The following is a 1,153,433-nucleotide window of genomic DNA, read 5'->3' as shown; positions in this document are numbered from 1 at the left end:
CCTAAATGTGGACACCCATGTTTAGCCCTCTACCCTCTTTTCTGAGTTCTCTATCCTCTTCCTAGATGGATGGTCTGATTCCTCTTCATCTTCCACAGTCATTGCTCTCCTGGGATCCAGTTCAGCTGCCTGGAATTACCACCTGAATGCTACCTGCAAATGTTTGAAATCTTCATCACCTCCCCACCCAGTCCGTCCAGCCTTTTGACTTCCAAACTTCTCGTGCTCATTTTCCTTGTCACCCTGACTGAAAATTGTAGGTGCTGTGGTTGGGGTGGGATTATACTCCCTCTGCCCCTTCTGACTACATTCCTTTAGCAAATTAATCACCAGGTCATATCGGTTGTTAATTTGTAGAATCTCCTGCAACTGTGCCACCCTCTCCTATTTCCACTGCCCCTGTTCTGGCGGACCCCTCATCACCATGTGCCTGATACATGTAACTAAATTTGTTTAAGGCCTCCCTACATTCTATAACCCCCTTTCACACTCCTGCCAGGTTAACTCTTCTTCCAGTGTAGAAATTACATATTATATTCCTATTATTTTAGTATTACCCATAAATTAGAGTATAATTATTTAACAAAGTTAATCAGTATATCTACTCTCCTCCTGAATAATAAAAAGACCTTAAATGCCTTGAAATTTCAGTCACCTCATTGTTTTCTTACATGTTATTTTGGCCTAGTAATCTAGTTCTATAGTACCTTTATATTCCCTTTGTCAATATTATTATTATTTATTCATTCAGTCAGTGAATATTTGTATCTATCCACATATTTAATAATTTTTTGGGTTGAAACTAAACCCCAGAACCCCTTCTTGGATTCAATTTCATTCTTCATGAAGTACATCTTTTTTATACCAATGGCTCTCAAACTTGACATTACATTAGAATCACCCTAAGATGTTTTTAAAATCCCAGTTTATGCCTCAGAACAATTAAATATATATCTCTGAGACTATCAATATTTGGCAAATATCTACTGGTGATTCCAGTGTACAGTCAGGGTAGAGTACCTATGTTTTAGAAAATCTTCCACCAAAGATCTCTTAGCAAGAAATTCTGTTTTTGTCTAAAGTGTTTATTACAACATTCACCTTTATCATACAATTTTAATGTAGCTAAATATAAAATTCCATGTTGACAATTATTTTCTTTTAGCACAATAAAGATGTTATTTCACTGTCTTCCAGTTTTTATTTTCCCTGTAGTGAAGTATGCTGTCAGTCTAATTTCCTTCCTCTGTGATCTTCTATTTGCTTTCTATTTGCTTTTACAATTTTCTCCTTGTACTAAATTTATGTGTGTACTATACATAAGTTTCATTAAGATGTGTCTGATGTAAATTTTATCTTACTCTAAAATGTTTGGAATTCATATTTCCTGAATCTGAGATTTTGCCTCTTAACATTTTGGAAAATTCTCAAGGCATTATCTCTTTTAATATTACTTTTCTCCCATTATGTCTATTATGTCCTCACAAAAATTCTATTTTATTTATCTTATACCTTTTCATTCTACTTTTTATGACTCTAATATTCTTTCATATTTTCATTCTTTGTACCTCTCTTTAAGACCTCTCAATTAATTTGTTTAGTCTTCATCTTTACCTAATCTTCTATGTAATCTATAATTTGAATTTTTTTATTTTCAACTATTTTATGTTTTAACCTCTATAAGAAGAAAATAGAGTTTCTATTTTATTCTTTTCCAAAACTGGCTGATAATTTTATAGGCTATATTTCATTACCATGTTTTTCAATCCTTCTTTTGCATCTCTAATCACTTTAAACATACTTCCTTTAGAGGATGTTTCTAATATTTCTGTTATCTGAAGCTTTAGGGACTTAATTCTTTTGTTGTTTCTGCTGACTCTCAACTGTGGGGAATTAGTTCTTTGAGAATGTTGTAATTTTGAATAGTGATCTTGAGTCTGGCAGGGCTTTAGCTGCAGGAGTACTGTGTGATCAGGATTTAAAGCATGTCCTTCCACAGAGGTGACCCCTAGGTTTTACTAGTCTGGTACCAATTCCATATTAACTTCTTCAGTTGGATTTCCCAGATCATACAAGTAAGTATAACAGGAAGGTGCTTATGAATTCTCATTAGACACCAAGTACCCTTATAGGGTTTTTGTTTTGGTTTGGTTTGGTTTTTTTTTTACCAGTAGGTTGATGTTTTTAGACACCATTTCACTGAGGATACAGCCCATTGAGAGTGTTATGGTCAGGAGAGGATCTCAGTTCTAACATCCTGCTGCAGGAATGCCCAAAATCTCAACTCCTATTCCTTGCGGTTCTTAACTGAAGTCACCTGCTTAACTAACACTGGAAGCCCCTCAGGTCTGCAGCAGTGAGTGCCTCCTTACTACTCTAGTTTTCAGCTTCCTCTTCATATTTGGATCCCTGGATCTTTCCTTTCCTAAATTCCTGGAAATTCTGCCATATATTTAAAATGATGTTTAAAATGGGTAACTATGTGAGATCATGGACATGTTAACTTGTTCCACTATAGTAACTGCTTTCCTATACATATGTATCTAATAACATTATTTTTAATACCTTAAATATACACAATAAAATTTATATTTAAATATAAATAATAAAATATTGTTCATTTCCTTCAACATTCTAGGTTTTTATTTTGTTGTTGTTATTGTTGTGTCAGAAGAGGCCTTTCAGGGTAATTGTGTTAACTTGCCATGAATGGAAATCTTCATGGCTATTCCTTCTAACATCTTGGAAGAATGGATTTTAATTTGCACTGTGGCTCACATTTTTGCATAAGTAAATTTTTTATTAGTCGACATTTGTTAAATAAATAAGGACTTTTTTATTAACAAAGAATTTTCTAAGTAGTTACAAGGAAGGAAGGAAGGAAGAGGAGGAAGGGGGAGGGGAGGAGAGAGGAGGAGGGGGAGGGAGGGAGGGAGGGAGGGAGGAAGGGAAAAATTTTAGGTTGGACATGAACAAATTGTTTTCAAACCATATTAAATACTGACATGGCTTTGTTTGACAGGAAAATTGTGAACTTTCCCCTTACACTTTATTCTTTTTTTTTTTTTTTTTTTTTTCTTTTTTTTTTGAGACAGAGTCTCGCTGTCGCCCAGGCTGGAGTGCAGTGACGCCATCTCGGCTCACTGCAGGCTCCACCCCCTGGGGTTCACGCCATTCTCCTGCCTCAGCCTCCCGAGTAGCAGGGACTACAGGCGCCCGTCACCTCGCCCGGCTAATTTTTTGTATTTTTTTTTTTAGTAGAGACGGGGTTTCACTGTGTTAGCCTTCATTGAGCCAATGCTGGTAAAGCCACTCTCTGAGTTAAGGCAACCAAGGAAATGATCTTTGGGCACATGTTCTATTCCAGTATTGAAGATTATAAAACTGGGGAGGGATTTGTATGTTTTGTTAATAATTCCACCATTAATAGCTCTGAGCAAATTTAACTTTATATTACTGATGGTGAGATATAAGTCTGGGTAGACTTAATTGGCCTTCCATTTCATAATTCATTTAGTGAAACATCAGAGGTATGGACAGAATTTAACAAGGGAAAAATAGACATGGGGAATAAAATGAGGTTTTGCAATAAAAAGCTGTGGATTTCAGTTATTCAAATTATTTCTAACACAAATAAGCTTGGCTCATTGAAAGAAAAGAAAATATTTCTAGCTAGTCAAAGCTTTCTTTGGATTATTAATAGCTCCCACATTTCTCTTCCATCCTCCTGTACCTCACTATTGCCATCTCCTCCCTATGTGTACTATCACAGTCTAAACTCCAAATTCTATAGGGTCTTCCCCCATTTTCCCTTCTGATATGCAAAAAAAAAAAAAAAAAAAAAAAAAAAAAAAAAGCCAGTTCCACCAACTGAATTAACAGCCAAGATAAATTGCTACAAGAGCTGTGGAATTTTTACTTTACAGAACTCACACAGAACATGGTACAATTAATTACCTATTGCTGTTTGTGTCTTGTCCTTCCAACCAAACTGTCAGCTCTGTAAGAGAGGGAGACAAGCTCTCATGCCTTTCAGGCCCCCATGGTTGGCTCAGGGTTTGGTGCAGGCTCAAATCCAGGTGAATACTTGATGATAATGATTGTCCTGGTCACAATCATTGTTATCATCACAACTTCTGCTATCAATTGAGCATATGCTTTTTTGATTCTTAATGCTTTTCAGATTCAGTTGTAAGTCTTCAAAATAATCATGGGAGTTATTATTATTGTTATGATTATCATCCTTCTTTTTATATACAAGAAAACTGAGTCTCAGAAAGAATAAGCAATTTGACCAAGGTCACACAGACCAAAAATAGTGGCCTTTATGACATCTTTGTATTATATTCTCACCAGATAAATTTTTTAACCATTCCTATAAAGGAGACCATTAAAAAGATTTGCCCTTCCTCAGAGTGAATGCAGCCCCATGAGCACACAGCTAGATCGGGGCACTGGTAAATGTCAGCCTCCACTTGTCTCCTCAGTGGGGAGGCTTTGTGAAGTGTACAACTTGCACAATTATATGTTCAAACCCACAGATCTCTGATGCCAAGCCCCACAGTCTTTCCAGCCTCTGTGTCTGGCCAGTGATGATGATTCATGATCCTTCATTGTTTGTTCCTAAAATAGTAGGGATTTTTCTTGTTTCCTCTCAGTCATCCTCAAACAATTTGAATTTTTCTTTGCAGATAGTTTGAATTACCTGAGCTTTGAATAATGATGCCTGACTCTACTCATCCATCGTCATCCACTGCTAAAGAAGACCTACAATGGTCTCTTTCCTTGACCTCAAGAGCCATTTTGTTGATGGGAATGGATAAGGAGGGTATGGACAGGGCAACACCAGCCTTCACTTCCATAGTGATAAGTTCACACCATTATTACAACAAAGCAAACCAAGCCTCCCATCCCTGTGGTACAAACAGTGGTAACGTGACTGCACAGCCCCATCCCTAAGCAAGTGCTTGCTATCAGAAACCCTGACAAATCACAAGGCATAAGCAGCAAAAACAAAGCACTGGGGTAATAATTTATTTTTAATGCCATGCTGTCTTTAACAGTGCAATTTCCTCCAGGGTGTTTGCTTTGAGATCGCAAGATAATTACATCTCAGAAACCAGGCTAATTACAGTTAACAGCCTGAAAACCAAAGGAAACCTTCCCTCTACCCCCCACTTATTTTTCCACTAGAATACTACACAAACTTCAGTTAAAACGTGCAGCATCATTTAGGAAACCAATTTGACTACAGCTTAGAGGTTCATCCTTCCCTTCTTGAAGCACATGTATAACTTGCATTGATGTGTATCTGAGGGACAGAGTAACACAGCCTCAGCAATTGGAATAAATAATGGTGCTATAGAAAGGAAACAATGACAGCAATTCTCCAATAGAGATGAAAGTCTGAATGTTTCTGGAGGAAAATCAGAGTGTGAATGTGGATTTGTGCTGCAAAGGTGAGATTACCTGTGCCCTCCAGACACACTTTAGAAGTCCCTTGGAGTAAATAATGAACCAGTTTGGGTCATTTGTGGAATTCAGGAGCTGGAAAGGATGTAGGAAATCACCTGGTAATTTTAATTATTCCTAAACATCCAAAATACAAAGCAACGTGTACTGGTCATAAAAATCCTCAAGAACAACAATTCCATGACCTGATCATTCACTCACAAAACATTTCTTATCATCTCACAGGCACCATACCCTAGGCTATGGATATGCAGATGAATTTCCCAATTTTTTATCCTCCTTCCATCAGAAAGTTCTTCTAATCTGAAATTTATCTTGATGCAACTCTCACATCTACCCTCTACTATTTTAGCTGAGATAAAGTCTTTCCCAAATAGATAGAGCAATCCCACCCTCTCCTTTGGATGGCATAACTTCTACTCCAAGTACTTCCCAACTTTTTAATCATTTGCATATTATTTCCTGATTTGTCTCCAGTTTCTATAAGTTTTCAGATGTGGAAGCCAAACATCACAGCTAGCTCTGGCTCAATTTGGTATCTTATAGGAGCTAGTGCCCATATTTCCTTTTGTCCATTTGTGAGGAATGGGGGACTGGATTGGGGAAGAGAAAAGAAAATTCAATATTCTGAACTTTCACCTGAAATTCACCTCTGTTCCTATAGTGCCTCCAGATCTCATCTACCAGATACCATAGTCTGAAACTTAACATAGCTAAAGCCAAGCTTCTCTGTCAGGCTTCTGCAGAATGCCAGTGGCTTTCCTCTCCATCCAGATCTTACTCAGAAAAGCAACACATTGACCCTTCCATCAGCCTTCTTGCTAGAGGCTCTTGGTTGCTAATAATGTAAAATTTGCATGCAAATGGTATTTCACATAGTAACAACTCCCTAGCAACACTGCCTCTTTTCATTCATTTTTTTAACAAATGCATATTGAGTGCTCACCATGGAGGAGGGGACTCCACCATCTTTGTTCCTGTTCAGCTCTTATTAGCCCTCCTGTAAAGGAGGAGGAATTGTTGATCTAGTCTTGGTTGATCAGGACATTCAGTGGGGCCACTTTTTTCCAGTGGGCAGGGTCACCTCACTCTAAAAGTCAGCACCCAGGTGTGGTGCTCCCTTTCCTGTCTGCCTCAGACCCAGGTAGGTCCTGGTGCTACAGGGACATCAGCCATCCTTATTAGCCTCCCTTTTCTACTCTTCTAGTCTGAGGGCTGGCTGGGAAATGTTCCCAGATCCCTTGATGGGTTGAGCCACTTTATCTGCTCTTTGTTTCTTCACAGGCATGCCCAAGCATTATGGTCCTAAGATTCAGGTTAGTGAGTACTGAGGAGGTGAGGTCCCCACTTCATACTCAAACCTAAGCCATGTATTCTACCCAATTTTATCAAAGTCCTAAATCAAAATTAGTTGCTTGCTTTTGTAGTACTTTAAATTCCTATTTTGTTACTATCATTATAAATGTAGCTTCCTTAGGAAGATCTTAAGAAGGTAGCGAAGACAGGAATGACATGAATTGAGTATCCAGGCCATTAAATCATCACATTAACCAAAATCTCATCTCCAGTCCCTAAAATTTATTATGTATCATGCCTGGTGCTAAGCACCAAGGAGACAAAATCATACAAAGCACAACTATACCTTCCAGGAGCTTACGATCTAGTGGAACAATTTACCTGCCTTGGAAATGAACTTTCCACTGTCATTATCTAAAAGAACTTTTATCCTTTACAAGAGAACATTCAGAATAAATTCGACCTGAGATTTGAAAGAGATTTCAGGACAGAAATGTGAAAATTTGCAACAGTGAGGTCATGGCGACTACATTACATGTTGTTAGGATTCTTTTGTTTTTTGGCTTTGCCTCAGAAATACTTTACTAACTTGTAACAGGGGAGAAGTTAAGTGGGCAACGAAAAGATATAATGCAACTACAAGCTCAAAATGTCCAGGCACAGTTCCAAAGAAGTGGAAACTATGAGCTAGGGACTGACTGGTTTTTCTTTTTCTTTTTTTTTTCCAAAAGTTATTAAGATACAGGTGGTATTTGGTTACATGAGTAAATGCTTTAGTGGTGATTTGTGAGATTTTGGTGCACCCTTCACCCAAGCAGTATACACTGCACCATATTTGTAGTCTTTTATCCCTTGCCCGCTCCCACTCTTCCCCGCAAGTCCCCAAAGTCCATTGTATCATCCTTATGCCATTGCATCCTCATGGCTTAGCTCCCACATATCAGTGAGAACATACAATGTTTGCTTTTCCATTCCTGAGTTATTTCACTTAGAATAATAGTCTCCAATCTCATCCAGGTCACTGCAAATGCTGTTAATTCATTCCTTTTTACAACTGAGTAGTATTCTATCATATATAAACTTTTTGATAGGATTTTTTTTTCTTACTGATTTGTTTGAGTTCTTTGTAGATTCTGGATATTAGTCCTTTGTCAGATGTATAGAACTGATAAAAGAATTCAGCAAAGTTTCTGGATACAAGATTAACGTACACAAATCAGTAGCTCTTCTATACACAAACGGCGACCAAGCTGAGAATCAAATCAAGAACTCAACCACTTTTACAATAGCTGCAAAAAAATAAAATAAAATACTTAGGAATATACCTAACCAAGGAATCGAAAGATCTCTACAAGGAAAACTACAAAACACTGCTGAAAGAAATCATAGATGACACAAACAAATAGAAGCACATCCCATTCTCATGGATAGGCAGAATCAATATTGTGAAAATGACCATACTGCCAAAAGCAATCTACAAATTCAATGCAAAATACACTCATCAAAATACCACCATCATTCTACACAGAATTAGAAAAAACTATTCTAAAATTCATATGGAACAAAAAAAAAGAGTCCACATAGCCAAAGCAAGACTAAGCAAAAAAGAACAAATCTGGAGGCATCACACTACCTGATTTCAAACTACACTAAAAAGCCATGGTCGCCAAAACAGCATAGTACTGGTATAAAAATAGGCACATAGACCAGTGAAACAGAATAGAGAACCCAGAAATAAACTCAAATACTTAAGCCAACTGATCTTTGACAAAGCAAACAAAAACATAAAGTGAGGAAAGGACACCCTTTTCAACAAATGGTGCTGGGATAATTGGCTAGCCACATACGGGAGAATGAAATTGGATCCTCATCTCTCACCTTACACAAAAAGCAACTCAAGATGGATTAAGGACTTAAACCTAAGACCTGAAACTATAAAAATTCCTGAAGATAACATCAAAAAACCCTTCTAGACATTGGCTTAGGCAAGGATTTCATGACAAAAAACCCAAAAGCAAATGCAATAAAAACAAAAATAAATAGTTGGGACTTAATTAAACTAAAGAGCTTTTACACAGCAAAAGAAACAGCAGAGTAAAGAGACAACCCACAGAGTGGAAGAAAATCTTCACAATCTATACATCTGTTTTCTTTTAAAGAGAGAAAGGAAGAGCTCAGTCAAGCTCTATGAGAAAGCCTATACCCAGAAGAGTGTTCTGGCCCCCACCACACACACATAGTGTGGATCTCACTCCCAAACACACTTTTTTCCTCAAAATAGGGAAGTGAGGCTCATTAGAGTTCATTATGGTCATAAAGAGAAAGTTACTATGTAGAAGGAAATGATGGAAGCAAATGACATGATGTGTTAGGTTGCTGGAAAAGTAACTGTGGTTTTTGCCATTAAAAGTAATGGCAAAGGCTGCTTGCTTCAAAAGAGTTTTCACTCCTTGTCCCTCATTCTTTGGAACACATCTTTAGAGCAGGTAAAGAGCAGATGTTGCTGTATAACAAGTAAACTATTTCCAAATTGCTCTCAAAAAGTTGGGTCAATAGTCAACCACAGTTATCCTGCACCTCCATGAGCTGAGAAAATTCCATTACTGGGGTTTCTGCTGGTCACATGAAGTGGGCAGGCTACAGTGGGTGGTTCAAACTAAGCAGTCCAACTGCAGTATTATAAGATTTAGAATGAGAGACAGAGGAAGAGTCTAATGAAACTCTGGGGATAGAATCTGAGTTGGTTTAAATTTTAGTTGATAGCAATGGTAAGAAAGAAAATAACTGTATAAAATTTAAAATATACTGAAAGTACTGTATCATATTAGAAAATTGGGGTTTTGTTAAGTCTCTGAGTGCTTTAGTTATTTAAAACGATTTAAAATAGAAAGATTATGTTTTCAATATGTCTCCTTTGTCCCACATGACTTAGATCATGTAACTTAGTTGCAAATCATCCAATAGTGCCTCGCTTTAATTGCAGGGCAAAGATGCAAGAGGAAAGCATAGAAGAACTGCACCCCTAAAGCTATAGAGAGATGGCAACTGATATAGTTTTTAGGAATGACCCAGGAATATTTTAGGTAAAGCATAACCTACCCTACTAATTTGTTTTTCCAAAATTTCCTTGAGTTCATTTATAATCTTTTAAAGAGATGCCCCGGCAACTACATTCTGCTATGTAATTCAGTAGTTTCATAAAGCTCTGCCTATATAAGGCTTCTCTGTGAGCAATGTCACTGATTTTCAATTCATTCATTCATGAAAATTATTTTTCTCTAATTAAATCTGATACACAGAATCGGCTTCATAATATTTCTTTATTAACGATATTCTTACCATTGGTCAGTGCCTGAACTATTTTTATTTAGTAATTTTTAATAATGTACTAAGTACCAGGCGTGGTGGCTCATGCCTGTAGTCCCAGCACTTTGGGAGGCTGAGACAGGTGGATTGCTTGAGCTCAGGAGTTCAAGGCAAACCTGGAGAATATACCCTATCTCCACAAAAAAATTAAAAAAAATAGCCAGGCATGGTGGCACGTGCCTACAGCCCCAGCTACTCAGGAGGCTGAGGCAGGAGGATTGCTTGAGCTTAGGAGGCAAAGATTGCAGTGAGCCAAGATTGTGCCACTGCACTCCAGCCTGGGCAACAAAATGAGACCCTGTCTCAAAAAAAAAAAAAAAGTACTAAGTGTTCATGAATGCGTTATCCAAGAAATAAAACCAGAACCTCGACAGAGATCTACATCTAACCATATGCTCCCCCCACCCCATTCCATCTACCTGCCTCCTGCCTCCTTTCCCTCTTTTTCCACCCGAGATAACCATCTTTTTGAATCTCAGGTTAATTCCCTTGCTTTCCTTTGTATATAGTTTGATTGCATTTATATATATGTTACATATAAAAATTATATGCAGCATGATGCCAAAATAAAGTGTTTTTTTGTTTGTTTTGTTTGTTTTTGAGATGGAGTCTCGCCCTGTCGCCCAGCAGTGGCGTGATCTCAGCTCACTGCAACCTCTGCCTCCCAGGTTCAAATGATTCTCCTGCCTCAGCCTCCTGAGTAGCTGGGATTATGGGCGCCCAACACCACACCCAGCTATTTTTTGTATTTTTAGTAGAGACGGGGTTTCATCATGTTGGCCAGGCTGGTCTCGAACTCCTGACCTTGTGATCTGCCCACTTCGCCCTCCCAAAGTGCTGGGATTACAGGCATGAGCCACTGTGCCCGGCCAAGTTTTAAAGCACTAATACACACACATACACACACACACACACACACACACAAAATGTATATACATTATATTTATATAACATATAACGTAACTTTTGGAGAATTACCTTTCTCCCATTAACATGATGATGTTTAGATTCATCCATATAGTTTCAAGCTACTGTGGTTCAGATTTATTTTTAAAATCTTTGTAATAATCTCTTCTATTAATATGCTACCATTTATTTTCCTATTCCCCTAGTTTTGGTCATTTAGGTTGTTTCCAGGTTTTTGCTATTATAAACAATGCTGCTATGATCATTCATGTGTATGTATCCTGTTGTTCATGTGCAAGAGTTTCTCTTTGGTATATACCTAGGAATTGAATTGCTGGGTATCAGGAATATGAATCTTCAACTTTAGAAGACAATGCTAAATTCTTTTCCAGACTGATTTCATGTTCTGCTTTAGGAGATAATGTCAAACTTTTTTCCAAAGCTATTGCACTCCTACTTGGCATTGTCAGACATTTTCATTTTTACTTAAATAAGTATAAAATGATATCTCATTGTGGTTCTGATTTGCATTTCTCTGATGACTAACGATGTGAGCATCCCTTTACATGTTTTCTGATTTTTTTTGTTCATGTGTTTTTCTCATATTTCTGCAGGTGTGTGTGTGTATGTGTGTGTGTTCTTACAGATTTGTAGGAGTTCTTTACATATTTTTATGTTAATACTCTGCAGTTGTGTATATTATAAATATTTTGCTAAAGCTTGCAACTGGTTTTTCAACTTTCTTTAAGGTGTCTTTAAATCTCAAATCCATTTGGAGTTGATATAATATGAGGCAAGGGTCCAATTTCACCTTTTCCCACGTGGATAGTGTATAACCTTTTTTTCATCTCCACTTGTTGATCACTCTTTCTTCCTTATTGAGCTGACCTGTCACCTCTGTCATATGCCACAGTTTCACAGACAGCTCTCCATTCTATTCTTCTAGTCTATTTGTCTATCCCTGTACCAATCCACACTGGCATTCCTCCCTGCTCTGACTTTTCAGAAATATACTGATATTTTTGATCCTCTATTCCTTCATGTAAATTTGGAAATCATTTTATCGAGTATCATTTTTAAAGCCCTGGGATCTTGATTGGAAATATATTGAAGCTACAGATAATTAAAATCTTTAATATACCAAAATAAGATTTTATAATTTCTCCTGCAGAGGTCTTTTACACCTTTTATTAGATTAATCCTAGATACTTGATATTCTATGATAATTTTGTTGATTTGTTTTCTCTTTAATTTTGTTTTATGCTTTTCACTGGTATAGAGAAATGCAACTGATTTTTTTATTAATCTCACACCCGCCTTACTAAGCTCTCCTATCATTTCTAACAATTTGTCGGTAGACTAATTTGAGTTTTCTATGTAAATTATCATATATCTGCAAATCATGACTGTTTTATTTTCTCCTTTCCAATCCTTATGCCTCTAATATGCTTTTCTTACTTTACTAAACTGTCTAGAATCAGCAATATAGTGCAGAAGTGAAGTAGTAATAGAGAGCATCCTTTCCTGATTTCTTCTCTTTCTCACTCATCCTGGGTGATCTCTTCCAGTTCCATGCTTGAGTTACTGTCTAGACTATCCTAATTAATGTATCCAACTGTCTCCTGTACCTGTTGATCTGAATATTACACAAGTACCTAACACTCAACATATCCAAAACCCATCATCTTGTCTCACCTCTCATCTCATGCCTGATCTTCCATCATTTTCTAACTCTATGAATGGCACCACTATGCAGGTAGCTAAACCCCAAAAAAATGGAATCATTTTTGACCCTCTTTCCTACCACACACTCTCTTGGCCATCAAGTCCTATTGATTCATTAATAACACTTTAGCCCAACTCTTTTTCTCACCAGTTCTACCAACCCTCATCATCTCTCACCTGTCTTACTGCTATAAGTTCCTAAACCGTTACCTGTATCCGGTCTTGCTTTCTCCTAATCCCTCTTTCATGCCACAGCCAGAAGAGCCTCTCTAAACTCTAAAGCTCTCACATAGTACGCATGGAAAATTCCCTTAGCGGTTCTCCATGATTTCTAGAAAAAGCCTACATTGGTTGCATGGGGCAATGTCTAAGAGTTGGGCCCTTTTGGATCTGGTCCCCATGATGCCTCAGCTTCATCTTCTGTTCTCCCTGCCCCAACACTCAGTTCTCTGGCCCTCCTGGGTCCTTGCAGTTCCACAAATACCTGATGCTCTCTCTTTTAAAGGTTTTTGTGCATGCTATTTCCCCTCTCAATGGTGTGATTTCCTTCCCCATTCCCTCCCATCCTTGTCTGGATAACCCCCACCAGTTCTTTAGGACTCAGCTTAGAAATTACTTCCTCCAGGAAGCCTTCACCATGCTCTCATTGGCCTTGCCTGTTTTCCCCACTCCGTGAGAGCAGGAAAATTTCATATCATGTTTATATCCCCAGAACCCAGTGTAGTGCCTGACATAAGGTAAAGCCTCAATGAATGCTTTGGAAACGTAGAGTGAATCAGTACTTCTCCCTTTACCCATAGCTCTGATTTATTAATAATCCTGTCTTTCAAAATACCTTTCAATGCCTTCCTAATCTCTCCCCACTGTGTTATGCCCCATCCCTTTGTTTACACCTTTCCCTGGCACATGTCCCACAGGATTTGGGCTTTTGTCTAATCCTGTCTACCAGCTGCTTGAAAACTGGGGTTTGGCCTCATCAATCTTGGTGTTCTTACCACTGGTGGCCCAGGGCCAAGCACGTAACCAGCGTCAAATAGATATCCAAAATAATACCATTGAATTCTCTCCTGTAGCCACAAACCAAGCAGAGAACATGCTTTAGATTCTTCTGGAACTGCATTAGCATTGAAAGTAGAAAGACTTCTTCTGCCAGCATCTCCACCTGCACAGGCTTCAGCCTCCATCTCCCAAATGCTTCTTCAGTTTTATAATGGAAGTCTCTGGAACAACGTTATTCATTTTACATAACTCTCTTCACAGAAAAAGCCTCTTCATCTTTCTGAAGGTGCACCTGCACATTTTCTTGGCTTTGTTTTGGGTGTTTTTTAAAAAAGAAGCCTTGGTATGGCATTTAGTCTAGGTTTTCCTTCCCAGAAATATCACCCTTCTCCTCCGCAGCTGTTTATGAGTGTCACACTCTGCCATTTAAATATTAATGTTATGGAAACAGAGGAGAAAAATCGGTCTCTCATCTGATATGCAATGTTGAGGGAAATTAAGATTAATAAATGGTGACAAACACTATGGAAGAAATAAAAGTTAAATTGCCTTGGACTATTTTCAGAAGTTGTTTGAGCAATGAGTATTTTATTGGATGCCCCATAACTATGATCGTTCTAAAAGCCTAATTTCTGACTACGGATCTCAAATGATAACTCAAATCTTAGCTTTCCCCTCAGGGCACTTGCATTCTGCAAGTTATATGTAGGGAAATCCTTGAAGGGGTGAAACTGAGAAATGCCTAGAAATTAGGTTTCCTTAATGAGATCTCAAGCAGCCACTGTCCTGGGGAAAGGCAAATTTTAAGCCTAAACATTTAAGTAATAAATTTATGTGTAACAGGTGAAAATATCTAAATGATCAACTAGAATTTTTCACTTATTCAGCCAGATAAATCACATCATAGACACATTGGCACACCCTGGTCATAGGTGGGCTTACCCCAGTAAACTGCAGAGGAAGGGGGGCCTCAAGCTTCTGTCCTACGTTTTGTTCTCACAACCTCCATTCTGCGTAACTTGCTACAGCTATTGATGAAAATATAAGGCAGTAATTCCCAAAATGTGGTCCCTGGACCAACAGCATCAACGTCACCTGGGAACTTGTTAGAAATGCAGATTTTCAGGCTCTAGCCCAGACCTACCAAATCACAAACTCTGGAGATAAGGCTCAGTAGCTTCTGCTTAGCAAGACCTCCAGAAGATTCTGACATGTCTTCAAGTTTGAAAACTACTGATTCTTAACCCTGGCTTCACGTTCATATCACCTGGTGAAGTGTTTTTTCCAAAAAATGGATGCCAAGGTGCTATCGCTCAGAGATTCTGATTTAATAGGTTTGGGGTGAGGCCAATTCATTGGTATGTTTTAAAAGGTCCCCCAGATGATTCTAACATGCAGCCCAGGTTGAGAATCTGATTTCAGCCTCCAATTTCTTATTCTAGTGATGGCAACAATCTCAGAAATGGGCTCTTGGCTTCTAGCTGTTTCCCTGCTTCTGTTCTCCACCCTCCCCAACTCCAAAGTTTCTGTAGGTCTGGTGCAGGGCCCAAGAATTTGCCTTTCTAACAAGTTCCCAGGGGATGATGATGCTATTGGTTAGGCTTCTAGCCCATGCATTCTCTAGTCACTCTGCCTAGGTTGGAATGGAATTACAGGAATAAACTTACCTTGCAGGACCACTAGCTTCCTGCAGATCCCCCTGCCTGTTTTGTAGAGTCCCCTGCTCCTGACCAGAAGGCAGTGTAAGGTTACAGTCAATAGCGCAGCCTCAGGGTCCTCACCATAGTGTTTAATCCCATAAATTATTTGTGCCTCAGTACCCCATTCATTAAAAAGCGATGCTATACTTTGAAAGTGTCCCTGGAAGTTCATGTGTTGGAAACTTAATCCCCAATCCAACAGTGTTGAAAGGTGGGAACTTTAAAAGATGATTAGGTCATGAGTGCTCGGCCCTCATAAATGGATTAATGTCATTATTTCAGGAGTGGGTTAGTTATTAGGGGGAGTGGGTGCCTGATAAAAGAATGGGCTCAGCCCCCTTTTGCTCTTTCTCTCTGGTGCTTGTTCTCTTGCCCTTCCACCTTCCACCAACGGGATGATGCAGCAAGAAGGCCCTTGCCAGATGCCAGCCCCTTGAGCTTAGACTTCCCAGCCTTCAGATCCATACAAAATAAATGTATTTTAATTATAAATTTCCCAGCCTGTGGTATTCTGTTACAGCAACACATGGCAGACTAAAACAGGATGATAATATAGGACCAACCAGATGGGGTAGCTGTGAGAATTAAAGGTATTAATATATACAGCACACATTTAAAAAGTACCTAGCACATACTGAGTGCTCAAAATATTTACACTAGTTACAAACTTATAGAGTTATAATTGTAACTTATAAATAGTCATAATTAGAGAAAAAAAAACAGCTCTAATTATTTTATAGTCCCTCCCTTCCTGGAGTTCAGACACTAATGCCTGGAGGTCCATGCTGATAGGTAAATCAAAAGGGTATATACTGGCCAGGCACGGTGGCTCATGCCTGTAATCCCAGCACTTTGGCGACCGAGGTGGGTGGATCACTTGAGGTCAAAGTTCGAGACCAGCCTGGCCAACATAGTGAAATCCCATCTCTACCAAAAATACAAAAATTAGCTGGGTGTGGTGGCGAGTGCCTGTAGTCCCAGCTACCTGGGAAGCTGAGACAGAAGAGGCAGCAGAATTGCTTGAGCCTGGGAGGCAGAGGTTGCAGTGAGCTGAGATCATGCCACTGCGTTCTAGCCTGGGTAACAAAGTGAGACTTGGTCTCAAAAAAAAAAAAAAAAAGCCTTATACTTTGCTGTCCATACTCAGAATCACTCATCCCCTTTCTCTCCCCCCAAAAAATTTATGGAGGGTCTATTAATGGACACCTGTGAGTTTGATAAATGTTCTCAGAGAGGTCCGACCCATTAGTCATGCCTAAGCATAACAGCACTTCCTGGAAACAAGTGAGGAGCACAACCACTAAGCAAGTGGGAGAAACTTTGATACTATTATAAAATCACATTATGATCATATCACACTGCTTAAAATTATTCCATGACTCCCTTCTGCTTTAGGAATAAACCCAAATTGTTTATCATGACTTAATGGGTCCCGCCCCCTTTTCAGCTTCTCACCCCATAATGAACCACTTAGACTTTTTTTCCCAAAAACACTCTGCCCTGTGAAGCCAGAGTGTCTTGCCCCTCTTCCTTCTGCTACCAAGGGTCCTTCCCCATCTTGCACAGTCAGCAAATTTACATTTATTGTACAATTTACTAAAAGTCACCTCTGCCTTAGAACCTTCCTATTGGACTGTCCTTTCTTCCCCTTAGAAGAATTGATTGACAGAGTTGATCATCCCCTCCCCTGTCATTTCCATGCCCCATGCAATCCAGTGTGGTGCTGATGAGCCCCGGGGCTGCCACTATCTATTCACAGCCTCTCTCCACTGCTGGACTGTGAGCTAAGTCAAAGCTGGAACTATGTTCTGGTCATCCTTGATACCCACACCAAGCACAGCCCCTAGCCCACATTAGAGGCTTCATTGTTGAGTGAACTGGTGAATCAATGAAGGATGGGGGAGGGAAGAAATATGCAGCAGATTCTAGGTAACTAAACTGAAGTCAATTCCTAGAGGATCAGGGAAAACCAAGAAAGAAGAAATCAGGTATAGGGTGCAGAAGGGGGAAGGAGTGGCCAGCCCAGCTGATCCTGAAACCAGCAAGTGCATGGGCCCTAGAGAGAAAGTCTAGATGCCTGTGTTAGTTAGTATAGCAGCAGTTCTCAAACATTTTTGTCTCTTCTTTATACTCTTAAAAATTATTGACAACCCCAAAGTGCTTTTAGATACATGGGTTACATCTTTCCATAATTACTATATTTGAAATCAAAATGGAGAAATTTTTCAACAATTTTTTTATTAATTCATTTAAAAGTAACAATAAGCTGGGTGTGGTGGCTCCTGCCTATAGTCCTAGCAACTCAGGAAGCTGAGGCAAGAGGATCATTTGAGCCCAGGAGTTGGAGGCTGTTGTGAACTATGATCGCATCACTGCATTGCAGCCTGGGTGACAGCAAGATCCTGTTTCTAGAATTGAAATAATAATAATAAAAACGCAAACATAAATATTTTTAGTTTAAGAATAACTATTTTTGAAAACTTTTTATTGGGAAGAGTAGCATTGTTTTGCACTTTTGTGAACCCCTTTAATATCTGGCTTAATAGAAGACAACTGTATTTGGTATCTGCTTCTGCATTCTATCTGTTGTGATATGACTTATCATGTAGCCTCCAGAAAACCCAGCAATGGACTCATGAATGAATGAGAGTGGAAAAGGCAAATAAAGTTTAGGACAGTTATGAAAATAGTCTTGATCTCATGGGCCCTCTGAAAGAGTCTCAGACCCCCAGTAGCCCCTAGATCACAATTTGAGATCTGCTGAATTAGGATATAGGTCATCTGTGATCACAGAGACTGAGATAACAGTGACTTGAATAAGATAAAAGTATATTTCTCTCTCACCTAATTTCTTGAAGTAAGTAGCACCCATCAGTCATGGTACTTTTTCTGTTTTTTCTACCATCTTGGGGAAACACGGCCCAAAATGGCTCTCCAGTACTATTTCTACACTCCAGCCAGCAGGAAAGGGAGGACACACCCTGACCCTTCAAGTGCATGTTCCAGAAGTTGTATTTATCACTCCTTCTCATATTCTATGGCCCAACCTTGGAAAAAAGCCATTATTGCACCACAAAGGAGTCTGGGAAATATCTTTTTTTAATTTTTTATTTTTAGAGACAGCATCTGACTCTGTCACCCGTGCTAGGGTGCGGTGGTACAATCACTATAATCGAACTCCTGGGGTCACGCAATCCTCCTGTTTCAGCCTAATAAGTAGGTGAGACTACAGATGTGTGCCACCATGACTGGGTAATTGTTTTACTTTTTTATTCAGATGGGGGTCTTGCTGTGTTGGTCTTGAACTCCCAGCCTCAATCAATCCTCTCACCTTGGCCTCCAAAAGTGCCAGGATTACAGGCATAAGCCACTGTGCCTGGCCAAGGAAGTATCTTTAATCTGGTTGACCATATGCTCTACCACTATAGAAGGTGAGAACAGATATGGGGATAATTCCCATTCTCTTCTACATTTCCCTTTCCTCATAGGCCCTGGTAGGCACAGGCCCTGGGAGGAGATTGAGCAAGTCAGGGCTTACCTTACTACTGCCCAGAAGGTCAGGAGAGCTGGTCCTTGCAAGGATCAAGACTCACATGGTAAGGTGTCTTGGCCTGTGCACCTGCCTCACAAAAACAATGCTAACAGAAAACAAGGTCTCAAAGCAAGCTGGCCCTCAGATAGGAGGCAGAAGCTCACATAAGGAGCAACAGACAGGAGCTAGAGAGCAATCACAATGGAAATGCCCTGGTTAAGAGGAAAACTGCCATGCTCTAGTGACAAATGAGGTGCTGGTTAGGATAAAGGCCAAAATTACCAACACAGTTCTCGAGCCCCTGCATGATACCAAACTCACTCCTATTCCCAACCCCCATCCTCAGCTACCTCTCATGCCAGTCTCCCCTCACTCCCTACATTTCAGTCACATTGAACTTTTTATAGCTTGCAAGGTGTACTTTAGTCTTTGTCGTCTCAGGGACTTTGCATGTGCTGTTCAATCTCCTGAAACACTCTCTTCCCCATCACTGTGTGGCCTACACTGACTCATTCTTCAGGTCTGTGGAATCAAAAAAAGAAAATTAAAAAAAAAAACTGAGAACAAGCAAAGGCTATTTATTCAGAGCTTTTTTTAGCAAGGGAGTCAGCCATTACCACCTGTGTTTTGGCAGATACTCAGAGGCAGGCAGGGGAGTGGGAAAGCTTTATAGTGGAAAAAGGAAAGACCTCAAGTGTGCCCTGATTAGAGGCTGTTGGCATGGGGAAACTGTAGGTGGGACTGCTAGAAGAAGGTGTCCTACGTGATTGGTTAGGAGTGCATACTTGGCTTTCTCCAGTTGCTCCTAAGTTGAAAGTAGGGACAAAAAATTAGGGAGGTTGTCAGTTATCGATGAAGTTCTGGCCATTTGGGCCAATTATAGGGGTTATTTTTTGGCTTCCTGGGCTAGTTAATAGAGATAGTGGTCCAACTTCCTACAAGTCTGCTTTATTGACAGTAGGCTGGCTTCCTAGGCTGGTTACTGCAGATAATTGGTTAGTTTCCAGAGCTGGTTGCTGCAGATTGTGGGTGAGTGTTCTATTTTATATATGGTCTGATTATTGTCCATTTGTATATTCAATCTCTCAGCCTTCCGTTCATAGCATTTCCTGCTGGAAGCCTTCCCCAACTCCCAGACCAGAGTAGCTTCGCCTGTAATATGTTCCTGGAGCTCCATGAACTTCTCTTTCCTGGGAGCAAACTTGTAATTATTTGCCCAATAGACTGCAAGCTCTACAAGGATAGGAACTATATTTTTATTATTCATTTTACTATGCCCAGCACCAGGCAAACTGCTTAGCATATATTAATAGTAGAGACTCAATAATAAGTTACGTAGGCCAGGCATAGTGGCTCACACCTATAATCCCAGCACTCTGGGAGGCCAAGGCAGGTAGATCACAAGCTCAGGAGTTCGAGACCAGCCTGGGCAACATGGTGAAACCCCCTCTCTACAAAAAAATACAAAAGTTAGCCAGGTGTGATGGCATGCGCCTATAGTCCCAGCTACTTGGGAGGCTGAGGTGGGAGGATCACTTGATCCCAGGAGGTCAAGGCTGCAGTGAGCCATGATTACACCACTGCACCCTAGCCTGGGTGACACAGTGAGACTCAATCTCAAAAAAAAAAAAAAAAAGTATTATGTGGATGGATAGATGAATTAATGGTTGGATTGATGTCAGTCTTTTTCAGAGCTGAGAACAGTGTTCTGTTGCTTCTCAGCTGACAAATTTCCAGGACCCTCTATGAAGAGTAGATGAAGGCATGAATGAGTCCCTTCTTAGTTCTACCCTCTGAGCATTTCAACAGAATTATTCACCAGTCAAAATCAGATCCCATTCTGGCTTGAGCCAGCAAAGGTGTGAGCTGTTTCAAGTTTAGTCAATTCTCCACCCAGATGTCTGAGACCTGACATCAGCCTCAGGGTTGCCATCCTGGGTTACACTTCCTTGTAAGCATGGATCACTGACAATATTCGATAAAATATTCCAATGGGTCCTGGTGCTACCCATTTAGCAAGAAGATTACTTGTGCTGAAGTTCTGGCATAAACCTGCCAGCTGTAACATATCTTGCTGTTCTGACCCATTGATGACCGACAGTGCTCTATGTATGGGCTGTTTTCTTTTATTTTCCATTCTCCGAAGATTGTCAGAATTCTGCCTGGCTAAGCAATAAATCCATCTTTTCAGGAATCAATTGCAGTGACTGGCTGCAAAACCTGGAAATCTAATTAACTGCAAAATAAATAAAAAATAAAAAATACACTGAAGCTGTGGCATAAATCAGCTGGAAAATATTCTGGATATTAAAATAAACAAGGAAATTTTTCAATTTCATTTGTCTTCTTTTCCGTTTTTAAACCCTGTTATTGATAAATTTAGCCTTGGTTCCAATTTTATCTTAGCCATGATTTGTTCAAGTATAGATCTGTTGGAATGGCTATCTCTGTTCTAATTATATCCTGCAGGCACTCTCTAGAGAAGCCAACTCAGCTAGGATTACCTTGCTACCATATGTAAAACTTTAGGCCCTCCTTGCCTTCATCTTTTTACACCACATGTGTTCTTAAAGGGGCATAAATCTGCTCTAACATTGTGTGGGAAATATGAGTTATTTTGGCTTTCTGGAACATTTTGAAAAGGACAGAGTTTTTATCAGTTGCCTCAGTTGGCTGAGCAAAGGGCCTTCTGCCTCATTGCTGCTCAGGTCTGCTGGGCTGGAGCCATCACAAACGGAGCCCATGGGCACTAGACAACCTTCATAGTGTGGAGAGTGGGTCAAGCACCTGACGGCAATGAGCCTCACTCCCTGTGGCATCCCCAGGTCTCTGTCAAGGCACCAAGTAACCTGAGGAGACCACTCGAGAGAACACAGACCAGCAAAGACACTGAGGGAAATGGCTCCTTGAGTTCCCATCAAGAATGGGAACATATGTCCATTTCCTGTGGGAGCGCTATTAGCATAGCAGGGTTGTAATCCATATTCAAAACCTGAAACAGCTGGGGGCAACACAGCAACACAGAGATCTCATGGCTAGGGTCCAGATTAGGGGTGTATTAGTCCATTTTCATGCTGTTGATAAAGACATACCTGAGACTGGGTAATTTATAAAGAAAAATAGATTTAATGGACTCATAGTTCCACATGGCTGGGGAGGCCTCACAATCATGGTGGAAGGTGAAAGGCACGTCTTACAGGGTGGCAGACAAGAGAGAATGAGAGCCAAGCAAAAGAGGAAACCCCTTATAAAATCATTATATCGCCTGAGACTTATTCACTACCATGAGAACAATATGAGAGAAACTGCCCCATGATTCAATTATCTCCCACCTGGTCTCTCCCACGACATGTGGGAATGATGGGAATACATTTCAAGATGAGATTTGGATGGGAACACAGCCAAACCATATCAGGCGGGCTCTGCTGCTGACTCATTATGTGACTTCAGTCTGTCTTGAGCTGCTCTGGATCTCAGTTTCCTTGTGTATGAAAAGGGAAGACTGTAATAGAGCCACCCAAGGCCCCTTCCACATCCCAATGCCTGTGACTCCACAGTGGTGAATAAAAGCATGTTTTTATTTAAATATTTATGAAAAGCATATTCTTACTTTAAAGATTATAAACTAGGTCTTCTAGCCTTCCTTTTTTCCTGATGCCCTGCCCACATTGTCACTGAATGTGTCATCTGTGGGTCATGAGCATCACACCGACAACAGGTGTTGGTCAGTTGATGTCACCATGGAAAACAGGAAAACCAAAAGTCTGCTGTTTCTTGACATTTCTTATCAGGAAAGCAAAAATGATACAATGCTGCTAAAAAAAAAAATGCTTCCACTTAATCCTACCTCCAATTGCTCCTTGGATAAAACAAATGATATCAACAAATGTGAGAAACCTCTCCCAGGCTTCAAAGAGTGCCCATATGGACAGTTTTCAATTCAAATCACAAATTATCTGCTATCCTTAGCTGGTTATTGATTTGGATTTACTTTATTTTCTAAATTTATTTTTTAAATTCAATTCACAAACAATTCCAAAAGAAAACATAGAATAGTGGGAAGCTGTAACCACTGGAAACAGTCATTACCAAATAGAGGTATTTCCATGGTCATAAGCTAAATATGCTACCACAGGGAATGGAAAACACATAGGGCCTAGGGTCTCTCCTTAAGTCTAGCTGGAGAGCTCAGACTTATGCACGGAAATTACTAGAAAAACCCTTCAGTGTAATATGTGAACAAATTCAGCCTCTTAGTCTCAAGCCTGGTAGCTATATTATTTATTCAATTATTTATTCTACAGATGTTCCTTGGATATTAACTCAGCCACGCACTGTGCTTAGCACTAGGGAAAAAAAAAAAAAAAACAGTGAATATAACAGCCAAAGCCTGACCTCTGAAGTTTGCAAAGAGTGATGCATATATCCATGGGTCATAGAAACAATGGGTTAATTTCATAGGAAAAAATAGTTATTTAGCATAGTGTAGATAAATGTTGTTTTGTTAACCTATGGCCGCATTTTTCTACTTTCATCTAGTGGTGTTAGCATCAAGAAGGCAGCAGACGCCTGAAGCTCTTATCTTTCCATTGCCTCTTTCTTCTCCAAGGCAGGCAGTTACAAGTACCAAATAAGTTTCTATTCTCACTGTGGGGTTTTTTGGTTTAAAACTGTTTATTGATCGATAAAAAAAAAAAAGTTGAAAATCACAAAGTCATTGCCTAGGGAAACTGTACTAGTAATTTTACAGCAGGCTAGATAGTAAGGGAAGATTACAAATGTTAGTGGGTGGGAGATCCAGCTCTGCTGAAAACAAGTCAATCCTGACAAAAACTCAACCACCACTATTGACCTTGGAGCGTATCGACAAGGTTAATGGCAGAGTGAATATGATCACGTTGGTCCTGTTCCCAGTTTGTTTACTTGCTCTAGAAAAAAGTGGACAGACATCATATGTACTCCCATATGTTTAAAAGTAATAAACACTGTAAATAACAGACTTGAGCAAAGGAATGCAAAAAAGAACATGCATAGGATTTAGAATAAAATTCTAAAATAGATTTTAAAGTTATTTTTTAAAATAGGACTGTCACTAGGACATATTGTTGCCACTGTAACTATTTATATTAATAACTCTGACTCACCCAACAAGTCTTTGTAAGCTCAGAGACATATGAGTATACTGGCAATATTCATTCATTCTTTCAATCATCCTTTCTTCCATCTGCTCAACAAGGACTGCTGTGGGTGTGAGCATCCAAAGCACCCAGAGAAGTACCATTATCCTTGTCCTTACTTAAACAATGATCTTAACCTCATCCAAAAAGAATGTTCATTCCAACCTAAGTAGTACCTTTCTCTCCACCCACTTGCCTTATTTAAAGATAACCATTCTATATCCATCATCCAGATCTCCCTAAAATAACTGGAGTAGAATATTTCCAATGCCCTCTTCTGTCTGCCTGTACCCTCACCTACTCTTTCCTCCATGACTTCCATCCATCACCATTTTAACTCTATTATACCCACCTTCAACTCCTCTGTAGCCTACTGAATAAGGCCCCAGACTTGGTCTTACCTGTCAGCCTTCTTTACTCTAGCAGAACAGACAATACTATATTATTATCTTAAATATTATCAGGCAAAAGTGACTTTTCAGAGAAGCAGCATGCTCTGGATCTGAACAGTCATCCAACCCTAAGTTTTGTTTATAAGGATCCCTGGAGGAAGGTGAAGAAGCAAGTGAAGGACTACATGTATGGATTGTCTCCATAGGCAGGAGCTGTACTCATTTCCAGGTAAGCTGTCATTTTCATGTTCATGGCAAGGCTCTTAGTCTTTATTTCTGCAACCCAAAACGTGGGTATCACCTCACAGTTCTGATCACACCCATCAGGAACAGCTAGCTTAAGAGATTATCATTATTCAACATATCAGTTTAAAGTAGTTTATGATTTTCCAGAAGAGATCAGCTCTTGATAGAATGGCTCCCTGAACAGGTAAGCTTTGATGGGAAGAAAGGAAGAGGAAAGGCTCACAGCACAGGTGAGGCCAGGTCAGGAAGCACCACAGAGAGTCCTAGCAAGCATGTAGAACTTAAAAACACACCACACCTCCAGCAACAAACATTAAAGGGTTGCAGAGGTAGAGAGAGATAAGAGGCTCATAACAAAGGCAAGTTCTCCACTTTCCACTTTGGTCAGTGGGAGCCTTGGTTGTGTTATTGTAGAGCATCGTGGCCATAGAAATATGGTTCCATTACCCTGTGATGGGAGATCTCACACTGTGAGAACAGTGAACCAAATGAAGGTTCCTCCTTCAGGCTTTTGGCATCATGGACCCCTATATTAGGAACTTCAAGGCCAGTTTTGACCCCCATCTAAAATCTACAGGAGTGAAAACTTCAGCTTGAGCCTGAAGACACTTAAACATAAGGAGTCAATTCATATGAGGTACTAAGGACCCTTTAGAGTAAGTCCTATCCTGAGAAAAGAAAGAAGGGAGGTACAGCAGTTTGGGTCAAGAGTAATGGGTCACAGGACTTCAACAAGATGGCAAAGTAGGAAGCCCTAGATCCTTCTTTTTCCCAAAGACATACCACTTCAGCGACAACTGACAGAAAAATTTGCTTTGTAAGATATCCAGACACTAATTGAATGGCTCCCACATCCTCAGAAGAACACAAAAACTGACTCACCAAAGCTGATAGGGAGGTTCAAAACACCTTCTTGCCAGAATTTCTACGTCTGGCACAGCACCATATAATCAGGAAGAGACCTACCCCCACCTCCCAGCTTCTCCCACAATAGGGAAGGAGTTGATTTGTGTATCCAGTACCCCAACTTTTCTGAGGGGTCTCCCCAGAGAACTGGCTTGTCTTTCCAGTCTTGGAGCTCTGACAGGATGAATGGCAGTCTAGACACCTGGGAGAGAATACAGATAGCATTTGGACTAGAAGATGCCAAAACTCGCCTGCTGCCCCCGACCCCAGCTCAGCACAGAGTGAGCAGGTGAAAACTATAACTACCTTCTCACCATAGAGGGAAAGGTTGGGAGACGACCCAGAATCTCTGGCTGGGCTGATTGGTAAGGGTCTTTTTCTATACAAGGAAAGTTAGTGAAGACTGGGAAAGGTGCCTGTTTTGTCTAATGCACAGACATAAAAATAGAAAGTCGAAGAAAATTTAAAAATCAGGAAATGATATTCCAATCAAAGGGACAAGATAAAACTCCAGAAATAAACCCTAATAAAACAGAATTATATGATTCATCTGACAGATAATTCAAATAACAGTCATAAAGATGCTCACCAAAGTCAAGAGAACTACAAAGAGATACTTCTTTGTTTGTATTTCAACAAAGGGATAGAAAATATTTTAAAATACCACACAAAAATCATGGAGCTGAAGAACACAATAACTGAACTAAAAAAATTCGCTAGTGGGGTCCAATAGCAGACTGAGTCAGGTAGAAGAAAGGAACCACGAACTTGAAGATAGATCATTGAAAATAATGCCGTTAAAGAAGCAAATATTTTAAAAGAGTGAAGAAAGCTTAAGGGACTTATGGAAACCCATCAAGCAGACTAAAATATACATTATGTAGAATCAAAGAAGTAGAAGAGAGAAAGGACTACAAAGCTTATTCAAAGAAATAATGGCTGAAAACTTTCCAAACCTAGGGAAAGAAAAGATTCATCTGTATCTAAGAAACCCAAAGACATCAAATAAAATGAATGCAAGAAATTCACACTGATTAAAGGATCTCTGGTTTAGCTTTTAAAAAAAGAAAGAAATCCACACTGACGTACGTTATAATCAAATTATCAAAAGTCAAAGAGAGAATTTCACAAGCAGCAAGAGAGAAGCAACTTGTCACATTCAAGGGAACTCCCATAAGATTATAACACATTTTTCAGCAGAAACTTTGCAGGCCAGACGGGAGTGGGATAATATATTCAAAATACTGAAAGTAAAGAACTGCCAACCAAGAATACTATACCCCAAAAAAACTATGCTTTGAAAATGAAAAGAGATAAAGACTTTCCCAGACAAACAAAAGCTGAGAGTGTTCATCACCACTATATATGCCTTATAAGAAATGCTAAAGGAAGTTTTTCAAGGGAAAATTAAATTATACCATATAGCAGTACAAAAGCATAAGAAAGTATGAAACTCACTGGTAAAGGTAAATATTGACAAATCCAGAATACTGTATTACTGTATTACTGTAATGGTGATGAGTAAATCACTTTTAATTCTAGTATAAAAGTTAAAAGGCAAAAGTTTTTAAAATAAGTGGCTAAAATATGTTTAAAGATACATAATATGAATACATGTACATTGTGGCAACAACAATAACAAAATGTGGGGGATAGTTGAAGTGTAGAGTTGTTGTATGCAATCGAACTTAAAATGGACTGCTATAACTACAAGATATTTTATGTAAGCTTTAAGGTACAAAAAATACCTATAGAAGTTAAATAAAAGTAAAATAGAAAGAAATAAAAGCATATCAATATTTTTAAAAATCAAGAAAATACAAAAAAGACGGTAAGAGAAAAAAGACTGAAAAACTACAACATCAACAAATAATTAGCAAAATGGCAATAGTAAATCCTTCTCTATCTATAATTAATTTAAATGTAAATGAATTAAATTCCCCCAAGCAAAAGACAAGAGTGCTTAATAAATTTTTTAAAGGCCCAGCTTTATGTTGTCTATAAGAAATTTACTTTAGATTTAAGGACACACATAGGCTGAAAGTGAAGGGATAGAGAAAGATATTCCATGCAAATGGTAACCAAAACAGAGCAGGGGTAGCTATATTTGTATCAAACAAAATAGACTTTAAGTCAAAAACCATCACAAGACAAGAAAAGGCACTATACAATGACAAAAGGGTCAATCTACCAGGAAGATATGACAATTATAAACGTATATGTACCTAACATCAGAGCACATAAATATATAAAGCAAACATTGACAGAGCTAAAGGGAGAAATAGATAGCAATACAATAATAGTAGACTTCAATACCTCACTTTCTATACTGGATAAAACATCCAGAGAGAGATCAATAAGGAAACAGAGGACTTGAACAACATAGACAAAATGGATGTAAGAAACATATACAGAACATTCCACCCCGTAGCAGTAGAATACATATTCTCAAAAGCACACTGAAGATTCTCCAAAATAGGTCATGTATTAAGTCACAAAACAAGTCTAAAAATTTTAAGAAGACTGAAATCATTCCAAACATCTTTATTGACCATAATAGACTGAAACTATAAATCAATAGCAGAATGAAAACTGGAAAATTCACAAAAATATGTAAATTAAATAACAAACTCTTGAACAATTATTGAGTCAAAGAAGAAATTGAAAAGGAAATTTAAAAATATCTCGAGACCAGGCATAGTGGCTCACACCTGTAATCCCAGCACTTTGGGAGGCTGAGGCAGGAGGATCACTTGAGCCCAGGTGTTCAAGACCAGCCTGGGCAACATAGTAAGACCTTATCCCTACAAAAAAATAAGAATAAAAAAAATTAACCAGACATGGTGTTATGTGCCTAGAGTCCCAACTACTCAGGAGGCTGAGGTGGGAGGATCACTTGAGCCAGGTGGCCAAAGCTGCAGTGAGCCAAGATCATGCCACTGCACTCCAGCCTGGATGACAGAGTGAGACCCTGTCTCAGGAAAAAATATTAATATTTTTTAAATAAAATAAACATAAAAACATCTCAAAATAAAAGTGAAGACACACATACCAAACTTATGGGTTACAGCAAAAACACTACTGAGAAGTTTATTGCAATAAATGCCTACATTAAAAAAGAAGAAAGATCTCAAATAAACAACTTAACTTTACACCTCAAGGAGCTAGAAGAAGAATAAGCCCAAAGTTAGCAGAAGGAAGGAAATAACGAAGAGTAGGGCAGAAATAAATGTAATAGAAAATAGAAAAACAATAGAACATCAATAAAACTAAGAGTCAGTGCTTTGAAAAGATAAAATTGACAAACCCTTAGCTAAACTAATTAAGAAGAGAAAATATTCAAATAAATAAAATCAGAATGAAAGAGGACAAATTATAACTGATGCCACAGAAGTAAAATGAATCATGAGACTACTATGCACAATTATATGCCAATAAATGGGATAACCTAAAAGAAATGGATAAATTACTGGAAACATACAACCTACCAAGATTAAATCATGAAGAAATAGAAAGCCTGAACAGACCTATAACTAGTATGAAGATTGAATCAGTAATCAAGAACCTCCCAATAAGGAAAAGTCCAGGATCAGATTGTTTCACTGGTGAATTCTACTAAACTTTTAAAAAGGAATTAATGCCAATTAATGTCAATTTTTCTCAAACTCTTACAAAAAATCCAAGAGGAAGAAATACTTCTAAATTCATTTTATGAGGCCAGCATTACCCTGATACCAAAGACAGTCAAAGACACTATAAGAAAACTACAGGTTAATATTTCTGATGAATATAGATGCAAAAGCCCTCAACAAAACACTAGCAAACCAAATCCAACAGCACAATAAAAGGATCGTACACCATGATTAAATTGGATTTATCCCTAGCATGAAAGGATGGTTTATCATACAAAGATCAATTAATAAGATAATCCTATTGTATTAGTCTGTTTTGGCATTTCTATAAAGAAATACCTGAGACTGGGAACTTTTAAAGAAAAAAGGTTTAATTTGCTCATGGTTATGCAGGCTGTGCAGGAAGTAGAGCACTGGCATCTGCTTCTGGGGCGGTCTCTGCAAGCTTACAATCATGACAGAAGGTGAAGCAGGAGCTTACACGTCACATGGAAAAAGCATGAGCAGGAGAGACAGGGGGAGGTGCCACCCACTGCCATCCGCCTTTAAACAACCAAGTCTCATGAGAAATCACCATCACAAGAACAGTACCAAGGAGACGATGCTAAAACATGCATGAGAAATTCAGCCCCATGATCCAATCACTCCCACCAGGCCCCACCTCCAACACTGGGGATTACAATTCAACATGAAATTGGGCAGAGACACATATCCAAACTTATCACCTATTAACAAAATAAAGAATTAAAAACACATGATCATCTCGATAGATGCAGAAAAGGTATTAGCAAAATTCAACACCCTTTTTGATAAAAACTCTCAACAAACCTAGAATAGAAAGTACCTCAACATAATAAAGGCCATGTATGAAAAGCCCACAGTTAATATCATGCTCAATCATGAAAAACTGAAAGCTTTTCCTCTAAGATCAGAAACCAGGTAAGGATGCCCACTCTTGCCACTTTTATTCAACATAGTACTAGAAGTCCCAGCTACAGCAATTAGGTAAGAAAAAGAAATAAAAGACATCCAAATTAGAAAGGAATAAGTAAAATTGTCCCTGTTTGCAGATGACATGATCTTATATATAGAAAACCCTTAAAATTCCATTTAAAAAACTGTTAGAGGCCGGATGCAGTGGCTCATGCCTGTAATCCCAGCACTTTGGGAGGCCAAGGCAGACAGATCACCTGAGGTCAGGAGTTCAAGATCAGCCTGACCAACACATAAAAACCCCATCTCTACTAAAAATACAAAAATTATCCGGGCGTGGTGGCACATGCCTGTAATCCCAGCTACTCGGGAGGCTGAGGCATGAAAATCGTTTGAACCCAGGAGGCAGAGGTTGTAGTGAGCCGAGATCATGCCACTGCACTCCAGCCTGGGCAACAGAGCAAGACTCTGTCTCCAAAATAAAAATAAAAAACTGTTAAACTAATCAATTAATTCTGTAAATTTGCAGGATACAAAATCATTATACAAAAATAAGTTGCATTTCTATACACTAACCATGAACTATCTGAGAAGGAATCCAAGAAAACAATCCTATTTACAATAACATCAAAAAAAATACTTAGGAAAAAACTAAGTGAAAGACTGTGTATTGAAAACTACTAAATATTAATGAAAGAAAATTTAAGGCACACACAAACAAATAGAAAGACATCCTGTGTTCATGAATTAGAAGATGTAATATTGTTAAAATGTTCGTATTACCCAAAGCAATCTACAGATTCAGTGCAATTCCTATCAAAATCCCAATGGCATTTTTTCCAGAAACTGAAAACAGAATTCAAAAATTCATATGGAAGCACAAAAAACCATGAACGGCCAGATCAGTCTTGAGAAAGAAGAACAAAGTTGTAGGTATCATTTTCTGTTTCAAAATATATTACAAAGCTACAGTAATCAAAACATTATGGCATAGGCATAAAGAGAGTCATAAACAGCAGTCCCCCCCTTATCCACAAGGGATATGTTCCAAGACTCTAAATGGATGCCTGAAACCACAGACAATACCAAACCCTATATATGCTATATTTTTTTCTGTCTGATAACCAAGAAAACTACAAAGTGACTCACATGTGGGCAACATATATAGCATGCGTACACTGAACAAAGAGATGATTCACATCCTGGATGGGATGGAGCAGGACAGCACAATATTTCATCACACTACTCAAAACAGCATGTAGTTTAAAACTTATGAATTATTTATTTCTGGAATTTTCCATTTTATATATTCAGACCATAGTTGACCATGGGTAACTGAAACCACAGAAAGTGAAACAGAGGACAAGTGGAGGACTACTGTAGACCAATGCAATGGAATGCAGAGCCCAGAAATAAATCCATGCATATACAATTAACTGATCTTCCACAAGGGTGCCAAGAATACAAAACAGGGAAAGGATAGCCTCTTCAACAAATGATGATGGGAAAACTGGCTACCCACATGCAGAAGAATGAAATTGGAACCTTATCTTACACCGTATACAAAAATCAACTCAAAATTGATTCATAATTATTCAAAATCAATTCAAAATTGTTTAACTTAAAACATAAGACCTGAAACTGTAAAAACTTCTAGAACAAAAACTATATAAGGAATTTTATACAACTCAATAACAAAAAAAAAGACCTAATTTAAAATGAACTAAAGATTTGAATAGAAATTTCTCCAAAGAAGATATATAAATGGTCACCAAGCATATGAAAAAAAGTACTATGTCACTACTTATCAGGGAAATACAATGATTTGTTAATCCTCACACTATCAGGAAGGCTATTATCAAAAAAAAAAGACAAAAATTTGAAACTTAGACCTCTTTACTGCAAAGGTTCTCAAAATGTGGTGTGGCTATCCACAAGATTAAAACTATTTTCATAATAATACTAACATATTATTTGCCTTTTTCATTCTCATTCTCTCATAAGTTCACATGCCTACCTTAAATGTGATATCACAACAGACTGAAGGCAAAAGAGATAAGAGAATCTACCTGTCTTCTATTCAGTAAGAAATGAAAGAAATTTGGAAAAATTTAAAACAATGCCACTAGGCCAGGCACAGTGGCTCACGCCTGTAATCCCAGCACTTTGGGAGGCCAAGGTAGGCGGATCATGAGGTCAGGAGTTCAAGACCAGCCTGGCCAACATGGTGAAACCTTGTCTCTACTAAAGATACAAAAACCAAAAGAAAAAAATTAGCTGGGCATGGTAGCGCATGCCTGTAATCCCAGCTACTTGAGATGCTGAGGCAGGAGAATTGCTTGAACCCGTGAGGCGGAGGTTGCAGTGAGCTGAGATCACACCATTGCACTCCAGCCTTGGCAACAGGGCAAAACTCCATCTCAAAAAAAAAAAAAAAACAATGCCACTCATTATATATATGTACTTTTTGTTGTTTTTGAAAATATAATCTTTCAAAAAATAAAGATATTGACTATAGGTACAACACTGTACCTATAGTCAATAATAATGTACTGTATTCTTTTATTAAAAGTCAATTATTGGTGAGAATGTCGAGAAATTGCAACCCTTGCACACTGTTAGTGGGAATACAAAATGGTGTGGCATTCTGGAAAATAGTAGAGAGGTTCATCAAAAAATGCAAAATATAACTACCATATCATCCAGCAATTCTACTTCTGATTATTTATCCAAAAGAATTGAAATTAGGATCCTGAAGAAATATTAGCACTGCCATGTTTATTGCAACACTATTCACAATAACCAAGTTGTGGAAACAAGCTAAGTGTTTATCAACACATGTATGGATACAGAAAACATCTGAATGGTATATATCTACAGTGAAATATTTTTCAGCCTTTACAAAGGAGATTCTGCCATGTGCAACAACATGGATGAACCTTGAGAACATTATGCTGAGTGAAATAAGCCAATCACAGAAAGACAAATACTGAATGATTTCTCTTCGTTAGATACCTCACTAAGTCAAATTCATAAAATCAAAGAGTAGAATGGTAGTTGCCAGAGGCTGGAGGGAGAGAAAAATGGAGAGTTACTCATCAATGAGCATGAAGTATCCATTAAGCAAGATGAATAAGCTGTAGGAATCTCCTGTACAACACTGTACCTATAGTCAATAATAATGTATTGTATACTTAAAAATTTGTTGATGGTGGCCAGGCACAGTGGCTCATGCTTGTAATCCCAGCACTTTGAGAGGCCAAGGCGGGAGGATCTCCTGAGGTCTGGAGTTCAAGACCAGCCTGACCAACATGGAGAAACCCTGTCTCTATTAAAAATACAAAAAAATTAGCCAGACATGGTGGCACATGCCTGTAATCCCAGCTACTTGGGAGGCTGAGGTAGGAGAATCTCTTGAACCCAGGAGGCAGAGGTTGCAGTGAGCCAAGATCGCACCATTGCACTCCAGCCTGGGCAATAAGAGCACAACTCGATCACAAAAAAAAGAAAAAAAATTGTTGAGGGTAGATCTCATATTGTGTTCTTACCACAATAAAATAAAGTTAAGGAAAAAAAGTAATGGGCCACCATCAGAGGTGACACACTCAATCATCCTTAATTCCAGGCCTAAGGACTTACACCAAGACTTAGAGCAGCAGTGACAAGAGTCCGTATCCTATAAGTCAGACCTGGGAAGCAGAAGGTGGTGAAGTTGTCAACTGCCAATGTGCTAACCACACCTGAGATAACCCCAGGAACTCCCAGAGCCATTTGTGAGGACTATGAGGAGGTCCGAGGGCCCCATATTGGAACAAGGATAGAGAGCTGGAGCAGAGAATGTTGCTCACCACTGGTGGGGCTGAGAAACATGAGTGAGAGCCACCAGCCAAAAAAGCATGGTTGCAAGAGGCCCCAATTTTTCAGCTCAGTGTATCTCCTCACACAGATGTTGGAGACAGCCCTGGCTTGGAATGTGGAGAATGGGTGTCAAGAGATCCTCCTGGGAATGAAGTCTGTGACCACATGAGTTCTCCTCACATATTCAGGCCCTCACCTCACATGCCCCATCCCACCAGTCCTGCAAAAGATGATATCAGAAAACTTCGTCCTTCAACCAACATGACTTTCATAAGTGAATAAACTATGATACATCCAACAATGGACTATTATTCTGTACTTAAAAATAAACGACCTATCAAATCGTGAAAAGATATGGAGGTCATGTGTGTAATCCCAGCACTGTGGGAGGCTGAAGCAGGCGGATTGTTTGAGCTCAGGAGTTTGAGACCAGCCTGGGCAACGTGGCAAAACCCTGTCTCTACGAAAAATACAAAATCAGCCAGGCATGGTGGTGTACAACTGTGGTCATAGCTACTCAAGAGGCTGAGGTAGGAGAATTGCTTGAAGCCAGGAGGTCGAAGCTGCAGTGAGCTGAGATCGCACCACTATACTCCAGCCTGGGTGACAAAGCAAGACCCTGTCTCAAAAAAAAAAAAAAAAAAGACATGGAGGAAACTTAAATACATATTACTCAGAGAAAGAAGCCAATCTGAAAGCCTACATACTTTATGATTCCAACTACATGACATTCTAGAAAAGGCAAAACCATGGAGACAGTAAAAAGATCAGTGGCTGCCAGGGGGTAGGGGTGAGAAAGGGATGAATGAGCAGAGCATAGAGGATTTTTAGCTCAGTGAAACCATTCTGCATGACACTATAATCATGGATACATGTAATAACTTTCTTGTATATGGAATGTACTACACCAAGAGTGAACCCTAATGTAAACTATGGACTTTGGGTGATAATGTGTCAATGTAGGTTCATCAATTCTAACACATGTACCACTCTGTGGGAGATGCAGAAAACGCAGAAGGCTATGCATGTGTGTGGGCAGGCGGTATATGGAATATCTCTGTACCTTCTTCTCAATTTTGCTGTGAAACTAAAATTGCTCAAAAAATAAAGTCTTTTTTTAAAGCCCATTTTTTTAAATGACATCACTCCCATTCTGGTATCTTTGGCTACAACTACTGTTGATGAACTCCAGTCAAAAAACAAAAAGGCAGACAGGACTGGTAAGAAAATTGAAACACCCATACAACTCAGGAAAATACCAAACACCAAATTACATCAGACTCTCTTCCATTTTCCATACAATTCTAGCCAGATGGCTTAAGCTCTGGAGTCAGGAGTACCGTTCTCCATCCTCCTCTGAAAAGTGAGATGGTCACTTTTCTCCCACCACTTAACTTCACTGACTCTCCATAACTCCAACTGCAATAATCCCTGTGAATTACAGAGGGGTTTTAAGAACCAACACCAGCCGGGTGCGGTGGCTCATGCCTGTAATCTCAGCACTTTGGGAGGCCGAGCCCGGTGGATCACGAGGTCAGGAGTTCAAGACCACCCTGGCTAACACGGTGAAACCCCGTCTCTACTAAAAATACAAAAAATTAGCCGGGCGTAGTGGCAGGCGCCTGTAGTCCCAGCTACTCAGGAGGCTGAGGCAGGAGAATGGCGTGAACCCAGGAGGCGAAGCTTGCAGTGAGCCGAGATCGCACCACTGCACTTCAGCCTGGGCAACAGAGTGAGACTACATCACAGAAAAAAAAAAAAAAAAAAAGAACCAACACCTTTTTCCAAATTATTTGGGAGTTAGGAGGAAAGGTATTTTCTCAATACAAGGTATAATTACAGCAGTATTGACCCTTCTTTGAATCAGAAGTGTTCCTTTCTCTTTACAGATCCTAGAAAGTGATGCTCAGAGCAAGACAGTGACTCTCTGAGGTTACACATCCTGTCAGTGGCAGTCTCAGAAGGAGCAGGTGGATCTCCTGTATATCTCTTCTGGAATTCTGCTGGGAAACCCAGCTAGACCTGGTGGGCTTTTGGCAAATAGCAAACATACACAAACAGCAAACATGACCCATTCATTATGCCTGAAAAACGCAGCTCTCCAAAAAAGTGTCTTCTCAGCGCCCTCTCAGCACCGATTTTCCTAGCCTTTCTGCTACTAAATGTCTTCAAGCAGGCCCACACATTTCCGTGATCTTCTTTCCAGAGGAATAATCAGTTATTTCTTCTAATTTCTACTTAATAATATTACAATAGTGAACTTTTTCTTTCCCTCATTAAAGTAGTGCTAGGTTGGATCAAAAGAAAGTTGATTTGAGGTCTCCACCTTTGTAACCAAGCCCTGGTCTTTAATTGGGATCTCCTTCTGGCAGCATCCCTCATGCCCGTGACAGGAAAACATCTTTGGTTGGATCACGAATTCTGATTTTTTTACCTGAAGTTTTCAGTACTCCCTACAAATAAAATTTTAATATAATTGGTTTCAGTACATCTAGGAGCCTTTTAATTACCCTCCAAAAGATGCTTAGGCAACAGCTTGCTATTAGGTTAAACAGTGTCAGCATCTGTACTGTAAACACTAACAGGTTTATTACACGTTGCAAACCAACATTTGTCTTCTATTATTTTTTCTCTAAAGAGTCTTCTTTGGAAGTACATCTCCCATCCAACGGACAGAATGGACATGAGGACACCATCTTTTCATCTCCTTACTCCCCCTCCACATTGGAACCTGAACATTTCTGACAATAAAACAGTGGGACACCTTGTGATAATTCAGGAGCTGATTACACAGCCACAGGCTCCACAGGCAGGTCCTCACCCTCCTTGCTTCTCACGTTCACTGTTCATTACTCCCTTTTCCAGAGAGTGAGCAGGGAAAACAAAAGGAGATGAAATTCAAACCCATCCATTTTGCTCCCTATTAGCTGTTCTAGTTAAAAGTTTAGTAGGGAGCAGCTGAAATGATTAATTAATATGAAGTTTGAGGACCGTCTCTGCAGCTCATTTGTCTAAGCTCTTCCTTCCTCCTGAAATCATCTATAGTACAAAATGTACTGGCCCTGGGACTAGGCTAAGGCAGTTACTATGATCGTGGTGGCCAGAGGAAAGATAATCACAGCAAGTAACTGAGGAAATAAAACTGACGTTAGGCTTTTTTGTAAAGAATTCCAAGCTTTATGTTATCTCCCATAATGTTTTAGAGTTTTTATTAAATTATAAAATACAATATCCTATGGCTATTAAAAAATAGCTGCTGCTTTATTTATTCCACTTACAAAAACCCCACAACAGAGAAAGTCATACTTACAGAAATAATAAACCTTAATAATACTATACGAAAGCTGACTGGTAATGATAAAGAATATATACGAGATACTAAACAAACATTCAGCAAGCTAATCTAGGCTGTTAAACAATTAATAGTGATCGTGCAAGATAAACCCTTCAGAGAGGAGAAATAAAACTTTGAGCTTTTCAAAAGGAATATTTACCTGCAGATAGAGAAAAATATGTATTAAAGAAATAGGCTGTATTTTCCTCTAGACAAAAAGATTTTTGTCTGACACTTTAATATTTGTTAGTTAATTCAGAATATTATTTTAATATTTCATCAGAAAATTCTTTTCACTCTAAGCATTTGGTTTTTCTAGTATATCCAAGTGTATACTCAAGGCTAAAAGCTTTTACAGAAGGATTGCATCTTTAATCTTTAAGAAACTTAAGATACATAATTTGCTGAAATTCACTTTATTACCAAATTTGCAAGAATATATCCAAGACATGAAATGAGGTATTCATGCATATGAATACACATATGAATTCATGCATATGAATACACATATGATACCGGCTCAAGTTCCCAAGTCATCTTATCCAAACCTCAAGGACAAATTACCCATACAGCATAGAGAAATGGAAACACTGAACTGGACTAGAAGCCAGCTGGGTTCTAGCCCTGCCTTGTCATCCACCAGCTGTGAGACCTTGAACCAGCCACCTCCTTCCCTAGGCCTCTGCAAAAAATAGTCTCAACATTTCCTCCAACTCTTAACTTGTGGTCTATGGGATGAAGGATCAGGTCAGATCAGAAGAAAACTCAGCTGAGTCAAAGAATGTAAATTCAAAGTTCAATTGAGGATATTACTACATGAGAGATCCAGGGCTGGACACCTGTAATTAACAAGAGATGGTAAAGCTGGGGGATTGGGGACACTCTCAGTCCGGAGTCTGGAGCTCAGTGCTGCTGTTTTATGAATTTTATACTTATAGCTATATATAACCAATTTCTAATATCTCTTTTGCAAGGAGGAAAATATTTTTAAGCCAGAATGCCAACCTATTAACCTACCCACTGGGGATAGCTATTTATAGTGACTGAAATACTCCTCACAGCTATTTAGAGTGACTGTTCTGTTATTAAGGTAACTAGAGCCCTGAACCAGTCATCAAAATGTTACCCAATGAGTACAGAATAAGTTAGATCTGAGCTGGTGCTGAGCGAGGAAAGAATAGCGTGCAGAACTTCTAAGGTCAGATTAAAAAGGTGTTATTTATATATACATATATATATATATATATATATATATATATATATATATATATATATATATATACACACTTTAAGTTCTGGGATACATGTGCAGAACGTGCAGGTTTGTTACATAGGTATACACGTGCCATGGTGGTTTGCTGCACCCATCAACCCATCATCTACATTAGGTATTTCTCCTAATGCTATCCCTCCCCTAGACTCCCACACCCTGACAGGTCCCAGTGTGTGATGTTCTCCTCCCTGTGTCCATGTGTTCTCATTGTTCAACTCCTACTTATGAGTGAGAACATGCAGTGTTGGATTTTTTGTTCCTGTGATAGTTTGCTGAGAATGATGGTTTCCAGCTTCACCCATGTCCCTGCAAAGGAAATGAACTCATCCTTTTTATGGCTGCATAGTATTCCATGGTGTATGTGTGCCACATTTTCTTTATCCAGTCTATCACTGATGGGCATTGGGTTGGTTCCAAGTCTTTGCTATTGTAAATAGTGCTGCAATAAACATACATGTGCATGTGTCTTTATAGTAGAATGATTTATAATCCTTTGGGTATATACCCAGTAATGGGATTGCTGGGTCAAATGGTATTTCTGGTTCTAGATCCTTGAGGATTCGCCACACTGTCTTCCACAATGGTTTAACTAATTTACACTCCCACCAACAGTGTATTTCTCCACATCCTCTCCAGCATCTCTTTGTTCCTAACTTTTTAATGATTGCCATCTAACTGGCATGAGATGGTATCTCATTGGGGTTTCAATTTGAATTTCTCTAATGACCAGTGATGATGAGCTTTTTTTCATATGTTTATTGGCTGCATAAATGTTAAAGAAGGTGGTCTTAACCAAGGGCCTCAGACCTAGGCCTTGAGTTTCAAGAGATCTGTGTCCCTGATGAAATTGTATGCAAAATTGCATATGGATGTGACCATGTGCATTTTTCTAAGAAAAGTGCTCATAGCATGTATTTCCTCTCAAAGGAGTCTGCAATCTCCAAATGTTCATGAACCCCTGGGAAACACAGAATTGACTCAACACAGAAAGGCAGGATCAAGGCAGCTCTGAAGAGTTTGTAATCAGGAACCACAGCTGAGTCACAGGGTGAAAATTCTCTAATAAGAGGAAGAAAGGTCAAGCAATAGTCTGATCCAGGCCAGGTGGGATGCCACAAAGGTCAGTTCCATGGATCAGCCACAGTGACTCAGGGGCCCCCAAAAGAGGCCTTACTCACACGTAGAACTGCAAGGCCTGCCAGCTCACCAGAACAGGGTTCCTGTAAATCCTGCCAACCAGTAGATCTAATTCTGCAGGATTACTCACAAACAGATGGGACTAGGTCCTATTCACCCCAACTTCAGTCTAGCTCACAACTAACCCCATCGTGTTGAGCACTGGACCTCTATTTCTCTTTCCCAACATCCATTCCATAATATCTCTATGGGCAGACAGGACACCATGGGAAAAGAGGATAGGTGTTGGCCCCAGGAGGCCAGCAAAAACACATGAGTGTTACCTACCACAAGATCTTTTGTCAGAGTAGATGGTTGACACATTAGGCAAAGACAGTCGTTCAGATTTAAAGTTTAATTGATTAAAACCAAATAAAGTTTAAAATGCACTTCTTCAATTATACTAGCCATTAGTTACAAGTAAGCAATAGCCATATGTAGTTAGTGGCTATTGTACTAGATAACACAGCTATAGATCATTTCCATCACCACAGAAAGTTCTTCTCTATGTAATCCAGCACTTAAGCCTATGACACAAACAATAATTACAATACAGAGAAAGGAAGAGTCTAAAGTGAACAGAAATTGCTCTAAATAGCTTCACGAAGGAACTAATATTCAAGTTGAATTTCCGGGAATGAGATGGAAGCCTGGGAAGGAGAATTTCATTCAGAGTCCGTAGGAGAAACAAAAGTGATAATAAGGAGAAGAAAATAATAAGGAGAAGAAGGGCCCAGGCCTGGATAGAGCCTGGTACATGTTTGTGATGAACACATATTACAGGGATGGAAGGATGAGTGAATGGTAGGAAATGAGATAAGTAGGCAAGGTATAGGGAGATTGCACAGGAATTTCAATGTCTGGCACAGTAATGCACGCATGACAACAATAGCTAGTAACACTGGCTATCACTTATTTAATGCTTATTGTGTTTCAAGTTTTTACCAAGAGATTTATACAAACTATTAAATACAAATTATTACATTTACTCCTCACAGCACCAGGAGGTTAAGTATTTTTAACTCTATGATAAGAATGACAAAAACTGATTTTTGGAGAATTTAGGTAACATGCCCAGGGTCATGCAGTGAGGAAATGGTGGGCTGTGATTCAAACGAATACCACTGTCACCAATGCCTTCATTCATTCTCCCTGCTCATCCTCCAAAAATCTTTCTTTTTAATTGGGAAAGGCTTTGCCTCCACTCTTTACAGTATAAATCCAGTTTCCAAGGTGTCTCTTCTGAAAATCCCTTTACATTTTTCTGATCCTCGGGGGCAAATACTCTCTTAACAGGGAGTCCTTAGCAGTTTAGAACGTATAGCATTAGGAAGAGCAGGAATATGGCAGGAAGGGCTTGGAAAATGGCAACAATCGACCCTGCAGTGTGAATAAGAGGTGTGTAGAAAAAGAGGCCTTTGTACTCAAGGCTTCACCAACTTTTCAACTGATATCATGCAGAAAGTTACCCCCTGACTTCAGAGCCCTTCTATCAGGTGTGTGAAGGCAGCTCAAACTGTAAAAAGCTAGAGAGAATCCGTGTGGAATACTTGTTGGTGCCAAAATCTCTAATGCTCCAAAGAAAAAGACCCAAGTATTAACCCTACATAGGATTTTAACTCTAAGGAAAGACACAAGGCACATTCCAGTTTAAGTGTTGAGCAAGTGCCAAAGTTGTGCAAGGCAGGGTTCCTGGTCCCATGGACTCCTGTCACCATGGTGCTTCCTCTCATTGTTTCTTACTCTTCTAAGAAACTTGCTTGCTGTATTCTTTTGTAGGTTTGAGTTTTGGAGTTTGTACATACGGATGCTTCCCTCCTTTACAATCATGACTACAATTTGACCTGGCTGCTCTTGGGTAGACTCATGACTATAGATTGGAACAAAAGGCTTCCCACAGGAGAGAGAGAAGTTAACATGCTTTTCTATGCCTCTGTGCTTTTTCTATAGAAATAGAATATTAAATTAACAAAGCATAACAATTCATCTCAAATTATTATAGATAAAAATTGATTACAGCATTTAGAGCAAAATTTGAAGAAATACATATACCTTGTTACTACCTTTAACAGTAATCATTCACTGTTTAATCTAACTTTGGCTCTTGCTCAACACTTAAACTGGAATGTGCCTTGTGTCTTTCCTTAGAGTTAAAATCCTGTGTAGGGTTGATACTTGGCTCTTTTTCTTTGGGGCATTAGAGATTTTGGCACCAACAAGTATTCCACACGGATTCTCTCCAGCTTTTTACAGTTTGAACTGCCTTCACACAGCTGATCAGTGAGAAGGTACCCTGCTGTGGTCTTAGCATTCTAATTAACAGTCTTGCTATCTAATCACTCTGCTCTTCTACATGACAGAGACTGACCTTCTACTCCACAGCATTGCCAACAGCCAAGAAGAGAAAATGATTAGGGCCCAGCTACATAATATCCATGGCATGGAACGCACACACTCACACACATACACGTGCTCAGGAAAAGCTTATTATGGAAAACCCCAGGGGGCAGGGAGGACCAATCAACCCCTCCCAGTGTTTACCCCTGCTTCATTTGCTGCAGCCCCCTCATTCTTCTAAGAGAAATGATCACGACTGCCACTATAACTGCTTCAGGCAGCAGTTTGCTCTTCATATCTATCTTGGCTTAGATTTTAATAGGTATCTTTTTGATAAGTATCTTCAATATGTATCTAAGATATAAAAGAATAGAAAGCACAGGTAAAATCACAAGTGAGGTAACAGGCAGATTTCACATCTTTAAATTACCAAAGGCTTGACAAAATTATTTGGCCAACACCATTTACTGAAATCACCCAAATTCATCTAAATTCACCTCACCTCTGACTTGTTTAATTTTCCCAAAGTTAATATACCTCTATTTTTCTCGGCACAGTTTGGGCCCAGATTTGCTAGTGACCTGTATGACCTGTAATGGCTGGTGCCATCAGTCCCAAATTCTCTCTATCTCATACAAATGAAATACCTTTCTACTAGAAGTTGATGTGCTTACCAGTTATCATAAATGAAGTATAGTTCCTTATTTCCTGCCCACAAGAGCTAAGTAGGTTTCTTAATGTCTTAATGTAAGTTGATGACACTTTTGCCCTAACTCATAAATTGTGCGAGAATGAACTACCATTGAGTTTGATTGCTTATAGATGGATTTTGATGAAGTGAATTTGAAGATATTGAAGGCTGCTTACTGTGCTTAATAAAAATCTTTATTCTTTTAGTTTACAAAAAGTTAGATGTTATTGAGCCAATTAGATCCCGTGTGTGGTCTGTGGAGGTGCCTGCAGTCCTCAGTTCATTGACAGAACAAAGTGATAGACATACCCAAGGCCCAGTGAACTGATAAATCCTCCCTTGGTCAGAAGCTATCTTTGCTCATGTGTGCAGGTGCTCCTAACACATTCAAGGGCTCATCCCCTGCTCCCCTAGCCACTACCACATTCCCACTACCATTCACACCCACCCCTTCACTTCCACTGCCAAGGTTATTGTAAAAATGAGAAGCCCTTTATGCAATAAAAATGCATATGGCCACAGAGGGGAAGCCATTCAATTCCAAACCTCCTCAATCCCAATCTAGCACTGTGTTTAATCCTACTTCCCTTCAGTATAGCTTTCCAAGTAGTTTATTTTTTGTCGCTCAGTCTAAATTGGGCTTGTATTGGTTACAGTAGGCTAAATTTATGTAACAAAACATCCACAGATGTAATAGCTCAAACACAAAAGCAGTACTCAAACACAAAAGCAATATAAACTTGCTCATGTAATAATCCAAGGCAAGTGTTTCTGAGTCAGCAAGAAGCTCTTCTTTACATGCATTCAGGGATCCAGGCTTCTTCCAATTAGTAGCTAAACCAATCCCTAGAGCCCCATCATCCTCTGCATTCATTTGGCAGAAAGGGAAAGACCACTGGGAAGACCCACCTGCCTCTTAAAGGCCAGAGCTCAGAAGTGTTACACAGCACTTCCGCTCACATGCCAATGGTGAGAACTGGTCACATGGCCCCAGCTACTGCAAGAGAGTAGAGGAAGTGTAGTCCAACTGGGCAGCAGCTTCCTATGACTAAGTAGAAGGAAAGAACAGGTTTTGGTGGGCAGGGCAGCCAGTAGACCTGGCCACCAACCTTAAACAAATAAAGGGGAGAAGATTTGGTTAATGAAAATCACATAGGCAAAAAAAAAAGAAGGACTCTGACTTTAGTCCTTTCTTTGAATTACTTTTTTCTTTTGAATTATTTGGGTGGGGTTCTTTCAAAGCAATTTATGCCTTGCAATTTTGTTCATATGCTTATTTGTATTCTTTTCTCTTAACCTGTCTACTAAAAGATTTGATACTGGTACTAAAGTCAAAGAGGAAGAAAGAATATTAACTTTTGTTCAAGGCCAATGCAAATGTAAGCCAAAAATGCGTTGCCAGGCAAAAGGTCAGGGAACTAGTCTAGTTTTCCCATAAGTATGGTCCCTGACTATCTCCTCAACATCATTTTCCACCCATCTTCCCCTCATGTACCACATTCTAGCTTCACTGCCTTGCCTACTCTTCCCAGAAGAATCCAACCACACTTCTGCATCATGATATTTGCATCTGTTCTCTGTCTGGAAAACTCTTCCTCCTGATACTAACATGGCTTGCCTTCTTATTTAATTCAGGTACCAAACAAATGCAGCCACTTTAGAGAGGCACTTCCTAAATTTCTTATCCAATATAAAATAGTATCCTGTTGCTAGCCCCCACATCACCTCTACCCTTTTAGTCTGCTTTTTCTTCATAATACTTATCACTACTATCGTACATTATACATTTGTTCATTTATTTTCTTATGCCCATTTTTCTCACTAGCTTGTAACCTACATGTAGGCAAGGACTTAATTGCTGCTATCGCCTTCAACTTAGACATATGTGGCACAAGGTAGATGCGCTATATTTCCTGGATGAATGAATGTATTTGATTGGGTATAAACAAAGCCACAAAAATAAATACTGTTCAAACCACACTAATATTCAAAAAGTTCCCACCAAAAAAGGAGACTGTTTTGTTGCTCTAGTTTTTTCTTCCCTTTTTAAGAGGTAATGAGTGACAACTGGATATCCATATGCCAAAGAATAAAGCTAGACCTCTTCCTTGCACTATACACAAAAATTAACTCCAAATTGCTTCTAGAAATCGATGTAAAAACTAAAACTACAAAATTCTTAAAATAAATAAATCTCTGTTGTCCAAGCATGGTGGCTCATGCCTGTAATGCCAGGACTTTGGGAGGCTGAGGCGGGCAGATTGCTTGAGTCCAAGAGTTCAAGACCAGCCTGTAAGCATGACATGATGAAACACTGTTTCTACTGAAAATACAAAAAAAAAAAGCTGGATGTGGTGGCACGTGCCTGTAGTCTCAGCTACCTGGGAGGCTGAGGTGGGAGGATCACTTGAGCCAAGGAGGTCAAAGCTGCACTGAGCCGTGATTGTGCCACTGCACTATGGCCTGTGGGAGACCAGAGTAAGACAAGAAAGAAAAGAAAAGAGAGAATGGGAAAGAAAGGGAAATAAAAGGAAGGAAGGAAGGAAGGAAGGAAGGAAGGAAGGAAGGAAGGAAGGAGAGAAAGAAAGAAAGAAAGAAAGAAAGAAAGAAAGAAAGAAAGAAAGAAAGAAAAGAAAGGAAAAGGAAAAGAAAAGAAGGGAGGGAGGCAGGAGGAAAGGAAGGAAGGGAGGGAGGGAGGGAGGAAGGGAGGGAAGGAGGAAGTGAGGGAGGGAGGGAGGAGGAAGGAAGAAGGAAGGGGAAGAGAGAAAGAGAGAGAAAGGAAGGAAGAAAGGAAAGAAAGAAAGAGAGAGAGAGACAGAGAGAAAGAAAGAAAAGAAAGAAAGAAAGAAAGAAAGAAAGAAAGAAAGAAAGAAAGAAAGAAAGAGAAAGAAAGAAAGAAAGAAAGAGAAAAAGAAAGAAGGGGAAATCTTTGTGACATTGGTGATGTTGGGTTGGGCAATGCTTTCTTAGATGCAGTATCAATTCTATAAGTGATAGAAGAAAAAATAAACTAGACTTCACCAAAATTTTAACCTTAGCTCTTCAAGAAACACCATCGAGAAAGCGAGAAGATAACCCACACATAATGGGAGAAATATTTGCAAATCTTATTTTTGATAAGGGACTTATTCCTAGAATACATAAAGAGCACTTAAAACTCAACAATAAAAAGGCTAATACCCCAATTTTTAAATGGGCAAAGGATTTGAATAAACACTTCTCCAAAGAAGATATACAAATGGTGTGTGAATTACCTCCCAATTTTTAAAAAAAGAGTAATGAGCCCTTTGTTGGGTTTGTTTCAGGGACAAACTCTAAATCCATATCACGCCTACATTGTTGATACTTTACTTAAACCACTTACAGTGTTCTAGAGCTGTGGTGGTCCCAAAGTATGGTCCCGGAATCAAGGGCATCAGCATCCTCAGGAACTCGTTAGCAAACTCCCTGGCCCCTCTCCAGACCTACTGTATCAGAAACTCTGGGGTGGGACCCAGAAGCATGTGTTTTAATAAGCCCTCCAGGAGATTCCGATGCTCACTAAGGTATTAGATCCACTTCTCTGGGCAAGGAGGAGCATAAGGTCTCTTTCCTTAGAATAAGTTTGACCGTACAAAATTCCTACCCATCTCCACCCTCAGGACATTGGATGAGCCCTGTTCTTTCTTCTTCAATAAAAGGCAGGGCTACTTTGCTCTTTTCCATTCTTCTTACTCCATGCATGCTCTGCATATGGCTACCCACTCCCACCTCTCTGATTTTCTTTCTCTGTATGGCCACCCTGGTAGAGATGATATTCCAATATTTAGGTTTGGGGAAGCTAGGAAATCCCACTTCTTGTTCATGAGATCTTAGGCACATGGACAACTCAGTCTCTTACCAGAGGACACTGCATTGGCATGTTGGGTATATGATTCCCAATTTGTTATTGTCCCTTGGGTATACAGCTCTCTTGAAACTCTGTGGGGAAAAGAGGTGCTGTCAGGCCAGGATGGAGGCATTTTGGGTCCCTGCCTGAATGACTTCATAATAGCATCAAAACCACCCTCAACCTCTAACATCCACCAGCATGACATTTATCATAACTCCCAGGTTTATACCATGTTTACTTTGCTTACCAAACACCTACCCCTCTTAAATAAACCTAATTAATTCATTTACCCACACCTCCACCTACATGGTCAGTATGATCAGGGAGCAGTCGTGTACACAATCCTTATATGCTTATTAGGGGAGTTCTGGGCAGCTGGCAGGCATAGGCAGTTGGTCTATGGTTTCCGAGGGTCAGCAACAGAACCCTGTCACCTTAGGCAGCAAAGCTCCAGGCCTGTTCCCCACAAGAAAGCAAGCCTCTTATTTAAGTGTTGATTACAGGTCACCTGCCCTCACAAGGATCATACTGGGGCAAACAAGTGACTTCTATCAGCCATGCTCAAGGTGTATGCATATGTGTGGATATAATACATCCAGAGACATGAAAATAAATCCCTCACTGGCTCCCTTTCTGCAACAGAAAACAGAAATAGAGAAAAACTTAACAACTGCAAGCTCAGAGCCAAGTTTTCAGAAACCAAATTAAAGCTGTTGGGTATTTTTGTTGAAACATCTCTACCTCTGAAATCTAATTTCTTGCAACTTTCCATATAGGATCCTGTGTTGTATTATTTATAAGAAAATAATATTCTGCCCTCCCTTGACAGCATTTCCAGGCTGCAGAAACCACTGCAGCCATGAAGTAACAGAATAATTTTGGTAATGTTTCCATAGCTACCTTGCTTCGAAGTGAGGTTTATTCTGTTTTAAAGTCTGCTGACCTACTCACAACCTTATTTGAAGCATTTTCAATCTAATCCCTTGTCTACCTATTATTGTCTAATGTTCTTGTGATTTCTATATTTAAGGAGGACTTGGATGTATAAATACATGGTAATCAGGCCTTACAGTTAGATATAACAATATGATGATTTTTTTTCTATTCTTTTCCGATGTGTATTCATTATGTCTCTCCCTTGCAACGCAGGGAAACCTTCCTGAGGATTTTGGAGGTAAAGGCTGTTTAAGGTACACTGGTGCCCTCTCGTGGCCACTCTGGCCTTGGGCTTTCCTTCCCAGAAATCTCTTAAGACAACTGATTTTGCAAGAGGTTAATGAGAAAGTATACCTCAAAATGCTATTGCTAATTGTCATGAGTGTCCTTGTGTCTGTGTCTTTTGCCCCCTGCAGGCATGAGGGTCTGTCTGAGTAGCAATGTAACCCTGAGGGACCCAGGCCTCTGCTCTTTCCTTCCAAGGTAGGCTTCATTAATAAGAAATGCTGTTCAGGGGTTAGGCCTTAGGAAGTGACCTGGGACACACGTAAGGATGAAGATGACAGACCAAACAACTCTCAGAAAGACTCTGAAATGAAGAAAAGCCACAGAAAGAAAAGATGGGGCTTCACCTCAAGAGAGCACAGCTTATCAAGAAAGAGAGCAAGGAACAGGTAGTACCATATGCCTTTTTAACAACTGAAAATATAAACCCCCATGCTGGCTCAGAAAGCATGACAAAACAATCAGTAAAATCCTAATTAATTCACTGTGACTCATTTTTATTCAATAGACATAAGAGTGGGTGAATAATACATGGGCCCAGTATTGTCCAATAGAACTTTCTATGATGATGGAAATGTTCTATATCGGTGCTGTGCAACACAGTAACCACCAGCTCCTTGGGCTATTGAGCGCTTGGAATGTGAATAGTGAAACCAAGGAACTGGATTTTTAATTTTATTTCATTTTGGTTACTTTAAATAGCCACATGCGGTTAGTGGCTACCATATTGGACAGCCCAGGTCTAGGGGGACAGATAACTACAATATAAGCAGAATTCATAGTATAAGCAAGTACAAATAAAGTTCCATGGTGGAAGGGGGAAATAGGATAATCAGAAAAGTTTCGAAAAAGAGGAGGCATTTGAACTACACCTTGAAGAATGGGTTGATCTTATTAGCAGAGATGATAAGGAGAGCATTCCAGGCATCAGAAATAGTATGCACAAAGGTGTGAGGTGGGAAAACTTTAAGTAAATGTTGTAGAAACAGGTGTGGAGTGTCTCCAATATGTGGCTGGATGTAACATGGGAAACCTTGATTGAAAGCAAGGAATATGAAGACTTCGATGCCTTGAAGGGTATTTTGGCTAAAATCAATAATCAGTAAAACCTGCAACAATCCCTCCACTGAAAGAGACTTGGAGGGGAAATGACAGCCTGGTCTAATATGGGAGAGCCTGGGTTCCCAGGGGGCTAGGAACTCTGTAGTAGAAGCCACTGAAGCCATTGTATGGACAAACTGGAGGGAGGAAGGCCTCAAGGCAGGGTATGGAGGAAACCATTCCAACAGTTGGCCCAGTGAGAGATAGGGAGGGCCTTAACAAGGATAAGGACTGAGTGACTCCCATTTGGTCCCCCTTACCTCCTACACATGATGCATCAGAACTGTCATGCTGTTGTGATCCTAGTGGAACCAAATACCAGAATCAGAGCAGTGTCACACCCTATGACATGCCATTCAGCAATCAAAAAGTAATTTCAAAATAACTTGCATTCTTTCTTGAATTTCTCAAACACCTTTGGGCTGCCTCAGGTCATCCCCCCAGCATCCTGAGGGCTTTGGCCCTCAAAGAAATTCTCTTTGTTCTCCCATCCACTCCCTCCATGCACCAGAGCCACTCTCGCAGATTTACCCAAAGCTGCCCAGAAAACCTTCCTGCATCACTAGGCCCTGAGCCCCCTATGCTTCCCCCCTCTCCCTTTCCTCTCACCTTCCCAGCTCTCTCTCCATCCCCCAGTCTCCATTTTCTGTCCCTCCAAATTCTAAGAAACAGTTCCCCTCGTTGTGTAGGGGAGAGCAGGAAACAGAGCCCACAAACCAAAAACAATCTTTGGGTGGCAGGGAAGGGTGAAAGCTGGGAATTTTTATAAAATCACCTGCCTCCCACCCCCAAAAAAGGACTGTTCATATATAAGTGAATCTCCTACTTCAGTGTCTCCCCTCTCCTTCTGCTTCTCTTTCGTCTCTTTCTACAGTAATTTCAAAGTAGAGTCCTTAGACCAGCAGCATTGCATCAGCTGGGAGCTCATCAGAAATGCAAATTCTTGAGCCGCACTTCAACCTACTGAATTACCAGCTCTGGGAAAAGGGCCCAGGAAACTGTTTAAAGGTGGCCTCCAGGAGACATGGATTACATTAAACTTCAGAAATCACTGGTCTAACAGGCCAGGCACAGTGGCTCATGCCTGTAATCCCAGCACTTTTGGAGGCCAAGGCAGGCAGATCACCTGAGGTCAGGAGTTCGAGACCAGCCTGGCCAACATGGTGAAACCCCGTCGCTACTAAAAATACAAAAACTAGCCAGGCATTTTACTGGCAGGCACCTGTAATCCCAGCTACTTGGGAGGCCGAGGCAGGAGAATAGCTTGAACCCAAGGGGCGGGGGTCGCAGTGAGCCAAGATCACGCCACTGCACTCCAGCCTGAGTGACAAGAGCAAAACTCCATCTCAAAAAAAAAAGAAAGAAAGAAAGGAATCACTGGTCTAACAGATTTGAGAGCCATCACTATCTCTTTTGCTTCTGGGGGTGCTGTCATGTGAACTTGGCTGGGTCCATCTGCCCTTCTAATGTATCTTAGAACTAGGCAATGGGTAGTTTCCCAGGCAGAGACATGTCAACATTCACACCTAATCCTCTTCCCCACAAGAGTCCTGGCTACACATCATGGCTCAGAAGCAAAATGAGAGAATCTGGAGGAACACTGAGGGAGGCACACTGTGGGAGGCACACTGGGGGAGGCACACTGGGGGAGGCACACTGGGGTAAACACAAGTGATGGCCTCCAGAGGCATCAGGCAGCTCTGGACTATGAGGAGGAAGGCATGTCTGAGGACAAGATTTCTGTTTTCCATGAAGGAAGCAAATGCAAAGACCATTTCCTAACACCCCAATGCTGGGTTCTATCTCACCTGCACTGCAGCCTTGAAATGCCAGGAGTGAGAGACTAAACTGCTGCCACAGTCCCACTGGTAGCCCATTCTGTCACATAAAAAGCATATTAGAGGAGTGCACTTTCTAGTTCAGACCCTAAGCTGCCTCTGAGGTGGAAGAGAATGGGTCTGCAGACATGGATATTATAATCTGCTTCTTCCTCCAAATTGTTTTTGTTTTTGTTTTGAGATGGAGTCTGGCTCTGTTGCCCAGGCTGGAGTGCGGTGGTACAATCTTGGCTCACTGCAACCTCCGCCTCCTGAGTTCAAGCAATTCTCCTGCCTCAGCCTCCCGAGTAGCTAGGATTACAGGAATGTGCCACCACGCCTGGCTAATTTTTGTATTTTTAGTAGAGACGGGATTTCACCATGTTGGCCAGGCTGGTCTCAAACTCCTGACCTCAGGTGATCCACCCACCTCAGCCCCCCAAAGTGCTGGGATTACAGGTGTGAGCCACCTTGCCCGGTCCTTTCTCCAAATAGTAAACTCAGTTAAGGATTTCTTCTAGGATAAAAGTGAAGCCATACCTAACATCACTTTCTGCTTCTATATCCAGCCCCAGGGTCTCAGATTTATAACTCAATTCCTAAACTCTGCTCCAGATTAACTGCTAGTCTGGCCTCCCTTTCTCTTAGCAGAAATACTACCAGCCAGCAGGAAGAATTGGAGGGGTAAGCTTTCAAGATAGTATGAAGTCCAATATTGTTATCCCGACTGAACTCTGCCCGCCTTGTTTCTCCTGCCACCTGGCAGGCTGCCTGCTGCAGGACTTATCGAGTAAGCACACAAGGCAGAGCATACCTCTTGATCACTGTTGCACATTTACCAACCCAGCCTGGAAACAGTAGTTGTGGCCCTCCTCACCACACATCCACTCCAGGCAGCAGGGCAGTCCTGCCCAGAAAAGTCCATCTTTAATCACTGGGGGTCTTGAAAATCCTCACATAGAAGATGGCGTCTCTGTCTTCTAGCCAGCCCATCCTTAAATCATTTTTGACACATTATATTTACATTATAAATCAGTTCTAGTATTTTCTACCTTTCTTATGATTTCTTCTGCCATTCACAAGTTACTTTAGAAGTGTGCCTTTTAAATTCCAAAATGTATGAAAGCTGTCAGTCACATTGTTACAGATTTCTAAGTCAATTGTATTGCAATCAGAAAATACAGTCTGCCTGACAGTAAAGTTATTTGAGTTGGTATTTGAGAGTTGTGAGCCACATGAAGTCAATTTTTGTATATACTAGATTAAGTTTATTAATTCTGTTGTTCAAATCTTCTATATCCTTTACTAAATCACTATGTATTTTAGCTATAAGAAACTACTAAACTCTCTATTGTAGCTTTATCATGTTCTTATAATTCTGAAAATACGTGATTTATATCATTTGAGCCTATGTTATTAGGTGTATATAAGTTTAGAATTATTTATTCTTAGTTAATTTTTTATCATTATATAGTGGCCCTGTAATATGTATTACATACATACATACAAGTATGTTTTTCTTAAAATCTATTTTGGCTAGTTGTTTGCCTATTATGGTTTTTTAATTACTTTAATTCTTTCACCATCCTTATGTTTTAGGTATGTCTCTTGTAAACAGATAAAGCTGAACTTTGACAACTGACAATGTCTTAAACAAGTCTGGTCCATTTACATGTATGGTGATTACTGATAGAGCTGAATTTATTTTTGTCATCTCATTTTGTACTTCTACTTATCCTACATTTTCTATACAAAATTTTCTCCTCTCCTGCCTTTTATTGGATTGACTTTTACTTATTCTCTATTTCCCCTCCACTACTTCATAATTATTTTGTTCTTGCTATTTCTTTTTTAATTTTAAAAAGGATACTTAAAGTCTAAAACTAATCAATCTCTAGCCTCATCCCAAACAATAAAAAGATCTAAAAATTCTCTAATTATGATTGCCTCTAGTATTTTACATGTTAAAGTTGGCCAGTGTTTTAGATCTGTCTCAGTTTTATCCTCAAATGCAGGGAGTATTATTATTGTTCTAGATAGCTATTGCCTGTTTAGATTTAGTCACATACTTGCCTACCATTCCCTCTTATTTTTTATACCTCCCTTTTGGAATTTTCTTCCTTAGATTCTTCTACTTATAGTTCTCTCATCAAAGATCTATTAATGGTAATTAGTTTAACATTTTTTGTCCGTAAGTATCTATTTTTCCCTCATTGATGTATAATAATTATCTGGGCAAAGAATTCTAAATAAACATTTAGTATCTTTTAGCATTTTTACTATGGTAAAATATACATAATATTTACCATTTTAACCATTTTAAGTGCACAATTCAGTGGCATGAAGTACATTTGCAAAGTTATATAACTGATACCATATCTATTTCCAGAATTTTTCATCATTCCAAACAGAAACTCTGTACTCATTAAAAAGTAACTTCCCACTTCTTTCTTTCTCCCAATCTGTGGTAACCTCTATATCACTGTCTGTCTCTATGAATTTGCCTGTTGTATTTCATTTCATATAAGTGGAATAATATAATATTTCTCTTTTTGTGTCTGGTTTATTTAACATAGAATAATTTTTCAAGGTTAATTCATGTTATAGCATGTATTAGAATTTCATTTCTTTTTATTGCTGAATATTTCAATTTAAATATATATAGAGACATACACATACAAATATAAATATATATAATATTTTATTTATCAATTTATCTGTTGATGGACACTTGGGTTGTTTCTCAGCATTGTTAAACTCTTATCCCGCATTGTTTTCTGGCTTCTGTTGTAATGGTTGAGAAGTCTGTTGTCACTCTAATTATTCTTCTTATGTAGATAAAGTCTATTGTCTATGGTTGCTTTCATGATACTTTCCTTTCTTTGATATTCTACAATTTCATGTGCCTAGGTGTGACTTTTCCATTTTGTTTATTTTTCTCAAGACTTAAGCTTCCAGAATCAGAAGAGTCTGGTCTTTCATCAACACTAGAAAAAATTTCACCATTACCTCTTCAAATATTATTTTTCTATAATTTTGCAACCTACTCATCTGACAAAGGGCTAATATCCAGAATCTACAATGAACTCAAACAAATTTACAAGAAAAAAACAAACGACCCCATCAAAAAGTGGGCAAAGGACATGAACAACACTTCTCAAAAGAAGACATTTATGCAGCCAAAAAACACATGAAAAAATGCTCATCATCACTGGCCATCAGAGAACTGCAAATCAAAACCACAGTGAGATAACATCTCATACCAGTTAGAATGGCCATCATTAAAAAGTCAGGAAACAACAGGTGCTGGAGAGGATGTGGAGAAATAGGAACACTTTTACACTGTTGGTGGGACTGTAAACTAGTTCAACCATTGTGGAAGTCAATGTGGCGATTCCTCAGGGATCTAGACTTAGAAATACCATTTGACCCAGCCATCCCATTACTGGGTATATACCCAAAGGACTATAAATCATGCTGCTATAAAGACACATGCATACGTATGTTTATTGCGGCACTATTCACAATAGCAAAGAGTTGGAACCAACCCAAATGTCCAACAACGATAGACTGGATTAAGAAAATGTGGCACATATACACCATGGAATACTATGCAGCCATAAAAAATGATGAGTTCATGTCCTTTGTAGGGACATAGATGAAACTGGAAAACATCATTCTCAGTAAACTATCGCAAGGACAAAAAACCAAACATCGCATGTTCTCACTCATAGGTGGGAATTGAACAATGAGAACTCATGGACACAGGAAGGGGAACATCACACTGGGGACTGTTGTGGGTTGGGGGGAGGGGGGAGGGACAGCATTAGGAGATATAACTAATGCTAAATGACGAGTTAATGGGTGCAGCAAAACAACATGTCACATGGATACATATGTAACAAACCTGCACATTGTGCACATGTACCCTAAAACCTAAAGTATAATAATAAAAAAAAAGAAAGAAAAAAATTCCTTTTATTTTAATCTCTCTCTCTCTCTCTCTCTGTTTCTGGAGGTGTGCGTGTCTTAGGTTCTCTTTCATGTTTTCTATGTCTTAATTTCTCTGTAATGCAATTCAGTTCATCAATGTTCTCTTCAGTCCTAATTTGCTGTTTAACCTATTCATTAAGTTTTTAATTTCAATAACTGTAGTGTTATCATTTCCAGAAAGTGTATTTAGTTCTGTCTTTGAGTTCTGTGTTTTTAACAGTGTTTCATGAATTTCTTATGTTTTATGGCCTTTTTTACATCTTTAATCATAATCATCTAGGAATTCATTCAACAAACACTTATTGGGAACCTAGAATATACCAGTTACTATGGGCATCGAAAAGTGTATAAGATATTATTTCAAGGAGGTATGAGTTTAGTGAGGGAAAAAACACAGTACATAAGTTATAACACAATGTGTAAGGACTAGATAGGTATTTGGCTAGGGTACTATGGGAAAATAGAGAATCTCACTAAACACAAAAAGATCAGAAAAACCTTCCAAAAGCGTGGGAGTCTTGGACTAATTCCCAAAGCTTAGGAGAGATTAGTTAGGTGAGCAAATGATGTGAGGAGAAACAGCATGAGCAAAGATAAGAAGGTGAATATATGCATCAAGAGTGCCAAAAACCACTCTGGATCATGTGTCTGGATCTTAAAGTTCGGCAGTTGGATGGGGGGATGGAGCTTGAGGGGTGGGCAGAGGTAAGAAATGGAAAATAGAAGTATGATCATGGGCCAGGTCATGGAAACCCTGGTAAACTCTGGTGAGGAGCCTAGATAGTACCAGATACACAATGGAGAACAAGAGTAAGCAAGAAGTTGCAGAGGAGCATGTGGCCCACTATAACTGAAAAATCCACCAATGGCAAAGAAATGCCAGTGTTAGATGAAGTTGCTGTTGAGTTCGATCATATAGAATGGTCCTGTCTGCTCCAGTAAGTAACATAAATGTGTCAATAGATTAGGGAGCACATACCCTGATTAAAGACAAATTAATTATCAAAGATAGATAGATAAATAGATGATAGATAGATACCATCAAGTGGACACCATGCTGGCCAAAAAAACCACTTGCTGGCTCTGGCCTAGACCATTTCCAATTAGTGTGCGTTCAGCAGTGACTGAACCCCAACTGCTGAATTTTCCAGAACTTAACTTTTGTAGTGTCTGCAGTAGTTCTCTGGATATCCAAATTCAGCCTTGTGTCTAGTGCCATCCTAAAGTGAATATCAAGGGAAAGTTGAGGGAAGAGAATGCCATATGACCTCAGAAACCCAGCTGAAGTTGGGGTATAGGGTGAAGAACCCTGCAGGGTTGGCTGTCAGTGGTTCCTGAAGAGTCCGCCTACTCTCCCAAAAGCTTTGGCCAAGAACAGGACACCCTGAGGTATGGCCTTGTGGGTGTCCTTCAGGGGCCTAGGAATTCTTGGAAGATCTTAGGCACTGGAAATGGCACCATGTCCATTGCTTACTAGACAAAACTGCAGACGCAGTCTCCCATGTCTGGAGCTTGAAGGAAATCTTAACAAAAGTAGCCAACACTTACTGGTGCTTTCCATGGGCCAGACTATGTTCTATAACCTTTACATGCATTATCTCATTATTTTTTCACAATATTCCAATGAGTTAGGTACTTTTATTATTCCCACTTTACAAACAAGAGAACTAGATCACACAAAGGTTAAGTAACTTGCCCAAGATCACACAAGGAAGTGACTGAACCAAGATTCTAGCCTAAGCAGTCTGACTTCACAGCCTGTGCTTTTAACCTCTATGCTATACTGACTCCCAAGAGTTCAAAATTGTTACCATGGACACTGCTACAAAGGAAAAGTGGTAACATCTGTCACAGTATTCATTGGTCTTCATCTGTACCATACCAGAAGGTACATCTCCCTGTCTACAGAAAAGTTACACCTAAACCTTCTACATTCTGTTGTATGAAACTAAGAGAAGCCAGGCTTATCCTGGCCATGGATTCTCTGGAGAACACCCCCAGGCATGTTCATCAGTGGGGATGTCTCCAGACATGGGATACTGTGTCTGCAGTTTTGTCTAGTAAGCAATGGACATGGTGCCATTTCCAGTGCCTAAGATCTTCCAAGAATTCCTAGACCCCCGAAGGGCACTCACAAAGCCATACCTTAGGGTGTCCTGTTCTTGGCCAAAGCTTTTGGGAGAGTAGGTAGACTCTTCAGGAACCATTGATAGCCAACCCTGCAGGGTTCACCTTATACCCCAACTTCAGCTGGGTTTCTGAGGTCACATGGCATTCTCTTCCCTCAACTTTCCCTCATCAGTTCATCAGTGGGGCTGAACATCCTGGGGAGGTTCTCCAGAGAATCCATGGCCAGGATCACCTTTTCTCCCACTGCCACTCAGTATGTTCTCAAAGCTATGGCAATGTCAACATTGATTGGCCTGTGAATATGGAGAGCTATGATGGGCAAAGTACTGTTAAATTCTTATGTTTGACTGATTTTAAAACTACGGCAGTTCTGATTGAAATCTTGGTTTACTAAGCTTGATGGAGTGACAAAACACCACATCCTATATGAAATTAGAGCTTTCTATTTGTCATTCCTTCATCATCAAGGTGTCCACTTCAAATTGCTTCTCTCCACTCTCTTCATTTCTATGACTTCCTCCTTTTTCCCAGCCTCCGTCTTTTCCTTCCATTATTCTCCTCTTCCATTTTTCCCCCACTGTCTTAGTCAATTGTGTTACTATAAAGGAATACCTGAGCTGGATAATTTATAAAGAAAAGAGCTTCATCTGGCTCACAGGTTGTACAAGAAGCATGGTACCAGCTCTTGCGTCTGGTGAGGGCCTCAGGCCGTTTCCACTCATGGCAGAAGGTGAAGGGGAACTGGCCTGTGCAAATCACATGGCAAGAGAGGAAGCAAGAGAGAGAGAGGGAAAGTGTCAGTTTCTTTTTAACAACCAGCTATCTCAGGGAAAATATAGAGCAAGAACTCATTCACTTTCCACCAGGGAGGGCATTAATCTACTCATGAGGGCTCCCCACCATGACCCAAACATTAGCCCCACCTCCCACATTGGGGATTAAATGTCAGCATGAGGTTTGGAGGAATCAAATATCCAAACCATAGCACCCACTTTCATATTTTTCTCATGGGGGAGAAAGCCCGCAACATTAGCTGACATGTAGTGAAAAGAGAATCAAACTTGGAGTAGAACTCCTTAGATTGAAATGTCAACTCTCTAGGCTTCATTTCTTTGTTTATAAGATGAATATAAGAATGTTTTTTCTCAGAATTTATAAATACTTACTTAATAGCTACAGTGCATTGAGCACTGCTCTAGGCATTGGGGATACATCAGCGACCAGTAATACAGATGGTCCCAAACTTACGATGGTTCCACTTAAGATTTTTTGACTTTGGAATGGTTTATTAGGATACTCCCATCATAAGTAGAGGAGCGTCTGTAATTATATGCCAACAATTGTGAGAGGTGCTAAGGAAGATCATACACAGTGTGATCACAACATATAGCATGAGGGTCTGTCCCTCCAAGAGAGGGCTTAGAACTACCACAGTAAAATAAACTGAAGTGTATGAGAGAACTTTGTAAACTGTAAAATAATATAGAAACGTAAAGTATCATAATTTATATTCTGATCTATTTCTCCTCTCTTTTTCCTCATTTCTTTACCTTTCCTTCTTTCATTTTTTGGAACCCTAGGGTCAACTCTAGATTCTCAAACAAAGATTCATAATTACAAGATAATTATATAATCAGAAAAACTCCCAGTAAATATTCAGGGGGAATGGGATGGTATGTAGGGTATGGAAATAGAGATGAACCTTCAAGGATTCTTTAAATAAAGTTAACATTTATTCTTTAAATAAAGTTAGCATCTATTGAGTATCCATGTCTGCCAAATGCAGTGTTAGGCACTGAAGGTACAATGAAGCTAGCATCTGGAAACAGCTGAGCATACGGTACAGTGTGTAACTGCTTTGACTGGCGGAGAAGGAAGAGGGCGTGCAGAGCACAGAGGAGGCTTCAAAACCAGCCTGCAGTGTCAGAAGCAGCTTTACGGAGGGCACAAGATCCAAGCTGAGTCCAGAGGACAAGTAGGTAGAAGTTACCCAGTTGGTCAAACTGAGGGAAATCCATATCACCTCAAAGCAGCAACATAAAAATAGCCATGGAGCAGTAAAGGACTTTAGAGGAATACGGGGAGAGCATTTCAAATAGTCTAAGGACCAGAGCTTCCTCTCTCTCCTAGAAAAGCCACAGAGGAAGAACACAAGATGGCAGTGGTGTTATGGGATTGCATGAAGCAGCAAGGCCTTGATGCATCAGACAAAAACTACAACTCACAATAGAAGTTGGCAAGAAATGGGTACTCCCTTGCCCACGGGGGGGCTTGTGAAATGGAGGACAAAGCAGCAATATGTATCAAAAGCCTAAAAAATGTTCCTGGTCCTTGGCCTAGTAATTCAGTCTTTAGAAATGTAGCCTAGGTAAAGATTTTCATACAAGGATGTCTAAAATGGCATTATTTTCCAATGGTGAGGAGCTGGAAACAAGCCAAAGTCCAACACTGAAGTCATAGTTAAATGAACTATGTTACAGTAAAATAGCAGATGGCCAATTGCAATCATGCTCTTGAATAGCAGTTAATGATGAAGAAAATACTTGTAATATTAAGTACAAAAAATAGGATCTGAAACTACATAGACAGTATAGTTCATATTTTATTTAAAACTTATCTATAGATGTATGTACATGTGTATGTGTTTGTAAAGAAAAAAGACTGGAAGGAAAAATAAAATGTTGGCAGTGGTGGAATTACATGCAGTTTTTATGTTATTCTTTAAGCTTTTTCTAATTTCAAAATTTATAATATTCTATCTTGAATTTATAATAAACATTATAGAAGAAAATATTAAGTCTCTAAGAAATTAGATCAAAGTTGATTTGTTAAATTCTTTATGCTTTCCAAAATATTTTCCCAAATTTCATGCTATTGCTCTTTTTTCTTTTTTTTTTTTTTTTTTTTTTTAAGAGACAGGGTCTCACTCTATCGCCCAGGCTGGAGTGCAGTGGGGCGATCTCAGTTCACTGCAGCCTCCACCTCCTGGGCTCAAGCAACCCTCCCACCTCAGCCTCTGGAGTAGCTGGGACCACAGGCACGTACCACCACGCCTGGCTAATTTTTTGTATTTTTGTTACAGATAGGGTTTCACTGTGTTGCCCAGGCTGGCTATTGCTTTTTAAAAGAAACCAATGAAGAAACTTTTTTACTAGGAACCCAGAATGCTTAGAGAACAAGCTGCTATTTTAGGGATTAGTGATTAAGACGCCTGCTGGGGACAGATGTCAGCTTAGCAGAGAATGATATGGGGACTCCCTCCATGCCCCCAGAACCAGAGGACCTCCTATTGCCTTTCTACCTTTTCTGTTCCATGCATATACATTTGAGAATGAGAAATAGCTAAGGCTTTTGACCTTGATCTTTAACCTGAAATTTTAACTCTGTTATGCCGTTTCTCTGTAACCTAGCATTAAGAGGTTTTACAAGCGGGTGGGCAAAGCCAGCCCATTAAGCTTGGAAGACACTTCCTAGGGAGCTGGGAGAGGATACTTCACGTGAAGGAGATCTTTCCAAAATAAATACTCAAATCCTTTTGTAAAAGTATCTCCTCACCATTCATTTTTTTTACACCAAATTAATTAACAATTTTTCAGCAAGCACAACCCTGACAGGTAGGTATTTGGAGCCTAGGTCACTTCCCCTGTCTTTCCTTCTCCTTGGTGTATTTGTTGTGCTATATGGAGCTTGAAAGGCATTCCCTTGTTAGAAGAGACAGAAGTGGCCAGGTGTGGTGGCTTATGCCTGTAATCCCAGCACCTTGGGAGGCTGAGGCAAGTGGATCACTTGAGGTCAGGAGTTTGAGACCAGCCTGGCCAACACAGTGAAACCCCGTCTCTACAAGAATATTAAAATTAGCTGGGTGTGGTAGCACATGCCTGTACTCGGGAGCTACTGTACTCGGGCGCCTGTACTCGGGCCAGCTACTCCCTTGGGGGACTGAGTGAGGGGAATCACTTGAACCCAAGAGGTGGAGGTTGCAGAAACTCGAGATGGTGCCACTGCACTCTCTAGGCAAGAGAAAAAAGAAGAGACAGAAGTAACACCAGGAGAGTGTAATTCTCCATTGGTCTTTATCATTTGCAAATATTGCACTAAATTTCCCTAACAGCAAGCCTACAACTTCCATGTTCTTCTTGCTCCATCAGGGCTTTTTAAAAACCCTTTTGCTTGTCTTTAGTCTTTCTGTTTCCTCCACAAGCTTTGGCTTGTTCTGATTGTTAGCCTTCCTGACACTCTTCTCATGGTATGACAGGCCTGGGCCAGCCATCGATTTCCATTGCACCCCATTCCTACAGGATTCTGTTTACCTCACTGTGTAAAAATGTAAATACATTTTGTTCCCCAGATTTTGCAGCTTTGTACATAGATCTCAAAGCTTTTTGCACACTGTGACCCATTTACGGGATGCTTCCACCTGAAAATATCTTTGTTTTCATATTTATTTTATGCTATAGTGGTTATCTTCCCTGATACTTGGGTTCCTGGTTTTATTAGACCAATTTCTCCCTGCCCCTTCACATTTGGGGTGGAATCTCTCAATTAGGTAGGTGTTTCCTGTCAAACAGGTCTTCCCAGATTTAGTGCAAAGCACTCAGTAATCTCTGCCAGAAGTGCTGGTATCAAAAGCCACAATCTAGAAAAACCAAAGCCTGCCGACACCAGGTGTAGCCAATACTTCAATTTTCGTTCCTCATTATTCTTCACAAGTGGCAACCTTTAAAATGGAGCATGACATATTTATGACCTCTGTCCACCTCTACCCTTAGCTTTCTGTGTTTTTTGTAAGAGCCTCCAAAGACAAGAGATATGGCAGCGTTTTTCTGCCTCCAGGACTCACTGCTTCATATGTAAATCCATAGGTGTGAGTGTTGACCAATACCACTGATATCTCCTGGTAGGTGTTGGCCACATTCTGCTTGCCTGCAGAATGCCCGCTTGCCTCCCGCAAGACAACTTACCCTACTCCCCGCTTCAGGCCACTCGGCTCCCCAGAACGGAATTGGTCACCAACTTCCATGACTCACCTCTCCCTCACTGGGCGGGAACAGTCTGGCTCATTCCTGCCAGTGCCCGCCACTGAGCATGCTCCCTGACTGTTGCGTGTGGAGCGCTGCTGGGCAGGCGCACAAAGACACTGTCCTCGGCCCAGGCAGAGACGCTTCTCCTCCACCAGCTGCTCTTAATCACTGTTTTACTCGCAAGCTTCTTGAAATTGGCTTAAGCCCCCCTCCCCTCTTAGAAAGTCTTTCTGCCTTCCTGCCTGGCATGCATCTCCACGCTGTCTAGGCACCCCTTCTCCTCTGCAGTGTTGGGGGAGCCCCCGTCAAGGCTTGCACCCTCTCTACAAGTAGGGGGAACCAATTGTACTCAAAGCACCCAATGCTCGCTTAGGCAAGAAGCTGAACATGGTGCAGTCTGCAACAATTCTCTAGGCATTTGGTTCTCCTGACCCTAGAGTCCTTTGTGGCTCTCCCTGCAAAGAAAAACTTGTTCACCAGTTGGTTCTCTAGAAAGCCTGTTCACAGTTCTTCTAAGAGTATAGTTCTTAAATCAGCTGAATCAGCATAAATCAGCAACCTCTTACTGTTAATAATAATTCATAAACTCTACTGAGCTCTCAGCTTTAAATGTTTAAGAAGCAACAAACATAAAACACACAGGAACACCTTACACTTACAATGGTCATGATTTTCCCCTCACCCCTTCCCACCCATGCCCCTTTGCTGGGTCTTTAGAACAGAGACTCAGTTGGGCTTTTTCAAGTGCTTCCACCCTCACCTAACCCATGCCTTACTTTTCCTTCCAAGGCCCCAAGTTTCACCTGTATAGCCATGGAATTGTAGATACAAAATGAACCTTGGAGACAATCTCATCACTCCCATTTTTTATCTATAGCAGGTACAAATTTTCACTCACAGGCTCAGAGGTGAAAAATGTAACTTTATTATAATTGAACTTAGTTTTGTTTTTTTGTTTTGTTTTTTGAGATGGAGTCTCGCTCTGTCGCCCAGGTTGGAGTGCAGTGGTGTGATCTTGGCTCACTGCAACTTCTGCCTCTCGGGTTCAGGCAATTCTCCTGCTTCAGCCTCCCGAGTAGCTAGGATTACAGGTGTGCACCACCACACCTGGCTAATTTTTGTATTTTTTTAGTAGAGGCGGGGTTTCATCATGTTGGCCAGGCTGGTCTCAAACTCCTGACCTCACAATCCACCCACCTCAGCCTCCCAAAGTGCTGGATTACAGGTGTGAGCCACCGCACCCAGCCAGAACTTAGTTCTTAAGTTCTCATTTCTGTTTAATCTTGCCAATGCAGAGTAACTCAGTCCCTTTCAGGTTTTTTCTCTCAGGTCCTTTTGGGTTAATACTCAACCAGGTCAGGATTCTCCCCCGTTCTCCTCCTTTTACCCAGAATCTAAGTTCAGGTGGGGGACGTGTGAAGTGCAGCTTATGTTTCATTCTGGTATTTGACAAAATGGGTGTCATCTGGGCCTACAGCCATTCTCTCACTGTAAGTCTCTGGCAGGACAGCCAGCCTCTCGCTCCGTCCTCAGCACCTGGCACCCATGTTCACAGCTGCTGTCAGCAGGCCTTCAAGGCCTCTACTCACCAGGTTGAATGGGTTGTGTTCTCCTCACCTAGGTAAGCCAGATTTAACAAATAAAAATGTAGAATGGTCAGGCACGGTGGCTCACGCCTGTAATCCCAACAGTTTGGGAGGCCAAGGTGGGCAGATCACACGGGGCCAGGAGTTTGCGACCAGCCTGGACAACATGACAAACCTTGTCTCTACTAAAAACACAAAAATTAGCCAGCCGTGGTGGCGGACGCCTGTAATCCCAGCTACTCAGGAGGCTGAAGCAGGAGAATCACTTGAACCCGGGAAGCAGGGGTTGCAGTGAGCCGAGATGGCGCCACTGCACTCCAGCCTGGGTAACAGAGCAAGACTCCGTCTCAAAAAAAAAAAAAAAAAAAAAAACAGTAGGACGCCCAATTTAATTTAAATTTTAGGTAAACAGTGAATAATGGGTCTACCTACTAGCCACCTTTCAGTACTTTCTCACAGAAGTAGAGGAATCCAGACATCCCTGTCTCCCCCAGGGAGGCGGGCCCTGCCACAGATCACCCTTCTTGTCCTGTGGGTGAAAGACAAAGCCAGAGAGAAAGACACCCCTATGTGTGTGACATCCAAATACACTGTGCCCTCTTCCTCCAGGAAGCAGGGGCCGAGCCTACACCCCGGAATCCAGTCCTATGAAAAGTCCCTCTTCATGTTTAACGGGTATAGTGTTTCAGTTTGGAATAATGAAAAAGTTCTGGAGATGGATAGTGGTGATGGTTGCGAAACAATGTAAATGTACTTAATGCCATTAAATTATACACTTAAAGCAGTAAATTTTATGTTGTGTACATTTTACCACAGTTTTTGTTTTAAAGATCTGTCTTCATGGAGGGAAAGCAGTAGGGAGAAGACAAGGACTGCCTTCTTCAATTAGGGATTAAAAAGGCAGGATGTTTAAAGCTTGCACTTTGGGAGTCTGTAGTCATTCTTAGGATACATTCGTTTCCTCTGCACTCTGCAGTGCTTTGGCTTCCTCAGTGCTTGGCTGGAGGCAAGAGGGCTGCAGCTGGTCTGGCCTCACAACTGTGTGCAACAACAGCTGTAAAAGGAGAAAGTCCCGCTGCTGCTAGGAGGACTCCTAGAAATTGATGTCCCTCCCCAGAAGTCCCAGTAAACCTCTTCTCACACCTCATTAGCTCAGACTGGCTCAAATGTCCATTTATTACTCAATCCTTGACAAAGGGAATGAGCATCCCATAGAACCAATCAGGCCCAGCTCTGCAAATGAGGGAGGGTTGTCTTCCCTTGAAGCAGTCAGCTATCAGCGAAAGGTGGAGGAGTGTTGGATGCCTGAATAAAAGTGGGTCTGTTGGGAAGAGGGAATGGGGAGATGGATGCACTAGGTAGGAAAGCCAGCATCCAGTGCGTAGGGGCTGGGTAGAGCAAAATTGCACTTGCATTGTATGATGCTTATTTGGGTGTTTCCAAGGCCCTCAGAAGGAGAGAAGAGAAAAGAGGGATGGAGGGAAACTAAGAGAGCCAATTACTCCATAATGTGACACCTCCTGTGGCCACAGAAAAATCAAAGCCTTGAATAAATTCTACTCAACCAATTGGTGTAAGCTCTGCACAGCTGAATCCTCAGATGCTCTAGGCCTTATTCACTGTACCCCACCCCTACCCCAGCCACCATGGAGCCTGTTTTTCTCAGGGATCCCTGATGGTCCCCGAGGATACTTCCTGCAGGTAGGATGCTTTCTATGTCCTCAAATAAGAACAGCTGTTAGGCCAGTGTGATTTGTAAAGGAAGTCCTTTTTAACTCTAACAACATAAACATGCAATTGGATCGATGAGATATTTTTTAAAAATAGAGTGAGGCATGAGGCAAAATTACATGGATTTGGGAGAGACTTAAAATGAATGTAGGAGACCAAGATGTTATGACGCACTTACAAGCAGTAAAATAAATGGCATAATGAAAGTAGAATTTGGTATATAGTATTCTTTCAGGTCTGCGAGCCCACAAGAAAAGAAGCTTTTATAAGAAGTTTTGAAAAGCCAGATAAAATTGTACAAGTGTATCTGATCCAACAGAGATTCTTTCTAAAATAAGAAGTGAAAAACGTGGCTTCCCTAAGGGAAGGATTGAACCTTTCTAATAATATTTGCGTTTAAGTTCACAGGTGCAGAAATTGAAGAAGATCTGGAAAAAGTAGTTAAAATCGCCATGCTGCGCAACAAACAAAACAGACGTGAGGTGACATTTGTCTGAGGAACTTTGTGCCCTACTTCCTCCAGCAAATATGCCACACACCATTTAAATAAACTTTTTTAATGTTTAAAATTCTTTAAGTTTTAGATAGTGTGTCTATGACATGGTGATGTGCACTTATCTGGGTTTGGCAAAGTATGTTAGTCATTTATTCAACAAACATTTCCTAAGCATTTACTCTGTCTTTTGAACTGCCTTTATATGTGTGTAAGTTTCATATATAAATATGGTATTATAAATATTTAAAAACCATCTGAATCAAGAACATGTTTTTTCCACCTACACATACCCTTTAAAATATGTTCACACCAATGCATTGTGATTAGTTTTACCTGCTTGTTTCTTGAATTGTTCACCGAAAAATGGGACATCAAATTGTTTCTAAATTAATTTCAAGGTTTGCAGCAAAATTATAGCTTTTACAGACATCAAAGCAATAGCTCAGAGCAATTGTAAAATAATAAGCAAATAAACTAAACTAGGAAATTAATATGGCTATTTTAATTGAGTGTTCTTGTTCATTATTAAAGAGGATAAATAACATAAATTCTCATGTCAGTCATTTTTACTTATAAAAAAGACTGTGATAATCTTTAGTTCTATTGATCACTTTGATAAGCTGGGGTTTTATTATATTACTTGTATTAAAATTTTCTCTGCAAAAATTGTAAACCTATTTCCATGTGCTATCTGATCTGTATTTATAAATAGAAATTTGCTAAATTTATGGTACTTTGTAATCTTTCATAAATTGAATTGTCCATCAAGTTTAATCAACTTGAATTATTTATGGCTATAATTGTATTGAGTAAAAAGTGACTGAAGTTAAGATTTTGAAAAGCTGGCCATAAATTAAGCAACATTAGTTTTAAATGGAACTCTTCCATCATGGATTTCATTGTTCAGCCATATGATTAGTACTGATAGAAATTATCCATGGTGAGTATAATCATTTTTATTTAATTATGTTTTACCTTTGTCAATTCACAATGGCCATTCCTCTTTAAATATAATGCATCTGTTTAAAAAAAAATTCTCTGGACAGCTGTGGGTTCAATCGTGCAATCTTTATGCTATGTCAACCAGGAAAAACAGCATGGAGTATTTAATTCATGGAGTTTGGGTGGATACTTGCAACCAAAATAAAATTCTGCTTATTGGGTGCTTGTTGCCAACAAATAAATTTTGCTGCTACACCAACATCTTTAAATGTAGCTCTGAGACTGTGCCATTGGTTTCTGGGAGTGCAATCTGGCAGCAATCAGAACACCTGGAGGAAGAGCGCCAGCCAGGGAACCTTAAGAGAATTGAACATTGTAATATGATGGTGGCTTGGTTGGATTACTTAAGGATTCTGTTTCATTCTCATTTTGACATGTGGTTAGTAAGTGATGAAAGGGGATCAAGGAAGATCTGTTGGATAGAAGAGGTCTGTGCACTTTCCACTATACACTCCCTTGGTGATGTGTGTGCATGAATTCAGTCCAGGCCACAGGCAACATTAATTGGAGGTCCGCCCTTCCTGCCTGTTCATTCCCAATGATCCTAGACCCAGTAGTGGTCTATGTATTGTAGATAACTTTTGCTTCCATCTTTCCCCCTTAATTTACATCCTTCCCACCTCCCGTGACATCTCTTAAATTACCCTCTTCTGTCCCACTCCTCTGATTATTTCTAATTCAGTTGGAAAGTTAAACTTTCTCAGAATTTGGTTGGCAGTGGGGATATAGTGGACAGAATACAGGCTTTGGCTTATTATCAAAAACACCTGGATTTTGATCCCAGGTTATCTCAATCTTGGGCAAATTATCTCACTTCTTAATTTCCTCACTGACAAAATGGGGATAATAATAATATGTGGGGATAATAATATATCACCAGACTGTATAAAGGAGACTCCATGCTTCAGTCACACTGGCTCCCACTCCCACCCCCTGACATCTTGCTCCTCTGTCACCTTGCTGAAACAGGGAGACTTTTCCCAGTTTGTTGCTTGTCTCTTAGGGTTGCATATGGTGACTTTTTGACACTTGGATTTTTTTACAATAAAAAATGAAACCAGAAAAAAATAATAAGATAAATATGTAATGGATTTCAGAATGTGGAAGTCTTTTTAAAGCATAAAAGCATTGGAAATTACTTTTATGTAATCCCTGCCCTAATGAAGCTTATATTCTAGTTATTCTCACTTGTCTATTTTTCCAAATAAACTTTAGAATAATTTTGCTGTCGTCAACCTTTAAAATCCTATTAGTAACTTTGACTAGGATCATGTTAAATTTAAGTGGCAAAGTGATGCATGCTGGCATTAAGGCCTTTATCAGAAAAGTAAAAGTTTTTCTAGAAACCTCTAGCAAATTTCTGCTTATCTAGCATTGCCCAAAACAGTCATACACATGACTGCCCTTCCCTGAAAAGGAGGCTGCGGGATAATGTTTAACTTCTAGATGGCAGAATGGAGGTGGGAGAAGGGAGACAAGGATGGCTGCTGAGTGAGCCCACCTGCAGAGTTTATATGAAAGAGGGCACCAGAGGCAGGAGCTACTTCCATGAGCATCTTTGCAAGATGGGTCACAAGGAGCATTGCTGTTTGCCGAGAAGGTCACTCTTTGTCCCTCTTTACTGCAGGCAGCTAAGCAGCTTTGACATGCTAAGGACTTGGAACAACTACTAGGGATAGTGTCTGTGCCTTGCAGATCAAAAAAGTCTGGAGCAGCCATCAGAGCAGTGGTCTTATGGAGGCCTCTCTCAAATGCCCATAGATGTTGCATCTTTTGGCAAATGCTATAGGTTGCCTATCCAACCAGCCATGTCCCATTCTTCATAGCTAACAGAACCACAGTTTTGTTCTGGTAGCAACGGTCGCAGCACCCACAGATGAATCATGTTTGGTCATTCGTGCAGTTGCAACTCCCTTTGGCCAGTGATTGGTCTAGAGATGGGCAACATGGCCCAGTTTTGGCCAATGAGATGGAAGAGGAAGTCTGCTGGGGGTGGGAGGGGTTCTAGAAAAATATTGTTTTGCCTAATACAAAGACACATCCTTGTGAGAAAACCTGTTTCTCCCTGCCCCCTTTTCCTGCTTTGAGCATGGTAATATGTAGACATTATGCTTGGAACTGTAGTTCTTCCAACTTGCATCTACAAGACTAAAGACAAAAAGCAATTTTTCCAGGTTAGCAGAATGGAAACATAGAAAGAGCCTAGGTCCTCAATGATTTTGTTGAATGAGCCAATGTATCACACCTGGAACTGCCTACCTCTGGACTAAATATAAGAGACAATTAAATGTCTTTATTATTTAAATCACTTTGGGTGGAGTTGTTTATTACTTGCAACTAAAAGCATTTCTAACTGATATGGCCCTTAAAAAGGAGAGCAGAGGAGAGCCACGTGAGTTGGCTGATTCTTGAGTAAAGACCTGGGAGGGAGAAGATGTCAATAGAAGCTAATGAACTAGAAAAATCTAGGTATTCATATGAACGTGACCTCTTCCATACCCAAAGGCAGTGAGGCCTAGAGACAATCAAGTTATATCTATAGAGTAATTTGAGAATAAATGACATGTTTATACAATACATGCTTCCCTTTTAGGAAGATAGTGTAATTTCTCCATTATTTAAATCTCTTCTATCCCTTCATTCTCTATTTTTTGTCATATGTGCCTAACCTATTTCTTGTTAGGTTTATTCCTAGAGATTTTATGTTTGGGGCTGTTGCCTCTCTCAAGATGTCAGGGTTCCCTGGGGATCTGTCTTCTGCCCTTTTTTCACCCTATAATTGCCCTAAATGACAGCACCTCTTCCTCTCACCCCACCCAAAACCCTACTTCAAACTGCTACTTCTCCATTCTGGGCAAATACACTTAACCTCCTACAAACATAGTCTTTTCTTGGACTGTTTTTTTGGAGGTCATCCAACCCTGATTGACAGAAAAAGGTAACATTTGGAATCCAGTGAGCTTGAGGTTAAAATATGTCATGTCAGCAATTGCTAAACAACAGTACATCAGATTAGGTCAAGAATTTGTGAAATGTTTGTGCCAAGTGAAATGTCAAAGCACAAAGTGTGTGAAGGGAAAAAAATCTCTGTGCCAGTCAAAATGTCATTCTGTCCTGCAGCAAGTAATTTATTCCTTTCTGTCACTGCTCTTCTTGTTTCACATGTATTAATGCTGCCTCTAAATAATTGAAATTAATAGTGGCATTATCAATGGTTTGGAGTAAAAAACTAAAGAGCTAATTTAGAATCACTCAGTCAATTTGGGCTCATTTTGAAGATGGAAATTATTGACCCAAACTTAAAAATAAGCCCTTACCTGATTGTCCAAAGCATTTATACTGCAGCCATTATTTGTTCTGTTAATTTTTGTAATGTATATAAAGAAGGCACAGAAGAAGATAGTAGAGAATGAACTTTTTTTTTAATGCTATATCTGAGGAATTACAAACAAGATAGAAATGCTATAAATAGGGTTAGTAGATCCAGGTAGGCTTCAACAAATGGCATGCCAGTGGCTTGTTGAGTCAATTATGAAGCAAAACCTCATAATATTTGTCCCCATTTTCCCACTGGTTTTAATTTCTAAATTGGCAGAGCTTTCCAGAACATGGCTCTTCTCCATGCCATTTGCTTACTCTGAGAGCAGCTTTCTGCTGCACAGTCATGGCCAAACAGTAGGGAACTGGTCCTGCTCTTCATGCTACAGCTGCCTGGTTAATAAACCAAAATGCTTCTCTGTAGGCATCAGGGCCAGGACTAGGATGAGGCGAGCAAATGCCTGGAGCACAACATTTAAGGAGGCACTCATTCTCAGGTGATTCCTTAAATGCTGCACTCTGTGCAGCTCACGTGGCTCACCGTTGTCCTGGCCCTGGCAGGCATTACTGCTGTCCTTGGAATTGAAGAAAGGAACCTGGAAGTAAAGAAAGACTCTATAAATCTTCTGACAATAAAAACTGTGTTCCTACCCAATTATTAGAAATTTTACATTCCAAATTCGAAGAGTAATAGAACCACATATTGCTAAAAATCGAAGAAACTTCCCCAAAAGGAGCCCAACTAATGACTCAGAATGGGCTCAACAGCATGAAAGGACTATGTGGGACCACCAGGTTCCAGAGTTTTGGATCCAGTTTTCAGGTTTGGATCTCAACTTTATCAGAGACTTGGTCAAACTGAGCAAAACTGGACAAGGAAATTAAAAATCACTCATAAACCCAATTTAATAAATTAGAATTGTAAATATTTTCCAGTGGCACTACCCTCTTGTTTAATCTTCAGCCACCCCTTCTCAGAGTTAGGGCACCTGGGAACAAAGTATTGTCATCAAACGTCTGCAGTTGAACACCAAAAGAACAGCAGGGAGTGTATGGCAGGGTATTCCATCCAGGCCCAAAAAGTCCTGCCTCACCCCAGAATATTCATCTCTGTGTATCCATTCATTCAACGAATATGAACTGTGCAGGTACCATGTACTCAGCAAACTCTGTCAGGTCAACCTTCAAAAGAAATCTCAGTCCGGTACTTCATGCCACCTGCACAGTAATCATCTAATTCAGGCACCATCTTCTCATGCCTAGAGAAATGGAACAGGCCCCTAACTTGTCTCCCTGTTTCCACCTACTGTTCATTCTTCAGCCAGCAGTCAGCCTGATCCTTCTAAAATGTAAGTCAGATTACGATGCACCTCTGCTCAAAACCCTCTACTGGCTCTCTTCCTGTCAGAAAAAAAATTTCCAAATTCCGTTTTTTGGCTGCAAGGCCTATGAATCTCACCCCAGCTCCCTCCCTGATTTTATTTCCCACCACTTATGCACCTCACTCATTGCACTCTAGCTGCAGAGGTTCATCCTGCTCCTGGGACACGCCCCAAGCATGCTTCTGCCTCAAAATCTCTGCACATATTCCTCCTGCTTGAATAATTTATTCCCAGATCTCTGCATGGCTCCCTCTGCTTAATGCTTAAATATCTATGCTTAAATGTCAGCTTAGAAGCTTACATAACCACACTACCTAAAACAGCAGCCTTTTAACACTTTCTGTTATTTTCTGATGTATTTTTCTTTAACCGTCTAACAAGTTTTCTGTCTCCTCCCAGTAGAAGGTAAGCTTCACAAAATGTTACTTGTTTTTTGTTTTATTTGTTGTTTTATTTTTGTTTGTTTGTTTGTTTTGTTTCATTTTCATTGCTATATCCCCAGCACCTAGAACACTGCCTGGAACACGGTAAATGCTCCAAATCTATTTTTAAATATTTGTTGAAATAAGAATGAATACATGTAGGTTATGTATAATTCTGCTCACTAGAGGGTAGTATTCTTTGGTGACTCAGGACTTAGCCCTGGCCTGGACAAAATAGCCTTTCAAGACTCTCTCTCTTTGCTTTCTGATGGACTCAATGAAATACATGAGAGAAACAGAAGGATAAAGGTGAAACCAACATTTTTAGCATGAGCAAATGGAAGAATAGAGTTCTACTTATTGAACCAGGGACAACTATGGGAGGAGCAGATTTAGGGGCTGAAAATCAACAGTTCATTTTGGATATAATAAGTTTAAGATGCCTCATATATATGCAGGTGGAGATGTATATATAGTAGGCAATTGGATATGAGTCTGTGGCTCAGAGGAGAGGTCCAGGTAGAGTATATAAATTTGGCAGCATGTGGAAAGTATTTAAATTCATGGATTGTATGTAATCCCCTGGGGGTAAGTGTAGACAGAGTAGAATTCTGAGGTCTAAACCCTGGGGCACTCCAGGATTTAGAATTGAGGGAATGAGAAAACACCAGTGAAGGGCACTATAAAGGGGAGGAGAGGGAAAAGTGGTAGTTGAAGCAGGATAAGAGTCTAGAAGGAATCTTCTAAATATGAGAAATGTTAGTATATTCAATGCAGTGGAAATGATCTGGCGAAGTGGGGGAAATTAATGATGCAGGAGAGAAGCACAATTGCAAGAGCAAGTTTCTAGAGTGGGAGGGAGGGGCTGGATGCAGAGTAGAGTCTTGGATAGAAGCACAGACAGTTTGCCCATCATAGCATGAGGAAAGGCAGAATCTCTGAGCACAAATGCCAGAAGGTAGGTAGATGTGGTGGTAGGAGCTTGTGGAAGTTTTTTTCTGGTTGCTTCTGTTTTCCTCAGTGAAATAATGGATTGGAGGTTTCAGTGAGATGGCAGAATCGCAGGGAATCAGGTGTTCAGAGGAATGTATTGGGTAGAGGTGAGGAAGCAGGATGTTGAAAAGTGATGTAGAATGTTTGGGGGGATAGTGTAATTATCGAAGTGACTGGGCTGAGGGTATGGCCATAGAAGTGGTGATTGAGGTGGGAACGGAGACAAAACTACAGAGGTGACTGGCCAGGATATTGATGGATGGTTCTTTCTGATATAACCTTGGGCTGATACATGTGTGAGTAACATTAGCAACTGTTCCCTGAATGCCTCCTAGGTGCCAGAAAATTCATGCAATTCTCTCCTTCAATCCTCACAACTCTACAACAACCCCAAAAATTGGAGATTACTATCCTCTGTTTCATCAAATATGAAAAAGGTTCATTAAGTAGCTCAGGGTAGTACAGCGACATGGAGGCAGGATTCACACTCAGGTCTTCTGACCCCTAAGCCGTGTCCTTGCCCTTGGCCTGCACCATATATCTCCAAGTGCACCACCTGCAAGCTTTAGTTCATGGCCACAAGTTACATGTGAGTTTGGCCAGGGCCAAGAAGTCTTAAGTCTCAACTTTGGTTGTTTGAGCCTCAGCCAAAAGACAGATCCAGAGACTGCCTGCTTCAGTCTCCTGAGAGAATAAGCCTTTTTTAACTCATCTAGGTTAGTGTCACCTAGAGCACTGGAAACTAATATGAGAAGGCAAGTCTAACCATCACAGTTTGTTTGGATTCGTTTACCTCAGGCCAGGCCAATAAAGTCACCCCCTGAGGCAAACAAACCCAAACAGACTGTGGTGGTTAGACAAAGACCTTTGTCTTACTATAGCAGGAGCCTCTTGGAAAATTCTGTAGCCCAGAGCAAGGGACTTCTTGGTCATTCACAATGTGGTAACCCCTCTTCCATCTGGAAAAATAGCAAGTCCTGATACCCAGTCACTGGTATTTCTAAAATGTTCTACTGCAAGGCCAGGGCTTCCTATTCCCAGGAGATAATTTATACAAGTGATATGTAAAGATATTAGAGATGGCTGGGCACAGTAGCTCACACCTGTAATCCCAGCACTTTGAGAGGCCAAGGCAGGAGGATCACTTGAGACCAGGACTTCAAGATCAGCCTGGGCAATATAGTGAGACCCCCATCCCTACAAATAATTTAAAAATTAGCCCAGGAGTTCAACACCTGAAGTGATCTATGACTGTGCCACTGCACTCCAGCTTAGGCAACAGAGTAAGAGCTGGTCTCTAAGGGGGAAAAAAATACAGACATGAAAGTTTCCACAAAATTCACATATTTCTTGCTGCAGTTGGGAGAAATTTGCATGTTTTTTGCTTTGTAATAATTCTACTAGAGAGTGGAGAAATCCTACCTCTCAGTGCTGCAAATGAGAAAAAAGAACTGTGTAATTTGATGCCATCATTGCTAATCATCTAGACCAGAACCAGTCTAGTTCTGTTGGACTGGCTCTAGTCCGATAGAACTTTATGCGTTAAAAGAAATGTTCTATACCTGTGCCTTCCAATTCAGTAGCCGTTAGCCACACATGGATACTGAACACTTAAAATGTAGCTAATGCAAATAAGAAACTAAAATTTCAATTTTATTTAATTTAAATTTAATCCATATGTGGCCAGTGGCTGACATATTGGACTAGGTAGCTCTAGATTATAAAACAGAAGGCCAGCCCTTTGAACACAGTGACCAAGTTTGTCCACAGAACCTTGCCGTAAAGACCCTTACTTCGTCAGCTCCTCCTAAGAAAAGACATCACTGCTCACTCCTTTTCAAACAAAAGATAGAAAGCCCATGTGATCATTTTCTATTACTGCAACCAAGTACCATAAACCTTGAAGGTTAAACCAACACATATTTATTATCTCACAGTTTCTGTAGCCCAGAAGTCCATGTACAGTGTAGCTCAACTGGGTTCTCTGCTTAGGGTCTCACAAAGTCCAAGACAAGGTGCCAGCAGGGCTGGGTTCCTTTCTGGATCTCCAGGGAGGAATCCACTTCCAAGTTAATGCAGGTTGTTGGCAGAATTCTGTCCCTTGTGGGTTGTGGGACTGAGGCCTGTGTTTCTTTGCTGACTGTCAGCTGGGGGCTGCGCTTAGTTCCCAGAGGCCTGCCTCTGGTCCTTGCACATGGCCCTTCTTTCTCAGATGCAACAGCACATTAAACCCTTCTCATGCTTGGAATCTCTCTGATGTCCTACTCTGGCCTTAGCTAGGAGAAAGCTCTGCTGTTAAGGGTTCACATAATTCCCTGGGACCCACTCAAAGAATATCTCTATTTTGAGATCGGTTGATTAGTAACCTTAATTACATATGTAAAGTCTCATTTGCCAATTAACATAACAGAACCACAGGAGTAACACCAGGGGCAAAAGTTTTGGGGCCAAAATTCTGCCTATCACAACCTAATAGCAGAGAATGGAGAAACTAGCGAGGTTACAGTTGGTCATTACTTAGTGCCTTCTTGAGTAGAAAATAAAGTGAGCTTGTTGAAAAAAATAATTTTTTTTTTTATTGGACAGGCAGAGTGGCTCACGCCTATAATCCCAGTACTTTGGGAGGCCAAGGCAGGTGAATTGCTTGAGCCCAGGAGTTCAAGACCAGCCTGGGCAATGTGATGAAACCCTGTCTCTACAAAAAATAAAATAAAAATTAACTGGTCATGGCGTTGCATGCCTATAGTCCCAGCTACCTGGGAAGCTGAGGTGGGAGGATCAACTGAGCCCAGGAGGTTGAGGCTACAGTGAGCCATCACTATGCCACTGAACTCCAGCCTGGGCAACAGAGTGAGACTGTCTCAAAAAAATAAAAAATAAAAAATATTTTCACTATTTTCTCTTAAGAGTCCCAAGCCATTTGTCTCGCTTCATTATTAAAACAAACTGGCAAAGTGGTGCTCATCCCCAGTCTCTGTCAAGGATCCCCAAATATTTCAGGTTACACTCCTTGGAGGGTCTTAATCTTCGGGATAACTTCCAGCAAAGGCACAAGAGCTGTTGCATCACTTTGGAGATCTTTCTCATCACAGGAGAATCTACCAGCAATTCAAGCACTCTTTCCCGGTTTCGCCAGTGCTGAGTAAGATATTAAGTCATGATAAGGACAACCTGGCCTAGAGGCTGTTAATTAATGAACTAACTTCATATGCAAACTAAGCTACTCAGCTCCAGTTAGCAAATTCCGATAAGAAAATGAAGTGAGTGGAAAAGTACTTCCTGCTAATTAGGTGAAAGGAGACACTGAGTTTTCAAGTTCTGAACAAAGAGCTGTTTTGTGTCTGTCTTCCTCCTGGAGAGATGGGAAGAAGGTACCTTTGGGCCAAGAGTTCCGAGAGAGAGCTGAGAGAGGATCAGGCTGTTACCTGAAAGAGTGAATAAAGGACAAGCTGATGCATTTTCCAAGAGTGAGTGTACATGTGGTCTGGGAAGTCTCATGAGAGCAATCAGCTCAGAGGGCCACAGCGTTGAGAACCAACCAGCGGTTTCAGGTCGCCATTCTACTCCAGGACTGCAGAAGCTGTCAACTTCATTCCCTCCACCACCTCTGCCCATTGTATCAGGAGCCACTTAAAATGCACTTTCAGGTTAAGCCCTATTACAGACTCTGGGAGCCAACTATCTTTGACAGGGGTAATGAAAATAGAAAAATCTTCTACAAAGCTGGCTCCACAATTTCTGTTAGAGGAGAAACTATCTTGTTTAGGAAAATACCTTGAAAAGCTAGGTGGGAAGAAAGAGTGAGCCCAAGGACTGAGGTTGGCAGGAGTTAACAAAGAAGCAGCTAAATTTCTCTGCCTCGAAAATGTAAAGGGACGTGGAGTAGGAGTGGAAAAGAGGAAGGAGATGAAGGAGAGAGGAGATTAGGAAAGTGAGAGTTCACACAGTGGGAATCTGGAGTCTGGGAGCTGGCAGAAATGACAAAGATGACTTTTAAGAACAGGGCTGTCTGATATTAACTCTACATCATCCATTGTCTAGTACTGATCCGTAGCTCCCACCAGCAGTTAAAGTTCTACAACATGCTGCTAACTGCCATTGAAAGGTGACAGCATGCTGGCAGCCCTGGCAGCCCTCGCAGCCCTAGCTGGCTCTCGGCTCCTTCTCGGCGCCTCCTCGGCCTCGACACCTACTCTGGTCGCGCTTGAGGAGCCCTTCAGCCACCGCTGCACTGTGGGAGCCCCTTTCTGGGCTGGCCAAGGCCAGAGCCGGCTCCCTCAGCTTGCAAGGAGGTGTGGAGGGAGAGGCGCGGGCGGGAACCGGGGCTGCATGCAGCGCTTGTGGGCCAGCGAGAGTTCCAGGTGGGCGTGGGCTCGGCGGGCCCTGCACTCGGAGCGGCCGGCCAGCCCGCAAGCCCTGGGCAGTGAGGGGCTTAGCACCTGGGCCAGCAGCTGCTGTACTCGATTTCTGGCCGGGCCTTAGCTGCCTCCCCGCGGGGCAGGGCTTGGGACCTGCAGACCGCCATGCCTGAGCCTCCCCTCACACCCCAGCCGTGGGCTCCTGTGAGGCCCCAACCTCCCCGACAAGCACTGCTCCCTGCTCCATGGCGCCCAGTCCCATTGACCACCCAAGGGCTGAGGAATTCGAGGGCACAGTGTGCTACCGGCAGGCAGCTCCACCTGCGGCCCCTGGTGTGGGATCCACTGGGTGAAGCCAGCTGGGCTCCTGAGTCTGGTGGGGACTTGGAGAATTTTTATGTCTAGCTAACAGATTGTAAATACACCAATCAGCACCCTGTGTCTAGCTCAGAGCTTGTGAATGCACCAATCGGCACTCTGTATCTAGTTAATCTAGTGGGGACTTGGAGAATCTTTATGTCTCACTAAGAGATTGTGAATACACCAATCAGCACTCTGTATCTAGCTCAAGGTTTGTAAATGCACCAATCAGCACTCTGTGTCTAGCTCAGGGTTTGTAAATACACCAATGGACGCTGTATCTAGCTAATCTAGTGGGAAGGTGGAGAACTTTTATGTCTAGCTCAGGGCTTGTAAACGCACCAATCAGCACCCTGTCAAAATGGACCAATCAGCTCTGTAAAACGGACCAATTGGCTCTCTGTAAAATGGACCAATCAGCAGGATGTGGGTGGGGTCAGATAAGAGAATAAAAGCAGGCTGCCCGAGACAACAGTGGCAACCAGCTCTGGTACCCTTCCATATGGTGGAAGGTTTGTTCTTTTGCTCTTTGCAATAAATCTTGCTGCTGCTCACTCTTTGGGTCCACACTGCCTATATGAGCGGTAATACTCACCGTGAAGGTCTGCAGGTTTATTCCTGGAGCCATCAAGATGATGAACCCACCGGGAGGAACGAACAACTCCAGATGCGCTGCCTTAAGAGCTGTAACACTCACCGAGAAGGTCTGCAGCTTCGCTCCTGAGCTGGTGAGACCATGAACCCACCAGAAGGAAGAAACTCCGAACACATCGGAACATCAGACGGAACAAACTCCGGACACACCGCCTTTATGAACTGTAACACTCACCGTGAGGGTCCGCAGCTTCATTCTTGAAGTCAGTGAGACCAAGAACCCACCAATTCCGGACACGCCATGAGTGGTGCTTTAGGAGGAAACCAAGGAGAAGGAGCTAGGGCCCTTGATTTGATCCACATTGCGGTGGGAAAGAACTCTGCCAAAGTTGGAAATCATTGCAGGAATGACTGGGAAACTGTTAGTCCCTGAGACTATGCATAACGTGGGAGGGCACTGTACTTCCCAGGATGGGGTTTGAGTCAATCTTAGCAGATACTAAGAGTCAGGATGACCCCAACTGACATCTGAGTTGCATAAACATTAGATTAGCCACTCAATGATTCAGCATTACATCTATCTTGTTGCTTTTCTATCTTGATTTAATATCATGGTTTTTCCAAAACCTGAATGTACAGTTTTTTTCCCGTGCACCACTCCCCCACGCCCCACACCTCTTGGACCAAGTTTCTAGCTTCACATCTAAATCCCCAGTGGCTGGCCACCTGCCCACTACAGGTTTCATTGAGATGTGGTCACCCTGACAATAGAGAGCAGGAGTCAGCAGACCCATGGCCGTGATGATGAAGATTCTTAGGAGCAGCTTTATTATATGATCATCAGGTCAAGCTAGTTTGGCCAAGAAGTTTAGGGGCTGAATTCTTAACCCTCCTAATGCTGAGGACTCTACGGATGAGACCCAAAGCTTCCTGGAAGACACCAAGGGATGAGAGTATGTCACCAACATAAGGAAAAGTTTGGTTACTTTATCAGAGCCCTTGTGTAGATGCACTTCACAGAAGGCCTAGAAACATGTACAATTCTCCTCCTTTCAATTAAGGTCTAACAATTCTACCCTCCTCACTTGAGACTGGCTCATGCTACAGCACAAAATAACCTCCCAGCCATGTTGCATTCATCTGGAGGCCTGGGCAGAAGCCTATCACTGCTGACCAGCCCATAAGGGTGGGCAGCAGCTAGCTTCAAACACTGCTGACAACCTCTCTGCATGGGCTTACACACCCCTTATGCCTGGGGCCCATGCTTTACCTATCTCTCCACTCTGACATACTTTGCCTCCAGCCTAAATGCTAGCCGTTCCAATGGCCTATCTTTTCCTGTTACCATCACCTCCAACCTCCCCTTAGCTCATCCTCCTCCTTCTTCCTCTCCTACGACTCAACCCCTTCTGCTGGCCGTCTGGAGCCCTCATCCGTTGGTAAGTGCGTTTTCTTACAGTGTAAATCTTTCCCTCTTTGGTCTCCTTTCTCCTCCTGCCTTAACTGAAACACGATCCTTGCTGAAGCACATTGCCTTTCCTGCAACCCCCTGGAAGTAAGGATGTTGATTAGCATCTTAGTGCTATTTAGGGGAACTGACATATTCACTCTTCTGGCTCCATATTACTATATTCAAACTCTTATTCTTCATTGGCTAGAAAAGCCCTTTACCCTGTGTTGTGGCCATTGGTATCTATTCTCTTCGTTATTCGCTCCATGTTCACTAGACCTCCATCAAGCTCTCTTCCTCAAATCCTGCCAAGATTTCTGGTAGCCACTAGCGACTTCCTCTCCTATGGCTTTATATTAAATGTGATTATTACCCAGAACTATTTCAACTCTGCCAACTTAAACTCTGATGTCACACCAAAAACCATTACCAGCCCATTTTGCAGTTCTCTCTTTTAAAGAAAACAAACAAAAACAATTACTCTCTGACCTCATTTAGAGTGCTAATCCATGGATCCCTCTATGTGATCTTACTCTATCTCCCATCTGCCTTCACTGTCTCACCTACTGAGACCCTATGTGCTATCCATCAAACCAGTATTTTACCACTATCTTTTATTGATCCATTCGGATATAGAAACACCTGAGAATAGGTAAGTTCATCTATAAATGAAACACTGAAAACGATGACCAGTGTTCTATGTAAAAGAAACACTAATGACAATCTTAAGGTTTTCTACCAGAGTCTGGCTAATATTTAATGACTAATAAGTCTGAACAAAACGACATCAGGTGCCTATAGATAAACTTTGCTTGGATTTAGGTAGAGCCAAAGATGTACATCATTTCCCAGTTGGATTTTGAGCAGTATTGGATCAGTGGAACTTACAGAATCCTATTCAGAAACAACTTTTTTTGAGACAGGATCTCACTCTGTCACCCAGGCTGGAGTGCAGTGTCTCAATCACTGCTAACTGCAGCCTTGACCTCCTGAGCTCAAGTGATTCTCCCACCTCAGCCTCCTCTCTGTGCATGCTGCAGCAACACCTGCCCCAGCTACTGGTGGAACAGAGACAAATATCTGGGGCCTGCAGTTCTTATACAGGCCTATCACTGGATGATTGACTCCAGAGAAGACTTCACAGAAGAGTATCTGGCCAAGCTGCAGGACCCATTCTCTCTGTACCACTGTCACACCATCATGAACTGCACAAGAACTTGTCCCACGGGTCTGAGTCCAGGGAAGGCTACTGTAGAAATCAAGAAAATGATGGCAACCTATAAGGTGAAGAAAGTTTCAGCTTAATTGTTGCCTTGCTAAACATGACTTGTAACCAGTTCAGAGCTGAACATAATTTAGATCTAATTTCAGTTCCTTTAAAGATCTTGATTTTCCATGAATACAGCATGTATAATAAAAATTTTAAAAAATAAATAGATGTTATTCTACTTTATTAACAACAACAATAAAAATACTAACCTTCAAATAAACTCTGTGCAGGAAGATTTCACCTGGTCAAGCAGGCCTTACTCTTCAGGTGGCAGGCACCATTGTCCTCTTCCTTCTCCCCTATAAGCCATGGCTCTTTGGCTTTGGGTTCCAGAATCTTATAAGAAGACAACTGTCAAAGTTTGCATCCAGCAAAGGGTTAGGAAAATGGTTGCTAGGAATTGTAATAAGGAATGGGAATGTAAGGCAAAAAAAAAAAGCCAGAGATTGGGGAAAAGGATCAACAATAAAAGACAAAAATCTAAGTCAAGTGCAACAGACTTATCTCATTTACAGGCCAGGGACTAAGGAGCCATAAGAAGGGCCCACTCAAACAACCAGAAAAAACACGGTGAGGGGACACTGGGTAGAAGAGGTTCACTGAGGCACAAGGGAAATGGAAGCATGGGCCCATCTCGGGAAACAGGGCTGGCAGGATGAAAGTATGAAGTAGACTCCATCCACCTGCCTGACATGCAAGAACAAGGCTTTCCATCCCTCCACACCACCTGGTGCCAGTGACTTGGGCACCCAGGCACAAGAGGGATTGAGAAGAATTAGTCCCCTCCCTGATAGGGGATGGCTACAGGGAACCTGGCATCTCCACCTGCAGGTTTCAATGCAGCCAAATACTTATACGTAAATCCCACTGATTTGTGAGACTAAACCTGTTGATCTGCCAGTCTCTCCTTAGAAGGGGTGGCATTCACAGGAACAGCTTTGATGGTACATTGAGGTAAAGACTAATAATACTTAATTCATCCATTGATCTTTTACTGAAAATATAATATTATGTATAAGTGAAACACAAAGTCAGCCCCAGAGTGTCTGCAAGATTGTAGCTGAGGTTTGCGTTGAGTTTGCCACCCCCAGGCAAAGGGAGGACCTAGAATTTTCAAGCAGGGCTGAAGCAATCACTTTGCTGGTATGTGCCAGCCAAGTGACTAACTCCCAAACATGTTTAATATGAAACAGCATTAGTAGACTGGATGTAGCCTCAGGGAGATCAGCTGCTAACCAGCTCAGATTATAGCTGCAATCCCTCATATGCAGCCACTTACAGCATCTCTCCACGTGTCTTCAGAGGCACACAGCACTGTGTACAGGAAAAGGACTACCTTTGACGTTGAAAGATCAGAGTTCTTCTTCCCATTCTGTAGCAGTTTGTCATGTGACTTGGATCAGCCTTGTCTGAAAAATGAGGCTGAAGCCTTGTCCGTAAAATGGGCAACACCTTCCCTCTCTACCCTCTGTGGTAGTTTTGAGGATGAAGTGAGAAATATTATGAGAATTAAGAGATGATGAAAATGGTAGAGAGCTATGTACCAAGTATTATATTACACACAAGTATCATAAATCTCCTTCTACACTTTCATTGGTACTAGAGGGAATTTCTTTTAATGGCAGGAATGAGGAAATCAAAACAATGAGATTTTTGGTTCATACTTTAATATCAACACCATCGAAAGCACCAAATTAGCTGTTTATTGTGGACTTTTGTCATCCCAGGCAGTATGTTGGAGTCTTTTCAAAGAGAAGATTAGACCTCCCTCTTCAGTGTTATCTAGGGCTATCAATTAGACCATCTCTGATATTTTCCAGCTGGTGCTTTAAAGAAATTCGTGTTTGAAAATGTATGCAAATATTTCTCCCATCTGCAATTACACAGGCAAGAAAATAAGCAAAAGGATCTTCCATATTTCTTTCTTCTCCTTTTCTTCTTTTTGTTTCTATCCACATGTATATGTCACAGAGGAGCTAGGGTGCAGTGGATGAGGTGGGTGAGGTGAGGAAGGCACTTGCTTCAAGTGCAAAATTTAGTGGAGCACCCAAAAACTCAAAAATGAAGATATGTAATGTTTTAATGCAACATTTTTTAATCAATGCAAAAAACATGATGAATTACATATCAAAATTTCAAATAAAGAACAGTTACAATACCACGCTGAGACACTTTAAAGACTGAGGCAAAAGGAAAAATCAGTAATACTGATCCTTTATTTAAAATTTTTGTATTTTGTTCATCATGGATTTTTGCATTCATGTTTATGTATCATAGTAGCAATATTTTTCTTTCTTAGGGGCATTTAAAATTATAGTTTGCCTTAGTATCGGTGGTATCTTGGATTTGGTTAAATGCTTTCCAGGTGATATTTGAAACAAGCATAACTCCTGGCAACCAAAACCCAACTTGACTTTTTCTCCCACAGTTTTCTTTAAACATTTATTCAGTGAAATTCACCTTCCCTGCTCCTGAATGAAAACTGAGAGTCCCAAGGCTTTTCTGTTCACTCTTAAATAATGGAAAAGCCTCACAGCCATTTTAAATCACAAACACAGTCTCAGTTTAGTGATTAGAATGCATAATCCCAGGCCAGGCAAGATGGCTCAAGTCTGTAAACCCAGCACTTTGGGAGGCTGAGGGGGGCAGATTGTGAGGTCAGGAGTTCGAGACCAGCCGGGCCAACATGGTGAAGCCCTGTCTCTACTAAAAATACAAAAATTAGTCTGGCGTGGTGGTGCACATCTACAATCCCAGCTACTCAGGAGGCTGAGGCAGGAGAATTGCTTGAACCCGGGAGGCAGAGGTTGCAGTGAGCCAAGATGGCGCCATTGCACTCTAGCCTGGGCGACAAGATCAAGACTTTATCTCAAAAAAATAAAATAAAAAAGAATGCGTAATCCCCTGAAATCATCGAAACTCACAACTTTGCTTAGTAGTAAATCTCCCCTCTACCAGCTGAGCCTGGAAATCTGCAGTAGGACGGGAAGACCGGGCCTTCTGTTCTCTACCCTCCACCCCTCTCACCTCTCTCTTCCACTCAATACCTGATGTTTTGTTCGCCCTGAAAATGGAAGGAGTTTGGCAGGGAGAAAGATGAAGGGAATAGACCAATTCTTACCTCACTTGATGGCTTCATATTCTCTGGGTGAGGAAGATGGTTAATGGGGACCCTTTCTTTCCAGACACCTTCATTGACTTATCAGAGCTTCCCGATGGGACCTTCTCTCCTCATGTAATGTTTATCCATCTGGGTGGTGGGTATGTGGATGTTTATTATATAATTAGCTGTACTTTTCTGATGCTTTATTTTTAATTTTCTTAATCAAAAAAATAAGAACTGAGAAGAAATACGGGGAAAGAATTCTAACTCCACATGAAAACAATCTTTGCTGAATAGAAACGTGCCTTATCAGCCCGTCTCTCTCTCTTTCTCTCTCTCTGTGTGTGTGTGTGTGTGTGTGTGTGTGTGTGTGTGTGTGTGTGTATTACCAATCATTTCCCTCTCCTGGCCTTTGTTTTTATCACCTACATAGGCCTAGAAACATAAAAGTTTGTCTAGATTGAGATTAACTCCCTTGCCCTGTCACATGCTAGTTTATTTATTTTTACTCCTTCTGAATAAGCAGAGCAATACACCACTGGTTTCTAATTTCTTCAAGAATAAATGGCCTGGCCAGAATCCAGTCCACTCCCAGTCTCCTGGGACCTCGTCAAGAGAGCTGGAACATCTCTGCCCTCAACCTCTAGGGCAGAAATCAGCAAGAGTCCCACAGCAAGAAATGCACTATGGAAACAGCAGTGTCATCAAAGGCAGAAAACATCTTTTTCTCACCACTGAGAGTTCCACTGTCTCCAGGCATTGGAAAGGAAGAGAGAGAAGATGTTGCAGAGGCTAAATAGTTGCTCCCATCTTAATAAAACAATTACTTTTATTGTTTAACTTCACAATACCAACAATATATTACTAATATCCTTGAATACTCCTTCTCCATAGCAAAGTCTTCAATATTCTGATTTAAATGCATAGTTGTATTTTACCTTCTAGGATCAATGGAAGTTGAAACTGGACAACAATTTCAATTCTTACACATTCAAAGGCCCTGCCCAGATTCAGGATGATTCAGGATGTCTACAGCAAAACACTTTTCCAACATGACAAGTTTCAGGATCATAAGGAGGAGAGAACAGCTAGCTATGGGTAGATTATGTAGACAAATCAACAAAACACAGAGGGAAACCAAGACAAGGTCCAAGCCCTGTGTGACTAGGACTGGTTTTTGTGGGTAGGAGTTACTTACACCAGCAGGCTGGGCCCGGGAATACAGAGCATTAAGTGTGGGAAAGAAAAGAAGCATGGAGGGCAGAATGCCAAGCATCCATCCAGGAGTCGGGGTCTGCACTCATCCATATTCCTCACTTCCCTCAACCTCCTTCTAAAGTCTGTTGCTGGGTGGTTCCTATAAAAGAAGAGAAAATGGTGATAGATGAGGCTAATCAAAAAGTAAAATGTGAAAAGTGTGCAAGATCTCACAGAACAGAAATAGATTCCACAAAGCCATGAACTCAGATGGAGAAAAAAAAAACTATGCATTTTTATTTTCACTAATCTGTAAGTGAAAATCTAGTATTTCCTTTATTTATTAATGGAGGCAATAAATCATTGCAGTATTAGTAGTACCCATGTCTGTCACCAATAGAATTCACAGATATTTTCAATTAACTTTATGGTGTTGTAAATACCTTGAAATATCATTTTTGTTCATTGTTACTCTAAAATTATGATACTAAGTAAATCTGTCACTAGATTTTGATATTTAATCTGTTAATTAAAAATTTTATACAGTGGTGTGCCACATAACTATCAATCAACAACAAACCACATATAACAGGATGGTCCCATAAGAGTATAATGGAGCTGAAAAAATTCCTATCACCTGGTAACATTGTATTAATAGCTGTCACAACTTTGTAGCACAACCCTGCATTCCTCATGTGTTTGTGGTGACGCTGGTATAAATAAACTTACTGTGCTGCCAGTCCTAAAAAGTCTGCCACATACAATTATGTACAGTACATAACATTTGATAATGATAATAAACATTATGTTACTGTTTTATGTATTTACTATACTTTTTATCGTTTCAGAGTGTACTCCTTTTACTAACTAAAAAAAAAAAAAAAAAGGTTAATGTAAAACAGCCTCAGGAAGGTACGTCAGGAGGTATTCCAGAAGAAGGCAGTGTTATCATAGGAGGTGACAGCTTCATGAGTGTTAACGCCCCTGAAGACCTTTCAGTAGCAGAAGATGTGGAGGTGAAGAGCAGTGACATTGATGACCCTGACCCTGTGTAGGCCTAGGCTAATGTGTGTGTTTGTGTCTTCATTTTTAACAAAAAAGTCTAGAAAGTAAAAAATCAAAAAAAAGTTTTAGTAGGAAAAAGCTTATAGAATAAGAATATAAAGAAAGAAAATATTTTTGAACAGCTGTACAATGTGTTTGTGGGGGAAGGTTGTTTTATATTTGTTTGTTGGCCTCTTTATGTTTGCCCAGGCTGGTCTTGAACTCCTGGGCTCAAATGATCCTCCCACCTCAGCCTCCTACGTAGCTGGCATTACCGCACACAGCTGCACCCAGTTTCTGTTTGTGTTTTAGGTTAAGTGCTATTACAAAAGAGTCAAAAAGTTTTTAAAATTTTAGAAGTTTATAAAATTTAAAAGTTATACTAAGCTAAGGTTACTTAATTATTGGAGAAAAACAATTTATTACATAAATTTAGTTATACTAAATGTACAGTGTTTATAAAGTCTATAGCAGCGTACAGGGACGTCTTAGAGCTTCACAGTCATTCACCATTTACTCACTGATTAAGTGGCAAGTGCCTTATACAGGTGTATCATTTTTACCTTCTTTTTTTTTGCTTTTATTATTACTTTTAATTGACACATAATAATTATACAAATTTATGAGGTGTAGTGTGATATTTAGATACATGTATGCAATGTATAACGATCAAATCAGGGTAAATAGCATATACATCACCTCAAACATTTATCATTGATTTGGGTTGGAAACATTCAAAATCCACTCTACTAGCTATTTGAAAATGTACAACAAATTGTTCTTTTTGGGTTTTTTTGTGGTTTTTTTTTTTTTGAGATGGAGTCTCACTCCCATCACATAGGCTGGAGTGCGGTGGCGTGATCTTGGTTCACTGCAACTTCCACCCCCCGGGGTTCAAGCGATTCTCCTTCCTCAGCCTCCCGAGTAGCTGGGATTACAGACGTGCCAGGCGTGCACCACCACAACCAGCTGACTTTGGTATTTTTAGTAGAGGTGGGGTTTCTCCATGTTGGTCAGGCTGGTCTTGTACTCCTGACCTCAGGTGATCCACCTGCCTTGGCCTCCCAATGTGCTGGGATTACAGGTGTAAGCCACCGTTAAGCCCAGCCTAATCGTTCTTAGCTATAGTCACCCTATAATGCTATAGAACTCTAGACCTTATTCTTCCATCTAGCTGTACTTTTGTATCTGTTAATCAACCTTTGGCTATTCTCTCACCCCTCTACCCTTCCTCTGTGTAGAATAGCAGCCACTACTCTACTCTCTACTTCTATGAGCTCGTTAACTAGCACATATTGCTATTTATCTTTCTGTGCCTGGCTTATTTTATTTAACATAATGTCCTACAAGTTCATCCATGTTGTCATGAATAACAGAATTTCATACTTTTTCATATCTAAATAGTATTATATTTTGTATATATACCAAAATTTTTTATTCACTCCTCTGTTGATGGACACTTAGGTTAACTTCTTATCTTGGCTATTGTGAATAATACTGCAGTAAATATGGGAATGTAGATATCTCTTCAACATACTGATTTCCTTTCCTTTGAATATATATACAGGAGTGGGATCATTGGGTGATGTGGTAGTTCAATTTTTTATTTTTTGAGGAACCTCCATATTGGTTTTCATAATGGCTGTACTACTTTACATTCCCACCAACAGTGTATAAGAGTTTCCCTTTCTCTATAATAGAGATCAGGAGGAACAGGTGGAACGGGACAAACGGGATTAAAAAAAAAAAAAAAGGCCACTGCTTTAGTCATGGCTCTCAGGCAAGTGGATTTTGGAGGCTCTGGAAAAGGGAAAAGCTGGGCAAATCAAATGCCTAATAGGGCTTGCTTCCAGTGCGGTCTACAAGGACACTTTAAAAAAGATTGTCCAAGTAGAAATAAGTTGCCCCCTCATCCATGCCCCTTATGTCAAGGGAATCACTGGAAGGCCCACTGCCCTAGGGCATGAAGTTCCTCTGAGTCAGAAGCCACTAACCAGATGATCCAGCAGCAGGACTGAGGGTGCACAGGGCAAGCGCCAGCCCATGCCATCACCCTCACAGAGCCCCGGGTATGCTTGACCATTGAGGGCCAGGAGGTTAACTGCCTCCTGGACACTGGTGTGGCCTTCTCAGTCTTACTCTCCTGTCCCAGACAACTGTCCTCCAGATCTGTCACTATCTGAGGGGTCCTAGGACAGCCAGTCACTGGATACTTCTCCCAGCCACTAAGTTGTGACTGGGAAACTTTACTCTTTTCACATGCTTTTCTAATTATGCCTGAAAGCCCCACTCCCTTGTTAGCGAGAGACATTCTAGCAAAAGCAGGGGCCATTATACACTTGAACATAGGAGAAGGAACACCCATTTGTTGTCCCCTGCTTGAGGAAGGAATTAATCCTGAAGTCTGGGCAACAGAAGGACAATGTGGTCGAGCAAAGAATGCCCGTCCTGTTCAAGTTAAACTAAAGGATTCTGCCTCTTTTCCCTACCAACAGCAATACCCCCTTAGCCCCAAGGCCCAACAAGGACTCCAAAAGATTGTTAAGGACCTAAAAGCGCAAGGCCTAGTAACACCATGCAATAGGCCCTGCAATACTCCAATTTTAGGAGTACAGAAACCCAATGGACTGTGGAGGCTAGTGTAAGATCTCAGGATTATCAATGGGGCTGTTGTCCCTCTATACCCAGCTGTACCTAACCCTTGTACTCTGCTTTCCCAAATACCAGAGGAAGCAGAGTGGTTTACAGTCCTGGACCTTAAGGATGCCTTTTTCTGCATCCCTGTACATCCTGACTCTCAATTCTTGTTTGCCTTTGAAGGTCCTTTGAACCCAATGTCTCAACTCACCTGGACTGTTTTACCCCAAGGGTTCAGTGATAGCCCTCATCTATTTGGCCAGGCATTAGCCCAAGACTTGAGCCAATTCTCATACCTGGACACTCTTGTCATTCGGTACATGGATGATTTACTTTTAGCTGCCCGTTCAGAAACCTTGTGCCATCAGGCCACCCAAGCGCTCTTAAATTTCCTCACTACCTGTGGCTACAAAGTTTCCAAACCAAAGGCTCAGCTCTGCTCACAGCAGATTAAATACTTAGGGCTAAAATTATCCAAAGCACCAGGGCCCTCAGTGAGCAACGTATCCAGCCTAAACTGGCTTATCCTCATCCCAAAACCCTAAAGCAACTAAGAGGGTTCCTTGGCATAACAGGTTTCTGCAGAATATGGATTCCCAGGTACGGCGAAATAGCCAGACCATTATATACACTAATTAAAGAAACTCAGAAAGCCAATACCCATTTAGTAAGATGGACAGCTGAAACAGAAGTGGCTTTCCAGGCCCTAACCCAAGCCCCAGTGTTAAGCTTGCCAACAGGGCAAGACTTTTCTTTATATGTCACAGAAAGAACAGGAATAGCTCTAGGAGTCCTTCACAGGTCCGAGGGATGAGCTTGCAACCTGTGGCATACCTGAGTAAAGAAATCGATGTAGTGGCAAAGGGTTGGCCTTGTTGTTTACAGCTAGTGGCGGCAATAGCAGGCTTAGTATCTGAAGCAGTTAAAATAATACAGGGAAGAGATCTTACTCTGTGGACATCTCATGATGTGAATGGCATACTCAATGCTAAAGGAGACTTGCGGCTGTCAGACAACCGTTTACTTAAATATCAGGCTCTATTACTTGAAGGGCCAGTGCTGCGACTGTGCACTTGTGCAACTCTTAAGCCAGCCACATTTCTTCCAGACAATGAAGAAAAGATAGAACATAACTGTCAACAAGTAATTGCTCAAACCTATGCCACTTGAGGGGACCTTTTAGAGGTTCCCTTGACTGATCCCAACCTCAGCTTGCATACTGATGGAAGTTCCTTTGTAGAAAAAGGACTTCGAAAAGCAGGGTATGCAGTGGTCAGTGATAATGGAATACTTGAAAGTAATCCCCTCACTCCAGGAACTAGTGCTCAGCTGGCAGAGCTAATAGCCCTCACTCAGGCACTAGAATTAGGAGAAGGAAAAAGGGTAAATATATACACAGACTCTGAGTATGCTTACCTAGTCCTCTATGCCCATGCAGCAATGTGGAGAGAAAGGGAATTCCTAACTTCTGAGGGAACACCTATCAAACATCAGAAGGCCATTAGGAGATTACTATTGACTGTACAGAAACCTAAAGGGGTGACAGTCTTACACTGCAGGGGTCATCAGAAAAAAAGGAAAGGGAAATCGAAGGGAACCACCAAGCAGATATTGAAGCCAAAAGAGCCGCAAGGCAGGACCCTCCATTAGAAATGCTTATAGGACTCCTAGTATGGGGTAATCCCCTCCAGGAAACCAAGCCCCAGTACTCAGAAGAAGAAATAGAATGGGGAACCTCACGAGGACATAGTTTCCTCCCCTCAGGATGGCTAGCCACCAAAGAAGGAAAAATATTTTGCCTGCAGCTAACCAATGGAAATTACTTAATATCCTTCACCAGACCTTTCACTTAGGTGTTGATAGCACCCATCAGATGGCCAAATTATTATTTACTGGACCAGGCCTTTTCAAAACTATCAAGCAGATAGTCAGGGCCTGTGAAGTATGCCAAGGAAATAATCCCCTGCACTGCAGGCCATACATTTCAATCCCGGAATCTTTAACCTCGTTGTTAAGTTTGTCTCTTCCAGAATCAAAGCTGTAAAACTACAAATCGTTCTTCAAATGGAGCCCCAGATGCAGCCCATGACTAAGATCCACTGCGGGCCCCTGGACCGGCCTGCTAGCCCTTGCTCCGATGTTAATGACATCAAAGGCACACCTCCCAAGGAAATCTCAACTGCACAACCCCTACTATGCCCCAGTTCAGCAGGAAGCAGTTAGAGCGGTCAGCAGCCAACCTCCCCAACAGCACTTGGCTTTTCTTGTTGAGAGGGGGGACTGAGAGACAGGACTAGCTGGATTTTCTAGGCCAACTAAGAAATCCCTAAGCCTAGATGGACAGGTGACCGCTTCCACATTTAAACATGCAGCTTGCAACTTAGCTCACATCCAACCAATCAGATAGTAAAAAGAGCTCACTAAAATGCTAATTAGGCAAAAACAGGAGGTAAAGAAATAGCCAATCATGTATTGCCTGAAAGCACAGCGGGAGGGACAAGGATCAGGATATAAACCCAGGCATTTGAGCCGGCAATGGCAATCCCCTTTGGGTACCCTCCCTTTGTATGGGAGCTCTGTTTTCACTCTATCAAATCTTGCAACTGCAAAAAAAAAAGAGTTTCCCTTCCTCCACATCCTTGCCAGCATTTCTTATTTTTTGTCTTTTCGATAATAGCCATTCTAACTGGGATGAGATAATATGTCTTATGGTTTTGATTTGCATTTCCCTAATTCCCTGACCATTAGTAATGTTGTGCATTTTTTCATATAACTGTTGGCCATTTGTATCTCTTCTTTTGAAAATGACAATTCAGATCGTCTTTTTTTTTTTTTTGAGAAGGAGTTTTGCTCTTGTTGGCCAGGCTGGAGTGCAATGGTACAATCTCGGCTCACTGCAACCTCTACCTCCCAGGTTCAAGTGATTCTCCTGCCTCAGCCTCCCCAGTAGCTGGGATTACAGGCATGTGCCACCACGCCTGGCTAATTTTGTATTTTAGTAGAGATGAGGTTTCTCCATGTTGGTCAGTCTGGTCTCGAACTCCCGACCTCAGGTGATCCGCCTGCCTTGGCCTCCCAAAGTGCTGGGATTACAGGCATGAGTCACCGCACCCAGTTGCCCATTTTTAAATTGGATTATTTTCATTTTTGCTGTTGAGTTGTTTGAGTTCTCTGTATTCTTTGTATATTCTGGATAATAATCCCTTGTCAGATGAGTATCTTGAAAATATTTTCTACTATTCTGTAGGTTGTCTCTTCACTTTGTTGATGGTTTGCTTTGTTGTGTAGAAGCTTTTCAGTTAGATACAATACCATTTGTCTAATTTTCCTTTGTTGCCTATGCTTTGAGGTCTTCTCCTTAAAATCTTTGCTCAGACCAGTGTTCTGAAGCATTTCCTATGTTTTTTTTTCCCAGTAGTTTCACAATTCCAGAACTTACATTTAAATCTTTAATTTATTTTAGTTGATTTTTTGCATTTGGTGAGAAATAGGGCTCTAGTTTCATTTTCCTCATATGGACATCCAATTTTCTCATGCCATTTATTAAATAGACTATCCCATCCCCAGTGAATATTCTTGGTGCCTTTGTTGAAAATCAGTCGGTTGTAAATTTGTGGATTTATATCTAGGTTCTCCATTCTATTCCATTAGCTTATGGTCTGTTTTTATGCCAGTACCATGCTATTTTTGTTACTATTGCTTTGTAGTATACTTCAAAGTTCAATAGTATAATGCCTCCAGCTTTGTTCTTTTTGCTCAGGATTGCTTTGGCTATTCAGGGTCTTTTGTTGTTTCATACAAATTTTAGGATTGTTTTTCTATTTCTGTGAAGAATGTCATTGGTATTTTAATAAAGATTGCATTGAATCTGTAGATTTCTTTGGATAGTGTGACCATTTTCACAATTTCAATTGTTCCAATTCATGAACATGAGATGTCTTTCCATTTTGTTGTGTTCTCTTCAATTCTTTTGTCAGTGTTTTATAGTTTCCCCTGTAGGGATAATTTACCTCTTTGGTTAAATTGATTCTTAGGTCCTCTATATTATTCTTTGCTATTATAAATGGGATTGCCTTCTTGATTTCTTCTTCCTCTAGTTTGTTGTTGGCGTGTAGAAATGCTACTGATTTTTGTACGTTCCTGCAACTTTACTGAATTTGTTTATCAGTTTTAAGAGTGGTGTATCTGTTAGGATTTTCTATATATAAGATTATGTCATCTGCAAACAGGGATCATTTGACTTCCTCCTTTACAATTTGGATGCCCTTTATTTCTTTCTCTTGCCTAATTGCTCTGGCTAGGACTTCCAGTACTATGTTGCATAAAAGTGGGCAAAGTGGGTATCCTTATCTTGTTCCATATCTTGGAGGAAAAGCTTTCTTTCAACTTTTTCCTGTTCCATATGCTGTTGGCTGTGGGTTTGTCATATATGGCCTTATGTTGAGGTATGTGTCTTCTACTCCTAACTTTCTGAGAGTTATTACTATGAAGGGACATTGAATTTTCTCAAATACTTTTTCTGTATCTATTGAGATGATCATATTGTGATCATCTGTTCGTGTGATGTATCACATTCTTCATTCTGTTTATGTGATACATCATATTTATTGATTTGCGTATGTTGAAACATCCCTTGCATCCCTGAGATCAATCTCACTTGATGATGGTGAACGATCTTTTTCTTGTGCTGCTGGATTCAACTTGCCAGTATTCTGCTAAGGAATTTTGCATCTATGTGGATCAGGAATACTGACCTATAGTTTTCTTTTTTTGCTGTATCATCATCGGGTTTTGGTATCAGGGTAACTGGCTTTGTAGAATGAGTTTGGAAGTGTTCATTCCTCTTCGATTTTCTGGAATAGTTTGGAAAGCATTGGTATTCATGTTTAAATGTCTGTCAGAATTCTGCAGTTAAGCCATTGGGAGCTGGGGTTGTTTTATTTGCTTGTTTGTTTTTTGTGGGGTTTTTTTGGATGGGATACTTTTTATTACAGATTCCATTTTATTAATCATAATTGGTATGTTCAGGTTCTCTATTTTTTCTTGATTCAATCCTGGTAGGTTGTATGTGCCCTGGAGCTAATTTCCACTAGACTTTCTAATTTGTTGCCATACGGTTGTTAATAATAGTCTCTAATGATCCTTTCTTTTTCTGTGGCATCAGTTTTAATGTCTCCTGTTACATTTCTGATTTTATTTCTGTCTTTTCTCTTTTTTTCTTGGTTACTCTAGCTAATGGCTTCTAGATTTTATCTTTTCAAAAAAAAAACCAACATTTTGTTTCATTGATCATTTGTAATTTTTTAGTCTCAATTTCACTTATTTCTTTTTTAATTTTTATTATTTCTTCTACTAATTTTGGATTTAGTTTATTCTTGCTGTTCTTATTTCTTGAGATGCATCAGTAGGTTGTTTATTTAAAGTCCTCCTACTTTTTTGATATAGATATTTTTGGCTATAAACTTTCCTCTTAGTATTGCTTTTGTTATGTCCCATAGATTATGCTATGCTGTATTCCAATTTTCATTTGTTTCAGAAATATTTAAATTTTCTTCTTAATTTCTTCAGAGACTTATTGGTCATTTGGGAGCATGTTGTTTAATTTTCTTGTATTTGTACAATACATGAAAAGACTTCTAGTTTTATTCCATCGTGGTCCCAAAAGATACTTGATATGATTTTTACTTTTTTGAATTTTTCAGACTTGTCTTGCAACCTAAGATATAGTCTCTTCTGGAGAATGTTCTATGTGCTGGTGATAAAATACACATTTTTCATCATTTTTGTATATGATGTTCTGTAAATGTCTGTTAGGCCTATTAGGACTAGTGTGTAGTTTAATTCTGATGTTTCTTTGTTGATTTGCTGTCTGAATGATCTGTCCATTGCTGAGAATGGAGTGCTAAAGCCTTTTACTATTATTGTATGGCAATCTATGTCTCCCTTTAGATCTATTAATGTTTGCTTTGTATACTTTATATACACTCTAGTTTTTGCTGCATAGATATTTATAATTGTTATATAATTTGTTGAATTGATCACTTTATCATTATATAATAATCTTCTTTGTCTCTTTTTACTGTTTTTGACTTAATTCTTTCTGTATCAGTTTTATCAGATATAAGTATAGCTACCCCTGCTCACTTCTGGTTTTCATTTGTGTGGAATATATTCTTCTATTCCTTCACTTTCAGTTTATATGTATCTTTACAAGTGAAGTGACTTTCTTGTAGGCAGCATAGAGTTGAGTCATGTTTTTTTATCCATTCTTCCAGTCTATATCTAGTAAGTGGGGAATTTAATGTCTTTACATTCAAGGTTACTAATCATAGATGAAGATTTACACCTGTCATTTGTTAATTATTTTCTGGCTGTTTTCTATATACTGTTTCTTTCATTCTTATTATTTATCGCTGAAGTTTCGTAGTTTTCCGTAGTGATGAGATTTGATTCTTTTCTCTTTTTCTTTTATGTATCTGCTCTATCAGTGAGTTTTATACTTTTACATGTTTTAATGATAATAACTATAATAACTATTATCTTTTTTTATTCTGGATCTAAGATTCCCTTGAACATTTATTGTAAGGCTCAGGTGGTAGTGATGAATTTCTTCATCACTCTGCTTCTCTGAGAAATGCTTCTCTGAGAAAGACCTTATTTATACCTCATTTTTGAAAAACAGCTTTTGCTTTTCTGCATATAATATTATTAGCAGGCAAATTTTTACTTTCAGCACTTCAAATACATCATCCCATTATCTCCTGGCCTGTTAGTTCTGCACAAAAATATGCTGTTACTCTATTGAGAATGTTCTTATGTGTGACTGGACACTTTTCTCTTGCTGCTTTTAGTATCCTCTATTTGTCTTTGCCCCTTTTTTTTAAGACAAGGTCTCACTTTGTCACCCAGGCTGGAGTCTAATGGCATAACTATGGCTGACTGCAGCCTCAACCTCCTGACTGAAGTGATCCTCTTGCCTCGGCCTCCTAAGTAGCTGGGACTACAGGCATGTGCTACCATGCCCAGCTAATTTTTCTTTTTTTGGAGACAGGGCTGATTATGTTGCCCAGGTTGGTCTCGAACTCCTGGGCTCAAGTGATCCTCCTGCCTTGGCCTCCCAAAGTGCTGGAATTTCAGGCATGAGCCCTGCACCCAGCCTGTCTTTGCCTTTTGACAATTTGACCATAACGTTCCTCAGGAAGGACCTTTTTGAATGAAATCTACTTGGGGATCTTTGTGCTTTCCAGATCTGGATGTTCATATCTCTCCGCGAACTTCAGAAGTTTTCAGCCATTATTTCATTAAATAAGTTTTTTATGCCTTTTTCCTTCTCTTCTCCTTCTGCAGCTCCTACAACGTAAAAACTTGTTTGCTTAATGGTGTCCCATAAGTCTTGTAGACTTTCTTCACTCTTTTTCATTCTTATTTGTTTTTTTTCTTTTTCTCCATCTGGGTAATTTCAAATGACCTATCTTAAAGTTTAAATATTCTTTCTTCTGCTTGATCAAGTCTACTACTGAAGCTCTGTATGATAGTTTTTATTTAATTCATTGAATTCTTCAGCTGCCATATTTCTGTTTGGTTCTTTTTTATTATTTCTGTATCTTTATTGAATTTCTCATTCATGTCATGAATTGTTTGCCTAATTTTTTTGAATTTTCTATCTGTATTTTCCTGTATCTCATTGAGTTTTCTTATGATCAGTATGTTGAATTTCTTTTCTGGCAATTTTCTGATTTCATTTTCAATTGGCTCTGTTATTAGAGAGTTATTATGTTCATTTGGTGGTGTCATATTTCCTTGCTTTTTCATGTTTCTTGTGCCCCAGTGTTGTCTGTGCATTTGGTGGAAGAATTGCCTCTTTCAAACTTTCAAGAGTGGCTTTCATAGAGAAAGACTTTCACCTGCAGTTGGATTTTAGTGTGCCAATTGGGAAGGATGTGGCAGTTTTGTTTATGGATAGGCACAGTGGTATAGTCTCCATGCAGCTTCATCATCTGTGTTCAATGCCAGCATTAACTGTTGGAGTCTCAATAGCCTAGGCTGTGGAAGTTTGTGACAGCAGCAGTGACGGTGAAGGTTGTTCATGTTCTTGGTGTCAAGGGCTTTGGGAGTCTTCCTATGTTCATTTTCCCCACAATGAGGATACTTAGTGAACTACATCCCTCTTGGTGTCATGTCTGACATGTCCTATAAGCAGCTACGGCAGTGCTAAGTTCCAGGTGCAGGTGCTCAGAACAATTGTAGGACCAGAGTCCTAAGCTCAGGTTCTCATGAAACTATTGTTGCAACTGGGTCTTGGGGTACCATTTGTTTGTTTGTCACAGGTTTGTTCTCTGTCGCAGGTTTGGATATTGGTTGCCCACAGAGCCAGGATCTGTGCTTCTGAAGCACTCCCTAGAAGCTCAAGCCCAGGGGGCAGGCCATAGCTTTGATTCTACACCCAGAGGACAAGGCACAAAACTGGACTAACTCCAGAGAAGAAGGGGTGCTCTGGAGGTTTGGGTCCAGAGAGCAGGGTTTGGCTAAAATTTGAGAACCTGAACCATTAGGACTCAGTGGCAACTTGGGTCCCAGTGGGTGAGGCACTGTGTAGGTAGTGACTGTAAACTGTAGGATGGTGGGGCTTGGCAGTATCCAAGACTCTGTGAAGCCAGGTGCAGTGACACCATGTATCCCAGAATAGTATAGCACAGCTGTTGTTTGGGCCCTGGGAATGACAGGGAACAGCACAGCAATGACTGTATTCCCCAGAGAGTAGGGTGTCTGAGCAACTCAGACTAAAAGTCTAGTTCAGCTCCAGGGAATCAGAGTACCAGAGTTGTTTGGCCCATAGCATAATGTGTCTCAGCTCACTACTCTGTTTCCCTGGAACTCCAGGTACTATATTAGCTTAGCCCTGGGGTGTGCAGCTGATCAGCTTGGTCAGGGGACCAGTTCCTAAGGGGATAATGTGTTGCTTCAGCTCAGGCCTTGCAGGGATGGCTATTCCACATGACCCAAGGCACCATTTTCCTAGGATGCAGGGCACTGCTTCAGCTTAGGTACTAGGGTATATGACCACTTTGGGTAGCCAAGGCAGTTTCCTGTGATGTAGACACTGCTTCAACTTAGGCACAGAGAGGTATAACTACTTTAAGCAGCCAAAATACTATTTTCCCAGGAGGCAAGATACTGCTTCAGCTCCAGCCTGAGAGAAAAAGGAGAGGAGTAAATAGAGCAGCTCCACCTCCAACTGGTCTCATAGGGAAAGGTCTATGTAACAGTTGCTTACAGCTTGCCTTGGGGATGTTAGGCCACTGAGCTGGGTTGATTTCAGTGGTGACTTACGGATGAAGGGAGCCTTGGCTATTCACCCCCAGGGCAAGCCACCCTCCAGGTGTAGTAAGCAGAAGGCAGAGGTTACAATGAGCCAAGATTGCACCACTGCACTCCAGCCTGGGCAAGAGAATGAGACTCCATCTCAAAAAAAAAAAAAAAAAAAAAGATATACTTAGATACACAAATACTTAACATTAACATCGTGTTTAATTGCCTACAGCATTTAGAACAGTAGCATGCTGTACAGGTTTGTAGCCTAAAAGCAATAGGCTAACCATATAGCCTAGGTGTGTAGTAGGCTCTACCATCTAAGTTTGTAAAAGTACACTCTATGATGTTTGCACGACAATGAAATCAACTTACAACATATTTCTCAGAGCATATTCCTGTGGCCGAGTGATGCGTGACTGTATAAATATACGTCACATTCACTTTAATATTTTGATAACTGTGTTTCAATAGTTGGTTTCTTTTGTGGTCCAATGGATTTTATGAAATAGATTTTAAAACATTTTTCTAAGAAGAGATCCATAGGCTTCATCAGACTGCCAAAGACATCTGTAGGGGAAAGACAGTTAAGAACCCTTTCAATAGGCAGTTGCAGACTAGCGGGTTGAGGGTGACATGCAGAATCCCATCAACCCCAATCCCAAAATGTTGTGCAAGAAGTTTTGGGAAAAAATGGGAGGAGAGGATAAAAACATAACTTTAGGTATGCCTAGAGCCTGTGCAATTCAACAGGTTATGAAACAAGTTAAATTCCAGCTGAAAGGCATGGGCTTGAGGATTTTCTTGATACAAAGCCCAGATATATAAGAGGGGATCTAGCTTGTGAAAAGATGGTTCAGGAGATGTAATTCTGAAAGGTGAAGCAGGATCCAGTGTCCAGTCCCCTAACCTCCAACAGATAACCCAAATCTGTAACTATATAGTAGTCCCACATCTTCTCCAAGTAATTGATGTTAATTCACTTGGGTATATGCCCTTCCAAACCTGGGGAAGGAACCCACAGATAAAAATAATAGAAACCTTCATTGGCCAGGCACAGTGGCTCATGCTTATAATCCCAGCACTTTGGGAAGCCGAGGTGGGCGGATCACTTGAGGTCAGGAGTTTAAGACCAGCCTGGCCAACATGATGAAATCCCTTCTCCACTAAAAATACAAAAAAAAAATTAGTTGGACATGGTGGCGCACACCTGTAGTCCCAGCTACTTGGAGGCTAAGGCAGGAGAATCGCTTGAACCTGGTAGGCAGAGGTTGCGGTGAGCCAATATCATGCCAATGCACTCCAGCTTGGGCAACAGGGTGAGACTCCACCTCAAAATAGTAGTAGTAATAATAATAATAATAGAAACTTTCGTAATGAACTTTTACTTAATCAAATTATTACATTAACTAATAATCTCCATTCCTTCTATAAAACCTACTGACTGGTCCCAGGGCATCTGATCACTGGCAGCCAGTGGGCGTCTTTCTAGTACACTGGCATTTTCTCAAAACTCAATAATAAGAAAACAAACAACTTAATTAAAAATGGGCAAAATCTACTCCAATATGAAGGTCTACTGGGTAGCTAGCCCTCTGACAATACCACACAGTAATCGAAACAGTGCGGTATTGGCAGAGGGATAGTCAAATAGACAAATGAAACAGAATAGAGAACCTAGAAATAGAGCCGTACAAATATGCCCAACTGATTTTTTAAAATAGACTTTATTCTTTAGTTTACAGAAAAATTAAGCAGATAGTACAGAGAGTTCCCATATGCACCCAGTTTTCTTGTTATTAATGTTTTACATTAGTATGGTACATGTGTTACAATGAAGGAACCAATATTGAAACATTATTATTAACCAATGGCCAGTGTATAGTCAGATTTCCTTAGTTTTTAATTGTCATGTCTCCTTAGGCTCCTCTTGGCTGTGAGAGTTTCTTAGACTTTCCTTGTTTTTCACAAACTTGACAGCTGTGAGGAGTATTGCTCATATATCTTGTGGGATGCCCCACTTTGGGAATATGTCTGGTGTTTTTCTCATGATAAGACAGTATGGGCTATTGGGAGGAAGATCACATAAATAAAGTGTCATTTTCATCACATCATATCAAGGGTAATAATACTATCAGTGTGATTTATGACCATTGATATTGACCTTGATCACCTGGCAAAGATAGTGTTTGTCAGGTTTCTCCATTGTAAAGTTACTTTTCCACCCTTTCCAGACTGTTCTCTTTGGAAGGAAGTCACTACGGGCAAACCACACATAAGGAGTGGGGAGTTACGGTCCCCTGCTTCAGGGAGGAGTATCTGTATAAATTATTTGGAATTCTGCGTGGGAGATTTGCCTGTTTTCCTCCACATATTTACTATTCAATTTTTTTCTCAATATACACTCATAATATTTATTTTATAGTTTGGTCTATAACTCCAATGCTACTTTTAAATTTTGTTGCTCAAATTGTTCCCACTTTGGCCCGTGGAAGCTCTTTCAGCTGGCTCTTGTGCTCCTTTGACATCAATGTGGATTTTGTTGTTATCATTTCCTTACTTTCTGATACTGCAAGAGCTCTAGGATTATCTTGTATAATTTTTGCCCCAGTCCAAGAATCAGCCATTTCTCCAAGGAACCCTGATTCCTTTCATTGGGGAACTGTATTAGAAACCATGACCTGAACACTAGGTGTACTCATGTACTTGTTGCTACTGGGATTCCCAATTGATTTTTGACAAATATTCAAAAGCTAGTCAGTGGAGAAATAATACCCATCTCAACAAAAGGTGTAGAGTAATTGGACATTCATAGGCCAAAGAAAAACGGACCTTGACCTAAAACTCACATCTTATGCAAAAACTAACTCAAAGTGAATCATGGATGTAATATAAAATGTAAATCCTTCTTCCAAACTTCTAGAAAAACAATGGTAGAGGCGGGGCGAGGTGGCTCACACCTGTAATCCCAGCACTTTGGGAGGCCGAGGCGGGCAGATCACCTGAGGTCGGGAATTCGAGACCAGCCTGACCAATATGGAGAAAACCCATCTCTACTAAAAATACAAAATTAGCCGCGCGTAGTGGCGCATGCCTGTAATCCCAGCTACATGAGAGGCTGAGGCAGGAGAATCACTTGAACCCAGGAGGCAGAGGTTGCGGTGAGTAGAGATCACACCGTCGCACTCCAGCCTGGGCAACAAGAGTGAAACTCCGTCTCAAAAAATAAAAAAAAAAAAGAAAGACAGAAAAAAAATGGTAGAATATCTTTATAATCTATAGCTGGGCAAGTCGTTTTTAGACTTAATACCAAAAACATGATTATAAAAGTAAACATTAATAAATTGGACCTCATCAAAATTAGAAACATTTGCTCATGAAAAATCCTATTATGAGGATGAAAAACAACTTACTACAGACTGGGAGAAATATCGGCAAACCACATATCCCACAAATGACTAGTATCTAGAATATATAAAGAACTCTCAAACCTAACAGTGGAAATACAATCCAAAGAGAAGTGGACAAAGACATGAACAGACGTTTTACCGAAAATGTTAATACAGATGGTAAACAAACACATGAAAAGGCATTCAACATCATTAGCCATTAGGGAAATGCAAATTTAAACCACAATGAGATAGCACTACATAGAGAAATGAAAACTCATGTTCACACAAAAACCTATACATGAAATGTTTCTAGCAGCTTTTTTCATAATACCCCCAACTAGAAACAACCAAGGGGTCCTTCAACATGTGAATCATCAAACTGCTGTACATCTGCAATATGGAATTCTATTTGGCAATAGAAAGGAATAACACACACAACAACTTTGGTGAATCTCCAGATAATTATGCAGAGGTAAGTGATTTGCAGGAGCTGGGGGTGTGGTGGGGTGGAGGGATTGACTACAAAGAAGTAGCACAAGGGGATTTTGAGAGGTGACAGAGGCATTCCATATCATGATCAGGGTGGTAGTGGTCATTACATAACTGCAAGTGTTTGTTAAAACTCATCGGGTTACACATTTAAAAGGGCATATTTTATTGTATGTAACGTGTAACTCAATTTTTTTAAACATGAAAAATAATGGAAGATTTTTAAACCAACCTCCACTTAGCTCAATTACTAAATTAACCAACATTCTCCATTCCTTCTGTAAAACATACCAATGGGCACCCAGGGCACATACAGGTGAGTACTTACAGCTAGTAGATCCCTCTCTAGTATACTGGTGTGTTCTGCTCCCGTCACTTGAGCACAACACATACCAAGAATCACATACACATACACAACACTTACCAAGTTGTGTTTGTTCCCAAACCTGCAGGCACTAGTTTTGCTATTATAATTACTAATTTAATTAAATATGACATAATCCCATGAAATATAAGTGTAGGAAAAAAAAGTTGTTACTATGAAAATTAGAAGAGGCCGGGCGCGGTAGCTCACACCTGTACTCCCAGCACTTTGGGAGGCCGAGGTGGGTGGATCATGAGGTCAGGAGTTTGAGACCAGCCTGGCCAACATAGTGAAACCCTGTCTCTACTAAAAATACAAAAATTAGCCGGGCATGTTGGCACACACCTGTGTCCCAGCTACTTGGGAGGCTGAGGCAGGAGAATCGCTTGAACCCGGGAGGCAGAGGTTGCAGTGAGCCGAGATTGCACCACTGCACTCCAGCCTGAGCAACAACAGAGCAAGACTGTCCCCTGCTCCAAAAAAAAAAGAAAATTAGAAGAAACGCTTTGGAAAGACTTGCTAATGGAAACTTGCTAAAACATTTTTTAAACTAAAAGTGAATGAGACAACTATGAAAGATTGCAGGGAAATATAAAAACCTAAAATCAATTTACACTTACATGGTTTTGCAGAGGCTTATAACATAATCCAAACTGGAAATTATGGAGGATACACTATGGGAGTAGTTTACGCAATGAAGGTATCTTGGAAGTCTGATTAACAGACTCATACTCAAAGAAAGGGTATGGAAAAAGAATGTGTATTTAAATGTTCTAAACTAAACATTTATATATTCTAAACATTTAACTTAAAATGTTAAACTATGTATGAAGTATTACTTATGATTCTTCACTTTAGCTGAATTTTTTCCGTAAGCCAAACTTATGCAGGCTCTGAATAAGAGTGAAGAAGTTACTCAAACCCAAGATTTAACATTTTTTGTGTTGAGTTCAAGAACAAGCTATTTTTTAACCATCTTGCCAATTTGGATGCATTTTGTTTGACAGATGGGATATTTGACAAGTTGAATTTAGACTTGTGATTTTAATCTGAAATGTTTAAAAGAACTTAATTGATGGTAGATTGAGGATTTAACTTGGAGATGTGTTGAAGTTGAATTGATTATGTTTGTAAATTGAGTTTGAATTTTTCAGAGAATCTGAAGAATTAAATCTACAACTTTTGAGTTATTAGATTTGTAAATAGAATGTAAGTGCTTCGGAATATTGGTTTATTGGATTTATAAGGTTGTTTGTTGAGTGCTTGAAGTGCTTTAAAGAAGCAGATACATTACATTTATAATTGTAGTTTGAAATATCTAAGAATTTCATCACCTTAATAAATAAATGTTTATGGAATTTAATCTATCTTATTTATAAGTGACTGTTATAACAGAATACTGTATTTATAAATAAAATTTACCAGCTTAAAGTTAAGCTTAAGTACCTAATAAAAACTAGATTTTAAAATCAGACATCTTTAATAAATTTAACATTAATTAAGCAAAAGTGGCCATAAGTGTTTGGGGTTTTTCTCTCTCTCTCTTTGTACAAAAGCCTGCCTCATACATTAAAAAACTCAAATGATGAAATGATGAAAGGTGCAAATTTTCCCAATCCAGGTTCCCACAAAAGAAAACATCTCCAACACACCAACATGGCACATGTATACATCTGTAACAAATCTGCACGTTGTGCACATGTACCCTAGAACTTAAAGTATAATAAATATAAATAAATAAATAAATAAATAATAAAAAGTAAAAGTAAAAAAAAAAAAAAAACTCCTTAAACCTTCAAGCAAAGCACATGACCCAGCAATTTGACCACTAGATATATACTCAAGAGAAATGAAAGCATAAGTCCATACAAAGAATGGACATGAATGTTCATAGCAGTCTTCTTTGTAATAGCCAAAAAATGAAAGTTACCTAAATGTCCATGAGCAGGTGAATGCATAAACAAACTGCTGTGTAGCTATGCCATAGAACATTATATAGCAATAAAAAGGAATAAATTACTGATAATGGATCAGTACAATATGGATGAACCTTGAAAACATTATGCTACCTATACAAAAGAAGTGAGACAAAAAAGGCATATATTATATGACTTCTTTTATATGAAATGTCCAGAGTATTTATTAATACAGAAAGTAGATTAGTGGTTGCCTATAGCTGGCAGTGGGGATGGGTGGAAATGAAGAGTAGCTTAATGAGTATAGAGTTTCTTCTGAGGGTGATGAAAATGTTCTAAAATTGATTTTGATGATCATTACGCAACTCTGTGGCTATACCAACCACCCCTGCATTTTACATTTTAAATGGGTGAATTACATGTTATGTGAATGATATCTTCATAAAGCTGAGAAAAGAAAGAAAGAAAGAGAGAAAGAGAGAAAGGGAGGAAGGGAGGAAGGGAGGAAGGAAGCAAGGAGAGAAAAGAGAGAGAAAGGAGAGTAAATAAATCCCTCCTACAGGGAAATATCTCTAGGAATATCTTGCACATATGTGTAACAATTTTATTCTGTTGTGCATGTCCTGCTTCTTCACTCCGTACTTGTCTTAAAGTCTTGTGTGGTGTATCTGATTAAGCCCAGGTCATGTACCCTTCCCTAGCTGTAAAGGAGGTGATGAAAATGAGTTTTGGTTTGCACTTTGGGAGTCAGGACTCCTAACAGTAGAGATTCCCCAAATATAGGAAAGCTGTTCTACAGATGCGGAAAAACAGAGACTGTAAGAATGTGAGAGACTATTCACTGCACTCACTTACATGTGGAAAATGAGTTTAAGGAGGGGAAGATGAGAGGCAGAGGGACCAGTTAGGTGGCTGGTCCAGGTCCATAAAGAGAGATGGTAATGACTTGAACTGAGACTGCAGTAATCGAGGCAGAGAGTTGGGAAGAGATTTGAGAAACGATTTGGAAGAAAAGTCAGCAGAATGTGGTAATTTGTTGCTCAAGAGAGATGAGGAAAAGGATAATTAAGAATTTCTGGCTTAAGTGACTGAATGGATAATGGGGCCTTGACCTAAGTTGAGAAAAGGACATAGAGGAGGAGCAAGTTTGGGAGTTAGAGTCGGGAGGAGGGTATATACTAAATTCTAGACATGTTATTGGTTTCTAATACAATTGCACTATGATCAAAGAACATACTTTTATAACTTGAATTCTTTTAAATTTGAGACTTGTTTTACAGTACTAAATCTGATCTATCTTGGTAAATGTTTCCTGTGCACTTGAAAAGTATGTAAATAATGTTATTACATGGAGTGTCCTACAAATGTTAATTAGGTGAAGTTGCTTGAGAGTGTTATTCCAGTCTTCTATATCTTTGCTGATGTTCTGTCTACTTGCTTTATCAATTACTAGGAGCAGTGTATTGAAATATACAACTATAATAATAGATTTTTCTATTTCCCTGGCTCCTATCTTTTTTTTTTTTTTTTTTTTTTTTGAGACAGAGTTTTGCTCTTGTCGCCCAAGCAGGAGTGCAATGGTTTGATCTTGGCTCACTGCAACCACTCCCTCCCACGTTCAAGTGATTCTCCTGCCTCAGCCCCCCAAGTAGCTGGGATTGCAGGTGTGTGCCACCACACCCTGCTAATTTTCTGTATTTTTAGTAGAGATGGGGTTTCACCGTGTTGTACTCCTGAGTACTGTTTGGTCCATTGTACTGCAGGATACTCTTTGGTACATTGATTTCCTTTCTTTTGGATGTATACTCAGTAGCGGAATTGCTGGACATGTGGTAGTTCTATTTTTAGTTTTTTGAAAAACCTCCATACTGTTTCCATAAAGACTGTACTAATTTACTTCCCCACCAACAGTGTATAAAGGTTCCTCTTTCTCCACAAACTTGCCAGGATCTATTATTACCTGTCTTTTTTGTAAAGGACATTTTAACTGAGGTGACATGATATCTCATTGTGGCTTTAATTAGCATTTCTCTGATAATTAGTGATATTGAGCATTTTTTCACATATCCATTGACTATTTGTACGTCTTCTTTTGAGAAACATCCATTCAGATCTTTTGCCTGTTTTTAGATAAGATTATTTGGGTTTTTTGCTATTGAGTTGCTTGAGCTCCTTATATATTCTGGTTATTACTCCCTTGTCTGGTTATATATTCTGGTTATTACTTCCTTGTATATTCTGGTTATTACTCCCTTGTCTCCTTATATATTCTGGTTATTACTCCCTTGTTATTACTATGGGCAGTTTGCAAATATTTTCTCCCATTCTGTGGGTCATCTCTTCACTTCATTGATGGTTTCCTTTGCTGTGCAGAAGCTTTTTAGCTTGATGCAGTCCCATTTGTCTGTATTTGCTTTAGTTGAGTGTGCTTTTGAGGTCTTACACAAAAAAATTTTTGTCCAGACAAATGTCCTGGAGCATTTCCCCTATGTTTTCTTCTAGAAGTTTCATAGTTTCAGATCTTAGATTTAAGTCTTTAATCATTTTGATTTTTGTGTATGGTGAGAGATAGGGGTATAGTTTCATTCTTCAGGATATAGTTATCCAGTTTTCCCAGCAACATTTATTGTAGAGATTGTCCTTTCTCCATTGTATGTTCTTGGTACCTTTGTTGACTATGAGATGGCTACAAACTTGTGGATTTATGTCTGGATTCTCTACTCCATTCCAGTGGTCTATGTGTCTGTTTTTACACCAATACCATGCTGATTTGGTTACTATAGCTTTGTAGTATACTTTAAAGTCCAATAGTATAATGCCTCCAGCTTTGTTCTATTTGCTGAAGATTGCTTTGGTTGTTTGGTGTCTTTTGTGGTTCCATGTAAATTTTAGGATTGTTTTTTCTATTTCTGTGAAGAATCTCATTGGTATTTTGACAGGGATTGCATTGAATCTGTAAATTGCTTTGAGTAGTACGATCATTTTCACAATACTAATTTTTCCAATCCATGAGCATGGAATATCTTTCTCTTTTCTTTTGTGTGTCCTCTCCAATTTCTTTCATCAGTGTTTTATAGTTTTCCTTGTATAGATCTTTCATTTATTTGGTTAAATTGATTTCTAGGTATTTTGTATTCTTTGTAACTATTGTAAGTAGGATTGCTTTGTTTTTCTCTGATATACATAGTCTGTATATATATAAATTTTTTCTTTTTAATTTTTATGGGTACATAGTAGGTACATATATTTATGGGGTATATGATATATTTTGATGTAGGCATACAATGTGTACTAATCACGTCAGGGTAAATGGGGTATCCTTCACTTCAAGCACTTATAGGATTGCTTTCTTTTTTTTTTTTTTTTTGAGACGGAGTCTTGCTCTGTCGCCCAGGCTGGAGTGCAGTGGCGCAATCTCGGCTCACTGCAAGCTCCGCCTCCAGGGTTCACACCATTCTCCTGCCTCAGCCTCTCCGAGTAGCTGGGACTACAGGCTAATTTTTTTTGTATTTTTAGTAGAGACGGGGTTTCACCGTGGTCTCTTTCTTGATTTCTTTTTCAGATTGTTTTCTGCTGGAAAATATAAACACTACTAATTTTGTATATTGATTTTGTATCCTGCAACTTTACTGAATTTGCTTATCAGTTCTAACAGTTTTTTGGTGGAGCTTTTAGGGTTTTTTTGTATACAAAAGCATGTCATCTGTGAACAAGGCTAATTTGACTTATTTCTTTACAATTTGAATGCCATTTATTTCTTTCTCTTGCTCAATTGCTCTCACTAAGATTTCCAGTATTATGTTGAATAAAAGTAGTGGAAATGGACATCCTTGTCCTGTTCCAGATCTTAGACGAGAGGCTTTTAATTTTTCCTCATCAGTACTATGTTACTACAGGTTTGTCAAATTTGGCCTTTATTATTCTGAGGTATGGTTCTTCAATACCAGTTCCATAAAGATTTTTATCATAAAGGGATATTGGACTTTACCAAATGCTACTAAAATAATCATATAGTTTTTGTTCTTGGTGTGTTAATGTGACGTATCATGTTTGTTGATTACGTATGTTGATGCATCCTTGCATCTCTAGGATGAATCCCACTTGATCATGGTGAATGATCTTTTCAATGTGCTGTTGAATTTGGTTTGCTAGTATTTTGTTGAGGACTTTTGCATCTATGTTCATCAGTGACATTGACCTATAGTTTTCTTTTGTGCTGTGTCCTTGTCTGGTTTTAATATCAGGTGAATGCTGGCCTCATAGAATTAGTTTGGAAGTATCCCCTTATCTTCAATTTTTTAAGATTTTGAGTATAATTGGTACTAGTTCTTTACATGTTTGATAGAATCCAGCAATGAAATCATCAGATCCTTGGATTTGCTTTGGTGGGAGACTTTTTACTACAATTTTGATCTCATTACTCATTTTTTTTTTTTGAGGTTTTTTCTTTTTCTTCTTCAACTTTTATTTTAAATTCAGGGGCACATGCGTAGGATGTGCAGGCTTGCTACATAGGTAAATATGTACCATGATGGTTTGTTCCACAGATCATCCCATCACCCAGGTATTAAGTCTAGCATCTATTAGCTATTCTTTCTGATGTTCTCTATCCCCTCACCCCCTACCCCCGCCACTGACAAGTCCCAGTATGTCTTTTCATCCTGTTCTATGTTCAAAAAAAAAAAAAAAAAAAAAAAAAAAAAAAAAAAAAAAAAAAAAAAAAAAAAAAAAAAAAAAAAAAAAAAAAAAAAAAAAAAAAAAAAAAAAATGTCTTGTTCCTCCTCCTTGTGTCCATGTTTTCTCATCATTCACCTCCCACTTATAAGTGGGAACATGCAGTGTTTGGTTTTCTGTGGTTTTCTATTTCTTAATAGTTCAATCTTGGTAGGTCGTATGTGTCTAGGAATTTATCCATTTCTTCTAGGTTTTCCAATTTGTTGCTGTATTGTTTTTTAAAATAGTCTATGATGATTCTTTGTATTTCTGTGTTGTTATGTCTCCTTTTTCATTCTGTTTTTATTTCAGTCTTTTCTCTCTTTTTTTCTTAGTCTAGCTAAAGTTTATCAATTTTGTTTATCATTCTAAAAAACAATTTTTTGTTTCATTGATCTTCTGTATTTTTTAGTCTCAATTTCATTATTTTATGTTTTCATCTTTATTATGTCTTTCCTTATACTAATTTGGGATTTGGTTTGTTCTTGTATCGGGGGAACCAGCCCCCAATATTTCAACGTAGATTCTTTCCTATTTTTCCCTAAGCGTCGACTGGTTTGAGAAATAAAGAGAAAGAGTACAAAGAGAAGAATTTTACAGCTGGGCCACCGGAGGTGCATCATATATTGGTAGGACCATGATGGCAACCTCAAGCCACAAAACCAGCAAGTTTTTATTAGGGATTTTGAAAGGTGAGCGGGTGTACGAATAGGGAGTGGGTCACAGAGATCACATGCTTCAAAGGGCAATAAAAGATCACAAGGCAAAGGGAAGAGCAAGGTCACAAGGCAAGGGTGAAATTAGAATTACTGATGAGGTCCATGTCCCGCTGGGCACGCATTGTCTTGATAAACATCTTAACAGGAAACAGGGTTCGAGAGCAGACAACCAGTCTAACTAGAATTTACCAGGCTAGAATTTCCCAATCCTAGTAAGCCTGAGGGCACTGCAGGAGAACAGGGTGTATTTCATCCCTTATCTCAACCGCATAAGACAGATAGTCCCAGAGCAGCCATCTATAGACCTGCCCCTGGGAATGCATTCCTTTCCCAGGGTATTAATTATTAATATTTCTTGCTGGGAAAAGAATTCAGCAATATTTCTCCTACTCACACATCCATTTATAGGCTCCCTGCAAGAAGAAAAATATGGCTATATTCTGCCTGACCCCGCAGGCGGTCAGACCTTATGGTTATCTTTCCTTGTTCCAAGAAAATCGCTGTTATTCTGTTCTTTTTCAGGGTGCACTGATTTCATATTGTTCAAACACACATGTTTTTCAAACAATCTGTACAGTTAACACAATCATCACAGGGTCCTGAGGTGACATATGTCCTCAGCTTACAAAGATAACATGATTAAGAGATTAAAGACAGGTATAAGAAATTATAAGAGTATTAATTGGGGAAGTGATAAATGTCCATGAAATCGTCACAATTTATGTTCAGAGATTGCAGTGAAGACAGGCATAAGAAATTATAAAAGTATTAATTTTGGGAATGGATAAATGGTCCATGAAATCTTCACAATTTATGTTCTTCCGCAGCAGCTTCAGCCAGTCCCTCTGTTCAGTGTCCCTGACTTCCCGCAACATTCTTGCTTTTCTAGTTCCTTGAGGTACATCATTAGATTGTTTATTTGAAATATTTTTACTTTTTTGATGTAGGTATTTATTGTTATAAACTTCCCTCTTCCTACTACTTTTGCTGTATTCCATAGATTTTGGAATGTTGTGTTTCCATTTTCATTTGTTTCAAGAAATTTTAATTTATTTCTTCTTATTTCTTCATTGACCCATTGGTCATTCAAAAGCCTGTTGTTTAATTTCCATGTGTTTGTGTAGTTTCTGCAGTTTTGCTTGATATTGATTTCTAGTTTTATTCCATTGTGGTGAGGAAAAAATACTTGATACGGTTTTTAGTTTTTTGAATTTTTTCAGACTTGTTTTGTGGCCTAAGATGTGATCTATTCTGGAGAATGTTCCATGTGCTGATGAAAAAAGTGTATATTCTTCATCATTTGGGTAAAATGTTTTGCAAATGTCAGGCCTATTAGGTCTAATATGTAGTTTAACTCTGATGTTTCTTTGTTGATTTTCTGTCTGGGTAATCTGTCCATTACTAAGAATGAGGTGTTAAAAATCCCTACTATTATTGTATGGCAGTCTATCTCTCCCTTTAGATCTATTAATGTTTGCTTTGTATACTTGGAAGCTCTAGTTTTGGATGCATAAATATTTATAGTTGTTACATCCTTTGCTGAATTGATCCCTTTATCATTATATAATGACTTTTTTTGTGTCTCTTTACAGTCTTTGATTTGTAGTCTATTTTATCCAACATAAATATAACTACTGCTACTCTTTTCTGATTTCCGGTTGCACAGAATGACTTCTACCACCCCTTCACTTTCAGTTTGTACGCCTCTTTATAGGTGAAGTGGGTTTCTTGTAGGCAGCATATCGTTGGGTCTTGCTTCTTTATCCATTTAGCCACTGTATGCCTTTTAATCAGAGAACTGAGTTCATTCACATTTAGTGTTATTATTCATAAGAAAAGACTTAACTGCTGCCATTTTGTTGCTTATTTTCAGATTTTGTAACTCCCCTTTTCCTTTCTTGTTCTTACTGTCCTCCTTTGTGGTTAAGTGATTTTCTCTGGTAGTATGTTTTAATCCATTGTGTCTTTTTTCTTGATAGCATTACCCTTTATTTAGCAATAGGAATACCCTTTATACAGAACTAGTGATTTCACATGCTTTATTTTCAAAATCAAAATGCTCATCCACATACTTCAGAGGACCATGGGTTCACAATTCATTCTAATGATGGTGTTTTTTGAACTATAGTCCACAATAACAACATATCCCAGTTTTTATTTCTTTGTCTATGTTTACATACACTTTTGGGTAGCCAAGAGCTCCCCAACCAGTTACACAATATTACCCAACTCTCTACTTCACTCATAGGTTCCTCTGTTATCAAATCAGTGGCAAAGTTTACATTTACCTATTTCTGACAACCCACAAACTGAATTTTTCTGGCGTCTTTATTATCATTAACCTGGCTGGCATGCATGACCTTCTCTCCAGTTGGCAAGGCCCATACCCCAAAACACCTGGCACCCGAGGGCAAGCTCAACACCACTATGCTGCTCCAGCCCAGCAGCTGGTAAATCATTGCTGCTGCCATCTTCAATTGCTATTTTTAGTGAATCTATTACAGGTTTTGCATATGATGGTTACCATGAGGCTTTAAAAAAGTCTTATAGATATAACAAGTTATTTTAAAGAGATGACAACTTATATAAAAAAATAAAAGACTAGACATGAAGGAAAAATAAAAAATAACTCTACATGTTAACTCCATCCCTCCCACATTTTGACTTTTAGTTGTCTCAATTTACATAGCTTTACATTACTTATCTCTTAACAGCCTGCTGTTAGTTACTATTATTCTTTTTTGATAGACTTGTCTTTGGGGCTTAATACTAGAGCTATGAGTGAATTGCATACCACAATTATAGTATTTAATTATTCTAGGTTTTTCCATGTACTTAATTTTACCCAGGGGTTTCATAGCTTCAAATGTTTTCTTTTTGCATATTAGTATTTTTTGTTTCAGATTGAAGAACTCCTTTTAGCATTTCTTGTAAGATGGCTCTAGTGGTGGTGAATTCTTTCAGTTTTTGTTTTTCTGGGAAAGACTATCTCTCCTCATAGTTAAAGGATAACTTTGCTGGATACAGTATTCTTGGATGAAAGGGTTTTTTTCTTTTAGCACTTTGAAAATGTCATTCCATTCCATCTTGGCCTGTATGGTTTTCATTGAGAAGTCTGTTGCCAGACGAACTGGAGTTCCTTTATATGTTATTTGCCTCTTTTCTCTTGCTGCTTTTAGGATCCTGTCTTTGTCCTTGGCCTTTGAGAGTTTGATTACTATATGCTTTGGGGTAGTGTTCTTTGTACTAGATCTGTTTGGTGTTCTCTGATCTTCCTGTACCTCAACATTTATTCTTTCTCATGTTTTGGAAAGTTTTCTGTTATTATTTCTTTGGATAAGCTTTCTACCCCTTGCTCAACTCTCTCTTGAACACCAGTAATTTTTAGATTTGGTCTTTTGAGGTAAACTTCTGTATCTTATAGGTGGTCTTCATTTATTTTCATTCTTTTTTCTCTTCTGATTGTGTATGTTCTCATAGCCTGTATTCAAGCTGACTGATTCTTCCCCTGCTTGATCCATTCTGCTCTTGAGGGCCTCTAATGAAATTTTTAGTAGAGCAAGTGTATTTCTCACTTCCAAAACATCTATTAGATTGTTTTAATTACTTCAATATTTTTGTTAAATTTCTCTGATAAATTTCTGAAACGGTTTTCTGTGTTATCTTGGAGATCGCTGAGTTTCCTTAAAAGTGCTATTTTGGAGGATTTTTTTTCTATTTTTGCTTTTTTAAATTTTTTTTTATTTTTGAGACAGGGTCTTGCTCTGTCACCCAGGCTGGAGTGCAGTGGTGCCAGCATAGTTCACTGCAGCCTCGAACTCCTGGACTCAAGTGATCCTCCCACCCCAGCCTCCTGAGTAGCTGGAACTAGAGATGTGCACCACTATACCCAGCTACTGGTTTTTTAATTTTTTATTTGTAGAGATGGAATCTTGCTACGTTGCCCAGGCTGGTCTCAAACTCCTGGCCTCAAGTGAACCTCTTGCTTCAGCCCCACAATGTGCTGAGATTATAGGCATGAGCCACCATGCCCAGCCAAAATTGCTGTTTTGAACTATTGGTCATAGAGGTCACGTATTGCCATCTCATTAAAGTCAGTTACTGGCACCTTGCTCTGCCCATTTGGGGAGTTTGTGGTTCCCTGTTTGCTATTGTTTCTTGTGATGTATATCCATGTCTTTGTACTAAAGGGTAATTTATTCCAGTCTTCTCTGTCTGACTTGTTTTGGGTTTTATTGAATATATTTGCTTAAAGATTCTTCACTGCTAGTTTTCTGCCTCCTTTTCAGCTCTAGGTGGTGCCTTAAGCCCAGGTCCACCTCAGCTCTAGTAAATGGAAGGTATCCTGGGATATTCCAGCAATGTGGGAAGGCTGGCTAGGGGTTTGTGCCCAAAGTATCTGCAGAATGTACCTCCTACATCACGTTGCTGCTGAACAGACACTCTAATTTAATGTCTTCTTTGGCTGAGTTACAGAGCAGAGTTTCCAGTTCTGGGGATGGTAGTTCTGCCTCCCGATTTGCCTTTGCCCATCCTCTGGGATATTTCTCCCTTAAGGGACTTGCAGTGTTTCTGTGGGCTAAGACAGGGACAAGTCTCCTGCCAAGGAACCCAAGATGGTGGGGAGCTGGTTGTCCACCTTGATCTCACTTTTTCCAGTGTATAAACTGTGATTTGAGAGGAAACTGTTTGAATGCTTGGTGCTGGACAGAATAGGGGGTGGGGCATCCTGAACGTGGAAGTCATTCTCTTACCATCTGCTTGGAGCTTTTTCACTTCTTTGTGACCCTGCAAACTGTCTCATCCTCATATTTCAGTTCTGGGATATTGTTGATGGTAATTTTGGTGTTGTGTATTTGGGTTTGGTCTTCTTTTTCTGGGGAAAAGGGGGAGCCAGCTTGCTTCTATGCTGCCATTTTGGAACCAGAAGTCTCACATTTAATATGACTATTGATATGATTGGATGTAAGTCTATCGTCTGCTGTACTGGAAATTGGAAGTCTGTTGCACTTCTTAGATCTGTGAGTATATAGTTTTCATACATTTTGGAAACTTTTGGCTAGTATTTCTTCAAATATTTTTTGTCTTCACTCCTCTCCTTTGGATATTCCACATATTAAGCCACTTGTCGTTGCTATTTAGCTCGCTGATCCTCTTTTCATTAACATTTTTTTTTCTGTGTGTTTCATTTTGGATAATTTCTATTGATGTGACCAATCTTTTCTTTAGTAATGTCTAATTTGCCATTAATCCAATCTAATGTATTTTTATTCCAGACATTAGTCTTCAACTATAGAAATACAATTTGTGTCTTTTTTACATCTTCCCTTTTTAATATGTACTTAACTTTTTTGACATTTGGAATATAGTTATAGCAATTGTGGGTTTTTTTGTTTGTTTTTGTTTTTGTTTGAGATGGAGCCACTCTGTTGCCCAGGCTGGAGTGCAGTGGCGTGATCTCAGCTCACCACAAACTCTGCCTCCCGGGTTCAAGCGATTCTCCCGCCTTAGCCTCCTGAGTAGCTGGGATTACAGGCACCTGCCACCATGGCTGGCTAATTCTTTTGTATTTTTTAGTAGAGACGGGGTTTCACCATGTTGGTCAAGCTGGTCTCAAACTCCTGACCTCAGGTAATCCACCCACCTCAGCCCCCCAAAGTGCTGGGATTACAGGTTTGAGCCACCATGCCCAGCCATAGTATTTGTTTAAATGTCTTTCTCTGCTAATTCTAACATCTGTGATAGTTCTGGTCTATTTTTGATTTGTTGATTTTTCTCTTCATTATGGGTTATACTTTTCTAAATCATTCAAGCCTCTAGTAACTATCCTTTATGGGAAATACAAGGGTGGAGGCACATGTTAAAGAACATCACAGCAATCAGCAAAATGCAGAATGTGGGAAACTCCTTATAACAAACAATCTATTTCTTCAACATAAAAGTACAAGGAAAGAAAAAGGTGTAAGACATTTTAACCAAATGCAATGTGAGGACCTTGTTTGGATCATGACTGGAAGAAGTAAACTACATAAAAGATTTATGAGAAAATTGGGAAATTTTGAACACTGTCTAGATGTTAATAAATTATTACTTTAAAAGACAATTTAATGATTTTGTGGTTGTTTTTAAAAATAGACCTTATCATTTAGAGATGCATAGTGAAATATTTATGGATGAAATAATAATGCTCCATGTGATTTGCCTCAAAATAATCCAAGGAGGGAAGGAAAAGGTGAGGGTACAGATGGAACAAATTGGTCATGGGATAATTGTTGAAGCCAAGTAATGGGTGCATAGTAGTTCATTATATTATTCTGTCTCTGTTTTCAATATTTGATATTTTTATACTAAAAAAATTTCAGATGTTTTCTTGTCTAATAAGACTTGCCCTACTCTCTTCCTACACCTCGTAGAATTAATTGTGCTCATGACTGCTCCCCTACCATCATGTAATTTAAACATTTATTTTCAAATCTTTCTCCCTTACTTGGCCATAAGCTCCTTGAGAACAAAGATTGACAGAGTTTCACTCTGATCACCCAGGCTGGAGTGCAATGGAGCAATCTCGGCTCACTGCAACCTCCACCTCCCGGGTTCAAGTGATTCTCCTGCCTCAGCCTTCTGAGTAGCTGGGATTACAGACGCATGCCACCATGCCTGGCTAATTTTTGTGTTTTTAGTAGAGATGGGTTTTCACCATGTTCGCCAGGCTGGTCTCAAACTCCTGACCTCAGGTGATCCGCCCACCTTGGCCTCCCAAAGTGCTGAGATTTCAGGCATGAGCCACCACGCCTGGCCCCTGTATCTTCTTTATTTTATATCATTTGTATTCCTATCACCTAGTACAGTCTGGGTACTCAATACATTGTGGTGAATTGGCAACTCTCTAGCCCCAATTCACCATGGTCCTCATGACAGAGAGACTAACTCTACTGTATTGAATCAAATTTCCAGTCACGTATTGTGTCCTTTATACATTCAAGTTACAATATGTATAAATGTATGGCAAAAGGGCCAAAGGAGCCCTAGTGTAAAAACACTGGCAATAAAACTGTCCAGACAAACCAAGAATCCAGATTGGCAGGGTCAGCAGTTTTAACATTGTTTTATGGTACATTGTGTACTTTTCCTTCTTACTGATATGCATTGCACTGTGACCTTTGCAGAGTCCTCTCCTGCCCTGCATTTTTCACAGAGTTGCTCTCAGTGTCAAATAAGATACCATATGCACGTGAAAGGGCTTTTGAAATGGAAAAGCAGTAGAAAGTTGAAAGTAAAATGGTCTCTTTCTCTCTAAGGCATCAAGGCATCTCACAGAGCACACTTTAGCTACTGGGAGGATTGACCTTGGGTGAAATTTCAGTATGTAAAGCTTGTTTGGGGTTATCTTACATAATTTTTTCTTTCCTCGTGCTATACACACACACACACACATATGTGCATATACGTACAATGCACATATATACACACACACATATGGCACCTAGTATATGCTTGGTGCTATGCTAGGTGCTGGGGAGACAGTGAGAACAACCCAGGTGCCCAGGACCTGTCCTCACAGCCCACCTAATCCTTTTAAGTCTTTACATATCTCCCATCCCCCACCCCCATGCTCCTTATTCATGGTATTCAACCCAACTGATTGACTTATTTAATTTATATGCTTATATATTTATAGATTTATCTTTTTATCGAGATTTTACAAAGATACTCAATTGGAGGTTCCCAATTCTGGAGAAATTTCCATTTTACAAATATATTCTTGGAGAGGGCATGATTATGGACCTGTCACGTTTGAGTACTGTGGCAGTTAGAAGGAGGGCAATTTTGGGAGGCCCTTCTATGTCCTTCCAGCTATTAATGAGGTTCTGTTTCAGAACAGACCACGGTGTTATTAATAAATCTGGCTAGTGGTTATAAGGGTGTGTGTATTGGAATAATCCATTAAGCTGTACATTGGTTTTATATGGCTGTCTATATTTGTGTTTTATTTAACAATAACAGTTAACAATAACAGTTAAAAATAAATATCACTTCTTTCAAAATTCACACAACTTCTTGGGCTGAGTGAAATGTGGCGCAGGTGCAGGACTCTGGGAAGACAGGAGTGCCAGGGAACCTCTGGTCAGCAGCGCGCTGCCCTCAAGGGGCCTCCTTGAAGGCCCCTTGAGAGGGCAACACAACTAATGACGATAACAATAACAACGATGACAATATTGACGATGACAATAACAGTAAGAAATCCGAACAAGAGACTCGAATCTGTCAAATAGCAGCGACCACCACGAATCGCGTCCCCGCAGCGCCGCCATACAGGAGACTGCCCTGGCCGAGGCCACAGCGGCTCTCGCGGCGCCCCTGGAGGCCCCCTTCCTGCCTTGGCCAGAGGGGCGGGACGGAGGCTGGGGACGGGGCCGGACAGTGGGCGGGGCCTGGCGCGCGGGCGGGGCTCCGGGCGGCCGCAGAGGGTGGGGCCGAGGAGGAGGAGGAGGAGGAGGAGGTAGGGGCCTGTGGGTGGCTGGGCGGGGCGCGCTCGGGCCTCAGCTCTTCACGCGCCGCATTCGTAGCCCGAGAGTCCGCGCCGCGGGGAGGCTTGGAGGCGAGCGTTGCCCGTGAGCCGAGGCAGCCGCCGGAGGAGGAGCCGCGGGCAACGAGGTAGGCGCGGGGACAAGGGCAGCACGGCCTGGAGCTTTCAGCTCCCTCGTCTTGGCCCGAGGGGGTGGCGAGGCTGGGGGGCGGTGCGCGGAGGCCGGGGCGGGCGGGGCCGGGACCTGGGGGCGGGGACCGGCCTGGCCCAGGGGCCACACTGAGCCGACTGGGCTGTGGAAGTCGGAATTCCAGGCGGTGCGGTGCGGTGCCTCGGCGTGGCCGGCCGGTTCCGGGACACGGCAGCCCGGGAGGTGTGGAAACTGCCAGCCCCAGGGGCGCCCGCGGAGGAGGGTAGGCGGGGGCGGCCTGGGCCCTCCCACTTTTCAGGGCTCCTGAGCCAGTTCGCCCGCACAGCCCTCGGGAACTTGTTAACAGGAAAGCCTGGCAGAGAAACAAATGCCAGCGTTTTGGAAGAACTGAGAGTCACGTCGTTAGGCGCTGAGGCTTTCTTTTCCTTCCCCGCCCCCTGCCCAACCTCGGCCCGACTTGGCCAAAGAAGGATGTGTCACCAGCTCTGGGCCGCGGGCGGGATTCCCGGCCCGCCAGGAGCCGGGGTACCTGAAACAAAGGTAAACGGAGGCCGGGCGGCCCCTGGCCCTGCACCGCGGCCGCGCTGGAGCGCCTCGGTGGGTCTCTCCCGCGCCGACCTGGCCGCCGCCGCGGAGGGGCGTTCTCCTGGGGGACCTCTCGATGGAAACCAGCTGGCCGGGCTTGGAGTTGATGTTGCGTCCGAACTCTGTTGTGTTCACGTTATTCCCAGTCCTCCCACTCTGGTAAAGCTAAAGGAAATTTTACCCAGTCTTGGTGGTCAGCAAATGTAGGGGAAGACAAATTGTTGTTTGTAAATTATAAGATATTTTCTAATTAGGAAATGGCCTGAAAACATTAAATTCTTAACACGTAAGCAAAAAAAGAGTAATTCCTTCCAACATCTGAGGAAGTATTCCTTCTCAAATCTTCATTTATGTACAAAACATCCCCTACACCTTTGGTGCCAGGCATTTTTCTTTGTTCTTCCTTAGTCTCAGGCCTTAGTTTCTTGTAAACAGAGAACCCAGCGCCTAGACCCTAAGAATTGCCATACTAGGTCAGAGCATGGGCGTCCAGTTCAGTAGGCAGCCGGCTTGTGTTGTAGTAAAACTGTTTTTGTTTTTTTTTCTTGGTGACATGTTAAAAATTATCTCAGTTTCTTTCAATAGTATCCATGAAAGCCTTTTAAAAATTTTCTAAGCCACTGCTAATTTACACACACAGTTTATTTACATTTATTGCATCCAAATGGCCCTTTTATCACCTCTGGCAGAAGAACTTAATGGCATGAGATACTTGTGGAAAAAAACTTAGATCTTTTATACAATCTAGGAGCTCAGAAATCTAGGAGATTTCTAGGAGAACAGGGAAACAGATCAAAAAGGTTTTTAAAAAACAAAGCTTTGGGAAAGTGTTACTGGGGCCAATCTGGCTGTTGAGTTCAAAAATAGCTTTATCCACTGACAACCTAAACATTGAGCAGTTAAAGATTTATTTGTACTCATAAGCATTTGCATATTTTAAAATGTAGCTTAACATTCTGGAGAGTGAAGGGCCTATCTGACTTTATCTTGGGCTGAATTAATTTGGCCTTAATGTTCAGCTGAAACCATCTACTCTAAGAGAATGGAAGTTTTGTTTCAGCGGGAAAGGAAAAAAGGAAATGAGTAGTTTTGGAGTATGGGGTACTTGGGGGCACCTGTTCAAATCATAACTTTGCTTTTAAACTCTTCAGAGACTCCTCCCTGCTCCTGACAAACAGTCCCCACTGATCTGGCCCCCGTTACCTTTCAAACACACAGCTGAAGCTTTACTTCTGCCCTGAAGCTTTGCTTGACACCCCCCCCCATCCCCCAAAAAGAAAACAGATATTTAAAAATCACCACCCTCAGAAGTGCAATTGACAGCTCTTTTGAGTGTTATCGTCCTCTGAGTCAGTTTCTCATTTGTAGTTCTGTTGACATTTTAGGCCAGGTAATTTCTAGTTGTGGAGGGCTATCATGTGCAGCGTAGGATGTTTAGCAGCATTTCTAACCTCTCCTGAGGAAGAGATACCAGTAGCACTCCACACACACAAAAATGCTTCAGACATCGCAAATGTCCCCCGGGAGGACCAAAATCACCCTTAGTTGAGAACCACTGTTGTGAGCAGACTGCTGCCTTAACTCTAGTGACGCAGCATTGTCCTCATTTGCTTAGGTGTTTACTATACTAAGCTTGAGGGCGGGAACAGTTACTCATTTATTTAACAGATTTCTGAAGGCCTGTTTTGCCAACTGGACACTAGGTTAGGTATGGAAATAGATTAGTAAAAACAACTCTTCGTATCTGGACTTTACAGTCTAAAGAGGGTGACATGTATACATGTATAAATGTACATTTATCTCATTACGATTGTGTTAATTTCTGGGAGAAGTACAGGCAGCTCTGAGCGCGTAAAACAGATGTCCTGATGTAGTTTGGAAACTGGGGAAAGTTTCCATGGGGAAGTGACCTTTGAGGTGGACGGTGAAGGATTAACAGGAGTTACTAGGTGAAGCTCACGGGAACAATATTCCAGGCAGAAGGAACAGATGTGAATGAATACCTTGAGGAAGAAAGGAACAGGGCCGCTTTTGGGAACCCAGAAGCCAGGAACACGGAGAGTGATGACACAAAATGAAGCTAGGAAAATAGGCAAAGGCTGTCCACTAGCAGTGGTTCTCAGTCCAACACTCTCATCAGAACCACCAGAACTTAAGACCGATGCCTGGGCCCTCCTCCAAGCCTATTAAATCAGAGCATTTTTGGTGCTCCCTCCCCCAGCCACCATTTTCCCTGTCTTCCAAAGGAATAACCACTGATACTAGTTTTGTATATCGTTGTAGGCATTTTTTGTGGGCATTCAAGGAAATGCATGTCTTTCCTCTTACTGTTTTACACAAATGGTAGCATACTGTACACTCTGTTTTCTTAACAATGTCTTGGGAATCTTTCCACTTCAGTATATAGTTTTCCTTATTTTTTTGAATGACTGTACAGTATTTCACTGTATGGATATACCACAGATTTTTTAACCATTCCGCCACTGACAGACATTTAGATTGTTTCCAGTAATTTACCATAAACAGTACTATGAATATGCTGTTTCATATGTGAATAAATATATTTATAGGGTAAATTCCTAGAAATGGAATTTTTGGGTCAAATAAACACGCACACATATATTTACATAAGTACATATGTAATGCATGTATATGTGTATATATTTGTAATTATTTGTGATTATAAAATATTCTGGTCATATTAGAATGCTTTGGAAGGAAACAAGATTGAGTGTGGGAGACAGCTGCCCCTAATTAAGGTTACTGTGGATAACAGAGAAAAGGTGGTGGCTGAGAGAAAAGAATGATCGTATTGGAGATGGAGAGAAGTACATATATTCATGAGATATATTTAGGAGGCATAATTGATAGGATTTGGTGGTTGATATGGTACAAAGGTTGAGAGGGAGAAATGAGATCCTAAGATGACTCCCAGGGTTCTAGCTTGCCCAACCAGTGAATGGTGGTGGTGGTACCTGAAATAAAGAACATTTAAGGATAAATAGTTTTGAGATGAGTTTAAATCACAGTTTACATTGGGACTGCTGAGATTTTCAAGTGAGAGGTCACATAAGCATTTGACAATTCTAATTCAGAGCCAAGAGCAGAGGGCTAAACTGGAGGCACAAATTTTCGGGTGTAGATTAAAGGCTGTGGACGAAATTATCTAGGGCAGTGGTTGCAAAGCAGTAGCCCACAGCTGAATCTGACTCACAGATGTTTTGCCCATACAGTGGTTTTGTTATTGTTTAATTTTGAATTAGTTGCCTATATTTTAAAATGTGAAGATTTCTCATGAAAAACCCAGATTTGGGGTTTCTCTTTAAAAATGAGAAAATGTAGCACTACTGAGTTGGTCTTCCAATATGGCAGCAATAATTGGAGCTAAGTCACAGATGATCGCAGCTCTTCTATTTCACTACAGAGCCCACCACTCCCTAAAATTATGCCTGGCCCACTTTGCTCATTTATTTCTCTGACTGTAGGCTTTTGAGCATGTGATCCCTGGTCTGGGAAGAGAGCATAGAACAGTGTTCTCATCTTGGTTGCACATTGGAATCACTGAATGATTAAAAAATACTAATGCTGTGGTCCACCTAAGAAATTTCTTTTTCTATTTACTTGATCTGATTTGCTGCCTTGGATGAATCTGAGGTGATTCCACTTAGCTGCGGAAGTTGAGAACCACTGACAGAGATTAAGAAAAACGGGCTCAGGCCCAGCATTTTGAAGTTTAGTAGAGGAGGATAGCCCAGGAAGAGGATGAGAAGTGGCCACAGAGGTACAGTGGAATGACACCTTGCTCAGAATTAAAGTGTGCAAACTTAACTGAATGCGTTCTACCATGTTTTTTATTGAATGAGAGAGAGAAAAGTTTTATTTACTTGTATACAGGTATGCGATATTTAATGGGCCATTTAAAGGATTTTCAAGAGTAATTTAAGCAATATTTGGTTTTTTGTCTTAGCTGTTTCCTTCACAATCTAATTCTAGTTTAAGATGCATCATAAAAGGTGAGAGAAGAATGTTTCAAATAGAGAGGTGTCATCAAGTAAAGATGTGGACCAAAAATTATCTGTTGAATTTAGCAAGATGGAGTCTTTGACCTCAGCAAGAACCATTTTAGATTGGAAGAGGCAGAAACCAAAATGAAGTGGGTAAAAAGTAAGGAAATGGGAGTGGCAAGTGTTGGAAATTCCTTTCAGAAGCTTGCCCAAAAAGAGGAAGTGGAGAGGGAGGATGAGGTGTCTTACATGCCTACTATGTAGGTGTTAGTCTGTTGGTTACTCAAACGTTTCTCCTAACTTTTTAGGGATGTAGGTCAATGGTGTCTGATTACCCCTCTCCCACATTCTTAGGGGTCTTGTTTTGGAGACTACTTTTTACTGAGAAGAAATTTTGCCAGGACTCTTGAGGCTTTTGAAGGGGCTGACTCAGATGTTGGTGATTAGGCCACAAGTTTCTTTCTCAACTGGAAAGCTGTAGAGCTCCTAAAGGCCAGCAGTGATCTGGGCTCCAGTGACCCTGACATCATCCTCCCATTGAGCTGATGAACAAAGACTATATTGTTGGTATGCTGAAAATGGAATACTTGGCTATGTTAGGGAATGTGTATCTAACTGTGAGATTCCCAGGAATAGTTTTTGCAGCTGTGTTTTTTTCAATTAACTTGATATTATAGCTTAATTTTCCAGTTGCATGCATGTAAAAACTCTCATACTTTGAAGTTTTTATCATTGATAGTACCTGAGGGATATGGATGTAAGTTGGAGATGTAGGCCCTCATTGAGCTCAGAAAGAAGAAAGCACTGAGCAAACTGGTTTCCAAAAAGTTGTGTGAAGACTTCTACCTCGAAGACTTGGTGTTAGAGTGACTGTTTAGGATGGGTTGTAATGCAAATGGTCACAACCAGTTTGTCTTTTATCCATTTCTGCCACATTGGCAACCTTAACCTGGCAGAGAGGCTTTTAAGGTCAATTTTCTGCTTCATTTTTCTAAGAGTTGTAGCCTGCCAACAGAACAGAAAATATAAGGGATGGAAAATGCCAAGAATTATTGGTGAAGAATGGTTTTGATTAATTGAAGGCATAAACCTCATTGCTATACTCTTGAAAACAGGAATATCATCTTGTGAGGGACCAGACTTCATAGCTGTCATTGGTTTATCAGTTAGGTGGATGATGGTTAACTTCTGTATAAAGGATGACTTTGTGACATGAAAGCAGACCTTGGTCCAAGATAGTTTGTAATGGGAGTCCTTTATAAGAAAATATTTTATTTAGAAACTTGTATATGCTTGGACAGCTGTGGGAATTCCATCATCACAAATATGGTTAGGTACTATGCCTGGATGGCAGTATATAGAGGCAAAAGTCCATTACCAAGGTGGTCCAGAGCTCCTTTTGTTTGTGGAGGAAACAGGATGGCTGAGTGGGCAGAGGACTTGGAGTCAGTTCCTGAGTATAGTGCCTGGATTTATCAAGGGTGAACTGTGTGATTTTTTTTTAATTGAGGTAAAGTTAACCATTTTAAAGTGTACAAATCAGTTACTTCAGTATGTACATTCACAATGTTGTGCAGCCATCACCGCTATCTAATTCTGGAACATTTTCATCACCCCAAAAGGAAACCCTGTACCCATTAAGCAGTCACTCGCCATTCCTCTTTACCCCTACCGTCTGGCACCCACCAATTTGCTTTCTGTCTGTATGGATTTGCCTATTCTGAAGATTTCATATAAATGGAATCATACAATATGTAACTTTTTGTGCCTGGCTTCTTTCATTCAGCACAATGTATACGAGCAGGTTGTAGCATGTATCAGTACTTCATTCTTTCTTTGGCTGAATAATACTCCATTGTATGGATATACTACGTTTTGTTTATCAGTTGACATTTAGATTGTTTACACCTTTTGGCTCTTATAAATAGTATTGCTAAGAGCATTCTTTTACAAGTTTTTGTTTAAATACCTGTTTTTAATTCTTTTGTGCATGTATCTAGGAATAGAATTGCTGGATTATGCAGTAATTCTATGTTTAAAAAGTTTTTGAGGAACTCCCAGACTGTTTTCCACAGATGCTGCACACTTTTACATTTTTTCCAGCAATTTTGGAGAATTCTAGTTTCTCCACCTCCTCGCCAACACTTGTTGTTTTCTGGTTATAGCCATCTTAGTGGGTGTGAAGTGGTGCCTCATTGTGGTTTTTATTTGTATTTCCCTAATGACTACTGACGTTGAGCGTCTTTTCATGTGTTGGCCATTTGTGTATCTTTGGAGAAATGTCTGTTCAAGTCTTTTATCAATTTTTTAATTGGATTGTCTTTTGGTTGTTGAGTTTAAGAGTTTTTTACATATGTAAATATGGATACAAATCAGGTTTATGATTTGCAAATACTTCCTCTCTTACTGTGTGCTGTTTTTCACTTTCTTGTTAGTGTTCTTTGCACAGAAGTTTTTAATTCGTGTGAAGTTGAATTTGTTTTTTCTTTGATTGTGTATGCTTTTGGCATTATATCTGAGAATCTATCACCAAATCCAAGGTCCTGACAGTTTACTCCTGTGTTTTCTTCTGGGAATATATAGTTTTAGTTCTTAACATTTAGCTATTTGGTGGATTTTGAGTTAATTATTGTATGTGAGGTAAGGATTCAACTTCATTCTTTTGCATGTGAATATCCAGCAAAATTTGTTGAAAGAGCTGTGTGATTTATGCAAGTCTGAGACTCTTATTTGTAAAATGAAAGTGATAAAAACCCTTGCCTCACAAAGTTGTTGTAAGATTAAATAGGAGAGGATATATGTGTTACTGCTTTGAAAAGTATATATCATTAAACAAATACTCATGATTATTATTGGCATGCCACATAGAGCTTTCATTTGGTCAAGGCCCCATAGATTGATGTCCTTCAGGGACCACCACACATCTTCCCTCTTAGTGCATAGTGAATCATGACATGACTAGAGGGCTGAGATCCATGTTGTATCCCTAGGTCCAAAGTCACAGGGCCCCAGATGCAAGAGGTAGTTGGAGAGATTGCAGCTATCCAGAATTGAAAGTATATTTTCTTGTAGGGCATGTGTTTGTTGAATTCTGTTGCTGTTCCTCTGATACTGAGGAATGGCTATTCTAGGTGTTTAAAGGCCCTAAAGAGTTTTCAGGCATAGTAAGAAATTAAAAGGCACTTTCTTCTTATTGGACCAAGAATCCTCATGTTTCACTCTCTCAGCTTTTAAACTTCTAGAACTAAGACTGTTTAAATGGCTAGTGATCTCACTAAGTTCAGTCAACAAATACTTATTAATTTATCACTATGTGCCAGGCACTGTTCTAGATACCAGAGGTATAGTGCCTTTTAATATAAGACCAAACTCTCTTGACTTTGCATTCCCCTCTTAATTTGTTTTCTACAGTTATCTAACTCACTGACTCCAGTTCCTTTTCCACCAGTCTCTCTTGAGTCCACATTAATCAGGCCCCTTCCCCCACTGAAGCACGCTTGTCAAGCTCACCGCTGACCTTCATGTTGCTAGCTCTAGTGAATCAGTTCTCAGTCTTCCTCTTACTTGACCTTTCAGCAGCATTTTACACAGTTGATTATTCCTCTTTCTTTGAAACGCTTCCTTCATTTAGCTTTGCTGCATTCTCTGCATTTCCCTCTCACCTTATTGGAGGTTTAGTCTTTTTGCTAGTTCGTCATGGTCTTCCTGACCCCTTAAAATTGGAGCATTGCAAGGCTCATTAATACTCCGTTCTTCCTTATTGACTCTTATTTCCTTGGCATTTCAGTCAGTCTCATGACTTTAAATACCATCTATACACCAACAACTACATGCTGACTACTAAATATATATCTCCAAGTTAGGAAGGAAATAACTTGCAGTAACGTCTTTTCCTTGCTTATGTCCTTCTCTGATGGCCTATTGCCAACACAGCAGCCAGAGGAATCTTGTTAAAAGTAAGTTATCCACTCAGAGGCTTTATACTTTCCTACAAGGCTCCTACATAATCTGAACTCTTTGTCTTTCTGACCTCATCTCTTACTACTCTTCCCTGTGCTTGCTTTGTCCCAGTCAAAAAGGGGACTTTTTTCTTCTTCCAACAAGCCAGGTATGTTCCTTCCACAGGACCTTTGTTTCTCCTAGTAAAGCTTCTTCCCTCATTCTCTATTTCCCTTCCCTTTCAAACTGCTTCTCAGCACTTTGGGGTAAAAGGGAGGGGTATCCTCCCACCCCAGTCCCCTAGACTGAGCACTAAGGCTATCCCCTTCCTCTTTGTTTATTCATCTTACACTTTCATTTGAACAGAATTCCTCCAGTTGAAAAAGCAGCTTGAAAACTGCTTCTCTGTGAGATTAGAAATAAAAAGCAGAGATTAGTGGTTGCGAATGGAAATGTCATTAAGGGCTTAGGAATCCTAGCAAGGTCCACTTAACCCTTCCATTTTGTAGATCGTAGGCATATTTCCTATTTTACAGCCTTGGGGATTGGACCCCAGAATACTGCTGTTGTGAGTACTGATGTGCTCCTACCAATGCCAAGTCTTCCATCAAGCACTGTGGCCCAGCTGTTAGCATTTTGTCTTCTCTCAACATGGTACATCTTGGCAATCTTGGTATTCTTCTAGCAGAAGGTTGAGACCCCTTTCCCATGGTGGGCCGTCCTCAATGAGTGGAGGCTCACTGGGTGCTGGCAGCAGTATTGAGATCCAAGTATTAAAGGCAATTGAGGGTTCTGTGTAATGAAGAGTGTGTTGATTCTACTGAGAAATGCCCCAGGCCTTAAAAGGGCAAATAGGCCACATCTAGTGACAGTCTAGCTAGATAGCAAGTTCAGACACTTCATCGGGGCAGTGTTTCTCAGCCTTTGTCTGCAAACCTACAGGCCTTTATGTGGGCCCTCTGATGGGTTCATGTTGTTAAAATCTGGAATGATGTCTGTTCTGATTTGTTGTTTTAGAAGAAAAGGTATTATTTCTAAGAATTTTAGCCAAACAAGTATTTTATAAATACAGTCTCTTTGCTTTCCTTTTCCTAGATGATAAACAAGTAGATAAATTAATATAATTTCAGATAGTAGTAATAGTGCTATGAAGAAAATAAAGTGGAGGGCTTTTCCTCTGATGCTGAACACTTGGGTTGTTTCCAATTTTTCCTTGTTTTAAACATTACTGCAGTGAACATCCTGGTACTTGTGCAAATGTGTGAATGTTTATATTGCGTAGATTCTGAAAGGTGGAATTGCTGAGTCATATAATCATAGCTAAAATTTTAATTAAAAACTGCCAAATTGGTCCCCAAGTTATCTGTACTAATATTACATATATAAGATATATGATATATAATCTAATTAAAAGCACTGATAATATTGAATACATTCTCTTTGTAAGAGTAATTAACATACTGTTAAGCTAAAAATCTTCATACCCTCACCAATTTGTGAATTTTTGCCTTCTTAAAAGTTGTACAAAATGGTATCTCCTTGTTTTAATTTTTATTTCCCTGGGGCTGAATATCTTCTCTAAAGTTTGTGATTATTTGTATTTATTTTTCTGTCTGTTGGGTTGCATAGCAGAGACTGCTGGTTACATCCTATGATCCATTCTTCTTTCATCTTTAGTAATAGGAACCCCAGCTTTTAGCCAGGCCCATTGCTGCCCATGTAGAACACTTGACCTCCTTGGTGCTAAGTATAACTATGTAAGTTTTAGCTAGTGATATATAAGCAGCAAAGGTTAGATGTGACTCTCTGAAGTCTCCTTAAAAGGAGAAAGCACTTCTTTCTTCATCCCTTCATGTGTCTTATATGTTGGAACACAGATGTGCTCCACTGAAGCACTAGTGGCCATCATAGACCATCAGGACTGTCATGGTAGGTCAGTGAGCCAAAAAGGCTGGCTCTCTTGAGCATTTGGCAGAGTTGCTGCGTTAAGAGGGAAGACTTTCTTTAGCATGAGAGGGAAATTTAACTTGTATTTTGTTTAAGCACTCTTATATTGCATTTTTCTAGAATACACAACATAACAGGTGCTTGCCTTTTCTTGTTTATTTATGTTGTAGATAAATAAACTTAGATAAATAAACTCTAGATAAATAGACTTAGATAAATAAACTCTACATACTCGTCCTTTATTATAAAAATGGCATATTTCCTCCAATCTGTCGGAGTCCTCTCCCTTTGTGGTATCTTTTGTTAAATAATAGTTTTTAATTTTGATGGCAAATTTCCCTATCTTTGCCTTACATGGTGTTTGATTTTACTTGCTTTTTTAATACTTCTTTTCTGCCCCAAAGATACACATAGAATCTTACTTTTTAGTACTATTTTTAAAATTTAGATATTTAAGTTCATCTGGAATTTATTTTTGTGAATAGTGTGAGGGAAGAATCTTGTTCAGTTGGCCATTCATTTGGAATAATAATTTTAATAGGTGGCATGTCAAATTATCAATTACTAAATTCTCATATGTGCCTAAGTTGGTTTTAGGACTCTGGTCCCATTGATCTTTGTTTCTACACCATTAATACATTTTAAATTGTAATAGTTTTGTAATATTTTTTCTTGGTAAGGCAAGGTCCTCCTCCATTCTATTTAAAAAATTAAATATATTTAAAATTAAATATTAAATAGCTATAGCAGAATATTTGTAAAACGTATATATAAGATGTAAAGCATAGCAATACAGTGAACACTTGTTACCACTCAATGTAAGGAAAAAACATTACCATTCCCTTTGTCCTCCCACTCCAAAGTTGTCTTGACTCTTCTGCCACATTTTCTAATTGATGTGAAATTTTAGAATTAGATTATAAATTGCTCTTAGAATCAATTTATATCATTGACATTAATAATAGTTCTGTGTCAATAAAATATTTAAATATTTTTCCACTTAAAGATAACAGTTTGAGTGGTGTGATGCAAACATACAGTCGTTAGAAGATATGGCTCAAATGTGGTCATGATCTCTAATCATTGTTTATTGTCTGCTTTGGTGGTTTTTAACCATTACACTGTTTTTAATTGTTTTTAGTTGCATTTGTGGTTTAATTTGTACTCATAATGGACTGTTGGTTAAAGATGAAGCATGTGTGCAACACATGTCAAAATACAAGTTAAAGAGCATAAAAATATAATTCTGCTAAATTATTTTAAGATGCTGTTTATTAAATACATAAGTTGCATTCATCTGATCAGCATTCTTTTTTTTTTTTTTTTTTGAGATAGCATCTCACTGTGTTGCCCCGGCTGGAGTACAGTGGTGCAATCTCAGCTCACTGCAACCTCCGCTTCCCGGGCTCAAGTGATTCTCCAGCCTCGGTCTCCCGAGTAGCTGTGACTATAGGTATGAGTCACCACTGCCTGGCTAATATTTGTGTTTTTGTAGAGACAGGGTTTCACCATGTTGCCCAGGCCGGTCTTGAACTCCTAAGCTGAAAGCTATCTACCTGCCTCAGCCTGCGGAAGTGCTGGGATTACAGGTGTGAACCACCACACCTGGCTGATCAGCATTCTTAAAAAACATCAAGATATATCTAATATTTTAAAAACTATAATTAAAGGAAGCCAGGTGAAGGGTGTTTCTGTACTATCTTTGCAACTTTTCTAGAAACGTAGAGTTATTTCAAAATAAAAAGTTTTAAAAAATCATTATAAAGATAGAAACATCAGCCAGACATGCCTTATATTTAAAGTAACACATTTATTTACATATGCATGTAATTGGCATTTACTATTTCCTATTCTTAAGCCTGTCGTAGAGAAAATAATTTCAGGTTGGTTCACCAAATACAAATAGTAAGGTAAAGGTACACTGTTGAATCTCATGAAAGATAGCATAGGCCTAATCAAGTTAAGAGGCTTTAATTTCTAAAATGAATTGTCAATTGAAAGACCCAATGTGGTATTAAATAATTAGGAAGTGGTTTTCTTGAAAAATAATTCATTTTCACCTTTCTATATGATTGGCGTTGTGGACAACTGGATTTTTTTTTTTTTTTTTTTGGTAATTAATTGTACCCTTTAGGTAGTTAAAATTCTAAAAAAGAAAGATTTAAACACTTGAAAATGTGAAGAAGAAAAAATATGGGTGATTCTGTCCAATTTGACTTTTCATTTATTGGTAATAAAAATCTACAATGTGTTACAAAGAAATTCTCTCAAAGAGCAGGTGAAACCATTTCTCCTACCTTGACGTTTAAAAACGGAACCCCCAATTTATCAAAATAAGAAGCTGATCTTTATAAGCTCAAAAATGTAAGTATCAGGTTATAGATGCAGTTTGTTATTTTGGATGCTATAATGCAAATTAATTTTTAATCTACATTTCAATATACATTTGGTGCTAAGTCCATCTTCTCATCAACCTGTGATTTTCTTTACATGACAAAATAGTTCATCTACTGTGAATAGAAGTCAAAATTTGTCCTTAAATATTATCAGTATTAAAGATTTTGCCACATAAACTTTATAATACAATCTTTAATGATATGCTGATTTAAGATCAAATATTTTTACCCGAAATTGCTTTATCATATGTCATAAATTTTTTTTTAATGATTTTAAAAATTCCTAAGGAAGTTTGCAATATTACTTTTAAAATATTTATTTGGCTGGGCGTGGTGGCTCATGCCTGTAATCCCAGCACTTTGGGAGGCTGAGGCAGGTGGGTCACCTGAGGTCAGGAGTTCAAGACCAGCCTGGCTAACATGGTGAAACCCCGTCTCTACTAAAAATACAAAAATTAGCCGGGTGTGATGGCACGTACCTGCAATCCCAGCTACTCAGGAGGCTAAGGTAGGAGAATCACTTGAACTCAGGAGGTGGAGGTTGCAGTGAGCCAAGATCGTGCCACTGCTTTCCAGTGACAGAAGGAGACTCCATCTCAAAAAAAATATGTTTATTTGTCAAATAAAAGGTTGAGAAACATTGATCTGCATTAAAGGCCTGACCACTGAAATTGTACTGATTGATGTCCGATTGGATCTGGATCCAGATTGGCCAGCCTGGAAAAGACATACCGTCATCAGAGTGTGGGAACACGATGTGTCATATGATGGGTCCCTTTAACTGAAGTACACAGCATTGCTGCTCATTTTAAAAGGGTAACAACTTTCCCCTCTCAATCCATGTTGTTGCTTTGGTTGTAAAAATGGGCATATGGGCACATGTATTGCTCATCCTGCCATCATTATAATAAAAGATCAGAATGTCCAAAACATACTGGGCAGACAAAAAAAAATATGGTAAGTATCCATTACATATGATAAGGGTTTTTTGACTACAGATGAAATGAAGAGAGACACCAAGAGAGGGAAGGAGGCAGAGTATTATGATAGCAAGAGCTGAAAGAAAAATAGATTATCAATGAAGATGTATATTTTCATGTTGTAGAAATTGATTGGTTTTAAGGAATAAACATCCACTTAAGTAAATCCACTGTAAGTAAAATATTGTTTATAGTTAAAATACACAGGGAACACGTTAGTTCATTCCAATTTTAGTAAGTACAGCCGCCATCATGGAAAATGAACATGCTTCTCTGTCTGTATTATGTCTGCTCTGTTTTCTTAACACCAGTGTCTCCTGCCACGTTGCTCATCATGAATGCCCCGAAACAGTGGCCTCAGGCACAAAATGATAGGACCTTTAAGACTCAGAGCTCTCAGTTAATTGACAATGTTTCAGTGCTTCAATTCCAAATCCCCAGGACAGAAAATATAATTGGTCTACCTTGAGTTAGTGTCCCAACCAAATTTTCCAGAGATTGGAAAGCATGTGACACATAGTTTCCCCATCTTGCCTGTGGACAAGGCAGGCCTCTAAGAAGTGGGTATGAGTCAAGAGGAAATGAATGAAATATCTTGTTCAGTATGTAAGACAGAAGACTTGTTTGAAAAGGAGTTAATTGCTGCCCCAAACCTTGGGGGTTAAAAAAGGAGCATAAAATGTGCACATACCCCTTGCAAAAAAAAAAAAAAAAAGTTGGTAAGTATATAATAGGAAGGTTAAGTTAGTTTATAACATGAACTACTTTTGCACTGGGCAGCTTTATTGCCCCAATAAAATTTATAGATTCCCACCCAACAGGAACGAGGGACTTTAGGAGGTGAGATGAAGTAGATGACTGGAACTTTAATTATATAACCAAAAATTTCCATAAGGTGTATAGACTCCTATACATTGGTATAGACCATGTTGGGCCAAAATCTGTTTCCCTAAAGAGCCAGTTGCCATCATGATAAAGCCTGTTTAGGCTGATGCCAAATCAACCTGGTGATTTCCATGAAGTTCCACTCAGTTCAACTAGCTTGGTAACCACTGATGTTCAAGTGTCTTAGTTTTCCCACACCCATGTAGTGGAGTTTGGTTTGTCTTGAGCTGTTCTTGCATAGCACAGATGAGTGGTAGCGGGGCATTTACAAGGAGGAGCACCACCAGGTGTAGGTGTACTGAATGACAGTGGTAACATCAGAAGCTCTTAATGGTTTCCGGTCATCAGTACATGTATGTCACTTTGCCTAAAGGACCAAGGCCTGGTTGACAGAATGTTCTAAAATGTTTGGATAACCAGATGCCTATGCAGGAATGTGTTCTCTGGGGATTTGGACATAAGCTCTTGAAGTTTGGTGATCATGGTGATGTGGGTCCACTTTACTGGTGAGCCAGACGACTATTCAGTAAGTGGACTTTTGTAAAGTAACTTGCTTAGCTGTAGTAGATTCATAATTGAGCATCTTGTTGGTGGTCTTTCTCGGTTTGTATGTTGGGGAGTTGTGCTGGGTCTTGGAGCTGTAGTGGATTGTCTCCTCTACTTTGCCTCTCAGTATTAGAGAATTTGGGATGGGGGCCAGGGGTGCTGGTCTTAGGTTCAAAGCAAATGCTATATTATTTCATCAGGTAAAATGCCAAACGAAGCTGAGCAACTCTCAGAAATGGTCAGTAAGGCCACTTTATCCTAGATGGAGCCAGTTAGCCCTTCCTTAAAACTGATTACAGAAAGTGACCCTTTTTTCTGGTCCAGGTCTTAGCCAAGGAAACAGAAATGGTGGTATATTAGCAATTTGCCTTCCTCCTTTCTTCCTTCTCTTCCTTCATTGAGTGCTTGTATTGCTAGGCACTGTTTTAGTGTTAGGATGCAGTGGTGACCACAGCAAACAAAATCCTTGCCTTTGGAGTGTACATTCTATTGCAGGGATAAAGACAGTAAACGTGTAAACAGTAAATAAATCCAAGAACTCATAAATTTTATAAAGACATTATACTACATAATAGGGCAGAGAGTAAGGAGAAGGGGCCAGGGTCAAGGGAGAGGAAGAGGCCATTTGAAGAAAAGAAGGCCAAGGGAGAATAGTACAAGATGAGGTCAGGGAGGTGGTTAGCAGACTGAGCTATTAAAGGCCATGGGAGAGGAGTTTAGACTTTGTTCAAAATGCATTTAAACAGGAAAGCAATTCACTCTGATTTGTATTACTCTGGTAGTGTTGCTTGCACAATGACTGGAGTTTGGAGAGGCAAGAGTGGAAGCAGGGAGACCAGTTAGAAGTCCATGACAGTACTTCAGGTGAGAGAAGATGATGGTTAGGATCATGATTCTAACAGTGGAAATTAAAAGTGGTCAAAATTAAGAGATATTTTTGAAATAGGGTTGACAGGTCTTACTGAATGAGTTTATATCCTGGGTCTGGGCTGCACATATGGCAGTTGGCCGTTCCACTTTTATGAACTTGCAAGCAAGTTCATAGCAAGACACCTGTAAAAAGTTCTGTTTCGCAATAATGTACTCCAGTTGTGCATCTACTGGGTCATCGGGTTCTTTGTCTATATAATGGGTAATTAATAACAAACTCTTGTTGGGCCTCATCTGGAAAATACAGGGATTCCTGCAGTCCCACATGTAGGATGTCCGCTGAATGAAGAACTTTGGAAGTGTCTCAGGTTCTCATTATACCCTTCAGGCACTTGAGGCTGAATGGCGGTCAAAAGTTGGTGAAGCAGGGTGGGTTACTGTCCTAACCCTAGAGTTGGACCTGTCAGCTCAGCCTCACATACCACATATATGACCAGGAAATAAAAAACAAATAATGAACAACCTTGCTGGCTCTCTTACAGCAGATGACTCTATTTATTCTCAACCCTCCCACTCTCAAATTCCTGACTCGTGGTCAACCTCTGTACCCCTTCTGGTCTTTTGGTTTGAACTCCCCTTTGGATTCTTGAAGTTGAACCTTGCTCTCAGTTCTGCTTTCCCATCTGATCTCAGTATCATCTTCCCCAACTCCAGCCACCCCTGCAACACATGCATACACACACACCTTTCATAATATTGAATGAAAAATTTCCTGCTGAAATTGTGGCCACAGAACCCCACTAGAGGTGGTAATTCAGGCTTATGTCCTGTGGGTGATTTTGCTTAGTTAGGTGGTACTGTTGAGCCCACAGGATCATAACTTTTTGCCTGCATTTGTCTTATAGACAGATGAGTACTTCATGTACTCTTCCAGTTGGCAAGCTTAGTGCAAAAATGAACTAATAACGTTAGATGTGATAAGATTTTATAGTCTTGGTTGGTTAAATAGAGGGCATCAGTGGGGTCAAGAAATAGGATTCCAAAGCCATATCCAGGGCAGGAGCTAAGCAATGGGTTCTGTCAAGGGACATGTGAGGACTGTGAAGGCTCAGCTCAAAGTAATCTGCATTTTGTTCTTACAGATATTTCCACTGGGCTTTTGCCCCATTTCTCTACCCGAGTTTAGTTTTGGGGTGTACTTCACAGAATCTGACCGTTTATCCATTAAGAAAATATTATTGAATTTATATTTTATGCTGTGCACTGGCTATATGGTGGGGATATGAGGATGAGTAAATTGTGATGGCTTTCTGACTCATCTGCGTCTGCTTCCCTGATTCATCACACTGCCACCTGAATCCCATCATCCCCCTTCCTGAAAAACTATAAGTGTTATAAATGCTTAATACTAAAAAGACAAGACTGCAAATAATTGGAAATTATTTCAAAATGTTTCTTCTTTTCAGTGCATTTTTGCTTTTCTATTTATGTGTTTCCTCTAAATCAAATCCTATGTTTTACTCTTCTGTTAAGTTCCTTTAAATTGCTTTGTCTTGCCCTGATATTTGTGTTCTTCCACATTTAGAGCCTTCTGCGTCTTCTATTTGCCTCTTGTTGATTTAATCTCACAGGTCATTTTTTAAGTCAAGCTTTATGCTTAGCCTTATGGCATGTTTTGTATGTAATTCTATTTCTGGATACGATGCCATTTGTGAACATGCTTTTAATTATGTCCTAGTCAGTTATATTATTGAACAAGCTCATTGTTTTAAGTATACTTACAAAGTTTGACAACATACTTATAACCTGAAGTTCAGAGAGAGGTAGCACTTAACGTTATTCATTGGTTTTTAAGAGTCACCTGTAAATTTTACTCCATTAACTTTATCTGTTATGACTTTTTTATAGCTATTTTGTGTGTCACAGTTTATTAGTTTTCAAACTTTTTGAAAAACAAAATTGGAGTTTAACAGAAATCCACCTTTTTGTTCATCCTATCCAGGTTACTATAACAACTTCAGTGTTGTATAGATTTTCCCTCCCTCCTTCCCCTTCTAACTACCCTTCCTTTCCCTTCCTTCTCTTTCCTTCTTTTATTTCCTATTTTGAGAGTTCCTTCCCTAGAGGTTGAGAAATCTGGAATTGTAGCAGGGATTTAGGAACTGACTACCCCAGCTCCTTTAGCCTTAATATAGTATATGACAAAAGAGCTTTGATCTTACAGAAACCTGGACTCAAATCACAGTTCTACTTTCAGAGTATGTAACATGAGTAATTTTTTTTCTTCTGTAAGCCTCAGTTTCCTCATCTGTGAAATAGATAACACTTCAGTGTTAACATAAGAATTAAATTAGATGATGCATTTAAATACTCAGTACAATCCTAGTAATATGGTTTGGCTTTGTGTCCCAACCAAATCTCACTTCGAATTGTAATCCCCAAGTGTTGAGGGAGGGACCTGCTGGGAGGTAATTGGATCATGGGGGCAGTTTCCCCCATGCGGTTCTCGCGATAGTGTGTCCTCACGAGATCTGATGGTTTTGTAAGGGGCTCTTCCCGCTTTGCTTCCTCTGTCTCCTGCTGCCATGTAAGATGTGCCTGTTTCCCCTTCCACCATGATTGTAAGTGTCCTGAGGCTTTCCCAACCATGCAGAACTGTGAGTCAGTTAAACCTCTGTGTTAGTCCATTTTCACACTGCTGATAAAAACATATCCAAGACTGGGCAATTTACAAAAGAAAGAGGTTTAATTGGACTTTACAGTCCACATGGCTGGGGAGGCCTCACAATCGTGGCAGAAGGCAAGGAGGAGCAAGTCACATCTTTCATGGATGGTGCCAGGCACCACCACGAGAGTTTGTGCAGAGAAACTCCCGTTTTTAAAACCATCAGATCTCATGAGACCCATTCACTGTCACGAGAACAGGACAGGAAAGACCTGCCCCCATGATTCAGTCATCTTCCACCATCTCCCTCCCACAACATGTGGGAATTATGGAAGCTACAAGATGAGATTTGGGTGGGGACACAAAGCCAAACCATATCAACCTCTTTCCTTTATAAATTACCGAGTCTCACATATTTCTTTATAGCAGTATGAAAATGGACTAATACACCTAGCATGTATAAGTACTTTAAAATGATGATGTAATAATATTAATCTTCTCTTTGAAAGCCCAGTACAAGAAGGGTCAGCATAGCAGCACACCTCTGTCTCTAACCCAATCCTTCTCACTTTGTCTCTCTCTCTCTCCCCCTTTCCCTTTCTCTCTCTCCCCCTCCCTCTTTCCCTCTCTCTCTCCCTCTCTCCCTCTCTCTGTCTCTCTCCCTCTCTCTCACACACACATACTCAAGGAATACAAGCCCAAGATCAGAGGATGAATGCCATGTTCCCTCCTCTTTGCTGTTTATCTGTTGATGAAGGTAGCATGAATTTCTGCAGAGAGCAGTCTTACACCTAATGTATAACGGTTCCTTTGACCCTGCCAGTGGAGGCATACAGATGGATTGTCTTACTTGGAACTCACCAGTAAACTTTTTGGCAAATGATGTATCTCCAGATGTGTGGTTATTAAGTTGTACTCTTAAGATGTTCTAAAGGCTTAGGATGTGACCATGGAATAAAGTGACTGCGACAGGGTAGAGAACAAGATCAGCATTATTAATGTTGTGGAAAAAAAAGATGAAGAAACTAAGAGGACAGAATATCAGATGAATTATTTGTTTGGATGCTAAAATCAGTAAGACTTATGACAGAAATAGTGTTGGAGTGACAGCCAGGAACTAAAATCAAGGAATGAAAGGGAGTGACTTTGGGGAGTCATAAATGACTGCAATAAGGAAGGATAGTAGGCAGTAGAGTCTGATGGTATGTAACTCAGCAGAGGATTTTTGGAGAGCACAAAGGGAGAATGATCTGGAAGCAGCAGTGAGGAACAAGAAAGGCAGTTACCAGGTCTCATGTTTTGAGGAGTATGGAAGAGAAAAAGAGTCATCATCTAAAAGGGATACAGGGAAAGCAGCATTCTCAGGGGAGAATTCAGTTTCCATTTAAATATGAAGGTAAAGGAAGTTGAGGAAAGCTATAGAGGTCAAGAATATGAGGATTTTGCTGATAACTGCTCATGAGTCCCACAGGGCTCAGCAGAAGGGTTAAGTTTTCAGGAGGTAGAAGGGGTAGAGGCTTAGATTTCATCATCAGTCACTATCATCTTTCCCTTGCATACATGCTCAACTCCTTTGACCCTCTTTGACTTCAGCAACTTTGCCTGGCTAACCCACAGAGCCAGTTAAATCCAGTTATTTGCCTATTCCATGCCTGTAAAACCATGCTGCTGAACTTGACTTATATTAATTATCATATCCTCAAGTGGACCCTTAATGTTGCCTGGCTATTATACTAGATTTCTCCAGCCATTTTCTCTCAGTTTCATCTCCTATTTGATGACTGTTTCTTCAGTCTCCTTCGTGTTGGATATCTCCTCCCCACTCTTCACTCTCAACTGATGGCCTTGCTTCCTATTTCACTAAATAGTCAAGAAAAAGCTTTATCACCGCAGCTACCCACCACCCGTGGTAGTATCCATATACTCTGCTTTCTTTCCTGTTAGTGTGAAAGAACTACCCTAAGTGCTTTATAATTCTTTCTCTTGTGTCATCAGTTTTCCTTTCTTCTGAACCATTCTCCTATGCATGAATATATGCTTTTATTTCTTCCATGTTAAAAATAATCCTTCTTCACTCCACTTTCCCCTCTAACTTTTGCCTCATTTAATGTAAACATCGTAGTAAAACTTATTTAAAGAGTTATCTATGTTCTGTTGCTTATTTTTCTCTTCCCATTCTTTTTTTAACTAAAGCCAGTCAGACTTCTTCCCCCATAATTCCAATAAAACTGCTCTTTTTGGTTATCAGTGATGTCCACATCTGTCATTTCTCAACACCTATCTGACTTAACATTCAGGAACAGAGTTGATCGTTCACTTTATCCTCCTTGAAACACCTTCACTGGGCTTCTGAGATACTTGTCAAGAACTATGAAGGATCTAAGAGTTTACTCTATTTGTATACTAACAAGTTAATATGCCACAGTTTCATGTATAATGGTAGAAGACACGAGACTTCTGGATCAGAGACAGAAGACAGTTTATTACTTACAGCAGTAACATAACCAAAGTATCAGTATTTTTGTGCTGGTTTCCTGATCCCCAGTTCTCCCAGGGCAATATGAAGAGGCCAGATGACACCTGCACACACAGTAAGGCTGTGTTATTGGAAAGGAAACTTGATCTTAGGTGGAACCCAAATCTTTTATAATGGGCCATAAGCATGCCTGCTCTTTGTTTCAGAGGGAAACATTATCTTTATTATGCTGGACAGTAACCCGTTGCTCTGGAGGGAGACACTACCAAGTCTTCCAAAGCTATTCAGTATAAAAACATCCTTGAAAAGATAGTCTGGAACTGTCATGTGTCACATCACCGACTATCAAGATAGTGCCTCACTTACAATATTTGCAGAAACATAAGAGACCTATGGAGAATTGACTTACAGTAATTCTTCCCTCTCTGGCCACTTTTTGTCAGTCTCTTTTGCTGGTTCTTCTTCAGTTCCCCATGCTCTAGTTCTACACTGTCTAGTACTGTGTAGCCACTAGCTGCAGGTAGTTACTTCAGTTGGCTGTATTTCAAGTGCTCAATAGCCACATGTAGGAAGTGGCTGCTATTGCATGGTGCAGATATAAAAATATTTCATCATCACAGAAAGTTCCATTGGACAGTGCCACTCTGCATGTTTGAAGTGCCCCCTGGCTCAGCCTTTGGATATCTCCTTTTTACTTCTGTATTCCATCCCTTGGTGATCTCACTTAGTTTCATGACTTTAAAAAAAGACTCCCAAATTTCTATCTACCTGCATCTGTCCCCTAAACTCCAGGCTCAGTTCTCTAGCAGCCTTCTGGACACATGTACCTGAATGTCTTAATAGGCATTTAAAGTTAATATGTCCAAAACTGAACTACTGATCCTCCTTGCAACCACTACTTCTTCTCCCACAAACAAATCTTTTCTTTCAGCAGTCTTTCCAGTTTCAATTAATGTGAGTTCTCATCTTCAGTTGTTCAAGGATTTAAAAAGAAAAAAAAAACAGTTTTTTTAAACTCTTAGATTTTTATTATTGACCTCCCTCTTTTCTGTAAAACCCACTCATGTATCCCATTGGCTCTACTTTCAAAATATATCCAGAATCTGACCACTTTTCACCCTGCTCCTGCTACCACCTAGTCCAAGCCAGCATCATCTTTTGCCTGGATTATTCTAATAGCCCTCCTTTTGGTCTCCCTCTTCTACTCTTGTCCCCTGTAGTCTGTTCTCATCCTAACAGCCAGAATGATTTTGTGAAGAAGAACATCAGGTCATGTCATTTCTCTGCTTAAAATTCCTCAGTAGCTTTCCATCTCACTTAGGTAAGAGCAAAGTCTAGTCACACTGGCATTCTCACTCTTGCTAAAACATTCAAGCCATGCTCCCACCTCAGAACCTTTATATCTGGTGTTCCTTTTGCTTCCTTTTCCCCTAACCCACCCACTGAAGACACCAGTCCAGTTGTCTTATAGAATGATCCATACCATGAATTTCTCTGCTTCCTCATGGTATTAACTTATTTATCTATAGCCTATATTTTCTGGAATTGGACATTAGATCTAAGGGATTGATTAGATTAAATATTTCTGGTGAGGGAATTCCATCAATGATGCTGCAGTCTTGACATTGAATCATTTTGGGAGGCACATATTGATTGTCCCACCATTAGTGATGCCAAGTTTATCTAACGTGTTGAGATGGGAATGTTCGTATCTCTCCATTATATATTTACATTTTTCTCTTTGTGGTTAACAAATAAGCTGAAGGGTGAATGTTATTTTTCTTTTAACACTGTTATTTTAAGTACACTTTTTAGCTGTGGAACTGCTTTTTCAAATAAAACGTTTTTTGGAGATCCAGTATCTAAAACAGATAAAAGCAGAGCTGTTTTGTTGCAGTAGGAAATGCAGCTTCCAAGGGAACTTTGACAAGCAGTTTTTAACCCACAGAGCCCACCCAAACACTTCAGAAAGTGGAGACCCAGAGGACACATGAAGTCTTAAAGCCACCTAGCATCTCATGAGAAAGGCTCAGTACACCTTCTATTAGAGCATAGTTTGGGAGCTCTGCCACTTCCTTGGAAAGCTGTGGTTGTGAATGATCATTAGAATGAGACTTGGTTTTTCCCTGGCAGTCCACCCACTGTTTTTAGTTGTCTCAGTGCTTTCTTGACATTCTATCTATCTGTTCTGCAGATGTGAAGATTTGAAATTACTTCATTTATAGTGTGTGTTGGGTTTCAGTCCTTTTTTGTTTCCCTTTTGGAAATTCTTCATCCACAAAGAATTCCAGATTCAGACATTATTCATCTATGTCTGGAACACAAAAAATCTCCTGAGTTTCCATATGTCTTACCTTTTTTCTACCTTTAAAATAGTCAGCATGCTGCCACAGCTGAAGTCAGTTTTTTCATTTGCTTGTTGCTTGCTTCCTTTCTGTACCTTACTTACCATACAGCCTAACGTACCTTACTAGAGAGTTAAATGAGTAAATTTATTGTGCCCATACAATATCTATAAGTTGTATACTATAGATTTTTATTTTCAGGGAAAGGAGTTTCTCTATATTAAGTGGAAAAAAAACAGGCAATAAACTATAATTTAATCTTACTTTTATTTAAAAAGTTATATGCACAAAAATCTCCATGACTGTTTGTGTATGTGTATATTTAAAGCCCAAAAGGATATTTACAAAAATGTTCACATTGATACTACCTCTAGCTGTGATCTTTGCTTTCCTCTTTATAATTTCTCTGGTATCACTCTCACTTTTGTTTGCAGTGTGTTTTATTTCTACAGTCATTACTTTTATAAAGATTAAAACTATTGTTTAAAAAGACAAAACAGTAACTTTGGTTTGTCAAATCCAAACTGCCTTGAAGGCAGGTCCAGGCTCCACCCCAGCTTACTGCCATCCGTACCATTCTTTGGGATTCTTCTCTTATCCCAAATGAGCAGCTTTTCCTTGATCTCATGATTCTATTTCTTTTACAATAGGTTCTTGGCCATCCTCTAGAATCCACTAGGCGCTGAAGACTCTCTCTCTCTCTGTTCATTTTGGGAACATCAGGAAGGAGGATGTAAAAATGATGTTCTAAAAGGAATTGTCACTAGAATGTGATCTCCATCAGGACCCAGGAGGAGCTCAATAAATACCTCTTAAATGAATTGACCTATTTTTTTGTCTCATTTATTTTACCTCACAAATTCCTACAAACAAGCCTTGTTTGTTTTCTGTAATGCCCTGAACATTTGGAGTACTTAATATAAATTAATGAATAAAGTCCTTTTAAAAATATATCCATACTTAATAAAAATAAATTTCAGATTTCTTGTTATCTTTAACCAGAATTTGTGCTTGTACAGGAATTTAGAAAGGGACAGGACTTAAAGATAGAAGTCTTACGTTAGAGCCCGCTCATAGTTTTGTGATCATGATTAGTCAACTTAAGCCCCTGAGCTGCCTTCGTTTATAGCCTCACGGATTCTCTTCTAGACTCTTCTGAGGCCTTCTACCTGGCCTACCTAGCAACATCTTGTGTCCTCAAGTCTGCCCTCCACAATGCTACAAAGAGTAATAGTCCACAGTGCACATTTGATCTTGTCTCCTCCCGCAGCCACAATTTGTAACCTCTCGGGGGCTTTCTGATGCTGTGTTGCCTTTGCCCTACTCCTTCAGCTTTGGCTCCTGGAAGCCTATCTTCAAACTTGACACTCCAATAATACCAAGTTCCTGCCAGCTCCCACACATCCCATGCTGCTTTCTGCTTTGCTCCCTCTTCTCACAGGACGTTTTCCCTTCAGCCAACTACACTACTCTATTCCAGGACTGGGTTTGGCAGATCCCCTCTCTGGTGTGTCTTCTTTTGCCTAAAGGTTATGTATCCACTTTCCTGCCCACTCAGACTGTGAGCTGCTTGAGGCAAAACCATAGAGTTCATAGTTCTTTATGCTGAAGGGTACCTGGCCTGTAGTGGGACTCAAATGTTTATTAAACTGTGTTGTAAAATACATGTGTTCTTCTAAATTGTCTAAATGATTTTTACCTATAGAATGTTACCTGATTTTTATGTTCTCCTCCAAAATAAGAAAAATACTTGGAAAAGGAAATTGTGTGAACTAAAGTAATTTAAAATATAGCTAGACAGAGACAAAAACTATTGGTGATATTTTGGAGTATATAATAAAGAATTTTTTTAAATTAGAAAATGGTAAAAGTTTAACCCCAAATATTCCTTTTGGAGATAGTTCTCAGAGAAATCAGTAGCTTTGCACATTACATGCATTAAATATTAATAGCCTATTAATCATACTTACCACATCAAATAATACAAAATAGTTCTCTGGTGAAATGTAGCTCTTTCTTAGTTCAAACCAAGAAAAAACAAATTTTGCTTTTCTCGTGTTCCCTAGACCCCAGAGCCATCTTTCATCCTGTTTTTCCTGAAGAAAGATGAAATCTCTGTGAGGGAAGTGACTTGACCAAGTTACCCAGGTAGTCAGTGCAGAAGCTGTGACCAGGAGCTTCTGACTGTCCACCTGGTGCTTTTTCCCTTCAGCCACACATTTCCTGTTTCTCCACTGCGGTAAAAATAAAAGTAAGTTTGTAAGCGCTTCCTAATTCCCATATGTTCAAATCAGGTCCACTGCTGAATGTTTTTATATCATCCTTAGCCTCATTCAGACATTAGCCCTAAACCGAAAGCATTAAGTGCTCTTTCATACCCATGTATACAGTTTCTTTGAGCATCAGAAAATCTTTTCTATAAGAGATGTTTTAATTTCTCAACTATATTAATTTTATTTATTTTATTTTTTAAATTTCTCAACTATTTTTGAAGTGGACACAACAAATAAAATATTCCAGGTCTCTTTTTTATTCCACAAATAGGCCTTACTATACACTTCTGGTATTCTTTTAAACTGTTCTGTTGGAAGCAGTTTCCACACTGAGTCATCCACCCAAGATTGCCTATGTTTTCCAGGCAAAGTAATAGTTTCATTATTTCTAAATGACTCATTACTTCTGAATCATTACACCTTGTGTACTCTGTTAAATAAAAAGTTTTCAAGACAATTTTCTACAGTTTTTTTCTGCTCTTAGTCTTCAAGTGATTCACCTAAGTGGCATGGACATTCAATTAACTCTGTCTTTTCTTTATGATTGATGTTGATCATTTCTTCTTGAACCCTCTCATCAGCTGAGATAAGCAGTGGAATTTCTTTACCTCATACTCTGCTCCAGATGTTTCCTGAAGTGGAACAAATAAATAGCAACGTAGTATGTGTAACACCATTCTATAATTTCCATCATTGCATTAATGTTTAAGATTATATTAACTTCCCAAATTTCTCCATGAAATTAGGGAGAGACACCCCAAAAAATGTAGCTCTAATGTTTGCTGGGAGATGAATTCAGCTTCGGGCATGGATTTCAGTACACATTCAGGAGAAAATATTCCCCATGTAGTTAAATATACTTGGCAGTGAAGAGACTGGAGTTAAAGATAAATATTTGAGAGGAAGCACCAGATAAAGATTTTAAAGCCACAAAAGTGGACAAGATTTGAGCATACATAGGATGAGAAACGAGGCAAAGGACAAAACTCTGAGGAAGACTGGCACATAGGGGACAAAAGGAGAGATGCAAGGAAGGAGACAGTGAATTTTCAAAGGGCAGGTGGAGAACCAGCCAAATATGTCCCAGGAATCAAGCGAGGGAAGTGTTTCATTCTTTTCAACTATAAAACCATTGAAAATCCTTATGACCTTAGGATAAGCAAAGATCTTAAGGTAGTATATATAAATGTATTAACTATAAAAGAAAAAATGATTAATTGGATTGATGAAATTAATTTACAGGATTAAAACCTCCTACTCTTCAAAAGCCACTGCTAAGAAAATGGAAAGAGAAGCCACAGACTAGGAGATAATATCTGTATTTAAAATATATATATAATGAACTCAGAATTCAGTAATAAAAGATGACCCAAAAGATTCTGAATAGGCACTTCACAAAAGAAGATATGAATTTTTAATAAGCGTATGAAAAAATACTCAACATCATTAGTCAGCAGGGAAATGCAAATTAAAGCCACGGTGGGATACCACTTCACACTCACTAAGATGGCTAAAATTCACAAGTATCTGAAAGGATGTGGAGCTACTAGAGCTCTCAAGTGCTGCTAAGGGTATAAAATGGTAGAACCACTTTGGAAAACAGTTTTGCAGGTTCTTACAAAGTTAAATGTACATTTATCCTGACGCAGTAATTCCATTGCTAATTACCCAAAAGAAATGAACACATATCCACAAAAAGACTTTTACTTGATTAGTCATAATAGCTTTAAATCATAATAGCCCAAACTAGAAACAGCTCAAATGTCCATCAGCTGTATGAATATACCAGAATTTGTTTTATCTATTTGTTGAATAGCATCAGAACATTTGAATAGATAAAACAAATTCTGGTATATTCATACAGTGGACTACTACTCAGCAGTGTAAAGGAATGTACAATTGATAACATACAGTAAAATGGATAAATCCCAAAACTAAGTGCTAAATGAGAGAAGCCAGAGAGAAAAGTACATATGTAATTATGCTAATATGAAGATCTAGAACTGGTGAGACTTACCTACAGTAATAGAAATCAGATCAGTGGTTGTTGGATATTATGGGTAAGGGAAATTGAGAAAGGGCCTAGGGATAATTTTGTGGTGATAAAAATGTTCCGTCTTTTTTAAGGCAGTGGTTACATGGTTCTTGTCAAATCTCACTGGACTACACATTTAATATGTTTTTTATTGTATGTAAATTATCAATAAAGTTGATTTCAAAATAACAGTGAAGCTCTAAAAAGCTGAAGGGAAGCTCTGTGTTTGTGGGCAGCATTTGTCAATTAGTGGGCTTCACTGTAAGGTGATCAATAGATGAGATTTCTATTTCTCCAGAAAAAGATTCTTTAATCCACAGTGGAGACTAGGAGCTGGAGGTAGTAAGCCTGGTTTTTGGTGACCTGGGCCTCCTTTATTTTCAATCCTTTACCACCGTCTTTGTCTGATGCCCCTGATGTTGGTGCTTTTCTGTTTCAGTTTTTTCCTCCCAGCACATCAACTTTCTATCTTCATCAGGGTGAAAGAGGGATGATTTCTGAGTTTGTGGAGTGGGGGTAGGGAGACCTAACTATTCTCTTACAGACTTTCAAACAGTCCCCCTATGTTCAATCCTCTACCCTACTCCATTTTCTGTGGTACCTACTACCAACAAACCTTGGCTTTCTTTGGGTTGTGCAGGGTATGAATTGGTTTGCTTGTCATCAGTAAGCTAAGTCATTTACCATTCCTTCTCTTTTCTGTCTTCATCTGGAGTTACAGGTGTCTCCTAGGTTTCTGAAGATGGAGTTTGCATTCCTGTTTCTCATTCTTATTATTTGGAGGAGACCTTAAAACTGTGAAACCCATACTGCACATTTTCAACGTTACCAATACCAGACTCCTTATACCTCTCCAAACACACAAGCCTTTTTCTATCTTTGTGCCTTCATAGAATTCCTTTTTGCTTACAAGGCACAGTCCAACCTGTTTTTTACCTGATAAGGCTCTTATCTTTCAAAAATCCAGTTCCTCTCCATCCTAACTTTTCTTATCTGCTGCTTCTAAACCTTTGTTTCACAGCAGATCTTCTGCATTAAGAATTGCCATATAGCAATTTTTTGTGGAACTTTCCAGAGGCACTGGAAAGTACTTGTTAGAGTAATCGTAATCTGCTTAAAGTGGTGGTAATAGTAAGTGCTTGATAAATATTTGTTGAATGAACTCTAAAGATGCATATGAAACACTTGCCCAGAAATTAGGAAAACAGACTCTGGCCCTTTGTGGAGATGAAAGGACCAGCAGAGACCAAAAGCCTGGGGGGTGGGACTGGCAGCATGCCACAGACCTGAGGTGCATAAATATACACATTCAGAACAATTAAGAATTCCCAAGTAGTCTGTTGTATTAGGGGTATAAAGCAGACTATAACAGATGTTTAGATTGAAAATTTTTCTCATATTTTATCTAAGATTATAAAACTCATTATTTCATGTGCCATTAAGAAAGAGAAAACTATTGATTATGATAGAATGCTTGTCATCTAGAACTTTTTTTACTTATTGAAAGAGTTCTATGAGACTTATGTTGACAGATTTTTGTTTTTTTTGTTTGTTTGTTTGTTTGTTTGTTTGAGATGAAATCTGGCTCTGTTGCCCAGACTGGAGTGCAGTGGCGGGATCTCGGCTCACTGCAGCCTTCGACTCACCGCAGCTTCTGCCTCCCGGGTTCCATTAATTCTCCTGCCTCAGCCTCCCAAGTTAGCTGGGATTACGGGCACGCACCACCATGCCCAGCTAATTTTTGTATTTTTAGTAGAGATGGGGTCTCACCATGTTGGCCAGGCTGATTGTGAACTCCTGACCTCAGGCAGTCTGCCCATCTTGGCCTCCCAAAGTGCTAGGATTATAGGCATGAGCCACTGCACCTGGCCTGATGGATGTTTTTAATTATGTATCACTCTTGTGCATATATAAATAAAATACAGTGGAAATAATTGGCTAAAATATTTCTAGAATTTCTTCCATTCAGATTCAGACTCTTTAAAATCACTTTTCAATTTAGAGCCACCTATGTTTATACTTTCTTTCTCTGCCATCCAGAGTGTTTGGTGATGACACATTTCTTAAAAGAGTGTTCTGCTATGATCTTTGGGAATTTTCTGCCAAGTCATTCTGCATGTTTTTTTACGATGGTGTTTTCTTGACCTTACTAGAATGCGTTCAATAAATGACAACCATGTCACAGTTCTGCCTGGCCAATAGGGATTTTAAGATGCTACCAACTATAAGATGTATTTCCATTTAAGTGATGTTAAAATGTCCAAGAAAATGTATTTTAGAATTGAAAAATACTGTAGCTCAATAATTAATGTGATTCTGGCACCAGAAACTTTCTCGTTGTTCCTATTATTTAAAGGCTGCTGCTTTGTAAAAATGTATTTATAACCAGACTTCTAAACTGCCATTTTTTTGAAAATTTTTAAGGTTTTCTTTTCTACTTTGAAGTTTTCTTATCTTCACATTTTTTTTGCTTAAAGTTAGCAGAGGCACTTTTATTTCTATCAACTTTTAAAAGAAGCCTGATGAAAAAATAGACCTTCTACATCTCAAATGATTTAATGAAGTGTCCACTAATATGCAGAGAGAAATATTTGTTAGTATTGCACAAACAGATGTCATCCTAGTGGAAAATTTTTAGTAAATTGCTAAGAAACTTTTTCTCTCCTTTGCTCCTCCTTGATCAACATTATTTAATCAATAAACATATTACCTCATACTTCTTTTTGTATTCTGTTCTCTGTATTCTGGCCTTCATGAGAAGCCCTGGATCAATCTAGTCATTTGTACCATCTCTACTTCTGCATCAGTCCTGCTCAATGTTTCAGGATCTATCCTTACTTTTGCCTGTTCCTAATCAGACACCTCCTTATTTTCATTAACATCTGTTTCAGATTTTCACTATCTTCCCAAATTCCTTAATACCTCTCCTGCCCCCTAAACTTTAATCAATAATTTTGCTTTCAGTTTCACTGAGAAAAATTGAAGCTGTCATGGAAAAAAAATCCTTATATTTTTCTTCTCCCATTTATAAACTGGTTTCCCCCTGCCTTACTAGGAAAGGTATCCACCTTCCTCTGAGACTAATCCCCCCACCAGGGCTTTGGCTACTAGTTCCTGGGTCCTCAGAGCTTCTTCTGGATCTTTCCCTTCAACATGTACACAAGCTCAAGTATCTTCTGTCCTTTAAGAAAAAATTCGTATCTCCATTCTCTTCTAGCTGCCGTTTTATAGCCCTCCTTTTCTTAGCAAAAAAACTAATCTAGTCTACCTACACCACTTTCTTTGACACCAAGTCCCTGAAATTACATGTGATAAGGATACCAGCAACCTTCATATTGGCAAATCCAGTTTTTTGTTTTTCCTGGACCTCTTAGTAACATCCAGTGCTAGTGACCTCCATTTGGAAAGTCCCATCTTCAGCCTCCATAAAACTGCTTTCTCCTGGTTTTCTTGTTATCTTTTTCTCTTTCTTCTTAGACTCCCTCTAAGAATTCTGTTCCTCTTTTCAACCCAGAAATGTCATTGATCCTCAACTTTTCCTCATTCCAGAGCTCCTCTCACTTTATGCACTCACCCTGAGTAACTTCTCAGAGCTGCGTCTCCAACCCAGATCTTTCTGCTGACCTCCAGGTTTTTATGTTCACATTTCATTCAGTCATCACCACTTAGGTATTCCACAGGTACCTCCTCAAACAACACATTCAGAAAATAACTTTATCTGTCCTGTGGCCACCCCCTATAAAACAAAAACAAAAAGTCTGTCTTGGGATTAGCAAGACAAGTCTCCCAGTACTTAAGCCAGAAACCCAAGATTCCTCCCTGTCACTTTCCCCTCCTGCTGTTCTATGGATTCTTCCTCCTGGGCTAATCAGCGCCCTCCTCTTTGTTATTACTGTCACCTACTTAGTTTAGATTCTCATCACTTCTTGCATAGATTATTATCATAACCTCCTAATCGATTTCTGGGTCTTCAGTCAGGTTCCTATGTATCCTCCACTCAGGTGCTACAGTGATCTTTCTATAACAAATTTCATCCTGTTACTCTCTAGCCTAAAAGTCTTTGTTTTTCTCATAGCTTTCAGAATAAAGTTCAGACTCCTTAGTTTAGCATACAAAGGCCAACTGTGGTTGGCTTTTGCTGCTGCTGCTGCTCTCTTTTCCTGCCCTCTTGCTTGTCTCTATACGCCCCCCAGTGAAACTAGCTGGAACTACTTGTACTTCGGGACTCACTGTGCAGTGTTCTGCCTCTCTGCCTTCACACATGTGTTTCCCTCTATCTGGAGTATTCTTCCCTTCCTTTTTGTCTGAGTAGCTCTCATTGATCCTTCAAAATTATGTACCTACACCGCTATATTTCAGGAAGCTTTTCCTGACTCCTCAATCTGATTCAGATGCTCCATCTCAAAACAGACAAAGAACATGAAGAAAGGCTTCACAAGTAAACAATGACAAAATGTCTAATAGGTAAATGAGAAGATATTCAGACTTACCAGCAATCAAGGAAATGAAGATTAAAACAATGTACTTCCATTTTTTTTCATCAATCAAATTACCAAAAATTTAAAGAGAGGAATCAGTCCAAGAAAACATGGAGAAACAGGCCCTCTTCTAGATTGGCCTTATGTATCTAATGACCTTTTTTGAAAAAGCATATGTACACACACACACACACATCTTTTGACTCAACATTTTACTATGTGGAATATATTATAAGCAAATGACTGAAGAGCTATGTAAAATATATGTAAAAGAATGTGTATCACTGCTTATTTGAAAACAAATAGTAAATAACCTAAATGTCCAGCAATAACAAATGGCAAAATTTATTTATATGATAGACTGTTATTCATTAAAATGATCTATGTCTATTTTGACCTGGAAGTACATTTATGAGATATTGTCAAAGTAAGTTATAGTATGGTCCAGATTTTGTAAAAAATACATACATTTATAAATTTTCAAAAGAGAAGTTTAAAGTATGTCCATAAGAATATCAACAGTGTTTATTTGTGCTTGTGAATATTGTCCAACTTTTCTGAAGAGAACATTTATTAATTGTGGGAGCAAAATGGGAGAAACTTGGCCTCACTCCTGATAGCTGCTGTGCTTGCTTGCTTCTGTCCCTGCCCTCATTAAACATTGAGCACTCTGAAGACAACACTATATGTCATTTGGCATCATTCTCCCAGGGTCTGGCACAGAGTAGGAAATGTTTGATAAGGGAATTAGAGCAATAACAGCAGTAACATTTATTGTGCATTTCCTGAGTCTTAGGTATTGTTGTAAGCATCTGACATGTGTTAACTTAATCTTCATGAGATGAGTATTATTATTCTCTCCATTTTGCCGTTGAAACAGACTGACAAGGTTAACCACCTTATATTAGGCCGCACTGGCAGGATTGGGATTCAAAACCATGGAGTCTAGCTTTCTCTTAGACGCAGGATAGCATGGTGCTTCTGAGTTAGGTTGGATCTCTGATTGAAAATAGTGGATTAGACTCCATGTCTAAGATTCCATCTAGTTAACTGGGCATCAGTTGAATTATGCTCTGAATAAAAAGGCAGAATTTGACACCCGTGGGTCTGAAACAAATAGCAGGGAAAGTAATCTTTGATTCTTTGGCATTTTTTTTTTTAACTCAAATGATTCTAGACTGTAAATTTCTCATTGATAGTTGGTGCCACCCCTTAAGGTTTGGTTTTCTGCTGTTGATGTCCTTTCAAAACATACTCAAAAGACCTAAATTTGTGATTCGTTCTTTTAAGTCTTGTCCCATCCCCTTTTTCTTTCTCAGCAAGATGACTCATGAAAAGTTCATCAGATTTTTATTTATTTACTTATTTTTAATTTTTTTTTTTTTTTTTCTGAGATGGAGTTTCGCTCTGTCACCCAGGCTGGAGTGCAGTGGCGTGATCTCGGCTCACTGCAACCTCTGCCTCCCGGGTTCAAGAAATTCTCCTGCCTCAGCCTCCCAAGTAGCTGAGACTACAGGCCATGTCATCTCCCACATTGTCCCCTTGCTTTCTCTGCTCCACCCACTTTGGTCTCTTTGCCATTCTTTTAGTGAATCACGCATGCTCCACTCTAGGGCCTTTGTACTTGCGGTTATTCTGCCCTGGAGGATTTACCTCAAAATACCTCCTTGGCCTGCTTCCTCTAGTCTTTCAGGTCTCTGCTTTTCAGATGTCAGTGAGGTCTTCTCTGACAACCCTTCATAAAACAGCACCCTCCCAGCATTTCTAAACCCTTGCCCTGCATCATTTTTCTCCTCAACACATGCCACCATATGATAAGTTTATATGTTTAACTTGTATATTAGGTTTTTTCCCCTTGTTTTATTTCCTGCTCTATCCCTAGTGTATACAAAGAACCTGGTACACACAGTAGGTAGTCAGTATTTGTTAACTGAATAAATACATTGACAGAACCTTCTTGGAAAGCAACTACAGTATATTTTAAAAGCCGTTTTTTAAAAAGAGAATGATTAAGTAAATTCTGTCCACTTGATGCAGAGAGAGAGATATCCACATGGGGCAGAGTCTGGGAGATGGGATCAAGATCAGTAATGAAACTTGTTTTTTCTCTCAGTAGGCAAAAAGAAGATGATGGGAGAATAATTTCTAAGAGTAGAGGAAGTTTGAGACTCAAGAACAGGTACTAGGTATTGGTAGTCTTTGAGAAGACTAGGTTGATGGAAGCAAAAGGTTGGTGTGGGGACACAGTAGAAAATATGATTATAGATGGATAGGAACAGGTGTTGAGGGACTTAAAAGTGAGTCAAAAGAGGTAGACTTGCTGTGATCCATGAGGAGATCAGAAGTATGAATTCTTAAGCTGTGAGGGATGAAAATGCTGTGTAAATCTAAGCTTCTTAATATCATATAAGGTGGCAAGGAGCATGCAGTAAGAAATTCATCTCAGAGGCAGATGTGACAAGGCAGAGTTGAGGTAATATTACTCTAGGCAATAAGGAGTATAAGGTGTGATGAAACAAAGGCATGAGTTGAATATCAGCTGTAAGGGATATTGCAGATAATAAAGCTTGGTGGTTAACTGCATATGGGATGCAAAGAAAGAGTAAATTAAAAGTTCCAGCATTAAAAAAAATTTCCTTTTAATTATTTTCTTTTTTATTACAGGTTTCTCTGTCATTCACAGAAAAATGGATCATTTAAACCTTTGGAGGACTCAGTTATCACAATACTTCTCTACTACCAACTAAGATTTATGATAGTAAATTTATGACAGCAAATTTCCATGTTATAGAACTGTTGAAGAACTAAAAGAGGATATTCTTTCATCAAAATAATTCTGCAGTATCATAATATTACTAAAAATTAAAAAGCACAATTACTAAATTATTAAATTTGCCAGTACGAGCACACATGTGCAGCAGCTACTGTATCCTGATAGTTACCAAACCTCAAATATAGATGGTTTCCCTTCATGGGAAAAGCCATTATATTTGGAAGAAACCACTGAACATTGTTATTAAATATATTTTCAGCTAACTGTCATGTAGGAGAATTTTCATGAAACAAGTTCTAGAAAGTTCCAAGTCCCACCAGTAAGTGGATTTGATATTATGGCAGCAACTTACAGACTTGTGGTTAGTACTGTGAACCACTACAGCAGCGTGGTGATAGACCGGCGTTTTGAACAAGCTATACATTATTGCACTGGAACCTGCCACACCTTCACACATGGAGTTGACTGCATTGTGGTACACCATAGTGTTTGTGCAGACCTCTTGCACATCCCTGTGTCTCAGTTCAAAGATGCAGATCTGAACTCTATGTTTCTACCCCATGAAAATGGGCTTTCTTCGGCTGAAGGAGACTATCCCCAACAGGCCTTCACAGGCATACCCAGGGTCAGGAGAGGATCTACATTTCAGAATACCTGCAACTTAAAGGACATTGCAGGAGAAGCAATCAGTTTTGCCAGTGGGAAAATAAAAGAATTTTCCCTTGAAAAACTCAAAAACTCTAACCATGGAGCTTACAGAAAGGGAAGGAAAGTTAAGTCTGACTCATTTAATAGGAGGTCAGTTGATTTGGACTTGCTTTGTGGCCATTATAACAATGATGGGAACGCCCCATCCTTTGGTTTACTGCGGAGTTCCTCAGTTGAGGAAAAACCTTTGTCTCATAGAAACTCACTTGATACGAACCTGACTTCCATGTTTCTTCAAAACTTTTCTGAAGAAGACTTGGTTACTCAGATTTTGGAAAAACATAAAATAGATAATTTTTCTTCTGGGACAGACATAAAGATGTGCTTGGACATCTTATTGAAATGCTCTGAGGATTTAAAAAAATGCACAGACATCATAAAACAATGCATAAAGAAAAAATCAGGGAGTAGCATCAATGAAGGAAGTGGTAATGATACAATTTCTAGCTCTGAAACTGTCTATATGAATGTAATGACCAGGTTAGCATCCTATCTGAAAAAGTTACCATTTGAATTCATGCAGTCTGGGAATAATGAGGCTCTAGATTTAACAGAACTGATCAGTAATATGCCTAGCTTACAACTGACTCCCTTCTCCCCAGTGTTTGGCACTGAACAACCCCCTAAATATGAAGATGTTGTCCAGCTCTCAGCTTCTGACTCTGGACAATTTCAAACTATTGAATTGCAAGATGACAAGCCTAATTCTAGGAAGATGGACACTGTACAATCCATTCCAAACAACTCCACAAATTCCTCATATAACTTAGAGGTAAATGATCCTAGAATTCTAAAAGCTATCCAGGTCCAATCACAGTCATTAACTATGAACCCTTTAGAAAATGTTTCTTCTGATGACTTAATGGAAACTCTTTATATTGAAGAAGAGTCAGATGGAAAGAAAGCATTAGATAAAGGACAAAAGACAGAGAATGGACCTAGTAATGAGTTATTAAAGATAAATGAACACAGAGCAGAATTTCCAGAACATGCTACTCATCTTAAAAAATGCCCCGCCCCAATGCAAAATGAAATTGGTAAGGTATTTGAGAAATCATTTGTTCATCTACCTAAGGAAGACTGTAAATCAAAAGTTTCTAAATTTGAAGAGGGAGACCAGAGAGATTTTACGAATTCCAGTAGCCAAGAAGAGATAGATAAATTGTTAATGGATTTGGAATCTTTTTCACAGAAGATGGAGACCTCTCTAAGAGAGCCACTTGCAAAGGGTAAAAACTCTAATTCTTTAAATAGTCACAGTCAGTTGACTGGTCAGACCCTTGTAGATCTTGAGCCTAAATCTAAAGTCTCTTCACCCGTAGAAAAAGTCTCACCTTCCTGTTTAACAAGGATTATTGAAACCAACGGACACAAAATAGAGGAAGAGGATCGAGCCCTCTTACTGCGAATCCTGGAAAGCATTGAAGACTTTGCTCAAGAACTAGTTGAGTGCAAATCAAGCAGAGGGAGCCTATCACAAGAAAGGGAAATGATGCAAATTCTACAGGAAACCTTGACAACTTCCTCCCAGGCCAGTTTATCAATCTGTAGAAGTTCTGTTGGTGATAAAGCCAAAGATGCTACTTCAGCAGTTTTGATTCAGCAGACTCCAGAGGTGATCAAGGTAAGACCCAACAATTTTGAGTCCTAGGAACTCTTTAAAAAATGTTTAGTGTTTGAAAATTTTATAAAGAAAAACTTTTTTGTTAGCCATTTTTTGTTCTACTAAAGCTCTGCCCTACACTAGGAATGATCTCACTCAGCTCAGAGTCAGTAAAAAGCAAAGATTATATAAGATAGAGGAAAAAAAAAAGCAAAGACTTTAGACTCAGACTGGTTTCTACTGCCCTCCCCGTACCCTTCATCTTCTTCCCAGCTCTGTGACCAAAGAAAAATTACTTACCTTTAATATCCTCATCTTTATGGTGGAAATAATAAGGATCAAAATAACTCGTGTGAAACATAAACAAGGTTCCTTAACACAAAGTAGGCATTTAATATGTCGTCACCCTCCCCAGCCAACCAAGAGACCAGTTGTTACTGCATGCCTGTGTAGACCTGTGTAAGGTTAGTGTAGAGTACAAAAGGAGAGAAGACATGATTCTTAAAGAGTTTAAAATCCACTTGTAGAGACAAAACTGACAATGTCTGAAACAGTTCATGAGCATGTGAACACCATTCTGAAAGTATTGTCATAACAGTAGGCCTTCAAAGAAGATAAAGACTAAAGGGTAAGATTTGATTCTCCAGGCAACTGAAAATAAATATCAATCTAGAATCACAGAAGTATTTTCAAAAGTTTTTAATCCATCCCCCTACTGAAAGCACTGCTTTTGAATACTCCCGGAAAGGCAGTTGTCTTCCCATTTTATTTACATATGTGTGTCGTAGCGCAACAAGATTATTCCTTGTTCATTTTATAAGTCCAACATGGGTTAGCAAGAGGCTCTGCTCTACTTCACTCAAGGACCCAGTCTGATGGAGGCTCCATGTTCTTACTGCTGCCCATTGACCCATCTGGAATATGTGGCTTTTGAGGTCACTGAAGGAAGGGAACAAAGGGGTGATGCTTTTAACTGCCTTTTCCCAAACTTGGACACACTTCATTTTTGTTCACAGTCCAGTGATTCCCAACCTAAAATCTGAGAAACATAGCAAAGCACATGGAATATTTAAGCACTGCCCCTACCACATGAATGAGCTATATGTATCAACATGTATGAATTCAGACATAAAGCCAAATCGACAAAAACAAGTTGTAAAATAAGGATATGAATCATTTTGAGATACATACAGTTTTACAAAAAGTATGAAGAAATACATGGATACACAAAATCCAGTGTTAATGGTTAATCCTGGAGGAAGGGAAATGCAACTGAGGAAGGGTGTACAGGGGGCGTGAATAATATTAGTCATATTTTACTTCATAATCTGGGTAGTAGATCCACAAGTATTTTGTCATGTTATTCTTTATGCTTTTTTATATTCTTAAATATTACATAGTAATTTTTTAAAAAACTAATTGGATATTTGAGATGCCATTTATGTGGCCAAATTAAAATACAAGTTACATATTAGGCTTCTCATTACAACTTTCATGTGAGCAGGGGAACAAATGCATATTGTCATCAGATGAATCTTTCTTTCCCTGGTACATGTTGAGCATCCAAAATCCAAAGTGCTCCTAAATTTGTAACTTTTTGGGCAACAACACGATGCCACAAGTGGAAAATTCTGCACCTGACCTTGTGACAGGTCACAGTCAAAACGCTATCAAAACCTTGTTTCACATACAAAATTCTTTAAAATACTGTGTAAAATTATCTTCAAGCTGTGTGTATATATGAAACAAATAAATTTTATGTTTAGACTTGGGCCCCATCCCCAAGGTATCTCATTATGTATATGCAGATATTCCAGAATCCAAAAAAATTCTAAATCTGAAACACTTCTAGTGCTGAGCATTTTGAATAAGGGATACTCAATCTGTATGTTTTGTGGCTGCTATTCTTCTGTGGACTTTTTTAGTTACTAGCAACACTAAAGTTTAAAACAATACATACTTAATAAGGTTACTGAGTGATTATTTGGGTCTAAATATTGCAGATGTTCCCTGAGCATTTCTGTGAAATTGCTTTATGTGAATCTCCTCATTTGTTGGTTCACAGGTGGTAATATCTTTAGTTTTGGGTCAACACTCGGGGAGAAACTTGGAATTAATCACAAAAGTAAGAAAAATCCCTTCACATGGTTTTTCTTCCACATGACACATTGCAATACACAGGCAATACTGATGTGCGTAGTAGTTTATTATAAAGGAAAGAAAATACCTACATGGCAACTTCAAAATGATAATAATGTCATAAGAGCGACCAGTTATTGTGAACTAAGGCATACTAAGACATTTAAAGGTATTATCTCACTGTTTTCCCTCACAATAACCCATCTGCCCATTGAATAAACATCTGCTTTCTCTGATGACCTATTTCAATGTCTTAAAACCATTATAACCAGAAACTCTCACTGTGATACGGTGTTTTGAATTTTACTCAACCCTCTTCCCCCATTATCTTCTGTGACAAAAAGGAGACAAATTCTCTGAAAAGAGATGGACTGCATAAAGTAGAAAATGTCTGAGCATCACCTGTCCTGTGTCCCTGGCTAACACCTCATGAGTGGGTTCCCCATGACCCCCAGACTAGGTACAGCTACCTTAAAATGCCACACTGGGCTGTAAATGTGCTTCCCAGTTTTTTGACAAGTAATGGACTGAAATCAAAATCTTATTAAAAGATTATCTCCTGCCATTCTTTTAAATAAGTTTCAATATCACAGAATATAATAAAATTTGATGAGATTTCTTCTTGATAAAAGTTGGAAAAGTAATTAATGAAAAGCTAATTCAAAGAGACAGGTAATATAAAATGTTTAATTCAGGAAGATGCTTAATGCAAGAAGACAAGCCATTCTTCCTTGACTCAGTTGCCTTCCTACTTGTCTTTTTTTAATCTTTTTTTCTTATGAAAAAATTTAAGTGAGGAATTGGCAAACATTTCTGTGAAGAGCAAGATAGTAAATATTTTAGGCTTTATGGGTCAGAGTCTCTGTCACGTAGTCTTATTTGCCCTTTACAAGACAAACCAACAAACAAACAACCCAATGCTTTAAAAATGTAAACCATTCTTAGCTCCAAGACTTAGAAAAACAGGCAGTGGGCCAGATTTGGTCCATGGACTGAAGTTTGTCAACCCATTTTAAGCAAATGGAAAAGTATGGTGAATGATATAAAAGCACTGTTATCACCCACCGCTTAGCTTTGTCAAATCTTAACATTTTACAGTTTGCTTCAAATCTTCTCCAAATACCTTTTGTACCAGGGGAATTCAGCAAGAGACTAAATAGATATATCATGAATCCATTATTTCTCTCAAACCTAAGCTCTGTGATAGTTTTATCTTGATGATCAAGGGCAACAAAAATTGTTCTAACGGAACTTTCCTTCCTAGAGAATATAAAGGGAAATTTCAGACTGCTCTGCTTATATTATTATGAATTCCAAGTTAGTAGAATACCAGTCCTTCAGGTGGTAACCTTTTCCCATCAGTTTTCTGGAGTTTGAAGTCAGAATTTAAGCAGGCAGTCTACCTGACAACCTAATTCACATCTGATCTTCTCTTTTTCCATTCAGCCTCCAAAAATGTTATCTCAAGCTCTCAAATGTACCCGAGGTAAAAATGAAATAGTAAAATAAGAATATGGAAGGAGATGTGTGAATCTCTCTTAAGTTTCCACATCTGGGCTACTAGCCTCTGTTGGCCTTTATTTAGCATTAAATAGCTTTTTGTTGAATGAATAAATGAATAAGTGGATGAATAACCAAGTGAGGGGATTTTCACTTTCCTGCTTTGTCTCCTTCTCAAATGGAAACTGCTTCCTTGCCTGAGGGCCATCGCTTTCCCTGTTTTTTGCTTCTCAAGGATGGGTACAAGAGGACCTGACATCAGGGTGCCCTTCTCAGACTTCAGGGTAGTGCCTCAGCAAGACTCAAGTATCTTACCTAGACCTCTAAGTCTTTTAATTCCTCTAGCCTTTAACACCTAAAAAACGACAGCACCCTAGGAAGGGTCCGGTCACCTTTCCTGGCAAGAGGGGAAGATATCATGAGAGTGTAGATTGTTTTACTTTATTGCGGGGCAGAAATCCCTTGATAATATGCTGTAGCCATTTCAAGGAGAGGGTGCTTTCTCGATCACCATTGTTCCCACAGGCTTTCTTACACTACACTATATACGAGCTCTTTGTTTAAATTTTGAAAATTTTGTAACAATTTATTTTCTCTTTAAGGAATACCTATATATTCATTGTCCTTTTGCCCATTGTTAGAAGTTGCCATCTTCCTCCCCATGGATTTGGGTTGGAAAAGGATATTTCTGGCCATTTAATTTTAGTACAATTGTTTGTTTTTTATTCGTTTTTGGATGCCCGAGAGAGAAATCTTTGAAGGTGAGCATGATTTCTGTTGTTACTAGAACTCACTTTGCTTTCTTCTAACGCTGAGCAGGAATTTGTATTTGAGATTTCATTCCAGAGGAAATAAAGGACCTTCCTAGGTTAATGATCTAACATTTAGGTTTCCTCAGTGTTTAGATAGTATAGTTTATAGTTTTGTATGCATATTTGAATGCAGAATAATTAGGAAAATAAATTTAACATTTTAGCAAAGCACATTTTAGGAACTTTGTTAAACGTTCCTTCTGGAGCATTAATAAACACTTTTCTCTCTTTACTTTCTAGGTTTATATCCATGCCTTCATTAACATTAGCCAGTCATGTCACTGAGGGAAAATGTTTCTTCCCTAGCTTTGTAGGTGCCCATGGTGCCTGGATTCAGTGCTGGGAATGCTTAAGTAGAAATCAAGACACTTAGCAATACAATAGGAAACTATTCTCTCCTCTCAGTTACCACCAAGCAGATTAATAAAAGTAAACAGATCTGCCTGGTGGCAAATAGGAATTTGTGGAATGAACCCAACCTGAATATCCCCCTCCACCTTTGGTGGCTTCTGATGTCAGGTACCTTTGCATTAATACCTGCATTCTTTCTGATTAACATCAGGTATCTCAAATATGTCCCCACCTATGTTCACAAAAGCCTGGTAGGTATATATGTACTGATGTAGAAAGGTCAAGATAAAGTTAAAAATGTAAATTGCAAGACGTACCATTATGATCCCTTTTTGTTATTAATATATTTTTATGCACACAGAAAGTTTGGGGTACATATGCTCAATATTATTCATGTTCCTCCAGAAGTAGAAAGTGAATCTCATATCCAGGTGTTGCAGATAAGTATGCCCTCTCCCAGCCTCCACTTCACCCTTGGCACGAGTGAAGAGGAGCTCCCAGAACTCAGCTTGCTGCACTAAGCCCATAGGCGTATCCAACCCTCACAGCCTCACCACCACTCTCTGACTTAAGGTCATCGGGACTCATCTGTCTAATATGCCCTTCATCCCTGTTTACATTAGTCATCACCAGAAGTCCAGGAATCTAGATCACCCCCCCATCCCCCACCCCACTTTCCTCCTCACTCTGCTCTTATATATCTCCTAAGTCCACTTCCAACCCTCCCAACTCCTGAAATCGTTTCACCATGTCCTCTTGCACGCTGAATTCATGATCATTCACCAGCAAAGTTTCCTGTGTCGTATCTCTTCTCTAAACACTTCCCTTCCTATTATAACTTAAACTCGTCTCTTCCTAAGGATACTGTAGCCAGTGAAATGGTAGCTCTATTCTTCCTCATTCCCACCCCCTATCCCACTGGGCCTGGAGGAGGCAGTAAGGGTTCTTGCAGTTCATTGCTGCTCTAGACTATTCTCCTGGCCACCTCCCTGAAACCAGCCTTGCCCCAACTTTGAACTAATATCATTAGACTCTGCTATCCACTACCTTTTCTGATTGTAGTCATCTACCAACCCAAGTCACTTATTTCTTGAAGGTTTTATCTCCTGGCTTTATGACACACTTTTCAATATTACTCTTGCCACTGTTCGAGTGTTTGATAGATAAGGTATCCAATACAGGAGCTTCTCAATTCCTTGGTCTCCTCTAATGAGTCTGTTCTCTGCCCTTCTTCGTTCATTTTCTGGCCTTATGTTTATGTCAGTGGTTTTAAGAGTATAGTTCCCAACTAATAGTGTTAGCATTACCTGGGCACTTGATAGAAATGCATATTCTCATACCCCGACCCAGACCTAGTAAATCAGAAACTCTGGGGGTAGGGCTTACCACTTTTTGGTTTAACAAGCCCTCCGGGTGATTCTGATGCATGATTATGCTTGAGAACCACTGCCATAATTCGTCACTAAAATCATTCCCTTGGATATACTCTCAGGTTCCTTGTCATCCCCTCATTTCATGGTACCCACCTGGAACAGCTCCAGCTCAGATTAAATCGTGTTCTCTGTCTACTCTGAGCTTTTATTTGTGCAGCTGAACTTGGCTACAGAAGATCACACAACCATGCTGAGTGGTCTTGCTTTAAATTCATGACCACCAACCTCCAGTGGATCTTTAGTACTGTGTGGCAGTCCTGCTGTGTTTCCCTAGTCCATTCACTTTCCACTCTGCAGATGCCTTCTCCCCTGTCCTCTAACCTCCAGCATCTTTCCCGTCCTCACCCTCAGCTAATAATCTTGTTTCCTGTTTTACTGAGAAAACTAAAGCAATCAGAAGAGACCTTTATCCATCTCCTACCTGTATCAGTACTAAATATCTTCTCTCTTTCCTTCTATTTCTATTATTTCTATACATTAACCATCCAAGCTCCTATCTTTTTTCTTTTTTTTTTTTTTTTGAGGTGGAGTCGCACTCTGTCACCCAGGCTGGAGTGCAGTGGTGTGATCTCGGCTCACTGCAACCTCTGCGTCCTGCGATTCTCCTGCCTTAGCCTCCCGAGCAGCTGGGACTACAGGCGCATGCCACCACGCTCGGCTAATTTTTGTATTTTTAGTAGAGACAGAGTTTCACCATGTTGGTCAGGCTGGTCTTGAACTCCTGACCTCGTGATCCGCCCACCGCGGCCTCCCAGAGTGCTGGGATTACAGGCGTGAGCAACTGCGCCCATCCCCAAACTCCTATCTAAGGCCAGGCCTACACTGGGGCTTTATTAATGATACCATCCCCTCCCATCAACTCACAAACACTCCTGCAGAGATTGACCCATTTCTCCCCTGCAGTCATCATTTTTCTCCTCTGCTCAATCACTCCTTCAGCAGATAAACATGCTGCAATTCTCCCAGCTTTAAAACAAAACAGACCCCTAGTGCTCCAACATACCATTTGAGTTAACACTCATTTGTCTGCTCTTCTTCACTCCAGGGCTCTTTGAAAGAGCTGTTATTATTGTTTCCAGTTCCTCCTCTAGCCCTCCTCTTTCTAAATATACCAGACATAATCCAGTTTGCTATTCCCTCTTCCTACAACACCCCCTCCCCATACCTGCATGACTCACTCCATCACCACATCTGTCTTTTTAAAAATATCACTTCACTGAGGCCTTTTTGCCCTAAAAATTGCATGCACACATACAATCTTTGGTATTCCCTTTCCCCCTCTACTGTTTTTTTTCCCCTAACATTTACCACCCCCTGATATATTATTTCAATTACTGTTTCTTTTTCTCCACTGACTCCTACCACTAGAATGAAACCTCTATGAGAACAGGGAATTTTATCTGTTACATTCCCTGCTTTATCCCTGGTAGCTGGCACTCAGTTGGTGCTCAGTTGATATTTATAATTGTCACTTTGTATAGGGACTTTTGTTTCTATGTTATATTTCTGTAGTATTTAAATTTTTCGTTACAACCAACCTTATCCTTTTGTAAGAAGAAAAAAATAATAAAAGTAATTTTTCTAAATTCTCTTAGATACCGTAAGAGATTCCACTATTTTAGCCAGGCTTGAGCCCCTGAAACCAGGCTTCCCAATATGATCATCTTCAGAAATTGAATAAAATTACCTGTGTAAACTGATCACTTCAGAAGCTCTATTATACCATATCTTGCAGTCTACCTCCTTCATAAGAACTAAGAATTACATAGAGATCTTTGAATCAGAGTCATCTCCCTTGAGATTGCCAGCAAACCATAACTAATCTAGACTAGGTCTGAGGGGTTATTCTGTTATCCCTTCTCATGAATCTACTTTTGGAGACCACAGTTAAGGTGTTTACCCTGGGAGGTGCTTTGGTATCCAAGAGACGTATTTGTCGTACTTCCAGCATAATGCTCATTGTCACCAGGGTCCTTGACTATCAGTTCCAAGCTCCTGTTTTGACATCTGTGAGTTCAACTCCCACCCACAATTACTGAGAAATTATACACACACACACACACACACACACTCTCTCTCTCTCTTTCTCTCTCTCCCCCCGCCTCTACTAAGGAAGACACTGGGGCAGAGTATTTTATAGCACCAGTCACCAGGCATTTATTTAACATGGCAGTGTCAGTGAAATGGAATCCCTTCATTTCTTTTTTCTCCAAAATATTTATAGGCCAAAAATGAATTATTATGGTCTGTAATGAGCAATCTCTAATTGAATTAATTCCTCAAGGAGAGAGGGAAGAAAAAAAGCAGATTAAGAAGTACAGAGAACTCTAGATACTAGAAATTCTAGGGATCCCAGAATTATTATTCCTGTTTATTTTAGGCTCTAATTGTTTCTTGCTGCCCCAGATCCTAGAACAACATCTACACCAAGTATTAGGAACACTGAAAAGCAAAAATATCAGATTTTTGTGGGTTCTTTCTGTTATTAGTCATAGAATGTGTTCCCATAATTTGGAGGCAATTGAAGCAAGACACAAAAATGCTTATTAGGTCTCCTCTGTCATACACATGCTTTCCTATTTTGCTGCAGCCAGTGAAGTCAAGGCTAGAGAATTAGGCTGGGAACAAATAAACTGTAGGTAAATACCACTACCTGGCCTCCTTCCCCCCACCAGTGTTTCATTATTTAAGAGTGAAAAAAAAAATAGTAACACAGAACAAGCCACTAAACAATGAAGAAAATACCAAGTTAGAGCAGAAAGGTTATGAAATCTAGTATTAACTAATTAGCTTATGACCAGTTGGCTCTCATAAGGCCTATTTACAGGGATATTTTAAAGAAAGTCTGTGATTCCAAGCTGTTACCCCTTTTGATTTTTTATTTATTTTTATTTCAATAGGTTTTGGGGGGACAGGTGGTATTTGATTACATGGATAAGTTCTTTAGTGGTGATTTCTGAGATTTTGGTGCACCCATCACCTGAGCAGTGTACACTGTGCCTAATGTATAGTCTTTTATCCCTCACCCCCATCCCACCCTTCCTCCCAAGTCCCCAAAGTCCATTCTGTCACTCTTATGCCTTTGCATCCTCATAGCTTAGCTCCAACTGATAAGTGAGAACATACGAGTTTGGCTTTCCATTCCTGATGAGTTACTTCACTTACAATAATAGTCTCCAATTCCATCCAGGTTGCTGCGAATGCCATTATTTCATTACTTTTTATGGCTGAATAGTATTCCATGGGGTGGGTAGGGGTGTATGTGTGTGTGTGTATGTATCACATTTTGTTTATCCACTCATTGATTGATGAGCATTTGGGCTGGTTCCATAGTTTTGCAATTGCAAATTGTGCTGCTATAAACGTGAATGTGCAAGTATATTTTTCATATAATGACTTCTTTTCCTCTGGGTAGATACTCAGTAGTGGGATTGCTGGATCAAATGGTAGATCTACTTTCAGTTCTTTAAGGAATTTTCATACTGTTTTCCAGAGTGATTGTACTAGTTTACATTCCCACCAGCAGTGTAAAAATGTTCCCTTATCACCACCATGCCATTATCTACTATTTTTTGATTTTTTAAATTATGGCTATTCTTGCAGGAGTAAGGTGGTATCGCATTGTGGTTTTGATTTGCATTTTGCTGATCATTAGTGATGTTGAGCATTTTTTCATATATTTGTTGGCCATTTGTACGTCTTCTTTTAAGACTTGTCTTATTTGTGTCCTTAGCCCACTTTCTGATGGGATTGTTTGGTTTTTTCTTGCTGATTTGTTTGAGTTCTGTGTAGATTCTGGATATTAGTCCTTTGTCAGATGCACAGTTTACAAAGATTTTCTTCCACGCTGTGGTTTGTGTGTTTACTCTGCTGATTATTTCTTTTGCTGTGCAGAAGCTTTTTAGTTTAAGTAAGTCCCATCTATTTATCTCTGTTTCTGTTGCATTTGCTTTTGGGTCCTTGGTCGTGAAGTCTTCGCCTAAGCCAATGTCTAGAAGGGTTTTTCCAATGTTATCTTCTAGAGTTTTTATGGTTTCAGGTCTTAGATTTAAGTCCGTGATCCATCTTGAGTTGATTTTTGTGTGAGATGAGAAATGAGGATCCAGCTTCATTCCTCTACATGTGATTTGCCAATTATTCCAGCACTATTTGTTGAATAGGGTGTCCTTTCTCCACTTTATGTTTTTATTTGCCTTGTCAAAGATCAGTTGGTTGTAAGTGTTTGGCTTTATTTCTGGGTTCTCCATTCTGTTCCATTGGTCTATGTGCCTATTTTGGTGACTGTAGCAATATAGTATAGTTTGAAGTCAGGTAATGTGATGCCTCCAGATTTGTTCTTTTGCTTAATCTTGCTTTGGCTATGTGGGCTCTTTTTTGGTTCCATATAAATTTCAGGATTGTTTTTTCTAGTTTCGTGAAGAGTGATGGTGGTATTTTGACTGGAATTGCATTGAATATGTAGATTGCTTTTGGCACAATGGTCATTTTCACAGTATTGATCCTACCCATCCATGAGCATGGGATATGTTTTCATTTGTTTATGTCATCTATGATTTCTTCAGCAGTGTTTTGTGGTTTTCCTTGCAGAGGTCTTTCACCTCCTTAGTTAGGTATATTCTTATGCATTTTATTTATTTATTTTTGCAGTTATTATAAAAGGGGTTGAGTTCTTGATTTGATTCTCAGCCTGGTCTTGGTTGGTGTATAGCAGTGCTACTGATTTGTGTACTTTGATTTTATATCCTGAAACTTGACTGAATTCCTTTATCAGATCCAGGAGATTTTGGGTGAGTCTTTAGGGTTTTCCAGGTATATGATCATATCAGCAAACAGCGACAGTTTGACTTCCTCTTTACCGATTCGGATACCCTTTATTTCTTTCTCTTGCCCGATTGCTCTGACTAGGACTTCCAGTACTATGTTGAATAGAAGTGGTGTAAGTGGGCATCCTTGTCTTGTTCCACTTCTCAGGGGGAGTCCTTTCAACTTTTCCTTGTTCAGTATAATGTTGGCTGTGGCTTTGTTGTAGATGGCTTTTATTACCTTAAGGTGTGTCCCTTCTATGCCGATTTTGCTGAGGTTTTAATCATAAAGGGATGCTGGATTTTGTCAAATGCTTTTTCTGTATCTGTTTGAAATGATCATGTGATTTTTGTTTTTTATTCTCTTTCTGTGGTGTATCACATTTATTGACTTGTGTATATTAAGTAATCCCTGCATCCCTGGTATGAAACCCACTTGATCATGATGGGTTATCTTTTTAATAGGCTGTTGGATTCAGTTAGCTAGTATTTTGTTGAAGATTTTTGCTGCGATGTTCACCAGAGATATTGGTCTGTAGTTTTTTTATGTCTTTTCCTGGTTTTGATATTAGGGTGATACTGGCTTCATAGAGTGATTTAGGGAGGATTCCCTGTTTCTCTATATTTTGGAATAGTTTCAATAGGATTGGTACCAATTCTTTGAATGTCTGATAGAATTCAGCTGTGAATCCATCTGGTCCTGGACTTTTTTTTGTTGGCAATTTTTTTTATTACCATTTCACTCTCTCTGCTTGTTATTGGCCTATTGAGTTTCTGTTTCTTCCTAGTTTAATCTAGGAGGGTTGTATATTTCCAAGAATTTATCCATCTCTTCTAGGTTTCCCAGTTTGCGTGCATGAAGGTGTTCATATTAGTCTTGAATGATCTTTTGTATTTTTGTGGTATCAGTTATAATATTTCCTGTTTCATTTCTAATTGAGCTTATTTGGATCATCTGTCTTCTTTTCTCGGTTAATCTCTCTAATGGTCTATCAATTTTGTTTATCTTTTCAAAGAACCAGCTTTTTGTTTCATTTAGCTTTTGTATTTTTTGTTGTTGTTTGAATTTCATTTAGTTCTGCTCTGATCTTTGTTATTTCTTTTCTTTTGCTAGGTTTGGGTTTGGTTTTTTCTTGTTTCTCTAGTTCCTTGCAGTATGACCTTAGATTGTCTATTTGTGATCTTTCAGACTTTTTGATGCAGGCATTTAATGCTATGAACTTTACTCTTAGCACCACTTTTGCTGTATCCCAGAGGTTTTGATAGGTTGTGTCACTATTATTGTCTGGTTCAAAGAATTTTTTAATTTCCATCTTGATTTCATTGTTGACCCAGCAATCATTCAGAAGCAGATTATTTAATTGCCATGTATTTGCAGGGTTTTGAGGGTTGCTTTTGGAGTTGATTTCCAATTTTATTCCACTTTGGTCTGAGAAAGTACTTGATATAATTTCAGTTTTCTTAAGTTACTGAGACTTGTTTTGTGGCCTGTCATATGGTCTGTCTTGGAGAATGTTCCATGTGCTGATGAACGGAATGTATATTCTGCAGTTGTTGGGTAGAATGTTCTATAAATATCCATTTAGTCCATTTGTTCTTGGGTATAGTTTAAGTCCATTGTTTGTTTGTTGACCTCCTGATGTGATGACCTGTGTAGTGCGTTCAGTGGAGTATTAAAGTTCCCCACTATTACTGTGTTGCTATCTGTGTCCTTTCTTAGGTCTAGTAGTAATTGTTTTATAAATTTGGGAGCTCCAGTGTCAGGTGCATATGTATTTAGGATTGTGATATTTTCCACTAGTCCTTTTATCATTATATAATGTCCCTCTTTGTCTTTTTTAACTGTTGTTGCTTTAAAGTCTGTTTTATCTGATAAAAGAATAGCTACTCCTGCTCACTTTTGGTGTCCATTTGCATGGATTATCTTTTTCCACCCCTTTACCTTAAGTTTATGTGAGTCCTTATACGTTAGGTGAGTCTCTTAAAGACAGCAGATACTTGATTGGTAAATTGTTATCCATTCTGCCATTCTGCATCTTTTAAGTGGAGCATTTAGGCCATTTACATTCAACATTACTATTGCCATGTGAGGTACTATTCTACTCATCATATTAGTTGTTGCCTGAATACCTTGTGGTTTTTTCATTGTGTTGTTATTTTATATGCCATGTGAAATGTATGCTTTAAGGAGGTTCTATTTTGGTGTATTTCGAGGTTTTGTTTCAAGATTTAGAACTCCTTTTAGCAGTTCTTGTAATGCTGGCTTGGTAGTGGTGAATTCTCTCAGCATTGGTTTGTCTGAAAAAGACTTTATCTTTCCTTCATTTATGAAGCTTAGTTTAGTTGGATACAAAATTCTTGGTTGATAATTGTTTGTTTAAGGAGGCTAAAGATATGACCCCAGTCCCTTCTAGCTTGCAGGGTTTCTGCTGAGAAATCTGCTGTTAATCTGAGAGGTTTTTCTTTAAAAGTTACCTGATGCTTTTACCTCACAGCTCTTAGGATTTTTTCCTTCATGTTGACTTAGATAACCTGATGACTGTGCCTAGGTGATGGTCTTTTTGCAATGAATTTCTCAGGTGATTTGGATATCTAGATCTCTAGCAATGCCAGGGAAGTTTTCCTTGATTATTCACTCTGTTATTACCTTTTTAAACTACTCAGCCTGTTAGAACTACAACATGAGAAGGCTTTTTAAAAATTGAGATAAAATTCATTTTCTGGACGTTTGGGTTGTTTCCACTTTTTGGCTATTATGAATGATGCAGCTGTGAACATTTGTGTATAAGTTTTTGTGTGGACAAGGACAGGCTGTTAACATATTTAGATTTTTCCAAACAGCTGGCTGGCTTTTGTTAATCAGAAGCACCCTCATGATGTACCGGGACCTGCACTTTGATATGTAACTTTTTTTTCTGTAGCATCTTCTGAGCAAAATCCTTTGGTGTCACTTCAGAGTGACTCTCTGTCTTTGGTGTCACTTCAGAGTGACTATGCTGTCTTTCTGGACCTGCTTCTAACACTCACCTCAATATAGGTCCTCACTTAGCTGAGCTGATTTCCCAGCCTCATTGTGCTATGTGTTTCTGTCATTCAGATTTTTATAGCTTTGCTGCCTGCATTATCCCAACTGCCCTTCCTACTCTAAGGCCTTAGCTGATGCTGTCATCTCAGTCTCCATAACCACATTCAACTGAGGCTGTTGAATGGATTTACATGTTTATATATAAAATAAAGGGCTAGGCCAGGCACAGTGGCTCACACCTGTAATCCCAGCACTTTGAGAGGCTGAGGTGGGCAGATTGCTTGAGCCCAGGAGTTCAGGACCAGCCTGGGCAACATGGCGAAACCCTGTCTCTACTAAAAATACAAAAATTAGCTGGGCACAGTGCCATGTGCCTGTAGTCCCAGCTACTCCGGAGGCTGATGTGGGAGAATAGTTTGAGCCAGGGAGGGGGAGGTTGCAGTGAGCCAAGATCATGCCACTGCACTCCAGCCTGGACAACAGAGGAAGACCCTGTCTCAAAAATAAAGGGCTAGACTTACTTTGGTACAACACATTGCATATATAATACTGTTTTTTAACAGTTATACACAAATCAGAATAAGAGACTTTTTCAGACAAATGTTCAAAATTATTTTCTTTATCCTGTGTAATCATCCCATTTTTTCTTAAAACATCCCATGTAGCTGATTTCCCCAGAAAGAAAGAATATTATAAATCACTATTGTCTTCGTTTTCAAAGGGGGAAGGGCAAGGAATAATAAGAGGGTTCAGAAAGTTCTAAGAAATCTGTCCTGGATTTCAAACTAAGCCTGACAGAATGAATTGTATAAATACAGAATGTGTTGTGTTTCACAGTTTTATTCTCTGTCTCCTACCCAATCTCACCTTCCTTCAGGGTACATTTTAAACTTATTCCTCAGTTTTGTAGGTCCTTTCAGTATAGGGTAAGGGAGCATCTTTTCTCACTTGGGATGTTAGAGGCCATCCTAAAAAAGAAAAAAAAAATATTTAGTTTTTAGGGTCATAGTGGAGAGGCCAGCTTCTCTTCCATATAACTCTGCCAGCGGGAACCTGTAAAACTCATGCCCAGCAGCCTCCCCTACCTGGTTCTTTTTAAGAAAGACTGTCTCCCTTGCCCAAGCATGCTTGTTCTGGAGAAAGATATATGGAATGGTAAGGCAGGAAAGGAACCCCAGACCCAGACCAAGACAGCTGGATCTCGAATTAACAACTGATGTGTTCCAATCACCCCCACAGCAGAGAGCACCAGTCTCTTGCCTATTGAAGCTCTGTTATCGTTGTCATCCTGAAGACTCAGATTGAGCACATGGTCCAGATAGGACTGCCTGTGTCTTCAGACAGGGAAAGTTCATGAGTGATCTGCAGGCCAAGAAGAGATACAGGCAGCTGTGCAGGAAGTGCCTGCTGGTGGTAATCAGCTAGCTTGTTAGGATGGACTTAATTACATGCTGCAGGGAGCAGGAGAAAATATTTTTTAGTTTATTCCAGAAAGACATTCGGAAAACTTTTACAATGGCTCTTTCCATTGTAACTGCACACAGCTCCTAATTTTCCACGTGCTCAAACTTAATTTATAACCTATATGTTTATGATTCTCTATTTTTCCTCATTCTGGTTAGTTCCTCCAGGAGAAACCTCTCACCCCAAAACAGCTTTTCTCTTACAATTCCCAGCTCCATAGATTGTACATTCCCTTGTGATCAAAGCAGAGAGAGAAGAGAGTAGATCACAGATCATATATTTCTCTGTAGTGAAATTCCCCTATGTTTGATCTTTTCCTAGAAAAGGTCACGCTAAAAACTATGTACTTTGGTGCTATATTCCAGTTGTCATGAACTCCTTGAAACTAACTCGTGTTCTCAGATCCTTTCAAAAACCAAGCACATATACTAATACTTCCATTCAAACACAACTAAATAAAAAGCAAATAAACCAACTTCGTGCTAGTCTTCCTCTGTCAATAACTCATTGCCACAGACCAGTTCTTTTCTAAGCCCTTCAGGGGTCCTGGTCTTTTTGCCTCTCTGAATTTTTTGGAGAACATTTTGATATATCAAAACTTACCGATTATTTCTTCATCAAAAGACATGAAGAAATATTTTCTGGCTTAAGAGTATAACAACAGGGCAGGCTTTTAACCACTGTTCTGACTTTGAAACTTAGCAGATTTATAGGAAGTAAATGAAACAAAAATATTTCTTGTCCTTTGCTCCAAACCAACATTGTGCTAGAAAGTGCAGTAAGAAAGAGACCACATCTTTATCATCTCTCTAGCTTCATATCAAGCAAAGTGTCTGGCATATAAGTGATTATATATAAAAATATTTGTTGAGTAATTGAATGACTATAAAATTAAAATCTAAACTCTTGTCCTCAAGAGTTTAGACACTACTGGAAAATAATGACCAAGTTGTAAAATATTACAGTAGAAGCCCTTTTACCTGAACATGATTGAGTTTGATAGTAGGGAATCATAAACTATATGTATGTGTACTATAAAATGTCTATATAAACATTTTAACTCAGGCATTAATTTATTCTGATGTCTTTTGATATAGGGTCAAAGTCTTTTCTCTGAGAATGAGTCTCATACATATTTAGAGTTCTGTGACATATTTCTTTTTTTTATTATTATTATACTTTAGGTTTTAGGGTACATGTGCGCAATGTGCAGGTTTGTTACATATGTATCCATGTGCCATGTTGATTTCCTGCACCCATTAACTCGTCATTTAGCATTAGGTATATCTCCTAATGCTGTCCCTCCCCCCTCCCCCAACCCCACAACAGTCCCCAGAGTGTGATGTTCCCCTTCCTGTGTCCATGAGTTCTCATTGTTCAATTCCCACCTGTGAGTGAGAACATGCGGTGTTTGGTTTTTTGTCCTTGCGATAGTTTACTGAGAATGATGTTTTCCAGTTTCATCCATGTCCCTACAAAGGACATGAACTCATCATTTTTTATGGCTGCATAGTATTCCATGGTGTATATGTGCCACATTTTCTTAATCCAGTCTATCGTTATTGGACATTTGGGTTGGTTCCAACTCTTTGCTATTGTGAATAGTGCTGCAATAAACATACGTGTGCATGTGTCTTTATAGCAGCATGATTTATAGTCCTTTGGGTATATACCCAGTAATGGGATGGCTGGATCAAATGGTATTTCTAGTTCTAGATCCCTGAGGAATCGCCACACTGACTTCCACAATGGTTGAACTAGTTTACAGTCCCACCAACAGTGTAAAAGTGTTCCTATTCCTCCACATCCTCTCCAGCACCTGTTGTTTCCTGACTTTTTAATGATGGCCATTCTAACTGGTATCTCACTGTGGTTTTGATTTGCATTGCTCTGATGGCCAGTGATGATGAGCATTTCTTCATGTGTTTTTTGGCTGCATAAATGTCTTCTTTTGAGAAGTGTCTGTTCATGTCCTTTGCCCACTTTTTGATGGGGTTGTTTGTTTATTTCTTGTAAATTTGTTTGAGTTCATTGTAGATTCTCGATATTAGCCCTTTGTCAGATGAGTACGTTGCAAAAATTTTCTCCCATTCTGTAGGTTGCCTGTTCACTCTGATGGTAGTTTCTTGTGCTGTGCAGAAGCTCTTTAGTTTAATTAGATCCCATTTGTCAATTTTGGCTTTTGTTGCCATTGCTTTTGGTGTTTTAGACATGAAGTCCTTGCCCACACCTATGTCCTGAATGGTATTGCCTAGGTTTTCTTGTAGGATTTTAATGGTTTTAGGTCTAACATGTAAGTCTTTAATCCATCTTGAATTAATTTTTGTATAAGGTGTAAGGAAGGGATCCAGTTTCAGCTTTTTACATATGGCTAGCCAGTTTTCCCAGCACCATTTATTAAATAGGGAATCCTTTCCCCATTTCTTGTTTTTATCAGGTTTGTCAAAGATCAAATAGTTGTAGATATGTGGCATCATTTCTGAGGGCTCTGTTCTGTTCCATTGATCTATGTCTCTGTTGTGGTACCAGTACCATGCTGTTTTGGTTACTGTAGCCTTATAGTATAGTTTGAAGTCAGGTAGCATGATGCCTCCAGCTTTGTTCTTTTGGCTTAGGATTGACTTGGCGACGCAGGCTCTTTTTTGGTTCCATATGAACTTTAAAGTAGTTTTTTCCAATTCTGTGAAGAAAAAATATGGAACGCTTCACGAATTTGCGTGTCATCCTTGCGCAGGGGCCATGCTAATCTTCTCTGTATCGTTCCAATTTTAGTATATGTGCTGCCGAAGTGAGCACTCTGTGACATATTTCTTTGATAAATCACACTCATAATAGGTTTGTTGTCTGACTTGTAGTTTTAGTTTCTTTAGAGAGAGAACATAGTAGTAAAGCAATTTGAATGTAGACACCTTCTAAACTTTAGTGATTTTTCTCTTTCATCCCACCTTCACCTAATTTTACAGCAAAATCTTTTTAATAGTTTACTTTTACTAAAACTTTGGGTTTTTTTAAATTTTAGAACAACTTTTCTTTTCCACACTCATATTTTGTTAGTTTATGTAATGAATAATTACTGTGAAAAGTATAACCAGCATAAACAGACTGAGGACAAATGCAGCTGACTCTACTAAGGTAAGAAATATAAGAGTGTAAGAGAAACTATTAGCCACAAATCCATGTGTGATGGGCATTTGTTGCTCTGTTTCACAGGAGAAATGGAGAGCATTGGCTGAATAAGAGAATATGTTAAGTGGAGGTCCTTTGAGAGAGGTTATATAGTATTTCACTAAGTGCTGTATATATAAAGTTAAGAATTACAGTAAGGGGAATTAAATAATCAGGAAGCCTTCATGAAGTAGTTAAATTTTGAGTTGGATCTTGAAAGATGATTAGAATGTATAATTTGAGGAAAGGGAGCATTCTCAGGAAAGGAGTGAACCTACTCACCTACAGCCACAGGTTGGTGTTGGGAAGGAGAGGAAATATAACTTAAGGTGTGGTTTAATAGAATAAGCATTAAGTTGTAAGTCTAAAGGCCTAGTTGCATTCCTACAAACCTTTTTGACATTTTATTTAGGAGATAAATAATGAGGGAGAAAAAGAGTATTCTAGTCAGGAGTGTAAGGAAAAAATATGGGAAAGCTACCCACCTTAAAGAATTAACATGGAAGCCCAGTGAGAGAGAAAATTGAGAAAATAAGGAAAGACTCTAGGATGAAGCATAAGACCAGTGGTTTTCAGTTGTAATCCTCTTTCAATCATAGTACATATCAAAAGCTTTCAGGTAAAATTTGATGTGAACAGAAGAGTCTGCCACTTAAAAGAAATTCTTTAAAACACAGCTTTAGACATATAAACCTAATGTATACATTAGAAAGAGTTGTCAGAATGTCTTGAAAAGAAATCAGTGGGAAAAAGCAGACTTAAATTTGTAGGAAACAGTGGAAAACCAAAGAATTTAATTCCCGCTAAATTAGACAAAGGTTCAGTAAAAGAGGCTTGTAAGCTATTTTTTTGTTTTAATAATAGTTGGTGTATATTTTCTAGACATAGAAAATAAATACTGATTGAATGATGTGGTTGATTGAAAATAAATATTGAAATCTAAATATTAAATGTGAGAGAAAACAGCCCTCTGTGTCAGTGTGTTCTGCATCTAGTTGGAAAATATTTGGGGAAAAAAAGTATGGTTGCATTTGTATGGAATATGTACAGACTTTTTTTCTTGTCATTATTTCCTAAACAATAGAGTATAACAGCTATTTACATAATACTTGTATTAGGTATTACAAGTAATCTAGAGATGCTTTAAAGTATAGGGGAGAATGTGAGTAGGTTGTATGCAGATATTACACATTTTATATAAGAGACTTGAGCAGCTGTGGATTTTGGTCCATGGAGGGTCCTGGAACCAATCCCCACAGTTACCAAAGGATGACTTGACTTTATGATTCACTTACAAATAACTATATGAGGCAGATATTTAATATATGATTAAATAATAGGTATTTTAAAAATCTTAACTGATTTCTTTAAAGCTTCTCAAAGGAAGAAATCTTACACATTCAGTATGTAGTATGTCATTGCTGTTTGATCATCTTTTCTGTCCTTTTTTTAGCCAAATTTCACTTGCTTATATTTATCTAAAACTTCTTTTCTATGGCATTCAATTGTTCTACTTTCTTAATACTTCTGAGAACAAATTTTCAAATATGTTCATAATCAGTTCAAGAAAATATGTTTGATAACTAAAATAGTCTTTTGCTTTAAAAAATTTTAAATCTGAGATCAACAGATCTTTTTGTAAATTCCCATTTGAGAATGAAAGTTTCTGTTTTTCCTCTTGTTTTGACTGGCGAGATCTGGAGAGATTTGGATATTTACTTCCCTTCAAATAAAAAATAAAAAACTATTCTTAAAATAATAGTTTCAAATTCGAAATTCAGCAGCCTGTTCTTTTTTTTATAAAATATTAAAGAGAAAAAGCCGAAAATGTTCTACATACTCTTTTTCTTCTTGTTTGAGAAGAAACTGCTTTATGTGGATTGACACCTCACGTACCCTGAGTTTAAGAAGTTAGTATTATCTGAGAAGGTACTATTTTTAGGTCCAGCTGTAATGTTTCTAACTTTGGTACGCAGAGTAGTGGGTGCTTCCTTTCCCAGAAGGCTCCATATTCTCAACATGTGCAGGTCAATTTGACATAAAGCTACCAACAAGGAGCAACAGGCCCATTGCAGGCTGTGTTTATAACTTGAAAATTATGAGCAGGTATTGGGAGCCACAGACTGTATTTGGGAACCAGCTGCATGTCAGGACAAGCATAGATTGTGGTCCGTGGAGGCTGGGAGAGCACAATGCTTGAATTTCATTTCTTTGGGAGATAAGAAGAAAAAAATACCTTCCTACCTGACAAGATTGACAACTTGCTAAATCTGATTATCTTCAGAAGTGTTCTGGACAGTTGCGAAGTAAACATTCACTTTTCAAAGATGATGATCAAGGAAACATCTCTACGAAGGGACCCGGATTTAAGGGGAGAGCTAGCTTTCCTGGCAAGGGGCTGTGATTTTGTTCTCCCTTCACGGTTTAAGAAGCGGCTGAAGTCATTTCAGCAAACACAGGTTTGAAATTTGGGTATTTTGTTTTTTTTGTGAAAATATTTTTATTACTATTAAAACCATCTAGTGAACTAACTCACAAATAATTTTACAGCTCCCTTGTATCTTGATATTAGATCAAGGAATTAATGTGTGTCCTCTATTCAGCTATTTGCAGAAAGCTATTTGCAGAGGGATTCCAACAGGTTTAAAAATAGACCTTCTGGACCTGGAGTACAGGACTCACATTTTTCTCTTGTAGAGAGGGAATCCAGTTTTAGAGACAACAAATACAACTTAACAAATATTTTACAACTTAGATAGGAAATTACTGGAATTTTTCATAGAAATATCCTTGAGAAACTAGAATTTTTGTATTAAAAGCCTTGTTTGCACTTTGAATCAATAGATTATATATTAGCATGCATACACATCTGTAACAAATGTTTGTTTAAAAAGTATGTTAATCCTGGTAATCTTTTTTTAAAGCAAGACATATTTGTCTATATAGACAATTGTGTATGTGTGTGTCGTAATGTACGTAGATAACAAAGAATGGTGGTTACTTCTAGATCGTTAAAAATGTCTTCCCTAAGCAAGCTGTGTAACTGAGTCATTTCTGCCTATGATGAGTACTTTGCAGAGTCCCTACTTTCTTACTTAAAACCTATGGCAGTGTTTTACCAAACAAGTGCCTAACATTGACTACAATATAAGTCAAGGACTGTACAAATGCTGGCCATCCAAAATCCGGCAAGAAACCATAGTTTATGGTTATTCTGACCCAGAATAATCTCAAATTATTTGGGTAAATATGAAATTGCTTTTTTTATAGGTCAAAATGATCAAATATTGGAAATGCTACAGTGACATAATAGCACAAGGATACTATTCTGAATGAATATCTAAATGATACTGTGTTTATAGGGAAAGACTGAAATGGAGAATTGAAATACTTTACCTAGCTAATTCTATTCTAATGCTGCTCCTAGACTGGACTGAAACCACTGTATCCAAAGTGAGCAGATGCTAAACTTGCCAGTAAATCTGGCAGAATTTATGTTACTAGGTTTTCTTCCATAATGTTTGTAAACTACCAGTTTTATTCAGCTACTTTAAGGTTTAAATTATATATCTCCTTGTAGAACTCAATAGAAAGTAAATTGAGTATCCAGAAGCTCAAAATAAACGCATTATTTTAATGTTATTTTCCTTTTAAATATTAACATCAGTTTTATTAAATATGGAATTGGCCAGTGGATTAATAGTTGCCTATCAGTGAATTGCTCTGTGTTAAGTACACTAAGAAAAGCAGAACAGAATATTTTATAATCAGATATTTTCCCATTCAAGTAAAATCTTTGGCAGCCAGTGTTCTGAATATCACTTATTTCTGTCAAAGCAAAAGCATAGAGTTAACATTGAAGACCTTGCTGTAAACCTTTCCCACTAGTATGTATTCATGAGACTCTCAGGTTTCATCCCTGCTGGCACCAGTGGTCTTAATTCTATGGGCATAACTGCCCTAGATGTCACACCACAGAAAACATTGGTGATTGTACACCTGAACCTCACAAATCTCTTTCAGCATAGAATAATGGAAAAGGAATGACACTAATATAAATGGTCTAGGTAAAGCCCCTGAAGAATTCTGTGCCTTACTCTAGATTTTTAAGAACACTTTGAACAATAATAATAATTTATTGACTTATGGGACTACGTAATATTTACAGATTTAGCATTAAGGCAGAGAGAAATGTTTACTTAAAATGGATTGTCAATTTGTTAACTCAAAAGTGGTTTGTAAACTTCAAATTGCTTTACATATTTAAATGATTATTTTATTTATTATTGAATCTGAAAGATTATGCCAAATTATGCTTCATCTAATTTTTTGGGTATCTCATCCTTTGGTCTTGTCATTCATTTTCTTACATGATAGATAGATCTCTGCCCAGCACTGTTCTGAACCTTTTACCTATATTACATCTTGTAATTTCCTTTAATCCTCACAACAACCTTCTAAGAAGTAGACATTGTAATTTCTGTTTTATTATTGAAATTCCAAAAGGTTAAGTAACCATTTTGAGGTCACAGACTAGTAAGCCATCAGTGTTTTAAGTTTTTCATGTTTCATTGGTATCACTTCCCTTTGTTCTGTTTCTTGACTATTGCTTTATATGGGTGACATCCTGATACTGTACAAAGACATGGTGTGACAACTGGCCTTCATATCCCTAATAGTCTTAATATATGAGCAGACTCCATTCTGTGTATTAATGTCAGATATTAACACAGGGAAATTGGGCTATTATGACAAAAATAGGAGATTTAACCATTTTCATATATTTATGTGAATAAATCTTATCTCTTTATAAAACTCACATTTTTAAGGGTAGCTAAGATTTTTATCCTGAATTTTAAAATTGTTATAAACCTATATGTTAAGAAGAAATATGATAGATTTATTTCTTACAGATATATCATTGTTCAAACTTTAGAGACGGCATTAGGGTAATTTAAGGAAGAACATTTGAATAATACTTTGTGTTCATAATACCTATAAAATATATTTAGCTAGTCAACAGTTGTGTTCATCTTTCATATACTTTATGTAGCATCTAATACAGTACCATGCTCATGAGCCTTGATAGTTTGGCCATTAATTAAGAGTAGAAATTAGAACTATGAAAATCCTCATGGAATCTTTTTTGCTTTTTCTGGTAAGAATCTCAGAACTAAATTTAGTCTTTATTGGTAAGATAAATTTCTACCTGAATAATGGTGTGCCTCCCCTCCCTTTTTCCTAAATCATTGGCAATCTTAATTTCCTCACTGCCTCCCCGCCACTCTTTACTGACCTTTCTAATGTCTCTTTATAGTATGCCACATCAAATCATTTTTTTAAAAGAAGAAGAATATAAACTGTAAATCAGTTATTAAACTGTAAAGGGAGTTTGATTGTGATGAAATTAATGACCATGATTTTTGCCTGTTGGAGCAAACCACAAATAAGATAAATGTGTATCTTGCAGGAAATGGTATGGCCCTAGTGGCAAATAAATCAGCCAGGTAGGGGACATTTCAGAACTAAAATGCTTTAATTTTCTTAACAAAGATTTTCTCAGCATCAAGGGCTGGCAGTGATTCTACCTCAGCAAAGTCAAACTAGAGAAGGTAAAAGGAGCCCCTTCCCCAAATACTTTTTGGATATATATATTTAAAAGGAACTTGTTTTTGCCTGTTGAAGGAGAGGTAAAAGTCACAGAAAGACCAATAACTGTCTTCAAAAAGAATGTATTAATCCAGTTCCAACAGAGTAAGAATACATCTCGAGATTCTTAATATATCAACTAACATTGCTCTTTGAGTCTTTTGAAATGTCTGCCAAATAGTTGATGGAGAAACCTATGTATTTTTTTTAAACGTAACTCCATGTAAACTTGAGTACTGGCAGATAATTAATAAATTAATTAATTTAGTGCAGATAAGCATTCCCTAGAAACATGCTTACCACCTTTAGAGTACAGTGAGCCCTTAATCTCTCCTGTCTCTGTTTGTGGTTTCTTATATTGCTGGTGATGATTTTCAGTAAATGAATACTGTTTAAATTTTTTGTGTCTCATAATCTTATTTTTCTTTTAGATTCAAAATAAACCAGAAAAGAAACCTGGAACACCACTCCCACCTCCAGCCACCTCTCCAAGTAGTCCCCGACCTCTCTCCCCGGTTCCCCATGTGAATAATGTTGTGAATGCGCCATTGTCCATAAACATTCCACGGTTCTACTTTCCTGAAGGACTCCCAGATACCTGTAGTAATCATGAACAGACTCTAAGCAGAATTGAAACTGCTTTCATGGATATTGAAGATCAGAAAGCAGACATTTATGAAATGGGGAAAATTGCAAAGGTAATGTAACTACTAAATGATTTATAATCTCCCCTTCTCTAGAAACCCTGATCCCCTCCCCTTCTCTAGAAACCCGGATCCCCCTCCCTTCACTGCCTCTTTGCTCTGTTTTTAAGCATGCATGGAAGTTGTTGTTGTTGTTTTTTTTCCATAGTGATCTTCCATTTCAACCTCCTATTTAATATAAGAATCCCTTCCAAGACATCGCCAACTCATAAATTCATTCTCTCCTTGAATGCTTTCAGAGACTAGAAGCTCTACCTTGCCAGGCAGCCTGGTCTATTGTTAAATACTTAGTTGTTAGAAAATTTTTCCTTGTGCTGAATAGGAATCTGATTTTTAGTCTCACCCATTGATCATAACTGCCCTAATGCCAGACAAGGAAGCATTAGACCATCTCAATACAGTCATTTTACCCAGAAATAAATGGATTTGACAATAGGAAGCAAGTCTTTGGAACTTTCAAATATATCCAACTGCTTCTGAGTTAAAATCTTATCCCCCTAATGTCAGGACTACTCTGACTTGATTCTGTGCCTCCAGCCTCCTCCCAGAACAGTTAATACTTAGCATAACCATCAGATTATATTTGATTATGCCATTTCCCAATTTAGCAATATTCAGGAATTCCCACCCTCTATAGCAGTGCTTTGTTTTGTTTGGGCTTTATTTTTATTATGCATAAATATTGAAGAGTCAGGTCACACTTCAGGCTTTAGCAGTAGTTTAGGCTGTGCTTCAAGAGGCAGAGGGGTTTAGTAGGCTAAGGGCTGCATGGAGGCAAGTAGGAGACCAAGTGGGAATACCTAAGAGCCCGTGCACACTTCCACTGAGAAGGATTCCCCTGCTTTCAGGAGTAATGTTAAAAAGTTGGAAAACTACCATTGTTCAGGATAAACCTCAAACTTCTCTTCCTGGCATTCCATGGCTTCCACAGCCTGGCCCCAGAGTTTCTTTCCAAACTTGCCTAAAACTTTCCTGTATAAGCGTGACCCTCTTGCCCTCTTATAGGCACACCGCTGCATTTGGGCTCTCAGAGTTCCCCCTCCAGAGTGGGCTTCCCCGCCTGCCAACCTCCTCAGCATCCACTTTGTTGAAGACCTAGCTTCCATTGTGTATTATTGGAGAAGTCCCTGAACCCTCACTTGTCATGCCCTGCCCTACCTCTGACCTCACAGAGCATTTATCATTGCTGTTAAATGATATGTAACTAGAGTGATTTTAAAGGAAATGAAAAGGAATTCTTTCTTCTCTTTCTTCATTCCCCCTTCTTAAAAATTGCTTATTGATACCCTAGATGCTTCTAATGAAAAACAAACTCATTCCAGAAATAAGAGCTTACCTGTTTCCATTCCATTTTACTTAAGAGGGAACTGCAGTTCTACAAGTACTTACCTGAAGTCACAGAGCTAGTTCATGCCGGGAGACAAGTTGTCTAACTTCTAGCATGGTGCTGTTTCTATGTATGTCATCTCCCTGGACATTTGGTAACAGTAACTAACTTCCAGTTAATAGCCACCCAAATATATTACAAGTTCTTTAAGGGCATTCAGGGTTTTCTTACCCAATTCTTTTAGAGGTGGCTATTGCGTTAGATGACAGAACCCTGGTGATAAAATTTCTGAATGGGCTGGAACTATGGCTGTAAATCTAAAAGATAAAATTTAGCAAGGCTGAATGAAATCTGCATTTGGAGGTAATATGGTAACTACATAAATGCCAACAGGGTATTATTATTATTATTATTATTATTATTTTTTTTTTTTTTTGAGACAGTTTCGCTCTTGTTGCCCAGGCTGGAGTGCAATGGTGCTATCTCGGCACACCACAGTCTCCGCCTCCCATGTTCAAGCGATTCTCCTGCCTCAGCCTCCCGAGTAGCTGGGATTACAGGCATGCACCACCACGCCCGGCTAATTTTTGTATTTTTAGTAGAGATGGGGTTTCTCCATGTTGGTCAGGCTGGTCTCGAACTCCCGACCTCAGGTTATCCGCCCACCTCGGCCTCCCAAAGTGCTGAGATTACACCAACAGGGCATTTCTAACATGAGAGCAATTTGTGTGAAAGAGACAGAAGGTTTCATGGATTGCCTCAGGTAAGCAGACAAAGAGAAACTTTCCAGATCAGGGCATAGTAGTTCCCTGGTACAGTGCTGAGGTCACCATTTCTGGAGAGCCCTTCTTCCTCTGAATATTCCCGACTGCTGACTGAGGAGCCCATTCTCCTGTGTCTTCGTACTGCTCTGCCTCCACATCCTTTATGGTCTGGCCTCCCATTCCTGTGCCGTGGTAGCCCTGCCTTGCTCTGTGGCTCAGGGCCCCGCTAGCACTCCACAGATTCAGTGAGAGGAGGGCAGAAAGCCTAAAGACGCCACAGTGCTCAAGGGAGTTGTCGAAAAGAATATAGTCAGGGCAGGGTAGAGGTCTCTGGCAGGTGGGGAGCCAGAGGAACGACTTTGCCATTTATGTGCAGTGAGAATCAGTCTGTATGTGGCATCAGAAAAAAACAGCAGTGTTGAAACTGACAGAAAACATGGAGAAGTTTAAAAAGATAGAAAACTAATTTGTTTAGCCATAGTAACAGTCATTTACATAACAATTTGCTACTTATACCTAATAATCATGAGGTGCAATAGCCATTATACATATATGTGTCTGATTAACTTGTCTGAATTACACTTAATTATAGCCCTAAATTCTATTCATGGGCACCAAGCCTTTTTGTTCATTGCTCTTAGATCTTAATTGTCAGCTCAGGTAGCAAAGTAAACTGCACATACTTTTAAAAAGTTAAAACAAACATTGCATTTTTATAAAATGAAGATGTGTGGCCAGGCACAGTAACTCATGCCTATAGTCCCAGGACTTTGGGAGGTCGAGGCAGGAGGATCGCTTGAGCCTGGGAGTTCAAGACCAGCCTGGGCAACATAGTGAGACCCCATCTCTACAGAAAATAATTTTTTAAAAATTACCTGGGTGTAGTGACATGTGCCTCTGGTCCTAGCTACTCAGGAGGCTGAGGCAGGAAGATCACCTGAGCTCAGGAGGTTGAGGCTGCAGTGAGCCATGATCACACCACCACACTCCAGCCTGGGTGACAGAGTGAGACCCTGTCTCAATAAAAAGTTGGGGCGGGGGGATGTGTATATAATTACCTGGGAAGTTGAGGGGGATGTATATATAATTACCTGAAAACATATCATGAGTGTGTCAGTTTGTATTTTTTTTTGCCTCTTTATTCTTAAAACCATTTATTTAAAAGTTGATTTAATCATGTCTTCCAGTTAGCTAATTCTCTTTTTTTCTAATTTTATTTCCATGGTTTGTTGGGAAACAGGTGGTGTTTGGTTACATGAGTAAGTTCTTTAGTGGTGATTTGTGAGATTTTGGTGCACCCATCACTCAGGCAGTATACACTGCACCCTATTTGTAGTGTTTTATCCCTCACCCCTTCCCACCCTTTACCACTTAGTCCCCAAAGTCCATTGTGTCATTCTTATGCCTTTGCATCCTCATAGCTTAGCTCCCACTTAGGAGTGACAACATACGATGTTTGGTTTTCCATTCCTGAGTTACTTCACATGGAATAGTCTCCAGTCTCATCCTGGTCGCTGCGAATGCCATTAATTCATTCCTTTTTATGGCTGAGTAGTATTCCATCATATATATATATACATACACATATATATATATATATACACACACATATATATATATACATACACATATATATATATATACACACACACATACATATACATACATATATATATATATATATATATATATATGTATGTATACACACAGACACACACACACACGCCAGTTTGTTTATCCATTTGTTGATTGATGGGCATTGGGTTGCTTTCACGTTTTTGCAATTGCGAATTGTGCTGCTATAAACGTGCATGTACAAGTATCTTTTTTTACAGTGACTTCTTTTCCTCTGAGTAGATACCCAGTAGTAGGATTGCTGGACCAAATGGTAGTTCTACTTTTAGTTCTTTAAAGAATATCCACACTGTTTTCCACAGTGGTTGTACTAGTTTACATTCCCACCAGCAGTGTAGAAGTGTTCCCTGTTCACTGCAGCCATGCCAACATCTACTGTTCTTTTTTTTTTTTTTTTCAGGGGTAAGGTGGTATCACATTGTGGTTTTGCAGGGGTTAAGGTTCTTCTTGGAGGGGTAAGGTGGTATCGCATTGTGGTTTTGATTTGCATTTCCCTGATCATTAGTGACATTGAGCATTTTTTATATGTTTGTTGGCCATTTGTATATCTTCTTTTGAGAATTGTCTATCCATGTCATTAGCCCCCTTTTTGATGGGATTATTTTTTTCTTGTTGATATCAGTTCATTGTAGATTCTGGATATTAGTCCTTTGTCAGATGTATAGATCTTGAAGACTTTTTTCCACTCTGTGGGTTGTCTGTTTACTCGCTGACTGCTCCTTTCACCATGCAAAACCTCTTTAATTAAGTCCTAGCAATTTATCTTTGTTTTTGTTACATTTGCTTCTGGGTTCTTGGTCATGAAATCTTTGCCTAAGCCAATGTCTAGAAGGGTTTTCCCAATGTTATCTTCTAGAATTTTTATAGTTTCAGGTCTTAGATTTAAGTCCTTAGTCCATCTCGAGTTGATTTTTATAAAAGGTGACAGATGAGGATCCAGTTTCATTCTCCTACATGTGACTAGCCAATTATCCCAGCACCATTTGTTGAAAAGAGTGTGCTTTCCCTACTTTATGTTTTTGTTTACCTTGTCAAAGATTAGTTGGCTGTAAGTATTTGGCTTTATCTCTGCATTCTGTATTCTGTTCCACTGGTCTATGTGCCTATTTTTATAACAGTACCATGCTGTTTTGGTGACTATGGCCTTATAGTGTAGTTTGAAACCAGGTAATGTGGTGCCTCCAGATTTATTCTTTTTGCCTAGTCTTGCATTGGCCATGTGGGCTCTTTTTTGGTTCCATATGAATTTTTAGAATTTTTTTTCTAATTCTGTGAAAAGTGTTGATGATATTTTGATAGAAGTTGTGATAGGAATTGCATTGAGTCTGTAGATTGCTTTTGGCAGAATGGTCATTTTCACAATATTGATTCTACCCACCCATGAGCATGGGATGTGTTTCCATTTGTTTGTGTCATCTGTGATTTCTTTCAGCAGTGGTTTGTAGTTTTCCTTGTAGAGGTCTTTCACCTCCTTTGTTAGGTGTATTGCTAAGTATGTTTTTTTTTGTTTGTTTGTTTGTTTGTTTGCAGCTGTTGTAAAAGGGGTCGAGTTATTGATTTGATAGCTTGCTCGCTGTTGGTGTATAGAAGAGCTACTGATTTGTGTACATTAATTTTGTCTTCAAAAACTTTGCTGAATTATTTTATCAGTTCCAGGAGTTTTCTGGAGGAGTTTTTAGGATCTTCTGGGTAAACGATCATATCATCAGCAAACAGCAAGAATTTGACTTCCTCTTTTTTTTTTTTTTTTTTTTTTTTTTTTTTTTTTTTCTGAGACAGAGTCTCGCTTGTCGCCCAGGCTGTAGTGCAGTGGCTCAATCTCGGCTCATTGCAGACTGCAAGCTCTGCCTCCCGGGTTCACGCCATTCTCCTGCCTCAGCCTCCCAAGTAGCTGGGACTACAGGTGCCTGCCACCATGCCCTGCTAATTTTTTGTGTTTTTAGTAGAGACGGGGTTTCACCATGTTAGCCAGGATGGTCTCGATCTCCTGACCTCGTGATCTGCCCGCCTCAGCCTCCCAAAGTGCTGGGATTACAGGCGTGAGCCACCGTGCCCGGCTGACTTCCTCTTTATTGATTTGGGTGCCCTTTATTTCTTTCTCTTGTTCGATTGCTCTGACTAGGACTTCCAGTACTATGTTGAAGAGGAGTAGTAAGAGTGGGCATCCTTGTCTTGTTCCAGTTCACAGAGGGAATGCTTTCCACCTTTCCCCATTCAGTATTATGTTGGCTGTGGGCTTGTCATAGATGGCTTTTATTACATTGAGGTATGTCCCTTGTATGCCAATTTTGCGGAGAGTTTTAATCATAAAGGGATGCTGGATTTTGTCAAATGCTTTTTCTCCATTTCTTGAGATGATCATGTGATTTTGGTTTTTAATTCTGTTTATATGGTGTATCACATTTATTAACTTGCATATGTTAAACCATCCCTGCATCCCTGATATGAAACCCATTTAATCATGGTGGATTATCTTTTTGATATGTTGTTAGATTCAGTTAGCTAGTATATTGTTAAGGATTTTAGCATCTGTGTTCATCAGGGATATTGGTCTGTAGGTTTTTGTTTGTTTGTTTGGTTATGTCCTCCTTTCCTGGTCTTGGTGTTAGGGTGATGCCGGCTTCATAGAATGAATTAGGGAGGGTTCCCTGTTTCTCTGTCTTGTGGAATAGTGTCATAGGATTGTTACCAATTCTTTGAATGTCTGGTAGAATTCTGCTGTGAATCCGTCTGTCCTGGACATTTTTTTGTTGGTAATTTTTAAATTACTATTTCAATATCACTGCTTGTTACTGGTCTGTTCAGGGTATCTAATTCTTCCCGATTTAAGCTAGAAGAGTTGTATCTTTCCAGGAATTTATCCATCTCTTCTAGGTTTTCTAGTTGATGTGCGTAAAGGTGTTCATAGTAACCTTGAATGATTTTCTGTATTTCTGTGGTGTCAGTTGTAATATCTCCTGTTTTGTTTCTTATTGAGCTTATTTGGATTTTCTCTCTTCATTTCTTGGTTAATCTTGCTAATGGTCTATCAATTTTATTTATCTTTTCAAATAACTAGCTTTTTGTTTCATTTATTTTTTATATTTTTTTTTCTTTTGTATTATTTTTTTCAGTCTCATTTAGTTCTACTCTGATCCTGGTCATTTCCTTTCTCCTGCTGGGTTTGGGTTTGGTTTGTTCCATTCTTGTTTCTCTACTTCCTTGAGGTGTGACCTTAGATTGTCTGTGCTCTTTGAGACTTTTTTGTTTTGTTTTGTTTTTTTGTTTTTTTTTTTTTTTGAGACAGAATCTCTCTCTGTTGCCAGGCTGGAGTGCAGTGGCGCGATCTTGGCTCACTGCAGCCACCACCTCCTGGGTTCAAGCAATTCTCCTGCCTCAGCCTCCTGAGTAGCTGGGACTATAGCTGCGCACCACCACACCCAGCTAATTTTTGTATTTTTTAGTAGAGATGGGGTTTCACCATGTTTGCCAGGATGGTCTTGATCTCTTGACCTCATGATCCACCCACCTCGGCCTCCCAAAGTGCTGGGATGATGGGCGTGAGCCACTGCGCCCAGCCCAGACTTTTTGATGTAGGCATTTAGGGCTATGAACTTTTCTCTTAGCATTGCTTTTGCTGTGTCCCAGAGGGTTTGATAGGTTATGTCACTATTGTCGTTCAGTTTGAAGAATTTTTTAATTTCCATCTTGATTTCATTTTTGACCCAGTGATCATTCAGGAGCAGGTTATTTGATTTCCATGTATTTGCATGGTTTTGAGGGTTCCTTTTGGGGTTGATTTCAGGTTTTATTCCACTGTAGTCTGAGAGAGTGCTTGATATAATTTCAGTTTTCTTAAATGTATTGAGGCTCATTTTGTGGCCTCTTCTATGGTCTATCTTGGAGAAAGTTCCATGCGCTGTTGAATAGAATGCATATTCTGCAGTTGTTAGGTGGAAGGTTCTGTATATATCTATTAAGTCCATTTGTTCCAGGGTATAGTTTAAATCCATTGTTTCTATTGACTTTCTGTCTTGATGACCTGTCTAGTGCTGTCAGTGGAGTATTGAAGTCCCCCACTCTTGTTGTGTTACTGTCTATCTCATTTCTTAGGTCTATTAGTAATTGTTTTATAAATTTGGGAGCTCCAGTGTTAGTGCATATATGTTTAGGATTGTGATATTTTCCTGTTGGAAAAGGCCTTTTATCATTATGTAATGTCCTTTTTCTTTTTTAACTGTTGTTGCTTTAAAGTTCGTCTGATATAAGAATAGCCACTCCTCACTTTTGGTGTCCATTTGCCTGAAATGTCTTTTTCCACTCCTTTACCTTAAGTTTGTGCAAGTCCTTATGTGTTAGTTGAGTCTCTTGAAGGCAGCAGATAATTGGTTGGTGAATTCTTATCGATTCTTCAATTCTGTATCTTTAAGTGGAGCATTTAGGCCATTTACATTTAATGTTAGGTGAGATATGAGGTCCCATTCCATTCATCATGCTATTTGTTTCCTGTATATCTTGGTTTTTGGTTTTTGTTTTTTAAATTGCATTTTTGTTATATAGGTCCTGTGGGATTTATGCTTTAAAGAGGTTCTGTTTTGAGTGTTTCCAGGATTTGTTTCAAGATTTAGAAGTTCTTGTAGTGGTGGCTTGGTAGTGGCGAATTCTCTCAGCATTTGTTTTTCTGAAAAAGACTATCTTTTCTTCATATATGAAGCTTAGTTTCGCTGGATACAAAATCTTGGCTGATAATTTTTTTGTTTGAGGAGGCTGAAGATAGGGCCGCAATTCCTTCTAGCTTGTAGGGCTCTGCTGAGAAATCTGCTGTTAATCTGATAGGTTTTCCTTTTTAGGTTACCTGGTACTTTTGTGTCACCGCTCTTAAGATTCTTTCCTTTATCTTAACTTTAGATTACCTGATGACAGTGTGCCTAGGCAATGATCTTTGTGTGATGAATTTCCCAGATGTTCTTTGTGCTTCTTGTATTTGGATGTCTAGGTCTCTAGCAAGGCTGGGGAAGTTTTCCTCAATTATTCTCCCAAGTATGTTTTCCAAACTTTTAGATTTCTCTTCTTCCTCAGGAGCACCAGTCAATCTTAGGTTTGGTTGTTTAACATACTCCTTGACTCCTTGGAGGCTTTGTTCATATTTTCTTTTTTTTTTTTCTTTGTCTTTGTTGGATTGGGTTAATTTGAAGACCTTATCTTTGAGCTCTGAATTTCTTTCTTCTGCTTATTCAGTTCCATTGCTGAGACTTTCCAGAGCATTTTGCATTTCTGTGTGTCCATTGTTTCCTGAAGTTTTGATTGGTTTTTATTTATGCTATCTATTTCCTTGAATATTTTTCCCTTCACTTGTATCATTTTTTGGATTTCCTTACACTGGGCTTCACCTTTCTCTGGTGCCTCCCTGATTAGCTTAATAACTAACCTCCTGAATTCTTTTTCAGGTAAATCAGGGATTTCTTCTTGGTTTGGGTCCATTGCTGATGAGCTAGTGTGATTTTTTGAAGGTATTAAAGAACATTGTTTTGTCATATAACCAGAGTTGGTTTTCTGGTTCCTTCTCATATGGGTAGGCTCTGTCAGAGGGAAGGTCTAGGGCTGAAGGCTGTTAGTCAGATTCTTTTGTCCCACAGGGTGTTCCCTTGATTTAGTACTCTCCCCCTTTTCCTATGGATGTGGCTTCTTCAGAGCCAAGCTGTAGTGATTGTTATCTCTCTTCTGGATCTAGCCACCCAGCAAGTCCAGGCTCTGGGCTGGTAGTGGGGGTTGTCTGCACGGCGTCCTGTGATGTGAACCCTCTGTGGGTCTCTCAGCCATGGATACCAGCACAGTATTTGGTGTGTCTCTTGGGTCCTGCAGGAGCAGTCTGCTTCCTTCAGGGGGTCTGTGGGTCTTCTCAGGTTTCCTGATTTATTCCTGCAGTTGTTCTGGAGCAAAAATTCTCAATGCAAGCCTCCACACACTGCTCTGTCTGTCCCAAGTTGGAGCTGCAGTCTAGTCCTGCCTCCCATCCACCATGATCCCCTCAGTCCTCAGAGACTTTTTATTACTCCCAATTCTCTTTTAATTTAGCTTTTACTTGGCTATTGCAGTCTATTAGTACTCACTAAGTCATCCTTATTTTCGACAACTCTTTACTGTGCATGCAAGTCTTTTTTGGTACCAGGCAGTGAGCTCTGTGTCTCCAGCACTTACTGTTCATATTCTTATGATAGGTGGGCATAGGAAAAGGAGAAGAGAGGCAACCTTTAAGGAGTAAGGAGGAGAGAGTTTGTTAGAGCAATAAATGAATGTTCTTATGGATTCTTGTAGTTTATAAAGTTATTTGGAAGACCAGCTTGAGTTTGCTGCTTACTCTTAGTGGCACTCAAGTGTAGCTATAAAGACTGGGATCTGTTTTTAAGTGCCTAGAAAACTCTGTGTTTATGAAATCTGCATCTGTTGGTGAAGTTTAGCTCATTCATCTTAGACCTCAAACAGCCCTGAAGAACTTAATGCTCACATCTGGTTAAATTCTCGGTGTGTAGTTTGTACGTTTTTCCACAGCTTTAAGTAATGATAGAGAAGAAATGAATAGAGAATGAATCTCAGAGAAATGAAAGCAACTTAGGAACAGAAACAGAGAAACAGTAAGAAACGCATTTTTCAGAGACTGGGCCAAAGGATTCATCATGGAGTTTTAACTTCTGGCAGAAAGTTGAGGAAAAAGAATAAGACTTTTTTCTGAACCATGTAAAGCCCTACTGTCTTCTGGCTGACATAGCACCTTCTTTACCCGTCACACATGTGGCCTGGAAGGCAGCCTCTCTGTGCCTGAATATCTTCATCTGCAAAATGGGATTAAAAAAATAACTGCCCTCATCTATGTGAGGATCACGTGAGGGCCAAATGAAATTACAAGCCTGAGACATCTTTAAATGTTGAAAGAAGATTACAAATATTGGGTAATCATTCTCTCCTGTGTGTATCATTAGACAACCTTGCTTTGGATTGTTTGTTTTGTTGGCCATTCTTAGATCAAATCGTAGGTGTTGATCAAGTTTTCTTTGCTCAGAACTTTGATTACCATATATTGACTCGCCTCTTTCTCTAAAAATAAGTTTCCTAAATCCATTTTCTGTATCTCTGTGTACCCACTTGCTATCTATTCTCTTCCTTTGTAAAAAAACAAAAACAAAAAATCAGTATTCACACTTCACACTTCATCAAGAAAAAGCTTGTTCTCTCTTCTGTTAATAAAAGTGCTATTCTCTTGCCTTCAGATTAATACCATTTACTGTTTAGGTTCTTATTGATCTTCTGGCTCCTTTTATCTTAAATCTTTGATTTTTAAGCAGATGCAGGCTAGCATACTTTTTTTTAATAGTCAGAGTGTAATGTCCATAGCCCTTACCATTCTGCCTTTCTCATTTTTTCCCTTTGTCGTTTTTCCAAGGGCGTAATACCCTCCTGCTGTATAACACTTGGCTACTCAGGGTACCCCACTATGAGAACAATAGGCTGACCTTTTCCAGTCTACTTCAGAACATCTTTGTTCTGTACCCTGTCTCTGAGGATTTTGCCTTTGGGTCATAATAAGTTTATTAATCTTCAGAGACTTAATACTCCTTATGAGCAGATGTATATCCGTTTTAACAGAAGTCTTCTGGAGAAAAGACTGTAAGAGAATGAAATTTGCTTAGTTAGTGGAAGTTACCCCGCAGAAGGTAGTAAGCACACAGCCCCTCGAAGTGTTTCTGATCAGGAAGTTAAAAGATTCCTGATCCCTTCCAGTTCTGAAAAATTCATGAGTGACTCTAATGGTGGGAGTTTGAAGCACTTTGGTAAGTCAGTTCTAGCGTCTCCACACACCCTGTCTGTGACTCCATTCACCCTGCCTCCATGATACAGACGATTCTTTCCCAGTAGTTGCCACTAGCCTATCACTAAGACTGTCTAAGAGCATTTTCTTGGCAAACCACCATTCTGCATGAAAGGAGAGTCTGGGATTGGGGAAAGTGGATTCAACAGCTTATACAGCCAAAGTGTATTAATTGTGAGCTTCGCACCTTGGTAATCATTATTTATACAATAAACAAAATCACATGATTGCTAAGCAACACCTTTCCCTCATTCTTGACCCCAGTGGATTTATGAGGTATTCGACCTCTGGACTTGAAAAATCTTAAATTCTGCTCTGCTTGCAGACATGCTTTAGTGGCCCTGGCAGCAGCAGCCTCTTATTTCTGCCCTGTCCTTACCTCCCTTGGCTTGAATCTTGCCTTCCATATCTCCATGAACCCAGCAGCCTGGGTGTTCTTTCAGGATAACTAATGTCAGACTAGGTACTCTTCAGGCTCCTGTGGGGGTCCCCTGTGCACTGAAGCCTCACACCAGGAGCAGCTTCACCTAAGCATTCTAATGTGGATGCACATCTAGTCTTCCTCCAGAGGAGAGGCTTTTCCTCTGTAGAATGATGAGGGCGCAACAGATCCTGGGTCTAATGTGAATAATAATGTATTTATATCATAACAAAATGTGACTTGTTGAAGAGTTCCACATTCGGGATATGTTTTCTGTGTGTGTAGAAATTGAGATGATTTGGAGACTGTTTATTTGCTAATAGTAAGGATTGTATTATTACTTATAGCTGCAGTCCCCAACATTTTTGGCACCAGGGACTAGCTTTGTGGAAGACAGTTTTTCCATGGATGGGGGTAGAGTGGGGGATAGTTTCAGGATGAAACTGTTCTGCCTCAGATCCTCAGGCATGCGTTAGATAGATCCCTTGCATGCACAGTTCACAATAGGGTTCACGCTCCTATAAGAATCTGATGCTGCCACTGATCTGACAGGAGGTGGAGCTCAGGTGGTACTGCTAGCTCACCAGCCCTTCACCTCCTGCTGTGTGGCCCAGTTCCTAACAGGCCACGGACTGGTAACTGTCCATGTGTCCATAGCCCGGGACTTGGGGACCTCTTCCGTTCAATTAAAAAAAAAATTGTCCATTTACTCTCATGAGAGAGTTCTTACTAAATTTAGCTCCCTTTTTCCTAGAGAATTTTTTCTCCTTCAGGTTTTTTTTAATTGAAAGGAAGAGCTTTTTATCGAGAAAAATCAATACCTTTTAGGGTACTAAAATTGTTTTATATTCATTCCCAGTCTTTCCTAAGGCTTTGTAATCATTTGTGGTAGCCTCTAATATATAAATAAATGATAGCATTTTACCTTTCATCTTTTACCTGAATTATAACCATTTAAATAGATATGATAGCTGTTTCCTTGAGCAGTCTAGGATTTTCTGGTTCTTCTTGAACCTGGGGCTTAATAACATAATAGGCAAAGGAGAGAGAAGGAGATAGGTAGTGGAATATTAACATGAAGTGACCAAGTAATAAAAGTGGCTGTATTTTTCTGCTTAAGGAATGAAGGAAGGACATATATTACAACTATGACATTCAGTCATTTCTTTTTCTTTCTAGAAGGTAGTAAATTTATAAGAGTGGTAAGCCAAGTGTGGTGGCTCATGCCTGTAATCCCAGCACTTTGGGAGGCTGAGGCAGGTGGATCATTTGAGATCAGAAGGTCAAGACCAGCCTGGCCAATATGGTGAAATTCCATCTCTACTAAAAATACAAAAATTTGCCAGGTGTGGTGGTGGGCACTTGTAATCCCAGCTACTCAGGAGGCTGAGGCAGGAGAATTGCTTAAACCTAGGAGGCAGAGGTTGCAGTGAGCTGAGATTGTATCACTGCACTCCAGCCTGGGCAACAGAGCATGACTCCGTCTCAAAAAAGAAAAAAGAAAGTGGTGGGAAGGGATGCTGGTTGCTTTAACTGTCAGGTTGGAGGAGGGAATCACTTTAAATGGACTTGGAGAAAACATAAATGGATTTCCACTTTCTTCGTTACACATGTTGTCTTATTTTGTTTCCCTTCTGCCTCTTTCTGAATCTACCCTAGTTGATATATTTGCCTATGCTCCAGTTTTGTTCTCCTGAGGGCTCTTCCATCCACTGTGGCATGAAGGGTAAAAGCCACAAAGACCTTTTCTTTGGCCATGTCATCTCTTCATTCTCTGTTGGCTTACCCTGTGTGTGTTTTCTATTTGCAGGTCTGTGGCTGTCCTCTCTATTGGAAAGCCCCCATTTTCAGGGCTGCAGGGGGAGAGAAGACAGGATTTGTGACAGCACAGTCATTCATTGCCATGTGGAGAAAGTAAGTATGTGAGCAGTCTCTCTGGGGCTAGGCAGAGAATTGTGTGACCCTCATGACATGCTTTCTAAAGGTCACCTATTTTACTCATTTATACATTTTCCCTTTACTCTTTATATCAACAAGGAAAATTCAGTGATTTACAACCATTTATACCCACATGCAAGTTCATTGCCACAAGCCTTTATCTAACCTCTTTAAAAAACAGTAAAGCGGATCTGCAGAAATCTTTCTTTAAAAACTATTTGATAGTTTATTAGTTTTACTTGGTTTTTCTTGTTGTTTGTTTGTTTTTTGTTTTGTTTTGTTTTGTTTTTTTGAGACAGAATGTCACTCTTTTGCCCAGGCTAGTGTGCAGAGACCCAATCATAGCTCACTGCAGCCTCAAACTCTTGGGCTCAAGTGATCATCCTACCTCAGCCTCCTAAGTAGCTGGGACTACAGGCATGCACCACCACACCTGGCTAATTTTTTGTAGAGACTGGATCTCACTCTGTTGCCCAGGCTGGTCACAAACTTCTGGCCTTGAGCAATCCTCCCAGCTTGGCTGCCCGAAGTGCTGAGATTACAGGTGTGAACCCCACACCCAGCCAATTTTACTTGTTAAATTTGGGTCTCAGGATTTGAATCTGGCAGCAGTGAAATAGAAACAAATAAGAACTCCCCCTTAAGGGGGGGCAAATCAGATGTGTCACATGGGAAATACATTTTCATTCCCATATGATCCAATTTAGAATTATATCTAGTTGATTTATTAGAAATACTGAATTCTAATAGATTTTAATCATTAATTTTTGAAAGCTCCAGTTAAGGAACCAAAGGACTAGTTTATTTATCAAGCTTTTCCTGGATTCTAACATTCTGACAAATTTTCTTGAATTCAAACCCAACATCTTTCTTATCTCTTTTTTCTCCCTTCTTTCTTCTTTAAGAGTTATTTCTTGGTATATTTATACATCTTAGCTAAGTATCACAGCTTGCCCCTTCTGCCTCTTTTAACTGATCCGCACCCTTGTTATGCATGTTCTTCTCACCTTTTCTGAGCTAAATATCCTTCCTGGGAAACTATTGGGAAATGCTACTCACCTATCGTTATTATTATTTAACATCAACTTATAATAGCAGCATATTGAACAGACAGATTCTTTCTAATTTCTTCATTTCAGCTAAAAGGCCTTAATACGATAATGCTTGAGAATATAGTAGGTGATTAATAAATGTATTCCTATTTTTAAAAATCTAGCAGCAAGTCAAGTTCACCAAGTTCTTCATACATCACATTAGAACTAAAGAGTCTATGTTGGTGGAGCATAGTCTCATAAGTGGGAACTGAACAATGAGAACACATGGACACAGGGAGGGGAATAGCATACACTGGGGCCTGTCAGGGCGTGGGGTGAGGGAAGGGAGAGCCTTAGGAAAAATAGCTAATGCATACTGGGTTGAATACCTAGGTGATGGGATGATAGGTGCAGCACACCACCACAGCACATGTTTATCTATGTAACAGATGTGTACATCCTGTGCATGTACCTTGGAACTTAAAAATAAAAAAAAATTTTTTAAAAGAGTATATGTTGGTGGATAGATCAGTAGCCGCCACCACAGTAGCTGTATTCTTTTATTCAGATGAATTGTTTAAATTTTATCTGTAAGGAAGACATTTCTGTAAAACACAAAAAGCGGGGGAGAAACATGAAGTACAAGTCTCCATTTTGGTTAACTGCAGGAAAATTGCTTATGAAGTTATATAGCATGAGCAACTATCCCTATCTTTTTTTCAACAGAAAAATTCTATGAATAGATAAGTGTGTCTCTAAATTAAAGTGTTATTTTACAGTCAGATATTAAAATGGTTTGAGTGCCCTCTAGTGGAAACTCCTCTTTGAGCTCTTAAAATGTCTTTTAAAAGCCAGGGTGCTTTAAGGGAGCCCGGAATGTGGCTATTTTGGGAGACTAAGCAGCTAAGCATGGTGGTGTGAGTTACCACATTGACCTTGGAGAAGACGTGCTTAGTTTTGTAATATTTTTGTTTTTTGTTGTTTTTTTTTTTTTTTTTTTTTTACAAATTGTACCCTTTGCGTAAAGCAATGTGGGCTCAAGTATAGTATATTAAAACTTTCAAATGCAAAAAATTGCTAACAGGTAATTACACAGAATTAAAACATTTTGGAGAATACATATATATGCTGACTTGCTCCAGTAGCTCTACATAATCTTAAAAAAAAAAAAAGTCAAATATAAAAGTTATAAGAATATAGGGAAATGGCTGGGCGCGGTGGCTCACACCTGTAATCCCAGCACTTTGGGAGGCCAAGGCGGGCGGATCCCGAGGTCAGGAGATCAAGACCATCCTGGCTAACACGGTGAAACCCCGTCTCTACTAAAAATACAAAAAATTAGCCAGGCGTGGTGGCGGGTGCTGGTAGTCCCAGCTACTCAGGAGGCTGAGGCAGGAGAATGGTGGGAACCCGGGAGGCGGAGCTTGCAGTGAGCCGAGATCGCACCACTGCACTCCAGCCTGGGTGACAGAGCAAGACTCTGTCTCAAAAAAAAAAAAAAAAAAAAAAAAAAAAAGAATACAGGGAAATAATTTCTCTCATGTCAGACTGCTCATGGGATGGAGGCCTCAGTATGTCTCCTCCAAAGGGCTCTGTTCCACTTCCTTTCCCTGTGCCTCTGCCCATTTCATGTCTATACTCTGACATATATTTTTCTTATAGTCAGGACATTTTTAGGAGAAAGACATTGCTCCATAGCACTTCTTTTTGAGGTCCTAGAGTATCAGCTTTTGGGCAGAACTCATCTCAAATGGAATCAATAATATTGCTTCAGCTTTATTATGCTTTACTTTCTTTTACCTTTTCATATCAATGTGTCATTTGTCCATTAAGAAAATAACATTTTGTCCTAAAAGTTCTGAAAGATGCTAGTTTAGAATAGCTATGCTTACCTTCATTCTTTAGCTTTCATGACTTTTATCATCTTTTCTCCTGCCATAGAGTTGACCAGCCAGTAACATTGACAGAAAATTGTAATTCACCTTTTCTTTCTATTTCATAGCAAAAGACTATTCTGATTTCACTTTGTCCTCTCAGAGTATCTCTCATCTGTCATGTCTCTGCTGTTTTTATATCTTACTATTCTGTTTTATATATATAAGTAGTTCTTTTGAAAGACCTCACTGTTTTTCTATTGTGATCATCTCACCCATTTTCTAATCCTGAGGGGTGGCTCCTATTAGCATCTATTGCATGAATCTTTTTCTGAAACATGTATTTATTTAACTTTAGGAGCCTTAAGCATGTTGAGGAATGGTAAGGAGAATAAGTATAAAAATCATACTGTAGCTCTAATAAGCACAAATGAAGTATACATCTGTTTGATCAAAAACACTTTCTTATTTTTCTTCCTTAATCACTTGTTGAATGCTAACTATATGCCAGGTATTGTGTCTGGCCTTGAGGGTGGTTGGGATACAAAGAAGGTAAGACACAGTTTTATACCCTGTAAGGAGCTTACAGTCTAGTGAAAGAGTTACACCAAGCCATGTGTGCTGGCTTGCACCTGTAATCCTAGCTACTTAGGAGGCTAAGGTGGGAGGATCACTTGAGCCCAGGAGTTTGAGGCTGCAGTGAGCTGTGATCATGAGACTGCACCACAGCCTTGACAACAGAATGAGACCCTGTCTCCAAAAAAAGAAAAAAAAAAGGCAAGGATGTGAAGATGGCCAAGAAGACACAGCCAGGAAGAGCCTCCCTTTCCTACCAAGAGAAACCAAAATATTGAGTAAACCAGCATACTTTGAACAGATCTTTTAAGAGAAAGCACTGAGAGTCAGTGGAGAGATGATGCAGTCACTGGGGCTGAAGAGGGAGGAAACTGAGCACCCTGCATGGGCTCTGAATGGCTCCTAAGGAAGGGGTGAAAGAAGTAACTGCAGAGCAGACCATTCTCACTGAGGACCTCTGGGATTCTAGCTGCAAGACATCCCACAGCTACCATGGACATTTGAGTTGGCAGGGAAGACTGCTTGGAGAGCTGGCAGAGACAGAGCTCAAGGCTATACAGAGTCCATGGGGTTTTGCATGGGAACAGCTGCAACAAAACACAACCGTAGGCACCTATCCCCCAATGCTCTCCATATTCCTTTAAGAGGCCCTAACCTTTGTTGACTGCCAGACCTGGAGAGAGCAGGGCTGTCTTTCCCACAGGACCAGGGCACATCTGATCCATGCATTCCCAGCCCCTCCCAGGGCTCCCATCTGGCTGCTCCCATAGGAGCAGACACACAGCACACCTCCACTCCCCTGCGAGAGCGCTTTTGCCAGTGGCCCCCAATGGAGTGGTTTTACTGGTGACCTGGGAGCACCTTGGCTCACCCAGCACAGCTGGCGCTCAACCCCAAGGAGCCAGAGAGCTAAGCTACAGGCCTGGTCCCAGGCCCCCAGGGTTAGAGCACACAGTCTAGGAGTGCCAAGCTGAGACTTGTGGTTGGAACTCAAGTGGAGGAAGAGCCCTCACTCTCAGAGCACTGGGAAGAGTAAGGTATGGATTAATGGGCTGTCACAGGAACTGGGCCGCAGCCTCTCCCCAGGGGAGCCTAGCAGTCTGGAACACCTAATAGCCCAGTGATCTGGGTGTAGAAGTCTTGTGACAAACTAGCTGGTTGGGCCAAATTCTGGGCAGTAACCAGGAGACCTGTCAAGGAAGCACAAGCTGGGCAGTTCTCTCTGCCATCTGCTGGCCAAAAATACCTAGGCTGTGGGCACCACACCAGCTGCACCGCCAAGGCAGCATCACCCTACCCAGGGATCCCTCGCCCTTGACCTACTGCATGAATAGACCACCCACAGACATAACCCCTAACCTGCAGTCTACCTGGCAGCCTTTATTGTTAAATGCCATCTCCTGGGTTACAGCTTGAATTATACCACCAAAAAAATCCAGCATGAATTGCCTGAGAAAACCCAGTACAGGATTCTGACCACAAATAAAGATCCCATTCAGGCCAGGCACAGTGACTCATACCTGTAATCCCAGCACTTTGGGAGGCCGAGGCAGTAAGATTGCATGAGCCTAGGAGTTCAAGACCAGCCTAGGCAACATGGCAAGACTCTGTGTCTACAAAAAAATTAGCCAGGCGTGATGGTATGCACCTGTGGTCCCAGCTGCTTGGGAGGATGAGGCAGGAGGATCACTTGAGCCCAGAAGGTTGAGGCTGCAGTGAGCTGTGTTCACGCCATTGTACTCCAGCCTTGGTGACAGAGCCAGACCTTGTCTCAAGAAAGACAGAAAACTGTAATCCCAGCATGTTGGGAGGCCAAGGCGGGTGGATCACCTGAGGTCAGGAGTTCGAGACCAGCCTGGCCAACATGGTGAAACCCCATCTCTACTAAAAATATAAAAAATTAGCCGGGCATGGTGGTGGGCACCTATAATCCCAGCTACTCCGGAGGCTGAGGCGGGAGAATCGTTTGAACCTGGGAGGCGGAGGTTGCAGTGAGCCGAGGTTGCGCCATTGCGCTCCAGCCTAGGCAACAAGAGTGAAACTCCGTCTGAAAAAAAAACCAGAAAAGATCCCATACAGAGCCTTGGCCCTCTGAAAGCATCCAGAAATAAAGCCAATTGGCTATACTCAGCTTACACCACAGTGATACCCTCAAGGGAAATAAAGTAAAAACAAAAAAGCTCCATTCAAAGGACAAAGGACAGCAACATCAAAAGATAAAGGAACTTCTGCCCTCACAGATGAGAAAGAACCAGCATAAGAACTCTGGCAATTCTAAAACCCAGAGTGTGTTCTTACCACCAAATGATCTCACTAGCTCCCCAGCAATGGTTATTAACCAAATTAAAGCAGCTGAAATGACAGAATTCAGGATCTGGATGGTAAGAAAGCCCAATGAAGTACAGGAGGAAGTTGAAACTCAATCCAGGGAAAACAGTAAAATGATCCAAGAGTTGAAAGATGATACAGCCATTTTAAGAAAGAACCAAATTGAACTTCTAAAATTGAAAAATTTACTACAGGAATTCCATAATACAACTAGAAGCATTAGTAACAACAGATCAATCTCAGGAAAGAGTCTCAGAGCTCAAAGACCACTCCTTTGAATCAATGCAGGCCGACAAAAATAAAAAAGAATTTTAAAAAATGAAAACTCTCAGAAATATAGGATTATGTAAAGAGACCAAACCTATAACTCATTGGCATTCCTGAGAGAGAGGGAGCGAGAGTACACAACTTGGAAAACATGAGGATATAGTCCACAGAAATTTCCCCAATCTTGCTCAAGAGGGGGACATGGCTGAACTCCATGGAGCAGTTTGGAGATTTCTCAAAGAACTAAGAGTTTACTTTTCAATCCAGTAGTTCCATTACTGGGTATATACCCAAAGAAAAATAAGTCATTCTACCAAAAAAGACCTATGCACCCATATGTTCATTGCAGCACTCTTCACAATTGCAAAGACATGGAATCAACATACATGCCCATTAATGGTGGACTGGATAAAGAAAATGTGGTACAGGTACACCATGGACTACTAAGCAGCCATAAAAAAGAATGAAATCTTGTTCTTTGTAGCAACATGGATGCAGCTGGAGACCATTATCCTAAGCAAATTAGCAGAAACGGAAAACCAAATACCACATGTTCTCACTTATAAGTGGGAGCTAAACATCAAGTATACATGGACATAAAGATGAGAACAGGCCGGGCGTGGTGGCTCACGCCTGTAATCCCAGCACTTTCGGAGGCTGAGGCGGGCAGATCACGAGATCAGGAGATGGAGACCATCCTGGCTAACACAGTGAAACCCTGTCTCTACTAAAAATACAAAAAAAAAATTAGCCAGGCGCGGTGGCGGGTGCCTGTAGCCCCAGCTACTTGGGAGGCTGAGGCAGGAGAATGGCGTGAACCCAGAAGGCAGAGCTTGCAGTGAGCTGAGATGGCGCCACTGCACACCAGCCTAAGCAACAGAGCGAGACTCCATCTCAAAAAAAAAAAAAAATTGAGAACAGTAGACACTGGGGAATACAAGAAAGAAAGGGTAGAGATGGAGGGAGCAAGGGCTGAAAAAATACCTATTGATACTATGCTCACTACCTGAGAGATGGACTCGTTCATACTCCAGACCTCTACATCACTCAGTATACCTTTGTAACAAACCCTTACATGTACCCCTGAACCTATAATAAAAGTTGAAAAAAAAAAAGTTATTCCAATAAGGTTATGCTACTATGGAACAGCCATGACAGAAATAACAAGCACATGGAAGGACACAGGAGGCCAGTGAGATTTCCTGGAAGGTGAAGTAAGGGAAAAGGGTATTGTGGTAAGGACGGTAGCATTTACAAATGCCTGGTGTGAGAAGGCATGGAACATTTGTGCAACCACAAGTGCAGGAATGGTAAGAGAAGGGGACATTAGCAGGTGGGATCAGATTCTGGAGGCCCTTCTATGTCAGGTCAAGAAGCTGGGACTTTAGGCCGGGCGCCATGGCTCAAGCCTGTAATCCCAGCACTTTGGGAAGCCGAGGCAGGCGGATCACAAGGTCAGGAGATCAAGAACATCCTGGCCAACATGGTGAAACTTCCGTCTCTACTAAAAATACAAAAACTAGCCAGGCGTGGTGGCATGCACCTATAGTCCCAGCTACTCTGGAGGCAGAGGCAGGAGAATTGGTGGAATCCAGGAGGCGGAGGCTGCAATGAGCCGAGATTGTGCCACTGCATTCCAGCCTGGGCAACGAGCAAAACTCCGTCTCAAAAAAAAAAAAAAAAAAAAAAAAAAGGCTGAGACTTTAGCCTACTTGACAGAAGAATTTTAACTTGGACAATGACGTGATCAAATGTGTTACTCAGAAATATGAAGCAACAAACGAGCATAAGCATGGATATTGGCAGTGGGAGACAGGGGCAAATTTGGTAGAAATGAAACATGGTAGTTGATAGGTGTGGGGGTGAAAGGAAGGGAGAAGTTCATGATGACTCCCAAGTTTCTAGCTTGAACCATTGGATGCTTGGAATACTAGATGAGGTTACTGGAGTCCTGAGGAATGCTTCCTGAAAATGTTTTAGACAGCTGTTCCTTCCTTTCTGTTTCCATTTTACCATCAAGGTCAAGGCGTTATTACTTCATGCTGAGACCACTGGAAGGGAAGAGGGTCTAATAGACTGCAGTACTCATCCAACCTTACATCATAGACGGCTCATCATTCTAAAACATCCTTTGATTATATAAATTCCTTACTTGATTGTTGATCTGAGTGGCCTTAAGATCAAACTGAAATTACTAACTATTGATGTTATTGTCATTGTTTGTTCAGAGGAACTAATCTTCCTAAGCAGTTGTTTCTTTTATAGGTTGCTGAATAACCATCATGATGATGCCTCTAAATTCATCTGTCTTCTAGCAAAGCCCAACAGCAGCTCTCTAGAACAGGAGGATTTCATCCCTCTACTTCAGGTAATTTTTGTCTCCTTTTGAAAATGGGTTCTAATTTTGGAGTTTCAGCAGTTTTGTTTAAAATTTACAACTATAACTTGTCAATTGAGCTACACAAATCTAGATACCAGATTTCTAGAAGAGTGGTTTTCAATACTCATCCTCCCCCTTGCCCACCCACAGCAATCACTGAAGCACCTTCTGAAATGATAGAAAGGAAGAAGATAACTTCTCTGTTAGCATAGAACATAGCTAAGAACTTGGTAGAAAGAAAGAAAAGGTCATGATATAACCAGAATCACTCTCATGAACGCTGGGGTCTTCACTCACAGCCTCTTGACCCTTTATTTAAGTACAGGTTTTAAATGCTTGGTTTCCTGATTCTTCAACCCAAGATATATTTGAAACAGAAAATTAGAATAGGAGAAGGGAGAGAGGATAACTAGAATCAAGTGCACAGAAAGCTGCAAAAACATTTGCCACCAGACTACAAAGGTAGTGAGGAGAGTAAGAAACACTAAGAGAAAAAAAAAGACACAAAAGCTCTAAATGTACTCTAGTCTGGGAGTAATTTAGGATAATGGCAGTAGTCCCAATCCCATTACCAGATTTCAGCTGAGATTAGTAATTTATTTTAGTAGCATAGACTCTGTATGTACTTAGCTAGAAAACTCACTTATAGGGAGCAGCTTTCACTGATGGAACGAGATAAAACAATGGCACTGTACTTCTCATTTTTCCTTTTCTGTGTATGAAATTTTAAACTCTGTGTGTTGTATATCCATATATTATACATGTAAAAAAAGGATAAGTCTCAGACCTGAATAAACCTCAGATCTATCAGAAGTATAAGTTTCTGGATTTGAATTTCTAACTTTAGCCCTCATTTACCAGGTTGGTGGATATTTTTAACCTCAGACCTTCCTGAGGTTTCTCAGCCCAGAGCTGTGCCACAGTTCTGAGGTCTTACACGGTACCAAAGCATTAGGGTTGGGAGTTACTGCTGAGACATCAGCCATCTTTGGCTAGAAGATTCCCTTCAGATCCAGAGGTCTTTGCTGCTTCTGTGTCATGTGTCAAGCCCCAGAACCTTTGGTGAAGATACCCATGGCCCGTCTGCCTAGATGCACACACAGCTGTTTTCTTTTGAGGTTTTAGCTGCCTCCCTAGGGTGTTGCCAGGCAGCAGGGTCTCTTTGCTCCTATCACCAACAGACTTCTCTTTTTCCTGACACTAAGAGGTCTTCTACTCTGCAGAAATCTCCTGCTGCCATGTTCCTTTATGCTTCCCTATCTCTGCCTTCAATTCTCCTTCCTTGTATTGTCTGCTTCCCTTTTAAATAGGGGTGAGCTCCCTACTCACTACTTCAGGGCAGAGAAGAGAAGTGACCTCAAAATTCTCATGGCTTTTATGGCACTGTGTATTGTAGGCTTAAATGCAGGGTCCACGGTCATTTGGCCTAGTTGACCTCTGTTAAGGTTTTAGAGAGAAAGAGATGTCCAACAGAAAGAGCCCACTTGGGGAGTGTTTCTATCTAGGCTTTCCCATGGGAATCAGTTACATATCAGTATTGCACCTGTTTCTACTATAGCATTCTTCATAGCCTGAGATATTGCTTGTTAATATTCTTGTTTTCATATCTAAGTATTTGGTTTTTCTAAGCAGATCACAAATTCTTTGAAGCTAAGATAAGCTTTTCCTGCCTGTTGAATGTGCATCATTGTTTTAGGTGTTACAGTACATCTTTGTTAGCTCTTAGTATGGATACCTAAAGAAGGGCATAAAATACATGGAAGTAGTTGAGGTTTTTTAAAGTTGTATTCATGGCCGCCATGTTTTGTTGTTGTTGTTTGTTTTTTTGGAGACGGAGTCTCGCTCTTGTCGCCCAGGCTGGAGTGCAATTGTGTGATCTCGGCTCACTGCAACCTCTGCCTCCCGGGTTCAATTGATTGTCCTGCCTCAGCCTCCCAAGTAGCTGGGATTACAGGCACCTGCCACCACACCTGGCTAATTTTTGTGTTTTTAATAGAGACGGGGTTTCACCATGTTGGCCAACTGTTCTCGAACCCCTGACCTCCGGTGATCTGCCTGCCTCGGTCTCCCAAAGTGCTGGGATTACAAGCGTGAGCCACCATGCCTGGCCGTGCCATGATTTTTTAAAAAGATTTTTGCTGAAATACACTCACACAAAACACCCAAATCACAAGTGTATTAGTCAATGAATTTTTACAATGTGGGCATATCCATTTAACTGGCACACAGATCCAAAAACAGTATTGCCAGACCTGCAAAGCCCGTCATGCTCCATCCCAGTCGCTGCCACCCAACAATAACCACTACCCTGACTAATAACACCATAGTACATAGATTTTTAATTATAGTAACAGTTTTCCATGTTTAAAATATGAAGTTTGGTTCTGATTTTATTTTATGTTCAGGGCCCTTGGGCTTGTCTAATTTGCATCGTGGCTTTGATTATCCTTAGACTCATCTGCTACATGGTTTTGTTCCCCCCCAAAAAATACTCATAAAAATGAAGATTCTTAATAGTTTTTGGCATTTAATTAAGACGATTTTACCTGATAATATCCAACATTAAATACTGCTGTTTTGTGAAATCTCAAATCTTCAATATTTGAACTGCATTGTAATAAAACATTAGGTTTTATTACCAGTTCTCTATCTGCTCTCCATCCTCCCTCTCTCAATCCATTCTTGGCCTTGCTCTGACCCTACAAAGTGCTTCTTTGGGGCTCTCTTGCTGACTAGCTTTTGGTTGGATCTGGGCAATGGGAAGCATTGCCAGTAAATGGGAGGACAGAGGAAAGAAAAGTTGGCATTTCTTCCCTGCTCTCTGCCTGGGCACAGTAAGTATATCTCTCTACAATACAGCTTCTGCTAGACAGCCCCTTGTCCATGGTCCTAGTGCCTACTAGGCTCTCCTCCTCCCCTTGTTCCTTTGGCCCTCAGGACTGTAACAGTATCCTCCTGTCAGTAGTCTCTGGGTGCCTCATTATTCCCTTGTTTGCTCCCTTCATCCTGCCCACAACTCTACATGTAATATTTTCATCAAAGCTTCATACAGTGAATTATTTTTCCTGTGGGGACCCTACCCTGACTGATGCAATTCTGAATTTTATCAGAGCTTTAATAAAAGCTTTGACAGGAATGTAAATTAAGTTTAGACTAAGAAAATTAGAAACAGACAACAACAAAATCATAATTACGAGTTAATAGACATTTACACTTCCCTTAAATCTAAGGAGACATCTTATTTTTATTTAAGAAGTGGACTTGTGGAGTCTTCTGGTAAAAGAGACAAATTAAATAGAGACATTATCCTCCCATTCTTTCCCAAGCCCATCTGAAGTTATAGAAATTAAAAAGGAATAAACCCATGGAATCCAATGTAATGGTAAAGAAAATCAATGTACAAGAAATCTTAACATATTTCTTTAAGATAGAAAGTGACCACATGTCTTTTGTGGGACTGTGGATGGAGCTGGAGGCCATTATCCTTAGCAAACTAATGCAGGAACAGAAAACCAAATACCGCATGTTCTCACTTATAAGTGGGAGCTAAATGGTGAGAACTTATGAACACAAACAAGGAAACAACAGACACTGTGGTCTACTTGAGGGTGGAAGGTGGGAAGAGGGAGAGGAGCAGAAAAGATAACTATTGGGTACTGGGCTTAATACCTGTACCTGTGGTGAAATAATCTGTACCAAAAGCCCTGTGACATGAGTTTACCCATGTAACAAACCTTCACATTTACTCCCAAACCTAAAATAAAAGTTTAAAAAAGATTCTGTGATCTTAAAATTGTAAATAAATAGTTCAATAATAAATGGATTTATATGGATGAAAAAAAATAAGTGACCAAAAGTAGGCTAAGAACACCACAACCCAGAATCAGGAGCTGTGTGTGGGCTGCAGTGGAGAAGTGAGCTCCTGTGTTCATCAAGGACCAGAGCAGCTGTAAATTCAGGGCTGGCTGACCCAATGAGAGATAATGGAAATGGGGATTCATTGAAGGTCAGTATACACAACAATCACTAGTTGACTCCTTTCCTGGTTCACAAATGTAAAGTGCAGCCTGACATTTATTCACAAGCATAAACATACTAACAAGACAATAATGCATGCTAAGGCTTCTAATGTGACAGCCACAGATTAAAGTTCTCCTTATTTGTGTTTATTCTGGCAGTTGGAGATCCAGGGAGGTCTCACAGTTTACTCTAAAATAATGCCTGTCAATCAGCACACCCACCCTAAATGCACAGAACCCCGAGGCAGATTTGGTACTCAAGAAAGATACCTGTTGAAAAATAGACCTACTTATATTTCCACAGAGGAAAATTATATCAACTACCTTGTCCTTCTTAAACATGAATGGACAACCAGGTATATGAGGAAAATGATCATCATTAAAGAAAAATAAAGGTTAAAAAAACACATACACAGAAAATGTAGCCCAGAAAAGAAACAAAACTAATTCAAGAAACACAAGAAGTGAGATTTTTTTGGCGAGGGGGGAATAAACATGGTGTTTTATTTTCTGGATTATAAAGTGAACAAATACTTAGATACTAGTATTTCTTTACCCAATGCTTTTTATTTCTAAGCACTGTTATTTTTAAAATGTGAATTATGCAATTTCCCCCTACACATATACTTCACGATTTTTTTTTTTTTTTTGAGTTGGAGTCTCGCCCTGTCACCAGGCTGGAGTGCGGTGGCACGATCTCGGCTCACTGCAGCCTCCGCCTCCCGGGTTCAAGCAGTTCTGCCTCAGCGTCCCAAGAAGCTGGGATTACAGGCATGCGCCACCACACCCAGCTAATTTTTGTATTTTTAGTAGAGATGGGGTTTCATCATGTCGGCCAGGATGGTCTGGATCTCTTGACCTTGTGACCTGCCTGCCTCGGCCTCCCAAAGTGCTGGGATTACAGGCATGAGCCACCGCGCCCAGCCTACTTCACAATTCTTAACACTATTCTATGTGGAATACAAAATGCCTTTTTATCTGAATTAACATGCATTTAAAAAAATTTAGTATATGTGAAAATAAAGGAATTATAAATCAGTAGAAAAGATGTTCAGGTAAAGGCATCATCAGTCAGCTCAGTAGATGTTGTCTACATTTATTTTCTACCTTTGTAAAACAAGAACCTGCTAACAGTCTTAGGTAAATGGTAAAGTAACATATTTTTGCCCTGATGCCATTAGTCACAATGCCATGAGATAACTGCTGTGTGTTTAGTCTCCATTTCCTGTTTGCAATGAAATGCATTAATTCAGTTTTCTACTCACTATACAATTAGGTTGTAGGGATATAGATATCTCATTTGAGTTATCTGAGTTTTTTATCTTTAGATCTAAAAATTTAATCTGAAAATAGTAAAAGCAGAAAACACTGAATTAAAACCTTAAATGCTACTGCTCAGTGCATGTAATAAAAGTTAATGTTTATAAATATTTCAATATTTTAAAGTATATTTACTTAACTTCAAGAATCTTGACTTTCCTTGCTACAAGGCTTTTTTCCTCAAAGATTCCTTTTAGGCCTACTTTGGTGTTCAGGATCTCCAGTTATAAATGTAGAAGAGATGAGTGTGCAAGATAAAATTAAAAAGCCAGACATACTATCAAGCTGCGTAAAGAGAAACATGAAGTACAAATGGATCACAGACCTGAGTCTGTTGTGTTAGTGAAAGGAATCAACATCTTTACATTGCTCAATTTTTTGGTCAACTCTAAGAGTTTAGTTGCTACCTCAGGTCCACAGGCAGGACTTCCTCCAACCCTCTTATCCCGTTATTCTCCGAGGTGCCATAATGCAAATGCTTAAGGCACAAAGTGTAAATGTGAAGACACAGCTCTTTCTGGATACAGAGACTAGTTTAGTTTGGAGATTACAGGTCTTATCATGCCTTATTCTCTGCATTCACTGACCATGCTGCTCAAATCTTCACAGAGTGGGTCTTTCTCTGCAGTACTATATCCACACGAGCCAACTGCTGTATTTAACACCTGCCTGCCAATGGACAAAGTACTTGATATGGAAGTTGTTCATAAGGAGCTTACTAACTGTGGTTTGCACCCTAAGACTCTGGAGCAACTTAGAGAAATACCACTACTTGGGAAATCATCTTTACGGAATGTGGTGATGAGAATTTTTTAAAAACAAATTGCACATACTGATAAAAGATTGGGGAGAAGAAACAAATCTGTGCAGAAGAATTGCAAACAGTTTAGTAGACACTGCAGTCTTAAAGAGGGGAGTGTAAATCACCATTCCTTAAGAGTAGGCTATGCATAGTGATTTCAGGGTGTGGGGAGTAACTTTACAGTGGAGGAGCCTGACAGATACTACCTCAGCCTGATGATCAAGGCCAACATCAGCAGTCATCAATCATGTTGACAGTATGTACCCTTGGCAAGATACGGTGCAAAGGGCATGTTACTTCTGTGGCCTTTCTCCCAAAAATCCATAAACCCAGTCTAATCATGAGGAAAACATCAGGCAGATTCCGGTAATGAAATATCCTACATAATATCTGACTAGTACTCATCAGAACTGTCAAGGTCATCAAAAGTAAGGAAAGTCTAAGAAACTGTCACAGCCAAAAGAAGTCTAAGGAGACATAACTAAATAGAAAGTGATGACCTGGATAGAACACTGGAACAGAAAGAAGACATCAGGTAAAAATTAAGGAAATGTGAATAAAGTATGGACTTTAATAATAATGTGTCAATATCGGTTTAATTTTAACAAGTGGGCCATAAAGTAAATGTAAGGTGTTAATAATTGGGGAATCTGGGTGCAGGGTATATGGGAACTCTCAGTGCTGTTTTCTTAATTTTTTTTATAAACCTAAAACTATTTTTAAAAAAAGTTATTTTTAAAAGTTCTATATTAAGGAAGGTTATATAAAATAACCATAAAACAAAACCTTTATCTTACACCGTATATAAAAATCAACTGAAAATGGGTTAAAGACTTAAATGTAAGATCTGAAACTGTAAAGAAAACATAGGGGTAAGGCTGCGTGACACCGGTCTTGGCATTGATTTTTTTTTTGGATATGAACCCAAAAGCACAAAGGAAAAAACAGACAAATGGAATTGCATCAAAGTAAAAAACTTCTGCACAGTCAAGGAAATAATAAACAGAGTGAAAAGAAAATCTACAGAATGGTGGAAAATATTTGCAAACCATATATCTGGCAAGGTGTTAATATCCAAAATTTGTAAGGAACTCAAAACAACTCAATAGCAAGAAAATAACCTTATTTAAAAATGGGCAAAGGCAACAGGTATATGAAGAAATAGCATCACTAATCATCAGAGAAATGAAAATTAAAGCCATAAAGTGATATCATTTCACCTTCTCCCCAGTTAAAATGGCTTGTATTAAAAAGACAGGCAATAACATGCTGGTGAGGATGCAGAGAAAGAGGACCCCCCCGTACACCATTGGTGGGAATGTAAATTAATACAGCTACTATGGAGAATAGCTGGAGGCATCATGCTACTCAAAAAAACGAAAAGTAGAACTTCCATATGATCCGGAAACATCCAAAAGAAAGGAAATTAGTATATCTGCACTCTGTGTTTATTGCAACACTATTCACAATAGCCAAAATATGGAATCACCCTAAGTGCCAGTCAATGGATGAAGAAAATTCGGTGTATATATACACAATGGAATATTATTCAGTCATAAAAAAGAATGAAATCCTGTCATTTGCAGCAATATGGATAGAACTGGAGACCATTATGTTAAATGAAATGAGCAAAGCACAGAAAGATAAATATCACATGTTCTCATTCATGTGCAGGAGCTTAAAAAATGGATCTTGTGAAGATAGAAAGTAGATTGGTGGTTGCCAGAGACCAGGAAGGGGGAAAGGAGAGGGAGAAGATGAAAGGAAAAAGAGAATATAAATGTATTTATTACCACTGAACTGTACACTTAAAACAGTAAATATGGTAAATTTTATATTTATATTTTACCTCAATACATTTTTAAATGGCAAAGAATCTGAATAGACATTGCATAAAAGGAGACAAGCAATGGCCAACAAGTATATGAAAAATGCTCAAAATCACTGTGAGAGAAAAGCAGATTAAAACAGCAATGAGAGATCATGTCACACCTGGTTAGAATTGTTGTTATCAAAAAGACAAAAGATAACAAGTGTTGGAGAGGATGTAGAGAAAAGGGAATCCTTGCACACTGATGGTGAGAACGTACATTGGTATAGCCATTATGAAAAACAGTTTGGAGGTTCCTCAAAAAATTAAAAAGAGAACTACCATATGATTCTGCAGCCCTACTACTGGGTGTATATCCAAAGGAAATGAAATCAGTATGGTGAAGAAATATCTACACTGCCAAGTTCATTGCAGCATTATTCACAATAGCCAAGATATGGAATCAACCTAAGTATCAGTGAATGGAGGCATAACGAAAATGTGAACTAGGTATTGAAGGAACATACCTCGAAATAATAAGAGCCATATATGACAAGCATCATACTGAATGAGCAACTACAATGGTACTGGAAGTTCTAGTCAGGGCAGTCAGGCAAGAGAAAGAAAGGGCATCAGGAAGTCAAACTATCCCTGTTGGGAGACGACATGATCCTATATTTCGAAAACCCCCTAGTCTCAGCCCAAAAGCTTCTTAAGCTGATAAACAACTTCAGCAAAGTCTCAGGATACAAAATCAGTGTGTAGAAATCACTAGCATTCCTGTATACCAAAAACAAGCCGAGAGCCAAATCAGGAATGAACTCCCATTCACAATTGCCACAAAAAGAATAAAATACCTAGGAATAGCTAACTAGGGAGGTGAAAGATCTCTACAAGGAGAACTACAAACCACTGCTCAAATAAATCAGAGATGACACAAATTGGAAAAACATTCCATGCTCATGGATAGCAAGAATTAATATCATTAAAATGGCCATATTGTCCAAAGCAATTTATAGATTCAGTGTTAAACTACCATTGACATTCTTTACAGAAATAGGAAAGAAACTACTTTAAAATTAATATGGAATGAAAAAAGAGCCCTAATAGCCAAGGCAATCCTAAGCAAAAAGAACAAAGCTGGCGGCATCATGCTACCCATCTTCAAACTATACTACAAGGCTACACAGTATGGTACCAGTACAAAAACAGATACATAGACCAATGGAACAGAATAGAGAACCCAGAAATAAGACTGCACACCTACAACTGTCTGATCTTTGACAAACTGACAAAAGCAATTGGGAAAGGATTCCCTGTTCAATAAATGGTGCTGGGATAACTGGCTAGCCACATGCAGATTAAAACTAGATGCCTTATACCATATACAAAAATTAACTCAAGATGGATTAAAACGTACATGTAAAACCCAAAACTATAAAATCCCTGGAAGACAACCTAGGCAATACCATTCAGGACGTAGGCAGAGGCAAAGCTTTCATGACAAAGACACCAAGAGCAATTGTAATGAGCAAAAATTGACAAATGGGATCTAATTAAACTGAAGAGCTTCTGCACAGCACAAGAAACTATCAACAGAGTAAACAGCCTACAGAATGGGAGAAAATTTTTACAAACTATATATCCAACAAAGGTCTAATATCCAGCATCTATAAGGAACTTAAATACATTTACAAGAAAAAAAAACCCATAAAAAAGTGAGCAGAATACATGAACAAATATTTTTCAAAAGAAGACATGCATGTGGCCAACAATCATATGAAAAAAAACTCAACATCACTGATGATTAGAGAAATGCAAGTCAAAATCACAATGAGATACCATCTCACACCAGTCAAAATGTCTGTTAGTAGAAGTCAAAAGATAACAGATACCAGCAAGGCTGTGAACAAAAGGGAATGCTTATACATTGTTGGTGGGAGTGTAAATTAGTTCAACCATTATGGAAGACAGTGTGGCAATTCCTCAAAGACCTAAAGATAGAAATACCATTTGACCCAGCAGTCTCATTACTGGGCATGTATACAAAAGGAATATAAATCATTCTCTTATGAAGAGACATGCCATGTATGTTCATTGCAACACTGTTCACAATAGCAAAGACATGGTGGAATCAACCTAAATGCCCATCAATGATAGACCAGATAAAGAAAATGTGATATATATACCCTATGGAATACTATGCAGCCATAAAAAAGAATGAGATCATGCCTTTGCAGGTACATGGATGGAACTGGAGGCTGTTAACCTTAGCAAACCTAACACAAAAACAGAAAACCAAATACCACATGTTATTACTTATAAGTGGGAGCTAAATGATGAGAACACATGGACACATAGAGGGAAACAACAGACACTGGGTCCTGTTGAAGGTTGGAGGGGGTAGGAGGAAGGAGAGGATCAGGAAAAATAACTAATGGTTAATGGGCCTAATACCTGGGTGATGAAATAATCTGTACAACCAAACCCTCTTAAGGCAAGTTTACCTATGTAACAAGTCAGCACATGAGCACCCAAACTTAAAACTTAAAAAGATAATATGGTATATATACACAATGAAATACTAGTCAGCTTTAAACAAAGAAGGAAACTCTGTTATTTGCAACAACATGGATGAATTTGGATGACATTATGTTAAGTGAAGGAAGCCAGGCACAGAAAGACAAATACTACGTGATCTCACTTATATGTAAATCTAAAAATGGTAAACTCGTAGACGTAAAGAATAGAATGGTAATTACCAAATAATACGGTTTAGCTCTGTGTCCCCACCCAAATCTCATGTTGAATTGTAATTCCCAGTGTTGAAGGTGGGGCCTGGTGGGAGGTGATTGGATTACGGGGGTGGTTTCTAATGGTTTAGCACCATCCTCCTAGTGCTGTCTCATACAGTTCTCATGAGATCTGATTGTTTGAAAGTGTGTAGCACCTCCGCCTTGCTCTCTGTCTCTCCCCTGCTCGCCATATGAAGATGCGCTTGCTTCCCCTTCGCCTTTCGCCATGATTGTAAGTTTCCTGAGGGCTCCCCAGGCATGCCTCCTGTACAGTCTGCAGAACTGTGAGTCAATTAAACCTGTTTTCTTCATAAATTACCCAGTCTCAGGTAGTTCTTTAGAGCAATGTGAGACTGGACTAATAACCAAGGCTGGGAGGATGTCAATCAAAGGATATAAAATTTCAGCTAAATAGGAATAATTTCAAGAGATTTATTATACAACATGGTTACTATTGTTAATAACAATGTATCCTATTCTTGAAAATTGCTAAGACAGTAGATTTTGTGTTTTCACTACAAAATAATGAGGTAACACATGTTAATAACTCAATTTAGCCATTCCACAATAAATACATATTTCGAAACAACACACTGTACATGATAAATATGTATGATTTTGTCAATTTAAATAAATATAAAAAAGAACAAAAAAAAACAAGAATAAACTGTATGAAAACAGAATGCTGATACAGGAAAAAGCTGTTAAAATTTTAAAATGTAAGTACCAAAAGCTCAGCATAAGACCTGGAAACTAAAGTTGAGGATATCTTTCAGAGAGAAAGAGAGAGAGAAAAAGAAAAGGGACATAGAGGACCACTTCAGGAATTTTAATATCTAACTAATTGGAGACTGGGGAAGAAAGAAGGGGAAAAGTGGAGAGAAAAGAATCATCAAATAAAATAATACAGAATCATTTTGCAGAGCTAAAATACATAAGTCTTTGGTTACAAAGAACCACTGAGGCCAGGCACAGTGGCTCACACCTGTAATCCTGACACTTTGGGAGGCCAAGGCGGGCGGATCACTTGAGGTCAGGAGTTTGAGACCAGTCTGGCCAACATGGTGAAACCACATCTCCACTAACAGTACAAAAATTAGCCAGGCGTGGTGGCACGTACCTACAATCCCAGCTAATTGGGAGGCTGAGGCAGAAGAATTGCTTGAACTTGGGAGACAGAGGTTGCGGTGAGCTGAGATTGCGCCAGTGCACTCCACCTTGGGTGACAGAGCGAGACTCTCTCAAAAAACAAACGAGGCTGGGCACAGTGGCTCACACCTGTAATCCCAGCACTTTGGGAGGCTGAGGCAGGTGGATCACGAGGAGATCGAGACAATCCTGGCTAACACAGTGAAACCCCGTCTCTACTAAAAATACAAAAAAATTGCCAGGCGTAGTGGCGGGTGCCTATAGTCCCAGCTACTTGGGAGGCTGAAGCAAGAGAATGGCATGAACCTGGGACCCGGGAGGCAGAGCTTGCAGTGAGCCGAGATCGCGCCACTGCACTCCAGCCTGGGCGACAGAGCAAGACTCCATCTCAAAAAAAAAAAAAAAAAAAAAAACAGTGCTGACAATTATGAATTTCTTTAAGACACATGCATAAACATGTCCTTGAAGTTTTAGAAAAATGTAGATAAAGAGACTAGGATGGTATTAGATTCTCACTGGCATCCCCCAGGAAATGGATTTGAACTTAGATTTCTGTATCTTGCTAACCTACTAATTAGGAATGAGGTTCACATAAACCTGATTCCTGGACATTCATGGACTCAGAAAATTTATCTCCTTTATAAGTTACCTCTTTATTTCTTAAACAGTTACTTGCATATATACTGCAGCAAAGTAAGTAAACCAGGAAAGAGGAATGCATGAGATCTAAGACACAGTGGATTCAATCCAGAGAAGTAATGAAGGGCAGCATCAAGATAACTGAAGAGCAGCCAGTTTAGAAGAGAGAAGGTGGTAAAATTCCTCCAAGCAGATCTTCTCCATGATGAGGGAGAGGGAGGCAAGGAGCAACTCCATGCAATATAGTTACATTTGAGAATAAGGAGGCTGGGCACGGTGGCTCACTCCTGTAATCCCAGCACTTTGGGATGCCAAGGTGGGCAGATCACAAGGAGATCGAGACCATCCTGGCTAACACGGTGAAACCCCGTCTCCACTAAAAATACAAAAAATTAGCCAGGCGTGGTGGTGGGTGCCTATAGTCCCAGCTACTCAGGAGGCTAGGGCATGAGAATGGCGTGAACCCGGGAGGCGGAGCTTGCAGTGAGCCAAGATCGTGCCACTGCACTCCAGCCTGGGTGACAGAGTGAGACTCCATCTCAAAAAAAAAAAGAGAGAATAAGGAAACATGGCTATGATGAAGCCTGTGTCAATAAGTTAAACAAATGGAAGAACATTCCATGCTCATGGGTAGGAAGAATCAATATCGTGAAAATGGCCATACTGCCCAAGGTAATTTATAATTCAATGCCATCCCCATCAAGCTACCAATGACTTTCTTCACAGAATTGGAAAAAAGTACTTTAAAGTTCATATGGAACCAAAAAAGAGCACGCATTGCCAAGTCAATCCTAAGCCAAAAGAACCAAGCTGGAGGCATCACGCTACCTGACTTCAAACTATACTACAAGGCTACAGTAACCAAAACAGCATGGTACTGGTACCAAAACAGAGATATAGATCAATGGAACAGAACAGAGCCCTCAGAAATAATGCCGCATATCTACAACTATCTGATCTTTGACAAACCTGACAAAAACAAGAAATGGGGAAACAATTCCCTATTTAATAAATGGTGCTGGGAAAACTGGCTAGCCATATGTAGACAGCAGAAACTGGATCCCTTCCTTACAGCTTATACAAAAATTAATTCAAGATGGATTAAAGACTTAAATGTTAGACCTAAAACCTTTATAACCCTAGAAGAAAACCCAGGCAATACCATTCAGGACATAGGCATGGACAAGGACTTCATGATTAAAACACCAAAAGCAATGGCAACGAAAGCCAAAATTGACAAATGGGATCTAATTAAACTAAAGAGCTTCTGCACAGCAAAAGAAATACCATCAGAGTGAACAGGCAACCTACAGAATGGGAGAAAATTTTTGCAATCTACTCGTCTGACAAAGGGCTAATATCCAGAATCTACAAAGAACTCAAACAAATTTACAAGAAAAAAACAACCACATCAAAAAGTGGGCAAAGGATATGAACAGGCACTTCTCGAAAGAAGACATTTATGCAGCCAAAAGACACATGAAAAAATGCTCATCATCACTGGCCATCAGAGAAATGCAAATCAAAACCACAATGAGATACCATCTCACACCAGTTAGAATGGCCATCATTAAAAAGTCAGGAAACAACAGGTGCTGGAGAGGATGTGGAGAAATAGGAACACTTTTACACTGTTGGTGGGACTGTAAACTAGTTCAACCATTGTGGAAATCAGTGTGGAGATTCCTCAGGGATCTAGAACTAGAAATACCATTTGACCCAGCCATCCCATTACTGGGTATATACCCAAAGGATTATAAATCATGCTGCTATAAAGACACATGCACACGTATGTTTATTGCAGCACTATTCACAATAGCAAAGACTTGGAACCAACCCAAATGTCCAACAATGACAGACTGGATTAAGAAAATGTGGTACATATACACCATGGAATACCATGCAGCCATAAAAAAGGATGAGTTCATGTCCTTTGTAGGGACATGGATGAAGCTGGAAACCATCATTCTCAGCAAACTATCGCAAGGACAAAAAACCAAACACCGCATGTTCTCACTCATAGGTGGGAATTGAACAATGAGAACACATGGACACAGGAAGGGGAACATCACACAATGGGGCCTGTCATGGGGTGGGAAGAGGGGGGAGGGATAGCATTTGAAGATATACCTAATGTTAAATGACGAGTTACTGGGTGCAGCACACCAACATGGCACATGTATATCTATGTAACAAACCTGCATGTTGTGCACATGTACCCTAAAACTTAAAGTATATAAAAAAAAAAAGACTCTGGAGGGGTGCATGGGTTCTATACTAATGTGTTTTTCAAGTGTGTTTCAGGCTGTTTCTCTTGTGGATATGTCAGGAAATGGTTGTGTTCAGCTTTCCAGCTTAAGGAAACTCATCAAACCTAATGAAAATTGTTTCCATAATTTTTGTGTAAATAAAAATGATTTCTAATTTCATGAAAAAAAATAAGTTAAAAACAATTAGAAATGCCAGGAAAAATGAAGAAACTATATAAGACAGCCACGATCTAAACAAGAAGCAGAATAAAATATAGGATGATTATGAACAGCTGATGCAGTTAGAAAAGACAGTTTAACCTCAATGTCAGAAACAATCTCCTTTGAACATTCCAAGACCCTGATGCTGGACCTACACACAATGAAATACGTTCCTCATAGATTACCTGACCTAACATTCAATCATATTTATATAATCAAAATATCACAAAAACATTTTAGTTTATAGCATCTAAAATCACTGTGTGGATAATCTATAGAAAATTTTATTGTGGTTGTAGAACAGTATGAAAAAAACCTGCACAACATAAAAGTCAAAATATTGCCAATAAAATGTGAAGGTAAAAGAGAGGGAGAAAAAGAGACAATAAGGATGGGTTGCTATTATCCTATGTAAAAGGAAAGTAAGGAACTAAGATGAATGAAAATTAGATGGATAAATACAAGTTTTGCAGCTTACAAAGATAATCAACCAAGGAACTGAACATCATAACCTCAAATATCAGGATAGGAGAGTAAATGAGCTAAAGCCACGTTTCCTAGCAAAGAATCAATATTTTCTAAAGTTGATAAAATAATAATTATAGTATAGTTTTTAATTACATTTTCATTAAATATATGTTTGGTTATAGAGGTAACCAGCAAAAGACCTAAAAGTGTAAATGATTGGAAAGAAGTGGGGCTAAAGCTGGAAGGGTGGGATAGGTTAGTGGAATGTTTATTTATATAAATGCTTGTATATGCCTTGACTTTATACTGTGTGCGTATATATAAATTTTTTAAGTTTTATGGAGAATTTTGAAATGCATACATACTGGTATAGAAAGCCTTATGTACCCCTCACCTAGTCCCAGTAATGATCAGAAATTAAGAAGGCAGAGAATAAAAAACCAATAGCACTTTTAATAAATTGAAATTTTAGTTATGGGAAAATATTAACAAAAACCAATAACTGACTAATTTGATTAAGAAAAAAGGGAGAATACACTAATATACAAAATAAGAAATAACAAGGAGGATCTCGCTGTGTTGCCCAGGCTGGAGTGCAGTGGCACCATCACAGCTCAGTGCAGCCTCAACTATGTGGGCTCAAGCAATTCTCCCACCTTAGCCTCCCAAGTAGTTGGGACAACAGATGTGCACCACCACACCCAGCTAATTTTTGTTTTTTATAGAGACAAGGTCTTGCTGTGTTGCCCAGGCTGGTCTTGAACTCCTGGGCTCAAGCGACCCTCCCGCCTTGGCCTTGTAAGTGCTGGAATTGCAGGTGAATCACTGCACCCAGCCAGAAGAAACTTTTTTAAAATCAGGAAAGTCTACTTTGCAGACATCTAGGAAAATAAATTTGAAAACCTAGATGAAATGGACAGTTTCCTAGGAAAATACATATGACCCAAATTAACTCCATTTGATTTAGAAAGGTAAATCAAATGGACTAGCTTTTATAGAATAAATACAGATATTTATTACAAAACTGCACAAAAAAGCACAAGGCCCAGGTAGTTTTACAGGAGAAGTCTACCAAACCTTCAACAACCAGGTAGTTCAAATGCTCCATAAATTATTTCAGAGTATTGAAAAGGAAGGAAAATTTCAAACTCCTTTTATGAAGCAAGTATAACACTGATACCTAAATCAGGAAAAGACAATCCAGAGAATAAAACTGCAAACAAATATAGCTTCAAGATTAATGATAAAACGTAATAAAATATTACCAAACAATATACCATGACCAAGTGGGATTTATTCCAGGAAGACAAGATTGTTTTATTATTAGGATATTTATTGTGTTAAGCTGTTCTTGCATTGCTATAAAGAAATAACAGATACTAGGTAATTTATAAAGAGAAGAGGTTTAATTGGCTCACAGTTCTGCAGGCTTTACAGGAAGTATGGTGCTGGCATCTGCTCGGCGTACGGTGAAGCCTCAGGGAGTTTTCAATCATGGCAGAAGGACAAGGGGGAAGCCAGCATCTCACTTGGCAAGAGCAGGAGCAAGGTGTGGGGGAGTTGCTGCACACTTAAACAACCAGATCTCACAAGAACTCACTATCTCGAGGACCGCACCAAGAGGACGACCCTAGATCATTCAAGAGAAATCCACCCTATGATCCAGTCACCTCCCACCAGGCCCCCATTTGCAACACTGAGGATTACAATTCAACATAAGATTTGGCAGGGAAATAGATCCAAACCATATCATTTATTAGTGTCATATGTTATATAAGGAAAAAAAATTTCTCTGTATTTTAGATACTTTCTTAACACAACGAAATACATATACCTTAGTGTTAAAGCCAATATCTTATTTAATGCGAAAACACTAGAGGCACTTCAACAAAGATCAGGAACAAGGCAAGGATGCCCACTGTCTCCACTACTATTCAGCATTTTACTGTAGTAATTGTATAAGAGAAAACAATTAGAAGCATAAGATTGGTTAAAGAAGTAAAAGTATCTTGTTGCAGATGACAGTAAAGTTTGAAAATTCAGAAAAATTAGTAATAAAACTAACTCAATAAAATATTAAAGTAGGAGGAAATAAAATTAACATAGAAAAATCAATAGATTTGCCACTTTTGACCGAGAAGGAGTAACAGGGACTGGATTTACCTTACCACTTGAAACAACAGAAAATAACAGACAGGAAATATAAAACAATGGGTTTTCAAGATGGTGCACATCAGGCAACAAACGACTGATTCATTCCTGAGAGAAACAAAGTGAGTCTTATGATTGAGAGAGGGTACCACCTTGAGAAAGTTTTCTAGTCATAGTGCAAGAATGGGAAACCCAGGCTGAGTTAAGTGGACTCCTTGAGTTTAGGAGACAGAGCCTAAGGGTCTAAGAGAACCAAAGTGACTAGAATTCTCCGGACAGAGTACCAAAGAGGAGAGAACTGCATGGAGAACAATCCTCAGAGATCTTCAGAAGGTCTTCCATGAGTATTCAGCAGAGTGCTGATCAGCAAATAGATGAGGAAACTAACCAAAGCTGAACAATATATGGAATCAACCTAAGTATTAGTGAATGAAGGCATAAAGAAAATGTAGTGATGTACACAATGAAATACTATTCTAGTAGTAATGGGTACCTTTCACATCCAGATTTGGTTTCAAATACCATTCTCCAATGAAAGGAACCAGGGCTTCTTAGAAAAAAGGTTGGTATACCAGGGCTGGGGCAAGGAAAATACAAGATAAACATGGGTCATCTTATGCCAGAAAATATGAAAGTCCCCATAAAAACACAGGGGCGTATCAAGAGAACACAGGTGGCCAGGCGCAGTGACTCATGCCTGTGATCCCAACATTTTGGGAGGCGAAGGCAGGCAGATTGCTTGAGCCCAGAAGTTCAAGACCAGCCTGGGCAACATGGTGAAACCCCATCTCTACTAAAAAACAAAAACTCGGCATGGTGGCACACACCTGTAGTTCCAGCTACTCAGGGGGCTGAGGAAGGAGGATCACTTGAACCTGGAAGGTAGAGGTAGCAGTGAGCCAAGATGGAGCCACTACACTCCAGTCTGGGTGACAGTAAGACCCTGTCTCATTTATAAAAATAAAAAGAGAACACAGGAGCCAACCTGAAGGAGCTCCTAATGGCCAAAGCTAGATCAATTTGAGCAACAAAATGATAGTATAGGATTATAACCCATAGAATGAAATAAATACCCATGAGTCTGCGCTGTTAAAAAAAAGTAAATAGTCCAGGCGTGGTGGCACACGCCTGTAATCTCAGCTACTCGGAAGGCTGAGGCAGGAGAATTGCATGAACCCAGGAGGTGGAGGTTGTAGTGGTGGTGAGATCGCACCACTGCTGCCCTCCAGTCTGGATGACAGAGCAAGACTCTGTCTCAAAAAAATAAATAAATAGAGAAGAGACAGCTCTTCCTTATAGAAGATTTCCAGTTAAGAAATGTAGACGGAATAGAGACAAAATCACTATTAAGTAAACACTACAGTGTAAATGTTGCAGGCATAATCTAACAATAGATGCTAAAATGAATGAGAGAAATTTTGAGGAGAAATAGGATATTGACACTCTCAAAAGCATCTGCCTCCATATTTATCAATTGTTAAGGGAAAATAGCAACTTTACAGTGGAGAACGCAGCAGACACCACTTGAACTAAGTGTGATCAAAGTTAACATCACCAAATGAAGACATACCAACATCACATACCCTCTGTATTATGTATGCCCAGTGATGCACTGAAAAGGACTCATCACTTCTGTGGTTCTCCTGCCAAAAATATGTAACCTTAATCATGACCAGACATCAAACAAAACCAAATGGAGAGACATTCTACAGAATAACTGACCAAAACTCATTAAAAGCATCAAAATCATAAGGAAAGACTAACGAATTTTCACAGATTGGAAGAGACCAGTGAGACACAAAAGCTAAATGCAGTGTAAGATCCTGGAACAGAAAAAGACATTAGTGGAAAAACTAGTGAGATTTGAGTAGTTTAATATCTTATCCATGTTCATTTTCGGGTTTTGATCACTATAGTTTGTGACTTGTTACCATTAAGGGAAGCTGGGAGAGGAGCATAGGAAATTTTTCTATAATAATTTTTGTAAGTATAAGATTATTTCCAAATAAAAAGCCAGGCGTGGTGACTCATGCCTGTAATCCCAGCACTTTGGGAGGCCAAGGCGGGTGGATCACTTGACACCAGTAGTTCAAGACCAGCCTGGCCAACATGGTGAAACCTTGTCTCTATTAAAAATACAAAAATTAACCTGGTGTGGTGCCACATACCTGTAGTCCCAGCTACTCGAGGCTGAGGCATGAGAATCCCTTGAACTTGGAGAGGCAGAGGTTGTCATAAGCCGAGACCATAGCACTGTACTTCAGCCTGGGAGGCAGAGCGAGACTCTGTCTCAAAAAATAAAAATTATGTAATATGTATAATAATAATCCTTTAAAAAGTTAAAGAAATAAGTCCATTGGTTTGAGACTATATATTGGTAAGTATTATAGCTAACTGCTCTGAAGAAACAAAAGAGATATACTTGATGTCTGTCTGTTGATGACAAGCCAATTAATAGATTATATCTGTAATGGCATAGCTATTTCCTCTGGTTAATTAATATTGTGATTATCTCTATTAGATCCTCTGGGCTTATTCAAAATGCTTTAAAAATCTAATTAGAAAACAAAAACAGTATTTTAAGGTTTTAATATTCCAATAGTCTTCAATGAGAACAAGATTAAAGATGTAAAAATAAATAAAATTCTAATTTGAGATATGATTTATCCACACAATTATGATAAAATATGATGGGCATTAACTGGCTTGCACAGCTTAACAAAGACAGATTCAAACTACTTGACTACATGGCTGCTTTTTTTTTTCCAAAAAGAATTTCCCGTGTTTTTAGATTATGAAAGAGGATCATTTTCATTGGCTTGCATCTACTGTCCACCACATCCTTTCTGTGTAAATACACTTTACGTAATACCTCGACAATAATCTGTGGGATGAATTGCCTTGATGTGCTGTTGATGTGTTAGAATTACAGTACATACCTCGGAGACATTTGATTCACAAATTACCTAACATAGCTAAAATCAAACTTCAACTTTTTTTGAAGTATACTGTGTATACAGAAAAGCACACATAAGTATGCTTATAATGAAACTTGAATTTAATAAAGAATTAAATTTTAAGTGCATTATTCATTATTCTAAAATGGCAGGTTTGCTCAACTGGCAACATACAGGAAGGAAAAACTTCTATAGGCATAATTTTTGTATGTTTGTTAATTTAGTTTTGGTTTTGATCTTTTTCAGGATGTGGTGGATACCCACCCTGGTCTCACGTTCCTGAAAGATGCTCCAGAATTCCACTCCCGCTACATCACCACGGTAGGCTGAGTCATCTTTTTTCTTAATATAACTCCATAAGTCACCTTTTTATTACCATCTGCTATCCAGAATTTCAAGTATCTATGCAAAAGGTAACATGGGTTATAATGATTATTTTAAGTGGAAGGAAGGTAAAATAAAATTGAATTCATAATTTCTTCATTTTTATCTATTTTCCTTCTTGTTTGTGCCCAATACTTACAAAATTAAAGTAATATATTCCTTCTGTCTGGTCTTATGAGGCATATCTTTTTCTGTGTTACGAATATTGATATCCAGTTGATCTTTAGCATTTCCAAATAAGACTGAAAAGAATTTTCAACAGCCTGTCCCTGTCCCAGAAAAAAAGATTGGTCTCTAGTACCTCAAAGTTAGAACTGGACATGATAATGAGAAAATAGCTTGTGTGTAATCAGAAAACGATGTAAGAATTTAAAACAACATGATCACAATCTCATTTTGTGAGGAGCTCGCACTCTCTATTTGTCAGGCACAGCCTCATTTGGTCAGTCCCAGTTAGGTCAGGAATTATGAGTGAGCACACACAGGCCCACAGGGCATGGAGTAGCCATTTCATGCACTCTGCTCTAGCTCCCACATTATCTTTGGGGACAGTCCACAGACCAGCCCCAGGGCTATTCACCAGACACATTCTCAAGTGAGATGGCCCTGGCATGTAGCTCAGATTCCTCAGCTAAACAGGGCAGTCTCCTCTGAGGACCACCCTCCTATACTTAGGGTACAGTTTGTTAGCCAAAGATATGTTAGGTCCTGCCGAGTTACAAAATACTACTGTTTTCTTTTTCTCCTGTAGGAACTTTATCTTTCATTCAGTGCTTTTGCATTGGCTCTCTCACGTCAGTATAAAACTTTGTAAGATTTTATTTGAGCCAGAAGGTGTCACTGTTATCTAAGACAATCTCAGAAGTTATTTTTTTCCTGTTAACCGTGACACTCTACTAAACTACCTCTACCACAATCAACCTGGCCTGTCGCCCTCATTTCAAACTTGGTTTATTTTTAATTGGTCTCCCTGTTACCACCCTAATTGCCCCATAGTCTAGCCTCCATAAAGCAAACAGTTGTCCTTTTAAAAAATCAGCCACATCATGTCAGTCCTCTGCTCAAACCCTGCAGTAGTTTCCCAGCTCACATAGAATAAAAGCCAAGTCCTTGCCAAGGTTCTCCATAATCCTCCCATACCCTGGCAATCCCGATTCTCTCATCTTATCTCCTACCTCCCACTAGTTTGCTTACTCTGCTTCAGCCACCATGAGCAAACCAAACCCACTTCTGCCTCACATGCTTTGTTCTTCCTCTTTCCTTTGCTTGGATGTTCTTCCTACAGATTTCCACATTGTCACTCCCTCACTTCATCCAGATACCTGCTCGGTTCCCTTATTTAGTGAGGCCCTCCCTGATCACTCTGTTTTTGTAACCCTTCTTCCTCTGCCCCCTCCCCCTACACTCTATTCCTTTGTCCTGCTTTATTTTTCTTCTTAGCTCCTATCATCTGATATTTAATTTTTTGTTTGTCTATCTCCTGTCATCTGATATTTAATTTTTTGTTTGTCCATCTCCGTCTCTATAATATAAGCTCCATATAAGCAGGAACTTTGTCTGTATCCTCAGTACCTAGAATATTCCCTGGCATATAATAGACACACAGTCAATATGTACTGAGTGAATACATGAAATTATCCATGTTTAAGAATTCTAGGCCGGGCACAGTGGCTCATACCTGTAATCCTAGCACTTTGGGAGCCCGAGGCAGACAGATTACTTGAGGTGAGACATTCAAGACCAGCTTGGCCAATATGGTGAAACCCCGTCTCTACTAAAAATATAAAAATTAGCCAGGTGTGGTGGTGCACACCTGTAGTCCCAGCTACTCAGGAGGCTGAGGCACAGGAATCACTTGAACCCAGGAGATGAAGGTTGCAGTGAGCCCAGATTCTTGCCCCTGCACTCCAGCCTGGGAGGCAGAGCAAGGATCTGTCTCAAAAAAAAAAAAAAGAATTCTACACTAGTTCTGGCTGCAATCCCAAAGAGAATTATTGGGTTCTGAATATTGACTGTACTGAAAACTCAGGGCATATTAACAGCATAATTTAGACTCTTAAGAGTTAGAAAAGATCTTAGAAATAAACTAGTCCAAACTGTTGGCATGTATTCTTAGAGATATTAAAGAACAAAAGAGTAAAATGGAAATAAGTTTTCTTTATGGTTTCTAGTTTGATATTTCTTTTTTTTCTTTCATGTTCTCAATGAACACATAGTTTGATATTTTTTTAAGTACTTGGACATTCGATGTATTTGGTCATCTAGCAAGTAGGCCCCAGGAAGTTTTTTGGTTTTTATTTGTCTGTTTGGGTTTTTTTTGAGACGGAGTCTCACTCTGTCACCCAGGCTGCAGTGCAGTGGCACGATCTCGGCTCACTGCAAGCTCCACCTCCCAGGTTCACGCCATTCTCCTGCCTCAGCCTCCCAAGTAGCTGGGACTACAGGCGCCTGCTACCACGCCCAGCTAATTTTTTGTATTTTTAGTAGAGACAGGGTTTCACCGTGTTAGCCAGGATGGTCTCGATCTCCTGACCTCATGATCTGCCTGCCACAGCCTCCCAAAGTGCTAGGATTACAGGCATGAGCCACCGCGCCCAGCCATCCCCAGGAAGTTTTATGATTTTAGAGTGAAAAGCCATGAAACCATTTTGTTCACATATAATTCACATTTTCTAAGAAATAGTGTCATGTTAATAATAGTTGAACAAAATGAACTACACTGGTGAATTAATAGAGTACAGTTAATTATCTCTGCTGTAATATGTTCATGGCATTTGTATGTAACTTTACATTTGTTAAATTTCACTTTGTTATTAACATTATGCTGCTTTATCTCCAATGCACAAAAGTGAATCCATTACTCAGAACTAGCCATTTAAGTGTAAAATACCTGTGATAAAATGATGATAATATGGCAACTCAAAACAGCACCATAACATAAATAGTAAACAAGACCTAATTGGGAACATTTCATGTGAATATGTACTGAGATAAGTGAATAACTGCCATTGTGATAAACTCACAAAAAGGGCAAATAAAAAGTATAAAAACGATTATCTGGAAATAGAATTGTATTAGACTGGTTATCTTCTCCTCAGTGCCTTTTCTGTTATGAAACTTGGTCAAATAATGGCATGAAGTCATTGAAACTGTTGCATTTCAGAGTACAGTGAGTTTTTCTAGAACAAATGTAAAATAAGGCCTTCTATTATGAAATTAATTTTGTTGTTAGACATAAAAGTGACCAAATTAAAAAGGCATTGTTCTCTACCCTGCTCACAGCAAAAACAGTTAAGATCACACTATTTCTAAAAAACACATAAGGATCAGCCTCAGAATTAATGACAGATATCTCAGAAAAAGCAAAATCAGTTACCATGTGACTCTATTGAATGTTAAATAATCTTCGTGGCATACAGTATAGAAGAACAATTAATATGTTTGCATGCCAGTGTTACTCAGTTATTTCAGTTTGCATTTGGAAGAAACCACTGACACAGAGTATGATTCAAGTATTAGCTTATGTGAGGTATATATATGATGAAGGAAAGTTAGAAAACTTTTATATTCTATGTATCATTGAAAATCTATGTTAGAGGAAAAGGCTATTTGTTTAGTTAATTCTTTTGTCAGCTGTTTTTAGACTGGAAAGATAGACCACCAGCTATGCGTACAGCAAAGAAGGACATCATTACCCAAAAAAGAGATTGAACCTAAAGTCAGTCTGTATTCTTGTTTATTTCCAAAAAGATTTAGCAGTTGAGAAATAAGCCTTTGATATTGAACGAAAATGAAAATTAGAAATACCAGAAAATCATAGCCCTTGAGTTCAGTTTTGCATGCTGTGCAAAAATTGCCAGTGAATAAAAGGTTTTGCTTATCCAAACCGACATATGCCAATTTTTGAGGAAAGAAGTGCTAACTTGAGTTTTTAAAATAAGTGATGAGATTTAAAATACTTCTTTATGACACTGGTGCTGGCAGTAGAGATATTTCTGTGGCTTGCTCCGATGGTGTGTCTTAGTGATATATTCAGTATCTTGATTGGCCAGAATCCACCACTGTAGGCTGAAATGCCAGGATTTTCCTTGTGGAGGACAAGGTACTGATTTTCCTAAGATGACTAAGCTATAGTGGAGACGGCTCACACTAAGAGCTTACCAACTCCTCCCCCTTGAAAACTTTTCCTCTTAAGAGAGAAAAAAAATATTTTTATTAGATATATTTTTTAAAGTCCTAACTCTACAGAAGACCATGAGGAAATATTTTTCTGAGCCATGTTAACCAAAGAGTGAATTAGAAATCTGTTCACCACTCCTGCCAAGTGAGAGCCAGGCTTCCAGCATTGGAGTTTGTTCTTCTGTACTCATACATAATAAAAATTATTTGTAACTTCCATGTCTGTATTTAATTCATTTGTCAAAAACTATAATACAGAGCCATCAAACATTTCCATTCCTGGTGACCTATACTTGTGAATTAGAGGTTTCTGATTCAATAACCAAGAAGAAAGGAAACTGACTTACAATTTAACTTATATGTCAAGTTGACTAAAGATCCCTTGGTGAAAAGTGGTCAAATTTCATTTATTTCACTAGCAGAAAATAGTTATTCTAATTATGATTTATTTTAAAAATTTATTTGATATTTTAAATGACGATGAATTTTATTTACCTGGAAGAGAGCAGTTAGAAAAACAATAATTAATGTAGAGTCAGCAGCTACATGCGTCACCACTAGATGGTGCTCCTGCCTCAGCCATCTAAAGTGCTGAATCAGTGATGTGGAAACCAACAAATGTGCTGATGAAGTGTGGCCACTGAATACGGAGATTTAGGCTATAGAAAAATGGAATACAAATACATTGTTTTATAGTATTAGATAAGTAGGTTAGCACAGGCTAAAAATAGGAAATGCCTAACAGTCAAACCCTTTGCAGATTTTAAAAATTCAAAAAGAAGAGGAGAAAAATAAAATAAGCACAAATGGATACAGATTATAAAGTTTTATAATTTTTAACAGTAATTTCATAAATAATATAAAGTATTTGAGTATATAAATATAAATTTTAGATAGAAAACTCTTACTTTAAGATAAATTTACATTCAGAATCAAGAAATAAGGACAAAAATCTTCAACAGAAAAATGTGGTTTAATAGTATATATTGAAATTGACTTTAACTTGAGAGAGGGGACATGGAATTATGATAAATGAAATTCTTAATGTTTATTTTCATACATAAAATTTCTGTGCTAAAAATCCTCCATCATTTTTACATGAACTTCCACCAAGCTAGTGTTAAGAATACAATATTGAGTAAGACATGTTCTCTGTCCTCAGTGACCTCAGAGTCTGAGTGGTTGGGGCCAGTAGAGAAATTAGGCACTGCCTAGTCCCAGCTCCCACCTAATTCAGGAATCCTGTCAACTTCTTCCTAAATACTTGCGGTGAAAAGAAACCCAGCCACTTCATACAAACTCATTGCTTTATAGGGCTAATTTTAGGAAGTCTTCCTTATATTGAAGCATTTCAGTATACATGCATTTCTGTCTAGCAGTTGTAATTCTTCCCTTTGGTGCAACACAAAACAAGTCAGCTTCTTCTTCCGCCCAATAGCCACTCAGATCTTGATCACATCTACACTCTAGTCTTATTTTTTCTCAAGATTAAACATTACTACATTAGTAGCATCTTTCACAATCATTTTGAATATAGTTACACTTACCTGTTTTGTGGTTTTTGCACATTATATATGATTCTATCTATAAATAATAGACAAAAATACTGATATATGTGAAATACTAATTAGAGACCTTTCTTGGGTTGACATTCATCTGCTGTGCAAAACTCTGAGTAGAGTTCTTCAGTTATGAAGCCAACCCATATTTCTCTAACACAAAGATAATACAAAAATCTTTGTTATGCAACTTTGAAACTCATTATTTTATCAAGCAGTTATGGACCACCTGATATATAGAAAGCACCGTGGCCGGGCGCGGTGGCTCGCGCCTGTAATCACAGCACTTTGGGAGGCCAAGGCGGGTGGATCACGAGGTCAGGAGATCAAGACCATCCTGGCTAACATGGTGAAACCCCGTTTCTACTAAAAAACAAAAAATTAGCCGGGTGTGGTGGCGGGCGCCTGTAGTCCCAGCTAGTCAGGAGGCTGAGGCAGGAGCATGGTGTGAACCCGGGAGATGGAGCTTGCAGTGAGCCCAGATTGCTCCACTGCACTGCAGCCTGGGCGACCGAGTGAGACTCCGTCTCAAAAAAAAAAAAAAAAAAAAAGCACCATATAAGTTACTGGAATGCAAGTGAAGAAAGACCTGGTTTCTTACTGTTTGGAGGTGATGATGGTCAGGTGCACCAGTGTTTGGAATGTAACCACAGGGACAGCTAAAGGAGGCTCAGGTGGCAGTGGGAGCACACAAGGCAGAGCTCTAGTCAGTCCCTGTCCTGGGGCCTCCCATGGAGTGTGGCACTTGAGCTCAATTCTGTTTTTTTTTTTTTTTTTTTTTTTTTGAGACGGAGTCTCGCTCTGTCGCCCAGGCTGGAGTGCAGTGGCGCAATCTCGGCTCACTGCAAGCTCCGCCTCCCGGGTTCACGCCATTGTCCTGCCTCAGCCTCTCCGAGTAGCTGGGACTACAGGCGCCCGCCACCACCCCCGGCTAATTTTTTTTTATATATTTTTAGTAGAGACGGGGTTTCATCATGGTCTCGATCTCCTGACCTTGTGATCCGCCCGCCTCGGCCTCCCAAAGTGCTGGGATTACAAGCGTGAGCCACCGCGCCCGGCCTGAGCTCAATTCTGTAGGGTCAGAGGGGTTAGCACTGATAGCAGGGGTGGGGTGGTGAGTGCTGGACAGCTGAAATCTAGACCTTCATCCTGATGCTAGTTTTTCCCTGTTCAGAACAGTTGAAGAATCACTCTCTCTGCTGAAGAATCCAGAAAAGAAAGGTGGTTTAGTTCCTCATTAGGCCTACTATTGAGAAAGATGTCCAAATATCTTGCCTTATTTGTTCTTCTCTTATCAAAATATCTTGAAAAAGAGATCTAATCTCTTCCATGATAAAACCACCAAAGATACAGGATTTCTGTATTATTAGACTATCAAAATAAAAGCAGAATGCACACCCCCCACCCAAAAAAATAAAGCCGCTTAAATTGCTCTTTTTACCGCTGCTTCCTTTGGGAGAAGAAAAATAATCAGTGAAAGGGAAATGAAGTGGGTAGGAATGACTGCAGGTAAAATTGTTAAGAATGCAGTGTGACCTCCTACCTCCAGGATTGCAGCTTCCATCTTTCTTCTCTGATCTTCTCCTACACCACAGCACACACATCCTCAATCTGGACACATTTGCTTCTTATCTCCTCTTCTCCCATTCTATCCAAGGTTTTCTCCAGAGTTGCAATTTTGCTAAACCCATTAAAACACCAGCTAATAACAAAGATGTTCATGCCCAAATAAAAGTTAGGATATAAATTATCCCAGATGTATTTGAATTTCCATAGAGTCTAGAAGACCAAGAGTTTTCAAGACTCAAGTGAATAAGGCTATAGTAACCAGAATAAGGCCTTCTTGAATCACACCACCTTGAAAGCCATCCGTCTGACCAGTTAATCAATCATTAGGCCAACCCAGCAGATACTTCCCACCTCATATGCCTTCCCAAAACATTGAGCCCTATAAGCATTACTTGAATCAGGCATCACTGTATAAATTAGAGATAAACAAAAGAAGTGATGTGAAGGCAGTTGGGAAGTGAAGACTTGTGAACAGAGAATGTTTTTTTATTCTTCTTGGAAGTACAGAGGCAAATTCAAAATATATAGATGTAGATTTAAAAATACAGTGCTCATTTTTACTAGGAATTACACTTAACATAATCAAAAAGCTAAAAGTTAAATTGGTCCCAAGTATGTTCATAAGATGGCCTTTGAGAAAGTAGTGGAGATCTTTAATGTTTTTATTTGGTTTTATTTTCCTTTTGGAACCAGGTTATTCAGAGAATATTCTACACAGTCAACAGATCTTGGAGTGGAAAAATTACTTCGACAGAGATAAGAAAAAGCAACTTTTTGCAAGTATGCCTTTCATTGGAATTCATGTGTAATGAGCAATTTAGATAATTTTCTTACCTTATTTAACAAATATTTGAGTGCTTACTCTATCCAAAGCACTGTCACTACTTTCAGTCATTAAGCATTTATCAAATACCTGTCGTGGGACGCTGGAATGTTTTGGGTGAGGGGGTAAAAATGAGAGAATAATAAGGGATCTCTGCCTGAAGGCATGCACTCTGGAGCAAAAGAGTGAAGTGGACAGACACTAAACCTGACTTGATAAATTCCGTAGACATGGATAAAACGTACAGAGAAGGCTTCACAATAGATAAGCCTGGAGGGGTGGGCTGGGGCTAGGTTGGGAAGGGTCTTGGAAAGGCCTTGGAAGATTTTAAACTTGATCCTTTCAGCAATGACTCTGTATCCAGCACCTGCTAGAGAAAAAGTACTAAAAATTCCTTTTAAGAAAGAATACATTTCATTCAATTATTTTATTCATATTACCAAATGAGAGAGAAAGTATTGACCACTAGTGGGAGCCTTTTACTGAAGTAACCTTCATGCCTGATTGTTTAAGCTTCTGTAAACATAAAGAAAGTGAAATTGTTCACACTTGGAAGAAAATGAAATATTTTATTTTTAAGTATCATACTAAATGGAATTTAGGCTAATAATACAACCTTATTTACTCTTTATTTTTTCCTATCTTCATCTGAGACAGAGTAATGAAGACTTGGCAAAATTAGCAGTCCATGATGGATATACAAACTTTTTTTATTCTAAAATGAACAGTCATCATCACAGTCAGTGTTGATATTTATTGAACACCTGATGCCTGCCTGGGCTCTCAGTAGGTAATATGGGATGGGTTAAAATGGCAGTAATTCCATAATACCTCAAGAGTAATGATAATAATCCCCCACTTTCCTGAAGCACATTATAGGTTGTAGTTTCTGAATCATTTTTATAATCCATAATTTTTTTTTTTTTTTGAGACAAAATTTTGCTCTGTTGCCCAGGCTGGAGTGCAGTGGTGCGATCTGGGTTCACCACAACGTCTGCCTTCTGGATTCAAGCGATTCTTCTGCCTTAGCCTCCTGAGTAGCTGGGACTACAGGCGTGCACCACCATGCCCAGCTCATTTTTGTATTTTTAGTAGAAATGGGATTTCACTGTGTTGGCCAGGCTGGTCTCAAACTCCCGACCTCATGATCCACCTGCCTCAGCCTCCCAAAGTCTTGGGATTACAGGCGTGAGCCACCATGCCTGGCCTAATCCATATTTTTTCTTTCTTAGCTTTTAAAATTAATCCATTTTTTTTAACCAGTGATAAAATTTGAGGCCCAAATATACTTAAATGATTTGTATAAGATCACACAAAAGTAAGTTGCTGAACTGGAAAAAGAACTCAAGTGTTCTGCTTCCTAGAGCATGATTTATTTTCTCCTCCCTTTCCTTCCCTGCCTCTTTCCTTAGTCTTCCTCTTCGTACTTAAACAATACTCATAAAACATTCAAATAATATGAGCACATCTAGAGTAATAAACAGAAGTCACTATTCTTCGCTCTACCATTTTACCCCCTTTCCCCAGAGGGGGACCCATATCATCTGTGGTTTTATTCTCTTATAAATATATACATATAGTATATAGTTTTGTTTTGTATGGCTGCTATTTTGAGGGTTTTCAAAAAATATATGGGTTCATACTATTCTGTTAAGTTGGTTTTTTCACTTAACAGTGTCTCAGGGTTTTTTTCATTTCCATTCATATAAGTCTATCTAATTCTTTCAACTACTGCATAATCAATTGCATGGCTAAACTGTAATTAATTACATATTCCTCTATTGATGTCCAAATCGTTTTCAGATTTCCTCTATTACAATAATGCAGTGAACATCCTTGTTCCCTCCTCTTGTATGTGGTATGAGTAAGAATGTCTGTAGAATAGACCACTGGAGGGAAAATCCTGGATCAGATAGTATGTGCATTTTTAATTTGGTGGTGTCTGCCAAGTTACCCTCCAAAAAGCCTGCACTACTTTCACTTACATACTCACCAACAAAAGTTGCTGTCGTCTTCATTTTATGCCAACCCAGTGGGTAAAAATGATATCTCTTTGCTTCTAAATATGTGCTTTATTGAAAGTGTTCTGCTTCTTACATATCAAAGGACATTTTATAAAACAAAATATTATGAGCAAGTTTGGAAGACTGAAGAAAAACCATATTTTATCACCCTTATACAACTAGTATCATTTTTGTCTGTATTCATCTAGTCTTATCCATATGTATATATGCATTTTCAGGATTTTACGTAGTTCTTAGTGGGTACGATCTTGTATCCTATATTTGTACTTACTATATCATGGTTTTCAGTGTAAACTTTATAGTTTTTACTAGCTGCATAATTTTCTATCCAGCAGATTTACCATAACTTAATAATAATTTATGTTGTTTTTAGTTTGCCAGAGCCCTTTGGTTTTCCAGTGTTCATATTTTAAAAAATAATTTTTTGTCGAAATACTAACATTTGTGTTATGAAATAGTCCTCTTTGTCCCTCATGTGTTTCTTTTTTTTTTTTTTTTTTTTGTTTGAGATGGAGTTTTGCTCTGTCGCCCAGGTTGGAGTGCAGTGGCGTGATCTCGGCTCACTGCAACCTCCGCCTCCCGGTTTCAAGCAATTCTCTGCCTCAACCTCCCAAGTAGCTGGGATTACAGGCGCCTGCCACCACACCCAGCTAATATTTGTATTTATAGTAGAGACGGGGTTTCACCATCTTAGCCAGGCTGGTCTTGAACTCCTGACCTCATGATCCACCTGCCTCAGCCTCCCAAAGTGCTGGGATTACAGGCATGAGCAACCGCACCCAGCCCCCTTATGTTTTTCACCTTGCATTCCATATTAATATTGATACATGTTTATTTTTGTTAACATTTAACCGTGTATGTTTGTCCATCTTTTTTTTAACCTTCCTTATATTTTTTTAGATGTATCCCTTATAGATGCATATAGGTAGATCTATTTTGGGGGCATGGTTTTGATACTCAATCAAAAAAATATTTTAATAGGGAGATGTATCACTTATCTTTATTGTGACTATTCATGTATCTGATTTTATTTCTGCCATTTCATTTTTTTATATTTCTTAACTTTTTTTGTGCTTTTATTTTTCTTTCTGAATCTTTCACTTCTGAAAATGTTTTCATTTATCTGCCCACTTATATAATAATTTGGCTGACAACAGAATTGTGGATTCAGTATCATTGATTCTGGAGTTTGCCGTAGGGGAGTACAGTGAGTCAGGGAAGACCCAGGTTTACTTCCAGCTCAGGACCCTGCATCTCTACCTGCCATGCCTATGCCAGGCCACCATGTATCATCACTATTGTATATATGAGTAACCTTTGTGACATAAACTTAATTTTATTACAAAACAAAACCCTATATGTTGATGCCTACCCCTCTTAATATTGCTCACATAACTTTGAAAATTAAAAACAGTATTTGTTTCTGGCCAAGTAATTAAGACTATGAACTAATTGTTCTTTTCATGCCAGTCTCTGACCTCTGACCAATTATAGTCCCCAAGGTAATGGTACTTCCCTTCCGCTGCTTTTACATCCTCCACAGCATCCAACCCTTCACTGAGCATATTATAGAGCTCAGTACATGCTTATAGATTGATTGGTTGATTAAAGGTAGGATAAGGTTGCCTATTAAAGGGTTTCTGATTTGGTACCAGAAAAAAAATTTTAATTCAGTTTAAAACAGAAATTCGCTAGACTGCACAGTGGCCAAAGCTGCTTTTTCATAATGTTTAAATTCTTCTTTTCATACAATTTCAGACCCTAGCACTTTTGGAAGAAGAGGAAGATATAAACCAAATTACAGATTACTTCTCCTATGAACATTTCTATGTTATTTATTGTAAATTCTGGGAACTAGATACTGATCATGACCTCTACATCAGCCAGGCCGATCTGTCTCGATACAATGACCAGGGTAAGTGATTCTGTAGATGCTAAGACTTAACCATTTTAAAGAGTTACTTAAATTATCACTACTCATTATGAGAAATTCCCATTTGCTAAATTCTGAACCTAATCAAGTCCTCTTTGAAGGCCAATAATTTTTAAGAGGGGATGAGTGAAGATAATATAATTTTTTATTAATAAAAGGCCAGATGTAGGAGAAGGAGTTTGGAAGTAAGTAACCAATCAGTCTTAGTTTTGATAAAGCGATGAGTCTATACTGGTGTGTATTTTCTGATGATGAATTGAATAAGATCCACACCTGTGTAAATCTGTCTGAAAGAGAATATGTATACACCTTTATAACCCTTCCCACTTAACAATATTTCTATAAAAAGCCAAGCATGAAAATAATGTTTCTAATTGCCAAGTTTTATTTTCAAGGATTCACAAAAATTTACTCTTGGAAATTTTGTTCCTGAAAGATACGTCTCTGCAGATGAATTTTGTGTGCTTTCTTTTGTCAGAAAACAAAAAATTCCATATCACATGATAATACCCTTTTTGCTTCATTTTTGCCAGCAGTAAATCTAGAACCTATTGCCTACTGATTTAATATCCTTGTTTTTTTTTTGAGACAGCGTCTCACTTTGTCACCTAGGCTGGAGTGCAGAAGCATGAACACGGCTCACTGTAACCTCAACCTCCTGGGCTCAAGCCATCCTACCACCTCAGCCCCTAAGTAGCTGGGACTACAGGCACATGCCACCACACCTGGCTAATTTTTTTTGTATTTTTTTGTAAAGATGGTGATATGGTTTGGCTATGTTCCCACCTAAATCTCTTCTTAAACGGTAGCTCCCGTAATCCCCACCTGTTGTGGCAGGGACCTGGTGGCAGGTAATTGAATCATGGGGGTGGGTCTTTCCCATGTAGTTCTCATGGTAATGAATAAGTCTCATGAGAGCTGATGGTTTGATAAAGGGGAGTACCCCTGCACATGCTCTCTTGCCTCCCCCCATGTAACATGTGCTGTTGCTTCTCCTTTGCCTTCCGCCATGATTGTGAGGCCTTCTCAGCCATGTGGAACTATGAGTCCATTAAACTCTTTCCATTATAAATTACCCAGTCTCAGGTATGTCTTGACTAGCAGCATGAGAACAGACTAATATAGTAAATTGGTATCAGTAGCGTGGGGCACTGCTGTAAAGATACCCGAAAATGTGGAAGGGACTTTGGAACTAGGTAATAGGCAGAGGTTGGAACAGTTTGGAGGGCTCAGATAAAGATAGGAACATGTGGGAAAGTTTGGAACTTCCTAGAGACTTGAATGGCTTTAACCAAAATGCTGATAGTGATATGGACAATAAAATCCAGGCTGAAGTGGTCTCAGGTGGAGACGAGGAACTTGTTGGGAACTGGAGTAAAGGTCACTCTTGCTATGCAAAGAGACTTGGCATTTTGCCCCTGCCCTAGAGATCTGTGGAACTTTGAACTTGAAAGAGATGATTTGGGGTATGTGGTGGAAGAAATTCCTAAGCAGTAAAGCATTCAAGAAGTGACAGTGCATAAAAGTTTGGAGAATTTGCAGCCTGATAATGCAGTAGAAAATTAAAACCCATTTTCCGGGGAGAAATTCAAGCCCACTGCAGAAATTTGCTAAGTAATGGGGAGTCAAATGCTAATCACCAAAACAATGGGGAAAATGTCTGCAGGGAATGTCAGAGACCATCATGACAGCCCCTCCCATCACAGACCTGGATGCCTGGGAGGGAAAATGGTTTTCTGGGCCAGGCCTGCGCCCCACCCTGCTCTATGCAGCCTCTGAACATGGTGCCCTGCATCCCAGCTGTTTCAGCTCCAGCCATGGCTTAAAGGGGCCAACATACAGCTCAGGCCGTTGTTTCAGAGAATGCAAACCCCAAGCCTTGGTGGCTTCCATGTGGTGTTGGTTCTGTGGGTACACAGAAGTCAAGTATTGAGCTTTGAGAACCTCCACCTAGATTTCAGAGGATGTATAAAAACACCTGGATGTCCAGGCAGAAATTTGCTGCAGGGGCAGAGCCCTCATGGAGAACCTCTGCTAGGGCAGTATGGAAGGGAAATGTGGGGTTGAAGCCCCCACAGAGTCCCTACTGGGACACTGCCTAGTGGAGCTGTGAGAAGAGGGCCACCATGCTCCAGGCCCCAGAATGGTAGATCCACCAATAGTTTGCACCATGCACCTGGAAAAGCCACAGATACTCAATGCCAGCCCATGAAAGCAGCAAGGAGGGGAGCTGTACCCTACAAAGCCACAGGGGTGGACCTGCTGAAGGCCATGGGAACCTGCCTCTTGCATCAGTGTGCCCTGGATGTGAGTCAGAGTCAAAGGAGATCCTTTTGGAACTTTAAGGTTTAATGACTGCAGTATTGGATTTCGGACTTGCATGGGGCCTGTAGCCCCTTTGTTTTGGCTGATTTTTCCCATTTGGAACAGGTGTATTTACCCAATACCTGTATCCCTGTTGTATCTAGGAAGTAACTAACTTGTTTTTGATTTTACAAGCTCATAGGTAGAAGGAAGTTGGGTTGTCTCAGATGAGACTTTGGACTGTGGACTTTTGAGTTAATGCTGAAATGAGTTAAGACTTTGGGGGGACTGTTGCGAAGGCATGATTGGTTTTGAAATGTGGGGACCTGAGATATGGGAGGAGCCGTGGTTGGAACAATATGGTTTGGCTGTGTCCCCACTCAAATCTCATATTGAATCGTAGCTCCCATAATCCCCATGTGAAATGGGAGGGACCAGGTAGGAGTTAATTCAGTCATGGGGCAGGTCTTCCCTGTGCTGCTCTCATGATACTGAGTAAGTCTCATGAGAGCTCATGGTTTTATAAAGGGGAGTTCCCCTGCACACACCCCTGCTGCCATGTAAGATGTGCCTTTGCTTCTGCTTTGCCTTCCACCATGATTGTGAGGCCTCCTCAGCCATGTGGAACTGTGAGTCCATTAAACCTCTTTCCTTTATAAATTACCCAGTCTCAGGTATGTCGTTATTAGCAGCGTGAGAACAGACTAATACAGATGGGGTTTTGCCTTGTTGCGCAGGCTGGTCTCAAACTCCTGAGCTCAAGCAGTCCATCTGCCTTGGCCTGCCAAAGTGCTAGGATTACAGGCATGATCCACCATGCCCAGCCTGATTTAATATTAACTGAGCACCAAGATACATTGATTCATTTTTCTCTCATAAGATTGTCCCTGTTCTGTCCTTAAATGCCTTCTCAAGCACTGTTGACTTTTAAATGATACTTTAGCTTATTAGATATAGCAGAGTATGAATCTTAAATAAATGCATTGAATTTTGTTTTTGTTTTTTGGTATGGCTGTTACTAATGGTATGCATCTTAAGAAAAGGCTCATCAGGCAGGGGGCAGTGGCTCATGCCTGCAATACCAGCACTTTGGGAGGCCAAGGCAAGTGGATCACTTGAACCCAAGAGTTCAAGACCAGCCTGGGCAACATGGTGAAACTCTGTCTCTACAAAAAATAAAAAAATTAAAAATTAAAAAATGTCTTTCAAATGACAAAATAAATACAAATATCAGTCGGATGTGGTAGCACATGCCTGTAGTCCCAGCTACTAAGGAGGCTGAGATGGGAGGATCTCCTGAACCTGGGGAAGTTGAGGATGCAGTGAGCCATGATGGTGCTGCTACACTCCAGCCTGAGCGACAGGGAGACCCTGTCTCAAAGAAAAAAAAAAAGGTTTGTTGTATATGATGTCAGGTTTCATAGAGTTTTGCATATTTAAGAAATAAAGTTGGCCAGGCATGGTGGCTCACGCCTGTAATCCCAGCACTTTGGGAGGCCAAGGCAGGTGGATCACGAGGTCAGGAGTTCAAGACCAGCCTGACCAACATGGTGAAACCCCATCTCTACTAAAAATACAAAAATTAGCCGGGTATGGTGGTGCGTGCCTGTAATCCCAGCTACTCGGGAGGCTGAGGCAGGAGAACCGCTTGAACCCACAAGGCGGAGGTTGCAGTAAGCCGAGATCACGCCACTGTACTCCAGCCTGGGCAACAGAGCAAGAAGGGGCCACTCAATACTCCATAATTATCCACTCACCAGACTGTCCTTAATGAGACAACATAGAATAACATGATCTTCAATTTTAGGAAGCTAAACCTTCCCAAGCTAAAAAATGCCTTTAAAAAAAGATTTTGGCTTTACAATTAAATATCCTTACCTTTCCTAAATAGCCCTCTTTTTTTCTATCTAGTACAAATTAACCCCATAAACCAATGTTCAGCAAAATATAGAAGGTCTTTATATAAGCTTTGGTGTGTGGCCAGGCACGGCTGTACCAATACACATATTACCAACTTTCTTTGGCGAAACCAATTTACCTTTATGCTAACTGTACCTAACTATGTGCAGAAGAATTCAATGCTGATAGCTGCTAAGTCCCTAATGACCTTATTGATGATCTTGAAATTTTAGTGTGCGTGCCATTGCCTGGGGCATCTGTTAAAAGAAAGAACAGGCTGGGCATGGTGGCTCACGCCTGTATTCCTAGCACTTTGGGAGGCTGAGGTGGGCAGCCTCCTGAGGTTGTGAGTTCGAGACCAGCCTGACCAACATGGAGAAACCCCGTCTCTAATAAAAATACAAAAAAATTAGCCAGGTATGGTGGCGTATGCCTGTAATCCCAGCTACTCGGGAAGCTGAGGCAGGAGAATCACTTGAATCCGGGAGGCGGAGGTTGCAGTGAGCCGAGATCACGCCATTGCACTCCAGCCTGGGCAACAGGAGCGAAACTCCGTCTCAAAAATAAATAAATAAATGAAAGAACAGGTCTCTAGTCATGTCTCTCTCTCTGTCTCTCTCTCTCTCTCTCTCTCTCTCTCTCTCTCTCTCTCTCTCTCTCTCTCACACCAACATGCTAACTTAAGCTATGATTGTCTCTGTGAATAAAACTTCCTGATGGAATTTCTAAAAATCTTATGTTAAACCCTGGACTTTTATAAAATGGGAATATAAGAAAAGTATGTTTGTAGTGTGTTTGAGTAGCTTTTTAAAAAACTACTTAAAAGCATTCTCCATTGTTTTAACTTTGTTTTGTTTTATTTTACATTGTTTTAGGAGCTTACACAATCAGTTCCCCCTTGAATTTAGTTTAAGGATAAAATTTGTCTTGTTTATAGGAAAATTGGTCTCATTGGATAAGATCAGTACAAATCCTATATATTTTTGTCTTAGCTGTCAGGATGTTCAGACCTAACTTAGCATTCAACTATATTAATACTTCCCAGATGTCAGCCACATTCATTTGCCTATTATTTTTTTAAGTTATTTTAAAATTATGTGTAAATAAAAATGTACTCACATTCTCATCATGGACGATGGTTATGGTTTAGCTTGTAGCTAGTGAAAAGCAAATTTGTGAAAAGTATTGCCTTTATGGAGCATGTTTCTAACTAGCTTTGTAATTTTTTTTTATCTACATTTAGCTTCATCAAACAGGATTATTGAAAGGATATTCTCTGGGGCAGTAACAAGGTAAGAAAACATTTAATGCTGTGTTTAAAAATGAACTACAAGTAATACCATAACGATCTCATTTTAGCAAAGCTTCCTGAATAATTTGGCAGTGCTATTGGACCAAGTAATATCCTATAAAACATAGTTATGGCTTAATACAAGACAGTAATTCTTTTTTAAAAAAATAATTTCAACTTTTCTGATTCAGGAGGGTACACGTGCAGGTCTGTCACATGGGTACACTGCGTGATGATGAGATTTGGTGTATGGAGGATCCTGTCACACAGGCAGTGAGCATAACACCCAACAGGCAGTCCCTCAGCCCTCACTGTGCTCACTCCCTACCCACTTCAGCAGTCCCCAGTGTCCGTTGTTCCCATCTTTATGTCCATGTGTACTCAACGTTAGCTTCCACTTACAAGTGAGAACATATGGTATTTGGTTTTCTGTTGCTGTGTTAATTCGCTTAGAATGATGGCCTTCAGCTGCCTCCATGTTGCTGCAGGGACATGATTTCATAATTTTTATGGCTGCATAGTATTCAATGGTATATATGTACCACATTTTCTTTATCCAGTCTACTGTTGGTAGGCATCTAGGTTGATTCCATGTCTTGCTGTTGTGAATAGTGCTGGATAAACATACAAGTACATGTATCTTTGTGGTAGAATGATTTATTTTCCTTTGGGTATATGCCCAGTAATGGGATTGCTGGGTCGAATGGTAGTTCTGTTTCAAGTTCTCTGAGAAATCAACGGCTCTTCACCACAGCTGGACCCATTTACATTCCCACTAAGTGTATAAGCATTCCCTTTTCTCCACAGCCTCACCAACGTGTTATATTTTGACTTTTTAGTAGTTTACATTCTGACTGTTGTGAGATGTTATCTTGTTGTGGTTTTGATTTGCATTTCTCTAATGATGAATGATGTTGAGATTGTTTCGTGTTTGCTGGCTGCCTGTATGTCTTCTTTTGAGAAGTGTCCGTTCATGTCCTTTGCCCATTTTTAAATGGGGTTGTTTTTTGCTTGTTGATTTAAGTTCATTATACAGTCTGGATATTAGACCTCTGTTGGATACATAGTTTGAGAATATTTTCTCCCATTCTGTAGGTAGTTTGTTAAATCTGTTGATAGTTTCTTTTGCTGTGCAAAAGCTCTTTAATTAGGTCCCAATCATCAATTTTTGGTTGTGTTGCAATTGCTTTTGAGGACTTAGCCATAAATTATTTGCCTAGGCTAATGTCAAGAAGGGTATTTCCTAGGGTTTTTTTCTAGGATTGTTATAGTTTGAGGTCTGAAGTTTAAGTCTTTAATCCATTGTGAATTTTTTTTATATATGGTGAAAAGTAAGGGTTCAGTTTCATTCTTCTGCATATAGCTAATCAGTTATCCCAGCACTGTTTATTGAATAGGGAGTCTTTTTCCCATTGTTTGTTTTTATCAACTTTGTCAAATATCAGATGGTTGTACGTGTACAGCTTTATTTCTGGGCTCTCTATTCTGCTCCATTGGTCTGTGTGTCTGTTTTTGTACCAGTACCATGCTGTTTTGGTTACAGTAGCCTTATAGTATAGTTTGAAGTCAGGTACTATGATACCTCTGGCTTGGCTGTTTTTGCTTAAGATTGCTTTAGCTATTGGGGCTTTGTTTTTGGTTCCATATGAATTTTAGAATGTCTGTGAAAAACAACATTAGTTTAATAAGAATAACATTGAATCTGTAAATTGCTTTGGGGAGTATGGCTATTTTAACGATATTGAGTCTTCCTATCCATGACCATGGAATGTTTTTCCATTAGTTTGTGTTATCTCTGATTTCTTTCAGCAGAGTGTCATAGTCCTCCCTGTAGAGATTTTTCACCTCCTTGGTTAGCTGTATTCCTAGGTATTTTATTTTGTGTGTGTGTGGCTATTGTAAATGGGATTGCATTCTTGATTTGGCTTTCAGCTTGAATGCTATTGGTGTATTGAAATGTTACTGATTTTTATACATTGATTTTGTATCCTGAAACTTTAATGAAATTATTATTAGTTCTGAAAGCCTTTTGGCATAGTTTTCAGGCTTTTCTAGGTATAGAATCATGTTGTCAGCAAAGAGAGATAATTTGACTTTTCCTATTTGGATGTGTTTTATTTCTTTCTCTTGCCTGATTGCTCTGGCCAAGACTTCCAGTACTATGTTGAATAGAGTGGTGAGAGTGGTCATCCTTGTCTTGTTCTTGTTGTTAAGGGGATTGCTTCTAGCTTTTGTCCATTCAGTATAATGCTAGTTATGTGTTTGTCATAGACGGCTCTTATTATTTTGAGGTATCTTCCATTGATGCCTAACATGAGTATTAATCCTATATCTAAATACAAGGAACAGTATTTTATCCCAGTGATTATTTGCATTCATATTAAAGACCAGATTTCTTCATATTTGCAAATGCCTTCTGGTTTCACCCTCTAGGCCTTTGAAAATAAGATAGGCTGTGGAAGGGTTGCCCTTTATGAGGCATTTAGCATTATAATTTAAAAAAATTTTAACTGACATATTACTTTATTTCTTAGCCTATCATCCTGATAAATGGTTCTGAGTAATTGCTCAGGAAATTTTATAACCATGTGTTTTCTTCAGGGGAAAAACAATACAGAAAGAGGGAAGAATGAGCTATGCAGATTTTGTTTGGTTTTTGATCTCTGAAGAAGACAAAAGGAATCCTACCAGGTATGATTTCTAAGTTTCCTTTACCAAGATGTTAAACACATGCAGAAAGCTTGAAAAAGCCATGGTGCATATTATACCTAGTGAAGCCAACTCAACCCGGCAATACTAAGATGAATTAGGCTTAGTTTCTGCCGTCTCGGAGCTCTCCGTCTCAGGAGATTGGCACTGAATCCAGGTTCATGGCATATCAAGAGAAGTGCTATTACCCACAGAAACAAAGGTGAAGTGACATGTAAGCTGATGACAAGTAGGGCTAGTAAGCATTCATGTGGAATATGGGAATAGATGCTATGAATTACTTGTTTTATCATCTTACTGGTTAAATGGTAAACCATTACTATTAGAGAGGGAAAGCAAATTGTGGATGACTAGTGTATAAGAACACATCCTCAGTCTGCCAGTTGAAATCATCTATGCTTTTCCTTGGCACTCCCAGACATACCTTGATTGGAGTTATTAATTTACACATTTCTTTCTTTCCATCTCTTGTTTAGGCAAAAAATCTAGATGCCTCGCTTCTTATCCCTACTTTGTATAACACAATGCACTGTAGTTTGTGCTCAGTACCAAGGGAGGGAGGGGTTATAGACCTTGATGGTACTTGCAGGTATAACTAACTCAACTATCTTAATATTGGTTCGAAAAGTTATCTAAATGTTGAATATGTCCAGGTGTGGTGGCTCACATCTGTAATGCCAGAACTTTGGGAGGCCAAGGCAGGAGGGATTGCTTGAGGCCTGGAGTTTGAGACCAGCCTGGGCAACATAACGAGACTCCATCTCTACAGATAAATGTTTTAAATAGCTGGAAATGGTGATGCACACCTGTAGTACTAGCTACTCGAGAGGCTGAGACAGGAGGATCACTTGAGGGCAGGAGTTTGAGGCTGTAGTGAGCTAGGATCATGCCATTATACTCCATCCTGGGTATAATGAGCAGGACACCAACTCTAAAAAAATAAATGTTGAATATATTGTTTAGAAGATGTTGAAATAAAAATAAGCCATTTCTTGGAGAGCTTGTTAGATTATTTTTAAATAACTTTGTTTTCCATTTCAAAAGTAATAATTTATTTAGAAAACATGAATAAGCAGAAGAAAAATAAATTTTAATACCAGTAATTTTAATACCCAGAAAAAAATACTAAAAGTTCATATATATGCTACTCTTTTTCATATACAGGCAGAGTAGAGTATCTCTTATCTGAAATTCTTGAGATCAGAAGTGTTTCAGATTTTGGATTTTCTTCAGATTTTGAACCGTTTGTTATACTTACCAGTGAGCATCCCAAATCTGAAATCCAAAATGCTCCAGTGAGTATTTCCATTGAGTATGAGTTTTGAGCGTCTTGTTGGTACTCAAAAAGTTTTGGATTTTCGGCTGGGTTGCAGTGGCTCACACCTGTAATTTTAGCACTTTGGGAGGCCGAGGTGGGCAGATCACCTGAGATCAGGAGTTCAAGACCAGCCTGGCCAACATGATGAAACCCTGTGTCTACTAAAAATGTAAAAAATTAGCCAGGCGTGGTGATATATGCCTATAATCCCAGCTACATGGGAGGCTGAGGCAGAAGAATTGCCTGAACCCAGGAGGCGGAGGTTGCAGTGAGCTGAGATCACACCATTGCACTACAGCCTGGGTGACAAGAGCAAAACTCCATCACAAAAAAAAAAAAAAAAAATTAAAGATCTAAATAAAATGAAGACATCCCATGTTCATGGATCATTGTTAAGATAGCAGTAATTCCCAAACTGATCTACAGATTCCTAACAAAATACTAGTTACTTTGGGGCTGGGTGCGGTGGCTCACGCCTATAATCCCAGCACTTTGGGAGGCCGAGGAGGGTGGATCAAGAGGTCAGGAGATCAAGACCATCCTGACTAACACGGTGAAACCCCGTCTCTACTAAAAATAAAAAAATTAGCCGGGTGTGGTGGCAGGCGCCTGTAGTCCCAGCGACTCGGGAGGCTGAGGCAGGAGAATGGCATGAACCTGGGAGGCGGAGCTTGCAGTGAGCCAAGATTGCACCACTGCACTCCAGCCTGGGCGACAGAGTGAGACTCCGTCTCCAAAAAAAAAAAAAAAAAAATACTAGTTACTTTGAGTCAAAAGCTTTTTTTGTTTTTCGATGGTTTTTATTTTTTTTCCAGAAATGGAAAAGCTGAATATTGAATTCCTATGGAAATACAAAGGGACCACAGTAACCAAAACAATGCTGAAAAAGTACAGAAAAAATGTAGGACTCATACTTCCCTATTCCGAAATATTTCACTACAAAGTGAAAGTAAACAAGACTGTGTGGTACTCGTATCATGATGGACATAAAAATAAACAAAATTGAATTGAGAGTTCAGAAATATATCCTCACATATATGGCTCATTGATTTTCAACAAGGATGCTGGGTGCCAAGACGATCCAATGGGGAAAAAAACAGTGTTTTTAATAAATAGTGCCAGAACAACTGGATATCGTACAAAATAATATTAGGTTGGTGCAAAAGTAATTGTGGTTTTTGCAATTTCTTTCAGTGGCCAAAACTGCAATTACGTTTGTACCAACCTTGCCTTTGGACCCCTAGTTCACATACTACAAAAATTAAGTCAAATGGATCACAGCCCAAAATGTATGAGCTAATACTATAAAAAATTTAGAAGAAAATAGAGGAGTAAATTTTCACGACCTTGGTTAGGCAGTTTCTTAGATGTGACACCAAAAGCATAAGTATCAAAAGAAAAAGTTGATGAATTGGACTTCATCAAAATTTTAAACTTTTGGCTGGATGTGGTGACTCACGCCAGTATTTCCAGTACTTTGGGAGGCCAAGGCAGGTGGATTGCCCGAGCTCAGGAATTCAATACCAGCCTGGGCAACATGGTGAAATCCCCTCTCTACCAGAAATACAAAATGTAACCAGGCACAGTGGCACGCGCCTGTGGTCCCAGCTACTTGGGAGGCTGAGGTGGGAGGATCACTTGAGCCTGGGAGGCAGAGGTTGCAGTGAGTTGAGATCACATCACTGTACTCCAACCTGGGGTGACAGAGTAAGACCCCATCTCAAAAAAAAGAAAAAGTTAATACTTTTGTGCGTCAAAAGATATGATCAAGAAAGTAAAAAGACAACCCACAGCATGGAAGAAGATATTTGCAGATGATATATCTGATAAGGAACTTGTATCTAGAACATATAAACAACACTTACAACTCAATAATAGAAAGATTGCCCAATTTAAAAAATGGGCAAAGGATCTGAATAGACGTTTCTCCAAAGAAGATATATGTGTGGCCAATAAGCACATGAAAAGATGCTTGACATCATTAGTCATCAGAGAAGTGCAAATCAAAACCACAGTGAGATACTGCTTCACACTAGGATAGTTATCAAAGTGTCAGATAATAGGTGCTGCCAAGCATGTGGAAAAATCGGAACCCTCATACATTACAATAGAAATGTAAAATGGTGCAGCCGTTACGGAAAAGTCTGACATTTCCTCAAATGGTTAAACATAGAGTTATCATATGACCTAGCAATTCCACTCCTTAGGTATATACTCAAGATATATGAAAACATGTCCACACAAAAACTCGTACACCCATTTTCATAGCAGCATCATTCACAGTAGCCAAAAGTTGGGATCAGCCCAAGATAAACAAATGTGATCTATTCATATAATCAAGTATTATACAGCAGTAAAGAGAAATGAAGTACTGATACATACTATGCACAATTGGATCTTGAAAACCTTATGTGAAGTAAAAGATGCCAGTCACAAAATACCACATACTGTATGAATTCATTTATATGAATTGTCCAGAATAGACAAATGTATAGAAACAGGAAATAGGTTAATGGTTGCCTACTCCGTGGAGAGCCTGTGGTGAAATGAGGAATGAGTGCTAATGGGTATGGAGTCTCTTTTTGTAGGTGATGAAAATGTCCCTATATTAATTGTAGTGATGGTTATACAACTCTGTGAATGTTAAAAACCCGTGAGTTGGACATTTCAAAAGGAACAATTATATGATATGTGAAATATATTTCAGTAAGCCTGTTTAAAAAAAAAAGACTTAAAATACTAGAAAGTATGTTCTGTAAACAAAATGGAATTAATGTAGAAATCAATACGAGAAAGACAACTGGAAAATCTCCACACACTTGGGTATTAAACAACACACTTTTAAATAATCTATGGATTAAAAAGGATGACTCAAGGGGAATTAGATATTCACGACGTAATAAAGGAATGCTACAAATAACATATACACACACAAATATGGTGACCTCCATGAAATGGACCAATTTCCTTTAAAGTCACAACTTAATAAAACTCACCTAAGAAGAAATACATAACCTGAATAGTCAGATATCTATTAAAGAAAATTGAATTCACAGTTTAGAACCTCCTGAAAAAAAAATCTCCCAGCCCTGATAATTTAACTGTATTCTTACAGTCATTTGAAGAAGAAATATTACCAAATTCTGCACCACGTTTTCCAGAAAACAGAAAGGGGAGGAATAATTCCCAACTCATTTTATAAACAAAACCAGACAAACGCATACCAGAGAATAAAACTACAGACTGATATCCCTCTTGAATATAGACCCAAAATCAGTAACAAAATACTAGTAAGTCAAGGCTTAGTTCCTCAAACTTTCAGGTCCCTCTTCCAGAATCTGCAGATGCCCCAAGGGAAAGATGGTCCCAAATGCTAGGTGCCCCTCTCTGGATTTTCTTCTTCTAGATCTGGATACCATAATTCTTCACTGCCCTGTTAATTCTCCAGGATCTTTAAACTGTTTTTTTTTTTTCTATGGGGGGTGGTCCCCTCAATTTCCTCCGTGGAAGGCATGATCCCACTTAGGTAATCATTAGCAGAAGTGAAGCTCTTCAGATCAGTTTTTCACATCATGAGATCCATAACTGGATTCTCATAGAATGTTACCAACAAAGGTTTTTTGAGTCAAAAGCTTTCTTAGACCTCCTTCTTTGGTGCTCCTTTTCGACCTTGCATGTTGCCTTTCTCCTAACTAACAGCTCACATATTGAGATTCCATTCTTTGCCAGTGACTAGTATTTTATATGTAATGGCTTATTTAGTCCTCATATCACTATGAGTTGAGGTGTCAGTGGTCCCATTTTTCAGTTGATGAAACAGAAGCTCTAAGAGACTGTGCAGCTCGTAAGTGTCCTAGCTTGGATTCAAACTCAGGTTTGTATCTCTCCCAAACCTGGACTCTACCACTGTAATATATGGCCTGACATCCAGATGTCATTCATTTGCATGTCTACCTTCTTTCCAACTAGGCTGTAGACTCCCTAAAAGAGAGTTCTTTTTGTGTCATGAAATTGCTTATTGCTTAAGAGTATCAAAATTAGGCCAATTATATAAGAAAGTAACTACTGATTTTGCCCATTGATACTTGCTTCCTTGGTTTCTAGTGGCACTTACTAGGTACCCTGCGTGTTATTCTCAGTGGTTCACATTGCTTTACTAAAGCAGAGTGTGAGCAGAAAATAGTGTCCACCATTTTGGCAAAAATGTCATACAGATGCTCCTCCCCTTCAGTAGGGTTACATCCTGGTAAACCCAGCATCACTTGAAAATATAAGTTAAAAATTATTTAATACACCTAACCTACTGAACATTATAGCTTAGTCTAGCCAGCCTTAAATGTACTCAGAACACATCTTAGCCTACATTTGGGCAAAATCATCTAGCACAAAGCCTACTTTATAATAAAGTATTGAATATCTCATATAATTTATTGAATACTGTACTGAAAGTGAAAACAGAATGATTGTATTGGTACTTAAAGTGCAGTTTCTAATGAATGCATATGGCTTTCACACCATTGTAAAGTCAAAAAATTCTAAGTCAAACCATCATAAGTCAGGGACTGTCTATAGAATGAAAATCAAACTCTTATTTAAGAAAATGGAACAGGCACCACTTTGCAGAAATTGGGTTTCTGGCTTATGAATTACATGGGTTGAAAAAATGAATTTCGTAAAAAAAGTAATAAATTCACTAAGGTGTGATTAATCCTGCGTGAAATGCTGCATACGAAATTAGGATCTAGAGTCTTTCCTATGGCTGGTAACAGAGGTAGATATGGAAAGTATCTGGGTAGATTGTTTTCTGTGGACAAACTCTTGCAAACCCTCTTTCGGTATGTCCTTTAATCTCTCTGTGCTGGTTTTTATCATATTCTGCTTCTACCTTAGTCATCTGGCTAGGTATCATCTCCAGGAGCTATTCCATTCACTTTTGTTATGCCGAAGGGCACTAGGCCAGTGCTTTTCACAGTAGTAAATAATAAAATATGTATATTGAATATGCAACAGAATATACATTTAGTTACTGCCTAAGCAATAATGGAGTTTCCAATAACTTTCTTGAATAGCATACAGGAGTTTATATTAGGGGTAAGAAATCACTGGCTCAGCACTTAATTTCGTTCAGTCCAGGGAAAGGTCAAAAAGTAATCTTAGCTCATGGCTGTAGTCCCAGCTACTTGGGAGGCTGAGGCACAAGAATCGCTTGAACCCGGGGGTGGGGGAGGAGGTGAGGAAGGTTGCAGTGAGCTGCGATTGTGTCACTGCACTCCAGCCTGGGCGACAGAGCGAGACTTTGTCTCACAAAAAAAAATAATAATAATAATTTTGTTTATGTCTACAATTTTAGAAATATAGTTTGTCATTAATATCATTATGCTTTGAAAAACCAAATATTGGTGGTAAATATAGCAGAAATTTAACACTAGTGCTCTCTGGTCAGTTATTCCTTCTGTGTTTTCTGTTTTCCAATTTTCCTACAATAAATAGTCAATACTTTTAGGCTCTGAGAAGATCAGTTACATTTGGTAAGAAAAAAAAAAAAGAATCTGCACTGAAAGAAACTTTAGAGAGTACCCAGTACTTTCAATAAGAAAATACCCTCTGAACATGTCCTGCATGTATTATCCATCCAGCCCCTGCTGCTAAACTTTTCAGGGACAGGTAACTATCCACTGAGGCATCCTGTTCATTTTTCTCTTTCATTCATTGATCCTTATGGTCTCCAATATTCAGAGAATTATATCTGATTGATCTACCACATCTTTCAGATATTTAAAAGCAGTTATGTGCCTTTGGCAAATATTCAGGCAGTATATCTATCGTTGCATTCTAGCTTTCTTTCTCTTTTTTTTTTTTTTTTTTTTTTTTGAGACGGAGTCTCTCTCTGTCGCCCAGGCTGGAGTGCAGTGGCGCAATCTCGGCTTACTGCAAGCTCCACCTCCCGGGTTCATGCCATTCTCCTGCTCAGCCTCTCCGAGTAGCTGGGACTACAGGCGCCTGCCACCACGCCCGGCTAATTTTTTGTATTTTTAGTAGAGACGGAGTTTCACTGTGGTCTCAATCTCCTGACCTCGTGATCCGCCCACCTCGGCCTCCCAAAGTGCTGGGATTACAAGCATGAGCCACCGTGCCCGGCCCTTTCTTTCTCTCTTATGGGCTATTAACAAAGAACTGAAGGGTGTGCTTTAGCTTTATTTATTGTAAAGAGAAGATTATCTTAGTTCTTAATTGAAAATGCAAGTAACTAAAGTATTTCAGTTTCTGTTTCACAGTAAAATAAGTTGTCTTTCACTTCAGTACTGTTAAATCCTTGGTCAAAATCAAGATTTACTTTATTCCCTTTTGCCTGATTTTGGTTCTCTTAAGTAATGAGGAATTTCAAGACACAAAGAGATCTTAGAGGCCAGAGGCCACTCCCGTGCCCCTTTTGTACTAAAACCATTATTACTTTAAAAAAAAAAAAGGTGGGGGGGGGGGGGGAGTGGAGCCAAGATGGCCAAATAAGAACAGCTCCAGTCTACAGCTCCCAGCGTGAGCGACACAGAAGACGGGTGATTTCTGCATTTCTGTTTGAGGTACCAGGTTCATCTCACTAGGGAGTGCCAAACAGTGGGTGCAGGACAGTCAGTGCAGCGCACTGTGCATGAGCCGAAGCAGGGCGAGGCATTGCCTCACTCAGGAAGCGCAAGGGGTCAGGGAGTTCCCTTTCCTAGTCAAAGAAAGGGGTAACAGACGGCACCTGGCAAATCGGGTCAGTCCCACCCTAATACTGCGCTTTTCCAACGGGCTTGGAAAACGGCACACCAGGAGATTGTGTCCCACACCTGGCTCGGAGGGTCCTGTGCCCACGGAGTCTCGCTGATTGCTAGCACAGCAGTCTGAGATCAAACTGCAAGGCGGCAGCGAGGCTGGGAGAGGGGCGCCTGCCATTGCCCGGGCTTGCTCAGGTAAACAAAGCAGCCAGGAAGCTCGAACTGGGTGGAGCCCACCACAGCTCAAGGAGGCCTGCCTGCCTCTGTAGGCTCCACCTCTGGGGGCAGGGCACAGACAAAAAGTCAGCAGGAACCTCTGCAGACTTAAATGTCCCTGTCTGACAGCTTTGAAGAGAGTAGTGGTTCTCCCAGCACGCAGCAGGAGATCTGAGAACAGGCAGACTGCCTCCTAAAGTGGGTCCCTGACCTCCCGAGCAGCCTAACTGGGAGGCACCCCCCAGTAGGGACAGACTGACACCTCACTCAGCCAGGTACTCCTCTGAGACAAAAATTCCAGAGGAACTATCAGACAGCTGAATTTGCGGTCTCACAAAAATCCGTTGTTCTGCAGCCACTGCTGCTGACACCCAGCCAAACAGGGTCTGGAGTGGACATCTAGCAAACTCCAACAGACCTGCAGCCGAAGGTCCTGTCTGGTAGAAGGAAAACTAACAAACAGAAAAGACATCCACACCAAAAACCCATCTGTACATCACCATCATCGAAGACCAAAAGTAGATAAAACCACAAAGATGGGGAAAAAACAGAGCAGAAAAACTGGAAACTCTAAAAAGCAGAGCACCTCTCCTCCTCCAAAGGAACGCAGTTCCTCACCAGCAACGGAACAAAGCTGGACGGAGGATGACTTTGACGAGTTGAGAGAAGAAGGCTTCAGACGATCAAACTACTCTGAGCTATGGGAGGAAATTCAAAACAATGGCAAAGAAGTTAAAAACTTTGAAAAAAAATTAGACGAATGGATAACTAGAATAACCAATACAGAGAAGGGCTTAAAGGAGCTGATGGAGCTGAAAGCCAAGTTTCGAGAACTACGCGAAGATTGCAGAAGCCTCGGTAGCCAATGCGAACAACTGGAAGAAAGGGTATCAGTGATGGAAGATGAAATGAATGAAATGAAGTGAGAAGGGAAGTTTAGAGAAAAAAGAATAAAAAGAAATGAACAAAGCCTCCAAGAAATATGGGACTATGTGAAAAGACCAAACCTATCTCTGATTGGTGTACCTGAAAGTGACAGGGAGAATGGAACCAAGTTGGAAAATACTGCAAGGTATTATCCAGGAGAACTTCCCCAATCTAGCAAGGCAGGCCAACATTCAGATTCAGGAAATACAGAGAACGCCACAAAGATACTCCTCGAGAAGAGCAACTCCAAGACACATAATTGTCAGATTCACCAAAGTTGAAATGAAGGAAAAAATGTTAAGGGCAGCCAGAGAGAAAGGTCGGGTTACCCACAAAGGGAAGCCCATCAGACTAACAGCTGATCTCTCAGCAGAAACTCTACAAGCCAGAAGAGAGTGGGGGCTGATATTCAACATTCTTAAAGAAAAGAATTTTCAACCCAGAATTTCATATCCAGCCAAACTAAGATTCATAAGTGAAGGAGAAATAAAATCCTTTACAGACAAGCAAATGCTGAGTGATTTTGTCACCACCAGGCCTCCCCTAAAAGAGCTCCTGAAGGAAGCACTAAACATGGAAAGGAACAACTGGTACCAGCCACTGCAAAAACATGCCAAATTGTAAAGACCATCGAGGCTAGGAAGAAACTGCATCAACTAATGAGCAAAATAACCAACTAACATCATAATGACAGGATCAAATTCACACATAACAATATTAACTTTAAATGTAAATGGGCTAAATGCTCCAATTAAAAGACACAGACTGGCAAATTGGATAAAGAGTCAAGACCCATCAGTGTGCTGTATTCAGGAAACCCATCTCACGTGCAGAGACACACATAGGCTCAAAATAAAGGGATGGAAGAAGATCTATCAAGCAAATGGAAAACAAAAAAAGGCAGGGGTTGCAATCCTAGTCTCTGATAAAATAGACCTTAAACCAACAAAGATCAAAAGAGACAAAGAAGGCCATTACATAATGGTAAAGGGATCAATTCAACAAGAAGAGCTAACTATCCTAAATATATATGCACCCAACACAGGAGCACCCAGATTCATAAAGCAAGTCCTGAGTGACCTACAAAGGGACTTAAACTCCCACACAATGATAATGGGAGATTTTAACACCCCACTGTCAACATTAGACAGATCAACGAGACAGAAAGTTAACAAGGATATCCAGGAATTGAACTCAGCTCTGCACCAAATGGACCTAATAGACATCTACAGAACTCTCCACCCCAAATCAACAGAATATACATTTTTTTCAGCACCACACCACACCTATTCCAAAATTGACCACATAGTTGGAAGTAAAGCTCTCCTCAGCAAATGTAAAAGAACAGAAATTATAACAAACTGTCTCTCAGACCACAGTGCAATCAAACTAGAACTCAGGATTAAGAAACTCACTCAAAACCGCTCAACTACATGGAAACTGAACAACCTGCTCCTGAATGACTATTGGGTACATAACGAAATGAAGGCAGAAATAAAGATGTTCTTTGAAACCAACGAGAACAAAGACACAACATACCAGAATCTCTGGGACACATTCAAAGCAGTGTGTAGAGGGAAATTTATAGCACTAAATGCCCACAAGAGAAAGCACTAAAGATCCAAAATTGACACCCTAACATCACAATTAAAAGAACTAGAAAAGCAAGAGCAAACACATTCAAAAGCTAGCAGAAGGCTAGAAATAACTAAAATCAGAGCAGAACTGAAGGAAATAGAGACACAAAAAACCCTTCAAAAAATTAATGAATCCACGAGCTGTTTTTTGAAAAGATCAACAAAATTGATAGACCACTAGCAAGACTAATATAGAAGAAAAGAGAGAAGAATCAAATAGATGCAATAAAAAATGAAAAAGGGGATATCACCACCGATCCCACAGAAATACAATCTACCATCAGGGAATACTACAAACACCTCTATGCAAATAAACTAGAAAATCTAGAAGAAATGGATAAATTCCTCAACAAATACACCCTCCCAAGACTAAACCAGGAAGAAGTTGAATCTATGAATAGACCAATAACAGGCTCTGAAATTGTGGCAATAATCAATAGCTTACCAACCAAAAAGAGTCCAGGACCTGATGGATTCACAGCTGAATTCTACCAGAGGTACAAGGAGGAACTGGTACCATTCCTTCTGAAACTATTCCAATCAATAGAAAAAGAGGGAATCCTCCCTAACACATTTTATGAGGCCAGCATCGTCCTGATACCAAAGCCTGGCAGAGACACAACCAAAAGAGAGAATTTCAGACCAATATCCTTAATGAACATTGATGCAAAAATCCTCAATAAAATACTGGCAAACCGAATCCAGCAGCACACCAAAAAGCTTATACACCATGATGAAGTGGGCTTCATCCCTGGGATGCAAGCCTGGTTCAACATACGCAAATTAATAAATGTAATCCAGCATATAAACAGAACCAAAGACAAAAACCACATGATTATCTCAATAGATGCAGAAAAGGCCTTTGACAAAATTCAACAACCCTTCATGCTAAAAACTCTCAATAAATTAGGTATTGATGGGACGTATCTCAAAATAATAAGAGCTATCTATGACAAACCCACAGCCAATATCATACTGAATGGGCAAAAACTGGAAGCATTCCCTTTGAAAACTGGCACAAGACAGGGATGCCCTCTCTCACCACTCCTATTCAACATAGTGCTGGAAGTTCTGGCCAGGGCAATCAGGCAGGAGAAGGAAATAAAGGGTATTCAGTTAGGAAAAGAGGAAGTCAAATTGTCCCTGTTTGCAGATGACATGATTGTATATCTAGAAAACCCCACTGTCTCAGCCCATAATCTCCTTAAGCTGATTAGCAACTTCAGCAAAGTCTCAGGATACAAAATCAATGTACAGAAATCACAAGCATTCTTGTACACCAATCACAGACAAACAGCCAAATCATGAGTGAACTCCCATTCACAATTGCTTCAAAGAGAATAAAATACCTAGGAATCCAACTTACAAGGGATGTGAAGGACCTTTTCAAGGAGAACTACAAACCACTGCTCAATGAAATAAAAGAGGATACAAACAAATGGAAGAACATTCCATGCTCATGGGTTGGAAGAATCAATATCGTGAAAATGGCCATACTACCCAAGGTAATTTATAGATTCAATGCCATCCCCATCAAGCTACCAATGACTTTCTTCACAGAATTGGAAAAAACTACTTTAAAGTTCATATGGAACCAAAAAGGAGCCTGCATTGCCAAGTCAATCCTAAGCCAAAAGAACAAAGCTGGAGGCATCACGCTACGTGACTTCAAACTATACTACAAGGCTACAGTAACCAAAACAGCATGGTACTAGTACCAAAACAGAGACATAGATCAATGGAACAGTACAGAGCCCTCAGAAATAATGCCACTTATCTACAACTATCTGATCTTTGACAAACCTGACAAAAACAAGCAATGGGGAAAGGATTCCCTATTTAATAAATGGTGCTGGGAAAACTGGCTAGCCATATGTAGAAAGCTGAAACTGGATCCCTTCCTTACACCTTATACAAAAATTAATTCAAGATGGATTAAAGACTTACATGTTAGACCTAAAACCATGAAAACCCTAGAAGAAAACCTAGGCAATACCATTGAGGACATAGGCGTGGGCAAGGACTTCATGTCTAAAACACCAAAAGCAATGGCAACAAAAGCCAAAATTGACAAATGGGATCTAATTAAACTAAAGAGCTTCTGCACAGCAAAAGAAACTACCATCAGAGTGAACAGGCAACCTACAAAATGGGAGAAAATTTTTGCAATCTACTCATCTGACAAAGGGCTAATATCCAGAATCTACAATGAACTCAAACAAATTTACAAGAAAAAAGCAAACAACCCCATCAAAAAGTGGGTGAAGGATATGAACAGCCACTTCTCAAAAGAAGACATTTATGCAGCCAAAAAACACATGAAAAAATGCTCATCATCACTGGCCATCAGAGAAATGCAGATCAAAACCACAATGAGATACCATCTCACACCAGTTAGAATGGCCATCATTAAAAAGTCAGGAAACAACAGGTGCTGAAGAGGATGTGGAGAAATAGGAACACTTTTACACTGTTGGTGGGACTGTAAACTAGTTCAACCATTGTGGAAGTCAGTGTGGCGATTCCTCAGGGATCTAGAACTAGAAATACCATTTGACCCAGCCATCCCATTACTGGGTATATACCCAAAGGATTATAAATCATGCTGCTATAAAGACACATGTACACATATGTTTATTGCGGCACTATTCACGATAGCAAAGACTTGGAGCCAACCCAAATGTCCAACAACGATAGACTGGATTAAGAAAATGTGGCACATATACACCATGGAATACTATGCAGCCATAAAAAAGGATGAGTTCATGTCCTTTGCAGGGACATCGATGAAGCTGGAAACCATCATTCTCAGTAAACTATCACAAGGACAAAAAACCAAACACCACATGTTCTCACTCATGGGTGGGAGTTGAACAGTGAGAACTCATGGACACAGGAAGGGGAACATCACACTCCGGGGACTGTTGTGGGGTGGGGGGAGTGGGGACGATAGCATTAGGAGATATACCTAATGCTAAATGACGAGTTAATGGGTGCAGCAAACCAACATGGCAGATGGATACATATGTAACAAACCTGCATATTGTGCACATGTACCCTAAAACCTAAAGTATAATAAAAAAAACCCAACAGTGTAACAACCAGATACTATTATATGTATCGCAGCCCTCTGCTTATGAGATGTAACTCTTCAAGGTTTTCCCCACAATCAGGAATAGTTTCACAGTGGGGCAGCATTCTGCCCCTTTTATATTCTGAGAGTAGATATAATATGACTGAACTTCAATAGCCAACCTATTACCTCACATTCATTAGGTCCAATGAATGTCCCCCTTTGTTCTTTAATGATAACGTTAAACATCAAGTTGGTACAATTTTTAAAATATATTTCTCAAAAAGACTTTGCCCAGTCTGGGCAACATAGGAAGACCCAATCTCTACAAAAAGTTTTTAAAAAATTAGCCAGGTGTGGTGGTACATGCCTCTGGTCCCAGCTACTCTGGAGGCTGAGGCAAGAGTCTCGCTTGAGCCCGAGAGGTTGAGGCTGCAGTGAGCCATGATTGCAGTAGTGCACTCCAGCCTGGGTAACAGAATGAGAGCCCATCTCAAAAACAAAAAGTAAAAAACTTTTGCAGTATTACATGTTCAATTTTTTGCAATAATGTAAACTCTTTCTCAGAAAAGGTACACACAGATCTTAATGTGACTTACTTGAAAACAGTCAACAGTTACAACTCAGTTATTTTCACTTTTCTCTTCCCCAAAGGAGATTTTTTTTTTAACCATTAAAGGTGTGGTTCTTAATATGGTTTCAGGCCTACAAGTGGGAATTTGAACAGCGGTCTCCTAGAACCTTCTCTTGAAAAGTTTTACTTTGCCATGAATTTCTGGTTCTTTAGAAAAACATTGTTCCCTATTACCAATTAATGTTGTTGGCTTCATAAAGGAAATGAGAAACAGTAACAAAGTGTTGGAAACTGGAAAGCAAATAAACATTGCAGACTGCTTGAATCCTAAGCCAGCTGAGGGCAAAACCAAGAAGCAACCAGATATACCTAGCAAAACCTGCAGACATTCAGGATTTGGGGATACTAGGAACCTTGGAAGTGGGGGTGGGGTAAAGGTAAAGCCAAAAACAGGAGAGTTTATAAAAAGTGTGTTTAAATGAACAGTTGATCTTCAGGTGATGTCCTCTACCCTAGCATAAAACTGGTGCTTTATTCCCTGAAGAGTATAAAACAGAGGGCCTCCGGACTGGGGAGCATTGGGCACAGTTGAGATGTGAATGCAATCTTGGAAACAGATAAAATGAGTGTATGCATACTGAATGCTGAGACGCCCAGTCTTCCTTCCTCACTCAGCTAACAGAATGCTGCCTACCTGCCCTGAACCTCCAAGCAAGAAACTGAAATGCTTTTCTGGGGAACTGACCTGCCCAAGAATGAAGACCTGAAGATTCGACACTGGGTCATCCCCAAGGAAAAAACCCAGCCCATTCATTTTTCAGTAAAGCCCAGAGTCAACAAGCCCAAAGATCAGAACCTCCAATCAGCTTTTTAGCACCTACTCTCAAATACGAGCAGAGAACAGAGGATCACTAGATACCTGAGTTAAAGCCTCTTGCACAAAAGATAAAGGCCAGACAAATAGAGGGGGAAAGATAACTTGAATGAAACAGACTTTCAGAGAAAATAAAACGTTAACAAGAATAAAAACTGATTAATATTCTCAGAGAGATATGAGAAGAAATTACAGTACAGGACATGAACAGAATGATACTTTTTATGAAAGGAACATTCAGGAAACCAAAAAGCTCTGAGCAATCAAAACTACAATAGCAGAAATAAAAAAAACAATGTTTAGAAGATAAAGCTGTGTAACCCTCCGAGAAAGAAACCCCCTCCCCCAAAAAAGATGAAGCAATAGGAAATAGAGACAAGATACGAAAATTGGAGAAACAGGTCAAAAAAATTTTAATATAACTGGAAAATGAACTATGGTACAGGCCACATAGGTAATTTTAAAATTTAGCCACAATGGAAAAATTTAAAAATAGGTAAAATTAATTTTGTTGTATATCTGTTTTGTATTTGCACTGAGAAAACATCTCAAATTTGATTAGCCACATTTCAGATGCTCAAAAGGCCACATGTGGCTAGTAGCTATACCATTACTGGGCTATGTAGATCTCAATAACATTTCTTAAAAAAAAAAAAAAAGAGAAGGAGGGAAAGGGCAGAGAAGAGAGATACAAACATTTTCAAGGACTGAAGGATTCAGTTTCCAAACTGAATAGGCTCTCAGAAAAGCCCAGCCAGATAGATGAGTTAGATCTCAACCAAGGCCATCATGATATTTCAAACTATTAAGGACTCAGAGAAACCTCTGCAGGCTTCTAAGAGGCAAAAAACAAAATGGGTTACAGTCAAAGGAATAGATACCAATAAAGCTTTAGACTTCTCATCAATACTGGATAAACAATGGATCAATACTTTTTAAAGTATGAGGGAAAAGGCCAGGCGCAGGAGCTCACACCTAAAATTCCAGCACTTTGGGAGGCCAAGACAGGAGGATCCCTTGAGGCCAGGAGTTCGAGACCGTGTGGGCAATATAGTGAGACCCTGTCTCTACAAAAAAAAGAACTTTTTTATTATTATTATTAAAAATTAGCCAGGCTAGGTGCCATGGCTCACGCCTGTAATCCCAGCACTTTGGGAGGCCTAGGCGGGTGGATCACCTGAGGTCAGAAATTCGAGACCAGCCTGGTCAATATGGTGAAACCCCGTCTCTCCTTAAAAAAAAAAAAAAAAAAATTAGTTGGGCATGGCAGCAGGCACCTGTCATCCCAGCTACTTAGGAGGCTGAGGCAGGAGAATTGCTTGAACCCGGGAGGCAGAGGTTGCAGTGCCGAGATCGCACCACTGCACTCCAGCCTGGGCAATAGAGTGATAGAGTGAGATGCCATCTGAAAAAAAAGAAAATTTAGCCAGGCATCGTGGCATGCACCTGTAGTTCCAGCTACTTGGGAAGATTGCTTGAGGCCAGGAGTTCAAGGCTGCAGTGAGCCATGTTGTGCCTCTACTCCAGCCTGGGCAGCAGAGTGAGACCCCATCTCTAAAGTTAAAAAAAAAAATTTGAAGGCAAAACACCACAAACCTTTAATTCTGTAACTAGCCAAAATACCGACCATATTAGAGGGTAGAAAAAGGGCGTTTTCAAAGACCCAAGTCTCAAAAAATATACCTGCGATGCTCCTTCATTCAAGAAGCTACTAGAGAATGCGCAGAGTAACAAAATAATGAGGAAACAAAGAATGAGGAAAATCCAAGAAACAAGAAATAGGAGAAAGGCGAAAGGAATCCCTGGATGAAACTGAGCGAGGCCTAGAGACTAAGCAGCCCAGATTAGAGTAGGTCAGAAGGAACCAAGGAAGACTTCATCAAGAACATGCAATTGACAGAGCACCTCATGGGACTGAGTGTGGATTTAGACAACTGGCAGAATTTGGGGTTGAATTAGTAGCAAGTACACAGAAAACTAAGCAAATAGATAAAAGAAAAATATAAAATTATAAATTCTGAATGTTGAGCAAGTTAACTGTATTAAGAGGATGAGAAGGGCACGTAGGTGAAGTGGTGACAAATTATAAAAGAACTAAAGTTCAACTTTCATAGTGTGAAATCAATACTTTTTGTTTGGTTGGTTAGTTGGTTGGTTGGTTAGTTGGTGTTTTTCTTGAGGCGGGAGTCTCATTCTTTCACCCAGGCTTTAGTGCAGTGGCGCAGTCTTGGCTCACTGCACCCTCCACCTCCCAGGTTCAAACAATCCTCCCACCTCGGCCTCCCAAGTAGCTGAGACTACAGGCATGCACCACCATGCCCAGCTAATTTTTTGTATTTTTAGTAGAGATAGGGTTTCACCATGTTGGCCAGGCTGATCTCGAACTCCTGACCTGAAGTGATCTGCCCACCTCGGTCTCCCAAAGTGCTCGGATTATAGGCATGAGCCACCGCACCCGGCCTCTAATAATAGTTCTGAAAATAAATACAAGAAAGGAGCGATATAGGCATGTTATCTGAAAATAGGAAGGTAAAAAGCAAAATAATCAGGGTTGAACATGGTTGGTTCTGGGTGGAAAAATAGAGGGAAGAAGGGGTCTGCCATTTTCTCTAACAAACTTTGTAAAACTATATCTAAGCCTGAAGTGTACATAATATGTAACTTTTACTTTAAAAGAAACATACTAAATCTAGGTAAATAAAAGGTCTTTACCAGGCCCATGATAATGATTGTCCTTATCGCCTAGCATTGAGTATTGGTTCCGCTGCATGGATGTGGATGGAGATGGTGTACTCTCCATGTATGAGCTGGAGTACTTCTATGAGGAGCAGTGTGAACGGATGGAAGCCATGGGAATTGAGCCCTTGCCATTCCATGATTTACTGTGCCAGATGCTTGACCTAGTGAAGCCAGCCATTGATGGTGAGACCAAGCAATGGGACATTTGCACTGTTCACCTATGTATCAGAGTGGGGCAAAGAATCCTAGATTGTCCTAAATTATTTAACATTTCAGAGTCTTGATAGAAGACTTCCCAGGACAGAAGTGTTTAAAGTTTCTCCTTGACTATGAGTGTAGCAACTTTTTTTTTTTTTTTTGAGATGCAGTCTCGCTTTGTCTGCCAGGCTGGAGTGCAATGGTGTGATCTCGGCTCACTGCAACCTCTGCCTCCTGGGTTCAAGTGATTCTCCTGCCTCAGCCTCCCGAGTAGCTGGGACTACAGGTGACTGCCACCACGCCCAGCTAATTTTTGTATTTTTAGTAGAGATGGGGTTTCACCATGTTGGCCAGGCTGGTCTTGAACTCCTGACCTAAGGTGATCCACCCACCTCGGTCTCCCCAAAGTGCTGGGGTTACAGGCGTGAGTCACCATGCCCAGCCTTAGTGTAGCAATTGATGGCAAGTCTGCTATTTAAGAAATAGGGTTTTATACCAGGCACAGTGGTGTGTGCCTGTAGTCCCAGCTCCTAAGGAGGCTGAGAGGAGGATTGCATTATGATTGTTCCTGTGAGTAGCCACTGCACTCCAGCCTAGGCAACACAGCGAGACCCTATCTCTTTTTAAAAAAGAAAATGAAAGCGGTGTTTGGGAGATGAAAGAAGATTTTTCCTTAGATACAGAAAGCAGGAAGAGAGGAGAGATGGGGAGGGACTGCTTGATGGGTAGAGTTTCCTTTTGGGGTGATGATATTATTACAGAACTAGATAGTGGTAATGGTTGTACAACATTGTGAGTGTACTAAAAGCCACTGAATTGTGCACTTTAAAATTGTTTAAATGATGAACTTTGTTAGTGAATTTTACCTCAATTTAATAAAAGAAATGGGTTTGAGAAATTGATACTCTTGAAAAAAGAAATGGGATTTAAATTTTTTTATTCTGAAAATAGGACTTTTATAATAAACATATACCTGTACTTTTAGATGTCAGGGAAAGTTTTTTTCTCTTGTCAAAACAGCTCTTGATGAAATTTACCAGATTTGTTTATTTTTATGTAGGCAAAATAACTCTAAGAGATCTGAAGAGGTGCAGAATGGCTCACATCTTCTATGACACTTTCTTTAATCTGGAGAAATACTTAGACCATGAACAGAGAGATCCCTTTGCGGTCCAGAAGGTAAAAGTATAATTTTAACTTTTATTTGAGGGCTGCAGTATCAGGGGCTGTGTGTGCTACATATTAAAATGGTCTCTGCATGCTGGAATTTCGGTAAAGAGGTAACATTTATAACATTTCATTAAAGACTAAAAAGAGACAATAAAGGACCTCTAGAGCACATGTCTCTCCACAGCTGATCGTCAGGTCTAGGTAACCTGCATCTGTGTAAGCACTTTCCACTGAGCAGACTCTATAGCTCATCTACTGATACACACACTGGAAACAAAAGAGTAGTTTTGAAAAAAAAAAAATTGTCCTTCTATCAATAGGCACATCTGTATTAGAAACTATATTGGCCTTGATTCATTTGTACCATTCATTTCCAGGATTCCATGGTAAGTAGCTTTCCACATCACAGTAAAAACTAGAGTTCTCCATGATAGAAAACCTTCAAATAATATAACACCTTTTCACATGTTAATGATTGCTGTTCATGGCTATCAGTTTTGAATGCATTCTACATCTGAATAAAGCTGAATATCCTTCCCCAGACACACAAACCTGTGGACCCTCAGAAAACCCTATACATACGATCCATGTTAAAAATAAAAACGTCACCCCTTGTTCTTACCATTCCTCTAAGAAGTAAAAATTATGTGAAGAACAGACTGTTGCAGTTGAGTAACAATAAATTATAGAAGCTTTTGCATTCTCTTTTCTTCTACATGTTCCATAACTGTTTGACCTAAATAGTAGTAAGAATATGATCACCTTCTAAATAAGATAATTTATCGCCTTCCAAAAACAAATATTCTGCAGCTGATCTCAGCATATCAAGTTGCATTATCGCTGGTTTAAAGTCTGTTATGTTTCATTGAATTTAACATGCTCCATAATTTTCTGTTTGTTTCTTTCTGTGTGTGTGTGTGTGTGTGTGTGTGTGTGTGCACGTGTGATGGAGTTTCGCTCAGGCTGGAGTGCAATGGTGTGATCTCGGCTCACCGCAACCTTCGCCTCCCGGGTTCAAGTGATTCTCCTGCCTCAATCTCCCGAGTAGCTGGTATTACAGGCTTGCACCACCACACCCAGCTAATTTTGTATTTTTAGTAGAGACGAGGTTTCTCCATATTGGTCAGGCTGGTCTCGAACTCCCGACCTTAGGTGATCTGCCCACCTCGGCCTCCCAAAGTGCTGGGATTATAGGCGTGAGCTGGCTGCACCCGGCCTGTTTTATATTTCTCTAAGCAAAAACAAAACCCCAAACATTGCCAGTTGTAAGCCTATAATGCATTGCAATTTCATAAATGTTAGAAGGATAGAGATGGGGTCTTAAAAGGAATTAAATATAGTAATTAATAGTGGTCATTGTTTAGGAACTTAACATTATTATTGGCATAACTAACTCTAGACCCTAGGGCAATACTAACTCATGTTCAGCTTGGAAAGACATTTTATCTGAAACATAAAATTTCAAGAAAATTCACAAAAGTGTGTGGTCTTTTCCCTCTTCACTTATTTTCGTGTTACCATTTTTACTCTAAAAAATTTACCTTTAAATTTTACTTTTCTTTATAAATGGTATAATTATTGATATTCTGATCTACAAAGAACATTATTAGTCAGTGCTTAATAAATTCTGGGCACTGTGTTGAAGAGATACTGGATATATGGAGATGGCAGAGATACAAGAACAAAAGGTGACAACCAAAGTATCTACATTAGGAAAAAGGAAGTGATACGGACAGAAGGGCTGTTTCCAGGAAGGTATCACAGACAACGTGGTATCTGAGTTGGCTTTTAAAGAACAAAAATTTGCCAGCGAATGGGGGCTTGGGGAAGGTACATTTCAGGCAGGCCTGTGGCAAACCACAAGTCACTCCAGGTGGCTGCTGTGCAAAGTGCCAGAGGAGAGAGGACCAGAGAAATGTCTCTGATTACAAGGCTAAAGAATCTAGACTTACCAGGTGCTATGGCTTGTGCTTGTAATCCCAGCTACTCAGGAAGCTAAGACGGGAGGATCACTTGAGGCCAGGGGTTCGAGACCAGCCTGGGCAACATAGTGAGACCCTGTATCTACAAAAAAATTTAAAAATTAGCAGGGCATGGTGGCATGCCTGCATTCTCAGCTACTTAGTAGGTAGAATGCCTGTAGTCTCAGCTACTCAGTAGGCTGAGGCAGGAGAATCACTTGAGCCCAGATTTTGAGGCTAGCAGTAAGCTATTGTTGCACCATTGCACTCCAGACTAGGCAACAGAGTGAGACCCTATCTCTTAAAAAAAGAGTTGGAATCGGCTAGGCACGGTGGCTCATGCCTGTAATCCCAGCACTTTGGGAGGCTGAGGTGGGCAGATAACCTGAGGTCAGGAGTTCGAGACCAGCCTGGCCAACATGGCGAAACCCCGTCTCTACAAAATACAAAAATTAGCTGGACGTGGTGGCACTTGCCTGTAGTCCCAGATACTTGGGAGGCTGAGGCAGGAGAATCGCTTGAACCCAGAAGGCAGAGGCTGCAGTGAGCCGAGATCATGCCACTATACTCCAGCCTGGGTGACAGAGTGAGATTCTATCTCAAAAAAAAAAAAAAAAAAAAAAAGGAAAGGAAAAAATGGAATCTATACCTAAAAAACCTAGCTGCTAAGCAGTTATAATTTTGCCATTTGAGGTGTAGAAAATTACCTTAGGAGTTTTACCTTAGCACCTCTTTTAAACCTCTTGAAATGAAACATTTTTCAGGTAGGATTTTTTCAGCAGTATACATTTGTGCAATGATCTATCTCCAATTCTTTGTCTTTGATTTTTTTTGTTTCTTGTGGCTGTCTTCTTTCCAATCAGGATGTTGAGAACGATGGGCCTGAGCCCTCAGACTGGGACCGGTTTGCCGCTGAGGAGTATGAGACTCTTGTTGCAGAGGAATCTGCCCAAGCACAATTCCAGGAAGGGTGAGTGAGTTTCCCTATGTCTTGTAGAATTTTTAATGGGAATGCGCATGTCCAGAGTATTAAAACTCCCTTACAAAATCCTTTTCTATTTTTCCCATTTTTGAATAGCATAAAAATGTGATTTAGCCAACTTTAGTTAAATGATTATCTTTTCCAGCAATCTTCACTCATTTCCTAATAGAGTCTTCTCATGTCCATTTCCTTTAATGAGTATCATCTTTCACTGGAAACCAAGATCACTGAACAATCAAACTACTGTTTTAGTGATATTGATAAACCCTGTACATAAAGGAGGAGGCTAAAAGAACTAAAGCTCTGGCCGGGCGCGGTGGCTCACGCCTGTAATCCCAGCACTTTGGGAGGCCAAGGCAGGCGGATAACCGGAGGTTGGGAGTTTGAAACCAGCCTGACCAACATGGAGAAACCCTGTCTCTACTAAAATTACAAAAAAATTAGCCGGGTATGGTGGTGCATGCCTGTAATCCCAGCTACTTGGAAGGCTGAGGCAGGAGAATCGCTTTTACCCGGGAGGCAGAGGTTGCAGTGAGCCGAGATCACACCATTGCACTCTAGCTTGGGCAACAAGAGCAAAACTCCGTCTCCAAAAAAAAAAACTAAAGCTCCTTCAATAATAAAGATGATCATGTTTAGAACAAATCTTTATTAATTATACATGGTTTTTTGCAGGAAGTAACTTCTACATGTATTTCTACTAGTCAGGGCATAATTCCATAAAGGGACCATGTTAAGAAATTTAATTATCCAAGAATTTGACTCCTTGGATCATTTCAGCAACTTTATAATTTGCTGGTTTTTTCCATCATCTTCTAGTAACTCCTTTTGTAATTCTTCTAATTCTTCCTTAATCAATCATAGCTTCTGTAAAGGCCTCAATTAATCTTTCTCATTAATGTAGTATACTTTTTGAACAGGCGCTATTCATATAATATTCAAAGAAACAAAAGAAATAGTAAAAAGTTTCCTACTACCCACTTCTCCTCCCCAGAAGCAACAAGTGTCATCGTGTTCTTGCTTACTCTTCCAAAGAGCTTCTCTCTCCATCTATGTATATATAGAAAGATAAATGAATTCTTTTTTTTTTTTTTTTTTTTTGAGACAGAGTCTCAAATGTGGTCTCTGATGTGGTCCATTCAGGTCAGCCTCCTGAGGCATAGAGATAGGGGAAGAGCAGGTCTAGAGGGATAAACAGAAACTATCCAGCCCCATAGATAAAGTCAAATAGTCCTCAATATAGATTGTACCATTTTATACCTCTACCATTAAATATTATCTTTTTTGAGGGTGCTGAACAAGCCATCAGCAAAGCGCTTTCTTTCATTGAGAGATTTCTTTAACCTGCTTAGCCACAAAAGTAGGATTTCATTTTTATGGCAATGACCTGGAAACCCTTAAAATCATTCATCATGCACTCAGTATCTTAAGGCTGACTGCATCGTGCACTCAGTATCTTAAGCCTGACAAGCATGATTTAAAGGTTTTTTTGGCATTGAGCTTCCATACTAGGAATTAGGGTTAGCATACCAATCTTAAGAAGCAGCATTGCTCCAGTTAAGAATATGTGTGGATTGGCCAGGCACAGTCACTCATGGCTGTAATCCCAGCACTTTGGGAGGCTGAGGCAAACAGATCATTTGAGCCCAGGAGTTCAAGACCAGCCTGGGCAATGTGGCAAAACCCCATCTCTACAAAAAATACAAAAATTAGCCAGGTGTGGTGGTATGTGCCTGTAGTCCCAGCTACTCAGGAGGCTGAGGTGGGAGGATCACTTGAGCATGGGAGGCAGAGGCTGCAGTGAGCTGAGATTACACCATTGCACTCCAGCCTGGCCTACAGAGCTAGCTAGACCCTGACACACACACACACACACACACACACACACACACCCCAAGTGTGGATGTTTATAATAGTGAAAATTTGGAGGCAATCTAGGTATCTAATGGGAAGATTAATAAAATTACATGTACCCAGTACAGTTCCACTAAGCATTAAAATCATTTTGTGGATGTGTACTTCTGGACTTTAATTAGGAAAAACGAGATGAGGAAGAAGACTATGAAAGATCAAGTAAATGTAATAGAAAAGAAACAAAAAAAGTATCCAAAAGAAAATTAGGTATATGTAAGGAAAGCAAATGGGATCTTATGTATGTGTTTTAGACAAAAGAATATATGAAATAGCAAAATATATTAAAAAACAATAGAAAAGCTTTTTTGAAATAAAACCTGAATAGGAAAGGTCAGAAATCACGCCATATCCAGGAAATACTGATAATGAATAGTGATGGACCCCAGATTTGCATTGTGAATTTACTAGAACTCAAGGATGAATAAAGGTTTATCATTGGGTTTTTGTTTTTCCAATTTTAAAAATTCAAGTCACCAGACAACTGGTAAAAAATAAATAAATAAATAAATCAGCATGCCTCAGTAAAATTGAATACTGAAAGACCATGAAACAATGTTTGCAACTTCCTCAGAGAAAGAAGCTCTATACCCAAGAATTTTATACCAAGCCAAGATGGTATTCAAGCATAAAGACGCAGATAGATATTGTCAAACATACGAGAACTAGAGATTATATAGTACCCAGGAGCTCTTCTTTAAAAAGTACGTAATCATAAAACCAAGAGACAAGCCAAAATAAAAAGCCAGAAATGAGCAGCCATGGTAGAAAAGAAGTAATAGTGAGCATTCAATCCATTTAAATGTAGAAATGAGGCTAAATAACTAAGGGCATTAAAAGAGAGCAGAACATAATATTCCATTAAAAAAAAAAAAGTGTAACTAAAGATGTAAAAAGGAGGAAGTAAATATATGTGTAAGTTTCATTAGCAGGGTCTCAACAGATGCTCTCGAAAGCTGATAAGTTGGGGTTTAAGAAAATTATAATAAACTGTTACAAAACTAAAGCTAAACTAACTAAACTATTCTAATTAAATCAGAAAACATGTACACACAAAAGAAAAACAGACCATGCGGCATCAACTAAAGATGCAGAACTAACGCAAATATTTCTAGATCAGTGAATGTAAAAGGAATAAAGTCACTTATCAAAATAAAAAGATTCAATTATTGAACGACAACAACAAAGGTTGAATATAAAAATAATTAAGACCCCCAAAAAACTGTCTTGATAACATCAGATTTTTAAAGCAAAAACAAAAAAGGAGAAGTTGAAACCTATTATTTGAAGACACAGTAAAGTATTCCCTTAAGATAGATAAAAATACCTTTGTGGTTTATGTTCATAGACCATTTACAAACTACATATTAGGCCACAAACAACACTTCAGTGGACTTCTAAAAACTAGCATTAATATAGTAATATAGACCAGCATTAGACTCAGCATCTGAGTTAAACTGAAAGTATGCTATAGTTTTCAGTCTCAAACCACATAAAAGTAAGAAATACAGAATATCACTTAAAGTAAGAAGAGAAACTTTCAGCGGGCCACTAAAAGAAGGAAAGCAGATGGGATCAGAATGAAGGAGCCAGCAGCTTAGATTCTTCGTATTAGAATGTATAAAACAATTAGACAGGTAATGGGAGTAGCACTTAATGATCCCTACCTGAATTTGACTGAAACCAATAGCAAGAAGACGACCAGAAGATGTGTCTAGGTAGGTCAACTCCTGTATATCCCACCCTACCCCTAAAGGAAAGACAAAAGCCCTGACTATGGAGCTTGGAACAGAGAAAGCCCAGTCACTGAAATAGCTACACCTCAGCAACATATCACATCCCATCTCATTCTGTCCCCCACTCATATCCCTGTTCTCATTAAAAACCCCAACAACCCCACTGCCCCTTCCTAGGCAGCCAGTGAGAACAGAGGCAGCAGTCTGTTCTCAACTACTTAAAAGATGGACAAATATCAAACAGTTAAGAAATATCAATGAAATACTCAACATATGGAAGAACTTATACCCTTGGAAGGAGACACAATCAGAACAAGACATCAAAATGAGCATATTTACTATTTTCAAAGGAATAAGAGAGAATGTCACACTCCTAAACCAACACTAGAACCAGTTTCTTAGAAATGAAAGTTTTATAAATTGGAAAAATGCAGCCATTGGACTGAATAATAGAATGGAAAAAACTGAAAAGTTTTTGATATGGGATACTGGCATAAGAAATCCTCTTTGGAAGCAATAGAGATAATAGCTTAATAATTCTGAGAATTTTAGTTGTTTGAGCAGATAAAAAGATACACAGGAGAAGGAATCAGCAATTTTTTTCTAACCAGTTATAAATACTTTAGGCCTTGTGGGTCTTGGCCACAACTAAGCAGCTATTGATAATATGTAAGCAAGTGTATGTGGCTATGTTCCAATAAAACTTGAATAATAGGCACTGAGCTATTCATTTCATATTATTTTCATGTCACAAATATTCTTTTGTTTTTCTTTTTTTTTCCTTTTTTTATTATTATACTTTAGGTTTTAGGGTACATGTGCACAATGTGCAGGTTTGTTACATATGTATCCATGTGCCATGTTGTTTTGCTGCACCCATTAACTCGTCATTTAGCATTAGGTATATCTCCTAATGCTGTCCCTCCCAGAGGAAGATCTATCAAGCAAATGGAAAACAAAAAAAGGCAGGGGTTGCAATCCTAGTCTCTGATAAAATAGACTTTAAACCAACAAAGATCAAAAGAGACAAAGAAGGCCATTACATAATGGTAAAGGGATCAATTCAACAAGAAGAGCTAACTATCCTAAATATATATGCACCCAACACAGGAGCACCCAGATTCATAAAGCAAGTCCTGAGTGACCTACAAAGGGACTTAAACTCCCACACAATGATAATGGGAGATTTCAACACCCCATTGTCAACATTAGACAGATCAACGAGACAGAAAGTTAACAAGGATATCCAGGAATTGAACTCAGCTCTGCACAAAGTGGACCTAATAGACATCTACAGAACTCTCCACCCCAAATCAACAGAATATACATTTTTTTCAGCACCACACCACACCTATTCCAAAATTGACCACATAGTTGGAAGTAAAGCTCTCCTCAGCAAATGTAAAAAACAGAAATTATAACAAACTGTCTCTCAGACCACAGTGCAATCAAACTAGAACTCAGGATTAAGAAACTCACTCAAAACCGCTCAACTACATGGAAACTGAACAACCTGCTCCTGAATGACTATTGGGTACATAATGAAATGAAGGCAGAAATAAAGATGTTCTTTGAAACCAACGAGAACAAAGACACAACATACCAGAATCTCTGGGACACATTCAAAGCAGTGTGTAGAGGGAAATTTATAGCACTAAATGCCCACAAGAGAAAGCAGGAAAGATCCAAAATTGACACCCTAACATCACAATTAAAAGAACTAGAAAAGCAAGAGCAAACACATTCAAAAGCTAGCAGAAGGCTAGAAATAACTAAAATCAGAGCAGAACTGAAGGAAATAGAGACACAAAAAACCCTTCAAAAAATTAATGAATCCAGGAGCTGTTTTTTTGAAAAGATCAACAAACTTGATAGACCGCTAGCAAGACTAATAAAGAAGAAAAGAGAGAAGAATCAAATAGATGCAATAAAAAATGAAAAAGGGGATATCACCACCGATCCCACAGAAATACAATCTACCATCAGAGAATACTACAAACACCTCTATGCAAATAAACTAGAAAATCTAGAAGAAATGGATAAATTCCTCGACAAATACACCCTCCCAAGACTAAACCAGGAAGAAGTTGAATCTCTGAATAGGCCAATAACAGGCTCTGAAATTGTGGCAATAATCTTTTGTTTTTCAAACTTAAAAATGTAAAACTATTTTTAGCTCACAGGCTGTACCAAAGCAGATGGCAAGATAGGTTTGGCCCACAGACTGTAGTTGTCAACCTCTGTGAGTGAAATTTCAGAATACGAAAGATAGGAAAGGTCTGAAGATCTACCAGAAAGAAAAAAACATTATCCATAAAGTGCACACAAAAAGAAATGGAAAAAAATTATTCAAGTACTGCAAAGAAAATAACTACAAACCTAAAATTCTGTTCCTACTCAAATGTGAGACACAAATAAAGACATTTTCAGGCTTGTGAAAAGAGGTGCAAAAAGTATACCACAGAATATCTCTGAAACAAATATTAAATGATATTCTTCAGCAAGAAGGTAAATGGATCCTAGAGGAAACAGTGGGATGCAAGAAGCAATTGTGAGCAATAAAAATAGTAAAAATTATTCTTAGGACTAAATAAGTATTGAACACAGATATATAAGAGAGAAAAAGGAATTGGAGTAATATCCTATGGTTCTTATTTGTATAAGAGTAGAGAAATATAGACATTGATAAACTTGTATTTCTTCAACAATGGTTAAAGTATGTCTGTTAAAAATTTAAGAGCTTTTCACTAGAAGAATAAAAATAAAATGGAAAACTTTCATATCAGTTTCAGAAAAAGGTTATTAACTGAAAAAAATTGAATAAAAACTCAAACTACTTGAAAGTACATTAATCAGCATTCTTCTGGTGGCAAGTTACCTAAACTCCGCTCAAATTAGCAATAACCCAAACTTCTTCATACATACAAACTAGAAAACTTAGAAGAAATTGATAAATTCCTGAAAACATACAACCTCCTAAGATTGAACCAGGAATAAACTGAAACACTGAACAGACTAATAATGAGTTCTGAACTTGATCAGTAATTTAAAAAAAAAAAACTACCAATCAGATAAAACCCTGGACTAGACAGACCCACAGCCAAATTCTTCCAGATGTATAAAGAAGAGCTGGTACCAATCCTGCTGAAATTATTTCAAAAAATCAAGGCGGGACTCCTCCCTAACTCATTCTGTGAGGATAACATCATTCTGATACCAAAACCTGGCAGACACAATAAAAAAACTTCAGGCCAATATCCTTGATGAACATACACACAAAAACCCACAACAAAATAGTAGCAAATTCAGCAGCACATCAAAAAGCTATCCACCACAATCATGTAGGTTTTATTCCTGGGATACGAGGTTGGTTCAACATATGCAAACCAGTAAATGCAATTCATCACATGAATAGAACTAAAAACAAAAACCACATGATCATCTTAATGGACACAGAAAAGGCTTTTGATAAAATTCAACATCCCTTCATGTTAAAAACCCTCAACAAACTGGCATCTAACAAACATACCTCAAAATAATAAGGGCCATCTATGACAAACCCACAGCCAACGTCACACTGAATGGGCAAAAGCTGGAAGCATTCCCCTTGAGACCCAGAAGAAGATAAATATGCCCATTCTCACCACTGCTATTCAACATAGTGAAGGAAGTCCTATCCAGAGCAATCAGGGAACAGAAAGAAAACGCATCAAAATAGGAAGAGAGGAAGTCAAGCTATCTCTCTTTGCAGACGATATAATTCTATACCTAGAAAACCCATAGTATCTACCCAAAGGCTCCTAGATCTGATAAACGACTTCAGTAAGGTTTCAGGATACAAAATCAGTGTACAAAAATCAGCAGCATTTCTATACACCAACAGCATTCAAGCTGAGAGCCAAATGAAGAGCACAATCCCATTTGCAATAGCCACAAAAAGAATAAGATACCTGGGAATAAGGGACGTGAAAGATCTCTCTACAACAGTAATTACAAATCACTGGCAAAAGAAATCACAGACAATATTAAAAAATGGAAAAACATTCTATGCTCATGGATAGCAAGAATCAATATTGTTAAAATGACCATGCTGCCCATTGTGCTCATGGACAGGAAGAATCAATATTGTTAACATAAGCATACTACCCAATCTACAGATTCAGTGCTATTCCTATCATACTACCAACATCATTTTTCACAGAATTTGAAAAAAACTATTCCAAAATTCATATGAGGCCGGGCACGGTGGCTCATGCCTGTAATCCCAGCACTTTGGGAGGCCGAGGCAGGTGGATCACCTGAGATCAGGAGTTCAAGACCAGCCTGGTCAACATGGTAAAACCCCGTCTCTACTAAAACTACAAAAATTAGCCAGATGTGGCAGACACCTGTAATGCCAGCTACTAGGGAGGCTGAGGCAGGAGAATCACTTGAGCCCAGGAGGTGGAGGTTGCAGTGAGCTGGGATCGCACCACTGCACTCCAACCTGGGTGACAAAAAAAAAAAAAAAAAAAAAAAAAAAATCATATGAAACAAAAAAAGCCTGAATAGCCAAAGCAATCCGAAGCAAAACAACAAAACCAGGAACATCACACTACCCAACTTCAAACTATACTACAAGGCTGCAGTAACCAAAACAGCATGGTGCTGGTACAAAAACAGACACATAGACTTCGTGGAACAAGTTTGTGTGGAACACCAGTGGAACAGGTTAGAGAACTCAAAAATAAAGCACACCTACAACCATCTGTTTTTTGACAAAGTTGATAATAAGCAATGAGGAAAGAAGTCCCTATTCAATAAATGGTGCTGGCTAATCATATGCATTAGATTGAAACTGGACCCCTTCCTTTCACCATATACAAAAGTCAATGCAAGATAAAGACTTAAATGTAAGGCTGGCCATGGTGACTCATGCTTGTAATCCCAGCACTTTGGGAGGCCAAGGTGGGAGGATTGCTTGAGGCTAGGAGTTCGAGACTAGCCTGGCCAACATGGCAAAACTCCATCTCTACTAAAAATACCAAACAAAAACAAAACAGTGTGGTAGCACTTGCCTGTAATCTCAGCTACTCGGGAGGCTGAGGCACAAGAAGCACTTGAACCTGGGAAGTGGAGGTTGCAGTGAGTTGAGATCACACCACTGCACTCCAGGCTGGGCAACAGAGCAAGACCCTGTGTCAGAAAAAAAAAAAAAAAAAAGACTTAAATGTAAGACCTAAAACTAGAAGAAAACTGGGGAAACAACATTCTGGACATAGGCCTTGGCAAAGATTTCATGATGAAGTCTCCAAAAGCATCTGCAACAAAAACAAAAATAGACAAGTGGGGCCTAATTAAAGAGCTTCTGGAATTGCTGGCAAGATGGCCAAATAGGAATAGCTCCAGTCTGCAGCTCCCAGCCAGATCAACGCAGAAGGCAGGTGATTTCTGCATTCCCAGCTGAGGCACCCAGTTCATCTCACTGGGACTGGTTGGACAGTGGGTGCAGCCCACAGAGGGTGACCCGAAGCAGGGTGGGGCATCGCCTCACCCAGGAAGCAGAAGGGGTCAGGGAATTCTCTCCCCTACCCAAGGGAAGTTATGAGGGATTGTGCCTGAGGAATGGTACACTCTGGCCAGATACTATGCTTTTCCCACAGTCTTCACTACCCACAGACCAGGAGATTCTCTCCGGTGCCTACACCACCAGGGCCCTGAGTTTCAAGCACAAAAGTGGACAGCCATTCAGGCAGACACCGAGCTTCAGGAGTTGTTTTTTTCTTCCCCCCTTACCCCAGTGGTGCTTGGAACGCCAGCGAGACAGAACCGTTCACTCTCTTGGAAGGGGGCTCAACCCAGGGAGCCAAGTGGTCTGGCTCAGCGGGTCCCATCCCCACAGAGCCCAGCAAACTAAGATCCACTGGCTTGAAATTCTCGCTGCCAGCACAACAGTCTGAGGTCAACCTGGAACACTCCAGCTTGATGCAGGGAGGGGGGTCCAGCATTGCTGAGGCTTGAGTATGTGGTTTTACCCTCACAGTGTAAACAAAGCTGCTGGGAAGTTCTAACCGGGAGCCCACAGCAGCTCACCAAGGCTGCTGTGGCCAGACTGCCTCTCTAGGTTCCTCCTCTCTGGGCAGGGCATCTCTGGAAAAAAAGGCAGCAACCACAGTCAGGGACTTATAGATAAAACTCCCATTTCCCTGGGATAGAGCATGTGGGGGAAGGGGCAGCTGTGGGTGCAGCTTCAAAAGACTTAAACGTCCCTGCGTGATGGCTCTGAAGAGAGCAGCAGACCTCCCAGCACAGCGTTTCAGACTGCCTCCTCAAGTGGGTCCCTGACCTCCAGGTATCCTGACTGGGAGACACCTCCCAGTAGGGGCCAACAGACACCTCATACAGTAGAGTTCTGGCTGGCATCTGACGGGTGCACATCTGGGACGAAGCTTCCAGAGGAAAGAACAGGCAGCAATCTTTGCTGTTCTGCAGCCTCCGCTGATCATACCCAGGCAAAAGGTCTAGAGTGGACCTCCAGCAAACTCCAGCAGACCTGTAGCAGAGGGGCCTGACTGTTAGAAGGAAAACTAACAAACAGAAAAGAATAGCACGTCCACTCAGAGACACCATCCAAAGGTCACCAACATCAAAGACCAAAGGTAGATAAATCCACAAATACGGGGAGAAACCAGCACAAAAAAGCTGAAAATTCCAAAAACCAGAAGGCCTCTTCTCCTCCAAAGGATCACAACTCCTTGCCAGCAAGGGAACAAAACTGGACAGAGAATGAGTTTGATGAACTGACAGAAGTAGGCTTCAGAAAGTGGGTAATAACAAACTGCTCCGAACTAAAGGGTCTTGTTCTAACCCAATGCAAGGAAGCTAAGAACCTTTAAAAAAGAGTAGATGAATTGCTAACTAGAGTAACCGTCTAAAGAACAACATAAATGACCTGATGGAGATGAAAAACAGCACAAGAACCTCGTGAAGCATACACAACTATCAATAGCCAAATTGACCAAGCAGAAGAAGGGATATCAGACATTGAAGATCAACTTAATGAAATAAAACAAGAAGACAAGATTAGAGAAAAAAAGAATGAAAAGGAACGAACAAAGCCTCCAAGAAATATGGGACTATGTGAAAAAGACCAAATCTACGTTTGATTGGTGAACCTGAAAGTGACGGGGAGAATGGAACCAAGTTGGGAAACACTCTTCAGGATATTATCCAGGAGAACTTTCCCAACCTAGCAAGACAGGCCAACATTCAAATTCAGGAATACAGAAAACACCACAAAGATACCCCTTGAGAAGAGCAACCCTGAGACATGTAAGCATCAGATTCACCAAGGTTGAAATGAAGGAAAAAATGTTAAGGGCAGCCAGAGAGAAAGGTCGGGTTACCCACAAAGGGAAGCCCATCAAACCAACAGCAGATCTCTGCAGAAACCCTACAAGCCAGAAGAAAGTGGGGACTGATATTCAACATTCTTAAAGAATTTTCAACCCAGAATTTCATATCCAGCCAAACAGAGCTTCACAAGCAAAGGAGAAATAAAATCCTTTACAGACAAGCAAATGCTGAGAGATTTTGTCACCACCAGTCCTGCCTTACAAGAGCTCCTGAAGGAAGCACTAAACATGGAGAGGAACAACTGGTACCAGCCACTACAAAAACATACCAAATTGTAAAGACCATCGACACTATGAAGAAACTGCATCAACTAATGGGCAAAATAACTAGCTAGCATCATAATGACAGGATCAGATTCACACATAACAATATTAACCTTAAATGTAAATGGGCTAAATGCCCCAATTAGAAGACATAGACTGGCAAATTGGATAGAGTCAAGACCCACTGGTGTGCTGTATTCAGGAGACCCATCTCATGTGCAAAGACACACATAGGCTCAAAGTAAAAGGATGGAGGAATATTTACCAAGCAAATGGAAAGCAAAAAGAAGCAGGAGTTCCAATCCTAGTCTCTGATATAACAGACTTTAAACCAACAAAGATCAAAAGAAACAAAGAGGGCCATTATATGATGGTAAAGGGATCAGTGCAACAAGAAGAGCTAACTATCCTAAATATATATGCACCCAATACAGGAGCACCCAAATTCATAAAGCAAGTTCTCAGAGACCTACAAAGAGGCTTAGACTCCCACACAATAATAGTGGGACACTTTAACACCCCACTGTCAATATTAGACAGATCAACGAGACAGAAGTTTAACAAGAATATCCAGGACTTGAACTCAGCTCTGCAACAAGCAGACCTAATAGACATCTACAGAACTCTCCATCCCAAATCAACAGAATATACATTCTCCTCAACACCACATCACACTTATTCTAAAATTGACCACATAATTGGAAGTAAAGCACTCCTCAGCAAATATAAAAGAAGAGAAATCACAACAAACTATCTCTCAGACCACAGTGCAATCAAATTAGAACTCGGGATTAAGAAACTCACTCAAACCACACAACTACATGGAAACTGAACAACTTGCTCCTGAATGACTACTGGGTAAATAACGAAATAAAGGCAGAAATAAAGATGTTCTTGAAACCAATGAGAACAAAGACACAAAGTACCAGAATCTCTGGGACACATTTAAAGCAGTGTGTAGAGGGAAATTTATAGCACCAAATGCCCACAAGAGAAAGGAAAGATCTAAAATCGACACCCTAACATCACAATTAAAAGAACTAGAGAAGCAAGAGCAAACAAATTGAAAAGCTAGCAGAAGGCAAGAAATAACTAAGATCAGAGCAGAACTGAAGGAGATAGAGATGTGAAAAACCCTTTGAAAAATCAATGAGGAGCTGGTTTTTTGAAAAGAACAACAAAATAGACCTCTAGCCAGAGTAATAAAGAAGAAAAGAGAGAAGAATCAGATAGATGTAATAAAAAATTATAAAGGGGATCACCACCAATCCCACAGAAATACAAACTACCATCAGAGAATACTATAAACACCTCTATGCAAATAAACTAGAAAATCTAGAAGAAATGGATAAATTCCTGGACACATACACCCTCCCAAGTCTAAACCAGGAAGAAGCTGAATCCCTGAATAGACCAATAACTTCTGAAATTGAGGCAGTAATTAATACCCTACAAACCAAAAAAAGTCCAGGACCAGATAGATTGACAGCCGAATTCTACCAGGGGTACAAAGAGGAGCTGGTACCATTCCTTCTGAAACTATTCCAATCAATAGAAAAAGCGGGAATCCTCCTTAACTCATTTTATGAGGCCAGCATCATCCTGATACCAAAGCCTGACAGAGACACAACAAAAAGAATTTCAGGCCAGTATTCCTGATGAACATCAATGCAAAAATCCTCAATAAAATACTGGCAAACTGAATCCAGCAGCACATCAGAAGGCTTATCCACCACGATCAAGTGGGCTTCATCCCTGGGATGCAAGGCCGGTTCGACATATGCAAAACAGTAAATGTAATTCCATCACATAAACACAACCAATGACAAAAACCATGATTATCTCAATAGATGCAGAAAAGGCCTTCGACAAAATTCAACAGCCCTTCATGCTAAATGCTTAATAAACTAGGTATTGATGGAACACAATCTCAATAAGAGCTCTTTATGACAAACCCACAGCCAGTATCGTACTGAATGGGCAAAAACTGGAAACATTCCCTTTGAAAACCGACACGAGACAAGGATGCCCTCTCACCACTCCTGTTCAACATAGTATTGGAAGTTCTGGCCAGGGCAATCAGGCAAGAGAAAGAAATAAAGGGTATTCAAATAGGAAAAGAGGAAGTCAAATTGTCCCTGTTTGCAGATGACATGATTGTATATTTAGAAAACCCCATCATCTCAGCCCAAAATCTCCTTAAGCTGATAAGCAACTTCAGCAAAGTCTCAGGATACAAAATCAGTGTGCAGAATTCCTATACACCAATAACAGACAAACATTCCTATACAACAATAACAGAGAGCCAAATCATGAGTGAACTCCCATTCACAATTGCTTCAAAGAGAATAAAATTCCTAGGAATCCAACTTACAAGGGATGTGAAGGACCTCTTCAAGAACTACAAACCACTGCTCAATGAAATAAGAGAGGACACAAATAAGTGGGAAAATATTCCCTGCCCATGGATAGGAAGAATCAATATTGTGAAAATGGCCATACTGTCCGAAGTAATTTATAGATTCAATGCTATCCCCATCAAGCTACCACTGACTTTCTTCACAGAATTGGAAAAAACTACTTTAAACCTCATATGGAACCAAAAAAGAGCCTGCATTGCCAAGACAATCCTAAGCAAAAAGAACAAAGCATGTGGAGGCATCACACTACCTGACTTCAAACTATACTACAAGGCTACAGTAAGAAAAACAGCATGATACTGGTACCAAAACAGATATATAAACCAATGGAACAGAACAGAGTCCTCAGAAATAACACCACACATCTACAACCATCTGATCTTTGACCAACCTGACAAAAACAAGCAATTGGAAAAGGATTCCCTATTTAATAAATGGTGTTGGGAAAACTGGCTAGCCATATGCAGAAAACTGAAACTGGATCCCTTCCTTAGACCTTATACAAAAATTAACTCAAGACAGATTAAAGACTTAAACGTAAGACCGAAAACATAAAAATCCTAGAATTGCTTCAAAGGACATAGGCATGGGGCAAATACTTCATGTCTAAAAACAAACGACCAAAAAGATGCAAATGGGCAACACAAAAGCCCAAAATTGACAAATGGGATCTAATTAAACTAAAGAGTTTCTACACAGCAAAAGAAACTATCAGAGTGAACAGGCAACCTACAGGATGGGAGAAAATTTTTGCAATCTATCCATCTGACAGGGCTAATATCCAAAATCTACAAAGAACTTAAACAAATTAAGAAAAAAGCAACCTCATCAAAAAGCAGGCGAAGGATATGAACAGACACTTCTCAAAAGAAGACATTTATGCAGCCAACAAACATGAAAAAAAAGCTCATCATCACTGGTCATTAGAGAAATGCAAATCAAAACCACAATGAGATACCATCTCACACCAGTTAGAATGGCAATCATTAAAAAGTCAGGAAACAACAGATGCTGGAGAGGATGTGGAGAATAGGAATGCTTTTTTTTGAGACAGAGTCTCGCTCTGTCACCCAGGCTGGAGTGCAGTGGCGCGATCTCGGCTCACTGCAAGCTCCACCTCCCGGGTTCCCGCCATTCTCCTGCCTCAGCCTCTCTGAGTAGCTGGGACTACAGGCGCCCGCCACCACACCTGGCTAATTTTTTTGTATTTTTAGTAGAGACAGGGTTTCACCGTGGTCTCGATCTCCTGACCTCGTGATCCACCCGCCTCGGCCTCCCAAAGTGCTGGGATTACAAGCGTGAGCCACCGCGCCCGGCCAGGAATGCTTTTACACTGTTGGTGGGAGTATAAGTTAGTTCAACCATTGTGGAAGACAGTATGACAATTCCTCAAGGATCTAGAATTAGAAATACCATTTGACCCAGCAATTCCATTACTGGGTATATACCCAAAGGGTTATAAATCATTCTAAAAGACACATGCACATGTACGTTTATTGCAGCACTATTCACAATAGCAAAGACTTGGAACCAACCCAAATGTCCATCAGTGATAGACTGGATAAAGAAAATGTGGCACGTATATGCCATGGAATACAATGCAGCCATAAAAAAGGATGAGTTCATGTCCTTTGCAGGGACATGGATGAAGCTGGAAACCATCATTCCCAGCAAACTAACACAGGAACAGAAAACCAAACCCTGCATGTTCTCACTCATAAGTGGGAGTTGAAACAATGAGAACACATGGACACAGGGAGAGGGACCTTAACATATCTGGGCCTGTCGGGGGGGTGGGGAGTAGGGGAGTGATAGCATTAGGAGAAACACCTAATGTAGACGGGTTTGATGGGTGCAACAACCACCATGGCATGTGTAGACCTATGTAACAAAACTGCACATTCTGTACATGTACCCCAGAACTTAAAGTATAATTTAAAAGAAGATAAAAGCCTCTGGTTGGGTGCAGTGGCTCACACCTGTAATCTCAGCACTTTGGGAGGCCAAGGCAGACAGATCACTTGAGGTCAGGAGCTCGAGACCAGCCTGAACAACATGGTGAAACCTCGTTCCTACTAAAAACACAAAAATTACCTGGACAGGGTGGTGTGCGCCTGTAGTCCCAGCTATTCAGGAGGCTGAGGCAGGAGAATCACTTGAGCTTGGGAGGCAGAGGTTGCAATGAGCCGATACCATGCCACTGCACTCCAGCCTGGGAGACAGAGTGAGACTCTTATCTCACAGAAAAAGTGCTTCTGCGCAATAGAAGAAATTAGTAACAGGGTAAACAGACAACCTGCAGAATGGGAGAAAATATTCTCAAACTGTGCATTTCACAGAGGTTTAATATTCAGCATCTATAAGGAACTTTAAAAAATCAACAAGGGAAAAACAACCCCATTAAAAAATGCCCATAGGACATGAACAGACACTTCTCAAAAGTGAGACATACAAGCAGGCAACAAGCATATGCAAAAATGTTCAACATCACTAATCATTAGAGAAATGCAAATCAAAACCACAATGAGATACTATCTCACACCAGTCAGAAGGGCTATTCTTAAAAAGTCAAACAAATCACAGATGTTGGCAGGGTTCCAGAGAAAAGGGAATGCACATACACTGCTGGTGGGTGGGAATGTAAATTAGTTCAGCCACTGTGGGGAGCAGTTTGGATATTTTTCAAGGAACTTAGAACTACCATTCAACCCAGCAATCCCACTGCTGGGTATATATACCCAAAGGAAAATAAATCATTCTGCCAAAAAGACACATGCACTCATATGTCCATCATATTTACAATAGCAAAGACATGGAATCAACGTAGATGCCCATCAGTGGTGGACTGAATAAAGAAAACATGGTACCTATACACCATGGAATACTATGCAGTCATTAAAAGAAAAAGAATGAAATCATGTCCTTTGCAACAACATGGATGCAGCTGGAGGCCATTTTCCTAAGCAAATTAAAGCAGGAACAGAAAAGCAAATACCGTATGTTCTCACTTATAGGTGGGAGCTAAACATTGAGTACACATGCACACAAAGAAGGGAACAGTAGACACCAGGGCCTACTTGAGGGTAGAGGATAGGGGGAGGGTAATAGTCAAAAAGCTACCTATCAAGTACTGTGCTACTACCTGGGTGGCGAAATCATTTGTACACCAAAACCCAGCAACGTGCAATTTACCCATGTAACAAATCTGCATAGGTACCCCTTGAATCTAAAATAAAAGTTGAAAAAGAAAATTCATAGGAAACAAAAAATTTCTAAGAGAAGAAAGCTTTAATAACTGAATTGTAACTAATATTCTCAGAAAGAGAAGAGATTATGTTAACAAATTTTGAATGATTTTTTTAATGAAAAGTCAGGGAATGAGAGCTTCTGAAAATTAAAAATATATTAGTAAAAATGGAAACTCAGCCGAAGATTTGGAAAATGAAATTGAGAATATTTTCACTAAACTGTAATTCCAAACCTCAACATGCTAGGTTTTCACTTGATTATCTAATAGAAGTCTAGTTGATTTTTTTTTCCCAATGTTCCCTTCCAATGCAATACCTGAGAATTCTCAAAACATAAAATTCTGAAGGTTTAAAAATATATTTTAAGATAACCTTTAAGCAAAAAAGGAAATCTTTTGCTTAAAAAATCAAAAAAATACAAATTATGATCTTTTTAGAACCAGACAATGAAAGTATTCTATTTATTACAACCTGTGGGATATGGACAGGAAGAAATTTGTAGCCTGTATACTGAAATAAATGAATTAGGCAGTCCATTCAAGATGCATGAAAAAGGATGACATAGCTGGGCACGGTGACTCACACCTGTAATCCCAACACTCTGGGAAGCTGAGGCGGAAGTATCACTTGAGCCCAGGAGTTTAAGGTTACAGTGAACTATGATCACACCACTGCACTCCATCCTGGGTGACAAAGTGAGCCTCAAACTCTTGAAAAGAAAAAGGATGACAAAATAAAGTACAACTCTCCCTCCATATATGTGAAGGATTGATTCCAGGACTGCCTGTGTATACCAAAATTTGCATATAGTCAAGTCCCACAGTCAGCCTTGCAAAACTCGCATATATGAAAGTTTACCCTCCTGCAGTTAAATGAGTTTTGCATCCCTTGAATACTGTATTTTTACCTGCATTTTGTTGGAAATCCATGTATAAGAAGACCCATGAAGTTCAGACCCATATTATTCAAGGGTCAACTGTATGTATTAGGAAGAAATTAAACACTTCTACGTAAACAACAACAAAAAAATCTATTTATACGTACACACAAAGAGCATACTATGTAACAAGCACTGTTCTACATATTTTAATTCATTGTGCTCACAGAGCCCTACGTGTTGGATACTGTTATATTACAGTTATGAAAACTGAACCACAGAAGATTATGTAAATTGTCAAATCTCCCAGTGTATAAAAGAATACATCAGAAGTAAATGGGTGTTATCCCAGGACTGCAACATTAGTTTATCCTTACAAAATCTGTCATTAACGATTAAAGGAGACAAAATTATAAAAATTTAAATTGATTCTTTGAAGGCATCTCATAAAATTTAATATATTTTGTAGTTTGGGGGAAAAAATCTTAAAACTAAGCAAACTAAGATAAGTAACTCTTTAATGGATAAAGGGGTTTGATTCCATATCCCAGAAATAACCAGTTAAAAATGACCAGTTGCTGTGTTAATTTATTAATTTAATTTATCTCCCAAAATACGTTGTGGAACTTAGTAAGCTAGTTTTAAAGCTCCCATGGCATAATAAGGACACAGAATAGCAATGAGTTATGAAAAGAAACAAAAGTATGGTGGGGTACAGGGGAGATGGACTATATAAAACCATAGTAATTAAAGCAAGTGTATTATTCACGTCAAAACAGAAAAATTATGCATAGCAATGGGTAGCATATGATAAAGATAGCATGTTAAATGTGTCAGGAAAAGGCTAGTCAGGAAAAGGCTAGTCAGTAAAATGTTGGTTCTCCATGGCGGGGTGAAATAAATGCATGTTAAACTAATGTCTGCATGCAAATAAAGACTTTAAAAGCATAAAAGTAATGGAAGAAATGTATAAGGAAATTATTTATAGATTTGAGTAAATTTTAAAAGTAACCCAAAAGAGTGACAAAATTCTGCATCACAATCAAAGGGCAAACTGGGTTGCATCATATGACCATTTTTTTTTATATAAATAGGGTTCTTCAAAATCAATAGTAAGAACATAAATATTGTCCAGTTCTAAAACAGTCAAAAGACAGACATTTTACCCAGGAAACAAACATAAATATTCCTGCTTCACCAGCGTTAAAATGCAGTAGCCAGATGCAATCATTTTAAGTGTATATGTATCAAACAACACAGCCACAAAATACATTAAAAATTTCCAGACTTGAAAGGAGAAATAGACAAGTCAACAATTACAGTTGGAGATTTCAACACTTCTCATTCAGTAATTGATAGAACGATTGCAGACACTGAAGGATACAGAAGACTTAATAGTCAACACATTTGATTTAATCATTATTAGGGCACACGCCACAAAACAACAAAAATATATAGACACTCTTTCATCCAGGTGCACACAGAACTTTTCCAGACCACATCTTAGGCAGATAAAATAAGACTTGATAAATTCAAATGATTACAATAATATAAATATGTTGTTTGATTAAAATTGAATTAAATTAGAAAACCGAAATCTGGGAACCCCAAAATATTTGGAAATTAAATGACAAACTCTTAAGATGCATGGGTCAAAGAAAAAACCACAGGGAAATTCAAAATTATCTTTAAATGAATGAAAAGAACATGTGAAAATATATGGGATGGACTGGGCACAGTGGCTCATGCCAGTAATCTGAGCACTCTGGGAGGCCAAGTTGGGAAGATTGCTTGGGGCCAGGAGTTCAAGATCAGACTGGGCAGCACAGTGAGACCCCATTTCTACAGAATTAGCCGGGCATGGGGATGGCACACACCTATAGTTCTAGCTGCCTGAGAGGCTGAATCAAGAGGATTGCTTGAGCCCGAAAGTTTGAGGTTACAGTGAGCTATGATCCACACCACTGCACTCCAGCCCAATTGACAAACTGACACCTTGTCTCAAAAAAGAAAGAAAACATATGGGATGCAGTTAAAGCAGTGCTTAGAGGGATAATTATCACTTAGAAAGGTCTAATATCAACAATACAAGCTTCCACCTTCAGCTAGAAAAAGAAGAGCAAACAAGACCAAAAATAGAAGAAAGGATATAATAAAGATCAGAATAGAAATCAATGAAATAGAAAACAGGAAAAAATATAAAATTATAATTAATTAAACCAAAACCTGGTTCCTTAGAAAGATTTTTTTAAAAGATAAAATGTTCAGCTAAACCAACAAAAAAAGAGAAAAGGTATAAATTAACAGTATCAGGAATGGAAGAGGACACATCACAGTAGGTACTATAGAAGTTAAAAGAATTATAAGGGAATATTATGAATAACTTTATCCAAATTTCACACCTTGGATGAAATGGGGGGAAAATGCTAGAAAAACTCAAATTACAAAAACTGACTCAAGAAGAAATTGAAAAATTAGAATAGGCCTATATCAAATAAAGATACTGAATTTGTTATTAAAAGTCTTCCCCATAAGAAAAGTCCAAGTCCAGCCGGGCACGGTGGCTCACGCTTGTAATCCCAGCACTTTGGGAGGCCAAGGCGGGCAGATCACGAGGTCAGGAGATCGAGACCACAGTGAAACCCCATATCTACTAAAAATACAAAAAATTAGCCGGGCGTGGTGGCGGGCGCCTGTAGTCCCAGCTACTCGGAGAGGCTGAGGCAGGAGAATGGTGTGAACCTGGGAGGCGGAGCTTGCAGTGAGCCGAGACTGCGCCACTGCACTCCAGCCTGGGCGACAGAGCGAGACTCCGTCTCAAAAAAAAACAAAAAGAAAAGTCCAAGTCCAGGCCGGGCACGGTGGCTCACATCTGTAATCCCAACAGTTTGGGAGGCCAAGGTGGGCAGTTCACCAGAGGTCGGGAGTTCGAGACCAGCCTGACCAACATGGAGAAACCCTGTCTCTACTAAAAATACGAAATTAGCTGGGTGTGGTAGCACATGCTTGTAGTCCCAACTACTTGGGAGGCTGAGGCAGGAGAACTGCTTGAACTCAAGACGCAGAGGTTGTGGTGAGCTGAGATCATGCCATTGCACTCCAACCTGGGCAGCAAGAGTGAAACTCCATCTCAAAAATAAAAAATTTAAAAAAGGGGAAGTCCAAGTCCAGATGACTTCACTGGTGAATTCTGTCCAATATTTAAGGGAAAAAAATACCAATCTTTCACAAGTACTTCCAGAAAATAATAGTAGGAGGGAATACTTCCAAAATCACTCTATAAAGCCAGTATCACCCTAATATCAAAGCCAGACAAAGACGTCTTGCATATTGAATATCACAAAGAATTAAAACTACAAATCAATATCCCAGCCACCCATGGTGGCTTACACCTGTAATCCTGGCACTTTGGGAGGCCAAGGTGGGAGGATCGCTTGAGCCCAGGAGTTTGAGACCAGCCTGGGTAACATAGTGAGACCGCACCCCTATTAAGAAAGAAAACAATGTCCCTTATGAACATCAATATAAAACTTCTTATAAAATATTAGCATATCAAATCCAATGACATAAAAAAGATTATATACCATAACTAAGTGCGGTTTATTCCAGAAATGAAAGGTTGGCTTATTCAAAAATCAATGTAATACAACCATATTAATAGAAAAAATGACAAAAAGCACATTATCATTGACAAAACCCAACATCCATTGACAATAATTCTCACCCAAGTAAGCATAGAGGGGAAGTTGCTCAGCCTGATAAAGGATATCAATAGTTAACATCATAGTTATGGTTAAAAGAAAAAAAAGGAGGGGCATTCCAAGATGGCCAAATAGGAACAGCTCTGGTCTGCAGCTCCCAGCATGATCAGTGCAGAAGATGGGTGATTTCTGCATTTCCAACTGAGGTACTTGGTTCATCTCACTGGGACTGGTTGGACAGTGGGTGCAGCCCACGGAGGGCGAGCACCTCACCCAGGAAGCACAAGGGGTCGGGGGATTTCCCTTTCCTAACCAAGGGAAGCCATGACAGACTACCTGGAAAAATGGGACACTCCCACCTAAATACTGCGCTTTGCTCAAGGTCTTAGCAACAGGCAGACAAGGAAATTCTCTCCCATCCTGGCTTGGCAGGTCCCATGCCCATGGAACCTTGCTCACTGCTAGTGCAGCAGTCTGAAATCGAACTGCGAGGTGGTAGCCTGGCTGGGGGAGGGTCATCCACCATTCCTGAGGCTTGAGTAGGTAAACAAAGCAGCCAGGAAGCTTGAACTGGGCAGAGCCCACCGCAGCTCATCAATGCCTACTGCAGCTCAACAGTGCCTACTGCCTCTAGACTCCACCTCTATGGGCAGGGCATAGCTGAACAAAAGGCAGCAGACAACTTCTGCAGACTTAAACGTCCCTGTCTGACAGCTCTGAAGAGAGCAGTGGTTCTCCCAGCACGGCATTTGAGCTCTAAGAATGGACAGACTGCCTCCTCAAGTGAGTCCCTGACCCCTGCATAGCTTAACGGAGAGACACCTCTCAGTAGGGGCGGACAGATACCTCATATAAGTGGCTGCCCCTCTGGAACGAAGCTTCCAGAGGAAGGATCAGGCAGCAATATTTGCCGATCTGTAATATTTGCTGTTCTGCAGCCTCCACTGGTGATACCCAGGCAAACAGAGTCTGGAGTGGACCTCCAGCAAACTCCAACAGACCTGCAGCTGAGGGACCTCACTGTTAGAAGGAAAACTAACAAACAAAAAGGAATAGCATCAACATCAACGAAAAGGTCATCTACACCAAAACCCAATCTGTAGGTCACCAACGTCAAAGACCAAAGGTAGATAAAACCACAAAGATGGGGAGAAACCAGAACAGAAAAGCTAAAAATCCTAAAAATCAGAACACCTCTTCTCCTCCAAAGGATCGCAGCTCCTCGCCAGCAACAGAACAAAGCTGGACGGAGAATGACTTTGACGAGTTGACAAAAGTAGGCTTCAGAAGGTCAATAATAACAAACTTCACCAAGCTAAAGGAGGATGTTCGAACCCATTGCAAGGAAGCTAAAAACCATGAAAAAAGATTAGACACATGGCTAACTAGAATAAACAGTGTAGAGAAGACCTTAAATGACCTGATGGAGCCGAAAACCATGGCACAAGAACTTTGTGACGCACAAGCTTCAACAGCTGATTCGATGAAGTGGAAGAAAGGGTATCAGTGATTGAAGATCAAACTAATGAAATGAAGCAAGAAGACAAGGTTAGAGAAAAAAGAGTAAACAGAAGCAAAGAAAGCCTCCAAGAAATATGGGACTGTGTGAAAAGACCAAATCGACATCTGATTGGTGTACCTGAAACTGATGGGGAGAATGGAACCAAGTTGGGAAACACTCTTCAGGATATTATCCAGGAGAATTTCCCCAACCTAGCAAGGCAGGCCAACATTCAAATTCAGGAAATACAGAGAACACCACAAAGATACTCCTCAAGAAGAGCAACCCCAAGACACATAAGTGTCAGATTCACCAAGGTTGAAATGAAGGAAAAAGTGTTAAGGGCAGCCAGAGAGAAAGGTCGGGTTACCCACAAAGGGAAGCCCATCAGACTAAAAGCGGATCTCTCAGCAGAAACCCTACAAGCCAAAAGAGAGTGGGGGCCAATATTCAACATTCTTAAAGAAAAGAATTTTCAACCCAGAATTCCATATCCAGCCAAACTAAGCTTCTTAAGTGAAGGAGAAAGAAAATCCTTTACAGACAAGCAAATGCTGAGAGATTTTGTCACCACCAGGCCTGCCTTGCAAGAGCTCCTGAAGGAAGCACTAAACATGGAAAGAAGCAACCGGAACCAGCCACTGCAAAAACATGCCAAATTGTAAAGACCATCGATGCTAGGAAGAAACTGTATCAATTAACAGGCAAAATAACCAGCGAATATCATAATGACAGGATCAGATTCACACATAACAGTATTAACCTTAAATATAAATGGGCTAAATGCCCCAATTAAAAGACACAGATTGGCAAATTGGATAAAGAGTCAAGACCCACTGGTGTGCTTTATTCAGGAGACCCATCTCATGTGCAAAGACACACATAGGCTCAAAATAAAGGGATGAAGATCTACCAAGCAAATGGAAAGCAAAAAAAAAAAAAAAAAAAAGGAGGGGTTGCATCCTAGTCTCTGATAAAACAGAGTTTAAACCAACAAAGATCAAAAGAGACAAAGAAGGCCATTACATAATGGTAAAGAGATCAATTCAACAAGAAAAGCTAACTATCCTAAATATATATGTACCCAATACAGGAGCACCCAGATTCATAAAGCAAGTTCTCAGAGACCTACAAAGAGACTTAGACTCCCACACAATAATAGTGGGACACTTTAACACCCCGCTGTCAATATTAGACAGATCAGCAAGACAGAAGTTTAACAAGAATATCCAGGACTTGAACTCAGCTCTGCAACAAGCAGACCTAATAGACATCTACAGAACTATCCACCCCAGATCAACAGAATATACATTCTTCTCAGCACATCGCACTTATTCTAAAATTGACCACATCAGTGGAAGTAAAGGACTCCTCAGCAAATGTAAAAGAACAGCAATCACAACAAACTGTCCCTCAGACCACAGTGCAAACAAATTAGAACTCGAGAGTAAGAAACTCACTCAACTCTGCGCAAATACATGGAAACTGAAAAACTTGTTCCTGAATGACTACTGAGTACATAATGAAATGAAGGCAGAAATAAAGATGTTCTTTGAAACCAATGAGAACAAAGACAGAACATACCAGAATCTCTGGGATACATTTAAAGCAGTATGTGGCGGGAAATTTACAGCACCAAATGCCCATAAGAGAAAGCAGGAAAGATCTAAAATCGACACCCTGACATCACAATTAAAAGAACTAGAGAAGCAAGAGCAAACAAATTGAAAAGCTAGCAGAAGCCAAGAAATAACTAAGAGCAGAACTGAAAGAGATAGAGACACAAAAAAACCTTCAAAAAATCAATGAATCCAGGAGGCGGTTTTTTGAAAAAATCAACAAAATTGATAGACCTCTACCAAGACTAATAAGAAAGGAGAGAAGAATCAAATAGATGCAATAAAAAATGATAAAGGGGATATCACCACCGATCCCACAGAAATACAATCTACCATCAGAGAATACTATAAACACCTCTACGCAAATAAACCAGAATATCTAGAAGAAATGGATAAATTCCTGGATAGATACACCCTCCCAAGATTAAACCAGGAAGAAGCTGAATCTCTGAATAGACCAATAACAGGTTCTGAAATTACGTCAATAATTAATAGCTTACCAACCAAAAAAAGTCCAGGACCAGACAGATTCACAGCCGAATTCTACCAGAGGTACAAAGAGGAGCTGTTACCATTCCTTCTGAAACTACTCCAGTCAATAGAAAAAGACGGAATCCTCTCTAATTCATTTTATGAGGCCAGCATCATCCTGATGCCAAAGCCTGCCAGAGACACAACAAAAAAAGAGAATTTCAGGCCAGTATCCCTGATGAACATCGATGCAAAAATCCTCAATAAAATACTGGCAAACCAAATCCAGCAGCACATCAAAAAGCTTATCCACTATGATCAAGTAGGCTTCATCCCTGGGATGCAAGCCTGGTTCAGCATACGCAAATCAGTAAATGTAATTCATCACATAAACAGAACCAATGACAAAAACCACACGATTATCTCAATAGATGCAGAAAAGGCCTTTGACAAAATTCAACAGCCCTTCATGCTAAACACTCTCAATAAACTAGGTATTGATGGAACATAATCTCAAAATAATAAGAGTTCTTATGACAAACCCACAACCAGTGTCATACTGAATGGGCAAAAACTGAAAGCATTCCCTTTGAAAACCAGTACAAGACAAGGATGCCCTCTCTAACCACTCCTATTCAACATAGTATTGGAAGTTCTGGCCAGGGCAATCAGGCAGGAGAAAGAAATAAAGGGTATTCAGATAGGAAAAGAGGAAGTCAAATTGTCCCTGTTTGCAGATGACATGATTGTATATTTAGAAAACCCCATCATCTCAGCCCAAAATCTCCTTAAGCTGATAAGCAACTTCAGCAAAGTCTCAGGATACAAAATCAATGTGCAGAAATCACAGGCATTCTTATATACCAATAACAAACAGAGAGCCAAATAATGAGTGAACTCCCATTCACTATTGCTATAAAGAAAATAAAATACCTAGGAATCCCACTTACAAGGGATGTGAAGGACCTCTTCAAGGAGAACTACAAACCACTGCTCAATGAAATAAAAGAGGACACAAACAAATGGAAGAATATTCCATGCTCATGGATAGGAAGAATCAATATCATGAAAATGGCCATACTGCCCAAAGTAATTTTTAGATGCAATGCCATCCCCTTCAAGCTACCAATGACTTTCTTCACAGAATTGGAAAAAACTACTTTAAAATTCATATGGAACCAAAAAAGAGCCCCCATTGCCAAGACAATCCTAAGCAAAAAAAAAAAAAGCAGGAGGCATCATGCTGCCTGACTTCAAACTATACTACAAGGCTACAGTAACAAAAACAGCATGGTACTAGTACCAAAACAGATGTATAGACCAATAAAACAACAGAGGCCTCAGAAATAACACCACACATCTACAACCATCTGATCTTTGACAAACCTGACAAAAACAAGAAATGGGGAAAGGATTCCCTATTTAATAAATGGTGTTGGGAAAACTGGCTAGCCATATGTGGAAAGCTGAAACTGGATCCCTTCCTTACACCTTATACAAAAGTTAATTCAAGATGGATTAAAGACTTAATTAAGTTAGACCTAAAACCATAAAAACCCTAGAAGAAAACCTAGGCAGTACCATTCAGGACATAGGCATGGGCGAGGACTTCATGATTAAAACACCAAAAGCAGTGGCAACAAAAGCCAAAATTAACAAATGGGATCTAATTAAACTGAAGAGCTTCTGCACAGCGAAAGAAACTACCATCACCATCAGAGTGAACAGGCAACCTACAGAATGGGAGAAAATTTTTGCAATCTACCCATCTGACAAAGGGCTAATATCCAGAATCTACAAAGTACTCAAACATATTTACAAGAAAAAAACAACCCCATCAAAAAGTAGGCAAAGGATATGAACAAACGCTTCTCAAAAGAAGACATCCATGCAGCCAACAGACACATGAAAAAATGCTCATCATCACTGGTCATCAGAGAAATGCAAATCAAAACCACAATGAGATACCATCTCATGCCAGTTAGAATGGCAATCTTTAAAAAGTCAGGAAACAACAGATGCTGGAGAGGATGTGGAGAAATAGGAATGCTTTTACACTGTTGGTGGGAGTGTAAATTAGTTGAACCACTGTGGAAGACAGTGTGGCGATTCCTCAACGATCTAGAACTAGAATTACCATTTGACCCAACAATCCCATTACTGGGTATATACCCAAAGGATTATACATCATGCTGCTTAGACACATACACACATATGTTTATTGTGGCACTGTTCACAATAGCAAACACTTGGAACCAACCCAAATGTCCATCAATGATAGACTGGATTAAGAAAATGTGGTACATATACACCATGGAATACTGTGCAGCCATAAAAAAGGATGAGTTCATGTCCTTTGCAGGGACATGGATGAAGCTGAAAACCATCATTCTCAGCAAACTGCCACAAGGACAGAAAACCAAACACCACATGTTCTCACTCATAGGTGGGAATTGAACAATGAGATCACTTGGACACAGGGCGGGGAACATCACACACCAGGGCCTGTCAGGGGGTGGGGGGCTGAGGGAGGGATAGCATTGGGAGAAATACCTAATGTAAATGATAAGTTGATGAGTGCAGCAAACCACCATGGCACATGTATACCTATGTATCAAATCTGCACGTTGTGCACATGCACCCTAGAACTTAAAGTATAATAAAAAAAAAATGAATGTCTTTCGTAAGATCAAGAACCAGGCAAGGATGGTTCTATTCCTCACTGTTTCTATTCAACCATTGTAACTGGGGGGTCCTACCCAGGGCAGTGAAGCAAGAAAAAAACTTTTTAAAGGCATTCAGATTGGAAAGGAAGATGTAAAACTGTATATTCACAGATGATGTGACCTACAAATTGAAAACTAAGGAATCTCCATAAAATATACCAGTGCTATTAAGTGAATTAGCACAATCTCAGAATACAAGCTCATTATACAAAAATCAGTAGTACAGTATTTCTGTATACTAGCAATGAGCACTCCAGTGATGAAATTGAAATAAAAAGGATAATTCTATTCACAATCATATCAAAAAGAATATGAAAAATAGGAATAAATAAAATAAATATAAAATAGGAATAAATATAATAAAATAATACTTGTACAATGAAACTAAAAAAAAAAAATGCTGAGAGAAATTAAAGAAGACCTAAATAAATGGAAAGATTAGAAGGCTCAGCGTTGTTAAAATGTCAGTTATCCCCAAATCAATGTACGGATTTAACCTAATCCCTATCAAAATCCCGGCAGACTTTTGTTGTAGAAATTAGTAAACTAATCCTAAAACTTATATAGAAAATGAAAAATATCTAGAATAGCCAAAACACTTTTTTAAAAGAACAAAGTTGAAGGATTAGATTACCTGATTTCAAAATGCACTGTAAACCAATCATCAAGACATTGTAGCATTGGTATATGTATACACAGAGATCAATGTAACACTCCAACTAATTTTCAACCAAAAGAGAAAAGATGGTCTTTTCAAAAATGATGCTAAAATAATTGGATATCCATGTGCCAAAAAGAACCCCAATCCATATCTTGTGCTAAATATAAAAATAATTTAAAAGGAATCATAGAACTAACTGTAAGGGCTAAAACTACAAAGCTTCTGGAATAAAACATAGGAAAAATCTTTGTGACCTTGGGTTAGGCAAGAGTAATTTTTAAAAATTGATACATTGGACTTCCTTCAAAATTAAAAATGATTGCTCTTCAGAAGACACCATTAAGAAAATGAAAAAACAGACCAGGAGAAAATATTTCCAAAACATTCTGATAAAGAACTCATATCCAGAATATGTAAAGAACTCTAAATAACAAAAAGACTAATAACCCAATTTTTTAAATAGACAAAACGTCTGAATACACACTAAAAAGGAGGTACAAACGGTAAATAGATGTATGAAAAGATGTTCTGTATTATTAGACATTAGGAAATTGCAAATTAAAACCTCAGTGAAATATACTACACAGCCACTTGGAACAACTAAAATCACCAGTTGGCAGTAATGTGGAGAAACCAGAACTCTCATACATAGGGCTGATAAGGACGTAAAACTATACAGCTTCTTTAGAAAAGTTTGGCAGTTTCTGAAAAAGTTAAACATACATTTGGCATATGAATCAATAATTTCACTCCTAGAAATCTACCTAAGAAGGCCGGGCGCGGTGGCTCAAGCCTGTAATCCCAGCACTTTGGGAGGCCGAGGCGGGCGGATCACAGGGTCAGGAGATCGAGACCATCCTGGCTAACACGGTGAAACCCCATCTCTACTAAAAAAATACAAAAAATTAGCCGGGTGCGGTGGCGGGTGCCTGTAGTCCCAGCTACTCGGGAGGCTGAGGCAGGAGAATGGCGTGAACCTGGGAGGCGGAGCTTGCAGTGAGCTGAGATCACGCCACTGCACTCCAGCCTGGGGGAGAGAGCAAGACTCCGTCTCAAAAAAAAAAAAAAAAAAAAAAAAAAAGAAATCTACCTAAGAGAAAAGTTCACCCAGTGTTCATAACAGCATTATTCCTAGTAGCTCAAAATTGGAAATAATCTACATGTCCATCAAACTGGTGAACTGATAAGCAAAATACATCTTTTCTTGAGAGACTTTCAAGCAAGGACAAAAGTAAATATATATATATTTTAAATATATGTATTTTTTATAACATTCCACCATATGATATATATGAGATATATTATCTACATACATATATACATCATATATATCAATCATATATACATAAATATGATATATAAGATATATAGTAAAATCTTATATAAGATACATAGTAAATATATCTTTATATATCTTATAAGATATATAGTAAAATCTTATATATATCATATATATATAATAAAGGAATGAACTATTGATAATCACAACATGGATGAATCTCAAAATAATCAAGGCAAGTGAAAGAAGCCAGACCAAAAAAGTAGTATATGTAATGTATGATTCCCTTTACATAAAATTCTCAGAAATACATACTAACCGGCCGGGCGCGGTGGCTCACGCTTGTAATCCCAGCACTTTGGGAGGCCGAGGCGGGCGGATCACGAGGTCAGGAGATCGAGACCACAGTGAAACCCCGTCTCTACTAAAAATACAAAAAAAACAAAAATTAGCCGGGCATGGTGGCGGGCGCCTGTAGTCCCAGCTACTCAGGAGGCTGAGGCAGGAGAATGGCGTGAACCCGGGAGGCGGAGCTTACAGTGAGCCGAGATTGTGCCACTGCACTCCAGCCTGGGCGACAGAGCAAGGCTCCGTCTCAAAAAAAAAAAAGAAATACATACTATCCTATAGTGACAGAAAGCAGATCAGTGGTTGCCTGGGAAGGCGAAATGATTATAAAGAGCATGAGAAAATGAGTGGGGGGTGGGAAGTGATGGATATTTTCATTATCTTGATTGTTGTAATTTCACAGGTGTATACAAAAGTCAAAGTTGTTCATTACACATTCAATATGAGTAGTTTATTGTATATCAGTTATACCTTGAAAATGAAAGAAAAAAATAAAATGTTAGAACTACTGATAGTTGCAACATGGATGAATCTTTCATAAATGTTCTATATGAAAGAAGCCAAACACTATAGACTACATATTATGATTTCATATATCTGAAACTTCTAGAAAAGGCAGACTTACAGCACCAGAAAGCAGATCAGTGGTTGTCTTTTTCTAGGAATGAGAGTGGAGACTAAATGCCAACAAGCACCAGGGAGAGGAGGGGCAGATAGGGAGATAAGTGTTCTAAAATTGGATTGTGGTGATGGTTACACGATTGTAAAAATTTATTAATTGTAAAATTAAATTGGCAGCAACTTTTAAAACATAATTTTTAAGGATAATATTAATTCAATTTACTGGCCAGGGGCAGTGGCTCATACCTGTAATCCCAGCACTTTGGGAGGTCGAGGTGGGTGGATCACCTGAGGTCAGGAGTTCAAGACCAGCCTGGCCAAGATTGTGAAACCCTGTCTCTACTAAAAATACAAAAATTAGCCGGGTGTGGTGGTGGGTACCTGTAATCCAGCTACTCGGGAGGCTGAGGCAGGAGAATCATTTGAACCTGGGAGGCGGAGGTTGCAGTGAGCTGAGATTGTGCCATTGCACTCTAGCCTGGGGAACAAGAGTGAAACTCCATCTCAAAAAAAAGCACTGAACACTTAAAATTGGTAAAATCTATGGTATGTAAATTATACCTAAATAAAGCTGTTTTTAAAAAAGCAAGAGCCAAAAAACTTTAGCTTATTAAATTGGCAGCAATTTTTAAAACATAAGTTTTAAGGATAATATTCAATAAATGTTTGCATTACTACTGTATATTAAGCATTATTGGATACTGGCGAATGCAAGACAGGATGGGAAGACATACAGATGCAGTTAAAATATAGTGTTTTCACTGCTGTCTCATAGAAGAAACAAATTGCAGAAACACCTCACTCTAGGCTTACTGCAGGAAGACACGCACTTTCAAACACTGCTGGTAAAAGCATATTGCCCCAGTGTCCCTGGAAAGTAATTTGACAATATGTAGCAACAACTTGAATTTATGCCCTTTGACTCCCTAATAGTAATTCTGAGTATCTATTGTAAATAATCAGAAAGTTGGATAGAATTGTGTAATCTAAACAATTGGCAGTGTTCACAGGTAATTCTAAAATAAATTCAAAGCAACACAAATGTTAATATAGAACGGTTAAATAAGTCATGATATCTATGTGTCATAACATGCAGCTATTGAAATGTACTTGAAAATTTTTAATTTCATAGAAAAATCAAGATTACAAAATTGTGATATAATCTTAGTACTTAAAATGTGTGTATGTATATACACAACCTAAAAGATAACACCCCAAAATATTAACAGTCATTAACTCTGGGCTGTGGAATTGCAAGTAATTTGGTTTTTTATACTGTTCTATGATTTATAAAGGTTCATGTAATGAGCAGGTACTGTATTACTTTAACAAATGGGAAAAAAAGTATTTTTCTCCCTTATCTGTTTATATAGGTAATACATGTTCATTGCAGAAGAGTTAGAATATAAACAAAAATCTACACCTAAAATTCACCACCCAGAGACAGGCTGTTTTATCACTTTGGAGTATATCCTTCTAGACATTTCTGTGCAACTAGATCATGTATTTTACAAAAAATATTACAATTGTTTTATAACCTGCTTTAAAGGAAGAAAAAATAGATAGCAAATCTAAACAAACAGACATGTTCATCTGAAAATTAGAGAAACTAGTGGCATCTAAAGAGAATAAATAATTGGCTCAAGCAAAAGTTTTTTCAAGTCGTGGTAGCACTGAGAGAACGTACCAGTGTGCCTGGAAGGAAGAAAGAGGAGGCAGGGGGTTGCAGACAGAAGCACAGGTGAGGAGAGGTCACAAGAGGAGACGCAGAGACCAGCTGGAGTGAAATTCAACCGTTGTGTATGAGAGGCTCTTGCTGCTTGCTGGATACCTCACTTCTCATGTTGTGGGAGATAAGATAAGGCCTACACAGAACACATGTGGGTTATGAGGTCCCAAGGGCCAAGGAGGCTTACAACAGCCACAGTCTATAGAGCAAGCACTAGAATGTGAACAAACGAAAGGAAAGGAAAAGGCCTTTTACAGGAATAACAACTGACCAACTCATGCAAAAGCAAGGCCAGACCTAAATTCCCAAGGCTAAATCAATTAAGGTTTCATCTCAAGGAAGAATCACAAATATGTCAGGGTGAGTCTAACTGTCAAACAGAAATTGCCAGACTCAGGTATCAGACAAGGGAGGAATGTTAGTACCACAGAAAGACCAGAGGCTTAGGAGCCAGACAGATCTGGTCCACCCACCAGCTGGGCAGGTTACTTGACTCCTAAGGCTCAGTTTCAGAAGGCATCAGCATCCGCTTCCTGAGGTGGTTGTGAGAATCTAATATATTATATGTAAACACCTGGCACATGGCTCACGATAAATAGTAGCTATTACTACTCCATATAGGAGAAATACAATATAACATCATGGGCCCGGTGCAGTGGCTCAGGCCTGTAATCCCAACACTTTGGGAGGCCGAGGCAGGCAGATGAGGCCAGGAGTTTGAGACCTGCCTGGCCAACCTGGCAAAACCCCATCTCTACTAAAAATACAAAAGTTAGCTGGGCGTGGTGATGTGTGCCTATAATCCCAGCTACTCGGGAGGCTGGGGCGGGAGGATCATTTGAATGAACCTAGGAAGGAGGTGGAGGTTGCGGTGAGCTGTGATCACGCCATTGCACTCCAGCCTGGGCAACAGAGCAAGACTCCATCTCAAAAAAATGTGTGTGTGTGTGTGTGTGTGTGTGTGTGTGTAAAACATCATGGTTAATAGCATGAAATTTGAAATTAGACAAACCTAACTTCAAATCCTTGCTTTATCACACAAGCTGTGTAATCTCAGACATCCAAGCCTCAGCATCCTCTATAAAAATAAGGGTACCACTTGGCACACTGAGCTGTTTTAAGGATTAAATAAGACAGTGTATATAATATAAGGCCCTTAGGCATAGTGTCTGTGTAATCAATAAACAATGGCTATTTATTACTACCACTTTTGTGATCACATTACCTAACCTGTCTGAAGTAGAGTTTATTCAGCTGTAACATTAGCATTCTATCCCTTATCTTGTTCCCTTCACTCCTAGGGCACATTTTACTGCTTGACACAGTAAACATCTGCTGCATGAACAGCAGGATTGTACTGAGAATTAAGAGATAATGTATATAATGAATCTAACAGTGTCTGGTATGTTAATGCTAAAAAAAAAATGGAGCTCTTTGTTTTACCATTAGATTGTGAGCTCCTCAGGGGCCAAGAACGTTTTCTTAGTCTTGTAGTCCCAGCACCTGGCAAACTGTTAGGTAGGAGGTCCTCAACAAATGTTTACTGAAAGGCACAGACCACAGCAATACAGCAGCCACCCTCACTACAAGGATATCTACAGTTGTCCAGACAATTTGGCCCTCCAAAAACAACTTAAAATCCTCCACCTACTTTACCATCTAACAACAATCACAGGTAGCCATTGTGCTAAGCATCTGTACCTCCTGATTTCAAGACTGGTACTTATGTAATGTGTTCAGTAAGTAAACTGGTAATCACTACAGGTCTCAATGAGGTGAAGCAAGACCAAAGCTTCCATAAGTATGAGGCTGTAAACATTGCAAATTAACATGTCTAGCACACAAAGTGATCACAGCATACAACAGCATTTATATAAATTCAACCCTCGTAAGAGAAGCCAGAAAGACAGAGTACCAGTTACTTAATCCAAGTCAACTAAATATGTTACCTATATGAAGATAACAGGTTATGATACCATATTTATAATTAACATTCTTATGGTTTATGCAATGGAGTACATTAAAAAAGCCACAGAAATTATGTAAAGAAGGCTAAAGGGTCTTCCATGTTACTATCCTAAGAAACTGAGACCCTCAATAATCAGAAACAAGCTTTTCTTGTTTGATTTGACTAATACTTTTCTTGTTTCATTTGACTAATACTTTTCTTGTTTGATTTGACTAATACTTTTCTTGTTTGATTTGACTAATACTTGAAAAAACTGAAAATATAAAGAGATTAAAATCACCCGTGGTTCAGTGATCCAGGGATAACCATTATTTTATACTTGGTATATTTCTTTTTAACGCTTGTTACTAATGTGTTCAAAAACAGGACTTTTAGTGCTTCAGTGTTCTCTCAAGCAGTAACTTACATCCATTTCCCTATTATTGGACATTCAGGCAGATTAGAACTGTTTTCTATTGAATGTTTTTAAAGGCAGCTTTTTCCTTTATATTAAAAATATATGAATTACTCTGTCAGAGATCTACATTTACATCCATCAGCACTGGAAACTAAGGCACTGTAGGTAAAGAAAGCCAGCCAGAAACCTATTAGAGCAATCGTCCAGGAATGTAACTAGTGAGAAGTATGAAGCCCAACTCTCCTCAGTGAGGTGGGAGAATGTAGGAGGGAAACAGGGAGAATGGAGGGTTGTGTGTATATATTAGGGTATAGGGAAAGAAAAAGAAGGAATGACATGAATTAATATTCCAAAACATGAGTTATAATATTACAGATATACGAGTTTAGAATTATTTTTTAATGCTTAATAAACAGAGCCTCTACATGGGCCTGAAGTTAATGTTTTATTTTTTTTCCACATTGAACAAACCATATCAAAGCCCAATTTTAATTTATTTCAATAGATATTTACTGGTACCTACTCTATGCCAGGCACTGTGCTTGGTAATAAACATGAATTCAGACCCTGTCCTTCCAGTTCATAATTAGAATATATTTAGTCCACATTTTTATGCTGTCTACATCCACAATGAGTAAGAATTAACAATTGATAACTCATGATTCTGAAGAACTGCAAGAGTTCCTTTAACCATCAAAACTGAAGTGAAATCTACCTCCTGGGACAGGAAAGCAAGTGGTACATATTAGGAAACTTCAACAAGAGTTGAAACTAAAGATTTTCTGGTCACTGGATGGGTTAAGGAAATTCAATGAACCAAATATCCAACTTCCAAATAGTTCAGCTAATCCATTTTATATAAGTGGTTTAGGATATCTATTTTTAACTTAAAAGCATAAAGATAAATCACACACTTCTATTTCTGAAGCATTATAGACTCCAAACTAGAGAAATATTGAACTTTTTTTTTTTTTTTTTTTTGAGACAGAGTTTTGCTCTTGTCATCCAGGCCTGGAGTGCAATGGCACAATCTCAGCTCACCACAACCTCCACCTCCCAGGTTCAAGCGATTCTCCTGCTTCAGCCTCCCAAGTAGCTGGGATTACAGGCACGCGCCACCACGCCCAGCTGATTTTGTATTTTTAGTAGAGACGGTTTCTCCATGTTAGTCAGGCTGGTCTCAAACTCCCAACCTCAGGTGATCTGCCCACATCCGCCTCCCCCAAAGTGCTGGGATTACAGGCATGAGTCACCATGCCAGGCCAAAATATTGAACATTTTATTCTATGCCTATAAGTACCATATGTCTTAGATATGCCCAGATAATCCCTGAATCAAATATTCCTTTGTCCCTGTAAATAGAATCCTGGAAACTGGAATCAAAACATAACTCCCAGACAACACCCTGAAACTGCATACAATCCTTTGTCAAACGATGTATGTCCCAGTCATTATCTCTGCTCATTCCAACTTTTATATTTCCATCCCAGGAATCTGCAGAGCCCGCCTTAATACTTTTGCCCAGAAACTGCTCATCTGAAAGGGAAAACTTACTTAGGGAGATAAAAATTACATGAACCACCATATCCCCTCATGCTAACAAAACTGTTAGAGAATTTGTTCTCAGGCTAGGTGCGGTGGTTCACACCTGTACTCCCAGCCCTTTGGGACGCTTTGGGGGGGGGGGGGGGGGAGGATCACGAGGTCAGGAGATCGAGGCCATCCTAGCCAACATGGTGAAACCCTGTCTCTACTAAAAACACAAAAGTTAGCTGGGCGTGGTGGCATGTGCCTGTAATCCCAACTACTCAGGTAGGCTGAGGCAGGAGAATCGCTTGAACCTCGGAGGCGGAGGTTGCAGTGAGCCGAGATCACGCCACTGCCCTCCAGCCTGGCAACAAAGCAAGACTCCATCTCAAAAAAAAAAAAAAAAAAAAAAAAAAAAAAAAAAATTTTGTTCTCAGCTGGGCACAGTGGCTCAAACCTGTAATCCCAACATTTTTGGAGGCCGAGGCGGGTGGATCACCTGAGGTTGGGAGTTCGAGACTAGCCTGGCCAACATGGTGAAACCCTATCTCTACTAAAAATAAAAAAAAATTAGCTAGGTGTGGTGGTGCCTGCCTGTAATCCTAGCTACTCAGGAGGCTGAGGCAGGAGAATTGCTTGAACCCAGGAGGTAGCGGTTGCAGTGAGCTGAGATAGCACCACTGCACTCCAGTCTGGGCAACAGAGCGAGACTCTGTCTCAAAAAAGAATATGTTCTCAATTTGATATCTATGATTTCTAGTAAATTGTTTGTGAACCCTGTGAGTTCTGCTTTAATCCTCTGACCCCTCTGTTCATTCAAAAATGGCCAGTTACCAGAAAACACCTAATAATCTTCATTTGAGCCCTGGGGAATACCACTGAACCCAGAAGTGGCCACGCAGAAGGAGTCAGTTAACATACTTTGTTCTCCACATTCTCAAGAATTCCTGGAGAGCAGGATAAAGATTAAGATTCTAACAGATCTGACTCAAGATGAATTGTGAGGCCAAGCTCAGTAGCTTACACCTATAATTCCCAGCACTTTGGGAGGCCAAGGCAGGAGGATTCCTTGAGCCTAGGAGTTTGAGGCTAAGATCATGCCACTGTACTCCAGCCTGGGTGACAAGTGAGACTGTCTCTTTAAAAAAAAAAAAAAAAAAAAAACCCCGGGCTCAGTGGCTCACACCTGTAATAATGCCAGCACTTTGGGAGACCGAGGTGGGTGGATCACCTGAGGTCGGGAGTTCGAGACCAGCCTGACCAACATGGAGAAACCCTGTCTCTACTAAAAATACAAAATTAGCCAAGTGTGGTGGCACATGCCTGTAATCGCAGCTACTTGGGAGGCTGAGGCAGGAGAATCACTTGAACCCCGGAGGTGGAGTTTGCAGTGAGCCGAGATCGTGCCACTACACTCCAGCCTGGGCAACAAGAACAAAACTCCGTCTCAAAAAAAAAAGAAAAAAAAAAAACCGGGCGTGGTGGCACATGCCTATAATCCCAGCTACTCAGGAGGGTGAGGCAGGATAATTGCTTGAACCTGGGAGGCGGAGGGTGCAGTGAGCCGAGGTCATGCCATTGCCCTCCTGGGCGACAGAGCGAGACTCTATCTCAAAAATGAATGAATGATCATGAATTAATTCTGCACTCTCACCATTTTACTGACTCCAATCCTGTCCTGGCAACTCTACATATCGTTTCACAAGAGCATTAGGACATCACTTTTCATTCAACAGTTCATTTTGAGCACCTGGTGCCAATTACTGTACTATAGCCCAAGGAAATTAGTGAGTTACAAAACGGACACTTTACAGTCAAGTGGGGAACAGATTTAATTATGTAAATATGAAGGAGACAAATAAGATGAACCAGTAATGGACAAGGAGTTGCAACTTACGGTGCTGAGGGAAGAATTTTCTGAGTAGGTGGTAAGACCTAAAAGGTTGAAAAGAAAAAACAGCAAAAATGTCCTAGGCAGGGAGTAAAATATGTGACTGTGTGCAGTGATTTTGAGGCAGGGAACAGCATGTTGGGGAGATTTTTAAAGCCTAATGTGGCCAGAATATAGTGAGCAACAGAGGGAGATGTAGTTACAAAGTCTAGCAGAGGCCAGATCATGCAGGGCCTAGGGAAGCCACTGAAAATTGTTAAGCAAGGGAGTGATATAATCCCTACCCCTTAGGTTTTCTGAAGATCATTCTGCCAGACTAGTGGAAGTGCAAGAACAGAAGTAGGGAGACAAATAAGGAAACCATTACATACATCTTAATCAGAGATGTGGTTAATTCAGGAGCGAAGAATCAGGAAACCTGTACGTGACATCTCGGATTAAAAGATGAACATAAGCTAGTCAAAGAGGGAAGGGAATTTCAGGCAATTGAAAAACATGTACAGTGGCATTAGGTCCCAAGACCATAACCTATTCCAACACCATAAACAGCCTGGTATGGCAGTAGCAAAGGATATGTGGCAAGAGTGTAATCCAAACAAGAAAGTATGGTACCCTGAACTTAAGCCAGTGGTGGTAGGAAGAGGCAGGGTTGTATCCATATGGTCAACTGTTGCGAGGTGAGGAAAGAGGAACTTGGGATAACTGAGTTTCTGGCTTTGAGTGGGCAGATGACAGTGCCATTGACTAAAATAGGGAGAACCAGGGCAGTGGGAAAGATGAGTTCAAATTTATACATGCTGCTCTTCTGAAAGAGCCATCTATATAGTAGGCAGCTGGATATATGGAGTTCTCCAGCTTAGAAAGAGGCTGAGGCTGGACATAGTTTAGAAACCACAGGTGAATAGGCAGTGAGTAAAGCCATGGGAAAGACTAAGCTTAACAGGGAAGTACAAAATGAGAAGAGCTTATTAGTCCAGAACCTGGGACGCACTGGCATTGAAGGAGCAAGAGTTCTAAGATGGGTAATTTTATTGTGAGACATACGGCACATTGTAGGATGTTTAGCACCATCCCTGCACTCTACCCACTAGATGCCAGTAGGACCCACTCAGTGGTGACAATCAAGACACAGACATGTCTCCAGACATTCTCAAATGTCCCCTAGTGGGGGGGCAAAATCACACTAGTTGAGAACCACCAAAATTAAGAGGAATCTCCCGGATGCTGACAAAGGAGGGTTATTGAATGAACTTCCTTTTGCAAATGTTTTATTCAAAAATGACATACAATGTATAACCCCTCCCCCAGTATAGGATTAGGTGTCACTCACCAACATGCCCAAAATCACATTAAGTGATCAAACCCAGATTGGAACCTGACTTTTACAGTCTGACTCCAAAGCCTGTGCTCTAAGGCTAAATCACTTAACCCCTAACTAACTCCATAAGGTCTCCATTAGGCTTCAAGTGCTGTGAGGAGAGGGCTGATTCAGTCTTTTTCATCATTGTAATCCTAGCATTTGGCTCTGACACTTAGCAACAGGAGTTCAAATATTTACTGAATGAGTCTCACTTCACACTTAACTCTGAAAATATGCCTTATTCATAGACCTACATTGAGGTATTTAACACTGATAGCTTACAGACAACACGTTAGGGCACCAAGGGGAAGAAGATGTTCCCATCCTGACAAGAAATCAGCAGCAGTGGTTTTGATAATTTTATTCCCCAGAACAGAGGCTCTGCCATCAACCATTTCACTTGCATTAGCAGAAAGTTCCTCTCCTATTGCCTCCTTATCCAGCACATCCCATGCCGCATTGAGGCCTCAAGGAGATGGGGGAAGAGTGGAAACAAGAATGGAATGGAGTGTTTTTATTAAATGAACAAATTATAACTTTTGATAGTATCATAAACTGGTAGTCATAGGGAACAATTTTCTATCAAGTAAGCTTTTTAAAAGGTTTAAACCTCTAACCTCTATTCAAAAATGTTGGCCTAGGCCGGATGCAGTGGCTCACACCTGTAATCCCAGCACTCTGGGAGGCTGAGGGGGGTGGATCACCTGAGGTCAGGAGTTTAAGACCAGCCTGGCCAACATGGCGAAACCCTGTCGCTACTAAAAAAATACAAAAACTAGCCAGGCGTGGTGATATACGTCCATAATCCCTGCTTCTGGGGAGGCTGAGGCAGGAGAATTGCTTGAACCTGGAAGGCAGAGGTTGCAGTGAACCAAGATCATGCCACTGCACTCCAGCCTGGGCAACAGAGCAAGACTCCATCTCAAAAACAAAAAGATGTTGACTGGGCGCAGTGGCTCCTGCCTGTAATCCCAGCATTTTGGGAGGCCGAGATGGGTGGATCACTTGAGGTTAGGAGTTCAAGACCAGTCTGGCGAACATGGTGAAACCCTGTCTCTACTAAAAATACAAAAATTAGCCAGGCATGGTAGCACATGCCTGTAAATCCCAGCTACTCGGGAGGCTGAGGCAGGAGAATCACTTGAACTTGGGAGGTCGAGGTTGCAGTGAGCCAAGATGGCCCCACTGCACTCCAGCCTGGGCGACAGAGGAAGACTCCATCTCGAAAGAAACACACACACAGAATGTTTTAGGAACTTGAATAGGTGCCACCTACTGTATATACCTACCTCAGCATATTTTCCCTCACTAATTGGCCTTGGTACCTTTTTGATGAAGGGACTGTGTGTCCACAAATTCCTGCTTAAATATTGTAGGAGATCCCTGCAAGGGCTAAGCCAGTGATGTCAAATACTCTAATCATTGCTAACTGATGTACGTTTTTCTGATGTACATATCTACATATGAGGCTCAGAGATATAGCCTCAGAATATTTATCAATATTTCCGGCAGCCACATCATTTCCAAGAGAAAATATTTCATCTCTGCCTAAAGCCAACCTTAGGGGTAGCCTGGAGGATACAGAATTCAGGGGATACCAGCAACACCTAAAAGGTTTAGCAGAAGGACATCTTCCCAGGATGAGTATCTAGGTCTAGGTATGCTATAGAGGCCTAAAAAGTAGAATGATGGGAAATCCATAAATGTACTTTAGTCAGTTCAACCTACACACTCGAACATCTGTTTGTGTTGCTTGGAAGCCATGGAGGGAAGCTATAAAGCAATCTGAGAGTTGAGAAAGTTTGCCACTCTGGCCAACCAGTGGCTCAAGCCTGTAATCCCAGCACTTTGAGATGCCAAAGTGGGCAGATCACCTGAGGTCAGGAGTTCCAGACCAGGCTGGCCAACATGGTGAAACCACATCTCTACTAAAAATACAAAACTTAGCCAGGCGTGGTGGCGCATGCATGTAGTCCATTACTGGGGAGGCTGAGGCAGGAGAATCGCCTGAACCTGGGAGGCAGAGGTTGCAGTGAGTTAAGATCATGCCACTTCACTCCAGACTGGGTGACAGAGCAAGGCTCTGTCTCAAAAAAAAAAAAAGTTTGCCACTTTGAGTGGAAACCACTTTAATAAGAAAGGTCATGTAAAGCTCATACTTTATGGACCTCAAATTTTTCTTAACCTAGCACGATCTGTAATTCTCTCACTCCCACCAACAACCCTAGGGAAAGCTTGATACAGAACATTTTCAACAAATTCTGACATGGACTTAAGCTTTAAGGAACAGGGAGAAGAATGTGTTTTCTGCTCTAGAGTGTTGTCTCCTTCAGGGCGGTTCAGTTGCTCACGGCCTCCATTTAGCAATTCAAGGTACCTTTGTGGGCTGGTCTTGAGGCTCGGAGTTGCCATATTTATTTCTACCCAAACTTTAAAACTTTAATCAGTTAATTCACTTTTGCTTTGTTATTTCAGCTTTGAAGATTATGAAACAGATGAACCTGCCTCTCCCTCTGAATTTGGAAACAAAGGCAATAAAATATTAAGTGCAAGCTTTCCAGAGAAATGTGGAAAGCTTCAATCAGTGGATGAAGAATAGTTGCCGGTGTCTACAATGAAACGAAGATGTGTATTTTAAATTTTTCTTTCTTGTGAAGAGATGTTCTCATTTGCATACTGCTTTTTAAAGACTTTGATTACTCCAAGTGTGTATCTGCACTGGGAACTTTGTTTTTAAGCAATAGGTCTGGATACACATTTAACTTAGGAGACTCCTCCAATTTGCCTCAAACCTCTTACGGAGCTTCTCAGAAGTGGTACCATCACCTTCCAAAGTCAGCACCCTACACTCTTGAATGTACCAAGGATCTCTTGGGGACAGTGCCAAGCACGGTTCTCTACACAGGTGACTGAAGTTGCCTCTGTGTTGGCTGGCATCCCTGAGTCCCCTCTGGGCTCCTATGGAGCCTAGAAGAAACCTTCACTTGCAGAAAACTTGAGTCAGAAAATTCTGGAACTTGAAAAAGTAATAAGGGCCTCCAGAATTGACTTAGCCCTAGTAATAAAAGCACTGCCAAAACATCTCAGAGACTTCTTTTAATTATATGTATACTGGAGTTCAAAGATCTTTAACTTACCTGGCTTAATGTAATTTCACAGTTACTTGCCAAACTACTAGTCACTTTACATCCTCAGGTATTTTAACCACTGGGCCTTCCAACTTTGCTGGCAAGCTCTGGTAACCTCCCTGACTGTGGATCTTATATAAAATCTCAAGATAAAAAAAATACTTCTTAAATGAAGTATAGAATTTGACTCATACTTGGAAATGGCCCTTTTAACTTATCTTTTATTCATTGAACTATTGAATGATTTATTTAATCTCCAAATTAGTTGATACTGTTTTCACTTCCTATCAGAAGGCCTGCTTGAAGACATAAAGGAATGATACATTAAAATTCTTACCAGATATATTCCTCCGAGGAGTATTAGACTAGCTAATAGTAAAGGCCTCAACGTTATTCTTTACTTCATGTTGAAAACAATTACTACAGGTATTTCATCCACCTCAATATTTACCAAGGAAATGGAAAATAATGATACAGCTATAAAAGAAAGCTATTACTTACTGTAGTTGTAGATGTGTTCACTACAGAATCCTACATTTCTCAGCAGGCCACAGTCCAGCCAAATCCTCTAATATCCTTGAAAAGAAACTATTAAAAAGGATGACATTTCTGATGTAAGTAAAACCCCCAAGCAACTTAATATCCATCTGTCAGTCATCAACTTTTCCCCTAGATTTTTTTTTTAACTAGTTCTGAAAGTGTCAAGAATAGCTTCCCTTTCCACCCTACCTAGGTTCTCTCCTTGCTGGCGTAAAGGCCAAGCAGTGAAATGAACCTTGGGTTAGGGTTATGGTAGGCAAAAAGAAAAGGAGAATTTAGGAAATATGCTATAAACAAGGTAGAGTACAGTGAGAGTTAATCCTAGGAATCCTGCCTGTCACAAGCTCCCAGTTCCTGTCATTTTATCTTCATGATTAGAACTGATCTTCCATTTAACTATTACAGAAAGCAGTAACTATTCCAACTATTTAATAGTTCACACAAAAGAAGTAAAAGCTTAAAAATAATTTTTAGGAAACACAATATTCAATAATCTAAACACACTGACAAATTATTAGGATTATTTATGTGATAAATGAAATTTCCTACCAATCCATCCAGCCTTTACCAGGGAAGAAAAGCAATTATTTCATTTCAGATAGAAATACAAAAAAAAAAAAAAAAACTTTTCTTAGAAGCCAGATATGGTTTAAATGTTTTATTATCCATAATGATCTAAACTACTAGTAAGATTCACCAAAAAGTAAAAATAAAATTCAATTTTACAATATACATTTTTTTACTATTTGGCTTTACTTTACCTTGGTTCTCCTTACTGAAGTCCTCTTGCTTTCACTTTGATCTGGTTTTTGAAGTCTCTTAATTATTGGCTGGGCATGGTGACTCATGCCTGTAATCCCAGCACTTTGGGAGGCCAAGGGAGGTGATCGCTTGAGCCCAGGAGTAAAGACCAGCCTGGGCAACATAGTGAGACTCCGCCTCTACAAAAAATAAACTTAGCTGGGCATGGTGGTACACATCTGTAGTCCTACCAACTTGGGAGGCTGAGGCAGGAGAATCGCTTGAGCCCCAGGCTTCAAGGCTGCAGTGAGCTATGATTACGACACTGCACTCCAGCCTAGGTGACAGAGCAAAACCCCATTCTCTTACAAAGTCTCTATTATAAAAGTACATCCATCAATACCATTCCATTTAAGATGGGCTATTGTAATAGTTTACCCACATTATCACATTTTCAGGAATTATAAGAATGTGTTTTATTGTACTCCTTCCTTGGAGCTGAATGCAAGGAATGTGAATTCTGAGGAATTAAGGTAGAATATATTTGACTTTCGGGTAAAGATCATGGTAAGTATAATCATTACTGCCAAACTGGAATTTTCAAGTTGTTATAATATCCCAGGCCCCTTGATAAAAGCTGAGGGTTATCATGACCTTAATGCTAATTCAATGAGAAATGAGTTTAATAGCATAACATTACCAAGGTAATCAAACTAATAAAATTCCATGTATCTTCCCTGCATCTTATCTATGTCACTGTGTACCATTCGAAGTGTTTATAAAACTCTAGATTCATCAAATGAGATTTGCTCAGCTTTTTGAAATGTTAAGATGTGTTTGGAGAAGGCTGCATGACTTTGTTTTTCCCTTTTAGCAAAACTAAATAAAGTTGTCAAATATGAATCATGTTCATTAAGGTAATTACTACACACTTGTGCTTTTAATCATATTTGCACCTCATTTTTTTGTCTGCAAGAGTAACACTGTGAACAAGCTTGAATGTCAGAGAATAACTCTTTGAGCCCATGTGAAAACTACAGAGAGGTCTTTGTAGTAATGATAATATACTGAGAAATGATTTCTTCAGGGGAGAGGGAAGAGGACAAGGGTTTGTGAATGAGGCGGAGTTCACAGGAATCAAGGTAGACTTTAGCCTCATCTATAATGCATTATTTTAAAAGAATGTGTAACAGCATGTTTTGGGGTACCTAAATTTTATTTCAGAGGCAAGGTCTCATTATGTTGCCCAGGCTGAGTTCGAACTCCTGAGCTTAAGTGATCCTCCCACCTCAGCCTCCTAAGTAGCTGGGATTACAGGCACACACCACTGTGCCCAGCTTTTAATTTTTTTAAAAAGAGAAAAGTATAAAATACCATCGAAGTATCAGATTTGGTTAAAATACTATACTTTGAACTTAGTATTTTCTAAAGCATTTCTATTTGTTATCTATGATATGGTTATGGACAATTTATTTTCCATCTGATTCCCATAAAACTTTTACTCTTCTTCAACAAGGTCACCATGAAATTGTTTTAACTAAGAATACAATGAAATAAAAGGAATTCTTTATCCCTAGGACCATACTACACCTCCTCATGGAAATGCAGACTTAAAGCTAACCAAAAAGATAAAATTGTCAGCTCTAAAACTGTTACCTAAGGTAAAAGATCATTTGATCATTTATATTAATAACAAGGACTCAACAGTTCAGGATGTGTCATATTAAATGCTGCTGTTCTTTGGTGGTTTCAAATCCTGATGAAGTAAATCCAGTTACTTCAGTAAAAATCTCTCCATCATCCCTCGTTAGCCATTTGTCAGCATTCCTAAGTAACTCGTGGTATAAAGAAAAATAATATAAAAATCAAGGCACTGTGATTACTCTTCCCCAGATGTATATCATACAGACCATTCAGAGCATGCTATCCCAAACTCTTCAGTATTCTACAACATAGAATTAGAAAACTATCATTTATTGATAGATTTAAGGTGTAATACAGGTTTCCAAAAATGTGGCAGTGAGAATACCAGCATAAAAAAGAGAAACTTGTGCTAAAAACAACCTGAATTCATCATTGGCAATATTACATAACAATCAAGGCCCTCACATACTAATGATTTCCACTTTGTCTATATTGCCAACCTCCCATGCATCAAAAAAAACACAAGATTATCAAACTTGGGAAGCAATAAAGTACTCTATGAATTTTAAGATCATAATATTAGGAAAGTTTGGTCGATTTGCAAAATATATCCTCATCCATGTGTACAATCTCATTTCTAATCATTTTTGCAGTGATCATTAGTGAATAAAGAACAGATTTACAACTTTATATAGCAGGGCATCTGGGTTCAACACAAAACTGTTACAAACGTTAGGTAAATACATGTTTCATAAGACACTGCTAACACTTAAAGGAATTAAATAAAATCCCAAATCTTGGAAAGCAAATAAAGACAAGACAACTAAGAAGCATTTTCCACCATTTACTCTTGTTATCAAAAATAGTTCAACTCTTCTTGCAAAACAAAAACAAAATAGTACATACTGGACACATACATCACATTTTTCTTCCTATGGCTTTAGCCCACCCCCCCCCCACCAAAAGAGACCAAAAAAAAAAAAAAAAAAGAAAAAAAAAAGCCCAACAACAACAACAAAAACAACTCTACCTGACCACATTCACAGAAAATGACACCAGGATACGCTACAAAACAGAAGGAGGTGTCATCTGCTCTGTGTCCAAAGGTTTCTTCTCCATGTCTTGTACTAGGCGAGTAACCATCATTGAACATGCTGTGTGCCAAATCAAAACATAACTTCAGCATATGTCAGATCTTACTAGAGATGGTGAACGTAGTAAAAATTGGAAATTTTCCAGCAGTATTTTTCTTTAAATAAGCACTGTCAAAGCTGCAGCTCTTCTTTTAAATCACAGGTTATTTCATTACACCTAGTCAGTCCTTGTTTTATTTGGGCTGTGCTCTTTCAAGCAACTGACTAGATTTCCCTTCAACAGAATGTTTGTGACTCACTTGTCTTCCCCATAAAAATTACGGGAAGAAGTGCATTTAAACTGAAACATACTTTGTGCTTTACATGCAAAAGAGCATTCTAAAGAAAATCCTCCTAGCTTCAACCTACCTAAATGCACAGGCTTTATAAAAAGGCATTCTTATTAGGCCTCTATAAAGAAGCCTTCATAATGAACAGCACCCTAAAAAAGAAAAACTAGGAGCATATTCAAAATAAAGACTGTGGCAAATAAACTATTAGAGAAAACAAAAGTCAAAGTGGCGGCAAGTACAATACATAAATCTGGGCAAGTCTGGGGGCATTATTCCGAAATTATTTTAAGTAAATCCCAATTACTAAATAAAATCTTTTTATAATTTTAAAATAATTCTGTCACATACTACATAGTCTAAATTTAATTACCTTCAGAATAAAACTACTCTCCTTCACTTCATTTATCCAATTAGAACACTGCTCAAAGTGAAGGAGGGATTTAGAATTTCTTCCCTAGAAATGAGTAACAGCTAAACATTTGTAGTCAGACAGAATTTCAGTTTACTTTTTAAAAAGATTTCTTAAACATTCTAATGAGGGGGAATTTTTTTTTCATAATACTGCTGATTTAAGAACTGCTACATACACCAGTAGCCAATATTTCATGATCAGAAATGGTATGATGTCAGCACAAAGGTTGAGCTGGACACATCAGCTTTCCAACAAGAGAAACATCAATGGCGTCTGAAGGCAGCACTGAGTTTCCTGAACTAATGGCTACTTTTCCACAAAAAAATTAGCACAATCTTTATGGACTGACTAGATACCACTTCCTTACATTTAATCATAAACTTTGATTATGCACAAAGCATGGCCATAAACAATGAGGTTAATGTTATTTTTCTTGCCAAAGTTCATTTTGTATAAATCAGTTGCATCAGCTTTGTTCTCAAACTATGAGGTTCTGTAAGAACTAAGGACATATATAGTTGTAGGGTTACTCCTCCATTATCTGCAAACTATTTCCCCGACACTAACACATATAACTTAGCAATGAAAACACTTGATACAAGTGATCTATATGCAGGAGCTCCGGCAAGTTAAACCAACAGAACCATAGCTGCCGTAAAACTGTAGCTATTTCCCTACCAGGAGTAGGTTTAAAAGACCCACTGATTTAACAGTCGAATCTCATGTCTATAGCTTCATCCAAACTTTTATCATCATGTGTACTGGCAGCTAAAAACGTCGTTACTGGGGACCCTGTGACATTTATTACACTGGTGCTGGTACTAGCGTTACGCACAGCAATGCTAGTCACGTTAATGCCCAAAGTGAGCCTGGTCTGCTCCAAGGCCTTTTCTGGCACGGCAAATGCCTCCAGCTTCTTCTCCCCATTGGCCATATAGGAGTTTTGGCAGCCACGACATATACAATCTAAGCAGGCTTTGCGGTTAGAGTAGCAAGGGCAGCGTTGGCCTCGGCATGTAAGAACACTTGGATTTTGAGTAGCACGCCCACATTTACACCCTTTCTTTTCCTGGGGTTTTTTGTACACAGCCTTGGTAGGACTTCCTGGCATAAAATGATGACTAGGAATCTTTTCCTTTACTGCTTTGTCTTTTTTAAGAATACCTGGCTTGGTTTTAGAGTGAGATTTCTTGGATCCATGTTCATGACTCTTTTTCATGCTTTTAGTAGATAAAAGTACAGTTTTGCTGATTTTAGGCGTTGTGCCTCCATTGGGAACAGTTGCTATAGGTTGAAGAGAAATTTTGCTCTCCCGTTTCACTGTCACAGGAGCAGATGCCCCCAGTGTTGGGCCTCGGATAATGGTAGAAATTGGAAGTGGCTGAACTTTCTCACTGTCGCTCTCTGATCTGGATCGTTTTCTATTCAATTTTGCTATCTTCGGAGTTGCTGCTGTACATGATAACCCATGAAGTGCAGGACTGGTGGACATAAAAACATTATGGCTAAGAGACTGGGAAGAAAGCTGCAGAAAAGGTCCATTGGATACAGTGGCTTCCAAGTTCGGCTGCAAATTAGGGCAACAGACCTCTGTATTTGAAACAGTTTCTAAGCTGCGGAGTACTTCCTCAACACTCAGTAACAGAGAGTCTCCAGGTTTTATATCTTCACTGAAACTGCAGATATCAATGCCTGTGGAACATAAGTCAGTGGCTACCGTGTCACAAACGGGTGGCAGGCTGTCAGACAGATCCTCAGTTTTTATATCAACAGTATTACATACGTCAATCGTATTTGAATGTTCAGGTGAAGGAATATTTATACCAAATCTATCTATTGAAAGCCCATTATAAGTAGGCAAACCATTGATAACAGAACTGCCAATAGCAATGCTGAGGGTGCTTTCAGACATTGGAGATAAACTAGCTTGAGGATCAGTTGTGGGTTCTGAGGTTGAAGGTAAAGGGGAATGTGTCAAACACAAAGTAAAGGATGAATCTGACGGTTTTTCTGTCTCCTCACAAAACAATGATCCATCATTAAGCAAAGCCAAAATATCGGAAGAACAGTCAACTGCTTCTATTATATCCCGTGCCAGTGTAGTCTGTGTTATATACTCGCATAGTTTTTTGTAGCAGTTCACTAGGATGCTTAACTGCTTGTTTTCCTCAAACTGCTCATAGTCTTTGCACCAGCTACAGGAAGGTTTCATCATCATTTTCTTGCCTTTACAAGTTTTGCAGACATAATGTTGGCAGGTGGAGTTGGTGGGTGCAATAGGATCTTGTAGCAAATGTCCTAAGGGGGAGAAGGAGGAAAGCAAAGATTTTAGTAAAATAAATTTACCATTTCATAAACTAAAGTTTAGATGACATAAGTAATCTATCAAAATTGAGATGAATTAAACTCACTAGACCAGATAACAAAAAATATATCTTAGAAGAAACGGAAGAATCCTCAATTAGCTCGCTTGATTTCATGCCATATTCCCCATTCCGTTATCTCAAACCAGAATCATCCTTGATTCTGTGTCTCTCTCCCCAAGCAATACGTTCTGGTCCACCTTCTTATCCTCTTCCTCCAAAGTCTATACAGTTAAAGAGGTGAAGATCAGACACCAGAAGCACAAACTAGGGTTAAAACTCTTTGGATAGCCAGGTGTGGTGGCGTGTGCCTGTAATCCCAGCTATTCAGGAGGCTGAGGTGATGGCTTGAGCCCTAGAGTTCAGGCTACGGTGAACTATGATCCTGCCACTGCCTGGCCTGTCCAGCCTGGGTGACAAAGCGAGACCCTGTCTCAAAAACAAAACAAAAAAAAACCCTTTGGACCTCAACCTAACACAACATGGCAATGCTACAACATGCTGAACAAAATCATATTGATTGTTTTGTGCTGCACACTGGGGAAAAAGATATGAGTAAGAGAGATTTAGTCTCTGCCCTCATAAAAGATAGTCTTGAGGGCACTAATCAGTAGAAAAGTATCTTCACAGAAAAAAATTTTCAACCAGTTTTTACCGCATATATACTAATCAAACTTTAAAGAAAAAAGATCAAAATGTCATTTCAGGCCAGACACAGTGGCTCATGCCTATAATCCCAGCACTTTGGGATGCTGAGGTGGACGGATCACCTGAGGTCAGGAGTTCAAGGCCAGCCTGGCCAACATGGTGAAACCCCATTTCTATTAAAAATACAAAAAAATTAACCAGGCATGGTGGCACGCACTTGTAGTCCCAGCTGCTAGGGAGGCTGAGGCAGGAGCATCACTTGAACCCAGGAAACTGAGGTAGCAGTTAGCTGAGATCACACCACTGCAATCCAGCCTAAGCAATAGAGCGAGACTTAGTCTCAAAAAAAAAAAAAAAAAAAAAAAAAAAAAGGAAGGCCAGGTGTGGTGGCTCACGCCTGTAACCCCAGCACTTTGGGAGGCTGAGGTGGGCAGATCACCTGAGGTCAGGACTTTGAGACCAGCCTGGCCAACATGGTGAAACCCCATCTTTACTAAAAATGCAAAAATTAGCCAGGCAGGGTGATAGGCACCTGTAATCCCAGCTATTCAGGAGACTGAGGCAGGAGAATCCCTTGAACCCAGGAGGCGGAGGTTGCAGTGAGCCGAGATTGTGTCACTGCACTCCAGCCTGGGCGACAAGAGCAAAACTCCATCTCATTTAAAAAAAAAAAAAAAGAGTTTCAGTAGGAGAGAACGATGTTCAACTACATTAAAACAAAGAAAAAAGGAGTACTACTCAACTCAAATTCTTCTAGAAAAAAATACAAAATGGAAAAAATTATATTTAAACTTATTAAAGAAATAAAAAACTAGGGTATAATACTGGGCTCAAATTCTTCTGACAGAATTCAAAACGACCATGGTTTAATTATAAACCACAAGTATCCTAACTGCGACAATACAGTATAATGAAGTAGTCCCCCAACTTGACACAATTCTCAAATTATAAATGACATATACATATGAACCAAGAAGGGAAAGGAACTAGATCCAGTTCCCATCTCCACCCTTACTCTCCAAAGCTGCAACTGCTCCTTGGTTCCCAATCCAAACAAATGGTCAGCAATTACCCAAAGCAGTACCTGTTCTCATAAATCACAAAAAGAATATGTTCAATCACAACAGAAATTAGAAATCAGTGGGGAAAAAAAAAATCAGAAAAATCCCCAAGTATCTGGAAATTAAACATATACCAAAATAACTTATAAACCAAAAACATCATAAGAGAAATTGAGAAAACATTTACCAAATGAAAACACTACATATCAAAATTTGGAGAATGCAACTAAAGCAGTGTTTAGTGGGAAATCTATAGCTTTTAAAGTCCGTATCAGACTCCGTCTCAAAAGCAAACAAAATAAATAAATGTTTCCTCCAAGCTACGCAATTCTTTTAACTGTTGAAGAGAAAATGTTCACGATATATTTAGTTGTAAACCGAGTGATAAAACTACATATTGTAAAGCCCATTTTTAAAACACACTGTATATATGTGTATGCCCCGTAAAAATAGAAAATATAAAAAATAAAAAAGCAAAGTCTCAAGTCAATAACCAAAGCTTTCTTTCACCTTAATAGGAATCCCAAACTAACCAGCTTAAAGCAAATAATGAAGATTAGAGCAGGCCACAGTGGCTCACACCTGTAATCCCATCACTTTGGGAGGCCGAGGTGGGCTGATCACCTGAGGTCAGGAAGGCGGGCCGATCACCTGAGGTCAGAAGTTCGACACCAGCCTGGCCAACATGGTAAAACCCTGTCTCTACTAAAAATACAAAAATTATCCAAGGGTGGTGAACACCTGTAATCCCAGCTACTCAGAGACTGAGGCAGGAGAACTGCTTGAACCTGGGAGGAGAGGTTGCAGTGAGCCAAGATAGTGCCACTCAACTCCAGCCTGGGCGACAGAGCCAGTTACTCGATCTCAAAAAAAACGAAAATAAATAAATACAGATTAGGGCAGAAACCAATACAAGAGAAAGCAGAAAAACCAAAGAGAAAAATAAATAACATCAAAAGTTGGTTGTTTTAAAAGATCAAAGAAAACAACAAAATACAAATTACCAAAATCAGAAATGAAAGGGGTCAGAGTATCATTAGTGCCCTACACAAAATGTGAAGAATTAAGGAAGTCCTATGAACAACTTTATGCCAACAATTTTAGACTACTTCGATGAAATGGACACATTTCTCTAAAGACACAAATGACCAAAATTGACCGGAGAAAACGTTTTAAAACTGAATAGACCTGTAATAAAAGTTTTAAATAGCTACTGAAGATTTTCCTCAAAAGAAGACTCCAAGGCTAAATGCCTTCACTGGTAAATTCTAACAAATAATTAAAAAGAAGTAACACCCAAACATAGAGGAGGAGAAAACACTTCCCAACTCATATTTAAAGGCCAGTAACTACTATGAAAGAAAATAAGGCCACAAGACAAAAGAAAATACAAACCACCGGGAGCTGTGGCTCAACGCCTGTAATCCCAACACTTTGGGAGGCCAAGGTGGGCGGATCACCTGAGGTGGGGAGTTTGAGACCAGCCTGACCAACATGGAGAAACCCCATCTCTACTAAAAATACAAAAATTAGCCAGGTGTGGTGGTGCATGCCTGTAATCCCAGCTACTCAGGAGGCTGAGGCAGGAGAATCGCTTCAACCCAGGAGGCGGAGGTTGCGGTGAGCCGAGATCATGCCACTGCACTCCAGCCTGGGCAACAAAATCATCTCAGAAAAATTAAAATTAAAAAAAAGAAAATACAAACCAAAATCTCCCATAAACATGACAAAATCCATAACAAAACATTCAAGAGAATCCCACAACATATAATACAATACCTATTCACACACACACAACTTCACAAACGAGAAATTGAACTTCTTTAACCTGATGGTGGTGGGCATCAATAAAAAATCTAAAGCCAACTTTACTTAAAGGTAAAACACAATGCTTTCCTTCCAAAAATCAGGAACAAGGAAAGGATGCCTGCTTTTGCCACTTCTTTTCAAAATTGTACTTGTTCTAGCTGGTGCAGTAAGGTTCAAAAGAAAAAGAAAAAAAAAAAGGCATGAAGACTAAAAAGAAATAAGTAAAATTGTTTTAGTAATGGATTACACAATTCTGCTTACAGAAAATCTCAAAAAACTACCAGTACCAATAAGCAAATTTAGCAAGGTCATAGCACAAACAATATATACAAAAGTCCACTGCATTTTCCATGTCTATATACTAGGAATGAACAAACTAATTTTTTAAAATTCCATTCACAATAGCATCAAGAATATACTTAAAATATTTAGAAAAACTTTAATAAAGACTTCTACACTCAGCACTACAAAACACAGCTGAAAGAAATTAAAGAGTATCTAAACAGACATTTCATGTCCACGGATTAGAAGACTATCAATATATTGTCAAGATGGTAATTTTCCCCAAAATTGATCTATCTGTAAGTTCAATGCAATCTTTAATCTAAGGCAGCTTTTTTTCTTAAAGAAATTGACAGGCTGATCCTAAAATTTATATGAAATCACAGAGGCCAGGCAAAACAACTTTGAAAAACAACAAAATTACAGGAATTACACTACCAAATTCTGAATTTTACTATAAAGCCATAGTAATCAAGACAGCGTGGTAATGACAAAAGTATAGACACATGCATCAGTGGAACAGAATTCAGAGTCCAGAAACAAATCATTACATTTATGGTCAACCAATTTGTGTGACAGAGTATCCAGATGATTCAATGGGGAAAGGAAAGTTGTTTTTTTTTTTTTTTTTTTTTTTTTTTGAGACGGAGTCTTGCCCTGTCGCCCAGGCTGGAGTGCAGTGGCACGATCTCGGCTCACTGCAAGCTCCGCCTCTCGGGTTCACGCCATTCTCCTGCCTCAGCCTCCCGAGTAGCTGGGACTACAGGCACCCGCCACCACGCCCAGCTGTTTTTTTTTTGCATTTTTAGTACAGACGAGGTTTCACCGTGTTAGCCAGGATAGTCTGGATCTCCTGACCTCGTGATCCGCCCACCTTGGCCTCCCAAAGTGCTGAGATTACAGGCGTGAGCCACCGTGCCCGGCCAAGGAGAGTATTTTCAACATACCATGTGAAACAATTTGATATCCAAATGCCAAATGGAAAAAAACAAATTTATACCCTTACCTCACAACATACACAAAAATTAAAATGATCACAAACCTAAATGTAAGAGCTAAAATATAAAAATTCTAGAAGAAAACAGAGGAGAAAATCTTTGTAACTTTGTATTGGCCAAAGTGTTCTTATATGTGACATCAAATGCACAATTCACAAAAAGGAAAAAAAAACAGTTAAATGGATTTTCTCAAAATTAAAAACTTACTGTGCTTCAAAAGACACCATTAACAAAATGAAAAAATGGTCAGGCGAGATGGCTCACACCTGTAATCCCAGCACTTTGGGAGGCTAAGGTGGGCAGATCACGTGAGGTCAGGAGTTCAAGACCAGCCTGGCCAATGTGGCAAAACCCTGTCTCTACTAAAAATATAAAATAAAACTAGCCAGGCGTGATGGCGCATGCCTATAGTCCCAGCTACTCACGAGGCTGGGGCAGAAGAATTGCTTGAATCTGAGAAGCAGAGGTTGCAGTGAGCCAAGATGGTGCCAATGCACTCCAGCCTGGGCAACAGAGAAAGACTGTCTCAAAAAAGAAAAAAAAAAAAAAAAAAAAAAAGAGGGAGGGAAGGAAGGAAGGAGAGAGGGAGGGAGGGAGGGAGGGAAGAAGGAAGGAGGGAGGGAGAGAGGGAGGGAAGAAGGAAGGAGGGAGGGAAGAAGGAAGGAAGGAGGGAGGGAGGGAAGAAGGAAGGAGGGAGGGAGGAAGGAAGGAGGGAGGGAGGAAGGAAGGAAAAGGTCAAAAATAAACCACAGACTGGGAGAAAATATTTGCAAATCACATTTTAAGAAAAAAACTTAATGCAAGCCAGGCTTGGTGGCTCACTCCCAGCACTTTGGGAGGCCGAAGTGGGCAGTTCAGGAGTTCGAGACCAGCCTGGCCAACACAGTAAAACCCCGTCTCTACTAAAAAAAAGAAAAACTAGCTGGCGGTGGTGGCATGCACTGGTAGTCCCAGCTACTCGGGAGGCTGAGGCAGGAGAATCGCTTGAACCCAGGAGGCGGAGGTTGCAGCAAGCCAAGACCACGCCATTGCACTCCAGCCTGGGAGACAGAGCAAGCCTCCGTCTCAATTAAAAAAAAATTCAAATCGGTAAAATGACAATTTTAAAAGCAAAAAATTGAATAAACATTTCACCAAAGAAAATATATGAATGACCAGCCGGGTGCGGTGGCTCACACCAGTAATCCCAGCACTTTAGGAGGACAAGGTGGGCAGATCACGAGGTCAGGAGATCGAGATGATGCTGGCCAACATGGTGAAACCCCATCTCTACTAAAATACAAAAAATTAGCCAGGCATGGTGGTGCATGCCTGTAATACCAGCTACTCGGGAGGCTGAGGCAGGGGAATCACTTGAACCCGGGAGGTGGAGGTTGCAGTGAGCCGAAATAGTGCCACTGCACTCCAGCCTGATGACAAAGCAAGGCTCCGTCTCAAAAAAAAAAAAAAAAAAAAAAAAAAATGAATGACTATAAGCACATGAAAATATACTCAATATTATTAGTCAAAGTAAAACCATGGCACACTACTGCCCACCCATTAGAATGGCTAAATTCAAAACGACAATGCCAAAAGTTGGCAAAGATGTGAAGAAACTGGAACCCTTATATACTGCTGGTAAAATGTAAAACGGGTACAATCACATTGAAATACAGTTTGGTAGTTTCTTAAAAAGTTAAAACACAAATTTACCATAGAAACCAGAAAAATTCTACTGCTAGGAACCTACCTAAAGAGAAATAAAAACATATCCACACAGAAAAATGTGTGGATATGTATGTGAATGTGCACAGCAGCATGATTCCTAATGGCCAAAAATTAGACACAATCCAAATGTCCATTAATTGGTGAGTAGATAAACAAAATGTATATTCATGCAATCGAGTTCAGCAATTTAAAGGAATAAAGTATTGGTACATGCCACAACATGGATGAACTTCCAAAACATTTGCTAAGTGAAAGAAGCGGATAGAAAAGAGTACATTATTGCATAATTCCATTTATATAAAATGCCCAGAAATGACAGGAAGGCAGAAAAACTGGTTGCCTAGGGCTGAGAGTGGAGCAGTCATTAACTGTAAATGGGCACAATGGAACCTTTCAGGGGGATGAAAGTGTTCTAAAATAAGATAGTGGTGATGGTTACACAACTCTAAAATTTAAAAACACCTTAAGGTAAGGCACCAATAGTGACAGAATCCAACCTTCTACCTAATGCCAATGGCAAGGATCCCTTAAAGAGTGTCCTTAACTTCATCTAAGGAAAGACACAAGGGATAGGAAGGGAAAAAAAATACATATATATGCATTTCTTTTTTTTTTTTTTCCAAGACAGAGTCTTTCCCTGTCGCCCCGGCTAGAGCACAGTGGCGTGATCTCGGCTCACAACCTCTGCCTCCTGGTTTCAAGCAATTCTCCTGCCTCAGTCTCCCAAGTAACTGGGATTTACAGGTGCCCGCCACCATGCCCGGCTAATTTTTTACTTTTAGTAGAGACGGGGGTCTCACCATGTTGGCCAGGCTGGTCTCGAACTCCTGACCTCGTGATCCACACGCCTCGCCTCCCAAAGTGCTGGGATTACAGGCATGAGCCACAGCGCCTGGCCCTATATATGCATTTGAAAAGATAAAACCATAGGTTTAAAAAAAAAAAAAGAGGGCTACCAGGCCAGGTGCGGTGGCTCACACCTGTAATCCCAGCAGTTTAAGAGGCCAACATAGGCAGATCGCTTATCTCAGGAGTTTGAAACCAGCCTGGGCAATATGGCAAAACCCCATCTCTACAAAAAATAAAAAAAATTAGCCGTGGATGCTGGCACACACCTTAGTCCCAGCTACTCGGGAGGCTGAGAGGATGGCTTGAGCCTGGGCCAGAGGTTGCAGTGAGCCGAGATTGTGCCACTGCAGTCCAGCCTGGGCGACAGAGCCTGCACCTGTCTCAAAAACAAAATAAAAGGGCTACCAATTAGGAGGGAGAGACAGAACAAAGTGAAATAGGAAAACACTACTCTGAGTTTAATCTGTCTTGTAGATTTTACTTTCAAACCATGTAAATATTTTATATAATAGTATAACAAAACCAAAATGTTACATGAAATCTCTAAAAACCAAAATAACCATAATTTTATATCAAATTGGTGGTATAACAATCCAAAGAGTAACTATTTTGAATGACTATAACACAGAAAATTGGCTCAATCCTTGCGATCCTCATTTTTCTTATTTTCAGTAACCACATCGTTGGCGGCAGTGTTGATAATAATTATAAAAGTGTTAGTGCGTACCGTGGGATAAAAAGTCAATGTTAATGCCTTGAGGACTTGGATTTTTTTTTTTTTTTTTTTTTTCAGTAGGAAGGAGGAGGAAAGTTGTGAGAGAGAAAAGGTTACATTAAAAATCCTGTAGACGTGGAGTTCAAGACAAGCCTGGCGAACATGGTGAAACCCTGTCTCTACTAAAAATACAAAAAATTAGCTGGGCGTGGTGGTGGGCGCCTGTAATCCCAGCTACTGAGAAGGCTAAGGCAGGAGAACTGCTTGAACCCAGGAGGTGGAGGCTGCAGTGTGCTGAGATTGCACCATTGCACTCCAAGCTGGGCAACAGAGCGAGACTCCATCTCATATAAATATAAATATAAATATAAATATAAATATAAATATAAATCCTGTAGCCCTAAAATGAATTTCAACTGGACTTAACACTATGAACTCATGTTTTAATCTTAAATGTGTGTGTATTTCCTGGCACTATGTGTGTGTGTATTTCCTAGCACTATCCATTGAAGAGGCCTGGAAACAACAACCCCAGCAGCAATGAATACAGATTACAGGATTGAAAAACAATTTCCTTTTCAAAGGAATCAGAGCTTCTTGGACAAATGGCTAATTTCAACTTTGTGCCATGAATTGCACAAGAGGAGTTTTGATGGCCTTGTTATGCCAGAAAGCATAGAAACTATCAAAATCAAGACTAAGGGGCAAACCTGAAGAGGTTTCCACTGGCCAAAGACGAGAAAATCTAAACATGCATGATATAGTTAGGCTTTGTGTCCCCACGCAAATCTCATCTTGAATTGTAATCCCCATGTGCCAAGGGACAGACCAGGTGGAGATAACTGAATCATGGGAGCAGTTTCCCCAGCTCTTCTTGTGATAATCAGTTCTCACGAAATCTGATGGTTTTATAAGGGGCTCTTCCCCCCTTCACTAGGCACTTCTTCCTGCCACCATGTGAAGAAGGTGCGCTGCTTCCCCTCTTTGCCTTCCACCAAGACTGTAAGTTTCCTGGGGCCTCCCCAGCCATGCTGAACTGTGAGTCAATTAAGTCTCTTCCTTCGTAAATTACCCAGTCTCAGGCAGTTCTTTATAGCAGTATGGAAACAGACTAATACAATGCATAAATGCAATGAAATGAAGCACATCTACAATGTTCAAATCTGAGTTCATTTTTTTAAAAAAGAAAACAAAATCAGTTTCAGGATACTAGTGAAGCAGCTCGTGAGTCTGAAAACTAGTAAATAAGAGCAAGAGTCAAATATCTGTCCTAATTTAACTTTAGGAAATATACCACCAAATAACCAAATCATGGAGAAGTTTTTCCTCACAGGAATAATCCAGCTAATATGTTAATCAAAACCTCCGCTAACCATGGAGCACCTTAAAGGACTCATAGTCTACATGTCTTTAGTCTTCTATGAGGTTTTAGAAGAGTAACCATGCCAACTGTTGAGAAATGAAAATAAGTTGGAAGACACCAAAACTCACTTATTAGCTCCACAGGTTGCCCACCATTCCCCACCACAAATATCTGAAACTTAAATATTAAAGATGCCCATTGGCAAACTTTCTTTATGCAGTCAGATAACCATCCTCTTAAAAGTTTCCCCAAGGGTTCTCTATACACTTCACCATGAAGGCAGCTCCAATGATGTGAGAAATAGAAAAGAGTCATTCAGGGGCTTCTTAGCTGGGATCACGGTTAACCAAGTATCTAACTGTGTCTCTAAGGAACCCCCCACCTCCAATTTAAGAAATACCAGACAACATACTTGAATTTGTTAAAAAAAAAAAAAAATGCATCTTATCCTAGAAAATAAAATGGATGGGCAATATACACCAGGGAGAAATATGTCAGTCACTAGTAGATTCTCCTGTAAAAACTGTGGAGTGTTTAAGGAAAGGTTTGAATTTAGCACAGATCGTGTTCCATATAGTTACACACACAAGTACAAAAAAAGACTCGCTCAAAATACACACCTTCAGACTTTTTTTGAGTCGAAGTCTTGCTCTATTGCCCACTCTGGAGTACAGTGGCATGATCTTGGCTCACCACAACCTCCATCTCCCAGGTTCAAGCAATTCTCCTGCCTCAGCCTCCCGAGCAGCTGGGACCACAGGTGAGCGCCACTGCATCTGGCTAATTTTTTTGTATTTTTAGTAGAGATGGGGTTTCACCATGTTGGCCAGGCTGGTCTTGAACTCCTGGCGCTCAGGTGATCCTCCCGCCTTGGCCTCCCAAAGTGCTGGGATTACAGGCATGAGCCACCGCACAAGCCCAGACTTCTTAAAAAAATGTAAAGTTCATGACCAAAAAAAAAAAAAAAAATGTCTCACTGCACTGCCTTGAAACCTTATCTGCAATATTTCATGATTACCTTCCTTTTCATAAGTGGACATGTAACTAAATGAATAATATTTATGTTCTCTGTCTAAACAAATAATGTGATATTGACCCTAAAAATAATACTCATTTCTGTGCCTCAACATTTTCATTTTTGTTTAGTTACCAATTTCTTATTTACTCTCCCTCTTCTTAACTGCTTTTCCTCAAGTCAGTCAATTTTAAATTTAAGGCTAAGACATAGTTTTAGGATACCACAATGCTAATTTTTGTAATTTCTGGGAAAATATAACTGTTGATAATTAATTTACTAAGATATTTAATATCAGATTTTTTAATGCTCTTAATGAGTGAATCTTTTTATTATGGAGACTTTCAAACAGACAAAAGCAAGAACACTATACAAGTAACCTCCATATACTCATAACCCAGAATAATTATCATGATTATGCCACATTTAATTCACCTACTCATCTTCTGTTCTTTATTTCAAAAAGCAAATCCAGACATCATTAATTTTTAAACCAGATTAAGATTTAATTGTTAATGGCTACAAAAGAAATAGAAAGAATGAATAAGACCTGGTATTTGATTTGCACTCCAGCCTGGGCGACAGAGTGAGACTCTATCTCAAAAGTAAGTTTTAAGGCCCCAGAAAGGGGCTTTAATTCAGCCACCAAAAAAAAAAAAAAAAATTTAAGTAATATTTTTTTGAATCAACATGCTTTTTAAAGCAATAAACCTTCCCTCTTATTAAAACAAATTTAACATAGATCATTCAAATAATTACAGTATTAACATGCCAAAACTAGAACCTAGACTGACTGGCATTTATCCTCATGCATATCCCTGACAAGAATCACTGCCAGCCAGCATCAAGATTTACAGAGCAGCGTAAATTTGAAGCAGCATAAGTTTGAGAGGCAAATAGCGCAAAATAAATAAATCATAACTAAGTCTCAAATTGCCTGCCCCTGTCTCTATACAAGAGATGGGCACTCCTCCTTAGCACAGATAAACAACGAGGTTATCAATACTCTTGGAAAACTCTTTAAATACATAGTTGATCCCAGTTTTCAATAAAGCAACTAGTAATTCACTCACTTCAAAACACTACTGGTAAAGGTGGCTGTACTACAAATTTTATGCTGATGTGCAGATTACCAAGTAAATTATGTCTTAATCACTTCTGAAGCAAGATTTATTCTCCATTCTAACTGAAGTATTTAATGTCACAAATATTTTGACCAGATTATGGGAGAAATTAAGTTTATGGAAATGAAGAGAAGGGGCACAAGAAAAAACTGATAACGGCTAATACTTAGCAAAATTTGTTAACAACTAAAAATAAACCTGTGAACACCGGACCTGGCAATAATAATGATCATAAAATGGCAAAAATTATCACAGATTAAAATGTAACATGGACAAATTAAACACGAACAACAAGAAACTTTATCAATCAAATCCTCATTTTAAAGTTCACATGCAAAAGAAATCCCAATTAAAATTTCAGTAAAATAAAAACTTGGTAAAAGTGAAAAATGGTTTAGTTGTTCCGTAGAAAAAAAAATTATCAAGGAATTCAACTGCCTCAAAGGCTTAACTTTGGCCTTTGACAAAAATGCATCATATAACTCTAATTTAAATGTCATATGCACAAAAAAATTTCTCAGAATCAAAACATTCTGTATTTACCACCAGCCTCTCTCCATAATTCTTTTTCTGGTCATGCTTCTATTACAGCAAGGACTAACTAATCAATAACCTCAAGTAATGCAAATAATTTTACATAAATCTTTTGTTTATGATTCATGATGAAGGAAAATTAATGAAGACTCACATGAATATCATGAAATGCCACTAACAGAAAGCAAAAATTGGACACATGCAGGTGATGATAATTAAAACCATCATATCATTTGTCCAAGATGCATTCTCAGAAACCAGAATTTTAAATGGTCAAGGTATCCACAAGACAGACTCAAATCTTATAATACTTAAATATATGGGAAAATATTTGGAATGGAAAAAAATCAGTTTTTGTAATACCCTCAATCAACTTTTCCAAAGTAATGAAAGAGAAAAATAACAGTACAGAATCCAACAGCTATAAAATACGTGGCATCCTACAAAAGACAGGAAACAGTTTTCTGCTTTTATTGATGAGAACCACATGAAACAAGAGATAGCTACACAGTAACTCAATAAAATATGCTTTCCATCAGAGCCTAAATTTGCTTCCCAACAAATGGACCCACACCAAAAACAGGAATAAAAAGCAGCCAGAGAAACTCATAATAAGTTCTCAAGATGGCTGGGAGTGGTGGCTCACACCTGTAATCCCAGCACTTTGGGAGTACAAGGCAGTAGTATCGCTTGAAGCCAGGAGGAGTTTAAGATTAGCTGGGTAACAAGGTGAGACCCCAACTCTACCAAAAAAAAGCAAACAAGCTCTTAAGGCAAAAAAAAAAAAAAAAAGAATTAAAAGTGACAAAAACTTCTCTTGCTAAAATGGAATAATAACAGTCATGAGACTTTAAAATCATTACTAAAGAAACAAGAAAAAGAACACTAACCAGTTATCTTAAAATACTCAAAAAATTACTGGATAAAGAAAATGTGGCACACATAAACCATGGAATACTACGCAGCCATAAAAAAGGATGAGTTCATATCCTTTGCAGGGACATGGATGAAGCTGGAAACCATAATTCTCAGCAAACTAACACAAGAACAGAAAACCAAACACCGCATGTTCTCACTCATAAGTGGGAGTTGAACAATGAGAACACATGGACACAGGGAGGGGAACATCACACATCTGAGCCTGTTGGGGGTGAGGAGCTAGGGGTGGAGCAGCATTAGGAGAAATACTTAGATGACGGGTTGATGGGTGCAGCAAACCACCATGGCATGTGTACACCTATGTAACAAACCCTGCACATTCTGCACATGTATCCCAGAACTTAAATAATAAAAAAAAAAACTCAAGTTTTTAAATAGTAAGTTTTCCAGGTTCACTGATTCTAAAACCAATTTCCTCAGCAATTACTGTTCAATAAGATAACATCCTTTTTGACAGCCACTGCTTTCCAAATGGCCCAGATAACTTTACTGATCATCTAAGCATAGCTACAATCATATATACAGAACAAAAAAAGAAAACCTTTATTAACAGCAAAAAGAATTTTGTTGCCAGCCAAATCACATGGCTGTGAAGCTCTTGATCAAAAGACAGGATGGTAACTTAAGCAATGACAAAACATTTGAATGGATGACAAGAGGTGCACTTTATCTTGGAAAGGCACTCTGAAATGCTGCAAACAGAAAATCTTCCACTATTTTATACAGGAATGTAGTCTTGGATTCTGCCAGGGAAATCTTTCCTGTTCCATGAGGGCGTGGCTTGTTTCTGTTGTTGTTGTTTGGGGGAGTTTGCTTATTTTTTAAATGGTTATGGGTACATAATTTTTGTGCATATGTATGGTGGTACACGTGATATTCTGACAAGCATATAACGTGTAACAATCAAATGAGGCTAACTGGAATATCCATTACCTCAAACATTTATCATTTATTTGTGTTGGGAACATTCCAAATCCACTCCTATTATGGGTTTTGGTGGGTTGTTTTTGGTTTTTTTATGGTTTTTTTGTTGTTGTTGTTGTTTTGAGACGCAGTCTCACTCTGTCGCCTAGGCTGCAGTGGAGTGGCATAACCTGGGCTCACCACAACCTCTGCCTCCCTGGTTCAAGCTATTCTCCTGCCTCAACCTCCTGAGTAATTGGGATTACAGGCGCGCACCACCACGCCCAGCTAATTTTTTGTATTTTTAGTACAGACGGGGTTTCACCATGTTGGCCAGGGTGGTCTTGAACTCCTCCTAACCTCAGGTGATCCACCTGCCTCGGCCTCCCAAAGCGCTGGGATTACAGGCATGAGCCACCGCACCCAGCCTCTAGATGTTTTGAAATATACAGTAAATAATGGTTAACTGGCCAGGCGCACTCCAGCACTTTGGGAGGCCGAGGTGGATGGATCACTTGAGGTAAGGAGTTCAAGACCAGCCTGGTCAACATGGTAAAACCTCATCTCTACTAAAAATACAAAAAGTAGCCAGGTGTGGTGGCGGGTGCCTGTAACCCCAGTTATTCCGGCTGAGGCACGAATCATTTGAGCCCAGGAGGTGAAAGATGCAGTGATCCAGGATCGCACCACCACACTCCAGCCTGGGCAACAAAACAAGACTCCATTAAAAAAAAAAAAAAAAAAATCAGCGGGGCAGTGGCTCATGTCTATAATCCCAGCACTTTGGGAGGCTGAGGCAGGCAAATCACCTGAGGTCAGGGGTTCAAGACCAGCCTGGCCAACATGGTGAAACCCCATCTCTACTTATATATATATATACACACAAAAATTAGCTGGGCGTGGTGGCGCATGCCTGTAATCCCATCTACTCAGGAGGCTGAGGCAGGAGAATCATTTGAGCCCAGGAGGCAGAGGCTGCAGTGAGCCGAGATCACACCACTGCACTCCAGCCTGGGAGACGAGCGAAAATCCCTCTCAAAAAAAAAAAAAAAAAAAAAAAAAAACATTGTTAACTATAGTCATTCTACTGTGTGACTGAAGTACAAGGCCTTTCCATAAAGCTTTCCATTTTCTACAGGATGACCAAAAGGAAAAAAACTGTCCTCTTTTTTTTTTGAGACGGGAGTCTCGCTCTGTCGCCAGGCTGGAGTGCAGTGGCGTGATCTCGGCTCACTGCAACATCTGCCTCCTGATTCTACTGCCTCAGCCTCCCGAGTAGCCGGGACTACAGGCGTGCATCACCATGCCCACCTAATTTTTGCATTTTTAGTAGAGATGGGGTTTCACTATGTTGGCCAGGATGATCTCAATCTCTTGACCTCGTGATCTGCCCACCTCGGCCTCCCAAAGTGCTGGGATTACAGGCATGAGCCACTGTGCCCAGCCTGTCCATATTTTTTAATAACTCAAATCAGGCCAAAAAAGAGTATAAGCCTGATCTCAAACTGGCAGGGGGATACCTTTTTAATTTATAAAAGGAGGTAAAAATGAGGCAGCAGAACCCTAACAATGATGGGAGGGAAAAGAGGCCAATTATATGCCAAGATTTGTTCAGTATGTTTGAGAAAGTATTCTACTTTTTGTTCCATCCCAAAACATGTCCTTAATGATGAATGTTTTCTGTATGTTTGGCATTGTACAAAGTAATTATTTTCTTTCATTATATTATTACTCAACATTTACCTGGGTATGTCTCACAAACATGAGAAAATGAGACATGTTAAATCTTTAAAAGTTTAGCAAGTCATTGCTCTGTTTCAAATCAAAAGGAAGTGTAAAGTTAGTCACTGTTAGAAGTCAGATTCCTAGGCATGCAAACTCTTAGGACAGATTAGTGTGCAGAAAGCTTATCAAGAGTTTCTCTCAGGATTATCACTTGTAAAGGAAGGAAGGAAGCGGCTGGGATGAACTCACAAAAAAGGCCTCAGATGATCCAACAGAAACTCTAAAGCTGAATGACTCCTTAGGGTTGTCCTATGCTGGGCCCAAGGAGCCAGGTACTTTAATGAACCAGAACCTGGATGCACGCTACTCACAACAAAAGCATGTGACCATGAACGAGCTGCTCTCTTCAGCCAAGGACAATTCCCAGACAGGTCTCACAGCCTCAGCAGCACACCCACTAGCTAAAAGAATGCATTTCTTTAATCCTTAAGTGGGGATTTGGGTATTACATCATGGCATCCACTACAATCAGTAAGTCTGTAACTGTCCAAGTCTGACAAATTTTGAGTAAAACAATGTCATATATAATAATAGTGTGCTCCTAAGTGATTTGGCCCTCAGTTTCTTAAAGCTATTAACTAAATGTCTAGGTTATTTTCACAGCTGTAAAATTTGATGATTCCAAGACATATGGTTATGTCTATAAAGGGTTTATCAAAAGCCTTGCATTTGGGTATAATTAATTTTCATTAGGTATCATGTTGAGGTGACAGGTCAACATGATAGGTATGTATGTGAGAGTTTTATTCTACTTTGTACGTTGAAATTTTTTCTTTTTTTTGGAGACAGGGTCCCACTCTGTTGCCCAGTCACTTAGGATGAAGTGCAGTGTCATGGCTCACTATAGCCTCAACCTCCTGGGGCTCAAGTAACCCTCCTAACTCAGCCTTCTGCGTAGCTGGGACCACAACTCCTGGCTCAAGCGATCCACCCACCTTGGCCTCCCAAACGGCTGGGATTACAGGTGTGAGCCACCACACCTGGTCTGTATGTTGAAATTTTCTATAAACGTGACAAAATAAAGTCCAATGAAAGCTTGAATATTTCTACTTATGTCAATTTTTTCATGCTTCCAAATTTACCAGAAGGTTTACATATTTAAGTATTCTCCCTCTCTCCACCTCTCATCATACTCACACTCACTCCCCCACAACACATACACACATACAGTATCCTTTTCTTCTTCCCTCCTATGTAAACCCTCCTCTCCCTCCAATGCTTTGGCTCACATACCTCCCATACTCCCCCCACCCAGTTACCTATACCTAATGTTATTTATACCCTCTCTCACTTCCACCTTCAACCTTCTTTCCTATAGCAATTCCCCATCCAGTTATTCCTATGCAGAAGCTTCTCACCAGAATCAGTCTTCTAATGAAAGGCAAAAATTGCTAATCCCAAATGTAGTGGGCACTTCTGGTTCATTATTCTTCCTTGAAATGCTCTCCTCCCTTCTCCCCTAACATTGTCTCCCTCATCTCCTCTACATCCTCTTCTGTCCCCTCATTAATTTTAGTATTTCCCATGTTTCCTTAATAGGATCTACTCTTACTCCCTTTCAGTAATCCTTAGTAATCCTTACCGACACAGACCCCTTTGAGAATCTGACTATACAAATGTGTACATCTTCAGGTCAAGAGCTAATAAAAAAAAAATGTACAAATTGTTGTTCAGAATCTTATGAGGATTATTAATCTTTTCCCCTTTTGAAACACAGACATGACACCATACAAACTTTAAAACTGACCTACGGGCCAGGCGCAGTGGCTCACGCTTGTAATCCCAGCACTTTGGGAGGCCGAGGCGGGCGGATCACGAGGTCAGGAGATCGAGACCACGGTGAAACCCCGTCTCTACTAAAAAAACAAAAAAAATTAGCCGAGCATGGTGGCAGGCGCCTGTAGTCCCAGCTACTCGGACAGGCTGAGGCAGGAGGATGGCATGAACCCGGGAGGCAGAGCTTGCAGTGAGCCGAGATTGTGCCACTGCACTCCAGCCTGGGCAACAGAGCGAGACTCCGTCTCAAAAAAAAAAAACTGACCTACAGGGCCAGGCACAGTGGCTCACACCTGTAATCCCAGTACTTTGGGAGGCCAAGGCAAGAGGATCACTTGAGGTCAGGAGTTCAAGACCTGCCTGACCAACATGGCGACACCCTACCTCTACTAAAAATACCAAATAAGCCGGGCATGGTGGCGTGCACCTGTAATCCCAGCTACTTGGGAGGCTGAGGCACAAAAATCGCTTGAACCTAGAAAGCAGAGGTTGCAGTGAGCTGAGATCATGCCACTGCACTCCAGCCTGGGCGACAGAGCAAGACTCTGTCTCAAAACAAACAAACAAAAACTGACCTACATACTCCTTTCTAGAGTGATTGCCCATAAAGCTGTTTTAACTACTGTTCATAAACTGGTGACTGCTGAATCTGTATCTCCAACTCAAATCTTTCTCCCCTGAACTTCAGATCCAATATCTAAGTGCCCACTAGGAATCTCATCTCTCTTTTGCCAACCCACAGGTAACTCGAGCTTAACATGAGCAAATATAAATTTTATCTCCCATAAATCCCCACCTAAAAGCCTGGTCTTCCTCCTGCATCCCTTATTCTCTTGGTACTGACACTATCATTCATTCACAAACTAAATACCTTGAAACCACCCAGACTCTTCACCTCCATTCCATATCCAACTGTTCTCCCTGCATGTAGTTTATAAAAATCTGCCAATTCCATCCCTTCGGGTTTTATTTGCATGACTACTCCTGCCTTAGTTCAACCTTCATCATTGTTCACCCTGAATTCCGAGTTTTCTAGCTTATCTCCATGCCTTACCTAATCAATTCATCTTCCACGCTGCCACCATATGATCTTTCTAAAACACGAGTCTGATTATATGCCTTTCTCTTGAAAACCCTTGAAGCGAACTTTAAAATCCAAAGACTTTGGAATGACATATAAGGCCTTCCAGAATCTAGCCGCTACCTACCTGTCTTCCACCCCCAATCTCATTTCACTAAGCTTTCTCCAAGAACTCCATACTCCATTCTCACCCACCACTGACCATTCCAAAACATGCAATGCTTACTCATCCTCCATGATTTGCTGTTCCTAGAATGTCCTTCTTCCTGCCTTGCATGGTTATTCTTCAAGAATCAATTCAAATATGACCTCCAAGAAGAAGCCTTTCTTAATTATCCTCCCTCAATCTGTTGAAAAAGCACTTTACACATTCTCCTATTATAGCACTTAATCACATTATATTGTCATTGTTCACTGGGTCTCACTCAAGGCCAGAAACTTATTTATCTCTACATCTTTAAACTAGTGTTGGCACGTAAGCCAGCACCTAATGTAAAATGAATTAATCATAAAAAGAACATTAAATCTGCGAGTGACTTTGGTAATCACTTGTTCTGTGACCTCATTTGAACCAAGATGGACTTTCATGGATTACACAGCTGGTTACTAGCAATGAAAAGTAGAAGCTCAGTCTACTGATTCCCAGCCTAGAATTATTTTCACTTATCCAGCACTATCCGTACTTCTATTAAAATACTCCATGGCATACACAGAGACAATTTTAGCTTCTTGCCCCTTCAAAAAGAATGATTACAGAAACTGAGCTATAGGCAGAATAATTAGCCACAAGATATACAACCTTTTATCGGAAAGAAGAAACAGGAACAGGTACCGGCAATAATGGATAGTGACTGAGGCAGGAAGAGCAAAAGGAAGGGGAGGATGGATTCTCAATAACAGGTTTGTGAGGGTCAGGAAATCCTTACTGCATAAAAACTGGACCAGCAAGAGCCCTGCCTAAATTCTCTACACACTAACTTCAATTTTTAAAGTTAGCCTTAAATGCTTCAAGTGGACATATATGCTATAAAGCATTTGTACCATCTTCTGTGTAAAAGAGATTCCAACAAAAACAAAGCTCGGCCTATATACCAGTCTAAAATTTACAGCATTAGAAACCTTAAAGAATATGTATATGTGTATTAAATGTGCATGCATAATGTATTCATGTTATATATGTTTAAAATAAGTAAATACATATATACTAAACTCATGATTAGACTAAACTGGTTTTCACTCATTTATAAAATTTTCTGGGAATGTAATGGCAATAAACCGATGCTGATCAGCCCAAATAAACATGTACACTCTATTTCTCTTGTGGTGTGAGAGTAACTATGCTGAATCTGAGTCATGGCTGGGCATAGTGGCTCACGCCTGTAATCCTAGCACTTTGGGAGGCTGAGGCAGGTGTATCACGAGATCAGGAGTTCGATACCAGCCTGACCAACATGGTGAAACCCCATCTCTACTAAAAATACAAAAAGTAGCCGGACGTGGTGGCACACACCTGTAACCCCAGCTATTCAGGAGGCTGAGGCAGGAGAATTGCTTCAACCCAGGAGGCGGAGGTTGCAGTGAGCCGAGATCACGCCACTGCACTCCAGCCTGGGTGACAGAGCAAGACTCCGTCTCAAAAAAAAAAAAAAAAAAGTGGGAGAATACACTTCTCTCACTGATGTCAAAAGTCTGAGATAGGCCAGGTGCAGTGGCTCACACTTAACAATACCAGCAATTTGGGAGGCTGGGGCAGGAGGATCACTCAAGCCCAGGAGTTCGAGACCAGCCTGAGCAGCATAGTGAAACCCTGCCTCTACAAAAAAATAAACAAAATTAGCCAGGCATGGTGGCACATGCCTGTGGTCCCAGCTACTAAGGAGGCTGAAGTGGGAGGATCATTAGAGTCCAGGAGTTCGAGGCTGCAAGTGAGCCATGATCGGACCACCGCACCCTAGCCTGCGCGACAGAGGCCCCATCTCAAAAAACAACAACAGAAAGTCTGAGATAGGGCCGGAACAGTCACCGTTTCATAATCAATTTATCTAAATTTCCCCATTTTTCACCTTTTCCAAATGAAGAGTGAATTGTTTAGCCTATATTCATTGAATAAAACATTTTTCCTTCCTCCATTACATACGTAAATAATTCCTGGGACCCAGCTATACGCCAAACACTGTGCTAAGCCTGCCGCTGTGCTAAGCCTGCCATCACTTAGCAAGGCATTCTCAAACATTTTTTAAAACTCTGAATTATAGCACCAAAATTAAACTCCAAAATTAAAGATGTCGAGTATGTTTCCAAACAATAGTAGGACATATTCTAGATACATATACAAGGAAATAATCTCTGGACTCAGCCAAACAAAAACGACTATACCATAAAAAGTATTTATCATTTCCAAATTGGTGCAAATTAATCAACAGTTGTTAGACGAGTAAAACTATATTCTTTGCCCAATATAGTTGTGTGTAGGCATATTTTAAAGTCTAAACTTCTTTTAAAATTTTCAGCGGCCGGCTGGGTGTGGTGGCTCACGCCTGTAATCCCAACACTATGGTAGGCCATGGCAGGTGGATTGCTTGAGTCTAGGAGTTCAAGACCAGCCTGGGCAACACAGTGAAACCCTGTCTCTACTAAAAATACAAAAAATTAGCAGGACATGAGGGCATGCACCTGCAACCCCAGCTACTCCGGAGGGTGAGGTGGGACAATCACTTGAGCCCAGGAGGTTGAAGCTGTATTGAGCCGAGATCGTGTCACTGTACTCCAGCCTGGGCAACCAGAATGAGACTCTCTCAAAAAAAAAAAAAAAAAAAAAAAAATTTCGGCTGGGCACAGTGGTTCATGCCTATCATCTCAGCATTGGGAGGCTGAGGCAGGAGGATCAATTGAGCCCATTAATCTAAGACCAGCCTGGGCAACTGAGTGAGACCCTGTTGCTACAAAAAAAATTTTTTTAATTAACCAGGTGTGGTGGCACACACCTGGGGTCCCAGCTACTTAAAAGGCTGAGGTGGGAGAACTGCTTGAGCCCTGGAGACAGAGGATCCAATGAGCCATGACTGTACCACTGCACTCCAACCTGAGCAACAAAGTGACACCTTGTCTCAAAAAAAATTTTTTTTCCATTAGACAAAATTCATGTGTCATGAATGCTGCTTGATTTGGTTTTGATGTTTGTTCCTTCCAAACCTTATGTTGAAATGTAATCCCCAACATTACAGGTGAGGCCTGGTGGGAGGTGTTGGGTCACAGGAGCAGGTCCCGCATGAATAGCTTGACACCATCCCCTTGGTAATGAATGAGTTCTCCCTCAGTTCACATGAGATCTATCAAAGTCTGGGACCTCCCCCTTCTCTCTTTTGCTCCTTCTTTCGCCATGTGCTAGGCCTGCTCCTCTTTAGCCTTCTGCCATGATTGGAAGCTTCTTGAGGCCCTCACCAGAAGCAGATGCTGGCACCATACTTCCTGTACAGCCTGCAGAACCATCAACCAAAATAAGTATCTTTTCTTTATAAATTACCCAGCCTCAGGTATTCCTTAACAGCAACACAAACGGACTTACACATTGCTATAAAAGATAATAAGCTCAGGTCGAAGAGACATGAATTTGAAACCAGAGAACTCTCCTCAGACAGCACAAATTTACCTTTGTGAGGCTTCCTAGCCCAAGTCTGTTTTTCTTCTTTAAATTTTTTATTGAGCAGCACTTAAAACGTGTTACTGTAAACCTCCACCCACTTTATTTTAGTACTAAACCAAAAAGCAAATACTTGCCTCAAAAAAATCAGCGAATCTAAATAACTAAGGTTTTGAAGAAATTAGCAGTTCTCTAATATTCAAGCAACTATACCCAAATCAGCATTAGCCCCTTTAAATATCCCTGATCAGCTGGATTCCAAAGACCTGTCAACTATTTCTTTAAAATGTCTAGCACAAATAATCATTTACCAGAAAAATGTGCATTTTAATTAAAAACAAGAAATAATAATATGGCAGATGTGCCTTAGTCACTAAAAACAATGCTACAGGCCAGGCACGGTGGTTCACGCCTGTAATCCCAGCACTTTCGGAGGCCGAGATGGGTGGATCACGAGGTCAGGAGATCGAGACCATCCTGGCTAACAAGGGGAAACCCCGTCTCTACTAAAAATACAAAAAACAAAATTAGCCGGGCATGGTGGCAGGCGCCTGTAGTCCCAGCTACTCGGGAGGCTGAGGCAGGAGAATGGCATGAACCCAGGAGGCAGAGCTTGCAGTGAGCCAAGATCACGACCTTGCACTCCAGCCTGGGAAACAGAGTGAGACTCCATCTCAAAAAAAAGATGCTACAAAGTGGAATATTTTGACCACTTGACTGAGTAATTACTTTAAAGTTCACTATAGCACTTTAAATAACTAAATACCACTATATTTGAGAGACCAGTGATAGCTAAACATGTATGCCAATTTTATAGGGGAGTGGAAGTGAAGAAAAAGAACAGTTAAACACTGTAATTTTAAAAATATAAATGTTACTCAAGCCAAGCTGTTCACTGAAAACCTGAACAGTTAAATTTCAGAGTTTTTTTAATTTTGTATTGAGTCATCTTTGGGTAAGTCGTACTTTATACAAGCACTTTTGACGAATAAGTTTCACTAGTCAACTACCATTAAACAAAGACTCATCATAGCTTATTAAATGGATGATGTATATGTATAACCACTCAGACCCACAACATATTCATATACTCAAGCCATGCCTCATTTCATATTCTGGTAAGAACTAAAAGAGAATGCCAGACATCGTTTATCTTAATAACTAAGTAGAGGAGGCTTTTATAGAATGTTTGTGGTTACAAAGCACTTTTATAATATTCCATTATTTTCCTATTTTGGCAAAGCAATGACGACCACTCACAAAATTATTACCTATAAGATAATGTAGGCTGATTAATTAGGCAAAATTAAGTTGATTCATACCTGAACAAACATTCATCAATAAACCAACATAAATCAAGATCCAAATTTCCCAAATTGGTGTTCCATGGAACCAGAAGGTTTGCTTTATTATCCTCGTAGTCATCCCAAAATACATTAGCATCTTAAAACTGAATATTCTATAGCTGTCAAAAAACTTAAGACAGCATTGCTTAAATTTACTGGCATTTTTTTTTGGAGACAGGGTCTCACTCTGTCACCCAGGCTGGAGTGCAGTGCTGCAATCTCAGCTCACTGCAACCTCGCCTCACAAGGTTCAAGCAATTCTCCTGCCTCAGCCTCCCAAGCAGCTGGGAAATTACAGGTGCCCACCATGGCACCCAGCTAACTTTTTTATTTTTAGTAGAGACAGGGTTTCACCATGTTGGCCAGGCTAGTCTCGAACTCCTGACCTCAGGTGATCCACCCACCTGGGCCTCCCAAAGTGCTGGGATTACAGGCATGAGTCGCTGCGCCCCACCAGCACACATTTTTAACCTCACACATGGAGTATTCCAAGAGAGCACTACCACCATCAAAGGGTTATTATCAGGATCACTTACATGGCCTACTCCAGATCTGAGGCTGCTGCCCAGGAATGTAGTTATTTTGTTGGCTTTTTTTTTTTTTTTTTTTAAGAGACAAGGTCTCACTCCGTCACCCAGGCTGGAATGCAGTGGCACAATCAGAATTCACCACAGCCTTGACCTCCAAGGCTCAAGCAATCCTCCCACCTCAGCCTCCCAATTAGCTATACCAGTCTTAGTGTAATGGTCATAAACCACGTGTTCAAATTTGGTCACAGGTGTTCACTTTGTTCACTTTTTTCTTTCTTAAAGACAGAGTCTCCCTCTATCGCCCAGGCTGGAGTGCAGCAGCACCATCGTGGTTCAAACTAGCCTCAACCTCCTGGGTTCAGGCAATCCCTGCACCTCAAGCTCCCGAGTAGCTGGGATTACAGGCAGGCACCACTATCCTTAATGTTTTATTTTTTTGGTAGAGACAGGGTCTCACTATACTGCCCAAACTGGTCTTGAACTCCTAGGCTCAAGCAATCCACCTGCCTTGGCATCTGAAGTGCTGGGATTACAGCATGAGCCATCCTGCCCAGCGAGGAATGTGTATTTTTTAAAAGCTTCCCAAATTCTGATGAACAACCAGGATTAGGAATCACTAAAAATACTTTTAACTTTTTCTTCCCTTGAAGTCATCTTCCACAGTAATAAGAACTCCTGGGGACATTTCATCATTTAAGTAGCAAATGTAATTAAATGATTTTAAGGAAAAAAAACTACTTTTAATCAGCACATTAGGCAAGATTATACTATAAAGCATCTTAACAAAGCATACAAAGACAATTTTTTTTATCTAAATTAAGTTTTAAAATGCATTTGTTGACATATCTACTTTAAAACGGCCTATCTTGGGCTGGGCATGGTGCTCACGCCTGTAATCACAGCACTTTGGGAGGCCAAGGTGGGTGGATCACCTGAGGTCAAGAGTTTGAGATCAGCCTGGACAACATGGTGAAACCCCGCCTCTACTAAAAATACAAAAACTAGCCATGGCTCACGCTTGTAATCCCAGCACTTTGGGAGGCCGAGGCGGGCGGATCACGAGGTCAGGAGATCGAGACCACGGTGAAACCCCGTCTCTACTAAAAATACAAAAAAATTAGCCGGGCGTGGTGGCAGGCGCCTGTAGTCCCAGCTATTCAAGAGGCTGAGGCAAGAGAACACTTGAACCCAGGAGGCAGAGGTTGCAGTGAGCCAAGATCCCTCCACTGCACTCCAGCCTGGGTAACAGAGCAAGACTCCGTCTCAAAAATAAAAATAAATGTCATGCCCTGTTTGTAAACTCATGAATGTTAAAAATGTAGGCTAAAATGGAACACATTACACAAGGGCAAAACTGCCTATGTATCCTAATATTTGGACTTATGTTTCCCTACTAAAATTTTTTTTTAACAATTTTTGTATTTTGTTACTAAGTTATAAGCTAAAAGTGGCTTCAAAACGGCATCTACAAACACTTCAAATAACACATTCCAAGTATGAATAGTCTTTGGTCTCCAAAAATAAAAAGCAATACTGGGTAGCACTGTATTTTCTCTTTTTAACGTTACTTTTTGAAATATTACCAATGACCTGTTCAGATACAGGGTGTTAACACAGACAACTTATAAAGAACAAAGGCACTTTGGGAGGCCGAGGCGGGCAGATCACGAGATCAGGAGTTCAAAATGGTGAAATCCCATCTCTACTAAAAATGCAAAAATTAGCCGGGCACGGAGGCTGGTGCCTGTAATCCCAGCTACTCCGAAGGCTGAGGCAGGAGAATTGCTGGAACCCGGGAGGTGGAGGTTGTAGTGAGCCAAGATCGCACCATTGCACTCCAGCCTGGGTTTCAGAGCAAGACTCCGTCTCAGAAAAAAAACAAAAAAGAAAAGAAAAGAAAAGAAAAGAAAAGAAAAGAAAAGAAAAAAAAAAAGAAAAGAAAAGAAAAGGGAGGGACGGACGGAGGGAGGGAGGGAAGGAAGGAAGGAAGGAAGGAAGGACGGACGGACGGAAGAAAAAAGGAGTTGGCCGGGCGCGGTGGCTCAAGCCTGTAATCCCAGCACTTTGCGGGGCAGGGGGGCTGAGGAGGGTGGATCATCTGAGGTCAGAAGTTCAACACCAGCCTGACCAACATAGTGAAATCCCGTCTCTATTAAATAAAAAAAAAAAAATTAGGCGTGGTGGCGCATGCCTGTAATCCCAGCTACTTAAGAGGCTGAGGCAGGAGAATCACTTGAACGCAGGAGGTGGAGGTTGCAGTGAGCTGAGATTGCACCACTGCACTCCAGCCTGGCCCAGGACAGAGTGAAACTCCGTCTCAAAAAAAAAAAAAAAGAAAAATGTAACAAAAATCATGAACCAAAAATTTAGAATCATTTACATTTTTATGCTCATCATCTAGTATTTCATTATCGACTTAAGTTTCTTAATGGTTCCTGTCTCTAACCGTTGATCTACTGAATGAAGTACTGAAACAATGTAAGAGTTAATAAAATACATGACTAAGATTAAAACAATATGAAACCTTCATGACGGAAGGATTAAGCTGAACTATTAACTGGTTATGGCACCACTATTTGTCTCATGCTCATTTGACATCTCTTCACATTACCTCACTTTAAAGGAAGATAAACAGTTAAAATGTTTTCTCTTTTTCTAAAGTAACAGAAGCCCTTTTAGTACATGAACACCGTGGAACACCTTCTTGGGCCCGATTACTAAGGTGAAGAAATTGTTCTAGAGGTCTGTAAACAGTAAGCTCCAAAAATTTGTTTCACAACTCCATCCAGCTCAATGTTTTAAAATCAAAACTTGGCCGGGCGCGGTGGCTCACACCTGTAATCTGAGCACTTTGGGAGGCTGAGGCATGTGGATTACCTGAGGTCAGGAGTTGAAGACCAGCCTGGCCAACATGGTGAAACCCTGTATCTACTAAAAATATAAAAACTAGCCGGGCGTGGTGGTGGACACCTGTAATCCCAGCTACTCTGGAGGCTGAGGCAGGAGAATTGCTGGAACCCAGGAGACGAAGGTTGCAGTGAGCCAACACAGTACCACTGCACTCCAGCCTCGGCAACAGAGTGAGACTCTGTCTCAAAAAATAAATAAATAAAAATAAAATCAAAACTAATGTGGTCTGAAGAAAAAAAAATTTAATTTAAAATTTTTTTAAAAAATCAAAACTTAAAAAACAAGATGAAAACACTGAAAGCAAATTTCTCACACAGTTTTCAAGAACAAATCTAAGTTCTTTAAATGTTGTAACACTGGTCCAATAGAACTTTATGCAACAATGGAAATGTTTTATATCTGCAATGTCGAATAAGGAAGCCATTACACTCACATGTGGCTACTGAGCATTTACAATGTTGCTAAGGATAACAGAAGAACTGGATTTTAAACTGTATTTACTTTTAATTAGACAAAATTTAAATTGTCACATATGGCTAGTGGCTTTGTGTAAAATACAGGTTTAGAATGTGATCTTATTCTGCTTCCAGACAAAAATGGAATAATCAGATTTACTCTCCTAACTGAAACAACTAAAAAACAGAATAGAACAATAGGTTTTCAAATATTGACCAACGGGCAAGCACAGGACAGTGATCCCTGAAAGGGGGAACAAATATAAACCCTACAACCATCCCAGTTTATTGCCTGGGAATACTTTTCAGGCCAGAAAGCACAGGGAGAGAGAATCGAAAGCCTGGATTGAGCGGGGGCGGGGGCGGGGGCGGGGGAGGGGGGGTGGGTAGAAAAAAAGCTCCCCTGAGTTGAGAAGACAGAGCTGGAAGCCACGGCAGCTGGACTTCTCAGAGCGAAGCACAGAGATGAGAGAGCTGCACAGAGAAAGAGGTCCAGCACGCCACTGCACTCCAGCCTGGGCGAGAGTGAGACTCCGTCTCAAAAAAAAAAAGAGAAAGAGGTCCAGAGTGGTGTACCAGCTCCCGCTCAAGTCTTCAGCTGAGTACTGATTAATTAGCACATGCGTGTAAACTACCAGAGAAGCCCCAGAAAGAAGCAGTGGAAACAATCCCCATAACTCACAGAAGTAGCAGAGTAATTCCTCCTTCCACTACCCAAAGTGAAAATCTCACAAGGCATCAGATGAGTAGTCAGAAGGTTCCTGCCCTCAGTAGCATGGAAAAACTAGTCTCTAAAGGCTGCTGCAACTCTGCTGAACAAAAGCTTAAAAACAAGCCTTGAAAGGATCAAAGAGTCTCCAAGTAACTTAGCCTCATCCCAGAACAAAGCTCAAGAATATTTGTAGTACAAAAATATCCAACAACAAAGTAAAATTTTACAAGGTAAAATTCACAATAGCTGGAAAATTAACCAGGCCAAGAAAGAAGCAGGAAAATAACCCAAGATGAGAAGAAAAACCAGTGTGAGCAACAAACCCAGAAAATGAAAGATGATAGAATTAGTAAACAACAACATTAAAAATGAAATTTATATTAAGCCAAATGCGGTAGCTCACTCCTGTACCCCCAGCACTCTGGGAGGCCAAGGTAGGAGGATTACGTGAGGCCAAGAGTTCAAGACCAGTCTGGGAAACACAGGGAGACCCCCACCTCTATGAAAAATTTTTTAAATGAAAGTTTTGTTTTTTTGTTTTTTTTGAGACAAGGTCTCACTCTGCCACCCAGGCTGGAGTGCAGTGGCATGACCTCAGATCACTGCAACCTCTGCCTCCTGGGCTCAAGCAATCCTCCCACCTCAGCCTCCCAAGTGTCTGTGACTACAGGCACGCACCAACCATGTCCAGCTAATTTTTGTATTTTTTGTAGAGGCAGGGTTTTGCCATGTTGCCCAGGCTAAAAAAATCAAAGTTATTAAAATGGTAGTTATTTTAACTGTATTCCATAAGTTCAGAAAGGTTTCATAAACCTACCAACAGAGCTTCAAAATACATGAAGCAAAAACTTATGATAAAACTGAAGAGAAACTGAAAACACATATAGTTGAGATTTCAACTCAGTAATTGACAAAACTACTAAAAGTCTGTAAGAACAGAGAAAACAATGAACAATACTATCGACTAACCTGTGAAAATGTTTTAACTGACCAGAAATATTGTGAATCAACAACTGTTCTCTAACTGCCAAACAAGATAAAGCAATCCTGACTCTTATCCAGGTAATAAGATTTCACAAAATAATTGAAGATCACAACATCATTAGAATTCTATGGTTCTGGCCAGGCACGGTGGCTCATGCCTGTAATCGCAGCACTTTGGGAGGCAAAGGCGGGCGGATCACGACGTCAGGAGATCGAGACCATCCTGGCTAACACGGTGAAACCCCGTCTCTACTAAAAATACAAACAATTAGCCGGGCATGATGGTGGGCGCCTGTAGTCCCCGCTACTCAGGAGGCTGAGGGAGGAGAATCGCTCGAACCCGGGAGGTGGAGGGTGCAGTGAGCCGAGATGGTGCCACTGCACTTTAGCCTGAACGACAGACCGAGACTCCGTCCGAAAAAAAGAATTCTATGGTTCTGGGCTGGGCACGGTAACTCATGTCTGTAATCCCAGCACTTTGGGAGGCTAAGGCAGGCAAATCACCTGAGGTCAGGAGTTCAAGACCAGCCTGGCCAACATGGTGAAACCTGTCTCTCTAAAAAACACACACAAAAATAAGCTGGGCATGATGGTAGGAGCCTGTAATCCCAGCTACTCCAGAGGCTGAGGTGGGAGAATCCCTTGATCCCAGGAGGCGGAGGCTGCAGTGAGCCGAGATCACACCATTACACTCCAGCCTGGATGACAGAGCGAGACTCTGTCTCAAAAAAAACAAACAAAAAAAGAATTCCATGGTTCTGTCCAGCGTACAAGAAGGGGCCTGGATAAATCCTTCATTCCTGAGAATTACAAACCCAAATTCTTACAGGAGCAAGTAGATAAAGGTTAAAAAAAAAAAAAAAAGGGACAAAGGTTAGGTGTGCCCAAGGACAAACTGAAGAGGACATACTCCTACCACCAAAGAAAAAAAGCCAATCTCTCAAGTCTAGCCAATGATGTTATGTCATAATGGAATGCTTCCAATTCAGTGCTTCCACTGTTGCAAAACCTCATACTTTTCCAGGAAGTGCCTAAAAATTTGGATTTTTATGTGAGGTCTAGGTTTGGAAACAGTAACCACCAATTAATTTTTTTTTGAGACTGAGTCTTGCTCTGTAGCCCAAGCTGGAGTGCAATGGCAGGATCTCAGTTCACTGCAACCTCCGCCTCCCAGGTTCAGGCAATTCTCCTGCCTCAGCCTCCCAAGTAGCTGTGACTACTGGCATGCGCCACCACACCTGGCTAATTTTTTGTATTTTTAATAGAGACAAGGTTTCACCATGTTGGCCAGGCTGATCTCGAACTCCTGACCTCAAAGGATCCGCCAGCCCTAGCCTCCCGAAGTGCTGGGATTACAGGCGTGAGCCACTGAGCTCAGCCCAATTCGGTAAATTTTTAACAAAGCTAAAAAAAAAAAAAAAAAAAGTCTGGAAATCAAATTCACAACCAATTTATGCTCTAATCCAACAACCTCATCTTACAAATTAAACAGAAAAATTAATTTATTCAAGTCATCATAGAAGATAACTTCATCTAACCATATCTAAAATACTATAGATATGGACACAAAAAATTACCTTTTTAGAGGAAACTAAAACAAGGATGCTACCAGAATAACTTGGGACACAACTCTTTTTTTTTTTTTTTTGAGGGGGTGGGGGAAGGGACAGAGTCTCACTGTCGCCCAGGCTGGAGTGCAGTGGTGCAATCTCAGCTCAATGCAACCTTCACCTCCTAGGTTCAAGCAATTCTCCTGTGCCCACCACCACGCCTGGCTAATTTTTGTATTTAGTAGAGAAAGGGTTTCGCCATGTTGGCCAGGCTGGTCTCAAACTCCTGACCTCAGATGATCCACCTGCCTTGGCCTCCCAAAGTGTTGGGGTTACAGGCGTGAGCCACCACGCCTGGCCAGGACCCAACTTCTTAGGAATGACAAAGCTGTCTTCCAACGTTGAAGGGCAAAATTTTATCAAAGGCTTTCTGAATTATTCCAGAAGACAAAACTAAAATCAATGAAGACAATTACATACAGAGAAGGTGACTTGGGCAAAATGGAAGCAAAAAAAAAAAGTTGTTCTAAAAGAGGTTGTCAAAACAACGGCATGGCTATTTTGCAGAATATTTAGCTCAATTACCATGACCATATCGCTAAAATCCCGGAAGAATTCTTTAACTAGGCTATCCTTACGTTACTTCAAACCTAGACTACCTCAACTCTTCAGGTTCCCCAAAAATAACATCCTTCCTTACTTCATTTCTGATATGAACTAAGTGACCTTTTGACTCCTTCAATTCTTCCCATATGTCTGTGTCAAACTGCCAGGTTTTGTCAGTTCTTCAACAGCACTGTATAATTGTCCCTAGATATCCACGGGTGATTGGTTCCAACATCTCACTTGAATACGAAAATCTGCAGATACTCAAGTCCTTGATATAACATGACACAGTATTTGCACATAACCTAAGCATATCCTCCTCTATTCTTCTAATCCGGGGTCCCTAAGCCTCCAGGCCATGGACAGGCACCAGTCCTTGGCCTGTTAGGAACCAGGCTGCACAGCAGGAAGTGAGCAGGAAGTGAACTGGGTCCAGCAAGCAAAGCTTCACAGCCACTCCCCATTGCTCGCATTCCCACCTGAGCTCTGCCTGTCAGATCTGCAGTGGCATTAGATTCTCATAGGAGCACAAACCCTATTGTGAATTGTGCATGCAAGGCATCTAGGCTGCACACTCATTACGAGAATAATGCTTGATGATCTGTCACTGTCTCCCATCACCCCCAGATGGGACCCTTGTGGGAAACACACTCAGGGCTCCCACTAATCCTACATTATAGTGAATTGTATTATTTCATTACATATTACAATGTAATAATAATAAAGTGCACAATAAATGTAATGTTCTTGAATCATCCTGAAACCATCCCCCGACCCGGTGGAAAAATCGTCTTCCATGAAACCAGCCCCTAGCGCCAAAAAGGTAGGGAACTGCTGCTTTAAATCATCTGCAGATTACTTATAATACCTAAACAACATAAATACTATGTACGTAGTTGTTATACTGTAATGCTTAGGGAATCATGACCAAAAAAAAATGTCCATACATGTTCAGTACAGTCGCAATTTTTTCCCAAATATTTTAGATCCAAGGTTGGTTGAATCCACGAATGCAGAACCCACAGATATGAAGGATTAGCTGTACATTTTATCAAGTATATGTTATGTGAAAGCACTGTGCTAGACATACCCACCAATTTAAGACTAGAAAACATCTCATTTAATCAATTCATAATGATAAGCCCAACTGCGACAAAGATAACACAATACATTTCAAATTAAAATGTTATGATAACCGTAAGAATAATCAAATGTTCCCTTTTCATTTTATGTTGTTCCCTTTCTTTTCACTCTCACCACTTTATTTAGGCCTCATTAAAGAATCCTCTTATTAGAGACTCCAAACAAACCGTATTTGGCCAGGCGCAGTGGCTCACGCCTGTAATCCTAGCACTTTGGTAGGTCGAGGTGGGAGGATGACCTGAGGTCAGGAGTTCAAGACCAGCCTGGCCAACATGGTGAAACCCTGTCTCTACTAAAAATCCAAAAAAAAAAAAAAAGTAGCTGGGTGTGGCGGATGCCTGTAGAGTCCCAGCTACTTGGGAGGCTAAGGCAGGAGAATAGCTTGAACCAGGAGCTGGAGGTTGAAGTGAGCCGAGATCGCACCATTGCACTCCAGCCTGGGCAACAGGGCAAGACTCCTTCTCAAAAAAAAAAAATTTTTGACCCCCAAATTAGTATTTTCTAAAACAATTTCAGTTGTATCACTATCCTACTTATTTTTCAAATGCTTATAACACTGATTTGCAAATCTTCTCATCCCAATCAAGATGGGCAGTTAAAATGCAGATTACAAGGGCCTGTCCACAGAGATTCCAATTCAATCAGTCTGGTGTGATGATTAGCAATCTGGATTTTAATAAGCTTTTAGGTGATTTTGATTCAGATGGCCTGTAGAAGGTATTTTAAAAAAAAAAAAAAAAAAAAGAAAGAAAGAAACAGGTCTACAGGGTGAATGTCACATTCCTTAGCCTGGGATCAAAACTCTCCACACAAAAGGCCCCTGAATAACCACTATAGGGCAAGGGGTCTCCTACAAGGGCTGTTCATTCCAGATAAACCCAATTTACTGCTGTTCACACAAGCCAAAGGTTTTCTCCTTCAGGCCTTACTTTAAAATATCCACTAGGCCAGGCACGGTGGCTTACGCCTGTAATCCTAGCACTTGGGGAGGCCAAGCTGGTGGGGTTCACGAGGTACAGAGATCGAGACCATCCTGGCCAACATGGTGAAACCCTGTGTCTACTAAAAATACAGTAATTAGCTAGGCGTGGTGGGGCATGCCTGTAGTCCCAGTTACTCGGGAGGCTGAGGCAGGAGAATCGCTTGAACCCATGAGGCGGAGGTTGCAGTGAGCCGAGATCGCACCAGTGCAGTCCAGCCTGGCAACAGAGCAAGACTCCGTCTCAAAAAAAAAAAAAAAAAAAAAGTCCACTAACAGGCTGGGTTCAGTGGCTCATGCCTATAATCCCAGCATTTTGGGAGGCCAAAGTGGAAGGACTGCCTCAGGCCAGGAATTCAAGACCAGCCTGGGCAATACAGCAAAACCCTATCTCTACAAAATATTTGAAAATTAGCAGGGCATTGATGGCGTATGCCTGTAGTCTCAGCTACTCAGGACACTGAGGTGGGAGGATTGCTGGAGCCCACATCGAGCCACTGCACTCCAGCCTGGGCAACAGAGCAAGACCCTGTCTCAAAAAAAAAAAAAAAAAAAAAGTATCCACTACACCATTTCTCTTGGCCCAGCTCAAGCCCTACACCTACCAGATCTTACCAGACTGAAACAATCTCATCTGCCTAATTCTACAGTACCATACTGCCTGCCTTGAACCAACATTTAAACTATTATTATCTTTTCAACTTATCATAAAATGAAGGGCTGCAAATCAAACCTCTTTTCATCTCAGCACTGGGAACAATGCATTTAGGGAGTCCTTTCCCTAAGGCAATGTCATCTTGCATAAACATACCCAAGTAGGAGCAAATATTTTAGATATAGATTTTTCTTAGGAAAAGAGATCATACAAGCCTGGGCAACATGGTAAAACCCTGTCTCTACAAAAAAAAAAAAACCCACAAAAATAAGGCGAGCATGGTGGCGTACGCCTGCAGTCCCAGCTAATTGGAAGGCTGAGGTGGGAGGACAGCTTAAGCCCAAGAGATCGAGCTGCAGTGAGCCGTGATCATGCCACCACACTCCAGCCTGGGCAACAGAACAAGACCCTGTCTCGAGAAAAAAAAAAAAAAAAAAAAAAAAAAAAACATGGTTTAGAAAATAGATCCATCTGCTACCTATAGCTGAATTGTATCTACCAAGAAAATTACTAACTAAACATAGTTCTTCCTTACCTGCACACTAGATAAATGTGCTCTAAAGAATTCTTCCCAGATCAGAAAACAGGTAAACTAAGAAAAAACTGTTAAAATAGACTGTTTTAACACCAATGCTTAACCTCTGACCAAAGAGCTATTCAAAATCAAACTACAGAAATAAATACAGTTTTATGGTTAATTTCTGAAACTTTACATGTACAAAATGTTAATTGGTAAGTTTTCTACAAATGTTAACCAGGCGCAGGGGTGCACTCTTGTAGTTCCTGCTACTTGGGAGGCTGAGGTGGGAGGATCACCTGGACCCGGAAAACAAGGCTTGCAGTAAGCCGAGATCATGCCACTGCACTCCAGCTTGGGCAACATAGCAAGACCCTGTCTCAAAAATAAAAAATTACTAACTTTTCTATCGTGACACATGAGGTTTGTTATAGCTTAAGTGCCTCTACTCAGTACTTGGCCAATAATTGTTGGTTTACTTGTCTTCCCCGTAACACTGACCAATATATATGGGCCCGTGCCATGTGTCTTATTCATCTTTCTATCCTAGCATCCAGAACATCACAGGTGACCATTGAAGAAATAGTACAGGTACCGGGGCTCACGCCTGTAATCCCACCATTTTGAGAGACCCAGGCCAGATGAGTTCAAGACCAATCTAGACAACACAGCAAATCCACATCTCTACAAAAAAAAAAAATTAAATTAGCCAACCACGTGTGGTGGCGCACACCTGTAGTGTTAGCTACTCTAGAGGCTAACGCCAGAGGACTGGAGTTTGAGGCTGCAGTGAACTATGACTGCACCACTGCACTCCAGCCTGGGTGACAAAACAAGATTGTCTCCAAAAAAAAAGAAAAATATTCATGTTCCTGAGTTTGACCATGATAATTTCCAAGTATCTCCAAGAGTAATATTTTTCCATTTAACATGACCCTCCAATCCTAACAGGATTTTTGATTGTATACATCAGACTTGTTACATCATTTGAAGAGTTACAAGTTTAATCAAAACATAAAATCCTTAAGCCAAAACTTATCGAGTCTCAGGTTATCAAAAGAAAAAAAAATTCTACTTTCTGATAAAGCAAGTCGAACGTTTAGAACAGGAGTGAGAAATCGACACTTAAAAATAGTACCCATAGTGATTTTTGTCTTGGTCACTTTCTGTGGCCTAGAAAGTACAGTAATTCTCTACAGCAAGGCTATCCCATTCACTAGAAGCTTCAGAAGGTTTAAATATACAAAGCAATTGAAAAACAAGCAGTGATAATCAGCTAATTAACATATCAAAGAACAATAATAATAAAACTGTAACTGCAATGAATAATCTAGGTTTGACAATAATTGACCTGATAGTTTAGTCTCTTCCCTCACCTCCTCCCACCTTTCTCTACTGTGCAAAGCTGAGATATTAAGTACCTAATACGTGCCAGACACTGAATCTGTAGACTTGTTCTCATGGGTTCAAAAACTTTTTTCAGGCCGAGCACGGTGGCTCATGCCTGTAATCCCAGTACTTTGGGAGGCCAAGGCGGGCGGATCACAAAGTCAGGAGCTCAACACCAGCCTGGCCAACATGGTGAAACCCCGTCTCTACAAAAATTACAAAAATTAGCTGGGGCCGGGCGCGGTGGCTCACGCTTGTAATCCCAGCACTTTGGGAGGCCGAGGCGGGCGGATCACGAGGTCAGGAGATCGAGACCACGGTGAAACCCCGTCTCTACTAAAAAAATACAAAAAATTAGCCGGGCGTGGTGGTGGGCGCCTGTAGTCCCAGCTACTCGGAGAGGCTGAGGCAGGAGAATGGCGTGAACCCGGGAGGCGGAGCTTGCAGTGAGCCGAGATTGCGCCACTGCACTCCAGCCTGGGCGACAGAGCGAGACTCCGTCTCAAAAAAAAAAAAAAAAAAAAAAAAAAAAAAAATTAGCTGGGCGTGGTGGCGTGCGTCTGTAATCCCAAGCTACTCGGGAAGCTGGGGCAGGAGAATCGCTTGAACCCAGGAGGTGGAGGTTGCAGTGAGCCGAGATTGCGCCACTGCACTCCAGCCTGGGTGACAGAGCAAGACTCCGTCTCAAAAAAAAAAAGGTTTTTCAGGCCAGCAGCCACAGTGGCTTACACCTGTAATCCCTGCACTTTGGGAGGCCAAGGCGCGAGGATAGCTTGAGTCTAGGAGTTCAAGACCTGCCTGGGCAACACGGCAAGACCCTATCCCTACAAAAACTTTAGCTGGGCATGATGGTGCATGGCTGTAGTTCTAGCTAATTTGGAGGCTGAGGTGGAAGGATTGCATGAATCCAGGAGTTTAAGGCTGCAGTCAGCTAGGATCACACCACTGCACTCCAACCTGAGCGACACAGCAAGATCCTGTCTCAATAAAAAGTTTTCTCAAACCACTTAAAAATAAGCCCACACATAAAACAAATTTAGAGAAACAAACTTGAAGAAGATAAAGGAAACTGGCAAAAAGTTAAAGCAATGTGCCTATACAGTAAGTAAAAGCCAAATTTCAACCTAATTGCAAAATTTGAAGGGCTTTTTCCCTCCCTCACCTCTTCCTATGAGGCTGTCATAAACACCTGCATGTAAGTCACTTGGCAGGAAAGAGTGTGAAGCAGAAGAAATACAAAACTGTAAAAGAAAAAACAGTGTCTTCCCTAAGAAGTTTATTATATATACCAGGAGAATCAGACTGATATAGAATCTGCACTCAAAGGAGTTATAAATACCTTATGACTGGAACAAAGGTTTACAGAAGGTTTAGAGGACAAAGATAACTTTTTTATTTTTTTGAGCCGGAGTTTCACTCTGTTGCCCAGCCTGGAGTGCAGCGGTGCGATCTCGGCTCACTGCAACCTCTGCCTCCCAAGTTCAAGCAATGTCTGGAGATCGGCCTCAGCCTCCTGAGTAACTGGGATTACAGGCACCTACCACCACACCCAGCTAATTTTTGTATTTTTAGTAGAGATGGGGTTTCACTATGTTGGCCAAGCTGGTCTCCAACTCCTGACCTCAAGCGATCCGCCCACCTTGGCCTCCCAAAGTGCTGGGATTACAGGCACCTGGCCAGAGGTAACTTTTTGCTGCAGTGAGCAAGGAAGACTTCACCAAGGAGGCAGGGAGTTGGGTTAGGCCTTTAGAAAAAAGTAGTGTATTAGGCAGAAGAAACTTAACAAAGATTTAAAAAAAAAAAAAAAAAAAAAAAAGGAAGATATAAAGCATGTTTGAAAGGACAAAAATATCAATCCAGTTAAAACAGAAATTATGTAAAACCACAGTTGAATAAAAGGATGAAAAGATAGTAGCGGGTCAAATCTACAGGACGTGTTGAAACAAATTCCCTAATTAAGCATTACAACAGAATTAAACTTCATTTTTTACATGTGTATTATCTTCATGAAATAAGACTGCACATCCACGCATTAATTTGAATGCACTTTTGCTTTTCGGCTAAGGGAAAAAGTCTAGTACATACCTGGTACAAAGATATGTAAATACTGGGCTGAATTCAAATAACTGATTTTTTTTCTATCTGTTTATAATCACAGACTTACGTCCAAAGAGATGGGAGGAAAAAAACCTGAACCTACATCCCTATTACTGAAACCATGCCAGCTACTCAATTTTAAGGGAGAAGCAGAACTCACGATCTTTTCCATAGGATGATGTGAAATAAAGCCCTGTTAGAAAAATTCCCCTTGTGTTGCCAAGACTGACAAAAAATAAAAATAAAAAAGGCTCCAGGTGGACTTTTCAATGTAGTTTTATCTTTAATGCCATTATTTAAAGTCCACGTTAGAACCTGGGAAAATGTTCAATTAGACCACCACTACTATCTGAAAGCTATTAATAAGAACTTAAAACCTCTGAGGTTCTTAATAGTTTTAGGATAGTGGTGGTCTACACAACTCAAAACTACCATTTCCCACTTAGAGAGCTAAGTCTCACTCATCTAGTAAACGGGACCTACCAGATTCTACAAATGTTAACTGATAATGACATCACTCTCAAATGCTGTTTCAGCAGGACAGAGTGGGCCCTTCCTCCTCTTCCCCCTACCTCACCATAGTAGCACCCTACGGCCGGCACCAAAGGAAAAGAAAAAAAAAAAAGGATATGGAGAAGGAAGTTATGGCAGCTCCATTTCCTCCGTCCTCAAACCATCAAAATTTGTGAGGACATAAAAAAAAAAAAAAAAAAAAAAAACTCCATAAAAGTGGGAGTAGAGTGAGAGGTTACCATGAAACCAGGCAAATTCTTTATACACTTACATTTGTAAAACTTAAGCTGAAAGAAAACTGAATCTAGCCGAAAATTATCATTTTACACATCAAGAAACTGAGGCCCAGGGCAGTTAGGTGATTTGCCCTGGGCGACTATTCCTCTAAAGTGTTAAGTGTATGTTACCAGTCAGAGTAGCACTTAATGACTTACTCAGTTACTTAAATGTTTATGACCTTAAGTACCTGTCTTGCAAAAAAACACCACCGCCACCTCTTCTGCACCCATACGGTGTCTTGCTTCAGGATCTAGATAGAAAATGCTGGATAAACCTCAAATGAATATTATTTCTCCCTTCAGCCACAACTGTCCCAAATTACTCTTCTTCCTTTATCTAATTTTAAATAAAGTGGAAACCTTAAGGTGCCTGAATTTCCCAGGTTCTGACTAAACAAGTGGATCATCAAAACTTCAAACTTTAGGGTAGAATATTAAGTGGAGCATGCATATTACTGCTTTGCCAGTTGCCCTTTCCTTTGTATTAACGTTTCAGTCCAGGTTTTTCGAAAAGCAAGTAATTATTACACATGCACAGTTAACACTCAAATTATCACTTTTGAGATATTTTCCTTAGACAATTTAGCATCTCTCTGCTATCTTAAAAATAATTTAAAAGTATCCTACCCACCACGAGTTAATTTTTAACAAAAACATCTAAAATAACCCTCGACAAAGCCAAAGTATATTAAACCACAAAATGAAAAAATGGTAAGTAAAAATCCCACCAGTTAAAAAGCACTTCCAGTACCACCAGCCTTCCCCGGCTCGCTGTTAACCGTCAAACCGTCAAAGCATTTGTGGAGGAACCTGGGGCAAAGTTCTGCGCCGGGTTCTCCAGCTGTGGGTTCCTCAGCTTAGCCCACCACTCCCACGTAACACGTTTGGGGAAATGCAAACACGCCACATGTGCCTACATGTGCATGTTTTCATCATGTTTAACCACTTTTAACCGCCGTATGTACGAAATCAGCTCCCGCGGCAAAGGTTCAAGAAAAAAAAAAAAAGCATTGTGCATTCATCTTACCCCCACTTAAACCACCACCACTATATCAACTGAGGCGAATTAAACCATTTTGAACGTTAACGCCGCTGCACAAAGCGGTCTGAAAGGGTTCTCTGCCTTTCTGAAACGCCGGGCAAAAGTCCCTCGGCAAGTTTCAAAACTAATGACCGTACAGCGCTGCACAAATAACAAAAGCTCAATACCAACCACCAGGCCGTCAACCCGCTCACTTTACCACTGCCCAGAAGGCTTTTTAAAAACAAGCATTGAAAAGGGAACAATAAAAAGCGTCTCACCGCAAACACAGCACGAAAGGGACTGTCGGAAGTAAGGCAAGAGCCTGTTAATCTCAGTAAACGCCTTGGGGTCTCCGGGGTCGTAGTTGAGCACTAGGCGGCTCGCGGAAATGTAGAGAGCAGTAGCATTCACGGGGTTCATTGCAGACACTTCGACACCAATGGCTCCCGGTTGAAAAGAAATTCCGGATCCAACTTTGTAAGCAGCCAGGGAACGATGGCGAATTTGCAACAATTCGGAAGAAATCAGAGCCGAACCATTGGCCAAACAGGTAACCAAAATCCGTGCAAGTTTGTGGAGCTGAAGCAATCCTCCCACACATGGGGCCTTGGCGCCCCTCCGTCCCTGAGACTTACAGACCAAAAATATGAGAGAGAGAGAGAAACCAGCGTTCGAGTTCGTCCGGAGCGACCACAGAGCGCAGAACGCGGCGGCTTGGGCGCTGGGGGCGGGACTCGGCGCTCAGTCTAGCCCCGCGGCTCGGCAGGCGGCCTGCACTCGAGCTCCATCTCCGGACACAGAGGCGCCTCCTCAGGTCAAGCTGGCAGGCGCGGGAGCAGGCCCCGGCCCCGTCTGAGGCGCGGCACGCTTCTCCCGGGCTGCAGGGCCTCTTACTCCATCCCAGTGCAGGGCGCGGAGGCGGCGGCGACGGCAAGGACGGCGGTCGGGCGGCGGCTTCCTGGATCTAGTGCAAGACGCCGCGGCGGCGACGAAGGTTGCTGTTGCGGCTGACGGACGCCGCCGCCGCGCTCTCCATATCCGACGCCGGGCCCAGACTGCGCCCTGGGTCTCCACCCCGTGGGTTGCAGCCCGCAGTTCCCCGAGGTGGCGAAGCGGGCGAGAGTCCTCAACCCGGAGGGGAGGGCCGGGGAGGAAGTGCGCGGGCCGCCGCCGGCGGGAGGGAGGGGGCGGGGGACAGGTCCGGCCGGGCCGCGGCGGCGCCCCTCGCTCCTCAGTCGCACACTCCGGGGTCACCAGACTCAAGCGCCGCCCCCTCACTGCCCGGCCATCTTTTCGGCGCCGCACACACAGACGACTCCTCCGCCGAGCACGACGGCCGCCGCTGCCCTCAGCGCTCCCCGTCCGCGGAAGACAAGCGCCCACACCGCCAGGCCCCGCCGCCGCCCAGCGCACAGAGCAAGGCCCCGCGGCAGGCCCCTCCCCCGTGCCTTGCCGCCCTCACCCCGACTCCACGCGCCACTCCAGCTCGGTAGGGCCCGGGCTGCTGCGGCCTTAATAGGTCCCGCGGGCTGTGTGGCGCCTCAGGCCTCTGCTGGCAGCGACGACGACCGTTACCCCAACGGGCAAAGCCACTGTCATCCCCGAGACTCCCCCGCCGCCGTCGTCGCTAGCGCTCGCACGCATGCGCAGAGCACACTCTCACCCCTCCCCCTTTCCTCTCCCTTCGCTTCCCTTTTCCCTTGCTTCTCCTCTAACAACCCCCTCCACAGCCTCCCAGAGCTACCGGCTCACTCCACGCATGCGCAAGCCGCTACCTAGCTCCGCCGCCTTTCGCCCTTACGCGTGCGCTTTGACCGCCCACCCAGAAAACCGGATAAACACATCAGCCCGCTCGCGCCAGTCCCTCACCGCTGCCAACCCACCCTGGGCTCACTGCGCATGCCTGGCTCTCCACTTCGGCTCTCAGAACGGAGCATGCTCTCTGCGAGCCGACAGCTCTCGCCGCCCCTCCCCCACGTGCTCTCAAATTCCCTCTCCCAGGCATGTAGGCTGTGGTGAAACATTCGTTAGCTGGCATATCCTTCCCCAGTGTGGGCTGCAGGCTTCCCGCATTACACTGCTTCTGTGCCCGCCAACGCCGGGGCCCGACTTGGTAGCGCCATGTGGCGCTCTGCACTGGCCTCTCGTCCTGACTGACCGCGGTGTGAGGAAATAGCCTCGCAAGGCCCCAAGCCCCGCCCCCGCGGCCTTTCTCCTGGAACCGCTCATCCCGACCGCGGAAAGGGCGCAGCCTAGGCCGGCTGGCAGGCTCTCGCCGAGCCGGGAAGGCTGCGGTAGTCAACGTGGCTGCGCGCCCAGCAGGCGTGCGGACAGCTTTTGCCGGGTCAGGGCCGCGGTCCGCGCGTCTCTGCGGTGGTTCGCAGTCGGAGGTCTCTAAGGCCCTGGCAGGCTGTGTGTAAGCGTGGAGGCTCTACCCCACCGCCCCCTCCTACGCGTCGCACCCGCGCTGTTCCCACGGCCTCTGGTCCTTGGACTCGAGCGGCCTCACCTTCATGGGCGCCGATCAGGGCTTCACCGAGTTCTCACCGGAACAGAGAGTCCTATTTTAAAAACAAAACGAACTCCTTTTTTTTTTTTTTTTTTTGAAAGACCTAGCTTTTTTAAAAGACCTGGCTCTTCTATGTGAACAGATGTCTTGAAGAATGCATGATCTTGCTGTAGAACAAACCCAAATCCTTGCAAATGTTTTGTTTTTTAAAACAAGCTTTTGCCTTTTGTTTTTGCAGGAGATCAAGGGCACTGGGATATAAATAAACAAAAGCCTGACTTAGTGGATGACTTCCCTCCCATCTCAAAGTACAAAACCTTTTTTTGAGTAGCACAAATCGTAACGCCATAGGAAGCATTTCTTATCTCTGTACACACCAAAGCTCCTCAGCATAATTTTTCATGCACAGTAGGTACTCTATACGTTTGCAAAGTGAAAATTATGGTGCGTGTAGATCTTTTGTGGCACATGTTACATATGTACACAGGCACGTATATGGCACATGTAAATGTACGTGTTAGTTACAAGCTGCCACTTGAGGTGAGTAGAAATAGTTAAGATATCAAGGGAACCCATACAATCTCGATTTATAATTTCTATTCTCATTTGAAGGCAGGTTTTTTTTTTTTTTACAAGACCTACCATATTATCAACACTTAAGCAGTAAGAATCTAACTTCCTAATTTTGATTAGCTGTGCAAACTGTATTTGGTAGTCTTATACGTGGAAAATGACAAATATTCTAAAAGCCACTCTCATTTTTAAAAGCTTTTTTTTTTTTTTTTGCATAAGAGGTATTTTCTAAGCTTTCCTTCAAATAAAACTGTTATATGGTTCTATTTTTACTCCAGACTCTAAGGTTTTCTCCCACAACACACAGGTTGTTCTCCCCAAAAGGTGCAACACAGAGAGTAAAATAATCAGCACTGTTTTCCGTTAAGACAGAATAAATTAGCAGTCACCCTAGGCAAGTGATTACTTGCAGGGCATTAACCTTGCTAATTTTCTCATAACTGGATTTTTATAAATGTCTTGAGATGTGTACAACCCCAAATTAAGATTAATTCTGTTGATCATTCGTGTGCATGGACGTGAGTGAGAAAGAGAGAAAACGTGTGTTAAGCCAGTTCTTTTTTTAGCTTCTGAAATTGGTTGCAACTGGTAATAAGAGTATGGTACTTACAGGCAAAGAATCTTGAGGTATATTCTCTTCTAATATTTATTGGATTGCTTGAGCCTTGCCTAAAAGGGAAACAAATGGTTTATAGAAAATGAAGTGCTTCAGCAAAGAAACTATCAACAGGGTAAACAGACAACCTACAGCATAGGAGAAAATGTCTGCAAATTATGCATCCAACAAAGGTCCAACATTCAGAATCTATAAGGAACTTAAAAAAAACAACCAAAAAACAACCCCATTAAAAAATGGGCAAAGGACATGAACAGACACTTCTCAAAAGACATAGGCCAGGTGCGGTGGCTTATGCCTGTAATCCCAACACTTTGGGAGGCCTAGGCGGACAGATCACCTGAGGTCAAGAGGGCGAGACCAACCTGATCAACATGGTGAAACCCCATCTGTACTAAAAATACTAAAAAATTAGCTGGGAGTGGTGGCAGGTGCCTGTAATCCCAGCTACTCCAGAGGCCAAGGGAAGAGAATTGCTTGAACCTGGGAGGCAAAGGTTGCAGCAAGCCGAGATCGAGCCACTGCACTCTAGCATGGGCGACAGAGCAAGTGCCAAAAAAAAAAAAAGAGAGACATACAAGCAGCCAATGAATGTATGAAAAAAATGCTCGGCCAGGCGTGATGGCTCACGCCTGTAATCCCATCACTCTGGGAGGCTGAGGCAGGCAGATCACAAGGTCAGGAGATCCAGACCATCCTGGCTAACATGGTGAAACCTTTTCTCTACTAAAAAAAAAAAAAAAAAAAAAAAATTAGCCGGGCATGGTAGGACGTGCCTTCAGCTACTTGGGAGGCTGAAGCAGGAAAATCGCTTGAACCCCAGAGGCGGAGGTTTCAGTGAGCCGAGATCGCACCACTGCACTCCAGCCTGGTGACAGAGCAAGAATCCATCTCAAAAAAAAAAAAGAAAGGAAGAAAAGAAAAAAGAAAAAAATGCTTGGCCGGGAGCGGTGGCTCACGCCTGTAATCCCAGCACTTCGGGAGGCCAAGGCAGGCGGATCATGAGGTCAGGAGATCGAGACCATCTTGGCTAACACGGTGAAACCCCGTCTCTACTAAAAATACAAAAATTAGCCGGGCGCCGTGGCGGGCGCCTGTAATCCCAGCTACTAGGGAGGCTGAGGCAGGAGAATGGCATGAACCCAGGAGGCGGAGCTTGCAGTGAGCGGAGATAGCGCCACTGCAGTCCAGCCTGGACGAAAGAGCGAGACTCTTGTCTCTCTAAAAAAAAAAAAAAAAAAAAAGCTCAACGTCACTAATCATCAGAGAAATCCAAATCCAAACCACAGTGATATACCATCTCACCACACAGTCAGAATGGCAATTATTAAGTCAAAAAACAACAGATGTTGGGGACGTTCCAGAGACAAGGGAATGTTTATACACTGCTGGTAGGACTGTAAATTAGTTCAGCCACTGTGGAAAGCAATTTGTAGAATTCTCAAAGGACTTAGAACTACCATTTGACCCAGCAATCTCATTACTGGGTATATACCCAAAGGAATATAAATCGTTCTACCAAAAAGACATGCACTCATCTGCTCATCGCAGCACTATTTGCATAGCAAAGAAATGGAATCAAACTAAATGCCCATTGGCAGGGCTGAATAAAGAAAATGTGGTACATATTCACCATGGAATACTACACAGCCATAAAAAAATTATGTCCTAACTGGGCACTGTGGCTCACATCTGTAATCCCAGCACTTTGGGAGGCTGAGGTGGGTGGATCACCTGAGGTTGGGAGTTCGAGACCAGCCTGACCAACATGGAGAAACCCCGTCTCTACTAAAAATACAAAATTAGCCGGGCGTGGTGGTGCATGCCTGTAATCCCAGCTACTCGGGAGGCTGAGGCAGGAGAATCGCTTGAACCTGGGAGGCAGAGGTTGCGGTGAGCTGAGGTCATGCCATTGCACTCCAGCCTGGGCAACAAGAGCTAAACTCAATCTCAATAATAATAATAATAATAATAATAATAATAAATAAATACATAAATAAATAATAAAAATAAATAAAAATACAAAATTAGCTGGAAGCGGTGGTGCATGCCTGTAATCCCAGCTACTCGGGAGGCTGAGGGAGGAGAATCGCTTGAACCTGAGAGGTGGAGGTTGCAGTGAGCCAAGATCACACCATTGCACTCCAGCCGGGGCAACAAGAGGGAAACTCCGTCTCAAAAAAAAAAAAAATTATGTCCTTTGCAGCAACATGGATACAACTGGAGGCCATTATCTGAATTAACACAGGAACAGAAAACCAAACACTGCATGTTCTCATTTGTAAGTGGGAGCTAAACATTGAGTACACATGGACATAAAGATAGGAACAATAGACACTAGAGCCTACTTTCTGGGGAAGGGTGACAGGAGGGTGAAAGTCCAAACCTACTGGTGTTGGGCACGGTGGCTCACACCTGTAATCCCAGCACTTTGGGAGGCAGAGGCTGGGGAATCATTTGAGGTCAGGAGTTCAAAACCAGCCTGGCCAACATGGCGAAAACCCATCTCTAATAGTAATACAAAAAATTAGCCAGGCATGGTGGCGCATGCCTGTAGTCCCAGCTACTGGGGAGGCTGAGGCAGGAGAATCACTTGAACCCAGGAGGCAAAGGTTGCAGTGAGCCAAGATTGCAACACTGCACTCCAACCTGGCCAACATAATGAAACTCCGTCTCTACTAAAAATACAAAAATTAGCCAGGTGTGGCCGGGCGCGGTGGCTCACGCCTGTAATTCCAGCACTTTGGGAGGCCGAGGCAGGCGGATCACGAGGTCAGGAGATCGAGACCACAGTGAAACCCCATCTCTACTAAAAATACAAAAAATTAGCCCAGGACGGTGGCGGGTGCCTGTAGTCTAGGCTACTCGGGAGGCTGAGGCAGGAGAATGGCGTGAACCCGAGAGGCGGAGCTTGCAGTGAGCCAAGATCACCCCACTGCACTCCAGCCTGGGCGACAGAGCAAAACTCCGTCTCAGAAAAAAGAAAAAAAAATTAGCCAGGTGTGATGGTGCATGCCTGTGATCCCAGCTACTCCAGCCTGGGCTACACAGCCAGACTCCCTCTCAAAAAATAAATAAATAAATAAATAAATAAATAGTTGAAAACAATGGTAAAGGTGGTAAATTATATATGTATATTTTTCCTAAATAAAAAAACCTCTGAAATAAATGTAGTTTGATTCTTTTAAAAAATACATTAAAAGTGCTTTAATTATTTAGGAAAAATCATATATAATTCAAATTCCTTTTTTTTTTTTTGAGATAGTCTCACCTAGGCTGGAGTGCAGTGCTTACTGCAGCCTCAGCCTCCTGGGCTCAAGCAGTCCTCCCACTTCAGCCTCTTGAGTAGCCGGAACTACAGGCACACACCACCACGCCCAGCAAATTTTTTTTTTTTTTTTTTTTTTTTTGTAGAGACAGTAGTCTAGCCATGTGACCTAAGCTGAAGGGATCTGACTCCAGCCTCAGCCCCACAAAGTGCTGGGATTACAGGCATGAGCCACAGTGCCCAGCCTATAACTCAAATTTCTTTTTATTTTTATTCTTTTATGTTTAGTTCTGGGGTACATGTGCAGGATCTGCAGGTTTGTTACGTAGGTAAACGTGTGCCATGGTGGTTTGCTGCACCTATCAACCCATCACCTAGGTGTTAAGCCCAGCATACATTAGCTATTTTTTCCTAATACTCTCCCTTTACCCACCCCCCCCATCCCCGACAGGCTCCATCCAGTGTGTGTTGTTCCCCTCCCTGTGTCCACATGTTCTCATTGTTCAGCTCCCACTTATAAGTGAGAACATGCAGTGTTTGGTTTTCTGTACCTGCGTTAGTTTGCTGAGGATAATGGCTTCCAGCTTCATCCATGTCCCTGCAAAGGACATGACCTCCTTCCTTTTTATGGCTGCCTAGTATTTCATAGTGTATATGTACCACATTTTCTTTGTCCAGTCTGTGGGCATTTGATGGGCATTTGGGTTGATTCCACATCCTTGCTATTGTGAATAGAGCTGCAATGAACATACACATGCATATATGTTTGTAAGAGAATGATTTATATTCCTTTGGGTATATACCCAGTAATGAGATTGCTGGGTCAAATGGTATTTCTGGTTCTAGATCTTTGAGGAATCGCCATGCTGTCTTCCACGATGGTTCAACTAATTTACATTCCCACCAACAGTGTAAAAGCACTCCTATTTCTCCGCAACCTCGCCAGCATCTATTATTTCTTTACTTTTTAATAATGGTGTTCTGACTGGTGTGAGATAGTATCTCATTATGGTTTTGATTTGCATTTCTCTATCAGTGATGTTGAGCTTTTCTTCATATGTTTGTTGGCTGCATGAATGTCTTCTTTTGAGAAGTGTCTGTTCATATCCTTTGACCACTTTTTAATGGGGTTGTTTTTTTCTAGTAGATTTGTCTGACTTCCTTGTAGACTCTGGATATTAGAGCTTTGTCAGATGGATGGATTGTAAAAATATTCTCCCACTCTGTAGATTGCCTGTAATTTTTTTTTTTTTTTTTTTTTTTTGTAGAGATGGGAGTCTAGCCATGTTGCCTAAGCTAAAGCTATCCTCCCCCAGCCTCAGCCTCCCAAAGTGCTGGGATGACAGGCATGAGCCACACATTTCTTAAACTATCAATTTAAGATCATGTCTTCCTTTTTTTTTTTTTGGAGACAGGGTCTTGCTCTGTCACCCAGGCGGGAGTTTAGTGGCAAGATCTGGGCTCACTGCAGCCTCTACCTCCTGGGCTCAGGTAGCTCAGCCTCCCAAGTAGCTGGGACTACAGGCACATACCACCACAAATTTTTAGTAGAGACAGGGTTTTGTTATGTTGCCCAGGCTGGTCTGAACTCCTGGTCTCAAGCTGTCTGCCTGCCTCAGCCTCCCAGAGTTCTGGGATTACAGGCGTGAAACACCGCACCCAGCCTGAAATTTAAATTTAACAGCATTCTGTATTTTATCTGATAACCTAAAGTGTGTATGCTTTCACTATAACCTTATGTTGTTTTCAATCTTGACTTGGAAACTCTTGTGAATGGAGTGCTTTTCATTTCATCAACATGTGTTTACTAAGCCTCTGCTCTAGCAAAGCCCTGTACCAGAGTCTGGGAAGGTAAGACAGGCTCTGCCTTTAATGTTAGAGGTCCTTTCTTACTCCTTTTTGTATCAACTAGAGAACTCAGCAAAATTTTTCAGTCATGGTTTCTCATTCAAGTCAACCCTTCTGGACTCAATTTAGTTCAAAGGTCGCCATATGAAGTAAGAGAAAATTAACCTGCTACTGGGTGTATAAATTGATAGAATATTTGTGAAGGACAACAGGCAATATTAAAAGCTTGTAAAGTTTACAGAGCCTCAAAACTAGCAGTTCCACAAAAGTCTCTAATTGATCCTAAGTTAGAGATTCCCAAGCTTTCTTGGTTCATGGTGCCTTCAGCATCTCAGTAATTTTTCACTACACTCTTAGGTCAAAAGAAATATGAAATAGGCCGGGCGCGGTGGCTCACGCTTGTAATCCCAGCACTTTGGGAGGCCGAGGCGGGCGGATCACGAGGTCAGGAGATCGAGACCACGGTGAAACCCCGTCTCTACTAAAAATACAAAAAAATTAGCCGGGCGTGGTGGCGGGCGCCTGTAGTCCCAGCTACTCGGAGAGGCCGAGGCAGGAGAATGGCGTGAACCCGGGAGGCGGAGCTTGCAGTGAGCCGAGATTGCACCACTGCACTCCAGCCTGGGTGACAGGGCAAGACTCCATCTCAAAAAAAAAAAAAGAAAAAAAAAAAAAGAAATATGAAATAGTTTGTGTTTTGTTTTGTTTGTGGGTTTTTTGTTTGTTTGTTTGTTTTTGAGATGGAGGCTAGTTCTGTCGCCCAGGCTGGAGTGCAATGGTGCGATCTCGGCTCATTGCAACCTCCACCTCTCGGGTTCAGGCGATTCTCCTGCCTCAGCCTCCCGATAGCTGGGATTACAGGCACCCGCCACCACACCCAGCTAATTTTTGTATTTTTAGTAGAGACAGGGTTTCTAGTAGAGACTCTGTTGGCCAGGCTGGTCTCAAACTCCTGATCTCATGTGATCTGCCCGCCTCGGCCTCCCAAAATGCTGGGATTACAACCGTGAGCTACCATGCCCAGCCTGAAAGAGTTTTTTAAGTAGTTAGGTCCAAACAAGTTAATGAGTATTTATGCCCTAACATGGTAGCTATTTGAAAAAGTAGGCCAGGCACGGTGGCTCAAACCTGTAATTCCAGCACTTTGGGAGGCCGAGGTGGGAGGATTTCTTGAGGTCAGGAGTTCGAGATCAGCCTGGCCAACATGGTGAAACCCCGTCTCTACTAAAAATACAAAAATTAGCTGGGCGTGGTGGCATGCATCTGTAGTCCCAGCTACTTGGGAGGCTGAGACAAGAGAATCACTTGAACCCAGGAGGCAAAGGTTGCAGAGAGCCGAGATCGTGCCACTGCACTCCAGCCTGGCAACAGAGCAAGACTCCGTCTAAAAAAAAAAAAAAAAAATCAGATTAGACATCACCACCCTCATTTCCCAGATCACATGGATTTTTGTGCAATGCTTTATTTTTGTCACAGCACCAGCAAAAACCCAGCTTTGCAAAAATATAACCTCATTGAAAGGAATGTAAGGTGATCTAATGTTGAAACTGTATTTTTTACGGTAACCAACAAATGTCAAATATTTTCCTCACAAGGTTGAAATATCCTGTGGCTTCTCTATGAGTTCTCTGTGGCACCTGGGAGCACGTTGGTGCACTCTTTGGGAACCAGAGATCTAAGACAATAGGATAATCTAGGATTATGAAGAGATTTTTATGGTTTTTTTGTTTGTTTTTTGTTTTTTTTTTTTTGAGACAGAGTCTCGCTCTGTTGCCCAGGCTGGAGTGCAGTGGCCCGATCTTGGCTCACTGCAACCTCTGCCTCCCGGGTTCACGCCATTCTCCTACCTCAGCCTCTCAAGTAGCTGGGACTACAGGCGCCTGCCACCAAGCCCGGCTAATTTTTTGTATTTTTAGTAGAGACAGGGTTTCACCATGTTAGCCAGGATGGTCTCAATCTCCTGACCTCATCATCCGCCCACCTCGGCCTCCCAAAGTGCTGGGATTACAAGCGTGAGCCACAGCGCCTGGCCAGAGATTTTTGTATAGTAGTCATTGCAGTTGTTTATATTATTTTAAAAAGTAGAACTGATCCAAATTTCCAGATTGAAAACGACCTATATTATGGATATATCTACATAGTAGAATATTTTATAACTATTAGGAATGATGTAAAAAATTAAAATGATATAAAAATGTATTTATTGACAGGCGAAGATATTCGTAATATATTAATTTTTTTAAACCCTGATTAACAGAACCATTTTGGAAAAACTAAATATCCATGCATGGTAAAAAGATGACTATAAAGACATACACCAAAATATTATTTTTTTCTGGATAGTGGGATTGTGGAAAATACTTGTTTTTCTTATTGTCCATATCCCCATTTTGAATTAAAGCTTCCCCCTTCTATTCTCCAATATTGCCAAGTCCTTACCTCTTTCTTTTCTTTTTTGAAGGCAGTTTTATTTTATTTGATGTATTTGACGATCAGCGATTAGTTCTCATCCACATTGACAGTCTATAGATTTTTTTTTTTTTTTTTTTTTTTTGAGAAGGAGTCTCGCTCTTTCACCCAGGCTGGAGTGCAGTGGCGCGATCTCGGCTCACTGCAGGCTCCGCCTCCCGGGGTTCACGCCATTCTCCTGCCTCAGCCTCCCGTCTAGCTGGGACTACAGGCGCCCACCACCTCGCCCGGCTAATTTTTTGTATTTTTAGTAGAGACGGGGTTTCACCGTGTTAGCCAGAATGGTCTTGATCTCCTGACCTCGTGATCCGCCCGCCTCGGCCTCCCAAAGTGCTGGGATTACAGGCGTGAGCCACCGCGCCCGGCCTGACAGTCTAGATTTTTGAAGGTAGTAACAGGTACATAGGTAACCAAAGTATAGAAATTATTTGGTGAATCTTCATCCTCATTATGTTTTCTGGACAACAGCACACAGATTCAGTATGGAACATTCCTTGTTCCTTTGGCCCAGAAAGCTTTGTTGAGCCTGGTATCAATGTGCACATCTGGAGTTCCCATCTCCTTCATGGCACATTTCCGAATCTCTTTGAGTGCCCTAGGGGCACACTTCTGGAAGCCCACTCCATAGATGTGGTTGGGAATGTTGATGGTGTATGCTTGGGTCACTATCTCGTTGATGGCAGAATGGCCTTTTTTCTTCTTGCCACCCTTCTTTGCGAAAGCCATTCTGCCAGGTCCAAGTTGATAAAAAGCGTGCTTACCTCTTTTACAGCACTACCACACTATGCTGCAGTTGTTGGTTTAGCCCTGTTTCCTCCCCATTATATTTCTATAACTCTTAGAAGGTCAGAGTTTTCTCCCTCTTTGCCTCTTATCCTCATTGCTTAGCATAACGTCTGACATATAATAGGAATTCAATAATTGTTAAAATAATGATTAATGTGACAATATAAGTAAAGTCACTAGTGTAGTGTGTAGTGCCTAATAGGCATGGAAAATTGTTTGCTTTTTCCTTGGGGAGAGATATAAAATGCCTTACAAATTTGAAGCCAGTTCTTGTTTCAGCTTGATCAAATCAATGTTAATTCTAAGGTCCTTAATAAAACCAAAAGTGTGAATCGATTTGAAACACTCAGAATATCAATCAACAAGTATTTATTGAATGCACTCTAGCACTTTGGAGACAATGAAGTAAATACAGAAATAGTTGTAGTTATGTTTTCAAAGAACAAAGACCAGGCAAGCAGTCAGAGACTTTCTGATGGGTTAGATTGTTTACAAAATAGCTAATTTTTGTCTTCCTTTCCCTTCTTCTTTCACCCTCCTTCCTCTGTCCCCTCCTTTTTCTTCCTCCACCAAAAACTCTGTGTAGAGATGATGTTCCCTCTCCCACTGTCTCAAGTTGCATTCTCCCTCATTGCTTATTATTTCCATCCCATCGTTTTCACCATTATACACATCCCTACCAGATTTTAACAAATGCCTGGCCGGGCGCCGTGGCTTATGCCTGTAATCCTAGCACTTTTGGAGGCCAAGGTGGGTGGATCACCTGAGCTCAGGAGTTCGAGACCAGTCTGGGCAACATGGCAAAACCCCGTCTCCATCAAAAATATAAAAAAATTAGCAGAGTGTGCTGGTGCGCACCTGTGGTCCCAGCTACCTAAGAGGCTGAGGTGGGAGGATTGCTTGAGCCTGGGAGGAGGAGGTTGCAGTGAGCTGAGATGGCACCACTATACTGCAACCCGGGTGACGGAGTGAGACCCTGTCTCAAAAACAAAAGCCACAAATGCTTAATCTACTGTCGCTGTGAAAACCAATAAATCTAATTAAACACAATCTATGGGAAAGTAAAAATAGCATAATCTAAACTCATGAAAAATCTTCAGAGATTGGCCAGAGTTGTACTTCTTTACAGGGAGCAGTAAACCGGATGAAATTAAACTAGGCTCTAATTCAGACTGATACTTCTGTTCTTTCCTGATCATTCCTTTCTGACCATTACCATACTTCCTCTTCCATCCTCTGCTCTTAGCTGTGGTCATAGCTCTCCCCTCCTCAGTCCTAGAGCTCCCAAGAACCACTTCCCTTTCCCCTCCAAGCAATTCCTGCTGATGTTTTTTCCATAACATTTTCCAAATCAATGTATCTCTCCATTGATTTAATCCAAAAACATGTATTTAGCAAGTCAAGCACTCATTTATTTATTTATTTATTTATTTATTTATTTTTGAGACAGAGTCTCGCTCAGTCGCCCAGGCTGGAGTGCAGTGGCGCATCTCGGCTCACTGCAAGCTCCGCCTCCCGGGTTCACGCCATTCTCCTGCCTCAGCCTCTCCAAGTAGCTGGGACTACAGGCGCCCACCACCACGCCCGGCTAATTTTTTTGTATTTTCAGTAGAGACGGGGTTTCATCGTGGTCTCGATCTCCTGACCTCGTGATCCGCCCGCCTCGGCCTCCCAAAGTGCTGGGATTACAAGCGTGAGCCACTGCGCCCGGCCTATTTTACACCTCAAATATTAAAATTGTTTTTATCTTTTTCATCTCTAACTCCAGCCTTAACAAAGCAGCTTGCTTTATTGGTCGTCTACCTAAGACAGTGCCAAACACCTTAAGGGACCCACTAAATGTTACTGTTTTTATTCCCCAAGACACTTTCAACACTATTCATATGCCTATTAAATTTATCCATTCATTTATGCAACCAACGTTTATTGCCAGTTATATGCCAGGCATTCAGAATACAAAAATGAATAATTCAACAGTTTCTAGCCCTCAAAGAGTTCACAGTCTAGTTGGGGTGGCAGCTATGTACACGGCTAATTTATAATTCAGAGTAGTAAGGATTTAGGGATCTACTTGACGCAAATCTAAAATGTCTTAGCAGATATGTCTGTTACATTATGAGTTAAACAAGCTTGTGTGGACTTTCCTTAGAAAAATAACTGCAATTATTCATGGCATTGTTTCTAAGGGAAAATGTGTTCTGCATTCCAAACAGTCAATTTAAAATTGAATTTTTGGAATACAGCCCATTTTCCCCTGGGGGCTATTTCTCCATTATCTAAGAATCCCTCTCTGTCTTTGGACAGTTTTCATACACAACTCCCACCTGTTCTACACAGCATATGGTACTATCTACTATCTACAGGTTGCATAGTTTCATGGTCACCACCTTCCTCACCTGGGCTCTGCACTACATGTTTAAGATAGTCCTCTGGTCAAGCAGGTTGAGTTAAGCAGGTAGGACTGAAGTAGCCCCAAATCTGACTGTTTTGACATTTCACTATTAGAGAAGGTAGTGAGGAAGAGTCCATCAAGTGAGTGATGAAAGTTTGGAATTGCTGCTATGTGAAAGGAGAGAGGGAGTTGATTAAGGACATTAAAAAAGATCACTCATGCCCATAATCCCAACACTTTGGGAGGCCAAGGCAGGCGGATCACGAGTTCAGGAGATCGAGACCATCCTGGCTAACATGGTGAAACCCCGTCTCTACTAAAAATACAAAAAAAAAAAAAAAATTAGCCAGGAATGGTGGCAGGCACCTGTAGTCCCAGCTCCTCGGGAGGCTGAGGCAGGAGAATGGCGTGAACCCAAGACGTGGAGGTTGCAGTGAGCCAAGATCGTGCCACTGTAATACAGCCTGGGTGACAGAGCGACTCTGTCTCAAAAAAAAAAAAAAAAAGATTGCAGGAGTGTTTTTAAAAGGGTACATCTCTTAGATAAAACAGGATTCCCAAAGATATCTAACTATAGAGTCTTAGACAATAAAGGTTTAAAAATGGTCTTTGCAATTCCAAGACAGACTAAGCTAGGAATGAGGTGTGTGTGTGTGTGTGTTTGTTTGTTTGTTTGTTTGTTTGTTTGTTTTTGAGACAGGGTCTTGCTCTGTCACCCAGGCTAGAGTGCAGTGGTATGATCAGTCTCACTGCAGCCTCAATCTCCCAGGATCAGTGGGTCCTCCCCGCCTCAGCCTCTCAAGTAGCTGAGACTACAGGCGCGTGCCACCATGACTAATTTTTGTATTTTTGGTAGACACAGAGTTTTGCCATGTTGCCCAGCCTGGTCTTGAAATCCTGGGCTCAAGCAATCTGCCCAGCTTGGGCTCCCAAAGGGCTGGGATTACAGGTGTGAGCCACCATGCCCAGCTGGAATGAAGATTTCTAACCTGAAGTTGAACAAGCTAGACTTTTTGAGCCCTTGTTATTCCTGAGCTTTGAGAGGTAGCATGGGGCAGTGGAATAGCATGAACAAAGCTTTATTTCAATACTTACTGTGTAGATTTGGGAAAAATTATTCAAGTTCTCCGAGCCTTAGTTTTCCCTTTTTTTTTTTTTTTTTGAGATGGAGTCTTGCTCTGTTGCCCAGGCTGGAGTGCAGTGGTGTGGTCTCGGCTCACTGCAACCTCCACCTCCTGGGTTCATGCCATTCTCCTGCCTCAGCCTCCCTTAGTAGCCAGAACTACAGGCGCCCGCCACCACGTCCGGCTAATTTTTTGTATTTTTAGTAGAGACGGGGTCTCACCATGTTCGCCAGGATGGTCTCGATCTCGTGGCCCCGTGATCCACCCGCCTCAGCCTCCCAAAGTGCTGGGATTACAGGCGTGAGCCACTGCGCCCGGCGACCTCAGTTTTCTTATCTATAAAATGGAGATAATAATAATACCTTGAAGCTGGGCACAGTGGCTCATGCCTGTAATGCCAGTACTTTGGGAGGCCAAGGTGAGTGGATCACTTGAGTCCAGGAGTTCAAGACCAGCCCGGGCAACATGGTGAAACCCCATCTCTACAAAAATACAAAAAAAAAAATTAGCTGAGGACTGGGCGTAGTGGCTCACGCCTGTAATCCCAACACTTTGGGAGGCCGAGGTAGGTGGATCACTTGAGGTCAGAAGTTCGAGACCAGCCTGGCCAACATGGTGAAACCCCATTTCTACTAGAAATACAAAAATTGGCCAGGTGTGGTGGCGGGCACCTGTAATCCCAGCTACTTGGGAGGCTGAGGCAGGAAAATCGCTTGAACCTGGGAGGCGGAGGCTGCAGTGAGTCGAGATTGTGCCATTGCACTCCAGCTTGGGCAACAAGAGCGAAACTCGGTCTCAAAAAAAAAAAAAAATTATCTGGGCATGGTGGCACAAACTGGTAGTCCCAGCTACTTAGGAGGCTGAGGTGGGAGGATCACCTGAGCCTGAGAGGTCAAGGCTGCAGCAAGCCATGATCATGCCACTGAGCTTCAGCCTGGGCAACTGAGTGAGATCCTGTCTAAAAAAAATTAAATATGTTAACTCATTTAATATGCTCAACAACACTATGAAGTAAGTACTATTATTATTATCCCCATTTCACACATGAGGAAACTGAGGCACATGGGTCTAATAATTTGTTCAAGGTCACACAGCTAATGTAAGGTAAGAATTGAATCCAGGCAGTCTGGTTCCAGAATCCCTACTCTTAACACTATTCTATAAATTCACAAAGGGAGGGAACTCAGTAGGAAAAAAGGGTTTGGAGGGAAATTATGAACATAGGCTTTGGACATGTACAGTCTAAAGTGGCTATGGGACATCCAAATTAAATGTCCAATAGGTAGTTGGATAAATGAATCTGGCATCCTGGGTACAGGGGTGAGGGATCTCGTTTGAAGGTATAGACTTGGGAGTCAGCAGCATATGGCAATAGAAACTATGGGAGTGATAGAAATTACCCAGGAGGAGTAAGAAGAGAAGAATGCTAAGAATGAAGTTGTGATGACCACCAATTTAAACAAAGTGCAGTGGGAAAGGATCCCATAAAAGAGAATCAGAAGGAGAGGTAGGCAGCAAACTGGAAAGATGTTTCATTTTCAGTGAGGTAATGTGTGTAAATAATTTAGCATAATAACCAGCAGACAATAGGCATCCCAAATGGTAACTTCTTTTACCATTAAAGTCTCATTTGAAGGTTATAGTCCTTAACTGTGCTGTGGGGCTTTTCTGAACCTTTTCCACATCCCCACGTTGTTGGGTTTTTTTTTGTTTTTTGGTTTTTTTGGTTTTTTGTTTGTTTGTTTGTTTGTTTTTTTTAGATGAAGTCTTGCTCTGTCGCCAGGCTGGAGTGCAGGGGCACAATCTCGGCTCACTCCAACCTCCACATCCCAGGTTCAAGCAATTCTCCTGCCTCAGCCACCAGAGTAGCTGGGATTACAGGCACATGCCACCATGCCCAGCTAACTTTTGTATTTTTAGTAGAGACAGGGTTTCACCATGTTGGCCAGGCTGGTCTCGAGCTCCTGACCCCAGGTGATCTACCCACCTTGGCCTCCCAAAGTGTTGGGATTACAGGCGTGAGCCACCGTGCCCGGCTGCCTTCCAATTCTTAGCAGAGGACTTTACCTCTATCTTTACCTCCAAGGAGAAAATAAAGATCTTCTTTTCTACATTAAAATATTCCATTATTCCCCATCCTGTCATTCTTCTCTCTGTTTCTGGTTTCCTCCAGGAATTTGCACCATGGTTTTCCCAAGTCCTACTTCTTCAGCATCCGGTGGTATAGTGGTGAGCATAGAAACTTCCAGGTCTTACTTCTTCAGCCTTCTGTCCCTCACTGCTATCTTCCCCAGTTCTGTCCAGCTATACTGTATGCTCCCAAATCCATCTTTCAGTCCACATCTGTCCCGTTTTTTAAGCTGTCAATCTTTTGGAAGAATTAAACCTTATTTTGATTTTTAATTAACTATTACTTAGTCTCTTAAAATCAGATTTCTCTCTTCACAACTCTACTGAAACTATATTCTTCAAAACTACAGAGGAACTGGGCGTAGTGGAGCTTGGCGGTGGGTGGTGCAACCTCCCAGCACTTTGGGAGGTCAAGATGGGTGGATCCCTTGAGCCCAGGAGTTCGAGACCAGCCTGGGCAACATGGCAAAACCCTGCCTCAGTTTAAAAAAATAAAAATAAAAATAAAAATAAACCACAGAAGGCCCCTAATGTTTGACTTTTTAAAATTATCCAGTGACTATTTTGAACATTCATTGCTGTATTAAATTGCCCTTTCTTGTCCCAATGTTATATCTTGGGCAGATTCCATAACTTTGGTTATTTTTAGTTAATAAAATGTAGTCTAATTTAAAACTCTGAATCAGGATTGGATTTAGCTGAAATCAGAGAGAACCTAAAATAACAATGCTAAAGCAAAATAGAAATTGGCTTATTCTATGTAAAAAAGAAAGTCTGGAAGAAAGCCATGCACAGTTAGTATGGCAGTTCCACTGTCATCAGGGATCTAGGCTCTGTCTTCATACTCTACCATCCAAATATATACCTTCTACCTTCAAGGTTATCTAATAGTCCAAGATGGCTCCTGAAGCTTCAGCATTTCACATTTCAGCTAACAGCAAGGCAAAACAGGAACACAAGGTCCTCCCAGCTGAGTCAGCACCTTCTAACCAGCCTCCAGTTTTAAGCAGCCCACATAACACTTTTCTTACATTTCTTTGGCCATAATTTAGTCACATTGCCATGCTCAGTTGGAAGGGAATCAGAAAAGTAGTCTTTTAGTGGGTTTGTGAACATGACAAATTCACATGTTTTGTTGTTGTTGTTGTTGTTTTCTTTTTTGAGACAGAGTCTTGCTCTGTTGCCCAGGCTGGAGTGCAGTGGCATGATCTCAGCTCACTGCAACCTCTGCCTCCCAGGTTCAAGCAATTCTCTGCCTCAGCCTCCTGAGTAGCTGGGTAATTACAAGTGTGCGCCACGACGCCCGGCTAATTTTTGTGTTTTTAGTAGAAACGGGGTTTCGCCGTGTTGGCCAGGCTGGTCTCGAACTCCTGACCTCGTGACCCACCCACCTCGGCCTCCCAAAGTGCTGAGATTACAGGCGTGCGCCACCGTGCCCAGCCAGAAGTTCTGTTATTAAGGAACAAGAAGAGAATAGACTTTGGGTGGCAACTAACAATTTCTGCCACAAACTAAACACTTTAAATTATTTAAAAATCTCAACTCTTCCTTTCCCCCTCATTCTTCAAGATCTAGCTTCTCTGGTGTGTTGGTGAAACAGAAGAGAAAACAGGACAAGGGTAGTGGTGCTCTCAGATCCAGACCAGAAGAGGCAACTCTGGCCATGCTTCCCCATCTGCCAGGTAGAGGGGTCTACAGAGCCAAGGAAATTTGCCCCAGAGCCTAATAAGTGGCCAAGGGACAGCATTGGTAATAGAGATTATATGTTTGGGTTGGGATGTACATGTTAGGATCCTTAACATATGAGAAAGAGCCAAGGGTAGGAAGAGAAAGGAGGTGGGCCAGCAGCCATGGTTGGGGGACCAATTCTACCTGTGCTGCTGCATTCTGGTGTGAAACTCCAAGGATCGGGCTGGGCATGGTGGCTCACGCCTGTAATCCCAGCACTTTGGGAGGCCGAGGCTGGTGGATCATGAAGTCAGGAGTTCGAAACCAGCCTGGCCAACATGGTGAAACCTCTACTAAGAATACAAAATACTAAAAATACAAAGATTAGCCAGGCATGGTGGCGTGCACCTGTAGTCCCAGCTACTCAGGAGGCTGAGGCAGGAGAATCGCTTGAACCCGGGAGGCAGAGGTTTCAGTGAGCCAAGATCTCATCACTGCAGTCCAGCCTGGGGCAACAGAGTGAGACACCATCTCAAAAAAAAAAAAAAAAAAGAAAAAGAAAAGAAACTCCAAGGATTTCAAAAATTCTAAATTCAAATCTGGCCTTCCATATTGTTTTGAAACTATATTTGTTTGTGCTTTTTTGTTTTTGTTTTTGAGGCAGAGTCTTGCTCTGTCACCCTGGCAGAAGTGCAGTGGTGAAATCTCAGCTCACTGCAACCTCTGCCTCTGGGGCTCAAGCGAGTCTCCTGCCTCAGCCTCCTGAGTAGCTGGGATTACAGCCATGCGCCACCATGCCCAGCTAATTTTTGTATTTTTAGTAGAGATGAGGGTTTCACCTTCTTGGCCAGGCTGGTCTCTAACTCTTGATCTCAAATGATCCATACACCTCAGCCTCCAAAAGTGCTGGGATTACAGGCGTGAGCCACTGTGCCTGGCCTTGAAAATATATTTGTCAAAGCAGAAGGATAAACGTATTTTATTTAAAAATTTGTTAGTTTGATCAATAATGTGCAAATATTTAGACATATGATATGTAGGTCACCATTTGTACTCATGCCCTGGGCCCTGCAAATGTTCAGAGTGGACCTGGACACGCATCTGAACAACTGGGAAGGGCCGCAGTTCTGTTTCTGATGGTTGCCACTGTTTCTCTGACCAACTGTCAACTGAAGTTCTGAATAGATGGCAACCAAGTGCAGGGTCTCCCTTGGGGTGCATGTTTGCATTTTTCTAGACCACTTCTGTGTGTCCACTCCACTGCACAGTCCCATGATATGGAAGAATATCTCTGCCTTAACCACTTCCAGAGCCTCTTTCATTCATACTCCCAGCATTCAATCCACAGCTTCTTGCTGCTAGGACCTCCTTGCCTGATGATACCTCACTATAAGGAGTATTGCCAAGATGGCTCACATCCCAGCTATTTTTCTCAGGTCCCCCAGAAAAGGACACACTCATCCTTGCTACAGCGGGAGCTTAGTTTTCTCCACAGCCCACCACCAACCCCCATCTGCCATCTCCGGTTCGTTTTCCTTTGCCCAGATCAAGTTCCCAGCCCAATAATACATTCAATCAGAAAACCAGTCTTCCCTTCCTGCTCTCCTGTACTTCCAATCCCACTTGGCATTGGAAATAGAGGAAAAGCACAGCGTCCTTGGGAGGGGAACAAGAAGCCTCTGGCCATAAATGTACAACCAGAAGACTGGACTCTGATGCTCCACTTCTTCTCTGTTTTTCTATGAACTAGGAAGAGTGTTGAGGTGGTGGCAGGTGATGGCAGGGCTGGTTTTGTTGCCTCTTAGTCCTGAAGAAGGTGTCTGTAACAGTTGAGGATTCTTAGAGCTTAATTGTCTGCAGATATAGGCCTAAAGCACCAATTGTGGAACAGAGGAAAGGTATCATTCAACAATATCAACCTACTTTACAAAATATTAACCCTTATTCTTCTTAACTGTTCTAAAAAAACTTCCTGTTATTCATCTCATCTTTCTTTCTAAAACGTTCTTCCCTTACAGGGCATGATGGATCATGCCTGTAATCCCAATATTTTGGGAGGCCAAGGTGGGTGGATCACTTGAGGCCAGGAGTTTGAGACCAGCCTGGCTAATGTGGTGAAATACCGTATCTATTAAAAATACAAAAATTAGGCTGAGCATGGTGGCTCACGCCTGTAATCCCAACACTTTGGGAGGCCGAGGTGGGGGAATCACTTGAGGTCAGGAGTTCGAGACCAGCCGTGGCGAAACCCCGTCTCTACTAAAAATACAAAAAATTAGCCAGGCGAGGTGGCAGACGCCTGTAGTCCCAGCTACTCGGGAGGCTGAGGCAGAAGAATTGCTTGAACCCTGGAGGTGGAGGTTGCAGTGGACCAAGATCACACCACTGCACTCCAGCCTGGGCGACAGAGTGAGACTCCGTCTCAAAAAAAAAAAAAAAAAAACACAAAAATTAGCCGGGCTTGATTGGCATGCACCTGTAGTCCCAGCTACTTGGGAGGCTGAGTCACAAGAATCACTTCAACCCAGGAGGCAGAGGTTGCAGTGAGCTGAGATCTCACCATTGCACTCCAGCCTGGGAGACAGAGCGATAATCTGGCTCAAAAAAAAAATAAAATAAAATAAAACATTCTTCCCCATTGCTCTGTGATTCTGTACTGTCCAAGTTATCCTATTTCTGTGTATTCTCTCTCTCTTTCATTTGCTGCTGATTCCCTCTCATATCAATTTGATATTATTTTTAGTAGAGAGCGGTCTCCCTATGTTACCCACACTGGTCTCAAACTCCTGGGCTAAAGTGATCCCCCCACCTTGGCCTCCCAAAGTCCTGAGATTACAGGCATGAATCACCATGCCCAGCCTTCAATTTGATTTTTTTTTTTTTTTGAGATGGAGTCTCCCTTTGCTGCCCAGGCTGGAATGCAGTGGCGAGATCTCAGCTCACTGCAACCTCTTCCTCCCAGGTTCAAGTGATTCTCCTGCCTCAACCTCCCGAGTTGCTGGGACTATAGGCGCACACCACCACGCCCAGCTAATTTTTGTATTTTTAGTAGAGACAGCATTTTGCCATGTTGGCCAGGCTGGTCTCAAACTCCTGACCTCAAGTGATCCATCTGCCTCCACCTCCTAAAGTGCTGGGATTATAGGCATGAGTCAATGCGCCCAGCCTTCAATTTGATATTAATACTCCTAAATTGAAATCAGCTATTTACATCTGTCTCACTTATTAAACTGTTAGGTTTTTTTTGAAGGTCTGATGTATTCATTCATTTAGCTTTGAAGGAATGAATGAGTGATTGTATGAATTCAGGCCACAGAGATTTTTTGTTTGTTTGTTTGTTTGTTTTTGAGACAGAGTCTAGCTCTATCAGCCAGGCTGGAGTGCAGTGGTGCAATCTTGGCTCACTGCAATCTCTGCCTCACGGGTACAAGTGATTCTCCTGCCTCAGCCTCCTGAGTAACTGGGATTACAGGTGCATGCCACCAAGCCCGACTAATTTTTGTTTTTGTTTTTGTTTTTGTTTTTGAGATGGAGTCTCACTCTGTTGCCCGGGCTGGAGTACAGTGGCGTGATCTTGGCTCACTGCAACCTCCACCTCCAGGGTTCAAGCAATTCTCCTGCCTCAGCCTCCTGAGTAGCTGGGACTACAGGCCTGCGTCATCACATTTGGCTAATTTTGTATTTTTAGTAGAGATGGGGTTTCACCATGTTGGCCAGGCTGGTCTTGAACTCCTGACCTCAAGTGATCCACCCACCTCAGCCACCCAAAGTTCTGGGATTACAGTTGTGAGCCACCCCACCCAGCCCAGGCCACAGTTTTTAGCCTATCTGATTTCATATCTCCATTCTGGTAACTCCTACACTCTCATTAATGGCTTAAATTATCCCTTCTTGAAAAATGATTATATCAACTTCTCTACTTGATGCCTCTTCTGAGCTTCAAATTTGCATCTCAAGCATCTTGCTTCTATCTTCAGCTAGATATCCTAGAGTCACCTTAAAATGTATACATCTAAGGCCAAACTCATCATCTTTTCCCCAGTATTCAGATCTCGCTTTCCTATACTCTATTCTATCATTACTTCATCATCTCCCTTTCTGTCAAGTTTATAACCTTAGAGTTACTCTTTGACCATTCCTCCTCAATGTCGATTCTTTTTCTTAAAAAGAACAACAAATCACTTTATTACAAATGTTCATTGTAAATAACTTACAAACACAAACAAAAAGACCACCTATAAATCTACCTGTTAATACAGTTGACCCTTGAACAACATGGGTTTGAACTGTGAGGGTCCACATGGATTTTTTCCAATCAAATGAAGATTGAAAATACAGTGTTCCAGCCAGCTGTGGTGGCTCATGCCTGTAATCCCAGCACTTTGGGAGGCCGAGGCAGGTGGATCACGAGGTCAGGAGATCGAGACCATCCTGGCTAACACGGTGACACCCTGTCTCTACCAAAAATACAAAAAATTAGCCAGGCATGATGGCAGGCGCCTGTAGTCCCAGCGAGAGGCGGAGGCAGGAAAATGGTGTGAACCTAGGGGGCAGAGCTTGCAGTGAGCCGAGATCAGGCCACTGCATTCCAGCCTGGGCAACAGAGCAAGACTCTGTCTCAGAAAAAAAAAAAAAAGAAAATATAGTGTTCCCAGGATGCAAAATCTGCATATACAGAGGAGGGAAGATTTTTGTACATGCAGTTCCACAAGACCAAATGCAGAACTTGAGCTTGCGGGGATTTTGGTATACTCGGGTGCTCTGGAAGCAACCCCCTGCATATATTGAGAGACGAGTGTAATTTGTGGTCTTTACAGACTTTGATTTATGTGTACAGAAATATATGGTTTTTTTCTATCAAAATGAGATCATGAATATAATTAATTCTATTTTGGGGCTTTTTTTTTTCACTTGGCAACATGCCATAAACATTTTCCCATGTCATTAAATTTTCTTCTTCGATAGTGTCACGCACATCCATGTGAAGAAACCACCAAACAGGCTTTGTGTGAGCAACAAGGCTGTTTATTTCACCTGGGTGCAGGTGGGGTGAGTCTGAAAAGAGAGTCAGCAAAGGATGGTGGGATTATCATTAGTTCTTAGAGGTTTTGGGATAGGCGGCGGAGTTAGGAGCAATGTTTTTCGGGCAGGAGGTGGATCTCACAAAGTACATTCTCAAGGGTGGGGAGAGTTACAAACAACCTTCTTAAGGGTGGGGGAGATTACAAACAACCTTCTTAAGGGTGGGGGAGATTACAAAGAACCTTCTTAAGGGTGGGGGAGATTACAAAGTACATTGATCAGTTAGAGTGGGGCAGAAACAAATTACAATGGTGGAATGTCATCAGTTAAGGCTATTTTCACTTCTTTTGTGGATCTTCGGTTGCTTCAGGCCATCTGGATGTATATGTGCAGGTCACAGGGGATATGATGGCTTAGCTTGGGCTCTGAGGCCTGACATTCCTGTCTTCTTATATTTAAAGAAAAGCAAAACAAAATAGTCACGAAGTGTTGGAGTGGCGAAAAATTCGGGGGGTGGTATGGAGAGATAATGGGTGATGTTTCTCAGGGCTGCTTCGAGCAGGATTGGGGCTGCGTGGGAACCTACAATGGGAGAGATTCAACTGAAGAAAGATTTTGGGGTAAGGGGTATATTGTGGGGTTGTTAGAAGGAGCATTTGTCATATAGAATTATTGGCGATGGCCTGGATGCGGTTTTGTATGAATTGAGAAACTAAACAAAAACACAAGGTCTGAATAAGAGAAGGAGAAAAGCAGGTATTAAAGTACTAAGAATTGGGAGGACCCAGGACATCCAATCAGAGAGTGTCCAAGGGGGTTCAGCGTAATTACTTGTTTGGTTGGTGAGTTTTTGGGCTCTATTCTTGACAGAGTCCTTTTTCTTTTTTAAGTTGGAGGCTGAGCTTGGTGAGGTGTGTTTTTAAAAGACCATTAGTCCGTTCTACCTTTCCTGAAGATTGAAGATGGTAAAGGGTATGAAGGTTTCACTGAATACCAAGAGCCTGAGAAACTGCTTGAGTGATTTGACTAGCAAAGGCCAGTCCATTATTGGACTGTATACAGGTGGGAAGGCCAAACTGAGGAATTACGTCGGATAGAAGGGAAGAAATGACCGCGTCGGCCTTTTCAGATGCTGTGGGAAAGGCCTCTACCCATCCAGTGAAAGTATCTACCCAGACTGAGAGGTATTTTAGTTTCCTGACTCAGGGCATGTGAGTAAAGTCAATTTGCCAGTCCTGGGCGGGGGGCAAATCCCCAAGCTTGATGTGTAGGGAAGGGAGGGGGCCTGAACAATACCTGCGGAGTAGTAGAATAGCAGATGGAACACTGAGAAGTGATTTCCTTAAGGATAGATTTCCACGATGGAAAGGAAATGAGAGGTTCTAAGAGGTGGGCTAGTGGCTTGTAACCTACATGGAAGAGGTTATGAAATGATGATAGAATAGAATGGGCCTGTGAGGCTGCAAGGAGATACTTTCCTTGGTCCAAGAACCATTTGCCTTGTATGGGAAGAGACTGATACGTGGAAGTTTCAGTGGGAGAGTAGGTGGGAGTGACCGATGAGAAGGAGAAAAACTGGCCATGAGGGACAGAAGTTGGAATGCTAGCTGCTTCTTTAGGTATCTTATCAGCATAAGCATTGCCCTGAGCAATGGGATCTGATGCCTTTTGGTGGCCCTTGCAGTATGTGACTCCAGCTTCCTTTGGAAGTAAAGCGGCGTTGAGTTTTTATTAAAGAGGCATTAATGCTGGAGGACCCTTGCATAGTGAGGAAAGCTCTTTCAGCCCATATAGCAGCATGGTGGTGCAGGATATGGAAGGCATATTTAGAGTTAGTATAAATATTGATGCGTAATTCCTTTGCAAGAGTGAGGGCTCGAGTTAAGGCAATGAGTTTGGCTTGCTGAGAGGTAGTGGAGAGGGGCAGAGCGGCAGCCTCAATGATAAATGTGGAAGATACTATAGCATAGCCTGCCTTTGTTGGTGTGTGGCAATTAGGCCTGGTGGAACTGCCATCAATAAACCAGGTGTGATCAGGGTGAGGAACTGGAAAGAAGGAAATATGGGGAAATGGAGTGAATGTCAGGTGGATCAGAGAGATACAGTCATGTGGGTCAGGTGTGGTATCAGGAATAATGTGGGAGGCCGGATTGAAGTCCGGGCCAGGAACAATGGTAACTGTGGGAGACTCAACAAAGAGTGAGTACAGCTGAAGGAGCTGGGGGAGCAGAAAGTATGTGTCAGGTGTGAGGAAGAAAATAGATTTTGGAAGTTATGAGAACTGTAGAAAGTAAGTTGAGCATAGTTTCTGATTTTGAGGGCCACTAAAAGTATTAAAGCAGTGGCAGCCGCCGCACGCAGACATGAGGGCTATACTAAAACGGTAAGGTCAAGTTGTTTGGACAGAAAGGCTACAGGGCATGGTCCCGGCTCTTATGTAAGAATTCTGACCACACAGCCCTGTACTTTGGCTGTGTGTAATGAAAAGGGCTGGGATGAGTTAGGGAGAGTTAGTGTGGGAAGTGCGGGAGCAGCTTTTAGGGCTGTTTTTTAAGGAATGGAAAGGGGAGTGGGGAAAGGATTTAGGATTTATGGGGTCAGCTAGGTTTATCTAGAACAGAATGTGTTGTGGAGGGAAGTATTCAGGATAGGAGAGTATATGGATTTGGCACCATGGGATGGACAGGCAAGACAATTTGGTTGATAAGGCACAGATCCTGAACTAACCTGTAAGACTTGTCTGGTTTTTGGACAGGTATGGGGGAATTGTAAGGAGAGTTTATAGGCTTTAAAAGGCCATGCTGTAACAGGCAAGTGATAACAGGCTTTAATCCTTTTAAAGCGTGCTGGGGGATGGGATATCAGTGCTGAGCGGGGTAAGGGTGATTAGGTTTTAATGGGATGATAAGGGGTGCATCCCCCATCGCCAAGGAGGGAGTAGAGGTGTCCTATACTTGTGGATCAAGGTGGTGAGACACAAGGAGTGGATGTGAAGGAGGCTTTGAACTGGAGGAAAAGGCAGCAATGAGGTGTGGCTGTAGCCCAGGAATAGTCAGGGAAGCAGATAATTTAGATAAAATGTCTCAACCTAATAAGGGAGCTGGGCAGGTGGGGATAACTAAAAAGGAGTGCATTAAAGAATGTTGTCCAGCCGGGATTGGTGGCTCACGCCTGTTATCCCAGCACTTTGGAAGGCTGAGGCAGGCAGATCACCTGGCTAACATGGTGAAACCCCATCTCTACTAAAAATACAAAAAATCAACCGGGTATGGTGGCAGCTGCCTGTAGTCCCAGCTACTCAGGAAGCTGACACAGGAGAATGGCATGAACCTGGGAGGTGGAACTTGCATTGAGCTGAGATTGCACCACTGCACTCCAGCCTGAGTGACAGTGGGAGACTCCTTCTCAAAAAAAAAAAAAAAAAAGGAATGTTGTCCAAGTTGGCACCAGAGTTGGGGAGTTTTAAGAGGTTTAGCAGCCTGGCCATCAATACCCACAATGGTTATGGAGGCAAGGGAAACAGGCCCTTGAAAAGAAGGTAATGTAGAGCGGGTAGCCTCTGTACTGATTAAGAAGGGGACGGACTTACTCTCCACTGTAAGAGTTACCCGAAGCTCAGCATCCGTGATGGTCAGGGGTCTTCTGAGGCAATCGGGCAGTGTCAGTTTTCAGCTGCTAAGCCAAGGAGATCTGGGAAGGAGTCGGCCAAGGAACGTTGGGTTTGGGCTCCAGGGGCTTTAGGAGCGGTGGCGATGTGAGTCGGACAGTCCAACCTCCAGTGGGGGCCCACACAGACAGGGCATGGCTTAGGAGGAATCCCGGGCTGCAGGCATTCTGAGGCCCAGTGGCCAGGCTTTTGGCATTTGAAGCAAGGTCCATGAGGATGTTTTGAAGGAGCCCCTGGGAGCTGTGGCTTTGATGTTCTGAAGTTCTTGTATGCTGGAGACGTGGGTTGTCTTACAGTGGGTTGTCTTACAGTGGAGGTAAGTAGCTGTAACCCAGAAATGCATTGCTGTCTGGCTACCTCCTCTCTATTATTGTACACCTTGAAGGTGAGGTTGATTAATTCCTGTTGTGGGGTTTGAGGGCCGGATTCCAATTTTTGAAGCTTTTTTCTAAAGTCAGGAGCTGACTGGGTGATAAAATGCATATTAAGAATAAGGCAGCCTTCTCACCCCTCCAGGTCTAGGGCAGTAAAGTGTCTAAGGGTTGCTGCTAAGCGGGCCATGAACTGGGCTGGGTTTTCATCTTTACCTTGGGTAGTTTCTTTAAGTTTGTCTAATTAACAGCTTTGTAAGCTGCCTTTTTAAGCCCTTCAACTAGGCAGGAAACCATGTAATCTCGCCTAGCTATACCTGAGGAATCTGCCTGATAGTTCCATTGGGGATCTTCTTGGGGAACTGCTCTAATGCCTTCCTGGAGGTCTGGCTCATGAAGCCAGAGGTTATCAGCATGAGTTTGGGCTAGAGAAAAAACTCTTTCCCGTTAATCTGGGGAGAGGGTAGAAGTTAGGATGACATTTAAGTCACTCCAGGTTAAATTGTAGGACAGAGTTAGATATCAGAATTCCTGTATATATTTAATAAGGTCTGATGAGAAACAGCCTAAATGCTGGCTGATTTGGGAAAGGTCTGATGGAGGAAAAGGCATATGTACCCTGAGTATGCCTTCAGCTCCAGCCACCTCTCTAAGAGGAAATTTTTGGGCAGATGAGGGAGAGCTAGTTGCAGAATGAAACTGTAAACCAGACCGTGTGTGGGGAGGGGAGGTAATAGAAGGGTTATGGGGGGTGGGGAGAGCAGAGGCTGAAGAAGAGTTGGAGCATGATTCAGCCTGGTGAGGAGCGACCTGAGGAGGAGCAGTGTGGGGAGGAGGTGAGAGGTCAGATGGGTCAGTAGAAAAGGAAGATTCACAAGACTCAGCGACGCTTGGGGTTGGGACTGAAGGGACAGGCGGGAGGGAAAGAAGGGGGATTTGGGATGAGTTGCATTGGGAACAGAGACTACGGAGGGAATGAAGTATGAAAAATGCTGGGATGTAAGGCACTTCAGACCGTTTGCCCATTTCTCAACAAAAATTATCTAGGTCTTGTAGGATGGAGAAATCAAAAGTGCTGTTTTCTGGCCATTTAGAACCATTGTCGAGTTTGTACTGGGGTCAAGCAGTGTTGCAGAAGAAAATAAGATGCTTAGATTTTAGGTCAGGTGAGAGTTGAAGAGGTTTTAAGTTCTTGAGAATACAAGCTAAGGGAGAAGAAGGAGGAATGGAGGGTGGAAAGTTGCCCATAGTGAAGGAGGCAAGATTAAAGAGAAGGGTAGAGACACAGAGAAGGGGAGTAGCCCTGGGCTGCAATGTGGGTGAGCAGCCAAAGCAGGGGTCCCCGCAATTGACTTGCCACCAAGGGAATGTGGGTGAATGACCAAAGCAGGTGTCCCTGCAGTGATCAGACACCAATGGAATGTGGGTGAATAATCAGGCAGGCGTCCCCGCAGTGATGAAGCACCAAGGGAAGACTGTCTTCCCGAGTCCGTGACCGGCGCCAGAGTTTTGGGTCTGCAGATAAAATGTGTCTCCTTTGTCTCTACTAGAGAGGAAAAATAACAGGAATTGGAAGGACAGGGAGACTGAAGGGTAGCGAGAGAGGCTGGAGAAGAGAGTGAAAACACCGCTTACCCGATTTGAAATTGGTGAGATGTTCCTTGGGCTGGTTGGTCTGAGGACCCGAGGTCATAGGTGGATCTCTTCATGGAGTGAGGGTGAGGACAGGGGACTGGTCTCCCGAAGGAGTCCTCCCATCCTGGGTCTTCAGCACCAAATGTCACACGTGTCTGTGTGAAGGGAGTCCACCAACAGGCTTTGTGTGAGCAACAAGGCTGTTTATTTCACCTGGGTGCAGGTGGGGTGAGTCCGAAAAAGGAATCAGCAAAGGGTGGTGGGATTATCATTAGTTCTTACAGGTTTTGGGATAGGCGGTGGAGTTAAGAGCAATGTTTTGCAGGCAGGGGGTGGATCTCACAAAGTACATTCCCAAGGGTGGGGAGAGTTACAAACAACCTTCTTAAGGGTGGGGGAGATTACAAAGAACCTTCTTAAGGGTGGGGGAGATTACAAAGTACATTGATCAGTTAGGATGGGGCAGAAACAAGTCACAGTGGTGGAATATCATCAGTTAAGGCTATTTTCACTTCTTTTGTGGATCTTCAGTTGCTTCAGGCCATCTGGATGTATATGTGCAGATCACAGGGGATATGATGGCTTAACTTGGGCTCAGAGGCCTGACAGATAGTTCTCAAATTGTGGTCCCAGTGGCATCAGCATCACCCAGGAGCTTGTAAATGCAAATTCCTGGACATCACCCAGACCCACTGAATCAGAAACTGTGGGAGTGAGCCCAGTAAATTGTGCTTTAACAAGCCCTCTAGGTAATTCTGATGTACACAGAAGTTTGAGAACCACTGTTCTACCACAGGATTTTTTTTTTTTTTTTTTTGAGACGGAGTCTCACCCTGTCGCCCAGGCTGGGGTGCAGTGGTGCTATCTCGGCTCACTACAGGCTCCGCCTCCTGGGTTCATGCCATTCTCCTGCCTCAACCTCCCGAGTAGCTGGGACTACAGGTGCCCACCACCACGCCCAGCTAATTTTTTTGTAGTTTTAGTAGAGACGGGGTTTCACTGTGTTAGCCAGGATGGTCTCAATCTCCTGACCTCGTGGTCTGCCTCCCTTGGCCTCCCAAAGTACTGGGATTACAGGCGTGAGCCACCGCACCCAGCCTACCATATGACTTTTTAACAGCTGATGCTATTCCATTGAATAGCAGTATAACAATCTACTTAACTATACTGCTATTGTTGGACATTGAGGCTATTACTTTTTCACTCTTTAAAAACACTACAGTGAAGCCAGGAGCGGTGGCTCATGCCTGTAATCCCAGCACTTTAGGAGGTCAAGGCAGGCAGATCACCTGAGGTTGGGAGTTCGAGACCACCCTGACCAACATGGAGAAACCCTCTCTCTACTAAAAATACAAAAAAATTAGGTGGGCATGGTGGCGCATGCCTGTAATCCTAGCTACTTGGGAGTCTGAGGCAGGAGAATCGCTTAAATCCGGGAGGCAGAGGTTGTGGTGAGCCAAGATCGCACCATTGCACTCCAGCCTGGGCAACAAGAGTGAAAGTTCGTTTCCAAAAAAAACCCAAAAAAACAAAAAACACTACAGTGAATACTGTTGCATTTAAACTTTGATGACGTCCACAGGAGGAAATAAACTACTGTTTTATTTAGACCACTGTATTTATGTATTTTTATTATTTTTTTTGAGACAGAGTCTCTTTCTGTCACCTAGGCTGGAGAGCAGTGGCATGATCTTGCCTCACTCCAACCTCTGCCACCTGGGTTCAAGTGATTCTTGTGCCTCAGCCTCCCGAGTAGCTGGGATTACAGGTGTGTGCCACCATGCCCAGCTATTTTTTGTATTTTTAGTAGATATGGTGTTTCGCCATGTTGATCAGGCTGGTCTTGAACTCCTGGCCTCAAGTGATCTGCCTGCCTTTGCCTCCCAAAATGCTGGGATTACAGGTGTGAGCCATTGTGCCTGGCCAGGCCATTGTATTTAGCAGTTCTTTTATACAGCAACTTATTTTTTTTCCTAATATACCTTCTTCACCTCAGACTTACAGTAGACTTTTTGTTTTGTTTTGTTTTTTCCCTTAGACTAAATGCTGCAGTAGACTTTTAAAGTAGATCTCCTAATATATCTACCAGACCTATAATTCATCTTACTCAGTATTGACTTGTTAAACTAAGAATCATTTTGCACAGACATCGCCACTATCCTCTGCTCAAAAGCTACTGTTCATTCATTCATTCATGCAGTAGTTATTTCAGCTACCATGATAAGTATGTTTCAGTCACTGCCCTAAGTGCTAGAAGCTAGAGATGCAATGTGACACAAGAAAAATGAAGATAATACTTATTTTGGGGTCCTTGCCATCATGTACCTTACAGTCTAATTGAAGAGAATGACAAGATTGACCATCAAATATTCACACAAATAAATATAAAATTACAACTTTGATAACTGTTACTAATAAAAGGAGCATGGTGCTAGGACACATAGAAAGATTTTATTTAGTTGAAGAAGTCAGGGAAGGCTTCTCTAAGAAAGTGCAAGGCTGAGATATGAAGGACGAGTAGACATTTTGAAGAGTAGACATTACTGAGAGATGAACCTTCCACCCAGTGAAGGGAAAGACCCTGGAGAAGTAGAGAACATGCATTTGAGGAGTTGACAGGAGACAGAAGACGTGTGGCTGGAGCAGAGAGACTGAGGGATAATACTGGATGAATTATAGATATAGGTAGGGTCTAGGCCATGTAGGCTCTTATAGGCTATGTTAAGAATCTTGGCTGGGCGTGGTGGCTCAGGCCTATAATCCCAGCACTTTGGGAGGCCGAGGTGGGTGGATTACCTGAGGTCAGGAGTTTGAGACCTGCATGACCAATATAGTGAAACCCCATCTCTACTAAAAATACAAAGATTAGCCAGACATGGTGGCTTGCACCTGTAGTCCCAGCTACTCGGGAGGCTGAGATGGGAGAATTGCTTGAACCCGGGCGGTGGAGGTTGCAGTGAGCTGAGATTGCGCCACTGCACTCCAGCCTGGGAGACAGAGCGAGACTCCATCTCAAAAAAAAAAAAAAAAAAAAACTTTGTCTTTGTCATATGAACATTGAGAAGTCACTGAAGAGTTTCTATCTGAAAATCAGAGAAATTAGCTGGGCATGGTGTTGCATGCCTGTGGTCCTAGCTACTCCAGAGGTTGAGGCAGGAAGATCCCTTAAGCCCAGCAGGTTGAGACTGCAGTGAGTCATGTTCATGCCACTGTACTCCAGCCTGGGGGACAGAGGGAGAACTTGTCTCAAAAAAAGTTTTAAAAAGGGATTTAGGTTTGTGAGTGACATAATCATGAAATATTTGCCTGGATGGGTTAATTAGTTCATTATTTATTTTTGTTCTTCTTTGTTTATATTCTCCCCTGGGCAAGTCATCCACTTTCAAGTCATGAGGAACTGAACAAAGGAGACTAAGAATGAGTAGCCAAAGACATAGGAGGAAAAGCTGTAGTGTGACAAGTTGGAGTGTGTTATGTCAAAGAAGCCAAAATAATGTTTTATGAAGGAGGAACTGAAAAAGAAGCCAGGCGTGGGGGCTCACATCTATAATCCCAGCACTTTGGGAGGCCAAGAATAACTTGAGCCCAGAAGTTTCAGACTAGCCTGGGCAACATGGCGAGACCCTATCTCTACCAAAAAAAAAAAAAAAAAATTAGCGGGCATGGTGGCACAAACCCGTGGTCCCAGCCACTTGGGAGGCTGAAGTAGGAGGATCGCTTGAGCCTGGGAGGTCGAGGCTGCAGTAGGCCATGATCATGCCACTACACTCCAGCCTGGGCAACACAGCAAGACCCTGTCTCTAAAAATAAAAATAAAAATAGAAAAGGAGAGAGTAGTCAATAGTATTCAATGCCACTGAGAGATTAGGCAAAATGTAGACTTAATATGTCCATGGCTTCCCAATGCCTACAGGATAGAGTCTAAATTTCTCATGCTGGCATTCAAGTCCCACAAAAATTCTATCTTTACCTACTTTTCTAACATTTTTTCCCATATCACCGCTAAAGTGAGCCCTTTAATAAGGTGCCCTTCAGATAAGGTGCCCTGTTTATTTTACCTAGAACACATATTGCACTCTGCCTACATATCATCATTGGATATATTTTCTGTCCATCACCACTTGTCTAAATTCTACTGATTTTCTAAGTCCTGTCCCTCTTTCACTTTCTCCATGCCTCGTCCATGAAGATTGCTGTGGTGGCCTTGAGAATGTACCTCTCAGATCTCTAATTACAGAGAACATTATTGAATGAGAGCCCCAGCTATTGGCCTCTGAAATTGATCACTGTGTTTGCACCAAGGCTCTGCTTCCCACAAGATGCTTCCAGCCAATCACTGCACATGGCAGAGATACTAAGGCACCCATTCCAGAGAGATGCCAGGTTCCTCTGACAGGCAACTGACTTGAGAAATGCCAAACTGCCTTGTCAAACTTCCCTTAGAAAGGCAATGGGGTATAAAATTCTTCAATCCAATCTTTTTTTCTTCACTGTGGGTCAGACTTGCATTGCAGTCTGATGGCTTTCCCTGCCTCCCCTATTTGACCATTTGCCCCCCAGTTTTACCTTTTTTTTTTTTCTGCGACAGAGTCTTGCTCCGTCACCCAGGTTGGAGTGCAGTGGCGCAATCTGGGCTCACTGCAACCTCCACCTCCCAGGTTCAAGCAATTCTCCCTGCCACAGCCTCCTGAGTAGCTGGGATTACAGGTGCCCGCCACCACGCCAGGCTAATTTTTGCATTTTTTAGTAGAGATGGGGTTTCACCATGTTGGCCAGGCTGGTCTTGAACTCCTGACCTCAGGTGATCCACCCGCCTTGGCCTCCCAAAGTGCTGGGATTACAGGCATGAACCACCGCGCCTGGCCACCTCCCCCCATTTTATCTTACAGGCATTTCCTCTAATAAATTTCTTACACAGTTAATCCTCAGGGTCCTAGACTAACATAAGTAGTACCAGGAGTGGTCCAAGAAAATAGGTGGTAGGATGGGAATTTGGATTGGCTCATCCACTGCCCAGCAGCAAAAAGGATGCCATGCTGGTGGGGTACAGACAGTCCCTGCCATAAGGTGGTAGCTCAACTGCCAAAACTTCACTAGTGTTTACCTGGGAAAATGTTTCAGTGAAGGGTAATGCCCTGGCAGATGTGATGATGCAGTTATTTGAAAACAAGGGAGACAGGGAGGACAGTTTCTACAGAGAGAGTAAAGTTGGGTGGTTACTACTAAGTTGTATTGATGCCCTGTTGAGAAATAATGAGAGACTGAGGGCAGTTAACAAGCAGTTTTGAGTTAAGTGAGAAAGCCATTGGGCCTTTGGGATAGCCTATAAAGAGACCCTTATCTCTGGCAGAGGAGGGGTATGCAGTGCTGAGTGGCAGGCTGAATACCTATTGTTAGAGTAGCAGAGCTGCTGAGACATGAGAACGCTCAGCCAAAGCAGGTCTGGAATTGCCTTCTAACAGTGCTGAAGTATCAGTAGGGAGGCAGCAGTCTGGATGGATGGGGTGCCATCCTTCAGTACACAGTGTATGTATTAAATCAGAGCCCTCTCTATGGTGCTATGTCCTCAGTAGGAAGAATACATGGGTCTGGAAAGCAAAGGATAGAAGCAGGGGTGACCCCACTTACACTCAATGTCCCACTGGGGACAAGGACATGATTAGGTGCTTCTTGTCCCCACAACTCTTGATCCTGCAGGGTTAGAGGTCCTGGTCCCCAAAGAGGGTATACTCTTACCAAGGATACATCAAAAGTCCCATTGAGGCCAGGCATGGTGGCTCACGCCTATAGTCCCAGCACTTTGGAAGGCCGAGGTGGGCCGATAGCTTGAGGTCAGGAGTTTGACACCAGCCTGGGCAACATGGCGAAACCCTGTCTCTACAAAAAATACAAAAATCGGCCGTGTTTGGTGGCTCATGCTTGTAATCCCAGCACTTTGGGAGGCCGAGGTGGGTGGATTACAAGGTCAGGAATTTGAAACCAGCCTGACCAACATGGTGAAACCCATCTCTACTAAAAATACAAAAATTAGCCAGGCATGGTGGCACGCACCTGCAGTCCCAGCTACTCAGGAGGCTGAGGCAGGAGAATCGCTTGAACTTGGGAGGTGGAGGTTGCAGTGAGCTGTGATAGTGCCACTGCACTCCAGCCTGGGCAACAGAGTAAGAATCTGTCTCAAAAAAAACCCAAAAAAACAAAAACCAAAAATTAGCCAGGTGTGGTGGTGTGTGCCTGTACTCCCAGCAACTTTGGAGGCTGAGGTGGAGGACCACTTGAACCCAGGAGGTTGAGGCTGTGGTGAGCCGTGATTGCACCACTGCACTCCAGCCTGGGTGACAAAGTTTCTCAAAAAAAAAAAAAATAGAAAAGAAAAGAAAAAAAGGTCCTATTGAACCACAATCTACAGTTGCTGCCAGGGCACTTTGGACTCCTTGTGTCCAGTAAGCAGTGGGTAAAAACAGGAATCACCATCCTGGCAGGAGTCATTGACCCTGCTCGGTAGAGGGCTGCTTTTACACAACAGGGACAAAGAAGAATACATGTGGAAGCTAGGTGACCCACTTAAGTGCCTCCTGGTACTCTCTTGCTCTGTTGTAAACTGAACATGAAGTAACACTGGCTTGAGAAAGGTATAGTTACCTTTCTGGTTCAGATACTTCCAGAATGAAAGTTTGAGTCCCATCACTAGGTAAGTCACCAAGATCTGCCAAGGTGAGGGGATTAGAGGATGGATAGTGCAGGAAGGAGAGAATGAGATTGATTGCAGCGACAGAGGTTGCAGTTCTTTCCACTACCTTCCCTTGTCTGAGTTTCCCCTGTGAAAGGAAAATAAAATCTTTGGACCCCAAATTCACTATGCCAAAGGGAAAAGCTTGGGAACTGAGTCATGCAAAAACTACCTTCCTTTTGTTCCTAGATAGAGAGCTGTAACTTCACAGACTTACTTTATTTTATGTCAAATGTAGATCTACTGAGCCCTGCATAATGGACTTTTCCCCTCAGCCTTCTCTTTTCACATGTAAAATGTGGATTTGGTGAGCCTCACAAGAATGTGACCCCTTACCTCACTACCTACACTCCCTTTTTTTTCTTATCCTTCTCCTCCTGCCACTCTTTCCCCTTTAAATATTGAAGCCCTTCAAAACACTCTTTGGAAAAAGCACAGGCCACAGACCTGTGTCTCTTTTTCCTTGTCTCTTGTGACTTGTGTCTCTTTTTCCTTGGTGAATCCTTGGCAAAATAAACCTCTAAATTGATCAAGACTTGTTTCAGATGCTTTTTGAGTTATAACTCTCAGAAAGAAAGGTCTACAGAAACCGTAAAGGAGCTAGCTGCTCCCTAAACCTGAGGGAAAAAGTAGATCTGTGTGGTGCAAATGGTAGACCGTGGTGACCATAAGAATTCACCTCTCGGCCGGGCGTGGTGGCTCATGCCTGTAACCTCAGCACTTTGGGAGGCCGAGGCAGGTGGATCACAAAGTCAGGAGATCGAGACCATCCTGGCTAACACGGTGAAACCCCATCTCTACTAAAAATACAAAAAATTAGCCAGGCGTGGTGGCAGGCACCTGTAGTCCCAGCTACTTAGGAGGATGGGGCAGGAGAATGGCGTGAACCTGGGGGGCAGAGCTTGCAGTGAGCTGAGATCACACCACTGCACTCCAGCCTGGGCAACAGAGTGAGACTCCGTCTCAAAAAAAAAAAAAAAAAAAGAATTCACCTCTCAGGTCTTTAAATGCAAGGAGTCTAATTGACCAAGGGCCCCAGCTGGGACTCTCTGCAATCCGTGGCTGAATGTACTGTGAGGCCATGCTTCTTGAAGACTGCTCCCAGCCGATGACTGTGTGGCAGGTCTATTCCTGGGAGATGGGGCTCATCTGGTAGGTGACTTTGCTCAAAGAGTTCCTGATGCTCAACTTTCCTTGGTCTGCTCTGCAGTCTAAGAGGCTTCCATTCAGCCTGCCTTCCATCTTTCCCTCTCTCTCTCTCACTCAGGGTCAGGTTTACTTTACACTATTTACATAGTCCAAAGCTCTCCCAGACTTCCCTGGTTCCCTCACCATTTTTTCTCACAGGCATTTCCCTAATAAATTTCTTCCACATGTAATCCTGTCTTGGCATCAGCTTCTTGGCAGACCTGGACTAAGCATCTGCTCTAAGCCCCGACATGTCAGTGATAACCTCCTACTTTGAACTCTTAGAGCACTTCTCCCGACCACTTACTTGACACTTCCCAAATGCTACCTAGAAAATAAAATTTATCTTTCTATGTATACATCTTCTCCATTCGTTTAGAAGGCTCCTGGAGATAGTCACCATTATATCATCCTGGCCAACCCCTACATGTCATGCAGTGCTATACATAAAAGGAGCTTAGTTCAACCATCCTAGGAAAGAAGTCGTCACAAGCACTGTGCTGTTCAGACAATCCTGTGGCCCAGAATTGATATTTTCCACTTAAACTTCCCAGTGTACTATCTCTTTTCCCATTCCCCAAATCAACTACTCAAAACCGTTCTCCACTTTCCCAGGGTCATTTAATCCTCAGAACCGTGCCCCACTTCATACTTTTTCCCATATACATTGGCCCAGTAGAGGGTGTGGCATACATAGATAACTGTCAACTAAAAATTTGTAATCCTTCTTGTGCTGTGTGGAGTTGTTACTGGAAAGTGGCTGGCCAGCCAGGGAGTACATTGTCATCCTTGCCCTTGCGTCCCGGTGGAGGTGGGGTCTTTAATAAATAGGGCTTCCTTTCCACTTGTCTTCTTCCCCATTCTCCAGTTGAATACAGACAAATCTAGGGATCATGAACCCACAAGACAGAAGAAGCCTGGGTCCTTAAATCACCGCATGGGGGAAAGCTGCCCACCATGTGGAAGAATAGCTACACTAGACTGTCAGGGTGAACAACAAGCTTCTATTATGTTAAGTAACTTAAACCTTGGGGTTTGTTATAGTTGCTAGCATTATTCTAAGTAGTATAGAGATCATTTGTCCTTTTCTAAGATCTTTCTCATGCTGGGGTGTGAGCATGTTACTTAGTCTCTGCCAATTTGATGTTCCCACTCAATACTATAAGTGGGGGAGCCCACTATGCAAAGATATGTGATACTATGAAAACTATTCACAGTGGCCTTGCAAATCCAGAAGCAGTCACAGCAAGGTCTGTCAATAGTGGTATCTAGGTCAATGTCCACTGTTCTTGTGGCATGAGCTTAGCTGTGTTTTTCTGCTTCTAGATTATCTTGCTTTTTGACTCTTTTCTATCCCTCTTGATAATTCCTTCCTTCCAATAATTCATTTTCTTCTTTAGGTATCCAGGATCAGTTCTCATGTATACTATCTTTCCCATCTACTCTGGATTCTCTTCCCAAACTAGAGTGGGATTATCGCTTTTTTTTTTTTTTTTTTTTTTTTTTTTTTGAGACAGAATCTCGCTCTGTTTTTTTTTTTTTTTTTTTTTTTTTTTACCAAAAATGGTTAAGTGAACATTTATGGGTTCACTTTATATTTGATGTATCTAACAAAGCCAAACTTTGTTTTAAGAAGGATACCATGTCAAATTAGTTCAACTAAAGCTAGATTGACTAATGCTAAGACTAATATTAAACAAACTCAAATGAACAGCTAGATACTAGATCACTGCTGAGACACACCAGCAATTCTGTGCCTCTGTTTTCTTGGATGACCCTTTTTTTTTTTTTTTGCGATAATTTTTTTTTTAAATTAATTTTTTTTTGCACACAAAAACAATAAACATTTTCTAAAAATACATACAAACAAAAAGATGCGTATCAAACATATTAGGAAGGTTACACATGGGAAGTCGGGGAATAGAAATGGGGGGTGGGAGTTAAAATAAGGTAGAGAGGGACTTTATGTGGATCAGTGATAATAACTCAATCCTCTATTTGACAAAGAAGAGGGAGAAGGAAGAGGAAGAAAAAGAAAGTGGGATTAAAGGATCAGAAAGGAAGGAAAATAAAAAAAATTAGAGTATGACTCCAGGGTAGACCTGTTTTGTTGTCACTGAGTTGGTTGGTTGGTTTGTCTGTTGTATTTTTCATGTTTCGCCAAGTTGGCCAGACTGGTCTCGAACTCCTAGCCTGAAGTGATCAACCCGCCTCGCCCCCCAGAGTGCCGGGACCACAGGCGTGAGCCACCACGTCCAGCCCCCACATTGCTTCTGGCCTCCATTGTAGACCTCCCAGACGGAGCGGCCGGGCAGAGGCGCTCCTCACTTCTTCCCAGACACGGGGCGGCCGGGCAGAGGCGCTCCTCACTTCCCAGACGGGGCGGCCAGGCAGAGACGCTCCTCACTTCTTCCCAGACGATAGGTGGCCGGGCAGAGGCGCCCCTCACTTCCCAGACAATGGGTGGCCGGGCAGAGGCGCTCCTCACTTCCCAGACGATGGGTGGCCGGGCAGAGGTGCTCCTCACTTCCCAGACGGGGCGGCCGGGCAGAGGTGCTCCTCACTTCCCAGACGGGGCGGCCAGGCCGAGGCGCTCCTCACTTCCCAGACGGGGCGGCCGGGCAGAGGCGCTCCTCACTTCTTCCCAGACGGGGCGGCCGGGCAGAGGCGCTCCTCACTTCTTCCCGGACGGGGCGGCCGGGCAGAGGCGCTCCTCACTTCCCAGACGGGGCAGCCGGGCAGAGGCGCTCCTCACTTCTTCCCGGATGGGGCGGCCGGGCAGAGGTGGTCCTCACTTCCCAGACGGGGCGGCCGGGCAGAGGCGCTCCTCACTTCTTCCCGGACAGGGCGGCCAGGCAGAGGCACTCCTCACTTCTTCCCGGACGGGGCGGCCGGGCAGAGGCGCTCCTCACTTCTTCCCGGACGGGGCGGCCGGGCAGAGGCGCTCCTCACCTCCCAGACGATAGGTGGCCGGGCAGAGGCGCTCCTCACTTCCCAGACGGGGTGGCCGGGCAGAGGCGCTCCTCACTTCCCAGGCGGTGGGTGGCCGGGCAGAGGCGCTCCTCACTTCCCAGACGGTGGGTGGCCGGGCGGAGGCGCTCCTCACTTCCCAGACGGTGGGTGGCCGGGCGGAGGCGCTCCTCACTTCCCAGACGGTGGGTGGCCGGGCGGAGGCGCTCCTCACTTCCCTGACGGGGCGGCCGGGCAGAGGCGCTCCTCACTTCTTCCCGGACGGGGCGGCCGGGCAGAGGCGCTCCTCACTTCTTCCCGGACGGGGCGGCCGGGCAGAGGCGCTCCTCACTTCTTCCCGGACGGGGCGGCCGGGCAGAGGCGCTCCCCATGTCCCAGACGGGGCGGTGGCCGGGCAGGGGCTCGGGAGGCTGAGGCGGGCAGAGCACTCGGCGTCAGGAGCTGGCGAGCAGCGTGGCCAACATGGCGACCGCGCGCCTGCAGCCAAACGAGAAAAAGCAGGCGGCGGTGGCGTGCGGCGGCAGTCCCAGGCAGTCCACGGCGCGGGCAGCAGCGAGCTGAGTAGATTGCAGCCTGGGCCACAGAGGGAAGGAAAGAAAGAAAGAAAGAGGGAGGGAGGGAGGGAGGGAGGGAGGAAGGAAGGAAGGAAGGAAGGAAGGAAGGAAGGAAGGAAGGAAGGGAGGGAATCTCGCTCTGTTGCCAGGCTGGAGTGCAGTGGCACCATCTCAGCTCACTGCAACCTTCGCCTCCCAGGTTCAAGCAATTCTCCTGCTTCAGCCTCCCGTGTAGCTGAGACTACAAGGCATACGCCACCACTCCCGGCTAGTTATGTTTGTTTGTTTGTTTGTTTGTTTGTTTGTTTTTGTATTTTATTAGAGACAGGGTTCACCATATCGCCCAGGCTGGTCTCGAACTCCTGAGCTCAGGCAATCCACCCGCCTTGGCCTCCCAAAGTGTTAGGATTACAGGCATGAGCCACCGCACCCTGCCGGGATTATCACTTATTAAACATCTATTGCATACCGTGTACTCTACATATGTTTTCTCACTTAATTTAATCCTTCCAACTATTCTATAGGGTCAACATTACTATCATGATTTTATAAGTGAAAAAACTGTATCTAAAAGAGATTAACTGATTTGCCTAGTTACACTGCTTGTTAGTATCATTTGGAATCTAGTTTTTACAGCACCAAAGCATGCTTTCCATCCTACCAGAAACCCTTCACTAGCTCATAAGGAGGGCAGTCCTCTCCAGGGCTCTTTCTAGCCTATGAATTGTTCTGGAAGTGAGGAATGCATCAATATTTACTTAATCCTTTCTTACAGACAAAAGGGGTTATAAGGAAAGTTCAGTTGTTGCAGCTGTTTTCTAAGCCTTCAAACAATATTGTTTTCCTTTTCACTTTTTCTTTTCCTTCCCTCCCCTGCTTCTGTCTTTCCAAAACAACAAACTAAGGGTAACTGCAGAAGGCACAGTGGTGGCACCGCTTCGTTTAGTTCTCTTGCTGACTTTCCTTAGACTGCACTGCAGTCTAAGAATGCTTCTTCCCAACCTTCCCTCTTTCTCTCATTCACTCAGGATCACACTTACATCAATCATAGGGTTGAAATTTTGGGCGAGTTAGATGGGAGGAACCATATCCTAATAAAAAGTAGTGATCTTTATTACTTTTTTTCTTTTTTTTTTTGAGATGGAGTCTTGCTCTGTCTCCCAGACTGGAGTGCAGTGGCGTAATCTTGGCTCACTGCAACCTCTACCTCCCAGGTTCAAGCCATTCTGCCTCAGCCTTCTGAGTAGCTGAGATTACAGGTGTGTACCACCACGCCCAGCTAATTTTTGTACTTTTAGTAGAGACGGAGTTTCACCGTGTTGGTTAGGCTGGTCTTGAACACCTGACCTCAAATGATCTATCTGCCTCTGAAAGTGCTGGAATAACAGGCATAAGCTACCGTACCCAGCCTTGGAAATACATTTGTCAAGTAGGAAGATAAAACCTATTTTATTTAAAAGTTTGTGTATCAAAAGACATGGTTAAAAGAGTGCAAAAGGCTGGTCGTGGTGGCAATCTTTATTACTTTTGATGTTTCCCAGTGAGTATATCTTAAATGTCAACACCACCCGTAGGAAACTAGATAGGTTTCCCATGCTTCATGGGAAAGAAGCTGGCTCTAGCAATGGAGCTGAGCATCAGATAATCCCCTCATCACAGAGAAACTAGAGTAGCAAGAGAGAAAGTTCTTTCAATGACTGAATACCCCATGTATCTGGAACCACTGGGTACTGGAAACAGAAATAAAAATGATAGAGTCCTTATCCAAAATAAGCTTATAATCTCATGGGGAGTCATATATGAATAGCTAATTTGTTTCCAGTTTCTAGATGTTAACCTCAATTGCTTTAGAACAGCATAATTCATACCAAAAGCTCAAAATCACGCATTATAATAAAAATAATTGTGAAAGTATCATAACTCATATAGTCTTTTAGAAATGCAGGAGGAATTATAAAAGAAAAAGAAGAAGAGAGGCCACTAATTAAAAGAGACATTTCTTAATCTAGTGCCATGACTCTTGTCTTAGAATTTTCTAAGCAGCTGGAAGAGGGATAGGAAAAGTGAGGATGGAAAATAAAGGAAAAAGAAAGAGTATTTCTTGTATCATGGCTACACTTTGACTTACCTGCAACCCAGTATCAGTATCCAGAAGGGAGAGAATCACTAAGGCTGTTTTGGTTGAAATAGGAAAGGGCATCCTCACGGTGTTAGAGTGAGTATATTCAGAAGACAAGACTGGAGCTGTTCTTGTGAGTTCAGGGGCTCTTTGAATTTATATCCCTTTTCGTATCTTCTACCGTTCCAGCCAGGTGAACCTAGCATACCACAATTCTCAAAACGTACATCCCAATTCTATTACCAGGGATAAATTTTTTGTTTTGTGTTGTTTTGTTTTTGTTTTTGTTTTGAGACCAGGTCTCTCTAAGTTGCTCAGGCTGGAGTTCATAGGCATAATCATAACACACTGCAGCCTCAAACTCCTGGGCTCACACCACCCTCGGCCTCTCCAGTAGCTGGGACTACAGGTGTGTGCCACTGCCTGTGGCTAAGGTATAAATCTAAATGGAATTGGAGCATATTGTAGGTAGGAAGGGTGAGGTCATCAGCAAAATCTGAAGAAGTGGGCTGAGTGCGGTGGCTCACACCTGTAATCCCAGCACTCTGGGAGTCCAAGGCAAGTGGATCGCTTGAGCTCAGGAGTTTGAGACCAGCCTGAGCAACACAGCAAACCCCCATCTCTACAAAAAATACTAAATTTAGCCAGGTGTGGTGGTGTGCACCTGTAGTCCCAGCTACTTGGGGGCTGAGGTGGGAGGATTGCTTGAGCCTGGGAGGTTGGGACTTCAATGAGCTGTCTTTGTGCCATTGTACTCTAGCCTGGGTGACAAAGTGAGACCCTGTCTCAAAAAAAAAAAATCTGAAGAAGTAATTTTTTTTCTTTTCAAGATGAGGGTCTTGTTATTCTGCAACAGATTCTCGAGGCCAGGAGTTACAGCACTATAATCCCAAAATGCTGGGATTGCAGGCATGAGCCACCATGCCCCACCATGAAGTAATTTTAAAGCAACATATCAAGGTGGTATTGTTACAGAGACAGGAACAAACTATGGGAATACAAAAGAAGAATGCAGTAATTTTGTGGGATGGAAGGCACATTAGGTATTAGAAGGAAGGGAAGTAATGCCATCAGGAAAAGCAAGACAGTGAAGGGAGTGTTCTCAGAGAAAGATACCTAGTGGGCGGGAGGGAAGGTAGGAGAAAGCCTCAAGCAAAGGACTTAAGTGGGTGGAGAAGAAAATAAAGAGACAGTGGTGGCCTGAGGGGCTCGTGTGCGTGGGGCAGACTTGTGCTTCACAGGGCTCACCTTGCTGGGAGACTGAGGGGCGGAAGTAGAGAAGGGGCAGATTGTTAAGTTGAGGACAGAGGAAAAGGAGAAGCTAAGAGACAGGAAGACAGACAACTGGTTGGGGAAGAAGAGAGAGACAGGAACCGTACAGTACAGAGGCCAGGGCTGCATATTCAGCGTCAGCAGGAACAACATAAATGATTCTAGCCAGACCAAAGATTTCCACATGATGTTTGGTGACCAGACACCTGGGGAGCACTCAGGTAACCAGAGAAAGTGGAAGTCTCTCTCTCATAGACAGCACTGTTAAAATGTAGAACTTGATAAAAGCTACAAATGAGAAAAAAAAGCAGATGAGAGTTTAGAGGAAGAAGAAGTGCTTATAACTGAGAAATTGTGGACATGCTTTGTGGAAGAAATGGTGTTTGGGACAGGATGCATGGGCTTTGGACATGCAGAAATGGGGTTGGGGAGAACAGCAAGGAACAGCAAGAATCTGTGGTGACCTAGTATAGTGGGTTGAATTGTGTCTTCCTAAAAGATATGTCCAAGTCCTAAGACCTGGTATCTGTGAGTGTGACCTTATATGGGAATAGGGTCTTTGCAGATATAATTAAGTTAAGGATTTCTAAATGAGGTCATCTTAGATTTAGGATGGGCCCTAAATTCAATGACTGGTGACTCATAAGAAAAAGGGGAGGCTGGGCACGGTGGCTCATGCTTGTAATCCCAGCACTTTGGGAGGCCAAGGCAGGCGGATCACGAGGTCAGGAGTTCAAGACCATCCTGGCCAACATGGTGAAACCCCATCTCTACTAAAAATACAAAAACTAGCTGGGCGTGGTGGCACACGCCTGTAGTCCCAGCTATTCGGGAGGCCAAGGCAGGAGAATCACTTGAATCCAGGAGGCAGAGGTTGGAATTAACCGAGATCATGCCACTGCACTCCAGCCTGGTGACAGAGCGAGACTCCATCTCAAGAAAAAAAAAAAGAAAAAGGGGAGAGAGGTCACAGATACCAGGATACAGGGAAGAAGTCCACACAAAGACGGAGGTAGAGATGGCTGTCATGCTGCCACAAAACAAGGAACACCAGAGCTTCCAGAAACTGGAAGAGGCAAGAAAGGATTCTGCCCTGGAGCCTTTGGAGAGAGCACAGCCCTCAAGACATCTTGATTTTGGACTCCTGATTCCCCAAACTGTGAGAGAACGCATTTCTGTTGTTTTACCACTAACTTTGTGGTAATTTGCTACAGCAGCCCAAGGAAATTAAAATACCTAGCATAATTTTTGTGAGTTCTGCCAGCTACCACGGGCAGTCTGTTAGCAGAATCAGAGTGATCCAAAAGAAGGCTTGGGCCAAGGCATGGTGATCTAAATGGAAATTCAAGGGCTTGAGGGAGGCCAGTAGGCAGAATGAGGGACTTAAAAGGTTACACGGAAAGGATGGACCAGATTCAGTGTGAAGGGCGTGGGAAAGGTAGCAGAAAAGGAGGTGATAGAGAGAACTGCCAGGTTCCACTCCTAGACATGAAGCAATTCTTAGTGATTACAAAGCCCAGTGTTTGGGTGGCTGGAGTGGAACAGAGTTGAAGGCCCTTCATGTTGAGGAGGCTAAGGAATTCCTAGGCCATAGAATCAGAGGGTATCAGCATGAAGACTCTGAATGGAGTCTGAGAATGGCAGTGGAAGGCAGGGAAGGGGAAAAGTGAGCCTGATGTGGAAATCACAGGACAAGGGAGAGGAGGGCATGTGGTGGAGGTCAGGGGAATGCTGAAAGGGTGGTACCAACAGAGGGTAAAAACGGCAAGTGAAAAGCAGCTCAGCAAGAATAGAAATGGTGGCCAGGCGCGGCCGGGAGTGGTGGCTCACGCCTGTAATCCTAGCACTTTGGGAGGGCTAGGCGGGCGGATCACGAGGTCAGGAGATCGAGACCATCCTGTCTAATATAGTGAAACCCTCTCTCTAACAAAAATAGAAAAAAATTAGCCGGATGTGGTGGCAGGCGCCTGTAGTCCCAGCTACTCGGGAAGCTGAGGCAGGAGAATGGCATGAACCTGGGGGGCGGAGTTTGCAGTTAACCCAAGGTGGCGCCACTGCATTCGAGCCTGGGTGACAGAGCGAGACTCCGTCTCAAAAAAAAAAAAAGAAACAGCTAGAAGCAGCTCTGGAAAAAGGAACAAACCAGCTCTGCTCTTTCTTTTTTTTTTTGTGGCCCAGGCCGAAGTGCAGTGGCGCAATCTCGGCTCACTGCAAGCTGCACCTCCCGGGTTCACGCCATTCTCCTGCCTCAGCCTCCTGAGTAGCTGGGACTACAGGCATCTGCTGCCACGCCTGGCTAATTTTTTTTTTATTTTTAGTCGAGACACGGTTTCACCATGTTGGCCAGGATGGTCTTCATCTCCTGACCTCGTGATCCGCCTGCCTCGGCCTCCCAAAGTGCTGGGATTACAGGCGTGAGCCACTGCTACCGACCTGCCTTTTCCCAGAGAGCCCAGAGAGTCAGAAAAGATAAGGATTTCTCAAGGTGGCTTGGAAAATGTGTGTAGTCTGGGGACAATTGGGTTCCATGTCTTTTAAAATTTTTTTAATTTTATTTCTTTTTAGAGACAGTCTTGCTCTGTCACCCAGGCTGGAATGCAGTGGTGCCATCATAGTTCACTGCAGCCTCAAACTCCTAGGCTCGAGGGATCCTCCTCCCCAAGCCTCTGGAATAGCTAGGACTACAAGTGTGCACTACCATGCCTGGCTAACATTTTAATTTTTTGTAGAGATAATGTCTTGCTATGTTGCCCAGGCTGGTCTCAAACTCTTGGCCTCAAGCAGTCCTCCTACTTGAGCCTCCCCAAGTGCTGGGATTACAGATGTGAGCCACCGCACATGGCCTAGGCTCTAGGTCTTAATAAGAATTTTAAGTAGAATTTAAGTTAGGACTCTTGGGGTCTAATCTCGGCATCAAAGAAACACAGTTCAGCAATAACAATGTGAATTTTCTTTTCTTTTTTTTTTTTTTTGAGATGGAGTCTCGCTCTGTCGCCCAGGCTGGAGTGCAGTGGCGCAATCTCGGCTCACTGCAAGCTCCGCCTCCCGGGTTCACGCCATTCTCCTGCCTCAGCCTCTCCCAGTAGCTGGGACTACAGGCACCCGCCACTATGCCTGGCTAATTTTTTTTGTATTTTTAGTAGAGACGGGGTTTCACCGTGGTCTCGATCTCCTGACCTCGTGATCCGCCCGCCTCGGCCTCCCAAAGTGCTGGGTTTACAAGCGTGAGCCACCGCGCCTGGCCAACAATGTGAATTTTCAACCTAGACAACATAGAGAAACCATCGTCTCTACAAAAAATTAGAAAAAATTAGGGCCAGGTGTGGTGGCCCACACCTGTAATCTCAGCACTTTGGGAGGCCAAAGTGGGCGGATTTCTTGAGGTCAGGAGTTCAAGGCCAGCCTGGCCAACATGGTGAAATCCCGTCTCTACTAACGATACAAAAAAATTAGGCACAGCAGCACATACCTGTAGTCCTAGCTACTTGGGAGGCTGAGGCAGGAGAATCTCTTGAACCCGGGAGGCGGAGGTTGCAGTGAGCCAAGATGTGCACTCTAGCATTCCAGCCTGGGTGACAGAAGGAGACTCTGTCTCAAAAAATAAAAACAAAAAATTAGCCAGGCTTGGTGGCATCTGCCTGTGGTCCCGGCTACGTGGAAGGCTTAGGTGAAGGACTGCTTGAGCCCAGGAGGTCAAGGCTATAGCGAGCCATGATCACAACGCTGCACTCTAGCCTGGGGAACAGAACAAGACCCCATCTCAAAAAAAGAAAAAATAAAGATAAATGTAAATTTTAAGAACTTCATTTTTTATTCAGTTAAAACACACACACACACACACACACACACACACACACACAAACACCAAGGAGAGAAGTACATAATTAATGCACAACAAAAATCTTAAAAATCTAGCTGGCATGGTAGCATGTACCTGTAGTCCCAGCTGCTCAGGAGGCTGAGGCGGGAGGATCACCTGAGCCCAGGAGTTTGAGGCTGCAGTGAGCTGTGAGCCTGCCTATCCGCTCCAGCCTGGGTGACAGAGTGAGACCCTGTCAAAAAATAAAAAAAAAATCTTTAAAATCTCTTCTCTCCACATGGATGACAGCTATTCTCACAAATTTCCTCTCTCTCACTCCCTTTACTCCTAACCACCCCAAACTCTATTGTGAGAAGACACCTGGACTGTACTGAACATAGTAACTGAGAGCCCCAGCTGTTGCTCTGAAATTCACTGCTGAAATCTGCACTGAGGTCACACCTTCCACGGGCTGCTCCCAGCATAGCTGCGGCAAAAATACTTTGGCTGCTGTACTCCCCAACAACCTTGCTGAACTTTCCTTAAAACTGCACGGTATTCTGAGAAGCTCCCGCCCACCTTCCTTCCTTCCCTTTCTTCCTGACTAGAGGTCAGATTTGCATTGCAATCTGATGGGCCTCCCAGTTTCTCCCACTGTCTCCCCACTTTTTCTCACAGGTGGTTCCTCTAACTGATTTCTTTCTTTCTTTTTTTATTTTTTTGAGATGGAGTCTTGCTCTGTCGCCCAGGCTGGAGTGCAGTGGTGCGATCTCAGTTCACTGCAACCTCCACCTCTCAGGTTCAAGTGATTCTCCTGCCTTAGTCTCCAGAGTAGCTGGGATTATAGGCGTGCACCACCATGCCCGGCTAATTTTTCTTTTTAGTAGAGATGGAGTTTCACCATCTTGGCCAGGCTGGTCTCGAACTCCTGACCTCAGGTGATCCGCCTGTCTTGGCCTCTCAAAGTGCTGGGATTACAGGAGTGAACCACTGCACCTGGCCCCCTTAATTGATTTCTTGCATGTTAATTCCCCTCTTGGCAGTTGCTTCTCTGAAGACCCAGACTAAATTGTGACCTCTTCCATTTCCTCCTTCCTACCATTGCACTCATCTTTGCTGAAAGTTGTAACTGACTGGGCTAGAATGGCCAGAAAATGTTGGCACCTCACTGTCCCCTATCCATCCTCACTCCTGTGGAAGGAAGTGAACAAATACTCTGAAATGTATCACTGTCCTTCACTCTAAGAAGAACTCATGAAAATTTCTGGTAAATAAGACTATCTCAGGATACTACTGATAATCTATTAGGTAACACTTAAAGAGTACTTCACATTTGCCAGGCATTATGTTAGCTGCTTTATGTGCATTCTCACATTTAAACCTTATAACTTGGCCAGGTGTGGTGGCTCACATCTGTAATCCCAGCACTTTGGGAGGCCGAGGTGGGCGGATCACTTGAGATCAGGAGTTCGAGGCAAGCCTGGCCAACGTGGTGAAACTCCATCTCTACTAAAAATACAAAAAAATAGGCCGGGCGCGGTGGCTCACGCTTGTAATCCCAGCATTTTGGGAGGCCGAGGCGGGCGGATCACGAGGTCAGGAGATCGAGACCACAGTGAAACCCCGTCTCTACTAAAAATACAAAAAATTAGCCGGGCGTGGTGGCGGGCGCCTGTAGTCCCAGCTACTTGGAGAGGCTGAGGCAGGAGAATGGCGTGAACCCTGGAGGCAGAGCTTGCAGTGAGCCAAGATTGCGCCACTGCACTCCAGCCTGGGCGACAGAGCGAGACTCTGTCTCAAAAAAAAAAAAAAAATTAGCTGGGCGTGGTGGCACGCGCCTGTAATCCCAGCTACTTGGGAGGCTGAGGCAGGAGAATCGCTTGAACCTGGGATGGGGAGGTTGCAGTTAGCTGATATTGAGCCACTGCACTCCAGCTTGAGTGACAGAGCAAGACCCTATCTCAAAAAAATAAATAAATAAACAAATAAATAAAATAAACCTTACAACTCTGAGGTAGAACTATTATTATTCCAATTTTACAGAAGAGGAAACTGAGGCCAAGTTGTCCAAGTCACACAGAGGTAACTGGCAGAGTTGGAACTAACCTGAGGACAGTCTAACACCAATGACTGGGCTCTTGTCATTATGTCATGGGTAAGAAACTCAGAACACAAGGGTTTCACAGATCACCCCCTCTCCACCTTTACAGAGGAAACTGAGATCCTTAGGTGAATTACCCTGTGTTATCCAGGAAGTCAGGGCAGAAGCAAGATTTGCACCCAGGTGTTGACTCCAAATTTTCAGCTCTACTGTTTCAGAAAGTGAGAAAACTAAAAGATCAGGGTGACTCCTGTCTCACAATGGAAAAGAAAACTCAAACACAGCAACCAGCAGGGGAACTAAGGACAGGAAAGCAGCCTAGAGCATAGTGGTATTAAAGGGCAATTACTGGATAGTTCAACTTCCTTCTACCCCCACCCACCTGCCCCAAGCTGGAGCTTGCAACTGAGGTCTGAGGAATAACATTACAGATCTATAGAACTATGGAGTGCCCATAGGCAGGGCATTAGGACAGTGAGGAAGAAGTGGAGGGAGAGAGGACTAGCTGGAGGAAGCAGTTAGGTTCAGTGAGCCTTCCTGTGTTGGGTTTTCTACTAAGCACTGGTTATCTAAAGTTAAATAAGAAAAACTTCCTTGCTTCTGAGGATCAGGATAGACTGCACGGAGGAGATGATACCTGAGCAGGTTTCAGAGCCTGAAAAGACATAGAGGAGGGGGCGAAAACCTCTGGACTCACGTGCAATTGCCTATTTGCTAGCTTGATTCAATTTCACAAATACATTCTAAAGGCCTTCTCTGCCTTGGGCCTTGTTCCAGGTGCTGGGACCACAGTGGTGAGCAAATCAGCTGCAGTCCCTGCCCTCTGGCTGGAGAGTCTGTCTAGGAAGACAGCTAAACAATCTTAACACAGTGTGAGATGTGCTTTATGTAAGGAACCTACAAGGCACTGTGGGACAAGGGAGTCCAATTGCCCCCAGGCCAAAAGCAGTCCCAATTTCTGGACATGAAAAAACTCTTCACAATCTAATGCCATTGTCACTTTCCAGTCTCATTTACCACCATTTCCCCAAAAGCTGGGAACACACAAAGTATGTGTGTGTGTCTGTGTATGTGAATCTGAACATGCCAGGCCTTTGCTCACACTGCTTCTGTTCCCTGGCATACGGATGCTTTCTTGGAGAAACGCTCCTCAACACACTCAGCCTTACTCAAATTCTCTCTTGTGCTCCCAAGGCCAGCCCTTTGTCTATCTGCCTCTCTAGGTTGGTGAAGTCTTTAAAGGACCCAAATGCAAGGTCAAGAGTACCCATTATGGAGTTATACAGATACAGGTGGGCTTTGCCTAGCCAAGAGGCTTTGGCCTCTTAGCGGCCCTCTCTATCTAGATGAACAGTTCCTACTCCAGGAAATGCAATCAGTACTGATGTTTAGTTCTTGGCACATGGTAGTTGCTCAAAAATGTTTTCTGAGTTGAATTGCATTAATATTAAGGTCGTAGGTCAGAATTTGCACTTTATGAAGGCCCTAGCTATGAGCTGGATCTTGGAAGGGCTCATGATCAACTTTAGCAGTTTTCTGTGGCTAAAAATGAGAAATATAAACCATGTTCTTTGTCTTGAAGACCTGCCTGTTAGTGGGAGAAACAGATGGTCAAGCTCTCAACAGTACAATTCCAAATTCCTAGAGCAGTGGTTCTTAAACTTTAGCAAGCAGATCAGAATCACCTAAAGATCATCTGCTAAAACAGATGGCTGGCCCCAGCCCCAGAGTTTCTGATTTAAAGGTCTGGGGTAAGCTCTGAGAATTCGAGCTTGCATTTCCAACTCACTCCCAGGTGATACTGAAGTTGCTGGATTGACAAGATTCCCTCCTTGATGAAACATTGGTCAGGCTCTTCTGAGCTCTCTCTTTGACTAGGCCTGAGCGTGGGCTCCCATGTCTTTCCTTGCGGAATTCCATTTTAGCAAGAATCTTGCCAAGTCAGTTTAGCCAGAATCCTCCATTCTTGATATCCGATTACTCTCCATATCTGGTTTTGACCCATACCGCCACCATTCCCCAGGTGATGTTCAGTTACCCTGACCTGCCTTCGGCAGGAATCTTGTTAGGTCAATTTAGCTAGATTCCCCGCCGATGTTTCCTCTTAGTAATTTTCCATCCACTGACTTCCACACACTGCCCCTTAGCTATAAATTCCCACTTTGCTATATTCAGCCCAATCGCTCTGACTTACTGCAAAACTCTATCCCGACCTCTGTCAGATTGGGCCTGAATAAAGTTTGCCTTACCATTCTTAAACATGAATAATTAAGTGTCATGAATAGTTTTTTCTTTAATGGGATCCATACTTTGAGAAATACTGATTAGAGGTTAAGGGTCCTGTGCTCATTATCTGGCACATATTAATGATAGGTCTCTGAGTTTGAATCCTGGCCAACCACATCGTCAGTCTTGGCTTTTTTTTCTTTTCTTTTTTTTTTTTTGAGACAGGGTTTTGCCCAGGCTGGAGTGCAGTGATACAATCACGGCTCACTGCAGCCTCGACCTCCTGGGCTCAAGCCATCCTCCCGCCTTGGCCTCCCGAGTAGCTGGGGTCACAGGTGCAAGCTGCCATGCCCAGCTAATTTTTAATTTTTTTGTAGAGGTGGGGTCTCACTATATTGCTCAGGCTGGTCTTGGGCTCCTGGGCTCACCTATCTCGGCCTCAGTCTTGCCTCTTGATCAAATCACTCATCTCTCTGTGCTTCATTTACCTCATCTGTGAAATCCAGATAATAAGCTAGTGCGTGGTAAGTGCAAAAAGCAACACCTGGCACAATGCTTAATGAATATTGGTTAAATCTTATAATCATTTTCTGTAGGAAGTGGGACGACAAAGTTAAGGGTCTAGGTGGTCAGAGAAGAGCAAGGATTATGTCCCTTTTTTGTGCAGCCAGGCGGGCCCTGTACTTTTTCTCTGCGCGACCCTCCTCGGGCAGCATTGGGTCTGGAACTCTCATGCCTTACTCCCAAGCAGGTTCTGTAGTCCAGCCCCCCGGCTCCCTACAGCCAGCCGATGCTGCGCAAGCGCCGTACCCACGCTTTATGCACATGCGTACTCAGATGCGCCGGTAGGGGACGCGCCGGCACAGCAAAAATGGCAGCGGCATTACGGGTGGCGGCGGCCGGCGCAAGGCTCAGCGTTCTGGCGAGCAGTCTCCGCGCCGCGGTCCGCAGCCTTTGCAGCCAGGCCACCTCTGTTAACGAACGCATCGAAAACAAGCGCCGGACCGCACTGCTGGGAGGCGGCCAACGCCGTATTGACGCGCAGCACAAGCGAGTGAGTCTTGAGGGGCCTAAGTGAGTCCCGCCCCTGGCGTCCGCGACCTATCACAGCGTGCCCGGCTTGCGGCGTCCGAGGCCTTTCTGCCAATCCGCACGGTGCCTGGAGGGGCGGGAGCGAGGGTGTTCACCTTGAAAACCTGTAGCGTCTCTCGTGGAGGCGGGTATAACCAGCAGAAGCACCTGTGTGCTTTTCCACACCGTTTAACCCTTGGGATTTAGACGGATCTGCCTGGTCTCCAGCCAGCTCACCACTTAACATAAACTTTTGGGCAACTTATTAAATCTCTGCGGGTCATTTTAATAATAATTCTTCCTTCACAAGAGTATCGTTAGACCATAGATAGCAAAACGATAGGCGCTCAGTAAAAACGATGTGCTTATTCTCGTGCCCCATGAAAAAGTTATGGTAGATTCTTTCTCCTTTGTGGAAGCAGGAAAACAACTTGGGCATACTCCACTAACATGAAGTGGGGGATGTGCGCGTGCAGGGAACTTGTGGAACTCTTCTGCCCGCAGAATGCCTGGTCAAGCTCTTTAGGGCCTCAGCATGCCTCGCCTTGATGGGTAGCAAAGGCATGTGTCGGAAGCAGGTGGCCTTTCTGGGAGTGCACAGGCTACTCTCGATGTTTGGCTGGACTGAGCAGCTGAAACACTGCCACCCACCGCCTGAGTTTTGAGGCGAGAATCCAGCTGGCCTTCAGAGATAAGCTGGGTGGCCCATTTTGGAGAGGTGACCCCTGACTTGAAACCAGGCTTGCCCAGTGTATCCGTGACTGGTGGGTGAGTCTGGACCGTTGTGCTGAACGAATTAACCAACGGGAAGGTGCAGAAGTGAAACTCTTACAGGTGAGGAGTATTCAGGCACAACTCACAACCATGAGGGAGGCACTGGGGGAGGGATGGGGTCTTAAAGTGAGGAGATTTGAACAGCTCTATATTTGTCTAATATTGATTCAGATGTCATAAATTCGCATTTGACAAGGGTCCGAAGGTGACAGTTCCTTTTGACACGAGAGTGAAATGTAAATTTAGTGATGGTTTGTGGTGCTAGGAGTGCTTTCTCTCCCCTAGGGCTACTTCTAGCCTACTCTGTTAGGGCTGAGGGAGATGTTAGATCATCCTCTGGAAAGGCCTGTCAGTGCTCCTGTACACTCTTTCTGTTGGGGCCGATTGCCCAATTCTTCCCTGGAACATCGCCCAGCCCTTTCCCAGGTAGATCCTACTGGGTTTAGATGAAGTCTCCAGAAGCTGTTTTTCTTTTGCCAAAGTTGACTTAGGAGGCAGATTTAATATGAACCCCCTCCTGCACCCCTTTTTATTTTTTGATACGGAGTTTTGCTTTTGTTGCCCAGGCTGGAGTGCCATGGTGCGATCTTGGCTCATTGCAACCTCTGCCTCCCAGGTTCAAGCTATTCTCCTGCCTCAGCCTCCCGAGTAGCTGGGATTACAGGCACCCACCACCATGCCTGGCAACTTTTTTTTTGTATTTTTAGTAGAGACAGGGTTTCACCATGTTGGCCAGGCCGGGCTTGTACGCCTGACCTCAAGTGATTTACCCACCTTGGCGTCCCAAAGTGTTGGGATTACAGGCGTGAGCCACTGCGCCGGCCCTGCACCCCTTTTTAAACAGTTTTTGACCATGTCCTTAGATTTTCCCAGAAGAGGAATTAGTGGGTCAAAGGGTGTAAGTTTATTTTTTTGAGACAGAGTGTCACTGTTGCCCAGGCTAGAGTGCAGCAGCTCACTGCAACTTCCGCTTCCCAGCTTCAAACAATTTTCCTGCCTCAGCCTTCAGAGTACCTGGGGTTACAGGTATGTGCCACCACACCTGGCTAATTTTTGTGTTTTTAGTACAGACAGGGGTTTCACCATGTTGGCCAGGCTGGTCTTGAACTCCTGACCTCAGGTGATCCACCCGCTTCTGCCTCCCAGAGTGCTGGGATGACAGAATTTTTTTTTTTTTTTTTCCTTGAGACAGGGTCTTACTCTGTCACCCAGGCCGGAGGGCAGTGGTGTAATCATGGCTCACTGCATCCTCGACCTTCTGGGCTCCAGCGATCCTTCCACTTCAGCCTCCTACCCAGCTAATTTTTTTTTTCTTTTTGGTAGAGACAGGGTCTCGCTTTGTTGCCCAGGCTGGTCTCAACTCCTGGGCTCAAGCAGTCCTCCCACCTTGGCCTTCCAAAGTGCTGGGATTACAGGTGTGAGCCGCAGTGCCTGGTCAGTATAAATATATTTTAAAAATCTGTATATATGTTGCCAAATTGGTTTCCTAAAAACTTACTCTATTTTACATGACAGTGTATAGGATTGCCTGTTTTGTTTTTTTTTTAAAATGCAACCTCACCAGCTTTGGCTACTTTCCTAAGGGGGAAATAATAGCCAATTTGAGGTATTTTTTGTTTTTGTTTTTTTCGGGGAGGGGGGGATGGGACAGTAGGCTAGGGTATTTGCCTCGGGTTGAGAGCTTGGGAGTCCAAGCAATGGAGGATTTTTTTTTTTTTTTAGATAGAGTCTTGCTCTGTCGCCCAGGCTTGAGTGCAGTGGCGCGGTCTTGGCTCACTGCAAGCTCTGCCTCCCGGGTTCACGCCGTTCTCCTGCCTCAGCCTTCTGAGTAGCTGGGACTACAGGTGCCCGCCACCACACCCGGCTAATTTTTTGTAGTTTTAGTAGAGACGGGGTTTCACTGTGTTAGCCAGGATGGTCTCGATCTACTGACCTCGTGATCCGCCTGCCTCGGCCTCCCAAAGTGTTGGGATTACAGGTGTGAGCCACTGCACATGGCCTCTTTTTTTTTTTTCTAAAGATAGGATCTCACCTTGTTGCTCAGGCTGGAGTGCGGTGGAGTGATCGTGGCTCACTACAACCTTTGCTTCCCAGGTTCAAGTGATTCTCCTGCCTTAGCCTCTTGAGTAGCTGGGATTACAGGCGCGTGCCACAACACCTGGCTAGTTTTTGTATTTTTAGTAGAGACGGGGTTTCACCATGTTGACCAGGCTGGTCTCGAAATTCTGACCTCAGGTGATCCTCCCATCTCGGCATCCCAAAGTGCTGGGATGACAGAATTTTTTGTTTCTTTCTTGAGACAAGGTCTTACTCTGTCACCCAGGCTGGAGGGCAGTGGTGTAATAATGGCTTACTGCATCCTCGACCTCTGGGCTCCAGTGATCCTCCCACTTCAGCCTCCTACCACGCTAGTTATTTTATTTTATTTTATTTTTTGGTAGAGACAGAGTCTCACTTTGTTGCCCAGGCTGGTCTCAACTCCTGGGTTCAAGCAGTCCTCCCGCCTTGGCGTCTCAAAGTGCTGGGATTACAGGTGTGAGCCGCAGTGCCTGGTCAGTATAAATATATTTTAAAAATCTGTATATATGTTGCCAAATTGGTTTCCTAAAAACTTATTCTACTTTACATGACAGTGTATGGGATTGCCTGGCTTTTGTTTGTTTTTTTAAACACAACCTCACCAGCTTTGGCTACTTTCCTAAGGGGGAATAGCCAATTTGAGGTATGTGGTTTTTTTTGTTGTTGTTTTTGGGGAAGGGGACGGATGGTAGGCTAGGGTATTTGCTTGGGGCTGAGAGCTTGGGAGCCCAAGCAATGGAGGCTTTTTGTTTGTTTATTTTTGTTTTTTGAGACAGTGTCTCACCCTGTCACCCAGGCTAGAGTGCAGTGTTGCGATCTCGGCTCACTGCAACCCCTGCCTCCTAGGTTCAAGCGATTCTCTTGCCTCAGCCTCCCAAGTAGCTGGGACTACAGGTGGGTGCTACCAAGCCTGGCTAATTTTTTTTGTATTTTTAGTAGAGACAGGGTTTCGCCGTGTTAGCCAGGATGGTCTCGATCTCCTGACCTCATGATCCACCTGCCTTGGCCTCCCAAAGTGCTGGGATTACAGGCGTGAGCCACCACGCCTAGCCTTTTTTTTTTTTTTTTTTTAAAGACAGGTTCTCGCTTTGTTGCTCAGGCTGGAGTGTGGTGGAGTGATCACAGCTCACTATAACCTCCGCTTCCCAGGTTCAAGTGATTCTCCTGCCTCAGCCTCTTGAGTAGCTGGGATTACAGGCACGTGCCACCACTCCCAGCTAATTTTTGTATTTTTCGGTAGAGACCAGGTTTTGCCATGTTGTCCAGCTGGTCTCAAATTCCTGGGCTCAGGCGATGCTCGTCTCAATCTCCCAAAGTGCTGGGATTACAGGTGTGAGTCACTGTGCCCAGCCGAGGCTCTTGGTAGATTGAGAGCTCCGACCTCATCTCCTCAAAGAAGCGTTTTTTTTTTTTTTTTTTTTTTTTTTGAGACGGAGTTTCACTTTGTTGCCCAGGCTGGAGTGCAATGGTGCACAATCTCGGCTCGTTGCAAGCTCTGCCTCCCGGGTTCAAGTGATTCTTCTGCCTCAGTCTCCCGAGAGGCTGGGAATACAGGCGCATGCCACCACACCTGGCTAATTTTGTATCTTTTAATAGAGATGGGGTTTCTCCACGTTGGTCAGGCTGGTCTCAATTTCCTGGCCTTGTGATCCACCTACCTTGGCCTCCCAAAGTGCTGGGATTACAGGCGTGAGCCACCGTGCCCGGCCCAAAGAAGCATTTTTAAACTCTTCTCAAGTGAGCTCTTTAGCATTTTGTGTCCCACTCCCCTTCTACTCAGCCACTCCCTGCTATGGGGTCATCTCTGTGTCACAGTGTCACTGTGGGACAGGATAGTAGGAGGAGAAGCCCACAGAGGAGGCAGGAGAAGAACCAGGAAGTAGCGTGTCCTTGAGGTGGGAGCTGGGAACAGCAGGGACCCTCGTGAGGTGAGGTGTGCTTCTGTAGGTCTCCCTAGAAAAAACCTGTGTCAGATCCTTCACTAAGCCTGCTTTAGTTTCCACCACCTGCTTCTGCATTCTTTTTATGGCTCCTTAGGTCTCCAGTAAGTATTTGCGGAACTAGTTAATTGTGTTCCAGGGTCAGGTTCTCCTTATCCCCACTTCTCTCTACCTTTTCCTCGCCCTATTTCCTTATTCATCTTCCACAGTTTGGTGGCTTCTGGCGCACGCTGTCTGTCCTGATTTCCATGTCATCTAAAGTCTACTAATAACACCTATCTGCCTTGGGCAGGTTGGATAGAATGAAAGCACTTGCATTGAGATGAACGGGCAAATCTGCCCTTCAAGCCCTCCCATGAACAGCCCTTGCTTTGCTTACTAAATTGTCTGTGATGACATCACTGAGTGATCTTTGTTCCATTGTAGGGAAAGCTAACGGCCAGGGAGAGGATCAGTCTCTTGCTGGACCGTGGCAGCTTTGTTGAGAGCGACATGTTTGTGGAACACAGATGTGCAGATTTTGGAATGGCTGCTGATAAGAATAAGGTATTTGTTCAAATGGTGGTGTGAACACTTTTTAGGTGTGGCTCAGCTGGCCTACCCACTAGAATAAGGCTTTTATCTGAAGTCCTCTGCAGAGGCACTGCAGACATCACGCCCGGCCAATTTTTGTGTTTTGTTTTTTTGTTTGTTTTTGTTTTTGTTTTTTGAGACAGTCTCACTCTGTCGTCCAGGCTGGAGTGCAGTGGCATGATCTCGGCTCACTGCAAGCTCCACCTCCCAGGTTCATGTCATTCTCCTGCCTCAGCCTCCCAGGTAGCTGGGACTACAGGCGCCCACCACCATGCCTGGCTAATTTTTTGTATTTTTAGTAGAGACGGGGTTTCACCGTGTTAGGATGGTCTCGATCTCCTGACCTCGTGATCCACCCACCTTGGCTCCCAAAGAAGTTTTGTATTTTTAGTAGAGACGGGCTTTCGCCATGTTGGTCAGGCTGGCCTTGAACTCCTGGCTTCAAGCAATCCACCCACCTCGGCCTCCCAAACTGTTGGGACTACAAGCATGAGCCACCGTACCCTGCCTTGTGTTTCTTTATACGTCCTCCTTCATGTAAGCATAGAGAAGTGGTGGCCCTGGGTCTTGATTATTTTGCTTTTAGGAGGGTACATAAGGTCCAAGATGACAGTGCCCTTCACTCCTATTGATGAAGTAGTAGCCCTGTGCTTGCTGTTGTAGAGCTGGGAAAGTAGAGTGGGATTCCTTCATGTTCCTTGTTCATAATGACGTTTTAGGAATTTGGGTTTTTTGTCTTTCATTGAGGCATAGTGGCCAAATTCATTAAAAGAAGTATTTGGATTTTTTAACCTTTATTTTTGCATTTTTCTGGTAGTTTCCTGGAGACAGCGTGGTCACTGGACGAGGCCGAATCAATGGAAGATTGGTTTATGTCTTCAGTCAGGTATTTCATAACTCCAGTAGTCTGAACTTTCTTGGAGGGCAGAGCCAAGAGGAAAATATGTGAAAGAAGCCAATCTTGGGGAATGAAAACTTGCTTGTAGTTTGGGGAAAATGAGGGATTTGCTTTGTTGTTCAGTGCATATTTCCAGAATATTGTGTGTTTTTTTCTTAGGAAGAGTCCTTAGTCTGTTTTGCAGGGCATCACAGGGCACTAGCCTTGTACAAAGGTATCCTAGAAACCAGGAATTTATTCCAAGTGAATGAGATTCCTCTTGGCAGGGTTGGGTGTGTGCCTGTAGGGCATCTATGTCCTGGGCAGTGTATGTGGACTGGAGAGAGTGCAGTGGGTGCAGCCTAGGAAAGGGGACTTGACTCTCAGAACCAGAGTCCCCCTGAGCTTTGGGCTTTCATGAATATGTTCAGAAAACTTTTATCAGGGTGCCTCAAGACAGATACAGTTTGTTCACACACATAGCCAAAGCTATCAATATGTTATTTTACACGCAAAAGGGAATGAAGGTTGTTAATCAGCTGGCCTTGCGATATGGAGAGTAGCCTGATTTATCCAGGTGGGCCCAATATAATCACAAGGTCCTTAAAAGTGGAAGAGGGAGGTAGAAGAGGAGCTTAGAAGGATGTGATATGAGAAGGACATGATCTGTAGTACCTGGCTTTGAAGATGGGAGAAGGGGACCATCAGCAAAGGAGTGCCCATGGTCTCTAGGAGCTGGTAAAGGCAAGAAAACACATTTTCCCCTAGAGCCTCCAGAAGGGAGCACAGTCCTGCCAACCTTAATTTTAGCCCAGTCAATCCTGTGTAGCACTTCTAAATTATAGAAATATAAGATAATACATTTGTGTTGTTTCAAGGCACTGAATTTATATTAATTTGTTATAGCAGTAATAGAAAACTAACACAGAATATGTTGTGTACTATTTTGGATTTGACTTTTTTCTCTCCAGAGGTGGAAATATGTGTATAATTTAAAATGCTTAGGTCTTTTTACAGACCTGAAGTTTGGTATTAAAATTGGCTAGGCGTGGTGGCTCATGCCTGTAGTCCCAGTACTTTGGGAGGCTGAGACGGGTGGATCACCTGAGTCAGGAGTTTGAGACCAGCTGGCCAACATGGCGAAACTCCATCTCTACTAAAAGTACAAAAATTAGCTGGGTGTTGTGGGTGCCTGTAATCCCAGCTACTTGGGAGGCTGAGGCAGGAGAATCGCTTGAACCTGGGAGGTGGAGGTTGCAGTCAGCTGAGTTTGCGCCACTGCACTCGAACCTGGGCGACAGAGTGAGACTCCGTCTCAAAAAAAAATAATAAAATAGTTATACTTGGTTAATTTAAAATCTGTTGTAGTTAGTATGCATTTACCAATTAAATTACCTTTGAAATGTTTTAAAACTTACAAATCAGTCTACCAAATGCCGAAATAGAAGGAATCACATTTCTTCGTTTTGTGCAATTTATGAGAGCTGAGAAAAACTTGTACAGAAGGAACCATTGAAAAGAGAGGTAGAACAAAGAAAGATGTTTTCTGGACACGGTGTTCACTCACTATTAAGCAGATGGAAAAATTCACTGAATTGATACTTTGAGCACCTCTTAAGCTCATGTGGTAGGGTGGGAGTGAGGAGAAGGTGGAGATGACTGAGACAAGAGTTCCCACCCTGAAGAAGCAAATCATTTTATAGGCAGAATGGCACAGAACAGATGTAACTACAGAGCACATGGAGTGAGAGGTTCCAGGCAAATGCTGTAGACCCAAGACAAGGGACAATCACATCCAGGGTTGAGGAAAGCTTTAGGAACAATGGGGCAATTAGACAGGCCCTGAAGGATACTGAGGGTAGGGAGTGATGAGCTAGTTTTTTTTAATAGTGATCTCCAAGATGTTAATATCTTAGGTATTTTTTCTGGGGAGCTTCTGTTCTTCTGGGGAGCCTCCTCAGTCCCTTGCCTGATAATTGGCTGTTGGTGTATTCTGGGGGGAGAGAAAAAAGGGGCCAGCACTCATTCAGTGTATAGGCTCCTAATCTTGCATGTTTTCAGCCTCACCTTTTCCTCTTTTAGGCTAGCGATTGTGAGTTTAGAACCCTTCTGGTTAATTTCCTTTAGAGAACAAACATTCTCTCTCCTCTCAAGGTGAAGGAGAGGTCCTGTGGGGTCTAACTGCTTCTAACAGAGACTTGTTAGTCTCTGTTTTCAGCCTCCTTCTCACCTCCACTTTCCATGGTTCCTGGGTTGTCTCCTCCTTGATTACTCCCACTGCAGGTGTGTCAGCTTCCATTCTCTCCTTCTAAATCAGGTATTTTCTTGTGCTTTCAGTTCCCCCCAAATTTGTTTAATCCTTCCTATGCTGTTGTCTCCTTGTTCTTATTCTCATGGCTGATTCTGTTCTTAATTCCCAACTGTCTTTTTGAGGGGGTTTTAGGAGAGGTTATGCCCACAAGAAGCCCTTTACATCTGAGCATAATGAAGATCCATAAGCAGAAGAAGCAGTGAGAGCTTTGATTCTTGTTTTTTAACCTTTCTTTTTAAAGCAGCAAATAATAGGCTGGGTGCAGTGGCTCACACTTGTCATCTCAGCACTTTGGGAGGCCGAGGTGGGTGGATCACTTGAGGCCGGGAGTTTGAAACTGGCCTAGCCAACATGCAAAACTGTCTCTAATAAAAATACAAAAATTAGCTGGGCATGGTGGCACGTGCCTGTAATCCCAGCTACTCGGGAGGCTGAGGCAGGAGAATCACTTGAATCTGGGAGGCGGAGGATATAGTGAGCCAAGATCACGCCACTGCGCTCCAGCCTGGGTGACAGAGCAAGACTTGGTCTCAATAAGTAAAATAAAACAGTAAATATTTCTTAAAAACAGAAGTGCTTGACTGTTTGATATCCATAGAATCTGATATTAGAGTTAATTCTGTGTGATAGGTTTTCCTTCAGAACTGCAAATCATTTTTTTCCTTTTAAATCATTTTTGTAGAGCAAAGACTAGTTCTTTTGCTCTTGACAATTCATGAACTTCCTTTAAGATATTTTATTCTATGGAATAATCTATAAATCAGACTTTTTTTCTAATTTTTTAAACTTCTGAAAATGCTTTAAAAACTATACGTATTTTTTAAATACGGAGTCTCGCTCTGTCGCCCAGGCTGGAGTGCAGTGGTGCAATCTCTGCCCACTGCAACCTCCGCCTCCTGGATTCAAGTGATTCTCCTGCCTCAGCCTCCCGAGTAGCTGGGATTACAGGCACACACCACCACGCCCAGCTAATTTTTATATTTTAGTAGAGATGGGGTTTCACCATGTTGGCCAGGCTGGTCTGGATCTCTTGACCTCAAGTGATCCTCCTGCCTTGGCCTCTCAAAGTCTTGGGATTACAGGCGTGAGCCACTGTGCCTGGGCAACTTGTTTTGTTTTGTTTTGAGACAGGGTCTTGCTCTGTTGCGTAGGCTGGAATACAGTGGTGCTGTCTCAACTCACTGAAGCCTCTGTCTCCAGGGCTCAAGCAATCCTCCTGCCTCAGCCTCCCGAGTAGCTGGGACTCCAGGCATGTGCCACCATGTGCAGCTAACTTTGTTCTATATTTTTTATAGATACAGGCTTCTGCCATGTCGCCCAGGCTGGTCTCAGACTCCTGGACTCAAGCCATCCACCTGTCTTGGCCTCCCAAAGTGTTGGGATTACAGGCATGAGCCACCACACCTGGCCTAACAGCTTTTATCTGTGAATTTTCTATTTCTTCCTCCTACTGGGTTTTCATCTCTAGCCAGTCACTATATTTGACTTGCTGATTTGTATTTTCTTTTTAGGATTTCACAGTTTTTGGAGGCAGTCTGTCAGGAGCACATGCCCAAAAGATCTGCAAAGTAAGTGTTTAATACTCAAATTCAATCCATTGCTTTCCTCAGTTACATAGTGCTTATTGAGTATCTTTGGGGTACAAGACACTGAGCTAGGTGCTTGGGGTAGGGCAGAGGTATGCAAGATGTGCTACCCACCCGAAGGGGTGCATAACAGTTTTTGTACCGTGGATCTCTTCCATGGGCTGGCAAAGCCTGGACCCTCCTGTTTTTACATGCCTAAAATAAAATTTGTAGGATTTTAAAGGATTAAAAATGTTTTTAAAAACAACATTCATAATATACGTGCTCCCTTGTTAATGCATTTAATAACAAGATTTAGCAGTAGATCTCATAACTACCATAATTTCAAAGTAGTCAAAGGTGAAATATTTCAGGGTGTCTGCAACAACTTTAATGGGACGTAAAAATATCTGTGGCTTCTAATAATGGCAAAGTCACAGATATTTCTAATACTGAGGCTCATTGCCTATATCCATAATGAAAAGAAATGTTAACGATCAGCTAGCGTTAGTAAAGATAAAGATGTAAATTTTTTCCCATTCAAGTTCATGGACTCCCGTTCACAGACCTCTTGGGGTTCTGAGGATTTCAGATGAAGAACTTCTTGTCTAGGTGGAAGGGCCTGGTGCTAGAAGGTAAAGAACAGTGCGAGCATTGTATGCTGATATTTAAAAACTACTGCTAGAGATTAGATGCTCTGGAGAGGAATAAAACTATAAATAATAGAGAATTTTGGAATTAAAGTTGGAGCTACTAGTAACTGGAACATCTGGATTATAGACATGGTCCTGTCATGTATTACTCCTGAGACCTTGGGCCAGTCACTTAACTTTTAAACCTTCTTAATTTTTCTCATTTTACTCCCTGTTACGATGGGTAAATGAGGTAATGGAAGTGAAAGTGCTTTTTAAACTGTCAAGGACTGTGGGAATATTGCTTATTAGGCTGTCAGAATTACTAACCCATGAGGAGAATCTGTCACATTAGAAGTAAAAGCAGGCCTGGGCCTGCACTCAGATTAACAGATGGGTCAACATCTGCTTTCATGAAAGTACTACTTTGCCATGCTGTCTACTGTAAGTTCTGTCAAAGCAGTACCTGGGAACAAAACTGGCTGCTGGAAGACGTTACAACGTGAGCCTGTGGTTCTAGAAATGGTTGCCATGAGTTGTTTTATCCCCTGCTAATGGGAAGTGCTTTGGCTCTTGGGTGTTTGGGGGCTTTAATCAGCCTATTAAATATCTGGTCCTTTGTCTTCCATGAAGGTACCCAATCACGATGGGGAGTGAAACCAGTGTTACTGCCTCCTGTTTTGAAAAGTGCGCTCAGAACATTTTCCAGAAAACACTGTGGTATTTTGTGAATGTCGTTTTTTATATCAAGAACATTTGTCTCAATAAAAGATTTCTCCGCTGTCTCAGATCATGGACCAGGCCATAACGGTGGGGGCTCCAGTGATTGGGCTGAATGACTCTGGGGGAGCACGGATCCAAGAGGGAGTGGAGTCTTTGGCTGGCTATGCAGACATCTTTCTGGTGAGAAACCTGTTAATAGAGAATAGAGAATAAAAAAATACAGTGCTTAAGTTCTCTAAGCCATGGCCTGGCCAGAGCTTCTCCAACTCTCCTCATTGTTCTCTGCCGCATTGTGTCTGTTCTGTGGGTCCTTTCTGTGTCACGGGGGGTGGGATGAAGGGTAGATGAAAAGCAAGAGAGAGTGAGGAGAGAGGGTTTTCATTTTTTCTAACAGAGGGCCACTCACAGAGGAAATTACAGTTAAAGATCGTTCATAAGGGAAAAGCACTTGAAAATATTTTTCTTTTTTGGAAAGCAAGGGAGAGGAAATATGAAAAGTTAAAATGAACTGATGTGCTAGAATTAGAAGTTTTAAAAAATGTAGCACCTTTTTTATTTTTTGGTTAAAATACTACAGGATTATTATATAAAGTCCAAGCCATAGCACAAAGAAGAATGAAATCACCCCAGATCCTACCATTCAGAAACATTTGGCGAACCTCATTACTGACACCTCTTTGCTTATTTACAGACTGAAATTACGAGAGAAAGAAATGAAAAGAAACATAAAATAATGTGTTATGTGAAGTATAAAGTATATTTGTGAGAGATACAGTTAGAGACTGGGATGAGGGAGAGAGATACTGCAGACAGAAACTGGCAACATTTCCAGGGAGAAGGAAGGAAGGAGACAGGCAGACATTGTTTTTAATCAGGCCAGCCACTCTTGTCATCCCTGCTCTGCAGGCTTATTTCTGTGGGTGGCTTGGCCTAAGCAGTTTAGGCCTGAAAGTCATTCCTGTTTAGAAACAGAAGAGTGGCCCTCAGAGACATGGTGATAAACCACCACATTTTAGAGCTTGACTGGATTTTAGAATATTATCTAGTTGAATACATCTTTATGGGTGTGGAGGAGGTGTTTTTTTTTTTTTTTTAATATTTATTTATTTAGGGACAGGGTCTTGGTTGGCCAGGCTGGAATGCAGTGGCATGATCTCTGCTCACTGCAACCTCAGCCTCCTGGGCTCAAGCGATCCTCCCATCTCAGCCTCCTGAATAGCTGGCACCACAGGCATGCACCACCACATCTGGTGAATTTTTTTTGCATTTTTTTATAGAGGCGGGGTTTTGCCATGTTGCGCAGGCTTATCTTGAATCTTCTGGACTCAAGCGATTGGCCTACGTTTGCCTCCCGAAGTGCTGGGATTACAGGAGTGAGTCACCACACCTGGCCTTTAATTTTTGTTTTCAAGGGCTAGTCTTTACTTTCAGATCTTCATTGCTTAATTAATTGCTTACTAATGCTGCTTGTCATATTGATACCTCCACTCACTTATTCCTGCCTGTGTTATTTTTTGGTAACTTTTTATTTTGATAAAATTTCAAACTTCAGGCTGGGCGTGGTGGCTCACACCTGTAATCCCAGCACTTTGGGAGGCCAAGGCAGGTAGATCACTTGACGTTAGGAGTTCAAGACCAGCCTGGCCAACATGGTGAAATCCTGTCTCTATTAAAAATACAAAAATTAGCTGGGCATGGTGGCACATGCCTGTAATCCCAACTACTCAGGAGGCTGAGGTGGGACAATTGCTTGAACCTGGGAGACAGAGGTTACAGTGAGCCAAGATTGTTCCATTGCACTCCAACCTGGGTGACAGAGCAAGACTCCATCTCAAAAAAAAAAAAAATTCAAACTTCATAGAAAAATGACAAGAATAGTATGGGAACTCGTATACGTCCTTTTCCCAGATTCACCAGTTGTTTACATTTTCTCCATTTGTTCTGTTATTCTCTTTCCATGTATACATATTTGCATGTTACATTTTTCTGAAATATTTGAGAATAAATTGGAGATGGTATGTCTTCTTTACCTCCTAAGTCCTTCACTGGGTATTTCTAAAGAATAAGGATATTCTCTTAAATAACCAGAATACAGTAATAAAAATCAGGAAATTTAACATCGATTCATCGATGTTATTCTAATTCATTATCCTTTTTCAGGACTTAAGTCCTTTATAGTGTGTGCTCTTGGCATGTGTGTGTTTTCTCTCTGTGCGTGTGCTCTCGCTCGCTCTTGCTCTCTCTGTCTCATATATGTGTCTGTGTGTGTGTGTGTACATATATATATGTATATATGTATGTTCCTCCTGACCAGGATCCAATCCAGAATGAAGCATTGACTTTAGATGTTATCTCTCTTTAATATTTTTTGATCTGGAGCAGTTCCTGTCTTTGTTCTCCATGATCTTGATATTTTAAAAAACAGCTTTGGCTGGGTGCGGTGGCCCATGCCTATGATCCTAGCACTTTGGGAGGCCGAGGCAGGCTGATCACGAGATCAGGAGATCAAGATCATCCTGGCTAACACATTGAAACCCCATCTCTACTAAAAAAAAAAAAAAATTAGCCAGGCGTGGTGGCAGGCACCTGTAGTCCCAGCTACTTGGGAGGCTGAGGCAGGAGAATGGCATGAACCTGGGAGGCAGAGCTTGCAGCCACCCAAGATTGCGCCACTGCACTCTAGCCTGGGCGACAGAGCAAGACTGTCTCAAAAAAAAAAAAAAAAAGAAAAAAAAAGCTTCATAGGGCCAGGCGGTGGCTCATGCCTGTAATCCCAGCACTTTGGGAGGCCAAGGCGGGTGGATCATTAGGTCAGGAGTTCAAGACCAGCCTGGCCAAGATGGTGAAACCCTGTCTCTACTAAAAATACAAAAATTAGCCGGGCATGATGGCGGGCGCCTGTAATTCCAGCTACTCAGGAGGCTGAGGCAGGGAATTGCTTGAACCTGGGAAGTGGAGGTTGCAGTGAGCTGAGATCATGCCACTGCACTCCAGCCTGGGTGACAGAACGAGACTTTGTCTCAAAAAAAAAAAAAAAACATAGCTTTATTGAGATATAATTTACAAACCATAAAATCCATCCATTGTAAAAACATAATTCAATGATTTTAAATTAATTTTTAGAGTTGTACAGCCATAATCTAGTTTTCAAACCTGCCACTCACTCCAAAAATACCTTCTTGCCTGTTTGCAGTCAGTTCCTACCTAACCACAGTCAATTCCTCACCTGACTTTCTTATTTTACAGATTTTTCCATCTGACACCTTTCACTAAGCACCATGTTTTTTGAGGTTCATTTATATTGTAATGTGTATCAGTTTATTCCTTTTTATTGGTGAATAATATCTATTGAATATTTTACATATTTTCATCATTTACCAATTGAACGATATTTGGGTTGTTTCTAGTTCCTGGCTATCATGAGTAAATGCTACTGTGAACATTTGTGTATTACTTTGTGTGGACATATGTTTTCATAACCCTTGGATAGATAGGTACCTAAGAGTGGGATTGTAGGTTTTATGATAAGCTTGTTTATAACTTTCTAAGAAACTTTCTAAGACCACAGGCACATGCTACCATGTCTGGCAATTTTTTTTCATTATTTATAGAGGTGGGATCCCACTATGTTGCCCAGGCTGGTCTCAAACTTCTGGACTTAAACTGTCCTCCTATCGGCTTCCTAGAGTGCTGGTATTACTGGCATGAGCCGATGTGCCCAGCCTCTGGTGGCTTTTGAAGTGGAGAAGTTTTTAATTTTGAAGTCCAGTTTATCAAGTTGTCTTTTGTGGGTCATGCTTCTATTATCATATCTAAAAACTGTGTAATACAAAGTCATGAAGATTTTGTTTTCCTCATGGAGTTTTTTTTGTAGGTTTGGCTTTTTTTTTTTTTTTTGAGGTAGAGTTTCAGTCTTGTCGCCCAGGCTGGAGTGCAATGGCGCGATCTCAGGGATTGTGGGTGCCTGCCATCAAACCTGGCTAATGTATGTGTGTGTGTGTGTGTGTGTGTGTGTGTGTAGATATATATATACCTATATATATCTACACACACAAGTACATATCTACAAGATATGTAGATAGATATATATATATGTACACACACAAGTACATATAAGAGAGCCCAGCCAGCTCTCTTATAGTAGGTCTGTGATCCATTTTGAGTTAATTTTTGTATATGGTATGACATAAGGGTCTAACATCTTGTCTCCCACCATTAATTGACATAACTATTCTTTCCCCATTGAATTGTCTTGGCACATTGATAAAAATATCAGTTGACCATAAATGTAAGGTTTTGTTTCTGAACTCTGTTCTTCCATTGTTTTATGTCTGTCCTTAAAATAGAACCACACTGTCTTGATTACTATAGTTTATAGGAGTTTTGAAGTTGTGTAAAGTCCTCCAACTTGGTTGTTGTTATTATTTTTTTTTTTTTAGATGTAGTCTTGCTTTGTGGCCCAGGCTGGAGCACAGTGGCATGATCTCAGCTCACTGCAACCTCCACCCCTTGGGTTCAAGCGATTCTCCTATCTCAGCCTCCCGAGTAGCTGGGATTACAGGCCCGGGCCAGCACACCCAGCTAATTTTTGTATTTTTAGTGGAGATAGGGTTTCACTGTGTTGGTCAGGCTGGTCTCGAACTCCTGACCTCAGGTGATCCACCCGCCTCGGCCTCTGAAAATGCTGGGATTACAAGCGTGAGCCACCGCACCCAGCCCGATCAGCTCTTAACTTTACAAAAATGCCTGCTGAGATTTGATAGGAACTGCATTGGTCTGTAGATGAATTTGGTGAGAATTTACATCCTAACATATTGAGTCTTCCACTCCGCATAGATGGAATGTTTCTCTGTTTATGTAGCTCTTTACTTGGTCTCAGCAATATTTTGTAATTTGCAGCATACCTCTCTTGCACTTCTTTTGTTAAACTTATACCTAAAATATTTTACTCTGGCCAGGTGCAGTGGCTCATGCCTGTAATCCCAGTACTTGGGGAGGCCAAGGCAGGGGGATCACCTGAGGTCACGAGTTCGAGACTAGCCTGGCCAACATAGTGAAACCCTATCTGTACTAAAAATACAAAAATTAGCCAGGTGTTGTGGTGCATGCCTGTAATCCCAGCTACTCAGAAGGCTGAGGCAGGAGAATCGCTTGAATCCAGGAGGCGGAGGTTGCAGAATCCAGCCTGGGCGACAGAGCAAGACTCCATCTCAAAACAAAATATTTTACTCTTTGTGATGCTATTCAGAATGGAATTATCTTGTTAATTTCCTATTTGGATTCTTTGCAAATGTATAGAGATACAATTGATTTTCATATGTTGATCTTGTATCCTGCTTTGGTGAGGTTGTGTATTAGCTTGAATAGGGGGTGTGTGTGTATGTGTGTATTTCTTTGGATTTCCTATATACACAATCATGTCTTCTGCAAATAGAGGCAGTTTTACTTATTCCTTTCTAATCTGGATGCCTTTTATTTCTTTTTCTTGCTAATTGCTCTGCCTAGAACCTGTAGTACAATGTTAAGTAGAAGTGGTAAGAGTGGACATCCTTGGCGGGGCGCGGTGGCTCACGCCTACGATCCCAGCATTTTGGGAGGCCGAGGTGGGCAGATCACGAGGTCAGGAGATCGAGACCATCCTGGCTAACACGGTGAAACCCCGTCTCTACTAAAAATACAAAAAAAATTAGCCGGGTGTGGTGGCAGGCGTCTGTAGTCCCAGCTACTCGGGAGGCTGAGACAGGAGAATGCTGTGAACCCAGGAGGCAGAGCCTGCAGTGGGCCGAGATAGTGCCACTGCACTCCAGCCTGGGTGACAGAGCGAGAGTCTGTCTCAAAAAAAAAAAAAAAAAAAATGAGTGGATATCCTTGTCATGTTCCTAATCTTAAGGAGAAAGCATTCATTCTTCACCATTAAGCATGATGTTAACTGGTGTTTTTTTTTTTTTTTTTTTGGACATTCTCTTGAAGGTTGAGGAAGTTCCTTTCTATTTCTAATTTTTTGAGTGTTTTTATCATGGATGGTGTTTAATATTGTCAAATGCTTTTTTCTGCATCTATGAGATAATCATGTGTTTTTTGTTCTTTATTCTAATGATATGGTATGTAACATTATTGGTTTTTAGAATGTTAAACCAACCTTGTATCCCACTTGGTCATGGTATATCATCCTTTTTTGGAAGGTGCTGGGCTCTGCTAGTATTTCCTTGAGTACTTTTGAATCAATATTAGTAAGAGACGATGGCCTACAGTTACCTTGTGATGTTTTCTTTTGGTTTTGGTATTACAGTAATTCTCACCTCATAGAATGAGTTGGAAGGGTTGCCCCTGTAAGGTAGGTTCACTATGCACTGGTTACGAACTTTTCTGATTTCAGTAAGATAGCACACTCACACAAGTTACATGAAGTGCCCGGCCACATCTATTGTTTTTTGACTTTTTTCTTCCCACCTCTAGACAGAGTCTTGCTCTGTTTCTCGGGCTGGAGTACAATGGCGCGATCTCGGCTCACTGCAGTGTCCACCTCCTGGGTTAAAGCAATTCTCCTGTCTCAGCCTCCTGAGTAGCTGGGACTACAGGCACATGCCACTATGCCCATCTAATTTTTGTATTTTTAGTAGAGACAGGGTTTCACCATATTGGTCAGGCTGGTCTCGAACTCCTGGCCTCGGGTGATCCACCTGCCTCGGCCTCCCAAAGTACTGGGATTACAGGCATGAGCCCCTGCGCCCAGCGGTTTTTTGACTTTTTAATTATGGCCATTTTTGCAGGAGTAAGGTGGTGTCTCATTGTGGTTTTCATTTGCGTTTTCCTGATAGTGATGTGAGTATTTTTTTCATGTTTGTTGGCCATCTGTGTATCTTCTTTTGAGAAATGTCTGTTCATGTCCTTTGCCTACTTTTTGATGGGATTATTTTTTTCTTGCTGATTTGAGTTCCTTGTAGATTCTGCATACTGCTCCTTTGTCAGGTGCATAGTTTGCAAATATTTTCTCCCGCTCTGTGAGTTGGCTCTTTGCTGATTATTTCTTTTGCTGTGCAGAAGCTTTTTAGTTTAATTAGGTCCCGTTTATTTTTGTTTTTGTTGCATTAGCTTTTTGGGTCTTAGTCATGAATTTTTTTTGCCTGGGCCAGTGTTCAGAAGAGTTTTTCCAATGTTGTAGAATTTTTATGGTTTCAGGTCTTAGATTTAAGTCTTCGAAGTCTGGTAATGTGATGCCTTCAGATTTGTTCTTTTTGCTTAGTATTGCTTTAGCTATCTGGACTCTTTTGGTTCCATATAAATTTTAGGATTGTATTTTCTAGTTCTGTGAAAAATGATGATGGTAATGGTAGTGTTTTGATGGGAATTGCATTGAATCTGGAGATTGCTTTGGGCCATATGATCATTTTCACAATACTGATTCTTACCTCCATGAGCATGAGATATGTTTTCATTTGTTTGTGTCATGTATAGTTGCTTTCAGCAGTGTTTTGTAGTTTTCCTTGTAGAGATCTTCACCTCCTTGGTTAGGTGTATTCCTAGATATTTTATTTTTTTTGCAGCTGTCGTAAGAGGAATTGAGTTCTTGATTTGATTGTCACCTTGGTTATTGTTGGTGTATAGCAGTGCTATTGATTTGTGTATATTAATTTTGTAACCTAAGACTTTACTGAATTCCTTTATTAGATCTAGGAGTCTTTTGGATGAGTCTCTAGAGTTTTCCCAGGTATATATGATCATATCACTGATAAACAGTACTTGTTTGACTTCCTCTTTTCCAATTTGGATGCCCTTTCTTTCTCTTGCCCGATTGCTCTGGCTAGGACTCCCAGTACTATATTGAATAGAAGTGGTGAAAGTGGGCGTCCTTGTCTGTTCCAGTTTTCAGGGGGAATGCTTTCAGCTTTTCCCCATTCATTATGATGTTGGCTGTGGGTTTATGATATATTGCATTTACTATTTTGAAGTACATCCCTCCTATGCCTAGTTTGAGAGTTTTTTTGTCGTAAAGAGATGCTGGATTTTATCACATGCTTTTTCTACGCCTATTGAGATGATCATATGGTTTTTGTGTTAAATTCTGTTTACGTGATGTATCACATTTATTGACTTGCATATGTTAAACCATCCCTGCATCTCTGGGATGAAACTCACTTGATCATGTTGTATTATCTTTTTGATGTGCTGTGGGATTTGGTTAGCTAGTATTTTGTTGAGGATTTTTGCATCCATGTTGATCAGAGACACTGGTCTGTAGTTTTCTTAATGTCATTTCCTGGCTTTGGTATTAGGGTGATACTGGCTTCATAGAATGATTTAGGAAGGATTCCCTCTTTCTCAATCTTTTGGAATAGTTTCAGTAGGATTGGTACCAATTCTTTGAATGTCTAGTGGAATTCAACTGTGATCCATCTGGTCCTGGGCTTTTTTATTGTTGGCAGTTCAAAATTACTGATTCAGTCTCATTGCTTGTTTTTGGTCTGTTCAGGGTTTCTGTGTCTTCCTGATTTAGAGGATTGTGTGTTTCCACGAATTTATCAGTTTCCTCTAGATTTTCCAGTTTGTGTGTGTAAAGATGTTCATGTTAGTCTCGAGTGATCTTTTGTATTTCTATGATATTGGTTATAATATTTCCAGTTTCATTTTTAATTGAGCTTATTTGGAATTATTCTCTTCTTGGTTAGTCTAATGGTCGACCAGTTTTGTTTATTTTTTCAAGGAACCAAGTTTTTGTTTTATTTTTTGCTTCAATTTCCTTTAGTTCTGCTCTGATCTTTGTTATTTCTTCTGCTGGCATTGGGTTTAGTTCGTACCTATTTCTCTGGTTCATTGAAGTGAGACAGTAGGTTGTCAGTTTGTGTTCTTTCAGACTTTTTGATGTATGTACTTAACACTATGAACTTGCCTCTTAGCACTACTTTTGCTGTATCCCCAGAGGTTTTTATAACTTGTGTCACTACTATCATTCATTTCAAATTTTTAAATTTTCATCTTGATTTATGGTTAACCCAGAAATCATTCAGGAGCAGATTATTTAATTTCAATGTATTTGTATAGTTTTGAGCATTTCTTTTGGGATTGATTTCTAGTTTTGTTCCACTGTAGTCTGAGAAGATACTTGATATGATTTCAATTTTCTTAAATTTGTTGAGACTTGTTTTGTGGCCTGTCATACAGTCTATCTTGGAGAATGTTCCATGTGTTGATGAGAAGAATGTATATTCTGCAATTGTTTGGTAGAATGTTCTGTAAATATCTGTTAAGTCTATTTGTTCTAGGGTATTCTTTAAGTCCATTGCTTCTTTGTTGAGTTTCTGTCTCAGCAAAAAGAGTCTAGTGCTGTCAGTGGAGTATCGAAGTCCCCCATTTAACTTTGTTGCTATTTCATTTCCTAGGTCTAGTAGTAATTGTTTTATAAATCTGGGAGCTCCAGTATTAGGTGAATATAAATTCAGGATTATAATATATTTTTGTTGGATTGTTCCTTTTATTATATAATGACCTTCTTTTTCTTTTTTTTTTTTTCCACTGTTGTTGCTTTAAAGGTCTATTTTGTCTTATATAAGAATAGCTACTTTGAGAGGCTGAGGCGGGCGGATCACAAGGTCAGGAGATCGAGACCATCCTGGCTAACACTGTGAAAGCCCATCTCTACTAAAAATACAAAAAATTAGCCGGGCATGGTGGCGGGCGCCTGTAGTCCCAGCTACTCGTGAGGCTGAGGCAGGAGAATGGCGTGAACCCGGTAGGCGGAGTTTGCAGTGAGCCGAGATGGCGCCACTGCACTCCAGTCTGGGTGACAGAGCGAGACTCTGTCTCAAAAAAAAAAAAAAAGTAGCTAATTCTGCTTGCTTTTGGTTCCCATTTGCATGGGATATCTCTTCCCCCCCTTTACCTTGAGGTTATATGAATCTTTATGTGTTAGATGACTCTCTTGAGGACAGCAGATACTTGGTTTGTGATTTTTTTAAAAATCCACTCTGCCATTCTGTATCTTTTTTTTTTTTTTTGAGACGGAGTTTCGCTCTTGTTGCCCAGGCTGGAGTGCAGTGGCGCGATCTCGGCTCATCACAACCTCCGCCTCCTGGGTTCAAGCGATTCTCCTGCCTCAGCCTCCCGAGTAGCTGGGATTACAGGCATGCGCCACCACACCCAGCTAATTTTGTATTTTTAGTAGAGACGGGGTTTCTCCATGTTGGTCAGGCTGGTATCGAACTCACCACCTCAGGTGATCCACTTGCCTCGGTCTCCCAAAGTGCTGGGATTACAGGCGTGAGCCACCACGCCCAACCCATTCTGTATCTTTAAGTGGAGCATTTAGGCCATTTATGTTCAACATTAATTTTGAGATGTGAGATACTGTTCTGTTTATCATTTTAGTTGTTACCTACTTTTTTTTCATTGTGTTATTGTTTTATAGGCCTTGTGGGTTTTATCTTTCAAGAGGTTTTATTTTGGTGCATATTGAGCTTTTGTTTCAAGATGTAGAACTCTTCTTCTGAAGAGTAATGCTGGTTTGGTAGTGGCAAATTCCCTCGGCATTTGTTTATCTGAAAATGACTTTATCTCTCCTTCATTTAGGAAACTTAGTTTTGCTGGATGTAAAATTCTTGGATGACAGTTATTCTGTTTAAGGAGGCTAAAGATAGAACCCCAATCCCTTCTAGCTCGTAAGGTTTCTGCTGAGAAATCTGCTGTTAGTCTGATAGGTTTTCCTTTATAGGTTACATGATGCTTTTGTCTCACAGCTCTTACGATTCTTTCCTTCTTGTTGACTTTAGATAGCGCGATGACTATGTGCCTTGGTGATCATCTTTTTTTTTTTTTTTGAGACAGAGTCTTGCTCTGTCGCCCAGGCTGGAGTGCAGTGGTGCAATCTCGGCTCACTGCAAGCTCCGCCTCCCGGGTTCACGCCATTCTCCTGCCTCAGCCTCTCCCAGTAGCTGGGACTACAGGCACCCGCCACCATGCCTGGCTAATTTTTTTTGTATTTTTAGTAGAGACGGGGTTTCACTGTGGTCTCGATCTCCTGACCTTGTGATCCGCCCGCCTCGGCCTCCCAAAGTGCTGGGAATACAAGCATGAGCCACCGCGCCCAGCCGGTGATAATTTTTTTGCAATGAATTTCCCAGGAGTTCTTTGAGCTTCTTGCATTTGGATATTGAAATCTCAGGCAAGGCCAGGGAAGTTTTCCTCAGTGATTCTCTCAATAAAGTTTTCTAAACTTTTAGCCTTCTCTTCTCCGTCAGGACCACCAGGTATTTTTAGGTTTGGTTGTTTTACATAATCCCATATTTCTTAGAAGCTTTGTTCATTTCTTTCTTTTTTTTTCTTTCTTGAGATAGGGTCTTACTCTGTTGCCCAGGCCGTAGTACAGTGTTGTGACCTTTGTCTCCTGGGCTCAAGCAATCCTCCCACCTCTGGCTCCTGAGTAGCTGGGACTACAGGCACATGCCACCACTCCCGGCTAATTTTTATGTTTTTTTGTAGAGATGGAAATTTGCTATGTTGCTCAGGCTGGTCTCAAAGTCTGGGCTCAGGCAGTCCACCTGCCTTGGCCTCCCAAAGTGCTAGGATTATAGGCATGAGACACTCAGCCCAGCCTACTTATTTCTTTTGATTCTTTTTTCTTTATTTTTGTCTGATTGGGTTAATTTGAAAGCCTTGTCTTGGAGCTCTGAAATTCATTCTTTTACTTGTTCTAGTCTATTGTTGAAACTTTCCATTGCATTTTGCATTTCCCTAAGTGTGTTTTATTTCCGGAAATTCTGATCGTTTTTTCTTTATGATATCTATGTAGAAAATTTTTCCTTCATATTCTGAATTGTTTACGTTTTTTTTATGTTGGTTTTCACCTTTCTATGGTGTCTCCTTGAGTAGCTTAATAATCAACCTACTAAATTATTTATCTGATTATTTCAAAGATTTCGTTTTAGTTTGGATCCATTGCTGGGGAGCTAGTGTGATCTTTTGGGGGTATGATAGAACCCTGTTTTGTCTTATACCAAAATTACTTTTCTGGTTCCTTCTTGTTTGTGTGGAGTATTTCTTCTAATTGTTCTTGAATTTATTTTTGATTTGGCTGTGGTTTTTTTAAGTTTCTTTTTCCTCTCCACTAACGATGTGACTTTAGTGTTTATAGTTTATTACAGCCTAATGTGATTCTTAATGCTTTTAGGATGAAGACTGTATGAGTTCCTAGGCTATAGAGAGTCTTTGTATGATGGCTTCTTTAGATGCTGGTTGTATTTATTTAATCATTTATTTTTGTTGAGGTGGAGTCTCGCTGTGTCACTCAGGCTGGAGTGCAGCGGCACAATCTTCTTGGCTCACTGCAACCTCCACTTCCCGGGTTCAAGCGATTCTCCTGCCTCAGCTTCCTGAGTAGCTGGGACTACAGGTGTGCACCACTATGCCTGGCTAATTTTTGTATTTTTAGTAGAGATGGGGTTTCACAATGTTGGCCAGGCTGGTCACAAACTCCTGACCTCAGGTGATCCACCTGCCTTGGCCTCCCAAAGTGTTGGGATTACAGGCGTGAGCCACTGCGCCCGGCCTGTATTTAATGGGTATGTACTAGATGTGGGGGCAAGTTCACTGTCTCCTATGGGGTTGAAATGGAAAGGTCTCTTGAAGCTTATCTCATTCCCCTGTGGTGTGCACTTTTTTATTTATTTAATTTTTCCCCTGTATTTTATTTACTAAGTTGATGGTTAAGGCTTCAGACCAGTAGGGGAGCTGTCCCTGGGTAGGAACCAGTTGTGGCTAAAGCAAATGGGTAAATGCAATACTCAGTAAGGCAGAGGTTCCACCCTTGATGAAAGTGGCTGGGGGAACTCTCAGTTAGATGTACTGAGGTCTTATCAAGGAGAAGGGTGGGAGCCACCTCAGCTCCTGTGCCAGGCCAGTAGGAAAGCTATTCACCTCCCAGACTCACTCCTGGCCTAGCGTTCCAGCTATTCAGATCAGACAGGCACCTCTTTTCATCTGTAGGACTGTTGTTGTTCCACATAGAGAGGAATTTGTGACTCTGCCTTTCTTGCAAGCCTGAACTTGGGCCAGGGTGGGGGTGGGGGTTGGAGGATTCCGTCTGTGGAGATGCAGTCACTCTGAAGTGTTCCAAGAAGGCTGTCTATAGGTGCACCTATGCCAGGCTCCTGTGGAGAAGCCCCAACTGTGTCTGTGTAGTGGTGGACAAGGTGGGAGAGAAGATACCTTCTCCAAGACCCTTCATGAGCAGCAAAGCTGCCTGATTGTTGGGGTAGAGCTGCAGACTTCCCCTTCTGAGCCCAGCACTGCAGTTGTGTCTCTGCTGAAAGGAACTTCCCATCAGTGGAAAGATCTGGAACTCAAGGCCTGCCATCTGAATTCTTTTGTCCCATGGGGTATTCCCTTGGTGTCGTGGTCTCCTCCTTCCCTTAGGAGTAGGAATTCCTGAGAGCCAGGATACATTGATTGCTATTGTTCTTCTGGGTCTAGCCACCCAGTGGGGCTGCCCAACTCCAGGCTGGTGCTGGGGAATGTCTGCAAGGGATCCGGTAATGGGACCTGTCCTCAAGTCTCCCAGCAAGGGATATACCAACACTAGCGCTGATGGGAGTGTCAGGTGAGTGAGGTAGACTCTTTGAGGTTCCTTGGTTATAGAAAGCCTTAGTGTGCTGGCTTTCTCGAATGCTGGTTATAATAGTAGTGAACTGGTCACGTGGACAGATGCAGGACCTCCTGGTTAGCCAGGGTTTTCCAGGCAATGGTGATAGCTTAGGTCATGCACTGGTTTTCTCCTTTCTGTTCACAGTGTTATTCTACCTAGAGATGCTGTAGTGGACTGTGTTGGTTGGCATCCAGCCAGGAGGTAGTGTTTGCAAAAGAGCACCAGCTGCAGTAGTAGCAGTGGGATTCGAGCTTGTCCTGTGTTGCCCAGGGGAGGTATTCTGGTTTCTCAGATGACAACGGGGGCCATAAAGCTGCCAAAAGTTTCTGTCGTTTGTATTAAGTAACCAGGGTGGGTGGAGGGGTACAGCCAGGTGGGGGCTGGGTCAGGTGGGTCTACACTCTGTCTCTCCATGTGTGGGGAAAGCCCGTGGCTCCTATGAGGGTTGGGGGGGTGGTTCTCAGGTAATTAGGGTAATGTTCCAGAGAGGAATATAACCGCCTCTACTGCACAGAAGAGTTCGTACAGGGTGTGGGGAGTAACAGGTGGGCACTAAGCCTCACCCAGATCCCACACAGTCGGAAAGGCAGATCTCACTCCCTCTGTGCTCTGCTAGCTGCACTGGCTAAATTCCAGGCAGCCTAGGCTCAGAACTCAAACCTGCCCCAGGCCATAAGCTTTCCCTGTGGGAAAGCAGCTGTGGCTTTCAGGCCATGCTCCTCCCAGGCCACCTGCAGGGCCAGGCACCTGGCTCCTGCACTTGTGGCTGCAGTGCACTTCTCCCTGCCCCTGGGAGGTATGGGTTCTGTACAAAGGAGTTCATCCTCACTCAGTGTTATATCTTGAAATTGGGAGATTCTTTCAACCTGCGACCACTACCTGAACTTGTTGGCTGACTTCCCCAAGGTCCCCTGTGAGGTACAATAAAGAATGGCTTACCTTGGTCTGCACTGGAGACTGGGAATGCCTGCAAAGCACTTCCCGCCACTGTTTCTACTTCTATATTTCTTACTGCTCCCTAAATCAGTCCCAGCCCTGGGTAAGGTTAAGGCCTTCTCCCGTGACCTGGATTTTCAGGTTCCCCAGTGGGAACCTGAAAGCATCCTCTCTCTATCTCACACTCTGGAGACTTAGTTTTTCCCTTGTCTTATGGTATAGGCTGTGGACTGCCACTTCTTTAAAAGGTCTGTGGATTCTTTCAGTTTTCTTGTTAAGTTCCTGCGTGACTTCTTGGAAAAAGGGTCACCATGTGAGTCTCAATACACTATTCTGTTCTTCCAAGTGGGAGAGGCATGCTAACACTGCCTCTTATCTGCCATCTTGGTGGGGGTGGAAAAACCAAAACCTCTCAAAGTATTTTCTAACTTCTCTTGTAGATTCTTCTTTTGCCTATTGCTTATTTAGAAGTATGTTGATTAATTTTTACGTGTTTGTGAATTTTTCAGTTTTCCTATTGTTATTGAATTATAGTTTTATTCCGTTGTGATCAGAAAAGATGTTTTTTATGATTCCAGTCATTTTAAATTTAAGGTTTGTTTTGTGGATTAATGTATGGTCTCTCCTGGAGAATGTCGCATATGCACTTGACAAGAATATATACTCTGTTGGGTGAAGTGTTCTCTATAGGTCTTTTATATGTATTAGTTTATAGTGTTGTTCAGGTGTACTGTTAACTTACCGATCTTCTGTCTGGTTGTTCTATTATTAGAAGTGAGGTGTTAAGTCTGCAACTATTATTGTGTACCTATTTCTCCCTATAATGCTGTTAACTTTTGCTTTGTGTATTTTGGGGCTCTTGTTGCTTCATAGATTTTGGGGCTCTCTTAGGTGTATATATTTTTATAACTGGTATATTTTCTAGATGTAGTGAACCTTTTATCAATATGTAATATCTTTGTCTCTAGTAAGTTTTTGATTTAAAGTCTCTTTAGTCTGATAGTAATATAGCCACCTAGGGTCTATTTTGGTTACCCTTTGCATGGAATATTTTTTGACATCCTTTGCTTTACCTCTTCATGTCTTTGTATCTAAAGCGAGGCTCCTGTAAATAGCATACAGATAGATTCTGGTTTTTAAATCCAATCTGTCAATCACTGTCTTTTAATAGAAGAGTTTAATCCATTTATACTTAGTGTGATTGCTGAAAAAGAACGATTTACTTCTGCCATTTAGTTATTTCTGTATGTGTTTTGGTTTTTTATGCCTCAGTTCCTCCATTATGGCATTGGGGTGGTGATATTTAGTTGAGTTGTTTGCCTTTTTGATTCACTTCTTTCATTTTAATCATATTTTAAAGTTTGTTTTCTTAGTGGTTACCTTGGGGATTATAATTAATATCTTGAACTAGTTGGAAGAATACCAGGTTAGCTTTAGTAGTACATAGACATACTCCTTCTGTAACTCTCCATCCTTCCTTTTTTATGTTGTTATTGTCATAGATTATATCTTTATACATGGTATACTCCTTAACAACAGATTTATGATTGTTTCATGCATTTGCCTTTTATTTATTTTTGTAAATTTTATTTTTTGTGCAGACACCTCTGCTGGGGCTGCAACTGCTGAGAGGAGCTGCACATTTGCCTTTTAAATCACGTAGGAAAAAGACATTACAAACCAAAATACAACACTACTTTTATATTTACCTAGGAAGTTACATTTATTAGTGTTCTTTATTTTTTCTCATGACCTCATGTTACTAATATCCTTTTATTTCAGACTAAAGGACTCCCTGTAGAATTTCTTGTATGGTGTGTCTATTGGAATAAATGCTCTCAGCTTTTGTTGACTTGGAAATGTCTTAATTTTCACTTCTTTCTTGAAGGATAGTTTTGCTGGATATAAAGTTATTGGTTGACCAGTTATTTTGTTTCAATACTTCTTTTTTTCTTTTTGAGTCAGAGTTTGGCTCTGTTGCCTAGGATGGAGTGCAGTGGTGTGATCTTGGTGCACAGCAACTCCGCCTGCCGGGCTTAAATGATTCTCCCTCCTCAGCCTCCTGAGTAGGTGGGGCCATAGGCATGCACCACTATGCCTAGCTAAATTTTGTATATTTTGTAAAGGCAGGGTTTCACCATGTTGCCTAGGTGGGTCTCAAACTCCTGGACTCAGGCAGTTCACCCATCTTGGCCTCCCAAAGAGCTGTGATTGCAGGCATGAGCCATTGTGCCCAGCCTTCTTTCAATACTTTATTTTGTTCTTATTTTTATTTTAGACACAGGGTCTTGCTGTGTCACGCTGAATAGAGTGCAATGGCATGATCATGGCTCACTGCAGCATTGACTTTGTAGGATCAAGCAGTCTTCCTACCTTGGCCTTCTGAGTAGCTAGTAGAACACCACTATGCCCGACCAACCAAAAAAACTTTTTGTAGAGATCAGGGCTCACTATATTGTCCAGGCTGGTCTCAAACTCTTGGCCCCAAGTGGTCCTCCTGCCTCATTCTCCCAAAGTGCTGGGATTACAGGTGTGAGCCAGTGCACCTGACTTTTCAGTACTTTAAATATATCCCACTGCCTTCCAGCCTCCATGGTTAATCTTACTGAGGATCAGTTGCATGGGATCAGTTGCTTCTATCTTGCCGCTTTCAAGTTTCTCTTACTGTGTTTTGACAGTTTGACTATAATGTGTCTCTGTGTAGATCTCTTTGAGTTCATACTGCATGGAGTTTGTTGAGCTTCTTGGGTATGTATATTTATGTCTTTCATCAAATGTGGGAAATTGCCAGTCATTATTTCTTCAAATCTTTTCTCTGACCCTTTCTTTCTGTTCTTCTGGGATTTCTATAATGTGTATATTGGTATGTTTGGTTTCCCACAGGTCTGTCAGGCTCTATTAATTTCTCTTTTTCTTTTTTCTGGTTCCTTATACTGGATAATTTTAATTGTTTTGTGTTTCAGTTCCCTGATCCTTTTTTTCTGCTTGCTTAAGTCTGCTGTTGAACCCCTGAAATGAATTTTTCATTTCAGTTATTGTCAACTCCAGGTTTTCTGCTTGGTTCCTTTTTATAATTTCTATCTCTTTGTGGTGTTCTCATTTTGTTCAGACATTGATTTCCTGATTTCCTGTAGTTTTTTCCCCTGACAGCTTTCTTTTAGCTCATAGAACATATTTAAGACAGTTCATGTGCCATCTTTGACTATTAAGTCCAATATCTGGGTTTCTTCAGAGAAGATTTTTGTGAGATTATTTTTTTCTTGTGAGTGAGCCATACTTGCTTATTTCTTTGTATGATTTGTAATTTTTTTATGATTTATAATTTTTTGTTGAGGATGGGAAATTCTGAATATTATGTTTGGAAGTTTGGAAGTCTAGTTCTCCTACTCTTCAGCAATAGCCGATTTTTGCTTTTCAACTGCTGGATCCATCTGTTTGAACTTTTCCAAGCTGTTTTTGCAAAGAGTATGTTCCTTATTTAATATGGCCATTGAAATTTTAGTTCTCTTGTCCCTGTGTTTAACCAGCAGTCTAACAATAATTTCCTTAAATGTCTGTCTCCCAGAAGGGTGCACGGGTGTGGAACAAATTACCTTTTTAAATCCCTTGTGGCTGGGAAGCTGCTTGAGCCAGCCTCTATGCTTGGCCCCTCAGCCATCAAAAGCAGTGGTCAGCAATCAGAACATACAACCTTGATTTTTCAAGGTCGAAAAACCAAGATGCAAAGGTTCTAATTTCCCAATCTGGCACCAGCTAGCTACACTAGGAACATCCTCGTGGCTACCTGCCACGGGCTGTTGGCTGGGGGATTATAGTAGCCATGTTATTAATAAATGTGAAGTTTACTGAAATTTACTTGCTATTTTATCAAACTCTCCTATGGGCCCTGAAGTGTTTGACTAGACTCCAGAGTTCAAAAATAGTTGCTTTAGACAGCTGAATAGTTGTTTTGATCTCAGATTCTTGGAGCTTCCTATTCTCTCTTCCATGATGTCACTCAGTTTTTTTATGGTAAGCATATATTTTTAGTGTACTATTTTAATTTCTAGTGTTTTTTAGCTGTATTTTTTGAGTTATTTTTAGTAGTTGCTCTAAGGGTTACTATATGTATCTTAATTTATCACAATCTGCTTCAAATTAATACTGACTTAATTCTGGTAAAATACAGGAACTTTGCTCCAATGTAGCTCCATTTTCGCACCCTTCATTTGTGCTTTTACTGTTATGTAATACTGAAAACTGTTAATTATTGCTTTATACAGTCTTTCAAAATATTAAGAAAAGAGAACTAATGCAGTATTTATAATCACATATTTATCATTTTCAGCACTCTTAATTGGTTCTTGTGGATTTGAGTTATAGTCTGGTGTTATTTTCTTTCATCCAGTAGGACATTTTGAGCTGGTATGGGCAATGGTGGCAGCCTTGGTTAAGAATGCCACAGGCTTTCACTGTTCTTATCTCAACGTTAGTAGTTTTTCATGAATAAACACTTCTCAATTTGTTACGTTTGGCTTATTTTTAGAACCCCAAAATACTCGTTTTTGACAATGCTGTCCATTTGTTTTTGGGGAGAGAATTTTCTGAACTTTTCACTCTGCCACAGCTGGAAGTCTCCCCAACTACCTTGATATTTTTGCTGAAAGTATAGATTACATTTTGCACTGTCCGTAGCTGTGTATAGATTGGGCTTAGAGCCAAGGCAGGCTGAAAAGCGAACCTACTTTTCCTAAGCTGATGGGACTTAGGAGAAGGAAAGAGGTTGGAAGTAGGGCAAAGAATAATTGGGCCTTTATCATCTTGCCTGGGTCTTTGAGCCCCCACATCCTATCTTTCCTGAGGCTTAGTCCTTCACAACACAATGTCCTTATGGAGGCTTTCTGGCTCCTTCTGCCTCCTTCTCTCCTGCATTCCTTGTCTGGGGATGGGCAGAGTAGACATTGGGTACTCAGTGTCAAGAAGCACCTGCCTTGTACTTTTGTCTGGTGACTACTGCGTGCCTTCTGTGGAGGATGTGGAGGGACTCAAAATAGAGGTCAGGGTGCCAAGATAACTGTTGGCTCTGCAAACTGCATGAGGTTTTCATTCTTCTTTCAGGCAGCTTTGCACAGATGGGGGCTTTGTGTTTGGAGCTGTGGTGAGGATGGTGGGATAAACTCTGTACCTCATGCCCTTAGTGAAGGTTTTAGGGAACTGCTGCCCAGGAGGGGAGGGGAGAGAAAATATTTGCCTCAGAAAGTAATATGCTGACCATCCTGCCAGTTACGGGGAGAAAATGCACATATAATTCTTAAAGAACTTTACTGATTAGGTCTGTTGCCTCCTGTATAGAATTTCTATGGGAAAAAAGCCAAATGTTATCTTATTGTTGTCTTTATCTTTCTGCAGATAATGCCTCAAACGTCTCTGTAACCAGATGCCTTTGCTTTTCTGTTTTGGCAGAGGAATGTTACGGCATCCGGAGTCATCCCTCAGATTTCTCTGATCATGGGCCCATGTGCTGGTGGGGCCGTCTACTCCCCAGCGCTAACAGACTTCACGTTCATGGTAAAGGTAAGAAAGAAGGGCCTGTTTTTGGTGCCCTTTGAGATTTGTGCAGCTCCTTACCTGCAATAAAAATAATTCCTGACCCAGATCTAGGTTGTTACCTGCATTCTCATTGGCTTTCAGCATAGTGATGATAAGGTGTTAGTGGAGAGAGGGTTTTGGCATGAAATCTGTAGCTTGTGGGGGTTCAGTGGCAGGGGGTGCTTATATACTTCATTGGTGGGTGATTTTACGTGTTGATCTGAATTGCAAATGATTTTCAGGTAATCAAAGAATCCTGTCCTCTGACCAGATAGATGATTGTTTACTGAGTCCTATTCAAGAAGTTTCTCATGGAAGGCTTTTCTGTAATCTGTTTATTGGGAAGTTGTTTCTGATGTTTCACCTTTTATTTCTTCAGCTCCTTGCCATTTTATTACATTGTGTCCATAATGGTAAAGGATAAATCTGATCTCACACTTCATTTTCAGAGGTGCATATCTTTATTACATGATTTTAATGGACTTATATTTTAAAAATATTTTTAAATGAAGTCTATTTGAACTTATACATGAGTAATTACCATTAATCTCAAACGTTGCTTTAAAAAAATCAGCCTTTTCTTCTTGAAATATTAATAAAAATGAACATTGGATGCCAAGACAGAATGGTTGGGGGGAAAAAGTAGTAATAGGCATCCAACATGAGGAGAGGAGTTCTAGAGGGAGTATAAATGGGAAACCCTTTGTTCTCAAGGGAAGTTAGTAGGAATTCAAAAGTTTCACAAAATGTTTACCACTTTGACCCAACTATTCTGTTCTTAGTGACATACCGAAAGCAGTGTAAGTGTAAGTGTTCAACAATAGGAGTGACTTTTATTAATCAAATTTAAGATGGGCCATGCACAGTGGCTAACGCCTGTAATCCCAGCACTTGGGAGGCTGATGCAGGTGGATCACTTGAGCTCAGGAGTTTGAGACTAGCCTGGGCAACGTAGCGAAATCCCATCTCTACGAAAACATACAAAAATTAGTTGGGCATGGTGGTGCATACCTGTGGTCCCAGCTACTTGGGAGGCTGAGGTGGGAGGATCACTTGAGCCCAGAAGGTCGAGGCAGCAGCGAGCCAAGATCGTGCCACTGCACTCTAGTCTGGGTGACAGAGGAAGACCCTGCCTCAAAAAAAAAAAAAAAAGTAAGAAGACCACTTCTCTTACTTGGTGGACAATGCAGAATTTTCTGAACTTTGCTTACTAAATCTATATATACACACCTAGCTGGTGCTACCCCCATTCTCTCCTCCTTCCTGCCTGTTATGAAGGGAGGTGTGGGATCAGTTCCTCTGGCTAGAGCCATCCTTTCCTCCTGCTACACACATCCACATTGCTGAATATAACTCTCCACCCCTCTTCAGGACCCTGATACTGTTCCTTTTCTCCTTTCTCTTTAGTATCTTCAGTCTGTCCGTTGGTACTGGATCCTCCCATCAAAACTTAATCACGCTCAGGTCTTTCCTATCATCAGAACAAAAACTGTCCTCTAGTTGGCATACTCCTGTAGCTCTTGCTCTGTTTCTCTCTTGCCATCCCATTCTTTAACATGTGTTAATTTAGCTTTGTCCCCTAGACCACTAAATCGTTTTTTTTTTTTAAGGTCCTCAGTGACTTGCATCACTGTAAATGCAGTTTAACTCTCATCTTCCTCAGTCTTTCAACAGTATTATTCCCTTGGCTTCCATTATACCATACTCTGGCATTTGTGAGAAGAATCTCACAACTCTGACCATACCTTCCTGGTTTCCACTGGCAATTTACATGATTCCATTCAGACTCTAGATGCTGGAGTTCATTCCAACTGCTTTCTCTTTTAATTCTGTGTTTTATTCTAAGCAATCTCATTTTCTGCTTACAAAACTTTAGTTAATAATTGCATATTAGTGAGACTTCCTCTCTTGTCCTCAGCAACATTATTAAGCTGTCACCATTCTACATCTTAAATATTCTGTGTATTTAATAAGAGTGCAGTGGAAAATACTAAGTCTTTTTTAAAGGACTACACAAGGTAATTATAAAGTTCTTATGGGAGGAAGAAACACCATGCAAGAATAAACATTCTATGAAAGTAGTGTAATGAGGAGTTAGCCCTACCAGGTGCTGGGATATAAAACTACAATAACTAAAACAGTCTAAAGAACTTGTAAGTAAATGGACAGAAAGACCAAGGGACATTACAGAATTGATACATATATCTACATCTATTTGGACATTATGATGAAAAGGATATTATTCTAAGCAGTCACTGATAATAACAATTTCTTATGTCAGAGATACCAGTGACTGCTGCATCACTAAATGCAGTTGACATTTCTCACCCTATGTCTTACCTCTTGACAACATTTGCTCTAGCTGATCACTCCAGTCTCATGACTTTAAATACTGATCCGTATGCTGACAACTCTCAAATCTGTTTCTCCAGGATTATATGTTTAAGAGCCTACCAGAATTTCCATTTGGACTTTAATGAGTATCTCAAACTTAACAGGTTTTGATTTCTACCAAGCTCCTCCTGCATTGCTCTCCTACAGCCTTTGCCATTTTAAATGGCAAGTCTAGTCTTCCAGTGGCTCAGGTAAAAGCTTTGACACTGTCTTGACTCATCTTTTGCTGTCACATCCCAAATTTAGTCAGAAGATCCTGTTGGCTTTACTTTAGAATATAATCCACAATATAATCAAGTTGCTTCTTAGCACTACTACTTACTTCTTACTAACAAAACTGCTACCACTTTGATTCAAGCACATCATTTCCCACCTGATTATTACAGAATCCTCCTGACTGGTCTCCCTGCTTCTGAACCTGGGAGCTGAAGGTTGCAGTGAGCGCTTTGGGAGGCTGAGGCGGGTGGATCACTTGAGGCTAGTAGTTTGAGACCAGCATGACCAACGTGATGAAACCCTGTCTCTACTAAAAATACAAAAATTAGCCAAGCGTGGTGGTACGTGCTTGTAATACCAGCTACCTGGGAGGCTGAGGCAGGAGAATCTCTTGAACCCGAGAGGGGGAGGTTGCAGTGAGCCAAGATCGTGCCACTGCACTCCAGCCTGGATGGTAGAGCAAGACTCTGTCTCTGAAAATAAATAAATAAATAAATAAATAAATAAATAAATAAATAAAAATAACCCAGGTCAGGAAATAGCTCTTCAAGAGCCCTGTCATCATGATCCTTCCTAAGGAACATTGTAGCCTCCATCCTGCATAGAATTCGTTATTAATAATAATTCTTTATTGTCTCAGCTTTTATGGTAATGTTTTTATTTGCTTTGCTTCATAGTTGAAAATAAAAATTGCCTCCCTAAACAATGTGGACTAGTGTTTCCTGTTTTGACCTTTACGTTAAGTGAAACCATATAATATGCTTTCTTTTGTGCATGGCTTCTGGCTCATTATGTTTTCAAGATTTACCGATGTTGTTCTTTGAAAATGTAGTTCATTCACTTTAATAGCTGTGTAGTGTGTGTGTGTGTGTGTTTTTTTTCTTTTGTGTGTGTTTTTTTTTTTTTTTTTTTTTTTTTTTTTTTTTTTTTTTTTTTGAGACAGAGTCTTGCTCTGTCACTGAGGCTGGAGTGCAGTGACATGGATCTTGCCTCACTGGAACCTTTGCCTCCTCGGTTTAAGTGATTCTCACACCTCAGCCTCCCAAGTAGCTGGGACTACAGGCGTGTGCCACCACATACCCAGCTAATTTTTTGTATTTTTGGTAGAGATGGATTTTGCTATGTTGGCCAGGGTGGTCTCCAACTCTTGGCCTCAAGTAATCCGCGAGCCTCAGCCTCCTAAAGTGCTGGGAGTACAGGCATGAGCCACTGCGCCCAACCATAGTAAATATTTCTTAACATATTCATTCATTCCACTGCAGATGGACATTTGAATTATTTCAAGATTTTTGCCATTGCAAATGATGCTGATGTAAACATTTTTCTATATGTATCTTGGTGCGCACATTTTAGTTTCTGGTGCTGATGTAAACATTTCACATTAGAGGCAATCTTAGGTCATAGGATATATATGTCTTCAGCTTCTCTAGGTAATGCCCGTCTGTTTACTAAACAGGTTGCAGCCAGCAGTTTAAGAATTTCACTTGTTTCACATCCTTGCCAGCACTTATATTAACATAGTTTAATTGTGCCAGTTTGATGCTTGTGGTATAGTCTCTTACTGTGTTCTCAATTTGCATTGACTCAATTTGCATTAGTCCATGACTGATAAGGCTGAGTGCCTTTTCGTACGATTCCTGTTCTTCTAAATTAAGGTATGTTTATGACTCAGAATGTAGTCTATCTTGGTGAATGTTCCATGGGAGCTTGAGAAGAAAGCGTATTCTGTTGTTAGATGAAGTATGTCCATCATACCCTGTTTATTGGTACTGTTTTCTTTTAATTTTAAAAATGATTTCTATTTATTTTACTTCTTAAAATGTTTTTTATTACTTTTTTTTATTTTTTGAGATGGAGTCTCCCCCTCTCACCCAGGCTGGAGTGCAGTGGCGTGATCTTGGCTCACTGCAACCTTCAGCTCCCAGGTTCAAGTGATCCTCCTGCCTCAGCCTCCTGTGTAGCTCGGACTACAGGCACACACTGCCATGCCTGCCTAATTTTTTTTTTTTGTGGAGAACTGGTCTCACTGTGTTGTTTAGACTGGTCTTGAACTCCTGGGCTCAAGCAATCGTCCTCCTTCCCAAAGTGCTGGGATTACAGGTATAAGCCACCGCACCTGGTCTTCTATAAAAATTTTTAGAGACAGGGTCTCACTCTGTTGCCCAGGCTGGAGTGCAGTGGTATGATCATAGCTTACCACAGCCCCGACCTCCTGGGCTCAGGTGATCCTCCTGTGTAGCTGGGATTACAGGCACATGCCAACACACCTGGCTAATTTTTTATTTATTTTATTTATTTTTTTGAGGCAAGGTCTCGCTCTGTCGCCCATGCTGAAGAGCAGTGGTGCGATCTTGGCTCACTGCATCCTTGACCTCCTGGGGTCAAGCAATGCTCTCACTTTAGCCTCCTGAGTAGCTGGGACTATGGGTGTGTGCCACCATGCCTGGCCAATTTTTTTATTTTTGTAGAGACAGGGTTTCACCATGTTGGCCAGGCTAATTTTTATTTTAATTTTTGTAGAGACGGGGTCTTGCCGTATTGTCATAGGCTGGTCTTAACCCCTGGCCTCAAGTAATCCTCTCACCTAGGGCCCTTGAGTTGCTGGGATTATAGGCATGAGCCACTGTGCCCAGCTGATTGGTGTTACTGAGTTCATCTGTGTCTTTACTGTTTCTGCCTGCTGGATCTGTCCACTTTTGATAGAGGAGTGTTGAGATCTTCAGCTGTAATCATGGATTCATCTATTTCTCCTTCCAGTGCTATCAGTATTTGCCTCATGTTATTTTGATGCTCTGTTGTTAGGTGTATACACATGAAGGAGTGCATGCACATGAAGGACTGTTTGTCTCCTTGGAGAATTGACCCCTGTATCATTATGCAGAATTCCTCTGTATAATAACTTTCCTTGGTCTGAAGCCTTTTCTGTCTGAAATTAATACAGCTACTCCTGATTTCTTTTGATTAGTCTTAGCATGTAATATCTTTCTGCATTCATTTACTTTTAATCTTTGTGTCTATTTCAAGTGGGTTTTTTGTAGGCATCCCTTATAGTTGTGTCTTGTTTCTTGATCTAGTCTGACAATCTGTCTTTTAATTGATACATTTAGACCATTGACATTCAGAGAGATTGTTGGTATAGTTGGATTAATATCTGCCGTATTTGTTACTGTTTTCTTTTTGTTGTATTTGTTCTTATTTTTGTCTTCCACTTTTCTGCCTTTTGTGATTTTAATTGAGCATTCTATATGATTCCATTTTTCTCCTTTATTAACATGTTATGCTTTTTTTTTTTTTTTACCTTCTTTAGTGGTTGCCTTAGAGGTTGCAATATAATTTACAGCTATTTTAAGTTAATTTCAGATAACACTTTTCTGCTTCCCAGGTTGTATGAGTACCTTATAACAGCAAAATCATTCTAATTCCTTCCTCCTATCCCTCATATCGTATATATAAAATATGTGTACATAATTGCACTTGATCTTAGCCAAAAGGCTGAGAAGCGATGTGTACATAATTGAATTGTACATAATTGAATGTGTGCATAATTGAATTTTTGCTATTATTACTTTGAATCAAAAGTTTTCGTTTTACCTTCATTTATTCCTTCTTGAATGCTCTTTCTTTCTGTATGTAGATATAAGTTTCTGATCTTTATCATTTACCTTTCCTGTAAAGAATTTTGCTTAACATTTTTTGCAAGGCAGATCTACTGGTAGGAGATTACCTCAAGTTTTGTTTGTTTGAGAAGGTCTGTATTTTTCCTTCACTTTTGAAGAATAATTTTGCAGAGTACAGAATTCTAGGTTGGTAGGATCTTTCCCCTCAACACTTTAAATATTTCATTTCACTCTCTTCTTTCTTGCATGGTTTCTAAGAAAATTTGGATATAATTATTATTTTTGGTCCTCTGTAGGCAAAATGTTTTTTTCTTGTGGCTGCCTTTAGGATATTTTCTTTATATTGATTTTCTGTAGTTTGGAAGTAATGTCCTAAGTGTAGTTTTTTGTTTTTTGTTTGTTTTTTGTTTTTTTAGAGATGGGGGTCTCCCTGTGTTTCCCAGGCTGGTTCAATCTCCTGGGCTCACATGGTCTTCCTGCCTCAGCCTCATGAGTGGCTGGGACAACAGGTGTGCACCACTACACCTAGCTTTCTCTGTGTAGTTTTTTTGTTTGTTTTGGCATTCATCTTGCTTGATGGTCTCTGAGTTTATTGGATCTGTGGTTTGGTGTCTGACAATTTGGGGAACTTTTCTGTCATTATTGCTTCCTATATTCTGTTCTTTTTTCTCTTTCTGCTCCTTCTGGAATTCTCATTATGTATATGTTACATCGTTTGTAATTTGTGCCACAGTTTTTAGATACTCCAGTTTTGTTTTTTTTGATCCATTTTTTTTTCTCTGCTTTTCAGTTTGGGTGGTTTCTCTTGAGATACCCTCAAGCTCAGAGATTCTTTCCTCAAGCATGCCCAGTCTACCCAAAAACATCAAATGCATTCTTTATTTCTGTTGCAGTGTTTCTAATCCCTGATATATTTTAGTTATTTTTTTAGAATTTCCATTTCTCTGCTTACATTGCTCATCTGTTCTTGCTTGCTGTCTACTCTATCCATGAGAGCCCTTACCATTTTGTTAATTTTTGTTTTTTGAGATGGAGTCTTGCTGTCTTGGCCAGGCTAGTGTTGAATGCCTGGGCTCAAGTGATCCTCCCACCTCAGCCTCCTGAGTACCTAAGACTACAGACACATGCCATTACACCTGGCAACCATCTTAATTGTAGTTGTTTCAAATTTCTGGTCTGATAATTCCAACATTTCTGCTACATCTGATTCCAGTTCTGATGCTTATTCTCTCTTCAAACTTCGTTTTTTGTCTTTTAGTATGTCTTATGACTTATTCCTGATAGCTGGACATGATATACTATATGATAGCTGGAACTATTGTAAATAGGCCGTTAGTAATGATAAGGAGCTGGGGAGGAGGAATTGTTCTGTAGTCTTATGAGTAGGTGTCAGTCTTTTAGTGAGCCTGTGCCTCTGAACTATGAATGTCATGTGTCTCTCAGTCTCTTGTACTTTTTTGGTGGGACAGGGTGGCTAGAGCGGGTTGGGGCTGGCCATTTCCCCTCTTCTACATGGAAAGCAAGAGCTGGCTTGAGTTTGGTATTTTTCTTCCCTCGGGTCAGCAGTTTCTGATAAAAGTTCAGCAGGTTAGGCTCTCGTTACATAGTTTTGCCTGAGAGCAGACCCTGTTAAGAATGATGCTCTGGTGCATTTCAGAAGGGTGTCTTTTTTTTCCCCCATGCATGTCAGAAGCATGAGGGAGTTTTTCTCTGATAATCACTGTGAGAACCTTGTTGAGTTCCTAGAGGTAAAACTCACAAAAGTGTGGGAGCCCCAATGACTGGCCGGCCCTGGAGTCTTTATCTCTCTGACTTGTCCATGCTGGGCCTCCAGCAATTTGTCAGTTACAGTTCTGGTTTTCCTACATCAGCCCTGGCTCTGGGGGAGATTTGTGCTTGTGCGTTTCTACCCTGCAAGGCTCAATTTTCTGCATTTGCCATTTGGTCTCCAGTTTTGGGGTGCTTTGTTCTGCGACCTCACCTTTTTGATGGACCTAAGAAAAGCTGTTGGTTTTTCCCCTGCAACTTGTTCAGCTTTTTATTCGTTAGGAAGGAGTATCAACTTTCAGCTTCTTATGTGCTGGACTGGAAACCTGAAATTTTGTGTCTCTAGGTTTTTTTTTTTTTTTTTTTTTTTTTAACAGTTTCAAATAAGGCTGCTATAAACATTTGTTTAGAAGTCTGTGTGAAGTGGGGAAGACTTTTGTAGCTAGACCTTTCTAGCAAGATTTCAAACCAAGAAGCCATAAGATAAAAGAGTGATATAATGCATATGATAGACTAAGGACTAATTTCCTTAGTATATAAAAAAGCCAGTGATGTGTTAGAAATGGGCAAAGAACATGAATAGTGAGTTCAGAGAGTACTGTAGTAATACTTATTGCAGAATTGCTTATTATACTAAAGTTTTGGAAACAACCTTCATGACCATCAATTGGTGAAAGTTATGCAAATCCTGCTATACTGATACGGAATAGAATGATCTTCAAGCTAGAAAAACAAATTTGAGAACAGTGTATATTGAACACTATGTTAGAAAGAATGTGTTGGGAAGAAAATGTTTGCATTAGAAAGTGTTTGTGTTAGGCCGGGCGTGGTGGCTCACGCTTGTAATCCCAGCACTTTGGGAGGCCGAGGCGGGCAGATCACGAGGTCAGGAGATTGAGACCACGGTGAAACCCCGTCTCTACTAAAAAAAAATACAAAAAAATTAGCCGGGCATGGTGGCAGGCGCCTGTAGTCCCAGCTACTCAGGAGGCTGAGGCAGGAGAATGGCGTGAACCCAGGAGGCAGAGCTTGCAGTGAGCCGAGATCGCGCCACTGCACTCCAGCCTGGGCGACAGAGCAGGACTCCGTCTCCAAAAAAAAAAAAAGAAAGAAAGTGTTTGTGTTAGATAATGTTTGTGTTAGATAATAAGAGGGCAAATATATATATATATATGGATGCATGGGTGTCTCTGTAGAGAGAAGAAACTGACAGAGGAGAATTGGAGGCCTGGAAGTAAGGGCTGGGCTGTAGACTTTCCACTGTATCTCCTATTCCTCTGTTTAAATTTTATGCAGTGTGCTTATATTATCTATATATTAGAAACTAGAAATTAAAAGCCTATCACTCTCTAATACCAAAGCATTGATTTATTAGTTTTTTTGTTTTTGTTTTTGAGACAGATTTTTACTCTGTCACCCAGGCTGGAGTGCAGTGGTGCAAGCAATCATAGCTCACTGCAACTCAAGTGATTCTCCCACCTCACCCTCCTGAATAGCTAGGACTACAGGCACATGCCACCAGCCCTACCTAATTGAAACAAATTTTTATGGAGACTGGGTCTCGCTGTGTTGGCCAGGCTGGTCTTGAACTCCTGGCCTGAGGTGATCCTCCTGCCTTGGCCTTCCAAAGTGTTGAGATTACAGATGTGAACCACTGTAACCCACTGATTTATCAATATTCTTAAGTAACTCCATTTAAAGTGACTGGTTGCATACAGTCTCCATATCGCCGTTTCCTCATATGTAAATGAGGGTGATAATAGTACTTAGGCTTTAGTGACACAGTTTTGTGAAGTGCTTAAAAAACTTCTTGGTGCACAGCAAGCTCTGAGTAAGAGCCACTGTGTTCATCTGTTACTGTGTTCTACAGATGAATGACCTTGAGATGTTAGCCACACTGCAAGTTAACTTGCTGAGGTAGAACCATGCAACAGAAATTTTTTAAAAAAGACAATGAGGCAGGGAAAACTTGGGTCTTTAGTTTGGATTCGTATCTTTAAGCTACATCCTATCCTCATTCGGCCATGTCACTATCTTCTCTGTATTTGTCATCTTGGCTGAATCAACTCTAAGGCTGTGACCAGCTCTGATGCTCTGAGTTTGACCGTTCTGGAAATCTTTTATTTCAGGACACCTCCTACCTGTTCATCACTGGCCCTGATGTTGTGAAGTCTGTCACCAATGAGGATGTTACCCAGGAGGAGCTCGGTGGTGCCAAGACCCACACCACCATGTCAGGTGAGAGGCCTTGAAGATGACCTTGTTGTTTTCAAACATTGAGAAGAGGGTATTGCCAAAGAGCCTGGTGGCAGTTTTTAAGAAATATTACTTAATTGGCAGACTTTATTTGGGAAGACTGTGGTACAGTCTATTGTACTACAGTACCGTGTATTGTTTACAGATATAGTGATAAAGGTGGATTTAGTGTATAAAATTTATTAAATAACACGCTATTAGTAATGCCTGGTTATTCTTTAAAACAATTTAAAGCTAGTTGCTGGAATGGTGATTATAAGTAGGTATGATTTATATATGTACAGTTGAACCTTTGAAAAAAATACCTTATTGTGACATTTTTTATTCTAAGGTTGGTGTATATCTTAGAGTACATAAGTGTTTTCCAATCATTGGCCAGGTGCATGATGGTCATGAATCATGTGTTCACGAATTTGGTCATGGTTGTTAACTTCCTTTTTTTTTTTTTTTTTTTTTTTGAGACAGGATCCAGCTCTGTGGCCCAGGCTGGAGTGTAGTGACACAATCTTAGCTCATTGCAACCTCCGCCTCCCAGGCTCAAGCAATCCTCCCACCACAGACTCTTGGGTAGCTGGGACTACAGGCATGCACCACCACACCCAGCAAATTTTTGTATTTTTTTCTTTGTAGAGACGGGGTTTTACCATGTTGCCAGGCTGGTGTCAAACTCTTGGCCTCAAGCAGTCTGCCCGCCTTGTTGGCTTCCCAAAATGCTGGGATTACAGGCATGAGCCACCATACCTGGCTTTTGTTTTGTTCTGTTTTTGAGATAGGGTCTCACACTATTGCCCAGGCTGGAGTGCAGGGCACAATGATAGCTCACTGTAGCCTCAGTCTTCCAGGCTCAAGTAATTCTTCTGCCTCAGCCTCTCTAGTAGCTGGGATTACAGGTATGTGCCACCATACCCAGGTAATTTTTATTTTTAATATTTTTTTGTAGAGATGTGGTCTCACTGTGTTGCCCAGGTTGGTCTCGAACTCCTGGGCTCAAGCAATCCTCTCACTTCTACCTCCCAAAGTGCTGGGATTACAGGCGTGAGCCACCATGTCCGGCTAGTTGTTCACAACTTTAAGATTACATACCAAGTTTAAAATGTATAAAGATTATTCTGTGCCTCAGCATTGAAACAAAAAGTTCTTGTTTAAACAGAAAGGCATGGAATTGGGAGTAGGGCATGATTCTGATATTAGTGAAGACATGTTAGCTGTTGGAGTAATTATTGTAATTCCATGTTTTCTTGTAAAAGAAACCACCCAGCTGTGAATGGATTACCTACCACACAGCAATGTAACTAAAGACAGGAGAAATTGCTTCTTTGAGAGATTTTACAGCAGTAAGAGGCTGGCATGCCTGATTTATGCACCTCATTGTACTGTGGTTAAGGCATTGGGTCAGCATTTAATTGTCAGTGTTTCTTCTCAGTGTCCCCAAAGTAGAGATGTGTCTTATCAGTGAAGTCTTAGATTAGATGAAATGTAGTTTTAAAAAAGTTAGGGCTCTTGATCCCCCACCCACAAAAATTTTCTCCCCGTGTCAGGTTGGCATCGATCTTGACTCATTCCTTTCCCTTACCTATCAGCATCATTTAGCCCCATCTTTAAGACATGTCTAGAATCAGAACACTTCTTAGCATCAACTCCAGCGTAGCCTGATGCCATGCTATTGTTTTAGGGCTTTAGGCAGCAACCTGTTTTTCTTGCTGGGATATAATATAAAGCTGGGTCTTGATGGCGTCTTAGATTTGATGAAATATGCTGTTTATTTTTCCCCATTTTAATAGCATTATATGTTTGTAGTACAAAACTTAGAAAACATACAAAGCATAAAAACTGCTAGATATTCCATCATCCACAGAGAATCACTATTGATGTTTTGGTTATACCCTTGCGGTCTTCTCACGCATGTGAGCGTGAATACACATACACTTACTCAAACAGAGGCATGGGCATACTCTTACGTAACCTGAGGTTTTTTTTTTTTTTTTTTACTTGACAGCTTAAAGTAATGAATGTCTGCCCATGACATTAAAGTTTCTTCTGTAGCACAGTCTCAAGTACGTTTTGTTTATTTTTTGATTGTAGGGCAGTATGTGGTTTTCTTTCTGGGCCTGAGGCTCTTCGATGGACTGTGTCTGATGCACTTGGCCCTGTATCCCCAGGGCAAGGCACAAAAAGGTGCTCTGTACATATATTTTTCTCTTTTCTTTTTTCTCTTCTGCTAACAGCTTTATTGAGATGTAATTCATATACCGTGCATTTTAAACACCTATTTATAGTGTACAATTCAGTGGTTTTTACAATACATTCAGAGTTGCATAATCATTACAACAGTCAATTTTAGGACATTGGCATCACCCCAAGAAGAAACCCTGTGCCCATTAGCAGTCACTCCGCATTTCACCACAGATACTTCTGCTCTAGGCAATTACCAGGCTACTTTCTGTCTCTGTGGATTTTTTCATTCTGGACATTTCCTAGAAATGGAATCATATAATATGTGATCTTTTGTAACTGGTTGCTTTTACTTAGCATAATGTTGTTAAAGGCTAATCCATGTTGTATCATGAATCAGTACTTTATTCATTTTTATGGCCGAATAATATTCCAGTGTTGGATATACCACATCTAGTTGATTCATTGACCAGTTAATAGACACTGGGTCATTTCCACTTTTTGGCTATCATGAATATGCCTCTATTAATATTTATATGCAAGTTTTTGGGTAGACATATGTTTTCATTTCTCTTTGACTTCTGAGTTAAATGATAACTCGATGTTTAGCTTTTAAGGAACTGACAGACTCTTCCAAAGTAGCTGTGCCCATTTATAAATATTTTTTGAATGAAAGAATTCTGTCATGCTGAAAATGCTTTTTATTCAACAAATACTCATTTAGAATACATGGAAAAAGGCATATAGCAAAGGAATTAAAAATTTAAAATAGAATAATAAAAATGTAAAAAAAGAAACAAAACAAATATTCATTGAGTACCTATGTGTGAAGCATTGTTTTAGGTGCTAGGAATACATCTGTGGACAGAACAAAAGAAAGACCCCTGCCCATATGGGGCTTATATTCTAGTAGAGGAGATAGACAATAAACATTATAAATAAGTACACTATGCAGTATGTTAGAAGGCAATACGTGCTATGGAAAAAGTATAACAGGGTAAAGGGGACTGGGATTGTTGTAGTTTCAAATAGGGTGGTAACGGTAGGCCTCACTGAGGTTAGGAGCTGAGCAGATTTTAAGGAGTTAACTGCATTGATATGTAAGTGGGAAGCATTGCAGGCAGAGGGGAATAGCTTATGCAAAGGCTTTCAGGTAGGAGAGTGACTGGCCTGCTCAGTGAACAAGGAGGATCATTGGAGTAGAGACGTGACACGATCTGACTTAAAAAGCTCTGTCTGGCAGCTTTGTGGACAAGAGACTGTAGGAGCAATGATGGAAGAAAGGAGTCTCATGGGATGAACCTGGGGAGAGAGTTCTTGGCTCTGCTTTCTCCATCATACCTATGGCCTTGTTTTGGCTGCTCTGTGATTTCAGAGTGCTCTTCAAGAATTATGGCTTGATTCCTCACTAGGGGCAGGTGGCTCCCCTCCTTACCTTCCACTGTTGCTGAGCACCTGTTTGCCAGCTGCATTATTCTTAATGTTGGCCAGGCCTGATCTTACCCTGTTGGAGCTGATATTCCAGGAGAGATGTCCGGCAGTAAACCGGGAAATAGATGATGCAGGGAAAAGTACAGGAGGAGAACTCTCACATGGTATAGGGATGGATAGTGAAGGGTCTGGGAGTGGGTATGGAGGTGACATTAGAGCAAGGACCTGAATAAAGAAAGGTGTGACCCCTGTAGAGGTGTGGGTGCAGAACAGAGGGAACACGTGCTGCATGAGTTGAAGGATCACCTGGAAGGTATGTATTATGTGGCATTACATCCTCAGTGGAGGGTGCGGAGAACAGAGCTATCAGCACAGTCTGCCACTGACATGCCCTAGAAGGGTGCAGTCAGGCATGAAGCAGCAGCTTTGGGCTGGTTGGTACCCTGACTCATCATATATGCTCCCTGTTCTCTTAGGTGTGGCCCACAGAGCTTTTGAAAATGATGTTGATGCCTTGTGTAATCTCCGGGATTTCTTCAACTACCTGCCCCTGAGCAGTCAGGACCCGGCTCCCGTTCGTGAGTGCCATGATCCCAGGTGGGTTGTAGGCCGGTGCACCTTCTCTCATTCTGCAGTGTAGCTTGCCTTTCTCTGCCCTGACAGGACCCCCAGGGTCTGCCTTGTTGGGCAAGTTGCAGCAGAATGTGGTGGAGTGGCTCCCAGGTGTGGGGTTGATGTCATGTTTGGCTATAGGAGCAAAGAAAGATGATTTTATTTACCTTTTTCCTCTCTGTAATATCTGATGTATATCTTGGGGGTGAAGAGTGGCCTAAAACATTTTTAAAAAAAGTTTTTGATTTCTAAGAAACTCTTAAGTTATCTAGAATTGGAGATTGAAGTTTTTTTTGGTCTGGCCTAGTCCCCATGAAGAAGTCTCCCATTTCCTTTCCTTCCCCTCATACACAAAAGGAAGAGCCATGATTCTTCCTCTGCTGACTATACCTGGCTTTTTTCTGTCTGAAGTGACTGGTTCCTGGGCTCTACCTAGTTGTCCTTTTGAAATAAATAAATGTAAAATGATGCAAACAGCATGCCCTTTAGGAAACGTGTTTATGCATACTGCTTATAGCCAGAGGCTGGGACAGTCCTGGGGAAGGGTGTTTTGCTGGCCATCTGGTGAAGACCTTTCCTCTTGCTGTTGGAGTCTACTACCTGTTGTGGAGGCACCATAGAGCAAGGTGGAGGCCCTGCCCAGGAACTGCTCCACACCTCTAGCCATTCCATTTTATTTCCTCTCCAAATTATAAGCACTCGCTTGGCCTGGACTTTCTTCTGCAGAAGGGATTTGAAATTGTATTCTTTGGGAAGAGGTCATTTTCAGATGCTATCCTGTAGCTTAAACCTGGACTCCTTCCTGTGGGGCCTGGTCTGGGCCAGGGATGCTCTGAAGAGTTGTTGCCAGGGCCTAACTCTTGTCTGCCTCTGCCCACTCCACAAGGGACATACCCAGTGGCCCACTGTGTGTAGTCATGGAGGGGAGAGTGGTCACAAGGTCCAGAGCTGTGGGTATAGCCTTTCTGAACTGTTTGGAGTTCCTGAAGGGTTTAGGACATCACTTGAAGGTGTTATGGCCCAGGAGCCCAGAAATGTCTGAATAGCCCGCTTTGGCCCAGCCATACCTCTTCTGCATATGATTCCAAGGGAGATATATATCCATATATATGTGTACATATATATATGCATGTGTATATACATATATGTATACATGTATGTGTGTATATACATATATATGTATACATGTATGTGTGTATATACATACATGTTGATGTGTGCATACATATATGCACACATGTATACATATATACATACATGTATACGTATATACATATTTGTGCATACACATACACATGCATACATATGCATGCATATGTATATATGCATATGTATGTATATGCATGTGTATGTATATGCATGCGTATGTATGTATATGTATGCATATGTATATGCATATGCATATGTATATACATATATGCATGTATACATGCATGCATCTGTGCACATATGCATACATATATACACACATGCGTGTATACATGCATTCATTTGTATATATTCATATCCACACATATGCATACACACCCACACATGCATATATGCATGCCCACACATATATGCATAGATGCATATCAGCACATATATGCATATACGCATATATACATATATACACACATGCATATCTACACATATGCATATATGTATATCAGCAAATATATGCATATACGCATATATACACATATACGTGCATAGCTACACATGTATATATGTATATCTACACGTGTTCATACACATACATACACATATGTATGAGTATATGTGCATATATGTATATATGTATGTGTATATGTACACATATGTATATACACACACATATATGTATGGCAAGTGAAAAGTAATGGAGGACTTTATTAGTAGGTGGGGCTACCCTTAGTTTTCCAGCGTAGAGCTTTTTGCAAAGTTGGGCTTGACGGACACATGGCCTGACCCAAGGCCAAACCTCAGCCCAGGAGTATGTGTCAGGGTCACTGTAGCCCCTGGCTGCCCACACTGGGCAGGAGGGAATGAAGGCCTATTGGAGAGAAGAGGTTGGAGAAGGGCAAGTTGCTGGGTCTTCCTCTAGAGTAGGAGTGGGCTCTGGCTTAGCTTTTCTGCTGAGACAGTTGGATGCAGGAGGAAGGAGAGAGTCCATGAGCCTGCATGTGACGGGTCAGTCTGTGATGATTTTGCCCAGAGGGCCTGCAGTTTTGCTTTTTAAAGGAGCTTTAGCAGATTAACCTAACAGGGAATGTGAACCTATAGTGGTTTCTGCAGAGCTCTGACTTTGCATTTCCAAGTCCTTGTTCTTTTAATGTTCCAGGAAGTTGGGCTGGGATCTCCCAGGGCTGTGTCTTGTTCACTATAATGTCCTTCAGTGCCCTACACGGTACCTACAATGTAGGAGGTATTCAGAGAAGATAAATGAAAGAATAATGTTTAGAGGAATAAACTCATTTTTTCCTCTAAAAGAGAGCCAGAAGGTCTTTTGGATTGATACTTGTCCCAGGTTCAGTTAATATGGTGCTTACAAAGGAATGACTCTTTGGTGACTGCTTTGTAAGCCCAGCAGGGACAGAACTGGCCCAGTCCCTATGACGTGTCACCCCATTTCCTTTCCCACTCCCTTCCCACAAAAGGTAACTGACTCTTCCTATGTTGACTATACCTGCCTTTTTTCTGCCTAAAGTGACCGTCTGGTTCCTGAGCTCGACACAATTGTCCCTTTGGAATCAACCAAAGCCTACAACATGGTGGACATCATACACTCTGTAAGTGCCACATCTGTTTGTCTTGCCTGTCCTAGTCAGCCACATTCATGGGCATTGTGCTTCGGCCTAGTGAGGAAGCACTGGACCACTTGGCCTTCATGTCAGACAACACAGGTCGGGAATAGGGTGGGCACAGGACCAGTGGCCACTGAGTAGTGTGTTCTAGAAAGACCTAGTGGCTATAGATACCCTAGTGGCACAGATGAACTTGAGGGCTGGAGATAGGAGTAGTAAGGGCCAGCAGAGCTCAGGAGTCTTTAGAAGGCCCTCTGAGGAGCATAAATTAGGGGCCATGTCCACAGAGTCTAGAGTGAGGCCAGAGTGATCATTGTTAGGTATCACTGGGGCCCTGTGCTCAGAGGGGGTTTTGTCTTTATAGAGAAGAGAGTACACAGGGCATCCTAGAAGGTTGGACTGTGTGTGTAGAGGTCCGTGGGAAACAGGAGCCATTTGTAGCTTTTTTTGGTACAGCGGATTCCTGGGTCATTAAGTAATGGGGACAGTGTTGGGCAAACTGAAGGCATCTGTAGATGGCCATTGCCTTCCTTATGGGTACACTGTGCTCTTGGTAGTCCTTGTGTAACACAACATGATGGCTCTCTGGTAACTCTAGAAGTCAGATTCTCCCGCTTCCCTAGGGTTTGCTGTTTTCTGTTATTGTTTTTGTCTTTTTTATTCTTGTAGTCTCTTCCTGCACCAAGGATTAGCCTGAGATGTAACCTTAAGGTCTTCCTTAGGTCTTTTCTGAGCCTTTGCAGGGACATGTGCAATCACTTTCTAATTTTCCCTGTATATGCAGTTGTTTTTGAGTGTCCTAGTTGTTAATGTCTGGCCCCCAAAAGTAGAAAAAGAGAAAAAAAATGAAGATGGTAAAAAGATGTCAGCCCTTTAAATTCCTTGGAAGTCAGTTCAGCCCAAAGCAGGAGAGCCTCGCAGCAGTGTGGGGAGTTGTAGCAACAGTGACCACCCACCTCTTTGCACCTCTGTGATGAGAAGCAGCAGTTAGCAAGCACAGATTCTCAATATTTGGAGGGCGGGGTCCTTTTATGCCCACCCTGGCTCCTGCAAGCTGTGTGCAAACTGCTCCGGGGACACTTGCAGAAATATCTGTTATGGAGCTGGGGTGGGGGATGGGTAGCTGCTACTATGCTAAGAGCTGAAATTAACTCCAATTTTCAGTCCAATCCTTCCCCTGGAAGTTGCAGTCCTTCAACAGACGCCAGAGTCAAAATAGTTCCATCAGACAGATTCTGCCAGGCAATTGTTGCCTGGGTGGGGAGACAGATTCCTGGTGCTTCCTACTCTGCCATCTTCTAACTTTTTCTTAAGGTATATGTGATAACTCTTGATTCTCATTAAAAAGTTTCATATCCTGCTACCTATTAAATACTCTTGTTTGTAATTTTTTTCTGTCATTTATTTAGGGTTTTGAAAATGTGGTTGTATTCTGTCTATGTATAAATAAGAGTTCTGTCGGGTGCAGGGGCTCATGCCTGTAATCCCAATGCTTTGGGAGGCTAAGGCAGGAGGATCCTTTCATGCCAGGAGCTCAGAACCAGCCTGGACAACGTAATGAGTCACCATCTCTATAAAAAGTAAAAAAATTTGCTGGGTGAGGTGGCCGTTGCCTGTAGTCCCATTTACTTGGGAGGCTGAGATGGGAGGATTGCTTGAGCCCAGGTGTTTGAGGCTGTTCTGAGTTATGATCATGCCACTGCACTCCATCCTGGGTGATGGAGCAAGACTCCATCTCCAAAAATAAGTAAATGAACAAAGTTTTATCTTTCTAGTTATTTTACATGTCATTTCTTTCCTTGTCTTGCATTGGCTACAACTCCCTATACGTCAAATGTAATGATGAATCATAGTTGTGATTCTGGGCATCTTTGTATTGTTTGTAAGTTTAGCAAGACTGCTGTCAGTGTTTCCTAATTTATATCTTTTTTCATGTTGAAGCTACTACTGGTTTCTGTTTTAAATATTTTTGTTGTTGTTTATTTTGTTCTTAAAGTTAGGAATGAGTGTTGAATATTGTTGAATGCACTTTCAGTGTTTTTGGAGATGATCATGTGATTTTCTTCCTTAGATCTATTTATAAATCTATCCTAGTAGATTTCCGAATACTAAACTATTCCTTCATTCCTGAGGTTGTATATTCTGTTTGCGAATGTTTTGAGTTTTTGCATTGATATTATGTGATACTAGTGCGTATTTTTTAAGGTATTTTAAAATCAGGTTTTGGTATCGATGTTGTATTTGCTTTACTTATTTATTTATTTATTTATTTATTTATATATATTTTTTGAGACAGAGTTTTGCTTGTCACCCAAGCTAGAATGCGGTGGCGCAATCTCTACTCACTGCCACCCCTGCCTCCTGGGTTCAACCAATTCTCCTGCATCAGACTCCCAAGTAGCTGGGATTACAGGCGAGCCCTACCATGTCCGGCTAATTTTTGTACATTTAGTAGAGACACCGTTTCGCCATGTTGGCCAGGCTGGTCTTGAACTTCTGACCTCAGGTGATCCACCTGTCTTGGCCCCACAAAGTGCTGGGATTATAGGTGTGAGCCACCGTGCCTGGCCTGTATTTGCTTTATGTATTAGTGTTCTAGTGCTGCCATAAGAAAATACCATAAACCGCATAGCTTAAACAACAGAAATTTATTTTCTGTCAGTTCTGGAGGCTAGAAGTCCAAGATCATGGTGTTGGCAGGGTTGGCTTCATTCTGAGGTCTCTGTCTCTTTGGCTTCTGGACTACACTCTTGCTGTGTCCTCACGAGGTCTTTGCTCTCAGTGCGTGCAGAAAGAGATTTCTGATATCTCTTCCTCTTTTTTTTTTTTTTTTTTCCTCAGAGACAGGGTCTTGCTTTGTCACCCAGGCTGGAGTGCAGCGGTGTGACTTTGACTCACTGCAGCCTTGACCTCCTGTGCTCAAGTGATCTTCCCACTTCAGCCTCCTGAGTAGCTGGGACTATAGCTGCGTGCCACCACATCTGGCTAATTTTTAAGTTTTTTCTAGAGATGGCATCTTACTATGTTGCCTAGGCTGGCCTTTCCAATTATTTATTTTTTTTGAGATGGAGTCTGGCTCTGTCACCCAGGCTGGAGTGCAGTGGTGTGATCTTGGCTCACTGCAAGCTCCGCCTCCCGGGTACACGCCATTATCCTGCCTCAGCCACCCGAGTAGCAGGGACTACAGGCACCCACTACCACGCCTGGCTAATTTTGTTTTTGTATTTTTAGTAGAGACTGGGTTTCACTGTGTTAGCCAGGATGGTCTCGATCTCCTGACCTCATAATCTGCCCACCTCGGCCTCCCAAAGTGTTGGGATTACAGGTGTGAGCCACTGTGCCCAGCCGGCTTTCCTATTCTTTTTTTGAGATGGAGTCTCACTCCGTCGCCAGGCTGGAGTGCAGTGGCACGATCTCAGCTTACTGCAACCTCTGCCTCCCGGATTCAAATGATTCTCCTGCCTCAGCCTCCTGAATAGCTGGGGATTTCAGGCACCCGCCACCATGCTTGGCTAATTTTTGTATTTTTAGTAGAGACAGGGTTTCACCGTGTTGGCCAGGATGGTCTTGATCTCCTGACCTCATGATCCGCCTGCCTTGACCTCCCAAAGTGCTGGGATTACAGGCATGAGCCACCGCACCAGCCCAGCTTTTCCAATTCTTTAAAGAATTCCAGTCCTATCAGATTAGGGTCCCCCTCTTATGGCCCTGTTTAACTTTAATTACCTCTGGAACATCCCTCTCTCCAAATTCACTTTTTTTTCTTTTTCTTTGAGACAGAGTCTAACTCTGTTGCCCAGGCTGGCATGCAGTGGCGAGATCTCGGCTCATTGCAACTTCTGCCTTCCAGGTTCAGGAGATGCTTCTGCCTCAGCCTCTCAAGTAGCTGGGAGTACAGGTGTGTGCCACCATGCCTGGCTAATTTTTGTATTTTATGGGGTTTCACCACGTTGGCCAGGCTGGTCTTGAACTCCTGGCTTCAAGTGGTCTGTTTGCCTCTGCCTCCCAAACTACTGGCATTAGAGGTGTAAGCCACTGCACCTGGCCCATATATTTACTTTTAACTCAAAAAGTATTGTATTATTACACTTTTTTATTTTGCTTTTTAAAAAAACTTCTTCTGGCCGGGTGTGGTGGCTCACGCCTGTAATCCCAGCACTTTGGGAGGCTGAGGCAGATCGATCACTTGAGGTCAGGAGTTCGAGACCAGCTTGGCCAACATGGTGAAAACCCGTCTCTACTGAAAATACAAAAATTAGCGGGTTTGGTGGCGCGTCCCTGTAATCCCAGCTACTCGAGAGACTGAGGCAGGAGAATCACTTAAACTGGGGAGGTACAGGTTGCAATGAGCTGAGATCGCACCATTGCATTCCAGCCTGGGTGACAAGAGTGAAACTGTCTCTAAAAAAAAAAAAAAAAAAAAAAAAAAGTGAATATGCTAGAAAAGAGTCAAAGCAGTGACTTTCGAGAGAAGCTACTTAAGAGTGCACACACAAATCAATACGGTAGTCAGGGGAAGGCATTACTTCTGGGGAAGAAGAGTACAAAGGAAAGAGAGAGGTACCTTTGGAAATTGTGAAGGGAAAATGAAGCAAGGGCAGTAAATTTATGTACCTGCAAGACATACAAAATCCAATACACTGAAGGACACTACACCTTTCCCCATCATCCTCCCTAAAATTAGTCACCCATGAACTAAACTGCACTTTGCTATATTGACAGAAGAGGGTGCTCTTGAACTAGGATTTTTGTTCATTTGTTCATCTGCCAACTCTGGAGAATGCAGATACAAATAGTTTTCATTTATATAAAGCTACAATAAGAAAACAAAAAGTGAGAATGAAATATGTCATTTGATGGAACTCCGTTCACTGTAAAAGTCAATCATGAAGCAGCTGACTATGCTTCAATCTGAGTGCAGTAGCCCCTGATAAGCATTTGAGGTTGTAAAAATAGAAAATTCAGAAACTAATGACAAAATGGAGAGATAATAGAAGTGAAGTTAAAGCTGATTGAATTAAGAAAATGGGCAGGGGAGACAAAATTGCATCGGAAATGATATCAAAATTGCAAGGTGCCCAAAGGAGAATGTATTTGAATGAGAATTTAATAAGGAACATTGAAGAAAAGTAGATAAATAGCCTAAAAAATGAATGAAATAATATAAAAAAATAAAAGTAGATTTTACATTCTCACCACAAAAAAGTATGTGAGGTGGTGGATATGTTAACTAGCTTGATTTAGTCATCCCACACTGTATACATATATGAAAACATGTACATTGTACATAGATGCAATTACAAAATTTTAAAATAGTACAAATACCTTTAATACAATTATTGGTTATATTGTCACATCTGGGATTAATTTTTTTAAATTCTTAGTTAATTGTATGAGAAAAAAGTGACTACAATGAAAGGCAAAGAAGAATGAACATACATATAATTGGAGTGTCTGAAGAAAAACCAGTAGAACAGACTTAATATTTAAAACTGTAATCCAAGAAAATATTCCAGAAATAAAATAAGATTCAGATTTATATAATGAAAGAGCACACTGAGCACATGGGAAAATTGACCCAGAATGGTCAAACTAGAGAAAATAGTAACTGTTGGATTTTTAAAATAAGGAGAAATCCTCAGGACCTATGGGCAGAAATCAAATGACTTACAAGGGCAAGAGAATAAAATGGCATCCAACTTCTCCAAAGCAACATAGAAAAGCAAGGAAACAACAGAAAAGCACTTTCAGGAGGCTGAAGGAAAGAATCTGTGACTAAGGATTTTATGTTTAGCAAAGCTCACCTTCATGTATTAAGACTGCAGAAAACCAGTTTTAAACCAAGAACCGAGGGAAGTTTGTGTTAATGAGGCTTTCTTGAGGAATCTACTAGAGAATGAGCTTCATCCAATCAAGAGGTAGCTGGAGAAATTTCAACAGAAGGATTGGTAGTGATTATCTAATATACTTAATTATAATTCTAAGACTAAAACAGAACTGGGGATGAGGGTAGAGAACAATGTATAAGTGTTATATGTTTAGTTTCAGAAAAAAATGCAACTGAAAAATGGGAGGAGAAAAGAGAGGGGAAGAATATTGCAGAATCAGCTCACTGATTATTGTTAGCTAACAGATATCATTAAAAACAAACTAGTTAATAAAAGATGAAGGAAATGAACTAAAGGCATCAAAAGGCATAATTACAAAGGTAACCACTAGACTAAAAAATACAAACATTCTTTAATATTAAACTTCTCACATAAACAGTATATATCATTGTGGGTAATGATAAAGGGGAAAAAATAAAAAAAGATAATAAATATAGAATACATAGTAATTATAAAAAATAATATGACAGGCCAGGCACGGTGGCTTATGCCTGTAATCCCGGTACTTTCGGAGGCTGAGGCGGGCAGATCACCTGAGGTTGGGAGTTTGAGACCAGCCTGACCAACATGGAGAAACCCCATCTCTCCTGAAAATACAAAATTAGCCAGGTGTGGTGGCACATGCCTGTAATCCCAGCTACCTGGGAGGCTGAGGCAGAAGAATCGCTTGCACCCAGGAGGCAGAGGTTGTGGTGAGCCGAGACTGCACCATTGCACTCCAGCCTGGGCAACAAGAGTGAAACTCCGTCTCAAATAATAATAATAATAATAATAATATAGTAAAAAAGTGTCATACCAATAAATATGGATGGGTTTAATTCACTTGTTAAAAATGTCTAATTTGTTATGGACTAACTATATTCAGTATATAAATGTGATTCAGAAAGGCTAAAAATAAGGTATGGGCAGAAATATACTGGGAGAATGGAAACAATAACATAGCAGTATTTGTGACACTAATATTGAACAGAGTAAAGTTCAGGTATTAACATGATGAGGAAGGACTTTTTTTTTGATATGGAGTCTCGCTGTGTAACCCAGGCTAGAGTGCTGTAGCACAGTCTCGGCTCACTGCAACCTCCACCTCCCAGGTTCAAGTGATTCTCCTGCCTCAGCCTCCCAGGAAGGACATTTTCAACTGCTAAAAGCCATAGTTCACAATGATAATGTAAAGCATATCAAATATCTGTGCCACAAATAACCACCATCTTTATAAAGCTGAAACTATAGGAGATTCAACAGACTTAGGTAGAAACACTAAGGAGACGTATACACAGCATTGTTAATACAAAGCAGGTCAAATGGACAAAAGTAATAATTTAGGAGACCTAAATAACGTAATAGATAGATCTTACACATCTATTTTGGACGTTACACCGTGGTCATGAACAATAAATCTTATTCTGAAGTGCACATGGAATATTCACAAAAGTTGATCATATGTATTAGATCAGAAAGAAAACATCATTAAATCCTATAGAGCAAAAAATACTGTGAAACGACATTGCTTAAAATTAGAAACTTTTTGTAGCAACTAAAACAAAGGCAGCCTCCAGCCAGGAAATAAATCTTCTAGTAAACAATTCTTAGATGAAAGGGGAAAATAGAAACCAAATGACAGAATTCTAAAAGAAACAAAGACAAGACACTATGTGTCAAAACCTATAGAATATGTTTAAAACAATGAACAGATGAAAGTTTATTTCCTGAAACAGTAAAAATGAGAGAAGGAAAATAAACAGGCCAGGCGCGGTGGCTCACACATGTAATCCCAGCACTTTGGGAGGCCGAGGCAGGTGGATTGCTTGAGCTCAGGAGTTGGAGACCAGCCTGGGCAACACGATGAAACCCCGTCTCTACTAAAATACAAAAAATTAGCTAGGCATGGTGGCGTGTGCCTGTAATCCCAGGTACTCAGGAGGCTGAGACAGGAGAATCACTTGAACCTGGGAGGCAGAGGTTGCAGTGAGCCGAGATCGTGCCACTGCACTTCAGCCTGGGTGACAGAGCAAGATCCATCTCAAAAAAAAAAAAAAAAAAAAAAAGAAAAAGAAAAACAGATTCCCAACTGGAAAAGCTAAGGAAAAAAACCCTGTAAAATATTTCAGAATAAATCCAAGAAATAATTTAATAAGGATAAGTGCAGAAATTTATGATGGAAATAGAATAGCTGCAATTAGTAAACACTGGCTAACTTCAAAAAAGAGACAGTAAAAGCAGAAGTATGAAGTGAAAAAGGGAATAACCATTGAAAAAGAAGAAACTTAAGAATCGTTAAGAGGCCAGATGTGGTGGCTCATGCCTATAATCCCAGCACTTCGGGAGGCTGAGGTGGGAGGATTGCTTGAAGCCAGTAGTTGAAGACCAACCTGGGCAACATAGTGAGTCCCTGTCTCTACAAAAATTTTTAAAGTTAACTGGGTGTGGTGGCATGCACCTATAGTCCCAGCTACTTGAGAGGCTTCAGTGTAGGAGAATTGCTAGAACACAGGAGTTCAAGGCTGTAGTGAGCTGTGATTGCACCATCATACTCCAGCCTGGGCAACATAGTGAGACCCTGTCTCAAAAAAAAAAAAATTCTAAGAGACAAGATACAATGGAAAATTTGTTTGGAAAACAGAGTTTAACAGAAATTGATCCCATCAGAGGTAGGAAGCTTAAATGAACCACCAAATTCCATGGAAGGAATTACTTCACCAAAAAGCACCAGGAGCTGGATTCAGTGGCTCATGCCTATAATCCCAACATTTTGGGATGCTAAAATGGGAGGATTGTTTGAGCCCAGGAGTTTGAGACCAGCCTGGGCAGCATGACGAAACTCTGTCTCTACAAAAAATAAATTAGGGCCAGGCAAGGTGGCTCACACCTGTAATCCCAGCACTTTGGGAGGCCGAGGCGGGCGGATCACCTGAGGTCGGGAGTAAGAGACCAGCCTGACTAACATGGAGAAACCTCGTCTTTACTAAAAATACAAAATTAGCCAGGTGTGGTGGCACATGCCTGTAATCCCAGCTACTCTGGAGGCTGAGGCAGGAGAATTGCTTGAACTTGGGAGGTGGAGGTTGCGGTGAGCCAAGATCGTGCCATTGCACTCCAGCCTGGGCAACAAGAGTGAAACTCCATCTAAAAAAAAAAAAAGCCAGGCATGGTGGTATGCAGCTGTAGTCCCAGCTACTGGGGAGGCCGAGGTGGGAGTTTGCTTGAGCCCAGGAAGTTGAGGGAGCAGTTAACCATGTTTGTGCCACGGCACTCTACCCTGGGTGACAGAGCAAGACTCTGTCTCAAACAAACACCAGGCCCAAATAGTTCCATGTGGAATTTCTGAGACCTTTAAAGGCCAAATAGTCCTAGTGCCACATTAATTCTTCCAGAGCATAGAAAGTAAACAAAACACACAAGAACCTTCCAAAATTTTTTTAAAGAAGTATGATATCAATACCTGAACCTGATAAAGGTAGTACTTAAGATTTCAGTTTCATGTTGCTTATCTCTTTAAAATTATATCTGTGGCCTACTGGGATTTATTCTAGGAATGCAAGATTGGTTCTAGGAAACTCAATAATATACTGTATTAACACATATGGGGAGAAAAATCACAATTATTTATATAGACGCTGAAGAAAACCTTTAAGAAACATTAATACCTATTCCTGATAGACTTCATAAAATAGGAATTAATTAATACTTTCTTAATGTGATAAAATTTGGTATAGACCTTTTCAAAAGCCTGCATCTCATCTAATAAAGACTAGCTTCTACTAGGATTAGGAACAAGTATAGGATGCCCATTATTTCCATTATTATTTAACATTGTTCTGGAAATATTAACCAGTACAGTTAGCCAAGAAGAGGACCAATTAGAGACAAAAGCCTTGGGAGAGATGTCAAGCTGTAATGTAGGTGATATAGTATTATGGTATTCAAGAAAACTAGAGAATGCATTATTATACTAAAACAATACTTGAGGAACAGGATACAAAATTAACATACAGAAATCTTCATATACACAAGCAGTAACCAATTATGGTAGAGTAAAAGCCTCTTTTACATAGCAACAAGAAGATAAAATATTTAGTAATAATTTTAACAGGAAATGTACAGAAGCTGTTGTAGGGCAAATTTATTTTTTTAGACAGGGTTTCACTCTGTCACCCAGGATGGAGTGCAGTGACCCAGTCACAACTCACTGCAGCTTCAACTTCCTGGTCAAGCAATCCTCCCACATTGCCAGGACTACAGGCATGCATCACCACACCCACCTGATTTAGTATTTTTTTTTTTTTTTTTTTTGGTAGGAAGAAGTCCTGCTATGTTGCCCAGGCTGGTCTGAAACTCTTGGGCTCAAGCAATCCTTCTGCCTTGGCCTTCCGAAGTGCTGAGATTTTAGGTGTGAGCCCCCAAGCCCAGCCCAGGGTGATCTTAAAAACGCTTTTGAAAATCAAAAGTAGGCCAGGCATGGTGGCTCACACCTGTAATCCCAGCACTTTAGGAAGCTGAGGAGGGAAGATCCCTTGAGCCCAGGGATTTGAGACCATCCTGGGCAACATAGTGAGACCTTGTCTGTACAGAACAAAACATAAAAGTAGACTTGAACAAATGGAAAGACATTCCTTGTTCCTGGGGTTAATGTTATGAACAAATTGGTGATTCTTAAGTTGTTCTATAAATTTAAGGCAATCCCAATAAACAGTTTTTAAAAACTAGAACTAGATAAGTTTATACAAAAGTACACATGGAAAAATAAAAGTGCAAGAATACCTAAGAATATACTGCAAAAGAAAAGCTGTGGGGACTAGCCATGTTTTATGTTACAGCATCCTATAGTTAAAACTGTGGTACAGGCACATAAATAGACCAGTGGAATAGAATAAAAGCCAGAAATAGACTCAAGTACATACAGAATTTTAGTACAGTCACGCGTTGCGTAACAACGGGGATATGTTCTGAGAAATGCATCATTAGGCAATTTCTTTTTGCAACCATCATAGAGTGTACTTCCACAAACCTAGATGGTATAGCCTATTACACACCTAGGATCTGTGGTATAGTCTATTGCTGTTAGGCTGCAAACCTGTATAGCGCGTTACTGTACCAAACACTGTATACACTTGTAACACAATGGTAAGAATGTATCTAAACATAAAAAGGGTACAGTAAAAATAGGGTATTACAATAGGACCACCTTCCTATAGGCAGTCTGTCATTGACCAGAACCTCATTGTGCAGTGCCCAACTGTATATGATAATGATATTTTATCAAATCTCAGGGGCAAAAATTAGCTTTTAATAAATGATGCTGGGGCAACTGACTAGCCATTTAGGAAAATATAAAATTAGATTCATACTTTACACCATGTACAAAAATAAACTGCAAATGGGTCAGAGAACTAAATATAATCTGTGAATCCATACAAGCACTAAAAGAAAACACAGATGAATTCCTCGGAAACCTTAGGGGAAGGTTTAGAAATGCTTTTGAACTGTAACTCCAAAACTAGTTTCAGTGAAAGATAGACAAAGCTGACTGTGAAAATTTTAAAATCCCACTCTTCATAGCAAAAAACTGTAAACAAAATCAAAAGACAACCAATATGCTAGAAGAAACTCTTTGCAGCATGTATCCCAGAGTATGAATATTCTTAATAAAGAGCTCTTACGCTGAGGGATTAACAACCAAAATTGATAGAAAAGTGGGCAAAAAACCACGGATAGATAGCTCACAAAAAAGATATAAAATGGACCTTAAACATGTCAAAAGATTTTCAACTTCATACATAATGCTAGAAATACAAATTCAAATTACACTGAGTATTTTCTCACATGTCAGATTGGCTAAAAATAAAAACCCTGAAAAAACTTTGCACTGGAAAGTCAGTGGAGAAGCAGGCACTCTTGTGCATTGCTGGTAGGGGACTCTAGTATTATCCAGGACTAAATTAGCATTTGCCCTTTAACTCCGCAATCCCATTCCTAGCAATTTACCCTGAAGATACATTTCCCACCATACAAAATTATAGATGTACGAGGTTACTACCTTTACGTTGTCATTTGTAATTGCGAGATACTCTAAATAACCTAAATGTAAATTTTAAAATAATGTAAGCCACGTGTAGATTGGTTGAATAAACTTTGGTACATCACACAGTACAGTACTATGCAGAAGTGAAAAAGAATGACGATCTCTATGAACTGATAGGAAGTGATTCCCAGGACATATTAAGTGAAAAAATTCAAAGTACAAGAGTGTCTGTACTGTTACTTTCCACGTAAGATACAAGGGTAAATTAAAAGATACAAATGCAAACACACACATAATACATCAGAAAATAATGAGATTAATAACAGGGTAGGTGGGACTAGGGTGGAAGGGATGGGGAAGGAACACTATTAAACTGTATTAGTATTTTACTTATTAAAAATAAAATCAAGACTGGGGAAAACCTTTAAAATGAAATACAAACATGAACCTGTTTTAAATGAGTGACTTTTGAACATATATTTTGACTATATACCTTTCATCTAAAGACCGAAATAGCTGTAAAAAAAATTCTAGCTAATAGGTCTGTTCTTTGTAGCTGTCTAAGTTAGCAGTTCTGAAACCTTTTTCTCTGTATTTGAGGATCGAATAAATAAGTACATTTTGAGGGTAGTGGCAGCCAGATTCTGCTATCGGAGAAGGGAGTTGTGAATATGGCAAGAGAAAAAAATCTAGACTGAACCCTATAGTTGCATTGGAGTAGGCTTAGAATTATCAGCATGAACTCATGGTTTTTCATATAGCTGGACTTTGGATGTTTTAGAAGGAGTCACACACACACACACACATCCCTAAAAAGAACCCAGGCCTTTTGGAGAAATGGCTGACTGTAGGGCTGGGGCAGGAAAGAAACCAAGATGAACCAGAAAGTAAGATAATTCCAAAATGTAAGGTAGTGCTCAAAAAATGATGGGGACACTTTAGAAGGACACAGGAACCAGCATGAAGGAACTTTGGTAAATATAGGACAATTTGAACATAAAATGATGGTGAAAGATTATAATCCATAGAATAAAACAATCCATAAGTTCATACTGATACCTATAAGTAAATGGGAAAGGCAAAGATCTTTCTTGTGGTAGATGTCAGCTAATAAATGGAGAAGAAAAGTGGAATTGGAAAACTCACCATTTGAGCTGGGTGTGGTGGTTCACACTTGTAAGGAGGGCGGATTGCTCGAGCTCCAGAGTTTGAGACCAGCCCGGCCAACATGGTGAAACCCTGTCTCTACTAAAAATACAAAAATTAACCAGGTTTGGTGGCATGAACCTGTGGTCCCAGCTGCTTGGGAGGCTAAGGTGGGAAGATCGCTTGAGCCTGGGAGGTGGAGGTTGTAGTGAGCTGAGGTTGCTCCACTGCACTCCCACCTAGATGGCAGAGTAAGACCCTGTCTCAAGAAAAACAAAAACAAAAAAGAAACAAAACAAAAAAACTCACCATTTGGCAGCTATCATGACAGTAATGAGTCAGGCAAGAATCATGGCTGCTTGATGGCTGCTAGGATGCTAAACCTAGTGGATGAAGAACTAGGTTAATGATTAAAGTTTGAAGAACAGGATTTTATGTAGTCTCAAAGTATTTCCTCACAAAATTCTTATTAAATTGGAGAAATAGTAACTTTACAGGGAAACCTGCAGATATCACCATCATTAATGGACAAATCAACACCTTGTGCCACTTGATGAGAATGCTCCTTCTGTGGTACTCCCGTGGAAAGGCTTAGCTCAAAATTAAACATGAAGAAATACCAAAGGAACCCAAATAGAAGGCATGCTTTACAAATTAACCGGTCTGTTGTCTTCAAAGATGTCATGATTATGAAAGACAAAGATGGAGGGGGAAAGTTAAAGGAGCCTAAAGAGACATGACCACTAAAAGCACCAGGTGATCCTGGCTCAGGTTCTGGACCAGAATTTTGTTGCTTATGCTGCTATAAAGGATACTATTGGAACAATTGGCAAACTTGAATAATGTCATAGAATAAGAAATAGTGGCCTGGCGCGGTGGCTCACACCTGTAATCCCAGCACTTTGGGAGGCCGAGGTGGGCGGATCACGAGGTCAAGAGATTGAGACTATTCTGACCAACATGGTGAAACCATCTCTAAAAATACGAAAAAATTAGCTGGGCATGGTGGTGCATGCCTGTAGTCCCAGCTACTCGGGAGGCTGAGTCAGGAGAATTGCTTGAACCCAGGGGGTGGAGACTGCAGTGAGCCGAGATTGTGCCAGTGCACTCCATCCTGGGCAGCTAAGCGAGACTCTGTCTCAAACAAAAGAAAATTGTGAATTGGGCACAGTGGCTCATGCCAGTAATCTCAGCACTTTGGGAGGCTGAGGCAGGTGGATTGCTCGAGCCCAAGAGTTTGAGACCAGCTTGGGCAACATAGCAAGACCCTGTCTCTACAAAAATACAAAATTTTTTTTTTTTTGGTGGCATATACCTGTAATCCTAGCTACTTGGGAGGCTGAGGTGAGAGGATTGCTTGAGCCCGGAGGTCAAGGCTGCAGTGAGCTGTGATCATGCTTCTGCACTCCAGCCTGGGTCACAGAGCAAGACCTGTCTCAAAAAAAAAAAAAAAATAGTATTGTGGTAATGTTTATTTCCTGATTTTGATAATATCACTGTAGTGAATGTTCTTGTGTGTTTATATATATATAAAAGAGAGAGTGATGGTTGGGCACAGTGGCTCACGCCTGTAATCACAGCACTTTGGAGGCCAAGGTGGGAGGATTGCTCAAGGCCAGGAATTGGAGACCAGTCTGGGCAACATAGTGAGAGCTCATCTCTACTAAAAATTAAAAAATTAACTGAGCATGGTGGTGCACAGCTGTGGTCCTAGTTGCTTGGGAGGCCGAGGTGGGAAGATCACTTGAGCCCAGGAGATCGAGGCTGCGGTGAGCCATGATTGCACCGCTGCATTCCAGCCTGGGTGACAGAGGGAGACCCTGTCTCAAAGAAAAAAAAAAAAAGCAAAATAGTTTGTAGTAAAATAATAAATGAAGAATCGGGGTGAAGGGTATATGTACTGTTCTTGAATTTTTTATTTTTATTTATTTTTTGAGATAGAGTCTCCCTCCATTGCCCAGGCTAGAGTTCAGTGGCATAATGTTGGCTCACTGCAACCTCTGCCTTCCAGTTTAAGCGATTCTCCTGCCTCAGCCTCCTGAGTAGCTGGGATTACAGGTACCTGCCACCACACCAGGCTAATTTTTTGTATTTTTAGTAGAGAGGGGTTTCGCTACATTGGCCAGGCTGGTCTTGAACTCCTGGCCTCAGGTGATCCACCCGCCTCGACCTCCCAAAGTGCTAAGATTACAGGAGTGAGCCACTGGGCCCGGCCTGACATTTTTATTTAGGTTGGAAATAATTTCAAAGTGAAAAGGTAAAGTTGTCACAAAAATTCCACATTCAAATAGGACTTTTAAAACAAACTTCATTGGTGTGTCCATCTTAGCAGCAGTTGAGGTTTTCCACACCATTTCTCCCCAGCAGGGAGGAGGTGCTGCCTCTGCCTGTTGTCCTGCTTCCTTGGAGAACCTGTGATAGAGCTGGAGCTGTCTACCTCTACCTCTGTAATTCTGTAATAGAAATGTCATTCTGTAGTGTCATTACGTCTTATACTTGTCTTTATCATTTTGAGCTCAGAAGTGAATTTATTCCTGCAGGTTGTTGATGAGCGTGAATTTTTTGAGATCATGCCCAATTATGCCAAGAACATCATTGTTGGTTTTGCAAGAATGAATGGGAGGACTGTTGGAATTGTTGGCAACCAACCTAAGGTGGCCTCAGGTAGGATGGAGCTCTTATAAGCCTTGGTTGTGGGGTTGGAGGCCAGGGAAGCCTGGGTCCATGGTATCCTTTCTGTCTTTTGCCTGTTCTTCAGACGTGGCCTTCCATGACCAGAGGGAAAAATCTAAATGGTCGTTATAAAAGCTACTTTTTTTTTTTTTTTTTTTTTTTTTAAGACAGGGTCTTACTGTTGTCCAGGCTGGAGTGCAGTGGTGTGATCTCAGGTCACTGGAACCTCTGCCTCCCAGGGTCAAGCAGTCCTTCCACCTTGGCCTCCTGAGTAGCTGGGACTACAGGCACATACCACCATACCTGGATAATTTTCTTTTTTTGTATTTTTGGTAGAGATGGGGTTTTGCCATGTTGCCTGTGCTGGTTTCGAACTCCTGAGCTCAAGTGCTCCACCCACCTTAGCCTCCGAAAGTGCTAGGATTACAGGCATGAGCCACCACACCTGGCCTATAAAAGCTACTTTTAATATCTCAAAATGCTCCTTTCATACTCCTTTTCAAAGGTTTATAGGAAACTTACATTCTTAGTGTATAAGGTTTTTAATTTTTTTTTTTTTTTTTTTTTTTTGAGACGGAGTCTCGCTCTGTCGGCCCAGGCTGGAGTGCAGTGGCGCAATCTCGGCTCACTGCAAGCTCCGCCTCCCAGGTTCACGCCATTCTCCTGCCTCAGCCTCTCCGAGTAGCTGGGACTACAGGCGCCTGCCAGCACGCCCGGCTAATTTTTTTGTATTTTAGTAGAGACGGGGTTTCACCGTGGTCTCAATCTCCTGACCTCATGATCCGCCCACCTCGGCCTCCCAAAGTGCTGGGATTACAAGCGTGAGCCACCGCGCCCGGCCGGTTTTTAATTTTTTAGGGCTCAGTTTTCTGTTCCCCCTTACCCCCAGTTAAATATATGACTCACCCACTAATCAGTGAGCTCCATGAGGGCACGGGTGGTGATGTCTTATTCACAGTAGTATCTCCAGTGCTTTCAACAGTGCCAGGTACATAGATGGTACGTGACAAGTTAATGGCATCTTACCATGTCTGTGCCCCACAGCTTGCCGGTGATACGGCCAGACCTGATTCGCAGCCAAGTGAGGGAGACTCTTCCGTGGCTGTGCTCTGGGAGGGACTGGGAGTGCTGGGGTGGGGACTGTGAATACCACTTCTCTCCTCAATATTTTTCCTCTTAGATTTGTTTTCTATCCTTGTTTAGGAAGAATCTGCCTTTCTTCATGACCTAACCTCATCTTGTTTCTGCCATGGAAATTTTTTATTGTCTTTAGAAAACTGTTTTGGCTGGGCGCGGTGACTCACGCCTGTAATCCCAGCACTTTGGGAGGCCAAGGCGGGTGGATCACAAGGTCTGGAGTTAGAGACCATCCTAGCCAACATGGTGAAACCCTGTCTCTACTAAAAATACAAAAAATCAGCCGGGCGTGGTGGCACGTGCCTGTAGTCCCAGCTACGTGGGGGACTGAGGCAGGAGAATCGCTTGAGCCGGGGAGGCGGAGGTTGTTGCAGTGAGCCAGGGATTGGGTCACTGCCCGGGAGGCGGAAGTTACAGTGAGCTGAGATCACGCCACTGCATGACAGAGTGACACTGTCCCCACCTCCCCAAAAAAAAAATTTTGTCATGGTAAAATATATATACAAAATTTGTCTGTTTGGCCCATTTAAAGTAGTGCAAACACAGTGATTACATTCACAGTGTATGCAACCGTCACCACTGTTTCCAAACATTTTCATCACCTCAGAGACTGTGAACCTGTTAAACAATAACTCACTATTTATCTCAGCCTCCAGTCTTTGCTATTCTAAATCTACTTTCTTTCTCTATGAATTTGCCTATTTTAGATATTTCATATAAATGGAATCATACAGTGTTTGTCCTTTTATATCAGACTTATTTCACTTAGCATAATCAGGCTTATTTCATTTAGCAAGATTCATCCATATTGTAGCATATGTTAGAACTTCATTTATTTTTATGGCTGAATAATATTATGTTGCATGTATATACCACATTTTGATTGATTGTCCATTTGTCAGTGGACACCTGGGTTATTTCCACCTTTGGGTTACTGTGAATAATGCTGGAATAAACATTGATATATAAGTATCTGTTTGAACCTCAGTTTTCACTTTTTCTGGGTATATACCCAGAAGCAAAATAACTGGGTTATGTGGTAATTCTAGGTTTAACTTTTTGGGGAAACACCATACTGTTTTCTACAGCGTCTGTACTATTTTACATTCCCACCAGCAATGTGCAAGGGTTCCAGTTTTTCCACATCCTTGCCAACACTTATTACTAATTTTTAAAAATAGTAATCCTAGTGGATGTGAAGTGAATGGAATTGTGTTTTTGATTTGCATTTCTCATCAACATTAGTCTTGGTGAGCATCTTTTCATGTGCTTATTGGCCATTTGTATATCTTCTTTGGAAAAATGTCTATTCAAGTCCTTTTTCCATTTTTTAATTTTGTGTGTTTTTTGTTGTTGAGTTGGAGTTCCTTGTATATTCTATAAATTAAACTCTTACATATGACTTACAAGTATTTTCTTCCATTCTGTAGGTTGTCCTTGCACTCTTTTGATCATGTCTTTTGATAACACAAAATTTTTTTTTTTTTGAGATGGAGTCTCGCGCGCTCTCACTCTGGCTCCAGCCCGGGCTGGAGCGCGATGGTACGATCTCAGCTTATTGCAGTCTCTGTCCCCCCAGTTTCAAGCCATTCTCTCACCTCAGCCTCCCAAATAGCTGGAATTACAGGCATGTGCCACCATGCTGGGCTAATTTTTGTATTTTTAGTAGAGACGGGGTTTTGCCATGTTGGCCAGGCTGGTCTCGAACTCCTAACTTCAAGTGATCTGCCCACCTTGGCCTTCCAAAGTGCTGGGATTACAGGTGTGAACCACTGCACCTGGCTGAAAAGTTTTTAATTTTGATTAAATCTGATTTCTGTATTTTTTCTTCTGTTGCATGTGCTTTTGTTGTCATATATAAGAATTTAAATTCAAGGTTGTGAAGGTATGTTCCTGGTTTTTTTTTCCTGAGAGTATTATGGTTTTAGCCCTTACATTTAGCTTTTAATTTCAAGTTAATTTTGTGTATATGAGATAGGAATGCAACTTCATTCTTTTGCATGTGGGAATCCAGTTATTCCCGCACCGTTTGTTGAAGAGATTATTCTTTCCTCATTGAACAGGTGTGGCATGCTTGTGGGAAATCAACAGGCTGTGGGTGTATGAATTTGTTTCTGTATTCTTAACACTATTCTATTGGTCTGTATGTCTATCCATATTCCAGTGTCACACTATTTTGATTACTGTAGCTTTGTATATGTTTTGAAATTGGGAAGTGTGTCTTCCAACTTTGTTGTTGTTCTTAGGATTGTTTTAGGCATTTGGGGCCCTTTTAAATTCCATATGAATTTTGGTAGTGACTTTCCCATTTCTGCAAAAAAGGCTGTTGGAATTTTGATAGGGATTGTGTTGAATCAGTAGATTACTCTGAGTAGTATTGACACCTTAACAATATTGTCTTTCAATCCATGAACACAGAATGTCTTTCCATTTTTCTTCTTTTTTTACTTCTTTCAGCTGTGTTTTGTAGTTTTCAGAGTCCAAGCCTATCACCTCTTTGGTTAAATTTATTCCTAAATGTTTTATTCTTCTAGAAGTCATGTACATGGAATTGCTTTCTCAATTTCTTTTTCGGATTGTTCATTGCTGCTGTATAGAAGCACAACTACAAAACTGATTTTTGTTGATCTTGTAACTTGCAACTTTGCTGGGTTTATTAGCTTTGTTAGCTTTTGTTTCAAAATTTGTATTTCTACATTTTGTTTGATTGTTCGTCTGTGGACACAGGGTATTTCCACCTTTTAGTTGTGAATAATGCTGCTGAATATTGTGAATATTATGAACGTTGATGAATTTGTTCATTAGCTCTCTTGTGGATTTGCTGGGATTTTCTATATATAGGATCATGTTTTCTGCAAATAAAGATAGTTTTACTTCTTCCTTTCCGATTTGGATGCGTTTTATTTTTCTCGTCTAATTGCTCTGGCAAGAATTTCTTGTACATTGTTGAATTGCAGTGGTGAAAGTGGGCATGGTTGTCTTGTTCCTCATGTTAAGGGAGGAAAACCTAATCTTTCATTATTGTATGATGTTAGCTGTGGGTTTTTCATGAATGCCCTTTATAATATGGAGGAAGTTTCCATCTATTCATGATTTGCTTTGTTTTATCATGAAAGGATGTTGGATTTTGTCAAATGCCTTTTTTGTGTCAATTGAAATGATCATGTGGTTTTTGTCCTCCCTTTTGTTAATGTGGTGTATTATGTTTTCTTTTTTTTTTTTTTTTTTTTTTTTGAGATGGAGTCTTGCTCCGTCGCCCAGGCTGGAGTGCAGTGGCGTAGTCTCGGCTCACTGCAAGCTCCACCTCCCAGGTTCACGCCATTCTCCTGCCTCAGCCTCTCCGAGTAGCTGGGACTACAGGCGCCCGCCACCACGCCCGGCTAATTTTTTGTATTTTTAGTAGAGACAGGGTTTCACTGTGGTCTCAATCTCCTGTCCTTGTGATCCTCCCGCCTCGGCCTCCCAAAGTGCTGGGATTACAAGCGTGAGCCACCGCGCCCGGCCTATGTTGGTTTTCTTATGTTGAACTGCCTTTGCATTCCTGGAATAAATCCCACTAGATCACAGTGTATAACCTCTTTAAAAAAATAGACTTATAGAACAGTTATAGGTTTGCAGCAAAATTGAATGGAAAGTACATAGAATTCCTGTACACCTTCTGCTTCCACATGCACACATGCACAGCCTCTATATGTCCAAAATCCTGCACAAGAGCAGTATATTTGAGGTTAATGGTTGTATTAATCTGTTCTCACACTGCTATAAAGACACCACCCGAGCCTGGGTATTCTATAAAGGAAAGAGGTTTAATTGGCTCACAGTTCCATATGGCTGGGGAGGAGTCAGGAAACTTACAATCATGGTGGAAGGCAAAGTGGAAGCAGACCTTCTTCACATAGCAGGAGAGAGAAGTGAGGCAGGGGAAATGCCAGATGTTTATAAAACCGTCAGATCTCGTGAGAACTCACACATTGTCATGAGAACAGCATGAGGAAAACCACCCCCATGATCCAGTCACCTCCCTCCCTTGACACATGGTCCCTCCCTCAACACATGGGGATTACAGGTTCCTCTCTCAACTCATGGGGATTACAATTTGAGATGAGATTTGGGTGGGCACACAGAGCTATCCCATATCAATAGTATTTTGTTTTAAATTTCAAATTTTACTTGTTTATTGCCAATATATAGGAAAGTAATTGATTTTTGTATATTAGCCTTTTATCCTGCAAGCTTGCTATATTATTAGTTCCAGCAGTTATTTCTCGGTCACTTCTTTCAGATTTTCTGTATGGACAATTTTGTCATCTGTGAACAAAGACAGTTTGATTTCTTCCTTCTCAATGTGTATATGTTTTGTTTTCTTGTCTTCCTGCATTAGCCAGGATTTACAGTACAATATTGAAAGATAGTGGTGAGGGGACATTTGATCTTAGCAGGAAAAATTCTAGTTTCTTACAAGTAAGTGTGATGTTAGTTGGAGGTTTTTCATAGATGTTCTTTATAAAGTTGAAGAAGTTCCCCTCTATACCTAGTTTATTGAAAGTTTTTGTCATGAATGTGTTTTGGATTTTGTTACATGCTTTTTTTGTATTCATATGATCATGTGATTTTTCTTCTTTAGACTGTTTACAGTCTAAAGATTACATTAATTGGTTTTTGACTGTTGAACTAAACTCACATACCTGAGATAAATCCTACCTGGTTTTGATGGATAATTCTTTTTATGCATTGTTGGATTTGATCTAATATTTTGTTGAGGATTTTTTCATATATGTTTATGAGCAATATTGAGATATAGTTTTCTTGCAATGTCTTTGGTTTTGGTATCAGAGTGATGCTGGACTCATAGAATGAGTTAGAAAGTATTCTTTCTGCTTCTGTCTTCTGGAAAAGATTGTAGAGAACTGGTATTAATATCTTCCTTAAATGTATGGTAGAATTCACTAGTTGAAACCTGGGCTTTATTTGCTTTTTAAATTATGTAGGAAATAAAAGGTGGAGTTAGAAACCAAAATACTCAAATCCTAGTTTTTGTATTTGCCCATGTAGTCATCTTTACTTGAGATATTTATTTCCTAGTGTAGCTTTGTGATATTGTCTAGTGTTCTTTTCTTTTAACCTGAAGGGCTTCCTTTAGCATTTTTCTGTGGAGTAGGCTGGTTGGTACTGAGGGTCTCAGCTTTTGTTTATCTGAAAATGTCTTAATTCCTAAATTTTCTCTCATTTTTGAAGGATAGTTTGCCAGATACAGAATTCTTGGTTGACACTTTTATTCTTTTAGCATTTTAAATATGTTATCCTGCTGTCTCTGGCTTTCAGAGTTTCTGCTGAGAAATCACTGGATAATCTTAATAAGGATTTCTTGTAAATGATGAATTGGTTGTTTTTTTTTTTTTGCTGCTTTTAAGATTCTCTTTTGTCTTTCAGTAATTTGACTATAATATGTCTCAGTGTGGGTCTCTGAATGTATTCTTCTTAGAGTTAGTTGAGTTTCTTATATTTCTAGTTTCACATCTTGCATCAAACTTGGGAAGTTTTCGGACATTATTTCATCAGATTATCTCCTTGCCACGTTCTCTCAGTCTTCTCCTGCTGCTCTTATCCTGTGTATGTTCGTTCACATGTATGGTGTCCCACAGGTCCCTTAGGTTCTGCGCATTTAATTTTTTTATTTTCTCCTCTGAGTAATTTCAACTGTTTTATCTTCATATTATTCTCTGATCTTTCTTCTGCCTGCTCAAATCTCCTATTAAATCCTTGGAATGAATTTTTCGTTTCGTTTATTGTACTTTACAGCTCCAGAATTTTTCATTATTTTCCTGATTTCCTTTAGTTCTTTGTCCATGTTTTCCTTTGCCTCTTTGAATATATTTAAGACTAGTAGTGTTTTAGGCCGGGCATGGTGGCTCCTGCCTGTAATCCCAGCACTTTGGGAGGCCAAAGTGGGCAGATCACCTGAGGTCAGGAGTTCGAGACCAACCTAGCCAATGTGGTGAAACCCTGTCCCTACTAAAAATACAAAAAATGAGCCGGACGTGGCAGAGGGTGCCTGTAGTCCCAGCTACTTATGAGGCCGAGGCAGGAGAATCACATGAACCTGGGAGGCAGAGGCTGCAGTAAGCTGAGATGGCGCCATTGCACTTCAGCCTGGGTGACAAGAAGCGGAACTCCATCTCAAAAACAAAACAAAAAAACCCCACTAGTAGTGTTTTATAGTCTTTATCTAGTAAGTTCAGTGTCTATGCTTACTTAGGGACAGTTTCTTCATTTTACACCTTATGATTTTTTTAATTGAAAATGGGGTATTTATACATTATAATGTGGTAATGCTGGCAGTCAAATTTTCCTCTTTTCCCCAGCTTTTTTGTTTTTTTTGATATTTAATGTCATATATGTTTGTCTAGTGTCTTTTTGCAATTACTTTTCCAGAGACTGTATATTTCTTGTCATTTGTGGTCACTGAAGTCCCTGTTTCTTTTTATTGTTTCTTTCTTTCTTTTGAGACAGGGTCTTGCTCTGTTGCCTGCGCTGGTCTTGAACTCCTGTCCTTAAGAGATTCTCCCAAAGTAGCCTCCCACAGTGTTAGGATTACAGGCGTGAGCCACCATGCCCAGCCTGTTTCTTAACTTGTATATTTGACAGAAATTTTCTTGAACACCAGGAACTAAAACCAAGAAACAACAAACAAGAAAACTCCTGGTCTTGAAATTGTCTCTGTGTTGGGGCTCTCCTTTGATGCTTAGCCAAACTTGAACTAAGGTTTGAGATCAGCTCAAGGTTAAAGTTTAAGGTTTTCCCAGGTCTTTTGTTTTGTAATAGGGTTTTCATTTTCATTCAACTTATTTTCTTATTTCCCCTCTCAGATCTTTTCTGATCGTGTATCTCATCCTAGGCATACATGTGTCTTTCTGAATTCCCCCTATTCACGGGTGCTTTTGAATGCACTAATTTCCTAAAGACACTCTCTCCTTGTTTTTTTTTTCTCCCATTTGGTGGTTTCAACAATAGTCTTTTGCCCAGACATCTGCAGGTTGTTCCTCTACCTTACCATGATTTAAAGAAATGCCTGCTACATTTCCAGCCTGGATAAGTTCTGAGTTAGGTGAAACAGAGATGTGTTCCTTGTGTCAGTCCTTCAGGCAGCCCACAGACAGGTTAGAGCAGACTTATGCGGAAATTTGTGAATGAGGTCTGCTCTGCTTCCTCCACAACCAGGAAGGAAATGGGACAAGTGTAATTAAAAAGCCACAAAGCTTTCATACCATTTTATTTTATTTTATTTTTTTGAGACAGAGTCTCACTCTGTCACCTAGTCTGGAGTGCAGTGGCATGATCTTGGCTCACTGCAACCTCCTTCTCCCAGGTTCAAGCAATTCTCCTGCCTCAGCCTCTGAGGTAGATGGGATTACAGGTGTGCCCCACGCTCGGATAATTTTTGTATTTTTAGTAGAGACAGGGTTTTGCCATGTTGGCCAGGCTGGTCTTGAACTCCGGACCTCAGGTGATCTGCCCACCTTGGCCTCCCAAAGTGATGGGATTACAGGTGTGAGCCACCACGTCTGGCCATTTTTTTTGTTCTTTTAGAGACAGAGTGTCACTATGTTGCCCAGGCTGGTCTCAAACTCCTGGGCTTAAGCAATCCTCCCACTTTGGCCTCCTGAGTAGCTGGGACTACATTGTCTTTTTATTGTTGATTTCTAGGGCCTGGCTTGTGACTTGCCTATTTATTTCCTTCCCTTTCCTTTCTTTTTTTTTTGGGGGGGGGAGCGGGTGGGGAGACAGAGTTTCACTTTTGTTGCCCAGGCTGGAGTGCAATGGCACGATCTCGGCTTACTGCAACCTCTGCCTCCTGGGTTCAAGTGATTCTCCTGCCTCAGCCTTCTGTGTAGCTGGGATTACAGGCACACGCCACCATGCCCAGCTAATTTTGTATTTTTATATTTTTAGTAGAGATGGGGTTTCTCCATGTTGGTCAGGCTGGTCTCGAACTCCTGACCTCAGGTGATCTTCCTGCCTCGGCCTCCCAAAGTGCTGGGATGACAGGCATGAGCCACCACGCCTGGCCTCTTTTTATTTTATTTTATTTTATTTTATTTTATTTTATTTTATTTGAGATGGAGTCTCACTCTGTTGCCTAGAGCGGTGGTGCAATCTTGGCTCACTGCAACCTCTGCCTCCTGGGTTCAAGTGATTCTCCTGCCTCAAGCCTTCTGAGTAGCTGGGAGTACAGGTGCCTGCAACCACGCCTGGCTAATTTTTGTATTTTTTAGTAGAGATGAGGTTTCACCATGTTGGCCAGGCTGGTCTTGAACTCCTGACCTCACGTGGTCCACCTGCCCGACCTCCCAAAGTGCTGGGATTACAGGTGTGAGCCACTGTGCTGGGCCACATTTTTATTCATGAATGGATATTAAATTTTTTCAGGTGTTTTCTCTACATCTGTTGAGATGTTCATACAGTTTTTTTCCTTTATTTAATAACTTCATTGGTTTTCACATGCTGAAATCAACCTTGAATTCTTGGGATAAACCCTACTTGGACATGATGTATTACTGTTTTTTTGTTTGTTTGTTTGTTTGTTTGTTTTTTTGAGATGGAGTCTTGCTCTGTCGCCCAGGCTGGAGTGCAGTGGCATGATTTCGGCTCCCTGCAAGCTCTGCCTCCTGGGTTCACACCATTCTCCTGCCTCAGCCTCCCGAGTAGCTGGGACTACAGGCACCTGCCACCACGCCCGGCTAATTTTTGTGTTTTTAGTAGAGACGGGGTTTCACCTTGTCAGGCAGGATGGTCTTGATCTCTTGACCTCATGATCCGCCTGCCTTGGTCTCCCAAAGTGCCGGGATTACAGGCGTGAGCCACCGCACCCGGCCTACTGTTTTTCTATATGTTGCTGGACTTGATAATGTGCCTTACTTAAAAAGTAAAAAATTTTCATTTATGTTTTTGGTCTGTATTCTTTTCTGATTATGTCCTTGTCCTGCTTTGGTATCGGGGTAATACTGGCCTCATAGAATTAAGTTGGAAACTCTTCTAGGAGGGGAGATTTACTAGTAATTGAGCTCCTACTCTGTGCTGCTTTATAGATTCCATTTCCTTTACTCCTTAGAACTATGCTAGGAGGCAGTATCGTCCCTAGTTTGCGCTAAGGAACCTTTAGGTCAAAAGGCAAAGTAATTTCTCACGGGCACATTGCCATCATCAGTGGAGCCAGAATCTGATTGAAAGCTCTGAGGACTCTCTAAGACCAGCCCCTGAATGCTGCCTCCCACTGATGGCTCCGTGTGGCAAGGCCGGCTGTGTCTCATCTGGCGGCAGCCCTTTGGTCTGTAGTGAGTCTATAGTGAGTCTAGTTCTGGGCCTCTTTGGCCAGTGACAGACAGATGGATTCTTCATCTTCCCTGTTTCCTGGAGTTTGAGGGGTCCCTGTTATCATTCTGCAACGAAGAAATGTTGGTGCCTCCACAGAAACCAGCTCTGGATGGCTGCTGAGGACAAATCCCCATTATGGATAGAACTGGGAATTGCCTGGATATTCAGTATGGATAATCTCTCTCTTTCTAGGATGCTTGGATATTAATTCATCTGTGAAAGGGGCTCGTTTTGTCAGATTCTGTGATGCATTCAATATTCCACTCATCACTTTTGTTGATGTCCCTGGCTTTCTACCTGGTAAGTTTTTGACAGAGTGGGGGCTAAGAGAGTTGCCTTTCCCAGTAAGGTGCCCACTTTATTTGGAGATCTTCTTGCAGAACTCCCTGAGGACTTGTGACTTCTCCATGTATTCTGGGTGTCCAGAAGATAGGGCTGTGTAAAAAATGGCCCTCTCCAGAGGTGGGAAAGACCTCACAGCTGAGGGTGGCAGGATAACCATGTGAGGACTTGTGGGTATCTAGTAACTCTTCCTCATGTCTAGGTACAGCACAGGAGTACGGGGGCATCATCCGGCATGGCGCCAAGCTTCTCTACGCATTTGCTGAGGCAACTGTACCCAAAGTCACAGTCATCACCAGGAAGGTGAGGACCTCATGTTGGAGGCCATGACCCTGCTCACTTTCCTACAGCATAGCCATGGTGGGAGGTCTGGCAGAGTTTTACCAGGGCTGGAAGGAGTACACCTTGCTCATCCTTAAAAAGATCTCTTGAGGATGTTGTTCCCAGCCCCGCAGAAATGTCTGTGCTTTTCTTTTAACACAAGGGAACTGAAGGCAGCAGTGGGAAAAAGCCAGAAAAGATAATGAGCATTAACTTTGAAAGGCCTTACAGACCGTGGGCCTTCAGGAGCCCAGTAGGGCCATTCTTGTTCTTTGTCCCAATTTTACCTGGTTTCCTGGGATCTTTCAGGGACATGATCTGGCTGTCTCAGGCTCTAACATTTAGCATTTGGATCTGTTTTAGGCCTATGGAGGTGCCTATGATGTCATGAGCTCTAAGCACCTTTGTGGTGATACCAACTATGCCTGGCCCACCGCAGAGATTGCAGTCATGGGAGCAAAGGTGAGGGCCTCTCACTTTTCCCTTTCTGGGTCCAAGGACTTGACTCTACCAGTGAGAGCTCAAGGCATAGCTGGGAAATGTTGGAGAGAGGCCAGGGCCCCTAGGGTGAGCCAGGACTGAGGCAAATGGGACCTAGACCTTGGCAAGTCTCCCTCTTGGGGCTCCAGAGATAGCTCTGCCACCTGTCCTATACCCTTTCTTCAGGCCCACGCTGGTGTCTTCATGCCAAGGTAGGGGGGCGGTGGCAGGTGAAAGGAAAGTGAGAGGGGTCCAGAGTGGGTTTTGAGATTGTAAGTAAAGGTGACAAAGGGTTGAGTCAACTGAAGTCACCTTCAGAAGTATTGGACATTCTCCCAACTCCACCTCAGCTTCCAGGGAGGGCCCCAGAGCTACTCTTTTAAGCTCAGAAGAAGCTAAACTGTAAGTCTGACCCTAGTGACGTTGGACAAGGTACTTCCTATTGCTTGACCTATTCCTCACTCCTTCCCTGCTTTGAAGGTAGCTATTGTGGTTGAATCAGATAATTTTCAGGTCCCCTAGAGTTGACTTATAGGTGCTCTGACTTGAAGGCCAATCCTTCTAATTTCCAGTTCAGTCTGGCCGCCTCTGGCCACCGAATTGTATACTCAGGTCTCAGGGTACTGAAAAAGGGAAATAGCGCTTATAATTCCCCTCGATACAAGACCATGGATTTAATAATGGAAAACAGGGCTAACATCTTTGGCTCAAAGAAGTATGATGAGTGCAAACGGAGATGGTAGAATGGGCTCTGGGGAGAGAAGCTACTGGCTTTTGCCTGACTGCCCCTCATTGGGGCCACAGGGAAGCATCACATCCCGTCATGCAGCCCCTTGTGTCATGATGGTCAGCCCCAGGCAGTGCCTCCCTCTATGCTATGGCCTTTAGAGATGGCATTTCCCCCCAGTACACTGATTTACCAAGAGATTTGCAACCACACACAGTGATAATGAGTTGAAGGAGATCTGTCCAGGTTGGGACGACCAAAGACGTTCATGAACTCCTCTAATCACAGGGCGCTGTGGAGATCATCTTCAAAGGGCATGAGAATGTGGAAGCTGCTCAGGCAGAGTACATCGAGAAGTTTGCCAACCCTTTCCCTGCAGCAGTGCGAGGTAGGGGACTGTGTTGAAGAGGGCAGCTTTGTTTGTTTGGTCACTTGCTCATTCTTTCTCTACAGAAATTGTCACATAACTGCCTTTTTGCCTTTGCAGTCTAATCTGTTGACAAGTGAGGGTTGGGACTGTCCCTGGGCAGTCATCACTTAGGACTAAGGACAGTGGGCAGGCTGCTTTGGTAACCACAATTAAAACAACATTGCCGAAGTGTGTTAAATTTCTAGGTGTTGTTCCAGTTGTCTAGTGCTGTGCAGAAATTCACCCTATAACTCAGCAGCTTAAACCAACCACCATTTCCACCCGTGCTTATGGTTCTGTGGGGTCCACAATTTGGTCTGGGCCCAGCTGAGTGGTTCTTGTGCTGGTCTTGCCTGGGATCACCCACACAGGTATAGCCATTCTGTGGCTTGACTGGGGCTTGACAGTCCAAAATGGCGTCACTTACTTGGTAGTTGCTGTTAGCTAGACTCACTCCCCACGTGGCCTCTCACCCTTGAGGAGGCTAGTCCAGGCTTCCTTACATGGTGTCCCGAGAGTAGCAAGGGGGCAAAGGGAAACAGGCCTAGATTTGGAAGTTGCACAGTGTCATTTTTGCCACATTTTACAGGCCAAGGAAACTCACAAGGTTAAGCGAAGGAATACAAATCCACCTCTTGAAGAGAGAAGTGGTAAAGTCACATCGCAGGACTTGTGTACAGGGATGAATTGTTATAGCCATTTTTGAAAACCTAGATGTATTATTTCCTATTGAATTCATTGTGGCAGGATGGAGGCACTGGAGCAAGCAGGGTTAGGGAGGGTGTCAAATTTTCCTTTTCTTGCCAAATGCTCCTAGGCCAGAAGCTGGGGAGCTGTCAGAACAGGCCAGCTCCTGGGATGCAAGGGGGGATTCACAGGGCCTACCCTCTGTGTATCAGGTTGGGGACTTCTTATCTGCTGGCCCCAGGGATGTTGCCCAGGCTGAGCAGAAGGTTGAGGGGTGGCATCATCTCAGGATGCAGATGATCCACTCCCTTTTCTGTGCTTCACCAGGGTTTGTGGATGACATCATCCAACCTTCTTCCACACGTGCCCGAATCTGCTGTGACCTGGATGTCTTGGCCAGCAAGAAGGTACAACGTCCTTGGAGAAAACATGCAAATATTCCATTGTAAACAAATCAAAGGAAAAGAAACCAAGAACTGAATTACTGTCTGCCCATTCACATCCCATTCCTGCCTTTTGCAATCATGAAACCTGGGAATCCAAATACTTGGATAACTTAGAATAACTAAGTTTATTAAATTCTAGAAAGATCTCTTTTGTGCCTTACTATAAAATTATTTACATTTTAAGTTGTATTTTTTGAGCATAAATTCAATTTTTTTAGGTGGAAATCTGAAAAATCAATAGAATTAGAAAGAAAAATAGTACACAGTGTTATCACCTAGAGCTGATTTTTATTTCTCACCTCTGGGTATTGTTCTTTTTCTCTCAAGAATTAGTTTTTTATCCATAGGGAGATATATAATAAGCTTTTAAGGCAAAGTATTTCTTCGGCTTAAGTTTCCTTATTTTAAAAATAGGGATAATATAATACACCCTGTCTGTCTCCTAATTCCCCCATGAATTGAGGATTCAATGTGATGTTTGCAATTGTGGTATACGTGTTTAGCCGTACAGATGCTCAGTAAGGCATAGCACCCTATGTTGACTCAGGTTATTTTCAGAAATGTGTTCTTAAAATTAAAAAAAAAAAAACTTTTTAATTGCGAAAATTTTCAAGCTGATAGAAATGTTGCAAGAATTGTATTGTATCCACTTCACCTAGATTCTCCAGTTGGTAACATTTTCTCCATTTGCTTTATTTCTTCCATACGTAGATATATCTAATAATATATAATATGCATATAAGATATATCTAATTATATAATTATATTAATATAATTAATGTATAATTATCTCTAACATTAGAGATAATTATATATATTATGTATGTATTATGTATTTATATATTATATAATTATATAATTGTATAACATATACAATATAATTAATTGACCCCTTTGAAAGTCAGTTGCAGATTCATGACCCTGTGTTCCCAGAAACTTGTATCTCCTAGGAACAAGGTCCTTTGTCTTACATGGTCTGTCGTTCGTGACGTTGACATTTTTGAGGAAAGCTTACTTGCTGGTTATTTGGTAGAGTGTCCTTCTGTTTGGGGTGTCTGTTTCCTGAGGTTTAGATTCAGATAAGACTAACACATATTCCTTTCAGTGCGTCACATTAGTAAGCATATTGTGTCAGTTTTTCCTGCTGTTGGTAACTGATTCTGATCACATGGTTAAGGTCGTGGCTGCAAAGGTATTTCCATGGTAGTTACCATTTTCTCTTTGTAACTGATAACTAATTTGTGGGGTATTATTTAATCTTGTCTGTCAATAAACTTTCACCTGGGCCAGGCGCAGTGGCTCATGCCCATAATCCCAGCACTTTGGGAGGCTGAAGCGGGCAGATCACCTTAGGTCAGGAGTTTGAGACCATCCTGGCCAACATGGTGAAACCCCATATCTACTAAAAATACAAAAATTAGCCGGATATGGAGGTACGTGCCCAGCTACTCAGGAGGCTGAGGCAGGAGAATCGCTTGAGCCTGGGAGGCGGAGGTTGCAGTGAGCTGAGATCACACCACTGCGCTCCAACCTGGGTGACAAAGCTAGATTCTGTCTCAAAAAATTAAACTTTCACCCAATAATTTTAGTGTTTATTGATGATTCTTGCCTCAATCCGTGATTCTGCATTGATTATAAAATGTTGAGTTTCTAACTCTCTCATATTTATTAGTTGGAACTCTAGGTAAGGAAGAGAGCTTTCTTTTCTCCTGTTTTTGTTTTCTTAATCTCATTTTGGACTTTATTTATTTTATTTATTTGTTTTTTTGAGAAGGAGTCTCACTCTATCGCCAGGCTGGAGTGCAGTGGCTCAATCTCGACTCACTGCAACTCTGCCTCCCAGGTTCAAGCGATTCTCCTGCCTCAGCCTCCCTAGTAGCTGGGACTACAGGCATGTGCCACCATGCCCAGCTAATTTTTGTATTTTTAGTAGAGACGGGGTTTCACCATATTGGCCAGGATGGTCTCGATCTCTTGATTTCATGATCTGCCCGCCTCAGCCTCCCAAAGTGCTGGGATTACAGGTGTGAGCCACTGCGCCTTGCCTGGACTTGTTGATTTTTTTTTAAATTTAATGTTATTCATTTTGATGCTTAAAATCACCTGATTTGGTTAGTGGGAGCTCCTTCAAGCTGGCTCCCCAGGTCCTTTTAATATATCCCACTGAATTTTTTAGTATTTCCTTATTTTCTGACAAGATAATGCTCTAGGCTTATCTTATATTTTCCTTGCCCAGCCTGGGAATCAGCAGTTTCTCCAGGAAGTTTCTTTAATAGGTATGTAGTAGTAGTATATAGTAGTTTCTAAGTTTCTTTTAGTAGGTATGTCATTTAGAAGCTAAAATTGGCACTAGGTATTCACATCGATACTGCAGTATCATTGCTTTGAGGCATTTCAGCAGACAGAACTAGGAAAATTTATGCAAATAAGTGTGTGTATATGTGGGACACATGTATATATGAATACATATTTGTCGTACTTTTAAATCATGAGTTCATACTGAAACTTTTAATCCAGCACCATGGGTGCTTCTTTGCCTTCTCCCGTTCTGTACTGTCTCTCTTACCACAGCGGTAATAACCTTGGCTCCCATTATTCTCAATATATTTCACTCATTTGCTCAGTGCTACGATAAATACAAGTTTCAGAATCACTGCAGCTCTATCAACAATAAACCTTCTAAAGTTCAAGACTTCTTTGTAGTTCATTTTGTCTTTAAACTGAAGATACATGGTTAAGTTACCTGAATTAGTAACTGAGTGGTTATCAATATGAATTAGTCCTTTTTGTTTGTAAACCACTTTAAAGCCTTTCCTCCTACACTGTTGACTTGATTTTACTAAGTTAAAACATTAATAGTTTTACCAGAACTGGAGATTAAGTTTGAGCAGAAGGGCCAACCATGGAGTGCTGATCCAAGATGCCCCCCCACCCCAGGCATCCTCTCTGGTGAAAACCCAGGGCCCTCCCACTACTGATGGCTTTCCCTTGGCTCCAGAGATCTGTAAGCACTGCTTGGACAGTGAATCATTATTTCAAGGTCAACTTAATGTGTGACTGTTTATTCTCCACTTTTCCCATTTCAAAAATATTTTCCCCTACACCCCATTCCCAGTAGCCCTTATTAAGAGTCATTTTTTTTTTTTTTTTTTTTCTTAAAGCATCTTTCCACTCTCCTTCAGTCACCAATCCTAGTTGGGCTCTGAGGACTTTTGCAGCAGTCTCTTCACTGATCTCTGTGGCCTCCCACTAAGCTGGAAATCCTGTTCTCAGCTACCATACTAACTCCAGATCCAGATTTTGTTGCATTCCTCTGCTCCAGCGCTACTTCCAGAGCTCCCTGTTCTCCAGAGTCCTTAACCCACGTAGGTGGTCCTGGACAGTCTGTCCCTCCCTTGCTTGCCTAGTGAGTTTTCTGAGCCCACAGTTCTTGTTTTTGTGATCTCTGCTATGGTCCATACAAGAGGACATACAAGCTCTTTCTTTTCTTTTTGGAGGTAAGAGTCCAAGAAGTGTTTCACCAGGTTGTGCAATCTGGATACCGAGATGGTAGAGGGGCTGTAAGATGGTAGAGGAACCAGCTCAGGAGAGCAGCTGGGCTAGTAGCTTTACGGAAGCCTTGGATGGTGGGGAAACTCTCGTACAGAAACCCAGCTGGTCAAAGAAACTCAAAGCCGCAAGACCTTGGAAGCTTTGTCAAGTGGACCAGCCTCCATGGACCACGGAATACCTTGAGAGTAATGACAGTTGGTTTGTTCTCTTGGCTGTTGTGTGGGAATGCCTTTCCCAGCTGGTGCCCTCACCTTAAAGGGAAAAAGAAAATACACTGAATTTTGTAAATGGGAAATACTTGGGTCCACTGAGCTGATAGCTGACAAATGTCTGTCTTTAAACTGAGAGCAGGTAATATGGTGAGCTGTGGTGTAGGAAGCACTGCTAGGGTCTTGCTGGTCCTGCCCCTGCCTTGTGTTAAGCCAGTTCCTCCTGAGCTACACAGCTAACAAGTGGTGAAGCTGGGATTTGAACTCAGATGGGTTTGACCCCAGCCAAGCCTGTGTTCTAATCATTTCAAAGTACTGCCACTCAGCTGATGAGGAAGGTGAGATGGACTTCGAAGGGTTGGCCTAAGAGTAAGGGTGAGGGAGGTTGGTGGTCTGTTCCCCTGGGCTTGTGTCTCAACCCAGAAAGCTACTACATTTAGACAGCTTTCCTATCTCCTCCATGAAATCTCTTGCAAAGCAGTGCCAACAGATGGCCAGTCATCTTTTTGAGTTGCTAGAGTAATGGGGAGCATATCCACAACACACCCTTCTAATGCTTGTTAGAAAGTGCTTTTGTTGCAAAGTTCTTCTAGCTTCTTTTTTTGACCCTGCCTTGGTCTCCCCAGCCCAACTTTGTGCCTCTGATTGCACTGATACTTTATCCTGGTCCTGGTGCTGGTGCTTAAGATGTGGTCTGCTCAGCCAAAGAAGTCTGTGAAGGATACTCACCCACATGTGGAGTTGATGAATCAGCCCTCTTCACCTATTCAACAGATGTGACTGTTTTGTCTTTCTGGTTACAAAGGATTTCTGGAGAGCTATGGCTTTACCCTTTTAGAACTATTGGTTCTCATACTCTGTGCACCTCTGATGTCAGCATGGGATTTCTACAATTCCAAGCAGGAGTTGCAGCCACTTGATAGGCAGCGCCTCAGTCTGGGGCCTCTGTGGAATGAGGCTGGCATATTCCAGCCAATGTGGCAGCCTCAATAGTTAAGTTTTGACCATGTCCCTACTGTCCTGGGTGCTGAAAATACCCCCTTTATGTGTCCTTGGGAGCAGAAAGATGCTCTTCAAAAAGTGGTGCCTGATGGTGATCTCCACAGAACAAGACACTCAGAAGGGCAGGGATAGAATCTTACCTGGGCTTGGTCTAGTATGAAAAGCCTAAGGCTGGGTGCGGTGGCCCATGCCTGTAATCCCAGCACTTTGGGAGGCCAAGCAGGCGGATTGCTTGAGCTCAGGAGTTCATGACCAGCCTGGCCAACATGGTAAAAACCTGTCTCTACTAAAAATACAAAACTTAGCTGGGCGTGGTGGTGGGTGCCTGTAATTCCAGCTACTTGAGAGCCTGAGGCAGGAGAATCTCTTGAACCCCCGAGGCGGAGGTTGCTGTGAGCTGAGATCACACCATTGCACTCCAGCTTGGGTGACAGACCGAGACCCTGTCTTCCCCCCCGCCCCCCCCCAAAAAAAAGCCAAGCCTGAGTGGCATCAAACCTTTGTTTCCCATGAAAGTACTAGTCCCTGCTTGATGGACTCTTACCCGGGAACAGGGGCAAACAGGGAGTTACAGTCAAGCCACAAATGGGAGATTTGCAAGCCTGACCCAAGCCTGAAAGTGCTCATCTAGTCTCATACTCTTGTAACCATCAAGATGAGCTGTTACAGACCATCCTTAAATGACCTTCCTTCCTTAGCTGCCTGGAAAGCTTACTTGCTGATTTGTCTCCCACACCTTTGCCTTTTCTGCATAGGCATATTAGGCCATTTAAGGAACTCACCCCATATTGCCAGACCCATGAAGTGTGTAGGGTATCACTTCTTAAGAGGAGGTCTAATGCCAAGAGAAACTGAGAGTCTGGCTGTGTTACCTAGATTGGAGTGCAGTAGTTGTGCAATCTTGGCTCACTGCAACAAGCTCCGCCTTATGAGCTCAAGCCATCCTACCTTAGCCTCACAAGTAGCTGGTGTGCGCCACCACACCCAGCTAATTTTTGTATTTTTTGTAGAGGAGTTTCACCATGCTACCCAGGCTGGTCTCAAACTCTTGAGCTCAAGTGATCCACTCACCTTGGCCTTCCAAAGTGCTGGGATTACAGGCGTGAGCCACCATGCCTGGCTGAAAACTTCATTTCTGCAGCTGCACTGAATCTATGTGGTCTTCAAAAGGGCACTGCCAGGGTGCAATTATGCATATAAGCCCAGAGTCTCAAGCTGTGAGGACCCACGCTACAGGCCAGTGGATGTTCCCTGAATGCCTCATGCAAAACTCAGTTTGCAAGAGACTCCTTAAACCACAGATGACTTGGCCTACACACACTCCAGAGAAATCTAAGGAATGAAAGAAAGTGAGCTAGTCCTAAATTCTGCTTTCTTAAAAAAAATTAAAAAGCCAAAACAACAAAATCACCACCTCACTAATACGGTTAACTTGCTGTCATTTAACAGATTATCAGAAATTGCAAACTCTCTCAAGAGCCACAGGACAGAAAATCATCTCTTTAAAGCCATACCTGGTAGGAACAATAGGATGACTACCACAAGCCTGATTTTGAATAGTTTATTAAAGGAAAGGTGAAGCATCAGTTTCAAATTGTACAAAAGGAAAAAAAACCTCATATTGCAAATGTACAATTTACAGAATTACTAGCAAAACCAATCAAGGAGACACCGAAAATACAAAAATTTGATTGACTTCAAACTGAACTGGAAACCCATTGGAGTAGATATTTAGCCTCTCTGTGTGGCATGGTAGTCTACAATTCTGTCAGCATCTGTTTTCCATACAAGACTGTCATGCAAAGCATCAGTTTGTGCATGTGCCAGGGCACCTCATGGCTTGCTCCCCAGCCGAAACCACAGGCAGGCAGGGCTGGGGTGGACAGTTCAGTCATTCCTGCACCTTCACTTCCAGTGAAGCCCACAATTCTGGGAGAAGGTGAGGCCCCAGCTCCCCTAACTGGAGCCCAAGAATTGCTGAATTAGCAGAGAAAATATTTTTGGTGACCAGGTTTTTTCAGAACTGTACAAATGTTGAGAAAAATCTGTTTTGTGTCTTTACTAAAAGGATGAATAAAATCATCTATCTATCTTGCTTTCCCGCACAAAAGATGATCACTGGGTGTGCAGAATTTTTAAAAATGTTTTTCGTATTTGATAAAAAGGGAAAGCCTCATGATTCTGTTGCAGCTACTTTAAAAACCAGCCCAGAAACAGCTGTGGATGGATTGGTTTGGAAATAAGTGGGGTTTTTAAAACAATAGCAGCAAGTCATAAAAGTCTAGGCAGAATGTAACTCTAAACCATTGTAGACTGTCCTGAAGATTCATAATTAATTTCTTTCCCCAAAAGAATTATTCTTAATATGCACATTTAACACTGAAATGTAGCTGTAATTCAAGGTAAGCTTAGGAACTTCACCCTCTAAGCACAGACTTCTATGCGGCACATAATTCTATAATCAGTAAACTTAATTCACAAAATTAGCGCATAAGGGTATTAAGTGCATGGGAAGTAGACACAGTTATGTTACACTTAAAATTACTTTTGAATGATAAAGGATTTCTTCATGATTATCTTAAAATGGAAGTCTGTGTAACTTGAATTTGGCAGGGCATGAAATAAATAAGTGGTAAAAACAGCAAACTGATAACTTGAGAATCATTTTCATTTTACTGAGAATACTTTATTTGCTGGTAGAAGTTGCTAAAAATGCACAGAACAAATACCAATAGAAAATGCACTGTATTTGAATCTCCCTAGTCTATATAAAATGAATGGTGTACAGCATCTGTTGGAAAAATGGCTGCATGGACATTTCTTATTTTATGCCCACTTACTTATAAATAAAAATAAACCTTTTTATTCAAGAGTATATAAAATCTGGGAATTCATATCCATATCCACAGAGGGTGTGTGGTTTTTGGCAGAGATGCACTATGTCAGAATTTCATCTTAGCTTGTCAGTGTTCTGCTCCTTCATTATTTGTGTTCCACAAAGGTCAACCAAATCCAGTGAACTCCAAAACACTCTTCGGCAATTAGGATGAGCTGCTTACTCATAGGTTTAATAAAAATGGTTAGCTTTTAAAACATAAAAAGGCAAAATGTTAAAACGGTTTTTAAATTGTACAACAGGAAAATAAAGTTAAAAATATTTTTTTTTTTTTACTCAATGTTGAGTTTTCATAAAACAAGTGTATAACAGTGTTTATCTTGACAGCTGTTTTAAAAATTTAAAATTTCTTCCTCCCTCCAGAAAAACACACACATCTGTATTGGGATAAGTCCAATAGTAGGACACAAATGATTTTCAGGTCAGTCTTTCTGAGTTGACATTCACCAACATTCCCTTGGGTAATTTACGTGCTCCTCTTCTGTCACTGCAAAAAGGGATTGACCTTAATCATTTGATTAAAAAACAAATCAGATCACATGAAAAGTGTTTTTCCCCATACAAGCTATCACAGTATATAGGCCTCTAGCTCTAAATAATAGAGTTCCAGATTTGTAAATTTTCTTCAGACTTCAGAACATAGGCATTCCAAATCCCTAGAAAAATGATGAGAAACATAATTATTAATTTCATGCATAAACAGGACCCAGGAACCATAAATAAAAAGCAATAATTTGACATTTACTGAATCATCTTCTATGATAGCTGCAGAGTCAAAGAAGTCTGGCCTTAGCTCAGCTCTCTCTCGCCGATTTCTTGATGGAGGCTGGAAAGAGAAATCGGTTTCTTAATTTTTTTCTGAGATCATTAAGACAATGAATTGTGATAATCAGCTAATATTTCTGACAGTATCATAAATATATAGAACTGCTAAGAGTCAATTTTGAAAGGAAGAAGAGAATCTGGCTTTTATATGAAATAGATTTTTTAAAAACAGTACTTTTGGCTTTTAATTATGTTGGCAAAAACAATGCACAAAACTTTCAAACTACAATGAATAAACTGAACATGTTAATACATATAAATAACTTTGGGCCTACATGCCCAGGCCGTATCTTCCCTTTAAAGTCACAGAAAAATTACAAAATTCATTAACTACTAGGTGATAAACCTCTGTGAATTCCCCAAAGCAGGTAGATGGAAAGTTATTGGAAGGGTGGGGGCAGGGAGGTTATAGATTGGAGTAATACGATCTCGTTTATATTTACAAAACTTACAAAAACTTTTCATTATGGAAAATTCACAACAAAGCAAAATGTTACGGGCTGAATTATGTCCCTTCAAAATGTGCATGCTGAAGTCCTAATCCAGTACCTCAGAACATGCCAGTATTTGGCAGCAAGGCCTTTAAAGAGGTAATTAAGGTAAAATGAGGTCATATGGGTGGGCCCTAATTGAATATAGTTGGGGCCCTGATAAGAAGAGGAGAGACACATATAGGAAAGACCATCTAAAGACAAAGGAGGAAGGCAGCCATCTACGAGCCAAGGAGAGAAGCCTCAAAAGAAATCACCATCTCAGGACTTCTAGCTTCCAGAAATGTGACAAAAAAATAAATTTCTGGGCCAGGTGTGGTGGCTCACGCCTGTAATCCCAGCACTTTGGAAGGCCAAGGCAGGCGGATCACAAGGTCAAGAGATCGAGACCGTCCTGGCCAACATGGTGAAACCCTGTCTCTACTAAAAAATATAAAAATTAACTGGGTATGGTGGCATGCGCCTGTAGTCCCAGCTATTTGGGAGGCTGAGGCAGGAGAATCACTTGAACCTGGGAGGCAGAGGTTGCAATGAGCCGAGATCGCAGCACTGCACTACAGCCTGGCAACACAGCAAGACTCCATCTCTAAATAAACAAATAAAAATTTGTTTACCCACTCAGTCTGTGGTATTTATTATGGCAGCTTTAGAAAATACACAGAAAAAGCAGCATGATGAATTTCTATGTACCCATCACCCAGTTTCAAAAATTGTCAAACATTTGGCCAGTCTTGTTCCACTGAGTCTCACTGTTTTTCCTTCCCTATGTAATTTTGCCTATAACTACTACAATGTGTTGCCTATAACTGATGAGAACTTTTGAAAAAAACATAATCACCATGCATTACTATTCCTGAAAAAATAAGTTCTTAGTATCACCTATGGTTAGTCCATATCTCAAACATGTCTTCTTATACTGAACAAAGAAGTCCCATATTCGGCATTTTGTTATGCTGAAGCACTGTGGATTTTTGTCAGGCTCAAATTTAAAGCACAAGAGGCCAGATACACAATGATGCTGAAAGATCTGGTATGAGCTCTCTTCAAAGAAGGTAAAAACCAGTTTCTGTTATTATCAGAATTTAAAATATGACTGCTTTGAAAGCAGGCTTGAAAAACACCCAAGCTCATCCAAATGCCCACTGTTGTTGGTCAATGTTACCTCCTCCTCACCTCACCCTTCCTCCCAGAATTCTGAGAAGAGGATAATTTTTTTTTTTTTTTTTTGAGATGGAGTTTTGCTCTTGTTGCCCAGGCTAGAGTGCAATGGTGTGATCTTGGCTCACTGCAACCTCAGCCTCCCAAGTAGCTAGGATTACGGGCATGGGCCACCACGCCTGGTTAATTCTGTATTTTTAGTAGAGACAGGGTTTCTCCATATTGGTCAGGCTGGTCTCAAACTCCCGACCTCAGGTGACCCACCCACCTCAGCCTCCCAAAGTGCTGGGATTACAGGTGTGAGCCACCGTGCCCAGCCTAAGAGGATCATCTTACACCAATGCCCCCACACATTTTAACAAAAGAAAAATATAGTGAATTTCTCTACCAGATCAATAACCATAGTATCCTCAAATTCTTCATTCATATCTTCTAACTGGCTTCGGGATGACATCATCACATCTTCAAAGATGGGCTCAGCATCTTCCTCCATTAGACCCCGACTGGTAAGAAAAAGGTATTGTCAGAAAGCTCATCAGACTCCACCATTTGGAGTCCTGGCTGTTTCTCAGATTAAAGTTATTCTAACCAACTGAAGTATACCTTCTAATCATGACCTACAGACTACACAAATTATAGTGAACTCCAAGACAATTAAGAATCATTCCTTTGGTTCATTCAAGATTTCATCTCACACATCAAAAGGAAGTACAATTCAATAATGGTTGTTAACATTTATTTATGTGTCAAGTACCCTAAAAATCTTATTGGCAATATTATCCCAATTTTACAAATGAGGAACCTGAAGCACAGATTTTTTTTTTTTTTTTTTGAGACGGAGTCTTGCTCTGTTGCCCAGGCTGGAGTGCAGCTGGAGTGTAGTGGCGCACTACAACCTCCACCTCCTGGATTTAAGCGATTCTCCTGCCTCAGCCTCCCGAGTAGCTGGGATTACAGGCGCCCACCACCATGACCAGCTAATTTTTTGTATTTTTAGTAGAGACGGGGTTTCTTAGTCTCTAAGATCACCACCTCAGGTGATCCGCCCGCCTCGGCCTCCCAAAGTGCTGGGATTACAGGCGAAGCCACCACGCCTAGCCAGCACAGATGTTTTAGAGCTTGTCCAAGGCCATGCAGCTGCCAAGTGGCAGAGCTAGGATTTAAATGCTGAAAGTGTTAAGAACTCACGCCCTCCTTTCCTATGCTGCATAGCATATCACAAATTATAATTTTAACTCCTAAGACCAAACATCAAAGAAACCCAAGTCATTTCACAAAATGATGGGCATCACATAGTTGTTACGTTCTTGTGATACTCAATGTAACACTTACACAGCATGCCTCACTCCAGTTCTCACTTTCATGTAGTTCATTCCTGTTCTGTCCTTCCGATTTAAGTCTTCTAACTTCGGCTGGCCTAACCAAGAGATCTGCATCTGAGGACTAAGAGAGGGTACTATTATTAATTTTGTAGCAGCAGATGATGAATTTAGCTAATGAGCCCCATGCTAAGAAAGCCCAGGTAGGTTTACTTAATCCCATGTTGGAGGAATTAGCTGGATTTATTCTGGTGCCTTTTTATAAAAAAGGTATCTGTAAGTCTCCAAGAGAAGCTGGCTGAGGCTAATTGTTAGATGCTTAAACTATCAACCAAATCTCTGCCAAACAAGGGTTCTCAGACCTGTCTTGGGCAGGTGCCGCACTCACAGGTGTACCTAGCTGGACAGCAGACCCCCAGCTAACAGAAATTATGTTGGCTTGGCAGCTGAAAGTTCTCCAGAATTCAACAAGGAAGAATATAGCATCTTTTCCTCAGTCTTTATTGAGTCAAATCTGCACTGTTGTACTCTAAACTTACTGGCACATGGAAGTGTGTGTAAACATGCCTCTCAGGAATTTTTTTTTTTTTTTTTTTTTTTTTGAGACAGAGTCTTGCTCTCTCATTCAGGCTGGAGTGCAGTGGTGCAATCTTGGCTCACTGCAACCTCTGCCTCCCTGGTTCAAAGGATTCTTCTGTCTCAGCCTCCCGAGTAGCTGGGACTACAGGCGCGTGCCACCACACCCAGCTAATTTTTTGTATTTTTAGTAGAGATGGGGTTTCACCGTGTTAGTTAGGATGGTCTTGATCTCCTGACCCTTGTGATCCACTCGCCTCAGCCTCCCAAAGTGCTGGGATTACAGGCGTGAGCCACCGCGCCCAGCCAGGAATTTTTTTTTTAAGACAGGTTCTCACTCTTGTCACCCAGGCTGGAGTGCAGTGGCATGATCTCAGCTCACTACAACCTCTGCCTCCCAGGCTCCAGTGTTGCTCTCACCTTAGCCTCCCGAGTAGCTGGGATCACAGGCATGCGCCACCACGCCTGGCTAATTTTCTTTTTTGGTGGTGGTGTTGAGACAGAGTCTGTGTCACCCAGGCTGGAGTGCAGTGGCGCGATGTTGGCTCACTGCAACCTCTGCCTCCCGAGTTCAAGCAATTCTCATTCCTTAGCCTCCTGAATAGTTGGGATCACAGGCGTGTGCCACCATGCCCAGCCAGGAATTTTATAGGATGTAAACTTTAGTGGTTTTTTAGCCAATACAAACTGTCACATGAAGTTGTCTCTAAGTAGCTGTCTTTATATCATGTGGGGCCACCACCTTGATTAAACCTATAAACCTGGAGCAGGGAAAATAAGGCAGACCATGGCCACAGGGACTGACAAATGGTAAGGTCAGAGAGGCAAGGCAGGCTGCTAAAACAAGGAGAAACCCACCCTGTAGGAAGAGGGGTGGGAATACTGGTTAGGTCACCCATCTTGGGATGCTTGCCATAAGGCAAACCACCTTCTAGGATACTTAGCAGCACAAGAATGCCCAGTTATACCAAGGGTGACAGTGAGTATCCTCTTGGGTTTGAAGGCTGATCCCTTAGAGCAAAGCGGCCTTATGAAAACCCAGGATTTGATACTTCTAACACTGTCTCTATTTTCAACCTAACTAAATTTGTTGAGTTCAAATGAGAGTTCTCCCTCTTACCCATCAGAGTAATTCACAGCATTACTCAACTACACACAGAAACACAAGTGAGGAGCTCAAAGAATTTCAAAGTTGGATGGAAAACAACAATAAGATTTTTATAAGCAAAACACACCATCACCCTCTGCCTTCTCTACAATTTTCAGAGGTCTGTGTATTAGAAAACATTTTAATTACTAGCATGGAGAAAAGGTAAGACCTTGATTCTCTCTTTGAGGGCAACTATTCTCAGAATTTATCAAGTAAGATCTTAAAAATTCTTAATCCGTGAGAAGTTTGAGTTTAAAATATAAATGTAACAAGACAAAATATTAATTAAATGGATGATAAAGCTAATATAGTCTATTTATTTGGTGTTCAGACTACTGACAACTTAACATAGGCTGTTGCAGGTTTTCTTGCCTAGGAATAACCTGCATTTCTTGGCAAGTCCGAGAAGAAACAGACCTGCCCAATGAAAATGCACATGCCAACTGAAATTAGCACCTGGTGAGACACCATACATTTAAAGGTCTGTGAACTTCCAGGAACTGATATCTTAAACAATGTTTGCAGAATTTTTATAGCTCTTCTCACATAAAAGTGTTTACCCTCTGTTTGTGGCTTCTTTTATCATGAACTGACCAGTAATATGTTCTGATGAACAAATAAAGTTTTTCTTAAATAGTTTTACTTGCTTTAAAGGCTTTTTGCGAAGAAGACAAATTTTTGCTACTTACTTGTGTAAAAAGTCTGGTTCAGAACCATGTTCAGACTCAGGTTCTTGAATCTGGTCTCCCATGGGCCGGCTGTTCTCCCGCAGTACAGTGGATGTGAGTTGTGGTGCTGGCAGGGGGCCAGGAGTCTGAATCATGGTGTCAGTCCTGTTTAGCCACGTGTTGTCCAGACTCTCATCTGTAAAATTCCAGTTAGGGTCACATAATGTCATGGGTGGAGTGAACTCTGGTGGCAGTTATAGCACAGACTTGTGAAGAGTGTGGCTCTGCAGTCAGACTGCCTACTTTAAATCTCAGTTCCACCACTTACTTACACGACTTTGTGTAAGTCATTAAACTTCCAAAGTTGAGTTTTCTCATATATACAATGGGGACATCATTACCTAACCTCACGAAGTTGTAGGGACTAAATGAGGTATGTAACCACTGAATGTTACCTATCATCACATCATCATCTCTTTAAGCCCCTCCATCTCTAAAGATTCATTCATCCTAGAAGGGGAAGATTGCAGCCAGCCAGAGACCTCTCCTCTTTTCTTTGCTCAAGCAATAAAGGGCCTATTTCCTGGGCCTCGTAGGGGTCCCAGGCAGTAGCAATTAAAGTCTGACTGGCTTTTGTGGAGAAATAAGCAAATCCCCTTGCATAACTAGACACTGGTCAATAACTTCTTGCCAGGTTATACATGTGGAGATGGGTTGAAAGGTTCACCATTTTCATGCCTCTGTGTCCTTCAGGGAAGCCTTCCCTGATTACCCCTACCCAATCCCCCACTTACCATTCTTTTTTAAAATTTTTTTTTTTTTCAAGACGGAGTCTCAGTCTGTCGCCCAGGCTGGAGTGCAGTGGCATGATCTCGGCTCACTGCAACCTCCGCCTCCCAGGTTCAAGCGATTCTCCTGACTCAGCGTCTCGAGTAGCTGGGATTACAGGTGCCCGCCACCACGCCCGGCTCATTTTTATATTTTTAGGAGAGACAGGGTATCATTATGTTGGCCAGTCTGGTCTCGAACTCCTGACCTCAAGTGATCTGCCCACCTCGGCCTCCCAAAGTGCTGAGATTATAGGCATAAGCCACCACGCCCAGGCTTCTCTTTTTAATTTCTAGAGGAAATACAGTCATTCATACTCACTTAGGACTTAATTATACACTATCCTGCATTAGCAGGTTATGTAATTTGTCATGTGTATAAATTGTCTCTAAAACTTAAATTTTCCAGGGGCTAGGAACTGTTTTTCCTTCAGAACTTATGAAAATCGTTTATAAATATATATATTTTTTGAGACAGTCTCACTCTGTCGCAGGCTGTACAGTGGCACGATCTTGGCTCACTTCAGCCTCCGCCTCCTAAGTTCAAGTGACTCCCCTGCCTCAGCCTCCCAAGTAGCTGGGATTACAGGCATCTGCCATCATGTCCAGCTAATTTTTGTATTTTTAGTAGAGATGGGTTTCACCATGTTGGCCAGGCTGAACTGGAACTCCTGACCTCAAGTGATCAGCCCACCTCAGCCTCCCAGAATGCTGGGATTACAGGCGTAAGCCACCGGCTAAGATGGTTTATAAAGATTTGAGCAGATTAAAGCATTATTTACAAACTGTCCTGATAAAATATTACCTGGTTTATTTTTTTTTTTTGAGATGGGGTTTTGCTATGTTGCCTAGGCTGATCTCAAACTCCTGAGCTCAAGCGATCCACCCATCTCCTAAAGTGCAGGAATTAAAGGCATGATACTATGCCTGGCCAAGTTTCTACCTATAAAAATTCTAAATTATTCTAGTATGATAAGGCTTCTTAAAAAGTATTACTGCTTTGGTTTTCCTTCTGAAGAATTTTAATCCCAATACATAGTATGAATCCCATTGCTTTTCCTCTCAAGTCTCAGAGATGTGTGTGTTAGGTTCCTCCTTTGCCATCAAGCATCCTGTTTCTCCTCATTTTTCTCAGGTTTCTGATATTTTGTTATACCTGTACATTCTACATGAGCTTTTGTGTGCCTGGAAATACCTACCCATTGTCTGGTTAAAGTAATTCCTCTGATCTGAAGCTCACTACTCAATCTCTTCTTAGTTAACAAAGACACATTTCATCATCTTCTATTCATAACACATTTCATTCAACATTTAATTCAAAACTTTCTCTACCACACTTAAAATTTTATGATAAAAAGATTATTATCACTTAGTTTCTGAACCTGGTAAACTCATCTGTCAGCTGTCTACTACATGTTGTCTTTTCCAGAAAATCTTCCTGTATTCATTAAAAGTTTGGTCACTGTCTATATGTTCCCAGAACCTCCTGTGTTTGGCACATCAGAGCATTGACCATGGTGAAATCAAACAGCCTGTTTCTGTTCTCTATCTGCACTCACAGCATATTAATACCTAATCTATAGTACTTAGCACAGTTCTTAAGAAGGCACTTGGTAGAAACTTACTGAATGAATGGATAACTCCAGGGAGAACTCATTCATCTTAAATAGAAATAGATACTTCTAATCCTTTAAAGATTCCTCAATGAAAATATTTCTTTTAATATTTTCTCATTTTCATCTCTGAAGGATGAAACTCTGCAGCCTAAGCGTTCTGTGCATGCAACCCATCTTAGTCATTTTGTAAATCTCAAATTGACAAAAAAGTTTTCATTTTGTAATTTAAACAAATTAGGTTATCTGGTTCCACATAAGCTTCTCTTATTCTTGAAAATAATATTGACTGTACCATTAATGAACATTATGGATAGTTAAAATCTCTAAGCTTTAGTTTCTTTTGTGAAAAATTTAGATAATAGTGTTGACTTATAAGACATTTATACACTTATACGTCATTCACTATGTGCCAGAGACTGACTTAAGTGTTTTACAAATATGTCAAATAAATGATTAAATGATATAACGCATGTTAAAACATATTCCTAGTACATAGCAAAAATTTGATGAATGTTGGCTAATAAGAATATTGCATTGAAGAATGGCTAGGCGCAATGGCTCATGCCTGTAATCCTAGCACTTTGGGACACTGAGGCATGTGGATCGCTTGAGTACAGGAGTTTAAGACCAGCCCGGGCAACAAGGTGAAACCCTGTCTTTACGAAAAATACAAAAATTAGCTGGGTGTGTGGTGGCACATGCCTGTAGTCCCAGCTACTTGGGGGCTGAGGTGGAAGGATTGCTTGAGCCAGGGAGATTGAGGCTGGACAAGACTCCAGGCCTGGGTGACAGAGTGAGACCCTGTCTCATTTAAAAAACAAACAAACAAAAAAAAAAACAAAAAAAGAAAAAAAAAGAAAAGGCCAGGTGCAGTGGCTCATGTCTATAATCCCAGCACTTTGAGAAGCCAAGGTGGGTCAGGAGTTCGAGACCAGCCTGGCCAACATGGTGAACCCCTATCTCTACTAAAAATACAAAAATTAGCTGGGTGTGGCAGTGGGCGCCTGTAATCCCAGCTACTTGGGAGGCTGAGGCAGGAGAATTGCTTGAACCTGGGAGGTGGAGGTTGCAGTGAACCAAGATCACACCACTGCACTCCAGCCTGGGTGACAGAGGGAGACCCTGTCTCAAAAAAAAAAAAAAAACAAAAAAAAGAAAATGCCTGTAGTCATTCTTCAGAGAAAAGTCCAGGATCCTACAGTACAAAGACAAGATTTTATATTTTCTTTCTCTGGACTTTTAAAAAAGATTTTAAGTCCCAAAGCTGTAATCTGAAAGGAAATCTTAAACTTTGTGGAGATTTTGTTAAACTTGAACAGTAACATTTATATTAATTATTTTATTCCTTTTGAAATATAGATGCTTTGAGCTGGAGCTGCAAGGTTAAAAAAAGAAAAGAAATACAGATGCTGCCTAATTTACTGACTGATGCTAGATAGATATGAGGCATTACTATACAATGATAACGTTCAGATAATTTATTGAATGCTACCTATGTGCCAAGCACTGTGCTCAGTACTGTGTGTATACTAAGTGGTTTATTTGTAGTAGCTAATATTCACGGGAAGTGACAGGATAAATACTCTGCTCATCCTTCATTTGATGAATGATTTAAACTTAGAGAGGTTAAGTAATATGCTGAAAGGTTGCATAGCTGATAATGAGAAGGCCAGGTCTGAATTCTGGAACTCTGATGTTAGAATTTGTACTCCTCATCAATAGTCAATACTGTCTCCCCAATAATGAAAAGAATCATTAGATTTAAATTCTAATTAATTTTGCCACAGATTTTAGCAAAACCTTTATTAGTGAGTCATTTTTTTAGGCAGCACAGGTAAGATGCTGAAAGATAAGAAGTTATAAAAAGAACAAGAGAGAGGACTCAGATCACAGACCTCCTCTTGGTCTGGAGAAAATTTATTAGAAGCATGGAGAAGGAGAAGATTATTTGAGAAAATAAGCATTTTTACTTTGAGGCTTCTCTTAATAATTTTAACAGGAATGCTTTGTTTTAATAGGGCAATTTTTAGTTTTTTGTTTTTTTTTTACATATAGGAATACCTACTATTGATCAGATTTTCATGACAATTTAACTTCCTATTCCCCATAGTCCAAGAGGGTTATAATTCCAGATTTAGCCATTACTGCCTTTTTAAAAAATTAAATGATGGGAGTCTTGCTCTGTCGCCCAGACTGGAGTGCAGTGGCATGATCCTAGCTCACTGCAACCTCAAACTTCTAGGCTCAAGTGATTCTCCCACCTCGGCTTCCCAAGTAGCTGGGACTACAGGTGCATGCCACCAATTTTTAAATTTTTTTTTTCTTAGAGATGGGAGTCTTGCTATGTTTCCCAGGCTGGTCTCAAATTTCTGGCCTTAATTTCCTGATCCTCCTTCCTTGGTCTCCTGAGTAACGGGGATTACCGGTGTGAGCCACCACACCTGGAGGTCATCACTGTCTTACTGTTCCAACCAAGTGGTAGAACTGGAAAACTATTCTGGTATATTCAATTTGCTGCAGAAATCTACCTCAAATTACCTGTATCTCACCTATATTAGGAAGAATTTTAATAGAATAGCATTGTGACTATCTTACTTTATATTTTAATGTATTAGAGGCATATAGTATGGGGATTGATTTTATAGACCTAGCTAATTTTTTCCTCTTTTGGTCTGTCTTCCTTTATGCTCCATGCTTCCTCAACTTCTTTTTCCTTGATGCTTTTCTGTCTTACTTTGTGTTTCAACCTTTTTGCCTTAACATCTCATTGTGAATCTTATATACAAGGAAATCATGTGCCTGATACTATTATCTTGCTTCAAAAGATTATTTGCTACTTTATCTCTTTAAAACCAGGCAAATTGTTTCTTACAGTGTAAAGGCAGACTTACCTTCTACTCGTTTTTTATGAAGTGGAGGTCGTCCTTTCTTATTCCTTACTGATGAGGTTTTGCTGCTGCTACTTCCACTGTTCACAGACATTCTATCATCTTCACCCCCAGTGACTAATGAATTTCTATAGGAGATGAGTGGAAGCCATACATCTTCCCTCCTTTCCATCATCTGCTCGGTAAGGAATTTCTCCAGGTATGAATGACTAGAAACACAATAGAAACAGCAGTGATTTTCATGGAAGCAGTTCATACATCACTTACTTTTTCTTAATCTGAGGCTCTCTTTCTGCAGGTTCTGAAGAATACCTAAGGACACACACTAAACTATTAACAGTGGTCACCTTTGGAAAGAGAGGGACTGAGGAGTTAAGGTTTTGTTTCACATATTCTTGGGATACTTTAAAGCAAGAGAGTGTATTACCTAAAGGTGTGTATGTACGTACGGTCTTTCCTATATTTCTTCCTTTGCTTTTAAACACCAATGTTTAAAAAAAAATCAGAAGTTTAGCTCAAAAAGATTACTGAGTTTTCTTATAAAGTGTTCAAGCCAAAGCAGGATTTCTAAGATGGTGGAGTAAGGAGGCTGGCATGCCCTCTTTCCAGCAAAACAACATTTTAACTAGTAAAAATTATAAAATACAGTAATTTGAAGTCTTTGCCAATTCTCTTAAGGGCATACAGCACATGGAGAAAAATTTATTCAAGAAAATCTGGCCAGGCACGGTGGCTCACGCCTGTAAATCCCAGCACTTTGGGAGGCCGAAGTGGGCAGATCACTTGAGGACAGGAGTTTGAGACCAACCTGGCCAACATGGCAAAACCCTGTCCCTACAAAAAAAATTAGCCAGGCGTGGTGACATGCACCTGTAATCCCAGCTACTCAGGAGGCTGAGGCAGGAGAATCGCTTGAACCTGGGAGGCAGAGGTTGCAGTAAGCCAAGACCGTGCCACTGCACTCCAGCCTGGGTGAAAGTCTGGAGACTCCGTATAAAAAAAAAAAGAAAATTTAATACATTTTGGCAAGAACAGCAAAAGTATTGTAGCATTTGATCCACAACCTGTTCCCTTCCCTTGTTTCCTTCTCCTTGCCACTACAGCTCTGTATTTTAGAAACTCTATCTAGTCCAGGCAGGTGGCCAAGAAGATGGGGGTTCCCTCTCTCTCTAGTTCCCAGGCTACCCTGAAAGAAAGAAGCATACCATTTGCATTTCTCATCACCTCCCAGCCCTGTGTTGTGTAAGTTCTATTCTGAACAGCAACCAAGAAAAATGAAGCTCCTTTTATCCCACCTAGCCTCCACTCCTGGGGTAAAACACTACCCTGGGCACAGCAGGCTGAGAACACTGGGACCCTGAATGCCCCACCTCAAACCCCCTGTCGAGAGATTCCAAACCTGGGGCAAGCTGAGAACCAGGGGTTACCTACTCTCTCCCCTGCTCAAAGGAGCCAGAGGTGTTATTCTGGGAGAAGAGGGATGCTGTTCCATCCCATCCAATTCTGCCCTCCTCCCCATTTCAGTGGCATAAAAGTTAAAGTTCTCCCTGGTGGCTGAGGCTGACTATGAAGAAGAAACTGCAGCTGGAGAGAGGAGTGAGGAGGAAGGTGGTGGTGATGACTTTGTTTATTTGGAATGAAATGTAGAAAATTCCTTTCCTAAGGGTGTTGACAACAGAGACCTTGACAGAGTGAAAATGAGAGGGTGCTGGTAGTTCTCTGACAATAGCAGCAACAAATGACAGAGCAAAACAGCCGGAAGTTCAACAGAGAAAACCAGAGAAAGCGACAGCCAAGAAGAACCTTGCTGGAGTCACAGTCAATCCTGGGAGTTGGATTTGTTAACTGACTGTTGTAATCATTTCACAACATATATGTATATCAAGACATCATATATACACCTTAAATATATATTATTTTTTAAAAGGAAGGATTTGTTTCCCTTTGTTTTTAACTAAAAAACAAGTGATTCTTCATTTCAGTAGTTCCCTTTGATTCATTTGAACATAGCCTACCAAATCCTCCACTGTGCTTATGTTTTTTTTTTTTTTTTTTTTTTTTTTTTTCATCACAGCACTGGAAGAATGCTTTATCACCAATCTTTGGTGGTTATTAATAGGTTGCTGAGCTAACTTGGCATTTCATATGTTTCTTCTTATATGAAAGAAGGATAACATTTTATTGTTATTGATCTGCTTAAGTAATTGCTATGCTTAAAGTTTCCTTTGTTTATAGGTTTCAAATTTTGTGAGTTTATCCACTAAGCATATTTGGAACAGGTTTAAAAAATAAAATAAAAAATAAAAGTCCTGGGAGTTGGGAAAGCTATGCACATATCCTAAGCTGCATTCACTCATGGGCAAAAAAGGGAAGGGAATGAGGCAGACTTGAAAGCATTCCCCAAGCCACATACAGATCTATCAACACAGGGAGGAAGCTTCACTGGCAAAAGTGGTTTAAATACAACCTCTCACCAAACACTGGCTGAACAAACAGCTATTCTTACACCTAGGAGCAACTCCTAGGAAGCCAGGCTTAAAAATAAAATAATAATGCTTCCCTGGTCATCTGAAGACTATGCACACCCAAGGCTGCCTTTCTCAGGAATAATCAGAGAGGTATCTTCCAAGCTTCTAGTCCCTGGCCTAAAATGTGGGTCAAAAAAGTAAATACCCTGAATTATGAAAGCAGCCTGCAAGCCATACACATATCCAACAGTAAAGGGTAAACCTAACTGGCTAAGGGGTTTAAGCGCAACCTTTGATCAGTAAGTGGCTTATGCTAACCCAAGGGTGACCTCCTCAGCAGCCAAGACAAATGATAAAAACAAAGGAAAAAAGATCTGAGCAAAGACATCAGGCTGCACACGGCAGAGAAAATAGATTTCGGAGTTTGTTCATCCAACTAACTAAACAAATAAATGACCAATGAGAAAATAGTATCAACCTCTAGGGGGCAGATAATTAGTAAAGAGTAGCTATATTATTATTTCAAAAGATATCATTTTTGCAATATTTGTTCTTTTCATTTATTTATTTATTTATTTGAGATAAGGTCTCACTCTGTCACCCAGGTTGCAGTGCAGTGGCACAATCTTGGCTCACTGCAACCTCCACCTCTCAGGCTCAAGCCGTCTTCTCACCTCAGCCTCCCGAGTAGCTGGGACTACAGGCATGCATCACCATGCCCAGCTAATTTTTGTATTTGTGTAGAGACAGGGTTTTGCCATGTTGCCCGGGCTGGTCTTGAACTCGTGAGCTCAAGTGATCAGTCTGCCTCGGCCTCCCAAAGTGCTGCGATTACAGGTGTGAGCCACAGCGCCTGGCCAAATGTCCAGTTTTTAAGAAAAAATTATGAGACATACAAAGAAACAGGAAAATGTGATGGATACGTTGATAAAAGAGCAAGCAACAGCACCTTGGCCCACAAAGATTTCAAAGCAATGATTATAAATACAAAGTCCCCAACTTACAATGGTTTGACTTATGATTTTTTTTTACTTTATGATAGTGCTTTTAGCTGTGTACTTTAATGGTGAGTACCTATGCAATCATTGTGTTTTGTACTTTCAGTATAGTATTCAACAAATTTCGTAGTATATTTGACATTTCATTATAAAATAGGCTTCGTGTTACATGATATTATCAAACTATAGGCTAATGTAAGTATTCTGTGTGTTAAAGGTAGAATATATTATTCTGTGATGTTTGGTAGATTAGGTGTATTAAATGCATTTTTGACTTACAATATTTTAAACTTATGATGGGTTTATTAGATGTAACCCCATCTTAAATCCAGGAGCACCTGTATGTTCAAAGAACTAAAGAAAATCATATCTAATTAAAAGTGGATATGATGACAATATCTCTCATGAAATAAAGAGTATCAATTTAAAAAAAGAACCAAATGGAAATTCTGCAGTTAAAAGTATAATCAAAATTAAAAATTTACTATAGTGGCTTGACAGTAGATCTGAGCTGACAAAAGCAAGAAACACCACATTTGACGATATATCAAGAGGTTATGCCATCTGGAGAGAGAAAAAAGAATAAAGAAAAATGAACAGAGTCTGAGAGAAGTATGGGATACCATTAAATATACTGACATATGTGTAATGGGAGTAACCAAGATAGCAGACGAAAAAGCAGAAAAATTTAGGAGAAAGAATGGCTAAAAACTTGCCCAATTTGATGAAAAACATAATTTACACATCCACAAAGTTCAATGAACTCCAAACAGGATAAATGCAAAGAGATCCACACATGGATTCATCATAGGAAAAATGCTGAAAGCCAAGGATAAAAAGAAAATCATGAAAGTAGTAAGAGAAAAGTAATTCACTACATACAAAGAAAATCCAATAAAATTAATGATTAATTCTTATCACCTGGCTCACAATGGCGGCCAGAAGGTAGTGGGATGACATGGTCAAAGTGTTGAAAGTAAAAAACTATCAAACGAGAATCTTACATTGCTCACTGTAACCTCAAACTCCTGGGCTCAAGCAATCTTCCTGCTTCAGCCTCCCAAAATGCTGGGTTTACAGGCATGAGCCACCCCTGAGAAAATTTGTTGCTATCAGACTTGCCTACTAAAGGAAGTTAGTCAAGCTGAAAGCAAATGTCACCACAGGGTAATCTGAATTTACATGAAAAAACAAAGAGTGCCAGTAAAGGTAATTTGTAGGTAGTTATAAAAGTATAATTACATATTTACTTATCCCTTCTCTCTTAACTGATTTAAAAAGTAAATATATAAAACAATATGTATATTACTGTATTGTTGGGTCAATAACATAGAAATGTAATATATTTGACAATAAACACAAAAAAGTGAGTGAAAGAGAAGCTGTATTTGAATATAGGAATGATACCAGATGGCAATTCGAATCCACAGGAAGAAATGAAGAGAACCAGAAAAATGGCAAATAGGAAGATTAATATAACAAACTCTATAAATACATACTTGCTTTCCTTTCTTTTCTCAGTTTCTATAAAAGATTATCTCAAGTATAATTATAACAATTTATTATTGGGTTTCTAACATATATAGATGGACTAGGTATAACAAGAATAGCCAAAAAAGGAAGAACGAAATGGATTTGTATAGAATTAAAGTTTCTGTATTTCCTTAGAATAAATCAGGATAGACCTTAGGTAAATTTTGTTTTGTTGAGGCAGAATCGCACTCTATTGTCCAGGGTGGAGTGCAGTGGCACGATATTGGCTTACTGCAACCTCTGCCCCTGGGGTTCAAGCAATTCTCCCACCTTTGCCTCCCAAGTAGCTTGGATTACAGGCATGTGCCACCATGCCCGGCTAATTTTTGTATTGTTAGTAGAGATGGGTTTCACCATGTTGGCCAGGCTGGTCTTGAACTCTTGACCTCAAGTGATCTGCCCACCTCAGCCTCCCAAAGTGCTGGGATTACAGGTGTGAGCCACTGCACTCGGCCAGTAAATTTTGATAAGATGTATATTGTAAGGCCTGGTAAGGCCACTAGGAAAATAACTAAAAAAAATACAATTAAAGATTAATTAAAGGAATTAGTATGCTACACTAGAAAACATACATTTAATATAAAAGAAGGCAGTAAGGAGAAAGAACCAAAAAAAAAAAAAAAAAAAACCCCAAAAAAACAAAAACCCCAGGAGACATATATAAAAAACAAAAAGTGGCCAGGCGCGGTGGCTCACGCTTGTAATCCCAGCACTTTGGGAGGCCGAGGCGGGCAGATCACGAGGTCAGGAGATCAAGACCACGGTGAAACCCTGTCTCTACTTAAAATGCAAAAAAAAAAAAATTAGCCAGGCGTGGTGGCGGGCGCCTGTAGTCCCAGCTACTCAGAGAGGCTGAGGCAGGAGAATGGCGTGAACCTGGGAGGCGGAGCTTGCAGTGAGCCAAGATAGCGCCACTGCACTCCAGCCTGGGTGACAGAGCGAGACTCCGTCTCAAAAAATAAAATAAAATAAAATAAAAAACAAAAAGTATAATAGTAGAGAATGTCAGGTTGAATTTAAAAAAACATGATCCAATTTGCTGTCTACATGAAACACACTTTAGATTCAAAGATACAAAGGCAGAAAGTGAAAGAATGGAAAAAAAGGTGTACCATGCAAAACAGTAGTCAAAATAAAGCTGGAGTGGTTATAGTAGTATGACACAAAAATGTCTTAGAGAATGACACTTTAGAGTAAGACTCAACTGGACAGGAAGACGTAACAATTAAAAATGTATGTACAGGCCAGGCATGATGGCTCACACCTGTAATCCCAGCACTTTGGGAGGCCGAGGTGGGCAGATCACTTGACGTCAAGAGTTCAAGACCAGCCTGGCCAACATGGTGAAACCCCATCTCTAATAAAAATACAAAGTTAGCCAGGTGTGGTGGCACACACCTATAGTCCCAGCTACCCAGGAGGCCGAGGCAGGAGAATTGCTGGAACCCGGGAAGTGGAGATTGCAGTGAGCCAAGATTGCGCCACTGCACTCCAGCCTGGGCATCAGAGTGGGACTCCTTCTTAAAAAAAAAAAAAAAAAGTACATACACCTAACAAGAGAGCCCCAAAATATATGAAGCAAAAACTGACAGAACTGAAGGGACAAATAGACAATTCTATAGTAATATTTGGAGACTTCAATATCCCACTTTCAATAATGAATAGGACAACTAAGCAAAAGATTAACAAGAACACTGAAGACCTGAAAAGCACTATAAACAAAACTATAAGCTAATTAGACAGAACACACATCTACAGAACAAAAACTCCAACCAAAAACAGAATGGTATCACATTTTCTCAAGTGATACAGGGAACAGTCTCTAAGACCATATGTTGGTCCATAAAACAAGCCTCAATAAATTTAAAAGGATTAAAATAATACAGTGCATGATGTCTGACCACAATGAAATGAAGAAATCAGTAACAGAAGGAAAATCTGGAAATTCAGAAATATATAAAAATTAAACAAAATACTCCTGAATAACCAATAGGTTAAAGAAGAAATAAGTGAAATGAGAAAATACTTTGAGATGAATAAAAACAGAAATGCAACATACCGAAACTTACAAGATGCAGCTAAGGTAATGTTCACAGGAAAATGTATAGCTGTAAATGTCTGTATTGAAAAAGTTTTCAAACCACTCCCACTAATATTCAACACCTGTCTCTATCATATTACCCCATTTCAGTGCCTGAAACTCTCTTGTTTGTCTGCCTGTTTTTTTTTTTAGAGAGTCTCACTATCTTGCCCAGGCTGCTCTCGGACTCTTGCCCTCAAACAATCCTCCCACCTCAGCCTCTGGAATAGCTGGGATTCCAGGTCGGAACCACTGAGCCTGGCCATCTGCCCGTTTATGCTGTGCCCCCTGGCATTAGAACATAAGCTTTACAACAGTAGCTGACCATACTAGGGGCTTAATAAATATTTTCTCATCAACATAACATCAACATCTTTACTTAGAACTATCACTTATATTCATATAAGTATTAACTGTCTCTCCAAAATTCTATTTATTTAGAATCTTGTTATATTTAAAAAATCGACTGATTAAGACAGGCTCCCCAGGCTGTCGCCCAGGCTGGAATGCAGTGGCATAATCATAGCTAAGTGCAGCTTCAAACTCCTGGGAGCTCAAGTGATTCTCCGACCTCAGCCTCCCAAGTAGCTGGGACTACAGATACACACCACCACACCTGGCTAATTAAAAATTTTTTTTATAGAGATGGGGTCTTGCTATGTTGCCAGGACTGGTCTTGAACACCTGGACTCAAGCAATCCTCCTGCTTCAGCCTCCTTACAGGCATGAATCACTGCACACAGCTAGAATATTATAAAGGACTCTATCTTATCAGTTTATAAAATTTAGGATTCATTATAGTATTATCCTCTAAAAAAGTTTTTATTTTTTTATTGAGACAGAGTCTCGCTCTGTCACCCAGGCTGGAGTGGACTGGCATGATCGCAGCTCACTGCAACCTCTGCCACTTGGGTTCAAGCGATTCTTGTGTATCAGCCTCCTGAGCAGCTGGGACTACAGGCACGCACCACCATGCCTAGCTAATTTTTTTGTATTTTTTTAAAATTTTTTATTTTTTTTTTTTGAGACAGAGTCTCACTCTGTTGCCCAGGCTGGAGTGCAGTGGTGCGATCTCGGCTCACTGCAAGCTCCACCTTCCAGGTTCACGCCATTCTCCTGCCTCACCCTCCCGAGTAGCTGGGACTACAGGTGCCAGCCACCACGCCCGCCACCACACCCGGCTAATTTTTTTGTATTTTTAGTAGAGATGGAGTTTCACCGTGTTAGCCAGGATGGTCTCGATCTTCTGACCTTGTGATCCGCCCGTCTCGGCCTCCCAAAGTGCTGGGATTACAGGTGTGAGCCACCATGCCCAGCCTAGAAGTTTTCTGGTTTGGTTTTAAATAAAACTTACCCAATCAAGATTTTCTTTTGAAATTACATATATATTTCTTTAAACTGTTATCAATAATCAAAAAAAGCAAATATGAAAAAAATCAATCTTTTGAAACAAGTCAAATAGAATATAAAACTAAAATGAAATTAATATAAAAGGAAAGAAGGAAGAGTTACACAATGGCTAAACCAATGTTCATACATCTTTGAACTGCATAATAAGAAATCATTTCCACCTGCTTAATTTCATGTTGCAGATTCTAGGGTACTAAAAGATAAGCAGTGAAATAACTACTACATAAATGCTTGAAGGAAACTATAATTCCTTAAAACAAACTATTAGAGCCTAAATTATCAAGAGTAAAGATATCCAAATGATTAAAAATTTTTCAAACAATAAACATTTACAACAGTATTATTATAAAAATTTCTCTTGTAATGTGCAACTTACACCGTCTTTTTGTCCTGTCGAAGAAGTTTAGAAGAAAATTCACTTAGTACTTCAAGAAAAGCCAGATTAGGAGGTGGATACTCTTGTCCTTTCTGATTTTGGTATTTAAATGCAAACTCTATGCCATCCCTGAAGTAAAAGAAAATATCAACTTATTTTTCCAGATAGTGTAGTTCTCTCAATTAGCTAACATTACACAAATATTTGTGAAGGTAGTAAAATCATCACAAAAGGTAGTAGAATCTGATAAATTCAAATAATAAACTAATGTGAATATATAGGACATATTTGTGTATATTTTATATATAATATTTTATATTTCCCCAATGAAACTGTAAGTTGGAGAAAATATACAAAAAGTAGCTAAAGAGCAACAAAGCTAAATTCCTCTTTTTTTTTTTTTTTTTGAGACAAGGTCTCACTGTGTCACCCAGGTTGGAGTGCAGTGGTGCTATCATGGCTCACTGCCTTGACTTCCTGGGCTTAGGTGATTCTCCCATCTCAGCCTCCCGAGTAGCTGGGACTACATGTGTGTGCCACCACACCTGGGTAATTTTTGCATTTTTTGTAGAGATGGGGTTTCGCCATGTTGCCCAGGCTGGTCTCAAACTCCTGGGCTCAAGCAATTGGCCTCCTTTGGCTTCCCAAAGTGCTGGGATTACAGGCATGAGCTACCCGTGCCTGGCCCACTATGTGTAGTTTTTAGAGGTGACAAGATACCCTGGAAAGAGAATTATTAATAGATTGCAGAATATTTGCTTCTTGGAGCTGGTAATGGCACCAAGCTGTGTGAGTTTACTAAAGGTTTTCCGTTACTTCTGTTTTCACAATAATGAACCCCAAATCAGTTTTGTATAGTCTTAACAAAAAATTCTATAATAATTATTTTTTCAGAGACAGGGTCTCACTCTGTTTTCCAGGCTGGAAGGCAGTGGTACAATCATAGCTCACTATAACCTCAAACTCCCAGTCTTAAGTGATCCTCCTGGCTCAGCTTCCCAAGTAGCTAGGACTACAGGCACATGCCATTATGCCTGGCTCATTTTTATTTTTTGTAGGAGACAGGGTCTTACTGTATTGACCAGGCTAGTCTCGAACTCCTGGCCCCAAATGATCCTCCTGCTTTGGACTCCCAAAGCACTGGGATTACAGGCATGAACCACCACACCCAGCCTGTATAGTCTCTCAAACCCAACTGTTTTCTTACTGACAGACCAGACAATAATATGTTATTAAATTTTGCTTTCCATACTTTTAAGATGAACAAATGGGTGATTTAAGTTTTTTCAAATTAAAAACATCCTCCCAGTTTAGAACCTCTAAACTAATCTCTAAAGTTCTTATAACTTAAAATTCTATCGTCACTTTAAAAATGGGTCAAATAAGAGTTATTTCATTAAAATTCAAGTAAATCAGATTCTGCATAACAAAGTGTTTATCTCACTCACTTGTGAAGTGTGGCAACTGCTTCTCGTGTCTTAATCTGGTCCAATCCAAATGTAAGGGCAAAGCGACGTGCCAGTTCTTTAATGCCACTGACATGGGCAGACGTCCTATCTAGGTTGGGACCTTGCTCTTGAACAAGTTCATTAAATAACTGGTAGAAAGAAAAAAAGAGGAAAAAACCTATAGCTCAGAATTTTAAACATTTATTTTCAGAATAGGTAATTAAGAAATATGTAAAAGGTATAAGGTGAAATATGTTTCTCTTCTTGCACTGAACTTCAGCTACTCTGTTCCCTTTCTACAAATTGTCTATTATTAATAGCTTAATTTTCATGCTAGTGGTGTGATTAAATGCATATAGAAATTTGTTTCTAATAATAATAAAAAAATACATTCTTTTTTTATTGAGAGAGTCTCGCTCTGTCACCCAGGCTGGAGTGCAGTGGTGCGATCTCAGCTCACTGCAACCTCCACCTCCCGGGTTCAAGCAATTCTCACGCGTCAGCCTCCTGAGTAGCTGGGATAATAGGCGTGTACCACCATGCCCATCTAACTTTTAGTAGAGATCTTGGCCAAGCTGGTCTCAAACTCCTGTCCTCAAGTGATCTGCCTGCCCTGGCCTCCCAAAGTGCTGGGATTACAGGCGTGAGCCACCACACCTGGCCAAAAGAACATATTTTGAGATGGGAAAAGGAAATATATTTATAGAAGTACACTGTATATTTATAAACATCTATTCTTTTTGTTATTGTTTTTACAGGAAAGACTATATGAAATATAGGGTTAAGAGGTTTGTTTTTTCACTTATTATATTTCAAACAAGAACATTATATAAAAGAAGACCATTTGCATACATGGGGCTATGATTTTCCCACCCAGTAACAAAATACACCAAAAAGTTCTTAAGCTGGGTGGAGTTTTATAAATTGCATTATCTGTTAGCTATTTCCTGTGAAAATAACAACAAAAACAGAACCCTGGAGGTAATATACAAGCAATTATCATTCCACTACCAAATCTAAAAACTTAATTGTATCTGTAGACATCTACCTTTCCTCCTGTTTTGAGGGGTGAACTGTCCAGACTTTCACCTAAAGCCATTCTCTCCTATGTATTAGATAAGAAGGGAGTATGTAAGGTTTCACCTGCTCAATAGTTTTGCTCCTGTGTTTACTGCTCTCTCCTGCCTCCTAAACTATTCCTTCTGTACTAGATGCATACATCTTAAAAATACTCTTAACTTCTTAACCCCATTTCCTGTGCCAGCTACTAACCCATTTCTCTGATTCCCTTTATAGCGAAGGTCCTGAAAAGTATTGTTGACATTTCTTTTCTTCAGTCCGTCAACCTCCCAATCTCTCAATTTATTCTAATCACACCATTCACTGAAATAGCTCCTGGGTGCTAATATGTTCTGCACCTTTTTAGTTTTCTTCAGCAATAGACTGGCCTGAACTACTTGCTTTGTCATTACTGAAGGAACAGTTCTTCCAGGGATTTCAAATTTATTCACAGATAATTGTTTATTAATTCTTTTTTTTTTTTTTTTTTTTTTTTGAGGAGTCTCGCTCTGTCACCCAGGCTGGAGTGCAATGGCATGATCTCGGCTCACTGCAAGCTCCACCTCCTGGGTTCATGCCATTCTCCTGCCTCAGCCTCCTGAGTAGCTGGGACTACAGGCGCCCGCCACCACGCCCAGCTAATTTTTTGTATTTTTAGCAGAGAGGGGGTTTCACCGTGTTAGCCAGGATGGTCTCGATCTCCTGATCTTGTGATCTGCCCACCTCGGCCTCCCAAAGTGCTGGGATTACAGGCTGTTTATAAATTCTTAAATTTTAAAATGTTTTCACATACTGGTATATACAATAGCTTTCAACTTTAAAACTTAAAGTGTACATTTAAAGTGAATACAAAGAATACATTTTGTTGTGAAAAATTCAAAGAATATCGAAGTAAAAGTTCTTCTTTCTCTCTTCTACCAAATACCATTATTCTCTCCAAAGGTAACCAGTGTTTAAAGTCTGAAAGTTTTCTAGATCAGTATAGATATATTACATTTACAGCTAAAGTTTTTATTTTTACATAAATGATAGCATACTGCATTTGTCCTGAAACTTGCTATTTTTCACTCAATATTTTGTCTTAAAAATCCTTTATCTAGCTCAGTTTATTTAACCATTCCCCTGTTGACAGACATTTAGACTATTTCCAGTTTGTTACTATTACAGAGACTGCTGCAATAAAACATCTTTTACATATATTTATTGGTACACACCTGTGCATATCCATGTAGATACCTAGAAGCAAAATTACTGGCTTAAAGGGAATACATATCTTCAATTTTGGAATATACTACAAAACTGTCTTCTAACAAGGCAGTTTTCAAAAGGGGCCTTTTCCTCTATATCTTTGTCAATCATTTTCATTCATGCCAATCTGTTGAGCAATAAGTATCCATTTTAATTTGTATTTCATTAATAATAATCATTATTATTAGAAACAGGGTCTCACTCTGTCACCTAGGCCGGAACGCAGTGGTGCAATCATAACTCACTGCAGCTTTGACCTCCCAGGCTCACGCCATCCTCTCACTTTACCCTCCCGAGTAGCTGGGACTACAGGGTGCGTGCCAACACATCTGGCTATTTTTGATTTTGTTTTTGGAGACGGGGTCTTGCCATGTTGCCCTGGCTGGTCTTGAAGTCATGGGCTCAAGCGATCCACCTGCCTTGGCCTCCCAAAGTGCTGGAATTACATGTGTGAGCCACTGTGCTTGGCTTTCATTAATTATTAATTATTTATGTTATATATAATTAATTAATGCCTTTTTTCTTTCTTTTTTTGAGACACAGTTTTGCTCTTGTTGTCCAGGCTGGAGTGCAAAGGCATGATTGTCTTGCCTCAGCTTCCTGAGTAGCTGAGATTACAGGCACCTGCCACCACAGCTGGCTAATTTTTTGTTTTTAGTAGAGATGGGGTTTCACCATGTTGGCCAGGCTGGTCTCGAACTCCTGACCTCAGGTGATCTATCCACCTTGGCCTCCCAAAGTGCTGGGATTACAGGTGTGAGCCACTGCACCCAGCCTAATGCCTCTTTTCATGTTTACTGGTTTGTAAGATTCTTCCTTGGAAAAGTGCCTTTTTCATATCCCTCACTCACTTTTCTATGGGATTTATTTATCTTTCCTACTGATCTGTAGGATTTGTTATGTAGGACTGAAAATATTTCCCCCATCTGTCATTTATTTTAACTTTGCTCAAAGTGCTGATTGATGTATACATCTATTTAATCTATTTAAATTTATACAGATTGGCTGGAGCAAGGTGGCTTATGTCTATAATCCCAGCACTTTGGGAGGCCAAGGTAAGTGGATCACTTGAGGCCAAGGAGTTTGAGACCAGCCTGGCCAACATGGTGAAACATCATCTCTGCAAAAAAAAAAAAAAAAAAAAAAGAAAAATTTATACAGATCATCAATTATTAACTCTGTGACTTCTTTAGAAAGAGGATTTTAAAACTATCCTCTTATTTTCTTATAAACCCTTACTTTTGGTCTTTTATATATAAACCATCTAGTAGTTATTTTGGGTACACATTAGGTAGGACTATGAACAGCTATTTTTTCAAATACACAGTCAGCTGACCCATCACCATTTATTGAATAGTCCCAATCCTTTTGCCACTGATATGAGACTTTTATCATAAACTAAATACAAACATATATATGTATTTTTATGTATTATATTATTATATATATTATGTATTTTTATATATGCACATATCACATATATATATATCCACTAGGCCCCCTGAAATCATTTTAAATTACTAAGCATTTATTAGAAATCTTATTTATGCAATATGAAAAACATTTTCTTATCTCCTGGTGCCCTTCCTCATGAAATACTTTTTATATTTTTCTTCTTAAATTACTACTTTTTAAATTTCCAATTTGACATTTCATCTAGTCCAAGAATAAATCACCTTAGGACTGCATCTATTTGAAATATGCACTCTAGGATTTTCTTCCAAAAGAAAAGACACCTAACCTATGTCTTTGTACCAGAAAATATTCACAGTAATGCACTGACAAAACGATATAAAATGACCTAGTTTAAATGAGATGAGATACCTAGCAAATATTAAGCACAGAGAAGTGCAATAATGTTATTTCCATTCTTTGTCTCCCTCTCTCCAAATTTCTTACCTGTTGCAAACTGAGAATGAGAGTCTTGGCACACTGAATTTTATCAATCTGCCTGGTTTTACTCAGTGTTTCCTTAATAATATCACCATAGTCATTGTAATACTGTGAGGGAAAGAAAGAAAACATGGCTTTAAAATTACTGAAATTTCATAAGATAAAGAATAGGTTGGTGTCACCTCCTTTGAAAATGAAAAAAAAAAAAAAAAGAACAGGTTGGTAAGAGAAAGGAAAGGTAAATAAAAAGTGTTTAATTTCTTCATCTTAAACATAACAGGAGTTAAATAACTAAAGTTACAGGAATGCACATTTGATGTTTAAGATTATAAACTAATACTAGTAAAACCAAAAAAGCTGGGAATTCCAGGAAGAGAGGTGGTTGACAAAAATTCCCCATTCTTGTTTTTTCTTGTTTGATACAGGGTCTCACTCAAGCTGGAGTGCAGTGGTGTGATCGTAGCTCACTGCAGCCTTCAACTCTGGGCTCTGGTGATCCTCCCACCTCAGCCTCCTAAATAGCTGGGACTACAGGCATGTGCCACCACGCCTGGCTAATTTTTTAAAAAAATATTTTGTAGAGATGGGGCTTTTGCCATGTTGCCCAGGCTGGTCTTGAACTCCTGACCTCAAGTGAGCTACCCACCTCAGCCTCCCAAAATGCTGGGAATACAGGCGTGAGCTACTGCACCTGGACTTCTCCATTCTTGTTTTTTGTTTTTGCTTTTGTTTTTGAGACGAAGTCTCACTCTGTTGCCCAGGCTGGAGTACAATGGCATGATCTCGGCTCACTGCAACCTCTGCCTCCTGGGTTCAAGCGATTCTCCCACCTCAGCCTCCCAAGTAGATGGGACAACAGGTGTGTGCCACCACGATCGGGTAATTTTTATATTTTCAGTAGAGACAGGGTTTCACCATGTTGGCCAGGCTGGTCTTGAACTCCTGACCTCAAGTGATCCACCAGCCTCAGCCTCAGCCTCCAAATGTGCTGGGATTGCAGGTGTGAGCCACTGCGCCTGGCCCCATTCTTTATAACATGATTGAAAAGACAACATCTAAAAGGTGACAGAGCAAGAAACAGAATTTTGGTAGAAGCCTCTGAAGAACTAAAACCAAAACAGTTAAAACTGCTTACTTCTGGGGGGTGGGCCAAAATAGGGGGAAGGGGGGATTAGGGTAACAGACTTAACTCTTCATTTAATACTTTGTGCACTATCTCATCCCTGTAACCCCTCATCAACATGTCTATATTTTACTATCGAAATATAAAAAAGTAAAACACAGACATCTTCAACAGTGACTGGGAAAAGTTATAATTCGGTTTTTTGACACAAGATTTAAAGAATTTTTTCTGTGAGTAAATAATCAAAAGGTTTCATTTAAAACCATTAAATCTGGACAATGTTTCCAAGCTAAAGTCTACAGCCTATGTGAAGAAGTGACTAATAATAGTTTGGCAATTAGATTTTCAAAATCTCAAAAAGATAGGTATGTTTCCATGATGTGAAATGCTAAAAGGCGAACAGCTCAAAAGGATCATCCTTTTAGTGCAAATAAGAATTATCTCAATGAAGAAAAAAAGATAAATATCAAAACACTAAAGTACTGGAGCAGACAGATTTCTTTTAAGTTCAGACTGAACTAATTATGTACAAAAATTGGAGGAAAAGCCACACAGCCATATATCAGAAGAGCAAATAGCTATCATAATACTCACAAAAAGGTTAGAGCCTATAGTGAATAGAAGTGTCCCTGAAATGCTAAGGATGATAAAAGTTCTGAATAAGACTCACTTCTTGGAACCAATGAAGTATTGTTAAAGGATTACCAGGAAAAACCAGAACTCAACATATTTTATGCCTCTTTATTTCCTGCTAAAGAGAAAACTATATAAAAAAGGGTAGGATAAACACTTATAAAATGGAACTGACATCCAGGTTTAGTGAAGAGATAATGAAAGCATCAAGTTGTTCCAAATTGAATTACTTTCCTAGGCCAGATGAATCGTGTCTTAAGAAAATTTGTGGAGATTATGGAAACTTTGTGCTCTTTAAGAAATGGTGAAGAATAGGAAAGGTGCTAGAGGACAGAGAAAGATAATCATAGTTCTGATTTTCCAAAGGGAAAGAAGGTTATATGGAAAATTAACCCCTCCTCCATAAACGCCTGGGATCCACCCTAGACATTTTTCATTTAGGTTGAGTGGGACCCAGGAACATGTAATTTGGAATAAAGTTCCAGGTGACTGATGGAAAATCAGGATGAGGAATAACTTTTCTGAACAATACCATCAGTGAGCTTGATACTGAGCCTAAGACTACAGAACACATTATTAAATGTAATGCCTGCGAATATTTGGAAAGGAAATGGTCATTGGAAGCAAGCAGAAGTTTGCTAACAGATCATGACATTTTCTTTTAGAAAGGTTCAACATACAAATATCACAGTCTATTTGGATATCAATAATTAGTTTGACAAGTTCTTTCATCATTTCTTTTTGGACTAAGTAGGGAAAAATGAGCTGAAACAGGTAGGCATATTTATGCTGCTGTCTTGGCAAGGGCTCGTCTTCCTTCCCATGCTCATCTAGTAAGCTCCTATTCATCCATGCAACTCTGTTTACACATTAGCTTTAGGAAGTATTCTCTTGCTCTTCTCACTTAAGTCTCTCTATATTTGGTGTTAGGTTAGTAATTTATGCATCTATCACTACAATAATCATGCTGAAGCTTTGTGGTCTAGTGAAAAGAGCTAAGCTTTGAAGTTAGACAAGCCTAAAATAAAATCCCAGTTTCTGTTACTTTAATAGTTTTGTGTGACCTTGAAAGGTTTACCTCTCGAGCTTTAGTTTCCTTATATGTAAATGATGATACTATTTCTTACATCACAGGGTTATTAGAAAGATCAATGATAATGTGAAAGTCTTAGAACAGTGTCTCAAATATAAATGGCATGAACACATGGCAGTCATTCATTATCAGTATGCTACATTATATTATGTTTACATGTTAGTTAACTCTTAATCTGTAAGCTCCTTAGTGCAGAAATCATGTCTTACTTAAACCTCTGGCCACCAGCACATTACTCATCACATTGCAGTTGTTCAGCAAAATATGATAAATCAGCTACTGTATCATAACTGGAATTGGACTATACCCAAACAAGAAGACACAAGTAGATCAAATGGCACATACAATATTCTAAATAAAGCAAAAGAGAACATTCTGTCTGACACAAGAACAAGGCAAATACAGGAAAACTGAGAAGTATTCCCTCTCATCTGTGCCTGTCAGGCCACATCAAGAAGAGCTCTGAGCACTGCTTTTTCAGAGAGTCAGGAACAAAATGGAGCTTATGAAAGTAGCTAGAAAGTATGTTCTTTCATATAAATGCCTGAACTCCTACTCAATGGAACTGATATAATAGTACAGACTGATAAAAAGCTTATATAAAAGAGAGGAACTTTATCATAAAATCATCCACATTACATAGGTGAAAAGCTGTCAATTTTAGCTTCTGTCATCATCCTTTCAATTGCTAATTTCTCTGCCAGTTAGAGGAAGGAGAAAAATAAGAATATATAACTATACCTTCATGTAGTGTTTGAAGATGTCTGCAGCTGCATGCATGTCAACAATGTCATAAATGATAAGTTTGCTGAAAGCAGCAAGTAGATTCCTTCTTTTATGTAAGGCCTCAATTTTATTAGCTTCATCTTCTTCATCACCCTCTAAACACAGATTACAAATTGGTTATGAATTCTGGTACTTTATCCACGTAAAACAATGCAGATAATCTGTATAATTGAAAATTAGCTTAATATTATAACTTCACAAATAGTACAATTCAGTTTTAGATGGGACAAAAACTGTTACATTAATTATTTTAGGGTGCTGTATTTAGTTACTCATTTATCAAACATTTAATAGGTACTAAGGTTTCTATCTTCTTAGGAGATTATCATAGTAAAGACTGAATAAGATAAGCAAACCATATATAGTCTATCCTCCCTATCTGTGGATGCAGAACCCACAGATAGGGAGGGCTGACTATACTCTGCCATTTTATTTAAGAGATTTGGGCCTCCATGGATTTTGGTATGAGTGGGAGTCCTGGAACCAATCCCCCACAATACTGACAGACAGCTGTATAAAAAGATTGTTTTTCTGATACTTGTGTCATAACAATACTGTGCAATTATCTGATTACCTTTAAAATGCTGTCTTTTCTTATTTTAATATTCTTTATGTGTTAATACATTCTCACAGAGAGAACACTTCTGAAAAATTTTAAGACACAGGGAAAATGTTTTCTTTTAGAAAAATATTTAGGGAAGAAATGGAAATATGGATGGGTTAAATTTTCAGTGCTCATCCTAAACATGGTTACATTATCAACTGAGAAAATATTTTCCAAACCATGTTATGCACATATAAAAAATTTTTAAAGCCCTATCAAATACTTTCAAAACAAGTGTGTTTCTTCCTCAAATTTTTAAGTTCCAGACCCCACTGGGGTTTCTAGTTCTAATCCTAGAAAAAACATGCCAACAAGACTCCAGATGATAACATTTGTTTCAGGCTCTGTACTGACCCTCTCGTGACCTGGCCTGCCCTTATTTGGAATCAACCTTCTTTCTTCTCTCCCTTATATGTATAGATTCGTAAAAAGAACTTGCTGTCAGTCGCTCTTTCCTTTCTACTAATTAGTCTTATTGTGAAGCATCAGTGGTTTGAGAAGTAGACATTTTTTTGCTTAAGACAAGTAGCAAGTAAATTTGTCTCCTGAGATGAATACAGACTCTAAATAAACATACTGTTTCACAGATTAGTATTTTCCAAAATGTTCTGAAAGAACAGCCGAACAGCATCAAATAGACTTGTGGATCAAATACACTTCTTATATTATTTTAGAGAGCTTAAATAATCTATTTCATAAATAACCTATTCTAAATGAACTTATTTACAACTAACCATTGACAATTCGGTCTAATATTGCTAAGTTATCATTCTGCAGGCACAGCACAATTTTCACTAGTGAGGTTTGATAAGTTTTGCAGCATTTAATATCAGTTAGGTTTTGTTCATTTAAGTAATACATAATGACCACTTAGGAATAGAAAGGAACATGGATACTTTCTTTTAGAAAAATTATGAACCCGGACATAGCCAATTAGAAACAACATCTATCCTACATACACATTTGTACATGTGGGAAATGACAAATGTACACTACTATTCACTACACCATAGTTTGTAATAGTTGAAGATTGGAAACTAGCCATATGTCAATCTATGTGAGGTGGATAATATGAATTATGCTATATCTACATAGAGAAATGCTGTGTAGCTGTTAGAGAAAGAGCTCTCTATATAACGACAGGAAAAGATCTGAGGTATAGTGTTAAAGGAGGGAGACTTCACTCTGTACATTTTTATTCTTGTTGGTTTCTGAACTACATGAATGTATTACTATTAACTTTTTTTGTTTGTTTTTTCTGTTTTGTAGAGACAAGGTCTCGCCATATTGTCTAGGCTGCTCTCGAACTTCTGGGTTGGAGCAATCCTCCTGCCTCAGTCTCCCAAAGTGCTAGGATTAATGGTGTCAGCCACTGTACCCGGCCAACTTTTTCAAAAGAAAGAAATCTCGATAATTTTTAGAACTGAATCCGTTTCTTTTCTCCTATCTTTTGGGGTTGGTAAAAAAAAATCAGTATTGACAAGATGATAGCTACAAGTACCCATGCTCTGGTTCTCCTCGTCTTGGTCAATAAAAACGTGATCCATCACAAAACTGAGGAGTTCAGACTGGAGTCCAGTATCTGGATTAAACACCAAAGGCTGAAGGCCTTCTCTGCCACCTGTCATTAATTGGTGGCTGAAAATCATCAGAAGATCACAGAGTAACATGAAAGCCTGGAATACAAAGGCAATTCATCAGCAAAATATTACATAAATATAACTACAAGTCAACATTAATGAAAATGTATGAAATTAAAACATAGTTTAATAGCAGTACCATAATATAAATTTTAAGTATTTAAATTCCAAATATTTAGTTATAATTTCCAAATTTAATAAAATTATTTTTTCTCACTAAACAGTTGTCATATTTAAGACTTTTCCCAAATATAACCTATTTCTTTTACTTCGCTGTATCAACTCAAAAACAGCTCATTAAGACACTTTGACTTGAACTTTTAAAAAATGAGTTTAAGCAAGGTGTTGATTACAAGTCAAAAGAACAAAATGAGTTTAACCCAACTCTGGAAATACAAAATTGATATAACAGATTATAACAAAGATTAGAAATCAACTGTATACTGCTTAATCAAATTAGCATAAAATTTGAAGCTCTAATTCAACATAGTATAATGAATACTTCTAAAAATTCTAATGTTAAAAAATGTCAGTGTACTACTGCACAGTGATGTTTCCATCAACAATGGACTGCATATACATGATGGTGGATCCCATAAGCTTGTAATGGAGCTGAAAAATTCCTATCCCCTAGTGATGTAGTAACATAACCCTGTGGTGCAACACATTACTCACGAGTTTGTTGTGATATTGTTTGTGGTGATGCTGGTGTATTATGCTGCCAGTCGTATAACAGTAAAGCATATCCAACTTGTGTACAGAACCTAATGCTTGAGGATAATGAATATGTTACAGGCATATGTATTTACTATACTATACTATACTATACTATACTATACTATACTATACTATACTATACTATACTATACACTATACTATACTATACTATACTATACTATACTATACTATACTATACTTTCAATCATGATTTTAGAGTGTACTCCTACTTATGAAAAAAGTTAACTGTGAAACATCCTCAGGCAGGTCCTTCAGGAGGTACTCCAGAAGAACACATTATCATCATAGGACAGGACAGCTCCATGCAAAATACTGCCACTGAAGACGTTCCAATGAGACATGTGGGAGGTGGAAGACACTGATACTGATAATTCTGACACTTTGTAGGCCTAGGCTAATGTATGTGTTTCTTTTCTTTACTTGTTTAAAATTTTATTATTATTATACTTTAAGTTTTAGGGTACATGTGCACAACGTGCAGGTTTGTTACATATGTATACATGTGCCATGTTGGTGTGCTGCACCCATTAACTCGTCATTTAGCATTAGGTATATCTCCTAATGCTATCCCTCTCCGCTCCCACCCCCCACAAGAGTCCCCGGTGTGTGATGTTCCCCTTCCTGTGTCCATGTCTTCTCATTCTTCAATTCCCACCTATGAGTGAGAACATGCAGTGTTTGGTTTTTTGTCCTTGTGATAGTTTGCTGAGAATGATGGTTTCCAGCTTCATCCATGTCCCTACAAAGGACATGAACTCATCCTTTTTTATGGCTGCACAGTATTCCATGGTGTATATGTGCCACATTTTCTTAATCCAGTCTATCCTTGTTGGACATTTGGATTGGTTCCAAGTCTTTGCTACTGTGAATAGTGCCACAATAAACATAGGTGCGCATGTGTCTTTATAGCAGCATGTTTTATAATCCTTTGGGTATATACCCAGTAATGGGATGGCTGGGTCAAATGGTATTTCTAGTTCTAGATTCCTGAGGAATCGCCACACTGACTTCCACAATGGTTGAACTAGTTTACAGTCCCACCAACAGTGTAAAAGTGTTCCTATTTCTCCACATCCTCTCCAGCACCTGTTGTTTCCTGACTTTTTAATGATCACCATTCTAACTGGTGTGAGATGGTATCTCATTGTGGTTTTGATTTGCATTTCTCTGATGGCCAGTGATGATGAGCATTTTTTCATGTGTCTTTTGGCTGCATAAATGTCTTCTTTTGAGAAGTGCCTGTTCATATCCTTCACCCACTTTTTGATGGGGTTGTTTTTTTCTTGTAAATCTGTTTGAGATCTTTGTAGATTCTAGATATTAACCCTTTGTCAGATGAGTAGGTTGCGAAAATTTTCTCTCATTCTGTAGGTTGCCTGTTCACTCTGATGGTAGTTTCTTTTGCTGTGCAGAAGCTCTTTAGTTTAATTAGATTCCACTTGTCAATTTTGGCTTTTGTTGCCATTGCTCTTGGTGTTTCAGACATGAAGTCCTTGCCCATGCCTATGTCCTGAATGGTATTGCCTAGGTTTTCTTCTAGGGTTTTTATGGTTTTAGGTCTAACATGTAAGTCTTTAATCCATCTTGAATTAATTTTTGTATAAGGTGTAAGGAAGGGATCCAGTTTCAGCTTTCTACATATGGCTAGCCAGTTTTCCCAGCACCATTTATTAAATAGGGAATCCTTTCCCCATTGCTTGTTTTTGTCAGGTTTGTCAAAGATCAGATAGTTGTAGATATGCGGCATTATTTCTGAGGGTTCTGTTCTGTTCCATTGGTCTATATCTCTGTTTTGGTACCAGTACCATGCTGTTTTGGTTACTGTAGCCTTGTAGTATAGTTTGAAGTCAGGTAGCGTGATGCCTCCAGCTTTGTTCTTTTGGCTTAGGATTGACTTGGCTATGTGGGCTCTTTTTTGGTTCCATATGAACTTTAAAGTAGTTTTTTCCAATTCTGTGAAGAAAGTCATTGGTAGCTTGATGGGGATGGCACTGAATCTATAAATTCCCTTGGGCAGTATGGCCATTTTCACGATATTGATTCTTCCAACCCATGAGCATGGAATGTTCTTCCATTTGTTTGTATCCTCTTTTATTTCATTGAGCAGTGGTTTGTAGTTCTCCTTGAAAAGGTCCTTCACATCCCTTGTAAGTTGGATTCCTAGGTATTTGATTCTCTTTGAAGCAATTGTGAATGGGTTCACTCATGATTTGGCTGTTTGTCTGTTATTGGTGTATAAGAATGCTTGTGATTTTTGCACATTGATTTTGTATCCTGAGACTTTGCTGAAGTTGCTTATCAGCTTAAGGAGATTTTGGGCTGAGATGATGGGGTGTTCTAAATATACAATCCTGTCATCTGCAAACAGGGATAATTTGACTTCCTCTTTTCCTAACTGAATGCCCTTTACTTCCTTCTCCTGCCTGATTGCCCTGGCCAGAACTTCCAACACTATGTTGAATAGGAGTGGTGAGAGAGGGCATCCCTGTCTTGTGCCCGTTTTCAAAGGGAATGCTTCCAGTTTTTGTCCATTCAGTATGATATTGGCTGTGGGTTTGTCATGGATAGCTCTTATTATTTTGAGATACGTCCCATCAATACCTAATTTACTGAGAGTTTTTAGCATGAAGGGTTGTTGAATTTTGTCAAAGGCCTTTTCTGCATCTATTGAGATAATCATGTGGTTTTTGTCTTTGGTTCTGTTTATATGCTGGATTATGTTTATTGATTTTCATATGTTGAATCAGCCTTGCATCCCAGGGATGAAGCCCACTTGATCATAGTGGATAAGCTTTTTGATGTGCTGCTGGATTCAGTTTGCCAGTATTTATTGAGGATTTTTGCATCAATATTCATCAAGGATATTGGTCTAAAATTCTCTTTTTTTGTTGTGTCTCTGCCAGGCTTTGGTATCAGGATGATGCTGGCCTCATAAAATGAGTTACGGAGGATTCTCTCTTTTTCTATTGATTGGAATAGTTTCAGAAGGAATGGTACCAGCTCCTCCTTGTACCTCTGGTAGAATTCGGCTGTGAATCCATCTGGTCCTGGACTTTTTTGTTGGTAAGCTATTATTGCCTCAATTTCAGAGCCTGTTATTGGTCTATTCAGAGATTCAACTTCTTGTTAGTTTAGTCTTGGGAGGGTGCATGTGTCCAGGAATTTATCCATTTCTTCTAGATTTTCTAGTTTATTTGCGTAAAGGTGTTTATAGTATTCTCTCATGGTAGTTTGTATTTCTGTGGGATCTGTGGTGATATCCCCTTTTTCATTTTTTATTGCGTCTATTTGATTCGTCTCTCTTTTCTTCTTTATTAGTCTTGCTAGTGGTCTATCGATTTTGTTGATCTTTTCAAAAAACCAGCTCCTGGATTCATTGATTTTTTGTGTCTCTATTTCCTTCAGTTCTGCTCTGATCTTAGTTATTTCTTGCCTTCTGCTAGCTTTTGAATGTGTTTGCTCTTGCTTCTCTAGTTCTTTCAATTGTGATGTTAGGGTGTCAATTTTAGATCTTTCCTGCTTTCTCTTGTGGGCATTTAGTGCTATCAATTTCCCTCTACACACTGCTTTGAATGTGTCCCAGAGATTCTGGTATGTTGTCTCTTTGTTCTCGTTGGTTTCAAAGAACATCTTTATTTCTGCCTTCATTTCCTTATGTACCCAGTAGTCATTCAGGAGCAGGTTGTTCAGTTTCCATGCAGTTGAGCGGTTTTGAGTGAGTTTCTTAATCCTGAGTTCTAGTTTGATTGCACTGTGGTCTGAGAGACAGTTTGTTATAATTTCTGTTCTTTTACATTTGCTGAGGAGAGCTTTACTTCCAACTATGTGGTCAATTTTGGAATAGATGTGGTGTGGTGCTGAAAAGAATGTATATTCTGTTGATTTGGGGTGGAGAGCTCTGTAGATGTCTATTAGGTCCACTTGGTGCAGAGCTGAGTTCAATTCCTGGATATCCTTGTTAACTTTCTGTCTCGTTGATCTGTCTAATGTTGACAGTGGGGTGTTAAAGTCTCCCCCTATTATTGTGTGGGAGTCTAAGTCTCTTTGTAGGTCACTAAGGAGTTGCTTTATGAATCTGGGTGCTCCTGTATTGGGTGCATATATATTTAGGATAGTTAGCTCTTCTTGTTGAATTGATCCCTTTACCATTATGTAATGGCCTTCTCTGTCTCTTTTGATCTTTGATGGTTCAAAGTCTGTTTTATCAGAGACTAGGATTGCAACCCCTGCCTTTTTTTGTTTTCTATTTGCTTGGTAGATCTTCCTCCATCCCTTTATTTTGAGCCTATGTGTGTCTCTGCACATGAGATGGGTTTCCTGGAGACAGCACACTGATGGGTCTTGACTCTTTATCCAATTTGCCAGTCTGTATCTTTTAATTGGAGCATTTAGCCCATTTACATTTAAGGTTAATATTGTTATGTGTGAATTTGATCCTGTCATTATGATGTTAGCTGGTTATTTTGCTCTTTAGTTGATGCAGTTTCTTCCTAGCCTTGATGGTCTTTACAATTTGGCATGTTTTTTTTTTTTTTTTTTTTTTTTTTGAGACGGAGTTTCGCTCTGTTGCGCAGGCTGGAGTGCAGTGGTGCGATCTCGGCTCACTGCAAGCTCCGCGTCCCGGGTTCACGCCATTCTCCTGCCTCAGCCTCCCGAGTAGCTGGGACTACAGGTGCCCGCCACCATGCCTGGCTAATTTTTTTGTATTTTTAGTAGAGACGGGGTTTCACCGTGTTAGCCAGGATGGTCTTGATCTCCTGACCATGTGATCCGCCTGCCTCAGCCTCCCAAATTGCTGGGATTACAGGCTTGAGCCACCGCGCCCGGCCACAATTTGGCATGTTTTTGCAGTAGGTGGTACCAGTTGTTCTTTTCAATGTTTATTGCTTCCTTCAGGAGCTCTTAAGACAGAGTCCCGCTCTGTTACCCAGGCTTGTTGGTAATGAAGTTTTTGGTGTCACAAAAAAAAGAATTAACACTGGAACAAATGATGAAACAAATGAACAATGAAAGTAATGGCAAGCTTTACTTTCTGCAGAAAGGGTGCTACTCAATAGCTGTCCAGCCACGAAAGCACAACAAACAAAGGAGACTGACACGTCTACCCTACTGCTGTGTCCAGTTTCCACTGGTTGAAAGAGGACCTCACATTTTACACTTCACCAGACTGGCTATTAGTTTAAAACTTTATTAGGTAAGGGGGATAGAACAAAGAAAGAAAAGGAAGTTGCCCAGGGATAGTTAAGGAAGCATCTCCAAATAAGGAATGGCATGCACTATGGGCTGGGGCTTGTCTAGTTCTGTCAATGCTGGAGGAAGCTAGGACAGCTGATTTGGGATACACAGACACTTACACACACACACACACACACACACACACACTAACAGTGGATAGCAATCTTATAGTAAGAAATTGTGACTTTTTATAATCTTTGAAGAACCTTCCCATTTCTCACAGGCTGGAGTGCAGTGACGCGATCTTGGCTCACTGCAACCTCCGCCTCCCGGGTTCAGGCCATTCTTCTGTCTTAGCCTTTCAAGTTGCTGGGACTACAGGTGCATGCCACAAAGCCCAGCTAATTTTTTTGTATTTTTAGTAGAGATGGGGTTTCAACATATTGGTCAGGCTGGTCTCCAACTCCTGACCTCAGGTGATCCACCCACCTCAGCCTCCCAAAGTACTGGGATTACAGGTATGAGCCATCACGCCTGGCCTGTTTCTTATTTTTTAACAAAAAAAAATTTTTTTTAATTAAATAGGCTGGATGCAGTGGTTCATGCCTGTTAATACCAGCAATTTGGAAGGCTGAGGTAGGTGGATTTCTTGAGGCCAGGAGTTTGAGACTAGCTTGGCAACATGGTGAAACCCCATCTCTACTAAAAAATACAAGAATTAGCCAGGCATGGTAGCCACACGCCTGTAATCCCAATTATGTTGGGAGGCTGAGGCATGAGAACCATTTGAACCCAGGAGACAGAGGTTGTGGTGAGCCAAGATCACACCACTGCCCTCCAGCCTGGGTGACAAAGTGAGACTCTGTCTTAAAAAATAAATAGAAAAAAGCTTCTAGAATAAAGATATAAGAAAAAAAATATTTTGGCCAGGCATGGTGGCTCACAGTTGTAATCCTAGCATTCTGGGAGGCCAAGGTGGGAGGATCACCTGAGGTTGGGAGTTCGGAGACCAGCCTGACCAAGATGGAGAAATCCCATCTCTACTAAAAATACAAAGTTAGCCAGGTGTGGTGGTGCACACCTGTAATCCCAGCTACTAGGGAGGCTGAGGCAGGAGAATCGCTTGAACCTGGGAGGTGGAGGTTGGGGTGAGCCAAGATTGTGCTACTGCACTCCAGCCTGGGCAAAAAGAGCAAAACTCCGTCTCAAAAAAAATAAATAAATAAATAAATAAACTTGCACAGCTGTTTAATGTGTTTGTGTGTTAGGTATTATTACGAAAGAGTTTAAAAGTTAAAAAAATTAAAAAGTTTACAAAGAAAAAGAATTATAGTATGATAAGGTTAATTTATTATTGAAGAAAGAAAAACATTTTAATTAATTTAGTATAGTTAAGTGTATGGTACATATAGAGTCTACAGTGGTGTACAGTAATGTCTTGGGCCTTCCTATTCACTCACCAATCACTCACTCACTCAGAGCTACTTCCATTCTTATGGTAAGTATACCATTTTAAAATCTTTTATACTGTATGTTAGATATGTTTAGATATATAAATAACAGTTGTATTATAATTATCTATACTACTCAGTACAGTATTATATAGTACAGGATCGCAGCATAAGAGGAATAGGCTGTACTATAGAGCATAGGCATGTGGTAGGCAATACCATTTGTGTAAATATACTCTTATGATGGTCATACAATGATGAAATTGCCTAACAAAACATTTCTCACAATGCATCCCTGTTGTTAAGTGGTGCATGACTGTATTAGAAAACCATTCACATAAAAACCAGTATCTAATAAAGCCTCCAAACAAATTTAATTATATAAAGAGACTTTGAATACATTTGTACACATTATAGGTATGCTGCCAAATTTGCCCTATTTAATGGATTGAGTGAAATAAATGGGTCTGATCAGTTTATTACAATGGAAAGATTTTGTTGTGGGATAACTGAGGGCTCTGAAACTTCCAAACAATCCACTAACACTGCCCCCTCCAAAGTTGATTTTTATGGGAAAACATAATTTTGGCATTTAGTTTGGGATGACTGTATATCTGGTTGTCCAACTGCAGCAAGAGTCTTGGCAGTTTATGCCCTGACAGCACAACCATGAAATATACTCAGGTATTTAGAAAGAGCCATTTGAAAAAAAGGGAGCATACAGAGAATCCAGGGAGAATACTTTTTAACCAGCAGGCCATAGTTTTGGACATCACCAAGCAGGTCTGATGCAGAAACACTGGATTTGGGGTTTAAATGGCAGAGCTGGGCCAGGTGCAGTGGCTCACACCTGTAATCCCAGTAGTTTGGGAGGCCAAGGCAGGCAGATCATGAGGTCAGGAGTTTGAGACCAGCCTGGCCAACACAGTGAAACCCGTATCTACTAAAAATACAAAAAAATTAGCCAGGTGTGGTGGCGGGCACCTGTAATCCTAGCCACTTAGAAGGCTGAGACAGGAGAATTGCTTGAACTCAGGAGGTGGAGGCTGCAGTGAGCCGAGATCGCGCCACTGCACACCAGCCCGGGGAACGGTGGGAGACTCCGTCTCTAAATAAATAAAATAAAATAAAATAAAATAAAATAAAATAAAATAAAATAAAATAAAATAAAATAAAATAAATGGCAGAGCTGGGTATTTCTCTGTAAGTAGTGTTCTGAAGATTTAAAGAATAAGGTTTAGGGAAGACCATCTCTGTTTCCATTTTAAGTTAAATGCTGATAACTCAGTGAAGATACTTGTCACTATTTGTAAGAGACAGAAAAGGGTAAGTAATACTGTACTCTTTTACCACATTAACTAACTCTAGCCCAATATCAAAATAAGAAACAGTATGGAAAATATACATTCTGTTTTACACAAATGTACTCCCCAATACAACAGTCTAATTTAAAAAATAGTTTACAAAATCATATCATGGAAACAGTACTTCCCTGGCCCACCCTGACCCTCTTTGGGCTGTGTCCCTCTACAAGAGATGAGGAATCTATCAGACCAATGGGATATGCCCACCTGCTTATCAAACCCCAGTTCTACACCATTGTCCAAGTATAGGGACTCACAGACTCCTTGCCCTACAGTCTGGATCCTGTTGTCTGAGCCTGCAAAGGCCTCTTCTCTAGGCATACTGCATACCCAATGTACATATTACTGGGCCCCTGGGTGATGAATGGGCAGCTATTTGGGCGGGTGGTATTGACAGAGTTTCCAGATGTGGGGCTAAAGTGTTGGCATGCATGTGTGAGAAACTCTTAACTGGTGTGGGAAGGAGCTGAAGGTAAGATGATAAAAGGTATGTCATATGTCAGCTCCCCAGACCCTCAATATTTTGGTGTAGAATTTTTTTTTTTTTTTTTAATCTTTTTTGAGACAATTTCGCTCTTTCTGCCCGGGCTGGAGTGCAATGGTGCGATCTCGGCTCACTGCAACCTCCGTCTCCCAGGTTCATGTGATTCTCCTGCCTCAGCCTCCCAAGTAGCTGGGATTACAGGCGCCTGCCACCATGCCCGGCTAATTTTTTTTTGTATTTTTAGTAGAGACGGGGTTTGATAGCCTCGATCTCTTGACTTCGTGATCTGCCCACCTCGGCCTCCCAAAGTGTTGGGATTACAGGCGTGAGCCACTGTGCCCGGCCATTCTGGTGTCAATTCTTAGGAGTCAAAAAGTCTACATTTTGGCCGGGCACAGTGGCTCACGCCTGTAATTCCAGCACTTTGGGAGGCTGAGGCAGGCGGATCACGAGGTCAGGAGATCGAGATCACGATGAAACCCCGTCTCTACTAAAAATACAAAAAATTAGCTGGGCGCAGTGGTGGGTGCCTGTAGTCCCAGCTACTCGGGAGGCTGAGGCAGGAGAATGGCGTGAACCCAGGAGGCGGAGCTTGCAGTGAGTGGAGATTGCGCCACTGCACTCCAGCCTGGGCGACAGAGCAAGACTCCGTCTCAAAAAGAAAAAAAAAAAAAAGTCTACATTTCAACCTGCCCTTCCAGCTGATGACAGTACACTTGTGAAAGTAAAAGGAAACAATGTATATTATATAATAAGTTTGTTAGCTTGCTTTATGACATAAATATTCACACATCTACAGTCTTGTTCCAGGTCCAGTAAATGTTAGGAATGAGTATGTATACAAAAACTGCCATAAAAAAATTGTATCTTCTTAATGTTCATTAATGTATTTGAGTTGATTTTATTGAGAGCTCTTACTGATAATTTCTTACCTGTTCTTTCACTGGAGTATTAACATTAGACAGGCACTGCTGGCAAACAGCCAAAAAGGATTTCACCGTTTTCCTCAATACCAACAAATCCTCCTGTAAGACACATTCAAATTTGCAAGCGTGAATTACAGGATCACAGAAAACTGATCTAGAAGAAACAGTAAGTGGAAAATAGCAAAACTGGCTTATTCTCAAGGAAATTCATATAACCAATTTAATGTTGGGAACCATTTAATGTAGTCATTTCTTAGTTATCTGTCCTAATAGAAGGGGTAGTGACATTGACACCTAAAACAGTTATAGTTAGCTATGGAATACTCAGTATGATTGTTTTCAAAAGATTTCCTTTATAAATATGGTTTACTTAGGTTGATTAAAATTGCTAGTCATTCCTGTGACACACATTACTGCTAGTAAAGTGAGGCAGCAGAGCAGCACACTGAAAAAACTCAATTAGGCAACAAATGTGTACTGAATTTCTCTTATATCTCAGCACTCTGCAAAATGTCAGGGGAAGAAAGATAAATTTAACACAGTGCCATGCCCTCAAATAGTTAATATTCTAGCAGACAGACCAATTACAGAGATGAAGTGTTCAGTTATTGTATTAACTCTAACTGTAGCAAAATTGGAGAAATCTTCATAGGAGGATGGGCTTTAATCTAAGGTTGAATGGGTAAATGGATTTAATTAGATGGCCAGGTAAGATTCCATAAAGAACATTTGAAAAGACCAAAAGGAAATTTCAAGTCGAGTGCAGTGGCTCATGCCTGCAATCCCAGTGCTTTGGGAGGCCCAGGTGAGAGGATTGCTTGAATCCAAGAGTTTGAGACCAGTGTGGGCAACACAGAAAATCAGCTGCGTAAGGTGGAGCATGCCTGTAGTCCGAGTTACTGGGGAGGCTGAGGCAGGAAGATCACTTGAGCCCATGGGGTCAAGGCTGAAGTGAGACATGATTGGGCCACTGCATTCTAGCCTGGGTGACAGAGCAAGACCCTGGCTTAAAATATTTTAAATTTATTGGGTGCTTACAACCCATCAGGCACTGGTTTAAGGGCTATTATATAGTTTAACATTTACACTGATCCTAAGAAACAGTAATTATTAGCGAGGGGTTGAAACTAGGACTATCTGATATAAGAGCTCATATTCTTCTCATTGACTAATGAGTAAGACACATGCAGATACCAACATTTAAAACTGTAATGAAGAGTAATTACCTGAGGAAAGGCTAATGTAGAAACACTTAAAAAGTACTCAACTAAAACTCTTTAAGCCACTCTATTTTATACAGATGACAGCACTTAGTCTTTTTGGGGATCTTTACATCCCAAATAATGACACTTCAAAAATTACACACATATTTTCTTTTGCTAACATGAGTACAGTATGTGGAAGAAGGAGCGAGTTCATCTTGTGGAGAGCAGTAAAAAGGACATCCTCTTGAGAACTTTTCATGTTTCTGCAGATAAATATCTAATAACCAAACTTCAACATTCCTGAAACTTCTTTAATTTTAAACATTCAAAATACATTGAGGGAAACAGATAAGGGAAAAGGCAACTGCAATATAGTGTAAAGAGTGCTATGGTAGGAGAAAACATGGGCCCCATGTTGGAAAATCTAACTCAGAGTCAAAAGTAGTCATGGAAGAGTTCCCAAAGAAGATAACACGTAAGCTGAGTCCTGAAGGAGAAAAATAATCTAGCTACAGAAAAAGGTATTCCAGGTAAGGCACAGATATTCAAAAAAGCAGAGGTGGCTGGGTGCGGTGGCTCACGCCTGTAATCCCAGCACTTTGGGAGGCTGAGACAGCCAGATCACCTGAGGTCAGGAGTTAGAGACCAATCTGGCCAACATGATGAAACCCTGTCTCTACTAAAAATAGAAAAATTAGCCGTGTGTGGTGGTGCATGCCTGTAATCCCAGCTACTCGGGAGGCTGAGGCAGGAGAATGGCTTGAATTTGGGAGGCAGAGGTTGCAGTGAGCCGAGATTGCGCCACTGCACCCCAGCCCGGGCAACAGAGCAAGACTCCATCTCAAAAAAAAAAAAAAAAAGAGTGCAGAGGTGCTTTTGAGGAACTGTTAATTTATTGTAGCTGGGGTATAAATAGGGAAGACAGCAGCAAGAAAAAAAGCTAAAGAAGAATAAAACCATTTGCATTTACATAGAAGACCATTTAAAATATCACGTTAAATCATTTGAATATTGTCCTGCTGGCAATAAGGAACTACTGAAGAAGGATTTTTAGCATGACAGTGCTAAAATTTTGTGTAAATGAATCATATTCTAAAGACAATGGAGAATGATGTGGAATAGGCCAGTTAGAGTAGTCACATCTTTCGTTGAGAGCTGGTATGTACCACATACTGTGTTCCCAGGACTATAAATTTACATTTCACCATCACTCTACAAAGTAAATGGTAATATTCCTGGTTTTATAGACAAGAAAACTGATATTCACAGCACCCATAGATGCTAAGTGACAGAGCAAGGATCCAAACGTGGGACTGTTCTTAATCATTACTGTGTATTTTATTGCATATGAACAAAGGCCATAGGATTTTTTTTTTTTTTTTTTTTTTGAGACGGAGTCTCACTCTGTCACCCAGGCTGGAGTGCAGTGGTGCGACCTCGGCACACTGCAGCCTCTGCCTCCTGGGTTCAAGCAATTCTGCTGCCTCAGCCTCCTGAGTAGCTGGGACTACAGGTGTGTGCTGCCATACCTGGCTAATTTTTGTATTTTTAGTAGATACGGGGTTTCACCATGTTGGCCAAGATGGTCTTGATCTCCTGACCTTGTGATCCGCCAGTCTTGGCCTCACAAAGTGCTGGGATTACAGGCGTGAGCCACTGTGCCCAGCCAGGGATAATTTAGAATGAGGGCCTGAAAATAATATATTGGCTCTAAAGATATGGATAGATGAAAGATAAAGCAGTAGAACTGATAGAATTTAGGGAGCAATCGGGTAGAGGCTGTTGATGATTACTCCTTAATTTCTAGGGAGCTGCCTACTAGAGGAATTGTGGTATTAAGTCATCAAGATAAAAAACACAGGAACAGGCCAGGCATGATGGTTCACGCCTGTAATCTGAGCACTTTGGGAGGCTGAGGCTGGCGGATCACCTGAGGTCAGGAGTTCAAGACCAGCCTGGGCAACATGGTGAAACCCAGTCTCTACTAAAAATATAAAAATGAGCCGGACGTGGTGGTGGGCACCTGTAATCCCAACTATTCAAGAAGCTGACGCAGGAGAATTGCTTGAATGCAGAAGGCGGAGGTTGCAGTGAGCTGAGATTGATTGTGCCACTGCACTCCAGCCTGAGAGACAGAGTAAGACCCTGTCTCCAAAAAAAAAAAAAAAAAAAAAAAAAAAAAGAAACATAGGAACAAATGCAGTTAGTAATAGTTAAATTTTAGAGATGATGATTTTGAGATCCCTAATAGATAGCTTGAAGATGTCTAGTAGGCAGCTGGGTATAGGAGTTCAAAGCCCAAGAGAAAGAATTTGAGTAAGAATAAGGATTTGGAAGTCTTCAGCATTTAGATAGCAACAGATGTGTCAGAATTGGATGAGACTGCTCAAGGAGAATACACAGAGAAAGATGACAGCAAGTATCTTGGGAAATACCAATATTTGAAAGATGAATGACAAAGAAGAGCTTATGAAGAAATCTAAGAAATTATTTGAGAAGTAGAAATAAAACCAGGAGAATATGATATCCCGGAGGTAAGAAAACATTAAAAAATGAATAATTAACAATGACAAATGCCACAGAGAGATAAGAGATAAGGATTAAAAGTGCCCCAGGGATATAGCAATTATGAAGCTGTGGGTAACCTTGGGGAGAGCACTTTCAATGGAGTTATGAGTGCTGAGTCAGACTGCAGTGAGCTGAAAGGAAGATAAGGAAGAAGTCAACTCTTTCAAAAAAGTATGATTATAAAGAGTCAGTGAAAAATAGGATGGGGCTGATAGAAGTCTTTTAAGGTTGATGGATTTTTTTTTGGTCACTCGACCTTTTTAATAGAAAAGATTTGAGAATGTTTGCTGAATGAAAAGTAGTTAAAAGAACAAAAAGCAAGCAATGCTATTAACTAGCTATATGATCTCAGAAAAATTATTTTACATCTCAGGATTAAAGATATTTAAATCTATAAACAAGAGAGTTGAACTAGGTATTCTGAGGTTCTATGTTACTCTGATTCTGCTAAATTAACTCTAGGAAACTCAAATGAGAACAGATAGCTGTCAACTTATAAACCTTCCAGTATTCAAAGGAACACTGTTCCACTGTTAGTACCTAAAATAGTGCTTTGCATATAGTAGGTATTTAATAAATAGTTACTGAATGAAATGTTGGTATACTTAATATGGATGTTTACCACAATCCTAGGGGCAACTTATAATGTGTTCATTTCATCAAACAATAAATAATTGTTGAGTTTTTAAGAAATGATGCTAAGAGTTACTAATGTTCCTTTACTCCCTCAGATTTCTTGATTAGTATATAAAAATGTCTAGGGAATCAGCCATCTTAGGAGTTGGAGGCAAAAGATTCCTTTAAAGGTTGAGCACAAAGCAAATGTGTCTTATGTAAAATGATTACTTCCCAAAACATCTAAAGAGTAGTACATTTAATACCACAAATAAGTAAGTAACCTACTGATGAACTAATTAACAGTAGTATTTTAAGAGACGCTGGAAACGTGAAACAACCAAGGAAACAGAAGAAATTAAAGGCTTTCTTTCTTTTTTTTTTTTGAGACAGAGTTTTGCTCTTATTGCCCAGGCTGGAGTGCAGTGGCGCTATCTTGGCTCACTGCAACCTCCGCCTCCTGGGTTCAAGTGATTCTCCTGCCTCAGCCTCCCGAAAAGCTGGGATTACAGGTGCCCACTGCCACGCCCAGCTACTATTTTTTTTCTTGTATTTTTAGTAGAGACAGGGTTTCGTCATGTTGACCAGGCTGGACTCGAACTCCTGACCTTAGGTGATCCACTCGTCTCGGCCTCCCAAAGTGCTGGGATTAGAGGCATGAGCCACCACGCCTGGCCAGGCTTTCTTTATTGTTATTATTTTTTCCTCTGTTTCCAATGGGGATGGACTACAGACCTTCTTTAGCAATAAAGTTTGGCCTAGATTTGGATGCAACCTAAATATTATTTGAGTGCTCATGAAAGTTAATTTAATTGTAACTATATTCCACTGAGAGAGTTATACATACTGACAGATTTGGGTAAATGAGCACAGATATTGTATACTTAACAAAGTTAGCTAATCTCTTACAGTAAATCCTTTGAACAGTTGGGAAGAGAATTTAGCTTCCTGAGAATTTCAGAACTCAGTGCTTTTATTCATCCACTTCATGATGTTGGCCTGTTACTATATTTCATTTCATTTAAGTAGTGGGAATTATGATTCCCAGGACTGTGATTTTGCTCAAGTTGAGGAAGGCTGCCATTACTGGGTCATGTGATAGTAAGTATCTATAAATTTTCAGGGTGTTAGATCAAGATTTTGAAATTAGTTCAGGATTTGCCAATTTAAGACTCTAATAGTAGGAAAACAAAGAAGTCTCATAGAGTTAGCTTTAGTCTTAACGCCCTTAAAGAACAATAGATAATATTCAAGAGAAAAAGAAAAAGAAATATAAAAAGATTTGGAATAGGGCAAATTATAAGAGCTTGTTCTAAATAGGTGAAAATTAGCACATTAACTACGAATTCTTTTAAAATATAAATCACTGACAGCTTTTTAATTTGAAAAAAGTTACATTCCTCATATTATGGATACTGTCACTTCTCATCTGCTATAATAGCTGTAATTCATTATGAAAAAAAGTAAATGTGCTTAACTTACTTCATTTTATCTGGGCCAGAATGCAGTAATAATAAAAGTTAACATTTATCCACACTTGCTACTTGCCAGGCACTAATCTAAATTTTTCACAGATTAACAACTGATCCTTACAACTGTGATAGGTATTGGTATTATCACCCCCACTTTACGTATAAAGAAACAGGCACGGCCGGGCACGGTGGCTTACGCCTGTAATCCCAGCACTTTGGGAGGCCGAGGTGGGCGGATCACGAGGTCAGGAGATCGAGACCATCCTGGCTAACACGGTGAAATCCCGTCTCTACTAAAAGTACAAAAAATTAGCTGGGCGTGGTGGCAGGCGCCTGTAGTCCCAGCTACTCGGGAGGCTGAGGCAGGAGAATGGCATGAACCCAGGAGGCAGAACTTGCAGTGAGCTGAGATCGCGCCACTGTACTCCAGCCTGGGCAACAGTGCAAGACTCCATCTCAAAAAAAAAAAAAAAAAAGAAACAGGCACAGAGATGTTAAGCAACAGGCCCAAAGACACACAGCCATTAAGTAGCAAAGTGAAATAACAAAAGCAGTCTGCCTCCAGACTGTGGTCTTAACAAGTATGCTATAATGACTCTTCAATATGATAAAATTAATATGTGGCAACTTGCAGAGACAGGCAGCATTATGAAAGTAAGAAATTTGGCTGGGTGTGGTAGCTCACGCCTGTAATCTCAGCACTTTGGGAGGCTGAGGTGAGTGGATCACCTGAGGTCAGGAGTTCGCGACCAGCCTGGCCAACATGGCAAAACCCTGTCTCTACTAAAAATACAAAAACTGCCGGGGGTGGTGGCACATGTCTGTAGTCCTAGCTACTCCAGAGGCTGAGACAGGAGAACTGCTTGAACCTTGGAGGTGTAGGTTGCAGTGAGCAAAGATTGCACCATTGCACTCCAGCCTGGGCAACAGAGCAAGACTCCGTCTCAAAAAGAAAAAAAAAAAAAAAAAAAAAAGAAATTTGAGGCCAGGCGTGGTGGCTCACACCTGTAATCTTAGCACTTTGGGAGGCCAAGGCGGGTGGACCACTTGAGGTCAAGAGTTTGATACCAGCCTGGCCAAACAGGTGAAACCCCATCTCTACCAAAAATACAAAAAATTAGACAGACGTGGTGGCACACACCTTTAGTCCCATACTCTGGAGGCTAAGGCAGAAGGATCACTTGAGCCTGCGAGGCAGAGGCTGCAGTGAGCTGAGATTACTCCACTGCACTCCAGCCTGGGCAACAGAGTGAGACTCCATTTCAAGAAAAAAAAAAAAAGTAAGAAATTTGAAAGTTGAATTACTCAAATATATTTATATATAAACAAAAAAGCCAGTTAACTCACTAGACATTGAAAAAGAATAATACAAGAACAAGATATGCTGATTATACAGACTGTCATTTTAAGAAACTAGAATACAATGGAATTTTACTTCCACAAATCCCCTTTCTAGTCAGATTACCTGGATTATAGGAGTGGGAACTGAAGTTAATGGGTGAATACAGAAGAGTAATCTATGCTATTTTATCTCACTTCTCTTAGTTCATATAAAATGTCCTTATATTGATGCTTCCTTTCAAATTTCCTTTTCCTAAATGAAACCAATATTTTATCTTATTTTTAGAAAGCAGCACAGCATCAAAAGCACTCTTTCTGGCTGGGTGGGACAATTCACACCTATGATCCCAGTACTTTGGGAGGGGGAGGCAGGAGGAACGCTTGAGGCCAGGAGTTCAAGAACAGCCTGGGCAACAAAACAAGACCTGTCTCTGCAATATATCAGCCAGGTGTGGTGACATGCACCTATAGTCCCAGCTACTCAGGAGGCTGAGGCGGGAGGATCTCTTGAGCCTAGGAGATTGAGGCTGCAGTGAGCCATGACTGTGCCCCTGCACTCTGGCCTGAGCAACAGAGTGAGACCCTGTCTCTACAGAAAACCAACTTTTTCCTAGATTAGCTGCAGAAAGGAATTCAGACGGCTCAAGTAGTAAGATCACACTGAGATGTAAATCATGGTATCGTGGTTATATTTTGCATCAATTTTGCAAGTAGCTTTATTAGATTGGCTAAGGTTTTTGCTTCGTGGTAGGTCTAGTGAAACCGAGAATTAGAAGACTGAAACCTACATATACCCATATACAAAAGGGCTAAAATAGTTTCAGTTTATCAGTGATCTATTAACCAAGATAAGAGGAGAAACCTCTTAAAGAGACAGAGTCTCACTATGCCTCCCAGGCTGGAGTGCGGTGGTACAATCATAGCTCAGTGTGGCCTTGAACTCCTGGGCTCAAGTGATCCTCTTGTCTCAGCCTCCCAAGCGGCTGGGAATACAGATGTGTGCTACCACACCTGGGCTAATTTTATATTTTTTGTAGAGACAAGGTCTTGATATGTTGCTCAGGCTGACTTTGAACTCCTGGGCTCAAACAATCCTCCTGCCTTAGCCTCTCAAAGTGCTGGGCTTACGGGCATTAGCCGCCATGCTTGGCCAAGAAGAGAAACCTCTTTCAACAAATTAAGTTGACGTTTTTAAAATACAGTCTTGGCCGGGCGCAGTGGCTCATGCCTGTAATCCCAGCACTTTGGCAGGCCGAGGCAGGCGGATCACAAGGTCAGGAGTTCGAGACCAGCCTGGCCAATATGGTAAAACACCATCTCTACTAAAAATACAAAAAAAATTAGCTGGGTGTGGTGGTACATGCCTGTAATCCCAGCTACTCAGGAGGCTGAGGCAGGAGAATTGCTTGAACCCGGGAGGCGGAGGTTGTGGTGAGCCGAGATCGTGCCACTGCACTCCAGCCTGGGTGACAGAGTGAGACTCTGTCTCAAAAATAAATAAATAAAAATAAAATAAAATAAAATACAGTCTTGTCAGCAAGACAAGACTTCATTGTCATCAACAATGAAGAACCCCAAATATGGAAGGCACAATTAAGCTGGTGAATTTATCATATAAGCTATATTAGAAAGAAGCTTTCCTAAAGGCACAAAGGCTCAACTCTGACATCTTAGGAAGAAAAAAGATCTTTAAATGTAGACTGACCCATAACAGCAAACTATATGATTACAGTCAGTGAGGAAAGGCAAGGGAGTTTAATTCCTATATACACAAAAACAGAAGTATATAGATTTTAAATGTGTGATTCCTTTTAATTTTCTTCCACAATAGTAGCCAGCACTACAGGCACACACCACTACACCTACCTAATTTTTTTTTTTTTTTTTGTATTTTTTTGTAGAGACCAGGTACCACCATGTTGCCCAGGCTTTGTTCCAAAATTTTACATGGCTAGTGGAGGACCAAGTTTAGTTGAGTTTTCATCCATAGCTATGAAATACTGTTAACATAATCACAGTCAGAAAATGAAGCCATGGAAAAACTAATTAGTAAACACATAAAACTTTAGCTCAACATTATCTGACAAATACAGATTTTTGGAATGGGCAGAAATAAACAGTAAAGTAGCAAAACAAGGACCTAGACCAGATAAAAATTCTCAGAATACAAAAATAAAGCCTGCTAAAAATTTAGTGATCAATTTTCATGATGACAAGGAAGCACAAAACTAAACTTCTGCTTACCCAGAAAAGGCAAATATGTTTTTCTAACTGACAAAGTTTGGTAAACAAGGCCAAGAAGTTAACTTATTAGGCCACTGGTTGGCAAACTTTTTGTATTAAGGATCAGATAGTAAATATTTTAGGCTTTGCAGTCCATATGGTCTGGATCCAACTACTTAACTGTCAGTGTAGCATGAAAGTAGTCCTAGATAGTACATAAATCAATGAGCATGGTTGTGTTCCAATAAAACATCATTTACAAAAACACATCAGGTCAGATTTGGCCCATGGTCTGAAGTTTGCTGAGCCTGTTCTGAGCTATAAAGATCTTTGGAGACAAACTGTATTATGTTTCTTTGTACCTACCACAGTGACTAATATATAACAAGGTTCATTAAATTACTTTTCACCTGAAGTAAGTTATTATCCATACTATATATAAAACAGAACTAAATTCATTCACTCGGAACAAGTGACAAAAAGAACAAGACACAAAAGGCCCCACCACTGTAGAAGGGGAAACACTATGCTCTATTTCTGAGATTGTTTTCTTGTAAGAGTAATTGCTACTGGCAACTTTCTTCAGTGGGATAGGGGGAGAGTGTGCAACTTTTGTGAATATACAATAAAACGACTATTGGATATTTAAACCCCAAATGTAATACCTAGTTTTCAGTGTTGTTGCTGCTCTTGGCGATCTGAATCCCCACCTGCTGACTCCTGCCATTGCCTCAAAGGCTAATCCACTTATGATCCAGGAACCCTTAAGCTGCCTACTGTAGTTCCAAAACATCTTCTGATTTCTTTCCTGTAGTATACAAAGATGAAGGAAGCTAAAGAAGGAGTCAGAGGAACAGGGGAAAAGCAGTGACTGTTAGGACCAAAGTGAGAGACTTGAATTCCCAAATTATCCCAAAAATTCAGATGGAGGACTAAATCTATCACACTGTATCCCAAACCTACACTACCCATCAAGTATGTTTATGTATGCCCATAGCCTCAGGCAATAGTTCAATAGTTCATTTTGGTTTGGGCAGGGGAGAAGACTACAAAAGCAAAGATTAGGACTGCGATTTAATGCCAACAAAATAACATTTACTATTAATTCAAACACTTCTTTCAATTTAATCTTCTCAACAAACCTATCCAGCAGTGAGTATCATTCTCATTTTATATACCGGGAAAGTGAAGCTCAAGGTGAAGTACCTTGCTTATCTTGCCACAGGTGGTAAGAAGTGGAGTAAAAATTCGAACTCAATTTTAACTCCAAAGACCATGTTCCAACACACACAAAAAATGCTGGAAACAGAAGAACTGGGAGCTGCTTTTTTTTTTTTTTTTTTTTTTTTTTTGAGACGGAGTCTTGCTCTGTTGCCCAGGCTGGAGTGCAGTGGTGCGATCTTGGCTCACTGCAACCTCCGCCTCCTGGGTTCAAGCGATTCTCCTGCCTCAGCCTCCTGAGTAGCTGGGATTACAGGCATGCACCACCACGCCCAGCTAATTTTTATATTTTTAGTGGAGACAGGGTTTCACCATGTTGGTCAGGCTCATCTCGAACTCCTGGCCTTCAGATCCGCCCACCTCGGCCTCCCAAAGTGCTGAAATTACAGGCATCAGCCACCGCACCCGGCAGGGAGCTACTTATACAGATAAATTGTGTAAGCAACAAGAAGTCATTTAACAAACAACTAGTAACTGTTACTTATTAGGAAAAACAATTTTTAATGAAAAACCTACTGTAGAAAGGAAAATGCATTACTGTACCACTTAGGGGATATTAAGCAGGATAAGATACCTATTTCTTTTTTACTCAAATAACCTGACAGGAAAGGAAACTTCTTTTATCATTAATTTTGGTGGGGGAAATCTCAAATCTCTGTACTAGAAAGTGCTACGTTTTGTCTAAATATTCTTTTTTTTATATATAATAACTTTAAAAAAAAGAGATGGGATCTCACTATTTTGGCCAAGTTGGTCTTGAACTCCTGGCCTCAACCAATCCTCCTGCCTCATCCTCCCAAAATGTCTAAATATTCTTAATATTGGTTTAGGCTTCTGATAAGCTTAGTGAAAACATATTTTTACATTGTAATACTTGTTATTTAGAATTAATCATCTTGGTCCTGCCTTGTTACTTAGATCATGAAGTATTAAATGTCATAAGAAGTTTGGATGTTTGTAAACTAGGCTACTGTCTCTTAAGAAGTAAAAACAGCATTCACTGGGGACAGGTTAGTGAGGCTGAGAAGGCCTTATGCTTTATTTATTTATTTATTTATGTAATTTTTTTTGAGACTGAGTCTCACTCTGTCACCCAGGGTGGCGTGCAGTAGCGTGATCTCCACCTCCCAGTTCAAGCAATTCTCCTGTCTCAGCCTCCTGAGTAGCTGGGACTACAGGCGCACACCACCACATTTGGCTAATTTTTTTGTATTTTTAGTAGAGACGGGGTTTCACCATATTGGTCAGGCTGGATTTATTTTTATCATTATTCTTTTTTGAGATGGATTCTTGCTTTGTCGCCCAGGCTGGAGTGCAGTGGTGTCATCTCAGTTCACTGCAGCCTCCACCTCCTGGGTTCCAGCAATTCTCCTGCCTCGGCTTTCCGAGTAGCTGGGATTACAGGCGTGTGCCACCACACCTGGTTAATTTTTGTATTTTTAGTAGAGATGGGGTTTTACCATGTTGGCCAGGCTGGTCTCAAACTCCTGACCTCAGGTGATCCGCCCGTGTTGGCCCCCCAAAGTGCTGGGATTACAGGTGTGAGCCACTGCCCTGGCCTTATGCTATTTTTTTTCTTCTTTTTTGAGATGCAGTCTCACTCTGTCGCCCAGGCCGGAGTGCGGTGGCATGATCTTGGCTCACTGCAACCTCCGCCTCCTGGGTTCCAGCAATTCTTCTGCCTCAGCCTCCCGAGTAGCTGGGACTACAGGTGCCCACCACCACACCTGGCTAATTTTTTCTATTTTTGGTAGAGATGAGGTTTCACCATATTGGCCAGGCTGGTCTTGAACTCCTGACTTTGTGATCTGCCCACCTCGGCCACCCAAATTGCTGGGATTACAGATGTGAGTCACCGCACCCGGCCCCTTATGCTATTTTTAAAGACAGAATTCTCGACCAGCAAGCAAGCCTGTATACCTAGAGGCTCAGGGATAGGGCTGCAAACACAACATGGTACTCTTAATGGAATGCTGAAACTATGACTTGTAAGTTGTTTTCTGAATTGAAGATATTTATTTCTGGTTTTCAGAGAATTTTAAAATATTGGGTTGAATATAATTTTGGAGAAGTTCTGAATTTGGTATGAATAGACACCTACTTTTACATTCCAGATTCTTTTAAATGAATATTCTCAGAGCTGAACATGAAATGGATATTAAACAAGACCTGTATCTTTCTCCTCTAACTTTTCTAGACCAGCCAATCAGGCGCTTATGATTGGACGTAATATTAACAGGAACACATGTATTAAAGAACAACTCTGGAGTCACGGAATGACCGAAAGGAAAGGCTTAGAAATAACTAATGGAACAGAATTTCCAATAAATAAAAGGTGGGGGAAAAGATTCTCTAAGAAAAGAAGTGAAATAAAATGGTTACATGAGACTAAAAATTTGTTCCTACAAGGATCACTATTATTTCTCACGCTTGGCCCCACTCCCTTCCTCTCAAAGCAGTTAACTCTGCAGATAGGGAGTTGCTATCTGTATTTTGTTATTACAGGAATTCCGGGCCAGGACTCTAATGAGCTATCTCTTGCTCACTGCTATTCTGAAGGAATGGGTAGGGAAGAGGAGAGAAAGAGCTACAGAAAGCAGCCTGTAGATTTTTACACATCTGAGCCTATCTCTAACACATGTGTAGGAATGCATGTTTGTGGGAAGGATAGCAAGGTTAAACATGTCTTCTCATGGGGCTTGGCCACTATCAGCCCCACCTTCACCCTTACTGCTCTTTTCTCCAGTCTGTTTGGAGGTCAACAAGTTGGAATTTTCAGAGGAGAACCTTTAGTCAAGACAGTGATGGAAGGACAAATTTTAAAGCTAAATACCTCAATAATAATTGGACTTGTAGCTACCTAGGGTATACTGACTTTCTTTGACATAAAGGATTTGAAACAGGGTGAGGGTCCAGAGGTAGGGATGTTTGGCCCAGGCCCTCCCTACTGTAGTCTAGAACAGAAACATGCAGGGTAAGGCAGAGAGAGTAGCACAAATATAAGACTATAGAAAGCAGGACAGCTCCTCCCAGGAGAGAAAAAAAATAAGGATAAATTCTAGATCCACAGGCCAAAGAAAGTAATAGGGCATTATTTTAGCACCCCCCCACCTTTTTTTTTTTTTTTTTTTTGAGACACAGTCTCACTCTGTCGCCAAGCTGGACTGCAGTGGCATAATCTCGGCTCACTGCAACCTCCGCCTCCTGGGTTCAAGAGATTCTCCTGCCTCAGCCTCCCAAGTAGCTGGGACTACAGTTGCGTGCCACCATGCCCAGCTAACTTTTGTATTTTTAGTAGAGACAGGGTTTCACCATGTTGGCCAGGATGGTCTTGATCTCTTGACCTCGTGATCTGCCTGCCTCGGCCTCCCAAAGTGCTGGGATTACAGGCATAAGCCACCATGCCCGGCCCATTTTAGCCCTAACTCTTATTTGCCTGGCTCTTTAAATGTCTTTGTATATGTCCAGAAGGAGCTGAAGGAAGAAGGATGTTTTCTGCTACGAAGAAAAAATGAAGGTTACTTCTACAGGACCAGCACTAGGGGGCACTGGAGCAAAGTACACTTAGCATGACCTGTAAGATTGCCCCAGAGCTTCCAACTCTGGGAATTATGGGAACAGAGGAAAACCTATTGGTGAAACCCAGTGCACTTCCATTTCAAATAACGATCGAAGCTTCTTCTTGATATAGTCTTCTCATAAACTTCATTTAATAGTGTTTACTGTTAAGTTAAATTATAACTTGAATTTAAACTTCAATTATAACTACCATTCATAATCTCCTGAGTGTTTATGACAATAGAAAAGAAAAAAATTTTTAGAAAAGTACTCTTTAAAAAGCAATTTGGCAGTATGCATCAAGAACCTTATAAGTATATACAATCACTGACCTAGGAATTCCATTTCTAAGAGTATAATACAAGATGAACCAATGAAAAACATAGAACAAGCTTTTTGCACCAGAATGCCCATCATCACAGCATTAATTTTATTAGTAAAAATATTTAAACTCAAATATCTAACAGCAGAGAGAGGCAAAAAAAATTACGGTATAGCTACACAATAGATTATGCATATATTAAAAATATTTTCTACAAACTTCTTAATAACTGAAGAAAATGTGTTAATTGAAGACAAGATAAAAATTGAAAGTACATTGTAATCTCAATAAAATTACAAATATATTAAAGAAAAAGTACTAAAGAAAATACACCAGGCTGGGCGCAGTGGCTCATGCCTGTAATCCCAGCACTTCGGGAGGCTGAGGCAGGTGGATCACAAGGTCAGGAGATCGAGACCATCCTGGCTAACATGGTGAAACCCCGTCTCTGCTAAAAATACAAAAAATCAGCCAAGCGTGGTGGCATGAGCCTGTAGTCCCAGCTACTGGGGAGGCTGAGGCAGGACAATCACTTCAACCTGGGAGGTGGAGGTTGCAGTGAGCCGAGATTGTGCAACTGCACTCCACCCTGGGTGACAGAGCCAGACTCCATCTCAAAAAAAAAAAAAAGAAAATACACCAAAATATTAACAGTGGTTATCAACAAGTGGTAAGAGTCAGTTTTATTTTGTTTATATTACTATTTTTGTATTTCTTCTCTTATAATGAGCATATGCTCAAGTAGGAGAGCTCAAATTTATGAGAACAACTCTACCTTGTATTTTGTAATAAAAAATAAGCATATTTTATTAATAAAAATGTGACCTCTTGAGAGATTTAAATGTTTCTATAACTGTATCAACGATTACAGAAAGAAAAACAAATAATGGTTGGCTGGCTTGCTCCTTCACTATCTAAATGACCCATTTCATTTTAACATTTTCTCAACAAAATAAAATTACTTTGTGTAACAAACTTTCAGCTTACTTCTAAATGACCAACATTACAAATATTAAATACATTTAACATATATAAATATCCCAGTATCTACCATATTACATTTAAACTTCAGGAAAAAAATTAAGGGGAAAAAATGGATAGAGTTTTAGGTGCATTATCACAGAAGTCCTCCATATACTGTTAGTCCTGGCATTACAAACTGAGCCAACTTTTGTAAAAATACAAAAATTAGCCGGACATGGTGGTGGGTGACTGTAATCCCAGCTACTCAGGAGAGGCTGAGGCAGGAGAATCCTTTGAACCTGGGAGATGGAGCTTGCAGTGAGCTGAGATCATGCCACTGAGCTCCAGCCTGGGTAACAGAGCAAGATTCTGTCTCAAAACAAACAAATGAACAAACAAAATGTAAAACAATAAGGTAATCACAACAACAAAGTCCCCTCCTACGCTTCATTTTTTTTTCCTTTTTTTTTTTTTTTTTTTTTTTGAGACAGAGTCTCACTCTGTTGCTTAGGCTGGAGTGCACTGGCGTAATCTTAGGTCACTGCAATCTCCACCTCCTGTGGGTTCAGGCGATTCTCCTGCCTCAGCCTCCCGAGTAGCTAGGACTACAGGCATGCGTCACTACACTTGGCTAATTTTTATATTTTTAGTAGAGACAGGGTTTCACCATGTTGGTCAGGCTGGTCTCCAACTCCTGACCTCAAGTGATCTGCCCACCTTGGCCTCCTAAAGTGCTAGGATTACAGGCATGAATTACTGTGTCCAGCCTGAAACATGGATTTTTCTTTTTTTTTGAGACGGAGTCTCGCTCTGTTGCCAGGCTGGAGTGCAGTGGTGCAATCTTGGCTTACTGCAACCTCCGCCTCCCGGGTTCAATCGATTCTCCTGCCTCAGCCTCCCGAGTAGCTGGGACTACAGGGACATGCCCATGCCACCATGCCCAGCAAATTTTTGTATTTTTAGTAGAGACGGGGGGTTTCACCATGTTGGTTAGGATAATCTCTATCTCTTGACCTCGTGATCTGCCTGCCCTGGCTTCCCAAAGTGCTGGAATTACAGGCATGAGCCACTGCACCCAGCCGAAACATGAATTTTAAAAGTTTGCATGTGTCTTAAAAATTCATGCTTTTGAAGATTATCACTTAGAGAACCATTTTAAAATTATAGACAGAACTGATGTACGATGACTACTGAATATACGTTGGACTTTTAAAGAAACTACCAACAACTTCAAAATGAGAAGAAATAACTTGAGAGACAAATACCTAAGTACGAAAAATTCCACATACGCTGTAAATGCACACAAAACTATAAATGGTAATCAACTGAATAAAGCACATAAAAGATGCTGCAGCATTCTTTCTGGCATAAAGAAAATCAGTGGGTCACACCTGTAATCCCAGCACTTTGGGAGGCTAAGGTGGGTGGACTGCTTGAGTCTAGAGTTTGAGACTAGCCTGGGTAATATGGTGAAACCTCGTCTCTACAAAAAATACAAAAAAGTAGCCAGGCGTGGCCAGGTGTGGTGGCTCACACCTGTAATCTCAGCAATTTGGGAGGCGAAGACAGGCAGATCACCTGAGGTCGGGAGTTCGAGACCAGCCTGGCCAACATGGTGAAACCCCGTCTCTACTAAACATACAGAAATTAGCCAGGCATGGTGGTAGGCACCAGTAACCCCAGCTACTTGGGATGCTGAGGCAGGAGAATCACTTGAACCTGGGAAGCAGAGACTGCAGTGAACCAAGATCACGCCACTGCACTCTAGCGAGACTCTGTCTCAAAAAAAAAAAAAATGTAGCCAGGCATGGTGGCACACACTTGTAGTCCCAGCTACTTCAGGGGCTGAGGTGGGAGGCCAGGAGGTTGAGGCCACAGTGAGCTGTGACAGTGGGCAACCAGGGTGAGACCCTGTCTCAAAAACAAAACAAAACAAAACAAAACAAAACAAAATCAGTTCTGGTAACCAAATATGCATTGCCAATGAAATATGTAACATGACTAATACAAAAATAAAACTATCTTTTATTAGGCGAATGTGTCAGACAAAAATAGGCAAGGAATTTCAAAATAATTCTGCTGTAAAAAGATTAAAAAATAGAAAATATTCAAAGAAGTCGATTGAAGAATAGAGATTCTCATTCCAATTATGGAATATAGTTGTAAAAAGACAAAATTTAGGCCGGGCACAGTGGCACACACCTGTAATCCCAACACTTTGGGAGGCTGAGGTGGGCAGATCACTTGAGGTCAGGAGTCCGAGACCAGCCTGGCCAACATGGTAAAACCCAGTCTCTACTAAAAATACAAAAAATCCGGGCATGGTGGCATGCACCTGCAATCCCAGCTACTCGGGAGGCTGAGGCAGAAGAGTCGCTTGAACCCGGGAGGTGGAGGTTGCAGTGAGTCAAGATTGCACCACTGCACTCCAGCCTAGGTGACAGAGCGAGACTCCATCTCAATTTAAAAAAAAAAAAAAAGACAAAATTTAAATTATTAATAGATTTACAAGGAGGAATTAACTATCAATTGTGCTGAATTTTTATGGAATAACATATTCTAAATTTACTAAATGCAATAAATCAATATTTAGCCAAAATGCAAGTAACTCAACAAAAATGATGTCTGTGGGAAAAAATATCTAAAACTCAATCAGAAGGGTGAGAATAAAAGCAATTGTGTAAAATTATTAAACCCTTCCTATCAAATTTTAATATATAAATTCAATCTCCTTCGACTTTACCATATTAAAGCACATTTAAAAAAAAGACAAGAGGCTCGCTCTGTCACCCAGGCTGGAATGCAGTGGCAAGATCTTGGCTCACTGCAACCTCTGCCTCCCAGGTTCAAGCGATTCTCGTGCTTCAGCCTCCAAGTAGCTGGAATTACAGATGTGCGCCACGATGCCCAGCTAATTTTGTATTTTTAGTAGAGACAGGGTTTCACCATGTTAGCCAGGCTGGTCTGGAATTCCTGACCTCAGGTGATCCGCCCACCTTGGTCTCCCAAAGTACTAGGATTACAGGCATGAGCCACCAGGCCCAGTGTAACACAGTTTTTTTTTTTTTTTTTTTGAGACAGAGTCTCGCTCTATTGCCCAGGCGGGAGTGCAGCCGTGCGATCTCTCCGCTCACTTCAAGCTCCACCTCCTGGGCTCCAGCTATTCTCCTGCCTCAGCCTCCCAAGTAGCTGGGACTACAGGCGCCTGCCACCACGCCCGGCTAACTTTTTTGTATTTTTAGTATTGACAGGGTTTCACTGTGTTAGCCAGGATGGTCTCGATCTCCTGACCTTGTGATCTGCCCACCTCGGCCTCCCAAAGTGTTGGGATTACAGGCGTGAGCCACCGTGCCCGGTCATTTTCTCTCTTTTTTTTTTTTTTTTTGAGATGGAGTCTCGCTCTGTCACCCAGGCTGGAGTGCAGTGGCATGATCTCGGCTCACTGCAACCTCTGCCTCCTGGGTTCAAGCGATTCTTCTGCCTCAGCCTCCCGAGTAGCTGGGACTACAGACACCCACTACCACACCCAGCTAATTTTTGTATTTTTAGTAGAGACAGGGTTTCACCATATTGGCCAGGCTGGTCTCGATCTCCTGACCTTGTGATCTGCCCGCCTCGGCCTCCCAAAGTGCTGGGATTACAGGTGCGAGCCGCTGCACCAGGCTGTAACAGTTTTAAAGTGGCTTTCATTACTAATAAAAGGTTAACTGTTATTTTTGTTTTTCAAGACTGAAATTACTAATAAAAGAGAAAAACCAAGAGGCTAACCAATATATTATCATTCTTCTAATTAAAAAGAATGTAAAAATCCTACTACTTTCTAAATGCAGAGATCCTCAAATTATTACTCAGAAAGGAAAAAAAAAATTCTTACTCTGAAGAAATAACACTCCTTATCAAGCTGTTGGTTCTATATGCAAATGCATTAATCATCTTTACTGGTTAAATGGCTTGTTTTGTTAAGAGGAGATATACAAACATACTAATATCTTTATTTGGTTCTTTATCAAATGTTTACTTCTTAGTCATGTTCAGGCCTCTCATTACATGAAATAACTGAAACATTTATTTTATATTTGTGTCAGATAATTCCAATGTGAAGTATTTTTTGTCTGATTCTCTTCATGGTTGTTTTCATGAGTGATATTTTTGCTGTGAGCTCATTTTGCTTAAGATTTTACTTGTGGAAAATTCTTTAAGGCAAGTTCCTTCGGAAGATATTTAGATTTTATTGTTAGGTGGTTGGGGATACCACCATTATAGAACACTTAATCAAAATCTCAACTTTTTTCTTTCTTTTTTTACTATCAAAATAGTATGAATTCAGGAGAAAACCTATGCAAAAGCTAAGTTATAAACTTCCATGGGAGATTTATTTTTCCCCATTTTAATCAATGACAAATTTTAAGACAGACTCTTTTCCTCATAATCCCCCAGCCCCTGAAGGAAGCTGGAGTGGGTTTATTTCTAGTTCACCCCTGTAGTAAGAGCAGGTCGTTAGGATCCCAAAATTATCTGGGAGATATGGCCACCTATGAGACATTCTATCCTGGATGGACCTTGGACTGTACATTAGAAACATTCTCAAGGTAAAGCAGGCTTCAGGCTTCTTTTTGGCTTTCTTGATCTTACTTTCATTTAATCCCTAGCCCACATTTTTCTGTTTTGCATGGTCATGGATACATTAAAATTCAAAAAAAAAAATTTACCCAACATTTTAAGTTGTTTTTAACTTCAAGAGGGTTGTTCACTTTGTGTCTCTAGGTATCATACTACTACCTTTCAATGATGTTATTCTTTTTTTTTTTTCTTTTTTGAGACGGAGTTTTGCTCTTGTTGCCCAGGCTGGAGTACAATGGCACGATCTTGGCTCACTGCAACCTCTACCTCCTGGGTTCAAGTGATTCTCCTGCCTCAGCCTCCTCAGTAGCTGGGATCATAGGCGCCCAACACCACACCCGGCTCATTTTTTTTTTTTTTTTTTTTTCCAGACAGAGTCTCACTCGGTCACTCAGGCTGGAGAGCAGTGGTGTGATCTGAGCTCACTGCAACCTCTACCTCTCAGGCTCAAGTGATTCTCCTGCTTCAGCCTCCCGAGTAGCTGGGACTACAGGTGTGCACCACCATGCCCGGCTAATTTTTGTATTCTTGGTAGAGACGGAGTTTCACCATATTGGCCAGGCTGGTCTTGAACTGCTGACCTCAAGTGATCTGCCTGCCTCGGCCTCCCAAAGTGCTGGGATTATAGGCGTAAGCCACCGTGCACGGCCTCTGTTATTCTTTTTAATAGCATGTTACCTATCAGAGCTCTTGTGTCTACCACAGTGATTTTATATAAGAAGTTTTAATCTGTGTGTGTGTGTGTGTGTACATATATATACACACACATAACTATGTGTCTTTTGCTTGAAGATTTTGGCTCTTCCCAAAGAGGTAAATGTATACTTACTCATAAGATAAACCAAGAACTGGTAATAATCATATATTTTATTAAATATTACAATAATTTATATTATACAATAACTAATAGTAAATTATTAAATAGTTAAGCAAGGTTATTATTTCAGTAATAACCCTTCTGCCTACAGAAACTCTTACTTACTTTGGAAGGAGAACCATCAGTAATTTTCACCAACTGCCAAAGAATCGAATAATGGGAACACTGCAGTGCTTGCACGACTATCTGTATCAAATGAAAAAAAATTTTTTTAATGAAAAATTCAAAAAAATGAGATCATCTGTTTGCACCGTGCTAAGATAATATTTATCACAGTTATTATTTTATAGTATAGCTTCAAGTCCAAATTTTTGTATAATTAATGAGAATGTATAAAATACTTGGTTAAAAAGAGAATAAAGACACAACATGGGAATAAATACAGATTGAAATAGCACTATGTTTAAACAAAAATGTAGTGTCATGAATATTTTACTTAGTCAAATTTTTAAAAAGAGACTGATTAAATTATTTTTATCCAAATTTTATAGTTGAAATAACTGAATCTAAAATATTTACCCACATAAGAAAATTTCTACTTGTTTTAAAGTATTTTAATGTGAAAATAGTCATATCAAAAATACATTTATGAGTATAAAGCTTAATGAATATAAAGCAAAAATACCTGTGTAACCACCACCCACATCAAGAAATAAAACATTGCCAGCATCTCCTCCCAATATAATTATCTTTCTTCTCCCAAGGGCAACAGTTATTATGGATTATTTGGGAATTGGTATATTTTAATTACCTAAGTCTGCATTCCTAGTTTTTTATGCATATCATTGAACAATACATAAATGTAATCATACAGTATGTATTACTTTGAGTCTGACTTTTTTCATTTAACATTTATGTTTCAGATTTATTGATGTTGCATGTACCTAAAGTTCATTAGTTTTTAGTTCTGTGTAATATTTAGAATACTCCCTATTCATCTATCATTGATAAACTTTTACACTGCTTTGAGTTTTAGGCCATTATGGGTCATGTTGTGATAAACATGCTTATATATGTCTCTTGGTGCACTCTGCATGCATTTTTTCTAGGACAGAGGTTTTCAGAGTTTTTAGTTCTCAGCATCTCTTCATACTCTTAAAAGTTACTAAGAGTCTCAAAGAGTTTTTCCTTATGTGGGTTATATCTCTCAATACTATCATATTAGAAATTAAAACTAAGAAATGTTTATAAAATACTTATTAATTCACTTAAAAATTTATTACATAACAAATAAAACTTTCTGAAAAGAAAGAAACTTTTTTTTTTTTTTGAGACAGGGTCTCACATTGTCACTCAGGCTGGAGTGCAGTGGTGTGATCATGGCTCACTGTGGCCTCGGCCTCCCTGGCTCAGGTGGTCCTCCCACCTCAGCCTCCCAAATGGCTGGGACTACAGGTATGCACCACCACATCTGGTTTTTGTATTTTGAGTAGAGGCGGGGTTTCGCCATGATGCGCAGGCTGGTCTCAAACTCCTGGACTTAAGCAATCCACCCACCTGGGTGTCCCATACTGCTAGGATTACAGGTCTGAGCCACGGTAACCAATTATCAATAAATTTTCTTTTTCTGTTGAGACAGAGTCTTGCTCTGTCGCCCAGGCTGGAGTGCAGTGGTGTGATTTGGCTTACTGCAAACTCCACCTCCTGGGCTCAAACAATTCTCTACCTCAGCCTCCTGAGTAGCTGGGACTACAGGCACACACCTGACTAATTTTTTTGTATTTTAGTAGAGACGGGGTTTTGCCATGTTGCCCAGGCTGGTCTCGAACTTCTGAGATCAGGCAATCTGCCCACCTCTGCCTCCCAAAGTGCTAGGACCACAGGTGTGAGCCACCACACCCAGCCCCAAAATAAATTTTCTTTTCTTTTCTTTTCTTTTTGAGACAAAGTCTTGCTTTGTTGCTCAGGCTGAAGTGCAACGGCACCGTCTCAGCTCACTGCAACCTCCGCCTCCCGGGTTCAAGCGATTCTCCTGGCTCAGCTTCTCGAGTAGCTGGGATTACAGGCACCTGCCACCACGCCTGGCTAATTTTTGTATTCTCCTGGCTCAGCTTCTCGAGTAGCTGGGATTACAGGCACCTGCCACCACGCCTGGCTAATTTTTGTATTTTTAGTAGAGACAGGGCTTCACCATGTTGGCCAGGCTGGTCTCGAACTGTTGACCTCGTGATCCACCCACCTCAGCCTCCCAAAGGGTTGAGATTACAGGTGTGAGCCACCGTGCCTGGCCTCAAAATAAATTTTCTAAAGGAAAGCACATTTATTAAGAGTAGCACTGTTTTACATTTTTGCAAATCTCTTTAATGTCTGCCTTAATAGAAAACAACTGAATTTTCCTATCTGCTTTGCATTCTGTTACAATATACTGTTTTCATTGAAGTATATGAAAAAAATCCAGTCTCACAAAGTAGTTTGGGAAAAGAAGGTATAGTTTAATAACCTCTGTAGATAACATGAATATTCCTTGCTATGACACCAATACACTCTACCTGTACACTTGCAAGAGAATGAGAGTGTAAAAAGGAAATAACACCTTGATCTTATTGTAAAAATAGTTTTGACTTCATGGACCTCTCCTGGAAACCCCCCATGGGTTCCCAGACCACACTTTGAGAATATCAATATTATTAGGTATGCTTTATTGCAGTAAGATACATCAAGTATTCAAACAAAAATGTAGTAAAAAACCTATCCAAATTGGAGTTCTCTTTTACATTGTAATCTTTAATCAATTTTACTTTCCTGAATTCTGATATTTGTCTCTCTGGAAAATAGAGACAAAATCCTATTCCTGATGCTCTAAGAATAGGACTTCTGGATCATACAGTATGTGTATGTATAATGTTATTAGATATTCTGAAACTGTTATCCAAAGTCTTTGTATCTACTAGTCATTGACAGTTGCTGTGTCTTCACGTTTCTACCAACACTTGATGTCAGATTGCTTAAGTTTGGAAATTCTATTATATTATGGGTAGTGGTTTTAATTTACATTTCTCTAAATACAATGAGGATGAGCACCTTTTCAGTTTTTTTTTGAGATGGAGTATTGCACTGTCTCCCGGGCCTTGGGTAGGTCTTTTACTGCATTTTTGTACACAAAATGTTTACTACATTTTTTGAATAAATGATGTATCTTTTTGCAATAAAGCATACCTAATATTGATATTCCTTTATTTTTATTTTTTGAGATCAAGTCTTGCTCTGTCACCCAGGCTAAAGTGCAGTGGTGGGTTAAGCGGTTCTCCTGCCTCACCATCCTGAGCAGCTGGGATTACAGGCACGTGCCACCACGCCTGGCTAATTTTTGTATTTTTAGTAGAGACAGCGTTCACCATGTTGGTCAGGCTGGTCTCTAACTCCTGACCTCAGGTGATCCACCCTCCTGGACCTCCCAAAGTGCTGGGATTACAGGTGTGAGCCACCGCGCCCAGCCAATATTCCATTATTTAATCAGTAAATTTATCTTGTGTCACTATTATCTTCCCCACTTGATAAACTAAAAACCATAAAGGTAAGCATATGTAGATAATAAGTTAAAAGGGAAATCAATAAGTAGAATGCTGCAGGAACTAGTTGAGTTAGAGCTGATTTTATTTTTTTAATTTTTTTTTTTTTTTGAGACGGAGTCTCACTCTGTCACCCAGGCTGGAGTGCAATGGTGTGGTCTTGGCTCACTGCAACCTCCTCCTCCCGGGTTCATGTGATTCTCTCGCCTCAGCCACCTGAGTAGCTGGGACTACAGGTGCATGCCACCACACCTGGCTAATTTTTGTATTTTCAGTAGAGATGGGGTTTCACTATGTTGGCCAGGCTGGTCTCGAACTCCTGAGCTCATGATCTGTCCACCTCAGCCTCCCAGTGTTGGGATTACAGGTGTGAGCCATCGTGCCCGGCCTAGCTGATTTTACTTTAAAATTTTCAGGTTTCAGGCCAGGCACAGTGGTTCACATCTGTAATCTCAGCATTTTGGGAGGCCGAGGCGGGTGGATCACCTGAGGTCAGGAGTTCGAGACCAGCCTGGCCAAGATGGTGAAACCCCGTCTCTACTAAAAATACAAAAAATTACCGGGCGTGGTGGCACATGCCCGTCTCAGCTACTTGGAGGCTGAGACGTGAGAATCACTTTAACCCAGGAGGCGAAGGTTGTAGTGAGTTGAGATCATGCCACTGTACTCCAGCCTGGGTGACAGAGTGAGACTCTGTCTAAAAAAGAAAAAATAATAATAAATTTTCAGGTTTCAGATCACTCAAGCAAAAGATACTTCCAATGTGCCTATTTGAGACTGACAATAACTCTTAAGAATTGGAGGTATGAGGAATGACCTGGTCCTGGGTGCAGTGGCTCACGCCTGTAATCCCAGCACTTTGGGAGGCCAAGGTGAGTGGATCACCTGAGGTCAGGAGTTCTAGACGAGCCTGGCCAACATGGCAAAACCCTGTCTCTACTAAAAATACAAAAATTAGCCAAGCATGGTGGCACGTGCCTGTATTCCTGGTTACTAAGGAGGCTGAAGCAGAAGAATGACTTGAATGAACCTGGGCGGCAGAGGTTTTATGAGTCAAGATCACACCAATGCACTCCGGCCTCGGCGACAGAGTGAGACTGTCTTAAAAAAAAAAAAAAAGGGAAAAAAAAGAATTAGAGGAATAAGTGGTGCACTGCCTTTGGTGCAACATTAATGAGATTATGTTAGGATTTTATTAAACATAATTAAATGATTGACTCATGTCAGAATGCAGAAAATAGACTACTGGAACACTGTCAAGTTATAAACATTAGTGCTAAAAAAATCACCCTAATACACTAGAAGATGTTCAATGGTCCTGAGATACCTTAAGGTAAATTCTAAATTATAATATTAAGTACAATAATAATGAGGTCTGAATGGAAAAGACAAGATTTTAAAAATCCCCTTGAATTTGAAACAACCCTATCTGTTAAATTACTAGAAGAGTGATAAATAAATAAATAGTAACCAATGGGAAATTAAGCTGGAAAAAAGTAATGTTGAAGAAGAATTGCTTTATTTTGGTTATGTCATTGTCCTACTCATTATAAATATCACTTCCTTTCCTTCTACTTTTCTATTATCCTACACTATAAATATTTCAGGCTGTTTCATAGTTTTAAAGAAGTTTCTTGTCAGGGGTTATGAGGGAACAGAGACACTTGGTCATCCCATTACCTGTTTCAAATATAGAATTTCCATTCTAATCTGTTTCACACTTTGGTATTCCTTTTAAGTTTACTTTTAAAGGGACTCCACTGCATTACCTTAAAATAAAAAGCTTGCTCTTATTGACTGGGAAACATTCTGCTTTCTCGCAGACATAATTCTATAACAATATAGCTTATCAGACACCAAAAGAGAATTTAGAACTTCTCCTATCAAGCTTCACTCTTAGCCATTTTGATATTTTGTCCCCCACACCAGCAATGTTATCCTAACTTGTCCAGAAATCATTATTCAGTAACTTCATCTTTCTGGAGGACAAATGAAACAAGAAACAAGGAATAAAAAATTGAAAGAGGCAAAAGCCACTGTTGCAACCTTGAGTACCATGCTCCTTCTGCCTTGGATTAACATTGCTCTGAGCCTGGAGAGGATCATCAAATGACTGCAAGTCATTATTAGTCTGATGACTAATAATTTCTTCCAACCCACCTTTTCTATCCTCCTGTTTCCATGAGGAAATGGTGTTCCTGGGAGGAAATGCTAATGTGTATTGTACATTTCTAGGCAAATTAACAATTAGGAGTGCCTTTTCTTTCTACCTTCTCCTGTCTGCCAGGACACCAATACCCCAGGAAAACTTTGGTCCCTGAATGACTGGGGAGAGCAATAACACCCTACTTCCCCTAATGATACTTTATGGTTATGGGTGTGAGAAATAAATTTCTATGTGTTAAGCCACTCAGATTTTGAAATTAATTGATTATAGCAGACAGCACTACTTTAATCAAAATAAAATTGTTATTAGTCCCTTTCCTTAATAGTTCTTTAAAAGAACTATACCTTTTTATCTCTGACTAGCTGGCTGAATCAGTGAGAATCATTCAGCTTGTGGCTAATGACAGATATCGCACATCTTGAAGATTAATTTTATAATTAATGTAAAGCTTCTGGAATGTTTAAGTTTAGAAAACTGAGTTTACATGGAAAATAAAGTCTGAATTAAGACTAGAGAATAATAGTAAGGAAAATAATTATGCATGTGTGTGTGTGTGTGTGTGTGTGTGTATACATGCATATTATCCACACCTATAGGACATGTTTAAAATCCTAAAAGTTCACATAATGACAGTGGAAAATCTGGGCTCTTCTATTTTTCTATTGGCAAGAGACCTTAAATAGAAGGAGGCTCAAACTTTTTAGTGGACATGTGCATGATAAAAGAGTGAACTAGACTTAATTGTGTCTGATAGCCAATACTGGTCTATCATTTTTAGACTGGGTTAATATGAGTGACAATTAACATCCTCTTCAAAAAATGAGCATTTAGATGCAAATAAATAATCAATATGGCTTTCCCAAAGAGGACATAAGGCTGGCAAATAAATAAACACATGAAAAAACATCTTTTGTTTTTTTATTTCCAGACAAAGTCTCACTCTATTGCCCAGGCTGGAGTGCAGTGGCATGATCTCGGCTCACTGCAACCTCCGCCTCCCAGGTTCAATGAATTCTTGTGCCTCAGCTTTCCCAGTAGCTAGGATTACAGATGTGTGCTACCATGCCCAGCTAATTTTTATATTTTTAGTAGAGACAGGGTTTCACCATGTTGGCCAGGCTGGTCTCAAACTCCTGGGCTCAAATGATCTGCCTGTCTCAACCTCTCAAAGTGCTGGGATTACAGACGTGGGACACCGCATCCAGCCTCAACATCTTTAGCATTAGGAAAAATATGTTAAGCCAGGTGTGGTGGTTCATGCCTGTAATCCCAGCACATTGGGAGGCCCAGGTGGGTGGACAGCTTGAGCCCACAAGTTCAAGACCAGCCTGGGCGATGTGGTGAACTCCGTTTCTATTAAAAATACAAAAAATTACCTGGGTGTGGTGGCAGGTGTCTGTAATCCCAGATTGTGCCACCGCACTCCAGCCTGGGCGACAGAATGAGACTCTATCTCAAAAAAAAAAAAGGGAAAAAGATGTTAAAAGCATGAGATACCACTACACACTTAGAAGGATGGCTAAAGTAAAAATTATCAAGTACCAATGATGATACACAATAACTGCAGCTCATACATTGTTAGCAGGAATGCAGAATGGTACAGCCACTCTGGAAAATGGTTTGACAGTTTCTAATAAAGTTAAATATACAATTACCATAAAACCTAGCAATTTTACTCTGGGGCATTTACTTAATAGAAATGAGTACTTATGAATTCAGACAAAAATTTGTATACAAATGTTCATGACAGACTTAATTGTGATAGCCAAATGCTGGACACAACTCAATGTCCTTCAGTAGCTGGAGAGATAAAGCAAACTGAAGTATCCACACAGTGGAATATTACTCAGCAGTAAAAAGGAATCAACTTTGACTCACACGACTTGAATTAATCTCAAAAACATTACTTTCGGGAAGACATTATGCTCAGTGAAAGACGTGCTCTCAACGGTTACATGCTGTATGATTTCATTTATTTGGAAATCTTAGAAGATGAAACTATAGTAATGAAAAACAAATCACTGATGTCCAGGAGCTTCAGTTGGGGTGAGCATATGACTATAAAAGGATAGTATGAAGAAGTCTTCTGGGATGGTGAGACTCTTCTGTATCTCGATTATGGTGATGACTACAAAAATCTAAACACATTAAAATTCATAAGACTGTACATAAATAAAAAATTAGTCAATTTTGCTGTATAATTCAAAATAATATGGCAGAGTAAAATTCACTGTAACATTTTTAAGGAAATATTAAGAAATACATAAACACCGATGCAAATCCTCAGTGATATAAAGTAGCAAACAATTGAGTAAAGAGAAAAGATTCATAAATTCTAGGAAATGGGGGATTGATTATCCAATCAATGTACTATATTATTAGCAGGATGCTATATCATAAGTTAAAAAAATAAAAAATATCATTAGAAGCATGAAAAACTCAAGTAAAAAATTCAAGCAGTAAAAGGTTAACTTCCGTGATTAAAGAATTAAAAGATTTCCCAAAGAATGGATTATGAAGCAGGCTAATGCACATTAATCCTTGGCAATTCAAGACTCTGAAATTTTACTGTCAAGCTTACATATAAATTCCAAATATTGGAAACAAGGAAGTGTAAAAAGAAAAATCATCTATTAACAGTGTGGTGTAGAGACTATATTCTCTTTTTGCAATCTCTTTTTTTTTTTTTTTGAGACGGAGTTTTGCTCTTGTTGCCCAGGCTGGAGTGCAGTTGCGCAATCTCAGCTCACCTTAACCTCGGCCTCCTGGGTTCAAGCGATTCTCCTGCCTCAGCCTCCTGAGTAGCTGGGATTACTGGCATGTGCCACCATACCTGGCTAATTTTGTATTTTTAGTAAAGACAGCATTTTGCCATATTGGCCAGGCTGGTCTCGAACTCCTGACCTCAGGTGATCGCCTGCCTCAGCCTCCCAAAGTGCTGGGATTACAGGCGTAAGCCACTGTGCCCAGCCTCTTTCATTAATGTTTTATACTTTGCAGCATACAGATCTTGCACATACTCTGTTAGATTTATACCTAAGTATTTCATGTTTTTGGCACTACTGTAAATAATACATTTCATAATATTTCATTTTTCAAGCATTCATTGCTAAATAATTGTTTTTTATTTTCTTGAGACAGAGTCTCACTCTGTGACCCAGACTGGAGTGCAATGGTGTGATCTTGGCTTACTGCAACCTCTGCCTCCCAGGTTCAAGTCATTCTCATGCCTCAGCCTCTCAAGTAGCTGGGATTACAGGTGTATGCCACCACGCCGAGCTAATTTTTGTATTTTCAGTAGAGACAGAGTTTCATCATGTTGGACAAACTGGTCTCTAACTCCTGACCTCAGGTGATCTGCCCACCTCAGCCTCCCAAAGTGTTGGGATTACAAGCATGAGTCACTGTGACCGGACTGTATTTTAATTTAAAAAGCATTAGACAGGAGGCTGAGGCAGTGGAATCACTTGAACCCAGGAGGTGGAGGTTGCAGTGAGCCGAGATCTCACCACTGCACTCTAGCCTGGGTGCCAGAGCAAAACTCTGTCTCCCAAAAAAAAAAAAAAAAAAAAAAAAAGCATTAGATATGCATGGTAAAATATCCAACAGTATAACTGGTGTACAATTCAAATTAACTTTCTTCCTCTAGTTTTCCACTGAGAAAGCCACTGTTCATGGTTTCTTATGAAACATCCAAAAATATATTTCAACTAAATGTATGTATGTATAAATCTTCTCATCATCCTTTATCCTGCTGTATTTAACTGGTCCTCTGTAGATGAACATGTAGAATGTTTTAAATTTTAAATATTCATAAATGCTACAATGAACATATTTGCACCTATGCCTCTGTACACATATCCAAGTATATATTTATAATCTAAATTCCTGGAACCACAAATCCTCAGAGAAAGGTATGTCCACTTTCAATTTTGACAGAGATTGGCAAGCAATCTACACATACAACAGTATTTGAGAGTAGTCAGGTATTTTTTAAAAAACATTATCAGAGTTTCTCATGGATACACACAGTTGAGAGTTACTGTAACAGAACCTACAATGGAGAGAGGGTGAAACTGAGGTTACTAAAACAGAAAGGTTCTGATGTGATCCACAAAAGAAATATTAGGTTGGTACAAAAGTAATTGCGTTTTTTTTTTTGCCACTAAAAGTAATGGCAAAAACCGCAATTACTTTTGCACCAACCTATAAGGGATTAAACTAAAGATATGGTAGTAGGGCTAAAAGAGTATGGCAAGAAGATATTCAGAGGGTAGAATTTATAAAAACCAATCGAGAGCCTCATGAGATTAAGGATTGCTTGTAGCACACCATTATTATATCCTCAGGACTTGGCACTCAAATACATTTTTGGTAAATAATGACAAGGTAGACAGCAAGTAGGATGTGTGCTGATGAAGAAAAGGGAGGCATTAACCTAGATTCATGTCTTTTTGACTTAGAAATCTAGACAGATAAAAAATGGATAGAAGAATACTAAAAGGTTTTGATATAGTATGATCAAGGAATAATCAGAAGTATGTAACTAAAATAATTTCTAAGCTCAGTCATGGAAGTAAGTGTGTAGTCTTCCAAGAATAGCATGACTCTATCAATATAAATAACATAAATAGTAAGTCACAAGCCAGGTGCAGTGCCTCACACCTGTAATCCCAGCACTTTGGGAGGCCAAGGCGGGTGGATTACCTGAGGTCAGGAGTTTGAGACCAGCCTGGCCAACATGGTGAAACCCTGTTTCTATTAAAAATATAAAAATTGGCTGGCCATGGTGGCGGGCACTGTACTCCCAGCTACTCGGGAAGCAGAGGCAGGAGAATTGGTTGAACCTGGGAGGCGGAGGTTGCAGTGAACCAAGATCGCGCCACTACTCTCCAGCCCGGGTGATAGAGCAAGACTCCATCTCCAAAAAACAAATTAAAATAAATATATAATAAGTCCCAATCTATCCAAAAACCAATAACCACTATTGGTTTAAATGTGACTACTTTTTTTTTTTTCTTTGAGACAGTCTCACCCAGCCTGGAGTGCAGTGGCATGATCTTGGCTCACTGCAACCTCTGCCTCCCAGGTACAAGCGATCCTCCCATCTTAGCCTCCTGAGTAGCTGGGATTACAGGAGCACGCCACTATGCTCAGCTAATTTTTGTATTTTTAGTGTAGATAGGGTTTTGCCATGTTGCCCAGGCTGGTCTCAAACTCCTGGCCTGAAGTCATCCACCTGCCTTGGCCTCCCACAGTGCTAGGATTACAGCTGTGAGTCACTGTGCCCAGCCAAAATGTGACTACATTGAAACTCACCCCCTACATTACATTCAGTCTGAAGAATGTGTTCATGTCTAGTTCATGATGATGTATTAAATAGTAGCATCTAATCTCTCCCCATAATTGCCATTAAAACAACCTAAAAAGATATCTGAAAAAAGATAAATTCAGCTAGGTGTTGTGGCTCATGTCTGTAATGCCAGTATTTTGGTTGGCAGTGGTGGGAGGATCCCATTTGAGCCCAGGATTCCAGACCAGCCTGGGCAACACAGCGAGACTCCATCTCTATGAAATATTTCTTTTAAAAAATTAGCTGTGGTGTGGTGGTGCAGGCCTGTGGTCCCAGCTCCTTGGGAGGCTGAGGGCCTGGGAGGTAGAGGATGCAGTGAACTGTGATTGTGCCACTGCCCTCCAATCTGTGCAACAGGGAAAGTCCTTGTCTAAAAAAAAGAAAAAAAAAAGATAAATACAAAAAATAAGAGTTTGCTGGCCGGGCATGGTGGCTCATGCCTGGAATCCCAGAACTCTGGGAGGCCAAGGCAGGCAGATCACCTGAGGTCAGGAGTTCAAGACCAACCTGGCCAACATGGTGAAACCTTGTCTCTACTAAAAATACAAAAATTATCTCGGTGTGGTGGCGGGCTCCTGTAATCCTAGCTACTTGGAAGGCTGAGACAGGAGAATTGCTTGAACCCGGGAAGTGGAGGTTGCCTGCAGTGAGCTGAGATCAGACCACTACACTTCAGCCTGGGCAACAGAGCAAGACTCTGAAAAGAAAAAGTTTGCCCTAAGGCCAACATCAGAAGGCAAGGGTAAAGTGGAAGAGTAGTGCAAGCTACCATAAACAACACATTAGTAGCAGAAAATGGGAAGAGACAATGAAAAAAATTAAAAAATTTGGATTTGAGTGGGTGTGCCATAGCTATGTGACCTAAGGCTAGTTATTTAGTATCTTTGGTTTCATCATCAACAAAATGAAAATAATGAAACATATGTAAAGACTTAAATGAAACAAATGTAAAGACTTAAAAAGACTTAAATGTAAAAGACTTAAAATCCACCAGCCTGGTGGCTCCCTCCTGTAATCCCAGTACTTTGGGAGGCCAAGGTGGGTGGATCACTTGAGGTCAGGAGCTTGAGACCAGCCTGGTCAACATAGTGAAATTTCACCTCTACTAAAAATACAAAAGTTAGCTGGGGTCGGTGGCACATGCCTGTCATCCCAGCTATTTGGGAGGCTGAGGCATGAGAATCTCTTGAAAATACAAAAATTAGCTGGGCACGGTGGCATATGCCTGTCATCCCAGCTACCTGGGAGGCTGAAGCATGAGAACTGTTTGAACCCAGGAGGTGGAGGTTGCAGTGAGCTGAGATCACATCACTGCACTCCAGCTTGGGCAGGCAAGGGGGGAGCTTAAAATAGTACCTCGTATATAAGAGCAAAATAAAAGTTTTCTATCCTGATGACTTAAGAGGCCCAAAGTTAGTGATACATGATTATACTTCATTTTTACGGGTGTAGTCACACAATTTTGTTCTATAGCAAATATTATTTACAAAAACACCTGTAAGTGCTCAATTGGTTTTCCATTTTTAGAATCTACTGAGGGTTGTACAAACTATAAAGCAGAAAATTAGTATTTTATTTTTCCAGAAAATATTTCATCTTTCAAATGGTTTCATGAAAAAAATAAAAAATAAAATAAAATAATTATTTTTCTTAGAGGTTATCTGGGATGATATTTAAATTTAAAACTATACCCACAGAAATAGTAACAAAGTCACAAAACAGAATAATTTAAATATACCTTGATTTTATTCTACAAAAGTGGGTATAAGAGATATTACAATAAATTCTGAAATGTGTGCTTTTCACAAGCTAATGATTATTGTTGTTACAGAACTGCAATCACTTTTAGTACTTTTCACAGATTAAAAATAATTCATTAGCACAGAAAAGGGCATAAGCAGACCCTGAAACATATTCATGTGTCGGAAAGGATGGAAATGCTTAAAAAATAATAATAATAAAGGTCAGGCGTGGTGGCTCACACCTGTAATCCCAGCACTTCGGGAGGCCAAGGCGGGTGGATCACAAGGTCAGGAGTTCAAGACCAGTCTGTCCAAGATGGTGAAATCCCATCTCTACCAGTACAAAAATTAGCTGGGCATGGTGGTGGGCACCTGTAATCCCAGCTACTTGGGAGGCTGAGGCAGAGAATTGCTTGAACCCGGGAGGTGGAGGTTGCAGTGAGCCAAGATCACAAAAGCCTCCTGAGTAGTTGGGATTACAGGCATGGACCACCACGCCCAGCTAATTTTGTATTTTTAGTAGAGACAGCGTTTTGCCATATTGGCCTGGGCGATACAGCGAGACTCCATCTAAAAAAACAAACAAACAAACAAACAAAATCTAACGTACATAGGAACTGCATTGAAAGGAACTCCCACTGGCCAAATCTACTACAATTTGAGAACCAAAATAAAAAAACAAGAGTACTGATTTACAACTTGTCAAATAAAACAGAAATAAAATAGGTATCCATGAGTCTACAGTGATACCAATTTTTTTAAAGGAATTCAGAATTGTAAAAACTGAGTGAGTGAATGAATAAATGGAGAAAGGAAAGTTCTTCCTTACAGTAGAGTGCCAACTAAGAAATACAAAATAAATGACAGAGTTAGAAAATCATCATTTTAGTCACTACTCTGTGACCCTCACAGTAATAACTGAGTCAGGCAAGGATCATAAATGGGTACTAAAACTATTATGTCAGAGTCTGATAAGAAACAGGATTATTACATAGTTTTAAAGAATACTTCTACAGCTCACTTCAGTAATTAAAAAGGACACTGGTAACTACACAGGAGAAACTTGGCAGACCTCACTTTAGTCAGTGATCAGAGTTAATAATATGAATAATGAACAAACTGACATCACGTGCCTCCTGATGTGATGCATTGAGGACAAAATATCATTTATGTAGTAGTCCTGCCAAGAATTTGAAACTAAAATTTAAACATGCCGATCAGGCAAAACTCAAGTAAGAACATTCTGTAAAATAACTAGTCTATACTCTTCAAAATGTCATGAAACAAAAAGGCTCAGAAACAATTCCAGGTTAAAGGAGACAAAAACAAATGTAACAACTACATGCAATGCATTATTCTGCATTGGTCCTAGGCTGAAAAAAAATTGTTAAAGGTTGGGGTGGTTGTGACAATTTTTTTTTTTTTTCTTTTGATACCGAATCTTGTTCTATCACCCAGGCTGGAGTGCAGTGGCGCAATCTCGGCTCACTGCAACCTTCTGTTCCTGGGTTCAAGTGATTCGAGTGCCTCAGCCCCCTAAGTAGCTGGGATTACAGGGACGTGCCACCACACCTGGCTAATTTTTTGTATTTTTAGTAGAGACAGGGTTTTGCCATGTAGGCCAGGCTGGTCTTGAACTCCTGACCTCAAGTGATCTACCCACCTCGGTCTACCAAAGTGCTGGGATTACAAGTGTGAGCCACCTTGCCTGGCCTAATATATATTTTATATATGCATATTAACGTATGTAACACACACATTATATATATATTATATATCATATATATTATATATCACATATTATATATGATATATAATTTATATAATGTATATTATACATAATATATATCATATATTATATATCATATACGATATATATTATATATACATACAGATAGTGTCTAAGTGTGGAAATGTGGGAAAATATTGAAAATGGATTAGGTGAATTTTCTGTAACATTTCTATAATTTTTTTAAAAAATTTATTTTAAAAAATTATTAGAATAGGTAATTTCTTTTTGGTCTGCCACATATTATTATTATTATTATTATTTTTTTTTCAGATGGAGTTTTGCTCTTGTTGCCCAGGCTGGAGTGCAGTGGCGTGATTTCGGCTCACCGCAACCTCCGCCTCCCAGGTTCAAGCGATTCTCCTGCCTCAGCTTCCCGAGTAGCTGAAATTACAGACATGTGCCACCATGCCTGGCTAATTTTGTATTTTTAGTAGAGGCAGCATTTTGCCATATTGGCCAGGCTTGCCTCGAACTTCTGGGCCTTATGTGATCTGCCTGCCTCAGTCTCCCAAAATGCTTGCATTACAGGTGTGCGCCACCATGCCTGGCTGGTCTTCCACATATTCTAAAACTGCTATGGTTAAAACAGTACTGATATGATAAAAGATAAATCACTAGGAGGGGAAAAAATATACAAATACACAGGAGTACCCTGGATATAGTGCGTTTACTCCCAGACCATCACAAAAAAGCAAATATTGTAATAAAGCAAGTCACAAAACCTTTGGTTTCGCAGTGCATATATAAGCGTGCAATAGCATTATGTCTGAAAAAACAATGTACATAGCTTAACTAAAAAATATAATACTTTATTGCTAGAAAATGCTAATGATCACCTGACTCTTCAGTGAGTCATATTTTTTTCAGTGGTGGAGGGTCTTGCTTGAAATGTTGATGGCTGCTGACTTAACAGGGTCGTTGTTGAAGGTTGGGGTGACTATGGCAATTTCTCAAGATGACAGTGAAGTTTGCTGCATCGATTGATTCTTCCTTTCATAAAAGATTTATCTGTAGCATGTGATACTGTTTGACAATATTTTCTCCACAGACCTTCTTTCAAAACTGGAGACAACCCTCTCCCACCCTTGTCACTGCTTTATCAACTAAGTTTATGTAATATCCTAAATCCTTCGTTGTCATTTTAACAATGTTCACAGCATCTTCACTAGGAGTAAATACCATCTCTTTCACTGCTCATCCGTAAGAAGCAACTCCTCATCTCTTCAAGTTTGAGCAGGAGATTGCAGCAACTCAGGCACATTTTCAGGCTCCACTTCTAATTCTAGTTCTCTTGCTATCTCCACTACATCTGAGTGACTTCCTCCACTTGTCTTAACCCCTCAAAGTCATCATGAACACTGATATCAACTTTTTCCAAACTCCTGTTAATGTTGATAGTTGGACCTCCTCCCATGAATCACTAATTTCTCAATGGCATCTAGAATGGTGAATCCTTCCCAGAAGTTTCTCAATTTTCTTGCCCAGATGCATCAACGGAGTCACTTTCTACGGCAGCCATAAGGCTTGTACAATGTTTTTTCTTAAATAATTAAGGCTTGAAAGTAAAAAATTACTTCTGTTGTGTTAGCACTCACGAAAAATGAGAGAACTGTGACTCTTCCAGTTGAACATTAAGGAACATTGTAGAGTTATTAAGTGGCCTAATTTCAATATTGTTTTGTCTCAGGGAATAGGGAGGCCTGCGAGGGAAAGGGATCAGGGAAGGGCCTGTCAATGGAACAGTCAAAACACACATAACATTGATGGATTAAGTCCACCATCTTATGTGGGTACAGTTCATGGTGCCCCAAAACAATTACAATAGAAACATCAAAGATTACTGATCACCAATCACCATGGCAGATTTAATACTAATGAAAAAGTCTGAAATAACCAAGATTTACCAAAATGTGACACAGAAACACTAAGTCAGCATATGCTGCTGGGAAAATGGCACTGATAGGCTTGCTTGATGCAGGGTTGCCAGAAACCTTCGATTTGCAATAAAGCAAAGCACAATAAAATGAGGTATGCTTGTGTAACAACTCAGTGAAGTTAGGAACTAGGAACTTCTAGTTGAATTGGTTATTATAAAATAAACAAACAAAAAAAGTCAAACATATAGTTAATGTAGTCTCCCCAAACAGCTAGACAGTTTTAAGGTATCTTCAAAACATTAAGCACAACTGAGGGTCAACAGTAATAAACATTTTGGTAGCTCTTTAGTATCCCTGCTCTAAAAGGTATTTTCTCTGAATTCTTATTGTAAGTACACAGTTGGAAACTTAAAAAGTGAGCTTGCATGGTTGTATTAAGAAGTGGTTGAGGGCCGGGTGCGGTGGCTCATGCCTGAAATCCCAACTTTGGGAAGCCAAGGCAAGCAGGTCACTTGAGGTCAGGAGTTCAAGACCAGCCTGGCCAACATAGGGAAACCTCGTCTCCACTAAAACTACAAAAATTAGCCCAGCGTGGTGACGCAGCTACTCAAGCGGCTGAGGCAGAAGAATCGCTTGAACCCAGGAAGCGGAGGTCACAGTGCGCTGAGACCACGCCACTGCACTCCAGCCTGGGTGACAGAGCGAAACTCGGTCTCAAAGAAAAAAGAAGTTGTTAAATACGGAATTTCTGTAGTTTCAACAGTATCTTAAGAGATATTTCTCAGAGCTGCTAAAATGAACAAGAGTACAATCTAGTCATATTTGAGTCATGCACTCAAACTTCATACACGTGGTTAAAAATACGTGTTCAAGAAATTAACAAAGTTAAAGCCATAAAACTTTTTTTTTTTTTGAGATGGAGTCTTGCTCATCACCCAGGCTGGAGTGCAGTGGCGCAATCTCGGCTCACTGCAAGCTCCGCCTCCCGGGTTCACGCCATTCTCCTGCCTCAGCCTCTCCGAGTAGCTGGGACTACAGGTGCCTGCCACCGTGCCTGGCTAATTTTTGTATTTTTAGTAGAGATGGGGTTTTGCCATATTGGCCAGGTTGGTCTCGAACTCCTGGCCTTGTGATCCACCCACCTTGTCCTCCCAAAGTGCTGGGATTACAGGTGTGAGCCACCACGCCCAGCCCCTAAAGCCACAAAACTTTTAATATCACATAAGTATGCTCTTTTATCCAACAATAAAAATGGAGGAAATAAGACATATGCAATGAACATAAGCAACACAAAACCAAAATAACAAAGACGACAACACTGTGAAGCTGTCACAAGTCAGTACTAGGACAATAATGATGGTATAGTAAGTCTAAAAATTTTGACATAGTAGATGAAACAGAGATGTACTCTTACTCTCTCCCTGGAGAAAATGGAGAAAAGGATAAAAAGAATATCTTAACTCTCTCTTTCACTTTCAACTTAGAAGCATGGCTTGAAAATATGAGTGAATTTTATTTAGGTTGCTGGTCTGAGATAAAGAGAGGATGGGAAGTTGGTGTCAGCAATACATTTTAAAAAAAGAGAGGGTAAAATATTTAGAGTCTTTTCACAAACTACAATAAAAACACCTAACATAATCAGGGACATTTGTAGGGACCAAGAAAATGACTAATGTTATGCAATTTAAATAAATTAATCACAGCAATAATAAAGTACTGTTTTCATAATTAACTTTTTTTTTTTTTTGAGACAGAGTCTCACTCTGTCACCAAGGCTGAAGTACAGTGGCACCATCTTGGCTCACTGCAACCTCCGCCTCCCAGGTTCAAGCACTTCTCCAGCCTCAGCCTCCCGAGTACCTGGGGACTACAGGCGCATGCCACTGCATCTGGCTAATTTATTTATTTTTAGTAGAGATGGGGTTTCACCATGTTGGCCAGGCTGGTCTCGAACTTCTGACCTCAGGTGATCCACCCTGCCTTGGCCTCCCAAAAGGCTGGAATTATAGGCGAGAGCCACTGTGCCCAGACCATGATTAACTTTTAACATAAGATTATTATTTTATCTGTTGAAATTCTTACTGCTTTAGAGTAATAAAGTATCATCTAAGGATTCTGTATTACCAAATGGAAATGAATGAGATAACCCCTAAATATTACCTACACTTAATGATGGAGTTGATATTTTGGTCTACATGAATGTCTGCAGTGTACAAAATAACTCCTTCCTTCCTTTCTCATACTGAATCAAGTAGAGTAATTATTCTACTGAAGTCTCTTTCGGATTAGGCAAAGTTTGTTGAATTCCTGCCCCTTCTACTCTAACTTGTATACATGAGTGTACAAAGTTCTAGTCTATTAAAGGCTGCCATGTTAATTTAACTATGGTTCTAATATAAAAACTAAGCCATGTTTAATATGATTAATACCTAGAACACGGCTGAAATATACCCATCATCAATTTTCATTATCGAATGTTTTAAAATTGCTGCCATAGATATTAATGGTATGTTTCCTAATAGAGCAAAGTCTACCTTAACGTTAAAATTTTTACGATGTTATAGCAAATGTTTTTTTCTACTCTTAACACATAAGCCAATATAATACACCTATCAGTAACATTCAATTACTACAGCAATAATTCTCTCAAAAGAGGCAGCTGCCCTAATGAATTGTCAATTACTTTCTATAAAAGGCTTCTGATAATCATATGACTTCAGAAAAACAACTTTCTAGAGTCATACAGAAGGAATAGCAATAAACTCCTACCTGTTCCGGCATGGCTCCATGTTCAATTCCAGTCTTCAATAATCTGTAGCAATTACCAAAGAGATCCCATTTTGTGAGATCATGTGCACTGAAATAAACAAAAATGCATTTGTTTTATTCTAGAATGGAAGGAAATTTAAATTTGAGCTCAGTTCAGGTGAGTGGAAGAATAAAATAATTTCATTTCGGCTGGGCACACTGGCTCACGCCTGTAATCCCAGCACTTTGGGAGGCTGCGGCTGGCAAATCACTTGAGGTCAGGAGTTTGAGACCAGCCTGGCCAACATGGTGAAACCCTGTCTCTACTAAAAATACACACAAAAAAATTAGTTAGGCATGGTGGCACATGACTGTAGTCCCAGCTACTCGGGAGGCTGAGGCAGGAGAATCACTTGAACCCAGGACACGGAGGTTGCAGTGAGCCAAGAATGCGCCACTGCACTCCAGCCTGGATAACTGAGCAAGACTCTGTCTAAAAAAAAAAAAAAAAAAGGTTTTTTTCATTTCTATTTCCTTGCAGAATTGAAAAAGATCTATAAAGGAAATGCTCATTAAATGCTCAAATTTGAAAGAAAGGTAGAAAGGAAAAGGAAAGAGATGATTCTATGAATTTATTAAAGAAATCAACAAAAATAAAACCTCACATATTTAACTGAAAATTTCTACCACATGGTCAAGCTAAGCTCATATTCTATTCCATATATGGATAAACTCCCTTTATTGTGTATATATATAATAGTAACTTTTTTTTTTTTTTAAAGACAGGGTCTCGCTCTGTCGCCCAGGCTGGAGTGAAGTGGCAAGATCTCGGCTCACTGCAACCTCCGCCTCCCGGGTTCAAGAGATTCTCATGCCTCAGCCTCCTGAGTAGCTGGGACTACAGGTGTGTGCCATGACACCTGGCTAATTTTTGTATTTTTGTAGACATGGGGTTTCACCATGTTGGCCAGGCTGGTCCTGAACTCCTGGGCTCAAGAGATCCACCCGCCATGGTGTCCCAAAGTGCTGGGATTATAGGTGCGAGCCACCGCATCAGGCCTATTTAAAAGTACATTTTAAAGAACTCCATTTACAATTTAAAAATATAACCACATGTGTATTTTTAAGAGAGATTTGTATTCTCAAAATGGAGATAAAGATAAAACTAGGGGAAAGGAAAAATGGGAAAGCTCAAAAACTGCACTATAGCTATTTACGTGGGCTGAGGACTTATGAATGTGATAACGGTAAATTTTTATATTCTCATGAGCTCTACTACTACTAAAAATAGTCATTCTGACAATAGTAACTTCTGTTTTCAAATGACAGTTCTTTTAAAAAAATAAAAGTCTGCTTTTCTAGGGAATTCTAAAAAAAAATTTACTTGTATATAAAGGCTTAGATTTTGGAAATTGATTTTGAATTTTGAAGTACTGATTAGTATAAAAGCTATACTCAGACTCTCTTTGGACAACAAAGTTCTTTTTGTCCTTTCTTCACGGAGAAGACCAGCATATCTCATTACAATGGAAGTGAAAATTACAATTTGACAACACAAATTTCAGCCACCGCACCCAGCCTTTTTTTTTTTTTTTTTAAAAGACAAGAGTCTTGCTCTGTTGCCCTGAGGTGCAGTAGTGTAATCTTGGCTCACTACAATCTCTGCCTCCTGGGTTCCAGCGATTCTCGTGCCACAGCCCCAAGAGTAGTTGGGGATACAGGCGTGTGCCACCATGCCCGGTTAATTTTTGTATTTTTGTATTATTATTTTGTTTTAGCAGAGATGGGGTTTTGCCATCTTGGCCAGGCTGGTCTTGAACCCCTGGGCTCAAGTGATCCACCCATCTCAACCTCCCAAAGTGCTGAGATTACAGGCATGAGCCACCATGCCTGGCCCCAAATCTTATTTCTTATTTATTAAGAGCAAGATTTCTAAAAGCTATCACTTGAAAATTATACTGTAGCACTCTAGTGATGAAATAAGCCTGTCTAATTTGTTAAATACTCATGGGCTGATACTTTTACAGTATATATTCATTGCATTAAATGATAGCTAAATCATTACAGTAAATAAATTTTATACCTTAAGTAATTAAATGATAGGCCAGGCACAGTGACTCACATCTGTAATTCCAGCACTTTGGGAGGCCGAATGCCGGTGGATCGCTTGAGGTCAGGAGTTCAAGACCAGCCCGGCCAACATGGTGAAACCATCTCTATTAAAAATATAAAAATTAGCTGAGCATGGTGGTGTACACCTGTGGTCCCAGCTACTCGAGAGGCTAAGGCATAAGAATCACTTAAGCCTGGGAGGTGGAGGTTGCAGTGAGCCAAGATTGCGCCACTACATTCCAGTCTGGGCAACAGAGTGAGACTCTGTCAAAAAAAAAAAAAAAAAAAAAAAAAAAAAAAAAAAAAAAAAAAAAATTCAGTGATAGCAAAACATAATCATCTAGAGAAATCTGAATAAAGGAAAAACATATCTCAATATTCTCTAAAATTCCCATTTTTTAAAAAACATCTATTTTGTTTTAATTGAGATAGTGTCTGCCTATTGCCCAGGCTGGTCTCAAACTCGTGGGGCTCAAGCAATCCACCTCCCTTGGCTTCCCAAAGTGCTGGGATTATAAGGTGTGAGTCATCATACCAGGCCTACAATTCCCATTGTTATTAATGTCAAACACAACAATCAGTCAGTGTATGTTGGCTATTACATGTCATTCACTAAATCTATTTTATCTTTTTGTTGTTACTGAGATCAGATCTCACTATACTGCCCATGCTGAAGTGCAGTGGCTATTCACAGGTACGATCATGGGCCAGTGCCATGATCAAGTGCAGCCTTGAACTCCTGGGCTCAAGTGATCTTCCTTCCTCAACTTCCCAAGTGGCTGGGACCATAGCTGTGTGCCTGCACACCTGGGTTACTACATTTACTTTATTTATTTATTTTTTGAGACAGCCTGTTGCCCAGGCTAGAGTGCAGAGGCATGATCTCGGCTCACTACAACCCCCATCTCCTGGGTTCAAGTGATTCTCCTGCTTCTCCTGCCTCAGCTTCCTGAGCAGCTGGGACCACAGGTGGACACTCTCATGCCCAATTTTTGTGTTTTTTGTATAGACGGGGTTTCGCCACGCTGGTCTCCAATTCCTGGCCTCAGGCAATCTGCCCACCTCGGCCTCTCAAAGTGTTGGGGTTACAGGCATGAGCCACCTCATTGCCTTTACTTTAAATAAAATAACGTACTTGTGAAAAGAAGTTAACCGCTTTAATGTAGAAAGAACATTGTAAATGTCATCATCATCAGCTTCTTCTCCCTATAAAAAAAGGAAACATCACATCATTACCACAACTTTACTCACATTATATTACTACTTATTGCCTAAATATTCTTCTAAATTATATTATTAGCATATATTCATTGTAGATCCATAATACAAATAAGCAAAAAGGTAAAAACACCCATAACTCTAACAACCTAGAAATAATTTCTGCATTTTAAATGTTGTGATAAACATGACTTTGAAAAGTTTTCTGATTAATACTATAGATAAAACCCTTTAAAATTTCTAAGTGAAAAATGTACTTGAAAGGTTTTCAATGATTTCCAATATTTTATTGATTGTCAGTCACTTTTGTAGCTTGAAAATCACAAGGAAAATCATAAATAATGGTTGAAAAAAACTGGTAAGTTCCAACAGTAGGAAAGAGTCTTTTATAAATCAGTTACATGGTCATCAGAGCACAGAGAACTATGGAAATTCCAGACTGCCTTATATAGATTGATGAGAGAGAGGGAAAGAGGAAGAAGGCACAGAAATAATTAGAAAATAAGCAGTTGGAGATGCTTGCTGATATCTTGGGCATACCATTGATAAGAAGGCATCCTTAAAAGCAGACTTAATTTGTATGCACTATTCATTAGCACATCACAATAATTCAGCAATATTAAAATGTAAATTAGGTCCCAGAAATAGAAAATGAGTTAGGAAAAATTAGACTTTAAAGAGATTTTTTTGCCGGGTGCGGTGGCTCATGCCTGTAATCCCAGCACTTTGGGAGGCTGAAGTGGGCGGATCACTTGAGATCAGGAGTTCAACACCAGCCTGGCCAACATGGTGAAAACCCGTTTCTACTAAAAATAAAAAAAATTAGCCAAGCGTGGTGACAGGTGCCTGTAATCCCAGCTACTCAAGAGGCTGAGGCAGGAGAATCACTTGAACCCGGGAGGCGGAGGTTGCGATGAGCAACGAACTGAGATCGTGCCACTGCACTCTAGCCTGGGTGACAAAGCAAGACTCTGTCTCAAAAAAAAAAAAAAATTCTTGAAAGAGAAAAGAAATTCTAGTTTTTATAACAGATTTTAAGAATAAAAATAAGGCATAACCAAGGATGATCTTTATAGAATACACAATTGTAATAAGGTTGCTAAGTTTTGGAAGGGGCAGACAATTCTACTCAATTTCATTTTAAAATGAAAATGATTTACACACTCAGCTATCTTAAGTAATTCTTAGTCAATATTATTATATGTACACATTAACTTTAGAACAGACCTCTTGCAATAGGTCTTCCACAGAATGATTGAATCGATCTACAAACTCATCAATCAGCTGGCTTCGAGCTATGTCAACTCTGTTCTGGATGGTATATTCTTCACTGCATAAGATGCTATAGGTTTTACTGCAGGCTTCTAGAACATCTGATTCTACATGTTTCTCCACAACAAACTTAATCTGTTTTAACAAAGCATCCAGATGCTGAGGAGACAAAAAAAGAAAAACTGTAATATTTAGGTTAACAATTAAAAATTAAAAATTAGCATCTGTCAAATAACAAATAAGCCTATAAGAGTACATGAAAATAATTCAGTTAATAAAACTGTAACAGCTGAATTTCAATTTCATAATATCATTACCTTTTCCATTCTACCTGTGCTGTAGATTTCTAAATCAAAATACTGTGGGATTTGTAGCAAGTTTGCTACCTTCTCTGCATCTGCAGAATACTAGAAGGAGAAGCAAAGAAAAAGACAGTAACTACTTTAATAGTAGAATGAAAGCAAACTCAGTGACATAACAAAACTGTAAATGAAACTGTACCTTTGACAGTAACATAGGAAGTGTAATAATAAAATGTTCAGTCAATTTGTTTCTATCATCAATTTGAGTTTTCCTTTCTTTGGCAGTTAGCACCTAGAAGCAAATTGGAAAAGAAGAAGAGTGTTGTGCTAAATTATAAATTCAAACTGTTACAAATATTGATGAAGCACTGGCAAATAATATAACCACAAATTTTAAGAGCTTAATGACTGAAATAAATACAAGAAAGTTTATGCAAATTTTTACATATCATGCACCACTACCTTATCAAACAGCTAAAGTTTGGGCGAATTACTATTTGTTTATGTCAAATAAAAATATACACATATTAATAAAACCACAGTTACCATTATTAAAATACTGACACCAATCAATACCCAATTTTTCTAGAGTTTTAATCTCAGTCTGTTAACAGTGATCTTCCTATGTTAAATATACACACACTTTTTAAAGTAATGCTTTTTAAATACCAACAGAAGCTAATATATTCTCACTTATTTTTAAAGCATACACTAATAATATCTCTGGATTCATTTACATTTGAGTCTCCTTGTAACTAAACTCATAAATCTGTTACACAGCAATCAACAAAAAAGAGTATAGTTTGTGCTCATGGAACAAATTTAAGCCGATAATGCTCATCACTTTAGCCTGTATCCAACTTGTGAAACCACAGGTGATTCCAAAAATAAAATATTAAAATGTAAGCTCAGTTTAACATAATCATTTTCCCTAAGTATTCTGCGTTTTATTATCTTGAGGGGATTTGCCATCATAATGTCGAATGGTTTTCCAGAACAGAAACATTCCAGTATAAATTGCCACTTTATAAATGTGAACCCCAATGTTTAAGAATATGTGCAAGAAGTAATAGCACTGCCTATTTGATTGTTCAGTCTTTTTTTTTAATTTTTATTTTTGAGACAGAGTCTTGCTCTGTCACCCAGGCTGGAGTGCAGTGGCACGATCTCGGCTCCCTGCAACCTCTGCCTCCTGGGTTCTAGTGATTCTCCTGCATCAGCCTCCTGAGTAGCTGGGACTATGGGTATGTGCCACCATGCCTGGCTAATTTTTGTATTTTTGTAGAGATGGGGTTTCACCATGTTGACGAGGCTGGTCTCAAACTCCTGACCTCAAGGGATCCACCACGCCCAGCCTTGTTGTTCAATCTTTTAAGCATATAAAATAATCACTTTTGAATGATCTACCAACTACTGTGTTTAGCTCTGCACAAAGCAATTAAGGGAACTACATGTATGTCTAGGAATGTATTCAAGACACTGAAAAGTCTTGACATTCATTTGACAATGTATGAAACATCTAAGGATACTGATTTTAGGGAAATGGCTATTTTTGATGGAACGATCTTTTTTTTTTTTTTTTTCGAGACGAAGTCTCGTTGTGACACCCAGGCTGGAGTGCAATGGCGCGATATCGGCTCACTGCAACATCTGCTTTGCTTCCTGGGTTTGAGCGATTCTCCTGCCTCAGCCTCCCAAGTAGCTGGGACTACAGGTGCGTACCACTAAGTTGAGCTAAGTTTTGTATTTTTGGTAGAGACGAGTTTTCACCATATTGGCCAGGCTGGTCTAACTCCTGACCGCAAGTGATCCGCCCACCTCGGCCTCCCAAAGTGCTGGGATTACAGGCGTGAGCCACTGTGCCCAGCCTGAGCGGTCATTTTGTTAGGCACTCTACATACATGAACTCATCTAGTCCTCAAAATACCTCTGAGGGGATAACAAAAATGGCATGACACCTATGAAGAAGGAATTTGCCAATATCTAACAAAATTGTATACATATTTTTCCTTTGACCTAGCAATACCAATTCTATCTCACCAACACACCTGGTACAAGTAACGAGATATGCATAAGATTATTCATTATTTCTTTTTTGATGGAGTCTCGCTCTGTCGCCAGGCTGGAGTGCAGTGGTGCAATCTTGGCTCACTGCAACCTCTGACTCCCTGGTTTAAGAGATTCTTCTGCCTCAGCCTTCTGAGTAGCTGGGATTACAGGCACGCACCACCACACCCAGCTAATTTTTGTATTTTTAGTAGAGACGGGGTTTCTTCATGTTGGCCACGATGGTCTCAATCTCCCAACCTCGTGATCTGCCCACCCCGACCTTCCAAAGTGTTGGGATTACAGGCGTGAGCCGCCGTGCCCAGCTGATTATTCATTATTTCTAGTAGCAAAAGACTAGCAATAGTCCAAAAGACTGTGCATAGGTGAACTTTCAGTAGTGCATCCATCTAATAGACACTATACAGCCAGAAGAAAATGAAGACCTCCACATAAAGATATGGACTGATTTCCAGGATACACTGCTAAAAAAGGAAAGGTATAGAATAGTATATAAAGTATAGTATCTTTGGTAAAAGATTGGGGGGTGAGTGGGTGGAATGGGAAATATGAATATATATATCTGTATGTGTACATGCCTTTACCTATTTGTGCAAAATGAAACACCTGAAGAATAAACCAGAAAAAAAAAATGGTTACTAATAAGAATGAGGTGTAGAGAAAGGTATATAAATAAGATTTCTCTGACTATATCTTTTCACATAGTTTTGACTTTTTAACTATGTAAATGTTTTACCTATTTCAAAAAAAATAAGTTTGGGAAAAAAACTCATGAATTCAAAGAGGTAAAAACTCTATTAAGGCTAAATTTAGGTCAAATGCCAATACGAATGTATGATTTAAATACGCGCGCGTGCACGTGTGTGTGTGTATATAATATATATACACACACACATTTATTAGCTTTGTCTACTAACAGCACCTAGCAGAAATCATAAGCAATTAACAGTAAGTACATCCTCTTAACTGAGTGCTAGTATTTTAATCTTTAAATATTACTCTGTATTAAAAGGAACCATGGCTCATTGGAGAAATGGCTGATTTTTGTGCTAGGGTAGTGTGGAATCTAAAATTCAAGTAAATCTCAATGATCCCTACCTTCCTTGTATTCATGCCCTTATACAGCCTCTTCCCACAACGTATAAAGCTGACTTGTGTAACCAAGAGGATATTTTGAAAATGATATTGTGTGATTTTTGAGGTTATATTATAAAAGACATGGCAGTGTCTGCCTTATTCTTTTGGATCACTCACTCTAGGAAAATTCAGCAGCCATGTCATGAAAACATTCAAAACAATCCTAAAGAGAAACCCACATGGTGAAGCACTAAGCTCTACCAGTGGTCAGCACTAGCTTGTAAGCCATTGTGGAAGTGGATTCTGCAATTCCAAGTCAAGTCTTCAGATGCTAAAGCCTAGGCTAACATCTTGACTGCAACCCTATGGAAGACCCTAAGCCAAAAGAACAGTTAAGCTCTTCCCAAATTTCTGACCTACAGAAACTGTATGAGATAATAATAAAGGCTTATTATTTCACACATCTTTAACTTTGGAGTAATTTGTTACACTGCAACAGATTAACTATTGATGAGGCTGGTCTCAAACTCCTGACCTCAAGTGATACACCACGCCTGGTCTTGTTGTTTAATCTTTTAAGCATATAAAATAATCACTTTTGAATGATCTACTAACTACTGTGTTTAGCTCTGCACAAAGCAATTAAGGGAACTACATGTATGTCTAGGAATGTAAAGGTAGAAAGTGAAGGAGTAAAGGTAGTAAAGGTAGAAAGTGAACCTGGGGCATCTTGTTTCCCAAGAAAGCAAGAAAGTAATTAAAAAACAAGAAGATATGTGAAAAGGACAAGAAATATGAAGGGGCTTATCACTAGTCAAAGTTGAGACAGCATATACTTTAAAGACTATTAAGGAAAATTTCAGAAACACTCAAAAGCAGAACAATAACCATTAGCACTGTCATTCTTGTTTCATTAATTCTCCCACAGTTTTTTTTTTTCTATGGCATTTTAGGGGAAATCCTTGTACATTTGTCCCTTGAACAACATAGTTTGGAACTACATGGTTCATTTATATGCAGATTTTTTTCAATAAACATATTGGAAAATTTTTGGAGATTTGCAACAGCTAAAAAAAACTTGCAGACAAGCCATGTAGCCTAGAAATATTGGAAAACCAAAGCAAATTTAGATTCATCATGATGTATAAAATATATGTAGATATTTAACATTCACTACTATAAAATATATACGAATATATTGTAAGAACTTAAAATTTATCAAAACTCACACACACACTTACAGATTGTACATGGCACCATTCGCACATGACAGCAATGTGAATAAAGATATAGTATTATGGGCCAGGAGCGGTGGCTCCTTTGGGAGGCCGAGGCGGGCGGATCACGAGGTCAGGAGATCGAGACCATCTTGGCTAACACGGTGAAACCCCGTTTCTACTAAAAATACAAAAAATTAGCCAGGCATGTTGGCGGGCGCCTGTAGTCCCAGCTGAGGCAGGAGAATGGCGTGAACCCAGGAGGCGGAGCTTGCAGTGAGCTGAGATAGCGCCACTGCACTCTAACCTGGGGGAGACAGCGAGACTCCATCTCAAAAAAAAAAAAAAAAAAAGATATAGTATTATGGCTAGGAATGGTGGCTCATGCCTGTAATCCCAGCACTTTGGGAGGCTGAGACAGAAAGATCACTGGACATCAGGAGTTCGAGAACAGTTTGGCCAACATAATGAAACCCCATCTCTACTACAAAATACAGGCTGAGCGCGGTGGCTCACGCTTGTAATCCCAAACTTTGGGAGGCCGAGGTGGGTGGATCATGAGGTCAGGAGATGAAGACCATCCTGGCTAACATGGTGAAACCCTGCCTCTACTAAAAATACAAAAATTAGCCGGGTGTGGCGCCTGTAGTCCCAGCTACTTGGGAGGCTGAGGCAGGAGAATGGCATGAACCCAGGAGGCGGAGCTTGCAGTGAGCCAAGATCGCACCACTGCACTCCAGCCTGGGTGACAGAGCGAGACTTGTCTCTTAAAAAAAAAAAAAAAAATTAGTGGGTTGTGGTGGCACGCACATGTAATCCCAGCTGCTCAGGAAGCTGAGGCAGGAGAATTGCTTGAACCCAGGAGGCAGAGGTTGAAGTGAGCCGAGATCACACCACTGCACTCCTGCCTGGGCAACAGAGCAAGACTCCAACTCAAAAAAAAAAGAAAAAAAAAAAAAGAAAGAAAAAGACATAGTATTAATCATAACTGTACAGAATTAACTATAGCACACATTCTACTACAGTAATATTGTACACCCAATACTGTTGCTATTGCAGTGAGCTCAAGTACTGCCAAGTATTCACTAAAAAAGCCCCGTGACACTAATCATCTTTGCATGAACAGTTGGTCTCTCCAGTGAATTGTGTATCATAGTCAAAAGTGATCTTGTGGTTCTCACTTATCATGTTTAGTAAAATACCATAAACCTTGAATAACATCATGGGACCCATATGTGCTACTAGTGATGCTGGAAGTGTTCCCAAGAAGCAGAGAAAAGTTACTACAAGAAAAAATTTAAAGAAAAAAATTAAATTGCTTGATATATCTGCAGCTACAGTTGCCCACCATTTCAAGATAAATGAATCTGGTATAAGGACCACTGTAAAAAAAAAAAAATTCTTAAAGCCATTACTGCTATACTAGCAGGTGCAAAAACCACTGTACCTTTGCAAAATACCTTTTTATTTCATATTAAAAGTACAGCTTATATATGGGTGCAGAATTGCTATAAAAAAGGCACACCTATACTCATATGATTTAAAAAAAGTGAAGTCATATAGTAACAATTTTAAAGCAAAAGGAATGTGAAGGTTACAAAGCTGAGAATTTAAAGCCAGCAAAGGATAGTCTGATAATTTTAGAAAGAGATTTCACTTTAAAAATGTCAAGAGAACAGGAAAAACAGTTTCTGCTGACCAAGAGGCAGCTGACCACTCTCCAAGACACCATTAAGAAAATCACTAAAGAAAAGGATATCTGCCTGCACAGGTTTTTAATGCAGATCAAAGTGCCCTATTCCGGAAAAAAAAAAAAAAATGCCACAAAGGACACTTACCAGTAAGGAAGAGAAGTGAGCACCACTTTAAAGCAAGAAGAAATACACTAATCTACTCATTTGCGCAAATGAAGCTGGGTTTATGATCAGGACTGCCCTTATCTGTAAAGCTGCTAACTCTCAAAAGCCTTGAAGGGAATAGATAAACATCAGCTGCCAGTCTTTTTTGCCAGTAATGTGTAACAAGAACGCCTGGACAACAAGAACCCCTTTTCTGGATTGGTTTCCACTGACGCTTTAAAGTCTCTGAAGCCAGGAAGTACCTGGCCAGTAACGGATTGCCTTTTAAAGTTCTTCTGATAACGGACAATGCCCCTGACCAACCAGAACCCAGTAAGTTCAATATCACAGGCATCAAAATGGTCTACTTGCTCCTAAACACAGTATCTCTAAATCAGCCTACAGATCAGGGGTCCATAGAACCCTTAAAGGTCATTAAACGTAGTACTCAATGGAAAGGGCTGTCAACACTATTGAAGAGAACCCTGACAGAATATGATGAAAGTCTGGAAGAATTACACCACTGAAAATGCCATTGTTGTTCTAAAGCCATCAAGCCCCCCAAAATAAATACCTGTTGGAGAAAACTGTGTCCAGATGTCATGTATGATTTCACAGAACTTATGACAGAACCAATCAAGAAAATCATCAAAGAGATTGTGGTTATATTATAAAATGTGAGGAATGAAAGACTTCAACATACAGATCTTAGAGAAATTAGAGAGAATAGACACCAGCCAGGAATGATGGCTCATGTCTGTAATCCCCGCACTGTGGGATGCCAAGGTGGGAGAATCACCTGAGGTCAGGAGTTTGAGACCAGCCTGGCCAACATGGTGAAACCCCGTATCTACTAAAAATACAGAAAACTAGCTGGGCGTGGTGGCACAGGCCTGTAAAAGCCAGCTACTCGGGAGGCTGAGGCAGGAGAATTACTTGAACCCATGAGGCAGAGGTTGCAGTAAACCCAGATAGCATCACTGCACTCCAGCCTGGAACAGAGTGAGACTCTGTCTCAAAAAAAAGACTGGGAGAGGTGGCTCACACCTGTAATCCCAGCACTATGGGAGGCCAAAACGGGTGGATGACCTGAAGTCAGGAGTTCGAGACCAGCCTGGCCAACATGGCGAAACCCTGTGTCTACTAAAAATACAAAAACTAGCTGGCCCTGCTGGTGGGCACATGTAATCTCTGGTACTTGGGAGTCTGAGGCAGGAGAATCGCTTGAACCCAGGAGGCGGAGGTTGCAGTGAGCCCAGATCACGCCACTGCACTCCAGCCTGGATGACGAGCGAAACTCTGTCTCAAAAACAAAAAAGACTACACCAGAGGAACTAATAGAGGATGACTTGATGGAGATGAGTGCTTCTGAACTGGTACCAGATGATGAGGAAGAAAATGCTGAAGAAGGGGTGCCTAAATCAACATTAGATAATTTGGCAGAGGAGTTCCAATTTTAAAACTACTTTTGCTTCTTTGGTGACACAGACCCTTGTATTACAGTGGGCACTGAAATTAAAGCAAATAGTGGAAGGAGGACTGGTATCACACAGAATGAAAAAGCAAAAAGACAGAAATTACAATGTATTTCTGTAAAGTTACAGTGAGTGCACCTGTCTCTCCTTCCATCTCCTCCATCTTTTCTGCCTCTGCCACTGGAGACAGCAAGACAAAAACCCGCTTCCTCTTCCTCAGTGTACTCAATGTCAACATGTCAAGGATGAAGACTTTTATGCTGATCCAGTTAATAGTAAATATATTTTCTCTTATGATTTTCTTAAAAACTTTTTTCTCCTCTAGCTTACTTTATTGTAAGAATACAGTGTATAATACATATTACATACAAAATGTGTTAATCCATTGTTTGTGTTAACAGCTTTAAGGCTTCTGATCATTTAGGCTATTGGTAGACTATAGTAGTTAAGTTCTGGGGGAATCAAAAGTTACATGTCAATTTTTTAAATTTTAAGATTCATAAAAATGTTTCATAAATTTGCATGTTATCCTTGCACAGGGGCCACGCTCATCTTCTCTGTACTGATCCAAATGCAGTATATCTGCTGCCGAAGCGAGCACACATGGATTTTTGACTGTGCAGGTCAGTGCCACTAACCCCTGCATTGTTCAAGGGTAAATGGTATATAATTTCACCCTTAAATATTTCAGCGTATGTCTCTAACAGATGAGGACCACTATAATTCCTGTTTTTTATTTTTAAATATGAATGATTACTGTAGGGAGTCTAATATACATTTTTAACTTATAACTGACTTCAGGTTGATATTGAATTAATTATAATAAAACATAGCAACTTTGCTCCAATATAGTTCCATATCTTTCTCCCTTTTGTGTTACTCTTGTCACATATATTTATGTTATAATCTCAGCACTATAGTGCTATAATTATCTATGTAAATCAGGGGTATCCAATTTTTTTGGCTTCCCTGGGCCACAGTGGAAGAACAATTGTCTGGGGCCACACATAAAATACACTACCACTAACGACAGCTGAAGAGCTTAAAAAAAAAAAAAAAAAAAAAAAAAAAAAAAAGGCAAAAAAAAAAAGCGAAAATATCTCATAATGTTTTCAGTTTACAAATTTGTGTTGGGTTGTATTCAAAGCCATCCTGGGCCACGTGCAGCCTGCACGCCACAGGTTGGACAAGCTTGATTTAAATAATTTCATGTTCTTTCAAGGAAATTAAGAGAAGGAAATAGACACAGACACACACACACACACACACAGCCTTTTGCCTTTTATATCCACTCACATACTTACCATTTCAGATTTACACTCTTCCTTTTGTTTTTTGAGACGGAGTCTTACTCTGTCACACAGGCTAGAGTGCACTGGGGTGATCTCGGCTCACTGAAACTTCTGCCTTCTGGGTTCAAGCAATTCTCCTGCCTCAGCCTCTCGAGTAGCTGGGATTACAGGCATGTACCACCATGCCCAGCTAATTTTTGTAATTTTAGTAGAGATGGGGTTTCGCCATGTTGGCCAGGCTGGTCTTGAACTCCTAACCTTAGGTAATCCACCTGCCTTGGCCTCCCAAAGTGACAGGACTACAGGTGTGAGCAACCATGCCCAGCCCATTCCTTCTTTTTTCTTTTCTCATTCCTTCTTGTGGATTTGTTTTATCACCTTATGATATTCCTTATGGCTTGAAGGACTTTTCTTTTTTTTTGAGTCACAGTCTCACTCTGTTGCCCAGGCTGGAGTGCAGTGGCACGATCTTAGCTCACCACAACCTAGGCCTCCCGGGTTCAAGAGATTCTCCTGCCTCAGCCTTCCGAGTAGCTGGGACTACAAGCGTGTGCCACCATGCCTGGCTAATTTTTGTATTTTTAGTAGAGACAGGGTTTCACCATGTTGGCCAGGCTGGAGTCGAACTCCTGACCTTGTGATCCACCCGCCTCGGCCTCCGAAAGTGCTGGGATTACAGGCGTGAGCCACTGTGCCCGGCTGAAAGACTTCTTTGAGCATTTCTGGTATGGGAGATCTAGCAACACATTCTCCAAATTTTTCTTTTTTGTTTCTCTGGTAATGGTTTTTTACACCTTCATCTTTGGAAGATAATCTTATTAAATTTACAATTCTTGGTTGGCCATTTTGTTGACTTTCACTGAATATGTCATTCCACTGTCTTCTGGGCTCCATTGTTTCTGATAAGCTAACTGTTAATACTGTTGCTACTGCCCCCTACATTAGTTGTTTATCTCTTGTTGCTTTCAAGATTTTTTGTCTTTGTCTTTTAACAATGTGACTATGTTGTGTCTATATGTGGAACTTTTGTGTTTATTTTATTTGGATTTTGTTAAGCTTCTTGAATCTGTAAATTGTCTCTCATCAAATTTGGGAGGTTTTCAATGATTATTTCTTCAAATATTTTTTCTGCCTCTATCCCTCTCTCCTTTCCTTCTGGGATTCCCATTATACATATTTCAGTGCACATGATGATGTTCCTCACATTTCTGAGGCTCTGATAATATTTCTTCAATCTTTTTTCTTCTCTGTTCTTCAGAATGGATCATTTCTATTAATCTTCATGTTCTTCTATTGTTTCTTTTATCATCTTAAATCTGCTAATTAACTTATTCAGTTAATTTTAAATTTCTACATTGTACTTCTCACCAGAAATTCCATTTGGGTTTTCATTATTGAGATTCTCTACTTCTTGTTTTCATATTTTCCTGTAATTCTTTGAATATATTTATTAAAAGGCCTCCGAAGTCTTTGCCTGCTAAATCCAACATATAGGCCTACTGAGAAGCCATTTCTATTGTCTGCTTTTTTTCCTGAGTATGGTCACATTTTACTGTTTCTTTGCATGGTTGTAGTTTTTCTTGAAAGTAGACATTTTTGGATTATACAGTAACTAAGGATTTTAATTTTTTTTTTTTTTTTTTTTTTTTTTTTGGGACAGAGTCTTGCTGTCACCCAGGCTGGAGGGCAGTGGCATGATCTCGGCTCCCTGCAACCTCTGCCTCTGGGTTCAAGTGATTCTCCTGCTTCAGCCTCCCGAGTAGCTGGAACTACAGGCGCATGCCACCCTGCCCAGCTCATTTTTGTATTTTTAGTAGAGATGGGGCTTCACTATGTTGGCCAGGCTGGTCTTGTACTCCTGACTTCAAGTGATTCCCCACCTCGGCCTTGTAAGTGCTGGGATTACAGGCATGAGCCACTGCGCCTGGCAGATTTCAATTTCTAACTACAGATTTTAATTTTTTGTAATTATAAAAGTTTCCAATTTTTTAAAGGGAATCTTTAATGTAAGCTGAATAATCTGTTTCCCCCACAGTGTGTTACTTCTGCTATCTCTGCTCAGAATTTTTATTCTTACTTTTGTTTTTTAGCCTGTCTTCCTAGGAGTCCTCGTTGTGTTTGAATAAATTAGTAGTCAACCAATCATTTGGGAAGAGGTTGTGTTCAAATATTGTAATATTTGTGGCTTCAATCAGGCTTCCACTCCTCTGAGAAACGATCTGTTGTTGGTTAGGGAGCATGTTCAAAGTTCACCCAGTTCTTAGATTTTGCTTGACTTTTACTTTCCATTAATGTCTCTAAGGTTTCCTAGTCCGCCAGGGATGTACGGAGAGCATAGCTAATCTTTTTATAGCTTTCTCATTTCTAAGATTTTACAGTTACTTAGTACTCTTATCACAACCCCAGATTATCAAAGCTGTAGGTTTTTCCTGTTTGTTTCTACCAAGTTCTCTACTCGTAATTAACAAAAGCTGTGGGCTTTATTACTTGTCCATGTTTAATCCATTCTCTCTGACAACAAAGCTTCTGGTTTTTGCACCCAGTGCCACTCTGGTAACAAACTACAGATCTTATTGACCAAGCATGTGGGTACATGTGTATTGGCAAGAAGGCCACAGACTTCTGCTGCTTTTACCTGAAGCTCTATCAATTTTTCAGGAAAAAATATTTCCCAATGTGTGTTTATCTTTGTTGAATTTCCAGAGCCCTGATGTAATGTTTTTGACAATACATTCCGGTTTTATACTTGCTTTTTGCAGAAAGATCTGCCTACCTCTTCAAACCAACAGAGCCAGGAGTCTCTCCATCTATGATTATCTCAACTCATCTTTAATATAAATACCTGTATTATCAGTCCCATATTACAGATAAGGAAACTAAGACATACAAAAATCATTCATATATCTAAAGATTATATAGCTGCTAAATAGAAGAACTTGCAAACTAGGCATTTTGCTTCTACAGCCTTTATGTACTTTTAATAGACATAAAAATCCTTAAAATATATATATAAAAAATATATAAGTACAAAAACAGAAGCAGGTACAGGTGCTATGGGAGCATGAAGGAAAGACTCTATTTTTGGAACCTGAGTATAGCATATAGGATATAAAGATGAAGCACCATAGTCCATCATTTATAAAAATACCATGTTTTTAGGGATACAATTATCAGTAAAATTTCCAAATATTTAAGACAGTTAATTGCCATTAAAAACCTTTTAGGAGATTTCTCACTAATGTAACTTACTCTCTTGCCGGTACCCCTTCCCACTGGAGGATGTGCCTCAGCAGCTTGACGAATTGTACAAACCATTAGCTCTATAAGAGCACTCTCTTGACGATCAGACATTGCTAAGGTAAAACAAAATACATGAGCATGAGTAGACAGTTTTACAATAACCACGTATTAAAAATGAACACATTATAAAAAAATTGAAAACATTCTATTACTGCTTAAAGAGTAAAGTTAAGCTCTGTACTTTGCTATTTTTTTTTTAAAGTAATTATGTGCTTGCTGTCATAAGTCAAATAGGAAAGAGATACAAAGTAAAGAATAAGAGGATAAACTCTGGTCTCTTCTAATGCTACCTTTCTGAGTTAGGCAATTCTAAAATTTCACTGTGTTTCCTTCTACATAATTTCAAAACTCATAATAGAATTTTTCTTTTTTAATAAAAAAGACTGCCGTATGTTTTTAAAAACTTAACAGACTTAATATTTTTCAAGTCAATACACACACATAATAATTATCTTAATAAGTTACTATCTAATGTATGTACCATAATTTAGTCAGCCTTCTACTTACGGTCATTCAATTTCCTGATTTTTGACACTGAACAATGCTTCAATAAACATCATTAATAGATACATATTTATGTAACTGATACATTTATTTCTGTACAATAAATTCTCCAAAGAAGAAATAATGGATTCAAATGGCAAGATCTTGATATTGAGAAATCATAAGATTATTTATTATAATTTATACCCACCCCCAACTGCAATGTTATGAATGTTTGGTTCCTTATATCCCTGTGAACACTAGATGTTATAAACCATTTTAATTTTTGCCAGTCCAATGGTTGAAAAGGGGTATTTGGTTATTATTTTGCTCCTTCCTATCTACTAATTAGTTAAGTGGAATATATTTTCTATTTTTCCCCAAGATTTGTCTATGTTTATTCTTCACCTGTTTTTGTGCTACTATTCACCTTTCTTATCAATCTGAGAACTCTTGTATGGTAGGGGTAGTACTTTTTATCTTTTGAATGATGCAAGTATTTTCTCCCAGTTTGTCATTTGTTATCAGACTCTTCATGGTATCTTTTGTCAGACAGAAATTGTTAATTTTTAAAGTCACGTCTGTCTCCTTTTGTTTTATGGCTTCCAGGTTTCTTGTATTGCCTTCAAAGATCTCTCTGTCCTGGAGATTACACTAATATGTTCTTCATTTTCTTCTAATTTATTTCATCTTTTGCTGTCTCGTGTGCTTGCTTGCTCTTTTGCTCTTCCTTCCTTTCACTTTTTCTGTCTCTCTTGATTGCTCACTTTTGTATTTTTAACCTATTTGGCATTTATTTCTGATGACAGTAGGTGGGCCTGTTTATTCCCACCAAATAGCCAGTTGTCTCCACCACTGTTAAACCAGATTTCCCTTTTTAATTTAAATGTCATTTTTAAACATGGTTCAGGTATTTTTGGATTCTTTAGTTTCACTAATCTATTTGTATATTTCTATGACAATGCTTTACTGCTTTGACTATACTAGACTTATGGCATAATTTGTTATAACTTAATATGTAACTTAATTCAACCAACTTGAATACATAAGCACGTTTCTCTTATCTAGCCCCTTTTCTAAAATTTTGCTTAATTTCTATAATGCTAATAGCAATTAATTTATTAAGAATTTTCTATATCTAAAGCACTATCATAGTGGCTTATATGTAATAACTTGTTTTATCCACAAAACATTTCCAAGAGATAGGAACTAATATCCTCACTTTACAGACAGGGAGAATGAGCCGCAGAAAAATGCACTTAGCTAGTAGTACAGCTAATATATGAACTCAGGTAGTTTGACCCCAGAGTCAGTTCTCTTAAGCACTATGCTATACTGTCTTTTCAGCATAAGCTTAAAATTCTACATAAACTTTAAAATTATTTTGCTTAGTTAGTTCGTATTCACCACACCTCCCAGAACTCTCTCAAACCCACTGGAATTATGACTAGTACCATAAAAAAAGACCTTTTCAGCTAGAAATACAATATAGCTTTTCACTTTTGAGATCTTAAGTCATTTAATTAAAACTATGGTTTCCTTCACACAGATTCTATACTTTCCTGAATTCTTTTTTTCTTTTTTTTGAGACAGCATTTTACTCTGTCGCCCAGGCTGGAGTGCAGTGAGGCGATCTTGGCTCACTGCAACCTCTGCCGCCCAGGTTCCAGTGATTCTCCTGCCTCAGCCTCCCGAGTAGCTGGGATTACAGGTGGCTGCCACAGCTCCTAGATGATTTTTGTAGTTTTAGTAGAGATGGGGTTTCACCAACTTGGCCATGCTAGTCTTGAACCCCTGACCTCGTGATCCACTGCACCCGGCCTGTCTTTTTGAGACAGTCTTGCTCTGTCATCCAGGCCAGAAGGCAGTGGCATGATCTCAGCTCACTGCAACCTCTGCCTCCCAGGTTCAAAGGATTCTCCTGCTTGAGCCTCCTGAGTAGCTGGGATTACAGGTGTGCCACCACACCCAGCTAATTTTTGTATTTTTAGGAGAGTCAGGGTTTCACCATGATGGCCAGGCTGGTCTCAAACTCCTGACCTCAAGTGATCCACCAGCCTCAGCCTCCCAAAGCGCTGAGATTCCAAGCATGAGCCACCACGCCTGGCCTCATTATTATATATTTTTAAACTCAGATATTTTTGGATTTTTTGGAGGTGGAGTCTCACTCTGTCACCCAGGCTGGAGTGCAGTGGCGTTATCTTGGCTCACTGCAACCTCTGCCTCCTAGGTTCAAGTGATTCTCCTGCCTCAGCCTCCTGAGTAGCTGGGATTACAGGCATGTGCCACCACACCCAGCTAATTTTTGTATTTTTAGTAGAGACAGGGTTTCACCATGTTGGCCTGGCTGGTCTCGAACTCCTGACCTCAGGTGATCCACCCACGTCGGCCTCCCAAAATGCTAGATTACAGGCGTGAGGCCCTGTGCCCAGCCTTAAACTCAGATTTTGATAATTCAAATAGTTTAGTTCTTTCTTTCTCCTTCCCTCTGTATACTTATTTATATTGAAGACCAGTAGATGTAGGTATTATAGACACAGAACTAGGTATAAATTTAAGTATTCAATTAATTTACAAAGGTTTAAAAGTTTACATTGATTATTTTAAACTAAGTTGGAGCAAAATCAAAGAAAAGGCAAAAAAGATACGACATCTTGTTCTTTATTCTGTACCAAAATTATCCTGTAAAAATATGTATGTACATCTTAATTCAGTGTTTTAACAATTGTCTTTTAAAAAAACACATGAACTTTAGCTTATCTTATGAAAAACAAATGAAACATCAGCCTGTCCATCTGTATCTGAATGATCCAATGCCTAGTAATACAAAAAAAGCTTTTTGCTCAATAACAACTAAAGTTCTATTTTTATGATTTCAGAAATTCATAATTTTTCACATTTGGCTGGAGCTAAAGGAAGTACAAGGCTGCCCATGAACTAAATGCATTGTCTGTTATTTAGGAAGAGAACACAGTCTTATGGAAAGTGAGGAAGGACAGAACAACTTATCTCAAGAACAGAAACATTCTCCCATTATAGTGGGAGTAAAATCCACAGTAGTGTTGAAGTATAACTCAACCTTGCACAGTGTTCAATTCCATCAATTTTGTTACTTTATCATTTGAAGCCATCCACTTAGAAACTTTCCCTGAACGGGGAGATAAGGTAAACTCAAAAACAGTTGAAATTTAATTGAAATTCCTTTTGGGATATGACAGCAAAACCACATAATAAAATTGAAAGCAAACAAGCCTTAAGCGACAGGCAAGAGCCAAACAGCCACACTGATTGAAACAAATGAGTAGCTGTTCATGGTACAAACTGTCATTTCAACTTCCTAACACAACATATAACTATACAACTTTCTACACCGCATCTCCATTTCCTCACTATTGATTTTAGTCTTATCACCTTGAACTCTGGCTTTTCTCTTTTAGTATCACTGAATATATATAGTATCATTGAATCATGCTTTAAAATCACCAATGACCTAAATCATCACAAAATGATTTGTGTAGTCTTTTTTCTCCTCTGCAATATATATTATTAACTACGGCTCTCTTGAACATCCTCTTTACTGGGCCTGCAAAGGTTATAATTATCTCTTATCCTTTTTATAGTTAGGTAGAACTCTCATTCTTTCTTGCTCTTCCTGCTTTCATCCCCTATCCACAATCTTTAACTCTGCCATGGGCTCTTTCCCTCTTTATCAGCCATCTCCCTCTTTTCTATTTTTACCATCATTCCTCATAGAGACCACTGCAATGATTATGTATTCTTCCAAACAATGTTTATGAAAGGGATTTTTCTTAAAATATGCATTGGATCACACTATTCCCCTGTTTAAAATCTTCAAAAGCACCTTATTACATTTAGGATGAGATAAATTCACTTATAAACTAAAATGCTCTACATCATCTGACTTCTGCTTCTATTATATCTTGTATCATTGGCTCATTATGTTCCAGCTATTGCATCTCCTAGAACATAACCATCATTCATGTTTCAGATACTTTGAAATTGTTATTTCCTCTATCTAGATAGCTCTTTTATGACAATTTCCATATCTGGCCCCTTATCGTTTAGTTTCTTTTTTTTTTTTTGAGATGGAGTCTCACTCTGTTGCCCAGACTGGAATGCAGTGACATGATCTTGCCTGCCAGGTTCCTGTGATTCTCCTGCCTCAGTCTCCCGAGTAGCTGGGATGACAAGGCACATGCCACCACACTCGGCTAATTTTTTGGATTTTTAGTAGAAGCGGGGTTTCACCATGCTGGCCAGGCTGGTCTTGAACTCCTAACCACAAGTGATCCGCCCGCCTTGGCTCCCCAAAGTGCTAGGATTAACGGCATGAGCCACCGTGCCTGGCCGCCTTATCATTTAGTTTCTTGGCTCACAAGTGGCCTGCTCAGGAAGGTCTTCCATCAGGATTCAATCTAAAGACAGATCCCCTATAATTATCCACCAAAGCTACTTATTAACTCTTGAAATTAATTTGAATATTTACTCAATTTTGGTCTGCCTTCTTCAGGAGAATGTAAGCTCCATATTGGCAGTGAGCTCATCTAGTATAACACTATACGCTCAGCACTTAGCATAATATTTATCATATAGTCAATAAAAATTTTTAAATTATTGATGAATTAATAATTCCTGCTTTTAAGAATCTTTATTGTTTACAGCTACTTCATTCATCAACTGGATTACAGAACGTTAGCACTAGAAATGACCAAAGAAGATTATCTAGTTAAAGTTTCTCAGCCAGGTGTGGTGGCTCAGGCCTGTAATCCCAGCACTTTGGGAGGCCAAGGAAGGCGGATCACTTGAGGTCAGTAGTTCGAGACCAGCCTGGCCAACATGGTGAAACCCATCTCTACTAAAAATACAAAAATTAGCCAGGTGTGGTGGTGAGCGCCTGTAATCCCAGCTACTACAGAGGCTGACGCACGAGAATCGCTTGAACCTGGGAGGTTGGAGGTTGCAGTGAGCCGAGATCCGCCACTGCATTACAGCCTGGGCAACAGAGCAAGACCCACACTCAAAAAATAAAATAAAATAAAATAAAGTTTCTCATTTTACAGTTTAAGAAGCTGATATCCAGAAGTTACATGATTTGGTTATGGTCTTGTTACCTGGTGGCAGAGCTGTTGACAAGAACCAGATCCTCACATTGTACTAAAAATTTATTCAGCAACTTGATTTTGCTGTAAAACACCCCCCGACACACACACACACACACCCATAAAAAAACTGTAAGACAATCTTGAGGCCACTGTGATTTAAACTGATGTTGGTACTCTGTCACAGTGTGTCTGCTTTCCCAAAATTTAGTCCTACATCTCCAACTGCTAACCACAGCCTTCTCCACTGGAATTCTACCACATTCCACCTATCTAAAAAATTACTTTAAAAAAAAGTTACTGGTAGCATTTTATCATAAAATACAGCAAAATACTAGCACAGAAAATTAATTTAGATGCCACTCCATGCCAGAGCTTATATGTGGTTTGCATGCGGTACAACATGCATAGAGATAAAATGTATTAAAAAAATCAAGTCATTACGTACATACAGTTCTGCAACTGTTATGCCTAATTTCTCAGACTCTGCCTACCTAGATTCAATCAGTAAAACTGTGGTTGACTTTCAAAAATGTTCCCATCTGGTAAGTTACTTTTCTGGCTAAAACCAACCAACCAAACCCAAGCCAAGCCAAACCAACCTTTTGACCGGAAGTTAAAAAAATCCAACGTAAACAGAATTTAAACCACAATAAAACACCTAATAGTATATATTTTAACAAGTAAAATGCACCTAGACCACCTTCATGACTGAAAGACTTAGTAATTATTATTTACTGAGTTACACATCTTATTAACATGAGAGAAAGTTAACAATACCAAAGCAGACCATCTTGTCTCTTCTTAATTTATATATTTATTTTTTTCTTTTTTTTGAGATGGAGTCTCACACTGTTGCCCAGGCTGAAGGGCAGTGGCGCAATCTTGGCTTACTGCAAGCTCCGCCTCCCGGGTTCACACCATTCTCCTGCCTCAGCCTCCAGAGTAGCTGGGACTACAGGCACCTGCCACCAGGCCCGGCTAATTTTTTGTAGTTTTAGTAGAAATGGGGTTTCACCATGTTAGCCAGGATGGTCTCGATCTCCTGACCTCATGATCTGCCAATCTCGGCCTCCCAAAGTGCTGGGATTACAGGCATGAGCCACCGTGCCCGGCCCTTAATTTATATTCTTTGCCTCCCTTCTCCTTGGAAATAACCTTATGGAACATGCGGTGATATACAGAAAATGAGTTGAAATAGGAAGGAGAAGTTCTTACTCTGGCAATTTTATAGCTACAAACAAGGTAAGGAAAATGAATGGAACCTACCATTGAATACTAATGTGAGGCCCTTTACTCAAGCGTTGATAAGGCAGTAGACATTAGAGGGAAATTGATTTTTAACAGGGAAAATATTAATGTTAGTTAGAAACAGAATGTGTAAGCTGGAGAGTGGTGGCTCACGCCTGTAATCTCGGCACTTTGGGAGGCTGAGGTGGGAGGACTGCTTGAGCCCAGGAGTTTGAGACCAGCTCAGGCAACATGGTGAAACCCCATTTTTACTGAAAATACCAAAAAAAATTAGGCATGGTGGTGCACGCCTGTAGTCCCAACTACTTGGGAGGCTGAGGTCGGAGGATTGCTTAAGCTGGGAAGGCAGAGGTTGCAGCGAGCCGAGAATCACATCACAATAGAGCATATGTTCATATTCCTGTGATCACAACAGTGAAGAGAATTCAAAATACAGTGGACAGTTTCACCTAGTGAGCAGAGGGCCCTGTCAACTTAACAACAGGACCATCTTTCTTTGTTTTTTTTTTTTTGAGATGAAGTCTCACTCTGTTGCCCAGGGTGGAGTGAAGCGGCGAGATCTCAGCTCACTGCAATCTCTGCCTCCAGGGTTTAAGTGATCCTCCTGCCTCAGCCTCCCGAGTAGATGGAATTACAAGTGCCCGCCACCAAACCTGGCTAATTTTTGTATTTTTAGTAGAGACGGGGTTTCACCAAGTTGGCCAGGCTGGGCTCGAACTCCTGACCTCAGGTGATCCACCTACCTCAGCCTCCCAAAGTGCTGGGATTACAGGCGTGAGCCACCACACCTGGTCTAGGGCCACTTTCTTACTAAGGACATCATGGAGTGAAAGACCATGGGCAAATAAAATAAATAATAATTACAGCTAGAGGCAAATATAGCATAATAAGCTCTTCCTTGAAAGGTCTGAGAAAAGTTTGGGAAGAATTTGTGTCACACATAATAAATAAGAAAAATGTTTTTAGTTTAGAAGAGGCATTTTGGGCCAGTTTACCAGTGTGTATCTGGATTTAATACAAACTTGTTTGCCTCACTGAATTATGTCAAAGCCAGAATAGATAATACAAATTAGTATCACTGCTTGAAAGGAACACTGGGGGATGCTCACTCTCCTGGTAATCTGTATGGGTTGTTTACTGAGGGGGATGGCTCATTATGCTCTTGTAATATCCCAAAAGGATAAACCACACAGGAGGGTAGAGGAAGCAGAAAAAGGACTCAATAGAACATTATCTTGCTTAGTCTTCACAGCTATGTAAGGTACACAAGGAAATAATCTCTGTTACAGAAAAAGGCAAACTAAGGATCAGAAAATCTGAGGACATAAGTAAAAAGAGGGAGAATTAAAAATCTGAATTAATATTTCTTTTTTCTTATTATTATACTTTAGGTTTTAGGGTACATGTGCACAATGTGCAGGTTTGTTACATATGTATCCATGTGCCATGTTGTTTTGCTGCACCCATTAACTCGTCATTTAGCATTAGGTATATCTCCTAATGCTGTCCCTCCCCCCTCCCACCAACCCACAATAGTCCCCAGAGTGTGATGTTCCCCTTCCTGTGTCCATGAGTTCTCACTGTTCAATTCCCACCTATGAGCGAGAACATGCGGTGTTTGGTTTTTTGTCCTTGCGATAAGTTTACTGAGAATGATGTTTTCCAGTTTCATCCATGTCCCTACAAAGGACATGAACTCATCATTTTTTATGGCTGCATAGTATTCCATGGTGTATATGTGCCACATTTTCTTAATCCAGTCAATCGTTGTTGGACATGTGGGTTGGTTCCAACTCTTTGCTATTGTGAATAGTGCCGCAATAAACATAAGTGTGCATGTGTCTTTATAGCAGCATGATTTATAGTCCTTTGGGTATACACCCAGTAATGGGATGGCTGGGTCAAATGGTATTTCTAGTTCTAGATCCTTGAGGAATCGCCACACTGACTTCCACAATGGTTGAACTAGTTTACAGTCCCACCAACAGTGTAAAAGTGTTCCTATTTCTCCACATCCTCTCCAGCACCTGTTGTTTCCTGACTTTCTAATGATGGCCATTCTAACTGGTGTGAAATGGTATATCTCACTGTGGTTTTGATTTGCATTTCTCTGATGGCCAGTGATGATAAGCATTTTTTCATGTGTTTTTTGGCTGCATAAATGTCTTCTTTTGAGAAGTGGCTGTTGATGTCCTTTGCCCACTTTTTGATGGGGTTGTTTTTTTCTTGTAAATTTGTTTGAGTTCATTGTAGATTCTGGATATTAGCCCTTTGTCGGATGAGTAGGTTGCAAAAATTTTCTCCCATTCTGTAGGTTGCCTGTTCACTCTGATGGTAGTTTCTTTTGCTGTGCAGAAGCTCTTTAGTTTGATTAGATCCCATTTGTCAATTTTGGCTTTTGTTGCCATTGCTTTTGGTGTTTTAGACATGAAGTCCTTGCCCACGCCTATGTCCTCAATGGTATTGCCTAGGTTTTCTTGTAGGATTTTAATGGTTTTAGGTCTAACATGTAAGTCTTTAATCCATCTTGAATTAATTTTTGTATAAGGTGTAAGGAAGGGATCCAGTTTCAGCTTTCTACATATGGCTAGCCAGTTTTCCCAGCACCATTTATTAAATAGGGAGTCCTTTCCCCATTTCTTGTTTTTGTCAGGTTTGTCAAAGATCAGATAGTTGTAGATATGCGGCATCATTTCTGAGGGCTCTGTTCTGTTCCATTGATCTATGTCTCTGTTGTGGTACCAGTACCATGCTGTTTTGGTTACTGTAGCCTTGTAGTATAGCTTGAAGTCAGGTAGCATGATGCCTCCAGCTTTGTTCTTTTGGCTTAGGATTGACTTGGCGAAGTGGGCTCTTTTTTGGTTCCATATGAACTTTAAAGTACTTTTTCCAATTCTGTGAAGAAAGTCATTGGTACATTGATGGGGATGGCATTGAATCTATAAATTACCTTGGGAAGTATGGCCATTTTCACGATATTGATTCTTCCAAACCATGAGCACGGAATGTTCTTCCATTTGTTTGTATCCTCTTTTATTTCATTGAGCAGTGGTTTGTAGTTCTCCTTGAAGAGGTCCTTCACATCCCTTGTAAGTTGGATTCCTAGGTATTTGATTCTCTTTGAAGCGATTGTGAATGGGAGTTCACTCATGATTTGGCTCTCTGTTTGTCTGCCATTGGTGTACAAGAATGCTTGTGATTTTTGTACATTGATTTTGTATCCTGAGACTTTGCTGAAGTTGCTAATCAGCTTAAGGAGATTATGGGCTGAGATGATGGGGTTTTCTAGATATACAATCATGTCATCTGCAAACAGGGACAATTTGACTTCCTCTTTTCCTAATTGAATACCCTTTATTTCCTTCTCCTGCCTGATTGCTCTGGCCAGAACTTCCAGCACTATGTTGAATAGGAGTGGTGAGACAGGGCATCCCTGTCTTGTTCCAGTTTTCAAAGGGAATGCTTCCAGGTTTTACCCATTCAGTATGATATTGGCTGTGGGTTTGTCATAGATAGCTCTTATTCTTTTGAGATACGTCCCATCAATACCTAATTTATTGAGAGTTTTTAGCATGAAGGGTTGTTGAATTTTGTCAAAGGCCTTTTCTGCATCTATTGAGATAATCATGTGGTTTTTGTCTTTGGTTCTGTTTATATGCTGGATTACATTTATTAATTTGCGTATGTTGAACCAGCCTTGCATCCCAGGGATGAAGCCCACTTGATCATGGTGGATAAGCTTTTTGGTGTGCTGCTGGATTTGGTTTGCCAGTATTTTACTGAGGATTTTTGCATCCATGTTCATCAAGGATATTGGTCTGAAATTCTCTTTTTTGGTTATGTCTCTGCCAGGCTTTGGTATCAGGACGATGCTGGCTTCATAAAATGTGTTAGGGAGGATTCCCTCTTTTTCTGTTGATTGGAATAGTTTCAGAAGGAATGGTGCCAGTTCCTCCTTGTACTTCTGGTAGAATTCGGCTGTGAATCCATCAGGTCCTGGACTCTTTTTGGTTGGTAAGCTATTGATTATTGCCACAATTTCAGAACCTGTTATTGGTCTATTCAGAGATTCAACTTCTTCCTGGTTTAGTCTTGGGAGGGTGTATTTGTCGAGGAATTTATCCATTTCTTCTAGATTTTCTAGTTTATTTGCATAGAGGTGTTTGTAATATTCTCTGATGGTAGATTGTATTTCTGTGGGATCAGTGGTGATATCCCCTTTTTCATTTCTTATTGCATCTATTTGATTCTTCTGTCTTTTCTTCTTTATTAGTCTTGCCAGCGGTCTATCAATTTTGTTGATCTTTTCAAAAAACCAGCTCCTGGATTCATTAATTTTTTGAAGGGTTTTTTGTGTCTCTATTTCCTTCAGTTCTGCTCTGATTTTAGTTATTTCTAGCCTTCTGCTAGCTTTTGAATGTGTTTGCTCTTGCTTTTCTAGTTCTTTTAATTGTGATGTTAGGGTGTCAATTTTGGATCTTTCCTCCTTTCTCTTGTGGGCATTTAGTGCTATAAATTTCCCTCTACACACTGCTTTGAATGTGTCCCAGAGATTCTGGTATGTTGTGTCTTTGTTCTCGTTGGTTTCAAAGAACGTCTTTATTTCTGCCTTCATTTCATTATGTACCCTGTGGTCATTCAGGAGCAGGTTGTTCAGTTTCCATGTAGTTAAGCGGTTTTGAGTGAGTTTTTTAATCCTGAGTTCTAGTTTGATTGCACTGTGGTCTGAGAGACAGTTTGTTATAATTTCTGTTCTTTTACATTTGCTGAGGAGAGCTTTACTTCCAACTATGTGGTCAATTTTGGAATAGGTGTGGTGTGGTGCTGAAAAAAATGTATATTCTGTTGATTTGGGGTGGAGAGTTCTGTAGATGTCTATTAGGTCCACTTTGTGTAGAGCTGAGTTCAATTCCTGGATATCCTTGTTAACTTTCTGTCTCGTTGATCTGTCTAATGTTGACAGTGGGGTGTTAAAATCTCCCATTATTATTGTGTGGGAGTTTAAGTCCCTTTGTAAGTCACTCAGGACTTGCTTTATGAATCTGGGTGCTCCTCTATTGGGTACATATATATTTAGGATAGTTAGCTCTTCTTGTTGAATTGATCCCTTTACCATTATGTAATGGCCTTCTTTGTCTCTTTTGATCTTTGTTGGTTTAAAGTCTATTTTATCAGAGACTAAGATTGCAACCCCTGCCCTTTTTTTTTTGAGACGGAGTCTTTCTCTGTTCCCCAGGCTGCAGGCTGCAGCGCACTGGCACGATCTCGGCTCACTGCAAGCTCCACCTCCCGGGTTCACGCCATTCTCCTGCCTCAGCCTCCCGAGTAGCTGGGATTACAGGCGCCCGCGACCACGCCTGGCTAATTTTTTTGTATTTTTAGTAGAGACGGGGTTTCACCGTGTTAGCCAGGATGGTCTCGATCTCCTGACCTCGTGATCCGCCCGCCTCGGCCTCCCAAAGTGCTGGGATTACAGGCTTGATCCCCTGCCTTTTTTTGTTTTCCACTTGCTTGATAGATCTTCCTCCATCCCTTTATTCTGAGTCTATGTGTGTCTCTGCATGTGAGATGGGTTTCCTGAATACAGCACACTGATGGGTCCTGACTCCTTATCCAGTTTGCCAGTCTGTGTCTTTTAATTGGAGAATTTAGCACATTTACATTTAACGTTAATATTGTTATGTGTGAATCTGATCCTGTCATTATGATGTTAGTTGGTTATTTTGCTCGTTAGTTGATGCAGTTTCTTCCTAGCCTCGATGGTCTTTACAATTTGGCATGTTTTTGCAGTAGCTGGTACCGGTTGTTCCTTTCCATGTTTAGTGCTTCCTTCAGGAGCTCTTTTAGGGCAGGCCTGGTGGTGACAAAATCACTCAGCATTTGCTTGTCTGTAAAGTATTTTATTTCTCCTTCACTTATGAAGCTTAGTTTGGCTGGATATGAAATTCTGGGTTGAAAATTCTTTTCTTTAAGAATGTTGAATATCGGCCCCCAATCTCTTCTGGCTTGTAGAGCTTCTGCTGAGAGATCAGCTGTTAGTCTGATGGGCTTCCCCTTGTGGGTAACCCGACCTTTCTCTCTGGCTGCCCTTAACATTTTTTCCTTCATTTCAACTTTGGTGAATCTGACAATTATGTGTCTTGGAGTTGCTCTTCTCGAGGAGTGTCTTTGTGGTGTTCTCTGTATTTCCTGAATCTGAATGTTGGCCTGCCTTGCTAGATTGGGGAAGTTCTCCTGAATAATATCTTGCAGAGTGTTTTCCAACTTGGTTCCATTCTCCCCGTCATTTTCAGGTACACCAATCAGACGTAGGTTTGGTCTTTTCACATAGTCCCAAATTTCTTGAAGGCTTTGTTCATTTCGTTTTATTCTTTTTTCTCTAAACTTCCCTTCTCGCTTCATTTCATTCATTTCATCTTCCATCAGCGATACCCTTTCTTCCAGCTGATCGCATCTGCTACCGAAACTTCTGCAATCTTCGCGTAATTCTCAAAACTTGGCTTTCAGCTCCATCAGCTCCTTTAAGCCCTTGTCTGCATTGGTTATTCTAGTTATCCATTTGTCTAATTTTTTTTCAAAGTTTTTAACTTCTTTGCTATTGTTTTGAATTTCCTCCCATAGCTCAGAGTAGTTTGATCGTCTGAAGCCTTCTTCTCTCAACTTGTCAAAGTCATTCTCCATCCAGCTTTGTTCCGTTGCTGGTGAGGAACTGCGTTCCTTTGGAGGAGGAGAGGTGCTCTGCTTTTTAGAGTTTCCAGTTTTTCTGCTCCGTTTTTTCCCCATGTTTGTGGTTTTATCTACTTTTTGTCTTTGATGATGGTGATGTACAGATGGGTTTTTGGTGTGGATGTCCTTTCTGTTTGTTAGTTTTCCTTCTACCAGACAGGACCCTCAGCTGCAGGTCTGTTGGAGTTTACTAGAGGTCCACTCCAGACCCTGTCTGGCTGGGTGTCAGCAGCAGTGGCTGCAGAACAGCGGATTTTCGTGAGACCACAAATTCAGCTGTCTGATAGTTCCTCTGGAAGTTTTGTCTCAGAGGAGTACCCGGCCGAGTGAGGTGTCAGTCTGTCCCTAGTGGGGGGGTGCCTCCCAGTTAGGCTGCTCGGGGGTGAGGGACCCACTTTAGGAGGCAGTCTGTCCGTTCTCAGATCTCCAGCTGCGTGCTGGGAGAACCACTACTCTCTTCAAAGCTGTCAGTCAGACGGGGACACAGAAGTCTGCAGAGGTTCCTGCTGAATTTTTGTTTGTCTGTTCCCTGCCCCCAGAGGTGGAGCCTACAGAGGCAGGCAGGCCTCCTTGAGCTGTGGTGGGCTCCACCCAGTTCGAGCTTCCTGGCTGCTTTGTTTACCTAAGCAAGCCTGGGCAATGGCGGGTGCCCCTCTCCCAGCCTCGCTGCCGCCTTGCAGTTTGATCTCAGACTGCTGTGCTAGCAATCAGGGAGACTCCGTGGGCATAGGACCCTCCGAGCCAGGTGCGGGACACAATCTCCTAGTGTGCCATTTTCCAGGCTCGATGGAAAAGCGCAGTATTAGGGTGGGACTGACCTGATTTTCCAGGTGCCGTCTGTTACCCCTTTCTTTGACTAGGAAAGGGAACTCCCTGACCCCTTGCGCTTCCTGAGTGAGGCAATGCCTCGCCCTGCTTCGGCTCGTGCACAGTGCGCTTCACCGACTGTCCTGCACCCAGTGTTTGGCACTCCCTAGTGAGATGAAACCGGTACCTCAAACAGAAATGCAGAAATCACCCGTCTTCTGTGTCGCTCAGGCTGGGAGCTGTAGATCGGAGCTGTTCCTATTTGGCCATCTTGGCTCCACCCCCCCTGAATTAATATTTCTTTAGATTCTGGCCAGATGCGGTGGCTCACGCCTGTAATTCAAGCACTGTGGTAGGCCAAGGCGGGAGGATCACCTGAGGTCAGGAGTTCAAGACCAGCCTGGTCAACATGATGAAATCCTGTCTCTAATAAAAGTACAAAAATTAGCCGGGTGTGATGGCATGTGCCTGCAGTCCCAGCTACTAAGGAGCCTGAGGCAGAAGGATCACATGAATCCGGGAGGCAGAGGTTGCAGTGAGCCGAGAATGCGCCACTGCACTCCAGTGTGGGCGACAGAGCAAGACTCAATCACACACACACACACACACAAATTTTCTTTTGATTCTGAAGACCATGTTCAATCTACTGTGAGCCTCACTTACATCAAGGCATCACTCACCTTCCAAAGCTGTTGTATGAATTAAATGAGTTACCAGTTCTTTAAAGTACTATTGTGGGCTAGTTTGAAAACATAATCATACACAGGAAAAAGCACTTCTAGTTTTAACGAGCGAATATGCATATAAGCTTTTAGAACACAACCTCTTTATTAGGTATACATGTTCACTTTGCTGTGCGTATTATTACGTAGCATATAAAAAGATTCATACTTCAAAAATTATCACGTGGCTTTTATGTCCCTCTATTTCTTCAATAGCTAGGTAAATGACTTTATCTCTGATTTCCTGATTTTCATCTTAAAGAAAATACAACAAAAGAGGGGATGGCTGTGGTCTAATTAAATCATTATGCATAAAAGGTTTTTTAAAAGTTCACATATAAATCAAGCAAAAAAAATTCTGGATGTACTTAAAAAAAAAAAACATTAAGTTACATCAGTATTTGTATCTCAAATCAGCATCAAGAAAACCTTTTGGCCAGGTGCAGTGGCTCATGCCTGTTATCCTAGCACTTTGGAAGGCTGAGGCAGGAAGATTACTTGAGGCAGTCTGGGGACCACAGTAAGATCCCTGTCTCCACAAAAAATTTAAAAATTAGCTGAGTGTGGTGGCATGTGCCCACAGTCTGAGGTGGGAGGATCCCTTGAGCCCAGTAGTTCAAGGCTGCAGTGAGGTATGACTGGGCCACTGCACTCCAGCCTGAGTGACAGAGCAAGACCCTGTCACTTAAATTTAAAAAGGAAAAAGTAAAGAAAAACTTTTTTGACTATTACATGACACATACGGATTTTTAAAAACTTATGTGGCATGGTGGCAGTGTTTATATGGAAAGATGTTAGAAACGATTGAGACATCCTTACTTGTTATAGAAAACAAATTGTTCTCTTGGCAAAAAGACACAGCATGCTTATATATGCTCATTTTTAAGAAGCGATCTATATACAACTGTATTGCTATCAATGGAAATACAAAATCATGTAAATTAACTTGTCAAAATACTATACCTTCCTCTCCTTGAACAGGTTCTTCTAACAGCAACTCTGTCATACATTCCCAGTCTTTCAACAGTTCTTGAGAGCTCTCCCATAAACTGTCTACCAAGTAGGCTGCATGTTCATGTAACTAAAAAGAAAAAATCAAGTGTGACCAAAGAATATTTAATAAAGAAACTACTACTACTAATTTGAGTTAAGAAATCATTTTCTTCATAATTAAAATGGCTTGGTCTCCATGATTCTAAAAACCACCTAGAGAATATATATATTCACATTCCACTGTTAATAGTGTGGATGCAGTATGTTGAATCAACTTTTTACCATTTACAGTAGTAAAAGTAAGGATCTCCTAGTCTAATGACATCATTTACAGATGAGGAAACAGAGTATAGCTATTTAGAAAATTTTCTGAAGTTATATGCTGGATCTAGGTCACTTTTCACTACTCCTTGTGGTCTCTTCAACTATCTTTATTTTTATTTTTTAAAGGAAATTAATCATTTTCCCTCAGAATTCCATTAGAAACTCTTGGACCAGCTGTACTTACTTCACATCTCTGTCATCTTAGTCAAAGTAAAAAATATAAATTACTCCATCTCTCCACTATTCTACTCTCATTTCCACTGGACTCATTTCATTCCTTACGCCACCCCCATTTTCTGTTGGTCATTATTCTCCTGACAATTTTCTTTGGAGCCCATGTTCCCACAGTAAACAAACATAGCTAAGGTCTTCATCAAACACTTCACACCAAACTCTCTACCACTTGCCAGTCATTAAGCCTTGGAGAATATTATCCTTTTTTTTTTTTTTTTGAGATGGAGTCTTGCTCTGTCGCCCAAGCTGGAGGGCAGTGGTGTGACCTCAGCTCACTGCAACCTCCACCTCCTGCGTTCAAGTGATTCTCCTGCCTCAGCCTCCCGAGTAGCTGGGATTACAGGCCCACGCCACCATGCCTGGCTAACTTTTGTATTTTTAGTAGAGATGGGGTTTCACCATGTTGGCCAGGCTGGCCTTCAACTCCTCACCTTAAGAGATCTGCCTGCCTTGGCCTGCCAAAGTGCTAGGATTACAGGTGTGTGCCACCATGCTAGGCCCTGAGAATATTACTCTAATGAAGCTTTTCAGGGAAGGCAAGTACAGAAGGTGTTGGCATTGTTCTGGTTTCTGCTACTTACAAGTAACTTCTCCACCCTAATATAAAAGATCTTCCACTTTTGAGGCTCATTACATTCAGTTAAACAGTCCTGGTAATCAGTGTTAGTCAAACTACAGACTGCAATCCATTCTTGGGTTATTAAACCAATTCAATGCATTGAGAACAAAGATTCAAAAATGATGCACAGTAGAAAGAGTGCATAGCACATAGAAAGGGTAAATACTATTTCATTAACTGTAATCTGTTATATGTGCTTGTACTTGTCAGAGAAAATGTTTTTCTCATCATAAGTAGTGGCCCAAAAGTATGAAGGTCACCCTTCTAAATCTACTATTGGTTGTCTACTGTTATCTTGGCACATTCAGCACTTGAGTTGGATTTCTTCCTCATTCCTAACTCTATAATCACTCTTAACTTCAGTGTGATTTTTTTTCTCCTTTGGAGACAGGGTCTCACAGTGTTGCACAGGCTGGAGTGCACTGGCACAATCACGGCTCACTGCAGCCTTGACTTGCTGGGCTCAAGTGATCCTCCAAACTTAGCCCCTGGAGTAGCTGGGACTATAGGGTGTGCTACTCCGCCTGTTTTTTTTTTTTTTTTTTTTGTAGAGATGGGGTTACCATGTTACTAGGCTGGTTTCAGTGTGAATTTTAATGACTTATGTAATGCTCTGGCTCTTCTGACACTAATTCAGTACTTCATTTCGATTGCATTTCAAATGCACACAACATGTCCCGGTGAATTCCATCAAAGCCAGAGTAAATAATACTGATTAGCATCTTTGCTTGTAAATAATATAGGCAAAGGTTTGAGGGAGATATCTTCAAACTTTCCTAATTCGCATATTCTGAGAAACTATCCTTAGACCATCCATAACATTGCTCCAACAGTGACAGGAACAAGAGGTGCACAACTCAAGAGTCAAAGATGAACAATGGCAGCAGAAAAAAGAAAAATAAATTGTTTCAAAACTGTTGCTATTAACCTATGTTAAATTAAAGAGTTATTATTTATACATATATAAATTAAAGAGCTTTATTTTAGGCTAAAATAAAGAGTTTCAGTTTGGGAAGATTTGAAAAAGTTCTGGAGATAAATGGCAGTGATGATTGCCTAGCAACATAAATGTACTTAATGCCAATGAACTGTATACTTAACAAGGTAAATTTTGTTTTATATATTTTACAATAAAAAATCAGCTGAATATGCTTTTATGCTTGATTATGTGTATTTCTGTAGAATAGGTATATGAAGAATTACAATTGCATATATTTGGCAGATTATACCTTCAATAAATACAAAATATCTCCTTTCTATCCCTCTTAATGCTTTTGGTCTTTAATTCTGGTTTATCTTATACTGGTATTGCCCCCTTTGCTATCTTTGTGTAATCATTTATTAGTTATTTCCAGCCTTTATCCAGCCTATTATTTATAAACTTCCTGTAAGTTATTTTAAGATGTGTTTGTAAATAGCATATAGCTATTTTTCATTTACTTCAATCCCAAATGATAATCTGCATTTTAATAAAACATGTTAACTGATTTACATTTAGTGGGATTACTCATGCTGAAAATATTGCTGGCATTTTATTTTCTGTGCTCTATTTGTGATGTTTTCTTGATTACTTTATCTGTCCTTCATTCAGGGTTTTATTTTCTAGCATTTTTCCATTACCAAAATCCTTAGCCTATTTTTCACTTCTCTTCATTTAATTTGAACATTATACTCCTACATTTAAAAACTAATTAATAGATATTTGCCTTAAACATCAATGTCATAGTTTTTAGGTTTAGCTCTAAGGTTTGTTTTTTTTTTTTTATTTGCTCACCAATGTTTCTTATACTCCTCTTTTCCTTTTATTGATTTTTCACTTCCCTAGAAAACATGTTCAAGTAATAATCTGCATATAGAGTCTATTAGGCAGTAATCTGACTGCATGTCGTTTGATTTAGTTCTTTCTCTTCTTTTTTTTTTTTTTTAATTATTTTATTTTTAGACAGAGTCTCACTCTGTCGCCCAGCCTGGAATGCTGTGGCATGATCTCGGCTCACTGCAACCTCCGCCTCCTGGGTTTAAGCGACTCTCCTGCCTCAGCCTCCTGAGTAGCTGAGATGACAGGCACCTGCCACCATGCCTGACTAATTTTTATATTTTTAGTAGAGACAGGCTTTCACCATGTTGGCCAGGCTGGTCCTGAACTCCTGACCTCAAGTGATCCACCCGCCTCATCCTCCCAAAGTGTTGGGATTACAGGCATGAGTCACCGTGCCTGGCCTCCCTTCATTGTTTGTTCTCTTACACAGCTCCTACTACACAATATAATAAAATGTCTTAATCTATACTGTACCTTAATTTCTCTTTCACACTTTTTTTTTTTTTTTTTGAGACAAGAGTCTTGCTCTGTTGCCCAGGATGCAGTGGCGCAATCTCGGCTCACTGCCCCTCCCCCCTGCCTGAGGAGATCCTTCAGCCTCCTGCCTCGCCCCATCTGGACTCAGTGCATGCCACCACCCTGCTTTTTTTTTTTTAGAGACTTTTTATTTGCCAGGTGTCTCAACTGCTCAGAATCCACCCCTTGCCCCTACGCTGCCTCATGCCTCTTTGGAATTCTTAGATATCATAAGAGTGTAATTTCCTTTTATATGTCAATTTCCTCTTCTAAGAGGGGACAGGGGGTGGTCCTGTATCCAGCCTTGCCAGAGCAATCATGGTCAAGATCGACCATCTCGCCATGGTGACCCGTCTCTAAAAAAAAAAATTGCTGGTGTGGACGTGCACTCCATACCAGAGCTGAGCAGGAGAATCATAGAAATCCAGGAGGGAGGTGAGTGAGCAAGACTGCGCATGACTCCAGTCTGGCAACAGAGCGAGATTTGGTCTCCAAAAAATAAAAAAATAAAAGAAGAAGGGTGACCATACTGCCAGATTATCCAGAAGTGTTCTCGGTTGTTCTTGTTGTTTTGAAATAATTACTAATAGCATCCTTATCCCTCTGAAAAGCATCACACTTTTTTTTTTTTTTTTTTTTTTTTTTGAGACCAGAGTCAGTGACGTGATCTCGGCTCACTGCAAGCTCTGCCTCCCGGGTTCATGTTATTTTCTGTCATTCTTCCTCAGCCTCCAGAGTAGCTGGGACTACAGGTGCCCACCACCAGGCCTGGCTAATTTTTTGCATTTTTAGTAGAGACGGGGTTTCACCATGTTAGCCAGGATGGTCTCAATCTCCTGACCTCATGATCTGCCCGCCTCGGCCTCCTAAAGTGCTGGGATTACAGGCGTGAGCCACCGCGCCTGGCTGCATCACACTTTTTATAATAAATTCTGGAGTCATACTACCTCCAGGGAAATCTGGACTCATCACATTCAAGTACGCATGCATCTAAAATACAAGGTATTTTGTCACCTGAAATCAATGACTGTCCCAGGTTGAAACATCTTAAAAAAATCACCTTTTGGTACCAAAAGAAAAGAAAGTTACTGATTTGTTTAGGCAGATCTCTTAATCACATTTTACATGCACTGCAAACTGATTTCAATTCAACATTTTATAATTCTATTAAAATGTTACTACTTCTCATTTCAGTAAAATAAAGAAAAAAATAATCAGTTCAGTTAATCCCAGGTAAATGTCTGTGTATTGGTCTGTTCTCATGCTGCTAATAAACACATATCTGAGACTGGGAAATTTATAAGGGAAAGAGGTTTAATGGACTCACAGATCCACATGACCAGGGACGCCTCACAACCATGGCAGAAGATGAAGGAAGAGCAAAGGGACATCTTACATGGTGGCAGGCAAGAGAGCTTGTGCAGGGGAAATCCCATTGATAAAAACATCAGATCTAGTGAGACTTACTACCATGAGAACCGTGTAAGAAAAACTGCCCTTATGATAAAATTATCTCCACCTGGTCCCACCCTTGGCACATGGGGATTACTACAATTCAAGATGAGATGTGGGTGGGGACAGGGCCAAACCATATCACTCTGTAACTAATCTATAAAAGACTCCCTTGGCTGGGGACAGTGCTTCACGCCTGTAATTTCAGCACTTCGGGAGGCTGAGGAGGGTGGATCACTTGAGGTCAGGAGTTCAAGACCAGTCTGGCCAACATGGCGAAACTCCTTCTCTACTAAAAATACAAAGATTAGCTAGGCGTGGTGGCGCATGCCTCTAATCCCAGCTACTCGGGAGGCTGAGACAGGAGAATCGCTTGAACCCAGGAGGCAGAGGTTGCAGTGAGCTGAGATTGCACCACTGCACTCCAGCAAGACTCCATCCCAAAAAAAGACTTTCTACTTTATTATTTCTAAAGTCTCTTTAAATTCAGTATTTCACAAGTCTATTACAAAATTTTACCAATTACAGTGTGTGACAGTAAAACAAAGAGAAATTCAGAGTAGAGCACAATTGGAATACCATCATACTATGAGAATATGGCTTCATTAAGCATTCACCCTAGATGTACACTAGTATAAAAAGATGAGGAGAGATTTTCACAAAGAATATTTCTTGTGAAACACAGGAGACCATAAAAGTCAATATAAACACCATGAATCATTAGAATCAACCAGAAACCTTTCAATACTATTTGCAGTCGCTTTTGTAGCTGTCAAAAATGCAATACAGGGCCAGACGTGGTGGCTCATGCCTGTAATCCCAGCACTTTGGAAGGCCAAGGCAGGTGGACCACTTGAGGTTAGGAGTTCGAGACCAGCCAGAAATGGTGAAACCCCATCTCTACTAAAAATACAAAAATTAGCCAGGCATGGTGGTACACACTTGTAGTCCCAACTATTTGGAGGATAAGGTATGAGAATTGCTTGAATCTGGGAGACAGAGGTTGCAGTGAGCTGAGATCACGTCACTGCACTCTAGCCTGAGTGACAGAGCAAGACTCTGTCTCAAAAAAAAAAAAAGAAAAAAAAAAGGAATGCAATACAGCTGGCAAATACATTCTAATTCTGTTGTAAGACTCTAGAAAATCGTAGCAAACACAGGAATACAGTAAGACCATCTGATAATTGTGCAGTAATAAACATTACAAATTACTTCTTTAAATAAAAGACAAAACGCCTGAAACTAAGTACTCTTGCCTTTTAATAAATCAAAAAGTCCTTGAGCTTTCAGAGATAAAAAACATTTTCCTTTAATTAATAATCAAAATCAGTTAGTGAAGATCATCATATTCCCTAAACTTTTCAGTAGTTATCTCATACTTATCAATTTCTGAAGCTACTGTTGTTTTTTTTTTTTTTTTAGAAACAGGGTCTTGCACAGGCTGGAGTGCAAATGGTGCGATCATAGCTTACTGCAGCCTACGCAACTCCTGGGCTCAAGGGATCCTCCCACGTTAGCCTTCCAAGTAGCCACCGTGCCTGGCTACTTTTTATTCCATTCCTCTAAAAAACCTAAGAGAGGTAAGAGTGTAAGTTGAAATGGTTTACTAGACATGTGATATTTACGGGGTAGTTAGTGTTTTACTAAAAAAATTCACATTTTGCATTTTATTCTGTAATACCTCCAACCTTGCTTGTTAAGAAAATAATGCTTCAAATCATTAGTATGCAAAGTGTGATCCTTGGACCAGGAGCATAAGCACTATCTTGGAGACTGTTAGAAATGTAGAATCTCAGGCCCCATTCTAGAGCTATTGAATAAGAGCTGGCATTTTAACAAGATTCTCAGGTAATTTGTATACACATTTAAAACACTATTAAACACATTCTTTACTCAAATTCAACTCTCTAGTTTTGTTTCTGACTTTATTTCTCTAGTCATTGGTAACTCTCTTAAAAAATGGCAGCAACTCCTTCACCACTTTCTGCTGTTTTGCCCTAACACCCTTCATTCCACTGACTGAGTTCTTCTCCAATTTTAATTTTCATATAGGCTACCTGTTTGTGTCTCTCTTCCTTATTCCTACGAAGTTCCCCTCTTACTCTCAAACTTCAGCATTCATAGAATCATTTCTCTTCTTCACTGACATTCTAGCACAAATCAAAAACACTTTTTAACAAATGAAAATGAGAGTCCTAGGTTTCTAGATGTTCTTTACTTCTTTTGCAACTCTATTTTGTTTGCTTATTTATTTTATTTTTTTTTTTGAGACAGAATCTGGCTCTGTCATGAAGTGTGGAGTGCAGTGGTACAAACTCGGCTCACTGCATGCAACCTCTGCCTCCTGGGTTCGAGTGATTCTTGTACTTCAGACTCTTTATTAGCTGTGATTAGGTGTGCGCCACCACACTCGGCTAATTTTTTTCTATTTTTAGTAGAGACAGACTTTTGCTATATTAGCCAGGCCTCAAGTGATCTGCCCACCTCGGCCTCCCAAAGTGCTCGGATTACAAGCGTGAGCCACCGCACCTGGCCTGCAACTCTATTTCCAAGCATTTCTAAACGAAGAAGTTAAGTTACTCAGGAGTTCTTCAGGTTTAATTTACTGTTTCCCCAATGACATGGCAGTAGTAGGAAATACAGATTACAATATATAAAAAAAAAAAAAAAAACCCACACCATTTTGATGGAAAAACCGAAGTTTACTTGCAAAAACAGATCCCGACATATAAGTGTTAATTACAAAATTGTTTAAGCAATAACTGAATATAGCACATGGAAATATTGCTATAAGGCTTGTACAACTATCAATTAAAACATGAATTCATATTTTTCTTTCTCCTTACTAAATAATTTTCAAACAAGATAAAACTAATGTTATTAACAGTCTGACAATTTTCAAAAACTGTTTAATGTAAAAGCTACAGGCATAAAAGCAAAAGGCAACAATAAAAAAAAGGTATGCAGGCTGGGCATGGTGGCTCATGACCATAATCCCAGCACTTTGGGAGGCCAAGGTGGGCAGATGACCTAAGTCAGGAGTTCGAGACCAGCCTGGCCAACATGGTGAAACCCCGTCTCTACTAAAGATACAAAAATTAGCTGGGTGTGGTAGTGGGCACCTGTAGTCCCAGCTACTCGGGAGGCTGAGGCAGGACAATCCCTTGAACCTGGGAGGCAGAGGCTGCAGTGAGCCGAGATTGCACCACCGTACTCCACCCTGGGTGACAGAGTGAGACCCTGTCTCAAAAGAAAAAAAAAAAAGTATGCAGTATTGCAATACTGTAAAAGTTTAACAACTGCTAGTCTGTATTCAGTGTTGATCCACACCTACATATATATTCAGAACACCTTTCCACAAAAGGTAAAGGACTGATTCTATATCATGCAATTCATGAAGGCAACTTTATAACAAACAGATTTGTTTTTATTTGATTGAAAAAAATTAAAATGAATTGACAATTTTATTTAAAATGTAATATAATAAAAAGAAATAAGGAATTATCTTAAAACCTTTTTTACCTCACTTTCAAGAAAGAAAAGAACCAGCATCCTAATGAGGTTTCCATTCGGGCTGTTTCTTCCCCTCCTCTTTGCTAATGCTTCTTCTGCTTGTGGGTCATGTCTGCTAAATAGCCTGGAAATAAATAACAGGGCATTGCAAAGTTACATGAATATGAACTTTAGTCTTCCCTCACCACACAAATCATTTCAGTGTTTAACAACAACAACAAAAAGGGGGAGCAGGGAGAAAGAGTATCAGAGATCAGGCCAGGTGCAGAGGCTCATGCCTGTAATCCCAGCACTTTGGGAGGCCGAGGCAGGTGGATCATGAGGTCAGGAGATTGAGACCATCCTGGCTAACACAGTGAAATCCCGTCTTTACTAAAAATACAAAAAATTAGCCAGGCATGGTGGCGGGCGCCTGTAGTCCCAGCTACTCGGGAGGCTGAGGCAGGAGAATGGCATGAACCCAGGAGGCGGAGCCTGCAGAGAGCCGAGATTGCACAACTGCACTCCAGCCCGGGCGACAGAGACTCCGAAAAAAAAAAAATATATATCAGAGATCAGATTATTCATCTATTTCAATATAAATATGTAACTGATGTCATTATAGGTCAGAAAATGGTGGCATCTGAACAATGTCCTACAGGTTAAACTAGATATAAAATGTAAAGGGAAACTTTTACTGATGAACAATGTTCAAATATATGTGAAAATGATAAGGACTGCTATTATCCTGTAATGATTGATACTAGAATATGTAATTTTAAACTGAGTTCTATTTTCTTTTGAGACAGAGTCTCGCTCTGTCACCCAGGCTGGAGTGCAGTGGCATGATCTTGGCTCACTGCAACCTCTGCCTCCCGGGTTCAAGCAATTCTCCTGCTTCAGCCTTCCAAGTAGCTGAAATTACAGGTGCCTGCCACTACGCTGGGCTAATTTTTGTATTTTTAGTAGAGACGAGGTTTCACCATGTTGGCCAGGCTGGTCTCAAACTCCTGACCTCAGGTGATACGCCTGCCTTGGCCTTAAGTTCTATTTTCCTAAACATTGATTTCACAGTCATGTAATTATAACATATAACCAAATGTTTCATCAATAATTTAAAAAATCCACACCTTATTATCTAGAAACATTATCTATGAACCCAATAGTTTTTAGTAAAATGACATTAATGGTAAATTAATAAAAATATCATGTAGTAACAAAACATCTGAAATAGGCAAAAAAAAAGATTTGAAATTTTTAATTTGTTTAGATTTATTCTAACAAAACTTAAAAACTGCTAAGTTGGCTGGGCATGGTGGCTCACGCCTGTAATCCCAGCACTTTGGGAGGCCGAGGCAGGCAGATCATGAAGTCAGGAGATTGAGACCATCCTGGCTCATACAGTGAAACCCCGTCTCTACTAAAATTACAAAAAATTAGCCGGGCGTGGTGGCGGGTGCCCGTAGTCCAATCTACTTGGGAGGCTGAGGCAGAAGAATGGCATGAACTCAGGAGGCGGAGCTTACAGTGAGCCAAGATCACGCCATTACACTCCACCCTGGGCGACAGAGCAAGACTACATCTCAAAAAAAAAAAAAAAAAAAAAAATTGCTAAAGGTACCTTATTTCTAGGCATTGCTCTAGGTAAAAGGGATCTTAGGACAAACGACAAAATCCCTATTTTCATGGAGCTCTCACTTTAGTGAATAAATGGTAGATAAGTATATACTGTTCCTGGTTATAAAGTAAAAAAAAAACCGGTATATGTATATAGCATGTACTAGTTTATACATAAAAGTCAGAGTAGGCCTCTCAAATGAGAGGCAAAATAACTGAATAAAATGAGAATAATTTCATGTGATATTAAAAGAAACCAATCTCTAGCAGAAAACGACCACAGAGAAGCTGAGTTTTTTTGTGGGGCAGGTGAGGAGGAAGGCATATTAGGGGACTAGAGAACTTATCTTGAAGCTATATCTATATAGCTATCATTTAAGAGAAGGTTCTGTTTAATGGGTGACTTTCAGAGGGGTGGTAAAAGGAAAATATGAATATCCCTGATAACTGAAATATACCAATCTATTTATTTATTTATTTTTTGAGACAGAGTCTCGCTCTGTCACCCAGGCTGGAGGGCAGCAGCACAATCTCTGCCTCCTAGATTCAAGCAATTCTCATGCCTCAGCCTCCCAGGTTGCTGGGATTACAGGTGCCTGCCACCATGCCCAGCTAATTTTTGTATTTTCTAGTAGAGACAGGGTTTCACCATGTTGGCCAGGCTGGTCTCGAACTCCTGACCTCAAGTAATCCGCCCACCTCGGCCTCCCAAAGTGCTGGGATTACAGGCCTGAGCCACCATGATTGGCTTATTTTATGTTTTCTTGAGATGAAGTCTCACTCTGTCGGCCTGGCTGGACAGCAATGGCATGGTCTCTGCTCACTGCAACCTCCGCCTCCTGGGCTCAAGAGATTCTCCTGTCTCGGCCTCTGGAGTAGCTAAGATTACAGGCGGGTGCCACCATGCCAGGCCAATTTTTTGTATTTTTAGTAGAGATGGGTTTCACCATGTTGGCCAGGCTGATCTCGAACTCCTGACCTCAAGTCGTCCACCTGCCTCGGCCTCCCAAAGTGCTGGGATTATGGGGATGAGCCACCATGCCCAGCTTGTACCAATTTAAATAATTCCATTTACTGCATATAAATAAGGTATTGAGAAATTTGCTTAAATTTTGAGTATTAAAATGTGGAATTTTTGATGATGTATTAAAATATTCATTTCAGACAGATCTTACTACTTTTTGGATGATTGGTTAATATTGTGAATAGCTTATGACTGGACTACAAGACACTATACGTGTGTGGATGTGTACATTTATGTATCTTTGAAAGCTGATCATGGAACTCCTGGGGATACTCCATAGCTTATTTAAGATTTTCTAAGTCACCATATTAAACGATGGAAGAATGACAAAAGAGATCATTAATCAAGTCATCAAACTGTAAGTTTCTCCAAGACAGGGGCCTAAAATACATTTATGGAGTGAAGCTTTCATTTGCATAAGAATTGGCCTGATTTTCCCAAAGAAACAAAAACTAATGGAGGCTTATCCTTCTGGATTTCTGTGGAAGATATTCTAATAAAAACTTTTTTTTGGTGTTGTGATATCAGCAAGATGGTGGAACAGAAGATTGCCGAGCCATCACTACCCCTACAAAAATACAACCAGAAACTATTCAAACACAAGGATACCACCCTGAAAATGCTAGAACTCTGAAGAGAAGTGGAGAAACCCTCTGGGCCCACAGAGTCAAGAAACCATGATTAGTAAGAGAAACAGTCATTTCACACTGTGCCAACTGCCCCCTCCCTACAAGCTGGCAAAACTCAAAGAGAATTTCCCTAGACCCATGATTGCTGATAAGAGGGAATTTGAAGTGGAAAATCGCTCTCCTTGCTGGTCTGCGAAACTTCACAAGAAGCCCACTCCAGTTCCATCCCACGGAACCACTGGGAGTGCCTGGAGGCCAGAAACACCTGGGGTGAACTGGGGAGAAAGAATAGGGTGCTGATCACAGCAACTGGTGCACAGATCTTGGTGGCCACTCGGCACATGGGCCAGTGGGAATGCCATGTTGAAGGGAGTGGCCAGTGCAAAAGCACTGCAAGGGGCACAATCCAAGGGAAGGATCAAATCCCTAGATGTATTTTCCACAAAGCCCAGGTGACTGTATAAAGTCTTTCCTTGGCCTGGGAACAACTAAAAGGTCGGGATTAAGTTGCAGTACCCACTTAAGTATTTCCCAGGTTGGGAAATAATGTAAGGCCAGCAATATAGTTCCAGGGCAGTGTTTAAGCTCCAGTACTAAGAGTCTTCACCAGACTGAGAAAGAACAGAAGTGCAGTGCCTTGGTTCTGGAATACTGTTTAAATTCCACTATAAGTTCTTGCCAGACCAAGAAAAAAACAAGAGGCCAGGGTTCAAGTTCTGAAACTAAGAAGTAAAGGTCTAATACTACCAAAGAAAACTTGCAAAAAAGTGGAAGCGATAGCTATCTCTTCAAATACACAAGCATCAACTTAAGTCAGGGAAATATTACACTACCAAACAAAACCAGTAGAGCTCCAGCAACAGATCCAGAAAAACTGAAGATCTATGAAATGTCTGACAGGCAATTCAGGGTAATCCTCTTAAAAAGAATTTTAAGGAATTACGTACACACAAAAATTCCAAATAGAAAACTAAATCAAATTTGAAAAACAAAATGAGAAATATGATGAATAGAAACAATTTTTAAAAATCAAATATACATCCTAGAAATAAAGAATATAAATGAAGTGAAAAACTCACTAGAAAGCTTCAACAGCAAACTTGACCAAACAGAGGAAAGAATTAGTAAGCTTGAAGGCAGAACATATGAAATTACCTAGTAAGAAGAGCAAAAGAAAAAAGAATTTAAAAAGCCTGTGAGAATTATGGGACACGTTCAAGCAAACTAATTTCTGCAAAATTAGCATTCCCAAAGGAGATGAGAGAGAAAAAGGGCCTAGAAAGCATATTAAAAGAGTAAGGCTGAAAATTCCCCAAATCTGGAGAAAGGCAACAGCATCCAGGAACAGAAAGCTCAGATGTCATCAAACAAATTCAACCCAAAGAGGAATTTCCCAAGGCACACCATAATCAAATTAGTAAAAATCAAAGACAAAGAAGAAATATTCAAAGCATCAAAAGAAAAGAATCATATCATATTCAATGGAGCTCCTATATGGCTTTCAGTAGATTTATCAGCAGAAACCTTGAAGGCCAGGATAGACTGGGATGCTATATTCAAAGTTTTGAAGAAAGAAAACTGCTATCCAAGAATACTGTACCTAACAATATCCTTCAAACATGAAAGACAGATAAAGACTTTCCCAAATAGAAGCTGAGGGAATTCATCAACACCAGAGCTGCCTTATAAAAAATGCCAAAAAGAGTTCTTCAATTTGAAAGAAATGAATGCTAATGTGTTGGCAGAAAAGCTCAGGCAGGATTGGCTTGTCTGTCATAATATAAAAGAGTCTTGGAAAATGTCCAGGGTCCAGGGTCTAAAACCCCTCATGGCCTTTGGAACACCAAAGTCTGTGCCAAAGGGTGGAAGGCTGCCCTGCCGCACCACAAATATAAGCCCAGGGCAATAAAACCCCTCGTGGCTTGAATGGAAACCAGGGCTCAGAGCATCAAATCCCTCGTGGCCTCTGGAATGTGCGCAGACTTGTTGGTTGCTCTCCCAGGCTCGTAAACATGTTCTCCACTATCTCAAGCAGCAGAGCATATTTTATATGCATCAAAGAAAATGCTAAAGTGTCACAGATATGCTTGATGCACTGCTACCTTTCTACCCCTACGTCCTCATGTCCTCACCTGTTTACCCCCACATCCAAATGTCCTCACCACCTGCTTCTTTGTTTGATCACCAATAAATAGTGTGGGCTCCCAGAGCTTGGGGCCTTTGCAGCCTCCATACCAGCGTTGGCCCCCTGGACCCACCTTATGTACTCATTCTTAACTTGTCTTTTCTCATTCCTTTGACTCTGCCAGACTTCATAGCCCCCATGGCCTGGTGTTGGGTCTGATTACCCCAACACTAATGTGTGACAAGAAAACTTCAAGGTACAAAACTCATTGGTAAAAGTAAGAAAACTGAAAAAAATTCAGAGTACTCTAAAATGTGGCAAGTAAATGAGTTATATCTTAAGCATGAAGACTATAATAAAAAACTATTAAAAATAACAACTGGGGCCAGGCATGGTGACTCATGCCTGTAATCTCCAAACTTTGGGAGGCCAAGATGGGAGGATCACTTGAGCTTAGGAGTTTGAGACTGGCCTGGGCAACATGGCAAAACCCTGTCTCTACAAAAACAAAAAACAAAGAAATGAAGAAACCCCAAAACAAAGAACTGCAACAATTGCTGAGATAAACAAAATTTTTAAAATGTAAACTGAAACACAGAAAAGCCAAAACATGGGAGGGGAGCAGTGTTAAAGTGTAAAGTTTATTTATGATACTTTACAATCAAAGTTAAGTCATTATAAGTTTAAAATAACCTGTATTTTTTCTGTTTTTTTTTGTTGTTGTTTTGTTTTGTTTTGAGAGTGAGTCTTGCTCTGTCACCTAGGTTGGAGTGCAGTGGCACGATCTCAGCTCACTGCAACCTCTGCCTCTTAGGTTCAAGCAATTCTCCTGCCTCAACCTCCCAAGTAGCTGGAATTACAGGCACCTGCCATCACGCCTGGCTGATTTTTATATTTTTAGCAGAGACAGGCTTTCATCATGTTGGCCAGGCTGGTCTTGAACTCCTGACCTCAGGAGATCTGCCCGCCTTGGCCTCCCAAAGTGCTGTGATTACAGGTGTAAGCCACCATGCCCTACATAAAATAACCTGTTTTAACTACAAGATATTTTTTACAAGCCTCAGTGTAATCACAAAGCAATGTCTATAATAGATACACCAGAAATAAACAGCACAGAATCAAAATATATTACTAGATAACTAAGAGGAAGACAGAGAGAGAAAAAAATCAATGAGATCTACAAAACTATCAGAAAACAAGCAACAAAATGGCAATAGTAAACACATGCCCATCAATAATAATCCTGAAGGTAAATGGATTAAATTATCAAATTGAAAGACATATAAAGTGGCTGAATGGATTAAAAAAAAAATGACCCAACTATATTCTGCCATAAGAAACTCACTTCATCTATAAAGACATATACAGACTGAAAGTGAAGGTATGGAAAAAGATAATCCATGCACTTAGAAACCAAAAATGTAACAGAAGTGGCTATATTTGTTATCAAATAAAATAGACTTTAAGTCAAGAATGATTAAAAAAAGACATAAAAGGCCAGGCACGGTGGTGCAAGCCTGTAATCCCAGCACTTTGGGAGGCTGAGATGGGCAGGTCACAAGGCCAAGAGATGGTGACCATCCTGGCCAACATGATGAAACCCTGTCTCTACTAAAAATATAAAAATTAGCCAGGCGTGGTGACAGGCGCCTGTAGTCCCAGCTACTCGGGAGGCTGAGGCAGGAGAACTGCTTGAACCCAGGAGGTGGAGATTGCAGTGAGCCAAGATGGCACCACTGCACCCCAGCCTGGCAACAGAGCGAGACTCTGTCTCAAAAAGTTAAAAAAAAAAAAAAAGAAAGAAAAAAGAAAAGAAAAGAAAAAAGACAAAGAATACCATTTTACAATGGTAAAAGGGTCAATATGACAAGAGAATATAACAATTGTAAATATCTCTACACTCAATATTGAACCTCACAAATATTTAAAAAATTAAGACATAAGGAGAGAGAGTAACTGCAATATAATAGGAGTAGTAGGGGACTTCAACGTGCAATTTTCAGCAATGGGAAGAATCAACGTTTCCAAAGAAACATTGGAGTTAAACTGCATTCTAGATCAAATGGACCTAACATACATTTACAGAACATTCCATCTAACAGTTGCAGAATACTCATTTTTCTAGTAGCAAATGAAATATTCTCCAGGACAAGCTACAAGGTCACAAAAGAAGTCAATAGATTTTAAAATATTGGATGCATATTGAGTATCTTTTTTAACCATAATGGAATAAAACTAAAAATCAATTACAGAAGGAATGGAAATTGTTAGACAACACGCTCCTGAACAACACATGGTTCAAAGAAGAAATTTCAGAATTTCGTGAGAAAAGAAAATAGAAACACAACATACTAAAACCTATAAAGTACAGTACAGCTGAAGCAGTTCTAAAGGAAAGTTTATACCAGTAAGTATCTATATCAAAAAACTAGCAAAACTTCAAACAGACAACAATAATGAGACATCAAGGAACTAGAAGACCCCCACCAAAAAAAAAAAAAAAAAACCCAAACCAAAATTAGCCGAAGGAGAGGAATAATAAAGATCAGAGATTAAATGTAATTAAGACTAAATACAAAAGACCAATGAAACCACAATTGGTTTTTAAAAAAATAAACAAAATGGACAAACCTTTAGCTAAACTAAAAAAAAAAAAAAAAAAAGAAAGAATACCCAAATAAATAAAATCAGAGACAGAAAAAGAGACATTACAATGGTTACAAGAGAAATACAAAGGATCAGTAAAAACTATTATAAACATCTGTATACCAACAAAATGTAAAACCTAAAAGAAATGAATAAATTCTTGGACACATACAACCTATCGTAAATGAACCATAAAGAAACAGAAAAGCTGCCGGGCACGGTGGCTCACGCCTTTAGTCCTAGCACTCTTGGAGGCCAAGGTGGGTGAACCACATGAGGTCAGGAGTTTGAGACCAGCCTGGCCAAGATGGTGAAACCCCATCTCTACTAAAAATACAAAAATTAGCTGGGCATGGTGACAAGGGCCTGTAATCCCAGCTACTCGGGAGGCTGAGGCAGGAGAATCGCTTGAACCCAGGAGGCGGAGGTTGCAGTGAGTCGAGACTGTGCCACTGTACTCCAGCCAGGACAACAACAGCAAAACTCTGTCTCAAAAAAAATAAATAAATAAAAAATAAAATAAAATAAAATAAAACCTGAAGAGATCAATGATATTGAAGCAGTAATAAAAATTAATGATACTGAAGCAGTAATAAAAAGTCTCCCAACAACAACAACAAAAAAAGCCCAGTACCTGATGGCTTCACTACAGAATTCTACCAAGCATTTAAAGAAGAACTAACACCAATTCTACTCAAACTATTCCAGAAAACTGAAGATAAGGGAATACCTCCAAGCTCATTCTACAAGGTCAGCATCACCCCGATGCCAAAACCAGACAAAGACAAAATAACAACAACAACAAAAACTATTAGACAATATCCCCAGTAAACATGCATGTAAAAATTCTCAACAATAACTAGCAAACCAAATTTAACAGCGTATCAAAAAGATAATGTACCATAATCAAGCAGGATTTATATCAGGGACACAAAGATAGTTTAACCATATGCATTATCAGTAAATGTGATACATCACATCAACAGACTGAAAGACAAAACTCATATGACCCTTTCAACAGAGAAAAAGCATTTCAAAGAAATCAACATCCCTTCATGACAAAAACTCTCAACAGACTAGCAAAGATGAAACACATCTCAAAATAATAAAGTCCATATATGACAAACCTACAGCTACAATTACATTAAATGGGGAAAAGTTGAAAGCCTTTCCTGTAAGAACTCAAGACCAGGATGCCAATTTTCACCACTTTTATACAACATAGTACTGAAAGTCCTAGTCAGAGCAATTAGGCAAGAGAATGAAATAAAAGACATCCAAATTGGAAAGAAGTCAAATTATCTTTGTTTGTGGATGGCATAATCTTATATTTAGAAAAACGAGACTCCGCCCAAAAAAATGTTAGAACTAATAAATTCTGAAAAGTAGCAGAATATAAAATCAACATAAAAATCAGTAACATTCTTGTACAGCCCAAGTGAACAATCTGAAAAAGAAGTCAAGAGGTCAATTCCATTTCTATTAGCTAGCGAGACTCCGTCTTGAAAAAAAACAAGAAAAAAAAAAAAAAAGAGAAAGAAAACACTGGGGATTCTTAAGAATATTAGTCTGGGTAGAGTTTTGGGGCAAGACCTCAACAGCATGGGCAACAAAAGGAAAAACAGACAAATGAGATTATAACAAGCAAAAAAGTTTCCATACAGCAAAGAGATCGATAAAGAGACAACCTGCAGAATGGGTGAAAATATTGGCCAACTATTCATCTAACAAGCAATTAGTAACCAGAATATATAAGGTACTCAAACAACTCCTTAGCAAAAATGAAAACAATCCAATTTACAAATGGGCAAATGATCTGAATAGACATTTCTCAAAGGAAGACATACCAGTGGCCAACTGGTATACAAAAAGCGCTCTCATCATTTATTATAAAGAAAATGCAAATAAGAAATCACAATGAGAAATCATCTTACCTCATTTTCAATAGCTATTATCATAAAGACAAAAAAATAACATGCTGGCCAGGATGCAGACAAAGGTGAATGCTAGTACACTGTTGGTGGGAATGTAAATTAGTACAGCAACTGTGGAAAACAGTATGGAGGTTCCTCAAAAAACTAAAAATATCTACCATATGATCGAGCAACTCCATTGCTAAGTATATATCTACAAGAAAAAATATCAGCATATCAAAGAGATATCTGCACTGCCATGTTTACTACAGCACTATTCATAGTAGTGAGACATGGAATCAACCTAAGTGTCCATCAACGTTTGAATGGATAAACAAATGTGGTATATATATACAATGGAATACCATTTAGCCATAAAAAGGAAATCCTGTCATTTGCAGTGACACAGATGGAACTAGATGACATTATGTTAAGTGAATTAAGCCAAGCACAGAAGGACAAGTATCTCACGTTCTCACTTTTATGTGGGAGCTAAAAAAAAGATTGATCTCCTGGAGGGACAGTAGAATGATCGCTATCAGAGGGTGGAATAAAGAGAGGTTGGTAAATGGGTTCAAAAATACAGTTAGAAGAAATAAGTTTTAGTGTTTGATAGCACAGTAGGGTGACTATAGTTAACAATAATTTATGGAATATTTTAAAATAGTTATTAATAGAAGATTTGGAAAGTTCCCAACACAAAGAAGTAATACATGTTTGAGGTGATGGATATCCTACTTACCTAATTTCACCATCACACATTAGATGCATGCATCAAAATATCACATGTACCCTATAAATATGCATATTTATCAATTTTTAAAAGTATAAAAAATTTAGCCAATATTTCAAACATAGAAAAATATAATACAGATATAAAATAAGTATATTCTAAGACTTTTTCTAACTCGAGTTACCAGTTTATGGCTTCTATTATACAGAGAACCAATCTCATAAGTTTATTTTCTCTCTGAAATTACAGAAGCAACAAATTATTTCTAAAAACACAAAGTTCTTTGACAAATTAAGTAGAGAATAGAGACTAATTAGAATATAATAATCCTGAAAAAAGAAAGACTACAGTACATTCTTGATATCGGTGACAGACAAAATCCAAAGATAAATATAAAATCAGCGTTACTCTACTAGCCAGAGGTATCAGAGTCACTAGGAAACTCAGTATTATTTTAAGTCATGCCTGAAAACCTTGACTTTCTTCCTCTTCATTTTCCTTGCCAGCATGCCCAGTAAGTAGCTGGTTTCTTTCTTAACAGAGATTTCTTACATACAAATAACTTTTCTCACTTTGAGAGGTACCAGTGAGTAGAGAACAATTTGTTATTGTAGCACTGAATGCAGATACTGGATAGAGGACCAGGCCTGCTCATTATCAACGTTAGTCACTGATGCACAGCAGTTGCCTAGTCCATGATTTATATTTGTACTTCAGCATAAGAAGAAGTCAGAATATATGATAAACTTTTAAAATCACTTGTGAATATTATTCAAAGCTAGTAATTTAAATCCATAAACAAAAACTCAAAACACAAAGCAAAAGATACACACATATAACCAAGAATATGTTTATATTTTAAATATGAATTAATCAGCTGGGTGCAGTGGCTCATGCCTGTAATCCCAACACTATGGAAGGCTGAGGTGGGAGGATCACTTGAGGCCAGGAGTTCAAGACCAGCCTGGGCAAGAGAGCAAGACCCCATCTCTCTCTAAAAAAAAAAAAATATATATATTTACATATATATGTATATATACATATATACACATACACTTACATGTACATGTGTGCATACACATACTTACATGTACATGTGTGCATACACATACACTTACATGTAAATGTGTGTATACACATATACACATACACTTACATATATGTACATATACATATATACACATAAACTTACATATGTGTACATATACATATATACACATATACTTACATATATGTATATATACATACATACTTACATATGTATACATACATACTTACACATGTATACATACATACATACTTACACATGTATACATACATACATACTTACACATGTATACATACATACTTACACATGTATACATACATATATACTTACACATGTATACATACATATATACTTACACATGTATACATACATATATACTTACACATGTATACATACATATATACTTACACATGTATACATACATATATACTTACACATGTATACATACATATATACTTACATATGTATACATACATATATACTTACATATGTATACATACATATATACTTATATATATTTTTAAATGATTTAAAGAATTAATCTACTAATCAATTATAGAACATATACAGTAAATTATGCTAAAAAATGTGCGTCCTAAGTGTTTACATGCATACACTCTCATTAGCTTTATGCTTTACAAAAAAATAAGGTTAAAAAAATTAAACTATAACTATATATATAAAACTTTCAGAATTACTATGAATTACTGATTAAAATAATCCTGATCATGGCCAAGTGTGGTGGCTCACGCCTGTAATCCCAGCACTTTGGGAGGCTGAGGCGGGTGGATTACCTGAGGTCGGGAATTCGACACCGGCCTGACCAACATGGAGAAATCCTGTCTCTAATAAAATTACAAAATTAGCTGGGCAGGGTGGCGCATGCCTGTAATCCCAGCTACTTGGGAGGCTGAGACAGGACAATTGCTTGAACCTGGGAGGCAGACGTTGTGGTGAGTTGAGATTGCGCCATTGTACTCTAGTCTGGGCAACGAGAGTGAAACTCCATCTCAAAAAAATAAATAAATAAATAAAATAATCAATCATCATAATGGAGAGAATGAAAAAAATTAAAACTTGGAAGGCATTTTAAAGGTGATACTGCTTCACATTTAGATTACGAATGTTGAGAAAGTAAGATCAGACCTCAGAATTTTAAAGAAAAAGCTACTGTGATGAATTATCAATTACATTAGCTTTTATAAATTTCATGCACTCCTCCAATCTCCATTCACATCTAGCTGAGAATCATCCTCTCAGATTTCAAAAAAAGGAGTATGTCACAAGGTACAGCGTCCTCAAGGGTGTGATTCATAATGTATACATAGGCTGTGAGGCTGTTACAGCCCCCAGAGTATGAGATGGACATTTTCAGCACTGCGTTCAGTCACTATTACTCTCTTCTACAAACTCTAAAACAACAAGAAAACAACACAGAAAAGTAGAACCTGTTTTCAAAGATAATTCGCTCACTTTTTGTGAAGGAACTCTCCAGCTGCCACAGCAACAGGGCGATGTGCTGAGTACACCAAGTGGTAAACATTTTCACAGTCTTCATTGGAAAGAGCTTCTTCACTTCCACTGAAAAATACAGAAAGTAACATCTGATCTAAAGCGAATGTTTATTTTCCATTCTACTTTTATTTAAACTTGCTAAAGTTCATTATAAAGTTCAAGGATTAATAATTGTTGTCTCATCTTTTATCTTACTTTGAAAGTAATGTTTCCCCCTTAAGTACAAAAGACAACAATATAAAATTCAGAAAATAGAGACTCAACGAGAAGAAAATAAAATGCCCACAGTTCTTCTACAGCTTTTTTTTTTTTTTTTTTTTGAGACAGAGTCTTGCTCTGTCACCTAGGCTGGAGTGCCACACCATGATCTTGGCTCACTGCAACCTCTGCCTCCCGGGTTCAAGTGATTCTCCTGCCTCAGCCTCCTGAGTAACTGAGATTATAGTTACACCATGCTCAGCTAATTTTTTGTATTTTTAGTAGAAACCGGGTTTCGTCATGTTAGGCAGACTGTTCTCTAACTCCTGACCTCAGGTAATCCACCTGCTTCATCCTCCCAAAATGCTGGGTTATAGGCGTGAGCCACTGTGCCTGGCCTTCTTCTAGTCTGTGGGACACAGCAAGACTGTCTCAAAAAAAAAAAAGGAAAAGGAAAAGGAAGTGACAAAACTGAAATTGTTTGCAAGGTTATATAATAATCTACATACTAAAACCAACAAAATCAACAAAGTATTAGAATGCATTCTAGAACTCAGAATAAGAGTTCAAATAGTGTCCACACATTAGACCAACACAAAAATTAAAGGTTCACTTCCTCAGCAATAACCAAGCAGAAAATACTAAATACTATTCTAACAAAAATAGCATACGGCATTTCAGAATTAACCTACTAACAAATGCATAACCTCTATGAAAAAATTAAACCCTATAAGAGCTAATGATATTTTAAAAAAGGAATCCAGCTGAGCATGGCGGTACATGCCGGCCATCCCAGCTACTTGTGAGGCTAAGAAAAGAGAAGGAAAACTAACAAACAAAAAGGACATCCACATCAAAACCCCATCTGTACATCACCATCATCAAAGAACAAAGGTAGATAAAACCACAAAGATGGGCAAAAAACAGAGCAGAAAAGCTGAAAATTCTAAAAATCAGAGCACCTCTCCCCATCCAAAGAAACACAGCTCCTCGCCAGCAACAGAACAAAGCTGGACGGAGAATGACTTTTCACGAGTTGAGAGAAGAAGGCTTCTGACGACCAAACTTCTCTGAGCTAAAGGAGGAAGTTCGAGCCCATAGCAAAGAAGCTAAAAACCTTGAAAAAAGATTAGACGAATGGCTAACTAGAATAACCAGTATAGAGAAGTCCTTAAATGACCTGATGGAGCTGAAAACCATGGCACGAGAACTACATGACAAATGCACAAGGTTCAGTAGCTGATTCAATCAACTGGAAGAAAGGGTATCAGTGATTGAAGATCAAATGAATGAAATGAAGTGAGAAGAGAAGTTTAGAGACAAAAGGGTAAAAAGACACAAACAAAGCCTCCAAGAAATATAGGACTATATGAAAAGACCAAATCTACATCTGACTGGTGTACCTGAAAGTGACAGGGAGAACAGAACTAAGTTGGAAAACACTCTGCAGGATATTATCCAGGAGAACTTCCCCAACCTAGCAAGGCAGGCCAACATTCAAATTCAGGAAATACAGAGAATACTACAAAGATACTCCTTGAGAAGAGCAACTCCAAGAAACATAATTGTCAGATTTACCAAAGTTGAAATGAAGGAAAAATGTTAAGGGCAGACAGAGAGAAAGTTCGGGTTACCCACAAAGGGAAGCCCATCAGACTAACAGCGGATCTCTCAGCAGAAACTGTACAAGCCAGAACAGAGTGGGAGCCAACATTCAACATTCTTAAAGAAAAGAATTTTCAACCCAGAATTTCATATCCAGCCAAACTAAGCTTCATGAGTGAAGGAGAAATAAAATCCTTTAGAGACAAACAAATGCTGAGAGATTTTGTCACCACCAAGCCTGCCCTACAAGAGCTCCTGAAGGAAGCACTAAACATGGAAAGGAACAACCGGTACCAGCCACTGCAAAAACATGCCAAATTGTAAAGACCATGGATGCTAGGAAAAACTGCATCAACTAGCAAGCAAAATAACCAGCTAACATCATAATGCAATGACAGGATCAAATTCACACATAACAATATTAACCTTAAATGTAAATGGGCTAAATGCTCCAATTAAAAGACAGACTGGCAAATTGGATAAAGAGTCAAGACCCATCAGTGTGCTGTATTCAGCAGACCCATCTCACGTGCAGAGACACACATAGGCTCAAAATAAAGGGATGGAGGAAGATCTACCAAGCAAATGGAAAACAAAAGCAGGCAGGGGTTGCAATCCTGGTCTCTGATAAAACAAACTTTAAACCCACAAAGATCGAAAGAGACAAAGACGGCCATTACATAATGGTAAAGGGATCAAGTCAACAAGAAGAGCTAACTATCCTAAATATATATGCACCCAATACAGGAGCACCCAGATTCATAAAGCAAGTCCTTAGAGACCTAGAAAGAGACTTAGACTCCCACACAATAATAATGGGAGACTTTTAACACCCCACTGTCAACATTAGACAGATCAATGAGACAAAGTTAAAAAGGATATCCAGGAATTGAACTGAGCTCTGCACCAAGTGGAATTAATAGACATCTACAGAACTCTCCACCCCAAATCAACAGAATATACATTATTCTCAGCACCACATCACACTTATTCCAAAATTGACCACATAGTTGGAAGTAAAGCACTCCTCAGCAAATGTAAAAGAACAGAAATTATAACAAACTGTCTCTCAGACCACAGTGCAATCAAACTAGAACTCAGGATTAAGAAACTCACTCAAAACCGCTCAACTACATGGAAACTAAACAATCTGCTCCTGAATGACTACTGGGTACATAACGAAATGAAGGCAGAAATAAAGATGTTCTTTGAAACCAATGAGAACAAAGGCACAACATACCAGAATCTCTGGGACACATTTAAAGCAGTGTGTAGAGGGAAATTTATAGCACTAAATGCCCACAAGAGAAAGCAGGAAAGATCTAAAATTGACACCCTAACATCACAATTGAAAGAACTAGAGAAGCAAGAGCAAACACATTCAAAAGCCAGCAGAAGGCAAGAAATAACTAAGATCAGAGCAGAACTGAAGGAGATAGAGACACAAAAAACCCTTCAAAAAAATCAGTGAATCCAGGAGCTGGTTTTTTGAAAAGATCAACAAAATTGGTGTACCGCTAGCAAGACTAATAAAGAAGAAAAGAGAGAAGACTCAATTAGACGCAATAAAAAATGATAAAGGGGTATCACCACCGATCCCACAGAAATACAAACTACCATCAGAGAAAACTATAAGCACCTCTACGCAAATGAACTAGAAAATCTAGAAGAAATGGATAAATTCCTGGACACATACACCCTCCCAAGACTAAACCAGGAAGAAGTTGAATCCCTGAATAGACCAATAACAGGCTCTGAAATTGAGGCAATAATTAATAGCTTACCAACCAAAAAAGGTCCAGGACCAGATGGATTCACAGCCGAATTCTACCAGAGGTACAAGGAGGAGCTGGCCCCATTCCTTCAGAAACTATTACAATCAAAAGAAAAAGAGGGAATCCTCCCTAACTTCTTTTATGAGGCCAGCATCATCCTGATACCAAAGCCTGGCAGAGACATAACAAAGAGAGAATTTCAGACCAATATCCTTGATGAACATCGATGCGAAAATCCTCAATAAAATACCCGCAAACCGAATCTGGCAGCACATCAAAAAGCTTGACCACCATGATCAAGTGGGCTTCATCCCTGGGATGCAAGGCTGATTCAACATACGCAAATCAATAAACATAGTCCAGCATATAAACAGAACCAAAGACAAAAACCACATGATTATCTCAATAGATGCAGAAAAGGCCTTTGACAAAATTCAACAACCTTCATGCTAAAAACTCTCAATAAATTAGGTATTGATGGGACGTATCTCAAAATAATAAGTTATTTATGAGAAACCTACAGCCAATATCATACTGAATGGGCAAAAACTGGAAGCATTCCCTTTGAAAACTGGCACAAGACAGGGATGCCCTCTCTCACCACTCCTATTCAAGATAGTGTTAGAAGTTCTGGCCAGGGCAATCAGGCAGGAGAAAAAAACAAAGGGTATTCAATTAGGAAAAGAGGAAGTCAAATTGTCCCTGTTTGCAGATGCCATGATTGTATATTTAGAAAACCCCATCGTCTCAGCCCAAAATCTTCTTAAGCTGATAAGCAACTTCGGCAAATTCTCAGGATACAAAATCAATGTGCAAAAATCACAAGCATTCTTATACACCAATAAAAGACAGAGAGCCAAATCATGAGTGAACTCCCATTCACAATTGCTTCAAAGAGAATCAAATACCTAGGAATCCAACTTACAAGGGATGTGAAGGACCTCTTCAAGGACAACTACAAACCACTGCTCAACGAAATAAAAGAGGACACAAAAAAATGGAAGAACATTCCATGCTCATGGACAGGAAGAATCAATATTGTGAAAATGGCCATACTGCCCAAGGTAATTTATAGATTGAATGCCATCCCCATCAAGCTACCAATGACTTTCTTCACAGAATTGGAAAAAACTACTTTAAAGTTCATATGGAACCAAAAAAGAGCCCGCATTGCAAAGACAATCCTAAGCCAAAAGAACAAAGCTGGAGGCATCATGCTACCTGACTTCAAACTATACTACAAGGCTACAGTAACCAAAATAGCATGGCACTGGTACCAAAACAGAGATATAGACCAATGGAACAGAACAGAGCCCTCAGAAGCAATTATCACACATCTACAACTATCTGATCTTTGACAAACCTGACAAAGACAAGAAATGGGGAAAGGATTCCCTATTTAATGAATGGTGCTGGGAAAACTGGCTAGCCACATGTAGAAAGCTGAAACTGGATCCCTTCCTTACACCGTATACAAAAATTAATTCAAGATGGATTAAAGACTTAAATGTTAGACCTAAAACCATAAAAACCCTAGAAGAAAACCTAGGCAATACCATTCAGGACATAGGCATGGGCAAGGACTTCATGTCTAAAACACCAAAAGCAATGGCAACAAAAGCGAAAACTGACAAATGGGATCCAATTAACCTAAAGAGCTTCTGCACAGCAAAAGAAACTACCATCAGAGTGAACAGGCAACCTACAGAATGGGAGAAAATTTTCGCAATCTACTTATCTGATAAAAGGCTAATATCCAGAATCTACAAAGAACTCAAACAAATTTACAAGAGAAAAACAACCCCATCAAAAAGTGGGCAAAGGATATGAAGAGACACTTCTCAAAAGAAGACATTTATGCAGCCAATAGACACGTGAAATAATGCTCATCATCCCCGGCCATCAGAAAAATGCAAATCAAAACCACGATGAGACACCATCTCACACCAGTTAGAATGGCGATCATTAAAAAGTTAGGAAACAATAGGTGCTGGAGAGGATGCGGAGAAATAGGAACACTTTTACACTGTTGGTGGACTGTAAACTAGTTCAACCATTGTGGAAGTCAGTGTGGCAATTCCTCAGGGATCTAGAACTAGAAATACCATTTGACCCAGCCATCCCATTACTGGGTATATACTCAAAGGATTATAAATCATGCTGCTATAAAGACACATGCACACGTATGTTTATTGTGGCACTATTCACAATAGCAAAGACTTAGAACCAACCCAAATGTCCATCAATGATAGACTGGATTAAGAAAATGTGGCACATATACACCATGGAATACTATGCAGCCATAAAAAAGGATGAGTTCACGTCCTTTGTAGGGACATGGATGAAGCTGGAAACCATCATTCTCAGCAAACTATCACAAGGACAAAAAACGAAACACCTCATGTTCTCACTCATAGGTGGGAATTGAACAATGAGAACACTTGGACACAGGAAGGGGACCATCACATACCGGGGCCTGCCCCGGGGTGCGGGGATGGGGGAGGGATAGCATTGGGAGATATACCTAATGTAAATGATGAGTTAGTGGGTGCAGCACACCAACATGAAACACGTATACATATGTAACAAACCTGCACGTTGTGCACATGTACCCCAGAACTTAATTTAAAAAAAAAAAAAAAAAAGAAGATCACCTCAGTTCAGGAGTTAGCAGTTTTAATGTACCGTGATCACATCTGTTAATACACTCCAGCATGAGAAATATAGTAAGAATCCTTCTCTTTAAAAAAGATGAGAATTCCAGCATTTTCATGCATAAGTGATATAACATAGCAAAGTACTTTAAACTCTCCTAAATTCATCATAGAAGTCAATGGAGTTCTAATATTCAAAATCCCAGGCAAAGTTTTTGAGGCACTTGACAAGTATATTTTTAAAATTCATATCAAACAAAAATCAGACACAAGAACGTAACTAGATTTTGAAAAAGACAAAGAGGAGAAAATGACCCTATATTTAGAACATATATTATAAAGCCACAATAATAAAGAGCATGGTGTTAGAGCCAAAATGTAAAAGGATTTCAAACAACAGTACATCCCTGCATAGATACTTAGTTCGTGATAGATGTACCATCGCAAAGTAGGGAGAGGAGGATTTGTTACGTATGACTTTGCTAGGATATATTCTCTCACATAGATTCTTTCTAGTTTTTAGTCAAACCTGTAGAAATACAGCTATAACATTATTATTTTGAAATCTCTATCATTAGTGAGACAATTTAATTGCTTTATTTTTTTCTTCTACTTCTATATCATTAAAAAGAAGCCTATTTGGGAAACTGTCCCTTTGAGGGTTCTTTCTTTTGTGGTCTTCTTTCTCTCTGAGTTATTTATTTATTTATTTTTGACACAGGGTCCTGCTATATCACCTATGCTGGAATGCAGTGGCTCCATTACGACTCACTGCAGCTTTGACCTTCTGGGCTCAAGTGACCCTCCCATCTTAGCCTCCTAAGTAGCTAGGACAACAGGCATGTGCCACCATGCCACTTAATTTTTTAAATCATTTGTAGAGACAGGGTCTCCCCTATGTTGCCCAGGCTGGTCTTGAACCCCTGGGCTCAAGTGATCTTCCCACCTTGGCCTCCCAAAATGCTGGGATTATAGGCAGGAGCCAACATACTGGGCCTGCTTTGTTTTAAATAGAAAGGTAAGTTACATCATTGATATTTTCTCTAGGGTGCATAAAATAATTACGTGGAAGAAGCCAACAATAGTTAAAAAACAAAAATAGAAAAAAACAGAAAACACTTTTAAAATCTAACCTTAAAATGTAAAAGTTGAACCTAAAATGATAAACATATACATAAGGACTATATATAGATAGGACATTAAAAATCCTTGGAAAAAGGTATTAAAATACCAATAAAGTTAAAATAGTAACGGATATTACTTACTGAAGTATCAGAGTAACCAATCGAATAGCTTCCACAGCAACATCATATTCTTTATCAAGTGTCATTGATACAATGCGATCCTGAAAAAAAAAAAAAGTTGTAAAACAAACCAACTATGAACAGAAAATAAGCTGGGACAGACCCAATATAATGTATTCTGGGATATATATGCAATACTAATGATAGGTTAAATAAAAAGCTTTACTCTTGAAACTGCAGTATCATAGTCCTACTCACACAAAGGGGATGTTAGTATAAATGTTTGTAATTTAAAATGTTTCTCAACAATTGCTGTTCCCTAAACCTTGTGTCAGGTAAGCCTTAACATACAAAATTACTATCTTTATAAAAAGCTGTAAAGAAAATTTTAAGCAGGTGAGCCTTCTTCCAAAGGTAGTAAGTAAGAACTCATGGTAAGATGTTTTGTAAAGCAGAGATTCACTTATCTATTTCATATGGGTTTATTTAAAGAACATGTAGTAAAAGCAGAGGTCCCCAACCCTGGTCTGTAGCCTGTTAGGAACTGGGCCACACAGCAAGGGGTTAGTGGTGTGGGAGCAAGTGAGCCAGTGAAGTTTCATCTGTATTTACAGCTGTTCTCCATCACTCCCACTACTGCCTGAGCTCCATGTGTTGTCAAATCAGCAGTGGCATTAGATTCTCAATAGGAACAATACGAACACGAACCCTACTGTGAACTGCACATGCAAGGGATCTACACTGTGTGCTCCTTATGAGAATATAATGCCTGATGATCTGTTACTGTCTCCCATCACCCCTAGATGGGACCATCTAGTTGCAGGAAAACAAGTTCAAGACTGCAATGATTCTACATTATGATGAGTTGTATAATTGTTTCATTATGTATTACAATGTAATAACAACAGAAATAAAGTGCCCAATAAATGTAATGCACTTGAATCATCCCGAAACCATCCCCTCAACCCCCACCTTGGTCCACAGAAAAACTGTCTTCCATGAAACTGGCCCCTGGTGCCAAAAAGGTTGGAGACTGCTGTAATAAAGAATATGAACTAAACACTTGTATGATAATGTCATTTGCTAAACTAACTGTAACTAGCATTTGTAAAGAGAAAAATTAAACAAGCTTATCATTCTTGATGCTTACCTTGAATCGGTTAGTGAATAGTTCCAATTTGGGGAATAATTCTCTATTGGTATACAGACTCTGTAGAGCTTTCAAACACTTCAGCCTGACTTCCCCTTGCTTCAGAAATACAAATAAAAGCACAACAGAAGGAGTCAATTCCGTACTACAGTTTTCAAGTCTATATGAAGACTAAAATTTAGCTTAAACATTTGACTTACTGCATATTGTAATTCAACACAGGATGAGACTGAACAACTGTATAGTGTGTGTTGCCCTTGTATGTAAAAAAAAAAAAATTCACTGAAAACACCTTAGTTACTTGAGAGTAAGTTACGCCTATTTCAAATATTTATCAACTCTGACTCAACATGTGGTATAACCCACATCATCCAGAGGCACATAGAGAGAATTTTAAACTTATAATTAGGGAAAAGTATGTCTATTTGCCCTTTATGTAATTATTGAATAATTCTGTGGAAAAACCTGAGTTTTATACTAAAGGGTCATCATTTATTCATGCAACAAATATTTACTGGATTCAATTCATATTCCAGGGACAGCAGTTAGGAAAACAGAAATAGCACAACGTTTAAAACAGAGGCAAAATGATAAATGAAGAGTCCTAGGAGTGCTATTTATTAGCGGAATGTCTTTAATAAAGTCATCAACTTGGAGTACAGGATGTTGATGATCAAAATGCATTCAGGATCACCTAGAAATCTAGACAAGTCTCTCAAAAGATTTAAAGGGGATTAGTTTCTATCCTCTAAAAGAAGCTATGTGCTGTAACAGCAGGAGTGCAAGTTCTGGAATCAGATACAACTAAATTTTAGTTGCAACTCTACATAATTTATTAGCTACATGCAAGATGTTAAGTATATTATTAATCACCCTGATACTCAGGTTTTTCTTGTTTATAAAATTATCATAGGGATTAAGTGCAGAGATATGCTGGTAAAAGTTTTAACAAAGAGCTCTGAGGAATAGGGTTCTGATTTGTTCTATTTGCAGATTTATTTAATGTAAATAGTGCCTTCATAGCCAATATTAAGTTATCGATGAGATGTCAATGAACTCATTTATGAAGAGAGATGCATAATCACTCTTTTGTAAGCTGACTCAAGCCTACACTAGCATACCATGAGATGTGCTATGAGATGACGTAATATTTGTTGGTAAGTCCCTAGCACACAAGAGAAAGCTGAAGTGCCTGTGGCAGGTGCTGCTGATGCCCTACCCAGGTCCCCTTTACTGGGCTAATTCTTCAGCGTCCACCAGCGTTAACTGCTAATGGTTCAATATCTCTATCTTTCTCTGGAGAATGGATCACGGTTTACTAGAACCACCTAGCACATAGACCCCTAGGAAGTTATGCTCCATCTTTCCTCTCCCAGCCGCTTCCTTTCTCTTGCCCAGGTTGAGGCCCATAGCCAGTAAAGAAAGATATAAGGGTAAAACAGCCCAGCCTCCTTGCTTCTGTACAGGATACCCTCTAAGGTACAATTTACTCTCCAAATCTCCCTGTGAGATCAGGTTGAGATTAGACTTCTCCTGAAACCACATTTTCATTAGTCTGTTTCCTGCTTTGTCATACTTTCCTCACTTTTTTACAGGTTACTTTTTTTTTTTTGAGGCAGAGTCTTGCTCTGTCACCCAGGCTGGAGTACAGTGGTACAATCTCAGCTCACTGCAACTTCCGCCTCCTGGGTTCAAGTGATTCTCTTGTCTCAGCCTCCCGAGTAGCTGAAATTACACGTGCCCACCACCATGCCCAGCAAAGTTTTCTATTTTTAGTAGAGACAGGGTTTTGCCATGCTAGCCAGGCTGGTCTTGAACTCCTGACCTCAGGTGATCCTCCCGTCTCTGCCTCCCAAAATGCTGAGACTACAGGTGTGAGCCATCATGCCCAGCCAAAAGGTTACTCTTGAGAGTATAAACCTCGAAATATCACCAGCACAAAAATCCCCGACTCAGGCTTGGCATCCAGGGAATGTGATCTATGATAGCTGGAACCAAGAGTGGTCCTGGGAATCAGACTTCAATAATGGGATTCTGGGATTGGATTACTGAAGGCTGGATTGCTATGAGGTAAGACTCAATGGTGGCAGATGAAGTATTGATAATTCCTGGTGTAGGATAGCAGTTTGTTAGGATTTTCACTTTTAGTTGAAAGTGGATGTGCATTAACTTGTACAACATTTCTACACTGGAGGGAGCAGGGCAAATAGGAACTGTAAAAACTGAAATTGAGTGGCTATTGCTAAGTGTCATTGAAAGGCTAAAGAGAAAATGACAGGGCCAGGCTGTTTCATCACCAGTTCAAAGCCAAGTGTTGCCTCTTTGGAAACATTTATCTCCTTTAGACAGAGAACTGATGATACTAAAGACCAGGCCTAGCACTAAATTGTAAGGGTACAGAATTTAAGAACTCTGAAACCCAGGCAAGTCTCTTATGTCAAAATAAGAGTTATGATAGGAAAAAAGTGAAGTCTAAAGGATATCTGGGTAGATGCAGTGAGAATCTTGAACTCCCCATTTCCTCTGAATTTGTAGGCCTGAAAATATGGCTCATGCCCACTTGTTAGAGGATAGTGTTTCCTCCTTACTCCACCCTTTGCTGAAAGACTACATGGAAGCCTCAAATAAGGCAGGTGCCTACAGGACAACGCTAGTAGCCCTTGTCTTGATATAATACACAGACCTTCCTCCCAGTCATCAGACTAAGGACAAATCTCAGCACAGACCAAATGGAGAATTTGGTTCCCAGCAGCAATGGAGATGTGAAGATCCCAGAATAGCAGAGATAACATAGCTTCTCCACCATCATAGTCAAGGGGGGTGGGAACACAGTAATTGTAATAGGCAATAACTGAAGGGCTGCCCATAGGTTATCTACGGAACTGGCTCAATGAATATGGTATTCCAGGAGGCAAGATAGGTGGAAAGCAAACAAAAGTATTATGTAACATATATAATGAAAGGATCAACAATGGATGAGCAAAAGGCTGAGGACAGCTGTTCTCTGTAAAGTCACCACAGGAACTTAACAATTAAATAAGGCAGTATTCATGAAAAATACTTCAGAAAACTGTAAAATAACTTATAATGGGAACGAAAATTCCAGTTGCTTTTATGATAACCGCTCTACTTTGGGGCTCCAATATATTCTAATATTATTTCTATTACAGTACCTAAACGCCACACCTGGCCAAATTCCAATAACTTATCACTCCTACCCATGGTTATTCTAAGGATTACTTATTCAGGATTACTTATATGAGGGATTCCTTTTAAAGTCAGAAGGCAGAATTAGATTTTTAGATCAAATATTCTAAAATCTAACAAATCTATTCAAGTCTGATAAAGCACTCTACTATGATATGGTCCTAGAAAATTAAAAAAAAAAAGCTTAGTTTTTGTATATTAAGAAAAAAGAAATCTCCTTTGATTCTGAATTAGAAAAAGAATATAGCGATTTTCTTTCTCTGAAAACTTTATATATACCAGGTTGTCAAACTTGGTTCAAGACAATATTGCAACTAAACAAGATAGGGTCTTCACCTGTGGGCAAATGCTTCCAGTTTCATCACAATCATCAAGTAAATAGTTATTCAGCTGCATCATCTTAAAATTTCCACATGATTACAACTCCTGAAAAATCAACTACTGTCATTTTGATTCCTAGCATTTTAGTATTGAGACAAAAATAACTTCCATCAAAGCTTATAACAGAGTAACTTACCCTGTCATGAAGAGTCCAGCCAACATATTTCAGGTAACTGTCATTTAGGAAGGCATCACTATACATTTTCATCCATACTCCAATTTCTTCAATACAAATGGCTCTAATCTCAGCAATAGCATCACTAGAGAGAAAAAAAAGACAATCTCGAATTAACACACAAAGCTAGAATGCATTCATACTCGCTTTCCATAAGCAATGAATATTTCTAATGCTGTTTGTATATATTTGCATTCTGAATGGCCTCCAACTTAAGTATCTTCTGTTTTTCATGTTTTCTATAAAATAAACACTACTAATACCAAACTGGAAAAAAATAAAAGCTTCTATTGAACTATTTTGGCCCAATTACTCCATTTTCACTGGGCTAGACAATGACATTTGGAGCTTTCTGAGAGCCTCACAACTATTACAGAGCAAAGAAACATGTTAAACTTTCTAAGAAAATCAGTCACAACATCCAATGTTTCTCAAAAGAACTGCTAATCTTTTTTTTTTTTTAATTATTATTAAATGGAGTCTCGCTCTGTTGCCCATGCTGGAGTGCAGTGGCATGATTTCGGTTCACTGCAACCTCTGCCTCCAGGTTCAAGTGATTCTCCTGCCTCAGCCTCCCAAGTAGCTGGGACTACAGGTGCAAGCCACCACACCTGGGTAATTTTTGTATTTTTAGTAGAGATGGGGTTTCATCATATTGGTCAGGGTGGTCTTGAACTCCTGACCTCAAGTGATCCACCCACCTCGGCCTCCCGAAGTGCTCGGATTACACGTGTGACCCACTGCGACCGGCCAGAACTGGGAATCTTTATAAGCTAGCACACATGTAATGAATTAAAAGAAAAAGCCCACTTTATTCAAGGCACAGGTCTTTCATCTGTAATAATTTATTTTTTAGGTTGAGACACAGGGAAGAATAATCCACCTCCAGTGACAATGGTAACCATCCTGGTGACAATACTGTGAAGTCATGGCAGAACAACCCCAAAAGTCAGAATTCTGGCTCATTGCCTAGATGGCTTTTCACCTCACCGTAAGTAAGCATCCAATATAACCCTCCTGGGATGACTTTCCTACTATACAATCTGTGAATTGTAAACAAATACAATGTTAACACTTTTATAATCTTTTATAACAAGGTTATTAGCCTTAGCTTTAAGAAAAACATATTAAGTATAGTATCATAAATCCTAATTTTCTTTTGTAGATCAATCTTCAAGGTTTCTGATTTACCATTAACAAATGTTAAAATTTTAAGTAATTTTTTTTATTATTATTATACTTTAGGTTTTAGGGTGCATGTGCACAATGTGCAGGTTTGTTACATATGTATCCATGTGCCATGTTGATTTCCTGCACCCATTAACTCGTCATTTAGCATTAGGTATATCTCCTAATGCTGTCCCTCCCCCCTCCCCCAACCCCACAACAGTCCCCGGAGTGTGATGTTCCCCTTCCTGTGTCCATGAGTTCTCATTGTTCAATTCCCACCTATGAGTGAGAACATGCGGTGTTTGGTTTTTTGTCCTTGCGATAGTTTACTGAGAATGATGTTTTCCAGTTTCATCCATGTCCCTACAAAGGACATGAACTCATCATTTTTTATGGCTACACAGTATTCCATGGTGTATATGTGCCACATTTTCTTAATCCAGTCTATTGTTGTTGGACATTTGGGTTGGTTCCAACTCTTTGCTATTGTGAATAGTGCTGCAATAAACATACGTGTGCATGTGTCTTTATAGCAGCATGATTTATAGTCCTTTGGGTATATACCCACTAATGGGATGGCTGGGTCAAATGTTATTTCTAGTTCTAGATCCCTGAGGAATCGCCACACTGACTTCCACAATGGTTGAACTAGTTTACAGTCCCACCAACAGTGTAAAAGTGTTCCTATTTCTCCACATCCTCTCCAGCACCTGTTGTTTCCTGCTTTTTTAATGATGGCCATTCTAACTGGTGTGAGATGGTATCTCACTGTGGTTTTGATTTGCATTTCTCTGATGGCCAGTGATGATGAGCATTTCTTCATGTGTTTCTTGGCTGCATAAATGTCTTCTTTTGAGAAGTGGCTGTTCATGTCCTTTGCCCACTTTTTGATGGGGTTGTTTGTTTTTTTCTTGTAAATTTGTTTGAGTTCATTGTAGATTCTGGATATTAGCCCTTTGTCAGATGAGTAGGTTGCAAAAATTTTCTCCCATTCTGTAGGTTGCCTGTTCACTCTGATGGTAGTTTCTTTTGCTGTGCAGAAGCTCTTTAGTTTAATTAGATCCCATTTGTCAATTTTGGCTTTTGTTGCCATTGCTTTTGGTGTTTTAGACATGAAGTCCTTGCCCACGCCTATTATCCAATTTACAAAAGGCAATAATCTATCATTTTAGCTAAAATTTTAATGATAATTAAGGCATTTTTCTTAGTTTCTATTTGGTGACAAAATTCCTTGCTCTAATAAGTCTGAATTCTCTCTAGGCTCCTGTAATTGTTTAAGGATGAAATAGGGAAAACATTCTCTTCCCAAGCCATACTGCCAATTACAACCTCTAGTTTTCTTACATTTTTTGATAGTATCTTTTTCTCATGGAGAGGCTGTATAACATAGTGGCTAAAAGTACAGGCTCTGGAGGAAGACATCCTGAGTTCAAATCTTGGTTCTGCTATTTACTAGCTGTGTGACCTTGGGTAATTCCCCTTTTTCTTAGGTTTCCTCATCTCTAAAACAGTGGTAATAATATCACCTAGCTCACAGTTACTATGAGAATAAAATCACTTAATACAAATGAAAGACTTAGAATTGTACCTGGCATCCATTAATCCTTCCATTAAATGTTGGCTATTAAAATCTTTCATTTGTTTCATCAATCTAGACATTTATAATGAATACAGTGTAAAAAGTAGCTCTACTGGCCAGGCGCAGTGGCTCATGCCTGTAATTCCAGCACTTTGGGAGGCTGAGGTGGGCAGATCATGAGATCAGGAGATCGAGAACATCCTGGCTAACATGGTAAAACACCATCTCTACTAAAAATACAAAAAATTAGCCAGGCGTGGTGGCGGGCACCTGTAGTCCCAGCTACTAGGGAGGCTGAGGCAGGAGAATCGTTTGAACCCGGGAGGTGTAGGTTGCAGTAAGCCGAGATCACGCCACTGCACTCCAGCCTGGGCGACAGAGTGAGATTCTGTCTTAAAAAAAAAAAAAAAAGAAAAAGAAAAAAGTAGCTCTACTATTAACTGTGAGGTGTTCCTAGACCTACGTAATACTAAACACGCATGGGACAAGAATATTTCTTTTTTCAGACAAAAAATTTCAGACATAAAACAAGGTATGGGGACAATATAATGAATAACTGCATATATCCACTGCTCAGCTAAGAAATATAATACAGTTAAAAATTCCTATACACCTCCGATACATCTCCCTTCCCAAGAGAAAATAACTGTCCTTGATTCAGTGAATATCAATTCCATCTCTGTTTAATGTCATATGTATTGTTTTACATAAATATTATCCTGTAGCCTTCCTTCTCCAACTTGCTTTTTTCACAAATCATATTTTGCAATTTATGCATACTGATTTATAAGCTCTGATGTTTTAATTTTAGCCAGTGTCCACTGTTCCTTTCTATAAACAATTATAAATTACATATTCTGTCATAAATGAAAATTTGTTTCCAAGGTTTTGCTTTTACTAACAATGAGTCCATGAATATTCTTGTATGTTTCTCCCTGTGCAGATATGTGGGAGTTTCCCTAGAGCAGTGTTTTTAAAATACTGCATCGGGACCCATTAGCACATTATAAAATTGATTCACTGAGTGTCAACAAATACATAAAAGTATATAGGACAGAAAATACCAAAATGCTCCACATGTAGTATGCAAGTAAGTATTCTTTCTTGAAGCTACTGTATACCTAATGTAGGACATAGTCAACAATATCTGTGAGACACTGTTTTGATACCTACAAGTGAAATTATTGGGTTAGAAGCAATGCACATTTTTCTTCAACTTTATTAGATATTTAATAATGTCTAATATTATTTAATATAATTATTTATAATTATTTATAATATGTAATGCACATTAAATATAATTTTTGTGCTATATTTAATGCACATATATTTATTGCACACTAAATATAATTTTTGTGCTATAATATTTAATGCACATTTGTCAACTTTATTAGATATTTAAAAATGTCTAAATCAGTGTTTCACATCCTTGCCTGACATTTGGTATTATCCTACTATTTAAAAATTTCCATCGCTGAGCTACAGCTTTGTATACTTTGTTTTCTACTGGGATGTCCCAATAAAAACAAGCTAACAGTAGCAAAAACAAAACTCCCCTCAAAATCCAAAACACAACTACAAAATATATCTATAAAAACAACCAAATCATATCATTTTAGCTCTTTCAGTCCCACCAAGTAGTATCTCTGTCGAGGATCCATTACATTTTTCCTCTGCTATACTACCCTTGTAAGAGTCAATTCTACAAAAACCAGGCTAAGTTTTATTACACAATTTCATGGAAGCAGGCTGAGGACAAAGTCAATAGGTACAGCATGCTGATTAAAACTTAGTGACTACTGAGTATGGTAACTGCACATATACACAGTGAAATCATTTTTCCATCTAACTCTTTCATCTAACTCTTAGAGTTAGGTTAATTCTTAGAATTACCACTAATACTGAGATTATGAATGGCTGTTTGCAACAGGCTAGAGAACATTCAGTCTTAACCTTTACGTCTTCAGCAGGGAAATCCTGTTCAAAACATTTTTTACACTCATCTCTACATCTATGCCTAATTTCTAATGTCTTTGCTGTTTCACCGACTAGACTACTTGAACAGCTTATGTTCTCAGAACACAGGTTCTCTGTATGCAACGCAGATTTTTTTTATTTCTTCAAAAAAAAAAAAAAGCAGATACAAGCGTAGAACTTGCAGGTTTGTTACACAGGTATACATGTGCCATGGTGGTTTGCTGCACCTATTGACCTGTCCTCTTAAGTTCCCTCCCCTCACCCCCCAACTCCCAACAGGCACTGGTGTGTGCTGTTCCCCTCTGTGTGTCCATATGTTCTCAGTGTTCAGCTTCCACTTATGAGTGAAAACATACGGTGTTTGGTTTTCTGTTCCTGTGTTACTTTGCTGAGGATAATGGCTTCCAGCTTCATCCATGTCCTTGGAAAGGACATAATCTCACTTCTTTTTACGGCTGCATGGTATTCCATGGAGTATATGTACCACATTTGCTTTATCTAGTCTATCATTGATGGGCATTTGGGTTGGTTTCACATTGCCAGTATTTTCATACCATGTGTTTTCTAGGAATCCTAGTCCTTGTCTACTTCAGATGCCAGTCCAATCCTTCCCATCTTAACTTTAAAAATGTAAATATCCTTTTCTAGACTTGCAATTTGACCATGTGTGGCCAGAGAGCCTATTCTGTAGCTATAAAAACTCCCTAGATAACTTGTCTCCTCTTTGGGTTCTAGTGCTCCAATCCACTTTGACTGCTGACACCACCCTGATAGAATATAACACATAACATATACATGTGAATAATCACAGACTAGACAGTAAAATTACAACTCATGTGGTAGCTTTGAAAGATGTCCACAAATTCTTTGCTCCTTTCATTCCCCTTTTCTTGAGTGTGGGTATACTATGTAAAGTATCTCTGATTAATATAATGTGGTAGAAATGAGGAATTCTGCCTCCCGAGGCTAAGTGACTGTTTTGTTCTCTCTGTGATCACTCTCTCTGGGGGAAGCCACCGGCTATGTCTTGATGACATTCAAGGTGCTCTATGGAAAGCTCCATGTGATGAGTAACTAGAGCTTTCTGCCATCAGCCATGTAAGTAAGCCACTGTGGAAGCAGAACCTACAACCCCAGCCAAGTCCTCAGATGACTTGGAGGATGCTTTGATTGTAATCTTATAAGAGATCTAAGCTAGAACCAGCTAGCTGAGTTACTCCCAAATTCCTGACCCATAGAAATTATGAGACAAATTTTTTTTGTCTGTTTTTTGAGACAGAGTCTCATTCTGTTGCTCAGGCTGGAGTGCAGTGGCATGATCTCGGCTCACTGCAACCTCCACCTCCTGGGTTCAAGTGATTCTCCTGCCTCAGCCTCCCGAGTAGCTGGGACTATAGGCATGTGCCACTGCATCCGGCCAATTTTTGTAGTTTTAGTAGAGATAGGGTTTTGCCATGCTAGCCAGCCTGGTCTCGAACTCCTGACCTCAGGTGATGCACCCGCCTTGGCATCCCAAAGGGCTGGGATTACAGGCGTGAGCCACTGCCCCCAGCCTGAGATAAATGTTTGACACCACTAAGTTTGGGAGTAATTTGTTACACGGCAAAAGATAATTAAAATTATTAGTTTCCTTATTATAAAAGACCCTTACAAATATAATAATAACCAATCATCTTATACAATTAGTTCTTTAGTCCAAATAGCTCAAGTGCATCAGCACCTACACGTTTGTGGTTATCCCTATGCCTATAATACCCTGAATTCTACTCTGATTACCTACACTGATTATTCTTTCAAGCTCTAGTGAAGTCTCAGTTCTTCTGTGATTCCTATTATTATTAGATATTTGCTTTCTTGCTCTCCAGGAACTAATATTCAAGGAGATGCAGCATAAAATAAAAGTGCAGTGTAAGTCTAAATATCCCTGATTTGATTACAACATATCTTTTGATATAAACATATTTCCTCATACATAAGTCCTCCAATTTTTATGTTTTCATATTAAATTTATTTTTGAACAACTAATCTCTATTTCCAACAGCCTTACCCCATTTAAGAAAGATGTCTAGCTGAGGCATTTGGGAGCATCCAAAGCAAAGAGTAATGCAGGGGGGCAAAAAATAGTAAGACAAGAGGAAAGGAATAAAGACAATCATAAGACAGACTAATTTTTACCACATCCTAGCATTCAGGCCTTGAAATTAAAAACTAAACATGAAGGCTTTACTTGGAAACTCAAAGAAAGAAAAGGAACTAGAAAAGAATAATTCAGGTGCAATTCTATTAATCCTTTGTGGTAACTCTATTTTACAGCGTAAAAGAATGATCATGTTTGCTTCTATGAAAAACTTATCTAATTATTGATCATTACAACGTATCCTTTTGGGGAGAACGTAACCCTTTAATATGGTATCTGGACCTAAGTTTTCATTGGATTATTTTCTCAGCAGATGGAAGTTTAATTATTTTCTGCTTATAACAAAATGAAGTTGAACTCCAGTGAATTTTAATTAAATGTTTCTTGTACTACCCTTAGGGATGCTTTTCCAGTAAGGATGCAGACTAAATTAAAATGAGTACAATACAAATTTCAAAAACCATGCTTAGCTAATATGGATGTTTTGACACTCACAATTATTGCTCATGTACAAGGAATCTCATGAGAGCTCCAGAGGGAGAAATAATTATGAATGGCCAAAAAAGGCACTCTCTCTAAATTGCAGCACCCAGTGAATTCAGGTCTCAACCAATTTTATCACTAAGATTAGGCTGGGAGGAAAAAAAAAATCACACTTTCCAAAATAGAATAATTATAGAGAATTTTTTGGTATGAAATAGCATAGAGAGAAAGAAATAGCTGAAAGAATTACACAAAAGTCACAATGTATCCTTTATTAGACTAAGAACTTGAGAATAGAGACCCTAACTTACAATAAGATGATTAAAATAAATACTACCTTAGTTAGTGCTGAAAGTTAGTAAAGAGTGTTACAGAGAACACAGAAGCACGTAAAATGGAGATGAGAGAAGGTGGTCAAGGAAGGCTTTTGAAAGGTAGTAATGTGTAAGAGTAAACCTGAAGAGTTGAAACTGTCTTGTTTACAAATTAAATACAAATATTTCATTTATTATTTCAGGCTTACTAGAGTTATTTAATTTTAGTTTTAATTTAATTTTTTAGAGACAGAATCTTACTCCGTCGCCCAGGCTGGAGTGCAGTGGCACAATCTTGGCTCACTGCAACCTCCACCTCCCCGGTTCAAGCGATTCTCCTGCCTCAGCCTTCTGAGTAGCTGGGATTACAGGCACGGACCATCACACCCTTTTTTTTTTTTTGTATTATTAGTAGAGACAGGGTTTCGCCATGTTGGCTAGGCTGGTCTCGAACTCCCAACCTCAAGTGATCCTCCCAAAGTGCTGAGATTACAGGTGTGAGCTACCGCACCTGACTGCTAGAGTTATTTTAGATGTATTGAAATGTGGCAAGTTTATAAAACTATTTTTCATCTCATTTTTGTTGCTATTAATAAGTAAAAACAGTGGCATAATACACAGAAAGGTACTGCAACACTAACAGTCTCATACAGAGAAGGTGATATGGCTGTTACCCTGCATTACGACTTAATATTTTACTATTAACAGAATTTTAGGCTTTAGTAAGATTAAAAATCAAATGTCAAAGATACATTAGCTTTCAAAGAAAAATATCCTCTAAATAATATTTACATTTTAACTAGCAACCTGACCCCCACATTAGATCAAAGATGAAATATTAGGAAGAAGATTAAAATAATGGAATAACAGTTTATTCAGAATAAATCCTATTATGGTATTGTGTAAGAACAGCTCCAAAAACATGATTCTGAACGGTTTCATTGTAATATAGAACGATGAAAAGACTCAACTAGTATTAAAGACATCTGTTTTTCATCTTCTCAAAAGTACTTAAATCTGTCCTCTAAGTAAGTCTGTCCTTATGGCCTAATGACTTTGTTATGCTTTTACCATTACTGAAATAACAATCTTTCTGGTTGCTTTTACAACTTTGTCTTCATCTTTGATTTTTCATTTTCACTATGGTATGTCTAGATGTAGAATATATTTCCTAACCTACTCAGCACTCATTAAGTTTTTTTAATCTGAAGTTTCCGTTTAACTAATTTTATAAAATTGTACTCACTAGTACTACTTCTCTCTAATACATTTCTATGTATCTATTTTTTTAGACATGGGGTCTTGCTCTGTGTTCAGGCTGGAGTGCAGTGGCTTGATCATACTTCACTGCACCCTGGAACTCCTGGGCTCAAGCAGTCTTACTATCTCATCCTCCTGTGTAGCTGGGACTACAGGTGCACATTACCATGACCAAGGGCTTCTCTCTTTTTCTGCAACTTCTTTTTAAAGGACCGATGAAGTGTCTGACACTACCCTTCCCATATCAGAAAGGTCCGTCCATATCTTTTTATCCCTTTATTACTGTGATCTGGGTAAATTCCTCAGTATTACATTCCAATTCACTAACTGTCTCCTCAACATTCTAAAGTATATCCTGTTCATTAAATATGAATTTGTGTTTTTCACATTCAGTATTTTGTGTTTTTACATCCCCTGGTTCTTATTATTTGCCATTTATTTGTGGAAGAAACTGATCATTTGGTCTGAGGTACAGTTTTCCAAATTCTAGACTTAAGCAATACCACAAGGATTCAGTTAGAAAACACATTCTTCTGGTCTCCATACTTACTGTAAATGATTACTTAGATCTAGCAGCATATAGATTAAAATCCAATTTGTTGGCTGGGTGCAGTGGCTCACACTTGTAATCCCAGCACCTTGGGAGCCCGAGGCAGGAAGATCACCTGAGGTCAGGAGTTCAAGACTGGCCAGGCCAACATGGTGAAACCCTGTCTCTATTAAAAATACAAAATTAGCTGAGGATGGTGGCACACACCTGTAATCCCAGCTACTCAGGAGGCTGAGGCAGGAGAATCACCTGAACCCAGGAGGCGGGGGCTGCAATCAGCCCAAGATCACGCTGTTGCACTACAGCCTGGGAGACAGAGCAAGACTGTCTCAAAAACAAAACAAAAAACAAAAAAAAAAACAAAAAATCAAATTTGTTTGAAGTGGATGGTGGTAAGTGGGACACAAAGTGGTAACTTAAAGTGGTATCTCTGCACAGTATGTGCAGTAATATCTCCTATTAATCAATAATGCAGACTAAGTGATACTTATGGAAATTAATGATTAGTATCCATGGCATGCTGATCACTTTTGCCAAGTAGGTCACATCCTCAACTACACTTGTATTCTAGTTTTGAATAGTTCAGTCAGGCTGTGACAGATCCAATACTAGTTTATGCATGGTCTGATTAAATAAAATGCAAATCAACATTGTAACAGTAAGAAATTAAATAACTGTTGTTTCTACAAGGATAATAGGTTGAAAGCTTTGTCAAGACTCAACAAAGGTGAGTCATTAAATACTGGTGTTACAGACTGACAGAAAATCATAAAAATATGGATTCTGAATTCAAGACTGCATGACGGAGCCAAGATGGACAGAATTTATGCTCTCACTTGAAAAAAGTAAATGAAAACAAAAACCAAATTGCACAAAATGATTTTTAGATGTTGGATTATCAGTCAGAGCAGAATGGTAATCTCTGAGAGGGGATAACACAAGGTGAGCCCTAAGACTGCCCCCAGATATATACATGCCATTTAACAGTTTAAGCAGGGTAAAATTTACCTTACAAGGGACACAAAATGAAGTTCTTCAAACTGAAAGGAAATAACACAATATAATAACTAAATTCCACAGGAAAAAATGAAGAATGTCAAAAATGTCAACAAGAAAGTAAATTAGAAGACAGTTAAGTGTATTTTCTCCTCTTAATTTTGTTAAGAGATGACTGAACACTCTGAAAATAATGCTGTACAGGTGGGTTAAGTAACTAATGTAGACAAAATATATATGACAATAATAGCACAAAGGAAGGACAAGAAAATGAAGCTAGGCTAGAGCAGTGCTTTGTGGAAAATTTAGAGCTTATAAGGGGAGTTGAGAAAGGAAGAAGGATACAAAATGAATAATTTTAGTTTTCAACTTAAGAAACAATTAGGCCAGGCATGATAGTTCACCCCTAATCACAGCACTTTGGGAGGCTGAGGCTGGTAGATGGTTTGAGCCCAGGAATTTGAGACCAGCCTGGGCAACACGGTGAAACCTCGTCTCTACTAAAAATACAAAAAATTAACCAGGTATGGTAGTGTGTGCCTCTAGTCCCGGCTACGCAGGAGGCTGAGGTGGGAAGATCACCTGAGCCCAAGATGTTGCGGCTGAAGTGAGCTGTGATTGTGCCATTGCACTCCCACCTGGGCGACAGAGTAAAACCCTGTCTCAAAAAAACCAAACCAAAAAGATTAGCAAAGGATGGCTCACACCTGTAATCCCATCACTTTGGGAGGCTGAGGCAGGTGGATCACTTGAGTCCAGGAGTTCAAAACAAGCCTGGACAACATGGCCAAACCCTGACTCTACAAAAATAACAAAAATTGGCCAGGCATAGTGATGTGTGCTTGTAGTCCCAACTACTCAGGAGGCTGAGGCGGGAGTACTGCTTGAGCCCAGGAGGTCAAGGCTGCAGTGAGCAATGATCATGACACTGCACTCCAGCTTGGACAACAGAGCGAGATCCTGTCTCCAAAAAAACAAACAAAAAAGCAAATTAAAACCAAAGCAACCAGACAGAAACAAATAATAAATATGGAAACATAAATCAAGGAAATAAAAAATAGAGAAAGCCAACAAAATTACAAGTCCATTATTATTTGAAAAGATCAACAAAACTGAAACTTACAGTGAGACTGAGAAAGACAAAAGACAAGACACAAATCACACGAGAATAAATAAGGGGGCTAATAACCCCCCCAAAATTAAAATGACTACAAAATATTATGAATAACATTATGCCATTAAATTTACAATTTGCATGAAATAGACATATTGCCTGAGAAATACAAATTACCAAATCTGACTCAAAAACAACAAAAAATCTGGCGGTGTGCAGGGCGCAGCAGCTCACACCTGTAATCCTAGTACTTTGGGAGGCCGAGGCAGAAGGACTGCTTGACGTCAAGAGTTCTAACCATTCTGGGCAAAATAGGAAGAAGCCCTAGTTTCTAGAAAAAGTAAAAAATTGGCCAGGTGTGGTGGAGCTTGCCTGCAGTCCTAGCTACTTGGGAGCTGAGGCAAGACTGCTTGAGCCCAGGACTTTGAGGTTCTAGGGAGTTGTGATTGCGCCACTGCACTCTAGCCAGGGTGACAGAGAGAGACCCTGTCTCAAGAAAATAAATTAATAAAAAACAAAACAAAATTTAAAAAAATTCAGGATATGTAAAGTAAATTGAATCAGTAATTAAAAATCTTTACACAAAGAAAAGCCTGGGATTAAAGGGCTTCTCTGCTGAATTCTACCAAACATAGAAATATTACCAATCCTTCATAAATTCTTTCAGAAAACAGAGCAGGAAGAATAATTCCCAGTGTATTCTATAAGGCTAGTATTGACACTGTTACTCCTTATGAAAGTAAATGCACAAATCCTTAACAAAATACTAGCAAACTGAATCCAGTAGCATATAAAAAGGATTGTATACCATGACCATGTGGAATTTCTCCCAGAATGCAAGGTTGGTATAATATCTGAAAATCAATGAACACAATATACTATATTAATAAAAGAAAAAACCTGCATGACCACCTCATTCAAAACAGAAAAAATAAAGAAATATATCAATCCATCATGACAAAAACACCCAACAAATCAGGCTAGAAGTAAATTCCTCATCCTACTAAAGGGTACCTACACAAAACTCACAGTTAATAACATCGTGCCTAATTTCAAAGTCTAATTGTTTCCCCCTTAAGATAAGGAATAAATTCAATATTGTTAAGAGGTTAATTCTCTCCAAATTGGTTTTCAAAGTTATTACAATCCCTATGATAATTTCAGAAGCTTTTGTTCAAAAATTGACAAGCTGACCCTAAGATTTATATAGAAATGCAAAGAATCTCTACTAGTCAAAAAATTTTTGAAAAAGAAGAATAAAGTAAGACAACTTACACTACCTAATTTTAAAAGCTCCTCTAAAGCATACTCAATGCAGGTGGTATCAATGTAAGGATAGACAGAAAATCCAAAAATAAAACCTTGTGTTTATGGTCAATTCATCTTCAAGAGAGATGGCAGGGTAATTCAACTGGGGAAGGATACTTTGTCATTAAATGGTGCTGGGAAAACTGAAAATCTGTATGCAAAAAGTAGACTTCTGCCCTTATATCACATCATGTATAAAAACTGAATTAGAAATTCAATTTTAAAGGTTCATATGCCTTAACAGAAGAGACAAAATGATTAAACTTCTAAAATAAAACACAGAAGAAATCTTAGGGGTTAGGCAATGTTCACAGATACCAAAAGCATGACCACAGAAGAAAAACTCATAAACTGGGCCAAATTGAAAACATTTGCTCTGTAAAGGTCACCATTAAGAAAATGAAAAAAAGCTATACATCTGTTAATGAACTTATATCAAGAATATCAGCCGGGTGTGGTGGCATGAATGGCACGGTGGCTCATGTCTGTAATCCCAGCACTTTGGGAGGCCGAGGTGGGTGGACCACTTGAGGTCAGGAGCTCGAGACCAGCCTGACCAACATGGTGAAACTCCACCTCTATTAAAAATACAAAATTAGGGCCGGGCGCAGTGGCTCACACCTATAATTCCAGCACTTTGGGAGGCCGAGGCGGGTGGCTCTTGAGGTCAAGAGATCGAGACCATCCTGGATAACACGGTGAAACCCCGTCTCTACTAAAAATACAAAAAAATTAGCAGGGCGTGGTGGCAGGCGCCTGTAGTCCCAGTTACTCGGGAGGCTGAGGCAGGAGAATGGCGTGAATCTGGGAGGCAGAGCTTGTAGTGAGCAGAGACCATGCACCACTGCACTCCAGCCTGGGTGACAGAGCGAGACTCCGTCTCAAAAAATAAAAAAATAAAAAAATTGGCTGGGCGTGGTGGTGCACGCCTGTAATCCCAGCTACTTGGGAGGCTGAGGCAGGAGAACCACTTGGATCTGGGACGCAGAGGTTGCAGTGAGCTGAGATTGTACCACTGCACTCCAGCCTGGGCAACAAGAGGGAGACTCCGTCTCAAAAAACAAACAAACAAACAAACAAAAAACCCAAAAACACCACAGAAAGTACTCCTATAAAACCCTTCTTAATAATTGTTAGAATAAACAGACAGAAAATCAGTAAGGAGAGAGAAGACTAGAACAACACTATTAACCAATTTGACCTAACTGGTATAAGATACTAGCCAACAAAAGCAGAATATACCTTATTTTCTTGAGGAAATGAAACATTCACCAAGATAGAGTTTACTGTGGGTCTCATACAAATCTCAATAAATTTAGAAGCATTCAAATCATACAAACTATGTTCTTTGACCACAATGAAATTAAATTAGAAATCAATAGCAGAAAGATAACTAGAAAATCCTCAAATATCTGCACGCTAAATGCCATGCTTCAAAATCCATGGGTAAAACAAAAAAATCAAAAAGGAAACTAGACAGTATTTTGAACTAAATAAAAATGCAATATATCCAAATTTAGGACACATAGCTAAAGCAGTGTTTTAAAAAATTTATAGGAGTAATTCCCTTATTAGAAAAAAAGTGTCAAATCAATGACCTCAAATTCTACCTTGAGAAAGAAAGAACAGCTGAAGAAGTGAAACCCAAACTAAGCAGATGAAAGGAAATAAAGGACAGAAATCAATGAAATAGAAAACAAAAATAATAGAAAAATTCAATATAAAATAAGATAAAATGGCTCCACATACACTGAACAATGAAAAGAGAAAGGCGGGAAGGAAGCAGGGGGAAAAGGAGTGGGAGACAGAGAGATGTTAAATTACCAATATTATGACCAACTTCATGCTGATAGTTTTTAAATATAACTCAACCACCAAGATGAACATACCAATTTCTTATAAGACATAAACTACCAAAGGTTACTCAGGAACAACAGATAACCTCAACAGCCCTATATCTACTGGAGAAAATTCGTACTTAAAAACCTTCCTGCAAAGAAAATTCTAGGCTCCCATGGTAGAACTCTTATCTGAAGAAGAAATAATACCAATTCTATCAAACTCATCGAGAAAATTAAAGAAGAGAGAATACACTGTAACTCAACCTACAAGGCCAGCATTACCCTAACAAAGGTAGACAGTGATATTCATTAAAATAAAGTTAGAGATATTTATCCCTCTTGAACATAGATGCAGAAATTCTTAGAAAAACTCAGAAAATCACATCCAACCATATACAGATGACAACATATCATGATAACGTGGGCTTTACTCTATGCGTTCATGTTAACATCTGAACATAAACAAACTCACCACATTAAGTCTTTAAAAAATAAAACACACTGATCTCAATAGATGCAGAAAGATGTAAAAAATCCAAGATATATTCCTAATAAAAACTCTTATTAAACTAGGAATAAAAAGAAACTTCCGGCCGGGCGCGATCGCTCACGCCTGTAATCCCAGCACTTTGGGAGGCCGAGGCAGGTGGATCACGAGGTCAGGAGATCGAGACCATCCTGGCTAACACAGTGAAACCCTGTCTCTAGTAAAAAAAAAAAAAAAAAAATACAAAAAATTAGCTGGGCGTGGTGGCAGGCACCTGTAGTCCCAGCTACTTGGGAGGCTGAGGCAGGAGAATGGCGTGAACCTGGGAGGCAGAGCTTGCAGTGAGCTGAGATCACGCCACTGCACTCTAGCCTGGGCAACAGAGCGAGACTCTATCTCAAAAAAAAAAAAAAAAAACAAAAAAAGTTCCTCAATCTGATAAGGGGCATCTATGAAAATATTACAGCTAGGCCGGGCGTGGTAGCTCACGACTATAATCCCAGCACTTTGGGAGGCCAAGGCAGGCAGATCACTTGAGGTCAGGAGTTCGATACCAGCCTGACCAACAGGGAGAAACTCCGTCTCTACTAAAAATACAAAACTAGCCGGGCGTGGCGGAGCATGCCTGTAATCCCAGCTACTCGGAAGGCTGAGGCAGGTCAATCACTTGAACCCGGGAGGCGGAGGTTGCAGTGAGCCGACACTGCGCCAGTGCACTACAGCCTGGGCAACAAGGGCAAAACTCCATCTTAAAAAAAAAAAAAAAAAAAATATATATATATATATATATATATATATATACACACACACACACACACACACACACACACCCATTACAGCTAGCAACGCATTCAATGATAAAAAAAAAAACTCTGATTTTGTTCAGAGAAAGAAGCGAGATCCCCCCACAAAAAAAAAAAAACCCAGATATGTTGTATAATTCCATTTCTATAAAATTCTAGAAAATGTAAATAATCAGCACATCAATGCTTGCTTGAGGATGATGGAAAGGTAGAACGACAGGAAGGGAGGTAGAAAGGAGTTACAAAGTGCCATGAGAAAACTTGGCACTTGAATTTCTTAAGGATGATGGAGAGATTCATTATCTCGCTTGTGGTGGTGGTTTTATAGGTGTATATATGTCAAAACTCATCAAATTATGCACTTAAATGTGGTTTGTTTATATGAATTATACCTCCATAAAGTTGCAGTAAAAAAAAAAAAAGACTGCATGGCAGGTATATGGAAATCCTTGTTCTTTTTAAAACAAATATATCAATAACATGTTATACATGCAGTATATGCGAGAAAGCGGACATAAAACTCCAATCAGATAATCCACACTCAACATAAAAGCCCTGGACCTATTTCAAAAGAACATTTTATTCTTTTGGTTAAAATGTTTAAGTTCCATTAAAATAAATTATCAAACAGATACACACACACACACACACCACTTGCCACTTGGTATACACGGGGGATTGCTTCTCGGACTGCTCACATATAGCAAAATCCATGCATACTCAAGTACCACAGCTGTCTCTGAGTAGTCTGCATATTCAACAAGTCAGACCTCCACATAAACAGGTTTCATATCCCAGAAATACTGTATTTTCAATCCGTGTTTAGTTAGAAACAAATGGTTTACAGGCAATTCTTGCAGTTCAAACCCATGTTGTTTAAAGGTCAGCTGTGTATGTGTGTATTTCTTTGTTTTGTTTTAGACAGGGTCTTGTTTTGTCACCCAGACTGGAGTGCAGTGGTGCAATCAAGGCTCACTGCAGCCTTGATCCTCTGGTTCAGGCAATCCTTCCACCTCAGCCTCCCGAGTAGCTGGGACTACAAGTGCACGCTACCACACCGGGCTGATGTTTAAATTTTCTGTAGAGACGCAGTCTTTAACTCCTGGCCTCAAGTGATCCTCCCACCTTAGCCTCCCAAAGTGTTAGGATTACAGGGATGAGCGACCAAATCCCACCGCTCTATATTAATTAGCCAAATATACTCTCAAATGGGTCTGAAAACACTGCTTCTATTTATTATCTTTATCTACTTACACACATCACATCAACAGAAGGTAACAAGTATATGTACATGATTCATTCATTCAATGTAAAATATGCTCTTTTACAATGTAGTTAGTGTTTTTAAGGTTCCTGGGCTTCACAAAATAAAATCATTTGCAATGGAGGATAACAAAAATATTTTGCTAACAGCTTTTATTTCAATGTGTTTATCTGAAAGGAAACAAGAATGAAGATATAGTTGTTGCATTAACTGTGGGGGTGCCCTTCTCTGTCCTCTTTTCACCCAGCTTCACACAGGTTTGTTTTTTTTTTTTTTTAATTATTAATTTGCCCATGGAACAAAATGAGCACCACAGAGCAAGAAGTAGGGCATTTAATTTTTTAAATGTGAAAACAAGAATATCTCATTAAAGCTACATTAGTTTACGATCCTATTAATTAATATTCCATCAGTATAAATCCAAGTACATAAGCTACTTCCAACAGCATATGTTCTGAATTTGGAAGAGTATAACAGTGGTAGTGGCAGCAGTCATACAATTTCTTCTATAGTTGTAGTGTGACATTGACAGCCATAGTTGTTTTCCACAAAACAAAACACAAATCATAATTAGTGAGTTTTACAGTTAGCCTGGGCCACAAAAAAAAAAAAAAAATCAATAATTGTTTAAGTGAAAAGCCTTCAAAATTATTTTTAAAATCTCTTACCGGTATCTATGAACAAATATACCCTTAAAAATAGAGTTCATCATATTTTCGATTTCATCCTGATTTTCTTGTAGCTGAAATGAAAAAATATATATAAATTGAAATACTGATCATTTTATTTGGAAGGAACAGCTCCAATTGTTTTTAATTTCTGGTTATTCTCATTCTGGGTAGTTTTCAATCCTTTTCTCACTTGTAGTACAAACACGTGAAATTACCAGTATATTTCCACTACTCCTTTACGTTTATATCATATTGGTTTCAGAACTTTTCACTGTCTCTCTCTAGACACAAACTTCACAATGACAAACAAGGAGTGGTGGTATAGCTAAGTGTGGTCAGATTCCTATCTCCGAAATATCATCTGCCTTAGGAACAGAACTCTTCTGTCCAAATCAGGTCCCTGGGTTTGGTTTTGCCTTTCTTGGTTAAAGGAACATCCCCAATTAACATATTTGCTGTTGTAAAAGTAACTTCCTACTCCATCTAACGTATCCAAACATTACTCTGCATCTCACTAGCCTGTAACAGAGAGCAGGCCACGTTCCCAAAATAAGAGGTATAATAGAAGATAAAAAGTATCCTGGCTACTTATGGTGAAGTACAGTAACAAAATAAATAATATCTATGGCAAAGATATGAATTTCAGGCAACAAAACTGATCAAAGTTTGTTTTTATTATTACTCAAAAACAACAACAGCACTGAATTACATTCAAGGTGGTATTTATTATTCTAATTTATTCTATAATTTACTGTATAGTAATATTCAATGAAATATTTGCTTTTACTACATACATGAATGTGACAATAGAATTCCCTCAGATTTATTCTTTCGCTGTATGCTTTGTTTCAGGCTTTACTAAAATAAGTTTGGGAATACTTTTATAGCAAATCATTCAAATTTCTGCAACTTCCTCCAAGTGTTAAAAATTACTTTTATTGCATTTATCATATAAAAACTAATTAATTTATAAGAAGCATATATTTCTGAGTCAGCAGTACTTACTAAAGCCCAGCTCCAGTATTTACTTCTATAATATTTCAAGTATGGTATGTGTGAAGGGTTAAACTATGTTCCTTAAAAATTTGTACATTGAAGTTCTAACCCCTAGTGCCTCAGAATGTGAAATTAGGAAAGAAGACTGTGGCAGATTTAATTCATTAAGATGCGGCCATACTGGAGCGGGGAGGACTCTAATCCAATATGACTGATGTCCTTAAGAAGGGAATAAATTTGGAGACAAACATACACACAGAAGAATGTCATGCAAAGATTGGAATTATGCTGCCACCAGCCAAGCAACTACCAGACACTAGGAGAGAAGCCTGGAACACATCCTGCCAAGGGAGGATGGCCCTGCCAACACCTTGATCTTGGAATTCTAGCCTGCAAACCTGTGAGATAATAATGTTATTTTAAGTCATTCAGTTTGTAGTACTTTGTCACAGCAGCCCTATCAAACTAATACAGTATGGCTAATAATTTAATCAAAACATCGTTGCTTTTTCTTGCCTGTTATAAACCCATTAAATTATTATTCATATGTAATTTCTTTGCAGTAATGTGACATTCTTTTTTCAAGTTATAAGATATACTAATAGTGCAGATCTAAGATTTTATGTAGTATTGGATAAATAAAAATGTTTCCTATTAAAAACCCAGTATAAGCGGGGCATGGTGCCTCACGCCAGTAATCCCATCACTTTGGGAGGCCGAGGTGGGCGGATCACCTGAGGTTGGGAGTTCGAGACCAGCCTGACCAACATGGAGAAACCCCATCTCTACTAAAAATACAGAATTAGCCAGGTGTGGTGGCACATGCCTGTACTCCCAGCTACTTGGGAGGCTGAGGCAGGAGAATTGCTTTTGGGGAGGTAGAGGCTGCGGTGAGTCGAGATTGCACCATTGCACTTAAGCCTGGGCAACAAGAGCAAAACTCCATCTCAAAAAAAAAAAAAGTGTAAAATCATTTTTAACACATATATGAAAATGTCATTGTAAAACTGAGACCAATCTTATTCACAGGAGTCATTGTAACACTGGGACCAAACTTATTCATAGGAGTACCTTATATATCAGCTAGTATGTAGCCTTTGGCTTTTTCCTGGAAATGTAGCTTTGCTGGCTCGCAGCTCTGACTTCAGTATTTATCATACTTTTTGAGCCCATAGGCTTATAACCTTTTTGAGTTGCCTAACTCCCAGACCAACTTCTTTCAAAAACAGAGATGTTCTATGATTCCTTTCTGCCATCAGACAGCACTTACATGATCACCACCAATGAACACTCCAGTTTCATTTGGAAACCCTGACATCAAATAATCTAACTAAATATATGCATAAACCTTTTAAGAGAACTTAAAAAGTACTAATGTCATATATATTCCACACATTTACAGAACATAAAATCATCAGTTGCCATGAAACCTACCTCTTTGCGTTTCTGAAGTAGTAACTCCAACCTTTCATTGGCTCTCTTCCCAATCATTTTATTTCTCTCGGCTTCATATTGTCTCTGGGTATTATCCTGATGAATACTGAGGTTTAAGGCAACATTCACCAGAGCAGTCATGAGCTTCATGGCTATGAATGAAGAAATATTATAATACCTATGAATCAAAACTTTATCCACATAAGATTACAAATTTATAAAGCCAATGGATGAAGAAATGAAACTAGTGAATTTCTGTTTTACAACCAGGCATAATTTAAGTTTAAATAAAAGATAACTAATTTATAGAAATAAACTCATTTACAACATAATTTTCTCTACCTCAGCTTGGCTTGTTAACACTTTCCGTTTAAACACAGCCTCATCCTAACTAACAGAAGAAAGGATTTCAGTTCTATCATCTTCAACAACTCCTTTCTCCCACTCCTAAAAATACACACGTAAGGGCACACTAATCAAGCCTAAACCTCTCTTCTGATCATCAAATATGAGTATATATAAATGCATCCTTAGTACCTTTACTTAAATGTGTCAAAGGTACCTTAGATGTTTTAGATGTTTACAATCAATTTGTGATCTTTACCCCCACATATGGTCCTCTCCCTTTGTTCCTCACCTCAGAGAGTTGCACAACCTCCAAACCCTGAAAAACATACTGATCCTACCAAACTCATTAAAATCCATTAAAAATGTACTTTGTGAATTTCCAATTGACCTATCCTCCCCAGCCACAGTGATAATGTACTTTTAAACATTCACTTGTATTTGTAAATCTTACTACTTTCAAATTTGTTTCAAATCCTCTGACAAACACGTATGACAAAAACCTCAAACTTCTGTCTATTCATATTTGTTTTCATCATTGAGATAGCAAGAACATAGGAAATATAGGTAAAGGAACAAGAGAGTTTGTGCTGGTAAATAATTTCCCCTTTTTGTTCCTTTTAGGTTATTCATGTGCAAATATGAACATTCGGTTATTAAAAAAATTGAACTGTTCAGTGCTTTAGAAGAACTGATTCATTTATCTGCAAACATATCCATATAATTAAAAACAAGCATGCACTGTTTATAAAATTTAATTATTTTTTCTTTTTTTTGAGATGGAGTTTCGCTCTTGTTGCCCAGGCTGGAGTGCAACGGCGCAATCTTGGCTTACTGCAACCTCCACCTCCCAGGTTCAAGTGATTCTCCTGCCTCAGCCTCCCGAGTAGCTGGGATTACAGACATGCACCACCATGCCCAGCTAATTACTGTATGTTTTAGTAGAGACAGAGTTTCACCATGTTGGCCAGGCTGGTCTTGAACCCTGACCTCAGGTGATCCGCCCACCTTGGCCTCCTAAAGTGCTGGGATTACAGGCATGAGCCACCGCACACCGCCTATTTTTTCTTAATTACATATGTAAACATATGTGTTTTCTAAATACATATATGTATGTATGTATGTATGTATGCTGTATCTGTATTTCTATCTACACGTATACTCAATTTGTTATTTGGAAACTCTATCTACATTTTGATCAGTTCTATTTTTTAAATAATTGCTGCTGTCCTTAAACCAAAATATAAGGTAAAAAACCTGAAAAACAAATGTAAACATCCTGAAAAACAAATGTGTTTAAGTTAGTGACCATTACATGTAAAAATTATAATGCAAAAATCCTGAAAAACAAATTTATTTAAATTAGTGACCGGAAATGGATTTTTCAGGATTTTTGCATTAGAAATGCATTAAATGAAAATGTTTCTTTCCCTGTGATAGTGTCTCAAACAGTAAACTGGGAAATATTCTTGTGTTTCAAAATATAGGACAGTGATTTTGAGTTGTGTGTTGCCAGTAGTAGTATATTGGACTACACTATGAAAGTTTAAAAGAATTTGTAAAATTAAACTGTATAAGGAAAGAGAACAGCTCAAAGACAAGAGGAATCTGGAGCATTCCAGCTATTCAAGTTGATAATATTACTTTATCAGTGTTTGTTCTGAGCATATGAAGTGACACCCAAAGGAGCTTAATTCAGTATCTACCTCTAGATACCTAATGCAAAATGACTTGAAGATCCAGGAGCTGAAAAGCATTAAAATTAACAGCAACCCTGGTTGCAATTCACCAGTGGAAACTGAGGCATGGCTTTTTAAAAACTTCATAGCTTTTACTTTCAGCTATATATCTTCTTGTGAACCCAGATCCCAAACTCCAAAAGTCATTATTTAATGACTCTCCTTCCATCCCAGATACTTAAACAGTAAAGTAATCAACATACTAAAACAGACAAGACATGTAAAAAATGATCAATATATCTTCAGAAACATATTAGGTATAACACAGCAGTGTTTACTGAGATAAAATATTTTTAAACCTGTAAAACTGAGACTTCATTGAATAACACATCAACAGCTATTAAAAACAAACCTCAAATTAAATGATAGACATAAAATGAGGATTATGATGTTTTAATTGAGTCCACTGAAAAAGACTTATCTCTGCATAGAATTGGTACTTATTAAATTTTCCTGGCATTACTAACAAAACCTTTTTGTAAGTTAATAATCCTGCAGGAATTCAGCCATCATAATGTGACATCAGCTCGTAAGTGGCTTCTTCTTGTCTAGCAAGGAGAAGAATACGTCCTTCATTTAGCTTTCACATTTTAACTGCTGACTATAAAATGGTAAATATGTTCTAGTACAGTGGTACTGACAGTGTGGTCTGCAAAGCGGTACTGACAGTGTACTGACAGTGTGGTCTGCAGTGTTGTGCTGACCACAAGTTTATTAGACGGTCATTATAAGCAAAAAATTGAAAACATTTTAGAAATTTTTATAGCAATCTGACAACTTAATGCCTGTTGATTTAAATAACATGACACTAATAAATACATATATACTATTTCCACCGCATTTTACAAAAGTACTAGGTTGTGACAGATTCGTAATTAAAAACTGGTCATTCATCACAGCTAAAGACGCACTTATTTAAAGTCCTTGTCCGGCCGGGCGCAGTGGCTCACGCTTGTAATCCCAGCACTTTGGGAGGCCGAGGTGGGCGGATCACGAGGTCAGGAGATCGAGACCACGGTGAAACCCCGTCTCTACTAAAAATACAAAAAATTAGCCGGGCGCGGTGGTGGGCGCCTGTAGTCCCAGCTACTCGGAGAGGCTGAGGCAGGAGAATGGCGTGAACCTGGGAGGCGGAGCTTGCAGTGAGCCGAGATCGTGCCACTGCACTCCAGCCTGGGTGACAGAGCGAGACTCCGTCTCAAAAAAATAAAAATAAAAAAATAAAATAAAAAATAAAGTCCTTGTCCATTCATCTAACAATCCAGCATATACTGAGCATTGTTCTAGTTATTAGAGATACACGAGTGAACAAAACAAAGAACTTGCTTTTGTGATTTTTACATTCTAGTGAGGAAAAGACAATAAATGAATAGATAATATGCAAATGAAAAAACCACGTCAGTTAATGATTAGTGCTATAAAGAAAAAGTATGGTAAAAATATTAGAGCGTGAAGGGGGTGCTATTTTAGATGGTCATTCGGGAAGGCCTCTCTGAGACCTTGACATTTGAGCATGAAGCGAAGGAACGGTCACGTGATTCCACAGCAGCACAGCTTTCCAGGGACAGTTATAAGGTAAACTGTTGGGAGGAAGGTACTCACTACAGAGTATAGTATTTAGTCTGGTTGGAGCACAGAGGTAGTCAGAGGCAGAAGAGGATACTTAAAAGGAAAGAAGAGGCCAGATTATAAGAGTGTTACTAGGATCCAGTCAACCTATCCTCTCCTTAAGGCTCATGAATTAAATCTAAGCAGGGTAAGATCTCCTAGAGAATGTGGAGTGATGTGAAATAGTCTGAATTAGATTTTAAACTGATGTGTGACCAGAGTATAGGAGAGTAAAACTAGAAGGGAGACTAAATAGGAGCAGTGAGGCAGAGCTGAAAATATTTTGCTCAAAGTTAGCAATAATGAGTCTTAGATTTTTGCCTTTGGCAACTCAGTGAAATGATGCTGGCTTAGATTAAGGTGGCAGCAATAGGTAGAGAGAAACTGTTAGATATGAAGTGTATTTGAAAATACCAGGCCAGGCGAGGGGGCCCATGCCTGTAATCCCAGCACTTTGGGAGGCTGAGGTGGGTGGATCACTGGAAGTCAGGAGTTCAAGACCAGCCTGGCCAACATGGTGAAACCCCATCACTACTAAAAATACAAAAATAAAACAAAACAACAACAACAACAACAAACAAACAAATTTTCCCGGATGTGGTGACGCACGCCAGTAATCCCAGCTACTCGGGAGGCTGAGGCAGGAGAATCAGTTGAACCCAGGAGGTAGAGATTGCAGTGTGCTGAGACTGCACCACTGCACTCCAGCCTGTGAGACACAGCAAGACTCCACCTCAAAAAAAAAAAAAAAGAAAGAAAGAAAAAGAAAATACTGCTGAAAGAATTTGTTAGATTACAATGAAGGAAATGAGATAAACAGAAAGGGCAAAGATGATTAGAAATATTTTTATTATTTATGTAAGTAGAAATGTCTAGTAGATACACATTTGGAAGTCATTATCAAAGACACTGGTATTCAGAACCATAAAACTAGATGGAAATTAGAAAAAGGTGGTATTATTTGTGTGTTGTAAACAAAAGATCACCAAGATATTTGTTAATGGAAAAATACAGAGAAGATAGCCTTACAGTGTGTATATGCTATCATTTGTGCAAAAGAATGTATTATTTATTTTTACGTTCCAGTCGCTCTTCCAAGCCGTATAAACACACTTATTCATTCACAACTCACAAATCTATGAGGCATAGATCAGCTAAAAGACTTGATGGTTACATAGCAACTGGTGGACATAGAATTGGAGTACAGGCAGCCTTGCTCCATAGTCCCAGCTCTTAAACACACCATATTGCCTCTCACTGAATGTGTATTTGCTATTATTTGCATATAACACGTTTAGAAAAACATAAGAAACTGGCAACTTTGGTTGTCTTCAAGGAAGTTAATTTGAAGGTCGGAGACAGGGGTGAAAGAGTAACATTTCACCATACAAAACTTTTTTACCTTTTTTTTCTCTTTTGAGACAAGGTCTTGCTCTGTCACTCAGAACGAGCACAGTGGTGCAATCAAAGCTCCCTGCAGCCTTGACCCCCACCAGGCTCAAGTGATCCTCTCATCTCAGCCTTCTCAGTAGCTGGGACTACAGCTACCACCATGCCCAGCTAATTTAAAAAAAAAAAAAAAATTTGTAGAGATGGGGGTCCCACTATATTGCCGAGGTTGGTCTTGAACTCCTGGCGTCAAGTGATTCTCCCACATCAGCCTCCCAAAGTGTTGGGATTACAGGGATGAACCATAGCACCTGGTCTACTTTGAATTTTAAATCATGTGACTATTATTTTCCTCCTCATCACTATTTTTTAATAAAAATAATGTCTATGAAATTGGTTTTCACTTTATTCAATAAGCAGTGAATACATTAAAAAATTGTCTGAAGATTGAGTGTCAAGATAACTCAGTATTTGCAGTTTAGCTTTCTAAAATCACCAGGACAATGTGGTATTCCAGAAAACAAGGGAAGACAGTGTTCCAAGAAGAAAAAAAGGTAGCTGTGTCTTTCCAAAGAAAAAAAGATGACAACTGGAGCTGCTCACTGACTTGGGCAATAAGAAGGTAACTGCTGACCTCAACAGGAGAGGTAGTGAAGTGGCAGAGACAGAAACCTAATAGGAGAGGACCGAGTGGAGAGAGTGAATATAAATAATTCTGAGATTTGCTATAAAGAAAAGGAGAAAAATGAGACTGGGGCTAGAGGGACGTGAGGAAACAAGGTACAGTGCAACAGTTAGTCTTATGTGTCCAGGCATGGCTAGACTATCACGGTCAATTACTTAATCAAACACTAATGCAGGTATCAGCTTGAAGGAATTTTGTAGATATTTTGTATGGTTAACATCTACAATCTCCTTTAAATAAAGGAGATTACCCTCAATAGTGTGAGTGGGTCTCATGCAATCAGTTGAAAGCTTAAGAGAAAAAAATAGGTTTTCTAGAGAGGAAATGTTTGCCTCAAGGCTGCAACATAAAGTCCTAGGCTGAGCATGATGGCTCACATCTGTAATCCCAGTGCTTTGGGAGGCAGAGGTGAAAGGATGACTTGAGGTCAGGAGTTCAAGACCAGCCTGGATAACATAGCAAGACTCTATCTCTACAAAAAATTTAAAAATTATCTGGGTATTGAGACGTGCACCTGTAGTCTCAGCTACTGGGGAGGCCGAGGTGGGAGGATTACATAAACCCAGGAGTTCAAGGTTGCAGTAATCTACGACTGTGCCACTGCACTTCAGCCTGGGTGACAGAGTGAGACCCTGCCTCTAAAATAAATAAATAAGTAAATAAAATCCTGAGCTTCTAGCCTGCTCCACAGATCTCAGACTCAAGACTGCGTGACTCCTGTCTGATTTCCAGCTTGCTGGACTACCCTACAAATTTCCGATTTGCAAGTTCCCACAATTGTGCTGAGCCACATCAGTGAAACGTGTGTACGTGTGTGTGTGTGTGTGTGTATGTGTGTGAGACAGAGAGAGACAGAGAGAGATGTAAGAATATCTCTTAGGTCTGTTTCTCTGGGGGAACCCAGACTGACACAAAGGGTTCCTAAAAGATGGGAGCTGTTAGCAAAATAATAAGAGTTATCTAATAAAAGAAGGAAATTTTGAAGTAATGAGAGTGAGAATAACTTGAGACAAAGTTCTTGAGAAGGTGAAAAGGGATCAGATTCACTGCACAAGTACAAGGATTGGCCTTAGAGGCCACTGTAGTTAAGAAAACGGATAGAGGCTATGAGTCTGCAGCTAGATAGGTAGGTAGGTTTAATCCCTGAAGGATTCTCTTTCGACTATCCCAATTAAACAGGCAAGATAATCAGCTAAATGTGAAGACTGGATAAGAAATGTAGCTTTGAGAAGAAAGTATAAAACAATTTTGTTAGGATGTGGAAATAACCCTGGAGTATAATACACTAAGAGGATTGCTAGGCAGCATTAAAGGACCACTTGGAAAAAAAAAAAAAAAGGTAAAGCCCAGCCCTTATGGTATGTATTTTTCTCCAGCCACTTTCAGCTCTGCTGCAGGTATTGGACAGATGGTTGCACGGGGTTTTCCTACGGAATATGAAAGAGGAAGACAGAAGCAAGGAAGTTGACGGTATGAAGGAGGATGTGATTATAATAAAGAATGATAAAATCTAAGTGGGAAAAATAAAGGCAGTGAGGACATGAAGAGTGTGAAGAACATTAAAAATATAGTGTCAAAGTATTTAAAATCACAATTAAAAAAACAGTAGAGTGGAAACACAGAAGAAAACATTGGAACAAAAGGAGAGTTCATCAGGAAATGGGATGCTTAAAACGAAGTCAGAGGACACTGACCCTTTTAATCAATAACCAACAATTTGCATTTCTGTCTTGCTAAACATAAAACTGAAAAGTAAAAAACTGCATTTATATTTAGTGACACCTATTATAGCTTTGAAAACTATTATTATACACCTTGGAATTATGTCTGATATAGTGGAACAAACTAGATTTTTTAAGAGAGGTGATTATAGTACTTTATTTTTACAATGCTTATTTTTTTTAAAAGGGATCTTATGACAAACTACCAGTTTCCAAATGACATAGATTTAACAAATCAATTTATCTCTTAAAAAACAGTTTTTCTAGTAAGCAGTGTGGCAGTTCCACAAAGACCTAAAAACAGAACTACCATTCGACCCATCAATCCCATTACTGGGTATATACCTGATACAGTTTGGCTCTGTGTCTCCACCCAAATCTTACCTCGAATTGTAATCCCCATAATCGCCACATGCCAAAGCGGGACCAGGTGGAGGTAACTGGGATCATGGGGGCAGTTTCCCACATGCTGTTCTCATGATAGTGAGTTCTTTGAATTTTTTTTTTATTTTTTGAGATGGAGTCTCATTCTGTCACCCAGACGGGAGTGCAGTGGTGTGACCTCGGCTCAATGCAACTCCCGCCTCCCTGGTTCAAGTGATTCTCGTGCCTCAGCCTTCCTAGTAGCTGAAATTGCAGGCGCCCACCACCAGTCCAGCTAATTTTTGTATTTTGAGTAGAGACGAGGCTTTCACCATGTTGGCCAGGCTGGTCTCGAATGATCTGCCCTCTTCGGCCTCTAAAAGTGCTAGCATTACAGGCGTGAGCCACTGCATCCAGCCGACAGTGAGTTCTCACAAGATCTGATGGGATGTTTTGTTTGTTTGTTTTTTGAGGTGGAGTCTCACTGTGTCACCAAGGCTGTGAGTGCAGTGGCGTGATCTCAGCTCACTGCAACCTCCGCCCTCTGGGTTCAAGTGATCCTCCTGCCTCAGCCTCCAGAGTAGCTGGGATTACAGGTGCACACCACCATGCCCAGCTAGGTTATTTTTATTTTTTCTTTCTGAGACGGAGTCTTGCTCTGTTGCCCAGTCTAGAGTGCAGTGGTGCAATCTTGACTCACTGCAACCTCCACCTCCCAGGTTCAAGTGATTCTTCTGCCTCAGCCTTGTAGCTGGGATTACAGGCACGCACCACCACGCCCAGCTAATTTTGTATTTTTAGTAGAGATAGGTTTCACCATGTTGGCCGGCTAGTCTTGAACTCCTGACCTCAAGTAATCCACCTGTCTCGGCCTCCCAAAGTGCTGGGATTACAGGCTTGAGCCACTGCACCTGGCCTGAGATCTGACGGTTTTATACGCCTCTGGCATTTCTCCTGCTTGCACTCACTCCCATCCAGCTGCCCTGTGAAGAATGTGCCTGCTTCTCCTTTGCCTTCTGCCATGATTATAAGTTTCCTGAGGCTTCCCTAGCAATGCAGAACTGTGTGTCAATTAAATCTCTTGCCTTTATGAATTACCCAGTCTAGGGGAATTCTTTATAGCAGTATGAAAACAGACTAATACAACGCCCAAAGGAATATAAATCATTCTATCATAAAGACACAATGGATGCATATGTTCACTGCAGTACTATTCATAATGGTAAAGACATGGAATCAACCTTAATGCCCAGCAATGGTAGACTGGTTAAAGAAAATGTGGTACATATACACCATGGAAGGCTTTGCAGCCATAAAAAAGAACAAGATCGTGTCTTTTGCAGGGACATGGATGGAGATGGAGGCCATTATCCTTAGCAAACTAATGCAGGAAGAGAAAACCAAATACCTCATGTTCTTACTTATAAGTGGGAGCTAAATGATGAGAACACATGAACACACAGATGGAAACTATCAAAAAATATGCTACGCAAAAAGGAAAGAAATTAAGAAAGAAAACAAAAGATAATAGGGGATATAAAAGAGAAAGACAAAAAATTCAAACGGCAGAAACAGAATTAAATAGCATCTAAATTTTAGAAAATGAGGCATGATTTTAAAAAATTAAAAGCAAAAAAAAGTCAAAAAATTGATCAGAACACTTGTTTAAAAATAAAACCAAAAAGCTTCACAAATATACATGACAAAGAAACTTAAAATAACAAGTTATGGCATAGTCATAAGATGGTACCATTATAGAGAATTTTTATTTTTGTACTTTTCTTTTTCTGAATTCTCTATAAGTAGTATATGTAATTTTATATATACTGAAAATATTCTAGTGTACAATATGAAAACGAAAAATATGTTAAAAAATTTTTCAAGTTCTGTGCCCTCTTTACAACCAAACCAAATAAGCTTAGCTGTTCTCTATATTAAAATCACAAGGATATGAACAGACATTTCTCAAAAGAAGACATTTATGCAGCCAACAGACACATGAAAAAATGCTCATCATCACTGGTCATTGGAGAAATGCAAATCAAAACCACAATAAGATACCATCTCACACCAGGTAGAAAGGCGATCAATAAAAAGTCAGGAAACAACAGATGCCAGAGGATGTAGAGACACAGGAATGCTTTTACACTGTCAGTGGGAGTGTAAACTAGTTCAACCATTGTGGAAGACAGTGTGGCGATTCCCCAATGATCTAGAACTAGAAATACCATTTGACCCAGCAATCCCATTACTGGGTATATACCCAAAGGATTCTAAATCATGCTACTATAAAGACATATGCATATGTATATTTACTGCAACAATATTCACAAAAGCAAAGACTTGGAACCAACCCAAATGTCCATCAATAATAGGCTGGATTAAGAAAATGTGGCACATATACACCATGGAATACTCTGCAGCCATAAAAAAGGATGAGTTCATGTCCTCTGCAGGGGCGTGGATGAAGCTGGAAATCATCATTCTCAGCAAACTATCACAAGGACAGAAAACTAAACACCGCATGTTCTCACTCATAGGTGGGAACTGAACAATGAGAACACTTGGACACAGGGTGGGGAACGTCACACACCAGGGCCTATCGTGGGGTGGGGGGAGGGGGAAGGGATAGCATTAGGAGAAATACCTAATGTAAATGACAAGCTAATGGATGCAGCAAACCAACATGGTACATGCATACCTATGTAACAAACCTGCACGTTGTGCACATGTACCCTAGAACTTAAATTAAAAAAAAAAAAAAAAATCACAACATTGGGCTGGGCACGGTTGCTCAGGCCTGTAATCTCAGTGCTTTGGGAGGCCAAGGTGGGCAGATTGCCCGAGGTCAGGAGTTCAAGACTAGCCTGGCTAACATGATGAAACACCATCTCTCCTAAAAATACAAAAATTAGCTGGGTGTGGTAGCACATGCCTGCAGTCCCAGCTACTCAGGAGGCTGAGGCAGGAAAATCACTTGAACTCAGGAGGGGGAGGTTGCAGCAAGCCGAGACTGTGCCACTGCACTCAGCCTGGGCAACACAGCGAGACTCCATCTCAAAAACAACAACAATAACAACAACAACAAACAACATTAGACAACTACTGAGTGACTTATGTATGTTACATATTTAACATAAATTATTTCATCTATATGACTCAGGAAACAAAGATAAATTATTTCATTTAAGCTTCCCAATACTACTAGGAGAAAGGATTATTATCATCTATGCTATAAAGATGAAGAAAGGTGGCCGGGCGCGGTGGCTCACGCCTGTAATCCCAGCACTCTGGGAGGCTGAGGCGGGTGGATCACTAGGTCAGGAGATCGAGACCATCCTGGCTAACACGGTGAAACCCTGTCTCTACTAAAAATACAAAAAAAAAAAAAAAAAAAAAAAAAAAAGATGAAGAAAGGCACAGGAGTTACATAATTTGTCCAAAGTCACTAAGTTAATAAATTCAAGATATGTAATGTTTAGAAAGTATTTTTTAAAATCCTTGTTTCTTTACAAAAACTGGCTGCCAAAAGAAAGCTAATTTTCAGAACCGATGATAGAACGTAAAAGACAATAATCTAAGAAAAAATAGTTAGAAAATTTCAAAAGTTATTCTAGACCCATATCTAGACATATTCAAAGAAGTAATTACGTTTTAAAGTTATACTTTATTTTATGGGTAAAACTACATGATATAGTGTTATTTGCAGATTTCACCAACTATTGGGAATTAATCCCACGAGAACATCAGAAGTCTATTATATACAAACCCTAGAAAATTGAATAAAGATTTTATATCTGGAGGAGGGATGAAAAACACAACGGTGAAAAAGTAAAGTAAGACAAAGTAAAAGTACAAAGCAATGAAAAGGTCAAACTCTAGAAGAATTCTGAAAAATGAATATAAAAAAATGTAAATACAAAAAAGAAGAGCAATTATTTATACTACATGGTCTATTCTTTGATAATACCAGATTGCCCTAAAATTTTCACATCTTAACCACAGAAACCAGAAACAATCTGTGTGGTTAAAAATTATAAAATAATTATTGAATTTAATAAACAGAACATGGGTCCTGAGAGCCAAAAGATAAGTAAAATGAAAATGCAGGCTGGGTGTGGTTGTAATCCCAGCACTTTCAGAGGCCATGGTATGCAAACTGCTTGAGTTCACGAGTTCAAGGCCATGGGCAACATGGCAAAATCCCAACTCTACAAAAACTACAAAAAATTAGCCGGATGTAGTGGCATGCGCCTGTGGTCCCAGCTACTCGGGATGCTGAGGTGGAAGGATCGCTTGAGCCTGGGAAGCATGGGTTGCAAGGAAACAAAACCATGCCACTGCACTGCAGCCTGGGCAACAGAGTGAGAATCAGAAAATAAACATACATTAAAAAAAGCAAAAGAAAAGAAAATGCATGCTGTTCGTTTTCTTAAGAGCAGTTCTTGAAAGTTTATCTACTTGTTTATTTCTGATTTCCCCATCTGTCATGTCTTATTACTTTTTATTAAAATAGAATAAGCAAATCAATAAATTCTGAGTAAAACCATAAATGAAGGGAAATATTGGCAAATACTATTATCCCTTTTTCTCATTAAATAGCAGCAGCTTACTAAATGCCAAGCATTGTCCCAAGAGCTCCTAATCTCTTTTCTTTCCCACTTTGCAAATAAAGAGAGTAAGACCAGCTATGTTAAGGACTTGTCCAAGGTTATCCAACTAGTAAAAGGCAGAGACGAATATGAATTCAGACAGTCACTCCAGAACCTGTTCTATCAACCACAGTATTACATGGTTTCAGCAACTGAAGGCCAAACAAAAAGACTTCAATTTCCTGAGGCAAAATTATTTTCAGCCTCTGATTATAAATTAAAGCAATTTCACATGTCATTTCCTTCCTCAGAGGAAAAGTCCAGAGATGCTGATTCTATAAGAAATGTTAATCAATAATGAACCATATGTGAATACAAAATCAACCATAAGGTATAAAGAAATGTTTATCCCTCAGGAGTCTGAGAGTGACTTATTGATAAGCACTGATGAAGACTGGCCTTGTGATGATCTTGACCACATTTTCTAATTTTTTCCCAAATTCATTTTAGGAGGGAAAAAAGAGAATAGAAACAATCATCATGTCATTATTAATACAAATTTTGTATTTTAACTCCCTTTTGTTCAAATTAGAACTTTAGAAGTCAGAGGTAGCCAGCATTAACATATTTGTAACATCACAGAAAATTATGTAGGTGAGAAAATAACAAAATATTAAAACGTTAACCAACATTACTCATCCTGAATGTTGCCCTCTAACAAAAATTTGAAGTCAACAAGTTGTAAAGTATTGGTATACATTTTAAAAGCAAATGCCTAAAAATAAACATAATCTTGAAAAACAATTCTTTGAGAGTAAAATTATCTTCATAATACCAAACAAGAAAGTGGTAAAACAAAGAAAATCTTATCTATTTTTGAATTTAAAAGGAAAATATTCCCTCAAAAAATAAAAATGTCATCAAATTTGAAAAAAAAAAGTTCCCAGTCTCAGATTGTAAATCCACCAAAATAATTATGACACAATGTTTCTTACATAAATTAAATCCACAAACTTTACTACTATGTCCAACTGAGATAGCTATTTCAAATAAAAATAAGGGCACTGAGTTCTGAAGATCAATAGTTAATGAAAACTATAATGTAAAGCTTATTAAAATGGGTCAAATAACTAAGACAGTATGTTTGAAAATTCCAACAAAGGGATTAAAGAAAATATAATATAAAATTTAATTGTTAATAGTCTCTTTCAATTTAATGGTAAAATGTATTCTAAAAAGAGAGTTTACCTCCAATGGAAAAATAAGAATATACTTATGAGTGTGGAATAAACAGACATAAAGAACTATATAATGATAAAAAAAACTTTTAATAAAAATGTAGTAAAAGTATACAATTAAATGCAATGCATAAACACTGACAACAGGGACACATATTGAATTCATAACAAGAAAATGGGATATTTGGAAAACAGATTAAAAATACTACTGATAAGACCACTCTGATGACTTATGAAGCTCTGGAACTCATCACATCTGTACCCTACAAAATAACTAACCTGATTGTCTCTCTTCTCAGCTAAGATTTAAGCAATGTCAAGGAGCATTTTATTCCAAAGCCGATAATCATATCTGGCCATAACTGCCTTGTAACTGTCCATGCACATAGTCTTTGAAGCAGAGGATTAAATGTTCCTGCCCATTTTATCTAGTCCCCAAGACTTGTCCTGCAAAGTGAATAAAAATGATTATCTTTTAATCTATTCCTTGTACATATACCATTAAAAATAAGAAGAGGGCAAAGATGAGAACAAAATGTCCTTGAAAAGATGGATAATTGTTGTCCAGCCTGGAATTAAGTTCTCAGCAAGCCCTCTGTGCTTTGTTGAAGGGTAGGTGACTGCTATGTCTCACATTTTATACAAGTGAGCCTTGGAAGATATGACCATTAATTAGTGTAGACACATGGGAATTACAGTAATACGTTAAAGTAAATTGAGAGAACAACTGAAAAGTAAGTTTTATCCTTTGAAAATTCTGTATAAACACATGTTGTTTACTTTGTTTTTTTGATATCTGATTTTGAAAAATAAATTCGAATTTAAATAGGCTACCTGATATTAATATAAGAAGAACATAGGTGAAAACAAAATCACATTCATCAAGTAGTTTTAAAGGTTATGATGAACGCAGGTAGATCGTGGAAAAGAGGCACAGAAAGGCAATGGGGGGAGGCAGGAGACACTCAATTCAAAAGGAATAGGAAGAAAGCCATAATGAAAATATATTTAAACATATATAAGATTAGCAGATGGAGATAACCAAGGCGATAAGTATAGAGAAAACAATACAATGAAAGTTACTAAAAATGAGCAAACGAAAAGAAGAGCTGAAATGGACCATCATAAAGGCAGTAAAATACAGTAATACTGCATTTACATGGCAGTGAAGGACAAATGCAAATGAGTTAAAGTGCATTGTTCACAAAATTAAAACAATGTTTTGAGTCAACATATTCTGCATATTTCTATAATATAGCACTCCTCTTATGTTCTTAGAGTAAATGTCATACAATTAATCTTTTAAACAGAATGCACACAAGTTTCTAGATTAAAGAAAGGTAGCTTGCCCCTACAGAGAAGCCAAAAATTGTGCTCTATCTTGAGAACTGTAAACTAATTTTTGTGCCTTCTTGTTTTAAATGGTCATTTCAAAATACTGTCAGCCCTCAATTAACTTATTGCTTCTTCTCCTCTCTTGGCCTTGGGAAACCCAGATAATAACTTCTGTATAAAAGTAAATTCGTTAATTCTTATGACAGCAAAATTGGTTATTTACAAGCAATTTTTACTTCATTTTCAAGTTTTTTTTTTCCAAATTGCTGAATTTCCTATGCATGTGACAACCAGGTAAATGGGCATTACTGCACACAGAAAGAAGATGAAAAGGAATAGAAAATATAAAGAAAAAAAGCAACAACCAAATGCAGAGGATACTACTAAAGGTTGGGGAATTAGAAAAAAAAATGTATAACATTATATAACTGTTTGAATAATAAACAGTATTTTTACAGTAACTTTTTAAAAAAGACAAATGGGGCAAAAAATCTTTTTCTTCCTAATAATGAGGAAGAAGATACTCTCAAAACACAGTATGAACTGTATCTGATGTATGTTCTACATAGGTATTTTTCAACCAATTATATTTTTAATCTTTTGAAAAAAGATAAAATTGGGTAAAATATCTCCCTCTCTTCCTAAAAATGAGAAAAGAATACTTTCAGAAAAAAACAAACTGTGCTTCATGTTTACTTGGTTAGGACTGTAACTAACAGAATAACAGACACTAATGTGAATTAATATGAATTAACTGAGTAAGGGAAAAATGAGAATTGGGAAAAAAACAATGTAAAAACATATACACAACTCCAGTTATTATCTTATTGGCTTTGGGCAACAGGTTAAGCCAAAAAACAACAAAATTTTAAAGCAGACACTTGCAATGTGTAGTTCCCAAATCACCAGTATCAACATTGCCTAGGAACTTCTTAGCCCAGCCATCTGTTTGAACAAGCTCTGTAGGTGATTCTGGTGTGTGCTAAAGTCTGAGGAACAGTGCTTTAAATAAATTAGATAAATGAGAAATTAAAATTTAAATGCAAAATAAAATGTAACTAATGAGTCTAAATCTGGTTTGTCATGATAATAAGTGATGAATATAGGCAAAGTTACTGCTATTAAAAAAGATGTAATTTGGGATTATTTAAACATACACTTATGAACACCCAACAAGTATACACACACTCCATTATGAATGAAAAAAAATAGTCATTTTAGGTAGGCACAGTTAAAGCAGTGAAGGAAAAATAGAACAATTGCTAAAATAAGAAAATTACCTCGTTACTGAAAGTCAAGAAAAAAAATGAATATAGTTGGTTGACAAGTTGTCATGATAATTCTAAAAGAAAGCAAAAGTGAAAACTAATCTGTTAGTTCTTCAAATTATCTACAGCCTACCTTAAGAACTGACTTTAAAGATGTTAATATTTGAATATGTTTAAGTTATTATAGCACTAGGAATGGGAAGAATGTTTGTTACCCTAATGGATAGAATTGTTTCAAATATATAAACAAGTATTTACCCACTTATCTATAATAATAATGAGCAATAAAACAATGCAATTATGCGATGAAAAAATAGAATAAATTTGGAATTTCAACTATTATTACTTGGGTTTTCCAAAGAATTTGGCCTAGTGGTCTCTTAAAATTTCTTCAGTTATAAATAAGGATGTACATTAGTAACTAAACATTCAGACAGACATTTGATGACACTGGCCAGAAAATTTCAATTTTCATTCTTAAGGCTATCAAATGCCAGTTATCAAAACAGGCATAAATTTTAACAAAAACTATTCAAATGAATGTTTTATTCCGATTAAATTTTTAATTAAATCTTCTCATTAAGCTTTTAAACAGAATAAAACATACTCAACAAAACTAAACGAAAAGGAAATAAAATGTCGATTACTTACCAGCCAGGGTACTTGTATGCCTAAAAGCTCTGACCTGGGAGTCTGACAAACCCGTCAAAAGGGAGATTACTGTGTCCATCATATACTCATCATAAATTATGCTATACTGACACTGTCGAATCAGGACTCCAATAAATTCACAAAAGTTTGAACGAAATTTTTTCCACTGAGGTCCAGGCATGGTAAGAGGATAATCACCACTGTCCTAAAAAAAAGAACATATTAAGTATGTCACATTATAGCACTTTGATCAAAGCTTTTTTTTCTTCCTACCTACATGGGAACCCTTTTTTGCAAAGTAGTTATAGAAAGAAATAGGTGACTTTCATAGTACATTTGATTCTTTATTTCTATTTGTTTCGATCTGCCACAACTAAGTAATTCTAAAAGTACTCAAAATTACTATTTTAGAACCAGCATCTACTTTATTGTTCTAAGCCTTTTGTTGAAAATAATAGTTCCACTTTGTTGTATTTGGATCATAGTTGAGGTAATTTGAAATAGTAAAAAATTTTTTTAAAAGTTTAGACTAGAAAGGATGATTGTGGGTTAATTTTGATGAAAGCTATCATGATATCTGTGTCATACCACATCTTTCAACATTTTAAATTGAATTTTCAAGAAGTGAGAATTTCAAAAGTATAAGCATTTCATTGGGAAGTCCAAAAATAATCTTATACATCCTAAATTCCAACCAAATTTCCTCAAATTTTACTATGAACTTGATTTTAATTCCACTTCAAACACTGGACTGATTGTTTTCTAAGAAAACAATCTGAGTTCTTGATATCACCAGGTTGTGTCATCTTGTTTTAAAACACAAAACGTAGAGTACAACTCAATTGGCTAGAGGTTTCTCTCTCTAGTGTAAGACACTTAAGTACAGAAACGGAAATTAACAAGGTAGAGAATGAGAAATTCTGTGAACAAGGTTGCCTGAATATTCGCAATGTGTAGCTTTTTGTCTTTTCTAGAACAAAGTGCTGCTAGGCAAATTTGTTTATAAATGAGGCCTTGAGCTCTGCTGGAGTCATAGGAAAGAGAACTAGTGTGATATATGGAACACCAGATCCCAAGAACAGGTAACAAAAAGCAGACACTAGAAAAGACAGGACTCAGAGTCAAAATCCCAAAAGAAAGTTAATGTTGGTGTTAGATGAGTGGTAGGGAGCACTACATGACTGGGAGTGTGAGTATAGACTGGAGAAATTACATATAGACGAGAAAGCAAAGATGCTTCCTAAAGGTAACTCAGCAGCCTACCTGCTGCTTCTGTGTCACAAAACCCCACTATAGTGGAGTTCCTCTTGTTTTTCTGTTTTTTGCTGTTCTTTTTTTTAAATTATTACTATTTTCCATTATATTTTAAGTTCTAGGGTACATGGCACAACGTGCAGGTTTGTTACATATGTATACATGTGCCATGTTGGTGTGCTGCACCCATTAACTCGTCATTTACATTAAGCATATCTCCTAATGCTATCCCTCCCCACTTCCCCCACCCCACGGCAGGCCCCAGTGTGTAATGTTCCCTTCCTGTATCCAAGTGTTCTCATTGTTCAATTCCCACCTGAGTGAGAACATGAGGTGTTTCGTTTTTTATCCTTGTGATAGTTTGCCGAGAATGATGGTTTCCAGCTTCATACATGTCCCTACAAAGGACATGAACTCATCCTTTTTTAGGGCTGCACAGTATTCCATGGTGTATATGTGCCACATTTTCTTAATCCAGTCTATCATTGATGGACATTTGGGTTGGTTCTCAGTCTTTGCTATTGTGAATAGTGCCACAATAAACATACGTGTGCATGCGTCTTTATAGCAGCATGATTTATAATCCTTTCGATAGATACCTAGTAATGGGATGGCTGGGTCAAATGCTATTTCTAGTTCTAGAACCTTGAGGAATCACCACACTGTCTTCCACAATGGTTGAACTAGTTTACAGTCCCACCAACAGTGTAAAAGTGTTCCTATTTCTCCACATCCTCTTCAGCACCTGTCGTTTCCTGACTTTTTAATGATCGCCATTCTAACTGGTGTGAGATGGTATCTCATTGTGGTTTTGATTTGCATTTCTCTGATGGCCAGGGATGATGAGCATTTTTTCATGTGTCTGTTGGCTGCATAAATGTCTTCTTTTGAGAAGTGTCTGTTCATATCCTTCGCCCAATTTTTGATGGGGTTGTTTGTTTTCTTTCTTGTAAATTTGTTTGAATTCTTTGTAGATTCTGGAAATTAGCCTTTTGTCAGATGAGTAGATTGTGAAAATTTTCTCCCATTCTGTAGGCTGCCTGTTCACTCTGATGGTAGTTTCTTTTGCTGTGCAGAAGCTCTTTAGGTTAATTAGATCCCATTTGTCAGTTTTGGCTTTCGTTGCCATTGCTTTTGGTGTTTTAGACATGAAGTCCTTGCCCATGCCTATGTCCTGAATGGTATTGCCTAGGTTTTCTTTTAGGGTTTTTATGGTTTTAGGTCTAACACGTAAGTCTTTAATCCATCTTGAATTAATTTTTGTATAAGGTGTAAGGAAGGGATTCAGTTTCAGCTTTCTAGATGTGGCTAGCCAGTTTTCCCAGTACCACTTATTAAATAGGGAATCCTTTCCTCATTTCTTGTCTTTGTCAGGTTTGTCAAAGATCACATAGTTGTAGATGTGTGGTATTATTTCTGAGGGCTCTGTTCTGTTCCATTGGTCTATATCTCTGTTTTGGTACCAGTGTCATGCTGTTTTGGTTACTGTAGCCTTGTAGTATAGTTTGAAGTCAGGTAGCATGATGCCTCCAGCTTTGTTCTTTTGGCTTAGGATTGACTTGGCAATGGGGGCTCTTTTTTGATTCCATATGAACTTTAATGTAGTTTTTTCCAATTCTGTGAAGAAAGTCATTGGTAGCTTGATGGGGATGGCATTCAATCTATAAATTACCTTGGGCAGTATGGCCATTTTCATGATATTGATTCTTCCTATGCATGAGCATGGAATGTTCATCCATTTGTTTGTGTCCTCTTTTATTTCTCTGAGCAGTGGTTTATAGTCCTCTTTGAAGAGGTCCTTCACATCCCTTGTAAGTTGGATTCCTAGATATTTTATTCTCTTTGAAGCAATTGTGAATGGGATTTCACTCATGATTTGGCTCTCTGTTTGTCTGTTATTGGTGTATAAGAATGCTTGTGATTTTTGCACACTGATTTTGTATCCTGAGACTTTGCTGAAGTTGCTTATCAGCTTAAGGAGATTTTGGGCTGAGACGATGGGGTTTTCTAAATATACAATCTTGTCATCTGCAAACAGGGACAATTTGACTTCCTCTTTTCCTAACTGAATACTCTATTTCTTTCTCCTCCCTAATTGCCCTGGCCAGAACTTCCAACACTATATTGAACAGGAGTGGTGAGAGAGGGCATCCCTGTCTTGTGCCAGTTTTCAAAGAGAATGCTTCCAGTTTTTCCCCATTCAGTATGATACTGGCTGTAGGTTTGTCATAAATAGCTCTTATTATTTTGAGATATGTCCCATCAATACCTAATTTATTGAGAGTTTTTAGCATGAAGGGTTGTTGAATCTTGTCAAAGGCCTTTTCTGCATCTATTGAGATAATCATGTGGTTTTTGTCTTTGGTTCTGTTTATATGCTGGATTATGTTTATTGATTTGTGTATGTTGAACCAGCCTTGCATCCCAGGGATGAAGCCTACTTGATCATGGTGGTCAAGCTTTTTGATGTGCTGCCAGATTCGGTTTGTGGGTATTTTATTGAGGATTTTCACATCGATGTTCATCAAGGATATTGGTCTAAAATTCTCTTTCTTTGTTATGTCTCTGCCAGGCTTTGGTATCAGGATGATGCTGGCCTCATAAAATGAGTTAGGGAGGATTTCCTCTTTTTCTATTGATTGGAATAGTTTCAGAAGGAATGATACCAGCTCCTCTACCTCTGGTAGAATTCGGCTGTGAATCCATCTGGTCCTGGACTTTTTTTGGTTGGTAGGCTATTAATTATTGCCTCAATTTCAGAGCCTGTTATTGGTCTATTCAGGGATTCAACTTCTTCCTGGTTTAGTCTTGGGAGGGTGTATGTGTCCAGGAATTTATCCATTTCTTCTAGATGTTCTAGTTTATTTGCGCAGAGGTGTTTATAGTATTCTCTGATGGTAGTTTGTACTTCTGTGGGATCGGTGGTGATATCCCCTTTATCATTTTTTATTGCATCTATTTGATTCTTTTTTCTTTTCTTCTTTATTAGCCTTGCTAGCGGTGTACCGATTTTGTTGATCTTTTCAAAAAACCAGCTCCTGGATTCACTGATTTTTTGAAGAGTTTTTTGTGCCTCTATCTCCTTCAGTTCTGCTCTGATCCTAGTTATTTATTGCTTTCTACTAGTTTTTGAATGTGTTTGCTCTTGCTTCTCTAGTTCTTTCAATTGTGATGTTAGGGTGTCAATTTTAGATCTTTCCTGCTTTGTCTTGTGGGCATTTAGTGCTATAAATTTCCCTTCACACACTGCTTTAAATGTGTCCCAGAGATTCTGGTATGTTGTGCCTTTGTTCTCGTTGGTTTCAAAGAACATCTTTATTTCTGCCTTCATTTCGTTATGTACCCAGTAGTCATTCAGGAGCAGGTTGTTTAGTTTCCATGTAGTTGAGCAGTTTGGAGTGAGTTTCTTAATCCTGAGTTCTAGTTTGATTGCACTGTGGTCTGAGAGACAGCTTGTTATAATTTCTGTTCTTTTACATTTGCTGAGGAGTGCTTTACTTCCAACTATGTGGTCAATTTTGGAATAAGTGTGATGTGGTTCTGAGAAGAATGTATATTCTGTTGATTTGGGGTGGAATGTTCTGTAGATGTCTATTAGGTACGCTTGGTGCAGAGCTCAGTTCAATTCCTGGATATCCTTTTTAACTTTCTGTCTCGTTAATCTGTCTAATTTTGACAGTGGGGTGTTAAAAGTCTCCCATTATTTATTGTGTGGGAGTCTAAGTCTCTTGTAGGTCTCTAAGGAGTTGTTTTATGAATCTCGGTGCTCCTGTATTGGGTGCATATATATTTAGGATAGTTAGCTCTTCTTGTTGACTTGATCCCTTTACCATTATGTAATGGTCTTGTCTCTTTTGGTCTTTGTTGGTTTAAAGTCTGTTTTATCAGAGACTAGGATTGCAACTCCTGCCTTTTTTTGTTTTCCATTTGCTTGGTAGATCTTCCTCCATCCCTTTATTTTGAGCCTATGTGTGTCTCTGCACATGAGATGGGTCTCCTGAATACAGCACACTGATGGGTCTTGACTCTTTATCCAATTTGCCAGTCTGTGTCTTTTACTTGGAGCATTTAGCCCATTTACATTTAAGGTTAATATTGTTATGTGTGAATTTGATCCTGTCATTGCATTAGATGTTAGCTGGTTATTTTGCTTGTTAGTTGATGCAGTTTCTTCCTAGCACCCATGGTCTTTACAATTTGGCATGTTTTTGCAGTGGCTGGTACTGGTTGTTCCTTTCCATGTTTAGTGCTTCCTTCAGGAGCTCTTGTAGGGCAGGCTTGGTGGTGACAAAATCTCTCAGCATTTGTTTGTCTCTAAAGGATTTTATTTCTCCTTCACTTATGAAGCTTAGTTTGGCTGGATATGAAATTCTGGGTTGAAAATTCTTTTCTTTAAGAATGTTGAATGTTGGCTCCTACTCTCTTCTGGCTTGTACAGTTTCTGCTGAGAGATCCGCTGTTAGTCTGATGGGCTTCCCTTTGTGGGTAACCCGAACTTTCTCTCTGGCTGCCCTTAACTTTTTTTCCTTCATTTCAACTTTGGTGAATCTGAGAATTATGTGTCTTGGAGTTGCTCTTCTCAAGGAGTATCTTTGTGGCGTTCTCTGTATTTCCTGAATTTGAATGTTGGCCTGCCTTGCTAGGTTGGGGAAGTTCTCCTGGATAATATCCTGCAGGGTGTTTTCCAACTTGGTTCCATCCTCCCTGTCACTTTCAGGTATGCCAATCAGATGTAGATTTGGTCTTTTCACATAGTCCCATATTTCTTGGAGGCTTTGTTTCTTTTTACTCTTTTTTCTCTAAACTTCCTTTCTCGCTTCATTTCATTCATTTGATCTTCAGTCACTGATACCCTTTCTTCCAGTTGATCGACTCGGCTACTGAACCTTGTGCATTCGTCATGTAGTTGTTATGCCATGGTTTTCAGCTCCATCAGGTCATTTAAGGACTTCTCTATACTGGTTATTCTAGTTAGCCATTCGTCCAAACTTTCTTCAAGGTTTTCAGCTTCTTTGCGATGGGTTCCAACTTCCTCCTTTAGCTCAGAAAAGTTTGATCGTCTGAAGCCTTCTTCTCTCAACTCGTCAGTCATTATCTGTCCAGCTTTGTTCCGTTGCTGACAAGGAGCTGTGTTCCTTTGGAGGGGGAGAGGTGATCTGATTTTTAGAATTTTCAGCTATTCTCCTCTGTTATTTCCCCATCTTTGTGGTTTTATCCACCTTTGGTCTTTGATGATGGTGACGTACAGATGGGGTTTTGGTGTGGATGTCCTTTCTGTTTGTTAGTTTTCCTTCTAACAGTCAGGACCCTCAACTGCAGGTCTGTTGGAGTTTGCTGGAGGTCCACTCCAGACCCTGTTTTCCTGGGTATCAGCAGCCGAGGCTGCAGAAGAGTGAACATTGCTGAATAGCAAATGTTGACGCCTGATTGTTCCTCGGGAAGCTTCATCTCAGAGGGTTATCGGGCCGTATGAGGTGTCAGTCTGCCCCTACTGGGGGCTGCCTCCCAGTTAGGCTACTTGGAGGTCAGGGACCCACGTGAGGAGGCAGTCTGTCTGTTCTCAGATCTCAAACTCTGTGCTTGGAGAACCACTACTCTCTTGAAAGCTGTCAGACAGGAACATGTAAGTCTGCAGAAGTTTCTGCTACATTTTGTTCAGCTATGCCCTGCTTCAGAGATGGATTCTACAGAGGCAGGCAGGCCTCCTTGAGCTGTGGTGGGCTCCATCCAGTTCGAGCTTCTGGCCTGCTTTGTTTACCTACTCAAGCCTCAGCAATGACAGGCCACCTTCCCCCAGCCTCGCTGCAGCCTTGCAGTTCGATCTCAGACTGCTGTGCTAGCAATGAGGGAGGCTCCGTGGGCATGGGACCCTCTGAGCCAGGTGCTATAAGAGATGTACAGATATCAATTAAGGACACAGGAAATATGAAAAAGCAAGGAAACTTGACATCTCCAAAGGAATACAATAATTTCCCAGCAACAGGTGCCCCTGCCCGTCCCCCCCCAAAAAAATCACTAAGTCCCGGAAAAGGAATCCAAATTATTTATTCTAAAGAAGCTCAGTGAAATACAACAGAATTCTGAAAAACAATACAGAGGAGTTAGCAAAACAATTCAGGATATAAACCAAAAATTTACCAAAGAAATAGATATCATTAAAAGGAACCAGGTCAGGCGCAGGGGCTTACACCTATAATCCCACCACTTCGGGAGGCTGAGGTGAGTGGATTCCTTGAGCTCAGGACATTGCAAAACCCCTTCTCTACCAAAAATACAAAATATTAGTCAGGCATGGTGGTATGTGCCTGTATTCCCAGCTATTTGGGAGGCTGAAGTGGGAGAATCACCTGAGCCCAGGAGGCAGAGGTTGCAGTCAGCCGAGATCATGCCAGTGCACTCCAGTCTGGGCAACAGAGCAAGACCTTGACTGAAAAAGCGAAAAACAAAAAAACAGAAAACTAACCAAAAAACCCCCACAAATTTCGGAACTGAATAATTCATTGAATAAAATAAAAAATACATTTGCAAGCTTCAACAAAAGACTGGATCAAGCAGAAAAATAAGTATCAGAGCCTGAACACAGGTCTTCTGAAATAATTCAGCCAGACAAAAATAAAGAAAAATGAACTATGCCTTTGTGATATATGAAATACCACAGAGCACCCAGATGTTCAAATCGGGGTCCCAGACGGCCAAGACAGAATGAAAGGATTTTAAAACCTACTTAATAAAAGAATAGATGAAAACTTCCCAAGTCTAGCAAGAGATATAGACATTTAGATACAAGAGGCTAAGATCCAAAAAGGTCTTCTTCATGGCACATTATAGTCAAACTGTTTTAACGTCAAAGACAGAAAGAATTCTGAAAACAGCAAAAATGTCTAGTCATACATAAAGAAACCTTCATCAGACTACCAGTAAATTTCTCAGCAGAAACCTTATAGGACCAGAGAGAATGGGAGGACATATTCACACTGCTAAAAGAAAACAACAACAACAACAACAAAAAACCCTGCTAGTCAACAGCACTATATTCAGCAAAACTATCTTTAATAAATGGAGAAATAACATTTTTCCCAAACAAGCAAAAGCTAAGGAAATCCATCACCACCAGATCTGTTCTACACAAAAAAAAAAATGCTCAAGGGAGTCCTAAAACTGGATGTGAACGAACAATGTTTACCATCAAGAAAACACACAAAAGTATAAATCTCACTGGTAAAGCAAACACACATAAGAGGAAGATAAAATAATCAAATGACACTGCTACTGAAAATCACCAAAGAACAAAGACAAACAATAGGAGAACAAGAAGGAAACAAATAATATTATAAAACAACCAGAAAACAATTAACACTATGACAGGAACAAAGGGTCACATAATAATATTAACTTTGAATGTAAATGGATTAAATACTCCACTAAAAAGACAAAGACCAGATGAGTAGATAAAAGACAGGATCCAACTACATGCTGCCTACAAGTAATGCACTTTACCTGTAAAGACACATACAGACTGACACTAAAGGGATGGACAAAGATATTCCACACAAATAGAAACGAAAAGTGAGCAAGAACAGGTATACTTATGATGAGTGAAACAAACTTTACATCAAAAACAGTCATAGAGACAAAGGTCATTATATAATGATAAAGAGATTAATCCAACAAGAATATTTAATAATTTTTAGTATATATGCACCCAACAGTGGAGCATCCAAATTTATAAGGCAAACATTACTAAAGCTAAATAGACTCCCAGACTATAACAGAGACTTCAACACCTCACCCTCAGCATTCGATCATCTAGACAGAAGTTCATTAAAGTAACACTGGATTTAAACTAGACCTTAAACCAAATAGGCTTGACATTTACAGGACATTTTATCCAACAACTGCAGAATACACATTATTCTCCGAGATCAGACATGATCGGGTGCATTCAGGGTGGTATGGCCATACATAGAATATACATTATTTTCATTAGCACATGGATAGACCATATGTTTAGCCACAAAACAAGTCTCGTCAAATTTTTAAAAATCAAAATCATATGAAATATCTTCTCAGACCACAATGGAATAAAACCAGAAATCAATACAAAGAGAAACTTTGAAAACCTTACAAATACATAAAAATTTAAAAACACACTCCTGAATAACCACTGGGTCACCGAAGAAATTAAGGTGTAAATCAAAACATGCCTTGAAATAAATGAAAGTGGAAACACAACACACCAAAACCTGTGGGATATAGCCAAAACTGCACTAGGATGAAAGTTTATAGCAATAAACACCTGCATCAAAAGAGTAGTAAGGTTTCAGGCCAGGCACAGCAGCTCACACCTGTAATCTCAGCACTCTGGAAGGCTGAAGTGGGTGGATCACCTGAGGTCAGGAGTTGGAGATCAGCCTAGCCAACATGGTAAACTTCGTCTATACTAAAAATACAAAAAATCAGCTGGGTGTGGTCGTGGGCGCCTGTAATCCCAGATACTCGGTTGGCTTGAAGCAGGAGAATCACCTGAACCCAGGAGGCAGAGGTTGCAGTGAGCCGAGATCACACATTGCACTCTAGCCTGGGCAACAAGAGCCAAACTCTGTCTTTAAAAAAAAAAAAAGAGAGAATAGTAAGGTTTCAAAGTCACAATTTAATGATGCACCTCAGGAACTAGAGTAGGAAGAACAAACCAAATACAAAATTAACAGCAGAAAAGAAATAATACAGATCAGACCAAAAATAAATGAAGTTAAAACTAAAAAAAATACAGCGGATCAATAAAATGAAAAGTTGGTTCTTTAAAAAGATAAAACTGATAAACCACTAGCTAGATTAACAAAGACCCAAATAAAAAAAATTAGAAATGAAAAATGAGACATTACAACTCATAACACAGAAATACAAAAGATCATCAGAGACTATTTTGATGGAGGTTGCAGTGAGCTAAGATCGTGCCACTGCACTCCAGCCTAGGCAACAGAGTGAGACTCTGTCTCAAAACAAACAAACAAGCAAACAAACAAAACAAAAGCTAGGAGAGGACTTGAAATGGTACCAACACATAGAAATGATAAATACTCAAGGTAAGAGATACCCCAAATACCCTGACTTGATCATTATGCATTCTATACATGTAAAAATATTCACATGTACCCCATAAAAATGTAAACTACTATGTATCTATAAAAGCAAAAAGTGATACCTCTAATAAATAAAAAACCGAATTCCTACTATCTGGCTTTAGCTGAAAAATCTAATATATCTTAATAATACTTAACAAATATAAATGTGATTTATTTGAATCACTGTAAAATCCAATTTTGTACAAGTTTTAAAACAGAAAGATAAAAATTTTCAAATTACCAGCATGTAAGTATATCCTCAATAAATAGTTTATCATGACTAATCCAGATGGTATTTCATCTAGTAACCACTGACATAAATGTTATTGTTGGAATATGCTTTGGCTTCATGAGTATCTCATTTAAGCATCTCTCATGAGTGGATGTCTCAGATAATATAATGGAGAGGTCTGACTCAATCTAAAAAGATTATTTTAGATTAAGAGAATTATAACGGGCCCATTAAAAAAATACTAGTATAATTCTATAACTTACTGGATCAGCAGTAAGAAATTGATAATAAAAAAAGCCAGAAACGAATTATATGACCAGGGTTGTCCAAATTGAAAGAGTGTAACTGTTACTGAGTAATCTTTTCCCAGACGTTTCAGTATCATAAACTTCTGATTATATAAAACCCAGAATATGATAGCAGTTAAGAGTATGGACTTAGGGTCAGGCACAGTGGCTCACCTGAGGCCACGAGTTCGAGACCAGCCTGTCCAATACAGTGAAACCTCGTCTCTACTAAAAATACAAAAATTAGCCAGGTGTGGTGGTGTGCGCCTGTAGTCCCAGCTACTCGGGAGGCTAAGGCACGAGAATCGCTTCAACTCGGGAGACAGAAGTTGCAGTGAGCCAAGATCACACCATTGCACTCCAGCCTGGGTGACAGAGTAAGACTCACTCTCCAAAAAAAAAAAAAAAGTACGGCTGTAGGAGCTAGATTGTTTGGGTTCAACTCCTGACTTGCCATTTAGTAGTTGTGTGACCTCAGGCAAGTTTCTTAACCCTTTTGTGCCCCAATTTTCTCATTTGTCATATAGCGATAACAATATTATAAACTACCTACCTCACAAAAATATTGTGAGGATTAAGTACATGTAAAGCACTTAACAGTGCTTGCATCCATTAAGCATAATTATCAGCTATTATTATTACTATTCAACATGTTTGCTCTTGTCCCCAATAGTTCAAACTGCAGGGTTCAGTCATTATATATTTCCTTTGTTACATTTTTGCATATTACAAATTTATTACAATTTCTGGAGTCATCCCAATTTTTAAATTATTCATTTATCTTTTGGCACTTGTCATTTCTAATTCTATTTTCTTTAACATTTTCTGTTTACCTTTCTCATCTTGGAGCAGTTTCCACAGTGAAGTATGCAACACAAATGGAGTGGTGTATTGTAAGAAAATATTAGAACTTCTATTTCTATTTATTTTTATCTACAAAAAGAAAAAAATTAATTGTTGCTAATATTTAATATATAGAATAAGCCTGGTATGCCCTCACTTGGTCCATAGTTCAGACTGCTTTGTGTCACAAAACAAATTTAACAGAGTAGCAAAAAGAGTTCAGTACTCAAAGGAGTTGACAGTAGAAATGGCATTCCTCACTGGTTTCTTATTTTAAGTTACATATGACCAATTCAATGACTTTAAGCCTAATAGTGTCTTTTTTTTTTTTTTTTTTTTGAGGTGAAGTCTCACTCCATTGCCCAGGCTGGAGTGTGGTGGCATGATCTCGGCTCACTGCAACCTCTGCCTCCTGGGTTCAAGTGATTCTCCTACCTCAGCCTCCCCATTAGCTGGGATTACAGGCACGTACCACCACGCTAATTTTTGTATTTTTAGTAGAGATGGGGTTTCACCATGTTGGCCAGGCTGGTCTCAAACTCCTGACCTCAAATGATCCACCCACTTCAGACTCTCAAAGTGCTGGGATTATAGGTATGAGCCACTGTGCCTGGCCAATAGTATCTATTTTTAACTACTGGCAAAATGGAAAGGCACCAAGCACAGATTTTTCAAGAAAACTGAAACAACAAAAACCTGAGTATGTGATCATAAGCAAATAAGAAATGTAGTGGCACTGTCACTCCTTGCACGCATTCATCTTAGTCCACTATAAAAGTAAAGCCATGAAAATCTAATGATATAAGAAAATGACCTTGAAAACTTTAAATTATTAAGAAGACTATTAAAAATAAAGATATAGACCCATTACCAACATTAGAACCATGTCTAAATAAATACTGAGTCTTGAGTTATTAGCCTGTGATATTTGAAAACCACTGTGTGATCACAGTATTTTGATCAGTATAGTATGAAATAGTTTGTCTTCTTTATCTGTCCATTAAAATTACTTTTACACAAATAATGATAGCGTTAATACTATATATTTTAAATTCTATTAATAAATATGCATATGCTGCAAAGTACACTTTAATACAATAAACAAACAAGGGTATACACTCAGTTTTCTGATTACCAAGGGTGGAAGGAAGAAATCTTTTCATGTATTTACTATTTATAAGACATTTAGAAAACAGATGTAGTTCAGAACTAAGAAGGTCTCAAATAATCACCACATAGTTACTCTTTTTTTTTTTTTTTGAGAGAGAGAATCTCACTCTGTTGCCCAGGTTGGAATGCAGTGGTGGGATCTCAGCTCACTGCAACCTCCACCTCCCAGATTCAAGCGATTCTCCTGCATCAGCCACTCCAGTAATTGAAATTACAGGCGTGTGCCACCACTCCTGGCAAATTTTTGTATTTTTACTAGAGACAGGGTTTCAGCATGTTGGCCTGGCTGTTCTCAAACTCCTGACCTTGGGTGACCCACCCACCTTGGCCTCCCAAAGTGCTGGGATTACAGGCGTGAGCCACCATGCCTGGCCACCACATAGTTACTTCTTAAGCACTCCTCTAGTACATCAAAAACTCTGGCCCTCTGAAAAGCAGCATGGTGAAGAGAGAGGAGGCTTATCACAGGTTTTCACTATTAGGATTATAATTTAAAAAAAGTTTTAGTGGCAGGGTGCAGTGGCTCACGCCTGTAATCCCAGCACTTCGGGAGGCTGAGGCAGGCGGATCACGAGGTCAGGAGATCAAGACCATCCTGGCTGACATGGTGAAACCCTGTCTCTAATAAATACAAAAAATTAGCCCGGCATAGTGGCAGGCGCCTGTAGTCCCAGCTACTCGGGAGGCTGAGGCAGGAGAATGGCGTGAACCCAGGAGGCCGAGCTTGCAGTAAGCCGAGATTGCATCACTGCACTCCAGCCTGGGTGACAGAGCCAGACTCCGTCTCAAAAAAAAAAAAAAAAAATTTTTAGTGATGGGATATACAATTGAAACAATTTAGAGACTTTAATTTGGGACTGGAGATAATGTGAGCTTTCCCCTATCATATCTGTAATATTTCCTTTTCTCAGCCTGTACACTATTTAACCATTTTTATACTTATTAATAACGTTAATCCTTTGATTAAATACATGCTGAAATGGATAAATTCAGAGAAGTACATACGATTAGACAGGAAAAGAGAAAAAATCTGCAAGGTAAGTTATCACGGGAGAAGAGCACAATACACAAAAATCACACAATTTATCAATGTAATGCAAAAGAACAAGCAAGAATTAAAGGCACTAAATGAATACATTAAATGTGTTTTGTTATAAAAATTTCCCTACATAAAAGTCATACTTAAAACATATGAAAACTATGCAATCTGACCTTGGAAACATACCAAAGACTTTACATATGAAGGTGCAATTCCAAAAATGTGGGGAAGAAATATCAATTTGCTTTAGCTTTCTACAGCTAGCTCTATCAAGAGCCAAGTGTATGTATTGACTGAATAGCCCATAGATTGCTCTGGGAAATAATTTATTTTTAAATCAGGTTGACATTACAATCACAAAGCACTGCTGGCTGTGTGCAGGTTTATAGGTATTTTAAAAAGATTATTAACCGACGTTGTAATAATCTGTTTGTAACAAAGAATAGGAACCAAAGTGTACTTCTCAGGCAATAACTTACTTTTAGATCACTTTACTGAAAATCTAAACAGCTTCAAACTAACTCATCTCACCTTTACCTTTGCTGTAATACAATATATTAATTTGAATAAAATTTAAATGATTATTCCTTGAGAATTAGACATTGTTCTAGACTCTTGGGATCCAATGGTTCTTGTCATCAGATCTTTTAGAATATTATAAAATACAATTTAATGAAGCTAACCTCCTCAACTCCCAGAAAACCAAATGACATATATAGTCTTTTGAAGAAAAAAATGTAATAAACTTGTTAAAATAAGTTGTATTTCACAATATACATGCATTTAAACCAAGTTTCTTGGGTATATACACAGTAACAAAAGGAATAATATCTTCCTCAAGTGACAGACGACAAAATGGATAGCCTCAAATATCTATTAAGTATTTTCACTTTAAATACCTTCATATCATAATCAAAGTGTGTTACTTTACTATCAAACAAAAAAAACAAACTTGAATGGTGATTTTAAAAGTCTTCTTTGATTAAGTTGATCATCTCAAATATTGCGAGAAAATATATTTAGGTATATGAAATGCCTTTTCAGTAATTTCACTTGCAACGTAACTCATTCTTACTTTTCTTAATAGCTTACTATTCCTTCAACATACCATAAGAGTTAACAATATTTACAGGAGAATTTTCTTTTAAGTATATATTTGGCCGGGCATGGTGGCTCATGTCTGTAATCCCAGCACTTTGGGAGGCTGAGGTGGTTGGATCACCTGAGGGCAGGAGTTTCAGATCAGCCTGGACAACATGGAGAAACCCTGTCTCTACTAATAATACAAAAATTAGCTGGGAGTGGTGGCACACCCCTGTCATCTCAGCTACTTGGGAGGCTGAGGCATGAGAACTGCTTGAACTGGGGAGGTAGAGGTTAAAGCAAGCTGAGACAATGCCACTGCGCTCCAGTCTGGCCGACAGAATGAAACTGTGTCTACAAAAAAAAAAAACTATATATTTATTTTCCTGAATTTCTCAACTTCCAGTTATTTAATAATCCTAAAACAAAAGTAATGCTTTCTTGTTATACGTGCATTTTCACAGTGTCTTTATTTCTGTTTTTATCTCATTCTATTTTCATACGTGAAGAGTTTTACTAAGTTAATTCTTGGCTTTCTTTTAATTTTCTTTAAACCAGTAGTTCCCAAGCTTTGGTATACATTAGAATCACCTGATGAACTTTCAAAATCCCAATATCCGGGTCACACACCGTTTGTCTTAACATATGTGTCTGTATTACTTTTTCCAAGTTAAAATTAACAATAATAAAACCCCGTGCCCACTCCCTGTCAAAGAGCAGACCTAGAAAACAACCAATATTTTAGTGCTGAAAGTCAAGAAAAAGAAACACATACCAAAAACAGAAATGTTATTTAAATCAAAAGGCAGATTGTTAAAACTGGAATTAATGGTAGCCTAACACATAATATAAATTCATTTCACCATAAATACAATACAGAAATAAAACTGTGGAAATGTTTCAGCATTTACAATCAGTGTAAAACTGCTCGAGAGTATTTCTGTGAAAATGAGAAAGGTGATTAATTTGTGAAGCCAAGCAAAGAAAACATGAATTCTAAATGAAAATAAGAATACTTTCAAGTAGAGTGTCCCAAATAGAAGCTTAACATTCACACGCACGCACACACACACACACACACACACACACACCAGGGGTTTGGGAGAATTTCCATGTAAAATAATTTTGGGAAATTCTGGGTTAAATGAAGGTAAGCAGGGCTTTTCTTAATTAGGATGTCTTGGAATCTTAAATAACATAATGTGATTTTATAATCTCTGAGACAGGTATAATATGTGGTCCTGCTTAGAATTCACTGACCTCCAAACCATTTTCCCTTTAAAGCATTTAATGCAACTAGCATTCCACAAACAGAAAACTGTTGGAGACGCATTTATAAATTTGGGAATTTGAGATGGTCTTCAAAATAAATATCAAGAATCCACTTCTACCTCATATCACTAATTTTCTTATCCTGTCAGTAATTATTCAATACTCCACACAACATAATCAAATCTCCAAAGATCATTAATTTTGGAATTAGTACCATACATTATCATATATAATTAAAAAATAGATTTTCAGTTACACTAAACATCAAATCAAAACAAAACCTGAGATAATCAACATATTCATCATGTGAAAGTATAAGTAAGCAATTTGTATGAATATTGGAATGCTATACCTCATCAAATTCTTCAGTCATTTTTCTGATGATTTCTGCATTCTGCATATTTCGAAACATCTCTATTCTCACAGTACCTGTGGAACAACACATTTTATATTAATCTTTCAATTAGTCTTTCAGATCAATTTCCACTCTCTCAAGCATTAACAAGTTATCTGTGAGAATCCCAAAAGAATAACCTTCCAACATATATTTTATATTAAAACATAAAACATTGTTTGATCAGGCCATTCTGACAGGACAGTACTCCTAAGAAGGAAAAGGAAGAATTCTGAAATTGCCATTTTTAACTATAAATAATGCCATAATTAGACATAACATCAGAAAGCTACCATAAAGTTCTAGATAGTTTAAATTATGTTAAATTGCTGATAAAAGTATATAATTTGGTACAATCTCTATGGTATGCAGTTTGGTAAATGTCTACCAAAACTACAAATTTACATACTCTTTGATCCACAGATTGTACCTGTAGCAAAACATCCACAGACTAACACATGTGCAAAGTAATGAATGTAAAAGGTTATCCCTGAAGCACTGTTTGTAATTAAAAAAAAAAAAAGGAAAGAAAGCCTATATGCTCATAAAGATCAGATGAAATAAATAAAAAGGTGATATTAACGATGATGGTGGTGGCAGCTAATATTTGGGTGCTTACTATCTCCCGGGCACTTGATGCTTATACATTTAATCTTTACAACGGCCTTATGAAGAATATACTATTATTTCTGAGACAAGAGGCATCTAGAGGTTTAGCAACTTGCAAAAAAAGTTTCCCGGTATCAGACCCATGGTTTACATGCAGGCAGGCTGGCTACTATGATTAACCACTACTCTTTATTGACTCTCAAAGTCAATGGAATCTATCAAAACTATAGATAGAGCTATCAAAAAATAAGCTATCTATGACTGATATGGAAAGATCTATAGGATATATTCAAACACAAAAAAGAATGGATATTGAAATATATTTGACTGAACATACATTAAAATATTTCTAGAAAGATACTCTAGTAAAACTGGTTGCCTCCAGGAAAGAGAAATGGGCAGTTGAGGTTTAGAAAAATAAGGGAGACTATATTCATACTTTTTGCACTTTAAAAATTTGAACTACATGAATATATTACTCAAACAAAATTATGAATAAATACATTTCAAATAAAAAATAAAATGTAAAAAACTAAACTGAAAGACACTGCTCTTAAACACTATCAGGTATTTGTGTAGTCCTTATCAACATGCACTCAGTAGAAGGCAAGAATAAGAATCCTTAACACAAGTTTGCCAGAAATACTGTGTTTTTGCTATCTGCTATCACAGGGCACGAAAGATGGAATATAAGCCTGGAAAATACACTCTTGTATAAATATCTACACAGACAACAATAAAAACAGTCTGTAATTGTAGTTGCAGTGATTACAACATACATCAGAAGCCTCAGGAAATAAGTCATCCTAGAGTGGCTCAATGTCTTTAGAATAAGACATAATAGGGTTTCTCAGGTCCACCAGTTGCCGGATATGGGACACTAGAAAAGTCACTTAATCTCTATGAAACTAGGATTTCTAATCTTTTAAGTGGTGATAATATCACTGCAGAGCAGAGAGCTTTTCTTCAATGTTCTAACTGCTACTGCCTGGAACATTACTTAGCACATGAGAAGCATTCAAACAAATAAATAAGGATGATAAGAGAATTAAATGAGATAACAAATATAAAGTACTTGACATTGCACCTGTAACATAAAAGATACTCAGTATTAGACTCTCCTACTTTGGGCATTCATTTTTTTTTTTTTTTTGATACATTATCGTGCCCATTTTGGAAGCAAGCTAAAAGCTCCAGTTCCTAACTTGAGTTCTACAGGAAGTCAAATACTGTTTGAAGAGAGGAGCTACCTCTTTTATCCCAAAACCAAAGAAAGTAATTCCAGTGGTTTTCCCATCACCTAGACCTATAGCATGCACCTCCAGAGTAGACATATCAGGTCCAAGAGCACTAAACACCTTGTTCAAAATGCCTAGTACCTATCATAGGGGTAAGTTAAGACAATGAAGAGGTAAATTGTCAGAAAAGTCAAGAAGGACCCAGAAAACTTTCTTATCCTCATATATATGAACCACACAGTTTAGAGAAATGTCTCAACCCTGTCCCTCCTCAGTCATTTTCAATTCTCCTCCTCCTCTATTTTATGATGTCAGCCAGGGCATAAACTCCAAGCCTTATATGCATCCCTCCAACTAGGTACACAAGTACGTAGAAGACTGAAAGTAGACAGAACTTTACTCAGCAGCAAAACAATTTATCCAAATATAACAAAAGGCTCTTTTAAGTTTATATTAATAATAGCTTTTGGCCATGCATGGTGGCTCACACCTATAATCCCAGCACTTTGGGAGGTTGAGGTGGGCAGACTGCTTAAGATCAAGAGTTTGAGACCAGCCTGGGCAACACGGCGAGACATCATCGCTACTAAAAATACAAAAAAACAGCCGAGTGTGGATGGCACATGCCTGTAATCTCAGCTACTCAGGAGGCTGAGGCACAAGAATCTCTGGAACCTGGGAGGCTGAGGTTGCAGTAAGTTGAGATTGCACCACTGTACTCCAGCCTGGATGACAGAGCAAGACTCAAAAAAAAAAAAAAAAAGTTTATAGCTTTTATGACACACCATTCTTGCTTAGCTCAAATTACTGAAGTCTAAGTGTGGTTGAAATACACTGTCTAACACACTCAGCAAAAGAGCCTTCCAAATAGTAGCTGCTTTCTAAGCAATTGCTCCATGTATAAATCATTTTAAAGCTTTTCTTTTACAGAGTGGATTATAGCGCCTTAATAAATAAAATGTAATCTAGTTATGTACTAGAAATAATCCAAGCATGTGACAGGATCATTTTTATTGTCATCTAACTTTTTCTTTTTTTTTTTTTTTTTTTTTGAGATTGTGTCTCGTTCTGTTGTCCAAGCTGGAGTGCAATGGCGCAATCTCAGCTCACTACAACCTCTGCCTCCCGGGTTCAAGCGATTCTCCTGCCTCAGTCTCCTGAGTAGCTGGGATTACAGGCACACATCGACACGTGTAATTATTCTCTACTAAAAACACAATAAATTTTGTATTTTTAGTAGAGACAGGGTTTCACCATGTTGGCCAGGCTGGTCTCGAACTCCTGACCTCATGATCCACCCACCTCGGCCTCTCAAACTGCTGGGATTACAGGCGTGAGCCATCGTGCCTGGCCATTTTTTGTTTCATTTTTATATAACCTAGCCTGATAAAGAGCAAACTGCAAATCAAGACTACATATAAATATGGATGGATTGGTAGAAAAAATCTGAGTCAGGAAAGGAGAAGAAATGTTGAGTCTACTAAAACTGAGAAGGATTCACTAAACAAATACCAGTATACCAGAAATGTAGAACTTAACAGTTACCTAGTAATACAGTGACTACATTTAAGAGTCTTTTTCAAGATTTGAGGAGGGGGTCTGGCAGAGAGGTAAAGAAAAAGACACTTTGATACCTTTCAAGCTTAATTGTAAATATCTTGGGATACATGGAATCTGTCTAAATAGTATGTGCAAAAAACAAACCCTCACAAATTATTATAAATAAAGATACATTTTTGATACTTATAAATTTTTTAGAATGCCTTGAAAACAGAAATTGCTGTGACTACATCTGCAATGATGAGTCGGTCTCTAGATGGCAGCCTTCACTTTATAACAGTCCTTGCGGGGGAGGAAAAAAAACGAATGTATTTTTTCCTTTCTAAATACAAAAGATAAGTAAAATATTAAAGTAAATGTTTTAAAAAATCACGTATTGGCACATAACATGTGAGTACCGGTTAACTGCATCTTTCAAGACCGCACAGGATGCAGTCCATCTACACCAAGAACAGAAACTTTACCAAATACTAGAATATCAAATTGTACAGCTTGTTTGAGCCATGCTAGTATAGCCCAGGGCCAAAAGCAAGCACTACCCTAGCTAGAGCTATAGAACTGTTCAAAGCTGTCCAAAGTATTTTCACCATATCTTCAAGAACTATTAAGTTCATATCAGTGCTAATGTTGTTCATGTAAGACTTAGAAGAAATGACTGTAAGAAAAATGTCTGTCTGCCACCTCAGTTTTATTAGGACTATTAATAGGAGTCAAGATAAGCAGGGTTTCTTGACCTGTGGCACATGGATTCCAAAGTACCTATGAACCATTTTAAAACACGAAAATTCATGTCTATGTATTTTTGTAGAGAAAGTCCCAAAATTTTTGGGATATTATTAAAGAAAATTGAGAACTCAGGCAAAAATTACACATTAGAGACAAAATGTCAAGCAAAAAATTTTGGTGGTAGGGAACTAAAGGGAGAAATAAAATAACAATGAAAAGTAATTCTAGAGAAGATTGTTACCTTTCATCGCATAGTATGGAAAAGCAAGGAGTAGAAAACGGAGAGTAGAAAAGGCTGAACTCTTCTCCTTTCTAATTAATGAGGCCATGAGTGAAATAATCTGATATAGGGAGAGCCAGGTTTCATTTCTAAATTCAGGGGGAAAAGCACAGAGAAGCTGCCCACATTGTTATAAAAATCCATAAATTACAGGCAAAAAGTTTTATCAATTATCGTTTATAGATGACATTGTATAATTGGCTCCAGTTACATAATTTAAGATTTAAATATTTGAGACTATTTAAGATTCTTTGGCAGTTTCTTATCAGACTGCACAAATGATCAAGTCCTGTTTCTTCAACCTGTGCTTCAAAGCTATGTCACTAGGGGTCCCAGATAATCTCGAGTATACTTTGAAGTCTCTCACAACTTTTTTCAGGTACCACTAAGACTTTCTCAACTCATCTTTTGCCTAGAATACCTATTTTTCATTTTACAAAACTTTTATGTATGTGAGGAAAAGAACTGGTTGGGTTTAGTATTTCAGTCTCAAGGAATTTTTCTTAACTGAATTCCTATAGCATTTTAAAAATATATGCTTTCTATTTTAGAATAGTTTTAGACTAACAGAAAAGTTACAAAGACAGTATAGAGATCCCATACACATCAGATTCAGTATCCCTTATTGTCAACACCTAACATTAGTATAGTACAACTGTCACAACTAATGAGCCAATATTGATAATATTAATAACTAAAGCCCATACTTTATTCAGATTTCCTTAGTTTTTACCTAGTATCATTTTTGTTCCAGAATACCACCAAAGGTGGCAGCTGTCATGTCTTCTTAGACTCCTCTACACTGTGACACTTTCTCAGACTGTTTATCTCTAGAAGGAATTCATTTTGCATTATTGAAACTTGATACACATTATTAGCAATTTCCCACTTCCTGCTTCCCCCTCCCCCTGGCAATCACCCTTCTGCTCTCTCCTTCCATGAGTTAACATACCTCATGTAAGTGTAATCAAGCAGTTATTTGATTGATTTCTGTGTCTTTCTGTGGCTGGCTTATTTCATTTAGCAAAATGCCCTCCAGATTCATCCATGGTTGTCACATATTGCAGAATTTTCTTCCTTTTTAAGGCTCAATAATATTCTATTGTATGTATATACTACATTTTATTTATCCATTCACCCATCCACAGACACTTTTTGGTGTTATTCCCATGAATTCATTGCCAAAACCAATGTCATGAAGCTCTTTTCCCTATGTTTTCTTCTAAGAGTCTGTAAGTTTCAGGTCTTACGTTTAATTATTTAATCCATTTTGAGTTGATTTTTGTGTTAAAGTCTAAGGTAAGGGTCCAAACCAATTTCATTCTTTTGCATGTGGATATCCAGTTTTCCCAAACACCATTTGTTGAAGACGATCTTTTCCCTACTGTATATTCTTGACCCCCTTGTCAAAGGTAAGTTGTCCATACATACGTGAATTATGTCTGGGCTCTGTATTCTGTTACATTAGTTGCTATGTCTATCTTCATACTAGTGCCAAACTGTTTTGTTTTTTGTTTTTTTTGAGACAGGGTCTCACTCTGTCAACCAGGCTGGAGTGCAGTGGTATGATCATGGCTCACTACAGCCTTGACCTCCCCAGCTCAGGTGGTCCTCCCACCTTACCTCCCAAGTAGCTGGGACTACAAGCAAGCCCCACCATGCCCGGGCTAATTTTTTGTATTTTTAGTAGAGACAGGGTTTCGCCACGTTGCCCAGGCTGGTCTCAAACTCATGGGCTCAAATGATTTGCCTGCCTCAGCTTCCCCAAGTGCTGGGATTATGGGTGTGAGCCACTGAACCCAGCTGATGTTTTAACTACTGTACTTTTGTATCATATTTTGAAGTTTGGAAGTGTAGTGATTCCAGCTTTGTGCTCCTTTCTTCAGTCTGTTTTGGGTATTAAGGGTTCTCTGTGATTCCATATGAATTTTAGAATTTTTCTATTTCTGCAAAAAATCCCATTGGAATTTTGACAGAAATTTCACTGAATCGGTAAGACCCCTTTAGGCAGTATGGACATTTTAACAATATTAAGTCTTCCAATCCATGGATGCAAGATGTCTTTTTATTTGTTTGTGTCTCTTTTAATTTCTTTCATCAATGTTTTATTGTTTTCAATGAGTCTTTTACCTCCTAATATGGTTTGGGTCTGTGTCCCCACTCAAACCTCATGTCAAATTGTAATCCCCAATGTTGGAGGTGGGGCCTGGTAGGAGGTGGTTGGATCATGGGGATGGATTTCCCTTTTGGTGTTGTTTTCATGATAGTAGGTGAATTATCATGAGATCTGGTTGTTTCAAAGTGTATAGTACCTCTCCTCCCTCTCTTCCTCCTGCTCTGGCCATGTGAAGACGTGCCTGCTTTCCCTTCTAATTCTGTCATGATTGTACGTTTCCTGAGGCCTTCCTAGCCATGCTTCCTCTACAGCCTGCAAAATCGTCAACATTAAACCTCTTTACTTTATAAATTACTCGGTCTCAGATACTTCTTTACAGCAGTAGGAATGGACTAATAACACCTCTTTAGTTAAGTTTATTCCCAAGTATTTTATTCTTTCTTATGCTATTGTAAATTGGAATGTTTTCCTGATTTTCTTTCAGAAAGTTCATTATTAATGTATAGAAATGCAACTAAATTTATATGTTGATGTTGCATCCTGTTACTTTGCTGAATTGATTCATGAATTGTAACATTTTTGTAGAATAATTACAGTTTTCCTTTTTTTTTTTTTCCCTTGAGACAGAGTTTCACACTTGTCACCCAAGCTGGAGTGCAATGGTATGATCTTGGCTCACTGCAACCTCCGTCTCCCAGGTTCAAGCGATTCTCCTGCCTCAGCCTCCTGAGTAGCTGGGATTACAGGCACCCGCCACCATTCTGGCTGATTTTTTTGTAGAGATGGGGTTTCACCATGTTGGCCAGGCTGGTCTTGAACTCCTGAACTCAGGTGATCTGCCCGCCTCGGCCTCCCAAAGTGCTGAGATTACAGGCATGAGCCACCATGCCCAGCCAGGTTTTCTATATATAAGATTATGTCATCTGTTAACAGAAACAATTTCACTTCTTCCTTTTTTTTTTTTTTTTGCTTGCCTAATAGCTCTGGGCAGAATTTCTGGTAATACACAGAATAGAAGTGGTAAGTAGGCATCCTCACCTCGTTCCTGATCTTACAGAAAAAGCTTTTAGATTTTCACCACAGAATATGTTAGCAATAAGCTTTGTATATACGGCCATTATTGTGTTCTATTTTCCTCTATTCCTAGTTTGCTGAGTTTTTTCTTTTAATATGAAAAGCGTGCTGGATTTTATAAAACTCTTTGTCTGGTATCTACTGAGATGACCAAGTGATTTTTATCCTTCATTCTGTTAATGTGGTATACCATATTAATTGACTTTCATTTGGTGAATGATTTAATATGCAGTTAAATTCGGTTGCTAGACTTTTCTTTAGTACTTTTTGCATATATACTCATCAGGGATCTATACTGGCCTTTTTCTTTTTGTGGTATCTTTTTTTATGATGTCTTTGCCTGGCTTTGGTATAAGAGTAATGCTGCCCACATAAAATGGGTTTACAAGTGTTCCATCCTCATCAATTCTTTGGAAAACACTGAGAACTGGCATTAATTCTTTAAATGTTTGGCAAAGTCACCATGAAGCCAAATGATCCTGGGACTTTTCTTTATTCTCCCAATCCGCCCACTGGTTACAGGTCTGTTCAATTTTTTTTTTTTTTTTTTTGAGACAGAGTCTCACTCTGTCGCCCAGGCTGGAGTACAGTGGCACGATCTTGGCTTACTGCAAGCTCCGCCTCCCGGATTCACGCCATTCTCCTGCCTCAGCCTCCCGAGTAGCTGGGATTACAGGCGCCAACCACCATGCCCGGCTAATTTTTTGTATTTTTAGTAGAGACGGGGTTTCACCGTGTTAGCCAGGATGGTCTTGATCTCCTGACCTTGTGATCCGCCCGCCTCAGCCTCACAAATTGCTGGGATTACAGGCGTGAGCCACCACGCCTGGCCCAGCTTTTCTTTTTCTCCATAACTCAGTCTTGATAGGTTGTATGTTTCTAAAAATTTAGTCATTTATTCTAGATTATCCAATTTATTGGTGTAGAGTCGTTCCTTGTAGTCTCTTATGATATTTATTATTTCTGGGACATCATCTGTTAAGTCTCTACTTCCATTTCTAATTTTCACACTTTACTTGTTTTTGATGACCACAAAGGTTTTAAGAAGCAGTGGTCAGGTATTTTATATAATGTCTTTCAATTTGTCTGATGCTTTTCTCACGGTTAGACAGGGTTTATGGATTTTTGGAAGGAAGGTAAAGAGAGAAATTGCCATCTTCATTATATAAAATCAAGTCACTATCAATACGACTAAATACTACTGATTATTAATCATGAACATCTAGATGCAATAGTGTTTGTCAGTTTTATCTTTTGTAAATTACACTTCTCCACCTCTTTCCACACTGTACTCCTTACAAGTCACTATGTACAGCCCACACTTAATGGGTAAGAAGTTAGGTTTCATTTTCTTTAAGATGATTTAGGTATCTACATAAATTTTTGTTAACTCTTTTTTTTTTTTTTTTTTTTTTGAGAGAGAGAGAGAAAGAGAGAGTGAGAGAGCATGCTCTGTTGCCCAGGCTGGAGTACAGTGGCACAATCCTGGCTCACTGCAGCCTTGACCTCCCAGAATCAAGCAATCCTCCCACCTCAACCTCTCCCACCTCCCACCTCTGCAAGCTAGAACTATAGGCAGGCATCACCACATCTGGCTAATTTTTTTTTTTTTTTGGCAGGGGGAAGAGGGGAGAGAGTTAGGGTTTCTCTGTGTTGCCCAGGATAGTCTAGAACTCCTCAACTGAAGCGATGCCCCCACCTCGGGCTCCCACAGTGCTCGAATTACAGGCATGAGCCAGCCCGCTCTGCCTCTTTTGAATTTCTGAATAGTTCATGTGTCTATTCTCAGTATTTTTTTTTTTGAGACAGGATCTTGCTCTGTTGCCCAGGCTGAAGTGCAGTGGCAAAATCATGGCTCACTGCAGCCTCAACCTCTTGGCCTCCTCCCACCGTCTCCCAAGTAGCTGGGACTACAGGCGCACACCTGGCTAATTTTTCTATTTTTGTAGAGACAGGGTCTTACTATGTTGTCCAGGTTGGTCTTAAACTCCTGGGCTCAACTGATCCTCCTGCCTTGGCCTCCCAAAGTGTTGGGATTATAGATGTGAGCCACTGTGCCTGGCCTATTTGAAAGACATGAGAGAGAGACACTGAGAGAGAGAGAGGCTGAAATTGAAAAATATTAAGGCAAAATACTTCATATTCCAATCTCTTATTTTATAATTTTTATCCTGTTCTCTGCATACCCAACATGTTTTCTTTAAGTATAAACCCATCAGGATTACTTGTGGTTTTTTTGTACACTCTACCTAAAACAGTACCTGCACATGTCAGTCTACATTTGAAAGCTTTTTCAAAACCATGACAATAAGCAATTGAAACCTTCAAGTAGGCCCAAGAAAATCAAAACCTATGACGGCGGAAATTACATTACAACAATATACAAAGTAAATATGCAAATTATGCCAAAAGCATCAAAGTTTCAAAATTATTCATTTCCACAAAAAATTTTTTTGAAAAATTTCAGCATTACAAGTTACATTTACACACACATATACATATCATCCGAGGGAGAAATCACTTTACATTTATATATACAAGTTCAGTTTATGATAATGATATTGTAAACAATATTATTTATACAAATCCTTTCCCTGAAATGCTAAATAAAATATAAACAGCATTTTGAAAGCATCTGAAGCCATATGAAGCAGGAAGATATTAGGAGGACAATAAATAAAAACAGAAATTCAATATAGAGAGGCAATGCTGAAATAACTTTTTCTATGATGACCCTTGCTAAGCCTGTTTGTTTCAGTTGGGCGATCTGAGGTAGAGGGTCTAGAAGAAATAACTCTATAGTGGGGCCTCAAAGGATTACATCTGCAGGTTAAGGCTAAACCAGGGGCCAATTTATCACCTCATACTCTGGGGAAAATAAAGTTTTTCTGGTACTGCAAAGAGGGAGATAAATGTATCTAAGAAGTTATAATCAAAAACTGGTGTTCTAACAAATAACTGAAAGAAAATCTCAAACTCTCTATTCAATTACAAATGGTCCTAGATTGGTAGTGCCCCTGGACACCTGTAAAGCAAATGCTAAATCCTCTCTTAGAGAAATGTAACTTAATCCTAGGATTCAAATAAATTTGAGAGGAAATAAGGAACTTGGAACAAAAAGCAACAAAATACACCAAGAAGAAAGGCAACATGCAAAAAACGAGCAAAAACAAGACCACAGAAACGGGCTCACAAAGACTTAAAGTACTAGAATTATCAGATATAGATTAGAAAAGAAATAAACTTACCATGTTAAAAAATAAAAATACAAGTTTGAATATCCACAGGGGAACAATTCCATGGACCAAGTAGTTATAATTTACAGAAATGAACAATACACTAACTGAAATAAGGCTTAAGGGATTGGCATAGATTAAAAGAGTAAAAGAACTTTAAGATGGGGGGGATATTATTCAGAAAGCTGCACAGAAATTCAAAAATATGGAAATATACACAGAAGAGGCTATAACAAATTTACACAAAGTTCCTGAAGGAGAAGAGAAATAAAATGGAAAGAAAATTTAAAGAGATAATAATTAAGAAATTTTAGAACAAATGAAAAATGATACCCCCTGCCCCTGTCAAAATATATTCTATGCCTAGAGCAAAACATAATGAAACTCAGAAAACCAGAAATAAAGAGCAAAAATTAAATTTTGGGCCAGGCGTGGTGGCTCATGTCTGTAATCCCAGCACTTTGGGAGGCCAAGGTGGGTGGATCACAAGGTCAAGAGATCAAGACCATCCTGGCCAACATGGTGAAACCCTGTCTCTACTAAAATACAAAAAATTAGCCGGGTGTGGTGGTGCACGCCTGTAGTCCCAGTTACTTAGGAGGCTGAGGCAGGGGAATCGCTTGAACCCAGGACGCAGAGACTGCAGTGAGCCAAGATCGCACCACTGCACTCCAGCCTGGCAAGAGAGCGAGACTCCATCTCAAAACAAAAAGTTCAAAGAAGTAGAGAAAAGAAAGACAAATTCTTTGGTATTCAGGTAATTTAAAGACCAGAAAGAAGAGAAAAAGAAAATATAGAACAGGAGGGGCAAAAAACCACTGGTTCAATATAAAACTAATTACAGTGATTGTATTAAATGCAAAACGGACTAAATGGTGCAATTAAAAGACACACTGAATTAAAAAAATACGATCCAGCTGTAGTGTAACAAGAGGCATCTAAAAGATACAGGAACAATAAAAGGAAAAAATAGAACACCAGAAAAACATGAAAAGTGGTAGGTTTCATTAATATTCAAATGAAACACTTTTAGAAAAAAAAAGTATTGCCAGAGATAAAGAGGAACATTAAATATAAAATATTGAGTTATAAAAAAGCTGGATGTCTGTATACATCTAATAACATATCAGGGAGTGGAGGGAGAGACAGACACAGGAGAGAGGGTAAGGAAGGGGAAAGGCAGTTAAGAAATCAAGGAAAAATACATAAATCTATAACCATGATGTGGGATTTTAACATACACCCCTCTCAGTAATCATCAGAACAAGCACAATAAATTAGAAGGATATAAAATATTTTAACAAATTTACTGAGCTAACAATGGACATAGTACACCTAAAAAATGCATAATACGCATGAATTTTAAGGGCACATGAAACATTAGCAAAAACTATCCATACAACCTTGAGACAAGTCTACACAAAAGGGGACTGCAACTTACAGACCATTTCCTTTTGCCTCAAATTCAAGGAAGCTAAAGAAGAAAACACAAAAAGTTAACCAGAAAATTCTCATGCTTGAAAATTTAAAAATATGCTTCTGAACAGGCACAGTGGCTTATGCCTGTAATCCCAGCATATTGTGAGGTTAAGATGGCAGGACTGCTTGAGTCCAGGAGTTCAAAAGTAGCCAGGGAAACATAGTGACCCCATCTCTAAAAAAGAAAAAAGAAAAATTAGCTAGTGTGGTGGCACACACTTGGGGTCCCAGCTACTTGGGAAGCTGAGGTAGGAGGATCATTTCTGCCCAGTTCAGGCTGCAGTATTCCATGATCACATGACTCCATTCCAGCCTGGGTGAGACCCCATCTCAAAAAATAACCCAAAAAATAAAACAAAACAAAAACCATTAAAAAAAAAAATGAAGAAGAAATATGCTTCTAAATAATCCATGTGTCAAGAAAAAGCTATAATTAGGAATTAGAAAACATTTAAAATTAAACTAATGAAAAGGGACATCTGTAATACACAACTCTATATATATATATACATATATGTGCACACGCACTCAGGCACACACACCACACACACACTATATATATATGTCAAATATTATAAATATATAAATAATATATATGGAATACTATAAACAACTTTATAAAATAAATTTTAAAATTTAGATAAAATAGAGAGTTTCCTAGAAAAATCTGGTTTATCAAAATAATAAAAACACCAGAAGCTGGGCATGGTCTTGCATGCCTGTAGTCCTAGCTACCTGGGAGGCTGAGGCAGGAGAATCTCTTGAAGTCCAGAGTTCAAGACCAGCCTGGGAAACACAGCGAGTCTCTAAATAATAATGATAATAATAAAATACCTCAATAGTGCTAAATGAGTTTTTAAAAAGTGAATCACGACTGGGCGCAGTGGCTCAAGCCTGTAATCCCAGCACTTTGGGAGGCTAAGGCAAGCAGATCACTGGAGGTCAGGAGTTTGAGACCAGCCTGGCCAATATGGTGAAACCCCATCTCTACTAAAAATACAAAAACAGCCGGGCATGGTGGCTCACGCCTGTAATTCTAGCTACAAAGGAGGCTGAGGTAGTAGAATCCGCTTGATCCCGGGAGGCAGGGGTTGCAGTGAGCCGCATTTGCGGCACTGTACTCCAGCCTGAGCGACAAAGCTAGACTCTGTCTCAATCAATCAATCAATCAATCAAGTATACAATTTAATGGTTAAAAAAAAGAATCAGTAGCTTGAAATCATCCAACAAAACACTTCAGGGTCCAGATGCCTTGAATTCTACCAAACATTCTGGAAAGAAATAATTCCAAAAAAAAACAGAAAAAGAAGGTATTGTTTGCAATTCATTTTGTGAAATTAGCAAAGTTTTCATAACAAAACTTGAAATGGAAAGAATGAAAGGGGAAAAGGACAAGCAATCTCACTGATAAATACAGATATAAAAACCCTAAGCAAGATACTAGCAAACCAAACCTAGCAATAATTTAAAAAATATACCATGACCAAGTTGAATTCATTCTAGGAATGCGTATTACATTTTACATTAAAATATCAGTGGTAGACATGCTTTTCTGAAAACCTAAAACTGCTCTAAAAAAATAAACTCTATTTTTAAAAAATCATTACTTATAATGAAATTTTTAAATGCTGAAAGTCCAGAAATAAATTTAATAACGGATGTATAAGACCTTTTCACACATACATCCCCTTCAAAAAATCCTCTAAAATACTTGGCGGAGGGGATGAATATATGCAGAAATAAACACAATGATCACAAACTGAAAGATTCTATTTTATCAAAATGTAAATTCATCCCCACTAATATACAGCAGTAGTTGTTCAAGTAGGAATGGGGTTCTACTGACATTTTGTGGATAGAGGCCAGGGATGCTGCAAAATGTCCTACGATGCAAGAATGCTTCCCATGACAAAGACTTTCCAGTCCAAAAACTCAATAGTGTCAAGATTGAGAAATGCTAATATCCATACAGATTCAACATAATTCCATTTAAAACTCCAACGAGTTTGCTGATAGAACTTGACATTCGTTTTTGTTTGTTTGTTTTTTTGAGACAGGGTCTCACTCTGTCACTCAGGCAGGGGTACAATGGTGTGAACATAGTTCACTGCAACCTTCACCTCCTGGGCTCAAGCGATCCTCTTGCCTCAGCCTCCCAAGTAACTGAGACTACAGGCACACACCACCACGCCCCACTAATTTCTGCATTTTTTGTAGAGGCAGGGTTTTACCATGTTGCCCAGGCTGGACACCAACCCCTGGGCTCAAGAGATTCACCCACCTCAACCTCCCAAAGTGCTGGGATTACAGGCATGAGCCACTGTGCTTGGCCCACAAACTAGTTTCTAAAATATATACAAAAATACAAAAGCCACTAAGTTTCTAGTCAAGAAATTTTTTGGCCAGGAGCGATAGCTGATGCCTGTAATCCCAGCACTTTGGGAGGCTGACGCGGGCAGAACTCTTGAATCCAGGGGTTCGAGACCAGCCTGGGCAGCATGTTGAAACCCTGACTCTGCAAAAATACCAAACAATTAGCCAGGTGTAGTGGTGGTGCATGCCTGTAGTCCCAGACACTTGGGAAGCTAATGTGGGAGGATCACCTAAGCCCAGGGAGGTTGAGGCTGCAGTGAGCCAAGATCGCACCACTGCACTCCAGCCTGGGTTACAGAGTGAGACACCATTTTAAAAAAAGAAAAGAAAAGAAAGTTAGTTTTCCATCTAAGAGACCAATTAGCAGAATAGCGAACCCAGAAAAACTCTCTCCTGTAAAAGGATACTTGATATATGCTAATGGGGTCATTGTACAATTGAGAAAAACTGAAGGACTTTTCACACTTAAAAAACTGAAATCTAGATGACATAAAAACCTAAATTTGAAGGACTAACTTATACATGACTAACTAAACTTCACATAAACTAGAAAGCTTTTATAAGTAAACAGGAGAGTACCTTCATGACCACAGTGTAAACAATTTTTTAATTTTAATTTTTATTTATTTATTTTTTTGAGATGAAGTCACACTGTTTCCCAGGCTGGGGTGCAGAGGTGTGAGCTCGGCTCACCGTAACCTCCGCCTCCCAGGTTCAAGCGATTCTCCTGCCTCAGCCTCCTGAGTAGCTGGGTTTACAGGTGCCCACCACCGTGCCCAATTTTTTTATTTTTAGTAGAAACAGTGTTTCACCATGTTGGCCAAGCCAGTCTTGAACACCTGACCTCAAGTGATCCACCTGCCTTGGCCTCCCAAAGTGCTATTACTGCAGGCATAAGCCACAGGGCCTGATCAATAATTTCTTAAATATGACACAAAAAGCCCATAAAATAAATAACAAATAAATTTGGTTACACTTAAAAATTTAAAACTCATGTTCATTCATTCTTTCAATAAATAATTATAGGTGCTAGAGATACAAAGAGAACAAAGACAGACAAAAATCCCTTCCTTCAAGGGATAATGTATCAAAATAAAAGAGAAAAAGCAGGCTGCAAGATGGAAGAAGAAAGCTGCAATATACATAACAAAGGAGATTAGTATTAACACTTTTTAAAAAATCCTGGCCAGGTGTGGTGGCTCACGCCTGTAATCCCAGCACTTTGGGAGCCTAAGGTGGGCAGGTCACCTGAGGTCAGGAGTTTGAGACCCGTCTGGCCAACATGGAGAAACCCCATCTCTACTAAAAATACAAAAATTAGCCAGGCGTGGTGGCATATGCCTGTAATCCCAGCTACTCGGGAGGCTGAAACAGGAGAATCGCTTCAACCTGGGAGGTGGAGGTTGCAGTGAGCCGAGATTGTACCGCTGCACTCCAGCCTGGGAAACAGAGTAAAACTCGTGTCTCAAATAAAATAAAATAAAATAAAATAAAAATCTTACAAAACAATAAAGGACAAAAGGTAACATCCCAATACAGTAATTTGTAGAAGACTTTACGCAGTTCATGCAAGAGAAAATTCTCATGGTTAACTGTTATGTGAAAAAGTAGTCCATCTCAATAGTAATCAAAGAAATATAAATTAAAACCACAATGTGATATTTGTAATCCTACTCAACAACATAAAACTAAAAATACTGGCAATACTATCTATGAGCAAAATATGTGAAGCCATCAGAATTCTGTGACATCACTTGACTAAAGCATGAAAAGTTACAACTACTTCAGAGAAATTTAGCATCATCCAGAAAAGTTGCATATTTTATAACCCAGCAATTCCACCCCTCAGTACACAAACTAGAGCATCTTGTGCATGAATACCAAATTAATATGTGCAAAAGATAGCTTTTAGTAACACTCTACATTACCCAAAATTTTCCTTCAAGAATGGGAAGTATAAATAAACTGGTATATTCATATAAGGTATACTTTACAGTAGTTCTCAAAATGGGGTAATTTTGCTTCCCAAAATTGAACATTGGGAAACTTTTGCAGACATTTTTGCTTGTTACAAACTGCAGGAGAGGGAGAAAGAAATGTGCTACTGGTATCTAACAGGTGGAGGCCAAAGGCACTTTATATTCAGTCTTCTGTATATATAAGATGTCACAATTTAAAAGGATTTAAGAAAGATAACACTGAACTACCTATCTATCTATCTATCTATATATATACATACACACTGTACAGGTGAGGAGATAAGAATTCATTAAAATAGATTGCTAAAGAGAATACTGATTAATATACAATAAAGTCATATAAGCACTGGTTAGTTTCTATCCCCCAGATGCCGATACTAAAACAAGGATGCCAGTGCAAGTAATTTATTTAGAAGGACAACCCATAAAATACCAGTAATGCAGTAGAGATATGAAACAAGAAAAAGAAAAATAACAATAAAAAAAAGCAGACAATAAAGAGTATTTTATCTAGCCAATTACAATTGTAGGTAACTGGAGCCTAATTAAGCTCCTTGAGAAACTGCAGTCAGAGTAGGCCATGCACTTCAAAATGATCCCACTGATAGGCAAAGGAATTGGGGTATTTATACACTAACTCCCAGTCAGTCACTTGTTAAAGCCATGGTGCCCAAACTGTGCACTGAGATGTCCCGAGGGACTCACACAAAATGATATGGGCAATGTGGATATTTTAAATATTCAAAGGAAAACAATACAATATTTGATATTTGTCAAGTACCACAGGAACTATTAGCATGAGGCAACTTGCAATCTCAACATCTGGTCCTTTATTCCTGTTGATAATGCCCTATCTTTGAGAGGCTGAGTTTCAACAAGGGCTATCAAAAAACCAATATAAGACAGGAAATGAAGATAATTCAAAATGTGAGAAGCTATACAATGCCCAACACATCTGTACACACATTAGTAAGTAACTGCAGTTATTTGAGAAATGAATACAATTTTTTTCAATTATGTATGTCATTTTCTAAACGGCTACTAAGTTGTGAGGACCTAAATAAATAGTTTGGACATAACAACTTCCTGAAAGGAACTGTTAGGTATTTCTTTTGGCTTATAGATGCCATGAAAAAATCACTGAGACACTAATTAGCCAGCGAACTGGGTTAAGTTCAGGAAACTCTTAGATTAAGTGCTCCTAGATGATTAATTCTCTGGCAATTCTGCACTCCTAGAAAGCCCTGAGGCATCTGGAACTTCTCTGTTAGGCACAAACAGCGCAAAATAGAAACATTCCTTGTTATATTCAACTAAGAAAGAAGGTTGCTTTTAACCACCAACTTTCAAGTTTGATCAACAATCCTTATTAAAAAGAAGCACATCTGTCAATGAAAACTACTTATCAAAAACCATGTATTTCTGAAATTAGTTATGTTTAAGTACATACCAAAGTAAATATGTACGTGTATCAACAAGGTATATTTAGCAATGGTAATACTTTGAATATATGGAGAACATATCTTCATTTTGCTATGCATAGTTCCCTGAATACATGCTATAATTCTGTGTTCTTAGTTCTCTCATAACTTATTCCAATAAACACTTATGAATTTATATAGCTTTAGAATGCAACTCTAAGTCAACAGTGTTTAAATCAACTTTACCTTTGCATTTTTCCCACTTCATTGATACTGAATATATCTATTACTACTACATATTGAGTTAGCCTATTCTGAGGTTTCCAATGGTAAACAGGATTCACTCCAGCTGGTTGAAATGAAGAGACTACAGACATTTCAGCAGAGCTAGAAAAACAACTATGGGTGCTAATGCAACTTGATAGCTAAATTAGAAAACCAATACTGCACCCTAGGGCTTGGCTCAAGAGCCAAGATGACAAAATAATGATAACAGGGATACTGGAGCCAATGAAGGAGGAGCTGTTCATACTATTCACTCATGAAAAGATGTTCCACTTTGTTTTGTCATTGTTGGTGATATCACTTCTAGCCGGGAACTTGGGTGGGGACAGGCGGCGAATTGTGATTTTTTTTTTCTCCCTTTCCTTGTTGTCTTCCCACTTTAGGTCAATGTTTAAAACACTCTTTTCGTCCTTGGTTCTTATGCAGCTTTAGGGGAAAATGGGCTCACACAGTAAAGTGCCAATCTAGATTTTGGATATTAATGTGCAAGACAAGGAGTCCTTATAAAATGCAAATCTTATCTCAACATATATTAGAGATAGCAGCCTTTGTAAAACCAAAAAATTTCCCCCACTTGTCCCTTGTCATTTGACTTTCCCTATAATGTGTCTCCATCTTACAAATTTTTTGTTTTCTTATGTCATTTATGAATCTTTGCTAACTTACAGATTTTTGAGTCAGTTAATTGCGAGTCAGTTAATAAAAAGGTCTTCCCCACTCCGTGGTTATAAAGGAATTCTTAGTTTTCACTGAGTGCTTGTATTATTTTTCTTTGTATTTGTTGTTTGTTTTTGCCCTTAAACTCTTGATGCACTGGAAATTTATCCTGGTTTACACCATCACAGTGAAATGTAAATCTGAAAGAATTTTTCCCCTCACTTTTGTCTTGAAAAGGGGATCTTTAAATCTTCTAACTGGCTGTAGGATAGTAATTTTTCTCTATAAATTCTGTATCTCAATATATTATGGAATTATTTTATTGCTTATAATAGTTTTGCAAACTGATTCTCCTGAGTTTTCTAAACATGCAATATTATTTTGAATAACATCATTTTAAAAACAGTGATCGACCGGGCACGGTGGCTCACGCTTGTAATCCCAGCACTTTGGGAGGCCGAGGCGGGCGAATCACAAGGTCAGGAGATCGAGACCACGGTGAAACCCCGTCTCTACTAAAAAATACAAAAAATTAGCCGGGCGTGGTGGCGGGCGCCTGTAGTCCTAGCTACTCGGAGAGGCTGAGGCAGGAGAATGGCGTGAACCCGGGAGGCGGAGCTTCCAGTGAGCCGAGATTGCGCCACTGCACTCCGGCCTGGGCGAAAGAGCAAGACTCCGTCTCAAAAAAAAAAAAAAAAAAAAAAAAAAAACAAACAAACAAAAAAAAACAGTGATCATAATTACTTCTTTTTATTGTCCAAATGTGTTGGCTTATATATCCAATATAATGTTAAATAAGAGTTGTGAGGCTGGGTATCCTTGTCTTCTTTGACAGTGACAATGACTACTGGTTTCCCTTGAGCATGACACTGGCTTTGGGGTTAAAACATTATTTTTTTCATTTTTGTACTTTGACATAATTTTAGATTTACAGAAAAGACAGCAAAGTACAAAGAATTTCTGAATACCTTCCACTCAAATTCTTCAGATGTAAACATTTTACATCCGTTTTATCCTTCTTTCACTCTTCATATACACATGCATTTGTTCTGAATAAGTGTTTAGCTACAGACATGATATTCCTTTACTCTTTAATATTTCAGTGTGTATTTTCCCCAAATAAACCTATTATACAACCACAGTATAGTACAATGTTCCAAAGCATAAGATTAACAATTGATACTATATATGTTCTAATCCACAGAGCTAATTAAGATTTCACATGTGTCTCAATAACGTCCTTTATGCCAAAAGAAATTCTAAGATCATGCACTGCAGCCACCTGTCACGTTTCTTTACTCTAAGCTAGAACAGTTTGAGTCATTTCTTTTCTTTTTTTCTTTTTTTGAGACGGAGTTTTGCTCCTGTTGCCCAGGCAGGAGTGCAATGGCGTGATCTTGGCTCACTGCAACCTCTGTCTCCTGGTTCAAGTGATTCTCCTGCCTCAGCCTCCCAAGTAGCTGGGATTGCAGGCGCCTATCACCATGCCCAGCTAATTTTTGTATTCTTAGTAGAGATGGGGTTTCACCACGCTGGCCAGGCTGGTCTCGAACTCCTGACCTCAGGTGATCTGCCCACCTCAGCCTCCCAAAGTATTGGGATTACAGGTGTGAGTCACCACACCTGGCATTTCTGACTATTTCATGACACTGACATTTTTGCAGAGTACAGGATAGTTATTTTGAAGAATATAACTCAATTCAAGCTTGTCTTATATTTCTTCATGAGTAGATTCAGACTATGCACTTCTGGCAAGAATATTACAGAAGTGATGTTGAGTTCTTCTAAGGGCATTTCAGAAAGCACATAATAGCAATTAGCTCCTTAACTTGCAATGTTTGCTTTTATCATTTGTTAAGGTGGTATCTATCAAGTTTCTACATTACAAAGTTTCTATTTTACCCTGTAAATAGTAGATATCTTGAAAGGAGACATTTTGAGACTGGGTAAATATTGTGCTCTTCATCAAACTTCTCCCCGACCCCACTAGTTTCATAGCCCACTTACTAAGTTCCAAAGTTACGTTGGTTAGTAATTTTACACCTTTCAGTGTGGTTGTTATTATGGTGTAAAGGTTATTTGTTCTGTTTGTATTCATTTTTAGGATATTCCCCCTCCGTCTTTGTTGATTTTGTTTTCTTGGGGATTTGAAATATTAAGATAGCTCCAAAAGTCAGGACTATTCAAAAACTATAAAACTATATTCAAATTCAGTATCATTCCCTCACCTCAATTCCCTCTAAACTTTCCGACACACACACACACACACACACACACTCTCTCTCTCTCTCTCTCTCTCTCTCTCTCTCTCTCTCTCTCTCTCTCTCACTCATTAGGTAACCAATTCATTACTGTCAGGTTTTTCTTCCCTGTATTTCTTTTTGGTGAAATGAACTGTTATTTTCCCTTCTTTCTTACAAAAAAAAAAAACAAAAAACAAAAAACAAAGTTGCATACTTTAGATATTATTCTGCACTTTGTATTTTGCCCTAAAAATATATCCAGAGAAAGGCCGGGTGCGGTGGCTCACGCCTGTAATCCCAGCACTTTAGGAGGCCAAGGCGGGTGGATCATGAGGTCAAGAGTTCAAGACTAGCCTGACCAACATGGTGAAACCCCATCTCTACTAAAAATACAAAAAAAATTTAGCTGGGCACGGTGGTGCGTGTCTGTAATCCCAGCTACTCGGGAGGCTGAGGCAGGAGAACTGCTTGAACCCGGGAGGCGGAGGCTGCAGTGAGCCGAGATCGCGCCACCGCACTCCAGCCTGGGTGACAGAATAAGACTCTGTCTCAAAAAAAAAAAAAAAAAAAAAAACAGGGAAAATCCTACATCCATTCACAGACATCTTCCTCATTCTTTTTTACAGTAGCACAAAAGTCCAACATGTGGCTACACTACAGTTCAATCACTGTCTTACATATAAACATTTGGATTGTTTCCAATATTTTCCAATAACAAATAATGTTGCATTAATTTTGTGTACCTATTTTCTTACTGCTGAAGGTATATATATTCAAGGTAAAATCCCAGAAGTAAGATGGTTGAGTCAACAGATAAAACATAAATATAGATTTGGTAGATATTCCTGGATACCTTTACAAAAGAGTTTATCAATTTGTATTCTAACCAACAATGTAACAGTGTCTGCTTTCCCCCACCACAGCCTGAACAACAGAATGTTATGATTTTAAACTTGTGCCAATCTGATAGGTAAAAAGAAATGGTAACTAAGTATAGTTTTAATTAGTAAATTCCTTTTCTAGTAAGTAAAAAATGTTTTCTTTTCATATGTTTACTAATGTCTCATAGGTACTTAGGTCTATGTCAGGATTTTTTATTATATTCTACTGATGTAAAAGACAGTGTGCTTTCTTCATAAATCATATTAAGAAAATATGCTTCTATGCCCCTTTAACAAAAATGTTTTAACACCCATTTTGTCAAATGTCTTTTCAGGAACTATAAAGGTAGTCAAAAGAAAAATGGGCAAAGGATAGGAACAGAGAATTCAAAGAAAAAACAGTAATGGTTCTCAACCCTCATTCATTAGAGAAATACAAATTAAAACCATCCCATACACAAAAATTAACCATGGATTAACAGCCTAAATATAAAATCCAGCCTCCAGATTTGTGAGCAATAGCCATTAGAAGGAAACATAGAGGTAAATCTTCATGACCTTGAATTTGGCAATGGATCCTTAAATGTGACACATGTATGAGGAAGGAAGGAAGGAAGGAAGGAAGGAAGGAAGGAAGGAAGGAAGGAAGGAAGGAAGGGAGGGAGGGAGGGAGGGAGGGAGGGAGGGAGGGAAAGAGAAAGAGAAAGAGAGAGAAAGAAAGGAAAGAGAAAGGAAAGAAAAAGGAAAGGAAAGGAAAGGAAGAGAACTCAGACTTAATAAAATGTAAACCTATTGTGCATCAAAAAACATCACTAAGAAAGTTAAAAACACAACCTAGAGAGTGGGCAAAAATAGCTGAAGTTAAATACTTGAAAAAGGTTTGGTATCCACAATATACACAACTCATCAACAAAAAGACATATAATCTAATTTTAAAATGAGCAAAGACTCGAATGTATATTTCTTCAAAGAAAATACAGACATGTCCAACAAGCACATGAAAAGAAGTTCAAGATCATTAGGCATTAAGTGCACACAAATTAAAACCACAGTTAGACACCACTTTATACCCAGTAGGATGGCTATAATTTTTAAAACTATAAAATAACAAGTGTTGTTGAGGATGTAGAAAAATAGGAATCCTCATACATTTCTGGTGGTGAATATAAGATGGTGCAGCCACTGTGGAAAACAGTTTGGTGGTTCCTCAAAAAGTTTAAACAGAATTATTATATGACCTAGCAATTCTACTCCTAAGAATTTACACCTCAAAGACTCAAAAACGGTACTCAAACAAATATTTGTTCACGAATGTTCAAAGTTGCCATATTCACAATAGTCAAAAGGTGGAAACAACTCAAATGTCCTTCAACAGGTGAATGGATAAACAAATAGTGATATATACATATGATGGATTATTATTCAGCCCTAAACGAAATGAACTACTGATACATGCTACAACTTAAATGAACCTCAAGAACATATGGTAAGTGAAAGAAGTCACACACAGAAGGTGACATATTGTGTGGTTCCTTTTATATAAAATGACCAGGACTGGCAAATCCTCAGGGACAGAAAGTAGATTCATGATTGCCAGGGATGAGGGAAAAAAGAACAAACAGTGATTACCTAACAGGTATAGGGTATTTTCCTGGGGAGACTTTTAAAGTTTTGAGAAAAGAGAGAGGTGGTAACTGCTACAATGGATTGAATGTTTGTGTCCTCCCAAAATTCCTATATTAAAATCCTAACCCCCAAAGTGATGGTATTAGAAGGTGGGACCTTTGGGATGCAATTAGGTGATGAGTGGGACCCTCATGAATGAGATTAGTGCCGTTATAAAGGGTACCCCAGAAAACGCTCTCAACCCTCTTTTTGCCATGTGAGGGAACAACCAGAAATTAGTATTCTGCAATGTGGAAGAGGGCCCTCACCAGAACCAGACGATATTGAGACCCTGATCTCAGACTTCCAGCCTCCAGACTTGTGAGAAATAAATTTCTATTATTTGAAAGCCACCCAGTCTATGGTGTTGTTACAGCAACCCAAAGTAAGGCAGCTGCACATTTATGAATGCCCTAAATGCTACTGAATTGGTACACTTTAAAATGCTTACTTGTATATTACGTGAACTTCAAAGCACTTTTAAAAATCAGAGTGAAATATTATCTTCAAATCATTCTGAAGACTAATCCCAAAACTTAATACACTTTGTTGAAAAGGCTAAGAAAAAAAGACATTTTAATATATCACTGATGAGAGTATAGAAGAGTACAATTCCTATAGCTGATGATTTGGCAGTATCTAATATAATAACAATTAAATTTACCTACAGACATTCTTTATAAAGACCAAATAAGGTATACATAAAATTACTCATTACAGTACTCTCTGTAACAGCAAAAGACTACAAATAACACACTGGTCTTTTAATAGAAGTCTAGTTAAATAAATTATTGTACATATACACAAAGGAATGCAATGAGCCTGTGTTTTTAAAAATGAAGGAAAAAGGTCTCTATACACTATTATCTTTTGTGTAAGACAGGTGAGGTGGAGAAGGAAAGAATACACATTCCTACCTTATAGGTATGAAAATTAGATAGATGGACAGACAGTTAAGTTCAACAAACTAGTTAACAACAGTTAACTGTGTATAGATGGATGGGAAGGCAGAAAGGCAAAGACTTCTTATTATACAACTTTTAAACTTTTTTATTTTGAACCATGAAAATAAATTTCAAAAGGAAAAATTTTAAACAGTACTAATTGCTTTCAAATTAAAACCCAATCCAACAGGTCTGTTGATTAATAGGACTATGTGAGAAAATTTATATAAAGCACATCATCAGTGCTTGCCTCACCTACTTTAAGGCTGTAAAATGAGCAAACTTTCTTACTTTCAAATAGTCTCCATCTCCTCACCCATCTCCATGCTCTACGATTCAGCCACAGAATCCTCTGCACCCCGGACTGAAACATGCTTTCTTGTCTTAAGATCTTTTTGCATAATATGTTACCTTTTGCCTTTCTCATCCTTCTAACTTCCTTTTACTCATCTTTAATCTCACATCAGAGTTTGCTTTTTGTAGGATATACTTTTTTACAACCTCCCCACATTCACACATATACACAGAGACACACAGCCTAGGCTGCATCAGCATCCCTTGCTTTCTTGTTATTCCCACAGTGTCTTGTGGCTGGGGACACACACTCCAGGTGACACAGCTTGACTCTCAATCTTGAGTTTCACACTTGCTAACTGTATGATCTGGAATAAATTTACCTAAACCCTTTCATCTCAGTTTGCAATCTACAAGATAAAGATCAGATCTGCCTGATGGGACTGTTAACAAAGATTAAAAGAGCTAATGTAAGTAAAGCACACAGCTTGCCACATACTAAACAGTCATTAAATAGTAACCAGTTTTATTATACTTATCATTGCACCGAGCCCTTTGCTGAACTATTAATGTATTTCCCTTTTTGTTCCTCACAATGAAGATGCCTTTAAAAATTACACATACTTTAACACTTTTTAGCGGCAGAGACTGCCTTGATAACTTCTGTATACCCGGGTGGAGTATCTCGTACAAGGTTAGTGCTCTGTAAATATTTGATAAACTACTTCATGTCAATATGGTAAGTGATAACTTGCACATAAATAAACAAGGCTTCAAGAAATCAATTTGGTCAGTTATCTCAATAAAAGATTACTATTCTTCTGTATTCACAAGCAGAGAATGGTGATTTAACAACTCATTTCCCCCATGTAATACAAATTAACCTGTTAAGATTTATCCAGAGGAGAAAAAGATCTAGCAGTTATCTCCTAAACTGATAAAAATAAAATTACACTTTAATAAACTGTCTTACAATTGTAAACTTAAGACACCTGATTCTGCTACTTGTGTTACTTTAAGAAAATTATTTAAACTTAACTATAAAATGAGTACGAAATACTGGCAGGGATATAAAAGAATGAAAGCTAGCAACTAGCACACTTCCTAATATGGAGCATACATACAAATAATATGAGTAAAAATTATAAAAGCCTATGATCTAAAAATCAATTCATGAAACTACTGAACGAATTTCAGATTTCCTCCTAAAATTTCAAAAACTATATTAATGTGTTACTTTATAGGAGCAAAACTGAACAAGAACAAAAATGGAATATCCTTAAATAACTTACCAATAATATTCTCTATCAGAAAAAGATTAGCAGATAATCTTTTATTTTAAGGGTAAATTATATATGACTAGTAGCAGGTGAAGTGAAAGTCACACTGCTGGACTGACAGGCTCAATGTACATCATTTATTTCAACATTCTGTACCTCGACATCCTGAACACTGGATAAAAAAGTTGATTAAATCCAGAAGTGCGATGTCCCTGTCTTGTTTATATGATTCAATCCAGTCATCCACCACGGACTGTGGAAAAAAAATATAAAAATGAAAACTTCAAAAAAATTTGATATTATAGCAAATATATTTTCAAAAAAGTTTGTGTGTTTGTGTGTGTTTCTATCTGAACAAGAAAATTACTTACCTGAAATTATTTCTCTGTAGCCTAATAAAAGTAGAGACTCCCTCATTTTTAAAGGCCAATAAGAAGTGACTTACTAGGTTTGAAAGATTTGTTTACAATAGAATCCAAAACAAACTGGACCTTACCAATCCCATTAAGTCCAATAATTATTAAGCAAGTATAGATAATATTCAAACCATATTATGAAAATGATAAAAATTAAATTAACTTCACTTTTACACAGATACAAACTTTCTGAGTTATCAGAAAGCATAATCCACCAGTAGTGCATATAAAGAATGCAAATAATAAGAGACATTTTTCCAAAAATACAAGAATGGCTTAATATTAAGAAATCAAATAATTGAATTTATCAACAAAGTGAAAAAGAAAAATAAAACAATTATATATCAAATCAGATCTCAAAAATGTATCAGATAAAATTCTGTAGGCAATCCAAAAAAAAAAAAAAACTTCCTAGGAAAATTAGGGTTCAATAAAATCTACTGAAAGGATACAAAGACTAAAACATATGTGTTGTTGAAATACTTAAGATATTTCAACTAATTAAAGAACAAGGCAAGGATGCCCCTCTAACCATTCAACCCAGGGTTGAAGTCTTTAGTCAGTGCAAAAGTTAGTAAAAATTTAGTAAAGACAATTCTCCTTTCCTACAGATGATAAGAAAACCCAGGAGTCTCTATTAAAGTGATTCAAGAGATTAATAATAGGAAAATTTGACAACGTAGCTGACAAGATAAATATACAAAATAACTTAATAGTGCAATAACTAGAAAATATAAATGGATTAGTAGCTTGTTCACAACGAAAAATACCTAAGAATAAATCTAAGAGAATTTTTAATGAGGAAAATTATTAAAACTTACAGGATATAAAAAAAAGACTTCAACAAGTATCGTATTCTGAATTTCAAAAAAAGACTTAGTGCTGTATCAATAAAGTCTGAGAGTCTTGCCAACTTACAAGGCAAATTTAATGTAATTCCAGTTTGCATTCCAGTGGGCAGCATTGTTTGAGATTTTCTTGGGCAGAGGTAGGGATCAGAGGAAATGTATAAAAATTAATTAAAAAAATAAAATTTTGTGTACTAAGGTATATTTATATACAGTAAAATGCATTAATCCTGTTATACCTTAATTTTTATAAATACATACACCTATGTAACCACAACCAAGATGAAGATATAAAACATTTCCAGAACTAAAACAAGCTCCCTTATTGTTGCCTTCCAATCAGTAAACATCCCTGGCACAAAGGGTAATTATTATACTGATGCATATTACCATGAATTAGTTTGAGATGATATTGAAACTCACATAAATGGTATCATCTTTTGTTTTTTATTTCTTTCAAGCAAAGTTGTATTGGTAAGATTCAGCAGCATTGTTATGTGTATTAGTAATGCCTTTTTTGCATTGCTGAATATTATTTCATTGTATGAATATATCACAATCTATCACCCATTTTACTGTGGAGGAATATGAGTACTCTGTGCAGTTTAGGGCTATCACAAATAAAACTGTTATGTATACACATTTTGATGAATGTAAACATTCTTTTCTGTATTACAGACCCAAGAGCAGATTTGTTAACACACATTACACACACACATGAAGGCTTAGTAGATAATGCCAAATAATTTCTCAAAACAAGTTGTAATAAATCACACTTCCACCAGCAATGTATGACATCCAGCAAGATGTGAGATTTTCAGGTGCTCTACATTCTCACCCAAGACTAGGTATTGTCAGTTATTTTAATTTAGCCCATTCTGATTGAGCATATCCCTTCTTCAATGACCTTCCATTGGGGAGAACTACTTTCCCTTCCTCCAAGTGAAAGAGAAGACTTTCTGTACATAATACTGTTTCACTGTCTCATCACGTGAGTGTCTGGGGGGTTTTGTTTTTAAAGTAAAGAGAAAACTAGAAAGAAGATTATGGTGGTAAGAGAGGGTCAAGAAGAAAAGAATACCATGGTATCTGGGCAAGGTTCACCTCTGCTGAATAATGTGTCAGGCCCTGTAAGCTCAGGATGATGGTGAAAACTAGAAGTGAATAGAGCAGATCAAGAGCAACTTTTAGACTCAGGACTGAAGCAGAAATGCTTTGCAACCTAGGTAACAGAGTGTGGCATAAAACTGAAGAAGTCACTTCCTCACTTTTACAGGGGTCCAGTAATATAAAGGCAGTCTGAGTAGAATTTTAATTCCCAAAGTTTAATTGTACCAATTTATACTCCCACCAGTTACATATGAAGAGCTCAAAACATTCTAAGACTGGTGCACAGGAACCTGCATCAGAAATATTAACACTTTGGTCTGAGCGTGGTGGCGCACACCTGTAATCTCAGCACTTTGGGAGACCAAGGTGGGCAGACGACTTGAGCACAGGAGTTTGAGACAAGCCTGAGCAGCATGACGAAACTCTGTCTCTACAAAAATTACAAAAATTAGCTAGAGTGGTGGTGCATGCCTGTAGTCCCAGCTAATTCGGAGGCTGAGATCAGAGGATCACTTGAGCCTGTAAGGTCAAGGCTGCAGTGAGCAAAGATCGCAACACTGCACACCGGTCTGGGCGACAGGGCAAGGCCCTGTCAAAAAAACAAACAAAAACTTGGGGCCAGGCACACTCACTTGCACCTGTAATTCCAACAACTCCTGGGAGGCCAAGGCAGGAGGATGACCTGAGGCCAGGAGTTGAAGACCAGCCTGGGCAACATACAGAGACCCTCACCTCTACAAAAAACAAAACAAAAAAATATTAGTGAGGAATGGTAGCACGTGACCACAGTCCCAGCCACTTGGGAGGCTGAGGCAGGAGGATCACTTGAGCCCAGGAGTGTGAGGCTAACACACTCTCTCTAGCCTGGGCAACAGAGTGAAACTCTGTCTCTAAAATGAATAAGGCTGGGCGTGGTGGCTCACGCCTATAATCCCAACACTTTGGGAGGCCGAGATGGGTGGCTCACTTGAGGTCAGGAGTTCCAGACCAGCCTGGCCAACATAGTGAAACCCTATCTATGCTACAAATACAAAAAAAAAAAAAAGAGAGAGAGAGAAAAGAAAAAGAAAAAACAAAAAAGAGCCAGGCGTGTGGCGCATACCTGTAATCCCAGTTACTTAGGAGGCTGAGGCACGAGAATCACTTGAACCTGGCAGGCAGAGGTTGCAGTGAGCCAAGATGGTGCCACTGCACTCCAGCCTAGGCAACAGAGCGAGACTCTGTTTCAATTAAATAAATAAAAATAAAATGAATAAATAAAATAAAATAAACATTAAAACATACTACGAAGGAACTGAAAAACAATCAGAAATAGTAAAATAGTAAACAAGGCCAGGCACTGTGGCCCATTCCTGTAAACCCAGCACTTTCATAGGCTGAGGCAGGCAGATCGCCTGAGCTCAGGAGTTTGAGACCAGCCTGGGCAATGTAGCAAAACCCGCCTCTACCAAAAATCCACAAATTAGTCAGGTATGGTAGTGCACACCTGTGGTCCCAGCTACTTGGGAGGCTGAGGTGACAGATCACTTAAGCCCGGGAGGTGGAGGTTGAGGATGAAGCTGCAGTGAGCTGTGAGCATGCCACTGCACTGCAGCCTGGGTGACAGAGCAAGCCTGGGTGACAGAGCAAGACTGTCTCAAAAAAAAAAAAAAAAAAAAAAGCAAGTAATATAAGAGAACAGAGTACAGAAATAAAAATAAATAATAGCTCTTTGCATTAAGGTAAAAAATAAATGCAGAAGAAATAGATCCAGATATATATAACTTCCACTATGACAAAGGAGACATTTCAATTTTAGAGGGGAAAATTATTTATATAATAAATGATACTGACCTTGATATATTGGTTATGCATCCAGAAGTAAACAAAATTGTACCTTTTATAAGCTTTCAGAGAGATATGAAGATAAATGAATTTAAAAAGAACTAAACTCCAGGCCAGGTGCAGTGGCTCATACTCGTAATCTCAGAGCTTTGGAGGCCAATGCGGAAGGACCACTTGAGGCCAGGAGTTCGAGAGCAGCCTAGGCAACACAGTGATACCCTCACTCTACAAAACATTTTTAAAATAATTAGTTGGGCACAGTGGCACATGCGTATAATCCCAGCTACTCAGTAGTCTGAGGTGGGAGGGTCACTTGAGTCCAAGAGTTTAAGGTTGCAATGAACTGTGATCTTCAACTGCATTCCAGCCTGGGTGACAGAGCAAGACTTTACCTTTAAAAAAGAAAAGGATTAAAAAAAAAAAAAAAAAAAAAAAAAAGAATTAAACTTCAGGGAGTCATGTATGAGCCTTTCTTGAGTTGGCAGAGAATGGCAACTGTTAGAAGCATTGCCAAGTATGGGCATAGGTGGGTGGATAATGCAGCCTCTCCTAATACAGAGGACCATGACTAAGTTAAGAATTTGTTTTAGAAATCACATGTGGCATATAATCAAATTGTGCTGAAAATTTTCAAAGAGAAAATTCAAGCAACCAAAGGGTACATATAGGGAAGCAAAGGATAGAATAATGACACACTTCCCATCAAAAACAATGCAAGCCCATGGATAATACAGTAACATATTTAATGTCCTGAAGAAAGATGAAAAAGTCCATCCTGAATTTTTTAACTGGCCAAAAAAAAAATTTCAAATAAAGGCAAATAAAATATTTTCAGACTAAAAAATTAAAACAAAAAATAAAAACAAAACCAACCTCATGAAAGACAGATTGTCCAAGCTGGATAAAAAGACCCAACTGGCCGGGCATGGTGGCTCATGCCTGCAATCCCAGCACTTTGGGAGGCCGAAGCGGGCGGATCACGAGGTCAGGAGATGGAGACCATCCTGGCTAACATGGTGAAGCCCCATCTCTATTAAAATACAAAAAATTAGCCGGGCGTGGTGGTGGGTGCCTGTAGTCCCAGCTACTTAGGAGGCTGAGGCAGGAGAATGGAGAGAACCTGGGAGGCGGAGCTTGCAGTGAGCCGAGATCGCGCAACTGCATTCCAGCCTGGGTGCCAGAGCGAGACGCTGGGTGCAGTGGCTCAAGCCCGTAATCTCAGCACTCTGGGAGCCGAGGCAGGCGGATCAGCATGGTAGGAAATCGAGACCATCCTGGCTAACACGGTGAAATCCCATTCTACTAAAAATACCAAAAATTAGCTGGGTGTGGTGGCACGTGCCTATAGTCCCAGCTACTCGGGAGGCTGAGGCAGGAGAATTGGTTGAACCCAGGGGGTGGAGGTTGCAGTGAGCCAAGATCGCACCACTGCACTCCAGCCTGGGTGACATGAGCAAAACTCTGTCCTCCCGCCCCCCAAAAAAAAACCCAACCACATAATATTTACAAGAGACACACTTTTAATATAAGAACACAGATAGGCCACAATAAACTATATGTATGTGTGTGTGTATACACACACACACGCACATCCTTGTCTTGATTTCTACTTTGATGTAACTATAACAATAACGTTTCTTATGGTTTATGTTTGCATGGTGTGTGTATGTGTTTATGTATATATACATACACCCACATATATACATATACATACACACACATATACACACACCATGCAAACATTAACCATAAGAAACATGTTGTGGTTATATTCATGTCAAAGTAGAAATCAAGACAAAGAACGCTACCAAACATAAAGAGAAATATTTTATAATAATAAAACAGTAAATTCATTAGGAAGCTATAACACTAAATTTTAACACCAAATAACAGGAGTCTCAAAATACATAAAGCAAAAATTGAACTAAAAGAAGAGGCAAATTCATAGCCATGCCTGAAATTTTTAACACACATCTTTCGTTAACTGATAGAAGAAGCAAACAAAAAAATTAATGAGTGTATAGAAGATAGGGATAAAATTACTAATAATGTGATCTAACTAATGCATAAAACTTAACACCAACAATTACAGAATACATATTCTTTTCAAGTACACATAAGAATATTCACCAAAATAAATCATAAATCAAACCTCTGTAAGTTTTTAAACACTGAAATAATACAGAGCAAGCTCTCTTGCAATAACAGATTTAAAAATTTGTTTAAATCTGATTTAAAAATCAGTAACAAAAATATATCTAAAATATCCCCAAATGTTTGATAACGTTAAAACTGAATAAAAACATCTCAAAAACTGTAGAATCCACCTAAAGCAGTGTTTACAAGAAAATTTAGAGCTTTAAATATTTATAATTTATAGCTAAGTTACAGTTTATATAAAGAAGGGTTTAAATCAATGACCTAAGAATCTACCTTTTTGGTAGTGGGGTTTTCTTTTTTCTCTGAGACAGGGTCTCACTCTGTCACCCAGGCTAGGGTCCAGTGGCATGACCATGGCTCATTGTAGCCTCAATCTCCCAGGCTCAAGCTATCCTTCCACCTCAGCCTCTCAAGTAGCTGGGAACAGAGGCATATGCCACTGTGCCTGGTTAATTTTTGTATTTTTGGTAGAGACAGGATTTCACCATTTTGCCTAGGCTGGTCTCGAACATCCGGGCTCAAGAAATCCTCCCGCCTTGGCCTACCAAAGTGGCTTCTACCTTAATAAACAGAATATTCCAATGTGGATTGTCTTTCTCTGGAGGATAAGGAAAAGTATGTAATATAATTCCAACAGAAAATTAACAGAAAGGCTATTTCTGATAACATAGCCACAGACCCAAAGAGAAGGCTATAGCTTTAGAACATCTGAATCACAGATTACAGACACACAATCATTCTGGGACCTAAGGTGACATAGGATCTTGTATCCTTAACAAGCGGCTTCCAAGGTCAACCATGAATATCAATAATCAGACAGCATTTCATGGGAAATTTTTGTAAGTCATGTTTGGAAGTAGTGCATACCATTTCAGCTAATATTAATACTTCACAGGCAAGAACTTGTTAGCTAGCCATATATGAATGCAATGGAAGTAGAGAAATGGAGTCTCTGTTTGCCAGCAGCCTCCTTGAACGTTCTTCACTATGAAAAAGGAAAAATAACTTTTGGTAGATAGCAAGTCACCTCTGCCAAAAACTGCCCCTCTGGCTACTAATATTTATATGCAGCCTTCCTCCCACTTAGAGAAAATATTTATTTGCATGGATATAGGTATTATACTACTATTTACTATTTTAAAAACCCCACGAAACAATTTAAATGTCTATAAAGGAATGTTTCACTAAACAGTATATCCATACAGTAGAATGAAATGTAACTAGTAATACAAATGAGCTGAATCTATGTTAGCACTAATGATACAAACAGTTGTTTCTGACATCAAATGCACGAAGAAATGAGCATGATTCTATTTTTTAAATAAATAAATCTCTCTCTTTTTCTCTCTCACACACATATACACATAAGCATGGGAAAAGGTATGGAAAAATTCAACTTGTGACACTAATAGGCTTGAATGTCCTGAATTCATTCCAGTTTAAGACTTGGCTACAAAGAAAACCTCGAGACCTGAGCCATAGATCCTCAATGAGAAAGTTATAACAAGCAGCATCTGAATCACAGATTACATTCATATGACAAAAATGATGACATATGCTATAATTATGATTTTATCATATTGTACTAGAAGGCAGTATAAAACTTAATATTGTCTTGTTCCATAAGGAATATGAGGTAGTTTTAAAATAACATTTTTTAAATTAAGAAGAATAAAAAACCATCAAGGCTACAAAGAGGAAATATAAATATATGGAAAAGAGCAGTCAATATAGTAGTTAAAGATGAGTTTTAAATCTGCCTAAGCTCCCTGTAAGGTAAACCTAAAAGATCAATCAATTCAATCTAGATATCTACATAGTACAGAGTCCACATTCTTCAAATTCTATTAGGTAAGTATACTTTTCTCAGTAAGCCATTTAATAGGACCTTGGTTAAGCAGACAAGGGCACAGAGAATTAGTATTCTATACTGCTGCTTAAGAGTAGATTAGTTTGCTTTGGAGAAAGACAAGCAGACGGGAAAGATAATATAAATTACATTACTTTGTAAATTCAAGAAGTTAATCAGGAATTTTGAATGAAAGACCTTCCCGCTTCCAAACTGAGAATCACTGTATAATAAATGTTTAGGTACTCTTTTTCAACATAGCTTTTAGCAATATCACACACATTTTCTGTGAATGCATATATAAATACTATGTAGTGAGATAGAAATTTTTTTTATTACTCCATGAGATTAGACTGTTATTTTATCTTCAGGTATAAGCTAAAACATTACTGATTTTCAGAACTCTCCAAAGCTTGTTTTTTTGTTTTTATTGTTTTACATTTTTTAAATGTAACTCTTCAGGGGCTGTGGAGACAAACTGACGCTATAGACATGAGGCTATTTCTTTTATTCTTAGTTCCGTATTAACTAACTGCAGTTTCAGCCCAATGAGATCTAATCATTGGCCTTTTATATAATTATATTACTACCTGAACTCACAGAAATTTGTTAAGTTTGGCTAAATGGTATAGCCCTTCATGTGATAAGCCATATTTTCATTTTACCTTAGTTAGGAACAGAATTACAGCTTTCAGTATCACTTCAATATCACTTTTTAGAAAAATAAATATATAATGCCCCATGACAAGTATATTTTTCATACTTCACTTGATACCAATGTTTTGTGTTTTTTCTGTTTTGTATTATTCTGCTTTTGAAATAGAAAATTATTTTCAACAAGTGTACATACTTTTCAATTTAACCTGGTACCCAACCAGGTTAAAAGTTTAGTACTGTAACAGTGATTTCTAAATAAACATAGCACAAAAAGGAATATCTTAGATATCAATTCTCTTCATGTCAAGTTTTTATATTAAAAATATATCCTTCCAGTTTGTAAGCTGTCTTTATAGTTACTATATTTATCTTGCAGAAGTTCTCATCAGAGGAATTTTAGCAAAACTTCCCTTTTTTTTTGAGACAGGGTCTCACTGTCACCCAAGCTGGAATGCAGCGGTGCGATCAGAGCTCACCGCAGCCTCGATCTCCTAGGCTCAAGCAATCCCCCCACCTCAGGTTCCCGAGTAGCTGCGACCACAAGTGCGCACCACCCATGCCTGGCTATGGGTGTTTTTGTTGTGTTTTTTATAGAGATGAGGTTTCTCCATGTTGCCTAGGCTAGCCTCGAACAAAAAATACAAAAATTAGTCAGGCATGGTGATGCATGCCTGTAGTCCCAGCTACTTGGGAGGCTGACATGGGAGGATCATTTAAGCGCGGGATGAGCCCAGGATGAGGAGGTTGTGTTGAGCTGAGATTGTGCCATTGCACTCAGGACTGGGCAACAGACAGACCCCATTTCAAAAGAAGAAAAGGAAAAAGAACAAAGAAAAGAAAGGCAAGTAAACGGATTATTTTTAAGAGGAAAACCCACCTCATCAATAAATGATTTAAATCTAGTCGTAGCCAGAATTAATGGAAAAATGACACACATCTAAGCCCAGCTAGGTAAAATTCATGAATTCAAAGAAAAAAGTAAAAATCTTGTAAATACTAGAACCAATAATAAAACAAGTCAGACAGAATGGACCAACTCTATCCCTACACACCAAGCATCCAATCGCTTTCAATGTCTTACCTCTTAAGCAATTAGCTAAAAAACTAGACACAAGCGGAAAACCTCTGTATCAATTATCAATGTATTGCCTCTTGGCCCCAAATTTAAGCTTCAGTATCTGTTCTGGAATAATGGACGAGACTGTATAAGTATTTCTCTTTTACATTAAGAAGGATGTTAAGTTTTATCAGTACAGAGCTCTGAAAGGATACTGCAGGAGGAAGGGGTCTCCTCTTCCTAGTTCTGGTATGTTGAGTTTTGCTTTTTTTGCTCTTGCTGCATGGTTCATCATTGGTGAGTGTATTTGAGAAAATCCAGTAGTGGTCAGCCTCACACCAAGAGTATGCAGCCTTTTGTTGACCTTGTGCCCAAGCCTGGGACTGGTAATTACTTTCTCGATACTGCCCTTCCAACATGGACAGTGGCATGCTCCAGGTCTCATACTCGGAGCAGTGCCCTGTCTCTCCCTGTAAAACTGTCTACCATATTCAACACGACTACTCCTCAGAGTGTTGTTTCCTGCTACCCAGCAACTGCTAACCAGCTCTGGCCAAGGCAAGAACTTGCAGTGAATTTCTCTATATTCTAATGGACAGCAACCCAACTTATCAGACAAGGTCTGAATTCCAACAGGGAAAAGGGGATCTCTCCCTTTCCAACTCTATCTTTTCTTGAGAAATCTCCTTAATACCTAGGATATCCTCTAGAGTTACTTTTACATTTTTATAGTTATTCCTCTATCATAGCTTAGTATATACTTATAATAAATTTTATCGACAATCTGGCTCTTGATTAAACCCAGATTGATAAAAAAACTGGTTCCAGGGGATAAATCAGAAAAGAAGAGACCTGGGGATTTGAGTCATATCCTTGGATTAAAGATAGAGCTTAGCTCTTTGCCAAGGAAATAGGATGCTAGTAATCGATAGCATATAGTAACTTGGGAAAATTAATCAAGCTATTGCCGGTGGCTGATTGTGATAAAGTACCAATTCAGGCACATGCCTTGAAAGCTTACATGGCTGCTGAATTTAGGAATTATGGCAATAATTATGGCTGTAAAGGCAGTAGGGTTAAGAAAGATCCTTTTAAGTACACCTGAGTATTTACAGAGATAAAACAAAAAGCTCAAGTCAATTAATGCTCAGCTTAAATCATAATTTGAGAACCAGAGAACTTCCATGAAGAATCCTAGAATGTCTCATTTCTTATAGGTGAGGGGCTGATTTTGTTGAAAATCAAGCCAAAAAAATCTAATTGTGTCAGAGGCAGTAACAGTTTAATTCAGTCTCACCAAGTTTTTCATCTGGAAATAAGGATCTTAACTGGCAAAGAATGAGATCCTAAAACTTGGAACAGAGAACTCTGGTTGGTCCCAGACCAAACAATTTTGAATAGCTCTCCCCCATCCTCCAAGTAATTCTGAGCCTCCCAAACCAGTGGAAGTAGCTTGCTTTCCAAGGTTTGAGAATACTAGCCTTCTTAAGCTTGAAAGACCTCTGATAACTTTACATGGACAGATGCCTTGAAGGGGGATGCTCATTCTCCTGAAGACTTACCAAAACCAGCCCCTGATGCCACTAGATCCATGACTAGGGTCAAATCTCAGCACGCTCCAAGAAGACAAATACACACTATAACCCAGAAGAAAATAGCTTATACACCCAACAGAAATCTGAGGAACATGTATGATAGTAGATTCTAAATGTATTTTACCAAAGGAGGTGGTATAAAACCATAACAGGCCAAATTCATTGGTATCAGGCGCGCTTACTAGAGATTCCAGACTTCATACATTAGTTCATGTCACTGAAAGTGACTACAACAGTTTATCTGGTTGGTGCACTGAAAGCTGGATTTAACAGCTGAGATACCAGAGCTTCCCTGGCACTGACAGATTAGGGAGTTCGGAATGCTGGACTAGACTTATCACATGAGAACTATACACATGCTGCCCCATTCCTCAACTATGCTCCACAGGAGGGCCCAGAGGCAATGAAAACTACAATAGTGAAGGGAGTAACTACATCTATGTGCTTTTAAAGTTCTGTAAGCTTACTCTTTTTTGTAAGCCAGATATGACTATGGGGAATGTGGTCATTAAGAGGTTTCTATGGAGATGATGGGATCCCAAGGTAACACAGCCCAAGTGGCCACACCTAACCATCAAAGACCAAGTGAGCAAATTGTCTATAAAGGGCAGTAGGGACACACTGGTATTCACAACGTCTTGACCTGCAGAGATCTTGGGCAGTAGACAGTATTACCAGTACCCCTAGGAAAAAAATAGGTGGGCAGCCCGCAGGAATACTGTTTGATTTATGGAGAAGAAAAAACTTTAGGCCTGGTAGGTAGAAATCTAACTTGTGGAGAGTTATGGCCTCTCACCAGTCTCCAGACCTGTGTCAGTTCACAGACCCAGAGCCCCTTGACTGAAGGGGAAACCAGATCCCTGTACAACTATTCCAAGTACATATAATAAATCTTTTAATCCTTTCCCAAAGGGACCTGCAGCCATTAATTAGAGATACTGTGCATTGTTGAAAGGAAATATCCAGACCTTTCATGTATTAATAGACACTGTCTCTGAATTGACATTAATTCCTGGGGATTCAAAATGCCATTGTAGTCCACCAGTTAAATCAGGGGCTTACAGTGGTCAGGTAATAGATGATGGAGTTGTAACTCATGTCTGTCTAAGAGTGGGACCACCACTGACCCACCCTGTGGTTATTTCCCCACTTCCAGAATGTGTAATTGGAAAAGACACACTTGGCAACTGGCAGAATCCCCATATCAGCTTTCTAACCTACACGATAAAGGTCATTAAGGTTAAATATGGTTAAAGGGAAGTTCGTGGAACTTCCTCTCCCTACCAAGATAATAAACTAGAAGTAAACACTACATCCCTGGGAAATTGCAGAGTTTAATCAAAGACTTGAAAGAAGCAGGGGTGGTAAAATCTACTACATCTTCATTTAACTCACTAGTTTGGCCTATGCTGAAGTTAGAGGGATCTTGAAGAATGACTATGGACTATAATAAACTTAACTAGGTGGTTACATTAACTGTAGTGGTAGCCCCTGGAACTTGATATGCAGCTACTGACCTCACTAATTCCTTTTTCTCCAATTAACAAGAACCACTCAAAGCAAGTTGTTACCTGAAATGGACAGAAGTATAACTTCGTACTCAACTAAGTATGAATGCTTTAGCACTATGCTAGTTCTCCTGTCTCTGCCATAAGGTAGTTGTATTGGTTATCTATTATCTCACAATTTCTGTGGATTCAGGAATCTGAACACAGCTCAGTTGAATCCTCTGTTTAGGGTCTCATTAGGCTGCAATCAAGGCACTTACTGTGCTACATTCTAATCTGGATGCTCAACTGGGAAGAAGCGATTTCTAAGCTCACTTAGGTTGATTTCCTTGTGGTTGTATAACTGAAGCCCTTGACGTCCTGCTGGCTAATGGCTGGAGACAAACCTCAGGGCCAAGAAGCTGCCCACAGTTACTTTCTACATGGGATTCTTCAATGTGTCATTTTATTCCACAAAATATCACATTCTGATAACGTGTTCCAGACCACTGACTGCCCCGATACTTTACTGAGGTGTCCACCAGCCTCTGAATTTGAGAGGGTTGGAGGGGCAACTCCTACATTCTACTTTGCATATGTTTTACTAAGGCTTTAGATGTACTCCCCGTTCATCGTAAACAATTAGTACAATGCTGTCAGTGTGTATAAAATGTCAGTAAATAATTATGTAAATGCCAGAGGAGAAAAAAGCTAAAAGAAACGAAAACATTCCTTAGAGGACCAGGTTGGAGGTGGAGAGGACAGAACAGGGGATTGCTATTTTGGTCACAATACCATCTGAATTTTTTTTTTTTTTTTGAGACGGAGTCTCACTCTGTCGCCAGGCTGGAGTCCAGTGGCGTGATCTCAGCTCACTGCAACCTCCACCTCCAAGGTTCAAGCAATCCTCCTGTCTCAGCCTCCCGAGTAGCTGGGACTACAGGCGTGCACCACCACGCACAGCTAATTTTTTGTATTTTTAGTAGAGATGAGGTTTCATCATGTTGGCCAGGATGGTCTTGATCTTTTGACCTCGTGATATGCCCGCTTTGGCCTCCCAAAGTGCTGGGATTACAGGCATAAGCCACCGTGTCCGGCTCATTTGATTTAAGTCATGTACACGTATTACTTAGATAAAAATAGAAGAAAATAAAGATATGAATCAATAAATACTAGGTAAATAAAAAAACAGAAAAACTGTGGTGACAATATTAACATCAAGTTAGTATTTAAGATTAGAAGCACTAAACAGTAAAAAGGTGGCTATTATATGGTAAAAGGCTGAATATACAAAGTAGGCAAACAAATCATTTGCTTTGAGTTTGCATTTATTCTTGTATAATTCTTTTCTTTTTTTTTTGAGACGGAGTCTCGCTCTGTCGCCCAGGCTGGAGTACTGGAGTGCAGTGGCACGATCTAGGCTCACTGCAAGCTCCGCCTCCCAGGTTCACGCCATTCTCCTGCCTCAGCCTCCCGAGTATAATTCTTAAATCTAATAGTTTTTCACCAAATTTTTTTCTCATTGAATTATTATTTTATTATTTACTACATCTAGACTCTACTTTGGTATATGGTATGAGGTAAAAATCTTGTGCTTTTCTTTTTTTTCAAGTTGTTAATCAACTGTCAGTCACAATTATAAGAAAAAGAAAAGTGTCAGGAGAATAAAAAAAATTTTTTTGTAGAGACGAGGTCTCATTATGTTGTCCCAAGCTAGTGAACTCCTGGGGTCAAGCAATCCTCCTACCTCAGCCTCCCAAAGTGCTGGGATTATAGGTCAAGCCCAGACAAGAACGTAATTTTTAACTTAGTTACGTTATTGATACACTTAGGTCTATTTCTGTTCAAGTGATTCATCTGCCAGCTGTTGAGCCACGCTAATTTACATTACCATTTTCTGAAGTTTTATGATACAATCTACAAATCGGTAGAGCAAGTCCTTCATTACTCTTCATTTTCAGAATTTTCTTGCCACTTACATGTAGGTTCTACTCAATCAGCAAGTTCAAAAACAATCCCTAATATTTTGCTGTTGCATTACATACCTAAGTTATTTTAAAAAGATTTTTAAAGGAAACACAAATATTTCGGAAAAAATATCACCTGTCTTTTTATCAAATAGACCATTTTAATCTTTCAAATGACAAATAATATATTTAAATGATGACCCTCAGTGTTGCCAGAGGTTTACAAAATAAGTATTTACAATGCTGGTAGGAAGAGAGAGCTATTTGGTAATATTTATACGAAACCTTGAAAATATTAATATTTTTGGACCCGGCAGCCCTAGTTAAATGAATCACACAAAAAAGTATATGGGCATCAAGATTTTCTAAATGTTTACTTCTACTTAGGATAATGAAAAATTATAACACAATCAAAATGGAAACGAAAAAATGGAAATTATGGAATACCATATTAAAAATTCACATATATTCAAAGAATACCAACAGTGGAAAAATTAATCATTCCACTTTCATAAAACAAATGTAACTTTAACATAAGCCTAGACCAAACACCAAACAAAACACCAGGAACCAAAATCTTAAAAATTATGACTATGTGTGATACTTCTCTTCCTTTTAAAGTTTTCTTCTAAATTTCTAACAAGAGTATATATGAGTTAAATAAAAAAGTAATAAACATTATTTTAAAAATTATACATCTAAAAGGAAATAATTTGTTAAATCATCTTAGTAAATCACTAAGTGCTGACTATATACATTTTACAGTGGAAGGTGCTAAGTGGATACAAAAAGTGCTTACCATAGTTCCTGATATAGGAAAACATTTAATCCTGCTTTGTTTTTTGTGTGGGGGTTAAAGAGGTGGGGGTGGGGGGTTAACAAAGAAACGTAAATGTATCAAAGGTACATAGCCAATACCTGCAATGAGAGAAGTTCAGGTATTAAACACAACTAGAAGAGGCTCACCACAGTTTTAAGGAGAGCTGAGGGAGTTTGTTTCACATGTAACAGATGCTTTTGAAGTAACAGTTAACATTAACCACCTGTTTCTCAGAGATCCATTAGCAAGAGCTGACAAGGGAAAAAGGAAGGAAAAAATCCTTTGCTAGTTGCTAATGGTATAATGCCAGGCTTTAAATTTGGATCATATAAATTAGCAATTCCAGGCCGGGCACGGTGGCTCACACCTGTAATCCCAGCACTTTGAGAGGCTGAGGTGGGTGCATCACCTGAGGTCAGGAGTTCGAGACCAGCCTGGCCAATGTGGTGAAACGCCATCTCTACTAAAACTACAAAAATTAGCCAGGCATGGTGGTGCGTGCCTGTAGTCCCAGCTACTTGGGAGGCTGGGGCAGGAGAATCACTTAAACCCAGGAGACGGAGGTTGCAGTGAGCAGAGATCAAGCCACTGTACTCCAGCCTAGGCAACAGAGTCAGACTCCATCTCAAAAAAAAAAAAATAAAAAATAAAAAATAAATTAGCAATTCCAAGATGTTATTTCATGAACCAAATCGCCACAAATAACTTGAGAGATGAGCAAACGGTTGCCACGATAGTAAAGAAACAAAAAAAGGTTAAGAAGAGAAATTCATTACCTGTTTTTTTCTCTTTGTGCATAAACTAGTGTCAATTTTTAGACCCATTCTGAACTGCTATGCTGCTTCTCTATAGCTGCATTATTTCTTTATTACAAAACATAATGGTATCAAATTAGTCAATATTGAAATGAATTAGTTTGATTAACCTTAGCATCTTATTAAAAGCAGTAGGCTCTCAGGTAATTCATTTAATACACAATTAAAAACAAGATTAAATAAAAAAATTAATTCAGGGTAAGGGATATTGTATATGCTTAAAAAGGTATTGCCTGACTCAAAACAGGACCACTCAGAATCCTTCTCATTCTAACTTTTTTCTAGTTTTAAGTTAAATTTTAACATGATGTATTCTAGAACTCAATATCTATAAATACAAAAAAAATCTACAAAATCAGAACCACATTAAGTCCACTGAAACTGGGCTGAATTTATCATGAATTGTTTTTAATGTTATCATGAGCCCAAGTATAATTAAAATAATTTGTAGAACAATATACTGACATAAATTAGCCTCACTTGATTCTCACAAGAAGCCTAATTAGGGCCGGTGCGGTAGCTTGTGCCTGTAATCCCAGCACTCTGGAAGGCCAAGGTGGGTGGATCACCTAAGGTCAGGAGTTCGAGACCAGCCTGGCCAACGTGGTGAAACCCTGTCTCTACTAAAAATACAAAAATTGGCCGGGTGTGGTGGTGCACACCTGTAATCCCAGCTACTTGGGAGGCTGAGGCACAACAATTGCTTAAACCCAGGAGGCAAAGGTTGCAGTGAGCCGAGATCGTGCCCTGGCACTCCAGCCTGAGCAATAGAGTGAGACACTGTCTCTCAAGGAGATAAAAACAAAAACAAAAAAAAAAAAAAAAAACCTAATTAGACAGAAAATCAATTACAAGGAAACTAGAGGAGGGAAGATGTTTAGTGACTTGCCCAAGACCATCCCAGTTAAATAATGACAACTTTCTTTGTCTCCTCATAGTATTTTCCCCACTGTAGAATAACTGGGGATCAGCTACATGTCACTCAAAGCAAAAAAAAAAAACAAAAAACCAGATGGAGAGCCTATACAACTGTTCAATTTTAAAGCCAATTTATTCTAAACACCTAAGCCAATAAAACTTTTTAAATGACCATGTAATCTGTATCACCAACAATCGTTAAAAGCACAATGCTCTCCTGTCCTGGTATTCTTGTACCATACCGCTCTTGGTTTCTTTCTCCTTATTCTTCCACTGATGTTCCTTCAAGATTATTTCCACTAAAAATATCTGAACTGAAAACAATAAGCTAGTAGTTCACACAGTAAAATTCCTCTATACATTCAACCAGTTCACAAAACCTCCTTGGCCCTTATCTGAAACTGGGCTGTTCTCCCAGTAACCTTGGAATATTACAGTACTTCCTTTTTAGGTACTTTATGATAACTGCTGTCTCCTAGCTACTAACTGTCACATGCAAGCCATCCTGTTCCCATCAGCATTCAAAAGACTGATCAGCTTTTAGGACCCTTGCCAGGATTCCTACCACCACTCCTCCACCTTGTGATAGATCAGCCTCATAAGCCACCCCTTCTTGCATGCCCAGTCACTGAAGCTTTGTTTCTTGGTTCACAGTATTCTCTATCCTAATTTGAGCCATAATGCTGAGGCATTTTGATATTCTTATTGAAGATACATCCAATATCTTTCAATCCACAATTTCTACTTCTGTAGGTCTGAGGAGAAGCTAGCAAGGAACATACCAAGGCAAGCATCTGAGTGACAGGTGAAGGATGAATTTTTAATATGGGATATGGGGCTTTTAACTTTCTTAAGTATGTTTTTTCAGGTCCTCTCTGCATCCAGTTAGAAGACATTCATATCCCAGCCCATTAATGCTGCAAACAGCATGACATCTACAAACATTTTCTAAGACTATACATGCCAGATTATACTCTGCCTTGTTTCAAGTAACTCAGGACACTCAATGAACTATAACTACTGAAAGGAGTTCCTGGAACGAATCATAACTCACATTCTTATTCTTTTTGCTGAACAGTAAATTTAGATTACTAATATCTGGGTTACAGAGCCTTAGGAAAAATATCAAATAATTATATGAACTGGAACAGCTACAAATTTCATCTTCAATGCCTTCAACAATTGTTTTACCTGTCCTAGATCAGTTTTCTCACTTATGTCTTTTAAATCAATTCCAGGCTGGGAGCAGCGGCTCACACCTATAATTCCAGCAGTTTGGGAGGCCAAGATGGGCAGATCACCTGAGGTCAGGAGTTCGAGACCAGCCTGGCCAACATGGTAAAACCCTGTCTCTGCTAAAATTACAAAAATTAGCCAGGTATGGTGGTGTTCACCTGTAATCCCAGCTACTGGGGAGGCTGAGGCAGCAGAATCGTTGGAACCTCGGAGGTGGAGGTTGCAGTGAGCCGAAATCACGCCACTGCGCTACAGCCTGGACGACAGAGCGAGACTCCATCTCAAAACAAACAAACAAACAAAACACACAAAAATTATCTGGGCATGGTGGCCTGTAATCCCAGCCACTAAGAAGGTTGAGACAGCAGAATTACTTGAATGCAGTGAGCTGAGATGGCACCACTGCACTCCAGCCTGGGTGACAGAGTGAGACTCGAAAATAATAATAATAATAATGATAAAATTAAAAAATAAAATAAATCAATTCCAATTTTTTTTTTTTTTTTTTTTTTACCACTCTTTCCACCTGTGTTCATGTCCTCTAAGAATGCTAGCACTGACTCCAGATTAAGAAATCCTGTACTGAGATCAAAGGTCCTCACTGGAAGGAAACAAATCTCTTTTGTCTTCATATCCCAAAAGCTAAGACTAAAACCTAGCAAACAGTGAGAAATTGTATCAACATACATTCAGTTTTCTTTAGTAGTTTGGAAACAAATTGTGAATTCGCTTTTTCCAAGGATTCTGCTTCATACATGATTCAAGTTAGTGTACAATGAGAAACTGCACAAGCATATTCAAACCAAATTTACTGAGAAAGAATTTTTAAGAAATCTCATTTATACCTGGATATAGCTTTATTCATGCAATGTTTTCTGTATTTCAATTCTTACTGAGGGTACATGCAGGATAATTTGGCTAGAAGCATTAAAGTAAGTTAGGTTCCCTCTTTGAAAATTAAACTAATAGAAAGCCCACCATATTTCATATATTTAAACATCTATAAACAATAAGTGAAATATGTAAATAAAAAAGTCCATTTTTCCTAAACATTAAATAAAACCAGTAAATGTATAATCCTTTATGTGTGTGTATACATATACACACACACACCCACACACACACACACAACTATCATAATCACAAACACTACAGTCATCTCTTTACTTACTTGATCTGTCCTAGATAATCTGTATAAAATTCTATATATATAGGGATAAAGCCTTTGGAAAATGATTTAGGGGAAATCATGAAGGGACTTAATATTATCTAAAACACTCATATTAATTTAAAGCCACATGTTTGAAATCAGCAAGTACAGAAAAATAATAACATCAATATATTTGCTAAAAGCTAAGCTCACGAGTAACAGTAGGTACCTTTGGGTGTAACTGAACAGAGGCGAAGAAAATTCCTATTTAAAGTTTCTAACTTCCTTCAAGGATCTAGCTCTAAATAACCTGAAGACAGTGAATGCTCTTATCTTGGCACTAATCAGCAGCTTTTATAATCTATTGTGTTTTGGAGAAATTAAACAAAAGCAAAATATTTATTGCATGCCTTCTAATTACCTAAAAATAATTGTAGTGTGACTAATCTGTATGCACTAACATGGGGAATCAAGCATCCAGCTATGAAATACATTACTTAGCTCACCTGAGTATGTGGTAAGTTCCCATCAATGGAATGTAAATAGAGGGGCCAAAGGCTTCTAAGAAGTAGACACTGCTTCTCTTTCTCTCTCCCCTTCCAACCAAGTGAATGCAAACAACATGAAGGCTCTAGGGGTAAGAAGAGCCAGAAAATGGAGGGGCTTAGATTCCCAAATCATCCTATGAAGAAAAGATAGCTACCACTAACTCTGGTATTGGATGGTTACATAAATGAGAAACTGTCTATCATGATAAGCTACCGATTTAAAGTATATTTTTTAACAGCATGTGAACTATACATGAAGCTGCTAGACTCATTTAAGACAGGTTAAAATATCCAAAGTTAATTTCAGAGACTTTCTAATTATGTTTAAAAAAAAACTTCACTCTTAAGCAAATATTAATCTATTATCTGAGGATTTTCAAACAGCTATGAAATGAAAAAAGCAATTTGAGGCCGGACCTGATGGCTCACACCTGTAATTCCAACACTCTGGCAGGCTGAGGCAGGTGGATCACCTGAGGTCAGGAGTATGAGACTAGCCTGGCCATTGCGGTGAAAACCTGTCTCTACTAGAAATACAAAAATTAGCCGGGCATGGTGGTAGGCATCTGTAATCCCAGCTACTCGGGAGGCTGAGGCAGGAGAATCGCTTGAACCTGGAAGGTGGAGGTTGCAGGGAGCTGAGATCACACCATTTGCACTCTAGCCTGGGTAACAAGAATGAAACTCCATCTCAAAAAAAAAAAAAAAAAAAAAAAAAGGCAATTTATAGCTTTTGACCCAAAACATTCTGTATATTCTATGTATTACTTTTCATCCTAGGAAAATGAAGGAAAACAGAACCAAATTGCTTAAAAAGAAAAACTAGCCAGGCCAGGCGCAGTGGCTCACGTCTGTAATCCCAGCACTTTGGGAGGCCAAGGTGGGTAGATCACCTGAGGTCAGGAGTTAGAGACCAGCCTGGCCAATGTGGTGAAACCCTATCTCTACTAAAAATACAAAAATTAGCCAGCCAAAAATTAGCCAGGCGGGTCCCTATAATCCCTGCTCCTCACGAGGCTGAGGCAGGAGAACACCTTGAACCCGGGGGGTGGAGGTTGCAGTGAGCCAAGATGGTGCCATTGCACTCTAGCCTGGGCAACAAGAGCAAAAGTGTATCTCAAAAAAAAAAAAAAAAAAAAAGCCTACACAACACAATATTAGGTCAAAGTAAGAGTAAAGATTAATCAAGTCCAAGGAAAATTTAGAAATTTGTCAAATACTTTTTATGTTAACATCTTTTCCTCATAAAAACATTCTTAACACATTGTTCAACAAATAGCAAAACGTGAATTCGCTCTTCACTTGCTCATTATCTACTGGGGAGGGTAATCAATCAGTAGATATATACAAATATACACATGGCTGGTCTGATGGTAGTGGGTTATCAGAACTTATTAACATTAGTGTCATTAAAGTTGGTATACAATCCACCACCCACCACTGCTATATTTGACTGGTTTTTTGTTGTTTTGTTTTTTTTGTTTTTGGGCTTTTGTTTTTGTTTTTTCGAGATGGAGTTTCGCTCTTGTTGCTCAGGCTGTAGCGCAATGGTTGGCTCGATCTCGGCTCACTGCAACTTCCGCCTCCCGGATTCAGGCGATCCTCCTGCCTCAGCCTTCCAAGTAGCCGGGATTACCGATGCATGCCACCATGCTGGCTAATTTTTCTATTTTTAGTAGAAACAGGGTTTCACCATGTTGGCTAGGTTGGTCTTGAATTCCTGACCTCAAGTGATCCACCTGCCTTGGCCTCCCAAAGTGCTGGGATTGCAGGGGTGAGCCACTGCATTTGGCTTTTTTTTTTTTTTTTTTTTTTTTTTTTTGGTCTCCCTCTGTTGCCCAGGCTGGAGTGCAGTGGCGTGATCTCAACTCACCACAACCTCCGCCTCCCGGGTTCAAGTGATTCTGCTGCCCAGCCTATTTTCTGTTTTTTGTTTGGTTGGTTTTTTGAGATGGGAGTCTCGCTCTGTCACCCAGGCTGGAGTGCAATGGCACAATATCAGCTCACTGCAACCTCCGCTTCCAGGTTCAAGCAATTCTCCTGCCTCAGCCTCCCAAGTAGCTCGGACTACAGGCACGTGTCACCACAACCGGCTAACTTTTGTATTTTTAGTAGAGAAGGGGTTTCACTCTGTTGGCCATGCTGATCTCGAACTCCTGACTCTGTGATCTACCCGCCTTGGTCTCCCAAAATGTTGGGATTACAGGTATGAGCCACCACGCCCAGCCTTGCATTTTTAATAGACATGGGGTTTCACCACAATGGTCAGACTGGTCTGGAACTCTTAACCTCAGGTGATCCGCCTGTCTCGGCCTCCCAAAGTGTTGGGATTATAGGCATGAGCGACTGCACCTGGCCTATTTTATTTGTAAAAAGCCAATCAAGGCCGGGAGCGGTAGCACATGCCTGTAATCCTAGCAGTTTGGGAGGCCAAGGCGGGCAGATGACCTGAGGTCAGGAGTTCGAGACCAGCCTGACCAACATGGTGAAGCCCTGTCTCTACTAAAAACAAACAGAAAAAATTAGCAAGGTGTGGTGGCGTGTGCCTATAATCCCAGCTACTTGGGAGGCTGACGCAGGAGAATCGCTTGAACCTGGAGGGAGAGGTTGCAGTGAGCCAAGATCGTGCCACTACACTCCAGCCTCGGTGACAGAGCGAGACTCTGTCTCAAAAAACCAAACAAACAAAAAACAAAAAATAGGCCAGGCAGCAGAATCACTTTAACCCAGGAGGCGGAGGTTGCAGTGAGCCAAGATCATGCCACTGCACTCCAGCCTGGGCAACAGAGGGAGCCAAAAAAAAAAAAGCCAAATGCGGTGGCTCACGCCTGTAATCCCAGCACTTTGGGAGGCCAAGGCGGGTGCATCACTTGAGGTCAGGAGTTCAAGACCAACCTAGCCAACATGGTGAAACCCTGTCTCTACTAAAAATACAAAAATTAGCTGGGCATGGTGGCACACATCAGTAATCCCAGCTACTCAGGAGACTGAGGCAGGAGGATCGCCTGAATCCGGGAAGCGGAAGTTGCAGTGAACCGAGATCGAGCCACTGCACTCCGGCCTGGGTGACAGAGCGAGATTCCATCTCAAAAAATAAAAATAAAAAATAAATAAAAATAAAAAAATAGCCAGGCCTGGTGGCACATACCTATAATCCCATCTACCAGGAAAGCTGAGGCAGGAGAATCACTTGAACCCAGGAGATGGAGGTTGCAGTGAGCCAAGATCATGCTATTGCACTCCAGCCTGGGCGACAGAGTGAGACTCCGTCTCTAAATAAATAAAATAAAAATACACGTATCTCTGAGAAACAGAAGACAATTCAAATACTTCATGACTAAAAACTAAAAGACTGGCTGGGCGCGGTGGCTCATGCCTGTAATCTCAGCACTTTGGGAGGCCGAGGTGGGCGGATCACGAGGTCAGGAGTTCAAGACCAGTCTGGCCAACACAGTGAAACCCTGTCTCTACTAAAAAAAATACACACAAAAAAAATTAGCCAGGTGTGGTGGTGTGCGCCTGTAATCCCAGCTACTCGGGAGGCTGAGGCAGGAAAATCGCATGAACCCAGGAGGCGGAGGTTGCAGTGAGCTGAGATCGCGCCACTGCACTCCAGCCTGGGCGACAGAACAAGACTCTGTCTCAAAAAGAAAAAAAAAAAAAAAAAACCTAGAAAACTGGGAGAAATGCAGTTTATATTTAGCACTTTCCTACTTTTATGCTCGAATAACCTAAAAGTTACTCATATGACCAGGACTTATTGTAAAATATCCTAGACCAGTTCCAAATATTGGTCTAAGACATGCACAAGATGATGAGCTGTAACTGCAGAGTATAAAAATGAAGGAGTATAAAAGTAATTCAGCTGAATCTCTAAAGGGGTTCAATGATGATAGCTTTATAAAAATACAATTGTGGAGACACCATGAGTTATAAAATCTGAAAATTTCTGAGGATCAAATTAATTAATCAGTTCTACAGCATGTGCCCTGGTTTGATAGTTCACTGATGGATGTAAATATTTCATTTATCCAATTAGTTACCTGTGAAGTTCCATTTATTTTATCTGATGATGCACAACCTCTCACCAGGACTCCCCGAAAAAGCTGTATTGGTTTTGGTTGGGTGTTTTGTTTTGTTTTGTTTTTTGCATAATCTGACTGAAATTCAAACTCCATCTTTCACTTTATGCTTTCCCCATATTTTATTATATTTCATTAGATTTGTTATATTAAGAAAGTTGTTGCAAAATTATCAAAGACAAAATAAGTACAAACATTTTTTACATAATAAAATATTACTAATAGCTTTAATGAGTGACCTGCAGAATAAACACTGGCAGTTTGTGGACAGAGTCTTTTTTCAAAAAAAAAAAAAGAAGGGAGGGAGGAAGGAAGGCGGGAAGGAGGGAAGGAGGGAAGGGAGGAAGGGAGGAAGGGAGGGAGGGAGGGAGGGAGGGAGGGAAGTTGTTTAAGCCAAAAAATAATATTCCCTGGGCTGGGCATCATGGCAATATGCACCTGTAGTCCCAGCTACTCGAGAGGCTCAGGCCAGGGAGGATCACTTGGGCCCAGAAGTTCGAGGTCAGCCTGGACAACACTGACCTATTTGAAAGATCAATATCTCTATTTGAAAAAAAAAATTATCTGTTAAGTGAGAAGCAAAGTATACGTATTGGTGGTATAACAGACAAGAAATATGGCTATTGTGCAAGTTCAAATAAAACCAAAATTTTCTTTTCAACAAGATGATAACTCTAAAGTAGAATTCAGGATGAAGATGCCAAATCTTTCCATTTTGGAACCACAGAGAGATAATTAAAAGAACTAAATGCAAGAAAGAAAAGCACTGTTCCTCACGTAAACTCATTAAACCTTTAAAAGGTATTCTATCACTTTGAAATGACCCTAGGGTATCATCTTAACCTTTTCCTTTACATACTATCAAAGACATCATTCAATGGAGACCTCTTACATCTATCTTTGCTGAATTCAAGAGTCAGATTTCTTGGCCCTGGACCAAGAGGAAGAAAGAATATTGAAACAGCACTTCAAGAAAGGTTGGGACATGAAGCCAGAAAGAGGCAGTCCTGGGTCAAAACCATCAAACTGAAGAATGGAAGGAAAGGGAGGAAGGGAAGTTGGGGATGATGATGGAGGAAGTATCTGCCTTGGGCCGAGAATTAAGTTTCACTCTGAACTGATCCTGAACCCTCTCTTTATATCTCCGCTACTACAGATCCCTACTTGCTGATATAGTTTGGCTATATCTCCACTCAAATCTCATTTTGAATTGTAATTCCCATAATCCCCATGTGTCATGGGATGGACCTGGTGGGAGGTAACTGAACCATGGGGGCAGTATCCCCTATAATGTTCTCATGACAGTGAGTCCTCATGAGATCTGATGGTTTTATAAGCATCTGGCATTTCCCCTGCTAGCACTCATTTTCTCTCCTGCTGCCCTATAAAGAGGTGCCTTCCACCATGATTGTAAGTTTCCTGAGGCCTCCCCAGCCATGCAGAACTGCGAGTCAATGAAATCTCTTTTCTTTATAAATTACCCAGTCTCGGGTATTTCCTAATAGCCATGTGAGAACAAACTAATACACTTGCCCACATATTCAACTCCCTCAATCCTTGATCTCTATCTTCTTATATTTCCCCAACTTTCTCCTGATGGTGATCACCAGAACTACAATGCCAGCAACAATGGCCACCAAGACCACTGAAATGACAACGCTAAGGTTAATTGCCAAATACTTCATGGTGGGTATAAGCAGGTGGCAATTTCTTATCCACATAGAGGTTACCAGCAGAAGGACTCTTTACACAACTGCATTCTGGGGCTGCCACAGGCCTAAGAGTAATTTATTCTTAGTCCTCCTCTCAAAATAGGTAGGGCCATGTCCACCAACGTCCACTGCAGACAGTCTTCTGAAAGGTTTTCTGCTACAACTTGGTATAGATGATGCACTGCTTGTAGTGCACAACTTTGTCTGAGTTCAAAGGCACAGACAACCTGGCACTAATAATTTGTGACAAGAGTGTTGTTATCATTGGCTCAGGTCTTCTTTTTCCAAATTGTGGGTGCTCACTAGGTTCACCCACCAACACAATGATATCTGGCTGCACTAGTGGGCCTTTAAATATCCTTTCTTCCACAGCTGGGATTAGGAGGGCAATCAACATCCAAAAAGGTATGCTCACTAAAGTTCACCATGCTCTGGTCACTCACGCATGTTTTTTCAGAAATAAGGGATATAAACTGGAACAGTTCCTCTCAAAAGCCCAGTGCATGGGACCAGCCTGGGACCCACACTGCCCCTCACCTCACCCCAACACGTAGCACATTAACTTGTTCATGGTACATATTAGGTGAGATATGTCTGGCCTTCACCACTAGTAAGAAGCATGAGGCCCAGAATGCCCACCAGGGTCAGGCAAGAGGAATGCAAACAGCACAGGAGGATATCCAGAGGGTGCTTGGAATAAAGACCTAGAGTTGGCTGCCTCTCATTGTGCTGCCTTAGCAGCTTCTTCCTTTTTTAAATGGAAAATCCAGTTTTGAAAAACATCAAAAGGTATACTGCTAAAATTACAATAAAATATTCTTTAATGATTATTAAAATATTGAGAATTTCAATTATTTCACAATCCACCAGTCCCCATGGAAAAAAACACGTATCTACGATCTTTTACATATGAGAGAAATAAACATCTATCTTGTTTAAACAACTGTTATTTTCAGTTTTCCAATTTCATCTTCAGGCAAAGACTCTAAATGTTTAGAATATTATATGATTTTAAATTCTGTACCCAATATTTTGCACTGTTAACAGTCACAGCTATCAACACATTTCTCGTATCATACACTCAAGTATTAATTCTATTCAAGTACTTATATTTGTTTAGTTCCACAAAATTTTACTCCTTAAATTCATTACAGTATTTCTGTCTTTCAATGTGTTCTCCACATCTTTGTCATGAAGTTTCACGTTAATCAATAGTATATGTGTCCTCTCATCTAATGTCTCAGTATCATTTGTTTATAATTACAATCCTTAGACATTCTTTGGCCATTTTAATACTTCTTGAAACTTTCAAGCTTCTCAGTCAATGAATATTAGAAAATTATTAGAACACTTTTATCCATTCTATTAATAGCTCAGAAATGCATACAAGTCCTATTACAATTACTATGTAACTGTCAGTTCTAACACTTACAAGTTAACAGGTGGAATTTAAATAAACCCACAGCTGCTTTCCTCTTTCCTTGGTATAGCCATAGAGTGAAACTCAAGCCCAGCCTGAGAATTCCTCTCCATTTGATGATACAAAGCGATTTGGCATGTAACCCATCTATAATTCGGAGGCTGGAAGAAACCAATGTCACTATAAAAGTCCATACTTTTCTTTGACACTAGAAGAAAGCTTACTAACCCTAAGGGAGAGAGAATGTCTGATAACAATCTCTAAGACACCTACCTCTTGCCCAATCATATTTAAATGGACAAAATTAGTTTCACCTTCAAAGTCAGTTGTCAAAAGCAAACAGAAGACCAAATTGTCTCACTAGGTATACTTAATTTATAGGCTAACAACAGTTCCTTATTCACATAAGCTGTTGTTATCACTATACTAAGACCAAAGAAAGTTTGCTTAGTGTTAATCAACAGTTTTTAATTGTACATTAATAGATCATTTGATTAGTATAAACTATTTCTTCTTCCAAGACTGGAAAGTCCATGAAGATAAGGGTCAGGTGAGTTAAATTAATATTGTAGCCCTGCGCCTAACCCAATTAGCTTGGAATTTTTGTTGAATGAATAAACGACAGTCCAACTTTTTTTTTTGAGACAGAATCTCACTCCCGTTGCCCAGGCTGGAGTGCAATGGCACAATCACAGCTCACTGCAGCCTTGACTTCCTGGACTCAGGTGATTCTCCCAACTCAGCCTCCTGAGTAGCTGGGACTACAGACGCATGCCACCACACCTGGCTAATTTTTGTATTTTGGTTGAGACAGGGTTTTGCCATGTTGCCCAGGCTGGTCTCGAACTCCTGGCTCAAGAGATCTGCCTGCTTCAGCCTCCCAAAGTACTGGGCTTACAGGACTGAGCCATCATGTCCAGCCCTATAGTCCAACTTTTATAGTTGATATCTAGGTGTACAAAATGAAAATGCCAATGGATTACAGAAATTAACAAGCTCTTACTAACTCATAACTACTAAAGCAAAAAATATCACTTAGACTATATAGCTTGAAAGTTCCAAAATTCAACATGTATTTAATGTCACAGATCTAAAAGTCAGGATGTCCAAACTACTCTCACAGCCATCCTCCAATACCTATATTCACACAAACTTTCTTTCAGTGAACACTACCAAGAACTAGGGACCACCTTAGATTACTTCCTCTTTCTCATTTTTCATAATCATTCCAGAGCCTTAATATTTGCACAATCTGTCACTTCCTCTCCATTCTCACTGACCTTCTATAAATTTGAACTTTCTACTTTGGGAGGCCAAGGCAGGTGGATCACGAGGTCAGGAGATCGAGACCATCCTGGGTAACACGGTAAAACCCCGTCTCTACTGAAAATACAAAAAAAAATTAGCCAGGCATGGTGGCAGGCGCCTGTAGTCCCAGCTGCTTGGGAGGCTGAGGCAGAAGAATGGCGTGAACCCAGGAGGCGGAGCTTGTAGTGAGCCGAGACCGCACCACTGCACTCCAGCCTGGGCGACAGAGCAAGACTCCATCTCAATCAATCAATCAATCAATCAATCAATCAATAAATTTGAACTTTCTTCAGTTCCCTAATGGATCAGTGTTTAAAAAAAAAAGCCTTTGACTGGTCTGATTCCAGCCTTACTTGCCCACCAAATCATCATCTAAATTGCTCCCAGAAAGGCATTTCTAAAAATGAAAATATGAACAAGTCATTTTCTTTCTAAAATACCATCAATTTTACAAAAAGTATTCAATGGTCAGAATGTAGTTTCTCTCAGCTCCATTTTTACAAGGGCATCTACTGTCCTCTATGGTCGGATAACAGATTTTATCTTTGCATTTCCTGTTTCTAAATTAAGACACGTCTTCTGCTACTGCCTACCAAACTCCTACTCCTGGTGAAGATGCTGTGAACACTGTTGAAATGGCAACAAAGGATTCTGAATATTACATAAATTTATATGATAAAGCAGTGACAGGGTTTGAGAGGACTTCCTCCAATTTTGAAAACAGTTCTACTGTGGTAAAATGCTATCAAACAGCATTGCATGCTACAGAGAAATCTTTCATGAAAGGAAGAGTCAACTGATGCAGAAACTTCATTGTTGTCTTGTTTTAGGAAACTACCACAGCCACCTGATCAGTCGGCAGCTATCAACATCAAGGCAAGACTTTCCACTAGCAGAAAGATTATGACTCACTGAAGGTTCAGATGTTAATTGGCATTTTAATAGTATTTTTAATTAACGTACGTACATTGGGTTTTTTCAGACATAATGATATTGCACACACAATACACTATAGGGTAAATATAACTTTTGTATGTACTAGGAAGCCAAAAAGTTTGTATGACTCACTGGAACCAAACCCACAATATCTCTGAAGTATACCTGTATATCATATAAACCTTTGTGGTCCTATCCTTTTTCTCCTATATTTTCAGAAAGTAATCAATATAAAAAACATGATGTTAAATAACCTTAAGTATATGTTCACACTTTATAAGTACTGTAGCATCATGTGTTATGCATCATTCTGCAATTTGCATTGGACCTTTAAAATCCATTTTTAAAATTTATTCGTACTGGTACCTAGAATTCTAGTTTACTCATTTTAAATGCAGCAAATAATTTCAGGCCAGGCATAGGGGCTCACATCTGTAGTCCCAGCACCTTGGGAGGCCAAGGCAGGCTGACTGCTTGAGGCCAGGAGTTCAAGAACAGCTTGGCCAACATAGGGAAACCTCGTCTCTACTAAAAATACAAAAAATTTAGCCAGGCGTACTGGCGCACGCCTGTAATCCCAGCTACTTAGGAGGCTGAGGCACAAGAATCACTTGAACCTGGGAGGCAGAGGTTACAGTGAGCTGGGACCATGTCACTGGCACCCCAATCTGTGCGACAGAGCGAGACTGTGTCTTAAAAAAAAATTTTTTTTCAGAGTTTAGATATGCCACAGTTTATCAATTATCCTGTTTATTATAGAAACTTGGGGTTTTTATTTTTTTGTTAGTATAAACAAAGCCATGAAAAAAAAATCATTCCTATATATGCCTTTTATAAACATGTAAAAAAAATTGTATCCAGAGGTTATATCTAAGAATTGAATTGGTTTTCTTTAATGTTATATTCTTAGTAAAGAAAAGAAGGAAAAAAGTGGTTTCCACAGTATAAACACTCATTAAATATTTACTGACTGAATGAAAACAGGACAGTAAGTCATTCAACTCTTCTTGATATTATCAAAATATTCTCCAAAGGAGAATCTGTACACAGATCTGTACTCCCACTAGTTGCTGTTCTACAACCTTACTATTAGTATGGTCAGGTCTTTTTAATTACTCAATATGATGGGTTTTTAAAATAGTATTTTATTCTGTTCCACCCAAAATTTTTATTAGATTTTTATTTTGTACTTCACTGATTTTACTTCTATCTTGAATATGCTCATTTCTGATTACTTGTTCTAATTGGTTATTAATGCCATACAGAAGGCTACCGATTTTTTAAACTTTCTATCCAGGAACGTTGCTGAACACTCTCATCAGTTCTAACAGTCTACGGTTTCTCTTGAAATTTCAACACAATTATATCCTCTTCCAATAGGGATACTTTTGCATCTTCATCTTCAATTGCTATAGCTCTTCTTTCTTTCTTTTTTTAATGCATTGGCTAGGTGTTCCAGTACTGAACACCAGTGATAATGCTTATATCCTGCGAATACACCTAAACTTCACTGTTATTTAAAAATGACACAATCTGAGCTGTAGGTTTGGGGGAGATAACCTTTACAAGCTAAGGAAGTTCCCTCTTGTTCCTAATTATCAAAAGTTTCTGTTTATAAAAACTATTAGCTACATATTATCACATAATTTTTCTAAACATCCTACATCACTTCAGGTAAGTATAGGCTTTTTCCTCCTGTAATGAGATTATTTGGACATTATACTAAAAGATTTTCTAATATTAAACCATCTCGGTATTCCTAAGATAAAACCTCCTGGTCCTAAAGTTTTCTTAGACTCAAATATTTGGGTTTAGTTGACCTTCTTTAATCTTTCTATTTAACTTCCATTTCCACTTTTATTATTCCTTTCTTCACAGTAATGTTAGGTTTGCTGTTTTTCTTTTTTCTAGTTTCTTTTGCTTTTGCTTAGCATTAATGCCCTTAAGATAACACACCTATCCAAGTAATGCTTTAGCTGGCTCCAACATTTTCACTAACATTTCTTTCACTAATATTCACATTACAACTCTGTATATCTCCTCTTTAATACAAACTTTTTTTTTTTTTTTTTTTTTTTTTTTTTGAGACAGAGTCTCGCTCTGTCGCCCAGGCTGGAGTGCAGTGGCGCAATCTCGGCTCACTGCAAGCTCTGCCTCCCGGGTTCATGCCATTCTCCTGCCTCAGCCTCCCGAGTAGCTGGGACTACAGGCGCCCACCACCACACCCGGCTAATTTTTTGTATTTTTAGTAGAGAGGGGGTTTCACTGTGTTACCCAGGATGGTTTCCATCACCTGACCTCATGATCCGCCCACCTCAGCCTCCCAAAGTGCTGGGATTACAGGCGTGAGCCACCGCGCCCAGCCAATATAAACTTTTAAAAAGCACCTTTTTATTCTTCTGCTAAATTTTATAATGCAATTTACCAGGAGAATTTATTTTACTGTGTATTTCAACATTAACTGCATTATAAAGAAAAGGATCAGACATTCCTTGATGAAATCTTTCAAAATTTCCTTAATACTTCAGTTATACTATACTATTTACAGCTATGTAATTATTTTCATTTATCTTGCTCACTCCTGAGAACAAACTTTGGCTCAAAGGAAATTTGTCTGGAAATTTCTCCAAAATTATCTCTTCAAAAATTGTATCTAAGACCGTGATTCCTCAAAGAACTAAAGGCAAAAATACCACTTGACGCAGCAATCCCATTAACAGGTATATATCCAAAGGAATGTAAATCATTCTATTATAAACATACATGCATGTGTATGTTCATTGCAGCACTATTCATAATAGGAAAGACATAAAATCAACCCAAATGCCCAACAATAATAGACTAGAAAATGTGGTATACATGCAGCCATTAAAAGGAAAGAGATTGGGCTGGATGTGCTGGCTCAATCTTGTAATCCCAGCACTTTAGAAGGCTGAGATAGGAGGATCACTTGAGTCCAAGAGTTCAAGACCAGCCTAGGGTAACATGGCAAAACCCTGTATCTACTAAAAAAAAATTAGCTGAGTATGGTGACATGTGCCTGTAGTCCCAGCTACTTGGGAGGCTGAAGCAGGAGAATGGTGTGAACCCAGGAGACGGAGCCTGCAGTGAGCCAAGATTGTGCTACTGCACTCCAGCCTAAGCGACAGAGCGAGACTGTCTCAAAAAATAAATAAATAAATAAATAAATCCTTCATCTCTTTTCTTCCCTCTGATCTCTTCCCTTGGTATATATTCTGGAACCCTTCAATCCATACCAAAGTCTTTAAATGGCTCTTTCATGTTTTCTTACCTCCTTATTTCTCTGGGCTACATTCTATCTGAGTCTAATAGATGCCAATACTTGAATTCTCCCTCTCATGGCACCTAAAGCAGTGTTTTTCCTCAGTAACATAATGTACTGTTTTACTTTCAGAATCTACTTTCAATTTTCGAGATTGCTCCTGTTTCATATCTTGTTTCATCTGTTCCTTATTTTATATAAGACAGAATTTCTTCTTTCATCCCTCTAGCATCTTCAACATACCTATTTATTATTATTTATCCCTCCCCTCTTATGTTTCTCTCATTACCTCCACGGCAGAACCAGATCACATAAAAGACAAGAGTGGGAATTTTCAGACTCTTCCCTAAGACAACATTGGGAATTTTCACAGACCCAGTCACCAACCAAATGAACAGACATTTCAATTCAGGTGTCAGTTATAAGAATTATGTCCATCTTCTCACTTTCCTAGGCTTTTGATTTCCTGTGATATTTTAATATAAATTGCCATGCAAACTACTACCCTTCTGAATATTAATAAATACATGGACAATAAGCACAAACTGGGCGTCTCAAGGGTAACTTGAGATACATGATTACTCTAAACATAAGCCTATGCAGTAGTTATTGGCACTTTCCTTCAGCCTGCTTTACAAACGGGGAGATTCACATTAGGCCTTGGCTTCATGTAATAAGCCCAATTCGATTCTCCTATTCTTCATGAAGCACTTTAACACTCAACAACCAAACTCCTGGCTATAAGTATATGCTTCTCTGCCCTAAACCCAATCCTGTCCATCACTTTGTAGTTTTCTTCCATATAAACCACAGAAATACCTACTTTGTTTCTAAATCACTGATGTCTGCTTGTATTATCTTGCTCTTTATTTTTTATTTTTGAGACGGAGTCTCATTCTGTCACCCAGGCTGGCATGTAGTGGCACAATCTTGGCTCACTACAACCTCCACCTCCCGGGTTCAAGCAATTCTCCTGCCTCAGCCTCCTGAGTAGCTGGGATTACAGGCTTGCGCAACCATGCCCAGCTAATTTTTTTGTATTTTTAGTAGAGACAGGGTTTCACCATATTGGCCAGGCTGGTCTCAAACTCCTGACCTTCTGATCTGCCCGCCTGGGCCTCCCAAAGTGCTGGGATTACAGGCGTGAGCAACCACGCACAGCTGTGCCCTTTATTTTTTCTTGTTGTTTTTTTTTTTTTTGTTATTGTTGTTGTTTTTGAGACGAAGTCTCGCTCTGTCACCAAGGCTGGAGTACAGTGGCGCAATCTTGGCTCACTGTGACCTCCGCCTCCTGAGTTCAAGCAGTTCTCCCGCTTCAGCCTCCTGAGTAGCTGGGATTACAGGAGCACACCACCACATGCAGCTAATTTTTGTATTTTTAGTAGAGACAGTGTTTCACCATGTTGGCCAGACTGGTCTCAAACTCCTGACCTCAAGTGATCCACCTGCCTCAGCCTCCCAAAGTGCTGAGATTACAGACATGAGCCACCACACCCAGCCTAAAGAAGTACTATTTTTAATACAATAAAACTGGAAACAGTTCAAATAAAATCTAGTTAAATAAACCATGACCCAACTATTTTAGGAAGTACTACAAAAATAATAAAAATCAGAAGGTAAATTCATAGAAAAAAATGTGCCCGACAGACTGCCACATAAAAAAATTACAAAAGTTTATAAATTATTTTAAATATAGCCAGTAAAAAAATATTAATAATTAAAATTACAGTAAAGTAAAAATAACATGAAGCAGATTTTAAGAGAGAAACAGTAAGAAGTTGAAAGGTGGGTTAAAACCAAATTATGGAAGGTACCAGAGTCCTGACTACTGATCATTATCTTTCAGAAAATGAGAAACAAAAAGTTTCAGCTGAAGACAGCTGGGAGCGGTGGCTCATGCCTGTAATCCCAGCACTTTGGGAGGGTGAGGTGGGCAGATCACTTGAGGTCAGGAGTTTGAGAGCAGCCTGGCCAACATGGTGAAAGCCCATCTCTACTAAAAATACAAAACAAACAAATAAACAAACAAACAAACAAAAAAATTAGCCAGACATGGTGGCAGGCACCTGTAACCCCAGCTACTCGGGAAGCTGAGGCAGGAGAATCACTTGAACCTGTGGGGCAGAAGTTGCAGTGAGCTGAGATCGTCCACTGTACTTCAGCCTGGCTGATAGAGACTCATTCTCCAAAAAAAAAAAAAAGTTTCAGCAGAAGAGACACAGCATAAGAGTGTAATTAGAAAAGAGAAATATGAAGAGTAGAATACCATGAATTAAAACTGAAAACACTTCTATTGGTCAATGTTTTATTTCAAATATAGATGACAATAAGAGATTGTTAATATTAAAAATAAGGACTGGCATTATGCTTTAATACAATATGCATGAAAATTATTTTTACATAAATATCTGATAAAATAAAGGCTTACATTTAAAAAAAAGGAAGCAAGGCCGGGCGCAGTGGCTCATGTCTATAATCCCAGCACTTTGGGAGACCGAGGTAGGTGGATCACGAGGTCAGAAGATTGAGACCATCCTGGCCAACGTGGTAAAACCCTGTCTCTACTAAAAATACAAAAATTAGCTGGGCATGGTGGTGTGCACCTGTAGTCCCAGCCACTTGGGAATTTGAGGCAGGAGAATTGCTTGAACCTGAGAGGTGGAGGTTGCAGTGAGCCGGGATCATGCCACTGCACTCCAGCCCGGTGATAGAGAGACACTCCATCTCAAACAAAAAAAGAAAAAAAGAGAGAGAAGCAAAATATCTGAAATGCAATTATCAAAATTTTACATAAAAATACATTTCTGTCATTTTTCTGCTTGTATTTCTACCTAAAGGTGGGAAGCAATAGAAAAGGTCTTTAAAATTAATGCTTCCGTAGCTTAACAATTCTTCTATTAAAGTATAATTAGGCCAGGCATGGTGACTCAGGCCTGTAATCCCAGCACTTTGGAAGGCAGAGGTGGGTGCATCACTTGAAGTCAGGAGTTTCAGACCAGCCTGGCCAACATGGTGAAACTCCATCTCTACTAAAAATACAAAAATTAGCTGGGAGTGCTGGCACACACCTGTAATCCCAGCTATTCAGGAGGCTGAGGCACAAGAATCCCTTGAACCCGGGAGGTGGAGGTTGCAGTGAGACAAGATGGTGCCACTGCACTCCAACCTGGGCAACGGAGCAAGACTCTGTCTCAAAAACAAAAGTATAATGAATAAATTATCAAGCTTAATGGCAAAAGGTCACAAATCTATTTTTATATTAAACTTATATAATTTAAATATTGTCATCCATTGCTTTGGGTAACTGGAACTTCAATACATGTTTCACCATTTAGCATCATCCCACTATTCCACCTCCTTCTCTGCCCACACAAATTCCAAGACTCTTGAACACAACACATCAATCTGGTAACATACATAAAAAGAAAGAAACACTAAACACCCTTAAGGGCTTCAAAAAGAAATACAGGTAAAAAAAAAAAATAGAAAGTATACTAATGAAAAGTTGTCTGTTTTAGTTCTAATAGTAATTCCGTTTCACAATTACCTAATTTTTTTTTTTTTTTTGAGATGGAGTCTGGCTCTGTACCCCAGGCTGGAGTGCAGTGGCACAATCTCGGCTCACTGCAACCTCCACCTCCTGTGTTCAAGCAATTCTCCTGTACACTTCTCATGAAAGGTGAAACAGTACAATTTACGGGAGAGAAACATAGTATTTATATATTTCACAGTTTAAAAATATCCTTTAGCCAAATAATTCCACCTCTAGCATTTAAAAATTTTTAAAAATGTAGAGACAAACATAAATAATAAACACATTCAATGATAGTGATAAAAATATACACACTAAAGAAAAATAACTATGGCTTATCCTTATAATGCATTAGTGAGAATGGTGCTCCTGCAGAATACTTAGTATTTACAGACTAAATGAGAAGAGATAAAAGAGTAAGAAAGTTATGGCCGGGCATGGTGGCTCACACCTGTAATCCCAGCACTTTGGGAGGCCAAGGCAGGTGGATCACGAGGTCAGGAGATCGAGATCATCCTGGGTAACACGGTGAAACCCCATCTCTACTAAAAAAAATACAAAAACTTAGCCGGGCATGGTAGCAGGCACCTGTAGTCCCAGCTACTCGAGAGGCTGAGACAGGAGAATGGCGTGAACTCGGGAGGCGGAGCTTGAAGTGAGCCGAGATCACGCCACTGCACTCCAGGCCAGGCGACACAGCCAGACTCCGTCTCAAAAAAAAAAAAAAAGAAAGAAAGAAAGTTACAAATGATGTAATTCTGGTTATTCCTAATTCACTACTTCAGAATTCTTTTTTATATCCTTTCTTCTTTCAAATACTCTGAAAGACACATGTGTTACTTATACTAAATCAGATTCCAAAAAAAAAATATCAAGACAACAAAAATTCTCTTGGGCAGCTTCTAGTAGACCTTTTTACTTAGAACAATTTAAACAAAAGTACATCTTACTATTAAACAGCCATTCCTGACACTCTTTGCAAAACAAAGCAAAATAAAAACCTTTCAGGATAAACTGAAAGGTTGCTTACATAATCAACAGAAGTATATAAAGTACCAATATATACACTAACTGATTCCACCCAAGTTATTAACTGTATTGCTTTATACATGAAATAAAAACTTAAAATTTACCTGCATTGCACTTTTCCCCAGTTTCACCACCTCAAATAATGTGACAGGCTCCCCTTCCCCATTCTGTTGAGGGTGTCCATTAGCTCTTCCACGGCCTGCTCCTCTAATTCCAGCTTCAATTCTGCTCTTCTCACCTGGAGATTTTCGAGGTTTCTTATTTGTAGACTGAAAAAAAGATAAAAAAAAGATTCCATTCGATTTATGTTTACTTTGCTTTATATAAAATGATCACTACTATAGAAGAAATACAATCCCTAACCAAAAGAAACTTTAAAATTTCTTCTCAGTGATTCAAAAAAGTGCAAAGAGCAAAACATAAGTTTATATATAAAAGGTATGAAGGTAACTTTCTTTTGTTTTTTGAGACACAGTCTTGCTCTGTAGCCCAGGATGGAGTACAGTGGCACTCTCTTAGCTCACTGCAGCATCCTCCTCCCAGGTTCAAGCGATTCTCCTGCCTCAGCTTCCCGAGTAGCTGAGATTACAGACCCCACCACCACGCCCAGTTAATTTTTGTATTTTCAATAGAGAAGGAGTTTCACCATGTTGACCAGGCTGGTCTCGTACTCCTGACCTCAAATGATTCGCCTACCTTGGCCTTTAAAAATGCTGGAATTAAGAGCATGGGCCACCACACCTAGATGATGTTTTAAAAATTGCTTTAGTGTGTTGTACAATAATAATGCCAATGTTGAATATTTTAACCTTGCCTCTTCTTGACATTTCCTTCTGCATACATTCACTGATACTCTCCTACTTCCTCAGAAATCTTGTACAGAAAACATTTCTGGGAAATGCCATATATTCAACTTCTACCTCTACTGAAATGCTCAAGTATTTCTTAGTCATGCAACAAATATGCTGAACATATCTGGAACTATTTCAGGTACTGGCAATACAGCAATAAACAAAACAGACAAACATTCTTGCCCTGATGGAGTTTACATTCTTTAATTAACATAGCATCCCCTCCCCCCAACTTTATTTTAAAAAGTTAATACTTGCTATAATCTTATCTCTATGTCACCTTTAGGGCCGAGGATCATTTGAAAAAATTGTTGGCAGTCACTGTATCTACTCCTGTTAATTTCATTCATTCATTCATTCACATACAAACTCATTCTACAGTTGCTACTTCACCAAACTCACCAGTGACACCAACGTTGCTAAATGCAATAGACATTTCTTGAAACTCTCTTAACAGACATGACTTTTTTCCTTTCCTTTCAGTTATATTTCCCCTCCCTGTATTTCTTACCTGTTAGTATTACCTAGAGGTCTCCCCTAAGTATCTTTTCTTCTCAATCCTTATGCTCTCTACTGAGTAATTTAATTCATTCCCATTATATGCCTGTTTCACTTATCAATTTATGGTCTCTCATCTCCAATGAGATAAGTGTCTCCAATGAGAGACAATAAATTGAAATAAATTTGCCCTGCTTTTTGACACTGAAGCTGGACCCTGTAAACATTTATCTTTTGCCATCTGCTGCAGTATTAGGCTTTGTAAAAGGAAGGTACTAGAGGAACACTACAAGGCATAGCTTGGAGGGGCTTCTTTTCCTTATTATAGTACCTGTTCCCTGCATTTGCTTTTACTGTGTTTCTGACAGTATAGTCCTCTTTTCACTTCTGTTGGTAGTTAATGGCCCTCTAACCATTTCTATGTGTGGATTAATATATAGAGTTTGTTGCTTAATTTTTAAATAAACTTTTTTTAGAACTTTCAGATTTACAAAAAAAAAAAAGTTGAAGATAGTACAGAAAATTCCTAAATACTTTACATATAGTTATTCCTATAATTGACATCTTACATTAGTATGGTACATTTGTTACAATAAACCAATACTGATACACTAACAAAAGCCCATACTTTCTTTGAATTTTTTTTTTTTTTTTTTTTTTTTTTTTTTTGAGAGGGAGTCTTGCTGTTGCCCAGGCTGGAGTGCAGTGACACAATCTCGACTCACTGCAACCTCCGCGGTTCAAGTGAGTGATTCTCCTGCCTCAGCCTCAGGAAATCACCCAAGTTCGAGTGATTCTCCTGCCTCAGCCTCTAGAGTAGCTATGATCATAGGCGCCTGTCATCACACCCAGCTCATTTTTGTACTTTTAGTACAGACAAGGTTTCGCCATGTTGGCCACGCTGGTCTTGAACTCCTGACCTCAAGTGATCCACCCATCTCGCCTCCCAAACTGCTACAATGACAGGCATCAGCCACCAAGAGCGGCCTGATTTTTCTTACTTCTTGCCTAATGACCTTCTGGTCTAGGAGTCCATCCAGGATACCATATTACATTCAGTCACCATGTCTTCCTAAGCTCCTTTTGGCTGTGACAGTTTCTCAGATTCTCCTGGTTTTTGATGACCACCAGTATTTGAGAAATATGACCATCAGTATCTGAGAAATACTGATCAGGCATTTTCTAATAGGTTCCTCACTGGAATTTGTCTGATGTTTTTGTCATACCTAGACAAGGGATTATGGGATTTGAGAAGAAAGGAGAGGTAACATGCCATTTTTTTTTTTTTTCAGACGAAGTTAACTTGTTGCCCAGGCTAATGTGCAATGGCGCGATCTCAGCTCACTACAACCTCCATCTCCTGGGTTCAAGTGATTCTCCTGCCTCAGCCTCCCGAGTAGCTGAAACTACAGGTGTGTGCCACCACCTCAGCTAACTTTTTTTTGTATTTTTAGTAGAGATGTGGTTTCACTGTGTTAGGCAGGATGGTCTCTATCTCCTGACCTCGTGATCCACCCACCTCAGCCTCCCAAAGTGCTGGGATTATAGGCTTGGGCCACCATGCCCAGCTGGTAACATGCCATTTTTATCACCTCATATCAAGAGTACATACTATCAACATAATTAATCAATGTTCATGTTGACCTAAATCACTTGGCTGACGTAGTGTTTTGTCAGGTTTCACCTCCGTACTTTTCTTACTCTTTCCATAGTGTACCCTTCAGAAGAAAGTCACTAGGTATAGCCCACATTTAAGGGGTAGGAAGTTCCACTCCACTTCCTTGAGGAGGTATTTACACAAATTATAATTCTCTCACATGGAAGATTTGTCTATTCTCAACCATTTATTCAATCATTTATATCAGTATACACTCATCATTTATTTTATACTTGGGGTTCTAATTCAATACTGTTTTGTTTTGTTTTGTTTTTGGAGACAGATTCTCTCTTTGTTGCCCAGGCTGGAGTGCAGTGGTGCGATCTTTGCTCACTGCAACCTCTGCCTCCTGGGTTCAAGCGACTCTTCTGCCTCAGCCTCCTGAGTAGCTGGGATTACAGGTATGTGCCACCACACCCAACTAATTTTTGTATATTTAGTAGAGATGGGGTTTCACCATGTTGGCCAGGCTGGTCTTGAACTCCTGATCTCAAGTGATCCACCCGCCTCTGTCCCCCAAAGTGCTAGGATTACAGGCGTGAGCCACCGTGTCCGACGTAATTCAATACTATTTTACTTTGTTGCTCAAATTGTTTCAGCTTTGGCCAATGGGAGCTCTTTTAGTTAGCTCCCAAGTCCTTATGACATAATCACATCACTCTGTGTGGTTTTTCATTTCTTTTTTAGCACTTGGCTACTTATTGGCACAAGATGCTCCAGGTTCACCTTGTATATCCTTGCCCCAGTTCTAGAATCAACCAATACAAGAAAGAGACTGGGTTCCTTTTATTGGAAAATGGTATCAGAGAATAAGAATTGCACACTGGTTGGCCGGGCACAATGGCTCATGCCTGTAATCCCAGCACTTTGGGAGGCCAAGGCGGGCAGATCACCTGAGGTAAGGAGTTCTAGACCAGCCTGACCAACATGGCAAAACCCCGTCTCTACTACAAATACAAAAACTATCCAGGTGTGGTGGCGCATGCCTGTAATCCCAGCTACTCGGGAGGCTGAGGTGGGAGAATTGCTTGAACCTAGGAGGCAGAGAGGGGTTGCAGTGAGCTGAAATTGCACCATTGTACTCCAGCCTGGGCAACAGAGCAAGACTCCACCTCAAAAAAAAAAGAACTGCACACTGGTAATACCAGCACACGGGTAGACAAGGTGGGGAGGATGCCTTGATCCCAGGAGTTCCAGACCAGCCTGAGCAACATGGCAAAAGCCCATCTCTACAAAGTTAGCTAGGGCAGTAGTGTGTGCCTGTAGTCCCAGCTGCTCGGCAGGCTGAAGTGGGAGAATCGATTGAGCCGGGGAGGTCGAGTCTCCAGTGAGCCGTGATTGTAGCACTGTACTCCTGGATGACAGCGAGACCGTATCTCAAAAAAAAAAAAAAGAACTGCACACTATGTTTTGCTTGTTGCTACTAGAGTACCTTTGCTTCTAGGTTCTTCTGTGGACAAAACATAAAATACACCTCCCATATGTTACATGCAACGAAGTCACTCTTTGAGCGGGTATCAGTAGCTCAGGCAGTTGAAGGAGCGGCAGTGAACAGGCAGCCCAGCTCACTAAGGCTCTCTGTGCACCATGGCCCACTAGCACCCAGTATGTACTCTCCCCACTGCAATGATGCCCAAGAGGAAAGTCAGCTAAGCAGAAGTGGAAGTCAAAGTGAAGAGTCAAAGAGGAGACAGGCATGGTTGTCAGCTAAACCTGCTCCTGAAAAGTGGAAATGAAGTCAAAGAAAGGCAGCAGGAAAGTACAAACAGGGCCAGGTACAGTGGCTCACACCTGTAATGCCAGCACTCTAAGAGGTCAAAGCAGGCAGATCACTTGAGCCCAGGGGTTCAAGACCAGCCTGGGAAACATGGCAAAACCCTGTCTAGACAAAAAATTACAAAAATTAGCTTTTATATATACACATATATGTATACATACATATATAGAAATATATATGTATATATGTATATATAGTTGTATATATATTTATATATACACGTGTATATATATACATGTAAAGGGTATATACATGTAAAGGGTATAAAGAAAAGGGAAAAGGGGAGCAAAGAGAAGAGGCTGATGCCGCTAACCAAAAAACTATAGATTTACCTGCAGAAAATGGACAAAGCAAAACCAAGAAGAGTCCAGCTTCCGGTGAAGCCGGAGAAAAAGAAGCCAAGTCTGATTAATATCATATACTATTAGCAGTGGTCCTTCTATTCTAGTAGAATCCAGAGGAATATTTTTATCAACTATTGTATAAATGCAAGTTTTTTAGTAGATCTAGAAACATTTTTAAGAAGAAGGGAATCCCACCCACAACCCATTTTTAAAGTGTAAATGCTTTTTGTTTTTAAGAGATGAAATCATTCACTGGTTATTTTTTGGTACAACCAGAAAATATTGTGGGATACTGAATTGTCAGAGGCTTTGACTGTCTTGGGTGTCAGCTTAACATTCCATAGATGGGGGTTACTTTTCATATCCTAAAATACAAAGCATATAAAATGGCAACATGGAGTTATAGTCCTGAATTAAAAAAAAATTTTTTGCATTTTAATGTCTTGGATATTTTAAATTATTTCTATTCCGTGTTTCTTAATAGCACAATTTTCTTCCCCATTTTTTTCTTTTTTTGAGACGGAGTCTCGTCTGTCGCCCAGGCTGGAGTACAGTGGTGCAATCTCAGCTCACTGCAACCTCCACCTCCCAGGTTCAAACGATTCTCCTGCCTCAGCCTCCCGAATAGCTGGGACTACAGGTGCCCACCACCACTCCCAGTTAATCTTTGTATTCTTAGTAGAGATGGGATTTCACCATATTGGCCAGGCTGGTCTCAAATTCCTGACCTTGTGATCCACCCACCTTAGCCTCCCAAAGTGCTGGGATTACAGGCGTGAGCCACTGCACCTGGCCTTTAGCAGGATTTTCTAAAAAACAAAAACAAACAAAAAAAAAACTCCTTGATCATGGCTCTCCCTGTCAGAATTGTGTGCACTCTAACATCTTTGGTTGTGGTATTCCTGTTTTCCCAGTAACTTTGCTAATGTGCTGTGAAAGACTGAAAATTTGAGTATGCTGTGTATATGCTTTTAAATGAATTGGAGAAGTGTATTTAACAGCTTATCAACATGTGAAGATACTGGTACTTGATAGCCTCAAGGAAAATTTGCCTCCAAATTTTAAGCTGGAAAGTCACTGGAATAACTTTAAAAAAGAATTACAAACTTTTTTTTTCTTTTTTTTTTTTTTTTGAGACAGAGTCTCGCTGTCGCCCAGGCTGGAGTGCGGTGGCACAATCTCGGCTCACTGCAGGCTCCGCCCCCCCGGGGTTCACGCCATTCTCCTGCCTCAGCCTCCCGAGTAGCTGGGACTACACGCGCCCGCCACCTCGCCCGGCTAATTTTTTTTGTATTTTTAGTAGAGACTGGGTTTCACCATGTTAGCCAGGATGGTCTCGATCTCCTGACCTTGTGAAAACTTTTTTTTTCGGTTTTCAGTATGTATGTTAAGAATTGCACACAAACTGAAATGTCTGTGTACTAATCCCCAACATAACCAACAAAATCTCAATTATGAAAGAAAAAAGCACATTCACTCTTTGTTCTGTGAAGTTCTAAGGGTTTTGACAAATGCTTGGTGTTGTGTATGCACAATTAACGGTTATCATGGAGAATAGTTTACTTTAAAAATCCTGTGTATTGCCCATTCAACCCTTTCTCTTCTCCTTCTCAGGAAACCACTAGTTTTTACTTTTTTAATCATCATCATAGTTTCCTTTTTTCCACATATTAATATATGGGTTGAGTACCCATTATCTGAAATGTTTGGAACAAGAAGTGTGTCAGACTTCCAGTTTTTTCAAATTTTAGAATATTTGCACATACATAATGAGATATCTTGGGGATGGAACTCAAGTCTAAACATGAAACTCGTTTGTTTCATATATACCTTACACACATAGCCTGAAAGGAATTTTACATAATTTTCTTTTTCTTTGAGACAGAGTTTCGCTCTTGTCCCCAAGGCTGGATTGCAACAGCGCAATCTAGGCTCACTGCAACCTCCGCCTCCTGGGTTCGAGCGATTCTCCTGCCTCAGACTCCCAAGTAGCTGGGATTAAAAGCATGCGCCACCATGCCAGGCTAATTTTGTGTTTTTAGTAGAGATGAGGTTTCTCCATGTTGGTCAGGCTGGTCTCGAACTCCCGACCTCAGGTGATCCACCCACCTCAGCCTCCCGAAGTGCTGGGATTACAGGTGTAAGCCACCATGCCTGGCCATAATATTTTTAATAATTTTGTGCATGAAACAAAGTTTTGACCTTTTTACTTTTTCTTTTTTTTTTTTTTGAGACACAGTCTTACTCTGTCACCCAGGCTGGAGTAGAGTGGCACAATCACAGCTCACTGCAACCTCCCCTTACAAGCTTAAGCAATCCTCCAGCCTAAGCCACCTAAGTAGCTGGGACTATAAGCACTAGCCAGCACACCCAGCTTTTTTTTTTTTTTTTTTTTTTTTTTGGTAGAGACCGGTTTTGTTATGTTGCCCAGGCTGGTCTCGAACTCCTAAGCTCAAGATATCTGCCTGCCTCACCTCTCAAAATGCTGGGATTTACAGGGGTAAGCCACTGCATCTCGCCTTGATCTTGGTTTTAACTGTGACCCGTCACATAAGGTTATGTGTGGAATTTTTTTTTTTTGTAGACGGAGTCTCGCTCTTTCGCCCAGGCCGAAGCACAGTGGCACGATCTCGGCTCACCGCAAGCTCCGCCTCCCGGGTTCACGCCATTCTCCTGCCTCAGCCTCCCGAGTAGCTAGGACTACAGGTGCCCACCACCACACCCAGCTAATTTTTGTATTTTTAGTAGAGACGGGGTTTCACCATGTTACCCAGGATGGTCTCGATCTCCTGACCTCGTGATCTGCCCGCCTCGGCCTCCCAAAGTGCTGGGATTACAGGCATGAGCTACTGTGCCCGGTCTATGTGTGGAATTTTTTATGTGGCTATATGTTGAGATTCAGAAAGTTTCGAGCTTCAGAGCATTTCAGATTTCAGATTTTTCGATTAGTGTTGCTCAACTTGTAACTGGAGTCTAACAACATGTAGGCCTTTCAGACTAACATCTTTCACTTTAATAATATGCAATTAAGATCCATGTCTGGCTGGGCACGGTGGCTCATGCCTCTAATCCCCATACATTGAGAGCATGAGATGGAAGGATTGCTGAGGCCAAGAGTTCAAGACCAGCCTGGGAAACAAAGCAAGACCCCTTCTCTAAAAAAAAATAAAAAATAAAAAAATTTATCAATTAACAAGAAATAAAAAGAAAAAAGAAAAACTATCTAAAGATAAAGGATTTAAAAAAAAAAAGAACAAAAAAGTTAGCTGGACATGGTGGCATGTGCCTGTAGCTCCAGCTATGCAGGAGGATGGCTTGAGCCTAGGAGCCTGAGGCTGCACTGAGCCATGAATGTTCCACTGCACTCCCTCCAGCCTGAACAACAGAGCAAGACCCTGTCTTAAAACAAACAAAAACATTCATCCATGTCTTTTAGGGGCCAAATAGGTCATTCAAAAAAACTGTTGAATAGCATTCCATTCTATAGATGTATCACATTTTGTTAGCCATTTACCAAATAATGGGCATCTGGGTCACCACTATTAGGCAATTACAAATAAAAAACATTCACAAGCAGGTTTTCCTGTGTACTTAATTTTTAAAATCAGCTATGTATATACCTAGGGGTATAACTGCTGGAACTTTGAGTAAGACTATGTTTAGCTTTGTATGAAATTGCCAAACTGTCTTTCAAAGTGGCTGTACCATTTTGCATTTCTACCAGCAAGAAACGAAAGTTTCTGGGCCGGGAGCGGTGGCTCACACCTGTAATCCCTGCACTTTGGGAGGCCAAGGCAGGCGGATCACGAGGTCAGGAGATTCAGACCATCCTGGCTAACAAAGTGAAACTCCGTCCCTTACTAAAAATACAAAAAAAATTAGCTGGGTGTGGTGGTGGGTGCCTGTAGTCCCAGCTACTCGGGAGGCTGAGGCAGGAGAATGGCGTGAACCCAGGAGGCAGAGCTTGCAGTGAGCCACGATCATGCCACTGCACTCCAGCCTGGGCAACAGAGTGAGACTCCATCTCCAAAAAAAAAAAAAAAAAAAAAAAAAAGAAATTAGAGTTTCTGTTGCATCACATACCTCCCAGGAAACTGATATTCTCAGATGTTTAAATTTCAGCCATTCTAATAGGTATATAGTAGGATCTCATTGTTGTCTTGATTTGCAGTTCCCAAATGACAAATGATTTGAAGCCTTTAAATAGTTAATAATTATTTTTTAAGACAGAGTCTTACTCTGTCACCCAGACTAGAATGTAATGATGCAATCTCAGCTCACTGCAACCTCTGCCTCCCAGGTTCAGGTGATTCTCGTGCCTCAGGCTCCCAAGGAGATGGGATTACAGGTGTGTGCCACCACACCCAGGTAATTTTTTTATTTTTAGTAGAGATGGGGTTTCACCATTTTGGCCAGGCTGGTCTCGAACTCCTGGACTCAAGTGATCGGCCCCGCCTTGGCTTCCCAAAGTGTTAGGATTATAGGTGTGCACCACTGTGCCTGGCCAATTAATTCTTTACATTTAGTTTTCTCCATTTGAATTATTGGCAATGAGTCTCTCACCAGACTGGACCCAGACTGATTCTTCATATGTGCACTGTCCAACATGGTAACCACTATCCCCAAACATGGCTTTCAAAGAACTTATACTGGCTGGGCGTCGTGGCTCATGCCTGTAATCTCAGCACTTTGGGAGGCTGATGCGGATGGATTAGCTGAGGTCAGGAGTTTGAGACCGGCCTGGCCAACACGGTGAAACCCCATCTCCACTAAAAATACAAAAAATGAGCCAGGCATGGTGGTATGCGCCTGTAGTCCTAGCTACTCAGGAGGCTAAGGCAAGAGAATTGCTTGAACCCGGGAGGTGGAGGTTGCAGCGAGCCAAGACTGTGCCACTGCACTCCAGCATGGGCAACAGAGAAAGACTCTGCCTCAAAAAATAAACAAATAAAATAAAAAAGAACTTATATTATTTAAGATGTATTTTCAACATCCTAATACAATCTTGTCAACTGGTAGTGATGAAGGAACACTAATGCTTTATATCCCATAAACAACAGTACAAGTGAAATATCTATGGTCCATAGGGTTATTAATACAGAAATTAGAGTTCATTACTGCAGGTAATTCAAGGGACACAGTGATTTTAAAATCTTTTAATGAGTATGTGTAGGAAAGCAAACCTGAAATACCTGAAAGAAAGCCTGCAGCAACACAGTAAGTAATGAATTTCATGGAAAATATGTTACATATACATAGGAAGTCATTAACCTTCACTGTTCCTATACAAAAATGATGCAATCTAATCTCAGAATTTACAGCAATCTTTAGGACGACTGTGTACTCTTCAATTTAAATGTGTATCTACATTTTTAGTAAAGTGTTTTAAATACACAAATTAGCCCTGCTGTGTAGGAAAATAACTTATCCCAAATACCCTATTCCAAAGCTCTAGAATAGGTTAAGTTGCAGTATGAATGTGCAATGACTTTCCTAGAAGTTTTAAGAAACAAAGATACAAAAACATTCTTTAACCTTTGTGCCTTATCTGGCATAATGAGCTGTGAATGTTAAATAATCCACACCGTACCACAAATAATATACATTAACTTTTTTTGGGATTGCATAATGCAAGAATTTTATACATACACAATTAAAAGATAAAGAGATAAACACAAATACCTGCAATATAAAATACTAAACTATAGTATATAAAAATACTTTTCATGGAATTTTGGTTTATGGTAAGTGCTAAAAAACCTTCTAAGAGAAAGATTATTTTTAGTACCGAGAAGCAGGAAAAGTTTCACAAAAAAATTATGCTGCAAGGTGGGACTTAATGGACTCATAAAATTAGTAAGAATTAGTATTAGTAAGATTAGCATATGTAGAATTTAGAAAACAAGGGTTCCAGAACGAAAAAACACAATGAGCAATGGTGTGAATGTGGGAGAGCAAAAGTCATACATGAAAAAACAAGAGACAGATACCTGACTAAAAAGTTGTGAACAGGGAAATACAATAAAATATTAGGTGTGATATTAGGTGGGTTGAAAATACCCCCCACTTTTTCATAAAACGGCATTGCCTGTGAGCTGAGATCGTGCCACTGCACTCCAGCCTGGGTGACAACAAGACTTTATCCAAAAGAAAAAAAAGAAGAGTGGGGGGCACTGCCTGCTTTTTGAATAAGAAAAAACATTCCTGGCCGGCCAGTGGCTCACGCCTGTAATCTCAGCACTTTGGGAGGCCGAGGCAGGCAGATCATGAGGTCAGGAGATTGAGACCATCCTGGCTAACACGGTGAAACCCCATCTCTACTAAAAATACAAAAAATTAGCGGCTGAGGCAGGGGAATGGTGTGAACCCGGGAGGCGGAGCTTGCAGTGAGCCAAGATCATGTCCACTACACTCCAGCCTGGGCGACAGAGCAAGACTCCAAATCAAAAAAAAAAAAAGAAAAAACATATTCCCACCCGGCACTATTAAAAAGGATGAAATAGAAAAAGACAAAGACCAAAGGTAGGAAGCTAATAGTACAGCTACCAATAAAGTCAGCCCTAAAGATACAAACTTGGGAAATGTAAAATAAAGGACAGATGTGGAAGACAGTGAGATTATAAAATAAAAGTCATCAGACACTGGGCGCGGTGGCTCAAGCCTGTAATCCCAGCACTTTGGGAGGCCAAGGCGGGTGGATCACGAGGTCAGGAGATCAAGACCATCCTGGCTAACACAGTGAAACCCCGTCTCTACTAAAAATACAAAAAAAGTAGCCAGGCACGGTGGTGGGCACCTGTCGTCCCAGCTACTCGGGAGGCTGAGGCAGGAGAATGGCATGAACCTGGGAGGCGGAACTTGCAGTGAGCCGAGATTGCGCCACTGCACTCCAGCCTGGGCGACAGAGTGAGACTGTGTCTCAAAAAAAAAAGTCATCAGACCTGAAATTTCAATAGATAAAGGAGACAGGACAAGAGACTTGGAGATGAGGAAATATAACAATGACTCAGGTTTTAATTCTGTGTTCTTGGAACTGTGGTAGTCTTCAACATAATTAAGGAAGTCAGAACTAAAAACTAGTCTAGTCAGCAGAAGAAAATTCTAAATGAAAAATTAAGAAAACAACAAAGCTTAAAAAGAAGTCCAACTAATACACTTCCTAAAGTGATTACAAAAGAGTGCACATTTAAGCTCCAAAAAATTATTTTATAGAGATCTTTGTTTCTTAGAAAAAATAAAAATAGAAAAGGTAGTACAGAAAATTATAAATAGGATGGGCACAGTGCCTCATGCCTGTAATCCAGCACTTTAGGAGTCCTACTGGGCAGATTGCTTGAGCCGAGGAGTTTGAGACCAGCCTGGGCAACATGATGAAACCTTGCCTCTACAAAAACTTAGCCGGTGTGGTGATGCATGCCTGTAGTCCCACTCCAAAGGCTGAGGTGGGAGAATCACTTGAGCCTGGGAAATCGAGTCTGTGGTGAGCTGTGATCATACCACCTTTATTCACAAATAATGAACAATATACAAAGTATTGATTTAAACTTTCACCACTTAAAAATTAGAAAAGACTTAACCATTATAAGCAGTAACATACCTTATACCCATGTATTTTGCTGTGTGAAAGGCAATAATATATGTCAAAAGCTTTCAAAACAAACAGCATATACTAACAAACTTCACTTTTAGAAATTTAGGATTAAAAAAAACAATGGCTATACAGCAAAACTTATTTGCAAAACACTTCATGTCAGCATGGTTTAGAATAGTTAAGAATTTTTAACATAAATGCTCAACATGGCACCAACTCTGCAATTGGTTTGTCAGTGTCCCACATTAACTCCCTGGGCCTGGTCATTCAGTTTCCAGCCTCTGCTGAGTCCCTCATACTATTCCAAGTGTAGCAGGGGAAAGTGAGAGGCCCTTCCTCAAGCTCTGGTCATAATGGAGGTACAAGGGAGACATCTACAGGGAACCATGAGATCAGTGGTGTTGGAAATGCTAAGTCAGTCCTTCTTTAGGCTGGATGTTGGTAGTGGTCGTCACAAAGTCCATATATTTTATATCTAGGCCTTCACCTGGCCTATGGACTTATACCCATGTGCCTGGTTTATCAGCTCAATGGTTCTTCAGCCCATTACAGATGAGAAGGAGCTATACTGAAGATCAAGAAGGAACCACTGGAGTCTGAATGTTCCTGAAAGATTGACTTAGTCCTAGCTTAGTCCTCATAAAACCTCCTAACAATGGGGTTGGTACTTTTACTCTCTATTTTACAGGAGTTATAATAGATTGTTAAAGGACAACCAAGAAAGGACAAAAGAAGTGACAGTCAGAGGTTGAGAGGAGCCAGAAAAACCTAAAATCTAGCAGACATCTGCCACCACATTGTAACATGGTGGTTCCTATCACAATGCTGGGTCAAAAAGAGATTGATTTGGTTTATAATGCTAAACCAAGAGGGTGGGCAAATAAAATTTTTGGTATTTAAAAGAAAAAAAAAACTTTGGAATTTGAATATCATGAAATTCCAAAAAGTCTACATTAAACTACCAAATAATTTAAAAGATCCAATTTTTATAAGTGACCCGTTAACTTACCCTTCTGGTATTCATTATTAATCGTTTGTTGTGCATTCTCCATCTTATGTATGAACAGACATTTAAAAATAAAAACTGTATCTTTTTACTGTTAGATATGAGTTCTAAATTTCTTTTCAAAGAAAAGTATGTTCAATTCTTTGCCTTCTACTTTTAAACTTAACTTCCTCATAAAGCAACCTTTTTCAATTACCTGCTCCACCCTGACTCATTTCAATCACCTGCTCCACCCTGACTCATTGTCGATCACCTGCTCTGTCATAACCATTTTTCCCGCCAAACCACTCACCCCCGTCACTCTTTAAATTAGCCAGTCGGAATTAGTTTAGCCTGTGTGGTCTAACACTAGCCAATAAGGGAATGACACAGCAGCAGGCGCCACATGCGTCAGGGATAAGAACCCCTTCCCCTCCCTTGTTCAAGTGTGCACTCACCATTGTTCCATCTGTAAGGGCGCACCCTTCTATAGAAGTACCTTGCCTTGCTGAGAATTAAAAGAAAATTTCATATTCAAGTGCTATTTCTTTTGCAGCACTGAAACTTTATATACAACATTATTTACCTCTCCTACTCAGCCTATGCAAATATGAAAGTTATATAATGTTAAGAATATAGAAGTGCTGGTTCTCACTAAGAGAAAAAAAATCCTTAACAAAACATGAGAGACTAAAGAGGGGTTAAGGTTAGAGAGGTGCTGATTTACATGACAACTACAAGCAACATAAAATCCTGGACTAGACCCTTATTCAGGAAAAGAATAGTTTTTCTTTTCTTTAAGGGATTAGATTATGACAACTGGCAAAATGTAAATGAGATGTATAGATATCATTATTATATCAATATTATTTTCATAACTGTACTGTGGTTATGTAAGAAAAAATGTCCTTGACTGCAAAGAAATACTAAAGTATTAGAAATAAAGTGCTGCGAAGAGGTATTTTACGAAACAATACTGAATTTAAAAAAAAAAAGTAACATCACGTCTGCAACTTACTCCAAAACAGTTCAAAACTAAGATACCAAAATACTTATCTCTGCATATGCCATAAAAAATCCATATTTACATGTGTATATGTGTGTACATATATAGAGAGAAGACAGAGAAAAGGAAAGAGTGGGAATATGATAAAGCAAATGTAGTAAAATGCTAACATTAGGACAATATGCATGAAGGACAGCTGACAATTCTTCATAGAATTCTTAGAATCCTTCTGTGTTGGAAATTATTTCAAAATGAAAAATTTTTTAAACACCAAAGGGCAGGGGGTGGGGCAGTGCTTATGTAACAAAATTAAAACACCATTCATTCATTAAACATTTACTAAACACTTACTGCAGGTCAGACACTAGAAAGCAGCAGAAGACACACTAGATAAAAATTCCTGCCTTCACACAACTTACATTCCAGCTGGAGGAGAGAGACAATAAGCAAGTAAGTAAAACGTATGTTACGTTAGCGGAAGGGGAAAACAGTTAAGTCATATTGGGTAGAGGTGGCAATTTGCAATGTTAAACACATCTTTAGGCCTGGTGCGGTGACTCACGCCTGTAATCCCAATACTTTGTGAGGCTGAGGTTGGCAGTTCACTTCAGGTCAGGAGTTCAAGACCAGCCTGGCCAACATGGTGAAACCCTGTCTCTACTAAAAATACAAAGATTAGCCAGGCGTGGTGGTGCATGCCTGTAATCCCAGCTACTTGGAAGGCTGAGGTGGGAGAATTGCTTGAACTCGGGAGGCAGATGTTGCAGCACTTTGGGAGGCTGAGGTGGGACGATCAGTTGAGCCCAGGAGTTTAAGACCAGCCTGGACAACACAGTGAGACCCCATCTTCACACAAAAATAAATCAGCCATGCGTGGTGGCATGCACCTGTAGTCCCAGCTATTCAGGAGGCTGAGGAGGTGGGAGAACTGTTTGAGCCCAGGAGTTTGAGGATGCAGTAAGCCACAGTTGCGCCACTGCACTCCAGTCTGGGTGACAGAGTGAGATCCTGTCTCAAAAGAAAAATAAAATAAAACATAAAATAAAAGTAAAGAAAACAATACTGCCTGTAATAGAAACTCCTTATATTAATTGTTTTTGACTGGCTAAATGAAAACCAAAGATACAAGAAATGCCCTTTAAAAGTAATAAATTTTAAAAGGATTAAACTTACAAAAAAAAGTGATGAATAGTATTGCTACAGCTAAACAAAGAATGCTATCAGTTAAAACTTGACTTATTGTTCAAAATGCAGCTAGTTGATAGAAAATGTCCAATATTTCTTCATAACAGGTACCTGAGGCAGGACTCCAATCTGATCATTCTGACAATTATAACTCTCAAGATTAATTAACAGCTTGGCATTCTGGCTTCCTTAAGAGAAACAGTGTGGGAATTAGCATATAAATTCAAATCCTAGCTTTCCCATTTACTTGCTGTGTGACCTTAGGCAAATTACCACTTTTTAACTTCATATTCTACTCTGTAAACTGCATGTAAGACCTATTTCATAACACTAGTGTGAGGATTAAATAACATAAAAAGCCAAAACAAAGCTCAAAGTAGAAATTCAGGAAGTTGTTTATGTTACATTGTTGGCACAATCAAGAAATGGGCCTGATTGAGTTAGGTGGAAGTACAGGCAGCCATGTGAACTAATTTGTGTGAATGTATAGACTGAAATATAAATAAAACAAATTTCTAGAATGCTACTTTCTTATACTGGTTGATATTTTTTCAATACTGTAAATATGGCATGAACATGCACTATTTACTTACTAGATTACGTAGTAGTAACTTCAGTAAAAATCAAATATTTCCTACCACAAAAGGGTTAAGCATTTGGGTACACAGACTTCTTTTCATCAAAAAAGCACAACATTGGTGAAACCCCGTCTCCACTATAAAATACAAAAAATTAGCTGGGCATGGTGGCGCACGCCTGTAGTCCCAGCTACTCAGGAGGCTGAGGCAGGAGAATCACTTGAACCCAGGAGGCGGAGGTTGCAGTGAGCCAAGATCATGCCACTGCACTCCAGCCTGGGCGACAGAGTAAGATTCCATCTCAAAAAAAAAAGAAAAAAAAAAAAAAAAAAGCACAACATTACAAGGATTCAGCTGTACACACATAAAACTTAAACATGTTCTAAGGAATAATACAATAGCCTGCTGAAGGGGCGGTAAATTCTCTTTAGGAAAAATAAAAAAGTTTCTTTAAGGAGACAGTACTTAATCTGAATCCTGTAAGTGAAGAATTTCAAGTTGGGGAGAACAAATTCAAGTAAGCAAACATGTGGGCAATTCATTCTCCTACCTTTAAGCAAATCTAGTCTTATTTCCAATTTTGCAGTTATCTTGAGATTGCCAGGATAGCAATGAAACTTGCCTATGGTCTCAGAAAAATCACATGGTAGTAATGGGAACTAGAATAGTCACCAGCTTCCAAGTGCAAAACTCCTTCACTTTTCCCAAAATGTGTTTGTAAGGAATACTGTACCACCAAATACTTCTACAAATGAAGAATTAATACAAAAAGTTACTATACTGCATGTCTTCCCCCATTATTTTTTTCGTTTAAATAAAAGTAGAGGATAAAAGCAAGTGTATAGCAAAATACAAGAAGTCTTTCATCTTGTTTTTTATTTTAAGGTTGGCCTGGAGGAGTAATTAATTAAAAATTCTAGCAAACAAGAGGGAAAAATGACTTAACTATATCAAAAAACCACTCTTGTTGTGTAACTCACTATAAAAGACATATAGACAATAACTGGTTAACCAACATAACCATCAATTGCAGGGGGTGGATCATTCCTGTGTCATGACTCTAATCACCAAACTAGATTTTAAATGTTCATAAGATGATTACAAACTATAAAACTGGCTATTTGGTGATATTAATAAAATATTTTATACTGGGACTTCACAATGATATTGTGGTGGTGTAAAAAAAAAAAAAAAAAAAAGAGGGCCGCGGTGCCTCAGGCCTGTAATCCCAGCACTTTGAGAGGCTGAGGCGGGTGGATCACCTGAGGTCAGGAGTTCGAGACCAGCCTGGCCAACATGATGAAACCCCATCTCTACTAAAAAAAAAGAAAAAAAAATAGAAAAAATTAGCTGGGCATGATGGTGAGTGCCTATAATCCCAGCTACTCAGGAGGATGAGGCAGGAGAATCGCTGAACCCAGGAGGTGGAGGTTGCAGTGAGCCAAGATCGTGCCACTGCACTCCAGCCTGGGCAACAGAGTGAGACTCCATCTTGGGGGGGGTGGGGGGGGTGGAGAAACAGGCCCTTATTTTTAGCAATACACACTAAAATATTTACAGATGGAATGATGTCTAGAATGGCCTTAAAAATAACATAGGATGGGAAAAAAAGGAGGAGGGGTGACGAAATGAAACAGGATTGGTCATGATTCGAAAACTGCTAAATCTGGGTAATGGCTATATGGGGGGGTTCATTATATGATGTCTCCTATTAAAAGGAGGCTAAGAGTTTCCATTAGAAGAATTTTCGTAAAATAGAAAAAAATTACTAATAGCAAATCACATCGTAAAAGCAAACAGAACATTATAACCCTTAACCCCTTGACAAGCAGATAACAGTATCTTCTATAGGGTTTATGCATGCTTAAATTATGACTGATGCTCTTACAATACATTAAGCTATCTCTCAAAGTAGGATTATCTAGAGCTCTTCTAAACTTCCCAATCAGGTTATCAATGAGAATATACTCTGAGACTGACCCCAAACTCCAAAACAGTACTTGGGAGCTCATAAGAAATCAGAGTTGCATCTGAAAAGCAGAAGTCTTAACTAACTAAACCTCATTCATTGTTAGTGACCTTCTCTATGCCTTCACATGGACTACCATTTATTTACAAAGAGAAGGAGGGCAACAAAATCATACTACAATCATCTCCTTTTTCTGATCACTGCCAAGACAATTTATGTGAAAAAAAGTTTCCAATCTCTATTGTGTCACTGAATTTTTTAAGTATTAACCATACTAGCACTAGAATTAACAACTCACAGCAACTCATTAACACAGTCACTATTAAAGGAACAAAGAAGACAAGCATAATACATACTGGAGGCCGGCCAGGACGACCCCTTTTTCTTTTTCCTTTGACCTCTGTTTCTTCAAGCTCGCTGCCAGCATCGGAATGGGCAGTAGTTTCATTAGTTGAATCCCTAGAAAATGTTATATTATTTTAGCGAACAAATTAATAAGTATAATGCATTTCTGTTTCAATACTTTCCTTACCTCCTGCTATATGGCTGATTAGAAGTGGTTTATACTTCTACTTTCAGAGAAACTCTCTAGCAAACTAAAAATGTTATCCTCCCTTCCTAATTCCACATAACAGTGAGTGAAACGAATCCCCCAAATAAAGAGGGAAATGAAGAGGAAGAAATGACTGTGGAAATGATAGCTGCTATACAAAAATAAATGCAAAATATAACTGCAAAAGACTAATTCTTCAGTATAAAAATATGAAGGCTTAGGAATATTTTTATTTATTTTATAAAGTCATGAAGGTCAGTGCTGTGCCAGTTAATGTTTAACCACTGTCTTTTAAAAAAAAAAAAAATACAAACACCTAAGTTATAAGTATTAAGACATATGACCAGGCACGGTGGCTCATGCCTATAATCTCAGCACTTTGGGAGGGTGAGGCAGGCGGATCACCTGAGATCAGAATTTGGGACCAGCCTGGCCAACATAGTAAAACCCCATCAGTACTAAAAACACAAAAATTAGCCAGGCGTGGTGGCGCGTGCCTGTAATCCCATCTACTCAGGAGGTTGAGGCAGGGGAATCACTTGAACCCTCGGAGGTTGCAGTGAGCCGAGATTACGCCACTGCACTCCAGCCTGGGCGACGGGGCAATACTCTGTCTGAAAACAAAACAAACCAACAAAAAAGACATAAGGGATACTTAGCATATAATTTACAAACAATAATAAAACACAAAACACTATTTATTGTAAATTCCACATAACTGATTCTCACAAAATAATTTTAAAGATAATTTTTGCCCAACTCTTATATTGGAATCTTTTTTTTTTTTTTTTTTTTTTTTTTTTTTTGGGGGGGACAGTCTCACTGTGTCACCCAGGCTGGAGTGCAGTGGCACAATCTCGGCTCACTGCCAGTTCCGCCTCCTGGGTTCATGCCATTCTCCTGCCTCAGCCTCCCGAGTAGCTGGGACTACAGGCACCCACCACTGTGCCCGGCTAATTTTTTTTGCAGTTTTAGTAGAGATGGAGTTTCACCGTGTTAGCCAGGATGGTCTCGATCTCCTGACCTCATGATCCACCTGCCTCGGCCTCCCAAAGTGCTGGGATTACAGGCGTGAGCCAGCGCACCTGGCCTTATGTTGGAATCTAACCTACAGCTGCAACTGATGAATGAATAGGAATTTTAACATGAAAGGTGGTTTCTATTTTTGTTCACTTTAATGAGTAGGATGCAAGTAAAATGATAAAGACATCTGTTGAAACTTCACTCATTAGTCAATGGTGTGAGCAACTTCTCTGCTGACTCAGATAAGGGCTGAGGAAACATGCTTCCTCAATTTTTTGTTATTGGTATTGTAATGGGTATAGACCATCCGATACACCTTTAAGTTGAATCTGCATTGTTAACAATTTCTCTATCACTTTAAGTCTATAATCAACAAAACAATAAATTAAGCGTTGATTTTTATCATTTGCTGATTTTCATGGTGTACATATTCCTACCATAGCCAATTTCAAATGACCAAAGTGGCATAACCAAAGTGAGGTGGGAAGTGATAAACAGTAGTACAGCATTAAAACATATTTGTACCACAAAGACACAACAGGTTTAAATAACAACTTCAAAAGCATAAATAGTAACATGAAATAATTAGGAAGTGATGAGTTTTGAGTATTTACTATTTTTATTTTTCATATGACATTTAATTTAAGCTTATATAAGTTAACCTTTTAAAACAGATATGTTGTGTTTAGCTAGCTTGCAAAATTCCTAAAAACTTAACATTTAACTCTCACAGGCCAATACAAGCTGGCTTCAACACAGCATTGAAAAGGTTTAGACAGCATGAACAAGAATCTCTTCACTAAATTCTACACTACTGCATAAAATTGTAAAGAGTAGGAAAAGTACATAGCAAATGGTAAGTCCAACTCACAATCTACTATTTCTCAATCTCCTTCACCAAATGCTCTTTTAGGCTCATTCCCTCTTCCTTAAAGCTCAACTGTTAGGTCTGCTGTTCTCCATTTATATTACACTCCCTTGGAGATTTCATCCAGTTAATGTGTAACTTCTATGCAAATGACTTCAATACCTTATCAGTACACCTGACCACATTCCAGATCTCTGACTCAAGATTTTTATCTTGCATGCATGACATACTTACTTGAATGCCACCTCAAATTCACCAAATGCCACATCTAAAATTGAGTCCAATCCTGACTTACTTCTGACTTTCTACTCACAGAGATACAATTAATTAACTGATTTAAGTTATGCATAAGTATGCTCTAAGTTATTATATAAATTTATTGTCACCATTATCCTGTCTACAAACTCGAATTGATAGAATGATATCAGTCTTCTTGTGCCTCCTGCTAACATAATCCTACCTCAGCTATCTGTCTCAGAACAATATAATCTGTTTCTCACTCTTTCCAGGATTACTACCACAATCACCACTCCCTGTGATAATCTCAATTTATCTCCCTACTGCTGCTTATTCAAGCCATTCTACACACCACTGCCAGTAACATTCTCACATCATATTACTTACCCACTTGTAAATCTTCAAAGTTATCATATTACTTCTACAACTTACATATCTTTAAAGTTAATCTGGTATTTAAAACCGTAAATAAGACTGGGCACAGTGGCTCACGCCTGTAATCCCAACACTTTGGGAGGCTGAGGCACGAGAATTGCTTGAACCCAGGAGGTGGAGGTTGCAGTGAGCAGAGATAGCGCCACTGCACTCCAGCCTGGGCGACAGAGTAGAACTCTATCTCAAAAACAAACAAAACAACAACAAAACTATAAATAATATTGTAAATGATGTCCAGGGTCAGCAAGCTTTTTCATAAAGATCCATACAGCCAGGCGCAGTGGCTCACGCCTGTAATCCCAGCACTTTGGGAGGCCAAGGCAGGCAGATCATGAGGTCAGGAGTTCGAGACCTACCTGGCCAACATAGTGAAACCCTGTCTCCACTAAAAATACAAAAATTATCCGGGCATGGTGGTGTGTGCCTGTAGTCCCAGCTACTTGGGAGGCTGAGGCAGGAGAATCGCTTGAACCCAGGAGGTGCAGGTTGGCCGAGCCAAGATCACACCACTGCACTTCAGCCTGAGCAACAGAGTGAGACTACATCTCAAAAAAAAAAAAAAAAAAAAAAAAAAAAAAAAAAAAAAAAAAAAAAAAAAAAAAAAAAAAAACCCATACAGTATATATTTTAGGCTTATGGGTCTTAAGTTCTCTATAGCTACTACTCAACCCTGGTGACATACCATAAATGCAGCCATATGCAATATGCAAATTAATGGGTGTGGCTATGTTTCAACATTTTATTTAAAAGAGGCATCTGAACCACCAGCAGTATTTGCCAACCCGGATCCAGTCAATCTTAATTTGTCTCTACTAAAGAACAATGAATCATATTGCTTTTTCTCCTAACTACAATCCAAATAGGCCATGTTCAGTATAGACTATGTGTCAGTTTACATATGTTATCTGTAATACATATGCACAAAAACCTTGTTAAGAAGCATGTTATCTTCCTGATTTTATGAATGAGGAAATGAAAGATCTGAAAACCTGATAAACTTGTCCACAGTCGCATACTTAGTAAGTGGCAGAGTCCAGTTAGATCTCAAGATAAACCTGAATTTTCTATTTTCATGTTAAGATACCACAGTGCAAACATTCTGTTTTGTATTTATCTTGTGTGGACAAAATCTCCAAGTGCTTTTGATGCTTATAAGTCTCCAGGCAACTATAGGAGCAGGTTGGTTCTAGAATATAATTACTGACCCATTAGTGAAACTAACCTATTCTTCAGCAGTATTGTTTATTGATGCCCCTACCAAGAGTCAGAAAAGTACAATTTGTTTAATAATGCTGCCAACTGCAGTCAGCTTAAACAGTGAGAACTATTTCCAACAAACAGCTAATGCACTGTTATGTGTTAGTACGTGTATGTTTAATTATTAAGACATATGAAAACAAATCCTAGGCTTTTGAAAAAGAAAATTTCGAGCAATAGAAAATATGTAAGGAAAAATTTCACTTTATCTCATCCTAACTCTGAATCCCATCTGCAGAATACCACTGTTAATAGTTTGACGCTGCCATAAATATTTAGGCTTTTGTATCTCTCTCTCTGTCTCTCTCTCTCTCAAAATATAAATATCAATATTTCAATTTTTTAAGTGTAACATACATGAGAATCCTCCATATAAATACATTAGATTCCTGCATGGCACTCCATAATATGCACTCAACTTATTTAGCTACTTCCCTATCAATGAGCACTTAGTTTGTCTCTAGTTTTGCACTATTACAAACAGGGCTGAAATGACTGTTCTTGTACATAAATAAATCGTAGTACACAATCAAGTTTCTCTTTAGGATATATGCAGTGAAAATGACAGGTCGAGGGGTATGGAAATTCAAACTTTGACCAACTGCTCTTCAAAACTCCTGCGGCTAATGTTCACATTTATAACACTACTAGACATAAATTAAGAGCATGGAAGAATAAGATCAAATCTTATTTAAAAAATGATTTTGCTCCCTAGAACTCTCTAAATTCTATCTACCTCTTTCTATCTCCAGGGTAACTAGTTTAAGTTATCATCTTTTCCCTAGATACTGCAACATCCTTCTCCTGATAGGTCTCCTTGTTTCTAGTGTTGGCCTTTCCCATCTAATACTATACTGCACTAAGTAACTTTCTAAGTATGTATCTTCTTATATATCTATCATGCTGATATGGTTTGGCTCTGTGTCTTCACCAAAATCTCATCTGGAATTGTAATCCCCACCTGTTGAGGGAGGGACCTGGTGGGAGGTGACTGGATCACAGGAGCAGTTTCCTCTATGCTGTTGTTGTGATAGTTCTCACGAGATCTGATGGTTTAAAAGTGTGGTACTTCCTTCCACTCCCCTTCTCTCTCTCCTGCCATCTTGTGAAGAAGATGCTTGCTTCCCCTTCACCTTCCGCCATGATTGTAAGTTTCCTGAGGCCTCCCCAGCCATGCGATGAGTCAACTAAACCTCTTTTCTTTATAAATTACCCAGTTCCAGGTAGTTCTTCATAGCAGTGTGAAAATGGAATAATACACACAGTGAAGAGAAAAAAACTAATTCTGAACATGACTTAGCAGGTACTGATATGATATTGTTCCTCCCTACTCACAGTTTATTTCATGTCACTCTCCATCCCCAGTGCTGGAGAAAAAAAAGGGGTGGGGGGAGGCTTTATTTCAGGCCTTCAAACATATCTCAGGGTGCTTGCATGACATAATCTCAGTCTGGGCCTAAGAGCCTGCTCCCTTCTTCTTCCCCTAAACCCTACTTCAGACCTCCTACTTTTCCTTCGCAGTACCAATGATAGTTTAGAACTATGTATTTGTGATTATTTGATTTATATCTAACTTTACAAGCTTCATTGCAAAAAGAACTGAGTCTGCTCTACATGTTATATCTACCCAGAACCTAGTATGCTTCCGGGAATATAAAATGTAGTAAATGATAATGTTTTGACAATGCTTAATAGTAAACAGCACTAAGGTGACAAATCCATCAGCAATTATAATATCTAAGTAAGCCAAGAAATAATAAGGATAATCACTAGAGTGGTCTTTATAGTGTCTACATTTTAAAAACCAAAATTGGACATCTCAATTTAACCAAGAGTACCATCTTCAGCTGACAGATCTAAACCGGAGCTCATTTACCCAGCTCCCAGATCACCACTGTCCAGTACCCACAGACATATTAGAGATTCACATTTTTCTGAAAAAAAATTCACTCACAAAGCATGATATATTAGATATAATGTCAATACAAACTCATGTAATACAACTTCAATTTAAATATAACCTCTGTTTCATATTTTATCAAAGAGCTAATACCCAACACAGTGTCCTAGCAGCAGGACATACAAAAATAAGGCACACAATGCAGTCTAGGAGATGGGTCAGAAAAAATAAGAGACAATTATAAAATGTTACATTAAGTACTTTTCTGGAGGCGTAAGACCTGAGCTAAGACTTAAATAGGTAGTGGCTTGGCCAGGTAAGGGCAGAAGTGTGTAAGTACAAAGAAAAGAAAGAAAATACTATAAGGGGCCCTCCAAACTTAAATATCATATAAATATGGTATTTATACCGTATTTTTATATGTTCATATATTTATATATATGATACCATGCTCAGGTACAGGGGTAAAAAAGAAATAAGTAGGCAGAAATAAATTTTATCTCCCATATGTCGGGGAAAGGACAGGAGGACAGTATTGATGGTTTTTCAAGCGGTTTAAAGAAATTTGGATAGCTCTGTGTCTTAGAATGCTAGAAGGGAAAAAAAGAAGGCCAAGAGATCAATCAGAGGTTCTCTCTTGAAAATAAGGTATGCAAATGAATTGAGCAGCAATAATATATAAATAACTGCTTAAAGTGCTCATCACTTTTATTATATCTAAACCATTTTTATACAGAATCAAAGTATGCAGATTCCCGACTTACAACATGATAAAAGCTATGAAAGGAATAATATCTGCCATTCCTGTGATCACATTTCCCAAAATAAGTCCCAATTCTAAATCTGGCCAGGCACAGTGACTCACGCATGTAATCCCGGCACTTTGGGAGGCTGAGGCGGGCAGACCACCTGAGGTCAGGAGTTCGAGACCAGCCTGGCCAACACAGTGAAACCCGGTCTCTACTAAAAATACAAAAATTAGCCGGGCATGGTGGCACATGCCTGTAATCCCAGCTACTCAGGAGGCTGAGGCAGGAGAATCACTTGAACCTGGAAGGCAGAGGTAGCAGTGAGCCGAGATCGTACCACTGCATTCCAGCATGGGCAACAGTGGAAAATTCCATCTCAAAAGAAAATAAAAATAAAAGTCCCAATTCTAAATCTGTCCTTAACTCCAACAAATCTAATGGGATGCCATCAAAAATGTCAACTGGTATATCCCTTAGATTTCTTCTGGTAGCAGAACAACCTCAACAATCTCAATCTAAGGAAAAAGAAAGAATCATAATAAAAGAGCTAGAAGTGAGCAGAGAGGGGGTAGAGAAAGAGTATGGTATAAGATAGGGGACACCAAACTACTTTTTTGTAAATGGCCAGACTAAATATTTTAGGCTTTCCACGCAATACTATCACTGTCACAACTTGTAATACAAAGTAGTCATAAACAGCATGTAAAGGAGTGAGTGTGGCTCTCATCCAAAATTTTATTTTGCAAAAAGAGACAACATGCCAGATTTGGCCCATGGGCCACAGTTTGCTGACTCCTAATATAGGACATTAACATCTTTTTTGTTGAATATCAGAAAACATGTTGACAGTTCAATAGCAAAAGCCATGAATGGATATGGTAATTACACACCCTACTACTACTTACACTGCAAACATATTGTCCCAATATCAAAGAACATATTTGAAATGTCTCATCAAAGAGAGCATTTTGATAAAGAAATAAGTTGTCCAAAATTTTCTTTAGTTTTTTAAAAACTAAAAAAAAAAAAAGAAAATTACAATACTTACTGTAACACTGGTAATTCTGAAGTAATCATTGCTGGAGAGGTCCTTTCACAATGCAGCAAAATAATCAAGTGCTGTACAACTCAAAACTTTTAAAATAACCTCAAAGGCAATCCTGTCAATTAAAGAAAAGAAATTATTTTAAAATAAAATGAGGATGACAGAATTCATAAACTACAATCAATCCACACCATTACCAGTGATCACACTACTTGGCATTTACCCAAATGAGCTGAAAACTCATGTCCACAGATGTTTATAGCAGTTTTATTCATAACTGCCAAAACTTGGAAGCAACCAAGATGTTCTCACTAAGTAAATGAATAAATAAACTACGCATATCCTCACAATGAAATATTATTTGGCATTAAAATTAGCTTGAGAGCCTTGAAAAGGCATGAAGGAACCTTAAATACATATTATTAAGTAAAGAAGCCAATCTGAAAAGGATACATACTGCATGATTCCAACCATATGACATTTTGGAAAAGGCAAAACTATGGAGCCAGTAAAAGAATCGGTGGTTACCAAGGATTTAGTGGGTGGAAGGGATGAACAGGCAGATCACAGAAGATTTTTAGGGCAGTGAAACATGTATAATGATGGATGTGTCACTACAGATTTGTAAAAACAGCAAGAATCCAAAAACAGCTAGACACCAACAGCAAGAGTCAACCCTAATTTAAAGTAGCAACTTGGGGTGATAGTGACGTGTCAATATAGGTTGATCAGCTGTTAAAAAATGTTCTCCTCTGGTGCAGGATGTTGACAGTATGGTAGGCTGTGCAAGTGTAGGGACAGAGAATATAAGCAAACACTCTTTACTTTTCCTTCAAATTTGCTGTGAACCTACAATGGCTCTAAAAAACATAAAGTCTCATATTTTGCAAAAGCAGGGGTAGTAGGACCTAACAGTCCACAATAGGCCATTATACGGTATCAAACAGAATAACATAGGTATAGTTAGAATTCCAGACAGAAAGACCAAGTACAAGGCAGAACAAATATTTGAAGAGATAATGGGGAAGAATGTTCAAAAAATCATGTAAGATATCAAAACAGATGTAAGATCAGAGAATTCCCAAGCAGAATACATCAAAATACACAAACTGCTAAAAACCAGAGTTAAAGGGAAAATTCAAAAGGAAGCTAAAGAAATAGGATACATACATACAGAAAGACAAAGATCAATATCAGACTTCCTATTGGAAACTATGTAAGTTCAAAGACAATGGAGTAACATCTTAAAAGTACTGTGAGGGGGGAAAAAAAGTCAACCCTGAATTACATACCAAGTGATAATCTTTCAAAAAAATGAAAGGAGTCATATCATGGGAAATCAATGAGTAGAAAACTTCAAGAATAAGCCTCTCCAGTGAAACAATACTTGGGTTGACAAAAACTGAAATCAACTTTTACAGAATTCCTGAATCTAATAAAACTTACAAACAGAGGGGTGCTTAACAAAGAAAGAAGCTGCAAAATTTGGTGAGAAGGCACTATAGCGTCTTTTGCTTACTTGCCTACCATTGCCCATTCCCCAACTCAACAGTGTCAATGGGGACAGCAGATCAAACTCTTGGTGCAGCTTGCTGGTACCTGTGGGAGCAATATCAACCTCCTTCTCAAAAATGATAGCTGTGCATTTTGAAGAGATTCCCAGCTGGCATCTGTTGAAAGGATTTAAATATATATACTACACATAAGCTCTCTGGGGTAAGAGACAGCATACAAGACAAGCAGCAATATGTAAAGCCTCAGAATAAAGAGTCTAAGGAGGAAGATATGTTAGGGACTAAGGGCTTTGAAAGACTCCCACATATTCTGGGGAATTCAAGGTGCCACACGCATGCCCAAGGCTAAAAGCATGGTCAGAGGAGGCCTGAGAGAAGCATAGGCTTGCACCTCTAATTGATCTTTGAGCTCTGTGCAAGCAGAAGATGAAGACTAAGGCCGAGCTGCAAATGGCCAGGCTATTTATTGCAAAAATACTTCAGTAAAGAACCTATCTGCAAATACCCACAGAGGGTTTTTCTCCCTTTTGGGTTCCAATTCTTTAGGTAAATCTGTCAGGTTACTGGTTTGATCACCAAGATGAAAAATGTCAGTGTCCACACAGGACAAGAAAGACAGTCTTGGCAAAAGTAGTTTAGGGGGGAAAAAAAATCACTAAATAAACAGATGACTATAGCTTTTAACAGTCAGTAAAATCAAACAGGGCATGGGGGAGGTGAAAGGATGATTCCCAGAGTGAAAACATTTTAATAATCAAAATGTCCATTTTTTTAAGGTTAATGTTTGAATTTGTCCAGCAGGCTTTCCAGTTTTGGCCAGAAAGTATCCCCTGCCACAAAATAAAAATTTAAAAATGTGATCATTGAAGTAAAAAAGGCAGTAGGATGACATAACTAAAGTGCTGAAAGAAAAACCATCAAAAAAGAACTATATAACGAGTAAAACTATCCCTCAAGGGAGAAATTAAGACATTCATAGAAAAACAAAGAGCAGAAGGAATTTGTCCCTAGACATGCCCTACAACAAATGCTAAAGGGAGGCCAGACATGGTGGCTCACGTCTGTAATCCCAGCACTTTGGGAGGCTGAGGCAGGTGCATCACTTGAGGTCAGGAGCTCCAGATCACCCTGACCATCATGGTGAAATCCCATCTCCACTAAAAATATAAAAATTGGCCAGGTGTGGTGGCAGGTGTCTGCAATCCCAGCTACTTTGGGAGGCTGGGGCAGGACAATCACTTGAACTCGGAAGGCAGAGGTTGCAGTGAGCCGAGACTGCACCACTGCACTTCAACCTGGGCAACAGAGCAAAAGACTCCATATCAAAAAAAAAAAAAAAAAAAAAAAGCGGGGGTGGCGGGGGTAGGGGCACAGATACTATAGGCCAAGGCAAGAGGATCACTGGGGGCCAGGAGTTCGAGACCAGCCCAGGCAGAATATAGAGAGACTCCATCTCTACAAAAATATTTAAAAACTGGCCAGGCACAGTAGCCCACGCTTATAATCCCAGCACTTTGGGAGGCTGAGGCAGGCGAATCACTTGAGGTCAAGAGTTTAAGACCAGACTGGCCAACATGGTGAAACTCTGTCTCTATTTAAAAAAAAAAAAAAAAAAAAATTAGCCAGGCATGGTGGCAGGCACCTGGAGTCCCAGCTACTCAGGAGGCTGAGGCAGGAGAATCACTTGAACCCAGGAGGCGGAGGTTGCAGTGAGCCAAGATCGTACCACTGTACTCCGGTCTGGGTGACAGAGTGAGACCCTGTTTCAAAAAATAATAAATAAATAAATAAATAAATAAATAAATAAATAATTTTTAAAAGGAAAAAACAAAAGTTTAAAACTAACCAGATGTGGTGGTACACACCTGTGGTTCCAGCTACTCTATTCGAGAGGCTGAGGTGGGCGGATCACTTGAGCCCAGGAGGTTGAGGCTACAGTGGGCCATGACTGGGCCGGCCACTACACTCCAGCCTGGGTGACAGAGACCCTGTTTCAGCCCCCAAAACAAACAAAAAACCAGGGCACCATATAATGGGGGGTCCCCAATTCATTTCATTACAAAGATATAAAAATCATGAAGTTATACACCCTTAACAACAGAATCTCAAAATATATCCATCATTCTCAGTAAACTATCGCAAGGACAAAAAACCAAACACCGCATGTTCTCACTCATAGGTGGGAACTAAACAATGAGAACTCATGGACACAGGAAGGGGAACATCACACTCCGGGGACTGTTGTGGGGTGGGGGGAGGGGGGAGGGACAGCATTAGGAGATACACCTAACGCTAAATGATGAGTTAATGGGTGCAGCAAAACAACATGGCACATGGATACATATGTAACAAATCTGCACACTGTGCACATGTACCCTAAAACCTAAAGTATAATAATAAAAAAAACAGAAATTAGAATACTTTGAGATAAATGAAACAAAAACACAATATATCAAAATGTATGGGATGCAGCAAAAGCAGTGCTCAGAGGAAAATACAGTTGTAAAAATCAAGATTTTAGGGGAAAAAAAAAGGCTCAAATAAATGACCTAATTCTACAACTGAAGAAAAAAAATACAAAGGGCAAACTAAGCCCGAAGGCAGCAAACTGAAGAAATTAATCAAAATTAGTGCACAGATAAACTATATTGAGATTAGAAAAACAATACAATCAATAAAACCACGTTTGTTGTTGGAAAAGGTAAACAAAATTGACATATCTTTAGATAAAATGACTCTTGAAAAAAGAGAGAAGGGGCAAGAGAATATGGTTAACAACATATCCCCACAAATTTAGTAACATATTAAATGGACAAATTCCTAGAAATGCACAAATTGTCAAAACTGGCTCAAAAAACACAAAAAATGTGAAAAGAACTATAACAAGACACTGAATCAGTTATCAAAAATCTCCCCAGGAAGAAAAGCCCAGGACCAGATGGCCTTACTGCTTAATTATACCAAACATAGTTTAAAAAGAATTAGCATCAATCTTCCAAAAAAGAGACAAGAAGGAACTACTTTCTAATTCATTCTATGAGGCATTTCTGTAATACCAAACTACACAAAAACACAAGAAAATTACACATCAATATCTCTAATAAACATTTATGTGAAAATCCTCAACAGAAACATCAGCAAATCAAAATACACAATGTGTAAAAATAATTCTACATGAAGACCAAGTGGGATTTATCTCAGTCATGCAAGGCTGGTTCAACATTCAAAAATCAATTAATATAATACATCATATCAAGAGCTAAAAAAGAAAAACTACATGATCATATCAAAAGACAAAGGAAAAGCACTTGACAAAATCCAACACCCATTCGTAATAAATACTCTCAGTAAATGAGAAATAGGGGGGAACATTCTCAACTCAGTAAAGAGTATCTCCAAACACTGCAGCTAACATCACATGTAATGGAGAGAAACTCAAAGCTTTTCCAGTTAAACTAGGATGCTATTCTCAACCACTACTTTTTCACATCATACTGGAAATCCTGGCTAATGCGATAAGAGAAAGAAAATAAACAAAAGGTACATAGCTTGGGAAAGAAGAAACAAAACTTCTTTTATTTCCAGATGACAAAACTGTCTATATAGAAAATTTGAAAGACCTGAAAAGGCAAAATAAAACAACTCTTGGAACTAATAAGCTACTACAGCAAGGTTTCAAGATACAAGGCTAACATATAAAAGTCAATCACCTTGCTGTAGACAATGAACAAATATAATTTTAAATGAAAAACACAGTATCATTTGCATTCACATCAATGAATTAAATTCTTATGTGTAAATCCAACAAAATACGTAGAATCTATATAAGAAAAACAATAAAATTGTAATGTAAGAAATCCAGAGGCCAGGCACCATGGCTCACGCCTGTAATCCCAGCACTTTGGGAAGCTAAGGTGGGTGGATCACCTGAGGTCAGGAGTTCGAGACCAGACTGGCCAACATGGTGAAACCCCCATCTCTACTAAAAATACAAAAATTAGCCGGCCATGGTGGTACGCGCCTGTAATCCCACCTACTCGGGAGGCTGAGGCAGGAGAATCACTTGAACCCAGAAGGCAGAGATTGCAGTGAGCCGAGACCACGCCACTGCACTCCAGCCTGGGCACCAAGAAAGAAACTTTGTCTCCAAAAAAAAAAAAAAAAAAAAAAAAAAAAAGGAAATCTCTTAGCAATGTATACACACACAGACATACAGTGTAGGTGGTGGTAGTAGGGTGCCACATGATTTGCTAAGCAAATCAAAAATTATAATTATGACAATGATGTTACTTGTGAAGCCACTTTTCAACAGTTTCTGTAAGTGGTACTCCATCTACATAGAAGAGATAGACTCATTTACTATTTTTAATGGAATTTAACTATTTTACTCATGTTTATATCAAATTAAGTATATTAATGGAAAACTGTTTGTCGAATATAACACACATGAATATACACTAAGTCTTAACATCAACCATGGGTTCTTGGAAACTGAGGGTTAAAGCAAAATGACATGTAACAAAACCATTTTTAGAATAGGCTAATTGATGTAAACAATAGTTAAGTTCCTATAGCATACTTCTGGTCACAAAAAAATCAGCAAACTTCTAAACAAACACCAAAACATTTAAAATATTAAACACTAAAATAAATGTAAGCTTTACATATATTTAAGAAAGATTAATTTTAACAAGTCAGATAATTATTTACCCAATTATTCCAGTTCAGAATCGCAGGTGGCCAGAGCCCATCCCAGCAGCTCAGGGAGCAAGGCAAGAACAAACCCTGGACAGGTCACCATTCCATCACACAGGGCACTCACATACATACCCAAACTACTCATACTAGGACAATTTAGACATGTCGATTAACATGCACATGCACATATCTGGTATGTGGGAGAAAACCAGAGTACCCAAAGAAAAGAAACCCACACAGACATGGGGAAAATGTGCAAACTCCACACAACGGCCCCAGCAAGGAATCTATTTTCCTTTCCCTCATCAACATTATAACAAAATGTTATTTGACAGCCTACTGTACACTTAAATTCTCTGTAGTATAAAGGTTTAGGTAGCAATCAAGAAAATAAACTTCCAAACTCTTTTCCCAGTAAAATTTAGCCTGTGAGACAGATTTTGTAGCTCTTTTAGTGAACAAAAAGAATGCCAAAAATAAAATTGGATTTTCCAAGTTGCACAGCAATTCACACTAAAAGATAAATAAGTAGGAAACATTAAGACTCAAGAAACAGTGGAGTAATAAATCTTTTGAAAATATCAGTCTAGAAACTCTCAAATATTAAGCAGACAGAAGGATATTTTAAGCCAAAACTGAATGATGTGCTCAATGGGATAGCGATAAAGTTCATTGGCAACAGCAGGTTAGATCATTATTCTGCTCTTTCTCTCTGAATGTTGTACTGTAAAAGACTACTTTTAAAATATCTTGGTAACATAAACCTTAAAATCAAAAGAAATGTTAAGAGTAATTTAAGAGTTTGGGTTCTGGGGCTCAATTACCTGAGTTCTTATACCAGGTATTCTACTTTCTAGCTTTGTAACTCACTATGCCTAAGTATTCTCATACATCAATTTGGAATAAAAAAAGAACCCATATAGCATACAGTTATTGTGGTGAGTGACTGGAAGAGTACCTGGAACTCTAGAATGAATTCAATTCGTAGCTACAGGAGGAAGACAAAAGCATAAAGGAATGCTAAGTTTCATGAGGGAAGGTATTTTTTGTCCTTTTTGTTCAGTTCCATATATGTGTGAAAACATTTTTTCTTTTTTAAGATGGGAGGTCTTGCTCTGTAGCCCAGGTTAGAGTGCAGTGGAGCAATTCATACCTCCCTGCAGCCTCCAACTCCTGGGCCCAAGTGATCCTGGCCTCAGCCTCCCAAGTAGCTGGGACTAAGTACACGCCACTACGCCTGGCTAATTTTTTAAAAACTGTTTGTAGAAACAGGGTCTCACTTTGCTACCCAGGCTGCATTTCTTTTTCTTTTCTTTCCTTTTTTTTTTTTTTTTTTTGAGACAGAGTTTTGCTCTTGTTGCCCAAGCTGGAGTGCAATGGTGTGATCTCAGCTCACTGCAATCTCCGCCTCCCAGATTCAAGTGATTCTCCTGCCTTAGCCTCCCAAGTAGCTGGGATTACAATCACCCACCCCCACACCCAGCTCATTTTTTGTATTTTTAGTAGAGAAAAGGTTTCACCATATTTGCCAGGCTGGTCTCAAACTCCTGACCTCAGGTGATCCACCCGCCTCAGCCTCCCAAAGTGCTGGGATTACAGGCATGAGCCACCACGTCCAGCCTCACTTCTATATTCTTAATGCTTGAAACCTAGTAAACAGCTATTGAATTAAAAATATGTGTGTGTATATGTGTTTATGGATGTATTTATTTTTAAGGAGAGTACACAAAATTAAAAACAAGGAAAGCTCTTAGAGTTAGCAAACTAATCAAAGTTAGCAGCTTCCTTTTAAAAAACAAAAAAACATGGCTGGGTGCAGTAGCTCACGCCTGAAATCCGAGCACTTTGGGAGGCCTAGGCGGACAGATCACCTGAGGTCAGGAGTTCAAGACTAGCCTGGCCAACATGGTGAAATCCCGTCTCTGCTAAAAATACAAAATTAACTGGGCATGGTGGCATGCGTCTGTAATCCTAACTACTCGGGAAGCTGAGGTGGGAGAATTACTTGAACCCGGGAGGCGGAGGCTGCAGTGAGCCGGGATCACGCCACTGAACTCCAGCCTGGGCGACAGAGGGAGACTCCGTCCGTCTCTAAATAGATAAATAAATGTATGTATGTTATTAATTGGATTGCTCTAAATTTAAGCAGCACTAAAAATGTCACAGTCTTTAAAACAGCTAACAAGTAAAAATGAAACTCAAGACAATTAACTTGCCTTATGCTAAATCACCCTGCACTAAATATATGAGAGAATGCTCACACACACACACACACACACACACACACACCTTTCTGTCAAAATTACAAGAATTTATGTTCCCATGCATATTATAAGAAAAGTAAGTCTGGGCAACATAAGTAAGACCCCCATCTCAAAAAAAGAAAAAAGAAAAAAAAAAGGCCTTGTAGTCCCAGCTACTCTATTCCAGAAGCTGAGGTGGGAGGAGCACTTGAGGCAAGGAGGTCAAGGATGCAGTGAGCCATGACTGGGCCACTACCTTCCAGCCTGGATGACAGAGCAAGACCCTGTCACCAAAAAGAAAAAAGGAAAGTAAATTATTATGATTTTTAAAGACTACAATTTTCCCCAAATTCAAATAACCACTATCACTCAACCTCTCTCCAGTTAAAAATTACATGCTTTTAAATATTTTACAAATCAATCTACATACTCATACAAATAAGAATTGTGTGACAACTAATAGCTTCATTAGGAGAAGCATACCACTAGTTTAGTAGCTGTACATAAGGAACAATAAAAATATTCCAAAAATGTCCTCTGGCTTAAGAAAATAAACATCTACTATTAAAGAGATCCTAAAAGAATTAACTAACAGTACTTATGAGAAAATTGTCTTTTATAAATACAACAAAGCCTTACCAAAATAAGTTTGTATAGCCCCATGATTTTCATACAGAAATCATTTCAAGCGTTCATATAAACAAACATTGGCACTACCAAAGCCGTAAGAAAAAAATTACAACATTTAACAAAAATACACATGGTGTTTTTAATATGGTAAAGAAAGCATCACTGAAGACCAATCTTTCTATTTTCAATTTCCGTTAAACTATGTATGTGTGTGAAAAAGTATACATGTATATATTAAACCCACTAAATAAAACTTCCCATAAACACTAAAATTTCTCCCACAATTTATAACTCAAGCTTAAAGGCCTTATCTAATCAACCCCCTTTCCACATAATTACTACAAAAATTACTCACAAAAACTTGTGAGTTTTTGAAGAAAGAATATGTATCTATTGAGTTTGATGATGCAGTGAAAAATTCTCTGGGACCACAATCCAGAAGAAACGAGTTCTTAATAAATTCTATGGCTAAATGAACATTTTAAAATGAGGTCTAAATCAAATAAAAGATATAAAGTTGTAGTGGTTCATTATTTTGTGGATTCATTTAGGAAAAGTTATTTTATAACAGAAAATTCCGAACAAATAATGTTTATTGAAAAATAAAAGTATCTAATTTTGTGTGGTTACTTCAAATCCAAAGAGAGGTTGAGTTCTTCTCAAAACTACTGTTCCACCATTGGAAAACTTTTTTTTTTTTTTTTTTTTTTTGAGACGGAGTCTCGCTCTGTCACCCAGGCTGGAGTGCAATGGCGTGATCTCGGCTCACTGCAACCTCCACCTCTCGGGTTCAAGCGATTCTCCTGCCTCAGCCTCCTGAGTAGTTGGGATTACAGTGGCCCGCCACCATGCCCGGCTAATTTTTGTATTTTTAGTAGAGACAGGGTTTTGCCATGTTGGTCAGGCTGGTCTCCAACTCCTGACCTCAGGTGAACCGCCTGCCTCAGCCTCCCAAAGTGCTGGGATTACAGGCATTAGCCACCGCACTTGGCCTGTTTCGTTGTTGTTGTTTTTTTAGACAGAGTCTTGCTCTGCCACCCAGGTTGGAGTACAGTGGCGCAATCTTGGCTTGCTGCAACCTGTGCCTCCCGGGTTCAAGCAATTCTCCTGCCTCAGCCTCCCGAGTAGTTGGGATTACAGGCACCCGCCCCAACATGCCCGGCTAATTTTTGTATTTTTAGTAGAGATGAGGTTTTGCCATGTTGGTCAGGCTGGTCTCAAACTCCTGACCTCAGGTGATCTGCCCACCTTGGCCCCTCAAAGTGCTGGGATTACAGGCGTGAGCCACTGCGCCCGGCCCCATTAAACAACATTTTATCTGAAAATCTCAAAGATCTTCCACATCTTGAACACTGCTATAATTAAGAAAAACCTCATGATTTTCATATAAATATGAAACTGTAATGCATCCTAACATAATGAATAGAAGAGTTGTCTAAGAGTTTTTACAGATACAAATAATTGAATGAAAATTGGGGAAGAAGAGAAAGATTCTTCTTCAAGTAGAATAAACAAAATGACAGAAATAGGAAAATCACCATTTGAGGAACATCACAATATTTTTTCAGATGAGAATCAATAATGAATACTAACAGGCAAAAGGACAATAACTCCAGGAAATCCTTTTTTTAAAACGTATTGAAAGAACTTACACAGAATATCAAAGAATCTCCTCAGAGGAAACTAATTAGAAAGAGGAAAATGGTAATGTTATAGTAAAGAAACCCAGCAGACCCCTCCATAACCAACTGATTTACAGTTAACACTGCTAATAGTGAGACATATTAACAGGGTCCTCTTAATAGGATAAACAAAGGACACAACTATATTTCTTTAGCATTCTTGGCAAAAATGCATAACCCGAATTTAATCACAAGTATAATCAGATAAACCCAAACTGCAGGATATTCTACAAAATAACTGGCCAGTATTCTTCAAAAGTGTCAAGGTCATGAAACAGTAAGGCTAAGGAACTGTCCCTGATTAGAGAAGAGGCATAAAAACTAAACTCGTGTGATCATACACTGGATCATGCACCAGAAAAAGGACTTTAGTAGGACAACTGATGACATTTGAATAAGTTCTACATTTTAATTAATAGTATCATATCAGTGATTTTTCAGGTTTTGACGACTACTATGGTTATGTAAGATATTGGCAGTTGGGGAAGCTAGGTGAGGGGTACAGGGTTGAAAACCTCTGTGCTATTTTTGCAACTTTATTAAAGTATGACATTATTTCAGGAGACAAGGAATAGAACCCAAACTAACTCCCAACTCTACACTTAAAATACAACTCAATAAAAGATCTAAGGACATGAAAAAAAGAGGTGAGGTACTTTATCAAATGACCTTCCAACTTTCTCCCCACGGTTCAAAACATTTCTTTACTCTTAGTAATTCACTTACAAAAGCTTGGCATTAGTGCTATGTAAGTTCCCCCTCCCTACTCCTAGTCAATATGGTGTCTGTCTCTTGAAGATTAAAATTGTAACTACTCATTACAAATAAACTGCACTTAAAACTATTTGCATATCCCATAGAGTTCGATGGAACTCTATGGAACACGTACTGTGTAACAGACAGAATTTCTCTTTTTTTGAGACAGAGTCTTGCTCTGTCACCCAGACTAGAGTACAGTAGCGCGATCTTGGCTCACTGCAACCTCTGCCTCCCGGGTTCATGCAATTCTCCTGCCTCAGACTCCCAAGTAGCTGGGATTACAGACATGCACCACCACTTCCAGCTAATTTTTATATTTTTAGTAGAGACGGGGTTTCACCATGTTGGTCAGGCTCGTCTCAAACTCCCAAGTGATCCACCCGCCTCGGCCTCCCAACATGCTGGGATCACAAGCGTGAGCCACTGCACCCAGCCCACAATTTCAAGCAACCCTTGATGGGCAAAAAAAGGAACTGTCTGATAAAACCAGATAATTTTGTATGGGAATAATTTCTCCCTTTATCTTTTATTCTTATACTTTGCACTTCCAAGGCTCTTCCCTTGTATTAGTTTCCTAGGGCTGCTGTAACAAAATACAAAAAGCTGGATGGCTTTGAACAACAGAAATTTATTCTCACAGTTCTGGAAGCTAGAAGTCCACAATCAAGGTGTTGGCAGGGCCATGCTCTCCCTGAAGCCTCTAGGGGAGGATCCTCCCTGGACTTTTCCAGCTTCTGGTAACCCCAGATGTTCCTTGGCTTGTTGGGGCATTAAATCTAATCTCTGCCTCCACCTTCACATGGCCATCTTCCCTCTGTGTGCCTCTGTGTCATCAGACTGTATTCTCTTCCCTGTGTCTCTGTTTTCTCTTCTTATAAGGACACCAGTCATATTGGATTAGGGCCCACGCTAAATGCCTATGAGCTTGTGTTCACTTGATTACATCTGCAAATATTCTACTTCCAAATAACGCTGCATTCATAGGTATAGGAATTAAGATTTCAACGTATCTATTCGGGGGACACAAATCACAAATACAACATCTCTCTATTCTATAAAAGCATTGTTTTGAAATTATTTATTCAACATCATTTTAAGAAATGTTTACGAAGCAACTCCTCTACGCTAGGCACCATTCTAATTAGCTACAAACAATGGTAAATAAATTAGATGAAATTCTTTTATTTAAGAAGTTGCTATTTCTAGTTCATAGAATCAGACAATAAAGAGACAAACACGAGAGTTTCAGATGAGAAGTTCTATGAGGTGATAAATTACTTCAAAAGGATGGTCTTATATTTCTAAGGAGGTGACACTTCAGCTAAGACTTGAGGGACATGCAAGTGTAATGACCAAGGTAGGAGGCTGGAGTAGAACAACTATTCTTTTCGTTTGTTTTGAGAAAGAGTCTGGCTCTGTTGTCCAGGCTGGAGTGCAACAGCGCAATCTCAGCTCACTGCAACCTCTGCCTCCTAGGCTCAAGCAATCCTCCCACTTCAGCCTCCCAAGTAGCTGGGACTACAGGCATACACCACCACACCTGGCTAAATTTTGTGTTTTTTGTAGAGATAGAGTTTTGCCATGTTGCCCAAGCTGGTCTCAAACTCCCGAGCTCAAGCAATCCGCCTGCCTCAGCCTCCCAAAGTGCTGGGATTATAGGTATGAGCCACTGAGCCAAGCCTGAATGATATTCTTGACAACTGAGGAAAGATGTTTGTTTACTTAATATGACCGTGTAGCAAAGGTATAGACAGTTTACAATTTACTAGACCTACCAACCTTAAAATTATGTGATTTGTAAACAATAATTTTCAAAGAATCATCAATTCCGCACATCAAAGTTCGACACTTAATTTTTTTAATATTATAGCCATTTCAATTTTGGCTAAATTTGTACAGACCATAATCATGTTGTGGGCATTTGCTTATCACAAACCTGAAGGACACAGTGAAACACACCATTAACTTAGTGTAGGCTAAGTCATGACAATGTACTTTTATAATATGAAACTGTGGTAGTTATTATACGGTAGCATATTTACTATTAAATAAATATTATGCTCCACCACTATAAGAAAATTAATTTCCAGGTGGCGAAAAACTTTGAGGATGGTTCAAGAACTAGAGTATTCCCCCAAAAGAAGGTTTTTCAGAATCTCACAGACTGTAAAATTAGGGGAAGAACAAGTTAAGTGAAGTATAAAAGTCTCAGAATAATCATAACCATACACTTTTATCACTGCTCACTGGAGCACCATGCCTGCCAGCTGCCCAAGGCAATCATCTTGATTAAATATACTCCAGGGATGCCTCTGATCAGGTTTCTCCTCTTTATTTCTCTAGTGTTTCCCACTGACAAGCTCACTCTCATCAATGAGATATAAAAAATCCACGGAATTAGTGAGGATGCAAAAACTGTTGTACTAAGCACAAAATTCTGGGATATGATTATTGATGTAGGTTAGTATAGCATAATACAATGATCAGATGTAATGCAGGCTGTTATGTGGAATTAACAGTTTACTAGACTCATTTCTTATATCTCAGTTCCTACAAACAAGCAGTATTTCTGTCATGTACTCTTTTTACTTTTATTTTTTGAGACAGGGTTTCACTCTGTCACCAGGCTGGAGTGTGCTGGCAGATCTCAGCACACTGGAACCTCCCCTTCGCGGGCTCAAGCCATCCTCCTACCTCAGCCTCCCCAGTAGCTGGGACTATAGGCACTTGCCACCACGCCCAGCTAATTTTTTGTATTTTTGGTAGAGACACAGGGTTTGGGTTTTGCCATATCGCCCAAGCTGGTGTCGAACTGCTGAATTCAAGCAATCCTTCTACCTCAACCTCCCGAAGTGCTGGGATTACAGGTGTGAATCACCACGCCTGGCCTGTCATGTACTCTTATTAAACATTAGGCTCTCCAGAGAAACAGCAACATCTCTACCGGCTAAACTCTATGGTGTATGAGTGATTCTGTATATAGTTATCTGGGACAATTGATACTTTGCTTTTTAAGTCCCAAAACACTTAAGCATATTGAATGGCAAACCTAAATTATACTCCCCTGATTTCACTGCTCAGAGATACACCTTCTATCTCTGCACCCCAAAAACAGCTATAAGGGGTATCTTTATACGAGAACTGAGGTTTGAGAGAATTGGGTGAAATGCCTGAACATGGGAGAGGTAGGTTTCCTGGTGCTAAACCTGCTTCCTTTCTTCCCCAACTACTCCTTCCTCCATGCTCTACTCTAGGCAAAATGGTAAGTTTCACTGACTTCAGCCCCAACTGCCTCTGCTCATACCACTCTCCATCTCCATTTCACCTCCATCACATCACTCTTCCTCTTCTTCCATAGTACTAGATCTCAACATTTCAAATGCTACTGGATGAAGTAATAAATCCTTTCTTCAAAAGTATCCTAGAAAATTTACTGTCTATGTTGTTCATAGCAAGTAACTGCTTTGTTTTAATTTGCACATGAAAATATTAAGCTTTATGGGTAAACCCAAGGTCTTGGACATCTGTGTACAGATGTATCTCAACTATCTGGAACACAGCTGAAAACTCAGAGAAATAGTCTCCAACACTCTGAATTCTCTCAGTTACCCACAGTGTCTCTCCCAAACCATTTTCTCTCCTCCATTCGACATATATACCACCCTTTAATCTTCCTTATCAGTGCCATCTACTCACTTTCTGACCACCTACCACTGCTCCTCACATTCACTGAAGGTATCTGCATCTTGGTCTTATTTCTGCCCTGCCCTACCATATGTCCCACAACCATAGGCAATGTCCACTGAAAACCCAAGTCTCAAGATTCCTAGACATTTTCAATTCCAAAGACCTACTTCATGTGCTACACTCCACAGCCCAACACTTTAACCAGTATGACCTAATCTTCCAACATTCACAGCTTTCTCATGCTTGCACTACCATAGCATCTGCTCCTCAGTTTCATATACACAGTCTAGGGCTTACTCCTTTCACTGTCTATCTGCCTCTTCTTCATCTCATTTCCTCAGTCAATCTACACATGAATGATTACCTAAACCACTTTCTCACAAACACTCCTCCTAGGCTCAAGCAATCCTCCTGCTTCCACCTCCCAAAGTGCTGGGATTACAGGCATGAGCCACCACACCTGGCTCAGGTGGAATCTCAATCCCACTAAGCAATCCTTGTATTTGTCCGTGGCTCCCTTTCTGATTCTCTTCAACAACTATTCCAAAGTTTTACTAATATTGAGAACCCATCCTAGGGCCAACCTCAATGCTCTCCAAAGTTCATCCAAAAATAGTTAAGTCATTAGTTATGAATTATCTGTTCAACTTTTTGTCTCTCCCTCAATCACTCTTTATCCTTCAATACTATCTCAGAAAATAAGGTATCCTTGTGGGATAGATTTCTTAAAGGATATAAAATTACAGCCAGGCAGGAGGAATAATCTCTAGTGTTCCACAGCACTATATGATGACAGTAGTTAAAAATAATAAAGTTTCATAATGCCTGTAATCCCAGCACTTTGAGAGGCCGAGGTGGGCAGATCACAAGGTCAGGAGTTCAAGACCAGCCTGGCTAACATGGTGAAACTCCGTCTCCAGTAAAAATACAAAAAGTAGCTGGGCATGGTGGTGCATGCCTGTAATCCCAGCTACTCGGGAGGCTGAGTCAGGAGAATCACTTGAACTGGGACCCAGGAGGTGGAGGTTGCAGTGAGCCGAGATTGCGTCACTGTACTCCAGCCTGAGCAACAGAGCGAGACTCCATCTCAAAAAAATATATAATAATAATAAAGTTTCAAATAGCTAGGAAGAAGACATTGAATGTTCCCAACACAAAGAAATAATGAACGTTTGAGATGACAGACATGCTAATTACTCTGATCTGATCATTATACATTATGTATACTGCAACACCACTATGTACACCTAATAGGTACAACTGTGTCAATTTTAAAAAAAAACTTAAATCAAGTTAAATTTAACCTATTTTTTAAAAAATAAATACCATGCATAAATAATTGTGGCACAGAAAATGAGGTAATGGTGTTCAATATGATTCCAGGGTCTGAGAAGTCATGCAGTGCCCAACATACATCCCATTAGTAAATATTGTGGTTACTTAAAAATGAAATAAAAATATCTTTCCTGGCCGGGTATGGTGACTCACGCCTGTAATCCTAGCACTTTCTGAGGTCGAGGCGGGCGATCACCTGAGGTCAGGAGTTTGATACCAGCCTGACTAACATGAAGAAACCCCATCTCTACTAAAAATACAAAATTAGCCAGGCATGGTAGCACATGCCTGTAATCCCAGCTACTCGGGAGGCTGAGGCAGGAGAATCACTTGAACCCAGGAGGCAGAGGTTGCAGTGAGCCAAGATTGTGCCATTGCACTCCAGCCTGGGCAACAAGAGCGAAACTCGGTCTCCAAGAAGAAGAAGAAAAATATTTTTCCTTCAAAAAAAAAAAAAAAAAGGAAAAAAAGATTGTCTTCTTGTTCTTGCTCCCCAAGTCCCCATGTCAACATTTCATTTCCCTACTAGCTCTTTTGCTAAGTCTACAAACCGCCCGACTATCCCTTATCACGTAAAACATATAGCCTGTAATTTCGTATAGGTGTTAGGCACTATACAAACTTGTTTTCCATTGAAGAAAGGCAGTTTATATTCATTGCTTCTACCTTCTCATTTTTCATTCCCTCTCATTTAATAAAGAAAAAAAAAACCTTATTATAATCCCAATTCTCCGTTGAAAATACTCTTTGGAAAAAAAATCACTAGAAAGTATTGTATGATATTAAGAAATTACTGTTGATGTTTATAGTGCTTATTATCTTTTATAGATACATACTACAGTATTTACAGATGAAGACAGATTGTCAGGGATTTGCTTCAAATAAATATAGAATGAGTGGTATACAGATAAAATAATAGTAGAGCCACGAGTTTATAACTATTGAAGCTGGACAGTAAGTATCTAGGGGGTTCATAGAATTGCATCTACTTTTGTATATGCTTTGAATTTCCATTAACAAAAAGATAATAATCCCATAGATCTCCACATTATCCTAGTCTTTTCAACTAGACCATGGTTGTTAACCAGAACAGAAATCATTGAGTCACCTGGGTTTGGGGAGTATTCCCTTCTCCCAACCTCCTCAAACACTCCGCAGTCCTTGCTCCTCAAGCACCAGTAAACTCCTTCTACTAATGAAATGTGATGTACCCTTTAGTTATGTTAGGTAGTAAAAAGGTTGTTAACATTAACTTTCAAAGCACCTGATGACTCCAACATCTTTATTTCAGATCCTAATTTTGCTATACTGCTTCCTGAAAAAATTTTCTTAGATGTAACACTGTGACCTTGGTCATGACATCCCAGAAATTGAGCTTCTTTTCTAACAATCCTCTATCCTCTCTGTCCTCCAAAACAGGAACCTAATTAAATTTTAAGATTATGTGTTTTATCCAAATTTCTCATTTTATGTAATGAAATCATGCAGTCATCCAAGCTAGAAAATAAAAAACCCTGAAATCAGTCTTGACTTCCCCTTCTACCTCCCCTTCTACCATATCCTGACAATTTTACCTGTAAAATGTATGTTAAATCCATCCCTTCCTCTCTAATCTTATAGTGTCCTAATAAATAAAGGCCCCTGCTGTCCTGTTGAATATTTCAATAGTCTCCTAGTCTTCTTGCTTGCTGCAATTCAATTCTCCACCCTAGAGCCAGATTGATTTATTTAAAATACTCATTTAATCACGCCAGCTCCCTATTTAAAATCTTTCAAATAACTCTCTACCACTTCTAGGATAATATTCCAATTCCTAAACATAGCAAGCAAAAGTTTTAAGTTCTGGGTCCTCCCTGGTCTCACCTCCAACCTCTCTCTGACATTGTAATTTACATCTCTGTAGTATCAAATTATATACTTATAGTTCATCCCAAATACCTTTATGGTTCAGACCTCCATGCCTTTGCTTATACTATTTCCTCCCTGAAACATTCTATTCACTATTTTGTTAATTGAAAGGGTTGTTAATTGAAAGGCCGGGGCAGTGGCTTGTGCCTGTAATCCCAGCACTTTGGGAGGCTGAGGTGGGTGGATCACCTGAGGTCAGAAGCTTGAGACCAGCCTGGCCAACATGACAAAACCCCATCTCTACTAAAAATATAAAAATTAGTAGGGCATGGTGGCACGTGCCTGTAATCCCAGCTACTCTGGAGGCTGAGGCATGAGAATTGCTTGAACCTGGGAGGCAGAGGTTGCAGTGAGTGGAGATGGCACCACTGTACTCCACAGCCTGGGTGAAAGAGTGAGACTCCATCTCAAAAAACAAAAAACAAAAAAAGAAAGGGTCCAGGTTTGACTTATTAAATATTTCAATAGGGCAGCCAATGAAATAAATACAGAAAAATGAGTAACTTTTGTTTGTATATTTAAAAAACTAATATAAAATAATAGGCCAAGTGCGGTGGCTCGTGCTTGTAATCCCAGCACTTTGGGGGACGTGGCAGGAGGATTACTTCAGCCCAGGAATTTGAGAACAGCTTGGACAATATAGTGAGACCTCGTTTCCGTAGCAAAAAAAAAAAAAATTTTTTTTTGTTTATTTGAGACAGAGTCTCGCTCTGTCACCTGGGCTGGACTGCAGTGGCACAATCTCAGTTCACTGCAATCTCCACTTCCCAGGTTCAAGCAATTCTCCTGTCTCAGCCTCCTGAGTAGCTGGGACTATAGGCACGTGCCACCAAGCCTGGCTAATTTTTTGTATTTTTAATAGAGAGGGGGTTTCACTGTGTTAGCCAGGATGGTCTTATCTCCTGATCTCCTGACCTCGTGATCCACCCACCTAGGCCTCCCAAAGTGCTGGGATTGCAGGCATGAGCCATCGCGCCCAGCCAGAAAAAATTTTTGTGAAGTTAGTTAGGCAAGGTGGCATGTGCCTGTAGCCCCGCCTACTCTGGAGGCTGAGGTGAGAGGATGGCTGAAGCCTAGGCAGTAGAGGCTGCAGTGAGCTATGGTTGCGCAACTGTACTCCAGCCTGGGTGACAAAGTGAGACCCTGTCAAGAAAAAAAAAAAGAGACAGGAAAAATAATAACAGAAATAAATATTTCATTCATACTAACAATACAAAAATAAAAATGTATCAACTTATCAAAATATACAGAATAAATATGAAGAAAATAGTCATTTTTAAAGACTTGACTAATGATTATTTCTAAACAGTGAAATTAAGGGCAACTTTTATTCTTTGCTTTTGCATCTCCATACATACTACAAGTATTACATAGGCAATAAAAAAGAAAGGTTTTTAAAATCTGGATAGATCTAAATAACTAGTTAGTAACACACTGCTAAAAAGTTACAAATGCCTATCTCTACATATACACACCTCCCAGGGCCTACCCAAATTGGTAAAAGGCCTTCAATGTTAGTCCAGGGTACTTAAGATTTCATTTTGTCTAATGAAGCTATCTATATAAATGTTAATTTGAGGCACAGTGGTGGAAAGGACAGAGGGATTACAGCCTAGCTATAAGGCAAACAAGTATAAAGCTCTTATAAAGTACTGTCAGGAGATATTATGGGACTTAATAATGAATCTAGCAGCAGGTAAACAACAATGAGCTCAAGAAAAAATAAACTGGTAGCCCTTAGCAGTCGAACTGAATGTGGTGGCCTAAAAAAGTGCCATGAAGAGAGATTTATTTCAAATTATACACACAAGAGAATGGTGGTAGAATTAAAAAAAAAAAAAAAAAAGGAAGATGCAGCACTGGAGAGAAAAGCACTCCCCACAGGGATAATGGGTAAAGATAATGGGCTCAGTTTTAGAAGAAAAGAGAAGATGACAATGGATTGTTCTGCCAGAAATATCCAATGCAGAGATATAATATTAAAGTATCATGTGCTGGGCACCGTGGCTCACACCTGTAATCCTAGCACTTTGGGAGGCCAAGGCAGGGGGATTTCTTGAGGCCAGGAGTTCAAGACCAGCATGGGCAATGCAGTGAGATCTCGTCTCTACAAAAAATAAACAAAATTATCCCGGTGTAGTGGCACCTGCCTGTAGCTCTTGATACTTGAGAGGCTGAGGTGGGAGGACTGCTTGGGCCTGGGAAGTCAAGGCTGCAGTGAGCTAAGATTATGTCACTGCACTCCAGCCTCAGTGAAAGCGCAAGACCCTATCTCACCAAAAATTAAAAAAAAAAAATCATGTAAAGTAGATTAAACAGAAACAGATTCTGATCTTGGCTTTAATATTTATTTACTTGTAAATATTTACTATCTTGTAAATATTAAAATATTAAAAATCTTGTAAATATTAAAAAGTTAGTAAATATTTACTATCTTGATCTTGGCTTTAATATTTACTAACTTGGCTTTACTATTTACTAACTAATTTCTTATGCAGATCAGTATATATTTCCAACTTTCTCTCTCTCATGGCAGAAGATACAAACCAATAGTCTTATGCAGACCACCTATACAGGGATGATCATATGTAGACTACCAACAGGAAAGAGCTCAACGTACCTTAAGAAGGGGAGGAAACTTGGAACCCTGCCCAATTATCAAGCCTATACCTCAGTGCCATATCTCCAACGGCCCCTGAGATACTTCCATGACATCCTAAGCTCTGTGAAAACCAAGGCGGGGGTGGGGAGGCACACACAGTGAATAATATTTATGATCACCTACAATTTTAGCATGTCAGGGGAAGAGGTAACACCTGAAGTCAGGTGAGTGATTCAGAATGAAGGAAAAAGGATAAGTGTGCCCTTGGTTTAACCAGGAAAACATCACAGCAGAAAGTAGAAAGATCACAGGAAAGTCTCAGAAGAAAGTTTCAGGAGCTAAGGCCTTCTTGTGCATAAAAGCAATAAAAGATTTCACAAAGGAAAAAAGTAAATGTGTTTTCATAAAAATTAAAACCTTTCACATCAAAACAAACAAAAGTACACCACAAATAACAGCTGCAAGTCATAACATACAATTCTGAGAGGAGGAAAAATTGTTAAAAGACAAATATACTCACAAAGGAAAAAGGGCTAACGCACTTGTAGAAAAATTCTCAATATAACTAGGAAATACAAAACATCACTTCATTGCCGATTTAAATTGCATTTCTTTGATCAACAATGAAGTTAAGCATTTTTGCCTCAAGAACACATTTTAAGTGATAATACGCAGGCAGGATAAACTAAGACTGACATCCTCCTATATTGTTTGGTGTTACTTCATCTTAAGAAATTTGAAACTCATTCCATAAAGTTCAGAACACTACAAAGATGCCTATTATCACTGCTACTGTTTAATAAAATAGTAAAGGTTCTGACCAATGTTATGAGAGGGAGAGACAGACACATAAAAATTAGAAGGGAAGAGACCAGATCATCTACAAAAAAAAACAACCAGAACCTACAGACAAATTATTAGAGTCAAGTTCTAACAAGTTTAGTTGAGCACAACTGCCAGATACAAGGTAACAGAAAAAATCTGTTAACATTTCCCTAGGATAGCAATAACAAATCAGAAATTAAAATAAAGTCTATTCAAAATGGCAACAAAAAAATGCATCTAGAACAGGGTTTCTCAACCTCGGCATTATTGACATTTTTAGCCAGATAACTATTTGTTGTGGAGACTAGCCTGTGGATGCTACTAGATGAAGTAGCATCCTCCTAAACTGTGACAACCAAAAATGTCTCCAGACATTGCCAAATGTCCCACGGCGTAAGTAAGGGTGGGAGACACTGCCCCTAGTTAAGAACTAGCAGCCGGGAGCAGTGTTTCACACCTGTAATCCCAGCACTTTGGGAGGCCGAAGCAGGCAATCACCTGAGGTCAGGAGTTTGAGACCAGCCTGGCCAACACGGAGAAACCCTGTCTCTACTAAAAATACAAAATTTGCTAGGCGTGGTGGTGTATGTCTGTAATCCCAGCTACTCGGGAGGCTAAGGCACGAGAATACCTTGAACCCAGGAGGCAGAAGTTGCGGTGAGCCAAGATTGTGCTGTTGCACTCCAGCCTGGGCAACAAGAGCTAAACTCCGCCTCAAAAAAAAGAAAAGAAAAGAAAAAAGAACTAGCAATTGAGAATAATGAGTACTATGCAGAAAAAAAGGAAATTTGATTGTATTAAAATACATTAAAAGTTTTGAGCAATAGAGAGCCATTATATTCTCTTGGATGGGGCAACTTAACTTGATTTCTCCAAAATTTATCAATTCAAATATGAAATTCAGATGAAAATTCCAGCCAGAATTTTTTCTAATTTTTTAACACTTACCCATTTATATAACATTTATTGTGTGCCAGCCACTATTCTAAACACTATACACATATTTACTAATTAATCCTCACTAAAAGGGTAGGAACTACTCTTAACCCCATTTTACAAATTATAAAAATGTAGCATTGAGTAGTTAGCCCACAGTAGCATAGTTACTAAATGACAGATTCAACCCCAAGCTGACTGGGTCCAGAGTACATGCTCTTAACTTTGCTGACAAAACACTGAAAAATACAATCCAAAAAAGTTGTCAAACTGAATCCAGAGCATATAAAAGGATTATACGCTATGACCAAGTGGGATTTATTCCTGGAATGCAAGGATGGTTCAATATACAAAAACCAATCAATGTAATATACCACATTAAGAGAATGAAGAAAATAAAATCACATGATCATCTCAATGCAGAAAAGGTTTGAGAGAATTCAATACCCCTGCATAACAAGAACACTAAGCAAACTAGCAACATAAGGGAATTTTCTCAATATAATAAAGATGATATATGAAAAACACACAGCAAACATCAAACTCAATTCTGAAAGACTGAAAGCTCTTCCTCTAAGATCAGGAACATAAGAAGAATGCCTGCTTTTACCACTTCTATTTAAAATAGTACTGAAGTCCTAATCAGAGCAATTAGGCAAGAAAAAATTGTTAAAATAAAAGCATCCAAATTGAAATGAAAGAAGCAAAATTGTTTCTATTCAGACAACATAATCCTGTATGTAGAAAACCCTAAAGATTTCACACATAAAAGCTTTAGAATAAACAAATAAAGCCAAGAAGCAGGATACAAAGTCAACACACATATAAAAAAATCAGTTACATTTCTATACACTAACAATGAACAATCTGAAAAAAAATTACAAAAACAGTTCCATTTATAATAGCATCTAAAGGAGTGAAATGTTAATGAATAACTTAACCAACAAGGTGAAAGACTTGTAGTACACTGAAAACATGGGTGAAAGAAATTAAAGACACAAATAAGTAAAAACACATCCCATGTTTATGGATTGGGAGACAATCTTTTTAAATATATCAATACTACCAAAAGCAGTCTACAGATTCAATGCAATCCCTTTCAAAATAACAATATTTTTTGCAGAAATAGAAAAACTCATCCTAAAATTTATAGAATCTCAAGGGATCCAAATAGCCAAAACAATCTTGAATTTGATGAACAAGATACTGAATCTTGAAGAACAAAGCTGGAAGACTCACACTTCCTACTTTCAAAACTTACCTCAAAACTACAGTAATCAAAACTGTGTGGCACTGCCATACAGGTATATTGACCAATGGAATAGAAAAGAGAGCCCACAAATAAGCCCTTGTATGCATGGTAACATGATCTACAAGAAAGTTGCCAAGACTATTAATGGGGAAAGGACAGTCGTTTCAACACATAGTAATGGAAAAACTGGGTAGCCACATGCAAATTTGGACCCTTATTTAACACTAAATACAAAAGTTAACTCAAATGGATCAAAGACCTAAATGTATGACCTAAAATTATAAAACTCTTACAGAAAAAACATAAGACAAAACGTTCACAGCATTAGGTTTGGCAATGATTTCTCAGAACACCATCGGCACAGACAACAAAAGAAAAACAGGCAAACTGGACTTCACACAAATTTTAAAACTTTGTGCATCAAGAAACAAATCCAACAGGGTAAAAAGTCAACCCACAGAACAGGAGAAAACATTTGCCAAGTATACATGTGATAAGAGATTAATATCCAGAACAAATAACTTCTACAACTCAACAACATAAAAACAAATAACCTGATTCACAAATGGGCAAAGAGCTTGAATAGACATTCTCCAAAGAAAATACACGAATGGCCAGTAAGCACGTGAAAAGATACTCAATATCATTAGTAATTAGGTAAATGCAAATCAAAACCACAGTAAGATATCACTGATCATCCATTAGGATGGATACAATAAAAAAACCCAGAAAGTAGGCTGGGTGCTGTGGCTTATGCATGTAATCCCAGCACTTTGGAGGCCAAGTCAGGTGGATCAGCTGAGGTCAGGAGTTCCAGGCCAGCCTGGCCAACATGGTGACACCCCATTTCTACTAAAAATATAAAAATTAGCTGGATATGGTGGCGCATGCCAGTAGTTCCAGCTACTCAGGAGGCTGAGGCAGGAGAATCGCTTGAACCCAGGAGGCAGAGGTCACAGTGAGCCAAGATCACACCATCTGCACTCCAGCCTGGGTGACAGAGTAAGACTCCATTTCAAAAAAAAAATCCAGGCCGGGCGCGGTGGCTCACGCTTGTAATCCCAGCACTTTGGGAGGCCGAGGCGGGCGGATCACGAGGTCAGGAGATCGAGACCACGGTGAAACCCTGTCTCTACTAAAAATACAAAAAATTAGCCGGCGTGGTGGTGGTCGCCTGTAGTCCCAGCTACTCGGAGAGGCTGAGGCAGGAGAATGGCGCGAACCTGGGAGGCGGAGCTTGCAGTGAGCCGAGATTGCGCCACTGCACTCCAGCCTGGGCAACAGAGCAAGACTCCGTCTCAAAAAAAAAAAAAAAAAAAAAAATCCAGAAAGTAACAAGTAGAGAAATTGGAACCCTTATACACTGTTGGTGGGGATGTAAAATGGTATAGCCACAGTGTAAAACAATATGGTGGTTCCTCAGAAAATTAAGAATAGAATTACCATACAATCCAGCAATTTCACTTCTAGGTATGTAGTCAAAAGAACTGAAAACGAGGTCTTGAAGAGCTATTTATACACCCATGTTCATAGTAACATTATTCAGAATACTTAAATCAAGGAAGCAACTCAAACTGACAAATGGATAAACACAATGTGGTATACACAAACAATGGAGTATTATTCAGCCTTAAAAAAGATAATTCTGACATACGTTATGAATGAAGCTTCCTTTCATTATGCTAAGTGAAATTGGTGGGTCGCAAAAAAAAAAAAAAAACACCAAATACTGTATGATTCCAATTACATAAGATACTTAGAGTAATTAAATTCATAGAACAGAAAGTACAATGGTAGCTGCCTGAAGCTGGGGCTGGGGGCATTGAAGGGTTTTTATTTAACGGGTATAGAGTTTCCAGTTTGCAAGACGAAAAAGAGTCCTGGATACGTACAGCGGTGATGGCTGCAAAACAATATGGACATACTTAATACCACTAAACTATACACTTAAAAATGGTTAAGATAGTAAATTTTAGGTTCTGTGTATTTTATCATTTTTTTTCCCCAACATTACTGGTGGGGGTAGAAACGGTGGTGGCAGAGGGGTCCCAAGAACAAAGCAATGCCAATCCACTTTATGTTTGACTTCAAATATAACCACACAAAACAACAATATATATAATAAACGTGTGCTCTCTGTATTAATTTTTTTGTGTGTGTGTGTGTGTGTGTGTGTGTGTGTGTGTGTGTGTATCAAACCTATGGAGAAAAGGAGAATGAGTGAATAATACACATAAAGGAAATAAATAAATAAAATGAAAGCAAGGCTTTGAATGAGTCAATTACTGCATGCCATGAACTGTGGTCAGGATTAATTCAGCCCTCCGCACCTGAGGTCCTACAAGTAAATTTAAAGTAATTTACACGTCAAAACAAATGTAAAAGCTCTTCCAGAAAGCATCTAATATTATTAATATGTATCAAGACCTTTAAAAATCAATAATCTTTAGTTCAGCAATTACTCTTCTAAAAATATTTCCTAAAGCAAAAATAAATACATAAATGAAAATATATTTACACTTAAATGTATTATCCACTCTGAACTACTTTATAATAGCCAAAAAAAAGAAACAATGTCCTATAAATGTAGAGAAATTACTTATGAATATTTTTATATACTATTAAGAACTATGAGAAGAATTGCTTATGATATGCAATACTTATACAGAAAAAAAAAGTGGCCAGTGTATAGATGCAAATATAAAGAATGTCCTCTCCTACACGTTTCTTTTTCTTTTTCTTTTGTTGAGACAAAGTTCCACTCTTGTCGTCCAGGCTGGAGTGCAATGGCACGATCTTGGCTCACCACAACCTCACTTCCTGGGTTCAAGCGATTCTTGTCCCTCAGCCTCCTGAGTAGCTGGGATTACAGGTGCATCCCACCACACCTAGCTAATTTTTTTATTTTTAGTAGAGACAGGGTTTCACCATGTTGGTCTCGAACTCCTGACCTCAAATAATCCACCTGCCTCAGCCTCCCAAAGTGCTGGGATTACAAGCATAAGCCACCACGCCCAGCCATCCTACACACTTCATATATACTCACATGCACCTAAAAAGACTGAAAAGGGGCCAGGCAGGGTGGCTCACGCCTGTAATCCAAACATTTTGGGAGGCTAAAGCCAGCAGATTGCTTACACCCAGGAGCTCGAGACCAGCCTGGGCAACATGGCAGAACCCTGTCTCTACTAAAAACACAAAAATGAGCCAGGCATGATGGTACATGCCTGTAGTTTCAGCTACTCCTGAGGCTTAAGTGGGAGGACTACTTGAGCCTGGAAGGCAGAGGTTGCAGTGAGCCAAGATGGCACCACTGCACTCCAGCCTAGGCAACATAGCAAGTCGCTGTCTCAAAAAAAAGGCTGAAAAGGAATGAAATGCACTAGAATGCAATAGTAGCTATGAGTTGTGGATTTCCCTGTTGACTTTTATTGTACTCTTTTTTTATCTCTTGGTATTAAATATAAAAAGGGAACACTATTAAGAATAATCCAGTACTACCAGAACTGGCAGACCAGGACCTATGGTCACCTGCACACTATCATTTAAAAACAAAATGAGGCTGGGTGCAGTGGCTCACACCTGTAATCCCAACACTTCAGGGGGGCTGAGGTGGGACAATCACTGGAGACCAGCAGTTCCAGGTTACAGTGAGCTATGATCGTGCCACTGTACTCCAGCCTAGGTGACAGAGCAAGGTCCTGTATCTTCCACCAAAAGAAAAAAAAAAAAGTATTTCCAAGGGGTAATACTGATTAATGAACTTACAGATTTTGGTGTTTAGAGGAACATTTATTGAACTTTAAGGTATTTTGTCAAAAAAAGTAATGAGGGCATCCCACATATCTAGGTAGGTCTATTAAGAAAAGTTTTTCTGTAATATTCCTGAGTGTTACTTGAATAGGAAATAAAAAAATCAAAGGTAATTTAGGGTGTTGGTAGATATTGATTTGTATCACCAATTTTTGCTTGCAAAACCAGAAAAACAAATATAACTATACACCAGCATAGTTGTAATATAATTAGTTCATCAATTTCAACACTAGCACCATAATCTATAATTTTTTAAGACCCTAAGTAGAAATAGCAGATATGTAAAATGAGCTACATGCCTTAGTACTATTTTCTAAGTACATATGGCTGAACTAACCAACTGATGTTTTTACAAAGTGAAATCATTTCCGAGGTGATGTTAAATTATTAATTAGTAAATTTCATCTGAATTATAAATTCTAGTAATTATTTTTTTTTTTTTGAGATGGAGTCTCGCTCGTGTCGCCCAGGCTGGAGTGCAGTGGCGCGATCTCAGCTCACTGCAAGCTCCGCCTCCCAGGTTCACGCCATTCTCCTGCCTCAGCCTCCCGAGTAGCTGGGACTACAGGCGCCCGCTTACTTATATTTATTATTTAACTGTCAAAAGTAGTAGTAGGTGGAGACTGATGAAAATTCTGTCATTTAACAAGACATATGTTACTGTGCCATTTTCCATGGCTCTATTAATTTTTATTATGGCAGTTAATTATGCTTAATTTTACTTACTTTACTGGCCTCAAAATCCACAGTACACATCACCACCTCCCTTTTCACACCATCCAAATACCCCTAAGAAAGAGGCAGGTATTCCTGGGGCTATCTTAAGAATCAAGTAAGAGGCAATTCTAATCTAATTCATGTAACCAGAGTAAAATTTTGACACTATTCCTGGTTTTACCACTCTTTTTGACCCTGCACAATTAACAACCTTCTCACGCTTCATTGTAATTAACTCCTCTGAGACAGGTACTTCAGAGAATACAGCACAGAATGTGAGTGATAGCTGTGAAAGTGTTTCTTTAAACAACAGTAAAATAAGGAAAAGTGACAAGATTACAACATTCTTAAAAGGATTTTGAAAATTATTTTTTCCAAAAATTTGTCCTGTCTCACTGTCATTATTCATAAAACTACTTCCAGCAAAACTGTGTTAACAGTAATATAAGTGTTAAATTTTTGTATGCTGTTCTGTTAACTTCAAGAGCTTTAACAGGATTCCTTCAAAACCCTCTTTCATTTGCTCAATTCTCTTCTCAAGCATATTAGACTCCATTAACAGCCAATCATGTAAGCTGAGCTGCAAGTGACCCGAGAGTTGCCATAGCAACAGCTGCTTTCTGAAATACGTGTTATGCATTTTAAAAGCTCTCACAGAGAGGATACCACATTTATCAATTAACGACCAAAGCTCAACACAGCACATTATCCAAATGAAACTGAAAACTCAACTACCTTAACAGGGCAACTACTTCGTAATAAAAGGAATGTTTGGTATTCTTGACCCAAAATGCTATCATGGTTTGTAAATTACTAAATGAAGTCTATAATTAATGACAGAATAGTTGAATACCATGTTTAGTAATGTGCAAAATTGATATAGTAAAGGAAAGAAGAAGAATCAGGACTAAAATTTAGCAATGGACCATCAAGGGTAATGAATGAACATATGCTATATATTATACTAGAAAAATTGTCATGAAATCTTACTAATGAAAAGGTTGGCCCAAATGTGGTATACTGAATTTTTTTTTTGGCTGGGCATGATAGTTCACATCTGTAATCCCAGAACTTTGGAAGGCCAACTCGGGAGAACTGCTTAAGGCCAGGAGTTTCAGAACAGCCTGCACAACAAAGCAAAACCCCATCTCTATAAAATTTTTTAAATTTTTAAAAATTAATGTTTTTCAACATATATGTGGCATGTGTGTGTGCACATGTGTGTCTGTATACATACTTCACAGATACACGAAAAATGTGGAGGCAAACGGTAGACAGAAAAGACGTTCTACTATTTTCAGGAAAAATCATTGTTTTGGCAATTCATTGGCAATAGATGTCTCTTTCTATAAAACTCTTTCTCATAGAGAGATGTACAGCTACCCAGGGTTTACCAGTAAAGTCGTTTCCACAGTGTGCAATTCTGCACCTATGAAAATTCAAAAACTTGTCTCTGCAAAATAACATCAAGGCTATTACTTTTAATGTATGGCCCACAATTGAAGTAAAAAGATAATAAAATTTAGCAATCTTAAAAAATGAATTTCTAAAACTATATTCAAACAATTAATTCAAGTGAATAAGCAGAATATTCAAAAAGTACTACTCCAGATGTTTTTCACCAGAAAAAAAAAAGCTACAAATAGGAAAATTAGATAAAACATACTAAAAACACTGATGATTATACTATAACACTCAAATACGGGAAAGGAAAATACGTTGGGTAACATACTCTAAAGAGAGACTTTAAATTAATGTGATAGAAAATCCTGTTTCATATACATTCTAAGTTTAAGTTTCCTACAACTTCAAAGGGAGAATTTTTTTTAAACCTGGGGACTGGCCAGGCATGGTGACTCACACCTGTAATCCCAGCACTTTGGGAGGCTAAGGTGGGAGAATCACTTGAGCCCAGCAGTTTGAGACCGTCTGGACACATGATGAGACCCAATCTCTACAAAAAAATAAAAAATTAGCCAGGTATAGTGGTACACGCCTGTAGTCCCAGCTACTTAGGTGGCTGAGGTGGGAGGACTGCTTGAGCCTGGGAGGTCAAGGCTGGAGTAAGCCATGACTGTGTCACTGCACTCCAACCTGGGCAACAAGCAAGACCCTGTCTCAAGAAGAAAACAAAAATAAAAATAAAACCTGGGGACTACTGCTAACTATTAAAGCAGAAATTCAGAAAATAATGTATAACAAGGATGAAAAAGGTAAATTGTTTTAATGGCTAAGTGAAAAGGCTAGCAACAAACCACCATAGCAATGCCTAGGTATGGCCCCAAATATCTTAGAATAACTCTAGAAGGCCCAATGTTTGAAGTATTGTGGTATTCATAAGGTATTTATTAATCTCCCAAATAATTCCTGTGTCCTAAACATTATTCCACCTCTGGATGGTAGAAAATATAGTACATTTCTATCAATATGAAAATCTCACCCTTTACTTCAACTCTGTATTCTTTATAAAGGTTGAATATTCCTAACCCAAAAATCCGAAATTCAAAGTGCTTCAAAATCCAAAACTTTTTGAGAGCCTGTATGATGTCATAAGCGGAAATGTCTACACCTGACCTTAGGTCATGGGTTGCAGTCAAAACAAAGGTGCACAACAGTTTATTCAGTGTCAACAAGGGAAAAATAATACTGCCTTCAGGCTATGTGTATAAAATATGTATACGTATACAAAATATAAACAAATGTTGCGTTTAGACTTGGGTTCCATCCCCAAGACATCTCATGTATATGCAAATATTCCAACCCCCCCACCCCAAAAAAAAAAATCCAAAATCCAAAACACTTCTGGTCCCCAAGCATTTTACATAAGGGAGACTCAACAAACTCTGAATAAAATCAAATACTGAATTCAAATCCAAGCAAAATGAATTTGAAATCCAAGCACAATATTACTACTAATAGCTATTATCTCTTAAGCACTTGTAAGCAACTAACATGCATTAATTCATGAGATCTTCACAGTATCCCTGTGAGGCAGGTATTATCATTCCCATTTTACACAAGGCACAGAAAAGTTAAGTAACTTGCCCAAAGTCACATAGCCAGCAAATTGTGGAACCAATGATCTAACTCAGTCTGACTCTGTATCCCTCACCCTTAACTATTATCCACAAAGCAAATGTAAGTAAATATGGTTTGCAACCTACTATCCTTCCTCCTAATAAGCTGACATTTCTCTAATAACCTCACACCTTTTCTCTCCTTAGTTCAGCTAATTCAGTCTTAGCTAGGCCAATTTCCGAGTTTACTAATTCCAGTAAAGCAAAACACAATTAGACGTGTTTTTTTTTTTGTTTTTTTGTTTTTTTGTTTTTTTTTTTTTTGAGATAGAGTCTTGCTCTGTCGCCCAGGCTCAAGTGCAGTGGCATGATCTCGGCTCATTGCAGTCTCTGCCTCCTGGGTTCAAACGATTCTCCCGCCTTAGGCTCCCAAGTAGCTGGGATTACAGGTACGTGCCACCATGCCTGCCAAATTTTTGTATTTTTAGTAGAGACTGGGCTTCACCACGTTGGCCAGGCTGGTCTCAAACTCCTGACCTCAAGTGATCCACCTGCCTCAGCCTCCCAAAGTGCTGGGATTACAGGCATGAGCCATTATGCCTGGCCTTAGACTCTTTCTTTTGAGACAGGGTCTCACTCTGTTGCCCAGGCTGAGTGCACTAGCGCAATCATGACTCACTGCAGCCTCAACCTCCCAGGCTCAAGTGAACTTCTCACACCTCAGCCTCCCAAGTAGCCAGGACTCTAGGAGCGTACCACCATGCCCAACTAATTTTTGGTTCTTTGTAGAGATGGGGTCTTACCATGTTGCCCAGTCTGGTCTCAGACTCCATGGCTCAAGCGAGTCCCCCACCTCAGCCTCCCAAAGTACTAGGATTACAGGCATAAGCCACCACACCCAGCCTTAGATTCTTTTAAAAATAAAATCAGCCGGGCATGGTGGCTAACACCTGTTAATCCCAGCATTTTGGGGGGCCAACGTGGGTGGATCACCTAAGGTCAGGAGTTCAAGACCAGCTTTGCCAACATGGTGAAATCCCAGCTCTACTAAATATACAAAAATTAGCCGAGCATGGTGGCAGGCACCTGTAATCCCAGCTACTTGGGAGGCTGAGGCAGGAGAATCGCCTGAACCTGGGAGGTGGGGTTTGCAGTGAGCCAAGATCCCATCACTGCACTTCCAGTCTGGGCAGCAGGGTGAGACTCCATCTCAAATAAATAAAATAAAATAGTAAAATTAAATAAAATAAAATTAAATTAAATTAAAATCAAGTGGGTTGAAAATAAACAAACCTAAACAGCCTATACAAAAACTGTGTAAGAGGATAAAAAAGCTGTTTTTTCTTTTTTTAAAAAAAGGATATATGTGTATGGATGAGTATAGTTATGATGATGATATTGACAAATAGCACTTATCAAATGCTTAATATATGCCAGGAACTGTCCTAAGAACTTTCCTTATATGCCCTTAACATTTAACTCTCACAACAACCCTATGAAGTAGATATTACTATTCCTACTTTAGAATAAGCAAATAGGTACAAAGAAATGAGGCAATTTGCCCAAGAGCATATAGATTATAAGTGGCAGATTTTAATAAGTGAGATTTAGAAACCTGACAGTTTGATCAGAGATAGATTCACTCTTAACCATGACCCAGTCAGTTAGCACCAGAGATAAGGGGAATGAAAGATTTTACAGGTAGGCTTCAGACAAGCAATCATGTTTTCATCATTCCTAAAAATAAGCACGGCTCCTCATGTAGATTTAGCAAAAATAAACTCTTAGAAAACCCAAAATATAACACTAACTTAGAACTGTTAAATAAACTATAGGGTTTCCAACTGAACACGGTGGACTGACTGAGCATACACAAATGTACTTTTTGTTCCACCCTTGATCTTCAGGTAATAACAGAAAGCTGTTTTATTTTGTTTTAACACTCAGAAATCAAATCATAAACTTATGGAAGGAAAAAAAACTCCACTCTCAGATCAGAAAATGTGGGTGATACCTAGAAAATATAAAACAACTGAGATCCAACTAAGAAAAAGTAAGCAAAGGAAACTGCAGCAAAGATAGTGGTTTAGGTCTTCCCAAAGGAGATAGAGAGGATCCAAGCTTAAAATGCATAGAGCAGGGGTTACGGGTGGGATATCATCAATTTTATCATGTAAAATTTGCATTCCAAATGACTTAGCCAACTAGGCCTCTCCTCCTCTTCTTGCTTAAAGAGTTGACAGCAAGGCTGTCAGCTTCAGGAGTAAGCCCAGGTACTGGTCTAAAGTATTCTTCAAACTATGGGGTTTCAAACAATTTGGTGGGTTACTAGTAATTTTTAATTATCTAGAATGCAAATAACAGAAAATACAAAGTGAAGCTATGTTCTATTTCATGGAATTTTTCTTTAGTTATATATTTACAAGTTAATATACATGTGTGTACTAAATTGCAATGTAAAATGTATTTTGAACTACGGAACATAGTGTATAAAAGTTTGGAAGCTACTGCTCTAAACAAAATGGGCAGGTCTGTGAAGAGCTCTTAAGGTAGATGTTGAGACCTAAAAGTAAACAAGGGCAGCTCTTGAGACACAAAAGCATTCCACTCCCAAAATAAGGCATGATTATTTTAGCAATTGTGGGTACCTAGAAGCCTGCCACCTAGTCAACCATATACCTTAGAGCACTGTTTCTCAACCTTTCTATTACTAACACCAATAGAGCTTTTTTAGATGTTTATTCCCTAATCTCCTCCGTGAAAGTTTAGAACCACAGATATACTATATATTTGTGTATTGTATGTCTATCTGTGCTTTACACACAAAAAGAGCAACTTTTTTTTTTTGCTCCTGCAAAACCAATTTTTTGAGAACCGCATGCCTTTGAGAAGGCATTAAAGACTACCACATGCCACAGCCAAGAGAAAGACCTGTGGATGAAATAAACCTGCAACAGAGAATCTCATTCCAGTTACTTAAACTGACCAACTTAATCCTCCTTTCATGAATATGGATGGGCAACCAAGAACCACCAAACCTGAGGAAAAAGAAAAGATATTTTTTTAAAAACTAACAAAAGTATCTAAGAGAGCAGGCAGAGCTGCAAGCCCAGAGGGTGAAACTGCAAACCACAAAGGATTATTTTCAGGCCTTGAAATGCAGTGGAGTTTCTCCAGCTGGTTTTTGAAATTGCTTGGGACTTGCGACTCCTTTTTTACATCTTCTCCCTTTTTGAACCAGAATGTCTATTACTGCCCCAACGCTTATTCTGGAAGAAGTAAACTTGTTTCTTTAGTTTCACAGGTCCACCAATAAAGAGCATCACCCATATTTTTATTTAGATGATCTAGATGTGAGATTAAGGACTTCTGAGCTGAAAAGCTTGAGATGAGATATTGAACTGTAATACAATGAGATCTTTGAGGACCTTGGAATGGGGTGGTTGTATTTTATATGTGAGATAGATATGGATCATGGAAGCCAGAGGAAGGACTGTGGCTAGGCAAGATTTAGGCCCTTTATGATTTTTGTCCCCTGCTGTTACTCTTCTATATACTGTACTACATAGCATTAGGGTTATAGACTTTAAAATAAGGCAGTTATCCTAGATTATCCAGGTAGGTTCAATATAATCAAACAGGCCTTTAGAAGTGAAAGAAGGCCGGGTGCGGAGGCTCACACCTGTAATCCCAGCACTTTGGGAGGCCGAGACAGGCAGATCACGAGGTCAGGAGATCCAGACCATCCTGGCTAACACAGTGAAACCCCATCTCTACTAAAAATACAAAAAAATTAGCCAGGCGTGGTGGCAGGCGCCTGCAGTCCCAGCTACTGGGGAGGCTGAGGCAGGAGAATGGCATGAACCCAGGAGGCGGAGCTTGCAGTGAGCCGAAATCACGCCACTGCACTCCAGCCTGGGCAACAGAGCAAGATTCCCTCTCAAAAAAAAAAAAAAAGGCCGGGCACAGTGGCTCACACCTGTAATCCCAGCACTTTGGGAGGCCAAGGCGGACAGATCATGAGGTCAGGAGATCGAGACCATCCTGGCTAACACGGTGAAACCCCGTCTCTACTAAAAATACAAAAAATTAGCCGGGTGAGGTGGCAGGCACATGTAGTCCCAGCTACTCGGGAGGCTGAGGCAGGAGAATGGCATGAATCTGGAAGGCGGAGCTTGCAGTGCGCCGAGATTGCGCCACTGCATTCCAGCCTGGGCGATAGAGTGAGACTCCATCTCAAAAAAAAAAAAAAAAAAAAAAAAAAAAAGAAATGCAAGTGGTCTACAGAAGCTGAGTGTGACACTTCCTCCCCTAAGCCAACAGCCAACAAGGAAATGGGACTTAGTCCTACAAGCACTTAGAAATCAATTCTGCCAACAATCTGAATAATCAAGGAAGCTGATTCTCCCCTAGAGCCTCCTGAAAGAAACCAGCCCTGCCAACACCTCGATTTTGTCTTACAGGACTCTAAGCAGAGACCTTGCCTAGCCCTCTGAACTTCGGACCTATGGAAACTATGAGATTATAAATGGATGTTTTAAGCTTCTAAATTTGTGGTAATTTGTTACTGTAGCAATTAGAAACTAATATAAGAACTGTTACACTAATTTTGCAAATCATAAATGTTAATTAAGCACAGAGAGCGAAAGTAACTTGCTAAAGATCACATGATGAATAACTGTTTGATACAACTGGGTGCGGTGGCTCACGCCTATAATCCTAGCACTTTGGGAGGCTGAGGTGGGTGATCACCTGAGGTCAGGAGTTCAAGACCAGCCTGGCCAACATGGCGAAACCCCATCTCTACTAAAAATACAAAAAAATTAGCAGGGCATGGTGGCGGGCACCTGTAATCCCAGCTACTTGGGAGACTGAGGTAGGAGAATCGCTAGAACCCTGGAGGCAGAGGTTGCAGTGAGCTGAGATCACGCCATTGCACTCCAGCCTAGGTGACAGAGTGAAACTCTGTCTTAAAAAACAAAACAAACAAACAAAACTGTTTGATGCTAGGATTCAACTCCAAGTAGTGTGGCTTGTGCTCTTAAATGAAGAAGACAATATAAGCAACAAGGAACAGAGGCAGCTGAGCATCTAGAAAGAAAACTGAACCTGGCAAAGCTGAGATACGTGGAATTATATTCCACCTATATAGTTTCAACCAAATCACTCAGTTCTGGACTAAATTATATTTATGTAATTGCAGCAAATAAAATTACTGATTTTCAATTTTTAAAATCAATTTTTACTCAATAGGCAGTCTAAATAATATACACAACTAAGTATAAACATAAGCTTTAACAAGGTAAAAATAACATCACCAGTAAAGAAAAATTTAAAAATGGAGGAGAAAAGGTAAAAGAATGTTAGATATACTAATTTCCTTATCTGTCAGAACACACATGATAATAATAGACACTATCTAAAGTTGGATGTGGTGACTCACACCTATAATCCCAACATTCTGGGTGGCAGAGGCAGGAGGACGACTTGAGCCTAGGAGTTCATCATGTCGAGCCTAGACAACATAGCGAGATCCCATCTCTTAACAAAAAAGATAGATAGATAGATAGATAGATAGATAGATAGATAGATAGATAGACAGACAGACAGATAGAAAATGAAATAATGATATCAGTGAGACTATGACATAGGTATGATTATGAACATATGAAAATGGTTTTCTTAGAGTTTGGAGAAGGGGTGGATTATTTTTCATTTTGTGCATTTCTGTGTTTTTGTGGTGCCATCTTGGCTCACTGCAACCTCTGCCTCCCGAGCTCCAGTGATTCTCCTGCCGCAGCCTCCCAGCAGCTGGAGTTACAGGCACATGCCACCAATCCCGGCTAAGTTTTGTATTTTTAGTAGAGACAGGGTTTCACCATGTTGGCCAGGGTGGTCTCAAACTCCTGATCTCAAGTGATCTGCCCGCCTCAGCCTCCTGAAGTGCTGGGATTACAGGTGTGAGCTACTGCCCCTGGCCCCATTTCTGTGTTTTTTAAACCATAAGAATGAATGATAATGTCTTTAAATACTTATTTTTTAAAAACCACCTGGATGTGTGTCAGTTCAGGTTCTCTAGAAAGTAGACCTGGCCAGGCATGGTGGCTCATGCCTGCAATCCCAGCACTTTGGGAAGCTGAGGCAGGCGGACTGCTTGAGGTCAGGAGTTCAAGACCATCCTGGCCAACTGGTAGAGAATAGTAGATAACTGGCCAATTAGTTCTCTTTAGTAGAGAACAAAACTCTAGTCTCTTCTAAAATTACAAAAATTAGCCAAGCATGGTGGCATGCACCTGTAATCCCAGCTATGTCGAGAGGCTGAAGCACGAGAATTGCTTGAACCCAGAAGATGGAGGTTGCAATGAGGTGAGATCATGCCACACTGCATTCCAGCCGAGGCAACAGAGTGAGACTGTCTCAAATATATATATATAATATATATAATATATTTATATATTATATGTATTTATATATCTATAAAAAAATTAAGTAGGCCCAAGATGGAGTTAAAACTTTAAGAAACATTTTGTGAGAAATGCCTATGAAGAATAAAAGGAGAAAGCAAGACGAGTAAGCAGAGAAAGTCTTCAGGCTGCAATGCAGGCTGCCAACTGTGAAAGCAGAGGAGGAAGGAGGGGAAATCAGGCAAGGACACAGAACAGTACAGTTCTGATCTGCCAGCCCAGCAGAGAGCTCGAGAGAAGCCCCATGTTGAGCAGAAATGACCAGACCCTAGTATCTACTGTGCTCAGTCACTGGGAGGGAGCTGCCTGAGGAGAACGTGGCTCAATGATGTAGCCAATCCCAAAGGCTCTGCAGCTGGAAGCTATCAGCTAACACTCAATAGAGACTTCCTTCAAGGGAGATCAAAGAACACTTCCAGAACTATCACAGACGTCACAGAATGGAATATGATGCAGCCATTAAAAATATTAGACGGCGGTAATTTTCCAACTATGCTTGCTTTCTACTTGGTGCCCTATACTTCTTCAGTGGTACCTCCAAGGCAGAATGTTCAGACTGGTGAAGAAAGCCAAATACTGAGGTTTTCTATTACAATCCCTCCTTCAACCGCAACAGCTCTAGTTTTGTTGTATTTACTCCATTTCTCTGTAAGATCTGTTTGAACAAAAAGCTGCAATGCTAGTAACAGTTGCAATATTACCTATGTCACAAAAAGGAACTTCCAATTGAAAACGGCAACACACTGTATTTAGAATCAACTTGCCTGCTTGTAACACACAAAAAACGCTGAAAAGATCAACATGGAAATGTTAACAGTGGTTACCTATTGGGTGCTGAGATTAATAAGATTAATGGTTATTGCTGTTTTTTGTTGTTTGTTGTTTTTGCTTACTTGAATTTTCTTTCTTCTTTCTTTTTTGAGACGATGTCTTGCTCTGTCACCCAGGCCAGACCGCGGTGGTGCAATCATGGCTCACTGCAGCCTTGAACCCCTGGGCTCAAGCAATCCCCCCAACTCAGCCTCCCAAGTAGCTAGGATTACAGGCACACAACCGCCATGCCTAACTAAATTTTTATTTTTATTTTTGTAGAGATAGGGTCTCACTATGTTGCCCAGGCTGGTCTCCAACTCCTAGACTCAAGTGATCTGCCTGTCTCATCCTCCCCAAGTGCTAGGATTACAGGCATGAGCCACCACACTCAGACATATTTTCTATACGTTCTACAATTGACATTACAAGACTTTGGTGATAAAAATAAAAAGAAGCCATTTCAAAATTTTATGTTTAAAAAAGAAAGTTCTAATCTAACAAACTGACTTCTCACAACTTCAGAGCTATGTTGCTGCAGAAAATAATGTGGCTTTCTTTTAACTAGTAGGAAAAACCGTATTTACAAGTTATAACATTCACTTCAAAGACTACTCATTTGATATATGAATTTACTCCATATACCATAATACTTAAAGAACATTCAACTAATTATGTGCTACTAATTGGTAGCACACAAATAACTAAAATATATCACATCGTTTTCAGGAAATTTTCAATGACTCCAATATATAAATTCCAGGACCTGGCACAGTGGCTCACACCTGTAATCCCAACCAGTGGCTCACACCTGTAATCCCAACACTTTGGGAGGCCAAGGCAGGAGGACTGCTTGAGCCCAGGAGTCTACAGTCAAGTTATTCACTAATCATTTTGATTTTATAGAATCATCCAATATTAGCAGCAATGCCTGTGGTAAAAAGCACATAGGTATATGTAACTCCCTTTGTTTTCCCAACCCTACAGCCAAGAAAGTTTCCAGTATTCCCATTTAATAAATGCAGAATTTGATATATGAAGCCAACGTCACAAGTAAGTGACAATGCCACGGAAAAACAGTGATTCATAATTAAGTGATTTTAAAACTACACCGGTAAGGCTCCTGTAGAACTCATGCATTTCCAACAAGACCCTAATTTAATTTACCAGAAAGAAAGTACAATCATTTTATAAGAAAAGAACCAAAAAATTAGTATTTTTCATTTTGGTTTTTTACCTTTTTGGGGGGGTGGGTGGAGCGGAGAAGGACAGAATCTCGCTCTGTCGCCCAGGCTGGAGTGCAGTGGCACAATCTCAGCTCACTGGAACCTCTACATCTTGGGTTCAAGCGATTCCTGTGCCTCAGCCTCCCGAAGAGTAGGGATTACAGGCAGCACTCCCAGCTTATTTTTTGTATTTTTAGTAGAGCCAGGGTTTTGCTATGTTGGCAGGGGCTGGTCTCGAATTCCTGACCTCAAGTGATCCACTTGCCTCGGCCTCCCACAAGTGCTGGGATTACAGGTCTGAGCCACCATGCCCGGACTTGTTTTTTCTTTTTAATCAACTTATATTTTCAAGTACAATCATCTATATTAATACATGTTGAAATACATGTTAGCTGACACCACCTGAGATTTCAATAATGGATGTACTTTCCAGATGTTGGTGGAATTTTTTCTTTTTGTTTTGCATCTATATATGCCAGAAATTACTCAAAAGTGAAGAGGCTCTTAATATTTTAATGAGATTTTCTCTTTAAAAGGAAAGTACCGGCCGGGTGTGGTGGCTCACGCCTGTAATCCCAGCACTTTGAGAGGCCGAGGTGGGCAGATCACTTGAGGTCAGGACTTCAAGACCAGCCTGGCCAAAATGGTGAAACCTCATCTCTACTAAAAATATAAAAATTAGCTGGGCATGGTGGCGCAGCCTGTAATCCCAACTACTCGGGAGGCTAGGGCAGGAGAATTGCTTGAAATCAGGAGGTGGAGGTTGCAGTGAGCCGAGACTGCCGCACCATACTCCACCCTGGGCAACAGAGAGAGACTCCATCTCAAAAATAAAAGAAAAGCACACACACACACGAAAATTGTACGTGCCATATAGCTCGCATTTTTTTCTCTTCTAGATGCTTTGTATACCTATGACAGGCAGTATTCTCATACTCTATTTGGGTCTCAATAGAGCCTATCATCTTCACAAATACAGAGGAATAGGAAGAAAAGGCTAAAAGCTACTAGTGTAGAGATGCAACATTATCTCTACATAATGCCTTTGATGGTACTAATAAAAATGTAGAAGTAAACTGAAAAGAAAAGGCTCTAAAAACAGGACTCTTGAAGAAGGAGTTTAATGAAAATGCAATGTATTACACTGGCAAACAGGGACCTGGTGCAGTGGCACACACCTGTAATCCCAGCACCATGGGAGATGGGTGGATGACTTGAGCCCAGAAGTTCAAGACTAGCCTGGGCAACATGGTGAAACCCCATTTCTACAAAGATTAGCTGGGCATGGTGGTGTGCACCTGTAGATCGAGTTATTTTGAAGGCTGAGGTGGGCAGATCACTTAAGCCCAGGACGCCGAGGCTGCAGTGAGCCAAGATGGCATTACTGAACTGGGTGACAGAATGAGACCATTATCTTGAAGAAAAAAAAAGAAAGAAAAAGAAAAAAATGTAAACAGACCATCATTCACTAATGTTAAGTGTAGAACCAAAAAGATAAACTAATATTTTCATCATCAGTGACATAGGGGGTGGTGGCAAGTTTCATTGCTGAAGTATGAACTGATTCACATAACCAATCCACCAATAAATTTCTGGAGTTTCACTCAAATAAATATCCAGAAACATCTTTCTTTTCCTTGGTTACTGTTTACCAAAGCAACGATTCCATTCCCTTAACCTGTAGCTGGCAGTCTGGCCAATACACATGCATCTGACTACAAGAACAGAAATGTCATGAGAATTCAGACTAGCTCACAAAAATGAGGCCTACAAAATGAAAATTACCACTCTTGTTAAACACATCAGTTAAGACGGAAACAGCATTTTCAATAGATGTATATGTGCACACAGATGTGTGTTTCAACACAAAACCTTAAATTGAAAAAATGAGGGTTAAATAATAAAAATACATAGTGAGAAGTATAACTTCTACAACCCCTGACCCCAAAGGCAAACAAACCCACTGTGACCAATTTTGTCTGTATATTTCCAGATATATTGTATTCCTAAACAAGCATCTAGGAGTATACATGCAGTTTAGAGAGACAAAAAGACTATCACAAAGCTTGGCTATTTTTTATCTTTAGCACTCACATTTCCATTAAAAGTTAACCACAATAAAAAAGCTGCCACAAAATACAAAAATTAAAAAAGCTTGTCATCAAAGTGTAAAAGTCAACAACTAGAGTACTCAGAACATGATAAGCATTTAGCCAATGTTTTAACCACTCCACTCCATCCCGCAACACACACACAGAGAGGGGGAGATCCAAGATACATGCTAGTCATACGTGCCAGTCAAAAGAAGATACAGAGAATTCATACAGCAGGTAAAGTTCCTATTTTAAAATATAACAGTATTGTTAGACAAAGACCATGGTGAAAAGGCTAAATAATTTGGACAGAAGAAAAATTAATATTATGCAGCACATACTGACATGGAATATTCAAGCTCACTAAAGCAGAAGAAAGAAAATGAAGAACACATGACTCCCAAAGCAAGACTAGATGTTATCTACTCTTAGAGTAAAAGTAACTTTCCAATGTCATTATACATGGAACATTATCATAAGAGATGGGACATCTCAGTGAAGAGATCATTCTTTTCTACTAGATTGAAAAAGGGAATAAGAATTCATTTTAATATCAAAACAACATACAGAGTTACTTTAAAGAAACAGGGTAAACCTGTTTAGTTTTAAATTTCTAGAGGCAGCAAAGTTGAATTTGGGCCACTTAAATCTGTAAACTGTGTTTTCAAAAATGAGGAAGAATATGTAGCAAAGGGTTAGACAACAGATGGCTAATATTAGCTTAAAAATGTACTGAATGAGTTTGCTGACAATTCTTATAGTTTATACCTTAAAATCTCTTCACTGTATGACACGGTTGAGTATGTACTGAGCCTAGGATAAACAGTATTTCATTTCTTATTTTATTTTGGGGGAAAAATGAGTACTAGTTGTAACATAACTAGAAAACATGAATGGTAAGATCCAAAAGGAGTTGAAGGTTTAAAAAGTAAATTTAGTCATGAGAAATGACTGCTTGATGTGTGGTTTGAAAAACTGTAATAAACTAGGCCCAACATCTCTATTACATGTTGTATGTATGTACATGCCACAATCCCTCTACCTCAATTATGTCAACCTGTTATCATAACCATTATCTAAAGGGAAACAGAAAAATTTTTCACCTCAAAGCCTGCCCATGATGATAATGCTTTTGTCTCCAACTTTGCTGTCTCTATGCAAGAAAGACATGGTTATAACATACTTGCTAAATGTGGAACAATCTGAACATCAAATACAGTAACTATAATTGATTAAAGAAAATATAAAAATACAGGCCAGGAGCAGTAGCTCACACCTGTAATTCCAGCACTTTGGGAGGCCGAGGCAGGTGGATTGCTTGAGCTCATGAATTCAAGGCCAGCCTGGGTAACATGGCAAAACCCCGTCTCTACTAAAAATACAACAATTGGCCAGGTGTGGTGGTGCATGCCTGTAGTCCCAGTTACTCGGGAGGCTGAGGTAGGAGAATCACTGGAACCCGGGAGGTGGAGGTTGCAGTAGGCCGAAATCATACCACTGCACCCCAGCCCGGGTGACAGGGCATGACTGTCTCAAAAAAAAAAAAAAAAAAAAAAAAAAAAGGGGGGGGGGGGAGGGAGGGAGGGAGGAAAGGAGGGAGGGAAGGAGGGAAGGAAGGAAGGAAGGAAGGAAGGAAGGAAGGAAGGAAGGAAGGAAGGAAGGAAGGGATTAATTCAAAAGAGCCCAAAATTGATAACAACCCAAATGTCCAAAAAGTGAATGAATAAAACAGACTGGAATATATCCATACAATGAATGCTACTCACCAACAAAAAAGAATGAACTACTAATAAATGCAAAAGCATGCATGACTCTTAAAAGACATTTGGCTTACTTCAAGAAGCCAGACAAAACAGTACATATTGTATGATTCCATCTATATGAAATTCTATAGAAAAATTCTGTCACTTATATAGTGATAGAAGCAGAACTGTGGTTGCCTGAGAGCAGTGGTGGGGTGACTGACTGAGAAGGGACACAAGGGAACTTTTTGGAGTGCTAGAACCGTTTTCATCTTGACTGTGGTGGTGGTAGTTACAAAAATCTATACATTTGTCAAAACTGAAAATGTACACTTACAATGGACACATTATCAGTATACTAATCCTAAATAAAGTTGTTTTTTAAAATAAGTATCCTGATTGTGGTGACTGATGTTTCCACAATGTATACTTATGTCAAAACTTAACAAATTGTATGCTTTAAATATGTACCGTTTACTGCATGTCAATTCTAACTCAATAAAGCTGTTTTTTAAAAAGCTAAATGAAGACTTGCATAATTAGTTCTGTCTTCCTGTTTCCTTAAAAAACGAAATTCTACAGCCAGCCCTGAACATGTAGAGAACTTTAAGGGGGGGAATAAACTAAAAACAGTAAATTGTGAAACCTATTTAAACATAATTGAGACTATTGAAATGTTAACTAGAAAGTATTCAAGTTGGCTTCATAACTGTAACCGACAGTAGATGTCCTTCTGAAGTGTGAATATTAAGTGACAACAGTTAAAATAAGGATCTAGACAGGAAAGCTCACTGTGGCAGAAACTTTCTGGCCAAAATCTAATTCCCTTACCACTATCTTGTCCCCAGTCAACTTCCAGAAAAGAGTGACCATTTGGCATTGTCCAACCATTAAGATGTGAAGACTGCTTTGGAGTTCCTGGTACAGTCAATGTTGCTTCCCTGTCCTCTTTCTTCCAATGCTTGGAGCCACAACAGCCATATGCAAACATGAGTGATAGGCCAAAAATTAATCATGGAGACATTTGTCCTGATACCACCACGCCAGTGAATCAATACCAGCAACACTGCAACTCTGCTTATTATGAAGAAAAATAAAGCTCTGTTTTATAAAGCAAGGTCAGTCTGGTTTTCTGTTATCTAATGCCAAATTCAACCCTAACTGATAGAACCACTGTTACCATTTTTTTAAAGTTGAGATATACAATTCATGTGCTATAAAATTCACCCTTTCAAACTATACAATATAGTAGGTTTACTATATTCACCAATTTGCATAACCATTACCACTGTCTAATTTCAGAACACTTTCATCATACCAAAGAGACATCCCACATCCATTAAATCACTCATTATCCTCCCCAACCCTACTCCCTGACAATCACTATTTGGATTTGCTTATTTTAAACATTTTCATATACATGAAATCATATATTATTATTTGTGTCCAGTCATACATTGCTTGACTGTATTTCTCTTTTCTCCATCAACTGATGAATAAACACTCCACAATGTGCAATGAAATTATCTAATGATGCATTTTCTCAGAAAATTTTCTCTACAATGTGCAAACATTGTAGAATGTACTTACACAAATGTAGATGGTGTAGCCTGCTACACACCTAAGCTATATGGTATAGCCTATTGCTCCTAAGCTACAAACCTGTACATCATGTTACTGGACTGAATACTGTAGGCAACTACAACACAGTAGTAAGCATTTGTGTATCTAAACATAGAAATGGTACAGTAAAAATATGGTACAGAAGATTTAAAATGGCACATCTATATGGGGCACTTACCATGAATAAAGCTTGCAGAACTGTAAGTTGCTCTAGGTGAGTGAGTAGTGAGTGAATGTGAAGGCCTGTCCATTACTGTAGACTTTACAGACACTGAACATTTAGGCAACACTAAATTTATAAAATCATCTCTTATGATAACAATACCTTCCCTCTAGAGTATCCCCTTAAAGACCTGCCAGAGACTGTTTTACAGTTAACATTTTTTTATAAATAGGAGTACACTCTAAAATAATAATTGGAAGTATAATACAATAAATATACAAACCAGTGACAGTCATTTATTATCAAGTATTATGTACTATACATAATTGTACATCCCATACTTTTATTATAAGACTGGCAGCCCAATAGGTTTATACCAGCATCACCACAAACGTTGAGTATTTTGTAGTTCTATGATATTAGGAAGGTTACCAGATCACAAGGACTAAAATATTACTAGGCCATAGGAATTTTTCAGCTCCATGATAATCTTATGAAATAACTGTCACACACAAGGTCATTGTTGACTGAAATGTCATTATATGACATATGACTATATATAAAAATCAACAGCTTTTTCTACTGGAGAAATGAGAATTGCTATGGTCTGGTCTGAATGTTGGTATCCTGCCAGCATTCAGGTTAGAACCTAATACCCAATGTGAAATTATTAAGAGGTGGGATCCTTTTGTGAAGTAATTAAGGCATGAGGACTCTACCAACATGAATGGAATTAGTGCCCTTATTAAAAAGGTTGATGGAAGCTGCCTTGCCCTTTCTAACATGCGAAAACACAATCTTTGCAGCAGAGTGAGCCCTCGCCACACACTGAATTTACTGGCACCTTGATCTTAGACATCCCAGCCTCTAGAATCAAAATAAATTTCTGTTGTTTATAAATTACCCAGTATAAGGTATTTTGTTATAGCAGCCTGAATAGACTAAGAGAATAGTGTTAGAAAAGGAAGTGAGATTAAAATATTCTCAACATCAGATCATTTCAAAGTACTAAATATATATATTCTATATATATATTATATATATATATTCTCAACAGCAACAACACCTATATATGACTTCTGAAGAAATTTAGTAAAAGTTGGCACTAGTATGAAGAAAATACACATTCTTAGTGAAGGGCATAAACATTATCACGTATTTGAAAAGCAGTGGTAGAAGTATCAATTGCCACCGTATTAATTTATTAATTTTATGTAATTCAAACTAGAATCAAAACAATTTCTATTTTATTAAGAAAAAATCGAGTTTATATATAAGAACAAATGCTAGAGAACAGCTAATGCTAAAAAAAAGGAGTAAACTTGAAACTGCTTCAAATAACAGTGCATATTAGACTGTCACAGAAAATAAATCAATATAGTATTGATAAACACATCAATATATAAACAAAATAGTACCCAATGATGAAAAAATCCATAAATATAAAGATTTTAAATGAAATAGGGCAATCACCCAAGTCAGTGGGAAATACATGGCCTAATTTTTTTAAGTGCTGAGAATCTTCAAGCAGAAAAAAGTAGATGCCCTTACGTTATCCAACATACAAAAATTAACAAGGTAAATATGAATTGTAAAAAAATAAAAATCTTATAGGAAAACAATATGAAAACATTCACTACTCAAAAGTAGAACTATAAAAAATTCATATTAAAAATTAAGTTTTTGTACCTAGGGAAAAATAAAAATATTTCAACAGTGGTAACGAAGAACTAATGCTTTTAACACACACTGAGCTTCTGCAATTTGAAAAAGATAAACAACTCAAAATTAGGTGCCACGTGTGGTGGCTCATGCCTGTAATCCCGGCACTTTGGAAGGCCAAGGTAGGAGAATCACTTGAGGCCAGGAGTTTGAGACCAGCATGGACAACATAGCAAGACCCCCATGCTCACAAAAAAAAAAAAAAAAAAAATCGGGTATGATGGCATGTGCCTGCTGTAGTACTAGCTACCTGGCAGTGGGGAGAGGAGGGCAAATTTTATTTCAACAAAGAATATCAAAAATACTTCACACACAAAAAAAAACAAAAACAAATGTCTACAAACATAAAAAAGATGTTCAAACTTATGCCTGCCCAAGAAATTCAAAGTAACAGAAACTAGGAGACATAATGTTACACCTATTGGGCTGGCAAACTTAAAAAGCTACAGCCCTACTGCTGGCAAGGATGTAGGAGAAAGAATTCTCCAACATTGCTGGTGGCAAATTTTTGTGGAAAGCAATTTGGCAACATCAAGTGAAACAAAAAATATAGAAATCCTTTAACCCAGCAATTTTACTCCCGGAAATCTATCCCACAGAAATAAAAGCAGCATGGGCCAGGCACAGTGGCTCATGTCTGTAATCCCAGCACTTTGGGAGGCCGAGGCGGGTGGGTTGCTTGAGGTCAGGAGTTCGAGACCAGCCTGTCCAACATGGCGAAACCATATCTCTACTAAAAAAAAAAAAAAATACAAAAATTAGCCGGGCATGGGCTGGGCGCGGTGGCTCACGCCTGTAATCCCAGCACTTTGGGAGGCCGAGACGGGCGGATCATGAGGTCAGGAGATTGAGGCCATCCTGGCTAACACGGTGAAACCCCATCTCTACTAAAAATACAAAAAATTAGCCAGGCGCGGTGGCGGGTGCCTGTAGTCCCAGCTACTCGGGAGGCTGAGGCAGGAGAATGGCGTGAACCTAGGAGGCGGAGCTTGCAGTGAGCCGAGATAGTGCCACTGCAGTCCGGCCTGGGTGAAAGAGCAAGACTCCATCTCAAAAAAAAAACAAACAAAAAAATTAGCCGGGCATGATGGTGCACGCCTGTAATTCCAGCTACTCAGGTGGCTGAGGCATGAGAATTGCTAGATCCTGGGAGGCAGAGGTTGCAGCGACCCGAGATTGTACCACTGCACTCCAGCCTGAGTGACAGAGCCAGACTCTGTCTCAAAAATAAATAAAAGCATCATGAAGTCAGGACATATATTCAAAGATACAACATTATTTAAAATGACAAAGAACTCGAAATAAAATATATTCCCATAAATGTGGGAATGGCTAAATAAATTTTATACAACACAACATGAAGCATTCATTATACAGCCATGAAAATAATAAATTACAGTCTGGCCAACATGGCGAAAGCTGTCTCTGCTGAAAATACAAAAATTAGCCAGGTGCACGCCTGTAATCCCAGCTACTCAGGAGTCTGAGGCATGAGAATCACTTGAACCCAGGAGGCAGAGGTTGCAGTGAGCCAAGATCGTGCCACTGCACTCCAACCTGGGCATCAGAGCAAGACCCTGTCTCAAATAAAAAAAGAAAATAATAAACTAGAGCTATACCTTAGGTGGGGGAATTCCCTCCAAGCTGTTATTAGTGAAAAAGCAAGTTACAGAAAAGTGTGCAGAACAATCCCTTTTTAAAAAATCTTCACAAAAAGGCCTATATAAGTAAAAATACAAATAACTACAAGATTGTATGAGTAGAGAGAAAAGGAGTAACATTTTTAGTAATACAGTAAAATGGAGTAATACATAATACTATTTACAAGAATTTTTGGGAGGTGCAGGGGCAGGGATGAGAGAAGGGATACAATGGGAAGGAAAGTTGAAAACCAAGTCAAAAAGAATGGCATGAGTGATAAATCCTCATTTATTATTTCATGTAAAATTATAAATAAAGTATTTTTAATTTTAAGCATATACATCAAGATATAAATTTTGTCCAAGGATGAAAGATTTATACTTACATATAACAAGATAAAGAAACCTAAAGTAACCATTGAATAACACACAAAAAAAATTCTAACTAGTGGTAAATATATATATAAAGAAATATATTACATATACCTATATACCTATAAAAGTATTCATTTATATATACGGTTGTTCCTCAATATCCATGGGGGATTGGTTCCAGGACCCCACCCCCACCCCACCCTTGTGAATAGTAAAATCCACAGATGCTCAAGTGCCTTATATAAAATGATGTAGTATTTGCATATATCCTACAAACATCTGTCCACATATTTTAAAATCATTCTTGCAACATTTTAAAATTTCTTATGATACCTAATAAAACATAAATGCTATATTAATAATTGTTATATTGTATTGTTTAGGAAATAAGAAAAAGTCTATACACACGCAGTACAGACAGAACCATTCTTTTTTCCCCAAAATATTTTCTACCCACAGTTGGCTGAATCCACAGATATAGAACCCATGTACAAAGTTATGTATATGATATGCAGGGCTGACTGTACACATAAAGTATCAAAATTCACTGAGGAAAATATAATCAATCTGTGAATTACATTTCAGAAAGCTACAAAAAGCAATTTACCTATGCCCTAATTGAAGAATATGAATCTTTATATTAGAATTGAAAACTAATAATCACAAATATTTAATTGCACGATTTAAATGAACAGCTTTGATATGTGAAATTAAGCCTTCCTTATATGATCGATCTGCCTGTAGCCTTGGGGGGAAAATATACTCCCTTAACTCAGGCACAATCCAAACAAGGTAGTATACAAGGCATGAGGTTATAAATAAGAGCTGAAATACCAGGCTATATAAAGTATCTATAAAATGAACACAGCCACTGACATTTACACCAAAAATTGGCATCACATTTTTTTAAAAAAGATAACTTCATTTTTCAAATGTTTCAAGATTAAACAAAACACTAGCAAACTGAACTCAACCTCATATTAAAAAGACTATACACCATAACCAAGCGACATTCATCACTAGAATGAAAGGATGATCCAACGTATGAAAATCAATACACTACATTAACAGAAAGAAGGGGGGGAGTCACATGATCATCTCAATGCAGAAAAAAATGACAAAATTCAAAAGCCTTGTATGATAAAAACAACCAGCAAATTAGTAATAAAGGAAATTTTTTCAACATAACAAAGGTGGCATATGAAATACCCACAGCTAATATCATACTCAATGCTTAAAGATAAAAATCTTTTCCTCTATGACCTGAAAGAGGGCAAGGATGGCCACATTCACCCTTTCTATTCAACATGGTACTGGAAGTCCTAGCCAGAACAACTAGGCAGGAAAATGAAATAAAAAAACATCCAAATTTAAAAAAAAAAGAAATAAAACTATCACTATTTGCAGAAGACATGATCTTACATGTGAAAATATAAGAAATCTAAAGATTTCTCTAAAATATATATACAGAAAACTCATGCCTGTAATACCAGCACTTTGGGAGGCTGAGGTGGGTGGATCACTTAAGTTCAAGATCAGCCTGGCCAACATGGTGAAACCCTGTCTCTACTAAAAATACAAAATTAGCCAGGCGTGGTGGTGGGTGTCTATAATCCCAACTACTCCGAAGGCTGAAGTAGGAGGTTCACTTGAACCCGGGAGGCAGAGGTTGTAGTGAGCCAAGATCATGCCACTGCATTCCAGCCTGGGCAACAGAGTGGGACTGTGTTTCACAAAATTTAAAAAAAATTAAAAAAAAAAAGAAAATACATATATATATAGAGAGAGAGGGGTGAGAGAGAGAACTAAATATTTCACACAAAAAACACTTTCTATAACTAATAAATTCAGTGAAGTTGCAGGATACAAAAATTACCAAAAATTTACATTTTGATACACTTAATATAAACAATTTGAAAATGAAATTAAGAAAAGAATTCCATTTACAATACCATGAAAAGAAATAAAATACTTCGGAATAAACTTACTGAAAAAGGCAAAAGACTTAAACACTGAAAACTATAAATGTTGCCAAAAGACATTAAAGAAGGCACCAATGATCCAGCAATTCCACTTCTGAATATATACCCAAAAGATTTAAAAGAAGGCTCTCCAAGAGATATTTATACACCCATGTTCACAGTAGCATTATTCACAATAGCCAAAAGGCAGAAGCAACCCAAGTATCTACTAACAGATAAATGGATAAAAATGCAGTATATACATAACATGGAATATTACTCAGCCTTAAAAAAGGAAATTCTGACACATGCTACAGTACGGATGAACCTTGAGGACACTGTGTTAAGTGAAATAACTCAGACACAAATATACAAATACTGTATGGTTCTGTTTATATGAGGTGCCTACAGCCATCAACATTCAGAGAGACAGAAAACAGAATGGAGGATTGCCAGGGGCTACAAAGACAGAGTTAGTGTTTAACAGGTGACAATGTTTCACTTCTGCAAAATCAAGAGTTCTAGAGATTGGTTGCACAACAATGGGAATATATTTAAATATTACCAATTGAATATTTAAAAATAACTAAGTAAATTTTATGTGTATTTCAACACAATTTTTTTTTTTTTTTGAGATGGAGTCTGGCTCTGTCTCCCAGGCTGGAGTACAGTGGCATGATCTAGGTTCACTGCCACCTCTTCTTCCTGGGTTCAAGTGATTCTCCTGCCTCAGCCTCCCAAGTAGCTAGGAACACAGGTGCACACCAACACACCCAGCTAATTTTTGTATTTTTAGTAGAGTTGGGGTTTTGCCATGTTGGCCAGGCTGGTCTCAAACTCCTGGCCTCAGGTGATCCACCAGCCTTGGCCTCCCAAAGTGCTAGGATTACTGGCACGAGCCATGGTGCCCAGCCTTCAGCGTGATTTTTTTTTTTTTTTTAACTACACATAATGTTATACTGGTGAGAAACTAGAAACTTTCCTACTAAGATGAGGAACAAGGCAAGGATGCCCTCACCTTTTCAACAATGTAATGAAAGTCTTAGCTAATGCAGTAAGATATGAAAAGGAAATAAAAGGCATACAGAATGGGAAGAAAAAAGTCAAATGGTCTCTGTTCCCAGGAGACGGAACTATCTTGCAGAAAATCCATACAAGAGCTGACCAAAAAACTCTTTGAACTAAAAAGTGATTGTAGCAAAGTTAATACACAAAAGCCAATTGCTTTCCTATATGCCAGGAATGAACAAACAATTTGACATTTGAAACTCAATACCACTTACGTTAGCACCCCAAAACATAAAATGCTAAGGTATGAACCTAGCAAAACATGTACAAGATATATATGAGGAAATGTACAAAATTCTGATGAAAGAAATTAAAGAACTAAGTAAAAGGAGAAATATTACATGTTTGTGGATAGGAAAAATCAGTATTATCAAGATGTCAGTTCTTCTCAACTTGATTTATAGATTCAGCATAATCCCAATCAAAATCCTAGCAAATTGTTTTGTGAATACTAACAAAGCGATTCTGGTTTACTGGAGAGGCCAAAGGTCTAAAGTAGCCAATATGATACTGAAGTAGTATAACAGAACAAAGTCGGAAAACTGACCCTAGCAACTTCAAGATTTACTATAAATCTACAGTAATCAAAACGATGTGGTGTTGGCAAAAGAATACGACAAATACATCAACAGAAGAGAAGGGAGTCCAGAAATACACCCACACAGTCAACTGATCTTTGACAAAGAAGCAAAGGTAATACAATGAAGAAAAGATAGGCTTTTCAAAAAACAGTGCTGGAACCAAACAGGTGGGGTGCATTGGCTCGCACCTGTAATTTCAGCACTTTGGGAGGCTGAGGCGGGTGGATCACCTGAGGTCCAAAGTTCAAGACCAGCCTGGTCAACATGGTGAAACCCTGTCTCTACTAAAAAATACAAAAATTAACTGGACATTGTGGCATGTGCCTGCAATCCCAGCTACCTGGGAGGTTGAGGTGGGAGAATCATCGGGAGACTGGGGTGGGAGAATCGCTTGAACCCGGAAGGTGGAGGTTGCAGTGAGCCAAGATCATGCCACTGTACTCCAGACTGGGCAACAGAGTGAGACCCTGTCTCCAAAAAAAAGAAAAAAAAAAAGTGCTGGAACAATTTGACATCCACAAGCAAAAAACATCAGTCTAGACACAGACCTTAAACTCTTCACAAAAAATAACATTAAAGATCCAAATGTAAAAGGTAAAACTATAAAACTCTCAGACAATAACATAGAAGACAATCTAGATGACCCTGGGTTTGGAGATGGCTTTTTAAAGGTACAATCAATGAAAGAAATAATCAAAAAGTTGGACTTCATTAAAATTAAGAACTCTTGGCTGGGCCTGGTGGCTCACGCCTGTAATCCCAGCACTCTGGGAAGCCAAGGCAGGTGGATCACCTGAGGTCAGGAGTTCGAGACCAGCCTGGCAACATGGTGAAACCCCATCTCTACTAAAAATACAAAAAATTAGCCGGATGTGGTGGCACACACCTGTAATCCCAGCTACTCAGGAGGCTGAGGCATGAGAATTGCTTGAACCCGGGAGGCAGAGGTTGCAGTAATCCAAGATCGCACCATTGCATTCCAGCCTGGGCGACAGAATGAGACTTCCTCTCCAAAAAACAAACAAAAAAAAAAAACCTCACCAAGAAAATGAACCCAATAATGATGAGCCAAAGACCTTGAACAGACACCTCACATCTGGCAGTTTCTTACAAAACTAAACATATTCTTTTTGTAAGATTCAGCAACTGTACTTCTTACAATTTACACAAATGAGTTGAGACATATGTCCACACACATTTATAGCAACTTTACACACAAATGACTGACAAAACTTGGAAGCAACCAAGATGTCCTTCAGTAGGTGAACAGACAGATAAACTGTGCTAAAAGAAATGAGCTGTAAGTCTTGAAAAGACATGGAAGAACTTTAAATGCATATTACTAAGTGAAAGAAGCCAATCTGAAAAGATCATGTATATTGTATGATTCCAGCTATATGACATTCTGGAAAAGGCAAAACAAAAAAGGCAGTAAAAAGATCCATGACTGCAAAGGGTTGGGGGGACTAGTATGCCGAGTATCAAAATCAAAGTATAGAGACAAATCTCTAAGCAAAATATTTTATCTGGGAATATATAAAACCAGAAGTGCAACTTGAGACAAACACAAAGACTGAGGTGGTCTTTAGCATGTCTGAAGAATAAAGAAAAGATTGGGGTTTAAGTAGGAAAGATAAATGTTATGTATATTGTTTTAATAGAAAGCTCACTGGTGCTAGTGAGATTTCTCAAGTGTTGGTAAGCTCTGATTGGTGAGTGACAGCAGTAGGTAAAACTAGCCGCAGAGTAAGGCAGGTGGTTTTAGCAGCTACTAGGCAAAACTGGCCTTAAGATTACAGCAGCTTGTTTTGGCAGCTGGGCTTGGAAGATAATTCCTGGCACTAATTCCTGGAACAGGCACTTTATGCTCTGAGTGTTTTTCCCCCACCTGGTGCCTCAACTCCAAATTAGTTGGGTGTCACAGTAACTCCAATTCACATAATCAATTTTCACATTTTTCCCTTTTCCTCAAACTCTTTCTCTGAAAGCATCAACTATCCTGAATTTAGGCTTTAACTGACTCTCAGTATGGAAATGGATGTATCCTTGTTGTCTCTGGTCCCACATCAGGGAGAAAATATGACAGTCAATGTCAGGGATCCAAGCCACAAGTTAGTTACAAAGAGGACAAAAGGAAAAACTTCCTCATGGCAGGTCTGCCCGGAGTTCAGAATTGAATTCCATCTTATTAGAGCCACAGGCATTAGCAATCACCTCGAACCGTTAGGCTAACATGATCTTGCTGGGAGAACTGGCTTTACAAAGCTTAGGCAACAAGAACAGAGCTTAAAGATCATAATGTAAAGAATAGTAACGTAATAAATCTAGTTTGAAAAACAGCTCTAATCCATGAACCCAATTTTGAAAGTAACCAACTGAACAGATCAAAAAGTCTAGATGTATTTGATGAACTTGTTGGAACCAGGTGACTTGTTTTCTTTAATCTTCTATAATTGTATTTTTACTTTTCCAGAGGAATTTATCCATGTGTAGTAAGTAGAGGTAGCAAATGCATAAATGCCTCCTTGTTCAGCTGGTTAAGTAATTCAGAGCAATCCTAATTCACTTTAGCAAGAGAATCTAGTAAAGTCTGTTGAGATGCAATGGTTTAGGCTGTGGAGTCAGCTACAGACCCAATTAGTCATAAATTTTTGACCACTGTTTATAAGGGACTAACTGATCCAAGGGAAAAAGGATCTAACAACTGGGACCATCCAGTTGGATGCATGTTTCTTGGTAAAGTATCTCTTTTAATATGATGGTGTAAGTTAAGAGGTGACAACCAATGTTCAGATTTTGCTAATTTAAATCCAGAAATATCTCAAGCCACACTGGTATTTTTTCTTTAATTGACTGAGACATTATGTTGTCCATGCCTATGGCTGACTACTGAATCCCCCTCAAATGAAACTGTATCTTGATAGAGCACAACAGGTAATTCCATCTAGAGTCTGTGTGTATTCATAGTTACTTGTAGGGAGGTGATAGCAGTACTTATTTAAGGTTCTATTATTAAACTACTATATTGTTGGAAGACATCAAAAATTAGAGGAACAGGGTCACAAATGTTTTTGTTATCTGTTAAATTTTTCTTGAATTATATTACCATATTTTTCTTTATATAATCTGAATTTAATTTTAAGGTCTTTTGTGTAGACTATAGGTATTACGGTGAAGCAGGGAATCTGTGTAAGTGGGTCCAAAACTTGACCTTGTAAAAACAGGTCCTATACAAAATTTGAATAGTTGCACTGGGAACATTGGTAAAAATTTGTTATAAAGTAAACTAAAGGTTCATTTGGATCATGGATAGACAAGGGTTTTGGGTGATAAATCTAAGAGTCAGTTGTGTTTTTCCCTTTGGCAAGAGACTGGGAAATGTGGATTATACATTGTCTTTCTAGAAAAATGAAGGTATCTAAGAAGAGACCTTTTTTTTTTTTTTTTTTTTTTTTTTGAGGCGGAGTCTCCCTTTGTCGCCCAGGCTAGATTGCCATGGCATGATATCGGCTCAATGCAATCTCCACCTCCTGGGTTCAAGTGATTCTCCTGCCTCAGCCTCCTGAGTAGCTGGGACTACTAACGTCCACCACCATGCCCAGCTAATTTTTGTATTTTTAATAGAGACAGGGTTTCACCATGTTAGTCAGGATGGTCTCGAACTCAATACCTCATGTGATCCACCCGCCTCGGCCTCCCAAAGTGCTGGGATTACAGGCGTGAGCCACGGCGCCCAGCCAGAAGAGACTAATTTATACTGGCCTGGTCCAAGCATCTTGGGATGACAATATACTACAGATGTCTGTTTTGATTCCAGGTTAATTTTAGTTTTAAGTCACCTGTTGAGGTGCTGTTTCAGTCAGGAGTGAGGGCCTTTTTAAAACGAAATGTGGATCCAGGAGTCAATGCCTTTGAGCGTGTCGATATAGGGACTGGCGACAGGGAGCAATATGAACCCTTTCAATGAGGCTGACAAGAGTTCTTATGTAAGTATCTTCTCCAGTAGACAAACTCAACAGGTTGCAGACTGTGGTGTTTTAGATCTTCATCTACCAGGAGTGCACTGAGCAAAGATCATTCTACCAAAGTACAAAAAGTATAATTCTTTTTTTTTTCTTTTTTTGAGACAGAATCTCACTCTGTTGCCGAGGCTGCAGTGCAGTGGCACAATACTGACTCACTGAAACCTCCGCCTCAAGCAAGCCTCCTGCCTCAGCCTCCCATCTAGCTGCAATTACAGGCGCATGTCACCGCACCCAGCTAATTTTTATATTTTTAGTAGAGATGGGGTTTTGCCATGTTGACCAGGCTAGTCTCAAACTCCTGACATCAAGTGATTCACCTGCCTCGGCCTCCCAAAGTGCTGAGATTACAGGCAGGAGCCACCACGCCTGGCCAAGAGTATAATTTTTATATGTTGTTTTGACAATCTCCTTACGATACTGAAATGTATCTCCTTTTATCAACTCTGACTAAAAAAGCAGAGTGACCTAAATGTACAAAACAGCCTGTGATTGTTTTTAAAGATGAAAGTTTGTGAGCCCCAAAGGATGGATGGCTTTCAAATTTATTAACACCAAAAGAGGAACCTGAGGCCAAAAAAGCTGTTAGGTTTCCATAAATTTTGCCAACTGGGTTTTTACAGTTGCATTTCTTTGTTCTGCCAGGAATAAGATGGGGGATGATATAAGCACAATGAAAATCCTATAAAATTTGCCAAATTAAATGTACCTGTTTAATTACATGCCCAGTAAAGCAGATTCTTTATGGTGTTCTTTATAGAACTTCACAAAACACTATGAACTTCAAGGGGAGTTCCCCAAATGGGAATAATTTTCTCAAGAAGAATTTTGGCCATGGCTGAAGCAATGGCTTGTCTTATAAAGAAATATTTCCACCTGATAAGAAAACATACAGATCATAACCAATACATATTGCATACCCATGGGAAGGAGGTAACTGGATAAAATTCAGTTGCCAAACCTAGAATGGCTTATTACATAAATTACAATCTCCAGGAAGAATGTGTACATATAGCTTTTCCTGGATTAAACTCAGAATAAATGGCATAATAAACCAAATAAGCAATCTTGGCAGGTTTTTGTTTTGTTTTATGTTGCTTCTCAATACTGTTTTATAAAAGAAATCAATTTGTCAGTTATCCAAGGAGTCAAATTATATACTATAGTTAACAGTGGATATTTTATTGAATTTGGGAGAACAGGTTTACTATCAGGTCCAAATCATAGTTTTCTTTTATCATCAAACCAGTAGCCATGATTTTTCTAATTTTGTTTTTCAGCTTCTGGAGCCAAATTTTGTACACCTTTGCTAATCGCTCTTATCTTCTGAAACCTCTTTCAGTGGGACCAAGACAGAGATCTGACTGACTGAAGCTTTAATGGCAGCATTTCTTATAGCATTATCAGCAAGGTGGTTTCCTGTAGCCTCAAGAGTCTAACCATGGCCAGGCACAATGGCTCATACCTGTAATCCCAGCACTTTGGAAGGCCAAGGTGGGCGGATCATTTGAGGTCAGAAGTTCCAAGACCAGCCTGGCCAAGATGGTCATCCCATCTCTACTAAAAATACAAAAATTAGCCAGGCGTGGTGGTGCATGCCTATAATCCCAGCTACTCAGGAGGCAGACAGGAGAATCAGTTGAACCTGGGAGGCAGAGGCTACAGTGAGCCAAGATCACACCACTGCACTCTAGCCTGAGCAACAGGGTGAGACTCTGTATCAAAAAAAAAAAAAAAAAAAAAGAAAAGAAAGAAAAAAGTCTAAGAGTCTAAACCCTGAATGTCCAGGAATTCTTTTAATAGTCAATACAGCTGGTGGCTGAATGACATCCAGTAAGTTGCATACAAGGGTCAACTCCTCCAGTGGAAATAAGGAAACCAATTTGTTTTTGTTTTTCGTTTGTTTGTTTTGAGAGAGAATCTCACTCTGTTGCCCAGGCTGGAGTGCAGAGGCACAATCTCAGCACTCTGCAACCTCCACGTCCCGTGCTCAAGTGATTCTCCTGCCTCAGCCTCCCAAGTAGCTGGGACTACAGGCCCATGCCACCATGCCCAACTAATTTTTGTATTTTTAGTAGAGATGAGGTTTCACCATGTTGGACAGGCTGGTCTCGAACTCCTGACCTCACATGATCTGCCCACCTGGGCTTCTCAAAGTGCTTGGATTACAGGCGTGAGCCACCATACCCGGCCAAATCCTATTTGTTTCTATAACATTTTACAATCATGAGCAACCCCAAAGGCATATCTGCTATGTGTGTGTGTATATCACATATATACACACAGTCATTAAGGTGGAGGGGTGTCTCATCAGAAGGAAGGGGTAAAAGAGTCACAGGAGTAAGACTGTTACATCAAGAAGAGTTCTGTGAGGAGGAAGAGTTAGCAAAAGAAGTTCCTAAGAGGTAAGATGACTGGCAAAGGTGTGTTGGTATGATGTAAATTTAGAAGAGCTTTGATACTATGGGAAACAAAGGTGGTTAAGGGAGATACCATGATAATTTCTTTGGTAGATTTGACTAGTTGGGCAGTGGCTGGGATAGTTCTCCAATGGGGGATAATCTTTGAGCTACTGGGTCTAGTTGCTGACTGCAATGTCCAATGGGGCAATGTTGATCTCGATTTTTCTGAGTCAGGACATGTATTTTCTTTATTTTCACAAAAAGAGAGACAGTTGGCTGGGCGTGGTGGCTCACGCCTGTAATCCCAACACTTTGGAAAGCCAAGGCGGGTGGAACACTTGAGTCCAGGAGTTTGAGACCAGCCTGGGACACATGGCAAAACCTCATCTCCACAAAAAATACAAAAAAACTGTCTGGGCACGGTGACTCAAGCCTGTAATCTCAGCACTTTGGGAGGCCAAGGCGGGTGGATCATGAGGTCAGGAGATCCAGACCATCCTGGCTGACACGGTGAAACCCCACCTCTACTAAAAATACAAAAAATTAGCTGGGCGTGGTGACAGACACCTGTAGTCCCAGCTACTCGGGAGGCTGCAGCAGAAGAATGGCATGAACCCGGGAGGTGGAGCTTGCAGTGAGCCAAGACTGCACCACTGCACTCCAGCCTGGGTGACAGAGCGAGACTCTCAAAAAAAAAATACAAAAAAATTAGCTGGGCACAGTGGCACATTCCTACAGTCCCAGCTACTGGGGAGGCTGAGGTAAGAGCCTCACTTGAGCCTTAAGTAGGGCATGTAGAAGTTAAGCAATCAAAGAAATGTTTGGTGTCCAGTAGTAGCTGGTGAGTCTGAGAAACCCTCAAAGCTGCCATTTCATTTCAGGTTTAGGGAAGTGCAGGATGTCCTGAATCCATTCAGGGTCCAAATGTAGTCTTGTTTCAAGAAATCAGATGGCTCAGATATTTAACTTGTGTCTTACTAGTTATAACTTTTCTTTAGAAATCTTACGACATTTCGCAGCTAGATGTTTTAATAAATCAACATCATCTTCCTTACAAGCCAGCTACAGGGAAGAGGAACTAAGGAGATCATCCACGTATCATAGTAAGAACAAGTCCTGGGGAAAACTTCCATCTCTTAAATCAGGCTTCAGAACTTGAGAGAAACAGAAAGGACTTTCAGTACAGTCCTGAGGCATAAGTCTAAATGAACTGTTGTCCTTCCCCAGTGAGGCAAATAGTTACTCACTGGTTTGAACAACAAGGATAATGAAGAAGGCACTACAGAAGTCAATTACAGCCAGGGGCAGTGGCTCATGCCTGTCATCCCAGTATTTTGGGAGGCTGAGGCGGGTAGATCACCTGAGGTCAGGAGTTCAAGACCAGCCTGGCCAACATGGTGAAACCCTGTCTCTACAAAAATAGAAAAATCAGCCGGGCACGATGGCAGGTGCCTGTAATACCAGCTACTCAGGAGGCTGAGGCAGGAGAATCGGTTAAAACCAGGAGGAAGAGGCTGCAGTGAGCCAAAACTATGCCATTGCACTCCAGCCTGGGTGACTAAGCAAGACTCTGTCTCAAAAAAAAAAAAAAAAAAAAAAAGTCAATTACAGTGGGCCAGGCACGGTGGCTCATTCCTGTAATCCCAGCACTTTGGGAGGCTGAAGCGGGCAGATCACCTGAGGTCAGGAGTTCGAGACCAGCCTGCATAACATAGTGAAACCCTGCCTCCACTAAAAATACAAAAATTAGCCAGGCGTGGTAGCAAATGCCTGTAATCCCAGCTACTCAGGAGGCTAAGGCAGGAGAATCACTTGAACCCGAGAGATGGCGGTTGCAGCAAGCCACGATCGTGCCACTGCACTCCAGCCTGGGGAACAAAGCAAGACTCTGTCTCAAAAAAAAAGTCAATTACAGTGAAAAATTTACTATCAGTTGATACGAAGGTAAGGTGTTCTAAACAAATCTCTACCCTCAACCATTAAGTTTTTTTTAATTGGGAGAATATAAGTATTACAGGGGCTGGTACAAGGAATCATTAAACCTTGAGTTTTGTATTCCTTAATTATAGGTTTTCCAACTTGTAAGGCAGATTGGCTCAAGGGATATTAGGCAAAAGCCTGGCTGGATCAATCTGGATTTCAATTAGGGGTGTATTACACAAGCATCTGATGACAATGTGGCCTATAAAGAGACAGGTGTATGTTTCAATAGGGAATTTTGGGAGCCAGCAGAGATGTCTTCAGTGTGCGGGACACTGTAATAGAAAAGCAGGGCATGACTGGAAGAGTCCAGTGAACTATCCAGTTTATCAAACTCTAAAATTATGTCTCCCTTTTAAGGAGAAAGAGATGTCATCATGATTTTATTTTTTGTTTTAAGTCTTGTCCCAATAAATGAGCTGGAGCAGGTTTCACCAATAAAAAGGGATGAGTATCCTGTAAACATCCAAGGCAAAAAGTAATGAGCTGGGACAGAAAGGTAGTCAGTGGTTTATTAGAAACTCCCACTATTTGGATATTTTTATTATTCCAACACCGTGGCTGGCTGAGACTGGTGGGGCTGAGGACCAATATGGTTGCTCCTGCGTCTACAAGAATAGTCAGAACTTCACTGCCGATTTGAAGAAAGTTTTCTGTGAAGTGATTAAAAGAAAGCACTGGGAAAAACCCCAATGTGTCCTCAGAACCCCTTCATTCTAAAGGAGAAGCCAAAGAGATAAATGAAGAAGTCCATTTAGATAGCTTAAGTTTATGGCAACTTTTTTTGCAGTCGGATGGCTGTTTACAATAAGGACAGATTTCAGGAGGTTGCTTTTGTGAACTACAGCTGTGCCACGTAGAGCCCTAATTGTTTTCTGTGGGTGAATTTATCTGTTTTAACTGGAAGTACGTTCACCACTCACTGAAGCCTTGACCTCCCGGGCTCAACTGATCCTCCCATCTCAGCCTCTCAGCAGCTAGGACCACAAGTGCACACCACCATACTCAGCTAATTTTTTTTTTTTTTTTTTTTTTTTTTTTAAGAGACGGGGTCTCATGTTGCCAGGCTGGTATCAAATTCCTAAGCTCAAGCAATTGATCCTCCCACCTCAGGCTCCCAAAGTGCTGAGATTACAGGCATTAGCCACCATGCCTGGCCTTTGCTGATATTTTTTTAGAGTGAGACAATTAATTTACCAAATTAACAAGGTCATGGGTTTGTACAGTCTCCCATTCTATGTTAGCTCTTTTAACTAAGAAATTCTATGTTAGCTCTTCTTGGGAGACCATTGACAAAATTAAGACCAATTCTAGTAGAGTCAACATCCACAGGAAAGCCAGAATTTTCTCTGAATACCACCTGGAGTCTGTTACAATGGTTATGAACTGGTTCATTTGGCTCTAGGGTATGAACTTGAATTTTATTCCAAACAATAGCTTTAGGAAATGCTTTGGCCGCGGGCGGTGGCTCACGCTTGTAATCCCAGCACTTTGGGAGGCCGAGGCGGGCGGATCACGAGGTCAGGAGATCGAGACCACGGTGAAACCCCGTCTCTACTAAAAAAAATACAAAAAATTAGCCGGGCATTGTGGCGGGCGCCTGTAGTCCCAGCTAGTCAGAGAGGCTGAGGCAGGAGAATGGCGTGAACCTGGGAGGCGGAGCTTGCAGTGAGCCGAGATTGCACCACTGCACTCCAGCCTGAGCAACAGAGCGAGACTCTGTCTCAAAAAAAAAAAAGGAAATGCTTTGAGGATAACCCTATGTAAATTCTTTGCAAGTTGAGACTTATCCCAATATTGTAGGCCAGAATCTTAGGAAGTGGAGACAGGTCTCACAGGGGATGGATGCAACTGACCATTGAGTGTTGGGCTGGTCTTCTCCCACAGGCACATGAGTACGCTGATAAAGATTGGAAAGTGGCTGGGTGCAATAACTCATGCCTGTAATCTCAACATTCTGGAAGGCTGAGGCAGAAGGATCACTTGAGGCCAGGAGTCTGAACCTAGCCTGGGCAACATAGTGAGACCCTGTCTCAACAAAAACAAAAAAAAATTAGCTGGGTGTGGTGGCACATCTCAGTGGTCCCAGCTACTCAGGAAGCTGAAGTGGGAGGTTCAGTTCAGCCCAGGAGGTTGGGGCTACAGTGAGCTACGATCATGCCACTGCCTAGGCTGCAGAGTGAGATGCTCCCATCTCTTTAAAAAACAAAAAAGACTAGAGAAGACAGTCTGGTAAACTTGAAATGTAATGTTAAATTAGCAAAATGATAAGGGACCTCAATAACCTACAAAATTCCTTGGTTTGAGCACACAGTTCAGCTTTAGCCCAAGGGACATAAGAAATCTGGGGAACCTCACAATTGTTAAAGAGCCCAATAATAAGGGGAAAAGTTTTTGTAGGTAGAGGCTGGGAAGCAGAGGGAGGAAGAATAGTAGGGTAAGAAATATCATGGAAGAAGCAAAGTTTTGAAAAGTGAGGAAATATCACAAAAGCAGGGAAGCTTGAAAAGGTGGCACCTGAGAAATAGAAAAAGTTTGAATTTCTAAGTCCTTTTTCTCTGTTTGTCTCAGATCACTCAGAGACTGTATTTTGGAGCAAGGCAAATTCCGACTCTTAAATGCATTTGGATGCCTGAAGATACCAAGTAAGGTATATGTCCAATTTAGACTGTTTTCTGGCCTTGGTCTTCTAATTTATCTCTGAGGAAAACAAATTTAGGAAGGTCAAAAGAACCCAATGAAGGCCACTGTAATCTCAAATTATCTTTAGTATAATCGGTTTATCAAGATAAGAAGGTATGTGATAACACACCATCATGTTTCAGCCTGGCCAACATAGTGAAACCCTCTACTAAAAATACAAAAATAATCAGCTGTGTGTGGTGGTGCATGCCTGTAGTCCCAGCTACTCAGGAGGTTGAGGCAGAAGAATCACTTGAACCTGGGAAGCGGAGGTTGCAGTTAGCCGAGATTGCACCACTGCACTCCAGCCTGGGCAACAGAGTGAGACTCTGTCTCAAAAAAAAGAGAGAGACCATAATGTTTAAGCATATAACCAGCTGGAGTCCTCAATGGGGAAGTTACTTTTGCATGCGTTTGAACCCTGAAAGCCCATTTTGTAAATAAATCTAGGTGACTCGGTTTAACATCAAACACACAAAAGTTGAAATAAAAATCAAGTGCACAAAGAGTAATCACTAGAAAAAAAAGACAAAACCTTTTTTAAAGGGAGGGTGAAAGTCCCCATACACAGGAAGGGGAAAATCCCTCATAAACAAGAGGAAAAAGATCCCTCAAAAATTAAATCCAAAAAAAAAAAGAAACTGGAAAGTTCAAACCACAAGAAATGGGAGTTCAATCCGAAAGAGATTTACCAAGTGGGGGGAAAAAAGCAACACACAGAAGCAGGAGGATCAAAGAGTACATAGTTGGGGGGGGGTGGGCACTAAACCCCTCCAGGTGAGCTCACTTTGGATCCCACTTCTGACACCAGGTATGTCAAAAGCAAATAAAGCATAGAAATACATCTCTAAGCAAGACATTTTATTTGGGAATATATAAAAACAGAATTGCAATTCAGGACATACACACAGAGCAGGATAATCTCTGGTATGTCTAAAGAACAAAGAAAAGATTGGGGTTTTATTAGGAAAGAGAAATGTTGCATTAATTGCTTTGATAAAAAGCTTGTTGACATTAGCAAAGTTTTTCTGGAACCACCAAGCTATAACTGGTAAGTGACAGCAGTAAGTAAAAGTTGCCTTAGAGTCCAAGGCAGGCGGTTTTAGCAGCTACTAGATAAAAACTGGGCTTAAGTTTATACAAAGTCATTTTGGTGGCTGGGCTTGTGAGACAATCCCCAGAGCATGTGTTTTGTACCAAGAATGCTTTTTCCTCCTTGGCCCCTTGACTCCAGTTTAGCTAGGTATGACAATTAACCTCAATTTGTATAATCGATTTTCATAAGAGCATGGAGGATTTTTAGGGCAGTGAGAAAACAGTGTATGATTCTATAATAGTGGGTGCACGCTATATTTGTCAAAACGTGTAGAATGTACACCACCAAGAGTAAATCCTAATGTAAACTATGGACTTTGAGTGATAATGAATCAGTGTAGGTTCATCAACTATAACAAATGTACCAACCTGTTGACAGTGGGGGAGGTTGTGCATATTGGGGGAGTGAAGAGGGGTTTTTTGTGAACCCTCTGTACTTACTGCTCAATTTTGCTGTAAATATTAAACTTCTTTTCAATAAAAGGAACGAAGTATTAATAAACAAACAACCTGTATGAATCTCAAATGCATTATGCTTAATAAAAGAAGCCAGGCTAAAAAGGTTACGTATCAAATGATTCCGTTTGTATGACACTCTGAGAAAAGCAGAACCACGATTAAGAAAACAGATCACTGTTGCTAGGAACTTAGGTTCAGGAAAGGAATGACCAAAAAGGGTATGAGGGAAATGTTAAAACTCTTCTATATTTTGATTCTGTTGATGGTTGCACAACGGATGCACTTGTCAAAACTCATGAAACTGAACACTAAAAAAAAGTTTTGAATTTTACCGTACGTAAATTATACTCAGGGTGAAGGAACGTTTGTTGTCTTTAACATCTCTGACGATATTCTTTTTGCTAAGTTAGTATTTATGATGCTTGGGACTTTTCATTGTAAATGAAATTTTAAAGTTTATTTCTGACTTACAATGAATAAAGCCTTTCCACTTTATAAATTAAAATTTTCCACACTTAACACTTTTTACCTTGAAATCTATTACACTTCCTATGTTACTTATGAACTTAGTTTTCTCACTTAATATTGCATATGTTCCAAATTAAGCAGGTGGTTCCCAATCCCAGTCAGGGTACAGTTCTCAAAGTGTGAAACTAAAAGCATCTGCATCAACTGCAAGTTGTTCAAAATGCAAAATCTGAGTCCCCAACCGACCAACTGAATCACACTCAGTTTGGGATCTTCCAGGTGATTCTAAAACAGTTTAAGACTCACTATCTTTGCCCTCTAAACAATTAAATCAGGTTCTCTGGGGATGAGATCCAGCCACCACCATTTTTTTTTAACTCCCTAGATGATTCTAATGTGCAGTCACAGTTGATTTTCATTCAGAAAATCTTGGGAGGGCATCAGACATCAAATTTTTAACAATTCCAGTTGTTTCTAATGTCAATAGCCTAAAGTAGAAAATAAAGCACTCTCTCATAAATACTGACTACCATCTTCTGCTATAAGGCAATGTACTTTTTCTCACTGGAAAACTCCATTTACTTCAACTCCCTGGAATTAGACACAACCCAGGCATTTTGAAATCTGGAATTATCCAACTAAGAGGAACAGAATATAAAGAGATTAAAGCATCCTCAGCCTGATTACATTCCCAGGAAGTGTATCTTGTTTTAATAGAGGGATTAGAAGATACATTTATAGAAATGGGACTGCACTACAAATGTTTCAATAAATAAACATCAGGTACATTTAGCAGAAGTCAGATGTCCACAGCCGTATTTTACTATTTTCTTATGAAATACACATTATAACTATATAGATAGACCAAGATTACGTCTTGGGGAAAAAAAAAAAGAAATCTAAGACCTGAAACCATAAAAATTCTACAATATCAGAAAAACTCTTCTAGACATTGGCTTAGGCAAAGAATTCATCACTAAGACCTCAAAAGCAAATGCAACGAAAATAAAAATAAATGAACAGGACCCAATCAAACTAAAAAGCTTCTGCACAGCAAAATAATCAGCAAACAGGCAACCTACAGAATGGGAGAAAATATTCACAAACTGTGTGTCTGACAAAGGACTAGTATCCTGAATCTACAAGGAACTCAAATCAGCAAGAAAAAAACAATCCCATCAAAAAGTGAGCAAAAGACATGAAGAGACATTTCTCAAAAGAAGATATACAGCTAACAAGCATGAAAAAATGTTCAACATCACTAATCATCAGAGAAATGCAAATTAAAAAAACCACAACGAGATACCACTTCACTCCTGCAAGAATAGTCATAATTTTTAAAAAGTCAAAAAACCAACAAACAATAGAGGAGCATGGATGTGGTAAAAAGGGAACATTTTTACACTGCCGGTGGGAACGTAAACTACTACAACCACTACGGAAAACGGTATGGAGATTACTTAAACTAAAAGTAGAACAACCATTTGATCCAACAGTCCCACTGCTGGGTATCTAAACAAAGGAAAAGTCATTATATGAAAAAGACACATCCACATGCATCTATATAGCAGCACAATTCACAATTGCAAAGATATGAATCCAACCTAAGTGCCCATCAACCAATGAGTGGATGAAATAAAGAAAATGTAGTATATATACACCACAAAATACTACTCAGCCACAAAAAGGAATGAAATAATGTCTTTCACAGCTACTTGGATGGAGGTAGAGGACATTGTTCTAAGTGAAGTAACTAAGGAATGGAAAACCAAATATTGTTATGCTCTCACTTCGAAGTGGGAGCTAAGCTATGAGGACACAAAGGCATAAGAATGACACAATGAAATTTGGGGATTTGGGCGGTGGAGGAAGGTTTGGAAGGGTGTGAGGGTTAAAAGCCTACATATTGGGCACAGTGTACACTGCTTGGGTGACGGGTACACTAAAATCTCAGAAATCACCACTAAAGAATTTATCCATGTAAATTCACCTGTACTCCCAAAACTACTGAAATAAAAAAGAAAGAATTACTTCCTTTAATGTCTCAATAGCCTACTTAATTTTATAGGAAGAAAATGTCTTTGCTGAGACCACTGCTTTATTCAAATACTTAAGAATTTCTGGTCTTTTTATCCACAACATCAAATATTATTACTATCTCTAGAATTAGTCAACTGCATTTTCTTTTCTTTTCTTTTTTTAAAGAAAGGGTCTTGCTCTGTCACCCAGGCTGGAATGCAATGGCATAATCACGGCTCACTGCAACCTCTGCCTCCCGAGCTCAGACGATCCTCCCACCTCAGACTCGCAAGTAGCTGGGACTAAGCGCCACCACGTCTGACTTTTCTTTTTTATGATAGATGGGGTTTCGCCACATTCTGGATTACCAGGGTGAGACACGTCTTTCACAGCTACTTGGATGGAGGTAGAGTCCATTGTTCTAGGTGAAGTAACTCAGGAATGGAAAACCAAATATTGTTACGCTCTCACTTCGACGTGGGAGCTAAGCTATGAGGACACATCCTTTGTGTATCCTTTCAGAAAAAAAAAATCCTAGATGATACTAATGTAATATATAATCCAAATCACTAGGTTGATGACAACCACTAAATTAAAATATACAAAACGATCACTTCCACATCCCAGGTTTTTCTAAAAGAAAAATACTTTCAGATGAAGGTAAGAAATTAATAGCAAGCAGCTTTGATACATCCGAGGAAATACAAAGAACCCGCCCAAGTAGCCATATCACATGTACATATGCTTTAAATGCTATGCCTATTACTATTCACAGCCCTCTGTTCTTCCTCTTGCCTGTAAGTTTACTTTAAAATATCCAAAATTGCCCTGTGTTGAAGAGAAACCATTTATTCTTCCCTTTCTCCTCTGTGCTGTTCTACGACATGCCTATAATGTGACAGTCCTTCCAGTTCCTAATTTTCATATACCTCCCAAATTGTTTCTTTTTCTCTATCTAGGATGCTTTGCCTAGAATATGGTGTTCAGAAAAAATTATTTCTGGATGCTCATGCTATCCTCATTCCTAATTTTGAGCAATAAAGAACTAAGAAAGACTTGAAGATAAAGGATCACTAAACTAGGTTTCGAATCTCGGTCTGCTGAATAACTAAAAGTATTTAATCTTTTAAACCCATTCAATTTTCTCAGCTGTTAAATTAACATATACAACTAAATTACTTCTTTTTTTTTTTTTATTCGAGACAGAATTTCGCTCTTGTTGCCCAGGCTGGAGTACGATGGTGTGATCTCTGCTCACCGCAACCTCCGCCTCCCAGATTCAAGCAATTCTCCTGCCTCAGCCTCCCAAGAAGCTGGGATTACAGGTGCCTGCTACCACACCCGGCTAATTTTTTGTATTTTTAGTAGAGACGGGGTTTCACCATGTTGGCCAGGCTGGTCTCGAACTCCTGACCACAGGTGATCCACCCACCTTGGCCTCCCAAAGTGCTGGGATTACAGGCATGATAGACCATAAAACTGGCCACAGAACTAAAATATTTCAAAAGTCCCTTCCAGTTACTGAAAATATGAATCAATGATCCTGTTTATTTATAATGGGATTACTAGCAGAAATTAACACATGGTCTCTCAAGAACAACTTAAAAAAAACATAAATGTGTGTGTGCTCTTTTTTTTTTTTTTTTTGAGATGGAGTCTCACTGTGTCGCCCAGGCTTGAGTGCAGTGGCGTGATCTTGGCTCAGTGCAACCTCGACCTCCCGGGTTCAAGTGATTCTCCTGCCTCAGCCTCCCGAGTAGCTGGGACTACAGGCACATGCCACCACACTTGGCTAATTTTTGTATTTTTAGTAGAGATGGGATTTCACCATGTTGGCCAGGCTGGTCTCAAACTCTTGACCTCAGGTGATCCACCCGCCTCGGCCTCCCAAAGTACTCGGATTACAAGTGTGAGCCACTGCACCCAGCCTGCTCTCAACTATTTTAAGTTGACATGACAATCCCTACCTTGATGTAGTGCATCTTCAGAAAACTTTGAATACTGTCCTTATTTTTTAATATCCAACTTATCAGGAAAAACATATTAAAATACTCTATTTTTGTAAAAACTGAATTTTATCCTTGACCTTTTTGCTTCTTGATTAAAACTTAACCTCAAACTGACACAACACCATCACCATTCCCATCCTCATGTGTGTAGGGGTGTGTGTGTGTGTGTGTGTGTGTGTGTGTGTGTGTGTGTGTGTATAAAATCCTAACAGGAAAATAGTCTCTATAGAATAAAGTAGTGCTTACCCTACACATTTTCAGACAAATCCTAGAAGTTATTGTATCCTATAACCAAAAGCAGCTCAGTAAAATAAAAAATAAGACAGAAAGATCTGAACTCACTTCCTACCTCTGCCACTTAACAGCCGGTATGCCCCCTGGATGTAAATACATTGAATCTCTCTGAGCATCAATTTTCTCAACTGAAAAAAATCAAGATAACACCTATCTTACAGGAATTCTCTGAGGATTAAAATAGATCATCTAATAAATCTTTCAGTATCCCTGGAATACAGCAATCACTCAATAAAAGGCAGTTAATGCTTTTTAGAGAATCATTATACAAACTGCTTCTTTATAGGCACTGAAACTTCAAATGAAAATTGTTATCACAAAATTATCAACAGCTTCAACAGGATACAGACTAGAAAAAAAAAATTATCAAGAGCTACTTCTACTTCTTTGCCCCCATAGTTTTACTGTGCAAGATAAATTAGATTTTAACTGCTAAGTCAAACTTAATAGGTATTCTTTTACTCCTTTTTTTTTTTTAGGTAAGCTCACAGCAGTCTCCAACTCCCAAGCTCAAGTGATCCTCCTGCCACAGCCTCCCAAGTAGCTAGGACTACGGGCATGCACCACCATGCCGAAAGAGAGACAGAGAGAGAGAGAGAGAGACAGAGAGAGAGACAGGGAGAGAGAGAGAGAATGAGAATGTGTGTGTGTAAAGGCATGATCTCACTATGTTGCCCAGGCTGGTCTTGAACTCCTCTTGCCTCAGCCTCAGCCTCCCAAAGTGCTTTTACATTTATTTTTTTAAGTAAAAATCACTACTTATAAAATTATTTCCAATAAATATTGGTCAATATTAAATTAACAAATTATAAGTTAAATCCACCAATAAACTTACCAAGTTCAGTTATAAATTCACTTACAATTTTTTTTTTTTTTGAGATGGAGTCTTGCTCTATTACCCAGGCTGGAGTGCAATGGAGCGATCTTGGCTCACTGCAACCTCCACCTCCCAGGTTCAAGTGATTCTCCTGCCTCAGGCTCCCAAGTAGCTGGGATTACAGGTGCCCGCCATGACACTCAGCTAATTTTTGTATTTTTAGTAGAGATGGGTTTTCACCATGTTGGCCAGGCTAGTCTTGAACTCCTGACCTGAGGTGATCCACCCACCTTGGCCTCCCAAAGTGCTGGAAATACAGAAGTGAGCCACCATGCCCTGCCTCACTTACAACTGAACTTAAAAACTGACTTCAATTATCCAGGTTCACTCAGATTTTTAGCAAGGAAACAGGATACAACGTCAATATATAAAAGCAAAGGCCAGGCCAGGCACGGTGGCTCACACCTGTAATCCCAGCACTTTGGGAGGCCAAGGCGGACAGATCACGAGGTCAGGAGATCGAGACTATCCTGGCCAACGTGGTGAAACCCCGTTTCTACTAAAAACACAAAAATTAGCTTGGCGTAGTGGCGCACGCCTGTAATCCCAGCTACTCGGGAGGCTGAGGCAGGAGAATCATTTAAACCCAGGAGGCAGAGGTTGCAGTGAGCCAATATTGCACCACTGCACTCCAGCCTGGCGACAGAGCAAGACTCCATCTCAAAAAAAAAAAAAAGTAAAGGCTGAGGTGACATCATGGAAGATGGCCAAGTAAGAAGCTCCAAGAAAAAGTTCTTCCACTGAAACAATTATAAAGCTGCCAAGAACTACAAGAAATCAACTATTCCAGAACTCTAAAGTCTAGTCAAACACTTATAGTGTCCATGAGTGGGAAGGATGAAGAAAGTCATTGGTTAACACTGGTGAATTTCTATATTCCATGTAGCAGCTACCATCCCCCATTCACCAGCTAGGAGGCAAGCATTTATGAGGACAGCAGCCCACCTTTCTGATTCAGCTTGCTGGTGTCAGGGTGGACAATAAGTGCCTTGTTCAAAAATTGGGGTTGTGTGTTTTTATCTGCCTGGTGGATTACTAAGGGACCTGCATGGAGGCTGACCATTGTTTCAATCCCATTGAGCTAAAGTGATTTATTGAGCAGCACTGCTCAATAAACATAAAACACAGAAAACTTTTTTTCTTTACTGGATTCAGACACTCAAGGATCTGACAGGTCACTAGCTGACCACAAAGATAACAGAACATAGGCTTCAGTGACCACACACAAATAGCAAAGTGGCAAGAGTTCTTCCTTAAAAGTGATTAAATGTAAACAGCTTAAAATCAACAATTAAAAAACATAGATTGGGGCTGGGCTCAGTGGCTTATGCCTGGAATCCTAGCACTTTGGGAGGCTGAAGCAGGTGGATCACCTGAGGGCAGGAGTTCAAGACCAGCCTGGCCAACATGGTGAAACCTGGTCTCTACTAAAAATACAAAATAATTAGCCGGGCATGGTGGTACACACCTATAGTCCCAGCTACTCAGGAGGCTGAAGCAGGAGAATCGCTTGAACCCGGGAGGCGGAGGTTGCAGTAGGCCGAGACTGTGTCACTGCACTCCAGGCTGGGTGACAGAGCAAGACTCCATCTCAAAAACTAATAAACAAAAAAAAACACAGATTGGCATAATTTTTTTTTTTTTTTTGAGATGGAGGCTTACTCTGTCGCCCAGGCTGGAGTGCAGTGGTGCAATCTCGGCTCACTGCAACCTCTGCCTCCCTGGTTCAAGTGATTCTCCTGCCTCAGCCTCCAAAGTAGCTGCGATTACAGGAGTGTACCATGACGCCTGGCTAATTTTTGTATTTTTAGTAGAGACAGGATTTCACCATGTTGGCCAGGCTAGTCTCAAACTCCTAACCTCAGGTGATCTACCTGACTTGGCCTCCCAGAGTACTGGGATTACAGGCGTGAGCCAACGAGCCCGGCCATGATTTTTTTAAAGATGCAACTATATGCTAGTTAAAAGAGATTCACTTAGCCTCAAAGACACATATAACTTAAAAATAAAAGGATGGAATTATTTATATCATGCAAACAGTAACCAAAAGAGAGGAAGGGTAGCAAAACTGATAGTAGACAAAACAGATTATAAGTCAAAAGTTGTTACAAAAGACAAAGAATGGCCGGGAGTAGTGGCTCATGCTTATAATCCCAGCACTTTGGGAGGCCCAGGCAGGCAGATCACTTGAGCTCAGGGGTTCCACACCAACCTGGGAAACATAGCAAAACCCCGTCTCTACCAAAAATACACATAATTAGCCAGGCGTGGTGGCATGCACCTGTAGTTCCAACTACTCAGAAAGCTGAGGTGAGAGAATTGCTTGAGCCTGGGAGGCTACAGTGAGCTGAGATCATGCCACTGCACTCCAGCCTGGGTGAAGAGTGAGACCATGTCTCAAAAAAAAAAAAAAAAAAAAGACAAAGAAGAATGCACAGTGATAAAAGGGTTAATTCATTAAGAAGATATAACAATCACACACAAAACAATGGAGCCCCGAAATTGCGTGCAAACACTGAGAGAACTAAAACTAGAAATAGTTCAACAATAATACCTAACAATAATAAACTTCAATATATAATAAACTTCAGTATAACAATAATAAAACTTCACTTTCAGTAATGGCTAAAACATCTAGACAGAAGATCATTAAGAAAATTAAAAAACCTGGCCGGGCGCAGTGGTTCACGCCTGTAATCCCAGCACTTTGGGAGGCCAAGGCAGGCGGATCACAAGGTCAGGAGTTCGAGACCAGCCTGGCCAACACAGTGAAACCCCATCTCTACTAAAAAATACAAAAAATTAGCCGGGCGTGGTGGCATGCGCCTATAATCCCAGCTATACACCATGAACAAGTAAGATTTAGCCCAAGAATGAAGGATGGTTTATCATAAGAAAATCAATCAATGTAATACACGATATTAACAGAAGGAAAAATACCACATGATCATCACACACACACGCACACACACACACACACGCACACATATTTAACAAAGTTCAACGTATGATATTGTTTGGCTGTGTCCCCACCCAGATCTTGAATTGTAGCTCTCATAATTCCCACGTATTGTACTGTAGCTCCCATAATTCCCATCTATTGTAGGAAGGAAAGATGGGGGTAATTGAATCATGGGGGTGGGTCTTTCCCATGCTGTTCTCGTGATAAGTCTCATGAGATCTGATGGTTTTATAAAGAAGAGCTCTCCTGCACATGCTCTCTTTGCCTGCTGCCATGTCAGATGTGACTTTACTCCTCCTTTGTCTTCTGTCATTATTCTGAAGCATCCCCAGCCATTTGGAATTGAGTCAATTAAATTCCTTTATAAATTACCCAGTCTCAGGTATGTCTTTATTAGCAGTGTGAGAATGAACTAATACAACATATTATCATGCTAAAAAACAAACAAATGGCCAGGCACAATGGCTCATGCCTGTAATCCTAGCACACAGTGAGGCCGAGGTGGGAGGATCACTTGAGCCCAGGAGTTCAACAACAGCCTGGGCAAGACAGCAAGACCATGTCTCTACAAAAAAAAAAAAAAACAAAAAAAAAACTTTTTTTTAATTAGCCAGGGATAGTTGTGCATACTTGTGGTCCCAGTTACTCCAGAGGCTGAGGGGGGAGGATCACTTGGGCACAGGAGATCAAGGCTACCGTGAGCCATGATCATGCCACTGCACTCCAGTCTGGAAGACAGAGTGAGACCCTGTCTCAGAAATAAACAAACAAAAAACTTAGGAAACCAGCAATAGAAGGGAGCTTAACGTGATAAGATGCATGTATGAAAAGCCCACAGTTAACATCATACTCAATGGTGAGTAACTAAAAGCTGTCCCTCTAACATCAGAAATAAGACAAGAATGCCCACTTTCAACACTGCTAGATGGGTGAGAAAAGAATTTAAAGGCATTCATATTGGAAAGGATGAAGTGTAACTATCTCTAGTCGCACATGACACGATCCTATATATAAAATATTCTAAAGAATCAACAAAAAATCCCCACTAAACTGATAAAAAAAATTGAGCAAAGTTGCAGGGTATAAGATCAATATACAAAAATCAGTTGTGTTCCTACACATAATAAACAATCCAAAAAGGAAAGAAAACAAATTTACGATAACATCCAAAAATTAAAATATCTAAAAATAAATTTAACCAAGGAGGTGAAAGATTTGCAGAGAACTATAAAACACTGTTAAAAGAAATTAAGACTTAATTAAATGGAAAGACATCTAACATTCCCAGATTAGATCATTTAATATTGCTAAAATGGCAATACTCTCCAAAACAATGTACAGATTTGGTGCAACCCCTATCAAAATTCCAATGGACTTTTTTGCAAAAATGGAAAGTCCAATCCTCAAACTCATACAGAATTGCAAGGGGTCCCAAACAGTTAAAATAATATTGAAAAAGCACAATAAAATTTGAGACTAAAACTTTCCAATTTCAAACTTACTACAAAGCCAAGGGAGTCAAAACAGTGTGGTATTGGCATAAGGACAGAACTATAGACCAATGGAATAGAACGAGGTTCAGAAATACACTCATGCATCTAGGGTACACGACAATTCAATGGGGAAGAAATAGTCTCTTCAACAAATGGTATTGGGATAATGTGATACCCACATGCAAAAGAATGAAGTTGGACCCTTACCTCACACCATACTAAAAATTAAATCAAAATGGATCAGTGGCCTAAATATAAAGGCTAAAATTATAAGCTCTTATAAGCTCTTAAGAGAAAACATAGAAGTAACCTACTCCACTGAATTTGGAAATGGTTTCTTACATGACACCAAAAGCCCATGTACCTAAAGAAAAATTATATAAACTGGACCTCGTCAAACTTAAAAGCTTTGTGCATCAAAGGACATTATCAAGAAAGTTAAAAGACAACTCACAAAATGAGAGAAAATACTTATGGGTCCAGTATCCAGACTGCATAAAGAACTCTTACAACTCAACAACAAAAGACAAACAATCCAATTTACAAATGGGCAAAGGACTTGAAAAGACATTTTTCCAAAGAAGATATACGAATGGCCAACAAGCACATGAAAAGATGTTCAACCTCATCGGTCATTAAAAGAATGCAAGTCAAAACCACAAAAAGATACTACTTTATAACCTTTAGAATGGGGTATTAGTCCATTTTGTGTTGCTTATAACAGAATACCTGACTGGTAATTTATAACGAAAAGAGGTTTATTTCGTTCATGGTTCTGCAGCCTGAGAAGTTCAAGGGTTCAAGGGCTTCTGGCGATAGCTTTTGTGCTACTTTACAACATGGCAGAAAAGGTCAATGGGGAAGTGGACACATGCAAAGAGGGGAAAGCGTGAGGGATGTCCCGGCTTTACAACAACACACTCTTGCAGGAATTAATCCATTCCCTCAAGAATTAATACAGTCTCTAGAAAGCAAGAATTCACTCACTACAGTGAGAACAGCACCAGCAATTCATGAAGAATCTGCCCTCATAACCCAAATACCTCCCAATAGGTCCCGCCTCCCAATATCACCACACTGGGGATCAAATTTCAGCATGAGTTTTGGTGGTACAAACAAATCATATTCAAACAATAGCAGGCAGCTATATTTTTTTTAAAAAAGGAAAACAGCAAGTGTTGGCAAGGACGTGAAGCAATAAGAACTCTCATACTTTGCTAGTAGAAATGTAAAATGATGCCAGCCACTGTCGAGAACAATTTGGCACTTCTCAAAAAGATAAACAGAATTACCACATGATCCAGAAATTCTACTTCTAGGTATACACCCAAGAAAAATTGAAATATATGTCCACACAACAATTTGTACATAAATGTTAATAGCAGCATTATTCGTAATAGCCAAAAGGTGCATCAACAGATGAACTAAGAAATAAAGGTGGTATATACATACAATTGAATGTTATTTAGCCATAAAAATTAAGTACTAATATATGCTATAACTTCGATAAACAATGAAAACATGATGCTAAGTAAAAGCCAAATATTATATAATTTTATTTATAAGAAATATAATAAGCCAATCCATAGAGACAGAAAGCATATTAGTGATTGCCAGGAGATTGCGGGGAGGGTGTCAAGGAAATAGAAGTGATTACTTATGGATATGAGATGCTCTATTGGTATAATGAAAACATTTCGAAACTAGAGATGATTGCACAACAACGCAATTGCACTAAATGACACTAAATGGTATTCTTCAAAATGGTTAAATATATGTTATCTGAATTTCATCTCAATAAAAAAAGGCTCAATACTGGAAAGCCAGTATGAAGTATCAAACACTAATATGAAATAAACAGTTTCATGGCTTACTATATTGGTATGACTATTATATAGCTACTTAAAATTGTTAGGTGTATAGTTTCACCCCTCCCATCCCATGCGTCAACAAGTTATTTATAGTTAAAAGTCATGGAAGTTTTGTAACATGTCGTAAATCCTGACAATTATTTAAGTTGGGGTACAGTGGCACAATCACGGCTCCCTGCAGCCTCAACCTTCGAGGCTGAATCAACCCTCCCACCTCAGTCTCCCAAGTAGTTGGACCACAGGCATGTACCACCGCATCTGGCTTTTTTTTTTTTTTTTTTTTTTTAAAGACAGGGTCTCAGCCGGGTGCGGTGGTTCACATCTGTAATCCCACCACTTTGGGAGGCTGAGATGGGCGGATCACATGAGGTCAGGGGTTCAAGACCAGCCTGACCAACATGGTGAAACCTTGTCTCTGTTAAAAATAAAAGAATTAGCTGGATGTGCTGGCGCATGCCCGTAGTCCCAGCTACTCAGGAGGCTGAGGCAGGAGATTCACACAAACCAGAGAGGTGGAGGCTGCAGTGAGCCAAGATCATGCCACTGCACTCCAGCCTGGGTGACAGAGTGAGACTGTCTCAAAAAAAAACAAAAAAAGACAGGGTCTCATTATGTTGCCCAAGCTGCCTAATTTATAACTAACTTAAATGAAGGCAAATTTATTATAGAGGAAAGCAGGTTACCATATCATTTACATAGAAGAACTCCAGTTATTTCTGAGTTTCAGTGAATTTTTCTCTAATCAATGAAGGGGCCCAGCTCACTCCTGTAATCACAGCAATTTGGGAGGTGGAGGCAGGAGGACTGCTTGAGGTCAGGAGTTCAAGACCAGCCTGGGCAACATCATGAGACCCATCTCTAAAAAAATAAAATAAAATTAGCTAGGCATGGTGGCACACACCCATTGTCCTGGCTACTAGGGAGACTGAGGTAGGAAGATCACTTGATCCCAGGAGTTCAAGGCTACAGTAAGTTATAACCAATCCACCTCATTCCAGCCTGGGCAACAGAACAAGACCCTCTCTCTAAAGAAAAAAGGTGGGGGGCCGGACACGGTGGCTCATGCCTGTAATCCCAGCACTTTGGGAGGCCAAAAGTGTGTGGATCACCTGAAGTCAAGAGTTGGAGACCAGCCTGGCCAACATGGTGAAACCCCATCTCTACTAAAAATACAAAAATTGGCTGGGCATGGTGGCACACACCTGTAATCCCAGCTACTGGGAAGGCTAAGGCACGAGAATCGCTTGAACCCAGGAGGCAGAGGTTTCAGTCAGCCAAAACCGTAACACTGCACTCCAGCCTGGACAACAGAGTGAGACCCCATCTCAAAAAATAAAACAAAATAAAATAAATTTTTAAAAGGTGGGGAGGAGGGATTGGGAACTCCAGGTAAGTATCAGACTTTATTCATAAAACAATACAACAGCATTTTTTGGAGGCTACATATATCCCTGGAAACATGCTGGGGTTTTTGTTCTTTTTCCTTCCTTTCTGGATAACCTGTCCTTAAGACCCAGAAAAGTTCACCCAAACACAATTCCAACAGTAAGTTTTTATAAAAATGCTTATCAACTTCCACACAGTAATAGAGTCTGATTTTATAATGGTTTTCCAGGAACTAAGCTGTTAAAATTTTGTTTTATCATTCTCTTCTCCATGCTATTTCATTTTCCCTGTATTCTGATCCTTTTCTTCCTCTCTATTACAGTGCTCCAATTCCAAAGCTCCGGTTCAAGAATTCAGAAATAAGCATTTTTCTCTCTCTCACACACAACACTACGCAGTATTAAGCCTACCCGTTACTTTGCTTCTTTTCCACAGTACCAGAATTTCAAGTCTTTTTACTTCACTTCCACTGAAACAAGATTGCAATGTGCATACTGTATTTCACTTCAATGTTGGTTTAATTATAGCCCCTCCCCCATTCCAACCATGGAGCGCAAGAAACTACCCAACCCAAAATAAAGTTTGCCAAGAAGAAAAATCTAAAACTCAAAAATAGTAAATATACCATTTTATTTAACCAACTACTTTCATGAATAGATTAAAACCATAAATGAAACTAAATGCCAAAGTCCCCCCTACCAAAAAAAAAAAATGAAGTGAAATGGTCATGTTATTATGTTTGTATTTCAATATACGATACTTTACCCAGTCTTGCTTGAAAACAAAAAGGAAAATGACACCATCAGAGCATTATTTGTGTACCATCCTGGACTCCCTCTGGCTTTATAAATACTGGAGATGCTTTAGACAATGACTTAAACCTATTATAGAATATAATTTTTCACAAAAACCTTTGCTATAAAACTCCTGGTTAAAGTATGACAATTTCTGAAATCCTACTTACGAAAAGAAAAATATATATATATATATATATATATACTTAATATGGCATAAGAACATCAAGTATCTGAGAATAAATCTAACAAAAGATATGCAAGACTTCTAACTAGAAAACCATAAAGGATGTCAATTCTGCCCATCCCAAAATTGATCTAAGGCAACAGTATAATCCCAACCAAAAGCCCAAAAGATTCTGTGGTTTGGTTGGAGGTTAAATTGGTTACTCTGTTTACTTAGGGGGAGAAATTAATGCAGTGATTCTAAAATGTACATGGAAATGCAAAAGAACAGACTAGCAAATCTTTAAAAAGAACAAGATGGGCAGCCTGAGTAACATAGGGAGATCTCGTCTCTACAAATAATTTTAAAAATTAGCCAGGCATGGTGGCTCACACCTATAGTCCCAGCTACTCAGGAGGCTGAGATAGGAGGATCGGATAAGCCCAGGAGGTCAAGGCTACAGTACACTGTTATCACGCTACTGCACTCCAGCCTGGGAAACAGAGCGAGACCATGTTTCAAGGGAAAAAAAAAAAAAAAAGGAGACTTATTCTACAGGATATTTAGACTTATTTTATTAAGCTCAATAAATGAGGCAGTGATATTGGTACAAGGCTAGACAGACTAATGTAACAGGGCAAAAGCCCAAACACATAGCATGCATCTATGGACTTATGAAAACACGACACTGCAGAGTGATGGCAAAAGTTTTTTTGTTTGTTTATTCATAAATGGTGCTGGAACAATTGGATATCCATTTGAAAAAAAATAAAACTTGACCTAAAAACTACACACACACAAAAATCTATTCCAGGTGAATTACATATTACATAACTAAATGAGAGAAGTAAATAAAAGTTTATAGATGATGTGAATAACTCCATGACCTCCAAGGAAGAAAAAAAATTTTAAAACACAAAAAAGCACTGTTTAACGGAAAAAAACCTGACATATGTACCTATTCAGATAACTTTTTTTTCTTTTTTTTTTTTTTTTTTTTTTTTTGAGATGGACTCTTGCTGTCACCGGGCTGGAGTGCAGTGGCATGATCTCGGCTCACTACAACCTCCGCCTACCCAGTTCAAGTGATTCCCCTGCCTCAGCCTCCTGAGTAACTGGGACTACAGGTGCACGCCACCACACCCAGCTAATTTTTTGTATTTTAGTAGAGACAGAATTTCATCACGTTAGCCAGGATGGTCTCGATCTCCTGACCTCGTGATCCAACCGCCTCGGCCTCCAAAAGTGCTGGGATTACAGGTGTGAGCCACCGCACCCAGCCTACAGAGAACTTTTCTGCACCAAAAGATACCATATAAAAAGGCACCACAGGCAAACTACAGAATGGGAGAAGACATAAGTAACCTACTTAAACTGACAAATGCCTTATATTAAGAATATATAAAAAGCTCCTATGAATCAAAATATACATTAATTAAAAATAAAAATAGATAAGTGATGAGAACAATCACTTTACAGAACAGGACATCAAAATGGTCAGCACTGAGATGCTCAAACTCATTAGTAGCCAGAGATAGTGCAAATTAAAGCCATCAAAAATGGCTACAATTTTAAAAGATTGGCAATAATGTGCACTCAGGAGAATATATAAAAGGGAATTCTCACATGCTGCTGTTGGAAGAAAAGTTTAGTAAAACCACTCTGGAAAACAATTTGGCCTTTTCTACTAACAACATACCTTATGACCAAGAGATTTCGATCTTAGATACATATCCAATAGAAATGGCTTCACATGTGCATTAAAAAACACATATGAGGCCGGGCACGGTGGCTCACGCCTGTAATCCCAGCACTCTGGGAGGCTGAGGCGGGTGGATCACCTGAGGTCAGGAGTTTGAGACCAGCCTGGCCAACATGGCGAAACCTCATCTCTACTAAAAATACAAAAATCAGCCGGGCACAGTGGCAGGTGCCTGTAATCCCAGCTACTCAGGAGGCTGAGGCAGGAGAATCACTTGAACCCGGGAGGCGGAGGTTGCAGTGAGCCAAGACTGCGCCACTGCACTCCAGGCAGGGCAACAAAAGCAAAACTCTGTCTCAAAACAAAACAAAACAAAACCATAAGAGTGTTCTCAGCAGTAATACTTAAAATGGTCCCAAACTAAAAATAATGTAATATCCATCAAGAATAGAATGGATAAATGTGGCATAATCACACAAGTATATCGTTCCTAAAAATGAACTACGGGTTCCACAACATGGATGAATCTCACAAACAATACTGAGCCAAGGAGGCAAGACACAAAAAATAGTGTGCAGCCGGGCATGGTGGCTCACTCCTGTAATCCCAGCACTTTGGGAGGCCAAGGCGGGACAATCACTTGAGGTCAGGAGTTAGAGAGCAGTCTAACCAACGTGGTAAAATCCCGACTCTACTAAAAATGCAACAATTGGCCGGGCGTGGTGGCGCATACCTGTAATCCCAGCTACTAGGGAGGCTGAGGCAGAAGAATCGCTTGAACCCGGGAAGCGGAGGTTGCACTGAGCCGAGATCATGCCACTGCACTCTAGCCTGGGAAACAGAGCGAAACTCCATCTCAAAAAAAAAAAAAAAATACGATGTGGGGAAGCACAGTGACTAGCATTTGTAATCCCAACACTTTAGGAGACCGCAGCAGGAGAATCACTTGAGGCCAGGAGTTAGAGACCAGCCTGGGCAACACAGCAAGATCCCGTCTCTACAAAAAATTCATAACTTGGCTGGGCGCTGTGGCTCAAGCCTTTAATTCCAGAGCTTTGGGAGGCCACAGTGGGCGGATTACCTGAGGTCAGGAATTTAAGACCAGCCTAGCCGACATGACAAAACCTCATCTCTATTAAAAATACAAAAATTAGCTGGGCATGGTGGCAGGCACCTGTAATCCCAGCTACTCGGGTGCCTGAGGCAGGGAGAATCACTTGAACCCAGGAGGCAGAGGTTGCAGTGAGCCAAGATCGTGCCACTGCACTCCAGCATGGGCGACAGAGCAAGACTGTCTCAAAAAAAACAAAAACAAACAAAAAAAAATTGAAAATTAGCAGGGCATGGCGGCTCATGCTCAGGAAGGACCACTTGAACCCAGGAGGTGGAGGCTGCCCAGAGCCATGATTGCATCACTGCACTCCAGCCTCAGAAACAGAGCCTGCACTCCAGTCTGAGCAACAAAGCAAGGCCCTACTCCCCCAAAAAGTGTAATTTCATCGATGTGAAGCTCAAAAACGGAACGTCAAACCACAGTATTTAGCAATAAAGACTTAGGGTGTGAAAATATTTTTAAGAACAAGAGAACTGGCCAAGCACAGTAGCTCACACTTGTAATCTCAGCACTTTGGGTCACCAAGGCTGGAGGATCGTTTAAACCTAGGAGTTTGAGAATCCTGGCAACGTATCCTCGTCTCTACGAAAAATAAGAAAATTAGGCCAGGCGTGGTGGCTCACACCTGTAATCCCAGCACTTTGGGAGGCCAAGGCGGGCGGATCACGAGGTCAGGAGTTCAAGACCATCCTGCCTAACACGATGAAACCCTGTCTCTACTAAAAATACAAGAAATTAGCCGGGCGTGGTGGCGGGCGCCTGTAGTCCCAGCTACTTGGGAAGCTGAGGCAGGAGAATGGTGTGAACCCAGGAGGCGGAGCTTGCAGTGAGCCAAGATCATGCCACTGCACTCCAGCCTGGGTGACAGAGCGAGACTCCGTCTCAAAAATAAAAAAAATAAATAAATAAACTGGGCATGGTGGCACACACCTATATTCTCAGCTACCTGGGAGACTGAGATGGCAAGATCACTTGAACCTGGGCAGTCAAGGCTGCAGTGAGTCATGATTATGCCCCTGCACTCCAGCCTGCGCAAAGGAGCAAGCCCCATCTCAAAAAAAAAAAAAAAAAAAACCATACATATATATATATATATATATATATATATATATAAAATAAAAGTCAAGATAATTGTTCTTTTAGAGGAAAGGGAGGGTACTGTATGAAATACAAAGGGGCACACAGTAAGAGAGTTCGGTGGTGCTGACATTCTGGTTCCTGACCCAGATAAAATTTGTGTATGTGGGGTTTTTTAACGTTTTTTTTTATTTAAATAGAGACAGGGTCTCGCTATGTTACTCAAGCTAGTCTCAAACTCCAGGGCTCAAGTAATCCTTTCGCCACAGCCTCCCAAAGTGTTGGGATGACAGGTATGAGCCACTGCACCAGGGCTAGTTTGTGTTTATAATAGTTATTTAGGCCGGGCACAGTGGCTCACGCCTGTTACCCCAGCACTTTGGGAGGCCAAGGCAGGCAGATCATGAGGTCTGGACATGGAGACCATCCTGGCTAACACGGTGAAACCATGTCTCTACTAAAAATACAAAAAATTAGCCAGGCGTGGTGGTACACGCCTGTAGTCCCAACTACTTAGGAGGCTGAGGCAGGAGAATTTCCTGAAACCGGGAGGCAGAGGTTGCAGCAAGCCAAGATCACGCCACTGCACTCCAGCCTGGTGACAGAACAAGACTCTGTTTCAAAAAAAAAAAAAAATTTAAGCAGTATATTTATATCTAATTAACTTTATGTGTTTTATTTCACAAAAGGGAATTGTGAAAAACGTTTTTACAAAAGGCAAATAAATGGGAAAAAGTCTACCAGACATTATAACTACTGTAATTTTTTTTTAAAAAAAAGTATGTATAAAACATATATATAAAATGAAATGATGGCCAGGCACAGTGGCTCATGCCTGTAATCCCACCACTTTGGGAGGCCAAGTCAGGCAGATCACCTGAGGTGAGGAGTTCGAGACCAGCCTGGCCAACGTGGCAAAATGCTGTTTCTACTAAAAATTAAAAAAATTAGCCGGTGTAGTGGTACATGCCAGTAGTCTCAGCTACTCAGCAGGCTGAAGCAAGAGAATCGCTTGAACCTGGGAGATGGAGGTTGCAATGAGCCACAATGGTGCCACTGCACTCCAGTGTGGGCGACAGAGGGAGGCTTCATCTCAAAAAATAATAATAAAAATTAAAAACATAAATTGAGTTTTCATGGTTCATCTCACTTTAAGTTATGGCGGGCGCAGTGGCTCACACCTGTAATCCCAGCACTTTGGGAGGCTGAGATGGGTGGATCACCTGAGGTCAGGAGTTCAAAACCAGCCTAACATATAGTGAAACCCCACTTCTACTAAAAAAATACAAAAATTAGCCGGGCGTGGTGGCAGGTGCCTGCAGTGCCAGCTACTCAGGAGGCTGAGACAGTAGAATTATTTGAACCCTACAGGCGGCGGCTGCAGTGAGCCGAGATCACGCCACTGCACTCCAGCCTGGGCGACGGAGCGAAACTCCATCTCAAAAAAGAAAAAAAAAGAAAGAAAAAAAGAACTACATTCCTGCCAGGCACGGTGGCTCGTGCTTGTAATGCCAACACTTTGGGAAGCCGAGGCAGGAGGAGCTCTTCAGGCCAGGAGGTTGAAGGTGCAGTGAGCCATGATGGCACCAATGCACTTCAGCGGGGAAAACTAAAGTGAGACCCCATCTCTTTAAAAAGAAACAAACAAAAAACTCTATATTCTAATTAGCTAACCAATCAAATTATCAAAGTAACCTCTAACATTTCAGTGCTTTAAAAAAGGAGAGCAGGCCAGGCGCAGTGGCTCACGCTTGTAATCCCAGCACTTTGGGAGGCCGAGGTGGGCGGATCACGAGGTCAGGAGATCGAGACCACAATGAAACCCCGTCTCTACTAAAAATACAAAAAAATTAGCCAGGCGTGGTGGTGGGCGCCTGTAGTCCCAGCTACTCGGAGAGGCTGAGGCAGGAGAATGGCGTGAACCCGGGAGGCGGAACTTGCAGTGAGCCGAGATCGCGCCACTGCACTCCAGCCTGGGCGACAGAGAGAGACTCCGTCTCAAACAAAAAAAAAAAAAAAAAAAAAAGGAGAGCAAAAACAACTGCATGCCGTCCCTGATAAGACAATTGCCCACAGTGGAAAGTATACCACGGTGGTAGAAAAAAGCATAAACTTTCCAATTAAAGCTGCACTAACTAATTTTAAGACTTTCTGCAAATTACTATATTTTTCCAAGCCTAGTTTCCTCATATATGAAGTGAGGATAACAATACATATCTTCTATAAATTACTTCACAGTTACAAACTGTGGTTTAGAATAACAACATATACCACCATCATTGTCATAGGGATCAAATGGGAATTTACATAAATGGTTTATAACAGCAACGTGTACATAGCAACACTTGTTTTTGTCTGTTCTCCTATTTCTCTTTGCTCTTCTTTGTAAATGCATACTGCATAAAACCACAATGTATTGTTAACCCTGCCTCAACACCTATTCCCACCACCAAGAGAAATCTACACACACTTAACCTTCTCATTATCTTATGATATTATAATATCCCTATTTTATATGTGGACTGAGGCTCAAAAAAGCAGAGCTGCCTATATAGATCAGACATAGAACAAAATCAAAGCCCAGATTTACTATAAACAGTTATTGATTTTGGTGTTAAAAGCATTTTGTTACTAATGAGAAATCAATTCTAAATAATACGGAGGTCGGGTGTGGTGGCTCATGCTTGTAATCCCAGCACTGTGAGAGGCCGAGGCTGCTGGATCACTTGAGACCAGGAGTTTGAGACCAGCCTGGCCAACATGGCAGAATCCCATTTCTACTAAAAATACAAAAATTATCCGAGTGTGGTGACAGGCACCTGTAGTCTCAGCTACGTGGGAGGCTGAGGCAGGAGAATCACTTGAACCCAGGTGGCGGAGGCTGTAGTGAGTGGAGATCGTGCCATTGCACTCCAGCCTGGGCAACAAGAGCGAAACTCTGTCTCAATAAATTAATTAATATGGAAAAAAATTGTAGTTTTCAGAAAACAACACAGAGAAGAGACGATGGATCTCAGACTATCCAGTGAGATCCATAATCCAAACAAGGAATCACGTATAGAAAGTAAAATTTAGAATTTTTTTTTTTTTTTTTTGAGACGGAGTCTCGCTCTGTCGCCCAGGTTGGAGTGCAGTGGCGCGATCTCGGCTCACTACAAGCTCCACCTCCCATGTTCACACCATTCTCCTGCCTCAGCCTCTCCGAGTAGCTGGGACTACAGGCGCCCGCCACCACGCCCGCCTAATTTTTTGTATTTTTTAGTAGAGACGGGGTTTCACCGTGGTCTCGATCTCCTGACCTCGTGATCCGCCCGCCTCGGCCTCCCAAAGTGCTGGGATTACAAGCGTGAGCCACCGCGCCTGGCCTTAGAATTTAATTTTAAAGCAAGTGGATTTCTAATACAAATGATAGAAATAATTCCTCTAAAGCAGTAATAAAATGAACTCAAATTGGACCTCATCCCATGTTCTAAAGCTATTTATTCTCATGTAAATGGACCAAATGAAAACATCCTCTCTGCCTCCACGCCCTCAAAATTTTGTTATAATTTGTTTCTGATAGAAGGGGAGGAAAGCACAGAAACTAAAATCCCTAAAGAGATACATTTCTTTGAAACACATACACACACAGACTCGTGTATTTACTGTAAAAAAACCACTCCAAAATATTTCCATTTTTAAATTACGGTAAAAAGAAATTGAAATTTTTATTTCTGTATCTTACTAATCAAAAGTAACCAATTCTTAGTAAAGAATTATTATGGAAGGCTTTAGATGTGATAATGGGAATATATTTATCTTTACGATATGGGGAAGAAGAGTCTAGGTATGAGTATAGATGAAACAAAACTGGATGAGTGAATTTTGAAGCTGGGTAAAAAGTATGTGAGGAAGCACTAAACTATTTTGTCTTCATCTGTATTGCATGAAATTTTCCATAATTAAAAGTTTTTTTAATAAAGTAATAAATTTATACACTGTTCTAAGGAGTGTCTTTAAGTGAAATTTTCAAGCAATCACGCTCACCTGGTAGAAATCTAGGTTTTAATCATTAAACATTATATTTTTACATGTGACATACTTGTATTTTATTATTTTTTACTAACTGGAATAGAATCCTTTGATGCTATGATTCTTCTTCTATGGTAACAGCTAATGTCATGTGATACTGAATTCTAATCAAGTAGTTATCTTAAATATCCAGATAAATAGAGGTGGCCAGGCGTGGTGGCTCCTGCCTGTAATCCCAGCACTTTGGAAGGCCAAGGTGGGTGGATCACATGAAGTCAGGAGTTTGAGACCAGCCTGGCCAACGTGGCGAAACCCCGTTTCTACTAAGAATACAAAAAAATTAGCCAAGTGTGGTGGTGGGGGCCTGTAATCCCAGCTACTCAGGAGGCTGATGCAAGAGAATCACTTGAACCTGGGAGATGGAGGTTGCAGTGAGCCAAGATCACGCCACTGCACTCCATCCTGGGTGACAGAGCAGGGCTCCACCTCGAATACAAAAAAAGGCAGGGGGGGAGGGGGCAAAACAGTACAACCATTTTGGAAAACAATTTAGCAGTTTCTTAAGATATTAAACATACATTTACTACATGACCCAGCAATTCCAATCTAGGTATCTGCCAAAGAGGAATGAAACATATGTCTACACCAAGACTTGTAAATCAATGTTCACAGCATTATTCACACCAGCCAAATGTCTGAAACTCAAATGTCCATGAAGTAAACAAATTAATAAAATGAAGAACTCTTCAAAATACAAGAAAGTATTGAAACATGCCTTAACATGGATCATTCTCAAAAACATTGCTAAATAAAAGCCAAACATAAAAGAGCATATAAATGATTCCAATTTTATGAAACATCCCAAAAAAGCACATCTATGGAGACAGAAAATAGATTAGTAGTACCCTAAGATTAGAAAATGAGAAACGACTACAAATGGGCACAGATTTTCTTCTTTGGGGGGTGATAGAAGTATTCTGAAATTAGGTAGTGTTGGCTACATAGTTTTCCAAATTAACTAAAAATCACTGAATAGTACACTTAAAATTGGAGAATTTTACGTTATGTAAATTATACCTCAATGTATCTGTCAAGGAAAAACAGAAAAGCAAGGAGCAGCAGCACTACAGTGCCTCTGGGACGATAAGTGGGTGGATGGGTGGATGGGTTGGTGGGTAGGTGGGTGGGTCGGTGGGTGGGTGGGTGGGTGGATGGATGGATGGATGGATGGATTGATCTCAAAAAAGAAACTTGCTCCAAAGTTTCAGCTAAATACATGACAGGGCAATCTAGGAGGGACTACAAAATCCATACTCTTCCTAGATGCAAAAGCAAGAATGCACTAGAAGCAATATATACCTCACTCAACTTTGTAAGGATAAATCCAATCCACAAGTGGCTCTTTTAAAACTGAAGTGAGGGCCAGGAGTGGTGGCTCACGCCTGTAATCCCAGCACTTTGGGAGGCCAAGGTGGGCAGGTCACCTGAGGCCAGGAGTTCGAGACCAGCGTGAACAACATGGAGAAACCCCATCTCTAGTGAAAATACAAAATTAGCTGGGCATGGTACTGCATGCTTGTAATCCCAGCTACTCGGAAGGCTGAAGTAGGAGAATCGCTTGAACTCGGGAGACGGAGGTTGTGGTAAGCTGAGATCGCGCCATTGCACTCCAGCCTGGGCAACAACAGCGAAACTCCATCTCAAAAAAAAAAAAATCTGAAGTGAACACTGAGCATTAAATTAAGAAGAACGAAACAAGATAAACCATCAGTGTGGAATGAACAAAGTAAATACATAAAATCCAAAATAGGTGGCATGGGAAGCAGAACCCAGATCTTGTAAATGATTATATCAAGCTGAAACCAAATTAACTCAATGGTGAGGAGTATTCAAACAAATTAAATTTGGCAGTTTGTCTCCAACACAGTCCCAGGAGAATGTGTCCTGACCCAGATCTGCTATAGTGAAGACAGATTTATCAAGTTATCTGAGCTCAATAACAGTCACAACTAAAATGAACCAACTTGGGCTGAGCATAGTGGCTCACACCTGTAACACCAGCACTTTGGGAGGCCGAGGCAGGCGGATCACCTGAGGTCAGGAGTTCAAGTCCAGCCTGGCCAACATGGCAAAACTCTGTCTCTACTAAAAATACAAAAATTAGCTGGGCATGATAGTGGGCGCCTGTAATCCCAGCTACTGGGGAGGCTGAGGCAGGAGAATCGCTAGAACTCAGGAGGTGGAGGTTGCAGTGAGCCAAGATTGTGCCATTGTACTCCAGCCTCGGTGACAGAGCAAGACTCCATCTCAAAAAAAAAAAAAAAAAAAGAAAAAGAAAAGAAATCTGTGGATGTACAAAATGTCCCCCTAAAAAAACTACCGGTTATGTGGCCGGGCGCGGTGGCTCACGCTTGTAATCCCAGCACTTTGGGAGGCCGAGGCGGGCGGATCACGAGGTCAGGAGATCGAGACCATCCTGGCTAACACGGTGAAACCCCGTCTCTACTAAAAATACAAAAAATTAGCCGGGCGTGGTGGCGGGCGCCTGTAGTCCCAGCTACTCGGAGAGGCTGAGGCAGGAGAATGGCGTGAACCCGGGAGGCGGAGCTTGCCGTGAGCCGAGATTGCGCCACTGCACTCCAGCCTGGGTGACAGAGCGAGACTCTGTCTCAAAAAAAAAAAACTACCGCTTATATTCATATTTCATAGTTTACAGAGCACTGTTACATTAGCTCATTTGCTAGCCAATATGCTCTGAGATGACACGGACATACCTATTTATTACCAATACAAGTGATGCAGAGAGGTAAAAGTAATTTACAGAAGCACATGATGCTAATAAATTAACTAATCTGGATTAGAATCTAAGTCATTGATCTCCGAATCCAGCAGCTCCTTCCTTAGACATTGGAAGTGTCTAAAAGGTCAACCAAATAAAACCAAGAAAGCCTGAGCTGCCAGGAAAATCAATGATTATTTTTCTGCAGTCTTATAAAGCAGTCAGAGAAAGTCTTCAAAAAAGATAATAAGCTTACAGACAAGAGATCAAGATAAGACACAATAAAGAGAAACGCTCAGAATTTGGATAAAAAAGGGAAATAGAAGATTTACAAACATACTGAAGGCAGTATAACAGAATCAAATAGTTCAATTTGGAACTAAGTAAATCGTTTTAATTTTATATGTAAATGAAAATGAAGCCCCTTATCTTAGAATCTTGTTGAATATCTAATATTCTTTTTACATTCTTTTTTTCTTAGTACAGAGGCCATGCTAATCTTCTCTATATGGTTCCCATTTTAGTGTATGTGCTGCCAAAGTGAGCACTCTTTTTACATTATTTATCAAAAGAAATGAAATAAATTGCTTACAGATCAGAAGGGGTGAAGTTAAATAATTTGGTTCCATTATAAAAGTGGTATTAAGAATTACACTATGGGGCCGGGCACGGTGGCTCTCGCCTCTAATCCCAGCACTTTCGGAGGCCGAGGCGGGCGGATCATGAGGTCAGGAGATCAAGACCATCCTGGCTAACACGGTGAAACCCCGTCTCTACTAAAAATACAAAAAATTAGCCAGGAGTGGTGGCGGGCACCTATAGTCCCAGCTACTCGGGAGGCTGAGGCAGGAGAATGGCATGAACTCAGGAGGCAGAGCTTGCAGTGAGCCGAGACTGTGCCACTGCACTTCAGCCTGGGTGACAGAGCAAGACTCCATCTCAAAAAAAAAAAAAAAAAAAAAAAATTACACTATGGGGCTAGGTGTGGTGGCTCACGCCTGTAATCCCAGCACTTTGGGAGGCCGAGGAGAACAGATCATTTGAGCTTCGAAGTTTGAGGCCAGCCAAGGCAACATGGTGAGACCCCATCTCTACTAAAAATACAAAAAAATAGCCAGGCATGGTGGTGCACACCTGTGGTAACAGCTACTTAGGAGGCTGAGGTGGGAGGATCATCTGAGCTCAGGAGGTTGAGGCTGCAGTAAGCCGTGACTGCATTCCAGCCTGGGCAACAGAGCAAGATCCTGTCTCCAAAAAAAAAGGAAAAAAAAGTGATGTACTAAAATTACCTCATAGTAGACTCACTAAAATTACTACAAAGATACATCTTTCCATTTTTGTCCTAAAATTTATACTTTAGTTTTCTGTATGCCTCCAAGCAACATGCATCACAAATGTTAAGGTGACCTCTATGTGGTCTCATTTCAAACTTTTTCAACATCTCCCAGAAATAAAATAATAATTAAATTCAAGTTTCACAGTGAGCAGATTAGGTCATCTACTGAAAAAGAGAAGAGAAGTGGTAAAGTAAGGGGGCTATAGGAGATTACAAGTTTTTAAGTAACTGTATGAGGAATGAGAAAAAACTAGGAACAAAGGAAAATTACTGGGTAATGCTGAGGGTTCAATTAAGATTGGAGAGCATGAATACTTAGTCTGTAAGTTTGTTATTTTCTCCAGCTGTGCTCAGTAGCTCAGAGCCAGGTACACAGAAGTCAGAAAGATGAAGTGATGTGGTTCGGTTTTAGACAAATGCAATGAAAAGACAAAAATGCAAAGCAGATGAACATATTTTGAGAGGTAAATAAGGTTCTCAGCTAGTTAAGAAAATAAAGGCAGGAGGGGATGATACATTGGGACAAAACAGTAATACTAGAGAGTTCTATAAAGCTGAAAAGAGACTGTGAATGTCTGTTCAAAAAAAAAAAAACATTAAACATATGTAAAAAATCATGAATAGGTCTCCTATAGCAAAGTATCATTTCTTATTTTAGAAAGTGAAATGCTCCTGCCTGACAATTCAAATTGTCTTTTTAAAGTGAACTAGAAAAGTTCCAAATGGAAATAGTCTAATACTTAAAGTATTATAATTGCAAATCTAGATGTTCCTCAACATTTCTGTGTAAATCTAATGATATTTTTTCCCCTATTTTAAATCAGCTAAGGAAGCTTCTAAATTTCTTAGTGAACCTTTACCAAAAATCTTACCCTAAGCAAATGAGTCACTCTATACATCAATATTACCACTCTTCAATAGGCAAGAACTAGAAAACAAAATTATAGGGGTGTGTGTGTGTGTTTAAAATAAGGTCTTCTGACAAAAGCATTATTTCCTATTTCTAAAATCTGACTAGCTTGACCAATGATCATCAGTTGAGCTATTTACATTGCTGGTTCCATGAATGTTGTGTTTAACTGCTTTCAAAATACTACTCTACAATTTGGCACTGAAAAGTTATTAAGTATGCAGAAAGGCACAAAAAAAATCTGCATTAGCAAGTTAAGTATTAATTATTGCTAGGTAATAACGCCAATTCTATGTTTTCTTGCAAAGCAACAGTAAAGTGATGACTTACGGGAAATGAGAACAGCTACAAGTAGATGAAGCTGTATTATGTTTTGTTACTGAGACACATGCAAAAGGACAGCCTATGATATGCCACGCAATACAAATAAAGGTAGAAGAAACTGCCATATCCCTGAGAATAGAAAAGATTTCAAAGCAATGAGTGGCTGGTGTGACCAAGTATAGACAGCATGAGGTTACTGTTTCCTTCCTATTGTACCCTAAAATAGTGTTGTGTCTTCTATTAATAGCAACTCAAATTCAATGAAATAAAATTTTAAAAATCAGAACACTTCATTCCCAGTCTTCCCTACTTTAGGACTGTATCACAAATCACTCAATTATTAGTTAGAAACCCGGAGATCATCCTTGACTTATCCCTTTCCTCACTTATCTACTCTAACTCCAATACACATACAGAATAAGAACACTTCTCAGTATTATCTCTATTAAAACCATCGTCCAAGGCACTGTATCTGTCACCTGTACACTGTAACAACCTAACCCTCCCTTTTGCATTCCCCGCACCCCACCCACCACTGTAATATTCACACAATAGCAAAAGCAAGGGTTCTCAACCTTGCCACTAGTGACATTTTGGGCCAACAGCTGTTTACTGCTCTGTGCATTATAGAAGGTTTAGCAGCATCCCTGATCTCTATCCACTGATGCCAGTAGCATACACCATCATCCCCAGGTCTCTATCCACTGATGCCAGTAGCATACACCATAATCCCTAGGTTTCTATCCACTGATGCCAGCAGCATAAACCATTATTCCCAGTTGTGACAATCAAAAATCTAGACATTGACAAATGTCCCCTGGGAAGCAAAATCGCCCTCAGTTGAGAACCACTAAGCTAGAAGAATGTGTTTTGTTTTGAGACAGAGTCTTGTTCTGTCACCCAGGCTGGAGTGTAGCAGCACAATCTCGGCTCACCACAACCTCTGCCTCCCAGGTACAAGTGACTCTCCTGCCTCAGTCTCCCAAGTAGCAGGGATCACAGGTGTGCACCATCTTGCCTAGCTAATTTTTGTATTTTTAGTAAAGATGGGGTTTTGCCACGTTGACCAGGCTGGTCTCAAAGTCCTGGCCTCAAGCAATCAATCTCTCTTGGCCTCCAAAAGTGCTGGGATTACAGGTATGCGCCACTGCACCCGTCCTAGAAGAATGTTTTTTAAACATTTCTCTTCTTAAAACTCTCTTAACAGCTTCTCATTTCACTTGTAATAAAATCTATGAGTCCTAACTATCCCAAATACACCCTACATAATCCAGACTCTGCTTACCTCTCTAACCTCATGCAACGCCATGTACTCTTCCTGTATTATGTTCCCTCCAGTCACTATGGCCTTCTCTGAATTCCTACAGCCATTTCTGCTAAAGAGATTTATCCTTGCTCTTCCCTGTATCTGGACTATTCTTGCCCAGGTTCTGTACACATCCTCAGCTTAAATTTCACATCCTCAGAGATGCCTTTCCTGGCCTTTTTTAATGTTAAGTACCTCATTATTACCCATCGTAACACCTCATTTATTCCCTTCATAGACAGTACTTATCATAATATATGATTATTTTGTTTACATGATACTGTCTCTCACATAAGAATAAACACCCTGTCTGCCTTCTTTTCCAGTACATAAAAGAAATGAAAAATGTATAACTTGGACAGCCTTAAGTAATAGGTGAGCTTGGCAGCAGTGATAATCCCAGCACCACCCTAATCTCATTCCCCATCCATGTTTATGATCATTTCCCCTTGAAGTGAAGGGGAGGGGAGGAGAGAGAAGAAAAAGAACCTAACAAAGCCCTCATCTGTAAAAACATCTTTGCCATGTTCTCTGAAGGGTTATAAGCGAAGTAAATGGCATGTAATGAATCTAAAGCACTTGAAAGGCTTAATAAAAAGCTTGTATTCAATAAATGATGGCTATGTATTTAAAGCACCAAAAATAATGCCTATAACAGATACTTGAGAAATGACAGTTCTCTCACCCCTTTAATCTATCACCAGGTTGGCCTGAATATAGTTAAGGATGGAACTCTGAGAGATACTTTCCCCCTTTTGGGTCTCTAGGAACACAACATGCTAGGTGTAACAGGTTAGGTATTCAAATATGTTCTCTAGGGAAAGCGAAATATCCATTAACCAAAGCCAACTCATCACAAAATGACCTCAGAATTACACTTTAATTTGTTTCAGTAAGGAAAATAATCATTATTATTAAATTTTAGAACCTAACTTTAACCATTGGGAGGAAAAACATCTAGATTATTAACAATGTCGGTGTTGGTTATTTAAAAATAACCACCATGGCTGGGCGCGGTGGCTCACGCCTGTAATCCTAGCACTTTGGGAGGCTGACGGATAGATCACCTGAGTTCAAGAGTTTGAGACCAGCCTGGCCAACATGGTGAAACGCCATCTCTACTAAAAATACAAAAAATTAGCCAGGTGTGGTGGTGGGCGGCTGTAATCCCAGCTACTCGGGAGGCTGGGACAGGGGAGCTAATTGAACCCGGGAGGCGGAGGTTGCAGCAAGCCGAGATTGCGCCATTGCACTCCAGCCTGGGCAACAAGAGCGAAAGCCCATTTCAAAAAAAAAAATCAAAAACAAAAAAACACCACACTGAATACAAGTTTACTTACACTAAATAGTAAATTGAGTCCATGATTAGAATCAAGTAACAAAGGGGAAATAAACCATAAAGTACCACAATACTTTTAGTTAATAATTAGAACAAAATTATTTATCTTAAATTCCTTTTAATGTCTTGTTTCTGAAAGCAGCATGTAAATGCATTTGTGGGTATGGGGAAAATGATAAAGAAGTATAAAGGGGGCATAAAGGAAGCCAGATTGCCAGAGTCTGAATCCCATATCTTCTAATTACTAGCTATATAACCTTTGGAAAGTCAATTAACTTCTCTGTGCCTCAGTTTTTTCATCTGTAAAGAGACTTAGCCCTACCCACCACATGGGGCTATTCTAAGGATTACATGAGTCAATATATACAATACGTTAATAACAGTAGCTGGCATCTAAGACATACTGTTAACTATTATTATATAATGTTATTATGTTCCTGTTAACTATTACTGTATTACTTTCTCTTTCTGCATCATTGTGGTTAACAACTACCATACTGGATAGCACAAATAAAAAAATTTCTATCACTGCAGAAAGTTACATTAAACAGCACTATATCAAACTACAGCATAGTTAAAATGCCTGATGAGATAATGCATATAATCCTCTTCCCTAATTTATTAGGAAGTGCTTAGTAAAAAGCACTCCTAAACCCTAAGTGTTTTTTAATCTACTTTGACATGTAACAACAAAGAACTTAGGTTTCATTTCTATTTAACAAAACAAAACAAATAAAGGAGGGATGGGGAAGAGAGACTGTCTCTTCTGTAAAGTTTTTTTTTTTTTTTTTTTGAGACAGGATTTCACTCCTATCGCCCAGGCGGGAGTGAAAGGCACGATCTTGGCTCACTGCAGCCTCCGCCTCCCTGGCTCAAGGGATTCTCCTGACTCAGCTTCCAGAGTGGCTGGGACAACAGATGCATGCCATCATGCCTAGCTAATTTGCATGTGTGTGGTTTTTTTGTTTATGTTTTTGTTTTTTTGAGACAGGGTTTCACCATGTTGCCCAGGCTGGTCTTGAACTCCTGAGGTCAAGTGATCTGCCAGCCTCAGCCTCCCAAAGTGTTGGGATTACAAGAGTGAGCCACCACGCTCAGCCCAAAGGGATTTATGAATTTAAACTTTCCTGTCTACCCTACATCAAGCTATCTACTAAACTCTTCCTCTTTGTGAATGGTACCATGCTTATAAGAGAATTACTTATATTCAAATACAATTATCAATGTATTAAAAAAGCAACTTAAAATATTGTAATATGATTCTTTAACACAGTAAATAAGATCTAGAGGTTAGTCTAACAATTACCTTAATTTTGAAGTACTGAAATTGTACTCCGAAATATCTACAACATCTGTAGTTTCCTTTTTTTTTTTTTGAGACAGAGCGTGCTGTCACCCAAGCTGGAGTATAATGGCATGATCTCGGCTCACTGAAACCTCCACTTCCCAGTTTCAAATGATTCTCCTGCCTCAGCCTCTTGAGTAGCTGGGATTACAGGCATGTGCCTCCACACCCAGCTAATTTTTTATTAACATTTTTAGTAGAGACGGGATTTTGCTATGTTGGCCAGGCTAGTCTTGAACTCCTGGCCTCAAGTGATCCACCCACCTCGCCCTCCCAAAGTGCTGAGATTACAGGCATGCGCCACCAGGCCAGGCATTTTTTTTTTTTTTTTTTTGAGACAGAGTCTCGCTCTGTTGCCCGGGCTGGAGTGCAGTAGCATGATCTCAGCTCACTGCAACCTCCGCCTCCCAGGTTCAAGCAATTCTCCTGCCTTGGCCTCCTGAGTAGCTGGGACTACAGACACGTGCCACTACGCCCGGCTAATTCTGGTTAAGAGACAGAGTCGCCCTCTGTCACCCAGGCCCTCTGTCACTGCAACCTCAAGTTCCTGGGCTCAGGCAATCCTCCCACCACAGCCTCTCAAGTAGCTGAGACTACAGGCCCACACCACCACACCCAACTAACCATCTGTAATTTAATATGAAAATATTTCTAATTTCTGTTGGTGACAAAATAAGCATTGCTAACACAACTGTGATTTGTTGTCAACATCTGAAATTGAAGGAACTGCTAAATTTCAGTTATAGGTTAGTAAAAATAAAGATGTCATTATTTTGCCATCCAAATTCACAAACCCAATTTTTCTTGTTTTAATTGCTTAAGATATTAGACTTTAGAGTCACAAAAACCTGGACTCAACCACTTGCCAGCTATGTAACATTGGGAAAAGGTACTTAACCTTTCTACCTTGCCTGTGAAATAGGAATAATACCTACATGAAACTGCTGTGTTGTTTAATTATTATGCATGTAAGCTACTTGACACCACGTTTGATACATTTTCAATAAATATGTACACTATTATAATCAGAACCAAGTCCTGTCTATATATAGTTCACAATTCTCACCGTGCATCAGAAACTCAGATTTGGGTTCAGCTGGTCTGGGACAAATCCCAGACACTGCTATAGTTTTAAAGCTCTCAGGTAATTCTAAGGTGCAGCCACTGGCCTAAGGACAAAGTTCAAACACTTTCCTTTGGCACTTCACTCTGCTCATGGCTTACAGCTCTGTATTTTAATCACTCTTCCCTAGTCACCGCATGCTCCAAACACAATCAAGTAACACTTCCTGAAGAGGTGGGCTATAGCAGTGATTCTTAAACTTCAGCCTACATCAGAATCACCTGAAGGACCTGTAAAAACAAAGATTGCTCATCCCCAGAATTTCTGAGTTGGCAGGCCTATGGTGAAGGCCAAGAATCTGCATGTCTAACAAGTTTCTAAGTAATGCTGACACCACTGGTGCTAGGACCACACTTTAAGAACCACTGGGCTATATATCACAGCTCTGTCCTTTCGCATAGATACACTGTTCCTTCACCTGGAATGTCATTCTGATCTCCAACATCTACCCTCGTCTGGCTTTCACTTCTCTTTCAAAACTCACGTAAGAATTCATCTCCTGGCCGGGGGCGGTGGCTCACATCTGTAATCCCAGCACTTTGGGAGGCCGAGGCGGGTGGATCATGAGGTCAGGAGATTGAGACCATCCTGGCTAATATGGTGAAACCTCGTCTCTACTAAAAATACAAAAAATTAGCCAGGCTTGGTGGCGGGCACCTGTAGTCCCAGCTACTCGGGAGGCTGAGGCTGGAGAATGGCGTGAACCCGGGAGGCGGAGCTTGCAGTGAGCGGAGATGGCGCCACTGCACTCCAGCCTGGGCGGCAGAGCCAGACTCCGTCTTAAAAAAAAAAAAAGAATTCATCTCCTTCAGGAAGCATTTGCTCACTTCAACAAACCACCTCAAGGCATTCATTACCCACTACAAAACTTGACTACAAAAAAAAAACCAATACAGAATGTTTATGGTACAGTAATGCAAAGGGTGGATATTTGCTGGAATACACAGCTTCTTTTGTAAGAATTAGAAAAAGCACTCTCCGCTGGGCAGGTAAACTAGAAAAAGGTGGAAAAAGCAAATAGAATTTGTCAAGCAGAATAAAATCTGGATTTCAGTCTTCCCCTACCACTTTGGCCAAGTATCTTTAGGCAGGATACCAATTCTACAACCATTCATGGCAGCCCCGGCACTGTGTGCCACTCAAATACAAAGGCAGAGAGAACACTTAGATCAACCCTGGATGGGAGAAAGAGAGGAGCAATAAGCCTATCAAGTAAAGATTTCTGAAGAAGGTACTACCTAAGTTCTGAGTCTTCATATGCCCCCCTTGTGTACTTCGGGAAAACAAGAACTGTGCTTCAATGTCTTTATAACCACACTATATGGCTCACTGTAAATGTTCAACGAATGCTTGATGAATGACTCAATGAGCAAAATTACATGAAAACACTTGCTAACCTCTTTTTCATCAAGTATGTAGCAAACACATGCCCACACCTGGCACCAGAAACTATAAGTGCTATCTAAATATCAACATTTTATTTGGCCTGTACGCTTATCAGCTAGTGGAAAGCATAAATTATTCCAATAAACAGACGGGAGGTGTGCAGGCAAAATATCACACCTAGGTCTTCAAAACTAATGACTTTCAAATCAAAAACTGCATTACCTGATAAAGACTTAACTTCATGATTATTTCAACAGGGACTAAAAAAATTACAGGAAATCTTGGAAACCAGCTATCTGGCCAAAGACATTAATTTTAGAGATGAAGAAACTGAGGCCCAGAGAAGTAATCAATCAAAGACACACAGTTAGTTAGTTGATACAGTTATAATTAAAATTCAGATCTCTGGCCCTACACTAGTTTTTGTTCTACACCATGCTGCCTTTGTATCTATAAAATCAAATCTTTTATCCACAACTTAAAAAACAACAACAACAAAACACCTCTTAGTCACAATTTTGTTGTCTGCATCCCAATGGGAGGAAAAAGTAGTAAGCCATCATCTTATTTTGTCTGGAGGTAACTTTCCAACTTTGTTCTTGGTTTCATGCCTAACCTTCTGTGTGCAGAATAATAAAGAAAAAGCTAAGATTCATAAACAATCCTGATAAAGCCATCAAAAATTATCAACTACCAAAGAAGCATTACAATGTCTTTCCAGGATGCAGCACTTTTCTAAAGAAAGAAAAGGAGCCTAATTTTTGAAATATGTTTACTAATAAGCAGAACACGCTGATGATAACCTTCATCTCTCAATTAACCAAAGTACCTTATCATCTGACCATTCTCATTAATAAACTTTTTGTTTTTGAGACAGAGTCTTGCTCTGTCACCCAGGCTAGAGTGCAGCAGCGCAATCTCGGCTCACTGCAACCTCTACCTCCCAGTTTCAAGCGATTCGCCTGCCTCAGCCTCTCAAGTAGCTGGGATTACAGGTACCCGCCACCGCACCAGGCTAATTTTTGTATTTTTAGTAGAGACGGGGTTTCACCATCTTGGCCACGCTGGTCTCAAACTCCTGATCTCGTGAGCCACCCACCTCGACCTCCCAAACTGCTGGGATTACAGGCTTGAGCCACCGCGCTCGGCCTCATTAATAAAGTTTTAATCTATTGCTAGCCCTACCTGCTGACGAGAACCAATTAACTAAAATTCTTTGCTTACAGAAAGTAACCTCACCATTTACTTACATTACGACTTTGTCTTTAAGATTAATGATCTTTGGATCTATGCACAACACAATATAGTCTAGTGGTTAAAACCGAACTTTTTTTTTTTTTTTTTTTTTGAGACAGTCTCACTCTGTCACCCAGGCTGGAGTGCAGCGGCATGATCTTAGCTCACTGCAACCTCTACCTTCTGGGCTGAAGCAATCCTTCCACCTCAGCCTCCAGAGTAGCTGGGACTACAGATGCGAGCCACCATGCCCGGCTAATTTTTGTATTTTTTTGTAGAGACAGGGTTTCGCTATGTTGCCCAGACTGGTCACAAACTTCTGAGCTCAAATGATTCACCCACCTCAGCGTCCCAAAGTGCTGGGATTACAGGCATGAGCTACCACGCCTGGCCAAAGGCTAACTTTTTAACGCACACTGACAGGGAGAAGGGCATCTCCTTTTACTTTTGTATTTGCACTGTTGTGCAGCCCACAACAGTGGAATACTTTTATTATTATTATTCCCATTTTACAGATGAGAAAACTGAGACTTAGAAAGGTTAAAGAAGCTGCCCAAGTTTACATAGACAGAAACATGCAATTAGAATTTGATACAGTGTGATTCCGGCACCAGGAACTCTCCCAGACAATGGACAATAGCTTTCTTAGCCATCTGTCATGCGACAGTGCTCCATCTGTGAACACATGAGATTTTTAACTGTAACTAGCAGCACATGGCATAAACTAAGGCATTGTTTTCCCAAAAGTTAATTTAGGCTATAAGAACAAAATAGAACACAGTCTAAAATGTTCTTCAACTTTTATACCTTGGCACTATAAGAATTTCTGCACACATGCAGGCCGGGCACGGTGGCTCACGCCTGTAATCCCAGCGCTTCAGGCCAAGGCAGGCGGATCACGAGGTCAGGAGATCAAGACCATCCTGGCTAACACGGTGAAACCGTCTTTACTAAAAATACAAAAAATTAGCAGGGTGTGGTGGTGGGCGCCTGTAGTCCCAGCTACTCAGGAGGCTGAGGCAGGAGAACAGCATGAACCCGGGAGGCGGAGCTTGCAGTAAGCCAAGATTGTGCCACTGCACTCCAGCCTGGGCGACAGTGCGAGAGACTCCGTCTCAAAAAAAAAAAAAAAAAAAAAAAGAATTTCTGCACACTTGCTAGTTTGTACTGTCTCTGCTTAAGAATAGGGGCTGACTATCTCTCAGTGCCCTAAATAAGACAGGAAAAATTGTAACCCGATACAATCATGGTCAACTAAGCTTCATGATAAAAGACAGAGGCAGGTACCTCAAAGGAGAGAATCATGGCAAACTCATGCTTGACTATGTATAAAACATTTCTTTTCTGCCTAAGATTGAGGAGGCAGACAGTAGTGTCTCAAACTACCACCTGGACCTTTAAACCAATTTAACAATTATGAAGAGGCCGGGCGCGGTGGCTCACGCTTGTAATCCCAGCACTTTGGGAGGCCGAGGCGGGCGGATCACGAGGTCAGGAGATCGAAACCACGGTGAAACCCCGTCTCTACTAAAAATACAAAAAATTAGCCGGGCGTGGTGGTGGGCGCCTGTAGTCCCAGCTACTCGGAGAGGCTGAGACAGGAGAATGGCGTGAACCCGGGAGGCAGAGCTTGCAGTGAGCCGAGATTGCGCCACTGCACTCCAGCCTGGGCGACAGAGCGAGACTCCGTCTCAAAAAAAAAAAAAAAAAAAAAAAAAAAAAAAATTATGAAGAGAGATCTTGCCAGAGAGCCAAAAAACAGTACAGGTAATATTTAACTATTCATGTTATCTTGATTAGAAAATAAAGGGACTCCCCTGAAAAACTCTTCTGACCTATGTTTGTCATTTCCTGACACATAAAAAGGATTTATTGTTATGCGGGGCAGGAGGGGGCACACTGATAGGGAGAAGGGCATCTCCTTTTACTTTAGTATTTTTTATGCTTCCCACCTCCTCCCACCCACATTTCATTAACCCTGTTGGTTTGTTTTGTTGCTTTAGGGGTTTTGTTTTTAATCTCTCTCAACTGAATAGAAGCCTTTTAAGAGAAGAACCTACATATTTATCAATTTTGTATACCACTGCCACACATGTAATAAGTACTCACAAAATATTTGCTGCATCTTAACTGAAGGATATCCTGCCATTCGTGACAACGTGGAAACCTGGACATTATGTTAAGTGAAATAAGCCAGGCAAATACCTCGTGATCTCACTTACATGTGGAATCTAAACACGGTGAACTCGTCCTCTCCACCAGGCCTGCACGGTTTCTGGTCAGAACTCTTGACACTAACCTAGGAACCAAACTCCCCTCAATTATTATTGCACTCTCCAATTCCAGTTTCCATGGTGGGGCGGCTAACTTCCCTTCTTCCTTCCTACCCTATCCCTATCTTCCTTCCTACCCTGTCTCTCCCTCCCCAACTCCCTTTTTTTTTTTTTTTGAGACGGACTTCCGCTCTTGTTGCCCAGGCTGGAGTGCAGTGGTGCGACCTCGGCTCACTACAACCTTACAACCTTGACCTCCTGGGTTCAAGCCATCCTCCCACCTCAGCCTCCTGAGTAGCTAGGACTACAGGTGGCCAACATCATGCCCAGCTAATTTTTGCATTTTCTGTAGAGACAGGGTCTTGCTATGATGTCCAGTCTGGTCTCAAACATGAGCCTAAGCAATCCTCCCGTCTTGGCCTCCCGAAGTGGTGGGATTACAGGCATGAGCCACTGTGCCCAGCCTTGCCTCTGCACTTTTTTTTTTCTTTCCTTTTTTGACACAGGGTCTCACTTTGTTGCCCAGGCTAGAGTGCACTGGCATGATCTCAGCTCACTGGAACCTCCGCCTCCTGGGTTCAAGTGATTCTCATGCCTCAGCCACCAAAAGTTAGCTGGGATTACAGGCATATGCCACCACACCCAGCTAATTTTTGCGTTTTTTTATTTTTTAGTTTGAGACAGAGTTTCACTTTTGTCTTCCAGGCTGGAGTACAATGGCGCAATTTCTGCTACCTGCAACCTCCACCTCCCGGGTTCAAGAGATTCCCCTGCCTCAGCCTCCTGAGTAGCTGGAATTATAGGCGCCTGCCACCACACCCAGCTAATTTTTTTGGGGGTGGCGGGAGGTATAAAAATTTATTATACATAAAGAATATTACCACTAACAAATGTAGACAAGCTAGGACATGGTACTGGGTGGAGGATGGCTAGCTCTTTGGAAAGTGAAAGGTTTGGGTGGCGTAGGCCTCACGCCATGCTGATTGGTCAGTAGACGGGGGGCACATGCCAAACACCACAGGGCATCAGATGCCGCTCTGTGTGTCCACAAGTGTTCCCTGTTTCATCTGGGCCTTCGAAAGGAGCACACCCAGAAGCGAGCAACTGAAGCGAAGGGGCTTCCTAAGATGCCCCTTCCAGGCTTGTCTATGAAGTCACAGCAACACCATTTTAAGCAATATGTTTAATTGGATGAGTTCCACAAACTATCCACAAAGTTTCTAACCATCACGATTCAGTGAAGTACAAAACACTGAGTTACAGGCTGTGGGAAGAGAAGGCAGCACCAATGGTGGCACCTTCTAATCCTGGTTGTTCTAGGGGCAGGGAGAGGGGAAGGTCTTTTTTTAAACCAAGCCCCTCATTTCAATGTACAAAAGAATTACTCTGATTGATATTAAATTGTATTGAAAAAAATGGACTAAAAAGCAAATACTACTGTATGTTGGGGTGGAAGTGGGAGGAAAAAATGAGTCCTTCGAAGCAGGAAGGGAGATAGCAGGGGGAGGGTTCTGTGCCTGTGACCCCGGGTGATCATTCATGCTGCTCCATTTTTACTTTCGGTGGTCTCAGGAAGGTCCGATATTTCTTCTCTTTCTTCCACTTTGTATTGGCTTGGAAGTTTCGCCAGCTGTCCACACGACCATCTCGACTTTCCTCAAAGTTTTTCTGCCACTCTCTTTCCCGTTTGGCTTTTTCTTGAACTTCAATCTCTTCTTCCCTTTGTCGTTTCCTTTCATGTATCTCTTTGGCTTCTCTCTCTTTCCTTTTAATTTCCAGCTCAGCAAAGAGTTTCACTGTCTGTTTATATACAGCTTGTTTGAACAGCTCAGGATCACCCTCCTCTACAATTGTAGGTTTTCCTTCCTTCTTTGTTTTTTTCGCTCTTTCACAGTGTGTTCCACGTATTCTTTTCCTGCCTGAATTACATCCAGGGTCCTCTTCTTTTGCTTCTGATCTAGTAGCAACTTGCAAGCTGTGTCCACAGCCTCAAAAGCCTTTTGTGCTCTGTCAGCATCATCTTGATTTTTGTCAGGATGCACCAAGATGGATAACTGCCAAAACCTCTTTTTTATTTCTTCATCTGTAACTTCAGGATCTGAAGAACCTCAAATGGGTTGAAACTGAAGTAAGAGGAACCAAGACGGGTCAGTCTTTCAATCTGATTTTTTGATGTTAGAACCAAGTCTCTCTTCTCTATTTGTTTCACCTCACCGTAGAAGGTCATAGATGCTGCCTCCGCCACCCGAAGTCCTGCTCTCTCCTGAAGCCGCCATTTCCCCAGCCCAGCCACCAAGTGATCCCCACAGCTAATTTTTTGTATTCTTAAGTAGAGACGGGGTTTCACTATGTTGGCCAGGCTGGTCTCGAACTCCTGACCTCGTGATCCACCCGCCAAGGCCTCCCAAAGTGCTGGGATTACAGGCGTGAGCCATCACGCCAGGCCAATTTTTGCATTTTTAGTAGAGACGGGTTTCGCCATACTGGCCAGACTGGTCTCAAACTCCTGAACTCATGTGATCCTCCCGCCTCGACCTCCCAAAGTGTTGGGATTACAGGCATGAGCCATCATGCCAGGCCTTGCCTCTGCATTTTATGTTCACTTTTTCAACTTCTACCTAGTCTGCCTTTTTCACCATACTACCTCTTGCTTCCTGGCTTTCAGTTAATGATACCGCTTACTATATTCAACAAATATTTGTTAGCCCTGTGTCAGAATCTATTCTAGATAGCAGTATAAAGGAGGCGGATAAGGTCTCTCATCACAGAGCTAACATTCTAGAGGGAAGAAACAGACAATAAATGAGCACTTTAAAAAATAGAATAAGGCCTGGCATGATGGCTCATGCCTGTAATCCCAACACTTTGGAAGGTCAAGGCGGGAGGATCACATGAGTTCAGGAGGTTGAGACCAGTCTGGCCAATATGGCGAAACCCGTCTCTACTAAAAATGCAAAAATTGGCCCAGCATGATGGCTCACGCCTGTAATCCCAGCACTTTGGGAGGCCGAGGCGGGCAGATCTCAAGGTCAGGGGTTCAAGACCAGCCTGACTAACATGGTGAAACCCCGTCTCTACTAAAAATACAAAAATTAGCCGGGCGTGGCCGGGCACGGTGGCTCACGCTTGTAATCCCAGCACTTTGGTAGGCCGAGGCGGGCGGATCACAAGGTCAGGAGATCGAGACCACAGTGAAACCCCGTCTCTACTAAAAATACAAAAAATTAGCCGGGCGTGGTGGCGGGCGCCTGTAGTCCCAGCTACTCAGAAAGGCTGAGGCAGGGGAATGGCGTGAACCCACGAGGCGGAGCTTGCAGTGAGCGGAGATTGCGCCACTGCACTCCAGCCTGGGCGACAGAGCGAGACTGCGTCTCAAAAAAAAAAAAAAAAATTAGCCGGGCATGGTGGTGTGCACCGGTAATCCCAGCTACTCAGGTGGCTGAGGCAAGAGAATCACTGGAACCCAGGAGGTGAAGGTTGCAGTGAGCCGAGATAGTGCCACTGCACTCCAGCATAGGTGACACAGTGAGACTCTGTCTCAAAAAATAAATTAATAAAATAAAATAAAATACTAAAAAACGCTCAATTCATGGAAGCACAGAGAAGAATGAATGGTGGTTACCAGGGATGAGAGCAGGCGATGGGGATTAAGAAGACATTGATCAAACATATACAAATTTTCACCAGGCCCAGTGGATCAGTCCTGTAATCCTAGCACTCTGGGAGGCCAAGGCGGGCAGATCACCTGAGGTCAGGAGTTCGAGACCAGCCTGGCCAACATGGTGAAACTCCATCTCTACTAAAAATACAAAAATTAGCAGGGCATGGTGGCATGCAACTGTAATCCCAGCTACTTAGGAGGCTGATGCAGTAGAAATGCTTGAACCCCAGAGGCACAGGCTACGGTGAGCCAAAATCGCACCACTGCCTTCCAGCCTGGGCGACAGAGCAAGACTCCATATCAAAAATAATAACTAGCTGGACATGGTGGCACACGCCTGAGGTCCCAGCTACTTAGGAGGCTGAGGCATGAGAATCACTTGAACCCAGGAGGCAGAGGTTGCAGTGAGCCGAGATTGATCGCACCACTGCCATCCAGCCTAGGCAACAGAGCAAGACTCTGCTTTCCTCCTCTGCCCCAAAAAAAGGATACAAATTTTCATTAGACAGGAGGAACAAGTTCAAGAGATCTATTGTACAACATGGTGGCTATAGTTAATAGCAATGTATACTGGATACTTGAAAATGCTAAGAGAATAGATTTTAAGTGTTTTCACCACAGCAAATAAATATGTGAAAAAAAGTATATATTAATTAGCATGATTTAGCCATTCCATAATGTACACATATACCAAAATGTTATTCACCATAAACGTAATTATTTGTCCATTTAAAAATAAGATTTTTCTAAAAATAAAAAAAGACTCTAAACTGTATTCCCATCTTAAAAATGAGAAAATTGAGGACTCCAGAAAGTAAATGTCCTACCCAAGGTAATTATTACATAATAGAATAGGGAAGAAAATCAAATCTCCCTAAAATAAACTTCAAAATGCAAAGTATTTCAACATGCAGAAATGAGGCTGAGAGAAAAATGGCCTTTTAAGAGATTTAGAGACTGGGTTCTGAAACAGCCTAAGTTCAAATTCTGGCTCTATCATTTACTAGCTGTTTGGCCTTGGGACAATTAATTTAAAACATTACACACTGGGGGAGGCTCAGTGGCTCACAACTATAATCCCAGCATTTTGGGAAGCCAAGGCGGGGGGAGTGCTTGAGCCCAGGAGTTCAAGACCAACCTCGGCAACATGGTGAGACCCTGTCTCTACAAAAAAAAAGTATTTTAATTAGCTGGGCCTGACGGCACACACCTGTGGTCCCAGGTACTCCCAGCTAGTTGGGAGGCTGAGGTGAGAGGTTGAGGCTGCAGTGAGCTGTGATTAGGTTACAGCACTCCAGCCTGGGGCAACAGACTCTGTCAAAAAAAAAAAAAAAGAAAGGCCAGGCGTGGTGGCTGACACCTGTAATCCCAGTACTTTTGGGAGGTCAAGGTGGGGGATCGCCTGAGGTCAGGAGTTCAAGACCAGCCTGGTCAACATAGTGAAACCCCGTCTCTACTAAAAATACAAAAAAAAATTAGCCAGATGTGGTGGCAGGCACCTGTAGTCCCAGCTACTCGAGAGGCTGAGGCAGGAGAATGGCTTGAACTTGGGAGGCAGAGGTTGCAGTGAGCCAAGATCACGCCACTGCACTCCATCCTGGGCAACAAGAGCAAGACTTCATCTCAAAAAAATAGTATTATATACATACACACACACACACACACACACACACACACACACACTACACAGGATACTGTGCCTTATGAACACTGCCACTTAATAAACGTTATGACGCCAACAATAAATGCAACAGGGGATAGACACAGAGGATAAAGACTGGCTGAAGTTATCAGTAAAGATTTCACACAGATTGCACATCTTACTCTGTGTTTGCTTTTTCTTTTCTTTATGAACTGTATCAGTTATACAGTGCATTATGTAAAATTCTAAATAACAGTTTAAAGAATTTTAAAGCACAGTGGCAGGCACCTGTAATCTCAGCTACTCAGGAGGCTGAGGCACAAGAATCGCTTGAGGTGGAGGTTTCAGTGAGCCAAGATCACATCACCGCACTCCAGCCTGGGCGACAAAGCAAGATTCCATCTCAAAAAAAAAGAGAGAATTTTAACGCAAACACTCCATGTAATTATTACTAAGGTCAAGAAATAGACTACTACAAAAGCTTCTCCATAATATGTCCCTCCCTAATTACAAACTTGGGAAATTTAATAAAAGCCTCAGTTCCTCACCAGTAAAAGGGGGATAATACCAACATAACAATAACTATCCCACAGAGTTATTGTAAAATGTTTATTGGCATATAGTAAATGCTCAATGTTCTTTTTTGCTTTTGTTCTTTTTTTGAGACAGAGTCTCACTTTGTCACCCAGGCTGGAGTGTAGTGGCGCAATCTCAGCTCACTGCAACCTCGACCTACTGGGCTCAACCTATCCTCTGCCTCAGCCCCCCAAGTAGCTGGGACTACAGGTGCGCACTACAACACCTAGCTAATATTTTGTATTTTTTGTAGACACAGGGTTTCACTATGTTACCCAGGCTTGTCTGAAACTCCTGAACTCAAGTGATCGCCCACCCCAGCCTCCAAAAGGGCTAGGATTACAAGTGGAAGCCACTATGCCTAGCCAAGTGTTTTCTTACACACACACATATTCACCAGAACAAAGACGTGGGGAAAGACAGGATACAAGTATGTAATCTAATTTGGTGATAACATATAACCACAGAGAAGTACAATGAAGAGATAAAGCTGGAAAGCTAGGTTGTAGCCATGTAAGAAACAAAAGAAAAACTTAAGAAGCAAATAACAAAAGGGAAACTGAGAAAATTCACTGGACAGTTTTGGAAGACAACTCTCCATGGAGTCTCTTGATTTTCTGCCTGTCTTGAGAAGAGAAGCACTGAAAGCCTTTGTTCCAATCTTTTCAGGATAGTTATATAGTGAAGAGTCCTGGAAGAAAGACATGTCCCCGAGCAAAAAGCGTATTTATGACCCATTATAAAAGATCTGAGTTTCTCTAAGCTTGAGATTCCACTACTTGTGCAGGTATCACCTGGACCTCTTCCCAAAGACCTGTGCAAACTGGAGCTCAGAAATATGATGCAAATGCTGACTGTCTGGCTACTGATAAAGTGCATCGTTCTTCATCTATGACCAAGTCATTTCAATGACTTCTACCATAAGCCATTAAACTATGCCAAGTTAACTTGTCAGCCTATACATAGGGTAAAACTTCAAACTCTTCATAGTTCTTGACAGACATTAGCATATAATCAATGTTTATTATAACTGAAAGACTCCACTTCCATGTTGTTGGAAGGAATTTTTTTTTTTTTTTGAGACGGAGTTTTGCTCTTGTTGCCCAGGCTGGAGTGCGATGGCGCGATCTCAGCTCACCACAACCTCCACCTCCCGGGTTCAAGTGATTCTCCTGCCTCAGCCTCCCAAGTAGCTGGGATTACAGGCGCCCTCCACCATGCCCAGCTAATTTTGTATTTTTAGTAGAGATGGGGTTTCTCCATGTTGGTCACGCTGGTCTCGACCTCCTGACCTCAGATGATCTGCCTGCCTCGGCCTCCCAAAGTGCTGGGATTACAGGCGTGAGTCATTGTGCCTGGCCAGGAATTTTTTAAAAAGCAATACTCAACTACATACTACCATCAAAAGCACTTTAAATATAATAAAGAGTTTTGGGTAGATAGGTAGAAAAAGATGTATTATGGAAACAGTAAGCTCAAGATGGCTGGAGTGGCTATATTAACATCAAATAAAGCAGACTTCAGGAAAAAGATTATTACCAGAAACAGAGACACATTTCATAATAATAAAAAGGTCCACTTGTCAAAACAACATAATAATCATAAGTTGTACATGTCTTACAACAGAGCTTCAAAATGAGTGAGAAAAACTTGACAGAATTAAGGGAGAAACAGATAATTCTACAGTCATAGTTGGATATTTTAACTTTCTTCTTGGCAGCTGATAGAATGAGACAAAAAAACAACGACAAAAAAAAAAACAAAGACATAGATTATTTGAAAAGTGCTATTAAAACACCTTAACCTAATTGATAGTTACAGAATACTACACCCAACAACTGCAAAACACACTTTCAAGTATGAAAGATACATTAACCAAGATGGACCATATGCTGGCCCATAAAATAAGTTTCAATAAATTTAAAAGGATTAAAATCATAAAGACTATGACCTCAAAACGAAACTAAGTTAGAAATCAGTAATAAGATACCTAGAATAATCCCAAATATTGAAAATTAAACAAGGCTGGGCATGGTGGCTCATGCCTGTAATCCGAGCACTTTGGGAGGCCGAGGCAGGCGGATCCTTGAGGTCAGGAGGTCAAGACAAGCCTAGCTAACATGGCAAAACCCCGTTTCTACTAAAAAAATACAAAAATTAGCTGGGTGTGGTGGTGCACGCCTGTAATCCCAGCTACTGTGGAGACTGAGACAGGAGAATCACCTGAACCAGGGAGGTGGAGGTTTCAGTGAGTAGAGATTGCGCCACTGCACTTCAGCCTGGGTGACAGAGCGAGACTCCGTCTCAAAAAAAAAAAAAAAAGAAGAAAATTAAACAACACACTTTTAAGTAATCCATGGGTAAAAGAAGATATCACAAATTAAAAACAATGTCAAAGTAAATTATAAACATGTTTAACACATCGAAGTCTGAGTGATGTAGCAGTGCTTAGAGAAAAATATATAGCTTTAAATGCATTTATTAGAAAACAAAAAGTTGCTTAAAATCTATAACCTAAAGTTTCACTTTAAAAGGCTGGAAAGAAAGCAAAGCAGAAGAAAATTTTAAAAAGCAGAAACCAATGAGATACTAAAGACAAATACTGACAATTATCTCAGTTGGTTATTTGAAAAAATAATCGATAAATCACTAGACTGGGTCAAGATAAAAAGAACATACTGGCCAGATGCAGTGGCTCACGCCTGTAATCCTAACACTTTGGGAGGCCGAGACGGGTGAACAGCTTGAGGCCAGGAGTTCAAAACCAGTATGGCCAACATAGTGAAACCCTGTCTCTACTAAAAATACAAAAAATTAGTCGGACATAGTGGAGGGCACCTGTAATCCCAGCTACTTGGGAGGCTGAGGCAGGAGAATCGGTTGAACACAGGAGGCGGAGGTTACAGTGAGCTAAGATTGCACCACTGCACTCCAGCCTGGGCAACAAGAATGAAACTCCCTCTCAAAAAAAAAAAAAAAAATACCAGAAATTAAAGAAGAGCTATCACTACAGATCCTACAGACATTAGAAGGATAGCAAGGAAATCTTACAAACTCCTGCCAATCAATTAAGTAAAATGAACAAATTTCCCTAAACTGACACAAGATGAAACAGACCAAAATTGACACAATATGAAACAGAAAATTTGACTAGCCCTATATCTAGTATAGAAACTAAATTTGATTTTGTTATCAAAACCATCCCAAAAAGAAAATTCCAAGTCCAGATGGTATCACTGGTACATTCTAAAATTCAAGGAAGAATAACAGTATTACACAAACTATTTCAGTAAATACAGGGAACATGTCCCAACCTTTTTTATGAAGCCATCATAACCCTAATACCAAAACCTGACAAAGACATTACAATAAAACTATAAAGCGATATGCCTAATGAAGAAATAGGCCAAAAATCCTATCAAAATAATAGTAAATACAAAAGGGATATATAATACGCTGTGACCAAGTTGGCTTATCCCAGTAACCAAAATTATTTTAACTTTTGAAAACCATCATTAACTTAACCATTCTACCACTAAAGACATTCAGTTTATTTCTGAATTTTGGCTACTGCAAATAAGGCTACTATGAACATTCTGTTCACACATCCTGGTACAAAAACACAAGGATTTTGGCTGGCCGCGGTGGCTCACGCCTGTAATCCCAGCACTTCGGGAGGCCGAGGCAGGCAGATCACTTGAGGTCAGGAGTTTGAGACCAGCCTGACCAACATAGAGAAACCTCATCTCTACTAAAAATACAAAATTAGCCAGACATGGTGGTGCATCCCTGTAATCCCAGCTACTCGGGTGGCTGAGGCCGGAGAATCGCTTGAACTGGGCAGGCGGAGGATGCGGTAAGCCAAGATTGCACTATTGCACTCCAGCCTGGGCAACAAGGGCAAAACTCCGTCTCAAAAATAAAAATACAAGGATTTCATTCATCAGGAATATAAAGATAGGAGTATAACTGCTGGGGTTAAAATACATGAATCTTGAATTTACTATCTTACTAACATCTTTCAGAAAATGATTGTATCAATTTACACTGCTGACAAAAGTGAGAATGTAATTCCTCTACATTCTCACCAATACTTGATATTATCAGACTTTTAATGTTTGTCAGTCTGAGGGAAGTGAAATGGTTTCTTCTCATGGCTCTACTTTGCACTTTCCTTTTTACCAATGAGATTACAATTCAATGCTTTTCCCAGTGTTAGCTGCTGTGAGTCATGACATTTCTTTTTTTTTTTTTTTTTTTTTTATTTTTATTATACTTTAGGGTTTTAGGGTACATGTGCACAATGTGCAGGTTTGTTACATATGTATCCATGTGCCATGTTGATTTCCTGCACCCATTAACTCGTCATTTAGCATTAGGTGTATCTCCTAATGCTGTCCCTCCCCCCTCCCCCCACCCCACAACAGTCCCCGGAGTGTGATGTTCCCCTTCCTGTGTCCATGAGTTCTCATTGTTCAATTCCCACCTATGAGTGAGAACATGTGGTGTTTGGTTTTTTGTCCTTGCGATAGTTTACTGAGAATGATGTTTTCCAGTTTCATCCATGTCCCTACAAAGGACACGAACTCATCATTTTTTATGGCTGCATAGTATTCCATGGTGTATATGTGCCACATTTTCTTAATCCAGTCTATCGTTGTTGGACATTTGGGTTGGTTCCAACTCTTTGCTATTGTGAATAGTGCCGCAATAAACATACGTGTGCATGTGTCTTTATAGCAGCATGATTTATAGTCCTTTGGGTATATACCCAGTAATGGGATGGCTGGGTCAAATGGTATTTCTAGTTCTAGATCCCTGAGGAATCGCCACACTGACTTCCACAATGGTTGAACTAGTTTACAGTCCCACCAACAGTGTAAAAGTGTTCCTATTTCTCCACATCCTCTCCAGCACCTGTTGTTTCCTGATTTTTGAATGATGGCCATTCTAACTGGTGTGAGATGGTATCTCACTGTGGTTTTGATTTGCATTTCTCTGATGGCCAGTGATGGTGAGCATTTCTTCATGTGTTTTCTGGCTGCATAAATGTCTTCTTTTGAGAAGTGTCTGTTCATGACCTCTGCCCACTTTTTGATGGGGTTGTTTGTTTTTTTCTTGTAAGAGTCATGACATTTCTTAGGTGAACTGCAACCAACCTTTTTTTTTTTTTGAGACAGAGTCTCACTCTGTCACCTAGGCTGGAGTGCAGTGGTGCGATATCAGCTCACTGCAACCTCTGCCTCCAGAGTTCAAGCAATTCACGTGCCTCAGCCTCCCGAGCAGCTGGGACTACAGGCACATGCCCCCACATGCAGCTAATTTTTGTATTTTTAGTAGAGACGAGGTTTCGCCATGTTGGCCACACTGGTCTCCAACTCCTGACCTCAAGTGATCCACTTGCCTCAACCTTCCAAAGTGCTAGGATTATAGGCGTGGGCCACTGTGCCCAGCCACAACCAGCATTCTTAATAGAAAAGATCAGAAAATATCAGAGTGCACTGCATAAAGATTAAGTATTATTTCATGAAACTTTTATTTTCATTGCGTGTGGATGTGTGTGTTTGTACTAGGCCACAACGTAAAATGTTTTTGTAACTGCTAGCAGAAGCTAGAAAACAAGTTAAAAAGCCATTGCTATTGTGTTTACAGCAAAATTCCATTGAAATTCTTGGACAACTAAATGGTACATCATTTTGGTCCACAGCACAAAGGAATGTATTTCATAAAGAAGGTAAGACACTCTCACATAACCCATAAATATATACACCTACTACGGACTCACAAAATTAAAAATAAATAAAAAATAAACTGGTTGGGGGAGAAAGAAGGCAAGATTTACGACATCCTTCACTACTGACTGGCAAAAAAAGAGTAGCCACCCCCAACCTTTTTGGTACCAGGGACCAGGTTCATGGAAAAAAATTTTTCCACGGATGGGGTGGGGAATCGGAAGGTTTCAGGATAAAACTGTTCCACCTCAGATCATCATGCATTAGATAAAGCGCGCAACCTACATCTCTTGAATGCGCAGTTCACAACAGAGTTTGCACTCATATGACAATCTAATGCTCCTACTGATCTGACAGGAGGTGGATGGAGCACAGGTGATAAAGCTAGCTCACCTGCCTCTCACCTCCTGCTACGCAGTCCAGTTTCTACCAGGCCACAGACCATATGGGTCCATAGCCCAGGGGTTGGGGACCCTTGATTTAGAACACAGGTGTCCAATCTTTTGGCTTCCCTGGGCCACATTAGAAGAAGAATTGTTGTAGGCCATACATAAAATACACTAATGATAGCTAATAAGGTAAAAAATAAACAAAACAAACCTCATATTGTTTTTAATAAGTTTATGAAATTTGTGTTGAGCCACATTCAAAGCCATTCTGGGCTGCATGCAGCCCATGGGCCGCAGGTTGGACAAGCTTGATTTAGAAGAGGAGGAGAAAAATCTGAGGGAAGCAATAAGGGGTATGTTATATAAAGAAAAGATTCTATAAAACCAACTGAATTATAAGACACTTTCAGCACTAAAAGGCAGGAAGCTGACTGTCCTCTTAACCACCAAAATAACAGAAAACTTCCTACAGACACAATTCTAATTCCTTCAAGAATCACCTCATTCTGTGGCTTATGCAAGAACATCATTTTAGCTCTCTGCTTCCTAGTTTTTCCCTACCACCCTAGCAAGAATCATCTAAATTCTAAAGATTTATATTTTTATTCAGTCAACAAAAATTTACCAAGCCCCTATTATATCATTTCTGTATTAAAATATATCTCCCTAGCAATTTTAATTCCCAGTTATATCCTTTAAAGCAAGGGTGTCCAATCTTTTAGCTTCCCTGGGCCACACCGGAAGAATTGTCTTGGGTCACCCATAAAATAAACTAACTATAACTGATGAGCTAAAAAAAAAACAAAAAAAAATGCAAAAAAAAAAACTCACAATGTTTTAAGAAAGTTTATAAATTTGTGTTCGGCCACGGGTTGGACAAGCTTGCTGGGCTTGATTATCCCTGGCTAACCTATCTTAATTGCCTCTTCATGAAAGTATTTTGCTTCTTGGACTACTAAACCGTATGCCATGACTAAACTTCTGCTGCCTTCTTTGTTCCACCAATAATACCCCTACTCTGAGACTTGCAAATAACTATTCTCTTCATAAGAATTCTCTCCTCAGCCAGGCGCGGTGGCTCACTTTGGGAGGCCAAGGCAAGCTGATTGCCTGAGGTCAAGAGTTCGAGACCAGCCTGGCCTTAGGCAGGTGCTGAAACCCCGTCTGTACTAAAAATACAAAAATTAGCCAGGCATCCAAGCACAGTGCCTCACGCCTGTAATCCCAGCACTTTCGGAGGCTGAGGCAGGCAGATCACCTGAGGTCAGGAGTTCGAGACCAGCCTGACCAACATGGAAAAATACTGTCTCTACTAAAAATACAAAATTAGTTGGGTGTGGTGGCACGTGCCTGTAATCCCAGCTACTCAGGAGGCTGCGGCAGAAGAATCACTTGCACCCGGGAGGCAGAGGTTGCAGTGAGCCGAGATTGCACCACTGCACTCTAGCCCGGGCAACAAGAGTGAAACTCTGTCTCAAAAAAAAAAAAAAAAAAAAAAAAAATTAGCCGGGCATGGTGGTGGGTGCCTGTAATCCCAGCTACTCAGGAGGCTGGAGCAGGAGAATTCACTTGAACCTGGGAGGCGGAGGTTGCAGTAAACCAAGATTGCGCCACTGCACTCCAGCCTGGGCGACAGAGCGAGACTCCGTCTCAAAAAAAAAAAAAAGAATTCTCTCTTCACAAGCTGCTAGACCAATCACACCACAGCAACTGTCTGACGCAATGATTGTGTGAATCTGCCACTTAACAGGAGTGTGATCCAAGGCATTTAAATTCCTTAACTTCGACCACGCACAGTGGCTCACGCCTGTAATCCCAGCACCTTGGGAGGCCAAGGCGGGCTGATTACTTGAGGCCAGGAGTTTGAGACCAGCCTAGGCAACATGGCAAAATCTCATCTCTTTACAAAATACAAAAATTAGCTGGGCGTAGTGGCATGTGCCTGTAGTCCCAGCTACTGTAGGCCCCACCTGAGCCTGGGGAGGTTGAGGCTGCAGTGAACTGTGACTGCACAACTGTACTCCAGCCTGAGTGACAGACAGAGACCCTATCTCAAAAAATAAAAAATAAATCCCTTTACTTCTCTGAGATTCAATATCATATCAAAACCAGGTAAAACAAAAGGCATCAACGAATGGCATGAATTACATAATTTTTTTTTTTTTTGAGACAGAGTCTCACTCTGTCACCCAGGCTGGAGTGTAGTGGCACAATCTCAGCTCACTGCAAGCTCCACCTCCCGGGTTCACACCATTCTCCTGCCTCAGCCTCCCCAATAGCTGGGACTACAGGTGCCCGCCACCACACCCGGCTAATTTTTTGTATTTTTAGTAGAGACAGGGTTTCACCGTGTTAGCCAGGATGGTCTCGATCTCCTGACCTCATGATCCACCCACCTCGGCCTCCCAAAGTGCTGGGATTACAGGCGTGAGCCACCGTGCCTGGCCAAGAATTATGTAATTTTTAAAAAATACAAATAACTGGCCAGCCGCAGTGGCTCACGCCTGTAATCCCAGCACTTTGGGAGGCCAAGGTGGACAGACAGTTTCAGGTCAAGAGTTAGAGACCAGCCTGGCCAACAAGGTGAAACCCTGTCTCTACCAAATATATAAAAAATTAGCTAGCCGTGCTGGCGCATGCCTACAGTCCCAGCTACTCAGGAGGCTGAGGCACACGAATCGCCTGAACCCAGGCGGTGGAGGTTGCAGTGAGCCTAGATCATGCCATTGCACTCTGGTCACGGCACACTCAAAAAATAATAATTTTTTTTTTTTTTTTTTTCCTGAGACGGGTTCTCACTCTGTCACCCAGGCTAGAGTGCAGTGGCGTGATCTCAGCTCACTGCAAGCCCCGCCTCCCAGGTTCAAGCAATTCTCCTGCCTCGGCCTCCTGAGTAGCTAGGATTACAGGCAAGTGCTACCATGCCTGGCTAATTTTTGTATTTTTAGTATAGACAGGGTTTCACCATGTCGGCCAAGCTGGTCTCGAACTCCTGACCTCAGGTGATCCACCCACCTCGGCCTCCCAAAGTGCTGGGATTACAGGCATCGGCCACTGTACCAGGCCAATAATAGTAATTTTTAAAAATTAAAAAAAAAAAGTGTTCTTCCTGGCAGAAATGAAAGAAAAAATAATTATATAAACTCCCTTCTCCCACTGCCTCCCTTCTTTATAACTTTTTAAATTTGTTTTTTTTAATTTCCTCTCAATGCAATAAAATTATTTCATAGAGGAAGGCACATAAACTAAGGGACCAGGAAACAGGGGAAAGGAAAAAAGGTGAGGAAAAGGCAATATAAGTAAGAGTAAGCTGATCAAGTTGGGTTACTGCTCTGCCTATGTCCTCTCCTTGTATGTCCAGAATCTCAACAGGTAAATGTGAATATACTTCTTTTCCCATGGCAGGCAAAATTCTTAAGAGCGTCCACTAACCCACACCCTTGTATCATCCCCTCCCCTTGAGTGTGGGAGAGACCTGTAGATATAACGGGATATCACTACGGTGATTATATGACAAAATATATGTTTGCATATGTAATTAAGGCCCTTAGTTAAGTTTACCACAAGGGCCTCAGAGCTTAGCTGGTGAGCTTTTAAAAAAGACCTTAAAGGGGAGTCAGAGGTCAGACACACAGGAAATAGGGGGATTGACTCCTGCTAGCATGGATAAAAGCTAACAGCCATGTTGTGAACTGTCTATGTGGCCACATGGCAAGGATCTGAGAGCAGTCCTTGGCCAAGAGCTAACAAGAAGATGGGGACTTCAGTCATACTATCACAAGGAAATTAATTGTGCCAACAAGTAGTGACCTTGAAAGACAACTCTGGCCGGGCACAGTGGCTCACCCTGTAATCCCAGCATTTTGGGAGGCTCAGGTGGGCAGATCACGAGGTGAAGAGATGGAGACCATCCTGGCCAACATGGTGAAACTCCGTCTCTACTAAAAATACAAAAATTAGCTAGGCATGGTGGCACACACCTGTAGTCCCAGCTACTTTCGAGGCTGAGGCAGGAGAATCGCTTGAACCTGGGAGGCAGAGATTGCAGTGAGCCGAGATCGCGCCACTGCACTCCAGCCTGGTGACAGAATGAGATTCCATCTCAAAAAAAAAAAAAAAAAAAGACAACTCTAAGCCTCAGATATGAACTGCAGCCACAGCTGGCACCCTGATTTTAGCCTATGAGATGCTCAGCTATACCTCCCCAAACTTCTGACCTATGGAAGCTGAAAAAATTGTTAATCTTCTAAGTGTGAAATTTGTTATGCATCAAAGAAAAGAAAGAAAGAAACTAATATACCCCCCTAAACAAGGATATAAAGATACAGGACAAAACAACAAATAAAAGGGGAAACAAGAATGTATCTTTCCCAGAGTACATTATTTCTTCTCACAGCACTGAGATTATGAACATACAGAGTCAGAATCAAGGAAAAAAAGATTAAAACTGTACAAAATTCTGTAAATTTTAAGTTATAGTAATTAAATGTGTGTTTTTCACAGACATCTTGTTACACAATCACCATAAGATACTATCCCCATTTTATTTTTTTAAAGAGATGGGGTCTTGTATGTTGCCCAGGCAGGCCTTAAACTCCTGGGTTTAAGGGCTCCTCCTGCCTCACTACAGAGTAGCTGGAACTACAGGAGTGCACCACTGGGCCCGGCTCCCCATTTTTAGAGATAAAGAAAGTAAGGCTCAAAGGTAACATCCCGAACACCACAAACCCAGGGGATGTTCAAAGTAACTTCGGCCCAGGACCCACTCCTTCTCCCCTACACCATAGTGCCTTTAAGGCTTTAAAAGAGCCAATCAAATCTACAGTCATTTTATTAGTCTCTTCAAAGGAGGCAATCCTAGTAACACAACAAACTTCCATATTTTGCATCTATTTAAATATTCCTTAGCTTTATCAGAACATTGAAACTGAAGTGGATACAGAAAAATTTCCACTCAAAAGCAGTTCGTTTGTGAAAATGACCACTGGTAGATCACTTGAATTTAGTTTACTCGAAGTACGTTTTAACTATGTAAAGGAAAAAACGTGGCAAAACACCTGTAGATCTTCTACAACTTTATTTGGGTAACAATTTGTCTTATAAGTATTCTTAATCATCAAAAACAAGGAAATAACATTTCTGCTTCTTTCCATTCCATATTTCCCTACTTGGTTAAAATTTTTTAGTCTGAATTCTTCATACATTATGAATATTGGAACAAGATACGTTATATTACCATACAATAAACAAGTTATTTTTATTTTCACTGTTCTGTATATTTCTCTAAGTGCTTCACCATCAGAATGTGCAATTTTCTTAAAACACGAGGAAAACTAAAATGTAGAGGCACATTCAAATTCCACATAAGTTACAAATCACACAACTTTGTGCCAATTCAGATACTTTCTCGTGTAAACACTATTTTTGCGAAGATGCAAAATAGTCTTTCTAGTCAGAACCACGAGAATAAACTCTATCCATCTTCACACCAACTTTAACAGCAAATAATTTTTTTTTTTTATCACAAATTGCATTTTTTTCTTTGTCTGTAAGTGTCCAAAACTATCCCACGACTTATACGCCCGGAGCACGATTCCCTGCAATGTGAAGAGAATCGATAACATTTCAAATGTGGGTAGACAGCGGTGACGTGACAATCCTTAAACCTGAAAATTTCTTAGTACCCATACAAGAAGCACCCAGTTCGGACCCTGCAAACGAGGCTCAAGTCCAACTCCAAGCACTCTAGTTTCCCACCCCGCCCCCACCTCGAGAAAGGAGGGAAAACAACTTTTATTGGCCTCGTCTCTCAGGGGACTGGCAAACTAGCGGGGCAGTGCTTGGGCCTGGACACGTTTCACAAGGAAGCCCCCGTCGGGGGCTGAGAGGGCAGATAGCTGGAAAGCCCGGCATTGACGCCCCGTCTCCCCCAGCCGCCACCCCCCAGCCCCACCCTGCCAACAAGAAGCCTGGGCCAGCCACCCCGCCAAGCGACCCCCCAGGCCCCTCCGCTGAGATGAACTCGTTGTCATGTGACGCCGCCGTCGCTAAAACACCGCAGAAACGCAGGTCGGCGGGCGGCGGAAGGCATTCGCGCCAGCCCGCCTCGGCCCGGCCCCGCTGGGCGCGGGCGAGTCCCGAGAGCCCGGGCGTGGGGGTGCGGAGGGCGGGCTTGGCGGCGGGCCCGAGCGCGCCACAAAGGCTTCCGCGCCTGTCGCCGTAGTGCCCGGGCGGGCGGGGGCAAAATTTTCGGTGCCCGCGGGAGGGGTGGCAAGCGACGAAGACGCCGGGTTGCCCGCCGCGCCCACAGACGCCTCTCCGCGCACTAGGACGGCCCACGACCGCCGCTCCCCGCACAGGCCCGCGCGGCCTCCCTCCCCCGCACGGGGCCCGCGCCCGGCCCGCCCGCTCGCCGCTCGCGCTCTCTCGCTCTCGCCCGGCCTCCATCTTGGATCGGCGCTTCCAGCCCCCGCGCCGCTGCCGCCGCATTCCCCCTCTTTCCCGCCCCCCGCCGCCGTCGCCGCCGCCCGCACTCACCTCAGCTGCCCATCCGGGCGCCGCCGACTGTCGACCTAGTTTCCCCCCAAAAGTCTCCGGTGTGTTATTCCCGATGTGGGGGGGTTGTTACGGGGTGGTCGCCGGGGGTTCGGGAGCGGGGGCCGCGCCTTCAACGGAGCTGCAATCCTAACCCGCCATCTGGTGGCATTTTCCACACGCCAATGGCGCCGCTGCAGACTTGGGTCCGGACCGCCCTCTGCTGGCCGCGGTGCTCACTGCCTTGCTGACGGGACAGGCCTGCCCGGAAAAGGGAGGGAGCTGAGGCGCGAGCTAGGGACCGCGGCAGGGGCGCGCGCAAACGCTTGCCAGTGGAGATTGCGCGCACGCGCAGCAGCGGGGCGGGAAACGTGGCCGCTGCGTGGCGGCCCCGCCCCCACACGGAGCGCTCGCTCAGTTCAGCCAATCGCGAGCGGCGTAGGCTTCTGGATAAGGGCGCTGTGGACGGTTCTTGGCCGCCCGAGGCTGGCGGAAGGACGGCCACGGTGGCGCCTGCGCGTCCGGCTCGTCGAGTTGCCGCCCGCCATTTTTGGAGCTTCTTGGAGACCTAGGCAGGAACCCGCCCCGGGTTCCTTCACCGAGGCTCCTCCCTAGGTCTCAGGGCCGGCGCTTTCCTCTGTTCCCGCCCGGCTTCTGCTGCCCCCATCCGCAGCTCTCGAGACGCCCTGCGGAAACCCGATGGTGAGGCCGCGCAGATCCCTGTTCCCATTTGGATTTAGCAAGGGCCTCAGAGCTCAGCATTGTATTCGCGATTTACGGTGACAAGCGCTTTCACCAGGCGAGAGTGAAAAGGTTTCAAAGGGACTATTGGGGACTTCCCTTGCCATTAATCTAGACGAAACACTGCCGGCCCCAGGCCGATTGGCGTCATCCTGCCTCTGTAAAGCAGCACATCCTCTCCGTGGTGCCGGCTTTGCATAAGGCGGCAGCATTGGCTAGTTTGTGAGAAGAGAATATGACTAGACTGAGAAAATAGACTCAGCTGTGAAATTGGATTTCTGCTTCCACAACCTAGGACTACTTTCAGTAGCTCTGAAATAAACATGAGAATCTTAGCCTCCTAGATGCCAAAAGAGAAATAATCAGTACGGTGAAATCATTAACAAACTATGTTGAACGTCACCTCTTCCCTGATCTCCACCTGCCCGTCCGTGGCTATGGATCCCTACCTTTCACTTGCTTACTTTTCACCGCAAAAGTGAATCCTTACTCTCCTGGATCATTAGCCCCGTATATGACTAACTTCTCTATCGCTATAGCCAACTCTATTTCAGTATAGAATCGCTCAACTACTTTATAGTCTTCAGGGCCTATCTACAGTAGGTTACCCGTATTTGTGGTTTCTCTCTCAAGGGTTTGCAAGATGTGTGGCTTTTCGCTGGAGGAAGTCATAACTGACCAGATTGGATATGAATTCGTGACTGGACCCCTACTTACAATTTTCTTGGGTTTTCTTCTAATCTCTGGCTGATCTCCTATTTTCCACAAAGACTGTTTCAAGCTTTACATGTTATTAAAGATGCCAGTCCCAGTCCATACTAATAGATAAATTCATCCAGTTTCCTGGGCTGAAAGCTATGGGACTCCAATTCCGGTTTGACGTTCCCTCCATTATAAAATATCTGTGACCACTTCCTGTTTGTGATCCCAAAACTTCTAACCAAATTAACCCAGAACCCTTCTCTCCAAAGCCACTCCCTCTGCCTGAAACTATGCCATCCCTTCCCACCTTCTCCTTCCACCACTACTTTCCTAGCGCCCTATAACGTAAATATGTTCTTATCCGCTGTCTTCTTCCTTTCTGTTTCTCAGAAGTTTCTGTTGTCTTGGCTGGGTGCGGTGGCTCACACCTGTAATCCCAGCACTTTGTGAGGCCGAGGCGGGCGGATAACATGAGGTCAGGAGTTCGAGACTACCCTGGCCAACACGGTGAAACCCTGTCTCTACTAAAAATACAAACATTAGCCAGGCGTGGTGGTGTGCGCCTGTAATGCCAGCTACTCGGGAGGCTGAGGCAGGAGAATCTCTCGAACCCGGGAGGTGAAGGTTGCAGTGAGCTGAAATCACGCCACTGCACTCCAGCCTGGGCGACAAGAGTGAGACTCCGTCTCAAAAAAAAAGTTTCTGTTGTCTTTTTTTTTTTTTATTCAGTGATGTTACTCCCTCCAGTTGCTATGCTATCAACCTTCCTTTCATTGACACATTCTCAAAAGAAACAGGGTTTTCACCAATCCCCATCCCCTACTTAAAACCCTTTTTCCCTCTCTTTTAAGACACGTCCCCGGATCTACACCTACCTAGTTTGCTGGTCTTCTGATTTCTTTGCTAGCACCTCCTCTTTCTTCAATCTGTTCTCTACTATATGCCTTCTCTTAGGTCTCCCAAAATTAGTCTGTTCTTGATTTTTCCTTAACTGAGGTTCCTCATGTTCAGCTACTTGCCAGAAAGCTGCAGCTCAAACACTTAAAATAATTCATCTCTCTTATTTGAATTTCCCAATTTATCCTAACATTGTAATTTCAGCATAGTGTAGTAATTAAGAACATGAACTGTGAAACCAGACTGCTCTGGAAAGCTTTGTAACCTTAGACAAATCTCCTTCTGTCTCAGTTTCCTCAACTGCAAAATGGAAATAGCAACAGTACCAATCTCATAGGGTTGTTATGAGTATTAAACTATTTAACTATTTAATATTTAAACTATTTAATATATATTATAGAAATGCCATCAGCATTATTACATTTATTGTTTTTAATCTTACTAAGAACTTTTTCGCATTTTTAAGTCTGGGGGCACGGGTAATCAACTTTCTAAGTTTATAGAAATCTAAAATTGTATTTTGCCCTCACACTTAATAATTCATAAGTAATTTTTATAATCAATTTTATAAATTGTTTATAAATAATTACATAGCAGCCTAGGCTCTAAACTGTAGGGCCAGACTTGATTATTTTCTTTGAAAAAAGCCTAAGTCCCATCATACCTCATTCAGATGGCTTGCTTTTTTTTCTACTGCTGCCATCCTTATTCAAAACCTTCTCCCCTCCCATTGCCCTAAACCAAAACTATTGTAATAGCCTTGTAAACACCTCTCCCTTCATTCACCTCCCTTTTGTTTGTGTTTGTTTGTTTTTGAGACAGGGTCTTGCCGTGTTGCCCAGGCTGGAGTGCAGTGGTGCAGTCATAGCTCTCTGCAACCTCTAACTTGGGCTCAAGTGATTCTCACACCTCAGCCTCGCTAGGTCTAGAGGTAGGTGCCATTGACCCACCTTCCCTCTACTCCCCACTCCTGCTTCACTTCTCTTTTTAAAATGCAACATTGTTATACCTACACAAAAGCGTTCTGTGATTCCTATGGCTTAAAAGATATCATCTAAAATAGTTAATGACATTCAAGGCATGCCTTGATATTTTTTCATTTTTTTCTCTATTTCATTAGAAATTATTCACACTAGGCCGGGCGCGGTGGCTCACGCTTGTAATCCCAGCAATTTGGGAGGCTGAGGTGGGCGGATCACGAGGTCAGGAGATCGAGACCACGGTGAAACCGCGTCTCTACTAAAAATACAAAAAAATTAGCCGGGCATGGTGGCAGGCGCCTGTAGTCCCAGCTACTCGGAGAGGCTGAGGCAGGAGAATGGCGTGAACCCGGGAGGCGGAGCTTGCAGTGAGCCGAGATTGCGTCACTGCACTCCAGCCTGAGCGACAGAGCGAGACTCCGTCTCAAAAAAAAAAAAAAAAAAAAAATTATTCACACTAGCTGACCTGTCTGATTAATCATAAATGTAAGTGAAGGGCAGATTTATTCATCCTTTACCTATCTGGTAAGATAAAGTAATAAAGGTCCCATAACATGTTGACTTTGTTACAGAATTACACATAAAAGCAGAGGCTGCTTTTAAGAAATTCTTTCCCCACCCCCCGACAGAGTTTTGATCTTGTTGCCCAGGCTGGAGTGCAATGGCGCGATCTTGGCTCACCGCAGCCTCCAGGTTCAAGCGATTCTCCTGCCTCAGCCTCCCAACTAGCTGAGATTATAGGCATACTCCACCATGCCCAGCTAATTTTGTATTTTTAGTAGAGTCCGGGTTTCACCACGTTGCCCAGGCTGGTCTCGAACTCCTGACCTCAGGTCGAGGCCCTGGGCCTCCCAAAGTGCTGGGATTACAGGCGTGAGCCACTGCGCCTGGCCGACGAAATTCTTAATCAAGATTCCAATTCTCTTGGTAAGGATTTTCAAACACCACAATTTTTATTAACAGCTTCAAGTCATACATATGATCAAAATATTATTGAGGCACAGAAAAACGATTCCCCAAAATACAGCACTTCAGCAAGCTGAATGCTTTGAAAATTGAAAGGCCTCAGAACCAAGGTCTGTCTCTGACTTTCCCTGTCTCCCTGATCCTCTTTCCCGAAGCACCAAGGGTACACTCTCTTTGGAATTTCCTTATCTGACCAAGAAACCTTTTTTCCAAAAGAAATGCAGTGTTGGCAGGGCAGGGCATGGTGGCTCATGTCTGTAATCCTAGCATTTTGGGAGGCTGAGGTGGATGGATCACCTGGGGTCAGGAGTTTGAGACCTGCCTGGCCAACCTGGTAAAACCCTGTCTCTACTAAAAAAACAAAAATTAATCAGCATGGTGGCGCATGCGTGTAGTCCCAGCTACCAGGGAGGCTGAGGCAGGAGAATAGCTTGAACCTGGGAGGCGGAGGTTGCAGTGAGCTGAGATTGCACCACTGCACTGCAGCCTGGGTGACAGAACGAGACTCTGTCTAAAAATAAATAAATAAATAAATAAAAAGAAGAAATGCAATGTTGTAAAACTCCCTCCCTAGTAATATCAAATAACCAGGAAATATCAACCACTAGAGAACAGATTGACAGTCACCATGACCTCACAGACTTTTCATCTGTTCTTTTGAGGGCAGCTCCAAGGGATTACCTGGAGGACTTTATCTGCATAATAAGACAATCTTTGTTCCTGTGCAGCTCTACACCTCACCTTCCCATTAATGTCTGCCTTCCACCTCCAAGGTCCATTTGTTCTCCCTTAATGACTTGCTGTCACTCAAAAGAATTTCTACATTCTCCATCTCCCCCTTCCCTTATGAAAAAGGATATATAAGTTTCTTTACCACACTAAATAATGGGTAATCACTCTGGATTATTCACACACACACACGTTAATTTAAAACGTTTGGTGTTTTTGAAACAGGATCTCTGGCACCCAGACTAGAGTACAATGGCACTATCACAGCTCACTGAAGCCTAAAAGTCCTGGGCTCAAGTGATCCGCCTCAGCTTCCCAAGTAGCTGGGACTACAGGCACACACCACCATGCCTACTAATTTAAAAAAAAAAATCTTTGTAGAGATGAGGTCTCACTGTGTTGTCCAGGCTGGTCTCAAACTCCTAGACTCAAGCAATTCTCCCTACTTGGCCTCCCAAGGTGCTGAGATTACAGATGTGAGCCACTGCGCCCAGCCTAATGTGACTGTCGTCAGTTGATTTTTCAGCAAACCTTCAGCAGAGGGAAAACTTCCCTTTATTATTACATATAAAAGTTTTCCTTTCACCCCTACAATATGAAAAATAATATAATTCTTCAGACACATGCCCATCAGAACTTTATTTCAACTCAATCTCTTAGCCAACCTGGTCCAAAAGTAGATATTTAATGTTATAAATAGAAAAAGAAATGCATTATATAGCCTATGAAATGGGAAGACATTGAACAGGGGTTGCAATAGTTTATTTTAAAAGATTTTTATATAGTGTTGTTTTACTGGGAGCTTTAGATTGCTTTTCTTGTTTTCCTTGCAAATATACCAAATTGTGTTTCTGAAAATGCATTAGTTATAATTAACATTTATTAACCAATAACATGAAAAACTTTGCTTTATAACCCAAAGAATTAGTTTCTGATTGTGTAGATTGCACAGTTTCTTTAAAATTTGGGCCAGACGTATGTCTTTTTCTCTCTGGATAATTTTAGCACACAAAAGATTTCAGTTATTCTATTGGCCTTACAGTTAGAGTAAGACACATTAAATCAACTTTTTTTGCATGAGGATAATGGTGATATTTCTTACACAGAAAGCATTTTTAAAGTAAAATTTGAGCTGGGCGCGGTGGCTCATGCCTGTAATCCCAGCACTTTGGGAGGCTGAGGTGGGCAGATCACTTGAGGTCAGGAGTTTGAGACCAGCTGGCCAACATGGTGAAACCCCATCTCTACTAAAACACAAAAATTAGCCGGGCGTGGTGGCGCACACCTGTAATCCCAGCTACTTGAGAGGCTGAGGCAGGTGGCAAGAGAATTGGTTAAACCCATGAGGCAGAGGTTGCAGTGAGCCGAGATTGCGCCACTGCACTCCAGCCTGGCTGACAGAGTGAGACCCTGTCTCAAAAAAAGAAAAGAAAAGTAAAATTTGATTCGTCATTCTTCCCTTTCCTTTCCCTTTTAAAGAGTTCCAAGTGCAACTGCTCGATATCTAGAGCAGAGGTCTTCTGATCAAGCTTCCTCACCCTTCATTTTTACCACCTCCACAAACCCTGTGTTTCAGGGATCATGACCACTGTCTCATCTTAATCTCCCCCAAATCAAGTATTCCTTTGCATTTTTCACTTGGTCACAAGGCATTTGTTCTTTCTTACGTTGGTAGACCTTTGCAAATATCAGAAATAATTTTCCCTTCTTTTCTACTCTTGCAATTAAGGTGTGCTGCCAATTGGTGGCAGTGATATGCCATGGTGTCCTCCCTACTGGATTTAAGCCATTGTTTTTCCTTTTTTTAAAATATTTTTTCTTTTTGGAGACAGAGTCTCGCTCTATCGCCCATGCTGGAGTGCAATGGCGCGAGCTCAGCAAACTGCAACCTCCACCTCCTGGGTTCAAGCAATTCTCCTGCCTCAGCCTCCCAAATAGCTGGGATTACAGGTGCCTGCCACCACGCCCGGCTAGTTTTTGTATTTTTAGTGGAGACAGGGTTTCATCATGTTGGCCAGGCTGGTCTCAAACTCCTGACCTCAGGTGTTCCGCCCACCTCGGCCTCCCAAAGTGCTTGAATTACAGGCGTGAGCCACCATGCCCAGCCTAAAAACACTATTCTTTCTAAAACTGAGCAAGCAGGCCCAGTGACTCACACCTGTAATCACAGCACTTTAGGAGGTTGAGGCAATCAGATCTCTTGAGGCCAGAAGTTCAAGACCAATCTGGGCAACATAGGGAGACCCTATCTGTATAAAAAATAAAAAATTAGCTGGGCAGGATGGCACACACCTGTAGTCCCAGCTACTTGTGAGACTGAGGTGGATCACTTAAGTGAGCCATGATCATGCCACTGCACTCTAGCCTGGGTGACACAGCAAGACCCTATCTCAGATAGGCAGACAGACAGATGTATAACTAAATCAATAAATTCTGCCCCATTCTTGGTAATAAGATGGTAAGAGGGATCCAGAATACCTTCCCTTTCAGAATCAGTAAACTGGTTACAGGCAAAACTCTATTCTCTAAAAGCAGACGATCGGAATTGCTCAGATATTTTTTAAAAAGAAATTTTGGCCAGGCACGGTGGCTCACACCTGTAATCCTTACCCAGAACTTTGGGAGGCCAAGGCGGTGTGGATCACGAGGTCAGGAGATTGAGACCATCCTGGCTAACACGGTGAAACCCCGTCTCCACTAAAAATACAAAAAATTAGCTGGGCGTGGTGGCGGGCGCCTGTAGTCCCAGATACTTGGGAGGCTGAGGCAGGAGAATGGCGTGAACCCGGGAGGCGGAGCTTGCAGTGAGCCGAGATCAAGCCACTGCACTCCAGGCTGGGTGACAGAGTGAGACTCCATCTCAAAAAAAAAAAAAATCTCACAGGCAGAGGGCTGGAACTAGTGTGGGTAGCAGCTAAGAGTTATTAGTATTTAGAGACTCAAGTGCCAGTAGAACAACCATTTTCTTAGTCCAAGTTTCTTGATGTCCTTGGGATTCCACTTTATGGCTTATTTCAAAAGACCTGGCCGGGCGCAGTGGCTCAAGCCTGTAATCCCAGCACTTTGGGAGGCCGAGGCGGGCGGATCACGAGGTCAGGAGATCGAGACCATCCTGGCTAACACGGTGAAACCCTGTCTCTACTAAAAATATAAAAAATTAGCCGGGCGTGTTGGCGGGCGCCTGTAGTCCCAGCTACTCGGGAGGCTGAGGCAGGAGAATGGCCTGAACCCGGGAGGCGGAGCTTGCAGTGAGCCGAGATCGCGCCACTGCACTCCAGCCTGGGTGACACAGCAAGACTCCGTCTCAAAAAAAAAATAAAAAAATAAAAAAATAAAAAAAGACCTGTATGAGGCCTGGACTACTTTGAGGAATCATCCTTTTTTTTTTTTTTTTTTTGAGACGGAGTCTTGCTGTGTTACCCAGACTGGAGTGCAGTGGCGTGATCTTGGCTCACTGCAACCTCCCCATCTCGGGTTCAAGCAGTTATCCTGTCTCAGCCTGCCAAGTAGCTAGGATTACAGGTGCACACAACCACGCCCAGCTAATTTTTGTATGTTTAGTAGAAACAGGGTTTCACCGTGTTGGCCAGGCTGGTTTCGAACTCCTGACCTCAGGTGATCTGCTGGCGTCAGCCTCCCAAAGTGTTGGGATTACAGGCGTGAGCCACTGCACCCTGGCCTGGGAATCATTCTTGATAGAATAGCTATCTAAAACATTGTTTCCATATAGACAGAAAAACCAGTCTCTAATTTTATTTTCAGTAAAAGAAATGCACAATGGCAACAAATAAAAGGATACAAAATAAATTGTAACATATCAAACAGGACAAAAAGCTTATGTTGAAAAGCAACCAAGCTTCATCCTAACTCCACCTTCAGGGCCACCGCCCAAGGACATCTTTTACATGTTTTTGTTTGTTTGGAATTGCTTCAATATTTCTAAATATGCTCATTCAACTTTAAATAAAATCTAATGACTCCCTGCTACAAAGGATAAAGATTATGTTAATACCCACTGGTCCAATATTTAATAGTTGCATTAAGTTTGCATCTTTTGTTGGTTTTCTTTGTAACTTTTTTTTTTTTTTTCCTTTTTTGGAGACACAGTCTCCCTCTGTTGCCCAGGCTGGAGTACAGTGGCATGATCTTGGCTCACTGCAACTTCTTCCTCCCAGGTTCAAGCAATTCTCCTGCCTCAGCCTCCTGAGTAGCTGGGATTACCGGTGTGCGCCACCATGCCTAGGTAATTTTTGTGTTTTTAGTGAAGATAGGGTTTCACCACGTTGGTCAGGCTTCTCTCAAACTGACCTCAGGTGGTCTGCCCGCCTCAGCCTCCCAAAGTGCTGGAATTACAGGCATGAGCCACCACGCTTCTTTGTAACTCTGAATAATACAAGATAAAACACTAGATAACATGTCAACTTTAGATAGTATTACAATTCCCCACTATTAACACCACCATTCTTCCTTCACACCTTCTTCTCACCTCCCTTAAACACAAGAAGTCTTTTGTGTTTTGTCCAAAGGTTGACACAGTTAATAGCCAACTTTCAGACTAAGGAGTGTGCTAGAATTACATTTTCTCTTTTACAGAACCACTGAACCACCATGAAAACCACTAGAAAACCACTCAAAGGAAAATATAGAAAGCATCAGGATCAAATGGATTATCCTCCCTTATTAACAATTGCCCAAATATCTTTGCTTCATATTTAGATCACAAACGGGCTGGGCAGAGTGGCTTACGCCTGTAATCCTAGCACTTTGGGAGGCCGAGGTAGCAGATCACTTGAGCCTGGGAGCTCAAGACCAGCCTGGAAAACATGGTGAAATCCTGGTTCTCCAAAAATAAAATACAAAAAATTAGCTGGGCATGGCGGCACACAACTGTAGTCCCAGGTACTCGGTAGGAGGATCTCTTGAGCCTGGGAATTCAAGGCTGCAGTAAGCCATGATAACACCACTGTACTTCAGCCTGGGTGACAGAGAGATGCCATCTCAAAAACAAAACAAAACAACAGCAACAACAGAAAGCAAACTTCCCCGTCTCTACTAAAAATACAAAAATTAGCTGGGCGTGGTGGCAGGTGCCTGTAATCCCGGCTACTCAGGAGGCTGAGGCAGGACAATCACTTGAACCCAGGAGGCAGAGGTTGCAGTGAGCCGACATCACACCATTGCACTCCAGCCTGGGTGACAAGAGCGAGACTGCGTTCAAAAAATAAAAAAGCAAACTTGTATAGCTTTGTTTTTCCTGGAGTTTTAAATTACCCTTTTGCCTCCTGAATATTTTATCTAATTTATCATATCAAGTTTTTCCATTTACAGAGATGCTCTCTCTTTTGCCCCTTGGTACCCTTGAAGAACATTTGGCCTTCTGCCTCCATTTAATCTAATTGTTCTTTAATTCTGCTGTACCACTGAGGACTTCCCTTTACTGCACTCCAAAGTTAGAGCCACTCTTTTCTAGTATCTATGTCTTCGATATGGTTTGGCTGTGTCCCCACTCAAATCTCATCTTGAATTGTAGCTCTCTCAATTCCCATGTGTTGTGGGAGGGACCTTGTGGGAGGTAATTGAATCATGAGGGGTGAGTCTTTCCTGTGCTATTCTCGAGATAGTGAATAAGTCTCATGAGATCTGATGGTTTTGTAAAGGGGAGCTTCCCTGCACAAGCTCTCTTCTCTTGTCTGCCACCGTGTAAGATGTGCCTTTCACTTCTGCCATGATCGTGAGGCCTTCTGCCACGTGGAACTATGAATCCCTTAAACCTCTTTCTTTTGTAAATTGCCCAGTCTCTGGTATGTCTTTTATTAGCAGTGTGAAAATGGACTAATACAGTAAATTGGTACCAGAAGAGTGGGGCACTGCTGAAAAGGTACCCAAAAATGTGGAAGCAACTTTGGAACTGGGAAACAGGCAGAGGTTGGAACAGTTTGGAGGGCTCAGAAGAAGACAGGAAAATGTGGGAAAGTTTGGAACTCCCAAGATACTTGTTGAATGGCTTTGGCCAAAATGCTGATAATATGGACAATGAAATTCAGGCTGAGGTCATCTCAGATGGAGATGAGGAACTTGTGGGAACTACAGCAAAGGTGACTCTTGTTACGTTTAAGGAAAGAGACTGGCAGCATTTTGTCCCTGCCCTAGAGATTTGTGGAACTTTGACTTGAGAGAGTTGATTTTGGGTATCTGGCAGAAGAAATTTCTAAGCAGCAAAGCATTCAAGAGGTGACTTGGGTGCTGTTAAAGGCATTCAGTTTTCAAAGGGAAACAGAGCATAAAACTTTAGAAAATTTGCAGCCTGGCAATGAGATAGAAAAGAAAATCCCATTTTCTAAAGAGAAATTCAAGCAGGCTGCAGAAATTCGTGGTGGCACACGCCTGTAGTTCCAGCTACTTTGGAAGCTGAGGCAAGAGGATCACTTGAACACAGGAGGCGGAGGTTGCAGTGAGCCAAGATTGCACCATTGCACTCCAGGGCAACAGAGAGAGTCTTCATCTCAAAAAAGAAAAAAAAAAAGGCATGTCAGAGACCTTTGCAGCAGCCCCTCCCATCACAGGCCTGGAGGTTTCATGGGCCAGTCCCGGGATCCCTCTGGTCTGTGCAGTCTAGGGACTTGGTACCCTGTGTCCCAGCCACTCCAGTCATGACTAAAAAGGGCCAAGGTACAGCTCAGGCTATGGCTTCAGAGGGTTCAAGCCCCAAGCATTGGCAGCTTCCACATGCTGTTGAGCCTGTGGGTGCACAGAAGTCAAGAACTGAGGAACCTCTGCCTAGATTTCAGAGGATGTATAGAAATGCCTGGATGTCCAGGTAGAAGTTTGCTGCAGGGGTGGGGCACTCAGTGAGAACCTCTGCTAGGGCAGTACAGAAGGGAAATGTCAGGTGGGCACCCCCACACAGAGTCCCCACTGGTGCACTGCCTAGAGGAGCTGTGAGAAGAAGAGGGCCACCATCCTCCAGACCCCAGAATGCACCATGTGCCTGGAAAAGCCACAGACACTCAACGCCATCCTGTGAAAGCAGCCAGGAGGGAGGCTGTACCCTGCAAAGCCATAGGGGCAGAGCTGCCCAAGACCATGGGAACCCACCTCTTGCATCAACGTGACCTGGATGTGAGACATGGAGTCAGAGAAGATCATTTTGGAGCTTTAAGATATGACTGCCCTGCTAGATTTTGGACTTGCGTGGGGCCTTAGCCTCTTTGTTTTGGCCAATTTCTTCCATTTGGAATGGCTGTATTTACCCCTATTTTATCTAGGAAGTAACTAACTTGCATTTGGTTTTACTGGCTCATAGGCAGAAGGGACTTGCCCTATTTCAGATGAGACTTTGCACCGTAGACTTTTCAGTTAATGCTGAAATGAGCTAAGACTTTAGGGGACTGTTGGGAAGGCATGATTGGCTTTGAAATGTGAGGACATGTGATTTGGGAGAGGCTGGGGCAGAATGATATGATTTGGCTGTGTCCCCACTCAATTCTCATCTTGAATTGTAGCTCCCACAACTCCCATGTGTTGTGGGAGGGACCCAGTGGGAGGTAATTGAATTTTGGGGGTGGGTCTTTCCCGTGCTATTTTCATGATAGTGAGTAAGTCTCAAGAGATATCTGATGGTTGGCCCGGCGCAGTGGCTCACGCCTGTAATCCCAGTACTCTGGGAGGCTGAGGCGGTGGATCACAAGGTCAGGTGTTCAAGACCATCCTGGTTAACACGGTGAGACCCCCATCTCTACTAAAAATACAAAAAATTAGCCGGGCATGGTGGCAGGCACCTGTAATCCCAGCTACTCGGGAGGCTGAGGCAGGAGAATCATTTGAACCTGGGAGGCAAAGGTTACAGTGAGCTGAGATTGCGCCACTGCACTCCAGCCCTGGCTACAATGCGAGATTCCGTCTCAAAAAAAAAAAAAAAATAGAAAGAAAGAAATGAATTGCCTGACTGGGCATGATGGCTCAGGCCTGTTATTCCAGCACTTTGGGAGGCCAAGGTAGGCAGATCACTTGAGGTCAGGAGTTCAAGACCAGCCTGACCAACATGGTGAAACCCTGTCTCTACAAAAAATACAAAAATTAGCCAGTCATGGTGGCAGGTGCCTGTAATCCCAGCTACTGGGGAGGCTGAGGCAGGAGAACTGCTTGAACCTGGAAGGCGGAGGTTGTAGTGAGCTGGGATTGTGTCACTGTACGCCAATCTGGGCATGAGACTTCATGTCTCAAAAAAAAAAAAAAAAATGAATCACCTATGACACTGCTTATCAATCAGTACTTAGGGTTGGTTACTTTGTGCCAGCTAATTACACGCCTCTTCCAGCAGTGAGAGAGACTCTTGCCCCTCTCCACCTACAAGCAGGAACAAAGGAAGAAAGGGGGCTGGACCAAGTGATGGCATGTCAACCCAAACACTGTTTGGGGGAATGTACATTATCTAGCACAGTTGGTGTTTTTGCAAGTGTGGAATGTGGAATGATCTCAGGTGTTATAAAAACAAGCCATGGAATTACACTAAATCAGAGAGAAAAATATTCCTCTTTAAAGTAACTTTCAATTCTCCTAATTATAGAGAGAAAATTGTAGTTTGCTGGTGAGTTATTGTTGATACTTCTTGACTTCCTTTTTAACCCAAAACTAAGTTTTGACAAGAGGTTCAAGGGACCTTATTTAGCTAGAATTTTTTTTTTTTTTTTTTTTTTTTTTTTTAGATGGAGTCTCCCTCTGTGTTGCCCAGGCTGGAGTGCAGTGGTGCGATCTCAGCTCACTGCAGCCTCCGCCTCCCAGGTTCAAGCGATTCTCCTGTCTCAGCTTCTCTCAAGTAGCTGAGATTACAGGCATGCGCCACCACATCCAGCTAATTTTGTGTTTTTAGTAGAGACAGGGTTTCACCATGTTGGCCAGACTAGTCTCAAACTTCTGACCTCAGGTGATCCACCTGCCTTGGCCTCCCAAAGTGTTGGGATTACAGGGGTGAGCCACCATGCCCAGCCAAGACTGTAACTTTGAGAGAGGTTAATCTCTTTAAATGAGTAAAATCCCTGAAGGGGTTGATGATTGAAGACTATCTCTGCCAATACCACTCCCAGCAGTTGGGGCAATAATCCTTCATTGAAGGGGATTTGAGTGGCATATCGCCACGTCTATGACAGTCACAAAGAAGAAACTCACCTGAGCTGGACAGCCTAGCTGTCTAGATGCAAGGAGATAGCCTTTGGCATTGTATTTATGAAAAATGAAAATTCAGTTGGAAATCCTAACTTCAAAAATTTAAAGTTCTATTCTAATTTCTAATGCATCACTAAATAATCTCACAAAAATATCACCAATATTTGGAGGATATTTCTCAGAAATAACAGTTTCAAACTTTGGGGTATGGAGAAGGGAGAGAAGGGTCACTCAAAAGTAGCCAGCTGACTGAGAGCTTGAAATTTTATAGTTTCTTCAAATTTGGACTTTGTAATTAAAAAAAAAAAAAAATGGTTGTTTCTGGCCAGGCACAGTGGCTCATGCCTGTAATCCTAGTGCTTTGGGTGGTCAAGGCGGGAGGATTGATTGAGGCCAGGAGTTCAAGACCAGCCTGGGCAACACAGTGAGACCCTGTCTCTACAAAAAATTAGAAAATTAGCCAGGCATGTTGGTGCAATCCTGTAGTCCCAACTATTCTGGAGGCTGAAGTGGAAGGATCTCTTGAGCCCCCGAGTTCAAGGCCGCAGTGAGCTATGATGACACCACTACACTCCAGCCTGGGAGACAGAGCAAGACCCTGTGTCAAAAATAAATAAATAAATAATTGATTGTTTCCCTTCTACCTTTGACTCTGGCGCTATGCTTGTCCACTTCTTGAAATTCACTGATGGCTGGGTGTGGTGGCTCGTACCTGTAATCCCAGCACTATAGGAGGCTGAGGCAGGTAGATTGCTTGAGCTTAGGAGTTTGAGTGACCAGCCTGGGCAACATGGCGAAACTCCATCTCTAATAAAAATACAAAAAAATTAGCCAGGCATGATGGTGCATGCCTGTAGTCCCAGCTACTCGGGAGACTGAGGCATGAGAACCGGTTGAACTCAGGAGGCAGAGGTTGCAGTGAGCCGAGATCGCACCACTGCACTCCAGCCTGGGTAACAGAGCAAGACGACTCTGTTTCAAAAAAAAAAAAAAAGGAAAGAAAAAGAAATTCATTGATGGTTAATTATTTGGTCTTCTTGACAGCAGCAAAGGAGCAGTGAGGCACATGTTTCATATTTCTTGATGGGATCTTCTCTGGCCCCTAGCCTGCTGGCTTCTTGAAATGAAAGAAATACAGTGCCAACAAGGGCCCTGAGTGAATGCAGCCCAACCTGCACTCACCACGTACAGCTGCAGCCTCTGGAAAGGGCTGATCTCAGTTTGCATGTGGCCAGGAGGCAGAGCTGGGAGGTCAGCACAGAAGCTGGCCCTCATCCTGTCCTAACTCTGTTTTGAATGGAACATGTGATCACTCTGGCATCCCAAGGAGAAGTAGCAGAGGGCACAGGACTTAGTGCCTCCAAAGCTGATAGCAGTCTTGAAGGACATCACAGATGTGAAAATGCTCCATTAACTGCGATGCATCAGACAATCACCAGGCGAGATTTCTGTTTGTGTTTCTTTTACAGTGTGGTTGACCTTATAAAATAAATACTGTTTCCTTGGCAAAAGAATTTAAGTTCCCTCCAAGAGCTAGGGCACCCTGATGCACTGGAACATGCCTTCGGCTTGACTCACAAGTCAACACGAGATTTGGATTCTAATTCCTGATCTTCTGTCACCTTAATCTCAGTTAATCTCTCCTCCAAAGCAAAAGAACTGGACTCCATGACTACTGAGTTCAGGCCCAGCTGGGTTAAACTGATGGGTTCTTTATTTTTTATTTTTTATTTTTTTTTGAGGCGGAGTCTCGCTCTGTTGCCTAGGCAGGAGTGCAGTGGTGCGATGTTGGCTCACTGCAAGCTCCGCCTCCCGGGTTCACGCCATTCTCCTGCCTTAGCCTCCTGAGTAGCTGGGACTACAGGCGCCCGCCAACCTGCCCGGCTAATTTTTTGTATTTTTAGTAGAGACAGGGTTTCACCGTGTTAGCCAGGATGGTCTCGATCTCCTGACCTCGTGATCCACCCGCCTCTGCCTCCCAAAGTGCTGGGATTACAGGAGTGAGCCACTGCGAGCAGCCAAACTGATGGGTTCTAAAGGGAATTGGACACATTGAGGTGCAGAACAAACTGGTATGCAGAGAAAAGAACACTAATTAAAGTCACTGTCACTGGGACTCTGCCTCTCTATATTACTCTTTTTTTCTTCTCAGTTGGCTGTTCCCAAAACGGGCTCAAGCAGCTGCAGGCAGGCATTGTACTAATTTCATGGTGAGCAAAAGGAAAGATTATTTTCCCTCATGGTTCCAGAAGAAGTGGCAGAATTAAATCTCATTGTCTAAGATTAACTTGGTTGGGACACACGCAGTAGTGGATGTTTTGGCACTCCACTCAGATCCCTTTTATCAGCTGGTGCACCCCTTCCATTCCTTACCCTCTCCCGCACTCCCTGCAGCTATTTTGAGACTGTGGCCAGCAGTTTAAACCTGTGACCTTGATTTATGACAGGTGTTTTAGGTTGTCAAAAGCCTCCTAGCCTAGGGATGCTGGGGAAGTTACACTGTCTCAATGTATGGACTAATAACTGATACATATGGAGTTTCTTAACAGGCTAACCTCCTTGCATCAAGGCAGAAACAACTCTGTAGTGCAATTTGTGTTCCAGAGGCAAGCTTCCCCTCCACATAGAAAACCAGACCAAGACTAGATTTTACCTGACATCAGGTCGTTATTTGGCTCCTTCTCCTTCTCTATCTTGCTCCCTTACAGGTTTCTGTAAGAGCATTCCCTGTCTTTCTTACATCTGAATCTTTGCCTCAGGCTCTGCTTCTAGGGAACCTCATCCAAGACACATTTCTGAACCAGTCATTGAAGGAGTGGCTAAGTGTTGTTTAGGGACAAGCCAGGTCATATGCCCATCTACACCTCATAAACCCGAATTCCTGAATGTTTCATGGAGGACTTTGATTTGTTTAGTACTATAACCCCAATATTCAAAATAATTCATTTACTTGTATTACTAAAATAAATCAAGGAAAGAATGGACTGAGTGTGTGTGTGTTTGAATCCTTGAAATGGAAGAAATATAGTGCCAACAAGGGCCCTGAGTGAGTGCAGCCCAGCCTGAATTTACGACGTGCAGCCAAAACGGCTGCTCTCAGCTTGCATGTGGCCAGGAGGCAGAGCTGATAGGTCAGCACAGAAGCTGGCCCTCATCCTGTCTCAATTTTTTTTCTTTTTTTTTTTTTTTTGAGATGGAGTCTCATTCTGTTACCCAGGCTGAAGTGTAGTGGCATCATCTTGGCTCACTGCAACCTCAACCTCCACCTAAGGCGGTGATTCTCCTGCCTTAGCCTCTCTAGTTAGTAGCTGGGATTACAGGTGCCTGCCACCATGCCAAGCTAATTTTTGTATTTTTAGTGGAGACGGGGTTTCACCATGTTGGCCAGGTTGGTCTCGAACTTCTGACTTCAAGTGATCTGCCTGCCTGTGCTTCCCAATGTGCTGGGATTACAGTCATGATAAACTTCTTTTATTTATTTATTTTTGTGTGTGTGTGTGACAGAGTTTTACTCTGTTGGCCAGGCTGGAGTGTAGTGGCACAATCTTGGCTCACTGCAACCTCTGCCTCCCAGGTTCAAGCAATTCTCCTGCCTCAGCCTCCTGAATAACTGGGACTACAGACGCATGCCACCACACCTGGCTAATTTTTGTAGTTTTTTAGATACAAAAAAAGAGACGGGGTTTCACTGTGTTGGCCAGACTGGTCTCGAATGCCTGATCTCAAGTGATCTGCCTGCCTCAGCCTCCCGAAGTGCTGGGAATTAGAGGAGTGAGCCACTGCGCCCTGCCCAATTTTGTTTTGAATGGAACATGTGATCACTCTGATACTCAAAGGAGAAGTAGCAGAGAGCACAGGAGTTGGTGCCCTCCAGAGCCTATGGGAGTCTTGAAGGATATTCCAAATGTGGGAAAAAAAATATTTTTTTCCCAAGAAAATTTGTGCATGTGAAAGTGTGTGTGTGTGTGTGTGTGTGTGTGTGTGTGTGTATGACTGTTACCAGAAGAAAGGGGATTGAATGTAGGAATGTGGAATGATAACTATGCACTACAACGATAAACAAGCGGAACTGAACGTAAAAACCAAAGCTTTCACTCTGCCAAAGACCAAATTTTTGTCAATGACCATATATGCCAAACATTTGTGATTCCAAGCACTGCTTTCACTTTAGGATTTAAAAAATATTCTAGGAAGCGTGTTTGTTGCTTATTTGTTATCTGGTGAGTAATGGAATTACTTCAAGTAGATAATGAAAATCTGCTTTTTATTTAATATAAGAATTGCAGAGAGCAGAAACTAAAATCCTGTAAACAATTTCTTGCTGAGTCATTCACCCTTGCTCAAGACAAGCCTTCACTTTGCATTGAATTTTAATGTGATGTTTCTTCATCTTCCCCCACCTTCTGTACCATAGTCAGCTAGTCAGTAATTTCTCTTTGGCCAGAGTGATACTGTCCTCCCAGAATGGTCAGGCAGGCTGCTGAGACATTTTTAGGGATCTCCATACTTTTTCACTTCCAAAGATCCATTCGTGATCTTTCTCCCAAGGGTCCATGGGTGTAAGACCTCATTGCAACACAAACTACGCATCTGGAAAATAATTCATTTGTGTCCTCAAAATTTATTAATTGTAGTAACCATGCTTGTATAATTCCAGCACAAACTAAAGCGGTTTTTTAGTTACTTTTAAAAGCACTATCATGAGTTAAAGCGGGATTTCTATCAAGCTTTCTGAAATAATGAAAATGTTGGAAGTCATTGAATAATTTTATTCCAGGGAGATAATATGTTTGCAAAGATAATTCTGGTATGGGTAGGAGAAAAGCCAAGTCAGGGAGATCTGCCAGAAGACTGTTTTGGTAGTCCAAAGAGGGAGAGATTTGTTAATAAAGAGAAGCATGAGAAATGCCCTTTGGAGTAAAATTGACTACCTCAGAGTGTCTGGCTTCGCTGTGCTAAATAAGGCAGGACCTGCTGTGCAGAGACCAAAACTAACAAGTCTCTCAGAACCACTGTACTCAGCATCTCCCCTGAACAGTCTGTGTAGCTGTCACCAGGTGGCACGTGGTAGGAATCTGGGTCATGCTGTGTAACCTTCCTGGTTAGGCCATGAAGAAGTGAGAGAAGTGCAGTCCATATGATTTGGTCCATAAATACAAAACTTCTCCTTGATATGAATTAACCAACTACTAAAAGGGCCAAATTATAACATTCATGAGCTTTGGGCAGTTTTGAATCTGTGGGCCCTTCCCCCCATAATAAATATTAAAAATTATATTTTACAACTGCATTGGTATAAAGATGAATATAATCCATACTGGTTTCTTTTTTTTTTTTTATTGTGGTAAAATGTACATAACATTTCCCATTTTAACCATTTTTAACTGTACAGTTCAGTGGCTTTAAGTACACTGGATTCTTTTTTTATGTTTATTACTATTTATTTATTTTTATTTATTCTGATTTTAAAAGAAATTAAAATTAAAACATTTCTGCAGGCCCTTAAAAGTATCTCGGTCCCTAGATACTGTGCTAGCTGTACCTAATGGATGAGTTGGCCATGACTATTAGATGGCAAAAAAAAGGGCAAGAAAGAGCAAATTTGAAATGTACTCAAACTCATTTTACGGTTCACACACACAAAATGACATTCCAACTTGCTTTCCCTTTCTGCATTGAGACATTAATCCTAGGAAGCAGTGTGTTTACTGGATGGAACACAGCACTATGGCATACTGAGATCAAGCATTATTTTTGTCCCATAGTAGGTATGTATCATACTCAGCACAATGTGGAGCTCAGACAGGCCCATGCGAGGAGCCCAAGGGGGTCAGTGTCAGCAGACTCAGAAATGGCACCAGCTCCAGGCCAAGACGTTGGGGCAGAGACTCCAGATGAAGGCCAGGACAGCTCCCAGAGGTCCAATAGGAATAATCCAAAGTTCAGTAGGGGACATAGTACCAATCATAGCCACAAACTAGAGAATGGAAACAAATAAACAAAGGAGGGAACGAGGCAAGAAGACCAAACGCCAGTTAGGCTCACTTGAGCCTCTTTTATTTTATTTTAAATGTTTTGAGGAGACAGTCTTGCTATATTGCCCAGACTGGTCTTGAACTCCTGGCCTCAAGTGATCTTCCCACCTTGGTCTCCCAAAGTGTTGGGATTACAGGCATGAGCCACCATGCCTGGCCTGAGTATCCTTATCCTTTTTTTTTTGACGTGAAGTCTCACTCTTGTTGCCCAGGCTAGCGTGCGATGGTGTGATCTCTGCCCACTGCAACCTCGGCCTCCCGGGTTCAAGCGATTCTCCTGCCTCAGCCTCCTGAGTAGCTGGGATTACAGGCACCTGCCACCATGCCCAGTTAATTTTTGTATTTTTAGTAGAGACGGAGTCTCACCATGTTGGCCAGGCTGGTCTCAAACTCCTGACCTCAGGCAATCTGCCTGCCTCGGCCTCGCAAAAGGCTGGGATTACAGGCATGAGCCACTGTAAACTGAGTCTCCTTGTTCTTACTGCAAGTGCTACTGTTGCCTGGAACTGTGTGCCCTTGGGCACTTCTTCTCTCCAAGCCTCAGTTTGCCTATCTATGCAGTTAGAAATAGGACTAACGACCCCTCAGATCCTATAAACCTTTTTGCCTGTTTCCAGCTTCTTAGTAGCCCCACCCTTTTTCCTGTTCTAGCACTAGATGATTGAAATTCAGAGATTAATGCTCAAGTTTTAGAGTAGAGGTTGCAAATTGATAGCTGCAAGGCCAAATCCAGCCACAGGAGAACTTTGTTTGGCTTGCTCAACATCTTAAAATTTTGTCACGCCTGTGATCCCAGCACTTTGGGAGGCCAAGGTGGGCGCATCACAAGGTCAGGAGATCGAGGCCATCCTGGCTAACACGGTGAAACCCCATCTCCACTAAAATAAATAAATAAATAAATAAAATTAGCTGGGTGTGGTGGCATGCGCCTGTAGTCCCAGCTACTCAGGAGCTGAAGCAGGAGAATCGCTTGAACCTGGGAGGCGGAGGTTGCAGTGAGCCGAGATTGCACCACTGCACTCCAGCCTGGGCAACAGTGAGATTCTGTCACAAGACAAAACAAAACAAACTTTGAATTAATTCCCAACATCCAAAAAATCAGGAGATGACTCATAAAAATCTGAATTTCTGCCTTCTCTTGAAAAGTTGTCAGCTCTCCCTTCCTTGGCTTTGTGTTCCCACATGACCTTTGCTGGAAGTGAGTAGAATCTATCCCTTCTAGATGAGGCACAAATTCCCCCAGGGCACCACAATCTCCCCCAGCCTACTTCACTGTTGTCTTGTCCCTGTAGGCAGTTGGATGTGCTCCCTCTGCAGTCAAAGGTCAAAGTTTTTCTTACCTTACTCACCTCTCCAGGGCCCAGGTGTGTCTGGAATTGGTGGGTTCTTGGTCTCACTGACTTCAAGAATGAAGCCGCAGACCCTCGCGGTGAGTGTTACAGCTCTTAAGGTGGCGCGTCTGGAGTTTGTTCTTTCTGATGTTCGGATGTGTTCACAGTTTCTTCCTTCTGGTGGGTTCGTGGTCTCGCTGGCTCAGGAGTGAAGCTGCAGACCTTCGCGGTGAGCGTTACAGCTCATAAAAGCAGCGTGGACCCAAAGAGTGAGGAGTAGCAAGATTTATTGCAAAGAGCGAAAGAACAAAGCTTCTGCAGTGTGGAAGGGGACCCGAGCGGGTTGCCACTGCTGGCTCGGGCAGCCTGCTTTTATTCTCTTATCTGGCCCCACCCACATCCTGCTGATTGGTAGAGCCCAGTGGCCTGTTTTGACAGGGTGCTGATTGGTGCGTTTACAAACCCTGAGCTAGACACAAAGGTTCTCCATGTCCCCACCAGATTAGTTAGATACAGAGTATCGACACAAAGGTTCTCCACGTCCCCACTAACTTAACTAGATACAGAGTGTCGACACAAAGGTTCTCCAAGGCCCCACCAGAGTAGCTAGATAAAGAGTGTCCATTGGTGCATTCACAAACCCTGAGCTAGACACAGGGTGCTGACTGATGTGTTTACAAACCTTGAGCTGGAGACAGAGTGCCAATTGGTGTACTTACAATCCCTGAGCTAGACATAAAGGTTCTCCACGTCTCCACCAGACTCAGGAGCCCAGTTGGCTTCACCCAGCGGATCCCACACTGGGGCTGCAGGTGGAGCTGCCTGCCAGTCCTGCGCCATATGCTCGCACTCCTCAGCCCTTGGGTGGTCAATGGGACTGGGCGCCGTGGAGCAGGGAGCAGCGCTTGTCGGGGAGGCTCGGGCCACACAGGAGCCCATGGAGGGGGTGGGAGGCTCAGGCATGGCAGGCTGCAGGTCCCGAGCCCTGCCCCACAGGAAGGCAGCTAAGGCCTGGTGAGAAATCGAGCGCAGCGCCGGTGGGCTGGCACTGCTGGGGGACCCAGTACACCCTCCGCAGCCGCTGGCCCGGGTGCCAAGCCCCTCATTGCCCAGGGCCGGCAGGGCCAGCCAGCTGCTCCGAGTGTGGGGCCCGCCAAGCCCACGCCCACCCAGAACTCCAGCTGGCCCGCAAACACTGCGTGCCACTGGCACCTCTCCCTCTACACCTCCCTGCAAGCTGAGGGAGTCAGCTCTGGCCTTGGCTAGCCCAGAAAGGGGCTCCCACAGTGCAGCTGTGGGCTGAAGGGCTCCTCAAGTGCCGCTAAAGTGGGAGCCCAGGCAGAGGAGGCGCCGAGAGTGAGCAAGGGCTGTGAGGACTACCAGCACGCTGTCACCTCTCACAGGTACTGTCCATTACTGAGGCTGCTTGAAGCTGAACTTCAGGCCTCCCAAGCCATCCGCATGTGACTAGGTCTGAACAAAGCATTTGAGCACTAAGTCATCCACAGCACATCTCCCCAGGGTGACCATGATCCAATGAGTAGTTTTCCATGTTACTCATCTGCCTGCTGATAGATGTACTACATCTGGAGATGTGGAATTCCTCTGCCAAGATGTACTTCTGCCCTTTGGGACATTGACTAGATAGTCCAGAGGTGCCTGCCTCCAAGGATCCAGTCATTTACAGGCTGAAAGGCTGAAGAGGGGAAGCATCAGCTGGAAGTTCTTGCCAAGAATGAAGAACCAAGATAGCATGGGAACTGGAAACCATGGAGATAGCACAGACTGTGTGCCCACCTGCCACTGCCACAGGAAACCCCCTATAAAATCCACCTCCTATGTCTCTTCATAAATGGGCTCTGTGGCTGGGAGCAGTGGCTCATGCCTATAATCTCAGCACTTTGGGAGGCCAAGGCGGGTGGATCATGAGGTCAGGAGTTCAAGACCAGCCTGGCCAAGATGAAAAAAAAAAAAGAAAAAGAAAAAGAGAAAGAAAGAAAAAAGGAAAAAGAAAGAAAGGAAAAGAAAAAGAAAAAGAAAGCAACGTGCAAAAAAAGAAAAAGAAGAAAAAAGAAATGGGCTCTGTGTTTCCTCTGTAAGACATCTCAAATACAACTGGTATAGAATAGAATGAGCTTTTAAAACAGTTCTACATGGTTTTGCTCACAGTAGGTTGAAACAATTCCACCAAAATGATATATAAATGGAATGAAGAATTAAAGAGCAGTGCCATTTTCTGGTTATTTTCCTGAGTCAGTTCTAATATTGCCCACTCTGCAATATCTTTTCCCCTTCCCCTCCCCTATCACTAAACACTGTCATTCGTACCAACGAAATATCCCTGGGATCTCTGCACTTCATTCCCAGGGCCTCTGCTTTGATTCAAGCAGGTTGGTCTGCCCACAGTTCCCCAGTGTCTCTGACCATCTCCTCGCAGCTGTCAGGGCGAAGGTTCTAAACACAAATCAGTGCATCTTACTTTCCAGCTTAAAATCTCTCAGAGGTTCTCACTATCTCCAAAGTAAAAGCTATGTTTCCTCACTTGATCCCAGAGTCCTGCTGACACCTGGTCCTGCTCCCTCTCCAGCCTCATCTTGTGTTCATACTCCCATCACATATAATTACCCATAGAGCCTCAAAAGGTCCTTATGTTTTCTGCCTCTCAGCTTTGGCTGTTGCTATTTCTCTGTACCTGGAATCCACTTTTCCTCCTTGTGAAACTCCCCTCAGCAAACTCCTACTCATCCTTTAAGACCCTATCCAAGTGATTCCAGATCAGTTAAGCCTCCTCTGTCTACCCTGCAAGGGAATAGCATGGGGCAAAGTGACTACATGCCAGTTCCTTGTAGGCTGAATACCAAAAAGAGATGGGGCTCTGGCCATGGGTAGGGATCAAAGGAATAGATCGGAAGTTGCAAACTCAGAACTTGCCCAGTCCTTATTCTGTCTCCAGAAGTGTTTTCTTTGTCAGGCATGGGTTTTAATTTTTTAATTGCGAGCAGCTGTTCTTCAGGTCTCAATTTACGTTACATTGTTGGTTCTGGAAGGCCTCTGGGTAAATGGGTGAAAGGGTTGTGGGAGGGGAACTGTTAAGAAGGGCTATATAGGGACATGCCGGTGGCTCACATCTGTAATCCCAGCACTTTGGGAGGCCGAAGTGGGCGGATTATGAGGTCAGGCGTTTGAGACCGACAGATTACGAGATCAGGAGTTTGGGACCAGCCTGACTAACATGGAGAAACCCCGTCTCTACTGAAAATACAAAAAATTAGCCAAGCGTGGTTGCGTGCGCCTATAATCTCAGCTACTCGGGAGGCTGAGGCAGGAGAATTGCTTGAACCCGGGAGGCGGAGGCTGCAGTGAGCTGAGATCATGTCACTGCACTCCAGCCTAGGTGACAGAGCAAGACTCCATCTCAAAAAAAAAAAAAAAAAAAAAAAAGGGCTATGTAAGTATTTGCTGTTTTTGGTTTTTGGACAGTACCATCCCTCCAATACACAAGGAAGAGTGTGGTGCTCTACTTGGTATATGTATGGCCCCAACCATAAGACTTCTTTTTTTTTTTTTTTTTTTGAGATGGAGTCTTGCTCTGTCACCCAGTCATGATCTTGGCTCACTGCAAGCTCTGCCTCCTGGGCTCACACCATTCTCCGGCCTCAGCCTCCCAAGTACCTGGAACTACAGGGGCCCGCCACCACGCCCAGCTAATGTTTTTATATTTTTAGTAGAGACGCGGTTTCACCGTGTTAGCCAGGATGGTCTCGATCTCCTGACCTCATGATCTGCCCGCCTCAGCCTCCCAAAGGATTTCTTATAAGTTCAGTTAGAGGCACCCATGAGAGTAGCCATGCTCAAAGCTAATGAGCCTCCTCAACAAGATCTGTCCCTTGCTGCCTGGGTATGTAGCTGGAAGGGCTAGGGCTGAGTGCTCACAAACCGGCAATCAGTGGCACAAGCCTGGCCACCATCAAGCCCTGTTCTACCTCTCTGTCATCTGTGTATCACAAGCTGAAATTGGTGTGCCACATTTACTTAACTGAGAAAGAGAGAAGGCAATTTGATTTTTATCCTGCTGGTAGAGTCCTGTATCTTTTTCTGTATCCAAATAAGTCAGAACCAAGGCAGAAGCTTGCACAAAGCTTCCCAGGGAGCTCAAATACTCTCATGCTGCTTCCCCCTCCCCTCATTGCTGGGCCCCTTCTGTTCTTGGTATGTGCTTCTGTCATAGCACGTGGCACACTAGTATACCAAATGTTTTCCATTCCAAAACGCTATAGATTGTAAGACATCTTTTAATCTATTAATTTAATAACAGATATCTCTGTCAGGGGAATCCATAACATTAAATGAACTCATCTACTCATGCATCTGACTTTGGAAGCTTTAAAATGTTTTTTAAAAGCATCTTTAAATTGAGGAACTAAGTCAATGATTTTTTACACCATTTCTCTTCAACAGACTGTGAACTTGGTGAAGTCAGGGACAGTATATTTTTGTCCCTCTCCTCCCCAACTCCCCACCCCCAGGCCATGCCTATTGGTGTCCTGAATGAATGTTTCATTTGGAAATTTTTCTAGAAGCTCCCTTGGTTACTATGGTAACCCAAAATTGGCTTCAAAGCCCTGTGTACCAAGGGAAGCCCTGCTGAGGATGGCTGCCTGCTGACCTGAACTCTGAACCAGGCTGCATATGCTGACCTCCCTTCCTGGGCAAACAGAAAAATGATTGAAATAAAACACTTTTGATAAAAACTGCAGAGATGACAGCTTGCTAATATAAAAAATTTATTTTAAATAATTCTGTTGACAATTTTCGAACTTTTTCACCAATGCAAAAAAAATAAATAAATAAAATCTGACCTCTCAAAATCTTTTCTCAGTGAGCGCCTAGACAATTTGAAGAAAGGACCCTTAGTGGAGAGTTAGAAAATCTATTCTCATGGTTCAGTAATTTGCTGAACTTCTGTTGAATCCATTTATTCTCTGAAAATGCAAAGATTCCAGCTAAGAAATAATGCATATAAATACAATAATAGTGTCATTTCCCAGGTGCCTATTCATGCTCCAGGTACTTCACATAGAATTACTTAACAAACACTGATATATCATTTACTGTGTACTAAGCCCCTTTCTGTGTTCTTTACACACATTAATTCATTTGATTCTTATAACAAGCCTATGAAGCGGCTTATGTTGTTATTCACATCTTAGAGATCAGACAATTGAGGCATAGAATTGAGGCATAGAGGTTAAGTAACTTGCTCAAGGTCACATAGCTAGTAAGATCTAGAGACCAAATTCAACCCCAGGGTGCCTGGCTCCAGAATCTGTGTTCCTCACCAAGTTGCTACACTGCCTCTTTTAACGTTTTCAATAATCCAGTAAAATAGTGACATCTATTTTATTGAATTGTACCAATTGAACAGATTGGATACTCAAGTTCAGTCAGGTAACATGTCTCCATAACTTCTCTGCTTCAGACCACATTCTGTCCTGGGAAAATTCTGGAAACACTCCTAAGGGTTATTAGAATCAACCTTCCAGCTGCGCGCGATGGCTCACGCCTGTAATCCCAGCACTTTGGGAGGCTGAGGTAGGCAGATCACAAGGTCAAGAGATCGAGACCATCCTGGCCAACATGGTAAAACCCCGTCTCTACTAAAAATACAAAAATTAGCTGGGCGTGGTGGTGCGTGCCTGTAGCCCCAGCTACTCAGGAGGCTGAGGCAGGAGAATTGCTTGAACGCGGGAGGCGGAGGTTGCAGTGAGCTGAGATGGTGTCACTGGACTCCAGCCTGGCAACAGAGCAAGACTGTCTCAAAAAAAAAAAAAAATCAACCTTCCATCTCCCACTTCCCCAAATACATATACATACATTCACAGGAAGTGTATACTGTTTCTCTCAAAGTTATTTTTAGGAGTCTAGGAGCCCCAAATGCAGAGACAAATTATTTTTAAGTGATGCTCTAAGGCATGCACTGGCAGGAATTGAATATGCAAACATAATGAGTTCAATTAATTAGAAGAGAGTGTTTCTTTTAAGACCACAAAATAACTGCTGTTTGAAGTGTGAGCTCGTAATCAGGAATACTGTAACTTAAATGCCTAAAGCATTTGAACTATATTAGCCTAAGAAAGTGCTCTTGGGATATGGAAGAGTATTGTCTTCCACAGGCCTGTCAGTTGGGAGAAGATATAATACCCTAAAGCTGGTTCCACTCCCCTATGTGTAATTTTGAGTAGCTTGAACATACAATAGTAGGGTAACCAACCATCCTGATTGACCTGGGACTATCCAGGTTTTAGCACAGAAAGTCCTTCATACTAATGAAATCTCTTAGTCCTGGAAAAACTGGGACGGTTAGTTACCCTCAATCGAGAACCAGTTATGTTCCAGCAAGGTGGTTTATGCCTGTAATCCCAGCACTTTGGGAGGCTGAAATGGGTGGATCACCTGAAGTCAGGAGTTCGAGACCAGGCTGGCCAACCTGGTGAGACCCTGTCTCTACTAAAAACACAAAAAAATCAGTCGAGTGTGGTGGTGCACGCCTGTAATCTCGGCTACTTGGGAGGCTGAGGCAGGAGAATCGCTTGAACCCGGGATGCAGAGGCTGCAGTGAGCCGAGATCGTGCCACTGCACTCCAGCCTGGGCAACAGAGTGAGACTCAGTCTCAAAACAAACGAACAAACAAACAAACAAACAAACAAAACAGTTATGAGTGACGATTTCTGGGAGAAATTCCCTTTTGGCTGGAGAAGAGGAACTGAGGGTAGTGAGAGGTAAAGTTCATGCCAGGCAGAGAGAGCAGCTTGAGCAAAGGCCAAGAGGTGTGAAATGTTAGGGGGCTTTTGGGAAGTTGCAAGGCTCCCTCATGGCTCTAGTTTAGAGTTGAGGAGGGATGTAGAGTAGAAAGTGAGGGGAAAGGGAGGTGACTGGCCAGATATTAAACTAATGGAATTTGAAATTCCTGGATAGAGCTTTATGAGCCTAGTTCAATATTAAGGAGCTGTCACCAGGACCAAGAGCTCTTTTCTGATGATGATGGTCTTTTTGAGTCTTGGTTAAATTAAAAACAAAAGAAAACAAAATGAAAAATGGGCTTGGGGCTGGGGGCAGTGGCTCATACTTATAACCCCAGCACTTCGGGAGGCCAAGGCAGGCAGATTGCTTGAGCTCAGGAGTTTGAGACCAGCCTGAGCAACATGGGAAACCCTGTCTCTACAAAAAATACAAAAATTAGCCAGGTCTGGTGGTGCATTCCTGTAGTCCCAGCTACTCAGGAGGCTGAGGCAGGAGAATCACTTTAACCTGGGAGGTGGAGGTTGCAGTGAGCTGAAATCACACTACTGCACTCCAGCATGGGTGACAGAATGAGACTCTGTCTCAAAAAAAGAAAACAGAAAAAGTAAAACAACCAAAAAAGGGCTTGGCTTATAGAATCTTAAATCAGTGGTCATCAAACATTTTGACTCTCATATTCTCTAAAATAATTTGAAAATTATGTATCTCTTTGTATATTTTTAAGTTGACATTTAACATTTTTATCATAAGTTTAATCATTGCAAACTATATAGTTTCTGACACTTTAAAAATATAGACATTTTAAAATAAGTCATTTTATAACTTTTAAATGAATCCAGTGGAATCTAAATAACAAAGCAATTCAATATTTGATATCCTCCCCATCAACATTATTATCATTATTATTATTTTCTGGAGACAGAGTCTTGCTCTATGACCCAGGCTGGAGTGCAATGGTGTGATCTCAGGTCACTGCAACCTCCGCCTCCTGGGTTCAAGTGATTCTCCTGCCTCAGCCTTCCAAGTAGCTGAGATTACAGGTGCCCACCACCATGTTGGCTTTTTTTTTTGTATTTTTAGTAGAGATGGGGTTTCACCATGTTGGCCAGGCTGGTCTCGAACTACTGACCTCAGGTGATCCACCCACCTCAGCCTCCCAAAGTGCTAGGATTAAAGGCGTGAGCCACCATGCCCGGTTAACACTCTTTTTTTTTTTTTTTTTGAGACAGAGTCTTGTTGTGTCACCCAGGCTGAAGTGCAGTGGTAAAATCTTGGCTCACTGCAACTTCCACCTCCCAGGTTCAAGTGACTCTCCTGCCTCAGCCTCCCAAGTAGCTGGGATTACAGGAATATGCCACCATGCCTGGCTAATTTTTATATTTTTAGTAGAGATGGGATTTCACCACGTTGGCCAGCCTGGTCTTGAACTCCTGACCTCAGGTGATCAGTCCACCTAGGCCTCCCAAAGCGCTGGGATTACAGGCGTGAGCCATCACACCTAGCCCCAAACCAACATCCATTTAAAAAATACATGAACAGTCCATCTCAGTGGCTCACGCCTATAATCCTAGCACTTTGGGAGGCTAAGGCAGATCATGAGGTCAAGAGATCGAGACCATCCTGGCCTACATGGTGAAACCTCGTCTCTACTAAAAATACAAAAATTAGCCGGGCGCGGTGGCTCAAGCCTGTAATCCCAGCACTTTGGGAGGCCGAGGCGGGCGGATCACGAGGTCAGGAGATCGAGACCATCCTGGCTAACAGGGTGAAACCCCGTCTCTACTAAAAATACAAAAAATTAGCCGGGCGTGTTGGCGGGCGCCTGTAGTCCCAGCTACTCGGGAGGCTGAGGCAGGAGAATGGCGTGAACCCCGGGAGGCAGAGCTTGCAGTGAGCCGAGATCGCGCCACTGCACTCCAGCCTGGGGGACAGAGCAAGACTCCGTCTCAGAAAAAAAAAAAAAAAAAAAAAAAAACAAAAATTAGCTGGGTGTGGTGGTGTGCACCTATAGTCCCAGCTATTCAGGAGGCTGAGGCAGGAGAATCTCTTGAACCCGGGAGGCGGAGGTTGCAGTGAGCCGAGATGGTGCCACTGCACTCCAGCCTGGCAACAGAGTGAGACTCTGTCTCAAAAACAAAACAAAACAAAACATGAACAACCTCTTTTTCAGCAGAAAATTTTACATTGGCCTTTTTTTCTCCTTGAACTTATATTTCCATTCCAGTTTCTCCACAGATTTTTTTTTTTTTTTTTTTTTTTGAGACAGAATTTCACACCTGTTGCCCAGGCTGAAGTGCAATGGCACAATCTTGGCTCACTGCAACCTCCGCCTCCTGGATTCAAGTGATTCTCCTGCCTCGGCCTCCCAAGTGGCTGGGATTGCAGGCACACACCACCATGCCTGGCTAATTTTTGTATTTTTAGCAGAGATGGGGTTTCACCACATTGGCCAGGCTGGTCTTGAAATCCTGACCTCATGATCTGCCCGCCTCAGCCTCCCAAAGTGCTAAGATTACAGGCGTGAGCCACTGCACCCAGATCACATAATTTTTTTGTACTTGAAAGTCTTTTATTGATCACACCATCATACTTCTTGGCAACAAAAATTACGTATGTAAATTAAAATGGAATTAATTAGAAATAAGTTTATTAATGAGATGGAAGGCTATTTTTATTTTATTTTATTTATTTATTATTTTCGAGACGGAGTCTCACTCTGTCACCCAGGCAGGAGTGCAGGGGCGTGATCTCGGCTCACTGCAAGCTCTGCCTCCTGGGTTCATGCCATTCTCCTGCCTCAGCCTCCCGAATAACTGGGACTACAGGTGTCCACCACCACGCCTGGCTAATTTTTTGTAGTTTTGTAGAGATGAGGTTTCACCATGTTAGCCAGGATGGTCTCGATCTCCTGACCTCGTGATCCGCCCACCTTGGCCTCCCAAAGTGCTGGGATTACAAGTGTGAGCCACTGTGCCTGGCCAAGGGAAGGCTATTTTAAAAAATTGTTTCATGAATGCATGGGTGAAATTTTTTTATTGCTGAAATGAGATAGCATTTAGAATCATTCATATTTCTTTTTTGTTTATGTGTGTATATGTATACACATAGCATATATATGGCTCTGATAAATCTCTTTTTTTTTTTTTTTTTTTTTTTTTTGAGACGGAGTCTGGCTCTCTCACCCAGGCTGGAGTGCAGTGGCGCGATCTCGGCTCACTGCAAGCTCCGCCTCCCGGGTTCACGCCATTCTTCTGCCTCAGCCTCTCCGAGTAGCTGGGACTACAGGCGCCCGCCACCACGCCCGGCTAATTTTTTGTATTTTTAGTAGAGACGGGGTTTCACCGTGGTCTCGATCTCCTGACCTCGTGATCCACCTGCCTCGGCCTCCCAAAGTGCTGGGATTACAAGCGTGAGCCACCGCGCCCGGCCTGATAAATCTTTATATAAATAAGATGATGGGAATAGAAAAATGGAAGACATTTTGTTATAACCAAATGTCACTCAAGCTTCAAACTCCTCCTAAGTTATATGCCAAAAAAAGATATATTATAAAAAATTATTTTTGTTGAACTATCAGCTGACAACTTGATTAGATCCTCCTCTGATTTTGTTGACATTAAAGAATAGGAAACACCAGGCTTATAAATAATCTTGTTATCCAGTGATTCACTTTCTCAGCACTAAGACCAAAATATCATACCTCCCCCAACACACACACACATGCATGCATGCACATGCACGCACACACACACACACCAAACACACCACAGACACACACCACCCACACACCCTTTCACTCTTTCTTGGTGCACTACAGTGAGATTCAGGATGGGTGGGAAGTGTGTGCTTTCTTTAGTACAGAGGGGGAAGGATAACTGTAAAAACGGTAGACAGGAAATGAGAAACTGAGAGATAAAAATCAGTACCAAACATTTAGAAAAAAAGAAACAAGAAAGTTGAGGATCTGAAATTTGATTTTCTTTTCTTCAATTCTTTCTTTCTTTTTTTTTGAGATGGAGTCTTGCTCTGTCACCAGGGTGGAGTGCAGTGGCGTGATCTCAGCTCGCTGCAGCCTCCGCCTCCCAGGTTCAAGCGATTCTCCTGCCTCAGCCTCCATAATAGCTGGGACTACAGGCATACACCACCATACCGGGCTGATTTTTGTATTTTTAGTAGAGATGGGGTTTCACCATGTTGGCCTAGAACTTCTGACCTTGAATGATCTGTCTGCCTCGGCCTCCCAAAGTCCTGGGATTACAGGCGTGAGCAGCTGCACCTGGCCTGAAATTTGGTTTTCTTAGAACCATCTTGCATTTGAATCCTTTGGAAAGTCTTCACATGCTTCTAAGGCTACACACATTCCTCAGGTGGAGGACCATTGTCTTAGAAGATATTATTGCTGTCCTGTGTGGGAGCAAGAATGGGAATGTCTACCTCTCAGGTCCAGAATAAACTTTCTAAACAAGAATTTTCTAAGAAAAGGAAATCCCCTTCTTGTATCTTGCCATGTTGGCCTTGCCTTAACCTTGAAATGCTTGTCTTGGGGGTACTCTTTCTGCACCTTGAGTTTTTCTCTCTGTATATGATCCTTATTTAGCTCCATTTCTTAGCCTTGGGTCCTTCCTTGGTGGCTGTCCTCATAGATGAAAAATACTAGGGGATTTCTTTTCTATCTCTGTCCTGATTCACAGGGATTGGCTCCAGGAAAAGATTCCAAGAGAGTCATTATCTTTGGTGGAGGAGGGACAGATTCTTGTTTTGGACCTACAGAAAAGGATATGAGAGATCCGTAAGTCTGATCCAATAAGTCTTCAAGCTGGGTGCACGACACAAATTTCCCCAATTCTGACTATCCACACACCTCTAAACGCTCCCTTCACACCAACTCTCCCAGAGACCTGGAAATGTTTTAAATAGCAGAGAATCTATTTGGCAGAAGGGTGGAAAAATGTATTGAAAGAGTCAAGACTAAAAGCAGTGAGACCATTTATGAGAACTTTGTGACCACTTAAAAGAACTTTATGGCCTGTGCAAGAGATAATGATAGCCTAAACTCAGGCAGGAGCAGTGGGGATGCAAGAAATGGGTTAACTTGGGAGATGTTAAAGAAGTGGAAAGGACTTACTCAACTTAATGACTGATTGGATGAAGGTGATGACAGAGGGTATGGTTTAGGATAAGTTCCATTTTTCTGATATGGGCAACTAGATAAATTGTAGTACTGATATGGTTTGGATCTGTGTCCCCATCCAAACCTCATGTTGAATTGTAATCCCCAATGTTAAAAGTGGGAGGTGACTGGATCATGGGGGCAGTTTCTTATGGTTTAACATCATCCCCCTTGGTGCTGTCATGGCAATAGTGAGTTGTCGTGAGATCTGGTTGTTTAAAAGTGTGTGACACCCCTCCCGTCTTGCTTCTGCTCCACCCATGTAAGAGAAGCCTGCATCCCCTTCGCCTTCTGCCATGATTGTTAAATTTTCTGAGGCTTTCCCAGAAGCCAAGGAGGTAGCCAGCATCATGTCTCCTGTACAGCCTGCAGAACCGTGAGCCAATTAAAACTCTTTTCTTTATAAATTACCCAGCCTTAGGTATTCCTTTATAGTAGTGTGAGAATGGACTAATACAAGTCCCATTCACCCATTAGGCACAAAGAAAAAATGAATTTGAGGAGAAGATGGCAAGTTCAATTTTTGCATGATTAATTTGAGGGAGCTGCTGGATAGACAGGAATACTTATAAAGTAGGTGGTTCAATACATGGGTCTGGAGCCCAGGAAAGGGATCTGAGTTAAAGATACAAATTTAGGAATCAGTAGTGTATAGGTGTAAATTCAAGCCATAAGAGAGGATTAAATTACCCAGAGAGAGAGTATAGAAAGGGATGAGAAGAGTGCTAAGTGCAGAATGCTTAGAAAAGCAAACACAAGTCTGGGTAAGGTAGAGACACCAGCCAAAGAGGTGTTGAAAACAGAAGAGAGGGAGGAGGGCTTCCAGGAACACGTACATTATCCTAGAGTCATATGTCTCAAAATATGAATGGATCTTTCTTTCTTTCTCTCTCTCTCTCTCTTGTTTTTTTTTTTTTTTTTTTTTTGAGACGGAGTCTCACTCTGTCCCCCAGGCTGGAGTGCAGTGGCGTGATCTTGGCTCACTGCAACCTCCGCCTCCCTGGTTTGAGTGATTCTCCTGCCTCAGCCTCCCAATAGCTGGGATTACAGAGGCCCGCCACCACGGCCAGCTAATTTTTGTATTCTTAGTAGAGACAGGGTTTCACCATGTTGGCCAGGTTGGTCTGGAACTCCTGACCTCAAGTGATCCACCCTCCTCAGCCTCCCAAAGTGTTGGGATTACAGGTGTGAGCCACCACGCCCAGCGTCTTTTTTTTTTTTTTTTTTGAGACAGAGTTTTGCTCTGTCGCCCGAGCTGGAGTACAATGGTGCCATCTCAGGTCACTGCAACCTCCACCTCCTGGGTTCAAGTGATTCTCCTGCCTCAGCCTCCTGAGTAGCTGGGATTACAGGTGCATGCCACCATGCCTGGCTAAGTTTTGTATTTTTAGTAGAGACGGGGATTCACCATGTTGGTCAGGCTGATTTCGAAATCCTGACCTCGTGGTCTGCCCACCTCAGCCTCCCAAAGTGCTGGGATTACAAGCGTGAGTCACCACGCCCAGCTGAGTGTATCTTTCCTAGATAAATGCAAATAAAATTAAAACTTTTTTCAACCCTATTGCCCCATTAGTGACTCCCCCGTTTCTTTCTTTTGTCTACATGCTAAACTTCTTGAAAGAGTTGTTTTCCATTTCTATCTCCAATTCCTCATCTCCAACTCTTCTCTTAGAATCCAGTCATGTAGTTTCCGCCTTTTCCATTCTACTGACCTTGACCTCTCAAGGATCTTCAGAATATATTATCAATGGCTTTTTCTCATCCTAGACTTTTGGAGATGATGCAAAGAAGCACCAGCAGGGGTGTAGGGAAATGAGAAAGAAAAGAGAAGGGAGATAATAAATGGTGTATTTTCAAGTCAGTTACCACTGTGAGTAACTGGAGCTTAATTCTGCTGGGGAACTCTCAGAGTCTGTGTACGCATAGGCTCAGAGTTATTATAAGGGGTAAGGAATCTGGCGTATATACATACCAACTCTAGTCAGTCCTTGATTGAGGGTTGCTGCATTGGGGTGAGGATAAGGAAGCATTAATTCCCCTGTACTTCTGGCTTGACAGTGCTGAGGCAGAATAGGATCCAGTGACTAAAGGTCCTAAGACATTAGGAGTCAGGAGTCCTGCCCTGTGCAATAAGACCTGAGAAGTTATGGACAGGACACTAAATGGGTCTGCCAGATCCCTTCTTGGTCTCCCCAACATATTTTACTCTGCCATACACTCTTTCTTGAAGTATTCTCTTTCTTTGATTCCTGTCCTAGTACCCTAACCTGGTTCCTATTCCCATCTTTGCCCTCTCTTCACCTTGAATAGTTACTTTTTTCTTTCTTCTACCTCTTAAACAGGAGCAAACTGGAAGGTGGAACTCCAGTTGTCAGTCCTCTGTTCTTTGTTTCTTTACAGACTCACTTGATTATTTTTCTAACTTCACTACCTCAACTCTCGCTTTTATGCAGATTACTCCCAGTGTGTTGTATATAATTATGTTCAATGACTTAGCTGTGAAGATCAAGATTTATTTGAAGGTCTTCAGGAAAAAAAAAGACTTTGGCTCTCTTTTATAACTCAACAGACTGAAAAATCTATAAATGTCTGCTGGGAGTCATTCAAGAATTACACTTCCAGCTGACAGTGTGAGAAGCAGTCTCAATATATGACTCAGCTTGCAATCAATAGAGCATTATGCTTCAAGGAAATGGGAAAGTCTCACACCAATTTAGAATTTGTCACTAAATTTAGTCTGACTCTGTCCAGAAAGAAGTGCAGCTCCCTACTGTCAAAAGCTGAGCTCTTGGGATTTTTTTGCCTATTTCCTGGGCAGAGCTATAATTAACAATGTTTGCTCTCAAGAAAAGCAGCATGATGTGTGTCCTTAAATCAAGCCTGTGTGAGTGAGTGAGTGTATGTGTGTGTGTCTGTGTGTGTGAGAGAGAGAGAGACAGAAAGAGAGAGAGAGAGACAAGGAGGAGATGATCATGTGGTGATTAGGGAAAGGTAGAGTGAAGGAATTGGAGCCTAAGGGAAGAATAAAAGGCTTCATCCATCCCACTGGTTTCTAGGAAGTAGCGTGGAAGTGAGAGAATTTTAGATTTTTAGACTGTGCTCAATCTTTTTTCATCATCATTTACAAATTTCTTTGGGCCTCTGTCTGATACCTAAGAAGGGAACACTGAAAATTTTACTGGAAGCTCCGGGCACGTGGGAGGTGCTTGGTAAGAAACCCAAGAATTCTGATTCCTGATTTTTTAATGTGGCCAATTTTAAACATTTTTGGGGTTTTGTTTGTTTTCTTTCTAGATCTTGGAGATCTGTTTGTCCCCAGGGTTCTGAAATTTCATGTAGCCATACCCTGGTGTGGGCAGACTTTAGAGTGCTATGCTGGCATTCCATAGGCCCTTTCAATCTGCAGACTCTAGGATATTGTCCTGAATTATTTTGAGGATTATTTCCTTCCCTCTGTTTTCTCTCTTCTCTTTTTCTAGACTCTGTATTTGGATGCTGGACTTCCTGACAGGTCTTCTAATTTTCTTATCTTTTCTGTCCTTTATTCCATCATTTTGTCCTTTTGTCCTATGTTATGGGAGACTCTCTTTCAACCCATTTACTGTGTATTTGTTTTTTTAATTTTTACTATCTAACTTTAAATTTTCAAGCCTTTCTTCATGTTCTCTGGGTATTCCTTTTCATAAACACACCATTTTCCTCTTTCATTGATGTAATATTCATCTCTCTGAAGATTTTTGGTGATTTATTTTCTTTCTTTCTGTTTTTTTTTTTTTTTTTTTTTTTTTTTTTGAGACAGGGTCTTGAACTACTGGGCTCAAGTAATCTCCTCAGCCTCTGAAGTACCTGGGATTATAGGTGTGCACTACCACACCTGGCTAATTAAAGAACAAACAAACAAAAAAAACTTTTTGTAGAGATGGAGTCTTGCTATGTTGCTTATGCAGGTCTCAAACTTTTTACCCCATTCAACACTCCTGCCTTGGCCTTCCAAAGTGGTGGGATCACAGACACGAGCCACTGTGCCTGGACTAATTCATGCTTTCTATTTGTCATCTTAATTTAGGTTTTGTCCTGAGACAAAACCTTGGATGATCCACCCTAGTTAGGACCCTTTTCTAGGAAACACAGGTGGTGAGGGAAAGATCTGGGTCCCTGGAGGTGCCTCTGAAGAAGGGAATTCTGTGAACCTAGAAAATTTAATCTTTCCCCCAGACCAAAGAGAGTGGGGATTCCTGCAGTTCAGTCCACACTGCCTCCTGGGGCTGTGTATCTGCTGAGGTTCGCTGGAGATTCTGTAGGGGAGGGTCAGGACTGACAAAGATTATTTGCTGGCCAAACTTTAGCCAATCTCCTAACACTTCTCTTAGGCCCATTTGTACACTCCTTTGAAAAATCCAGTTTTAGCAAAGAACCCTGCTAAGTTGGTTTAGCAAGACCCTCCCACACTTGATATGTAATCACCCTCAAGATCTGATCAGGTTCCACATCCTCCACCATCCCCTAGGTGACGTCTGATCACCCTGGCCTATCTTCAGCAAGAATCCTGTTAGGTTGGTTTAGCCAGAATATCCCTATTTCCCCTGATGTTTACTCGTTTTATTTACTTATTTATTTTGATTTTCTTTTTCTTTCTTTCTTTTTTTTTTTTTTAGACAGAGTCTCGTTCTGCTGCCCAGGCTGAAGTGCAGTGGCGTGATCTTGGCTCACTGCAACCTCCACCTCCTGGGTTCAGGTGATTCTCCTGCCTAAGTCTCCTGAGCAGCTGGGATTACAGCACACCACCACACCTGGCTAATTTTTGTATTTTTAGTAGAGACAGGGTTTCTCCATGTTGGTCAGGCTGGTCTCAAACTACCAACCTCAGGTGATCCGCCTGCCTTGGCCTCCCAAACTGCTGGGATTACAGCCGTGAGCCACAGAGCCCGGCCTCATTCATGAACTTTTAAAAACAAAATCAATTTATTAGAGTATCTTAGAAGGTTGGAAATGAAAAAAGCTTAGAAAACATCAAGTTTAACTCTGCCATTTTAGAGCTGAGGAACTTGTAGATCCAGAGGGGTTAATGGGTTTGCTCAAGATCACACAGCTACTGAGCAGCAAAGCTAATAGAACTCAAGCCTTCCATCCCCCCTTAGGAGCCTGTGCCTAACACCACCTGCTGTGTGGGCAGGCTGCCAGTCTGCATGTCCACATCTCCTTAAAGATCATTAATGTGGTTCATAAACCACCTTACAGCTGAAGCAGATTTCACTCTAATTTTATCACATTTGTTATTATTACATATAACATTAAATACCCACAGTGAGCAGTCACATCTTGAGTTTTAAAATGAAAGAGTCTTTCTGGATTAATGGAGAGAGAAGTTACTCTGCATTTAGGAAATTTGGTGGCAGGCTGATTGTTCTTTGCCATTAGGCCCCCAACACTTCCACTGGGCCTAGCTCTGGTGATTCCTCACAGCAGATTCCCTCCCCACTGCCTTGCCTTTTGTTTGTATTTTCATAGTTAAATCTGAGCAGAGGACTCCTAGGTAGTGGATTTTAGTGTATCAAGTGTAACTACTGGATATTATTTAAACTTTTTTTTTCTAGAGCACAGATCACAGAGTCAGAAAGGATCTTGATGGGGAAGTACCAACCATAGGAAAGAGTTGCTAAGATTAAGTTGTTTCTGTTTTGCATTTATTTTTTATTTTTAAAATTTTTTTATTTTAATTTTTTTTAGCATTCTGTTCAATAAATGCTTGTTGAGCAGTAAGTCAAATCAGATTTGGTAGATATCAGAGATGGTGAATATTTGGTGTTTTGGGCCACTCAATACAAATTTCCCCTTTTCTTGGAACTGGTATCTAATATTTATTCCCAGGGTCCAAGTACCTCGGGGAAATCTGGTTCTACTCCTCTACTGCTTTAGAAATGGGATATTGATATGGGATATGATGTTATCTTAAGCTAGTAAACACCACCCTTATAACCACAGTGATTGGAAGAGAAAGTCCAACCACACTCAGCTCTGGACTTTAGTTCATCACTGGGAGTGGAGAAGTGCTCGTTTTCCTTTCATGTGAACAAAGAAGCCTGTGGGTCCAGAAACCTTTGATAGTCATCTTGGAACGACAGGGAGAGAAGCCTGCCAAGAATGAAACCAACAATGAAGAAGTAGAATTAGAAACAGAGAGAAACTGGGTCTTGATCTCGTCATTTTAGGAGCTAAATGAAGCCTAGCCTGGAGCTCTGGACTGTTCAATTACATGAACACTTATATTCCCTTGTTGCTCGAAACAGCCTGTTTTACTTAATTTAAAAGAATATATCAAGGTCAGGCTCATGCCTGTAATACCTTTGGGAGGCCGAGGTGGGCGGATCACTTGAAGCCAGGAGTTCAAGATCACCCTGGCCAACATGGTGAAACATACAAAATACAAAAAATACAAAAAATTACCCAGGTGTGGTGGCAGATGCTGTAATCCTAGCTACTCAGGAGGCAGAGTCAGGAGAATCATTTGAACCTGGGAGATGGAGGTTGCAGTGACCCGAGATAATGCCACTGCACTCCGGCATATGTGACAGAACATGACTGTCTCAAAAAAAAATTTTTTTTACATGTTCTTCTCTTTTCCATTTCTGTGTATATGACCTTCTCTATAGTCAGCCACAAGTATCTACCAACCACTGGGGATGGGAGTGGAGATTAATACTCCTAAAAAAATGGAATTAATTTAGGAAAAAGAAGAGTCAAAGTTCAGCTTTTTACTTGGGTACAGAAAGGGTAAAAAGGGGAGATAGTGGAGTAAGCAGCCTTGTATCATGATTTTAACCTTTAGGCAGAAATTCCATTAGGGCTATTAAATTGACTGTGAAGAAAGCTGAAAGTAGACGGTCTTGGATTCCACTCCCTGTTTGGAAATAAGATAGGAGAAAGTCTCACAGGGTGGCTCTGCACCAATGCAGGATGGTTAAAGCAGAGTGGAAGAGCAACATGGCACAGACAAACAGAGTGAGGCCTGAGTTGACAGTCCTGATCCTATTCAGGCTTTAGCATGGTATGGAAGGGATCCAGAGGTTGCTGCATGCACTGTTATGTACTTAGAAAGTAGTTGATGGTGCTAGCTAGTCTAGCAGAAGGTTATCATGGTGGCAACAAAGTGACCTTGTAGCCAAACCTGCAGGCAAATTACCTGGGTTGCGAATTCTCTGGGAGTCACAGCCAGACATCGGGGCATCAACAGTACCAGTGTCAACCAAGTAGGGACAGAGATAATCTGCCCTGTTGCATTGGCTTGAGTTTCCCTAGCAATGATTCCTCATGTGATTTAAAATGTTTTAATTGTACTCATATTTTTCTCTGAGAGTACTGTGTACTATGGGTGGTGACACACTTGACATTTGTATTTGCATTTTTCAGCCCCCAATTTTTTTTTTTTTAAAGACAAGGTCTTGGTCTGTGGTCCAGTCTGGAATGCACTGGCATGATCCTAGCTCACTGCATCCTTGAACTCCTGTGCTCAAGTGATCCTCCCACCTCCACCTCTTGAGTAGCTAGGACTACAGGTGTGTGCCATCACACCTGACTGTTTTTAACTGCTTTGTTTTTTGTAGTGATCAGGTCTTGCTATGTTGCTCAGGCCAGTCTTGAATTTCTGGTCTCAAGTGATCCTCCTGCCTCAGCCTCCCAAAGTGCTGGGATTATAGGCGTGAGCCACAGCACCCGGCCTGTAATGGTTTTTTCTATGTAGACTTTGAAATTCTTTGATTATTGTATTATAAACCATTAATCTTAGTAATTAAGGAAACATCCAGAGAATTTTCTTTCACTAAACGTTTAAAGGAATTTCTTTTCTTTTAATTTAGATCGTAGTTAAAGGAGATGGAGAAAGAGTAGGTCCTTTTTTTTTTTTTTTTTTGAGACAGTTTCGCTCTTGTCACCCAGGCTGGAGTATAATGGCGTGATCTCAGCTCACTGCAACCTCTGCCTCCTGGGTCAAGCAATTACCCTGCCTCAGCCTTCTGAGTAGCTGAGACTACAGGCGCCCACCACCATGGCTGGCTAATTTTTGTATTTTTAGTAGAGATGGGGTTTCACCATGTTGGCCAGGCCGGCCTCAAACTCCTGACCTCAGGTGATTCTCCTGCCTTGGCCTCCCAAAGTGCTAGGATTACAGGCATGAGCCACCGCACCTAGTGAGCAGGTCCTTTTTAGATTTCTGATTGAAACTGCAGTGTAGACCCTTTCGTTTTCTTTTCATAATCTTCAAATTTCTCATACTGAGCGACAAAGAATTGATTCTTCCAGTCTTCGGAAATATCCTTTCTTATGAAGGGAGACAGAATGGTCCATCTGATCATTTTCCACAGTGGTATAATTTCCACTAGGATTCTGCTTTATCACATCAGAAGAGCTATACTAGAGGATTTTCCCCACAGTTTCTTCTGGCATGTCTTTCTCTATTTAACAGCTTCTAAATTCCACACTTTGAATTCTCTTTCATGTCTTCATAAAAATAGGTAAAAGAGGCCGGGCGCAGTGCTCACGCCTGTAATCCCAGCACTCTGGGAGGCCGAGGCGGGCCGATCACGGGGTCAGGAGATCGAGACCATCCTGGCTAACACAGTGAAACCCCGTCTCTACTAAAAATACAAAAAATTAGCCGGGTGAGGTGGCGGGCGCCTGTAGTCCCAGCTACTCGGGAGGCTGAGGCAGGAGAATGGCGTGAACCCCAGGGGGCGGAGCCTGCAGTGAGCCAAGATCGCGCCACTGCACTCCAGCCTGGGCGACAGCGAGACTCCGTCTCAAAAAAAAAAAAATTGGTAAAAGATACAAAACCCTTTTCCTCTTCTCCCAGAAGTTTCTGATATAGTCATACCAGAAACCAAAACACACCTTTACAGCCATGAATTTATCCAGGAACTCCTCCCAGGTTCCAGGCTCTTGGTGCATTTTTGCCAACTGGTAGAAATAATAAGACACAGCCACATCTTTGGCATTCCATGCCATGTAGGTTATCCTGCAGTCATTCTTCTGAAATAAAGAAGGGAGAAGTTGAATGCGTAGGTATGTTTTCACCAGTCAAGGAGATTGCATGCTTTTATTTTATTTTTTTTATTTTTATTTTTTTTCGAGACGGAGTCTTGCTCTGTCGCCCAGGCTGGAGTGCAGTGGCGCTATCTCGGCTTACTGCTAGCTCCGCCTCCCAGGTTCATGCCATTCTCCTGCCTCAACCTCCTGGGTAGCTGGGACTACAGGTGCCCACCACCATGCTCAGCTAATTTTTTTGTATTTTTTTAGTAGAGACGGGGTTTCACCATGTTAGCCAGGATGGTCTCGATCTCCTGACCTCATGCCCGACCGGAGATTGCATGTTTTTCAACTGCTCAACACCACTTGTGAGTTTGGGAATTATAAATTCCATGAAAGGCACTTAGTTTGTATATTGCAGCCCATTTAAATTTCTCTGCATCCCCATTGTTACAGATCAAATCCAGTGTTTCACAGATCCAGTTGTGGGATAGGTGGAGGTCGGAAGGTCATTTGGTTGTGCCTCAAGCAACCCCACCTGGGACCACTCCTTAGCAATGCTCCAGAGGAGGAGAATATGCTGAAGCTATTCTGCTTCTTGTCAATTTGAGATTTTTCTGAAGTGCAATTTTTTATCTTCCTTTGTTCTCAAGCTTTTTCAACTCCACCGCTGCCTTACCTCATTCAAATTGATTGATTGATTGATTGACTGAGATGGAGTCTCACTCTGTCATCCAGGCTGGAGTGCAATGGCGTGATCTTGGCTCACCACAACCTCAGCCTCCCAGGCTCAAGTGATTCTCTCACGCCCGGCCTCATTCAAATATTTTTTATTTAAAAAGATTACAGGGTGGGCTCAGTGGCTCATGCCTGTAATCTCAGGACTTTGGGAGGCCAAGGCAGGTGGATCACTTGAGGCCGGAAGTTCGAGACCAGCCTGGCCAATATGGTGAAACCCCATCTCCACTAAAAATACAAAAAATTAGCTGGGCATGGTGGCACAGGCCTGTACTCCCAGCTACTCAAAGAACCTCTTGAACCTGGAGGTGGAGGTTTCAGTGAGCTGAGATCAAGCCACTGCACTCTAGCCTGGGTTACAGAGTGTCTCTGTCTCAAAAAGAAAAAAAAAAAAAGGAAAGGAAAGGAAAAAGATTATGGTTATGGTTCAAACTCTTTGGCAAAAGACAAAGACAAAATTATAGGCTGTGCACGGTGGCTCACGCCTGTAATCCCAGCATTTTTGGAGGCCAAGGCAGGCAGATCACCTGAGGTCAGGAGTTCGAGACCAGCCTGACCAACGTGGTGAAACCCTGTCTCTACTAAAAATACAAAAATTAGCCAGGCGTAGTGGCAGGTGCTTATAACCCCAGCTACTTGGGAGGCTGAGGCACAAGAATCACTTGAACCCAGGAGGTAGAGGCTGCAGTGAGCTGAGATTGCACCACTGCACTCCAGCCTGGGCAATAGAGTGAGACTCTTTCTCAAAAAACTCTTTCTCCCGGGTTCAAGGGATTCTCCTGCCTCAGTCTCCTGAGTAGCTGAGACTACAGGCGCATGCCACCACGCCCGGCTAATTTTTTGTATTTTTAGTAGAGATGGGGTTTCATTGTGTTAGTCAGGATGGTCTTGATCTCCTGACCTCGTGATCCGCCCGCCTCAGCCTCCCAAAGTGCTGGGATTACAGGCATGAGCCACCTGCTACCTCGCCTGGCCAGATTTTTTTTTTTTTGGAGACGGAGTCTTGCCCTGTCACCCAGGCTGGAGTGCAGTAGCACGATCTCGGCTCACTGTAATCTCTACCTCCTGGGTTCAAGTGACTCTCCTGCCTCAGCCTCCCAAGTAGCTGGGATTACAGGCACCTGCCACCACGGCTGGCTAATTTTTGTATTTTTACTAGAGACAGTGTTTCACCACGTTGGCCAGGCTGATCTCAAACTCCTGACCTCAAGAGATCCATCCACCTCGGCCTCCCAAAGTGTTGGGATTACAGGCGTGAGCCACCACACTCAGCCCATTTGTATATCTTCTTTAGGGAAATGTCTATGCAAATCCTTTGCCTGCCCTTCCCCCCTGGCTTTTTTTTTTTTTTTTTTTGAGACAGGGTCTCACTCTGTTGCCCAGGCTGGAGTGTACTGGCTCTATCTTGTCTCACTGCAACCTCCTACTCCTGGATTCAAGTGATCCTCCCACCTCGGCCTCCCAAGTAGCTGGGAACTACAGGGACACCCAGCTAATTTTTGTATTTTGCGGGGGTAGAGATGAGGTCTCACTATGTTGCCTAGGCTGGTCTCAAATTCCTGGGCTCAAATGATCTGCCTACCTCAGCCTCTCCAAGTGCTGGGATTATAGGCATGAGCCATCGTGCCTGGCCCTTTGCCTATTTTTAAAAGGGATTGATTTTTGTTGTTGCTGCTGTTGAGCTGTAGGAGTTGAGTTATTTATGTATGCTGGATATCAATCTCTTATTAGATATATGATTTGCAAATATTTTCTTCCATTTCATGGGTTGCCTTCTAATCTGTTGGTAGTGTTTTTTGATGCACAAAAGACATTTAATTTTGATAAAGTCCAACTGATCTATTTTTTATCTTATTGCCTGTGCTTTTTTGTGTTACGTCTAAGAAATCATTGCCAAATCCAATGTAATGAAGGTTTTCTTCTATGTTTTCATTTTTTTTTTTTTTTTTTTTGAGATGGAGTTTCACTCTTGTTGCCCAGGCTAGAGTGCAATGGCGCCATCTTGGCTCACTGCAACCTCTGCCTCCCAGATTCCAGTGATTCTCTTGCCTCAGCCTCCCAAGTAGCTGGGATTACAGGCATGTGCCACCATGCCCAGCTAATTTTATATTTTTAGTAGAGACAGGGTTTCACCATGTCGGTCAGGCTGGTCTCGAACTCCTGACCTCAGGTGATCCGCCCGCTTAGGCCTCCCAAAGTGCTGGGATTATAGGTGTGAGCCACTGCGCCCAGCCTATCCTGTTTTCTTCTAAGAGTTTTAAAGTTTGTGCTCTTATATTCAGGTCTTTGATCCATTTTGAAACTCCACACAGTCAATAATCCACATACAACTTTTGACTCCCCCCAAACTTCACTATCAATAGCCTACTGTTGACTCAAAGTCTTACTGATAACAGAAACAGTTGATTATCACACATTTTGTATGTTACATGTATTTGGTATGTATTCTTACAATAAAGTCAGCTAGAGAAAAGAAAATGTTAGTAAGAAAGGCGATCCGCCCACCTCGGCCTCCCCAAGTGCTGGGATCACAGGCATGAACCACCGCGCCTGGCCACAGTTATGATTTAATACTGCATGTTTGTGTTTGTTTACATTTCTCTTGACTGCTAATGGTGCCACATACAGTCTGTGTTTGTGTAAGTTTTGATAAGTTTTTTTTTTTTTTTTTGAGATGGAGTTTTGTTGTTTCACCCAGGCTGCAGTGCAGTGGTGTGATCTCGGCTCACTGCAACCTCTGCCTTTCAGTTTCAAGAGATTCTCCTGCCACAGCCTCCCGAGTAGCTGGGATTACAGCCACCTGCCACCACGCCTGGCTAATTTTTATATTTTTAGTAGAGATGGGGTTTCACCATGTTGGCCAGGCTGGTCTCGAATTCCTGACCTTGTGATCTGCCCGCCTTGGTCTCCCAAAGAGCTGGATTACAGGTGTGAGCCACTGCGCCCGGCCCAGTTTTGATAAATTTTAACTTTTTTTTTTTTTTGAGACAGAGTCTCACTCTGTCACAGAGGCTGGAGTGCAGTGGCGCAATCTGGGCTCACTGCAACCTCCACCTCCTAGGTTCAAGTGATTCTCCTGCCTCAGCCTCCTGAGTAGCTGGGATTACAGACATGCACCACCAAGCCCAGCTAATTTTTGTATTTTTAGTAGAGATAGAGTTTCACCATGTTGGCCAGGCTGGTCTCTAGTGATCCACCCGCCTCAGCCTCCTAAAGTGCTGGGATTACAGGTGTGAGCCACCGCAACTGGCCTGATAAATTTTAATGTTTTATAATAGATTTGTGTATATTTTATGATAGTAAATGATAGAATGGACAAGTATCTACATATATTTTATGCATTCATGATGTACCTTTTTCTTAATTTTTTTTCTATATTTCTAGGCTATATGGTTTGTAAATTTTTTCAAATGGTCACAAATCTCCAAAAACTTTTCTAACATATTTACTGAAAAACAAAGGCCACATGTAAGTGGATCTGTCTACTTCAAACTGATGTTGTTCAAGAGTCAACTGTATTGAGCTTTGTATCTGATTGTGAGAGTGAAGTCGATGATGTTGATAAGAGGAAATATGCATCTCCAGAATGGTAACGAGGAACTCTGGTAACTTATTCAGGGCTTTGAGGATTCTAGTTCTTTGCTGGGATCAGAAAAGGGGCCACTTAAATAAAAATTATGAGTATATGAAAACTCAGACTAAAATACATTCTAAGAATATTTTCTGGTATCTCTTTGTATAGGAACAGCAAGACATTTCACTTTTTTTTTTTTTTTTTTTTTTTGAGACAGAGACTTGCTGCAATGCCCAGGCTGGAATGCAATGGTGTGATCTCAGCTCACTGCAACCTCTGCTTCCCGGGTTCAAGTGACTCTCCTGCCTCAGACTCCCGAATAGCTGGGATTACAGGCGCGCACCACCATGCCCGGCTAATTTTTGTATTTTTACTACAGGTGTGGTTTCACTGTATTGGCTAGGCTCGTCTCGAACTCCTGACCTCAAGTGATCTGCCCACCTTGGTCTCCCAAAATTCCGGGATTACAGGCGTGAACCACTGTGCCGGCTGACATTTCACCTTATTTTTTAAGTTAAACAGTTCAGCTGCCTTGCTGTCATTTTCAAAAGAAACACTAGTTTGGTGTCCACAAAAAATACTGGAAAGCAATATACATCTTAACCAAAGTTGTTTTGGGAGGTACCTGTAGTGGATATTTTCTTTTTTCATCTGCTCATCACTGTTGGTTTGTTCTGGTAAAAAGAATCATGATTTTCTTTTGGAGGATTAGCTCTCCCCTATTCTCTGTCTCTAGATTTTTTTTTTTTTTTTTTTGAGATGGAGTTTTGCTTTTGTTGCCCAGGCTGGAGTGCAATGGCACGATCTGGGCTCACCACAACCTCCGCCTCCTGGGTTCAAGCGATTCTCATGCCTTTGCCTCCTGAGTAGCTGGGATTACAGGTATGTGGCACCACATCTGGCTAATTTTTTTTTTTTTTTTTTTTGAGATGGAATCTCGCTCTGTCATCCAGGCTGGAGTGCAGTGGTGTGATCTCGGCTCACTGCAAGCTCCACCTTCTGGGTTCACACCATTCTCCTGCCTCAGCCTCCCAAGTAGCTGGGACTACAGGCGCCCACCACCGTGCCTGGCTAATTTTTTTTGGATTTTTTAGTAGAGACGGGGTTTCACCATGTTAGCCAGGATGGTCTCGATCTCTTGAACTCATGATCCGCCCGCCTTGGCCTCCCAAAGTGCTAGGATTACAGGTGTGAGCCACCGCACCCAGCCATAATTTTGTATTTTTAATAGAGATGGGGTTTCTCCATGTTGGTCAGGCTGGTCTCGAACTCCTGCTCAGGTGATCCACCTGCTTTGGCCTCCCAAAGTGCTAGGATTACAGGCATGAGCTACTGTGCCTGGCCCTGTCTCTAGATTAAAGTATATGAATTTGCCAATGACACATAAGCTCAATATTTTATTGGAACTACTGGGAAATAAGTGCTCTGCTTCTTTTGGAATGGTTAGCTATAAAGATGATGTAAGTTGAACATTGGGGAAAGGTGGGAAGGTGGCCAGAAATCACTATGTGAAAACAAACTCTTTGATGTCAACAAAGAGGAAAGGAGAGATCATGTCCTGATGTCAATGTTTGCATTCGTGAATCTAGTCATATCTGAAGTTACCTATGTATGGATTTTTCAGTTATTAAGCCAAATATACTCCTTTTCTTAAATCAGTCTGAGTTTAAGTTTTTGACACTTGTAAGGAAAAGCCCTATGTATCAGAGCACAACATAATTCCATTTATTAAACATCACAAAATGTCTAAAAATCCTCTTTCATATCTTTCTATACCTTGGTGTCACTCAGAATGTCAGCTGTGCTAAATCTCTAGTCTCACTCTCTCAAAACTCCCAGAAACCATCTCTCCTAAAGTCAGCTCATTCCAGGTCTTTTTTTCTTACTCCCTTACTCAAACTTTTCTGGTCGCCTTCCTTATCCCCACCGCATCCCACCTTCTCCAAAACAAAAAATCTAACTGAGCCTTGCAGATCAGCCTAGCCTTCTGAGGCTCCTTTTGCTTCTTTACCTCTATTCCTTATTGAGATCAGCACAATTAATGCATGTCTGAACAACAAATGATCCTTTCTCTTTGGAAGGGTGAAAGTTCGGAAATATTTACATGTTAAATGTTCTGTTCTGGTCTCATTTGTATTCAGTACAAATAGTGTGTTTGCTTGGACATTAATTTTATTTGCAAATAGCTACAGCTGGGGGTCCCTTTGGGTAAGTCTTGCTAAGATACTGCATTGGTGGGTTTTTTGTTTGTTTGTTCATTTTGTTTTTGTTTTGTTTTTTAAGGGGATGGGGAAGGAATCAAAGTAGTCAAATCAGTTTGGTTGTTTTTACAAGCCCGAGAAATGGTCAAATTTTGGATTCAGACCAAGCACACCATAGTGTGCTAGAGGCAGTTTAATGACTTCCTACCCTCTTGCCTTTTTCCCCTTCTTTGGGAACATTCTTGGATTTTCTACAGAAACAGCCAGAGGCTCTCAATTGACAATTGCCTCACTCAGCAGTTTCTTGTTAAGCACATTTATCAGACACTGTTTCCAGGACTCTCTTAAGTGTCCTAAGAATATTGACTCATTCAAAAGCAGCCCAGCTGTAGTTGGGAGGGCACCAGCACTTGCTCTATAAAGATCTAGATTGTCTCTCTACCTCAAGAGGAATCCAAAATCCTATGCTGGACTCTCAAATGATCCCCAGCCCTTTGGTGATCACACTGTTTATGAGCAGTCTGAATTCCATTCTTGGGTCTACCTAAACTGGCACCCTCGGGCTATGGGGCCCAGTGGGGAGACCACCTAGCATGCTGGCTGCCTGGAGCCCAGGGAACTGTCAAGATGGCTCTGGAAGACTTCTCACCTTTTAAAAGCCCCGTATTTCTTTTACATATATTTTTGTCCTCATGAATTTTGCCAACCGCAATGGACTAAAATCTATTATAGCGTCCTGGAAAGGTGGGGAGAAGATGGGATAGTTGAGGAGAGTTTAATGAAGGGACTATTTAAAAAGGTGTGGATGGGGTTAAAGGAAACCTCTGGGCGTCATTACCCACCCCAGGCCTGAAGGGGCAAGGGTAGTTAGTGGTAACCAGAACCTGGAGAAAACTGCAGAAGAGGGCCACAGGATGGGAGTAATGGCTTTCAGATGAAGAACATAGCCACTGCTAACACGGTGGCCCGCTGGGGATGCAGGGGAGGTCCTGAATCACATCCTGCCTTCTGATCTGCAGGTGCCTCCCACTTGCCTAAACCAATTGAAAGCCAGATAACAGCTGACGTAGCCCATAAAGGTCAGTCCTGAGTCACAGAGCAGAGTCGAGAGTGGTTCTGAAGGGACAGAGGAAAAACCAGCAAGCACCTTCTGTTTTTTTCCCACAGCCAGCACCTTGGTTCAGCCCTCACCCTTTCTTGCCAGTCCCAGGGTTATAGCCTTCCTGCCTGTCCCCTGGACCTATCAAATCCAGTGCTTTTAATGACCAGTCTGTTTCCAAGAGGCTATATTCATTCCAGTTGGGACTGGGGCATATGCACCTGGATGGAAGAACCAGCTGTGCAGTGTCAAGACCCTTCCGTCAGAGACCTTATCAGTAAAATGGCGGGTGGACTCGGGAATGCCCGAAGACTTTTCCGGACCACGATTTTCCGATGCTGGACACATATTTAAACATGAAGGAATAGACTTGCGACTTTTAAGCGCAAACAATGGGTGGAAATGGACAGAAACTGCCTCCGTGCCCACTTGCAGCGGACTACATAGCCCTGGCAGACAGGCAGTTGCTTCAAACAAGCGCCCTCCAAGGGCGTAAGCTAGAGGGGCGGGGGCGGGTGCTTTCCCGTGGACCCTCCCACCTCGCGGGTAGAGGAAGTCCTTCAGTTCAGGCACAACCCTGAGCGCCCCCCGCAGTCTCCAACTACGGCGCCAGTCAGGTTGTGGGGTGGGGGCGGCGGAGAGCGCAGGCGCAGAGTCCGCGCCGGCGGCGCCCCTCTGCCTCCGCACTACCCCGGGCAGCGCCCGCCTCGATTTTCCCAGGCGAGTGCACACCCGCGTCAGTCGCCTCCGGGGGCACCTTCCTCGCCGCGACACGCAGGTAACCGGGCCCCGGGAGCCGGTCGGCGGCGGGGGACTGGGACCTTGATCCTGCCGGCCCGGCCGCCCGACAGGGGAATGAGAGCGGACCCCGAAGTCCACACACCCGCGTTTAGCCACCACACCTAAGGGGCAGAACAGTCTTTTTGGGTAAGGGCCGGGCTGGGGGCGACGCGCCCCACCCGCTTTGCAGACTTCGGGGTGCTCTGCACGACGCCTGAAAGGCCGCGGGGCCCGCATTTCTCTGCGCTGCCCTCCTGGAGAACCGGGACACGGGGACGGGAGGGCCAGCATCGGCTACGGCCCGGTTTCCCGTTTCTTTCCGCTGTCGCGTGTCTGGGTCCTCCTGCAGCGTCCATGATGAAGGCCAGGGGCTGTTGCTTTCCTCTCGCCCAGTAGCCCACCCAAGCAAGGGGTGAGTCACTGTGGCGTCATATGGGATCAATTTCAAATACAAGTTTTAAAAAATGCTGGATGATTTTAGAAATATGGCCAAGAATTTGTATTTTCCATTACTTTCTTGTCTCATGTCCATGACTCTTGAACGCCAGTCTGTGGGCGCTGAGATTTTCGTGGTACATCGACGGTTTGTAGAAGTCTTTTCCCAAGGGAAGACGAGGGCAAAGGTTAGTGAGGAAGGGCCTGGTCACGGCCGAGAGTGGCGGAGGAGGCTCAGGGCAAGTCCGCACAGCCTCCAGCAGCCACGGGGAGGAAAAGGCGAATCTTTCCTCACAGTACTCTGGGCTCTGTAGAATTTCTACGCCACGTGCGCCCATTTGGCCTCATTTGAGAGGAGGAGAGGGAAGAAGGGTAGCGCGGGCCGTCAGGAAGGAGACTCGTGTTGCGGCGGATGAAGGCTCAGCGCGGACCTGCATCTCGGGCCAGGTTTTCACCCGGCTCCGCGAGGAGCGGGCGGAAAGCTCGTTTCCGAGTAACGATCGAGGGCCGGGAGATAGTAACGCCCCGGGTCCAGAGGGCTGGTGGTAGCTTCGGAGGAGCGATCTTCCTCCGCGGGAAAGGAGTTGGATCAGGCTTGCCTATGTCCGTGGTGCTGATGCTGAAGTGCCTCGCGCGGCCCTCGTCGACTGACTTCCTGGGCCGCGGCCTGCGTTGCCCTTCTCCTCTGCACCTTTGTCAAAAATAGCCCATCTCCACGGCTGATGGCCAGAGTGGAGCAGGCCCAACACTGAAACTCTTTTCAGACAAGTTGAGGCTGGTTTCCTGACCATAACATGAAAGCAAATGTGGCTTGCCTTGGAGGTACAGATAAGCATATGAATAACAGATTTTATTACCTATGAGAAAGTACACACCATGAGCATAAACAGGAATTCTCACATATATTTATGAAAGATACAGGTACGTGCATTTACACACCTAACACACATGCAAATACACCCATCTCTTTTGAAAACCATTATACACTACAAGCCACAAATTTTTTTATAGCTTTTGTAATCCATCTTTATTTTTTGACACTTCTAGTAAATGTGAACTCTGCAGAACCATTTATTTTCGTAATCATCTGTTCCAAAGGCACAGAGCCTGTGGATTGAAGTGTTTGGTATTTGGCTGAGCAATTAAGTATTTACACTCATTTAAATTCCAGAACAACGTCTAGGAAGATGTAAAATTGATACCAAAAAAATTCCTTAAAGCTTAAGGAAAATGAATTAATGTAAATTTTAATAAGAACAACTTATAAATAATCTTATAGAAATTTATAATCTGAACATGTGACTAAAATGTATCATAATGGAGACAATTTTAAATATATTAGTGGTATGTGGTTTTTGTGAAGTTCTTAAAGTTTACATTTGTATTTTTCAAAAACATTGGTATTGTTTTTTCCTTAAAAACTATATGCTCATTATAAGAATTTTAGGTAATAGAGAAATGCATAAACATAGAAAACCATTGTAAACAGATTTTCATTTAGATGAACATACATACATTTTAAATGGACCAATCCTCTATTGGTTGAATTTTTGCTATATAATTTATAATTAATGTCTTTCAAGCCAATATATATAAAACTAGGTCATCATTATTAAGGGTTGCATAATATTGATCTGTGTGGATAGAATGTAAGTTATTTAAACAATCCCATAATAATGAACATTTATGTCCAATTTTTTAGACTTTAAAAAAATTATTGTGGAAAGAATATGTAACATGAGATCTGTCCTCTGAACAAAAAAAAATTTTTTTTTGAGACATTGTCTCGCTTGTTGCCCAGACTGGAGTGCAGTGGCGTGCTCTCCGCTCACTGCAACCTCTGCCTCACAGGTTCAAGGGATTCTCCTGCCTCAGCCTCTTGAGTAGCTGGCCACCGCACCCGGCTAGTTTTTATATTTTTAGTAGAGACAGGGTTTTACCATGTTGGCCAGGCTGGTCTTGAACTCCTGTCCTCAGGTTATCTGCCTGCCTCGGCCTCCCAAAATGCCAGGATTAACAGGCGTGTGCCACTGCACCCGGGCCTGTCTTCTTAACAAAATTTTAAGTGTATAATACATTATTGTTGATGTATATTGTTGATAGGTGCAATGCTGTATAGCAGATCTTTAGAGCTTGTGCATCTTGCTTAACTGAGACTTTATGCCTGTTGATTAGTAACTCCTGATTTTGCCCTTCCCTCCCTGGAAACCACCATTCTACTCCTTGATTCTATGACTTTGACTACTTCATTTTTATTTTTATTTATTTTAATTTTTAATTTTTGTTGGTACATAGGTATATATATATTTATGGGGTACATGAGATGTTTTGATATAGGGATGCAACATGTTTAATAATCACATCATGGTAAATGGGGTATCCATCCCCTCGAGCATTTATCCTTTGTTTTTATAAACAATCCAACTATATTCTTCTAATGATTTTAAAACGTACAATTAAATTATTCATGACTATAGTCATCCTGTTGTGCTATCAAATACTAGGTGTTATTCATTCTTTCTACTTTTTGTATCCATTAACCATCCCCAGTTTTCCCCACAACCCAAACCCTCTCCCACTACCCTTCCCAGCTCTGGTAACCACCATCCTTCTACTCTTTTTTCTTTTTTTGAGATTGAGTCTTGCTCTTGTTGCCCAGGCTGGAAGCTGGAGTGTAGTGGCATGATCTCAGCTCACTGCAACCTCTGCCTTCTGGGTTCAAGCGATTCTCCTTCCTTAGCCTCCCAAGTAGCTAGGATTACAGGTGCCCGCCACCACACCCGGCTAATTTTTGTATTTTTAGTAGAGATGGGGTTTCACAATGTTGGCCAAGCTGGTCTCAAACTCCTGACCTCAGGTGATCTGGCTTCCTTGGCCTCCCAAAGTGCTGGGATTACAGGCGTGAGCCACCGTGCCCAGCCTACTCTCTATCTCCAGGAGTTCAATTTTTTTGATTTTTAGATCCCACAGATAAGTGAAAACACGTGAAGTTTGTCTCTCTGTGCCTGGCTTATTTCACTTAACATGATGACCTTCAGTTCCATCCATGTTGTTGCACATAACAGGATCTCATTCTTTTTTATGCCTAAATAGTACTCCATTGTATGTAAATATCTGTTGATGGACACTTAAGTTGCTTCCAAATCTTGGCTATTGTGAACAGTGCTGCAACAAACATGGGAATGCAGATAACTCTTCGATATACTGATTCCCTTTCTTTTGGTTATATACCCAGCAGTGGGATTGCTGGATTGTATGGTAGCTCTATTTTTAGTTTTTTGAGGCACCTCCAAACTGTTCTTCATAGTAGTTGCACTAATTAATATTCTCACCAACAATGTGTGAGAGTTCCCTTTCTCCACATCCTTGCCAGCTTTCGTTATTGCCTGGCTTTTGGATAAAAGCCATTTTAACTGGAGTGAGGTGATATCTCATTGTAGTTTTGATTTGCATTTTTCTGATGATCAATGATGTTGAGCACCTTTTCATATACCTGTTTGCTATTTGTATGTCTTCTTTTGAGAAATGTCTTTTCACATCTTTTGCCCATTTAAAAATTGGATTATTAGATTTATTCTGATAGTTATTTGCCATTCCTTATATATTCTGGTTATTAATCCCTTGTCAGATGGGTAGTTTGCAAATATTTTCTCCCATTCTGTGGGTTGTCTTTTCACTTTGTTGACTGTTTCCTTTGCTGTGCAGAAGCTTTTAAACTTGATGTGACCCCATTTATTCATTTTTGCTTTGGTTGCCTATGCTGGTGGGGCATTACTCAAGAAATTTTTGCCCAGAACAATGTCCTGGAGAAAATTTCCCCAAGTTTTCTTGAAGTAGTTTTATAGTTTGAAGACTTACATTTGAGTCTTTATTCCATTTTGATTTGATTTTTCTTTTTCTTTTTTTTTTTTTTTTTGAGATGGAATCTCCCTCTGTCACTCAGGCTGGAGTGCAGTGAGTGCAGTGGCTTGATCTCTGCTCACTGCAACTGCCGCCTCCCAGGTTCAAATGATTCTCCTGCCTCAGCCTCCTGAGTAGCTGGGATTACAGGCGTGCACCACCACACCTGGCTAATTTTTTTTTTTTTTTTTTTTTTTTTTTTAGTAGAGACAGGGTTTCAGCATGTTGGTTAGGCTGGTCTCGAACTCCTGACCTTGTGATCCACCCACCTCAGCCTCCCAAAGTGCTGGGATTACAGGCTGATTTGATTTTTCTATGTGGTGAGTGATGGGGTCTAGTTTCATTATTCTGCATATGGATATTGTTTTCCCAATATCATTTATTGAAGAGACTGTCCTTTCTCCAGTGTATGTTCCTGGCAGTTTACTGTAGCTGTATGGATTTGCTTCTGGGTTCTCTATTCTGTTTCATGGGTCTATGTATCTGTTTTTATGCCAGTACCATGCTGTTTTGGTTACTATAGCTCTGTAGTATAATTTGAAGTCAGGTAATGTGATTCCTCCAGTTTTTTTCTTTTTGTTCAGGATAACTTTGGCTATTCTGGGTCTTTTGTGGTTCCATATAAATTTTAGGATTTTTTTTTCTATTTCTGTGAAGAATGTCATTGCTATTTTAACAGGAATTTCATTGAATCTATAGATTGCTTTGGGTAGTATAGACAGTTTAACAATATTGATTCTTCCAATCCATGAACATGAAATATTTTTCCATTTTTTGGTGTCCTCTTAAATTTCTTTCACAAATGTTTTACAGTTTTCTTTGTAGAGATCTTTCACGTCTTTGGTTAAGTTAATGCTTAGGTATTTAATTTGATTTGTGGCTATTGTAAATGGGTTACTTTTTTGATTTCCCTTTCAGATTGTTCACTGTTGGCATATAGAAATGCTGCTGGCTTTTGTATGTTGATTTTGTGTCCTGCAACTTTACTGAATTTGTTTATCTGTAAACAATAGTTTACTAATAAATTCTAAAGTTCTAACAGTTTTTTGGCGGAGTCTTTAGGTTTTTCCAAATATAAGATCATATCATTTGCAAACAAGGACAATTTGTCATCTGCTTTTCCAGTTTGGATGTCCTTTATTTCTTGCTTTTTTAAAAAAAATTATACTTTAAGTTCTAGGGTACATACGCACAATGTGCAGGTTTGTTACATAGGTATACATGTGCCATGTTTGTTTGCTGCACCCATCAACTCGTCATCTACATTAGATATTTCTCCTAATGTTATCCCTCCCCCAGCCCCCAACTCCCCACCTACCGGCCCTGGTGTGTGATGTTCCTCATCCTGTGTCCATGTGTTCTCATTGTTCAACTCCCACCTATGAGTGAAAACATGCGGTGTTTGGTTTTCTGACCTGGTGATAGTTTGCTTAGAATGATGATTTCCAGCTTCATCTATGTCCCTGCAAAGGTGGATGTCCTTTATTTCTTTATGTTATCTGATTGCTGTAGCTAGGACTTCCAGTACTGTCTTGAATAACAGTGGTGAAAGTGGCCATCCTTTTTCTAGATCTTGAAGGAGAGGCTTTCAGTTTTTCCCCATTCAATACGATACTAGCTGTGGGTCTATCGTATATGACTTTTTTTTTTTTTTTTTTTTTTGAGACAGAGTCTTGCTCTGTTCTTCTGGCTGGAGTGCAGTGGTGCCATCTTGGCTCACTGTAACCTCTGCCTCCTAGGTTCAAGCAATTCTCATGCTTCAGCCTCCCAGGCAGCTGGGACTACAGGCATGCACCACCATGCCAGGCTAATTTTTTGTATTTTTAGTAGAGGCAAGGTTTTGCCGTGTTGGCCAGGCTGGTCTCAAACTCCTGGCCTCAAGTGACCCACCCCCTCAGCCTCCCAAAGTGCTGGGATTACAGGCATGAGCCATCATGCCCAGCCATATATGACTTTTATTATGCTGGGATATGTTCCTTCTGTGCCCAGTTTTTTGAGGATTTTTATCATGAAAGGATGTTGAATTTTATCAAGTGCTTTCTCAGCATTAATTGAAATGATTATATGGTTTTTGTTCTTTATTCTGTTGATATAATTTATCACATTGATTGATTCACACATATTGAACCATCCTTGCATCCCTGGGATAAATCCCACTTGGTCATGATGAATGACTGTTTTAATGTATTGTTGAATTTGCTTTACTAGTATTTTGCTGAGGATTTTTGCATCAGTATTCATTAGAGATATTGGCCTGTAGTTTTCTTTCTTTGATGTGTCTTTGTCTAGTTTTGGTATCAGAGTAATACTGGCCTCATAGAGTGAGTTCGGAAGTATTCTCTCCTCCTCTATTTTTGGGAACAGTTTGAGTAGGATTAGTATTAATGCTTCCTTAAATGTTTGGTAGAATTCAGCCATCAGGTCCTGGGCTTTTCTTTTCTTTATGTTTTTTTTTTTTTTTTTTTTTTTTTTTTTTTTTTTTTTTTTTTTGAGATGGAGTCTTGCTCTGTCCCCCAGGCTGGAGTGCAGTGGTGCGATCTCGGCTCACTGCCAGCTCTGCCTCCCGGGTTCATGCCATTCTCCTGCCTCAGCCTCCCGAGTAGCTGGGACTACAGGTGCCTGCCAACACGCCTGGCTAATTTTTTGTATTTTTAGTAGAGACGGGGTTTCACCATGTTAGCCAGGATGGTCTCGATCTTCTGACCTCATGATCCGCCTGTCTTGGCCTCCCAAAGTGCTGGGATTACAGGCATAAGCCACTGTGAGGTCCTGGGCTTTTCTTTATGGGGAGGAAAAGAACTTTAGAATTCAGTAAAGTTTCAGGATACAAAATCAACATACAAAAATCAGTAGCATTTTATTATGATTTTCATCTTGTTAACTTGTTATTGGTCTGACTAGGTTTCAAATTTCTTCATGAATCAATCTTGGTGTGTTATATGTGTCTAGGAATTTATCCATTTCCTTTGGGTTTTCCAATTTATTGGCATATCGTTGCTCATAGTAGCCACAAATGATCCTTTGAATTTCTGTGGTATCAGCTGTAATGTCTCCTTTTTCATCTCTAATTTTATTTTATTATTTATTTATTTTTTTGAGATATGGTCTGTCACCCAGACTGGAGTGCAGTGGTGCAATCTTGATGCACTGCAACCTCTGTCTCCCCTGGCTCAGGCAATCTTCCCACCTCAGCCTCCCAAGTAGCTGGGACCACAGGCATGCACCACCACACCTGGCTAATTTTTTATATTTTTGGTAGAGATGAGGTTTCACCATGTTGCCCAGGCTAGTCTCAGATTCCTGAGCTCAAGTGCCTGCCTCACCCTCCCAAAGTGTTAGGATTATAGGCATGAGCTACCTTGTCCAGCTGCCTCTGATTTTATTTATTTGGATCTTCTCTCTTTTTCTTAGTCTGACTAAAGGTTTGTCAACTTTGTGTATCTTTTAAAAAAACCCAACTCTTTGTTTCAGTGACCTTTTGTATTTTCATTTCAATTTCATTTATTTCTGCTCTAATCTTTATTATTTATTTTCTTCTACAAAGTTTTTTTTTTTTTTCTTTTAAACAGAGTCTTGCTCTGTCATGCACGCCGGAGCACAGGGGCATGATTATAGCTCACTACAGCCTCAACCTCCTGGTGCCCAAGTGATCTTCCTACCTCAGACTCCCGAGTAGCTGGGACTACAGGTGTGCACCACCACACCCAGCTAAGTTTTGTATTTTTTATAGGGATGAGGTTTTGCCATGTCGCCCAGGCTGGTCTCAAATTCCTGGGCTCAAGCAATCTGCGGGGCTCAGCCTCTCAAATTGCTGGCCTCTTCTACTAATTTTGGGTTTGGTTTGCTCTAGCTTTTCTAATTCTTTAAGATGTGTTATCAGGTTACGTATTTGAAGTTTTTCCTCCTTTTTTGATGTAGGCACTTACAGCCGTAAGTTTCTGTCTTTGTATTGCTTTCACTGTATCTCATAGCTTTTGGTGTATTGTGTTTCCATTATCATTTGTTTCACGAAATTTCTGAATTTCCTTAATTTCTTCATTGACCTATTGGTCATTCAGGAGCATATTGCTTAATTTCCATGTGTTTGTATAGTTTCCAAAATTCTTCTTGTTATTGATTTCTAGTTTACTTGTGGTGTGGTCAGAGAAGATACTTGGTGTCATTTCAGGGTTTTTTTTTTTTTTTTTTTGAGACAGGGTCTTGCTCTGTCTCCCAGTCTGAAGTGCAGTGGCATGATCTCGGCTCACTGCAACTTCCACCTCCTGGGTTCAAGCCGTTTTCCTGCCTCAGCCTCCGGAGTAGCTGGGACTACAGGTGCACGCCACCATGCCCAGCTAATTTTTGCATTTTCAGTAGAGATGGGGTTTCGCCATGTTTGCCAGGCTGATCTCAAACTCCTGACCTCAGGTTATCTGCCCACCTCAGCCCCCCAAAGGGTTGGGATTACAGGCGTGAGCCACCGCACCCGGCCTTTTTAATATTTTAAGACTTGTTTTGTGACTTAACATGTGTTCTATCCTTGAGAATGATCCATGTGATGAGAAGAATATGTATTCTGCAGCAGTTGGATGAAATGTTCTGTAAATATCTATTAGGTCCATTTGTTCTATATTGCAGATTAAGTCCAATGTTTCTTTGTTGATTTCTGTCTGGACAATCTGTCCAATGCTGAAAGTGGGGTGTTGAAGTCTCCAGGTATTATTGTATTGAGGTCTCTCTCTTTTGCTGTAATGTTTAATTTATATATCTGGGTGCTTCAGCACTGGGTGCATATTTATTTATAGTTGTAGCCTCTTGAAGAATTGACCCTTTTATTATTATATAATGACCTTCTTTGTCCCTTCTTACAGTTTTTGTCTTGAAATCTATTTTGTCTGATATTAGTGTAGCTACTCTTTTCCTTTTTTGGTTTTCATTGGCATGGAATATCTTTTTCCATCCCTTTATTTTCGGTCTATTTGTATCTTTATAGGTGAAGTGTGTTTCTTTTAGGAAACAGATTCACTGGGTCTTGCTTTTTAATCCATTCAGCCAGTCTGTCTTTTGATTGGAGAATTTAGTCTGTTTACATTCAATGTTATCAATAAGTAAGGACTTCTGCCATTTTGTTATTTGTTTTCTGGTTGTTTTGTGGTCTTCTCTTCCTTTTTACCTTCCTTCTTGTCTTTTAGTGAAGATGATTTTCTCTTGTGGCATGATTTAATTTCTTGCTTTGTGTGTGTGTATCTGTTGTATGTTTTTTGACCTGAGGTTACCAGGAGGCTTGCAAATACTGTCTTATAACCCATTATTTTAAACTGATGACAACAAAGATTGCATAAACATGCAAAAAACTAATAAAAACTCTACACTTTAACTTTATCCCTCTGCTTTTTAACTTTTTGTTGTTTCTCTTTATATCTATTGGATTGTCTACGTCTTGAAAAGTTATTTTTGATTGATTTATCATTTAGTCTTTCTACATAAGAGCAGTTTACACACCACAATTACAGTGTTATAATAGTCTATGTTTTTCTGTGTGCTTACTATTACCAGTGAGTTTTGTACCTTTAGATGACTTTTTTTTTTTTTTTTTTTTTTTTTTTTTTTTTTTGAGATGGAGTCTCGCTCTGTCACCCAGGCTGGAGTGCGGTGGCGCAATCTCGGCTCACTGCAAGCTCCACCTCCCGGGTTCACGCCATTCTCCTGCCTCAGCCTCTCCGAGTAGCTGGGACTACAGGCGCCCGCCACCACGCCCGGCTAATTTTTTGTATTTTTAGTAGAGACGGGGTTTCACCATGGTCTTGATCTCCTGACCTCGTGATCCGCCCGCCTCGGCCTCCCAAAGATAGAGTCTTGTTCTGTCACCAGGCTGGAGTGCAGTGGCGCCATCTTGGCTCACTGCAACCTCTGCCTCCCGGGTTCAAGCGATTCTCCTGCCTCAGTCTCCTGAGTAGCTGGGACTTCAGGTGGCTGCCACTATGCCCGGCTAATTTTTGTATTTTTAGTAGAGGTGGGGTTTCACTATATTGGCTAGGCTGGTCTGGAACTCCTGACCTTGTGATCCGCCCGCCTCAGCCTCCCAAAGTGCTGGGATTACAGGTGTGAGCCACCACGCCTGGCCTCTTTTATATTATTTTTTATTGCTGATTAATGTTTTTTTCTTTCAGATTGAAGAACTCCCTCTAGCATTTCTTGTAGAAAAGGTCTGGTGTTGATGAAATCCCTCAACTTTTATTTGTCTGGGAAACTATTTCTCCTTCATGCTTGAAGGATATTTTCACCAGCTATACTACTCTAGATAAATTTTTTTTCCCCCTTGGCACTTTAAATATGTCTTGCCACTATCTCCTGGCTTGTAAGGTTTCCACTGAAAAGTCTACTGGCAGACATATGGGAGCTCCATTATATGTTATTTGTTTCTTTTCTCTTGCTGCTTTCAGGATCCTTTCTTTATCCTTGATCTTTGGGAGTTTGATTATTAAGTGCCTTGAAGTAGTCTTCTTTGGGTTAAACTTGCTTGGTGTTCTATAGCCTTCTTGTACTTGAATGTTGATCTCTTTCTCTAGGTTTGGGAAGTTCTCATATTATTTCTTTGAATAAACTTTCTACATCTATCTTTTTCTCTACCTCCTGTTTAGGGCCAATAACTTTGAGATTTGCCCTTTTGAGGCTGTTTCTAGATTTTTTAGACATACATTATTTCTTTTTTTTTTTTTTTTTTTGAGATGGAGTCTCGCTCTGTCGCCAGGCTGGGGTGCAGTGGCGTGATCTCGGCTCACTGCAACCTGTGCCTACCGGGTTCAAGTGATTCTCCTGCCTCAGCCTCCCGAATAGCTGGGATTACAGGCATACACCACCATGCCCAGCTAGTTTTTGTATTTTTTTTTTTTTTTTTTTTTTTGAGACAGAGTCTCGCTCTATCGCCCGAGCTGGAGTGCAGTGGTGCGATCTCGGCTCACTGCAAGCTCCGCCTCCCAGGTTCACACCATTCTCCTGCCTCAGCCTCCTGAGTAGCTGGGACTACAGGCACCCGCCACCATGCCCAGCTAATGTTTTTGTATTTTTAGTAGAGACAGGGTTTCACCGTGTTAGCCAGGATGGTCTCAATCTCCAGACCTCATGATCTGCCCGCCTTGGCCTCCCAAAGTGCTGGGATTACAGGCATGAGCCACTGCGCCTGGCCTACTTTTTGTATTTTTAGTAGAAATGGGGTTTCACCATGTTGGCCAGGATGGTCTCGATCTCATGACCTGGGGATCCGCCCACCTCAGCCTCCCAAAGTGCTGGGATTACAGGCATGAGTCACCGTACACGGCCCACATCATTTCTTTTTATTCTTTTTTCTTTTTGCTCTTCTGACAGTGTATTTTCAAATAGCCTGTGTTTAATCTCAGTAATTTTTTTCTTCTGCTTTATCAATTCTGCTATTAAGAGACTCTCATGCATTCTTCAGTATGTCAATTGCATTTTTCAACTCAACACTATTTCATAGTTATATGTGAACTCAATCCACATATCTGCCATATTTACTAAATTTTGTTTAATCATTTTCTGACTGCATAAAAATCACTTGCTTTGTATCTCTCTTTTATTTAAGACCCCAAAGTATCAGCAACTTTACTGAACTCCTTTACTTTAGGAACTCAATGAAGGAAAGGAGAAACAGGTGATTTCATTTCCCATTTATTTTGCCTCTGGTTTCTGAGTAACTCTCGCTGGCCACTGTTGTAAATGGGAGTGAAGACCCTGAAAAATGAATGAGGCTGCTGAGGAGGGTGGTGGACAACAGCCAGAAACTCACATTGCTTTTTGGATTCCCTTACTTTACAGTTAGGAGATACAAGATAGAGTTAGGTTGCAGAGTTGTGACAACCAAAGCTCTGCACTACAACTAATTAGATCCAGAATTAGAGGTGCTTGGTTAAGAAGGTGACTTTCTCCAAAGCATATCAGCTAAGCCAGAGGACTCATTCATTTTCCCAGCATTTGTTGAGTCTGAGCTAGGAGTTGGAGATGTTAGGAAGAAAGATAAAGACATAATGCCTTTTCTTAGAGTGGTAACACTTTATCAGGGGATACTGGTACATAGGCACCTCACAATGATACAGTATGTCAAGGATGATGACAGAGCCCTGTAGAAAGTGTTCTAGAATCCAGAGAATGAACAGATTGTTCAGTGAGAGGTTTTTCAAGTAGGTCACCAGGAAAATTGTAGGCATGTGGGTGGGAATTTGCCAGAGATTGCTTTGTTGGGCATTAAGTAGCTGATAATCTCAAGTTGTAAACAAATGGCCTGGAAGGTGACAGCCTGGGTTTGAAGCCTGACTGCACTATTTAGGACCTTGGTAAGCTTGGGCAAGTCACCAAACCTTGCTGAGCTTCATTTAAGTTTTTTGAAAAAAGGAGTAATATTAGTACCTACCTTGTTGGACTTGTGGGTTTAAGTGAGATAATACATGTAAAGTGCTTGAGTCTAGTCTTTTTTTTTTGGCCTATTTAAAAAATTGCATGTACATCACTCTGCACAAATAATTATTCCTGTTGTTAGAGCTCTCAAAGGTTAAAAAACTGTAAACTCTTTGTGTCTTCTGCATTTGTGTGATCATTCTTCATTTTTTTTTTTTTTGAGACAGAGTCTAGCTCATCACCCAGGCTGGGGTGCAGGGGCACGATCTCGGCTCACTGCAAGCTCCGCCTCCCGGGTTCATGCCATTCTCCTGCCTCAGCCTCCCAAGTAGCTGGGACTACAGGTGCCTGCCACCATGCCCAGCTAATTTTTTTGTATTTTTAGTAGTGATGGGGTTTCACAGTGTTAGCCAGGATGGTCTCGATCTCCTGACCTTGTGATCCACCTGCGTTGGCCTCTCAAAGTGCTGGGATTACAGGTGTGAGCCACCACGCCCAGCTCATTCTTCTAATCTAGAAGTTTCTCTTTTAGTGTAGTTTAAATCTCAAACTGCTCCTTTTTACCAATTCTTAGGCTATCCTAAAACAAATTAGTTCTAGGCTGAAATTGTCATTACTTTTGCTTTGTTCTCCCATATTCTGATGTTAAAGCAAATCTATAGTTAATTGTATAATTTCCTTCCTTTAATGTGCATAGTACTTGTTGTGTCTGTTTTGTGGCACTTATTACCATATATCTTTTCTTACCCATTAACTTTTAAGTTCCTTAAGAGAAAGCCTATGTCTTCTTGGTCTTGTCTCTCATAATGTCTTAGCATGGTGCCTTCCACATCATAGGCACTCATAAATACTGACTGAATGAAGGAATAATCATGAATGCATGAGATTGCCAGATAGCTGATGTGATCTCAGACTGCCTTCATAGAAACAAAATCCCCCTGAACAGGACAAAGTATAGAAACTGAGGAGAGTGGTTAAGATGGTGGGAGGACTGAGGCCAGGTGTGGTGGCTCACACCTGTAATCTCAGCACTTTGGGAGGCCGAGGCAGGTGGATTACGAGGTCAGGAGATTGAGACCATCCTGGCTAACACGGTGAAACCCTGTCCCTACTAAAAATACAAAAAAATTACCCAGGCATGGTGGCGGGCGCCTGTAGTCCCAGCTACTCGGGAGGCTGAGGCAGGAGAATGGCATGAACCGGGGAGGCGGAGCTTGCAGTGAGCTGAGATCGCGCCACTGCACTCCAGCCTGGGTGACAAGAGTGAGACTCTGTCTCAAAAAAAAAAAAAACAAAAAAACAGAATAAAACATAAGATGGTGAGAGGACTGAAAACCATGATTATACATGGAATAACTGAAAACCCAGGGGATATTCAGTTTGGAGAAGAGGAAACCTACAGTGGGAGAACTTAGATGAGGAGGGTAGGGAACAGTAGTTCATGTTATCAAAATGTTGTTATGTGGAGGAGGGAATCAATTTGTGACCTCAGAAGACATGTATAGTAGCAGCCTTGGGAAATTACATGGAGAAAGATTTTGACTCATTGTTAAAAAGTAACTTTCTAACAATCAGGAATGACTTCCAACTGGCTGTTCTGAGAAGGAGTGTTTCCAGTCATTGTAGGTGGTCAATCAGAAACTGTACTATTTGATGGGGATGCTGGAGAGCAGTGATCCCCAACCTTTTGGGCACCAGGGACTGATTTCATGGAAGACAGTTTTTCCATGGAAGGAGTCGGCGGGGTGGGGTGTGTGTTCACGAATGGTTTCAGAATGAAGCGATTCCACTTCAGATCATCAGGCTTTAGAGTCTCATAAGGAACATGCAACCTAGATTCCTCACATGCACAGTTCACAATAGGGCTTGTGCTCCTATGAGAATATAATGTCGCCGTTGTTCTGACAGGAAGTGGAGCTCAGGCGGTAATGCTTGCTTGCTCTCCACTCACCTCTTGTTGTGTGGCCTAGTTCCTAATAGGCCACGGACCAGTACTAGTTCATGCACTGCGGGTTGGGCACCCCTGCTGTAGAGAGAGGATATACTTACTCTTAAAGGAATTGGAGTAGATGATCTCCAAAGTCTTTTAAACTCTCATGGTCTTTAATTCTATGTATTGTAATATATATTAATGTATATATTTAATAAAGGTTAATCATATACAATGCTATTGTATATGGTATTGTATAGTAACTGTATACAATAGCACTGTATATGATTTACCTTTATTAAATATATGTTAATATATGTATATATTTATGTATTGCATATCCTCATTATCACTAATTGCTTAAATTAATGAAAGGTAAAAATGGCTTTTTAAAAATTTGATCTTGGATTATTTAAAAAAGATTACTAACATGTCTTGCTTGGGGACACTAGTGTATAAAACATTATATGAACAGTGTTTAAATTGCAGTAAACAAATTTACATTGTTGTTAGCATGTCAAATGCAAGTAAATACTATTTTAATTTCTTTGTTAAATCTAAAAGGAGAAAAGTGAGCCAGAGTCAACTCGTCCCAATTCAGATGAATTGTGTGTTTATTATTTATTTATTTTTGAGACGGAGTTTCACTCTTGTGGCTGAGGCTGCAGTGCAATGGTGTGATCTTGGCTCACTGCAACCTCTGCCTCCCGGGTTCAAGCGATTCTCGTGCCTCAGCCTCTTGAGTAGCTGGGATTATAGGCACCTGCCACCACACCCAGCTAAATTTTGTATTTTTAGTAGAGGAGGAGTTTCATCATGTTGGCCAGGCTAGTCTTGAACTCCTGACCTCAGGTGATCCACCTGCCTTGGCCTCCCAAAGTTCTGGGATTACAGGTATGAGCCACTGCACCTGGCCAAATTGTGTGTTTAAAATTCAGGACTTCCTCCTCACCACCACCACTGTCTCACTATCACCATCATTGCTAACATATATATATAGCATTTATTATGTGTCTAGCTCTGTTATAAACATACCACACATATCAACTCATGTACTTTTCCCCAAAATCCAACGAATTAAATACTGGTATTGCCATTTTCTTAACTTTTTATTTTGAAATAATTTCAAACTTACATAAAAGTTGCAAATATAGTACAACAAACTCCTGGGTAAAAGATAATTCTCTTACTATTCTTCACCCAAGTTCTCCAAATGTAAACATTTTACATTTGTTTTGCCATTCATTTTCTTTTTCTGAACCAATTGAAGGTAAGTTGCAGAGGTGATATCCAATTATCCCTAACTACTTAAGTGTTTTCCTTTAAGACAAGGACCCTCTCCTGCATAACCACAGTGTTATCACCAAAATCAGAAATTTAACATTGATATAATTTCACTATCTAATCCACACACCACAGTCAAAATTTGTCATTTGTCCTAACAATTTCCTTTTTGAAAAAATATTTCTTACTTTTGGTCTAGAATCAAAGTCAGGATTATGAATTACATTTAGTTGTTATGTCTCTTTAATCTTTAATTTGTGACATTTCCTCAATCCTTCCTTATCTTTAGTGACCTTGACATTTTTGAGTTCAGGCCTTTTTCTTTCTTTTTTTCTGTAGAGTTCCTCATTTTAGGTTTGTCTGATGTTTCTTCATGATTAGATTCAGGTGATAAATTTTTTTTGGCAGGAATGTGATAGAAGTGAAATTGTATTCTTCCAAATGTATCATATTAAAAGGCACATAATATTGACTTGTTTTTTTGCTGGTGATGTTAACTTTGATGGCTTAAGGTGATAATTTCTCCACTGTTAAGTTATTCTCTTTCCCTTTGAATTAATAAGTATTTTGTAGGACACTTTGAGGCTATGTAAACATCTGGTTTCTTAACAAACTTTCACTTGCTTATTTTATGATTCTTGCATAAATTGTTACTAGGATGATTGCCAAATTGTAGTTTTTCCAACATTTGTTTTCCATTTACTAGTTGGGATTCTATTGTACAGAAGTTTTTTCCTCTCCCTTCTTATTGGCTTATTTCCATCAGCGTGGACTTTTGGATTTCTATTTTATCCAATAGATTATAAGCCATTACTATCACTATTGGTTTTGATGCTGAAAATGCTCCAGTTCCAGCCATTGGGATACCCTTCAAGCCAGCTCCTGTGTGCTTTTGGCATCTCTGTATCATTCTGAGAGTACTTTTTTGGGGTGCAAGACATTTCAGGCTCTTGTGGTGTTTTTTCTGCCACAATCATTGCAGTTATTTCATTAGCTGTTTCTCCACTGAGCTCTGGTTCCTTTTACTTGAGAATGGATTTTAGAACCAAGATCTGGATGCTAGGTGTGGTCATTGCTACTGGAGTGTTATTGTTTTTAGGCCATTTTAGCAGACGAGCTAGGAAATTCTCACACACACACACACACACACCCCATATCTATTTATATATCTTTCTGTCCATTTATATTAAAACTCATGAATTTACTCCAATATCTCTAGCTCTACTCCAACACTACAGGGTTCATTCTAGTCTTCACCCTTATTCTATTTGTAACTTCCTTCTCTCGGTAAAAAATCTGGCTTCCATTATCCTCGATATATTTAACTATTTACTCATTCTTCTTTTATGTAACCAATCTCCTGACCTCACAGGCCACCTCCTTGGCCCCAATTCTTCCTCAGACTCAGGCCTGCTTATCCCACCAGTCTCTTCCCAACATAAATTAAACAACTAGAAAGTTGTGGAGCAGAAATTCAAACCTCAGTGCTGTAATTACTTGATAGAGAGCCCTTTATTAGGTCTTCAACACCAATGGAGTTGATTTGTGAAACAGCTTCTGTGACAATGTTCATGGAAAAAAGGCCCTTGGGCTAATGAGATGAAGATTTATCCAGGCAGAGTGTCAGCCCCAGAGATGTGCCTTCCATAAGAAACTTGGGAGCATCAAGCCAAATGCTACTACCTGCCAAGAACCACAGCAAGGGGATTCTCCAAAATTGGTGAGGTTCAGGGACCAGACAGCCAGCGCCACCAGTGCCATAAATATCACACTGTGTTTTATCTTATCAAGAGTACATTTCATTAAGATGTAAACATATTACTTTGCTATATTTCCATAGAGGGAAATACTGCTTTTATTACAGATTCTTAGATTGAAATTCTAGGAGATGGATGATGGTGTCTCCTCTTTTAGTGCTGACTTCATTTCCTGGTCCAGAAGATTAGAAATCTGTTCATGTTTTAGAGAACAGCATGAGGTCCATCTGTTCAGGTCAGAATTTTCCAAATTAACATAAAGATTTATGGGGTGGTAACTTATGTAAGAAAAGCCAAAGGTAATTATATTCTTTGCTGCCATTTGGAACCTACATTGTTTTTGGTTAGTAATGAAAATATACTAGTATATATCTACACACACACAACACACACACATACACACACACAAATTCTTTCAAACACTATGATAAAGTCATCCTCTTCAGTTTGTATAATATTTCACCTCTGTTTTGGTTTAGGCACCAGACACCATCCATTCAAATTTTCTCTGTAATGTGGTCTGTTTATGTACAGTTTTCCTTCCAACAGAAGGCACAGAAATAAAAGAGCTACAATTGGCTTCTTGGGTGACTATTTTAGTGTGATTGAAATACAGAGTAATGATTTTTTTCCTCTAATGAAAATAGCTTGATTTTTTTTCTGATTTCAAAGGAAATATATACTTATATGAAAAACAGAAAAGAGAGAAAATACCATATAATTGAATTTCCGCCATTTGCAAGGATAAATAGAATCACATCATGAATACTCATTGACATCTTTCTTTTTACTCAGCAATATGACATGAGGGTTTTCTTATGTAAATATATATACATATAAATTACCCTTTTAGATGGCTGCATATTACATTAATGATTTTCTTTAACCAGCATCCGATTAATGAGAATTTTATTTCCAATTTTTCATTGTATAAAGAAAGCCATGATGAATATTCTTGCATACACATCTTTAAATACTTTACTGGTGACGATCTTAGGATATATCCCTGAAAACAGCATTGCTGGGTCAAAGAGTTCACATATTTTAAATTTCGACACCACATGTTCCTAGTAAAATTAACTCTTTTTTTTTTTTTTTTTTTTTTTTTGAGGCAAGGTCTTGCTCTGTCACCCAGGCAGGAGTGCAGTGGTACAATCTTGGCTCACTGCAACCTCTGCTACCTGGCTCAAGCAATCCTCCAGCCTCAGCCTCCCATGTATACAGCTGGGACTACGGGTGGGAGTCACCATGCCCAGCTCATTTTTGTATTTTTTTTGTAGAGATGGGTTTTTGCCATGTTGCCTAGGCTGGTCTCAAATCTCCTGAGCTCAAAGTGATCTGCCTCCCAAAGTGTTAGGATTACAGGCGTGAGCCACTGTGCCTGGCCATAAAATTAACTCTTGATGAGGTGAATTACAGTATGTATATTCCTTATATATAATGTCCCTGTCAATGACAGAACTTGGTAAAGTCTCTTTTCAGCTTTGCAGTAGCATATATATATATATATATATATATATATATATATATATATACACACACATATAATGCACACACAACGTGTGTGTGTGTGTGTGCTTGTGCATGCATGATCTCCTACAGACATTAAAGGAGTGTAGTGATTTTAATAAATCTAGGTGTGCTACTTAACCAATCAGGTGTTGTTAGGTTTATTCAAAATTTGACATATGGTTTGGTCTGAAACGATGGCATCTGGTAACCATTTCTTATCTTAACGTTGATTTTAATGAAATATGGTATATGGGAAGAGGTGACTGAGTTGTAATTTTAGTGAGTGGTATCTATAGTGTGAAGAATCAATGATGTCAATAGTATGAAGAATCAGTTATGATTAAGCCAAACCAAATTTGTAAAATTTTGAACTGATTCATTTGGTATATTTTTAAGTTTTGGCCTCAAGAAGGAGTTCAGGCTTGGCTTTTTTTGTGGATAAATAGTAGCAAAAACAGGACAAATGTGAGCATGTGGTGCATGTAGTGTTTGAAGGATTTGATAGTAGCTTCTGTTGATCCTGGGGTGTTCTTTTTTTGTTCAGGAACTGATGCATATCCTGGGCAGTTGGAAGCCTTCTTTAAACTCAGCTGGGCTGCTCTGATGATCTCTCAAGAGTTAGGTAAATTACAAACAACCAAGAAATACAACTTTAACATGCATATTGGAACAGCCCAGTAATTTTACATTTAATTAGCATCTAACCTAATTGGGTATTTAACCATTTAAATAGAAATATAAAAAATCATGGAAATAGAAAAGGATCATTTTATTCCTGCTTCTCCCCCTTCTAGTGATGGCTCCTTCCTACCCTTAACAGCTTCACCCAGCACAGCTGAATTTAAAGCTGCTGACTCACAGGAAGGTGATTCTGCTTTTTTTTTTTTTTTTTTTTTAACAGAAGGAAAGTTAAGTGGTAGATGATAAATATGTGTTCATTGAGGATGGCATATTTTATGCAAATTGATAAATCCACTGATTCAAAGATTAGAAAGGCTCTTTCCTGGAAAGGGAAGTGTCGATTATAAATGCTGAAGACTTGCATCCTTGCATTCTAGGAAGTTCTTAGCTGCCAGCCGACACATTCATCACCAAGTGCCAGAATGGATTTTAAAATGTCACAACACAAATTGCTCTGCTCAAAATCAGGCACCATCATAGTCACACAAGCCAAACCAACCTGCTTGTTTAAAAGTGCCACAAAGTTTTTTTTTTCAACCTCAGTTAACCTTTTCCTTTCCTGGTATGCCTGGTTCATTCCAGTCTCCTAAAGTCATGAACCATGACTGAGTAGAGAGAGGCCAGGCTTCTCCCTTTGACTTTGCCTATACGGCAACTAACTGGTCCAGGTGCTTTCAAACTGATGGTAAGACTAAATGTTTAGTCCAGCTCTAACCAGACTGATAACTCTCACCCCTACCTTTTCCCCCATACCTTCTGCTCTTATTTATTTCTTTTGTTTTTCTCAATCTTTTCCCTCCCAGAGCCAGCTGTTGACTTCTAGAAGCTTTTGCATAGCTGATAAGCCCCTGACTATTCCTTCCCTAATTTTCTGCTTTAGAACTGTCAGTGGAGTGTCCAGTTCAAACCTGGGCTAGCCCTCCTGTTTGATGCTTCTCTTAGTAGCCCCTACCTCAATACCATCAGATCTGTCTTCTTACCTCCCCTCATCTCCAAGTCCCTTAGCTGTAATTTCCACCCCCTTCTATAACCCAGACTGACACAGCCCGGCAAAATCCTCAGGTCTGTTTACCATTCTCCTATAGCCTAGTTCAGCCCAAAATTTCTTAGTCCCCTTAAATCACATTCTACCTTGCTCCTCCCAACATGGCCCACTCAGGAATCCAGTATCCATTACTTTTCCTAGTCCAACTAAGCAGCATTCATCCCCAATCTGATTGGTTGGGGGGATTGCCACATCTTCAGTGTATCTTCCCTCTTGGGAAGCTTCTGCTTTTTAACCCAAAATAAGGGTTCTCTTGTACCCAGGTAGCCCTCTTTTAAGCTGATTTTGGCTAGCATGCCAAGGAGCTTATCATTCAGCCTAGTGTGCCCAGATTTTTTTCTAGCCTGAAATGAGTGAGCTGTCATCCAGTTCTGGCACTCTTGTGCTTCCGTCAGTACTGTAGGGAGTCATCCTCAAAGAGGATTATCGCCACTGACCTGTCACCAGAAAGGCACAGTGATGATGATAAATTTGGACTGATTCATCCATATTCTTCCCCTGGTTATTGCCCTTTTCTTTCTTCCTCCTCCTCTTCCTCCCTTCCCTCCCTCCCTCTCTCTCTCCCTTCCTTCTCCTCCTCTTTTTCTCTCTTTTCCTTCCTTCCTTCCTTCCTTCCTTCCTTCCTTCCTTCCTTCCTTCCTTCTTTCCTTCCTTCCCTCCTCCTCCCTCCCTCCCTCCCTCCCTCCCTCCCTCCGTCTCTCTTCTTTCTTTCTTTCTCTCCCTCTTTTTCTTTTCTTTCAACAGAGTCTCGCTCTGTCATCCAGGCTGAAGTGCAGTGGCATGATCTCGGCTCACTGCAACCTCTGCCTCCCTGGTTCAAGCGATTCTCCTGCCTCAGCCTCCCTGGTAGCTGGGACTATAGGCGTATTCCACCACGCCTGGCTAATTTTTTATTTTTAGTAGAAATGGGGTTTCACCATGTTGGTCAGGCTGGTCTCGAACTCCTGACCTCAGGTGATCTGCCTGTCTGAGCCCAAAGTGCTGGGATTACAGACATGAGCCACTGTGCCTGTCCCTTTTTTTTTTTTTTTTTTTTTGAGATAGGGTCTCACTCTGTTGCCCAGGCTGGAGTATAGTGGTGCGATTTTGTTTTTTTTTTTTAAGGGACGGTTTCGCCATTTTGCCCTTGAACTCCTGAGCTCAAAGTGATCTGCCAGCTTCAGCCTCCCAAAGTGCTGGGATTGCAGGCATGAACCACCATGCCCCACCCCTACCCTGGTTCTTCTAAGCAAGAGGATGCATTTGCAAGATGGTTGGCAGGGTCAGGAGTGCAGTCAGTGGCTATGGAAACAAAAGTTAGTTGTTGCTATGGTAATACAGAGCTGCACCCTATCTAAAGGATGGACACAACACCAAAACTAGATTCCGGAATGTAACAAACTTATCATTCATCAGACTCTCAAAGTAAATTTTTTTCTCAAGAACAACAAGCTCATGGATAGAATGAAGGACTTCATATCCTACTAATTTTTGAGTCAGATATCAGTTCCCTACTGGCCAATAATGTGAATATAAATATCAGAGTCCAGCCGGGCACGGTGGCTCAGGCGGCCGAGGTGGGTGAATCACCTGAGGTCGGGAGTTCGAGACCAGCCTGACTAACATGGAGAAACCCCATCTCTACTAAAAATATTAAAAAAATAGCCAGGCGTGGTGGCGTGTGCCTGTAATCTCAGATACTCAGGAGGCTGAGGCAGGAGAATCGCTTGAACCCAGGAGGCGGAGGTTGCGGTGAGCCGGCATGGTGCCATTGCACTCCAGCCTGGGCAACAAGAGTGAAACTCTGCCTCAAAAAAAAAAAAAAAAAAAAATCAGAGTCCATTCCCAAGGATCCCCAAAATAACATTTTTAGCATAAATACCTAAGAGTCACCCTCAGACAGTCATGTCCACAAATTGTGTGGAAAAACCCCAGTTTATATTAAATTCGAAGTCTAAAATTATATCCTTTTTACTCTGAAAAATCTAAAACGTGGAAGAGAATCACTTCTGACTAGTATAAACAAAAAGTAATAAGCAATCATTTTAATACAGGATTTGATAAGTTCTCTTAATATTTCTGATATTCAGATGACTACTTTGAAGTATTTTGAAATAAAGATACTTTCCATATTTCATAAAGCTACTTTTAATATATTAACATGTATTGCTCTTGAGTTCAAAGTATATCTTATTCTAGCCACCAAAACATTTAGAAAATAAAAAAAGGTAAAAACTAATTTTTTTATCTCTTATATTTCAGACACTTAATACCCTTACCCCATTCACTGAATCCAATTTCATTGCTATTTCCTTGTTTTGTCTTTTGAGTGGTTTGGGATCTGCTTCAAATGACAAAGAGATGTGAGTAATAGGGTTCAAGGTCTTTCTTATTTTCAGGTTTAAAGCTCTTCAATGATGTAGCTCAAAATGAAAGTTCTTTCAATCCAACAATTTTGCAGAGATGCTAATCCCTCTCCCAGGTGAATCCTTGCCAGGCCTTTCTGACAATCCTGGGATACCCTGGGGCCAGTATAGAGTTCAAGGGCAGACCAGACTGGGGGAGGGGTTCCTGAGGGACCTGGAACCAGCGTCACCAGCACAGTCAGAATTGCAACCTAGTGGCAAAGATAACTGTGAGAACAATCTCAAAGGTGGGGCCAGGACAGAAATGGTAGAATAAATAGCAGAGCTTGTGATGGTTATTATAGGATGGGACAAAGCTCAAGGAGCAGTTGTAGAATGCAGTTCAGGACCAAGTCATTATTTTTGTTTAATCAACTTTTACTAAATGTGCTCCGGGTGCCAGTAATGCAAATATGAATGAGACCTCTCTTGCCATCATGGAATTCACAAAGGAGACTGTGACTTGGCATGCTCCCTTTAGATGGTGCCCGGATTTGTTGGAGGAGTGGACATGGCAGCTTAAATGAGCCATCTTGGGCTGTGCACAACCCAGAAATTTCGAGGTGTGCCAGTGTGTCTGTCTAGTATCATTGTGGGAGGATGCAGAGTCATTCTATGATTGTTTCTGACATCTCTGTGGCTCTGAGTCTTCTTAGAAGGAGCACTTTAAAAATCAGAGTTCTGGGCCAGGCATGGTGGCTCACGCCTGTAATCCCAGCACTTTGGGAGGCCAAGGTAGGCGGATCACGAGGTCAGGAGATCAAGACCATCCTGGCTAACACGGTGAAACCCCGTCTCTACGAAAAATACAAAAAATTAGCCGGGTGTGGTGGCGGGTGCCTGTAGTCCCAGCTACTTGGGAGGCTGAGGCAGGAGAATGGCGTGAACCCGGAAGGCGGAGCTTGCACTGAGCCGAGATTGCACCACTGCACTCCAGGCTGGGCGACAGTGTGAGACTCCATCTCAAAAAAAAAAAAAAAAAAAAAAAAAATCAGGGTTCTGGCAGAGTGTGGTAGCTCAGGTGTGTAATCCCAGCACTTAGGGAGGCTGAGGTGGGCAGTTCATTTGAGGCCAGGAGTTCGAGACCAGCTTGGCCAATGTGGCAAAACCCCATCTCTACTAAAAAAAATACAAAAATTAGCCGGGTGTGGTGGCACACACCTATAATCCCAGCTACGTGGGAGGTTCAGGCAGGAGAATCCCTTGAGCCCAGGAGGTGGAGGTTGCAATGAGCTGAGATTGCTCCATTGCACTCCAGCCTGGGCGACAGAGTGAGACCCTGTTTCAAAAAGGCTGGGCGTAGTAGCTCAAGGCTGTAATCCCAGCACTTTGGGAGGCCAAGGCAGGAGAATCACCTGAGGTCACAAGTTCGAGACCAGCCTGGCCAACATGGCGAAACCCTATCTCTACTTAAAAATACAAAAATTAGCTGGGCATGGTGATGCACCCCTGTAGTCCCAGCTACTGAGGAAGCTGAGGCAGGAGAATCCCTTGAACCCAGGAGGTGGAGGTTGTGGTGAGCTGAGATTGCCCCACTGCACTCTAACCTGGGTGGCAGAGTGGGACTCTGTCTCAAAACAAAACAAAAAAATCAGAGTTCTGAGTGAATTTTACTACTTACCCTTTGCCCTTAGCCTAGCTGAGCCTAGATGAAGGTTTGAGTAGAAGTGATTGGGAGGTGGACAGGCTGTACAAGTTATAAGAAAACAAATTTGCTGGCCGGGCACGGAGAGAATCAAGGAGAATTGCTTGAACCTGGGAGGCGGAGGTTGCAGTGAGCCGAGATTTCACCACTGCACTCCAGCCTGGCAACAGAGTGAGACTCCATCTCAAAAAAAAGAAAAAACAGCTGGGCGCGGTGGCTCACGTCGGTAATCCCAGCACTTTGGGAGGCTGAGGCGGGCGGATCATGAGGTAAGGAGATCGAGACCATCCTGGCTAACACAGTGAAACCCTGTCTCGACTGAAAATACAAAAAATTAGCCCGGTGTGGCGGCACGTGCCTGTAGTCCCAGCTATTAGAGAGGCTGAGGCAGGAGAATTGCTTGAACCTGGGAGGCAGAGGTTGCAGTGAGCTGAGATTGCGCCACTGTACTCCAGCCTGGAAGACACAGCGAGACTCCGTCTCAAAAAAAAAAAAAAAAAAATTTGTTGACTGGGCATGGTGGCTCACACATGTAATCCCAGCACTTTGGGAGGCCCAGGTTGACTGATTGCATGAGGCCGCGAGTTTGAGACCAGCCTGGCCAACATGGCAAAAATCCTGTCTCTACAAAAAATACAAAAATTAGCTGGACATGGTGGCTAACACCTGTAGTCCCAGCTACTCCTGAGGCTGAGGCACGAATTGCTTGAACCTGGGAGGTGGAAGTTGCAGTGAGTGGAGATTGGGCCACTGCACTCCAGCCTGGGTGACAGCAAGACTCTTTGTCTCAAAAAAAAAAAAAAAAAAAAAAAAAAAGAAAAAAACAAGACAAAACATTCCTTCATGTACATTCAATGGAAAAACTTCAAAATTGTTATGTTTATTTTCACATATGTGGCATTTCCTGTGATTGTTATGACTCTAACCCTGCATAAGGGTAGTTTGTCATCCCATTTACCTTTCAGCTTTCAGAGAGCTGAAGTTAATGTGTTCAAAGCCCTTGTTGGCTCCATATTAACTAGCCATTAAAAGTGATACTATGTAATTTTTGATGACATGGAAAATGTTTACAATGTATTGTAAAATGGGGAAGTTATAAAATAGGATATAATGTTTGATACCATTTTTGCAAGAAAAATCTTTCTGGAAGGGTCTGTAGTTGTCTCTGAATGGTAGGATTATGAGTGATTTTTATTTTCTTTGCTTTCCCACATTTCTAAATGTTCTATAATGAACACATATTGCTTTTGTAATAGGAATAAACAAAATGTTATTTATTTAGAGATCTGATGGTGGTAAATAAGCTCTTGGGTGAGAAGTTTATTCTGAGCAAGCTCAGATATGGAACCACTGGGAAGTTCCTGATATGGAATTACTGTGGATTTGCTGGTGATGGGACTTACTTGACTAGGCCAAAATGTGAGGCATGCACTGGGAAACTAGCAGGAAACTAGCACTTGAAACTCAGCCTGAAGTTGCTGAAAGACATGTATTTCCAGCACCCTTTAGAATTGATTGAGAATAGTTTAATTCTCTAGTGGTTTAAAGCAGATACAAATTACTTAAGGAACAGCTGCAGTTATGCCCTAAAAATTTAATTTTTTTTTTTTTTTTGAGACAGAGTCTCACTCTGTCACCAGGCTGGAGTCAGTGGCGTGATCTTGGCTCACTGCAATCTCCGCCTCCCAGTTTCAGGCAATTCTCCTGCCTCAGCCTTCCGAGTAGCTGGGACTACAGGCGTGTGCCATCATGTCCAGCTAATTTTTATATTTTTAGTAGAGATGGGGTTTCACTATGTTGGCCAGGATGGTCCTGATCTCTTGACCTTGTGATCTGCCCACCTCGGCCTCCCAAAGTGCTGGGATCACTGGCGTGAGCCACCACACCCGGCTGTAAAAAAAAAAAAAAATTTATGGTTACTTTTATATGTCCACTTGCCTGGTCAAACATTATTCTGGATGTTTCTGTGAGAGTGTTTTTGGATGAGATTTACATTTGAAAAGGTGGACTTTGGAGAAAGCAAATTGCCTTCCATAATGTGGGTGGGCATCGTCCAATCAGTTGAAAGCCTGAATAGCACAAAAGACTGAATAGCACAAAAGACTGAATAGCACAAAAGACTGACCTCCCCCAAGCAAGAGGGAATTCTTTAGCCGACAGACTTTGGACTTAAACTGCAATATTGGCACTTCTCTGGACTAGCCCGCTACCCACTCTGCAAATTTTGGACATGCCGACATGCCAGCCTCCATAATTGTGTATTACTTTTCTCAACCATAGGAATGAGGTGGTCTCAGGCCTCATATTCTGGGATCTAGCTTGGGAAATATTTCCTCTTTTGGATAAAAATAGTCATTTTAAGCTCATCACACTGAATGTGCCCATTGTTCAAGCAGACACCAAACTGTGCATACTTTTAATCCATTTGTATCCACTATTTTTGGTGGAAACATTTGCAGCTAAGCAGGCTAGACTTCTGGTTCTATTTCATATTCCCTCTACTTAGCTGAGTTGCTCTGCACTGCTGAAGTAGACACCTCTGCCTTAGTGGGCACTTTCCCCATGTGAATCCTTGTCAGAGGAACTGGAGCCATGATACTGGTTTAGAGCACTTGTCTCTGAGGAAGGAGGAAAAGTTGAGTTGGCACTTTGATCAGAACGACTTAGAGCAGATTGTAGAAAGTTACAGTGGCTAAACTACATAGTGGTCTTGCATTGGGAGAGATATCAAAACACTAGAAGTATGAAATCATTAAAAAGACAAACCGATTGTGAAGACGGTTATGTCAAAAGATCCCAAAAATTATCATCCAAAACACTTTATCTTAAGACAGACAATAATTATTACTCTAGTTGGTGGCCAAGCCAGAACTCAAAATTTCTAAGTCTTAAATTTCTTATCTCTAAAATAAAATTTCCAGCTGGGCATGGTGGCTCACTCCTGTAATCCCAGTACTTTGGGAGGCTAAGGCGAGTGAATCACCTGAGGTCAGGAGTTTGAGACAAGCCTAGCCAACATGGTGAAACCCCATTTCTACTAAAAATACAAAAATTAACTGGGCGTGGTGGTGCATGCCTGTAATCCCAGCTACTCTGGAGGCTAAGGCAGGAGAATCACTTGAACCTGGGAGGTGGAGGTTGCAGTGAGCTAGGATCATGCCACTACATTCTAGCCTGGGCAACAGAGTGAGACTGTCTAAAAATAAATAAATAAATAAATAAATAAAATTTCCTAGTTTCCTGGGGCCAAGTGAATACTGTTGGTTCCTGCCAAGGAGAGCTGCCTACTAGGCAAGAAGACCAAACAGCAAAAATCTGTGGACTCCTAAGTCCCAAAATGTAAGGGTCTCCCACATCAGGGATTTGTGTACTGAGGAGGCCCTCCAGAATTTACCTGAGATAACCTACATTTGGATACTTGCAACCAAGAGAATATTGGTGGCCTATTAGAGTTAGCAGAAGACAACAAGCAAGGAGAGAATTCTAACATATATCAGAGTTAAGAGTTAATTTGAAACACAGAACCAGTAGGGGATTTATTATAAAGAATTGGCTTCATTGCACTCCAGCCTGGGCAACAAGAGTGAAACTCCATCTCAAAAAGAAAGAAAAAATTGGTTTATGTTCTTGTGGGGGCTGGATAAGCAAGTCTGAAGTCTGCAGGCAGTCATTCAGGAAGGGGAGATTTAAGGGCCAGTTGGGGCCGGGAACAGTGGCTCATGCCTGTAATCCCAGCACTTTGGAAGGCCGAGGCAGATGGATCACTTGAGGTCAGGAGTTCGAGACCAGCCTGGCCAACATGGTGAAACCCCACCTCTACTAAAATACAAAAATTAGCTGGATTTGGTGGTGGCTGTGGTGGGTGCCTGTAATCCCAAGTACTCAGGAGGCTGAGGCAGGAGAATTTGCTTGAACCTGGGAGGCAGAGGTTGCAGTGAGCCAGGATTGCATCACTACACTCCAGCCTGGGCGACAGAGCAAGACTCTGTCTCAAAACAAACAAAAACAAAACAAAAGAGAAAGAACAGGTTAGAACCCCATGAGCACAGGATAATGCTTGTTGTCCACAGGCAGTAAAGAAAAAATCATGAACAGGCTAGAACCCCAAGGGCATAAGCTGTTTGGAATCTCTGAATCTCTGAATCTCTGAAAGGCCTAAGCCCTCACCTTTAAAGGGCTCCCCTTATTAAGTCAGTCCTACCCAGGATAAAGTCAACAGATTAAGGGCTATTTATTTATCAACACATTTACAGCAAACAAAAGGGACTTTTATCACATCTGCAAAATCTCTTCACAACAGCAACTTAGATAGATTAGTAAATAATGATTAAATATTATTTAATCAGTAAACAGTGATTAAATAAATTGGAAAATGTAGTTCAGCATAGCCAAGTTTATACACCAAAAAGCCATCATAGGCTGGGTGTGGTGGCTCATGCTTATAATCCCAGCACTTTGGGAGGCTGAGGTTGGTGGATCACTTGAGCCCAGGAGTTTGAGATCAGCCTGGGCAACATGGCGAAAACCCATCTCTACAAAAAATACAAAAATTAGATGGGCGTGATGGCAGGCATCTGAAGCCTCAGCTACTTAGGAGGCTGAGGTGGGAGGATCACTTGAGCCAGCCATATTCACTGGGTGACAAAGTGAATCTGGGGTGACAAAAAGCCATCATAGTCATAAAAAAGAATGAAATTATGTCCTTTGCGGCAACATGGATAGAGCTAGAGGCTATTACCCTAAGTAAAATAACTCAGAAACATAAAATCAAATACTGCATGTTCTTATTATTAAGCTCTTATTAGTGGGAGCAAAACAATTACACATAAAGATGGAAATAATAGACACTGGAGACTCTGAAACGGGGTAGAGTGGGTGGGAAGAGAGGGTTAAAAAATTACCTATTGGGTACAATGCTCACATTTGGGTGATGGATACACCAGAATCCTAAACCTTACCATTACATGATATGTACATGTAACGGACCAGGCACGGTGGCCTGTAATCCCAGCACTTTGGGAGGCCGAGGCAGGCGGATCACCTGAGGTAGGGAGTTCAAGACCAGCCTGACCAACATGGAGAAACCCTGTCTCTACTAAAAATACAAAATTAGCTAGGCATGGTGGCACATGCCTGTAATCCCAGCTACTCGGGAGGCTGAGGCAGGAGAATCACTTGAACCCGGTAGGTGGAGGTTGTAGTGAGCCAAGATCCTGCCATTACATTCCAGCCTGGGCAACAAGAGTGAAACTCCATCTCAAAAAAAAAAAATTATATACACACACACACACACACACACACACACGTAATGAATCTGCACATGTACTCCCTGAACCTAAAAAAAATTATGTAATAATTATAATAGTACCTAATATTTATTGCGTGCTAAATACACCAGAAGTTATGCCATTTAATTTATATATATTTTATCATTATACTTTGTAATAATCACAGGTAATAAGTATTATTATCTTTTATACATGTAGAAACTGAAGTTTATGAAAACGAAATCATGTACCCAAAGTCATGATTAATAAGTAAAGTTGAACCCAACTTTTTTTTTTTTTACTTTAAATCCTGTGCTTTTATTTATTTTTATTTTTTATTTTTGAGACAAGTTCTCTGTCTCCCAGGCTGAAGTGCAGTGGTGCGATCTTGGTTCACTGCAAACTCCGCCTCCTGGGTTCAAGTGATTCTGGTGTCTTAGCCTCCCAAGTAGCTGGGACTACAGGCATGTGCCACCACGCCCAATTTTCTATATTTTTAGTAGAGACGAGACTTCACCATGTTGGCCAGGCTGGTCTCAAAACCCCTGACCTCAAGTGATCCGTCCGCCTCAGCCTCCCAAAATGCTGGAATTACAGGCATGAGCCACTGCACCTGGCCCATTGTTAGTTTTTAAAAATACAGGATTTAGGCTGGGCATGGTGGCTCATGCCTGTGATCCCAGCACTTTGGGAGGCCGAGGCGGGCGGATCACTTGAGGTCAGGGGTTTGAGACCAGCCTGACCAACATGGTGAAACCCCGTCTCTACCAAAAAAATACAAAAATTAGCCAGGCGTAGTGGCACATGCCTATAATCCCAGCTACTGTGGAGGCTGAGGCAGGAGAATCTCTTGAAGCCGGGAGGTGGAGGTTGCAGTGAGCTGAGATCGTGCCACTGCACTCCAGCCTGGGGGACACAGCGAGACTCCGTCTCAAAAATAAATAAATAAAAACAAACAAAAGCTAACCATGGAAAACGATATTGATGAATCCAAGTGATACAGTTTGTTCCAACATATTGAGAGACTGGATCCTTCTAAATTCTTCGTACTGCTCATGACCAGTTGCCATACACCGCAGAATATCAATTGCCTACAAGGTAAATTTCACATCGGTCGACTTACCCTTCCTATCACTCCTGATAATGCACTCATGGTTTGTGGGTTGTTTTAGTAGTATGTGGTGAACTATAAACTGTTACAATGGGAGGAGTTTTTTTATTTTAAACCTCTTAAAAGTTGATGTATATATATCCTTACCACTAAGCATATCTTTCAATTAGGCATGTGGCAATTCCTTTCTTGATGTTTTTAGGGAAAATGAGCCAAATAATATTTTAAAAAATGTATAAGCCAAGCTAGTTTCTGTCCTTTCTTCTATTAAACTCAGGATCACACAAGTAGGCATGAGTGTGCACAAATATTTATGCCTTGCATTGTTCTGAGAATTAGTAAAAGAATATCTTGAAAGCATGATATAACTTTGTATTTGTATCCAAAAATATAACATACAAAGTTGTTGAATTAAAAAAAAAAATGCAGCGGGGCGTGGTGGCTCACACCTGTAATCCCAGCATTTTGAGAGGCTGAGGCGTGCTTATTGCTTGAACCCAGGAATTTGAGACCACCGTGGGCAATATGGCAAAACCCTGTCTCTACAGAAAGTGTAAAAAACAGCCAGGAGGGGTGGTGTACAAGTGTCTTAGCTGAGGCTGAGGTGGGAGGATTGCTTGAGCCCTGGAGGTCGAAGCTGCAGTGAGCAGTGATCATGCCACTGCATTCCAGCCTGGGCAACGGAGACCCTGTCTCAAAATAATTACTATTTGACATATCAAATTTGGGCACAGTGACTAGAAACAAAATCCCACTGAGATGAGACAGCTAGGTTACAAAATTATTAGATTACAAAATATTAGGTTAGAAGTACTACTGCAGATGTTTAAACAAGAAAGAAAAACATACAAGTGGCTAGAGGTCAGGAAAGGCCTGTCTCTAAAAGATAGAATTTGTACTGGGCCTTTAAAGATGAACAGTGTTGGCTGGGCGCAGTGGCTCACGCCTGTAATCCCAGCACTTTGGGAGGCCAAGGTGGGCAGATCACAAGGTCAGGAGATTGAGACCATCCTGGCTAACACAGTGAAACCCTGTCTCCACTAAAAATACAAAAAATTAGCCAGGCGTGGTGGCGGGAGCCTGCAGTCCCAGCTACTCGGGAGGCTGAGGCAGGAGAATGGCGTGAACCCGGGAGGTGGAGCTTGCAGTGAGCCGAGATTGTGCCACTGCACTCCAGCCTGGGCGAAGAGTGAGACTCTGTCTCAAAAAAAAAAAAAAAAAAAAAAAAAAAAAAGATGAACAGTGTTTACAAAGTTGGAACAGAAGGGAAACTGGTGAGATTAAAAGCTTAGGGGAGAATGAGGACAGGGAAGACACTGGACTGACTGCTCAGAGCAAAGTAGGCGTGTTGAAGAGCTGAGTACTGATAGGAGCTAGATTAGCCAGGGTATTGAGAACCTGGCAGAGGAGTTTAAATTTGATAAGGTAGAGATTAGGAAATCACTGTAGGTTCTTGAATGGGGAAAGCTTGAGAAAAGTTTTTGTTTTTGTTTTGAGTCTTTTAAAGGCAGATAAATGTGACAGTGGGATAATACAGATAAATTTTAGAGAGGGACTGGGATTCAAGGGAGGCTAGTTAGGGTGCTGTTGCAATATTCTAGATAGGAATTCACAATAACCCAAACCACAATTATAAAAGTTACATAGAATTGGAGGAGAAAGGGAAAAACTGAGGAATATTTCAAAGACAAAAACAGTAAGATTAGTGACCAAATGCCAGTAAGATGGCAGAAAAGATAATTGACAGTATTCCCTAATTTCTAGCTTGGGGAACTGGAAAAATTGTGGTATCACAAACATAAATGAGGACGTTAGGAAAAAAATCTATTTGGGAGAACAAGACTATTCAGTTTGGGATTGTTGAAGCTATGATTTGACATGTCCTGGCAAAAGTTTGGAAATAAAGAACAGTCAGATTAGCCTGATAGTGGTGTGCAGGAAGAGGGACTGCAAATGGGACATCCAGGCTAGGAAAAAGAAGGGTTTGGAGGCACAGGTGATATTTTTTTCATGACTTCTTCCAGCTGAAGGTGGTGCCTTTTAGAAAAGAAAGGAGTAAATAGGAATAGAACAGTTAGCTCCCCAGATGGTGTCAAAGAACAAAATGAGATTTTATTTCTGGGCCATTGTTTAAGATCCTGGAACCGATGAGTTTTTGGCAACAAATCGGGGAGTCAAGAGGATGAAAAAAAAATATTTTTTTCTTTTCTTTTCTTTTTTTTTTTTTTTTGAGATGGAGTCTTGCTCTGTTGCCGACGCTGGAGTGCAGTGGCACAATCTTGGCTCACTGCAACCTCCGTCTCCTGGGTTCAAGCAATTCTCCTACCTCAGCCTCCTGAGTAGCTGGGATTACAAGTGCCTGCCACCACACGCAGCTAATTTTTGCATTTTCAGTAGAGACAGGCTTTTACCATGTTGGCCAGGCAGGTCTTGAACTCCTGACCTCAGGTGATCCGCCTACCTCGGCCTCCCAAAGTGCTGGGATTACAGGCATGAGCCAGTGTGCCTGGCCTCTTTTTTGTTTTTTAAGCGGGAGGAAAGGATCATTGGGAAGGAAATAGGAAATTGTTGGAAGGAAAGAAAGAACCAAGTGAAAAAATAAAGGTCTAAAAGAAATAATAATATTGTAGAAGATACCCAGTGTTTCATAAAGTTGTTATAGGTGAAAGGAAGCCAAATTTATTGCTAACATTTATTGAGAGTTTACTATATGCCAGCACTGTGGCAAATTGTTTATATGCATTATTTTATTTAATTCTTGCAGTAAGTTCAACTTTTTTTCCCACTTGACATTATATAGTGGACATCATTTTTGTTTTGTTTTGTTTTGTTTCATTTTTGTTTTGTTTTGTTTTGAGACAGAGTCTCACTCTGTCACCCAGGCTGGAGTGCAGTAGCACAATCTTGGCTCACTGCAACCTCTGCTTCTTGGATTCAAGTGATTCTCATGCCTCAGCCTCCCGAGTAGCTGGAATTACAGACACATACCACCAGGCCTGGCTAAATTTTGTATTTTTAGTAGAGATGGCATTTCACCATGTTGGCTAGGCTGGCCAACTCCTCTCAAACTTCTGGCCTCAAGTGGTCCGCCCACCTCAGCCTCCCAAAATGCTGGGACTACAGGTGTGAGCCACCGTGCCTACATTGTCATTTTTAATAGATAGATAGCATAGTATTCCATTGTATGAACATTCACTGCAGTATGCTATAATGAACTGTCCTGTATGTACATTTTCCCCACATTTTTTGGTATATTCTTTTTCTTAAGTAACAGATAAACATTTTAATTCTATTTTGTTGGATAATATCACAATTCAAAAATAAAAATGTAAAAAAATAAATAACAAAAAGGTTTTCTTCCATTCTTGTTCCTCCTGTCACCTGAACCACCATTAGTTTTCTTGGTATCTTCATATAATTTCTTTGTTATGTAAGCAAATATAAACACGTACTCTTACTCCCCTGCTTTTTAATTCAGAATGTAAAAAGCATCTTGTGATCATCTCCTTAGCATAAAATCTTAAAAGTGGTATTGCTGAGTAGAGGGCAGTTAAAATCTTAATACATATGGTCCACCTGCTCATGAGAGGGGTTGTACAATTTAACCTTTCTACCAACAATGCATGAGTGTTACTAAATTCATGTTATTTATGTTCTAATTTCAGTGTAGTTTTATATCTCAAAACTTATGAGGAGTCCAGAATAAATGTTTAAAAATCACCAAAATTTATAAGGTGAATTCTGGTATTATACAGAATTGATTATACAAAATACTTTGGACTTAACTAATAATTTATAACAGGCAAATGGACCCAATGAGAAGGAAAGGTTTGACCCAAGCTGTTATTTATCTTTCTGTGTTTTGCTTGTTGGATAGGTGGAGAAACAGGTTGGAATGAAAAGATGGAAAAATCCGTTTGTGGTATAAAGATAGAAAATAGAGCTGAATGAAATAAGTAAGCAAAGAGAAATGGGGACAGACTTCAGATGAGAGTGAGAAAAGGGTAAACAATTCCAGTAGGTACCATACATCTGATAAGGCATATTGCCAGATCATCTCTAATTTCTTTTTTTTCTGGACTACTGTTAACAGCCTCTACTTTCTATCATTGAATTGATGCATATGATTATAATAGAAATTAAATTTTCAATGAAATGAATGTCTTTTTGTCATTTTTTTCTTTAAATAGAATTGATTATCTGAAGAAATGGATACTTCTCCCTCCAAAAAATATCCACTTAAAAAACGGGTGAAAATACATCCCAACACAGTGATGGTGAAATATACTTCTCATTATCCCCAGCCTGGCGATGATGGATATGAAGAAATCAATGAAGACTATGGAAATTTTATGGAAGAAAATCCAAAGAAAGGTCTGCTGAGTGAAATGAAAAAAAAAGGAAGAGCTTTCTTTGGAAGCATGGATACCCTACCTCCACCAACAGAAGACCCAATGATCAATGAGATTGGACAATTCCAGAGCTTTGCAGAAAAAAACATTTTTCAATCCCGAAAAATGTGGATGGTGCTGTTTGGATCTGCTTTGGCTCATGGATGTGTAGCTCTTATCACTAGGCTTGTTTCTGATCGGTCTAAAGTTCCATCTCTAGAACTGATTTTTATCCGTTCTGTTTTGCAGGTCTTATCTGTGTTAGTTGTGTGTTACTATCAGGAGGCCCCCTTTGGACCCAGTGGATACAGATTACGACTCTTCTTTTATGGTGTATGCAATGTCATTTCTATCACTTGTGCTTATACATCATTTTCAATAGTTCCTCCCAGCAATGGGACCACTATGTGGAGAGCCACAACTACAGTCTTCAGTGCCATTTTGGCTTTTTTACTCGTAGATGAGAAAATGGCTTATGTTGACATGGCTACAGTTGTTTGCAGCATCTTAGGTGTTTGTCTTGTCATGATCCCAAACATTGTTGATGAAGACAATTCTTTGTTAAATGCCTGGAAAGAAGCCTTTGGGTACACCATGACTGTGATGGCTGGACTGACCACTGCTCTCTCAATGATAGTATATAGATCCATCAAGGAGAAGATCAGCATGTGGACTGCACTGTTTACCTTCGGTTGGACTGGGACAATTTGGGGAATATCTACTATGTTCATTCTTCAAGAACCCATCATCCCATTAGATGGAGAAACCTGGAGTTATCTCATTGCTATATGTGTCTGTTCTACTGCAGCATTCTTAGGAGTTTATTATGCCTTGGACAAATTCCATCCAGCTTTGGTTAGCACAGTACAACATTTGGAGATTGTGGTAGCTATGGTCTTGCAGCTTCTTGTGCTGCACATATTTCCTAGCATCTATGATGTTTTTGGAGGGGTAATCATTATGATTAGTGTTTTTGTCCTTGCTGGCTATAAAGTTTACTGGAAGAATTTAAGAAGGCAGGACTACCAGGAAATACTAGACTCTCCCATTAAATGAATACCTGATTATTATTATCTCATTAATGTTCAGTTATTAATATGTATACTGCCATTTTAATGTTTACCTATGAATGTCTTTTGTGTTATATAATTGACAGAGTGCTATATAATATATAATATATACAAATGCAGAAAATTTATTCTAGTCTAATATATTCAAATACAAATATTAAATATATGAAATACGTTGTGAATCTGGTATCTTTATTGGTATTTATGGGTGTCTTTCCAGGTAAATTGTAGTAGAAGGAGAATGTTAACTGCTATTACTAAATAATAGAAGACTCAAAGAAATGACCCCTTTCAGATGGAACTGAAGTTCAAAAATTAGAAATGTTCTACAAATGTTCAACAAAACTCCTTCATTTGTGAAAAATACACTATAAGGTGAAATGTTGAACACCAAACCCTGTTTTGTCATCTACTTGCATTAGAAAACTAGAAGTCATAGGGCTGGGTAAAGGAGCCTGAGTTAAGGCAAGAAAAGAGGAAACAAGGGAAAATAAGTGTTTTTTTTGTTTTTTTGTTTTTTTGTTTTTTTTTTTTTTTGAGATGGAGTCTCGCTCTGTCACCCAGGCTGGAGTGCAGTGGCGCGATCTCGGCTCACTGCAAGCTCCGCCTCCCGGGTTCACGCCATTCTCCTGCCTCAGCCTCTCCGAGTAGCTGGGACTACAGGCGCCCACCACCACACCCGGCTAATTTTTTGTGTTTTTAGTAGAGACGGGGTTTCACCGTGGTCTCGATCTTCTGACCTCTTGATCCGCCCGCCTCGGCCTCCCAAAGTGCTGGGATTACAAGCGTGAGCCACCGCGCCTGGCAAATAAGTGGTTTCTTAATGACAATGGGTGGTTGTCCAAAGTTAGAACAGAAAATTGGTCTTCTCCTTATTATGACCACATTAGGCGATACATAGGAAATAGAAATAGGGAGAAGTGTGGATTCTTGCCAGTCCTACCTAGTCCATGCCATTTTGTCCCTGATGTTTGGAGACTTAACTTTGGGGTAGGGTCTGCTTATCCTCAGTTATGTAGGTCTTTTCCAAGGCTGCCCTTGTTTATGATTTTGTGGCTAGTGTATGTGTGAGCTGCAGTAAATGTACTCCTTACTCCTGAAAAAGGCACCAACAGTAATCATAATATAGCAGAAAATTGACATGGTATCCTGAGATTCTTTTCAAAAAGGTCTAAAAGTCTATAAAAGCATATATGATGGCATTAAGTCTAATTTTGGCCATTCTTACCAATTTAGCACAAATAAATGGTATGGTACTTGTTATTAAACTATTGTCTCAGGTCCACATTCCCCCTTCTAATACATTTCTCTGTAATGCTGTGGCTCAAACCCTGCAAACTACATTTTTTCTATATCAGCTGGTGTCTCACTAGGTTCCATCAATAAAGGGCATTAGAGGGAGACTGGGAGGCAGAAGGGAAGAAGGGACTTCCTCCTTTCCATTTGTTTGCAGTTTCTGTCACTGTTATCCCAGCAACAAGCAAGAGCCCTTTGCTCCAGCAGCAGCAATTGATTTCAGCCTTGAGCTTCTTTTGACATCCTCCCCACCCACAACTAGCCTCATCATATCCTTCCCTGAAGTAGTAGGTTCAGCCAGACAGCATCCTCTCAGGGGTCTGAGCAATACTCAGCCAGGTCTTTTGTCTGAATTTCTGAGACCTGATAATTCACATTGATTCCCCATTTTCACTAGATCTATCATTGACAGCTGCTCCCTGCAGTTATCACCTCTGGGTAACCTCAGTGTTCCCTTTTTGCTTTTTCAGTCAATGAAAACTCAATACTAAATCCTCTCTGTAGTAATATCATCTAATTTCTGATTTCCTGAGTAACATATCTCTAAACCTTCCTCAAAGGAAACTACAGCCATCAGCAGGGTACCGTGCTTTGGGAAAATGTCAACATTTAGATTTTTTCAGGGATTACTAGACAGTGGCTCTCAATAGAAATTATACAAACTGAAAAAAGAATGAACAGAGCCTGAATGACCTGTACTAAGTACTGAGAAGTCTAGCATGAGTGTAATTGTCTCAGAAGAAGAGGAGAAACAGAATGGGACAGAAAAAAAAATTTCAAGAAATACTGGACAAAAGTCTTCCAAATTTGATTAAAAAAAAAAAAAAGAAACCAGCAACCCACAGATCCAGGGAATGAAATGAACCCCAAGCAGGATAAATACAAAACCAAAACCAAAACAAACATCACAGTGTAATGAAACATCACAGTGTAACTTTTGATAAATATAATGAAAATCTTATAAGCATTCATAGAAAAAGACACCTAGAAACATCAGTGTAACTTTTGATAAATATAAACAAAATCTTAAAAGCATTCATAGAAAAAAACATAAGACATACAAGAAAACAATGATAAGAATTACAACTAGTTTCTCACAGATAAAATGGAGGCTGGAAAACGAGAATGACATCTTTAAAGTGCTGAAAACGAAAACAAAAACAAAAATCCTTTGAATGGCTTCTCATAGCCTATAGGATAAACTCTAAGGTGCTTGACTTCCATAACCTGGTTATTGATTATATTTCTAGCTATCTTCTGCTCTAGCAATATTCTACTATCGTTTAATACCTTTTTATTATGCAGGCTCCTCTATGTGGACAGCTTTTTTCTAGTTAATTGCCTGACTAACCTGGCCACACAACTCCTTTCCCCTGTGGCTTAATGTCCTCCTTGCACTGGACTGTCTATAACAATTTCTAACTATAAGCTATCAGGTTTCTGGGAAAGGTCTTGACATGGAGGCTATAACAATTTCTAACTATAAGCTATCAGGTTTCTGGGAAAGGTCTTGACATGGAGGCTCATTTTTCCCTTTCTTGTGTTCCCAAATTCTTTTATTTGGGATTAATAAAGTAAGCCACCTGCGCGCCTCTGCCCGGCCACCCATCGTCTGGGAAGGGAGGAGCGCCTCTGCCCGGCCACCCATCGTCTGGGAAGAAGTGAGGAGCGCCTCTGCCCGGCCGCCCCGTCAGGGAAGTGAGGAGCGCCTCTGCCCGGCCGCCCCGTCTGGGAAGTGAGGAGCACCTCTGCCCGGCCGCCCCGTCTGGGAAGTGAGGAGCACCTCTGCCCGGCCACCCACCGTCTGGGAAGTGAGGAGCGCCTCTGCCCGACCACCCGTCGTCTGGGAAGTGAGGAGCGCCTCTGCCCGACCACCCGCCGTCTGGGAAGTGAGGAGCGCCTCTGCCCGACCACCCGCCGTCTGGGAAGTGAGGAGCGCCTCTGCCCGACCACCCGCCGTCTGGGAAGTGAGGAGCGCCTCTGCCCGACCACCCGCCGTCTGGGAAGTGAGGAGCGCCTCTGCCCGACCACCGCCGTCTGGGAAGTGAGGAGCGCCTCTGCCCGGCCACCCGCCGTCTGGGAGGTGAGGAGCGCCTCTGCCCGGCCACCCATCGTCTGGGAAGTGAGGAGCGCCTCTGCCCGGCCGCCCCGTCTGGGAAGTGAGGAGCGCCTCTGCCCGGCCCCCCGTCTGGGAAGTGAGGAGCGCCTCTGCCCGGCCACCCATCGTCTGGGAAGTGAGGAGCGCCTCTGCCCGGCCGCCCTGTCTGGGAAGTGAGGAGCGCCTCTGCCCGGCCGCCCCGTCCGGGAAGAAGTGAGGAGCGCCTCTGCCCGGCTGCCCCATCTGGGAAATGAGGAGAGCCTCTGCCCGGCCACCCATCGTCTGGGAAGTGAGGAGCGCCTCTGCCCGGCCACCCATCGTCTGGGAAGTGAGGAGCGCCTCTGCCCGGCCACCTATCGTCTGGGAAGAAGTGAGGAGCGTCTCTGCCTGGCCGCCCCGTCTGGGAAGTGAGGAGCGCCTCTGCCCGGCCGCCCCGTGTCTGGGAAGAAGTGAGGAGCGCCTCTGCCCGGCCACTCTGTCTGGGAGGTCTACCACGGAGGCCAGAAGCAATGTGGGGGCTGGACGTGGTGGCTCACGCCTGTGGTCCCGGCACTCTGGGGGGCGAGGTGGGTTGATCACTTCGGGCTAGGAGTTCGAGACCAGTCTGGCCAACTTGGCGAAACATGAAAAATACAACAGACAAACCAACCAACCAACTCAGTGACAACAAAACAGGTCTACCCTGGAGTCATACTCTAATTTTTTCTATTTTCCTCCCTTTCTGATCCTTTAATCCCACTTTCTTTTTCTTCCTCTTCCTTCTCCCTCTTCTTTGTCAAATAGAGGATTGAGTTATTATCACTGATCCATATAAAGTCCCTCTCTCATTTATTTTAACTCCCACCCCCCATTTCTATTCCCCGGCTTCCCATGTGTAACCTTCCTAATATGTTTGATACGCATCTTTTTGTTTGTATGTATTTTTAGAAAATGTTTATTGTTTTTGTGTGCAAAAAAATTAATAAAAAAAAAATAAAGTAAGCCACCTGCATGTTTTTAATCGTAGACAGATTAGCTGCCCATATCCGAAGCTCCACGTGTAGTCCCTAGGTAAGTTTTGTTTTTGTTTTGAGATACGGTGTGATCATAGCTCATTGCAGTGTCAAATTCCTGGGCTCAAGCCATCCTCCCACCTCAGCCTCCAGAGTGGCTGGGACTACAGGCACATGCCATTATGCCCAGCTGATTAAAAACAATTTTGTTTTGTAGAGACAGGGTCTAGCTCTGTTGCCAGGGCCGATCATAAGTTTTGACTTACATTTTCTTGTTGCCTGATTCTGGTTAGTCCCTGATCCACTCAGCACTAATTAGCAAGGAAGATTCCTGTTTTTGGTTTGAGTTCCCCTGAAAGAGAGGAAGTAGCAGCCATGTGCATGTTTGTATTTGGAAGCTGGGGAGACAGACTGTGTGAAAGGAAGTCTCTGGGACAGCTCCCACCCCATGAAAACATGTACTGCATCCCTTCTAAGTGCAATTACATACATGCCTTTCTGCCTATCTGCCCTTCCAGTCTATGCTTTCCTTTTTCATTGCTGTTTCCTTATTTTTCTTCTTCGACTCCTCTTTTGCATATATTTTTGGAGGTTTCTTAAATTTTTTTAAAGAGTTCCTGGTAAGAATGAGTGATGAGAAAGATTAAAGAAGGAAAATTAAGAGGATAAACTAGCTGGGTGCTGTGGCTCACGCCTGTAATCCCAACACTTTGGGAGGCTGAGGTGGGTGGATCACCTGAGGTCAGGGGTGAAACGAGCCTGGCCAACATTGTGAAACCCCGTCTCTACTAAAAATACAAAAAATTAGCCGGGTGTGGTGGTGTGTGCCTGTAGTCCCAGCAACTTGGGAGGCTGAGGCAGGAGAATTGCTTGAACGTTGGAGGTGGAGGTTGCAATGAGCTGAGGTGGTGCCACTGCACTCCAGCCTGGGTGAAAAAGCGAGACTCCATCTCAAAAAAAAAACACAAAAACCTAAATGTATGACTTCAGCATATTTTTTTCTGGGTTAATTTTCCCCACTTAAGGTGGTGGTAAACTACATGAAGGCAAAAACTGTATTTCTGTATTTTACCTGTTGTATTTGTATTCACATCTTCTGCCTCCATCATATGTTAAATATGTAATTAGAATTAAAATTGAGTTAGGCTGTGCTAACAGTTTGATGGGTGATTTTGCAGCAATAGTTTTAACTCTGGACAACAGTTTCTTCAAAAATGAATATAATATCTCAGTCTGTAAACTTTATAAAATGTATCAACAAATAAAACCATTGTATTAGCTTGGGCTGCCATAATAAAATACTAGGTTGGGTGGCTTATACAACAGAAGTTTATTTTTTCAAAGTTATGTAGGTTGGGAGGTCCAGAAGATGGTGCCAGCATGGTCAGTTTTGGGTGAGGGCTCTCTCCCTGGCTTGCAGATGTCTGTCTGCTTGCTGTGTTCTCAAATGGAGAGAGCTCTCTGGTGTCACTTTCTATAAAGACATTAATCTTATGGGATTAGGGCCCCACCCTTATCACCTAATTTAATTTTTATTACCTCCCTAAAGGCCTAGCTCCAACTAGAGATGGTCCCTGACTTAAGATTTTTTTGACTTTATGATGGTCCAAAAGCCATATGCACTCTAGAATCTGTACTTTGAGTACCCATAAAACCATCTAGTTTTTCATTCAGTACAGTATTTAGAAGATTACATGAAATACTCAATACTTTATTAAAAAATAAGCTTTGTGTTAGATGATTTTGCCTAACTGAAGGCTAATGTAAGTATTCTGAGCATGTTTTAGGTAGGCTACGCTAAGCTATGATGTTTGGTAGGTTAGAAGCATTAAATGCATTTTTGACTTAAGATCTTTTCAACTTAAGGTATTTTCAATTTATGGTGGGTTTATTGGAACATAACCCCTTTGTAAGTTAAGGAACATTTATATAGTCACATTAGGAGTGAGGGCTTCAGTATATGAATTTTTTTGGGGGGGAGACACAATTCAGTCCATACCAGTCATGATAAAATATGCAAAGTTATTTAAACCCTTAGAATAAACTCAAAATTCACCGCCATTATTGATTTTGGATGCCAATAACAGAATGTAGACATACAGTAGCTAGCTGTTGCCCAGTTTCATGGTCTACTTGTCCTAGCCAACCTGAGGATAGTACAGCATAAATAGATAAATTTGTGCTTGACCTTGTGATCCTTACATGTGGCAGGCTGTCTTAGTCCCTTTAGTGTTGCTAGAAAGGAATACCCAAAGCTGGATAATTTATGAATAGAAAAGGTTTATTCGGCTTATGGTTCTGATGTCTGGAAAAGTTCAAGATTGAGCATCTGCATCTGATGGGAGCCTAAGACTGCTTCTCCTCATGCCAGAAGGCAAAGGAGAGCTGGTGTGTGCAGAGATTACATGGCCAGAGAGGACGCAAAAGAAGAAAGGAAGTGCGACATTCTTTTTAACCAGCTCTGGTGGAAATAAAGAGAACTCATTTACCCCCTCCCCAGGGAGGACATTAATCTATTCATGAAGGAACCACCTCCATGACCCAACACTGCCCATTAGTCCCTACCTCCAACACTGGGGATCAAATTTCAACAGGAGGTTTAGGGGAACAAACATCTAAATTACAGCACAGGCCAACCACATGCATGCATTACCAATCAAGTAAATAATTTTGAAGTTAAATGCAGAAAACTGCAAACTTTTGAGGCTGATATCCAGGGCCAGGATTAAAATAAAAAGTATTAATGCCTTAAACAGTATGTACTGACCATCTACCCTACTGCAAGGCCCTAGGAAGAAACTGAACAGACATGGTTCCTGATTCAACGGAGTTTACAATCTAGGTAGGGATACAGGCAAACCATTTCAATAGCTCGGATGGAGAAAATACCTGTGCTCCAAGGAAGGTACCTAACTCAGCAAGCTTCCCTGATGAACGACCCTAAACTGTGTCACAAAGATGGTTAAGAAGAAATGAGGCGGCTGGGCGTGGTGGCTAACGCCTGTAATCCCAGCACTTTGGGAGGCCGAGGCTGGCGGATTACGAAGTCAAGAGATCGAGACCATCCTGGCCAACATGGTGAAACCCCGACTCTACTAAAAATACAAAAAAATTAACTGGGCGTGGTGGTACATGCCTGTAATCCCAGCTACTCGGGAGGCTGAGGCAGGAGAATCGCTTGAACCCGGAGGCGGAGGTTGCAGTGAGCCGAGATCGCGCCACTGCACTCCACTCTGGCGACAGAGCGAAACTCGGCTCAAAAAAAAAAAAAAAAAAAGAGGCGGGTTACGGCGCGGGTGCGGGGGGGCAGGGAAGGGGGCCTGCAGCACCGGCGAGGGGAAGAACCAACTTACTGATACCTCAGCCAGTGGCTGAAGCCCTAAGAATGGGCAGACCTGGCTCCGAAGGTCTCTTCATAACACGACTGCCGCCAAGAATGTAAGCTGCCCAAGCACGAGGACACTTTTAGAGGGCCCTCAGACTCAGCTTCTTTCGGTCTGTGCCTCAAATTAAGCACATGTCTTACATTTCTCCCAGGTCCCAATTTTCAAGGCTGCTTTTCTTTGTTTTTCTTTGTCGCTCCCCGCTCCTAAGAACCTTCGGCTGGGAAGACATTCTTCAGGTGCAGAAACCAGGGGGAAGCTCCCAGAGCAGTGGGGGCTGAACTCAGGACACAGTCATTTTTGCTGTTGAGCCTCTCCTGCGGCGCTGAGGAGGAAGGCTCAAAGTAACCAGCCAGAGCAGCCGCAGAGCGAAAAGCGAAGACAGTTCTGGTCGGGCCCAGCGCTTCTCAACCTCTAGCTCTCTACTCTCCGCCGCGCAGCCTCCGCTCCCTCCACATCACGCACGGCGCTTGATTGACATGTGGGCCCGCCCAATCTCAGTGCGGCAGAGACCGCTGTCGCGTCAGGGACCGGGGAAGGGGGCGACTGAACCTATCAGATTGGGTCGAGAGTGGGTTTCCTGCCAGCGCGGATCCGCCTGCCCACCGCGCGTGCCCCGCCCCTCTCCCGAGAGCTACGCGGCGGCGGCGGAGCGCAGGCCTCGTGCCGTTACGGCCATCACGGCGGCCGCGGTGGCGTCCTGGAGCCCTCCTCAGGTGAGCTGGAGCTGCCCGGCTCGGCAGCGGGAAGGTGAGACGGCCTTGTTGGCAGGCAGACACACACCCCCCTTCAGTCCGCTGTCCGTCCACACAGCCTGTTACTCGCTGCGTCGCTTCCTCTTCCCCCGCTGAGTTAGCCCCGGGGGCGCCGTCTGCAGGCTCGGAGCTGAGCCGGAGGGGGCGCGGAGGCTGCTCAGAGGGTCCAGACTTCTGTACTGGGATTCCGCGAGACCCTCGGGCCGTTGCCCCAGGGAGCGTGACCCCGCGGCCTCCTTGTCAGCCCCTGGAGCGCTGTGTCGGGCTGAGAGCCGGGGCGGCCGCCCGTGCGAGGCTGGGAGGTCGAGTGTGCGGCGCGCTGGCTGACTTGTCTGTTTTCTCCTGAAAAAGTCCTTTTGCCAGCTGTGGCGTAATCCGAGGCCGGGAAGGTAGGGACGTGGTAGGAGGAAGGGCGCTCTCACCTCCAGCCCGAGAGGAGGGGAGGCGGCAGCCTGCGCGGTGCTGCGGGTGGACATCTTCGGGACGCGCCCTCCCCCCTCCCCCCACCCCCCGACCGTTTTCTAGTCCGGGGCTGTGACTTTAATCGTCTGGACCTGCTTCAGATTCGTACGCGAGTTGCTGGGGCTGTGAACTTTTGACTTGAGTTGTAATATGTTTGGTAAAACAAAAAAACATTCCGACAGGTTTTGTAACCTTTCTTCTGTATTAACATACAAGTTAAATTCGCTGTTAGAAGCTCAGGAAGCTGGGTTTTATTCAGGGCTGAGGACGTAACCGTGGGAAGGCTCTCGGTGTCAAACTGATGGACCTGGAGTCACCTGAAAATAATTATACACGTTAGATTAGGTAAGAAGCCCTAGAAATTTGGAAAGAATTAGGTTAAAGAGAATTTTCTAACTCCTCTTTGGGTAGGGAGCAAAGCAGCTCAATGTCCTCCCAAAACGGGTGTTACCAAAAGGTACTCATTTTTAAAATTTTACTTTGATAAACGTATGACAAACCAACTATAACGATTTCTTCAGCACCTGGAAACCAGTGTGCCTAAACTCTCAGTCTTCAGCGAGGTCACACAGTAAACGGAGAAATAACCTAAGAAGAAAGTTTTGTTTGGTAATTGTCAATAATATTCTTTCTTTTCTTTTTAAAACACTTTATTTTCTTGTGGGGGTGGAGTCTGTGATGTTCTTAAATAGGCATCCCATTCACAACTTGATAGTAATATGCACTGGTTGATAAATGGTACTTTCTTTTCATCTTGACCACAAACTCAGACTTCTTTGGGAAAATTGTGATCTGTGGGAATTGGCTGTAATATCCATAAACATAGTTTGCAGAGTGTTCAGATCTACTCAGCTGTTGGCTCATGTATTAAATTTTAAAATGTGTACTTATTTTTCTAGGCATTATCTTTTGTCCAGGTTTCTGCAGTGCTTTCAGGTCCATCTAAATAAAATTTGAAACCTATGTGTAATGTTGGCCGGGCTCAGTGGCTCACGCCTGTAATCCCAGCACTTTGGGAGGCCGAGGCGGGCGGATCACGAGGTCAGGAGCTCTAGACCACAGTGAAACCCCGTCTCTACTAAAAACACAAAAAATTAGCCGGGCGTGGTGGCGGGCGCCTGTAGTCCCAGCTACTCGGAGAGGCTGAGGCAGGAGAATGGCGTGAACCCGGGAGGTGGAGCTTGCAGTGAGCCAAGATTGCGCCACTGCGCTCCAGCCTGGGCGACAGAGCAAGACTCCGTCTCAAAAAAAAAAAAAAAAAAAAAAAATTTTTTTGAGGCAGAGTCTCGCTCTGTTGCCCAGGTTGGAGTGCAGTGGTGTGATCGTGGCTCACTGCACCTCAACCTTCCAGGCTCAAGCGATCCTTCTGCCTTGGCTTCCTAAGTAGCTGGGACCACAGGTGCACCACCACACCTGGCTTTTTTTTTTTTTTTTTTTTTTTTAACGTAGAGACAAGGTCTTGCTGTCTTGCCCAGGCTGGTCTCAAACTCCTGAGCCCTTGTGATCCTCCCGCCTTGGCCTCCCAAAGTGTTGGGATTATAGGTGTGTGCCACCACACCTGGCCCAAGTGACTTTTGTAAAAATATTTTTTCTCCTTGCAGATTGTCTTGTTTTTTTTTCTTCTTCTTTTTTTTGGAGACATGGTTTCACTCTGTCACCTAGGCTGGAGTGCAGTGGTGCAATCATGGCTCACTGCAGTCTTAGCATCCCTAGTTTCAGCCTCCCAGCCTCAACCTCCCCAGGTAAGATAATCCTTCCACCTCATCTTCCTGAGTAGCTGCGACCACAGGCAAGCACTGCCATGCCCAGCTAAGTTTTGTATTTTTTGTAGAGACAAGGTTTTGCCGGGTTGCCCAGGCTGGTCTCAAACTCCTGGGCTCAAGTGAACCTCTCTCCTTGGCCTCCCAAAGTGTTGGGATTACCGGTGTGAACCACTGTGCCTGGCCACAGACTGTTTTTTCTAAGTTGACTTTTCTCCATTTGTTTTGGTCTCTAACTTGTATGTTGGAGTCTTACTTCAAGTGTCAGTAATGCTTGAGTGATTGATAGCTAAAAACCCTGAATTGATTGGGATTTACAGACTTTGAATTTCAATACATTACGGTCCAAGTGAGTCTTTTTTTATTTTGAGAAAACTCAGTTCAGATGTTTCCTATTGGGTCACGTTCATGAGGGAAAACTCAGTTTGCTTGAGGGTTAAAGGATGGTCACTAGTTTTTTGTTTTGTTTTGGTGTGAGGGAGCGGACTGTCATTCCCCTATTTTTGGTAGAGTACATAGACCTTTAATTATACCTGGTGATTCCTAGTTCAGGGACTCTAAAAAACAAAAACAAGGCTGGGCATGGTGGCTCACACCTGTTAATCCCAGCACTTGGGGAGGCTGAGGTGGGCAGATTGTCAGAGCCCAGTTTTTCGAGACCAGCCTGAGCAACATGGTGAAACTCCATCTCTACAACAAATACAAAATTTAGCTGGATATGGTGGCATGCACCTGGCTAGCCCAGATACTTGAGAGGCTGAGGTGGGAGGATTGCTTGATCCCAGGAGGCAGAGATTGCAGTGAGCCAAGATGGAGATTGTGCCATTGCACTCCAGCCTGGGTGACAGAGTGAGACCCTGTCTCAAAAAACAAAAGAAAAAACAAAAAAGCCTTTCTAGAGAATAAACCAACAGACTTCTGTTACTAAGAGTGGGTAGCCAACCATCAGGTAGATTTGGGTAGCTTCTAAGGATGTATCTGCTTCTCAGGCAGCTTTCACCCAGCCTTCCTTAATTTCCTCTTCCATCCAGTTCAGGCAGTACCTGGTGCTGCCAGTTCCTGTATGTTTTGAGGATTCCAAGATATAAATTGGGGTTTTCAACTCAGGGTTTAGGCTTCACCTTTCTAGAATTTACTAAATGAGTTAGTTACCAGTTGTCCATCTTTTAGCTTCTGAAATTTTGTTGCTACTGTTTGCTTGTCTGTATATTTTGCTCTTGTGGGTTAGTTTCTTAAAAAAAATCATTTATGTATTAAATCCACTGTTTTAATTATCACCTCTCCAAAACCCTATTTTTACTGCCCTAAGATAAGAATGGTTTTTACATTTTTAAAGGGCTGGAAAAAAAAAATGGATATGTGACAGAGACTCAAGCCCACAGAGACTAAAATATTTACTTTTCTTTTTTAACAGAAAAAGTTGACTTACTCTGTCCTTGTTATAAAGTTCCTGATTTCCTTTAAGAAAGCTGTTTTTAGACTACTACTACTTTTATTCCTATAAAGAAGCTTCACTTTATAATCCTGAAACTTCCTGAAGCTATCTGATTTAGTCTAATGCATATCATGGAAGTTACAAGTAAAAATTGCTATGATATACTCTGCCCTCCAAGGGATGAGATACATTTTTTAAAAAATTTAAAACTATGGAACGCTTCACGAATTTGTGTGTCATCCTTCTGCAGGGGCCCTGCTAATCTTCCCTGTGTCATTCCAGTTTTAGTCTATGTGCTGCTGAAGTGAGCACAAGATACTTCTTTAATAGAAAATCTTAAAGAGTAGGAAAAGCAAAATGTTGAAGAAAGAAATCACAGAACACATAATGTGTATACGCATGCATTGTTCTTGTCATCTAAGTGCAGAGCATAGGAGGCTCATATACTTTAAAGAGGGCTGATTAAAAAAAAATGACTCATTTAAAATATGATTTGGGCCTGTTCTTTTGGGCCTACAACTGCCCCTTTCTCCATTCTTCATAGTTAGCAAATCATAGCTGCGGGAATAAATTGGCTTTAGGTAATAAGCTGTTTGAGGCAGTAATATACATATATATTTATATATACATACATATATGTGTGTGTTGTATGTATTTGAGAGATGAGAGGGATAATTAATGTGGGTCATGTGTTATACTCAATTACATTGTTCAGAAAATAGAGTAAAATGTGTTTTTCTTTAAGTCCTGGCTTCCAGAAAGCTCAGGTATGTTTCATCTTAATTGTATGAGCGATCTAATTTCTAGTAATTATAAAGGCTTCTTGTATAATTATGTTTTTCTTTCCTCTAAATTATGTCTTTGTCATTTATGATTGTTATTTTTTAATATGTATATCCTAGACTTGTTTTTTTGTTTGTTTTTGAGACAGGTTATGGCTCTGTCACTCAGTTGAAGTGCAGTGGCACGATCTTGGCTCACTGCAACCTCCACTTCCTGGGCTCAAGCAATCCTTCCACCTTAGCCTCCCAAGTAGCTGGGACTACAGTCACGTGCCACCGTGACTGGCCAAGTTTTGTAATTTTTGTAGAGACAGGGTTTCTCCAAGTTGCCCAGGCTGGCCTCTAACTTCTGGGTTCAATTGATCCACCTGCCTTGGCCTCCCAAAGTGCTGGGATTTACAGGTGTGAGCCACTGTGCCCGGCCAGCTTCTATGAACATGTAAACTCATGCACAATTAAAAAAAAATGGGATCGCATGCCATACTTTGTTTTCTAGCTTGGCTTTTATGAACATCCTTCTGTGTCAGTGTATGCATAAATCTAAAGGTGTTTTTTGTTTTTAAAACCAAAAAAACTGCCTACGTTGTCTCTGTTATAAAGTTCCTGATTTTCTTTAATAGAGCTGTTTCTACTTTTATTCCTACAAAGAATATACGTATTTTTTTTAGGTGCTAAAAACTTCATTTTTTTCTCATCTCTAGTATCAGAGTAATACTTAATCAAAGGATAGCTGTAAGGCTACAATGAGAATTTACGAATCAGTGTAACTGCTAAGCAGTGTTTGGTATCCATGAAGAGCTTGTCTGGATCTCCCTTCCTGCCTAAGATCAATTTCTAAATGTAAAATAACTGGTTTGAAAGATATAGATGTTTATTTAAAATGTTGCTGACTGTTGCCAAACTGCTATCTAGAAAAGACATTCCAATGTACACCTTTACCACAGTGTTTCTTAACGCTGTGTTACCATTCTTTCTAGTCTTTGCCAGCCTGGTAGGCAAAAAATGGACAAAACTAAAAGGAGCATTAGACAAATCCGTAAGCATAATATGAGATATTTCAGCATGCCTCTCTGAGTAATTAGAATAATGATACAAAAATATGTAAAAGATTTAAACACTATAATTATCAAATGAATCTAATTGACATGCATTGAACATTTCACCTAATACCTACAGAATGCAGTTTTTTTTAAGTGCCTATGAAAGTTTTTCCTAAATTGACACATACTGGACAATAAAAAAATCAAAATAATCAATTCTTGAGTGTTTTCTGACATGTTGGAATTAAGCCAGAAATGGATTACCAAAAAAACTAGAAAATTGTCAGCTGTTTGAAGATAAGCAATATATTCCTGAGTAATTCAGGGATTAGAGAAGAAATAACATTAAACTATTTTGAACAGAACCATGAAAATATAGTATAACTTAAAGGATGTATATAGAGCCATGCTTGGAGGAAGAGTTATAGCCTTCAAAACTATACATGAGAAAGAATGGAGGCTAAAAATAATTGAAAGGACTTCTAAATAAAGATGGCTGAGTGAAAGACACATTTACTTTTATTCCCTTTGATAGCCCAGCAAGGTGACAGTAAAGGATACTTTTAGAAGATTTGAACTACACAGGTAAAGAGAATGAAAGAAGAGACAGCAACAATAAAATTTGGAAACTGGAAAGCAAGTGAACTGATGGTAAACTTCTTACTGGACTTAAAAATGTTTAATCCTGACTGGCAGGAGCAAAAGTAGAAAATACTGCTCAGGCTCAGGAATTGGCAGCATCAGGTGTTTTTGGCAGGGAGGAGGTAAGGGTGGTGCTAAAAACAGGAGGATTTCTTGAAAATCTGTTTAAGAAACAGCTCAATCATAATAGCCCCAAAGTGGAAGCAACTCAGATGTCCATCAGCTGATAAATGGTTACATGTAATGTATATCCACACAATTAAATACTATTTGGCAGTAAAAAGGAATACAGAACTGATACATGTTATAACATGATGAACCTTGAAAACATTATGCTATGAAAGAAGCCAGTCACAAACGACCACAGTATTGTATGATACATGCTATAACACAGATAAACCTTTAAAACATGCTAAGTAGGCCGGACACGGTGGCTCACACCTGTAATCCCAGCACTTTGGGAGGCCAAGACTGGCAGATCACTTGAGGTCCGGAGTTTGAGACCAGCCTGGCCAACATGGTGAAACCCCGTCTTGACTATAAACACACAAATTAGCCGGACGTGGTGGCGGGCACCTATAATCCCAGTTACACGGGAGGCCGAAGCAGGAGAATCATTTGAACTGTGGAGGTGGAGGTTGCAGTGAGCCAAGATAGCGACACAGCACTTTAGCCAGGGCGACAGAGTGGGACTCTGTCTCAAAAACAAGCAAATGTGCTAAGTAAAGACCACATTGTATGATTCCATTTGTATGAAGTGTCCAGAAATTGTGTATTTGTAGAGATAGAGTGGTTGCATAGGACTGGGAGTAGGGGAGGTTAGAGGGAAATGGGAAGTGACTCTAGGGTATGGAGTTTCTTTTTGGGGTGACAAAAATTTTCTAAAATTCACTGTGGGAATAGTTGTGCAACTGAATAGACTGAAACATTGAATTGCATACTTTAAATGAGTGAGTTTTATGATAATCTGAGTTATATCTCAATAAAGCTTTTTTTTTTTTTTTTTTTTTAGAAAGCTTGAATCTAGATTCCTTCTTTAGTTTGTATCGCTGAGTTACTGCCTTCTTCAGTACCCCAGCAAGAAGACTGACTATTGTTTCTGACACTGAGGGTGAGCACTAGACACAATTGGAGGTCAAGCGTTCTACAGAAAACACCGAATTAAGTTAAAATGCTCAATATTGAGACCCTTACTGAGGCCTCTTCTCTTTGGCTTCCAGAATTCTGACAATCAAGTGGGAATTTGGAGGATGGTTCTCTTACTAACCCAAGAAGAGAACCTATGTTATTTACAATAGCTTTTATGACCCTCCTTTTAAATATGAGGAGATAATCAAGGTTCACCAGACATGTGAAGAAAGCTGCTCATATAAGAAACCAAAAGAAATAGAAAAAAAAAAAAACTGGGAGCAATCAGAACAACAAAAAAAGGCTCAATAGAACACTCAATAGAAAGGTTGAAGTTAGAGTAAAGGAGTCCTTTCATAAAGTAGAGGAAAAGATGGAAAATAAATGAGAAAAGAAAATTAAAAGGTCAGTCAGAGGTCAACTTCCAAATAACAGAAGTACTAGTAGACATCAGAGAAAAGAAGGAATTATCAGTAAAATATTCAAGAAAAATTCACAGAATCAAGGAACATGATTTTGCAGAATGAGAGGCTCTCTGGGTACCCTGGAAAAATGAAAGAAAATAGATATACACTTTCAATTAAAGCCTATTCAGGAAAAGGGAGACCACACCAATTACTGTACCAGAATCTAAAATAAAGAGTTGTTTACCCAGATATTATGGGTTGAGTTATATCTCCCTCAGAAAGATATGTTGAATTCCTAATCCCTAGTACTTAAGAATGTGACCTTATGTGCACTATTCACAATAGCAAAGACTTGGAACCAACCCAAATGTCCATCAACAATAGACTGGATAAAGAAAATGTGGCACATGTACAGCATGGAATACTATGCAGCCATAAAAAAGAATGAGTTCATGTCCTTTGCAGGGACATGGATGAATCTGGAAGCCACCATTCTCAGCAAAATATCACAAGGACAGAAAACCAAACACTGCATATTCTCACTCATAAGTGGGAGTTGAACAATGAGAACACATGGACACAGGGAGGGGAACATCACACACTGGGGCCTGTTGGGTGGGGGGCAGGGGGAAGGATAGCATTAGGAGAAATAATGTAAATGACAAGTTGATGGGTGCAGCAAACCAACATGGCACGTGTATATCTCTGTAACAAACCTGCACGTTGTGCACATGTATCCTAGAACTTAAAGTATATATATATTAAAAAAAAAAAAAAAAAAAAAAAAGGCCGAGCGCAGTGGCTCACGCCTGTAATCCCAGCACTTTGGGAGGCTGAGATGGGTGGATCACGAGGTCAGGAGATTGAGACCATCCCGGCTAACACGGTGAAACCCCGACTTTGCTAAAAATACAAAAAAATTAGCCAGGTGTGGTGGTGGGCACCTGTAGTCCCAGTTAGTCAGGAGGCTGAGGCAGGAGAATGGCGTGAACCCGGGCGGTGGAGCTTGTAGAGAGCCGAGGTCATGCCACTGCACTCCAGCCTGGGTGACAGAGCGAGACTCCGTCTCAAAAAAAAAAAAAAAAGAATGTGACCTTATTTTGAAATGGGGTCTTTACAGAGGTAAACAAGTTAAAATGAGGTTATTAGGGTGGACCCTAATCCAGCATGACTTCAGGCCTTTTCAAAAAGGGGGAGATTTTGACACAGAGACAGAACATCAGGGAGAAAATTACTATCTACAAGCCAACTAGGAGGGAGCCTAGAGCAGATTCTTCCTAGCATCTTCAGAAGGAACATGTTCCTGCCGAAATACCTTGATTTCAGACTTCTGGCCTCCAGAACAGTGAGAATGTGTTTCCTTGATGTTGCCACTTGATATCTCCTGGATCTTGAACTTAAGACAATCAGCAAACTTCTTGTTTGTTTTTTTGAGGCAGGGTCTTGCTCTGTGACCCATGCTAGAGTGCAGCCTCAATCTCCTAGGCTCCAGGGATCCTCATATTTCAGCCTCCCATGTAGCTAGGTGTGTGTGCTACCATACTAGCTAATTTTTTGACCCTTTGTAGAGATGGGGATTCTCGCTTCTTTGCCCTGGCTGGTCTTGAACTCCTGGGCTCAAGCAGTCCTTCCGCCGCAGCCTCCCAAAGTATGGGGATTATGGGTGTTAGGTTACCACACCCAGCCAACAAACTCTTGATCCCTTCATTCTTAAACTGCACTCCAGGTCTGCTTTCTGCCCTCCACCCTACATTTGTTCATTTCTGTCTTTCTCATTTCATTAAATGGGATACTCAGTAGCTAGAAGCCAGGTGTCATACTTGATACCTTTCTTTTCCTCATTCTAACTCTCACATACTTCCAGTCCATCAGTAAATCCTGTCTTTTCTACCTCCAAATACATCTTGAATTCTTCTTTTCTGTATCTGCATCACCATACCAAGTCAAGCAACCATCATCTCTTCACTTACACTGTTGGCCTCTTATTTTATTTTATTTGAGATGGAGTCTCACTCTGTCACCCAGGCTGGAGTGCAGTGGTGCAGTCTTGGCTCACTGCAACCTCTGCCTCCTGGGTTCAAGCAGTTCTTCTGCCTCAGCCTCTCGAGTAGCTGGGACTACAGGTGCATGCCACTACGCCCGGTTAATTTTTGTATTTTTAATGGGGACGGGATTTCACCATATTGGCCAGGCTGGTCTTGAACTCCTGACTTCATGATCTGCCTGCCTTGGCCTCCCAAAGTGCTGGGATTAGAGGCGTGAGCCACCACGCCCAGCTTCTATTTTTTATTGTGGTAAACTGCATAAGCATAAAGTTGAACATCTTAACCATTTTAAGTATACAGTTCAGTATTAAGTATATTCACATTGTTGTACAACCAATCCCCAGAACTTTTTCATCTTGTAAAACTGAAACTGTATACATACTAACAACTCCCCAAGTCTCCCCTCCTCCTAGCCCCTGGCAACCACTATTCTTTGTTTCTCCTTTATGTTTGTATAAATTTGTTTTCTCTAGGTACCTCATATAAATGGAATCATATATTGTCTTTCCGTGGCTGGCTTATTTCACTTAATGTCTTGAAGGTTCATCCGTTTTGTAGCACATGTCAAAATTTTCTTCCTTGTTAAGGCTGAATAATATTCTATTGCTTATATATACCACATTTTGTTTATCCATTCATTTGTTGATGAGCAGCTTGGGTTGCTTCCACATTGTAGCTGTTAAGAATAATGTTTCTATGAACATGGGTGTAGAAATATGTGTTCAGGTTCCTGCTTTCAGTTTTTTGATGTACACCCAGAAGTTGAATTGCTGGATTATATGGTAAGCTATTTTTTATCTTTTGAGGAACCACCATACCGTTTTCCATAGCAGCTGCACCATTTTACATTACCACCAACCATGCATAAGGGTTCCAGTATCATTACATTTTCACTAACACTTGTTTTCTGTGTGTTTTTTTTTTTTTTTTGAGACGGTGTCTGGGTCTGTCGCCCAGGCTGGAGTGCAGTGGCGCGATGTCGGCTCACTGCAAGCTCCGCCTCCTGGGTTCACGCCATTTTCCTGCCTCAGCCTCCCGAATAGCTGGAACTACAGGTGCCTGCCACCGCGCCCAGCTAATTTTTTTGTATTTTTAGTAGACAGGGTTTCACTGTGTTAGCCAGGATGGTGTCGATATCCTGACCTCGTGATCCGCCCACCTCGGCCAAAGTACTGGGATTACAGGCATGAGCCACTGCGCCTGGCTGTGTGTTTTTTTTTTTTAAATAGTAGCTATCTTAATGGTGATATCTCTGTGGTTTTGATTTGCATTTCCATAACGGCTAGTGATGATGAGCATCTTTTCATATGCTTGTTGGCCATTTGTATATATTTCGAGAAATGTCTATTTTGTTTGTTTGCCCATTTTTCATTTGGGTTATGTTTTTGTTGAGTCTGACAGGTCTTTTTATTTTTACTTTTGTCTGTCCATTTAACTCATTCTTCACACAGCAGCACACAACAACCAGAGAAATGTTTTTAAGATTTCTGCATTAATGATACAACAATAAATCTTACTTGGCAGCATAATACAATGAAAGGTTACTTTCTCACATCTGTGTGTGTGTGTGTGTGTGTGTGTGTGTGTGTGTTGAGGGGCATCTTTGCTTTATGCAGTCACTTGGAGCACAGGTACCTGTATTTTATGTCACCACTATAATCAGCTTTGGCTTCTCAGATAATTTTGGAAGGGAAAGTGTGTGTGGAGAAAGATTTTAGGGTCCAGGCTAGAAGTGGCATATATCACTTTTACCCATTCAGTTCCATTGGTCAGAACTGAGTCGTGATCTTACCTAATTGCAGGGGTGGCTGGGAAATGTAATATAGCAGTGTTCTAATGAAGAGAACACAGTCATTAGTGAATACTAGCAGTTTCTGTCACAGCGTGTATTGGATTATTATTTCCTTGCTTAAAATCCTTCTTATTACATGACTTTTTAAAAGACAGAGTCTCATTCTGTTGCCCAGGCTGGAATGCAGTGGTGTGATCTCAGCTCACTGCAACCTCCGCCTCCTGGGTTCAAGCAATTCTTGTGCCTCAGCCTCCCAAGTAGCTGGGATTACAGGCATGCGCCACCACACCCAGCCAATTTTTTGTGTTTTTTAGTAGACACAGGGTTTACCATGTTGGCCAAGGCTGGTCTCGTACTACTGGCATCATGTGATCTGTCCACCTTGGCCTCCCAAAGTGCTGGGATTACAGGCATGAGCCCCCATGCCCAGCCTACTTCTTATTACTTCTTATTACATGTAGAATAAAATTGGCCTGTGTCTCTCCCAATCTCACATTGTACCACTTTTGCCCTTGTTCTCTGGCCACATCTCTAGCCACACAGTCATTTTCTGTAACGTGAGATTTTTTTTTCCCCCTCCTGGAACCTATGTGCTTTGCAGTTTCTTTTGTTTGGAGCACTCTACTTTAAATATTTACATGACTGCCTCCTCTTCATACGTAAAATGTCCACGTAAATTTTTTATCTCTAACTACAAGCTCTAATTAGAGTAGCACTCATATTCTGTCCTTTATGATAGCACTGTGTTAATCTTTGTCACAGCATTTTTTGCAACCTGTAATTATTTTATTTGAAAAAATTTTATTCCTCTGCTAGAAAGAGGTGTCTGTCTTGCTCACTGTTGTATCCCTGCGTTAACTGGCCAATGCTTAGGATACATTAGTCATTCAGTAGATACGTTGTTGGAGGGAATCTATTATATAGAACAGACTGAAATGGAGATAGTTGAATTTTAACCAAGAGCTCTTAGGATAATTTAGGTGAGTTGCTGAAGGCTTGAGTTTTAGTGATATCAGTGTAAATGGAACAGAAAAGGATGGATGAGAGGCATTTCAAGAGAAAAACCAATACAAATTGATGTGTGACTTAAGGGGAACCTGGGTGAATTGGAAGATAATGATTTATAATTATAATTAATAGATTGGTAAAGAGGATAGAAGAGCTGGATTTTTGGAGATGATGCATATTCAATTTTTGGAGATTGATGCATATTCAGTTTGAGGTGATAGCAAGATATTTGAGTAGAAATGTTGAGGAACAGTAGCTTGGATTAGAGAACACAATTGAAATTACAGAGCCTAGGCCAGAGGTGATATGATGAAGTCATAAAAATGAACGAGCTCTCTAGAGAGAGGGTATATGTGAGAAGAGCAGATGGCTCAGTGGAAGGAAAATGAGCCAGAAATGGAAACCAGAAGCAGGTGGTGTGGAGGGAGGGAAACCAATTTAATGTAGGGGTAAGGAAACCAGCAGTTTCAAGAAAGAGGGATGATTAGGTTGGCTGCCTCCAGTATAGCTATTCCTTGTCATATGCATTTGAAAGTTCTGAAGTGTTACCTTTTATTAAGTAGTTTGAGATCAGAGGGTACCTTGGGTTTTATTTATTCTATAAGAAAGTATAGCTTAATGAGAATGATAGAGTACAGCTTTGAGTTCTTGTCTTGTCTTTTTTTTTGAAACAGGGTCCTGCTCTGTGGCCCAAGCTGGAGTGCAGTGGTGCCGCCTCGCTCACTGCAACCTCCGCCTCCTGGGTTCAAGCAATTCTTGTGCCTCAGCCTCCAGAGTAGCTAGGATTACAGGCATGTGGCACTATGCCCGGCTAATTTCTGTATTTTTAGTAGAGATGGAGTTTCATCATTTTGGTCAGGCTGGTCTCGAGGTGATCCTTCTGCCTTGGCCTCCCAAAGTGTAGGCTTGAGCCACCACGCCTGACCTTTTTTTTTTTTTTTTTCTGTTTTTGAGAGGGAGTCTCACTCTATTGCCCAGGTTGGAGTGCAGTGGCCCGATCTCGGCTCACTGCAACTTCCACCTCCTGGATTCAAGGGATTCTCCTGCCTCAGCCTCCCAAGTAGCTGGGATTACAGGCACCTGCCACCACGCCTGGCTAATTTTTGTATATTTAGTAGAGACGGTTTTTCACCATGTTGGCCAGGCCAAATGTAAACTTTCATTGTATTATGCTGCCAAGTAAGATTTATTGTTGTATCATTAATGCAGAAATCTTAAAAACATTTCTCTGGCTGTTGTGTGCTGCTGTGTGAAGAATGAGTTAAATGGACCTGAACTCCTGACCTCAAGTGATCTGCCCACCTTGGCCTCCCAAAGTGTTGAGATTATAGGTGTGAGCCACTGCGCCTGCCCAAGTTCTTATGTTTTAGAGATATTTACTTAAATATTTATGGATGAAAATATTTTTTAGAGGTGTACACTGAAATATTTACAGACAAATTTTTGGAGGTATACACTGAAATATTTACAGGCAAAAGTGTTTTGCTTCAAAATACTTAAGCAAGGAAACAGGAATGGGTGAGAATATGGATATTGTGGCCATGGACAAGTGGCCTTGAGTTGATGATTTTAGCTACATGATGGGTTTAAGGGGTTTGTTCTCTTCTTTAATGTGTGTTTGAAATTTTACATAATAGAAATTATAAAAGGAGGGAATTGTCTTTTCCAGCTATAACCTTGGGCACATTACTTAAACTTTTTTGAGACAGGGTCTTGCTCTATCACGTAGGCTAGAGTGCAGTGGCTCGATACTCTTCAGCTCCTTAAGTAGCTGGAACTATAGGTACATGCCACCATGGCTGGTTAATTTTTGAATTTTTTGTAGAGACAGGATTTTGCCATGTTGCCCAGGCTGGCCTCCAACTCCTGGGCTCAAGTGATTTGCCTGCCTTGGCCTCTGAAAGTGCTGGGATTACAGGTGTGAGCCACTGCACCCAGTGTACTTAAACCTTTGAAGCCTTAGTTTCTTCAGTTAAAAATGGTGATATTAATACTGATTTTATCAGTTTGCTGTGGTGATTAATGACAATATATTAAAACCACTTAGCATACTTACTCTGTGCACTCATTGTCCAGTAAATATTTCTGAAGTGAAATACAGTGAGATAATACAGTTAGGCATCAAGGTTAAGGGGTTTGTAGAGGGAGAAAAGGTTCTGGGCTCCTTATAGCAACCTTTCTTAAGAGATATGTTCTTTTTAGAATGTTGTAAAGTTGGAATGGCTAACTTAAAAGCTTCCATAGACATAATATTTATTTATTTTGGCATGTTTTTAGTAGGAGTTTTCTGATCTGAATGTGTACAAAAGCAGCAGTACAGTGGTATTTCATCTGTTCTAAACCACATCCTTTTACTGAATCTTATTCCGGAAGCATTTATAAGGCAGGTGCCCCTTTGAAAGACATTGTCCTTTAAAGTAGTTTGAAGGTAAATTTTCATTTAACATTAAAGTCAAATGAGGGAATACTTAAAATGGAAGCATGGGTTCATAAAATTGTATAAACACTAACTTCTTAGAGCACCTGACTTAAAGTGTATATTTTTTGGTAGTAACTTGGCTCTAGGTAGTATATAGTTATCTTTTTTTTTTCTTTTGCAGTAAAACTTGGTTATGGATCGTATATACTTGTCCTTTGGTATCCATGAGGTATTGGTTCCAAGACTCCTTGCAAATACCAAAATTTGAGGATGCTTGAGTCTCTTGTGTAAAATGGAGTAGTATTTACATATAACCTATGCACATCTCCTGTATACTCGAACTCATCTCTAGATTACCTAATACATTGTAAATGGTATTTAGATAGTTAATACTATATTGTTTAGGGAATAATGACAAGGAAAAAACATCTGTATATGTTTAGTACAGGTGCATTTTTTTTCCTGAATGTTTTAAATCCACGGCTGGTTGAATTCATAGATGCGGAACCCATGGATACAGAGGGCCAACTGTACTAAGAAATTACTGTCACAGTCTGTAGATGTCATACAGTTTTGTCTCCAGATAAATAAGAGACCTGTGAACACAAAGGAAACTTTCTTGTATGCCTTTTCATTCTCATGTTTTTAAAGTTTGTTTATTTTTTGTTTAGGGAACTTTAATGAGTTACTTAGGCGGAGTTTGGAACTGTCCTGTAGCTACGTGATCAGTCATTTTTTTTTTCCTTTCTTTTTCTTTTTTTCTGAGACGGAGTTTTGCTCTTATTGCCCAGGCTGGAATGCAATGGCACAATCTCAGCTCACTGCAACCTCCGCCTCCCAGGTTCAAGTGATTCTTATGCCTCAGCCTCCCAAGTAGCTGGGACTACAGGCATGTGCCAGGCTAATTTTTGTGTTATTAGTAGAGACGGGGTTTCACTATGTTGGCCAGGCTGGTCTCGAACTCCTGACCTCAGGTGATCCACCTGCTTTGGTCTCCCAAAGTGCTGGGATTACAGGTGTGAGCCACCGCGCCCAGCCCCTATCTTATATATTGTGTTTTATTTCTTTAGAAATGAGGTTTCACTGTGTTTTCCAGACTGGAGTACAGTGGCTGTTCACAGGCACCATCATAATGCACTGCGGCCTCCAACTCTTGGCCTCAAATGATCTTCCCACCTTATCCTCTTGAGTATCTGGGACTACAGGAGTGCACCGCCATGCTCAGCATTTTTTTTCTATCTTAACATAAAATGGAAAAAAAGTTACCATTGCCTTTTCTCCTGACAAATAGCAGCCTAAGTAAGACTGGTAGTTTGGAATAAAGGATAAGTTAAAAGGGCAGGAAGGTGAGGAGAGAAGTGTTTAAAAATGAAGGCGAGAAGGAGAAAAAGGAGTTGAGAGATAAAGTTTATATTTTCCTGTGCCTTAATATCAACTTGCAGTGAATTAGTTGAAAATTGGCCTTGCCAGTTACATATAATTGGTGACTTTTAAGTTGTTTGCCACCTGGAACAGACATAACTTCTTTAGCATAAAATTCAGATACAACTGTCGTTGAATTTATGTTTCCATAAAATTGGTAGAACTTTTAGCATTAGGTAGGAGAAGAGGACAGGGAAAGACAGCTATGTCTCAGGCACTGTACTGTTTTACCTATTTTGTTAAATCCTCACAGCAACCCTGTAGGTAGGTGTTACTGAAGTTAGATAACTTGCTCAGTGTTACACAGATAATAAATGACAGAGCAAGAATTCAAACTGTAATGTTTCTGTTCTCGTTATCTTTTATTCATCGCCTTCATTATTTTTTCTTTCTTTTTTTTTTTTCTTTTGAGATGGAGTCTTGCTCTTGTCACCCAGGCTGGAGTGCAATGGCATGATCTCTGCTCACTGGAACCTCCGCCTCCTGGGTTCAAGTAATTCTCCTGCCTCAGCCTCCCAAGTAGCTGGGATTACAGGCATGGGCCACCACGCCTGGTTAATTTTGTATTTTTAATAGAGTTGGGGGTTTTGCCATGTTGGTCAGGCTGGTCTTGAACTCCTGACCTCAGGTGATCCACCCGCCTCAGCCTCCCAAAGTGCTGGGATTACAGGTATGAGCCACCATGCCTGGCCTGATGATGGACACTTTGGTTGCTTCCACTTTTTGGCTGTTGTGAATAATGCTGTTATGAACATGGGTGTACAAATATCTATTTGAGTTCTCACTTTTACTTCTTTTGGGTTTGTATCCAGAAGTGAAATTGCTGGATCATATGGTAATTCTGTTTCTAATTTTTTGAAGAACTGCTATGTGGGTTTCCACAGTGGCTGTACCATCTTATCTTCCCACCAGCAACGCACAAGGGTTCTAATTTTCTACATCTTCACAAACACTTGGTATTTTCTGTAGTCATCATCTTTTTTTTTTTTTTTTTTTGAGACGGAGTCTCGCTCTGTCACCCAGGCTGGAGTGCAGTGGCGCAGTCTTGGCTCACTGCAAGCTCCACCTCCCGGGTTCATGCCATTCTCCTGCTTCAGCCTCTCCGAGTAGCTGGGACTACAGGCGCCCGCCACCACGCCTGGCTAATTTTTTTTGTATTTTTAGTAGAGACGGGGTTTCACCGTGGTCTCGATCTCCTGACCTCGTGATCCGCCTGCCTCGGCCTTCCAAAGTGCTGGGATTACAAGCGTGAGCCACTGCGCCCGGCCATCTTTTTTTTTAGTAATAGCCATGGTGATGGTTGTGAGGGGGTATTATTGTGGTTTTGATTTGGATTTTTCTAATGGCTGGTGATATCATCTTTTCATGTGCTTATTCACTGTTTGCATATCTTCTTTGGAGAAGTGTCTATTCAATTCCTTCCCCATTTTTGTGTTGGATTTTTATTTTATTCTTTTTAGAGACAGTCTCACTGTATCACTCAGGCTGGAATACAGTGACATAATCATGGCTCATTGCAATCTCATCCTCCTGGGCTCAAGTGATCCTCCTGTCTCAGCCTCCTGAGTAGCTAGGACTATAGGTGCATGCCACTGCTTGGCTCATTTATTTATTTTTTGTAGAGATGGGGGTCTCACTATGTTGCCCAAGCAGGTCTTGAACTTTTAGCCTCAAGGGATCCTCCTGTCTCAGCCTCCCAAAGTGCTGGGACTATAGGTGTGAGTCACCACTGAATTTTGTTGTTGTTGTTGACTTGTAAGAGTTCTTTATATATTCTGAATATCCCTGTCCTATCAGATGTGATTTCCAAATATTCCTTTCTGTGGGTTACCTTTTCACTGTATTAATTTAGTGTCCTGTCATATACAAAGTTTGTTAAAAAGATCTTAATTTTGATGAAGTCCAGTTTGACTCTTTTCAGTTGCCTGTGCTACTGATGTCCTGGATTGTCTGAGTGGGCTCTGGTAATCACAACAGTCCTTATCAGAGGGAATCAATTAGTCCAAGAAAGGGATGTGATGCTGAAAGCAGAAATCTTGATGATGTGGCCAAGAGCAAAGGAATGTAAGCAGCTTCTAGGAGCTGGAATAGACAAAGATTAGATTCTTCTCTAGAGCCTCCTGAAGGAACGCAGGCTTTGATTGTAGCTTTGTAATCTACTCCATCCAGGCTGCTGCAAATGCCAAACAGGCCTGTAAGAGCTGTTTTAGACTTAATGACCTCTAGAACTGTAAGATCACACATTTGTGTTGTTTTAAGCCACTATTGTTACACAGCATTAGGCAATTAATACAACTAGACTCAAAGGAGAGACTGAGAGCATGAAGATTATACATGAGACTTTTAAAATACTTTATTTCAATAGGTTTTTGGGGAACCGATGGTGTTTGATTACATGAGTAAGTTCTTTAGTGGTGATTTCTGAGATTGGTACAACCATCACCCAACAGCAATGTACACTGTACCCAATGTGTAGTCTTTTATCCCTCACGACACCACCCTTATCATTCATATGCTTTTGCATCCTCATAGCTTAGCTCCCACTTATGAATGGAGAATATACGATGTTTGGTTTTCCATTCCTGAGTTACTTCAGTTAGAATAATGGTCTCCAGTTCTATCCAGGTTGCTGCAAATGCCATTGTTTCTTTTTATGGCTGAGTAATATTCCATGGTGTGTGTGTGTATATATATATATATATATACACACACACACACACACACACACACACACCATATTTTCTTTACCCACTCATTAATTGATGGACATTTGGGCTGGTTCCATATTTTTGCAGTTGTGAATTGTGCTGCTGTAAACATACATGTGCAAGTATCTTTTTCATATAATAACTTCTTTTCCTCTGGGTAGATACACAGGAGTGGGATTGCTGGATCTACTTTCAGTTCTTCAAGGAATCTCCATGCTAGTTTACATTCCCACAAACAGTGTAAAAGAGTTCCCTTTTCACCACATCCACACCAACATCTATTTTTTGATTGTGGCCATTCTTGCAGGAGTAAGGTGGTACTGCATTGTGGTTTTGATTTGCATTTCCCTGGTAATTAGTGATGTTGAACATTTTTTCATATGTTTGTTGGCTATTTGTATATCTTCGTTTGAGAATTGTCTATTCATGTCCTTAGCCTGTTTTTTGATGGGATTGTTTTTTTCTTGCTGATTTGAGTTCCTCATAGATTCTGGATATTAGTCCTTTGTCAGATGTAAAGATGGTGAAGATTTTCTCCCACTCTGTGGGTTGTTTACTCTGCTGATTGTGTCTTTTGCTGTGTAGAAGCTTTTTAGTTTTAAGTCCCATCTCTCTATCTTTGTTTCTGAGGCATGAGACTTTTGATAGAATCTACATCTTGCTTTGCTCAGATTGACTTAAACCCTACATTGATTCTAATCCATCACCAAGTCTTGACATCTTCCATGGAAATTTGAGAAGGGTTAGTGATATAAGCCAGTGGTACCTGCTGCTGCAACTGGTATTGAGGCAGGAATTACTATTCATCATTACCTTCTTTTACTACCTATTCTAGGTTTCCTTTATGCTGGGCCAGCATTTAAGCTGGTTTAAGTTGCTTGTGTCCTTTAGGCTTTCATCCTTGTGGGACTTGAGCCTTTAGTTGCCTTGCCTGTTTTGAGCCATGGTTGCTGTAATTTCCTGTTTACCCTATTAGCAAGCATGGAAATACCCTGCATTCCAGACAGATTGCTCCCTAATCCCATTGTGTACAACAGGTCCTAATAATCAGGGTCATTTATCACTGCTAGTATATTTATTCCTTTCTTTGCCTGCTTGTTCATCAGTATGAGAAGCCCATAGTGACCAAGTGGTGGTTGTGGCTTTAGGCTCCGTGAACCCCTACTGTGGAAGCATTACCCTCAGGATCTCTAGTACAGCAGAGATTTTAAATTGTGGAGATAGGAAATCCACATGCTGTAAGTGAGTTACTGGGAGTGATAGTGAAGAGTCAGTCTAACTTCTCTACCCCTTGGTTTCTAAACCCGTGCATCTCAGGTAGTAGGGATATAATACCCTAGCCATTGGTTCAGTGCATATGCTGCATCCCAAATGACCAGCAGAATGACTTCTTAATCGAGCTTTTAATTTAATGCACCACTTTATGATTTTGTTAGCCTGACAGTTTCTAGGTGATGTGGTGTGTGGTGTAGGACCAGTGGATGCCATGGTCATGTGCTTAATGTTGTATCTTCTTCACCATTAAACGAGTCCTTTAGTTTGAGGTGATGTTAAGGTGAATCCCAGATTGGCAAAGCAAACATTTTGAAACCATTGAGGTACTGTAAATGTCCAGAGACACTCAGGGCAGGAAAGGCAAACTCATTTCTACAGTAAGTGTAAATCCTACTTCCCCTGGAATGCAAAGGTTCCAATTCCATCCTGCCACCTGCTCAGTTCTGTGTCTGATAAGTTGTTTCCTGCATTCTGCTATAATCCTAATTTTGCTAGATTTTTTAATCTTATTAGTACTTTTTTATATTTTTCAGAAATAAGCTGATTTGTTTTGTTTTGTTTTGTTTTTTTTTGAGATGGAGTTTCACTCTGTTGCCCAGGCTGGAGTGCAGTGGCGCTACTATCTTGGCTCACCGCAACGTCCACCTCCTGGGTTCAAGCAGTTCTCCTGCCTCAGCCTCCCATGTAGCTGGGATTACAGGCATGTGCCACCAAGCCCAGCTAATTTTGTATTTTTAGTAAAGACGGGGTTTCTCCATCTTGGTCAGGCTGGTCTTGAGCTCCTGACCTCAGGTGATCCGCCCGCCTCGGCCTCCCAAAGTGCTAGGATTATAGGCATGAGCCACTGTGCCCGACAAACTGATTTTTTTTTATAATGGGGATGTGATAAACAGTTTTCACTTTAACATAGTCAACTATATGATTCCATTTGTATGGAATTCAAGAAAAGGCAAACTGATGACAGCCTATCAGTGATTGCCAGTCTGGAGAGAAATGACTGTAAAGGAGCGTAATATAACTTTTGGGTGATGGAAGTGTTTTAGATCTTGATGGTGGTGTGGGTTACACGACTGTATACATTTGTCAAAACTCATTAAACTGTATACTTAAAATTAGTTTTGTAGGTGAATTATATCTCAAAGCTGATTTTGAAGAAATAAGAGGAATTAATGTACTTATCCTTTTCCATAATATCTTTTCCTTTGTGGTTTATGCTTTTTGATTCTTAAGTTTGAGAAACTCTTCTCTACTCTGGGGTATCTTTTTCTAATTTTCCAATTCGTTAATTGCTGCTATTTATTTCCCTTATTGTCTCAAAATATGGTGTATGGTAAGACATACAGAGACCAAAAAGACTGTCATGCAGGAAGAGTTTTGTACTCACTGTAGAAACAGGAGGCAGGCATGTCATCGAAGGCCCCATGGGAAAGAACCAAGGTTGATCAGGAAGCAGGAGGAGGAGAAAAGCATAGGCCAGAGCCTATATTGTGGTTTCTGTGGAAGAGAGTGGGCGGCTGGGCGCGGTGGCTCACACCTGTAATCCCAGCACTTTGGGAAGCCGAGGTGGGCGGATCACGAGGTCAAGAGATCGAGACTATCTTGGCCAACCTGGTGAAACCCTGTCTACGAAAAATACAAAAATTAGCTGGGTGTGGTGGCACGTGCCTGTAGTCCCAGCTACTTGGGAGGCTGAGGCAGGAGAATCGCTTGAACCTGGGAGGCAGAAGTTGCAGTGAGCCGAGATTGTGCCATTGCCCTCCAGCTTGGTAACAGAGCAAGACTCTGTCTCAAAAAGAACAACAGCAACTAAAAAAAAAAAAAAAAAAAAAAAAGAATGGGCAAGACAGGGTAGGCAAGCTTGAGTACATTTCAGACTGGATAATTTGAATAATTTTGGACAGGGTAGGCAAGCTTGAGTACATTTCAGATTGGATAATTTGAATAATAATTTTGGTGGGTTCGGGGTTATAGGTGTGGTCCCTGGTTGTCTGGTACCTGGCCCTGGGGTGTGTTAGGGCAGAAGGAATACTGGCTTGGTGTGTGAGAGTTATTATTATTATTATTTTTTTGAGGTGGAGTCTCGCTCTGTCGCCCAGGCTGGAGTGCAGTGGCACGATCTTGGCTCACTGCAAGCTCCGCCTCCTAGGTTCACGCCATTCTCCTGTCCCAGTAGCTGGGACTACAGGGGCCCGCCACCACGCCCGGCTAATTTTTTGTATTTTTTTAGTGGAGACGGGGTTTCACCATATTAGCCAGGATGGTCTCGATCTCCTGACCTCCAGATCCGCCCAGCCGAGAGTTATTTAAAGATGGTTGTGGTATAGACTCTAGATTGCTTGGATGCATATCAAAGGTGTTTTCAGAGGCAAGTTGCTTGCTATCTCTAGGAAGTAACCCTGGGAGGTGCAGTCCCTCCCAGGTTTGTAGGGCCCAAGATGTCAAAACATCATAAAATATAGAAAAAATTTAAGAAGATTAACATACTTGTGTTTTCTTTAGGTTTGCTCTTTTTTTCTAGTTTCTTGATTGAGAATATATTAGTTAAGCATATTCAGTCTTACTGTTTTGTTTCAAGAGCATTAAGACTGTAATGTTAGCTGAGCTCCACATTTTGATGGTGTGGTACATTTATTGTCATTCAGTTCTGATTTTTATCGTTTATCATTTTAAATTTAGAAGTTCATTTCTAAGTTAACAAATATTTGAAAATGGTGATTTCAACATTATATCTTGGTTAGAGAAGGTGGTCTTAGATAAAAGTTCCTTGAAAATTTTTTTGTTTTTCGTTGTGACTTTATTTTGAAAATGTTTCCTATGTACTTGAAAATAATTATATTTTTATTTTTTGTTTGGTGGAGGGTTCTTTATATAACCGTTAGATCAAACTTTGTGGATCAAATATTGTGTATACTTGTGTTCGGACATTCTGATCTATCAGTTGCTAATGTAAGTAAATTAGAGGCTCATGCAGTGGTTGAAGATTAATTTTTTTCTTGGAATTCTCTTTTTGCCTTATTTTGATAGGTGTGTATAAGGCTTTGGTATGTTTTTAGTTTATTTTATTATTATATAATATCATGTTTCCATACCTTTTAAAGTTGCAATAAAATTGTTTTGTCTGATGTTAAAATTGGCATACCACCTTTTTTAAAAAACTGCCATACCACCTTTTTAAAAAGAAGGTTTGCCAGAATTTATTTTTTTCATCTTTTCTCTGTTAATGTTTTAGTTCACTTTTATAAACAGCTTTAGTTGAATTTGTATGTTGTTTTTATTTTATTTTATATTATTTACTTTCTGAGACGGAGTCCGCTCAGTTGCCCAGGCTGGAGTGCAGTGGCACAATCTCGGCTCACTGCAACCTCTGCCTCCTGGGTTCAAGTGATTCTTGTGCTGCAGCCTCCCAAGTAGCTGGGATTACAGGTGCGTACCACCACACTCCGCTAATTTTTGCATTTTTAGTAGAGACAGGGTTTTGCCATGTTGACCAGGCTGGTCTCTAACTCCTGACTGACCTCAGGTGATCCTCCCACCTTGGCCTCCCAAAGTGCTGGGATTACAGGCATGAGCCACCATGCCCAGCCTGTATGTTATTTTTGTTATTTTCTGTTACAAATGAGTTAAATTCATTCACATCTATTTTAATTATGATATATCTAGATTTTTGTCATCTTGCTTTGTTTGCCATCCTTTTTCTTTGCTTCTCTTCTCCTTTCCTGTTTTTTGTTTTTTATTGATACATAATATTTTACATATTTATGAGGCACATGTGACATTTTGTTACATAGGATGTGTAATGATCAAGTCAGGGTATTTGGGATATCTTTCGCCTTGAGTATTTATCATTTCTATGTGTTGGGAACATTTAAAGTCCTCTCTTCTATCTACTTTGAAATATACAGTTTTGCTAACTATAGTCACCCTACTCTGCTATAGAATATTAGAATTTTTATACTTTCTCTTTAACAATATGTTTGTGTACATTGACCAACCTCATTACCTACCACCCATGTACCCTTCTCAGACTTTGGTGTCTATCATTCTACTGTCTACCTCCAGGAGATCATCTTTTAAACCCACTGAATGAGTTAGAACATATTATATTTGTCTTTCTAGTCCTGGCTTATTTCACTTAACATAATGACCTCCAGGTCCATCCATGTTGCTGCAAATGACATGATTTCATTCTTTTTTAATGGCCAAATAGTATTCCATTGTGTATATATGCCACATATATCCATTAATCTGTTTTTTGTTTTGTTTTGTTTTGTTTTGTTTTTAAAGACAGGGTCTCACTCTGTCACCCAGGCTGGAGTGCAGTGGTGCAGTCATGGCTCACTGCAGTGAGTAGCTGGGACCACAAGCATACCCCACCACACCTGGCTAATTAAAAAAAATTTTTTTTTTTGTAGAAACGGGGGTCTCACTATGTTGCCCAAACTGGTCTCAAATTCCTGGGCTCAAGCAGTCCTCCTGCCTCGGCCTCCCAGAGTGCTAGGATTACAGACCTAGCACTGTGCCTGGCCCCATACATCCGTTGATGAACACTTACGTTGATTTACATATATTTGCTATTGTGAATAGTGCTACAATAAACATGCAAGTGCAGGTATCCCTTTGATATACTGATTTCTTTTCCTTTGGATAACTACCCAGTAGTGGGATTGCTGGATCTTGTGGTAGTTCTGTTTTCAGTTTTTTGAGAAATTTTCATACTGTTTTCCGAAAAGTATGTACTAATTTACATTCTTACCAACACTGTATAAGAGTTCCCTTTTTTTCTATATCCTTACCAGTGTCTTTTTTGTCTTTTGTTTTACTTTTATTTATTATTTTGAGACAGAATCACTGTCGCCCAGGCTGGAGTGCAGTGGTGTGATCTCAGCTCACTGCAACCTCTGCCTCCCAGGTTCAAGTGATTCTCCTGTCTCAGCCTCCCAAGTAGCTGGGACTACAGGTACGCACCACCATGCCCGGCTAATTTTTTGTATTTTTAGTAGAGATGGGGTTTTGCCATATGTTGGCCAGGCTGGTCTGAAACTCCTGACCTCAAGTGATCTACCTGCCTTGGCCTCCCAGAGTGCTGAGATTACAGATGTGAGCCACCACACCTGGCCTTTTTTGTTATTTAAATTATAGCCATTTTAACTTGGGCGAAATGATATTTCATGTGGCTTTTATTTGCATTTCCCTAATGATTAGTGATGTTGAGCATTTTTTCATATACTTGTTTGCCATTTGTATGCCTTCCTTTGAAAAATATCTATTCATGTCCTTAGCCTACTTTTAAATGGGATTATTGGTGGGGTTTTTGTTTTTGTTGTTTGAGTTCCTTGTATATTCTAGGTATTAGTCACTTGTTGAATAGTGCACATATTTTCTCCCATTCAGCAGATTGTCTTTTCACCCTTTTTTTAGACAAATGCTCACTTTAATCACAATTCTAAATTGATTATTTTCACGTTAACATAGATGTTCCCATAAACTGAGAACTGAGTTATTATACATTTTTAATGGTTAATATGATTTGAAAATTTTTTATAAAAATTGATCAGAAGCTAGTTGAAATTCTCACCATAAATATAAAATATTGATTACAATTGTTTTTCACAGTAAATTGAGATCTAAGCATCCTAAAAAGCTGTATTATCTAATATCATAATAGGGATGACTAAATACTTGACAAATACTTTCTGAAGAACTGGCTTAACAAAAAGTTACTATTTGAAGAAACAGCTTTCCCTTGTTTATATTTACAAGAAAAAGGCTAACATTTTTGCAGAGCTCTCATTTTATCATGAAGTGTGGACAGTCAGAAGCAGGTGGCTGTTGGTGGGGTGCAGTGGCTCACACCTGTAATCCCAGCACTTTGGGAGGCCAAGGCGGGCAGATCGCTTGAGGCCAGGAGTTCAAGACCAGCCTGGCCAACATGGTGAAACCCCGTCTCTACTAAAAATACAAAAATTAGCTGGGTGTGGTGTTGGTTGCCTGTGATCCCACCTATTCGGGGAGGCTGAGGCATGAGAATCACTTGAACCTGGGAGGCGGAGGTTCCAGTGAGCGGAGATCATGCCAGCCTGGGTGATAGAGCGGACTCCCTCTCAAAAAAAAAAAAAAAAAAAAAAAAAAAAAAAAAAAAGTGGATGCAGTGGTATCAAGAAAAAAGCATTTCAAAACATTTCCACTTTTATTAAAGGTTTTGACAATGAAGATATCACTAAATGTCTTTAAATTCTATTTGCTATAGAATAACCATCTAAATAGGAGACACATGCCATAATACAGCAACCATTTTAGTGTGTAAAATACTTCTAAACTCTTACTATAAAAAGATTTGGCTAAAATACAAAACATCTTTGCAATAAAACTGATAATGTAGCTTAAGTAGCTTACAAGATTTCAGAAATGTCTTATGAAAGATTTAGAATGTTTCCCTGTGCGAGATAAAACCGAATGGTTAACGCTAAGGTGCTATAAACTAGACAAAGCTAGAAAGGCACATCATGTAACTAGAAAAGAATGGCATGTGATGTGGACTTCCTCCATGTCAAACTGACAGGAAAATAGAATATGCTCTTCAGAAGGAAAGGCATGAGAAGATAATTCTTACAAAGCTCTCACTGAGATCTTGAAGAGCTTTACAGAGAACATAATCATAAAATGGCTAGAGATCATTTATAGGACATGGGTAATGGATTCCTTTATATTACAATACCTGCCTCAGATATAAACACAAATCAAATATAAACACCCTTGTAAAGCTGTGCTTCTTTCAGCCAAACATTTCTCTGGTACCACAGTCAGCCTCTAGTAGTAGCATTTGGATGCAAAGGTTTAACTGGTGCTGATCTGGACAAGCCACAGCAGAGACTCTGATTTGGAGACTTCATGGACACTCCTGCCAGTGCGCTGCTGCTATTACTGCCACTTCCAGATGCTGGTAGAACCATTCAGGTCTCTTGCTTTCAGCTGAAGGACTGCGTATTTGTAATGGTTTCCTAATGGCATCTGAAGAAAGATAAATCTCTTTTGGCGAGGACTGAAGATTCTGATTTGATGGCAGCCAGAGCAGTCTACCAAAGTCACTAAAGTATTACAGTTGGATTTAGATTTCTTCTCTTTCTTTTCTACTGGGGATTTTATCTTCACTTCTTTTTTTTTTTTTTTTAATTTCTTTAACTTTACTTTTTCTCATAGATGTCCTCACTCTCACCAAAATCAGAATCGTCCTCAGAATCTTCACCAGTTGCCAAGTCTGGTTTGGTGTCATTAGCACTATTGCCATCACTGCCTTCCAGAAAAATTTTCCTCTGTTGTACCGCAGCTTTAGATGCTGCTTTTCTTTTCCCTTGAATACCACCATTGTCTTTCCCAGTAATCTTATCCAAATCTAAATAATCACTGGCTACACTGCAATTAGAGATATGAGGAGACTTACCCACTGTTTCTGTTCTACTATTGCCATGTTTTTCAACTCTTTTATCTTGAGACTTCTGCACATTAGTGGTGACTGTTGAAAGTTCCTTCACTGATAAAGCTAGTGCAACTTCTAAGTCTCTCTGGTAGAGCTTGTCATCTAAAGCCATCCTTTTTTTTAGGGGTTTTCTCTTCCAGTGGGATTTCTTCTTTCTGGAGATTGTTCAAATTAGGTTTTGGTTTATCTTGTTTTAACTCCTTTGATGTTCTGGATTTCTTGTTTAAAGGTACAGTTGCAGAAACAAAATCATCATCACTGTCAGAGTCGCCAAACTGTGAGTAATTGGTTTCTTACATCTTGCAGGCTGCACCATGGTCCCTTTCAAGGCTTGATATTTACACTTCCCAAGTTCCTGTTGGCTGTAGTGGGGGTTTCAGTTCCTGCCCAAAACCAGACATTGGCGTTCTCCCTTCACTCTTCGTTGTTTCCTTTGCTGTGCAGAAGCCTTTTTTGTTGTTGTTGTTTTTTAATATAATCAGTTAGCTTTAAATATGTGGATTTATTTCTGAATTATCTGTTTTATTCCATTAGTCTGTGTGTCTGTTTTATACCAGTACCATGCTGTTTTGGTTACTGTAACCTTGTAATGTATTTTGAAGTCAGGTAGTTTTATTCTTTTTGCTCAAGATTGTTTTGGTTGTTTGGGCTCCTTTTTGGTTTCATATGAATTTTAAGATTGCTTTTTCTATTTCTGTGAAAAAAGACATTGGTATTTTGATAGCGATTGCATTGAAAATGTAGATTGCTTATGGCAGTGTGGTCATTTTAATGATGTTAATTCTTATCCTTGAGCATGGGATGTCTTTCCATTTGTTTGTGACCTCTTTATTTTATCCACTGTTTTGTAGTTTTTATAGCTATTGTAAACAGGGAATGCCTTCTTGATTTCTTGCTCAGCTAGTTTGTTTTATTGGTGTATAGAAACAGGTTTTGTATGTTGATTTTTTTTTTAACACTCCCTACTTCACAGGTGGATGCATTTTGATTTATGTGTGTTGATTTTGTCCTGCAACTTTACTGAATTTATTTAGCAGAACTAAGAGTTTTTTGGTGGAGTCTAGGTTTTTCTAGATATAAGATCATATCATCAGCAAAGAGGGACAGTTTGACTTCCTCTTTTCTAGTTTGGATCCCTTTTCTTTTTTTCCCTCTTGCCTGATTGGTCTGGCTAGGACTTGCAGTACTATGTTGAATTGGAGTGGTTAAAGTGGGCATCCTTGTCTTGTTCCAGTTCTTAGAAGAAGGGGTTTCAACTTTTCCCCATTCAGTATGATGTTAGCTGTGGGTTTGTCATATATGACCTTTGTTATGTTGAAGTATGTTTCTTTTATGCCTAGTTTGTTAAGAGTTTTTATCACGAAGGGACACTGAATTTTATCAAGTGCTTTTTCTGTGTCTGTTGAGATGAACATATGGTTTTGTCCTTTATTCTGTTGATGTTATGAATCGTATTTGTTGATTTGTGTAACCATCCTTGCCTGTCTGGGATAAATCTCACTTCATTGTGGTGTATTTTTTTTTTTAATGTTGTTGGATTCAGTTTGCCAGTATTTTGAGAATTTTTATCTCTGTGTTCATTAGGGATATTGGCCTGTAGTTTTCTTTTTTTTTTTTTTATATTTTTTATCTTTTATTGCATCCTTGTCTGGTTTTGGTGTTAAGGTAATGTTGGCCTTGTAGAATGAGTTGGGGAGAATTGATGTTAGTTCTTCTATGAGTGTTTGGTAGAATTTGGCAGTGAAGCCATCCAGTCCCGGACTTCTCTTTGTTGGGAGACTTTTTATTACTGATTAAATGTCTTTACTCACTATCAATCTGTTCAGGTTTCGTATTTCTTCCTGATTCAATCTTGGTAGATTGTATATGTCTATGTCTAGGAATGCATCCATTTCCTCTCAGTTTTCCAGTATGTTAGTGTATCGTTGTTTGTAGTGGTTTTTAATGATCTTTTGTATTTCTGTGGAATTAGTTGTAATGTCTCTTTTCATTTCTGATTTTATTTGGGTCCTCTCTTTTTATGTTGATTAGTCTAGCAAGTGGTTTATTGATTTACCCTTTCAAAAAATCAGCTTTTTGTTTTTCTTTTGTGCGTTTTAAAAAAGTTGTTTCATTTAGTTCTGCTCTGATCTTTATTATTTCTTTCCTTCTACTAATTTGGGGTTTGGGTCTAGTTCCTTAAGTTGTATTGCTAGATTGTTTCTTTAAAATCTTAACTATTTTTTTGATGTAGGCATTTGTTGCTATAGATTTCCCTCTTAGCACTGTTTTTGCTGTATCTCATAGATTTTCGGTATGTTGTATTAGATTTTCATTTGTTTCAATAATTTTTTTGATTTCTTCCTTAATGTCTTACTTGACCCAGTCGTCATTCAGAAGCATGTTGTTTAACTTCTGTGTATTTATATAGTTTCCAAAGTTCCTCTTAACTCTTTGTTTTTTTTGTTTTTTTTCTTTGAGACAGAGTTTTGCTTAGTCACCCAGGCTGGAGTGCAGTGGCACCATCTCAGCTCACTGCAACCTCTGCCTCCTGGGTTCAAGCAGTTCTTGTGCCTCAGCCTCCTGAGTAGCTGGGACTACAGGTGCATGCCACCATGCCTGGCTGAGTTTTGTATTTTAGTAAAAACGGGGTTTCACCATGCTGCCCAGGCTGGTCTCGAGCTCCTGAGCTCAGGCAATCCGCCCACCTCAGCCTCCCAGAGTGCTAGGATTACAGGCGCGAGCTACCCCACCCAGCCTATTATTCTTGATTTCTAGTTTTATTCCATTCTTATCTGAGGAGATATTTGATAACGATTTCAATTTTTAAAAATTTGTTGACACTTGTTTTGTGTCCTGACATGATCTATCCTGGAGAATGTTCCATATGCTGATGAAAAGAATGTGTATTCTGTAGATGTTAGATGAAATGTTCTGTAAATGTCTGTTAGGTCTGTTTGGTCTAATATGTAGTTTAAATCCAGTGTGCCTTTCTTAATTTTTTTATCTACATGATCCATTTAATGCTCACAGTGGGGTGCTGATGTCCCTAACTATTATTGTAGTGGAATCTATGTCTCCTTACAGATCTAATAATACTTGCTTTATATATCTGGGTGCTCCAGTGTTGGGTGCCTTATATGTTTGGAATTGTTATATCCTCCTCCTGAATTTTTCCCTTTACTATTATATAATGACTTTCTTTGTCTCTTTTTACTGTTTTTGACTTAAAGTTTTTGTTTTGTTTGATACGGATATAGCTACTTCTAGTCACCTTTGGTTTCTGTTTGCATGGAATATCTTTTTCCATCCCTTAATTTCAGCCTGTATGTCTTTACAGGTGAGATGAGTTTATTGTAGGTAGTATATGGTTGGGTCATGCTTTAAAAACATTTAAAAAAATCTGTTCAATCAGTATCTATCTTATTTATTTGAGATGGAGTTTTGCTCTTGTTGCCCAGACTGGAGTACAGTGGTGCGGTCTTGGCTCACTGCAACCTCTGCCTCCTGGGTTCAAACGATTCTCCTGCCTCAGCCTCCCGAGTAGCTGGGATGACAGGCACCTGCCACCACGCCTGGCTAATTTTTGTATTTTTAGTGCAGATGGGGTTTCACCATGTTGGCCAGCCTGGTCTTGAACCCCTGACCTCGGGTGATCTGCCTGCCTCAGCCTCCCAAATTGCTGGGATTGTAGGTGTGAGCCGCACCGTGCCCGGCCAAATTAGTCTGTGTCTTTTAAGTGGAAAGCTTGATCAGTTTACATTCAGAGTTATTGATATGTGAAGGCTTATTTCTGTCATTTTATTGATTGATTTATGGCTGTTCTGTATATCATCTATTCCGTCTTTGTCTCTCATTAATTATTATTTTGGTTTGGTGGTTTTTTGTAGTTGTGAGTCTCTTCCTTGTTTGTGTTTGATCTATCAGTGGTTTTTATATTTTTGTGTGTTTTCGTGATGGTAGATAGGGTTCTTTGGCTTCTGGATGTAGGACTTTCTTAAGCATTTCTTCTAGGGCCAGTCTAGTGGTGATATATTTCCTCAGCTTTTGCTTGTTTGTGAAATACTTTATTTCTTACTCATTTATGAAGGATAACTTTGCTGGGTATAGTATCCTTGACTGACAGTTTTTTTATTCAGCACTTTTAAAAAAAAATTATTTATTTTTTTAGACAGAGTCTTGCTCTGCCACCTAGGCTGGAGTGCAGTGGTGCAATCTCAGCTCACTGCAGCCTCTGCCTCCTGGGTTCAAGTGATTGTTCTGTTTTGGCTTCCTGAATATATGGGATTACAGGAATGTATCACCATGCCCAGCTAATTTTTGTATTTTTAGTTAGAGATAGGGTTTCACCATGTTGGCCAGGCTGGTCTTGAACTCCTGGCCTCAAGTGATCCACCTGCCTCAGCCTCCCAAAGTGCTAGGATTACAGGCGTGAGCCACTGTACCTGGCCTTCTTTCAGCACTTTGAATATATCATTTCATTCTCTACTGGCCTATAAGGTTTCTGCTGAGAATTCCACTGTTAGTTTGATGGGTGTTCCTTTATAAGCGACTAGATGCTTTTCTTCCCATTTTTAGAATTCTGTGTATTTGATTTTTTGACAGTTTGAATATAATGTGCTGTGGAGAAGACCTTTTTAATTTGTATTTACTTAGAGATCCCTGAACTTGGTGTATCTGATGTGTAAATCTGTTGCTAGACTTGGAAAATTTTTACCTATTATTTTATTGAACAGGTTTTCTAACATTTTTGTTTTCTATTCTCCTGAGACACTGAAAATTTGAATATTTGGTTACTTAATGGTGTTCCATATGTCACACAGGCTTTTCTCATTTTTTTTAATTTAAATTATTACTTTTTGTCTCACTGACTCATTTCCAAGGGCCTTTCTTAATGTTCTGAAAATCTTTTATCTGCTTAATCTAGTCTATTGTTGACACTTTCAAATGCAGTTTGTATTTCATTCAGTGAAATCTTCAGTTCCAGAATTCTTGTTTGGTTTTTCCTTTTTTTTTTTTTTCTTTTTGAGATGGAGTCTCGCTCTGTTTCCCAGGCTAGAGTGCTGTGGCACGATCTCAGCTAACTGCAACCTTCACCTCCCAGGTTCAAGTGATTCTTCTGCCTCAGCCTCCGAAGTAGATGGGACTACAGGTGCCTGCCACGACACCTGGCTAATTTTTTTGTATTTTTTGTATAGACGGTATTTCACCGTGTTAGCCAGGCTTGTCTTGAGCTCCTGACCTCCAGTAATTCACCTGCCTTGGCCTCCCAAAGTGCTGGGATTGATTACAGGCGTCAGCCATTGTCCCCAACCTGATTTTCCTTTGTGATATCTAGTTTCTTTAGTAAATTTCTCCCCATATCCTGAATTGTTTTCCTGAATTTTTTGTATTGTTTTTCAGAATTCTCTTGTATCTTTTTTTTGAGACAGAGATGGGGTTCTGCCAGGTTGGTCTTGAACTCCTGGCCTCAGGTGATCTGCCTGCCTTAGCCTTCCAAAGTGCTGGGATTACAGACAAGGGTCACAGTGTCTGGCCTCAGAATTCTGTTGTATCTTACTGGGCTTCTTTAAAATCAGTATTTGAGTTATTTTTCTGGGATTTCATAAATTTCTTTTTTTCCCCCCTGAGACAGGGTCTCACTCTGTTGCCCAGGCTGGAGTGCAGTGGTGTGATCATGGCTCAGTGCAGCCTTGACCTCCCTGGGCTCAGGTAATCCCTCAACCTCAGCCTCTGAGTAGCTGGGACTACAGGTGCATGCCACCACACCTGGTTAATTTTTGTATTTTTTTAGAGATGGGGTCTCACTCTGTTGCCCTGGCTGGTCTTGAACCCCTAGGCTCAAGCAATCTGCCTGCCTCAGTCTCCCAAAGTGCGAGAATTACAAGTCTGAGCTACCGCACCTGGCCAGATTTTTTTGATTGGAATGTATTGCCTGTGAATTATTGTGGTCTTTTGGAGGTGTCGTATTTCCTTGCTTTTTCATGTTTCCTGTGTCCTTACACTGGTATCTATGCTGCTGGTGTAACAGTTGCTCCTTCTAATTTTTTGAATTTTCTTTCATGGGGAGGACATTTTCCTGAAGATGTATTTGTGGTGTTGGTTGAATATGGCACTTTGGCTTTGATTCTAGGTATGTGTCATAGTGTAGTCTCTGTGTGATTTCTTTCAATGTGAGTGGTGTCAGTGGTGTCTGTGATTTCTTAGGTGGCATAGATTGTGGTTGTTAGTGGAGGCTGTGATACAGTTTTTTGTAAAAGAAAATTTTAACTTTCAATAAAAGAGGTCTCACTCTGTTGTCCAGGCTGGTCTCGAATTCCTGAGCTCAAGTGATCCTCCCGCCTCAGCCTCCCAAAGTGCTAGGATTACAGGTGTGAGCCACCATGCCTGGCCTGTGATAAGGTTTTGCTGAGGTCTGGGTTGCCAAGTAGGCCAGCTCTCAGGCCCCAGTGGTGGCACCAGTGGGTTGAAATTGCCTGTCCTTGGGCTTCAGGGCAGTGTATGCTGGCACCAGTATTACAGGTTCAGGTAAGCCAATTTTTGAGCCTCCAGGTATCTTGCTTGGGTACCAGGAGTGGCACAGGTGAGCCAGGCAGGTTGACAGGTTTTTAAACCCCTGTGCAGTGGGCATGGTGTGGATGATGGCAGTAGCAGTGGTGGGGTAACCTTTAGGACCCAAGCTGTCTGTGCTGGTGTAGGCAGTGGCTGTGATGGACTGGACAGGCCAATCCCCCAGGCTTGCAGGTGGCACGTGTGGTTAGTTGCCAGCTGTGGTGGTAGAGGCAGGTTGAATAAGTCCAATCTCAGACCCTGGGAGGAGCGCTTAGGTGCCAACAGTGGTGGTCTATGCTAGGTGATCCCCAGGCCCACGGATTGCATGCTTGGGTACTGAGGGGGATGGAGCCAGGTTGTAGGAGCCTGTCCTTAGGTTCCCCACTGGTACGTGCAGGTACTGGCTGTGGTAGGCAGGGGAGAGTGATCCTCAGACTGCCATCAGAATGCTCTGGTGGCAACAGCAGGGCTTGTGCCATGGCCTTGTTACCGGGAAGGGTGGGGTTGCTGTCAGTGGGAGCATTCATAGGCAGGTGGCATGCGGGGTCACATACTTTGATTGTGCCTTGCTCCTGCTGCTGCAGCAGCTATTGCAGGCAGTAGAATTTTTCCTCAGTGCATGAAAATGCACAGGTCCCCCTTTGCTGCAGTGTAAGGAGACAGTTGCTGCCAGTGGCTGTGGTCTTGGACCCTATGGAGCAGCTATAGGTGGAGAATGTCAGTGGGGTCTCCAGGGATGTGGAAATGCAGGGTCTGTTGGGTTCCTGGGCATGACAAAGTCTGGTGGGGGCTGGGCTCTCAAAATGAAGGTACACTGTACCTGCTTAGGTTTGTGGGACTTAGCGTGAGCTCTCTCTGGAATAATGTTGTTGCATGGTTTCTAGGCACCTCTTTATGTTAGACTCAGGGCCTGCAGCACTTGAGGGCTTCTCCCATGGCTAGGATTCTAAGAGTCTGGTGGGACTGTGGACCGCTGGAGGTCTCTCAGCTCTCCCCTGATCCTAGTTGAGCAGGCTGCCTTGCCTCCTCCTCCTTTCTTGCTTTCAGTGCTTCTCGTCACCACTCTGCTGAATTCCAGTGTTCTCTCTTAGGTGATCTATTTGAAGTGTGATTATCTCCTCACTGTTTTGTTCCCTTTCCATGGAAGAGGCAAGTACCATATGCATGTAGTCAGCCATCTTGAAGTTCCTCCCTTTCCTGTTTTTTTGATGAATTGATAATTGAATACTGTCCATGACTCAGACTGTAACAAAGTGAGAACATAGAATCTTACCTATTGTCCTCATTGCTACAGGTATTATATCATTATATATGTGGCATCAGCTTCAGTCCCCAGATCTTTGTGTGCCTAATAAGCTAGGAACCGGTAATATCATGGTCAGCAAGAGAGAGAACATCCTTAACCAAATATTTGATCCCTTATTCTCTTTGGGAATATTTTTTCAATCTTAGTAGTGATGGTGTTTCTGAAAGTCCAGTAGTTAAAGGTAGAATTGAAAGTGTTTACCATTCAAAAGTACTTCAGTATTTTAGTAAAAACATACATTATAGTAAACAATGATAAATATGATTTTCAGGGAGAAAAAAGCATGAGATTCTTTGTAATAGCAAAATAGTCTGTTTACATAGGGTACATAGGTCCACAACCGTATCACTTTGTCATATTAACATTCCTTCACCAGTATCTGCAGGAACCCATGTAGTCTTAATAATTAAAGTACTTTTAAATTAGTTTTTAAAAAAATAGAACAAATCATGTATGCCTGCTTTAAATACAAAGGAATGATAGAGGGTTTTAAAAGATAAAGCCTTGTTCAAAAATGAGGTAAATTTATCTGTAGAATTAGTGGACTAGATGTACAGCTTGCAAAGTGAGGGTGAGGCTGCAATGCCAGCATTTGGATATGGAAACAGGGTTGAGGTGGTTCTGAATTCATGTCCTTATAAGATCATCAGGGCTGAAAGAGTCACACATGAAACTGGAGACCAAATCTGTGGATACTGAGTAAAACAAGAAACAGGGATAGGTTGTCCCATCTGTTAAAGGAGGCAAACTGCAACTGATTACTGTCAATGTGGTGACATCTAACTCCAAAGGAGACTGACAATATATATTTTTTATTGTGGTTGCCATGTCCCTTACTCAAAATTGGTAGCTTTTAGGAAGAAGAGAACAGATATTGAAAGTAGACAGCTAATGGTTTCTGCATGTGAAGGTACAAAAATTATAAGAACATTACAAGAGAATTTCAGATTCAGTGGGATATGTACAGTATAGTGCTGTGGTTTGAATGTGTACCCCAAAGTTAATGTGTTGGAAAGTTGATGCAGTGGTGTTGGGAGGTGGGGCATAATGGGAGGTGTTTGGGTCTTGGGGACACTACACTCATGAATGAATTAATGCTGTTATTTTAGGAATGGGATCCGTGACTGTCCCCCCGCTCTTCCCCAGATATTTGATGCCTTCCTCCTTGTCATGTAGCAGGAAGGCCTTCACCAGATGCTGGTGTCTTGATCTTGAACTTCCCACCCTTCAGAACTATGAGGAAATAAATTTCTATCCTCTATGAATCACCCAATCTCAGATATTCTGTTATAGCAGCACAAAATGGACTAAGACAGTAAGAGAGAGGCAGAAGTTGGGTAGAATCACAGAGAAGGGAGTGACTGACTACTCAGAGATATCTTGGCACATGGTGCAAAGAAAATATGTGAATTGGGTCTTAAAAATACGTAGAAGTTGGCTGAGAGGGGAAGGGCATGCTAGACTGAGGACTGAAACACTGTGTGAAAGGAGCTGAAACTCATAATTTTGTAAATGCTAAAAACCACGTTTATGATATTCTGTTGAGGTGCTAGGGATACAACATGAAACAAGGCTGTTTCCTCTAAGAGCTTGCTACGAAAGACAATTATTTAAACAACCAATTTCAATGGCAGAATGTCGAGTGCTGTAATAATATAAATGTCCCATGTGCACTTGAGAAGAATATGATTTGTGTTGTTGGATAGTGTTCTCTGATACAGCTTATTGGTTTATAGTGTTAAGTCCTCTTTCCTCTTTTGTCTGATTATTCTGCCCATTATTGAGAGTCAGGTATTGAATTTTCCAGTGATTATTGTGGAACTGTCTTGTTTCTCCCTTAAATTCTGTTAGCTTTTGCTTTATATATTTTGATGGGCTGTCATTACATGTTAAATGTTTATCATAGTATCTTCTTGCTATATTAAACTTTTTATTAATGTATAGTATCCTTCCTTGTCTCTTATACCTCCTTGTTTTATAGTCTATGTTGTCTGATGTTAATACAGCCCACCTCACTTCTCTTATGGTTCCTATGTGCATGGACTAGCCTTTCCCTCCTTACATGTTTTACCTATTTGTGTCTTTGGATCTAAAGTGAGTCTCTTATGGATATCATATATTTAGAATATTTTTTTCTATTCATCTTGCCAATCTCTGTCTTTTGATTGGAGAGTTTATTTACATTAGAGTAATTACTGATAAGGAGAGACTGCTGTTATTTTGCTATTTGTTTTCTTTATGCCTTACAGCTTTCTTGTCACTCATTTGCTGCGTTACTGTCTTTTGTGCTGAATTTAATAGAATAATTCCATTCTAATTTCCTTTTGTGTCTATTCAGTATCTATTTTTTGTAGTTACCATGGGGGTTACATTTAACATTCTGAAGATAAAACACTCCAATTTAAATTTATACCAGCTTAACTTCAATAACATACAGTAACTTCCTGTACAGCTCCATCCCTACCCCCTTTGGTTATTTTATGCATTTGTCTCTTATGTAGAAAATAAAATGTGGAGTAACAAACTAAAGTTACAATTATACTAGCTTTTAGAGTAATGTTTTTGTTGTGTAGTCAAGTTATGTTTAAAAAATTACAAACCGAATAAACCTCAGAGTTACAAACTAAAGCTACAGTAATACTAGCTTTTATACTTGCCCATGCATTTACTTTTACTTTATATAGCTTCAAATTACTGTCTAGCATCCTTTCTTTTCAACCTGTTTGACTCCTCTTAACATTTCTTTATTCCAGTTGTAAATTTAATATTGTTAATTGACAAATCATAATTCCTTATACTTTTCTGGGGTACAATGGGATGTTCTGACACATGTATACAATGTGAAATGATCAAATCTAGCTAATTAACATATCCATCACCTTGTTTACATATCATTTTCATAACGAAGACATTTAAAATGTACTCTTAGTTATTTTGAAATATGTAATACATTTATACTGACTGGAATCACTGTGCTGTGCAATAGGCCTCAAAACTTATTCCTCCTCTCTGAAACTTGATATCCTTTGACCAATAACTTCCCATCCTGGCTTATCCCCAGTGTCTGGTAAGCATCATTCTACTCTCTACTTCTATGAATTCAACTTTTTTAGATTCCACATGTATGTGAGACCATGTCTTTCTTTGCCGGCTTATTTAATTTAGCATAAAGTCCTCCAGGTTCATTTATGTTGTTGCAAATGAAAGAATTTCCTTCTTTTTTAAGGCTGAATTTCATTGTGTATATACACCACATTTTTTCTTCATTAATCCATTGATGGGACACTTAAGTTGATTCCATATCCTGGCTATTGTGAATAATGCTGCAATGAACATGGAAATATAGATGTCCCTTTGCCATACTGAATTTAGTTTGTTTGGATATATACCCAGAAGTGGGATTGCTGGATCATATGGTAGCTCTAATTTAGTTTTTTGAGGACCCGCCATGCTTTTTTTCATAATGGCTGTACTAATTTAATTTACATCCCCACCAGCAATGTGCAAATGTTCGCTTTTCTCTGCATCCTCATCAACCTTTTTATTGTTCTTTTTGATAAAAGCCATGCTAACGGATCTTAGTGTTTTAAATTGCATTTCCCTAATGATTAGTGATGCCGAGCATTTTCTTATGTATCTGTTGCCATTTGCATGTCTTTTTTTGAGAAATGTCTGTTCACGTCTTTTGCCTATTCTAAAACCAGGTTGTTTTCTTGCTACCGAGTTGTCTGGAGTTCCTTATGTATTTTGGATATTAACCCCTTATCAGTTGTATGGTTTGCAAATATTTTCTCCCATTCTGTGTGCTGTCTCTTCGCTTTGTTAATTGTTTGCTGTGCAGTTGCTTTTTAGTTTGCTCCTTTAGCATTTCTTGCACAGAAGGTCTAGTGGTAATGAATTTCCTTAACTTTTGTTTATTTTGGAAAGTCATAATTTTTCCCTCACTTTTGAAGGACAATTTTGCCAGTATAGGATTCTTAGCTGACAGGTTTTTTTTTTTCTTCTCCCCTTTGGTAGTTAATTAGACTATTAGACTATATTAGCCCACTGTGTTTTGGCCTTCCGAGTTGCTGATGAGAAATCTGCTTATAATATCATTGAGGATCCCTTATATGTGACAGATTGCTCTTACTCCTTTTAAGAGTCTCTGTTTGTTTTTGGATAGATTATAATGTGTCTTGCTGTGCGTCTCCTTGTGTTCATGCTACTTGGAGTCTGTTAAGCTTATTGAATATGTATATTTATGTCTTTCATCAAATTTGGGAGGTTTTTAGCCATTATTTTTTCTTTTTTGAGACCGAGTGTCGCTCTGTCACGCAGGCTGGAGTGCAGTGGTGTGACCTTGGCTCACTGCAACCTCTGCCTTCCAGGTTCAAGCAATTCTCCTGCCTCAGCCTCCCAGGTAGCTGGAACTACAGGCACATGCCACCATGCCTGGCTGATTTTTGTGTTTTTAGTAGAGATGGCGTTTCGCCACGTTTGGCCAGGCTGGTAGCCATTAGTTTTTCAAATAATCTCTTTGCCCCTCTTCTTTTGGCATTCCCATAATGTATATGTTGGTTCTTTTGATAGTGTCTGTTTGCCTCTGCTCACTTTTCTTCAGTCTTTTTTTTTTTTTTATGTCGTCCTATCATCACACTTGTTGATTGTTCTGCCTGCTCAAATCTTTATTTGAATCCCTGTAGTGAATTTTCCATTTCAGTTATTGCCTTCAGGACCTCCTCAGTTTCTTTTTAGTTTCCTTTGAGATTTTTCCCTCCTCTTTTTTTTTTAAGACAGGGTCTCAGTTTGTCACCCAGGTTGGAGTTTGGTTGTGTGATCACGGTTCATGGGCTCACTGCAGCCTCAAATTCCTGGGCTCTAGCAGTCCCCCTGCTTCAGCTTCCTGAGTAGCTGGAACTTCTTGCGCTGCTATGCTTGGCTAATTTTTAATTTTTTTTTTTTGTAGAAGCAGGGTCTTGCTGTTTCCCAAACTGGTCTTGAACTCCTGGGCTCAAGTGATCCTTCTGCCTCAGCCTCCCAAAATACAAGGATTACAGGTGTGAGCCACTACACCCAGCCTCCTTTGAGGTTTTCTATCTCTTTACTCATCTTCCTACTTTCTTTGTACATTGTTTTCTTGCCTTTCTCTGTCTTCTTTTAGTTCTGTGAACACCTTTAAGATAGCTTTTTTAAAGTCTTTGTCTATTAGGCCCATCTTCTGATCTTTCTCTGGGAAGGTTTCTGTTGGTTTATTTTTTTTCTTTCATATAGGCCATACTTTCCCATTTCTTTGTATCCCTTTTTGTTGTTGAAAACTGGACATTTGAATCTGCTAATGTGGTAACTGGAAATCAGATTGTCTCCTTTCCTCAGGATTTGCTGGGGTTTTTTTGTGTGCTTGTTTTTCTTTTTGTTTTTAGAGTTGCTTTGTCACTCAGGCTGGAGTACAGTGGCATGATCATGGCTCACTGTAACCTTGACCTCCTGGGCTCAAAGGATCCTCCTTCCTCAGCTCCCTGAGTAGCCAGGACTGCAAGTGTGTGCCACTATGCCTGCCTAATTTTTTAGTTTTTGTAGAGACAGGGTCTCATTATGTTGCCCAAGCTTGTCTAGAACTCCTAGGCTCAAGCAGTCCTCCTGCTTTGGCCTCTCAAAGTCTTGCAATTACAAGTTTGAGCCACTGCACCCAGCCCTTTTTGTTTTTTGATTGTTGTAGGCTATCTCAGATCTTTTCTGAGCCTTTTCCTTTTCCTGGACATGCACAGTGATTTTCTTTTTCTTTTTTTTTTTTTTTGAGATGGAGTCTCACTCTTTCACCCAGGCTGGAGTGCAGTGGCGCGATCTCGGCTCAGTGCAAGCTCCGCCTCCCGGGTTCACGCCATTCTCCTGCCTCAGCCTCCCGAGTAGCTGGAACTACAGGCTCCCGCCACTGTGCCCGGCTAATTTTGTGTATTTTTATTAGAGATGGGGTTTCACCGTGTTAGCCAGGATGGTCTCGATCTCCTGACCTCATGATCCACCTGCCTCGGCCTCCTAAAGTGCTGGGATTACAGGTGTGAGCCACCACGCCCGGCCGCACAGTGATTTTCTAAATTCCCCATTTATATGGTTGCTTCTGAATGTCCTAGTCCTTTAATGTCTGGCTTCCAAAAAGGGAGAAAGAGAAAAATGAAGATATAAAAATAAAAGGCCCTGGTCTTTTAAATCCCCTTCAGCCTGTCTGCGGGGAGTAGTGGCCTGTAGCTATTGGGAGGGAGGCGAAACAATAGCTGCCTGCTTCTGTGTCTGTATCTCAGTGATCAGAAAACGCAGTTAGCTGTCAGAGCATAGATACCTGATAGTTGGAGGACAGGTCTTATTGCCCAAAAGCTATGGAACACATGCGTGTCTGCCTGGGGGTTGGGGAATGGATGTCACTGCTGAACTAAGAGCTGAAATTGACTAAAAGTAACAGCAGTTTATTTCCAGCCCTTTCCCTGGAAATTGCAAGCCTTAGAATGTGCTCCAGAGTTCCAAAATACTTAAATAAGACAGATTATACTAGTACAGTTGTTGCCTAGGTGGAGAGAAGATTCTTGTTGCTTTCTACTCTGCTTTCTCCCCAGAATCCTCTAATACATTTTTTAAAGGTGTCATTAGAGTTAGAAGAGTTCTTTTTCTCCTTAATTTTGAGGAACTCAAGAATAGTAAGTTCATTATAACTCAAAGAAAATCCATTGGAGACCTTTTATTTAGCTTTCGTCTTCCGTTAGCAAACATTTATAGAAGGAATTTGTGTTTCAGATCTTTTTTGCCCCATAATGTAACAACTAAATGCTCCCAGCTAGAAGATACTGGGAACTTGAAATTGGGAGATCACTTGCTATGGTTTGAAGTTCTCTCCAAATCTCATGTTGAAATTTGATCCCCATGTTGGAAGTGGGGCCTGATGGGAGGTGTTTGGGTCGTGGAAGTGGATCCCTCATGAATACATTACTGCCATCCCTCTTGAGTGAGTTCTCACTATATTAGTTCCTATGGGAGCCAGTTGTTAAAAAGAGCCTGACATCTCCCCATTCTCTCTCTTGCTTCATCTTTTGTCATGTGATCTGTGTACATGCTGGCTTGTCTTTGCCATCTCTCATGGGTGGAAGCATTCTGAGGTCCTCACCAGATGAAGATGCCCAATCTTGAACTTTCTTGCCATGAGAATTGTGAGCCAAATAAACCTTTTTTTTCATAGATTAACCTCAGGCATTCCTTTGTAGCAACACAAGCAGACTAATACACACCTTAAGGAGGCTTCATCAAGTAGGTCGCATTACTACTAAGGGGTAGTAGTAGTGAGAATGGAGATACAAGGATTCATTTGAGTCCTATTAAGAAGATAAAAGGGGCATGATTTGGTCTGTGGGGGGTTGATGTAGTAGCATTAATTAATCCAAACAACTGGATTTATGGTGGTACTTTTTCTTGAATTATAGATCGCAGAAGCACAGAGTATTGTAGGGAAGGGTGTATGAAGTTGTGCCTATGCAATAATATTGTAGAAGTTGCAAAGTTCTTTTATACCCAGGATTTTTAAGTAAGAATGTATGGAGTGTACTGGTTCCCTGTAACTCCAGTAGGTCTTACGGCATGCATGGGCCAAAATGATAATGGGAGGCATGATAAACTTGAATAGGGCTGTATTAGTCTGCTATCACGTTGCTATAAAGAACTACTTGAGACTGGGTAATTTATAAAGAAAAGAGGTTTAAAAGGCTCACAGTTTCCTCAGGCTGTATAGGAAGCATGACCAGAGCAGAAGGAAGAAAGTGAAGGTGAAGGTGCCAAACACTTTTTCTGTTTTCTTTTTTTTTTTTTTTTTTTTTTTGAGATGGAGTCTCACTCTGTCATCCAGGCTGGATGCAGTGGAGCCATCTTGGCTCACTGCAACCTCCGCCTCCCAGGTTCAAGCAATTCTCCTGTCTCAGCCTCCCGAGTAGCTGGGAGTACAAGTGTGCATCACCGCGCCTGGCTAACTTTTGTATTATTAGTAGAAACAGGGTTTCACCACATAGGCCATGCTGGTCTCGAACTCCTGAGCCCAGGTGATCTGCCCACCTTGGCCTCCCAAAGTGCTGGGATTACAGGCGTGAGCCACTGCGCCCGGTCTAGCCAAACACTTTTAAACAACCAGGTCTCATGAGAACTCATCATGGAGCAACAGCTATCACAGAACAACAAGGGGGGATATCTGCCCCCATGATCCAGTCACCTCGCAGTCACCTCCAGTCACCTGGAGATTACAATTCGACATGAGATTTGGGTGGATACACAAATCCAAACCGTATCAAGGGCTAAGTGGTAGAGTCCTAAAACCATTTTGTGATAAAAATGACATAAGCTCATGGAAGGCATGAGGGGGAATTGGAATTAAGTGCAGCAATTAATATGAAAAATACTCAAATGTTATGATTAATCATAGGTTAAATATGTCTGATATTTCAGGTTAACACAGGTTTTATGTATGTGAACTCACTCAAGAGGGATGGCAGTAATGTATTCATGAGGTATCCACTCCCACGACCCAAACACCTCCCATTAGGCCCCATTTCCAACATGGGGATCAAATTTCAACATGAGATTTGGAGAGAACATTCAGGTAAGCATATTCAGGTTTTATGAATATGCTTACTAGAAGAGATGACACAATCTAAACCTTATTAATAATGTAAAGCATGGGGAAATTATAGTCTTAGTGTCCTCTGTGTTAGTTTGTGTATGTTATTTTGGAAATATGTATAACTTGGAGTGACATTGAAATACGATAATTAGATTAGAAGGGTAAGGATCAGAATAATGAGGGTTTAATGTAATGAAAAACTTAGAAAATAAAACTGAGTTTGTTTAGTTCAAAAAATTGAAATTGTAATTTTGACAATAAAAGAGACTTTTTTATATTATCCAGTTCAATTCCCTTATTTTGTAGATAAGGAGATGGAGTTTCTGGGAGGTTGGTATGACAGGCCCTGAGTGATCACTAATGGCAGAGCAGTGGCTACAACCCAAGTGTGTGGCTAGGAGGGAAATTGAATATATTATAAGCATATTTTGCTTATAGGGCCAGCCAAACAGGGCTGAAAACTAGGGTAAGATAAACAAGTTGCCTAAGGTGAAATATTGTACATTTGTAATTTATCAAATGTATTCATATGTAATATGTAAACATAGTATAAAATGTGGAGCATTGCTTCAGTTTATGTGAGAACAGTGTGGCATGTTCTGGGTCAAGCGTGTCCAACCTATGGGCTGCATGCAGCCCAGGACAGCTTTGAATGTGGCCCAACACAAATTTGTAAACTTTCTTAAAACATTATGAGCTTTTTTTTTTTTTTTTTTTTCTTAATCAGCTATCGTTAGTGTATTTTACGTGTGGCCTGAGACAATTCTTCTTCCAGTATGATCCAGGGAAACCAAAAGTTTGGACACCCCTGTCTATGTTAAGCCTCATAGATCTTTCTCAGGCCTGGCCTGGTTCCTATTCTCATTTTTTCCTTGAATCAGATCTCAGAGACTATATTTTACTTTGCATCTTTAAAGTTGTTTTAACCTTCACAATCCTTTGGGGATTTTTCTCCAGCTTTTGAAAATCGGAGAATCTAGACCATCTTCCTAGTGCCCTCCACCTTACAGCCCATGTAACCAAATATGGAAGCAATTTAGAGATAATAGTAAAAGGGAAATAAAGGATAGCTCATATCTTACACTTTTCCTGTCATGCCTCTGGTTTCTAGTTGGTGACTCCTATTTTATTTTTGAGGGTCAAGTTACCTAGGTCAGTTCTCTCTCCTTAGGTAAAGGTCACGTTTCTTTATTCATAACAGTTCTTTCCCACAGCACTTAGGAGTTAGAGGTGGTTTAGGTTGAATAAAATCTCTGCTTCCACGTCTCAGGAAGATAATTCCCAGAACCTTCCCAATGGATGACAGATACATCAGTAAGCTCTCCCCAAATATTATGCTTCCCTTTTTGGCATCACCCTTTGTGAGGAGAATAAGACCAGAATCCATAGTCTCTATCTTAAAACCAGTGGGGGTAAATTTCTTATGTTGCTTCTCTGGATCTGTCCTGTTTTATACCTGACACCTGGCCTGTCCCCAGGATCATTATTCTTTTTGTTCTTTACACCTTTAGAGTTCAAGGCAGGCTGTTTGTTTTTATATTACATTTAAAAATAAATTGTTTATGTGGAGCATTCTGGGAGCTAAGAGTTTATAAAGTGAAAAGATGGGTGGTTTTATTGATCCAGCCAGAGTTGGCTAAATGTATAAACAGGTTTCTTCTGATATTCTTTATAGATACATATCTAAATAATATATACATATTATCTCTTAGTTCATTTCTATTAAGATAAATGAAGATACAGTCAGCCCTCCACATCTCTGGTTCTGCATCCACAGATTCAACCAACCACAGGTAAAAAATATTCTGGAAAAAAAATACACTAATTAAAATATACAAACAAAAAACCCAATACAGTGAAGAAACTATTCACATTTTATTATATTAGGTATTATAAGTAATCTAGAGATGACTTAACATATACAGGAGGTTGGTTGTGCATAGGTTACGTACAAGTACTAGGCCATTTTCATATAAGAGACTTAAGCATCTCTGGATTTTGGTATTGGGGAGGAGGAAACTGGCACTGGTTTCCCTTAGATTAACCTTATCCAACCTGTGGCCTGCGGGCTGCATGCGGCCCAGGATGGCTTTGAATGCAGCCCAACACAAATTCATAAATGTTCTTAAAACATGATGAGATTTTTTGGTGATTATTTTAAGCTCATCAGCTATCATTAGTTTAGTGTATTTTATGTGTGGCCCAAGACAATTCTTCCAGTGTGGCCCAGGAAAGCCAAAAGATTGGACACTCCTGCCTTAGATACTGAGGGCCAACTGTATTCATTCATGTAACCTTTCTTGGCCTCATTGTCTTGACAAAGTGATATATATTCAGTGTTTTCATTAATGACCATGTAACCACATGAGTATTGTTTATTACTGGCTCACCTCCTATGATTAAATTTCTTTTCTTGTTTAACTTAGTTTTTCTTGAAATTTATAAAGTTCTCATTAAATAAATGATGGTTCATCCATACAGTGGACTACTCAGCACTAAAAAGGAGTGAACTACTGATTTACACAACAACACAAATGAAACAAATGCATTATGTTAACTGGAAATGCCAGACTCAGCGTCTACATATAACATTCTGGAAAAGGCAAAACTACATAGGGACAGAAAATAGATCAATAGTTGTCACAAATTAATGATTGGGGATGGGTTTGAATACAAAGCATAAAGCAGTTATTTTCTTTTCTTGAGAGGGAGTGATAGAACTGTTCTTATTTAGATTGTGGCAGCGATTACATAACTCTTAAGTGTTTGTCAAATTTTATTCACAACGACCAGTGTAAATCTTACTGTATGTAAAATAAACAGCAAAAAAATATATGGCCCTGTTTTTATCCATCTATTATGTATAATTCCTCAATATATATTGACAGTTTTGCAGATCTTACAAATACTGACAATGTAATTGAATTTCATGTAGCCTCTGGAATCTCCAGTGAAAAGAGAAATTAACATCCTAGTATTAGAAAATAGTTTTGGCTCCATAGACCCCTTAAGAGATCCACTTTAGTAACCCTTTCTTAGAGAACTGCTAGTGTAAATACATGAATAATGCTAGACAAAACACCTGAAAACATGTTCTTTCCCAAACTACTTTTATAAATTCTATAGGTGTAGCTATATATTACTGACACCAAGTTTGTCAAATCATTTAATCAGTTATACTGTGTATGATTTGTAAATTCTGAGGAAGGGTACTGTTTGCTGTGTATATAGGTCATGATAAATATGACCTTTTTTGGCAAGTCAGTAGTTACACTATAAGGAAAATGTAAGGAACCAACTAGCAATAAAATAAAATTCTAAAAGGAAATCTCTTGTTCAGTTTTAGATTCTGTTGTACTTTAACACATAACTTGACAATTTCCTGCTTCTGATAAGAATCAGCTAAGTAACAATACCCAAGTGACTAAGTGATAAGAATCAGCTAAGTAACAATACCCAAGTGACTAAGTCCGGAAGTTTGGTTGGGGTACAGATCTCACAGTAAACAGTGAAGGGGGAGAAAGTCCCCAGTTAACTAACTTGGATATGCTGTAAGTAATGCAAAAAGACAAGGCAATTCATAAGATGATTTTATTCTCTTTAGCTTTTTAAACCCTAGTATCTCATCAAGTAATTTTAATTGGTAAATACTCTTACTAATGAAACAACTAATGAAACAGATCCCTCTACTGGGAAAACAAAAAATTACAGGCTAGTCAGAAATAAAGGCTACTTAAAAATTAAGTTTTTTTTCTTTTTTTCTACAACAGTGTAGGTCAAATAAAATTCTATCTAATTCTATCCACTTTTGGAAATATCGCTTTGAAATCATCCCCAATATGAGAAGGCACAAAATAATGACAAAGGCAAAAGTACTGTGCATAGCACATTCACTTATTCATTAACTCAACAAATGTTTATTGAGTAGTTAGTAGAGACCAGGAGACAGAGCCAAGGAATGAGAATAAAGAAAGATAAGCAAAAAGTTTGCTCTTAAAAAAACCTCAACTATAATTCTGTTTCTTCGACAAACTTATAAATGTCTTAGACATATAAGACATTACTGTCTATATGATTATTTTGTTAGGCATTACAAAATATTACTTATTACCCCTCTGAACTACAATAAACTGATCCAAGATCAGTATCATCATCCTATAATCTGAAGATTATTACATTTTATCTAAAGAAAGAAGCTATTATGTGACTACAAAAGTAAGAGCAATAATCTTGCTAAATTATGAGCAATTAGATATAAACCACCAATTATGAAAACATGTAACATAATGAATTAATGTCATAACACAGCAAACATGTAAGTACATTAATTGATCTAAGTCTTATATACTATATGGGAATTAAACATAAATGGCCTTATAGTTGATTGTAATCATATTTTTAAATTTCTAAAAAATTGTAGTAAAAACAAATGTTATGAACTGAATTTTGTCCCTTCAAAAATTCACACATTGAAGTCCTAACCCCCAGTAGTTCATAATGTGACTATATTTGGATATAGTGTCTTTAAAGAGGTAACTGAGGTAAAATGAGGTCGTTAAGATGGACCTTAATCCATTATGACTCCTCTTCCTGGTTCACCTGGCTAAAAATATTGGCATTAAGTATATTCACATTGTTGTACAACCATCAATTTCCAGAATAATCTTCATCTTGCAAAACTTAAACTCTGTACCCATTAAACAATAACTCCCCTGTATATAGATAGCCAAACTACCAATCATGTATGAGAGAACAAAATCACTTTCAGATACGCATTCTAAAAAAATTTAATTCCAATATATTCTTAACTCAGGAAACAACTAGAGGATGTGCTCCAGCAAAATGAAGGGTAAAGCAAGAAAAAGTGAGACATAGGATCTAGGAAGCAGAGGAACTGTGGGCAGTAGTTCCAATATTGGTTTCATTTTCTAAACTTTTGCTGTGGTATTTGCATCTTTGCTTTATGCAGGGATGTGTGGGGCTTGAGTGGTGTTTATATTGTACTTCATTTCTTAGTGCCTTTGTGATGCTTCTTTGGATATTCCATGCATGTCCAATTTGGGAGAGCCCAGTACTTGTGTTGGTCCATAACTAGAATTATAAATGTCGAAGATAAACTGGACACTAGTTAAAATGGTAAGGACAGATTTTATTCAGTAACTATTGCAGAAGGGAAGAGAGTCCAGTGTGAACTCAACTCACTTTTGCCAAAACAAAAGGGGAAGAGACTTTTTAAAGGTTGAGTATGCTAAGGGAAAGACACTGCTAAGGGAAAGCAGGATGGTTTTTTTGTTTTTGTTTTGAGACGGAGTCTGTCTCTGTCGCTAGGCTGGAGTGCAGTGGCGTGATGTCAGCTCACTGCAATCTCTGCCTCCCAGGCTCAAGCGATTCCCCTGCCGCAGTCTCCTGAGTAGCTGGGACTACAGGCATGCACCACCACGCCCGGCTAATTTTTTTGTATTTTAGTAGAGACAGGGTTTCACCACGTTGGCCACGATGATCTCAATCTCCTGACCTCGTGATCTGCCCGCCTTGGCCTCCCAAAGTGCTGGGATTTCAGGCGTGAGCCACCGCGCCCGGCCACTGAGTGGTTTTTAAGGGCAGTAGGTGGTCCGTGTGAGTAGGCCATCTGGGTTTGTTATTGGCATTTATCTGGAAGAGAAACAAACATATTTATGACAGGAGGCAGTGATGCACATTAGGCCCACCAATGTTTGGCCCTTACCCTCTCACCAGGAACTGGGAACAAAAGTGAAAGTTATCTTTTTGATTGTTTGCATTTCAAAGAGATAGTTCTCAGGTCCTTGGGAAGATAGTTCTCAGTGGTAGAAGTTCTCAGGTCCTTGGGAAGATAGTTCTCGATGGTAGAAGATTTAAGTCACAAAGAGACAGAGAAAGGATTTATAATTTCAAGCTTTCTAAGGTAACTGCTCTAAATGGGGGTTCAGGCGACCATCTGCCTGTCACCAGGTTTTGGCTGGAACAAACAGTAAATTCTGGCTGTGTGGAACCTTTTCAGGTAAGGAACTTTATGGAGTTGGAGTCATTATTCTAGGATATGGGGAAAAGATAGGAACAAGTAGTTTACACAGAAAAACAAATGTAAATGTCCCTTAAATATGGGAAAACAAATCACTGTAATAAGAGAAATACAAATTAAAACTCTGAAATACTATTTCTGCCCTATTAGATTGGCAAAAATCCAAAAGATTGACAACATAGTTTGTTGGCAAGGCTGTGGGGAAATAATCACTGATATATTGTGTTAGGAATCTTTAAAAATAGTTTATGAATACAGAATTTAGCAATATGTCACAAAATTACACAAACTTTAGCTGTAACTCAGCATTCTTCTATGATTCCAACCCAAAGGTACACTAACAGAAAATCAAAATGACACGTATATGAGGCTGTTCATTGCAGCACCGTTTAATCCCAGAAAATTAGAGACAACCCGTTGACCATCAGTAAGGTCTAGTTGAAGAAAGTGCTCCTTACATAATGAAGCACTCTGCAATTGTTAGAAGTAGTAGATATATTAGTAAAGGAAGTCTCATATGCTGCTGTGGAATGATCTTAAGGATAGGTTGTTAAACCGAAAATGAAAAGATTCAGGCAATATAGTCTATGTCTGTGTGTATGTGTGTGTGTGCGCTTGTGTGCGTGTGTGTGTATGTTTTGTTGTGGGGGTAGATAAAAATTAGAATTTTCAATTTTCTTATATATTTTTCTTGAATACTTTCCTTAAATTATTAAAAAAATAGAAACATAAACCAAAACAAATAAATGGCTGTCCAGGCCAGGCGCGGTGGCTCACGCCTGTAATCCCAGCACTTTGGGAGGCTGAGGTAGGCGGATCACGAGGTCAGGAGATCGAGACCATCCTGGCTAACACAGTGAAACCCCGTCTCTACTAAAAATACAAAAAAATTAGCCAGGCATGGTGGCGGGTGCCTGTAGTCCCAGTTACTCGGGAGGCTGAGGCAGGAGAATGCCGTGAACCTGGGAGGCGGAGCTTGCAGTGAGCCAAGATCGCTCCACTGCACTCCAGCCTGGGTGACAGTGCAGTGCAAGACTCCATCTCAAATAAATAAATAAATAAATAAATAAATAAATAAATAAATGGCTGTCCAGTGGGGTGGATGGGAGAGGGGACAGAAAAGAGAAGGTATGGAAGAAGACCTCTCTAAATGTTTTAAATATGTTTGATATTTAGGCATATTTAATGTTTAAACATTCATATAAACAATATTAAACATAATGTTTAAACATGTTTGATATTTAAACATCTACCTTGCTTGATAGTTTAGCTTTTAGAACCATCCAAATGTTTTACATAATTATGAAACAATTACATTTTAAAAAGGGAAAATAAAGGTGATCTTCAAAAAATGGAGACAAGTGAGCCTAACTCTACATCCAGTTGGTGTCATAACCACACAGAAGTATATATTCTACCTTTTCTGTAAGGTTTTATGTTTTAGGGTAATAGAACAATTAGGCAAAATTTTCCTTTGAGAATAATCACAGTTTTTGAAAGCAGGTAGAGCTAGCACATCATCATTTTTGAAATAGTTGATTTAGGCAGTGATCATCAGTGGCAGGTAAAACCATTGGGTAGAGGTTTGATGGGGGAACTTTATAATAATGGATAAATCAATTCAGTGCTACAAATCTACCATTCAGTCTTAACATCACAGAAAATGGTTCAGGCAGACATAATGTGCCTCCTAATAAATGGCAATAAGAAGTACACAAGAATACTTACGAATTATTCTTACAACAATGACAAAACAACCTAGAAAAAGTAAAGCCTCTAGAAATAATTACCAGTTTATAGGAGATAGGGGGGATAGAGGAACACCATGAAAATACACACTAACCAAGTTCACAATGTGGGAAATGCCACAGGACAAGTGAAGCCAGCTTCTTAAATAAATGACATAGAGTGGGGAAAGAGAATGGTGTCAGAGACTTAAAACATGTTAGCTTAAGTGCAATATATCGACTTAGTTTGGATCCAAGTTCACACCAACTGTAAGAATGTTTAAAAAAATACACTTAGCAAAAATTGAATATTAGCATTAGATGAAATAAGTGTTGCAGGAGTTCTTAATAAAGAAACACCTTTTCAAAATGAGCTTTTGAAAGTATACGGATAATTTAATTTTAGTATAATTGACTTATTTGCAATCTTATATATTTTTATGCATCAGAAACATTGTGAGTAGAGGTTCTGTGTTTCACCACACTACCATAAGGCAGGAGGAGGGGAGGTCCATGGCTTAACCCATTTATGCCTAGTGTTCCATTATTGGAACGCTAAGCTTGTGAGAGTTATTTATATCGTGCTCAAGGTCATCACCAAGGTCTGATTCTTCACACACACACAAAATTGCAACCTCCGGCATATATGGGTTAAAAAGGGAAAAAGGTCAAGAGCCCTTGATTTGTTCATTTTCGGGGGTATGGGTTTTTAATCTGTTGGTGTTTAATGAAATCATGGGATTCCAGTTCCCCCACCAAAAATTAGGGGGATAGCTGAACCACAAGGCATAATATTGATAAAGTTGGGTGATAGGTATAGGATTTGTTATACTATTCTCTTCTGTAAATGTTGAAAAGTGCCATAATTATAAAACTTAAAAGCATTGTATAAATTTTTAGTTATTAGTAATGTAGTAGAATGCTATTTTTGTACATTCTGGGGAGCACTAGATAATATTGGTGATACTTTTGTCACCCTGATAGGTAAAGTATGATATTTCAGTTTAGTTTTCATTTCTTTAATTATAAAGATATTCAGGATCTTTTGAATACTTTTTGACTCTTTGTTTTCTCTGTCAGTTTTTACTTTAATTAAACTTTTTATTTTGAGATCATTTAGATCCACATGCAATTCTGAGAAACTTTAGAACTTATTACGAGATCCAGTGTATGCTTTCCTCCAGTGGCAATACATCTGGCAGAAGTATAGTACAATATCACAAGAATATTACAAGATTTCTTCATATTGCCCTTTTATAGTCATACTTACTTCCCTCCTGTTCCTGCTGCCCCGTTAACCCTGGCAACTACTAATCTGTTTCTAATTTCCATATTTTGTCATTTTGAGAGTGTTATATAAATGGAGTCATATAGTTAACCTGTGAGATTGGCTTTTTTCACTGAGCAATGATAATTCCCTGGAGATTCATCCAGGTTGTTTTGTGCATCAATTGTTCTTTTTGGTATGAACATAGCAGTTTGTGTAATTATTTGCCTGTTGAAGGACATCTGGGTGGTTTCCGGTTTTTGACTGTTAGAAATAAAGTTGCTGTTACCATTCATGTAAAATGTGAACATAAGTCTTCATTTCTCTGGGATACGTAGGGGTGCAGTTGCTAGCTTATATGGTAGTTGCATGTTTCGTTTTATGAGAAACTGTCAGATAATTTTGCGGAGTATCTGTACCATTTTACATTCTCATCAGCAGTGTACACGTGATCCAATTTCAACTTACCCTTGTCAGCATTTGGTATTACCACTCTTAGCCATTCTGACAAGTGTGTGTAGTGACATCTCAATGTGGTTTTAATTTGCATTTCCTTAATAGCTAATGATAAGGAATACCTTTTCATCTGCTTATTTGCCATCTGTAAATCTTCAGTGAATGCCTCTTCATGTTTTTTTGCTCATTTTCTAGTTGAATTTGTTTTTCTAATGTTTCTTTAACTTTTCTAACTGCTTAAGATAGACACTCAGTTCATTATTTTTAGCTCTTTTTAAAATTTTATTTTAAATTTTATTATTATTATTATTATTTTTTTTGATACAGAGTCTCACTGTGCCGCCCAGCCTGGAGTACAGTGGCGCGATCTTGGCTCACTGCAAGCTCCACCTCCCGGGTTCAAGCCATTCTCCTGCCTCAGCCTCCCAAGTAGCTGGGACTACAGGCACCCACCACCACACCACACCTGGCTAATTTTTTTGTATTTTTAGTAGAAACAGGGTTTCACCATGTTAGCCAGGATGGTCTCAATCTCCTGAACTTGTGATTCACCCGCCTCAGCCTCCTAAAGTGCTGGGATTACAGGCATGAGCCACCGCGCCCAGCCGTTCTTTTTGTTTTTTAATGTTACTATTTAAAACTAAAAATCTGTCTATATACACTCGTGTTGCTGCATCCCACAGAGTTAGATGTATAGTTTTAAAAATTATTTACTTCTAAGTATTTTCAAAATTCAATATGATTTCTTCTTAGATTCATTAGTTTTTAGAAGTTTTGAAACATACGTGGTATTTCAAAAGTTATCTTTTTGTTACGGTTGTTGGAGAATATGGTTGTAGGATATCAGTTACATGAACATTGAGACATTCTTTATGGCCTGGCATTTGATTGATTTTTTATGTGTTTCATTTGTATTCTATTTGGAAGCAATATTCTGTATATGTCTATTAAATCAGACTTACTGGTTGTGATATCGGTTCTTCTCTAGCCTTAATAATGTTTTTATTTATTTATTTATTTTTTTGAGACTGAGTCTGGCTCTGTCACCCAGGCCTGGAGTGCAGTGGCATGATCTCGGCTCACTGCAACCTCCACCTCCCGGATTCAAGGGATTCTCCTGCCTCAGCCTCCTGAGTAGCTGGGATTCCAAGTGCATGCCACCACACCCAGCTAGTTTTTGTATTTTTAGTAGAGATGGAGTTTCACCATGTTGGCCAGGCTGGTCTTGAATTCCTGACCTCAGGTGATGCACCAGCCTCGGCCTCCCAAAGTGCTGGGATTACAGGTGTGAGCCACCAGGCCCGGCCGTTTTTATTTCTTTGTTTTATTACTCTGATAATATGTTAAAAATTGTCCTCTGTGATAATGAGTTTGTCAATTTCTCCTTGTGGTTCTCTTAACATATTTTGGAACTGTCTTGTTATTAGGTACATAAAAGTTTAAATATTATAATTGAGTAGAACATTGTTCATTGGGTAGTGAACTTTATTGCTAGTAATGGTTTTTGCCCTTTAAGTTTTGTTCAATACTAATAGAGCAACACCAGTCTCTTCTATTGATTGGTTGATTGACTGATTGATTCAGATTCTCCCTCTGTCTCCAGGCTGGAGTTCAGTGGTGCGATATCGGCTCACTGCAACGTTCGCCTCCCAGGTTCAAGCGATTCCCATGCCTCAGCCTCCTGAGTAGCTGGGACTACGGGCGTGCACCATCATGCCCAGCTAATTTTTGTACTTTAGTACAGATGGGGTTTCACCATGTTGGTCAAGCTGGTCTCGAACTCGACCTCAAGTGATCTGCCTGCCTTGTCCTCCCAAAGTGCTGGGATTACAGGTGTGAGCCACTGCTCACGGCCACACAGTCTCTTTAAATTAGTGTTTGCCTCATGTATTTTTTTCCATATTTTTTACTTTTCATCTTTATGTCTTTAGATTTTTAGGTGTGTCTCTTTTGGAAAGCATGTGAACTAATACTACTTCAACCTTACATAAAAATATTTTCCATGTGTTTACAGTGCTGAAGCTGCTGAAAGATGGCAGAAGAAGTGGTGGTAGTAGCCAAATTTGATTATGTGGCCCAACAAGAACAAGAGTTGGACATCAAGAAGAATGAGAGATTATGGCTTCTGGATGATTCTAAGTCCTGGTGGCGAGTTCGAAATTCCATGAATAAAACAGGTTTTGTGCCTTCTAACTATGTGGAAAGGAAAAACAGTGCTCGGAAAGCATCTATTGTAAAAAACCTAAAGGATACGTTAGGTAAGATACTTTTTATTAAAAGAAAGGCAACTTTGTTTTAAATGAAACCTGCAACTTAGTTCTTTGTACATAATTCTGGCAGCAGTGTGCATAATTGACTTGAAAAGGCAAGGGCTACGTAAGTTTGACTCATAGCAGGTGGTCAAACCCAGAAGACCAATGAAGGTCGTAAGTGTTAACATGCAGTTTCTGTAAATCTAGGCCCACGCTCCAAGTCAAGGCAGAGTGATGCCAATGAGTAGAACTAACTGTCACCTAGCAGGGGCTCTTTGAACCATGAATGACTGTTGGAGTTTAGACTTATAGGCAGAGGTGCCTCTTTGGTACTAAGGCAACTTATGTACGTGGCACATAATGAATTTTAACATCTAATGACCTTATGTTTTGAACTTCACTGAAAAGCCTCCATTTTACTTTTCTATTTGATAAGAGAACTGTGGATCATTACTGTACATTAGCACCTACAGAGCTCTTTTCTATTTTGTTTCTCTTTTTCCCTTTATTTCTCCAAAGTTTTTGTTTTTTATTTTTATTGGCCCTCCATTAGGGCCTAAGACAGTGGAGCCCACTTCACACTGGACTTGGCTAAGCTGATAGGAAGGAAATATGCATGGGCAAGGAATGGCCTCTTCTTTTAAAAAAAAAAAAAATAAACTCTTCTTAGCTGACAGGAAGGAATTGGGAGGGACAGAATTTCATTTTTGGTGTTCAGGCAAACATGCTATTTGCGTAATTGTTCTTCATCTATATGTAGAAGAAAAGTACAATTTCTCCTTGTGCAGACAGTTTGGGAGCAATATAGCATGACTGACAAATACGAAATACTGTTGACTCACTACTTTACGTTAGTTTTTATTTATTTATTTTTTATGGTTTTTGTAGAGATGGAGTCTTGCTCTGTTGTCCAGGCCAAACTTGAACTCCTGGGCTCAAGCAGCCCTCCCACCTCAGCTTTCTGAGTAGCTGAGACTACAGATGCTCACTACCATGCCCAGCTTAGTTTTTATTCTTATTCAACATTATTGTTATTCTAGAATGTTCTTCTAATTATCAATAAAATACAAATATTTAATGTTTAAACCATTGTAAAACTGCAAAAACTAAAATATAGTACAATTTGGAGTGAGATATAAAGTAATGGATTATCAGTTTCTGAGATAAAAATATTTCCAGTGTTCTAAAGGTAATTAAGTAGATATAATGTGATGTTTAACTGCTGAGGTAACTTTTTTAATACTTTCGGGTTTTGCGATTAAGACCATTATTTTTAGTTTTTCAATGGCAGACAAATCAGAAAGAGATTTTCCTTCAGTAGCAGAAGAGACCAGGGTTAGAATCAGGAATACTGGTTTTGTAAATACTGGACATTTATTTAAAGCATGATGATTAGAGATATTGGGAGAAATTAAGGTAATTTCTATCAAGAAATTATGCCTCATAGTGATAAGTGCACAGGGTACTAAGACATACCCAGTTAGACTTTTTTGTTCCATTTTAAAAGGACACTGGTATCTTGGGATTAGAGTGAATGTGACAGTAACTAACAAAATATAGTGAAAAACTAATATCATAGAGCAAAGGGGGGAAATATTCCAGCATTAGATATTACTGTATATCAATCTAAAATCCGATTTAGATATTTTTATTTGTTAATACTCCAGGATGCCTTCCGTACTACCGTATTCTGATGTTATTGAGACAGTTTTATCAAGGTTTTATCTCTATGTAAATCTTAGGAAATCTCTGTTAACTTTATTACTATATTACAGTTAGTGCTACCTATATTCCAGGGTGCTTGGAAACATTGTTTTGAGTTAGTGATCTGTAGTTAGCCTGTAAAGAGATATAAGTCCAGCTTTTACATTAGATAGCCTTTTCCCTTTTCTCATAATTTCCGTATCCCTTTTTGGTAACTTAAATATCCAGTGTAATTAATGGATTTGTTTCGCAATGGTTGTGCTGGTGGAGACATTGTTTGAAAGTTGAGAAGGAAAAGGAGAAAACAAAAGGATTAATGCATGAATATATTTTAATTATAAAAAATATATATGCTTTAAAGCATCTTCCAAAATAAGTCTGAATAATAAGGTCGTATTTTTGGCCATGATTATTTACTTGTTATACAGGCTGTGTTATAATTTAGAGGAAAAAAAATTTTGGAAAGAGAAGGCTCAGAAAAATTTTCTATTGTCTGGGTGTGGGCCAGGTCACATGGATTGGGTGTGGGAAGTTTCAGTGTTGCAGAACAGACCAGGAAGCTCACTGAGAATTATCCTGAGCTGTGTTAACAAACTGACAGAACACGGAATTTTTACTCAAAATGGATTGGTTAAACGTCTTTAAAGATTTTTTCAGTAAGTTAATCTGTTTATTAAATCCATTGTTTTCTTGAAGTTGTGAATTAGATTTTCTGCTTTTGTAAATTTAAAGGAAAACTCTTATTTGGTGGGTTTATGTGAGCTACTACATTATGTTTATGTAATATGAACCAAATGATTGGTGATATATCCAAAAATTGTAGTTTCGACTTGGTAAGTAAAATAATTTTAAAATGTTTAAGCATGAATGTTTAACAAGTAGAGAAAGGATATAAATGGTTTGAGTTTGATGCAGTTCTAATTCAGTAATTTTCAACTTAGCACAGACATTTGAAGTGAATTAAATAAATTGTAAACATTAAAAACATTAGAAAAAAAGGATTAGGTGAAAAAATTTCTTCATCCTCAACTTTGGAATTAACTTACTTTTTTTTTTAACTACTTTTTACTTACTTTTTTTAGTGGAACAGTGTAAAGATAATCTTCGATAAAAACACTAATAAAGAGAATATTTTTATTAATGTAGTACTGCTAGAAATTGATGTTTTGATGAATGTGAGGTTTGATATTTTGATATGAGTTATGAGAACAGCTGTACAACCAAGAGGAAAATAGTGAATTCTTGACTGTTACTGAGTTTGGGTCATGAAGTAATACTAATAATAATTTATAAGAGCCTAATTCTGCTGGTTCTGCTAGTGGCCTCCTTATGATGTTATAGTGAACTTGATGTGATCTCCTTGAACATTTGCTTGGTGTTTCTAGAAAAATGAACAGAGGAAGTATTATAGAAGTCTCTTATGCACAACAAGCCTAAGGAAACAAAGAGTAACCTGACAAGAGATTCCAGAGAAAAGGGCAAAAGAGAAAAGGAATAAGCACTTTGTTGAAAAAGAATGTTGTAATTGTAATGTGAAGACTCATTTGTTAGCTTTAGTGACTCCCTCTGGAATATGTCTCTTCTGTTTACTTTTTGGGGAGTTACTAAAATTTCAGATTTTTGCATTTTCATTTTTTGGGTGAGTTTTACCTTCGAAGAGCTTACTTATTTGCTCATTCATTTGTTTATCAACACATTCTTATTGAGAGCCTACTCCAAGCCAGGCAGAAATCATAGGGTGAAAAACTAATACTAACTAGCAAATCTTACATTCTGGTGGAGAGGTGTATGATGATTGTTATTAATAATACAGTGGATTTCATATCTAGGTTTAGTCATAAGTGATGTTGACCATAAATCAACCAGAAATGATATAAAAAGAATCCATTGTGGCTAGGTGTGGCAGCTCAAGCCTGTAATCCCAGCACTTTGGGAGGCCGAAGTGGTGGATCACTTGAGGTCAGGAGTTTGAGACCAGCCTGGTCAACATGGTGAAACACTGTCTCTACTAAAAATGCAAAAATTAGCTGGGCGTGGTGGCGGGCGCCTGTAATTCCAGCTACTTGGGAAGCTGAGGCAAGAGAATCGCTTGAACCCAGAGATGGAGGCTGCAGTGAGCCAAGATTGTGCCACTGCACTCCAGCCTGGGCGACAGAGCAAGACTCCATCTCAAAAAAAAAAAAAAAAAAGAGAGAATCCATTGTATCATTGATACAGTGATTCAATATATATCATCAATACAGTGGTAAAATTATTCTTTCAGCTGAGTCTTAGGAAGTTGATAGTTAATGCATTTGCAGACTGGGAGTCAGGATTTGAAATTTGTAACCAAAATGTTTCTTTGCTCAATCCCTGCAGCAACCCCAAATTTTTATTTGTTTTGCCAGGCAGTTTGTCAGAGTAGAGACAGGCTATTCATCTACTTCCTCCCTGAATGGGCCTACAAAGTAGAAGAAACAGAGTATTATGTGCTTTTTGTGTGGCAGCCAGAGTATCTTTGAAAACAAAAATTGTACAGTGTTTTAAATAAAACAATAAAAATAATTTATTTCATGTAGATGAAATGAACAGATGAACATATAAAAATTTAAATAAAAACATGTAATGAAAGGAATACCATATATTTATATTTAGTATTTCTTAGTTCTGTTCCCAGACATATCACTTACAAGCCATGTGGCCTGCAAAATATAACTGAACTTTTCTGATTTTCTGTTCCTTGTAAAAGAGAGAGTTGGGCAAGACTAAATGATCCTGGAAAGTCCCTTCTAACTCTAAAAGTCTTACATCCTGGTAAACAACTAAGCAGTCTTAGGTGTGTCATAGGAATTGAGCGAAAGCAATGAGTGAGAAATTGGTTTTGAAGAAGTAGAAACACGGGAACAGAATTGTAGTTCACTAAGGAATTAGAAGAAGCAGGAAAACTTTCTTTGGGCCCATTCTCAACACTTATTCAGTGATACAGGTGAAGGAAAAACAACATGCTTAAACTAAGGAATACTGGAATCACGATAACTAATAAGTACACTGGGTTCAGAAATATATTTGGAAACTAAAATCAAGATAGAAGTAAACAAGAACAGGAACAGACAGTATTGTAAAACTCTACATTAAAATTTTAAAAGGAATTGTATAGATTGGTGAGAACCTAGCCTGGCAGGAGCTTACATGAGTAAAAAACTTAGTAAGAGTTGCTGTGGTAATGTAGGTACTAAAAGTCTCAACACAGTCCGTGGTGACATTGATTCGAGTCTGAGAGGTGCTTAGGTGGAGGTATGGTCCCTTATGTGTGTGTTGGCCAAATAAAACATGATGTAATTAATCCATTTTTGATAGATATTCTTTAACAATGGTATTGAGAAACTTGGATGCTTCCAAATACTGGCATCTAATATATCAAGGATTTGCAAACCAGGTCACATAAGGAATAGTTATGGGTACAAAGACTTGCCTCAGGGAGCACAGCTGTCATATGAAGAAGGAGTGTTCACAGTGCTTAACCAGGTTCTTAAAAATTCTTGTGGAGTTTATAATGCATTGTTCTGGTTAAGAAACAGTGCTGTAGGAAGAGAGAAGTAAAGACCAGTGGGTACTAGTGAGGGAAAGATCAGAAATTATCTTTACACTTTTTTTTTTAATTTAAGCAAAGCTAACAATAAAAAACTGCCTCAGAATTGTACACTTCCTCAGTGCTTAGATCTGAGCAGTTTCCTTCCAACTACAGCCAGGTCCAGCTATATAATGCAAGAATAAAGATTTAAGTAATTTTTTTTTTCTTGAGACAGTCTCGCTTTGCTACCCAGGCTGGAGTGCACTGGTGCCATCTCAGCTCACTGTCACCTCCGTCTCTCGGGTTCAAACGATTCTTGTCCCTCAGCCTCCCAAGCAGCTGGGACCACAGGTGCATGCCACCATGCCTGGCTAATTTTTTGTATTTTTAGTAGAGATGGGGGTTTCCCCATGTTGGCCAGGCTGGTCTCGAACTCCTGGCCTCAAGTGATCTGCCTGCCTCAGTCACCCAAAGTGCTGGGATTGCATGCCTGAGCCACCTTGCCCGACCAAGTTTAAGTAATTTTGAAAATTAAACACCAGAAGCACTAGAAGGTAGGAAAATAGAAACCACCATTGATGGAGTTTCTGCTATGTACTGTAAGTGCTTTACACATAGACTTTTAAAAATTTTTTACAAACATTTTATGAATTTATTTTTTTACACACCACCATTGTACAAACGAGACTGGAGGTTTTTTTTTTTAAACTTTTAGGGTTGGGGGTACATGTGAAGGTTTGTTACATAGGTAAATACATGTCATGGGGGTTTGTTGTTCATATTCTTTCTTTCTTTCTTTTTTCCAAGACCGAGTCTCACTCTGTTGCCCAGGCTGGAGTGCAGTGGTGTGATCTCGGCTCACTGCAACCTCCGCCTTCCAGGTTCAAGTGATTCTCCTGCCTCAGCCTCCCGAGTAGCTGGGATTACAGGTGCCTGCCACCCACGTCTGACTAATTTTTGTATTTTTAGTAGAGGTGGGGTTTCACCATGTTGGCCAGGCTGGTCTCGAACTCCCAACCTCATGTGATCTATCTGACTTGGTCTCCCAAAGTGCTGGGATTACAGGCATGCACCACTGCGCCTGTCCTGTTGTACATATTATTTCATCACCCAGGTATTAAGCCCAGTATCCAATCATTATCTTTTCTCCTACTCTCCTTTGCCCACCCTTCCCCCTCAAGGGGGAAGCATTCGGTTTTCTGTTCCTGTGTTAGAAATAAAAAAGATTAAATAACTTGACCAAGATCACACAACCAGTAGTGGAACTAAAATTTAAACTTGTATCTCCTATTACAGTTCTCATAGTAGATCTTTTATTACTAAAGAGTAGAGAATTGGAGTCAGTTAAGCAATGGGTTAGAAGAGTTTGATGCAAAAAGGACTAGTCAAGGTTAAGAGGATTGTGGTGAACTGTGAGGTCAGGAAGTGCTGTGACCTGAGTGTTTGTGTCCCCCAAAACTCAGCATGATCTCGGCTCACTGCAACCTCCGCCTCCTGGGTTCAAATGATTCTCATGCCACAGCCACCTGAGTAGCTGGAATTACAGGTGTACACCACCATGACCGGCTAATTTTTGTATTTTTAGTAGTGACGGGGTTTTGCATGTTGGCCAGGCTGGTCTTGAACTCCTGGCCTCAGGTGATCTGCCTGCCTCGGCCTCCCAAAATCGCTGGGATTACAGTGTGAGCCCCCGTGCCGGGCCATTCCTTTTTTCACAATGTGTAATTAGACATAATGTTTTTAAATATAAGCTTCCAGAGAGAATCATTCTAGGTTTTACTGATCTTTTGCATTTCTTTTACCATACAAAACTGTGCAAATTCTGAATTTTCAAAAAAAATCATTTGAACCTTAGTCTGTATTTTCAGGTTTAACATTTTTTTTTTTGTATTTGCCTCATACCATTATTCAATTTTACTCAATTTAACATTTATTGAGAATCTGCTATGCGAAACAGCCACTGTTGGCTTTTGAGCAGTGATGTCATGTGATTTCAGCTTTATTTATAGGAAGATTAGACTGATACGGATGATGGGTTGACTGAGGGAGAAATTGAATTAATAAGGAAACTAGTTTAGTGGGGTCACGAAAGCTCTGGTACAACATAATAGGCCTGAAGAAGAGTGACCATAGTGAGAAGGGAAAGTGTTGGCAGTAAGGAGATACAATTGTGAGGATTTGATATAAGACTCTTAAAACAATTTTTTATGAGGTAAAATTTATATAACACAAAATTAACCATTTTAAAGTATGTAATTCAGTAGTATTGAGTACATTAACAATGTTGTGCAGCCATCACTTCTGATTCCAAAATGTTTCCATCACCCCAAAAATAGTCACTCTCAATCAGTCCCTGGCAATTACTAATCTGCTTTCTGTCTCTATGGATTTACCTATTCTGGATAATTTATATAAATGGAATCATACAGTATGTGACCTTTTGTGTCTGGCTTGTTTCATTTAGTATAATATCTTCAAGGTTTGTCCATGTTGTAGCATATATCAGTAATTCATCCCTTTTATGTCTAAATAACTTTTTTTTTTTTTTTTTCTGAGACAGAGTCTGGCCCTGTCACTCAGGCTGGAGTGCAGTGGCGTGATCTTGGCTCACTGCAACCTCTGCCTCTTGGGTTCAAGTGATTCTTCTGCCTCAGCCTCCCAAGTAGCTGGGATTACAGGCACATGCCACCATGCCCGGCTAATTTGTGTATTTTTAGTAGAGACGGGGTTTCACCATGTTGGCCAGGCTGGTCACGAACTCCTTACCTCAAGTCATCTGCCCGCCTCAGCCTCCCAAAGTGCTGGGATTACAGACGTGAGCCACTGTGCCCAGCTGGCTGAGTAACTATTATATGTATATATCGCATTTTGTTTATCCATTCAGCTGTTCATAGATGGACATTTGAGTTGTTTCCATGTTTTGGTTATTGTGAACAGCATTGTGATAAACATTCATGTACAGTTATTGTTTGAATATCTATTTTCAGTTAAGTGTATACCTAAAAGTGGAATTGCTGGATCGTATAGTAATTCTTTGCTCTTTGAGAAACCATCTGTTTTTCACATGGTGTCACCATTTTACATTCCAACCAGTATTGTAAAGGGGATTCCAGTTTCTCCACATCCTTGCCAACACCTGTTTTCTTTCTTTCTTTGCCTATAGCCATTGTAGTAGGTGTGAGGTAGGGTCATTGTGGTTTTGATATACATTTCTCTAATGACTAATGATATTGAGGATCTTTTCATGTGCCTGTTGGCCAATTGTATACCTTAGTTGGAACAACGTTTATTCAAGTCCTTTGCCCATTTTTGAAGTAGTTGTTTTTGTTGTTGGGTTCTAAGAGTTGTTTATTTGTTCTGGACACTAGACCCTTATCAGAATTATGATTTGCAAATATTCTCTTCTAATTCTGTAGATTGTCTTTTCACTTTCTTGATAGTGTCTTATACACAAATGTTTTTAATTTTAATGAAGTATAATGGATCTTGTTTTTTTGGTTGCTTATGCTTTTAGTGTCAGTAAGAATCCATTGCTAAATCCAAGGTCACAGTTATTTACTCCTATGTTTTCTTCTAAGAGTTTTATAGTTTTAGCTCTGACATTTGGTCATTTTGAGTTAATTTTTATATATGACATGACGTTGGAGTCCAGTTTCATTCTTTTATTTATGGATATCCATTTGTTCCAGTACCCTTTGTTGAAGAAACTATTCTTTCTTCCCATTGAGTGATCTTGGCACCATTGATGAAAATCAATTGACCATAGATCCATGGGTTTATTTTAGGACTCTCGATTCTGTTTCATTGCTGTATATGTCTGTCCTTATTCCAATACCACACTGTTTTGATTACTGTGGCTTTGTAGTAAGTTTTGAAATCAGAAAGGGAGAGTCCTCCCACTTGATTTTCCTTTTTCAAGATTGTTTTGGTTGCTTAGGGTCCACCTTGCAGTTCTGTGTGAATATTAGAATTCATTTCTGTGGAAAAAACAAAATGGTTGAATTTTAGTAAGAATTGTATTGAATCTGTGGATTGTTTTGGATACTGTTGCCATCTTACACAGAATATCTTTCCATTTATTTAAGTCTTTAATTTCAGCGGTGTTTTGTAGTGTTTAGTATATGAGTCTGATACTTGGTTAAAATTATTCCTGTATATTATTCTTCTTAATGCTATTATAAATGGATTGTTTTCTTAATTTTGTCTTTGAATTGTTCATTGTTAACATATAGAAATACAACTGATTTTGTGTGTTGATCTTGCAACTTTGCTGAATTTGTTTATTCTCACTCTGTGTGAGTGTGTGGGTGTGTGTGTATTCTCTAGGATTTTCTGTTTATAAGATCATGTCATCTGTGGATACTTTTTCCCCTCCCTAATTGCTTTGACTAGCACTTCCAATACAATGTTAAATAGAAGTGGTAGAAGAGAGCATCCTTGTTCTTGTCTTGTTCCTGTTCTTAGGGTGGAAGACTTTGTCTTTCACTATTGAATGTGATGTCAGCTCCACAGTTTTTCGCAGATGCCCTTTATTATATTGAGGAAATTCTTTTCTAATCCTAGTTTGCTGAGAATTGTTATCATGAAACGGTTTTAGATTTTGTCCAATACTTTTTCTACATCAATTGAGATAGTCATTTGCTTTTTCCCCTTTGTTTTACTAATATGAGGTGTATTATATTGATTTTCATATGTTGAACCACCCTTGCATAAATCCCACTTACTCATATCCAGTCCTTTTAATATGCTTGCTGGATTTGGTTTTCCTAGTACAAATGATCCTTATTTTTCACAGATTCTGTATTTGTGAATTCACTTAGTGGCTAAAATTTATTTATAAGCCCAAAGTTGATACTTGCAGTTGTTTTATGGACATGTGCAGTGTAGCAAAAATGTGAGTCATCTGATGTGCACATTCCCAGTTGAGGCAATGTTCCGCCTTCTTATTTCAGCTTTCATACTATAAACAAGTGTCCTTTGCACAGTCTATTTAGTGCCACATTTTTTGCATTTTTGTGCTTGTTGATGATTTTGCTGTTTAAAATGGTCCCCAAGCATAGGGATGAAGTGTTGTCTAGAGTTCATAAACACAAGAAAGCTGTGAATTTGCCTTATGGAAAAAATGTGTGTTAGATAAGCTTCGTTTAGGCATGAGTTATAGTGATGTTGTGAATTCAATGTTAATCACAATTTATATTAAACAAAGTGTCTTTAAAGAGAAACACACATAAAACAAGGTTATGTAGTGATTGGTTAACAAAAACGCGATTGGAGCCTAACCTTGTTTTTCCCTTAGGAGCTGTGGTTCAGTATTTGCTAATTCAGTATTTATGGTAACTTTATAGAACATAACTACTGCAAATAATGAAAATCAACTGAATTTTGTTGAGGATTTTTGCATCTATATTTCTAAGTGATATTAGCCAGTTGTCTTGTGATAGCTTTGGTATTCTGGGTAATGTTGGCCTCATAGAATGAGTTAATAAGTATTCTCTCCTTTTTTCTTTTTAGAGATGTTTTAGAAGCACTGATGTTAATGCCTCCTAAATGTTTAGTAAAATCCACCAGTGAAACCATCTGGTCCAGAGCACATTTTTGACGTGAGATGTTTTGTTACTGATTGAATCTTTTACTTGTTATATGTCTGTTCCGATTTTCTATTTTTTCCTGAGTCAGCTTTTGTAGTTTATGTGTTTCTGGGAATTGATCTTTTTCTTCTAGGTTTATTAATTTATTGGCATACAGTTGTTCATAGTATTTGTTTATAATCCTTTTTAAAATATCTGTAAGGTCTGTAGAAATGTTATTTCTGATCTTATTTATTTGAGTGTCTCTCTTGTTGGTCTAGCTAAAGAGTTTTCAATTTTGCTGATATTTTCAAATAACCGCATTTTGGTTTTGTTGATTTCCTTTGTTTTTCTGTTCTCTTTTGTGTATATCTCTGCTCTAATTTTTATTATTTCCTTCTTTTCGCTTTGAGTTTAGTTTTTCTTTTCCAGTTCCTTAAGATTAAATTTAAGTTGGTAATTTGAGATCTTTCTTCTTTTTTATGCAAGCTTTTAGGGCTATAAATTTCCCTCTGAGCATTGCTTTTGCTGCCTCCCGTAGGTTTTTGTATGTTGTGTTTTCATTTTCGTTTGTCTCACAGTAGTGTCTAATCTTGTGAAATTTCTTGGTGACCCATTATTGGTTTAAGAGAGTGTTAGTTGCCACACACTTGTTAATTTTCCAGTTTTCCTTTCTGTTATTGATTTCTAGGTTCATTCCATTGTGGTCAGAAAAGATACTTTGTATGACGTCAATCTGAAATTTATTGAGGCTTTTTCTTTTTTTTAAATAGAGACAGGGTCTCTCTTTGTTACCTAGGCTGGCGTGCAGTAGCATGATCATGGCTCACTGTAGCCTTTGAACTCCTGGGCTCAAGCAGTCCTCCCAACTCAGCCTCCTGAGTAGCTGGAACTACAGGTATGCACCACCAGACCTGGCTAATTATTTTATTTTATTTTTTATTTTTGTAGAGACAAGGTCTCACCATCTTGCCCAGGCTGCTGTCAGACTCCTGGGCTCAAGTGATCCCCCTACCTTGGACTCCCAAAGTGTTTGAATCACAGGCTTGAGCCACTGTGCCTGGCCTATTGAGCCTAGTTTTGTGTCCTAATATATGGTCTATCTTGCAGAATATTCCATGTACACTTGAGAAAAATGTGTACTATATTCTGCTTTTGTTTGATGGGATATTCTCTATATGTCTGTTTGGTCTAGTTGGTTTATAGTACTGCTCAAGGCCTCTGTTTCCTTAATGATTTTTCATTTAGTTCTGTCCCTTACAGAAGGTGGGGTATTGATGTCTCCAAGTATATTGAACTATTTTTCTCCCTCACTTCTGTCATTTTTTGCTTTATATGCCTTGAGGCTCTCTTGTTGGGTGTGCATATATTTGTAACTGTTACACTTCTTGATGTATTGATTCTTTTATTAATATATACTGTCCTTTGTCTTTAAGTCTGTGTTGTGTGATATATATTTATTTATTTTTAGACAGTCTCGCTCTGTTGCCCAGGCTGGAGTGCAGTCGCATGACCTCGGCTCACTGCAACCTCCGCCTCCCAGGTTCAAGCAATTCTTCTGTCTCAGCCTCCCGAGTAGCTGGGATTATAGGCACCTGCCATCATGCCTGACTAATTTTTGTATTTTTGGTAGAGACGGGGTTTCACCATGTTGGCCAGGCTGGTCTTGAACTCCTGAGCTCAAGTGATCCACCCGCCTCGGCTTCCTAAAGTGCTGGGATTACAGGCATGAGATACCGCGCCCGGCCTATGCTGTGTGATATTTATATAGCCACCCCACTTTCTTAGTTATCCTTTACATATCCTTTACTTATCCTTCCCTCCTTTTGTTTTCAAACCTATTTGCATCTTTGTTTAGATCTAAAGTGAGTGTCTTGCAGATAACAGTTGCATCATGTTATTTTTAATCTATTTACATTTAAAGTAATATCTGGTAAGGATTTCTGCTATTTTGCTGTTCTCATGTACTTTTTTTTTCTTTCAATTCTTCTATTACTGTCTTCTTTTGTGATTTCTTTTTCTTTTTTTTTTGGAGGGTGGGGGTCAGGGTCTCACTCTGTCACCCAGGCTGGAGTGCAGTGGTGGAATCTCTGCTTACTGCAACCTCTGCCTCCCAGGTTCAAGTGACACTTACGCGTCAGCCTCTCGAGTAGCTGGGACTACAGGTGCATGCCACGATGCCTGGCTAATTTTTTGGTATTTTTTTGGTAGAGACGAGGTCTCAGCATGTTGGCCAGGCTGTTCTTGAACTTCTGACCTCAAGTGATCCACCCACCTCGGCCTCCCAAAGTGCTGGGATTACAGGTGTGAGCCACTGTGACTGGCCTGTTTTTTTCTGATATATTGTTTTATTACTCTTCTCGTTTCTCTTTCTATATTTTTGTTTTTCCTTAGTGGTTACCCTGGGGATTAACATCTTAGGTTTTTAACAATCATGTTTGAATTAATACCAACTTAGTTTCAGTACTATGCATAACTCTGCTCCTTTGCAGCTCCATCTTTGTATATCACATCTTTACACATTAAAATACATGCCCACTAACCTAGAATTGAAATTTTTGTTTTATGCATTTGTATTTAAATTATGTAGGAAAGAAAAGGAGAATTTACAAACAGAAACTGCAATACTACTGACTTTTATATTTACTTATGTAGCTACCTTTACCATTGCTCTTTATTTCTTCTTATGACTTCAAATTACTGTCCAGTGTTTTTTCATTTTAGCCTGGAGGATTCTCTTTAGCATTTCTTTTTTGAGACAGAGTCTCGCTCTGTCTCCCAGGCTGGAGTACAGTGGTGCGGTCTTGGCTCACTACAACCTCCACCTCCCGGGTTCAAGCAATTCTCCTGCCTCAGCTTCCTGAGTAGCTGGGACTACAGGCGCGTGCCACCATGCCCAACTAATTTTTTGTATTTTTAGTAGAGACGGGGTTTCACCATGTTGGCCAGGCTGGTCTCGATCTCCTGACCTCGTGATCCACCCACTGTCTCCCAAAGTGCTGGGATTACAGGTGTGAGCCGCTGTGCCCTGCCTCTCTTTACCATTTCTTAGCACAGGTCTGGTAGTGATGAATTCCTTTAGTTTTTGTTTATCTGGGAATGTCCTATGTTCTCCTTCATTTTTGAAGGACAGTTTTGCTAAATATAGAATTCTTGGTTGGCTCTTTTGCTTTCAGCATCAGATTCTATCCCCTCCCTGGGGCTTATTACTGCTGCTTATTGTGAGTGGTTGTTGTTTGCTTGTTTAGTGACTTTACTAAATTATTTTTATAAGGTCTATATTCTTGGTCATGTGGGGCCGCTGAAGTCTATTCCATTTGCTTAGTAATCAGCTAGGGTTTTAACAGAGTTTCGTTAAACACCTGGAGCCAAAACAAAACAAAACAAAACAAAAAAAACCTCTCTCCATCTTTACAGATGGCTTTATGTTGGCACTCTTTGACCACTTAGTGATGCCGTTTATAATTCTGCCTTAGCCTTCACTTACTGTTTGCTCAAAGCCTGAAGATCAGCCAGGGTGAAAGCTTAGGGTCTTCTTGGGCCTTTCCTGAGTGTGCATCCAGCCCTGGCCATGTGCACGTCCTTCTTGATTGGTATACACACCCCTTATTACCCCATGTATATTCTTTCCCATCCCCTTTCTGTCCAGGCTTTTCCATCTGTCTGTTCCTTGTCCCAGTTGTTGTCCCTTGCCCCAGGCTGCTGCATCCATTAAATGATTTTTGCAAAAACCACCCGGGAAGACTCCCTATGCCTGGGAATGATCCAAGTCAGGCAAAGCTAAGGCAAGCCATTGCTCAGGTCCTTCAGGGAGCTGCCAGACAAGTTGAAACCCACAATCACAATTGTTTAAGAATGAGATCTGTATTGCTTCCTCTGGCATTAGGAGTGCAGGTTACTATCCACACAGCCATCACTGACTTGGGGTGTGGGAGATGGTGGGCAGGCAACTTAGGATGCTGTAGCACTCTCTTTACCACAAAGCAGCAACTTCTTTTTTCACCAAGCCTTGCCCTAGATTTTATAAGTTTTTTTAACTAGATTCCAGAGTTCTACAAAAGTTGAGTCTGACAGTATTTACCAGCTCATTAATTGCATTCATTGCTTTTTGCAGGGACAGTGCCTTGGAGTTCCTTACTCTACCATTTTTTTTTTTTTTGAGACGGAGTCTCGCTCTGTCACCCAGGCTGGAGTGCAGTGGCGCAATCTCGGCTCACTGCAAGCTCCGCCTCCCGGGTTCACGCCATTCTCCTGCCTCAGCCTCTCCGAGTAGCTGGGACTACAGGCGCCCGCCACCACGTCCGGCTAATTTTTTTGTATTTTTAGTAGAGACGGGGTTTCACCGTGGTCTCAATCTCCTGACCTCGTGATCCGCCCGCCTCGGCCTCCCAAAGTGCTGGGATTACAAGCGTGAGCCACCACGCCCGGCCTACTCTACCATTTTTGGTGGTATCACCCCAAATGTAGGGATTTCTCAGAAGGCTATCATTAACCAGAAGTAAGAAAATTAGGAAGGAAGAAGTTGATTTAGGGGTATAGACTGGATTATTTTTATTTGGACGTGAGTGTTGGGTTTGAGGTACTGATGGCACAATCTGTGGGTGTCTAGTGACAGTTGGAATTGTAATGCCTGAATTCCAGAAAGGTCTTAGAGCTGCAAAGAGATCTGGGAATCTTCTGCACAGAAATTATAGAAAATAAAAGTGTATGATTTCCTTGGAATAGAGAGGAAGGTCAAGTATGGCATCTTGTGAAACACTTTCAGCTAAGGAATTCTTCATTTATTCATTCAGCATGTTTGCTGACTGCTGAATACATAATTTTTTTTTTTTCCTGCTAGTGATGTATGCACTGCTAAGCATTGGAAATAAAAAGGAATAAGATCTCGTTTTCTGCCCTCAGGAAGTTCACTCATATTGAGGAAGACAGACAAGTAAACAAGTACAATGCAATGTTATAATAACAAGGTTAGAGGAGCCCAGACAGAGGTAAACAAGAATATGTAAACAGGTCGGGAGGGAAAATAAGAAATTCAGGGAAGTCAAAGAAGGAGAAAACATAATGGAGAGAGTGGGCTGTGATCTTGGTTGCTGCATATATAGTTTGAGAAGGCTGAGGACTTTAAAAGTTACTGATTTAACAGTAAGGAGAGATGCCATAAGAATGGTATTCATAAGAATGGTTTTAATTGAGTAGTTTTGTTAGAATGTTGGAGACAAAGGATCAGATAATAAAGAGTTGGGAGTGTGAGTGGTGAAAAAGTTGAGGGAAAAGGAAAACATAACTTTTTTTTTTTCTTTTTTTGAGACAGAGTCTTGCTCTGTCGCCAGGCTGGAGTGTAGTGGCATGCTCTTGGCTCACTGCAACCTCCGCCTTCCGGGTTCAAACGATTCTCCTGCCTCAGCCTCCTGAGTAGCTGGGACTACAGGTGTGCACCACCACACCCAGCTAATTTTTGTATTTTTAGTAGAGACGGGGTTTCACCATATTTGGCCAGGATGGTCTCGATCTCTTGACCTCGTGATCTGCCCGCCTCAGCCTCCCAAAATGCTGGGATTACTGGCATGAGCCATTGTGCCCAGCTGGGAAAGACAACTTTTAAAAGAGTGGTATAGTTTATTCTATGGGAAAATTGGACCAGTTAGAGGAAAAATAAATAAATTACCAAAATGTTACAGTTTAAAAGTTGTAGCAGAGTTAAAGTAACTTCATTTTGGAGTAGAAAAGATTTGAGTGTGTTTTTAGACAACTGAAGGGACTAAATAGGAAGGAAAACAAGGATGTCGAGTCCCAAGAGAGTCAGGAAAGATAGTATTAAGATCCTAGAAGAATCAGGATTTGGAGACTTGAGTGAAGAATGAGAGTGAGGATAATGAGAGTTTTGAGACAAAAGGAATTTGAGAAGTTTTACCTAGGGAAGCCTCAGTTTTCTAGGTAAAGTAGAACATGAAATCACATGCTGAGAAATGGGCAGCAGTGAAAATGCCTGACTGAAGTTGATGTAGCGTACATTTGTATTGATAGTACCATTTGGTGATTTTCTCATTTCTTTCAACACATATGTATTAAGCATTTACTGTGTACTAAGCGCTGTACAAGATCCTTGGGATTCTATCTGTAAACAAACAAAACTCCCTGCCCTTGTGGAGGTTACATGTGACTGGGGTAAGGGGAGAAAAACAAATAATATTTTAAAATAAACATATGAGGTAAATAGAGCTACCTGGGTCTGGGAACCAAGAAAGCAAATGGGAAGATTAGCCAGACATAACTTCAGTTTTATATTGCATATCATATTCTAATTTAAGATAGAAATAATTTTATTTTTATACAGCTCATTGTAGAATCTAGCTTGCTTAAACTAAGACAAGAAGAGTATGGGTATGGTGGAGCCTTTGTGTACTTAGATTGTAGCTATGAAAAAAACCTGTATTTACATTTAAGAGGGAATTCATTAATTTAGGACAACTTTATAATTATGTTATATAGTTATGTCAGGGCCTTTGACAAGAGAAAAGATGGTGAACTGTCATATAATAAGTGAAATTAAATATTTATTTGGTTAAGGAAAAGAAAATTTGCATCTTATTTCCAAAAAGACGGTTTTTAACCACATAGAAATTTGTTATGTTTAAAGGCTTTAAAGATCTATATAGAGTTGAAGATCTCTTTTTAATAATGAATAAGTTTGTTCTTTTGGTAATCATTTTTTTATATTCTCCTCTTATGGCTCTTTTTAATTTCAACAGGCATTGGAAAAGTGAAAAGAAAACCTAGTGTGCCAGATTCTGCATCTCCTGCTGATGATAGTTTTGTTGACCCAGGGGAACGTCTCTATGACCTCAACATGCCCGCTTATGTGAAATTTAACTACATGGCTGAGAGAGAGGATGAATTATCATTGATAAAGGGGACAAAGGTGATCGTCATGGAGAAATGCAGTGATGGGTGGTGGCGTGGTAGCTACAATGGACAAGTTGGATGGTTCCCTTCAAACTACGTAACTGAAGAAGGTGACAGTCCTTTGGGTGACCATGTGGGTTCTCTGTCAGAGAAATTAGCAGCAGTCGTCAATAACCTAAATACTGGGCAAGTGTTGCATGTGGTACAGGCTCTTTACCCATTCAGCTCATCTAATGATGAAGAACTTAATTTCGAGAAAGGAGATGTAATGGATGTTATTGAAAAACCTGAAAATGACCCAGAGTGGTGGAAATGCAGGAAGATCAATGGTATGGTTGGTCTAGTACCAAAAAACTATGTTACCGTTATGCAGAATAATCCATTAACCTCAGGTTTGGAACCATCACCTCCACAGTGTGATTACATTAGGCCTTCACTCACTGGAAAGTTTGCTGGCAATCCTTGGTATTATGGCAAAGTCACCAGGCATCAAGCAGAAATGGCATTAAATGAAAGAGGACATGAAGGGGATTTCCTCATTCGTGATAGTGAATCTTCGGTAAGTTGATTTTCGGAGGTAAATACAAATAGAGCTATGGGTATTTAAAATAAAAGAGAGAGAGAAATGGAGAGGTTAAGTGGCTTCCCTAAAGTTAACCAGGTAACAAGCTGGGATGTAACATAAGCATAAATGTTCCAAAGCTAAAGTCGGCATTCTTTCTAGCTATCTATTTTGAATAAAAGAGAGCTGTGGCAGTGTTGCTACACACTGAATTATTTGGTCTTGTCTAGTTCTGTTGATTTTGCATTCCTGATATATTTTCTGTTGCATTAAACTAAATGGAGAAAATGGAACACTGGCTTCTTCATTGAGAGTAGAATAATACTGTAGATTAAACTGGGAAACATTTAAAGAATTGCTATTGGATGCAATGTGTAAGAAGATAGTCACTGTAGTCCTTATGACATAGGAAATCTCTGAATTTAAAAAATTGATATTAAGTTTCTTCATAAATTGGTTGCTTGGAAATTGGAATACACTTTTATTATAACCTCAGAAAACCTATTTTAACACTGTTTGAAATGCGTTTGCAATAAAAGGTAAATTATATTGCAATACTAGTAAACAATAAAACTATAAAACCATAAAAGTTGAAAAATAATATGGTTTCATGGTCTCTTTTAGATACTGCTTAGGATATTAGAATTTGATGACACTCATTTTCCTTAAAAATGGCCTTTCTTTTTCCTTGATAAAAGATATCACTACTTTTCCGTTTATTAAATCATGATTAATCTTGGCTTTGTGTGAGTATATTTGTACAAAAGGGAATGTGTAATTGCACAAAATTTTGAAAGAAAATGTGTGGAAGTGGGGTGTGGTAGGGGAGAGATTAATTGAACTTCCTGATGTGAAGTTCAGGAAAATGGGGCCTGTGCCTAATCCCTCAGAAAAGCAGTTGGTTGGCAGTAGGGAAGAGTGATGACATCCATTTTCTGTTAGTTCCTGATCTGGCTCGCTGTTTGAAACTTTGGGAGTAACTGTAGAAAAAGAGGCTTTGGGGGTTGATACAGACTGTAACAACAACAACAACAAAAACTAATTAAAAAGAAGATAGCTTGAATGCAGAATTGTATGTATTTTCTTGTGGGTAATTGAGTATGAATATTAGACAAAATACAATATGTACCATTATTTTTAGCAGTATACTTTTTAAGGTTAGGGGTCTCAGGTAGGCATATTTTGTTTAGCCTTCGGTGTTTTTTAAACATTTAAATTCATTGCTGATATTTAAATATTAGGATATTTATTGTAAAAATTCAGACTTCAGACCATTTAAAATTGGAAGAACTACCAACATTGAGACCCGGTTCCTGCAAGGCAACAATCACAGCTGAGAAGTCACCACTTGTTTAGATTGGTGATACACTGTCATTTCCTCTGCCCGTCTACCTTTCCACTCTGACACTTGTTTACATTATTCTTTTGGCTCTTGTAGGCATTTGAGTTTGTGGCCTCTCCTTAAAGTTTAGATTAATTCTCATTTATGTGTTCTTCATTTTTGGGAATTCAGCATCTTATCTCTAAGACAGCTACTGTTAGCTACACGTTGAAAAGGGGTTGGGTGGGTATCTTAGACTTTCTCATGTGTTTCTCTGACTGGAGAGAAGATAGCTCTTGTTCTTCAAATATTTAACTAAAGGATTTGCTGTGGGTGTCTGTTGGTGGAGCCGTGGGTGTTAAGAGACTTTTGATTACGCAGGTTGAATCCTGGCTCTGTTGTTAACTAGATGGGTGGTGGTATTGGCCAAGTTATTAACAGCTTCTCTGAGACTCAGTTTTCACATCTGTAAAAAGGGTTTGTTTTGAAGAGTAAAGGAGATAATCTATGTAAATAATTTACCATGGTGCCTAGGACTTAGTAAGTGCTTAGATTTTAGCTTTTAGTTTAATATAAAAATACTGATAGAGCTGGCTTTCAAAATGTTTACTATATGTATTTTTTTTTCTCTTTTAGCCAAATGATTTCTCAGTATCACTAAAAGCACAAGGGAAAAACAAGCATTTTAAAGTCCAACTAAAAGAGACTGTCTACTGCATTGGGCAGCGTAAATTCAGCACCATGGAAGAACTTGTAGAACATTACAAAAAGGCACCAATTTTTACAAGTGAACAAGGAGAAAAATTATATCTTGTCAAGCATTTATCATGATACTGCTGACCAGAAGTGACTGCTGCATAGCTGTAATTTGTCATGTAATTTGAAGACTGAGAAAATGTTGGGTCCAGTCGTGCTTGATTGGAAATTGTTGTTTCTAAATCTGTGTGAGAATTGACAATAAGTATTTTTATTATAACTCAGCCCATACATATATACTATGTATGCAGTGCATCTGCATAGAACAGTTCCTTATCCTTGGCGTTCTGTTTTATTGTTTTTTTCTTTGCTGTTTTCCCTTTGCTTCTAATATTACAGTTTTGTATTTTGTAAACAAAAATCAAATAATGCATATCAGAATCTTTATATGGAAGAAATCCTTTATTGCCTTTCCTTTGTTTCCTTGTAAAGGCACCCTGTTCTGTTATGGTTTTTCATTATATAAAATTATTATATCTATATATGACATATACTAAAATAAATTTCTTGGAGAGTGTTAATCTTTTCTGTGACTAAATAGCAATAATAAATGGAAAATTAGAAATTATTTCCAGGTATTATATTTGTCACAGGCCATTGTAAATACCAAGTATATTGTGTCTGCCATAATTTTAAAAAATGCATTCATTGTCTTCAGTCGTACAGCAAGACTCATGAGACATAGATTAGAAAACATGTTTTATAATTTTAATTTACAACTGTTGGAAATAAAAATCACTTAATTTTTTTTCCAGTGCTTCTCCCTCATCTGGTTATTCAAGAAAACAAAACAGTCTCTGAGATACTTAGCTTTTCAGACTGTAAATAGATGCTGTAGTGTTATTTATTTTTTTTTAATCCCACTTGTATTATTTTACCAGAGCGTCTTGTATTAGGGCATGTTATATTTATGCCAGTGGGAAATAAGTTATGGCCAAGTTTTGCAAAAACAGGAAGCAGTGAGATACTTGTTTTTTTTCTCCTCAGTAAATATCAGTAATTGTCAGGAATGGTATTACCTATTTTCATTTCTTCTTTTCAGCTTTAAGTTTTGTTGATTGGGACACTAAAACTGATGTGTACCTGAGGAAAAAATAGAATGTGCTCATGGTTAGGGAAAATTATATTATTTTTAATTTTTTAATTTGTTTTTTAACCATGTAGGAATTTGGGTGTATGGATAAGAGCCAATCTGCTTCTGTAGGCTATAGAAGAAAACCAGTTGTATTTTATGGTCATAATTTGTCCCCCTATTATTCTGGAGATTTAAATTTAAGTAAAGTAGCCATCAGTATTTTAATTGAAAAATACTAAAGCCCCATAACTGAGTAGGATGTCATATGATACTTTCAACAAATTCCCTAATGCTGCCTAAGCATATGGATGTTTTAATTCTTTGCTGTGTTATAAACAGATATCTAATACACCAGAATTACTGATGGTAAAATTGAAGTTGTGTAACTTGTGAATTTTTTTATCAATGTTTTAAATATTTTATTATTTAAATCTTAAAATCATTTAAAGACTTATGTTGCCACTGGGTGGCAGCCATGGCTTCTCCCACTAAGCAACAGAAGTGACCAAATATAATTAAGACAAATTTTCGTCTCTATTACATCTGCTTTTAAAGCATTTTAGTTCATATTCTATTATTTTTCTAACTCAGTACTCCTTTGTTGAGGGTAATTATTAGTAAAGTTTTTAATGGAAATAATCATGTATGCTTCTTTGCTGTAAAATCAAATGACTATAAATTGAGGAAAACTGTTTAAATTGTAGGATGACTAGTAGTAAACATCATCTTAATTTTTAACATATGTTTGATGATGCTGCTTTCCTTTTATTCTCTGTATGTTTCTGGGTTTTTCCCCAGTCTTCCTTATGAAAAAAATGTATGTTTGTAAAAAGAGAACAATTAATGCTTTGCATCACAGACATAAACTATTCATAGTAAACTGCACTGAGCTGATATTAATAGAGCAGACTTTTGAGAAAGTAGGAGTGTAGTAGCACTGGAAACAGAATGCAAATTTCTGTTCCATAATTAGGTTTATTGTAGCTACAGAGCTCCCAGATAACCCATGTGTGCCAGTAATATCTATTGTGTGCTCTTAGTATGGTATAAAAACCTCGCTGGAAGCTACTTATTTTGTACTTAAACATTTTACCAATTTTTAAAAAGTCTTAACCCAATGCTTACACCAGTGACTGTTTTTATAATACTTGAAGTAACTTTAAGAACCGAGACAACTCTGGAAAACATCTACATAGCTAGGTAGTAACAATCCTTGTATTAGACACCAAGTTTCCTTATTCCCAGCCTGGTGTCTGTATCATGACACACTACTCTGTATGCTTGGTTTTAGACTAGGAGGAGAGTCCTGGGAAGGGCAATATTACAGTTTTCTTCCACATGAGGAGAATGCTTAGTTTCAAATTTAAATACATGTAACAGATGGAACCCTGCCTAACTCACTGCTACAAATAACTTCCCCAAAACCTTAGAAGGTTTTTTAGAACATGATACAAGCTTTGTGACAAAAACAAATGCCATTGTGTCCCTTATTTAGTCATAAAACCTTAGGATTCAGCTGAATATATATTCACACATGTATATTACACATATATCACTATACAGTTAACACACGCACCTTGCATTATTAGTGACAAATAATATTGCTAAACAAAATAGGAAGGCTTCATGCAGTCTATTGCCATTGCTAGAAGAATAAATAGGCCTAGCAGATGGGCAACTTGGGTTGTTAGAATAAGGTCATTCTCGCAGAATATGGCACTTAAATTATCTCCAGCTGTAATGTCCTACCATATAATCCAGAGGTTGCATAGAAGCAGGGTTGTCACAGTCTCTGTAGTACCTTTGTGAGAATTCGATAGGCAGGCCCAGCCCTTCTCTAGAAGTTTGAATTTCACTCCCACCTTGTTGCTGGGGTACCTTCTTCTGGGTACCTTCTTCAGGGTACATCTAAACAGTGGCCTTATACAGAAATGTTGTTCAACCCACACAGTGTTTTAAAAAATTAGTTGCCAACATTTAAAAATTAGGGAGTTTCACATAAAATTCAGACTTCTTGTTTCCCTTTAAAAATGAGAAGCTAATAACATGAGTTGAATTCCCACAAGTCAACAGTCAGCTGGAATCTAGTGTGGATGGTCCCCTTATCTTTACCAGTGCACATGGTGAAAAAATTGAAAAAGTCTTCTTTGAAGTCAAAATATAGAGACGAATCTCTGAAATGTTTTATTTGGGAAACAAGAATTGTAATTCAGGGCATATACACAGACAGTAGTTTTTGGTATGTCCAAAGAACAGAGAAGATTGAGAGTTTTATTACAAAGAGAAATGTTACGTATGTTTTGAAAGAAAACTCATTGGCTCTAGATAAGTTTTTGGGAGCTGGCAAGCTCTGATTGGTGTGTGACAGTGATAGGTAAAACCAGTCTTAGAGTCACAGCAGGTCATTTCAGCAGCTACTAGGTAAAACTGGTCTTAGGGTTTACAGTGGGCTGTTTCAGTAGCTGGGCTTGTGGAAAACTGAGTTCTTGGAGCAGCTGCTATGTCCTTCGTGTATTTCCCCTTAGCGCATTGAATCCGATTTGGTTGGGTATGACAGTAATTACCCAATTTGTATAATTAACTTTCACACTCCCAACCCTTATCCCCCTATTTGAGATCTCCAGATGCAGTTTACTCTCCCTATTTTTCCTATAACATGGAAAGTTTTGGGTTTGGAATCTGGAAATCATCATTTTTTTCAGAAACACTCAGTAACATTGTCCAAATCAAGAAATTAGGATGTGGCATTACAGTACTCCTTAAGTTTTCCATTTTAATACTTTGCTAGAAGATAAGGAGTCCTTTATAATCTTGCATTTATATAGAACTTTTAACTTTCCAAATGGCTTAACAATCAAGGTCACTTTTTTCTTAAAGGACTTTTGATATAGTATAGATGCTATCTTAATTTTGTGTTTTGAACGCTACCCTTTTTTAAAGAATGCCAAATTACTGTTTCTGGAGAAACACATTATTAGAAGCATTGGCTTGCTACTCGATTCTGATAGGCTGGTTCTGTTAGTGTTGAGCAAGTTTTTGTGACTCAATTCTCTGCTATCTTTAAAACACTTGACAGACCAGCATGATATGCATGCCCCCACACCCTAATTTCTTACTGTAACATGACCTAAACCAAATGACTTAGGAACTGAAATGTTTATTTCTAGTTTACTAATGAGGTGCACCTTGTATCTGAAAGTATACATAGTTTGCTGAGATTTGTTTAATGAGTAGAACCTAGGTTAGGCTTGGTGGGGTTTTGAACAGAGGAGGAGTTTGAGCTATCAGCCACCATGTTCACAGAGGGAAATGTTTTAAATTAGTATCTTTTAGAATATTTCCTGGTGGGTTAAAGTAGATTTCTAAGGTAGTTGCTTTAAATAAATTTCTGTGCTCAGATAATTTATATCTTTAGACTGTGGAGAAACTTTTCAGATAGCCTTCATGAAATTACTGAGACAAAAAGGTGAATTCCAGAATGAGACTGTTAAGTGTTGTCTATTTTAGGCTAAATACAGGAATGGTTATTAAATTGATATTTTTTGAGTACTTTTGAAGGAAACAGTAATCATTGAATAAGGATGGCTTCTCTAGGAGAAGTAATGTCAAACTTGACGTTTTCTAGACTTAATAGGCAAGGGAGATGTTATAGAGAACAAATTCATCAAGGCATCTGATGATGTCAAGATGAAAATTTTTTTTTAATTGTTACATCTCTCTATATATGATTTTATGTTTAAATAGCTTTGGAGATACTCATAATCAATTTATCCAGCCAACTCACCTCAAATATTTTATTGCTGAGCTGAGACTGTTCTAGCAATGTAACAGTGAAGAAAATGGACAAAGTTTTTATAAAACTTATATTTTAGTGATGTAATACGTAATGGAGAAGAGCTCTGAATTAAAATAGAACAGGTTGAGGGTTGAAGAGTGAGGGTGAGGGTGTTAATTTATATGGGATGATAAAAAGACGCCTCTGATAAAATTGACCTTTGAGTATACCGTGTGCTCCACTTAATAGAATCACTGATGACTACGAACAACCAGTGACTGAATAAAATACAGCAACCAAAATCATTTGAAAATTATGTGGAACTTCACTATTACAGAGCATTGTTTCTGGTTTTCAGATTTTTAATTTGACTAAAATGGTATTTTATTGAAATGTGGAACATTTAACGACAGAAGGCTATTCTGAATAAACCCTGATTCTCCATTTTAAGAGGAGTTTTTTGGGGGGATGTCAGATAGAAAAAGATAACTACAGAAGGAGGACAGTTTGGCCGACTTAAGTGTTCTAATTGAGCACACTCTAAGGAAACCCTGGAGGTTAAATTCCTGATGACCAGACAATAAACATTTGGGAGGAAATTGAAAAACTGAAGTATTTCAGAAGTGAAAAAGGAATGCAGGAGCCCTGAAAATTAGATTCTAAAAATGTGTAGAAATTCTACCTGGGGCCGGGCACAGTGACTCAGGCCTGTAATCCCAGCACTTTGGGAGGCCGAAGCAGGCGGATCACCTGAGGTCGGGAGTTCAAGACCAGCCTGACCAATGTGGAGAAACACCGTCTCTACTAAAAATACAAAATTAGCCAGGCATGGTGGCACATGCTTGTAATCCCAACTACTGGGGAGGCTGAGGCAGGAGAATTGCTTGAACCCGGGAGGTGGAGTTTGCGGTGAGCCACGATCACGCCATTGCACTCCAGCCTGGGCAACAAGAGTGAAACTCCATCTAAAAAAAAAAAAAATTCCACCTGGAACAGACTTGGTGGAAGCATGAATTAGAAGAGTCTAAGACAAGTGGAATTCCGCTATTTAAATTCGCTGTGTTACTTCTAGAAAGAAAAAATTGAGACACAGTGAGTTGCAACTAAATGTCAGAAGTGCTAAAACACAGAACATAGATATCTAAGAATCTTAATGCAAAGGGAAGGAACTATTTTGTGTTAAGTAGGGGAAAGGAAGATTACTGGAATGTAATAGTTGACCACATAGTTCATTCAAGGACACAGGGCCTATCCTGGACTTGCACAACCCTAAGAGTGAGTGCCTCAGATTTTGCACCCTAGGTGCTTCCCTTAATTTTAGTCCTGGCCCTGCAGGGCACAGAGAGCTTAGGGTTCTCTTCCTTGGCCACAAAACTTCCCATCCCTCCCCACTGCCTCTACCTTTTCATAAAAACCTTTTCTCTGCTTGCTTTTCCTTCCATAATTAAATATCAGAGATTTAAGTGGCAAATAGTGTAATCAAAAAAAAAATCTTATTTCTGAACTGTACCTACTTACAGGAGATAGGTCTATTCTTCCAGCGGTTTATCTTCTGACATGGATGATCCTCCAGCTCTGTGGAAGGCACCAGAAATTAACCTGAGAAGTGCAGGAAACAGGATAGAGGATAGTTTCATTGTGCATGTTGCATAGACAAGACATTACAACTTCTCTTTCCATAGAGGGGCACCTCAAAGCCAGAAGAGAAAGGCAAAATCAGGGTCAGGGATTATCCAGGAATGTTAAGGGCTAGCAGGTGAGGCACAGCCCTCCAGAAGTCTTCACCTAATGATACAGCCCAGGCAGAGGTGGGTGGTCTGAGATACTTGTTGGGTCATGACCCAGGCTTGAAACAGATTATTGTTCAAAAAATATGACAGGCAGATGGCATTATCTCTCAGCACCCCTTGAGATGTGCTGAGCCCAGGGCAGACTCTGTGCAATGGCTTATGAAGGATTGGCAGGCAGTACTGTCTTGCCACAGTATTGTAGTGCTGGACAGGAGTGTCTTGGCAGGGACCAGTGAGCAGGTGGAGCTAACTAGCCATCGTAACACTTCAAAATTTGGTAAACAACTCTTCTTCTCCGACAGCATAGCTAAATGATTCTTATTCTTTCCTCCATTTTCTCTGTTTACTTTCCTTTTCATCTTCTTAATTCAGTCTGTATTCCCCTCTATGTTTCCATCTTTGCTCATATCATTCTCCCAAAAGGAATGATGAACAGTGTGCCTGTCTTCCCCTCCTACCCATATCTAATTGGTACATCCACAACCTCATATTGAGGTCTACCTATTCCCTAAAGCCTTTGCTGATCTCTTGGATCACTCCTCTGTGTCCCTCAGACACATTGAAGCATTCCTTTGATGCTAACTGGGAGGCAGTTAAAGTGAATGAAAAAAGCTTGGAGTTATGCAGACCTCAGTTGGAATTCCTGTTTCCATCCCTGACTAGCTCTGTGATCTACAGTAAGTTAATTTCCCTGAGTCCTGTGTTCTCACCTGAAAAGTGGAGAATCAAATCATATCTTACCTTGAAATTCTGTTGTATAATATATGGACATGTATATAGTGTGTAGAAACCCTTTAGGACATTCTTGGCAGAAAATAGATATCCAGTACACATTGGCTTATATTGTTAACTTTTGACATGCTGGAACTGTGAGCAGAAGTGAACTTAGGAGAGAGGAATCAGGAAGCCAAGATGGAGAACAAAGGTAAGATGGGGGACAGACGTTGAGGCCATGTATGAAGCACTCTTAAGAGGAGCAGTGAGAGACTGTACAAGCAGCTAGTGACCAGAGGTCAAAGCACAGATGTGGCCACTGACTCACAGTGCTGGGATCAAGGAAAATATGCACCAAGTTTTCTTGACTATGGTGTGGTAAAAAGATATACAGCAATGTTTATTGTATACTTATTTTGTGCCAGATCCTGTTCTAAGTCTCACTTAGTCCTCACAACAGCCCTGAGTCAGATATTATTATAATTGTTCCCAATTTTCAGATGAGAAACATAAAGCAGATAGTTTAAATGACTTGCCTAAAGAAACACAACTAAAAAGTTGACACCAATCAACCTGAGACAAAGATTATTTATATACTAGAGACCCCCCTGCCCATATAAGCATCTAAGTTCAAATTTCTCAAGCTGAACATTTGCAGCCTTTTTCTATAGTACCCCCAATCCTGCCTGTTCTGACCACACTCCACCCACTTCATTATTTCACTTGAGGCGCTGCCATCCACCCAGTTACCCAAACTCAGAACCTGAAAGTCATGTTTGGCTCCTCCTCCCCAGCCCTCTTAATGCACTCAATATCCAGGAGCTATCAGTTCTACCTTCTTTATCTTTTGAATTTGGTCAGTTCTCTCTACAGACATAAGAAACCTAGTGGAAGCCAACAAAGTGTGTCACCTGGATCACTACCGTGGCTCCCTCATGGCCCTCCTGCCTTCAATCTGGCCCCCTGAGCTGTTTTCTCCACCCTAGTCACAAACTTTTTAAAGCTCAAATGCAGGGAATGACATGGTCATATTTGAGCTTTGAACCCTTCCTTTGACCTTCATTCCTCTCAGGATAAATTCCAAACTCCTCAGTAAGGCATTCAAAACTCTCTAGAATCCTGTTTCTGTCTGCCATTAAGCCCAATTTCTCGCCATTTCAACCTTGTTCTCGTGTTGCACCAAACTTCTTCTTGTTTCCTAAAAACAACATTCCTGGCTGATTTTTTTTTTTTTTTCCAGAGTTTAATACCCAGTCCTGGAGTCACCTCCTCCAGGAAGCTTTCTGTAATCCTACAAACTGGGTTAGATGTTTCTTTTTAGTGATGCTATGTTCCCTTACAAATATTGCTGTCCCTTCATTTTAAAAATTGACTTATGATTATTCCCGTGTTCATCTTCTCCACTAGTTGGGAAATTCTTGTTGAGGGAATGGACTGTTGAATTCCTAAGAACTAGCACATAGTAGGCTTTCAGTGAATGTTTCTTGAATGAATAAATAAATGACCAACTTTCCCAAGGTTACATTATAAGTTCTGAAACTCGAACCAAATTACATTATACTCTAGAACCCATGTTTATTCCACTATTGTATTTGCACATTAGGGTGGTTAAAGTCCTTCAAGGGCTAAATTTTAAAGGGCTAAATGCTATCATAAGGTTTTTCTTCCACCTATTGAAATTGGTTTTAATTTTTCAGTAATACATTCACATGACTCAGTAATCAAACGATATACAAAGATATTCAGTCAAAAGTCTTGTTCCCATTTTTCTCTTCCACCTTTCCAATTCCCACTTTCTCTGCCCCAAGGTAACCAATCTTGTTCATTTCTTGTATCTTCTTTTAGTTTTTCTTTTTGCAAACGCATGCATATATGAAGCTATATATTATTCTTTACCCTCCTGACTTTTAGAAAGATATTTTAAATTTTTTCAAATATCTCTAGTTTTTCTGAAGTGGGTACATATTAGAAGAAAGAGCTGGTCAGTACCCAGCTTGAATGAACTCACAGAGAGAAACTTGGAAGAGGACAGCTATTTAATGAGGGAGGGAGATAATCCTGCCTGCTCATTGGCTTCTAGGGAGGTGCAGGATCCCCTAGGACAGAGTCTGTGGTCCAGGTATCGCTCATAGGCAGATTCTCAAGCTCCCCAAAGTTACATTTTCTCTGGAACTCTCCTAGGCCGCTCCCTGCTGATGCAATATCTGGGTTTGGGCAGAAAGGAGGGTGCTTCTGAGCCCGCCCTTTCTGAGCTTCCTGGGCCGGCTCTGGAACAATTCAGGCTTCGCTGCGACTCAGACCTCAGCTCCAACATATGCATTCTGAAGAAAGATGGCTGAGATGGACAGAATGCTTTATTTTGGAAAGAAACAATGTTCTAGGTCAAACTGAGTCTACCAAATGCAGACTTTCACAATGGTTCTAGAAGAAATCTGGACAAGTCTTTTCATGTGGTTTTTCTACGCATTGATTCCATGTTTGCTCACAGGTAAGTATGAATTAGAATACATCCAATAGTTTGGGCCTTGAATATAGGTTAAGAAGGCAAAAAATACTTTCCCAGGGCCTGGGGTTGAAATATGTGTATAGAATATCTTATATCTGTTTTACAAAAGATTTATCACCTCCTAAACCTCTATTCCCACATCCCAAAGAAAAGGCCTGCATTCTGTTTGGAAATCTCTCTTCTTAATATCCACACAACAATCTAGAAAGAGAAATCATCAAAATAAATAAAAGCAGAGCTCTGTGCACTTTGTTATTTATCTCATCGTCTGGTTTTAAAGAGTGCAACGTAGTTCTGTCAGACTTACTGTGTGTGTCTTGGAGATGTTAACTATAAGAACAAATTAAAACAAAGATTCTGGCAAAATACACATGAATAAAAAGACAATTTGTGAGCTTAACATTGGATACAAGACTTATAAAAATTGGATTTCTCTCCTGGTCATTGAAGAAAAGGTACTCCATAGCATTCTAAAAAATATTTGGTTTGGGACATTTCCCCTGCCAGTGAGATTACATAATTTTCTCTGCTCCACTCATGTCAAATCACGTTTAAGAGAAATTCTAATTTTGATACTCCAAGACACTAGGCATTTTGCAGTGTTGACGGGAGCCTTGAGTACTTTCTTTCCCTCTCTCTCTCTCTCTCTCTCCCCCCACTCTGTCTCACTCTCTGTGTGTGTGTGTGTTTTACACAGAACTAATTTAATTATTCTAGTTAGTTTAAATCAGGCAACAAATCAATACTAAGACAATTTGCAAAGGTGTAGAACTGGCTTAAACATCAAATTTATGGTGTTCTTTCCTAGCTTAAAAACCTTCACAGCTCCCAGTTGTTCAGCACATGGTGTCCAAATTCTGTTGTTTGTCCCTTATCACCCAGCATATTCAGGCCCCACCCTATATTTATTTAACCCTATTTCTCACTACTCCTTGAAAACAAATATAGACTACAAGCAGCTGCTGGCTTAACAGTCAGCATATTATACCTTCATTTCCTCCTCCTGGCCTTTATTGTTATAATTTTCCACCAGAAGCACCATCTTCAGTTTTTCCTTCTACATCTTTCCAAGACCTCTCTCTTCTTTGACCCCAGGTACTTTAGCTTGAGGTGGTTACTTCTCTTTCCAGCACTGACCTGGAAGGCCAGGGCCTGGGCATCTTTTCTGCTGTCCCCACATCCCCTAGCACAGGCTAAGCATGCTGGTTGTTTGGTTAGTTAGTTGTTGGTTATTTAGTTGTTGGAACAGAAATGTTACCAAGAAAACATCCCTCCACTAAGCTGAAACGAGAAGATGGGAGGCTGAATGAGAAGAGGAAAGCCCAGCATTTTCGACTTGACATTTTCTTCAATGACGCCGGTCTTATAAGTCTTTTCTTGAAAACTCCTGTTTTAAGTAGATCTGGAGGTGAGTGTGCACTTCCGACACTTATAAACTGACATAGAAAACACACACACACCAAAAAAACCTCATTGGTAAAATCATAAGGATGTCAGAGCCAGAAAGACGTGTGTGTGAGTTTTGGCTCTGTCACTCACTAGCTCAGGACTCAATCGTGTAATCAGTTTCCCTTCCTGTGAAATGGTCATAATAGCCACGTTGAGGTTATGAGGGGTTAAATAAGGTGACACAAACAAAAGCACTTTGAAGACTTCAACATTTCCCCACCCCCAAATGTTAGTTATTATTATCTGTTGGTTATACAGATGGTGGTATCAGTAGATAATTGCTTTAGCTGACGTTGTCTTTATGCAGTTTTGACCATTTCCTCTGGATTGTGTAGGTGCCTGTGATGAATTCTGCAAATTCTAAATGAACTTCTATTATTTACTAGATCACTGGACAGATAGGTAGAGTTGTGGCTTTTTTTGTTTTGTTTTGACTGAGTCTCTCTCTGTCACCAGGCTGGAGTGCAGTGGCACGATCTTGGCTCACTGCAATCTCCACCTCCTGGGTTCAATCAAGCAATTCTCCTGCCTCAGCCTCCCAAGTAGCTGGGACTACAGGCGCACGCCACCACGCCCAGCTAGTTTTTGTATTTTTAGTAAAGATGAGGTTTCACCATGTTGCCCAGGATGGTCTCAATCTCTTGACCTTGTGATTTGCCGGCCTCGGCCTCCCAAAGTGCTGGGATTACAGGCATGAGCCACCACAACCGGCCATGGCTGTCTTTCATAGAAATCATTTGCCTTGTCCTCTCCCTCCCAAATAATAGTGGGTGATTCAGAAAGCTGATTATGCTACCGGGCGCGGTGGCTCACGCCTGTAATCCCAGCACTTTGGGAGGCCGAGGCGGGCGGATCACGAGGTCAGGAGATCGAGACCATCTTGGCTAACATGGTGAAACCCCATCTCTACTAAAAATACAAAAAATTAGCTGGGCATGGTGGCGGGCGCCTGTAGTCCCAGCTACTCGGGAGGCTGAGGCAGGAGAATGGCGTGGACCCGGGAAGCAGAGCTTGCAGTGAACTGAGATCACACCACTGCACTCCAGCCCGGGCGACAGAAGAGACTCTGTCTCAAAAAAAAAAAAAGAAAAAAAAAGAAAGCTGATTATGCTACCAATAGTCATAATAACAATGTCAATCACAACTGCTATTTCTGAGTACACATCATGCCTTCAGTTAGCAAAAATGTTATCTTGACTTCTCACATGAATCCTGCAAGTTAGGTGTTATACCTATTCCACACATTAGGGATAGAGACTAAGAGAGGTTCAGTTATTTGTCCAAGTACCTATATCTAGTAAGTGCAGGAATTGGGATTTGATGATGGTTTGGTCTGCTCCAGAGCCTGTGCCCTTTATACATCTCTGCAGAAAAAGCTGAGACATTAAAACAAGGTAGAAGAAGGGAGGAGGGACAAAGGAAAGGAAATAAAGAAGATGGTGCTACCTTTTCTAATGCATTAGCCTTAAAGGCTGTTAGAGGTAAAGGTGGCAGAAGAGGATCCAAATAAAGGGAGTGGACATCAGACCCACTGAGCGTCCTTCAGAGAAGAGATGCAAAGATTTTTGCCTGGAAAGGTTGCCCCAGGGCTTTATGGTGGGTAGCCTTCATGCCACTTCCCTTGGACTGACTCACTCAAGGTTTTATGAAATAGGTGTTCAGCAGCAAAAAGGGTCTAATTTAAAGACGAATGAGGGATTAAGAAAAGAGTTAGACCTAGGCTAATTTCCCCAAGGAAGCCAAAGCTTAATTTACTTGTTCAACTTTCATTCTTTTAACACCATTTATGTACCAGGTTCTGAGAGGTGTGCTGGTTAGAGAGATTTTAAAAACTTGTCTTCAGGGAGCCTAAGAGCCTGCTGGGAAGTACACTAAAGTCTTTGGCATTTGGGAATTTAACAAAATTTTAACTATTCTTTAGCCACCAGAAGTAAAGTCTAGATTTGTGGTTCCCAACCTCAAATGCACATTGGAATCACCTGGGGAACTTTTTAAAAGCTAAATTCCATGACTTCACAGCTAGAGATTCTGAGTTAATCTAGGGTGCTGTCTGGATGTTGGGACTTTTTCAAAACAATATGGGTGGGGCTCCTTAGAGAAATGATTGATTCCAGGGCTGGGCAGGGAAAAAACAAGATGAGACAAGAGCATTTTGTGGTAAGTAATGAAGTGATTAAAAAAGGATGAGGGCCTAAGTTTACAGTTAACATAGTATCCTGGATTGCAGCCTGGGATGGAAGAAAGAAAGGCCTTAGTGGAAAAACTAGTGAAATTCAAATGAAGTCTGGAGTTTAGTTAACAATAATGTGCCAGTATTGGCTTTTTAGTTTTGACAAATGTGTTATGGTTACATAAGATGTTAGCATTCAGGGAAGTTGGGTGAAGGATATATAGGAGTGCTGTGTACTATCTCTGCAATTATTCTGTAAATCTAAAATTATTCCAAAAATTTAAAAATCTATTAATAAAAATAACATGAGTAAAAAGGGTGGGAACAAGTTAAAAGGGCACGGGCAGCTTGAAAGTGTTCCCACTGGCCAAAAGCTAGAACAATTTGAATAACAAAATAACAATAGTGTTGGATTTTACAGAATAAATTAAAATATCCATGAGTCCATACTGGTAAAAATAAATAATTGAGTAAATAAATGGTGGAAAAGGAACAGCTCTTCCTAAGAAAAGAATACAATTAAATAAAATATCACTACTAGAACATCACAGCAATAATTGTTACAAGAAATATCCATCAGTAGATGTTAAAATTAATAGGTGAAAGTTTGAGGAGAAATGGAATATTTGCACAGTCTGAAAGTATCTCCCCCAAGGTATTTATTCACTATACAGGGGAAAATGGTAGCTTTACAGTAGAGACACTTTCTTAACCAAGTGATCAGGGCGGTTAACATCACCAGTAATAAGATGTATTGATATCATGTACTCCCTGTGAGTGTCTGGAAAAAATGTGTAACCTCAATGAAATCATGTGAAAATATCAGACAAAACCAAACTGAGATACGTTCTACAAAACAACTGACCAGTACTCCCAAAAAATGTCAAGGTCGGCCAGGCGTGGTGGCTCATGCCTGTAATCCAAGCACTTTGGGAGGCCAAGGCAGGTGGATCACGAGATCAGGAGATCGAGACCATCCTGGCCAACATGGTGAAACCCCGTCTTTACTAAAAATACAAAAATTAGCCAAGTGTGGCAGCACGTGCCTGTAGTCCCAGCTACTTGGGAGGCTGAGGCAGGAGAATCGCTTGAACCTGGGAGGCAGAGGTTGCAGCGAGCTGAGATCGCACCACTGCACTCCAGTCTGGCAACAGAGCAAGACTCCATCTCAAAATACAAAAAAAAAGTCAAGGTCATTAAAAAAGACAAAGACAGACGAAAACAGTTTGGAGGAGACTAACTAGATATGACAGCTAAATGAAAATCCTGTATTGGATTTTGGCCAAAAAAAAAAAAAGCATTAGGGGAAAAACTGATGAAATTTGATTAAATACTGAAGCTTAGTTAATAATATTGCATTAATATTAATATCTTAATTTTCTATAATTGTGCTATGGTTATGTACATACGGAGGGCTGAGTGAAGAGTATATGAGAGCTCTCTGTTTTATTTTGCAACTCTTCTGAAAGTCTGAAATTATTTCAAAATACAGTTAATCTGTTCATCATTTCACTGGGCTAACATCAAGGTATGGGCAGGACTACATTCCTTCTGGAGGTTTTAGAGAATCTGTTTCCCCCTTCCATGGTATGAATGTACTACAGTTTGTCTAAACATTCACCTGTTGAAGGATATCTGGGCCAATTCCAGCTTGACTATGAATATTTGTGTGCAGGTCTTATGTGATGTAAAGTTTCATTTCTCTGAGATAAATGCCGAAGAGTGTAATTGCTAGATCATATAGTAACTACATGTTTAGTTTTACAAGAAACTGCCAAACTATTTTGAAAAACAGTTATCATTTTACATTCCTACCAACAATGTATAAGTGATCCACTTGCTCTGTATCCTTGCCAGCATTTGGTTTTGTAACTTTAAAAGCTTTTAGCCATTCTGATAACTGTGTAATGCTATCTCATTGTAATTTTAATTTGGATTTCCCTAATAGCTAATAGTGTGCTTATTTGCCATCTATATATCCCCTTTGGTGAAATTTCTATTCATGTCCTACATCCCTACTCTGCTATCAGGCATTGAATTTATTCCTTCTAACTATATGTTTTGTTTTGTTTTTTGAGATGGAGTCTCACTCTGCTGCCCAGGCTGGAGTGCAATGGCGCCATCTTGGCTCTCTGCAACCTCTGCCTCCCAGGTTCAGGTGATTCTCCTGCCCCAGCCTCCCAAGTAGCTGGGACTATAGGCATGTGCCACCACGCCCAGCTAATTTTTGTATTTTTAGTAGAGATGGGATTTCACCATGTTGGCCAGGCTGGTCTTGAACTCCTGACCTCAAGTGATCTGCCCACCTTGGCCTCCCAAAGTGCTGGGATTACAGGTGTGAGCCACTGTGCCCTGTCACTTCTATCTAACTGTATGTTTTTACCTTTTAACATACTTCTCTTCATCCTCCCCGCTCCCACCCACTCACTCTTCCCATTTTCTGTTATCTGTCTTTTCACTCTACCTCTGTATGATAAAATCGTTTAGCTCCCACATATAAGTGAGAACATATGATATTTGTCTTTTTGTGTCTGGCTTATTTCACTTAAGATACAGTTCAATTCACATTGCTGCCAATTATATGATTCCTTTCTTTTTATGGCTGAATAAATAGTATTCCATTGTGTATATGTACCACATTTTCTTTATCCATTCATCCACTGATGGACACTTAGGTTGATTTCGTATCTTTGCTATTGTGAATAATGCTGCAATAGACATGAAAAGGGAGGTTTCCCTTTGACATATTGATTTATTTTCCTTTCGGTAGATACCCAGTAGTGGGTGGCTGGATGGAATGGTAATTCTATTTTTAGTTTTTTAAGAAATATCCATACTGTTTTCCATAGTGGCTGTACTAGTTTACGTTCCCACCAACAGTGTGTAAGAGTTCCCTTTTTTCTGCATCCTCATCAACATTTGTTATTTTTTGTCTTTTTAGTAATAGCCATTCTGACCTGGGGTAAGATGACATCTCATTGATAGGTTTCAATTTGCATTTCTCTGATGGTTAGTGACATTGAACATTTTTTCATATATCTGTTGGCCATTTGTATATCTTCTTTTGAGAAATGTCTACTGATGTCCTTAGCCCACTTTGGGGGATTTGTTTTTTAGTGCTGTTATTTGAGTTTTTTGTATATTCTGGATATTACTCTGTTGTTGGATGAATAGTTTGCAAATATTTTCTCCCATTCAATGGATTGTCTCTTTACTCGGCTGATTGTTTCCTTTGCTGTGCAGAAGCTTTTTAGTTTAATACAGTCCCATTTGTCTCTGATTTTTGCAATAGTCTCAGGAGGATTGATATTAGTTCTTCTTTGTATGTTTGGTAGAATTCAGCTGTGAATCCATCTAATCCTGGGCTTTTCTTTGTTGGGAGACTTATTATTGATTCAATCTTGCTACTCATTATCCATCGTTAAGGTTTTCTTTTTCTTCCTGATTCAATCTTGGTAGGTTGTATGTGTCCAGGAATTATCCATTTCTTCTAGGTTTTCCAGTTTGTCAGCTTATAGTTGTTCATAACAGTCTCTGTTAATTTTATGTGGTATCAGTTGTAACATCTTTTTAATTTCTGATATTCTTTATTTGAGTTTCCTCTCTTCTTGGTTAGTCTAGCTAGTGGTTTTAAGATTAACTTTGTCAATCTTTTTGAAGAAATTTTTTTTTTCATTTTCTTGACCCTTTGTATTCTTTTTAGTCTCTATTCCATTAAGTTCTGCTCTGATGTTTATTACTTCCTTTTTTCTTCTAATTTTGGGTTTGCTTTGTTCTTGCTTTTCCAGTTCCTTGAGGTGCATTGTTGAATTGTTAATTTTTAATCTTTCTACTTTTTCAGTGTAAGCATTTATTGATATAAATGCCCCTCTTATTACTGCTTTTGATATATCCCACAGATTTTGCTATGTTGTGTTCGATTTTTATTTGTTTCAAGAAATTTTAAAATTTCCATGTTAGTTTCTTGGTTGACCCAATAGTCATTCAAGATCATGTTGTTTAATTTCCATGTACTTAAACTGGACTTTAGACTAGTTTAAGTTTTTCTTGGTATTGATTTCTAGTTTTATTCCATTGTGCTCTGAGAAGATACTTGATAGGATTTTGATTTTCAAAAATTTGTTGGCTGGGCGCAGTGTCTCACGCCTGTAATCCCAGTACTTTGGGAGGCCAAGGTGGGCGGATCACAAGGCCAGGAGATTGAGACCGTCCTGGCTAACAGGGTGAAACCCTGTCTCTACTAAAAATACAAAAAAAGAAAAAATTAGCCGGGCATGGTGGCGCACGCCTGTAATCCCAGCTACTCAGGAGGCCGAGGCAGGAAAATTGCTTGAACCCGGGAGGTGGAGGTTGCAGTGAATCTCAAAAAAAAAAAAAAAATTGTTGACACTCGTTTTGTGACCTAACATATGGTTTATTCTGGAGAATATTCCATGGGCTGATGAAAAGAATATATATTCTGCAGTTGTTGGATATAATGTTCTGTAAATATCTGTTAGGTCCATTTGGTCTAAAGTCCAGTTTAAGTACAAGGTTTCTTTGTTGATTTTCTGTCCAGATGATCTGTCTAATGCTGAGAGTGGGGTGTTAAAGTCCCCTGTCCCCAATCATTGTATTGTAGTCTTTCTCTTTAGATCTAGTCATATTTGCTTTAAGACTCTGGGTGCTCCAGTATGGGGTGCATATATATTTAGAATTGTTATATCTTCTTGCTGCATTGATCCATTTATCACTATATAGTAACCTTCTTTGTCTTTTTTTAATTGCTTTTGACTTGAAGTCTATCTTATTTGATATAAGTATAGCTACTTCTTGCTTTTGGTTTTCATTTGTGTGGAGTATATTTTTCCATCCCTTTTAGTCCATATATGTCTTTACTGGTAAGGTGAATTTCGTGTAAGCAGCATATAGTTGGAACTTTTTTTTTTTTCATTTATTCAGCCATTTTATATCTTTTAAGTGGAGAATTTAATCCACTTTTATTCAAGGTTATTAATATGCGAGGTTTTTTTCCTGTCATATTGTTAATTTTTTTTCTGTTTGTTTTACATATTATTTAGTGCTTTCTTTTTCTCCTATTGTTCATTGTGTTTTGGTGGATTTCTGTAGTGGTACCATTTGAGTCCTTTCTCTTCCTCCTTTGTGTGACTGCTTTACCTGTGAGTTTTATACTTTCACGTGATTTCATAATGGTAAATGTTATTCTTTCACTTTCAGGTTTAGGACTCCCTTGAACATTTCTTGTATGTCTGGTCTAGTGGTAACAAATTCCCTCAATATTCGTTTGTCTGTTAAAGACTATTTCACCTTGATATATGAAGGATGATTTTGCCAGATGTAATATTCTTGGCTAGCAGGTTTTTCTTTTTTTCCTTTCAGCACTTTAAATATATCATTCCATTCTCTTCTGGCCTGTGTGATTTCTGCTGAGAAATCCACTGATGGGGTTTCCATCAGACTAGATGCTTTTTTTCCTAGCTGTTTTTAGGATTTGCTCTTTATCTTTGACTTCAGACAGTCTAACTATAATGACCATTTTACACTGTATCTCTCTGGACATCATGAGCCTCCTATAACTAGATGTCTAAATATCTTGCTAGACATAGGATGTTTTAATATATTATTTAGTTAAATAGGCTTTTTAGTCCTTTTGTTCTTTCCTTCCCCTTAGGGATACTGATAATACACAAATTCAATTGCTTTGTGTTATCTCAAATGTCACGAAGCTTTTGCTCATTCTTTTTAAAAACTTTTGACTGGATTATTTCAAAAGACCTGTCTTCAAGTTCTGAGATTCTTTCTCCTGCTTGATCTAGTCTATTGTTGAAGCTTTCAAATGTATTTTGTATTTCTTCCAATGAGTGTTTAGTTTCAGAATTTCTATTTGGTTCTTTTAAAAAATATCTATCTCTTTGGAAATTTCTCGTTTATATTCTGAATTGTTTTTCTGATTTCTTTTTATTGTTTTTCCAAATTCTCTTGTATCCCACTGAGCTTCTTTAATATCAATATGTTTAATTCCTTCTCTGGGATTTCAAAAATTTCTTTTGATTAAGGTCTATTGCTGGAGAATTGTGTTCCTTTGGAGATGTCATATGGCCTTGCGTTTTCATGTTTCTTATGTTCTTATGTTGATATCTGCACATCTGGTATAACAGTTTATTCTTCCCATTTTTGAATTTACTTCTATAGGGGAGGACATTTTCCTGAAGATGTATCTATGGTGTTCATTGGCTACAGCATTTTGCATTTATTTATTTATTTTTATTTTTATTTATTTATTTTTTTGAAATGGAGTCTTGCTCTCTCGCCAGGCTGAAGTGCGGTGCAATCTCAGCTCACTGCAACCTCTGCCTTCTGGGTTCAAGCAATTCTCCTGCCTCAGCCTCCCGAGTAGCTGGGACTATAGGCACACACCACCATGCCCAGCTAATTTTTGTATTTTTAGTAGAGATGGGGTTTCACCATGTTAGCCAGGATGGTCTTGATCTCTTGACCTCGTGATCCACTTGCCTCTGCCTCCCAAAGTGCTGGGATTACAGGCATGAGCCACTGCGCCTGGCCTATTTTTGCTTTTATTCTGGGTACTTTGGCTGCAGTGTTAGTAGTATCTGTGATTTCATCAGTGGTTTAGGGTACAGTTATTGGAGTCTGTGGTGAAGTTGTGCTGTGGGATGCCAGGTGGGCCAGTCTACAGGCCCCAGTTGTGGCAGTGGTGGTCTGAGTATGCCTATCCTTGTTTCCCAGGGTTGTGTATGCTGGTACTGGTGTTGGTGGTTACCAGAATGCTGATTCTTGGGCCTCCACATGGCTTGCTTGGATGCTGGCAGTGGTAGTGGTGGACTGGGCAAGCAGGTGGGTTCTTGGGGCCCTGGACAGCTAGCATGGCACAAGTGATGGCAGTAGCAGTGGCAGGATAATTATCTGGGTTCTGAGAGTTGTCCTTTTATGATGGCAGTGGGTGTGATAGGCTGTGTAGGACGGTCTCCAGGACTGCAGGTGGTACTTGCAAGTAGGTGACAGCTGAGTTGATGGCAGCTGAGAGTTTAGGCCCAACCTCAGGACCCCAGAAGGAGTACTCAGGTGCCCAAGGTGCCCTTGTCACCCTCCAAGGCCCTGGGCTATGCGCTGTGTCTCAGAGAAGGGGGTGAAGCTGGGTTGGGTGGGCTTGTGCTCAGGCCCTTCAATGGTGGGAGTGGGCAGCAGTCATGGTGGGTAGGCGTCAGGGCAATCCTCAGGTCTCAGGCGGAATGCATGGGTGAGGAGTGGTAGTAGCCATGCTGAGGTCCTCCCACTGGAGAAGGTGGGGCTGACCTCTGTGGCTACAGCCTGGGCCAGTAGGTGGGGAATATGCACCCGTCTCATGCTTCAGCCCTGGCAGGGCTTACCCCCCAGCCCTGGCAACAGCCGGCACACCTAGCTTGAGCCCTTACCTTGCTGCAGGAGCCCCCACCCAGCTTGTGACTAAGTCCCAGTGGCAACTTGTGCCTGTTTTCATCCCAGTCTCAGTCCCGGCAGCACTCACTTCCCAGCATTGGCAGCTGCAGCCCATGCCTCATTTGATTCTCAGTCTCAGCTGTGGGAGCTCATTCCCAGTTTGTGCCCCAGTCTCAGCAGCAATAGCCTGAGTTTCCCTAATGCTTCAGTCTTGGTGCTGCTGGCCACCAGGATAGCTTGTGCATCTGCCAAAGACTAGGATTTAAAATGGTGCCTTGCTGTAACTGTTTGGGTCTCAGAAAAAGTGTGGGACCCAGCATGAGTTCCCTTCCTGGGACAATTTTGTCCCCCAATCTACTGGCAGCTCCCTATGTATGTTTTCAGGGCTTAGGAGGGTTGAGGAATTCTCTCACGGCCAGGACTGCATGGTTCCATGGTGGGAATGAGGGCCACCAGAAGTCTCTCACTTACTCTCCCCACATCGAGAAGTCACTCTTGGCTGCCAGCTGATCCTAGCCAAGCAGGCTGCCTCTCCTCCTCCTTCCTTGCTTTTGGTGTTTCCTGTAACTTTTCTGTTGAGTTCCAGTGTTCTCTTTTGGATAATGTATTGAAAGTGTGACTGTATATACATGATTTCGGTTCTTCTAAGTGGAGGAGGTAAGCATGAAATGCTTCTGGTCAGCCATCTTGAAGCCCCTCCCCCTCCTTTTATGTATTATAGTTCCTTTGACTTTTCTTATAAAATTTAGGAAAAACTTATTTATATTAACAAAAAACTTGCTGGACTATTAATAGGAATTGCATTAAACCTATATATCAATTTGGGGGAGAATTGGCATCTTAACTGTTGAATCTTCTAATGCATGAACACAGTATGTCTCTCCATTTATTTAAATCTTCTTTGATTTCAATTAGCATTGTGGAGTTTTCCCTGAATATATTTTGTTAGATTTACACCTTTTTTTTTAGTGATTATAAATTTAATTTCTGTATATGTGTTTGTTTCTGGTATATAGAAATATAATTTTTTTGAGACGGAGTCTTGCTATGTTGCCCAGGCTGGAGTGCAGTGGTGCAATCTCAACTCACTGCAACCTCCACCTTCTGGGTTCAAGCAATTCTCCTGCCTCAGCCTCCTGAATAGCGAAGATTACAGGTGCACGCCACCACGCCCAGCTAATTTTTGTATTTTTAGTAGAGATGGGATTTTCCCATGTTGGCCAGGCTGGTCTCGAACTCCTGAGCTCAGGGGATCTGCCTGCCTTGGCCTCCCAGAGTGCTGGGATTACAGACAGGAGCCACCAGGCCTGGCCTGGTTTTAGATTTTTTTTTAAGATTCTGTGGGATTTTTCTACATCGCGTATCATGTCATTTGCATATAGGGCAAGTTTTACCACTTCCTTTATAATCTATGTTTCTTTTACTTCTTTTGCTTGCCTTATTATAGTGGCTAGAACTTTCAGTAGTATGTTGAATAAGAGTGGTAAGAGTGGACATTCTTGCCTATTCCTGCTCTTGGAGAGGAAGCATTCAGTCCTTCACCATTAAGTAAGATGTTATCTGTAGGTTTTTTGTAGATGGTCTTCATTAAGTTGTGGTAACTTCCTGCCTGCTCTTAACTTGAAGAGAGTTTTTGGTTCTGTCTTATTTTTCTTTTTCTTTCTCTCTTTTTTTTTTTTTTTTTTTTGAGATGGAGTCTTGCTCTGTCACCCAGGCTAGAGTGCAATGGTGTGATCTCGGCTCACTGCAACCTCCGTCTCCCAGGTTCAAGCAAGTCTCCTGCCTCAGCCTTCCAAGTAGCTGGGATTACAGGCACGTGCCACCACACCCAGCTAATTTTTCTATTTTTAGTAGAGACTGGGTTTCACCATGTTGGTCAGGCTGGTCTCGAACTCCTGACCTCAGGTGATCCACCTGCCTCAGCCTCCCAAAGTGCTGGGATTACAGGCGTGAGCCACCGCACCTGGCCTGTTTTGTCTTGTTTTTCATAATGAATGGATGTGGGTTTTGTAAATCCTTTTTCTGTGTCAACTGATATGATTTATGATTTTATTCTTTAGTTTATTGACATGGTAAATTACATTAACTGATTTTCAAATGTTGAACCAGCCCTGCATAACTAGAACAAATCCCACTTGGTTATGGTATATAGTTCTTTTTGTACATTATTGAATTTGGATTGCTAATATTTTGTTGAAGATTTTTGTCTAAGTTCATGAGGTATATTTTTATGTAGTTTATGTATATATTTTCCTTGTCTGATTTTGGTATCACGGTAATACTGGCCTCATAAAGTAAGCTGGAAACTGTTCTTTCCTATTCTATGTTTTAGAGGAAATTGCATTTTGTTGATGTTGTCGTCTTTGAATGTTTGGTAGCATTTTCTATTAAAACCATCTGTGCCTAGAGATTTCATTTCTGAGAGCTTTAAGTTATATAATTAAATTATATTAATTAATGGATTTGTTGACATAATTTAATTATGTAATTAAATTAGTTATATAAAATGTAACTTTGTATTTATATAGCTTTATATTCCCCAAATAGCTGGCTAGAGAATTTTTTTTTTAATTTACCAGAGGAAGGTGTCAGAGGGGACCATTCCCTGTCCTCCTGTACCACTCCACCCCTTGTCCTTTCCATCCCTTAGGTGATTTCAAGCTTAGGGGTGGGTGGGGGTCAGGAAGCCTGCCTTGTGGGTGCTCAAGGTGTTTCCCCACAGAACAGACCATAGATGCTAAGGGTGAGATGGAGGTGCATCACTAGGGCCCTACATTAGAGAAGGGGCAGGGAAACCAGGTGGGGTGTCCCCAGCAGCCTTCCATCCCTTTGTGGTCACAGGGCTTGATAACAAGCAGCAGGTGCCAATCTGGAGATATGCACAGAGATGAAAAGTCCCAAATGAGGACTCCAGCCCCACCCCCACTATGCTGTAGATGTTATCACTGTACTGTAACAGCAAAGGAAAGCAGGTGTTGGACATTTAAAGAGGAACATAGCAGAGAGTTCAGACTGTACCTTAGGGTGACGTGTGAGGATGAAGTTTTTGGCTTTGTGACTGCCCAAAGTCCTTATGAACAGGTTCAGCTTCATAGGCCTCTTTCATTCTCTACAAATCATAGTCCCACTGTGTGCATACTCTGGGCACACTGTGTCTGGGCACAGTCTGGGCATACTTGTGTCCCAGACTGGCTCAGGAGCCTGCAGTCTTTCTGGGGTGGAGTCACAGAGCTGGCTTGGTGTCCCACTTGAATGGACTCTCTCCACAGCAGATCTGAGCCTGTACTTCCCACCTGACAGCTGGTGCCCCATTTGGCCTTGTTGAGGGACATGAAAGGATTGCTTTGACATCTGAGGACGGCAGTAGCAGGAGAGGGAGGTGATGAGAATGTTGCAGTAGTCTGCATGGGTTTTCCATGAATGATTAAGAGGCTTACGTTTATGCAACTTGCTTAAAGCCACATAGTAAGTGGCAGAGTCACTGAATCCTAGCCAGTCTAACAGAAGAGTCATAAATAATGTGACTGAGTTTTCTCATTTGTACAATGGAAAAGCTAATGGTCTTTACCTCCCAGTATGGTCATGAGAATTCAATGAGACAATCACGTAACAATCCAGCACATGGCCTAGATAGAACATGGTAACTATTAGATAAATATTAGTCATTATTATTATTATTAATATTGATATGTCATTTATCAACAAAGTCAGAATTATAATGATGGTACCAAAAATTTAGCATTAACATAAGTATGATAAAATAGAGTTGCTTCTGGTTTATGAACATGTGAGGCTTTTTTTTTTTTTGAGACAGAGTCTCATTCTGTTGTCCAGGCTGGAGTGCAGTGGTGCAATCTCAGCTTACTGCAACCTCCGCCGGTGAGGCCCTTCATTAGACAGTAATTGAAGCTATGGCATTCCCCCACTATGAGCCCACCTGTCAGCCAGCCTATCTGCCTTGATCCTAGATGAAGCGGCCATTCTGCCTGCCCCTCAGAACCTGTCTGTACTCTCAACCAACATGAAGCATCTCTTGATGTGGAGCCCAGTGATCGTGCCTGGAAAAACAGTGTACTATTCTGTCGAATACCAGGGGTGAGTTTTTTTTTCTTTTAATAGTTCTTCTCCCTTAGGCAGAAGTTGGTTCTTGAAGGCATAGCCCTTCCTCCTGAGGCCAAGGTGGCTTTTTGAGTCCAGGGATAGATTATCCCCAAAGATCCACCCCCTCGGTCTGCAAAGGCATTGAAAGAGTTGAAGAAGCAAGGGAAATTGTTCTGTGGATTTGACAGTGAACTCTCTGGGAAGACGAATGTGCATAACACATTTTGGTGGAGTTATTTTAAAAAGTGAATCAACTGTCCAATGCGTTTGACTCTGACTTGAGATGGATAAATCACTGGAGACTCAGATCCCTTAAGGGTGGAGGAGTCCTCACTTTTCCTGACTATAAGCTTATACCTAGAGCCAAAACAAACTATAATCCTAAAGGTCAGCTGGCCCTGGGGCCAAGCAGGCTCTAGTCTTCTCCAGGTGTCCAGGTGCCTGCAGCTACTGAAGAGTGATAAGGACAAAGAAATTGCTCCATGTATTTCATTAACAATGAATACAGACTGAACACCTATGTGTGCAGACATTCTTCTAGGCTCAGGGATACAGTTGATAAGGTTTCTGGATTTTGAGAGCTTACATCTAGAGGAGGATACAGATGATAAATATACTAGGCCAGCATTCTCTAGTATGGTAACCACCAGCCACAGCTGGCTATTTAAATTTAAATTAAATTAAATTAAAATGTCTGTTTCCTGCCACATTAGTCACATTTTAGGTGTTCAATAGCCACATGTGGCCAGTGGTTACCATATTGAACAACATCGATTTAGAATATTTGCATAATCACAGAAAGTTTATTTTTGGAAAGCACTGCTCCAGGGAATTTTGGATAGTAATCAGTGCTAGGAGGAAGCTAAAAGGCTGATGCCATAGAGAGTTGACACTGAGGCTCCTTTATATTAGATGGCCTGGGATGGCCTCTCTGAGGAGGTGATATTTATGCCATAGCTGAAGCACAAGAGGAGCCAGCCATGAGAACAGCAGGGGCAGAGCATTTGAGACAGAGTGAACAGCTAGTCAGAGGTCCTAAGGCAAAAAGTGCTCAGCATTTTGGAGAAATGACCAACGTGGCAAGAATATCACGCTTAGGAGCAGAGTGAGAGAGAAGGCCAAAGCATCTTGTAAGGCCACTGGCAAGAGTTTGGATCCCATTCTAAGTCCTGTAGGAAGCCATGAAGGAGAGAAACGTCACAATCTGCTGAGTGGTGAATGGTTTCGAGAATGGCGGGTGTGCAAGCTGGGAGATCACAGCAAGGCAAGGAATGACAGTGGCTGAGATTAGGGTTATGACCCTGGAGATGAAGAGATAAAAGAGATCCAGACACATTGATGTTTATGCCTAGCTTTCCCTATCTGGCAATAAAAGGAGTAAGGGAGAATGGATGGTTGTTAGGGAGGAGAGTGGAGGAACTAGGATAATGAGAAACTACTTATTTTACTTACCTGTACAAAGTAGGAGAATGAAGGCAGTTACTTGCAACCGTAACTGAGCCTGTGTCAGAGGGGCTGGTGTAACTCTGTGCCCTCCTTTCTTTGACAGGGAGTATGAGAGCCTGTACACGAGCCACATCTGGATCCCCAGCAGCTGGTGCTCACTCACTGAAGGTCCTGAGTGTGATGTCACTGATGACATCACGGCCACTGTGCCATACAACCTTCGTGTCAGGGCCACACTGGGCTCACAGACCTCAGCCTGGAGCATCCTGAAGCAACCCTTTAATAGAAACTCAAGTAAGGCACTTCTCTTCTTACACTCCCACCCCTACCAGCCCCTCCTTTAGGAACCATGTTCACCTAAACTTTCTAGACTCTTTTTAGCATCAAAATAGTCCTGCAAAGCCAGAGTATTGTGAACACAAACAACCCTTACTGGTATATTTGAAAAATTGCCAACTGCTTTCTACATGCTGCTCTCTCTCATGCCCTTTGACTATGCAAGTCATTTCTGACTGTCTGTGTCAGGGTGTGCAGGTGTTGGGGATGCTGACATTGGGAACCTGGAAGGAAAGCTGCTCTGGAAGTGAAGAGGTGGCACCAGGACTGCTGCTCCCTACTCTGACTGTGCCTCCATAAATCTTACACTGCCTCCCATTTGCTGCCTCATTAACTGCATATTTACTGCCCATGTAAGCAGCTTTGTTGTGCAAGAGGATTTATACATTTAACAGAGCCACCAGAAAATTGCCCTTCTGTAATGACTTCTGTGGGAAATAAATAACTTTTCTTTTGGAGTGGTACCTGGAAAAGGATTGAGAAAGAAGTAATAGAGGAATCCAGATAGGTGGCCAAATATGGCTGAGTACAAGCACTGGTCATTGTATAAAAGGACATGCGTGTTTGGGGAACAGGAGAGGCAAGGGCTGATGGGCAAGGGGTAGGGAAGCAGCTGATCATGTGGTGAAGGGCTTTGACATGAAGCTTGACCAAGTCAGTAGAGGGTAGCCATGAAAGAGGAGAGGATCTAGACCAGGTCTATCTCTTTTTTTTTTTTTTTGATACGGAGTCTCAGTCTGTCACCCAGGCTGGAGTGCAGTGGCGTGATCTCAGCTCACTGCAACCTCCGTCTCCTGGGTTCAAGTGATTCTCCTGCCTCAGCCTCCTGAGTAGCTAGGACTACAGGCATGCACCACCATGCCTAGCTAATTTTTGTATTTTTAGTAGAGACAGGGTTTCACTATGTTGGCCAGGCTGGTCTAGAACTCCTGACCTCAAGTCGTCTGCCCACTTCGGCCTCCCAAAGTGCTGGGATTACAGGCATGAGCCATGGCGCCCGGCCGACCAGATCTATCTTACAAAACAACCACTCTGGCTGCTGTGTAGAAAATGAACCAGAGTAGGGCAAGCCTGCAGGACAGGGGAAGAGTAAGGAGGGGGTTGTAATACTCCTACTGATCCCAAGAGTTTGGAAGGGGATGGGAAGGAGACAATGAATCCAAGAAACATGGCTGATTTAGAAAGGACAGAGCTTAGGGATCAAGTTTGTGGGGACAGAAAAGGGAGAGATAATGATGGTATTCAGCTGCCAACTGGAGTTGGTGAGAACACCAGCTAAGGCAGATAACCCAGGGGGAAACAACTGGTCTTGAAGAATAGGAGACACCCCGGGCTTTGAGACTGAGATTTCTACAAGATGTTATGTCATGGATGTCTGACTGGCAGCTGGAAATCAGTCCCTGAGGCTTAGAAAGCTCAAAGGCAGATACATAACACAAAGTGGTTTTGTTTGTTTGTGTGTTTTGTTTTTGAGGTGGAGTCTTGCTCTTTTGCCCAGGCTGGAGTGCAGTGGCGCCAACACAGCTCACTGCAGCTTTGCCCTCCTGGGCTCAAGCGATCCTCCTGCCTCAGGCTCCCAAGAAGCTGGGACTACAGGCACATGCCACCATGCCTGACTAATTTTTTTGTATTTTTGGTAGAGATGGGGTTTCACCATGTTGCCCAGGCTGGTCTCGGACTCCTGAGCTTAAGTGATCCTATTGCCTCAGCCTCACGAAGTCCTGGGATTATAGGAATGAGCCATCACACGGGGCCATCACAAAGTTAACAGCTAAAGGCTTGGAAGTAGACGAGACTGTCTAGGGACAAGATATTGAAGACAAAGAGAGGACAAGGTCCTGGAAAACCTCAGACTTTAAAATGTGGATGGAGGGAAGGGCACCAGGGTAGAGGATCATGGAAGGGAGAATAGAACAGCTCCAGAGACGCTGGACGAAGCCCCTGGATGGGCCCTTGAGAAAGTAACTTCATGGAGTGGAGAGGATGACCACCTGGCTCCTGGGGTGGCGGATTGCATGCAGGTAGGAAGGAGCAAGGAATGAGTGGGAATGTAACCAGTTTAGAGCTGCAGGAAAGGCAAGATAAAGGTCTTCTTTGGCCTCTGTTTTCATGATGTGGCAGAAGAGCTTCTGTTGTGAGTGATGGTGGAGGAAGGTTTGGGGCAGAATTTGCAGCATTTGGATGAGTCAAAGTTTACTGGAGTGTATGATATTAGGTGGAAATTAGGAAGGTTTAGAAGAAGGGGAGCCCAAGCTGAAGAGCAGAGGAGGGAAGGGATGGGGCAGGAATAGGAGCATTGGAATGGGATACCAAAAGGAATTTTGGTGCAGATTGTGGGCTCCTTTGCCTAGGCCTCCTTCCCAGGCACCAGGACTGGAATGGAATGGAATGGAGTGACTTCATGGAATGGAGAGGGTGATCATCTGGCTGAATTTGGTCCAGGAGGAGTTGGTTGAAGTGGCAGGATCTGGGGGAGATTAAGGGGCCCTGGAGGGCACTGCAAAACTGCCACTTCCTGCAGTGCCCAGGCAGCACCCAGCACCACCTCCCTCTGGCTCCTAAGAGCATGGGGATCCAGCCAAGACCATTGCTGGGGGCTGGCAGCTGTTGTTGGAAAGCAGGCATGGGTCACATAAAGATAAGGGAGTGCCTACAAAACTATGTGGGTGGGGATGTGCTGTAAAACCTTGTACTTAAGAAGGCCTGTATAAACAGGAAAAGAGATTGCTGCAGGGGCAGCTGAGGAACAGGAGTCTGTACTTGCATCAGAAGATGGAAGATATGGTTCTATGAGATCCAAGCAAATGGGCTGGGATGGCGTCATGATCTCTTAAGGGCATTAAGTTTGTCCTCTTCCATTTGAAAAAGGCCACTCAGACTTCTCCCCAGGAATGTGAAAAATCTTGATTTAAGGCTCTCCTGAAAAGGATCTCTATTCTCTCTCTCTCTCTCTTTTTTTTTTTTTGAGACGGAGTTTCGCTCTTGTTGCTGCCCAGGCTGGAGTGTAATGGCACGATCTTAGCTCACTGCAACCTCCACTTCCTGGGTTCTAGCGTTTCTCCTGCCTCAGCCTCCCAAGTAGCTGGGATTACAGGAATGTGCCACCATGCTTGGCTAATTTTGTATTTTTAGTAGAGACAGGGTTTCACTATGTTGGCCAGGCTGGTCTCGAACTCCTGACCTCAGGTGATCCGCCCACCTCAGCCTCCCAAAGTGCTGGGATTACAGATGTGAACCGCTACGCCTGGCTGAGGGTCCCCACTCTTAAAGGGAAACTTTATTGAGAGCAGAGGTTTTTAACTTTGCACATTTGAGTCACAGGGGAGCTTTAGAATCACTTATGCCTGGGGCTGTTCCCCAGAGAGTCTGGTTTAAATGATCTGCATGCATCTTATTCACTGGGAATTTAAAATTCTCCCCAGATTATTTTCATATACAGCCAGGGTTGAGATCCACTAGTAAAGAGGCTAAACACCCCACACAAGGGAGGTAGAAATGTAGAAAGAAATGGGCTCAAAGTCTGTAGATTAACTCTGTGACTCTGGGCATGTCACTTAATCTCTCTGTAAAACAGGAACAATGTTAGGCTGGGCATGGTGGCTCACTCCTGTAATCCCAGCACTTTGGGAGGCCGAAGCCAGTGGATCACGAGGTCAGGAGATCAAGACCATCCTGGTTAACACAGTGAAACCCCGTCGCCTGTAGTCGCAGCTACTCTGGAGGCTGAGGCAGGAGAATGGCGTGAACCTGGGAGGCGGAGCTTGCAGTGAGCCAAGATCGCGCCACTGCACTCCAGCCTGGGCGACAGAGCGAGACTCCATCTCAGAAACAAAACAAAACAAAACAAAACAAAACAAAACAAACGAACAAAAAAAAAAAAACAAAAAAAACCCAGGAACAATGTTTACCTTCTAAAGCTTCCTGGGCAGATTAAATGAGATAAGCATGCAGAAGGCATAGGACAGAGGTTCCTGCCCCAACGCTGTCAAACAACTCTCCTCTGAACTGAAACTTCTGATTATTTTCTCTAATTCTGGTCTCAATAAAGATGGAGATCAGAAGACCCAATTCTAATCATATCTGACAGAAAAGTCAAGGAGTCAAAAAGTCTGTTTCCCTTCTGAAGGTGTTTCAGAGGTAGTGCTAGTGGTGCTATGTGGTCATATGAACCTCAGGACTGACCGTGTTTTGCACAGTTGGCCCTGGCTTCCCAAGTCCTCCTGACCCCTGTCCAGGTAGCTCTTCAACAACCAGGCATATACACTTCTCTGATGAGGGAGGCGAGGGGGAAAGGCTTTGTCTCTGAAAACTCCCTCTAGGAACTGCCTTTCTTCTGAGTGTCCACTGACCCCAGGAAAGGCAGATTTAGCCCAGAACATGCCCCACCCCACTTTCCAATCGAAGACCAATGATCAGGGTGGCCCTTCTGGTCCTGCAGTATCTGGGTCTGAGAGGCAAGTATAACTCCATCACCAGTAACCAGGGTGTAGAGACTATCTGTGTGGGCCCTTCTGTTCTTGGTCTGCTGATGGGAAGGTATCCACAAGGGCTGTGGGCCTCTCTGCTGGGGACCTTGCAATATGAAAGATGGTGTTTGTGCTTATGCTATAATTTCTAGAGTTGATTATTAGAATCTGTAAAAAGCCTGCGGGCTGGGCGCATTGGCTCACTCCTGTAATCTCAGCACTTTGGGAGCTTGAGGTGGGCGAACTGCTTGAGTCCAGGAATTTGAGACCAGCCTGGGCAATGTGGTGAAACCCCATCTCTACAAAAACTACAAAAAAAATTAGCTGAGTGTGGTGATGTGTGCCTGTAGTTCCAGCTACTTGGGAGGCTAAGGTGGGAGGATTACCCAAGCCTGAGAGTTCCAGGCTGCAGTGAGCCATGACAGTGCCACTGCACATTCCAGCTTGGGTGACAGAGACCCTGTCCGAAAAAGAAAAAAAAGCCAGTGACTTGCCAGCTGAGAATTGGGCTGAGAATAGAATGGCCAACCCTATTCACAGGCTGCTCATCTGCTGATATGTGAAAGTTATCAGTAGCCAGTACATGCCACAGATCTGTGTGAGCTGTGGGAATGTACATGGCCCTGCCATGTATGCTCATTCCTAAGGGGCAAAGACCGGGCCTGGCTGTTCAGTATAGACCTGATCTCACATAGGCATTTGGCAAGCATTAAAAGATAGCATCTGCTCACTTAGATGAGCCAAAGTGAGGAGCAATTTCTGCTGAAAAAGCGGTGACAGGAGGGGCGTGGATCATAAAATTTTGAAAGAGCAAGAGATAATGTTTACTGGAGTTTTTAATCACTTTTCTTGTGTATATGTGCCTCCTGGAGAAGGAACAGTGGACTTTATTAAAGGATTAAAAAAGAAGAGAATTATAGTATTTGTCATTTGTTTTTTCATTCATTCATCACTCAAAAAGCATTTACTGAGCGCCTGCTGCATACAGGAGAGTATTCGTGTACATGTTTCCATGAGCTTGAAGCTACAGCAGACTCCCTTCCTCCCCTACAGAGACTGACATATTTCCATAGATGACCCGGTCACTGTGTTCCAGGGAAATCAGCCCTGTCTGGGGCTGGCTTTGACTCTCCTGTTGTCTTGCCAACAGCCATCCTTACCCCACCTGGGATGGAGATCACCAAAGATGGCTTTCACCTGGTTATTGAGCTGGAGGACCTGGGGCCCCAGTTTGAGTTCCTTGTGGCCTACTGGAGGAGGGAGCCTGGTGCTGAGGTGAGACTCCAGCCTTGGCCTTTGGGTCAGGCTTCGGGAAAGCAGGCACAGATTTCTGAGGGTGAGCAAGGGAAGGCGGCCCCTGCTCACTGGGTGGCCTGGGGATGAGCAGTCCTGGGTGAAGTGTGCAAAAGGTGAGCATGCTGACCACCCCATCAGCCTCTTCTCCAAAGAACTGCCTTGGTCCATTCAATCATGCCTTGGCTGGGAGCATTTCCAGGCCAGAGCTGCTGAAGTGTGGGGCTGCCCCCTTATCCTAAACTCTAACATAGTTGGACCCACAATATCTTTTCAATGCCTTTTTTCTCCCTCATCAGCTCATCTCCTCAGCCACTTAGGGGCAGCATTCAGGATTTCTAGATCAACATGATGATTTCAAAAGCACACAAGGCTGGTACAAACCTCCTGAGGGTGTGTGTCTTGGCAAGGTGAAGAGGTAGAGGCAGGGATCCAGGAGCTGGCTTATGAGTAAACCCATCTAACTATGAGCAGATTGCCCAGGTGGGGTGCTGCCCTCCCCATGGGAAGGGTGCTGCAGCCTGGGATGGGTGGGAGGCCAGCCTTCACAGAGGGAATAGCCAGACAAGCAGCAGCAGTATGAGGAGTGGAGCACGAGCAGGAACTAGGGGACACTCAGACCTGTGGAGCCTCTTTCCAAGCATGTGGTGACAAAGCTTAGAGGCCCACTCCAGGCAGCACAAGCAAAGATAGGCTTTATCACAAGGACTAATACGGTGCAATAAGGAGCTCTCACAGATCTATGAACGGAGCTGGCTCAGGGCCAGGCTACAGCCTCACCTACCCAGGGCCTTTGCTCCCCTCTGGTGGGTCCCTGCTCTTTCACACTTTTCTAGCTTATTCCAGGCTGTGATCCCTCATCAATGCTTCCTACTCATGCCTATGATGTGCCCTCAGCCCCTCCAGGCCTCTCAGGCCTGACTTCTCCTCACTGTGTCCTCTCTTCTTTGTCCCTGCTTCTAGCTCTTGGTATTCAGTTTCCCAAGACCAAATCCTCAGAATAAGAATCCAATTGGTCTTGCTCGTCTTATCAGGCCAAGCTTCAGGGGTTGCTGGTAGCCAGCTCACCCCTGATTGGACCCTTCTCAGGCCAAGGGTACCCTTGATCTTATAGCAGTATCTGGACTCAGAGCACGTGCCTCACCACCCATTCAAAGAGGGCTGTAGGTTGGGTAGCTTCCCATGAAAGGTGGTGTGGGCAGGTACAACATTGGGTTTCAGTATTTACCCCCGCTAGGCAAGAGCCCACGGTAGGATATGGCATTGCCAGCCAGGCAGATGGAGTAGTGCTGGGGACAGGGCAGAGCCTGTGCAGGAGGAAGCATGCAGTTCCCTCAGATTCATTGGGATGGAGCCCACTACCCACCCTTGGTAACTGGCAGGGCCAGGGCTAAGAGGGGGGCATGTACCCTGAGTCATCTAGGCTTGGTCCAGGCAAGCCTCCACAGGCTCAGATGCAGAGCACAGCCTCAGGGAGGGGCATGGAGGTGGAAGGGTGAACAGACGGATGGACAGATGGGTGGATGAGTGAGGAGGTGCTGCCCATGGCTCCACTGCACTGATTCCCTGGCAGCAGTGGCCATGCCAAGCCCCTGCTCAAGTCAGGGTCTCTGCACAAATGTTACCCTATCAGAGAAGCCTTCTCTAACCACTCTGTTTAAAGTGGTGCCTCCTCGTTACAATCTCTTTGCTCTGCTTTTTCCTTCACAGTCCTTATCACCACCTGATGTGTATTTTTTTATTGTCTGTTTCACCCCATGTAAGCTCCATGAGAGCAAGGACTTTGTCCATTTTGTTCAATGCTAGGTCCCTGTGCTTAGAGCAGTGCCTAGCGTATAGTAGGTACTTAATAAATATGATTGAATGAATGAGCGCCTGAATGAATGTATGCGTCAGAGGGAACATTCTGTGTGCATCCGGAAAGGAAGTATCTGCAACTTTCCTTCCCTGGCACTTTTTGCCCTTTGCAGTCCTGCTGCCTTCTGGGAATAACTGTTTTCTTTTTCATTTTTGGAGACAGAGTCCTGGTCTGTTGCCCAAGCTGGAGTGCAGTGGCACGATCTTGGATCACTGCAACTTCTGCCTCCTGGGTTCAAGTGATTCTCCTGCCTCAGCCTCCTGAGTAGCTGGGATTACAGGCGCCCGCCACCATGCCCGGCTAATTTTGTATTTGTAGTAGAGATGGGGTGTTTCACCATGTTGGCCAGGCTGGTCTTGAACTCCTGACCTCAGGTGATCTGCCAGCCTCAGCCTCCCAAAGTGCTGGGATTACAGGCGTGAGCCACCGCACTTGGCCAATAACTGTGTTTTCTGGTCTGTCAAAGGAACATGTCAAAATGGTGAGGAGTGGGGGTATCCCAGTGCACCTAGAAACCATGGAGCCAGAGGCTGCGTACTGTGTGAAGGCCCAGACATTCGTGAAGGCCATTGGGAGGTACAGCACCTTCAGCCAGATAGAATGTGTGGAGGTGCAAGGTAAGGATGCCTTCTCTGTCCCTGGAGCCCTGCACAGGTGGTAGCCTCTCCTGGCGTATCTCAGAGGCCTGCTGGGTTCCTTTGGTTCTGAGTTTTTCCTTGATTTCACTGACCTCCCTCAGGGACTGGGTGGGTTCCTATGGTGAAGTTATGCTTGTCACTCTGATTCCCCTAGAGGTGGGAGTCCACCCCGGGGCTGGGTGGGGTTGCGAGCAGCTGTCTGAAACACTTTCCCCCTCAAAGCTTCCTGGGCCTGGGGACCAGGTGTTGCAAGACTGGTTTATCAGATAGTTACCGCCTGTGAATCAGAGCGGGCTGCAGGAGAGGCAGCCACAGGCTTCAGAGGGTCCAACCTTGGAAGGAGGCGCTCCACTGTATAACACCACAGCCTTCTTCATCTGGAAGGGACCTTATGGAAAGCCCAGAGAATCCTCTTGTTTGAGTTACTCCTTTCCCTTGAATATTTTAAGGTCAGAAAACCTACAACGTTTAAAAACCCTTTGAAAAGAAGCAAAACCAAACAAGAGCCTACATCCCACGATCTGTCACTCAGACATCATTAGTTACATTTTTGTGTGTAGCCTTTTAGTCTTTAAAAAAAGAACTATTATCTTTTTTAAAAGACTAATTATTGTCTTAATTATGTAGTATATTTATTTATTTATTTTTCTTTCTAAAAAAAATGTATTCTCTTTCATATGTAGAGACAAGGTCTTGCTCTGTTGCCTGGGCCTTGGCCTCCCAAAGAACTGAGATTACAGGTGTGAGCCACCATGCCCGGCTCATTTAGGGCATCATCCTTCAGTCATTGCCATGTGTAGGCACATGCTGTAGTCCGATAACATATGCATTTTGTGCCTGCTTTTTCACAAATATCATATCCATAACATTTTTCATACAGATTTCCTGATTGCTATTTTATGCTACTTTATAAAATCATACAAGTCAAGCTTGCTTAACAATCCAAACAACACCAAAGCATATAAAGTAAGAGGAGGGCCAGGCATGGCGGCTCACTCCTGTAATCCCAGCACTTTGGGAGGCTGAGGCAGAAGGATTGCTTGAGCCCAGGAATTCAACACCAGCCTGGGCAACATAGCGAGACCTCATTTTAATAAATAAATGAAGAGGTGAGTGTGCCACGTTCTCGCGCACATCACTCAGGAGGTTTCCGTCAGTGAGTTTGGCGTTTAATCTTCCAGGCGTTGTCTGTGTGGTACCAGTGCTCGCACACGTAGATGGGGTGATATTGTACCTACTACTCTGTACGTGGCTTGTCTTCACTCAGTAGTACACTGTGAACATCTTTTCATGTCAATACATATGGATCTACCTCATTCTTTTTTATTACACTGTAAGTTCTAGGGTACATGTGCACAGCGTGCAGGTTCGTTACATATGTATACAAGTGCCGTGTTGGTGTGCTGCACCCATTAACTCATCATTTACATTAGCTATATCTCCTAATGCTATCCCTCCCCCAGTCCCCCACCCCACGACCGGCCCTGGTGTGTGATGTTCCTCGCTGCTGTGTCCATGTGTTCTCATTGTTCAATTCCCACCTATGAGTGAGAACATGCAGTGTTTGGTTTTCTGTCCTTGCGATAGTTTGCTCAGAATGATGGTTCTACCTCATTTTTAAAGGGCCGGGTGTGGTGGCTCATGCCTGTAATCCCAGCACTTTGGGAGGCCGAGACAGGTGGATCACCTGAGGTCAGAAATTTGAGACCAGCCTGACCATTGTGGTGAAACCCTGTCTCTATTAAAAATACAAAAATTAGCCAGGCGTGGTGGTGCACGTCTGTTATCCCAGCTACTGGAAAGGCTGAGGCATGAAAATCACTTGAACCCAGGAGGCAGAGGTTGCAGTGAGCTGAGATTGCGCCACTGCACTCCAGCCTGGGTGACGGAGCGAGACTGTCTCAAAAAAAAAACAACAAAAACCATATGTATATGTCAATATATGTAAATGAAAGGCTGTTGCTCTAGTTCAGATGTTGCTAAGAACTGACATGTATATAGTTGTTTCCTTCTTTGGAATTAGTTTTTGGAATTAAAATTTCAGGAGTTGGGGAGAAGTGGGGATATGGGCACGAAAAAAACAGAAAGAATGAATAAGACCTACTATTTGATAGCACAATAGGATGACTATAGTCAGGAATAACCTAATTGTATATTTTAACATAACTTAAAGAGTGTAATTGGATTGTTTGTAACTCAAATGATAAATGTTTGAGGGGATGGCTACCTATTCTCCATGATGTGCTTATTTCACATTGCATGCCTGTATCAAAACATCTCATGTACCCCATAAATATGTACACCTACCATATACCCACAAAAATTAAAAATAAAAAATTGCAGGAGTGGATGAAAGGGTATGAACAGTTGTGTATCTCTTGATGCGTACCACCAAAATATTTTCCAGAATCATTGAAACAATGTACAGTGCCCCCAGCCACAAGTCCACCAGCTTCCCCAGTCTCATTGACTGGGCTACCCTTCACATTGCAGGGGAGTAGCCTGGCCCAGAGAGGCTAGTTGAGTTGCTCAAGGTTACATAGAACTGAGAGATGGGAAAATAACCTGTCCCCTCTTCCGCATCTCCAGATGCTCAGATCTGGCCTTTTCTGCTACAATTATTTGATAGAATGACTGTGAGCTTTGGAGCCATTCCTACCTGGGTAACCTGGGGTAGGCCACTTAACCATTCTGAGCATAGATTCTTCTTCTATAAAAGCAGGGATACTCGCACTCATTGTGAAGAACACGCAACTACACGTCCAGCCCCCAGCATAGTTCTGGAAGGCAGTAGTAGCCCTAGCACACAAAATAGGGTCTTGATATATTGCAGTTATTTTCTGACTGTTTTCTGAACCATTTCCTCCATAACATGAATCAATGCCAAGAGTGAATTGTGAAACACACTTTGTTTTCAGTTACCGCCCAGCCCCATTCTGTGCTGTTCTCTTTCAATACCTCCCCCTCATCCTGCCCAGGGCTTGGCACTCCGCCTTCCTCCTGGCAGTGGTGCCAAGGTACGTGCTAACACAGCAATTGGCTTAACACATGATACTCCTCCCTTTTGTGTCACAAGAAAAAGATTTTAATCTTCCCTGGGGCTTTCTGGAAACCGTGCCTTAATCTGGATTCTAGAAAAATGCTTTTAATGGTGGTAATTTTGGTCACTAGGGCACACATCAAATCTCAGAATGCTGGTATCTGCCGTCTTAGCCAATGTGCAAAGTCAACTCCAGGAAACTGGGGGAGGCTCAGGATTGAAGTTTTAATCTTCGCTGCTGTTTTCTAAGCCTGTTTTTATCTTTTGTTTCCAGGAGAGGCCATTCCCCTGGTACTGGCCCTGTTTGCCTTTGTTGGCTTCATGCTGATCCTTGTGGTCGTGCCACTGTTTGTCTGGAAAATGGGCCAGCTGCTCCAGTACTCCTGTTGCCCCGTGGTGGTCCTCCCAGACACCTTGGTAATAGAATAGTTCTTTATTCCTTTCAGTATAACACTGACCAGATGTAGTTTGGGCCTTAGCTGGGCATGGGCACATATTTCCATGTTTCTATTATGAGATTATAGGCATCTGCACAGAGAGGGGAGAGGAATACTTATAAAAGACTTCATTTCTAACTAGAGGTACTGGAAGAAATCTCCCTTCTCCAGGGCGTGGTGACCTTCCTGAGGCAAGCCACTTCTGCTTTCTCCCAGGGCCTGGGATGGCAAAGAGAGATGTGTTGCCCAGCCCAGGATGCTCAGCGTTAAGGAGTCACTCATGGTCTTACCCTCCCAGACTGGCCTGCTGAGCATTCTTGGCCTCTTCCCACAATTGTAACAGCAGCTACACCCAATAACATGTTCCAACCCAACTTATTCAATCCACATGCCAAAAGCCTCATTGTTCTCAGAGTGAAGAAGATGTACATGGGAGGCATGGACTGTGCTTGGATTTTGGTGGGGAAGGGTGGGGTGAAGGGACAGCAACCTGGACCTTCATAGTGACTGCCTGAGTTAGGGGACCCTACCTGTATTTTCAGATCCTCATGAGGTCAGAAGTCTTATCTTACTCCTGAGGGCCCTGGACCACAGGTCTGGGTCTCTCCAATGGGTATAGGACCCATGCACCCATGCAATGGTGGGGGAAACGCAAAAGTAGGCCTCCAACAGCTCCCCCATGTTCTCTGGCTGCCTCTCCAGATGTTTCCCCCCAACCCCCAGACCTCAACCACACAAAGCAGTGCAATAAAACAAAACAAAACAAAAACAACAAAAACAAAATCAAAAAGCCCCATCCCTGTCACCCTAGGGAATTCTCACAGTTCTCTCCTGGGAAGAGGGAGCCAGCGTCAGCTTCTGAAAAACAACTAAAGCCAGAACTACCCGCAACTTATACACGCCCATAGCTCCTTATCAGCCTGGAGTCACTCTTTCTGAAAGGAGTCATCCTTGTGACGTCTCTGTGGCCCTGCTTTCTCTCCCTACACAGGAGGAATAATTCTCACTATAATTCAGTCTTCAGGACACCCCTCCACTCTGTTATCCTAATGCCAGATCTCCCTTCTTTCCCATACTTCCAGGTAGTCATAATGACGTTAGCTGATACTAATACAGAGCTAAGTGCCAGATACTGTTCTAAGGCTTTATATTTATTGACTCGTTTCTTTTCACAAAGCTTGGCAGTGTCCTTTTTATCAGTTCCCCCTCCATCCTTCTCTGAATCACTGAATGGCTTACTGCTATGCATAAAGGCAATGGGATATATCAAACCCCGGGAAACAGGGTGGGCCTTTATTACCCTTTAGCAAGAATGTGAGAGTCCCAAAGTACCTGGAAGCATAAAAGGATATGTATTCTGCAGTTATTGGGGAAGTGTTTTATAAATATCAATTAGGTCAAAATGTTTCATGGTATTGTTCAGATAATCTTTGTCATTTTTATCTGTATAGTTGTTTTAATATTGAGAGTAGGATATCGAAATGCCACTATGAGTGTGGGCGTGTCTGTTTCTCTCTCTCTTTTTTTTTTCGAGACGGAGTTTCACTGTTGTCGCCCAGGCTAGAGTGCAGTGGCACAATCTTGGCTCACTGCAACCTCCGCCTTCTGAGTTCAAGCAATTCTTCTGCCTCAGCCTCCTGAGTAACTGGGATTACAGACGCCTGCCACCACACCCGTCTAATTTTTGTATTTTTAATAGAGACAGGAGTTTCACCATGTTGGCCAGGCTTGTCTCAAACTCCTGACCTCATGATGCACCCACCTTGGCTTCTCAAAGTATTGGGATTATAGGCGTGAGCCACTGCACCTGGCCTGTTTCTCTCTTTATGTCAGATTTTCCTTAATGTATTTTGAGGCTCTGTTTTAAGTGTATTCACATTTTGACATTTAAGTGTATTCAAATTTTGTTATGATTTCCCAAGTAATGGAGTCTTTTATCATTATGATATGTTCTTCTTTACCTCTGGTAATATTCCTTAGTGTGATATCAGTATATCTTTTTTTTTGCTTACTGTTTGTATGGTATATCTTTTTTATTTTTTTACATATTTTTACTTTAAATCTATCTGTATATTTATATTTAAGGTGTGTCTCTTATAGACAGCATATAGTCAGCCTTTTCTGTTATAATTATTTTTTTGGTATAAATCCATTCTGACAACCTCTGCCTTTAAATTGGTGTTTTTAGTCCACTAACTTTTTTTTTTTGAGACGGAGTCCTGCTCGGTCACCCAGGCTGGAGTACAGTGGCATGATCTCGGCTCACTGCAACCTCCACCTCCCGGGTTTAAGGAATCCTGTCTCAGCCTCCCGAGTAGCTGGGACTACAGGTGCACGCCACTACACCTGGCTCATTTTTGTATTTAGTAGAGACGGGGTTTCACCATATTTATCAGGCTGGTCTTGAATTCCTGACCTCAGGTGATCCACCCGCCTTGGCCTCCCAAAGTGTTGGGATAACAGGTGTGAGCCACTGCACCTAGCCTCCATTAACATTTAATATAATGATTGATATGGTTGAATTTAGGTCCATGATTTTATTTTCTTTTTTCTTTTTCTTTTTTTGCCCTCTGTTCTTTTTCTGTTCTCTTCTTTTTGGGTTAATTAAAAATTTTTTTTGAATTTCACTTTAGTGACTTTTTAGTTATTCTTCTTCACATTACTTTTTCATGGTTGTCCTAGGAGTTACAATATACATATTCTTAACTTTTCAGTCTACTTAGAGTTAATATTATATCATTTCACATGAAATGTAAGAATCTTGGAATAATTTTTGCTTTATATAGTCATATATATTTTTAAGGTATTTAAAATAATCTTGTATATTTACCCACATATTTACCATTTCTGGAACTCTTTCTTCTTTTCTGAGATCTGCATTTCCATCTGGTATGGGCTTCCTGTCATTTTATAAAACCTCTTGACTTTTTGTTATAGGTTTAGTAATGTAGATCTGCTAGTGACAAATTCTCTTAGATTTCTTTTATCTGAAAATGTCTTTATTTTGCTTTCATTCTTGAAGGATATTTTTGCTGGATTCTTGGTTGACAATTTTTTCTTACTATATTTTCATTTTAAATATAATTATAATATTTCAAAAATAATAACATTTTATTTTAATAGAGATGGCATCTTGCTATGTTGCCCAGGCTAGTCTGGAACTCCTGGGCTTAAACAATCCTCTTTCTTGGCCTCCCAAAGTGCTGGGATGACATGTGCGAGAGCCACTGCAGCCAGCTCTTACTACTTTAAAAGTGTTGTTTAATTGTCTTCTAGCTTACATTGTTTTTGATAAGAAAACAGCCATGATTTTTTTAACATCGTTCCCCTATGTGAAATGTGTTCTCTTTCTCTTGCTGGTTTTAAATTACCATTGGCTTTCACCAGTTAAATTATAACATGCCTAGATGGGGTTTGCGTTATATTTATCTTGCTTATAGTATATTGAGCTTCTTGAATCTGTACATGTATATATTTTTAAGCTACAATTTGGAAAATTTTCAGCCATTTTTTTTCTTTTCTTTTTTTTAGAGACAGGGTCTCACTCTGCCACTCAGGCTAGAATGCAGTGGCATGATCATGGCTCACTGCAGCCTCGACCTTCTGGGTTCAAGTGATCCTCCCACTTCAGCCTCTTGAGTAGTTGGGACTACAGGCATGTGACAGAGCAACCAGCTAATTTTTAAATTTTATATAGAGACAGGGTCTTGCTATGTTGTCCAGGTTGGTCTTGAACTCCTTGGCTCAAGCAATCCTCCTGCTTTGGCCTCCCAAAGTGCCGGGATTATAGGCATGAGCCACTGCACCTGGCCACAGCTAATTATTTGATTTTTTGTAGTGATGGGGTTCTCCCTATGTTGCCCAGGCTGGTCTGGAACTCCTGGGCTCAAGTGGTAACCTTCTGCCTTGGCCTCCCAAAGTATTGGGCTTAACAGACATGAGCCACTGCTCCCAGCCCATATTTCTTCAGGTATTTTTTTTTTTTGGTCTCATTCTCTTCTCTCCTTCTGTGAGTCCAATCTTATTTATATTAGACCTTCAGATATTGTCTCCATAGATCCTTGAGGCTCCATTTGCTTTTATAAAAAACTTCTTTTCCTCTTCTTTATTCTTCAGATTGAATAATTTTATTAACCTATCTTCTTGTTCACTGACTCTTCTGTTATCACCAGTCTGATTTTAGGCACGTCTAGTGAATTTTGTATTTAAATTTCAGATATTGTGTTTTTCAATTCTAGAATTTCCATTTGTTTCTTTTTTATAGTAAATATTCTTTGCTGAGATTTTCTAATTGGTCATTTATTATGAGAATATTTTCTTCTGTCTTTGAGCATCATTATAATACCTTTGTCTGCTTTACTTTAAAATCTTTGCTAATTTCATCAGGTAGATCATGTCAAGGTTGGCCTCTATTGATTGTTTTTTATTTGGTTTAGGTCACATTTTCCTATATTTTGTATGTCTAGTGATCTTGGATTATAGTCTGGATACTGCCAACAATATGTTATAGAGATTTTGGATTCTGTTATGTTCCTCTGAAAACTATTGATTTTTTTGTTTGTTTATTTGCTTTAGTAAGCAGTTAGTTTGGAAGAAAGACTCAACTTTGGTCTCCTATGCAGTAGGCAGTTGATATCTATTAAACTGTTTAGCCTTAGACAGACTGGTAGGAGCTTTCCCGACACCTGCACCTCATACAGTTCAAAGGTCAATCAGATATTTGGGCAGAATTTATGTACAGAATTGTAGCTCCCCTTTTCTGGCTCTCTCCTTTTTGGGATTTTTTCCTCTTATTTTCTAACTTCTGTGTTTGCACCAGTCTCTGTTTTTTGGCTTTTCAAAAACAGTAAGTCTCTTTATGGCACCAAGTGGGACCTGCCTTCAGGCAAGGAGCTGTGAAAAATGGAAAACTCACCCAGTGACATTCTCTTCTTCCAAGCATGAATTTTTAGTTGCTCTACCACGATTTAAGGAATCTGTTTTTAATATTTGGGTCAGTTTTAAAAGCTGTAATCTGAGGAGTGTTGATCTGATTGGTGCTCTCCTGACATAAGTGGAAGTAGAAACCTGCAATAAAAAAGGAATCCCTTGACCTAATCCAAAGCGATGGTAATGATAGGGAGCATTTCTGGCTGAGGCATATCAATAGCTCTTCTTTCTCATACATGGTAAAAAGCTTAACCTTCCTCAGCTGGGCTCCACCAGGTGGTCTTCTGCTGTGATTTCTCTCTGAACTCTGCTGCCCATGCTTACTCTTACAGGCAATTACACTCTTAACACTCTCCCTTATGTTTTCTCTTCTAGTTCTATCAGGGGGCCAGAAGAGTTTTTCTCTCTACCTCAAGATCAGGTGAACGAAGATCTTCCCAAGACCCAGTGCCTTGTTAGTGAGGAACAGGGTAAAGAGACAGGGAAAGAATCTGTAAAGGGTTAATAACTTACAGGATTTCAGGTACACAAGAAGAGTCCTCAACTGGTAAGATCTCCTAGGAATCCTGATGCATCATGAGCCACACCCTAAAATCAGCTTTTGGAGAAAACGAAACAGCTTAGATGAGACCAGAGACTGGAAGACTCTATAACAGTATGACCAATTTCATCCATGGCAGATAGACATAACTACCCTTGACTACTTTTGCTTCCCTGTTCTCTGTTACCATTCTTCCTACATCATTCTGATGGCTGTTCCTACGTGCATTCCCTTCTGTACGGCTTTTAACATTTATTCTTATTTCACACTAAGATTTTTAAAGTGGACAAATTCTCTGAGTCTATGCATTTCCCCACAGTGCTGTGTGAGATCACTAGTGTCCATTGAATCCCACACACATTCTTGAGCTGTGAATCAATACTGCCACCTTCCCTCTCTCCGCTATGACTTTAGCATAGCCTAGCTGCATTTCTACATTTGTGTTACTTACAGATAATACCCCAAACTATTAAAAAGTGATTTCTAGCCATCCTTGCAAAGTCGACTCATCTTTCCGACTAAACCATGGAAAATTACCAATCAGAAATCCTTGACCATTCTTCAAAAGAGTCTACTGAGTTTGTGTTTAATTTATCTATATGGATGAAACATTTCATGTCTACGTCTAAAATTTTATAGTAGGTGATGGTTGCACTCTGAAATGTGACATTAAGAATTTTTTCCATTAAAGTTTATATCACCAAGTAACAATCTTTTTTTTATTATTATACTTTAAGTTCTACGGTACATATGCACAACCTGCAGGTTTGATACATAGGTACACATGTGCCATGTTGGTTTGCCACACCCATCAACTCATCATTTACATTAGGTATTTCTCCTAATGCTATCCCTCCCCCAAGCCCACCCCCTGATAGGCCCTGGTGTGTGATGTTCCCCCCACTGTGTCCAGGTGATCTCATTGTTCAATTCCCACCTATGAGTGAGAACATGTGGTGTTTGGTTTTCTGTCCTTGTGATAGTTTGCTGAGAATGATGGTTTCCAGCTTCATCCATGTCCCTGTGAAGGACAGGAACTCGTCCTTGTTTATGGCTGCATAGTATTCCATGGTGTATATGTGCCACATTTTCTTAATCCAATCTATCATTGATAGACATTTGGGTTGGTTCCAAGTCTTTGCTATTGTGAATAGTGCCACAATAAACATATGTGTGCATGTGTCTTTATAGTAGCATGATTTATAATCCTTTAGGTATATACCAGGTAATGAGATTGCTAGATCAAATGGTAATTCTAGTTCTAGATCCTTGAGGAATCACCACACTGTCTTCCACAATGGTTGAACTAATTTACACTCCCACCAACAGTGTAAAAGTGTTCCTATTTCTCCACATCCTCTCCAGCACCTGTTGTTTCCTGACTTTTTAAAGATTGCCATTCTAACTGGCATGAGATGGTATCTCATTGTGGTTTTGATTTACATTTCTCTGATGACCAGTGATGATGAGCATTTTTTCATGTGTCTGTTGGCTGCATGGATATCTTCTTTTGAGAAGCTTCTGTTCATATCCTTTGCCCACTTTTTGATGGGTTTTTTTTTTCCTGTAAATTTGTTTGAGCCCTTTGCAGATTCTGGATATTAGTCCTTTCTCAGATGGGTAGATTGCAAAATTTTTCTCCCATTCTGTAGGTTGCCTGTTCACTCTGATGGTAGTTTCTTCTGTTGTGCAGAAGCTCTTTAGGTTAATTAGATCCCATTTGTCTATTTTGGCTTTTGTTGCCATTGCTTTTGGTGTTTTAGTTATGAAGTCCTTGCCTGTGTCTATGTCCCTGAATGGTATTGCCTAGGTTTTCTTCTAGGACTTTTATGGTTTTAGGTCTAACATTTAAGTCTTTAATCCATCTTGAATTAATTTTTGTATAAGGTGTAAGGAAGGCATCCAGTTTCAGCTTTCTACATATGGCTAGCCAGTTTTCCCAGCACCATTTATTAAATAGGGAATCTTCTCCCCATTTCTTGTTTTTGTCAGGTTCGTCAAAGATCAGATGGTTGTAGATGTGTGGTGTTATTTCTGAGGCCTCTGTTCTGTTCCATTGGTCTATATCTCTGTTTTGGTACCAGTACCATGCTGTTTTGGTTACTGTAGCCTTGCAGTACGGTTTGAAGTCAGGTAGTGTGATGCCTCCAGCTTTGTTTTTTTGGCTTAGGATTCTCTTGGCCATGCGGGCTCTTTTTTGGTTCCATATGAATTTTAAAGTAGTTTCTTCCAATTCTGTGAAGAAAGTTATTGGTAGCTTGATGGGGATGGCATTGAATCTATAAATTACTTTGGGCACTATGGCCATTTTCATAATATTGATTCTTCCTATCCATGAGCATGGAATATTCTTCCACTTGTTTGTGTCCTCTTTTATTTCATTGAGCAGTGGTTTGTAGTGCTCCTTGAAGAGGTCCTTCACATCCCTTGTAAGTTGGATTCCTAGGTATTTTATTCTGTTTGTAGCAATGGTGAATGGGAGTTCACTCATTATTTGGCTCTCTGTCTGTTAATGGTGTATAGGAATGCTTGTGAGTTTTGCACATTGATTTTGTATCCTGAGACTTTGCTGAAGTTGCTTATCAGCTTAACGAGATTTTGGGCTGAGACGATGGGGTTTTCTAAATATACAATCATGGCATCTGCAAACAGGAACAATTTGACTACCTTATTTCCTAATTGAATACCCTTTGTTTCCTTCTCTTGCCTGATTGACCTGGCCAGAACTTTCAACACTATGTTGAATAGGAGTAGTGAGAGAGGGCATCCCTGTCTTGTGCCGGTTTTCAAAGGGAATGCTTCCAGTTTTTGCCCATTCAGTATGATATTGGGTGTGGGTTTGTCATAAATAGCTCTTATTATTTTGAGATACATTCCATCAGTACCTAGTTTATTGAGAGTTTTTAGCATGAATGGCTGCTGAATTTTGTCAAGGGCCTTTTCTGCATCTATTGAGATAATCGTGTGGTTTTTGTCTTTGGTTCTGTTTATGTGATGGATTACGTTTATTGATTTGCATATGTTGAATCAGCCTTGCATCCCAGGGATGAAGCTGAGTTGATCTTGGTGGATAAGCTTTTTGATGCGCTGCTGGATTCGGTTTGCCAGTATTTTATTGAGGATTTTTGCATTGATGTTCCCCAGGGATATTGGTCTAAAATTCTCTTTTTTTGTTGTGTCTCTGCCAGGCTTTGGTATCAGGATGATGCTGGCCTCATAAAATGAGTTAGGGAGGAATTCCCTCTTTTTCTATTGATTGGAATAGTTTCAGAAGGAATGGTACCAGCTCCTCTTTGTACCTCTGGTAGAATTCGGCTGTGAATCCGTCTGGTCCTGGACTTTTTTTGGTTGGTAGGCTATTAATTATTGCCTCAATTTCAGAGCCTGTTATTGGTCTATTCAGAGATTCAACTTCTTCCTGGTTTAGTCTTGGGAGGGTGTATGTGTCCAGGAATTTATCCATTTCTTCTAGATTTTCCAGTTTATTTGCATAGAGGTGTTTATAGTATTCTCTGATGATAGTTTGTATTTCTGTGGGATCAGTGGTGATATCCCCTTTATCATTTTTTATTGTGCCTATTTGATTCTTCTCTCTTTTCTTCTTTATTAGTCTTGCTAGCAGTCTATCAATTTTGTTGATCTTTTCAAAAAACCAGCTCCTGGATTCATTGATTTTTTGATGGGTTTTTTGTGTCTCTATCTCTTTCAGTTCTGCTCTGATCTTGGTTATTTCTTGCCTTCTGCTAGCTTTTGAATTTGTTTGCTCTTGCTTCTCTAGTTCTTTTAATTGTGATGTTAGTGTGTCAATTTTAGATCTTTCCTGCTTTCTCTTGTGGGCATTTAGTGCTATAAATTTCCCTCTACACACTGCTTTAAATACGTCCCAGAGATTCTGGTATGTTGCGTCTTTGTTGTCATTGGTTTCAAAGAACATCTTTATTTCTTCCTTCATTTCGTTATTTACCCAGTAGTCATTCAGGAGCAGGTTGTTCAATTTCCATGTAGTTGTGCAGTTTTGAGTGAGTTTCTTAATCCTGAGTTGTAATGTGATTGCACTGTGTTCTGAGACAGTTTGTTGTGATTTCTGTTCTTTTACATTTGCTGAGGAGTGTTTTACTTCCAATTATGTGGTCAATGTTAGAATAAGTTTGATGTGGTGCTGAGGAGAATGTATATTCTGTTGATTTGGGGTGGAGAGTTTTGTAGATGTCTATTAGGTCTGCTTGGTGCAGAGCTGAGTGCAAGTCCTGGATATCCTTGTTAACCTTCTGTCTCATTGATCTGTCTAATATTGACAGTGGGGTGTTAAAGTCTCCCATTATAAGTTGGAGCTTCCTGGCTGCTTTGTTTATCTACTCAAGCCTCAGCAATGGCGGATGCCCCTCCCCAAGCCAGGCTGCCACCTTGCAGATTGATTTCAGACTGCTGCATTAGCAGTGAGCAAGGCTCCATGGGCATGAGACCTGCCAAGCCAGGTACAAGAGAGAATCACCTTGTCTGCCCGTTGCTAAGACCTTGGGAAAAGTGCAGCATTTGGGTGGGAGTGCCCCATTTTTCCAGGTAGCCTTTCACGGCTTCCCTTGGCTAGGAAAGGGAAATCTCCCAGCCCCTTGTGCTTCTCAGGTAAGGCAATGCCCTGCCCTGCTTCAGCTCACCCTCTGTGGGCTGCACCCACCGTCCAGCCAGTCCCATTGAGATGAACCAGGTACCTCAGTTGGAAATGCAGAAATCACCCATCTTCTGCATCAATCACACTGGGGACTGCAGACTGGAGCGTTCCTATTCAGCCATATTGGAACGCTATCCCACCAAGTAACAATCTAAAGCAAAACTATATACGGAAGGAAAATTATATTTATTCTGCCCAGTATATATTCTCTGTTTAAACATATAATTTATTTTCTTTGTCTTGCACCCATAATTGCTTCATGGGAATGGGTGCTTTGGTGCTAAAGGGTCTCAGTTTCCTTTCTGTGACTCACTTTATTCTTTCTCTTCTTGCTTTCACATTCTGCTGTAATGTAGGTAGCAAGCATAAAGATGGCCCCTAATTAGTAATTCTTCAATGAACCATCCAAGTATGACCTTGCGTGCTTCATAGAAAGTCAAGTTTGTGAACTCAGATGCCTCTGAGTCCACACAGGCACTGGAAAGAAGAAAAAAAAAGAAAAAGGAAAGAACTTGCAGTGCAATGAATGTAACTCAAGAGGGAAGGGGATGGGGATCATGGCAAATATGTTTCATCTTCTCAGCGACAGCAGGTTGCTACCAAGAGGAAGTGTGAGCCAGTGCTGCCAGATCTCCAAGTTTTAAATGAGAAGCCCAGAAATCTAGATTTTTATGAGAAATCTCTCGATTTTTAAATGTTGAAAACTGATTCCAATTTTATAAAATATGCTGAGCTTTGCTTGAAAATTAGTTCTCAACTGTGGGACCACAGTTTTGCACCTTCCAAAATTCTGAGATTATGCTCTTTGTTTTACTTTAATGTGCTAGAACTGTGTTGTCTAATACAGTAGCCACTAGTCGTATCTGACTGTTAGACACTAGAAATGTGGCTCGTCCAAATTGGGATGTATTTTAAATATAAAATATGGAATGGATTTTAAAGACAGAATAAAGCAAGAATATAAAATATTTCAGTCATTTTTTAAGTGATGTGTTAAAATGATAATATTTTGGATATATTTGTTAAATAAAATATATTATTAAAGTTAGTTCCACCTGTTTCTTTTTACTTTTAAAATGTACTACTAGATTTTAAAAATTGCATAGGTGATTCACGCTATATTTCTATTGGACAGCACTGTTCTGGAATTTAAAAAATAATCATGTATGACCACTGCATATATAGGGAGTTAGTGTCCTGAATATCTGACTGCACTGGCAGCAGCGAGTCAATGGGCTTCACACTAACACCCCCGCTTAGTGAGCGCTGCTGTGCGTTGTCTCTTCCTGTTGGCATTTGCCCATGGACACCAAGAGTGAGCCTCTGTAGCTGCCTGTTTGCAAACAAGGGTGAAGGGAGACAGGCTCAATGAAGCTGATGTCTCCTGAGGAACTGAGATGGAGGAAACCATTGTGCCTATTTGTGCCCAGGTGGTACCCTTGGGAGTGATGAGGGGAAGCGCTGAGAGAGATAACTGTAGAAGAACCTAGAGATTTTGGCAGAGGTGAGCAGGCGAGTAATAGGTGGGAGAGTCCCCCTGAAAAGTTGATGTCTGCATGTTTGCAACTAGTAATGATTGTGTACTGGGGCCACTGGGAGAAGATGGTGGGAACCTGAAATATGAGCAAGGAAGGGACTCCCATTTATGGAACATCCTCTCTGTATTGGGCACCATGCTAGGTCCTGTTCATAAAGCATCTCAGACCAGGTCATAATTCTCAGAGCTCTCTGGTGGAAGAAGGTTAGGGTTTTGTTGTTGTTGTTGTTGAGACAGGGTCTTGCTCTGTTGCCTAGGCTGGAGTGCAGTGGTGTGATCAGAGCTTACCCAGGCTCAATTGATCCTCCTGCCTCAGCCTCATGAGTAACTGGGACCACAGACGTGTGCCACTACGCCTGGCTAGTTTATTTTTTGTGGAGAGGGAGACTTGCTATGTTACCCAGGCTGGTCTCTAAGTCCTACGTTCAAGCGATCTGCCTGTTTCAGCCTCCCAAGGCAGGTGTGAGCCATCGCACCTGCCTTTAATTTTTTTTTTAAGAACCAGAATTACATTCTGGGTTTTTGTAGGGCAGGGTCTTAGAATGAGGAACTCTGACCAAGCAGGGCTTCAAGGGAACTGTAGGGTAGTGAACTGGGAGATGTTCTTAGCAAATGTTGGAACCTCCTGATGTAGGGGTTGAAATTGTTTTTCAGTTTTTGTTTTTGCTGCTTGGAAATTAATTAATCACATAGTTAAAAATTTAATAACATTCTTTAGTATTACTACTACTATCGTCTAATGAATATTAATGAAAACTATTTTTCAGAAAATAACCAATTCACCCCAGAAGTTAATCAGCTGCAGAAGGGAGGAGGTGGATGCCTGTGCCACGGCTGTGATGTCTCCTGAGGAACTCCTCAGGGCCTGGATCTCATAGGTTTGCGGAAGGGCCCAGGTGAAGCCAAGAACCTGGTCTGCATGACATGGAAACCACGAGGGGACAATTTGTGTTTCTGTTTTCCACCATGGACAAGGGATGAGAGAAGTAGGAAGAGCCTGTTGTCTACAAGTCTAAAAGCAACCATCAGAAGCAGAGTGGTTTGTCTAACAGAACACTGACTAGGGCTTAGGAGATGTGACCTCTAGACTGGGGGCCGCCATTTGCTGGCTGAGCAACCCTGGGAAAAGTGACTTCATCCCTTCGGTCCTAAGTTTTCTCATTTGTAATGGGGGAATTACCTACACACCTGCTAAACACACACACACAGAGTCTCTCTCTATATACACACACGTACACATATATACACCCAGCACTTGCAAGGCTAGAGGGAAACTGGTGACACTCTACAGTCTGACTGATTCAGTGTTTCTGGAGAGCAGGACATAAATGTATGATGAGAAGGATCAAGGACTCTACACACTGGGTGGCTTGGAGAGCCCACTTTCCCAGAATAATCCTTGAGAGAAAAGGAAGCATGGGAGCAATGGTGCTGAGTTCACTTCAAGCCCAATGCCGGTGCAGAGGGGAATGGCTCAGCGAGCTCTACGGTAGGTGACCTGGAGGAAGGTCACAGCCGCAATGAAAATGGGATGCGCATGAACACAGAGGATCCATTAACTACTGTAAAGTGTTGACAGTGTGTGCACACTGCAGACAGCAGGTGAAATGTGTGTGTGCAATGCCACGAGAATGCAGAAGTCAGTAACGTGCATGTTTGTTGTGCTCCTTTTTTCTGTTGGTAAAGTACAGAATTTAGCAAATAAAAAGGGGCCACCCCGGCCAAAATGGTCTTTAAAGTTCTAGTTACATTGTCAACCTCAAGTCCAGAGAGGCTCCAAAGGACACCTTTGGTCAAGAGGACTGGGGGTAGAGGTGGGGGTGGGGATGGGTGAGAGGGAGGAGCAGCCCCAGGAGTCCAGAGCCCGGGGCTGCCTGGTTGGGGGCAGCCTCTGGCTGCATGAGAACCCCAACTGAGGCAGCTGGCATAAGCTTCACCTGGTTAGGTGCTCCTAGGCCTTTCCTGGAGGGCCCACCCCACAGGAAATCCCTGGGGAACCCTCTTTTCCTTGACAGCTTAGTCAGGGTATCCCCAGCCCCTCTTAGTCTGCTCATTTAGGATACCTTTGGAAACCTCTACCCACCCCTTTCCCCCACCAGGTGAAGAAAAGAGCCAACCACACAGAAGGAATGGTGAGAGGAAACTTCTTGAGGGGTGAAGGGATTGATGGGCAGGGCCTGCGCCTTGCTTTCTAACCCCCTCGAAGCTCTGGAGCCTCGGAGTTGGTTTATCTTCACCCTCACTTCCTGGGCCCTTTCCAGCCAGCCCAGTGGTGGGACAGTCTAACGGCATCAACCGGGTGTTTCCCCAGAGGCCCACAGCCCTTCACTGCCTGGAGGGGTCTCTCCAGGAGCATGAGATCGCTGAAGACCCGTTCCTTCTTTTCCTTTGTATTATTTTGTATGTTTCTCTGTATTGTTTGTTAGAGTGTGTGCGCTAATTTTATATTTGACCTAAACTGGAAACACACTTTCAGTTTGCAAAAACAAAGACCATATTACTATTCCAGTCATCATCCTCCCTCCTCTCTCTTCCTGCCCCCTTATGGTGGGCTGGTGGGGGGGCACTATCCTTCTGTCACAGCCCAGGCGCAGAGCGGAGAAAGGACCCTGATCTTCCTCTGCTTGAGTCCCTCACAACTAGTCCCAGTGCCCATCCATTTTTTGGCATCTATAGGTACACAGAAATCTCTTTTGATTCTTCTGGGGTCTCCCCTTGCCCTGAATGTGCATTTATGGAGCCCCAGCCATGCACCAGATCTGCCAGCCCCCCATGGTGGAGGGGCTGCCTCCTCTACAGCTGGCTGTTCCCTCTTCCCTGGAGCACTTCTATCCCAAGTCCCCAGGCCTCCTCCCTGCCCCATCCAATGCGTTTATCCCTACACCCGGACACTTACATGAGTGAAAAGGAATGTGATTAGTAATTACAGCAGGACCACAGCTGTAAATCGGGACTTCTGTGGGCAAACCAGGAGCCGGGTCACTCTCATCATAAGGTACAGCTTCCTGCCACATTCTTTTTCTAGAAGCTCCAACTCTCCAGATGCCCAGTCACTGAGTCCAGGGGCTCAGGCTCAGCACTACTGGCTTGCTTTGTTTTCACAGCTTCTCATTGAGTCCTGCAGGAATTGGGGGAAGTACCTGTGTGTGTGTGTTGTGGGGGGATGAGTATTTGGGAGCAGCCTAGAGCGGCTTCTGCTGTTTCACTGAAGACTGTCTCTTGCAGCCCAACCCAGTAGAGTCCCCTGAGCCCCCAGAATCAAGCCCAGCTTTCTTAGTCCTGCCTTTAGGGTGCAACTGCCAGGGTCCAGTGAATAAAATCCCTGCTCCATGAGGCTTACACTCCAATGGGGTAAGGGAGAAATAATAATAACACAATAACAAAGTATTATTATTAAATGAATTATTTAGTATATTGGGAGTTTGTAAGTCACGGTAAAGTGAAAAGGTAGAGCAGAAAATGGGGGCTGGGGGCAGGTTGCAGCCTCTTCAAAATGAAAGTGGATGGAAACAATGGACCCAGAACTACCTGTCAGATAAGTCCCTGCATAGCCACATGGAGTGAGATATTATGAGAGATTCTAGATCAAAGTAATTTGGCAACAAATCCATAGGTGTATGTAGTCTAAAATGAAAACTTTATTGAGTATTTATACTGTTTGTATTGAGAGTGTATTTTTTGCAACTATTATCAGATAAAGCAAGTAAATAATATATATTTTGTATATTTTGATAAGAATCTAGATTTTAGGATTAGCGAAAAGGAAGGCTAATGGTAGGCTCCCAAATTTGACCAAGAACAGGGCACTGTTGGAACTGAATCAAACATATTAATATGAAGTCATGTCTTTATGAAACATTACATTAAAAATATTTTGACTTTTTTCCACTGAAATGGCCCAGGAGAAATGTCACCTCCACAACGCATCTTAATGCCAAGATTTTGGTTTCTAGTGTTAGTTTTCTCCCAAAGGGGCCAAAGTTTCTTGGAGCAGTAGTGGATGCCATGTCAGTCTGGAGTTGAAATGTACAAGATAATCTTAGAAAACCTATACCTTTCTGGGACAGAAAGCAAAGCATTAAATAAGGGTCATTCAAAATTACACAAGGAACAATCTATACAGGGCTCCTCTTGGCCAAAGTTGGGACAATGTAAGCACCAGAAGGAGAATATTGGCTGGCACAATTGGTACCATATATTTGAAAAGTCATCAGTCCATGACACCCAAGAAGAGGGAAGCTACCAAAATGCATTGTCAGAGAAGATGAATCGAATAGAATGCATTTCTACTTGTTATTCAGTCATGTTGGGCAAATGACTCGTTTATCGTGTCAATGAGGAATACCAGTAAATGTAAATCCATCAGTCAGAAGGCATTTTTTCTCCTCTAAAGTCTCCTTTCCGCCCGTCAACGTCCAGTCTTTCCCCCCTTGGCTCTCCCTGTCCTGTCAAGAAGTTCGGTGGCAAAGTCTTTTAAGTTCCCTTCACAGAAGAATTGTAGACTCTGCCGATCTAGTCTCTGGGCCAACCCTCCCCGTCTCTTTAGTAAAGACGTTTATTATTATTTTCCTTGTGCCGTATATTATCCTTAGGCTAGAGTAACTTTCCGGGCGTGCAGACCTCTTGGTTTCCTTTCAATCTGGAGGACTTGATCCCATGGCCAGCTTCCGGAGCTCACCAGGAGGGGAAGACCCATTACATCCACGGGCGTCTGGCGCCACCTTGTGGTCAGTGCTGAAAATGTTTTCTGTTCCCACTCGGAGTGAAACTCCCTGGACTTCCTGGATGAAGAAAGGAAAGCTCAGGTCGGTTTCCTAGAATAACTCAGTTACACAGTTTCCACGGGCTTGGTCCTTAACAAACCTCCACTGTCCCTGGTGGAGTTAGAATTTAGCAGCCACCTTCTCCTCGCTGTGTGTCTGTATCTGTCGCGAGCTCATGGTTTGGGGCTTCACGCTGTACCCACGGCTCTCCCTCTTTGCTGGGACCTTGGCCTCTCTCACTCACCTGTCTGTTGATCTTTCCTCCATGCTGCCATTCCCTACCTCTCAGAAATAGACTTTTTTTGGATGTCTTTTTGTTTCCCTTCTGTGTGACCTATTTATAGGATCCCTTTACTAGACTGACTTTCCTGGAGTGTTCCTCAGCCCCCGCACAGATCAGTAGGGAGGAGCCTGCCTGCTGCTTGCTCGTGTTAAACCAGCGTGCTGCCCAGCCTGTGAAGTTTGGAACTGGAACACTAGAGTTGGCCCCAAATTACAGCTTTCTCTTCTGGCTCCTGGGACTCCCAGTTTCTTCAGCAACAACAACAAAACCTGGAAAAACGTATCCTTGCCAGAGGTGGGAGAATGAGGCTCACAAAAGGAAAACACAGACCTTTCTTGTCTCTCCCAGTGAGAGGTTGCAAGACTAGGTTGTAAAACCCCATTAAGGAGGACCTTAGAGGAAGAACTGAGCAAGGAGCCTTCTCAGGTGCCTGCAAACATCTCCAAAAGCAAAAGTATAAATCCTCATATTGTGGAGGAGGTAGGTACATGTTCCTGGTTCCTTCACTGGACCTCACTGAGAAAATTAAACAAACAACAACAACTACATTAAAAAAAAACCCCAAGAACAAAAACAAAAACAAAAACCCTGGTGGCTGGGCGCGGTGGCTCACACCTGTAATTCCAGCACTTTGGGAGGCCGAGGCGGGTGGATCACCTTAGGTCAGGAGTTCGAGACCAGCTTGACTAACATGGTGAAACCCCGTCTCTACTAAAAATACAAAAATCAGCCGGATGTAGTGGCAGGCGCCTGTAATTCCAGCTACTCGGGAGGCTGAGGCAGGAGAATCGCTTGAACCCGGGAGGCAGAGGTTGCAGTGAGCTGAGATCCTGCCATTGCACTCCAGCCTGGTCAACAGAGACTCCGTCTCAAACAAACAAACAAAAAAGCCAACCCTGGCTTTTGGAGAAATGAGTGCCTGAACAAACCTCAGCAACTTCTAAATTTTGCGTCTGTACTTAAAACAGCTCCTCTAGGAAGTGGCCACATGCCTCCAAATTTCCTGGAGATGCCAGCCAGTCTTCTATGAAATTGCCTTAGTATAAGATTAGGCCTACAAAACATCATCTTGAGTTTCTGGCCCTAGGAGATCACAGCCCAGAAAGTAGGCCCCTCTGATGTCATCCCACCTGCATCAATCATGAGGACAAGCTTTCCCAGGTGAAATCATTTCATTGACATTAACTGCTCACTGTCTCACTTGAACTTTTTTTTTTTTTGAGATGGAGTCTTGCTCTGTCACCCAGGCTGGAGTGCAGTGATGCTATCTTGGCTCACTGCAACCTCCGCTTCCCGGCTTCAAGCGATTCTACTGTCTCAGCCTCCTGAGTAGCTGGGATTACAGGCACCTGGCACCATGCCCAGCTAATTTTTGTATTTTTAGTAGAGACAGGGTTTCACCATGTTGGCCAGGCTGGTCTTGAACTCCTGACCTCAGGTGATCCGCCCGCCTCAGCCTTCCAAAGTGCTGGGATTACAGGCATGAGCCACTGCGCCCTGCCTCACTTGAACTTTTGAGTCTTGCAATTGGAAATAGATCAAAATGGAATAGATTTCCCCCTTTCTTGGCCTCACCCCGGATCAGGTCTAGATTATGGAGGGCCAGTGAGGTGGAACACTTACTGTGTGTTTTTGTTTTTGTTTTCAGACAGGGGTCTTGCTCTGTCACCCAGGCTGGAGTGCAGTGGCGTGATCTTAGCTCACTGCAACCTCCACCTCCCGGGTTCAAGCGATTCTCCTGCCTCAGCCTCCCAAGTAGCTGGGATTACAGGCACCTGCCACCACACCTGGCTAGTTTTTGTATTTTTAGTAGAGACAGCGTTTCACAGTGTTGCCCAGGCTGGTCTCAAACTCCTGGCTTCAAGTGATCTGCCCGCCTCGGCCTCCCAAAGTACTGGGATTGCAGGCGTGCGCCACCGCCTGTGTTTTAAATGAGTTTCAGTTTAGCTGATGGCAGCAAATAGATGCTGAAATTTAAATACAAGTAACATTAAGTAACAACTCGCTCTGTTGCAACTTTGGGTTGACAAAGGCAAGCCTCAGGTTAAAGAACTGATAAAAAGCTTGGTCATGAGGTGTGGGTATCAACATGTTGCTTAAAAACAAAAAGCCCAGCTTCCAGAGATGTGCATGGTATTGATTGTGGCAGGGGGTATGAGAAAGTGGGGCCCACTCTTTTCTTTGGCTAATGACTCATTTAAAAACTCATTTGTCACCTAAAACATTTATTCCAAAATTGGGATTTTTTTAAATTAAATGCTATTTAAAACTTCAGAAAGGAATTAAAAACTGATAATTGAAACAGGTGATATGTCAGTTCACCTTTTAAATTCAAATAATATAATTCAGAATAAATCATAAAATTTGGGAAGAATTTGGATTTCTTCACCAACACTAAATAGCTATTGCGTAAGTGTGTGCTGTAATTGTAAACACTGGTGTATTTTACAAACTGCTTTTGTTGGAATCTACGTAGTCTGAAAATTGTAGATTCTGTAAAAAAGTTTCCACTTGAGCTTTCTGAGAATGGTTTAAAGGTGAAATAATCTGATACACTTCTCCGTCAACAAAAAATAAATCATGATATAATTGGACGTATCGGCTTATATATTTTTTTGAGACGGAGTCTTTCTCTGTTGCACAGGCTAGAGTGTGGTGGCACCATCATGACGCATTGCAACCTCCGTCTCCCGGGTTCAAGCGATTCTCCTGCCTCAGCCTCCAGAGTAGCCGGGATTACAGGTGCTTATGTATTTTTTTTCTTTTTTTTTCATTATACTTAAAGTTCTAGGGTACATGTGCACAATGTGCAGGTTTGTTACATATGTATACATGTGCCATGTTGGTGTGCTGCACCCATTGACTCGTCATTTACATTAGGTATATCTCCTAATGCTATCCCTCCCCGCTCCCCCTACCCCACAACAGGCCCCGGTGTGTGATGTTCCCCTTCCTGTGTCCAAGTGTTCTCATTGTTCAATTCCCACCTATGAGTGAGAACATGCAGTGTTTGGTTTTTTGTCCTTGTGATAGTTTGCTGAGAATGATGGTTTCCAGCTTCATCCATGTCCCTACAAAGGACATGAACTCATCCTTTTTTATGGCTGCATAGTATTCCGTGGTGTATATGTGCCACATTTTCTTAATCCAGTCTATCATTGTTGGACATTTGGGTTGGTTCCAAGTCTTTGCTATTGTGAATAGGGCCACAATAAACATACGTGTGCATGTGTCTTTATAGCAGCATGATTTATAATCCTTTGGGTATATACCCAGTAATGGGATTGCTGGGTCAAATGGTTATTTCTAGTTCTAGATCCTTGAGGAATCGCCACACTGACTTCCACAATGGTTGAACTAGTTTACAGTCCCACCAACAGTGTAAAAGTGTTCCTATTTCTCCACATCCTCTCCAGCACCTGTTGTTTCCTGACTTTTTAATGATGGCCATTCTAACTGGTCTGAGATGGTATCTCATTGTGGTTTTGATTTGCATTTCTCTGATGGCCAGTGATGACGAGCATTTTTTCATGTGTCTGTTGGCTGCATAAATGTCTTCTTTTGAGAAGTGTCTGTTCATATTCTTTGCCCCCTTTTTGATGGGGTTATTTGTTTTTTTCTTGTAAATTTGTTTGAGTTCTTTGTAGATTCTGGATATTAGCCCTTTGTCAGATGAGTAGATTGCAAAAATTTTCTCCCATTCTGTAGGTTGCCTGTTCACTCTGATGGTAGTTTCTTTTGCTGTGCAGAAGCTCTTTAGTTTAATTAGATCCCATTTGTCAATTTTGGCTTTTGTTGCCATTGCTTTTGGTGTTTTAGTTATGAAGTCCTTGCCCATGCCTATGTCCTGAATGGTATTGCCTAGGTTTCCTTCTACGGTTTTTATGGTTTTAGGTCTAACATTTAAGTCTTTAATCCATCTTCAATTAATTTTTCTATAAGGTGTAAAGAAGGATCCAGTTTCAGCTTTCTACATATAGCTAGCCAGTTTTCCCAGCACCATTTATTAAATAGGGAATTCTTTCCCCATTTCTTGTTTTTGTCAGATTTGTCAAAGATCAGATGGTTGTAGATGTGTGGTATTATTTCTGAGGGCTCTGTTCTGTTCCATTGGTCTATATCTCTATTTTGGTACCAGTACCACGCTGTTTTGGTTACTGTAGCCTTGTAGTACAGTTTGAAGTCAGGTAGAGTGATGCCCCCAGCTTTGTTCTTTTGGCTTAGGATTGACTTGGCAATGTGGACTCTTTTTCGGTTCCACACAAACTTTAAAGTAGTTTTTTCCAGTTCTGTGAAGAAAGTCGTTGTTAGCTTGATGGGGATGGCATTGAATCTATAAATGACCTTGGGCAGTAAGGCCATTTTCACGATATTGATTCTTCCTATCCATGAGCATGGAATGTTCTTCCATTTGTTTTTGTCCTCTTTTATTTCACTGAGCAGTGGTTTGTAGCTCTTCTTGAAGAGGTCCTTCACATCCCTTGTAAGTTGGATTCCTAGGTATTTGATTCTCTTTGAAACAATTGTGAATGGGAGTTCACTCAAGATTTGGCTCTCTGTTTGTCTGTTACTGGTGTATAAGAATGATTGTGATTTTTGCACATTGATTTTGTATCCTGAGACTTTGCTGAAGTTGCTTATCAGCTTAAGGAGATTTTAGGCTGAGACAATGGGGTTTTCTAGATATACAATCATGTCATCTGCAAACAGGGACAATTTGACTTCCTCTTTTCCTAATTGAATACCCTTTATTTCTTTCTCCTGCCTGATTGCCCTGGCCAGAACTTTCAACACTATGTTGAATAGGAGTGGTGAGAGAGGGCATCCCTGTCTTGTGCCCGTTTTCAAAGGGAATGCTTCCAGTTTTTGCCCATTCAGTATGATATTGGGTGTGGGTTTGTCATAAATAGCTCTTATTATTTTGAGATGCATCCCATCAATACCTAATTTATTGAGAATTTTTAGCATGAAGGGCTGTTGACTTTTGTCAAAGGCCTTTTCTGCATGTATTGAGATAATCATGTGGTTTTTGTCTTTGGTTCTGTTTATATGCTGGATTACGTTTATTGATTTGTGTATGTTGAACCAGCCTTGCATCCCAGGGATGAAGCCCACTTGATCATGGTAGATAAGCTTTTTGATGTGCTGCTGGATTCGGTTTGCCAGTATTTTATTGAGGATTTTTGCATTGATGTTCATCAGGGATATTGGTCTAAAATTCTCTCTTTCTTTTTTTTTTTTTTTTTTGTGTCTCTTCCAGGCTTTGGTATCAGGATGATTCCGGCCTCATAAAATGAGTTAGGGATGCTTATGTATTTTTAATTTAAACTTTATTGAAGTATATCTGGTTGTATTGTTATGGCATTCTCATTTGGCTTTGGGAAGTTTGAATTTTCTATACAGTTAAGGTAGTTGGTAATTGTGTTTTCCAAAGACTTCTGAGAATTTGGAAATCTACACTCTATTGGTCTGTAATTAAAATAAGGATGACAATAATATATATGAAGCAAAGTCTACATTTTTATTCATAAGTCAAAAGGGAGTTCGGCCAAAATCTTAAGATACTGCATTTGTAGCTACTATTCTTGGCTAATCATAAAGAATCTGATCCTTCTGTGAGAAATTAAAAAACTTTGGTTCTGGGTCAAGAAACTAATAATTGGGAGAACCATTTTGATTTTTCACTGAAAATCTTGATGTAATAACACATACCTGATATATTAGGTTGGTAAGGGGGTATTGAATATTATAAAGGGAGGGAGAGCCTATAGCTCATAAAAAGGAGCAAGATAAATTAAAAGCTTGGAAGATAAGAACAGAATTAAAAAGAAAAAGAAGAAAACAAACTCCTAAACCTGTGAAAGTAACATGGGTTTGATAGATAAAATGTCAGGGGCAGGACTGGCTAATTCAGCCAGAAATCATGTGTGCCAATCTGGATTATACCCACGTATGAAACCATTGTAGATGGAGAAACACAACCATCATGCAGAATATTGGACACTGCGCTGCTGGAGGCTCCTCTGTCACCTCACGGTAGGGAGGATCCCCTGTTTCCTGGTGGCTGCCAGTCACCCCCCTATAGAGCTTTGGTCTGTCAGCTGTTCTGATGCCAGGGCTCTCAAATTGCAAACAAAGTAGAACAGATGAGCCAAACCTCTATACACAGCCAAAGAGTCAGAGATTATGAATGAGTTTAGAGCAAAGAGATTTTTAGCAAATCCTTAGTGGAATGCTGTCTAAAAATAAACAAAAAAGAACTGTTAGAAAAGTCAAGCTGTATTTGATAATTGGAAAATTTGCATTAATGTTGTAATATTATTTTAGAACTAATTTTTTCAGACAAATAAGTGATCGTTTATTTTGTTAGAAATCTAGTCTTTTTAGCATAAGAGAAGAGGAACTACAATTGTAGAATCAAGAATTTGAGTAGGTGACGAATATTTCAATTACACCGATTTAATCTTTACCAGTTAGGTGAATGTATTAAATTATCACATGTACCCCGAAAATATGTGCATCTATGACTTATCAATAAAAAATAAAAAAAAAAAACCAGAATGGCACTGATGTTTCAAACCAGGCAAAAAATACCTTAATGGAATTCATAAAACTAAAATTTCTAAAGAAAAACACTCTATCCCATAAATATGTACAATTATTATGTGACAGCTAAAAATAAAGAAAAAAGCAAAAAAAAATTTGATTAGGAAAACTTTATTGTTAGAACTGGACTGAAAAAATCAAGGTAAATTCAAGCTTTTAAAAGAACAAAAATAGTAAATTAAAAATACGTATCCTTTGTCTCTCCGTCTATTGAAATGCCCAGGAGGCATGCCACCTCACAATGCTCTTTGGCACCCACATTCTGGTCTCTAATGCTCTTCTTACCAAAAGCATCTTGGGAGGAATGGCATATTCCATACTTTGAGCTGGAAGTTCAAGGAAAACCTAAACACTGAACAACAAGGCCAGAAATCAAGAAAGTTTGAATAAATTAGTAGAGTCAAAAGGACAGAGGAGCCATCTAAAAGGGGCTCTGCTGGCCAAAGTTGTGGCAACTTGAATGTCAAAAGGAGAGTATCGGCTGAAGCCAATGGGCATATGGTGGATTGGAAAAGCCATGAGTCCAAGATGATACATAAAAGGAGCAAAAGACTACGAGTAGTAAGAGAAAATGGAGAAAAAAAACAGAGGATTTGTCAGCCAGGTGCGGTGGCTCACGCCTGTAATCCCAGCACTTTGGGAGGCTGATGCGGGTGGATCACGAGGTCAGGAGATCGAGACCATCCTGGTTAACACAGGGAAACCACATCTCTACTAAAAATACAAAAAAATTAGCCCGGCGTGGTGGTGGGCTACCCGGGAGGCTGAGGCAGGAGAATGGCGTGAACCTGGGAGGCGGAGCTTGTAGTGAGCCGAGATCGCGCCACTGCACTCCAGCCTGGGTGACAGAGTGAGACTCCGTCTCAAAAAAAAAAAAAAAAGAGGATCTGCCGAGTCATTTACATGTTGGTATTATGTTGGTGTTACTGATTCGTCTGTTGTGTAGATGAAGAAAACAAAAACTAGGAAACACAAATACGTCAGTCAGAAGAAGTTGTACAGCTCAAGGGGAATATGAGTGGAATGACCCTGTAAGTTGCGACTTTGAGTCACACAATGCCACATAAAATATCACAATTAAATTGGGAAACTTTGATTATACTCTTGCACTAGAAGGACCCATAACACTGATGCTTAGGAATCGAAGTTGGATGGATTCCGGCTGCTGGCTGGTGGTCAGTCCCCCTCATTTCTTGCTGCATGGGGATCGTAAGTTAATAGTAGAAGTCCTGGTGAAAAAAAATTTTTCCACAACATTGATCAAAAAGAAAATTCTCTTTCAAGAAACAAATTAACTCAAACTTCATAATAAGCCTGTATAAAGCTGACAAACTGGGCAATAAGTGTCATTAATTCAAAGAGTATTTAAGTATTTAACTTCAGTCAGAGCATGAACACACTCACACATATACATACACACATACGTATACACACATACACACATACATATACACACATACACATACACACACATATACACACATACACATATACACACATTCACACTCATACATAAATACATACATGTATAAATGTACACATATATAAACACACTTATACATCAATACACACATATGCACACATGCAAGTACACACACACACACACACACTTTGAAATGCCCTGAAAACTTACAGTTCATATTGTTAACTTATTTAAAAAACGCCAAAATTTGTAAATTTAGAAAAGGAGAGATCTTTTGGATCAACATGTAGAAATGAGATTCGGACTCAAAAAAGAGTTTTTCAATAGGACTTTTCTAAATTTCTTATAAAAGGTTACAGCTTGCAAGGTGGCCATCCCACAGGCTGGAAAGCTTGCCTCTGGCCAAGACCAGAGACAGGCACTTTGAAGAAGGAGGGGTTGGGGTAGGAGCTTTATGCTGAAAGGGTTGGCTAAACACACATGTTCAACAGTTACAGGAGGAGCCTCCTGGGTTCAAGCGATTCTCCTGCCTCAGCCTCCTGAGTAGCTGGGATTACAGGTGTACCACCACGCCTGGCTAATTTTTTTTTATTTTTAGTAGAAACCGAGTTTCACCATGTTGGCCAGGCTGGTCTTGAACTCCTGGCTTCAAGTGATCTGCCCGCCTCAGCCTCCCACAGTGCTGGGATTACAGGCTGCCCTGCATTCTTACTGCTATGCGGTTCCCTGTTCTTTCTCAGGGAAGAAGGTCTTCACTGACCCCCTTCCATCCCAGCCCCTGAGCTTCATGACCTTCCCAGCTCCAGGTTTCCACCAGTAACCAGTTTCTGGATCTGGGCCCCTAGGTTCAAATTCTTTGGAAAGAGAATCTGTTTGAGCCAGCTCATGGGTTGATGTCTGTCCTGGGTCTAGATAATTTTGGCTTAGAGGGCAGGGTCAAAAGCAAAGGAGTGATCTGAGGAAGGGAGACAAGACTGGTGGCTGCCACTATCCAGGCGAGGGCTCCCAGAGGGAGCATGGACAGACCTGTGGTCAGGGCCAGCTTCATGGCATGTGGCCAGTGCAGTTGCACTCTGAGCTCAGAAGGCTCCTGCCCCCTTGGATTTTAGTGCTCTGTGTTTGCTGTTTCCAAATTCTTAATTTTACCTTTGAATTTGTGTTTTGTAAGTGAAGTCCAGTGGGACAATGCAGTGTGCCAGGGGCCTGGAGGCTCAGCTGACATGTGGGCCCACCTTGCACTGCCTCCTTGGCATGGGTTCTCAGCCACCCGCTCCCCTGCCCCTGGCTCCATGTACGACTGACCTCCTCTTCCCTGCCTCCACCCCAGGACCATTGCTGCTCTCCACCTCTGCAGGGGCCTAGGTGGGGGCTCAGAGACTGTTGGGTGCTCACACTTTGTGATGTCTTGGGGCATGGCATGGTGGTAGCTGTCTTCACTTCAGGCTGGCATTGCTATGATGTGTCTGAGCCTCTCCCTAGCCCCTATCTAGGTACCAAGTGCATCTCAGCATGGAGGTTTAGAGATCCCTGGGGATCACCCTTATGCTGTGGGTTGGGGCTGTGAGTCTGTGGGAAGTGGAGGCACCTGCTTGAGTTTCTCAGGCCCTACCGCCAGGTGAGACCGGGGGCACCGGATGGCTGGTGGGAGGTGGAACCCACAGGCAGGCAGTGTGCATATGCATGTGCGCTGTGTCACAGGGTGGCCCTGTGCCTGGGGAATCCTCCCTTCCTCCTTCTTTTTATTTATTTTTTATTTTTTTTGAGATGGAGGCTCACTGTGTCACCCAGGCTGGAGTGCAGTGGCGTGATCTTTGGCTCACTGCAACCTCTGCCTCCCGTGTTCGTGCAATTCTCCTGCCTCAGCCTCCTGAGTAGCTGGGACTACAGGCACCTGCCACCACGCTCAGCTAATTTTTGTATTTGTAGTAGAGACAGCATTTCACCATGTTGGCCAAGCTGGTCTCGAACTCCTGACCTCAGATGATCTACTGGCCTTTGCCTCCCAAAGTGCTGCGATTACAGGAGTGAGCCACTGTGCCCAGTCCTCTCTTCCTCTTTCTGTACTTCCCTGAGTCTGCCTTGGATTTGCCCCTTCTGGCCAGCTCATGGCACCCTCTGGGGACAAGCCATGAAGGAAGAATCGTGTAATTTCGGTGATTCTGCACCAGTTAAATGCTCTGGTATTTGCATTTAAAATTGTCATTGCACACTATAAAGATGAGCAGTGAAGAGATTGTACTAATAATTTTAATTTTTTGACTTTTTTCACTTAGAATACCATTAAACAGCAAATAATAATTAAAAAAAACCCACCATGACAATCCTAGAAAGAAATCACAAAAGAAAGGAAAAAGCTTTCCATGCACCTTTAATGACACTTTTTCTACTTCATGCACGAGGGGCCTCACAATGTACGTAGCTTGTGCTCAATGTGTGCAGCCAATGAAGGAAACGGAGGAGCCCAGGGCTGTGGGGCAAGGATGATGAGTTTGTGTTGGGATGTGTTGGGTTTGTGGTGTTGGATGTCTGGAAGGCTGTAGGAGTAGCAATCCCAGCACAGGTGATTGGCAGCAGCATTTTATGCTGCTCAGGGAGGAGGCCCCTGGGTTTGGTAGGAGAGCTGTGTTAATAGTGGGCAGCTGCGTGTTCCACTGAGGAGTGGAGGGGTGGCAGCCCACTCCTTCCTAAAGCATGGATGCAGGAGGAAAGCACCAAGGAGAGCAAGTCCAGGGTGGCTGGAGTAGGGATGTCAGCATGCTGGAGTCACCTGGGGAGCATTACAAAGGGCAGATGCCTGTGCCTGGCTCCGGATCATTTGAAGAAAAATCTCCTGGGGTGGGTGTGGTCATCTGCCATTCAAAAAATCACAAACACATACACAAACAAAAAGGCAATAAGAAATGGAAAACAGCTCTGGGTTGTGCAGAAGGATGGCGGGTTCTGAAGCATCAGGATGAGGCTGCTCTTGTTTAGAGATGCATTTTGGTCCTGGTGTAGCTGGTTTCTTGCTGTGTGACCTTGGACAGGTCACTGTCACTTTTCTCACCCTTATTTTCTGTCCCAGTGAACAAGGAGCTTGGACCAGATGGTCGTGGAGGGGCACTGGGCTCTGACTGTCTGTGGGGACGGGGGTCTCTTTACCCGTCCGTGCTGCAGGCCTTCCTTACTCCCCAAAGCCCTGGTCTGCTGTGGGCCCAGCACCAGCCCTTCTCATCCTGCCCAGAAAAATGGACACTTCTCCATAAGAGCTGATGTAGTGGGGACCAGCTCAACATTCTGGAGAGTCACAGTGCCAGAGGAAGTGGAGCAGAGGGACCGGCAGTGTGGCTTCCAGACTTAAATTACCCATGTTCTGATTCGATCACTTAAAAGTTATGTGACCTTGGACAAATTCCTTGGCCTCTCTGAGCTTTGATTCCTCACCTGGAAAACGGAGCGAATAACAACATTTCCCACATTAGGGTAGGGAGAGGATTAAATGAGACAAGCGTGCAATGTTCTTAGTGCGGTGGCGGGGGTACAGTCAGCACTCAGTGATTCCAGCCGAATGGAACTGACTGTAATCCAGCCTTGCTGCTTGGCCACTTGCTCTACTTTCAGACAGGGTGATCTGTGGGTTCTGAGGCTTGTGGGGTACACTAGATGGGCTGCTTCCATGCCAGGCTAATACAGTTCCTGAAACATCCAGGTTACCTCCCGGGGTGTAGACTCCCCATCTGCCCCAGTGAGCTGTGCCCAGGCCCCTCTTCTTGCCCCTCTTACCTGAATTGGCTGTTGGAGCTTCCAGGCTTGGGAAGCTCAAGCCAGGCTGGGTTGGTGGTGTAGCCATAGGAGAGGGCAGGAGCTTGTGAGCAGCACTGCTGAGGCCCAGAGCCTTCTGAGCCCTTTAGGGCAGGAGGGAGAGTCTGGTCTATGTGATACCAGCATTTGCACCTGAGATTCTTGTCCAAAAGTCCTGTGTCCCCACTCAAGCCTCTGGGGTGAGAAGGAGGGCTTAGGGAGGCCTCTGGCATGGTGGCTTCTTAGAATATTGAGCCAGTCTCTCCTACATCAGCGCTCTTGGAGAGGTGTCCACTCTTCTGGGCAAGACAGGCGAGAGAGGGAGGGATTCCTGCCAAAGCCACTAATAAACAAATTCCTCCCA

At 40.4% G+C, this 1,153,433-nt stretch overlaps 8 protein-coding genes, 4 non-coding genes and 3 pseudogenes across 24 annotated transcripts; 6 read left to right on the top strand and 9 right to left on the bottom strand.

The window, feature by feature from the left end:
• Window positions 1-118,426: 118,426 nt before the first annotated feature.
• On the top strand, window positions 118,427-312,208 carry PPP2R3A (protein phosphatase 2 regulatory subunit B''alpha). Its single transcript, XM_003265256.3, has 14 exons — window positions 118,427-118,605; window positions 153,717-156,157; window positions 180,908-181,174; window positions 194,981-195,084; window positions 203,453-203,555; window positions 224,395-224,469; window positions 232,533-232,619; window positions 236,445-236,601; window positions 242,066-242,114; window positions 244,715-244,804; window positions 262,943-263,118; window positions 264,194-264,312; window positions 267,128-267,234; window positions 309,372-312,208. The coding sequence occupies exons 2-14, from the start codon at window positions 154,163-154,165 to the stop codon at window positions 309,493-309,495; spliced, it is 3,453 nt and encodes a 1,150-aa protein (XP_003265304.2). The 5' UTR covers window positions 118,427-118,605; window positions 153,717-154,162; the 3' UTR covers window positions 309,496-312,208.
• LOC115836564 lies at window positions 174,352-174,458 on the bottom strand. The gene has a single exon (XR_004031613.1). It is a non-coding gene; the product is annotated as a U6 spliceosomal RNA (small nuclear RNA).
• A 1,058-nt stretch (window positions 312,209-313,266) lies between the features above and the next one.
• On the bottom strand, window positions 313,267-358,713 carry MSL2 (MSL complex subunit 2). Its single transcript, XM_003265259.3, has 2 exons — window positions 357,346-358,713; window positions 313,267-317,085 (listed from the first exon to the last, which is right to left on the bottom strand). Exons 1-2 carry the CDS (start codon window positions 357,485-357,487, stop codon window positions 315,494-315,496), a joined length of 1,734 nt encoding a protein of 577 aa, XP_003265307.1. The 5' UTR covers window positions 357,488-358,713; the 3' UTR covers window positions 313,267-315,493.
• On the top strand, window positions 357,563-359,956 carry LOC115836305 (5E5 antigen-like). The gene is made up of 3 exons (XM_030816506.1): window positions 357,563-357,794; window positions 357,925-358,556; window positions 359,815-359,956. The coding sequence occupies exons 1-3, from the start codon at window positions 357,563-357,565 to the stop codon at window positions 359,836-359,838; spliced, it is 888 nt and encodes a 295-aa protein (XP_030672366.1). The 3' UTR covers window positions 359,839-359,956.
• An 8,424-nt stretch (window positions 359,957-368,380) lies between these two features.
• LOC100601856 lies at window positions 368,381-369,076 on the bottom strand (annotated as a pseudogene).
• Window positions 369,077-410,907: 41,831 nt separating this feature from the next.
• Window positions 410,908-489,808, top strand: PCCB (propionyl-CoA carboxylase subunit beta). 4 transcript variants are annotated; one of them, XM_003265262.3, is made up of 15 exons: window positions 410,908-411,155; window positions 416,392-416,511; window positions 417,356-417,424; window positions 421,238-421,294; window positions 422,713-422,826; window positions 442,658-442,768; window positions 452,907-453,015; window positions 457,113-457,233; window positions 459,917-459,998; window positions 475,607-475,730; window positions 486,441-486,548; window positions 486,793-486,893; window positions 487,275-487,373; window positions 488,407-488,506; window positions 489,542-489,808. In XM_003265262.3, the coding sequence occupies exons 1-15, from the start codon at window positions 410,973-410,975 to the stop codon at window positions 489,661-489,663; spliced, it is 1,620 nt and encodes a 539-aa protein (XP_003265310.1). In that variant the 5' UTR covers window positions 410,908-410,972; the 3' UTR covers window positions 489,664-489,808. The 4 variants fall into 4 exon arrangements, with proteins under 4 accessions (XP_003265310.1, XP_012363910.1, XP_030672639.1 ...); XM_012508456.2 differs by lacking the exon at window positions 417,356-417,424 and having other exon boundaries at window positions 410,939-411,155; XM_030816779.1 differs by lacking the exon at window positions 422,713-422,826 and having other exon boundaries at window positions 410,939-411,155.
• A 6,161-nt stretch (window positions 489,809-495,969) lies between these two features.
• On the bottom strand, window positions 495,970-913,655 carry STAG1 (stromal antigen 1). Of its 3 annotated transcripts, XM_030816776.1 has the most exons (35): window positions 913,392-913,574; window positions 791,532-791,643; window positions 783,818-783,920; window positions 765,125-765,289; window positions 747,677-747,801; window positions 727,418-727,514; window positions 700,880-700,956; window positions 684,226-684,430; window positions 667,292-667,443; window positions 664,859-664,932; window positions 646,869-646,992; window positions 643,145-643,243; window positions 642,016-642,095; window positions 634,477-634,584; window positions 621,299-621,413; window positions 612,783-612,900; window positions 596,660-596,763; window positions 584,644-584,736; window positions 584,460-584,549; window positions 584,098-584,301; window positions 582,788-582,858; window positions 579,562-579,649; window positions 560,458-560,538; window positions 539,374-539,466; window positions 529,091-529,265; window positions 526,941-527,080; window positions 523,357-523,458; window positions 519,151-519,299; window positions 517,703-517,831; window positions 508,841-509,046; window positions 503,528-503,702; window positions 501,126-501,236; window positions 500,182-500,296; window positions 498,065-498,145; window positions 495,970-497,975 (listed from the first exon to the last, which is right to left on the bottom strand). In XM_030816776.1, the coding sequence occupies exons 7-35, from the start codon at window positions 700,937-700,939 to the stop codon at window positions 497,952-497,954; spliced, it is 3,366 nt and encodes a 1,121-aa protein (XP_030672636.1). In that variant the 5' UTR covers window positions 700,940-700,956; window positions 727,418-727,514; window positions 747,677-747,801; window positions 765,125-765,289; window positions 783,818-783,920; window positions 791,532-791,643; window positions 913,392-913,574; the 3' UTR covers window positions 495,970-497,951. The 3 variants fall into 3 exon arrangements, with proteins under 3 accessions (XP_030672636.1, XP_003265313.1, XP_030672638.1); XM_003265265.4 differs by lacking the exon at window positions 747,677-747,801 and having other exon boundaries at window positions 913,392-913,655; XM_030816778.1 differs by lacking the exons at window positions 684,226-684,430; window positions 700,880-700,956; window positions 727,418-727,514; ... (3 more) ...; window positions 791,532-791,643; window positions 913,392-913,574 and adding an exon at window positions 681,251-681,391.
• On the bottom strand, window positions 592,618-592,719 carry LOC115836456. Its single transcript, XR_004031539.1, has one exon. It is a non-coding gene; the product is annotated as a U6 spliceosomal RNA (small nuclear RNA).
• LOC115836457 lies at window positions 882,720-882,824 on the bottom strand. The gene has a single exon (XR_004031540.1). It is a non-coding gene; the product is annotated as a U6 spliceosomal RNA (small nuclear RNA).
• LOC100603310 lies at window positions 895,702-897,202 on the bottom strand (annotated as a pseudogene). The gene has a single exon (XR_121731.4). The product of XR_121731.4 is annotated as a dnaJ homolog subfamily C member 8 pseudogene (transcript).
• Window positions 913,656-964,120: 50,465 nt separating the features above from the next.
• On the top strand, window positions 964,121-1,001,295 carry SLC35G2 (solute carrier family 35 member G2). 4 transcript variants are annotated; one of them, XM_003265269.3, is made up of 2 exons: window positions 964,121-964,311; window positions 999,843-1,001,295. In XM_003265269.3, exon 2 carries the CDS (start codon window positions 999,861-999,863, stop codon window positions 1,001,097-1,001,099), a length of 1,239 nt encoding a protein of 412 aa, XP_003265317.1. In that variant the 5' UTR covers window positions 964,121-964,311; window positions 999,843-999,860; the 3' UTR covers window positions 1,001,100-1,001,295. The 4 variants fall into 4 exon arrangements, with proteins under 4 accessions (XP_003265317.1, XP_003265318.1, XP_003265316.1 ...); XM_003265270.3 differs by having other exon boundaries at window positions 964,121-964,460; XM_003265268.3 differs by having other exon boundaries at window positions 964,121-964,725.
• Window positions 1,001,296-1,008,784: 7,489 nt separating this feature from the next.
• On the top strand, window positions 1,008,785-1,086,757 carry NCK1 (NCK adaptor protein 1). 4 transcript variants are annotated; one of them, XM_003265266.4, is made up of 4 exons: window positions 1,008,785-1,009,598; window positions 1,065,407-1,065,650; window positions 1,083,215-1,083,927; window positions 1,085,888-1,086,757. In XM_003265266.4, the coding sequence occupies exons 2-4, from the start codon at window positions 1,065,425-1,065,427 to the stop codon at window positions 1,086,080-1,086,082; spliced, it is 1,134 nt and encodes a 377-aa protein (XP_003265314.1). In that variant the 5' UTR covers window positions 1,008,785-1,009,598; window positions 1,065,407-1,065,424; the 3' UTR covers window positions 1,086,083-1,086,757. The 4 variants fall into 4 exon arrangements, with proteins under 4 accessions (XP_003265314.1, XP_012364066.1, XP_030672634.1 ...); XM_012508612.2 differs by having other exon boundaries at window positions 1,009,487-1,009,632; XM_003265267.3 differs by lacking the exon at window positions 1,008,785-1,009,598 and adding an exon at window positions 1,067,857-1,068,004 and having other exon boundaries at window positions 1,065,578-1,065,650.
• LOC115836424 lies at window positions 1,013,500-1,013,606 on the bottom strand. The gene has a single exon (XR_004031508.1). It is a non-coding gene; the product is annotated as a U6 spliceosomal RNA (small nuclear RNA).
• Window positions 1,036,133-1,045,253, bottom strand: LOC105740125 (annotated as a pseudogene).
• Window positions 1,086,758-1,095,512: 8,755 nt separating the features above from the next.
• Window positions 1,095,513-1,137,952, top strand: IL20RB (interleukin 20 receptor subunit beta). Its single transcript, XM_003265272.4, has 7 exons — window positions 1,095,513-1,095,849; window positions 1,110,892-1,111,018; window positions 1,112,574-1,112,764; window positions 1,118,423-1,118,547; window positions 1,120,890-1,121,040; window positions 1,124,376-1,124,518; window positions 1,136,982-1,137,952. The coding sequence occupies exons 1-7, from the start codon at window positions 1,095,762-1,095,764 to the stop codon at window positions 1,137,090-1,137,092; spliced, it is 936 nt and encodes a 311-aa protein (XP_003265320.2). The 5' UTR covers window positions 1,095,513-1,095,761; the 3' UTR covers window positions 1,137,093-1,137,952.
• The last annotated feature ends 15,481 nt before the right edge of the window (window positions 1,137,953-1,153,433 follow it).

The sequence above is a fragment of the Nomascus leucogenys genome, chromosome 8 (genome assembly GCF_006542625.1).
Source record: "Nomascus leucogenys isolate Asia chromosome 8, Asia_NLE_v1, whole genome shotgun sequence".
In the NCBI taxonomy this organism is placed as follows: domain Eukaryota; kingdom Metazoa; phylum Chordata; class Mammalia; order Primates; family Hylobatidae; genus Nomascus; species Nomascus leucogenys.
The sequence above is the reverse complement of the archived record's forward strand: the minus strand, read 5'-3'. Positions and strand labels throughout refer to the sequence as shown.

Excerpts from the sequence above, each read along its gene's own strand:
- PPP2R3A (XM_003265256.3), top strand. The coding sequence starts at position 154,163 with ATGGCAGCAACTTACAGACTTGTGGTTAGTACTGTGAACCACTACAGC. Across the intron at positions 224,470-232,532 it reads ACTCCCGCTACATCACCACG|GTTATTCAGAGAATATTCTA; the intron begins GTAGGCTGAGTC and ends TTTTGGAACCAG. Across the intron at positions 263,119-264,193 it reads AGTGAAGCCAGCCATTGATG|GCAAAATAACTCTAAGAGAT; the intron begins GTGAGACCAAGC and ends ATTTTTATGTAG.
- MSL2 (XM_003265259.3), bottom strand. The coding sequence starts at position 357,487 with ATGAACCCCGTGAATGCTACTGCTCTCTACATTTCCGCGAGCCGCCTA. Across the intron at positions 317,086-357,345 it reads CCTTTCGTGCTGTGTTTGCG|GACATTTGCTACAAGATCCT; the intron begins GTGAGACGCTTT and ends TCTCCCCCTTAG.
- LOC115836305 (XM_030816506.1), top strand. The coding sequence starts at position 357,563 with ATGGCGAATTTGCAACAATTCGGAAGAAATCAGAGCCGAACCATTGGC. Across the intron at positions 357,795-357,924 it reads CGGCGGCTTGGGCGCTGGGG|GCGCGGCACGCTTCTCCCGG; the intron begins GCGGGACTCGGC and ends GCCCCGTCTGAG. Across the intron at positions 358,557-359,814 it reads CCACGCGCCACTCCAGCTCG|GAGATCAAGGGCACTGGGAT; the intron begins GTAGGGCCCGGG and ends TTGTTTTTGCAG.
- PCCB (XM_003265262.3), top strand. The coding sequence starts at position 410,973 with ATGGCAGCGGCATTACGGGTGGCGGCGGCCGGCGCAAGGCTCAGCGTT. Across the intron at positions 411,156-416,391 it reads TTGACGCGCAGCACAAGCGA|GGAAAGCTAACGGCCAGGGA; the intron begins GTGAGTCTTGAG and ends GTTCCATTGTAG. Across the intron at positions 486,894-487,274 it reads TCACAGTCATCACCAGGAAG|GCCTATGGAGGTGCCTATGA; the intron begins GTGAGGACCTCA and ends GATCTGTTTTAG.
- STAG1 (XM_003265265.4), bottom strand. The coding sequence starts at position 791,560 with ATGATTACTTCAGAATTACCAGTGTTACA. Across the intron at positions 667,444-684,225 it reads GCATACAAGTACCCTGGCTG|CCATGAAGCTCATGACTGCT; the intron begins GTAAGTAATCGA and ends CTTCATTCATAG. Across the intron at positions 509,047-517,702 it reads CGACAGGACAAAAAGACGGT|TCATTCATACCTGGAGAAAT; the intron begins GTAAGTTGCACA and ends TTGTGTTTCTAG.
- SLC35G2 (XM_003265269.3), top strand. The coding sequence starts at position 999,861 with ATGGATACTTCTCCCTCCAAAAAATATCCACTTAAAAAACGGGTGAAA.
- NCK1 (XM_003265266.4), top strand. The coding sequence starts at position 1,065,425 with ATGGCAGAAGAAGTGGTGGTAGTAGCCAAATTTGATTATGTGGCCCAA. Across the intron at positions 1,065,651-1,083,214 it reads AAACCTAAAGGATACGTTAG|GCATTGGAAAAGTGAAAAGA; the intron begins GTAAGATACTTT and ends TAATTTCAACAG. Across the intron at positions 1,083,928-1,085,887 it reads TTCGTGATAGTGAATCTTCG|CCAAATGATTTCTCAGTATC; the intron begins GTAAGTTGATTT and ends TTTCTCTTTTAG.
- IL20RB (XM_003265272.4), top strand. The coding sequence starts at position 1,095,762 with ATGCAGACTTTCACAATGGTTCTAGAAGAAATCTGGACAAGTCTTTTC. Across the intron at positions 1,111,019-1,112,573 it reads TATTCTGTCGAATACCAGGG|GGAGTATGAGAGCCTGTACA; the intron begins GTGAGTTTTTTT and ends TTTCTTTGACAG. Across the intron at positions 1,112,765-1,118,422 it reads ACCCTTTAATAGAAACTCAA|CCATCCTTACCCCACCTGGG; the intron begins GTAAGGCACTTC and ends TCTTGCCAACAG.